The sequence below is a fragment of the Lemur catta genome, chromosome 5, assembly GCF_020740605.2.
Source record: "Lemur catta isolate mLemCat1 chromosome 5, mLemCat1.pri, whole genome shotgun sequence".
NCBI classification, from domain to species: Eukaryota; Metazoa; Chordata; class Mammalia; order Primates; family Lemuridae; genus Lemur; species Lemur catta.
In genome coordinates, this window is record NC_059132.1 from 109,435,857 (window position 1) to 110,589,289 (window position 1,153,433).

A 1,153,433-nucleotide genomic window follows, 5' to 3' on the forward strand; every position below is an offset into this window, starting at 1 on the left:
TCATTATCTCCACTTTGATAATGAGGAAACTGAAACAGAGAGCTTGAGTGATTTGCCTGGTCACCAGTTAACAAGTGGTAGAGCTGGGGTTTGGACCTTGACATTCTAATTTCAGAGTTCTGACTCTAAACACTATGTTATACTGCATATACTTTATAGCTGTATTCTATAAAAATAAGAAACAGCAATTTATTGAAAAATATTGTATATTTGAGTCTATTATTTTCTACACTTAAAGAGGTATCTGACTGTTAGTAGTTTTATGTGAAATGAAAATGTTCTGGGTAGGGAGGATAATGTGTGTGCTCTTCCATGGTGCCTGCTCAGTCAGTGTTAGTTTCCTTCCCTCTTAGCGGCAGCCAGATGGGCCCAGCAGAGTTGGGGTAGCATTCCCCAGGCGACCTTTGAATGGCTCAAGGTTTGACAATATTTCCATATTACTAGCTCTTTGAGGACCCAAAGTGCTCAGAAGTGTTTTCTGGCAGCAGAAAAATATGCCTAAGCTCCTGAGATATTATTAGGATTTTTGCTTTCAGGGTAGAACCCAAACAGTATTTGAATAACGAGTCATTGGTTTTGGGTGAATGGATTTCAGGGACAGAGCTGAGCAGTGTTTATTTAAAGGGGAATTCTTTCAGTCCCCGTTAAACTCAGTGACAATCCTCTGAACGGTATAATAAATATGATGTATTTAATTTGACTTCTGCATACCATAAAGAGTTCCCTTAGCTTTTCTACCATGTCTACTCAGTTCTGCTGCTTTGAGACCCAGTTTCATGCTCTTGTGCTCTGCAGCCCTCTCTACCTCTAAATAAATAGGATGGAGATATCTACATTACTCCAATAGAGCGTCTTTTCCTACTCAATTAGAAGTTTGTATGTTTACATATAAAGATATGAAAGTTATGTCCTGAGTCATCTGAATTATACTGCTTTTTCCTATCGGACACTTGATAGCTAGATTAGAACAGTTGCAAAGTATTTGTAATTCCCAGGTAATCTGAATATCCACTCTACAGCTTCATTAGTGTGGATAATTGAAAATTAACTGTATATGACCATGCATACTACATATACAGGTAGGTGTGTGTGTGAGAGAGACAGAGAATATTTGTCACAAAGAAGAAAAACTGATTCATGAATTATCTTTAAATCTTTAACAATTCCAGAACATTTGTGACCATTAATATAAAACAATGTGCATTAGACTTGGAAATTAAATTCAGACATCATTTTATATGGTATTGTGGATCTTTTTGCGGATGCTGCTATGGGGACGGTCCCCCTAGCCCTGCAAATTCATATGTTGAAGCTCTAACTTCCAATGTGACTAAATTTGAGATAGGAAGGGCCGGGTGCGGTGGCTCATGCCTGTAATCCTAGCACTCTGGGAGGCTGAGGCGGGTGGATCACTCGAGGTCAGGAGTTCGAGACCAGCCTGAGCAAGAGCGAGACCCCATCTCTACTAAAATTAGAAAGAAATTATCTGTCCAACTAAAATATATATAGAAAAATTAGCCGGGCATGGTGGTGCATGCCTGTAGTCCCAGCTACTCCGGGAGGCTGAGGCAGTAGGATCACTTAAGCCCAGGAGTTTGAGGTTGCTGTGAGCGAGGCTGACGCCACGGCACTCACTCTAGCCAGGGCAACAAAGCGACACTCTGTCTCAAAAAAAAAAAAAAAAAAAAATTTGAGATAGGAGATTTAGAGAAGTAATTAAGGTTAAATGAGGCCATAAAGGTGGGGCCCTAAGCTGATAAGACTGTCCTTATAGGAAGAGGAAGGGACATCAGAACTCTCTTGCACAGTGCACACAGAGGAAAGGCCACCTGAGGACACAGAGGGCAGGCAGCCATCTAGGAGCCAGGAAGAGAGTGCTCTCATCAGAAACCAACCCTGCTGCCACCTCGATCTTGGACTTTGAGTCCCCAGAATAGTAAGAGAATAAATTTCAGTTGTTTGAACTATTGCGCTTATCCAGGGGTGATATGGAGCATTTCCCAAACTTCTTTGACTGCAAAAATAAACCATCAGGAAATATTTTGCAGCTTATGGAACAGTAAATTCTTCACACATAGTTTAGGAAATATAGACCTAGACTATACTCTCCTGTGATAGGGTAATTATGAAGACAGGAAAACCGTCTGATCTAATTTTCATGTCTCCTGGTACAATGTCCCATGCATCCTCTGTTTTGTAATTGTTTACTGAAGGAATAAACATAGGTGGAAAACTGGAGGAAAGAAACAAGTTAGAAGAATAGTGAGAGCAACAAGGCAGGGGAAAGATCCCTGCTTGCCCAACCTCTTGTCCACACACACTGGCTCTCCCCACCTGCATTTTATGCCATATCTTTCATCCTTCCCAACTTAAGACCCAAACTCCTCTCATCCCAACACAGGCTCACAAAAGCACTTTGAATTTCGTCATTGCCCTCCACAATTTCCTATCTTTTGTTGGTCCCTAAACCCAAATCCAGCTGAGCTTGAATTTCCCATCTGGCCCTCAGCAGGATCCGATGGGCGGATGTCCCAGCTCACCTTTCCAGGACTTCAGTCCCAGCCCTGGAATGTAACTCCGGAGATGCCTGCTTTCCCCACTTCTCCCCTCTGGGTAGTGCATCAGACCAGAAGGAATTACTGTGATCGGGTCACAGCAACTGAAGGCAAACCTGTCTCAGCTAAATTTGAATAGATATTTCAAAGGAGGTTCCCTTGGTTATTATCCCGATGTAGATGACATCTCTTTCAAACACCTGTACTATCCAGTCTGTGACTCACCTCCACTCTCTACCCCTTTCTCGTTTCCCACTCTACTGTGCAGAGAGAGAGACTTTGTTTTAGAATATTTGGTGTGGGTGGTGTGAGAATCCGAGATGGAAGAGATCCAGGCTGGGCGAGGGCACCCTGACCTAGCCCTGGAAACCACACGATGTTACCTGTTGAAGACTCCACCTAAGTATTGTCACTGACAAGCAGAGAGGCTGAGGGTTAAAAGAATGCAGTGAAGAGAAGAAGTTAAGAAACTAATACTAAAAAAGAAAAAAATAAAGGCATTGAAAGTGCAACAGTTGTGATGCAAATTAATCTTATGTAAATGTAGAAGCTTACCAGGCGTTCTTTAGAGCTCTCTGATAAATGTGCATTTAAACAACAATAGTCAATTTCCCAGGAAACATCTTTATAGCATATTTTGATGTGGACCTTTTGAATAAAGCAATCAGAAATGTTTGTTATGACAATGGATAATAAGCCTGCAACTCGAAGGAAACTAGCAGTTGAGAGGGAACAGCTTGACCAAATATGAAGAAGGTAAGAAAAAAATTCCAGCAGCCTGCTGGTATTGCCAGGGTATCCGAAACGCTCTAAAAGCACCGTCAGGAGAGCCACTCCTGCCATTTAATTCCCATTCCCGGCATGTGCCTGTCTCTCGGTATACTGGGGGCAACAGAAGGCTCAGATAGTCTCTGGAGTAAGGTCACTGTGGAGGATTGAAAAGGGGTCCCTGGACGACAGATGGGGCAGGCAGTCCCTTCTCCCATCAATCAGTGTTGGCTGGTGGCTGTCGTTTGTCCTTCTGAAAAACAGGACAAAACGGATAAACTTCAGGAGTTGAAAACATACACATCATAGAAAAATAAAGCACGCTGAGCGTCTCAGCAGTCAGGGAAAACGGAAGGTGCTGAAAGCTGCCATGGCCACAGTCACAGCACAGGGAGAGGGCAGAGGGCAAGACCCGGGCATGCAGGAAAGCGTGCGCCATGTCTGGGGAAGCAATGCTACCAGTGTCCATCATGTCTGAGTTTAAGACCATAACTGAGTTGCTGAACCTGTCTCCTTATATCTGCGTAGGATTTTGAGTTTTAAAGGCTTATATTTGATCGTCATACAGCTATTAAATTTAAAATATTTACATTTCTTTTTCTAACACAAATGAAACCCACAAAATTTACACATTTGATGGGATTAAGACCACTAGGACAGCAAGGGAAGACTCTGAAACGCAGTTTAGTGGTCTGGATATTAATTAAAGATTTAAAATTTCAGTATCAGCACATAAGAAAGGGAGGGAAGGACACAGAGGAGGGTAGAAGTCCAGCTGTCATGCAGACCTGACCACAGCCTCAACCAACCCCTCAGGGAACTTTGGAACTAGACTGGGCCTTCAGCGTTGTCCTGACTTGGGTCAAAGTGGCCGGAGCTTTATACCCTCTAATTGGAGAGTCCTTGGATGGAGCTTGCTGGGCAGGGGTACAACCTCGGGCAGGGCTCCCCTCCCAGCTGAGGCAACCCCCGAAGGGGCCTTGCCTGCAGCCATGGGGCACCTCTGGTGGCTGAGGGAAGGAGTCCTTGCCGCTCGCAGAGGGTCTGGCCAGTACCTCAGTGTCCCTCAACCTCCCTTAAACTCAGTCCCTCCTGTACCTTGTTCTGGAAACAACTCTATACAGTGCTCCTTTTTGAAGATTCTATTTTTTATTTTCTTCTGGCTAAACTTCCATGTATTTTCTGTTCCTAAGCCCCCTACCACCCTTTATTCTCTTCTTGCATACTTAAAATGTCCGCAGAAGTGTCTTTAATCTTGCTTGATTTCTCGTCTTCCTTCATCTGTCTTGACTCTGCTGACAGAATTGTCTCTTGGATGTTGTCTTTTGATATTTTCCTCCAGTTTTTACCTTTGTTTTTTTCCAGCATGTGCTTGATGAATTTACTAGCAGTTGGGAATACTTTGCTCTCTAAAATCTTTGGCTGTGTGCTTTCCATGGAGAGTTTTCTATACATCATATTTTAACATGTTCCCTGTTTTCTGACATGTTGCAAGGACAGATCCTCACTCCCCTACATCATTTCTCTTACGTTTTCAATTTCTTTCAGTTCTGACAGCAGTTTTCTTGTTTTTATTGCCCAAACTCCCATCTCAGGAAGCTTAATAAATAAATGGAATAGAAAAGTCCCTATTTGAGTGTATGCTGGGACTGGACAAGTCTGAACTCACAGGTGGAGCGATAAGAAACTGATTTGCACAAAGCCAGGTGAAGGCAGAGCTGAGATTTGGGCATGTTTTGTTTGGCCCTGCCAAGTCCCACGTGCAACTTGATCACTGATATTGGAGGTGGGGCCCGCGGGAGGTGTTAGGGTCACGGGGGCCAGATCCCTCATGAACGGCTTGGTGGCCTCCCACGGCGGTGGGTTCTCACTCTCAGTTCCCACTAGACCTGGTTGCTGAGAGGAGCTGACACCTCCTGGCTTGCTTTCTCTTTGCGAGTGCGGCTCTCTCGCTGTCCGCCCCGAGTGGGAGTGCTCTGAGGCCCTGGCCAGAAGCAGGTGCTGGAGCCAAACAAACCTCTTTCCTTGTGAATTAGCCTCGGGAATTCCTCTACAGGAATATAAATGGACTAAGGGGCATTTCGCCCGTACCCTGGGGAAAGGGACAAGGGAATAGAGGGGACGGCATGATTTGTGTCTTTCATGCAGGTCACAACCGTGGATGAGTCTCAGAGGAGAGAGAGCCGCACAGGGACGCTGAGAGAGCTGCAGTCACAGGAGGGCCACTGCGATGCAAGGACACACGTGGCCTTCCTCTGGTGCCAATGTGACAGACGTGACCTAGCGTGGGTTGGGCAGAGCCGCTCTCCTTTTGTTCGGAGAGCTCACTCTGGTTCAGGGAGCACTGCAGGAAACACGGGTTGACCCGGCAGCGCAAAGCTTTGCTTGCAAACTCGCCGGGCATCGGGAGGCAGCAACCTGGGGTGGCGGTCTGGTGGCAAACGCGCCTGAAGGACTCTTAATAACAGGCAGGTTTAAGTTGCTCACTGTGTGCTACCCACGCAGCCCTCCTCACCCCCTTCTCGCCTTAAATGGCCCTTGTACCTTGAGCAGCATCCATCACAAAGGCTCAGTATGACGGGACCCTATTTATTGTTTGTTGGTTTTGTGAATGTCAAGGAAGTGAGGGGCATATTGTACTCCTGGGTCACTGCGGTGCAGGACGGAGAGCACTGGGGAGCAGGAGCCAGAACCCAAGTTGGTCTTGATATAAAAGCCCCAGGGAAGCCGCTGAAGCACTGGGAGGGGCCTGAGCATCTACCGGGAATGGATGGGGTCCAGTATGATCGTATTAAAATTCAAGCATCAGGAGATCTCAGATAACATCTGGGTTATACAAAAATCCCTCTGCTGGCAACACTGTTGCCCACTGTTTTGAACTGAATTATAACCTTCTAAAATTCACATGTCGAAGTCCTGACCCCCAGGACCTTAGAATGTGACCTTATCTGGAAATAGGGTCATTGCTGGTGAAGTTGGTTAAATTAGTATGAGGTCATCCCGGAACAGCGTGGTCCTCTAATCCTATACGACAGGTGTCCGTATGAGAAGGGGAAATTTGGACACAGACACACCGAAGGAGAATGCCATGTGCAAAGGGACAAGGAGAAAACATCCATCTGTGGCCAAGGAGAGAGGCTGGAACACACCTTCTGTCAACAGCCCCATCCGTGCTGACGTCGAGGGCTTCTGCCTCTCAGCTTGTGGTAGTGTGTTGTGACAGCCCCAGCAAACCAACAGTGCCACTGAGAGGAGCCCTGATGCCATTCACTTCACATTGTATCTTTCCATCGTCCGTCTACAATTTTAAAAAATTAGTTAAAAATGCATATTGGGCTTTGTAATCTTCTCCCACCACGTGTCTACAGGGATGTGCTGTTTATTTCCTTTCCCTACTAAAGGTTGTGCTTTCTCCGTGATTGTCTGACAGTGTCACAACTTCTAGGCTCCCTTCTCTTTCTCACTTTGACTCCCGTGTTCTACCTCTCAGTCCTTTCTCATATTCTAATTTCCGTTCTGTAACGCACACCCTTTGGCGTTGCTTTCTCCTCGAGGTGTGTTCCATTGCCTGCAGACCTGGGATTCTTCTCTTCTTTGTTTTTTTCTCTGCAACTCCTCTGAATGTTCTCACCTGGTGTCTTTCCTCTTCTAGCAGTTGCAAAGCTATTTTGCTCGAAGCAAATATGCCTTGATTACTTTTCTTTGGTAAATATGGTGCTTGTTTCTTTTCACTCTATTACACCCTGATGTCCATTTAAAAAACTCGTAAATACAGTTGACCCTAGAGCAACATGGGTTTGATTTGCACGGGTCCACTTACACGTGGATTTTCCTCTGCCTCTGCCACCTCGGACAGCAAGACCAAGCGCATCTCTCCCTCCTTCTCAGCCTGTTTGACGTGAAGACAACGGGGATGAAGACCTTTACGGTGATCCACTTCCATTTACTGAACAGTAAATACATTTTCTCTTCCTTATGATTTTCTTAATAATATTTCCTTTTTTCTTTTCTACTTTATTATAAGAATATAATATATAATACCTATAACACACAAAATATGTGTTAATGGGCTATTTATGATATTGGTAAGACTTCTGGTCAACAGTCGCTGACTGTTGGTAGTTAAGTTTTGGGGTAGTCAAGAGTTATATGTGGATTTTTGACTATGCAGTAACCCCTGCATTGGTCAAAGCCAGCAGTAATGTACATCTCTTCTGGAAGTCTCTCCTTAGGGCCCTCTTTTCTGTGGACCCTTTTTTTCCCCCATTCTCACCCTTGAAGTTAACATTGCTGTAGCTGATTTCCTCTTGGCCTTTTTAGTGGTAAATTCTTCGGCATTTTGCACAGGGATGTCCTCTTTGTGACCAAAGTTTCCCATGAATATTTTCTTGCATTCTCTTCCCCACTGAACCTCATGAAAATTAATAGGCAAAACCCAGTAAAAATGCATGTCTTTTGGGAGCAATCTCACAGATGTTTCCGTTTTTCATTTTTCATCAATTAGTACTGGTTTAACGCCAATACAGACGGTCAAGAAAGTCATACTTATGAGCCATAAATGCCCCATAGTAAAAACAAAAGGTAGAGAGTTTATTCTTTCTCAGTATGATTCAATAACATTTTAAAATTATTACTAAGTTCATTATCTCCCTTAATATTCACCTCATGAGAAGCTCATGATGGCCTTCTGCTGTCGTTAGTTTCTTCTTTATCTTGAAGAATATTGAAACCACAGTAGGAAGAATAGTTTTAAAACTTTTCTATTTTGGGCCTACATTTTATTTTCATGTTCTTAAACTTTTATGAAAGCACTGAGCACATCACAGTAAAAATGAAAAGTTTTGGGATGCTATTAATAATTTAGTGTCTCAAGTTCATGTGGGAATGTTAATCCCACTTACCAGAGAAGAGTTCATTATGACTCATCATGATTAAGACCTTGTAACTGTGGAGATGTAGAAGTGTGAAAGCATGCTATTATAGAAATATTGAGCATAAAATCCAAATATACCAGCTGAATAGATTGTGACTGTAAGTCCCTGATGAATATTCCTTGAAGCTCTTACTTTAAAAGTGAAACTCAGATTTAGACTTTTCTAAAATGTGGAATGTTATCCTAATGTGCTTCCTGGGCTGTATGGTAGGCCTATAATAGCAGCTCTAAGTGTCTTAGAGTGGAGCTACTTAAACCAAAAATGTAATTTTTCAAACACTAAGAAATGTTTATATTTTTAAAAAAAAAATGATTGTATTACTTCAGAAGCTTTCAACAGAGAAAAATGATAGATTTAGAAGAGTGAGGGCAGAGGGTTTGGAGAGGTAGAAACTGATACTTTGAGGTTTCTGGGGTAGTGCTCTCTGGGGGTGGGGGGCGGAGGGTGCTCATCTTTTCATACCCCGTGTGCCTCTGGGGTAAGAGAGAGAGTTAGTGTCCTCCTTGCACTTCAAGGCTGTTTCTGGGTAACTTCCACAGTCTTGCTGAAAGTGATGCTTCGTCGAGACATGTGCCTTCTGCACTCTGCCTTCCGATGGTTGTGGCCTCCCTAGTACGCCCGCTCGTTTACTACTGAGCATGATGCTGGTCTACTAGAAAGTCTATCACGCCGATTCTTCCATCATACATAAATACATGGCCCGTTCCACACCCACTCTGGCCCCATTTTCCTGACCTCCTTTCTCCAGTTAACTTTCCGCTTCACTTCATTTCAGCTACTCACTGCATGAGTCACGTTCTGGAGCTGAAAACACCCAAAACTTCTCTACTTCTAAATCACAAATCTAACATCCCACTCTCTGATTGCAGCCCTCCATCTTTCCAGATTTCCTATTGAATTGCTTGCACTAGGATCATAATTCAAACACACCTGGGCGCTGACTCTGTTAACAGCTCTGGCTTCTCTGTGCTCATTAGCCTATTTCATCTTTACTTTCTTCTCTATCTAACTTAGAGTCTCCGATCCGTGGTCCCATCATTCCTCTTTTTAAGACTCCAGAGTTCCTCACACTTGTCTTTGGTCATTTTCGTCAGCGTAAACTTCAACCCTGGCTGTCCATATTTTCCATATCTGTTCACAGGTAGTTGAAGAACGGCTGGAGAAAATCTTGCTGTGGGGCAGATATTAACCACCACAAATTCATGATTGGGCAACTTCCATTGGACTTTCAACATTATCTGAAGTTCCATCAATGTTATTAACACTTTGATTAGTTTGTTTACCCATTATTTGCAATGATTCTTTCAAACCACTACTCTTCTTAAACTGTCAGTTCAATTCCACCATCTCTTTCTCTCTTAGATAAACTTGAGCTTACTTTACAAAGAAAATAAAAGCCATCAGAAGGAATGTTCTCAACCTCCTTCTTTCTTTCCTCCTCTTTCCCCCAGTCCTTATACATGTGATCAGGATCTCATCTTCTGCTGCTTTGGGAAAGTTAAGTTTCCAATAATCCGTACTCTCCTTTCGTATGTTCAATCTTTCCTTCTTTAATGGACCTCTGCATTCAAAACAGAAGCATGTTCAAGTCTCATCTGTTAACACTTTTATGGACCTAGTCCCATCCCACTTTTCTCTCCTGTACCCCTCCTTGCTGTCCTCCTCCCTTTACAGCCACCTTCTTGAAAGATTTGTTGTCTGCAATTATGCTATTTATCCCCACGCCCCACTCTTCATCAACATACTCAGAACTGGTTTCTGTTCTTTGGTGGAGATGACTTTTTATGGTGAGACCTCTGCCTCTGTAAAACCACTCTTCTGATCTTCCTTTTACCTCTTTATCTTTTCCTTTGCCTATCTATTAATATCTTCCTCCCACATTCTCTCCCAGATAATCTCATCCATCCTATGTCTTTACCACCAATATTCCAACTTAATATCATTATCCCATATCTCTCACCTAGGGGATAAACATGCAACTTCCTTAGCAACATACACACACCTGGAGATCCCCACAGTACCTCACATTTCACATTTCTAAACTGAACACATCATCTCTCCCACAATCTCCACCACCCAAGCCTGTTGGTGTTAATACTAGGATTTTCCCTCTCTTGTAGAGAATGCCATCACTACCCACCCATTTATACAAAGAAGCTCAAAACTAAGAACTCACCGTTGACACCTCCATCTCCTTTATCACCTACAGTCCAGTTTATAATGTATCCCCTAAGTCTAAACTATCGTCTCCCTCTTGAGCTATTGCTGTAGTATCTCATCATTTCTCTGTATCTATTTTTGCTCCTCTCTAATCTCTTCTCCAAGTTGCAGAAAATGTAGTCCTTTAAAAACACACATTTGTTGTTGTTACTTTCTGCTAAATGTTTTTTCCATAGATCTCGCTTGTTTTAAGGGAAAAGATCAAAATCATCTTTTAGGCCTATCAGGCCCTGTAATATCTGGCAACTCTTTAGTCTCTGCCTATGCCTGAATCTCTTCCTCTCTGTTTGTTCACTTGCTTCAGTTCCTCATGTGCACCCTGATGCCCAGGGCCTTCGCAAATATATTGCCTAATCCTTGGACAGTCTTCCTCATTCCTCATGTTAGCCTCCTTCACCAATAGCTCATTTCTATGGAAAATCTCCCAGAATATCCCTTTTATAGATATGAAGGCCTTCATCTTCTGGTATCAAAAATTTTCTTCTTTCATAAGCTTAAATTTATGGAAAATGGATGAAATTCAGAGATCGTGTCCATTGTCTATTGCTCTTAAGCAAGTTATAGCAAGACCTGTGATTCCCTTCCCCAGAGAAGAAAATGTAATAGCTGCAAAGCATTTTTTGCTTAGAGATTGTACTTACTTGCCTTTTTATATAAGTAGAAAAATGAAGGCAATTTCTTTCTTGGCGTTCTGGATGAGTTAAGAGAATAAAGATTGATAATCATCGAAGGCCAGTAATTTTAGCCCTTAGGGAAGGTAATAAAAAAGATCAAAACACCTGTCCCATCCTCTCTTTGTATAACAGCCCCCCAGCAATGCCCCAATGCAGGCATTTGCAGTGACATCCAGAATCACAAAGAAACTGGAAGAACCTCACCTTCAGACAGAAAGCTGAAAGTAGTTAAGGTAGCATCATTTTTATTGGAGAGGGTATAAAATGGATAATAAAACTCTTTGGGCTGGTCTCTCTCTTGGTGCCTTGATAATTTTATCACATTATACATATTGTTAAAAATCAAAATAAGGCCTCTATCCTAGAGATGGGAGTCATGCCTAATCTGGCAGGTCCTAAAAACACTTCTACTCACCCTTTGGAGCTTGTGTAAAATGTTGTAATTTTCCCAAGAAAACCTTTCCTGTGTCTGCAGGCTAGATCAAATCCTTCACGGTATGTTCCCATGGCACCCAGTGGTCTTATGTCATAGTAGTTTCCCACATTTAGTTAGAAGAATCATGAGATCGTTCGATGGATATCTGACTGCTGCATCAGAACGTAGACTCCGAGAGGGCGGGGCCGTGAGGCTCAGCACCGTACGGCTGGAGGTCTACACAGTGCTGACTTATGCTGGGGGACTGATAAGTATTGGTTGAATGAATAAATAAATGAGTGAGTGAATGAAAGAGAGAGTATCTGTCTGGTTAGTAGTCTTAGAAATATAGAAGCATAATCTGAAAATCCTATTCTAATTTCTTAATAATGGTTAATTTATACTTAAAATTTTTTTCCCCAGCTTTTGGAGAAAATCGAGGAGAAAACCCAAAGAGAGAAAATGGCATTAAAATGGAGACAATTTCTTTGACAACGGGGCTACAAAGCATCATTATTAAAAGTGCCTTTTCTCTTTGATTCTCTTTCTGTTTGTGAGACCTGTTAGAAGTGCTTATGGTGACAGCTTTAAACTGTGTGTGTGTGTGTGCGTGTGTGTGTGCATGTGTGTGTGTGTGCGTGTGTGTGTGTGTGATGCAGTCCCTCTCAGAGTCCATCTGTAATATGACCTGGGCTTGGTGGCTGCCACTCTGTGTCTTTTTTTCCCTCTTTTTGTGACACACGTTCCCTCCCCCATTCGCAGTGACTCACTCTGTCCCAGGTGCTGCCACGGTTTCGCAGCAGGGCCTGGTTATTGCCACTTGGCCTGATTTGTGCTCTCACCTTCCTTCTCCGGGCGTCCTTCTGTCTCCACTCTGCGCGACAGATGCCTGCTCAGCTGGCCACCCCTGAGAACGTGGCTGCCTGCGGCATGACAGCAGGACTTCCAGGGCTGAGGATCTTGGCCTTCCATCTGCTTTAGGGAAGAAAAGTGCAAATTTAAACCTGACCTTGAATTCCTAAGTGGCATTTCGGGAGTAAACACGACTAGGTGTTTTTTGCAGCACATTAGCTCGCTCACTCATGCCACCCAGCACCTGCGAACAGTGTATTTAATGGGTTTTTACATCATCCCGTCCCGCCTTGTGCCCTCACCCCGTAGATCCAGCACCCAGCACCGCACCTACCTGGTGGAAAATCCACCCTGGCTAGCTGTAAATTGTGCTTTACCGCCTGCTTCTGCCCATAATTCCTGGCTCCACTCCATTTTTAAAAAATCTCACTTTCAGCCCTTGAATTTGACACAACTCTCCTTTGTCCCAATGTATCCATTTAGCAGATCCAAACGGCAACACTGAGAAAGGAGCCATAAACAGAGGCCACAGAGCAGCATCTTAAGGAGTGAAACTGCAGTCTCGTCTGTAAAATCTCCACTCTCTGACAACGTCATCGTGCTGTCTATAGTTCTAGATCTTATCCGCCGGATCGTGTCTACAGTTGTAGATCTTCTCGGCTGGATCGTCCTTTCTCAAACACTAATAGAATTGCCAGGAGAAAAATGAGCACAGGAGACATCTGGAGACACTCAGGCACCGGAAGGTGAGAGACTGCCTGTTACACCTCCTCCTACACCATGTGTTCTAGACTGAAGGTTTAAAGTGTCTCTTACAGCAAACGCGTTAGTTAATCACAATTTCCCCTTCAAAGATTCGGCTTTAAAATAACTGAATATTTAATTAATTCTCCAGAGAGACCTAAAATATGTAGTCTTTGAACTGATTGAGTAAAAAATTTAGTTTTTCTATAGTTCTAACCTAATTGAACTGGAACTAAATGCCCCAAAATGGGTATGGTTACAAAATCCAAAGGATATTTGAAGGTTAGACTTAAATATGTTAATTACATCTATGGGACCATGGACTTCTAGACAGCATCCATGCTGTTTTCACAACTAAGTTATCCCTGAATTTAAAGAAGAGTGGACTAATCATAATCTGTAATTTTATAAAAAATACATAATTACACATTTGTAAATGGTAGCTCACAGTCAATTAAAAAAAAAAACCCAACTACTGGGTAGGTATTTTTAATGAATATGCTATGGTTTGAATGTCCCTTCAAAGCTCATGTTGAAACTTATCCCCAGTTGTGGCAGTATTGAAAGCTGGGGACTTTAAGTGATTGGGTCGTGGGGGCTTTTGCCTTCTTTTACTGTAGCCAGAAGTAACACTGAGTGGAGGGTTGCTATGATTCCATACATGTAGAACCTCCAAGGACATATGTTCCTCAGAAATAAATCTTTGGGTGTCCTTACCAGAAAAAGAACTCTGAGCAGCAAATGGGCTATGGAGGAGGAAATAAAATTTTAGCCATGGCCTATTGACCAAGTATAGGTATAATGACCATGAATTTCCTTCCTACCTGTATTTCCTTCTTTGCTGTCAAATGGACACATAATATCTTGGGCTATCTGACTTCTTACTCTGTGAATTCAGAGCCTGATCAATTTGGGTTAGACGGATACTTGCATGTTTGCTATTTTTCTCTTTCTTTCCTCTCCCTTTCCAACACTGCAGGGATAGAATTATTCATGTTGCAATTTGGTTCTCTGGTTAACAAATACCGAGATGAGAATGTTAGAGAACTTAGAGGAGTTGACAGTATTCAGGGAGTCTAGATTCGAGTTGGTGCAAGAACCGATGTCTTGTTTTCCTTTTGAGAGAGGGTTTGTGAATTTTTCACTATAGAAAGGTAGTTGTCTTTTGTTAGTTGGGAAATTTCTGGGAAGTTTGATTAGGGGAAGAAGAGTGTAGGCAAAGTTGGGGAGACAAAAGGGTGAACTGGAGTAAGGATTTGTCCTTGTTCTGGCTGCCCAATAGTCAGCCCTTTTTCTTGCGGGGAGCTTTGTGAGTCTCCGTGGAAGGCTGAGCCCTGCCTTCCCCTGAAGCTAAGGAAGAGACCGGCTCCTCCCTCCCCGTTTCCGCTGTCAGCTGTGCTACACGGGCACGTGGCCTAGGCTTGGCCGACCAGGTGCTCCCTGCAGGGAATTAGAATCTTCAGTGAGAGAAACAGATGCAGAGATCTTTCAGACTTCGCCTCACCATGCCGATGCACAGAGGGGTGGAGACTGTGTCCCGTGGCAGCAGGGTCCCGCAGTGTACAGCCCAACAGTGGTGGTGGCAGCAATTCGTGCAGTGACACTCTCCTGTGGCGTAAGCTTGCCCACGGCTCAGTGAGATTCACCTCCTCATTTCCCACCCGTTTTCTCACCTGGTTTCAGTGTCGATTTCCTGAGCTCTCTAGTATCCCTCCAATAAATTCCAGCGTAATTCTTGCAGCTGAGAACACTGACTGCTAAAGATATATATTAATATTATGATCCCGTTTCAGCTGAGAATTTGGGTTACTGAAAGGTTATATTCACGGGCCAAGAGTCCCACAGTAAATATTAGGGCTCAAATTTGAACCTAGGTCTGCTTGACGCCAGGCTTGTGCTCTGAGCTGCTACTCTGTTAAGTATTATTAGCTAAAAGCAGAAAATATTGCAAAGACTAGCTTACTATGGTTTTTAGAGAATTAGTTCTTAGTTTAAGGACACAAAGAATTCATGTGGTAGGTTGCCACGATTATTGAGGTTGCTGCTAGGAACAAGCAAGTCATGTTTTCGAGCAAAGGCCGCCTGTACCGCCACCGCCAACACAGAACGGCTGCAGAAGTTCGCTGCTGGTTAGAGGCCCGTCCTCGTTTTTCCGACGAGTCTAGACAGGGTGGTTCTCCTGCCACTTCCCTGCTTGCCAGTGACCTGCTCTTCTCCAAGGCTTCCTGCCTTCTTCCCTACTTCCTCTAAAACCAGCTTCCTGTGTTGACTCTTACCAGAGACTTTTCCTTCTCTGGGAAGAATTTGTATCTTGTTAGGTGGGAATTTTGCACCTCTCTTCAAAAAAATATAAACTTGCTTTTTTAGGAGGGAGTTTTCCAACCCAAAGGACTGGAAAAACGCTCACTCGGTTCATGGTGAAGCTTGACCTTTAAAAGCCTCCCAAGAAGACAACTCATGGTTTCCCCCGAGGACACGTTTCACTCTCTGGCAGCTTCTTCTCATCTTAATTTCACCTCCATGTACTCCTTTCAGCTCGGAGATGACTCTGACTGTTGTTTACTCTGCGGACGTTTTCCAATGACAGTCACGTCTCCTCTTGGTTGCAGCTCAGCAGCACTGGGCATTTCAGAATCTTTTAATCATTTCCTTTCGTATGTCAGTCCCTTTGCCCTCTCAGTCACATTTGTGCTCTTCTCTGAACTTCCTTCATTTTGAGCCCAGCTGGAAATATGATTAGCATACAGATTTCTCCTGCTTCTGGCAAGGATTTTTACAATTTGTTGAGAAAACGGGCTGTAACTTTTTTAGAAGACCCAAGATCTAAGTCACCAAACTCCACTAATGCTTTTCTATAAACCAATATCTTTCTTCAAAATTCCTTTCACACAAAGTTTGTTTCTGATAATGGGAAGTTAATCGCAAGGCTTTGGGACAACATTCGAGTGGGGCTGGTGTTCTGTTACCGTGTTGTACTTCCTTCAGGTGATGCTACTCATCTTAAAACTGATTGTAGAATGCCGTAAACGTATCTGCAGTGGCTTGTTGTATTTAATCACCATCACTCTCCTGTAATGGGTATCTCTCTAGCCACCATAGCTTCCGTGATCCTGAAACTCCACTCTCCTCCGGGATCGCATGTTAATTTTTGCAGCTGCCTTGTTATCGGCAGTGTTCTTTGTTTTGCTTTAATGCAGCCACCCAGGAGTGTTTATCAAGCACCGCAGAGTTTAACTGCCTGTAAAGATGAGGCCCAGGCTATTTACTTACTGGATTGGTTAAAATTGGCACCTGGGGTAATAGTCTTCCCTTTCCACTGGCTGGTGCGGCTGGCACACTTCCTGCGAGGTTGAAAAATATCAGCGAGCTGTCTGGTATGTCTCTTTTAAGAGAAATTTGAAAGCAATGAATGAAAAATGGAAGCCTGTTCAGTGTTGGTAGAGGAACTGTCTCCTAGTTAGTGAACGTTTGATAGTTAAGAGTGGGAGTGCGGCTTTCTGAAAAGCGGGTGCCTGGGTAGGCGGGATTTTATTCTTCGTTTGTGTGTGGTCGACAGGTGCCCAGGTCATCCCGCAGTCGGAACCGGAGTTGTCCTCAGTTCTCAGGACTGATGGCGACTGTCACCCCTTCGCATGCCACCAAGACAGCATACCAGAGTACAAAGGAGGGAAACTGACATTATTTTAAGTTCCTTCAAGTCTATTAAAAATGCGGACACTGCGGAGCTTTCGTCGCTATGAATAAATTGTGACACACCTAAGCACCTACCGCAACCCCCAGGTAGGCCCAGCCCAGAGCGGAGCCGCGGCCCATCCTGCGCCCCTGTCGGGATCCCGCGGGTGCAGCGGCCTCTTCCCCTAGCAGGCCGGGAGGGGACATTTAGGGAAAGGAAGGACAGAAGGCGTCTTCTGCTTCCAAGGAACTTGTATTCCTAGTTTCCTTCCTGTAGTGAAGATGATCGGATATTTTTATTTTATAAAAGTTAAAGAGTTCAAAAGTACTCAATATTTTCTTGCCTTTTCTTATCTTATTCTGTCAGTAATCTTCAGTCACCTATTAAAAACCATAGTGAAGAAGAGTAAGGTTACTGTGAAGAATGGCTTTCCCTTAAACATTACATCTGGCTGTGGTTTTGTAATCTGGGAAGCAGATTTTCAGTCCACTGGCAAAATATTTACAGAGTGTGTAAATATTAATACATATGGCTAGTTATCTGTGAACTTGATTACGTAAACAGCTTCAGAGGAGAACGCTTTGCCAGGAAGCTTTGTTGCTTTTTGTGATCTTGTACGATTAGTGCCTAGCATTCAGTCACTCAATAAATGTAGGATGATGGATGAATCAATCAATAGCTTATAGAATTAATAGATTGCCAGCATCTCATTTTTTATGGTGTGTAGATAGCATTACTTTTTAAAAAAAAATTTACTTTTAATTATTATAGGTACACAATAGTTGTATATATTTATAGGATGCGTGTGATGTTTTGATACAGGCATACAATGTGTACTGATAAAATCAAGGTAATTGGGATGTCCATCACCTCAGGCATTTATCGTTTCTTTGTGTCAGGAATGTTCCATTTCCACTCCTTTATTAATAGTTATTTTAAAGTATACCATAATTTATTGTTGACTATTGTCACTTTGTTGTGCTATCAAATACTGTTTATTCTATCTGTCTAACTATATATTTGCACCCATTAACCATCCCAACTTTATCCCTCCCACTACTCTCTCCTGCCTCTATCATTCTACTCTCTGTTTCTGTTAGATCAATTGTTTTAATATTTAACTCCCACATATGAGAGAGAACATATGAAATCTGTCTTTCTGTGCTTGTCTTATTTTACTTAACATAATGTCCCCCAGTTCCATCCATGTTGTTACAAATAACAGGATTTCATTCTTTTTACGGCTGAATAATATTCCATTGTGTATGTGTCCCACAATTTCTTTATCCGTGCATCCCTTGATGGACACTTGATTCCAATTCTTGTATTGTGAATAGTAGTGCCATAAAACAGGAGTGTAGATATATTTTTGATATACTGATTTCCTTTCTTTTGGATATATACCTAGCAGTGGAATTGCTGAGTCATATGGTGGTTCTAGTTTTAGTTTTTGTAGGAACCTCATACTGTTCCCCACAGAGTTTGCACTAATTTACTTTCTCACCAACAGTGTATGAGGGTTTGTTTTCTCCACATCCTCACCAGCATTCGTTATTGCCTGTCTTTTTGATAAAAGCCATTTTAAGTGCAGTGAGATGATATCTCATTGTAGCTTTGATTTGTATTTCTCTGATGACTAATGATGTTCAGCATTTTTTCATATACCTATGGATCATCTGTATGTCTTATTTTGAGAAGTGTCTATTCAGATCCCTTGCCCATTTTTTAATTGGATAATTTGTTGTTTTTCTCTATTGAGTTGTTGGAGCTCTTTATATATTCTAGTTATTAATGCCTTGTCAGATAGGTAGTTTACAAATATTTTCTGCCGTTCTGTGGGTTGTCTCTTCACTTTGTTGATGGTTGTCTTTGCTGTACAGAAGCTTTTTAGCTTGATGTGGTCCCATTTGTCCAATTTTGCTTTGGGTGCCTGTGCTTTGGGATATTACTCAAGAAATCCTTGCCCAGACCAATGTTCTGAGCATTTCCCCAATGTTTTCTTTTAGTAGTTTCATAGTTTCAGGTCTTAGATTTAAATCCTTAATCCACTTTGATTTGAATTTTGTATATGGTGAGAGATAAAGATATAGTTTCATTCTTCTGCATGTGGATATCCAGTTTTCCCAGCACCATTTATTGAAGAGACTGTCCTTTTTCCACTGTATGTTCTTGGCACCTTTGTCAAAGATAAGTTCACTATAGGTGTGTGGATTTATTTCTGGGTTCTCTATTCTGTTCCGTTGGTCTATGTGTCTCTTTTTATGTCAGTACCATGCTGTTTTGGTTACTGAAGCTTTGTAGTATAATTTGAAGTTAGGTCATGTGATTCCTCCAGTTTTGTTCCTTCTGCTCAGGATGGCTTTGGCTATTCTGGGTCTTTTGTGGTTCCATGGAAATTTTAGGATTATTTTTTCTATTTCTGTGAAGAACAGCATCGATATTTTCACCAATGACAATGATGGGTAGGTAGTGGTACTGTGTTCAGTCTGAGATTGCCAGTGATTACTCTTATCCTGGCCCTCAAAATGAAGAAAATGTGTTCCATGTTCTCCAGTTTAAATTCTTATAGCTTAACATATACACCATCTTTGACTGTATTATTGTCATAAAATCACAGAATTTTCCATTTGTAAGGGATATTAAAGTGCAGTACAATTTAGGAATGAATATTGTAAATTACAGAAATTAGGCCATTTACCCATGCTTATATAGCTAATTAAAGAAAAGCTTAACTTCTATAAAATTAGAGTTGGTGACCTTAGGAATTAGAAACAAAAACAAAGGACAGCTTTGCTAGATGTATGGTAAGGCTCGCTCCTCTTGTGGTGATTTAGAATAAACACCGTGGGTCAAATGCAATGTGCCTTGAAGAAGTTTGAGAATATTAATTCCCATCAGGTCAAAACAGTCACTATTTGGAAAGTAATTACAACCACCATTGCTTTTGCTTATTTTCCATTTTTGTGATTCAGCAGTATAAGCAAAATGAAGTGCAGTTTATAGGTCAAGAACAGTCAGGAAGCCTTCTTCAGTTACTTCTGAAGCCTTTACGACTGTGTTGTGGCCCCGTGTTTGCCTTAGACTTGCCTCCTTTCGCAGTTTCACGCATTTCTTGTTGCTTAATTAGTTTTAGAAATCAGTGTCACTACCCTGGAAGGCTTTCGAATCACAGATCTCTGCTTACAAGTGGAAAAATGTGAGTACACTGGATAAACACACTGAAGTGATTTCCACTGTTTCTCCTTCCCCCTAAGCTCTGGTCCCCCACGGCTCATTCCATTAACAGTGAAGTGTCCTGAAACTGTGACACAGTGGGGCCCTCTGCCTTGGCTTGCCTGCGGTCTAAGCCATTAAGATGAGTATCTGCCTCCGCAACGTGTCTGTACTTGCCACGTCCGTCAATGAATGGAAACTCCATATGTAATTTGTGTTCTTCTCAGCTTGTTTGGGTCTTTTTTCCCTTTCTCAGATTCTCTTTCGTAACTCTTCATAATCTCTAGTGAATAGTATGACTATATACATTTAGATTGGGGTAAAAACGTCAATATGAGTTGGGAAAGAGGAGGGTAGTTTTTATATGTGTTTCTGCTGATAGGGGAACTATATGAGAGTTCAAGTAACTCTGAGTCATGAGACATTCAGTACAGACAAGATTTGTGCTCCCTTATGGAGATTTTTTTTTCTCCTGTCTGCTGCCTGGTGGGGTATATGCATATTTTGCTCGTGCCTCCATATTTTTCTTGGGCCAGCAATCATGAAACAATGCACCTCATCAATCAAAATACCCAGTGAAGGCATAAGCACTTCTTATGCTTTAAAGTGTGGATTTTCCTGTATTGTATGTTACTTTCTCCCTCTCGCATTCTGTTGCTCTCCTATTGTCTCCATCTCTTTTTCTCTCTCTCTGCTTTTCATTTTCAAGGCTGAATTATAGGCAATACTGAAAATAGTTTAGGGAAGTGGGCATTATTCCTGCCATCCATCCATTCACCCAAAAATTTTAAGCATCTAATAGACACATATTTTAGGTTAACTGATTTCTATCTTTACAGGTCCATTGCTGCGGTAGCATTTAAGAGCCTTATATTTTATTTTTTTTGTTGTTTGCTTGTTTTTGTTTCAGTTTGGTTGTTTTGTTTGGTTATATACCAGATGATTCATCGTCTCCTTACTTGGCTGGAGATGTAATATAGCTTGTCAGGAACAAACTCTGTAGAAAATAGCTTCATTTCATAGCAGCCTTTTTCCAATTTCATTTGTGTCAAGATGCAGTAAAATTGCACAAACACAGCTCATCCCACATTCTGGAGATGGAGCACATTTATCAGGTAGGTCTATCAAGCATTATTACCATCCTTTGATGGAGGAATTACCCCTGGTGCATTACAAAGCCAAGGAAGTAAATTAGCAATAAAAAGCTAATATCTTCTTTAATGTTTTGTTTTATTGCTAAATTTCCTGACAGCTGCCTCCTTCCAAAATCCTCATTCATCAAGTGAAACACAATTTTATTGGCAGTATACATAAAACAAATTATGAAATAACAGTCTTAATATTGTGGAAGGTATTTAATAATTCAATTGTTTTATAAGTTCTACATTCATTTTTCTTTACTTTTTAATTAAGTATATATAATTGCATATCAAAAATAGTAGAAAACATCTTTATAAGTTTTTTATTTGTATACCCTCAATTAAGCTGGTTAACATGATATTATTTTGATATCCTAGTTTGATGAGTGACGGTTGTAGGGATATTGTCAAGCAGTGAATGGCCTAGATACTATAATCTGGCCATAATAGCACATGAACAATTTTACTTTAGATAAAGCTTCGTGATCAAACTTAAAAATAGCAAAAGAGAACCACACAGTCTACATGATTTCAAAGGACTTCGCAATAAGAAAATCCAAGTACACAAACCCAAATCCACTTTGTGCACCCCGACATGTTGCCTATGTGGATTCTATTTTAATATTTCATCTATGAATCTTTTGTTTAATGTCTCTAAGAAGAGGATAAAACCAGTCCTGATTTTCGTCTGTGTTTCCTCCATATATTAATAACACCTCATTTCACTCTCAAAACTTATCTAGCTTGCAAGGTAAATGTATGGTCACCCTCAGAATCACTTTGCTAGATTGTAAGCCACTGGAGGACAGGGTTTCATTAAACACTAACCTCTTTCATTTACATTTTGTGTTGCAAGTTACAAAGCAGTTTCATGTTCATTATCATATTTCTTCATTACCACAATTCTGAGAGGAAGGCTTAGAGCAGTTAAATGTTTGTCCAATTTCAAATGGAAGAGAAGGGCTGTAGCAGTTGTTTTCTGGCAACTAAGCAGGCATTTTTTCCTAGCTGCTAATGTGATACTTTTTGGTGTAATGCAAAGCCTCACTCTTGTTGGTACTCAATAAACATCTACTGAATTAAATTTAGAGAGACTATTGCATCCTCAGAGCAAAAGCCCCAGCTGCTGACATTGCCTGCAACAGTTTATCCTAGTTTGGGAGAAGGGACACACCAAGTGTGATATGAGGGAAGATGGAGGATTTTATCCTTCTAACATTTCTCTTCACCCCAGCGAGGAAGATCCTCTGACTTTCTTGGGTCGCCAAAGGGATTTCACTCACCTGATGTTTTAACCTCCTTGGAGGAAGTTTACTGAGGGTTGATAGAAATAGGGAAGAATTTTTTTTTAAATGAAAAGAAAACAATAATTTCTCAAACAGCTTTGCCTCTCGGCCAGCGGCTCAGCTCTGGTAGCACACAGTGCAAAGTGTGCTGCTGTGCTCTGTGGCTGACATATTCATCATCATCTCTAACAGCTGCCACCAAAGTTGCAGCTCACTTCTTCCCGTGGCCTTCCTCCCTGGCCATTTTAAACCGTCACCGCCTCGACCCCACGGGCGGTTTTCTGGCAGCCCATTGATGTCTGAGCAATGTAGAAACAGGGTCATTAGTGCTCCTCCAGTTAAGTCCTTCCTGTCGTTCACAATGAAAGAACCTCAACTCCGTGTCCTTTCTCAAGCAGGGGCATTTATTATCCAGATGAATTGCCCCAGAGATTGATTTATTTTAAACATTTCGGTGACTGACTCTGCATAGTTATTTCATACTTGTTTGAGCTCCTATTCTTTATAAATCCTGTCTTCCGACTGAAAGCGGTTCGGGAGGGTGTGTGCCTGACCCTCCCCGTTTGCTGCTGGGGAGACGTGAATGAAAGGTGGCTCCTTGCTCCCAGGGCAGCTTTGCTTTTGTGAGATGATTTCTTTGACATCTCAGTTATTTGGACTCTTCCTGGCTGCTTCCTCTAGGACATTAAAAAAATTGTCTTAAGCAGCAAAGGATGGCTGTTGCCTTCTTTCTTTCTCTCCCCCAACCACACCCCTGGACACTTCCCTGCCTCCTTTAATCCCCCCTTTATGAGGATGAAGAGGGTTGGATGGGACCTCCATGTTTTTGGTTCTTCAATCTTTAATAAGAATTCAGAGTCCTGATCATAGAAGTTTATCCTTTTGATTCAAGACGCACTGTCTCTAGATTTTGACCCTAAAAGGATTTGTTTTCCATCTGCTGCATTTTTTTTTCACCATTAAAATCTGAACATGTGGCTTGGATTATTGACACATAACCACGCTATAAATGCCATAACAAATAATTTGCTGGGTGATAGAGATTTGAATAGCAAACATCAGTAAAGTGAAGTGCCTTTTTCCATACGTTCTCTTTCATGCATCCTTAGTATACCCAAAAAGCAGAAAAAAATTGAAAAAAAACAACGTAGAGGATTTACTCTGAGTGCTGTCAGAGGCTGAAGCTTAAACTAAAAAGAAAAAGAAGGAAAAAAAAGTTTTCAATTAACCTTTATTTTTAAAGACAGAGGATGAAGTAGAAATAACCTTTAAAAAAGATCTGAGTATTTATTTTCAAGGAAGAGAAGGGTACAAGTCTGAAAGAACCACAGTTCCAGCACAGCAGAAGTTCTAAGCTTTTCTCTACTTTCTGCAACTATTTCTGATGAAGTTACTGAACTGAGTTGAACACGGTGAGATATTGTTACACTTAGAAGACTTTTCATTAATCTTGCAGCATTTGTCAAAGATGGGAGCAGCCTTAGCTCAGTCCTATTGATATCTACACAGTGTATTTGAAATGAGCTTGGCCAGGCATTTGCCACCAGAAATTAACGTTTCTTTTCCCGAGACAGAACTTGAAAAAAAGTATGGTTTATGGCAGAAGGACTGATATACCGAAAAGAAGTTGTTAAGTATAATAAATTAAGTATGCTATGCTTTTTTTTAATTTTCAATACTATGCCATAATAGTATGATTCACTAACAGTTCTAAGGAAGGGACAATGATAATTAAATTATTAATGTGATGCTCACTGCCAGGCACTTAAGGTGAGGGGCTTGACCTATTTATTATGCTTTAATTGAGAAATTTAAGTGATTAAAAACATATTTACTATGATATCATAATATTGCCTGTACTTGGTCTTCCACTTCTGTGATCTTGCTTTAAAAAGTTTTATGGGAGGAACTTTCCTCTGACTATAAATATTTATTGGGTAGAGCTATGCTTGTTTGAATTTTGAGTGGGTTGGGGTTTTGTCATTTCCAATAGATGCCCTGTAAATATAATAAATGGCTTCTAAACACATTCAACATTAATGAAATTATCTTTAGATAATTGGATATCTTTAGATAAAAAGATATATTTTAAATGGTGAAACTATTGGTCTAAGCTGGTGGCTTTCAAAGAGTGGACCCCAGATGGTTGGATCAGCATCGCCTAGGAACTTGCTGGAAATGTAATTCTGGGGCCCCATTTCAATCACTCTGGGCGGGTGGCCCAGCAATCTTTGTTTTAACAATTCCCCCAGGTGCTTAAATGGTAAGGTTTAATAACCACTGACATAATAAAAGCTAGAGGATTTTTGAAATAAAATGTTCTTGGACATGTTTCTCTCAATGTAGATTTAGCTTTGGATCTCAACTGACTGTTCTTCCAGACACCTGCCGTCTCTGTATGAGACCAAGGCAGCCATGTCAGAAAATTAACTTAGATTTGCAAGTGGTAGGAAATTAAGAATTGGGGAACAAAGCAACTCATTCTCTCTTTGATTGTAGAGTTATCTGTATCTCGTGGTCTTATGTAGAAATTATGATTTAGTAGATTTGGGGTAAGACCTAGTGCTATAGTCTGTTTGTGTTTCCTCTCCCCTAAATTCATATGTTGAAATCCTAACGCCCAAGCTAAGGTATTAGGAGGTAGTGGGCCCTTTGGGAAGTGATTGGGTCATGAGGGAATTGGGATTAGTTACTTTATAAAAGAGGCCCTCAAGGGCTCCCCTGACCCTGTGGCCATGGTGAAGACACATTGAGAAGTTGCTGTGTATAAACCAGAATGGGGCCCTTGCCAGACACCAACTCTCTGCTCCTTCATCTTGGACTTCTGAGCCTCCAGCATTGTGAGAAACATATTTCTATTGTCTGTCAGCTACCCAGTTTGTGGCATTTCGTTATAGTATCCTGAACAGACTAAGACATGTTGTCATCTGTATGTCCCCCAGAAGAACTCACATAGAGAGAACTCACATCAGTGCGTATGAGTCTCAGGTGGCTAAGAGATGTACCTGACAGAACTTTTCAGAAATAAGAATATTGAAAGAAGTTCAGTTTGAAGCCTAACTGCAAAGTATGTGAAAATTCTTTGCTTAGCGGTGATTTTTTTCCTCCTGAGGACTGAACCCATTTATAATCACAAACTACGCAGTATTTGCTTTAGAATTTATCATCCAGCGCTACGCAAATAGCTTTAGTTGATCACTCCTTTTCTTAAAAGTACCCTGGAAATCTCATTAACAGGGACTAATCCCGGATTCAGTTTGGTGCTCTTACTTTAATAAGCTTGTGGGGAAATCATGCTATTTGGAAGTAGCTCAACACACCTCATATTTGGTTTTGCTGGGGATGAGTCACCCTATGCAGTGAAGTATGAATTGTCACGGAGAAAGGAGGGGCCTAAGTCCCAAAGCCCTGAATTCTATCTAGTCCTGGCTCCGCTGTTAACTTGCTATATGACCTTGACCTTGCAAGCCGCTTGATTTTAAATGCTTCTAATTTTTTCATAAGGACAATACTATTATCTACTACAGAGGCAGTTATAAGGATGAAATGAGATAATAAATATAAAATTGCATTGAAAAACAAAAGCAATAATGCACATAAAATGTATATATCTCTATATATACCCCTTACCATAATATTAAGAATTAATAATGTGGCTCATTGTCAATTTGGGGATCTACTGTTTTTAGCTTGGAAAAGTATAAAATCACTCAGTTGACTTCAAATAAATCTTTTAAATTATGGAAAAAAACCCATTTAAATTAGAGTTGTCTTAATTCAGCAAATAGATTTAGGAGGATATAGGAGCTCTCGATTAAAAAGCTTCTATTAAGCAACTTGCCGAACCGCGTGAACGCAATGGGCAGGCTTCAGCAGGCCGGTTTTCTCTGGTCCTGTGTGATGGGAAGGGGTAAGTCTAACTGATTTCTTGGAGACTAGGGGCATCAATAAGCAAAAGACATTTTAGCTTCCCCAGAGGAATCGTAAACAGCCAGATGGATTATAAACAGGGCAACAGTATAATTCACCATCCAAACTAGGACACTTGTAAGAGTAAAAGGGGGCACGGTTCACGACCACACGGGACAACACAGAGCGTGCAGCAGGGCGGGTGAACCGTGCTGCTCAGCTGGAACAGCCCCTCAAGGTGAGTAACGTCGGAATAAACCGCCGACAAGACTCTGAAACGCAACCAGCCTTCCGCCCGAGGCAGGCGGGGTCTCTGCGGGAGGAGCAGCGGTGGAGACGGGACTGCAGCGGCTGGGAAGCCGCTGTGCAGCCAGCCAAGGGGGCAGCGCCAGGCAGGAGGCCCGCAAGAGAGGCTTCCAGGCTTCTCTGAAGCGGGGAATCAAACGTGCCCGAGCCGCTGTCTGCGAGAGGCTGCAGGACCAGACACGCCAGTCTGCGTGTCAAGCGTGGAGATGAGTGGCCGCAAATAAAGGCTTCAGGCCAGTGGCGAGTCTCCCAAATACAGTCGCAAACAGCTCCCAGTTCTGCAAGCAGAGGCTGCAGACATAAGTCAAAGAGCAATCTTCCAGTGTCAGCCGTGTGTGGAAGGACTGGCCAGTTGTCACGCCTGGTGTCCTCAGCCGGTTTCACACCGGGAGAGTAATTACAGCTAGTGGTGTCATCTGAGAGTGATGGTGGCCAGGGGAGAACTTGCTGGTGAGGTGAGCGGAGAGGAATGTGTGCACCCCGTATCTAGAGATACGATTTACCTCTCGCCACTTATATGCACTCCCAGAATCGTTGGAACTCACTTAAAAATATTTTCCCTTTGAGGCACTCCTTCTCATGATTTATGCAAAATGCCCTGTTTCCAGCAAATCTGTAGCACCTGTTTTTGGAAGTGTGTCATTGCCTTATTATAATATATTCCTGCCAGGGGAAGAGGCCTAAAGAGATTTTACTAAATGGGTCTTTAGGGATAAATCGATGTTTACAATGTCACATTATTAGATAGTTCTAAATTCTGAAAAAATATAACCTAGTACTCCCCCGCTCCCAGGGGAGGATCAGGGGAACTTGCTACCCCTGGGAAAGATTTTGCAACGAGACAGGAGGTCATGGTCAGAGCTGTTACGGCCTTATCATCACCTCTCTGCTGAGTCCTCAGGTGTGTGAAGTCCTGGCCAGGAGTGTCACACAGGAGGGCAGGTGCGGCCCTCCCTGACCCCTAAACAGCTGGCTTTGTAATCAAAGTGTCATTGGCTCCTTGATGGGTCTGCCATAAACTTTATAGTGACAATCTTTCCAAGAAAATGTTCCTTTTTGCTGTTTCCTTATAGAGATAGTTATAAAGAGATTGAAATAGAAGTTTTTCATGTGAGAGCAAACTAGATATTTACTTTTTATTTGCCTGCTATCTTCTTTTAAAACATCTAATTGCCCTAAAAGGAAACCGTGTCAAGTGTTGGCCTCGGTTTCGAGTTTTGCAGGAAACATGAAAAGAATGGGCCCCACACCCCTCTCACTACCTGTAGCTCCATGTGCATTACGTGTTATTCACTTACAGTGTAAAGTTCTGCGTTATCAATTCATAAAATAATTCTAGAACTTGTGTTACTCACTGAGGCTTCTGATATAGTGAATATATTTTAAGACAGACATGTGATGATATTAATATTTTTAAATGGCAGTAGACATAGAAGCCAGTTATTGCCAGGGTATTGATCCGGCCTTGGGAAAAGTGTAAATCCTGCATGTAGTTCACAATTGTTTGATAGAACAGTTTCTTCTCTGTGCTATATTCTTTCTCTGTATAAAAAGAATTTTAAAAATTAGGTTTATTCTAACTTGTGGCAAAACCATTTCTTATTATGAAGAAGCAGCAATTTCTGAGGCTATATTAACTTTGTGATTTTTCCTCGCATTCTGATAAAAGGGTAGGTCAGTCCTCTACTGTCCAATTCTCAAATCCTGCTATTTCCAGGAAAAAGGATCTTTCTGAGTACTGTTCAGTCTCCTTTGGCATTTAAAAATACAAACATATTAATACATAGTTTGATCCCGTTCAGGACGATGGTGGTGGGACTTCAAGTAAGCAGAGGCTCAACCCTCAGAGGTGCAGGAAACGCCTCCTTAAAGGCACTATTGGCAGCGTTCCGCCCTTTGGCTTAGCGGGAGCTTCTCTAGGCTTCATTTTATCCTATTAATTCCCATTTGCACACATTTAATGATTGCTTGACAGTTTGAAGTTTTAATTTTGGCTTTAATGTCGCCATCTTCCCTTAATTTTTTTTAAATTTTAATTTCTTATATTACACTCTTTTACTCGGAGATCAGGAGGCCAATCTAGGCTGATCCCTGTGCGTCACACTACACTGATGCAGCGTATTCAGGCCTTCTCCAAGGATGATGCCAGTCTGCTACGGCCAGCTCCCCAGGATTATGGCATCCTAAGAGGTCACTGCAAATCTGGGCTTTCCAGGGTACAGAACCCAGGGTTGTCTCTTAGGTAGCATTGTAAATAGCAGTCAACTGTTTAATGACATAGTGTGAATTTTTATAGGCTCATCTAGTTCTACAACCAGATTGCTCTCTGAACACTTGAGATAAATCTTCACCCACTCTCTGGAGTTGTTTAACACACAGGTTAATTTCTCACTATTGATTTTCTCCACTATGCATCTCAAATGCTTCATGATCTCTTGACCTATGTGAAACATCTCTGTGACAGTTGTTTTTTTTTTTTTAAAAGCTCTTCAAAAGAATGCTTGAAAAATCAGTAAAGATAATGAAATAACTCTTCCCCAGCTATTAGCAGTGTAGTTTAACTGGACGTTTTGATTAGGTTTCAAGGAGAGAACAAAATCATGAACATTTACAAGAAGAGGTTTCATATACTGTATTAAAGTTTCCAAACATGAATTCTACTTTTGCGGGCAGTCCCAGGGAGGCATAGCATTTTCATTTAGTGACTGAAATTTTCAAGTTAAATCAGAGTCATATCCAGAACCCGCTTGAGTAACAGAGAGAGGCAACACAGCACAGGAGAAAAAAACGCAGGACCAGGTGTCAGGGGACACATTGGCCCTGCCAGGAATTGGCCTCTCTGGGCTTTTATTTATCTGAAAAAACAAAGAGACTGGATCCTGGGAGTCCTCCCAGGTCTAAGATTCAATGCTCTATGTCCAAGATGTTATATAAATTTTTATTAACAGGAAAACCAAGTTAAAAGAAAAACAACAAAAGCAAAGTAAAAATATTTTTCTACCTGAAAGACCTCGAGAAATATATAATGAACACAACCCTTCCTTCTAAAGACCCATCTTGATACCTGTATATTCTTCCTCCAACCCATAATTCTTGAAAAGTAAAAAACTGTACTAAGGATTAAATGTTCCATTTAGTTTCTGAATCATTCCTGTCTTCACTCTTGACATATTGTCCCACTAACAGAAAATGGTGGCAAAAGCTCTTTATTAGTGGTAATTCCTTTTATGAGCTTCCAAATAAAATGACATCATTAATATCAATAATACAAAAGAACAAAAATAAAAAACAAAAACCAAAACTCAAACAAACAGATAAATAAATATAACCACTTCTAAGTTCCCAGCGCTGACCGAGCAGAGTTGAAGTGAACCAAGCCATTTTCTCACGTCACTTGGAGTGTCGATTTATTTGGGTTTAAGAATCTCCTAAACAAATTACATCAACCTCACTCCATTTCCTTCTTTAATAAAAATTATGACTGGACAAACATCAGACTTTTAAAATTCTAAAAATAATAGAAAAGTAAAAATTGATTTCCTAGGGAAATCTCTCTCCTAAATCTTAGATGGTTTTGCTGCTTCTGTGAAATCTTTCTTTGGAGTCACTTGGTAGCATAGTTTTTTGTTTTTGTTTCTAACTGGATTCATAGAAGGGCACTGCATTAGAAATTCAGTTGATTTATGGAGCATAGAGGTTCATGAATGGTAGGTAACCTTTGCTCTAAAAGGAAAATGGCAAATGTCAATGAAAGAATGGGAACACTGGAAGTCCATTTCATTATGTAATTTAAGTCTTAACATTAGATATTGCACCTTCATTTAAAAAGAAAACAAAGGAAAACGAAAAGGTATGAGAACTCTGAAATCATCTGCAGCACTTTTAAGGGTTAAACCTGCTTAACCCACCCTCAGTCAGAGAACGGCAGTGCAGCTCACCCCTCAGTCGTGGCTGGTGCTAAACCTGTGATGTCCTCAGCTTGTCGGAGCAGTCATGCGCTCTGTCTCCACCCCCCTCCCCACCCGATTAGTAGGATCCATTCATAGCTACTCACTACTGCAGGATTTGACCTGAGAAATGCTAGGATTTATTAACTCAGCAGTTGTTTTGAAAAGTCCCTAAATAATCTTTGCCCTTGGCCAGCAAGGGAACTGCTAGTCTCGAGTTCTCAGAAGCAGCTGGTGAGGTTCTCAGCCAAGTTCTTCAGATGCAGGAAGTTCTTCAAGACAACCTACTTTGACACGGCATTTACAATTCTTTAAACCAGCCTTCCTGGATCTAGGAAATGTTATTCCTGACTCCTTCGACCCAGATACTGGCTAAAATTTAGTTTAGAATCTGTAGGTAATCACTCTTTCTTTCTTCCTTCTTTCTTTCTAGGAGCTGGCATGGTGATTAAATTTTTCTAAAACAGTCATATTAATGTGTTCAAAAACCCACTGCTGAGTCTCAGATAGAGGGTCACATCTGGCCATGAAAATCTTCTTCTCTGCGGGGTTGCAATCCATGCAGCTGTTGCTCACGGGATGAAATAATGTTCTGTCCTGGAGGAATCAGAAAGAAAAGAAAAGACTGATGTAATACATGGTGAATGATTAGAACCCAAAATACACAGCAGTGAAATATTTCTGTGTATATTTCAGTATATGCCCATTGTATAAATAGACCCACTCCCAAGTCAAACAGTAGCAGGTAGCCTTGCCAACGGGAAACACGATTTTCTAGGAGCCACTGGCATGACGTGGGGCCTCTCAGCAGGTTCAACCAGAGACAAAAATTCGTTCATTCATTCAATCACTCATTCATTTTTTTAGAAAAGGAATCCATTCATGTCCTGCTCTGTGGTGAGCCTTTTGCACTATGCGTGGATTTTGAAGACAGTAAGTATATGGGGTTGCTTGTCCAGTGGCTAATAATGTAGCTATTCGAGGAGAAACGTGGACACAAAACACTACGAGTCCACAGTGAACAATACCCACACAGACACACGACTAGAAAGGTCATAATTTCCTCACATTGAGCCTCAAATGGGAAAGGGAAATACAGAAGAAATTGGAAGGAAAAGTACTGGGTGCTCAGCTGCCCTCTTCAGAAGAAGACTGTGGGGATGGGGACAAGTGACACATAGGCAATAGCTGAAGGTACAAACTCAAATTTGCTGGTTGTGCAGCGTCAGTCTCTTTTCAGCCCCTTTCTTGCTGTCACAGGTGTTCCAGGGGTGCAGTTCTCATTGCTTTCTGCACAATGGAGGCGGCAACGTTCATTTAAAAGAATAGCCCCAGCTGCATGATTAGATCACAGCTCAGTGAATGGAAGGTGCGACCGACCGGGGCACAGAGTTTGAGCAGTGAGCAAGTTCGGTATCTGGACAGGCCCCATCAACACACACCCCTTTTTATTGTGCAAGTGGGGAAAGGGAGGTAATGGTCTAGAAAAAGATCTTCCCTTAACTAGTAATACATTTTCTCTCGTGTGTTATGTATGCTTTAAAAAAGTGCCAGTAACATGAGAAAATATCCCCAAATCACTGCTTAAATCTTAGGATCAAGTAATGTTTTATTATTTAGCTTAGGAAATGTTTAGAGGTTCTGGTTCTCTTTCTAACTGAGAAATACCATACTTGCAATGCTTTTAGAATTAAGAGTTTCTCAGGCATGCTTTGCAAACATTTCTGGGTTGCTCCCGGATTGTAAGACTCCATCAACCAATATTTAATGTTCTTTTAGGATCCGGATGTTTGCACAGGTAAGCACTGCACCAAGGAAGAAAAAATAAGGAAGGAGGAAGGCAACCTGCAGGCAGTTTAGTTTGCCTGTTTCTATTTTCAGTGTAAACAATGAGCTATGCTAAGACAAAGGGTCCCTATTCTCTTTTGCTCTCTTTAAAGGCGAAGTGTCCTCAGCTCACCGTGGATTTTCCTTTCCTTGCACACAGAGGGCTCCCGAGGTCTGCTTACCGCTTTCTTCCCCCAGCTGCTTCATTGACTCCACTCGTGTCTGACCCGGGGGGGGGGGGGGGTGGGCTCTGAGAAACTCTGTCCTACTCTGGGTGGAGGACGCAGGTTCCCGGAGGAAGGAGACTGTGCCCACAGCTCACTGCATGTGTGCCCTTCTTCCTTGGGGTCCTGCATGCTCGCTGTCACGGGTCCCTTCTCACCGCCGCGGGGCTCCCAAGGCAGCAGCCTCCTTGGCGTCCGCCCCCTTCCTTCCAGCATCTCCCACACGCAGCCCCCACCCCCCAACCACCAGTTATGCTACACGGACCTAATATATTTAGGTCGGTTTTTCAAAGAGCATTCTTCTTCTTCTTCTTTTTTAATTTGTATACATTTAAGGGGTACAGTGCAGTTTTGTTACACGGACACATTGTGTAGCAGTGAAGTCTGGGATTTTAGGTAACCTGATGGTTACCCCAGATAGTTGTCCCCATTAAGCAATTTCTTATCCCTCACCCCCATCCCACCCTCCCACTCTTCTGAGTCTCCAGAGACGATTATTCCACACTCTACGTCCCTGTGTACATGATGTTTAGCTCCTACTTGTAAGTGAGAACATGTGGGGTTTGACTTTCTGTGTCTGAGTTGTTTCACTTAGGACAGTCAGTGGTCTTCAGGTTCATCCGTGTTGCTGCAGAAGACACGGTTTTATTCTTTTTTATGGCCGAGTAGTATTCCACTATATATCTCTCTATATCTACATATATATCACATTTTCTTTATCTGCTTATCACTGATGGACACTTAGATTGATTCCATGTCTTTACTACTGTGAATAGTAAACATATGCAATAAACATGAGTGCAGGTATCGTTTTTATATAAGAATTTCTTTTCCCTTGAGTAGATAACCAGTACTGGGATTGTTGGATCCAACAGCAGTTCAAAGAGCATTCTTATATCCATGAGAGCTGTTGTGTTCATGAAAATCCTTGGTGACCTGCTAAATTCTACCATCCAAGTACTAACCAAGCCCGACCCTGCTTAGCTTCCAAGATCAGACGAGATCAGGCACGTTCAGGGTGGTATGGTACAGACATAGACATGACCTGCTAAACTCTAATTCGCTGTGTTTCATGTACATGCACCCCTTCTCCCTCATCACTATCTGTATTTCTTCCTGTTTTTTTACTTTTATCAAGAGCTCAAGTTGGACTTCCTGATGCTCACAGTTTCTTCCTCAAAACAGATATTTCCTTAAAAGCTAAACTATGAGAAAAGGAGTAGAACAAATTTCTACTCTCTTTCTTCCCCAGGTCTATAAGCATGCAAAAGCCAAACCAGATTTTGTGAACATTTTTAATTTTCTGAACATTATTTTCTGAGCCATAAGGTGATCATATTTTTCCAGATCCCATCTTGGAACACAGGCTCTGGCAAACACAGGTGCACTCGTGGGGCAACCAGGCAAGGTATGAAGATTCAGCACTGCCCTGAACAGGCCAGAATACATTTTCTGCACTTGGACTTCACATTCTCATAAAAGCTGAAAAATTGCATTCCCTACAATCTGTCTATGCCTGAGAAGCTGCATCAGTAAAATGAGGGGGTGGATTAGACACATCTCTAAAGCCTCTCCCAGCCATAAAATTGAATGAACATTTTATTCTGAGGTTACTGGCGACAGAAACAAATGACAGGGTGTCAAACTGGAGACCATCCACGGCACTCAGCCATCTACAGATTGACTGTTCCTGGGTTACAGGCTGAGCTCTGCTCACCCTTGTCTTTGGGGTGTCCAGCAAGTCCTGGAGGTGAAGCTTCTGGGAGCTTCCTCTGCCTCCACCAGAGCACACATTTTCACTGTTGACCTTGGGGCTACAGAATTGCCATCTTTATGTTTCTGCTCAGCCAAGCTTTTGAATTACTAAGTGTCTTTCCTGATGCCTTTCCTGGCTGGAATTAAGTCAGTGGATCGAGTAATTGGTCCTTGAATGTGGTCTCCTGTTCTACACCAGCCCTTCACCCTGCTGCCCTTTGTCTCAGCGGTCAGGACAGCGAGGGGTCCAACAGAACCGAATACAGTTTTGTCTGTGGAATAGACTTCCAAGTGCTTTGGCAAGTTTGCTGTTCCATAACAATCCTCCTTAAAGGACGACAGAAGCTGTTCTGTCTTTGCTTTTAACTAGATTGTTCTTTGTGCAGTCCTGAGAGAAGGCAGAGCTGTGGTCTGGCCATTCACACTGGGAGGCCACATTGCATTTTGCGTCGCCCCTCCCAGCTTCCCTGGATGTCTGCTCCTTGTTTTTGTTTTGTTTTGTTTTGTTTTGTTTTGCCTAAGAAAATTAGAAATCCTTGAGCAGAAAATGCCAAAGTTTCCATCCAGGATGACTGAACTGCCCTCCTTAATCAATGCCTGGTGCCGGGTCCTCCATCCATGCTGAACGTCAGGGGTGGCACTTCTCAGCGACCTCATTGAAAGGGACTCATCTTCAAAGTGGTCCCATGGACTTGGTTGTAACCCATGAGATACTTTCTGGTATTTACAAGTCTGCACTAAATGTGTTAGGTTTCATACTTACATAGGGCCTGAACTTTGAAAGAACAAGTGAGTTACAGAAAACATTCCACACTGTGCTAGGGGCTGGAGAAGAACCAAACACCAAAGACACAAAGACAGTAAAATGGGTGGGTGAGTTCAGGACGGGTAGGAAGTGGATTCTGAGAATACAACTCCCATGCGGTGGGAGGGAGGGCGGGGGGGGGGGGGGGCGGCTGGGGAGACCGCTTGGGATTTGTGGCTATTGGCGATTTGTCAAGTTCCAGTCCTGCGACTCACTTGCTATGACCTTGGACAAGTTACTTAATTCTCCAAACCTCGGCTTACTTATTTATAAAACAGGGATGATAACACGCCTCACAGGTTTGTTGTGAGGGTAAAATGAGTGAATATAGGTGAGATCGTTGGCACATTGTTCTGCATGTAAGCCAGTACCCAAGCGATACCCTTCCCTTCCCCTGCTGTTTTGTTAGTCAAGGCGTATCCTCAGTTCTAAAAACCATAATATATCAACCATCTGGTCTGAGACCAGCTATTCAACACCAAATTGTGTTTTGTAAAATCCTAGCAAAATAGAACTTGCAGAAACTGGCCTCTGCCTCTACTGGTTATCCGGATTGATGCAATAGTACCTCCTATTTTACGCAAAAGGACTTACAGAACCAAGATAAACTATGGCTCAGAAATGAGCTCTTCTAGGATACATTATTCAGGTCGGTTGAGTTCAACAGAGACTTATTAAGTGCCTTTATTTTCTGGTATGTACTGGGAGAGAGGCACAAGAAGGTAGCTTACGATGCATCCTTCGACCCAAGAAGTAGGGGAGACCAACAGGTAACCAAGAAATGTTAGAAGTAAAAAAGCGTCAATGAGATTGTAGATGAGGGTGAATAGGATGAATTAGGTTATTTCAGACACAGGGGAGAAGACTTGAGAAACAAATGTGAAATAACATGTAGGTTTATGCATTCTAGTTATTCAACAAAAAGCGTACTGGGCACCTACTATTTGCCAGGCGCTGTTTTAGGTGCTGGGAAGGTATCCATGAAGTTGGTGAGACACCTCCCTGCTCTCCCGGAGCTTCCGAGCTGGCGGTAGGGGTGGGGGTGGGCGTGGGGCGCAGACAACGCACGACGGATGTGACAGGTAAAGGCGCAGCCTGCTCAAAGGGGACATGAAAACAACTGAGGAAGTCGGGAGGACCTGGAGTGCCAAGTGTGGGGCCAGTGTGCAGATTTAAATAGAGTGGCCAGGGTGGGCCTCACTGAGGGGGTGACATTTGGGTAGTCGTGAGGAAGGGAAGGGGATTAGCCCTGCGAATGTCTGGGTGAACGGGGTTCCAGACACAGGGACCGCCCCCGCACCCCGGTGGCCCTAGGCACAGTGAGGAGGCCGGGAGCGGGGAGCAGTAGGAGATGAGCCAGTGGCGACAAAGCCGTGTCGTGTGCAGGACACCAGCGTGTCATCTGGCACAGCTGGAGCCTGAGGAGCGGAGCGTTCCGGACAGGGGCAGCCGCGAGGCGGGCAGGACCACATCATGTCGGCCCCGGGGTGCGGTGCGGGCCGGACTTCTGGTGCAATGCGGGGAGCGGTCGCAATGGGGCCGCGGGCTTCGTAGCTAGAGTGTCCGGGAGGGGCAGGGGTGGAGGAAGGCGGGCGCTGGGCTGCAGCGAGAGAGGACAGTCGCAGGTGACGCAAAAACGGCCCGGGGGGATGGCTGGGGTTGAGCCAGGGCGTGATCTCTCCGAGGGATATTGGGGGAGCTGAGTGCGTGGGGCGTTCTGATGAGGGGGATGTGGCGGTTGAGGTGGAGGGAAGGGGTGGGCGACTGGAGGGAAGGCGGAATTGAGGCAAGAAATGCAGAAAGAGGGACAGGATTGGGGCGGGAATGAGGTGGCTTCTGTTCCGGGTGTGGTGAGCTAGAGATGCTCACGGGATGTCGAGCTTGCTGATCCCAGTACGCAGCTGGATATAGACGATCTCAGGATCGCTCCTCTATGTACAGTGGGGAGAAGCCAGTTACTCTCTCCCGTTTATTTCCACGTAAGTAGAAAGTTAATTATAAGGGAAATAGATTGAAAGAGGATGCTTTTGTAAGGGAGAACTCCTTCATATTGGCTGGGCTCTGTGGCTCACGCCTGTAGTCCTGCACTCTGGGAGGCCAAGGTGGGAGGATCCCTTGAGGTCAGGAGTTTGAGACCAGCCTAAGCAAGAGTGAGACCCCGTCTCTACTGAAAATACAAAAAACAGTGGGGTGTGGTGGCGTGTGCCTGTAGTCCTAGCTACTGGGGAGGCTGAGGCAGGAGGATTGCTTGAACCCAGAAGTTTGAGGTTGCTGTGAGCTATCATGACGCCACTGCACTCTAACCCAGGGTAACAGAGCAAGACTCTGTCTCAAAAACAAACAAACAAATGAAAACCCCACAAAAACCCTCCTTCATGTTCAATACCATTTGTGTCTAATATGGATACCAGAGAATGAAGGCTTGGAATTAGGAGACTAGTTTTACTCCCGGCTTCATCTCCGACAATGATCTTTGATGGTCACTCTGTCTGTCAGTGACTCAGGTTTGCCGTCTGCACAGCGCGTGGATGGGGAGGAGGAGAGTGGGAAGAGCCAAGTATTAAAAGATCTGCTTTCCCACCTCTTAGGGCTGCGGAGAAGGAGGAGGTTGATATATGACTATTCTTCGAGCTGTCTGGAAGGCAGACAACTTAGGTGGGCTTTTGCTGCCTATTTTTACTGTTGGCATCTGGGAGAGTGCAAATAACACCTTGACAGGCATAAAAGGGACAAAGCAGCCTTCTGTGACAGCTAGAATTCCTCGCAGGAGGAGAAAATTGGTCTCCTCGCATGAGTGGTTAATTTAGCCAGTCAGAAAGAACGCGGCTTCGTGCCCTGGCGGAGTCCCGGGTGCGTGCTGAGACGGCGCTGGCTACGGCAAACTGCAAGTCCTGCTGCTCTTTTGGGCTACAGGCAAGTAAGTGACGTGCACGACCTATCCTCAAGTCTCCGCAGAGCAGCCAGGATCATTAAAAAATCTGTTCTGTTGTGTTAGATCCCTGCTCTTCAAGCCATTCGAAGACTTCCCACTCTCTAAGCTGAATTCTTAGCATGGTCCCCGAGGTCTTGTGCAGACCTGCCCCAGCCCGACGGCTGGCCTTACTGTATAGCTCACCATTTTCCTTCGCACTCGTGCCTGTCCACCGGCTTCTCTCTGTTCTTCAGAGAAAATCAAGATCTTGCCTGCCTCGGGGCCTTTGCACAAGCTGATCTGTATGCCTGGGGTCTTTTTCTCCATCACTTTCTTCTCCTAATTCCAACTCATCTTTTAGGTTTCCATCTAAAAGTTAGTTTGTCAGAGAAGCCTTCCCTGCCCTTCAGGGCTGGCCAGTGCTCAATGTTTCATGTTCTCCTGGTATCCCAGACACTTAATTTATTTAAGTAGTTATTTGTCTGCCTCCCCTAGCCTGAAAGCTGCCTAAGCAGAGAAAACCCATTATGTTTCATATCTTGTTTCCATTTGTCCATATCTCTTTATCTCCCCTCAGTAAACCTGTGGGGAGTCATGTGAACATAAGAGCTACTGTTTATCCGGTGTGTGTCTGTGTGGCAGGCAGTGCTAAGTATTCTACCCAGATTTTCTCATTTTTTCCTACCTAAACCACCTAAGCAACCAGAAGACATAGTGCATGTGGAGAAGCAGGAAGCCAGATTCAGTTACTCATTCACTCAACAAAACTAAGCCCCTATCATACAGTGTTTTAGGTGCTGGCGTATGAATGAAAGATAGCAGAGAAAAATCCCTGCTCTCATGAAATTTTAATGCTAATATTCAGCTATAGCTAAATGAAATAGTAAAGAAATGAATAATATAGAAATTGCTAGTTAGTCCATCTTTTCCTGTATGTAAATATACATGGAGAGTTAAAATCAAATCAGAAGATATCTTGTGGAACACATGGGATAGTAATAGTTAACATTAATTGAACTCTTTTTATGTCCCATCCTCTAGGTGCATTTAAATTTTATTTAGTATCACATATATATATGTATGTATATGTATACATAAAATGTCTTTTTTCCTTTGAGTAAATGCCCAGTAGTGAGATTGCTGGATCAAACGGTAGGTCCAACACTTGCACTTGAGTGTTTACAGCAGCACAATTCACAATCACAAAGATGTGGACACAACCCAAGTGCGCATTGATACATGAGTGGATTTATAAAATGTGGTATATGTATACCGTGGAGTTCTACTCAGTCATAAAAAAATGGTGAACTAATACCTTTTGTAACAACCTAGACGGAACTGGAGACCATCCTCCTAAGTGAAATATCGCAAAAATGGAAAAACAAACACCACATGTACTCACTATTAAATTAGAACTAAATGATCAACACTCATGTGTACATTTGATAGTAAAATTCAACAGAAATCAAGCAGGTGGGGGGGAGGGAATGGATAAGTTCACACCTAATGGGTACAATGCACACTATTTGGGTGATGAACACACTTATAACTTTGACCCAAACTGTACCAAAGCAATTCATGTAACCAAAACATTTGTACCTCTATAATATTCTGAAATAAAAATAAATAAATTTTATTTAGTCATCAGAATAACTTGCTAAACTAGATATTATTATTATACTATTATCCCCATTTTATAAATGAGGAAACAGAAATTCATAGTAAGGAAGTTTCTCAAGGTGTCAGAGCCACGCCCCAGAGTGGAGCCAAAGATCATGGCGGGACCCAGAGCCTGTGCTTTCGTCCTCCGAGTTACATTGTATCCTGCTTCTCAGCGAGCCGGCTAGCACCCCTCCCTGCTCCAGCCCCACACAGGGAAAAATTGCCCTCATCAGCAAACATTCATTTAAATTTTTCATAGTTCCTATCACTGAGATTTTTTTTTTTTGGTGTGACAGTCTAGATCTTGGCAGGCATTCAATTCAGGAAGACTTTATCCTTATGCAAGAAAAACCTAAGGTAGTCCTGACAGAGCCTTTCTACTTCTGAGTGACCAGAGAAGGGCAGTTAGGTATGTCAGGTATGATGGCAGCAGTAGGAAGACTGTGGAGTTAAAATGGCAAACGTTAGAAAGTTGCGACAACTAAGTGACTGCATCTGGGTTAGACGCACAGATGAAAACAGTGGGCAGAGAGCCCATTTATTGAAAAGGCAGCTTCTTCCCTGGGGTGCACATACAGCCCTTCTGGGAGTTAACTGCACTCTTCTTTGACAAGGCAGCTCAATTGTCAATTTGAACTGAAATATTCTGCAGAAGGAGCATAATTTCTTAGGTAAAGTGACTTAGGTCTTCTGCTACAAATAGTGGGACACTGAAGACATTGTGCATATGGTTTGCAGCAAGATGTTTAAAATGTCCATTCTTTATTTCTTACGGGCAAGCTGGGAAAGGATGGCCTGGAAGATACTGGGTGAATTTGTGTCTGCTTGAGTAACTGCCTCCAGATAAGGCTCATCAATGCACCTCTGTCACCTCTGTCACCTCTGTCATGTGACAGAGGGCTCAGTTCTTTGTGCGCTGAGATCACCCACCCAGATGAGGGCATGAATGGCTGCTGTGGATGGAACAAAACTGGTTCAATCGCTAGTAGGTCGCATGGAAGAGTCAGAATCCAGGTTGGGGCAAATATGGTAGAATTTAATAGAAACAGATGGGTAGCCACAAGGATATACAAGATGAACTACACAGGTGTAAAACGGTGTCTGTGTAGCAGAACAAGAGACAGAGACTGTTTGTTATTTTTATTTTTTTAAACACCGAATGCTCATTAAGAAGCCAAGCATGTGAAGTTCAGGCAGAAAATCAATGAACTCCTGCTAAATTAAGAGAAATGTGGCTCCTAACAAAGGGCGCCGGAAGCTCCTCTGACTCTCCTTGGCTGCAGCGTAGCGCGAACACCGAGTTCCAGGTGAGGCGTCACGCTGCGCTAGGACTGACCCGTGTGCGTCAGGAACGAGCGTCCAGGAAATTGAGGTAGATGCCAATGAAGGCATATGACGAATAGTGGCAGCAAGTCCGGCCACTTAATTGGAAGTAAAGATTAAAGTCCAGGCAAGCATTGGTAAATATTTGAGATCCGTCTTAGGTGAAACAGATTAGACTTAATCTGCGTGGTACCAAAGGCCAGGGAAGAACTTTCTAACAGTTGGGACTGTCCAGAAATGAATGAGCTGACCTGGGAGAGTACGACTGCCCACGCCTGACTGCCAGGCTGGGATTCTGTAGTGATTTCATACACCAGAACCAAAGTTTAATCACATGCCTTTTTAGTTGAACATGTATATACTTTCCTCACTTTTGGCCCTCCTAAATCAATACCTAACTAGAATGATTTAAAATAACAGCCTTGTGGCCTTCCATCTGGAATCTCTGTGGGACAACACCCCCCCACTTTGTGAGTTGAGGGGTGACAGCCCTGGCATATATCACAGGTTACAATAAACATTCACATGCCAAGGATTCCACCCACTCACTTTTTAAACTAATGGGCCTGCTGCATTGTTATCAAATTAGCCTGGCAGGTGCTTTCTTACCTGTACTTCCTGTTTGATGCTATTTTCAAGTCCTTTCTTGTGGAAGTTAAACTATAAAAACACCCCAGAGAGCAACTAAGAAAAGTATTTTAAAGTCTTTTACTTTTTATCTTTGGGGAGGTTGTGTATGTGGTTTTGAGACAAAGGATGTGTTGAGTTTTATGCAGCACAGGTTGGGGTTCATGAAGGAGGAGTCGTGTCAGTAATTGTCCCCAGTGGCTCCTTGAGCCAGTCAGTGGATGCTTATTTAGGAACCTCACATAGCAGTTATTGGGCAGGCCATAGAGAAATGTTTCGAAAAGTTCCTGCCCTCAGGTAGTTACCCCGAGACAAGTAACTCTGCATAATACAATGTACAAAGTAGGAAACAGAATGGTATAGACATACAGGTGGGGGCAAATTCCACCTGGAGCAGAAGGGAGGGGTGGGTTAAAGAAAGTAGGTAAAAATTGGAGCTAGAAAAGTGGTTCTCCATCTGACTGCCCCTTAGACCCTCATGGAAGCTTCCAAAAAATATCAATACCCAGCCCTTGCTTTCTAGAGAGCCTCAGTCAGTCTACCCTATTGAGCACATTGGTATAATTACGCACCTTAATAATGTGCCTTCATGATGTTTCCATACCTGGTGCTTGTATAATGTTTAATATTTGGTATTTTTTCCTTCTTTAAGATTTTCTGGGCTATTCTTGGCCCTTTCTCTTTCATATAAATTTTAGGATCATTTTATCAATTTCCACCAATAAACCTCCTAGGATTTGATTGGATTGGCATTAAATGTGTAGGTCAATTTGAAAACTGACATCTTCAAACTATTGAGTCTTATAATCCTTGAACATGATAGATGCCTTTATATTTGTAAAAATTCCTTAGTGATGTTTTGTAGTTCTCTGCATAAAGGTCTTTTGTGAAATAGATAAGTCCACTAGTTATTTGATGCTTTTCACGGTGACCAAATGAAATAATTTATAAATTTCATTTCATATTTTTTGGTGCTAGTATACAGGCAATTGATTTTCATTTGGGGGCTATGCTAAGTGCATCTATTAATTTTTTAATAGTTTAGGTGCATAGTCTTTTGAATTTTCCAAATACCCAAACATGTCATCTGTGAATACTGCTTTATTTCTTCCTTCGTAATTCTTATACCTTTAAATTTCTTATCTTGCCTGATTACACTGACTAGGATATCCTGTACAAGGCTGAACAGAAATGACTGTAGCTAACATTCTATTTTATTCCAGGACTCTGTAGGAAAGCTGTAACATTTCACCACTGAGTGTGGTCGTGGCTGTGGGGTTTTGTTTATACCCCTTACTAGGTTTAAGTTAGTTTATTTCTATTAGCTTACTTTCTGTATGGCTAAGACTATTTAGTCAGATGGTAAAAACTTGAGAATTCAACAACAGACCAGTGTATATGAGTTCTCGTGCCTTGCAACAAAAGTGGCCCTTCAGTACAGTGGGGAAAAATGTTCTTTTCAATGATGGTGATTGATCGATTGCATCTTCTATTTCTCTCTCTCTCTATATATACACAAATCAACCCCTATCTTACATTACACACATAGCAATCTTTCAGGGAATTATAAACCAAAATGTAGAATATTAAACAACAAAGTTTCCGAAGATGACTTAGAAGACTATCTTCATGAGTTTTGAGTAGGCCAGGATTTCCTAAACAGAACACAAAAACACTAATCACAAAGAATAGCTTTTCATTCAGACACTACACTAGAAAGAAAAAAGGCAAGACACTGACCAGAATAAGATGTCTCAATACATACACAACAAAGCACTTGTACCTACATATACTTAAAAAGAATCCCTAAAAATCTGCGAGAAAAAGCCAGACAACCCATGTTTAAAAATGGTCAGAAGACTTGAGCAGGTCCCTCACAGAGACATCCAAAATGGTGGACAGACATAATATCACTTCACAATCACAGAATAAAAAAAGAAACAGAAACCGACAGTGCCAAGTATTGGTGAGGCTGTGGAGCCACTGGACTGTCACGTGGCGTCTGTGTCCTGCCCACAGCCCTCAGGCCCTCCCGTGTCAGTGCGTGCTGGCCCGGCCTCCAGCTACTTGGCCCCTGCCTCTCTCTGCTAAGGACTCCTCTGGCCTCAGGAATAGTTGTGTCTGTTTAAGAGCAGCAGGTTAGAGGCGTCAAAGAATAAACTTCCTGCAGGAGCTAATCCTAACCACAGAGTCATACCCACCGTTGGTGTATAAATACCCCAACTCTTGCTCACTGATGTGTGTTCTACAAGCGGCCCCCAACCTTTTTGGCATCAGGGACCAGTTTCATGGGTTTTTCCTAACAGGCTATGGATGGTACTGGGCTGCAGGCTGGGGGTTGGGGACTGCAGTTCTACACCATTTCCAAAGCTCTTCAGTAGGACTGAGCTCCAGTTGCTTGCAATGGTACCTGCTTGATAATGCAAGCTTTGTGGGCTCCCACCCCTTCCCCATTTCACTTCCTCATTCTCTACCAAGATTTGGGGGGGGTCATCTCCCAAATAAACCACTTGCACTCAAATTCTTACTTTAGGTTATATATCTGGGCAAACCCAAATTAAGACATGTGTTATACATCAATGAAATGAAATGTTTACTTTAAAAAGAGCATGGGAGACAGCTCTTAATTTTGCGGGGGATAACAACAGTTAACATTGGGTAGGAGAGATTGCGTTAGTCATCTGGTACATCGGGATATACCTCCACCACCATTATCAATGTAAAAAGTGCATTGTCACCTGCACAGATGGAAATTCGATCATAGGGTCAGAAACTGTGTTAGAGTTTTACGTAGTTTATCTCACTTAATTATTGTCCCTATTGCATTGATGAAGAAGTGGAAAGTAGTCATAGATGTAAAATAACTTATTTAAGACTAATCATCATCATTTCATGATGCACTAGGGTGTGTTACGCCTGACTAACGTTAAGGCCTAACAGGCAACGCTGGTCTGCGTGGACCAGTCTGGAAAGATCCGCATGAGAACTGAGGGGGAAGGTACTTCATCTTCTACCCGGTGAGAAACCAGGTGAAGCTACAAAACAGAGGAATGCAATGACGGGATTCCGCGCACGCCGTCTCTGACGTCGGGGTGGAACAGGGTTGGCGGGGGCAGGACAGGGGGCCGGGCCACCCTTTCGGAAGCCACTGCAATGTCCCGGGGTCCGACGCACAGGCTGCACCAGACAGGGCTGCAGAAACAGCGAAGAGGGGACGGATTTTGGAGATGGCTGGGGGAGGAGGCGACACGTCTTAGTGACCAGTTAGATGTGGGGGTTGAAGAAGAGGAAAGACAGTTTCTTGTTTTGGATGTTAGGTGATAACTTAAATGTTTTTACTGCGGTTGCTGCCACAATTCGCTGTCCTTGTAACAGGGCTCCCCCTGGCGGTGAAAGAACGCCAAGGCCGGGATTCCCCGTCCCGGGCACCTGCTGTTGCGGGTCCGGCCGCGCAACTGAGCACAGTTGCGACATCGCAGACGAGGGGTGCTCGTCCCCTTTCCCAGTGGCAGAGGGACACATCTGAAAGTAGCTGAAGGTCGACAGCTGCCGAGACCAGACAGCGGGGCCTGAGCACACCTTCACCCGCTGAAGCGCAGCGGCGCTGGCCACCGTCTCCCGCCAGATCTCCCTGCAGCGGGGAGAGCAGGTGGCTCGTACCAGCGGCTCTGACTCCAACAAGAGTTGGGGAACTCTCCTAGGGAATACCGGTCTTATTTCTTAAGAGCACGACAGAGGAAAGAGTAGAGACTTTAAACTCAGATTCATCTGCGTTTGAATGTTGGCTCTGCCACAAGTCTGCTAGTGTCAGTTTCCTCCTGTGTAGATTGTACACAGTAGTACCTAGGTGGTTCTGAGGTTTGACGTAATGTGTGCAAAGCACTAGCTCAGTGCCTGCTTACTGGTCAGGTGACGACGATGACCTTAGGAGCTTAGGAGATGGCCCACACAGCCCTGTAGGCAATTGGTACAGTCTTAGGGATCCGGGTTGACTCGTGAATATGAGGTCTTTATTAAAAAAGGGTGCTCCAAAGCTGACTCAAAAAGATTGCTAAGCTGCTGGAAGCTCCCAGGGACATAGACAAGTAGCTCCGCAGAGAGATTCTTCTCTTTGTGCTTTAGCTTTTTATGCCTTGGGCATAGCCACTGGAAAAAACAAGAGGAATTTTCTAAAGCAGGTACATTTGAATAGGCTGAGTCATCAACCAAGATGAGATATTTCAGAAACTTTCCATTCTGAGCCTTTGGCATGTTCCCGATTAAGTATAAATACCTTGCTTGTATATAAATACACATTGAGTGTAACCTTTTGCTAAGTAACGCAGGGCCACCAGCTACAAAAAGATCTGAGAAGAGAGCCACAGCACAATTGCATCTGGTGGTTTCCTTTCACAAATCCCTTAGGAGCCTGGAAAGATTTAAAATGTTAAAGCTCGTAAGAGTTGCCTCTTGAAATCACTGCAGCCTGTTGTTTTTTCCTCCCCAGGAGCTCTGTGTATTAGTCGGTCTTATCCATCTGTAAGCTTTTGTAAGCTCCCTAATGAAAACAACTGTATTTTCTTGGCTTAATTGCATATTATTGAGTGGTCTGTCTGTCATGCTATAAATATACAGTAATGAGAAGTGTTCTGTTCATTAGGGACCACCAACATGGCAAATGGCAAATCAGGTATTTTATTGATGTGCACAGAAAGTAACTCCTTTAAGGTCAGAATATAGCCATTAAAAAACCCACTACTTTATCGCACCACACACAGACTGTATCATGCTGAATAGCAAAAGAGCTTGATAAGAGTAATCATTTATGATACGTTTCTAAAGAAAACAATGAGATTCTCCTATTGCAACAATCCCCTCCCCCATATTTTATCTGACACCATCTTCTTATTGGCTCTTTTGATTTTAAGTTGTTCTGCAGAGGGCACTGCGACTGCCGTTGTGTGGTTTGCATGCACAGCCAGTCTGCCAGGGTTGGGGAGGGGACAGCACGCAGTGTAAACCTACCAACAGCTGTGCCTTGAGTGTGTGCAGCTTTAGGCACCGACCTCCAAAGCAGAACGCTTCTCAAGTGAGGGGACGAGTGTCACAACCACTGTCCCCATACCGACTCTCCACAGCTTCCTCCCTCTGGCTTTCTGGGACCTGGGGGGACGTTGACCTTGCCTCAGCCACAGGCTAGCCAAGCTCACGACCGACGTGGAGGGCGTTTCATTTTCCTCGTAGCCCATGCCAGGCTGGCTTCCGCCACAGCGTAGAAAGGCAAACAGGCGGCACCTTCCCCCTGGCTGGAGAGGCCCCAGCCCTTCTACGGGTTTGGGGACAGGATGGAGCTTAGGGGGTACTTGCTAAGTGAGAGTCAAGTCCTGCCTCAAAAAGCAGAGAAGTTGAAAAATAATTTTGTGTGGTATTCTAAAAAGTTGCTAAAAGGAAGCATAATGAAAATATTTTAAAACAGTAATTTAGTTGCTCTTCATTTTGTTAACTCAAAATGGGATTCTACATTTGTTTTTGAATGACTTTTTTCTATTATTAAGTGTTAACTTCATAAGTCTTTAAGCTTTTACATTTCCCAAATACATTCTTCTTTGCTACATTTGGGCAGAATTTGGCCATCTTATAAATGGGTCACTCTCTGTATGCAAGTTACAGCAATTATACCTGCATAGATGTACAAATATTTGTTGAAATGTAATTGTCTTAACTCAGACACGTCCCAAGCAAGTGAGTCTGAGATATGTGATAAATGAACGGACGTGTTAATGTGTGTGTTGTGAACTGGGGTCCTTAGGAATCATGCCTATGCACAGTCACTGGATACGTGGCTCCTAGTCTTGGGAGTGGGCGGGTTACGTGCAGACCCGTCCCGTGCAGGGCCAGTGTTCTGGCTCAAAGCCATTTGCAGTCGTGACTCACTGTGAGGGCCGTACACGCAGCGAGCAAAGCCAAAACGTGCGCTTCCTACACACTGTATCCTTCCCTTCATCTTTGCCGGTGGTCTCCAAATATGTGAGCCAAATGTGTGGCTGTATGTCCAGGTCACACTTTAAATCAAAACACAGTGCTTTCAAAGAAAATTTTGAGTGAGCCAGGGGAGTTTGAGAACGACCCCATGAACTGACCCTTACCTTCCGGTATCCCCAGAGCTGGTTCCCCTTCATGCCGTGACAGTCGTAGAGGGTGACCGGGCTGCTGTGCGAGATCGCATCGAAGCAGAACTTCCGCGTGTGCAGTGGCTCACCAGGTCGGATATCTTCTCTCCACCCGAAGGTAAAGAGCTGGTGGGGCAACAAGAGCAGAAAGGCTGCAGTGAGTTTGCTTTGGGGAGAAGATTCCAGAGCAGGGGGAAATAAATGTCTTTTAGTAACGTGGCCCTCCTGCTCCGTCACCTGCTGGAAAGAACTGTCTCAGCACGACCGAGGTGTTAGAAGAGGCTTGTGTGGGAAAGTGCTGCGGCAGCAACGGCTGCACCTTTCGCCCGGGCGGCCAAAAAAATGCAAATGAGGAGTTTCCATTTAGGTACCAGGAAAAATACAGAGGATGACATGGGGGGGAGGTTGAAGGAGGAAGAGGAGGAAAAGCAGGGAGGGAGGGAGGATGGGAAGGAGACGGAGGAAGAAAGTCTTTAATGAAACTCCTTACATTTTACGTTTAGATAAAATGTCACTGGATCAGATGCTACACAGTTAGCCTGAATAAGCTGATTAACTGGAAAAAAAAAAAAAAGACAGTAGAGTTAAGCTGAATTGACGCTAACACCTCGAAAAATCTAATTTAAAGGAAAGCGAACTTGGTGAAGTAAAGAATAGGGAAATTAATTTCCCAGTGTTGGTGAGAGTAATTCTGAGGGCAGTGCAGACAGTTTTAGACCACAACGCACAGTAAGAAACACAGAGTGGCACACACAGGTCTCCCCCGACTGCAACTGAAACGGAAGGTTCACGAACCGGTATTTGCTGTTACTGCACTTAACAGACTCTTACGGCCCATCCAACATTTTCCTGTCCTGGTCTAGCCTACCCCACCGTGTCCATCCCCTGTATGTCATGATAAAAATGCTGCATGTGATGCACTAAGTTGATTTTACAGTGTACTAAGTTAACAAACAAACAAACAAATAAGAAACACTCCCGGAGGGGAAGGGCATTTTCTTGACTTATTGGAGGGCCAGCGGGAGAAATCCTTCAGGAAGGGGGAAACTGGGCTAGAGGAGCCCATTTCTTCCGATTCCAAATCTCAGTGAGGTTATATAATTCTCACCGCAGGACTTCAGGCCGACGGCGCGAAGCCACTCTGCGCATTGCGGAGCACAGAAGGGCTGTCGGGGACCCTCCTGTCAGTGTGACGCGAGCGGCGCTGCGCTGCGGGTAGCCGGTGCGCTCGGCGTGCTCAGCCCTCAGCATAGTTCTGGCTTTAGGTCCTACCCAGAAAAGAAAATATAGAGAATCTGGCAACATGCCAGGGATGGCCAACAAAACCCGGAGTGGGCAATCTGAAGAAGAATGGAAAGAACGGGGCTAAGTGGTTTGAAGAACAGAAGAAAGAAATGATCTAAATCAAACATAGGAAAGTACCTGTGACTGACTACATTCTGCTTCTCTGGACTATGAGACAAAAGGGAATATTTTAAACAGAAGACAAGGGGTCTCAGGTTAGGCATTTGAAATAGAGTCATGAAGAGGAATAGTGTAGTCTCTTTTCCTAGAGTTTTTATTTTTAAATATGATTGTGGACTGAGACTTTGTTTTGAGACAGGGTCTTGCTCTGTCACCCAGGCTACAGTGCAGTGGCACAATCATAGCTCACGGCAACCTCACACTCCTGGGCTCACGCAGTCCTCATGCCTCAGCCTCCCGAGTAGCTGGGACTACAGGTGCCACCACCACGCCTGGCTAATATTTCTATTTTGAGTAGAGACGGGGTCTCGCTCTTGCTCAGGCTGGTCTTGAACTCCTGACCTCGAGCCATCCTCCCACCTCAGCCTCCCAGAGTGCTGGGATTACAGGCGTGAGCCACCATGCCCGGCCGGCTGAGACATTTTTAGATTTATTTAAATCCTGCTCAGGAGAATGACCTCTCGAGAAAGTGTCTATTCAGCTATTTCTAATTTTAATCACTCTTTTCTAATCAGAACTCAGGACTCTCCTGGCTTTCTAAACTGCGCTCCTCTGTTACCCTGCAACTCTACCTCGCCCGCCCTCCCTTGTGTCCATCTCTGCTCCAACACAGTGTCGTCTCTCGGACGCCGCGTTGCTCCTCCCCTGCGTGGTCTCAGGCACCCTCAGGTCCGCTCCCACCGATGTGCTGACAACTCATCAACCGTGTTCCGTCCGGCTGCTTGCAGGGTGTCTGTCCCAGCTGCATGTCCCACTGACACCTCGAGTTCAACACCTTCTGGACTCTGTTGATTTTCTTCCCGTCTGCCCTGTTCCTGCTCTGTTGGAAACGCCTGTTTGGTGACCATGTTCCCTCTCAAACTAAAATCCTACAGCATTTTCACAGGACCTTAGGGAACAAAGTCCAAACTCTTTGAGCAATTCTCCGCGATCTGGCCTTTGCTGTTCTTTCCAGTTGCACCCCTTCCTTTTAGTTCACATCCCAGCGGCACTGAGACATTCGTAGTCCTCGCACAAGGCAGGTGCATTTTCCCTGCTGTGACTCTGTCCGTGACAGTCCCTCTGGCTGGAAGGCCAGCAAGCACCCGCCAACCTCATTGTCGCTCCTCAGTCGTTTATGATTCATCTCAGGTGTCTGCTCATCCGAGGGCCCGTCCTCTCTGAACTGCCTACGCCTTCCCGCCCTGCCTTCTCTCATCCCGACTGTCTAGCTGTGTTCACTTGTCCCTCACTAGACAGTCAGGTCCCGATAGCAGGGGTTGGATCGTTTTTATCTTTGTGTGTCGGCACCTTGAACAATTTATGACACATAGTAGATGCTCAATACAATTTTTATTGAATAAATAAAACTTGCACTCATTATATGAACAGGAAGTGTGTTTACATAACTGTCAAGATCAATGCATTAGTCTTTTTCGTCTCTCAAATGAATCTGTGCTGTTTGTGTCTCATTATAACAATATCAACGATAATTATTATTTGAACTTTCAACTTTGATGATTCTAGATTCAGTTGCCTGTCACTGGAATAGAGATTTCCCAGCCTATAAACCTGCCATTGGCTTTGATTAAACCTTCATTTTATTTAAACATGATATTTCGCTTGTAGTATAGGTAGTCAGACCAGTGCAGGAACAACTGGTCTTGATTGGTTAATCCATTTTCCTCTTGGTCTCTGTTTCTCTCTTTCTCTTTTTGGTTTTCATATACTCTGAAGGCCAGAGCTTTTCGAAAGGGATTGTAATCACTGCTTAGCACAGTTCCTGTTAGACACTTGGGGAAAATCAGGCCGGTGGAGGTTAGACAGCTTGCAATAGCCATACCTCAAGTGCCCAGGCTTTTTTGATTGATGGTCTTTTCATACTTCTTATTAAATGGATCAGCTAAGTCCTAAAAACTACAGCAAACAGAGGTAAATCTGTCCCTCTGGACAAATTTATTCATCTGTTGTCACAATTATATGTCAGGGCACCCTTAGGTAGCTTTTGCATCTGGTTTCTGGTATTACAATGTAACGATCATTCTTACACTTGTAGACTGGTTGTTGGCCTGTTATTGCCACAGTGTTTTATATATTATTGTTATTATTCCTACCCGGCGATGACTCTCCTGCATCCCAGGTGTTGCACCTTTAGATTCCATCAATCGCTTTGTTCTTCTGCATCCTCCATTAGCTAACCTTTTTCTCTCTTATGTCTTTGAAGTGCTTTTCATTGCCATTCATCTTATCCTAATGGCCACGTCAAACCCATCAGGGCTTGAGTCTTTTATTCATTAGGCACACTCTCCCGTGCACAGTCTTGTCAAAGGAGAAACAAGCAGACATCGTGACACTATGTTCAGTGTTTTCTTTGGGTAATGTTACTGTGACATTCATAGTTTGTCTTCTCTCTTGGGTTATTCTTACTGACACAAGTATTTAGATTTTGTTCAGGTTTCCTGTACAATAACCCCTGATTTTTTTTTCAACCTCGAATTTCTCAGTTTGGATGTTAATTTCTCATCTTTTTCCTTTTAAGTGATACTTTTAAGTACAGACTTACAATGATAACTCATATTTCATTGTAGTGTTTTGTCTGGGTCTGTGTTGTATTAAATGAATAAGCTCACTAGATTTGATACTACACACACACTTACTATCTTAATCTTGCTACCTGACTTGAGACAATTGAAAATATTTTTTCTCTCTGTGGGTAGTTATATTTTATTTCGTTGTTAAGTGTTTTGCAGAAATCTGAGATCTGGCATGTTTCTCCTTGCAGTTTGTACCCATCCTTATGTTCTGACCTCCCGGTGAGACCGTTTTTCCCAAAGGAAAGGAATCTGTCCTTTCTCCACTGCACGCACTGACTGGGTTCAATCTCTGCATATCTCCCCCCAGGTCTTGCAAAGGGAGCGTCTGCTGCTTCCTCAGCGGATGCGAGCCCTGCCGGCCATGCCTCCTTCCCTGCAGGACAGAGTTCAGCCATTGCACCTGCAGAGTGGGAACAGCCAAACGAGGCCAAGGAGGGCTCCGCCCCTCTCCTCTCCCCTGGACTCACAACAGGAGTTGAGAGTATTCTTTCCAGACCTTACAGTCTTATTAGGATCTATTTTTATGTTTTTGTCTTGGTCCCTAGAGGAAACTGAGCGCCAGTACATAATGCTACAGTCATATCAAACAACTACACAGATTGCCCCGGAAAAATGAATCATGCATTTGCTTCCTTCACAGAAGCCGGATTAGTCATCTCTGGTGTTCTGCAACAAAGGGCGTTTTCTTACATAGGGGCTTCCAGGGACTCTTCTTTATTTCCCATGTAGCAATTTTATTTATTTGTGTTTTATTTTTGCCACTTGATTTTTTTTTTTTTGGAGAGAAAAGGGATCATTTCAACTCTAATAAGCATCTTGCTGGTGTTCTTTGAATGCTTTTGAATTAAAAAGAATACGTGTCTATTGCTAGACCACCCTGAATGTGCCCGATCCCGTCTGAATTAAAAAGAATGCTCACAATGTGCATGTTCTGACATACTTCTTTTCTCATCTGGGAATTTCAATCTAAACGTGGAAGAATGAGTCCTGAGTCTTATAAGTCACTGAGTGGTGTATTGAATAAAAGCTGACAGTTAATTACTGCAGAAGGAAGCAGCTTGTAATGTTTTGACCTCTCAGTCGATATGCGGTGGTACATATTTCAAATATGATGCATTTTCTACCTCCTGTCAACCTTGTTTAATCTTCCTGTATAGCTGCTCCGTTTTTAGGATCTCTGGAAATCAGAAATCTCCTTTTCAGAGAGCTGCGTTCCCTGGTCTTTCTGGTCCGCCTATGTGGCGTTTTTCGCTTGTCTAGTGCTGCCCTCTGGTGACCATTTATTGCATTACAGGCCATAGACCTGCAGTTTAGCTTGAGGGGAAAAAAATGAGCCAATCATTTTTAAAGTGTATGCAATATAGTCGGTTTTGTTTATATTCATTTTCAGCTGTCAAGTAAAATCCTCAGGTCAGAGCAGATTTCATTCTAGAGCATTACTGGAGAGAAATGTTAACCCGATTCAGGCACTCAGACCCCTGTCCGGTCCCCCAGCTGGCGAGGTGTGTTTCCTGGTTGGGGTGAACGGAGGTGGCAGAGGGGAACTGAGCCCGAGAGAGCAGCTTCTCCTTATGGCTTGCTCCTTTTTCTTTTTTAAAAATATGCTTTTCTACTCTAGTTGCCCGTCTTACTGATAGCCTCTTAAGCATTCTCTCTCGCCCCCAATCTGAAGTGGAAATTGCTTGCTAGAGGCCATAGTCCAGCACTGTCACTCGGGTCCCTGGTAACATCCCGTGGTGCTGAGAGACACAGACACAGGAGGGAGGGGCCGAGTCAGTTCCCACTGATGTTTTATCCCGTCAGCATATCCCGGAGCCACGGAGGGATAGGTTTGAGTGAACTAGCATTTGGTAACTAGCATTTGGTGACTATTCTGGGAATAACTCAATGAGGCCAAAGTCATAGCTAGCTGCCTTGGACCTGGGAGAGATTTCGAATTGGTATTAGCATGAAGGGATTTCGTGGGTGTGTGTGAGAAGGCAGAAAGGAGACTACATTACTCTGCACCTGCTACACGTGCAAGGTGCTGGGATATCATAGATACTGCTTATTCTCAGAACAACCCTGTCCAGGAGGTGGGCATTTTTGTCTCTGTTTAAAGATAGAGGAACTACAGCCTAGGAAGATTTGACAATTTCACAAGGCCACGTGGTTTAAATTGAAATTTTAGGTTGGCCTGACTGCAAGGCCCACAGTCCTTCTGGAACACCGCGAGGCTGTGGGGTGAGGGTACAAACACAGATCAGTGGTTGCAGGAGAGGCAGTGTTGGTTGAGCGAGTGAATTCTGGGCTGTGCTGCAGACGGCCTCTTGCTGTCCCCCTGACACCACTCTGCTCTGCAGTGTGACGCAGGGCGCAGGTGGAGCAGGCAGGGACAATAGGTGGGGTGAGGGAGGTGCTCACATGCTGAATCTCAGTGCACCTAACAATTCTGTCATGTCCTAAGCTGGGCGTGGTGGGCTTTTCTAGCTTCATACACGTGCTGCACACTGGAGGACTCTAGCCATGGGAGAGCAGTGATGCCTTACTGGGAAGTGCTTGCTGACTTTCTCGGTCGAGGCACTATGGACAACTGTGGGAAACTGAAAGCACAGGCGGGGCAGACGGTCCTGAACTTGGGGATCTAGCCTCCTGCAGAGGGGCGAGGAAATAGGGCGGGGGAGGGGGCTTTCACTGTATCTAAATTTTTATTATTTAAAATATGGCAATAGATGTTGATACTTGTTAATCCTGTGTGATGAATGTATAAAAATGTCTGCTGTGATATTTTCTATAGTTTCCTTTGAAATATTTCCTGATTTACAATTAAACCACCAAAAAGAGGCAGACATAATTCTACCCACTCTTTTCTCTTTCACAGGTGACATAGGGCAAGGAAAGCCGCTTACAAGGACTTTCAAGTTTCCGAGTGGGTTAGAAATCACACCTCACTTAAACTGAGTTGCACTGAGATGGTTTTTGATCAAGAGTAATACATGGTCTTAAAGTATCTCATGAAGTCCACGCGGGGGTGGTGTTGCTTCAAAGTTACCCTTTATGCTTCCGCTTAAAAACCACTACAACAACAAGGAGTCTATCTAAAGAGTTTGTGTCACTACACAGAACAACAGTCTTGCATTGAAACCTTGGCATTTAGTTGGAAGAGTTCAATAAGCACTCAGGCTTTTTGTGTTGTGAAAACTACCATTCTGGGAAAGGAAGTAAGACGAGGGTCACCATCAACACCTCCACCAGCATTTCTACTATTGCAGGTACAGTTGTGCACATTATTCTAGTTGGGTATCACGACTACTTTGAGAAGAAACAGAAATAGAGAAGTGAAGTGACTCAGTTAACTACAGGGCTGGTTAGTGACAGACGACCCCTCTCTGGGTCCCACGGGCACCATCTAGAGATGTGTTCCTGCCCTGTCCACCCGCTGACATACCTGTTCGTGAGACCACGTCCTTTCGGAACCATCCTTGACGCAGATGTCCAGCCTCAGCTCCGTTCCCGTGGCGCCGTGCTTGCTGTCCACACAGAGATTTGCTGCCACGTTTCGAATCTGTGGAAAGAAGATAGAACGTTGAACGTGAGGCTGCGTTGTATTGTTGTATCGTTGTATCGTTGTATCGCTAGCTCTCGAAAGTGACTGTTGAATGAGGCCTTGAATTTGTACGTAGTTTATGCAGAAAATGCAAGGAGTTTATAAAACATGGTCTACTCCACGTGTGAAAGACCTGAGACGGTTAAGTAGCCAGACTGCTGCTGGTTGCTGCAAAGTTATGTGTTGATAACGCAACGCGGGGAGTGGCCTGGAGTTCACGATGGCTGTGAAACGGGAGACTTTTCTTTTGCAGGTGGTGCTTAACTTGGAATTCGTTATCTTCCTGCTTCAGAGCACCCTCCACCGTCACGTCCCAGCTGCTGGAGAGACCCCGCGCGAGGCAGGTAGCGCAGCTGCGGCGTGGGAGGGAGGAGAGGGAATCACGCAGCCCCGCAGCTCCCGCAGGAGACCGCGGTGATCTTCGGCTCCCTTTGGCTGCGAATGGAACCAAAGCTCACCTTGGTCTACACCTGTTGTCATCGTTCAGCATTTCTCCTGGATAATCAATAAAATGTCACCCTGGACTATTAGCAAAATAGGAAAGACAGGACTATTGCTGTGGTACTATACGGCATGACGGCTCTCTACAGAAAGCCTGAACTCTGAGACGTTGCAGAGTGGGGAAAAAAAAGGACAAGTCTTTACAGCTATTATGTTAATATTGATGTAAGGAACTGAATAGTTGGGGGTAGGGAGAGGGCGGACAACAGCAGCAGGAGCAGAGTGTGGTCAGAGCTCCGGCCTCCTGTCCCATCTTCCCGCCTGCGAGTTTCACATCAGACCCGCCGCTGCAGCACAGTGGGCACCGTTGGTGGTTTGCTGCCGAGGTGTGTGTGCTGAGACAGACTCAATCGTCTCAGTTCTTTTTATGCTTTTATGTAGTCCTGGATTATGATAATCTCTGTCAGTGCTTTTTAGAAGGGAAACAAGAACAGGATGGACCCAGTTTTAGTCCAGGCTCTTTTCCCTGGAGTGAGCAGCTATGGCAGGGAGTCTCTCCGCAGCAGCAGAACACCCGAACCGGGCCTGTCCCTACCCGGTGGGCGGGCAGAGAGAAGGCTGTTAGGAAATGTTCCGGATATAGAGAAAGGAATGGGGCGCTGGGGTGGAGACAGTGGTGGTGGAGAGAGCTGGTCCCTATGTCATTTATCCAGGAGTAGAGGCTGGGGTGATGCCATTCAGGAGGGAAGCAAGGTGGGTGCTAGTCTCCTTATTCAGGGAATTAGGCAACAGGTTCGGTTCATTCTTCCACTATCAGACCTCTGCTTCCAGGGTCTCTGTTCCTGATGACAGGGGACTGTGAAATGATGCGGGATACAGGGCCATGCAGTTCTTAACCCGGTTGATCTACAGACCCCTTTGAATCCAAGGAAAGTGATGGACATTTTTACAAAAACTAGCAAAGCTGTAAGTGGATATATACCAGCACTTTTGTATCCATTTTCCTGGAACTCATGGACTTCAGACTTGAATCCTGAATTAGGGAAAGGGGTCTCCTCCCACCTGCAAACGCGTGGCAGTGGGCTGGGAGATCCAGACAGCAGGGCCTGGCTGGGGGTGGGAAGGCTTCTAGTCACTCTCATTTCTTTTACTTTTTCTCCATCTTCCCTAAATCAAGTGCCAGGGAGGAACTTCCCTCTGGAACTTGAGGAGCCAAGTTTAAAATATGCCTTTTATAAAATCAATTTCTTGATGTGTGATGGCATTTCTGAAGTGAAATGGAAACACCCAGAAGGTGGAAGTTGGATTTTGCTATCCCTGTCTTGAGCCTGGCACGCTCTGGAAAGCGCCTGTTTGATCTCATCATCTGAGCCCGGCGAGCTGGTTTTCTAAAGCGGCCTCTAACCCGGGAGCTGCCTGCAAGGACTCGGGCAGGCCTCACTTTTCATTCTTGGGCCATTTCACTCACAGACGCACTCTTGTTAGAGAACCAGTGTCAGTTTATACTGAACGCAACTTCAGGACACCGTTATTCCCTTCACCTGCGTCGCGGAGCTCCGAACCACATTTGCGAGGAAAGGCAGCTGCCTGCAGGTTCAGGGCCACCTGGCCCCAGGGAGACGCCTCGTCCCGTGTCGCTGGAACTCACCCACCGAGGGCTGCTCTAGGCAGGGAGGGCGGGGAAGGAGGAGCAGGCGCAGGCCGACCGCAAACCTGCCAGGCCCGCCAGCCGCGCTGTGTTTGCACATGTTCCGAGCTCGGAAGGGCCCTGGCACGGAGGGAGGATGCCATTTTCTAAACTCTTGAATTTCCCAAATTCTCACTCGAGCGGCATCTGTGTAGACAAATGGGATAAACTGCTTGGGAAGCCAAATTTCGCGTTTCAAAGGCATAATCGTCTACATCTGTGTAAATTCCATCAGCAAGTCGAGCCAGGGAGGAAACGCGGGAGTCCGACGCGGGGTGAGGCAGGCAGCCGAGTGCGGGATGCGGTCCGGCCTCCGCCTCCCCGTCTCTTCTGCCGGGCCCCCAGCTCCGCGCTGGGGTCCCCTCCGCTGCTCACGGACTCCGCTCCCTCCAGGCAAACAGGTGCATCAAATTCTAATAGATTCTCGTACTTGCTGACTCATGCTAATAACGTTTTTTAAAAATGCAGCCAAGAGCACTTACAGATGCTCGATACTTTGTTCAGCGCAGGCTCCGCACCCGTGCGGGAAGGGAAAGCAGTTCACACACGCACACCCCAAATCTGGGACACGCAATATTGAACACATCTATGACAGAATCGATACTTTTTCAGGCTTTATTCCTTTGATGTCCAGCTTCAGGGTTTGACGTCGTTAAAACCGTGTCAAAGAATCCTGAGAGACGCCGAACAGGATTAGAAAAGTGAGGGGCACCTGGCTAGGAATGGGGGGAAGAAAAAGAAAAATGAGGGGAAGGGAATCATTATGTAGGACAGGATTATAGAGATAAGCTCCTTTTGGGCAAGGATTAGGAAAAGGTCTGGCAGACAGTAGAAGATTTTTTAGGTATACGAGAGAAGGCAGGCCTAGCTTTAACACTGTTTTGTTTTGTTTTTCTCCCCAGCACAGGAGGCTCTTATCAGAGAGGCACAAGCAAAGGTGAGTGTGGTATCAATAGACGTGGGAGAGGTAATGTAATTGCCTCTGAGAGAGAGACTAGCCTTAGCTCAACAAATGAGAGAGCATGGTTTGCTCATTCCTCTTGAGAGCTTGGGGTCTTCTAAGTAAGAAGTAGTGGGTTCATTGCTCATTCAACAAATATTTATTAAGAACCTGCTGGGTCCCAGGCACTGTGCCTGAAATTAGGTATACAGCGAAAAATTAAAAAGAACCAATTCCCTCCTTTATGCATCATGTGGCCTAGTAGGGACATGAGAAAGCAAATGACTGGAAGAAAGCCTTGAGACTTGCAATATTTCCAGCCGTAAATATTTAATTGGCACAAGGAACCCAGATGCACCCCTGTATGGACTGTATGGTTTTAGAATGCACATTGCTATGCAGAGCTGGAAAGACAGAAGCCCCTAGTGTTGTATGGAGACCCAGCGGGTCTGAGTTCTGTTCCTGAGGTACAAATGAGGTTCCCTACAACCTGTGTTCTTCCTTTTTAAAGCTCAGTTTATCCAGCATTCAAAGAGTGCTTCTGCAGGAAAGGCACTTTGAGAGGTGTGGATGGACACCCAGAGACTAAGGAGTGTACAACCTTACCGGGGAGACATCACTCTGAAGGCTTCTTCTTAGGAGACGAAATGCTAAGTGGGGTCGGGGAGGACAGGATCCTGCTGAGCAAGAGGCAGCTTGCAGCACTCGGTGCTGGTGGCCTTGGAAGGGGCTCTGGGGGACGCGTAGAAGTGAATCTGGACAGGGAGGTGACAGAAGGGCACTGTAGCCTTAGGGATCAGAAATGGACACAAGTATTGGGGTTTGGCAGTTCAGGGCATTTTTAGGAAATAGCAGATGACTTGGTGTGACTCAGCATGAGGTTTGTAAGAGGAGGGCAGTCATGCCTGCCCAGGCACTGAGAGGATTAAACTCATGCAGGCAACGTGCTCAGCACAGTTTCTGGCACACTGTGCATGGCCAGTAAATGTTAGCTACTATTGAGTTATTTGTCTATGTTTTCAGCCGAATCATCTATGATGGTAAATGGGGTGATGTCACTGATGTCACCAACAGATCTCATTGTTATTAGACTATGAGATCCCACAGACACCTTGAATACAAAGGGACTATGACTGAATAGGCCTGGCCCGGCACGCCAGCCCTGAACTCCAGTCTGTGTCATCGGTTAGTCTTGACAATGTCATACGGAGTCACTCACGATCTCAACAGCAGACACGCCCATCCCCCCACAATTTCTGTGGCTTCTAGTCCTAGATACTGAATGTCCCCCTCCTTTCCTCTGCATTACAGCCTCACAGGCCTTGACATCTTCTCATGTGCTTTTCAAAAAAGTTATATTAAAATACACATTACATGAAGTTTACTATTTTAGCCACTTTTAAGTGTTCAATTCATCGGCATTAAGTACGTTCAAAATGCCGTGTAACCATCACCACTACTTATTTCCAAAACTTTTTCATCAAACAGCAACACTAATTGTGAATCCATAACTGCCTGCTTCTCACTTTCCTGCAGTCCCTGGTGACTACAGACTCCATGCATTTGCCTGGTTAGAAACCTCAGGTCAGTGGGACTCACCACCTTTGCCCTTTTGTGTCTGGCTTATTTCACTTAGCATAGTGTTTTCAAGGTTTACCCATGTAGCATGTACCAGAGCTTCATTTTTTTAAAGGCTGAATAAATTCACATATGTGTGTATTTACATGCCACATTTGTTTATCCATTCATGCATTGATGGACACATGGGTTGTATCCACCTTTTGCTACTGTGAATAATGCTTCTGTGAACATTGGCATACAAATATCTTTTCGAATTCTTGTTTTCAATTCTTTTGGGTATAGCAGTGGAATTGTTGGGTCATATGGTAATTCAATGCTTAACTTTTTGAGGAACCATCGTAAACCATTTTCCACAGTGGCTGCACTATTTTCCATTCCCACCAGCAATGGTTATTAAAGGCCCTTAGAGATCAACAGGCATTGGAAGGGGCTCTCTCTCTTTCTTCATAGAAAACCCAGACCCATCAAAAAGAACTATCAACTTTCCTTCCCCTCCCTGTTATTTCAATATATTATAGGAAAGAGGATCAAGAAAGCAGCCAGACCTGGCCCAAATCATTTCCAATATAAAACCTGTCCCTCCGGTTAATTTAAGTTCCTAAGAGAATCATTCACAAGTCAACTTGTTTCTCCCCCTCCCCTACATCCATTCTTCCTCTGAAGTATCTAGTCATCCTCCCTAGTAACCATGTATTGCCTGTAAACAGAATTACCTATATTCCTCATCACCCCTCCCTTCTAAATTGAGGGTATACAAATTCCTGGGCTCCACTGGGATACTGGGTGATCACTCCGTGGCTCTCCCTGTGCACACGGTGAACAGATCTCTTTCTCTGATTAATCTGCCTTGCTGTGAGTTGATATTTCAGTGAACCCTCTGGGGTGAAGGGAAGTTTCCTCTCACGCCCGCAGTCTGATCTAGATAGAGATGCTGCAGCAGAGTTAGAACTAAAATGACTTTAACACTCCGGGAGCTTCCAAGGGAGGGAGAAGTGACAATGAAGTCACTGAAGGGGTGCCCCTGGCTACACAGCAGTGGCCTGACTCTGTAGCTTGAAGCTGCGGTGGTAGAAGAGAAGGCATCATGGAGGACTTTGCTTGAGACTCTCGACTTTGAATCTGGATTTAAAAAAAAATCCATTTTCTGAAAGGAAAAGTTAGAAAATGGCAGAATAGTGTTGAGTCTATCCTGACCCCTGTGGCTCACTGGACAGGATTAACATCTTCTCTGTGTTCAACGGTCAGGGATAGCCCACGCTGCTCGGATCTGCGCGCGTGGAAGTTTGTCCCCACCCTTTCCTATTGGCGTTGAAGACTCAGAGCTTTGCCACCTTGGACTTGCCCCGTGTAAAGCAGAGCCTACGGAATGCTTTGTATTCTTTGAACACATGAGAATTGTAACCCTCAGAAACTATTAATTTGTTTGTTTGTTTGTTTGTTTGGTTTAAACATTTTTCCTAAGTTTTGGTGTTGTGATTTCATAAATTCCAGGAAGGAAGGATTTTATTATACGGACTCTCAAGAGTGCACTGTTGGAGCAGAGGCATGGTGTGGCGGGGAGTGGCCAATAGCTGGTTTGGCTGAACAAAGGTTTTTAAAAGCTCAGGTGACAACTATTCCTGTTGTGGTGTGAGTTATACACACATGTGTTGTGAGACAAAAGGGTATTGCGTGTTGGAGACATGAAAGCAGGCATTTGAAGAAACTTGTAAGTAGTGGTTTAGGAGATGAGCAGGTTTCCTCCAGCCCGCCTTTTCCTCCCTGCAATTTATAAAACTCAGATAAGTAAATTAAAGGTGTGCAGGAGGAGAGAAAATAAGATCTGATGGAAAATTTTACAGCGAGCCTTCAAGCCTAGCTGCAGGAAAACTCATCAAAAGGATATCTGAAAGTCGGGAAAGGCACGTTAAGTCAGGAGCCCGTGAGTTCTTGGTGTTCTGCAGAGCAAAGGAATGGATGGGCAGAGGCGTTCCCATGCCACGCTCACTGCACCTGTGTTAGGTGGTTTAGAAGCGGGAATGATGCTCTGAAGGGAAGTCGCAGGAGAGTTGGCTTCTGTGCTGTGGGGCCGTGTGGCCCCCCTACAACCCCGGGTGATGGCCGCAGCTCGGCAATGGCTGGTCATCACGTGTCCTGCACCAGTGCTCAGAAAGTGGCACGGAGCCGTGCTTTCAGACTGAGCCACGTTGTGCTGGTCACGTACCTGATCTTTTAACTAATGTCTCAACATTTTAATATTCCTGTCATTTTTTTCCTGGAGTGCTATTTTGTGAATACAAACACTTCTCCCAATGGTTGGATTCATATATCAATTGCCAATAAATCTAAGATTTGCTCCAGTTCTGGTACAATCACGAAAAGCCACTTCCAACATTATCCTCAAAGCCAAGGGCAGTAGCCGCAGGCTTTGAAGATAAAGCAGATTTTTAGTACTTGAAAAACTACTCACACAACTGGTGTCTAGATAAAATAACTCTTCCTTTGAAGTCAGGTCAAATGGTTGAAATGTGAGCAGGTTTAAAATCTGGTCTAATATGCAGTTGTTAAACTCTTGTGTAAGATTCAGGACTGTTAATGAAGATCTGTGATCAAAATCAAGGCCTGATTCTGAGGATGTGACCCTTTGACCCTGGGCAGGATGGCAGCAAAATCCTGGAGATACACGATAACCTTTGGGTTTTTAAAATTCTCTAGAGAAATAGATTCTCTTGAACTCATTCTTGAGTTTAACAGCCAGTCCTCTAAGAAAAGCCAGCACACTGCCTTCATTTTCAGATAAAATAATTCAAGGTCTGAGTTTTCTGCTGTAAATTCCATCACTGTTAAACATAGTCAACATATTCAAGGAAATGACTTGGGTCCTCAGGGGGAAAAAGGTGAAAATGTCAGATTGCATGTGGTGTATGAAACTGTAAGTTCTCGCTTGTAAAATGTTTCATGGTATAACTACTTCCTTACAGTATTTCTCTGTGGGCCTTAAATTATGAAGCCATATCTTTGGCCATTTTGTACAGCTCAAAACTGAGGAGTGGTAAAAAGCATTTCCACCCTATTTCTTACCTCCTGCTCTAAAATCAAATGGGGAAGGGAAAAAGTTGAGTTTTTAAGATCTAGCCTTACAATTCTGAGTCACACTGACCAGCATTCCATTGTTTTCTGTGGCAAGAGAAATTCATGCAACACTGATAGGGAAAACTGACTGATATTTCCTATAAAGAAGCAAATGCTCCTTCCAAACCACTGACCAGGGCGCCATCTTATGCAACAGTTAGTGCAATCATCTTAAAGCGTTGGAACACTCCACTTAGCTTAGCTTTCTGTATGACAGTCTCACATCTGCCTCCTCCTAATCTATGCATTTTATTGAATCTATCTCCTGTCAAATGTCTTAACTGCAAATGTGGTTAGTCATGCCGGACTCAATGGGTGGATGGTTCTGAGAGTGAGCTGGTTGGGGTTTGGTTGGATTGCGGTATGAATGGTGGGTGTCAAAGGCCGTGACTTTCTTTCGGAGAGGACGAGTTATTTCTTCCTCAAAACAAAGCAGAAGAGAACAAAACAATACAGAACAAGACAAAAGAGGTTTTGAGGAACGTGAGCAGTGGTCTAGTTCTAGTTGACTGAGCCAAGGTGCACGGACATCCTAAAGCCAGTCCAGGCAGCTCCAGTGAAAGCTTAGGGTCTGGTGGCCTTGGCAGGCTGAGGGCTGAGTTCTGTGTCCAGCAGTGACCCACAGTGTTACCTCAAGCTGGTGAGACTTTCCTGAGGAGAAGTTATGGCTTCATCACCTCTGTCACCCTGTCACCTGGCATAGTTTTTGGTGTATAGTGTATAGTAGGTCTGCTAGAACTGCTATCACAAAATACCACAGAATGGGTGGCTTAAACAAGAGAAGTTTATTTCTCAGTGCTGGATGCTGGCAATTCAAGATCAAAGTATCAGCAAGGTTGGTTTCCTTTGAGGATTCTCTCCTAGGTTTGCAGATGGCCACCTTCTTACCATGTCCTCACATGGCCTTTTCCTGTTTGTGTCCATCTCTGGTGTCTCTTCTCTTCTTATGAGGACACCAGTCCTGTGAGATCAGGGCTCCACCCTTCTGATCTCTTTCAATCTCAATTCCCTCCCTAAAGACCCTATCTGCAAATACAGTCAGCTGGGGATTAGGGCTTCAATTTTGGAGAGGGAGCCACAATTCAGTCTATAAGAGATAGTATTTACTCTATAATTGCCTTTTAAGTAAGGAAAAATGTTAACTATTTTCTAGCTAGTTTCTCTGCTGGTAAATGAGAGAGGTCACAATGACAAGTATCTGTCATTATCCTTGCAGGTAATCATAGAGTTTCCTAAAGAGGCCTCGCAAACATTGAATTTTTCAAATGATTTAAGAAGAATTTATCACTAGGACTTTTTGGTGGTCACATTTAACCTGCAGTTTCCATTACTACATAACCTATCCAGGAGATTGCCAAATGTCGACGCTACTTGCTGTTCACTCCTGTCTCAAATGCCGTGCCCAAATGCTGACTCATCTCTTATTGCTGGAATGGGGTCACGGGCAAAGCTCCAGCAATGACTTTTTGAGTCACAGGCGACCCCCCTCAGTGTTTCATTTTGGATCCAATTCACAGCAGGTTTTTCTTTTCCTTTTTGGTAGGGTGGAGGTGAGGGAGGATGAGTCTCTGTCTTTCCAAAAGGGAGAATTTTGGAATGTTCCTGAGATCCTTGCAAGCTAAGGCTGCATCACTATGGCCTCTTGCTGATACCCTGGTCTCTCTGCACTTGTCCCAGCTTAGAGTTTGTGAGCATGTCTTTGAACTTCACTGGCCATTTTCAGATTAATTGCTTTTGCTCCTGTCTTGTAAAGGCTCTTCTCCTTTTGGGGGTGAATACTTGTTGGTTTCTGGGTCCTCTCCTTGGAGAGGTCAGTGCTCCCCTTTGTCCTCTCTCCCCATTCCACAGCCCTGCTGGTCCCACACTGGATCTGCTGCTGTCTGGTGTTTAGGTGACACTGGCCCATGTTCTAGAGTAATTGGGAGACTCCTTGTCATCAGCTGTATCTAAGATCATATCCGTGTTGCTTGGTTCTTTCTTTTGCTATCATAAATGTTCTGTCTGGTCTTTATGATGAAGGAAAATCATGCTGTCGCCACATTTTTAGCATCAGAAATCCCAGTATATTTTAAGTCAAGAATATTGTAGAAAACATAGATTTTTATTTCTGGCATCGTTCTCATAGCTTTTCCATTATTGTCAATAGTATGACAGTACTTGAATGTTGAAATCTGAAACCAAACTACAGTACTCCCCCCTTATCCTCAGGGAGTATGTTCCAAGACCCCCGGTGGATGCATGAAACTGCAGATGGTACCGAACCCTATATACTATGGTTTTTCCTATGCATACATACCTGTGAGAGAGTTAATTTATAAATTAGGCACACTAAGAGATTAAAACTACATCATAAAGTAGAACAATTATAACAATATACCATAATTAAAGTCATGTGAATGTATTCTCTCTCAATATCCTGTAATATTATGGAACTGTGGTTAACTGAAACCATGGAAAGTGAAACTGAATAAGGGAGGACTACTGTATTTGCTAAAAATGTGCATGCAATTTTGACCAAAAAAAAAAAAAAAAGTAGGCAAAGAGTTTGAATGTGTGTGATTGGTTCTGGATGACTTGGATTGGAACAAGACTGGGAAAACCAGATTTGCCCTTCCTGTACTAGAGCTTGGTCTAGGAAGTTACGTCAGCTTCTCTCTAGGATGGGCCTGGAAAATAGGTCATCTTTCCCAGAAAGTGACCGGCGACAGGCATCCTTCAGGTTGGGCAACAAAGGCTTAACAGACAGAGCTCCGCATGTGGCTGTGAAGGGGAAAGAGCTGCAGCAGGAGCTGTGGATTAGACTAAAGCAGGATTTTGGAAATATAAGCTGCTAAAAGTTAATTTCTTTGTCTCTTAAAGTCAACAGGAGGAAATGCAATCAGATGGATCAAACAATACAAAGAGATAATTGTGAGAAAATGAAATATTTGGCTGTGGAAGGCGGGAGGGGGAGCACGGGAGTGCTTGTCTTCCCACCTCCCAAACCAAAGCTGAGGGAGCTACGTTTCAGGTTGCTCACAAAATCTGAGACTGACTGATGGCCTTCGGGTTGCTAAAAAGGTCTCTCCTGTGACCTTTCGGCAGTGTGGTCGCTGCACATCTCAGAGTTTGAAGCAGTGGCTGCCAAGGCCTGCTGCCAACACAACAGCTCAATACGTTACAAGGACAGTGAGGAGAAGACTGGCTCTTGTTTTTAACTATTGCCTTCCTACAAACGATTAAAATTAAACTTCAAGCCCAACACTGCAGACTGACATCAGCCTGGGCAACTTAGAATTAACTCCCTGTCTTTCAAGATTTTATCTGAGGACCCCAGGAACATTTCCATTTTTTTGCCGTGCTTATTGTTGTTCTCCACCAACCTGTGGATAGTTACTGGATTTTTAAGGCAGGTTGAGGGCAGTTGCCACTACAGAGACCACTCTTAGCTGTCACAGAAGCCAGCTTGGTCCCTTTGTTAAAGAACGGGTGGGGTGAGGAATTCCTATGTCCATGACTGGAAAAACTTAATATAATTTTTATTATATATAATATATAATACATATATAATATAATATAAATGCTAATTCTTTGAGGTTGTGGAAATTCTGCTATGATAATTGAGTGATCTCCAAATTCTGTTAATTTAGTGTCATTCTTGGAATTAGAAAGGTACTAATTTTCATTGAAAATTAAATGCTAAGATGAATTTATGACTAGGCTAACATACACTTAAAAATTAACTTGCTCCTGTCACATGAACTCAAAAAATATATATTTATATGTGTAAACATATGTGAAATATACATACATATATTTTAGGAAAAAATAGAATAAACAATAAAGAGAGAACATTTTGTTTGGCATATTTATATATGCCACAAAGGAGAAGAAAACAAAATTGCTAGCTCTGAAGCACCTTTCATTCTGTTATGACTTGGGTCGAATTGTCACCAGTGGGGCACCAAGACATTTGATTTGCTCATCTCAGAATACGGAACGAAAATCATGTTTATTATCAGACACTTTAAGTTTGTCTTCATAGCCCTCTCTCCGCTGTCTCATAAAACACACAGAAAAATCTGAAAGGGTCATGCAATTCTTTATGTGTTCTTATAGTTTTCTCAACCTTGTTTTTGAGCTCCAGAGAGAGGAATTAGCACAGTGCACCAGCATTGCCTCTGACTGAGAAAATAAATGACAGTTCAAGTCAAGTTTCGTACACTCAGAACCACAAATCATCTCTGATTGAGTGCTTCATTTAGAGATCTCGTTTGATGACATATAGCACTTAAATGGCAGAGATGTTCCCCTGCATAGTTGCCAGGGGAACAGCAGGACAATCTCCCTTTGCAGCTTTCCCAGTTGCAAGACCAGGGAGCAGGCGAGTGGGAAAGTACTCCCCCACCCCTCGCGGGAGAATGTCGGGGAGCCTGGCTCATTGTGTGGGGGACCCAGCCTGCCTTCACACCAGCAGCACTGGCACAGAGTTCTCTGAAAGAGACAGCATCACATCCTTAGATGGTCTTTCAGATAACGCACCTCCTAGTGTCGAACTTCCTTTCATGTAAGCTGACTGGGAGAAATTTGAAAAGCCTTGTGCACTGCGAGAACATTAGAAGAGAAAGGAAGGAGGCAGGTTAAAAGAAGTCAAGAGTGGCAGCCAGAAGCAGAGGAGGAGAACTGGAATTATTCAGGGTGCCTGTCTTCGTGAATGTTCCACAATTCAGGGTGACATTAATCTTAGAGAAGGAATTTAAATAAGCAGCTGAAGTAGTTCAGTATTGACATGAATTTTTTAAATAAAGACTTAAAAAAAGTTTTGCACAATCGCAAGATGACAAACGGATGTGCCAAGATTGGCACATTGAGGACAGTAAGCAGACACTTCTTAAAAGAATTTATGGCACTGGTTGGAAAAGACACATTCGTCTATTTTACATCTTTTATTCCTTCTTACACATGATATTTAGAATTCTGCAGAACTCTCCTTTTTAGACCATAAAGGAGTACTATAAATGACTTTAGCAAATTCATGAATTCTAAGGAGGAGAAGGGGAAAAATAATAGGAGATTCAGTTTCTTTCATTTAGCATCTTGACACAAAAAGAGACACTCCATATGTGAGTGGTTTAAGAATAGTTTTCCACTTTAAACCTGTTCTTACCCTATCCAGTGTAGCATCATGGAAAAGCACGTTGCTTCTGTCTGAATGGCACTAAGGCATGTTCAACTTATCACATGGCCCAAAACCCTGTGCATCCTCTCTGGGCCCCAGAACGTGTGTGCCAGGCAGTGGTATGGCCTCTGGAGGGCGCTTCTCCAACAGATGTGACTTTAATTTCTTCTGCCTTTTAAGGAGGAAGCTGGTAGGGAGAGCTTGGAAATTGCTGGAACGGAGGTTTTTCACTTTTGGAGTTTCTCCCCCTTCCCCTTAGGATGTCAGAAGAGAATATTTTATAGCTTGTTTGACTGTTGAATGGACCACAGACCTGACAGTTCATCAGAGTCAGTTTCCTGCCATTCATTACTCAAACCGCCTTCCTGGCTGAGCTTTCCAAAGCGGTGGACTTTGTATGGGGAAGAAGGGAGTGAGAGCTCAGGGGAGGCTTCAGATACGCAGGCGTGTGAGCAGAGCAGTGAATGGTGAGTGGGACAACAGGGGGCCAGGATCCCCCATTCATTCATTCGACAAATATTTATTGAGCGCCTACTGTATGCCAGACACTATTTCTTGCTTCCACAGAGTGGTAGTACCACAACAAGCCAACAAGATCCCTGTGTCATGAAGCATGCTTTCTAGCAGGGGAGAGAGATGAGAAACACAATCGATAACTGGATTACGTAGCTTGTTATATAGGGATGGGTGCTAAGGAGAAACATAAAGGAGGAAAGGGAGAGGGGGCATGCGTGTGTGTGTGTGTGTGTGTGTGTGTGTGCGCGTACACGTGCGTGGGGATTGTTGCAATTTTAGATAGGATGAGCAGGGAAGGCCTTACTGAGAAGATGATTTTTTTGAGTGAGGACCTGAGGGAATAGCAAAGTTATAGGAATAGCAAGTGCAAAGGCCCTGAGGTCAGATTGCACCTGGCCTCTTTGAGGAACAGTGATGAGGCCAGGGTGACTAGAGAGGAGTAAGCCAAGAGGGGAGTAGTAAGAGATGAGGTTGGAGGAGACACAACAGAGATCAAATCATTTAGGGCCTTATAGGTAAGAACTTTGACCTCTGGTGGGGAACTGGGGGCCTTAAGTCCACGTGGCCTTCTAGGTCCTTAAGTGTGTCCTTTTGACTGAATCCAAATTTTACAGAACAAATCCTTTTATTTTTATTAATACATTTTGGTTCTTTTATATTTTTATTTTATTTTTTTAATGAACATATTTAAAATACCAAAGAATAAAATAAGTTTCAATGAAATAATTCTCACAGATTGACCGGCACAGTTAGAACATTAGTAAGCCATAAGGGCTAAATTGACAGCTGCTACACTCATGATTTAGTTCTAACTTCCCCTGCCTGACTGGAGCCACTACCACACGAGGCTGTTGGTGAGAGTTTATGAGGGTTGAGTACTCCAGTCTGTTATCAGCTTTTGACAACAGTGCACTGTGTTTCTGTTTGAAGTCGAATTTGTGAGTAGGTGCACAGTTTGATAGTAGTTTTTAATTCTGTCTGCTTAACAGCCCATCATGTCAAAGAAGAGCAAGAGAATGCTAAAGGAAGATAATAGATTTGTTAATGAGGATTGGGAATTACATTATTATCTTGCTTCTTCTAGAGATAAGATGATTTGCTTGCTTTGTGATACTGCAATATCAACATTTAAGAAATTCAGTGCTCATCAGCATTATAACACTAATAAAGGACCATAAATATTTTAAATTAGAGGGAGAGGTGCAAAAGGTTGTATTGCAGAAATTAAAAGATGAAAAACAAAAGGAAAGCAATTCTTTCAAGCAGCAATAAGACCTGGAAATAATGCCACTGGAGCAACTTATAAAGTAGCTTATATAGTTGGGAAAAAAGAGAAGCCATTCAATGATGTAGAAATTGTGAAAGAGTGCATTGTCGAAGTTGTAGGATGCTTAGACACTGATGACATTTCAAAGTACAAACAACTGCCTCTTTTAAGGAGAAACATAACTGATCGGCAGCATAAATTAGCCTTCAATTTAACAGAACAACTTCATGCCATACTTCAAAAGGAAAATATATATTATTAAATCATTTTGGGTGAATCAACTGAGACTACTGACTCAGCACAGGTTTTATACTCCATTCGGGTCATAACAGAAGATTTTTTTTTTTTTTTTTTTGCTATGAAGAGTTACTCCCTTTGGGAACTCTTGCAAATAGAACACAGGGAATAGATATCTTCAACAACTTTGAAGATAAATGTCATGAAGCTGGACTGAATTTGGTAAATTTAGTGAGTATATGTACAGATGGTGCACCTTCTATGACAGGAAAACATGAAGGGTTTATTACACACATAAAAAAAAGTATGATCAGATCCAGATGCTCTCATTTCTTTTCATTGTACCTTGCATCAGCAAAATCTCTGTGCTAAAGTTACTACTTTAAGTGAAACTTTGCAACAAGTTATAAGTATTGTTAATTATATTCCTGTAAATGCAACATGGTATGGTCAATTTCGTAACATGCTAAAGTTGAATGATGAGGTATTCCTGTGGGTTTGCCATATCATTCTAAAGTGTGTTGGCTATTGTTAGCCAAAGTTTTATCTCTGTAAGAACATAGTTAAATTTTATAAAGAACAGAATCAGCAATGTGAATTATTGAAAGAAGATTTCTATAGGAATGTAGCATTTTTGTGTGATATCATGCCAAATCCAAACAACTCGAATATTTCTTTGCAAGGTAAAACTAAGTCTATATATGACACATGGCAAAAAATTCAAGCATTTTGAAAAAGCTATATTTTTCCAAAACACTTCTTCAAAAAGAAGTTTTGGATGAACATTTTCCTTGGCTAGCAAAGGTTATTGATGAGCAGAATGATACATGCAAATTCTTTGAAGAATGTGCAGCTGTTATAAATCTATAACAGCTGGAGAATACAATGAAAGGTTCATTGACTTTGAGAACCATGACATGACACTCAAGTTAGCATTTCATCTTCACCTAGTTGATATCACCAAGGCACCTAAAAGAACTACAGATGGAATTGATTGAGCTCTCTCTCCATGGATGACATGTTAAAGTCATTGTTTAATGCTAAGAAAGATCCAGTTGAAATATGGAAAAATGCAGTAGAATATCCATGCCTTCAGCAACATGCCTGAAAAATGCTTTCTTGCTTTTCAGCCACTTACTGTGGCAAATCTACATTCTCCTTTCTAACTCAAATCAAGATGCCCTTGAGATCACAAATGACTGACACCCATCTAGAGGGTCAACTGAAACTGCGGACCTCCACACTGCAACCAAATATTCGAATGCTTTTCAACAAAAAGCAGACACAACAAAGCCATTGAAAGGTTAGTTAACTTTAAAATTAACAAATAGGTTTCAGTTTTTGAAATTATTAAGTATATGATAGTTAGATTTTTATAAAATAATGTACATTTTTAAGTATATCTACTTGAAGTTTCTTGAATGCAGCCTTATTTGATGACAGCTAAATTAATGTGGCCTTTCCACATGAAAAGGTTCCCCAGCCCTGACTTTGACTTTTACCTGGAGAGGGATGGCAGCCCTCAAAAGGTTTTGGATGGAGGAGTGGCGGCCTGATCTCCCATTTTAAGAGGACTATGTTGAGGATAAACGGAGGTTGGGAAGGGCAGAAGAAGAGAGATGAGCTGGGAGATAAGTGCAGAATCCGGCTGGATTTGTCAGGGAAGTGCGTGGCCGTTTATGGGCAGTTTATGGTCTGTAACATATCTTTTACAAGTGGAGTTCCAACTACCAGAGCCAAAAATTGCCTAAGCACTTCGTTGTTTACCCAGAATCAGGCTGGCATGGAGAGGCAGGTGGAAAACCCTTCCAAGTACAAGTGCATAAAGCGGCAAGTTGCCTGCTTCTTGGCCCAGATCTCCCATAAAGGATTCTCGTGTTTACGTTGCTGGAGGTTTGTGGTTCCTTCCAATAATTGCTTTAAAAGAACCACAGAGTCCGCATTCCAATTTTCACTTTCTTACCAAAACAGTGATCGACTTATTACATTTGTTTGGGAGCTTTGCCCATTCTAACAATTAATTTGAAGGTTATAGGAGATTAAAAAGCCCTTTCAGATGCTGGATTGGATCTTGGAACAGAGAAGGGACATTAGTGAAAAAAACTGGTGAAATCTGAATAAAGTCTGTAGTTTAGTTAATAATATGTATCGATGTTAATTACTTGGCTTGATAAATATACCACAGTTAATGTGGCAAATATAAAATATTAACGTTGGAAGAAGCTGGGTGAAGGGTATATGTGAACTTTCTATACTATCTTGCAATATATCTGTAAATTTAAAATTATCCCAAAATAAAAGGTTTATCAAAAAAGTTCTCTGAAAGGGAAAAGAAATCACACAAGTGTGAAAATTTTGAAAGATTTTTTTCAGAGATTAAGTTGGCCCACAGATATATTCTGCACTTTTAGTAATTTTTTTACCTACTATTAAGAAATAAGTTGTTACTACCCAATACACAGTTAGAAAATATAGTCTTTTTCATCATTGCATTTAGATGAAGTTGCATTTCAAATCCTTCGTTTGCCTCCTGCATTAAATGCCCACGGGTCACTTACGCTGTCAAGGTTCTACTCTGCTTGGGAAACAGATGTTTTTTCAAATCTGGAATTTACCAGTCCAGACTCTTGTCTCCTACTGACTTCCTTTCTTCTTGCCTTCCTCCAGTCCGCTAGGTCTTCGTTCTTGCTCTGCACCCCATCTGCCCTGAACAAACACAGCTGAAGGCAATTGCCTTGGAAACTACCAGCTATCCCCATTTGCTTCTTTCCTGAACCTGCACTGGTTTACTGTTCTGAAGCTTTGGGGAAAGAAATTTGCCACTGTGTTAAAAAAATCTGATCTTCTCAATGTCTGGTTGTTTAAAACAGCAGTGATGACCCCAAATGTCTCCAGGGAGAAGGCAAGCGTTGTGAAAGTGTGGGGCACTCGAACGTAACGATGCAAACATGCTGGCGTAGCCCACCCGGTCTGAAGACAGTTCAGGTTTTGATGATTGCCAAGAGGTTGTATCTCTCCTAGAACCTCAGTGGAAGCTTTGAGTCTGTTTCCAGACAAGGTGCTTTATAAATATACGTTATGGTTTGGTGAGGTAATGTGGGAAAATGTGACCAATTGATGTTTGAAGTATACCGTAACCAGGTGGGAACACAAATTTATGTTTCCACATAAGGCGGAGAAAAGATGGATGAGATTTCAACCCAGCAGTGACTCACACAATGACACTGTGGGGTCTTCAAGTGTATTCTCAGTCACTAGGGAGGACTGCACCTAAATCACCACAGAAAGATGGCAAACAGAGCCTTAACCAAAAACCTCCAGGAAGGAACTCGCTGCTTTTTTGGGTAACAAATTCCTACGCCTTCCAACACATGAGGCTAAGAAAGTTCTTACTGATGTCTGCCCACTTTAAATTTCCACTGCTATAAATGAAGCCCATGGCAGATAGCTAAAACGAATATAAGCAGACTAATATTACTCATATTCCAGGGAAGTTTTAATGAAATGTTTGAGATGCAAAGATGAAATCAAATTACTAACATGATTTGACCTAGGTAGACAATGCTAGGCCCACATGCACATGCAAAAAACACGGGAGGTGGAGCGTGTAGTGATGGCCTTGACCCTCTCCTTCATGCCTGGGTGTCCCAGGTCCAGGCAGAGAACAGCATCTTCTTGGACCCTCTCAGCACAGCAAGCAGAGCACCTGTGACTTGCTGACAACTTTTTCTGCAGGAAGCTGGGACGCTTCACCCAGGAGTGCAGGGATGCTGCCAGTCCCCTGGCCTCTCCTACCACGCCCTGGGGCAACCTTTTTCAGAGCTCGGGCAGCCAAGGACATTAACTAGACAACGGCATCTTTTCCCCACATTACAAAACCAAGGACAGGGGCCAGGAAGCTCCTGCAGAATGCATGACAGTCAACTCTCGCCTTCCGAAAGGCTGGAGAACGCGGAGAGCTAGTGTCCAGCCCCGCCTGCGTTTCCCCCAGAGCCTCTGCTGAAAGCAGGTTAAAGTGCCAGGATAAAGCCGCCCTATCCAACATTGCCCGTGCTTTAGCACACTCTTTTCTCCAGGGAAAAGGCGATAGCAACAGTATTGAATGGAACCGCACCCAGCACAATAGTCCTTTTCATGCCAAAAGATAGATACGTTAAGTCTGGGACCCGGAGCTATCTGCTCTTTCCATTTTAGATCATGAAGTGAAATCAAATAGAAGCGTTCAGCGGTGGAAAGTTTGGTGCTCATTTAAAGACCTGCAGCGGCTGCTCGCCTCACAGCCCTGCGCATTATGAAAATGGGTTTCTGCGAGAGTCTGCACAGCACACCCCGGCGAGGCCAGCGGCCAGGCCCCTCCCGGCTTGTACGTGCGCATGTTATACAAATCGCAACGAGGCTGTGCACAGGGACAGGGAGGGATTTTATCAGGTGGTTATCAGGGCACCCTGTTTTACACGGTAGCATGACAGATATTTTCATTCTCTACAAGCTCCTTTGGTAATTTCACTAACGTCAAAAATATCTTCCAGGTGCATTAAAAAAACCCATTTGGGGAGACGGCAGTGGTTAAGGTTGTGGGTGGGGCTATCAACACTGAGGGCTGAACGTTCATCTCTAGTAACTTCTAAAAAGAGGCTGGACGTTCATTTATCAGAGAAGACTTGCATTCGCCTTGCCTGGCTGCAGGGGACAGAGCGGAGGTGTCAGCAGTCCCTCCCGCCCCCGGGGTCCCAGGCCGGAGCATGCTCAGGGCAGGGCAGGTTTCATGCAGTGGGTCCTCACCTCCCCCCAGGCCGCAGGCGGGGGCTCCACGGGAGGGTAGTACTTGGGCACGTCCCAGGCCACCGCAGCCATGAACCACTTGAAGTCCTTGCACTTGAGCTGTTTGCGCAGCTCCTTCTGGGCGGAGATGTCCCCGGTGGAGAGGTGCCTGTACTCCGGCCGGCGCTGGTAGATGTACTCGGCGAATTCGTCCATCCAGGTCTCGGCCACCCGCTTCAGGTTCTGTGCAGCAGAAAAAAAATGTCATGTATTGGCTCAAAATCTGGTTTTACTTGCACCAGAAATCGAAAAAGAAAAGGAAAAGACATATCAGGCAACCTCAGGCAGCTCTGGTTGGTGGCTGACTAACCACCATGAGAGCTTTCATAACTGCCAGGAGTGGGGGACCACTAGCCTGCGGCGCTGCACACAGTTCTGCTTCTGGCAGGTTCCATTGCCAATTTGGTAATTAATTTATCAGCGCCAGTAAAGACTCAGCTCACGATTATCTCAACTTTCTCATCACTCTTGTTATTCCATGATTATAAATTTTTTATTTTTCACTTGGAACTAAAGGTGTCGAAACCGGAGGGAATGAAGTTCCTCTGAGGCATCAAATTGCTTAAAGCCTTTCCAGGAACAGGGATCTTGGAAAGAATGAGGACAAACAAGCTGTTATTCTTTTCTCTGTACTATATATATAGAGAGAGAACCCGGCATTATGAAAGTCAAAACCTTGTGTTCTGATACTTTACACGTGCAACACGGATGCCGGTGAGAATTCAGTAGTTTACTACGAGCTGAAGTTGGGCTGAGGGAGGCACCAGGCCAGTCTTTCTCCAGATGTTTCCTGGGGTGAAGGGAGCGGAAGGTTGGGCGCAGGGGATAAGCAGGATCCTTAGGGGTAGGAGAGTGTGTGAGTTCAGGGTAGAAGCTCAGCCCTCTGTCAATTCTGTGATTGAGCAAGTTACTTATCCACACTGGTCTCAGATTCCTAACCTGGAATGGCAACAGTGACATATACCTGTGTCGCGGGGGTGGGTGTAGGATTAAGTAAGGCAACACCTGTAAAGTGCTTAGAAGAATACTTGGTACACAATAGGGTACTATGAACAGTAGAGCTGTTATTAGCAGTCGAGAGAGTGCAGGATTAGAAATTGGAGAGCCTGGGCGTTGGGCTCAGCCACACATTAACAGGACTGTTGCTGTGGCCCTTAGGAAAGGTGTTAGCTGAGATGAGAAGCTTCCGGACTTGCCTTCCAGCTCTGTGGTGCTAAGTAGTAGAGAGAACAACTGCATTTGTCTAGAAGGTATCAGTTTTGATGCCTCCAGTTTGTAGCAGGTTTTCGTAGGCTGGTGTCCCGTAGGCTCTGGTTCTTGTTTTCCGTTTAAGTTCTTTATTTTAAATGCTTGATTGGTGTGAGCATTGGCCTACTCTGGTTTCTTATTTGCAGATAAAATGAGCACAACGGCCAGACATAAGAGATTAGTGGATTTGGACTTGAAGTCATTGATATCTCATTCCTAATGGAACTGTACAGTTTTCTTGTTCTGTCCCCCCACCCCCACCTCCAGTGTCTCCTGTCTCTGCTCCTCACCCTCCGCGGACGCCTTGGTTACTTCTGGTGGATGGTGGGCACAGAGAAGGGCTCAGTTAATAGAGCAAAATGCAGAAGAGAGACGGAGTCACAGGGACTGCTCTGATTACCTGTGTTCCTTCCTTTCTAAGGTGCCAGTGCACAGAGAGGAGGGCAGGGGAATGCCACTGAGTGCGAGAAGTGTTCCCTGAGGGATGATTATTTGCCGCTCACATGCTACCACCACCCCTTCAGCACTCCTCCCCTCCTCCCTCCTCCCCTCCTCCCTCCTCCCTCCTCCGCTCCTCCCTCCTCCCTCTTCCCTCCTCCCCTCCTCGGACTCCAGTTTCCCTTGACAGACGATCAGAGTCAACATCGGTCTCTATTGCCATGGATTCCGAATTGCCTGGTTCATTTGGGGACAGGAAAGGAAACAGATGATGTCTTGAGGCTCCTGCTCTGGGCAGTACTGTGTACTACACACACATAAAATCTCCGTGTGGGTCTGCAGTATCATCTGGCCACTTACATTGCATTTTGACAAATGTTCTATATGAAATGTATTTTATTTTCATTTGTCCTCAGAACATTTTTTATAAGGATTGGCAAAAAGATTCAAAGATAGAATAGAAAAAATTAGTCGACAATATTAAAATGTTACTTATATTCAAATTTGATTTTAGGCTGTCGTTCCAACCTTTTTTTCCTAAACTGCAATTATTAAGTAAAGTGGAAATATTCAATTTTCACCAATTTACGCCTCTCTGATAAGTGAAAATGAACAAAGTCAGGGGAACAGCAGAAGTAGAGGCCAAGAAGCACATTACCCAGGAATAATGAGAAAGTGACTTTCTTAAGAGGAAACGTGCCTTGAAAATTCTGGTTGCTTGCCAGAAAGATTTTTCACTAAGGAATCTATTTTGACTTGGATAAATAAGCACTTTTAGACTGTAAGTATCATGAAATTAGGGATCCATTTTTTTCCTTAAAAGGTCCAGTGTCTTCTGTGGTTCCAAAAAGTTGTATCTACTCATCAGGGCATGCTAACTATTGAATTAATGAAAGACCATATCGTGAAATGAATGTGAACAAATTCATAGTGTGTGTATGTAGCTATTGATAAAGGCACTGAAGTAGGAACCGTTTAAAAAAGTGCTGTTGTTAAGGGGTAGATTTTTGTTGCTTTGGATTTTTGAAACAGAAATGGGAATTATTGCAAAAACTCAAAGAGAACTGATGAACTCAGATGCATTCAACTAGAAATGGCTCAAAGGGTCATGATTAATGTTAACCAGAATAAGCAATATCAATAAGTAAAAGGGCAGGAGTCAGCACGTTGGTAAATTGTCACCAACCTTAGGGCAGCTGTGATGTAGTTAACCAGGGGACTGGCAGGAAGCCCTGCAGTATCATGTTCTTTTCGAATTGAAAGACACTAAGCTGCAGGTTAGGTGGGCTGATTTCTCCAGCGCTCCAAAGGAAGCAGCCGGATCATGGACATATTCCAGGGATAATGTCAAGTCATTGATTCCTTTTTTGTAGTTTCCCAGGAGACAGCAAAAGAGAAACAGCCTAATAATTTCAAAGACTGCAATAGCCAGTTTCCCTCTAGCTATGAGTGTTCCATAAACATTTAAATATAAATAAAACATCCTGACCGTTCCCTAATGTCCCAGATGACTCATAGACATCTTCGATTATAGATGCTCTGTTCTCTGAATGGAATTTCCTATCAGGAGAAAACTTTCTACAGTACAAATTATTATAGTCAAGAAATAGCCCTCACTCCTAAACCACCCACATGGCTGGCCAAATAAAATCATTCCGAGGTCATTATTCTGGAAATAACAAACACTGTGCTAATTTGTCACTGGCATCATGAATCAGTATGTAGTTTTTGGGAAAACACTGGACCCACAGCTGAGAAATACTGCAAGCGGTTACAAGAAGTGTTTGGTTGGTCTTTTAGAGATTGTGGAATAAATTGATGCAGTCCAGGAAATAGTATAATCATATCCTCATTTGAGTTCATTGTGGGTATTTATACAGGAACAGATAGACACACATTCCAGTACCTGGAGGTAATGGGGCAGAGCACAGTAATATTTCTCACTTAAGCACTCATAGCTGCATAAACATGTGCAGAGTCATCAAAGAGAAGCATCCCAATAACATCTCTTCTAGAGAGGGTAAAGGCGAAAAATAATTGATCTGAGTTGTCTCATCTCTCTCTGAGATTGAATGAACGTTGGTGTGGGTGCTATAACACCCCCAAAAATAGTTATCAAGAAGAAAGGAATGGCCAGGTGCGGTGGCTCACGCCTGTAATCCTAGCACTCTGGGAGGCTGAGGCGGGTGGATCGCTCGAGGTCAGGAGTTGGAGACCAGCCTGAGCAAGAGCAAGACCCCGTCTCTACTAAAAATAGAAAGAAATTATATGGCCAACTAAAAATCTATATAGAAAAAATTAGCCGGGCATAGTGGCGCATGCCTATAGTCCCAGCTACTCGGGAGGCTGAGGCAGTAGGATTGCTTAAGCCCAGGAGTCTGAGGTTGCTGTGAGCTAGGCTGACGCCACGGCACTCACTCTAGCCTGGGCAACAAAGCGAGACTCTGTCTCAAAAAAAAAAAAAGAAGAAGAAGAAAGGAAGAGTCAAGCATGAACACTGGAAGATCTACACATGTAATTATTTCCTCCCCAACTACCAGGAGTGACATCTCTAGAGGCTGTCTTATATATACAGAGGCAGATGGTAGCTGGGATTCCTGTTTTTTGAGATTTAATAGAAGTGCTTTAACCTCAGTTCGCAGGTCCTTGTCCTCCTCAAGAGTCCTGTGGATTCCTGGGGTCTGTGCTCACACATTCAGCCTTCACTTTGACTTCCTGTTGGGGGACTTTTCTCTCCTGCACCCCGGGCTTGCTCTCTGCCCTCCGCCCTGCAGAGGCTTGTGCAGGTGCGCAGGTACTTTTCCTGTCTCTCAAACACTTCTGGTAGGTCAGCTGGGCGTAGACTTTTACTGAGTGTTTTCGGGCAGTGGCAGAGACTTAGATGACAAAACAGCACAGATGGGTGTGCAAGATGGAGTATTTGACCACTCGAGTTCGTTCAAATCCTTTGGCTGATGATAAAGGGAATTTCTCCCTGGCCAAGATTTCCTCCTTCTGTCTTTTGGCTTCCTGCCATGGTGCCACCTCCTCAGAATTCCCACGGGGCCTCCGTTGTAGGGCTGCACCCTACAGAGTTTCTTCCCCTTTCACGCCAAGCAATGCAGCTTTCTCATTGTCTGTCTCTGCTCAACTTGGCCAAACTCTGAGGACTACCTTTCTTTCCATAACCAGAATGTCCCTTCCAGGCATTTTGCTAAACCTGGGTGCCTTCTCCTCTTTCTGACCCCACCCACTCTTTGAAACTCTTTTCTTATTCCTCCTAATTAGAGTTGCCTAGACTGGCACACAGTTAGGTTTGAATTTCAGATCAACAGCAAATAATTTGTTAATATTAAAGTTAATATTTCAATTATTTAAGCACATAAAGTTTAATTTAATTAAGTTTAATATTTAAAATGAAATATTTGTAATACTTGTATTAGTAATATTTATTATATGGGACATACTTACATTAAAACGTTTTTGTTGCTGACCTGAAATTCTAATTTAGCTGGGCATCCTATGTTTTTACTTGCTGAACCTGGCAACCCTACTCCTGATAAACATAACTTGCGTATAATCTGGGCCCCATGAATGTTTTTTAATTCATCAGTGACTGTAGGCGCAGAATCTGGCCTATCTTGATGCTATTGCCAATGCATAGCGGATGTTTGGCTTCTGTGGAAATTATTCTAGAGCGGCTTCACCCAGCTTTCTGCAGAGAAGCCTGCGTCACACACAGCTGATGCAACACAAACACACAATCCTGCTGCTCTTTGGTTTCTAACTGGGGGACCCTGCTGGCCTCTCTCTGTGAAGCAAGCGGGGGGTGGGGGGAGCAGCCACAGACTGTGGGGAACAGCAGAGCTGACTGGGGCTGCCGGCGCGGGCTCGGCGTGGCTGCAATGGACTGTTGAGGGCTTCATGCTCCCCTCAGTCTGGGGGTAAGCAGGTGATGGCTTTCTGTCTCTGCACAGCTGAGCTGGGGGCAGCCAGGCCCCAAGTTCAGTGTGGACAAGGGAGAGGAGGAGAGAATCCAAATGCATTCAAGGTGGCTCCAAGAGGTTTTCATCTATTGGGATGTACCCAGAGCGGAAGCCATGCAGCGATTGAGAACCAGCTACTAGAGCTGACGAATACATTTATTTTTTGGTTTAGAAAGCAAAGGATTTCTCTGTTTTTAAAAGCTGCAGATTTTCCTACTTCTTGAATGATAAATGAAATAAAAACTTATTTGGAGCACACCTGCTATGTACAAGACCCTGATAGCCTTCTCTATTTTTATGTCACCCTCATGTGGTTCTTTGTGTATCACATGTTCCCCTTTTCAACCCAAACTGATATTAATTTCTCCTTTCTCTGTGTTGCCCAAATATTTATTAACACACTTAGCACATCCAGCCTTATAATAGAGGTCTTTAGAATTCAAGTCCTGTTTTCTTTGCACTATCTGACACTAAATCTTCCTTAACTCTAAGAGTCATCAGGTCTTTAAATTGATATTTTACCAGGAACATTAAATGACACTTCGAGCTCAGCTCATAAGAACAAATTTCCAGCTCTGACTGATCACTTCATTGCACGGCATCAGGAAAATAGATAGTTCCATTTTTCCTGCTAGTTTATGAAACTGCATACATCTATCCACTAATTATTTTTTTTTTGCCAAATACATTTTAGATCCTACTGTTCAATTATCCTAAAAATACAATCCCTGTTCGGTTTCTCAGTGTAGTTTCTGGGGGTTGATTGTTTCTCCGGCCGCGAGGCTGCCGGGTGCGTGCCCTCGTGTTATCTGGGCCGCCTCACCGCGCTGGGGGCAGCGTCCAGTCCTCCGTGCCGGGCGGGACTGCTGTGTGCAACCACGCGGTCCCAGCCCACAGGCTGTGCTTCTGTCAACATTAAGCTGTTATATTATGGTGGGTTGAGTAATACATTTCTCTTTCTTCAGCTATATATATATATATATTTGGTGTTTTTGCCCCAGAAACTGAGGATAACTAGCAAAGCCAATCTCATATAGAAACAGTTTCTTATTTGTCACAGTCACTCCTACAGCAAGAAATCGTATCCCTAGCCCATGATTTTAAAAATTCAGCTTTGATTCAAATGCATTTCTCGTCTCCTCTTTGATGCTTCCGAGTGGCTCAGCGGTCCCGCCCCAAGCCTTTTTATCGTTGATAACATGATAATGTCATCATGGGCACAGCTCAAAAGAGAAGCTCTCTAAGAGAGCCCCAACCTCTCTGCAATTATTCAGCCGAGCTCTACTTTCCTCTGATCTGAAGTCCTCTTTGAAGTCAGTGGGAAACCTTCGGTAGGAGGAGAGGAAGCTAATCCAGCCCTGCAAAGGGAGCTTCTCTGACAGGCAATTTCCTCTTCCTTCTTCCCCAAGGCTGAGTGAGCTGTTTGCAGGTGGTTATCTGCTTTTGGCTGTCTTGAACAAGGGTTAGATTTTTCTTTGATTTTATATCTCTGTTGTATTTTTGTCCAAATATTTTGGATATTTATGGTAGTGTTTATGATAGCATTTAATGTAGCCTTTAGATATAGGACAAACACAAAAACAGCTCCCCAAAAGATTGAACTTACTTAAAAAAATGCTTGTAGGCCTGATTTTAAAATCAGCTTCATTGAGGAATAATTTATACACAAGAAAGTGCTCATATTTAAAGCATACAACTTGGTACATTGTGACATATGCATATTTTAGTGAAACCAGCACCACAATCAAGGTAATGAACGTGTCCATGACCTGCAAAGGTTCCTTCACGCCTCTTTGAAATCCCTCTCCCCATCTCCTTTCCGTGGCAACCATCCCCAGGCAACCACTGGCCTACTTTTTGTCACTCTAGTTTAGCTTGTATTTTTTAGAATTTTGTATAAGTAGAATCATACAGTATGTATTCTCTTTGTCTGGTTCTTTTTGTCTGGTTCCTCCAGAGATGCACCACGAGCCAGAGGCTGATACTCTCGGGAGCGGTGGTGGCAGCGTGGCTGCTCCTGCAGCTTCACGGCAGGACACAGAGGCCAGTGGGAGCAGAGGCAAAAGCTGCAGGTGGGGGGTGCAGAGGGCACACTTCTGCCAATGGGCACACGCACCCCCGCGATGCAGCCTTTGGGGTCTCTGGAGTCACTTGGGGGATAATCTGAAGGGCGTTGTTTCTGGCATTGGTATCTCAGCTCATGCCCATCACAACTTGGGCATAAAAGGAAGTATGACCTTATTTTTAGGTGATTATTATTAATTCATTTGCTGCTTTTTATAAATCACAATGAGCATTATCTAGCCATCACTCACAGAGACTGTCAAGAGTTCTGGGCCCTCGCAGGAACATCCGCAGCAAGCTGTGCTCAGACCACATGGTGCCATGACATTTATTCCAGCAGACCCTGTTCGATTCTCCATATTTTCAAAACAGGCAGAAAAAAAAATCGCTGTTTCCAATTGCTCATTGCAGGTCCTTAGATTGAAAGTTATGTCTGTTCAAATTCAAGTAATCTGTGAAATTTTATGTCTATGAACTGTTTTCAGAATTAGAACACCAAAAGCATCCAGACACCACAAAGCTGTCATTTGGTTTTTGATCATTTCTCAGTTTACAAAATACCAAGTGGAATGACTTTCTCCATCTCAACTGGCACTAAAAAGCAGATACACTGGGGCTGGGATTGCAGTTGGAAATGGAACTCTCGCCATGAGCTAATAAACTATTAGAAACACGGGTGATTGGGATGGAAATGAAATAGCAGAGTCAAGCACAGTGTCATTGTGCATTCGCACATGTCGTGGTAAGAAGCTAATTCCACCAGACGAGTCCCTCCTCTCCAGGTGCTCCTGTGGCTTCATCATCGGACTGGGGACCTGGCAGCAGAGTTGTAAAACGGCCAGCCCTGCTCCCCCTCGCAAGAGTTGCATTTTTGGTTATGGCATACTAAAATATTTTAATTTGCTTAAATTTCAGCAATGTCATTTTGTAGCAGCAGGGACCTATATTGTCTGAGCCAGCGTTCTCCTTTCTGAGGCTCTGGTGGAGTTGTGAATACGGGGAAGTGTTCGGTTCTAATGGGGATAATGCTAAAAATGCAATTATAATTCCCCTAACCCACAAATACGGCTCACCACACAGTTTGCTTCTCAAGTCCTTGAAAAAAGAAAACTATAGAAATCCAATAACAGGCCGGGCGGTGACTCATGCCTGTAATCCTAGCACCTGGGAGGCCGAGGCGGATGGATCCTTGGAGCTCAGGAATTTGAGACCAGTCTGAGCAAGATCGAGACCCTGTCTCTACTAAAAAAATATAGAAAGAAATTAGCTGGACAACTAAGAATATATAGAAAAATTAGCCAGGCATGGTGGTGCATGCCTGTAGTCCCAGCTACTCGGGAGGCTCAGGCAGGTTTTCTTGAGCCCAGGAGTTTGAGGGTTTGAGGTTGCTGTGAGCTAGGCTGATGCCACGGCACTCTAGCCTGGGCAACAGAGTGAGACTCTGCTCTGTCTCAAAAAAAAAAAAAAAAGAAATGCTAAATAACAACATAAAGTGCCAAGGTGCTCTAGGTAAAAGAAAGAGAAACCAAAAAGACTGGGAAATGTATCGTAGGAAATAAAAGATAAATCCTGTTTTAATTTCATTAAGGATGACAGAGTAAAAGTAAAGATTAATCATGACAGCCAATTATCATGTAAATACTTAGGACCACCATTTAAATATGATATTTATTCTATAAAACATTCCAATAGGTGTAAACAAAAAGCAATGTAAAATGTTGGTCCTCATATGATAGCCCAAGAAATGCTGAATATTGTCCCCGTAGCGTGGGGACTACCTGACTCCATTACAAGCTTGTTTTGCACATCAGAAAGCATCAGATGATTGATCCACAAGTCAGAGCTGAGCTGAAACTTGGGAACGCACCAAGGAATACTTGAAACAACTGAATTGAGCAAAATGTCTTAATTTGGGGAAGCACATAGCATCTGTGGGAGCTTTTGAGGAAAAATAAATGTAAAGCAAATAAATAGGAAGAAACCAAACTAAAAGGTAGTTTTGCGGGAAATTGCTAAGTTTTGAAATAATGGTGTCTTCACCTCATGTTCTTTTCATGATACTTCCAACAGGCAGGAGGCTGCACCTGTCAGCAACTTGCTACACAACTTTCTTTTTCAGTGTCTGTTTGGTATGAAAATTCTGTGCTTTAACTCCATATTGTTCAAAATTTTTAAAGACGATATGTGATTCTATTGTTTATTAAACAAAATATATGGGTCCCTAAAAAAATTCTGACACCAAGGTGTTAGGAATTAAGGGAGGAGAGAAGGGCCAAGCCGTGCAGAGTGGATTTGGGTCTCCCATTTTCCCGTTTCCTCTCGGCAGGTCCTTGGCGGACACGAGAGTTTCACTTGGTCTTATCTTCCTGGCGTGCAACACGAGCAGGAAATGCCCGGTGTTGTAAAAGGTGACACAGTTAACGTGTGAGCATGAGTGCTCTGTCGGCGTTGCCCACCAGCAGCTCATCTGGGTGTAGGGGCGTGTCCTGAGGAGAGGTGACATTGCATTACTTTCAAAGCCGTGGCTTCATCTAACTGGCAAGGCCCCACGCTGTCGGTTCAGGGCACGTGGCATGCTGTATGAATTGCTGCCTGGCACACAGGAGGCACCTATTAAATATTTAGTGATAGAATCTCTCCAGCCCGAGCCTTTTGGAGGCTAGAGAGGACATTTATCTTCACAGCATGCAATAAACGCATCATAGCTCAATGATTTACTGAATCATTATTGTCACATAATAAATTTATGATTGATTTTTAGGGGGAATATCGTGGAGAATAATGAAATATTATTTAGGGCAGATGCCTGAATTTCTTAAGGAAAAAGCCCCATCTAAACAAACAGTATTATATTTTAGACTGTGGCCAAAAGGAGAGAGAAGCAAACACATGATTGACGTGTGTGAATCATCTTTAGTTCTTGTCAGAAGGATTAGACAGCCTTGTTGCCCTTTTGTGTTTTATATACATATTATTTATTTTTGAGATAGAGTCTCGCTCTGTCACCCCTGGCTAGAGTGCAGTGGCATCACCATAGCTCATAGCAACCTCAAACTCCTGGGCTCCAGCGATCCTCCTGCCTCAGCCTCCCGAGTAGCTGGGACTACAGGCATGCGCCACCATAGCTGGCTAATTTTTTCTATTTTTAGTAGAGATGGGTCTTGCTCTTGCTCAGGCTAGTCTTGAACTCCTGACCTCAAGTAACCCTCCCACTTCGGCCTCCCAGAGTGCTAGGTTTACAGGTGCGAGCCACTATGCCCGGCCTGCCCTTTGTTGTATTGTAAGGAAGAATTAGAGGTAGTTATTGTTTTCAGAGGAATCGCCTCTGCACAAAAGTCCCAGCCATTTATGCTGGCTGAGGAAGAATTGGGGAAGAATTCATCCTTTCCTGCTTTTGGGGAGGAAACCTGTGTTAGGCCACCGTGTCCCTGAACTCATTGATAGTTTCAAATAAAGCACCTGAACCCTATGGTTTTAAGAGCAGTAGAAAGAAGTGCTGACTGCTGTGGGTGTCGGAGGTTGTCATGCTACAGCTCCAATCGTGGGCAGCTTTACGAGAGTAACTGATTTACAGTCATCAGGGGAGAAAGGTCAATTTGTGGGACTGGAGATTTCCCATTCATCACCATACTTTACAGCCTTGTTGGTGATTTTATTTTCGGATCTCAAACTAGTCATTTTGGGCTTGTGAATGCTTTTCCTCGACTGATATAGTTTTCTGACATCAATAAGGGCGAGCTGTACATGTCAGACGTCGTGCTCTTCCATTTCAGCTATTTCAGAAGGGGGCAGCCGAGACCACGGTCCGCAAGGAAGAAGTGTTTGTGCATTGACTTGGGGGAGCATCTGGCTTCTGCATCGAAGCATTTCTCCTCCTCCTCCTCCTCCTTCTCCCCCCTACTCATCTCTCCAGCCCCATCAATTTGGAGAGTCTGAGATGATCAATGGAGTCAGCAGAGCTGGATGTCACCAGGGAGATGGCCCTGGAATAAAGGCATCATGGGAAGTATATTAAGAAGTCGTTTCACAGTTGACAGAGGCAACACAGCCAGACTCAGATTTAGCCCTGTGCCCATGAAATACAATAACCACAGGAAATCTTCAAAGGTCATTGCATTCGGCTAAGAAACCCTAAGTGAATATACAGAGTCAAGAACATTTGTAACTTGTATGAAGATTAGTGTAGCCTATAGGATCACTAAATATAATCTGTTAATACCACTGTGCATGTACGATAATGCTATATGCTCTTCAGCAGTCCCTAACTTTTTTGGCACCAGGAATGGGTTTCGCGGAAGACAATTTTTCCACGGACGGGAGTGTTGGAAAATGGTTTCAGGATGCTTCAAGCACATTACATTTATTGTGCAGTCAAACTTCTCTGCTAATGATAATCTGTATTTGCAGCTGCTCCCCAGCGCTAGCATCACCGCCTCGGCTCCACCTCAGATACCAGGCATTAGATTCTCCTAAGGAGAGCACAACCTAGATCCCTCGCATGCGCAGTTTACAGTAGGGTCCGCACTCCTGTGAGAATCTAATGCCGCGGCTGATCTCACAGGAGGCAAAATTTATGCGGTGATGCGAGCGATGGGGAGCAGCTGTGTATACAGGTGAAGCTTCCCTCCCTCACCTGCTGCTCACCTCCTGCTGTGTGGGCCGGCTCCTAACAGGCCACTGACTGCTACCGTGGGGTTGGGGACCGCAGCTCTATATGACATATACTCCCTCTTCAGTTAAATGCTAACCCCAATTGTGACATGATAATCTATACAAAAACAGTTTATACACAAGTAAGCTATATGAGATGCATCTCATTCCATATGAGTTTGCTTATTTTCATTTAACCTTTTCTCGCCCTCAGGACCTGCCGGCCCTGCTGTACACAGATCCCTGGGCTGCGTGTGCTCTGCCTCAGTGCCACAGCCAGGGCCATTAGCTAAGAGGGTTTAAGATTTGTGCTTGGCTTGCTCATCACCTGCACTTCCAGGGCCTCTTGCAGAGACTGGCACAGTAAGTATTTTGTTTTTTCAGAAATGAAAATTTATTGCTAAAGATAATCTGGCAAAGATTTTTGTGGGCTCTCAGAATTCTGGGTGGGAAGTCTGTGCATGTCTCCCCAGATCTGGCTCTGCCTGAGCCCACGAAAAGGCTGTTGCTTAGAATTCGCCTTCTCCAAAACCACCCTCAGCTTCCCCTTTCCTCTGGCTCACTTCCTGCTTTTGCCCTGACCCCACTTTCCCTCCGACAGCAACATGGAAACCTCCTGCTGTGGCAGCGCCGCCTCCTCGCACAGGGTACAGATCAATAAAAATAATTTATGAAGTTCTCTTTACAAATGCTTCTTGCATTCAGAACGTTACTGCCTTTAGTCTTTTCCCCTTTAATGTTTACTTACTGGCTGGTCTTTCCATTTTACCTTTTCTGTTGTTACCCTGCACTTCGTGTTCCCAACCCCACAGTCTCCGAGAACAAGGTCCAGCCGTGGCCCTCAGCCAGGGGGGCCCCCAGGGCTGCCTTTGGGGTGCAGGTGGGTCTGACCCCGCAGGTGCCCGCACCCCTTGCGGCTCCCTGTGCCCGCGCATCCCGCTTGGCCTTTGCTCGCGCTGGTGCCAGCTGCTCCTGTTTGTCCCGAGCCTTCTGGAAGGGGCAGAGTGGTCGGGAGAGCGGCCCTAGGGCAGACAGACCTCGGCTCATAATCCCACCTCTGCCCACTCGCCGTTTAACCTCCGGCCCTGCCCTGTGAGTTAACATTTTCAAGAGCTGGGGAACTGCCTGCGCAATTTGACTTTTATGGGATTTGACTTCTTTGGTTTCAGTTCTTATCTTGGAACTTGGAAAAGTCTAAATTCTTCCATGCTCTTGAATAGTTGGTATAAAATCCAAGACGAAATGTTAGAGTAAAAAAAATTATTGATGCTATGTCAAAGGTGAAACGCAGAAGTCCACAGTCCCCTGCTTCGCATTCTCTGGTGTCCCTTACAGACTTGGTGTGAGGGTTGGCTCTAAGCTTGTCTCCAACTGGCCCTAGGGCTTGCTGCGTGCGGGTCCGGACTGCGGGGCTGCCCTCCGCGGCCTGCGACCCTCCCGGGGAAGCGCGCCTGGCTCAAGCTGCTCCCGTGAGGACTACTGTGGGCTGCCACCGGCTGGCACGTTTGGTCATGGGCGACCGCTCTGCACCTCTGGCAGGTCCCTGCTATTAGAGCCACCTGTCTCAGGTCCAGTGGCTTTGATGGTCCCCAAACACACGGGCATTTATAGAGGAGTCTGAATCTTTTCCCCAATGCGCCAGTAGTGACTGCTCCGTTGGAAGAGTTCTGGGCTCCGAATAAAGGATCTTTGAGACCTTCCACCCATTTGCCACTCAGCCACCCTGGCTGTGCGAAGCGCCACTCAGTGGGCCTTCACTGAGGAGCTACCCACTCTTCTGTGATGACGGACAATCAGTGCTGTCCCGAGGAAGGGATAATTGTCACCACGGCCCTGGTGTCTTTCTGGTCTCCCTACAGCTCTAGAGATGGGCATCCAGACCCTCAGGGCCCTGCTGTGCCCCAGAGTGCCGACATTAGGCCCCCAGCCGACTCAGTAAAAATATCTAGGTTTATCAATGACAAGTGAATACTCGATTCCTAGATGAAGCTGGATCGTAAGTCACTGTGTCCCAGAGCTTTGCATTTTGCGGGAAATGATACAGTGATGCTAATTGTTGTTTTTGCCAAATAAGGGCATTAGCAAAAATTTACTATTATGTCTCTCGTCATATGAAAAGAAGAAAAGCCTATAATTGCTATGCAAAGAGATGTATTAAATTGAACAGATTTAGCCTTGTGATTATTATTTTTCCCAGTGCACTGAGGCTGGTGAAGACTTGGCCAGAAATTGGCTCTAGTCACTTGTCCTGGGTTTGGGAAGAAACTTGTAATTTAATTTAGGTGTCCTTGTGGGTCCTCTTTGAAGTCGTTTAATTTGAGAGGACCAAAGAAGGTCACAGCTGTGGTACCAACTCCCCCTCCTCTTCTTTTTGATGCATTTGAACAATTACTCCTTGTGTTGTATTGTCCTCTAATGGTTTCATATGGGGCTATCTCGTCTCTTCCAACCAGATGGGAATGCTAGGTAAATATATATCATAGAAGGTACTGGATAATTATTTGAATTTATTTCTATAATATACACTGGTTTGCTGTTCAGTGCACTGCAGGCTGTTCACACACATGTGTGTGTGTGTGTGTGTGTGTGTGTGTATTTTGGAAGTTTGTTGGAATTATCAATTTACATAGGTACATAAATGAAAGGTGCACACTTTTGAAGAAGTAGACAAGTTTTGTAGAGTAAGAAAACAAGCCTTTGGGGTCAAGGTTCCACCTTCATCTCCATTTCCTGATAAGGCTGAAAGATTAAAATACCACGTGAGTAGATGTGGCCCTGCAGTTGAAGCATCTTTGAAGTCTCTCATCATTTTGGATGATTTAGTAATAATGTAGGGTGTAGCAAAGTAGTTGAGCTGCTCCCACAAAATATCAGAATTGTTTTTCATTTTAATATACTTTTTTTACTTAAAAATTCATAAAACAGTCCTCAGAGTGACAGTTGAGCTTCAATATTTATGACTTTCTGATTGCTCTAGCAGTTGAGGAAAAAGAAATAAATAAAAATGAGCCCTCAAGTAAGATCTGAGTGGAAAAGATTAAAATTCAGAATTATGGAGTTTTTTCATTTGAATGAATGCTCACTTTTCCCTGGAAGTTTTATGTGCCAGGCCTAGTTTCCCTATATTTGACAGTCCTTGAAAAAGTACTTAATTTCTTTCTTGAAAATACATGAGCAGTTTTATTTTTTGGGAACAAACCCTTTTAGATCAGCACAACTTTTCCCACCAGCTTTTATACCCTACGCTGACTATAAACCAAGCACAGGCACCTCTTGCAAGTCAAAGGCTCATTTCAGAGCACAAAGGGGAGGCGTGTGAGTGAGGGGAAGTGGAGAAATGACAGAGCATCATTATCTTTAGGATATTTAAACTGTTAAACTGCTACGATTTATGGTTTCTACCTGGCTGATTTGTGATATGTGGCAAAATTGTTCAATCATTTACCTTCCTGTGAATTCTTGTTCTTTTCTGATTCATTTGTATTAAGTCTTACCACTAAATTAAACCATATCTCCTTACCCAAGATGTAGCTCTTTAATTACTTTATGATTTTGTGATTGGTTTCTTTTCTTCAAATAGTGTATTTCTACAGCAATTTAGAGGAGTACATTATTAATGATTAATTAATTTTGGGGGGAGGGAGGAATAATATGACTACAGGTTGAGCATCTCTAATCTGAAAATCCAAAATCTGAAATGCTCCAAAAGCCAAAACTTTCTGAGCACTTGACAGGATGCCACAAGTGGAAAATTCCACATGTAAGTATTTAAGACAAACTTTGTTTCATGCACAAAATTTTCAAAAATGTATTAAAAATCACATCCAGGATATGTGTATAAAGTGTATATGATGTTTGGACTTGGGTCCCATCCCAAATATATCTCATTATATATGTGCATAGATTCCAAAATCTGAAAAAAATCAGAAATCCGAAACACTTCTAGTCCCAAGCATTCTGGATAAGGGATATTCAGCCTGTATTTCCCTTCAAGGTGTTTGTGATGTCACAACATTACTGTAAACTCTAACTGCTGTTCAAGATTGTGAATGTGACTTGAGAAAAATGGACACTGTTGACAACTAATCTCAGAAAGGGCATGAGGAAGAATGACCTCTCCCAGAGAAGAGTCAGTATTAATGAAAATTTTACTATACTTCATTAAAGTGTTTACGTTTTAGTAACAACTTAAACCCATAGTGCTTTCTGTTCTTATTTTTCCTGATTAATTAAGATTTCAACAGATATCTGAGTGTCACCGGGCCCTGTTTTAGGTGCTGGGAGGACAGCAGCAAATGACACAGAGAGCTGTGCCCTTGTGTTACTGATACTCTACTGGATCCTGATGGATTAGTTTATTCATTGTTTTACAAAAGCTTGTTACGTGAGCTTACTGAGCTTTATATGAAAGACTCAGATAGTTATATATTGCAGCCCTCCTCCTAAAAGGACCAAAATGAAGAGTTCAGGATTAGATTCCCAGGAGAGCACTGTGCAAGGAGATATGGTCAAAATACCCTTTTTCTAGATTTGGCGTCTGAGCTGCAGCAGGTGCATACTGGGGAAAAGGAAACTGACTCGGCCGTGAAGCAAGTAACAGAACATGGAAAACAGAGAAGCTGTCAGGACTGTTAGGAGAAGGTATTGTGACTATGTCCTCCTGGACATGTACGAAAACATTCTAAAAGGCAGAAAAGAAAAGCATCCTGGCACTTGGTCTGTGAGAAAGGTTTTATTCAAAAGAATATGGTGAAAAAATATTAGACTTGGCCAACTTTAGAATTTTGAGGATGAGTAAAATTTTAGGCAGAGCTGGCCCCGGTTACAAATGACCAGAGTTTGGTCACCCATCTCTCCCATCCCCCCCTCACCCCTTTCTGCGTCTGACTTATCACATATCCTGTTGAAACAATTCCTAACAAGAATGGCCATAATAGTTAATACTTCCTTAAGCAATGGAAATCAAACTGAGAAACACAGGAGCTCTCTGTACATCAAAGGGTGTTTGTGAGACTGTGCCTTGGATCACACCGTGCGTGAGGCTGGCTATTCTGCCTGCACAAAGCCACACCGAGCCCAAGCTGGTCTGATCCCGAGTTACTCACTCTTGCCAGGCTGGTCCCGGATGGAACTTTGTACGGGACATACTTTCTGTAGATATGACCAACTCTCGAACACGGAACGTCAAACATTTCTCCTCCACACATCCAAACCTGAAGGGGGAAAGTATAAAAAGAGAACAGTGAATTTCACACAATAAAGCAAGTAGAGCCCCTCAGAAGGCAGGAGGATTGCTTGAGTCCAGGAGTTTGAGTCCAGCCTGGGCCAACATGGTGAGAATTTGTCTCTAAAAAATAAAATTAAATATAAAAAAGAGGAATTATTAGCAGGATTTATAAAGTGTCTCCAAATCTCAAAGTCTCTAAATCAATAATTTCTATTTATTATAAATAGTTGATCAAGGAAAACCACATTTTTTAAAAACTTAGATTCATAAATGTATGGAATCAAAACACCAGTTTATTAAAATCTTATTCCCATAGATAATATGTTGACTTTTAAAAAATTTTAGTAGAATTTTATAACAAATATTCTATTGAGCTGGTATTTAATGCTTAGACATCTTATTTATATAGATATTTGCTTTGATAATTTTGTGGAATCAGTTGAAGAAATAACATTGGAATTCAAAATGTTAATTTAAATGTTTAAAATGTAAAAAGTGGAATTCGCTTTGGACCTCTGTTGGAAAGGACCAAGTGTCCCTCCTCAGGGCTTCCTGCCATCAAGCTGTCTCTTAAAGAAATTCTCCCACCCTATCCTTTCCCCTTTTTCCTGTTCCTTGCGTCTATCGTATTTATTATCCAGATTTCAGCTTAACCATTAAAACAACCCCCAGATTTGGTTAGAACTCCCTATTTTTATGCTCTCATTCCATTCTGTTTCTCTTTCACATAATTAACAGCCAACAACTGTGTCCTGAGCACTTACTATATACGCCAAGCATCACTCCCCAGGCCGGACCTGTAATATGTGACCAATTCAAAGTTCTGAGCACATGGACCTTTCTTTCAAGTGGAGCCAGTACTTAGGACAACTGTAATTAATTGCTTTATATTGTGTGCTCCTGTACGATTTGTGTAGCGCTGGCTTCTCCTCACTGGACTGTAAGTTCCATGATTGTTTCGTTCGCTATTCTCTCTTCAGCTCCTAGTGAAGGGTTTAGCACATAACAGGTACTCAGTAAATATTTGTGGAGGCGTTGAGTGTGATCACTTCTTTCAATTATATTTATGCTCTTAGGCTCTCAGGGTCTTTCCAATTTAGTGTTGCTTCATACAACCTCAGGGCCACCTTGCCTTTTACCATAAGCACACGTCATAGTTGTCCTTAATCTTTGAGTTGTTTTAGTTTCTAGCCCATGAATATCACTATGCACTTCTTTATTTTTTTCAGTCTTCCAGTAACTATTTCTAGTTTAGTAGAAGCAACCACATCCTGACAGAGTAGAGAGATGTGTTTAGGTAACAGCGTAGGAACATGGTTCATTAGGAAAGCACGTTGTTGTGACATTTATCAAATGCTGTCTATATTTGTTCTGAAAGATGTGGTTTATGTTTTTAAAAGTCATTTTCTGGTAGTATGAGGTGTTGATTGTCTAAAAAAAATCTATGGCATGCCATTCTTAGGTATCTAATTCTTGGAGAAATGTTTTACATTTACAAATAATGTGCCTTCTTTTGAAAACATGGATATTTTAAAGAAATGTTATTTTACTCATGAATGAACAGAAGGCATTTTCTTTATCATAGTGTAGTTCAAACTGACTGAATAATTAAATGTTTGTCTTATTTTTTAAATCACATTCCCATATCAGCCACAAACTGGAATTTAGACATAGAGAATGTTAAATTGAATGGAATCATACAATTGTAACTGGTCACATAAAGTATGAAATTAGTTTCAGTAAGAAATTGTCAGGAGGACACTAAGATAACACTATTATCAGGCTTAAAGTGAAGCATGATATGCTGTATGGAAATGGTGATCTAAATTCTCAAAAAAGTTTTTATCAAACCATTCAGTTCCCACACTGGCCACCTCTCTAATATTACCTCCTGCTCTTCTCGCCCTCCTTCTGCACAAGTTTCCTGGCTTCTTTTCTGTTCCCGCAAGCCAGATATCCTCCTGCTTGGGGAATTTGTATTGGCTGTTGCCTCTGCCTGGAATTCTCTTCTTCCAGAATTTCACATGGCTGATTCTTTCATCTCCTTCAAGTCTTAGCTCCAAATCCTTGCCCCAAATACCCTCTCATCCTACACTTTCAGGACTCATCACCCTTCTCTGCCTGTATTCCCATAGCACGTATCACCTTCTAACTCAGTAGATATCTCACTTATTTATTGTGTTCAGTGTTTGCCCACCTAACCCCACAGCAAAAGCAAGGATCTGCATGTGTTCCGTTGAGTGATGTACCCTACGCCCCCAGAATAGTGCCTGACACATAGTTGGCCCTTTGTAAGTATTGGTTGGATGAATGAATGAATGAATTATTGGCTCATTAGCATAAAGTAAGGTTAATTCCAAACAACTGAGTTACTTAATAATAAGCCATTCTGTAACTGTCATTAAAAATAATAGCTGTAATCTCTAGTACATTCAAATGCAAATTTCAAAGTAATAAGCTATCTTGAGCTTATTTTCATTCATAAGTGGTTTATTATAAAATAAAGAAATGGCTGATGTTAAAAATACAGCACACTATCTGTAAATAAGTAATTACATTTATGGGACAGGAAAATAACTTTCTAATTGCATGGTATGAGTTGGGCAGGTTAAAGTTGAAAAACTTCTTAAGACTAGTCAACCATTTTACCATCCATCTAGAAATTATAATATTGTTAACCTGAAAAGGTTTGGTGTATAGATATTGAAAAGGCCCAAGTCTATCATTAAACTACTTTTCTGGGTTAGATGTAATAAAAACTACACCTTTTGGCCTGACTTGATCTAGAAAGGGCATCTGTGGGAAGCTACACCCCCACGCACCATTGCTTTTCTTTATTCTTGGAAACCTGGGTTTTGAGGTTCTTCTTTGAGATAGAGAGAATAAAAGAACAGCTTATTTTGACCTGTCCTTGTTAGGTAGATATCGAGGGGTTCTGGGTCTCCTAGGGATGGAAGTGGGTGCTGTTGCCTTGGTGCAATTGCCCCACCTGGGAAGAAGGACGAGGGTGGGCCCTAGACTCCCATCTTGGTCCTGCCCCACTTTGATCCTGCCCTGAGCTACTGCCATACCCGGGGTAGGAGCAAACACCTTATGAATCAGCCAATCATAACTTAGCACACTAGCTGCAAAAGAATGCAGAGGACCCTCTCTCTAGCCCCTGGGCCAAGCAGCATAGGTACCATAGAGTACAGAAGTGACCTAGAACAACCCTCATGCATAGTAAGAATCAGGTCATGCAACTCCCAACTGTCCAGTCAAGTAGTTCCATGCTGACCTCTGAGGCCCCAATAATGCTGTCATGGGGATTTGGGTGAAGGGCGTGAGAATGGTATGGAAAGTTTTCTGTAACTTTCTATACAAATACCTTTTGAACTGAGGGGCGGGCTTGCTTGCTTTTTATAGATCTATACGTTAGATGCATTAGAGTGTTTAGATTATATTTCATTTTTTTTTTGTTAGGGAAAAGTGACAACCAGAAAATATAAAAGTTTGAAAAAAACTTCAATATTAAAAAAATATTTCAATAGGAAGTCCAACTGACCTTAACACAAGTACTAAATTTGTGTGTAAATTGTTTTCTTTTTGCTCACTTTACAGCTATCTGTAAAAGCTAAAATAAAATTAAACAAGGAATTAGGAAAATGCCGTCAGACATAAAGAAAGTAACAACTGGAAGGAATTCAGGCTTGCCCCTAGGCTTATATCTAATAGACATAAAATTTAACTTGAAAATGCTCTGTTCCACCTGAGGTACCTTTTGTGGGGTAATTGAAATGAATCTCAGACGGGCATGTGAGACATTTAGCAGCTGTTTCTGTTTATCTTTGAGTTTCTGAATGAGTTTAGAGTCATTTTAATATTTTCTTTGGAATATCAATTCTGGGCATGTTGAATTAAAATGGATATTTTTATGTCACCTAGGCTAAATATTGTAGGGGAAAAAACCCATAGGAACAACTCTAGATATTTTCTGGTGAATCTGGAGGTATATTATGTGCCATAAAAAGGCTTCTGTCACATTTTAGACACAAAATGCAAACTATACTTTGAGGTACTTTGCAGGCTCAGAAGAAAGGAGCAGCCTCTAATATAGCTGTGTCATAAAAGCAATGAGAAGGTATATAAAATATCTCAGAATCATCCTTGGCATAAAAAGGATTTCTAATGAGCACATTTTATAAGGCTGAATTTATTTCTCACAAAACCATCTGCACAAAGCATTACCATGATAGTTGGTACGGAGATGGCTTAAGGGAACAAAAAGGGTACATACACTCTTAAAAATGAGATTGGGTTGTACCCTTCCAGGGAGGCAAATGAACTATTTTAAGAGCATAAATTAAACACTCTAGGAGGTTTTTGTATTTTCAGACACCTGTGGGGAAAGTGGAAAATGCTTATTAATTAAAGCTGTAGGTTATTTGCCAGCATCCTGGAAGCCCGTCTTGGGCACCGGGAGTGAGAGAAGTTTGTGAGTGTGGGGGCTGAGGGGCAGAGGGAGTGGCTTGGGGACAACCTCCTTTCTTTGGGATGCTTGCCTGTCATTATTTTCTAGTTTCTCCTACAAGTCTGCGGGTGGGTAACACATGGAACATTTGAACCAACAGTGCTGTGGTGACGCCAGGATGAGAGAGGTTCGGGATTGGAGGTGAAAGAGGGTGCGGAAAAGAAGCCCCCTGGGTCCCGACGCAGGGAAGGGGCCATTCCCCAGGACACCATTGCACAAATCGCCCGTCCTCTTTGCTCACGGGTCTCCAGGTGGACCCAAGTCCTTCCTTCAGTTCAGAAGTTGTGGCCTCATCTGTACCTTGGATTTGTTTCTAGTGTTTGTATTTACACAATCCTGAGGTCCAAGTAAATATATGTTAACTCAGCACTGCAGATTAGGAGGTGTTTGAAAAGGCCTTTCTGACCATCCATTCTAAAGCCTCTCTCCATGAAGATCTTAAAGTCAGGGCCTACAGAGACCACCTGTGTGTATGCAGGCAGGTGTTGGCTTTCATATGGGGCCAGCAAACAGTGCAGCCCGTTCCACCTCCTTCTGCCTTGGCAGGTAGGTGCAAATATTTAAGAAACATTATGCCAGACAAATATAACTGTTTTCTATTCTGGAGATCTTGCTTTGTAATATTGGCTGGTTTATTTCCTTTAGCACTTACCAAGGTCAGAAATTATCTTGTTTATGGATTTATTCACTTATTTATGAATAACCTGTCTTTCCTCACACTGAATTCCAAGAGGTAGAGACCTTGTCATTCCTGTTGACTAGAATATTATATAATTCTCAATAATAATATAATTTTCACATAATAGGCTTTCAATCAATATTTGCTGGATACATGAGAACATCTGTGAATATTGTCTTCATGTGAAGCTATAATTGTAATTTTATTTTATAAAACATATATACTATAGTACATATGTTTTATATATCAATTATTAAATATAAATAAAAATGTTTACCTCCATTTTTATTTTGGATATATGTCCTTTCCTTTCTTTCACGTACCAGTAGGTTTAGATATTATCCCATGTTAGTAGAAAATAAAATTGTTGCTTTCTTTTTAAAGGCCATACTATAGTCTATAGCATAGATGGCAGATAATTAGTCTCCTAGTGATGGATATTTAAGTTTTTCCACCAATATTAAGATAAATATCCTGTATATGTATCATTTCATACATATGTGAGTTTACCTTTGGGTTATGTAAATAGAAATGAAATTGTTGAACCAACACATACACATTTTAAATTTTGAAGGATATTTTCTAATTGTTCCTTATAAAGGTTGTACTACTTTTAACTACTGAAACTGACGATGTTTTCTGAGAATGTTGTTTCTCTAAACCCCAACATGTTGTTATCAAAGTTCTTGATTGTTGCCAGTCTAACAGGTGAAAGATCTATCATCACAATTTTAATTTGCATTTTTCTTATCATAATTGAGGATGAATAACTTTCAATGATTAAGAGTTATTTCTATTTATTTTCCTGTGAACTGTCTGTTCCAATATTTTGCCTTTTTACAAAACTGTTTTATTGATTTGTAGAAAATCTTTAGGTATGAAGGGTATTAGTTCCAAATAATTTTTTCCAGATTACCATTTGAGTTTTGTCTTTTTTATTCTACATAGAATTTTTTTATGTGGATGAATTAATCTTTTTAAAGTTACTTCTAGTTTTTTTATTTATCACACTTAGGAGACTACCCACATTTTAATTTTTCCATGATTCTTATAGTTATTGTATTTTTCATTTTTTTTTTTTTTTTTGAGACAGGGTCTCATCTGTCACCGAGGCCAGAGTGCAGTGGTGTCATCATAGCTCACTGCAACCTCAAACTTCTGGGCTTAATCGATCCTTCTGCCTCAGTGTCCCAAGTAGCTGGAACTACAGGTTTGCACCATCACACTCAGCTAAATTTTTTTATTTTTGTAGTGATGGGGTCTTGCTTTTGTTTAGGCTGGTCTCAAATTCCTGGCCTCAAGAGATCCTCCCACCTTGGCCTCACAAAGTGCTAGGATTACAGGCATGAACCACCACACCCAGCCAGTATTTTTCATTTTTATGCATAAAATGACTTATCTTCTTCGGATCTATTTTTGCATGAGGTATAGATTCAATTTTATTTTTTTCTCTGAAATGGGTGTGTTGTTTTCCCATACTATTTACTGAGGAAACCACTATCCCTTTCTTGATCTAAAATGTTAACTGTATTTTCTGCTAAATTCACATATTTATCTGGGTATCTTATGCTTAATTCATATATTTAAATTTTGTTCCATAGATATTTGTGTTTATTAAAGGAAATTTTATTATATATTTTGTTATTGGCTTTGGTTAATCCCCTAACATTTCCCCCCAAATTTTCTTATTATTCTATTTATCTGTTTCCCGTTATAAACTAGAAGCACTTTGCTTAGCTAAAAAAAAAATTCCTGTTACCATTTTTAGTGTGATTGCATTAAATTTATAAGTGTGCTCAGGGAGAATTATCTTCTTCATGAATTTTTACTTATTCAAGTATTTTTTGTGTCCCTCAGTAGATTATAACATTTCTTGATAGAGGTTTGCACATTTCTTAAGTTTATTTCTAGTTGTTTCCTTTTCTACTATTGTAAATGGTATTTTGTCTTTATTCTTTGGGTGGTCATTGTTTGCATGTATAAAGGCTATTGTTTTCTGTATATTTATACACACGTATACATGCACACATATTTGTCCACACACATTTTGTCCAGGCAACTTACTGAATTTCTTTTTGTTTACAGCAGTTTTTCAGTTGGTTCAACTTACATTGTTCAGGTGGGTCATATTACTGGCAATGAACAAAAAATTTCCCTCATGCTTTCCAATTTTCATTTATCTTATTTTTATCTCTTGTCTGGCTATATTGCTTACTATTTTCAGAATAACATAAAATAACATTCAATAATAATTTAATGAGAAAATTCCTAGAGTTTTCTCATTAGGCAAGCTTATGGCTTTTGAGTTGAGATATATTCATTACACAGATATATTTATATTTTAATCATGCTAAGTGTAGTATTCCCTCCATATCCATGGTTTAGCTTTCTGAGGTTTCAGTTACTCGCTGTCAACCACAGTCAGAAAATATTAAATAGAAAATTCCAGAAGTAAATAATTCATAAGTTTTAAATTGCATGCTGTTCTGAGTAGTATGATGAAATATCACATCCTCCCATTCCATTCTCCCCAGGACACGGATCATGCCTTTGTCCCACATCTCTGTGCTGCCTACTCCATGGCCCGTGAGTCACCTAGTAGCAGCCTCAGTTATCAGCTCCACAGCCGCTGTAAGTGACCGTTATTTTGCTTAATAACAGCCCCAAAGTGCGAGAGTAGTGATGCTGACGATTCAGATATGCCAAAGAAAGATCGTAAAGTATTTCCTTTAAATGAATAGGTGAAAATTCTTGACCTAATTAGGAAAGTAAAAAAAAATCATATGCTGAGGTTGCTAAGATCTACCCTAAAAACGAATATTCTACCTGTGAAATTGTGAAGAAAAAAAAAAAGAAACTCATGCTAATTTTGCTATTGCACCTGAAACTGCAGAAATTTTGGCTACAGTGTGTGATAAGTGCTTAGCTAAGATGGGAAATGAATTAAATTTGTGGGTGGAAGACATGAACAGAAACGTGTCCCTGTTGACGGCAGTTGGGTTGGTACTACCTGCAGTCTCAGCATTCACTGGAGGTCTTGGAATGTGTCCCCCATGGGGGACACATTAAGTATTAAGTATTTTGCTCAAGAGTAGATTGCAAATTTTGTCAAATGCCTTTATATTACCTATAGGGATGACTGTAACCTTTAAAATGTACTATTTCAGGTGAATTCATTAATACATAACCCAATATTGAAACATGTCTGTGAAAGCTTCACTTAATTTAGTGTATTAGAATTTTGAGCTGGCCCCCAAATTTCCCCTGTAGGGGTGCACACTTTTGTATAATCTCTTCCCTTTGATTGGGGGAGAGACTGAATCACACTTGTGATTAGGCGACATAATATGAAGAAGGTGAAAGGATTTTGCAGACATAATTATGGCCCTAATTTATTTAGGTCATTAAATAGGAAATGTCGAATCAAAAGTTTAGTTTATTATATCTCAAACAAGAAGCAGTACAATTAATCAGAGTGTGTGCCTGAACTATCGAAGCCTCTGAGTTAAGGGGAATTTTCCTGGGTAGGTCTGACCTAGCAGGTGAGTCTTGAAAGGGAACTTGCTTCTTCCTGAAGGAAGATATTTGATGATTTTGAAATGTGAGAGGAGTTCTATTGCTGGCCTAGAAGAAGTAAGTTGATTAATATTGATAGAGAGAATAAGCAAATTTCTCAGGAACAGAACCAAATCTCACTAGTTAGTTAAAATCCCTGCGATAACTAGGGAAAGAAATGGAAGCCTGAGTTTCCATGTTTTCCAGGAAGGAGAAGAAAACACTATTGAAGCTGGTGTGCAGGGCAGATTGAGGCAGTCGGGTGGGCAGATAATCGATGGAAAATTTCATGGTTTATGACTCAGTCTGTTCATTTGGTTTGTGTGGTGATTGGGAGGCACTGTGAACTTTTAAGAGGAAAATAAAGCAACTCAGGGAAAGAATTAATAAAATGTTGGATAGATTAAAAGAGGAGAAAGATGAGAGGTGGAGAGGCTATGGGAGAGGTTGTTTGTGTCTTGAATTATTACTGTGAATGTGGGAATCAAATGTATTTTAAATAATACTGAGGATGAAGAATTGTGATAAACTAAGTCTCCAGGCTGTTATTGGTTGGAAGAGTCAGCTCCTCCAAAGACAGAAACTTCTCACATTTATCTTTGAATCTCAAGAGCTTTGACCAGGGCTGGCACATGCAATCAATAAGTAAATATCTGTTGAATGAATTGATGACCTGTGAGGGCTGAACGACTGTGAGGGGTAAGTTAACGTTTCCTTAAATGTCTGGACCGCAAGCCCACAGCATAGGAAGGATGAGGGCACACAACCACTGTGGCTGCAGTCCACTGAGAGTGGTTTTGAACAGGCTGTGGGGCTCCTAGGTTTGCTAGAGTCCTCCCAGGGCAGATGGTGTCACACTCCTCTCCCCTGGGCCCCTGAATGCTTCCGCACAGCCGAGGCTGTTGATCACCAGCCCTTCTGGCACTATAACTGGCCCGGGGACTGTGGGATTCACGTGGGGCCATGCTGCGAGCTCCTGCCTGGATCCAGACTTCATGCCTTTTGCCAGAGGATTCTGCGCACAGAGTCGGGCCTTCCTCCTACATCTCATGTGGGTGCCTAATTACTGCTCGTCATCACTGGTCACTTTTAGTTTGAGAAATGTTTTCTTCAACTGAAGGACTGGTCTTTTGAAAATGCCAACATTGGAACTTTTATCTTTGGGGAATAGATGTAAAGATGCGCTTTGGAAAATTAGAGAGTCATGGTAATTTTAATATGATTTCAGTAATGTAAACAGTAGACAGCATTTAAGATGGGGGCTGTCTCTTCCACCCCACACTGAGCAGTCTGCCTTGCACGAGGTCCTCTTTGTGTCCAGGTGCAACTCCAGGCCGAGTGCCTGGAGCCATGCCTGCCGTGCATTAAAGGCTCAATGGAGGCCGGCTGAATTATTGACTAAATGCTTCCCCCCACCCTGCAGCTGCTAACCTAGCAGCGCTGGAAAGACAGCTGGATGGTTCTGGGCCACACGGGAGCCAGGTTCCCATTAAAAGAGACTGAAGGCTGGGCACAGTGTGGAGAGACCATTTCTCTGGAGAGGTTTTTTTTTTTTTTCCTCAGGTGACTCCTGAAAATTATACTAGATTGGCTGTTATGTTACAGCATGAAATTTACTCATCTAGTCAGATTTCTAGAAAAATAAGAGAAAGATATTTACAGAAAGAGGGAATTGAGGAGCACTCTTAGCCAAATACTACAGGACTAAAAACTCAGTCTTTTCTATAAAGCAGAGTTTTCTGGAAATATGTTCATTCAGTGCTGGAATCTTGAGGTATACTTTAATGAAATGATTCTTTGTTTGGGGAGTAAACAGCAAGAAAAGATGCCTGCTAATGACCATTCATAAAAGTCTGGATTTAGAACATTTACGTTCTGTACTTACAACAATTTCTATATTATGGTGTAAAATAGACTAGCAAGCTCTCATGATCCAGGCATGTTTCCCAAACCTTAAGTGCTAACTGACGAGTGCATATCTTTCAGTGCTTTACACTGTAAAATTAAATGCAATTTATGGGACAAGTCCCCAAATGCAGGCATTTGATTTTTCTCTTTCAGTTTTATTACCAATTAACAGAGCTATTCATAAACGCTTTTGATTCCTTTCACACAGAGAAAATTCGTGCTTCGCTGCAAATTCTACCACAGCCTGTTTAAGTTTGTCCTCTTCATGTTACAAATACTAATAGGGAGGGACAGGAACCCCAAGGTCAGCAGACAATAGCCAGAAGAATGAAGGGATATGTCTGAAATGGGACCCTGTTAAGACATAGCTGTCACCAAAGAATCTGTCATTCCAACCAAACAACCTGGGGCAATTTAGTCCTGAACTTCCAGTGCTGTTGCCATGGTTTCTAGACAAAGAAGGCAGGGCTGCATTCCAATTATATCCCTTCAGAATGACAGATAACTGAAAAATAGGAAATGGAGTAATAAAATCTCAGGTCACCCAGAAGAGATGTGATGGATACAAGTGACAGAGGAGTGAGAGACCTAAGTATATGTTTGCCAAAAACACCTTTGTGATTTAGAATGCAAATGTATATTCTGCAAACTCTCCAGGTTTTCAACAGCAATTTTACCCATCCTCCAGTTTATCATTTAAAGCCAGGTATCTCTTGCTTAATAGAACTTTTCTTAATAACATTTTAAACTTAAGGAATTCATGAATTAATAGAATTTAAGAAAAAAATTTCTTGAACTGCAAAAACTAAAAAGTATCCCTTGAATTCTGATGATATTGCCAATACAGCAATGCCATTTTTTTTTTTCTTTAAAGCTGGGATGAAATGGGATATTCTTTTCTCCCAGTTGAAGGTCCTATTGTAAACTTAGTACCCAGCTAATTTTGGGCAATATCTGATAATCAATAGTACTTTGCCAGGATCAGTAGAAAGTTTGCTGCCGTGCTACTAGGCTATAATGAAAAGACGATAGCTTCTGTTCAATGAGATGAACCATTAAGTAGGGATCAATCAAACGGTTAACAGTTAACTTGAGAATGGCGTTGGTGGATATGATTTGAGTGTCAGAAAATTTCATGTTTCTGTAGTCTCTGTAATTAAACAGAAGTGGAGCATTTTAATCCCTAACTGACACTGAGTAATTTCTTTAACCTTTAAAACTTAAAAAAAAAAATTGGTCTAAAAAATCTTTAAAACTTGAAGTCTCAGTTTCTTCATCTGTAAAGTAGAATGATAAAATCCACCGTTTAGAGTTACGATTTTAAATTAGATAATGACATAAAGCACTCAACTCAGCATCTGGCATATACTCCTAAGTAAATGTAGAGAATGCTATTTCTATAATTACTACTACTATTATTATTACCTGCTGTCACATACACTGTAATAAGGTGTACAACTATTGCTATAACAGAGGAACCCAAAAGACATTGGCAAATTCAAAGATTTAAAACAATGCATTTACCAAAAGGTTAAAAAAAAGGCTTAGATGTGAAATTAGATGTATTTGAATAATGGACAAAAAAAGCACTAATTTAACAAATGGTATTTCCAGTATTACTGCCAGCATAGTGGGAGGGAAAATTCTAGATGTTCTGAAGCCTGCAATTATGCCTCCTGAATTTCTCTTTGGGGATACTTATTTTATGACACTTTGAGGACAACATAACATTGCTGTTAACATGTTGAATATAGCTGTTACAGTTTAATAAAAATCAGTGTTATAATTTGAATTTTATGTATAAATTGGAAAAGTTAATTGGATTCTTACGTTTGACTTGCACTATGTTCAGGATGCATTTTTTTCATCAGCAAGAACTGACTTGATTTTATAATGGAAGTAATTAGCAAATATTGATTTATTTAGAGATTTCTGTATGATAAATGTTGCAAGAATCAACCTATACATCTATGTAAATAATGACTGTGATAAAAGAAAAAGAGCTTTTTTTTTTTTTATGAGACTGCTTTTTCCAAAAGAAAAAGCCCATCTTGGCAGTTGGATTATAACCTTAGGCACTTTATTTTGCTTTGCTTAGCTTCTTCATATGTTATGATAATTTTTTTTAGTTCATAAATTCTGAAATTTGATACTTCTTCATAAATATGCATACATATCTGTGTGTATATACGTGCAATAAAGTATATACTTTTACTGAGCATTTATGGTGAGAGCAAGTACAGCTTGTCCAATTTTACATAAAGATAATTCAAAAACTTGTTCATTTGGGACTTATATGAAGAAGAGTTTTAATTTGTCATTTATATTTTTAGGCTCACTCTTCTGTTATTAGAATTGTGAAATAACTGGTTATGATCAAAATCTGAACTATTAATACTATTTCTAGAAAAAATACAAAGAGCAAAAGCTGCAATAACTTAACTCCTTTCATCTTAATTTGTCTCAATTCTTCCCTCTATGTGCTTTCCGTGCTTTAAAAGGAATGCACTTGTCAGTGGAGCAGATCTGTCGGCACATCAAGTCTCCAACCTGCACGTGGAAGTTTGAATTATTTCTTTTGTATATGGCATGGCTACTGAAAGATCAGAAGTAGGTAGTTTTTCTTATCCAAAAGCTCCCTTGAGAAGGTAACCTGCACATATCCCCCACAGCAAGAAGAATTCTGCACTCATCCATAGTCAGAGTCTCTCTGCAGGAGCCCCAGCATTCAGGCAGGAGTTTGTGAAACCTTGGTGGAGCCCAAGATCTAGAGGGGGTTGTTTTAAGAGTGCAGACTGACACAAAGGTGGCTGTTCTGCCCTATCCAGCTTGCTTTTGGGGTCAAGCTCAGAAACAGCCCAGTCCCCCAAGGGGCTTGGCTGCAATATCGTTTGCAATCAAAACTTTTGCAACCAAAACTATCTGTCAAGGGGTCCAGAAGGGATCTCCTGCATTAGTGCCCTGGTGGAAAGGTTCATCTGCCCACTGAAATTGGTCTTTTCAGTGACCCTGAAAATTGCCCTGTGGTATTACTCCAGCCCTCCTCATCCGAGGCCCCAGCTCAGAGCTGCTTGTATAAGGACCCGGAGGGAGACTCACCCGTATCTCATATCCTGGGAGCCTGAGCTTCCCTGATGGCCTCTCCAATTTCTATCCACAGCAGATCCCAAGGGGACCGAAGGTGACTGGTGCCTTTCGCTGCAGTCAGGGAACTATCCTGTCCGTGCAGGGAGCTCCTGGAATGTGCATATCCTCTGAGCCAATGAAACTGGGCTGTCCAGCCTCTGCCTCACAGTAGGCCCCAAGAGGGCCCAATCTCAGTTCCAGCCCCTCCCACTCCAGTTGAGGAACTATCCCATATGGGCTGAGACACGCTGGGAGGCATGTGCCTGTCAGAGTCAAGGAGATGCGCTCTCCAGTCTCTGTCCTATAGCAGATCTCAAAGAGGCCCAGTCAGCTCCAGCCCCTCTTGCTGCAGTCAGAGAACTATCCCATCTGCACAGGTCCTCCTGAGCCAAAGAGACCAGGATCTCCAGCTTTCATTCCATAGCAGATCTTGAGGAAGTCCAGTAGTCTTAGCTCCAGCTTTTCCTGCTGCAGTTGGGGAACAATCCTATCTGTGCAGGAGCTTGCTGGGTGATGCACACCTCTCTAAGCCTAGACCAGGTTTGCCAGCCTCTATCCCACCACAGATAGCAAGAGGAGCCAGCTTGGCTCTGGCCTCCCTTGTTGCAGCTGAGGAACTATCCTGTCTGTGCAGGGACCGGCCAGAAGATATGCACCTGTTTGAGCCAGTGTGACAACCATGCTAGCCTCCAAACCATGACAGATCCTGAGGATGCCCAGTCTCAACTCCAACCCCCCTTGCTGCAGTTGGGAACCTATCCTGCCTGTGCAGAGACCTGCTGTGAGCCATGCCCATCCAGGCCCCCAGGACAGTCTTCTGGACTCAGGTCCCTGAACAGAGTTCCCACATAGCCCTAGTACCTTCTGTGGGTCTTCCCCAGAACCATATAAAGTAAATATTATTAGATCTAGCAGGACAGATAAGCTACAATATAATAATAATAGGAAATTTCAACACCCTACTGTCAATAATGGACAAATCATCCAGACAGAAAATTAACAAAGAAACATTGGAGTTTAATTATACAATAGACCAAATATATCTAACCGGTATTTAAGAACATTTCATTAACTTCTGCAGAATACACATTTTTCTCATCAGCACATGGAACAGTCTCCTGAATAGACTGTATGTGAGGACATAAAACAAATATCAAGTTCAAAAAAGTTAAAATCATATCAAGTATCTTTTCTGGCCACAGCAAAATAAAATTAAAAATGAATAATGAGAGGAACTTTGGAAACTGTACAAACATATGGAAATTAAACAACATATTCCTGAATTACCTCAATGACTCAATGAAGAAATTAAGAAAAAAATTTAAAAATTTCTTGAAACAAATGAAAATGTGCATACAATATACCAGAACCTATGGTATATAGCAAAAGTATGAGGGAAGTTTATACCACTAAATGCCTACATTAAAAAGATAGAAAGATCACAAATTAACAACCTAATGTCACACCTCAAGAAACTAGAAAAAAAAGAACAAAAAAGCCCAAAGCTAGCAGAAGAAAAGAAATAACAAAGATCAGAGCAGAATTAAATGAAATGGAGACCAAAAAATCAACACAAATAATCAATGAAATGAAAAGTTGGTTCTTTGAAAAGAAAAACAAAATTGACAAACTTCTAGATAGACTGACTAAGAATAAAAGAGAGAAGACCAAAATAAATAAAATCAGAGATGAAGAAAAGAACTACATTACAACTGTTACCACAGAAATAGAAAAGATCATTAGAGACTATTATGAACAACTATATGCCAACAAATCGGAAAACCTAGAAGAAATCGATAAATTCCTGGACGCACACAACCTACCAAGACTGAACCATGAAGAAGTAGACAACCTGAACATACCAATAATGAGTAATGAAATCAAAGCAGTAATGAAAAGTCTCCCATCTAAGAAAAGCCCAGGAGTCACCAATAAATTCTATCAAACTTTTAAAGAAGAGTTAATACCAATTCTACTAAAATTATTTCAAAAACTTGGAGAGGAGAGGATATTTCCAAACTCATTCTACAAGGCCAGCATTACACTGATACCAAAACCAGACAAAACACAACAAAAAAAAAAAAAGAGAAAGAAAACTTCAGGCCAATATCCCTCATAAACTTAGATATAAAAATCTTCAATGAAATAATAGCAGATTGAATTCAACAGCACATTATAAAGATCATTCACCATGTTCAAATGGGACTCATCCCAGGGATGCAAAAATGGTCCAACATAAATGCAAATCAATAAATGTGGTGTATTATATCAACAGAATCAAGGACAAAAGGCATATAATCACTTTAACAGATGCTAAAAAAGTATTTGATAAAATTCAACATCCAATCATGAGAAAAACTCTCAACAAATTGGGTATAGAAGAAAAATAACTCAACACAATACAGCCCATATATGACAAACCCACAGTAATAGCATACTGAAAGGGGAAAAATTGAAATATTGTCCATGAAGATCTGGGAAAAAGGCAAGGGTGCCCACTTTCATCACTTTTGTTTAACATAGTTCTGCAAGTGCTAGCCTAAGGAATTGGGCAAATGAAAAAGTGAAAAAAATAAAGGGCATCAAAATTGGAAAGGAAGAGTCAATTCATCCTTATTTGCAGAAGATATAATCTTATATTTAGAAAAACCTGAAGAATCCACCAAAATCTTTTAGAAATTATAAAAAAATTCAGTAAAGTTGCAGGATACAAAATCAACATACAAAAATCACTAGTTTCTATATACTAACAGTGATCAATCTGAAAAAGAAATCAAGAAAGCAATCCTATTTATAATAGCTCAAAAAAAACCCCTAAGAATAAATTTAACCAAAGAAGTGAAAGATCAAGTAAAACTATAAAACACTGCTGAAAAAATTGATCAGGACACACAAAAAAGGAAAAGACATCCCATCCTCATGGATTAGAAGAATTAATATTATTAGAATGTCTACACTACTCAAAGTGATCAAGAGATTTAATGCAATCCCTATAAAATACCAAAGACATTCTTCATAGATATAGATGAAACAATGCTAAAATTCTTATGGAACGAGAAATATAAAACTTATCTCATAAGAATAGTTAAAAGTAATTCTGAACAAAATGAACAAACCTGGAGGCATCAGATTACTTGATTTCAAATTTTATACTACAATGCTATAGTAACCAAAATAGCATGGTACCAGTATAAAAACAGACACATAGACTGACAAATCAGAATAGAGAACCCAGAAATAAATCCACACACAGCCAACACATTTTTGACAAAGGTGTCAAGAACATACAATGGGGGAAAGGGCAATCTCTTCAATAAATGGTGCTAAGAAAACTGGATATCCATATGCAGAAGAATGAAAACTAGATCCCCATCTTTCACCATAAACAAAATTCAGCTCAAAATAGATTAAAGACTTAAATGTAGGACCAGAAACTATGAATCTACTAGAAGAAAATATTGGGGAAACAGTACAGGACATTGGTGTTGGCAAAGATTTTTTTGGTAAGACCTCATAAGCACAGGTAACAAAAACAAAAATAGACAAATGGGATTATGTCAAGCTCAAAAGTTTTTGCACAACCAAGGAAACAATCAACAAAATGAAGAGACAACCCTTATGGAATGGGAGAAAATATTTGCAAAATATCCATCTGATGGGATTAATAACTAGGATATATAAGGAACTCAAAAAACTCAACAGCAAAAAAACAAATCATGTGATTAAAAAATGGGCAAAAGACCCCAGTAGACATCTCATGTACCTCCAAAATATGTACAGTGATCATATATCAATAAAAAAACCCCAAAATTACAAAAGCTCGCTTGGGAAGGTGACATGGCCATTGTCATTATTAAGTCATCTCACAATATAAGGTCACAAAGCAACACGATGATATTCTATCAGAACTGTCAAAATTGCACAGACATATTGTGAAGAGGGTCTTGGGGGCTTACCTTAAAAGAGATTTCATACTGTTCTCCTCCCCAGATTTCTAAACCTGGATCATAGCCACCCAATTCCCAAAACCATTTTCGATCCACAGCAAAGAGACCTCCAGCCATAACAGGAGACCTGTGAAATGAACAAAATAATCTTTAAAGGACTATGAACATTAGAGACAATGGAATTATGTTTCGAAATAAAAACAAACTTCAAGCTATGTTTTAGTGATCTACTGCATGGAGCTATGCAACACTGGTTTTCTGTAAGTGGATATGGGATTCTCACTGGGCCTCTTACTGAAGTGGACCTGGAGTGGGGAGGAGGGAAGCATCCTTGTGACCATTAAACTTTGCAGTTCAGGTTCTAATTCAACCAGTGCCCTGCAGAGCCACATTTGCTTCATCTGTTCATCATTAGACAGAAATACATGAGTAGTAGTAACTGATATTTTGAGAAATATCACTCAATTTTATGGCTTTTCCTCAAATTGAAAGGGATCTTCTACTATCAGACAGCTAAAAGTATCAAAGCCCTGTCATAGACAATATCTTTGATTTAATCTCTCAGTATGCATTCACCAAACATCTACTATGTACAGGTCATGTTTAATTGATAGACTATAAGTTGGTTGGCTAGAATAAAATAACCAACCAGAATTGGTTATTTAATTAACATGACATAGTTGGAATTTAAATTAGTTTTTTTCCCATTTTATATTATTATTTTTAGAGCTTCTCCTTTCTAAGAAATATTCATTTTGGTTAAACAATCATTTTCAAGTGTTTCATTCCTGCTAGGATGTATTGTAGTTATGTTGCTATGTAATAAGATAATCACTGAGTGGACCTTGTCCTAAATATTTTTGCGATTCAAAGGTAGTTCTTATTTCTTTGAGTGCTCACTATGTGCTAGGCTTTATCTTTACCTAAATACCTTGATTAATACTCACAGCAACCCTATGAATACCATTCCTATGTGTGGTTTAAAGCAGCAGACAGAAGTTAGGGATGTTGAACAAGGCAGAGGCTAGTGTGTGGTGGGCCTGGGCTAGACCCAGGTCTTTTGATTTCGAAGCGTTTGTGCTCTACCACCACATTGTTTCTGTTTCGATGTTTAGGGTTGAAGAGAGATAATTACATACACATGGACATAAAACAGAGACTACCTTAATGCAGACCAAGAAAATCTGTAAAAACAACATTGTCAACATAATTTATGTGACAGTTTTGAAAATCTTTTGAAACATAAGATATTTATAAATAACAGTACAAGGGATTAAATGTTGATATACATTTAAAAATGTGTGTATATAATAGACACCAATTTACAGACCAATTGAGGATTTATTCTTGGTAATATTTTATGAGGCACTTGGACAACCTAAACCTGAATTTGTTTAAGCTGTGTCATATATTTCAAAGACTTAGCATGTTAAGATGGTCCTTGGTCTAATTACTTCAGTTTAGGAATATATTTTTTGCAAGTGTAGACTCTATGTAGATGGAAAGATTAAAAGGCTGGAAGAGGAATTTATTTTTCCCCCTAGGAAAGTGGGCAGGATTCAGAAAATAATATAAAGAATCTCATGTAATTTTTTATTTTGTTTGAAATAAAAATCCTGTAATCAAATGTACCTTACTTCATCCCTCTCTCCAGAAAACTGATCTTTTTCAATTTTTCGCTCACGGAATTTCAGAGTGGAATTATAGCCATAGCTGGAACAAAGTAAGATTGAAACATTTATTGGATGCAGCTACCCAGCGAACACTACCACAGTGTAATCATTACTTCTGCAGGACTTGGTTCTGAGTAATCAGAAATTCTCAGTCCTATTCAAGCTGAACCACAAATAGAAAGATCCTGCCATACAAATATATTCTCATTTGATTGTGTTAAAATGGGAACAAAGTGCATCAAAATTTACACTGTGCATAATGAATCTCAAAACTAGAACTATAAATATAATATTAAAGATATTGGGCAAAAGAAAGTACTAAATTAATTTTTTATTATAAATAATTTGTTGGAAACAATAATCTTGTTTTATTAATGAATTTATTAAAAATGTAGTGTATTTTAGGTTAATTTTATATGCATAGTAACATAAATTCAGATGGGTCCTCCTTACTTTCATTGGTATTTCTACCAAACCCAAATAAATCAGTGTTTCCTATATTGATTGGTGTGAATGACTGGCAAGAAGCAAACTTTTTATTTACTGTATTTATGTATTTGTTCATATTTGTCCATGAATTTTTAAAACAGCTTAATTGAGGTATAACTGATATACCATGAATTTCACGTATTTTAAGTGTCAAAACTTGGCAAGTTTTGACTCGTGTGTGACCCTGTGCAGCCATCACTGAAAATGAACCTACTCGTAGTCCCCTAAAGTTTCCTCATGCTTCTTTGTGGTATCTCCCACATTCCCTTCCAACAGGCAACCGCTGATCTGATTTCTGTTGCTATAGATTAGTTTGCATTTTCTAGAATTTTATATATATGAAATAATACAGTATGTACTTTTAGAAAGGTCTGGCTTCTTTTGTTCAATATAATTATTTCGAGATTCATCTATGTTGTAGCATGTATCAATAGTTCATTCTTTTTTAAATTGTTGAATAGATTTCTATTTGCTTGAATATATCACAGTTGATTATCCATTCACCTACTGATGGACATTTGGGTTGTTTCCAGTTTGGGGCTACTCCAAATGAGGTTGCCGTGGACTTTGAGTACAAATGTGTGTAAATGTGTGCTTTCACTTCTCTTGGGGAAATTCCTAGGAATGGAACAACTAGATCATGTAGTAGGCATAGGTTTAATCTTTGAAGAAACTGCCAAACTGTTTCCCAGGTGGCTGTACCACTTTAGATTCCCAGCGGCAGTGTTTGAGGTCCAGTTGCTCCATGTCCTCACCATGCTTGGTCAGTCTTTTGAGGTTTAGTCATTATGATAGGTGTATAATGGTATCTTCTTGTGTTTTTATATTGCATTTCCATAATGGTTGATGATGTTAATGTGTTTGTATCATTTTTCTTTTTATCCTGGTAAGTTTGGCTATAGGTTTATGAATTTTATTGATCTGCTAAAAGAACTAACTTTTGATTTCGTTGATTTTTCTCTATTGTTTTTCTGTTTCATATTTCATTGATTTCCATTTAGTTTTTGTTATTTTGATTCTTCTGCTACTCTGTATTTAATTTGTTCTTCTTTTTCTAGTTACTTAAGGTAGAAACTGAGATCATTGGATTGAAATTGTTTTTTCCTAATGTAGGTATTTAGTAATATAAATCTCCCCTTAACTACTGCTTTAGCAGAATCTCACAAATAATATGTCATGTACATGTTCTCATTTTCATTATGTTCAAAATATTTTTAAATTTCCCTTTTGTTTTATTTTTTGGCCTATAGATTATGTAGAAGTGTGTAGTTCCCAAATATTTGGGGATTGTATGGAAGATTTTTCTGTTATTGATTTTCAGTTTAATTCTATTGTGGTCAGAGAATTTAATTTATATGACTTAAATCCTTATAAATTTATTGTGACTTTTTAATGGCTTATAATATGGCCTATCTTGGATAAATGTTCCATGTGTATTTGGAAAGGATGTGCACTTTGTTGCTATTGGGTGGAGTGTTCTATAAATATTTGGTCAGGTTGGTTGATAGTGTTGTTCAAATCTTCTATGTTCCTATTGATTTTCTGTTTCCCTGATCTATCAATTAGTGAAGGTGGGTATCGAAATCTATGACTATGATTCTGGGTTTGTTTATTTCTTTTTGCTGTTCTATCAGGTTTTTGCTTCATGTTTTTGTAGCTCTGTTAATAAGGGCATATATGTTCAGGGATTTTTTTGTGTGCTGGATGAATTGACCTCATTATCACTATGAAATGACTTTATCATCCCTGGTAATATTTTTGCTCTGCCATCTATTTTGTCTTGATATTAATATAGTCACTCCAGCTTTCTTTGGATTTGTATTATCTAAACACTAGTATTTATAACTTTTTCTGTCTTTTTACTTTTAAACTATTTGTGTCTTTATACTTAAAGTGGTTTTCTTATAGGCAACATATACTTGCATCTTGGGTTATATAGACCCCTCTTCTAATATGGTTATTCATGTGTTCAGGTTTAATTAAATCTATCATCTTCCTCTTTGTTTTCTCTTTGTGTTACCTGTTGTTCCCTTTTCTCCCTTTTTCTGCCTTTTTGAGTAAATGAATATTTTCATGATTTCATTTAGTATCCTTTTTTGACTTAACAAAAATTCTTTGTTTTCTTATTTTAATGTTTTTTCTTGCTTTTTTAATGGTTTGTAGCATACATCTTTATTTTATCACAGTTTATGTTCCAGTGACATTGTGCCACTGCGCATATAAGAAGCCTTGGATAGTATGCTTCCATTTCTCTTCCCCTAAGCTTTGTACTGTATTATTATACATTTTACTTTTACATATGTTATAAATCCCACGTTGTATTGTTATTATTTTTGTTTCAGTGGTCAATTATCTTTTTAAAAGATTTAAATAGCAAAATTTTATTATGAACACAATTTTATATATATGAAATTATATTATGGGCACCATTTCTGTATTCTGTTGGATTCAAGTGGCTCTGAAGAAAATTTAATATTGTGATATATTACACACAACTGAGTTTGTGGATTGAAATTCATACTCCACCACACAAGGAGGAGTGAATTATTGTGCAATGTTGTACTGAAGTTAGTAAAAATGACTATTCCTCATGTATTAAGGATGAAAGATTTTAATGTGTAACATTGTTTTTTCATCAGAGGAAATGAAGAAGGGTAGTTTATTATTTTCAGCATGTTCTTCTGCTCTCTGTTTTCCATTTAATTTTTCATAATAATTGCTTGAAATTTTCCCCATGGGTTCCATTGCCTACAGTATTCCTTGATTTCTTCCAAAATATTCTTGCTAATTTTGTTCCCCTGGGAATGTTAACACACTGTAGATGTGTTTTAATGCTGCTCTGTCTGCATCCATGTAACTTTTAACATAGTAATGTGATTTATGAGTATTGCTGACAATATTACAAATCAGGCTTTGAGTTTTGCTATTAAAAAACACTTGTTATCCTTGGGATACTTTTTAAAATTGATGTGACCATGAAGCAACATGTTCTTATTGAAGATTCTTTATTCTTCAGACCCTAGAAATATGACTTTTCTGAATACTAAATGGAAATCACTTTTCCATTTTATGTTAAGTCTATTGAACTAGGTAATAAATATGCTTTCCTTCTTACTTAAGGTAGACTAGTTACTTTTCTATAGCAATTTTTATGTTCCAAACTTAGGTAAATTTTAAATTAATGAGGCTATTAATGTAAAAGTATACTAAAAACGTTCTTTATTTGGTACCAGGGAAAATTCTTTATGTTCAAATTAGCAAATGCATTTGTCAAAGTATGTCTTTGGTTGTCTTCGCTAAGCCAAGATATAGGACCTAATGCTTGAAGCCTGGTCCTGTGACCCCCACAGCATTCTAAGGAGTTGCTGCTCTCCCCAATACCCTCTATTAGAGATAAAGATAAGCATACACAAAAGAAATCAGTTTTAAAAATTTACTGACTATTCAAACTTAGGCCCAGTAATCTAAAGGAAACCCTCAATTTGGCCTCTTAGAAAATAAATTGGCTCTTAGTCTCCATTCATTTCAATAGCCACAGTGAGAGCTCTGGACATGTGGGCTGCGATGTGAGTTTGATCAGAGATGAAATGGCAAAGCTGCCCCTCAGGACTCAGTCAAGCCAAGACAATCAACATAAAGACGAACCACATCATTTTCAATTATGTGATCAGAACTTTTTAGTTGGCCCATAAGTCAGAGCACTTGCAGCTAAAATATAATTATTTTCAACTAGAATTCAATTGTTGAGTAACATGGTATTTCAGATTAAAACACAAGTTTTAAACAGTTTTATTCTTTTAAGTATTAAAGCATTGCTTAAATTAGAATTTTGAAAAGAGTTACAAAATCCCTATTGACAAATTTATTTGTATAATTTATCTTTAAAAATTATCTTTTTTTTTGTATAATTTCCTTATTTTTTACAGTGTCATGAGGGAGTCCATATAAGGATGGGAGAGAAACACGGTGGTGTTATGCCAGGAGGTCATCACTCTAGGGGCAAAGAATGAGGTGGGCCCTGGGCCGGGAGGAAGGGTCCTCTTTGGAAGGTCAGGATGCAGAAGTGGAGGGAAAACTGGTTCCAATCACAGAAAGCTGTGCTTTCTCCTGCCTTATCCACCTTGGGACTATGGATATGTAATGGGAAAAATGGCTCTGCTAATGTAGAAACTGAATGAATTACGTAGGTGAAGAGGTTGAACACTGAGACCCAGGCCTGTGCCTGGAGCCAGCAGTGCTGAGTAACCTGATGTCACTCTCTGGTCAAAGGATGCTGAGGAGTCCTTAGACAAGTGACTGATCTACGCCTTAGCTTCACGGCACTTCCTACTTCTTCCACTAGACTGCACCAGGCTGCCAGGTTTTTTTTTTTTTAAATAGGAACAAGCAGCAGCCCCAGCAAAAATAGCAACAGAGATTTTCTGCTTTTCTTTCTGAGAAGCAATAGTTAACTTGGACCTCATCCTAGGAATCAGGGATTCTTTGACTTACCAAGTAGAGGATAAACTCCAAACGTAACGGCATTAATTAGATGAGGACATCAGATTTGTTAAATTTGCACATTAAATGGATTGTGACCTTGTGTGAGACAGTAACAGTACTGGTCCCAGTGAATCATGGCTTCCTGTGTCCATGCCCTGTTTGGTCCACTCACCCCCACACTGACTTGCTTGGCCAGGTGGCTTGGTTTAGCCAACATCAACGAATGTGGCACAAGCAGAGGTCTGTGCACTGGGGCTCATGCTCCCTCTTGCTGCTTCGGGAAACCTGTTTCCCTGTGGAGAAGCTTGGGCTCGCCTGTTGGAGACACATGGCCCAGCTGACATCAACTTGAGCTACCAGGCATGGAAATGAGACCGTCTTGGATCATCCAGCCCTAGTTGAGCCATCAGATGGCTACTGCCACACGGGTGACCCCAGGCATAGGGTGACCAACTGTCCTGGTTTGCTGCAGACTGATAAATTTCCCACAATGCTGAACTTTCAGTGCTAAAACTGGGAAATTCCCAGGAAAACCAAGTTGAGTTGTTTACCCTACTTAAGAGACCAGCAGAACCACCATTTAGTCAAGCTTTGTATGAATTTCTCAGAATTGTGAACCAGCAAAACGGTTGCTGTTTTAAGCCACTGAGTTCTGGGATGGTTTGTTACATGCCCATAGATAGCAGGTAACAGACCTCACTCTGAGATTCAAGCTCTTAAAGGAGGAAGTATTGGCAATTCCATTATGCTCCCAATAAATGATAATAATCCTTGATAGACGCAGACAGGATTTTGGTTAGTTTCTTATTTCTAAAGTCTGTCTGACATAGACATATTTCTTTTTTATCATCCATTTCAGAAGTTATCTCCACTTATGCCCTAGGGTATACTGCAACGCATAACTGGATTTCAGAGCTCCTCAAAATGAGAGTGAAAGTATCTCCTTAAAAATAGAAAAGCAGCTCTCTGCTTTTCTAGATTACAAATGCAAATGTTAGTGTTTAGAAAAGAGTTAGTAGAAAAGGAATAGGGCCAACTAGTTATCCAAAAGCAGGTGGCAGAATTATGACTTTTCAGCTTTTGGGATAAGATGAGGAGGAAAACAAAATTATAAATCATAGTAAAAATTTTGTACTATTTTGTACTGTGATTTATAGTTTTTATCAGACACATAAATACATGCAGTACTATGTTATGGTTTGAAAGGTTTTATAAAATTGAATATGCTTTTTGCTGCTCACTTCATATTTAGAGTAGTAGATTCCTCTGTGAAAGAATATAAAGAGTTTATGGAAGGAGAAATCTTGTGTATGTCAGTACAAATTATATAGGACATTAAACCAAAGTATAGCCATAAATATAGTGTGATGGCCTGGGTTGATGTTTCAATTAAGTTACTGGTTCTGAAGTTGCACAGAATACTGCTGCCTCCTTATCTTCAGTGGTTGGCACCGATCTTAATGTGACATGAAATAGAAAACTCTGGATGTCAAAAGGCTACATCAACAATGTCCTGTGGGTACAGGAGATGAATGGATAAAATATGCTAAATATTTATGTGACCAAGCCGCTGTTTCCCTCAGCTACTCTTCTGTGGCCAAAAAAATGGTGTGTGTGTGTGTGTGTGTGTGTGTGTGTGTGTGTGTGTGTGTGTGTGTGTATGTACAAGTGGAAGACCTAACAAGAATGGAGACCAATTTTGGTTCCAAAATCCTTTTCCTCATTCCCAGAGTGAGTGGATGGATGGACTCACCTGTCTGGGTGGGGCTGATATTTCCTCGTAATCTTGCTGTTTAAATGAGTGCATGTTAAGCAATGCGCCCACACTTCACTCCTAAAACTGGCAGATCATACCTGCTCTCCTTTGATGAAATCTCCCCAAAGGTGTCTGGGGACATCTAAAGTGTAAACGGGATGGCTTATTTTCTCAAGGCACTTCCTGTCCATTTTTCTTGGAGAAATGCGGGGGATTGGAGCCTTGGCTCAAAGTACAGTTTTGGATTTCTTTTACTATTCCAAAATTATGCCCTCAGCCTAATTATCCTTTCATTCTTATTGGATTCATTAATTTCTGAGAGGCCACAGATTGTACTCATGGTCTCCTGTTACATGTCAGGATAATGACCATGGTGACCATTTCGTATGCAATCTAAACAGTGCAAACTCTCCCTTGCCTGAGGGGACAGATGAGGTCATCACATTGAGGCTGATAACCAGATGACAGCGGTCTTTGATGACAGTCTTCACTCTCCCGTCCACTGGATTTCCCCGGTTCTCTGGGGGTGTCCAGGGATGTGACCGGGTGCTCGGGAACAAGTTGGCCCGCGCTTTTCTACTCCAGCCCATAAAGTCACCTTGCTCTTGCGCCTGTTGCCAGCCCGCGCCCTGCGAAGGCTGCTCTGCCAGCTGTGGTCACGCTCTGCGGTGGCCCCGTGAGGGTGCTCGGGGACCCAGGCCTAGCGCCACCGCCGCACTGTGCGTGCTCAGTTTCCCAACCCCTTTCCCAAAGCGACCTTCTGCTTCCCCAGCCAACCCTTCTCTCCTCCGGGCATGCGGGGGCGATACAGAGCCATCACCTTGAGAGTCACCTTCTTGCCTTTTGCTCCTCCCCCAGTTTCCCAAACTCTTCCTTACTTCTTTGGCATAAAAAAAAAATATCTGCCAACCCCACTCTTTCTGACACAGGCAAATAGATGCCCAGAATGTGTCACCAGCTGCTTCTCTTACACAAAACACAGATCAGATTTCATAATATTATCAAGGTGAGGACTCCAAAGCCCTCCTCATTTGGTAGGAGGCATCCACCTCATTGGTCTTCCATGACCTTCATCCCTTCCTAAAATCCACATCTTGGCGTGGCGGGATCCCTCGGATCCCCACACAGTGTAGACGAGTGTGCCCTGCTTGGCTTTGGCTCCTGCCTCCTGTCTCTGCTCGGGTCTAGCAGGTGCAAACTCCCTTCCACCCCCACCCACCCCCGAAGGCTCCTTGCTCCTCCCTTCCCCATCCCTGTCCAGGCTCTTGTCGCTCCTGTCAACAGCGACTTCAAAAGGAATACGGTTACCTCTTGGGCCTATGAAGGAAAAACAAAACAGACAAACAAACAAAAAACCACTGTAATAATGTGAAATGGCAGAGAGCAAATCACTGACTTCATCAGCAACAGAGACTGTTCAGAAGCTAAAAATCCCCAGTGCAGAGCGACGGGCCTTTCTTCTTGGATATAATTTTCATTCATGGGGTAAATGCTAGTTATTAAAATCCAAGCATGGATGAAACTGCAGGAAAGCTTGTTTTATGCTTCATTTATCTAATAAACATCTGACAGTTTCTTCTTACAAAAACATTACCCCTTCATCTTAGTAAGGACTGAAAAATATGCTTTTTCTCTTCAGCACTGATTGCAATTCAAAGGCAATTTTGGCCTCATTTCCTGGCATTTTATCTCAAGCTAGAATTTACCGTACATGGCATGGATTTTTAATACGTCTTATCAACCCATTATCTTTTAATAAATTCACATTGTACATTTTACACCCAGCTTAAAGACCTTAATTTCTTAAAAATCGAACAGAACAAAAGAGAACAGGGCCTGAGGAAAGGAGATGTTAAGCAAAAAGCCTATAACTGTAACTCATCAAAAATCTGGAAAACAGCATCGTTTTATTTGCCCCTCTAGGTCAAGCCTATGCACAAAGAAGTTTCATCTAACTGTCTATGGCAGGAAGAAAAAGAGCACCCTTGTTATGTTATCTGTTTTTATCTCTGTGGCAGCTTTGAAACATGTTCAAAAATTCTTAAACCCTCTTCCTATTGAATCTGGGTGGGATTGTGGCTGCTCTGACCTACTGAGTGTGGCAGAATTGACGCCCTGTGACTTCCAAGGTGCTTATGAAAGACCACACAGCTCCTGCATTTGTCTGTTGGAACATTTGATCTTGCAGCTCTGGGCTGTCTTCAGAGAATTCAGCCCACTGAAGCCACCAGGCTAGGAGGAAGCACACCGTGTTGAAAGACTTTGTAAATATTTAGGAGCACGACTTTGGGAACTTTCAGTTCTTATTCTTTTCTAGAGCATGGAGACTGAGGGGAAGCGGTAGAGTCTTTCCCTGCATGAATGCACATGAAAAATTCTGCACATAGATTCAAGGGAATGATAGGTGCTTCTGGAAGGCCAAACCGAGAAGGTTAATGAATCTCGGGTTAATAATCTCAGACAGTATGTGACTGTACCACTGAGGAATTTTAATCGGAGGCATAATACATTCAGATTCCTGTTTTTGGTAGAGTACTCTGATGGCAGTATAGAGGGCGGGTTTGAGGGTGACAACACGAGAGCAGAGAGCCCAGCCGGGAGGAGACGGCAGAGAGAGACCACGCACTTGTGCCAGGGCTGTGGAAACAGACGGATGGGATGGGCCTGCAGCTAGTTAAGTTAAAAGAAGAGGAGCGGGGGTAGTAGAGACGTAAATGATCAGGCTACTGTTACAGTTTTGCATCGGAAAGTAAGATCTGGCTACAGTGAAGTGAGACTTCTTTTCCGGTTTGATTCTTAAGCACACTCTAAAAGCAACCTGGGAAAATGAATTCTGAAATTGTATCTTGTAGTTACTTACTATCTGGAATAATCTCCTGAGGCTAAACAATGTGCTATTTTTTTTCCTAGTCTGTTTTTTATTTTAGGATTTCTGTGGATACAGTATGTTTACAAGGACTTTTGTTTTTGTTTTTGCTTTTTATTTCAAAATATTAAGGGGGTACAATGTTTTAGGTTACATGGATCTATTTTGTAATGCTTGAGTTCTGGCTATAGGTGTGCCCGTCACCCAAATAGCGCTCATTGTGCCCATTTATGTGCCCTTGTCCCCACGGCCCCCTGGTTGCTTTCCACTGAGTTTTACTTCCCTCTGTGCACAATTGCAAAGGTGTGGAATCAACCCAAGTGCCCTTCAATTCATGAGTCAATTAATAAAATGCGGTATATGTATACCATGGAGTTCTATTCACCCATAAAAAAGAGGAATTAATATTTTGTGCTACTCTTTTTTTAAAGGACGACATATTTGTTTTTTTTTTTAATTTCAAAATATTAAGGGGAGCCAATGTTTTTGTTACGTGGACATGCTGTATAATGCTGAAGTCAGGGCTGTTGGTGTGCCCACCACTGGGACAGTGTTCATTGTACACTGGTAAGTTTTTAACCTTTCCCCTCTTCCCTCCCCGCTTCCTAGTTTCCAATGTCCTTTGCGTCTCTTTGTGCCCAGGTGTACCCACAGATGACTTATTTGGATGGACATTTCTGCATTTTTCTTTATTTAGAATCTCACTACAATGTAGTCAATCTTGCATTTTTTGAGGAAGATATTTACATTAAGATTCAAGCATGCTAACTTAGAAATCAGGCTTAAAATGGATAATACTTAAAATAATTGAGATGAACAGAAGGTAATTAGAATAAACGTTCACTAATTTGTACTAATTGAGGGAAAGGACAGTCAAAATTCATCAAGATCAGAAGTATGGGTTGCAATTTTCATTCATATTCTTATTCTAAAAATAATCTGAGGAAAAAAATTAATTATTCCCCCACAATCACATAATTGCTTCCTATTTCTGCTCTGCAAATTAGCGTGGAGGATACATGTGATAAAACCTCTCCTCAACTTCCTATGACCCCGATGGACAAAAATCAGCATTGCTATGGCAGAAATAAATCCCAGAGTACCTCTGCATCCTTTTGTTTAGAAAACATTGAACTTTACCAGTCGCTCTTAACTCACCATTGAGAAACAATTGTCTCATTTGCTTTGAGGGTCAATTTTGAATGCCGTTTCCCAAGTTCTACATACATAACACATGCGTGCACACATGCACACATAAGCACACACACAGACATACACACACATTGAGACATCGAAGTCAGAGACGATAGATCCTACTGTCTCCTCTGTTGGGCTAGACAGTGTGACTGTGAGGGCTGGAATGTACATGCCTAAAGCCTGTGACAGTTCCCTTGCTGATAAAATATGGACAAAATGCAGGAAAAGTGAAGGAGTATGACCATGTCTAGAGCCGCTTTGTCGTCCCCATTTCCTGGCTGGGAAGCTGCGATACTGGAGGCCGCGTAACCCTGTTCCTGTCAGTGCACGTCCGTCACTCACAGAGGAGTTTCTGAGACCAGGTAAGTACGTGTTCAACTTGTGGGAACACGTACTTTGAATGTTCAGGAACCTCGGGGAAGCCAGACAAAGGCCGCTATCTCCAGAGGCAAGGACAAAAGCTGGCAGTCAGAAGGAGTTGTTTGCGAAGGCCTGGCTGTGGGCAGGGCTTGGTACCAGAATTAGGGTACGTGGTGGAAGCTCCCCGAAAAGAGGCAAAGTCTCCCCCGACAACACCCCGGTATTTGTGTTTGCAGCCTCCCAGCTCTGTGAGCCAGCAGATGAAACGCCCTGGGCCTGCATAGAACATGTTTGGAAATTATCTGTAAGAATATCCAAATCTGATGCCAATGTGGTAATGTCCTGCCCGTTGTGCTTGTGTCTTTTGCAAATTGTTTTTAACGGGCCCAGAGAATAACAAACGTGTTTACGAGGAATTTATTCCATGATATTTCCCCAGTGTTTTCTTGTTTTAATCTTGGTCACATTTCTCTAATAACCCCAAGATGAATTTATCACATACCTGTAACCAGGTAAAAGATGTATCATCAGTAAACCAGATACCTCTGCCACAGGCTTGTCTGAGCCGTTTAATTATCTCCGAAACCAGAGCAGGGTCTGCTTCGCTCTATGGCTCCCACTTTCCTAGAACCTGTTCTGTTGCAGCTAAAATTTTTGAGGAACAAAGTTTTCATTTTGTACCAAACCTATAAAACTATTCCTCATAAAAGGGACCAAAGAGGGAAATGCACACAGGCCCAGGGCCAAAGCGAAAGGATATTACCTGACATAGTCTGGTGCTGTAAACTACAGAGAAATGGATTCTTTGCCCTGACATAATAAAAAAAAAATACTATAAAATTTAAAATGTGCCTGTAACAAATGTGTACAATTACAGCAGTAAAAAAACAATATAGAAATTTGTTCAAATTGTAGGGACTGTCTTTGATTGCTAGAGTTCATGTGCTGCTTAAATTTCCTCCTGGTTCACGGGGGAGAAGGGTAGGGACACACTGGGCTTTCTGTCTTTTTTTACATACCCGATGATGGTTATGATGGGAACTATCACCTGGACCTGTGGACTTCCAAGCAAATACCCGGTATATGGACTGAGAGGAAAGAAGGGACTTAGGAAGAGAAAGAAGATAGGAACAATCCTCTGTGCTTTGTGGGTGGTCTCCTGTTGGTCTGATTGGCTGAGTCTAAGGGGGTGACTGACCTGCCGTGAATGTGCTGATCAGTTCATGCCTGGGTCAGTCGCTCCATTTACGTAGAGTCAGCTTTGTGGGAACCATTGAATGAGAATGGAATGGGGAGATGTTCCCAGAGAGAAACCAGGGCGTAGGTATTAGAAGATGATACGTGGATGGTGGCTGGCACATAGACAGACATATATTACAGAGTCATTGCTCACGAATAATTGCAACTTAGATAATACTGGAGATGAGTTTATACCGTGTTGAGAGTGAATGGTACGGTTTGAGCATAGAGTAACAGTTAACAGCACAGACTGGGAACCAGACCGACGGGGGGGGGGGGGGGGGGGGGGGGATGGAAAAGCCCCGCCCCCTTTCTTGGGAAGGGTCAGCTGTGCCTGTGGTTTATGCTCCCAACTCGTCTGGATCAGGTCATACCCTTCTTGGCTCCTTTCCCTCTACTCTCCTCCTCCCCTGCTTCCTTCTAGGTCTTTCCTGATGCACACAGTCTCAAGAAATCAAATGTACCCGAATCTGTTTCTCAAGTTCTGCTTCCAGAAAACTCAACCTACAGTGAATTTATTTTAGAGATTTACATTAGGAGGCATCAATTTATATTCATCATTGGAAACTTGACTTCTTAAAGATTTCTGTATTTTAAACTTCCTAGTGGCCAGAAACTATTTGTGCTAGAATTCTCCTCTCCCTTTGACTGAAGACAATTTTCTTATCCATGTCTTCTGCTATTTAAGGACAGCTCTATGCCTTCCAGAATAGAATACCATCAGATACACGAAAGAAATCAATGATTGCTGTTTGGAATTAGGTCTAGTATTTAATGTCTGCACAGTTAGTGGAATGGATTATTAATAACAGGTGGTCATGTAGCATGTGCACTGGATAGATTATGGTGTGCTGAGCAGCAGCGGCCAGTACAAGTTTTAGAAGGAAGAGTTGTGTTCCTTAGTTCACTTGTTCAGTGCCATCTGATGCCAGGATTAAAAAAAGGAAAGAAAAGAGAAAAAAGTACTTAGCATTTTAGATTTGTGTAGTATTCCATGAATGGCCAAGCCTTCTATATATGATTTCATCTTTTACTTAGACCAGTGATGAAATACAAAGTGTTGTTTTCATATGGAAACTGTGTTAAGTCCCGTCAGTGCCCAGGATGGGTTCTTAAGCTAGAAGTTTCAGAGATGGGCCCTCCCAGCTTGGTGCTTCTTTTATATTCCACCAAAGCAACGGTGAGATAAATTTGCATTTCTATTTGCCCTAGTAATTCTTGGAATTTAAAGAGCTCCCAAAGACCCACCGATGCATTGTTCCGAAGTAGAAGTAGAATGCATCTTAAAAGCAGGTTTTCTCTGTTATGAAAAGGCAGAACATTAACATTTTGACTACCTAGATTCTTTCTCCTTAGGAGATTTTTGTATCATATATGCATATCCCTTTTCATCTCCCCAAATATTGTAATCTTTTCCTCTTCCCAGCGCACAGAGATGTGGAGAAGATGAAGTGTGGAAAGGATCTTACAAGTGTTTTGACCTGCTTGGAGGCAGGTTCTCCGTTTAAGCTGGGTGGTATTAGCTCTAAGAGCCTGTGATTATTGTGCAGCGTTGCTATGCACTTTGCTGGATTTGAATCATTTATCTATTTATACATCCCTTCAGGCATTGTAAATTGCAGTCACCAGGTCACCACTGGCTTCTAAATATTCAGTTTTGGCTATAAATAGAACAGAACTCTGCCTGTAGGTCAGTCTATACACTACTCTATTCTGATAACACAAAAAAGAGCCTGAAGGACCCTTTTTTGGCCTGTGCAATATGACATTTGTCAGCACTCCTTTGGGGGACAAAATATACAGAGGATGTGTGGAAGGAGGACTCTCCTCCTAATTTTGTACGTGCGCCAATTTCTGTCAAGTACTAGTTAGACTTCACTGTGTGTTTCAGATGTTCTTACTCTGCTGCTCCTCGACTGTGTGGCTCAGATAAGCATATTCTGAGAATGTCCTTTCCTCTCTGTGTCCTCATAATGTTCTCTGCTGCCTGCAGCTGAAAAAGAGACAACTATTCATTATGGGGAGTGTCACGGGTCACAGGTATATCTGCCCATGCTGCAAAGACAGGGACGTCTGGCCATGTGACGAAGCTGATACTGTCTGGAGAGTTAAAGCTTTGCTCCTGCCCTCGGTCAGGCAGAAAATGAGGTGCTCGGAAGACGGTGAATGCCCTCCTCTCCTTTGCCCTCACCACGTCGAGCGGGTGATGTGGGCCCAGAATTATACGGAGGAATCAACACAACTGCAAGAGGAAGATTTCCCTCTGCTGCCGTGAGAAAGCTCATTGCTCTCTCCTCTGCTTCCACCTCAGTCCTCCCGACAGCCCGGCACAGTGAGAGGGGGCTTGTTCTGGACACTTGCCGGCCCTCTGCGGTTTTCTGACTGTCTTTGGGGGTATACCAACCGTGACCCTAACACCCAGGCACTCCGGGCATTCCACAAACACCTGCTTAGCATCTGCCCAGCTGGGTCAGGGACTGTGCCCGATGCCAGAGGTGGGTCCTTTAATCCATAGCACCAGAGGCAGCCACATTCACCGTGATACAGCTGTGAGCAAGGGGGTGTCATTCCCTGTTTGTCCTGAACAGTCCTGATTTATGCCTATCGCCTGGGGTAGTGATTAATAGGACCTTTTCTTATTTTTAAGAGTGTGTCCTTTTGGACAATGAATTAATGAACATCCAATTTGGTATACTCAGAAGTTTCTAAAAATCCTATTTCTTCCAGATAATTTATCTTAGACCCTTAAAGGCAGAAGGAGGAAACCCTTCTAAATATTCCCACGAAGCCTGGACACACATCTGTCACGGCATTTGCTACCCCACTATAATCTATAGGCACTTTGAGGACAAGATCTGCATTGCCAGACATCAATTTATTCTCATTTGGCATAGGACTGACACATAGAATGCACTTAATTTTTAATTAAAGTAATTATTAAGTTCAAGGCACAGGTTCACAATCCAGATGGGGTGTGTATCAGGGAGAGTGGTCCAGAGAAAGAAATGCCTGTTAGAGCACTGAAGAGTGGGTAGGAGATGGCCAGGAAGAGAAGACACAGACAGGGTATTTGAGGTGGGTGGCAGTATCGTCACAGCAGGAGGTAAAAGAGCCCACAGGGTGTGTTACAGACACCAAGGGAGGAGAGAGGAGGAGGAGGAGGAGGTGATGATGAATGGAGACAAAAGACAGAGAAGTCAACATAGTCTATCCTCTACAAATGGAAAAAAAAATCTGGTACTGATAAATGGGCTAGTGTATGTTTTACAAAACAAACAGTGCTTTACATGAGTATATCTGGAAAAATTACAAAGCCAAATTGGTACCTAAAGGTGTCAGAATTATCGTTGTTGTCCAGTTCATTGATGGAAAGTCAATAGTGTCTGACTATGAACATGTACCTTAGTTTAAACCCAGTAATTCCCTTTGATTGAAAGTTTTTGCCTTTGGGAGACAGAAAGACTTTGGCCAAAAATTCTGCAAATGTCATCCAAACCAGATGTCACTTTTACTCTCCTGAGTGAGATTCTGACTATTACTAGAATGCAGCCTTGCAGGGCTGTGCATGGGGCTTTCTGAACAAATAGCCTTTACCTTGGTGCCATAACCCCAGTGCGTCTGGATCAGAGAGTGCAGTGCTGGCATTTTTATGGAGTGGGTCAGTAGACCCAGATGAAGAAAAATTGATGTTGTTGTGCCCTAGTGTACTGGCCCTTTCTCTATGACAACAGTTTTGTCCTTGTCCTTGATACAGATATTTGAAACACTCAAGTCTAATGAATTTTCTGCTCTGTTTCAGAATGTTCCCTTGGTGGCACATGGCAAACTTGAAAAAATATTGTAAAGGTTATCAAAGGTTAATAGTTTCTCAACTTTCTTTTTCTCTAGGAAGATAACAAAACCCAAATCCATTCAGGCAAGGATATCCAATAATGCAACTGTAATTATAACAGTGACAATATATGGGTATTGTTCCACTGATAATTTGCCTCTATCTAAGTTTTATTTATGGTAATGCACGTCTCCTTCCAAAATTATTTGAGATATGTTTAATAAGGGGCATATACACAAATACAGTTCACATAGAAATAGAACATGAAAGACCTTGTAAAGGAAAAAAAAATATTTAGTAAACTCCATCTAATATATGCAATGTACCTTAACATTACATGTAGCTTTCAGATTTCTGATAGATTAAAATAACGTTTCATTTAGGGATCTGAAATTATTATCAACACACATTTTCCTATTATGTCTTAAGCATCTCTGTAAAATAAATAGATGACTGTCTATCCTAGATGAAGAAAATAGAGAAACTACGGCTTTTCTAAGGGAAACATCATACTGTGATGTTTCATCATACTGTGATGTTGCATCATACTGTGATAGAAGCAGATGATTTATTCCTACATCCATCCCATTATCCCACGTCTTTCTCCTGACACATGCAAAAGTTACTTATGCCACCTTCTAAACAGGGATGCAGCATTCCTCTTTAATTTCACAAATTATTCTAGTGCTTCTCAAATGGTTCTGTTCCTTACTTCTTCCTTTGTGAGCCATTCCTCAGCTTACCCGGTGAGCTCCATTCTACTTATTTATGATTCTGGCTAAGACGGGGCAGAGAGCGTCCACACAATGCTATGTTGGTTACTGTGTGTTCATAGGAAGGGGCTGAGGAGCAGATAATGCGAGAAAGGGTTTGAGAAGGAAGCACGGAGGAGGCTTTCTAAGCCAGGAAGCCAGAGCCTGTTGGTAGGACTGAACAAAAGTCCGAAATCCACAGCAGGCATGCTGCCAGGCTCACTCGAACATGGCGTCTCCAGCTCCCATGGTCTTCCTATGTAATTTGAGCAAGACCTTGGTCTCATCATGGTAACCACAGTTGTCTTACCCAAGTGCTTTTGATTGTACCTGAATTCATTTGGGAAGTGAAAGTCTCTGCTGGGTAGACACTTTGAAATGCGCTCACGTGACACAAGATACACACACACACACACACACACACACACACACACATGCACACACGCCAAGCCAGGCAGGGTCCTCACACAGAGAAGCTTGTCAGAGTGCAGAAATTGGCAAGTTCAGGCACCTCCTACAGGTGAAACAGGAACTATATTTCTCACCAGTTTCTTCTCACGTCTCACCTAACCCAGTGGATTCTAGAATATTTTCTCTGCTAAATGAAGTCTGTAAATATTATTTCATATGCTCTATCAGTCATTCAGAAGAACATAGTCTCCATTTTTCTTGACAAAAAAAAAGTAGTCTCCAAGTTTCTCTTCTGTAAGCTAGACACGATGCCTCCCACTCTAGATTGTTTTTCCTGAGGTATCGATGTTGCTGACAGACAGAGTGACGTGTGTATGAAGATGCCATATGGGATTCTGAATCCAGTTAAGAACAGCATTTTTTAAGCAAGGACAGTCAAAATTATTAGGGAAAGATTATTTCCAAGTTAGTAAGTAACTAGTGCTAATTTACAGTATAAAAATCATCTGTAAAATGTCCTAATGACTGAGCACAGTGCTAGTGATTCAAGCCTCATTAAAGAATGTGATTTAGTTGTAACTGCTATATTTTAATACCTATTTCAGGCATTATTTATGTATCTCCTTTCCTGGTAAATATTATTTAGGAAAACCTTCTCTTACTTTGTTTGTAAACACTTTAGTAACAGAGAGTTCATTTTCCATGCAGTCTCTGTTAGTTTTCCTGGTTTCCACAGCACCTCTCTGTAGAATATCTGGTTGTTCAATACGCACATTCTGACATATCTCCACATGACATTTTCTTTTGAAACAAAGAACAGGTGTTCTGAGTCGCAGAGGCTATTTTTTTCAGTAATTGGCTGGAAAAATTTAACTTCAATAAATGGGATTTTTCATTGTGAACTCAAGATCAACAAAGTTCAGTTGTAGTCTATCACCAAGAAGATTGATCATCATGTATTTGGAAATAATCAGGTGCTAGTTTTTGTCATTATTTTTTTACTAGATTTTCTTAAAAACAATAAGTGCCTGATTTTCAGTTCTTGAATGAAACTAAAAAATACTCATCCTATATTATTTAGTGTAATATGCTGAAGTTCATGAGCATTTGAGTAAGAAGCAGTTGCTGTCCTTAAATTGGTTACATCTTATAGTGAACAGTATATTACAGCACAGAAACACGCGCAGAGCCTGTAAGTTGTGAAGCACCATGTCTGTACCCTAGGGGACAGAGTGAGCTGTGTACGGGAACCTGGTCTATTTCCAAGTATTAATAGCGTGCCTTTCAAAATGATCACGAATTGTCATGGTCTTTGTTACACCTTACTGTCCACAGGGCAGCGAGAGGACCTCCTGGAATAGCAGCCAGGTCCCGTCACTTTTCTGCCTCAGTCCTCCAGTGGCTTCTCATCTCACTCGGAGCCCACAGCCCTCACCACGGTCCGCAGGTGCTTTACGTCCTGGCTCCCAGGTTTCTCAGTGATCCCAGCTGGTACCCGCCTCCCCTTTCTCCTTCCTCGTTCTGCCCGGCCACGCTGGCCTCCGTGGTGTTGCTGGAACAGGCAAAGATGTTCCAGCTAAAGCTTTCCTTGGACCTGCTCTACCTTCTGCTAGTTGCATGGCTTGCTCCGTCACCTCAGGTTTGTGCTCGAATTAATCATACGAGAGAAGACTCTCTGACCACCCCATTGAAAAATAACTCCCCCGCCCCCTCTACCTTCACTTTCTACCCCCTCACCTGGCTTCGTGTTTACCCACAGCACCCACACTGCTGGCAGGTTACGTTTGTTTTTCTGCATGGCTGTCCACTGGAGCATAAGCTTGACGAGGACAGACACTGCCTATTTTGTTTATTCCTGTGTCCCCGGTGCTGAGCACAAGGCCTAAGTTGGCAGGCAGTGGAAGTAGCACTTTAAAATTGAGAATAGCTGTTCCTTTTATCAGAGGAATCGCCTGGTTAAAGGAAATGTCACCCCGTTTTCATCACGCTTCCTGCAATGCCATTGAAAGATGCATTTTGGGAGATAATATCTAAATCGAGTACTGTGAAATAATTCCTATAAAGTGCAGCTCAAAAGATACTTCTCAAAGACACAGACTCTCGTCCCAGCTTAGAACTCTTCAGGAGGGAAGTAGAAATTAAGTGAACTCCATTTTTGCAGAAATACTTTCAAAGGCTTGTCTGCGGAGTTGTCGGGAACAACAGGTCACCGAGGATTAGTCTCCAGCTACACTCAACCCCCCCCACCAAGGTGAACGAAACACAGTGAAGAGCCTTTTCCTTCCTCAAAGTCAAGACTTGCTTTATGAGGGATTATTTTTACACCTCTTAAGGCTCATGAGTAGAATTTAAATCAGAGAATCGCTTTTATCCCATTCATTAAAGAACCGTTGGATTTTAAAGCCCTTTCTAAAAGCCTAGAAAACTATAGCCTCTCATTCATGCAATGTCTCAATAATTCAGGTCACTCTTAGGTATCTTGATTAAATGACCTCAATACAGTTGTGTCAAAAAGACAATGAACTTTTATATTTTGGGGGGAGAGTCTGAAAATGCTTGTCCTCTCTTTAAGCTTTCTGTTCACCTGTCCCTTCCCTTCAGACAAGTCCTTGCAAATTCCGACACCCCACACGCATATCCACGCAATAGGCCTTTCCTCCAGGATCTCCGGAGAAGTCTGGGTGATCCTGAGCGAACAGACGGGCCTTACACTTTGCTAAGGGAGTGAGACATGGAGCTTCAATGACGGCGCCGTGTTTGGTCACAAAGCTGGGGAGGAGATGACTGTTCCCCTTTGATCGGACCGTCGGTGATACGCTAAGAGCCAGCCCCCTCATCTCCCCTTTGGATGCAAACTGCCCCCGTGCTGGCTTCAGGGGCAAGGGAATAAAAGGTAATTATAATATTTCATTTACTTCCCGCCTACGGGGGATTAGCACGGAAGTCCAATGCAATTACATGGTGACAGCGGTGAAGGCGGGAGCCGCTGGAGCTGCCTGTCTCTGCTACATGAGGCAGGTCATCCAGCCACTGCCGGACAGCAATTTCCAGAAAATCCTGTAATTAGGTTGTGAAATGGTGGCAAATCGGATGAACTGAGGAGGCAGATGTGTGGCCCAAAGTAATTTGGTTTCAGCTAAAATGTGCTGCAGCCCACATCCTTCCTATTTATTAAAGCCCGATAATGTACCATGTCACGCCATTATGGAGGGTAATGGGGAGTCAGGCACTTAACTATAATGAAATTAGATTCCCCCATGCCTGCACCAGAGGCACAGTGACATTTCCTTATAAAAGCTGTGAAAGTGGTTTCTTAAAAATAGGCTTGACAAAAAAACAAAAAACAAAAAGCCCAAAAAACACTGAAATCCACTTCACCATAAAGAATATAAGAGCTAAAAGCTGATGAGGTTGGACACTTTATTGTCCCCTTGTCTTGCTTGCTTTTCATTTGAAGCTGTTGTAAAGCCAGACAGGTCTCAAGTAGAAACTATGGCCAATGAAAATATGTCCATGTTTTATCAGTGGACTAAGAGGAGATTGTTTTCCTTTTTCTAGGAAGTGAACAGTGGCAAACAGTAATGGACCTGCCTTGTAATTACGCTCCTGACTTTCGATGTTTTCGTGAACTTGCAATGTCTTTTCTTATGTCCTTTCAAAGCAAGAACAGGGAAGGCGGAAAAAAAAAAAAAAAGAAAGAAAAAAAAGTGAAAATATAATGTGATATTATAAAATAATTCAAAAGTTTGTGAGGAAGTGTGCTGTTTGTGGAAGGTTGTACTAAAAAATGTTTCCCTGTTTCTCATCATTGTTATTACCCATTTTGTCACATTCTGATTTGACTTGTGCTTTGGGGCTGAATCTGATTTCAGAGGTGCGGTGGGGTTCAATCGCTCACTGCACAAAGATGATGTCAGCAGCCATCCAGCTGTCAGAAGGATAATACGCAATCATTCATGTCAGAATCAGCAGGAAGGACCAAATACGTTGATCAGAAATTGACAGTAAGTGAGGACAGCAATGCAACTGATGAAGCCGTTTTCAATAAATGGAGCAAAGAATAGTGTTGTGTTAGAAACCACAGCCCTTGGAGAGAGATGTCAACTGTCCCTGGCAAGTGGCGCAGCGCCGAGCTCCCTGCTGGGCCGCTGGGACCGAAATGCTTGTCTGTTCCTGGCCCGTCAGAGAGGAGACTGGAAACAAGCTGACGCATCATAATTGCACCACAGACAGTGGGAATTTTGCTGCAAATCAACAGTCAGGCCTCTCTGAGGAAGAAGAGGCACTTTAGCAAGAACACAGAAGCTTAATCACTCAGGTGCCAGACGCGGCGGGAGCCCTGGGCCTTGGGAGAGCAGAGCTGCGCGAAAACAAAGCATTGAGTGCTGAGGAGATTCAGGGATGTTGGTAGAAACTGTATCAGTGTGACCAATGACATAGTCTATTCTTTTCAAAAGCAAATACCCAAGCGCTGAAAATCCTTCAGAGAAATCTATGATTTACATTCAGAGACCCTTAGAGAGTGGCCTGAGATCAGACGGTAGAACTGAGAAATCAGGAGTCCCAGTGAGACCCCGTGGCTTTGACTGACTGCAGTTAGGACGAAGGGTCGGTCACTGTTTCTCAAGATGCAGTCATTTGTGGAGTTTGCTCATAACTGTTCCTACATTCCTGTTATTTGAACTATTATTATTTAATTAATTTTTTTCCTTAAAGTTAAATGAATTGATCTATATCCTGAGCAAAACGATCCCTGAAATTACTATACATATATTTTTCTATTACAAATTAAAGCAAACACAAAATATTAAAAATAAAAACTGCGTATCTCTACCACTTAGACAAACTGAAGCACCACAGCGGTCTGTGAATCCTATTTTAGGAAAACTATTGGTAAAACTATTCTCTGTGTGCCTGCCTTCCCGCCCCCCCCCACCGAAAGTTCTCAGAATCCTAGCTGACTTTTCACCTGCATAATTATGCCCTCTTCAGATTGACTCTGTGGCTTTTTGTTTGTTTTTGTTTTAAACAAAATACAGCTTTGCTGCATTTAGAGCACGGCTTCCTTGAGTTCAATCTGCAGAAGACAGCTGAGGAAGGCGTCAGTCCCCTTCAGCGGGGCATCTTTTCCAAGTTAATTGAACCAATATTATTTTACTGCCTACTATTGCAGGGTCTGTCCTGGTATTCTGAAAGATATAAAAGAACAACATGATAGAGGTAGCTCCTATTCTTAAGGAATTTAGAATCAATTATGGTGACTCAGAAAGACAACTAAGTAGCTATAATACAATACCATAAGAGGCATTTACGCTCAGATCTGAAAAGCTTCAGTCAAGTGGTGTCTTTATTTTGGAACCCGAGCAGTGCAAGAGGACCAGGTGGTCAGGGTCGTGTACACCAGACGCAGCTCATGAGTTCTGAGATGACTTAAAGATAGCCCTAGTCAAGAAGCCAAGAGGGCAGTAGGATATACCAATCTAATCCAAAGAAATCTAGTTCCAAAAATAAATGTGGACTAAGATATACTTGTAGGTTTCACCTTATACACATGATGATTAAGTCACTAGACAGGCATAATAAAATTGCCTAGGGGGACGGTGGGGTGTTGGGAGACAGAGGGTTTCCCACACTTAATGACTAGTAGAGAAAGAAAGTTGGAGAATATGAAAACTCAATCTTAAGATCCCCATTCGTGTGTTCTCCCTGGAAGGTTAGGGATCCTCCATGTTGTATAAGTTTGGGAAATGGTTTATGTAGATGCTCCTATATCCTTAAAAATGGTGAGGAGATACAAAAAGATACTTAAAGAACAGGAAGGGAATATGAAAAGATTAAATTAATGTCAATCTTCTTCATTAGACTGAAAACTCAGTGAAGGCAGAGAATGTCTCATTTGCTTACTCAATTTCCAATACTTGGGATAGCACCTGGCCTATACAGGAACTCAGTGAATATTTGCTGAAATAAATTCATCGATCACAACCTCTGGGAATAATACAGCAACTTAAACAGTTGCAGTAGGATTCAGTGTCTCAGCAAGGGAATTACTTAGAATAAAATAATAATAAATATATAGATACATATACATATATACAGAAAATTCATCTTCTATTTACAAAAAATTGATCCGTACAAACATTCTCATTTGTGCACATCTCTTAGCTGTGTCTACCTGGGCTGGGATATAAATTTTTTAAAGATAGCTCTATAATGGAACAAAATGTATTGCTAGATTTGAAGAGGAGTAAGGAAGGGAAAACACATATTTGAGGCCAAGATAGTTGGAAGGAACTCAAATAAGCTTGATAGATTTATCTCAAATAAATTCCTCAAGGGAGAGGCAGCACCGTGTTCACCCTTGAAATTACAAACCTCTGAAATAAAGTTTGGCTTCTGGTCAAGTGGCTGCTTTAAAGCTTTAGGCAAAAGAAAATGTAAACCGTTTGTTGCTGCCCTTCCATGCCAATCAATAAAAAGGTGATTGTGACTTATATAGTGACTGTACATATAAAACAGAGAGAGAGAAAGAGAGAGAGAGAGAAAGGAACAAGCAAAAAATTTAATATAAGACAGAAAAAAATTACTGTCACATAATGGTTATATAAACAACATCAACCCCTAAAAATTAGTGTAGTCAGAATTATATTTGGGATTGGATTTATTAGAAATATTAAGATTCAGAATTTCCTTTTCATCAATAGCACCCACAGTGTGCAGGGTACTAATATAGGCAAATACGTTAAATGACTTTGACCTGTAAATTAACAATAATAATAGTAATAATTTTAACTCCTCCCTCATACATGAAAGGTTAGTTGCTGCAGTCCACTCATGCTACTAGACTAGCAATTCCATGTGGTAATTAAAACAACAAAATGAAATCCTCTACACGGGATGGTCTCACTTTTCTTTTACACACTGCAGAAAGCTCCATTGCTGATATTGTTGAATAATACTATTTGGGAGTTAAATTGACAATTATCCTAATTATTTTGTGGGTTTCAGATATTGAGCATGTATCCTAGAAATTATTCAAAAGGCATACGGTTATGTTCTGTGTACGTACACAGAAGGCAGGTAATAAGATCTTCATGCTAATGTCAGTTTATAAGTCAGTTGTTTATGATTTAAGATGTACTTCTTCATATCATGATTGTAATATTTTTGGATTTGATGCTGTTGAAATGGCACTATTATTAAATTTTCTAAGGTTCATGTTCCTCCTAAAATTTTAAGGTTATAAGGTTTATGTTAAATAGGCTTCCAGTAGTTGGCCTGGGAACACATTGATTCAATTATAATTAAGAAAAATGATGGTTTTTTTTTTTTGCTTTAGGAAAATGCATTCCAAATTCCAGCTGGAGATAACAGGAGCATATTCTCTTCCTCCCTGGGTAGCTGTCCTTCCAGCATTGGAACCAGGGGCCGGGGCTCGGTTGGGAGGACGCTAGATAAATCTGAGCATTTATAACTTGACAAGCTTAATGGAAACATATCGCAATTTACTTGTCTACTTCCTACTGCAGACATTTAGATGTTGCAAAAATGTCACTATTGTAAACATATTTGTGGATAAATATTTGTGCACATTTTCATTAGGATAGAACTTGTATTTCGGAGCCAAAAACTATGACCATTTTGAAAGCCTTTAATGCAAATTTCTGGATTACTTTCTAGAATGATGTAAACATTACGCACATTTACATTCCTACAGGTAATACATGAACTTGCCAGCCTTACTTGTACTAAGAATTAACTTTAAAAAATATTCTTTGCTGATTTGATGGTTAAAAAATATCTCATTGTTTCCACAAATCTTATTTTTAAATAGTTTATAGAGTTTCACTTCAGCCCATTACAGGTCTCTATTAATGAGGTTTTAGTGTAGCTACCAATAGTAAGACGCAATGAAGAGACATCAAACTAAAAGCTAGTCAAATTATTATCCACTAAATTATTATCAGTCTCAGTGATTTTTGAAGGCAGGACGTAATTATATAGTACTGCTAACAATGCTCCCATTCAAAGCCAGCGTCAGGGAGTGTAACGCTGTCTTCTCTTGCAAGTTGCAAATTGCAGCTCTTTTCTGGAAGCCCACTTCTTCTCCAAGCCCCCACCTTCGGTACAATGTACTCCTGAGTGTGGCTGGGAGCCATTTACATGAGAACAGTGCACAGAATGGGATGTTCCTGGAATTTACTTGAGATCCACTTGATTAACGTCTCCAAGATTCAGGAAATCTGATTTATTTTTAAACAATTGATTCTTATGCGTGTGCGAATAAGGTGAATCTTATTCTCATTTTATCTTTGCTTCAAATCTTACTTTCGATGAGTGAGAACATTATTTTTTTATTTTGCTTTTATGCAAAACTTATTACTTTACTCAGAGGTTAAAAAGTCTCTGGTGCATCTAATTAGAAATGGGCAGTAACAAGCCGCCCGACTGACCCGTGGCAGTGACAGTGAGAACACTGCCACATCCGGCATCTTTTTAACTTAAATAGTGTTTGGAAAATCGGCTTCTCGGTGAAAAGAAGGTTGATTCTAATACGCCGACATCCACGTGGTTACCCTTTTGCCTGCCGAAGGAAAGAGATCTTCTTATTTCAGACATTTTAAGGAAGCAGATTTAGGATATCTAAGGAGAGATTAATTTGAACTTGAAACCCTCACAGAATCTGACATGCCACTAAAATCCAGTTCAAGGAGGGAAAAACACATCTGCTTTGGAAGAAAGAGCTTGGAGTCTGAGACACAGCCCTGCCACTCTCTAGCTGGGGGGCCCCTGCTGTCACTGAGTGTCTCTGAGTGTTTTCACTCTGTGACACGGAGATGTGAACAGTCACACGGCCTCACGAGCTGGTTGTGAGAATCAAGAAAGGTAGTGTTGGTCAACACGACTTTGAGATTTTGAGGATCAGCTCTGGCAACGCCCAGTTGAACCACTACCTTTCTTGGTGGTACTGTCATGGGAACTGTGACTCTCTCTGGCAGAAAGCGTGTCACATATGGGCTCAGTATGCCAGGTGTGAACCCAGACCTTACTCTGGAGGGTTTAAGCCATCTCTTCTCCATCATATGTCCCTTCCAAATTTAGGCTGCCCACCATTATTTTTCAATAGCCATTGAATTGGGTCATAAGGGCTCATTTCAAGGAGATTTGTCATTTCTTTTGTGATGGTTTTTATTCTTTTAGAGGTTTTGAAAAGCAAAGGTCCTGTCATTGTGGTTTCTTTGTTTTTCCTCTCCTGAGACAGCCAAATGACTACAGTTTTCACAGCGGCAGATCACGGAAGAGAGTGTTGGACGTGCACACCTGACTGTCAGAAGGAAGGAAAAGTAAAGTAAACTGTTTGTGGCTCTTATAAGTCACAGCCTTTCTTCCCCTCAGGGCAGGAGGCTGTCAGCTGCCGTGTTGAGAGTAGAGTAAGTGGACGAGGGAGCAACAGCCCCCACGGTTTGCACGTGTGCATTGGGGGCTGTCGCCGTGCGGTGCTACAGCGGGCGTTACTCAAGCCACTTTCAGATGCCAAGCCATGGGCTGGGACTCTGCAATTGCAGAAGAGGAGAAGGCTGGAGAAAGGCAGAGAGGAGGTGAAGGGCGTGGGAGGTGAGGCAGGGCAGAGATGTTAGCCTGTAATCGAGAACCTCCACTTATAATGGCATTTTCCCCTGGACCTTAATCTACCCTTGGAGGGAAAAAGTAATAAAGTGAAAATGAAGTGCCCTGGAGGGCAGGGGGTGGAGGGGCTGTGTCGGCTACTGCGGACCTCTGACCAGGCTCCCGGTCACTTACATTTGCGCTCACTCCCGGGGGCGAGCGTGACTTTCACTGCTGGGAGCAATTGCCAGGCAGCGAATAACAGAGACAAAAAGAGACACGTTCCGCTCCAGGAGCCGCCTCGCGGAGTCGTTGCTCTCTGTCCCCTCGTTCCTGTTACCAAAAGCCAGATCACGCACCGCGCGTTAGAGCCGCTCTTCCCACACGCTCACTTTGGTTACAGGAAAACCATTCAGGGGTCCTTTTGGTCAGGAGGAATTTATAACCCTGTATTTCCCAAGGTGACAAGTGCGTGTAATTTCACCACCATAAAAAAATGACATGAGAGAAACCTCTTACTGCTCCCCGCCCCCTCCAACTCCCCAGTCCATTACTTGAGCCCCAGGAATGACTTCTGCTTGCTGAATTCAATGAATTATTCAGGGGCCAAAGGGCTCAGTGGGCTTTTTGAAATTAAATTTATCTTTAAAGAGCTGATTATGACATCATGTCATTACACATTGTGAACTGGGATTTCCTAGAATTTGCATCAATGCCCCAAAAGTATAATTAAACATACAACGTGGTGTATTCGTAGCATTTGGGCTTACACTGAAGAACATGATTCCTCCTTGTCTGAGTGGAATCTCTAGTACACCCTCGGGGAGGCCCCACAAGAACACATGGAGAATGATCCTGTTCAAGTGCCAGAACATAGCGATGGCTGTGTTAGTGGACAGAGGGGTCAGATGATATTTTCCCCATTTCTGGAATGTTGGGAGGGTGTCTAAGGTGGCACAGCTAAAAATGATGGATCCTAAAGGTGGTGACTTCTTTAGGTTAAGTAGAGGTCATAGTTCACAGGTTAAGCACAGAAAAATCTAAATAGCTTAACTTTGAGATATTAATACTTTTTTTTAGAGAAAGAAATACTAGATTTGAGAACATACTGCTACTTGCAAAATCTAACTCTGGGTATGTCACATGATCCTTATGATTCTATTTTCTTACTAGTAAAGCAAGCATAACAAGCCTGGCCTAACCCACAGGAATGATGTGACAGTCAGTTGAAGCTACAGGGGACTCACAACAGCACTAGCCTGTGGTAGGGGCTCAGTGAGTGGCAGCTGTTTTCGTCCAAAAGAGCTTCTGAAATGTGTGATTGCTGTGATGGCTGGTGATGCTGTGAAATTTGTTGAGACTCCAGAGAATTAGAGAAATGGTTACGGCAGTGGTTAAGAGACCGCACTTCAGAGCTGTTTGGGAGCCATTTAGTAGCTGCATGACCTTGAGCGAGATATCTGTCTTGCCATTCCCCTTACTTATCAGTTGAAAGGGACTAATAACAGTATCTATTTGTAGAATTGCTGCAAGGATCAGATGAGCTGTTATGCATGAAACCCTTGAAACAGCGCTGAGCACAAGGTAAATCCTCGATGGATCTTTGCTATTACTATTAGTATTCTTATTATCACCATTGCTATTCTATTTAATGCAGCCACCTCCAGTAGCATATTCCTGAGGGTTTCATTCTAATGCAAGAAAGCTAAGGATATAGTTTGTTTAAAACATTTATCCAAGAAAGTTTGCCAGTTGGGCTCCCCAGGAAGCAGATGTGGCAGCGTGTTTTTCGGGAAGTGTCTTAGGAGCCTACACCTGTGGACGTGGCGTGGCGGAGGAGGCAGGCTGGAGCAGGGAGAGAACTGAGGTGCGTGCACACCTGGAGGATGGCTGACACCACGGGTGGCATTGTGCTGGGCATAAGTGGTCGCGCCGTTAACTAACCTTTGGATGTGCGTTGCCCTGGACAGGGTACGTCTTGAGCAAGGGTGTTGGGGCAATCCCTGAAGGGCGGGGATCCAGTTACATCCTCCCCGCAGCTGGGGCAACAAGTCCGGCTTGAAGGGGAATGAATCTCCGCAGCTCGTATCTTTGTGTCTCACAGGAGCATTTATTTGCCAGTTATGTTTGTGCCATTTCAAGACATCTGTGTGTTCTGTGTCGCTGGCAGTTCTGCATGCATGGTGCTTCCGCGCCACGGACTCTAAGCGCTAGAGGGCAGGTACTGTGTTTTCATTCCTCTTTGCCTCCCAAGTACCTAAAACAGTGCCCAGCACATGTTAGCTGTTCAATAGATGTAGCCGTATGAATAGATGTAGCCGTATGAATAAGCAAATGAATGCACGAACGGTGAGCAGGACGGGGGACGTAGATATTCAGAGAAGGGAGTTGCAACCGCAGAAGGGAGTGATCCGGCTTTGCTCCCCTCGTGTGGGAACTGCTGCTTGGTGCAGAGCCGTCGGGGGAGGGAGGAGATAAATGCTCAAGACTTGAGCCCAAACTAAGTGTTTAAAACCAAATGGAACCGATTCAAGTGATGGATTTAGAACTGAGCTTGAAGCAGAATTTGAACGTAGTGTTTAGAGACTTTCCATATGATGACCATCTGATCAGGAATTGAGAGAGGCCTTAAGATTATCTTTAACAATTCTAGTCACTAAAAATTTTGAGATAAGATATATCATTAAATAGTTCTTTCATACCTTCAGAGTAGGGCACTGCAGAAAAACAAATAGGAATGCTGGTTCTGATGCTTTTAGATTTATTTTACATTTTTTTGTGTGTGTGCAGCTCGGTTATTGAGGATGTGCTTATTTTTAGTGCTAGAATATCAAAAACTTTAAAAATATTTTGAAGAATTTGCTTCTGCTTTTGGAACTTGAGTTAGGTTCCTATCTCTAAAGGGTGAATTAGGTTCCTATCTGTAAAGGGTAGGACAACTAGTCTTTAGAAATTTGACTACCAATATTGTATGTTTTCATTTAAAGTCTTGAAAAATTGCAAATGCTCACATAGAATCTTTGTCTTTCAGGTTTCATTCAAAAGAATCTTGTGCTACCCCTTAAGAAAGCATCGTTTCTGTTTTCAAAAAAGGAAAAGATAATTTTTTCTCTGGTTAGAAGTGGCAACTTTTCTGATGTTTAGAACAAACTTTCCTTGCCTCAAAGGTAAAACGGTATTTTGAAACAGGTATTGTATGGTCAGGACTAGCTAAGCATGCTAAAAGTTTTAGTTAACTCATCTCCTATAAGGATCAAAGATATATCAATTCTGTACTTTAGAAAGACCTTTAATAAGGATGAAAATCTATCAGACCAAGGCATCTTAAAAAATTGGACGTGAGTAGGATTTCAGGAAAAAAAAAACCTTAGATATCACACACACACACACACACACACACACACACACACACACACACACACTTCACTGTCTCCATAGCTTTATGTTGCCATGACTCTGCAGAGGCTCACAGTTTAATCAAGACTCTCAAGAACATAAGAGAATTTTTATTTAAATTATAATCATCGGGTTCCTATGAGAAGGTCATAGTGATATTCAGACACTACAGGCATATTATCTGAGGGGGATTTGCTACTGTCACTGGCTTTACATAAATTTCATATTGTCTAAGAATGAGACAGCAACCTCAGCTGGTCTCCAGTGGTTTAATATTGATGTCGTCTGTGAAATATCAGGCAAAATCTCTCTGGCAGCCTTCAGTGACCGTGCTACGGCCATATTGGGTTGTGGCTCAGACCTGCGACCTCGGATCCTCCCCCACAGAGTGTGTGTCGCAGACTTGCACCCCTGCACTGTCTCACCTTTTTACTGAAGCAAAACATAAACTTGTATCTGTAATAGTCCCTTTATAATGAACTTGCTGGCTGTTATGACAACCTGCAATAACGACCTCTAAATTAAAAGGCCAGTTGATCCTTTTATAGCACACACTTAATATAATAAAACAGACTCTAAATTAGTTCAGTTTTCCTCCATTTATTGACGGATTCTGTAGTTGGATAATCTAATTTGGCATTCTCCCCACCTCCCCTTCATTGATTTATTCTCTCTGTCAATGGGTTAACCTGATTATGTGTAAATTTCTCTAAATGCCAAATTTAATGACTACATTTTATTATAGTTAGGCAAAAAGTGTTTTTCAAAGGGTAAACAGGCTGTCTAGTGGAGTCTTTGGTGACGATCTGCGTCATTTCTATCCATCAGAGGAAATTATCCTAAGGATCGGGGAGTGAGATGTGGGAAAAAGCAAGTCATTTCGAAACTAGCGACTCTAATTTTTGTATTTGCGCCTGCCTCATTTACCAGAAAATTACGCTTTTAAAAACTGTATTCTATTCTCCTTACACACCAGGGACTTTTGTTCCAAAACAAAAGAAACCCACTCTGTGTAAATTAAACAGAGAAAACATTTGTAAGAAGGACCTCAGGTGGCTCACAGAATTGTCCATGTGCAGTAAACAGGTGTGAAAAAAGGGATTGCAGCTGTGGCCAAGACTCTCTCCCCGCCGGAGGCACAGTGTGCACAGGACAGGTGACCCTGTCACAGTCCCCTGGACGTGCCACTGCATTGCAGGACTCTGCCCACTCGGCTCTTGCTGTCTCCTTGCTGGGCTCTGGACTCCAGTCCGTGGCTGCTGCCACAGTGAACAGTCTTTGTGTCAGTGCCCATGACCTGTTCTTTCAAGATTCAAACTCCCCGATCACCTTCACAATCGCCGGGTCACAAGTGCAGCGTGGGAGGTGGGAGGTGGGAGGAAAGGAGGCGGAACTCAGGGCTCGTAACCCCATCCCTCACCTGGAGATTCCTAAACATAGAAATCGCATTTCCGTGCTGTGCAAGCAAACACTGACATATGTCCACGAGACTGATTCCTATCTTGGAGGCATTCCTTTCCGTAGTAGATGCACAAATAATAATAAAAACACAGATGCACTGAGATACAATTCCCTAGTGCTCAATTCTGGTGTCAATATTGGCCCTTAAGATCCATCTGAAACTCCCCATCAAGAAGAGTGTTGATAATGATAATAATTACAGAGCACAGATATACTTGGTGTTATTATGAGTTAGTAAACCCCATGAAGGTAGTTTTTTTAGCTATTCAGGATTGATTATTCAATCAGTAAATTGTCTTTTCCTCATTTATGTTTCTCCGGCTGTCACTAATCCAGTGATTTTCTGCTTAGAAAAGTTAAATTTCACGTTGAGTAAATACTGCTCCTTTTTATTGGCAGCAGGGGTAAAAACTCTGGTCCTGAGTTGAAAACGTAGGCTTCCCCCCCCTTATTCTCTTCTAATTTTTTGATTTACCACCCAACAGATATTTATGGAATGCCTTCCCTATGTACATAAGGAAATATACTTTGAGGTTATCTTATCTTATTTTTATCTTTTCCATTGTAGACCCTTATTTTTGTATTTTCATTGAGTTTTCCTCTCTTTCATAGTCATTTTTTCATTTGGGTATTTTTACGTAAAATAGTATAAATACAACAATAATAGAGATTAGCAAAGTTGCAGATGACCTATGAAAAGGAGTATCAATTGATGATCTGCTATATTTTCAAGGCATCATTTAGCATCATGGGATATGAAGATAATAAAATATAATCCTGGACAACAAATATTTTGATGTTTAATGAAAATTAAAACAATTGTTTACAATGACCTAATGGCAAAGCCAGAATCACAACCTCATAAGCTGTAGCCCTTGTAACCATGTTGCATGTAGCCTTTGACATGTAGATAGCTAGGGCTATGGTAAAATTTTATATTCTTTTCATGAAAATCAAAGTATAGGTTAGGGTTTTCTTTTTTCCCTGCGTTTGGGTGATTGGTAAAAGTCTTTTTCACAAGGGTAACTTTCCCTAAGTAAAGCAATGAAGGCCCATGATTTGATAATTGATGCACAGGGAGGTGCTGTAATGAATTATTGAAGCAGTTGGCTCAGGTGTGCGTCTCCCAGGGACAGAATACAGAATTACCACTCAGCAATTAGACCGTCAATGTTCCTTACCCAGCTGACCATAATTAAAATAATTTTATTCTTGGTTTGATATTGGGAATTAAAACTCACACCTCCATTACCTGGTAAAAGGTTTTGAGGCTAATGGCATGAGACGTGAGTGTTTTCAGATGCCAACCTGTGTTCTTCTTCTAAAGATAGGATTCCTCGATCATTCATGTCTGATTAAAGTTTTATTTGGCTAATTGATAATGACTTTTCAATTAGGTAGAAGCATATTTTATTTAGAAATTACATTTATTTACATTGATTTTTCTCCTCTGCAGGATGTCTGGGCTCCTGTATCCCATCTGACCTAACGGCCACCACTCACGGGAAGCCTTCGCGAGGGTAACTGACAGCCCGTCCCCAGACGCGGGCTGAGACGGTCCTGCCTTGGGGAAAGGATTCGTTTTGAAGAATACAGAGGAAACTTCCCCAGTGTACATGAAAACATCCACGAAGGAGTTTAACCGGCGTGAACAGGAGAAATGGAGGTGCCAGTTGGTGAGGTCGTGCTTTTCCTGGCTGTGGTGGTCGTAAGAGTTTCTACAGGAGGAAAAACTGATCACAGTAACACACATTCTGACTCTACCTCTTTTCCGCCCACTATTTTGCAATAGGAAAGGGCCGTGCTGAGTGACGGGGCAGGGCATACTCTGCGGCAGCGCTCTGCGGTCTCCCCGTGAGGACTGAAATAGAGATGTAGACATTGTCCCTGTTTTCCTGGGGGCTTGGGGATGGAGGCAGAGCCTTTTCTGCCAGTGGCCCCGCCAGGCAGCAGAGGTGACCCGCTGCCCACGGCCTCACCCTCAGGTAGGGGTTGACCTTCGTCAGCCCAGCTGAGCTCTGGGGCGCCTGCAGGGCACAGCTGGCCCCGGGGGTCTCTAGGTTTCCCCGGGAAATGAGGGGATTCCGTGAAAGTCCCATCGAACCGCAGTCCTGTCTTCAGGGAGACGAGGCTGTGCCCTGCCTACCTCGCCTCCAACTCACCTCCTCGCTCGGCCCACCTCTCCCATTTCTGGAGCCACCGTCACGATTTTGTCTCTGGGTGTTTGCAGCACACGCACGTCCTGAGCAAGCTAAGTGCGTTCGGTTTCTTTCTGCTCTGACTATTCTGGGCAGTATACCCTGTCACCAGAGTTATTTTCCTACAACACAAACAGGCTTGTACAGTCTGCCACCTAAAAGCCTCCTATGGTTTTATTTAGAGAATAAAATCCAAATTTTAAACATGCGATTTAAGCATGCCATATGTGGGCTCCACACGGTATTTTTGGTTCTCACACTGACAGCAGCTCCCCATGGCACCGGGACTCTGCTCAGACGAGGCCACCGCCTGGACCTGCCTGCACGCTGCCTCTCCGTGCTGTGCGTGTCTGCAGTGGCTTTATCTGTCCCCGCCACCGTTTCGAAATCTCCTCTTCTTTCCAGGTCGAAACCGGTGTCAGCAATTCTCAGCCGGAGTTTCCAGCAGCAGCTCACGGGAAGTGGTTGTTGCCCATGTTACTCTGTGAGCAGCCTGTGCTGCTGTCCTCGGTCAAACGCTTCCCGTCCCCAACAAGGGAAGAGCCTTTCGCCACATGGTGAGGGATGGAAACGCAGCCCGGTGGCCTATTGACCAGCGTGGCCTCAGCAGGGCGTGAGCAGAGAACCGCTTTGTGTCTGTCCCGTCACTGCTTTCAAACCCTTTCTGTCCGGTTGTCCTTACCTGCGCCTTGGTGACACGGTGAGCAGGTTCCAGACCCTCAGCTAGAGAGGAATTTAGCCAGAAGAATAGTTTCTTCTTCAGGTATTACAAAAATCTCAGTCGATCAAAATAAAAATTTTAATTTTCACCCACCCTAGGAGGAGGGCTGCCCCAAGTGACGGTGCTGTCACGAAGCAGGTTCCGTCTTCCCCAGTTGCTTCCTGCTACGGCGACTAGAACACTGCTGGGGGGAGGAGAACAGATGCCCTCCTGGTTTCCCTTCAGCCTCTGGGCTCTCTGGTATCCACCGACTACAGTATTTTCAGAATGACAAATGGCTATAATTTCTCTCTTAAATTACAGTTTTCCTACAAAATGTCAACACAAGGTTTCAAGAATTATTGAGAAGAGAAAATACTGGGCACTTTAATTGAAAATTTTGACTTAGTAAAGAACTTGTATAAGCTGGATGCTATGTATCCAGCGTGGGGGCTGGTCCTGTGTCCAGGTGCAAAGGACATTTATTATTTGTGTCAGCCCAGAAGAACACTCCTGTCCTTGCAGGTAACACTTTCTCTACACACATGTGCACACACACGCACACGCTCGCCACGTGGTCCTGTGGGGCTGCCAGTCACAGATCCTCTCCCTGTGGCCAGAGCGACTGTGGCAGGAGCAGCCAGGGTGCAGGTGGGGGGAAGGGACGTCTGTCCTCGCTGGAGCTAGTGGGGACCGCCATCTCTTCTCTCTGACCAAGAGCTGTAAGGTGACGAGACAAGCACCACCTGTGGCCAGGGTTCTCCCCTGTCCAGAGAAAACCCACCCATGGCCTGGGAGGATGAAGCCACCAGACGACAGAAGCAGATGAGAGACAGAAGCGAGTTGGATGCTGTTCTAGACCCTGAAGCAGCTGCCCCAAAGTTGAGGCTGCTGCCCTTTCTGCAGCTGGGCTGAGGGATGCACCGAGCCCCCTTTCTCCTTAGGGGGCCTAGTCCCGGCTGTGAGCTACACACCCACGGAGGAAGCAGCCTCCCCGGGACTAGCCCGAGGTTAGTTCTGCTCTCCAAATGGAAACTCGTTGGAGAGGAATTTTTGAGCCTGCAGCCACGCATCTTTGCAGCTTAGAAAGGGAACAGTGGTAATTTAAGCTTTATCACAGACACTGACCATTAAATCAGGGTCTGTTCCTGGCAGAGATAATAAAAAGTGTTAAACTAGGAAAACCTTTAGAGTTTCCAAAAGCATTAGGATGGTCCAATTTAAAATATTTCAGCATGCCGGTAATACAACAAACGTGAGTTGGTGAACTACAAACATTCCATCTCTGTTTGAAATCCTCGCTCAGCTTTGTTGAAGATCTTGGGGTAAGTAATCAGCTCCCCACAATCCCCACACAGTGTTCTCTGAAACAGGCAGATCTTAGCGTTATCGATTTCGTATTATAGAGAAATAATTATACATCTGAGAGCCACCACGCTGTGGAGGAGAGCGGAGTCCGACAGATTAAAAGGCACGTCTCGGTTCTGCAAATTAATTGCGTTTTACTGAGGAGCCCAAGGTCCAGTGCAGGGAGGTGATTTCCCCAAGACTACAAGTCCCGCCAGCGGCCAGGCTGGGCCGCGATCGTGCCAAAGCCCGTGCTGTTGGCCTGGCCTCCGGGCAGCAGAAAGCCCCAGCCCGTCTGAGCCGGCTCGCGCTGCTCTATCAAGGCACCGTGGACTGGCTGGCTGGTTACCGACCGTAGAACCGTATGGCGCACAGTCTGGAGGCTGCACGTCCGGGATCAGGGCACCAGCAGGGCCGGGCCCTGGGGACAGCCCTCTGCCAGGTTGCAGACGGTGGATTTCTCCTGTCCTCACACGGGGAGAGAAGCCTGAGCCCTGGCCTCTGCGCGTCCTCGGGAAGGGTGCGAGTCCCATGCACGAGAGCTCCGCCCTCACGACTTCATTACCTCCCCAACCCCCCCTGCAAATACCTTCACGTTGGGGATTTAGGCTTTAACCCACAAATTTTGAACTTCACAGGGTGGGGGGCGGGGGGAGGGACGCAAACACGCCGCCCAGAGCGAGGCCCTGCAGGCCCAGCCAGAGCCCGCAGCCTGCCTGCTCCGTCCGCTGCCAACACGGCCTCGTCCCCTAGTGCCTTTGCACAGTGTCCCATCCCCGGAAGTCGTCTGTTCTCTCTCCCCGTCTCCACCACCTTTCTGTACCTGTGCTGATCTTTAAGGTGTGGTCCAGGTCTCACCCGGCGGGGGCTTCCCCTGATTCCTGCCCCTCTTTCCAGTTTTCTCTGCCCCAGGCCCTGGGGGCGGATCAACTCGGCAGTGTGCGGGACCGTCCCCTACACACTCCGATGACCCACGTGTGCTGTGGTTGGTTGCGCGTCTGCGTCACCAGAGCAGAGGCGAGGCTGTGTCCGCCCGTGCCGGCGCCGGGTCCCAGGCCACAGCGGGCACCGCGATCCGCACGGCGATCCGTGACCCACGGCTTCTGATCTGAGTCCCGTTTTCTGTCCCCATCTGCTTCACGCACAGGCCGCTTATTCCCACGGACTTCCCTAAACTTCCCTCTAGATTTGTCTTCCTCTAGTTCCCGACAGCTTACACGACGGAGAGCAACACTGCACTCCCTGCAGGGAGCGCTGTTAGAGGCGACACCAAAAAGATTTTGTCAACACGCGCACTCATTTATGAACAATGCTACAGTGGGGCCGCTTCAAGATTTTACAGTCAGGGTTTTATTTCATCCTTCCTCAACTCAGGGTGCTTTGGGCACTGGATGTTGCTCATCTTGATTCACTGTGTGCATCACCTTTAATTTGAGAATCAAAACCTCGTTTGCAAAAACAAGGCTTTTGACCTTTTGTCAATGCTGTCTTTTAAAACGATTTATGTTTTCTCCAGCAGGTGGCAGCATAACACAAACAAAAGTTGGCGCGAACCGCCGTTGTGAGCGTTTCAGCCTCACTGCAGCATCCTAGTCAAGGAAGAGGAGTCCCACTCTGGGTTAGATTTCTGCAATAATTCTAAATTTAAAAATAGCTATTGGTCATCTTTTCACTACCAGCCATTCTCATATACTTTTCGAGTATGCAAGTTGGCCCTGATTAAATTTAAGAATTCCTTTATCTCTGGCATGTCCAAGGAATAAAATAAAAGAGTTTTCAGGACAAATTTTCTTTAGCTATTTTACCATTTTCATTAGTTTTAATGAATTTTTAGTTTCCATTTTTTAATTCGCTATATTATGGTAGTTAAGATAAAATTATTTGGGCTATGATCTGACCTCATGTAAGAAAATGGTCTTTCTGTGGAACGCGTTTGAATGTATGTCCTAGACATATGCATATTTATGGGAGCATTGTCTTTCAAAGAGTTATTTTAGCCTTCCAGAATTATAGTTTAGTTTTTAGATTCGGCATTCTTTGCAGAATTAGATTTCTTTGATTTAGTTTCTCAAATTTTGTTTAATTATCCATAATTTCTAGGGAATTTCTCAAATAAAACTGGAAGAAAGTATTCATCAGACCAAGATAAATTATATGTCTGGGGAGACAATAAGTAGTTTGCAGGATGTGCTTAGTTAAAATTTTAGATGCCAAGAAGCAAAGATTAGAAACACATTAGCACATCAATGAGTCAGAAATCTATTACTTAAAGGATATATCAACTACATTTTATTTTCTGAGAAGACAACGGGAAGCAAATTGCTCAATTATGATTAATAAATTGTTCCAATTTGTGTCATTCCAATTCAGTTGTGTACAGATACTCATTTGAAATTCTTTGGTGTATTTTCTCATTCTAGAGGCAAAAGGAACCTTCCTTCTGTGGATCCCAGCCCCTGTATCTCCATTTAACTTCTAGTAAATATTTTATCTTCTTTTTCTATTGTGTTGGTTAAAAGTGGATAACAGATTCCAGAAATTGGGAAGCAATGAGGTGCCAAGGGAGGGCCAGAAAGAAAGTTCTAGCATAGGGTATCCTGCAAATACTGACTCCAAACTGATTTCTTCATCCAATAAGCATTTGGTACCTCCTCTCAGTAGTCGCTATGTGCAGTGGCAAAGTTCCAGCCGGGGACAGGCACGCATGCTCCCCCTGCTGATATTCTTGGGGGCTTGAGCCCTGGTTCTCGTCCTCTTCTATTTCTGTTTTCTGCTTCTAAGAGCGCATTTGGGTGGATGGTGAATGTCTTGCATTCATTTCCCTCGTCTTGTAGCTTTTCTCTGTTAGCTTTCATCTCTCGCACATACAGAGGGAAGGTAGCGTGAAGACACGTGGGAGAATCCCGTGTGGAACCCTAGAGGGACACGTCTGCAAGCCAAGGGACACACGTGGCTATGAGAGGCTTGAGGTAGATCCTTCAAGAAGCTAAGAGAGAGTCCCCAGCACTTCAGAGGGAGCGTGGCCCTGCAGAAAGCTTGACGCTGGATGTCTTGGTCTCCAGGACTGTGGGACAGTGTGTTCTCTTGCTTTAAGCCACCCAGTTTGGGGACCTTTGTTATGGCAGCCCTAAGAAACTAATGCAGGCTTTGGTTCCATCCTTTTCTTTGCAGTGTCAGCAGTTGCCTTGACTTTCTCCCCCAGCTTGGCAGCTTTGGGCTCGAGCCCTGTTCCTTCTGTTACTCAGCCCATCTATTGAATTCTTTCTTTTAGGAATCACATTTCAAATATCCACAAGAATTGCATTGGTTCCCTTCCCACAGAAACTGCTCTAGATTTTGGATGAGGAAAGTTAGCTTTTAAAATAAGTATCTTTGCTTTTTCTAGGGTCAGTCGTTCTGTTGGTTTATTTGGTTTCTTTTCTTTTTTACATTGATTTAATGCATTATGGTGATCAGATCATACTTTCGAAGGAAGACATTGGTAGGTCTATAAGAACCTGTATCTGGGTAGCAGGTGTGGGATGTTTGTGGGATATTTATGGAAAGGATGGAGGGTTGGTCTGGGTAGCAGGCGTGGGATATTTGTGGGAAGGATGGAGGGTTGGTCTGGTAGCAGGTGTGGGATATTTGTGGGAAGGATGGAGGGTTGGTCTGGTAGCAGGTGTGGGATGTTTGTGGGATGTTTGTGGGAAGGATGGAGGGTTGGTCTGGTAGCAGGTGTGGGATGTTTGTGGGAAGGATGGAGGGTTGGTCTGGTAGCAGGTGTGGGATGTTTGTGGGAAGGATGGAGGGTTGGTCTGGTAGCAGGTGTGGGATATTTGTGGGGTATCTTTGGAAAGGATGGAGGGTTGACGGCAGCCGCTGAGCGAGGAGGACGTACGGAGGCGCACAGGTAGGCCTCCCTCCCCGTGGGTGCGAGGTGCAGGGAAGGTGACCACCAAAACAAACAGGGCTAACCCGGGGCTGGAGAGCTTTAGTGTATTTTACCCTTAAGCAAAATTGCCTTTCCTTTCTTTCCTCAATGTCTATATGCAAATGGAAGTTTATTTAAGTTGCGTTGCTTGCTCTACCACTTAAAGAAGACAGTGAAAAAACTTGTGTAGTGGGATAATTTTTTGAAAGAAATTATTATTGATAAAACTTTTTCTTCTCTGTAATAAGGAGTGAATGTAGAAGGAGTCAAGTCACGTCTTGAGGCTGGGCCTGGGACGGAGCAAGCAGCCGTCACAGGACACAGGGGGATGCCAGTCTGGGAAGCAGAACAGAATGGGTAATGGTTGAAATAACGGGTCAATTGACAACAAAAACGGTCATCAGTCCAAGTTTGTAAATTCCATAGTTCTTCAGTACATGGGGAGCCACTGCTGTGTCTTAAGGGGCTTTATCCATAGCTAGCGGGTGGTACTGGAGGTCGGCAGGGGATGGTGGCTTCTGCCCAGGGCTGCGTGGGAGGAGGATCGCAGGCTCTAGCCTGGCAGCAGTGCAGCAAGGCCAGGAATGAGAGTCTGAAGTCCAAGGTTCAGCAGATGTTACCAAAGAAACAAAGATGGAGGGTAGTTAGAACAAGAGTCACAGCAAGGTGTGAGCAGGGGAGAGCAGGGTGTTCCGAGTTCTCCTGAGACCATGGTCTCGAGTGACTGGTACTCAGGGGTGGACGTCTCTCTCAGGATGGAGGAGCAAGTCTCCCTTCCTTCCAAAATGGCGTGTGTAACATACCAGGCCTCCTAGGACCTAATGGCTCTTAAAGGAAGTGGTGGCAGAGAAAAGAAATTCTAAAGTCCAAACACAGTCAGACACCAGAGAGGGGGGCAAGGCGATGCCAGGAACCCAGAGATTTCAAGAGACCAGGACAAACTAATAAAGAGCTGGGAGGCACCAGTAGAATAGTTGCAGTGATTGCTATTAATAATTTAGGAATTAAATTTGTTATATTATTCTGGGTGCCAAGGGAAGGAGAGAGTACCAGGGAGTGTCCTGTTGAGGAAAAGGTCACATCTGCTATGAGAGGAAGGAAAGAAATGGCATTTCTGACCCTGACAAGGGAAAGAGACTGCTGCAGCCCCGTACTGAGCGTCCCCACAGCAGAGCCATTCCGGGCCTCGAGGCCCAGGACAGGGAAGGGCCCCTGGGGCCACGCACCGGTGGGGGTCTTCAGAAGGGAGTCGGGAAACCGAACAACTGTGTTTGGAGCATCTCTGCCCCTGTTCTGGCATTTTACTTTCTATTAAAAAAGTCTTCGGTGGGGGTTCATGCTGGGCTTTCAAGGGAGGTTGATTTTAGTCAATGTTTTAATCTGTTTTTTAGACACTTGAGCCATTTCTGCTCCCCGATTCTCAGCCTCTGTAGACCAGGACACCAGTTAGAAGTTTGACAGTATTTTTCCCTAAACATTCTGTCCTTTTGCGGTCGTCAAATATTGCATTAGATCTTGTTATAAACAGAGCAGAAGCTGGCATTGTTGACATTTCCCTTCATTAGCAAGTAACCGAAAGCTGGCATTTTCAACCTACCTGCTCCAGCGAGGTCTAAGGGTGGGAACGCGGCACGGGAACGAGGCCATCTGTTTTCCTCCCTGCTCTCATTACCAACTCGCTATGAAACATTAATTGACGCGGCTACACCTAATGGGAGCCTAAGTTTCTCTGGAAAGGATTTAAAGCCTGAATGAATGAAAGAAGGCATTGATTTGAGTCCGATGAGATTATTGATTAAACCTGAGATTTGAAATCTAAATGAATGAATGAAGACATTGATTTGAGTCCTGACTTTGCCTCTCGTTATTGTGGTAGTCACTTAATTTCTTTGGTTCTTATACTCTCATTTGTAAAATTAGAAAAATAACAATAGTGACTTTATCAACCCTCATTATCACAGGGGGTCTGTTAGATAATACAGTAAGTGCTTTACACACTATTAAATACCAAACAAATGCTAATTTTTATATTGGATACAACATAGGCTTAATGAAGTAGTTATTAATTGAGGGTCAGGTTAACTGAGGGTCCTATGGAATAACATGCAGTTCAGGCCAGATCTGTGGTTGAGGTTGGGGAGAGCTGCAGTCCTATTTCACTCTCCCAGAACTCATTTCTCGACTAACTTGATGAACACATGTTCGAACCTAATCCCCTCAGAAGTTTGGGACTACAGTTTCAGAACCTCAGTCGCAAAGAATGAGGAGGTTGGAGGCTGAGGCTGAGGAGCACATACAATTGGTAGTTTGTATGCACCAATTTGAGTTTTGAGGAAAAAGGGGGCAATATTTGGAAACAACTGCATGAAGATCATGCAAAATTTGTGAGAATATTGAAGTGGTTTGAGAAGTGGCGTATGAGTGAGATTCTCCCACTCCACCAAACTGATAGCCCAGGCTTTTGGACAGAAAAAGGGGAAGGTAAACAGTATCTGATTCGATTTAGAGATGAAAACAAAGGAGACGCCCAAAGTTATCCTCTTACTTAATATTCTATGTTAAATTCATAGTTTGACCAGTTTCTTTTTCCAGGGGAAGTCAATTTCATGCCTTAACGATTTTGATTAAATTTAGAATTACTACTATTGGGTCAAAAATGACATGGCAAGAGTTTTGTGTCAAAGAGTATCTTTCCTTTCACGTTCTGAGTAAGCTAAGGTACCCCCAGTTCTCACTGGGATTTACGCAGGTGGGATGTTACACTTTTAAAGGTCAATTAATGCAACCAATAAGGTGCCGATGAAGGCTGGTGGTTCATTCTAGGCATCAAGTAAGTTGGTCCCCAATCTGTTGTCATCCTCTGCATTAATGAAGGGAAGCCTCTCTCCTCAATGAGAAAGAGCACTATTCCTCCAGGCTCGTCAACCCAAGCCTGGGTCCGAGGCTCTGCTGAGCAGAGGGCTGACTGGGTCTCGGCCCCTCACAGCCTCCACTGGGCACCCTGCACAGGCACCGTCTGTCTGCACAGGGCAAACCTGGGGCGATTTTGTCTGAAGCAATGTCCTGAACTTGTTTTGAAACAAGAATTGCTGCAAGGATTGGTCAAGGGCGGTGATGCTTTTGGCTTTGTGGTATCCACTTCCCAGCTGCGCTGCTGTGTTTGGGGAAGAAGTTATTGTATTCCCTGAAAATTTATTTTTATATTTGAACATGAGTTTTCCTTAAGCACTAGAGGATGCATCTTCTTTAACTGGAAAGGGAGGTGGAAGTTTCCATGGAATAGTGCGAATACTTAGTTCTGATATTCCAATTTGCTGTGTAAACTTGGGAAAACTGCTTAACCTCTATGAGCCTAAATCACCTCATTTGTAAAAATGTGGGTAGTATTACTTATTTTATAGGCTTGAAATAAGGATCAAATACATTAAAAATTTATATAAATTTCAGCCCAGGGCCATAGCAGTAGACATTTAACAACTGTTAATTTTTCCCGAGCACCATGGTGTGAAAGAAAGAATAATGGGGAACAGTGAGTCAACAACCCCAGATTCTAGTAGTAGCTACATTTATTAGTTGTGGTGTTGGACTTTTTAGCCTTGGGCTCCTCTTCAACAAAAATGAGAGGTTGAATTGTCTCTTAGGTTTCTTCTAATTTGATGAATTTATAATTATTCATATATTTCTTGGATTCTATTCCAACCCTAAATTTAGAAAAAGTTATATTTGTTACCCAAGAAGCACTGATTTCCACACAGCGCTGGCATTGATACTCTCAGGCTCTTACAAGAAAGAGAGTCGGCAAGTTCTGCACTCAGTTCCCTGGAAGAACAAAGGAAGATGCTGTGTGCAAATCTGTAGAGGGCATTCCACCTCCATGCAACAGTGATGCGAGTCCCTGAAATGCATTTTGTCATGGGCTGTGCTTAACACTTTGGACTTCAGAGCCAGCTCGCAAGCATTCCACATTCGGCCCGTAGGCCCTCTGAGCACCTTCTGTATTTGAACTGCCTGCCTTGAGGTGCTTGGCAACAGGTGAGGGCCTTTGCTCTCCAAGCTCAGGGACATTTGTGGGCCAGGTCCCGGCCCTAGATGAGGAGTCGCTGAATTCAAACTGACAGACGTAGGGGTTCCTGAGAGAATAAATCGGCGTTTGTAGCCTGTGAGTTTTTTCCCCTTATTGTAGATACCCTTACTTTTAAAATTTTGGAAATTGGTGGTATAAATAGGTAGAAAATAGAGAATGTCAGTTCTCACTCATGGTTGTGCACAAGAATTCCATCCATGATGATCGAATCTTTAAGTTAGAAGTTTTTGAGGACTCGTGGACATCTAGCTGAGGAGGACTGGCCTTGTCAAAATAATTTCTCCACGATTCCAAAGACAGGATAAAGGTGGGTTCTGAGAAACAGAATGGACTTGCAAAGTTGGATGGACTGCTGAACAGATTCTTTGTACTTAGCAAAAGAAAGCATGATCTCTAGGAACTGGGGATCCTAGAAATTAAGTTTATTTTTATGGCTAATAGAGTCATATGTTAGGGCCTGAGTACCTCATATATTGGTTGGAATATTTCATGTTATCCTTGTGGATAAGTTGAAGAAGTGTGGGTGAGACTGCAATAGTCAAATGAACTTATGTGTATTGAATAGTGACATCAACAAGCACTAACTTTTACAAGATGCTGGAGGACCTGGAAAACATGGTGACAGAATTAGAAATATTTAGTCTGGAAAAGAAAAGGGTTTCTTATTTTTCCCCCCTGGAAGGGATAGGCATAGCAGCTATCCCTTCTGAGCTTTGTGTCAAATATTTTTAACAGCTCTATCATCCAAGAGGAATTAGACATTCCTTACAACTCGAGTAGGACAATTAGGGACCAGGGAGGCAGAATTTTCTTAACAGAAGGAAAAATGTTTCTGTCAATGAGTTTAATGGAAGGGCTGTCTTTTGAGGTAGCAAATACACTTTCCTGCCAAGTTCCCGCAGAGGCCGGTCACCTGTCTTGGACGTTGCCTATCGGTTGCTTCCGTTGACAAGGAAATTGGGCAAGATAATGTCTTCTGGTCCTTTATAAACCTTTAGATGCTGAGATAAGGTTAAAGAGACTAAGTTAATGGTCAGAAAGCAAAGGAACATCTTCCTCTCTGTCACCATGACTAAAAGAGCATATTCTGTTTTGTCACACACAAAAGGTTTCTACTCCCAGGTGCCCTGCATTCCAGATGAACCAGGAATGAGCAAATCTTCTCAAAGCCACGAATAACAAGTATTTCCTAAAAGCATTACAGCAAGATAAAAGCCACTAGAAAAGAGCAACGTTTTTTCTTTACTCAAAAGACAAAAATGTTTCTCAAATATATCCAGTCCAATCCAATCAGAATTTTGACCGCCATGTAATAATTTGAACCACAAATATTGAATTTTCTCTCATATTCTAGTAGCAGTTTGTCTCAAAACTAGATACCTTTGCAAATATAAGTAAATATTTTCTTAATGTCCAAAGTCATCCATGAGTTTTCCTTTTCTTTCATAGTCAGATTGTTCAAGGTCATGATTCTTAGAAGTTGGTGGATTTTGAACTCTTTTGACTGCATGGCCTACATTAAGAAATACAGTTTATACCACTCCCCAGGATCACATATGCATTATAACTGAAATTGAATATTTGAGAAATAACACTTATACCTACCCACTAGTATAATACTCTGACATTTTCAATTCAATTCATTAATAGTTACATACTGTTCGTGCCCCACTAATTGCACAGAATTTTCAGGTTGAAAAGCACCGCTCTAATCAATACTCTCTGAAAACTCAAATAATGGCAGAATAAATGAGAGAATTTAGGTCTTGTCACACAGGACATTTGGTAAACTTGCTACAGAAAGAGAATTTTTTGCATACATATTGTATGGAAAGTCCTGGGATTTGCAATATATTCACACAGTCTTCTTTCATTCCTCTTCCTATCTTTTCTGCCCTTTTCCCCTCTTCCCACAGAAAACCACACACTTTGGCAGCAGCCTCTTGAAATGCGAAAGACTAAAAGGGAGATGTACAGATAGACCGCGTTCATTCTGTGCATCTTATAGCTTGACATCCAGAGAAGCAAATTTTAGCCCAGAGCATGCCTGTTTACAAGCACTTTCAGGTGACTGCCGCGGTAATGGGATTGCGGACGCGCTGCTCAGAGCTGTCTGGGTAGCCATTCTTTTACTAGCAGGAAGGCAAATGCAGTTTTTAAGATCAAAGTGGACACCTCTAGGAAGTTACACTTATTACAGAAAGCTAAAATGTCCCCATTCCCGGGAATCAAAGGGCCTTGAAGCAGAAAGATGGTAATATGCAATAGACGAACGCAATCTTTGACAGGACAGCACCACCTGAGCAGGTGACAGGAACACCAGGTAATCTAGTTCTGACAGTTACCAGTTCTGCCAGGCCTGGGGTTAAGCGAGGTGCCTGATATTGTGACAGCCACAGCCAAGGTCTGCCTGACAAGCATTCCCAGGGACAGTGCCGGCACTGAGACTACTTTTACAGTTTTTTATACTTTTATAATTTTCACCACTGGAGATTCCTTTGGTGGCATTTTGATCCCACTGTTTCAGAAAGCCCCCCTCTGCTGTCGCAGCATAAGTAACGTAAACGGTCATTATGATTGCAGCATTTGGAAAGCCATCAGGGATGAATTCTAGCCCCTAAAACATGGTAACCTCAGACAGTAGCAGCTAAACTGTGGGAGGTACCTAACAACAGCTATATTTGTCATTTAGGGCTCTTTTGTACTCCCCACCACCCACACATTCTTTATTTTTAGCATCTGAAACAGTTTTTTGTTTTATTTTCTTTGTCTTATCTATCTTTTAAATTGACAAATAAAAATTGATTGTATATATTATATTTATGGTGCACAACATGACACTTTGAAATATGTGTACATCATGGAATGGCTAAATGAACCTAGCTAGTTACCAGATGTGTCATCTCACGCACTCATTATTTGTCCCAGCTTAAGCCCTTTTGTCACGATGTGCAGATGGTTACCTTTGGGGAAGTCTGAAGAGCGTCTCTCATCTGGGCCCACTTCAAATGCCTCTTAGAAACTCCTTTGCTGAGATCCCTAAAAATCTTTCCTGGAAGTTTTGAATATCTATGAAATTTTGGCCAAAGCATTTGGGGAAGTAATAAAGGTCCCTCATTTTATTTTATTTTTTAAAACTCTCCTATAAGTTGAGGGTCTGAAGAGGCCTAGCTCCAGAAAAGTTCTGGGTGTGTAATGAAGATGCTTCATTTTACAAAATAAATGACTTCTCTCCCATTTTATCAGGCCGATGTCTACCCAAAGCCTCTTTGCTTCCCCAAGAGTTCAGCTTTCCAGAGACTAGAATTTGAAGAAACATTTTCCTGATCGTTATGAAATGTTTACTGTAACTTAAGGTGTTACTGTCACGAAAGTGGTTCTGGTACTCAGTAGCTTCTTTATGGCAAACTTTTATGGCCCATATTTTTGATGAAAAGGCAATATTATTTTAATGTATTTTAAATGGACTCTTACAGAGTGTGCAAAGCCTTGATCACAGACATTTTTCTTGTACTAAGAAAAAAATATAAATATATACAACAGTCTCAAAACTATAAAGGTTTTAATGAGATCAAAGGGTGCAATACGAGGAATAGATGACAGTATGCCCTGGGCAATCTCTGGGCTAACTGTTGGAAAGAGTTTGCCATTCACCGTTAGTGGTCTTGATAGTTTATCAACATGAACCATATTTCTTTCCCCTTTTTTTTCTATTTCTTAAAATGCACAATTCTCATGTCCATACTGAAAGAAAAAGATTTAGTTTCATGGAAATTAATCAAGAAATTATTGTTATGTATTCCTCTCTATATAGTATGTGGTTAAGTTAGGGGCAGAGTTATCAAAGATTATTTACTCTGATGTATCGTTTTGATTGAATTCCCCAAGTTGAAGCTATGAGAACACCTGCTCAGGAGCACTGCCCTCCACCGTAAATAGTTCCCAACAGGGTGCAGAAGATAGGTACTGGCTCATAGTCTATATCAATGTCCAGTAAAAGAAAAATAAAAGAGTGAATTTCAATAATCCTTTACGGAAAATAAAAAGAACAGAAAGCACTGAGAATAAGAACAAAGCATCTGAAAGGAAACATGCCTTCCTCCTCCGTGTACTTTCTGTTAATGGTGCATTTTCCCGACCCTTTCATCTGCTCACTTTCTCTCCTGCGTAGCAAAGTTGGAGAAGGGCTGATCCAGGTATTCAGTGTACCTCGCAATTTTCTACAGCTTGTAGGCCTGACCTTTCTCTGGTGATTTGCATGTTGTTGCCACCTGTTTTATCCCATTTTATTAGAGGTAACCTTTCTCGTGGGACCCAGGTTTGACACACCTCAAAGGAGTTACCTGCCCTCTCTCCCTCGGCCCCTCCCTCGGCTGCTACTCACTCAAAAGGGTCGCTGGGATCTGCCCTCTGCAGCTCTGGAGGGATGGGGATTCTTTTGTAGTACATTTCCCAGTCGAAGGCTCCTCGCATGGCATCCCCAGCTTGGGCCTCATACCCAAAGTGATTGTGGTCAATGACATCGATCATGGGACACACGATGGTTTTGTGGTTTAGTGCAATTTGGTCTGAAAAATGAAAGCACAAAATAGGAAATGACATGCCTGCCTAGGTCATCTATCATCCTGCAGCAGAGAGAAGCCTGCAGTCCCCTGCTAATGCATCAGGCTCGCAGCCTCGCTCCCTGTCGTTCTTTCAGCACTTTGTGGGAATCTCTGTTCGCGTGCTGGACTTAACATGATGGGACAGTGGTTAGGTACAATTAGAGTTGCCGTACTTTCCTTTAAGAAAGTTACATCCCAGAGAGACTTACACAAGTCCATTTAGCTCTCCCTCTGTCACATTTTTGCTTTGACCTGTCCTCAATCTGTCATTTTATCGTGCATCCAACATGCGCAGAGTATAAACAGTATTTGTGTTCCTTCGAGCATATAGCCACAGCCTGCTGAGGAAATGCCGGCCTGCTTTCCGAGGGTTCCAAGATGTAAATATTTAACCTCATGGTTTTTGTGGCGTCTAATCTCGTAACAGTCATGATGGCTGTTCCCCCCAAATGCTGACAGACCATGCATAGAATTCTTTGCTTTGGGGTTTGCCAGAGATTTTGCCAAGTCTTATTTTGCCATTGATCTTTGAGATAGACTCTGTTTGTCAAAGCTATACATTTTTATCCTCCTTCATGATACCCAAAAAGTGTTAGGTGGTATGATACTACTGCTACTACTCCTTCTACTGTTAAATTCTTGAGCAGCTACTAAGTAATTTATACTCATGCTATTTCTAATACTCTGAGCAACCCTGTAGGATGCCTATTATTGACAGCCCCGATTTGTGTGTGAAGCAGCTGAGCTCAGAGAAGTTAAATAACTTGTCAAGGTTTACTCAGCTTTTGAGAGCAATAACCAAGATGCAACCCTGCTCAGCAGTCCAGTCCCCAAACCCAACCTTTCCATGGTGCTTCTCATGGTAGCAGAGGGGTGACTTCTTTTCAGTTTCAGCACCTTCTTTTCCCAAGCAGGAAGTGCTATTGCGATAGCATCAGCAGCCAGTGCAGGGAACTGGCATTCGCGTACTTTGGTTCACCTAGAATAGCTATCTGGGAAGTATCTCTCTTTCGCAGAATGTGCATGCAAGCAATATTTATTATAAAAAGCCAATACTGTCTAGCAGGCAGAACTTTGAAGTATGAACATCTGCTCTCGTCATCTGGAAGACCTTTGAATGCCACATGCAACACTAAACCAAGAAACAATAGAGGTCATTTAGATTCTGAAGTTTGGTTTTTTCCGTATCACATTTTCTCCAGGGGTCCTGGAGTAAACATCATCTGTATTGGGATGAAGTTCTTACAATAAGGAAACTGTCCATTTGCTCCAAAAGTTTCTCCTAATCACAGGGCAGGAAGCACAAGGTTTTATTGGCTGGAATAACAAGTGGCTTTAGTCTGATAAAACAGGGTGTGGAGACCAAAGGATCCTGTGGAATATTTCACCTCTAGCTCTATATCACTTTTTATTCATGCATTCATCCTTTGCATATTTCAACAATTGTATTTTTTATTGATTAGAAACTCTGTGCCAGTCACTTTTTCTAGGTTCTGGGGACACAGCAGTGAATAACAACACACACACAAAAAATCCCTGTCTTCAGGAATGAAGCAAGGACAATTAATAAACATAATAAATAACTCAATTATATAGTGTTTTAGAAGGTGATAAATGAAATGGAAAAAATAAAACAGGGCAAGGGGGATGCAGGGTGCTGGGGCATGGGAAGGGGTGCAGCTTTAGATGGCTCAGCCCCAGTGAACCTCCAAGGTCCCAAGGTGGCCTTTCCCTTACCCCAGCTAGTTAGTGGACAGGGAGACCCCCCCTCACCATTTCCAGTTAATCTCCACCAAGGACTCTGAGCAACCCTTTTCACCTGGGAAAGTCTTATAATGGGTTTTAATCTTTATCCAAATGGTGTTTTTCCAGAGATGTCTTTGACATGTGAGACCATTGCTGCTGTGTCCAAAATATTTCTGCTGTCGCCCCTGCAGGTCTTTTAGAATTAAGGTTTCAGTGACTTTCTTCAATCAAATTTAGAATCAGGTTTGATTTACAAGTTCCTTGACCAGCAAAGAGTCCCAAGGTGACCCAAAGAGAATGCGTCTGTTAAATTAACTGTGAACTTTCCCTTCGGATTTCCTTTCAGCTCTCATCCCGCTGCACTAGCTTGGGGTGAGAGCAGGATGACTAATTTTTCATCCAAGGCTTGTGCCTACATTTCAATTTCCAGGGATCAAACAAACAGACTCTTAATGGGAAATTGAAATTCAGGTATAATCCCAAGGTGAAAAATGAACCAAGAGACTGTGTGGCTCCACCTGTTTTTTTCATTTTGGATGATGTATCAAGACACTGATAGAGGAAAATAAGAAAAGATAGTGATCCCGCGCTTGGATCACTTCTTACCCATCAGGCCTACAGGAAATGAAATGCTTTAATGAGAAAAAGTGGGTTGTGGGTTTCTCTTATTCTCTTTTTCTTTTTTCCTGTTTTTCTTCTCGTGTTTTTTTAGACACATGGTGAACAATCAGAGACTCAATAATTGGCATTTAGGGATTGCTTTGGTTCATAAATAAATTACACCTTTTGCTGACTTCCTTGAGTGTTCAGCAGCACATAGGTCAAATTCAGTTTGAGGGAATCCCACCGTTGCTGATGAAGCTCTAAATTGCTATGTCCTTGGACAAGGTACTTTTAATTAAAGGCTCAGAGGAGTCTGACTGTAGGAGCATGGAAACAGCCGTTGATTAGGACGGCTGGGCAGTCCTCCATGCAGGGGTCTGTGGATTGGTGATGTGGTGGGGGGTCTGAGACTCTGGTTGTTTCCTTTTTTAAATCCTATACAGTTTCAATTGATTCCCCCCTCCCTGTCTTTTACTAATGGAGCTTTGCTGAAATCCCACACAGTCGTCAATAGCAAATCGTTCTTTCCAAGGCAGCTACTGTGAAGGCTGTTAGTGGCTTTACTTCCAAGGCCAGGGATATATTTACAATAAAAGTTGATTTATTGAAATCTGGAAGAATAGGAAGGAGTACAATATGTGTACACCAAGAACTTCTTAGAAAGAGATTTTTTTTCAGGCTCACAATTTATTTCTTATCCCCAGCTGGACTTTATATCTGACTTCATTGTAAAATAAAACGCAAAAATAGTGAAGCTTGAACTGAGTCACACACATACCTTCTAGCTTAAATTACTTTCAGTTTTGTGTTTCTAACAGTTCAAGTGCAGTCTGACATAGCCTTCTTCTTTCTCTCTTCATCTCATTGTGAACATTTAAGATATATCACCTGGGTAGCAGCTCCGAGTGTTTGAGAGGGTCTATGGATAATAAATACAGTGTTTGTGTGTGTGAGGGGGTTGAATATTTAGAGACAGTCTGGTGCCAGAAGTAGAAAGAATAACAGAAAAAGAAATGGCATTACAAATCCTAGAAAATGTCAAGGTGTTTACATTTTAACTGTATTCTGGGGCTGAATAATTTTCCTTCCTCATATCTTAACCACCGTGTAATACTTGTTAAATGTGTGTGTGTACTGTAGTATTACTGTAGTTACGGAACGACGATAAAAAAGAATTTGGAGGTCCTTTTTTCTTTTAGTTTACCCAGTGAATAAGACTACAATAAAGGAAGACGCCTACGATAAATGAAACCTTTTTACACCTTAAGTTAGACCGCAGTTGACATTATCTAAAATGTCAATTTTAATATAGTTTTCTAGTTACTGCTGTCCTCAGCAGTGGTTAAGATATTCTACTTCTAATAACTCTAATACTAATTCGAGGCTTCCGCTGGAAACATTGTGGGAGGGGCCTCTCGTCTTTGCGGATTGCAAACTCCAGGGACACCAGGTCGCCCCTCCGGGGACCTCGGACCCCAGGCCCGCGGGACGGACTCACCGAGGAGCGGCGGCAGCCAGTTCACGTTGACCTCGCAGTGGGAGTCCAGGAACGTCAGGACCTCGCCTCTGGCCATCGACGCCCCCAGGAGCCGGGTCCGGATGAGCCCTTCCCTTTTCTTGGTGCGAACGATCCTCACCTTGGAAAATCGGGCCATGTATTCTTCTAACTTATCCTTCAGGTGATCTAGGAAGCAAGTGAGGGGGTGACAGAGGGAACGCAAAGCGTTAGTGTGCGCGCAGCGACAGTGCCAGGGATGCATCCCAGCCGAGCGCCTTGGAAGGCCGTGTTGCTCCCTTCTTCGTCTAGAGGGGAGATGCTAGCAAGCTTGTGTGCCTGGAGGTTTTCAGACTTTATGCTTCCAAAATGCTTCGTAGACGGCAAATATGCCCCTAGTGTGAACACAGCCGAAGCCACCGACGCCCAGGGCCCCAGCGAGCAGGGTGGCCCCGCCGCCGCCCGCAGGTCGGGCTCTCTCCAAAAACTGGCCTCTCGGACAGCCAGGCCTCGCCTCGGATTCGGTGTGCTGAGATAACGCACGTCAAACAACAGGGAAGAAAAATACCTGTCAAATCAGCAAGACCCAAACAGATTTCCACCCCCCAACAAGGTAACAGCAAACCGGGGAGGAAGTTCAGCGTCTGGCTTCTCACTGGAAGCGGAAAGGTGACTGGGCGTTAAAGCAGATACGGTCATTTTGAACTTGGATATTTAAGATTTGGAAATACTTCCTAGCTATTTAAATTTGGAAATGTTTCCTTCCCTAATTAAAAACAAACAGTGGGGGGAAAAAAGTCAGATAACTTATTCAAAGAGTAAAACATTTCCCGCAGGCTGTGATAAAATGCATCCATCTCTCAGTTCTTTTCATGCCAAGTAAGAGCATTTGGTGGCTTTCTGCGGGATACGTACTTAGACATTTTACCTCTTCTGCTTTCACTCTCCCACATCTAAGACATTGCCAGGGCTTTACTGCAATTTCTGACAAGTGTAGCCCAATATTCATTGAAACGGAATCTTAATATGCAGTAAGCTCTGTATTTTTTGCTTTTCAAACTTTCTCTGCATGACTGTCATCAAAGGCAATATTATTATTAAGTCTCTTCTCATGATCTCTAGCAACAGAGATTCATGTAGGCTTTATGATTCCTTCCTGCTATCCAATTTAACAGATGTCAGATTACTTTGCATTGGAGTTTCTCTGTACCTAAGGGTTTATTCTCATTCTTAGTTCTTAGTATCAGTGTAGTTTCAAAAAAATCTTAATTTCATTTTTTTCTTGACATCTCTATGTGTTTTATAAAGGTGTTAATTAAAACAATATTTAGCTTTCTGATTTTCACTGTAAAAGAATATAGGTGGGATTTTCACAAGAGTGTTTTAGCTCAAAATATGTTTTCCTCTATTTTGTTCTTCCTGTTCTTCCATAGACATCAAAATATGGAAAGCAAAGATTCCAGGATTCGGAATCGGTATAGACCTGGGAGAGAGATCTGTAGCAGTGATACCTATATATGTAGATAGGTGGTGCAAACTGTCTAAGCCTGAATTTCCTCACCTATAAATATAAAGGCCTTGGGGGATTGGTTTGTCCTCTTAGAGTGTGGTAGACTCTCGAGCTTCGATAGGCTTTGGTTAGAGATGTGCCAGTGTTCATTCAACAAACATTTACATATTTAGAAAATAATTGGAGACTCCAGTAAGTCACTTGTACTTATAAAGAGAAACTGCATATTTTTATCTGAAGAAATGCCTTTGAATGTTAGGCCTGAAAGACAAAAAAATGTAGAATTTTCTATTTCTTGGTGAGATGTTGATAACTAATCTGGTATCTATTGCAAATATAAAGAAAAAGTTTTGGCAAACAATAAACTAACACATATGCACATATAAGGAGTATCACAGTATCTCAACAGATCGGCTAGTTCTACCGCGTCTCTGTGTCCTGAAACAGGTCTGCCGTGCACAGAGCCTGCTTCCTGTTCACCCCGCTTCGCTCCCTGCTCCCGGCCTCGATGGCCTCGAGATTCTAATGGACTGTACAAGACAGCGTCACCTGTGAATAAAACTAAAGCTTTACTATCTTGTCAGGGAAATGAAACAAACAGTGGACACAGTCGCACAATCAATGGCGATGACTGATAACTGATCCGTCTGAGAATGCTGTTACGTGTCAGAGTCTTGAAAGGGCCCTGTTCTGTAACGATTTCTCACAGTAATAAACAGTTAAGAAAACTTCACGATCTCATTACTGTAATTCATTCACGCTTGAAATCTTTCTGCATCTCTAGTTTACAACCAAGTGGCATTCTGTAAGTTTATTTCTAAATTGGATGTTTGGACCACAGAAGGTGTTGTCTCATGGAAGTAGTGTTTTAACAGTCATTGGGACTACAAGTAGATCACAAATATTTGTTAAGTCCACCAAAATCGTGTTTTCCCCCCAATAAATGAACTTTATTGTTCGTTTGTCAAATGCACCACTACGGGTACCATCTCGGCAGTCCAGGTGCATTGACTTCCCTCCTTGACCCCTGAGGACTAACGGGGCCTCTCCTGAGAGAGAGGAGAAGTAATTTTCTATAGCTGCCTTAGAGGAAGTAATTGTAGAATAGTCTCACTTCCCAGGTGTTTCAAAGTGAGAATCAAAGAGTGATCAGTCACCTGGGAGTGGTTGTCCCAACTTCAGATTTGGACTTCCATATTCTTTGGTTTATAGGAAACTCTCTGGAACCCAGCAAGGGCTGCCTCTACATGTTTTCTTTTCCTCTGTGCACACATTCTGATGCTGTGTCTATTTCTTATATCAAAGCCCATTTTAAGGTACTAAAATGAGTGTATGGTGTGAATTCACTAAGCACAAGGGGTTTGACCCCCAATAGAGTCCACTAGGTGGATGTTCAGATCAAATCCTCTAGTTTGAACTTTATGGTGATAATTAGCTTGCTTTGCCTCAGATAATGATCTGGTTGACTGCGCTTTGTGGGGTCTATTCTCTCTTAGTAGTTCTGTTGTAACATCTAATTACCCCTAACTCACCATGAAGGCAGGTATCATCAGTCTAATTAGCAAATTAAACTCTCAAACAAGAGAGTTACTGGAGATGGCTTTAAATTAAAAACATTTTGCCTTTCTTTTGTATGAACAATTTTTAGATTCATCTACAAATATTATTAACATGATTTTAAACATGACTTTATATTTTTAATTCAAGCATAGAATCTTTGAAGACCACTTTTGAACTCATTTAATTCTAAATAACACCAAGAGAATTTATGGTATTTTTATAAAACAGGCAGATTTCCCTAGTGACTATGGGATATTTGTAGAACTGTGTTTTTGGTCAGTGGTCCTGGACAACTAGTGCATATATTACTGCTTAAATGCCCTGAGTAGTGTTTCCATGACCCGGAAGAGTGAACACAATTTCAAAAATACCAGTTTGCGCCAGGGTTTATTGTAGCACTGGGAGGAGATAATGAAATGAAAACTTGCACACAAATGAAATGTTGGTATACTGTGAGTGATAAATTTAGCAGTTTTCTGGTATGTATTTTTCTTTTACTCAGAAATTTCATTCATGCTTCATGAATTTATATGGAGAATATACCATTCATTAGTGAATTTAGTGTTTAGGGTAGCAACTAAATACTTAAAAAAATTGCCTTCAGTGATTTGCATAGTCAAGAGTCAAGATTTGGGTTCTAATTCTGTTCCAGCCTGTCCCTGTGGCTTTGGATAAGTCACTTCATACCATTCGACCTCATTTGCCTCAGCTATAAGGTGAAGGGCATAGGACAGGATGGTCTGAAATATTCCTTCTAGTTTTATGATTCTACAACTTCCCTTGTAAAGTTTTACTTACCAAGTAGATATAGTCTCATCAAAAACTTAGTTTTTCCTAAAGGCACCATTAATGGTTGTTATTTTGGTGTTTTCTTTTGGCTGTGTCTCATTTTTGAAAGTTAGAGTCAAATCAAAATAAAGTTAATACATATCAGAGGTCTAGTGAAAACACAAACTCCAGGATGTTTTCTTTGGTCAATACAGCACCTGTCTGATCTCCTGCGGTTCGCTGTCTATAAGGCTGTCACTGATGTCAAAATAATTACTTTGGAGCACTGCAAATTCATCAAAGATTTAAGTCTGTTCAATAAGTTATGCTTAATATGTCAGAAGTACACAGTAGCAGAGTTTAGAAAGCTTTCTGGTCTACCTATGAGAAACTGTTCTCAAGGGGGCAGGCAAGCTAGTGGCCATCGGTATTTAGAGCCTGGCTGGGACATCCCGAGGGAAGGACTCACCACAGGCCGGGCACTCAGCTGCCCCCGGCTCGGCAGCTGATGGTCAGGCCTGGCAACTTGTCACCACGTTTTTTCCATCTCCTTTGAATTCCCTAATTAGTATCTCAAGGGGAGACCAGGAGGGGCCAGGAGATAGGATTGATCTGGAGATGTGGATTTCTATATTTAAGCACACACCTATGAAGATGAAATTCCTTTGATGTTTATACTCTGGTGTTCCCAGTTTGCCTTACTTGAGATCATACAGACTGTGTGTCGATTGTTAAGAATGATGTTTAGTTATGAGTTATGAAATGTAGTGGATGATAAATACACAGAAACTGCATATCTTAAACTTTTCCAGTAAATCCTAGTAGTAAATCCTCATACAACAAGAATTTACTATTAAGTGTGACTCTAAGCATTCTAAGTAATTTGAGGTTTTACCACAGTGACAAGAGTACTTCACAATTAGAGAACATAAGATATTCTTCCATTTATTAATCTACTTGGCATATGTGATGTGTATATTTTGACCTAACGTAGAAATGTTAAAGGTAACTGTCTACTTAACAAGGTCTGTGGAGATTTTTTTCTTTATTCTTTACACAGAGAAATACACAGCTTTTAAGACTCTAGTTGAATTCCAGAAAATTGTCAATTTCTTTGTGTCCTGGTTGACTACACTGAATCTGTCCCTTTTGATGGCATCCAAATACAGACACTTCATATTTATCTCTGGAGCACAAAAAACCCATCCAAGAAAGTAATAGTATTGATGAAATCATGTTCAATTGCTTCTGTTATGATTTCAGCTTGTTCTATCTCTGGATGTCCTATTTTCTATTATTTTAATACATAAGGCATCTTAGGTTATTTGAAAAAGAGCTGGGGACACCAAACTTAAATAAATAGATAAAATATATTTTTGCTAGTATTAAAAAAAAAAGATAGAGTTAGAATATCAACCATTTTGCAACCCATAATGAATTTATGGATCAAACCATTATAGGCTGCTAATATCACAAAAAGAACGATAATCACATATTATGAGGCTCCTGATGGAAAAACACATCACAACCTATGAATATTATCGTCAAAAGCATTAAATCTGAATTTGATCATTCCTTTAGATCTTACTACTGATTTACAGAAAGTAAAGGCATTGAAGAACATATTAAATGACACAGCAGAAATACGGTCAGCAAAATCCAAACAATGGCAAATTCCTCAGGACAAATGGATTGATTCCTCGGTAACTAAATTATAAGAGGTGAAAAAAAAGGAAGGAGAAGCCTAAAAAGTAACAGACACTTAAGAAACATGGCAACCACTCCAATTAGGGCTAATATGAATCCTGATTCAAATAAACAGCTGAAAAAGAAAAAAAGTAGTCCTGATGTGTTCAAAAAGGTCTGATATTCACAGCTAGGTCATGCTGTTCTCCTGTTGTATGTAATAGTCTCACAGAACATAAATATTGGGCAAGGACACTATGAAACCATGGTAAAGCGAGAGAAAAGCAAGATCACGGTGACACTCACAATATGCCAAATATGTCCCTCTCTCAGATACAAGGAGTGCCTGCTACTTTTTACTGATTATATCTTTATCCTGTCGTGGACAGGACTCTATATTTTTTTCCCCCCACAAGACTCCTTGACTTCAGGCAGTGACGGGAGGGGAGAATTGGATACCATTCTTCATGGGCCTTTTGCATTTCTGTGTATCTTATGAGTGAGGCAATGACTACTCTTTATTTCAGATTATACTTTTAGGGACATTTCTGTAGCAAACACAGGTGGAAGAGAGAGAGAGTGTCTCTCTCAGAAACAAACAGCAGATTTGTTTATAGCTTTAGAAAGTAAAGGTAGTGTCTCCCCTCTGGAGCAAGGGGCAGGCATACTTTCTGCCCCTTAAAAAAGATTTGAGTCCTTTAAGTTCAATATTCTTTCACTGTGACACAACCTACTGCTTGTGTAGGGATCCATTTGTGCATAGCCACATCACCCTGTGTGACTTGGGGACCAGGGAACTGAGACGAACTTTCTGATTTTCGTGCTGCTGCTGTGAGTAATAAAGTCCATTGTCTCAGACCTAGGAAGCTCATGTCTCCTGTCTGCATTCATGAAACAACAGCAAGTTAACTTCTTAACTTGCAAGTAGAGTAAAATCTCAGATTCTTTACAGTTCCTTAAAGAGAGGCGGGAAGACCACTGATGAAGGACCTCTAAACACTCCATGGCAGTTTAGGAGTTCTTCTACCAAGAGAGAAATACGGGTATGTAATTCCACATACCAGACTATTCGATTCCCACCCCTGGGGCACCCTAGCTCCGGCTCAACTGAGCTACTTCATCACTCATTTCTTGTTATTCTCGCCTCCAGTTAAATCCCTTTAGAATCTGAGAATATCATTATCTTCAGGTACAAATTTCATAGTGAATAATAGTAAGCTATGTTTACCTGAAGAAATCTGACACTTTTCATGATCAGCTCCTAGAACCCTACATTTTCATGTAGAAAATACGGATGGGACACATTTCAGGGTCAGGTCTTCTCCTGGCAAGTCAGCCGAGCCAGGGCACCGGGCAGATTTCTTGAGCCCGCCCTCCCTCTCTCTCTCTCTCTCTCTCTCTCTCTCTCTCTCTCATTATTTGCTGAAAAAGCGATTGAATTACAGTTGAACCTTGAACAACATAGGTTAGGGGCTCCAGCCCCATGCACAGTTGAAAATTCTTATGTAACTTTGGACTCTTCCGAAACTTAACCACCACTATTCTTACTGATAACGTAAATGGTTGTTGACCGGAAGACTGACCAATAGCATAAATGGTTGACTAACACATATTTTGTATGTCATATGTATTGCATACTGTATTCTTAAAATAAAATAAGCCAGAGAATATAAAATGTTATTAAGAAAATCATAAGAGAAAATATATTTACTATCCATTAAGTTGAAGTGGATCATCATAAAGGTTTTCACTGTCATCTTCACATTGAGCAGGCTGAGGAGGAGGAGGAAGGGGAGGAGTTGGTCTTACTGTCTTAGGAGTGGCAGAGGCAGAAAAAAAACCACGTGCAAGCAGACCCATGTAATTCAAACCCCTGTTGTTCAAGTGTCAACTGTATATAATTTTCAGAATAGCTTTCAATGTATAGTATTTTCAGAGTACCACAGAGAAGCAAAACCTTAAGTCCTGATCTAGAACACAGCACCTATTTGTTCACCCAGGGCGTGACACCTTATGGAGTCGTAAACAGCCGTAGGCCTGGTACCCTGCACACATCATGGAAAGTTCTTTTCTATGTTTAGGATTGAACATGGGTATAAAGTCTTCTCTCTTTGAAATGCTCATATTTCAAAGATTATTTGTATATTACCTTATGAATAAATGCCCCCAAAGTGAAAAAAATATTAATATTATTGGTGACATCATGCATAAAGGGATTAAGAACTTTTTCAGGAAAAGGAAATGTGTAAGAGGTGGGGAGAGAGAGCAAGAAAGCTCTGTAGATAAAATATTTATTTTCTTTGTAGTCTTTTGTATTTATAGAATATGTACTCTTAGAATGGATTTTGCAGAAAGCAATAATAGTTATTTGACACAAAATCGTTTAGTATTTTGGTAATAGCTTAAAACCTGCCTATACAAAAAATGTAGCATATCTGTAATGCAGTTTTATTTCAGCTCATTTATTACAAATTTGATTTGCACATTCATTGCTTATTTCAATTTTGAGATGGCAATGTGTACTCAGTTATAAAAGAAATATTTGAATTCTATTTTTTTCTTTCTCACAGTATTTTCTTAAGAACAATTTAAAATCTGTTTTTGTCTGATGTTTCAATTATATGACTTTTTCTAAGCATTTTATATTTTTCAAAAGTAGTTGTAATTAAAGGTCCTCTGTGAGTGAATAAAAATGAAATAATCTGAGTATAATTTATAACTTGCAATTGTTCTGTTTACATGAACCTAGAATGAGAACTTTGTATTTTCTCCAAGTCAGGCAATGTAAAATTAACTGTAATTCCAAATTATTTTATTTATGTAATTTCTTCTGATGCTGTAACTTTTGCCTCAAGAAAGAAGAAAAATGTTAATAGAAAATGGGTAAAATGCAGAGGTCTTTTCCATGAAACACTGTTGCTAAGTATTTTGAACTCACCATAATTGTTCCATTTTCATACAATTAAAATATCTCTGATTTTTCATAATTTAGTACTTTTATTAGATTTTAAACATTTTGTGTATTGCAAAAGAATAGGCCAGATGGCTTATAAATTTTGTTTGTGCTAGGTATGTGATGGTCCAGTTCAGATTCCCATTGGTTAGTTACAATTTATTAGAGAATACATGTGGTGTTTATTTTTCCATTCTTGAGATACTTCACTTAGGATAATGGTCTCCAAGTCCTGCCAAATAGCTGCAAAAGTTATTAATTCATCCTTTTTTATGGCTGAGTACTATTTCATGGTATACATATACCACATTTTGTTAATCTGCTCATGAATTGATTGGCACTTAGATTGATTCCACATCTTTGCAATTGTGAATTGTTCTGCAATAAACGTTTGAGTGTGGATATCTTTTTGATAAAATGAATTCTTTACCTTTGGATAGATACCCAGTAGTGGGATTGCTGGATTGAATGGTAGGTCTGCTTTTAGTTCTTTGAGAAATCTCCATACTGTTTTCCATAGGGGTTGTACTAATGCAGTCCCACCAACAGTGTGTAAGCATTCCTTCCTCTTTGTATCCATGACAGCATCTATTGTTTTTGGACCTTTTAATAAAAGCTATTCCAACAGGAGTAAGATGGTATCTCATTGTGGTTTTACTTTGCATTTGCCTGATGATTAGTGATGTTGAGCATTTTTTTCATATGTTTTCTGGCCATTTGTCTATGTTCTTTGGAAAAACTTCTGTTCATGACTTTTGCCCACTTTTTAATGAGGTTGATAGTTTTTCTCTTGATGATTTCTTTGTAAATTCTGGATATTAGCTCTTTGTTGGATGTATAGATTACAAATATTTTCTCTCATCACAAATATTTTCTGTCATTCCAAAGGTTGTTTGTTTGCTCTGTTGATTATTTCCTCAGCTGTGCAGAAGCATTTTAATTTAATCAAGTCCCATTTATTTATTTTTGTGGCTGCTGTAATTGCCATTGGGGTCTTAGTCATAAATTCTTTGCCTAGACTGATATCTAGAAGGGTTTTATACATTTTCTTCTAGAATTCTTATGGTTTCAGGCCTTACATTTAAGTCTTTTATCCATTTTGAATTAATTTTGTGAGTGGCAAGAGATAGGGGTCTTGATTCATTCTGTATGTGGCTATCCAATTTTCCCACCACGATTTATTGAATAGGGCTTCTTTTCCCCAGTGTGCATTGTTGTCTGCTTTGTCAAAGATCAGTTGGCTGTGTAGGTTGATGGTTTTATATCTGGGTTCTCTATTCTGTCTCATTGGTCTATATCTCTATTTTTGTACCAGTACCATGCTGTTTTGCTTACTATAGCCTTGCAGTATAGTTTTAAGTCTGGTAATGTGATGCCTCCAGCTTTGTTCTTGGTTAGGATTGCTTTGGCTATTCGTGCTCTTTACTGGTTCCAAACAAAGTGTAGGAATAATTTTTCTAGATCTGGGAAATATGACATTGTTATTTTGATGGGTATTTTGTTGAATTTATGAATTACTTTGGTGTTGATTCTACCGATCCATGAGCATGATGTGTTACTCCATTTGTGTCATCTGAAATTTCTTTCCTCAGTGTTTTGTAGTTCTCCTGTAGAGATCTTTCACCACCTTCATTATTAAGTATATCCTAGGTATTTTATTTTCTTTGTAGCTATTGTGAATGATATTGAGTCTTTGATTTGACTCTCAGCTTGATTTTTATTGGTGTATATATAAATGCTACTGATTTATGTGCATTGATTTTATATCCTTAGACTTTGCTTAATGTATTTATCAATTTAAGAAGTCTCTTGGTGGTATCTTTGGGGTTTTCTAGATACAAGATCATATTGTCAGCAACAAGCGACACTTTGACCTTCTCTTCAGCAATTTGAATACCATTTATTTCTTTCTCTTGTCTGATTCCTCCGGCTAGGACTGCCGATACCATGTTGAAAAGAAATGGTAACAGTGGGCACCCTTGTCTTGTTCTAATTCTTAGTGGAAATGCTTTCAATTTTTCCCCATTCAGTACGATGTTGGCTGTGGGTCTGTCAACCATGGCTTTTATAATTTTGAGATATATTCCTTCTATGCCTAGTTTGTTGATGGTTTTTATCAAGAAAGGGTGCTGGATTTTCTTGAATGCGTTTTCTGCATCTATTGAGATGATCATATGGTCTTTGTTTTTGCTTCTAACATTTATTGATTTACATATGTTGAACCCTCCTTGCATCCCTGGGATAAAGCTCACTTGGACAAGGTGGATGATTTTTTTGATGTGTTATTGAATTTGGTGTGTTAGTATGTTATTGAATATTTCTGTATGTATATTCATAAGGGATATTGGTCTGTAGTTTTCTTTGTTTTTTGTGTCTTTTCCTGGCTTTGGTATCAAGGTGATACTAGTTTCATAGACTGAATTTGGGAGGATTCCCTCCTTCTCAATGTGATGGAGTAATTTAATTTCTGCAATGTGGGTACCAGATCTTTTTTGTAGGTCTGGTAGAATTGGCTGTGAATCCATCTGGTCTGAGGCTTTTTGTTGTTGTTGTCATTGGAAGACTTGTTATTACTGCTTCAATCTCATTGCTCATTATTGGTCTGTTCAGGAGTTTTATTTCTTCCTGATTGAATCTTGGGAGGTTGTGTGTTTTCAGGAATTTGTCCATTTCCTCTTCGTTTTCTAGTTTATGTGCACAGAGATTTTCATGTTAGTCATGTATTATATTTGTATTTCTGTGCTATCAGTTGTAATATCTCATTTTTCATTTCTGATTGAGCTTATTTGTGTCCTTTCTCTTCTATTCCTGGTTAATCTACCAAGAGGTCTATCAATTTTGTTTATTGTTTCAAAGAACCTACTTTTTGTTTCGCTGACCTTTTGTATTATTTTTTTTGTTTTCCATTTCATTTAGTTCTGCTCTGACTTTTGGTATTTGCTTTCCTCTGCTGGCTTTGGGTCTGATTTGCTCTTCCTTTTCTAGTTCCTTGAGATCTGATATTAAGTTGTTAATTTGTGATCTTTCTGACTTTCAGATGTGGGCATTTAAAGATATGAATTTTCCCCTTAGGTATGCTTTTGCTTAGTCCCATCAGTTCTGATAGCTTGTGTCCTCTTTGTCATTCAGTTCAAGGAATCTTTTGATTTCCATGTTACTTTCATTTTTGTCCCAATAATTGTTCAATAGCAGGTTGTTTAATTTCGACAACTCTGTGTATAATTGAGAGTTACTCTGGGAATTGATTTCTAGTTTTATTTCACTGTGGTCTGAGAAGATACGTGGTATGATTTTAAGTTTTTTATATTTGTTGAGACATGTTTCATGGCCTAAAATATGATCAATCTTGGAGAACGTCCCTTGTGCTGCTGAGAAGAATGCATATTCATTAGTTTTTTTGGTAGAATGTTCTGTAAATATCTGTTAGTTACATTTGTTCTAGGGTCCCATTTAGGGGTCCCATCTGGGGGTGATGTGAAGGCAGCCACCGCAAAGCTGAGTCCCATGCCAACCAGGCACCATGTGTCCAAGAGCTCAGGATGGCTTTAGCTGTTGTCCAATCCCCACCATGCCTATTGTCTGGTGCAATGACTCCACACAGACTCCAGGCAGGTCGCTGGCCTGTCCGGGTAGAGGTCTGTGGTGGTGGAGGGAGCCCCCTCTCAACGCAGCCACAGTGCCAGCAAGATGAGCACGGCACTCCAGCACTCTATCCTCCTATTTTTCCTGGTGAGTATTTGATCTTGTCAAATATATCTCCCCTTCACTTATTTTTTTCCCCTACTATATGTCCCACGTTGCTTCTCTGTGATTTCACAAAGTTCCTTCCGAGAAGAGCAATCCATATGTAGGAAGCTGCTGGCAATTTTTACTTTTTTCCTTGACAGCAGTGCGTGCACAGGCTGCTTCTAGTCTGCCATTTTCTCTCAATCTTTTAATTTTCTTTATTGGTCAGGGTACTTATTTTATCAAATCATATTTTTTTAATATTTATTCTTTTGGGTGCCTTGAGAGGCTAATTACACACTAAAAAATTTGAAGTAATGTATTTGCTTTGATAAGTTGATTTTTAAATTATTTCAACCTGACCTGAGATGTACCTGGCACTGGCTGGGGAGCAGTTCAGTTCCCTTAATCTTTAAGGCTGTCAGAAATAGACATTTTTACAAGATTATTTGTCTTCAGATATGAGGCAACTATTTTAAAAAATAAGTTTAAAAAAGAAAAAATCATCAAAAGAACCAGCATATTTATGCTTTTATTATATAAAGTCCTTAGAAGTTAAATCCTGTTAAGAAATTTCACAATTCTCCAGCTACTTCACAGCCTTCTTATTGTATTATTATTTTGCCAAACACCAGGTTATGTGGTTTTAAAACTAATTATTTTTGTTTTATAGCATTAAGGGTAGTTACTGTTAATTGTTGATTTATTGGTACCTCTACACACACACATTTACAGATTGGATAAGCAGCCTTTCTGAGCTGATTTGACTTAATGACCATCACTAAAAATTGGGACTAATTTTTTTCCATAAAGATAATTAATGATTTTCTGTTTCTTGTTTTCCTAAAACAAAATCAGGATGAGGAATGAAAACTATGGACCTAAACAATTACAGGGTAGTATGAACCACATCAGTGAGGCTATAATGAGACGAAGTCACAGCGTACCAGTAAAACCAAACACTGCATGTACAAATCAGCAAGCTACATAGAATCTACCTCTGAACCTAAGGGACTTACAAATTCATTTAGAGCTATTTTTAGAAAATTCAAAGTGATAAAAAAAAAAAAAAAAAACCCAAAGCCAAGATGCCTTAGAAAGGGAAAAATTAAAAAAATTTTTTTAAGTTAATGGTCTTTATTGAAAAAAAATAAAACTAGCATTTACAACTTGGAATGGACATAAATTGTAATTTCTTGAACAGCAGCGTTGATGGTTGTGCTGAAGTCCACAGCCCCAGCCTACTCTGCCAACTCCAAGTCCTGGTTCAGAAGATTTAAAATCAGAGTCCAAAGATGCTCCCTTGGTAAAGGTTTCTTATTAAAAATTTGTGTGAACAGTGACAGCCTAACATCCATTTCACTCCAGGACCATGCAGACAACGCTAAACCAACATACTCGGGCATGCCACCAGGGTGTGTCACCATCACCATGGGTCGGAGCACGCGGAAGTACAGGAGGACCATCCTACCAGTGCGGCTACGTCTCAACAGTTTATCCTTCACTCATTTTTCTGCACATCATCCTGAGGTAAACCAATTTTCAATGTGTCTGTTTTCAGTAAACCAACTATGACAATTTATACTAAACAAATTGAGCTAGAACCCATTTGAATAGGTTTTGAATTTGTTTTTTTCATTTTTAATACAAATACCTGACTGTGCTCAGTCATCAAGCTGTGTGCATGAAAAACTGGCCAGTCCAAACAGTGTATTAATCGTTAGCAAATGGAACTTTAAGCAGTCCTTATCATTAAGGTAGTACAAGTAAGTATTTATATTGTAAAACTGATGTGTAGCTTGATCTTTAGGGGACAGGACCACCAACCAATACATGCAGATTTTGTGTGTGTGGACAGAAGGTACTTTTGGCATTCAGTTTTGCTATACAGCAACAGAATGAATAAATGAACTTTTTTCTTTTTTTTTGCAAGAGGTAAGTAAAAGATTCAATTTGATTCTTCTAGGGGGGGAAAAAGGAGTTGAAAGTAGGTCTTCATTTTGCAGTCATCATCTGTACAAATTCTTCATAGTTGACTTGTCCGTCTCCATCAATATCTACTTCTCTGATCATTTCATCTACTTGTTCAGCTGCTAGTTTTTCTCCAGAGTTTGTCATAACGTGATGTAGTTCTGCTGTGCTGATGTAACCATTGCCATCCTTGTCAAAGACTCAGAATGCCTCACGGATTTCTTCTTCGCTATCTGTATCTTTCATTTTTCTAGCCATCAGTGGTGCCATTACCATCAGCGTCCACTTCGTTGATCATATCCTGCAATTCCACTTCTGTTGGGTTACCTAGTTCCAAGCCTTGAGAATTTTGAGGTTTTTTTTATCCATTACTAACCTTTAATTTAATCAATCATGTACTTTAGTTTAATGTATAAAGATCCTCTGGAAAATGATGTGTAGTAAGACATTCCTTAATTAGGACAAAATGGCTGCTGTATATTTACAATATGGAGTTCTGAGTTAAATACCATCCTTAATACTGGGAACAGAATACAACCCATATTCAATTAGATGCAGGTGGTATTCACATCACCAGAGTGATCAATATAAATTTTCTTGGTGTATCCTCTTCCTTTCAGCACAGTGCAGATAGAGTCAAATATTGATATCATACATTTAGACTGCTGTTCTGACTGTATTTATCTTTTTCCTACATCATTTAGAACTTTTATTTCTCTGATTCAATTTTTGCTGCTGTGAAACAGCTCTGATGAACACTAAATATTAATTTCAATTAGCTGGATTGTACATACTTGCAGATTTAACAAAATTTTAGGGAAATTGAAAAAGACATATAGAATTTCATTCAGTCTTCTGCCAAGCATGAATAGTTAAAATATCTGCTTACATCAATTTTTTAAACACATTCAGTCAAGATTTAGAATTTCAGTCATTGGCAGGTATCTGTGCATCATAGAACTTCTAAAGGTCCCAGGATCACTTTTAAGGGATTTTTATTAGTTTAAAGATAAATAAAGTCAGCTGAATCTAAAAAAAAAAATAGTAAAAAAATATAAAATTCAGGTGGGACAAAAAACAAAAATGAAAACAAAATTCTAAAATGCCATATAACAGCACACATAGCATATGGGAGCAATAAAATCTCTCCCCTTCCTGAAAGAACTTTCAATTCTGCATTGCTTTCCAGTTGAAAAATATCTGATTCATGCATACTAATGGCCGTTTTATTTTTCTTCAGTTTCTCCAGAAGAATCTATTTAAATTATGAGTGGGAATGCTCCATGGGTAGAGTCACAGGGACTATAATCTCAAATTAACATGTGTGAGTGATTGAATAATGTCACCAGTGACTGCCAAAACAGCCCCAAGACCTCTGGGGTTTGGCTTGACTTCACAATAAATAAAGATAAATTGGAAAGAATTACTCTAAACAGTTAGTGTGAGAAAAATGCTGTGTCAAAGTTTCAATTTAGATGAGACCAGAACTAAATTAAATATCTGGGAATTGGTCCTGTTCCCAAGGCTGCTGACGCTCCCAGTCCTTCACGAGATCCTGGCAGTGCAATATGGAAGGAAGCTTGCAGGAAATGCATTGTCTGCTCTTGTTGAAGAAAATCGATCTGTTAAAAATATGTCCTCTCAAGGAATGACTCCATTTCTTGATAATGCTATTAAAGAAGGAAAAGGAAAAGGACCATGTAAGATATTTTCTTGGTTTAAAATTAACAAAGGAGAATACTAAGAGGACCAAAAATGTGTTTTGGATTCTTGAATGAAAAGAGCCAAATGCATAATATGACTAAGTAATCTATGGACGTAATGAATGTGTCTATGCTTATTAAATGCTGATGACACTGCTAGACACTATTCCGGGATATATCCATGTATTAACTTATTTAATTCTCATTTTATAGATGAACAAAATAATCCTTATTTACAAATGAGGGAAATGAGGATCGGAAAGTTTAAGAAATTTGCCTAAGTTCATACAGCAAAACAGTGCCTGAAATACTGTAAGTACTCAATAAATGCCAGTGATTATGTGTCAGGAGACAAAAACCCCAACAAACTGGAACCCAAATGTATACATCATGGATCTTTTAAGTAGAAAGGGATTAACACATGGAATTAGGTGCTTATAGCAATAATATATAAGTATTATAGAAGACCTGGAAAATAAAGCACAGTGGAAAAAAGGGGGAAACATCACTGAATTTTACTATCAAAAGTCAATATGTTTAAATTCACAATCTACCTGTTCTTTTGAACCTAACATTGAAATTTTCCATGTTATTATATCTTAAATATATTATTTTAAATGTGCCATCATTTTTCCTTATTGTTGGAGATTTAAATTGTTTACATGAGCACCGCATTATTAAGTAAGATGCAATGAATATTTTTGTGAATAATGTTTTCTGAATCCTTAGAAGACATTTCAAGAGCTGAAACTGGTATGAACCTATATAGATTAATCTAATTAGAAGAGACTTAAAAAACTCTGTCTTCATTTGCCACAGAAGTCAAAGAACTTGGAGTGGCCAAGAGGACTTTAACGGCCACAGAAGCCATTCCATTCTGTACTGAAAGAGAACTGAGGCCCCCGTCACACCATGAAATTGCCAAGCCATCTGCACCTCTCTCCCTGTGCTTGCCTCCTGTTTGAATGAACGATCTGTCCATGCACCCGTGTAAGGCACCCTCTCCATTTGTGCACTGGATCCTATCCTTTCTCATCTGCTAGGAGCATGGCTCCTATAAGGTGTCCCATCTCTTCCCTGCATCCTCATTTTTGGTCTTTCTACTGAGGCATTCCATCTTCAAGCAAACATGTTGCAATATCCCTCCCTTAGAAAGCAAATCTTCTTTGACCCACACTGTCCCCTGGCTTTGGTCCCATTCCTCTACTCCATCGTGCAGCAAGATTTTGTGAAGTTGTCTAGATTTGTAGTCTCCACTTCATCTCCTCCCATTCTCTCTTGAACCTACCCCTTTTATTCATTTATTCAAGACGTTCTTGGCGATCTGTATGAATAGCATTGCCCTGGATATGGCGAGCATTTGCCTTTCAAACAGGCAGGAATTTTATTTCCGAGGGATTCTTCTGCCAAGAAATAGCTCTCGTTTAGACTCAGAGTAAAAGGGATGTGATGAGAACACGGAATATAGAGGTAGAGTAGGAAAGGACAAAGGAAGCTATCACCAAGAAAATGATTTTGAAGTTCATTGAAAGAGAAGAGAAAATGAGTTCTGAGGCATACAGCTCTAATTGTGAACACAAAGTACTTTTGGGCTCACCTGCAGGGTTAATTCTGACCAAGATTCATACTTTGCCAATATATCCAGGAAGGCTGGGGTCATGAAGAACGATAAAGGTCCTAGAAAAAGTCTCAAGTGGTGAAAGCCCCTTGCTTGAGTAACTGAAAGCTACGCTGGACAAAGCACTATGAAATATAATTTGGCCCTTTTCTCCAGGGGATGGAGAAAATGATCTAATAGGTTGTTTCCATCGCTGCTTTTTTGGTGACCTCTGGCTGTTAACATCACTCTTCCTCATTATGTCAAAATAAATTGCCTATTTACTACTGAACTCTAGCAAGCGATTTTCCTCCCTAGGTAGGACAACAACCGAGCATTGGCTACGTGCACTTCATTTCAACTTAATCAATGTCCAAGGAGTCATTTTTAAATGGGTAATACTATTTCCAGGACATTTTGCTTATTGACTGGGTAATGGTTTCCTTTTACTGTCAAGCCAGAGCTCCCCCAAACTTTAGAAGAAATCACCCAAAGAGGGTAAAATGTGTTTGCAAAATGGGAAGCAAAATGAAATGATACAGCCTTTAAATTGCTAATAGCCTCCATAGTAGGGCCGTTTATTAGCACTAGAATCTGCTCAGGCTGTTATTTTCCATGACAATAAACACTGAAAAACACTGATGCAGGATGACTGCATTTATATTCTATGGTGTTGCATAAATTTTCTTTTCTTGGGCAGCTAGAAGAAATACAAGTCATTATTTAAATTTCTTACAAAGCAATAAATAAATGGTGTTCTTTGGAGAGCGTATGTACACACACATATACACACATGCATACATATGTGCATATATCACTTCTCTCACTAAGAATAAGTGAAAGATGCCTAATTTGTAATTTACAGAAAAAAATAGATCATTGTTTCCTGCACAGTCTTGATTAAATGAGGCAATAAATCTTATGTCTAAAACATGCCAAGCATCTGCCAAGGCAAAAGTTGGCCCAGAAAGTGACGAGTGCAGAATTGTGGAGCAGTAGGAGTTTTATAGTCTGTCACTGGCATGACAAGTATGATAAAGGGCAGCATTATGTCTCCTCTACTGATAGTCCGGCAACAAATTTTCCATTGTAATTCTTTTGTTTGCCCCGTTTATCTTCATTTAAATGGGCTGCATCTCCTTGAGCTGCAGCAAAGATATATATTTTCCCTACTAATGATGTTTCTCCCATGGTCCCAGGATTATTTTCACTCTTGATAAAGTTCACCTACGGAGAGGCTGGCAATCAGTCAGCACGCTGCAAATGGGGACAGACACGACGTGGATTTTTCCCACTCTCTGCGGACAGACAAGCCCTGCATCACAGGTGGGTTTTTTGTTTTAAAACCGAGGCTTCTCTCCCAGGAGAGATTTGTTTTTCCCAAGAACTTTATAAAGATCAGCCTATGAATTCTGCCCAACTCTAAAATGTGTGTTAGACCAAATCCCTGTTTTTGAGTCCCTTGCTACTTACTTAACATGAGAATAAACAAATACAAATTAAAAGCTATTAAAAACTAGTTAATAAAACTAAAAATTAACCAGCATTAAGGTCAATACTAGAAATGCAATGCCTCTCTTTGAATAAGCCACGAGGAAATAAACTGCAATACAACTGTGGTGCAAAGCAGAAACAGAGTGAATGTCGGGAAATACAGGGTATAGCCCTCAGAGTTGTGCAGCTTGCTGTCTAAGCAGGGATATAGCAAATTTTCACATGGGGAGATGATACTTCCACATAAGGTTTATTTACTCCAGATGATTGGTACAGGTGATATACAAAGTCTAAAAGGGAGGATCCTGGAACTTGAATTAGAGGAATAATTATTTATATAGATAAAAAGGGAGGAAGGGAAGTGGTAGTCTTGAGAATGAGGAATTGAGTAGGCAAGGAAAGAGCAGTCCTGAGGTGACCCTTTATTATAAAAACAAAGTGAAAGACTAAACAACTGACCAAACAACCAACCAAACAACAATCCCAGCTTAGGCAGCCTCTTACCAAAAAAAAAAAAAGAAAAGAAAAAAAAAAGCTAAACTGTGCAGTTATGCGAATTCAAAGGACACTAAAAAAGCTAAAGTAAGCTGTGGATCTCTCATATCCTTTTTTCTCTTAGTGACTATAATTTTTCAAATGTTTTCATTTTCATATGGATATTTTGGGAGCTAAGTAAAACGTGCAGCCAAAATATTTAATACAAAATTGTATATTGCAAAATAAACCCCATCTCATATTTCTGGTACTCCATTTTCCCACCAGGAACAACCCCTTTTCTCATTTCTTATCTATATTTCTAAAATATTTTTGGCATATGGAATTATTTATATGTACATGTAAATAAATACACACATATCTGTGTATTTTTTATATATAGAATTTTTGCCATATTATTTAAACTCTAAGAGGATTTAAAAAAAAATTTAGCAATACATTATGCTATTGGTCGTAGAACCACCATTTATTTATGCTCATTTGTACTAAGAAATGGTTTTGGATTTCATTTTATGGTTCTGGAGAATTCTTATGAAATATAACTAAAAATCATCACTAGAAGAGTCATGAAATGTCACAAATGGTTCTGATATTGTCAAGTTGTCCGGGGAGAGGTGACAACATGACGAAGCCAAACCGGTCCATAGCATCTGTACCTTAGGCCTTCTAGGACTAATGTCACATGGACAGGAGCTTGTGGTTCCCCAAAAAATGAACTCTTAGTAAAATGGTAAGAATAGGACCAATATAGCAGAAACCAAAGTGCCTTTTTGCTTCTTTAAGTCCCAAGCTAAATCTGAATGGGGACAAAAAAAGGTGAATTGCGAAGTGTTGGATTCTAACTCTCATGGCCATGTCACATATGAAGTGACATGATCAGACAGATGCCTAGAAGTTCTGTTGCACAGTTGTCTCTGCCAATGAGTTTCAAATAATTTTTAGTTCCTCAGTTATAAATTAACTTTTTTTTAAACAAGGAACAGAGACTGACATAAACCAGTTGAAGCAAAAGAGGGTATTTCATGCCCCAAGCAGGAAGCACAGCTGGGTTGCCCTACACTTTATCTTCATTTTGCATATTAGGAAACCAGGGGTTATTCAAGTTGAACAACTGGCCCTTCTCAATCCCTGTTCTTCCCTCCCCTTCGGAGGACACAACTCACAACCACCCTGGCTGCTTTCTCTAAGGAAACCACTCAGATCCTCCCACATTCCACATCTTTGGGGGCCAGTAGGGGCGGATCATTTTGCTGCTTTCAGGGGATTGTTCTTCCAGTCACAAACCGAACTAAATCAGACCACACCGCTCCACCCCACTCATTGCCTCCGACACTCATGCACCAGCTCTGCTGTCTCCATCTACCTCCACGACGGCTGCTTATTAATTTACCGGTTGCACCCTCTTCTCATTGAGGATATTGACACCTGAGTGATTTCAAAATCTCCTTGGGTAATTCATCTTGAAAGTTTGCTTCCTTGACTTCAGTAACAGTTACTTTCATCCCACTGCAGTCGCCTATTCTCAGGACCACGTCTGTGTCTCGCCCTCACCCTGAGCTCCGTATCACAGACATAAGAACTCGCTCCAGTGTCTGAATCTCAGACCACAGTTTTCTTTCCTCTGCTTCCTTCTGCTCCTTAGCTTTCTGCTCTCATTCCACTGTCTTCTCCATTTTCTTCTAATCCAGCAGTTTTCTGCTGATACCTATTCCTTGCCTACCCAACATGAATCCCACGGGTTGATGGCTGAACCAGCATTGCTGATTCCCCTGACCCCACCTTCCCCCTGCACACTCTTGGCCAGACCTCACCTCTGCTGTCATTCCTGAACCCAGGTGGAAGAACTGATGCTTGCAGTAGTCTGCTCAGGCTACCATGATAAAATCCCGCAGACTGGGCAGCTTAAACAACAGATTATTTCTTATAGTTCTGTCAACTAGGAGTCTAAGATCAAAGTGCTAGCAGGATTGTTTGTGAGGAGGTCCCTCTTTCTGGCTTGCAGACAGCCAGAGCCCTTTCACTGGGTCCTCAAACATTCTTGAATCTGCACGTGTGCATGAGCAGTGAGAAATCTCTGGGACACACCAGTCCTACGGGATTAGAACCCCACCCTTCTGACCACATTTAACCTTAATTATCATTTTGAAAATTCTATCTCCAAATACAGTCACACTGGGGTTAGGGCGTAAGCATATGAAGTTTGGGGGAGCACAGTTCAGGCCGTAAGAATGCTGAGGGAAATGTGTCTGTGAATATGGGGGCACAACAAATGGATACCCTTCAGCCTCAGCTGTGCCCTCAAAACCAAAAGCCGGTCCTCGCACTTGTCCTTGGTGAGCTTCTTCCCCTGTTCCCCTGGATGAGTAACCTTCACCTGTCTCCTCAAGCTTCTACTTGTCACTGCTCCGCACTCTGCCCATCACAGCTTTGACTTGTAGTTTTCAGTGAAGGTTAAAATCTGTTTTAGCTTCTCGCCAGACTGTGAGCTCCTTGAGGTCAGGGACCATGTCTTGTTTATTTTTTTATCTTTAGCATGGTGCTTGGCACATCTTAGACACTTATAAATAATGAAGGAATAAATTTATCTTTTCCATATCCACAAAATAGTCATCATCTACAGTCAAACTTTTCTAGTCTCAGAAGATATATGTGTATATATATAGCCTTACAGGACCAACTCGTCCATCTGTACCCTGAATCCCATCTCTTATTGACTTCTCTGGAATCTTGTTCCATTAGTTATTGCCTCTTACATATTCAAATTCTTCCTCAGCTCCTTCTCTTTAGCTATAAACATTTTCAAATCTCTAATACCAGATAAACTAATAAAAATTCCCCTTTAAAACATGAACTTTTCTGTAGCTAATACTAAAATATTATACTTTACATCACCTCTAAAATTATGGAAAAGGTGATCTTTATTCCTTAAGGCATTGTGGTCTGGTTTCCACTTTTGCCTCCGTTTTGAAATTGGTTTCGTGGGGCCCTCCGTTATTGGAGTGCACACACACTCGGGTCTGCTCACTGCGCTGCACTGCCTCTTCTGCAATCCATCCTTGGCCTCTATGACTCTGTGATAGGCGCATCTCGTGCTCCTCAGCTGTACACGCCAGTGTCCCCAGAGACCGTCCTCGGGGTCTTCCTCCTTTCACTCATTGCCCCGGTGACCTCAGCTTACCCCGCGGATGACTCCCCAAGACTTTCGCTAGTATCTTGGGGCTACACACTACACTGCAGTGCCTCTGTGAAGCGGAGGCACACATGGTGGGAAGCTTTGCTTTAAGGCACAAGACCAAGTAGCCACTAGTTTGGGACGATCTGTTCCGGCCAGGGCTTCTCAATACTTTCGGTGTTTTGGGCCTGTCAAGTGTTTATTACAGGGCTGTTGTGAGTGTTCGGCAACCTCACTGGGCTTTATTCACTAGATGTCAGACTCTCCAGACATTGCCAAATGTCCGCTGCCAGGCAAAATTTCCCCTGGTTAAGAACCCCTGGTCTATCTGAAAGTAGCATTATAAAAACAACAAGAAAGAGAGGAACAATTAGTTAATTGTGGTATTGTTAGGCTCCAGAAATGAGCCCAAATTTCTAAATAATGTGATCTTGTTTTGAATGAGATCATTATGTCTTGAAATCTGCACTTTTCCCCGCCCCCACCCCCACCCCCGTCCCTGACTTTGCGACTTAGCAGGGCAATTTGGCAACATTTCCCAGAATTTAATTCTTTTCTTCTCTTTGTTCTGTTATTTACTTTCCCTGAAAAATAGGTTGAACAGCAGTAGCCACAGTGGGCAACCTTAACAGCAGCCAGGAATAGAAGGTCCTTGCGGAGGAGGAGGTGGGGATGGATGACTGACAGCTGACTGATCCTGAAACAAGGAAAACAGAACTTTTCAGGGGAACAGTTCAAACTGTATTCACTTTTTGATACGTTACTGAAACCTGGAGTGGCTTTGTCCTTTATGTACATAAATTTATCAATAGTTAATATGAATACAGAAATGACTTCAGTAAAATTTTAGACCTTCATGACTTTTCAGTTATACTCTTTAGATTAAACACGAACGCTTAAGTCTTCCCCCGTACTAACAGACTACGCACATGTCATAGGAACGTTCCCCTACTGAATGCCCTTGGTAAAAAGACCTCTCTCCACCTGCTTTGAGGTCTGTGTCTTGGTGAACCAGTCATTGATAGTAGGCGCTTGGCTGTGACAGTTTTGGAATGAATTGGTGTCTTTAGAGTGAAAACCTGAGCATGTGTAGGCAGAAGAGGTTGCTAGTTTAGTCTGAGTAGACCAAAACAAACAAACAAACAAAACAAAATGCAAAATAAGAACAAAATAATCTCAGCCAAATACTTGTTATATTAAAGCATCTTATAATTAGATGCAAGAAAATTCTTTCCCTTCTATAACATGATACATAAGTAGATTAATCAAGTCCCTAAAATACAAAGGAAGAAAATTACTGCATCCGCTGGACCACATGCTGAACCATGACTTGAAATTTGACCAACACTTATATTTTGCAAATCTCCTTGTAGAATGACATAGGCACAGTCAAGGGAGAAATGTTCACTTTTGAGCAATACTTTGAGCTTCCCATTTGTAAAAGATTTATGTTTTCTGAAGCTTCTTAAAGCAGCTCTGTTGTTATGGCTGGCAGACAGCCAGCTGATTAGAGAGGCTTGGAATTCAGGTATCTTTTTTTTTTATTAGTGTCTCTAGTTGCCCTATTTTGAAGTCATTGGTTTTTTCTTCCTAGAAAATTCAAGGCACGCAATTCCCCCTTTCCATTTGTCTATGAAACCGTTAACCTGGCAATCGTGGAACTGAGGTTTCCCTTAAATGATTCTGACATTCTTCAGAGCAAGACCATTGATCACCTTTAATCTTAATGGAATGGAACTAATTTCTGAAGACCTACAGTTTCCTCAACTGGAAAGGAAATAAATTATGAGATACACCAACAAAACCCACATACAGAAAACATAAGCTCCAGAGAGTAAAAGTCATGTCTTAACCAAACAGATGATCAGTGATCATTAATGTCTTCTGCATAAGACTTTGCAATAAATTTTCCTCTGGAAAACCACTCAAAAATTCTTTTTAAGTAGCATTGCATGAATTCAACCTTAAAAATGCACCCCTTCCCCCATCACTCTGTTCCCTAACCTTACTTTATTTTTCTTAACTCTGATGACAATTTGATATATTACACAGTTTTTCATGTGTGGTTATTCTCTCTCTCTGCTGGGATCCAAGTGTCATGAGAGCAGGGACTTTGTTTTTCTTTACTGCTATATTCTGAGCACCTGGAGTAGTGCCTGCCACTTTATAGATGTTCAATAAATAGCTATAAAATGAATAGCATCCCTAATTAGCAGGTTTATGTTCATATTTTAAAAATTTAATTTCACTTTCTCTTGTGTTTGCTACTGGATCACTTAATACTCAGCCTGATATTATTATATTACTGCCCTTGACAATCATAGATTAATTTACTATCTTTAAAATTACAGACGGTAGAATCTATATTTCTGTACTCAAACTACAACATTAAGGTAGTTGTTTACTCACAAGAACTATCTCAATATCTTGTTTGGCTGTTTGTTTAATTATCAACGCTAAACTCAAATAAGCATCCAGAGTTTCCAACTTCATCTCTTTTTGAAATGTTCTTTTTCTCTTTCATATTGATGATTTTTTTACATCTAATAGAAAATCATTATCTTCCTTTTTGCCTTCTCTTTTTTAGGCTGAATAAACCTAGTTTAAATAAGATAATAAATACTGAGATACTTCGAAAAGTATAAAGTATTCTGAAGTGATAGGTCTTTTTGCAGAACTACTTCTGACCTTGCTGGTTTTTGCACATTTTTTCAAGCAAATAAATTATTATGACCTTATCATATCTTTCCACTTACCACTACCTCATTCACTAATTTCCAGAGGTTTTCTTGTATTTTATTTAATCTAGGTCCTTCGTGTAGGAAAAGACTAAAAAGGACATAACTTTGAGAACAAACTGGGGATAAGAGCCTCTTTATGTACCCTATTTGTTTCTTTTTGTGCCGTTGACTTGACAATGAAGGCCCAATAGAAATGCCCTTATGGAGACGTACGGCCGTCTGCAAGGAAAGCGTGGATCTGCCAGGTAAGTGCTCACCTCAGCTTCTCAGGATTTCTTTTTTTTCCCTGCATTTGCTGTGGGTTCAGAAGGAAAGTGATAGCCACAGGCATGTGCTGGGCAGGGGTAGCACCGAGCCTTCACAATCCCACAATCACGTTTGTGGAAGCTTTCCACTGACAAGATCACTTTTATTTTTACAAGTAGCAAACAAACACTTCATCTAAATTGTGAATCAATAAATCATAGGCATACTTTCCATTTTAATGATTTCCCATGGGGAGAGGTAGGGAAAAGGTGGCAAATTTTAGAATTCCTCGGGGAAATTTTTCCAACTACTCCACCCCTTCATCCGGTCTCAGATGACTCCATTGGGTGGTTGTGGCAGAAAGAACAGGCTGAAAAGTGGAGGAAACAGATTCTCTCCTAGATCCTTCAGAAGGAATATAGCCCTGCCTGCTCTTTTTGGATTTTTGACCCCAGAACTGTAAGATAACGAATTTGTGCCATTTTAAGCCTTTAAGTTTATGGCAATTTGTTACAGAAGCGATAGAAAACTAACATAATGGTGTTCACTGGCACGTGTGGTTTAGAAAAAAAAATTTCTGATACTACTACTGCTCTTCTGAGAATCACTGCTTTGATATTTTCCTAAGAGCAATTCAAAATAATGTGCTTTCTAATATTAAATAAGGGGAAATGTCAGACTGAGGGTTTTGTTTGGAATGAAGTCTTAACTATTAACAAACTCTAGAATATGCACCCATGTTGTAATGTACTGAAACTTTACTTCTGTCTCATGTACCACTATAAGAATGATGGAATTATATTTACAGCTTAAAATTAGTCTGTTATTTTATTTTTATTTATTTTTATTTCAAAGTATTATGGGGGATACAAATCATTTTGTTTACATGGATCGCTTTTATAATGCCTGAGTCATGGTTCTAAGTGTGCCTGTCACCCAAGTAGTGTTCATTGTACCCGGTAGGTAGGTTTTCACCCATTAGTCTATGTTATTGATAGACCCATAAATAAAAAATTTTTGTATAATTTTATATTGCTTAAAAGAAAGTACTAAAACATTCCTGAAGCTGGATTTATATAGGAATTTAAAAATCTTTGATTTGATAAGGAAATGCTAGACCACTTACAAGGTGATCCCATTTACCAAAATTTTGCCAACTTCCAACTTTTCAGAAGTACATCCATAACCAAGGGCAAGGTTGTCTCAACATGTCAGAAGATTTGAAAGACTTGATAAGACAATACTTAGGGGCATTAAAATATAATTCTTCATAATAACCCATTTCTCAGTGATCACAAAACAAATATTCTCTGACATGCTAAACAGGGCTTATAACTGCTAAATAAACAGTAACATTGCTAAACAAGAATTTTCAGATGATTCCAACATTTTTGGTGGGCATCTGATGTTGGGATGTGGTGAATGCAGTGAACCAGGACTCTGCAAAGAGAGGACTTGGTCTGTATGGAGCAGTTGCAAGGGGAGTATTTCCATATATCACTGTAAAATAAAAGGGAGCAGAAACTGCATCAGGGAGGGAAAATCTTATGTTTTTCTTTACTTAGATGACCAAAGATTTACAAGTCCAGCAAGTATAGCTGTACAACTGTGATTGTTTCCAAACTTTGCATGTTTCTTTGAAACACTCCATCAAACATTTTAATGGTGATGAGACAACTGGTATCCAGGACCGACCTTGATGTTGTTTTAATTTGGCTTGATGGAATCGTGGCTTTTTTGACAATTAAGGGGGTGACAATTTGAGTTCACATACCTAAGAAGTTATACTACTGTGTTTTCAAAAATATAACTGCACCATGTTGAAGGCCAGGTTCCTCTGTTACTACTGATACCTTGCTGAGTGCAGACATGGTACTCGTTCCACTGTGCAGTATCGCACGAGACAGGTGTTGTCCATGCCTTTGCGTGATGCCTGTATCTGCACGGCACTAGTCCACCCAGAGAATATCCACCCAGGAACCACAGGCTCCTTTTTCTCTAAATCTAAAATTTTTTTGGTCTGAAACCAGCACTTCAGGATGGACATACCTGAAGTGATAGTCTGTTATCAGCTTTTGACAATGGTGCACTGTGTTTCTATTTGAAGTGGAATTTGTGAATAGTTGCACCATTTGACGGTATTTTTTAATTCTGTGTGCTTAACAGCCCATCATTTCAAAGAAGATCAAGAGAACGCTGAAGGAAGAAAGCAGATTTTTTAATGAGGATTGGGAATTTCAATATTATCTTGTTTCTGCTAAAGATAAGATGATTGCTTGCTTTGTGATAATGAAATATCAACATTAAAGCACATTATAAGACTCATAAGGGCCACAGATATTTTAAATTAGAAGGAGAGGCGCAAAAGGTTGTATTGCAGAAATTAAAAGATGAAAAGCAAGAGCAAAGACAATTCTTTAAAGCAGCAAATACAATCTGGAATTAATGCCACTGAAGCAATTTATAAAGGAGCTTAAATAGTTGGGAAAAAAGGGAAACCATTCAGTGATGTAGAAATTGTGAAAGAATGCATTGTTTAAGTTGTAGGATGCCTAGGCCCCCATCACATTTCAAAGTACAAACAGCTGCCTCTTTTAAGGAGAACTATAACTGATTGGCAGCATGAATTAGCCTTCAATTTAACAGAACAATTTCATGCAATACTTCAAAAGAAAAATATTTACTATTCAATCACTTTGGATGAATCAACCGATACTACTGACTCGTAACAGAAGATTTTTCTTTGCTATGAAGAGTCACTTGCTTTGGGCACTCTTATAAACAGAACACCGGAATAGTATCTTCAAAAACTTTCAAGATAAATGTGGTGAAATTGGACTGAACTTGGTAAATTTAGTGAGTGTATGTACAGACGGTACACCTTCTATGGCAGGAAAACATGAAGGATTTATCACACAAATAAAAAACTATTAACAGATCCAGATGCTCTCATTTCTTTTCAGTGTGTCTTGCACCAGCCAAATCTCTGTGCTAAAGCTATTATTTTAAGTGACACTTTGCAACAAGTTATAAGTATTGTTAACTATGTTGTGCAAATGCAACACGGCATCCTCAGTTTCATAACATGCTGAAATTGAACAATGAGGTATTCAGTGTGGATTTGCTGTATGATTCTAAAGTGCATTGACTATCACAGGAACAGATGTGAGGTAAAATTTTCTCTCTGTGAGAACAGATAGTTAAATTTTATGAAGAACAGATTCAGCAATGTGAATTATTGAAAGAAGATTTCTATAGGAATGCAGCATTTCTGTGTAATATCATGTCAAATCAAAACAACATGAATATTTCTCTGCAAGGTAAAACTAAGTCTATATATGTTACATGGCAAAAAAAAAAAAAAAAAAAAAATCCGAGCATTTCGAAAAAGGCTATCTTTTTTGAAAACACCACTTCTTCAAAAGGAAATTTCGAATGAACATTTTCCCCAGTTATCAAAGGTCACTGATGAGCAGGATGATATATGCAAATCATTTCAATTCTCAGCTGTTATAGACCTTTTAATTGGGGAATACAATGAAAGGTTCACTGACTTTGAGAACCATGACATCACACTCAAATTAGCATTTCAGCCTCCCCTAGTTGATATCACCAAGGCACCTAAAGGACTACAGATGGAGTTGATTGAGCTCTCAGTGGATGACATTTTAAAGTCATTGTTTGATGCTAAGAAAGATCCCACTGAAATATCATGCAGCAGAATACCCCCTCATTAGGCAACATGCCTGAAAATTGCTTTCTTGCTTTTCAATCACTTATTGCTATGAATCTACATTCTCCTACCTAACCCAAATCAAGAGGATGTTAAGGTCACAAATGACTGACACCCATCTAGAGGATCAACTGAAACTGCAGCCCCTCCATGCTGCAGCCAAATATTCAAATGCTTTCCAACACAAAGCAGACACAATAAAGTCATTACAAGGTTAGTTAACTTTAAAATTAACAAATAGTTTTCATTTTTTGAAATTAAGTACATTGTAATTAGAGTTTTATAACATAAGGTACATTTTTAAGTATTTCTAGTTGAAGTTTCTTGAATGGGGCCTTATTTGATGACAGCTAAATTAATGCAGCCTTCCAACAGGAAAAGGTTCCCCACCCCTGCCCTAGGATGATCCCTGATAATTCTCAGTTCCTGGTGTTCATGCCTTTGGGTTTCAGCCTCCCTTTGAATGTAAGCACAGCCTGCAATGTGCTTCAAACCAACAGACTGTGGCAAAGGTGATGGACTGTCACCTTCTTGATTAGTCTAGTTTATGTGAGACCTCAGCTTGATAGACCGGAGAGAATTCTCCTTAAGTGCTTGATGAATTAAATGGCCACGTTGGGGAAGCCCACATGGCCAGGGACTTTTGCCTCCAGCTGATGGCCCGCAGGACATGGGCCCTAAGTCCTACCGCTGGAACAAAAAGGACTCTGCCAAGGACCTGAGTGAGCTAAGGGGCAGGTTCATCCCCCGTCAACCCTCCAGGTGATAATGGCGCCCAGCTGGTTGCTTGATCACAGCCACTTGAGACCCCAATCGTAGGACCCAGCTGACCTGCCTGGCCCAGGGAAACTGTGAGACAATGAACGTGTGCTGTTTCAAACTGCTAAATTCATGGTGATTTCTTATGAAGCAATAAAAAAACTAATACAAAGACTTTTAAAATATCAAGTCAAAGAATGAATGTTTTTTAATGTTATAGTTTTGGGAATATCTTGGTTTTTATACACCTCTGCTCCTGCTATGTAGAGAGGAAAGAGACACTCTGTACTGTGAAATAACCCCAGAGATTGGCCAATGTATACCAAACATAGGGACATCAGAGGCTGCTGCCAGAGGCCTGGCATTTTTTCTAATACTGGTAGCTTAAAAGACAAGTGTCCCACGTTGTGCTGCATTGACTAGCTAAATAGGGTGAAACAGAACTTTCTAGTTAGAGCTCAGTTAGCATTCATTATTCAGACATTTTTTTTTTTAGAACATCTGCTTTCAGCAGTCTGACTCTATATTGTTATAGGAATTTGACAGATTAATTTGAGAAAAACATTATGTTCAATCAAGAGATATTTTTAAGATGTCAGGGAGTTGAGTGGACAGAAAAAAATAAACATACAACAGATGAATACAGAAGAAATATAAGGTAAGAAGAATTTCATAGATTGCTTATTGCTAAGGTGCCTGCAAATTTATCTGTGCTCTGTCGTGCTTATTTCTGATTATTTTCTTTGTTGCTGTTAACTTTTACTAGCTGAGGGCTCTAAAATGTAGACCACTACTGGCAGTCTGAAAGATTTAGGTTTATTTCCTTGTTGTCCTATCCATCTTCCTTTGAGTCTCTGTTTCTTCAATTATACATTGTATATGTTTATACTGTGCATTTCTATTGTAGTGTATTGGGGTATAAGTGGAAGAGAAAATGAAGAAATTCCAATTAAGAGGAGTAAAGATACAAATGTCTCCTTTAGATAATTAACCTATTCATTACCTCAGATATTTGACATTTTTTGGTGATGAGAACATTTGAGATTTACTCTTTTGGTTAATTAGCTTGATTTAATCATTCCACATTGTATTAAAAAAATCATAACCTCACCCTGTACCCTATAAATATATACAACTATAATCTGTCAATATACAATTAAAAATGTCCTCCCCAAATATCTGGGGATATAGTGTCTAGTCTTTACAGGCATGAGAAATTGTGTGCAAATAATATGGGATTCATTATATTTGTTTATCTTTCTGTCTTAATCACTCAAAGATTAGAAAAACAAAGAATGATTTGGGGAGTTTATAACAGCAGCTAAAAATAAAATCATTTACACTTTATTGCAAACATGGCCATTTTATTTTTTTTCTCCCATACCTGTCTGACCTTAGATATGTCGTTTGATTTGTCCAGGTCTCAATTTCCTAATGTGTGAACTGAGGATTTGGAAACTCACTGAGTACAGTTGAACTCCGCTTCCACTGTGATCATAATGTGTAACTCAGAGAGCTGTTTGAAGGCTGAAATAAGACAACATGCTGTATATTGTGTCTGATTCATGGTAGGTGCTCCATAAATGCACATGGTAATTCCTTTCTGTTTCCTTTCCCTTGATTTCTAGTTTAACTTTTTATCTATGATTTGATACAGAGGCAGCAAAAACTAGATACTGTTTGAAAATAAGTAGGGACTTCCTAATAAGGAAGTGAATTTTTTTTTCTCACAATGGAGTAGTTACATTTAACATATCTATTTATAAATGGGTCTGCCTTCCCGGCCATTATAACCCATAATTACAACATTCAGGCAATGAGACCCTCACAGGTAATTCCTGGGACTGTATATTGTATCTCAGTGAATTCAGCTGGGGCTTTGAATACACACCTGTGCCCTGGTGAATTCTCTTTATTTCCTAGGTTGTGGCAATGACAGGATGGTTTATTGCTTTCCATTGTCCTGTTATTTATTGTCACAACAATACTAAGCACAAAGCGACTTTGTAATTATGTTGTAGAAGAGCTCAGAAAAAGGCATTCCATAAATACAAATTAGAATTCTCATGTAAATTGTTTCCAACAGTAAGTGGCATTGGCTATTGATATATTCACTTTACTGCATTCTGAGTGGAGGATTGATTGTTAGTATCCAGACATCACTTATTTAATAGAGACATCCTTTCTGCATTGTGAGCCATTTACACAGTTTTAACAAATTGCCAAGCACATTTAAATCTGTACCAAGGATAGGTGGCTCAATGACATATACCACACAACACAGAATTATTCATCCCACCTGCCATAAGTGTTATGGGAAGGCAGAATAATAAACTGTAATTCTTGTAAATAGGGATGTATGATTTAAGTTTGGAGTTGGAATAAGCCACATGTAGTAGGCACAGTGTGTTCATGTTACATAAAGGCCGGGGCTATAAATTCTGTTTGCATTTAGAAGAGGTAAAGTAATGATTAAATAGAGCCAGAGTAACAGTGTCTCGCTGAGAAGCAGACTCCTCAAAGAATTTTATCTTGTAGGCAGAATGAAGTGCCAATGTGCGAAATCTTTCTGAATGTGACTTTCCACACTGCCATGGAATGTTTCAATTGGTGGCAATTTGTAGCAGTATCTAGCAGGAATCTTGCAGCAATATAAAAATCTAGGGGGAAGGCAACGGTCACTACTAAATTGGACTTGGGTGTATGGCAGGAGAGCAAAACAGAGCTGTTCCCAAGTCTGCTGCTAACCACAGGGACTGCAGGAGCCAGACACGCCCCCTCCTCTAACCCCATCCTCCAACTTCCTCCAGGTTAGTTCAAATGTCCAGAGACTATCTTTCAGAGACTAACCTTGTCAAATCCAACATGCCTTTCCTGCCCCACCATCTGACCTAGCCGCTTGCCCTAAAACTTCTTGTTCATCTTGCACTGCTTTGTTTTTCTCCAAAACCCTTATTACCATCACCATCCGCCCCAACCCCCGCCACCCCCTTCTAATTATCTGTTCCCCCTACTGGAATAGGAGCTCCATAAGGACACACATTTTTATTTTGTCCACTGCTGTATATTCCCAGAGCCTAGAAGAGCACTCGGGACGTAGTAAGTGCTCCAGAGCATTTGTTTAATTGATGAATACAGTATGAAATTAGGAATCACTACATCAAATTGCCCTATATTTTAAAGGCTGGTAAGGTGAGGCGGAGATGTCACGTGCAAGAGCATGGCACGTGTATATTTGTGTATATTGGCAAAAACATGCCTCATCTTGTAACATCTGGGAGCCTGCACTTCCTTCCCTAAGTGGCAGGCACGCAGGGCACTGTCTGGGCGTCCAGCGGGCTCATCAACAGGGGCGGGGCCTGCGGGTCTGGCGGTGGAGACGCGATCACATCATGTTTCCGGCTTCCAGCAACGTCAGGGGAGAATTTGGCAGGTTGTATGTGTCTGAAGTGAGATCTCTGGACCCACTATTATTACATTCAAATATCTCTTTCTCATTAATACGAAACTAGACCACGAATCAAGGAAAAACCCACACTTCTCGGTTGCCAGTGCTGTGAAAAAGCAAGTGTCTTTTTTGGGGGGCGGGAAATGGTTACAATAGTCAGACTTGTGGTTGGTAATGGGTTAAAGCTGCTGAAAGCCCATCTGTAAAAAGCTACAATTACTAACATTTACTGACAGCAATTGTGACAATGGAGAACGATTTTCTGAACGCTAATTCAAACAATCTTTGGAGTGGTCATTTGTAGCAGTAAATAGTTTGCTGCTGCAGTAGAGGCTTTAGAGAGATTTTTTTCCTCCTATCTGAGCTAAGCCAAGCACATGTTGAAGCTCACTTGGGAAAGGAGGAGAGGAAATGTGGGAGACGTATCTCCTATTAAAAAGCAGTCGTTCCTCTGTTCTCTAACGTGCCGTGCCATGGCTTCACTGCACAGTGAGTGAAACATTGGTGCATAATTGGCCGTCCCCTCATGACAGCAGGAGCCATTAATCAAACGATAATTTTAAGGGTTGTCATGGAAAGAAGGTTCAGGTTTATTCTTGGCTTTTTTAAAAAGTAGTACAAACTGCTAGGTAGTGAAGCTCTAAAAAAAAAGAAGCATCAAATCTTAAACATCGAATCTTTTCTTTTTAACTAAAATAATATACCTATATTCATTCTTAGAGGTTGTCATTTCTATTCAGAATTGCCTTCAGGATTTTCTTTTGGGTTTCTCATCACTGAAAGTATTTTAGTCTACTGAAAAGAAGAGATAAATTAAATTAGGAACTTTAAGTTTTGGTTAAATCTAGGTAAAAATTTGGGCAAGTAAATTTTGCCACTTTATGTTTTTCTCATCCCTGTAATAACCTACATGAGGATTAAATACACTGAAGTTGTTTTTATAGAGTATTAAAATAATGATGTGAAGGTTTAAAATATTTAAACTACCACCAGTTAATTCAGCTCAAAATCAAAATAAATGGAATTCGGCTGATTTATTAATAATTGCCTTGCAACTTAATTTTAATTTTAAACTGGTTTGAAATTACTAAAAATACTGTTGCCTTGACAGTTTTCCTTGGCCTTCTAGACTCTAAAAATTTCATTCATTATGTCAATGTGGATGATAGCAGTAACTATTTCCCTCATGCTGACAAAGTGCCCCTGCCATAAGTCTCAGAACCTATTTTTTCAGTTCTCTGTCTCATTGCCTTTAAGAAGGGAACACCATTGTTCAACTGGGTTTTGAAATCCTCCTGTGTTTGGAAGAGGCCCAGCTGGTCTGCTTGACCCGGCCAGCGAGCCGTCTGGGTGCAGCCGCGCGGGCTCCCGGGCTGCGCATCAGAGCTGCAGCGGTGATCTCTCTGCAGTAGCAACTGTACTCCCCCGGGACGGCTCGTGATCGATAGTTACATCTTCAAAGAATTTGCCATTTGTCAGTCAGAAGACGGGTAAGAGGAGACTTGGCAACACTAAATGGAGAAAAATAAGTTTTATTTCCGTCCCTGATGAGATCGGTAGGCAGTTCAGCAAACGAAACAAGAAAGGCTGAACCCCAAGTCCGCAAGGCAGGGGAGCAGCCTGCAGGCTTCGCAGCAGCGGGGCCCAGACAGGCGCCCCTCGGAGAACCTGGAAGGCGACCTGGACGTGGGCCGCAGTCTGCTAGCGGATCACGGAACAACACGATGAGGACCACCATCAGGATACTTTAAATGACAGCGAATCTATCAAGTGGGGCTTCTGAAGGCGAAAATGTGAATTTCCAGCCAGGTGTGGAGCTTAGCCACTTAATTCAGACTATTAAAATTTAAGCTAAATTAAGCTAAATGAAAAATTAAAACAATATCCTATCCGAATTGTAGCTGAGAATAAAGTGACACAAGTGTGACGTCCAGATCGGTGCATTTTTTTCAAAACATTTCCCAGCTAATGACTTGACATACTGTCCGCGGGTGGCTCTCAGGTACACTAGGCGCAGCCGTCGCTCTTACCAGGAAGCTTTGGCGACCAGCTTAGCGAACAGAAAATGCCCTGAAATGTGAATCTCACACATTCCACGTGGCTGCAAATAGACAATTTGAAATATTTAGAATTCTTGAGTAATTTATCTTTCTAAAGGCTTTTTAATCTTTGAAAGACGGAAGAACCTAACAACAGTGATTGACTTCAGGGAGGGTAACTGAGGGGCTGGGAGACTTAAGAGGAAAGGAAACTTATTTTCACTATGTAAACTTTGGTAACCTTTTGAAATTTGGTTCATGGGCATGTATTAGTTATTCGTATGTATGTTTTAAAATATATATTGTACTTTCAAATTCATATTCAAATATTTAAATTATATATTTAAGATATATAATTTAACACTTTCTCAATACTTAATACCATTAATGTTTACCATCTCAGACCTGGGGCTTTGGGATGTGTTTGCTTCTCTGGTTCCTAATAAATCCCAGTGCCTGACAGAAAGGTGAGATAATAACCCCCTAAAGGCTCACTCAGTGGACCATAAACTTCTCTTCATCTGACCCTCGTTTTTTGACCCACCTTCCCTTAATAAATGGAAAAATTTAAAGGTTTCTTTTCCTTCTGTAATCTCTCATGAGAAATATTGACAGGGGCAAAGTCTCATATGCACACACATATATGCCTAAACACTGACAGATATTTACAAGTGTGTATTAAATATTGATCTTTCCTTTGAGAAAAGGAAGATTTAGCCTCCTGAAGAAAGTCAGATAAGGACTAAAAGTGGAACTGTGAATAATTCAGGCGAAAGTTTGACGGGAAACCGATTCTATTGGTCTATTGCTCCCTCTCACCTCTAGAACTCTGCTGGATAACCTTTTATGACTTCTGAGCTGTGCACTTATGAAGTTATCAGGGAATTAAGTAGTCAAAAGCCTCTACTGTCTTTTTCATAGGACAGATGTTATCAGTTCAACAGGTGTGTATAAAAGAGGAGAGAAAGTCTTTATGGTATAAGCATAGATGCTTAAGATTGGGGCTGTATTATCTGTAGGATCTATCTCCCCCCTCCTGCCACTTTCTTTTACCCTCTTAGCATCCTAAAAGAAAAAGGGATAAATAAAAATTACTCTCAGAGGGCTTCTTTAAAATCTGGGAGTAGGTACACTTGCCTCAATTTTCCTGGGTTAAAATTAGGCTTCACACTGGTTCATTCATTAAATTGTCACCAGAAAGAGTACAATACAGATGGAAGAAAAAAGCAATCTCCCAACTGTGGAAATTGAGGGAAAGCGTGTGCTTAATGAGGAAGGAGAGCTGCACTTACCACTATTGTGACTTTAGAGAAAAAAGTACAGAGATGAGGCACGACTTTTTGAAGAGCTTGTTATGCACGGACTGGAAAAAAGGTCACAAGCTTTCTTAGGACAAAGCTCCAAATACAAGGTAATTGGCAGTTAGAACTTAGTGGTGATCAGCTGAAGTGTGCCTTATTTCTGAGAAACCATCTCATCTCAAATCACTTGGATGGATGGCTCTTGAAACATAATCACCAAGGCTTTTCTGAATTGGACCTGCCATAGCAGCTTTAGAGCAGCTCTTGTAGTAAGAACTAATGATATGCTCTTCATCTTCTGTCTCAATAGACCTGGATCAGAAACCGACATAAGAGATTTCAGATGGGAGGGTTTAAAGAAATGATCAAATAAATGTAGAATTTTTAAGGAACTAAAGTTATTTGTAAATTTCTAGTTACACAGGGGAGGAGATTCTTTGTAGTCTTTTAATCTTTTATTTTCTGTCTTCATTGAGTTTCATTAAAAGAGATGATTGGGATTTCAGTATACAAACTCAATATTAAAAAGCAGTTGTATTCATATATATTAACAAAATAAAATCATTGGAAAAATATGATAATGAAATTCTACTTACAATAGCCTCAAAATATCAAATACGTAGGAATAAATTTAGTGAAAGTATGCATGACCTATATGTTGAAAACTATGAAACCTTGCTCAGAAAAACTAAGAGTATACTATGTTCATGGATTGGAAGAATTACTATTGTCAAGAGTCAGTTATCCCCCAATTGATCTATAGATTCAACACAATCTCAATCAAAACCCCAATAAAGCTTTAAAAAATAGAATGTATATTAATTTTCTATTGTTGCTGTAACAAATTACCATAAACTTAGGAGTTTAAAACAACATGTTTAAGCCACTAAGCTTATGGTAAGAAACACAAGTTTCTTGTCTTACAGTTCTGGAGTACAGAAGTTGGAAATGAGTCTGATGGGCTAAAATCCAGGTGCTCGTAGGGCTTGTCACTTCTGGAGATGCTAGGGGAGAATCTGGTTCTTGCCTTAATTTCTGGTGGCTCCCTGCATCCTTTGGCTTGTGGCCACATCACTCCAATCTCTGCTCCCATCGTCACATTGCCTTTCCCTCTTCTGTAGTCAAATCTCCCACTGCCTCCTTCTTATAAGGACATTTGGGATTATATTTAGAGCCCACTTGGATAATCTAAGATAATCTTTCCATTAAAGATCCTTAACTTAACCACATCTGCAAAGTTGCATTTGCCATATAAATAACATTCCCAGGCTCCAGGAATCAGGACCTAAATATCACGGGGGGCCATTATTTGGTCTACCATGGGAAGTGTGCACTCATTCTAGAATTATATAGAAATGCAAAAGAAATCTAAAACAGATAAGACAATCTGGAAGGAGAAGAACCAAGTTGAAGGATTTATGCTACCTGGTTTCAAGACCATACTATAAAGCTGCAGTAATCACACAGGTGATTTTGGTAAAAGAATAGATAAATAGACCAATGAAACCGTGAGAAAATAACACTCTCTTGAATTTCTCAGTGTTCCTATAAAAAATTCTACCCTCTGAGCCATGAAAATGTATATACCCCATTATGTTAGAGAACGTTTGCTTTCCTTTCTCTTAGAAGCACTCTCACATACTATAAGAATTAGATCTGTAGCTGTTTTTTTAAACTTATCTTATCACTCTAAAAGCCAAGCAGTCACATCCTTGGATAGGCACCTAGGTTAGCTTTAGCTCTGAAAGTACTGGGGAAGCTGGAATGTTATCTTCCTAGGTTTCTACATTTGAAGTAATCCAACTTTCTGCACAAGCGGTGTTGAATTTTCTGATCCCACTTAAGTAAGAAGTGATTCTTCCTACCAGGAGAGGTTGAAATCCCTCTTCCCATCTCTCAGCCAATAGAACATTGATGATCAAACTTGAATGTGTTTAAGATTCACTCGAGAATTTCTAAACTCAACCTGTAGAAATTTATATATGGTATATCTGGGAAGGGCCCAGAAATCTGCTTTTTAACAGATATGCCAAGAGTTTCTGAAGCAGGTAGTCCAAGGACTACTCTTTGATGAATGTGGCTATAGAAAAATATTGATTCTCCAGAGAAAGTGATGATTTAAAGTACTTGGTTAAAGAGACAGGCAGAAATTTACAAGCTATCATAGAGGAAAACAAAGTCTTCCGTAGAAGTCAATTAATAATGTGAGAGAAATAAAATAGGACACCCAGAAGGATCCAGAATGGATTACGGTATTGTAATATCAGTCCTGCTGATTAAGGCCCCCGTGAGGAGGACCCAGGGGTGATGGCTCATCAGCTTAGGAAAGTAATAATAAACTCAGATATTAGTAGGGGATACTGCAATTCTTGGAGGCTTAGAGAACTCTAGTCCCAGTGGCCTTTGTAAGAGCTTTTTCACTTCAGTTTCAAATTACTGAACTTCTCAATTAGGAAAACTACTGCTACTTCTTGTTTTCACTAGATTATTTCAGGCAAGTTTTTCACTTGAGGAAACAGAGTTCATGCCAGGTGATTACGTCATGGTTTTGAAGAAATTTAATATGTTTGGAAATAAATTGTGTGCAGTTGCTCAATTCAACTCGCCTTTCAGGCCATTTTGGTTTCTTTTGAAAATGTGTGTGTTTGAGATTTCAAAACTTCCTTTTCCTATGAATATACGGGGTTTCCCCTTTGGTCTTACATGACAGTTAAATTTTGCAGAATTTTATTAAAAATACAACACAGTCAGCAAAATCGTGTCCCATCTCTCCTGTCAATGCCAGTATTGTATACACACTTAGAGTCATTTTAGCCTCAGAACAATGAGGTTTAACATTAGATAATTGTTTGTGACAGGCTAAAAATCTTAGCCCTGTTAGTACGATGATAAAATTTAATGTCAAAAAAGTCTTGTATGTTAGTAATTGAACAAGATCAATAGTTTTACTTAGCATATTTGGAAACGCCAGGGATTTTATTCATGGAAGTTGTTCACTACATCTTTATGATGCCAGAACAAATGCATATTCAGTATAATAGGCAATTAAGTACACAATAAATATATACACTTTTTATTTGTTGATTACAAAGTAACCTTTAAAAAAGATTATTAAAATTTATTTGCAATTATATAAGTAACAAATTTTGCTGATTTTCCCACTTTTTCTACTTTTCTACCAATTGTTTTGTCCATGTGTGCCCTTAACTTTTCTTGGTAGGATTAAATAATATCTCAATTAAGTACAGTATATCAAATATAAGTAGTTCTTTACCTGATATAGCAGTCTGAACATTTAAGTACATTTAGATTTTTTTCTTCACTATTGTTGATATTTAAAACAACAAGAGTGAAAGACCTCAACATGAAAAGAATAAGAGCAAAAGCTATCATTTATTGAGCACTTAATATGTGGCAGGTACTATGCTAAATCTTTTATCTATAAAAGCTCGTTTATTCCTCATTATAATCTTATGAGTATATATTGTTGTAGGTAAGAAAACCAAGAGGTTAAATAGTTGGGTAAGAAGTCATATCGTCTGTAACAGAAAAGTTGAGATTTGAATCGGAATTGATCTCATCCCAAAGATCGAGATGGTTCCTCTTCACCTGGACAGCTGCATGGAAAGTAGCAGCCATGCTATTTTATTATATGAAATACAAGCAGAGACTGTGATGCAAACCTTCTTTCTTTCTTTGTGAGATGAGTGATCATCATGTCCAGGATAAGGGGGACATAACAAAATGACAGAAAGAAGTGGCCCTTTAGCTCTCTCTTCTTTAAGCAGGTAACTCTTAAAGGTTACTCTTAACACAGTAAAAATCTTGATGTTGTGGGCACGAGTTTTCATTTCTACAAGGCTTGCATTTTATACTCTTTCAATTGTGTACCTTGGCATACCCAAAGGGGGGTGTTCTGTGAAAACATCTGCCTAATGATATATTTCACTTATTTTTCTATCAAGTTATATTGAGTATTTTGGTAAGTGTTAGGCCTACTGCATTCTTACTCCAACAGATAAATTGTCTCATTTTGGTTGTTTCTGATCTGACACAAATAGTAAGTTGAAAGACAGCCCAGTTTAGTCTCTTGTGGACAGATTTGACCGGCTTCCATACTTATTCAAGATTCTTCAGCTCTGATTTATCAACTGTATTTCAAGAGCATAGTGAGTTGCACAGTGTCGGAAAAGCAATGTCTAGGAACACAGTTCCGGATTCTCCTAGCCTCCTAGTCAGTATGTAAATCATCAGGTGGGATACAAACGCCCCACCAGCAGAACAGTCAGAATGACATTCCCACCACTGCATACGGATGAAGCCATGGCCGATAAATTCCTTCTGCAAATATGCTCTCTTGTTGCATTATTTATGGACTTAGAAAATGCAGGTTGACTCCTGCAGTAATTTGTTGGCACTATTCTCTTCCTACTGGGGTCTGTGAGCTGTAACCTGATCCTTGGATGGAAGGCATTTATCCTTTCCTTGACAGCAAAATCATCACCTAGACTAGCAACAATTGCATGAACATATATATATTTTTTAAGCCTTTACAGCCTTAGAATTTGGAAGGACAGGCAAAGGTTTCTCTGCTTTGGCTGCTTTTATGTATCTAGAAAAGTATTTGACATGCTGCTCCATGGTCCTTTTTAATTAAAATTGGAGCTCAGGATCTTTAAGGCATGTTGCATTATCTGGACGTTTAAATAACTATTCTCTGTGCTATTTAGTACAGGTTCTTCTTCCCACAAGTCTCCTTTTCTTTTTTCACTCTGTTAGAGCTATTGAAAACATCCACAGAGACAACCAAGCTTGTTAAGCAAATTTAAAGTACAGACTTTTTCAGGGATCACAAAAGGAAAGAGTGCTTTCTGCAACATAGACACGGAATGCATACAACTCTTCAAGTAAATTAAATATGGTTTTTAGGGAGGAAGGATTGTCTATAAATATCCAAAAAATTCACCTGGGAATGAGTGCTTTTCTTTTTGCCTAAAACTTAAAAATTCCCTTACAATATTGTACATATTAAAATAAGCTTAGGGACTAAAAGAATATGCTCAAGTTGAAAAAAAAAATGTTTAATAAGCTGTGTGAGGAACAGAGGTGTGGAGAGGAGAGCAACAGGGGAAAATTTCTACCAACCATTTCATCTGCCCCAACTTTTTAATGAGCTTCTCTCTGTCTTCGTTCTGTACATGCCTATCTGCCATCATGTTAGGTATGAACGCTGCTTGTTGGAGATCCGGTCTTAGGTTTATCTCCTTGAATGGTTTTACTTTTATCTTTCTCTGATGTCATCACTGGAACACACCTTGGCTCTGAAATATGTGCTTGAAACGTGATGCCTTTTCTCTCTTTCACACAGTTATTTTGTATTCTTTTCTTTTCTTTTTTATTTTTTAGTGAGCACGTATTTGTTGGGATAGTCTGAGTATATTCTGAAAACCACCCTCCTTCTCTTTGCCTGATGCACGGAGGGATGAGTATGGTGGGCCATCTACAAACATCCTGTTCTCTGCTGAGTAGTGTGGGAAAAGCTGAGCAGAAAAGTCGGGCACAGCTCTTTGGTCAGCAGGTAAGTGTTAAGGCAAAGCTGTCAACGCTGGAATCGCCCAAAGGCTGTATTAGAAATACCTAAAGTTTTATCACCCACCTATTTTTCTGGGGCTACTGGTATTTCATACTGTGATCAGATTTCATAATCCTGAGCTAGTTCTTTGACAAGTGATGAAAATATGACTAGACTCCTTCAGAGTGTGGGCAATTACTTAGCAATGAGATTAGGCAGAACACCCAGCACCCTGCGCTCCCTAGTGTTTGCTTACTCAGATGGACACGCAGTCAATTCCACGAGAGCTATTTGCTAAACAGGGACTCAGATAGGTTATAGGGGGGTTTGGATTCATATAACAATTTTCCTCCAAGAAATTCCATCCATTCAGATGCAAAAGGACAATATAAACATGGAACTGAATTTTTATTTTCTAATATGCCACTTTTTAAAAGAGGTCAAGTTTTGGAAATATTTGAACTTCTCATTGTATATTTTGGGAACATTAATTTTCTATCAGTCACTATCATTTATCTTTCTGCATTCTGCATGTGATAGAAATGTATTTCTCTCTGTCTGTGTTGCTGGTTTCATCTCCTTAATTGCCCCGTTAATACACACTCCTGACTTGGCATTGACCACCCTGTGATGCACAGTTGGAAACCCAGACGTTGTTCCCACAAATCAGTACTCAAAGGAACCCTGGGGTAACTCAATCCTGGATTGCTGCTATGCCACTGTTCCAGAGAGCTGCAACTTGTCCCCTAAGGGTCATCTTTTTCTGGAATATATGTTCTTTATTGAATGGAAAACTGAAAACAGTCTTCACAAAGTCCTTCCTAAAAATTCCCAGTAACTCTTCTTCAGAAAGTAAGTTTATTGCAAGATAACTATGCAGGTCTTGTTGAATAAAGCTTCAGTGGTCCATATAGGGCAAACTATCTCTAAGTTTACTTTTTATATGATTTTATTATTATAAAGGGGATAGACATAATAGTTCATTAAATAGACAAATAGCAGAAGAAAATCACATGATTCTATTTTCCAGAAAGAACCAATATTTACATTTTGATTTATTTTCCTTTAGGTACACACACAGTATACACATTATGCTTTTTGACTCAAGAATTGACCATTTATCTATTTCAATAGTGATGCTTCAAAAGGATCGTTTTAAGAGTTTTTTTAGTATGTATTATAAGGTTATATCATGCTTATTTCATCATTCTTATATTTAATTTTTAAAGCACGTTTCTGTTATTAAAAACAACTGCACAGTGAATATTTTATTAAATAACTGGTTTTAGCTGATTATTCTCTTAAGATAGATTCCTAGTGTGAAAATTATTAGTCAAGGCAAAAGCATAAAAACAAATCTCCAAATTTGATATATATTTCCCTATGGTTTTTCAAAAAAGTTTTAGTGATGAACTTTTTCACTAAATTATTTTCTCTCAATTTCTTAGGAAAAAAATACCATCTTGCTTGAAATTGCCCTTCTTTGATTATTCATAATATTGAATGTTCTTGATTTATTAGTAATTTCTATTTCTTTGATTTTCTGGTAGTGTAGCTTATATTTTTAAAATGCTGAAATACTGGTCACAATTCTCAGGTTTTCATTTTTATTCTAGGGCTACACAAAAGAGTTCACAAACACGGGCTTTGTAGAAAAACTAAACTGCTTGTTTAAACACCGCTATTTCTCTGATCCTAGGAGTCTGGTGAGATCACCATTCTCATTAAAGGCATTTGTCAAATATCAGTGCTCAGTGTTAAATAAGCTCGATAGAGGCAATGCCTTCACTGTAGGCATCTGAGATGATAAACAAGAAAGTGCTTGAAAGATGTTTGCAAGGTGATTATTTGTCTACTTGCTCCAATATAATTGTCTCTTTTGAGAAACCTTAACAGAAAAACTTAAATTTGTAAAATAATTTACAGTGCAATGATTTTCAAATTAAGTTTCGTCCTTCCAGTCTTATTGTATGACTCAAGGCATCTAAATGTTTAAAAGAGGTAGAAAATTAAACAGTTCAGGTATTATTTTGATTGCAGTGAAAAAATAAATCTAAACCAGGGATGTTCTAATAAAAGAAGATGCCAGGTATAGCTGAATATTTCAGATCCTAGCTTTCTATTTCCTTGATTACTTCACATTCCCTGATTACTTATAAATGTGGATTTCACCAGGGCATTTGCTTTGATTCTCTAGTTGTTTAATTCATGGCATGTGTACATCTTTATGTCTTTAGAGTGTGAGACACTTAGCTATGATAACCTTTGTCTTCTTCCCTTGTATCCTGCCCGTCTCCCTGGATATAGAGACCACGGTGCTCTGTGTTAGTAAATGGCGACTGATGAATGAGCTACCCAGGGAAACACGGGACTAATTCATTTTTTGCCAGCAATTATGTCACTGGCAGCTCGTCAAATGGCAGACTTAATTTTTTTAAGCAAAAAGGAAACATTAAACTGCGAAACTCTTCTAATGTGTTTTACTAAATATTTATCTTTTTTCCCTGGGAAAACTTGTTTTTCTGATCTTTGATTCCTCCAAATATTTGGAGGAAAGCATGAATCGATACTACCTTCATTGAGGTTTTTTTTTTTTGGAGTAACTCTGCTTTTTGAAGGGACAATTTTTATCCAACCTGGCTTTTCTTCTTCTTCAAGAGCTAATTGTGGTATTATCAGAAGTATCTGTTCTAATGCAGCAGTGCTTCTATATAACTGTTTCACTGTGATTAACGTTACAAGATATGAAATCAGAATATCATGTTGAGGAAACTTCCATAATTTGAGTCAACCTGAAAGAGAGCTGATAATGGGATTTGCAGGAAGGGAGAAGGAAAAGGTAGACACACGGGCTGGGAATACTCCAGGGGCAACCCCATGTAGTTTCTATGTCACCATTATGATTTTTTTTAAGTTCAACACAACCATTTTTCTTTGGCATGATTTTTTTTTTTTTTTGGTCTTTCGCTGGCAATTAGTTAACAGCTTTTTAAATAAAGTCTAAATGAAATGGCTTCAAGCCAGTTTCATCAATGGAAGAACATTTATACAACTCAGCCCCCCATGAAGTGAGTGTTTGAATCTGTTGACCCCTTGTATTTGACTTTTCCCTTTTGTATCTGGGCAGTTGAATGACGTTCAAATAACCTTTTTCAGGCTATCATAATGTAGATCTACAAAATAAGAATGCTCCAATTTTGTCCTTCAGCATGGTTAAGTAGATTTTTAAAAAAATTTAGGTAAGTTACTTGAGTGCAGGGAGAAATTTTTGAGTAGGAACAGAAGATAAAAAGACCAGTGAATATTTACCCCTCATTGATCTGGCATAGTTTACAGTCCCTGGTGTCATGGTCTGGCACTTAGAGAGATGTCACTTTGCACTTGATACTGGCTAGCCTGATCAGGTTGAAGATCCCAACGTGTCTTCTGAGAGATGGGGGCAGTGGAAGAGCATAGCGACATCAAATAATCCTTGAAAAAAGCAATGTCTTCTCTCACTAGTTTATCCTAAATAATACGCAGTCTACAATATTCTGGATTCTGATTCTGGATTTTGAACATAATACTGATTATATTCAACTGAAGGGTGGCCCCCCAAAAGTGTTTTATAATAAATATCTTCTCTCACTTGTGAAAGTGAAGCATACACAGTCCTGCATTCCACCATGAAGCTTTCTGTAATTCATAATCAAGGCTGATAGAATAATTTCCCAGATTTAATAAGAGGTCTAGGCATAAACTCTCCCACTTGTGCCACTTAAATTTTCCTTTCTGAAAGGCAGGTATTTATGGGGACAGGCTGTAGGGAGGACAACGTTATTCTGTGCTCTGGCCTAGTCTTCACTTCCCGAGCCCGGCCCCATATGTTCTTCCTCTAGATTTTTACTTGTTCAGAATTTGTTTGCTCTTGAAGATACCAACCAGAGATCCTCTCCCTGTTTCTATTCCCTCTTGGTTTACACCTTCCATTAGCCTCTTTTTCTTACTCTCATCTTTTCTGTCCTTGAAATCCATTGACTCGTTATGTTGGTCATTGCATTTTAGGAACTGTTTGGATTATTTTGCTATTTTCTTACTTCTGTGGGCTCCTTTGACACTGCTGACCATTAGGGGCTACCGGTGAACATTGCTGATTTTTAACCCAGCTTCCCTGTTACCTGCACAGATGAAATTTCTAAATGATTCTAGGCTGGGGGTTTCGTAAGTGGAGAAGTTCTGGACAGTCTGCTTTTACACTCTGCTCCTTTCCTCTTCTCATGGTTGTGAGGCAAGGTGGGCGATAGGGAGGCAGATGAAGGCTGATAGCTACATCACGGACACTTAATTTTACTGCAATGAGTTGAGTGTCCCTGATTAACTAATTCTACATATAGCCAGAGAAAAATCAGGAAAAGCCTAAATATCTATCAGTGAGGAAATAGGTTAATACAACGTATTGCAGTACTCAGCACAGTAGTCCCCCTGATACACGGGGGATATGTTTCAAGACTCCCTGTGGGTACCTGGAACCGTGGTAAGTACCATACTCCATACATACTAAGTTTTCTTTGATCTGACAGCTGATTCAGCTACTAAGTGACCAGTGGGCGGGTGGTGACCACAAGGCAGATATGCTGGACAAGGAGGTGGTTCACTTCGTGGGTGGGATAAAGTGAAGTTCCATCATTCTGCTCAGAACAGTGCACAATTTAAAACTTATGAATTATATCTGGAAATATTTCCCATTTAATGTTTTTGAAGCACAGAAAGTGAAACAGAAGCTAGGGAGGGACTGCTGAAGTTATACAGCAACAAATTTTGTCGTAAACAGGGATAGATCTCAATTTTGATGTTGAATGAAAAAAATTCCAAATTGTGTAAGTTCAGTGTAACGTCATTTATGTAAAATTAAAACATGCATACAACACTCAACTTTTACACTTTTCATGGATATATAGATATTTATGTGCGCATATGTGCGTGTGGCTATAAAGATGGACCAGAAGTACACACCATATTTATGATATTAGTTAATTATTGAGAAAGAGGAAAAGAAATAGCTGCTAGGGTTTGGGTAAGATGGAACCAAACAATGCTTCAACTTTGTGTGTAATGTTTATTTATTTGTTAATCCAAAAAACCTCTACATCAGTGTGGCAGAATGTTTACACTAGTTAATTTAGTATGATGGGGATGTGTGCTTTTCTTCTAATTATTCTCTATAGCTTTTTCTATTCTTACCCTTTATCAAAAATAATCATAAGATTATAAATGATGCCATAATTATAAAAAATAATCACAATTACAAGTTAAACAGAAAAAAATACATGGGAAGTAATATCTCAACACTTAGTTTCAATTTGATAAGGCAAGTCACATATGTGTTCAGTTGTTTGTGTAGGAAATATCACCAGGATTAATATTTATGGCGTGTTTTGCATATGCTGTGTGTCAGGCTACCTGGCATTTCCTAATTAGTTCACGATGTTCTGATTTGCATGGAGTTTGCATAATTTTGAAAGATGATGTTGCATTCAATTGATATTTCTACTTTGTGGGTGAATAAAGCTTAGAGGTTGAGTCAGAAGAGTTAAGTTCTGATTTTAATGTTTCTTTGTTGCGTGACTTTAGGTAAGTCTCAAAAATCTCTTTAAGCCTCAGTTTCCTCACTGGTAAAATGGGGAAAATATCATCTGTCTTAACTCCCAGGGCTGTTGCTAAATCCCATGTTCAGCATGTACATTTTTTTTCTTCACAACTTACAAGTTTAATTGAAGTGAGCAATTTTGTTAACGTATATATATCTATTATTTATCTATCTCTTATTGTATCATTTCTTAGTGGCCCCTAATAATCCTCTGTAACATTTTTGAATGATGCAGTAGAATCTGAATGACTTAAAGTTAATCCAAAGGAATAAAAATAACATTAGTAGGTAAGTTAGGCAATTGGATTCTAGTGCTCAGCCATCACAAGCATGACTTTTTATAAAATGTTGGTGGACAATTGGAAGTTTTTGATTCCACATGGGTTACACAGAGGAGCTTAGGGACCACAAAAGATCGTTCTCTTTCTCTTAAATCCCCCTCTTTCCCTATCCAAAGAGCTTTTATCTGTTGTCATATTTTTTGGTGGGTGTGAAGCTCCTTGAGTTTTTGTTGCGGATGCTACTGTGAAATCCACGATTTTATTCTAAATTGTGGAACAGTAGGGCTAACGTTTCAGGTCAGCTAAAGAACTGCTAAAGAATTCTAAATATAACAATCTTCAAGATCATTCATTCTAGAAAAAACATGTTTTGTATTTTGTAGTTTAGATAGGAGACACTTTTGATAACCTCTATGGTGTATTCATTTTGGTACCAAGATCAATATTCATATTAATATTAAAAGAAAAGGAAGATTTATAGTTATTTATGATGACTCTCAGTTAAAATATCTACAGTGTGAAAGGAGTTTCACTGATAAGAAGACCTAGAAAATGTTCCAAAATATTTTCTCCAACCACTGACTGATTTCTCAAGTTTTGATGTCAGCGTTCTATACCTTAAACTTAAATCCTTACCTAAAGCATGTAATTATTTTCCTTTCTTTAGTACAAAATTCTAATGCACTGACATAATAAGAAGCCTAAGTTAAATCCAAATCTCCTCTTCTCCCCTCTCCACTGTCTCTGTCTCTCTTCTCATTAGCACTGAAGAACTGCTCATTGGAATCTTCACAGTTAAGAGCCTTTACAAAATCCTCTACAAATCTTTTTTCTGATCCAAACAAACATAGTTCTTTTTAAAACAATTATGGTTCAAATTAAATCTTGCAATATTTCTGCTTACCTTCTCTAGACACTAAACTGCCTAGCAAACTGATCCACAGACTGTATTTTGATTAAAAGTTATATGATTGTGATTTATTCTATGATAGATCCAATGTATTTCCAAAGAGTGATTATCAAGCCTTTAAGAAGTCCAAATAGTAGCGCACTTTTTTGTGTGTTTCAAATTAAGTGTTGCAACCTCAAAAGCAAACAGTTTGAAACAATAAACTGGTAAACATGGCAACAGTCTTAGAATGTTAACACTCCAGTTTAAGAACCCTAGGATCTTTTCCTCAAGTGATATTGTCAAAGATTTATGTGAGACAATGCTCATCATGTTGTATTTAATACTTTAAAAACACTTCACTATAATCTGTTTTGGTAACTATAGCCTTGTAGTATAGCTTGAAGTCTGGTAAACTGATGCCTTCTAATTTGTTCTTTTTGTGTGAGGTTGCTTTGGCTAAGGTTGCTATGGAGTTTTTTCTGATTCTGTATGAAGCGCAGAATTATTTTTTCTAGATCTGCAAAAAATGGCATTAGTATTTTAATGGGGATTGCATTGAATCTGTAGATCACTTTGGGTAGTACAGACATTTTAACAATGTTGACAATATAATCTGGATATCCAATGGGAAGAGAGTGATTAAATATACTGTATTGGTATGTAGAATCAGTAATTAAATTTTATTTTCTAAAACCTTTTTGGTTATGTTGGCAATATTCATCATAATTAAAAGTATACAATGTAGATGACTAAATTGAGTATATTTTATTATCCTAATTCTGGGAAAAAAACATATCTACACAGGAAAAAATTGGAATATATGTATCAAAATATTACAATTGTTTCATTTGTGGGCTAGGATATTGCAAGTATTTTTTTATTGTAATAGTTCATGGATTTTCAAAATTTTAAAAAATGGAAAGAATGCACAGTGTTATAATCAGAAAAATAATTAAAAATAAATTTTGCAAAACTTTCAAATTATTTTTAAAAATCTTCATCATATTGAACATAGTAATTCCACTTCTGGGACTATTTCTGAAGCAAGTCATTCAACATATGGAAGAAATTATAGTCATGAAGTACTACATTAAACATTTTAAAAATATTATTATAAAAATGTAAACAATTTAAACCCAACATTAAAGAAGAGTTAAGCAAATTATGTTATATTCACCAAATGGACATCATAGCCATTAAAAATAATGGTTATAGGATCATGTATATATGTGGGAAATATATACTTTTTAATGTCAAGCAAATTTGCAGTGCAAAATTGAATGTATAATGCTTCAAGGAAGAAATGAAGGAAGTATGCCAAAATGCTAACTGTATTGCTTTAGCATGATGAATATTTTTACCACTTATTTTTATTTATTTTTGTTATATTACTCTTATAATAACATTCACAAACGTCCAGTCTTCTTGTATGTCCTGTTCTCCCAACAAGACAGAAAATGATTAATATATATTAGTTTTTTTTAATAAACAGCTATTAAACAAGCTTACCAAAAATTGATGTATTATTTGCATCATTCACAGTAGAGTTTTTGGCAAGATCTCACTTGTGGGGTTTTGGCAAGTTCCCACGTGTGGTCTTCTTTTATTTTAAAAAAGGTTAAGTTGATATGGCTTACTTAACATAATTACCTATTCCTCTTAGGGCCACTGTGCAGTCCATTAATCTAATAATGCTGGTTTTCCACCTTGATTTTTTAATGAAAGAGTTCTTGCAGGGTCATGAGAAGTACAAGCACATATGACTTTGTACCTTCTCAGTGAAACTCAGACAGAATAATTTAACGAGCCGAAGAGACAGTTGTTAGTAAAGTTGGGAGACATAGCTGCCAGGACTAGAGGTGCTGCTGTTTACTTGTTCTAGCTGCTTTTTGCAGTCATTCAAAAGCACCAGAAATCATAGACAGTGCATCAAACAGAGCGCTGGCTTTTGTATATTATGGATGTGCCCAATGGCTGTCAACTGGGTATATGACGTGCTGTGAAGTCTGAAAATGATTGTCTATTCTACACTGTTTTTATGACTTCAAAGGGCTCGGGAACATCACCCCAGCTTGTGGCATCCTTTCCTAAAATTGTCACTGCCTTTTTTTTCGGTTCAGGCAGGATGCAGGGATTCTAAGGAACGCCCAGCTCTCAATTCACTTTGTCCTTTTCAGGGTCTCACACAATGATGGAGAAAAATTAGTGAAATCATCAGAGATATTTTTAAGGCAATGTTTTGTTCCTTTGTCCTTTTCAGGGTCTCACACAATGATGGAGAAAAATTAGTGAAATCATCAGAGATATTTTTAAGGCAATGTTTTGTTCTGTTAAGATGATATTTTTTTTTCCCTAGCACTACTCAAGGCCACAACTACCCACCACCTTAATGTAAACACTTAACTTTGAGCCTCAACTCCATTTGGTCTTTGACCTAAACACCTACACTGAAAAATCACAATTCATTTTGGTTTATAATTTCAACAGTACTTTAAAGACTGAAGTCTCAACAGCCTTTGAAAAATAACTTAGTAATGTTTTCTCACCCTCCAACACAACACTTCATTCTTAGTGAAGGGTTGTGCTAATTATATATCACTTATACATGCTTAAAAGGTAAACTCCTAGTATAAAATCAGGTACTAAAACCCAGTAAGTGACAGTGTGTGCCTTATAACCTGTAGTCCATGCGCCACATTATTCCTCAACCAGAGCCCGTGATGATGTAGGATGGCTCTAGAGAATGGGGAAGTTTGAGTCCTGGCGTCACAAGCCACCACTTCGGATAGCACCACTTAAAATTCCCTTTATCACCACCCACATGAAAGATTTGTAGTTGAAATAGGACTCCTTTTTTGAAGTACATTCTTAGAGTCTGGACTACTTAGATAAAATTGAAGCTTTAGAGTCAACTAAGAGAATTTGTCACAGCAGACTCACCCTCAGAGAATGGCTAAAGGAAGTTCTCTGAACAGAAAGGGAAAGAAAAAAGAAGGAATCTTGGAACATGATGAAAGGGAAGAAGGAACAAAGGAAAGAGCGAAAATACGGGTAAATATAGTAGACCTACCTTCCTGTCTTGAGTTTGCTAAGAGATGTTTGACCTTGAAGCAAAATTATAACAATGTCTATATTGTGGTTCTCAATGTATTTAAAGAAAATACTTGAGCAGATTCGCCATAAACGGGAAAAGGTGAAGGAGCATAAAGGGAGGGGAGTCGAAGATTTGCAAGAGTGAAGCCAGCGGCAGAGGAAAGCGTCCCTGTGTGGGAGCACTTCCCGAGAGGGGTTCAGTCCCGACGAAGGTGTCAGTGCAGAAACTGGCTCCCAGGAGGGACACGATGTCTCCTGTGGGGTCATGCCGGCCGCTCTGGACAGTAACGCTGGCATTATTTGTGGCGACAGGCAGGATGCCTGCCTCTGATTCATTTCAGTTGTGGCTGAGCAAAGGGGAGGTTGGATGATTTAAAGAGAAATAAGGGGTTCTTCATTAGCCTGAAGACTTCCTTAGTAAGTAATATCTTAGATGTAGATCAATTATTGTTTTCCTCAAAAAGTATGTATCTTTTGCAGCAAAATCTTGCCAGGGTTATGTTATTGAAGAGGAAACGGAGATGACTATGTGGAAGTATTATTTAATGGCATACTGTACCAGAAATCTGAAGACTTACCGCAGGTTTAAAATTCCAATTCTTATTATAACTTTTTAAAAGATCGTGGAAGTATCAAAATGCCTATGAATCTGGGAATGCTACCCGAATCATTTAGTAATGATTTCAGTAGCTTGATCTGTAAGAACATTAGAAACAATTCTTTTTTAAGGCTGGTAATAATTATTTAAGGGTATAGTTGAAAATAAAAAGATCTTATTCACAAAATAGCGAAAATATAGTAAGGAATGACCTTAACTAAAAGATTGGGTCTATAGGAAGTAAACCTCAGAAATACTGTGAGATTCATAGACTACATGAAAAATATAACTTTCCTGGATAGAATGATTGAATAATATCAAGGTGCTAATTCTTCTCAAGTTAAAAGCCACAAAGCCACCCTATACGAAATTGGGAATTAGATATTATCCTGGTACTTAGTAAAATAATTGAAAATTTAATTTAAAAATAAATACATCCAAGACTATCTAAAGAAAGTTTTTAAAAGAAGGATTTTGGGAGGCTTAGGGATGTGGGATTTAACCTCCAGACACTTAAAATGTAGTAAGTTTAAAAATAATGTGGCATTTGTATAATTTTCAAATCCAAGTTGAATGCTTGGAAACATATCCTAGTATAAAATCTTAGTGACTGATAAAAGATGTTTCACAAATAAATGGGGAAAAGAATGGATGTCTTAAAAACACATGGTGGCTGATACAATGCCTCACACCTATAATCCCTGTACTTTGTAAGGATCGCCTGAGGCTATGAGTTCGAGACCAGCCTGGGCAACACAGCGCGACCTCATCACTATAAAAAACAAAAAAATTAGATGGGCATAGTGGTCCATGCCTGTAGTTTCAGCTGCTCAGGAGGCTGAGGTAGGAGGATTGCTTGAGCCCAGGAGTTTGATGTCACAGTGAGCTGTGATTATGCCACTGCACTTCAGCCTTGGCAACAGAGTAAGATACCCTATCTCTAATAAAAAAATTAAAATGATATTGAGAAAATTGGTTAGCTGAAAAAAATTAAGCAAAAAAATCTCACCTCACATGACACAACAAACTAAATTTCATGTGGTTTAAATATTATGGCTAATAATTAAATTATAAGTGCTATTAATGCAAAAATTAGGACCACATGAGAATACTGAATGTTGGTATGGGGAATGCTCTAAGCATAAACATAATAGAAGATCATAAAGTAAAACGGTGGTAGATATGATTAAATTTTGTAGTTCTTTTTTATTTTTGATTGATAATAATTGTATATATTTATGGGGTACAATGTGATGTTTTGATACATATACACATTGTAGAATGATCAAATTGGGCTAATTAGCATATCTAGCACCTAAATATTTATCATCTCTTTGTGGTGAGAACATTTAAAATCCTCTCTTTTAGCTATTTTGAAACATACGACACATTTGCCCTGTTAGTTCCCCAAGGCAAGTCTGTTAGGAACCAGTTTGTTGAGCAGTCCCTGGAAGTGTGTGCCATAAGCCCTTTCCAGAGAGAAATGGGAGCTGCACGTTCCTGTCCCTTTTCTATACTGTTTGCGTGCCTGACGATTCAATATTTAAAAAAACCACCCCGTGTCCAGAAAAAACTATCTTAAAGAAAATTAAAAGGCCCAAAAGTAGATGAGAACTGCAAAATATTAACTGTGATAGACAAACATTAATATAGAGAAAATTTTTACAAATTACTAAAAAACTAGCACCCTTAGAAACATTAAGAAAAAGACTATTTACTTCCTACACGCTATAAAGAGTGACTATATCCAATTAAAATACAAAAATGTTCAGTGAATTTAACAAATAACATTTTAATGTTTATTTTCACTTTTATACTTTAGTAACCAATGAGTTTGAACATATTACAATAGTAATCATGGAGACAAATAGTGCAAACAAATTGCTAGCATTAGCATAAAAACTACTATGGACCAGGCATTGGATTATGCAATGTCTTGTTTAATGTTGTGAGATTTTATTATTCTCATTTTATAAAAAAACGGAGGCTTATAGAAATTAATTAACCTGCCTAGCAACACATAGCAAACAATAATAATAATGATGAATAATATTAGTGTCTTTCAATTACAGAGCAGGTTTACTAGGCACTTACCCCTCACGTAACACTATAAAGCAGGTATCATTACCATTACAGTTTTATGATCTGGATTTTACTATGGGAAACTGAAGCTGGCGGAAATATTTGGCCCACAGTTTTTGTAACACGATTGGCAAGAGGTGGGAGTAAATTTTGAACCCAGAATGTCTTAGTCCAAAGCCCACGAACTTCTGACTCTGCCATACTCTCCATAGCTCACATCGACTGCCGGTGATCTTGACATTGAAATCTCCCTGACATCTGAAGCTCACATGCCTAAAATTGTGTTTTTCATCTTGTACCTGAAGGAGCTGGTGAGAGGTATGGTTATTCAGCCAGGTGCTCAAGTCCCAAACCTCTCCTTCCCCTCTCTCATTTCCCCTCCAATTCCCTGCCACTACTCCAGTCTGTCATCTTTGATTTTGATTCTACCTCCTAAATATTCATTCCCTTCTTCCCATTGTGACCCCTTCTGCCTTGGCTTAGGTCAAAATAACAGCTCACCCCATAATTTTTTATTCAAGCTGGTACCATTTCCCTTAACTAGCTTCTGTAACTCTTCATTTGCCTTGGAGCCTTTCTTTGTCCCTACAATTTTATGGCTTATTTTTCTGATTATAATATATATGTATGTATATTTATGTTTTGGAAAAATAATAATCACCTTTAATCTCTACAATCTCAATTCATTATAATAACCACTAACACAGCATAATATAAGTCCTTCCCCAGATAGGTTTGTGGCCATGTATTATGATGACTATGCACTGAAGAAAGGGAATTTACCAGACCTTTTAATGATATCCGGTCACTGGCTCTGACTGAAGTCACTGTAATTTCTGGGGACCCAAAATTCCACTCTAGCCATCAATCAAAGTGGGTCCTTGTAGAGGTCAGAGGATACATGGAATTTTAATCTATGTCTAACGGTCAGTTCACCGGGGCTGCAGACCCAAGCTTCTGAATGTGTAACTGGAATACGCAACCGGTGGAATCACTTCACTGACTCTCGGACCTGTGAGATCAAGGTCATGATCATAGGAAGGGCAAAGTAGAAGCTCCTGGGGGTTTCCCTCCATGCTAGGGCAGTAATCCAAAAGCAATACTGTGTCCCTCTGGAACTGCAAAGAGGAATGCCACTCAACAGATTTGAAAGATGAAGGGTGATAAATATTAGCACATTCTCATTTAACTTATGTTTTGCCTGTGCCAAAGATAGATGGATTTTGGAGAATGACCATAAATTATCATAAATTTAATCATATCAATATAATCTTTGATACCAGATATACAGTTATTTATCTGACAAATACTTTTTCCTTCATATAAATTTGCAAGGACATCCAGAAGCAGTTTTTTTCTCATAATAAGGGTGATAGCACAACTTCACAGTCTTGCCATCTGTTATATTTTATTTCAGACAAATCTTGATCATCTTGCTATCACATTGAATATCACGCTGGTCCACTACATTGATGCCATCCTGATATTTTTTTTTTTCTGATGAGCCAGAACCTGGAAATTACTTTGTATATCTTAGCAAAACACATTTAGGCAAGAGAGTGAGAAATAAAGTCCACAAAATTTCAAGGGGCATCCTCTTGGTAAAGTTTCTAGGGGAAATCCAGTGATGGGTGGTATGTCAGAATATCTTCTCCATGGTGGAAAACAAGTAAAAGCATCTTAAATATCAACCACCAAACACAAGGCACAATGCTTGGAGAACCTCCTTGGATTTTTGAGGCAGCACATGCTATATTAGAATATGATGTTCTGACCCATTTTCTTTGGAGTAACTGATACAGTTGCCAGTTTTGAGTGGAACCAGAAGGGTGGAGGTGGAGGTGAGGGGATTAAAGTCTCTGTGAGTCTAGGCTGCAGGGTGAGCTGCTTTTTCACTTTGGTCTTACGATCAAACAGATCCAGCAATATGCAAAGTGCCTAAGGCAAACAAGGATGCTCTATTAAACCTCTGGCAAGCCTCCGCAGGAGAATTATAGCACCCCAGGGAGGAAAGCCCACCCTCCTCTGCACTGTTCTCCTGTAGAGACACATGTCCTGGCTTGCTACTGGGTCCTGTTAAAAATTGAATGCAGAACAATGGGCCATCAAATGACCATGTGGCCTGAGCTGACTGTTATTAACGAGGAGTTATTTGACTCATCACTCCATCAGTTTAGCATGCGTAAGAGCTATCAGTCATCAAGTAAAAGCAGTAAGTTGTGCAAGGAGGTGACCTAGAGCTCTTACTAGATCTTACCAAGACTCAGGTCTGCAGATGGTTCTACTTAGTCTACTAGCACCAGGGAGGAGGGGGCTGCTATAGCATAAAAGCCTGAAAAAAAAATGGTGTCCCAGAAAAATGGTGGTGAAGGGAAATCCTCTCAGTTAGTAGACGTTGAGCAGTATGTTTTGCTGTTCACTTTATCTGGACTGAAAGATGCCCAAAGGTGTGGGTGTACACTAATTCACAGGCAGTAACTCATGGTTTGGCTGCATAATCAGGGACTTGGGAGAATAGGAGCAGAAGACTGTTAGCCAGTTCCATGGTAAAGATATGTGGATGGACCAATTAGAATGGGCATAGAATTTAAAACTATTATTCAATTTGAAAGTTCACCAAAGGAAGCCCTTGGTAATTCAGTAAATGGGGTGATACGTTGATAACATTGGGCTTTCCTGTTACGAGGCAGACAGTGATTTTTTCCTTACTGAAATCTACATGTATCTGGATTTCTCTTTCCTTCCTACGATGCTTCTGCCAGCTCCCCATCTTCCTTGTACTTTTAGAATGCCTTAATCGTTATCATGGAATCCTACAAATAATGTTTTGAAACAAAGAATTTCTTTTATAGCAAAATAAGTGTAGCACTGGTAAGGTGGCCAACCATCCCAGGTTGCCTGAGACTAAGTGGTGATGTAAGACTTTTTAGTGTTAAAACCAGAACAGGTCTTGGCAAACTAGGAAGGTTGGTCATCCTAGAGGGCACATGCCAGTGGAATGAACTGGTCTTAATTGTATTCCAAGGCCCAGAGGTGAAGGAACAGTAAATGTCCTGATGGAACAGGAAGAGTTATGGTGCCAGGGTGTCAGGGGGACACCAAAAATGGTTGGGGTTCTATATTACAGAACACAGTATATGTAGTGAATCACCAAAATATGTATGGTATTGGCGCTCACAAAGCCAGAATACATGGGTCCTGAAATTAAGGTATTTTAGTGGGAGTTGCTAGTCTCATTACTTGCTTGCCAATATTTTCCTTAGTTCTCCCTATAACTTTGTGCCATGTTAGTTTACGATTTTGGTTCTCAAGGGAGGACTATCTTTGCTAGAAGACACGATGATGATTCTGCTCAGTAAGAAACTGAGATCATGCATGGCCACTGTGGCCTCTCTTGCGACTGATCTAGTAGGCAAAGAGGGGGTTGCTCTACTGGCTGGGTGATCGAGCCTCATTTCCAAGGAAAATCCTTCTGCTGCCACGCACTGGGGGTAGGAAGTATTATGTTTGGAATATAGGGGGTTCTTTGTGGTGCCTCATAGTACTTTGTGTTTAATAGGAAAGAAAAACTAGAACCATAAACAAAACAAAACAGGCTAAACAAGTATCTTGCCCTTTAGGCATCAAGGTTTGAACCATCCCATTAGCGGAAGGCCCCTAACCAGCCGAACATTATGGCAAAGGGAACACGTGATGGGTGGCAGAAGAAAAAACGTTATATATGTCAATGGTTTTGTGACAAACTAGAGAATTGTGAAATGTTTTAGTCATAATTTCTTCCTTACTTGTATGTATTTACAGTATAGTATGTGTTAACTCATTTATTTTTTATTCTTTTCTATGTTCCCTTATTGTTTTACATAGGATTACTGCCAGCTAAATTTCAATTTGTTCTCTAGGTTAGAGAATATTCAGATGGGATTTTTGAGATCTGGAGGAATAACTGTCATTGCTCAGAGTGACTTCTCAAAGATGACTTAATGTCTATTCTTTAGGATAGACTGGGAGTGTCTGTACACGTTGTTGTATATAAGTTCAAATATATGCAGCAGAAAGGGTGTATGTGGATGCTGAGAGGCTGAAAGTATGGACTAGGATAATTATTAAGCTATTATCTCTCAGACCCACATACGCTCTTCTATGTAATTCTGAACTTGAACTCTGCAAACTACACTACATACACGTGTGTGTCCAGCTGGCTTTCAGACAGGTTTTGCCAGTAGAGCATATTAGTGCAAGACCGCAGAGGGGATCCTTTCTTCCCCTTTGCTGCTGTTTCTGCCAGGGCCGCCCCAGCAATGCCAGTGCCCAGCAGCAATTTGTTCTAGTAGCCAGATTCTTTCTGCACTTCTAGAAGCAGCCTTATAACATCCCTCCAGAGAGGCCAGAAGCACCCGGGAGGCATCGGCTCCGCTTAGGTCTGTGCACCAGCTGCCCAGGGCCCTCCAGGCTCCTCGGCTCAGATAACCCTGAATTATTCCCATTTTCCCTCAGCCCACGGGTGAGGAAACAACCCTACCGGCTTCTTGGCATTATCTGGGTTGCCTCAATCTTCTCTTTTTGCTTCTTAATTCTTCCAAGATTTGTGTAATTAATTTCTTATACTAAATTCCTTCTGCTGAAATTCCTAGTGTGGTTTCTGTTTCCCGAGTGGCTCCTGACCAAGATAGAGGTGAAGAAATAAATCATGTGGGGAGAGGAGGCTGTTGGTAAAACAGGACAAGTGCAAAGACCCTGCGAGAACTGCGCAGGTGGGTCTGAGGAGCGGGGAACGCGGTGTAGGATGAGGTGGGAGCTGGATCCGGTAGGGTTTTGAAGGCCCTATCAAGGCTTTGGCTTTTATCACGAGTAACATGGATGCCCCTGCAAATCAAAACGTGTAGCCATCCTTGCAAGTCTTTTTTTTAAATATCATTTCTTGAACTGCTTTGCTCTTTTTCATAGGTTTTTACTTCTTATTTCTAACTTATTTTTGTCTCCAACTTTTCCTCCACTGAGTGGGTTATTATAACAGCTACAATCTACAGCTTATGACTGCTCTGTTGTTTCTCAGCTGGATCTAAAGAAACTTCTGAGTATACAATAAAACCCTGAGAATTGAGAGATCTTCATCCTAAAGAGAGCCTTGCTGAGACAGCAGATCTAAAACGAGTTGTTCGTGGATTCTGAGTGCTATCAGTAACGTTTTTGAGAATTACGTTTTACTTCAAACTTGGTGTAAATATATTAGTTTTGGAAAAATTTACCTAGAATTGTTCTGGTTTAATGATTGGGAAAAGTTCTTACCAAATTTTCTAATTTTCAGGACTTTTCTTTGATACACTAAGAAATAAAACAAACCCACCAGTTCAACAACCAAACAAACAAAATGGGTGGTGACAATTATTTCTCTGTGTCAGATTTTCTCCCTAGCTTCTTATACATTGATGGGATCTTGAAGACAAAAGAGCCTGGAGTTCCTGTCCTGACAACTAGATGGTCCTCAGGTTTCACAGAGGATTCTAACATGTAAGAGGCTCCTGTTATGCCCTGCAAATCTGACTATAAAATGCAGTCTCTCAAGTATAATAATTAATTTGAAAATCCTTTATTGAAATTGTTTTTATAAATATTTTCCTTATAAAATTATATAAGAATTTTCCAAAATATGGAAAACGACAAAGAAAAATTGTCATTCACCATCTCACTGATTTATTTAATGTGGCTGTGTTTCCTTTCTTTCCTTTCGGTACATGTATTAAAACATATTTCATAAATAATCATGTATTCTGCATTTAAAAAACATTTATCATGGTATCCCTAACTCAGATACTTTTTGAGTGGAGTATAGGTGAAGTGGAGTATAAAAAAATACAATTATTTTTAATGTTTTTAATGGTTGACTGATATGCCATAATTTATTAATAATTCTTTTATTTTTTTGACATTTAAATCATTTATATTAATACACATAATGATGTTACAAATATCTTCATGCACATGCTTTTGTTCAAAGTTAGGATAGAGTTCAACAAATTGATTTACTGGTTCAAAAAATATGAAAAAGTTAATAATATGTGATTTGTCAGATTTATTCCTTGAAGGCCAATTAACACCGACATCAACAATATGAAATTACCAATTTAACTGCTTTCTTGACAGGATTGGGAATTATCTTTATAAAAACAAGATTTGTTTGTGCTAATTTACTAGGTAAAAAAATACCTCATTATTTTAATTTGAAATTATTTGGTTATTAGTGATTCTGAACATTTTTCATGATTATTTACTGGATTAATTTTCTAGTTTCCTCATAATTATCCTTCCTTTAGATTTGGCAGCTCTTGGAAAGATGGGACTACACAGACAGACCGTGAATGGGTGGTGTCAACTATCTGACTTTTGGGCCACGTGTTGACACAGGTGAGACTGTGGATTACCACAAGTTTCTTGGAACAGGGGCTGCCAGGGTTTTCCATGGGAGCATGAGGAGCTTGGGTCAAGAGTCATAAATTGCGTTGACACGGAATGACACCTTAGAGATAAGACTTTTACAGTTAAGGTAGATGAATAATCCTCTGATTTAAATCCCTTTAACCTCATTTTACATATGATGTGTGATTTTCTAGTTTATCAAGTTTTTAATCTGTATGCCAGTGGCATTTCTTTCTCTTTTGACAGAGTCACTAATACTTGATCACTTACTGAAGGTTGATTTCTCTTGGCAGATAGTTGCGACAAATGGATGTTAGCAGTGATGCTAAAAAACAGTCATTGATGAAGATGATATGACATTGGATCATTTCTTGACGTGGTGGTTAGGCTCACAAACGCAGGGGCTACTGCAGATTGAATAGGCTCCTTATACACCCTCTGCGTTCTCTCTTTTTGATCCCTTCTGGATCCCAAGCTTCTCAAGCTTCTAGAACAACACCTGGTATGTAATAGGCTCTCATTAAATGTGTTGAATCAGATAGATCAAGGTAAGCTTCCATTGTGTTTATTCCTGAGCATCAAGAACTTTCCTATTTTTCAATTCATCACTTATTCAATCAAATGATGATTGATCAAGTGTTCTTATGAGGGTATAATATTCTGATATGATAATAACAATTATTATCAGCATCATCACTGAACTTCTACAATAGTCCAGACAGCGATTTAAGGGGGTTTCATGCACTTTATAATTTAATCCTCACAACAACCTTATGAGGTAGGTACAGCTATCATCCCTACAAACCTCTAAGTACTATCAGAGTAAGCATTGTTATCTCCCTCATTCACTAAAGTATCTACAAGCTTAGAATATTGCATGGCATAGTAGAAGCACAGTACATAATAGCAGAATGAATTGATATTTTTTTCACTGATGAGGAAATGATTGATGCTTATTGTTCATTAACCGAATCCAGACCTCTTTAAAGAAGAGAAGATATTTGAACATTTGGCAAGAGACTCTAAGCCTGTCCTTAATCCTTTCCCACCTAATCCTGAGCTTTGCCCACATTCTCAACACAGTCTTTATCTTAAGCCAGGGATATAGTCTCTCAGAGGGCTTAGCCTGAGGAGGAAACTTTTTTTACTGTTCATAATTTTGATTATCTCTGATGTAGAGTGTCTCCAGTTATATTAAAACCTTCTTGGATCTGTTGAGGATAAGATCCCTGTTGGATTTAGACAAGCAAAGTGGACTTAGAGATAATTTTAGGAGTAGGACTATTCTTCCTGGTGTCCTGAGGGAAATTTGGATTTCTTGAGCTAGAAGATTGTGTGGACCTTGAGGTGCAGTATAAGGTGAAAATTTGGGGGCGATATGGAGGAACAAGACTTAGAACCCAGGATATTTAATATTCAGTTGGAAGTTACTTTTATTTTTTTGTAATTAAAATCTTCAGTCCCCATGTGTATTCTGGAGGGTCTGCTCTACAAGCAAATGGCTCATTAGATAGATTTTTCTGGATAACTGAGAAAGGGGGTGAGAGTTATGCCTTAATTACTGTATGGAATATGGAAATAACCCCCGACTCAAACTAACCCAGTACAAATAGAAGATTGGAGACAACAAAAAAATGCTTCAGGAAAACCCAGAAATTTTTAACTGTGGGAGGAGATTAGAACTTCCGTAGGGTGTGAAAAGTTAGTTTGAATCAATCAATATCTGGGTGTGCTAAAAGAGGGAGAGCCTGGCCACCATCTCACTCACCCCCTGGTAATGTTTCAGCTCCTCTCTTGTTCTTGTCCTGGGTGCCCAGATTCTTGGATTTCACATTTCATTCCCGAGTCCTTGCCTGAGTCTTGACCTCTTATTTCTTTTGCTCTGTCTTGAGTTTCTGATTCATTTCTGTCCTATCCCCAAACTTCTGACCTGTTGCCATATTTTGACATATAAAGAATCTCTCTGATTTTTTAGTCCCTGGCTAACGACTTCAATATTTTCTCTTCTTAATTCATGCATTAAATTAATTGATTGTTACACAAATGTATGGAGGGTTTACTATGTGTCAGGAAAAGTATAGGAAGCCTCGGTTTCGGGAATCTCAGACTATGAAGGTGGGAGACACTTAGAAAAAGCAGAAAACAACCATGCAAAGGTTATGACAGAGAGATGAGCTCAGAAGGGGAGATAGCCCAGTGAACTCTGCTGGGACTGATCCCAAAAGGCTCCGCAAAGGTGGTGTCATTCATATTGGATCTGAAAATATCAGTCGGATGTTGTCCAGAAAAACAGACAGGGAAGGCATCCTGGATAGAGGCAGAGACGCAGAAGCAGGGAAGCACATTTTATTAGGAGAACAGTAATAAGTTTAGCCTGGCTGAAATGAAGGGCGAATGAATGGGGAAGAGAAGAGATAAGTCTGGGGAAATAGATTGGAATAAAATTATGATACTGCTGTGATAATGATCTTAGCACATATGCATTGGGCAAAGAAGAGCCACAGCCCATGTTAAGTAGGTTTTGTTTCTTATGCAGATCAAGCTAATGGCAGTGGGAGGAGTTCCACAGAGTGTGTAGATCACTGGTGTCAGGTTGACGCATTAGGAATCTATAGCACAGCAGTACAACAGCGGTGGCAGGTGCTCCTAGTTCCTGGTGACATGAGCCTGATTTTGTCAGGGCAGCGATATGCCCAGGCATTAAGACCCTACTTCCCAGATTGTCATGGACATAGTTTTGACCTATGATATATAAGTGAAAATCACTAGATGAGGATCCTAACATTGCATGAAAAAGACACTGTAGAGTGGCATGTTTCTTTGGGATCTTGCCCCTTACCCCTTCTCCCTTACCCTTCCTCCTGCCTGAAGTGTGATTAAAATACCCATAGTTGTGGCTACCATCCCATAACTGTAAGGAGGAAAACAGTCCAATAAGGAGGGAGGAGCATGAAAGTTGAAGGACTCCGGATCTTTAATAATCCTTGGCTGCTCACTAGTCCTGAACTTTCTCATCTCCTGATTTTATGTTACACCAGGAAAATAAAGCTATCTGTTTCAGCCAGTATTGGTAGGATTGTTTGTTGCTTGAGTTTGAATCAATTCCAAACGATATCTTGGGTAATACAGACTCATGGCTGGAAATAAAGGAGCAATCGTGAGGGTGGGAGAAGTTGAGAGGAAGGATTCAAATCAAGAGTCATTTCTAAAGAGCGTTGACAGTGACCGATGCCACAGGGTGAGGTGGGTTTGAGCAGTGGTGTGGCGGGTGGGAGGTTGGCAAGGGGTCCATTCGCCCTCTTGGAGAGATAGCAGGCTGGCCCCACATGGTGACTTAGGGCCCTTATCAGGGCCAATCTGCCTCTTCAGTGTTTCAAATGGTTGCTTGTCCTGACATTTTGCCAGACCCAGGGCTTTGTTGAGAAAATATCTGGCCCCGTTCACAAGTACTTTTGTGGTTGAAGAACCATGATTCTTTTTCTGGAACAAAATTTGCCAGGTTACTTATTTTTTCACAAAAAGAAAATTAAACCTGCTACTTCACTCTTTGATACCTAAAGTGAATGATTTTTTTCTGCTATCAATAATACATAATACCCACCCACTGGATATGTACCAGGGAGCTGAAACTTAATTGATTGTTATTCAGCATCTGCCAAAAACTGTGGTTGAGCCAAGGAGTCAATGCGACACATCAGCCATCCATCCCTCAAGGCCCTCACAACTTCTCCCCTGCTGCCTAATTAAACAATCAGAAAGGAGGTGCACTAGGATTGCATAAGCTTAAGCCCTAGAAGGAAATTCAATTTTATCCTATTGACTTTTATAGAAAATTGATAAAGATCAACAAAAACAATAACACCTATGATTTATTGAGCTCTGTGCCAAGTACTTGACATATACATTTCACACAATAACATCTTGGCTTCCATATTATGATTTCCTATTATTACATGAAGAAACGGAGCCTCAGAAAGTTACATAAATATCCTGGGACCACATACTTAGTAATTTTGGGAGGCAGTATTTAAATCCAAGTCTGAGGTTTGAGGTCTTCTGTGTTTTCTTATTATTATACCATACTGTGGGTGGTAGAATATTGGCTCCCCGAAGATGTCCACATTCTCACTCCCTGCACCAGGGAATATGTTACTTTGTGTAATTAAAATTAAGGATGTTGAGATGGAAAGATCATCCTGGATTTTCTGTGCTGGCCCAACATAACCACACTGATCCTGAAAAGCAGATGACCTTTCCTGGCTGTGGAGAGAGGGAACCGTGCCCGTGGACAAGTGGCTAGAGAGAGGCAACTTGGTTGGATCTGAAACGGAGGATGAGGGACATGTGTCAAAGAGCGTGGGTCGCCTCTGGAAGTTAGAACAGGCAGAAAACAGATTCTCCTCTTGAGCATCCGAAAGGGACATAATCCTGCTGATACCTTGATTTTAGCCCCGTGAGACCCATGTCAGATTTCTAACCTACAGAACTGAAAGATAACAAATTTGTGTTGTGTTGAGCCTGTAAGTGTGTGATGATTTGTCACAGCAGCAAGAGAAACCTAACACACATGCTGACTCTCCAACATGTTTGCTAAATTTCTCCTTACTTTTAGTTCTGGGAAAAGTTTATATTCACTCACACATTCAAAAGAATTTATTTATTCAAATTATTTATTCATAGCACAATGATGTTTCCTTTTTGCCTTGGCTGACCAAACGACCAGACCCAATTTTAGAGTTTGATTGTAGTTACGGTACACAAAGGTAAAATTATTTTTTCTGTTTTTCTGTAGGGTTTCTGATCTTTATCTCTGACATCTGTCTCTGATACCTTTCTTTGGATCTTCCTGTGTATATTCACACATATGGTTTTTAATCAGAATGTTGCTGAGAGAGAGGAAGAGGGAGAGAGGAGATCTACCCAAGCTGTTTCATTAAAGTGGGGAGGTGCCTCACAGATGTCAAAGGACATATTTGAGTGATTGTTTTTAAAACTCAAAAAAAATAATTCTGAAGTTTTGTCCAGCTTTATCAATGTTTTGCAAATGTTTATTCTGAGAAGAGGTACTACTGTCATTGCCATTTATTTTTCATATATACCTATCAGACCTAATTATTGCTGATCATATGCAAGTTTCATTTTAGAAATGCAAACACCTGTTTAGAGGAGGTTTCTATACAATTAAACCTGGACTATGGTATTGTGATGGTACTACTTTCAATTTTAGTGTGGAAGCTGATAAAAACATAAGAGGCGAATCTATGAAAGACAAAGATTTCTAACACAAACGTGGTTTGGATTGTGCATTGCTGGGTATACAAAAGACGGGCTGATTACATTGTCAGAAAGGTGCCACATCATTAATCAGAACTCTGTTCTTGTAGGACTGAAAGTAAATGAGGGAGTCATGATTTTAGAAAAAGAAAAATAGCCTTCTGCCACCTCCATTGCAATATTTGTGTTACTAAGCAACAAAATTCTCCTATTTAGCAAAGCCCTAATGATGCTGGCAGTACAGTCTTAGAAAAATGCTTAACACAAGTTCATTATCCCTCGCACCGTAGCTGCGTTGCATACGCAGTGCCTGATTAGAGGCAAGGAGAGGGAGACTAGTGCTGTTTGCTGCACCTGCATCTAAAAGACCAAATAAAGTATTGATTTGGATAACTCTAATGACGGTCATTTAATGTGTTCATCCACTCACAGCATTCATTTGAACTGACAAAGAATGCGGGACAATCCACTGTTAAACATGTCCTAGAATTGCAAAGCCTTAATGATTCTGTCATGCCCGGTCACGTAGACACAAAAATTATGACATCGCTGTAACCAGTTCTATTGACACCTGGTATGGAGTTTCTGTGAGGAAGATTCAGAGGAAGGCTGAAGGTTGAAATCCCCTGATGGTTTCCTTCTGTCTTTTGAAACTTGAAAAACTTTCTTTATTAATGTTTCCCTTATTTCTGCAGAAACTCTAATTTTAATACGTTCGAAAGTTTGTGCCTTCTTGCCTGATTTTCATGCCAGGAGGAAACTGCTTTAAAGGATTACGAATTCCTTTGCAGATACTCTCTTCCTCTGTCATTTTCTCCCCATTCTTTTCACTCTTGTCGTTTCTTTCAAATATGTGGTTTCCGAGGGTTATCATTGCAAAGCAGATGTTAAAGAAAGATGTGTTGAAAATAAAATCCATGACTATCTGGGGTCAGAATCTTTTCAAATGTTATTATTGACTAATAAGGGATATTTATGCCATGGCATTTTAAATTTGCAAAGTAATTTAGAGGCATCCTTCCATTTTTCAAACCACTGTTATCATCCTTTTTATGCACCGCTATTACTGAATGCATTTCTATAGTGCCTCAACATAGACAAGAGAAAGAAGGAGAAATATTTAATATTTTCTTCTGCCATTTCTATCGTGATGTGCAACATTTCGAGCATAAGGTACTAGACAACTCTAATTCCATTAGCAGGAAGAATCACTTTGGTATAGCACCAAGCTGACCTCATAAAAAGTTAATTCCTGCCCCGCAATAAAAAGGATAAACAAACAAACACACAACTCCTTCAGGCAGGAGAAGTGGAATAAGTGGATGTAATATTTTAATGGAGAGTGGATAGCAGTGAGAGTAAAATACTTTTCTGATTCTTTACTATTAATAGTGAAGAGGGATGCATTGAATAGCGCCATTGAGATTCTACATGGCTGTCTACACCTTTAATCATTTTGATAAAAAATTTTGTCAGCTTTTCTTATTTTTGTTTATACTGATTTGGAAGAAGTTTTTCACTTGCAATGTTATTGCAGTGTTTCAGAGAAAACAATCTTGTTGACAGTTCTGCTTATTTGTAATAATTGTAGATTACACGAAATGTATCTTATATCTACGGACTTGGCAAACTGTTCTCATTAAGCCACACCGCCCCTCCTGAGTCAAGTATGCCATTCCAGTTTTCCACCTGCATTTAGAAGCTGTGAAATCGTCTTCATAACAATGTGCTCTAGTAGGAATAAGGAAAGGAAAAAAGAAGGCAGATGCTTTTTTAAAAAAAGTGTGTCTGTGGGGCTGTGTGCATCACGGGCATTGCTTCAGCTACGCTCCACCAGGGTTAGGAAGGTGTTCTTTTCTCCATTTTACAAACGAGAACATGGAGGCTCACAGGAATATGGTAATTGGTTCCAAGTCACCCAGCTAAATAAATGGTAGGGCAAGGAGTAAAACTCAGGTTTTGCTGACTCTAAAATCTTATTTTACTATGCCTGCATTTTGAAAATGCATGCTTGGTTCTGAGATTCAGGCATGCATTCAGGCCTGATTCATCTCCTTTTTATGAAAGCAGAAAGGGCCAATTTGGTTACTAGTTTCTCTTTTAAATTTTGCTCAACTATAACTTCAATGTATACGTTATTAAGCAATTACAAAAATTAACCCACAAGGGTAACTCCTTTTGATGCCTTTCAAAAGAGAGGATTCTGACCATTTGCCCATCATGATATTATAATTTAAACTTCATACAATTTGGAGAGTGTTTCACTGAGTTGCTAATTTTGAAACATTTTGCATATGGGATTGCCTTAATTGTGTGGAAATTCATCTTTTAAAGATTCTTATTCCTAAACTGAACTTTTAACAGTAATAGGAACTTGATGGTCCTTAACATAATCATCTGACTCCTAAATCATGAAGATTTGGGTTCTGACACACCAGCATTGTGGGACTCAGGGTACGCCTGGCATGTTGACATCAAAAACATATTTGGGAGTCCTTTGATGTGACTATTTTTCCATATTGATAGGGGAGTATTTTAAAGACTAAGGATTATTTGTTCTTGTGTATATTTGTTTCATTTTTAAATTATGGTATAACAGTATATAAACTAGTAAATGTATGTTTAGCAAAAAAAAATGCAACTTAACCTCACTTTTTTAGTCATGAATCTTTATAATGGGGGGAATCGATTCTCTTTTAAGTAGCTGCATGATAGAGTGCAGTTATTCAGTTGCTAATAGGTTAGATTCTTTCCAACCAAAACCTGGATAGATGTATATAAAAGAAGTCATTTTACCACCTGGTTAGTTTTCAGTGGATGTAACTATTCTTCTTATTACGCTGTAGCCACGTTGCTTACATTTGTAACCTTGAAACTATTGTATAAATTTAAAAGCTTTTATAACTAAGTGACTAATGACATTCACTTCTTATTATGAGTTGGCAAATCAATCATTGGAACAAAAAATCAAGAACATATATACACACACACAGACACACACTCCTAGCCTCTGACAGGACACTTTGCTATGATTTATTTGTCCTTTAAAGTCTCCTAGAGTTTTTCTGTTTTTAGGTATATTCTTGGGGTCCATTAAGACTTTTGGAAAATGCATTAATTTTTCAAGTCACCAAGATACCATTTAGTAAATGAATAGCTGCAAGGCGTTAGTTCTATTCATGGCTTAGAAACCCTTTACTTCCCAAGGACTCTTATATTCCCTTCCCATATCTGTGTGTTAGTGTCCACACTACCTTGCAGTAGCAATCTGGTACATTGTATTTCATTCAGTTTGGATTTCCAAATATATATAAACTCTTAAATAAGCATTCCTTTTATTCCCCTCTCTTAACAGCCCACCAATTGGTGCTCACCTGCCATCTTTATTGATTCTTGACAACTTTTCAGTGTTCATTTTGACCAATATGTGCTACAGCTCAAGATGGGCTTTAGCACATTGAATGCTTGGTGTCCATTCACCAAATGGCCTTTGGTCCAGTGTAATGAGGATCAAATTTGAGTTAGATGTAGTAAATAGAGCTTTCTTCACAGTGTCATGACAACTAGAATATTTAAGTGGCAAGTTCTTGCTAGTATGGTACCCTTTCCTTGGTATACATCCAGTGTTAGAGTTACTGGATTATTTCAGAAGTTGGGTTTAAAATTATAAAGTGTTTTGGATAAATAAGGCTTTATTTTGGCTACTGAAAATTAAGTAACATTGAATTTTTCATAACTTAGTGATATAGTTTCACATAATGGGTCACTGGTGTTTAATACTGTTAGGATACCATTTGTGCTGAGGCCCAGGGATTTAATTTTTAAAAGTTTTAACATTTGGAGACATCCACAAAATTTTGCATTGAGTGTCTACTTGAAACCATAATTCTGTAATCGGTTATATTGGCAGATATTTTTCAGGTACCTTTTAATCTATGAAAACACACAGCATATGAAAAATGTGGTAAACTCAAACTATTAACTCTATTCAAGTAATTTGTAGAATAATTAGGTGACTAAAAGAGAAAATAAACTGAATTTTCTTAAACTGTCTTTTTCATATTGACACTGATAAAAATGTATGCACTTGTAAAATTCAGAAGCCATGGTGGATATTTAAAAAAAATGTGCAAATCAAAGTTATTAGAAAGAGAAGTAACCATGGCAAAATGGAACTTGTGGTTTAGTAAGTCTAAGTCTATTTGAAAATCTTTGTTTTCCTAGATGTGGCATAGTAAAGAAAGTTAAGAATTGGGAAAACAGTTCTCTGTGATAGTGGAAAGTGGTTTGCTACGGGTACAGGGAATTATTTATCCCCTGAAAAATTATGGGCTAGTTTATAGGGGGAGCAGAGACCACCCAGAGGAGCTACTGGGAACTTCTGGCCTAAAGCAACGCTACTCCAAGTGCCAGTCATCCAGGCGATAACAAGCTTGCACCAAGATGTAAATCAATACGTTGTTTCCTTCATTGAGGGTCTTATCATACAAATTGTCAGCTAATCTACCCTGTGACATGGTTGATTTACATGCTAGTGCAAGCTCCTTATCTTGTCATGAACCTAGTTTTGGGGGACCAGTGGCTGGTCCATAAGCCACAGTTTGAGAAGCTACAGCCTACAGCAGGGTTTTTTACCCTAGTCACTCTTGAAAATTTGAGTGGCTGGCTCTTTGCTGTGTGGGTTGTCCTGTCCAGGATATGTGTAGAAGAGTCACCAGCATTCTCTAGCCTCTACCCATTAGATGCCGCTAGCACTTCCCTAGCGAGTTGTGACAATAAAATATATCTCCAGAAATTGCCAAATGTCCCACCCAAGGGGAGGGGCAAAATCACCCCAGTTGTGGACTGCCGGGCTGGGACATTTCTTCATTCCCACGTGATCCCTCTATTGTTAACCGTTCAGGGAACCTGAATGCCCATCTATAGATAAATTATAAATACCACCAATTATTGGGAACTATTACCTCACTTTGTCATTAAACCGTTGTTTTATGAAGTCACATATAGTTCTCTGCACTGAGTCTACAGGAGCAGGCAAAGCCTTCTAACACCAGGAGCAGAGCCAGATGTGTCACTGGAAATGGGTGTAATAGCTACAGACAGGACCATGTAGTTATCTTTTCTGTTATAAAAAGTGGCAAATGGGTCAAGCCCCAGATTTAAATAAAACTGTTAATTAAAAATGGCTTTTTATGATGTCACTAATTATGCACCAACATGTAGGAAAAATATGTGCCTGACCTACTGGTCTCTGAATACAAAAGACATATGCTTGCGTTCTTGTGGTTATTTGTAAATAATAACACAATACAACTAGTTCGTTACATTTGGAGAGTACTCTGTGCTTCTCAAAATGCTGCCATAGACCTAATATTCTTTCATTTTCAGTTTAGTCTCTCTGTCTGCTGTTTGCAGAACCTGCACTCTTTGGGCTGACATTTTCCACTCTAATAGAAACATGGAGACATAGATCATAGAAACATGTGTGCACACACATGCACACAAATCAATGTTGCTTTTCTCACTACTTTCATAAAGGACAATGTCCATAAGAGTTTTTAGTAAATTCTGCTTGATAAAAGAGTCAGTCTAAATCATAGCAGAGCCTAAAAAATTATAATTCCTGGATTTAAGTAGTAGGTCTACCAATTTTTTTTTGTTAAGATAATTATTCTGTATAAATCTGAAATGGGAAGGTCTTAATGGATTTTGCTGACCTTTTATACAGGATTTGTTTGGTTTTACCCCTTTCTTGGAGCAAATGTCAGACTTGGGGTTGTCAGGTTTACCAGTGGTGAAAAAAGATATTATGGAGAATCAGAAATCTCAATAGTGCACCCAAATGTCCAGGTCCTTCACTGGAATTTTTAGGTTCTTCAAGCGCACAAAATTTTATATTCAAATTACAATGTTTATCATGTTAAATGAATGATATGCGGAGTCTTCATCATAACATGGTCTAAGGTGGCTCCATACTAGTTCACTGCTCCCAGCAGCCTTCCCCATCCTTCCCTCCATTTATCCAGACTATTTCTTGAATGTTGAGTTTCAAACTAGTAATTTTAAAAGGCCAATGTATTGATTGAAAGTGTCTGTCTGTAATCTACTGAACTGTAACCAAGTTAATTTCATCTGAGCAGTTCCAGGGGCTGGGCAGTTTTCAGGAAAAGTTGATTCTGTCCTGACCTGAGTTTCCCAATTCTGCATCCAATTTGCTCATCCAATTTTCCATGTGAACACCTTTTCTTTTATTTCTTTGGCAAGTTAGAACAGTTATTAGGTTAGAAAAAATGGTTGAAAAGAATTTCAGAATATAGCCATTCAAAAAACAGCAGAAAATAGTGATTAATACCTTTTTGTACTTTTAGACTTTATGGACCTACATATGGTTTGACATTTGTTGGGGTCATCTTCTTTAACAAAGTCTAATTTGTTGCCAAACCTTTCATCCTGCCACGTGGCAGGGAGCAAACTGCTTGTTGTAGGTGTGTCTGGCACCCTAATGGCGACAGCCCTTCCCTCCCTGGGTTTTCCTCCTGGCTGGTCATGCCACTCCCTGGAGAAGCCGAAAGAAGACTACACCCCGAATGAGCTCTGGAGGGGCTGCAGATTCAGAACATAGGGCTAATCGATGCAGTATGGGCCCCTGCACAATTGCAAACATGCTCCTCACTTTCAACCTTCCTCCGTCATATGTCTGTTTAAAAACAAATGTCAGCACACAGTGCGGCAAAACGTGACATGAAACAGTGCTGGTGTTCAATGGGCTGGTGCTCAGCTGCTTGTGTAGCTCACTTTCTGGTTTTCCTTAATGAGTGTAATTTAACAGTGAATGTGAAAAATTCCAAGGTTTTTCTGGAAAGACTAATACACTATATATCCATCTGCTTTTAATATGCAATTTTGGATTTCTAAACTCATATTTTTTATGTGTGTTGATTAAAACCCTACATATTGTTTCTATGCAAGTGACACTATTTGTTGAAGGAAGGAGAGAGGAAAGGAACCGTGTGCGTGTGTGTGTGTGTGTGTGTGTATGTGTGTGTATATTCAGAGACTATTCTGAATAAGGCGTGACCCAAATGCATTATATTTATTCTTTCGTTGGAACAGGGCCGGCAGATTGCAGAGGGCGGGCATAGTCCCCATCATCATCCATCATGTGGATGCTCTCTCTCAAGTTGTGTGGTGCTCACCCTGCGTGGCCAAATGTGGCTGCCTTCCCTTCCCTGTCAGGTGGGTATTGTGACCATTATGGCTCTTATTTTGTAGAGGAGGCTAAGATCGTTGAAGTTACTTGCCCAAGAACCAATAGTTAAGTAATAGAACCTGAATTAGCAAACAGGTGTGTGTGTGTGTGTGTGCACATGTGTGTACATCTGGTATCAGAGTCCTGACTTATACCCCACCATTCTGTCTCCCTTCATCCCTCCAGTTAGATGAAAGGTCACTTTACACGCCTGACCCTGAGCTCGGCACTGAGGAAAATGTGTGAGAGCCCTTGACCTTTGGGAACTTGCTCTCGGTAAAATGATCACACTTATGCACGGGGTAGTTAAGTGACAAAAAGACACCTTTTATTTTTAACCAGTTGGTCTCAGACTTTTTATTTAAAAAATAAAATCATGGAGCATTTAGAAATATCATGCATTCGGCCTGGAATAAAAAGCCAAGCAGTGTTTTTTCTTCTCTGTGGGGCTGGGTGAAAGAGTTGAAGCATAGAAGCTTGGTCTACATAAAATTGCCGAGAGACAGAAGGGAAGCTGGAAAGAGGAAGGTGAAAAGAGATGGGAAGGGGGTGATGGTATCTGTCCCTTGGTTTCCCTGTGGCACAGTGTCTACATCAGACTTGAGTCTGTGGGGAAGGACCTAGAAGCCGGCCCTATTGCGCTAGGCAGGGCGAGAGCATGGCAGGGCTTCACCAAGACAGTGACGGTGGCTTGGAGGGGAGGGACGGATTTGAGATCCAGGTAGGAGGATCATGTTCTGGCCTTGGTGACTAATGTGAGGGAAGAAAGGGCCTCGGCAGAACCCCTGGTTTCTGGCTTGAGACAAATTTATGATTTGGTGAGCGTATCTTCACGTTACTTTCTGATTAAAAAAGATGCAGATGGGATGGTTAATTTTCCGTGTCAACATGGCAGGGCCACAGTGCCCAGGTATGTGGTCAAACGTTTTTCTGGATGTGTCTGAGAGAGTGCTTTTTGGGTGAGAGGAACATTCAGATCCGTGGACTTTGAACAAAGCAGATTGACCTCCCTGCTGTGGTGGCCTCATCCAGCAGGTGAGGCCTGAGTTGAACACAAGACTGACCTCCCCCAGCAAGAGGGAGTTGTGCCCGCGACAGCCTCTGGGCGTGAACTGCGGCAGCAGCCGTCTCCCAGGCCCGGCCCGGCGGCCCGGTCTGCAGACTGCGCACCTGCCGGCCTCCGCAACCGTGAGAGCCCGCTCCTTAACGTACGTCTCTCCACATGCACAGCTTGTTGGTTCTGTTTTGCTGGAGAAGCCTGACTAATAAAAGTACTAAATTTCTTATAGAGTTACCCAGGGGAAAAGAACTGTAACTGAAATGTACATATGTCATAACATTTAAGCAGTTTTCAAATATAAATTATCCTAAATAAAGGCAGGAAACATTATGTACTTCCCAAGACACAGATGCACCGCGTACTGTAAAGATTCCAACTTCCCAGTCGAATAGGGATTTTACGGTCATTTTCTAGACAGAGAAATTGAGCCAGAGGCTTTATGACCCGCTCAAGGTCTTGGAGCCAGCTGTGACAGAACTCAGTACGTCCAGCTTCAAAATCTCTGTCTTTGACTTTATACCTCAGTGGCTTCTCTTCTGAAGTTTTGCTGTTCAGAACTTTCTAACAAATAATTATGATAGGTGACCCTTAGGCAATGGTTCCAGTGTTCCAGGAACTGTTTAGAAATTATGTATGTTACTCATTTACACCCCACAACAATCCCGTTTTACGGATGGAGCAGACACAGAAGTTTGGTGACACAAATCTCACATGCTAACTTATTCTATCATTTATAGCTAAATGGGACAATTTTATGAAAGAAGGATGGAGAAAAGGAACTCATATTTCTTCAAAGACCACTAGAAACTTTACTCTTTCCATTATATTATTTTTTTCCTAAGAAAAGTTGCATTCAAGATGTGTAGTAGGGAAGGATGGTAAATCGATAATCTGACATTAATTATCCAAGCTACTTAGCTTTTTAAAACAACTTATAATACATTTGTCCATAAATTCTCTAATTATTTTGTTATGTGTGATTAAAACATGTTTTCTTACTGTACAAATGATGCATGTTCAACCACAATTAATATTTTGTTTTCTATCCTTCTAATTACACATCCACTCACACAGCCACTCACCCGCCCCACACACCGTTAAACCTAACGGTCAGTCCTAGCTCTCATGTTACTCTGCAGAGTTGATCATTCTTTCCTGAGACACTTATCTCCTGCCTTCCAGGACATCACCAGCTCTGGTTTTTCGTCTCAGCTGTTCCTGCTCATGCTCTGTGGCTTCCCCCTTGGGTCCCTGACCTCTAAAGGTTGGACTCTAAAGGACAGACAGCCCAAGGGCTCGGTCTGTCCTCCCCACTCCCCCTTCAGTGCATTCATCCAGGCTAACGGCCTTGCAGACCACGTACATATGTCAATACTGCACAGAGCTCTAGCTCAGACCTCTCCCCTGAGGTCCAGCCACGTACTTGCGTATATAACTACCTACTCAACATCCCTACTTGGAAACTAATGATCATGCCACAAGTGGACCCTGGCATGTTCATAAACAAACTCCCTTCCAAACCTGCTCCTCCTCAGGGAGGGAGATCTCTCTTACTCCTGTTGGATGAAACCCTCGGAATCATGCTGGAATCCTATCTTTTCTCTCAGCACACATCCAATTTTGTGAACTTTCATTTCATATTTGACCCAGAAGCCCGAGAGATCCCTCTAAATAAATGCCAACCCACTGTGTATGTGCCACAGCTCAGCTCAGATTCTTCTAAGGGATCCATTTCACCCAGATTCCTTTCAAAAGACTCCCCGACTCTGAAGGATCTGAATCTCTCCTCTCATTCACTGGCTCCAGCCACAGAGACCTCCGTGCTGTTGTGAAACCCACCAAAAACTCTCGCTTAAGGCATTTGTACCCGCTGTTCCAGCTGCCTGAGGTGCTTTTCTCCAGACTGCAGGGCTGAGGCCTTCACAACCACACGGCCATGAGGTTTTTGATCAAATATCACGCAAGTGATTTCTGATTACTCTTTTTAAAACTCAATCACATTCCCCCTACAACACACACCCTATTTTTCTTCCCAGATTTATTTTGCCCTATAGCACTTCCCAAAATTTGACATTCTCTTATTTTACACACTTGTTTATTAATGAGGGTCTCTCTCTCTAGGTTGCAAACTCATCGAGGGTGGATGCCTCAGTCTGTTCCATCCTCAGTTGTGTCCCGGTCCCTGTGAGAGTGCCTGGCTCAGGATTTGTCGAATGTTCAATGATTGTTGAAGATTTAACATAATTGAGATTGTACTTTTAAATATAAGCTTTTAACTTGTTTTTTTCTTTTAGTACTAGTATGGGGAAATTTGATGTTTTGAATGAATTTTGGAAAACATGATTTTACTTTATAAAAATTATCAATTTAATAATTTTATCAGAAACTATATATCAGATGGGCCCAATAATTATCCCACATTTCAAATTCAAAACATTCTTTCCCTGGAAGCAAATTACAAAAACAAAGCAAAATAACTTCCCCTACACCCAAAAACATTTGAATCAGATTTTATAAGTTTAGAATCAAAGTAGCAGGAGATAGTTGGATAACTTTAACTAGTCAAGTTAAAATAACTTGAAAATTCCTTACCCAGTCTACAAGTATTTTACTTTTCTTTGAGTGTCAAAACAACATTTCATTGTTGACACCGGGTGCTAAAACTTGATTTATAATATCTCTAAGATATTCCATTATATCTATGACATAAGTATTTTAATTTCCTCTTCTTCAACATTGGTGGTTTGTAACTTTTTACTATTACAAATGAAACTCCCATTGAAAATCTTTATACTTAGGTGTGTGTGTGTGTGTGTGTTTTTAACACATCTCTGCTTTCCTCATGATAAATGAATAGATAGGACTCAAAATAGAAGAACGTTTTTAAGACTTGTTTCATTTTGCCAAATTACTTCCCCAAAATGTTCCTTTAATTTTCACTCCCCAGCAGAGGATTAGAGTGTTTCTTTCCCGCACACCCTGCCAACAATAGAAATTATCTTAGAAATGTAATTATCACCAAATTTATAGGTTATAATGTATCTATTATAGTAATTTACACTCTTTAATTGTGGGTGAAGTTTAATGCTTTTCATATGTTTATTAGTCATTTAAAATTTTCTTTTGTGAATTGCCAGCTTTTCCTTTACCTCTTAGTGTTTCTCATTTTTTATCCAAATTCAAAAGCTCCTTCAGTAGCAGGTGTGTTAGTGCTTTGCTGATCATGTGTGGCGCTGCCAGTTTTTTCTGGTCAATTTCATTTAAATTTTTTTCCTTAAATTGTGTATATCAAATCTATCTATCTGCTCTTTTATGATTTGTTGGTTGACTTTTCCAGTTTTTTTTAGTTCTTCTTGTCTCAATTTTTAAATATTTAACTCCATAATTCATCCTGGATTTATTTTGCCATTGCACAAAATCATCACTGTGTCTTTCGGTTGTGTTAAGTATCCATCTAGGGCCCTGCTTTGCGGGAGGCAGGCGGGGAGGATGTCTGGGCTGAGGGCCCTGCCTGCTGAAACTGATGCACTTCACAGTGAACACATCAGAAACACAGCTCACCTGCCGAGAGCCTGGGAACCTTTGTTTTATCCCCAGACCAAGCTCAACATCGGCTGTTTCTTCCACAGCCCCCTTTGTTGTGTGCTTATTAAAGGAGGATCACAGGGAGTCAGGCTGGCAAGAATGCAGACCTTTCTCTGAAAGCAGTTTTCTGAACCAGAGGATGCACCATAAACTTTTTCGACTGGCTAAAAAGCATGGTGCTGTGTGACTTCTTTTGGGTTTGCTTCCATCATTCTCTGTCACCTTTTCCTTTTCAGCACTGGACCTGTCCCTGAGTATTGCATCTAGTTTTGGTTGGCCACAGGGAGGCAGAGAATCCTTGAGCCCTGGTGGGCCTGGGACTCTGACTGTGGTTGTGAGGGCAGGGGAGGGACCGGGAGGGCTGGGAGGAGAGAAGGCTGCAGGAGATCATTACCTCTTTTGAGGAGGACAGACAGCCATGCATGTGGGCATAAAGACACCCAGCATAAAACATGCAATGAAGGAGTAATGGACATAAATAATAAAAGCCAATAGAGAAAGATAGGAAAGACGGTTTTTCTAAAAAATGTCTTTCTGAAGAGCTCAGCATTTTTTTTTCCCCTCCAGAAGTAATACCTTGAAAACCCACTTAGGCTGAAAGGCAAGATGCTTAGGGCATCTCAAGTAACAAATAATGGTCATTAAATTTCTTTGCACGATAAACAAGTAAGTGATTGAAAGAAAACTGGCTTTGACAAAGGAAAAGTTGGATGAGGATTTTCCACAGGAATGTTACATGCTTTGAGTGGTTCAGCAGAAATTATAAAATTATGGTTTGCTCAGAGTTAGATGTTTTCATCAAAACCGTTGAAGAAATTGTGTTGTGTATCCAAATCAAACAAAAACTTAAAGGATAATAATGGATAAAATCACATAGGGTTCAGTGTAGCAAATGCTGTTCAGATCCTTGATGTATATTAACCCACTTACTCCCAAAATTCCGCTGTGAAGTGGTTGTTATTACTCTTCCCGTTTCGCAGACAAGGAACCTGAGAAAGAGTCAGGTTGAGTCACTTTCCAAGGTCATTCGTCAGGTAAGTGACAGAACCAAGCTATGAACCCAGGGTATCTGGTTTCAGAGTTGCTGCTGTCGGCCACAGCCTGTACAGACTCACTACTTATACACTGGTGGAGAAATGCCCAGCTGTCACCTTCCACAGTTAAGGTGTGAAGTTGTGACTGAAGCCCAGCCAATCAGAATTTCTCTCCCAGAAACCTGAAGCTGGGAAGAGTTCCCTAAGGACAGAAGGCTGTCTTGGTGGTAGGACTCCAGAGAGACTACTCACTGTTTCCCGTTAGTGAGAGAACCAGATCCGACTGGTTCCAGTCCTCTGAAGGCCTGGCTGCTGCATTCTATCTTAGATTCTGTGAGAGACTCAACAGCCTTCTAAAAACCAAGTTTTTTCCCTTAAGGTAGCCTCCATCAATTTCAATTGTTTGCCTGTTTGCTCTGAAGAATTATAGCAACGACTCTCTATATTGAATTTAATTGTCTACATGATTAATGACTCAGCTTCATAGATATGTAAATATCTGAAGTCTCAATCTAGGCTCACCAAACGCAGCTGCTGTTCTAATGACACCATCTCCCACCAAGGAAAGCTCCACAGTACTGCAAAGTCAGGAATCAATGGAGGTATCTTCAATCTTTTTAAAAATTTATCAATAAGTAAGATACGAAACGTGAGAGAAAGACATTCATGGTATCTCTAAAAAAAAAAAAATCTACTTATTTAAGCCATATTGCTAAATTTCTATTTCTTGGGCAGAGGTTTTAAGATGTGTTCCCTGAGGCCTCAGGATCCTTGAGCCCATATGTAACCGTCTTTTCCTTCTTATGGGAAGCAGATGGGATGGACAGACCGCAGCATCATCTGCTGAAGTACAGTACGGCCCCCTCTTTCCATAGAGACTGCCGGCAACAGGGGAGAAACTGTATAATGTCTCAAATTTAGATTCAAAAAAATGCTCTTTGTTTAGAAATCATCCTTATTTGCTCTGTTTGCCTTTGCGAAGCAACAGGCAGAAACCTGCTCTAAAAGGGGTGAGCGAAAGACTAGATGTCGCGGGTGCTAAGGATGTTTGCAGAGCGCAGTAATAGTGATGCAGAGGTCCTCTTGCTTTGTGCATTGCCCAGGGAAGGGGCCCCTAGAGGTCTGACTGGGAAGCAGGTGGACTGTGTTTCCCCCCTCACTGCCAGGGAAGTCACACCAGCTCCGCAGGGCCAGCGTGTCTAGACAACTGAGGGGTCCAGCCTTCAGCAGCAGGTGGTACGGCAAGTGGGTGAGGACGGTCCCTCCCCAGCCGCATCCATCCAGCTCAGCACCTTGCTCATCGGCCGCTCAACCAGCTACAATCTCCTTTCTTTTGTCGTTGCCCTTCAATATTCCTTCCTGCCATTTTTAAGACTATTATTACATGTTTATCTTGTTGAAATCTAGAGATGCCTGTCGTGTTTTTGACCAACCATGACAGCAGGCACATTTAAAGAAGAAATCAAACTACTTTGACCTAAAATAAAGTCAGTGAGGCCCTTTTGGTTACCAATTCCCTTTCAATATGATTACAAATCGTCATTTTAATGACCTGTATTAAAATCAATAAAGACCAAGTTTGGTAGCTTTTTTTTAAAGAACTGCACTTATTTATTTTAGACATCCAGAATTTCTCACATCGTTGATAAATCCTTATGGATTGTTCATCCTCTGAAGTGTCTTGATATCATTTGTAAATTTTCTCAGTAATCTACTATGCAGTTTGTTTCAAGGGATTTGGATTCATTTAGAGTGTCTTGATTCTTGCCATCTATTAAAGGCCTCAACTGCTACTTTATCAGTGTTTAGTTTGCCCTTTTAAGAAAAAAAAGTTCTTTACTGAGAAAAAGAAAACAAATGAAAAGTTCTTCTCTTTTTCTTTTTGTAATACATCAATATTTCACCACTGGCCCAAAGCACTAAGCTTATTTATTGGAACATAATTTAAAATGCCCTTTACATGTTCAGAGCAAATCTACTGCAAATCTTAACTCTTCGCAGCTGTGCCCTGTCTCATGCTTATAGTATCTGGTCAGACGCCTCCCCGGAATTAGAAAGGATTGAGGATGTGGCATTTCAGTCCTTCACATAAGAGCCTTACATGAGCTCCTTCCTTTTAGCCTCTTTTTATTGAGGATTCATTTCTAAGGGAAACTTATTGCTTTTTTCTTCCTTTTCGGCAATGCTGAGAGAAGGTTATTTATAAAATAAGCTCATTTCCATTCCTAAACCACACAGCTGTGAAAGTCACTGCGAAGGATTGAATCTTAAGTGTGTATGTGTATGTTTGTGCGATATATTGTGAACCTTATTTAATTCCGTGTTTAGTTACCACATACATATACACATACACATACAGTTATGTGAAATGCAGTTTTAGCTGAGGTATCTAACATGACCATGCAGAAGGCTGTGGTCTGAATGTTTGTGTCCCACCCCGAATTCATATGTTGAAATTCAAACTCCCAAAGCGATGGTATTAGGAGATGGGGCTCTTGGGGAGGTGATTAAGTCATGAGGGCAGAGCTCTCATTAATAGGATTAATACCCTTATTAAAGAGGCCCCAGAAAGCTTTCTTGCCCCTTGCACCGTGGGAGAGCAGAGCTAGAACACTCTGCGTACCAGAAAGCAGGCACTTTCCAGACACCTCATCTGCCCGTGCCTCGATCCTGATTTCCCAGCCTCCAGAGCTATGAGACATAAATGTCTGTTGTTTGTAAGTTACTCAGTTTATGGCATTTTCTTATACAATGACTAAGGCACAGAATTTGCAGAGTAGACATGGGAAGAAAGTGGTTAGATGACTTCATACTTCTCATCCGTATTTATGGCATAAAAAGGCCAGGCATTGGAAATGAGAGAAAGAATGTTGAATGTGGCTTTGGAGTGAGTTGTCCTATATATCTCACCTCTTTCTTTTCAGGGGAGAGGGGTGGGAGGATGCTTTTTTAGAAATTGGACTTCTGAGGGACTGCTTGGAGAATTTGATATGTGTTTCCCTCCCCACACCCCAAACACACAAACACAGTTTGGGGGGCACAGTGAATCTGTGTCTGAATCACCGTTGACAATTCCAAAGCGTGAGAGTTTGCTGTGCTGGCCCACGGCAGCAGAGCATAGGGCTGCCTTTGCGTAAGTGATGGAGCTCCCAGAGTTCGCCCAGGGAAAGGAAGAGATGTGGCCACGGGACAGGCCAAGCCCACAAGGGGAGGTCTTGGATTCTGTCTAAGCAGCCAAGTGGAGGGGAGATGGGACTTCAGCTGAAGGGAGCTGGCAGTGGCCTTTCAATGCTCAGAGGCTACAGGAGGAGCCACGACTGCTGGGACACTGACATCATCGTCCATGTCCAGGGACAGCAGGCGGGAAGTCTCCAGCCATGGAAGGTCTTCAAGGAACTCGGAACAGTGTCATGAGAGAAAGAGGGGCTCTGAACATCAAGGGCAGAAAGACACAAGATCACTGGCTGCACGCCAACCAGTCAAGACCTCCCATAGGAGTAAAACAATTCTCCATTTTCATGATGGGGGTAGCTTTTCATGTACAAGGTCCCACTTCTTCATTTGTAGGTGCTTCTGTGACAGACCCACAGTGGGGGACAAGGCATAAAAGGTCAACCTCAAATGCACTCGCGAGTTTTCATCGTCACTTAGAGGTGGACAGCTGAATTACAGAATTCAGCCTCTGTTTTGCAATTTAGTGAGACTGTACGACTTTTTAACTGCTTTTGAGTGACCAGACTGTCATGGGGGTTTTCATTCAGGTGATGGGAAAAACTAGGCCACTGAGTAAGTCTGAAAGAACAGTTGTCAAAAGAAGACAACCAAAAAACCCCACCCAATTTATGTTATGATTTCTCTGTTATCAGTCTTGTTTGTTAACCCAGGAAAACCATTAAGATAGGCTGGACCATGTGGGTCCTGTTTTAAGTCTAAATATGTGCTATTTTAAGCAAGTCTTAATAATATAGTGCATTTATGATTTTCTCATGCTTTCTCCTAATTACCCTGTGAGCATTATTTTCCATTCTTGGCTTTGTTGATTCTCTGTGTAAACAACCTAAGTGGTCCTTGAGTCCTTCACATTCTAAGAAAGCTCTTCCTCCAATGAGCAGTATTTCCTTTCCTCATCTGCTTGTCCTACTACCCATTGCTTTTCCCTGATTATCCACTTGCATTTTGAATGGTGACTTTGATTTTTCTTAGAACTTTATAATCATTACTGAAGCTTCTGCTGAACACTTAAACTGTCTCCCCTGAACACATTAGACTGCTCTCCAGTGAAACTCATACTTTTCACTTAGCATTTCTAATTTACTTGGAGGATCAACGTCTCTGCTTCCGTGATCCACCAGATTCAACAGCCTGTTTGTCTTATGTAGAAGTTAGACGTGGGTCTGGTGGGAGGAGATGCTTTAGGCAGATAAAGGCCTATATTCGGATCCCAGTTTTTTCACATCCAAACTTGCAGTTCCATTGCTGACTGTGCCTTGTGTGACCCGCTCATACCTCCCAGTGTATTATCACCTGCCAAAAGAAGATGCTATGTGTCTTGTTTATTTGTTTATTTTCGCAGGTGGCATTCGGAGAGTATTTTGAAAAGCAAAGCAGGATGCTGAGGAGCATGATCAGAAACTCATGCTTGAGTTCTGCTAATTCAGGGGTTCTCCAAGGGTCGCCAGGGGGTTTTGAGGTCAAAATAATTCTCATAACAAGAGTAAAATGTTGTTTGCTTTTGCCCCTTATTCTCTGTGAGTGTAGCGTGGTGACTGCCAAGGGCTGGATGGCATGATGAAGCCATCGTACCGAGGGCTCATGGAATGTGTGCTTGTGTTCTCATCTTAAAATGCTCATTTAAAAATTTGTATCTGGTAGATGTAACCCACATAAACAAAATCTCTTTGGAGCCTTTAAACATTTTTAAAGACGTTTGCTAATTTAGTTTGTCTTGCTCAGGATTTAGTCTAACTTGCTGCCCTTCTGGTTTCTATGTTTAGAGGATGGGAGACTGGCACGGCGCTCCCAGACTCCTTTGCAGCTACAGTACGTGTGTGTGACCTGGGTCCTCCAGCAAGAGCCCCTGCTGGGAAGTGCAGGAGGACGTGGCTGCCTCGTTTGGCCGGCCTCGTGGCAGACGGCTGCCTTGTCTGAACCAGCCCTGGAGGCCCCCAGACACCCAGCCCTAGCATCACGGGGACAGAGCCCTGAACGGTAACGGCAGCAGTGTCTGCACTAGAAGAGCCCTGTGCTATGAAGAGGCATCTTTCGTGGCGCTCCTGAAGAGTTTGACTCACCTGACATTTAAAAATAACTCCCTCTTTAGTTAGACGTGGATCTTGCCACTCTCAACAAAGACCTGATGCAATTCTTTTTCAGGGCCACGTGGGCAAATATGCCACCAGGTATCCTGGACCACTGGAGAGGACACTTGTGTCCTGCTGTAGATCATGGCGTTTCCCGGAGAGTTTCTCCTGACTCTCTCAACCTTATTCATGCCTCCTCTTTCCTACTATTCTCCCCACGCGCCCTCCGTCCAGAGGCTCACATTTTCTCACTGTTGAGCGACTGTTCCCTTTTGTGCTCTAGTCTTTGTGCCTTTGTTCATGGTGCCCCTGGCCTGGGGAGGCCCTTGCCTCCACCCTCCTTATCCACCCACCCCTCAAGGCTCAGCTGTCCTCCTGTCCTCCTCCCTGGGGACCTTGTTCTCTCCTCCAGTGCTCACTTGTGGTTATAAAATGCAACATATGAAATGCTTCAAAACGTTAAAGCATCATAAGAAGAAAGCAATTTGACATTTAAAATTTTACTTTTCAAAATGTTTTTATAGATGTTATCACATTTAAGTCACAAGATGATCCTCTGAGGTAGTTAGGAGGGCTTTATACTTTCCATTTGATTGATGTATAGACTTTTAAATGGCTTGTCCAGGTTTGCTTGGAAACAGAAATTCAAAGCATAGAGAAGTGTTTTAACTCCTTATTCAATTTTCTTTCCATTATATTACACAGTCTACCCTTTTCATATTAATAATAACTCTATTATCAATAAACATAAATAGTTCAAACTACTTTAGCCATAACCTCATACTGGCTCCAGATCACCACAGAGTAAGTGGAGTGGAGAGTTGTAGGTAGCAGGGGGAGGGATTTGTAACCTCTGGCAATGGTTTACTGGTAAATATTGAATCACTGGCTTTCTGGAAAATAGAACGCTCTGTTTTGTATTATGTGTCCATTTCCATGATGTAAATAATCCCACTGTAGCCAATTTGAAGATATCATTGTGACGCCACTGAGCGGGGAGCTGGGAAGAGATGAGATGCACACAGTCGATGCTTCTACAAAGAGAGAAGTATGTTTGCCTTTGGGGGTCCGAGCAGATACACAAGTCACAGGCACATGTCAGCAAAACATAAAAAGAGACGTCTGTTAAGAAGGGAGCAGCTCAGGGATCTCACTGGAGTCATGGGTACTCTTGGTCAGAGGAAACCTCAACACATAGATGCAAGGACTGTGCCAGCCACCCCCGGGGAGAGCCATTTACACGGTGAGGGGTCGAGAGCACACCCTGCACGCCGCCGTGGGACAGTGGTGTTAGAGGTCTGGGACACAGACTAAGGGAGAAAGAGCCTTCTTGCTAAAGTGTGTTTTCATTTAGCACAAAATCTCTACTGAAGAATTAGCTATCATATCTCTATGAACATTATGGGCAGAATATTTAAATCAGAGGGATTTCTGGGTTGCTCAGAGGGTGTACTTTCACTCCCCCAGTGGAAGCCCAAGCCACACAAATGGTGACAATTTCTTCCTCTTCTTAAGAAGAGAACCTGAGCAGTCTGTCCGGTCAGAACCACCACTGGCTACACGTGCCACCTTGCTCAGTGGAGTGAGCCAAGACCTGCCTGTCAAGGTCCCTGTGGGGACAGTGCTACACGTGAAACATTCAGCACAGCGTCCAACACAATTATGAGCTCGGGACTTCATTCATACTGAGTCTAAGAATTTCAGTAAGAAAGTCCAAGAGTCATTTCTTTCCCAAATGGTGGCAGATGTCACAAATCAATTCTTTTTTAATACTTTTAATACGATTTATTTAATACAATTTATTCCCGTAGTTTGTGGGTTATGTAAAGGAATCTATCATCAAATTTATAAGAGTAGAAACATTCCAAACTTGGGCAAAATAACAGAATCATATAGGCTACCTAGTTGTTAATAATTTACCATAAATTTAACTTATTAGTTATTCTTTAGAGAGTTTGCCATATGCATTATTTATGGGGTCTTTCCACTTTGGTGGACTACAGCTGTTATATTAATTTTTAATCAAATTGTGAAACTTTATAAGTTATTCTTAAAGCCAGGTGAATAAAAAGAAAGATATCTAGGAAACAGTATTCAAATGCCTTCTATTCCTAGGAACACATTTGCCATTCATTCTAAATATCAAAAACCAAAATGATTTTAAGGAAAATAGTTAAGACAAGTCGCATATTCAGTCTCTCTAAGTAAACCTAGAGCATGTTTATGGCTATAAAATTCCGTATTTTTTGCTTTTAAAGAAGAAGCCAGGAACTGAATATTTATGATCCTGAGCCCTGTCCCACACGTTATTGTTTTCCTCAAGGGCTTTTACCCAGCCCAAAGGAGAAAATGGAAACTGAGACTCTCTGCAATCGGCCGAGTGCTAAACACTTTCCCCAAAATTTTGCCGTGCAAAAATTATCTTAGTATTAAAATGCGTAAATTGGCGAGATCATGAAAAGAAAAGCTCAGCAGCTTTAAGAAATTAATTTGCTTTGTACATATTGTTTTATTAAAATAATCACATGAGTAACTTGCATTCTTGCCTTTTTACATCTTACGATTAAGTTACTAGAATCTCGTCTTTGTGCATGGATTCCCTTGGAGAAAAGATAGCATCGCAGAACAAATCTTCTCAGTAGACCAGAGCAAGGCTTCTCACTTAATGTGCATTTGAATCACTTGGGGACCTAGTTAAGTGAATATTCTGACTTAGTAGGTCTGGGTGTGGGAGCGCCTGAGGTTCTGCTCAGGTGCTACTGATGCTGCAGGACCATGTGGGAGTAGGGAGGGACTACAGAGGACAGGGTCCCGGAGGGTCCCCCCGTCCTCACAGGAGGGAGGGCAGCTGGTGTGGCTGCGGAAGCTGGGAGGTTGGGGGGTCTGGCAGTGGGTATGTGAAGGCACAAGACATGGTGAATGCCCCCAAGTTCCCGGCGTGAGGAGGGTTGATTCGCTCTCCAGATTTCCTCTCCTTGGCCTTATTTTTCAAAGATAGTGGTCTAATTATTTTGAATATTTAATTGAGTGCCTAACATAGACTTTGAATTAGATTTCTCTCAAGGAATCTCCTTGGTGAAGCCTAAGCAAGGATATTGTTATGTTTACTGTCTGACCCTGGCAGATGGTGTGGAGCATCTGAGTCTCAGAGGGGACGGGCTACCTGTTGACTGCCTGAACCTCTACCTGGCTTAGAGACCAGGGGAGAGAGAAAAACACGGTGCCAGAAATAGACTCCCCTGCCCCCTTCACTCCAACCTGCTATGAAACCAGCTGGGTCAGGTTTTTTTTTTTAAGTTGCCTATGTATGTAAGTTACAGAAATGATTGATTTTTTATATAATTTGAGACTCAAAAAGAGAATTTACTCTGGTCTTGTATTTAAAATATGCAGCAGCAGGTGGAGGATGAAAGTGGGACAGTTGATGAGAAAGTTCTAGAAGAATTAGTTTGAGAATGTAGATGAAAGCAGATGAGAAGAAAGATACCTGTTACTTCTTCAGGACAGTGAACCATTTTGCAAAGCACAGCTGAGACTCTTTCTGTCTTGATCACACTGGGAATCAATTCGTTGCCTTAGGATCTCATGGAAATAGATATCGCCATAAGCATGAGTGAACAGATAAATAGATAAAGAGACTGAAATGAGACTAAATTTTCTCTAGATATGTCCTGAGAGCTGTATTGGCTCAGTTTATAATTTTAGCAATTAAGACATCTATAATTGAGTAGAAATGCCCATGAAAAATGAGTGAAGAAATGCCAAGGATTAGTCAAATTTTAAACTAATGAGCAAGATTTACTACATGGCTTGCTGTGGTATTTCATTACTCAGATTTTCAAAAAATGGTACCTACATTATTCTGGTCAAATTTTTGTTTCCACTTGTGCCCTTCCATATTTCTCCCTTTTTCTGTCTATGTATGGTCAATATTTTCCCCTACACATCTGAATATTTTGAGAATTCAAGTAATGCAATGCTTCATATGAGCAAGGCACTATTTAAAATGCTGCAGGAACTCTCAGTGTAGTCAGGGAGATCTAATATGTACACAAGTAACAATCATATTAATGAAATAAGTGCCATGAGTTTGATAATTTGCTCTTTGAATAAAAATGTGTTGACTAAAAAAAACCCAAGCTTTTAAAGAATTTAAAATTAGTTTTATTTAGAAATCTTACTGAGGACTATAGCCTGGGAGCAGCTTTTAGAGAGGGTCTATAAAACTGCCTCGAACCAGTGCTTCAGCTCATAGCTTATACACAGGTAGTGGGGTGTCAGGACGTGTAAAATCACATCAAAGTTTGAGTGTACATCCGACTATAGATTGCAGAAGCATAATCACTCACCCCATCAGCTGTTATCTTGTGTGCACGAAAAGACGAGGACTAAGGATTTTTTATCTTATAATTAATATAGTGATTCAGGCAAGAGACATGGGGGGCCTTGTGTGTCGTCTTAAAAGCGTCTTTCAAGAGAGCTGCCTGTTGCACAGAGTCAGGGGTTTTATAAAATCCTGCTGGCAAGCAGAAGCCAGCAAACACGGCTTCTTACATGTGCTACTTTGTCTCACAAATGAATGAACTCCCACCTCCAGTGAGCAAGAAGTTACACAGAGTCATTGGCATGTTAATGGTAAATTAAGAAAATCTGTAGGGTTGAGAAGTATAGAGTCTAAAGAATAAGATCATCAGGTGGAGAAAGCAGCACGAGCAACCAGCATCGGAGAGAGCAGTGAAATAGACGTGTGTGTGGGACGAGAAGCAGTTCGGAGCGACTGACGCTCAGACACTCCTAAGGGAGTTCAGGCCATTCGACTGTGAGCCAGCCTCCGGAGGGACAGCTCCTCCCCATTTCCGGTCTTGGCTCCAGCTGTTCCCTTCCCAAAATGCCTCTGACATTCTCCCCAACTTAACTTCTACTACTGGCCCAGTTTCTTCTTACTTTTCCACAACCTTAATTTCTCCCCCGTTTAGACCCAGTACTTGTATGTTTTACTTATTTAGTACTTAATCATATACTTGTGTCATCTAATTGATTCTTATTAGTTAATGTGTCACACACACCTGTTTGTTTTGTTCTTTTTAAATCTAGGTGACCAAATTTGAAGGTTCTTGAGAGTAGAAACGGGTTTACAAGTGCTTGTGTGTCCCAGCGTCTAAAATTAGGCCTGCTGTCAATTCATGAATGGATTAGGAAAATGAGGTATATGTATGCTGTGGAATACTATGCAGCCGCGAAGAAGGATGAATTAAGGCCTTTTGCAATAATGTGGATGAAACTGCAGACCATTATCCTAAGTGAAGTACCTAAAGAGTAGAAAAACAAACACATGTACTCACTATTAAATTAGAACTAACCAGTGAGCACACATGTGTGAGGAGGGAAGTAAAACTCAGTGGAAATCAAACGGGGGGAGGTAGGTGGGGGGGGTTGGGCAAAAATCTACCTAATGGGTACTATGAATACTAGTTGGGTGATGGGCATATTTATAACCTTGATTCAGGCATAACAAAATCAATACGTGTAACCAAAACATTTTTACCTCTATAATATTTTGAAATTAAAATAAATAAAGTTAGGTCTGCATAGGGTAGCTGCTAAATAAGTGTTAATAGAATAACTGAATGTATAAATGGATGTTCATGCATGATGAAGGAAGGAATGAACTACATGGACGTCTGGGATCTATGCATAAAAAGCTGTTGCACCCCCTAATCTCTAATGTTTTCTATAATGAATATGAGCGATTGCTTTCTGCTTATGTAAAAAAAAATCTTAACTCAGTTTAAAAGATTCTGATCTTGTTTACTGTGGTGCTAAGCTACTAAAATAGCAAATAGCGAGGGGGACAGAGACGTATCTTCATTTCTAGCAATTTTAGTAGAGACTAAACAGCTATCTATCTGTCCTTTTTAGATTCATCTAAAGCCGGATGAGCTGAATTTTCAGTTAGGGGCCGGGTTGCATGACTGCTGTTTCTGGCAGATGAGCTAATATGTGATTTCTGAGAACGAGTGGTCCTTTCTAGGCTGCAAGAACAGCCTCTGTATAACGCCTGCAGTTTCAGCTGCTAACAAAAGAAAGCCAACCCCTGCTTCCACCTATTTGTTTTTAAAATAAGGAATAATTTTCTCAGTTCAGATATTATTTTGTGAAAAATAATCCAATCTGCTTAGTTGTGAGCAGCGTCTAACTGCTTCTGTTCAAGTTACGTGTCCCTTTCCAGGCAGTCAACTGGATTCCAGGGGAACAGAACTCAACGGCAACAATTCTTCCTTTCCATTCCTAACTGTGTAGTTATGACCAATTGACAAATAATAAGAGCTGTATCTTTTCTAGTAAAGCTGTGAGATTACTTTTTTATGGATTTCCAATGAAAATAAATATAAATTCTTTTTCAAGGGTCAGGGTAAAAGTGTTTTTAATTAAAAGAGTTAAAAGAATTATTGTGCACACTGTGGCACATCAATTTAAGAAGTAAAACAGTCATTTTGGATGCATATATTTCTAGTGACGAAGGCATTTTAATATTGACTTAAAATGACACAATGAACCATTTTTCATTATCGAATAAAGCACATGCGTGAAAGTGAATAGGTGTATCTCTGCCAGCTTCGGAGATCTGAGGCTCTATCTGGTACCATGTTCTGTGACCACTGATCATTACGATTTGGAAATTTCAGTAGCTTTCTGATGACAGGGCAGTTACCACAGCCTGTCACTTGGAGTTGTGGTTTCTTTATCTCTGAGGGTGTTTGGCTGTGAATCAGGTCTCTGTCTTTGGATGGACAAATTCCTAGATTTCTTATGGAAAACGAGCCAATAAGGGGATGAACACAGGAAGGAGGTTCATGTCCTTGTTTTGCACTTTTAGAAATAAATTTTCTCTTTGGACCTCATTTTTCTTAATTGTAGAATGGGTTAGAAATACCTATCCTAAAAGTTTGTTATAAGGATTAAACTCTATATAATAAATGTAAACCTCCTTGTGTAGTATCTGGTACATAAGGTGGCTCAGATTTTTTCTTTTCTAATTTCCTTCTCTTAGTTCATAGGGAACACATTCAGGCTAAAATTTCTTTGCAAAACTTCAAGGAACTGACAAGGTTAAAATTGTTTCAAACATTACAACCATAAAACCATCAATAACAGATTAGCCTTTCTGAGTGGGGAGAAAGTACTGCCCAGCTCACTCTTGCATAGACTGGCAGAGCTGGCTTCTGATAGCATCTCCTGGTGATACTGGGTCAGTTAGGATTGCCTGATTTAGCAAATAAATATGGAGGACACAATTTTGGAGACATAGTTATACTAAAAATTATTTGTTTACCTTAAATTCACATATAACTGGCTAACCTGTATTTTGTCTAAAAACCCTATGCTGAATTCCATTACAAAATCTTTACTACAGATACATTACTATTTTTGAACTCGTCCTTGATTTCACTCTTCCTGACAGCATCATCTTGGTTTTATGTATGTTAAAGTCCACTGGCTTGTCGTCCATGATGCCACTGTCTACTAAGGATGGGCCACACTAAAAGCATGTAGTGAGAGGCAGCTCAGTCTTCTTAAGACACACTAATGTTACCATTCCTGTAAAACTGCATTTAAATGATCTAGAAGAAGAACTCAATTTGCTTTTTAAAAATTTATCTTAAACTATAAAACGGAATACATTTGCCAGTCAGTATTCTACACACTGTTCATATTTTTATCTATCCGGGCTAGTGTCTAGCAGCTTATAGATTCTATATTTCTGTCCACCAAATTCCATCTGTTACCTTGAATCCTCACTATGTCTTCGACCTCCCCTTTGTCACACAAACTTTATTTTGTTTGTTTTTATTTTGTGAAATTGAATGGTCTGTCCCATCTTTCCCCTCCAGGACATAAATGGGAAGAATGTGCTAATTAGGAAACATATGGAAGCATGAAGGGAGACCTACTACATGGCCCTGAGTCGCCTGGTCCCCAGCTCCGGTCAGGTAAGTGGAGGGGCTTTAATCTGATAAGCACAGGGAGACCAGGAGGTCCGGGTGCTCCCGAATCAGCCTTCCTCTGAGGCAGCTGTGGCCTGTGGGAATGAAAGGTTGTCCTCCAGATGTTTGCACGCAGGTACTGGTCCTGAAACCTGATTGTTACATGCCCTGGCAACAGTGACTTAACCTCTGACTTTCATTCTTCTCAGCTCTGCTGTAGGAGCTATAATTATATAATGAAATTATATCATTTGTAAAAGAATTATAGAATTAAATTATAATTTAACTATAACACAAACAATTGTTCTAAGGAATACAATGTTCTTCATGCAAATTATTTATAAACTATGAATTATTATACCACTATAGGATATTCATTTCACTATATTAAATTACAATTTATTATTTACAGGACATTGTTCAGAACTTATAGATACATCTACTTTGATATGTACACATCTGCGTGTGTATATTATATATACTAAACATCATTTGTCTTAAGATAATGGTTTTGTATGTTTTTCAGTATTTGTTTGTATTTTATGTTGAGTAAAGTGATATGAAACATACGTTGTAGGAGTTCTTTTCTCCATCCCCTTAAATCAATAAAATCTAATTTTTAAAAGAAAGCAAAAAAAATAAAGGCAAAATACTACAAAGAATCCCAGAGACTTCAAGAACACTGTTGACTCTTTATGCAGAAAAAAGAACAAAGCTGGTGAGGTTTTATTATTTATCACGCATTAACAATTGATCCATTCTGCTTGATTGCCGGCCATTACCCTTTGTGGGCCATATTGGCGGAGCCCCCTCTCCATTCAGAGCCTGAAAAAGGGCACCCGAGGGTCTCTTCAATCAGAAGAGAGATGCTGCTGAGATAGGAGTGAGGCCGGAGTCCCTGTCAGTAACGTGGAATGTTTTTCTCTGCCTACATGCTCAGGGCCTCTTTCCTTGTTTCTGATTCTGTTGTAAAAGAGCCTAGCCACGGCTGATTATCATTCTGTGGTGCAATACACTTACTCATCTCTAGGAATCCTTGTCTCAACTGATTACTGTTTTGTAACCCTTCCATGCTACAGGGAATCGTGCATTTCAATCCACGCCAGACATAAGATATCTGTTTTGACAGTCTTTGATTTTACTTAAAGAGTGCAGATTTTAAATAATCAAAGAGGGCTTATATAATAAAGTTTGAGGTCTCAGAAGTGCTTTTCTGTCAGTAAGGGGGAGAAGAAAAGAAGACGGTTCTTTAAAAATAGGATCATAGAATTATAGAACCAGCACACATCTCATGGAGATCATCGAGCTTCAAGGATCAGTTTACAGATGGCAAGTGGAAAACGCAGAGAGGATGAAAGGAGCTAAAGTGATTTGCCTAAATTCACACAGCTGCTCAGAAACAGTCAAATCTGTAATTTAGATCTCTTAGTTTCCAATGACTTTTTCTGTTCACTACAATTTTCAAATTCCTTCCTTCCCTTCTTCCCCTCCTTGCTCCCTGCGTCCTTCTCTCCTTCCTTTCTGCCACTATAATTATTTCTGAATAGCTTAATAGTAAAACGGTAGGCTTTGGGGTCAGAGTACCTAAGTTCAAATTTTGGCTCCCACCTATTAGCTGTGCAATCTTGGGTAGATTGTGTAGTTTTTCTATGACTCAGGTTTTTTTAAATCTATGAAATGTAAGTAACACGATTCATTTCACAGGGATCTTGAAGATTAAAACATATGTAAAAATTCAGTCCTGAGCCTGCCTCAAAAGTATTGGTAATTGTTATAGTTATTAATCCATTTTTACTAGTGTTGATTTTAAGAATTAAATTAATGAAATTAAAGCACTCTACTTGATTTATCTTACATGTAAGGATAATTATGATGATGATTAGAAAGTCAATACATAGTTACAATGGAAATGTAGAATTAGGTAGAAATACCAGAATTCAGCTCCAAAGATGGTTGATAGCAGTGAAAATGAAAAAAGAAAAAGTAATCATAGATAGCTATATATGAGGGGAAAACTGAGAAAAGAATAAAATTATTAGAATATATGGAAACTATGTATATTTTTTCAAGAGAACTGGTACAATACTCAAGTAGGTTTGAATTCTAACTCTGCCACTGTGTAATCTTCGGCAAATTCTGGAGCTGTCTGTGTTGTTGTTCTTAGTCACACCACACAGAGTACACTCAAGATTAAACAAGCAGCATATGCAACTGTGCACACTAGATAATAAAGGTGATGACAATAATAGGTGTCGAGTAATAGAGGTGGAGTAATTAGTAGTAGCAACCAGGTCAGCATCTAAGGCAGAGAATGACATACTCACAGAGAGAGAGTACATAGAAAAATATACAATGCTTTAGAAGCACCTTTAGAAGCAACAGGTCCGCCTTGTCAATGTTTTAGAACAGGGAATGGCAAACTAGCCTGTGGGCCAAACTCTGTCCCTATGACTCACAAAGTTAGAATGGCTTTTACATTTTAAAAAAAAATTATTTTTAATTATTACATATATGATAGTTCACAACAAAGTAACTATAATCAACAAGAAGTTAGGATATGAGAAAGTATCCAGCCATGTAATATGAACATGTTATAATAACAATGGCTGGATACTTTCCAGACAGAACTTGTACTTTAAAATGGCTTTAACATTTTAAAATGGTTGAAAATAAAAAGATGAGTAATATTTCATGACGTGAACTTCTATAAAATTCAAATTTCAGTGTCCATAGCTAGAATTTAATCGGAATACAACCACACTCATTCATTCATATCCTTCATGGCTGTGTTCATGTTGCAGTGGAAGAATTGAGTATTTGTAAGAGAGCATTTGGTCCACAAAGCCTACAGTGTTTAAACTACCTGGCCTTTTCCTGAAAATGTTTACCAACCCCGGTTATGAACTATGAAATTATCTGTGAAAGAATGTATGTCCAGAGCCAGATTTCCCTCTTGGAAATTCACTCAATTGACTTGTAGGTCAAGAAGTAATATCATGAGGTTGACTTGTAGGTCAAGAAGTAATATCATGAGGTTGACTTGTAGGTCAAGAAGTAATATTAAGAGATGAGGAGAGAGGAGAGACTTTTCCATGTCCACATATACACTGCAGCAGATGAAGAAAAAGTTTAGGACAATTGTTTATGCCAATGCTTGCCCCCAGTGTATGGGAAAGCAGATGGTAGAATAAAAACAGTAATTATGAGAGAATGGAGATGTTGTAATAGAAAAGGCTAAAAAAGGGGCAAAAGAAGTTTCACCTCCTCTTTCCCAATTTGGATGCCTTTTATTTCTTTCTCCTGCCTGATTGCTCTGGGTAGGACTTCTAGTACTATGTTGAATAGAAGTGGTGACAGTGGGCACCGTTATCTTGTTCCAGTTATTGGGGGGAATGCTTTCAACTTTTCCCCATTCAGTCTGGTATTAGATGTGGGTTTTTCATACATGGCTTTTATTATTTTGAGGTATGTTCCTTGTATGCCTATTTTCTTGAGAGTTTTTATCATGGAGGGGCACCGGATTTTATTGTATGCCTTTTCTGCATCTATTGAAATGATCATATGGATTTTGTTTTTAATTCTATTTATGTGGTAAATCTAAATGCACTTTGAACTTTTCCTTTACAACACATTTGCTCCAGATGTTAATTCAGTCAGATTTTCATCCTCTGCTTTAGAATCTTTTCCAGCCTTCAAAGCCCTATTTCCTTCTCTTTGAGAAAATTCTCCCTGTACTACTAGTTAGAATTGTTTCCTCCCTCTTCTGTTTTTCAACAATTCTTTAGATCCACCTCTATTTCACTTTTTTCAATTCCTCATAAACCAATTGCTTATGTGCATGACTGTAACCATTTCTGGACCATAAGCCCCTTAAGGACAGGACCATGATCTGCTATTTGTTGCCCCACACCACTGAATTTAGTATTTGGAACATGGTGAAAGCACACTGAATAGCTGTTGAGTTTCTAAAAGCCTTTATTTTGCTTTCCCTTTTTACCTTACTCCAAGGTGACAATGTCTTCAAAAGAAAGTAATGTATGCTACTAAAAATCAAGTAGTGCTGAATTGGGTCAGAGGTCAACACAATCACAGATGTCCATGTATTAAAATACTGTACACTTAACCCCTCCAAATGCTTAATATGTAAAATGTAATTAACACAATAAACTAGTCATTAAATATGAATGCAGAAAATATTCTTGATATCAGATCAGTTTTTTAGAGCAGTGAATTTGGAGAATTTTTTTTTTAGTTATTTGTGAGAAAAATTGGGTGATTATAGAATTTTCAATGGTAGAACACTTAATTACCTAGAGCGGGTGATTAAGACCAAGACAATAAGAAGTTGATCTGAGCCTAACCAAAGCTTGCTCAGATTATATTTAGCATTTCAGGTCTTTAACCGAACTCTGAAGGAGAAGAACAAGAATAGGACTGGCTATAAAACGCAAGAACATTGTATTTGGCATAGTCAATAGTACTTAAAATCAGAAACTTTAGTGAGCCCCCAAATTACCTTATACATTTAAATGAAGGTCACATTTGAGAACCTACTTCTGAAGCCAGCAGATCTTTATGACTAAACTTTAAACAGTGCTCAGTTAGAAATCACTCAGGAGAAATCAGGAAGTGACTGAAGTTAGAAAAAAGAGATGTGTGAAATGAAGTAGGCAGCTACCTCATCCTGTCTGCTTTAGTCTCAGGAGTGCCCATCAGTTTTGGGGCACATAGAGAACAGTGCCTGTGAGGATAACATACGTATAACCCATATTTTTAAGAACACACTTTGTGTTTTGTATAAGAAAGCAGGAACCAAGTAGGAAATTGCTTGCTCAACTTGCCCAAGCCCCCAATACAGGAGGGCTCAATTTATGTGGGAGATGACAATGCAAGCCCGTGAGAGTAGTCCCATCCAGCTCTGCAAATGAGAGTGAAGTAGTATATATTATACTTCTATTTTCACATCCTTAGAGTACAAATATTTATTGCCATGGCCATTTTGTGTTGCTTTATAAATTTTTTTTCCTAGAGACACTGGAGAGAGAAGTCAATTTTTCCTCTCTCAAAGGGAAAAGTATATCATTTAAAATAAGATTTGATAAAAGTGTCTTCCAGCTGGAGAGGAATTAAAGTTGTCTATGTCCCTTTTAGTCTTTCTCCACATTTTATAAATGTATTCTTTTGTTAATTACTTGATTATAAAGTCTTTTCAAAAATCAAATACTTTACATGGCTAAGTAGTAAAAGTTTAATTTAAAAGCATTAGACCATGACATACTTTTAGCTTAAAATGAACCTCCTGGGCTAAGTAAATTATACATTTTTTCTGGGTCACAATCTATCATATATATTTTCTTATTTAAAAACATTACTTCAGGCAACATCTAAAAATTCTTTCATATTCTCTCCCTTTCTCATAGCTGAGTATCTAACTTTAGATTTTCGAACTTTAACTGCTATGAAGGAATCCAATTTGAGGATGCTCTTTCTCCTTTCTGGATATATGTGCCTCGTGGATTCAGAGAGGAAACAAAACACCAAAGATTGGAGAAAGGTTGGAGAAAGTTTCCCTTAGGACACAGTGACTCCTTTCATTTGTAGTTGTCTCTATTCAGTACCTAGCACAGTCCCTTGTATTAACACATAGTGAAAACTCGGTGAATATTTGTTGAATTAAAAAAAAAAGTAATTGGGGCATATGCTGTTTATTAGCTGTGCGACCTTGGGACATGTATTTAATCTCTTTGGACTTTGCTTTTGATTTTTAAAATTATGAGGTTTAAATTACATGGCCTATTAAATTTCTCTAGGTTCTAACACTTTATAATTCTATAACAACTTAGCTTGACCACAATGAGAGGAAATGCCTGCTGAAGTGGCAAAAACAACAGCTTCAAGTGACAGATTTCTTTCCTCAACTATTACATCTGTCCTCCCCAAGTAGCAACATCTACCCTTGGGGACACTGGAGCACCACCGCTCCAGACAGCCCTCTGTTCATGGGCTTAGAGGGTGCACATATAACTATATTTTGAGGCAGGTTATTTTTGGTAATTCTTGAAATGTATATTTTGAATAAGTAGGGAAAGTACTATCTTGATGGATAAAAGAATTATTGTGCAGATTAGCCTTAAATAATAGTAAAGAAACAAGTAGATCTTTTCAATATAAACTTTTATATTGCTAAACTCCACTGAGCTAAATTCAATCTAAAATCAGACAGCATGTTTCTGGCGTCTAAAATTACCCCCAGGCAACAACACAAGCATCCATAACAATTTTCGTGCCTTCTTTGTCATCAAAGGTATGAAATAAATCCTATCACTTTTTATCTTCAGATTGGATAATTTGAAATTAATTGAAATAATGACTGAAGCATAGTAAGAATAAAAATAAAAACTATCATTTGGGGGTTTTTTTTGGTTCTAACTATGTGCCAGCACCACGCTAGGCATAGGCGAGACATTACCTCTGATTCCTGCAACAATTCTGAATGACAGGATAATTTTTCTCCCCAACTGTTATGAAACTTCGGGTTTTCAAGAGCTTTGTCCGTTTACAGTCGTACAGTTGGTAAGTTCTAGAGTCACGATATGAACCAGAAATGGCTTTAGGGCTCTCAACTCAGCACACATTACAACCTCGATTAAAATTAAAACATTTGGCTTTTTAATCATTTTCAGGAACTTATTCTGGAGATGGCTGACAGAAGCTTGATTTGCTTCTGAGAACTCCCAGAACATACTTTTGTTTAGCTTTGCTGAGGGTTCAGAATTGTTGGCATTCTTCTCAGAGGCTAAAAGAAGATGCCAAAACTATAAAAAAAAATAATTGAAATCTTGATCCTTAATTATTTCACTATAGAGTGAGAGGAAAGCTAAGCTCACCGCCCTCAGCCACGTGCATAAGACAACAGAGGTCACAGGAAAGAGAGGAAACCAACGTTCACCAGCTTTTAATCGCGGTCTCATAAAACACAACTCTCACGCACGATTTCTCCACAGCTGGCTACCAACGGAGTAGCCCACATGAGATTTCCAAGTCAGCCTCTCAAATTGTTTTGACGTTCCAGTATCTACCCTACAGAAGCAAAGGTTTACAATAAAGCCGGTCTTGCCCTTCACACGCTTCAGGGTTTGACGCCGTGCCTTGGTGGGCCGCAGGGTTTTCCAGTTTCCGGCGCACGCTGCTGACGTCATCGCCACCGCGCTCCCGTCCAGGCTCTCGCGTTAGCAGCGCGGCATCTCCGCGTCGCAGCTGGGCGTCCCTTCCCGTCACGTGACGAGCCCGTGGAGTGGCGCGTGCACGAGGAAGACGCAGCCTTTGAGCGGGCGCTCCCGTCCCCGCCGCGGCCTGCCCGCACCTGAGTGCACCAGAGCCCCCTTACGATAATCAGGAAAGGACTGTGGTTTTGTTCTCAGCGTTTACATTAAGCCTTTTCACGGCCTAAATCCTCGTCGGCTGCTTGATCTTTCTCTTTCCAGGACTTCAGTTACGACACTCTCAAATTATGACGCTTTCTCTGCAGTGTTCTCGAAGACTCTTTGAGACCTCAGTGTTGTGAGAGTTCTTTATTACAGGTTCGCTAAATATGTAAGATTTACAGCACCTTTGCCACTTTAAATTCAGCTCTTGGACCCTTGTGAGCTGTCATTTTCAGTTCTTTTTTTTATACACATAGAATTCATTCAATTCCATTTCATTCAAATTCCTAGTGCAGTATGTGAAGCTCATCAATGCCAATGATACTTGACAGCAAATGTGTTTTTTTCTCAGTTTTTAAAGGTTTCCAGATAGTGAATTAAAATCACAAACTTACCTTCTCAAATGCTCCAAATCCCATTCTATTGACCAGAGACACATTAGGGCAAAATAACCTCTGAGTCTTGGTCAAGAAGGAAGGCTGTCATTAGTAGATGCCAAACTTTGAGACATTTCTGTTTCAGATGAAGCAATTGTGATTTAATGCGGGAAAAGCTGAGGGTGGTTCTCGCGACATAGTTCATTGCAGGCAAAGGAGGGTTTCCTAAGACGTAAGAGAACGTGCTTCCCATGTAACAGCCTCCAAGCGATAAGCAGAGGGAGTGGGGAGGAAGGAGGGACTGTGGGCAACTGGAAAATTAGGTCGAAATAAGGATTTGCAGATTCCTGCTAATGGCTTACGTGGTGCAGTTGTGTAAGCAGAATTCTGAAGCTGCCTCCCAAGGATTCCTGCCCCCTGGCGATTCAGTCCAACACTAACTGAGGCAATGCTGTGAAAGGACTTTGCTGACTTTGAAGCTGGAGAAGGTGCCCCCCGCAGAAAGCCGTGAGCAGCCTCTAAAAACTGAGAACAACCCACCCTCGGCTGATAACTAGCAAGGACGCAGGGACCTGAGTCCCACAGCCACACGGGATTGAATTCCGCCAACAGCCTGAATGAGCTTGGAAGTGAATTAAGCTCTCTGAGGTCTGGAAAAGAAGGCAGCTCTCTACCACCTCAGGAAACCCAGAGCAGAGAACCAGCTGCTCTGCGCTTCCGTCCTACAGGATGGGTGTTGCTCTAGCTGCCAACATTGTGATTGTGACAGTGGCAGTAGAAAACCAGTATAGCAGCTGGCACAGGGTTTATGATAGTGTGTCTCTTGGCTGTGCCTGCTTACTCAGTACAGTGGAAGATTTGCTGCGGGGAGCTCCTAACATGGGCCATGGAGCCAGCAGAAGGGTGCGGTGGCTCCTGTGGGTAGCCACACCTCTCCTCAAACACAGAAGCCCCCTGGACTCTCTCCACTACCCCACGTGGAGTGCCAGAGGAGGGGGAGGCGGGCATGATGGGGAGAGACTGGGAAGGGGCCGGTAGAGGATCTGGGGACACAGCTTGAACTCCACATTCACAGCAACTGGACTTAGCATCCTCCCACGCTCCACTTGGTGGAAATAGCTTTGGAAATGAAGTGGGGTGTTAGTGCCACAATGTCTACCAGTTGCCTGCTTTTCTCTACTGTACTGGAGATGACTCCCACCTGCTCGGACCTGCCTTCTGGACACAATGGTGTTTCGCAGGACGGCAGTCATTAAAGGGTTCTTGTGGAGTCCACAGAGCTGCAGATACTAATCAGCCTAGACCAGCGCTTCCCACAAGTACAAGTGCACTGTGCCTCTTGTCACCCTAAAGTTTAATCTCCAGCAGTCTAGTTCCAGAGTGATGGACAAGCACAGGCCTCCAGCATCACCTGCGCTAACCTGATTGACACAAGTGTTGGTACCAAGAAATGGGGGTGTTGCTATGAAACAAAATATGTAGCTTTGGCTTAGTGACAGGTAGGTGGGTAGGTGGTAGGGAAAGTGTTTGGAAGTTGGATGGTAGGGATGCTCTGCAGGGATGAAACACTTAGTAAGATGGTAGCCTAAGATAACCTGGGAGGCATTCGCTTGTACTCTGAGGGCAGGACTTGGCAAACATTTTCTGTGAAGAGCCAGGGAGTAAACATTTTAGGCTTTTCAAGCCTCATGAGTCTCTGTTGCATATTCTTTGTTTGTTTTCACAACCTTTAACTTCCAGTTTTATAAAATCAGACCGCTGCCTGGATTTGGTCTGCAGGAGTGCCAGAGTTTGCCAACCCCTGTTCTAGGGAAATGCGTGGTTTGTAAAGTGCAACATTGGCAGCTGATTTTGGTTATTGTTGGTCACATTTGTCAAGGTGCTAGTAAGACAAAAATGAGCTCAGAAAAGAATTGGCTAGTTTGTTTGTAGACAAAGAGAATCAAGAGAGTCTAAACTTTGGGGACTTGCAGGATGGGATTCCACCCTTTCAAAGATGAAGCTGAGAAAGTCTTTGAGGTGGTAACTCTTGCTACAAGTATGAATTCAAGGGTATGACAGTCGTACACACTATTGTTAATAAAATCTTTGATTTCTACATCAGGTGTGGGTGTGAATTCTCTTCATCCAGAAATCTATGAGCTAAAAAGATAATTTATTTACACGCCAAAATCCCCACAGCACAATAAACATGTGGTGCCCAAATCTTTTTAATTGGATAAAATGGCTCTCCCACCTACATACCCACTAGTCCAACATACCCCAGTCATGTCCAGAGAAAAAGAGACAGGGGCTTGGGTGCGAGAAGGCAAAAGCAACACACAGAAATATGTCTGGAAAAGAAATGTGGGTATTGAAGAAGATGACTAAGGTTTCGAGAAAATTGTATCATCCAGTGGATCACCAGCTGGGATTGAAAGAGACAGTAACTGGACTTTAAATCAAGAATAATGGGTGGGCAGACATTGAAGTGCACAATCCTCCAAGGTGCACCCCAGATTGAGGCCAACGAAAATAACACCAAAGGAAGAACATCCTAGAGGACGGGGCCAAGGATTTGGAAAAATGGGGACAAGAGAGCCCTTTTGAGACATAAGAATCACAGGCAAACGAGGGACATTCTCTGTCCCCAGAGAGTGAGCCCTCACAGTCACTGCCCTGTGGGATTCCAGAATTGTTACCAAGTGTCTGCCGTGTGTCTGACATTCTTCCCCTTGCTGAGTGTGAATCTCGTTTGAATTATCTGTCGTTATTCTGCAATTGCACCTTGGGTGTGGGTGTGTGTTGGGTGGAATTTTGGCACATAAGTAAGTTATCTTTTTAGCTCAAAGATTTCTGGAGGAAGAGAAGTTACATCCACACCTTATACAGAAACCATCACATTGTCCTCTCATACAGAGACTAAGATGCATCACCAGGAGACCAGCTAGTCCTCTGGCCGGTGGAACTTTTGCATCATCTCTCTCAGGGATAGGATGAATATATGGGATGTGGGGACAGGAGAGAGAATCAAGTACTTAGTGAACAGAAGGGTGATCATGTTGGTCATTAATGCAGTTCTCTTACTATTTCCAATTGTTCATCCTTGGAGGCCAGTGGTGTGATTGCTTTTCTCTGCCCTTTGAAGATGCCTCCGTTACACTGCCTTCTTTGAGCTCTCTAATGGGCTCTCTTTCTCCTCATTACAAGGTTCCTGCTTATGCTGTATATGGTACCCAGAGTGATCCCATTAAAATGTAGTTCAGATCACGCACTCCCATAGCACTTGGAATAAAACACAGACCTCTGAGCAGGCCTGAGTGCTCTGGGATCCAGTTTCTGGCTGCCTCTCAAGCCTCCTCTTCAATCATTCTCCACCTCTTTCATGTTCACTGCGGGGCTTCCCAGGGACTGTATTTCTGTTGCTTTCTCATGTCAAACTCACTCCTGCCTCAAGGCCGTCGTACTTCCTCTCACCTGTGCAGGCTCTTTCTCCAGATGTTCAAATGGCTGGGTCTTCCCTTGCTCCAGGTACCAGGTTGCCCGTCAGCTCCTCGGTGATGGGAGTCTGTCCCTGACCTGACCCCGCCTCTGAAGAAGTCCTGTCTTGCCCTATCCCCTCTCTGTGTTGTTTTCTCTTTTTAGCATTTATTGCTATCGGAAATTTTATTTTGTTTTAGTTTCTTATTTGCCCATCTTTCTCTAGACAAAGGATATTGAGCAGGGCACTGATTTCATCATGGAACCCCCAGGGCGTGGCTTAGTGCTAGACACCTTATGGGCACTCAATCAGTGTTAGTCGAATGAATCAATTGATGATAACACGGGACATCAGTTAGGCAGGAGCAGATCACCACCGTATCTCAGGAGCTTAGAGTGACAATGTTTGTTGCTTTGGCAAGCTCCATGTTCATTCGTGCTAAGTTAAAGTTCCTGCTCCAGGTTTCCCTAGTGACTGAGCAGTTACTAACTATGCACTGCCAGTTACCGCAGCAGAAAGAAAAGAGATGGCAGATGACACGATGGTTCTTAAAAATTGCACCTGCAGATGACACAGCTCCATCCTGATCACCTTTCACTGGCCAGAACAAGTCATTAGGCCAGGTCCAACTTCATGGGGACAGGGAAGGACAATCCCACAAAGTGCCTAGAAAGAGATCCAGAAATATTTGGTAATTGGCAGTAATGACTGCCTCGTGGAAACAGTCAGTTTCCTCTTCCTCGTGTGCTCTCTCTTCCTTTTGGATCTCAACTGATATGTTCTATCTACGGTGAAGCAGCTTCTTTATCCCTTAAACCAGTTGTTCCCACATTGAATGTGGCTACCAGTGACCTGGGGGTCCTAGTAAAGTGCAGGTCTGGGGTGGGGCCCGAGGTCCTGCACTTTGGTCCAGCTCCACGTGACGTTAATGCTGCCAGTCTGCAGACACGCGCTGTGCAGGCAGGTTTCTGACTACTCTGGATGCCTCGGTTATGTTCCCTCAAGTAACTGGGCTTTTTTCTTAGTAGTGCTTTTCTCAGTTTATGAATTTGTATGATCATTAGAACATCTACCTCTCCCCAGATTCTGACATTAGAGCCTGTTCTGTTGATCACCATTGTTGCCTCCCTTTGATGAGGGTGTTCAATAAATATCAGCTAGATTAATGAGTTGTGGATTTCCTAGATTTCTAGATATGTCCCAGAAGTCCTGGAAGTTTGCTGGAGCTTAGCAGCTAGTGGCCCTGAAATTGGTTTGTGCTCTTTGGAAGGGACACTTCCGGCTACAAGCACTCCACTGATCCCTGTATGTTGACTGTGTATTAGCATGTAGTCCAAGGATTGTTCTTTTTGGGATCTAGACACTCACATGTCCCAATGTTAGCTAACAATATTAAAATTAAAATTAAAGCAGTGATTGGTCTATCAATGTAGCTGGATTCTCACCTTCTACATTCCTGAAGTTCATCTGGTTATTTCCACTGTAGTCAGTTCATTCACTGTGGTGGTCAGAGTTCTCCAGAGAAACGGAACCAATGGGATGTGTGTGTGTGTGTGTGTGTGTGTGTGTGTATCCAGGAAAATTTAGTCCATGGAACTGGCTCACACAATTACGGAGGCCTGGTGAGTCCAAAATCCGCCAGGTTATGCCAACAGGCTGGAGACCCAGGGAAGAGTTGTGGTTTGAGTCCAGGGGCCGTCTGCGGGCAGAACTCCGTCTTGCTGGCGGGCAGGAGGGGTGGTGGTGGTCGGTCATTGTTCTATTAAGGCCTTCAGTGATGGCACGAGGCCCTCCACATTAAGGAGGGTAATCCGCTTTGCTCAAAGTCCACTTATTTAAATGTTAATTTCACTTAAAAAACACCTTCGCAGAAACATCCAGGATAATGTCTGACCAAATATCTGGGCACTGTGGCCCAGCTAGGTCGACACATAAAATTAACTATCACACTCACCTTTCGCATTCTTAAGAATGATTCAAATCTCCCTAGTAACCATTAGGACCTTAATAAACCAGTTATAAAATCTCAGCAGCGGGTCAGTTTAATATTCATTTGTGCTTTGAGTTCATTTAGCACTGTTATTAGGACTTATTTCAAACAACCAGAGTTGGCTCAGAGGGAAGAGGATAACATAATTACCTTCTCATTTTAGTAATATTCATATTTCTTCCTTCCTCTCTAGCTCCTTTTAATTTTCTGCTATGATTTATAGCATTATAATTAGGAGTTCTGATGATATACTTGAGCAAAGTGTGTGCTTATGGATAAGTGGGGCCATTAACAGAGCAGGAACTTTGGGTCCTGTCTGTTTCCTTCACATGACTTTGAAAGACGCAGATGCTTAGCTTTTAGTGCATGAGTGACAAGCAGCTGCTCGAACTCCGTCACCACTAGCCAGTGCTAAAAGGCCGGTCAGCTGGAGCAAAGCGTTGGAAAATGAAGCCAAGGGCAATGGGAACTTCCCTCAGTGAGGACAGAATTTCCCCCCAGGCTGGGCATTTTGCTTCCTTGAGGTTCACTCCTCAGGTGACAGCTGGGAAGAGAAATGCTAACGGTCGTGCACGGGCAGTAAAGTTGATGCCTTTTGCCTCTTGAGGGAAATCAAACAGATGCCTGTGTCGTCTTCTGCTTCAGTTCTCTGGTCTCACTGAAGCGACTGTCCGGTGTTAAACCTGGCGTGTGCTCCAGCAGGTCTCCCTGTGCCGCGGCGCCAAGGTGACAGAATCGTGTCAGTGCTTAGGACACTGGGGTGCAGCCGGGAGACCCGCGGCTTTTATGAGTCTGAAAAATTCCCGCTTTACTTGGTTTGGATTTATACTAACTCTGTGATTGTGGCAGAGCCGATGAAACGTGTTTTGTTTCCCTTTCTAAAAAGCAGCGCCTCCTCTGCCCGTGTGTGAATATACTGACGGGGAAGAAGGCGGAGGCCGAAGTGGCTGGAGGCAGAGCAGCCCGTGGCGAGGCACGTGAGCCTCACGTCTGTCCCATGAGGGCTCACCTGGAGAAGCAGGGCCGGGGGGAGATGTATTAAGAGGTTGTCATAGGAAGTGACTTGTGCGATTGCGGGGGTTGGTTGGCAGGAAGGCAGCCTGGAACTTTTAGGGGTGAGCTGAAGCCACGGGGCCTGGGGCAGAATTTCTTCTTCTCCAGGGAAGCCTGAGCTCCGAGACTGAGGCCTTTCGGCTGATAGAAGCAGACCCACCGGATTATCTAGGATAATCTTCTTACTTAAAGTCAATGCTTATGGAACTGAATCCCCCCTACAGAATACCTTGACTGCAACACCTTACATTACTGTTTGATTGAATAACTGCTTTGCCAGCTTGACACATCCAAAAGATATCAGAGTGTCCAAAATGCATGACTCTTCACTCTCCATGAAACATACAGGTTAATACTCCTCCATTAATTTGTAAAATAAATATAGTGTCTTCCTCTTGGGATTTTTGTGTAGATGAGATAGGATTAAATGATTTAAAACATGGATGCTGCTTACAATAGAATCTAGTACAAAGTAACACTCAAAAAGTAGTTTATACTTTCCTAAGCTTTCTTACATTAAATATTGAATTTCATTGTCACATCAAGTTTTAAAGCATGATTTTTTTTTAAAGATGAGAAACTGAAGGAGAGAGAATTGCGCTGATTCATCACCAACCTGTCTACTCTAAGTAGTGCACCCAGGGCGAGAAACCATGTTTGCCCTTTTTTTTGATGCTTTTTATAGGTAAGACGACTGTGCTACCTGTCTGTCATTGCCAACAAGATTTGCAGAACTTTAAATCATTTATATGTAAAACAAAATAAATAATTGCTAGTTACCTACATTACAAAGCTCAAGGTTTACCTGAAGTCACCCCATCTTTTTAGATTTAAATGCAATTTGCTTCAAACCCCCACAGCCTATGGTGGAGAACTTGATGTCCTTCCCCACATCACTGGGGATTCTTGGGAGGTTGTTTTCTGTTGTCATTCCTGGCTTTGACTTCCCTGTTACCGTGTCCCCTCTCTGTCCAAATTGGAATGCAGTCCCCTGTCCTTGTGCTCACCAAGGCATTTCTGAGTGTAGCTGACTTTTTTGGGTGGGAAGAAAGTCAGTTTATACACAGCCATGTTTTCGCCTAACTCCACTTCCCATATTATGTATATATATATAGATCTCATGCATGTTATTATATATATATTATTATAATTCGGCACTTTTCCTTCAAACTCTCACCTTTGACAAGTGCCTTTGACTTTCTCTGTCCTCCTCTGTTCACCTTTGTTGCTCCTAGACTATAACCCCAAATTCCAGTTGCTGATTTTGTAGGATTGTGACCACGTATTTGAGTGAGCGGAGAGTAGGGTGCTAGGGGTGAGCTCACCGCGTCCCCTCCACGCACACGCCAAATGGCCCAAGGTACTTTCTCAGCAAAAGCAGTTCTCTTCCTAAAGGAACTTTAAAAAAAATGTTCTATTCCAATTATAAAGAAACCAAGAGATTAGTTTTCAGACAACGTCTGCATTAAGGTATGAGCATCTTCACTATTCCTTTCAAGAGGGAAAAAAATGCCAAAAAACAAAAAAACCTGACAAAGATTGATCGGTATAAAATAGCTAACAGCTATGGGCTTATTTTACTTCCTGCTTCAACCCTTGACCTTTAGAGGATGAATTTCTTCTCTGCTGTGTAACTGCTGTTCTGTGGAATCGTCATTAACGACCAGGAGCCACACACAAAACCCACCAGGATGGATCACCTCCCAGCACCATTGCTGACTCCAGTCACGCCGGCCCTGGTGCAGAGGTGCTGGGTGGCAGGACGGTGAGTTTTGTGTGTGTATTTCACGAAATTATCGTAAAGCTTGAAGAGAATGGAGAAATACTGTTAGTCCCAGCAGAGATCTGTGGCTGTCAGCAGGTATTTTTGACTAATATTTAACAAGTCCCTGGTAAAATCAGCAACGGTTACAATCTTTCCTCCTCTTCCTCCTCCTCATTTTTCTCTTCTCTAAAGAAAGGCTACTGTAATTGTGCTACATAATAAACCTTTAAACCAAATTCTCTACTCAGTGCTCGTAACAGAGGAAGAAAAAAAAAATAGTGTTCTTCTCATTTAACTCCATATTATTGTGTTATGCATATATCTGCTCTTACAAGCAATTCATGTTGAACAAGCACAGTTTTTCCTCCCTTACTATAGTGTGCAAAGCACAGCTGCTCAAGTGTTGAAAAGGCAAAATACCTGTGTATGTGTTATTCGTTGGAACTAAAGTGAAAGTTTAAGGAGTGCTTAGGTCTTCGGGGATGACCTTCATCGATCTCTGGTTGAAGAACATTAATAGTTAATTCGTCACTACGGTGGCCCATCTGTACTAAGCAGTTTAATAAAGCAGTAAAATATTTGTCTTCCCTTTAGAGACACAATATCCTTTGATTGAACACACAGTTAAAGAAGGACACTTAGGAAATTAGTAGGCTGCACCTAGGAAAGGGAGGCTTGGGGTCTTGTCTGTTCTCCCAACAGCTCATCTGCCTCACCAGGGTCACTGGTGTGGATGTTGTTTACTTAGTTTCCATTCAGTAAATGACAACGAAATGGCATTAATTACATGAGCATGTCTAATAACGTGCAGCCTGTCACTTGTGATTTTGACTAATGGTTAGCACATCCATAGTAAAATCCGCACCAGTTACACGGGTCACATGCCATCCTGTCCTGCTTTCTGCTTTTTCTCTTCTTTAATAAAAGGAGGTACTTGCAATTACTCTGCCTAATAAAGTTTGAAACCCAATTCTCTACCCTACATAAGAAAAATGTAGATGATGATACATTTAACTTATCTTCTGAGGTTTTTGTTTCTCCTGGTAACAATAGAAAATGTTCAGAAAGTATATTTTAAAAAATGGGATTGCTAAAATATGTTTTGGGAATCAAAATTGTTTCCAAGGAAATATAACTCCAAAATTATAATGCAGAAGATTCAGCACACATATTTGGGATTCTACTGTTCTTTTTTTTTTGAGACAGAGGCTCATTCTGTTGCTGGGGCTGTAATGCTTCAGCGTCAGCTTAGCTCACAGCAACCTCAGACTTCTCCTGGGCTCAAGCGATCCTCCTGCCTCGGCCTCCCAGAGTGCTAGGATTACAGGCGTGGGCCACCTCGCCCGGCCTTGGGATACTACTGTTGAAGCCACCTCTTTTTATAGGTAAGAAATAAACGATATGCTTTGGGGACAGAAGACACTGGGTTTTGTAGTGCCAGCTCTGCCCTTTATGAGATGTGTAAATCTGAAGAAGTTATTCATCTTCTCTAAGCTTCATCTGTAAAATGAGGGTAATGAAAATGCTTAATCAAAAGACAGACACAAGGATTAAAAATCAGGTAGGGCTTATTGCATGTCTGGTGGATAGCAGTCTCTAAATAAACAGTCTTAATATTCTGACGGAATAGCTTAAATTAGAAAGGGCCTTTGGATTTGATAGGTGTGAGGAAGAATCATAAATTAATAAGTATAAATTAGACAGATGGCTATTGGAGGACACACCAACAGCATCAACAGCAAAACAACCGTCCTAAAAGCTGTCAGGACAGTCAGAAGTAGCTGAGGGTCGTTGAAGTTAATGGAAAGGAATTTATTTCTGACAGCGTTACATAAAAACAAATCAAGATATTTTCTTCAAATTTCTAATGTTAAATAAAATCAAATGTTATAAAAAATCTATGATCACAACTATACCCATTACAGAACTGTGTTGGTCATCAGAGCATCAGGAACATGAGCTCTTAAACTTCAGGCTGCCTGAGTGCAGGCTCTGTCCCTTCCTAGCTGTTTTACTTGGGCAAATTGCTTAACTTCTCAATGTCTCATTTTCTTCATCTTTAAAATGGGTAAAATTGTGGCACCTACTAGAATGTAATGAGAATTAAATGATTAATACTATAAAGTGTTTACATATGATGACAGTACATGTTATTATTACTATAATTCTAAGTTACGTTTGCTTCACCATCCTAGACCAAAGAAGGAAGAGAAATGTTTTGGTTTTGCTTTTCTACTCTGCTTCAAAAACAACATGATTGAAGGGTCTGCTTGTCTTCCAAGTAAGTGACAGTCCTGCCTGCCATGGCCGGCTGATGGGCTAGTGAGCCAGCGGTGAGGGCTCATTCCTGGGAGGTTCAGTGAGCCGTTTGGAATATTTTATTGCCAGATCGCCCGAGGAATTTCTAAATTCCAAAATGGATTATACTAGAGATTCTGCAAGGGAAATTTATCATATAATTCAATATTAGTAGATCATTTTTTATTACAATGATGTTTGACCTAAATAAGAAAAAAAATTCTCTAGTAAGAGTATTTCAAGGGAAAATTAAATAGAGCAGCTGGGCCCTTGGAAAGGATTAGTGAGCTAAAGTTAGGGTTGACTTCACCACAAGAATTAGAGCTCCAGGGAATTTTACTTTTTATTTTATTTTTTGGTTTGTTTTCTGCAAGGAAATAAAGGTTCCATTGAAAACAAGTGCTGATGCCTGAAAATTAATGACAGTGGTACCCGCAGTGTACCTCCACAGAGCCGCTGGGCACACCACACTGAAGGGGAGAGTGAGCCATCTGAGCCTCCCCTTTTATAATGTGTTTGTTTTTGAATCATATTGTTTTTAACTTTATCATTTATACTCAATAAAGTCCACTGATCCAAAGAAGGTTAATATTCCCTTAATTTTCCTTGGTTAATTCTGGAAATATTTTCAGTGAAAATGGTTTAATGATGATCAGAACCACTGAGGATAAAAACACCTGATGTGTGTGTGTGTGTGTGTGTGTGTGTGTGTGTGCGCGTGCGCGCACGAGAGAGAGAGAGAGAGAGAGAGAGAGAGAGAGAGAGAGAGAGAGAGAGAGAGAGAGAGAGGGAGAGAGAGAGAGGGACAGAGAGAAAGACAGGAGTGTGTGTGTGTTTTCTTAGTACACATATAAACTTATGCTGTCAAACAGCACAGATCTAACAGATCCACCACGTGCAGGGCAGTTATGCACTTTACAGTATATGCTAAGTGTCTACTCCGTGGTTGAAAACAGACGCCAAGTGCTGTAGATACAATGTGAATAATGCAGTGTAGATCCCCAAAAAGCACATAGTCTAGTGAGGAAACAAGCAGGGAGCACCTATAATTTTTACAACCTCTCTTGCCAATCACAGATCCAGATTATATTCCAGATCATGAAATTATGTAAATATTTTAGCCAGGACCCCAGAAGTGGGGTAGAAAATGATGGAAGAGCATAAGAGAAGAGCAACCTCTTTTAGTAACGTATGTGTGTGTGTGTGTGGGGGGGGGAATAGCCAAGTAATTTTTTTCTCTTTCTCTCTTATAGGAAATAGAGGGGCAGAATGTTGAAGTAAGTCCATGAAAAGGGAAGAAAAAGGAGTAAGGCCATTAAAAAAAAAAAGAGGAAGAAGAGATATAGAAAGATAACAATAGTGTGCAGTGTCTTAGCAAATGAAGGACAAAAGTAGTTGAAGACAGTAGTAGGAGCTGGTCAAGAATACACACCACGCAAGCGAGAGATAAGGAATGAGAGAAAGCCACTAGATTTGGTGGGAAAGAAGTAAATTTTGACCTCTGATAAGCAGGTGGTTTCAGAGGAGTTTGAAAGTCATCAGAAAGCTGGCAGAAAGTGAAATGAGATTGAATAAAGGATAGGACTTGGAAGAATGAGTACAGACCAAATATTTGAAAATCTTAGCAGCTAAAAGAAAGAATTCATGGACATTAAAAGGAATGGGAGCTGAATCAAGAAAAAGGCTTATGATTAGGAAACAGAAAACCACCTTTTCATGTTTGAAAGAGGAAAGGGTAATACCTGTTGAATGGAATTGGCTGAGAAGTGTTGACTAATTGTGGAGTAAAGTTCTGGACTTAAATGAAAGAAAAGTGAGTTAAAATGTAGTTAAATATCCATTTTAAAGAGTAGAAGACAGCATTTACCCAGAGATTATAAGGAAAGATGTGAGGCTTATGGAAAATAATGGAAATCAAATAAAATATCTTCTCTCATTAAAATTCCTGCCCTGGGGATGAAGTCCAGTGTTTTTAACGAAACGTGAAGAACCCCTGCGTCAGCTGGGGCATGCCTGTGTACGAGTCTGCGGACTCTTCCTGCAGAGCTATTTCTCTTGCTTTTTATTCCGTAGGCACAATGGCTCTCTTTCTACCACTCCAAAAGGCCATTCCTCGCCCACCTCAAGGCACTAGCACATGACCCTACCTTTCCCGGGAATATTTCTGTTCCTCTGGCCTTGACTAATGCAACATAGCTTCCAAGTCTCAATAAAATACCAAATTCTAAGAGACTTCCTCCCTAAGCCAGCAACCCAGCATAGGTTCCTCTATTTTAATTGTAATGTATTCCTATTCTTTTTTTTTTTTTTTTTTTTTTTGTGGAAAAGGATTGGAATTATGATTGACCTCTACACTCCTGAAAAAGTTTGGGAACTGAAATTGACTATTGTAAAATGCATGTCACTGGGTGCAAATGGACTTTGGTGACCAAGGAAAAAATAATCCTTATTCTTACCTCGAAGACTTTCCTTAAACATAACCTGGATGATTTTTCCAATTGTCTTGTGAAACATATGAAAATGTTCTAAATAACGCAGTTCCTGCATTCTAGGACTCTCATTAGTAGCTCTGCTTTATAGCTGCTCTGGGTCCGGACTGAAGCTCGGTTATTCCACAGGAGATTTGCTGTTTATTTCCTCTAATCCCAACCTGAGAGCTCTTTGAGACCACACTCATGCAGTGAATTCAGAGTTGCAAATCTATGTGAGTACATTTTGTGGTTCAAGTTCTCAGGGGAAATTTTTTTCCCCTGCCTCTTTCCAGGGACAAGATTGAGACAGGTAAATTTAATTTTGTAACTTTTTGTATGGGAGCTTTATTTCTCATAAATTTTGCACTTCAATTTTCACCTTTGTCTAGGGGGGTGGGGAGGAAATTTCCTATCAGATTGTTCAACTTTGATTTTTTTATGTATATAAAATAGTAATGTGTCACAATCCATGGCAACTTATAAATGTATGGTTTGTTATACATGATGAGTCATGAAGTCAAGCAGTCTTTTTTTTTTTGTACTCCTTGTTCATAGAAGCTACTTGTAGGAGTTTGGCTAACCATTTAGTTGGCCAGAAGAGTTCTCCTTTATGTATTTAACCAGTGGGGGAAGATTATTTTTTGAATACCTACTATATGCCAGGCACTGTTCTAGGCCCTGGGGATTGAGAAGTGAAAAAAATCAGACAAAAATCCCTGCCTTCATGGAATTTAATTTCAATTCCTATGTAATTTTATGAAACTTGAAGTTGTTTAACTGCACTGAATGCAAATATCAGTAGAAGGTGACAAGCGTGTCAGTTGGAGGTGGACAGGATTTTGGATTTTGTACACTGTGTGTACTTGGTATTCTCAGTGCCTGAAGAGGCGATGACTTCGCATGTTGCACTGATCAGCTGTTATTGACTGAATATAGACTCAGGCTTTGGATAAGTCCTGACATTGGAGTTAGAATTGTTTCGAATCCTAGTTCTACCACTTATGAGTCATGTGACTTTGGGCAAGATAAGCTTTAGTTTTCTCATGTGCAAAATGGAAATTCTAATGATTCATATTCTAAAAGGATTTGTGAAAAGTAAATTATCTAACATCCATAAACTAACTACTAACATTTACTACATAATTAGAAACTATTCCTGTGTTCCTGGGAAAAGCCTGGTTTTTGGTTATGCTAACAAGTAATCACCAGAACCAGTTTCAAACCTGTTCTCAATGATAAATGACAACCCGCTTTAGGAGCTTTAGGAACTGCATTCCTGAAACCGGGCCCATCAGTGAAGCCTTAGGTTTCTAAACATCAGCCAAGTAGCAACAACCTCACTTTGGTAACCCAGTTCCTCAAAGTCCCCAGGTCAGCCAGTCTGGCCCCAGAAAGTCTGCTCCCTGCTGATCCGCAGACACGTCCATTTCTAAAAACCCCCAATCCCGGAGCCCCCCACCGTCCTACAAACCCGATGGGTTGAGTTCTCGGTTGTTCTCAGAGACTGTTTTAAAAACACGCTTCTCCCTGGCGTGGCAAGCAATAAACTCAGCCTTTTTGGTTTGTTTCAGATACCGAGTAGTGGGAGTTTCCTTAAGTCACCGTCAGACAGAAGCATTCAACAAATTTAATAATACTATTGTTCTTGCGCTTCCGCAGCTGTCACTCATGGCATTAACGTTGGGGGGTGCACTGAAATTGCCCTGTCTCTTTCAGCAATTAGGAGAAAATTATTTAAAAAAATTACAGGCAAGTGATTCAGGGTTTTTCATTAGTTAATTTGGGAAAACTTTTTTGTGTGTGTGTGTAACCCAGCACTGTAGTGGGAGGAGGGACGCTCGGCATTCTTAGTTCCCAGGAAATACACGCAGAGTTACGTAGCTGGGAGAACTACGAAGCTCTAGACAGATTAGGATAAGGGTTCTTGAAACACTCATCTGTAAAATATGAGGAATGCTTAACTTTCAGTATGGTAGTAGAAGAGTGAGCCTCTGCCTGGGGCTTGGGATGGAAGACTCCCGCACTTTTACTCTGGGTGAAGAAAGTTTTATGTACCTCCATCCTAACCTACCCTACCCTACCAGAACCCCTCAGAAATAAAATGAAGAAGCATCTCAGAAATTCAGTGACCTTTGCTTTGCACTTTTATTCTAGGTGGTATAATAAATGAAAACTTATGAGTCCCTTTGTAATCAGAACTGGGATTTACTCTCTGAGCTGTTTCCTCTGTGCTACATTTTAGGGAGCATATTGAAAAGCCAGACAAGATTTCTAGATTTTGCTCTACGTTGTCAAGCCCCTCACTGGATCTATTTTCCCAAAGCCTGCCTGATATTTTCTATCTGGGTGAAAGCGGGTGAGATGGGCATAACTGACAATAATTAATTGACCCTGAAGGCCCAGAGTTTTCCCTGAGTGATACCTTGTGTTGTAATTAACAAAAGTTAAGTCCTCCTAATTCTGCCCTCTGTGGGAAACCTCTGCAGGGTGGGTTTATAGCTCCTACTTCAACTCTACATACAACTGTATTATTAAGACATCACCCTAAATCTTGATTTTTATTGTCATCCTTACTTCTAAAGGGACAAATTAACTTGAATTAATTTGAGTAAATGTTGATGAAAAATAATTCCTCTTTGTAATTTTCTAATGTCAAAATTTGTATTGACTAAAGAATTCTTTTTCAGGAGTCTAAAATGGTAATTTGAATTTCTAAGTATTAATGGCATGTTGTTAAACAATATGATTGATTGAAGCTATCAACATAGTATTTCACAGCTTTATCTGAAGAGAAATTTTAAGAATTTCTTTTTATTCCAAAAAATAGTTTTCCTGATACTTGGAAGTCTGTATAAAGAAAATTTATAAAACAAAATGACTTTATTACAAGGGGTTAGTGTAAGTGTAGTAAAATCAATTATAGTGTCAAATACTGTATTATATAAAACTAAGATGTTTTCTATAGAGAATATAAAAACAAGGGCTGGATACAAGTGCTATGTATAAAAGTCAATTGTATTTCCATATATTAGCAATAAACAAATAGAAAATATAAACACCACCATTCACAATATTGTTAAAATGTAAATACCTAAGAATAAATCTACAAAAGTTGTGAAGTTTTCTATATTCATAACAATAAAACATTGCTGAGAAAAAGTAAAGAAGGAATAAACAGAGAAGCATACCATGTTCATAGATTGGAAAACTCAATATTGTTAAAATGCCAGTTATCCTCAAAGCTATCTACAGATGTAATGCAATGGCCCAGTCTTTTTTTTTTTTTGGTGGAAATTGAAAAGCTGATTTTAAAACTTATGTGGTAGTATAAAATACCTAGAATGGCTCTGAAAATCTTTAGAATAAGAACAAAGTTGGAGAGGTTATTCTACAAAATAGAAAGACTTTCTATAAAGCTATAGTAATTAAGATGGCATGGTATTGGAGTGATGGGGTTCAAGACATACTACCTCAAAATATGGCACCTTGGCATTTGAGAACAGCAGAAGCAAGAAGGCCACTCTCACCTTCCCCTTGCTTTTCTCCCTTGACGCAGGTCATAAGCCTTTCTGCGAGAGGTGCCCTCTTGAAACCCTGGGAAGGAGCATCCTTATCTCTGAAGACACAGGGACACAGAGAAGATTCTGAACAAACACATCTTGCTAAGGCCTGCTCACTGTCCACCCCCCCCCAGGTTATTACCATTAGATCATGCCCTCTCAGTCTAGTCATACTTCTCCACAATTATCCATCTCTTCATCAAACCTAAGCATAAAAATACAAATTTACCTGTGTTTTGGAGTCTTCATTTTTTTAAATTAAGGATCCCATGTCATGTGAAACATATTAAATTTGTGCTTTTCTCTTGTTAATCTGTGTTTTGTTATAGGGGCCTCAACCACAAACCTCGTTATGGGAAAGAAAGATTTTTTTCTCTATAGGAGCAAAGAAATATCATTCTGATGGATACCAAAGGAACAGATTCAGGTACTTTCACATATATATAAAAGTCATTTTCTGAAATAGGTGCCACTGCAAGTCAGTAAGTAATGGAGAACTTTCTCAATACATGTGCCTGGATCAGTTAGATATCTTTAGGAAAAGAAATGAAGCTTGATTTCTACTTTATACCATACACAAAAATCATTTATGGATCATAGTCCTAAGTGCTAAAGGCAAAACAATAAAGCTTCTAAATGAATAAGATAATATCTCCATGATCTTTGGATAAATTTTTTTCTTAAAAAGAGACATTAAAATGAATTAACCTTAAAAGAAAAGATTAATAAATTGGCCTTTATTTAATTTAATAACTTCTATTGATCAAAAGACACTATTAAGAAAATGAAAAGGAAAATCACAGACTGGGAGAAAATATTTGTAATGCACACATCCAACAAAGAACTGAACTTCTATCTAGAATTTCATAAAGCGCTACTACAAACCAATAAGCTAAAAACAGATAATCCAATTAAAATGTTTAAAAGAGTAGAACAGACACATTACAGCAGGATATTGAAATATCCGATATGCATATGAAAAGTCGTTCAACATCATTAGTCATCATAAAATGCAAATAAGAATGTGATACTCCCATATGCCCACCACAGTGGCAGTTGTGATACTTGTGAAGTAACTGGAATCTCTTGCATCCCTGATGGGAGTGTAAATTGGCATCCTTTGGAAAACCCGCAGGACCTTGTAAAGCTAAACATGCGCCTACTGTATGACCTCGCAATGTCCCTCTCCCCTTTCTCCCCTTCTCCCCCCCACCGCCATACACACACATGTATCCAGAAGAAATTATTCCAAGAAATGGCATGTACAAAAATATTCATTGCAGCTTTACTCAACCTAAATATTCATCAACAGAATGGACAAGTATATTGTGATGTATTTATATATTTTGATATTACAAAGCAATAACAAGAACAAACTACTGCTCCATGCAAGACTCTCACAGACACAAAAGAGTATGATTTTATTTCTTTGAAGGTCAAGAACAAAGAAAACTATTTGCGATGAGAAAAGTCAGAATAGTTGTAACTTTTTGCAGGTTACTTGGAAAAGGGCAAGGGGGAGGTTTCTGGGGCTGAGTGAACATGTTCCATATCTTGCTCTAGATGGTGGTTACCAGGGCTGTATATGTATGTAAAAAGTCATCAAGATCAATAAAGATGTGTACACTCCATTGTGTACACGCAATTTCAAAATCACAAAAGCACATATAAATCAAACAAGCACATAGCAATCAGACCAATATGACACCACTACACATATGCCAGAATAATGAAAATGAAGAAGACAACAGATACTAGGTGTTGAAGAAGGCAAGAAACAAATGAAACTGTCATATATTGAAGGTAGAAATGTAATTTGAGCAACTAGTTTGAAAAAACATTCAGTTATATTTACCAAGACTGAAGATAAGCATATCTTATGACCAATAATACTGCTTCAAAATATACACTCAAAAGAGATATTCATCAAATAACTTATGCAAAGATGTTTATAGCATTTTCAATTGTGGTTATAAACTGGAAACAACCCAAATGTCTACCAAGAGTATAAAAATAAACTGTGATATATTCATACAATGGAATATTATAGATCAAGGAAAATGAATGAACTACAGCTATGCACAATGTCAGGAATAAGTAGCACAAAGAATGTTCAACAAAAAGTGTCAAACACTAAGAGTATACACTGTATGATTGTGTTTATAGAAAATTCAAACACAGACAAAACCCAAAACCCATCTACAAGGTTAGAAGTCAGGATAATGGTAACTGTTCGGAGTGAGTAACTACTGTCCGTGGCTAGTCACGACTTTAGGGGGACGTCTGGCATGCTGGTAATATTCTGGTTCTTGAGCTGAGTGATAGTTGTCTGACTATATTCACTTTGTGAAAATTCACCAAGTAATAAATACATGATATGTGTACTTTCCTGGATGTATGTATTCTTTAATAAAAAGTTTACTTTAAAAAATAGTAAGGTCTCCTGAGGTACCACACTCTATTTACATTCTGTTACCGATTGATTTTAGCTTGATTAATGCAACAGATGTGCCCCTATAATTAATTAAATCATAGTTGTAATCAAAGTCATTTGCTTATTGATTTATGAGATCATTTTGAAGGTATTTTATCTTCATTTGCCATTGACCTTCAACTGACAGAGACCTCAAGCACTTCAGTTTGGGTGACTAAGCCTCCCTGTTTCTGTCAAAGACTCCTAATGAATGTGTAATGCATTAGCAGTAATTTGTTTTAAAAGAATCTTTAAAAAGTATTTAAAATAACCAAACTTACCTGTTATGTTGGATTACTATATATTTATTAATTTTTTCTAAGTAAAATCTATAGAATCATTAACTAAACTTTTGGTAGTTAGATTAGAATAATGAAATTACATAATTTTACCTTTGTGTTATAGAAATGAATGATTTGAGGTTCAAAAAGATAAGTGAAATGCATAAGGCTTGTTATTAATTCATGCATATATACAAATATTTATTTATTTACTTTAAAAATAAAAATTGAATATATTTATGGTGTGGAACATGATGTTTTGAAATATGTACGCATAGTGGAATGGGTAAATTGAGTTAACATAAGCATTATCTCACATACTTTTTTTTTTTTTGTGGTGAGAACAAAATCTACTCTCTTAGCCATTTTCAAGTATATGATATATTATTATTAACTGTAGTCACCATGCTGTACAATAATAGATCTCTTGAACTTATTCCTCCTGAGATTTTGTATCCTTTGAACAACATCTCCCTAATCTGTCTTTCCCCGACTGCCCCTGGTAACCACCATTCTACTTTCTACTTCCATAAACTTGACTTTTTAAGATTCCACATGAATGAGGTGGTGGGCTGGGGTTGGCAGGGTTCAGGGAGCAGCAGTCGGTAAGATTGTCAGTGAAGGTGTCATTTGTGAGACGAGATTTAAACTAAGTCTTGAGCATGAAGGAGCAGGCTGTGCAGATATCTGAGAAGAGCCTTCCAGACGAAGGGAGTAACCAGAAAGCAGGAGCACGGCTCGTGGGTTTTAGGATGGGATGGGGCCAGTTTGGCTGAGGCACAGAGATAAAATGTGAGAGGAAGAGAAGGTCAGAGATTTATGTGATGGGGAGTGGGGCCCAGGACAGGCTGGGCCTTGTAGTCCATTGTAAGGACTGACGGTTTTACTCCCAGCAAAATGTTGAGCCATTGAAGGATTTTGAACAGAGGAGCGATGTAGTCTGACTTATGTGTGAAAAGGATCGCTTATGGCTTCTGTTCTGAGAACAGACTACAAAGGAGCAAGAAGAAGACCTCCTGGGAAGCTGTTGGAATAATCCAGGCAGAAGATGATGGTGACTGAGCTCATGGTGAGGGCACTGACAAGGATGATAAAAGGTTGGATTCTGGCTATATTTTGAAGGTGGAGCCACATGATTTCCTAGTGGATTGGACGCAGCTGTTAGATAAAGTGAAGTTCAAAGGATAATTCCATGGTTTTTGATCAGAGCAATGGAGGGATGGAGAAATGGAACAACTAAGACCCAAGACAGGGATGGCTGTGGGGAGAGTAGCTTTGTAGGAGAAAGTTCAGTTCCGGACGTGTTGATTTTGAGATGTCTATAAGGCATTTAAGTCAAGATGTTGAAGCTATTATATATATAAATGTGGATTTTGGGAGGGAGGTCTGAATTGGAGATACTGAATTTGGAATTGACATGTATCATCACCCAAAATTCATTTCATGAACTGGAGAAACTCCTAGCTCCTCAGACTATGACTTTGGAGATAGGGCATTTAAAAAGGTGATTAGACCAGTGATTAGATTAACATGAGGCCTTTAGGGTGGGCCCTAATCCAATCTGACTTGTAACCTTATAAGAAAAGGAAATTTGGACACACAGAGAGACACCAGGGATGTGCATACACAGGGAAAAGACCACGTGAGGACACAGCAAGAAGGGGGCCATCTGCAAGCCAAGGAAAGAGGCCACAGGAGAAACCAACTTGCCAACACCTTGAACTTGGACTTCCAGCCTTCAGAACTGTGAGAAATAAACTTCTGCTTTTTAATCCACCGTGTCTGTAGTATTTTGTTATGCCAGCTCTAGCAAACTAATATACCCTATAAATGGCATCTAAAGGCATGTATTGAACGAGATCATCAAAGGAATGAGTGAAACCTGGAGCATTCCAACATCCAGAGGTTTGAACAAGCAAAGAGTGTGTAGGTAGAACAACCAATTGAATAGGAGGAAAATACAGGAGCCTGTTCCCTTTGGAGCTAAATGGATGCCCTGTGACATGTGGGAGGGAATGTTCAACTGTGATAAAGGCCTCTGTTAGTTCAGATATGAAGATTACTGAGAACTAGCAGGGCATTTGCAATGCAATAGTCCTTGAGTTTTATAAGAGCAGTTTCAGTGGAGAGTAGGGGCAAAACCTGACTGGAATGGATCTGAGAGAATGGAAGGAGAGGAATTGGGGACAGTAACTACAGAACACAATTTTTGAGTTTTGCTATAAAGAGGAGCAAAGTAATGGCGTGGTAACAGGTGCAAAAAGTGGGGTCGAAGTTTTTTTTTTTTTTAAGCTCAGAGTAATAACAAAATGTGAGCTGATGACAGTGATCCAATAGAGACAAAACTCTGATGAAAAGTGAGAAAGCTGCTGGAGCAAGCATTGTGCTTGAGTAGGTGAGAGAGGATGAGCTTTTATGCACAGTATTAGAGCATTAAGAGCATTAAAAATTTACCTGGGTAACAGTGGGAAATAGCGTACTGAGTGCAGATGCAGGTGAGTAGATGTTGTAGTGCGAGTGAGTTGAAGGTGGGCCTGGATTGCTTCATATTTTTCCCCGAAAATATGAAGCCGGGTCATCAGCTGAGAGGTGGAATGAAGGAGGTTTTGGGAGCTGGAGGAGAGGGAAGGTGCAGAGAGTGGTGATAAAGCATAATGAACTAGAAAGATACAGTGCAACTGCATAATACCATTAGGGATTCTCTTGGGATAACGACATTGTTTAAAAGAGACGGGTCCAGTCGGTTTGCTTGTGCGCATGTCATCAGCATCTCTCAGGTCCAGAGGCCCAGGCAAGCAGTAGAGAAGAGCTGTGGTTTGAACAGGAAGTACAACGAGGCAAGGGAGGGTAAAGAAGTTGAGGGTAGAGGCAAGCTGGTAATTACAAAGATTGAGCATTGAGTTTAAGGTACATTTAGAGGGAAGCGAGGACACGAAAGTGCCCAGGAGAGGGTAACCATGGGAAGACCAGTGGAATGGAACTCCCAGTAGGGCCAAGAGCTTTGGATCACCATTTGGCAAATGTTACAGTAATAATTGCTACAGGGAAGAATCATCAACCAATGCTAAAATTAGTGGACAAAATATAATGAGAAACAACACAGTCCCTTTACCTGCAAGAAACTTATTAATTACAAAGAGAAAATATTAACTTTGCAGCAAAAGAACCTGTAGATAACACCTTGACCAAATGATCAAAGTCAACATCAGGAGTATAGGGACAAACCAACATCACAGAGCACCTGAGGTGATGGGTGGTGAAGAGTCACCACTGCTGTGGTGTTATTTTAAAAAATGTATAACCTGATTTTAATCATGAGGAAATACTGACAAGCCCAAATTGAAGGACATTTGACAAAATAAATGTTCAGTACTCTTTATGTCAAGTTCATAAAAGTCAAAGAAAGAATGAAGAACTGTCCCAAATTAGAGGTGACATGACAACTGACTGTATTATGGGATCCCAGATTAAATTCCAGACCAGAAAAAAAATATTAGTGAGACAACTCATGAAATTTGAATAAAGTCTACTGCATCAACATCAATCCCAATTTCCTGGCTTTGATAAGTATACTTTGGCTAAGATGTTAACATTTAAGGAAGCTGAGTGAAGAATACATGGGAACTTTTTTTTTTTTTTTTTTACTATTTTTGTGACTTTTTATAAATCTGGAATTATTGCAAAATAAAAAGCTAAAAACCAAAGAAGGATCATTGGTTTAGGTACCAAAGCATGAGCATGGTGGAAACTTAGGAGGTGGTGGTCAGCGAGTGGGAGGCATGAAGGAGCGGGTCCTCATTAAGCTAACGAAGCTTGAATTCCAGGGCCCCTCACTTCTAGGAGTTTATTTCTGGGAGGGGCTCTAGCAATATGCTCATAGTGCCATAGGCTTTTGCAATATTTGTAAAAGTAAACTGTTTTGACCATGATCAGTTAAGACCACTTAACTGTCTGCCAAGCTAACTTCCTACCGCACTTGCCCTCTTGTTGGATGGCAATGGAGTAGCCATGGGCGTTTTTGAGATCCAACCAAGTGAAGCCGAGCTGAGGATACAGTGAGTTTGATTGTAGTGATTTTACATGTGTGTGCATGTGTGCACGTGGTTTTCAGTCACTTCTGTGTATTGTCTTTGCTAAAATGGCTGTGGAAGACAAAAGAGCCACTGCAAGAAAAATGAAGAAAAGCCATGTTATGTTAAAGCAAGAAAGTGAAGAGAATATTCAGAGACTAATTTTAAAATATAGGGTGTTTTGCTGATGATGGATTATGAAGGACATGTCGGAAAGATTTCAGGAGTTGGGATGGGTGATAGAAGGGGACAAAAATAAAGTATGTAGGGGATCCCATGGGACATTAGAATGTGGGAAATTAAGGTGACATGGGAATCTTTGTGGTGATTGACACAAACAGGGATAAGGACACTATTAGATTATTTCCAGTGGATTTAAGGAGTGTTGTTAGTGACAGAGCCAGTTGTAGAATTTAAGACTTCTGACTGCCCAATAAATCATTTGTTTCTCGATTTATCATTGAGATTAGTGCTTATGCAGTCCATGGGAATATTCAATTATGTTAAATGATTTCATATTTCACCACACTTTGTAGAATTTATTGTTTTGTTTGTAATTTGACAGGCAGTCTTACTGAATACTCAGGAAAATGAATACTTATGCTTTTAATAATAAACTAGAAATTGCTTAAGGATAATCAATGTGATTAATATTTTTGACTAGTGGTACAGTTATATTTGTGTAAATGAAAGGTAAATACACATGCTCCGTCTGATTTCACAAAATCAATTTCATTTCATAAATCTTAAAACATTCTAGGGGCAGGAATCTACAGCTTATTGCTTTCTATTTCTGTCTGAAGCACTATGATCATTTAGAAATGTATTAGCTCTATAAATAACAAATAAGTTTTAGTCATAGCATTTTACACTGTTTCCAAACATTTGAATTGTGTGGTTCTGACTGGATGTTATTTTATCATTCCATATAAAATTTCAAATCCTTCATTATTACTCAAATTCACCTTTAAGTCCCAAAGTTATCATTTAGGAAGAGTTAATAATAACATAATACATATTTCTGAATTAGTATTAATTAATGAATTAGCAATTAATGGGAAGAATGAGCCTTTTTAATACCATTTCAGACTGTTCAGTTGTTTACATATTTTGGTGTCAGAAACTAACGATTGTTTGGAAATATATTTCACCAGCTCAAGTAGCCTTAACAAATCTGTAGAAAATCATACTCTTCATACCAATTTCTTCCCATTTAACACATATAAAGTGTAGTAGGATTGGAAAAAGTCAAAATATTGAAATCACTGTTAAAAAGAAGAAAAAACTTTACGTTCTTCAAGAAATATCCAAGGGAATAAATAAAAGTTGTAAATGTGTTTTATTCCGCCCCCAGGAAAGTCTATTACACGAACACATTGTTTATTAGGAGGATTTGGTTAAGAGATGTTTAGTTCCCTATTGCTGCTGTAGCAAATTTTCACATTTAGTGGCTTAAAGCAACATAAATTTATTTTCTTATACTGCTGGAGGTCAGAAATCAAAAATGGGTCAGCAGGACTGCACTTCCGAAGGCTAGAGGTGATAATTCATTTTTCATTTTCTTGTTTTTTTCCAGCTTCTTGAGGCTGCCTGCATTTCTCATCTTGGGGTCCCCCATCACTCTGACCTCTGCTTGCACTGTCACCCAGCATTCTCTGCCTCAGACCCTCCGGCCTCCCTCTGACAAGGCCTCTTGTGAGTACATTGGACCCTTCAAGTAATGTATAGTCATCTCCTCCTCTCAAGAGCCTTAACTAAATCACACCTACAAAATCCCTCTTGTCATGTAAAGTAACATTCACAGGTCCAGGGACGTGGACATGGATGTCTGTAGGGTGTGAATAATGATTCAGTCTACCACAGGTTTTACCGTATTTCTAATTTCAGTTATTTACAGGAGAAGATGGTATGCAGTTATCCACAAGATAACCATTGACATGTCATTATTTGTATTTTCCTCTCTGACATCAGCTCCCACATATGAGCAAGAATATGCGAGATTTGTCTTTCTCCACAGCTCTTGTTTTTGACCAACATTCTACAAATCAGATTTTCCTGGAAACGGCATACATACAGTGTAGTTTGTTTTTTTTTTTTTTCATTGAGAAAAGATACCCTTATCTTTCACTGTGAAAGTATCTCTTGAGCATTTTTCTTCCTTAAGGTGGTTGTGATTAGAAAAAATAACTTCATCATGAGGTTTTGGACAGTTTTTGAAAGTCACTACCTATGAGGTATACTTTTTGTGTCTTGATTTTAAAATATGGGATGTACTTCCTTCTAGTCTTGTTTGCTTTTGTCCATCTGCTCGCAGGCATGTTTGTGAGTGTGTCCCACAATAATAACAAAATGGAAAGCCCACAATGTGTATGTTCACATACCATTTTACTGTGCAATAACATAAGCATTTTCATGTCATTGAATATTTTCAAAACATGAATGTTAATGGCTATATAGTTCCATCATATCAATGCCATATATTTCCAGGTACTTAAAACATTGATTGAGACTTATGGTGGTGAGTCAGTTATGAATTATGGCTTCTAATATGTTTGGTTTCATCTCTCTGGTTCTTTTTAAAAAATGTGTTTCCTTCTCAGACTACCTATCCATTCCATATGTAGACATGTACATTGTTCGTATGGTACAATAACAAGAACAGATCCCACAGGAGTCCAAGTAGGGAATCTTGAAAGCAAATCACACTCGTTTTGCTTCACAAAAACATCATTATCCAGTTTTAAAAGAAGAGTTTTGCTGGAATTTTACTTTGAGGATTGAAACAGTTGAATAGACATGGTTTGTTCTTAGCAGGTTGGTTAGGACTATAACATTCAGAGAAGAAAAGAAAGTAGCTAAACAATGATATCAATACTTACAAAAATATAGGAACTGATCCTGTATAATGGAAAATTTGGTCTTTTCCCATATCTTGAAAACATCAAAAAATTACTGCATATTCAAAAAAGTAAAAAACTGTGTTTTATTGCAATCAGTATTTGTTAGATGTCTAAAGAATTTTATGTTTTCCTTTGGTTGATGTTTCATTTACATAATGACTCTATGCAATTGTCAATTATATCTTCATTCAGTTTATATATATATATTGCATCTCTATATATTATTGCAATCAGTACTTGTTAGTTTTCTAAAGAATTTTGTTTTCTGTTGGCCAATGATATTTTACATAATTACTTTATTCAAATACCAGTTATATTTTCTATGCAGTGTATGTATATATATATATATATATAAAATGCATTTCCATGGAACTGTCTTGTTTTTATGTAACTAGAGGAAACCTGTCTTACTGAGTTGGGGGAAGAAAGGAAGAGTGATTAAAGGGAATACTACTTTTGAAAATGAGCTATATGTAAGCATAAAAATAAACTGAATAAAAGAAAAGATTGGATGGCTGTCTTAAATACAGATTGCCATGGAGATAATGGCTGTTTCCCAGGCTCAGAGACAGAATTGTTGAGAAGCAGATTTCCCCCCCCCCCCAGCTTCTACGGCAGTGTGATTGGCGGAGACGCAGGTGCATTATCAGCTTGCTGATGCTGCCCCGGAGCGACCGATGGAGATAATTATGATTTCCAGTAGGAAAAGTGCTCTAGAGATGATCTGTTATGTAAAGATAAAATGTCTATTTATGTCCTTACACGATATGACCTTGGCTTTGAATTTGAGATTTCTTAGGTATTTTCAGTGGAAAACAGTCTCACCTGGGTTTGATTCTTTGACCTCAGGTCCCAGGCTTTCATTTTTTACTTTGGTTTGTTGAGTCTTTTTAGTTATTTAATGATTAGATTTTCTCTTTTTAGACGTGCTAAAAACCTGAAGAAGACTGACAGTAAGTAAACCGGATTGAGAAAATGTTACGCTATTTGCAGATTTTTTTTTTTTAAACAACTTCCTGTTTTGGGGGAAATTTCAGTGATGAAAGAAATTATGACTCAGGAGGATGTCCCAACACCAGTAATGTTCCTGAACACTAAATGCTCTAGTTGAGTACAGAAACTCATGTGTTATGTGAAGGTAAGATGGTCAGGGAAGGAGAAGGTCTTACAACATACTGCTAATAGCCATCCCAGAGGGAGTAATTTTAAATGATTCCCTAAGGTGACAAGTATGTTTTTAGTGATTTTCTCATTTTGAATCCATAAAACACAAGTCCTGGGGTGTCATAATAAATACAGCTGGAGCTAACATTTGATTTCCCAGGTGCACAGGTTTTATTTAATATGAAATGTTTTACATTAGCATCACAATCCCCACTGCTCAGCCTTCACTGATATCCACACCTATGGGGAACATAAACAACCTTTTAATTGACAGGATAATCTATCACAACATGGAGGATGTAGAAGCAGCAGAGGCATAAGGTTAAAATGCCCCAAGTTTAATGCTGGTAACTGTTGAATTTCAAATTTTGTACTTTTTAATCATAGACAAAAATGTAATTAGAAATTTTAATTAAATAGAAAGGTAATAAAAGTTGATTATCACATAGAGGGTAAAGTCTCAAAATACATTTTACTTTAATAGTCTTTTAAATTCAAAAGAGTATTATCTAGTCTTAAATTCAAAAGAGTATTATCTTTTGAATTTAAAAGAGTATCAATAATTAATAATTTCATAATCTTATACCTAAATTCAATTCATATGCTCACATTAGAAAGTCTGTGTTTTTAAGTGTTATAAGACTAACAAAATCTGTTCATTTTTTTAATGATATAAAATGTTTGCTCATAAATAGTAAATTTATTCTTTTAAGAATCTTCAAAAATCCATCACATTCGACTCTTGTAGAAAAGTAAATGTTATTTTCCCCCCATACCAAACAATTTGTTTCTCTTGGATCACCACTAAAAGTTACAACAGAATAAAATAAAACACACAGGAAGACACACACAGACACACAGCTGTACCAACATAACAACAAGGTTATACATGCAGCAGCGATTTTTTAGGTGGTGGGTGTGTTCGTGTGTTTGGATAGACATTTGGTAGATCAAAAAGACCACAACTCCTTGAGTGTATGTAAGAATCTTTGTGGCATATATGAGGTTAGGGGGAAAATTATCTTGTGCACTCAAGGTCAGTGATTATTAGAAAAATGGATTACAAAATAGTTTTTTTTAATTAAAGGATCTTAAAAATCCCTTAATATCCATTAAAAATTTCCAAAAAGCTGTACATTTTCTGCTCAGGAAAATATAAAAAGTTTGCCAGGCTATGGAATCTTTGTTTTTAAGAGGGTCTTATAGCACTACTATTCCAACAGCTTCACTTTAGAAGCCACTATCTACCACAAGGAATGATATTAACGGCGAGCCCTTGAAGAAACGTGTTCACAGAGAGATGCTGACTGCACACGATTTCAGAGGTACACAGTTTTCATCTTGCCAGCAGCCATGGAGATTAAATTCTCCTACAAAGAAGCACCAGTTTGGCGCAAGAAAGGGCCAGGGCAAGAAGTCAAGTTTTTGAAATGATTTCTCAAAGAGAGGAGAAACAATCCCTCAACTTACCAGAATAAATCAGAAGACAATAAATAAGCTATTTTATGGCAGAGTTAATAGTTATGTAAATATTTCTTCTGTATTATAATTGTTCCTTTCCACGTGTTTACCTGCAGCAGAATTTTAATGTTTAATAGATAATTTAGCCCAGGATTGAATATTTTGAGGAAGAAGACATCAGTGGGACTTGAAAAAATTTTTAGTAAGATTGTGATTGGTTTGCATTCATGTGTATGCTTCCTTATTCCAAAAGGTTTGAAACAATTAGCACAAATATACACTAAAAGGCAAAATGTTAGCAATAAAAGTGAATGGCAAATATACATATAAAAGAATCCTGATGTTGATTTGATTATACTAATAAACTAAAGTACAAGAAAGTGATTGAAATGTCAGGGTAGTAAAAGAAAAGAAAAGTAAAAGAAAAGAATCAAAAGATATAAGAAAAATACAGAGTTACAAGGTACATAAAAGAGTTCTTTTAGTTGTCCCTGTAATGTGGCATATCTAGTGAGCACATTTTTCTTTATTTCAGAGAGCACTGCACAATAAGAAATGCTCACAAAGAAAACAAGATGATGGTATTGACCAATGATGTCAATAATGAATCAGAGTGTACTAAAAATACTATTGTGTGATCTAATGGCATTTATTTGTGGTACAGTAGATACTTGTTGGTGTCCCCAATGTTTGTCTTCCCTTCCTGAGAAATGCCTTTTCATACTCAAAGAATAGACTTCGAGAGCCACTGCTGAACTCCATGGATTTTAGATCCAATCAGAGTTGGATGCTCTCTTCGAGGAATTTGAATTTGAGGTTCCCAGAAGTAATGAATCTCTGCAGATGACTGGTACGTAGGTTGCTCAGAGACTATGGGAGAGCACATTTTGCTGGGTGGACAGAGAAGCAGAGCAAGATAGATCTATCCAAGGAAAAGAATAAAGCAATTGTACCCTAAGAGACAGAAATGAGAACATACAGAAAAAGAAGGCATCTTTTCTTATGCTATTCATGTAAAGCTTTTCTACATTTGATTGTACATCTTACATTTTGGGTCCAAGAAAAACTCTACATTTATTTATTTATTTACTTATTTTTGCTTAAGCTAAAGAGTTTATATGTTCTTACAGACAAAGGGGTGCTGATTAACATGGTGATACATGCAAAGTCTTAAATAGAAATCACATTTTAGGTTACACTGGCTGGTTCTTGTAGTACAACAGCATGGCCCTGCTGTACCTTAGACATTTTGGAGACATTATCCTAAACTCTATAGATTCCATGATTAAATGGAAGCCATTTTGCACCAGATAAAGTAAAATACATCCAAAAATATAATTGTCAGGTAAGACATCTCATGAATAAAATTTGAGAATAATGGTACTGTAAGAATTGATGAAATGAAAACCTGCTCTAAGCTGGACCCAGGCCCAATCTGAAATAATGAAAAAAATATCTTCCAGACTCGACTCCACCTCACACACAGTGTTAGAACAAAGCAAGGTGTTATCTGAATGAACAAGCCTGGAAGACACATGGCCTTTCATATTGGCCACGGTAGAATGCCAGCCAAGAATTAAATTTATTGCAAGACAGCTGGAAAATCAGTTGTGTTTTCCATAGGAAAAAGAATAAAAGAGCTGAATGAAAACATACTGATTGGATAGATTACAAAATATGCCCTTAATTTTGTTACTTTTAGTAATTACATTATGTTATTCTGTGTCTTAGTTGATGTCTTTAGCATTAAAATTCATATCATTTTACAAAACAGAGTCTTCTAGCTTTTAGATGGTTCCTATTTCATCTCATGTTTAGCATCTTTTCCTCCTCTCCCTCTCTTGTACCTTTCTTTCCTTCCTTCTTCCATTTTTCTTTTTTCTTTTTATTAAAATATATGTATGTAGTTAAATTATATGCACATGTAATTTAAAGAACAAATAGTTCTATAAGATCTGTTAAGGAAAACGTCAGTTCAGAGAGCTTCCATTCTCTTTCCCCTGATTCAATTCTTTTTAACTTTTTTAGTTGATTCTTGGAATATTTATCTCCGCAGCTCCACAGGACCTGCTTGCATCGATACTTCATTTTTCCGTTTTGTGCGTTAATTGCTGACTGTGAAGGATGAGGATTCAGTTTTCATCCTTCTTGTTTCTCCTACACCACCCCCATACCCCACACACTTCTCATTCTACTATATCTTTTCAATTATGTTGCAGCATAGTTTCAGTCAGAATTCTGAGTGTTTATATCGTTATCATTAAGCTGTAAATTCAGTCGTGTAGTGAACTAGGATTACTTTCTCTCTCTTAATGAAACTTTACTCTCTCTCTTTTTTTTTTTGGTGTGGATGCAATGTTTGTTACTTTAGCTTTCTACATACATATTACAGTTCAACCTTAAACCCTTTGCCGATTGTCTGGGTCTCCTCACCGTCAAATGAGACTTGAAGAAACCTCCTCTCCATCTTCAGACCTGCATCCACCTGGGCTGGCTTCTGTACCTGACATGCACATAACTGTGCTCCTGGCACTTCCTTTCACTCTCATTTGGGATTTCTTTGGACTGTGGCCTTAGCAGGTTCTCCTGTTCCTGTTAGTGTCTCATGCATTCATTTTTTTCTTTTCTTCCTAGTTTCAGAGGAGCACATTATCCAATAGCATTCTGGAAAAATATTTGTGGAAGGTGAAATTTGCAGGTCTGGCAATGTCTTTATCTCATTTTTAGAATGGACAGATAATTGGTATAGAATTTTAAGTTGGGAGATAACTTTAGAATGACTTTGTAGCTTCTAATGTTGTTGAGAAATCTAAAAATATCTCTTTATCCTTTCTATGTGATCCATTTTTTCCTATGAAAGCTTACATAACTTTATTTTTTGTTCTCTGTTACTGAAATTTTAAAATGATGTCTTTAAGTGGGTCTATTTTTACCCAGTGTGTTGGGCATTGGATGGGATCTTTTAATTTGGAAATTTCAGTTGTGGCAAATTCTCTTGAATTATTTCATTTATGGTGTTTTTCTCTTTACTATTTCTTTCTTGAGTTCCTGTTACTGGGATGCTAGGAAAACCGGACTATTCTTATAATTATCTTTTTCTTTCATTTCTTCTTTTTTTTTAAAATTCTAATTTCATGGGAGATTTTATCTTTTTTTTTTAAATCTTTCACTGGCTTTGGCATTTTAGCCATCTTGTTTTTAATTTCTAGGTTATCCTGTTTGCTCTCTGCACATTTCTTTTTATGGAATCTTGTTTTTATTTCTTTTGTGCAATATGTTTTATTGTCTTTCACTTGCACATGCTAGAGATAGTTTTTAGTTTTAGTTTTTGAACTTTTATTCTCTTGATTCGTTCTCCAATTTTTAAAAATAAATATTATTTTACCCATAGTCTTCTTTTTTGTTGAGTCTTTTCCTGGCTTTGTTATCAAGGTGATATTGGCTTTATAGAATGAGTTGGGAGGACTCCCTCCTTCTCAAAGTTCTGGAATAATTTCTGCAGGCTGGGTATCAGCTCTTCTTTGTAGCAAGACAAAAAGAAGGAAATAACAGAAACATGTAGAAATTTTTCTAAGAGTGGTGGTATACAGGGTGATTTATTTAAAATAACCTTCACCCTTTTAAAATGTGCTATAGGTACCTCCAAGTTTGACCTGTTTAAATACATTTCTTCTCTGTATATTGAATAGAAACAAGTGAGCTTCATGTCAATGAATCATTCCACATGGTGAAAAATAACAAAACCAAACCCTTTTTATGCTGGGAGTTTCTCCCCCTTCCCTTCTTTAATCCTTTCTGTGTGTTGTGCATACATTATTATATTGTATAGTTAATTTTAGCAAAGTTTACATAAACCACGAACATTATGGTAACTTTTCTTTAGTAAATGTACAATAAAAACATGAAAACTGTTACAGTGCCTTTGAGAAAAAAAAAAACAGACACAAAGTAATGCATGCCATTATGAAAAGGTAGCTTTGAAGATGCCTGTGAAATGTTTGCAACTACAGTTCAGATTATGTCTCTTGAAAAATAGTAATAACTGCTTATACACAGAAGAAAGGCTTTTTTGCTGTTTCAACGACATAGACCTTTGAAGAAAAGATTTCCTTTGACATATGCATTTCATAGTCCTTACTAATAAAAAGAAAGGTGACACTCACATGGCTAGTCTCATCCAAAGTATGTCTATACACACTCCAGGATGTTGTTATGTTACCTGACAGTCATTAACTCTTGAAACTTCACTTCAGGGATCAAATAACCAAATGCTTACAAAAAACAAAGCTGACAGAAAATACCCAAAGCAACCTGAAGAAGGTTATGCCTCAATAACTAGGCTAAGTTTTTTAAGATATTATACTGTTGCATTAGACTTAGACTTGGATTTTACATATTTTAAAAGCATGTGACAATGTTCCAAATCAGTGATTTTTGCCAAAGCTATGAAGGTGTATTGCAAAAATGTAAAATCAGTTATTGTTCTAGAAAAACATGGCTAAGAGAGAGGAAATCAATATTAACATAGAAGTCATACTGACGGGGAAAACCTCCTTACTTTCGCTATTTCAGAAAGGATGAAGGGACTGACAGAATGAAAAGACATCTATTTGTGCAACTAAATGACCAGCATGAAGAGTAAAGGTTTTCTGGGGTCGCCCTGTGTGTGCACTCACACATATTTCCATCCACGACTCAGAAGTGAAGGGGTGTGACTGCCCATCCACCTGGCACCAAGGGTAGGGACATGCGGCACATGGCCGTCTTTTCCTACTGACTGGATTACTGAAGAGGAAAACTGCTGCTGTGATTATCTCAACAACATTCTGAAGAAGTCAGTCAGGACCAAATAAGAAGAAAAATAAATGAGTGTTGTAAAAATCAAAATAAAACAACTCCCATTTAGTTATAACAAAGAGGATTGAGTGTTGGGTTAAATCAAGAACATTTTCTCCACTGCCTATGGAATACACTAAGTGTCATTAAAAATATTTCAAATGTTTTAAAATGAGATCAATTATGTTCTGTTTTATGAGGCTCATTTCCAAATGTCCAAATCTTTATAAAAGGTCAGAAGTAGATGCTCTCAGTCATGGGCAGAGGATAGTAGCAGAGAGCTCTTCTTACATTTAAAGTTGGACCCATATTTAGCCAAAAATTTAGGCATTTCATATTTTTAACCTGTTTAACTCTTTTTCATAATTACATCTTTTAAGGATTCATTTGTTTAAAAAATGAAGGCAATAATCTCAGCTGTTACCTGGTGGTACCTGTATAGTTTTATTAAAGCATCAGAAATTGTCTAAATTGAGTAATTATCTTGCTTTTCAGAAACACTGATTATTTTAGATCCTTATATCTAATTAAAAGGCCTGCAAAAATGAATTTGAATGTAAGGGGTTAAATGGCTTTGCCATGGAAGTTATAAATCAGACTGAGTTGTTATATACTGTATTTTCAATTTTACTCAAGGGATTCATAACCATTGCTAGGCATGTAAGAGTTATGGACTCGATTTATAGTATACACATTCTTGCCATACATCATAAAACTAATTGTACAGAGCAGTGTCATAAATAGAATGAAGCTCATTGCTTTCACTTCGAGGAGAACTGAATAGACAGAAAGAGCATCTTTAGTTTATAAAATTAGCTTAATTTGCACAGCGTGGCAGACTCGGGAGTAAGAAGGCCAAGGTTAAAAAAAACAAACTGTGGTCTCATTTTGGCAAGTAAAGCAAATTTTTTTTTTTTGGGGGGTGTGTTTCCCCAGGCTTGTCTCATGGGGGCATTGATAAGAGAGCTCTTATAATAGGTAAAAATGCATTACTGGACACAGCAAAAGGGGTTAATTTTTAATGAAAGAGCAAAACAATAAAAGATATATAAAGTCAAAAGAGCAGGAGCATGTTTCACCTTCTTTAATGATGGAGAAGAATTTTTCTCACTGTGAGATATTAGCCTAGCATTTTTTTAAAAAAAATATCTGCTTTATTAACAGCATGCGTTTGGGGTCTTTGCAATACCTCCATTACCACAATTTCTGCAGGTGCGCTAATACCCCAGCCTCAGAGGTCATGCGCCCTGTAGCTCAAAGGCGTCCAAACAGGAAGGCTGAGAGTCTCTTCCGGGGTCATCGCGGCGAGGACACTGTGGCGCTGATTGGAACATGCCTAAGAAATGAGCCTCTCATTTGCAATTTGGAAAGCATATGTTCCTTCTGGAATACTTTTTTTTTTTTTTTAACTTTCTGCTCACGGTTGACCTCACCTTTTTTGTTTAACCAAACCCATTAATCAAACATATCCCAGAGGTGGCTAATGATCTTTTAGAATTCTAGCAGAAGCAGAAAGTCAAGGACAGTACAAATTGATTCACGTCACCCACCTTATTAGGCTCACGGCGCTGCCAGTGCTTCCTTATCTTTTAAGAATAGCAGCCGACCTGGCTAGCGGAGGGCTGTCGCCAGGGCAGGGGAAGGATTTGCTGTACCTGCCTACAGTTTCAACAATCCAAACAGTTCTGTGTTTCCTAGAAAGTAGTTTGACACAAATCTTTTCTGAATAAGTTATCATCAAATTTTCCTTTCTAATATTTGAAGACACTTGCTTATATGCATCAAACAACACAATACATGATATTTACGTCATTGTGAAAAATCCCTTTTTTTCTGTAAGACCTCAATTTTAACAAATCATGTTATTTTTTTCTGTACTAAAATTTTTATATGGCAATTATTTGTTAAGTACAGGAAAAAGAACAGAAGTATAAGTTCTTGGAAATGATCGGTGACTATCTGACCTGCTCTGATGAACTACTGGTCTAGCTCAGCTCTGCAGCTGCATATTTGAAGCTTCAGAATCTAGCTCTTCAACAGATGCCAAAAAATGAGTATATTGCAATATAGAAAGACAATTTTTTCTATAGACCCCTTTACTGACAGCCTCTGTAGTCTATATATCACTCCATTACATAGTTAAACAGAATCCCAGAGAGACTGGGGGTGCGGGAGAGAAGTAGAGACACAGAGAGAGAGAGAGAGAGAGAGAGAGAGAGAGAGAGAGAGCGCTGTGGGAGAGGACAAAGATTCAATGGTCTTACAAGAGATAGACAGTCTTGGTTTCTGCCCAATGTGGAACATCCATTTCCAGTTCAAACCTAATCAAAGGGTAGTGCTAGAGAGAAATATATTCTTTGCAACTGGAACAAAATGCCTTTAGAGAGACTCCAGCTTAGTTGAGAATAAACTTTGATAAACTTGCTGTCGAGAGAAATGGGTCTCAGGCTTGATCCTGGTTTTCCAGTAAAAGAGAGAAGCTACTATGAAAAGTAAAATAGCAGAGTGTGGTGCAGGGTGGGGAATGTGGCCAAGATGAAATTTATCTCTAGCTTGGGCTACATTATGTCATTTTCAGCATAATTTTTAAGTATTCTAAAAATATGATGCTCCCAACTCTAAGGATAGCATAATAATTATAAATTCTAAAAACACATTTTGTGAAAATATTCATCGTAGGGTTTTTCTTTTTCTATATTTCTGTGATCTTATTTAAATGTAAATTAGATCATGGCTTATGGTTCCCTTCAAAATTACCTTCTGAGGCTTTCTATGACACCTAGAATAAAATCCGAGTCTCTGCCTATGTCTTTTTACTTTTTTTTATTTTTTAATTAATTAATTTATTTTATTTCAGCATATTACAGGGGTACAAATATTTAGGTTACATATATTGCCTTTGCCCCATCTGAGTCAGAGCTTCAAGCGTGTCCATCGCCTAGACGGTACACACCACACCCATTAGGTGTGAATATACCCATCCCCTCCTCCGCCTCCCACCTCCCCAACACCCGATGAATGTTATTACTATATGTGCACATAAGTGTAGATCAGTTAATACCAATTTGATGGTGAGTACATATGGTGCTCGTTTTTCCATTCTTGTGATACTTCACTTAGTAGAATGGGTTCCAGCTCTAACCAGGATAATACAAAAGGTGCTAGATCACCATTTTTTTTTTTTGTGGCTGAGTAGTACTCCATGGTATACATATACCACATTTTATTAATCCACTCATGTATTGATGGGCACTTGGGTTGTTTCCACATCTTTGCCATTGTGAATTGTGCGGCTATAAACATTCTAGTGCAGATGTCTTTTTTATAGAATGTCTTTTTTTCCGTTGGGTAGATGCCCAGTAGTGGGATTGCTGGATCCAATGGTAGTTCTACTTGTAGATCTTTGAGGTATCTCCATATTGTTTTCCACAGAGGTTGTACTAGTTTGCAGTCCCACCAGCAGGGTATAAGTGTTCCATATCTGCCTATGGTTTTTAAAACCTTGGAGGACCTGTCTCGCAGGCACACTGCATCACCCTGCATAATTGTGACTCTTATGGTGGGCTACCTGATACCCATTTCCAGTCATCTGTCCCAGGGATGAAAAGTGAGATTATCTTTGTCCCAGGTGTCTTTGCCTTGGCAGGGGTGATCATGGAACCTAGTTCTGCCCAACGTGACTCAAGAATAGGTTTGCAGGTGGACTTCTGGAGAACTTGAGCTCTTCTCATATGACTGGTGCCAGCACTTCCACCTGGCTTTCATGTTATACTGATGCCCAGTGCCCTGGCTTCACTGTGCTCCAATCCCATCCCTGTACCTCCTACTCCTATTCTCCAAGCACGTGGGATAAATACAGTTTTTTCTTGTCACTCGTAATTATCTGCACCCTGATACAGATTTGCATTTGACATAATCTCTATTTTGACAACACTGTACATTTAATGTCATTTTTTCCTCAATTTACTGGTGAAGGAACTGAAGCCCAAAGGAGTTAAGCATTTTGGTCACCGCACCCCGAACTTTATTTATTCTTCCTGCTATGTCCCCAAACACCACCATCATTGGTGAGAGGCGATTATTGGCCAGGCATTTTACATACATTCTGGGTAAGTCATGCTTTCTCCTCCTCCCTCTTTAAAAAAAAGTAGATGATGAAACCACAACTTAGCGAGATGATGCAGTTTTACCAAATCCTGCTTTTGGTAAACCTGAAATCAAGGTTTGAATGCCTGTGGGTCTGACACCTAAACACGTACACTTCACATCTAATTTCATGTGCCTCAGAGGTCGGGAGTAAAATCATGCACACTTGGTCTGACCTATGTTTGCTTGTATGCTGTTCGGGCAGCCAGAAACTCCACCTTTCCCGCATAGGCCCTTGCAAACTTCGCAGGGAATAAAGATGGCAAAAGGCCTTCAGGAGGTAAGAATCGAGGGATAAAGGACAGATCCATGAGGGGGTTGTTCATGTCCTAACCAATTTTTTACTTTTCCCTCTTATTTATCTTTGAGTGATCAGAAATACTACTAAGGCTTCCAATATCACTTACAGCACAGCGTTTCTCAAGTCGAATCTCCAGCCTTGCTTTATCTCTTTAGTTGCCGACCCGCAGGTTCCAGGTGACCACGGCATACCTCCCCAGGGTGGACGCCGCTTCCCCAGCCCAGCACACACAGAGGAGCCCTGGGCTTAACTCTGCCCCTCCACCGACGCTTCCCAAAGGAAGACGCCGCGGCACACTCATGCTGTTGCCCAAGCGAGATCCCTCTTCCAGCTCCCAAGGATGATGAACCCTATCAAAGATACCTTCCGAAACCAGATACTCCTCTTCCGCCAAGACAGCCGGTTAGTTCGGCCCTCTGCCACCAGCCACCGTCCTTGACCTCTGCGTCTGCATCTGGGTCCTGCTCCCTCGGTTTACCCTCCGCACTCTTTCTAAAAATTGCTAAAATTATCATTTCTTAGCTTAAAAGAAATGTGTGTGCTGATTTCTCATCCTTTACGAGTTTGTTATATTACGGCTCCGAAGGCCCTTCCCAGCCTGTCTCCCCGTCTCGTCGCCTGGCGTCTGGTCCCCTCTCGCCCTGTGTTCTGGCGGTGACACTCCCCACTCTTGGCCCTTAACCCTCCCTCTCCGTTCTGCCCTGGGGCTTTGCACATGCTGTTCCCTCCGCCTGGAGAGTCCTGCACTCTTGTTTCCATCTAGACTTCCAAGAAGTCCTTAATAGGAAGTTCAAATTATTCCCTGCAGACCGTTCAGATCTCTCAAATCATTTTGCTGTTACCTGTCGTTAGGGCACCTGTTTCATTCTGTTGAGAATACGCGTCTACCTGTTCGTCTCCGCTAGTCTGACTCTCTGCAAGGTGGAGTCTCTTTCTTCTTTGTCATCGGCCCCAAATGATCATCGCCATGCACGGTACGGAGCGGACACTCGATAGGGGTTTGCTGGGTATTGGTGCGGGTTTAGGGAGACACGAGAGTGGAAAGCCTTGTGACGGGGGATGAAGTGCTGACGTTAGCAGCGCACTTCACAGCCCAGAAGTTGACAAGGTCTGGCAGCCAGAAAGACAACGGCTAACGCCTAAGCCGCAGATACCGGGGCTACTGCCAGTAGCTCTGATATATTAATAGTCCACTTCATCTATAAAATAGTTTTAGCCAATTTTCTCGAATTCACCCTTGGTACCTTCTTCCTCTTCTTCTTTTTTTTCCCCCAAATGCCAATACCTGTGTTCTTACAGTTACAGAGTGCCTGCGGTGCTTGTTCAATGTCATTGAGTTTCCTGAAGAGAATTATTTGGAGACAAAGAGATAAAAATGCTACTGCTGTGTGGTCGCAATGGGAATCCCTTAGAAAGAGCAAAAGCTTTTGCTTCTCAGAAATCGCTAGTGAAGGTTATTGTATGACGTCTGGGGTGGAAATGCTATTTCAACTTTAAAAGAGCTCAACAGCTACAGCTATTCGTTCACATGGATGCCAAAGCTTTTAAGGACTCAAAAATCCTAAAGATTTGGAAAAGATACTAAGTCGCTAAACTGGAGTGCAGAGAAGTAAGGCAAATATTACCCAGAAAACAGTTAAGGACTGTTTGTTTGGAAAATTGTTCTTATTTTCCGAGGTTAAGGTATATGCAGCTGGTATTTAATCATATCTTAATTTTGTTACCTTTAAATTTAAAATCTAGAAGTTACCATGAAATAAAAGTTTCAAAGACCTCCAAGATCAGCATTTTACACGAACATAAGTTTTCTTTATGCATCTTTGGCCAACGTCCATCATCCTTGGCTTGAATTCTTCTGAAGTTATGGTGTTTGTTCCAAACCTATTTCCTTTTTGGGCTGCTTTCTTTGGAAATTAATTTTTTAATACTCAGCCTAAATATTACTCTTTGATACTTTCCCATTTTATTTTTTTTCTAATTCATTCTTTCATATAAATATATATAATATACATATACAAATACATACATTCAAGCAACTTAAAGCTAGTCTTCTCTTTTTCCCATAGCCCTCAGAAATCTGAAAGAAATGTATCCATCTGCCAGCAATCTTCTCTTCTCCAGTTTATACCCTTTCATCCCATAGGAGCATGAAGAATGATAAAAATCATATTATGGAAATCTTTCTTGACCTAGCATAATGTTACTAATTCACCACTCAGCAGGGCAAGAGTTTTGCTTTTATTTATAGTACTAATAAAGCATTTCTCCCGACCATGTACAATGTCTGTTTATTACTGCAAAAAATGGCAAGATTCTAAGTGAGTATGGGGTGCCTTCCGTGGCTATAGAACAGAGAAAAACTCCTTGGTACAAAAGATCTGAAGACTGCATCTCACCTTCATTCATGTTCCTGGTTTGTTCTAACAGGCAATCCAAGTCCTCACTGTGTGTGCTAATTAGGAGGAGATGAATAATGAATAATGCCACTAAGACTGACCTGCCTGCCATGGAATCAAGCATTGATATATAGAAATCAGATAAACGTTAAAAATTATGCTTTCACAGTAAAATGACAAAGAAGGAAAGGTTCGATGTGGACAGTGTACAGGAAGAGAAAATCCTATATATATCATTACGTTTTATTTATTTATTTATTTTTAGTCTATGGTTTAATTAAGAATTTTTTTGTTGTTGTTCCTAAAGTGAAATTTTCCTCCTAGTATTTTTAATTTTTTTACTGTTTATTTATTTGTGATACTGCAGAGCTCAAATTCTATATGTACTTATTTTCTAAACTCAGTCCGTTTAGGAATGTACTGTGGTTGGCAGGTTCCTGTTTTCAATCTCCCCTTTCTATGCCCTTCTTCTACTTTACAAAAGAAAGACACGCTTCTTACCCCTAATCTTACTATGATACACTGTCCTGGCATAGAAAAAATTTCTGGTACAAATCCAACTTCCCCAAATCAAAAAAGAAAAAAAAAAAAAAAAGAAAAATTTGAAACATATTAATAATGTTACAGTTGACAAAGCAAGTGGTGTTAATTACTGGGTAACATTTTTCTTGCAAGATAATAAGATAAATATCAAGGCTTATAAGCATAACATTATTTTTAAGGATTGCAGAACCAAAATATAAACTGAAGGAGAAGAAATATAATATTTCTGATGGGTTAAAGAAGAATGTGCACATGTGTTTGTTTTTTAAATGGATGGTAGGTGTCAAGTTACATTTTTAAAATTATTTAAACCTATCATGACACTGTAGATCTAAACTTAGAAATGTTTGTAGAGCAAAGGAATGGAATACTGGGAGGGGCGGGAGGGAGGGAGATTACTTCTTAATCGCTCGCTTCTGTTGGTCTTACGATGGGAAATGCAGACCTGAAGCTGGGCACTGGTGTTCTGGGTATTTACGGACGTAATCGAGAGTCTGCGCACTGATGCGATTCATGACATGTTTCTAATGGCGCTTACCTCAAAGGTCCTCATTATATTTTGTTGTTGTATATGAGCCACTTGGCATTTGGAAGCAAGAAATAATTATGAGAGGTATACAGAGGTCACACGCCTTAAACTTCTAAAGAAAAAGACATGTTCTCTTAGTTGAATTTTTCAAGGAAAATATCACAGTCAATATGTTTGGTCCATATATTTTAGGACTTTCCTGTGTTTTCAGATGCTGCTACATAGCAAAGGCAGATGGCTCGTGTATGAAAAAGAAACTTTGCTGTTTTTGTTGTTGTTTAAATTATATGTTGTGCAGGCAGAGATTTTTTTTTTATGCAATTAAGCCACGGGATTTACCTGAGGTTCCTAAATACCAAAGGTGGTGATGTCATGACAGATCCAATTATTTGACAACAGAAGAAAATGCTATGGAGAGAGAACATCTGAAGCAGCAAAATTCTCTTCAACGCTCACAATTGAAATCTGACCCAAATATCTTACCTTAAAAAAAAAAAAAAAAAAGGCAGCAGCGTTAAAACTAGGACTCTTTCTGCTTTCTGCCTGGGGCTTTTTTTAGGTTTTGTGGGGGAAGGGTTCATGGAACAATCCTATGAGTAATTAGTTACTTTTGTGTGATTTAATGTCCTTGCACTTGAACAATCTTGATATTGCCAGTGTTTTCTGAATATATGCTGGAAGCCTTCTAAGTCCTCTCTAAATGCTGTAATATATTGACAACAAATTAAACTTGGCTGAATGGAGACATTTTCTCATTACGAGCTCTCTAAGGATATGGAATGTCAGTCACTGGCCTATTTAGACTATCAAATCCTACCTGACTAGAATGTCACGTCTCAGAAAATTCAAACCCCAGCATTTACTATAATTGCAACATAGCTTTCCCCAAAGCAAAATAATGTAGGCTCTTTTCTACATCTGGCAAAGCACAAATAACTATTATTTAATGGCATGAAAGATGCTGAGCCTGAATGTTTCCTAATGTACTTCTCCAGCGGTTGTAAGAAACAAGAAGAACGACTATCTATATTAACCCAAGTGTAGAGACAACAAGGATTTTAATTAGTGAGAGTATCATATCACAGGCTGCACTATAGGAATTTGATATAATGCAATTTGTAGTATCAAATGAAAAGTAATCACATTATAATGCAGACAATAGAAAGGGGTGTGCAGAGAACGGAGGGAGTGTTGCACTCAATTGACGTCTCTGGGTGGCAAATCCATTCGTTTTTGACTCCAACTCTTGAGAATGCACGCTAATGGGGCAATGCTTGAGGACATTAATTACACCTAGCAATATTTGGATAGCTAATATTCACACTTATGTTACTAAATAATAGGAGTTACTTAACCAATTAATTTTTGGGGTTTTCACATAAGGTTAAAAGAATATAATTTTGCAAATTATATATTTCCCTCAAATTGCTATATTTTACTTTTATGGTAGAGCCATTTCAGTGTTAATATGCCTGATTTAAAAATCCCTGATTCTCTGATAAATATGTAAATGTCTCCTTATATAGAATTGCTCAAGTGAATAAAAAGTTCTACATAAGTAAGTTTGAATAATGATATGTTATATACATGATCATTTGCATTTCCCCAAACCTACATATATATACATATACACACACACATATATAATGTGTATGTCTAAAAATATATATGTATGTGTGTATATATATGTGTTAGGTTTGTTTAGGGTGGGAACCCGAAAAGTATGCATAGGACGAAATGAGCTTCGTGGAAAACTTAAGACAGTGATCATAAAGCCTGTGAAGCAATAGCTGTGGAGTCTGGAGAGTCCAGAGGTTGTAAATCTAACTCTGACCACAGATGGCTGCAGCGACACCGGCATTCTGCATTCCTATCCCCCTTGACAAGGACAAAGCCACCCACTCCCATCTCTGCAGGATGAGACTGATGCAGGGGCCCCAGAATCGGGTGTTTAAAAAGAATTTATTACAATGGCTGTTCTGGCCCCATTGCTCACTCCCCCTGGAAAAACCCTCCATAAAACCTAAGGCTCCCCCCTCCCTCGGGGTGGACGCGCTTTAGGCTTCCACACGTCTGCACCCAGATGGCTCAAATAAACAGCACTTTGCTCCACCTGATGCTCCTTGTGCCTCCCTCTCAGCTCCAGACCTACCATATATAGTATTGTATAAACAAGAAAGTGAAATAATACTGTCATTAAAATAAATTATTCCAATTTTTAAACCGAAATGTTTTTAAAAACTGAAATTTAGTGTAATTAAAAAGTAACATGACACAATGTTGTTTTTCTCTTACTACACAGGATCATAGAACCTCAGATTTGGAAAAGTCTTCAAGGCTTATCCATCCCAGCCTCCAAACAAATACTTGAATCCACATATCTGCCCACGTTTCATGAATTTCAGGTGTAAACAACTCCTAGGTTGGAGAAATAAACCATCCAGTGAAATGAAGCCCCTTCTTGGTCTTGGTCACAGTCTTCTTAACACACTCTAGGATATTTACAGCTCTCTTAAAATAGCATCAGCTGCATAACAATTATATGAGCTTATTTCTCAGTGTAGGTCCTACTCATTTGATCTGCAATTGTACTTGTGATGTTGGACACTTAAAATATATTTGTCTCTCTTTATGTTTTCCTGTTTGATTTGGACAATTGTTCCAACTTGTCAGGGCTGTTTTGGATCCCTAGTATGTCATTCACTGTTAACTATTTAACCCAGGTTTAAATTATTTGTAACTTTGAGAAGCACGCTGTCTATAGACTCTGTCATATCTATGATAAAAATACCGATGAGAACAAGGTGGTATTCTATTGGGATAGAATTTGAAAAAAAATAATTTTTTATTGAAATTACTCAGCACTAAAGACATTTCCGAATTTTGCTTTGTCATCTTCCCCTCATTATTCCATTAGTTAACCTAAAAATATACCTGAAATATAACAATATATGTTTTCTCTCATTAGCAAGGTTAGGATGTTTTCCTTCTGTTGTTCTGGACTAGAGGAATGTGTAGGTGAAAGATTTTAATGTGGTCTCCCTCAACACTAGGTTGGTGCAGTGACATTTATTCACATGTCTGGATATAAATCATTATTGTGATGTTAGAGTATCCAAAGATTGCAGTTAGAAGAGTTTGGTAAGCCTAGTTTATAATGGCTCAACTCTCATAAAATTCTTACTTAAAATGTATGAAAATAGGCATTTCTAACAATATTCTATGATATTTTAAAAACACTCTCCTTGGAATATTTTTTTACCAAAAACCCCTACAAACACTCCAGTGCAATGGACCAAATGTTTGTGTTCCCCCTAAGTTCATAGGCTGAAATCCTGACTCCTCAATGTGATGATTTTAAGAGGTGGGGCCTTTGGGAGTTCATTAGCCCATGAAGATGGGATTCTCCTGAAAGGAATTAGTGCCTTTATAAAAGAGAGCTTATGGAACTCTCTAGCCCTCTTTTTGCCACGTGAGGATACGAGAAGACTGTAGTTTACAACCTGGAAGAGGGCCCTTGCCAGAACCCGACCATGGGGCCACCCTGATTTCTGATTTCAAGTCTCCGGAAATGTGAGAAACATATTTCTGTTGTTTATAAGCCACTTGCTCTATGGTTCTTTGTTATAGCAGCTGAGATAAACTAAGACATCCAATAAGGATATTTCCCCAGGGGCATGAATTGTATAGGCATACTTTGATTTGTGCTGTAAGTAAACTAGATTTAAATTTAATTTTCAAACATTGAACAATATTTATAAGAGGTGTTTTTTTTTAAATAATTATGTTTTGAGATTCTTCTTCAAATAAAAATTATTCTTTAATATGTAAGATGTACTAAATAGAGTAGGACTGTGGTAAAGACACAATGGAAATGTACAACATTCTGAAACATATGTAGAGAGTAAACATTTTTCTAAAAAATACCAAGATATCACTATCATTTAACACTTCATACTTGAAAAGCTGTAGTTTTGAGCCAAAGGAAAGGGATTACAATGTTTAATTTCTCATACCTTATGGAAGTATTACTATAAAAGTAACACAGATTTAACATATACAGATATCACATAAGAGTTTGAATAAACCTGGAGATACAGCGATGTTTATTGATAGAAATTAAAATGTCTCATTTCTAACTTTAAGCACTTAAAATTTTTCATGAAGGAAAATCTAACGTTCTATAAAATACCATTTGGTGCCATAATAGGGAGGATATTTGCTTAACTTGGAATGGTGTTTTTTCAGCTTCTCTAAAGACATCTGTCCCAAGCTGGTGAAACACAGCAAGGAGTGCTTAGTGAGTCATCAGTGTGTCTGTCTTTTGATTGAAAAGATAAGTTAATGTGCACTCACAGTCTCACAATATATTATCATTAGGCACATTAGGTAACACTGATAGTTAATTTTGGCCACCAATAGAGTGGTCAGTGAAGACATAATTTTCTCTCTCCGCATTTGTCATAGGTGGAATTTAGGCTGCCTCATTAGTGCTTCTAATATTTCTATTGCATATTCTATACATTTAGTCAGCTGGTCGGTACAGAGAGTATACTCAGTTAAAGAAACTATTGATCTAAAAGCTAACAAATGTGTATGTTCCCCGGTAAGAAGAAATTAAGCATTTAATAACAGAGAACATTCTGTGAGTGTGATGGAACTGACAAATTTGGAAAATAATACAAGAAGATGATACAATTAGGAAGAAATAAAAGAAGAACAGTGTTCTATGGCACATTACGTTTGAGGGATCTATGATTGAAGTAAGGGAGATGTCCAGCAGGCTACCATAAAGATCAAAGAGGAAAGATGAAAGAAAAACATTTTCTATTACTCTGCTTCTTAGAATACAAATACCCCGTGGGTGGGGGCATTGTCTTTTTACCAATTTAATACCACTTATCACATAACCCAGGGGCAAGCATTTAATGAGTATTATTTTAATTAGAATTGAATTAGACTCAAGATGCTCATATTTCAAGTCCCAAGAATTAAAAAGCTGGCCATAAAAATGAAATGTGCTTCTGAAGTACTTTGTCATTCATTTATTTTATGGAAGGAAATGCATAGGAAATTAGTCATACATACTTATTTTTCATCAATCATAAAGAAATATCAAAATGTCAAACTCAATAGCAAACAATACTCCTTGAGATGTTTCAAAAGCTTAAAGTTGGTGTGACGAGATCCCAGAGTTCTTTCTCTTTCTGTTTCTTTCTCTGTCCTGGTGCATTGGGAGCAACATGTTAGTTTATTTTCACTGATAGAGCATTTCTGCTACTAGTGTGCTCCTGACAGGTGCTAATATTCTCCTTTGATAGAGGATTAAACAGAAATAAATAGCAGGTGGGGTGGGTGTGAGGGACTGCCCGCAGAGACCCAGGTCTCCTTTGTACTGTGGCCCATGCCTCACGGTCCCCAGGGAGGTCTTCCAGGAGACTGAACCTTGGGCAAGAACTGAAGCCAAAGGCACAGAGACTAAGCAGGTTCAAGAGGCTGGGTGTAACAGATATTCCATGCAGAGAGAATCAACAAGTAATCAACAAGAACTGAGAGCTATTGTGCCAACAAGAAGCCTGGGATACCATCCTGAGCCCGGATGAATCCCTCAAACCGAAAGAGTGAGAACAGCTGCAGTGGCATTTCATGGAGAGCCCAAGACCTCCCTTAAAACACAAAGGAAGAGTTTATTTTGGAGAGTGAAAGCCAAGTTACAGGGACAAGAGGATAAGTCAGCAGCAAAGCTGGAGATCCAAGAAGGAAGGAATCAGAACCCACACTGGCTTTTCCCCTCCTGTCTCTCCCCTGCTCACAAACATCCACAGTTCTCCAGGGCCTTCAGAATGAAATCCTGTTCCTTGGCGTGGAAGTTGACGCCCCTGATCATCTTGTCCAAACATACCTTTCAGGATATAAATCCTACTGTCTGCTCACCAGACTCCTCACCCAGCAATAGACAAGTGCCAATCAACCTGGGTTGCTTAAAATTCCCTGAACCAGCTCTGAGTTTTTTTTATATCTCTTCCCTCTGCCTGAAATGCCCCTCCTATCTCCACCTATCAAATAACCCTTCTCCATGAACAACCTCAAATGCTTCTTTGTCCTTGAAACACCCTCCTCCAGCCTGAAATACTCCCCCCCCCATTTCTTTACAAACCGTAATATTTGTTTGTACCTTTGGTAAAGCACTCATAGAATAGGCCTTATAGTTCAGTGATCTATACCTGCCTTTATACCCATCTCTGCCCAGATTGCAATTCTCATGCCAACTGGAGACAAGTTCTCTTTGTTTTTAAATCCAAGACTCAAGCCTAAAACAGCAATTTACACATAAATAGTTATTGAATACAGGCTTCTGGTACATCATCTCAGGCTACTTTTCAATCTGCCAGATGGCAATTAGAATATTTTAATGTGTTATTTCTTCTAAAATGGCTCTCAGATTTTAGTGCTAAAATTAACAGAGGAGTTTGCCAAAATTCAGAATCCTTGGTGCTTCCCCCTAACTTTCAGATTTAGTAATCAGGCGTGGGGCCCAGGAACACGAGAGTAGGTGCTATGGTTTGGACACAGTTTGTTTGTCTCCACCAAATCGCACGCTGACATTTGGTCCCCAGTGTGGAGGTGCCTGGGTCTTGGGAGCAGATCCCTCGGGAACGGCGCTGTGCTGTCCCAGTGGTGGTGAGTGGGTTCTCTGTCTCCCCAAACCGGACTGGTTCTGCGGGGAATGGATTGGGTCCCGTGAGAGCGTGTTGTTATAAAGCCAGGAAGCCCCTGGAGTTTGGACCCTGTCTGCCTGTGCCTGCTTCCCCTGTGACCTTCGCCACCGCGTTTTGGTGCAGATTGCTGGCGCCATGCTTCTTGCACAGCCTGCAGAACCGTGCGCTGAATAAACCTCTTTTCATTATAAATCACCACCTCAGGTATTCCTTTATGGGAACACAACATCGACTAAGACTGTAGGTAAGCGTTTCAGCTGATACCCACACAGAGGAGACCACTCCTGGAGAAGCAGTGCTCTCAATCCTGTGGCCTCCAAAGACTTTTGCTCCTCCTCGTGCAGTGTGGGGTTTTTCTAGGAATCGACAGCCCAGCTAGAAACCGTATTTCCCACCCCTCCCGCACCAATACCTACACAGGGGCCATGTGACTACTCCTCAGTAAGGAAGCGCAAAGTGCCCATTTCAGTGCCAGAGAGTTTAAGAAATGACAGGTGATGAGGGTGATGGAGTCCCAGGGCGGAAGCATCGGTTCTAATGAGCTAAACACTTGCCACTGGAGAGCGAGTTTCTACCAGTCAGGAAAGTCTCTTTGGGATTTTACCATAAATGAGAAATAAACTTTTATCAGCTTAACCATTATCTTTCTTGGAATTCTAAAAATAATAGTAAATAGAATTACTATAAATAGCATATTCAGTTTTCAAGAACTAAAAGGGAATTATTTAGACAAAGAGGGTTAAATTTTGATAGCTTGCTCTAGTAAATAGTTAGAAAAATACTTAAAATCAAAATCTGTGAAATAATAGTTAAGGATTTCTGAGAAAATCTACCAATGGGAACATACACAGTTGAAATTTTAATGCTAATAAATTTTAATGATGGCATAGCAGATCGTATGAAAAATCCACCTTAACACTTTAGTTACAAGCTGAGCCATTTTTAATTTCTGTATATTGCTAAAAATTTACAAATGTTTGGTTACTGTAAGTGATCCTTTAGAAAATCAACAACTGAGGAGAACAACTGCCTGAAAGTAAAGTAAACTTTAATTTCTCAAAGTTAAAAAACAGATGAAGAATGAGGCTAAATTGCTGTAAGATGCTATTACAGCCGAGGCCCACCTCAGCCTCGGTGCTCCCCGAGTGTGGACGGAACTCTCTTTTCTGAAGTGCTGTTTAGTTTCCTAAGTCTGTCAGCTGTTCTGTAAGCCTAGGCATCTTGCAGTCAGTGTGGCTGGCTGTCTGCACAGTACTGTGCTAATCTGAATCTTCTCCCTTCCCTCAAATTTATGAAGCGTTTCACGATGCAGTCGTAACAAACAGGAGACCGTAGATTTCCCCGTGCACACATCACGCACTGTTGGATCAAACATCATTTATAGTATTATTGAATTCTACCAGAGCTGTTATTACTCCCTTTTGTCAGAAAAGTGTTGAGTTTTCCCAAGCAGAAATAAGTCTTGTAGTTCTTCATTTGTATTTCAGAAGGCTCATTTCCAGGCATTTACTCTTTGTACGTAAACAGATGGATTTTAAATATTAAAAACCCATTTGGTATGACTGAAAACTTAACCTCCTACATTCCCCCATTACAGAATCTTTGGGTGTGAAATTGAAAAGTAAATTATACTATGTTCATTCTGAACTGGGTTCACCTAGAGCTTTGTCTTTGTTAAATTGAGGGGGAGGTTTATTTATGGACAAAGATTACAAAAGGAATGGCTGGCAGGCTGGATACTGAACTCAAACTACTAAGAGGCAACTGCAGTTGATTTCAAAAGCTGTGATTTGGGTCTATCTGAGATAGCACCTTTTTTAAAATCCCTAATGAATATACCAGACACTAGTAAACAATAACAGCACCGGGAAAATATAAGTGGATTCACTTTCCTGAGGGTCCCCCAGGTTTGCATGTCCATCTACACCCCATCTGTTAACGCTGCACCCCACTGCCATTTCACCAAAAGTTTGTTCAAAAGCTTTTCATGGGAAGTCAGCCAATACCAGTGCTTTATTGTCTCTTTAGAAACAGCTCATGGACAACTGGATCATAATATTTTCCCCATAAACCAACTGTTATGTCAAAAACCAGAGGTGAGTGATTTGAGGTGGAGCAGAAAGAGCATCAGGGTTGAGGCAGATTTTGAACAAAATACCTGTTTTGTGCAAAGATGCATTAACAAGTAATAGCAAAGACAGGTGTCGCAAGCCCCTGAGTCCTCCTCCTCCACGGCTATTTGACTTAGCAGGGCAGATTTGATTGCTCTATTAGTCTGTAGACATTTCATCTAGAGTTACACAAGGTAAAAAAATCGGTCCATTATGCTCATTCTCAGAAGTAGTAAATTTTCCAAAAAAGACAGTGCAATTAGGGAGAGAGAGACAGCATGCACACACTAACACACAGAAAGTCATTTGGAGTTAATAAAACAGAACAGGAAACATAATGTTGCACTATGACATTCATTTAAAATGATTGAAAATTATTTAGAAAAATAGCAGGGAGACGTAGGAAAACATTCAGTGTTGCAAACAACCAGAATTAAGAGTGCCATGTGTTTAACCTCTAAGCCTATGGAGTTTAGACTCGAGAATAAATAGCCGCTTTTCCAGCAATATCCAGCAGTGCTCCTTCTGGGAGGTTTTTACGTCCCAGGAGCACAGACTGTACATTAGATCCATCGGAGGCTGGCTCAGCTACTTAACCTCTCTGAGCCTCAAAATCCTGGTCTTAATGCCTGCCTTCTTCTTAGGGTCCTGTGACGTATTCCAGAGATGTCAGGAATTCAAGTGATGCCCACTATATCTTTCCTAAGAAATGACTTTATACTAATAAAATATTCTCAAGTTCAGAAAGATATCTTAAACTAGAAACAAGTTCTTCAGTTTTTAAGTGTTGACAAAATTCATATACATAGGCAAATGAAAATATCTATTTCTAAGGTGGACCCACTTTCTGGAATTAAGAACTCAAATAGTGCTGGCTTGTCTAGCTTTGACAATTAGAAGGAAGTGAGTCATTTTCTTCTCAATTAGTAGAACTGTATTATTATACATTCAATGCCTAAATACAAGGCAAACGAGGTGATTTTCACCTGTTTTTCCAAACTGAAATTCCATAAAGATTTTTCTTAAAATTAGCCAAATAAAATATATAAATTTTATAAATTAGACAAATAGCAAAATGTCTAGATATAATATTTAATGTAGTTGTGAATAATACATATTTTAAGTCATGGGCATAGAATATTTCATTCACTTAGAAATAGTGCTTTTTTCCCAAATTTCAATAAACATTTTAAAACCATTTTTTCTCTGTTTATATCTTCTGCATCATTGCCTTCATTATAATTAGAGCTGTTTCTAGATTTACCCAGTAGTTTTTAGCTTTAGTTGTTTGAGATACAGCATGTTTAGGATCCTGATGGTATGATTGGGAATTATACTCCCATGTATTTGGATGGTGGTGTTTTCTAATTTATTCTGTAGCATTTATTTGTGATTTCCACATTAGAACCACTTGCTGCATTGCTTTCTAAAGTGATCAGTGCGAAGACTGTTTACAAAGACATCCAAAACCAAGACATTTGAATAGTTTTTGTTGACTCTCACGTAACCACTCTCAGGCATCCAAAACTGCCATGACTGTGAGATCTTTTGAGTATATCTTTTGCCACATGATATTTTGTTTGTAAAAATAAAATAATTGCAATAGTGTGTCACAATATGAGACCCTTGGTAAGAACCACAACACACATCGATTCCTTATTTAGGGGCAGGGTGCAAATGTTTCACATTTGGACTTATAAGGAGCTTTAAAACTTTATTCTTCCTCCCATAGCATTTTCTATGCTAGGTGGCTTCATTTGCTAGTCTATTAACTAGCAGTTCATTAGTCAGTCTGTTATTCAGTTAAGTATTTGGGAAATATTTTTTGAGGGCTTACTATTTGTGAAAAGAAAACAAGAAACCTCGAGTAGCTCATGATCTGCTGGGAAATAGAGAATTGAGTAATTATAATTTTGAAAGATAAATGCCACAGGCAGCCGTGGGCGTGGAGTGTTTGGGAGCAAAACACAGCTTGCGTGTGTGTGTGTGTGTGTGTGTGCGCGCGTGTGTGTGTGTGTGTGTGTGTGTATGCACACCCCCCACACTCTTGCACGTGCACTCGCATCACCTACACACACACTAGACTGGTGGTGAGGGTGGTGGTGCTGCACAAAGAAGCTTCTTGGAGGAGGCGTTGCTAGAGCTGAACCCGGAAAGGATAAATAAGAAATTGTGAGCTGGAGGAAAGCAGGCGTGGCAGGTGCTGATGGAAATCACAGGCTACTTGGGAAATGCAAGCAATGCCTTGTGATTGAGTGTACGGTGCATATTGGGTGCCGATGGGAGATTAAATTGAAAAAGTTGGTGGGAGACACACTGTAGAAAGCCTTGCTTACGGATCTAAGGAGTTTTGATTACATTCTGAAGGGAAGGTGAGCCGTCACTTTATGTGATAGGACAGGGAGTGACATGATCAGATTTATGTAGAGTGAAGATCCCTCCAGCAGTATTACAAAGGAAGCATCAGAAAGGAAAGAAATTGGAGACAGGCAGATCAACTAATGGATGGGGAATGTATGTGGCGTCCAGTAATAGTGATCTAGCCCAGTTTGCTGTTCTTTGTAGACATGTCAAAGGCGGGGTCTTTTAACAACCTTCATTTCCTATCTGGAGTCTGTATATCTCAGAACAAGGTCCGGAAGTCTGAGGGGTCCTTCATATCTTCATATCTCATCTTTCTTATGAGAACAGTGGACTGTGCGGTTTTTCTACACAATTTTCTTAGAACACAGATATTTCCACATGTGTACACACATATATATTCTTCTTTCTCCTAACCTCTAAACCTCCAGACGCTACAACAATTTTTATACATGTAAGCAATAACCCTGTATTTTGTCAAAATCAATACATTTCTCTGCTATACCCTACTTTGTAAAACGACTTCATTAATTTCCATACAAAATGTTGTGAAGTCTATTTTCCAAATTAGAAGGTCAAGTTTGGAGCAAGGAATCAGAAGACATTTTTAGGCCAACACTTGCTCTACTTCCCACAGTGGAAGTCTATTTATATACTAGGAGGACAAATTAGCTTTCATGTTCAAGTACTGTCTGTTATTAGCATCGTAAATCATAAAACATTCTGCAGAATAGCAAATACTATAAATGTTCTTTCAAAGCAATCATTAAAACTTAATAATGCATTGTTTTTTGTAAGCCAAGAATTTAGAATGAATTAAGTCCAAAATTTGAAGACTGTCATGTGCTAATCTCACTGGTTTACTCACCATTCCCTGAACCCAGATGTGGTCTTCCACAGCCTAAATCCTGTTCATATCTCACTCCCCACCACTCTGAATATCTTCCTTGAAACTCTGAGAAGTGTGCCCTAATGACATCATTCTGGAATGCCCTATTTTTTCTGAACCCCCAGAGCAGCAATTGTTACTAAATATTTATTTGGCGATAAATCATAAACTGTCTGGGAAATCTTTTGTACTTTAGTCTTGAATTGTCAGGATGTAGAATTAATAGCAACAGTTATTACTTCTGCAGGTTTTACAATTTATAACTGTTGCATATAATCATGACCCTAAAAATATCCAGTGAGATAAGAAAAGGAGATGGTATTCTCTCTCCTTTATACATAAAGAAATTAACTTTCATTTATTAATTAATTCATTCAATAAGTGACACTTGGGATATAAAGAATAAGAAGACACCTTTCATTTTCTCAGGGAGTTTAAAGTCCAGTTGGAGAGACAGACAACGAAGAGTTTAAATTCCTCAAAGAAAATAGAACAGATCATAAACAAGAAAACCAAGCTTTAAAAAAAAACCCTCTTTACCAAATTTCATCAGAATCATTTTTTGTCTAGTTCATGAATTATTTCCATATTGGTCAATTTCAACAGGAGCTTTAAGTAATAACCTTGCTGACTTCTTGGCAATCTGGAAACAGTGTATTTTTAAGTCATCACATTCTTTAGCATAAGCGCCTCCATTTTAATTCAGTACTGCTCAGGCTGTTCCGTAGCATTTTCCTTTTTACCTAACTGTTAAATGTTGGAGTTCCTCAACACGCAATCTGTAGCCCCCTTCTCCTGTCACTCCACATACTTCACCTGAACAGTCTCATTCACTTGCATGACTTGATTCACATCTCAGGGAGAATAACTCCCAAACCTCTATTCACAGCCACAATATGCCTTCTGACTCCCGAAATATGTATCTAACTACAGACTGCACTTGGGTATTTCTCTGTTCCTTAATCTTAATTAGCTAAAAACTGAATTTGTCATTCCTCCTCCCAAATCAGCTCCACTCCAGTATTCTTAATTTTAATAAATAGTTCCACATCAACCTACCACTTAAAACTGGAATCTTGAAAGTCATTTGTGACAGCCACATCCATTTAACCGAAAGTTTAATTTTTTTGATATTTCTTAAATCTATCCCATTCTCTTCAAATGTAGCCTCTAGCCTTTATGTCCTTAAAGTCCTTACCCATCCCAATCGCTGTAACGTGATGTGACATGACTTTCCCAGCTCTCTGAGATCTACCAGGTGCCAACTCTGCAGCAATATCTCTATTCTTTTTGTTTTGCTTTGTTTTCTTTTTAAATTCTGTGCTCTAGCCTAATACATTTCTTTCTTAAACATTCTTTCTCTCATATGCAACTTTGCTCAGACACTACCACCTCCCTGGAAATGTGCTTTTTAACCTCATTACCTGGCTAGCTGCCAAAACTCCTCTGCTTCCTTTGGATATATTGTCTAATGCCCTAAACAAGCCGAAATTTCTTGGTTGTGTTTCCATAGAGCCTTCACATTTTATTGCAATTATTTACTTGTCTATGTTTTCCATTGGCTCTGTCTATAGTTTGTATCAGTAGTGTCTTGTTTTCTCCTATATCATAGTGCCTAACACAAACTAGATTTTCAACAAATATTTGTTAAATTAAAGAGTGAGTGAATGAATGAATTTTGAATCAGCAGCTTTCATAGTCTGTACTCTTTAAAGTGCACCAGACTCCTCAGCACCTGATATTTTTAGAGTTCACACTGCTCTGCTCAGGAGTTAGCATTACACAGGGGTTAAAACATAAGCTTTGGAAAAAGTTATGGTTTTAAATTTCTGTTTCCAAATTTGCTAGCTCAGTAACTTTAGATAAGTTACTTAAATTTGAAATGTGAACAATAATATCTATTTCATAGAGTTGTAAAAATTAAACAAGATAACAAATGCTTTTTAAATTTTTCACTCATCAATGTCTCGCACAAAGCCTGATGTACAAAGTGTTCAATCAATGTTTTTTAAAAAATAAATACCTCTGTTAACAAAGGGACAATATGCAACATTATTAAGTATGAGGATGTGTATTATTAGAGGTGAACATATTACAAGCAGCATTGGGGTTCTCTTTTAATTTGGGTTCCACTTGAAGTTGGGTACCTCTTCAACCTTGATACCTAGTATTTTCACACGTTTTGTTTGGAGGAAGTGAGAGTGTGTGTGTGAGTGTGTGAATGTGTGTGTGTGAGAGTGTGTGTATGTGTGTGAGTGTGAATGTGTATGTGAGCATGTGAGTGTATCAGTGTGTGAGTGTGTGTGTGTGAATGTGAATGTGTATGTGAGCATGTGAGTGTGTCAGTGTGTGTGTGTGAGTGTGAGTATGTGTGTGAGTGTGTATGTGTGAAAGTGTGTGTGTGAGTGTGAACGTGTGTGTATGTGTGCGAGTGAGAGTGTGTGTTGGGGCAGAGGAGGCTTTGTTAGGAAGTCCTTATGGATGAATTGATTTTATAGAGCACAGGCCCAGGGATAAGTTTTACCCAGTGTGGAAAGATGTTAAAATAAATAGTTCCTCCATGGCACTAACATGGTCACTGTCAGTGACCTTAATAGCTACTGAAGGCCTAATTATTTGGATGAGAAGATTTCTTCTTAGAGAATAGCATCAACATAATCTAGAAAACCTAAAAAAATTGAAGGAAGTAGATTTTGCTTTGTTAACACTACATTCAGAGTAAGAGTGAAGCAGAGTATTCAGTCATAATCACAATCTTAATTATGCAGGCAGGAAGCAGAAATGAAGGAAACTGAGTGGGAAACTTTAGGTTTTTTTTTTTTTTTTAATATTCATGATTTCCCCATGAGTACTAGGATTCTCTGAGAAGAGCTTTACAACCTCAGTGATTCCTTTTCATTTCGCCATATTTAACAACAACAAATTGATAGTAAACATTTACATAGTGCTTACCATGTAACAAGCAATGCTTTTAGTGCTTTACACATATTAAGTCTTCTAATTCCCATTAAAAAACTGTGGAATAATTACAGCCACACTCATATTCGTGGATTCTGTATCCGCAGTTGGTTGAATCCACCCATGCAGAGCCCATGGGCACAGATGCAGAGGGCAGACTGCAAGGGACTTGGGAATCCCTGGCTTTGGGCATCCCTGAGGGTCCTGGAACCAACCCCTGTGGACACCAAGGGACAACCACTATATTAATGATCCCAGTTTACAGATGGAGAAAGTAAGGCACAGAAACTTACGTAACCTGCCCAAAGCTGCGTAGCTAGTACATGAGCACAGCTGGAGTTGAGCACTCAGGCTCCAGGGTCCCTATCCCTAGCAGGGGTGCATGTGCCTCCACAGTCCCCCGAGGCTCACCATGTTTCATCTTCCTGCCACACAAAGGTCCTTGTGTTCACTTCGGAGTCAGATTTTCACTGTAAATCAAGAACTAGTGCTCTAGCTGCTTGCTGGCAGCCAGTTCTAAGGAAAATGTCACCAAACTATTCTACACCCCAAAATTCAGGAGCTCTAAGACCTGCGGATTGCTCTCAGCAGGGTGTTTTAAGTGGAGATATCCAAGAACAAAACCATGATATTATCATGGGATGGCAGTCACAAAGAAGTCAAGGAGAAAAAAGGTACGACTTCCAAGCTCCCAATCTATCCAGACGGTGGTCTGAGGCTCAGCCACTTTTACCCAGTTAAAGGAGCCTGTATTTCCCCAGGCTGCAGGTGTGTTGGGGGGTGGATTCCAAAGCTTGTGTCAACTGTTGAAAGAGTCTCCTAGGCTGTCTCCCAAGTGGGTCAGAGAGCAGGCAGGCAGGATGAGGCTCAGAGGATGCACAGGTAATACATGGAGAAGGGTGTGACACCTGCCATGGGTAGAAAACTACTGAAGGGTGTACAAAAAGAATAGGAAGGACTTGGGTGACATGTGGTTGGGTCCAGAAAGGAGATAAAAATCTGAAAAGGGAAGCATATTGGGACAGAGGGAAAGAGCAGAACAGGGGGACTGAGGAAAGGCAGAGGAGGAAGAGAGCTGATGGATGGAGAGGGGCTTCTGTGTACATGGCGGGCAGAGCCGCAGGCCAAAGACCAGGCTTCCGAGAAAACACGGGTCAGAGGACTTTTGGAGGAGATTGTGAAGAGGAGGGTTTTTAAGTGAAGGCACCAAGGATTCAGATTCCCAGGTGGGCACCACGATGACGCTGTCCAGGCAGAACGGACACCGTATACGTGCACACTCTTAGCATGAAGGAAAACGTGAGAATGGAAAAGATGGTCTTGCATCGTTGTGTTGCACTTGCTTTGTGACACAGATTTCTCTTGACTTCATTTATGTCCTTGGCTTTTTCTGTATGTTTTCTCAACTCATGTCAGCTTCTGTTATCTTGTCATGTTTTATGTGTCTTCGTTAATCTTATCAAGTCCTTCTGAAACAATGTTGTACACAAATCAAAAACACCCTACGGTTAAAAAGTTTAGTGTTTTCTCCTTCTCCCTAATGATAAGGCATAAAACTCTTGAAATAAAAGGGCTGGTCGGTCCTAAATTACCTTTGGGCACTATGAGCTAGGGGAAATATGAGATTACGTAACTCTTCCATGAGAATTCCTGGGAAAAGAGAAGAAGGTGACGCACTTAACAGAATTAAAAACCAGATGAACACTGGACACCCGCAACAGACAAGGAAAGAATATATATTTTTTCTTTGAGTTTGAGTCCCTGGCCTGCATTCTGGGCAATTTCTTCAGCTCTACTGAGTCGTGTCCAATCTGATATTTACTTGTTCATTGGGTTTTTAATTTCAATCCTTTGATTTTATAAAGTAAGTTATTTTGTTTCTTTTAAAAATATATTTGGTCAATTTTGATAGTTTCCTATTTCTTTTTTAGGCTCCCAAGTCCCAATTATATTTCTTTAAACGTATCATATGTTTGTTTTATGTGCTGCATCTGTTAAGTCTAATATTTGTAGTCTTTGCGAGCGTGATTTGCACTTTGCTGTTTCCACTGATTAGCTCATGTTGGCATGTTTTCTGAGCATGTTGAATAATATGATATTGTGAGACCAAGCTCTTTAGAAATGTATCTGTCAGATTTCTGTGAGGCATTTGCTTAAATAGCATTCATTTAAGATATAATTATCTTAGATAATTCTGCCAAGTGTTTGGGTGTCCTGTCATTCTAGTGCTATTTTAATCTTAATTTTTTGACTTGGGATTTTTCAGGCCATATATGCCTCTGAATTGGAGTTCGGAATTCTCAGACGTGACTGTTTATTTTCTTTACTTCTGTCACAGCCAAAGTAAAGACATTAGAATCTACTTTTATGGGACTAGTGGTCTCCTTCCTTCTTTCCCTCCTTGGTTCATTCGTTCGTTCGTTCGTTCCTTCCTTCCTCCCTCCCTCCCTCCCTCCCTCCTTCCTTCCTTCATTCTTTCTTTCCTACTTTAATCTCTGAAGTTATTGCCAGTAGAAAGTCTTGGAATTCTATTGAAATCTCTTGAACTTTGTAAACTGCTAGGATCCTCGTTTTAAACAATTGCTCCTGGTCTTTCTATGAGTACTTAAAACCCAGGTTGTAGGTTGATGTTTCCCAAGTAAGGGTGGTGTTTCCACGTTTGGAGTATTTGAAATCATGTGAGGTCATTTGTGGTTGTTTAATGACCAAGAAGTGCTATTGGTCCCGAAGAAACGACTCCCTTTGAGAAACATGGCTCTCTAGTCATCTAGAGTCTGACCCGACCACCAAAACTGGCAAATGCCCTTGAGGCAAACTCTGTCTCCAGAACAATCTTCCTATGTGGAAGTCTACTTTACTATCAGCCACACTATAAGAAAAGACATATGCATATTTTCCCACTGTTTTAGGTATTCTATACCAGCAGAGGTTTTTCTGAAAGTTCAGTCTGCCATATCACAGAAATGGAGGAAAAAATACTCATTAAATGGAAAAAATTTTGAATACACACTAAGGCTACATTATGTAAAATGACCTGGTGCAAAGTAAGCACTTGAAATGTGTTAGTTTCCCCTAAACAGGAAATATCAGCAAAAATTCTTGATACCAGTGGACAAACGTAGAATTCTGTCTTCACTGCATAGTACCTAACCTGATTATGTTAAAATATTCTGAACTGAGAAGTTCTATTTTCTAATCAATGTTTCTGGGAAGATGCCAGTTGTTAGTTTTTACAAAATCAGATTTTCACCACTCAAGTCAGCTGATTGTCTAAAGTTGGATGTAAATCAAGTCGTCAGCAGCCTCCCTGGAGAACGTTAATGTGGGTCTGTGTAAGATTCCCTATTATTCAGGGAGATAGCTTTAGTCACGTTATTTCCAAACCTCATTCATCATTAGCCTTAACGAAGACAACAGGCTCACGTAGATTTGAATTTCTTTGTCATTAATATAATAGCCGTATCCATAGGGAGAAACAGTGTCTCACACAATATATTATATACACCGGCTAAGTGAGGACATAGAAACAGACTGGCTTATATTAAATTACAATATAATTTAACACATCAAGCTAAAAATTTGATTCTTGAGGGAGTTTGTGAAGCCATGGAGTGTCAGAGGAAAATTGACCATCAAATTGGTTAATAAATCAGCTCTTGTTCAGAATAAATGAATAAATCACATAGCAAGCAATATTTCTTATATAAACACCCAAATGACCACTGCTGCTGCAAAACTGCTGAGGGGATGGATTTGAGGCAATATCTGGAGACGATTTTCTTCCTTGAAAATGTGTTCATTCAATAATTAACAAAGAGCAAAATAAATAGCATATCAGCATTTAAACTTACATTGGCTATTCTAATACCATGTCATAAGCTGATTTTGAAGACAAGAAACCTTGGCTGAAGAACATGTGCTCTGTGGGCTTTTTCTCACATTATTTAATAGAAAGATTGTGTGCCTAAATCAGCCTGGCAAATTTGAAATAAAATGTGGTGAAAAGACCTGAATGATTTAAGGAGCTGATAATTTAGTAATAGCATGAAAATACTTTCATAAATGAACAGGTACTAGCAATAAAATCTTTAGCTTTTGTGAGAAATTGTTCTTTTTTTTTTTTTTCCTTCTAAAAGACAAAATAAGCCATTCTATGACACCATGTCACAGTGATTACTATGTAGGAAATTGACTAAGGGCGGCAACTTTCCTACACTAGTATTACCCGCCTCAGTTTTAGCATTGGTCCCTTGTGGAAGGATGTGTTGGAAGGGGAGTTATACGTGCGGGTACTTTTGGAAAGCACACAGCCCATCCCAGTGCAAGGCAGTGTTACTGCAGCTCATTATCTCTAGTCTGCTTTCTCTCTTCTCTCTCCAGCCCCACAGAAAACACTGCACAGGTTCCCGTCCTCTCCCGCTCTGAGCGCTGCACCCTGTGACAGGCGTGGCCGAGGCCACTAGAATCAGCAGTGCCCACGGAATCCAACTGGGGGCTCCATCAGCACAGTGAAAGATTTAGCCACCTACTATTTTCCAGAAAGAATTTGAGGCAGCCTCAAATAAAACATAAAAGTAGAAATAGAAAATAAAGGCCTTCAGAAAAGGAAATAATGTGTTAATCATGAGGGATGATATAGTTCTTGTGAGAACATGAAATTGACCTGAGCTTCCTTTAACATAGAGGATGTGGATAGTCTGACACGCTGAGTGAAGGGAATCATTTGTTCTGACCATCTCAACACATTTAAAAGCAACCAGGATAGAGAACATCTGTTTTAATGAAAAGCTTTTGCTTTGAAGAGCTTGTTTGTGGTGGGTATGGATTATTTAGATCGACTGTATACACTGATCAAATTCAGTGAGACATAGCTCTACCTTCCTCTTTGCGGCAGTACCTGATCCATCAAAAATGTATTGTGTCCAGGGAACCCTTTGCCTAAAAGCATTTATACAAAGACTCTAACAGCTTTAACATAATAGATAATGCCCTGGAGGTCAACACAAATGGTACAGAAAAAACTTTGTAAGGGGTGAGCCAGACCTAAGGTATAAATCCTTGACAAAGGAACACTCAGCAGGTAACGTGAGAATCTACCGTAAACATCACTCTTCAGGCTTAGCAGTCGCAACACAAAGGAAAGGGTTTATTCAACTTGTCAGGTGGTGGTAGAAGAGATAGCAATAAACTGATGCTAAAGAAAATGTGCTGTTGGAAAGTTTCTACGAAAAAGTAGAAGGATAACTGAAGTGACTAGAACGCCCACACTCCACCCTGTGCCACTTAGGAGCAAACAGTGAAACCAGGCTTTAAACTATAAAAGTGAGCAAATAAAATAGTGGTCAACAGCAGAGAAAGTTCTATAATAATGTCCTATTTTAGTTTTCATGTTCATTTAGCTGGTTGATTTCTTTTTGGTTTTTAAACTATTCATGGAGAATATACTTTAAGAGTTGCTAATTCAGCGAGGTGACAGTTATGCTTGAAAAAAATACAGCCACAGATGACCGAAACCATGTACGACTGGAATCACACGACTGCATACTGCAATTTTAAAAACCTAACAACTGCATATCTGAAAGGTCTCAATTCTAAGTATCAAATATTTATTTTAATCTAGATATAAGATCAGAAGATCATAGAGCCCCCATGATAAAAGGGAGAACAATGCACAAGACAACTGACCACTACTTGTTTCTGGTCTCCTAAAACAAGAGCACTCACTTAAATACTTAATTAAAAATTTTAGCCTTGGATAGAACTACTGTAAGGGAAACTGTACTTCCTAACTCGTGTGTGCGTGTGTGTGTGTGTGTGTGTGCGCGCGCGTGCGCGCGCATGTGTATGTGTGTTTCAGTTTAACTGTTTAGACCAGGGAGCCTAGCTGACCTGTAATACTATAGAGTGATTGAAGAACACTGAGAAAAATAGACAAGCATTATTTAACAGAGTTTACAGACCTGGAAAGCTTCATGTTTTCTTATATTTAGGTGGTTAAGTGATTGATAAGGACATATACTTGCTAAAGGACCACATGAGTTGTTATGAACCATGTTAAAAAATAGGCCAATCTACAAAAGCATACCTCATCCTTTACCCAAGCAGACACGTGTCCTTGGTTAATTTGAGGTAACATGCTCCTGGCCCCCAAAAGTTCTTTTCTAATGGTTACACTTTATGCCGGAATTTTATGAATCTAGACACGTATTAGAAAAGAAAACTGCTTCTCTGAATTAATGAAATAAAATAGAATGCAGTGCTGAAAGTGAGACCACAAATCCGGTAACTTTTGTGAAAACTCCAGCCACTATCACTGCATTGCCTTAAGGCACCTTTCTATAACAAAAAATGGTGAAATAATTAATTGACATCAAAAATATAACAAGTCACAAGAATATAAATCTACAAAATCTGAAGTGCTGAGTAGTCAATGTCTGAAGCCATTTTAAACCAAACCCTCTCTCTGAGGTAGGCTGGCAGGACACACTAACGCTTAAAACACTGTAACAGAGAAACACACAGCTGGAAATCCACTTTAGAAAACTATCGAATTAAAATAACAAATCAACACTTGACAAGAGTGGCAATGCTGCAGCCAAAATATTAGAAAGTAGAACAACAAGCTGAGGCTTTTACAAATGACTTTAAAACAGACCCAGATTTCATGGCAGGATGGGACTCTCTCATAGCACCAGGAGGCAGCAAGAACTTGTGGAAAGCTCACTGGTTTGGAGTCAGATAGATCTGTTTTCAAATAATAACTCTATCTCCTGCTATTTAAATGGTGAAGGACAGTGTTCTTAACTTCTCTGACCTGGTGTCCCTATCTATACAAACAGAGCTGTGTTGTATAACCAGAGAGGATTGCTGTTGGTGAATGTGAGTTGTCTACGTAGAATGTATGCACTGGTCAAATTCCCTAACTAATAGTTGGACTTTTCATTATGATTATGAAATACCTGACATGTAATAAAACAATAAAGGCTGGGTATTACTACTAGAACAATGTTTGCAATAAGGAAAATTCTTTACATTGGAAAACGTAAATGCAAAGTAGTAGAAACAGAAATACAAGAAGCTCTACAGATTTAGATAAAATGCAAAAGAAGTATGTATATCTAAGCACTATTATCCCTGTTATGCAGCTATCGTTTATATCTATTGGATCTAACCCCAAGAATGAAACTTGAGCATGTGTACTTTAAGCTAATTTTTTTCTTTTCGTCAAAGCCCTTAAAGTTTTGTTGTTGTTTTTTATCTTTTTTCTCCTTTACAGTCATAGTTCTCCTCGATCTTATTCTATTCTTTTTTTATTTTTTAATTTGTTTTAGAGACAGGATCTTGCTATATAATCCAGGCTGGTCTTGAACTCCTGGCCTCAAGCACTCCTCCTGCCTCAGCCTCTGGAGTAGTTGGGACTAATGGGCACGAGCCACCATGCCCAGCCCCAGTCTTATTTTTGTGTATTCGGTTTGCTTATTAAAAGATCTTCCATTTCTCTTCTATAAATTTGCTAACAAATAGAAAGTGATGGTTATCTAATCTATGACTCAAGCTTCATTTTTAAAGGGAGGGGAGAGGGAGAAAGAAAGAGATTGATTTACAGTCAGATAATCACACTAGAGCATAACCTCTTTATGACATTTTCCAATCATACCCTGCTAACCAATTTTTCAGGCTTAGAAGCTAGGACTACATTTACAAAATGTATTTAAAATTAATTTAAGCACTATAAGATTGATGCATTAGTTGCTTTTGTATTTTTCTTTGGCAATTGCTTCACAGATTCTCACCCACAAACCTGCTCCTCAGTTAACCTATTTCAGTTACAATCTGAGATCAACAGAACACAAAATCTAAATCAAATTAAAACAAGGATCAATTATAATATTTAAGAAAGAAACTTTTTTTCACTGTTGATTCTTGTTAGGGATGTAAAATTCTGCACAATGATGTGAGAGGTGGTGTTAACGATGGGAAAGTATGTTCTATCCACAAATTTCAGTGAACAAGAGGCTGCGTATTACTGCTCTGATCACCTACACAAGTTCAGAAATGTTAACTGGAATGTTAGTATCATCTAAACCAATCATGTTGGTTCACCCACATAAGGTGTTATTGGCAAAGGTCCTGAAATGGAGGTTGTTCAACAGCACCGAATCATAGAAATCATCTCAATAGAAGATTTACCTTTATGGAAATGTCGTGCATATAGACATAGCCCCGGGCCCTTCTTGAGGACTGTAGGTTGGCCATTTAAGGGTATCTGTCCTGAACTCTCTCCACATACCCCTATTATCTGAGGAACCTAAAGCAGGCCTGTGCTCTGGAGAAGGATAGATCAAGATGAAGCGTAATGGGAAAATGAGCTAATGTTTCTTGCAGGTTACCATAGCACTTAATTTTTTTTATTATAATGGATTACTGGAATGATCTCTTTAAATCACACACAACTGCTCCAGATCCCTTGGGAGTGAGAAATTTAGAGATATTTCTACCTGTAGTTGATAGAAATATGAATATGTTTCTTCAAAAACCTGATTGAATGTTTACGAGAATTAGTTTCTTTACAGTTTTTGCTAAGTAGGGAATTCAAACTTTCATTAAGCTCTAATGATCTTTATGAAATTTCTTGGGGAAAAATGAATCTTGACCTTGGCAACTAGCAACACAATTAGAACATGGTGGTTTCTCAGTTACTTCAGTAGTACATTGTCAAGAATAAGGCATAGTAGTTTGATGGTGTGCATTCATGCAGAATAGGGAAAAGGCCACATTTGCATTGAAATTCAATTTATAATTGTTTTTATTTTTTTATTGATGCTTAGTGAATTGGATCTAAAAGGAGCCATTTTTTAAAGGGGAATCAAACTTGACAAATAATGTAGCTGGGTAAACACTTCCAGTAATTGTAAAAGTAATTATACTCTGTTCTATATAGTGATATTATGGGGTAAAAAGAAAACATCATGGACCAACTTCGGTAATCACAGGATATTTACTAAAGAGGCTCCTTAACCAGGGTTAGCATGAAACCCACTTAGAAAGATCAAATTTAAGAAACCCAATTCTTAATAATCAAAGAAAATGTGACAGGTACAACATACCTTGGCTTTAGCAAGGTTTTTGATAATATACTTAAATTCATTCCCATTAGTAAAATATGATAGCATCTAAAATAGTACATAGGAGTTTTTCAAATGGAGTGTTAGGAAATAACTGAAACAACAACATGTACAAGCAAGCAGGAGCCCAGAAATGAATAGGTCATTTGGAACACAGCACTTGGTTTGAGACGGTTGGAACTTAGATTACACAGAGACCAGAGAATTCTAGAGGACGTTGGGAAGGGTTTGAGAGTCATGTGGGAAGGGCTTTATCAGAACTGCTTACCAAGAAAACCAATGGCGATTTTCAGCAGTAAGTGGGAGAGTATGTAGCAGAGGTTCAGTCTGCAGGCTTTGGGATCAGATCTGAGTGTCTGACACAGTAATCTGCTTACTGTGTGTCCCTGGGTAAGTTATGTAACCACTCTGAATCTTAGCTGCTTATCTGTGAAATGAGATTAATAATCATTCTTTCCTGAGTGAGTTTCAGAGTTGATTACATAGTAATCTGTGCGAAGTTCTTAGCACAGATCTGCCCATGTAGTGGACTAGTTTCTGTTGTTATTATCATCATTATTATTATTGCTACCTTTCAGAAATGTCATTTGGAAGGGACAGTGGGAAAGAGATTCCACAGAGGCCACACCGCAGACAGAACTGCAACTGCAGAGTTCACGTCAGAGATTGTGCAGAGAGCTCAGACGCAGCAGGGAGATGAATGTGCAGAGAGCAGGTGTCACGGATGTGACAGCACTAGGTGATTTAATGACTCCTTGGCAGGTCACAGTCCATAATTGTAATGATCATCATTTCAATCTGGGGGATATGGGTGCCTGCCAATTGAAAGATATGGCCAATATTTTGTAAAACAGGATTAGAGTACACAGAAAATTTGACAATATGGGAGAAAAGCGAATTCAAGGAGAATCAGGAAGGATCCTGCAGGGTGAGTTATGTCAGACAGAGGCACAAGGAGAAAACGAGGGATTGCAAACATATGGGTGAGAAAACTGAGAGTGGAAAAAACGCCTGGTGCCCAGCTTTGAAGAAACAGACGAGGACAATGTTTTATTAGAAATCATAGAGAACTGCCACATAATTTTTCCATATTATTCTAAATTATTTAAAGTAGGGCTGCATAATTTGTCAAGGATAAAGAAGGATGTGCTTTTTTTTTGTTTGTTTTCAACCCAGCAATAACGATGGTTTCACCTTTCTCCCCAACTATGTTGAATTTTTTGAACTCAATGTAAGCCTTTTAAGGCAAAGAAATTGGAATACTGAGAAAATAGTGCTCCTCCTGGCTTATTCTCTGACCTGCTCAATAGTGTCCCTGCCTTCCGTTAAGGGGTGTTCTTTTAGGCAGTCTTGGGTCACAACATGTGTCCCTTTGGAAACCTTTCAGTTGCACTCGCAGATCATCCAGAGAGACAGCTCTTCTGTCTTTTGTACGCTTGGGTGCAGCGCGCTGTCTTCCTAAGGGCCTTATCTCTCTCAGATCTCCGCCGGGTCCCTTTGTCAGCTCACCTAGCAAGTCTGGTCACACAGAAAGATAAAAACACTGATACGCTAATCATATTCTAATGGAATAGTCTGGCTTTCTTGTTTCTTTCTACTTCCAAATAATAAGGCTCTTGCTCTATTCTTGTTCTGTATCCATTTGCTAGGGCTGCCATAGCAAAGTACCACAGACTAGGTGGCTCACACAACAGAAATTTATTTTCTTATATTTCTGGAGGCTGGAAGTCTGGGGTCAAGGTGCCGTCGGCAGGGCTGGTTTCTCTGAGGCCTCTCTCCTTGCTCACGGATGGCTGTCCTTTTATGGTATCTTCACCTGGCCTTCCCTCTGTGCACATCTGTGTCCTTGTCTCCACCTCTTGTAAGAACAGCAGGCTTATTGGATAGGGACCACCCTAATAAACTGATTTTAACTTAACTGCTTCTTTAAAGACCCTACCTCCAAACACCATCCCAGTTTGAGGTACTGGGCATTTAGGACTTCAGTGTATGAATTTTGGGGACACAGTTCAATGTGTTACAGTAACCAACAGTTGTGCTAGTTAATCAAACCACTCTTCATGTGCTCTGGAGCGAGCCCTGTTGATTATCTCGCTCCTGCACATTTCCGATCTCCTTTCCTGCCCTTCACCATCTCCCTGTCCTCAGCAGAAAAACATGCTCAGAACTCGACACCTGAAGAAGCACCTTCACACCTGGCTGCCGGAGCTCCTCTGGCTGCTGCCGTTTCTCCCTCTGTACTTTCTCACCCAGTCTTGTGAACATGAAGCTTGTCCAAGAGTCAATTTCCTTCGCTCCCATTTACTCCTCAACCTCCCACAATTGGGCATCTTTCCCAAACACTTAGCTGAAATACATCTGACAAAGATCACCAGTGAACTCAAAATTATCAAATCTAGTGAAGACTTCTTAGAGAAATAAACACCGCTGGTCCCTCCTTCCTCCTGGAAACACCTTATTCACACCTTGGTGTTGATCGTATTATATCCTCTTGCAGTTGCCTATGCAGGATGGATTCACGATTGAAACCCGTGGGTGGATTCTCCTTCCTCAGCCAAACTCATAATCCCTCATATCTCCCAGGCTTCAGTCTACGTGCCGAGGGTCATCGCATTTAAATCCCTAACGCTAATCCTTCCTCAGAACTTTGCTGCTGAACCTGCATTCCTGGATGTCTCAGAAGCAGCTCTAATCTAACCTACCAACACTGAACTGTTTTTGTTCCCCCTTTATGAACTTTACCTTTTCCTTTGGTGTTAGTTCTTTAAGAGGTTGAGGTTGGGTTGAGAATAAAAAGTAGCTGAGGGCTAGGTAAAGGAGTTATGAATACCAATATAAGCAAACTCCGAGGAGTAGGAGAGAAAGACACAACAATGTTAGTGCCAAAGGTTTGCCGAAGCATCAATGTATGTCCAATCCTTCTCCATGTCACAATCATGCATTGAGGGTCATCTCTTCCTAAAGCTGGGCTCTGAGGGGGCCTGCTATAGACTGATGGTATCATCTCAAAATTCATATGTTGAAATCCTAAGCCCCAATGTAATGGTATTAGGAGGTGGGACTTTCAGCGGAGATGAGATCATGAAGGGGGAAGCCTCACGAATGGGATTAGGGCCTGTATAACAGACACCTTGGAGAGCTCCCTTGCCTTTTCCAACAGGTGAGGACACAGCAAGAGTATGGCTGTCTATGAACCAGGAAGCAGGCCCTGCTCAATCACCAAATCTGCCACACCTTGATCTTGGATTTTCGAACTCCAGAACTGTAAGAAATAAATTCTGTTCTTTCTAAGCCGCCCAGTCTAAACTGTTCAGTTATGGACCATGGACTAACACGAGTGGACTACCACACCGCCCAGTGAATAGCATCTCTTTTCTCCTCCTGGGTTCTGTAGGTACAGAGGCAAGGTGAGATAGATGCTCATCTTCGTTACTTTAAAAACTAGTTTGAAAGAGAACTTAGAGTAAGGGATGATGGGTTTTCTTACTGACTCCAAGAATTAGGTCTCCAACTCACTTCAGGCTTAGCGATATGTCTCACCCTACTAGAGTCTGTATTGCTAAGGGAACAGCCTGGGATAGAAGAGTAGGGAACCTGGGCTCGGGGCAGACAAATCAGCTTCCAAGCCTATTCCCAAAGGAATTCTATATGAGTTTATTTGCCCACAATTTAGATAAATCGTTAGGAAAGAAGCATTAACCTCCCCAGCCCTGCCTTCCTCTCCAAATTTCCACTGTGGAAGCTCATTTCAAAATTTTTGGTTTGTAGAAAATTAACCAGAAAAGACACATTAAATTTTAAGCAAAAATGTAAAAAAGAATTGGGATTTTTATATTTGACGTTAACTATTTTTTAATTATTCATGAAGGACTTGAATATGAGTCTTCTGGGTATGAATTAAGGATTTCTGAATTCATAGTTTGAGTTATCAATATCAACTGGGGAGCTGTTCAGGTAATTGTATAATGAGGCGTCTGGTCCATGTGCCTCACCCCACTTGTCACGGTTCCAAGTCGGCAGTAACGGGTGTTGGTGTCTCCTGGGTGGGTGACGCTGGGTATGAGAAACCATCCAAAGGAACAATGAAGGTATCTGTGGAAATCAAAAACCCTTTGGGCGCCTGCTGCAGCTGAGCAACCTAATTCAGGTAGGGTCTCGGAGAGCTCAGATCCTTTAAAGGTTTGGGTCACCCCCAAAGACAAGAACCCCGATCAGCTGGAGGCACGCTGTGGGAACACAGAATGGATTGCAAAAGAATGAAGTAGTAAACCTTAGCTGTAGCATCATGAACGGTTAGAGAAACAAGGGTAGGAACAGCCATATGTATCTTTTTCTCAATTTCCTCTTTTTATTCCCTTCCTTTCTTTCCATATCTATTCCATGTAAACTAGGATAGTGGTAGCAAACACTGTGATTTACTCCAAATTTCAAAGTATATCAAAATGTGTTTGTGGCTGAGGTTGGAGAGGAATGAGGATCCCACTGAGATGGAGGCGGTGAATGATCAGTGATTACAAATCACTGTGCATTGTTTGCAGAGCAGCAGGAGTGACTTGCAGGCAAGACTGATACCTTATGTCAGAGGAGAGACTGGGATGGGGGTTGGAGTGAGCTTAGTGCAGTCCCTCACAGGGCATTAGGGGCCCTTGACAAATACGTTCTGATATTTTGAGGACAACACCACAACTCTGCACTGAAAAATCCATCCTAATGATATGGGCTAAGCTGGCCTTTGTGCGTGAGGCTAATGGAGAACTGGAAAGGGGGCCTGGTAAGGAACCCACCAGCCAGCACGGGGCCTGCGAGCTCTGAGCCTGATAACGTCTAACAGCAATTGTAAGTCACTCTGTCATTTTGGAACCTTCCATAGATTCCTGTTGAATAGCATAGCCTTTCTCTGTGGTGCTGTTATGAATTAAGAAGGAAGGCTTGTCTCACATCTGAGCTGGAGGTCAAGTTAGAGGTGATAGCACAGATTGCCAGCAGAAGAAAACCATTTTCTAAATCAGTGATGACACTATTAATTGGCTTCAGGGGCTGCCACTGGGAGTCCAGGGGAGCGGGTAGGAAGGGAAATGTGCAAGGGAACTCTCACCAGCACCCTGAAAACTCAGAGAGAGAGAAGAGGTATTTTGGTAGGTGCTAAGGTAATGGGCCCCTGAATAATTAATGGCAATAAGAGCTTATTCTGTAGTCACAGGCCAGAAGAAAGGCAGAACATTGTGGATTCACGTTACTCTTCGTCTTTAATTATTATGAAGATTCAGTGTGGTTCATAATTATTACAGCCACTCTGCAGATAAGGAAACTGAGGTTCATAAAAAGGTGATTTTCCAAAAATTGCAGAGTCCTGCAGTGGCAGAGTCCACATTTAAATCACAGTTTTCTTGACCTTAATGTTAGAGAATCTTACCGACTCAGATAATTTAACACCTATACATCTACTTATTATTCAAGATGGTAATTGGGCACTTGAGACTATTTTAGACAGTTTGCTAATTTAAAAAATTAAAATTAGATTAAAATACATTAACACATTGGTTCTCAAAGTTTGCTGGACATTGACTCTCTTGGAGAGCTATAAAAAATAGCAATGCCTGGGTCTTGGCCCAAGAGATTTTGATTTAATTGGTATGAGGTGCAGCCTGGACACAGGAATCTTGAGAGGCTTCCTAGGTGATTCTAAAGTGCAGCAAGTTTTGAGAACCAGTGAGGTGATATATTGGTGGAGGGAATAGTAATAGCATTTCTCGTACAGAAACTTTTTTGGACCTAGCATCATGGCCGTGCTACCGGGAGAGGTGGTCCAAACTGGCTGGAAAACTGAGGGTGGTATTATTGGCATGGTTTTTTAATAATATAATTATTAAGTGATCAAAACAAATAGTGCTTAAAACATGATAGGTATTGCATAAGAAATGTCAGTTGAGCAAATTAATCATTGGTGTAGACTCTTTAACATGTATGCTTTAATAGAGAAGTAAAAATGAATCCAGGGTAAGGACTAGGAGCTCTGATTTAGAAACCAGATTGCCTAGGTTCAGATATGGCTTCTTCCACTTATTAGATGTGTGAAGTCGGGCAATATTTTTCACCTTGCATGCTTAAATTCTCCTATCTGTAAAATGGAGAAAACAGTAGTATGTATCTCATAAGATTTTTGTGAGACCATAAGAGGCAAGGGCTTAGAAGACAGTAAGGAGCATATGAAATCCCATATAGGTGCTTAGTTCATTTCAATTATTTACATTTCTTTTAACAGCTTTGTTTCCATAGTGATTTAAAGATTCCCTATTTTATTTTTATTAGTCATTTTATTATCATTTGGTTCTATCACGTGTAGAATCGCATACATTAAAAATCTTGCTGAGTACATACAGATAGTAAAGTTCTTGCCTATATTACCCACTTTGAAATGTCGGCATTTGAAATTTGAGTGACAAATTTTATTACCATGAAACATGAACTGATAAGCTTCTGAACAAGATTCTTTTTCCACCTTCTGGTCTGAATTATAATCTCTTTTGCTTTGGAGTATACTAAGTAGTAAAATATTCTTCCCATTGATGAAGTCTCAAGAAATGTTTTTGCATTTATTCAATCAAAAAGTATAAAACATTGCAAAGCTACTCATAGAGGCAAACATATAAAATATTCTGTAAAGAAAAGGATAGCAAAGCTGAAGTTATGAACATTTTATTTCCTTCCAATAATTTTAATGGAGAAAAAACAAAACAGAAAACCTAACTTAGACTCCAGTTATTAAGGAATGCCAGTCATAGGACGATCCCATGAATGAATTTTCTACACACAGGGTGGCTAACTGGGACTTTAACTTTCATTTGCTCCAGCTATCCCATGCAACCCACAGCCTTCTGTAAATGTTGCTGATCAACACTTCTGCTTCCTTTAAACCAAGGGTTTCAGGGTTTGGGAGAATTATCTCTAAGAATGTAACAGACCTACTGAACTGAACCTCAACTTTTGATAACTATAATTCCACGTTTTTTATCCTAATAAACACAAAACTTTGCTAATATCAGGATGCAAGTTGAACATTAATTACAAATTGGAAAACACAGATTTGTTGATTGTGGATGAGCTTGAAATTTATTATCTTATATTTTGTCATGTTTGAATAGCAAAATTTATTTTTACATGAAGCAAAACGTATTTCTAGGAAATGACCTGTTAACAGCCACAGATCCTGAGGCCATCTGAGGAGTGGGTAAAAAACAAAGAAAGAAATTGCTGCCACTGCCTTTATGACATGTTTATTAAAATTCAACGTGATTAAGTTTGGGTAGAATTTTTAAAATTAAATCACTTGTAGTAATTATTTTTAGCCACTTTTTTTTTCATCCTAATGTTACGATACCTCAGTGCATTTTTAATGAATAGGAACCACCGGATTCAACAAGAATAAAGACCTCAAACTTCCTAGAAAACTCAGAGTTGTTTGTTACTATATTTTAATACTAGGCTGCAAAGTAAAGATTCAAAGGAATGGCATGCGTGACCACCAGTAGACTATGCAGCATGATGGTAATAGCACAGAAATGACAGTCCACACCACGCTGTACCCAGAGGATAGTGGCAGCGTTTCAGCATGGTAACCCCTGAGCAATTCAGGTCTTGGTATAGCAAGAGAAATTATCTGCCTACTTATCCATTTGGAAATTTATCACTGCCGATCACCTCAAAGAGGTATCCCTAGAATTCTGTGACTTAATCACTAAGTGTTCTCAAACTGCTTTTGAGTCATCATCATCGTCACTACTACTATTCTTATAATCTCAGGGAATTTTATGTAAATTGTTTAGCTCTAGAATTTCCCGCAATTTGTTTGTGATTACTCCATCATAAAGCATTGAACAGACAAATGGCACAAGAGGGTGGGATTTGGAAGTATCCCTGATCCATCCTTCCCCCAAATCTACACCTTATTTTAGGGAACCCAAATATGTGAAATAGTTTTTATCATGTTATATATTTTGGTATATATATTTAAAACATGACATTATAATCACTATTTTCTATTTCTTTTTATATCAAAATATAATTTACATATAATGAAATCCACCAATCTTACGCATAGAGCTTGGTAAATTTTGACAAATGCATACAGCCTGTATTAGACTGCTGGGGTGGCCATATAAAATACCACATACTGGGTGGCTTAAGTAACAGAAATTTGTTTCCTCACAGTTCCAGAGGCTAAAAGTCCAAGCTCAAGTTGCCTACAGTGTTGGTTTCTCGTGAGGTCACCCTCCCTGGCTTAGCGACGGCCGCCTTCTCTCTGTCTTCACGCCCTCTTTTCTCTGTGTGCATACGTTCCTGCTGTCTCCTCTTCTTATAGGGACACTAGTCCTATTGGATTAGGGTCTACTTTTGTGACCTCATTCAACCTTAATTCCCTTTTAAAGGCCTTGTCTCCAAATATAGTTACATTGGGGGTTAGAGCTTCAATATATGAATTTTGTGGGGATACCATTCAAGTGATAACACCCTCATTTAACTCACACCTATTTCAAAATATAGAATATTTTCTTTACTCTGGAAAGTTTGTTGATGCTGTTTTCTCGTCATTTCTTACACTTGCCCCACAAGATAGCAACAGTTGTTCTGTTTTCCTTCATCGTAGTTTACTTCTTGCCTGTAGTGGAACTTAACCTAAATGGATTTTTGCTTAGCATAATATTTGCATGAGTCATCCATGTTGCTGGAAGTATCAGCAGTCTATTCTTTTATATTAGCTAGTAGTAGTGCATTATATGAACCTACCATGATTTCTTTACCTATTCATCTGTTGATGAACATTTGGGTTGTTTCCAGTTTGGAGTTTTTATTATTAAAGCTGCTATAAACATTCCTGTACGAATTTTGGGGGGGCATATGTTTTTATTTCTCTTGATATGTACCTGGAAATTGATTTTCTGTATAATAGGTAGATATATGCTTAACATCTTTTAAAAAGCTGCCAGATTCCTTTCTGTAATGTGGTTATGCCATCTTATACTCCAACCAGCAATGTGTGAAGTTGCTAGATGCTTCATACCATTGTCAACAATTAATGTTGATAAGTCTTTTTAAATTTTGGCCATTCTAGAATTTATGTAGTAGTATCTCATTATGGTTTTAATTTGCCACTTAATGATGATTAATAGTGTTGAGGAATTTTTCATGTGTGTATTGACCATTTGTGTATCTTCCTTATGAATTTTCTATTCAAGCCTTTTGTACATTTTTTTATTTTGTTGAAGTCTTTTCTCTTTTTATTATTTAGTTGAAAGCATTCTTTATATATTCAGGATAAAAGTCTTCAGTCAGATATAAGAAGTATTGTGAATGTTTGCTCCCAGCTTGTGTCTTGCATATTTATTTTCTTAATGGTACCTCCTGATAAACAGGCATTTTGAATTTTGATGAAGCCCATCTGAACAATTTTATCTCTCCTGCTTATTTTTTTCTGTGCCATTTCTAAGGTATATTTGCCAAGCCCAAGGTCTCCAATGCTTTCTTCTAAAAGATTTAATGTTTTGGTTTATGAGAAAACTAGTATAATTGCTTTTACTGGACAAATAAAGAAACAGAGGCACATAGCGGTTAAACAACTTGCCTGAAGTCTCACAGTATTGACCAGAACTTGAACTCATGCAGTTTTTACTCATCACTGCTGTGCTAAGCTCCCATTGATTATGCTACAGCAGGGAAAATGTAACCAGGGGATTACATAATTTTTTGACTTTCAAATACTTTTTTCAAGGAGCATCCATTAATACCTTATTGAACATTCATGTTCTATGGAGGACAGTTTGGGAAATGCATGCCCAATAAATATTCATTGACTGAATTAAATCTCTATAATAGGAAAAGACATTCGACATTCTACTTCCTAATAGTCTTGTCCAATGGCCTGGTATTTTGGAAGCATGCCAGGGTGCTCCACAGAGCTTATACGGTTCTGTGCGTTCCGAGGTCCAAGGGTTTATTGTCTCTTTATTGCTCAGATTCTCCCCTTAAATCATCTTTATGTCTAGTTATCAGGAAGGTGTTTTTTTTTTCTTTCTTTTTTTTTTCTGGATCTGGAAGGCATAGCTGATCCTAAATGGTGGTGTTTATTTATTGCTGAGACTATAATACAGAAAATATTTTAGGAGAGTTTTAGCAGTAGCTGACTTCATGTGCTCTTCTCATTATCTCTTTTGGAGTGTAAAGTTACCAGATAAAATACTGAGAGGCCAGTTACATCTTGAATTTAAGAAAAACAAGTAATTTTTAATAGAAGTATATTTCATGCAATATTTGGAAGATATACTTAAAAATGTCATTTATATGAAATTCACATTTAACTAGGTATCTTGTATATTGATTTGCTAAATCATGCAACCCTAGTTAGAAGTATAGGTGTATGCCTGTTACATGGAGAGAACCTTCTCTTATTAATTTAAGACCCTCAGATCTTTAGTATGGATATTTTCTGGCAATGAGATTCTCCCTCTGCTGGGGGCGGGGAGGTGATTGTAATGGGTGTATATTCTATAACACATAAAAACAAAGATCTCCTACCTAGGAGAAAAAAGTGCACTCACAAAAATGTTTAAAGATGTTCTAAGAATATTTTTCACTGAAATCTACTAGGACGAGTAAAATGCCCTATTCCACTATATTATTATTATAACTACTGGGAATAAGGAATGTAATGGAAGATGAAAATAACAAAATCTTCCACATTAAGGCACATTTAACTTTAAAATCATGGGATGGAAACTAATTAAATGCCAGAAGGTATCCTAACATAATGTTGAGTTTGCAAATTTAAATACACAAAAGCAAAGCAATCTAGACACTAAAAGTTCCCTAGCAACATTAACTTACCCACATTGTACGTTGTGCATAATAAAGTTAGCATTTAGCAACCAGACATGTTGTTCATAAGGCAAAATATATGCAGCTCAACAGCATTAGCATTTTCCATATTTTTTTACTCATTTTAAAGGTTTAATATTCTCATTACACTAATGTTGAAAGACTTGCTCTTCAAGCCAAAAATTCTTTTAAAATGTATTTGTTTATCACATAGTCTTTCACTAAAGTGATAATCAACTTGGGTTGTATTTTGCTTCAGCAACACAGAAAAAACATTATTTTTCCATTTAGAGAATGTTAAATGTAGTATAAATCTTCAATATGATTTCAAACTTGCTCAGTTTGTAATTATTATTCTCAAAGATACAACAATATTTATTAATCTGCTATACTTTCGGATATTTTAGATAAAATATGGTGAGGCCTCATGGCGTGGGGAAGCTGGGTGTATCTTTTATTTAATGTGTGAGCACAGCAAGTGTGTCATCCTTCTGTACCTCGGTTTCCTCATTGGTAGGATTGAGATAGCAAAGGTACTTGACTCACAGGGGTGCCATGAAAATGAAATCAGTTAATATCTGTAAAGTTCCTAGAGTAATCCATGGCCCACAGTAAGGAGTAAGCTAAAAATTCTGTTTGCAAATGGCAATACTATAGAGGTATAATTACAAGGAGATTTTATATTGTCCTTATACTTCTACAGATAGAATATTAGAACACCCAAGACAATTTTAATGAGTGTAGGATATTTCATTATATAAGGGCATTAAGTTTCTAGATTTTTTAAAAATTATCTTATAAGTTTCTGTTTTGGCCAATAAAAAGTGAAAAACATTGTTCAAATGTATTAGTAATCAATGAAATAAAATCACTGTAAAAACTATATACTATTGTACACCTGCAAAGATAACTAAATTGAATAAGCTTGGTGATACCAAGTGCTGGTGAGAGTCTGGAGCACATGGAATCATTAAACATCATCAATGTGAATGCAAATTGTTATAACCATTCTGAACACATTTTTGGTAGCTATTATCTGTTAAATTGATACACATATGTTCTAAAACTTAGCAATTACAGAAATGCATGTTCTCGTGCACCAAAAGAAATTACATGGTGATCATAGAAGAATTATTTATAAAAGCCAAGAACTGGAAACTCCCCAGATTTCCATTAGTAGTGGAGATGACAAATTGTGGGAAGTCCTACAACGCGTTCGTGTGAGGGCAGTGGAATGGAGGTGCACGGCTACACTCAACCACGCTGATGACTCTCACAAACATAATGTTGAGCAAGAGACCTAATAATACACAGTGTGATTCCAGTTACATACAGCTGAACCTCAGAAATCTGATCTATGGTGTTAGAAATGAAGGTACTTTATTCTGGGGAGAAGGAAGTAGGGCTTCTTGGGAGCTGCCAGTGTTCTCTTTCCTGGTTGCTGGTGACCACATGACAATGCATTGAGGTGAATCCTTATGACTGGCCACTCTTCTGTATATGTTATTCTTTAATTAAGATAGTAAAAAAATACTTCAAAAAGGGATGTTAGTATGAGAAGCCACAAAAAAGTTCTATGATTTGTATCTGCCAATCTTTCTAGTTGCCTGTAGGATTCTTTAGAAACCAATGTCCACCTAGAAAGGTAAAAGGCAAACCTAAGCCACACCCTTCCCACACCAATTCACCAAATTAATTCACTAGAATTGGGGAAATATGCAGGGCTTTGATGAGAAAGATACCAGTGAGGTCAATGGAATCTTAAATAATTTCCAGTATTGAACTAATCTGTGGGTGAGTTGGAACAAAGAGTTGAGAACTAGGATTGGAGAGTGATGAACTCAGGAATGTGCTTGTTGGAGGGGGTGGCAAGTGGAACAAAGCCTAGGCAGAGGTCAGACTCCGAGCTCAAGTGGGTACTTTGGAAATAAGGATAGGAGATGTGTTGCAAAGTCTTCCATACTAAGTATATTGTAATATATTGTTATTTGCAGGAAAATATTATTAATATAAGCATCTAATTTGTGTTAATTATGAATCATCCTTATTGTATTTTTGTGGTTTAGAAAACAACTAGGAAATACACAAACATGATAGTAATGGTGGAAGTTCAGATTTTAAGGCAAAATTTAACCCCTCATTTTAAGGAAGAAAATTTTTTCCTTAGGAAAATATACGGTTAGCCTAATAAATGAAGAATTTACATATTTTAAGATCCCAAGAGACTTTTGTGAATGATTAGTAGGTGAATTAAACTAAAATGAGTCAGAATCAGTTAAGAGTTTTCATCTCAGTCACTTGAAACAGTTCACCATTTCTGAGGGATCCCAAGACTGATTTTGCCTGAAAAGATCCAGAAAGCAAGGTCTTCATTTCAAGTGAGGTTGCTCAAACCAATCTGAAGAAGCTAAACATAGTCCCATGGCCCAGGGTCAAATGTCTTGAGGTAAATTATTAATTCACACCCCAAACAAAAATATATTAGTTTGAACCACATGAAATTTCTATTCTTATAGGTCAAATAACCATATATTAGCAATTTCATTTGATTTATATATGCAAACATGTAACAATTGTTAACAAATATAAAAGGACCAGAGAACACATACTGAATATAGTTAACAGCAGTCCACTCTTTGAGGACTACTCTGAAAACCAACAACATGTGAGTATGTAAAATATAGTTTGGCCACATACATTGGCAATGTTGTGTTTTTAATCTAACCAAAGATAAGAAAACTTTAGAGAGGAAAGGTCCTTAGTAATTTAAGAGCATCCAAAAAATGATAATGATGTTTTCCTTACTACGCTTATCATAGGTAACCTTGTGGGAAAAAACAATATAGATATTTTTTAACTTTTAAAGTTGTCTTTTAAGATTAACTCTAACACATAGGTTTTTAAGAAAGCGCGTTACTTGACACATTTAGAAAAACAACCCATGCATGACCTAATAAATAGAGCAGGTGAACATGTTTTAATCTTGTAAATTTATTTTGTCTTCTGATTTTTGTTATTAAGCAAACAAGCAAAACAATCATGAAATATTGACTTTATGATTTCCAGTAATAGAAACATCAGTGTCTTATGGAATAAAGGTTATATAATTGAATATCTTCAGCACTTTTATTTTTCTTGACTGTTTAAAGAATGATATTTCTAGCTTAGCAGAAAAAAAATATATATTTGCTTTGTCAATTCCAAAGCCATTGTTCTTTTAATAATAGGAACTTTCTTGTTTAGCTACCAAACCTTGGAAGAATATAATTTTAGATGCAAAAAGGGATTCTTTGAATCTCTAGCTTAAGAAATCATATTTTATTAAAAATCCATGAAAGATGTAACTGGGCATTGGTGACCAATTTCATTAAATGAGGTGTGACTTCACTAAGGAAAAGATATGCGTCTATTGAGTTCCCAAGGGCTGGATTATTCAACAGAAATTTATTTCTACTAGAATATCATAATGGAATATAGCTAGGCTAAATTAGTAAAATTCATTCTGGGGTACAACTCATTTATTCAATAATCATTTATCTCTTTAGAAAAAGTATTTACATAGTGAAATAATTTAATGCAGGTTATAAGACTTTCTTTTTTCAGTTTTCATTTCTTTTTATACTCCTGACTTATCAGCTCAAGTTATTTAAACTCTTGCATACTTGAATTTCTCCTTACATTCCTGCATGAATTGACTACTTTAAATTCTCCATGCACAAAGCAGCCCCACTGTTTTACCTTGTAGATATCCACATCATCAACATCATAGTATAATTATTTCAAAATCCTCAGTTCTGCAGCTTTTTGTTTGTTACATGATAATATGTATAAGGAATTAGAAGAAATAGCTTCTACCCTGAGCTCCACAGGAGCTGGGTTCTGTTGGTACTCTATTCACACAAACAATGTCACGCCTACTACCACATTACTCTTACAGAGTGAGACTGTTGCTGTATCCCAGGGAGTTATCACAAACATTGATAGAACTGGGAATCCACACATAATGATGACATCCTCCATGCTAGTTTTTCTTGAATTTGGTATTTAATTTTAAGTCATATTTACATTGTGAGAATAAACATATTTGAAATTTAAAGATCAAATGGACAGAAAGAATTTCATGATTTTAAAATTTTAGTTCACTTCAGAATATAATTTTTTCTCTAAAACAAAATATATTTTAAACTCTATTTATATTATTTAACAATCAAAGATTCTGCTTTTATCAACATATGAATTTTCTGGAGAGTTGCGGTGGGGAGAAAACAAAATAACCTACACCTCTGCATAAACTCTTAGAGCCTCCTTTTAAAATGAGGCTCATAGATTTAAATACTTTTAAGTTTTAGATAGCATATGGTAATTGATTTCATATTAGATAATAAGAATGAACAAAGAAAGTTTAAATGACATGCCTAAGGTAACACAAGTGAAATTAGGTCACAAGAAATATGCTAGGCAGTAGGCAGTCTCCCATAGAGACTAAGACATTCAAATTGCATTACAGCAGGATGTGGTAAGAGTGTTGGAAAAATCTAGGATACAAACATCATTTATGTCATCTCCTGTATGCTACGTGCAAGCCCTGCAATCTACTGACCACAACACCCACTTCAATAATAGCACAAAAATAAAAATAGCATCAGTTATTGCCAGAGACCAGGGCTGAGAAAGAGAATTAACTACAAAGAGGCACAAAAAAACTTTTTGGCATGATGAAAATATCCCATATCTTAATGTTGATAATGGTTACACGACTGTGTGCGTTTGTCAAAATTCATAGAACTATATACCTGCAAGGGAAAATTAGACTTCAATAAACTTGGCTTCAAAAATAAAATATAACACCAATAACAAACAAAAGAAAATAGTTACCTAGTAGTTCAATATCTACTTAGAAAGTGAGTTGAAATAATCTACAAGGATACAGTATTTAAAAGCAGCCTGCAAAAATCCTTATAATCTTTAAAATGTATTGGAAAAATATTTATATGCAAGAAGATGCAGAGATCTTCAGATTTTTTTGTTGTTAACAAATGCACCATTCTCTGATACTACTTCCTGGAAATGCTCAGAAAACTAAGTCTAAATATAAACAGGAATATGAATAATATATAATTAGTTGATTTTTAAATTTGTTCCTCTGTGTTGTCTTAGCTGGGCAGTATGAACATAGGAAACGATGCTATAAATAGTAAGCCAGTCATTGGACTTCGATTTTTGTTCATAGTTATAGAAGCTAAAATTGCCTTTTCCTGGATAATGGAGTCTCAAGTATAACTAAAATGTAATTTAAACTTTAGATTACTCGAATGTTTATCTAACTAAAATTAAACCATATACCATGTACCAGGGGCTTTAGCTTAAAACCATTTGTTAACATTGACAATGTGCATTCCAATGAATATCTTGTTAATATAATTGTCCTGCCTTTCATTCTCTTAAATAAACAAGCGACTCTTCCCCTAATAGCCTCATTTCATTATGTAAATGTGCAGTGACTTCCCCGGATAGCCACATGTCACCTGGAGTGGTGAAGGTCTTGGGGAATGTTATGTTTATCTTTTACAAAATTTATTGCTAAAATCAAATAGTTTTATAAAAATAAAAAGAAAATACTTCCCCAGGGAAGCTGTAAGCTAGAGACATAATTCTTTTGCCCCTTCATTGACATTGACACATTAAAAACCAAAGCCAGGAAGAAAAATCAAACCATTAACTTATAGAGCTTCCTTATTACTCTGTAGGATTAATATTATTTGGGACTCTCACCTCCTCAACGGATTAACACACCAGCCATTTTTCTCTCTGGTCTCCAGGGCACACCTACAAAGTCATTGTTTCCAAGGCAGTAGGACAAGCCCCACCCCGAGTGGTTGTTAAACCCATGTAGCCTGCACTACACAGGAGCTCTTTACTGCTGGAGCATCAAACCAATTTCAGAAGCAAGGCCACTTGAGAATGACAGATTAGCTTCTGGGAAGGTTGACTTAGCACAGCAGGGAGCTGGCTTAAACACTGAGAGGCAGAGCAGAAATATAGATTCCCTGAATGAGAAGTTATATTTCTGTTGGCGTGGCAAAGGAGAGAAAAATCTACAGGGTCATAGCCATTAACACTTAAAATTTTTATAGCTAAATTTAATAAAAAATGTCATATAGAGATCAGGTCACGTCATTAGTTCTAGACAAAAGACAAGAGAAAGTAAGTGAGATTGTCTTCAGGAGAAAATAAGAAATGATATAAAGATTGCTGAGTTACTCCCAAACTTTTCATGTGGTGTTGCAGGCATAAAGAAAAAATCAACAAGTCAATGCACAAATATGCTTCTGATTGACTGCGTAAGCGAAATGTGCTCCCCTTCCCCAGCTATTTTTTCCTTTGGGGATGTACCTACGGCCTCCAAAGAGTGGCAGCAGAGCCAGCCTTTTGAAGAACAAACTGTATTTGTTCAGGAAAAATCTGCTCAAAATAGATGAGCACCCAAAACAGAGACATCTTTGTAGTGGCATAATGAAGAGAGTACTGGCTCAAGTCAGTGTCTGATGGGTCCGAATTTGAATCTTGGTTCTATCAATACTGGTATTGTGGCAGAGCTCGGGTTTTGGTGCTTTGATGACGGCGTCATAGACAGGCTTGCATCCTCACTGCTGCTCACACCTCCTGCCCATTTGAGGCAACTCAATCCAAACGGGAAACATCTTAAAAATTTTACAAGAGCTAAATAGACCACCAATGTTCACGAATGGGTGGCTTTCCTATGATGGTGGAGGTGACACCTAGAGCAGTCAAATTCACAGAGACAGACAGTAGAATGGTGGTTGCCAGGAGCTGGGGGTGGAGTGTTGGGGATTTAGTGTCTAATGGACAGAGTTTCAGTTTGACAACATGAAAAGACCTCTGGAGACAAGGGGGTGATGGCTGCACAGCAGTGTGAATGGACTTGATGCCACTGAACTGTCCACTTACAGATGGTTAAGATGGTAAATTTTAGGTTATATGTATTTCATCACAATTAAAAAAACAACTAAAAAAAGCTGAGTTGAAAGGTCTATAAGGCATTCTGTACTAAATGAAGCCACCTACTTATAACATACTTGAATCTAAGGGACTCAGTGTTGCAAAACACACATCTCATTAAACTTAGTAAAGTGGTGTGCGGGTGAAGGAAATGGAAAAGAAAGAGAGATCTGGATGGAATCTGTTCACAGGAGGCCATCCTTGTCCTGGTCCACTTACAACTTGGGGGTTGGAAGGCAACAAGAAGAAACAGTCATGGACACTCTAAGTCCCAGTAATCCTCAGGGGGTAAAAATCTTACCGTTATTGTGTTAACATCATAGCCCTCCAACTAGCACAGTTGCTGGAATGTTGTAGCACCTCAGTACAAAGTTGTTACATAAAAAAATAAGTAAGTAAATAAATAAATAAATAAGCAAATCTGTCCTGTAGTAAAACCAGCTCTGATAATAGCCTGTGATCTTATTAATTTTACCACATTAAAAATTTCTTCTCTCCTAGGTGGAGATGGGGGAGTAAGTTATTTAACTTCTGGGAGACTCAGGTTCATGACCCATAAAAGACCCTCCCTCAGTATCATGCCATTATGTAGCCATGTGAGTGTATGTGTTTGTGTGCACAGGCATATCTATATATACACATGTATTTAAAACATATTTAAAATAGTGCCTTAGCACATTGAATGCACTTAACAAATAGTAAGCACTATTATTTTTTCATTATTGTGATTATAAGATTATTTTATTTTTTAATTTTTAAATTTTTTACTCATTTTATTTTTTAGGTATTTTAAATTTAAAAATATTTATTAAGGGGGTACAGTGTTTTGTTACATGGATACCTTGTATAATGCTTAGGTCTGGGCTCTTGGTGTGCCAATCACCAGAGTGGTGCTCCTTTTACCCAATAGGTAAGTTTTTACCCCACACTCCCCTTCCATCCCCCCTTCCTGGTTTCTCATGTCCTTTATAGTGCTTTGTGCCCATGGGTACCCATCTGTTAGCTCCCACTCATTAGTGAGAACGTATGATGTTCGGTTTATAAGTTTATTTCTGTACGAGTAAGTTGTATATCTTGTCTCATTCTTTTGCTTTGCTTGTTATGAAAAAGGTTGGCCCTTCTGTCACTCAATAAATTGACCACAGATAGCTCCTTAAAGTATAAACAATTTAGAGACAAAGCTTTAATTATAACCTCAGAGTTAATAAAAGTCAGTGTGTACACTGATTCATTGATTTGTCCGTTCATCCATCCACCATGCTTTTAGCGAAGGCTTGTGATGTGGCGGCACAGTGCTAGGATCTGAGCAGGCCCTGCTTTCTGGGTATTTAAATTGAGGAAATAAACACAAAGGCAAATGGTTACAGTGAGAGGACAAAGCTTTGGAAGGCTTGCCGTTCCATACTGGTTAGGACTTCATTGCACAGACTGTAGAAATCCACATGTTTTCTGGGATGCAACAGGACCATAGTGGTTAATCAGGAATATAATTTTGGTAATGAGTAGAAGATAGATTGGTGGGAAGAGAGGTTGGGGAATTTTAATTTCTGGCTCTGCAAGTAGTAACACTGAGGTTCACATACATTCTTTTACCCACATATCTCCACCTTCTTCCTTCACAGCTCTTGTGAATAGTGAGATAAATTACAAAATGGGGAAATAGGGCAATTTGCTACCTTTGGGCATTCTGAACTATTGCAGCTATGTCCTATTACCTATTTGTGTCTTCGTTACTCCCCTATTATACATTCAGTAATGGCTGTGTTGTTCATTAAAGACTTATTTCTTAGAACTAACACTCTTATAAATCATGTTACCAGTATGCAAGAATTTTAAAAATTATGCACTGGAGAAGTAAAGTATTGAAGGTTAAGATATCACGTCTACCTTAATAGTTGAACACACACACATGCATAAATCTCTGGTCTCCCTCTGTGACTATACATTTACTGATATAAGCATTGGGGAAAATCTGGGGTACTTTTGCACAAGTATAATTCATGATTCAGTAAGCATAAATCAAAATCTTAGGGATGCAAAAAATCTAGAATCTCTCGAGTAGTATGAAACAGATGGCTACTTAGATTTCACAGGTCTCTGTGTGTATGTGATTGACATTTTATTTCTTCACACATACAATTCCACAGTAATGTCTTACCTCCACACTGTATATATGGTAAAGCTGAAATGTTTAAAGAGTCATTAGATCTAATTCGTGTTAGGAAAGCAAAAGTATCCCCATTTGGTTTAAAATACCAGACCTTTTTTGAAATAACAAAAGGATCCTATGGGAGAGAAAAAATATTTGTGTTTTCCAAAAGCCATCCTGTCCTTAGAAGAAGAAGAAGACAAATAATATATATGTATGAGAAGAGAAGGAAAGAAAGTTGCTCCTTTAACAGTGACCCTTCTCAGCTATTTTGTTGGTTTTTTCCCCAGGCATAGCTGCCATTGTGCAGGTTAACAAGTGAGTTTGAGGACTGTAGCCAATGGCAGATGGCATAGGTGGTATATTTATAATGGGTGGAAAGTTTGGGTTGGGAGAGTCAAAGAAGATGAGGAGAACTCTTGAAAACCACAACCCATACCACAGATATGGAGCTCAGAAGCCGAAGGTGTGTAGAATCACAGCATGCAGCTAGTATATTGTGTTAGAGTTGAGTTCTAACCAGGAAAACCAGGCCTCAGAAAGGGCAGGGGCAAGGAGACATGGAAATTGATGTAAACCTGGTTTCAGCAAACTGCCCATATTCGTCCTATAGAAGAAGAGACCTATACCAGGATCTGATCATTGTGAGCCAAGGGACAAAGCATTCTCCCACGGCTGCCAGAGAAGACAGCAACTGTGGGGGCAGCTCCTTGGAACTAGGAAAACTATCTCCTTCAGTTGAACCCCTGGCTCACCTCTTGGGCATGTCTTTACTTTTCTGAGTCTGTTGATGCATAATAATTGGGAAAATAACATCAAAGAGAAGGCAGTTTTACGTGTTTCTCAGTGTTCTTGTGAGGATCCAATACATTTATATACACAGCACTTTGGAACCTAGATTATACTCTATAAAGCAAAGTAGTTGTATTGTCCAGACAATGCATCGTCCTCATCTGCCACATCCTCATTAAGATCGTTCTGACAGGAAGACAAAGCAGGTAGTACGCACCCATATAACGTCTGCATTTCCAGTATTGATAGCATAGATTGTATAAGGGCAAATGCAAAATAGGCCACTTAATTGTCCCTGTTGAAAATAAGGGAGGGGACCCCCCTGACAACTACTCTTACCCTGCCTAACTCCCTTTTCTTTGAACATTCACTTTAGAAAACTTGTTATTCTAAGTTCTTTCTCTGTTTCTTTGAAATATATCTAAATCTTGTTAAAAGCTAAATAAGTCTCTTGTACCTCTAAGACCCAGGAAACTTTAAACCCGTGGATGTGGATGTCTTTATTATGGACCTGAGAGTCAGCTCTTTGAAACAGAATCACCAAGGAAGACCGTGCCCCCATCTTCCAGTTTCCGCAAGAGTGCAAGAGCCTAAATTTTGATACCTCACTCCAAAACACCTCCTGTGATAAAGACATGAAAAGTTCACTTAGCCTTTGGATAAAGCCAATTAACTAACACCGCAATGACCAAGTAAACTTAGGGTGAACTATGTGTGACAGTGTGGTTAAGCCTTCTTAAGGACTAGTTATTTTTTATCCTCAGAACATGCATGTAATCGATTTTGGGGGGGGGCTATAGGAAAGCGTGGGGTTTCTCTCTGCCTTTGCAAACTCTTTGAGACATAAAGAGTCAAAGAGGTCAAAAACGGGCAGCGGTATTGTTCCATGAGCAGGGATGCATATTACATTCTGGTTTGATGACTATTCAATAACAAAACAGTTTCTTTCAATTCTACCTTCGTGGAAAAGGTTTCTGGGTTGGAGAAATTTTTTTTTTTAAATCATCTTTCCCCAGTGATAGCACAGTGTTCATATCCTGGACTAGTGCTTGGTTGAGTAGGTTCATATGAAAGTTCTGCCACTGCTAGATGTATGATCTTTGACAAGTCACCTAACATCTCTACGGCCAAGTTTGCTCATTTCTGAAATGAGGCACTGATAACCTGGCTCATAGGGATATTGTGAGAATGAGAAAATACATACAAAGCACATTAAACAGTGTCCAGAGCGTTGCTTGCATGATGTGGCTTAGTTATCAATATCATTCCAGTCACTCCTCATAATTTATATGGTTCTGCCTGTGATAAGCCTGTTTAATTAGCTCCAAACAATTTAGGAATTAGAAAGAACTGTAGCAATGGTCAGGTCTAATTTCCTAACTTTCTGAGAAGTGAAGTGATTTGATAAAGGTCATGCAGTTTGGCAGAACTGGGCCTAATATCACGGTCTTTTGACTCTCGGTCCAGTCCTTCCTCAGCTACGCACTTCTTTCCCCCTGCAGTTTAATTACTATAAATTGACGTGTGGTTACAAAGGCTGAAGTAGAAAAAGAGATTTATCTCTCCCTCCCTTTGAGGGAAGCATATTTCCAAGATTGGCAGGAAGAATTGTACTGACTGATGAGGAAAAAGAATGTTGAAATGTAAAAAGTCGTTCAGCTCCACCTTGCCGTATTGCCTAGCAACAGTAGCTTATGCAAAGTTAGTGAGAGGACGACAGAAACAAATGTACTGATAATGACGATGACGACCACAGTGGCTTCTGAGTGATCATGATGATGATGATCATATGCATTGATGGACGACGACGGTAGAGTTGCGGTGATAAAAAGTACTCTTAGGAGGAAACACGAAAAATCATTTGTGTACATTTGCCCTAGTCTGTCAATCTCCGACTGGGAAAAGCAAATCTCATATTTGTTCTTTTGACAGATTACTTTACTGATTCTGATGGCAAACTCCCAATTAATATACAGAGCTCTGCATACAACTGTTTAGCTAATGTTTTCCCTTCTCTTTTGAGCCCTTTCTGTTTGTCAATTCCTTCTTGGATTACATATTTAATTCTACTCCATCTTGTGCTGCTTTTGAAAAGGCTTTCATTGGTCCCTGCTCAGGGAACAATACCGCTGGTTGTTTTTGACTTCTATGACTCTTTATGCCATGTATGCAAATATCCTGCATTGTGTGGTCTCCCCAAAACCTCAGAGTTCAGCCAGCTTGTGACATGACTTTATTTTGACTCCCATTCTTAGAAGTAAAATGTAATACTTTTATTTATGTTTAGAGTCCTGGACCTTCCTCTTATGTACTTGAAGTTTTATCATCTAATATCTTTGAGGAACTTTGACCAGAAACCAAGGGTATTTGGTATTAAATACCTATTCTTTAAACTATTCCACTGATATTTCTAAATTGTCTTAAAGAGTTGATTTGCCCGACTCCTCTCCCCTTGCTTTACGTTGCTCTCCCTCAGGCAGGCGGCTTCTTCTACTCACCATGGCTTGAAATCTTGAGGTTCACTTTACCCCTTCTCTGATGTCTAAATGTAGCCCACGATGAAATGTTAATCGTTTCTCCTTCAAGGTCTAAGTCTTTCATGTCTGTTCTTCTCTCTTCATCTCTCCTGCCACCACCCTGAGCCTGGGCTTAACACTTTGTACCCCTGCAATGGGCTTACTTTTTGCCTTGACTTTATTCTCCTACTTTGTATAGTATTTCCTCATCAATTATTTTACAGAGGTGTTCTATAAAATATTTTCTAAAATGCTCAATGACACTTCATTGCTACATCTGGCCACTTCGGCAACTTGTCAAGGACTTCTACTATCCTGGTTCCACTTGCTTTATATGCTCTGATTTCCGTTATTCTCTAAGACACAGCAGCCTGTATTCAGACTGTTTTCATTCTTTCTTCTTTCTTAGAACTCTCCTTTGCATATTGCTTATTACCAATCTCAAATCTTTTATGGCAGCCATGATAACAGCAAAGCACTAGACAAACACATGATCTATCACTAGTATACTTAACTGTAACTTCACTGATTAGCCAAAATCTAACAATTTTATAGGGTTCAGCCTGAGTGCTACCTCACCATAAGCTTTCCATGAATATTCCATGAATGTTGCAGCCTTCCAAGAATATTCAATAAATTTCTTCCTAAACGAATCCTTTCCTAAACCTACCCTGAGTTTGGTCTATGGTGATCTGTTCTAGACAACAACAACATTTTTTAAATGTATGTACTGAAACATATGCCTCATTATGTGTATTATCTTCTCGAAAATAGTTACTTCAAGAAACTGTATACTTAATCTAATGATGTGGCTATTGTTCAAAGGCTTATTCTGTTTCATACTGTCAGTGATGAAAAGTCATCTTTTAAAATGGATTCAATTTCGGGCCACAAATAAAAGTAATTCATACTTAAGCCAGTGGAAAATAGATGATCAACCCGGGTAATGCAATTTCTCGGTGAAAAACAAGGTGTGACTCTGAAGCAATGAGTTTATCTGTGTTTTTTTTTTTTTTTTGCAAAAATTGTAGGCCAGTTCCAAAGATGAATTCTGAGTGGCAGAATCACTGGAATGAATAAACCGTTTTCCTATTACTAATTTGAAGATGATTCTTCACCATAATGCATCCATTATTACATTTATTAAGACATAAATGTATAAATATAAGACCATGTATTCCTCCATCATATGGTCTTATATTTATTACCATTGTTTCAGGTCTGTTAACCTTAGTGTGAAAAGGTTATTAATGTAGGAAATAAGATTGAAATAGTTAATTTATTGAAATGTGAGCCTAAATTTGGAGCAGAGTTTCTTCTCAGATATGAATTGGCCTTGAAAATCCTGTTTTGCTCTAGTCCTTTACAACTTGGGCTTTAAACCCAGGAATCTCACAAACTACGTAGATGATCTTGTACAAGCCACTTCACTGTTGACCTGTATTTCCTATACCTATTAAGTAAAAGTAATAGACTGGATTTCCCTAACTCTTTTTAGGTTTGTAAATCTTCAACTCTGTCATTTCGGTAATTTGATAATTCTGTATTTCCAGTGCTAAAATAAAGATATAGATTCATTATAGGAAAAAAGACATACTGCCTATTCTAAACAGAGTCAATTCCTTTGAGTAGCATGTTTCTATTCAGCTTTCAGATTTGCTTCTTTCAGACAGAAAATGAAATTTCAGTAGGAGGCAGATTCTGTCAGTGCTTACACATATCCCTGGGATCTAAAATCACGATTCTTCCTATGGACTTTCAACTGTGAGTATCTGTATGACCATGTATAAGGAATTTTCTAGAAATGTAGAAAACCACTCTCTCCACAAACAGGACAGGTCTGAAGTGCCAAGAAATGAACACTCTCTCCCCCAGCAGTCTCCAGTAATCCTTGCCGGGAGTAGGTGTTTAACAGTCCAAGCTTTCTCACTCCTGGGGCGAGGAGGATTCTGAGCTCTGTTTTTGCAGTTCCCCACAGGGAAAGTTCCAGTTATTTCCCTGCGGTAGCTGGCTTACAAACATGCCCTTTATTCGTAGCCTACCTTCTTGGAATCACTTTTCCCACAGCCCTACTAGTATTTTCTGCAACTCCTATGTAATCTAACCACACTTAAATTCTCATCTCAGGATCTATTTCTGAGGGAATTCAAATTAAGTCCTAGATCACAGCACGACTGCAGCAGTTCAAATCCACAAAACAAAGGTAGAACGAATCTCAGAGGATTCTCACTGTGGTAGAATACGGCACTTTGCATCATTACATTTGGACTCATACTAGAGGTCATGTTAAATACATTTCGGTATCTTAGAATTTTTCCAGTCACATCATTTCCATGATGGAATAGCAAGAGCTTCCACCAGGCAGCTGAAGACCTAACTTGTAGTCCAGTCTGGGACTCAGACCTAATGCTTCAACTCTCTGAGCCTTAATTTTCTTCACATTTAAGATTAAGCTCATCTCTTTGATTCTGGTAGAAGAATGATGTGCAGATTAAATGGAATGACATTTAAAGCAATTTACTACATTAAAAATCTCTACCTCTAAGGGTGATCTTTTTTTCTGGTAACATTCAATTCATTTTAATTTTTTTCTTTCATTCTTGCTTTCAGGGTTTTATTTATTTATTTATTTTTGGCTTGAATAACTTAATATCATGCAAACTTTTGGCCTTTTCCTTTTGAGTAGTCTATGATTTGAGTATGCCTGTTAAAAAAAAAAGGGTCAAGTTTATCTAGTACAATTAACCACTCTGCTACTTATAATGTCAATAAAATGCCAAACCACAAAAACAAAGCCATGGAAATATAATGCATATATTTGCCATTCCTTATGTTTATAAACATAAATCTACTTCCTAACACTCAAAAAAGTAATGATAAATAATTAAGTTCATACATTAAGCATCTGCTGGAAGCTTCAAATTTGCCTTTAAAGATTAACTCAAAGAGAAGCTAATGGAAATTAAAAGCAAAAATGCATGAATATTTGTGGAAAAGAATGATTGAGAGAGAAAATATCACTTGTACTAGTTTCTTATGTCTGCAGTAACAAATTACCAAAAACTGGATGGCTTAAAATAGGATTTTAAGTGTGGTCAAATTATATAGGAGGTACAGAAATTTATTCTCTCACAATTCTGGAGACTAGAAGTCCAAAATCAAGGTCAAAGTGTCAAAGCCATGCTCTTTTTGAAGTCTCTAGGGGAAAATCTATTCCATGCCTTTCTCTTTGTTTCTGTTGCCAGCAATCCTTGGCATTCCTTGGCTTGTGTCACTTCATCTTCAATTATCACATGGAGTTTTCTCTGTCTGTTTCCCTGTCTCTTATCATTCCCATTGGATTAGGGTCCATCCTAATGACCTCTTCTTGCCTTGATCACATCTGCAAAGACTCTATTTCCAAAGGATACATCTGCAGGTACTGGGGGTTAGGACTTCAATATATCTTTTTGAGGACACAATTCAACCCATGACATAACCTGCTGATCATTTGCTGATGAAAATGACCTCTTGTGGTCATGGCTGCCTTCATGAGTAGGCAACCAGTTCAGTTGGAGTTTAATGCTCTGTGGCTGCTGTCTAGAGATTCTTAATAATTTAATCTTTGGATTGGTGTTTTATAAATGGATCCTGCTGGGATGCTGAAGCCTGTGTCAAGACTTTGGTGCCTTGGCTCAGGAGCACCTCCTGCTGTCTCCCCTGTATAGGTTTTCAGCAGTTGGCTCTCCACCCTCTAGAGCCCTGGACCCTACCTGGCCTCCCCCTGCACAGCAACCACTGCTGTTATCTACCCTTGATGGAGGTCCTAGGCATGGAAAGGGGTGAAGTAGGGTGTGTACACCCCATGGCATCTCAGGATGAGCAGCGGCTACCTCCTCCCCTGGGGCTGCAGCACCAGCGTACACTTTGTTGGTGACTCGGCAGGTCAGGTATTGAGTGCATCCTGGAGCAGAGGTTGTGATCCTTGGGGATTGTCCATTCACAGCAAGTTCCGATGGTGAGCAGCCGTGGGAAGGGGAGAAGACCCCACTGGCTGGTCACAGTGAGTGGACCCAGCAACTGACAACTGGCGGGTAAGTGGGGTGGGGGGAAATTTCTACCAAGGCACCAAAAGAACTACAGATGGAAATTGATTGAGCTCTCAGCAGATGGCATTTTAAAGTCATTGTTTGATGCTAAGAAAGATCCAACTGAAATATGGAAAAATGCAGTAGAACATCCAAGCCTTTGGCAACATTCCTGAAAAATGCTTTCTTGCTTTTCAGTTACTTATTGCCGTGAATCTACATTCTCCTACATAACCAAATCAAGACGCCCTTAAGGTTACAAATGACTGACACCCATCTAGGGGATCAACTGAAACTGCAGCCCCTCTATGCTGCAGCCAAATATTCAAATGTTTTCCAACAAAAAGCAGACACAATAAAGCCATTAAAAGGTTAGTTAACTTTAAAATTAATGAATAGTTTTCATTTTTGAAATTATTAAGTACATAGTAGTTAGGTTTTTATAAAATAATGTACCTTTTTAAGTATATCTCATTAAAGTTTCTTGAATGTGGCCTTATTTGATTACAGCTAAATTAATTCGGTCTTCCAACATGAAAAGGTTCCTCACCACTGTTCTATCATATCTCGACACACACACACATCATTTATTTAAAAACTAACTAGTAAGCATCATATAAAATAGAAACAAAAACTATGATGTTATCGATAAGTTTTATATTACTGATTGTTATTTAGAAGTTTCATGATCTAAAGTAACATAAAGAATAACTTAATATTTACCATTTGATTAACACACAAAAAAGGGTGTTAATAAATACCTAAACTAAACCAGTAATGGTAGTATGACATTAATGTATTACCAAGTATGTTTAAAGTCATTTAATTTAGAAATGTTGTTGCCTTTGATTACTGATATTCCCACCTGGAATACAATTTTATTTTTCTACTTTTTCACTTAGTCTTTGACACACAGTTGGCACTTCAGAAATGCTTGTATAGTTGATGACCAGTTATCTACATTAGTATCCAAATGTAATATAGTTGAAAGCCCACAGGACTTAAAATTTAAAATATGGGTTCAAATCCTGCTTCTGCTGTTGTTTGCTATATATGTGCTTTTAGGCAAACACTTGAATCTCTGAGACACAGTTTTTTCTTCTGCAAATAGGAATAAAAGAACACCTATAGGAAGGATTCTTGGGATGACTAAATAATACAACATATGTGAAAGTGCCTAGCACAGTACATTAAACCTAATAGGATTCCTATAAATCCTTGTGAAGAAGAACACAATAATCTTGTGAAACAAAAATATTGTTTGATTAAGAGCAAAAAACAGTCTTAAATTTCAAAACTGTTTTCAGTTCTGGAAACACGTCAGCTTCCAAAAGATGACTGTTAATTGCTTAACAAATTCTTAATATAAAAAAATATGAAGTGGTTACCTTTTATTTCTAGCAGACCCAATATATTTTTATATTGTGTCATCTTTTATACTTTCCCACACATCAAATCAGCAACTAAGAGCCGAATCCTGGAAATTATAGCAAGTTCAAATTCAATTTTCTCAAAGTGTTGGTCTAGGAATCAAAGATCAGAAAGTGTTTTTATCCTTTTTGAACTGTGAAATTAAAGATTTCTAGTAAAGATGGATCAGACCTCTTAATATTGTAGCTCATTGGATACTTTGCACTTTCAGAATCAGATACTATCTGTAAATTGTTTGAATAATATGCACACTTTTGATTTTAAACTAACATTAATAAAATCACATTTAATTATAGTAAAGTTATAAATAACTGATATTTTGAATTTATTAACTTGAAATCTGTGAACATTGAGTTCCAAGCTAAACTATTGAAGATGGAAGTATCATTCCATATAATGGATCCACACACATAATTTATGGAACATAACAAAACCATAACGTTTCAACCGCATTAGAAAAATCTGAGACTCATTCAAATGCACTAAAAAGGTTTAAATGATATAGAAGAGAAGCAGTAAATTCTGCTTTGAGTTTGCCTCAGAATCGTAACTTATTAAATCACACTTATAAGTGCATTGATCTTACGTGCCCAAGACCAAAGCATTGCAGTAGGCTCTTAAGGGCAAAAGGGCTCTTAAAAGCAACATGAAACCTTTCTATGTGCAAAGCGGTGTAATGCGTTATCAAGAAAACATGGCATAGGCAACTTATCCTATGGGAAGGAATACAGGCTACTTCCCAGAGGACTCCCAGAGTTGCCACGGAGCTATCGCCATGCACTTGGCACATCTATGTATCTTTTATGGTCTTTTACATTTTACCAGGCCAATTATATGGTTGTGGTTTACAAGAATTTTAAGCAGACTGGTCAATGTGCTGGCGGCACTCAACAATTCTGCCTTTTCCCCTGTAACCCAGGGTCCGTGTCCACAGTCAGCCATTCTGTCAGATGACGCAAAAGGCTCTCAGTAGGATGGAAATTTGAAATGAGCTGTGTCACCAGCAAAATGTACTTCAGACGCAAAAAGTATCTCTGTTAACATCTTACTGCGATGCTTCCCTTTACCTTGTATACAAAGAAATTACTTTAAAATTACCTAACTTACTTTGCATGTCATTCTTATAATGCTGTAATCCAGATTTGTGGCTCTTTTTTATGTCATTACACAACAGCAAAAAGAAGGGTTAGGTGTCCACTGAAACTCCTGTGGAATAACTAAAATATAATAAGGAACTCTCCCTCCAGTGACTGAGTCTGTCCAGCAGCCGTCACTATCAACATAATGCAGCCCTGGCCCTGCTCGCGGGTGACATTTCACTCTAGCATGGAGCCAGGCCGGCTTGTGAAAGCCACGGATGGTGCACATGGATAGGGTCAGGGTGCGGGTGATTTCTGCTGGGTGGAAGAATAGGCATTAGAATGAAAAAATCAAGAGGTGGCGAGGAAATGAGTTTCCACGGATACGATAAAATGCAGGTAAATAAAGAGCAAAGGGTCTAATAAGTAGGATTCTGAATAAAACCATTCCATTAAATTCTGCTCCACTTTCATACTGTGAAAGCTCTCATCTCACCATATGATGGCATGCAGTTTGGTTAAGAATTTCTCTTGAAAGCCAGAAGGAAATATATATTTCAAAAAAGCTAAAGCAATGCCTGGTAACAGGTTTACATAGTTAATTTTATGTGAATATACAGATGCAATATTTAAACGTGAAGTGGGGGAATCAAAGAGATCAGAATGGTTAAGAAGGAGTTGACTGCCGGGCCTTGACTCCAGCTCAACCACTTACATCTGGGACCTTGAGGATACTTTTAAGTTTATCTAAGTCTCAATTTCCTCAACTGAGCTTCAGTTGTACAATGGGACTACTAAAAATCCTTACCTCATAGACTTACAGTGAGGATGGAGAAGAAGCCCCAATAATGGGTGATATTGAAACTGTCAATGATTTTGCTGAGTTCATCCCGGATTTTATTTAGAAACAAAAGTAAAAAAGTAAAAAAAGTAAATACAGTATTTCTTACACCTCAAACATTGTAGAACAACTAGTACAACCTCTGTGGAAAGCAATATGGAGATACCTCAAAGAGCTACAAGTAGATCTACCATTTGATCCAGCAATCCCATTACTGGGCATCTATCCAAAGGAACAAAAGACATTCTATAAAAAAGACATCTGCACTAGAATGTTTGTAGCAGCACAATTCACAATTGCAAAGATGTGGAAACAACCCAAGTGCCCATCAATACATGAGTGGATTAATGAAATATGGTAATATATATACTATGCAGTTCTATTCAGCCACAAAAAAACGATGGTGATCTAGCACCTCTTGTGTTATCCTGGATAGAGCTGGAGCCCACTGTACTAAGGGAAGTATCCCAAGAATGGAAAAACAAGCACCACATGTACTCACCATCAAATTGGTATTAACTGATCAACACTTAAGTGCACGTATAGTAATAATATTCACTGGGTGTCAGGCAGATGGGAGGGGGGAGGAGGAGGTAGGTTATACACACCTAATGGGTGCAGTGTGCACCACATGGGGGGTGGACACACTTGAAGCTCTGACTTGGGTGGGGCAAAGGCAATATACATAACCTAAACATTTGTACCCCTACAATATGCTGAAATTAAAAAAAAATTAAAAAAGGTAAAAACACCACAAAAATTATAGGACAATTCATACCTCTTATATAAATAAATAGAAAGCTACAAATGGACATTTGCTATTTATTTAAGATCAAACTACAGCTTATCATTAAAAATAATGAGTTGCTAAACATATAGTTTTGTCAGGCAGAGAATCCTCACTAATTCACATATGACAGACCATCAAGGTCATACTTCTGTTCACCATTGTAGTAGAGATCACGGGTATGTGAATAAGTATAAGAAAAATAAGTGAAATGCATAAGAACTTGAAAGGAACAACTAACACTTTTATTTTCATTATTCATAGGTCACATGTTCATGTAACCAGAAAATCTCAGACAATCCATAACTTATTAGAATCATTAGAAGTAATATGCCAGATAAAGCTCATATAAAAACCAAGTGCTTGTTTGTATTCTACAGACAAATAATTAAGAGATAAAAAAATGTTAGAACCCACACTATTTACATACAATCAAATCTAGCAAAAGAAGTGCAAGAACTCTATGCACAAAATTTAAAAAGATATTGTTGAGAAAAAGAAGATATAATCATAGAGGAATAGCGTGTTTACTGACCTGGAAGATTCAGTATTATAATGATGTCAATTCTCCCCAAACAGGTTTTGTGAAACTTGACAAGCTGATTCTAAAACATTTGTATGGAAATGCAAATTATCCATTTATAGCTAAGATACTCTCAAAGGATAAAATAAAATGAGAGGATTTTATCAACCAAACAACAATACTTATTATAAAGCTATGATAATTGAAAGTGTGCTATCACTACAAAAAAAGACAAAGGTAACAATGAAAGAGAATAAACAATTTAGAAATAGTTGATTCATGTGACTGGAAAGCAATAGGAAAAAATAGCCTTTTAAGTAACGGTTCCAGAAAAATTATATATCCATACTAAAAAGAAAAAAAATAATACTTGGCCAGGTGCTGTGGCTCATGCCTGTGTGTAATCTTTGCATTCTGGGAGGCCAAGGCATGAGGATCGCTTAAGATCAGGAGTTTCAGACCAGCCTGAGCAAGTGTGAGACCCCATCGCTACTAAAAATAGAAAAATTAGCCAGGCGTGGTGGTGCATACTTGTAGTTCCAGCTACTCGAGAGGCCGAGGCAGGAGGATCACTTGAGCCCAGGAGTTTGAGGTTGCTGTGAGCTAGGCTGACACCATGTTACTCTAGCCCAGGTGACAGAGCAAAACTTTGTCTCCAAAAAAAGAAAAAAAAGAAAGAAAAAACAAAACAAAACAAAAAAACCACTTGTCTCCTACCTCAAGCCATATTAAAAAGTCCATTACAGATGGATTGTGGATATAAATGTGAAAGGCAAAACAAGAAAGCTTATAAAGCATAACATAGAAAATAGTTTTCTTGAGATGCAGGTAGAAAAAGATTACTAAAAAGGTCAAATAAAACTATGCTAACCAGAGAGGAAAAGATAGTAATATGACCACATCGACTACATTGCAATTTAGGCTTTTTTTTTTTTTTTTTTACCAGAAAATGCCATTAAAAGAATATCAAGAAGAGACAAAACCAGGAGAAGACATTTGTACCATATGCAATTAACAAAGGCTTATATCGAGAATACATAATAAATTTTTACAAAGAAAAGTGTGCAACAAGAGACCTGTGCAACTATGTTCATGGCAGCATTATTCATAGTGTTCCCAAACTGGGAAATATTCAAATATCTAACAACAGAAGGAAGGACAAATAAATTGTAGTATATTCTGTGCAGTGGAATGCTATTCAGGTATGAGAATGAATGAAATACAGCTACTCACAAAAAAACAAAGATAAATCTCACAAACACATGCTGAGCAAAAGTCTTCCCGGAATAGAATATTTACTGTGTAATTTCACTTATATGAAGTTTTAAAAGAGGAAAAACTAAATGACAGATTATAGGCATGTGTGCTTAAATGCTAAAACTATACATGTATTTAAGAATATGATTACTATAGAACTCAGATTAATGGTTGCTTTTTAGCGGTGTAAGAGTTAATGGTTTGGAACAGTCATGTGAGGGCTTTCAAAGTGCTGGCATTATCTCCTTTCTTGACCTGGGTAATGTTTAGAAGAGAGTTCTTTTTATGATGAGTCATTGAACAACATATCTTTTTGTGTATGTGTACATTGTTCTGTATGTATGTTACATATTGCAATAACAAAAATTAAAAAAAACAACAAAAAGATGGAAAGGTAAGGACCCCATTAATAGAGTGCAAAGAGAAGAAATGGAACATGAAGATAATTGTGACACTTGGAATTTACAGAAGTCTTGAATCCAGAATATGCAAAGAGTTTCTACAAATCAATAAGAAAAATAATGCAATAAAACAATGGGAACTAGAGTATAAAAGCACTTTGAAAGAGAATATATTGATGGTCAGTGAACATGTAAAATAGCTCATTGTTAATCATAGTCATGTAAATTAAAACTACAAGGGCATAGCACAGTACACCTATCATAACGGCTAAAATTAAAAAAGTATTGGCAAGGATGGAGAAAATAGATCCACTAAGAAACTACTCCTGGACATGTACATTGGTTCAAATAAATTTTAAATTGATTTGACATTATATTCCTATCTTATTTTTTGTCTTATGACCAAGCAATTCCAGACTCCGATATATATTCCACAAACATACATGTACATGTGAAGCAAGAGACATGTAAAAGATGTTTTGAAAGATATTATTTATTCGTAATAGTCCCAGATTGGAAACAACCAAAATACCCACTACCACTAATAGTCTCATAACATTTAGGTGGCTTGGGGCAACATATACTACATGTCTAAAACATTGAAAGATAAAAATTTTTAAAGCTAAAATCAAAATAACAAACTGTATTATTTTTCCCATTTTTGTAGAAAAAACTTAACTATAAAATTAGTGGCTTAAAATAGCACAATTCACAGTTATGTAGGTCAGACGTCTGGCAGGACATGGCTGCAGTAGGGGCTGAACTAAAGACGTTGGCTGGCACTGTGTTTATTTTCCTGGGGTCAGCGTCTTGCAAGCTCACTGGATGTGGGCAGAATTCGTGTCCGTGTAGTTACGTGACTGAGGTCATGTTTCCTTCTTGGATCAGCTGGGCTGTTCTCGGCTCCTTGCGGCTACTCACGTTTCTTATCACGTAGCCCTCTCCATTTCTGAGCCAGCAAGGGTGTTTCAAATTCTTTTTGTGCTTTGAATCTTTGACTCTTTCTTCTGTCACCAGCCAGAGAAAAACTCCCCTTTTAAAGGGCTCATGTGATTAGACCAAGCCCACTTGGATAATCTCTATTTCTTAAGGTCGACTGTGCTGTATAACATAAAATAATCACCAGAGTAAATTCCACAGTCACAGTCCCAGGGTTATTTAAGATGTATACACCAGAGGGAAGGCAAATATTATGGGCATCTTAAAATTCTGCCTACTACAGTCTACCCTCTGGCTCCCAAAGATTCATGTACCTTCTAAATACAAAATACATTGGCTATCTCTCAAAATTCCCAAGTTTTCATCTGACTTCAGTCTCAACCCAAGTCAAAAATCTAATTTAAATCCCACAGCTCAAAAGTCTAAAATCTCATCATCTAAATTATCTGCACTAGGTGTGGATGAGGGGCCTGGGTTTAAGCTGTTAACTGTAACTCCTGGGACACAACTGCTCTCTGTCTTGGAACCCATAACTCTAAAGGGACAAGTTATATTATATTTCCCCTGCACTCTCCCAACATGCAGGGGTGGGATGGATACAGCTGAAAAGGCTGGGAATGAAAGTTAAAAGGTAAAAAGAATTCACTGGTTCAAAGCAGTTTTTAAATCCAGCATGGCAACTCCAGCCAGAGTCGCTCAGTTGGATTTCGAGACCTGGAAATAATTCTCTGTGGCTCAGCATTGACATCTGAACTCTTGCTCCCATTCTCCGAGTCTTCCATTTTCATGAAAGGCAGCACACGTTTGTGGCTGAGTAATTCTATTAGTCTGCTTCCTGCCAGCACTCTTTTTAACATTTTTTAGTGCAAGTTTGTCAGTGTTTCTTCTCATGTAATTTTCTCAAAAATTTGGTGAGCCTTGCATGAATTTCACTGGTTTCACCCCACTAAGCAAAAGCCACAGCCAGAGAGATTTTACAGGTAATTCCTCCAACTTCGGGTTCTGCTGAGACGGCCGAGTGGCACTGCCCTTAGGCTTCCTCGAGCCTCTCCAGTTTGGTGGAGACTTGTGAGCACCACGCTTAATGTCTTGAAAGAGTGGTTTGTGTGATTTCATGTTCTGATCTTTCGATGTTTCTGAGGTTTTTAGTAAAAGATCATACAGCCATACTTCCAGCTTTTTCTCTATGTCCTGCTTTCCGAATCAGTCTCAGAGTTTTTGTGATGTTTCCTATCTGAATAGGCCACAAATTTTTGATATCACCGAGTCTTCCTCTCTGTGGTCCACTGTGCTATACCATATAACCTAAGTATGGGAATAAAATCCAAACTTTCCACAGTCCTGAGGATTGAGTTGGACATGTACACCAGGGGGAGGTAGGGAGTATTGGAGGTCATTTGAGAATTCAGATTGCCAAATACAGCGTTAAAAATATATATTCTGTCTTTTTACTTTGGTCCTCCAGATTTTGTGTAGCTTGGGGAAAGCCAGAGTGGTGTCGTTTAAAACATATAGACAGGTCTAAGTTTCTGCTCAGGTCTAAGGATGCTGCTGAACGGTAGAATGTATCAGTGCATCGTGACCTACTCATATTCATATAATGGAATATTATACAATGAAAATTAATGAAATAAAGTATATCATGCGTCTCTCAACATAATGTTGAACCAAAGTAATATATAATTTTACTTATATAAATCCAACAGAGACAAAGTGTTTAGAGATGTGTGCGTAGCTGTTGAAATTATAAATAAAAGCAAAACTTTATTATCATAAACATCAGAATAGTGGCTATCTTACGATGGGAGAGAGGGAATGGTTACTAGGAGCAGTCAAGAGAGCTATTCAGGGTGACTGTATCTTCATTTTCATGACTGATCTAGGGGTTACATGAACATCGGGTTTGTAATAAATTACTTAGTTATACACAGAATGAAATGTCTATGCTTTTATGTACATGTATTATATATCAAAATAACAAATAATAAATAATATAATGAATTAAGAAAATAGCTTTTAAATGACAAATGATTTGGTCATAAATCAACATTGAATTAAAACCCTCATCTTCCTATTTAGACTGATTATAGTAAAACACACATTTTAATCTATGATAACCAAGGAATGGAATGAAAGAGATAAATCTCTGAAAATGATCATACACTAAGAGAATGCAAGTATGAAAGTATCCTGTTAAAAATACATTTGTGGCTTTTAATAATTACTTTTATTATGGAAAGTAATTCTGATATAATTCACTTAGCGTTCCTTTAAATACTTTTCTTTCAACAAACATATTAGATATGGTTTTTATCTTTGTTAATACATTTAATCAAAATTTCAATTGTGACACAAAGACTTGAAATTTTTTTTTTCCTGAAAAGTCTGTTTAATTTTAAAAGGAATCATTCTCTATATCGAGTCCAACTGCATATATAAATTATCTGAATTAGAGTAACATTTACAAATGAGTCTCTGGGACACTTCATTTGCACCCTATCGGGGGAGGCGTTAATGAAATGAAGTGCCGGCTTTCAAACCAAGTTACACAGCACACAATATAATCGTCCGCCTATAAAATGCTAATGAATAAGAGCAGATAAAAAGAATTTCAGAGGAACCTTTTATCTTCTATTACATTTGACTGTTTCATATAATTTAATTTCACTTTATTTCAATCCAACATAAAATGAAGAATTCCATTGTCTGCTTAGCTGTCATTTCTCTGGATATCTGAAATATATTTAATTATGCGAGGTCACATCTGAAGAGATAAAACTCTCTGGGGAGAATATAAATGAACTTTCCCCTATCTGATCACTTATGAATTCTTTATTACCCTAAAATTACATGATATTATCCCGAAATGACATGAAACATCTTACTTCTTGTCTTGCCCATTCCTGGAATGAAAATGGAATATTAAAGAAAACTAATGCTTCTGAGAATTGGCTGCTCCAAAAGGTACATTCTTTCATTACTCATGCTTTGTAATTGGCAGTTCATGGCAGCAAAGGCCATAAGAATATGCTACTTACATTTAGAGATTGGAGTTTTGGCTTTGCCTGTATGATGAGGTTCTAAAAATTATGGCAAATTGTAACAGTTGTTTGCAATGTGTTAGAGATGCCAAGGTTCTGTTTATGGAAAATGTTTTATAACCACTGTTAGAGGAATTTTTCTATCAGTCAAGTGCTGAAAGGCTATTTGCAAATTGTCTCTAAGGAAGGCAAAAATGTCACTGTAAGACAAAACAGATTTCTCAAAGTTTAGTATTTCCATTTTAAATATTGAATGACTAATGGAATGTACAACCTATGTATGCTCTAGTGTGTGCCATTTTTAGACAATCATTTCAGATATTGTAATCTATGTTTCTATGTTCTTAGCAAATATCTGTCTTGAAGTTATATGGATTCTGAGAAAATGTACATTCTTAACAGATGAAGAAATATCTTTTCAGCTTTTCTTCTAGACTCCAACAACTTTTAATTTTTTATACCTGTTTGGGGAAACAAATCTATTTTCAGCTAAAAAGTTCTTGAGGCAACTTTCACTCAATGTGACATTTTGAAAATTGCAACTTTGCTGCTTTGCTGTGTATGTGTTTGTGTTTTTGTGAATATAGGTAAATAGAACATCTACAAAATATAGGCATTCAACAGTAAGTTTGGCTACTTAACAATAAAGGAAATATTAACTGGATCTGTAAATGACCAAATCTGAGAATATCTTAGTTGAGTTTCCAGATGAGAAGCCCAAATATTTATCCACCAAAATACTTCTTTATAAGATAAAAGTTTAGTTTTGAAATCAGTGTTAATATGAAACTCTAATTATGCATCTAAATTCTTCAAAGAGAAAAATAAAAATGCTTTCTATGGCAATAACTTTCTAAGATATTCAAATATTTTTAATCCAGCCAAAAAAACCCCAAATAATTTGCCACAAAATCCTATAGCCAAGGGAGTAATAAACAAGGGAATAAACAAACAAAAACCAACCTGTTCACAAAATATAATCAGAGTATTTGATATGAAATGGATTTGAGCAATGATTCAAAGGTTCTTGGTACACAGTGTAATTTCCATGAACAACAGTCTGGAGAAGACTGTGCATAAAAAGAAAAAAAGGAGAAAACATTATCCTTTATGCATTATGGTTATTTCAGAAATGTGAGACACAATGCAACTAAGACTGCGGCATGGGCCTGTCATGAGCATTAGTGTGCATATCAAGAGATGTGACTGACACCAACATTAACCTCCTATAGTATTGGGTTCCTAAAAATAGGAATAATAAAACTTACCACATTGGGTTGTTGTACAGTTTAAATGAGATAATGTTTTTGAAGTTGCTTTAGATTTATAACACCCCGTACATGTATAAAATATCACTATTAATAATAGATCACTTTAAAAATGAAATATTCATAAAAATGAAAAGTGTTATAAGTCTTTTATGAGTTCACTCTGTGATCATCAGCTAATCCTTTCATTGAAAAGTTTTCCCAAGGAGAAGTCTTGCCCTTGAATTTTTTTTCTTTTTTTATGATAGCATCATAATTTAGGAGGATTATTAGAGTTAAGTTTCTATTTTCAAGGTGTGACATTTTCTAAAGCTATTAGATTTATTAGTTTGTTTGACAGGTCTTCAAGAACTGAACCATATAAAATTCACTTGACCAGGCAGGGAAAAAAGCAGAGGCAAAGCATAGAAGAGATATCTGAATATTCAAGATGGCCAAAGAACCCAAATCAATTCAGTTTAATCTATTTTGCTCAGTGCTTATGTAAAATTGCATTAAATATAGCTATCCTTTTTCAATTAAATGAAAGGTAGAGCAAGACAAAGATCCAAAGTATCTGTATCGGTGGGAAAACCATACAATTCATAGGCTACTGTGGATCACTCCTCTTCCTACCCCCAGAAAAATTAAAAAAGAAGGAAGAAAAGAGAAAAAGAAAACATTCATTTCAATTTTTATGTGAGATGGCACAGGCAATCCTGTGGCAATAAATTGCCCACACTGATGGTCAGGAGAGTTTGTCAGTTACTAAGTAAGGCAAGTTAGTTATGTGGGACTTTGCTTTGAGCTCTGTGGCTTTTTTGCTTTATTAGAACTTATATTAATCATTCTTATTTATCACTGCTAAATGGCCATTACTTTTTGAAAATATATTTTTTGCAAGAGTTGGTAAAGTGTGTGTGTGTGTGTGTGTGTGTGTGTGTGTGTGTGTCCGTGTCTGTGTGTATGCTGAGAACTAAAAATAAAGTCCCAAGGCCCCCAACCAACTGAACAGACAACCCCTTGGCCAAGGGGACCCCAGAGAAGCCTTTAAAACTGAGTTCCTGGCCATGTGTAGATGGGAGGGTAGACACACCTCATCATGCCCCCTCCCTTTTGTGGTTTAGACAGAACTGACCAGCATCAATGTTGAAACAGAAATCACAAACTGACAGAACCAACTTTTTGTGGCAATAAGATACCATATTATAAATGAGACGTAAGGCCATGCCAGGCAGATGTTAAGTCACGCACTCCTACAACTAAAGAATCAACTATGTTCTAACAGCCACAGGTTTTCTTTTTCTCTAGCAGCGAAATAAGCACTGACCTCGGGATAAGCAATATTGAAACAACTGCAGCTCATTTACCACCAGACGCTCACTGGCCCCCGTTCCATAAACCATAACTACCGCCTTGATGGGACAAGAGATTGATTTCAGTAATTTTCTCCTGATAAGAGACCTCTGACCACGGACTGGTTCTGACTGATTTTACAGAGCCCTGCACTGAGTGCCTTCGTGTCTTCGCTTTGCCTTTTGACACACAGGGCCTAACTGTAACATCTAAGTGTTAAGTTTCCATCTCAAAGTGAACATGGAGCATGTAACATGCATGTTTACTTAACACACATGTGTGTGATCCTCTTTCATGAATATATTCATAGATCCTCCTCTAATCTGTTGAATATGTACACTCCGCCAACCCTTTCAGTGTAAACCCCTGTTCCATCCCTCCCCTCCCTGGCAGTTCCTGCCTTGGGGACTCTGCTGGAGGCTGCGCTTCCAAACTTGTCAGCATTGGAAAGGCCGTTACCCTTTATAAAAAATAAACTTCTCCTTTCTAAAGTTACAAGTTTGTGATTTTTAAGTTGACTAAATGTGTGTGTGTGTGGTGTGTGTGTCTTAAATACATTCTTGAAAACATGAAATTGAAGTTGTGAATTGCCCTGAGACCTGCTTTTAGACACTATAGTCAGTGCTAGGTTTTCATTGCAATTATAGGCTCTTCTCTAAGTATTATAAATGCTTTCCAATAACCTTTCCTGCACAGCATCATCAGTTTGAAGACAGAAAAAGAGTTTAGAGAATGGAGACTAAGTGCTTTTGTTTTATTTTCCTACTTTCAAACTCAATTCTAAGGTGATGCAGTAACATTTTTGAAACACCATAATCATATCAGAATAAATATGCTTTAACTACTTTATCTCCTATTATATTCTCCTATGGAACAAGAATTGCATTTATTTATTCATACATGCATATTTAGGTCACTTTCTAAAGATTTCAAAAGTTGTTTAGGTAATTACTTCGAAATTTTATCTATTGAGAGGTTATAATGAATTACAAATTAAAAAATTTATTTTCATGGCTAAATCTCTGATCTGAAATTCCTGAGACTAAAGAATCAAAAACATGTTCTGAGGATAAATCAAATCATTGTGGTTTAAAATATGAGAATGTTTTAGACTTTGCATAAATGGCATAGAATTCCATCATCATCATCTTCACCGTTGTCCAGATTTAAAAAGATATGGAAAAGTTCGCCTTATGTGTGGAAACAGTTCTAGTACAGATTAGATCTACAGATTCAATCTACAATATATGCTGCTGCTGCTTTCCTTAAAAACACAAAGATGTTTAAGAATTAATTAAATCAGGACCACACATCTCATTCTCATTTCAGGCTAAATTATTTGTCCAGGAATGTTTCTTTCAACTTCTTCATTTTGGCTTGTTAATTTTTACACATTTCTCAAATATTTCCCCCCAAATTACAAAGAAAATAGATTAAAATATTATCAAGTTTTCCTACTTATCATCAATTCTCCAAGATTTTATGTTTCTGTGGGCCAGAAGCTATTTAATAAATATTCAGGATCCCTTTGGTGACCTTGGCTTTATAATTTTAAAAATGCAAGATTTGTAGTCACCTTTATGAGCATACTGAGGCAGAATATTTGATATTGAAGCTGTTCTGGTAAATTCAATAACTGTGGTTGCCTTTGCAAATCACCCCCAAATCATAGAACCTATGCCTGTGCATGTATACACACACACACACAAATAATCAACTAGAACTTGATATATTTTTAGGTCAATAGAAAGACTGAAATGGTTGTCAAAAGTAGGGTTTTGGATAAGTTGTAGATTTAATTTTTTCATTCTCTCTGTACTCCAATTTAGCCTAGAAAATCAATAGTATTGTTAATAATAATTTCTAGAAGGAAACTTTGCTAATCTATTTGCTCCCTTAGAAATTTTAAATCCCGGCAGCACATGTTAAAAAACAAGCTGTTTTACTACTGTAGTCACTTCAGCTAGAACAGTTGAGATGACTCATTTATTCCCTTATCCACAAAATTGTCAATGTTCTGACTATAGAAACGATATATTCTATAAACTAAAAAGTAGAGGATTTTTCTTTTTAAATTCCAGGTTGAGCTGGTGGTAAAAAACACCTATTGACAATACAAACTATTGATAGAGAATAAATGTGGCACCCCGTGAAGTCATTTTACAACTTCTTTCCCAGCTACTCCACTTTTTAATAGGTTTGATGAACAGTGTAAAACCTCCCTCTGCTTCCACACACAGCCTCTGTGTGAGTCTATTTACAGATGACCAGTGATTCCTATGAGGTCAAAATCTTAGCTAAAATCTTAGTATTTGAAGAAATATTGAACCCTAACTGCTTTTTGTGATGTCGCTAGTTTGAACTCATGGCTTAAACTCTATTTCCTATAAGCCACTGTATGACCATCAGAAATGGGTTTGAGCCCCAGAAACTAAAATATAGGTTGTATACTCTTTATGTAATTAAAAACAATTCTGGTAAATATATATACCATAAAATATACCATCTTAACCATTTTGAAGTAGACAGTTTAGTAATGTTAGTATATTCACATTGTTGTGCAAACAATTTAGAGAACTTTTTCATCTTGCAAAACTTGAAACTCTGTACCCATTAAATTTCATCCTCCCTGTTTCCCCTTCCTCCAAGACCCTACCAACCACCATTCTGCTTTCTGTTTATATGAATTTGACTGCCCTGGATACCTCAGGGAAGTGGAATCATGCAGTATTTATTTTTTTGTCTGGTTTGTTTCACTTAACATAATGTCCTCAAGGTTTATCCTTGTTGTGGCATATGTAAATGTTTCCTTCCTTTTTAAGAACAGATAATATTACTTTGTATGTATATAGCACATTTTTTTAGTTATCTGTTGATGGATATGGATACATGGGTTGGTTCCACATCTTGGTTACTGTGACTAATGATGCTATTAACATAGGTGCACAAATCTCTTTGAGACCCTGCTTTCAATTATTTTGGATATATACTTAGAAGTGAAATTGTTAGATCACACAGTAATTTTTTCCAGCTTTATTGAGGTATAATTAAAAAAATAAAATTATACATATTTAAGAAACTGCCCTACTGTTTTACTTATGTAATTTTTTTCTTTTTTTTTTTTTTATCTTTTGCATTGGAACACAGAAGAGAAAAATCACATAAGGGAACTAAGAAAATGATTACTTTGCTTGGAGGAGGACGGCATCATATAAAATGGGACTTTGGTGATAATTTTCAATATGTGAGGAGTCAGGAAAGTTAAAACCCAAAGGAAATTTCTTGGGTGAACACTGCACTGTAGCTTAAATGGGTAGCTTGTTATAAATACAGCTGTATGTCCAGGGCTACCTACCCCTGGAAATTCTAATTCAGCAGGCCTAGCTCGAGATTCAGGAATGTATGTTTTTCACAAATGTACCAGGTAATTTGGATGCTGCCTAACCACAGACCAGCATTTACATGGATAAGATTTAGAAAATGGTTTCCACTTTAATTGATTAAGTATTTAGTAAACTATATAAAGGTGCTTGGTACTTGGAAGTGATTAAAACAGATGTTATATTTGTCCTCGTGCATTTGCAGATTTAGTGGACAAGACTTACTGTAACACATACATGTATGTGTGCATGTATAATTACGAATTCCTCAGAGCTAGAGCTCCTTTGCCCCAGGGTGGGGGGTGAGGCTAGTGAGGAGGGGGCACAGTTCTGATATCCTGAGTCTGACTGCAGCGGATGCTGTGCTGTGCTGTCCTGAATCCCTGCAGAACTGAGGCCCTATCTCCCTAGCTTCTGGGAGCACTGGTCTTTAAGGTCCCTTTTTACCAAGTGTCTCTCTGGAATTGCCCAGAGCCCAGTTCTATTTCAGTGATCAGCCAATAGGAGATGCTAGTCATAAAGGCCTGTCACCTTTGCCCTAAAGCGGGTCAACTCTTAGGGCAGCTGCAGAGCCCACTGAGGCCTCGGTTGATATCACTTCCCTCTGTTCAGTCCTATTTCCTTTACTAGTTCCAGAAGGTGTGGGTCCTCAGGGAATTCCCTCATGAGCTGAATGCAAGTGGATCTGAGTCTGTTTCCAGGCAACCTGGCCCAAGACACCATAAGTCCCCACAAAGAGGATGGGAGTTGGAGAGAATCCAAACTGTGCAGATCTCAAGACCCTAGGTCATCCACAGACGTGACACGGAAGGCCAGGGGAGGGGAGCACAGCTTTGCCCAGCAGGCCCTGGGGCCCTTCACCCCGTGTCAGCAAGACACGACTGTCCATCACCCCTGGGAAGCGTGAAACCTTTAACTGGTTAAATCCTAAATTGATCACTTTTAGAACCAGAATTAACTGAGTTACTTTGCACTGACAAAATGAACTTTTCTTCATCAGTAGGAACAAAGGCTTACCAACAAAAGGGCGTTCAGCTGTAAAGAAATGAAGACAATTACAACGTGTACATCCGCCTCTCCTAACTGTTTAAAAGTCATCTCTGCTCCTCCCGCGGTATTTCAGGGAAACACTGCTCTGTGGCTATTTCATCACTAAACCTCTTCACAAAGGAGTTTTCTACACTTGCTGCTTCCATTTCGTTTTTCCTAGACATTTCTCCACCAATAGAAACCGTGCTTGTGGCCAGGGGTGATTTTTAAAATATACAGGTAAGGACCCCAGCCCAGGTCATGGGTATTAATTACATGTCAGCCCTAATTATTCTTCCAGTCTGTCGGAAATATAGTCTCTGACACCAAAAATGATCACCTAGTTATTTACTGAGCACAAACACTGCTTTATCATTTTCCTGGATTCTTCAGTACCATGTGGCTCCTATACTGTTCTAACACTCTAAATAAGGCGTCTTCAAGCCCACAAAAAACGTTTTCCATGTACCGTTGCTCCTACAAAAAAACCCCACTCACACCTGTCCACTCCATTTCTGTTCTAATTCTAGGTCAAACTTTCATTACTGCTCCCAGGACTATGTCAGTAATTGTATAATTGTATCTTTAGGGATTTTTTTTTTTTTTTAACTCTTCACAAAAGGCTATTATTTGGTCACTCATTCAAGAAACATTTATTAAGCACCTATTATGGCTGAGCACTTTTCTGGTGCTGGAGAAACAGTGGTGAACCAGACAGACCATGACCTCGCTCTTGTGAAGCTTACTTTTAGTCAAAAGACTTAGAATTTAACAAAGAAACTAAAAATATAATTACAACTAGGAGATGGAAAGTGATTTAGTGTCTCCTTTAGTGAGTGAGTAGAAAGGGCCCCTTTGGGGATATGACAGGTAATCTGAGATGAGCACGAACCAGCCCAGCCATACCTTGCAGAGAAGAACGTTCCTGCCAGAGGGGACAGCTCATGCAAAGTCCCCAGGGAGGGAACAAGCGTGGCACGTGTGAGCAACGAGACTCATGGGGGGTGGTGAGGAGGAGGAAGGAGGAAGGCGAGGTTACTGCAGAATGAGGAGCTCATGACACAGGGGCTCGGAGGCCAGGATGTGAGCTTGCGGTCTAAACGCAGAGGGAAGTTACTGGATTGCCTCACTCGGGGAAATGCACAGTCTGATTTATTTATCAAAGGATGATTCTGGCTGCCGTGTGGAGAACTGATTGCAGGATGGCAGTGGGAGCAGAGATTGGCCAGAAATCTGTCAGTCACTCAGGATAGAGACGTGGCTTGGCCCAGGGACAATGGTAGGGACAAGCCACCGTGCCATCTGATAGTGGTGGGGAAACGGAGAGAGAGTTAAGGGTTTTCTCGATGTAGACTCAACAAGAGTTGCTGATAAAGTCATTTTAGAGCGTAGCTCTGAATGTGTCTCTCCCTGCTAAAGTTTCCTTGTGTTTCCAAGGCTGTCTGGTCCAGACTTAGGTTTGAAAGTTAACCTGAGCGCTCACCCTCTCTGCCTCGCCAGGAGGTCAGAGTGCACCTGCCTGGTCCTCTACTGGCTTGTTGTTCCTAGAATCCAAGCTCTTAGAGTCCAGACCACAGCTTTGTCCTTGTAGTTGAAATTATAGTGAAATGTCTTCAGTAAGGAGACAGATTCTAATTCTGGATTAGAGGAAGACAGTAAAGGAAAAGTAAAGCTGACTTAGTGGCAGAGTGCTTTGAAGATTGCATGGCCTGTTCCGGGAATAATTTCATTATCAGAGGAAAATAAGTCTAGGAGAATGTTAAATGTGGAATAATTATAAAGTTAAGGAAGGTTGTTGTTTTGATAGGCCAAAAGGAATGTGCTCAACACTAATGCATTAAAACTGAAATCTCTGGAAATATTTCTGAATAATGTACTCTTTTTTCCAAACTCCCACTCTGTGGGAGTGGCATTGGTTGAAAACATCCCTGGTTTTGGTAGAGATGAGTTTTCTTGTCTTTTCTTTCTCTCTTTCTTTCCTTCCTTCCTTCCTTTCCTTCTTTTCCTTCCTTCCCTTTCTTTCCTTTCTTTTACAGGGTCTCACTCTGCTCCCCGGGCTAGAGTGCTGTGGCGTCAGCCTAGCTCACAGCAACCTCAAACTCCTGGGCTCAAGCGATCCTTCTGCCTCAGCCTCCCGAGTAGCTGGGCCTATAGGTGCACACCACCATGCCTGGTTAATTTTTCTATGTTTTGAGATACTGGAAATAAATAATTAATGTAATCCAAAATGCACAGTTTGAAAATGACTTTACAATCATTTAGGAAAAAATTTCATTTTTCTTATCGTTCACAGAACCTTCATTCTCAGCACACTCCCCAAATGATAATTTATGCCAGTTCTCATTTAGCAAGACCCTTCAGTTAAAAAAAAAAGAGAGAAAGTGAACATAAAGAAACATAAATGCAATCACTAAACCTACACAGATGCATTTACAAAATCTCTGTATTCTCTGTGTGAATACAGATGTTTACAAGGCACCGACGATGCGATCACATCTTACTTTAGGGGGTGTTATTTGAATTGGTCTGTGATGCTTTGAGCCTGCGCTGTGCGGTAAAGACTGCAAGGGCAAAGGCAGGGGAAGAGCAGGAGGCCTCATCCCCCTGTGGAAATAAGAGACTCCAAACCCACCACACTTCCTTTTCCTAGAGCATTTACTTCAGAAAACTTTAAGTCCTTTGTCTGTCTCTTTGAAGTGTGGGTCAAACTTTTACAAAGGTAAATATGCCTCTTCTCGGCTTTATGACTCAGGAATGTCTTCCTCAGGGACCTGGGAATCATTTCTGTGAAATGTAATCCTCAGGGAAGATAGTGCCCCACCTGCCAGGGTCCCTGGGATGGCGGGAGCCAACTGGTGAGTACTTTGCTCTAACACTACCTTCTATAGACTCAGTTACCCAGACTCACGGCTTTGCAGGTAGGAGGTGTGTGCCGCTCTCCCAAGGGAATGTGCTATTAAGACTAAACTGTGTAGAATTTGGAATTAGTTGAACAATGAATTAATGAATAGGATATGTTACAACAAGAGAAATTAATCAACTTGAAACTTAGTGTACATGTTACCTATCTCCTGGAGTTAGGACCAGTCCCACCATGTAATGAGCGAGTTTTATAATTATGATGCTTTTCCTTTCCTTAGTTCATTTCACCTTAATAATAACTTTGTATGTTTCTTTTATTTAATGTCAACTTTATTGTGCTACTTTCTACTTTATTTTTTCTTTTGAGTTTTGTACAATGTAAGTTTAAGACTCAGATTGGTAGCATCATATATTTCAAACAGAATAAAAATAGGTGAAGCTTTGAAAGATGTGTATCTGAACTTGGACTCTGTCCTTACGCCCATTTCTGCTTTAACAATAGAATTTCCTTGGGCATTACTCGCTCATTCTGATGTTATCTTTGTTGCCTCTAGCACTTAATTTAAACTGCCTCTTGCAGCTGGTGTTTTCTGTTCACAATACTATTTTTTGTTAAAGCTACTCCTGTGTATATACTGTTGAATTCACTCCTGTGACATTTTTGTAAATTCAGAGTACTGCACATCTTTTAAGTGTTTGTATTAATTTCATACATTAAAAATTAGATGACGTGCCAAGAAGAACAGGTGTTTTCATGCAAAACTAACTGTATATGTGTATGTGTGTGTGTATAAATGGCTTGAGCATGTATGCAGAGCAGTTTGAAATCTTGGGCTTACCAAACCTAATCAGAAATCTTGAGTCCTTCTGCCATAAAGTTTATTCACCTGTTAATGATGCCAAATAATATTCCATGGCCTTATATACGCATACCATGTTCCTGAGGTATATCTTGTTTTTTTCTGTGAACATTTCAATAAAATTCTAAGTCCCGTATATGAACTGTAAATGTAGAAAAGGTGTAGTTCCCACATCAAATTGGGACACTCTGAGATAAACTCCTTAGGCTTCATTACCACCGCCCCCCCATCCCCACTGCTTCAGCTGCTTGTCTGACTCAACGCAGGGAGGCTTGCTGCAGAGGCACAGCTGCCTCTGTTCTCACCTTTTCCTTCTCTGTGCTGACGTGTTTTGTAGCATACTAGAATGGTGTCTTCTTTATTGTTTATCAGTTCTTATGCACTCATAGTCCTGTACTGTTAATAGTACCGGAAAATTGTTTTCAGCAGAAATATTTATGGTAAAATAATTGCTCAGGAAATATGAAACAGGAACCACAGTCAGGATGAACTAAATTCAGGTAAATAACTTCAGGTATTATGACGAGCTAAGTGGATTAGCTTGCCATAATTAGATAATCTAAATGAACCAATATGTGTACCATGTCCCTGTTAAATATTTAATAGGACACTTTGCTTCCATGGATTTTACTTTAAGGCTAATGGTCAATTAATTTTTCCTGTGGTTAACCTAGTAAATAAATAAGAACTTTAATAAGTAGCCATTCTTGGGACAATTTTATCCGCTTCTGACTAATTCTTCCCACACACGTTACTTTAATGCTGACTCATGACAGTGTATTCGGGAGTTTTTGGCTCCTTCAACTTGTAATTGCACAAAGTCCCATCTCTGGATTCTGTGTAGGGTCTTGGTTCCATTTGCGTACATGGCCCTTTTTGTGCATTTAAAGGTTAGGTAGAATTTCTGTAATATTTAGTTTGCTATTATTAATACTTCATGAATATTTATAAGATTTCCCCATTAAATCCATTCCTCTAAGAGGGTGAATGTTGGGTCTGGACTGGAAGGGAAAGGAGACCATGATGCTTCTGCCCGAGACGGAACTCCTGCTGCCGTCTGGAGCAGGCGACTTCACCTCTGCCTGAGTTTCAGCTGTGACATACGATGCTAACACTTAACTGACCCCAAGTCACATTGAGTTCTTCTGGAATACTGCCTAAGTGCTTAATAGTTCTTTGTGTCTTCACTAAAGCTAGTTTTTCCTCATTAAACTAACGTGATTTCTGGAAAGTCACAGTGCTTAAAGCACAAGGCCTTTCCACTCTTTAATATACATACCTTGGCCCATACTAACGGTGCTTCAGCATACAGAGTTGGTTTTGATCCAAAGCTCAGCCTATTAAAGGCATAATCTCAATCTGTTTCATCACCCCTTTAATGAAGAGTCAACTACATGAACTGGAGTGTTCCCATCTATTATGTGAATATTGGGATTGGAGAAGTGACTACTTTTTAATCAATGTTCACGTAGTTATAACTTTAAGTTGGGGTAAACCATAATTCAAACAGTAAAGACATAGTTCATGAAAACTAGTCAGAACTCTGGAATAAATTACCTGTAGCTCCTGAATCTATAAGAACATAAAATAGTATTGAGTTTTTGAAAGGCACATCTGAATGAAATAAGTTTAGTAAGAATTCCATCACAAAGATCCCTGATATAGCAATCTACTGGTATTGACATTTTACCAGTTTGAATGAAGTATAGATAACTTACTTCCATTTAGGTTCCTTTAACCTCTCTACTTTAAAAATATAATTATCTTAAATATTTCCTCTACATACATTAAATACTATCATAGATGACTTTATAATCTTTGCCTCAACCATCAAATATGATTTAAGAAACTTATGATTTAAGGCTATTCTATTTACTCCCCTTTTTGCCCCATTTGGATGTGTTTCCTTCCTTTCTGAAGTTCCAAGCCTTCTTCAGTTATCGTTTCCTTTCTGTTTTGAGGATTTCCTTTTGCCATTCTTTAACAGTAGATTTTCTAGGAAAAAAAAAATTCTGAGAATGTCTTTTCTTCCCTTTGTTTTTGAAGGTTATTTTTGCTGGATATAGAATTTACAGCTGACAGCTGTTTTCTTTGTTTTCAGTACTTAAAAAATACTGTGCCACTTCCTTCTGGCGTCCGTGGTTTCAGGTGAGAAACTTGAATTGCTGCTCATCTGAAAGGGATGTGTCATTTCTCACTTGCTGCTTTCAAGATGTTTCTTTGCCTTTAGTTTCTAGAAGCTTAATGGTGATGTGTCTTGGCATAGATTCCTTTGGATCTAGCTAGAAGGTTAATTTCATGAGTGAATAGACCATCTCTGTATTTCTTCATTGTTACAACCCTAGAGCTTAGTGCAACACCTGGCGTGTTAGAACCACTCAATGGATATGTGTGGAATAAATTAACAAATGAAATTTCAGCCTCCCATCATAAAATAAATCCTGCTTCTTCAAGTTTGAGTGAGAAAACTCTAACATTCAAATGCTTACTCTAGTCTATAGATATTCATCTTTCATTTTTGCATATCCTTTCAGGGGAACACCAATGCCATCACCATCTTGGCTCTGTAACCACTTTTGATACTGGTACAAGTGTTGACATAAAACTTTTTCCTTGATGCTTTTAAGGCATTTGAAATAAAAATGGAATTTTTGAAAAGGTCCTTAGAGAATATCAAAAGTAAAGTAAATTCAGTGCTTACAAGACAAGTCTTATTTTTGCAGCTCATGTTATCTCTTAGTCTACAGAAACTGTCTTTGTCCCCACGGGTTACACGTTTATGGCTAGAGATCAACTGTCCTGATAATGCTCAAGACAGTAGGCAGAAGTGCTTCCCTTGTAGTCCAGAGCTGCTACTTCTAGTCTGAGAAAACTTTGTTACTCAAATTGTTAATACCAGACAGAAGTTGGATGGGCAATGCTACATAGTCCATATTATTCCAAATGATTTATCTTTTAGAAAGTACAACTGGTCATCAAAATGTAATTATTTTCATTTTTCTATGTTAGTATTTACTTCCCTCCTTTTTGTTTTTAGCCTATCAAATAAATCAAAAAAAAATAAGTGAGGAAAAATGGAAGGTCAGACTATGGATAAGTCATGAAATTTATTTATATAGCCTAAATTGAAGGCAATCGGGCTTTTAGTTATTTAATTAATTATAATTAAATTATAATTTTTATTACATAATAATAATTTGATTATTACTGGAAGAGCACCAGACTACTCTAGGAATTAGGAGATATGGGTTAGATTTCATCCATGCTAATGTTAATTTTATTCCTTTTGTTTTTTCACATGGAAAATGCAATAACAGCAGTTGAGTTAATTTCACAAAGGAGTTTTTTTTCTTTCTTTCTTTCTTTCTTTTTTTTTTTTTTTACAACATAAGGTTCTAGCTACATGGGGCTGAGGACTAGCCCTGTGTTGTTCACTGATGTGTCCCTACCCTGCATCTCACTCATCTCAGAGAAACATGTGCTCCATCAATATTTATGAAAGAATAAATGAATGGATGAGCCACTGAAGTTCTTTGAAGGCACTCTTCAAGCATCTTACTAACTTAGCTGTACAATCTGCCTCTTTCAGAAAACATGCATGGGTAAATTTTGTAAGTTTCACCAAAGACATTGAACTGTCAGGACTGGTACAGATTCTGAGGTTTGCTTCTCTAAATTTCAGTTTTCTTACTATTAAAATGACTAATAATGGTATAACACAGAGTATTCTTATTGTAATTAAGTGAGATGATCTATCTGAATATCTCATTGTAACCTAGAAGATGTTGTTATTTTTGTGGTTATTATATAACAGGTGATCTCAGAAGTGAGATAAAGTACAGTGAATAGAATAAATGCCTGAATCTGGTGCCACATCGGTTAATAATTGTTATGGGCAATTCATTAATCTCTTCAGGTCTCCAAAAACTAATATGTAATAGGAAGAGTTTAAAATAGACACTCTACAGGATACTCTGAAATACTTTAAGACTTAAAAATGCAGCAAATTTCTTCCATTAATTTAATACCACATTAGATAAAGAATATTACATATTCTTTCATAAACCATTTTTCAAGTATAAATTCTCCTTTCTCATTATTTTGCTTTTTCCAGACTTAGGCAAACGCAAGAGCTTATAATGTTTTTTCCTGTTCATTATGCCCCTGCACTGCAACCTTACAACCAACTACATATGTAAACACAAAAGACTTTAGTTCAAATTTCAAATTATTTCATTTTTAGTTCAACTCAAATAGGCTCTTTCTGATGCTGCTTCAGTCTCTCTCAGTGGGAAACCATGGAGTTTATATATTATTCATCCACTTAAAAAACCCTGAGGCAAGACCCCTGCAGAGAGTGTTCAGTAATTGGTCTCTAGATGCTGCTGACATGAAGTACTCCAAAAGTCCTTAAACATCCCAAGAATACAATTCCATCTGTTTTAACTAGTTGCATATGTTGGAAGCAATAGCAGCCTGCTTACGCACGTTTTTACTCCTTTCCTCCAGTATCTAATTATTTTGTATCTAATATGCAACATGGTAAAATATATGTAAATGAATAGAATATCATCTTGCAAAAATGGTAATTACTATATTATTTAATGAAAGTACAGTATAACCAAATGTTCCAACCACAAAATCAGCGGGTGGTAGCAATAAAATGGCCAGTGATTTTAATTCTCTCCAAAACATATTCCTGGCTGACTAGCAAGTGCTTGGAGTATGTAAGTGCAACTCTGCATTGAAATAGACATTCATGAGGTTTACTCCTGTATTATACATTTAGGGAAATAATGCCGGGAATTCTACTACAATGAATAAGCAAACAAGTGCAAATTAATAGATAATGAAATTAGTATTAATTTCTCTTTAATTTTGCATGGTCATATGTATTGCTTTGTATGTATATACACACACATAATATACATTTATAACTATGCAGGTATATGTATCTCTATCATCTGTGTGTCCATTGTGTATATACTATACATAACATGCATATTTATTTATATGCGTGCATAAGTCAATTTCCAATAAATTTAAATTTCCTCCTCTGAAATTCTGAAGTCTATGTTTTCTTTAAAAATTTATTTATATTTACCCTCTGTTTAGGTGTATGCTGATGTTTTTTGTTTTTATGCACACGTGTATGCGTGTGTGTGTGTGTGTGTGTTTATGACGCAGTGGTAATTTCAGTTGTTTTGGGAGCTGTACTATGAAGGTGGGACAACTGATGATGTCTTGCTCTGAATGAATTTCCAGGTCTCTACAACACTGCCATTAAGATTATTAATTAGAGCAGAATAGAAAGTATCCTAGAGAGTTGACAGATGAAGAAAGTACTGCATGTAAGAAGTTATGCCTGAGCATAAATATGAAATTGAAAAGTTACATATATCACTTCACATCTTATTTTCAAGCTCTTCAGAAGCACTTGCATTGCTGTTGTCTTGAGTAGAGGGACGGAATGGATAGAGCATTATTGATATTCAGAGGTACCAATCTTGCCGGATTGTCTTAAGCTTACAGTCTTGAGAACAGAATGCTGCCTCTTCCTCTCCATCCACAGAGCTATACCCACCTCCCCCAGGACTGCCTTCACAATTCCCTGTGGTGGTGGTTCTAAAAGCTGTCTGTAAATTCTTTGACATTTCTCCTATCAAATAGTGGGGGTCTATGTCCCTTCTTCTTGAATTGAATTCAGGTCAGCTTGTGACTGCTCCAAGCAATAGAGTACAATAAAGTAATGCTACTTAACTTCAGTGGCTAATAAAATGAAAGCCATCCAGCTTCTTCCTCGTCTCCTTGGGTCACTTGCCTCTGGATTCCTGAGCTTCCAGGTGAGATCTCTGATTGCCCTGAGCTTGCCATGCCACGAAGTGAGGTCACAGGGATAAGCCACACTTATACACTCCGGCTAACAGCCAGCAATTCCCCGCAGATGTAGGAGGTAAAGGTGCCTGCAGATGAATTAATCATCACCCAGTTATCTACTCACCCCTACGCACCAGCTTCCCAGACAAGACCCCAAACATCCTGTAGCAGAGAAAAGCCCTGGCTACATTCCTGACCCACAAAATCCACAAGCATAACAAAATAAGTTTTTAGGAGGCTTGCTCTGCAGCAGTAGTAGTCAGGCCACACACTAGTCTTCGTTTTAATGGAGGTTATCTTTTCTAAGTCTGTGACAAGGTACAAGGAGTTCATTTGATAAGACAATTCCTGAAATGTGCTATGAGGAAGGAACATTGAGGACACTCCTAGGGCCTCCGTGATTTTACTCTATGGCTCCCCTTTTAGTCTTAGGTTTCCAATGTGCATTTTCATGACAACTTGAGGATATAATAATAGGTTGCATCATTATTCAAAATAATAACAATTAGAATTTTGGAATAAACAAAGGGAAAATGCCTATAAATGGCAGCCTTAGTCTATTTGTTCTCTATTGTATTTTTTGAATAATTCTATGGTAGTTGCATCTAATTCTCCTAAACCTTAGGATGAGGAAATTATAATCATGTAGAACTGAGATATGAACACCTTCCAGGTAACCATAGCCTTACAGATATTTATTTGCACATGCAGTTCTCTGTTTCAATTTCATAATATATATCTAACATTAAATTGATTCCTTACGCATTGGGAAATGAATTGTCACAAAGTGGGTCATGAAATTTAAAAAATCACTAGTGAAGATCCTTACTTTTATCTTATAATACCTTCTTTTGTATTTATTCTCTCTTTTTTCTATTATACTTTAATCATTCAATCTACTTCTAAACTCTTATTTGAAAATTTATCACTTACCCCAGATTTAGCTTCTTAGGTTTGTAATTAGACTTTGCTCCTCAACATGGGATGCCAGCCTTGCATTCAGTTAGAACTATGTAGATAGCATTATACAAATTTTATAATTAACTATTTACAAAAATGGATGATTTGTGCAGTTTGTCAATCTCAAGAAAAACTTGTATTTGAGCATATTGATTTTGACAGCTTGAAACAAATCTTTCTCCCTGTATTGGGATATTCTACTTATTCATGAGCATCTTGAATTTACTTAAAGAAATTTAGGTCTACTCTGCTAAATGTAAAAATGGTTTTGAGAGGAAAATTTAGGGCATATGTGTTTCATGCATAAGAGCATTTCAGCAGGTCCTACACAGGAAAGCAGAAGGCTACTATTAAAAGACAGATTGTGCATGACAGAGGGAATATGGGTAGAATACTTAAGCTGTTTTAAGTACAAAATCAGTTTAGCAGGCAGCAAAAGATATGTAGGTTTGTCTATAAGGTCATCATAATAGTGATCTAGGCTGAAACTGAAGGCAATCCAATAGTGTCTGTAGAGTGACAGGGTCTAAGGAGACTGGCATTTATGAACATTTCTAATGCTCAGTCCTATCCTTCCACTCAAGACAACAAAATTGGAAGTGGTTTTTAAAGAACTTGAAAATATTATATTAGATCATTAAATAGCAAATGTCTGATTTCAAATCAAAAGTGTAGTTTACTGTATCTTAAACAAAAAGCCATACAATTAATCAAAGTATATGCCTAAACTATTGACACAGTTCTGCCATCTTAATGGTAGCTTGTTTATGCCAGCAGCAAAGAAGCCTGGAGAGCCAGTGGCAATGAAATCACAAAAGGTGTTTTCCACAACCTGTTGAGAATTGGATATTTTTCCTTGTAAGAAGTGGTCCAAAGCCTGGAAGAAGTGGTAGTCAGTTGGTGCAAGGTCTAGTGAATATGGTGGATGACAGAGAGTTTCCGAGTCCAGCTTCTGTCATTTGAGCAGCATTGTTTGTGCAACATGTGGTCAAGAGTTGTCTTGGAAGAAGATTGGCCTTCCTCTGTTGACCAATCTCAGCTGCTTAATTGCAAGCAACTTCATCATTTCATCCAGTTGGTTGCAGTAGACATCCACTGTAATCGACTGACCAGGTTTCATGAAGCTGTAGTGGATAATAAGCACTGGACCACCAAACAGACACCATTAGCTGTTTTGATGAATATTTGGGTTTGGACTATGTTTAGCTGCTTCATTTTTTATCCAACCATTGTGCCAAATGCTTGCTATTGTCAAAAAAAATCCATTTTTCATCACATGTAACAATATGGTGTAGAAATGATTTGCCTTTATGTCATAACGGCAAAGAAAGGTGAGCTTTGAGACGATTTCTCTTCTGACGTTCGTTTAATTCATGCAGAATCCATCTATCCAGCTTCTTTACCTTGTTGATTTTTTCAAATGGTCCAACATTGTTGGAATAGTAACATCAAACCTTACTGCTAACTCACGCGTAGATTGAGATGGATTCGCTTCCACCATAGCTTTCAGCTCATCATTATTCACATTGTTCTCAGGTTGCCCACGTGGCTCATTTTCAAGATTAAAATCACCAAAATGAAACTTCTTAAACCCATGACGTATTGTGTATTCATTAGCCACACCCTTCCCAAATACTTCATTGATATTTCGAGCTGTCTGCACTGCATTTGTTCTACCTCAGAACTCATGTTCGAAAATCACACGAAGTTTTGACTTATGCATGGTTTCACAAAAATTGCTCTAAAAATGTTTTGAAAGATAATCACAAGGCAAACTGTGTGCATTTGAAATCAATGTACCTTCACAATAAAAATAAAACAAGACGTGTCAAAGTGAAATATCAGAGATATCAACTGCCAAACTTAGTACTTAAGGAAATCGGACATTTCATACTTAATAATCTAATACAATGTGGAGTGATATATGTAATTTTTACATTTAATATTTATACTCAAGCACATCTTATCCAATAGTTTCCACATATATCATCTCTCTAGGAAGATTAATGAATCTTTATTCCCTATAAAACAAAGTGAAATATATAGATTAAAAAAATTAAAATATTTCAGTTCCACTACTGGATCGAAATCTCCAGAGTGCATATTACCTCTTCACGATTGTACCCTGAGTAGCTAAGATGCTTCCCACCACTTAGTAATTGATGCAAAGCATTTGCTTAAAAACTGAAATAAATGTTAACCAATGGTAAATATACGATAGAGGCATTGCTGACCCATCCGTAGTGGGTTTCCATGCTGTTCAGATAGGAATATCCTGTTGCAAAGCAGACCTGCCGAAACAGAGCTTCAGTGACCACTCCTTTACTGTTTAAATACATTCCTTTAACAATATAAAAACATACAGAAACAATTGTGACATGAATGTAAATTGTAATATATACGGTTTCAAGATGTAAAAGAAACTAAATGCTAATATTGAATAGTGGCCCTGAACATATTCACTTTTCCAGTTCTCTTTTTTATTTGTAACATATCTTACTCTGAATGTCAATCCATTTATAGTAGGAGGAAACATATTTTTTTTGTGGCTCATTTTCACAGACATAGCAGTCAGTAAATATTTGATTAATTAAAAATTAATTTGTGATTGAGTAATAATTTACATTGTAAATCTCTGAATAGATCAGTAGCTACCTAACTTTCTTTATCAAGAATACATGTTATCTTCTGACCCAGCACATATATATATATACACACACACACACACACACACACATAAATATATATTTGTAAAACACACAGAAAATGGAGTTTTTATAAAACAATACTTAGTAACATTATGTGAGATAGTCTCTGGTATTTTTTTATTCTATCCCATTTTATCCTTTTATGTCATTTTCAAAATGCTGCTCACAGATCACAAAATTGAACTATCTTTCATTTGTCTCTTTCAAGACTTATGATTTGAAAAATACTGTTCTAGATCCTATAAAAATACCAACTGTAGAATAGAGCGAACATGAAGTATAGGTTACCTTAAAAAAAGGAGGGTGGTAGGTGGTAGGGACAGTGTAACAACCTGAAGCCACCTTCATTGTTTTAAGTAGAACAAATTAAAATGCCTGTTTCCTATTTGCGTGTGCTCTATAATGTCTTTGTTACTACTAGGAAAATCAGTTGACACACTCCTATTTGTCTTTTTAAATTAAAATGCCAATGAAATAAAATCAATTCCATATTTCTTTCCCAATTATACCATTTTCATATTAAAAATGTGGATCATTTTTAAAATACCACTAATTTTAAAGATAAATTTATTAATAAAATAAGGCCTTTAAAACTATGTATATGTATATCTTGCAATTTTTTATATGATACAAGTTGTAAAAGCAATACTTTTCCTCCCAAACCAGATTATGTTAAGTTCCATTTTTAATTCTGTTGCTAACCAAAAATGTCTTAAGAGGAAAACTTTGTGTCTCTCTTTCTTTCTAAACTGAGAATAACAATTCCTACTATTTTTATAAGGAAATAATATATTTAATCACTAATAACTATTTAGAGAAAGCTTTACTAGAGATATTTGCTTTTTTATATGGTATACTTAATAAGGTGCTATTGCTATTGATGTTTCAACTACCCACTGCAAGCGAGGTAAAATCAATTCTGAGTCACCTTGTCATCAGTGTCAATTATTCAGCAATCTGGGGAAAAAGCATTAAATAATAATCAACAGCACCACCAATGTTTCCAGCCAGCACCTTTAGTCAATAGCACATCATTGATTATTCCCTAAATATGCTTCCTGTTACACTGACACCTTTACTATAATTCCAAACAGGTGCTGTTTATCTCAGGAAAGAGATCACAACCAAAAAAAAAAAAAAAAAGAAAGAAAGAAAATTAAGGCATTTTCCTAAAATTTAGTCACATTATTTTTATCATAATAAATGGCCAATATTTGTAGATCTAAGGCACAAGGTATTACGAGGATTTCTAATCTTGTGCAAGGTTATCTAAGATCTTCCACACAGTATATTGCAAATCAGCCACAGCTGTTTGTTAGGCTAAGCAGTATGAAAAAGGAATTTGTTATGAAACAAAGAGCATGTTCTCCCTATTCCATACTCCAGATGAGTATATCCTCTCAGAGCTATCCTTGAAATAATGTTCACGTGTCTCATTTTTCCTCAGAGACAACCTCCATACCCAGGGATTACTCTTTTCCTTCTGTGAAGACACATACTAAATGTATTATCTTTGCTAAGTTCTAAACTCATATTCCCTGTTGTCCCTTAAAGATGTCCATTTGGAGATTCTGCTGCCCCTCACATTATTTATACATTCATGTCCAATCTATTTCCACACATTTTCCTAGTCTCTAAAGATTCTTTTTTTCTAACTCTCAATTTCACTCAGTGTCTCTCAATGTCTTCCAGTCGGGCAGTGTAGGTTGTAGTCACCTCACTTCTTTGTGACTTGTTCCCTATTTCTTCATATGACAAATATTTCTCACATCTTTCCTTTCCATTTCAGCCAGTGCACTCATCCGACTCAAGACCTCAACAAACTTCAATAATTACACTCTTCTCCCAGCCCTTCTCTCAACCTTCTATCATTTTCCAGTTGTATCAGTCTGGATGCTGCTGCTGACTGGATCTTTCTGTGGAGGAAGTGCAAACCGTTGCTGCTGAAAAGATTGTGAGTGGTTATTCGTGGTCTGCTGAATCACAAAGGCTGCACGAAAGCCCATTTGTGGGGGCCTCACTATATACCTGCCCGGCTTCCTTCCCGTTATTCTTGCAATATATTCCTGTCAGACAACTCACCAGTCTCCTATTGCCAACCTTTCGCCCCTCCTGACTTTTTTCATAACGTTCTCTTTTCTTGACAATCCTACCCCATTCCCAAAATTCTACTCCTTCAAAGATTCATCTCAGATGCCGTCTTTCTGTGAAGCCTCTCCTCATCCCTTTCCCTGACTTCTGCCTCTTTCTAACCCTTTATACTGGTTTGGGGGTATATACTTGAGGGAGTGCTCTGAGAAGTTCACAACCCCCAATTTCTAAAACAATATTTAGCAAGTAATCTTACACATAAAATTTAAAATTAAACATTAGAAAAGTGATTTGTGTGCATTACACACGCATATGTAATATTTACAGTTTTCCAATTACCCTCTGTTTTAAATGTTTTAGATCTGTTAACTCATTGAATCCTCATAACTATCCTATAAGATAGCACTGACATTATCCTGATTTTACAAAGGAGAAATGTTTTTAATAGAAATCATAAATAAAAATGTAAATTATGTCCTCAAACCTTTTGTAACAAAACTAATTTATTTGGTAAGTATTTACTGAGCACTTACTTTGTGCTGAGTATTTTGCAGACACTAGGGACACAGTAATGAGGAAGGTCAATAACATCCCTCACGGAGCTTACGCAGTGGGGAAGATGAATAATAACAGCACTGTCAAATGAAGAAGTATTTCCCGACACAATGTCAAACTGTCACATGATTTGGGATATTCACATGATCTAAAACCAAAAACATTTGAATCTTAATTGTCAAGGGTCTAGTATATGTACTTCGTGGTATTTTTATTTCCCTAGCAGTATAATTGTTTTTACTTGCCTTACTCTCCTGGCGGTAGATTGAGTACATTCATGACCTTAAGGAACACCCTTTCTTTATCACTGCCCTTTGCAGTGTGACGTTGCAACTCCCACCATCAGTGCAGCCGATTTCCCCATTCTTAGATCTGCCCTGAACTTTTGACTCACTTTGACCAATAGAAAGTGGTAAAAATGCCAGTGTGCCAGTTCTGAGGTCCAGGCCCAAGAGGCATTGCCTGCTTTAATCCTTTTTCATGCACCCTTCCTAGGCCCGCCTTCTGGAGAACAACAGATCACATGGAGGAAAGCCTAGATACTGAGCCAAGGCCAACCTAGACTCAGCGAGCCACTCTCCCAAAACAGGTGACAGAGGCAGCCAACTCAGCAAACTGCCTGCCGGACCCACTGCTGACCACACATATGAGTGAGCCCAGGAGAGACTAGAAATACTGTCCAGCTGACGAAAAGACTCCTGAATAGCAATTCACCAATAACACATGCTTATTGTCTCAAACCACTGGGTTTTGGCAGGATTTATTACACAGCAGCTGCGAACCAATGCTTCCTGCAAAATCACTGATGACTTTAGGAGAGAGTTCCTATTTCAGCCATCCCGATTTATCTGTGTAATTCCCAGCACATTGTCTTTTACATCATAGTTGCTTAATAAATAATAGCTCCATTGATTTCAGCTATTAAAGGATTTGTGCATAGGTCTAGTAAGAAAAGAACAGTTTTTAGAAGAGCAATAGCTTTAAGTCTAATGAAATCAGAGTTTACATTAGTGAAAGGCCACTGAGGAGGCCACGAGTGATGATTAAGTGAGAACACGAGCAGTCCTCGGCTAGCGTGGTCAGCAGGTTGCGGAAACAAGTGTGCTGCGGAGATCTCCTGTCTCCACCACGCATCTCTGGTAGGAGGGGGAAGTAACCAACATTTGCTGGGTAAACGGTTTTATCTAACTCTGTGAAGTTTATTGTCTATCATAAAATCATGTGCTGTTTATAAAAAGCATACAAATACTTCATAACCCTCTAATAAGACTCAAAAATTTTTAGCTGTGTTTTGTTAAAGGGGGTCATTCAGATAAACAGGTGTAGAAGTGAGAAAAGCGGAGTCTAAGAGCATCGGCCTCTTGCCTGCTGGACTCGGCAGGTGAGCACTCCCTGGCGCACGACCCGTGCACTGCCCACAGGTGGCCGCTCACCTCCAGGCCATTGTCTCCTGGGCTAATACCTGAAGCCACAATAATTCAAAGAAAACAAGGACAGAAGTTTGTTTTCACTAAGCCCATGCATTTCTTCCTTTACTGCATATTCTATTTCTACAATGTATAATTTTGGCAGAAAAAATCAGCCCTGATTTGCTTCCACTGGTGAAGAGTCAAATGTGTCCCTGCCTCTAAATACATTTGACTTTTTAGAGAGAATCAGTTTGTAACAAGTGTTCAAATTTACATTAATAAAGGAACTATAATGGTCCCCTTTCTTGTCATATGAATAGAAATCCAAGTGTGGCATGTGGCCTTCCCTGAGATCTGCTGCCATCTAAACTTTGATTTTCACTAATGGCTGACCGTGTTCTAAATGTATGGAGGATCTGAAATTCTAAATCTAAATCTTTGTTGGTAATATGAAATCCAACAAATTCCCATGCATTAGCAAGTTACTAAGAAGACCGTATAAATACATTTCTGTATCTGACTTCAAAATACAGAAAAAAAAAATTTTACATCCCATAGTTTATAACCACCTGAAAAAATACCTGTCTGAGTGCCTTTTTGGATGCCTAAGACTGCACCTGTCAACTGAAGTCTGAATGCTGTTTGCGCTGCCACACTTGTCCCTGACTGAATTGCTCTACCTGAGAAAGGAAAGCCCGTGAGAACAAAAACTGGGGCAATCATGAGATACTTCCAATTATCTGATCATACCTTAACTACTTTACCATGAGTCACAATATATAAAGTCAATGACACTTTTCTCACTGACAGATTCAAAAGAGAAAAAATATTATTGAAAAGTGGCCTGGTGGTCATTCTGGTTTCCCAAATAAAAACACTGTCTGAAAATGCGTTAAGGACAAATAAGCCATTCTGGAGGTGTGCAGGGAGATGTGACACATTTTCTCTATTAATAAATCACGACATTTCAACATTTTGATTTAACTGTTCCTCTTATTGCCCTTCACCAACTCTAGAATGAAGGAAATCAATAAATAAAATTACACTCAGCACCTCATACAATCTTTTACCAGTTGGGGGCACAGCTATCCAATTATGATTTGAGATTTGCTGAACATTTATTACTATTTTTCCAATTTATTCAGAGAAATCTTTTGGAGGCTCATTTGGTAGAAGCAATAAGTAGTGCATTAATGTAAATCAGTATTGATTGTGCTATGAGCGCGGCCAGGAATCCAGTGCACAAAACGGAATAGCAGCCTTTTCATTTCTTACTTAGTAAGAGACAGGTGACCTCAGAGAAAAACTTTCATTCATTTCAAGAGAATCAAGAGAACAATATAAACCAAGAACTATTTATGAAAAATTCCACAATTGTTATATTTCTTTTTCAATAATTATTTTCATTTAAGTGCTGTTTTTAAAAGTAGGCAGGCATAAACTTATGGAAATGCCAATATTGCTTAAAGGGTTCTTTTCTCTTTTATATGAACCAAAAAAAAAAAAAAAGATGTCTTAATAACAGTACTAATGTCCTGGGGAAGACAGCCCTGCAGAATGGACATCGTAATAGTTCCGAGACCACAGGGCTAGTGTGAAAATCAAACTAGAAAATCCATATAGAACATTGAGAGACCCATGTGACATTAGTCCTGTGTCTAGCACATAGCAATGACTCAATAAATATAAGAATTATTATGATGAGACTTTAGACTTCTCCCTACCATTCAGAAACATCTATGGATTTGCAATAGCATATATAACATAGAGATGGTGCATGACAGTGGACTAAAAGTAAGCAGGTAGTTTGGTGGACCCACCGTGAATTTCTTCATCTCTACCTGGCTATTTCCTAAGAAGTATGACTTACACTGTTGGGTATTAGGGAGAAGGAAAAAGGAGAACTGAGGTAGGCTGACTGGGTAAATGAGTGATGTGGAAATTAAGTAAGCCATCTGAAATTTAGTCAACTCTCCTCATTTTTGGAAATTGCATATGGATTCACTTAAAGATTTGTCATAATAAATATTGATAATGAGGTCTTACAAATGCTTTCTAAGTACTGTACACAAAACTTTGTCATTATATATCAGGTTAATTCTTGATTCACTATCACTTACATTTTCAGAGTTTCAATAAATATTTGAAATAATATGCAGGAAAGGGAATATGGTTTAGGCATGTAAGTCATTCAACTGTGACTACAAGGTATAGTTTGCTGATCATCACATGGTTGTTAGGTAAATATCTGTCATAAACGAAAGAAGAAAGAGCAACAGCTAAAAAGAAATGGATAAATACAAAAGGGGGAGAGAAAACATTGAAAGAGAAAACTAATGTGAAACAGAAGAGCACTGGATTTACAGCAGCATCAATAATGCCTCAAAATGTGCAGAGAAAATGTCCCAACATAAACAAAGTGAAAAGGGATTAGGTTGCTATGGGAAAGGGAAAGATTACCTTTAAATACTGCAGACTAGTATTTTGCAGTACAGGTGAAGAACGTGATTTCCACTGCAATGAAATACTAACACTTAAGAAAGGTAGGCGGGTCAGCAAGACAGGACTCTGGATTTGGGACTGAAGCCCTGGAATCAAGTCAGGCCTTAGTTAGGACTGGCGTTAAAAATCTTGATCAACACCTGTGCAGGGGCATTTAGGAGGCGTCCTGCTGCCCCAGGGGTTCACTTTGTAGTTGCTGGATGCAGACGCAACCCCAGGTGTCTCGGGGTAGGAGCAAGGGCAACTCGGTTGCAGAGGTGGAGTTGAAGTCCCCAAGGAGACTAGCAGCAGTGCCTATGGTCATTTAGCAGCTGCTCTAAATGATTTTATCAACTAGTATGTCCAAAATGATCTATACCATCTAAATATCAGCCTGGAGCTATGAACTAGCTGGGTGAAACATGCAAACCTGCTGAAGATGAACTAGAGAACCCCAGGGAACTTCTCAGTTCCAACACTACGGGTCTGTGTGTTTGTCTGTGTGTGTGTGTGCAGGCACATGCAGGTGAACATGTGTATGATGGTGGGATCCCATGTGTAGACATGTTTCTATTTTTAGGTTACCTTAATTGTGAAAACAATAATCCTAATTAAGGGGAAGAATCCTTTAGAGTGGTAATTTTAAGAAGCACAATAAAATCTTTTTTTTAACAAGAGGTAGGCTTTTCCAAAGTTATTAAAGTATGATTCTCAGAATCCAAATGGCTTGCAATACCTTGTGTTGTGCTACTTATCAAAAAGTGGTAAAGAATTGGCACTTCTAGTAGCCTGTGCTCCCCAAGTTCCAGTTTTTTAGTTGATTTTGAAAATTCTTTTTACTATAAGCATTATTTTTGGTTGTTTTTGAGTAAAACTGTGCTGATTGTATCCTTCAACATCCATGACACATAATATAAAATAGGCATTATGTAGGTGGAGAGTAGGATTTCTCCTTCTGCACAGATTCATTCCGTTAATTATTCAATATGTATTAATTAAATTATTTCTAGGTAAGGCATACCAATTAAGGGTGAGATCTGGAGTCCAACTGGTTTTGAATACAGGCATTACTAAACCTCAAAGCCTCTTTTTCCTCTTCTAGGATGTGGGGACAATAATACTGTGTCTCTCATAGGGTTATGAGGATTAAATTAAATAGACCACACAGAATACTCAGCGAATTGCCTAATGCCTAGTAAATGTGAAATATGCTAGCTCTTATTTTTATGTGCTAGTCATTGTGGTACACCTGGGTCTGTCTGTGGCCCTGTGCAGGTTCACATTTCTTAAAATAGAATATTCTCCTTTGTCCCCATTATTGTCTGCCATTTCTGAAAAGTGGACATCACTCTCTGGCATTTTGCAGCTGTGCTACATTCCTTGAAGTTGAGCCTTGAAAAGTTTGATAGTCCTAGTCAACCCAGCTCTCCTTAGCCTCTAATAGCTGCCTAGGTCACTTCTGATCATCAGTCTACCATTTATATCACTCCAGTAAAATTTAAAATCAGGGATTGAATTAATTTTTTTTGCAAAAATTATGTTTTACATAAATAAAAGTAGAATAATATGAAGAGGAATTTAAATTTAAGCAAGCACTATAGAGCCACCAATTATATTCAGTCTGTCCCTAAAAATACACATGGTGACTAGTTTGTGATATTATTAAATACAAGCACATAAAAACTGAAGTTTCCAACATTTCTTTACTATGACACTGAGGCAGTGCTTGTCAAAGCAGCAGTTTTGTCTGACTTGACTTTGATATCCATTCACATTTTCCTTTATTTCTCAATATATGCCTTGTGTTTAAATGAGTTCAATTTTGTAATCATTTCTGTTCCACTTCTCAGGACCACTCCTGTGCTTAATTTCCCAGCCTCCCCTCCCGTGTATCGTGCTCATCCAGTCTCCAAGTGGGGCCTGTGCTTTGTCAGGAGAGGGTCAGGAGTGAACAGTGTAATCTGCACAGCAATTAATTCCTGACCTTCTTAGGCTCAAGTCTCATAGAAAGAAAGTAATGTCCTAAGCCTTTTAGTCTCCCTCTAGTGCCCCCTATTGGCAGAGAGTACCAGGGCACCAACTGAAAGGAAAAACAGGTTTGTAGAATAGTAACTCTGACATCTGACAGCAGAGTGTAGAAGGTTGGGTTTGGTTGGAACAGAGAGGCTTTAATTGAATAATTGGCATAACTACCAAGATGCTCCCAGGCTCATCCAAGTTCCACCTCCTCAATGAAATTTTCCCTGAAAATACTTGCTCCAATATTTTTCTCCTGACTTGAATTCCTTTTGTGTTTCTTGTTTGCCTTACATTCTACTACTTTATTGAGCATTACAGTGTTTTCAAATTGTATCTTGAACTGTAGGACTATTATAGGGGGATGTATTTAAATAAAATATATAAATAGATCAAATACATTTCTTTTATTTCTTAGTTGACTAATGATTTCATATATACATGACCTTGTGCCTTCAAAATGAATATAATCCTTTTATAGGCAGGACAATTTACTCTCATTTCATTTGTACCCAACAGATTATATAACAATACTAGTCTTATAGTAGATGTTTGGAAAATACTAATTGAAATTATTCTTTAGATAATGTATTTCTAATAGTCTTGAGCAAAATGTAGCCCCATCCGATGTCTCTTTATTTGTTTTTATTTACCTATTTTGCTTTATTTTATTTTATTTTTTTAGAGATAGCAGTCTCATTCTGCCACCCAGGCTGGCATGCAGTGACACAATCATAGCTCACTGCATCTTGGAACTCCTAGGCTCAACTGATCCTCTGGCCTCAGCCTCCTGAATTTCTGGGACTACAGGCATAAGCCACTACACCTGGATCCTGTCTCCTTATTTTAAATTATCCATAAATCCTAACATTATAGAAACAAATAGAAGTTTGGATGGGTATTTCATTGATAGTTTTTTAAAGTGATTCAATAAAACTGCCACAGTGAGGTGAAATTCAACAGTTTAACTTAAGTCACAGTATTAGGAAATCTAAAAAATTTTATCTGTTGAAAAGCATTCAGAAAGTATAATATTAATATCACTGCAAACGATCGATTGCAAAGATAGCTTCAATTCTTCATTCCAAATTCACATTTCAAAGGCGATGGATACAGAGAGGGTAAATTTTATTTCCCTACCGCTTGTGCTAGTTTTAGGACTTGCTTTGGCCAATAGAACGTGTTGGAACTGACACGGCGCCAGTACCAGCAAGTGCTGTGAGACACCATGCTCTCTCAGGCTCTCCATGGCTCCCTCTCTTTCTCTTTCCCTCTCTTTTCCATCCTCCCTCTGAACTTTGTCTCTGCTATGTGACAAACCTGGCCTATCCTGTTGGAGAATGAGAGACTCCAGGGGGAGGACCAAGGGACCCCAACCAACAGCCGGTCAGGCTGCAGAAATACTCTTGTAGGATACCCACAGTTGCATGGGGTAGCCCAGAGGAGACCAGAATAATTACTCTCTGAACCCTATAGAATTTGCTGACTGGATGAATGACGTGCTAAACAAATGGTGGTATTTAAAACAACTAAATGTTGAGGGTATGCAACAGCTAATTGATACAATCATGCTAGTGATTTTAGAGCAATTTCTATACAGCTGCACAGAAGTAAATTCAGTCCAACTGTAGCCTGAAATCTGCTGGTTTTAATTATCGTTGCCCTTTATCTTTTATACTGCTAAACTTTTCTTCTCCTTAGCTTAGAAATCATCTTTACCATTCCAGTGTTTTGCTTTCAAGTTTTCATTCTTGAAGAATTCAATGTATTGATTAATAAGACATGTTTAGTGACTTAGAGTAGTCCGGTTAAGTTCTGGGCATCCTCCCAGACAATTAACAACACAAAGTGAAAGTTTCTGAGCTAAAATCAACGACAGCACTAAAGAACACTTGTGCACTTTGCAGCAAAGTGAAATGTAAATTTCAAGTCTCATACAATTCGAGACCTTTGGAGGAGGTCTGTAAGCCTATGGAAATGGGGAAAAGGAAAAAGCTAAGAGATGGGTGGTATAAGACAGTAGTCATCGAAAGGCTCACAGGCAATTTTTAAAGGAAAATTACCTGAGATAATCCTATTTATATTTCCTCCTGGCTTTGTTAACATTTGAAAACAGTTCATGGTCCAATCTGAGCTGCTGTTAGGTGAAAGAGGTTTTATTTTTCTTCAGATGTGCCAACTGAGTACAGACTTACTCTAATAACCGTGTGTTTATTACCTCTAAAGGAAGTGTAAACTGGAATGCAAAGGCCAATGCTTTTCACAAAGCATCTACTTTTATTTCTAATCTTTGTATTCAATATAACTTTAATTAACAGAGTACTGTACTTGTCAACTCCAGCCTAGCTGCTAATCTTGAGATACAAGACTGAAAAAAAGAAAAGTAAATAAATGATATTATGCCTTTTGTTAGGTATTACTTTTTCAGAAATTAAAACTTTACCTCTAACACAGCAGCTGTTTTAAAATTACAAGTAGAAGTTTATAGAACCCTGTTATGAAGTTCAACTACCACATTACTTTTATACCTTTTCAAAAATAAATTCCAAGTTAATTCATATTTTTTATCTGAAAATAAATGTTTTTTGGGATGTCATGTCTTGGCCTTATGCACCTATGGATTAGTCGCTGGCATCTTTTGTGAGATTTTCCTAGACAGTCACAGAAACTAGTAAAGGAAAAGTAGTAGTGTCATTGTTCCTTCCAAATGTTACTAAAGGTTATTAAGGACGTTCTTTATGATATAATCTCATTATGTTCAAAATATGTTCAATGATTTTAATACTGGTTACAAAATCATTATAAGAAATGAAAAAACTCTAAGAATCAGGACCATTTTGGAAAAGACTTATCTGTAAGATGACAAACCAATCTGTACAAAACAGGAAAATACATTGTGAAGAAAAGCAATGAAGTACATTGCAAAATCATAGTAAAAATTATTACACATTACTAAATGCAATTACTGGAAAAGTATTGATATGATTCAGAAAAGCTTATGTTTTTGCCTAAGGTTGTTTGATAAACTGAGGTTTTCTTATGGTCTTCTCAAACTCAGAGTAATAATGTTACATAACAAATACCAGGTTTGTGGGATTATTTTGTATATGAAATCCTAAGTTTCTTTTTTTTTTGACACTCAAATTCTATCATTTTATTTTCATTTAGTTGTTGTATTACCTTTTTTTATTTCAGAATATTACGGGGGTAAAGATATGTAGATTTAAAAAAAACTCACAATTATTTAAATATCAAATGCTAGTTTCTTAAGGATAGCAAACCATTACTAAGTGGTGAAATTGCAAGCAGTGTCCACCATTAAAATACACCGTCAGCATGTTGGGCTCTAGATAACAATGTAGAAGATACAAAGGTTGCACTAATAAGGTGTTCAAGCCTAAGACCCTCAGCAGAGAAAATGAAAACAAGTATTGTTTTATTATTGATTGTGAGTCCTCATTTAACAATATTTCTTCCAAGTCTATGCTACCTTGGGTTTATTTCCTTGCTTTGTTTTGAAACACAGACATTAAGTTTTACAAATTAAAATTCTATGACAGGATTAAGAAAAATAATCTTAAATTATTATATTAAAACCTATATATCAGAGACATTTTGTTAAAAAAGAAAACAGTTGGAACTAATATCTGCAGCTTAAAGTGTACAAGAATTGCACTTTGGTATGATTTAACATAATTTTTAAAAAATTCATTCAGCTCAAATAATGACTATCTTAAAATTTTGTAGGTCCTCATCAATAGATACAACTTAATGTACACAAAGTACTTAGAAGAGTACCTGGCACATAATAAATGTTCAATGTTAGACATCATCATTATTATTACTATTAGTATCACTATCCCTGTTCTGTGCTCCATTGTTTTTCCATCATTGCTTGTGCTGCCTGTCCCTGGCAATACAAGGAATCACAAAGAGCAGCTCTCAGCCTGAACAGAAGAGAATGAAGAGGCATTAGCTGTAGAAACCTTTATCCAGATTCCTAACCTTAGGGAGCAGCTATTACTCATAGGTGTTTGCTCTGCAGATGGTGATTGAGAACTAATGATTTATAACACCTAAATGTAAAAAATAAAATAGGATGGTGGGATTTATCAGGAGAACATCATACACTAACTATGAAATAATTATCCATAGATTGTTTGTCTATTAAATGTTAATTTTTAGGGAAGCCTTCCCTAATTGCGGTGACTAACTTAGGGTCTTCCAGGCAAATATCCCCGTAGCCCCCTGTCATTTTCTTTCATAGCCCCTGTCACACTGTAATTACACAGCTAATTGTACAATTATTTATTTAGTGAGTGTTCTCTGAGTCAGTGGAGGACTCCAGGAGCTCAGGGACCACACCTTCCTGTCCTATCCCTGTCATCTAGGGCCGTGCATGACAGGGAGTAGGCGGATGAAGCGATGAATGAAATAAGAGCACACGTTTACAAAGCGCAGTGCATTTCTTGCTTTTACTCTAAGTGTATTTCACTTTCTCTGTCTACATACCAATGTAGGCATTATAATCCTGAGTCATCCTGCCACATCCTTTAAAATTTCTGACTACTAATTTTGCTTCAAGCTTTACTCAAGGTTCTTTTTTTTTTCCTCTCCCTTTTCTTGAATTTTTTAGGTGTGTGCATGTTGTCTTATGCCACCTTAGGAAGAGATTTGTTTTTCCTCCATTTTATATTATTTTTCCTTCCTGCTCTGGAAACAGCAGGAAAATATATTTTACACTTATTTTTCCACTTCAATCAATAACTGCACTTACAATCCTTTTAAGCGCCTGTGTTTTTTGAAACAGCTCTCATTATTTATGTCCCTGTGTAGAAGGCACAAAACAAACCATGAGGAAAATAAAGTGGCTGTAACCACATCAGGTTTTAGAAGTTCTGAGATGATCCAAAAGAGCCCCGTATCCCGATTGCTGTGCACGGCCAGTCCTCACAATCCACAGCTTTGACGAGGACGGACTAGATTACTCACTTGTTTACCAAAAAAGTTCTATTATGCTCCCCAAACTTCCCTGGATTGTCCTTGTGTAAAGGGCTTGTCTGAAGTACCCTCACCCTAAATTTCTGTGTCCTGAACTCCTACCCATTGTTTAAGTCTGAGAGGAACTACACAACTTTGCCTTCTCATTCCCCCTTCACATTGTACATGCAATTCCAAGGCACTCAATCAGGCAGCGAACATTGCTTGAACATCTGTTTGCCAGGTCCTGTGCAAAGTTTAGTAATACAGCAGTGAAAAGATACAGTCCATACTCAAAAACCTTGCAATCTAGAGGCTGCATGATATGTTATATCCTGCTATTTTAAATAAGCAGCCACACTGATGGCCCTGCACAGGTAAAATTTGTCCAGCACACTAGCTAAGGAGCAGAAGGTCTACTGAAGGGGAGACGTTGTAATTTAGCTAATCACTAAGGTTCCTAAGATTGGAAAGAAAATTTGGAGGGAAATATGGATATATGGGAGAAGGAGCTCTCTGTTTCTGACCTGGTTTTGCTTAGCTACCCAGGCCAGACCTCATGGGTAGCATGCTGCGTCTGTAGGTAGGCAGTGGTCTGAAGAGCAGAGACCCACGCGTGGCAGCTGTAAACAGTTGTTTGGTGCTTGCATTAGTCAGGGTTCTCCAGAGAAACAGAACCAATGGAATACAGATAGATAGATAGATAGATAGATAGATAGATAGATAGATAGATAGATAGATAGATAGATGTAGTAGATGGGCTGAAGCTGATGATATATTTTCCAGCTCAATTATGTTTCGGCAGTAAACGGGGCAGAACCAAGGATGGGCTTGGGAGATGACCAGCAAATGTAGAGGGAAACACCTGGGGGCAGTTGCCCTCCTGTTCTCAGGTTTTGTCTTTTCCTCCATTGTGACATTATACACATGCACCGGGCAGATTCTAGAATCCGTGTGGTACGTAGCACAATGCCTGCAAAAGGGACGTTCTCAGTAAATGTTTCTTAAAGTGGATTAAGGTCTTCATAGTATTTTGACTATATTTCTTTACAAAAGAACCTTAAGTTGTAAATTTCTATTTATCTTACAAATGGGGTGTGTCTTCAGGAATGGAACTAGCAGTATATGTCGTGTTTCTGACCGTCCGTCAATACTGTGGACTTACTTCCCTCTGTCTGAAGGGTGCCGTCACGGCCTGTTCAATTGGAAATTAAAAACAAAAAAAGAACATGCATTCAGACCTTTGCCAGGAAAGGAAATGAAGGGAAAACATTTTATTAAGTCCTCATATTTTCGTGATGACCTTTTGGACAGTTCATGACAAATTTCAGGTGGTGTGTTAGCTGAGGAAGTAAAGGATTAAGTAGACCTTCCATATTCTTTGCCGGTCAGATTTGGATGTACATCTACTTATGTTTCCTCTCAAGAAAACTGTGGAGTTGTTAATTAAAACTCATTTCAAAAGGAGTAACTTTCAGTAAATCAACTTTAAACCTAATAGCTTCAGGGAGAGTCAGTTGCATGATATATAGTTAAAATAATCAGCATTTCAAGTACTGCACTTTAATGAAAAGTCAAATTTTTTCTATATATTTCTTTTAAAATTCTTCATCTTCTTTCTAGAGTAATTTTATGTTTCCCAAGTAAAAACATGCCTTCATTAGGTAGATTAGCATTCGTAGGGTGTAGTGATTTGATAGTGCTCATGGCCTCATACCTCACATCTTAACATCACAAAATCATTTAATTTCTGAGAAAAATTTACCTGTCAATGCCTTCCTTAATGTTCTTTTTCTTCCAGAAAGTTTTGGCTTCTTAGCCAAGACAATAGATTACAAATTTACATGTATAAAGTCTTAGAGAAGATATTTGTACTAACACATCAGGAATTATTACACATCGGTGGTTACATTGAATGTAATATGAATCATTTTCTTCACAGAACTTGTTTAAGTAAAGCCTGTTATTATATTTAAAACACAATTTCATTTATTTAAAGAATAACCCACCTATTTTCAAAAGTCATATAAGCAGCTTCATCTGAGAATCCTAAGTATAGGGGATGATTTTACTTTATTGGCGGAAGATAGCCATCCACACAGTCTCCTTGGTAACAGACCATCACTGTCTTTGATAATGATCTTATAAAAGATCTTATATCATATAAAAGATATAGTACAGACTTTACATCTTAGAGTACAGAGCTCTGAGGTCTAGAGAGGTTGGTAATTTATTCCTGGAAAAATGGTGTGTTTGGGGCAGAGCTGAGCATAGGACTCAGATATTTCATCAGATCAGTCTTATTTTTTTTTTCTTTTGCTGTTTTTGTTCTCCTTTTCCACCTACACAATCTATATCTATCAATATCTATATGCATAAATTTTAAATTTAACTATGTGTAAAAATTTATCTTTCTTAAAGATAGGCATTTCAACCCTCTCCTCTACCCCACCCCCACAAAAAAGAAAAAGAAAGAAAATCATGGTGCATTTAGCATAGCTGCAACAGCACTGAATTCTAATTATATTTGTAGACACATGGACAGTCACATCAGCAAATCAGGCATTCGTGAATCATATTTGCAGATTTCATTCTGGAATACTCTTATTACATTGGTATTGCTATAAAGTGATGCTTGAGGCTGGGAAATTTGTAAAGAAAAGATTTATTTGGCTCATGGATCTGCAGGCTGTACGAGAAGCATGGCACCAGCATCTGCTTCTGATGAGGGCTTCAGGCGGCTTCCACTCACGGCAGGAGGCGAAGGTAGTCAGTGTGTGCAGAGATCACATGTGAAAGAGGAAGCAAGAGAGGGGAGAAGGGTGCCACGCTGTTTTCAATGACTAGCTTCCACGGGAACTAACAGAGCAAGAACTCACTTATTGCTGCCAGGATGAGGACGGCACTAAGCTCTTCATGAGGGATATGCCCCCATGACCCAGACGCATGCCCCTAGGCCCACCTCCCCACACTGCGGATTAAGATTAAATTTCAATGTGAGATTTGGAAGGGTCAAACAAACCACATCCAAACTATAACAAGTACTCTGAATCCAAATGCTTATGCTTGCATGTTTTTAAATTGATTGTTAATGACTTTTCTTGTGAGGTGTATAATAATGACATTAATTTTATATGTCTGATATATATGGCATTATGACATTATAGCCTCCCTGTGACTTCTTTCCCAGACACAGTGCTGCAGGCATCCCTGGCCCATCTGGTATCCTCACACACTGAACAAGTCAGATTCCAAACCTCTTTTCTTCCTCACTGCCTTACTCTTTTTCACTTTCTCTCAATCCTGAGAATCTCTGCCTAGAACCCACACTTTGGTATATTCTCTGCCCATTCAGAGATCTGAGGGTCTTGGCTTTAAAGATAAAATAGGTCTTTGTGGTCTTCTCTAACAGCCAGGAACTATCCTGATGAACTATTACAAATAATTTAATATGTGAACATTTGTTGTTAATTAGTGACTGCTCTGGGAAACCCATAGTGAAATTCTACCCTGCCTCTCCTAGTAACGCTCAAAATAAAGGAAACAGACGGGATTAGCAAATTGTGCCTACTACACATGAAGTAAGAGCTCTGTGTACATTTCCCAGAGGACAGTACTCAAATGACACACAAAATGGAACTTGCAATGCTGGCTAAATCACCAGGATAGTATTTTTCCCAGAGCTTATGCTTGCTTGCTGATTCAGTATTGTCGATGGAGAATACAGACCCGTCTCTAGAATGTGCGACAACCCTTCACTGGGCGCATACTAAATGCCACGCAGGGTCTGGCCACGGGGAATGCTGTGGGAAACAGATTCCCTGACACTTAGAACACACATTACCACAGGGGAAGACAGACAATAGGCACATACACAAATAAATACAGGAAGTACTTTCAGGTACTAAGAAGTACTGTGTAAAAGATACGACAGGTTAACTGGAGTCTGTTTGAGCTAGAAAAAGGCTCTCTAGGAAGACAATGTTTAAGGTGAGACTTAAATGAAGAGACAAAAAGAAGAGGTTAGGAAGATATCTCAGGAAATAGCATTGTAGGCAAATGATCAGCAAGTGTTAAATCTCTGAGGCAAGAATGAGCTTGGGTTGCTTAAAAGACAAAAAGTAAGCCAGCGTCGCAGGCACTTTTCCCAGTAATGGCGAGAGGAGGAATGACATTGGCAAGGAAGATGAGGAACTCACAGGCAATGGCGGGTCATCTGATTACAACAGGAAGCCACCAGAGTTTTAAGAGGAGCTGATGTGATCTGGTGTATGCTTTACCCACGTCACTTGCGTCCTGTATGCAGAACCAAATGCAGGGGCAAACATAGAGGAAAGGTATTGAACTGTGAAGCTGTTTCAGTAGTTCAGTGAAAGATGTAAATAGCTTGTGCCAAGATCATGTTAGTGGAGATGATGAGAAATGAAAGGGCTTCTGGGTGGACCTCACAGGGTGGAAGGAAAAGAATGGGGTCAAGATTACTCTCAACTGTGTGATCTAAGCCACTGGATGGGTGGTGGTTCCATTTAAGGTAATGAAGAAGACTTAGGGCAGAAGTAGACTGACTTAGCGAGAGGCAGTTGAAATAAAATAATTTGATTTTTGGCCATGTTAGGTTTGAGTTGCCTGTTGGACATCCAAGGGGAGGTGTTGATGAACCTGGAATGGGGGAGAATGTTCTGGGTGGAAGATGTTAGTTCAAGAGTCATCAGTGTGTGCACAGTATTTAAAGTCATGAGTAGAGATGAGATTACCCAAGAAGGAATCTTAAATAGGGAATAAAGGATAACAGGGAGAAAGACCCTTGAGCATGGCAGTATTGAGAGGTGTGATAGGAGAGAAACATGGAAAGGAGACCAAGGAAGAATGATCAGTGTGGTAACTACAAAACTACGAGATTGGAGTTTTATGGAACCCAGAAAAGAAAATATTTCTGGCATTTGAGAAAAGTAAACCAGTCAACTAGTGTCAAAGTTTAAGTATCTTGAGAGAAAAGTGACCACTGACTTTGGCAAGAGATGAGCCTTAGGTCGCCTGGAAGGAGGAAGTTCTGTGGGGTGCTGAGAATGGGAACTGTCCTGCGGAGGGTGGATGGGTGGTGCAGAGGTGTAACTAGCTAGCATTAGTAATTTTCTTAGGACATTTTGTCATAAAAGTGAGCTCTATGCCTTCAATGTGGTGGTACTTGTAGAGATACTTCAATAGTTTTTAATTAGGTAACATTCAGACATGTTTAGTATGTGGACGGAATGACCTGGTAGAAAGGAAGAGATATTGGTGGCAGAAGAGAAATGCTGTAGGGGACTTCTTCCAAAAGACAAGAAGCAGTAGCCTCCTGAACACCAGTGGGGGGAGAAAAGCAGGGCTGTTTTTATTCCTGTAAGAAAGAAGGGCAAATGCTTGGATACCAATGCAGCCCAGGCTCTGGAGTCAGTAGTGGGAAGTCGGTGTGGTTTTCCTCTGCTTGTGTCTATTTCCTCTATGAAAAGTTAATCAGTCAAGGGGTGAAGGGTTAAGTACTCGAGATTTAAAGAAGGAAGAGAAAATATGGGATTATTTTCTCCTTAACAGAGAAAGTGAATTTATTAATAGCAAGTGAGATCAGATTTCCTACCATGATAAGTCAATAGGATTATGACTAGATGTTGTCATTCCTAACCATTTCTGCCCCAGGTGAGGCAATCCAAGGGAACAGAAAAAACTCCCACTTTTAAGTAGGTGCTCTGTGTGCCTTCATAACTTCATCGTAGCTTGTAGACAACCCCCTTCATGTCTGTTCACCTTAGACCAAACAAATTGTGCCCACTCATATGGCTCCTAGACTGCTCAGAGTTTTAAAACAATTCTATGTTTAGAAAAGGCTAAAAAGGAATGTCAATAATATCTGAATTTTTCCTAGCATTTCCTGGGTGGAGAATAGAGGGGACAGTAGAATCTGTGCATCCTGTTTTACTGGAAGTTTTGTCTTGTTCTTATTTTGAAAATTGAAATAAGCCTAGTTTACACATGTAAGTAATCTGTGAAGTGGCAATGTTTTAAAACAGTGAGTACTGTGTACATTGATTGAAGATGACAGAACAAAGCCGTTGAAGGCCAGACTGCCATCTAAAGAAGCGTCACCTGGATCAACTTCTAAAGAAAATCTTAGAAATGTTCCTAAAGGTGAACATAAAACTCCAAGGAAAATAAGCATCAAAATGATTGCTGAGAAACAATATTCCAATGTGCTTATGAATAAACCACAGAACTGTGTTTACGATCTAGGCTGTTGGATGTAACAAATGAATTTTCTGGACTTTGCCCCTCACAGCATCTCACAGAACTGACGGAATCTTCTTTCATTAACATTAGACTAGGGATCTTTTTTCTGAATCGCAGAATCAGTAACACTGTGGTACTCCAGATTGTCCCTGGGCAAAAATGACTATGCATGTGAGCAGACCTATGAGCCAGAAGACCGGGATTGGAGACCCTTGTTCTATCATCCACATCCATGGTCCCCAGCCCCGGACCCTGGACCGGTATGGTCCGTGGTCTGTTAGGAACCCGCCACACAGCAGGAGGTGAGCAGCGGGGGCCAGCGAAGCTTCATCTGTGTTTCCAGCAGCTCCCATCACTCTCCTCCCCTCCCCCCCAGACACCCCTGTCCGCCCCCCAGGTCTGTGGAAAAATTGTCTACCATGAAACCAGTCCCTGGTGACAAAAAGGGGACCACTGACCCATATTTTTGAAAAATTTTTAAAAAAATCAATTGTATTTTTAAAACCTAACTTTGACATTGGGTATTATTTTTTCCATTCTTTATAATGATATCACTTTAAGTTAATATGTTCTAATTTCAAAATAACTAACTTGCAATTTGAACTTTTGGAAGACAACATATTCCTAAGTCTAGGCTTGTTTTTAAAATAAATAAAATACATTTCTTTCTAAAAATCTTGAAATATTTATTTAACCCAAGTCCTGGTAATGAAATAGTATGTACACTTTACATGAAGTGTAGGCTCTGACCCACATTAAGCAGTATATATGTCTGCTGGTCTTTATAGAGAAAAATCTATGAAATTATTTATAATAAGACTTTCTGAAGTCAAGACAGTAAGATGCATAGGACCATTTTCCCTGAACTCATGACACTGGCCATAAATGCATTAGTACTTCGATTTACTTCATAAAACTATCATTTACATTTATATTATGCTTTTAGAAGATATTTGTTATAATAAATGGGCTTCTTCCCTACTAGTTTTAAGCCAGGTATACCAACACTGAGTTTATATACATACTGCTCTTTCACCCCTTCTATAGCTACGGGGAAATATAAAATGTGGACCCACAAAAGATGCCAAATGCAGTGGCTACTTAAGAAGTTGAATTACACTTATCAGTACATATATCTCCTTTTAATAGAAAAGCCACCCAGCCAAAAAGAGCTCAGTCTTTTGAGCTCAATCAAGTTCAGCCTTTGAGGGCAGGGTGTAAACGGGAGATTGATACTTAAAGCGGTAACTCTGGGGACCAAACTGGGGACACTGCCGGCAGGCGGGGCCAAGAGAACATTGCTGTGAAATAGTGTCTCAAATGTGGCCTCTTCTGCAAAACCTTTTCCTGTTACTTGAAGGACTTACTTGGCTTTCATCACACAGCTTCATTTTCATACCGCTATTTGCAGCCATGCAGCATCCTGCTGTCATGATCTATTCACATATGTTTTTCTTGCACAAAATCATAAGATCTCACTCATTTTTGTGTTTCCAGGGCCTAGAGTAGGAATCTGTGTGGAATGTGTGAATTTTAAAAATGCTACTTTAGACAAAACGATATTCTTGAGGACAATAATATCAGGGGGTTTGGAGATATCAACCATCCAGGACCAGTAACAAAAATCCCGGTCTGCACAGTGTGCCACCCACAGTTGCAAAATGGGCATCTCTCAAATGGTCAGGATTTCTCCAAAGATTTAGCATTTATTCCTCTCTCGAGGGCACACGAGGAGTGCGTGGAAAGTGGGTGCTCTGTGTTGTGAAGAGCAAGACCACGTAGCCTTAAATACCTTCCACTTTTTTGACAACGCAGCTCCGTGGTTTTCATCTTGAAGTTAGTTATGTCCACAAGGCCCGTGACTCCGTTTCTGGCTTCCTGTCTCACCAGTCACTCTGTCGTGCAATGCCTTCAATTAAGCCAAAAAACCCAGTGGAATCCTACCGGATTTGGCACGAGTTTTCATGGCCAAGATTTCATATCTGCTGCAAAATCTGCCTGGAATACGACCCCCACATGGCCATTGTATTTGATCTAGTTAACTCCTATCAGCCCTCCAGGAAGGGGTCAGTTCGGGTCCCCTCCTCTGCAATGCCTTCCTGAACTTCCAGTCCGTTTGAAATGCCCCTTCTCTGGCTTCCAGGGGCATATTAAAACTATTTTTTTAGATTACTCAAAAGAAGCACAGATGGCTATTTCGAGCCTTGGTTTTAGAGAGACTCAAATCCTAACTCTGCCACCTTTAAGCTGTGTAACCTTCACAAAGGCACGTCTTGCATCTGTTAGCTTCCTGTCAAAGTAAGAAGATAAGGCCTACCTCTTTGGGATAGTATTAGAGTAAAATGAGATTATGCACGCCAAACATACTTAAGTATGGACAGCATCCTGGTACATAAGAATTCCAAATTTTATTGTATTATTACTCCTGTTGTTTTTGATTATGGTAGAATGTATCATACTGTTTTACACTTTCGACTTATTTAACGTTCTCTACATTGAACTTGAGGCTAGAGGTAATGTCTAATTTCATTTTGTAGCCCAGTGTCCAGTACACTGGCACATGGCAGGCACTCAGTAAGTGATGATTTAATAACCACATTACAATAACAGTACTGATCATGCATTCAGCCTTCTTCATCTCTTTTCCTGATTTTTTAAATACTTTTTGTGACAAAAAATTATTCACTGTCTTCCCTATGTGTAACAAAGGAAGGAGAGAAAACACAGTCACCTCCAAATGAGTTACAATTCACTAGGGGGAGAATAGGAAAGAAGGTATATTTAGCTCTTAGCAAAAATTATCATTTTATACATGGAGAGGGAAAGAAATCAGCAACACCTAAAGAAACCCCTCCACCACCAGTGTTTTAGGAGAGAAAGGTATTTATTTTAAAAGTTGATCTTTTCAGATCGACTGAAGGCCCATAGAAGAATAAAATAAGCTGGCTTTTCAGTTTTACATATTCGATTGATTTTTTTCCTACAAAGACAGCTTTATGCTAATGACTTTGTGTGTGTGTGTGTGTGTGTGTGTGTGTGTGTGTGTGTTTGTCTGTCTGCCTGTCTGCCAATGGTTTCTTAAAAAATATTTTACTTCTCTGGTAATTGTGAAACATGAGATAGTTAAATGTGTTTAGGCTTAAAATGTATTAGTTTGAATAATAAAGTGATGAAATGTTCTCATTTGCAGTTTTCCTTCTATTATTTTAATTTTAGAGTTGATAAACTTAAAGTCACTGGGCAAAATAAATCATTTAAACTATTTATAAATAGGAACCATCTTTGAATGGGCTAGCCTAAGGCATAAATGCACCAATTAAAATGAACTATAGCTATGGATCTTGATACTTCATCGGAGGGAACCAGTGAGCAGAAAGTCTTGACTTCTAATGTCTCCAGTGGGACAAAAAAATCTATGAGGGAACACTGCTCTGGTTATAGGCTGGGGTTTTTTTGGCTCAAATACTGCTCATTTGGATGATGTTTTATGGCTGAATTGACTTGTTGGCTTTTTCCTAAATTGGTAGCCCAATGATGGAGTGACAGCCATGGCTCAATTTTTACTGCATCTATATTGAGGTCAGGACATCAAGAGTATCCTGGCTTAGGGTGAAGGATGAAGGTTAGGAAGATGGATGATTGGTGCCTTTACTTAATTTTTTTTTGTTCTAAAACTCTCCTAATAAGTACGTTCAGGATGTAAGAACACAGAGGCTATTAACAATTCAATTTTCTGATTTGAGAAGATTGGATGAGGTGTTGCTACCTAATTTCTCTAGCTAATGGAAAAACTATATGGAGTAGCTTATTGCCTTAATATCTTCTTTCTCATACCTTTTTAACAAGATTTTTTCCATAATGGTTTGTTTTCTAGAACCTGCCACACACATTATGGCACAGCAACTTTTGAAAGAATATTACAGCTAGAGGTACTGTTCTCAATCTTCTCCAGAGATAACAAGATCTAAGGCATGGAAATATCTGTATTTTATAGCATGTGTTTTGCAAAGATTCAAACCACATGCAGTAAAGCATGCTTTCCCAGCTTCAAAACAGACTTTCTCCAGCTCCAAAACAACCAATTTACAAAAAGTCATTTGCATGTCAAGTTTGTAGACAGTGTGTCAGGGCCACAGGCAGGGTCCTGCCTCAGGTAATTATTGATAGCAACAGAGTTGGAAATGAGGCAATCATGAAGCAGTACAACAAATAGAGCACTTTTTAGACTGGCGTCAACATTTTAGCTGACAAATCATGTTTTCTTCAGTTTCCCTTCTCAGTCGAATGTAGACTGCCAGATCACTAAAGGAATAAAAGACAGTGTGAACTGAGGATTCATAAGCCTAAACGATCAGTCATCGAGCATTTCACAGATTACATCCAAGCACTCGGATACACTGTGTTAGTCTTAAAGACCTCAGTTTGTACAATAGAGTCTCACACCTCTCTCTCCCTCACCGTCTCCACTACCATAGTCTTAATTCCGCAGTTATCTCTTACTAGCTCTCGCCTCCACTGCTGACCCAGGCTTCTTGCTGGGTTTGTCCCTCCAAGATCTGTTTTCCACAAACCTGCTGACGTGACCTATCTAAAATGCAATCCTGCCAGGCCACCTCACTGCCTCAGGGTATCGAAGGTTCTGTATGATTTGCTGGATAAAGTCCAGGGTCCTATCCAGTCCCCCAACATCAAGGCTGCACATTTTTGGGGGGAGAAGGTATAAATATCCTCATAAACATGCCTTATATTCAGGTTTTTAGATTTCTGTGTGGAAAGATAAACATATTTCTTAATTGTAATAGCTCTTGCCAGGTTATTTTCCCCAAGTACTGAAAATGGCATATAGCATTTGATATAAAGTATCACATTAGTAGCATAGTAGAAATTACATGTTTGGGCTCCATAGTAAGCCTGGTTTTCTTTATTTCTTCATAGCCTATCTACATCCTCAGTCAGATCTCTCGTATATAAAAAAGGAGTCATATTATTACTACTTTATTAAGTTGCTGTAATCAATGTAAGATACCAAGAAAAGGATTCATCATGTATTAAGTACTAAATAAATTCAGTGACTTAATTGCTAATATATACAGATCATTACTCATGATATTCCCTGTCTTCATATTTCTCAATCTTTAAAAGTTTTCTGCATTAACATGATACTATTTTATAATCAGAAAAAGGAAGACTGACATTTTTTAAAAGTAAAATAAATAAGTTAGAATCTTAAAGTCGTCAATAGATAAAGACTTAATCACAAACTGGAGTTGACCCTTTCCATGATCAAAAAACAAAAAACCATCCTCAGTCATACTGTGCCATTATTGAACTCAATAGTTGGCAAGGCTCCTTTGTGACATCTTCTCTATTTGCTTTAATGTTATTGGTTTTTTTTTCTCACATTAAAAATAAGTAGGTTACTTTGAAATTCTCTGCATCAATTTTGCTGGTTCTTAACGGTAGACAGCATATCATATTGATATTTGTATTATAATACCCAATATAGTGCTTAGCTTACAAAAATGTCTTGAAATCTGTGACTGAATAGATGGACTGATTTTCTGACTGTGGTCTCACTTTGCAGCAGGCACAGTATGACCAGAGTATGATATAAAATGATGAGAGAGAGCATTTCAACTTTTATGTTGTCCTAATGTACTGAGTTACTAAAGGTTACAAGAGCAAGCAGTCTGTTTCTGATAAGAGTAAGAAGTTACAAGGGTAAGAAAATGTATCCAGCACACAGATTTTCTCCTTAAGTGTAAATACTGGGCATGGTTTATACATTTTCAGTACAGATGACGCTTGTTATTCCTATCAGTTGTGTTCTCACTTCTGGTTCCAAAGTGGGGGTGTAGAAGCAAGCTGGCTCTACTCCCCCAACGGAAAACCAAAACCAAACATCCAGTATTGCCAGAGATAATTATGGGCAATATCCCAGAACTCAAATATGAAGATGAGACAGTTCCCCAGGACACAGAGAAGTGGAAAACTCTGAGCAGACCATGTTAGTTGTGCTCTATAAAGTTGCTGTGGAAAGGTAACCTGCACACACACACACCCCCAACACACACACACACACCCGACACACACACACCCCTGACACACAGACACACACCCCCGACACACACACACACACCCGACACACCCCAAATATTGAGTACGTGAATGCTGAGCCATTGTTCCCAGGGGAAAGAAAAAGTTAGGTTCCTGTGACGTTTTGGTCAGAGCATTTTCATCAGCTGATCAGTACACGATCTTGTTAAGTGTGCATTTCTGTTTACAGATGCATTGTTTAATATATATTTCTTTAATAACTAATACTATATATTTCTTTAATAATTAATACTATATATTTCCTTAACAACTAATACTATATATTTCTTTAAGGAGCTAATTATATAAAGCGTTTCATTATAATAAAAACTGGCAGAGAAGGGTTTATCATTTGCCTGATTTTAGGTAATGTGACGATAAATTTCTTTGGCTTTTGGCTTTGCAACTATACCATCCACTACCCTTTAAAAAAAATCAGTTGTCCTCTTATGAGGCTACAAATTTACTAGCATTTCCACCCCTTGCATAGCTTCTTCATGCGTGATAGATGCTACTTTAGCACTTTTGGGGGGGTGGGGGGGGCGCAGCCTCCCCTACAGATCAGCAAATTTCCTCTTTCCTTTTCCTGGATATATGTATTACTGATTCACTAACATTGAACTCAGGGTCAACAGCATTATAACATATGCCTGAAGAAAACATACCTAGCATGTGAATGTTTTTCTTTAAGCACAGTACACCCGTCTGCTTAGGAATGCTAGACTGCATTTCAGCACTATGCTTGGGGGCCACATTAAACAGCAAGATCACCAGCAAAAAGCAAAAAAATGCAAAAATGTGGCACTAAATAGACAGTGTAAAGAATATTTGCTTAAATCACGTATATGATTTAGATTCACTAGTAACTGTACAGACATAACATACCCCCTGGGATAATGTAACATGTGGCAAACTCATAAAACTTCAATATGGGAGGGAGACTGGCAGGCTCACGCTCAGTCCCATCGTTCTGGTTACACAGTCTTGTGATAAGGTGCAGAACTCCAGGCTTTCTCACACGGCCAATAGGAAATCTTCAGTTTCTCACATGAGAGGATAGGAGGATAATCCTCAAGCCAGGTGTCAAGAGTAGGTAAAAACTTTGGTGTAACTATAATTAACTTTTACAGACAATTCATCAATTTTCCAAAACATGTTAAAAAGGCTCATATTATTCTTATTTCTAACTTCTTTTAAAGAAGAATAGAACAGGATATTTGCTAGCCATGTCTTTACATATTTTTTCCATCTAGGTTAAAAGAAAGCCACTAGTTATATCACATGTAAAATAATTAATATAATTCATTAAAACAAAAAAATATGAAAGATACATGTTCTTGGGTCTATGTTAGGTTCTGGGGAAAATATTTTTCCTCAGGCAGATTATATTTCAGCAGTAAGACAGTTTCATTGGTGTTGTGATAGAGTGTGACGATTTCATACAGTCTTATAGTTGTAATTACCTACTATTTTTGATTTTCCCCATTTTCTCTCTAACTCTCATTCATGAAAATCTCACAGACCCCATTCCAGGACTACAACAGTTGAAAATTCTATTCAGCTTTTCTGCAGCATTTCAAGACAGCGTATCTTAACTAAGCTCAGCTCTTCCTTTCCCCATCTACTTGTTGACAAATGACATCAGCACACATGCAGACACCCAGGCCAGTCAGCCAGGTGCTCTTTGAACAACAGAGAACTGCCAAAGGTTTTTGAGCAGGAGAGTAAACTTAAAATTTGTGCACAGATGTAACAGTAGAATCAAACAGTTTATAAATTGGAGGGATAACAGAGGCAGAGAAACCTATTGTAACAATTAATGCAATTGCAGCGCTGTAGGGGGAAAGAGGAGTTGCCTCACCCAAGGACCCCAGTAATTAACCAAATGCTACTCTCTTTACTATGGAGCAAATGTATAAAGTTTTAATATTTGTAAAAGTAAATATTTATTACATTTATAAAGGATATTTCTAAAGGCAGACTGCCTGTAGAGCTTCATTATAATAAATATTTAATGCTTAATAGATGAATAGATCAACAAAGAATTTGCAAGAAAAAAATATAAAAGTGAAAAATAAAGACCAGAGGATATGATGACACACAAGTGAAATCAGAAATTATACAGAGGAAAAGAGTAGAATTCGATATACTAAACTACTGATACAACTTATCACTTATGAGTTTGGTTCTCTTATTTCAGAAAGATCTTTTTACCAACTGCCTGGGTTTTTTTTTCTTTGTGATTACAACTAAGTATTACTTAGTATTAAGAAGGTGTATGTGTTTTTCTTTTTCATTTGTGTTACTTTAGGTGTTTGCTAAAACAGAAAGGCAAATTATTCTCAATTTTTTTTAATTAGACAGTGGTAAATAAAGAATAAAATTTATTACTCACCAAAAAGGCATGTCTATGTTTAGGAAATTCCTTAGATTTTCTGCATCTATCACTTAATCTTTCAAGAATACTCACACATTTAGTTTATTTAACAATTCAAATGTAAATTTCAGGCAGTATAGCCTGTAACAGTCAGTGATTTAACTACAGCACAGATATACAGGACTCAATTTGAAGGGAGAAGAAGGGTAATGTGTCTTCTATACTTCACTTATAGAGACATCTAATCTGTGATGGATAGATAAGGAGATTGTATCATTTTTTGATCAGATGGGGACACTTTTGAGAGCAAAAAGGAATGCAGGAGAAGTTATACCGTTACTCTCTTAGGCAAAGTAGAACCAGTAACCCTATAATCAATACATTAGTATAATATTGTAATCACAAAATGATACAAAATAATATAATAAAATTTTTAAAAATACAGTTAATATTGTTTGAACATCTTATTACAAATAATAATGTAGTAGTAGTTTAGAGATAACAGACCAATGCTAGGAAATCCTGTTTAAAGTGTCCCAGAGTGAAAAACTAAAATACAGATTACAGAGTTTATCTGTTTAAGTACAAAATGTGTGTGATTATCTAAATTTGGTGAAGCTGAGAGGAAGTCGTAGAAAAAAATAAATAAAAGTATCACCAGCTTGTGTACTGGGGCAATTTTTCTAAAAATGTGTTTGAATCAAAGTCAACTTTGCTTCGCACAACACAGATCAAGCATGTTCCTGGTAAGACACAGTCATAGAGACAGAGTGGTTGGCCTTTCAGTTTTCTGCCCAGGTTTTTGGAGTAGATCATCCAATGGAAGAGAGTGCCAGGTTGTAGAAAACAGAAGCATCACTGGGCAGAGGTCAGGTGGGACCCGGGTGCGCGGAATGGAGAGGAGAAGGGAGGGAGCACTGTAACAGGTCTCAGTCTCGCTCCCGACCAGGTGAGGTGTTGCGCTTGACATTTTTACATCTCACTGGCTAAAGCCTTGAGGCTCAATTTTACAGCTTCTGCTCTCCAAAGAGTGGGAAAGATAAGCACCTGTGCAAATCCCTGATTCTTTGAGATCACTGCAAGCCACATCCATCCTGCATGGAATCCTGCCTGGGTGTAAGAAAATGTGTTGCCCAGGAACCAAGTGGTGGAAGCAGGGGGAAGGAACGGTGGGAAATGACTGGGCAGTGGACGCAATTTCAATCTTTTTGGCAATTTACCCTATAAATAAGCTTTTTACCCTTTAAAAAATTCTTGTGCTTAACAAGTGGATGAGTGATAAAGTGGGAATAGGAAAACCTGAAATAGGATTAAAGCACTGAAGATAGTCTAGATGAGCCATTCTTATAGATAGTCCTGGAAGTTCCACTGCTACAGTGTGACTCTGAAAGAATTTGTGATTTTCTTTTTCCTCTAAACACATATATCATGACCTAAACATTTGGACAAGTCATACTGGAAGTCTATACACAAATTGCAATGTTAGTACCACTGTAAATATTCCTTTGTAATTATTTTTCCTTTATCACATAGAGACAAGGAACAGCAAACGCTATTGTCGTCACATGTTCTTTGTTGACCCAAAATGAGATTACCTGGCTTGGTCAAGTAAAGAAACTTATTAATAGAAGACAAAGGTGAGATTAATACTTTTGCAAAGATAGCTAGCAAAAGCTGTATTCTCTTTGGGAGATAATCTGTTCTTAAGAATTTCTTTAATTTGTTAATTTTTTTTCAGTCAGAATGTACTTATTTTTTTAGTAACATTTATTTGTTAAGGTGTTTTTGTGATCTGGTTTTTAAAACAGCTTTATTGAGATATAATTTATACACTTATATATTCAACTATTTATTCATTTTAAATGTGCAGCTTGATGGTTTTTAGAATATTTATGCAGTTATGCCACCATTACTATAATCCAATTTTAGAATATTTCCTCACTCCTAAAAATTTTGTCATGTCTATTTGTAGTGAATACTTGGAGCTTAATTTGATTGTGTTTGTATCTTAAACTATTTAAATTGTTCAGAAAAGTTCTGGGATGAAGTTTTCTTGCTCAGTGGAATCCAAGAGGTAGCATGATATAATTTCAGACCCAGAAAAATCTTTAGTCATTATTTTTGTTCTGCTCACTTTCATAGATGGGGAAATTGAGTTCCAGAATAGTTACAAAAATTTCCTAAATTTCATGCACAACTGGCAGATCAATAACTGCAAACTGGATCTCCTAGTTTGGAAACTACAGAGAAATGAGCCACTCTTGTCCTGTTTTCTCAATTAAAAAGTAAAGCTGTTGAAAAGGATGATCTTTCATAGTCTTTTCAGCTTCAACACTGTGTGATATAAACTCATTTTTACTTAATTTCTACTCACTCAAGAATTATGAGTGTGGCAAAGGTAGATGTGAGTGTCTGTAAAAAATATCACACTTTTATTAATGTGGTGGCGGCAGCCCTACCTCTTATGCATTATCTTAATACACCCACCCAAGGAATGCTGCTGCCGTGACTCAGGTGACATGCCACCAGGGGGTTGTGATTAGTGTAGCATAACACTTACCAGAAAGGAAACAAATGCATGACAGTTTCTGTAACCTCAACTGTGCATAGATGTAAATATATAAATATCACAATGATATTTTTGAAGTGTATAAACATAAAATTGCCATTTTTTAAAGTGACAGTGTAAATGTTTGACTTTTTAAAAATGACTTTTTCAGTTTTTAAAAAACTTATAAAGTATATATGAGCATTTGTTTGTATCGATACTATAATTGTTTAAATTATAAAATCTTGTAGAAATTAAGGTTAAACGTATTGATACATATATTACACACAAATATACAAATACATGTATGTATATGTATTCCTATGCTGATATAATTTTCCTAATTAAGGGATTTAAATAGCCATTTTGTGAAACCATAAAGATAATTACTGAATGCAATGTCATCAAAACCAGAAAACAATTGCATAAATAAGTCAGCATCTTCAAATAAAAATTCCAGAAAAACTTTCCTTACATTACATTTAACATTAGTGACATTTCTGATTGGAATACATCATAAATAATAGTGAATTCATTAGTTATTCACATAATTAGAGTATGGAAATCTATTCAAAGCAGATTGATTTAGTAGCATTATTTGGGGAATACAGGAACTTGTAGAATAGAGTATGACTAAAATACACACCAAAACTTACAAATTTAATGGCAGAATTTAATTTTATTTTACCAACTTTGAAATTTATACATCAGTTCATAAGCAAAAAGGAAACAAAAGGTAAGTAAAATACAAGAAATTCTTTTGTAAATAGTTCAAAAAAACATATTCTGATGGTACCAGAATGGTTTACCATGCATTTCCCTAAATGTATTAATATTTAATTAAGCCTATTTTGTAAGATTGCACTAGTGTAGTTTTATCTTACTGAGGTGAATTAAGATCACAAAGGCTTATTTTAATACTCCTCCCTATTTCATCTCAAAAAATAATTTCTCTTGTTTTATTTTAAGATACTAGTTTCCTACATTACTAAAACTTTAAGATACTGGTATTTGCTGACATTCATATATTATAACACAACATACAAAAAGTGTGAACCAATTAATTTCCTTGCTTGAATCTTTATTTCTTATCCTGTTGGTAATTCAGAATGCCACTGAAATTTTTTTTTCTTTTCTGAAATTTAGAAATAACATTTTTATACTTTGATGATGGGATTTTAATTTTTCATCAGACCATTATGTGCTAGGTCAATTTCTATATCTGTCATTTCACCTTCGTAAAGGAATTCTCTCCCCTCCCCCACCTCTCCATGTGTCTCTCACTCTGTCTGTCTCTCTCCCTCCTACCCTCCAGTCCCCATCATGTCACATGCTGTCGTCAACACCTGGACTGGCGTGTGTCAGATCCATCAGACATGTTCACTGATTCCTTTCTCAGTGCCAAGTTCTAAGAACTAGTTTCCTAAAAGGATAGTTTTTATGACCAGTTGCTTTAGTATTTTCTTTTCCTCTCATTTCACAAACATTTGTTTTCCTTAAGTAAGTCATATTCACACGAAGTTGTAAGAAAATCTATAAAGTTAAATCTCATATCTATCAGTTTTTTCACTGTTTCACTTATTCAAAAGACTATTTCAGGCAGTTAAGTGACTGGTATGGATTTGTGAAATAAGCAAATGCATGTTACCTTTCTAACACATTTGCTGTATTTATGGGCAATATATTATTATATTTAATCATACATTTTTAAAATATAGTGTTGTGTCAAATATACTTTATATTTCTCCTATATTACTGTAGAATTACATATTACTCCTATATTACCTATATTACTCTTTCCAAACTTTTATAAATGTATTAGAGGATTTCTTTCCTCTTCTTCTTCTTCCTCCTCCTCTCTTACCTCTTCTAAATAAGACTAATGTAAAAACCTACACCTAAGCATAAGTTACCATACAAAATTCTATGTCAAGTATACCTGACCAAGGAAATTTGTACAACTGATTCTGCTACAAAGTATTAATAATTATCCCAGTAATTCTGGCATTATTTCTGGCATGCAGTAACAATAAACCCTAGAACATGTCTGCTATGGTTTGAATATTTATGTCCCCCCCCACCCACAAATTCATGTGTTAAAATCTGACCTCCCCACGCTGATGGTATTAAGAGGTGGGGATTTGGCCAGGTGATTAGGTCATGGAAACGGAGGCCTCATGAATGGGGTTAGTGCCCTTATAAAAGGGCTGGTGTGCTCCTTCCACCATGTGAAGACACAATCTAGGAACTAGAAAGTGGGACCTCCCCAGACACCAAATCTGCTGACACTTTGATGTTGGGCTTCCCAGCCTCCAGAACTGTGGGAAATAAATTTCTGTTATTTATGAGCGATCCGGTTTATGGTACTTCGTTATAGCAGCCTGAATGGACTAGGGCAATGTCCAAAGATACAAACCTCAGGATCTGACAGGTGATAATCTATTTCTAGTGATTCTGTAACAGACATACTTTAGTTTTCGTTTGCTGATGACAGTATACTTTGGAGAAAACCTGTACTGAATTTTGAGTCTTGGTTTTATCCTTATATCTCTATTTCAGTTTTTCAAATTTAAATGAGGGCAGAGTCTGACTTACAGAGACCATGATGTGAGGGTAAAAGGAGATAAAATCACCTAAATGTATTTCAAAGTAAGATAAAATGGCATATACATTTTCCAGTATCAGTGAAACACATAACATCCTCTAAGAGGCTTGGCTGCTGTTAGCTCTGCTCGCCTGCTGTGGGGCATAGTTGTGAACAAGTGTAGCACAAGCATATGTAGATGCCACTTTGTTAGACAGTCTGTAATCATCACAATAAATGCTATATGTTATTTTATTTTTATTTTATATTTTAATATCCTGTACCTTAAAGGATAATATTAAGACTATTTAAGTGAATAGCTGTCATTCTCCTAATGCTATTTTATTTTTTCTATTTTTTTCATTTACATTCATATATACTAACTAACATTTTGTTGCTAATTTTCACAAGAAGGTCTATTCACTTAATATTCATATTTTTAAATTAGCTCTTCTTGTCACCTAAAAGCTATTTATGAAAATTGTTATTACCAAACTTTGAAAACAAAGAAAACATTTTATTAATATATTTTGATATTTCAAAAGTAATTATATTAAAGATTTGATTTAATGATCTGTGATAACTGAAATCATTGCATCATAAATGATGTATAAGTAATATACCATAAAACATGTGTCTGAAGACCTTTCTCACTTCTTCAATAAGGCTTTGCCAAATCATAACAAGAAAACGAATAGATATTGCTGAGTAGACAGGTTCTACTTTCCACTTCCTTGATGAGGACGTTTATTTTGCTCTTTTCAAAAGGACCTGGATTTATTGGGAGGAAGTAAAATGTATTTTCCTTGCAAAGCACATGTAATAAACACGGCATATTACGTTTTCTCAAGATTTTTGTGTTAAGATGGCATCTTTCCCCTTAATATCACCGAAATGAACAATGGTGTCATGGTAAATCTGGACATGATTCAACAACAATTGTGAAACCGTGTTGTTCTAATTCATTCTGAAGTTTTAACTGAAGTAAATTTCTCTTTTAAAATAGGCTGTGGCCCTTGTTCATTATCAAGGCATGTGAAAGCTTAAAAATGATGCTTTAGATTTCATGCTATTTTTCCTAACACTGTTGAGCATAAATGTGTCAGACAGATAAGTTGTCTGGTTTTTTTCTCCCTTTTCCCTTTTCTTCCTTCCTTTCTCCCTCCTCTCTCTCTCTCTCTCTTATGAAACTTCATATTTTATGAAGTTAAAACAAGACAGTTTAGAATGACTTATCTTAAACTATGAAATAAGAATGAGATATAACTTACAATTTCATTAATGTATGCATAATTACATACATTCTATATGTAAAATATGATATTCTGATACACACATTATTTAACTCACAGGATATGAAGTAATGTATTTAGATGTAAATTTCCAAGTCCTTACTGGAGAGCAGGCTAAGGAGTGTTTCTCTGTCGGTCTAGTCTGACTCTCTCCTCCTCTTCCCTATGGGTTCTGTGGACTTTCCTGTGTCTGCCCTACACTATTTATTTTCTCTTCAACCTGTTGCAGGGCTCTCACTGGTATAAGGAAATTCAGTCTTTATGTCATTGAAGGGTCAATGCTCGGTGCAGGGTCGGAGTCTACACCAGCCATGTTGTTGAGGAAGCCATGCTTTCCCTCTGTACCTTGTAAACTGCAGACAGCTTGCTATGAATTGTTAACTTATTTATTTCTGTTTTCATGGATCTGAAGTTCTGCTCCATGTCTCTCTTGCTCAGATGCATCTGTGTGCCCTGCCTCTATATTTTGCATGTTCTACTTCCCCTCTATGGTAATGGGAATGAATGTTTAAATTCAGCTGTTTTCATACTGGGGATGCTATTTAGAGACTAGATCTGAGCTGAAAGCCGGTCTCCCAAGCAAGCACCATTACAGTCCTGTGTGACGTTGTTAAATATTCTTGGCCAGAGCAGCACAGGGTTTTACTACCTTAGTATTTTAAATACACTCTGCTAGGGACTACAGCTTCACCAGTGTTACGCATATAAATGTTTTAATGATTAGATGTGGTATTATTATCCTCATTTAATAGGTAAAGTATATCTCAGAGAAGCTTTGTCACATTTCTAATAAAGTTACAAAGCCACATGCACAAGATGTTGTTATAGGGACAAATAAGACATGCTCCCTTTCCTCAAGGAATAGTCTTTAAATGCAGTCTCCTGATTTTTCTGTTATATTAGGGTAACACTAACGGAAGAGGAAAATAATCATTTGTCCTCCAGTGTTTCTTTAAAAAAAGTATAACATGCCACCAGGTGATAAATATAAAGACCTCGTCATCCCTTTAATGTCATTTAAAATTCAAAATAAATTAACATTCAGTAACTAAAAGCCAATCAAAGCAAGAAGAATGTCATGCTACTTTGTTTTCAAATTATGCATTTTCTGGAAGTCCACAGATTCTTTTTGAATCCATACTTTTTCTGTTCCAGAGTATTTTTAGGCTTTCATCTAACATGTGCAGAATGGTTTCACGACTAAGATTACTTCTTATAAAATTATGTTGTTAATATTTTCATCATTATTAACATTAAATATAGCATAATTTTATTTTCTTAGGATTTACTTAATTGATTTATTGATTACTTAATGAGGTTTCTGATGCAAGTTGAACACGAATCCCTAAATTTGTTTTCCATTTTAGTTTTCCCGTCCCTGTAATATTCAGTGAACATCTAGCCCTCTAGAGTATTATTTGGTCTCATTTTGTGATGCTGCATTCTATGACAAACATAGCCTTAGTTGTGCCTGTTCAAATTGTATATAAAATCTGGAATATCTCAAAGGGTTTGTGCCAATTCTTTCTATGTTTCCCATTTTCCGAGTATGTGTGCTTGGGAAGACATCAACTCATTCAACATAATTCACTCAATTAAGTTCCAAAAGCATTCGTTATTTATTCACCACTAGTGTTGACCCAGTTAGATAGCACACTGTGTACATGCCTTCTCTGACATGTGGGAAGAAATTTATGACTTTTAAGTTACTCATTATGCTTTAAACTTGAATTTTCTCAGCTTTTTGATTTCCACTGATCTAGAGAAAGAAAAGCAAAATGTCCTATTCATTGTAAACCTTTGCGTGATTTGTGCTATTGGTTTTCTCTGATAGTGTAGATAATTAAGATGTTTTATTCATATATATCATTAGGAAAGAATCTAGATCTGTCCAAAATATGTACTGTGCTGTGGTACTCATTATTTTGAGAGATGGATTTTTTTTTTTTTTTTTTTTTTTTTTTTGAGACAGAGTCTTGCTTTGTTGCCCGGGCTAGAGTGAGTGCCGTGGCATCAGCCTTGCTCACAGCAACCTCAAACTCCTGGGCTTAAGCGATCCTCCTGCCTCAGCCTCCCAGGTAGCTGGGACTACAGGCATGCGCCACCATGCCCGGCTAATTTTTTCTATAGATATTTTTAGTTGTCCAGATAATTTATTTCTATTTTTAGTAGAGACGGGGTCTCGCTCTTGCTCAGGCTGGTCTCGAACTCCTGACCTCGAGCGATCTGCCCGCCTCGGCCTCCCAGAGTGCTAGGATTACAGGCGTGAGCCATCGCGCCCAGCCAAGATATGGATATTTTTAAACCATTACAATACATATTTTGAATACTTTTCATCTGTATGGTTAACATTTACATAAATTCAAATTCCAAGTAAGTCAGTACTGCAAAAAAAAATAACCTCAATGAAATAAAGCCCATAATAATGCCAATAGTTTTATTTTCTTTATCACATTTAATGCTTGAAAAATATTTGAATTTCCTACATCTGGCTTTGAGATGACAAGCTTGTATATTTTTATGTGAGTGAGGTTGCTAGTCATTGAAAACAATTTTATTTTCTCATCTCTTCTTTTTGAACACATACTTTGGGTACATTTCCCATCTTTTCTTGCATTTGGACATGGCCATGAGATTGAATTCTAGCCAATGAACTATGAGCTAAAGTGATGTGTGTCACTTCCAATCCTGGACCACAAATCCTCCAACAAATGTGCCTTTATTCTTTCTTTCCTTTTCTGCCAGCTGGATATTGATGTCAGGGCAACTGTGGAGTCCTGAAAATGTTGAAGCCTCCACCATCTGGTTCATGAATAATCATATGGAACAATCTCCTGTCTCCATAGCCTCCACCCACTAGACTGGAACCATCTTGCTTGTCATGTGAGTGAGAAAGATACTTCTATTATAGTTGAGTCTTTTTTATAATTTGAAGTTTTTTGCTATAATGGTTAGTTTACCCTCACCAAACACTTCCTCTAATCATTAAAGTTTTAAGAGAAAAACAAATTTATACATATTAGCACACCATAATTTGGCCATTTGCAGAATATTGCATAAATAAAGAGTTGAAATGCAAAAGAATGTAGAACCATTAAATTATAGAATTTTGGCCATCAATCCATATGTCAAAAACTGATACTATGAAAGAACATCTCATGATACATTAAATATTCAAAATCATCGCACAATTAAAATTCCATAAATATAATAATTGAATGTTCTTAATATTAAATATGTAGTACACAGAATTAATGCTGAAGTTAAAATCAAAAGTGTTCAGTTTGATGAGTTCTGACATACACTCACACCCATGATACCATCACCACAATTAGGATAATAAACATACTCATCATCTCCAAAAGTTTCTTTGTATATATTAAATATGGGTAGTTTTTTGTGTATTAATTATATCTCAACAAAGCTGAAAAAATTTAAAGTATTCATTTTTACTAAGAAGGCACGTCAAGTAACTTGCTTCCAATACTTACTTTTAGTTTTGCTTTTCTTTTTATAATTATAAGAGACAGTGGCTGCCCTTAAATCAAGCTGTCTCTTACTGCACCTAACTCACTCATTTAACAAATATTTCTAGATTGGTTACTACGTGGTATGCACCCTTATAAGCATTTAGTAGACATGAGTGAATAAAACAGACAGAGATGTCTACCCTTATACAGCTTATATTCTAGAAGGGAGGTAGGGGAAAAAGCATAGTAAATAAGTAAATATAGGATATACCAGGCAGTGATAAATGCTATTGAAACCTAAGTGAGGGGTGATGGCATACTTCAGGGTGCAAGTTTAAATAGTGTGGTCAAGGTAGGCTTTTGAGGAGGTGAGGATATTAGTTCTCAAAATATCTGGGAGAAGAGTCTTCCAGATAGATGGAGCAGCCAGTTCTGTAAATCAGGAATACAACGGCGGGTTCAAGGGTCAGGAAGGGACCAGTGTACTGATGAGGCAGCAGTGAGGGGCAGAGTTGTAGGAAATGAGGTCAGGGAGTTGATGGGAGAAGGAGGCAAACCATGTAAGGCCATGCGGACCACCTTGGCTTTTGCTATGTGAGAAATGGAGAGACATTTTTGAGTTTGTAGCAGAGAAATGATATGATATGACTTATATTTTGAAGAACCACTTTGGCTACTGAAAGGGCTGGAAAGAAGAAACAGTGGAATCTCAGAGACCAGATAAATTGCTACTGCATAATCCATGTCAGAGGCTGCTGTTAGCTCAGACTACAGTGGAGACAGTGAAGATGGGGAGAAGTGATGGGAGTTTGGATTACAAAGGTAGAAACCAAGTTGATTTCCTCACCAGGTAGATCTGGAATGTATAATAGAGGGAAGAGGTAGATTAGTTCAAGATTTTTTTTTAACATGAAAAACTGGAAAATGGAGTTGCCTTGATCAAGATGGGAAAGACTGTGGTAGAATAGGTTTGGGGACAAGGATTGCGGATTCAGTTTTGCATAGGTTTTGAGTTTGGAATGTCCATTAGACATGTATAAATGGAGATAATAGTAGGTTATTGGGTATATAAGTCTGGATTTTGGGAGAAGATCTGAGCTAGCTAGACATAACAGTTTTGGATTCTCTGTCATCTAAATGATGTTTAAAGTTAGCAGACCAGGTAAGATCACCAAGGGAGGAGTGTAATAGAAAATGAGGATACCAAGAACGAAGTCTCGGGACACCTCAAAAATCAAGAGTTGAAGGGAGTAGGAGCGGCCAGAAAAGGACAGTAGAAGGAAGAAAGTCAGGAGGGTTTGACATTCTTGTAATCAAATTAAGAAAATCTATTAGTCAAATGCTGGAGATAGGTCAACTAAATAAAGGTGAGAATTATTGTAGGATTTAGCAATACAAAGGCACTGAATTCCTTGGCAAGAGCAGAGAAAAGTGCAATGAAAGTAAAGGCCTTATATAAGACATATTAATTTTACTTGAAGAGTAAAATTGGAGACAGAGAGTATACACAGCTTTTTGACAAGTTTTGCTGCAAAAGGTAGCAAAGATATGAAGCCTTAGCTATCGGGGAAATAAATCATCACACTATGAGTTTATTATTGTTGTAGGGGAAGGGCTATTTTAGAAATACTAAAGGCTGTGAGATATTTACAAAAAATGCACCCATTAAGAATACAATAAATGGTGAATAACTTTCTTTGGTCCCCATTAGAAATTGGAGAGTAGACAGTGATGGAAGGGATGCATTTGAGGTCGTCTAATTTTTTGAATTAGATTAAAAACATACTTTTTCAAAATGGGTAAAGACTCAGAAATAGTTCTCACTCTATTATCTAATCCTTTGAAATAACAGCAAAGAATGGATTTATAAACATGACAATGATTTTATGCACATCTAGGGGCAAATATTCAGGAACCATGGGAGACAATATAGCTCTATCCTATTTTTCAGAGACCAAATGTCAAGAACAAAAATTTGTTCCTCATTATTATTTCAACAGAATTTTATTACTAATCCCTCATGGAGGACTATCTAAAACATCCTCAAGAATTTTTAAAAGAACATTCTTTATGTAGAGCTATCTAAAATTTTATTGTTTATATACCATCTAAAATTTTTATAAGAACTTGTTTTAAATTTTTCTCTAAAATATTAAGCCTATTTGTTATATAGTTACATTTGTAAATTATAAATTAATAAATATAAATTAATTTATAAATACTTTTATTACCTTTTTTATTCTATCTCTTGTTTCTCTTAGCTATTAAAAGTTTTCTATAATATTATTGCAAACAATATAATTTTATTTATGTGATCAAGTATTCATCATATTCTAGCAAACAGAACAACTTTCAGACCAATGTGTATAGCTATCAATTATTGAGCACCTATGTACCAGGAATTATTCTACTTTATATTAATTATCTGTTTAATTTAGTCTTCACTAAAACTTCTGTTGCCAATAATTATGATTATTTAAACTTTATGAATTAGGAAACAAATTTAGAGGAGATAAGTAACTTAGTGTTACACAGTGTCAAAGCCATCTTTTGAACTGATAGGTATGGAGACACACTGCCATTTTTTTTTCACAGAGAATGCTGATATTTTATTTATTTTATGCTCTTATTCTAACAATTTTTCTGGTCAAGAAATTCTTCATTATCTCAAGTCAATTTCACCTGCTATTATAGAAGTCTATCTTTTTTTTAAAAAAAATGTAAAGGCTATAATAAGGTTTTTTTTTTTTAACAAGCACAATAATCCAGGTTTTTTCATCTTTTCTGAAATGGCATTTAACTAAACCTTATTATAACATTTCCTGAACTCATATACTAAGATATGATTATGTCCTAATTACAAATAATGACATATGAAATATTTATTCTAGTATATATAATTGGCTTACACATTGGCTATATTACATACTAATACCAGTGACTTCCTCTTATTTAAAAAAGTATTTCATAAACTCTGGCTTGCAAAGTTTACTGTTTCCTCTTCTGATTGGAGCCATTTTGGATGTAGTTAGTGTACATGAGACATCAGAGTCACTATCAAGTGGAGGCTCACTGGGAACGTTCCCAGGGAGGAAACAGCTAGTTCGATCACTTTCAAATTTGCTTTGCCACCTATGACTCCCTGTTTGCAGTTACACTCATACTAAATCACTTACAAAGCCCATTATCCTTTAAATTCCTGCTGCACATACTACCATTTGGTGCTTGTGTAGAATTTACTATACTGTGAAGTGATTACAAATAAAGCCTGGGAGTTATTGCTTCTAGTACATTTTTCATGAAGTTATCCAGCATGTGCTACGGCACTGTACCACGGACCACCCTCGATTAGTTCTGATGCTAAGTAGAAGGCAAATCTTCTTGTCAGTGTAGGCTAAAATGACCCTCATTATCCAACTGTCATGCCACTTTTTTTTTCCCCCAGAAAATATCTCAATCATGACAATAAGCCTAGACAGTGAAAGCTCAATAGAGAGAGAAAATTACATGAGTTCTACCCTATTATCTAGTAAAACAGCTTACTTTTGAGCAAGTGGAGGCTTCCATCAATAAGCATATAATGGTACAAAATCAATAGTTTATGTTTAAGGACATATTAAAATTCACATTGTTTAGTGTTTTACACAAGATAAACTTCTTGAGAACAGAGCCATTGTTTTATTCTTACAAATGTCTAGAATCAAGTAGAACCACACCATAAATGTTTTTTGAAAGAGATTCTGGAATTTTTCTCCAGTGAATGATGATACAAACAAATAAACAAAGGCCAGAGGCAACAAAAACATGTCATAAAAAATAAACAAATGAACCTTGAGCCAAGAAACAGCTGTCTCAGTCTGAAGTACACTGTTTGTCTAGCCTGCCTGGGACACGTGGCTAAGACACACTGTTAAGACCTTATGTATGAGAAGGAGCTAGACAGACACAAAACCCACTCCACACCCTTTGTAGTGTGCAGCATAATGACATCTGTTAAAATGTATGTGGTCCTCATTCCTGAATGCAATTTTAGTTATATTGTGCACTCTTTTGTGTTGGCTTCATAGAGCATCAATTTAAAAGTCACTTCAGAAAATTCTGTAGGTAGCAGCTTGAATTTGTGGAACCTCCATATTATTATAAAAAATAAACATCCCAAGTGCCTCAAATTATGCTAAACATATTAAATATTGCAAAGATATTGTAAGTGAGGTCTTTAAAAGCAAAAACTCTCAAATATCCAATAAATCATAACTAAAATAACCATATTTAATTGAGCAGTTGCTGTATGCCAGACACTGAGCTTATTGCTCCATATACATGATCATACTTCATTCTCCCAATAAACCTGTGAGCTTAGTATTATTATCACCACATTTGGTAGCCAGAGAGTGCCATGGCCAGGATTGGGGCCCAGGGCTTCTTGATTTCAAAGCTTATTCCTTAATCAGCAGGATATTAGATAACATATTAAGGTTAACTTCTTGAAAAAAAATTCTCAATATTCATTGTCTTTCAAAAACATGCCTAATTGCAAAGTTACTAGGTGACACATACATATATACACACACAAATATATATGTGCATGTATACATATACTATTTCACCATCCATACAATATCAACAACAAAATTCTCAAGACATAAAAGGACAATTGATTAATTGATTTTACAGTAAAACCCCTAATATGGAAACAATAGCAACTACAGACTTTCCTAGTGCTTAATGATGAATCTTATAGAACACTGTTACTTGTTTTTTTATTTTAATAATACTTTCAACCATTAAATCGTATACTATTATGAAAAAAATCAAAATGTTACTGCATTCAAAATGTTTATGATTCTAGTCAACACTACTGAGAATCACGGTCTTTTGCAAATCCTCATTTGGATACAATCTTCCTCCTTTGTCACATAGATTTATTTCTTCAACCCATGTGTCGGAGTATAATGAAAACACCCAAGAATTATAATATTAGATATTGTATCAGCTGGCTGGTGCCACAATAATACTGTGTAACAAACCACTTGAAAATGCAGTAACATATAACAGCAAGCACTTATTCTCTTGGTCATAGGTCTGCAGGTTGACTGCAGTTTGGATGATCTAGGCTGGATTTGGCCATTCACTCTGCCTCAGCTGTGGGTTGGCTGCGCTTGGTTCCAAACTATCGGATGGATTCAGATCTGCTCCATATGTGAAGGTTTTGGAGCTCAGACCAAAGGGGCAGGGGCTATTTGGGGACATTTAGTTCTCATTGCAAATAAACAAGTTACAGAAGCCAAGTCAAACAATTCTAGTACATTTAAGGTCTCTGTTTTTGTTATGTCTGCTAACAACATTCCATCAACCAAACCAGGTTACATGGCTAAGCCCTGCATCAGTGTAGAGTAAGCTTAATGTAATGCAGACATCCTTGAAAATAGCCCTTAACCTGAAATAAAGGACATTTTACTATTTTTTAAAATATTACAAAAAGAAACAATAAATGAAATACATAATCTACCCCAATTTGGCATGGTGAAAACTTTGTTATGGGGTCTTAACTACTGTTGTCTGTTTGCTTGTAGATTAGATAAAGAGATTAAGAAAATTGTAAACTATACAAAATGTTGGGTAGGGAGGGATTAATGATGCTCAGTGAAGTGAAACTGCTGACTACATCTGAAAGTCGTAGAGATAATGTAAAGTGGCACAAAAATTAAATAGGCCAAAAAAAAAACAAAACCAAGCACCTTGAGTAATTTCTCACTGCAAGACTCAGACTTCACTGTAGCAGTGATGAGAAACGTTCTCTCCATGGATCAAATGCACAAGTGTAGTTTTATATAATTATTTCTATAGCATTATTAAAAAAAAGTAATTGCTAAAAATGAACACAACAAAATAGTAGGTTTGCACTCAATGTTTTCGTTCAAAAGGTAGGGAAACAACGTATAGCAACATATAAGTCAGGAATAATTGTCAAGGGCCAAAGTCAGTAAGTAATTCTGTGGCAATTAAGAGTATGGTTGAACAGCATGGCTAGAACTCAAATGTCTCTGACTGTGTCGGAATATACAATGCCTAGCATAATACCTAGATTAGTCTTATTCCCAATAATATCTACTCCCTGTACTCTCTCCTGTGTAAACATTGCACGATCATTTTCCAAAGAAGTCATACTGGCAGAGGATAAGTGGATGGACATTATAGCCAATAATCACTCATGTAAAATGGTTAAAATGACATTTATATTCCATTTATGTAGCATCATGCATTCATATTTTGTCTAGGGTAAACATCCAAAATGGCCTTTTCTGACTTATCCCCAACCTTATTCTCTACCCCTTCTTTTCCATAAGTTTAAAATTGCTCCCTTCTTAGACCCTTCTCTCAGTTTAAAAGACCCTGATGGGAGTGATTAGAAGACATCACATTTAAAAATAATGAATGAGGCTCTGAAAACACTTTCTAGTTATCGTTATGACTGAAATATCTATAAATTATTTTTTCAACTGATTTTTGGGAAGAGGCAACTTTTAGCAAACTATAGTCTCTAATGTGGATCTGAAACTTAAAAATATTATTAAAATGCAAATATGCTTCATAAACAAATCTTTGAATCTTAAAAAAATGTGTATGTGTGTGCGTGCGCATGTATGTGTGTGTATAGTTTTTTTGTTTGTTTGTTTTGTGCCTGGGCCAGGGATTTCATTGTTTGTAGTTTTATGTCTTATGGTATTTTATGTATTATTGTCAGTTACATTTATGCTCATCTCAAATCTGTTCTTTAGCTTCCTTTGCATAAAAAAGTGGCACCATAATTACTGACTTACTTTCATTTTATTACTTATAGTTTAATTTACTCTACCTTTCTATATGAGTCCTGGTTAATTGTTGTAGAAAAACTTTACAGACAATTTAGCCCAATATTTCAATTTTCAGATAAGGAAATTGAAACCAGAGCCATTATTAAGTGATTTACCATTAAAAGGAACCGATACGTGTTAGGAAAATCCAGCACACACACCCAGATCTCGAGACTTAAATTTCACCACACTGTCTTTTTTGTTTGTTTTTTTTTGACCTTAGAAAAATATATTGTCATCAGCCATCTGTTTCACAGAAATTTTGTAAAAAATAATTTTCATCACATAATAGAACTACACTGAATCTCATTATTCAATAAATATCCCTGAAATGCAAATTAAATGTATACACTAAAATTAAATAACATTATTTATATATCTACTGAGGAAGAATTAAAGCACCATGACTAAGAAGATTCCCAGAAATTTCTTGAATTTTACCTCTGATTTTACTCCTTTGAGGTAAGAAAGGTATAAAAATGTACCTTTCTGTGTCATTGCAGTAATATCCTCTAATAGAAGCAAATTGAGTGTCTGGAACTGAGAAATCAATGCAAAATTAACAGCATAAAAACTGGGTAAATCTAGAGTCACAGTCTAAGTCATCAAAGTACTTCCAGGTCTTAGAAATGGGGGTGGAGGGTTCAAGTTGAGGGAGGAGGTAAGGTAGGGAAAACATTGTAATTAGGCATATTTTGAGAGTTTAGATAATTCTTGAAGTTCTGCACAAGCAGTATGTCTATAACCAAAGGAGGCTATCTGAATGACAGAGACCACAAATCTAGACAAAGATTATAGACCCCAGAGGAAGAAGTATTGTCTATCCCATGTATAAATAGACCGGAATCAAGAAAATTGTTCTGTGTTTGAAAAAAGGTATTTAACCAAGGATCTAGCAACAAACTAAAGTCTTATGCCTGAAATTTGTACATATTTTCTCTTGGGGAATGACACAGATGGCTTTCACTGGATAGTCCAGTGGGTTTTCATAATTTCTTCATGATGAAAGGTGATTAGTTCACAAAAAAAGTAACAGAAGGAGAACCAGAAATAACCAAGTTTTCAGGCAATATTTTCTAGGTTTCTCACTCTGTTATACAGTTCACCTATACAGCCAATTATGATAAAATTCAGATTTATACAATGTTTTCCTACTGATTGATTAACAGGGGCTATTTTTATTCATGAAATTATAGTTGGTGGCTGTAAACAATTATAAGTTTATAAACCATGGGCTGAAATCTTTATGGGGGAATATAAAAGAGAAGCTTATGAATTTTTAGGAAATGACTATCTGGTTTTCAACAGAAGTCTTTAATTTCAGTGAAATAAGAGAATGACAAAAAGAAATTAAATGTGAAAGGAGACTCATTTCTAAATTAAATGTTTCATGTCTCAAGTGGCATCAGCTGCTCTTTAAACCACATTTACATGACTATAATGATCTTTACTTTTAAAGGTTTATTACCTTAATCAAAATATTCATTAGAGGAAGAATGTTCAAAGTTAAATCTTATATGTACTTTTTAAATATTTAAATCCAATGTGAATTAAAATTCTCGTTTATTCAAATAAAAATTATCAGTATAAAGAAAATTGAACTGTGCTCAGCAAATATAAATGTCCTTGATTTTAATTATTATTATGAAGAATTTAGGAACTTTTCACCCAATTTACAAATATGTATACTTAGATTCATGAAAAGTGAAAAACTGAGTATAATGGTCACTGTGTTAGTTTATTTTTCCTAAGCTACACTGTTAATTAAAAGAATATCTTATTGCACTAATTTATATAATATTACATATGACAAAAAGACACACAGATGTCTAAACATAAACTAGAATTCTTTGAAAAGTTAAAATACATTTTAATCAGGTTTGAAGATTGCTACTGCTTGACAATTCAGAAATCCAGTTGTCTTATCCTGATTTTAAATCCATTTAAGCTAGAGGTGTTAGGAGGACCTACACTAATTAATATCATTTCCTCACTTAGCCATAGCCTTGTGTTATCTGAGCCTATACTCTAAATGTCCGATTCTTTTCAAATTTTTTAAAACAAAAATTCTATAAGCTTTTTTTTTTTTTTTTTGAGACAGAGTCTCACTTTGTTGCCCGGGCTAGAGTGAGTGCCATGGCGTCAGCCTAGCTCACAGCAACCTCAAACTCCCGGGCTTAAACGATCCTCCTTCCTCAGCCTCTGGAATAGCTGGGACTACAGGCATGTGTCACTATGCCTGGCTAATTTTTTCTATATATATTTTTAGTTGTCCAGATAATTTATTTCTATTTTTAGTAGAGACGAGGTCTCGCTCAGGCTGGTCTCAAACTCCTGAGCTCCAGTGATCCACCCACCTCGGCCTCCCAGAGGGCCAGGATTACAGGCGTGAGCCACCGCGCCCAGCCATATGAGCTTTTATAGAATCATATCCCCACCTATTTCTGGACCCTCATACAAACTGATTTAGGTGAGTGTGGCAAAGACAAAGTCATATGAGTGTCTGTGATTTTTGACAGGGTACATTTTGATTAAGTTTGGGCCATATAACCAATTCTGGGCAATGATCCATGAGTATTATTAATTCAGAGCCACATGGCATCACATGGTGGTGAAGCCTCTGTCAGACTGGGTCTCTGATTACGTAGGGTAGAATCTCTCACAGGGCTGTACTGGACATATAACATGAAGAAGAAATATGTTTCTAGTGTAATATGCTACTGGCTACTGAGATTTGGGGGCTAATGGTGTAACTAGTACTGAAACTGATTTAGAAATAAAGCAATAGCCTAAAAAAATTTCTGGACAACACTGCATTGCCTTAGCAGTTGAGCCATGAGCTGTGAACAAACTACTTTCAGATTTTGGAAAGTAGCTAAGCTGTGTGAACCAATAGCAAAATATTTGGTCCAAGTGTTGTCTGCAATTACTTTGAAGACAGAAAGCTCATTTCTTAAGGAAGAGGCTGGAAATAGAAACGTCATAGTATGTAAAGGTTTCTATTTATGACGTTTGCAAGGTACTACAAAAAAGAATTTGACAGGCAGCAAGCCGAAATGAAAAGGAATATAGACGTCAGAAGTTTGTGACCTTGCAAAGTCAGAAAAGGGATGTAAAAGGCTTTCATGGACAAAGGCCCAATAATACCTTTACAATGACTAAAATATCTCAAGTTAAAGGTCAATTTACGGCTATGGTACACAACTTGAAAGTAACAACAACAATAACAAAACCCTAAAGTCTCTCAGGGTAAAATCGCTTATGGGAAAGGTCTTCTACCCAAATTTCAGAGCTTCCACACAGCCTCAGGAAGTGAGAGAGTGAGGTCTGAGATAACACAGAAACAAAGACCTGCAATTGGAAAATGTGATTGCTTTTTAAAAACTAGGAAACTACAGAAAATTGAATCCCACAGTGTGCCGCTAATAGTAGTGTGCTGCCTACATTTGAAAATAAACCTGCATATCAATTTAGTGTATGAAATAAAAAAGAAAACCCAAACCAAATTAGCTTTCATTCTACATTGAAAGGAAATCTACAGTGAATATCTAGCATCCCCAGATCAAGTCTAGTATTATTGGGTTTAGAGGTATAAATCGTCTCATAATTGCATTAAATATGTAGACATATACTCATATAAATTAGAAATATAGGAAATTTAGAAAATATAATTACACATTTTAGATAATGGCAATTCTGTATGGAAAGCAGGGAAGATAGCATCACCTTATTTGATAAATGAGAAGGCTGAAGTTTAGAGATTTGAAATGACTGTTCTAGAAAAAAATAATCCTATGCTTTGTTTGGAACCAGAAAAGAGCCTGAATAGCCAAAGGAACCCTAAGCAAGAAGAATAAAGCTGGAAGCATCACCTTCCCAGACTTCAAACTATACTACAAGTCTATAGTAACCAAAACAGCATGGTACAGGCACAAAAATAGACATAGACCAATGGAACAGAATAGAGAACAAAGATATAAAACCATCTACCTACAGCCAACTGATCTTTGACAAAGCAGACAAGAAAGCACACTTGGGAAAAGAAGCCCTATTCAATAAACTGCTGGGATAATTGGATATTCACATGCAGAAGACTGAAACAGGACCCCTATCTCTCGCCACTCACAAAAATTAATTCAAAATGAATAAAAGACTTAAATGTAAGGCCTGAAACCACACTAATTCTAGAAGAAAATTTAGGAAAAATCCTTCTAGACATTGGTCTAGGCAAAGAATTTTTTTCCAATTTATTTTCTTTTTTTTTAATTTCAGAATATTATGGGGGTACAAACAATTTGGTTACATATAATGCCTTTGCATTGCCCAAGCCATGCATAGAAGCATGCCATCCCCCATACAGGGGTGCTCTGCACCCATTAGGTATGAGTTTACCCATCCCCTCTATCCCCCTCCTATCTGCCCAGCACCTGATAAATATTACTTCCATGTGAGCAACTGTTGATCAATTAGTACCAATTTGATGGCGAGTACATGTGGTGCTTGTTTTTCCATCCTTGTGATACTTCACTTCGAAGGATGGGCTCTAGCTCCACCCAGGATAATGCAAGAGGTGCTAGTTCACCATTGTTATTTATGGTTGAGTAGTATTCCATGATATACATATATCACATTTTATTAATTCACTCATGTGTTGATGGGTACTTCAGTTGTTTCCACACCTTAGGCAAAGAATTTATGACTGAGATGCCAATGGCAATTACAGCAACAACAAAAATAAATAAATGGGACTTGATTAAGTGAAAAAGCTTCTGTACAGCTAAGAAAATAATCAACAGAGCAAATAGACAACCCACAGAATGAGAGAAAATATTTGTGATCTACACATCAGATTAAGGGCTAATACACAGAATCTACAAAGAACTCAAAGAAATCAGCAAGAAAAAAAAACTAACAGTCCCACTAAAAAGTGGGCAAAAGCTATGAACAGAAGCTTTTCAAAAGAAGATAGATAAATGTGCCAATAAACATATGGAAAAATGTTCAACATCACTAATCATCAGGAGAATGTAAATTAAAACTACAATGAGACATCACCTTACTCCTATTAGAATGGCTTTTATTAAAAAGTAAAAAAAAAAAACAGACGCTGGCATGGATGCAGAGAGACACATACATTTATATGCTGTTGCTAGGACTGCAAGTTAGTACAACCTCTATGGAAAACAGTACGGAGATTTCTCAAAGAACTAAAATTAGCCTTATTATTTGATCCAGCAATCCCACTACTGGGTATCTACCCAAAGGAAAAGAAGTCATTTTATCAAAAAGACACCTGCACTCACATGTTTTTGTAGCACAATTCACATTTGTAAAGAAGTGGAATCAACCCAAGTGCCCATCAATTCATGAGTGGATTAACAAAATGTGGTATATGTATGTCATGGCATACTACTTAGTCATAAAAAGATGAATTAATGCCTTTTGCAGCAATTTGGAAGGAATTGGAGACCATTATCCTAAGTGAAGTATCTCAAGAATGGAAAAACAAACACCACGTGTACTCTCTAATAAATTGGAACTAACTGATGTGCACACAAGAGCACAGAGGGAAGTAAAAGTCATTGGGAATCAAGAAGGGGGGAGTGGGGTGGAGGGGAGGGGTGAACCCCACCTAACAGGTACAATGAACACTATTTGGGTTATGGGCACATTTATAGCTTTGACTCAACCCATATATCAAAAACATCTGTACCCCCTTAATATTTTGAAATTAAAAAAAGGTAAAAAAAATTAAGGTTAACAGAGCTACCAATTGACAAACCATTATTAACTCTAAATTATGGCTACTAGTTTGGATGTTTCTATTATTATATCAATATATGTTATATTGTGATCATTTAAAAAACACAGGAATTTAGATGAATTGTGAGAAGAAATGGGAATAAGAAATAACAAAAGCTTCAAAATACTAAGTGAATATGTTAAGTATTATTTCTGGAAAATATAGAACTTTCCTGTGATTCAGTGTCTAAATAAACAGGTTCATAAAGTTCCTTCATAACTCAGAAAATTTATGTAGATAAATGTCTGTCTTCTATGTGGGCAATGAAATAAAGAGTAACTTTTCATATTTTTAGACATTTGGGGAAAGATCAGGAAATAAAGATAAATGGAAAGGGAATGTTAAAAAACTACCAAATGCATTTTTCTGATGTGCCAAGCAAACCAGTAGCAATTTAATGCATATAATTTATTGAGCACTTTGGAAACATAGAGCACTTTTCCTTTTCAAGTAATCTATATAATCTCTATAAGGATAGGAATGTTATTCTAGTTTCACAGATAGCAAGAAAAACTAATACAAAGAAGATAAATTACACCCTTTAATGTCAAGTAGAGTTACTAGCACATGCATTTTTTGGTCGTCATAAAAGGTCTAATTCCTATCCCTAATCTCAGCTCATGCTACCATGTGGAAATCTACTTGGCTGTAAAACAGATCCATCTGCATCTCTTTTCATTTATTTTGAAAACCTACAGGGGAATATTTGTTATCATGGCATATGCTTATGAACAATTGCCTTCAAGTATTACATATTGCTAGACCCAATTTTTATGTTAAGTTAGAATTGCCTCCAGGGAAATGTTATAATATTAGTTGCCAGGGTGTAAATGTAATTTCAAAATCAAGATGCTGTAATCAGAAAGGGGGTTACATATGCTATCTATGTGGTAGATATTCTTCGTTGCCTCTGTACTATTTTTTTCTCATTTTCTTTGGAGTAGCAGCAACTTACTCTTATTTGAAGTGGCATAAACCCAGTCCCAGGGGATCAACGCTGTTCAGTTCAATCAGGGGGTCCCCATGCTTTCCTTTGCCGCTTGCCTCGGCTAGGAGCAGTTGTGATGCAGCTCTGGCCAATGAGAATTCAGTGGCCCTCTGCTGAGGCTGGGGATGGAGGAACTTCTGAGAAATGTTTCTTTCCTGATGAAAGATTGGAAATGACACTGCTGCTTTCTTCTACATCTTCCTGCTGAGAATGTGGCTGTATTTCTACACCCGTAATAGTCATTTTGTGGCTTTGAGAGAGTCAGCATTAGGGGAAGGCAGGAGAATCTAGAGATGTCAGCTTAACACTATTGGTCCATTTACCTTTTGATTTTGTTATATGAACAAAAAATACGTTTGAGACTGTGAGATTGGATTTTCTGTTACTTGCAGTCAAAAACAATCTTAGGTGATACATTTTCTAAACTATGTCTCTAAGAATCGTAAGGATATGAAATAATTGATTTAGGGGTTTCACGATGAAGACTTTTCTGTGTAATACTGAAGATTTAAACTGTCAGTGTAACATAGCCATGTATTGTATTTTTATTATTTTTTATATGTGCCATATGCATAATTTCATTTGCAAAAAGAAAGTTATTAAAATATTTTAAAACTATGCTCTAGAAAAACCACTGTAAAGCTTATTAACCAAGAGTCAGTGAATATCTGAAATTCTTGTAAGCATATTTTTATACTCTACTATATCATTTCCTAATGTCATTTAAAATATACCATATTCTGAATCATTTAGCTGACTTCTTTATAATAATACATTGCATTTCAGAGCCTACATTTGCATTTCTTTTCATAATTAAGTGGCATCCAGTGATGCTTTACAATGACATCATTTAACTTTTGATGTGTTAGCAAATATGTCTGATTGTCTTCAGATTAGGGTGTTTTAATGTCAAAATCACATATTTAGGCTGCTTTGCTCATATTTAATTTACTTTAGCTTCTTATAAAGAAAAACGTCTCACTTGAAAATATTTCTCAATTAAAAGACAATTTCATAAAATGGATGACACAGCCCATGTCACATGGCCCTGCAGAACTGCCAAATATCTGTGTGTGACGTCTTCCAGATTACTCAGATGATATCTTGACAGCCACTAACTTTGTCATGATTCATTTCTAGTAACTACAACAGAGATAATTGTATATATTCACCAAGCCTGTTGTCAATCTGCAATTTGTTTAGTTCTTGCAATTGAGTTCAGTGAATTGTGGTAGAAGGGATGTGCACCATTTCCAAACCTGGCCCACCAAAATACATTTTCCCATTCTCTTTCTTCTGCTGGTCTTCATTGATGACATTAGGTAACATTAGAATCACAAGATGATGGGGCCACAAGATAGGAGTGACCTGAATCCCAGAGTCATCATACACAGTTATCCAAGAAAGGTGCCCCACTGGAATGTATAGGCAATGGAGATTGTGTGAGTGAGTAAGAAACTTTTTTATATGTGAATCTACTGAGAATTTAGGTTGTTTTTTTCCAGTAACTAATTGTATTAGTTATAAATTGCTGTATAAGAAATTGTCCCAAAACTTAGAGTGGCTCAAAACAGTAAACATTCATTATCTCACAAGTCAGTAATCTGGGAGAAGCCTAGCTGGGTGGTTGTGGCTGAGAGTCTCTTGCAAGGCTGGAATTGCTGTGTCATCTGGGAAAACTGTCATCAGAGGCCTGCCCTGGAGGTGGAAGCATCCACTTCCAAGCTCATGTATGTGGCTGTTGGCTGGTGGTCTTAGTTCCTCACCAAGAGGATTTCTCTAAAGGTTGCTTATCACATGGAAGCTCCCCCAGAGTCAGTGATCTGAGAGAAAGTGACAGAGAGAGAGAGGGAGAGAGAGAGAGAGAGAGAGAGAGAGAGAGAGAGAGAGAGAGAGAGAAAGAAACACCCACCCAAGATGGAAACCACAGTATTTATAATTTTATCACCGAAGTGATACATCGTAACTTCTGCTATATTCTACTAGACACACAGATGGTACAATGTGGTGGGATACTACACAAGGACATGAATTCCAGGAGGCAAGAATGACTGGGGTCATGTTGGCGGCTGGCTACATCACTGATACTACATACTGAGACTGGTAGAATAAGTATAGTAGCAAATATAAAAAAAAATATAAAACCCTGGGATTGTTCTGGAACAAAGAACAAAGTTTAGTAACTTTTCTATTATCATAATACTAATTCAAATTTTGTAATGTTTTGTCACATTTTTCTCACTTCACTGTTAGTAAAATTAGTATTTCAAAGTTTAATTTTAAAGCTTCAAAGTGTGATATAAGTTTTAAGGCAATTTATGAAGCTTAATTAGAACTGCAAAATATTACAGATTCAGCTGACGTTTATTAGGTGTCTACTACATATGTAACATGAGTATTTCTGTAAACAATCTGGCATGTAAATAAGACTTTCAGATCTCAATAGGTCTCAGGTTGGAATGCTTTTTTTTTTTTTTTTTTAACATCCTTTTGCTCAGACTATCACGGAGGTACACTTCAAGTCTTCTATTCTTACGTTTCCCTGTCTCTGGATTTGTCCAATTACAGCTGGGGCTTTCTGGCATGTGGCAGAAGCTAGTCATTCTCACTTCTGCCTCAAGGCATGGAAGACATAAATCAAATGTTGAGATCAGAGCCTCTCCCCCACTGCCACTCAGAGAATTGTAGATTTGTAAACGGCCACTGTGTGAGACCTAGAAGGAATTTTGAACGGGCTTTGCTCAACACCATTGCCCAGACAACAGCATCTTTCCAGGGAAGACCAATACACTCCCACTTCTGGAGTTAATGGTGATGGATTATATTCTTAAAAAATGTAGTAGGAGTGGATGTTATGTGTTCTTACCACAAAAAAATGATAACTATGCGAGGTAATGGATTTGTTATTTAGCTAGATTTAGTCACTCCACAATGACAATCTTCTTCAAAACATCGTGTTGTGCAGGATAAAGACATACAGTGTTATCTGTCAATTTAAAAATAAATAAATGAGGAAAAAATACTCGATTTCTGTGTGTTAATAGTTGGGCCCCACAGTGACACTGGCCCAGCTTCCAAAGGCAGCACTCGTGAGACTCACTCATACCGTCGCAACTGTGCAGACACACCTAGCAAGAAACATTACTGATGTTCACCATGACATGCTTGGTTTGTGAATTCTGTGGTTTCTTCTCATTTTGGTACACAGCCTTGCAGTGCTTTGCGATAAAAGACCGGCACAGTCTTGTCACGATTAACCAAGAGAATACCATGCGAAAGTGAGCCTTGCCTCTAGATATTTCACTCCTCAGGGTACAAGATTTAATCCTTGAAGGCTAATCAGATTTCATATTTGTCAGGCTCAGGGACACAACTATACTCTGCTTTTTTGTTCTCTGCAGACTCTGCAGAAGTCAGCCCACATCTCATTCCCTGTTCTTTGGTCAAAATAATTATTTGGGGGATTTAGTGTCCTACCACGTCCCTAGATCTTGGTTGGAATTACCTTGTCTATAGTAACAGATTGATCTTCGGGATGAGACTGATGGATTTCAGACCTGCAACTCCCATAGGCACAGGACTTCTCTTTCTGATTTTGCTTATCCTCTCCTGGAAATGTACTAGAAGGTTATTTTCTGAGTCACAGGTGAAAAACAACTCTCTTTTATTACACTCTTCCTTTGTTCCATCACACATCATTATGTTTGTGAATTTTCACTGAAAAAATAATTAATGTATTCTCAGATTCCCTCAAACAATACTACGTACATAGAATTTGCATACACAATGCTCTTATGAAACCAGCCTGATAGATGGTTAGCTCCTTCACTTCTTCCAAGTTTTACAAAACAGCTTATTTCTCTGCGAGGCCTTCTCTGACCTCATTATCTAACATATATTTCAATTTCCCCATTGCTTGTTTTACTTTTGCTTTTTCTCAAGAGTCTTACCATGTGACGTGCTATATTTTCCTTATTTAACTTGTTAGCTTTCTGTCTGCCCCACAGAATATAAGCTCTACTAAGACAGAGAATTTCGTCTGATTTTTTTCACTACTGTATCCCCAAGGCCTAGAAAGCAATTGGCACATAGTGTGTGTGCAGTAAGTATATGTTGCATTAATAAATGAATGTTTTAAACATTTCAGGGTTTCTCAATTCATGCCCCATAGCACACTAGTGTGTCCCAGGCAGGCTGCAGGTGAACCAAGATTTTGTCCCTTCATCCCTGGGGGCAACGGGAGCCTATGAGTGCAAACAGTCTCTTCTGTATGCTCTGGTGTGCGGTTCATTTTTCTTTTTTCAATATATGCTACAAGGTGGGATACATTAGAAAGCACTGGAAAAGTTTTTAGCTCATACCATCAACTGCTTTCAAACCTCCTCTCTGCTATATAATATGTGAAAGATAATTTCACTGGAAACCTTTTTGTAGGTGGGAGATTTAGTCACAATTATCACTGTCAAGGGTAAATAAATGACTTATTGGAGTTTATTTTGCAGACCAAAACCAGATTCCAACTGCATACTAATGTAGTAATTGCATTACCAGCTTCCTCTGATATTTATAAAACTACTCAAACTCTGCATTAGTGGTTTATGACATCACCAATACCAGTAAATTTAATCTTGCTTTTTTTTTCCGTTTAGTAAAGAGTCATGTATCATTTCCTATTATAAGAACATACTCTATAGTGCTTATATAAATCTTCACCAATTTCTTACTACATTAAAAGCCCTTTGGTCCTAATGTAACTACTTCATCAGCAAATACACATTCCTGTTTGCTGACTAAACATATTCATATTTACCTATTAAAGATGAACAACTAAAATTCAGAAAAAAAATCAGAACACACATTCCTTTAATTTTAGGATGGCACAGTACATTTAATAAGAAATTATTTTGTGAATTTACACAACCTGTGACCTTTCAAACCCCAGAGTCTCTTTAAATGCGGCTCACTTTGCCTAAAGTGAAAATCCACTCTCTCATTTATTTAGTTCCATTATAAATGTGATGTCTGCTATGTAGTTATGCAACAATAAAGATACTTTATTTCCTATGGTCTTTCTGGTATGAGAGGTAGGAGGGAAAATCAATATGTCACAACATCATAAAGCAACCCAGAAAATAAAGTGGGAAATAAAAGAGCCAATAAAAAAAAAAAACCAATACAATTAACTGATCATGTCTGAGTTTCCAAAGTGAACTTAAAATCAGATGCATCTGTATGTTTTAGTTTTTTGGTTGTTCTGAGGGATCTTTTTGGGAGGCCTGAAGAAGTAAAGTTATATTTCTAATAACTTCTGATTACGAAATTATTTCATTGAATAACTTGGCAGACAATAAAAGAAGATATGAGTCATCCAAACTTTAAGGCAGTTAGCTAATTAGTAAGTTACATTTCCTAAATAACACCAGTGTCGCACACTCAATCTCCCTGCCATACAGAGTGTTACCTACCGTACCACTAGCCTCAGAGAGAGAGAGGGAGAGACCAATAATATTTTAAGAGATATTTTTAAGAGCAATAACCAAGATTATATGCCTGTTTTATTTCCTAAATTTGTTTTTATTCAGATGTTGAATTAAAAAATTACCTAATGGAGTTCTAGAGATTAGTTTCACAACAATGTGAAAGTACTTAACACTACTGAACTGTATATATAAAAATGGTTAAAATGGTAAATTTTATGTTATTATATACATTTAACACAATTTAAAAATAAAGTTTTATAAGAAAAAATACATAATAAAATGTTTCATGTTATGTATGTTCTGTAACATTAAATAAAAATACAAAGATGTTGTCATATCAAATAACAAAAAATTAATATATTAAGAAAATTTTTATTTAAATTTTGAAAGTTATTGTGATATTTTGTTTTTAATACATAAAGATTTATTCTTGTGAATATTCTAGAAGAATTAGCCTAATATGTTAAAGTATAAAAATCTGGAAATTTTTATTTTCTCACATTTATGAGCTTTGTAGTCTTAAGCAAGATACCAAGTCTCTCTAAGTCTTGGTTTATACCTATTTTATAGAGTAGGTGTGTAAATTAATCAAGATAGTCTACAAAAAAGCATCTAGTACAGAGCTTAACACATAATAGTTGTTCAACAAATATGTGCTATCTTCTTTTCAGTTAAAATATAGATTAGAAAGTCATACATTGCCATCTTGAATTAATAGACAGAGGGTGACAATGACTGCATGTTTAGCTATTATTGAATATAAACATATCAGCACATTAATATCTGCACTTATACCTAAAAAGTTATTAATCATCATTTTAGCTTTTAAATACCAATCTCAGAAAATCTTTATAGAAATATGGAGCACATCCTAATATCAATTTTTTCTACTTTGCATTTTATAGTAAATTTTCCTCACTAAAATTTTGTCAGTATTATATAATCTAAAAAGTTCTGGATTTTGATATTCAATGAGATCAGAGCTATATAAATTCAAAATTACAGGTCTTGCAGTTGTAAGTTCATTAGGCTAACATCAAATACCAATTCATGACAATACTACACAAGATAGAACAGAGGATATTAATCTATAAAACCCAACTATTGTTTGATATAAGTAGTGTGCATGCATCTCTAGAACAAGAAATTAGACATTTGGTTATTCAGTATATTAATTACTTTGAATTATTTTATGTTCTGTGAGGTATCTATTGATAATGGAGACCTTATAAAATCTATTACTAAATTTCATGTAACTGTTGACTATTGCAATTAGTAGTAACATCCATAGTAACTGCTTGTTAATTGGTATATCATACTTGGGATATAAATTGCCAGTTGGCTACTTCAAACACTGATTTAGTCATCAACTGAAAGACTATTTTTTGAAAAGATTATTTTTCGAAAAGAACTTCCGGGAATTTTAGGTAATGATTACTTGTTTTAAGGCTACTTACAGCACTTGTTATATCCAAATATTATTTTCTTTTCAAGTAGAGATAACAAGATTTTAAAGATTCCTGCTCTTAAAAAAATTTAGACCTCATAATGCCCAACATATTTTTTAATTAAAAAGGATCAATAATATTAAGGAACAGAGTGTAGCTCATAGTAAATGATGCTATTTTCTATCAACCTTCAAAATAATGAACATAGTATGTTGATGCATTTAAACATTTAAGTTTCTGAATATTTCCACTGGTAAAGACAAACATCTAGATGGGAGAAATTTTCAGTGTGGATCTTAAATAAAACCAAACCCTAATAGAGATGAAACAACCAAGTAGAGTCAGTGGACGAGTGGACAGAAACAGTAGGACACCTGGGCAATGGTTTCTATCGTGTCCTCCCACCCACGGTTTCCACTAAAGCAAAAAAAGAGAACAGAGGTATTACTAGTTACTTCAAATAGCTCATGGTTGCAGGTAAAGCAATGTGGGTACGATCTGAAAAAAAATGAGAAGAAAAGCAGAGGGAAGACATAAATATGTAGAAGTGCTTTTATTTTAAATAACAATTTATTTTTGCATATTCTATATTTATAAGTCACACATGTATAAACATATAAAATGTGTCTACTTATATAAACACATATACATATATTTTAAATTTATTTTGTTTATATGCTAATTTTGTTTGGAATGCATTCAAATCCCAAATACAGGCCTTTTTTATTCTCTGCAAGTCTATGCTATGCCCATGTTATATCTGTATAGGAGTAGGTATAGGTAAAGTTATAGATATAGACAGATTAAGTGTACTATCATTCCTATTTTAGGTAGAAAATTCATAGAGAAGACAAATGATAGCACTCAAATGGATTCTGAATACACAGTTTTTGCTTTAATGGAATACATTTCCACTATTCACACATAATAATATTTTATGATAGACTTTCAAGTTCATGGTTCAATAAAAATAAGGGATGCCAAGAAACATTCTGAAGGAGGTATTTTACCTGAATCCCCAAATGCTGTGACAAAAAAGGGAAAAAAACTGGCTACATTTTATATATTAGCAGCAAGAGGTAGAGTTTCCTAACTTGGCTTCCTATATATTTTCACAGTTTCAATAAGCCTTTTAAAAATGTTTAGCAAAATAATATATTGACAAATTGTTGCTCTTACTTAGAATAAAGACTTGGTTAGTGTTCTACACAGTTCTTGGGGGAAAAATCACATTCTTAGGCTACCTGATGCTTATAAATTACTGGGTAGTAGAGCTAGTGTATGTAATTAGCTAAACATTCAATTCCATTTTCTCTTTATTGAGGCTAATTCTGCATAGAACAAAATGCAGTATATGTTTTAATGATATATATGATTACTTTAGACTCTTAATAAAGTCAAATATCATTATTCAGCCCACAAAGTCAATGGACCCTGTCCCTGAATCATCAAATAGGGCAAATATTCATTTTACATTTTTGTTGTATAGACATAATCCAAAAGTGAATTCATTATACAATAATTGATCCTTTTCTCAAATATAAAGTTCAATATCTTACAAAGAGTTATTCAAATAGATTCTAAACAAATCAAAACAGTGAAGCATTGATATATGAAATGAAAGTAATGTCCACAAAAGAAATGCTACATTTGCACATAGTAGACATTAATATAAGTTTGCGGCATTGACGCCATAGAATCTGCCACATGCCTGAATAATTTTGCATCCTCATGAATTTTTTATCACTCGGTTCAGCTTACTTCATTGCCATGAGTTTTGAATGTGTTGTTTTTTACATGGACCAAAGCATTAATCATAGGTGTGCCATCATTCACTTGGTTTTCCTGCTCAGATCCCTAATCAGATTATTGGTCTCATAAAGTTCATATTGGATAATATGATAAGAAATCATGAACACAAAAATGAAAAAACTGATTAGAAACATGAGTATTGAGCAATGACAAAGTGTGATTATGAATAGAACAGGGCTTGTAACTGGAGAATTAAATTATGTGCATTTCAGGTGACCCTGAAAGATCTTGAAAACTTTACAAATTTTGCTGGCATGAACATAAAATAATAAAAATTTCCACACACAAATCATAAAACTGACCCATTTTAAATGATTTGTGAAAACAGATTATGAATAATATCAGATGATTTCTGTAATTATCTATTGGGAGGAGACAGAGGACAAGGTAAACTGAAAGTTAATCCATGTGTATAGACATGAAAGCTATTTAATATTTGGTTGTAACCTTATAAACTCTTGGAAATATAAATAAACCTTTTAAATTTAAAGAGTACAAGAAAATTTCTTTTGTTGATATAAAATTTGAAAAATATTGATATTTACCGCAGGAATAATTTAAGATACAAAATTGGATAGAGACCATAATTTACAATAAACTGAGCTTAGTAAGAGAAGTAGCCTGACAGAACATAGGTCTCCTTTTCTGCTCTGCCATTAGTTAGTTATAAGGACTCGGGCAACTAACTTTTCCTACTTGTGCCTCAGTTTCTTCATCTGTAAAACTTCTTGTTTCTGCTATAAATTTTTTAAAAAAGAAAGTTTAATGGTTAGGACTTTAGAAATAGCTAACAACTGTCTGATACTGTATTCAATTTTCTTAATTTTTCCCTTGAAGCCAGTATGTTTTGTGAATTGAAGCCTTTAGGGACAGTGAGTATGACTTTAGTTTGTACATGCAAGCATCATTTTTACATATGTTTTATTTAAATTTTCTAGGTAGCATGCATATACAATTTTCTTTTTATAATTTATCTACTGAAATATTAATATATTTCTGATTTAATTTTTTTAGGTCTTTAAAATATGTGCTCTTATTAATATATACATAATACTCATAATAATTAGTGAACATTTAAACTTTGCATGCCCATTTATTTAGATTTTCTTTGTCAGGAAAGAGGATCAAAGTATCTGAAGAACAATAAGATTAGATTTTGCTTTGTTGAGTGCATAGCAATTTAAAATCCAATAATATCAATTTTAAAAATATATATTAAAGTGCTTTGAAAATGAACAAATATAACATGTTAGTTGTAGATGCGATACTCAGTATCTTTGGGAGGGGACTCTTCCTTAAATGTCATACTAAAATTCATCACATTATGTACTGAACTATTAATGATTCTAGAAAGGTCTGCATCTTAAAGCTCCATGTTAGAACAAGCACAGAGAAAGAAAACTTTGTGATAATCAAATAAATCAATAAAAGGAAGAGATTCATGAGCTGTGGCACTCTGAAGGTGAAGACATTCAGGCATATGGAAAGGGCATAAAGACCATCTTAAGACCAACAGAACTGAACAAGCTAGTTTATAAAATCCAGCTGCATGGGGTGTGAAGCTGTTTTAAAGCACAAAGCTTAGATATTTCCATCTTAGAAAACTGTCAAGACACAAGGATGCGAAATAACATGGAGCTGTCTGTGGCTATTCTCTGCTTATTTTGTTTACCTACAAGGAGCTTCATTTACTTGCATCACTTTAATGGAAGGGGAAAAAATATACATATATATGTATATATGTTTGTGTGTGTACGTGTGTGTGCATATATATATTTCTGAAGTCATAGATTCCACTTGGATGATGAAATGTGAGAATTCAGTTGTCAAGATGGCCCTAGTGTCTAAAAGAGCCTGTTGTCAAATTTGGTTTACAGGGCACACCTGGTGTAATGAAGCGCCCATTAAGCCTGACAAGAAGGCTTTCCAAATCATTTTGTTTTGCTCTAAAAATGTCTTTTCGTTCTTTTTTAAAATTTGCCAAAACCTAAATCAAACACCATTTTCTTAGTAATTACATGTTGAAGGATGTAATCATTGCAGCTTCTGAAACTGCGAGACTGGTAGCCCTGCACTGGGCATTTTCCCACAGTTACTTTTGTTAATGTACTAATGAGCCATTGTCACAATGGAGCCAACCTGGCATTAGCATTTAGAATAAATTTACTGCAAGAACACTGCTGTTTGTAATTAGCTCTTCATTACACAATCAGGCTGATTTAGAGAAACTCTCATATGATTTGCTCAGCAAATGAAGCAATATAATTACACTTCACTTGAAATCAACAAATTAGACTGCTGTTTGCAATTGGCTATATTATGTACTATTAGTGCCCGGGCAATCGCAGACCTGTTGCTTCCTTTAACACTTAAGCAAAGTAAGTCTAATTAAAACACTGAATATTTCTGTATATGCAAGAACAGCTACATAATGGTCACAATTTTTATAATTAAAGAGGAAAGCCAAGAATTATGTTCAGAATATTTTATATTAAGCTCAAACCTTGGCGATTTAAGTCTCCTAATGACTGAAATCAGAAGCTAAAAACTTAATAGGAGGAAATGAAAAATTTCCCTTTGAACCAAATTATTTTCTAGCCAGGGAACATGAGAACTGAGTAAGATTCAAATTAGGTTCAAGCAGAGTAATGAGCTATCCATTTAGTTTGTGTGTTATCAGCACTAGATATTTAGTATCTGTCAGCTATTCTAATGGCTGGTATTCATTCCTTTTCCCTGGGTTTCAACTCCAGAGGGTGCACTCTACCCACTAGTTGTGATAATCACTGGAAGAGGTACTTGGTAGGTTTTAGAGAAGGGTTGCCAGACTTGGCAAATAAAAATACAAGACACCCAGTTAACTTTGGGCATCTTGTATTGTATCTGGAAACCTTATTTTAGGGTATTTAGTTTAGCGTGTGCTTCTTTGTGTTAAACTGAGGTCTCTCTTCTCCAGACCTACAGACTATAATGAAATGGCACATTTTATGAAAAAAAAAAATTCATGTGAAATAGAAGTATCACTAGAAAGTATTTTTATTAAACAAGGTCAGAAATATGGTGAACAGAAATTTTAGTATCTGGAAATTCTTTTTTGGGGGGATTATATACCTGTCAATAAGAATCAATCAATTTCTCTCTTGCTCTCTCTCTCTCTCTCCCCTCTCTAGTAATCTTTCATATATATATATAGAGGGCAATAAATTTCCAAAAGAATTAATTCCCTAAAAGATAACAGATTAAAAAGAAATTGTCAATGAATCAGTGGTTTTTGTGGGATTGTGCCTCTCTACTAACAGTGTACACTTCTTTAATTCAGGGACTACGCCACTGGATTTCTATATTCCAAGTAGTTGGCATTTCAGAAGGGTATCAACAACAATTCTTGACTAAATTAATAAAAGAAGATTCAATGATTATACTTATTAAAATAGATTAATACAGTCTTCTGTGGTAGAGTTAATACTTCTATTCACAGATCCGTTGTTTTAGGTGCAATGTAAATTCCTTTTTTTATGAATGCCTGCAACTTTAAAAAATTGATATGTGCTTATATGTATGCATGTGTCTTTCAATTAATGTGTTCTTTGACATACTAAGCAATGGTATATATTGTGCACACTCATGATATTCATTTCTATTATAGTTGCATGAAATCTAAGTTACTTAAGATAGATAGTTTTTGGCTAAAGATTAGGGAAAGACTTCTAATCCTTGCCAATCTTTGAATTAATTGTTTTATTTTAAAATTTTATTTGATGAGGTAGTTCGTGAAAGATTTAGAACTTTCTAAATATGCTCAATGAGTTCCCTTGATGGAATGTATGGCCAAATGTACCTGTATTCTACCTCAGCTCTTACCTGCATTGTCCCTCATCCCAAAGGGAACAACTTTCATGGTTTATACAGCCCTGGCTAAAGTTTCAGAGTCAGCGTGTAGGCTGAGATAGGACAAGAGGATGCAGAATGGTCAGATTTGTTTTCTGATGTGCTTTGCTCTGAGGTGATGAGGAAGCTTGAAAGTCCGCCCGATCATGAGCCTACTTCTGGGCTGTGCTGGCTCTGAGGTGTGTTCCCTGGTCAGACTCCGGGAAATGAACAGCGCTATTTGTGAACTTAATTTCTATTTTGAAGAGTTATTTTATTGTCTCATTTCTTTCTACAAATTATTTGAAGATGATGACTAATTAAAATCTTTAGAGCATTAGACCTTAGAAAGTTAGTTCCAAAAATCATGTGTCCAAGTTCAAATGTTGGAGAATTAGGCTGCAGTATGAGATAGTTTCTAAGATTTGCTGACCTGGATTTTTCATTTTTCTATATGACAAAAGTTATATACTTTAAATTTTTCCCTCTTTCCCTTGGACTTCTGCCTTTATATTCCTCTTATTTTGAACATTTCCATAGGAAGTCAAGTGACCTAGCAGTTCAGTGTTAGTCAATGTGTTCCTTCCACTCTGTGAAAGATGTCGTGTTCATTTGTATTCTTGTAGTGTCATGAAGAAATGATTTTTTTCATAAGGTTAGTCAAGAAATCTTTCTATAACAATTAATAAGCAACTGTCTTCTTGCAATCCTTTCTAACTCTGGTGGCATACTGTTCTCCGATGCTATAGCAGTGTTTTATTGAAGAAGCTAGGGAACACTTAGAAAAACAGAATATTTCCTGTTTATAAATTATATTCTCTACCTTTCTAATGATGCCAGTTAACTGCTTTGGATTTTAAATTATGTTTTAAGTGTATTTCAATAGTGGAAATTATGTTACTGAGAGGTAGCAGTGCTGTTGACCTCACTGAGAGATTTTTTTCATGTTATCTTTTAAAATGACAGGTTTATAAATCATTCTGTAGAGAGTGCTGAGCCTACCAGTTGGACATAGATTCAATTTCAAGAATATGAGAGGAAAAATCATTTTAGTAATCACAGGGACCACATCGCAGTGTTAAGTACATTGCACTAAGCCAGGTAGATAGCATAGAACAAAGCCTAAAGCTCCCAAATAGATGAAAGTTAAAAGAATAAAATAAAAAAATAAAACATTACCCTTTCTGGAGACCTACAGACTGCAATGAAATGGCACATTTTATGAAAAAATATTTCATGTCAAATATAAGTAGCACTAGAAAGCATTTTTATTAAACTAGGTAAGAAGTATGATAAACAGAAATTTTGGTGTCTGGAAATTCTTTTTTAGGGGGGGTTCTGTGTCTGTTAATAAGAATTAATCAATTCACATTCTCTCTCTCTCTCTCTCTCTCTCTCTGTTCTCCAGAAGCCAGGGGAGGTATAATGCTAGTGCTAAATAGTTTGAAGGATTTTTCACTAGATTTTACCTTCATAAATAGATAAAAATCTCAGGTGCATGTTGTCATTTCCATTTCTATGTGTCTATTTCTATAGTATATGTTTCTTATCTATGATAGTTTATTCAGTCATAAATGTAATGAAACAACTTACTAGAAGCACAATTGCTCTGTTAAAAGTGTGATAAATTAGTATGTGTAAACTTAAATAAGGTCATGAATTTATAGGAAGACAATGAAAGTTAAAATTGACTTCAGTTATTTTTTAAAATACAGAAAGTATAAAAGAAAATGAACCATTTTTTTTTTCCTAATTTAAAAACATTTGTGGTGACTGGAAAATTTTACATACTGAGAAATATTCTTTGGGAGATTAAAACAAAGTGTGGTTTAGCTCCCATATAAATGGACATGACAAAGCCAACACCTTGAAGACTAGAAGGTCATTTGAAATATTGAAGGTCACTTGGAGTATTGAACTTAGCTTTATGTTTCCCTTTTCTGGAATGCAAATTAGCTTTAGAAATAATATTAATAAAGAATACAATTCACCAGCTGTGGATTTCAAGCAGCAAAACTATGTAGGAGAACATTTAAGAAAAAGAAGGATAAGCTCTTTGTAATTTTCTTACATTTCCCAATTATGTGTGTATGCATGTATTTGTGTTTCACATACTATTTATCATTCATGTAATAGAAACACTACAAATGAAAAAAAGTGGAAATTAATATGGAAGAAGGAAAGTTTGCAAAAAAACAAGAGAATTAGACTGAGCACAGTCATCTTTCTGTATGTCACCAACAAAATGACAGATTGGCCTTATTTTCCTTCTGTCGTCTCTATTTGTGCTCAGTGATTTTGTGCCCGATTGCCTCGTTTATCGTTGGTGGTGAAATGTTTTGTACTTAAGTTTCACTTCACATAAAGAGTAGTTTTCCTGTGCAATGTGTGTCTGTCACTCTTACTAACCAGAAATACGCAGTCCAGGATGTTGGTGGTGTAGATATGCTTAGTAGACACGCTCCTTAAGGGCTGGCTTCACAGGGAGGGCCTTCCAGAAGTAAATATTGCCAGAATTCCTCATGCTGGGATTTTGTGTGGTCAAATATCTTTTTTTTCAATTTCTTTTTTCAATTTCAGAATATTAGGGGATACAAACATTTTGGTTACATATGCTGCCTTTGCATTGCCCAAGCCAGAGCTACAAGCGTGCCCATCCCCCATAAGTGCACTCCGCACCCATTAGTTATGAATTTACCCATCCCCTCCACCCCCTCCCACCTGCTCAACACTGGATGAGTATTACTTCCATGTGAGCACCTAATTGGTACTCAGTGAGTACCAATTTGATGGTGAGTACATGTGGTGATTGTTTTTCCATTCTTGTGATACTTCACTTTGAAGAATGGGCTCCAGCTCTATCCAGGATAATACAAGAGGTGCTAGAATCACCATTGGTTTTTGTGGCTGTGTAGAATTCCATGGTATACATATATCACATTTTATTAATCCACTCATGTATTGATGGGCACTTGGGTTGTTTCCACATCTTTGCAGTTGTGAATTGTGCTGTTATAAACATTTGAGTGCAGATGTCTTTATTATAAAATGTATTTTTTTCCTTTGGGTAGATGTGCAGTAGTGAGATTGCTGGATTAGTACAACCTCTGTGGAAAGTGATTTGAAGGTATCAAAAATATCTTCTTTTATCTTCTTTCCCATCACCCTGACACTCAACTACTCTTGCCCTTCCCATGGGCCTTGCCTTCTTCCTGTCTCTGCCCTCCTCTACCGGGGCCGGCCACACACAGGCCACCTTCTACAAGCCAAGCCTCTTTCAAGAAGGGGTAACAAGTTCTAGGTCCCCTGTAGAATCTTTCACCTCCTGGACTCTGTGTCTAGAGTTTCCTGTTGCTTTTATAGTCTGACATTATGTATTTTTATAATAGGTCACGGTTGTTGGTTTTGTTCATCTATAAGACCACAAGTATTTCAGGAATCTATTGTCCCCTACTTGTCATCATCCAATGCTGCAGATCCATGATTTTGTCAATGTTTTGAGGATTTTCTGTTGGATCTTTGTCCACGTTGATAAAATTGTGGTAGCAAATCAATTTTGTAAAATTAAAATCGATTTGAATTCATTTTCCTTAGAGGTTAATAATAATATTACAATGTAAGTACTAGGTAAGTGCAAGAAAAGCTTCTACTGAATTTTGAGCTTTACGTAGCACTTATTAAACCTACCAACACAGTCAAAAGCACCAAAATAGGTATATTTGTTAGACTCAAAGGACACAAAGAAAGCGGGTAGGTGATAATTGAGGACTGGGAGCTCCAATTAGCACAACAGAGATTTTTTTCTAAAGTTTTAAAAGGGCACAAATCTAGGACTTTTTAAAACCTGTTGTGATACTATTTAGACAGTTATAATTTTCAGAAAAAGTAAATGGCTAGACCAGTTGGAACTGGTTTATTTTTGTAAGTCTGAGAATAAATGGCATAGAAGTAGATGAGAGAGCAAGATCTTTGAATACTTATATGTGATAAAAAGAAAACTTTCTTGGTCAAAATTGAATAAAACATTATCAATAGTCTACTTAGGGCAACAAAATTTTAAAAAGAAGGATATGTCTTCATTTAAGTATCATGCTTTAATTTTTCATTAGATTCTAGTTTTTTTACTGGTAAATGAGAGAAACTGATTTATCCCAAAAGTTTTACTTTTCTACAAAATAAGTAAAGTAGGATAACAAAATCATCTGACTATAGAAGAGACACACACCTACGGTTCTTGTCATGTGAAGTAGAAATAGTTCAGAAATCATATAAAATTTAACGATGCCTTAAGAATACATTTATTTTAAATTGTTAGGATATAGTGTAGAGGCCCTAAAATGATTTCTTGTATCTTTGTTTGTATAAATGCAGACTACTCAGTGGCTTCTAAAAATTTCTTAAATTTAGGGAAGAAAATGTAATTGTTGATAATTTAGCAACATTAATAAAGATAGCTTGTACTAAAAGCACAAATCATGCAAATTAGGTGTTTTCTGTTTACTCTGTAGACACTTAAAGTTATTTTCTCAGTAAAAATATACAGATCAATAAAGAACTTTTTAGAAAATATAGGCAAAGCAAAAATAAAAATCTATGCAATGCTTTGACCGTAACACTGTACACTGTGAACTTTGTACAGTGTGTACTTGTAGTTATATATGTACATATAAATCTATACATCCATAGCTATTTTATTGCTAAAATTGATGGCTTTATTTAATGTATGATGATAAAAGTAATTACTTCATATTAACTCTACTTGTAAAACAATATCTGCTTCACATGTTCTATGATACACTAGGAGGACTGTATGTTCTGTTAAAAGTAATAGTAAAAAATATATATATTTTTAACAATTTACACTGGTTTTTCCAATAGAACATGGAAGCTATCATCAAAAGACAACTAAAATGTTGATTTTTTTTCTTCAATACTGGTGTTAAGTTTAGTACTGTTTGATTTGAATTTCTTTGGAGGTAGGATACCATAACCTTTCCAGTATTTAGGGTCTCTAAATATCTTAAGTCAGCTTGTCCATAAGAAACAAGGGAAACTTTGGCAAGGGCAAGGCAGTGGTGAAAGAACCTCAAAAAATAGTTATCCGACCAAGTCCACAAATACAAATTGGCATAACTCTATTTCCATGTCACTGAATATACTTCTGTATATTTTTAGGGATTGAATACATTTGTTGAGTTGATATATTGTAGTTTATTGAACCAGTTCATTATTGTTGGTTGTTCAGGCTGTTTCAAATTATCAGGAAGAGACCATTTCATGGTTTACCTTATTACAATAAAGAAAACAGACTCTGACTTACTACTGCCAGTTTCTTTGTTCCATCTCAACATAAAGCTCATGCAATAAACAGATTGCAAAAGCTCATCTCATTTGGAAAAGGACAGCGCCAGCCTCTAATGAATGAAATCTAGTAGCACTTCTCCTGCTCCCCTCAGACTGGTGAGGACGCCCTGCGTGGGATATGGAAAAGGACAGCACTCACGTCATCATCAGGCATTTCCTTCATAAATGCCATTTAAATATTTACTCATTTTATTAATGAAAGATAAGTGCCCCGGTATCGTGTTATTTTGACAACTCATTTTAGCACCAGTCAGTCAGCATGACTTCTTAAGTTAGCACTGACTAGTTATTTTTAATAAGCATTAACTACTTTTGCTCCTGTTTTATTATCATAATTTAAAAATATAGAATTATTTTACTAATTTTCTCTGCATAAAATATATAATGTTGACAAATTTTTTCATGTGAAATTATTTTGTCATCATACTAAGAGTATGTGATGAAGAAATTTTACAAAATATATACTGCTTTAGGCGTAGGACAGGAAAGGCAATCCACTAATGGTTGACACGCAATTAAGAAAGATATTAGAAATAGTTCAGACTAATGAAGAACCCATAGAAGACTAGAACAATCCAAAAGTAAAATGAAAGAAAGACATTTAGTTTATACTATACTGACAACAATTGTATTTAGAAATGATAGAATAAGAGATTTATTTTTAGACCAGTTAAAATCCATTCTCATTCCAACTACAAATGTAGAGCTCATGTGAAGTGACTAGTTTAAACTGTTATATGGATATGATCACTCAAAAGGTCCTTGAACTTGTAAGAAATTAGCATGAGGCTCCCAGTGCTTCAAAGATTATGCACCCTACCGTTACAACCACAAGACAAAATATTACTCTCGAAATCCTGCCCTCAAATTCCAGTAATGCTTTTATTATCTCAGCCCTTTCATGAGCGTCAAGAAGGTCAACTGATTTATATTAGCATCGAATGTAAACTCTAATAGGAAAGAATTAATATTTTTTAGGAGTCCTAAAAAGAGTTCATAATTATCACAAACCCATTAAATACTTTATTTTATAAGACTGACACACAAGCACATAGACTTTATCTCTCACACGAATAGATGTGTAGATATACATACCTAGGTACACTGTCATCATATGTTAATTTCATCTCAAATTTACATCGTTATGCTAACCAAAGTTTTTTTTCTTTGTTAGCAGTGCATATCATGGTAGGAAAAACCTGCATTAACAATATGAATTTGAAGGACAAATCATGTTATTTTTAAATTTATAAAGAACATTTCTATAATATATTTCAAATGATGTATCTTTTGTTAATGGTCTTGAAAGTAAGCAGACAAAATACACGGGATGAGCTATGTAACCATTGCATTCAATAAAATGCTCAATGTTAAATTTTTTTTAATTGGAACATATTTATAATTCATAAATAGCACCCATGCAATTCTATGAATACTTTTTATTTTTCCATTCAAGCCCTGACAATATAGTTCCATTGAAAAAACATCACATATCCTGGAAGTTAAGACTACAAGTTCATTGAAATACACCTATGATTGTACCCCAAGATGTCATAAACATAATTATTCAGATGAGTGGTTTTATCAAACACTGGTCTTAAGTAAGGAGAAAAATATCACTGTGTTTGGGCCCTGAATGGGAATCGTCTCATTTTCAGAAAACCCTCATGTAGCTTGCACTTTCATAAATACTGGAAGCCACAGCTCTTTGGGATTGTTGAGATCTTCTTTCTTGATGAGAAAAATATTATAAACTCAAAGATAGTAGATCTCATGTTAAGGGTTCTTGCTGCCATGAGAGAAAGAGGTGGGATATGGGGACTTGGGACTAGAATAAAAAACAATAGTAATTGCAGTTACTCAGGCTTTGGACTGGAGGAAGGTGGATTTTCTGGCAATATGAAGAAGTAAACCCTTAGGGAAGACACTTGCAAACCCAGCCTGCATGAGGGAGGGCTCAGGTCAGGGAGGAAGAGGAAGCTGACAGCGCTTTATAGTTAGGACAAGGAGAAATATACACATTTAAGGTACACAGTTTTTGGCTATCAGGATAGATGTCTTTTCTGAAGTTGATAAAAGGTGGGCACGTCCAAGTGTTTCCCACGACTTTAAGACCTGTGGAAAGAGCACTAGGATGATCTAACCACTTCTGCTTCTGTACACATTGATTTAGCCTCTTCAGTTTGTTTATCTATGTGTGAAGTCAAAGAATGAAGTAATTAATTCCAAATGTTCATAGATTCATTTTTCACATCAGAGAGGCAGTTGCAGGTTGTGTATTAACAATTGATGATGCCGTTTGATGTGCAGGAGAATTATATTTATGATTAAATCTTTTAAAAAATCTTTGCCAATAGCATAGGAAACTTTGCTATTTATCCCTCTTTAAATCTATAATACCTCCCCTCTTACATCAATAACTATCTTGGGAAATTGGGGATGCGGGGATTATTGCTTTTCTTTACTGAACTAGATAAGACATTTTCCTCATCACTCTGTAGCAAACAAAATATACATGGCTATCGCTGTTTTCAAAGGTCTGAGGTCTCAATATATTTTACTGTAGGAAAAAAATATAAAATTGTTAAATGCTCTTGATGCCATTAATTTGAAAAGTAATATGTTTAAGAGAAAATCATTGCCTATTAACAATAAGATAGAATTTTGCTAAAAGTTATGTTGTAACAGTAAAAATATAATAGCTATGTTTAAAGAATTCTGATTAAAACTAAAACAAAAATATAAAAAAGAGCAAAGAAGTTTATAACTTTTTTGTTCAACCTTGAAACAAAGTTATATTTTTCAGTCTGTGCACACATTATTTATAAATCTCCAAGAACACAAAACTATTAAACTTATAAGTGTAACTCCTGACCAAGGAATGGTGGTGATGGTCGCTTTGGACATATATTGGTTATTAATTGATTTATAAGTACAAAATACTTGTAAAGGTACTGAAAGCCTGTCTATAAAATTTTCTTTTTGGGAAATTCTTCTATTGATACTAGTCAGGTGCTTCCTAGTATCCATAATCCTGATAATACAGATTGAAAAGATTTAATAGAAGAAACTGCTGTTCATCCTATCACCTTCCTGTAAAGTAACAGAAGACATTTTAACATAGATGATGAGTATGCCTTAATATAAAGGACATTAACAGCTGCAATTTCTATGTGGAAGGCAATATAGAAGCAGCCTACACAGACTAAATAGATCATGCTAAAATCATTTCATCTGTAATGGCTCTCTGTTAGTAAATATGTTTGTCAGGAACACCGTTAGCATGCTTAGAAGGGAATTTAACTGACTCAACTTTCTTCTTTCCCAAGTGATAAAAGAAGAAAATAGATTGCAGGCCCTGCTAATTTCCATATACATTGTTCTTTTGAGAAAACATATGTATTTCTGTCACAGAAACTCCACGGTTCTCACATTATCCTATGTTAATATAAATAACAATTTTTATAGTTATCATTTATGTTCATTAAAATGTTTGAAAATACTTTTCAATAAATAGAAAAAATATGAAAACTGAAAGCATAATATTAATTATAGGGGTATACTTCCAACCAATTATATGGCTATTGGAAAGCTGTAGCAAAGAGAAACTCACCAACATTTAGAAGTTTTCATATCTTGTAAAAATCAAATTACCTGTGTACTGATTTTTTAAAATCATATTAGCCATGAGCAACCAACCACCTACACCTCTTTAGTCTAACACAACTTTTCAATGAACTTTTATATATGTTTTCTTTAGTCATAGTAAGCAATGAATATAACATATCCTCCACTTGTCAAATTTCTTCATACCTACAATGTGGGCAATGGAGTTAAAATTAGGGCAAAAATTGAACATAAATATAATATAAAATCTACATCATTTTTTGAATTCTCCTTAGGGGCCTGAACAAATTAGTGTTAAGAGGTAGCTTGAAAAGTCAGGACGTTTCAGGAGTAAAAATCAATCCCATATGAAAGTAGTCAAATAAAGCCCAGTAGTCAGGTACTCACTATCATATTTAATTGAGGATAACAGGATTGCTGCTGGAGCTGTAACAGGGAACCTTGTAGACAAAATATGTATCACTTGTACCCCCCAAGATATTTTTGGATGCTTTATAGTATTTTTACATATGACAAATATCCAATTAAATGCAAGATGAGATTTTTAAATTAGACATGAGGCTTCATCATTTAACGTGTCATTAATGAACACCTGAAAATAAAACTAAAGATTCTTATCTGCTGCTCTGAGTTGCTGGAATCTACCTGTTATCCCTCTATTTTGTTTAACGGCAAGTTGGAGAAGCGTGAGAGGTAGATTGGAAAGAAGCGGAGGTGGCAGTTCATGAAAATCCTGGGACAGCGATGTGCAGGGTGATGTTGCCCAGTTCCTAGAAGTGCTTGTCTTGTTCTCAATTTTCTCATGTGTTTTGTCTTAGGGGCTGGACACTTTACGTATTCTATTACCAAGTCATCATAGTCACCTCTGCTGTCATCACACAAAATCATCCTCATTTGCTATATGGCAAGACAGAGGTGGCGAGAACTTACTCCCCTTCCTCTCCCCAAGGGTGAAAAGACCTACAAGCTGAGAGGGAGAGATTCAAACTCACAAATCTGGCACCAGAGCCAAGACTATTTTTAGTATATTATTTTGTCTCTGTAAGAGCTAGAAACACAGATGTTTTACACAACCCCCTTTATTTTCCAGATATTTTTCTCTCAAACGAGAGCTTTCAACCAGAGCAATAGTTTTCTCTTTAAATTTTGAAATATTTTTCAGGGAAGTTTTTACCTCTTCTCTAAGAGAAACTGAGGATCTAAAATTTCATATATTTTCAAATCTTGATTTGTCTTCAGAGTTTAACTTCAATGTCCCTTGAAATTCTAGCATGTGTAAATAAGAATTTTTTTAATTAGAAGAATTATTTAAGGATTTTTAAGATAAAATATTTATTGACTGGCATTATCTTGGTTTATTTTTCCCCTTAATGTGTCCTTTCTATTAATATGGGAAATCAATTATTAATATCAAGGGAACTCATTTTAGTTTGAGACTTTGTAGAATAAAATTCTTGAAATCATTACATATTTTATCTGGCTAGTAATAAGCAGTCTGCATCATCTGATGAGCCAGGCACTGTGGCACATGTCTGCAATCCCATCTACTTGGAAGGCTGTGATGGGAGGATTCCTTGAGGCAGGAGTTTGAGACCAGCCCGGGCAACATAGCGAGATGCTGTCTCTAAAAACAGCGAAGATAACAACAGCAACAAGAATCCTCTTACTTTTCCATGTGGTTGGGAAAACAGAGTTCACAAATGAGAGCAGTTGTGTAGAAATTGTTTGTCACAATATATTCCCATTGTTACCAGTAGTCTTTTGATTGCTGCTATGGCTTAAATGTGTCCCCTCCAAAATCTAGATGTTGCAACTTAATGGCCAACATTCTGGTATTAAACGGTGGGGCCTTTAAGAGTTGATTAGGTCATAAGAGACCATCAGCTCATAAATGGATTCAGGCCCTTATAACAGAGGCTTCTTAGAGCACGTAGCCCTCTTGCCCTGCTGCTCTCTTCCATGTGAGGACACAGCCTCCCCCTCCCACAGACACAGTGTTCAAGGTGCCACCTGGGAAGCAGAGACCAGACCCTCACCAGACACCAAACCTGCTGGTGCCTTTATCTTGAACTTTCCAGCACCCAGAACTGTGAGAAATAAGTTTCTGTTCCTTATAAGTTCCCCAGTCTATAGTATTTTCTTATAGCAGCACAAATGGACTAAGACAGTGACCCACAGTATCACTGACATCAAGTTTATTACAATTTGATGAATATGATGGTTTTTATTCACCTAGTCTATAAATTAGTTTTTTTGACATTATAATAATGTAATGTATTTAAAATGTAAATAATATTGACTTGTTTTTGATACAACTAACTACTCTTCCTCTCTATTTTTCTCACTAGAGTCCTTTAACTCACTGTATAGATTTTTATCTTTTAATTATGACTTGTTTGAGAATGCCAAGATTTCTGGTTTACATGCCCCATTTTTAATTATGGCTTCCTGGGTCCTCAGTGAAAAATCTTTTTGCATTTTAGCTTACTCTGTGTTTAAATTTAACACTTTTCATTAACGTTTTTGCTTTATGCCTCTCACTTGAAGATTTTAAGTCATAATTCGTTATATTTATTCTTTTTCTTAGATACAATAGTCTCTGCTTATCCTTAAGGGATATGTTCCAAGATTCCCAGCCAATATCTGAAACCACACATCATTTGTTTCTGGAATTTTCCATTTCATATTTTCAGACTGTAGATGACCATGGATAACTGAAACTGCAGAAAGCAAAACTGTGGATAAGGGAGGGACTACTGGAATACTGTTTTTGTTCTGTTAATTAAATTTCAAATAGTCCATAGTTGCTCTAGTTCATAGATAATCCACGAAAGCCTGAGAGATATTAAAAGCATCAGTTGGAAACAGAAATAATAGAGTATAGAGTTTGAAAAACAAATTAAAATTTTAAAATATTAGACTGTAGGTCCCAAAATAATTTATATTATTTCTTTGGATTAAAAAATAATGGCCTTTATTTTGCTAAAGAAAATTTAAATAATAAGAAAAAATAAAATCTAGCAGCATAAAATGCTTTCATCAGCAGTTTCTGGCATTCAACCACATACAAATGTTAGAAAGTGCACCATTAGTCACTTCCAAGCAATCTATCATACCGTGTGGATCTGTCACTAAATTAAATTCCAAATGGTCAAATAGGAACATAGAAAACTATAATTTTTAAAGAACTGGCAAGTGTTATTTTTTAAAATTATAAACTAAAGGGATTTTCTTTTTTAGAAATACTTTAGTTTTTATCATCCTCCAACGGAACTTTACTCAACTAATTTGATATATTAGGATGATAAATTATAGATAGCTACGTATCCACCATCTGGCTTTGTGAAATACTGTTACTTAAGACACGTTTGTTTCACAAACTTTCTTTTTTTTTAAGAAATAAAACTAAAGACTGAAGCTCCCTAGGATCTCAATTACCTCCTACCTTCCTCAGAAGCAGCCAATATACTGAGTTTGGACTTCAGCATTAACTTACATGTTGTGTATGTCTATTAATTTTATTTTGATTGTTACATAAATAGAACTTGTAAATTTTCAACTTTGCTTTTATTTCTATTCCCTATTTAATTTCCAACCTTTCAATAAACATGCATGCCCTTCATTTCTGCTATAAATCTTGGGAGAATTTGCCTATTAATTAGTCTTTGGAAAGAAAAAAGTTATTGATTTGGTAAAATACAAAATTGCATACTGTTTTCTACAGCAATGAATTCTACTCTCATTTTAATTATCTTTCATTTTGCTTATTTTTCTGTTGTTACTTTATAAAATTTAGAATTAGACACAGCCAATTAATTTTATCCTAGTTGGGGAAGTTTAAACATTTAAAAATTTTTTATCATTAATAGTCCCAGAACATTTACATATATATTAAACTATGAATAAGGTTGCTAGAGACATTTCATCCTATATTACCCTAAAGGACTTCATGTGAGCACAAACTAAAATGTAGGTCATAGATCCTGAAATTGTGTCTAATATAATCATATATTTTTGAACTTTGAATTTGAAGGCTGATTTAAGAAAAAAAAACTTATAATATATTAGAGATTGGGATAACCAAAAAAACAAAAAGTCCCCAAAGAAAAAAATATATACATATGTTGCACAACATTTTTAGTTGCTTGTTTTTAAATAGCTAATAATAGAGATAAAGATTCCATTTTTTGTGTGGGTGTGTCATTTAAGTATGATATAGTTATTTTTCCCCCCAAAGGAGGTTGGTAACGCTAAAGCTAGTGTGAGTAAAATTACTTAGATATCCTACATGAGAACAAGGTGATTTCTTCATAGATTTTTTTTGGTTAACATAATGGTTTTATTAGTAGGACAGGTGCAACTCTTCTAACAGGATGAATATGAATTCCAGAAAGTACTCAAATGGGGAGTGAAGAAACTAACACAGCAAATTAGAATTCAGCTGAAGCAGATAAAATGCTAATGCCAAATCTAGCTTCCATTTGAAAAGACTGCCTTTTGAATATGTAATGTCTCTTGCATGTTGAAGTAAATACTTCACAGAAAGATTACTTTCATTTAATTTTCCATACAACTTTCCCAACAAATGTCTTTATTCTTTCACAAACAACTTTCTGTGACATATATATATGTACATATATATATGAACTTATACCTCTATCTTATATTATAAAAAGCACCAAAATGAAGATCTGGTAACTTTGAAATGGAAACTAGAATTGACTCAAATATTCAAAGCACTAAAACATCGTATTCTATTATTTCAAATTGACTAAGGTGCCATCTTTCTAAAACAAATCAACAAACAGCAACAATTCCAGACAACTGCTCCATCTACGTTAAATTTTCCATAGCATTCCAGGATCTTAGAACCAAGTAAATAAAATCACGAGTGCTGGAACTAGCGAAACTTGGCTTTAATACCATATTGTGATGTTAAAATAGACAGGATTGCTTCCCCTGCTAAACTGTGATAACAGAACAACACTCAGAGTTGTTGGGAGAAGTGAAAAAGAAAGCACATTAAAATGGCGGCTACTGTGGTTTTATCTGATGTGCAAGAAATGACTATACTGCATAATAAAAAGTGTGACTGCTTTAAAAGAGGTGCACTTGTATTAGAGTGGGGAGTAAAAATGAGTTTGGGAGGAAAGGAGGAATGCTTATGCTAAAGTTTTAAAAACAAATAGAATTATAATTTTGGGGAAAATGTCAGAGAATGAGAAAACAGCATGAGCAAAGGAATAGAGGCAAGACAGTGAAAGCAAGTTTCAATATAGGAGAGCATTTTCATTTATAAAATGAATTGTAGACTTGGTTGATAAGGGTAGAGAGGGAATGACAAGACCATGGAATACTTTGAGAGTATTTGAAGGAATAATGACCAACATGTCCCAAAATCTCTCTCTCTCTCTCTCTCTCTCCATATATATATATATTTATAAGAATTTATAAGAATCTCAGTGAATTGTAAGTAACAAAACTCAGATAAACACACTTAGGCATATTATAGACAAACTGTCAATGGCAAAGACAAAAAGAGAATTCTGAAAGCAGCAGGAGAAAAATGATTAACTGGGTACAAGTTATCTTCAATAATATTGCCTTTGCCTCACCCAAGCCAGGGCTAGAGACATGCCCTTCCAACACAGTGCGCTCCGTCTTCATTAGTTGTGAGTTTACCCACCCCAACCCCCACCTGACTGGCACCCAGTGAATATTACTACCGTGTGAGCACCTTAGTGTTGATGGCAAGTACATGTGGTGCTTGTTTTTCCATCCTTGTGATACCTGACTTCGAAGGATGGGCTCAAGCTCTATCCAGGATAACATAAGAGGTGCTAGATCACCATTGTTTTTTGTAGTTGAGTAGTATTCCATAGTATACACATACCACATTTTATTAATCCACTCATGCATTGATGGGCACTTGGGATGTTTCCACATCGTTACAAATGTTAATTTTGCTCTTATAAACATTTGAGTGCAGATGTCTTTATTATAGAATGTCTCTTGTTCCTTTGGGTAGATGCCTAGTAGTGGGATTGCTGGATCAAATGGTATTTCTACTTTTAGCTCCTTGAGGTATCTCCAAATTATTTTCCACAGGGGTTGTACTAATTTGCAGTCCCACCAGCAGTGTAAGAGTATTCCTGTCTCTTCACATCCACACCGGCATTTGTTGTTTTGGGACTTTCTGATAAAGGCCAATCTCACTGGAGTTAGGTGATATCTCACTGTGGTTTTGATTTACATTTCCCTAATGATTAGAGATGTTGAGCATTTTTTCATATGTTTGCTGGCCATTATTCTGTATTCTTTTGAAAAGTTTCTGCTCATGTCCTTTGCCCATTTATTGCTGGGGTTGTTTGATTTTTTTCTTGTTGATTTTCTTAAGTTCTACATAGATTCTTGTTATCAGCCTTTTATTGGATGTGTAGAAAGCAAGTATTTTCTCCCATTCTGTAGGTTGTCTATTCACTCAAATGGTAGTTTTCTTGGCTGTGCAGAAGCTTTTTAGTTTGATTAGGTCTCACTTATTTATTTTTGTTGCTGCTGTGATTGCTTTGGGGGTCTTCTTCATAAATTCTTTGCCTAGGCCAATGTCTGTAAGAGTTTTCCCAACATTTTGTTCTAGAATTCTTAAGGTTTCGTGCCTTAGGTTTAAGTCTATTATCCACTTTGAGTTGATTTTTGTGAGAGGTGAGAGGTGGGAATCCAGTTTCAATGTTATACATGTAGTTATCCAGTTTGCCCCACACCATTTATTGAGTAGAGATTCTTTTCCCCAATGTATATTTTTGTCTGCTTTGTTGAAGATTAGATAACAATATGTGGATGGTTTCACTTCTAGATTCTCAGTCCTGTTACATTGGTCTATATCTCTGTTCTTGTGCCAATACCATGCTGTTTTAATTATTATAGTCTTGTAGTACAGCTTGAAGTCTGATAGACTGATACCTCCCAGTTTGTTCATTTTACTTAAGATTGCTTTGGCTATACGAGGTCTTCTCTGGTTCCATGTGAAGCATAGAATTATTTTTTCTGGATCTGTAAAGAATGATGATGGTACTTTGATAGGGATTGAATTAATTCTGTAGATCACTTTAGGTGGTTTATGAACATTTTAATAATATTGATTCTGCCAATCCATGAGCATGGTAGATTTTTCCATCTGTTTACATCTTCTACAATTTCTTTTCTCAGTGTTTCGTAGTTCTCCCTGTGTATGTTTTTCACCTCCTTCATTAAAATATATTTCTAGATAATTAATTTTCTTTGAAACTATCGTAAAAGGTGCTGTGTTTTTTATTTGATTTTTGGCTTCACTGTTATTGGCGTGTATGAATGCAACTGATTTGTGTGTGTTGATTTTGTATCCTGATACTTTGCTGAATTCATTCATCAATTCTGGGAGTATCTTGGTTGAATCCTTTGGGTTTTCTAGATAAAATATCATATCATCAGCAAAGAGTGAGAGTTTGTTCTCTTCTGCCCCCATCTGGATGCCCTTAATTCCCCTCTCTTGTCTGATTGCTCTGGCAAGGACTTCCAGCACTATATTGAATGAAAGTGGAGATAGTGGACATCCTTGTCTGGTTCCCAATCTTAGAGCAAGAGCAGACTGAAAACTACAGAAATTTGTTGAAAAAATTAAACAAAACTTAAATAAATGGACTGTACTGGAAGACTTAATCCTGTTAAGATAGCAATAATACTTTCCATACATTCAGTGCAATCCCAACCAACAACTAGGTTGCCTTTTGTTTTAGGGACTGACAAGTTGATTTTAAAATATACATGAGCGTGCAATGGTGCCAGCATAGCCAAAATAATATTTAAAAATAAGATAAAATTTGGAAGATTCATACTTTCTTATTTCAAAAGTTACTATTAAAATAAACTACAGTAATCAATATAGCATGTACTATGTGAGAATAGACAAATAAATAGAATAGAACTGAATGTGCAGAAATATAGCTTCACATTTATGCTCATTTTATTTTAGACCTTGATTCCAAAATAACTGAATGAGGAAAGAGTAGTCCTTTCAAAAATTATGTGAAAATAGTCTTTTCACAATTGTCTTTTCAACATTCTTCATGCAAAGAATGCATTTGACCCTCTACCTCACACAATAGGCAACAATGAACACAACATGAAACAAATATAACTATGAAAGCTAAAATTATAAAACTTTTAGAAGAGACAATATAGGAATAATATTCCATAACCTTTTGTTAAGCAATGGTTCTTATGATGCCCAAAGGATCAGAGATATAAAAGAAAATAAATTAGACTTGATCAAAATTAAAAAACCTTGTGTTTTAAAGGACACATCAAGAAAGTGAAAAAGCAGTCCCCACAATGGGAGAACATATTTGCAAATCATATACTTTATATGGCACTTGTACTCAGAATATATTAAAATCCATTACAACTCAACAATAAAAAGATCAATTTTTTTAAAAACTGGTCAAAGGATTTGAGCATATATTTCTCTCAGAGAAAAAGGTAAAAGATCAACAAGCACATAAAGAGATGCTCAACATTATTATTCATTAGGCAAATGTAAATCAAAAACTCAATGAGATACTGCCTCACCCCTAGTAGAAATAATGAAATTATAAAAAGAGATATTAACAAGAATGCTATGGATGTGAAAAAATGGGAATTGTCATAAATTACTACCAAGTCTTAAAATAGAGCAGCCATTTTGCAAAGTAATTGTCAGTTCCTCCAAATTTTACACATAGTTACCATATGCTCCAGCAATTTGACTCCTGTGTACATACCCAAGGGTAACAAAAGCATATGCCTTTATGTTAATAATTACCTGCACACAAATGTTAATAGTTGCATTATTGATAATAGTCAAAAAGTGGAAACAATCCAAATGTTCATCAACCGATGAATCAATAAACATAAATGTGGTATATCCAGATGATAAAATATGATCTCATAAAAAGAAATAGAGTATGATACATGCTATAACAAGGATGAACCCCAAAGTATTGTGATAAAGGAAAGAAGTGCATCACAAAAGCCCATGTAGTGTATCATTCTATTTATACAAAATGTCCAGAATAGGCAAATCCAAAGAGATAGAAGGTAGATTATTGGTTACCAAAAACTAAGGAAGCAGGAAGAATGGAAGTGATGGCTAATGGGTAAGGGGTTTCTTTTTGGAGTGATGAAAATATTCTAAAATTAGATAGTAATGATGGTTACACAACTCTGAATATTGTAAAAATCACTGAATTGTGTACCATAATACGGTCAATTTTATAGTATGTGAATTATATATCAATAAAGATTTTATTACAAAAAGAAAACAGGTTTGAAGGAAACAATCAATTGTGTTTCATCCAAAACACAGGTCTCAATTTCTTTATCCAAAATTCTTAGGGAAAATCAGAAATGGTAAAAAACAAGTATAATCTTCATGGGAATTTTTGAAAGTTTATTCTACTTCACTTGACATTACTATTTATGCCTTCAGTAATTTACATGCCTTCAGTAAATTACAGGAATTCATAAAGCTCATCTAATAGAGGGCAGTTGAATAAAATCCACAGCTTAAAGCATGAGAGGAGCACAATCTGTTAATTTAATGTTCAAGTTTGTCAGACTATCTCTTTAACTATTCTAAAAATAAATTTATTTTCATGCAAAACAAAATTTATTCTCATTAACTGTCTATTGCAAAAAGGAAAAGGAATAGACAATTTGACAAGTTGAAAATCAACAAAGAAACCAAAATTACTTTAGGATGAGATGTTCTAAATGTCTTTATTGTAACAAACAAAACAAAAAATCAAATGTGACCATATTAGATTGTCACTTACTTCTCTTTCATGGTAAATTATATGGAATATATTTTCAGATTCCAATTACATTTTTAAAGCTTTAAGGAAAGAGATTTTCTTTGTTCTGAAATCCCATTACAATAGATTACTTTTGTTAATTGATGCATATTAGAAAGTGACAATGTTCTTTTTTTTCCTGCCAAACTTAAGTGTATATCTTTACACATAAAAAAAAGAATATATAAACTAAAAGTTAAATTCCACCAAAATAACATCTTAGTCTGAAACATTCTGGTTTTGAATATTGAAAGAGTTTACATAAAATCATCACAAAGAGAAACAAAACACTTAATCAAATGAACCTCTATAGCCATATTGATATAAATAAAAAATAAACATCAACTTCATCTATATCATAATGCACAGTCTCTCAAACAGATACATTTAAAAAATTTTGGCTGATAATATGTACGCTTTATAAATCAATGTGTATGTAGCATAATTTTTTCACATTGTGTGTTATATTATTTATAATTTAAGTTATTACTAAGCATTAAGATTGTAGGATAAAAGGAAAACTTCTAGAGTAGTAACTATAAATTATGATAATCTTTATTTATTTGAATATAAAATAAGAAAAACAGAAAAACCAAACAAGTATCTTATTTGCTGTAAATTTGTTCAGAAAAAAATACAAAAAAACCCCCAAAATATCATTATAACTTATCTCAAAATGTGGTTGACTTGAATTCCATCAAATCATTGGTTTTTGTTTGCCTGTTTCTTTTCTTACAGTATTTTCAAGATAAATACACAATTTGCATTATCGAATTAATTCACATTAATTTTGTGCTTAACTGTTTACAAACTAAAGAGGTGATAACCCTTCATCCTCCCAGCAACCTTTGGATGCTGATGGCATTACTATATTCACTTTTGTAAACAAGGAAGTAGAGGTTGAGTCAAGGTCTCTTTCCTTTGACTCTACTGCTTTCAAGCATTAGTGTCTATTCCTAAGAATTATACTTGAGCTCTGGAACTGCCAAGCATTTCTTTCACATGCAACAAGGAATTATTTAAGAGCCATAACTTCAATATTATAACTTTGTATTAAAATATATATATTTTTAATCTTTTTATTGATACATAATAATTGTACATATTCAAGGAGTATGTGTTACATCTTGATACAAGTACACAACATACAATGATCAAATCAGGGTAACTGGGGCATGATTCACCTGAAACATTCATCATTGCTTTATGTTGGGAGCATTTGAAAACTTCTAGCTATTCTGAAATACAATAAACTATTGTCAACTATAGTTGCCCCATTGTACCATTGAACAACAGAACTTCTTCCTTCTATTTAACAGAATTACCCCTTCACCAACACCTCATTACCCCTTCCCACCACCCTTACCAATCTCTAGTAGCCACAATTCTATTCACTACTTCCTTGAGATCAATTTTTTTTTAGGTCCCATATATGAGTGCGAAAATGAAATATTTGTCTTTCTGTGCCTGGTTTATTTCACTTAAAATAATATCCTCCAGATCTATCTATGTTTCTGCAAATGACAAAATTTCCTTCTTTTTCATGGCTAAATAATATTCCATTCTGTACATACATGATATCTTCTATGCTTTGTATGGAACCAGGGAAGACCTCGTATAGTCAAAGGAATCTTAAGTAAAAAGAACAAACTAGGAGGTATCAGTCTACCAGACTTCAAGTTGTACTACAAGGCTATAGTAACTAAAACAGCATGGTATTGGCACAAGAATAGAGACATAGACCTTTGGAATAGGACTGAGAATCCGGAGATGAAACCATCCGCATATGGTAATCTAATTTTTGACAAAGCAGACAAAAATATACACTGGGGAAAAGAATCTCTTTTCAATAAATGGTGCTTGGAAAACTGGATGGCTACATGCAGAAGGTTGAACCTGGATCCCCACCTCTCACCTCTCACAAAAATCAATTCAAGATGGATAACAGACTTAAAGCTAAGGCATGAAACCTTAAGAATTCTAGAAGAAGATGTTGGGAAGACCCTTTCTGACATCAGCCTAGGCAAAGAATTTTTGAAGAAGACCCCCAAAGTAATCACAGCAGCAACAAAAATAAATAAATGGGATCTGATCAAATTAAAAAGCTTTTGCACAGCCAAAGAAACTATCGTTAGAGTGAATAGACAGCCTACAGAATGGGAGAAAATATTTGCTCTTTACACATCAGATATATGGCTGATAACAAGAATCTATCCAGAACTTAAGAAAATCCACAAGAAAAAATCAAACAACCCCATCAATAAATGGGCAAAGGAAATGAACAGAATCTTTTCAAAAGAAGATAGAATAATGCCAGCAAACATATAAAATATATTAATAGTATAGTGTATAACTCAGGTGGCTCTTGGTTAAGGGCAACTGAAAAAGTAGTTACAGAGTCGCAGCATTTGACAATCTCTCTGCTGTTCTGTAAAAGCTTTGTGATCTGTCATTTAAACCTATCTCTAGACCTGTTTATATGGGAAGGAAGTAGTGCTTAAAGGTGACATAAGGTATTTAAAACTTATTGGTGTACCACAAAACCAATGCAAGACTCCAGATAATATTATGCTATTATTATATGTATTTATAGACATTATTTTGTTGGTATTTTTTTCAAAGTTTTAAAATAAAAGGATTTCTCAGAAACATTTTGACTATCATTTTATGTCTTCAGCTAATATTGAAAAAAACTTAAAAAAACCAGAATATGTATCATTTTGTAAAACATTAATGATGTTAACAATAAAGGCTTAAAAGTCTGGAGCACAGTAAAAGTACATTAACCTTCTGAGATATATTAATGAGACATATACATATTTATGTCTCAGGAGGTTAATTTAAGTTTCTTTGGAAGAAGACATGTGTGCACAAGATTTATATAGTATAATTTAACTATTAACTCATGGAGACTTTGTTTTGTTCATTTGTAGAAATATGAAAAGAAAAATCTATGTTATTAATATATCCTTTAAAAAAACAGATTTAGCACAACCCCTACCCCTAATTTCCAGCATGTAAGTCAGATACTGGGAAATTTTCAACAACTGGAAGTGAGTGAGATTAATTAAGCTGTATTTAATGACACATAGGAGCAGCTTTTTCTACATAGTTTACAATAGGTTTTCCAGTATATATCCTATGTAGAAATACAAATAGTATAAGCTTACATCCTTGGCCACATGGAGTTATCAATAGCACCTCAAGAGAACTTGTCTGTAGCGGCCTTAAGGAGCATTCGCTATCTTGGTAAATTTGCCCAGGTATGCTTAAGCCGTGCACCTTCTGAGACTTGATTCTGTCAGCAGATCTCAGTAAATGGCCCGAGTTAATCCCTAATGAAGCTCAGTACATAGAAATGAAACTGCTCACATCCTTATAAGCAGCCCTTTTCATCCTTCTATTAAGAACAACCTTGGAAGCAAATAACCACCCTATTTGTGAGTTAACAGAAACAAAGACCAGAGGGATTGAAACACTAGATGTGTGTATGCGCAATTTCCATCCCCCCACCTTTATTCTCTCTTACAATTAGGTTGGTGTAAAGAAAAGGCAGGCCTGCATGGCTGCACTCAAGTCTCACCTCTCACAGGTTCGAGGGCCATTCTGACTCCTTCAAATGGCTTTGCATGTCCCTGCTGAGATTCCTGCAGTATTAATTTTAAAGCTTAAATCTCAGAAACTGATTCTAATTCATTGGTGGAAACCTCAAGATAAATACACAATTGGTGTTATCTAATTAATTAACATTAATTTTGTGCTTAGCCATTTGCAAATTTAAAAGGTAATATTCTTTTATCCTCCCAGCAACCTTTGGATGCTGGCAGCATTATTATGTTCATTTTTGTGGACAAGAAAGTAGAAGCTGAGTCAAGGTCTCCTTCCAGTGACTCTGCTCAGTGAGCCCCGAGCGTAATGAGACAGGCATGTCTTTTCTTTAGATAAATTTAATTGTAAGAGAGCAAATAAAGATAGGAGGGAAGGCGAAAGATTAGTCATACAGACATCTAGTGTTTTGATTCCTCTGGTACATGTTTCTATCTGTTAATTCACAAACAGGCTGTTTATTTTCTTCCCATGGTGGTCTTAGGACAAAAATGTCAGCCTTCGCATACTTGAGGAGAACTTTCATAAGTCTCTTAAGTTTATCTACTTTTGGTCATCAATCAGCTAACATCTGAAGGTGGCAAAGAACTAATTTTTTTAATCCTAAAAAATGCAGTAAAATATATGTCTTATAAAAGGGATAATGTGATAAGACATCAATACGGCAATTACAAATATAATTACTTAATTACATTCCTAAGCTTAATGTATTAAAATGTTTGTAACTGTTTTTGGAGTTTGTATCTATATATAGATTTGCCAGCTTTGGCAAGTAAAACTATAGGAAATCAGTCAGATTTGTTTTCAATCTGTCAAGCAGATCTATACAAAAACATTTATTAGAAAACCATATGTATGTAGTTTTCTATATGACCTATAGTAATATGAATATAGAATATAGGCATATGACCATTAGTAATAAAAATGAGGGAAAAGAACATTAGAATGTCTCCCATAAGCAATAACCACCACCAAAACACATGCTGTCAAATTATCTATTTCATATCCTCCACTAGCTGGTTTCAAGTTGAAATGAATGCAGACGAATTGCTCCTTTTTCACAGTGATATAAAGCTTATCTCAGTTTTTTGACAGGGCTTGTACATAACAACGCTCTTAATGGAAGCTGAAATTGTCTTCAATTATACCCGGTGTCTAAAGGTGGGTCACCCTAGCTTTTTAAGCTCTTAAAATGTCTCTGATTTTTGTGAAGGTTACCAAATTAATAGGACTCTATGAACTTTTGTCCTTACTTAAAAGTTAAAACTTGGAGCCTCACAGTACATACTTTTTCTTTTTTTTTTTTTAGATTTCCCAGATTAGGTTTTATGTATAAGGAGAGCTCTGAAGATCAGTAAGATAAGGACTGGAGCTGAGGCCACTGCACTGTGAGTGCTATTGGACTCTGATTTCAGAAATGGAGGGAAACTTTATTTTCATTTATGATCTGTTAGTTTATTTAGCAAATATTAAGCATTTACTCTTTAATATTTTAGGCATAGTAGATGCAGCACTGACAAAAACAGGCAACTAGGTCTGTCCTCATAGAACTTGTGGAACTTATAGTCTAATGTGGAGAGACAGGCCATACATTTGCTGTTTTAAGTAAAAATTCTTTTGAAAGAAAAAAAAATTCCTGTTTCTACTGTCTATGTAGCTATCAAGTTTGTGTTACTCTGTCCATTAGTTGAGCATTTTTATTATATTTTTAGACCCACTTTGATTAGGGATAATTAGGTAGAAGATATATTCTACACACTCTTTATTTAAAGTTCCAAATCTTTTGTATATAAGAGGATTAAATATGTTCAATAAATATTTCTCTTTCCATCCCATGCCACCTGCTATTGATATTCAGTGTTAAAGGAAGAGATGTTATCTTTTTCAAATATTAATAGATTCATGCCTTGGCACTCAAAATTCCTAGAGATCAGTTTTTCAGTCAAAATAAATAGATGGTTTATTGCATTTAACATAACACTTTTGTCATATTGATTATGGACAAGTCTACTGTATACTGCTTTCTTGAAATTCCTTTTTCTTGGAAAAATAACATGTTTAAAATAATTAATACCACACATTAAATTACTTACAAACTTTTTCAAATGGAAACAACCTAAAAGTTCATGAGTTTGCAACATTTGGAAATAATTGTTGCAAAGAAGCATAGTTTTTTCCTGTAAGCATCATCATTTCTGACTTACATCATTATTGTGCAGTGGCATGGTTTTCTATTTGTGGAATCTCTCAACTACTTTAATTAATTAAAGAAAATTAAAAAAAAACCTGTCCTAATGATGGAAACTTAGTTTTATACATTTAATTTTGAAGAAGTGAATGATTTCTACTTCTAGAGATGAGCAAATGAGTAAATATGCATATTGGTTCAACTACAATAATTTTCTGACTATGACCCACATACTTCCTTTCTTCAAAGAGTTCATTGGCTGGTTGTAAAGATCAACATAAACTCACAATTAAATAATGTGGAAATTGCAGTGATAATGATTCAGGGTATCATGGTAATAAAGAAGAAGTCCAAAGGGAGTAGCCAGCAATTTTTATGGGATTCTGTGTGCCAGCTGTTGTTTAAGCATTTTGTATGTATTTACTTTAATATTTACAAACACTCTGAGAGATTAGTATTATTATTATCCTCATTTTACTGTTGAGGAAACTGAGTCACAGGGTGTTTTTTTCTTTTTTAAGTAATCTGTCAAGGCAAGGTACTGTAAGTGGCATCGCTTGACATGGTAGAGTTCCAGGGAAGGCGGGCTGAAGCTGTTACCCTGTTTGAGTTTTCAAGGGTCATTTAGAAGAAGGGACACAGAAAGGAGGGAGTAGAGATACATTTCAGGTAGAGGAAACAGGATTTAATAAAACACGGGTCATAAATACGTGCCATGTGAAGGGGAACTTGGCATCTCAGTTTTGCTATGGCAATAACTGCAACATTGACTACAGAGAAAGAGGAGCTGGAGTGCTAACCAAGGGCCTCTTCAGGGAGGCTGGAATTTCATACATTGTTGAAGGGAATTTGTTTAGGCCACTAGAAGCAAAAGGAAAGTTTTACGCAGAGAGGTAAGATGGCCACTTTTGTTTGTTATAAATGTTATTTTGATAATGGATTGGATTGGACAAACATGGAGAACAATAAGTCAGAAGGATGTTTCAGCAAATCAAGCAAGTGAATTAAAGCCACAGCAGAATAGAATGAGAAGAAAGGTTGACTTAAAAAGTACTTTGGAGGTAAATTTGGCAAGATTTGTTCCTTGGCAGGATGTGGGATGTGAGGAAAAAACAGGAGTCACGGGGAGTCATTCTCAGTTCTCTAGTTTGGAAAGAAAATGATGTCATGAAAAGAGAGAGTGAATTTAAGAAAAAGAGATAGTTTAAAGTTAGATAATTTGGACCCATTGAGTTTGAAATATCAGTGTGTCATCTAGGTCCAGATGTTCAGCAGTTGGTGGAATGTTCGGATCAGAAGCATAAGAATTTAATGGTACAGAATGGGGAAACCGATCCCCAGAGATAATGTGCACCTTTATATGAGTTGCAGGTAAGGAGTGGAGCTCTGAGGATCAGTAATGTTCAAGAAAAATGTGGAGGAAGAGAAGCCCCAGGAAAAGCCCACTGAGGAATGATAGGAAAAGTATGCCCAGCTGAGAAGAAAGGATGCAAGCAATGCCAAGTGAAGCAGAGAGGGCCAGTATTGAATTAATTAATTAATTGATTAATAATTGAATTATTTAATTAAATGGAATAAATGAAATTATAAATTATTTACTTAAATTGTTAGTTTCTCATAAAAGGAGCTCATCAGGTTCTATAATTAAGCCATTCTCTAAAATGCTAGTTGCACTATTTCAGAATCAACTTTATGAAACCGTAGGGACCCCAGAGGTCTCTGAAGACAGTGCCTTTGCTCTTTGTAAAGGTATAAAAGCAGCTTCCGATCACTGTGCTGCAACTATTTGAAGGACATAGGCTTAAAGCAAATAAATAAATATTTTTTTAAAATCTTGTCTTATTATCTATAAAATATAAGTCTAAATTATGAACTTAAAATTACTGGAGGTAGTACTAGATATCATCTAGTTCTATTTTGGCCTTTTATAGTGAAAATGATAGTAAGAAACTTTATCGAGTGCTTACTTTTTACCACACCCAGATCTAATTACTTTACATGTAGAAATTCAGTTTCCTATGAACACATGCCAGGGTCAGACAGCTGGGAAAGGTAAAGATGAGATTCAAACCTAAGATGATGCCCAAACGACCCACTTAACCATCCCCGCTCATTGCAGATGAGGAAGGGAGCCACATGGCATGCCTAGCTGGTTATTAGAGTTGAACCATCACCCCGGGTCCCTTCTTCAACCACTCTGCTTCATTTCATGCCCCTTCTGACTTGCTAATGAAAAATAAGAGAATTAACTCCATTTGCAGACATTTAAAATGAATAGAACATACTGACATCATTCATCATGTACTATCTTGGAAAAAAGTTTATATCCTGGGTTCAATTTTTAGGCCAAGTATAGAACCAGAATCCATAAATATTTTCTATAGGTTAGCATGTAGGAGGCCCAGCATTAATGTAAATGCAAATTTTTTTCTATGCACATCGAGCTTCAGCTCCCTTGTAGATCTTCCCTGATCCTATAACGCAAAAGGGGATTAAAGAATTTGAAAAGATCATTTGCTGTGGCTGCTACCAGTGATGCCTTGTAATTTCTCTCCCCAGAAAAGGGCCTTCCTCATACTAAATAATCATTAGGAACACTCTTGACCTGCAACGGGAAGGGTGGTGAATTTACCATACAGTATTAACTATCAAATAGTATAAACTATGAGAGTTTTGCCTAAAATCAGCAAAATAGATAATCTTTTGAATTCTGAAATCGGTAAAAATAAGTTTTAGATATATTAAGTGGCCAACATTTCTAGATGTTGAAACATACGTTTGCCATTACACATTTGTTTGCCGCACTCCTTTTCACACTGTTCTTGATCATCAGGTGTCAACATACTAAACTAGGGGGTGTGTTGTTTCCATCACTCTTTTCAATTACAGGAGAGAGGGAGGGAGCAAATCAGCAAACCTGCTGAAGAAACGGAGCGCAAGCTGCTCTGCAGGACTTGAAGGCGGTTGCTCCCAGCCTGCAAGCAATTTCAGTCTTTGAGACTGGGGCCTGAGCTGCAACATTTCACAGGTTAGACTGGCTTTCTTCTGGATGACAGTCTGATATAATGGAGTTTGCATCTTAATTGGAAATATCCATTGCTAGTCTCTTTCAAATTCTACCTATTAATAATATTTTACACATTCTAACAAGAGCAGTATAATCAGAAACAGTTCTGAAATAAGGGTCACTCAGGGACATGCAGTGGTCCTTCTCTCCCAGGTAGTTCCCTCCTGTCCCCGTCCTGCATGGGGTGCGCTCCATGCTCCCCTGTGCTTGGTGATTCAGGTTTAGGAATCACCCGTCAGTTGCCTGGTCACTAGTAAACGTGGCCTTATTACAATTCAGCAATGACACTGTTCATTTAGGAAGAGCAAATCCTCTCCACCCTAGAAATTGAAAAAGTGAACAGTGACTCCTTTAACATTTTTTTATTTAAATTCCTAGGTACCCATATGGCTAAAATCAAGGTAGTCATTAAGTGGACCTTATTTATTGGTGCCACAGGCTAGCTGTGAAAAAGTATGCCCACAAGAAGAAAGTATATATGCAAGAACAAAAAGAGGTGCACTGAATTTTAGAACCTGAAATTTGCCTTTTTGTATATATTATTTTTGTATACATTATTTTTTTAACTCCAGTCTTGGGTAGTTATTTCCTTCATCATCGTTTCATTAATATTATTCATGGTTAACAGGTAAATTTTGCATTTTCTCTGAGCTTATTGCAATGGCTTAGACCTTCAAGCACAAACTTATTTGAAGTAGTCACAGATGAAGATATCTTGCTATCTTTTCCTCTATATTGGGGGACTTATTTTTTCTACCCTTTCCAGTTTGGAAATATTTTTTCTTGAAGTTAAAAAAAATAGTGAAAACCTATCTTATTTCTGTAATCTAACTTCACATTCAACCCTTTCCAAGGCTCTAAGGCCTGCAAGCGGCAGAGCTGGAACTTGAATTCAAGACTTTCTGTCTTTAACACATGGGCTCTGAACTACTGACTATACTCTATCTGTCTCATGAGTCTGTAATTTTATAGTACTCAGTATTGTAAAACAAATAAATAGAAATATTAAACAGCTAAATAAAATACAAACCTTTCTTCATAGAGACTTTCATTTATTTTCTAAGAAGCAGAGTTTCAATTTGGCAAAACCAGAGGAAAACATGCACCCAATCTGAAGGATAATAATTGTTCAAATTTTAATTCAAACTCAAAATGTGTCTGCACTAAGTGGGAAGTGACCTTAATAATTTGGCAGAATTATAACATGTAAAGGTCAAAATTAGAAGCTACAGAGCTAGAGTTTAATCAAGATAGAAAATTAAGCTTTCCCTCCTCATTGCTCCACTGGCTTCTCAGTTGCTAGCTATTAGTTCTTCACAGAGCTACAATGTTGGGGTCAGGGTTTTCTGTGCTGTGAGCTTATGAATAGATGAATATATATATTCCATAAAGTGTTCTTCACCTGAGTTTTAGGAGGCAACACAGAAAAAGATGGAAAATAAAGGATATGCATCTAATTAGCATCTAATCCAATGCTAGACATTTGCCCAGTAACTCCCCTTCACCCCTACCCTCAACCCGCCTGTCTCTGTTCTCCTCATCTTTTGAGACATTTGCACCAGCGTGGCCCTGGGAATCTCGAGTATCTTGGCCTGGGTGAAGCCTTGTTAGGCTGCCTAACTCTCTATCCAGAATAAAGACAGAATCAAACAACCAACAAGGGGCCAGCCCCAAATCCACCCATGTAGCTCAACACATTCTCCTTCACACCAGTCTGCGAAGCTATATGAAACATAGTTAACTCTGTTCAATGATCTATGTTATTACTTTGGGAGGCTTTCAGAATGTTAAAAACACTGTTTTCTCCAGGAGGAAGGCTCTGACCGGCCCCCTGCAGTCCTGCAAAGCCATTATGGACACTGGAACTGGTGCGCTCAGTCATTATGAGTCTCATGAACGTCTCTATTCCAATACTTGTGTATACACACAGCGAAATAATGGTTTCTATTATTGTCCTGATCCTAAGGCAAAAATGGGTAATAAATTAGATTCAATTATCTAGAGTGTCTATATAATTGTAGTACAGTTTTATTAAATTAATGATAGTTATCAGAATCGTTCCAGTTTCTCAGAATAAGACGTCTGAGAAAACTACAGAACAAAGGAACCTTGCATACCTAAGCACAAAACTGAACATTTTAATTTCATCTCACAGTTATCCAAGCACATGAAATTGACCTAGTATGTGACTTAGGACCTCATCTTTCTGAGCCTCTGTTTTACTCATCTATAAAACGTTACAAACATGCCGTGTCACCTACAAATTCCTCATTTCAAAGATCCTGTCATTCTAATAGGGAATTGTTCCTCACTTGACATAAAACATTTAATTCTTATTAGGAGAATTTTGTTAAAATATATTTATAAGCACGAATGAATTTGATGCTCAAAACTTGTCAACTTATCAAAAATCTTGAATGCTGTGAGATTGCTAATGTTCCACATAAGTGTTACAATTCAGAATAAAGGAGGAAATGTTGGTGAGGTTTATTTTTTTTTTTTCACATTGTGTTGATGCAATGCCTTTTTTTTTAAATTAAGAGCAGGTAGATATTTAGACATCAAAAAGAGCTGCTTGAAATACTGAACGCTGTATTACTAAAGCTCACAAGCTGAGGTTTGCTGACAAGAGGAATAATCATAAAACATAACCTTTTCTTTCATCAAAGAAAGTCATGTCTGCCCAAGATCTGAAGCCCAACACCCATAAAATAGTTTCACCCAAGTGACATTCTATTCAAAACAGCTGTCTGCAAGAAAAATAAATAGGATTTAATCTGCCATAAAATGAATTGCACAATTTATTTTTCTTGAGGAAGTCATGCCTTTGTGACATGGGTGAGCTGCAACAGTTTTGCTTTCAAAAGCAGCATCTCCTTCTATGCCAAACCCATATTAATTCGACCATGTGGAATTTTCCTCCAGAATAAGCAACTGGAAAGCCAAGCCGGCTAATCCACCACCTGATGCCTTTCTCTACCTTTAAAAGCACTGGTTTAAAACACAAGCCCAAGATAAATTTTCAATCCAGAGAGAAAGAGAATTTAACATGCTTAGTCACGAAGATTGAAATATGTGAAATTGTCAAAGTCAGCCATTAATACCCTGCAAAAATGAAATTTCATGTTCTCGAAACTAATATTTAAGAAGAGAACAAAACTACAAAAGAACAAAATGCCAGCCAGAAAAATGACAATTAGATGAGTTTTATCATCTCTTTAGAATGAACTGTTTTTTAAAAACTGGTAAAAGTTACTCATACGGCTAATATATAAATATTTATAACCCCCAAATTGACTAAGTCAGAAAACATATCCATATGAGTATTTTAAAGATAATAGAGTAATGGTTTATTTTGTTTACTTCATTCATTTAATACACAAAATATTTTTTGAAATGACAAAAGGAAAGAAAACAATTAATAAAAAATTTTTCTACTATGGAAATTGTTCTAACACTATATGTGATATGTAAGCTATACAGGCTAGACAATGGAACTTAGGTTGTGTCTCTCCATTCTATTACTTCATTTATTACATATTTTCCAAAATACTAATATGTATGTTCAAAATTAGCCTAAATATATTTCATTGTGATGATGTTCCCTAAAACAACCTATGTTAGAATATTTTAATAAGTTTTTGTATAAAAAATCTACTTGCATTGTTTAATAAATATATCTTTGTAAATTAAATATGAATCCTAAAATAATTAAAACTGAAAATAATTTCACCCAATTGAGATCGATTACTACTTTCTTTAGAAGACAGAAGAATATTAGCCCCTTAAGTACCTTTTGCAGTGTTCTAACTACCAATGCCAGTAATGTAAAGCTAACCCATAACACAATTTAGAAAAACAAGAAGACAATAAAATGCTACTCTAAATATTAAGGCAAAGGCGAGGCTCAACAAACATATATAGCTTCCATTTTTGTCAGATAAATGCTGTTCTTTTTTCTGTAGATATCTACATCATGTGAGATTGGATTTTTAATTTAAAAGAGAGAAACCTCAGAATTGTTTGTCTTCTGAAACAGATTCCACTCAAAGCAGACCCTGCCACTGATCAGTAATACTCAGATGTTATGAAGAAAGCAAAAAGACTTTTTACGGGTTGATTTTATAGTTTGTAACTTCCCAAACTTTTACTCTTGTATATTGTAGGCTTATTTTCCTCTGACCTTGAGAGAACATTATTGATTTACATTTCCTCACAACAACAAATGTTAAACTAATTGGTAAACAGAACCGTTTTATTAACACTATCTATACATTTCACTCTTCTGCAACACGATATAAAGACATCATGAGAAATCGGGATAGCTTTCTTTCATTTCTTTGGCAGATGATGCTGAATTTCTGAAGAGTAGTTAGTTCTTTTTTTATAACATTTGCTTAATTCCTCTACTTGACAGTATTTAGTTTGATTTCATATTTTGATTTAAAATACAATTATCCTCACAATTTTAAATTTAAATCTTAATCTAAAAATTCCAAGATTTATTTAGAGTGACTAGCTCTCAATAAATCTAAGACATAAAAATTGCTTGTCTCATACTCTAGCAGAGTATCTGATGGAATACAGGCACTAAAACATTTTCGTCGACTGTCATCTTAAAATCTTCAAACGCACTTTAGTATTAGTATTTTACAATATAATATAGAAATGCACTACCATTCTTCGTCTATTTTACAGTCTTTTCACAGTGATATCTTCCAACTCTGAATAGTTGTAAAATTTGTCTGCTTATAGAAACTTTCCTTAATGTATACTTGAAGACCATTTGCGTAAAATAGAAATTGAAATTCAAGATGTGTCATTATCATTTGTGAGATCATTTAAATATATTCCCAGTATTTTAAAGATTTATAAACACTTTCAGCCATGTGAAGAGTCTAGGATTTTTTATGGTAATATGGATCTTTATAGAAATTGCTTTGCTGTATGTACACACACACACACACACACACACACACACACACACACACACTTGTTCTTTTTTTTTTTCTCTTTGTAAACTTGGCTAGCCTAGGAGGATAGTTTCAAGTCTCTGATTTTCCGTCTAACTAGAACATGGGGAATAACAGATCTGCGTGAAACTCAAATACTCAACTACCTACCTTTTCTGACTGGGAAGTTTGAAAATGCAGGGGCAAGAATGCACGAGTGTGTGCATGTGTGCCCATGTCTGTGTGTGCGTACCTGGGTGCACAGTGGTACCTCCACACTTGTGTTAAGCGAAGTATGTCAGCAACTCTCCTGTGACTATCCTCAAATTGGACTTGCATTCATCTCAGCACACAAAGTTCAGAGAACTGTCAGGTTCAAATACATCCTATCTCTGAGGTTAAACCCTAGCTTATTTCATACATTTCAACATTTTCTATGTGGATGCAGTTAAGGTTGCCTGGAATTTGGAGATAAGCCCAGGATTAGTCCTGCTCTTAAAGTCATCATGAAGCCTTGTTCCAGGTCTCAAGTTAAGTTGTTAAATGTATTTCTGAGAGCTCACTGGAGAAAAAATAGTCACACTCACAAACTTTGGTAAGCTTCAGATAGCAAAACGCAGCAGTGGTTGTTGAAAACTTACCTGCCGCCCTTCACCTTCCTGTTTTTATAGATGGTAGACTTGTGTTCTGAGGCTAAAATAACACTCTGATACCAAGCTTGCTTTGGGAAAAATATCTAAACTGAGAACTGCTGAATGAAATATTCACTTTTTTTAAAAAAGCACTTTGAGAACTGGGTCAATCCTATTCAAGTAGATTTTTTAAAAAATCACTTGGTAGTGATTTATAATTATTCTATAATTAAAAATATTTTAGTATTTTACTTTCTTTATTGCCATGAAATCCACCATTACAGAATTTTTCATTTACTATATACTTAAATTTGTTGAAAATATGAATTCCAAGTGATAATACACTCATGCTAATAACATTACTAAAATATTGGCTTTTCTATATTTTTGTCATGTGTAGCTAGTTTATTTTCCTAGAGGATATAAAATATAAGGTAGTAATATTTAATTAAGTCTTGTCAAAATTTTATTGCCTTTGGCCAAAGGACATTGCAGAGTATCTGAAACAGGTATAATGCAAAGGTGTTAAGTTGCATACTGAACAGAATTGGGATTAGAATATATTTCTGAAAATAAATTTAAAATGTAACACTTCAGAAATAACTTCCTAAAGGACACCAACAGTCTTCCTATATCTTTCTGTACTTTAAAATTTGTCTAGCCTACTTAATCTGATTTTTAAAGAGTTGGTGAAAAATACTCTACGCACTATGGGGTTATGATTTTTGGGATTGTCTCCCCCCCAAAATAAGTTAATTATATTGTTTAACAGTACAATTATAGATACATCTAAATAAAAATGAGTAGAAAGATGACAGTGATTTGAGGCTAGAAAAATGTTGATGTTATTATTTTCAACCTTTTTAAAGACTTTCAGTTGAAATATACCTCTGAGAAATATTTAGCAAAAACAAACAAACAAACAAACAAAAAGGCTCTACAAACTACAGTTTTCTGCTACCAAGTGTTTCTTACTGTATTATCCCCAGGTCAAAATTCCAGTACAATAAATAGTTGACCAAGAAAAAGTTGATTTTGTAGGAAACAATGCAAAGATACACCGCTTTACTTCTCCTGGTACCAGTCAGCCACAAAGATCAGTCACTTGGTGATCTGCAGCCTCAGATCTTTGTTTCTCCCTTTCACTTTTTTTTAAAAATAAAGTTTTAGAAAAATAAAAAAATAAAAAATTAAATAAAGTTTTAGCTTTATTAACACAAATGCTCATTTTTAGCTTGAGGTAGTAATGACTGCTTTTATGTAAGTAGCCTCAATTAGACTCAAAATAAATAAACGTATTATTTAAATATTGTCTTTTAAATCTCTGAAAATTTCAATTTTACATACTGGCTCTTACTCTTAGGTAGTATCGAATGTGTACCCACCTAAGCAACACAAAATGAAAACCTCTTTGAAATCAAACCTAAATGACTAAGGTGGTAGTTTGCATTTTAACAGAATAGTGTTAAACAACCTCATTTCTGTCATATCAACTTTTTAACACATATTTATGTTAGTCAACTCCTGAATCAGTATTTATAATCAGCACATAAAAATCAGTATTTAAAAAGACTATAGTTCTACTAAAGAAAGTTCAAAATGAACACACTAAGCACTAAGCGGTGTGACTTTTATAGAATTTTTGAATACTATGAAAAAATGATATTTTTGCTGCAAATAAAATTTCTAAAACCTCAATTAACCTATGTGATCTCAAGATGTATTCTCTTTTGAGGCATAACAATAATAATAAACCAAATTATTTTACTGTCATTCTTTCTTACAACTGCACAGTAGAGTTAAGCCAAGCTCCTTCATGCAATGAAATATAAGGTGGAAAATGATGCTTCCAAATAGATGATTATCATGAGAAAGGTTTTCTCTTCTCCATTCACACAAACCAAGAAAGAGGGACTTTACTTTCCCTGAAGCATTAACAGCTCTCATAATTAGATCAAATATGACTTATCATGTCCTGCTCTCAGGAAACTTTCTATAATTTTATTACCCTGTCTTATAAGCCAAATTGTGTCTTATAAGATTTATAAAAATATTAAAATTTATGTCAAATTTTCTAATATACTGTTACATCAGATTGTTTTTGTTATTGTTCAAAAAGATAAAATAGCTAGAATTGCCAGGGAAAAATATGTATTTGTGTCCCTTATAACTTCTAATATTTATGAGGCAATATAAGCACAGCCTGCAGAATGTATCCTGCTGGTAAATAAGAGTGGATATTTTTCAGAAACAGGAATAGATTTTATGGTTCCATTCAAGTATTTCACCATTTGTATGTACTTACATTAATATACTTTGTAGTGCTTTTTCTGAAGTTGAAAGTAGAATTTGAGGCATTTTGCCAACACCTGTCTAATTTACAACAGAAATGTAATGCAAATTTCTTATAGTTCCCCAAATGACACCAATATCTTCTCATTAAGTTTCTTTTGCATTTGGCCAACATTTTATGAAACCACAACATAGATAAAACTTCATAGTCATGTTTCAGATGGAATCAGAATGAAACTCTCGTTATTAGGTTTTTTAGAAAAGCCCTTAATGAGCATGTGAATGATAACAGAATCTGATAAAATGTTGTCAACTGTATCTTACCTCTGTCACTGAAGTCATCTACCAGGATGATTTCTGCTATCAGACTCTCCGGGGTTCGGTTAATTATGCTGTGTATGGTTCGCAGGAGTGAAGTCCAGCCTTCATTATGAAATGGGATAATGATGCTGGTGTTTGGCAGCCTTTCCAGGTACATCTTGTGCTTACAGCTGGAGATGATGGAGGAAAAAAAAAGGTATGTCAAACGCAAAACAATAGTATCTTATACTGCTATTTTATTTATTCATTACGTTATCAGACAGCTGTGAAAACATGACTAAGTTTAATGCTTTCCCAATCAGAGCTTGAACATCATAATAGTTACCCCACTCATTCATGGAATTCACCAAAGATTCTCTTTCACACTCATTCTTAATGAAACAATTAATTTATCTTCTTTTGAATCAGGGGCTCAAATATGTCAGTTTGTTGAAATGTTGTGGTCCTGTTGATGCATTTTTCCTGTTGCTATACAACAGAAATAAGGATAAATGATAAGAAGTCACATTGTTGCCACTGAGCACATGACTAAGGTTTAGATGGGTTTCCTGAAGAATTCTGAAAATTTAACTTCTGTAATAATTATGCTTAATTAGTCAATTTTGGTTGTGGAGTGATTTAATAGCTGGATAATAATTAAGGCTCTAAGGGGAAAAACAACCACAGCTATTCAATGCAATAAATGAAGATTTAATAATAACTCTGTATTGAATACAATTCATAATAAGATTACATTAAGGTCCAAACCAAGACATTATCACATTCCTAATGGGAACTATAAAAATAAATCTCAAGTTGATTTTTTCATCGTTGAAACAATCAAAGAAGGCAAGAAAGAAGTAATCTTTTATCCTTTTTATTCATTATTGAATCTAAGAATTTATTATTTTTAACAATATTTATCAAACAGGTAGATTTTGATGTTTTCAGACAATGAAAAGAATTGGAAAAACCATCAAAATGATACCATAATATAGCATAAAACTGCTGTAGAAAACATGAAACTTATTTTAGTGTAACTCAAATGGCAAAAAATACACATGAAATAGACCTGTCAGGAATTTCAAGAAACTGTAGTGAGATAGATGCTTTCACACATAATGCACACATCTGGGAAAAAGTGCTAGTGTAATTTAGCACACGTGGTCATAATTATGTAGGGCCATCCATTCTTCTGAACAAAGCCAAAGGCCAAAAATTATTGTGCTTTCATATATCGGTGTTCAGGATAATTGCACCTACTGTGCAAACCATCATACCTCACAGTGTTCTGGAAATGCAAGTGATGTTCTCAAGACAAGTCATTTTCTAAACATTAAGACAAGATACTGTTCATATCATTTGCTTATTAATTTAAAAATGCATTTAGATCAATATCTTATAAACAATCAATAGGCTCATGACTTTTTTTTAATTCAGGATATTATGAGGGTACAAACATTTTGGTTACATGAAATGCATTTGCCTCGCTCAAGCCAGGGCTACAGGGTGTCCTTCCTCCATACAGTGTGTCCCGTTTCCATTAGCTGTGAGTTTACATCCCAACCCCCTCTACCTCTCAGCTCCCACCCCTATCCCCCAACCCCCCTACTTGACCATCACCCAGTGAGTATTACTACCATGTGAGCACCTTAGTGTTGATCAATTAATACCAATTTGATGGCAAGTACATGTGGTGTATGTTTTCCCATCCTTGTGATACTTCAAAGGATGGGCTCAATATCTATCCAGGATAATACAAGAGGTGATAGATCACCATTGTTTTTTGTAGTTGAATAGTACTCCATGGTATACATATACCACATTTTATTTATCCACTCGTGTATTGATGGGCACTTGGGTTGTTTCCACATCTTTGTGATGCTATAAACATTTGAGTGCAGATGTCTTTATTACAGAATGTCCTTTTTTCCTTTGGATAGATGTCTAGTAGTGGGATTACTGGATCAAATGGTATTTCTATGTTTAGCTCTTTGAGATATCTCCAAATTACTTTCCACAGGGGTTGTACTAATTTGCAGTCCCACCAGCAGTATAAGATTGTTCCAATCTCTCCACATCCATGCCAGCATTTGTTATTTTGGGACTTTTTGATAGAGGCCATTTTCACTGGAGTTAGGTGATATCTCATTGTGGTTTTGATTTGCATTTCCCTAATGATTAGAGATGTTGATCCCTTTTTTATATATTTGCTGGCCATTATTCTGTCTTCTTTTGAAAAGTTTTAATTCATGTCCTTTGCCCATTTATTGATGGAGTTGTTAGATATTTTTGTTGTTGATTTTCTTAAGTTCTATGTAGATTCCTGTTATCAGTCCTTCATCAGATGTATGTATAGAAAGCAAATATTTTCTCCCATTCTGTAGGTTGTCTATTCATTCTAATGACAGTTTCCTTGGGTGTGCAGAAGCTTTTTAATTTGATCAGGTCCCATTTGTTTATTTTTGTTGCTGCTGTGATTGCTTTGGGGGTCTTCTTCATAAATTCTTTACCTAGGCCGATGTCTAAAAAGGTCTTCCCCACATTTTCTTCCAGAATTCTTAAGGTTTCATGCCTTAGGTTTAACTCTGTTATCCAGTGTGAGTTGATTTCTGTGAGAGGTGAGGGGTAGGGATCCACTTTCAATCTTATGCATGTGGTTATCCAGCTTTCCCAGCACCACTTATTGAATAGAGATTCTTTTCCCCAAGGTATACTTTTGTCTGCTTCTTGTATCTGGAGATCTGGGTTTCTGGCCAGACCAGGCACATTTTCCTCCAGTATTCCAAGAAATAGATTTTCCAACCCTTGGGTATTTTCTTCTTCTCTCTCCGGGATTCCTATAATTCTTATATTTGGTTTCTTTACATAATCCCACATTTCTTGTATGTTCTGTTCTTGTCTCTTGCTTCTGTGCTCTTTTTCTTCATCTGATTTGCTTAGCACATGGGCATTATCTTCAAGCTCTGAGATTATCTTCTCTGCATGATCCATTATATTTTTAAGCTTTTCACTGTGTTTTGAAGTTCCTTGAAGGCCTCTTTCATTTCCAGGATTTCTGTTTGTTTTTTTCATAATATTTCAACGTCTTTAGAGAATTTTTCATTCATTTCCTGTATTGTTCTCATGGTTTCTTTGTGTTGGGTTTCTATTTTCTCTTCAATTCCATTGAGTATCCCTATAATCCATATTCAGAATTCTTCCTCCATCAATTTAATCATTTCATTTAAATTAGTATCTGATTTTGAGGGTCTCATGATTTCTTTTGGGGGTGCATTTCTCTCTGCTCTTTCATATTCCTTATGTTCTTTCTCTGGTTCTTTCTCATCGGGGTAATTCATTGAGAACTGCGAGTGCTAGGACTGGTTTGTGCCCTTAACTTCAAGCCCCCAAAGGACGTTCCTTAACAGCGGTGGGAGGAGGTGCGCTGGTCTTGTATTGCCTCACAGGTATTCTGGCAAGTTGGGTTACCTCTGACCTGCTGTCTTCACCCCTTGCCAGTGGAGATTAGTGAGTTTGGTCCCCCAGCTTAAGCTCCCATGTGGTGAATCGCACCTGTGTGTATACTCACCTGCCCTCTAATAGCTTGCGATGGAGGGCAGCGTGTTGAGCTATGGGGTTACCCTGCCACTGGTTATAGATTGCATGGAGGAGCCAGTTATCAAGGTAATCTGATGCTCCTGTGTTGGTTTCTGGTCCCTGGGTGAGGAATACTAATGCCCTGATCTTTAGGAAGGATCTTGTCACTCCCAAAGGTTACTTGGACCCTATTCCCCCTTAAAGCGGTGGTAGGAGCAAGGCGGATCGCAGCCGTGCCTACCAGCCTGGAATTGTGCGCTTCTATGGTTTCTTGATTTGCCGCTAGGGGGAGCCGCTAATACGTGATCCAGGGCTCTTCCACCACACCTGGGAGGCTGCTCAGCTGACGCAGCTGCTGTGGCCTCTGGCCGGGATTGTCCTTCCCTGACTGAAGCCCCACTGTTGGCGGCCGGCTGGACGCGGGGAGCAGGCCCCGGGGTCACGATCCTACTGGATGACCTAGGCCCGTCTGACATGCCCAATCACTGGGCTGCCAGCTATTGACCCGTGCCAAGGCCCCGCAGATTCACCCCGGTCACACAGGGAAAGTGGCTTTCCTTGCCTCTCCTTACCTCGGGGGTGGAGCCACCACTTTTGGCGGCAAAGTTGCTGCGCTAGGGGAAGGGGCGATGGCCGGCGCGCCCGGCCCCAGCGCCCGGGAATCCTGCGGGTGGTGGGGAACTAGCACTGTGGGGCCGCACTCAAACTTTGCCCAACGAAGCAGGCCCGGCTAGCGGACACTAGGTCGCGGGAGGGACCCAGGCCGGGGGAGCGGAGCTGCCTGAAACCTCAGCCCGCCACCGCGGCCGGGCTGCGGACCCCAAGATGGCGCCTGCCCGCCACAGAGCGCAGGGCCCGGGCGGCTGTTCAGGTGGCGGCGGGTGCCGGACGCGGAGCTGAGTCAACGGGGCTCCCCCTGTCGCTCGCGTGTCACCATCCCGCAGTCCTACGCCTCTCTGGCGGCGGGTCTCGCTCTTTCTGACGCCCCCTGAGCCGGCCTAACCAGCCGCAGCAAGTTCCAGTCAGAGCCTCACCTCCGTTGTTCCGTCCCGCCGACGGCCGGAGGGGCCTGTCCCCTCGCTGCCTGGAGTCCTGGCTCAGACCTGTGCCTCCTCCGCCCCAGCCGCCCTAGCGCACAGCACCGCGAGTTCAAGATGTTTCCGCTATCGTCCCCCCTTCACAGGGCCCGGCACCTCGGGCCGCCATTTTGTACCACCCGCAGGCCGGGGCCGGACCGCGGGGGCGGGGCTCGGGGCGCGGGCAGCGGGGGCGGGTACCGCGGGGAGCGGGGCGCGGGCAGCGGGCGCCCTCCTGCCGCCGGGTCCCACCGCGCTCCGGCCCGGCCCGCGCTCCACTCTGCTGCGCATCTCGCGCTCTCCCGGCTTCCAGATCCTACCTCCCATTCACTGGTTTTCCCCTGCGTTCTGTGTCCCACGCTGTTTCTCTGCAGTTTCACAGCGTTGTTCCTGTGGGGACTGACCGCCCGTGCGCAGCAGTCTGAGGTCTCCACCTCTCCCTGGGAGCACAGGGCCGGGAGGTCACCTCTGCTCCGCCATCTTTAAATGGCTCGTGGCTTTTCAGAGATGTCCAACAGCCGCGTACAGTCCAGTCAGAGAAAAGGGCAGGCGCAAAAGAATGCAAGGCTTACGATATGCAACAAAGGCTTTCTCTTCTAAAAGTGTTTTAATAATATCTATCTGCCTGAGCTCAAATTATTACTACACACGAAATGTAAACGGTTCTTTTCCACTCATTCATTCATTCGAGTCACGATGATTTAATGACAGTTTAAGATCAACCAGGATCCAAAGTGGAAGTAAAACAATGAGCAGAATGTAGTTCTTAACTTCGAGACATTTACAATATAACGGGAGACAGAGAATGACAGAGAGACAGTTACAATTTTGAAATAAAATGGATAGTGTAGAAGTTTAATAGAATGCTATAGGAATATTTAAGAGAGGCTCCGCAACCAATTTAGAAAGTGTTGTAGAAATTTAGGTGAGAGCTGAAGGTGGCCTGTAGAAGGCAGGTGCAAGGTGTACTTAGGAATAGAATTGATCTGGCTTGGTAACTGGAAGTAGTTAAGGAGGGCTCCCATGATGTGGACATGGGCAACTGATCTGATGAAATACAGATTGACAGAGGGGCACAGTGTGTGAGGGGCATATTTGAAGGTTTCAAGGACTGAGGGGGAAGATAATGAGTTCCATGTTGACCAGGTACTGTTGAGGTGTCCGAACAACATCCAGTTGGAACATACAGCACACATATATACACTGCACACACCTATCTGTCTATCAGTCTGTCTGTGTTTGTGTGTAGCTCAAGGCAAAGATCTGTTTTGTTGGAGGAAGAGGCTCGTGAGTGACAGGCTCCAGCAGCTGATGCGGGTGCACCACCAGTATCTCCTTGGCACTCAGGATTCCAGGAGAAGCCAAGAGGGTCCTATTATAAGTATGTTCAGATGGCCAACTGAGTACTTCCATTTCTCCACAAGGGGCAGATCAGTAGTTCTGGGAGAGATTAATATTAGTTCTTGGAGCAAGTATAAACCAATGAAGAATGGAAGTTGGAGAGTAAATAGTCCCTGGAGAGAAAATTCTGAAGTGTGTTCCATACTGTCTCCCAGCGTTTCCCAGGAGGATTGCACCTCCGTTGCCCACAGTGATAAGCAGTTTAGACAATGTACTTTTTATAGGCTACTTTTCCTTTCCTGTCTTCCTTTTTTACATTCTTCCTCCCCTTATGCCCCTGTACTTCCTGTGATTACCTCTCCTAAATTATAGCAAATTTTTGTTTCAGGATCTGCTTCTCAGGAAACCCTTAGAATAGGCATATGTATTATACTGCACTTGACAGCAACTGTCTCTTGAATCAAAGTTCTGATTAAAATTCTTTAAGTAACACTCTTATTTTTGTTGAGTTATAAAGCTTGCAGTTTGTGAAACCTGGAGATATTTTAAAATAAGACTTTCTAAAATATTGTTACATATGCATTTCATTATTTCTTTCAACTTTTTAATTATCACTAGTGTTCTATTCCCAGTCATCTTTATGCCTTTGAAATAAAACTATCAGGACTTTACACAGTGTATATATAAAAATGTATTCTAATTAGTGGACTATTAGTAGTAAAGTTACCCTCTTTATATTAATAATTTATTTTTTAAATTAGACTACATTACAAACTCCTTGCTATCTCATGCCTGATAATTATTTTTCAAACATTGAATAATCACATTTTATTAATCAGATTATCTAAGTTCAAATGACAGCTTTGTGAGACAATGGACAAGTTATTTAACTTCAATAAGATTAGTTTTTTCAGATTGGGTAGTGTGGGAGCATATTTTTTAAAAAAACCTTCTTCATAATGTGTTAATGAGAATTAAATTAGGTAATACATGCAAAGCACATTATACAGCATTGTATCTGATAATATCTGATGATAGCAAGAGTTTGATAAATACTATCATTATTGCTGTCATTGTTGTGTAAATTGTTATTATTGTATCTGTCAGATCCTCCATGGAAGGAGGTAGGGAACTAGGAGAGACAGGAACTAGGAGAGACAGGAACTGCTGAAGGGAAAGTGAGAGACACAGGATACAAGATGAATAAATAAATTGTGGTCTGTTTCCTTAAGGAGTCACAGACCAGTGAACAGACATATAAAATGATTAGACTCAAAAGAGACAAGTGACATAATAGATGTCACACAGGCATTGATAGCCTCAAGTGTGACTAACTTTGTCTGAAAGAATAAGGGAAGTCGTTATAGATGAGTCTGTAGGTTGAGAACAGATAATGCAGGATCTTGAAAGCAATTCTAAGGGATTTGGACGTTACCCTGAAGTCAACATGAAGCATTTCAAATGCTGTTAATCACGAGGAAGCCTGAAACACGTTTACATATTCCTCTGGCAGCAGGACGGGCAATGCACTGGAGATGGCAGAGACTAGAGGTAGAAAGATTAGAGGTTGTAATAGCTCTGGCAAAAATAATAATGAGGGCACAGATCTGATTTTTACTCTAAGGAAAACCAGCCTCGTTGTAACAAACAGTATTTAATCTGATTGAATTATATTCAGTCATTCTAACACTTAAGCTGCTCCAAGGGAAATTGTATTCACTACCAAAGTCAGACATTGGATTTGAGAAGTTGTGATCCGGGTGACTGCTCCTCTGTGTTACTGGAAAGAGTGAAGCATATCCAGGGCATCATTAAGAATCTGCACTTGTATATTCTAGGTTCAATGTCAAGTCAGGTTGAAAATGAAAGTTTGTTAAATATGAAGACAATTTATCAATGTAGAACTGAGGTGAAGAAATAAGTAAAATAAAGTCAAACACAGTTTATGTGTTTATGGTTACAATTATGTAGCAAATTTATAAATATAAGAAAAAATAAGGACAAATTATAACATTTTTTGTGACAAATTTATAGGGATGGGGTAAAATGCCTGTAATGATTGCATTTCATATTGCTGCATTATTTTCAGATTAGTATTTGCATAAAAGTAACTTTAGGAATGGCTCAGAGATGAGGACATCCCTTTGTGGAGTAACAATTTACCAAATTGGTGGAAAATTCATTCTTCACATTTTAAATGCCCCAGGAAGACAAAAGAAATAGTTTAAATTATTTCAAAATATAGTTGAGAGAAATGACAAATTGTGAAGGCATTTAAAAAGCTGACAAAAAACCAAATTGGTCTATAAACATTCTGCTAATCCTTTCAGAGTAATAAAATAAACTTCAATAGCAAATTTCTCATACTCTTCTATGTTTTTCCAAAACAGAATAAACAAAACATTTCTGATATTCTATATTGCCATTTGCTAAACCAAGAAATTTAAAGAATATACTTAGTTTAACAACATTGTTTTCTTTAAAATATACTTAACATTTGTTCCTTTCATGTTTATATTAATTTATCGTTATTATTTCAATTTCACAAAATAAGTGATTATTTCAATAGAAAGAGAACAAACAATAAATTTTAATTACAAATATACAAAATAAGTACCAGAATTATTAGTGAGTTATTTTTTGTATGGAAGATATTTTAGTATCTATGAAGCAATATCAACATTTATATTGCAGGAATTTGAGTGACTGTCATTTGAGGTTCTTAAGATCTTCATGAGCTCCCTACTGTCATTTAAACATTTCTTCTCACTGCCTATTGCTGTGTGTTTATTTATGGAAACAATGTCAAAACTCACATTTTTAAAATTCAAACTCTGGGATTGTAGCACTGAGCAAAATGTTTGGATAAGAGTATTTGCATATTTCAATGCTTAAATCATACAGTTAGCTTGTGCAAAGTATGAATTAATTCTTTGTTTTTGTTTTATTTTGTTTTCTATTTTTATAACAATATCAGTCAGGATGTTACGTTGTGGTAATAATCACCCTCAGATTTCAATGGCTTTAAAATAATGAATATTCTCTTTCTTGCTTCCTTTACCTGTCCAGCCCTGGTTGGGAGGAGGGTCTCTGCTCATCACAGTCAGTGAGAATAGCTAACTTCTTGACCATTGTCAATCACTGTGCCAGATGGAAATGAGAACACTAATGGATCTTAAGCTGGTTAAATTATTTGTCCTTAAGTGGATATATTGCTGTCTGCTTGCACCTCATTGGTCTGAACTATGCACACAGCCCCCAGGGCCTGGGATATGCAACGTTATAGTTTACAGGGATATAATCAGGAATATTTTGGCAAATGGCCCTAATGAATATGACCATTTTGGTCTTTTGCCTTCTTTAAAATTAAAAAAAAAGAACAACTTAACTACCTGTTAGACTACATTTAATAAAAAAAAATGAAAGAAATTCACTTTTTTCAAAGACAAAAAACTTAACTAATATTTACGGAAGCACAGCAACAGAGGGCTTTAGAGCTGCAACCTTAAGAAATCATCTAGTCTAGTTCCTTGCTTAATTGGAACTGAGGCTTTTAGAATTTTAGAAGGTTGGACATAAGTATTTTACAATCTAATTGGCAAAGCATTGCACTGGGTGCAGAAGCGACACATGATGGGGCACTGCTCCTGACCTAAGAGTGTTACAGTATGTTGAAAGGTATGTGTAGCTCAAAAAGCAAGATAACACAACCAAAGAATGAGAATCCAGTGTCCTTCACTTTTGATTACATATCTTTAGGAATTGTCATTTCATCATTGGCCTTTGAAGACATCTTTATATTAATCAAATTAATTAAAGTTATATAAATACTATAATATTTTAAGGAGGGGTAGGCAATTACTTAATTAGTTTAAACATTTTTGTGAAGTGTATACTCTGTCCTCAATAAATGTTTTGGCAAATAAATTATTCAATGTATATGAAGAAATACCTATCACAAAAAATTTATGACGAACTATCATTTGAATAGAGGCAGTGGGAGCCACTAACATTACACTATCAGTTGGGTAAAGTAAGTAGACAATAGTGCCCACTATATATAATATTCCTTCATTAGTTTTGCATTATTTTAATAAAAAAGAGATTTTTCCTATGTATACCTAATATTATTATATTCCTAGGTAAAATTATCATGGAGATTTTCTCTTCTAACCAAATGGAGTAACAAGGATCATATTTACCTTTCCATGTTACTCAAATAAACAAATAGATTTTTAAATATGAAACAATGGTTTTCAAGACATTGAATGTCAAACAAAAAAAGATAGTGGTCCTTCAGAAACAGGAAACAATTTCACCTGCCTATACTTTAGCCTAAGATTCCAGGCCATTCCTACTTACACTATTCAAAAAAATTGAAGAGGTGCAAATACTTACAAACTCATTCTATGAGATTTGCATCACCCTGATACCAAAACCAGACAGAGAGGCAACAAAAAAAATTTATAGGCCAATATATATGATGACCATGGATGCAAAATTCCTCAAGAATATACTACCAAACTGATTTCAACAACATATTAAAAGATCATTCACCCTGGTCACGTGGGCTTTCTCCCAGGAATGCAAAGATGGTTCAACATATGCAAATCAATCAATGTGATACATCATATCAACAGAATGAAGGGAAAAAAATCATATGATCATTTCAACTGATGCTGTAAAAGCATTTGATACAATTCAACATCCCTTCATGAAAAAAACTGTCAAAACCTGGGTATAAAAGGAATTTACCTCAACACAATAAAAACCATAAATGATAGTTTCATACTGAATAGGGAAGAACAGACGGCCTTTCCTCTCAGATCTAGAACAAGACAAGGATGCCCACTTTCACCACTGTTATTCCACATAGTACTGGAAGTTCTAGCTAGAGAAATAAGACCAGAGAAGGAAATAAAGGGCATCCAAATTGGAAAGGAAGAAGTCAAATTATCCTTGTTTGCAGATGATCTTATATCTAGAGATACCTACAGACTCCATAAAAAAAAGTTACTAAAACTGATAAACAAATTCAGTAAATTTTTAGGATACAAAATCCACATGCAAAAATCAGTACCATTTCTATATGCCAAGAGTAAACAATCTGATCAAGGAAATAATCCCATTTACAATAGCTACAAATACAATAAAATATCTAGGAATAAACTTAGCCAAAGAAGTGAAAGATCACTATAATGAAAACTATACGATATTGATGAAAGAAATTGAAGATGACACACACAAAAAATGGAAAGATATTCCATATTCATGGATTGGAAGAATCAGTATTGTTAAAATGTCCACACTACCAAAAGCAATCTACAGATTCAATGCAATCCCCATTAAAATACCAACAACATTCTTCATACAAATAGAAAAAAATGATCCTAAAATTTATATGGAACCTTCAAAGATCCAGAATAGCCAAAGCCATCCTGAGCAAAAAGAATAAAACTGGAAGAATCACATGACCGGACTTCAAATTATATTACAGAGCTGTAGTAACAAAAACAACATGGTACTGGCATAAAAACAGACACATAGACAAATGGAACAGAATCGAGAATCCAGAAATAAATCCACACATCTGTAGTAAATGTATCTTCAACAAAAGTGACAAGAACATACGGTGGGGAACAATACAGTCTCTTCAATGAATGGTGCTGGGAAACTGGATATCCATATGCAGAAGAATGAATCTAGACCCTTATCTCTCACCATATGCAAAATGGATTAAAGACTTGAATATAAGACCTGAAACTATGAAGCTACTAAAATAAAACACTAGGGAAATGCTCCAGAATATTGGTCTAGGCAAGCACTTCTTGAGTAATATTCCCATAATATTTTGTATTTTCAACAGAAGTGGAGAATTTAGTTATTAATCACATACTTTTAAAATATTTTGTTTATTATTCTGGCTTAAATTTAACCACTTATAATAACACCAGTACCTCCACATCTATAAGGTCCCCCTTTGAACCACAAATTCCCTCAGTCTATATAGTTATTAAGTTCCTCAACTTCCATCTTCTCTTCAACAGTATTAATTTAACTCAAGACACTACAATACCATCAACATTTTTCTTGCCAAAGCCACTAATGATTTCCATGTTGGCAAAGTCCATTATGTTTGGCAGTCTCTACCTTGTGAAATTTTCCAGAAATATTTGGCACTTTCACCTTTCTCTCATGTTAAGCACTCATGCCTCTGTTTCAAGGAATAAAAACTCTCTCGCTTTCTCTCCCCATGCCTCCTCAGTCTCTTTTGCAAAACAGTCCCTCCTTTCTTACAAAATTTTCACAGAATTTTTTTTGAATAGATATTTCTTCCTTTTCTCTGCCCTAAGGACCACTTCCAGAGACTTTTTTCATATAATAATTTTCACCAGTTTCACTGGGAAGCAGGTCAGTAGAGTGCCTTATGCTGTCATGCCAGAAGTCAGTCTCTGGGTGACTTATCTTTATAAACTCAGTTAAGTGCCTGTCATTCATATGGTTAATAAATGATGGTCAAATTATATTTAAAAAAACTCAGATAAGAGCCCATTTATTGTTGAAAAATACTTAGCATTTTTAATTATGGTGAAGTATGTTTTAAGAATTATTTAAAATAAAATTAATTGAGAAAATTTTTCTTTGTAAAATCAAGTACAAAATTACCTGTGAAGTGAATATTTCAGAACAAAATTAATAGTTTTTAAATGTATATTTGAAAATGTCAAAGTCAAGAATCTTAATAAATGAGATAGATTTATGTAAATTTTAAATGATTTCCTCTGTAATATGCAACATGTACATTGGTGAGTCAATCAGTTCTGTTTAATGATTAAGTTCAAGACAATCCATGATATATCTACTTACTCTTTTAAGTTAGATGAGTAAAGTTGAATTACATTTACAGATTGTCCTTTGGCCACAACCAATTAATAAATGCCACTGTTTGCCTTTGCAATCTAACCTCTAATGATTACTCTAACAGTGGTTTAAGATTGCACGCTCACTGGTTTGGAAATGAATCTCCAGCCTTCTCTTGAAAATGGCAGAAGTTTCTCTCTTAAGTCCTTTATTGTACGTAGTGTGAAATCTTAATCACTACCTCTCATTTCAGTAAGTGTCATTACATCAAATTTCCATTTTCCTCTCTTTAAAGAATTAAAGTCGTGAATCTGTTTCTCAAACTTATGCTAGCTTTGTTTTGTTTGATTTCTATCATATAAGCTTACAAAGGATGTATTTTGAAATTCAATAGACATGATATTGAAGCAGCTATAGTTTATTTTTAGAAGTTTTATTTTTGTTTCATGGTTTGCGGTTTTCTTGCATATGGACAATTTTTACACTGTCACTATTTTAGGCCCCCTTATAATTGTCCTCATCTGCCTTTCAAAGAATTGGCTTTATCATTGGTCATTAACACTCCAAAAGCTAAATGTCTGGCAACTCTTAAACTGTTATCTCTCTTAGGAAGGTTTTCATTTCAACAGGGACACATGGTTAGTTATAGTGATAAAAATCTCTTTCATGTCTTTGAGGCTTTACTCAAAGGATAAGATGTATATGTAAAGTTTTTGTTATTTCATTACGGCTTTTTGTATGACCCTTTGAAACACATTTATGTACTAATGTCTATGTTATTGTGCATAAAGTCAGTTCTTAAAAAATATTGAAGAATACTCCCTTAAATAACAGTTTTGAAAGATTGCTTCTACCTGTTTCTGACCATTCCTTCCTCCACACTGCTGCTTATGATTTCGTTGTTTTGCTGTTTTTAGTCCTATTTAGCCATACCTTAGGCTGGAACAGTGTTTGAGTCAAAGAATACACTTCCCATCTCTGTCTCTGTGGTAGTATTCACAACTGATTGAAGTGCATGACTATTTCAGTTTATTTTGCTCCTGAATTCACTTGTAAACTTATTGAATAAAGGTATTTAATCAATTTCACAAAATGATCACAACAAAAATAGAAAAGGAATTCAACCATGCCATTCACATTTTTATGTATCTTTCGAAATTGAGAAATAAAAAAAATTATCCTTGTACATTTTTTGATGGTTAAACCCAATATGTTTTTGTGAATGAGTTCTAGAACTAAATATAGCAGAGTCAAAATAGATCACATTTTTCTGTTTTACATAAAATTACAATAAATATCATTCTAAGTGTATTTACTAAATCTTAGTTAAAAGAAATTGAACACATGATTATTTTTTCTAATAAACTCAAAATTTCCTCATAAAACCTAATTATATATTTACAATGGAAATGTGAGAATTAGAGTACACTGGATCTCCTTCTATTTTGCATCTCCATGATATAACTGGAAAAGAAGGAAGGGGCTCAAGAAAATCAGTATCTGAAGAAAAAGACAGTAACTAAATAGATCATGCTGTAGCTGATTTGGAAAACCTGATCCCAATTTTAATAATCTTAATTAAAAGTGGGGGACATGAACAAAGTGTGTATCTCCACCTGGTGACGCAGGTTCATAAAAATTCAAAATGCCAAACTGACTCGATCAGCCTCACAGTGCACATCACAGAAGTCGATATTCTTAGAATTATTATTCAACATGCTTCCTGAAAGGCAGGAGTATTTAGCATATAAGGCACTGAAAAATCAAAAATTTACTCAAAAGTCTGTACATATTGAGAAATTGCCTTTTCTCTTCGTATACAAAGTAAACACTGTACGCTATCTATCGAGGGAGGAGGCGCCTTTCCTGGACAGATGCTCCCGTGTGGCGGGACAGTCATCAGATGAGGGCTGCTGGCCTCCCTCCATGCTCTCAGACATTCTTTCCAGGAGAAAAGAGACATGATTAATGAGCTGCGGTTTCGGAGCTTCCCATAACTTGGCTCGGCTCCTTCTCCAATTTTCTGTTTTGGGATCTGCCTGCCTGCAGAGACCAGTCGCCGTCCTCTGCCCCGCATGTCGTAAGTTTTACAACTGCCCGTTGTCCTGCACGGGCAGTGTCTGGGACTCGAAGGCTGAATGTGCCTCATTCTGGAGTTCAGTGTTAGGTTTCATACCTGGCCTGCCTAAACCACGCTCACCAATAGAGTCTCACCAGCAGTAAAGGGAAAATTCAATAGCAAATCATTTCTGGGATAGTCTCTCATGGTTTTGGCACTATAGGGAAAAGGATTGTGATATATTAGTCTGATATAGCTGCAACACTACTGAAAGCAAGCATATCATCCAAGATGTTGTAAACATCCTCTTATTGTGTCAAGAGATGAGTTATCTGAAGTTTTTACTCAGCACTCAATACTCTGTTTATCATCAAAGTCATGAAGCTAAAAGTATTGTTATCTCAGCAATATCAGCGATATGAAAAAGAAATAATAAACGAAAAGGAAAAGCCACAATACAAAGTAAGACTATTTTAATTTTAAAATATCTAGCTACTCAGCCATCTTAGAAGTGCATCTCAAGGAATATGTATGTGCATGAATATTTATCTGTATAAAAATGTGTACTTTTATAATATATCAGCAAAAAAGTGGAGCTAATGTCAAAGATGCATTTACCTGAATCCTCTGTGAAGCCTACCTCAACTTTCCTATTATAATAGCTCTTATGTCTCCTAATCTCAGACACTTCCTTTTTCCATAGGTGTGAATTTTTCTTCCATACATTAACTATACCATGCTTTGGGGAGTATTTCTGATAACTTGTGATGAATTTTTTTCATATCTAGGAAGCAATACTTGCTAGAATAGTCTTCAATATTATCTGAATAACAATATATTCATGCATAAGTTTATCAGAGCTCTCTACTATGCAGGCCATTCTTACATAGTTCTCTATTTCCATATTTCATATGTATTTTGTATTTCAAATAGATGTCTTATGTCTCCCATCTGGAACTGGAAGTCAAGTGAGATCTTCTATAGAGTACAAAGAATACATGATGCATCCCAAGTTGGTGACTGAATAAAAAAACAACACACAATCAATATGCAGATGGAGAAAAAAATTAAGCATGGCACAATGAAGCCAGGCCGGCAAGCTGTGCATTGACTAGACATTTCCCATGCAGAAGCATTTATTATTAGCATTGAATTGAATAAAATATAAAGACAAGATGTTCAAAGGACAGATTTCAGGCCAAGAGTAGGCACTATGGATACAGACATGACTTGGCCTTAACAGAAGGAAGGGACAAGTATTTAAAATACATAGAGTATATCCTCAAAAAAATAAAAAAATACAAATTCAACAAAAAGTGTAGGACTAGGAGTATGCGTTAAGAGGTGAAAAATTTGACAATATCAAAGCATAAATGATGTGGAAAAGCTAAAACACTTTGTAAGACAGAGAAATGCTTTTAGCACTTGGAAAATATGTAATAAATTTGAAAACGTAAGTGAAAAGCTTGAAATTTATTATTAGGATAGCAGTAAGGTTGATCAAATTATTGCACACACGCCAAATAATTGTGCTTTATCTATGGCTCCTGCTTATGAAAGTCTGTTACTGACTCTGAAATACAAAGCCAAAAGAAAGCAGTTCATTTTTATACTAGTGAACAAGTTTGGAGTAGAAAAAAAATTTTCTAAGTGCCTGCGGATTGAAATTTCTAAAATAATTTGTCCTAAATATTCTTCTCAGTGGACTAGAATGTGCATTAAGCATGTCAAAAACACCTAGAACCATGAACTTTTTACTAAATGTGAGAATGTGAAAGCGTCCTTACACGGTGACCTATAGTGTCGCACAAGGTCCCAAACGCTACTAATATGTCTTAGAATGAAGATCAAGTTAAACAAATTTGCAAGATTTTATTCCCCAGGATGTTCCATTGCAAAATCCTAGAGGGAATCCCTCCTGGTACTCTGAGCCTGCAGTTTCAATTGGCTGACTAGATATGTCAATATCAACACACTATGGTCAATCATATCCACAGCCCAGTTAAACTGATAATCATGAAATATATGGCAAATTGATGTTATAATTTCAAGGACCCCTTACACAATGCTACAGACTCTTGCGGTTAAATACACTCGCATTTTGAGAAGCACAGATGAAGTCAAAAGCACCAAACTTTAAACAGTGGAATCGTTGTAACACATTTTTGCTCTTGGTTTCCTGAAGTTGGGTCTTTGACAAGATCAGAGGTAACTTCATCAAACTTCTCTTCCAACATTTCTGGGAGTCTAAACACTGAACTAACAAAGATAAACCATTATTCCTGGAAGGCTCATATTTAATACTTTCTTGTTATCCATCTCAGACCCTCTGTTCAAGTTTTTGGTTTGTTGTTTTTTTTGTTGTTGTTGTTTTTGCTTTTTTTGGTGGCATTTTACTGCATTAGTATTTGTCCTTCACATATCCAGCCTCAGTAACTAAGCAAGAATATGGTCATGATTCTATTTTGGCCACATTTTTCTTCCTTAACACTTAGAATAATACTTTCTTCATACTGTAACTTCAATAACTCTAATAAAAGCATCAAACTAATTTTCTTTCCATCTTTACATTTCTTTTCCATTATAAGCTAGGAATATGTTGCTTTAGAAGGTGGTAGTTACAGTAAAAATGCCCTCTCTGAGAAGAACGGGGATATCCATCTTGTTTTGATGTCAGTGATTTTCTGCACTGTGTCCACCTGTAATGCTTTCCACCTGGTACCCAGGAAAAGATTGGCAGTGTGGGGTTGGGAGGAGGTGGATGCATGGAAGTTATTCATTGACCATATTTATTATGCCAACAATGCAATTTAACTCATCTTTGATGATGTGCAATTAGGTACTAAAATTTCTCATAAGTAGGAATGTTCTTGGTCAGTGGGAATCACTGTAGGTAACTTCAGGGAACCTGGGAGCAATTTGGCTGGCTAAAAGGCCTGGGCTAATATTTAAAGCATTAAGTTTAGGAAAAAAATTAATTTGTTCTTCACATTAATCCTCTGCTTAACCATATTGGGAAATGCAAATTCACATGAAACGTAAGGAGAAAATCAGTAACTATTTTATATTTTAAAATAATTTGATAAAGACACAATATGGCAACTGGAAAATAGTCTTCTAAACCATAATTTACTATTTTTTTTCCAAAGGATAAATTATCTTTGCACTAAGTTAAGAGTTTAATTTACATTACTGGTTTAATTTAGATTCCTGATACTTATTTTCGTTAGTTGCCCTGATTTTTTTCTCTGATTTTCTTTCTCTCACATGTTTCCAAAGGGAGATTGAGGTGGGTAGAGGGCAGCTGTGTTAGTACAGTTGTACAGACTTATCAAACATGCATGCCAGTACCACATCCCAAATTGGGATGGTCGTATTCCATGTTCTGGGCATCATTTCGGTGCTGTTTAGACTATCAGGAAAATCATAACAGATTAGAGCAAAAAGTCCAATAAGCCATGTTAGAGGCAGATGGGGTGGGTGAAGAGGAGATAGATTTTAGGTAACTATATAGAGTATTATTCTTGTTTCCATTTATGCTGTAATATTTAGCTATGATTCAATACAAACTGAACTCACTGTCAATTGACAAAGCACAAGCAGTTCATAAAGTGACAGGAAATTGAACCAACAACCGCTACCTTTGTATTACGGATACATTCACTTTAGGCATTCTTTATGGGAGATGAGACAACAATGACACCGAATGTGGCTGGCTGAGAACGAAGTCCCTGGAAGACAGTTCTGATAGCACCAGCAACCAGAGAAAAACGTTTGCTTCGTAATTTACACCATCAAAGGTAAAAACTATAAATATTCTCTTAAAATATTTCATTTTAGTAGAGATAATACAGTCAAAAAGTGTATGGAATTAAGTTTTAGAGAGTCAGTGGTTATGCTTTTGGAATTTTAAAGGTTGTTCCAATTTGGACCAAACATATTTAAGATGATGAACTATAAAAGTTTTTATCAAAATTACGAGGGCAAAAATTTCGGTTACATATCAAATAGTGATATACGTTAAAGATTAATAAAACAAAACAAAGAAACAGAAAACCCCACCCGGCACACCCGATGTGCTGGTACTCACTTCGCGTGGCGAATGTCCGGCAGGGAGCGCTCTAGAGCAATGTTGTTGCTGACGAAAATATTGAAACCGTTTTCCCTGTAAGCTGAGTCGTCGTGGTCCTCCCCAGCCAGCGGGTAGGGTTTCCCGTGCTCGCCCTTCCCTGGCAGGAGAACACAATGGGATTATCATCCGCATGGAAAGCATTGCGTTTTCTAGAACAGACATGAAGACTTGAATGTGTGCAGTTCTTTACTCTCCTATTGCGGTGCTCCACGGAGGAGCTAGTACTAAGGTTTTATTATTTTATTTTAATTACTTTATTTAGGAAAATAAAATATGCTTATTATAAAAAGCAAACAACAGAGAAGTAGAAAGTGCAATCGCACCTTCCAGAGAGAACCACTGCCAAGTTTTAAGTGTATGATGTTCACTTTATAAACTGATTGTTTTCCAGAATAATTGGATAGTCTTTCATTTGCTTCCAATAGTTGATATTATTTCATTGTATTCCAATTTACATCATTCCACTGCAGACATACTTTTAAATTATTTCTAACTTTCCCATAATAAACAATGTTGAAACGAACACCTTTGCTTATATTTTCCCAGTCATGTATTTTTGGAAGGGAACCATAAATTCCTAGAAATGGAATTTCCAGGATATCTTCAAAGTGAGTATGATAGTGTTCACACATCCTTAGATACATTGGATAATACTTCCAAATTCATTGGTAAAATATATATTCTTCAAATTTTATTAGCCTTTTCTTAATTACTAATGAAATTAATAATTTCTTATATGTTTATCATTTGTATTTCTTACATTGTGAAATGATTGTTCAAGGATTAAAAAACAATTTTAGAGCTTTTTATTTTGTAATAAAAGCTTTTTATAGTAAAACATTTTTATGAAAATGTTTATTAAACCTTTTTAATAATATATATTGCAAATATTTCCTAAGTTCACTGTATTAAATTTAATGAAATTTTTTTCATCCAGATGATTTTATTTTTCTTTCATAGTTTCTCCTTTATGTGTTACATTTAGAAAAAAATCCTTCCCTCTTCCAGTGTCATATTTAATATCCATTCATGAATTCAGAGTTTGACTAACATTTTATTTTCGTTTTATCTGTCTAAATTTTCAACCATCTGGAATTTATTTTGGTGTGAGAAGTGTGGTATTAATAAATGTCATTTTTGTATTTTTAGAAATGGTCAGGCAGTTGTAGGAACAACATTTATCAAGTAATTTTTCCTTCCCTTCTTTAAAGTATCACAGATAAGATTCTTGTACTTTTGCATGTGCATATTTAAACATTTCTGTGACATTCCACTCTTATGTCAATCCTTGTGCAGTGGAGCAATCATAGCTCACTGCAGCCTTAAACTCCTTAGCTCAAGCGATCCTCCCATCTCAGCTGCCCAAAAGCTGGGACTACAGGCATACTTGACCACCACCATGTCCACTAATGTTTTTATATCTTGGAGAGATGTCTCGATATGTTGCCCAGGCTGGTCTCGAACTCATGGCCTAAAGTGAGCCTTCTGCTTTGGCCTCCCAAAGTGCTGGGATTATAGCTGTGAGCCACAGTCCTTGGCCTCCCATAGTCTCTTTCTTCTGACTTATCCCTGACTTCTTTGATTGGCAATTTTAATTTTTATTGTCTGGGTTGGTAATACATTCTATTCTTACACCATTATTAATCTTTCATGCTTTGTGTATAGGTTTATTCTAAAAGACAAAAAGTAATACATGGTATTTACTTTGTTATTTATTGCAATGCATGTTAGTGTCATTTTCTTATTTTTTTGGTAAAGATTTTTTTACAACAGTCTAATTTTTCCCTTGTTATTTTTTCTTGCAATATTTGTTTTAAAAATCTCATGTCAGGCCAGGCGCGGTGGCTCACGCCTGTAATCCTAGCACTCTGGGAGGCCAAGGCGGGTGGATCGCTCAAGGTCAGGAGTTCCAGACCAGCCTGAGCGAGCCCCTGTCTCTACTAAAAATAGAAATAAATTATCCGGACAACTAAAAATATATATAGAAAAAATTAGCCGGGCTTGGTGGTGCATGCCTGTAGTCCCGGCTACTCGGGAGGCTGAGGCAGGAGGATTGCTTGAGCCCAGGAGTTTGAGGTTGCTGTGAGCTAGGCTGATGCCACGGCACTCACTCTAGCCTGAGCAACAAAGTGAGACTCTGTCTCAAAAAAAAAAAAAAAAATCTCATGTCATGAATGAAAAATTTTTGCCTCTTTCTATTGCTTCTCATTTTTGTTTCCTTCTGACAGTAGGTGTTTTGCTTGCTTTTGTGCAGGACACTTTTCTGTGTCTGGTGATCTTTGCTGTCTTTGTGGTCTATTGTCAGTCAACACCAGGCTGACTGGGAGCTCGGTGCTGTTGGGTGAGGATGAGGCTGGTCTACCAGCAGAGTTGGCTGTAAGGTGACAGTGATGAATGGAGAGACGGCCGTATAAAGCAGCAGTGGGATTGGAATGTTAACTATTTGACGTACAGATTTTCTTAGTCTGCCAATTTTAAGCTCCATATTTTGATCTCACCCTTTTCTATAACTGGCATTGACATGTCCAGACATCTTTAGATTTCTACTAGACAATCTTATTTCCTCCCACCTCTCCATGAGAATTTGGCTGTGTTTCCTCTCCCCTGATTTAACACTAACCATGCATCCATCTCCTCTCCATTTTTCACACATACATTGTTATCTATTGTATGCTCATTGCTTCCCTTCTTTTCTCCTTTTTTTGGTCTGGGTCTATAGTCTTTCAATACCTTATTAATATGTTATTGTGATTCCTAGAAGGAAAGCAGAAAATGTATATGTTCAATTAACTATTTTAATGGAAAGCTTAACTATTTCTGTTCCTGAAATCTTTGAGTTTAACATCCCCTGAGATGATAAAATATTGAAATTCCATGCATAAAATAATCCAGATTTTGTGTGAACATTATTAATCATCTTTTATGTACATATGCATAGAGAAAAATTTGTAAATTAATATACCTAATGTTCAAATGATTAATTCTAAATGATAAGATTTGTGTGTCTTTCATTGCTTATTTACGGTTTGTTTGCTTATTATGATCTTTTTTTATTCCTACAAAAGCCACAAATAAAATAAGTTGAGATATCCAAATCCAGTTGAAAGATTTTAGTTTTAATAAAGTAAAATTTAGGTTTTTATCTACATTTTGGCCAAATTCATTCTGGAAAGGGTGAGAAGATAGAATTAAAGAGAAGGGCATTAGAAAATAATAATGGTTTGCTGATATTAATAAGTTTTTTTATTTGTTTTTATTTCAGCATATTACAGGGCTGCAAATGTTTAAGTTACATATATTGCCTTTGCCCCACCCGAGTCGGAGCTTCAAGCATGTTCATCTCCCAGATGGTGCTCACCACACCCATTAGGTGTGTATATACCCACCCCCTCCTCCCCCTCCCACCTGCCTGATGTCCGATAAATGTTACTACTCTATGTGCATATACGTGTTCATCAGTTAAAAACCGATATGATGGTGAGTACATGTAGTGCTTGTTTTTCCATTCTTGTGACACTTCACTTAGTAGAATGGGCTCCAGTTCTATCCAGGATAATACAAGAGCTGCTAGATCACCATTGTTTTTTTGTGGCTGAGTAGAACTCCATGGTATAATTTGTCATTAAACTTTGCAAAGTATTTTGATATACACTTGTTTATTTACTCATTATGATACCTTTGTAAGTCAGGTATGTTGGCTCCTGTTTACAGGCCAGGAACTGAGGCTCAAAGACATTACAGTTTGTAGGGCAAGTCTGACATCAGCTTCCAGCACTCTGGCTGAAGATTGTGTGGCTGGGTCAGAACTCAGAAGCAAAGACTGCTGTGACTGATTATTGCCCTGTGTTAGCTGCACGGCACTGATGTGGGTAGGGATTGAAGTTGAAGGACAAATATCTAGAACACAGTTTTATACAAACTTCCCTACTAAGGAGCTGTGTTTTCAGGTGAGATCTTTCACATCTCTACCCCTCAATTTCCTTATTTACAAAGGCAAGATATGAGGCTACATAGTTCTATTCTAACATCAGTAACATTAGTAATGCCCTATAGTAACTCCTAAATATTTAATGGTTTTCCTAAATCGCCACACTCTGTCAGACATCTAATTCACATTTAAAAGATGAACTTGAAAACATTATCTGAAGCTCTAGTACTTTAAAATAGTAACTTTTTCAAAGCAATTATCAGTGATCTCAAAGGAAAGACTATATAACTTAGTCACAGAGCCAATTTATTAGGAGACGTGGGGATTCATTGTGGAGCTGAGCTCTCAGGTCGTTGCAGGCAGACCTGACTGCAAGGTGAGATTTAATGTACGCTTGTTGCCTGACTATTTAAAATAGGAAATACAGCTAAAGATAAAAAAGCAAAGATAAATTAGATTAAAGAATACTACGTTCTTCACACAACTAGCCACCAAAAAGTTTGCACTGTTGTTTTCTGTTATCAAAATATACACAGATAACGCAAATACATTTCTGTCTCCTACTGAGTTAAAGAAAACATTATTAGTAGGAACCAAACACAAACTAAAAGTTTCCTCATAAAAGTTACAGTTCATGGTGTTTCAATTAAAAGTGTCTACATTCCCTAGTCTCAGAGGAACTCATTAAAATTACTCTTTCCAGTTAAAGCAAACTGCTCCCAAAGCACAGATGAAAGAGGAAGTCTCTAGACCTACATGTAGTTGCAATTGTTTTCATTTCCAAAAAAAGCAGATAAAATAATTAAGGATAATCCATCATGAAAGGCCAAATGGAAACAAAAAAATTCTGGCAAAATAATCTGAATCCTAGGAAAAGCCCAATGTTTTCCAGAATGATTTAGACAAGCGAGGCAAGCTCCTGCTAGTAATATATTATCAGACGATGCTCTGCTAACTAATACATGAGTAATAACTGAGAAGTCTGGGGAAGAGAGTAAGTCTCTCTACAAATGCACCATATGCACCTGTGAGAGAGGGGATTCTTTCCTCTTCTAGGAGAGTTCCTGAGCCATATGCCATTCCCTGTGCTTTTAGTGTGCAGGGATTGGGGGAATCTGAGTTCATCTCAGTTCTGTTTCACTTAATGACTATGGTCAGCAACAAATAGGTTGGCTGTGTTTCGGTGGGTCTCTTGACAGTGAATGTTTGCCAGCATTGTGCCAGCCCATAGGAGCGCTGGGTTCTCAGATCACTCTAAACGACAGTCTGTTTTGAGCATGTCGAAAGAATAGGTTTCGGAGATGTCAGTCATTTCCTTAATTCCCACATGTGTTCTTTCCAAAACTATTGTTGTCATTAAGGAATAAAAAGTAATATGGGGAAGATGCCTTTTTTATAATGCCGCTTGGAAAGGTAAATTGTGATAATTACCAGACAATGTTAAATAGGAAAATAATAATTAAAACACTATGATATTTTCAAATGTGAAGAGGAAATGATCCTCAAAAGAGAATCTCATTAGAGAAGGTCACTTGGAGTGTAGACAGGAGAAAATTAAAGAATGGTAATGAGAAGTTGATCATAACACCACTGCATAATGAGGAAATAAGTATATCAAAAGGACACAGCAAAACTTAGAGGAAAAGTGTCTTAACTTTTCTTCAGTAACAAGTCTTATCCTTTCATCAGTTAATTCTGATTTTGCAATTTTAACTGGCGGTTGGAGGAAAAAGCATCAAAAACAATGAAACTGAGCACATATAGAAGCATTAAGTTTTTAGAGAGCGTGTTACACGTGGCAGTATTTTTCCACAAATATGATGATTTAAACATTTGTGAAGGACAACTATGGGGACACTCTAGGATACCTATAGCCTCTGCTTTCTAGAAGCTTTTAAACAAGTTACATGCAAAGCTATCCATCTATCCGGTGGTAAACAGAATAGAGGAAAGAAAAGAAAATGCAAACAGTAGTTGAAATTGGTATTTTAATTATTACTGACATAATCCCTGGACTTTTATAACTTGGTCAATTAATGATTGAATGACCAATAAATTCTATGTGAGCTCTATGTCCAGTTCAACTAATCCATGAGTTGCAATTTACCATCAAAAAGCATGGTCTCAAACAATTTTGTGACTAAAAGTTTTAATAAATCAATTAAAAATGTATTCATTCAACAGATATTTATTGCATACCTATTACGTGCCAGGAACTGTAGTAGGATTTGGAAAACATACGTGAAAACCTACATGGTTACAGCCCCATGGAGACTGCATTAACACTGGGGAAATGTAAGGAGAGGTGTTCAAGTGTTAAGAAGGTTCTAATTAAGTAATTCTTCCATCTTTTAAAAAACTTTAGGTCTTTTATCTTTTATTTGGGCAATTTACCACTTCTATCTTAGGAATCACACCAATTAGGTTACTGTTTCTTTGTTCGCTTTTAGCCAGAATGTCATTTTTTTCTTAAATTAAACGCAGGTCTATCAAGCGTCATTATCACAGGTACATTACGAAACAGCAGAATAATTTATACAATTCTGTTCTCCTTTCTAATTCAGTTGTGAGTTCATTTCTGTGACCTGAAAGCAAAATCCATATGCTCTTTTAAGATTGTACCAGGGAGCTCTACCCTGCCTTCAGAGTTCAAGAATGACAATCATTTCATCTATTTATAGTTCTTTATTCCCCAACCTTCCAGATAAACTTCTGAATCTCAGCATTCATTCCCACTATAAGGAGGGTCCACTTGTAGAGCGTGCCTTCACTCTGTCTCCCAGCACACACTTAGAGATCGTTTTAGGTTTATTTAAGAGCAGTTACCATCTACCTCTTCCAGGAGAAAGACTTAACAATCCAAGCACAAAGCGTAGAATAATTAGGTATTTAAGGTTTTGTAAGTACTTTTTTCTCTGTTACTATAATAGTTATTTCTTAGGTTAATATGACATCCTTATAATAGCTACATAATAATTTTGTTGTAAATTATAACATGTGATTCCATAGATATGGATACTGATAAATAAAACACCATCTATTCTGTAGATCTCTTGAGACAATGAGTCAGATATTTGCTTAGCAAAAGTGGTTTTAATTAAGGATTGGAAGAGAAGTTCTGAAGCCCGTGGGCCGTGGGCATGCACTCAGCATGGAGCCTGTTAGCGCAGGTTGGCAGCCCTGGTGCATAGATGCCGGACCAGGGAGAGCTCAGGCAGAGTTCTGGATCCTGGCAGCTTTTTATTCAAAGAGACAGATGGCAGGCATGCCAGCTCCATTCTGCACTTGGAGAATGTAAGCTCTTAATTAGAATAACTAAAAGAAAAAATGAAGCATTTTCCAAGTATCATCATTTTTTAAGAATGCTCTGGTGCAGGATGAATGAGAGCAAATGGCAACAGATTTTCACCTTGCAAGGCTTTGCTATTTTGCGGAGGGAAGAGACACCATTACCCACCATTTTGGAGTTTGTCTTCTGAGCATAGCTCTGGCACAGGGGCACTGTGGCCGCATGGGAGGGTCTTGGTGGGAGACTGAGTGTTTGGAGCTGTCCGCCTTGTGCCCTAGGAAGGTGTCTGAGGAGGGCGTGTCGCATGAGTCACTCTAATGTGCTGCCACAAAACCTAATGCCAAATCAGGCTGAGCATACCGCCTAAATATTTTTAAATTTTCCTTCTTTTGCCCTTTGTCCTGTCATTTTGCCAGTCCCAGTAACAAGTATTTTCCTACCTGAACCACTGTCACAGCTTCCTAAGTGGCCTTCTGGAACCAAATATTGTCCACTCTGCTCTCCTGACCACTACCATCCCTGCCTTTCTCCACCCCACGTGCTCCGTTCTGTTATCTTTTTAAAATACTGCCCTGGGTTCATCAAACCATTTATATAATTCCTTAACCCTTTAAAGACATTTCTCCAAAATCATTAAGACATAATCTGAGTTCTTTAACTTTCTCTGTAAGGCTTTTGAAGATCTGCTGTTAGGACTTCTTTTAATTCCTGGGAAGGCTCATTCCCTGGCTTGGTCTCTGAACGGATGCTTCCCTCTGCCCAGGACACTGAGCCTCCGTCCTCTGGCCCCGTCCCATTGACCGGCCTGACTCCTGCATTTTCTCCAGGTCTCTTGTCTTCACGCAGCCACCGTACGTGTCCTCTCTAGCAACATCCCACACGGTTAGGGACCCTGTTCACCATACGACCTGCGTAGCATGTGGCTGATGGTAAGTGCTGCATAGAACTTTTGAATAAATGGATGAATGAATTCATTTATAAAGGTGATGGAAGTCAAAAAACATATTATCAGCTTATTTTTATGAGTAAGTCTACATTTGCTTAGTTTTTAAAAAACTTTTTCTTTAGAATGGAAGACATGCTCAACTATTGTTGTTGATCATTTCAGGTAAACAGCTAGATTTCAGAGATTTACTGCATGTTTTCCCTGAGTTATGAACGAGCAAGAAAAATAAAACTAATTGGAATACTGTACACAATAATCTCAGAACAAGTACTGATTGAATGAAGATACAAAGTCCACAAAATGACACAATAGAAGGAAATACTATATTTGGATTTAGAAAGCCAAGGTTCCAATGCTTCTGACTCATACATAGCATGGCATTTAATCTGCGTGTCAGTTTTAGTTTCATTGTGTGTTCTCGGGTCTTGGTGTGTTCTTGGCCAGACACACCAAAGTAAGGCAAGCATGAAGTGAAATTTATTGATGGGCAGAAAGACAGGATGATAGGGCAAGAGCAAGATACAGGTTTACAGAGCAAGACACATACTCCACAGAGTATGCGGCAGGAAAGAGAGTTTGGTTATGGTCTGTGACTTGTTTTATAGTGCCTGGATTGGGACCTCCCTGTGGCTCAGATGCCACCATGGAACCAGTTTGATTGGACAGTTGAGAGTTGCACTACTATACCTGCAGGTTGTTCTAGGTCAATTTCTGGACTCTGTAGTACCTATGCTGCTTGGCCTGTGGGCTAGACAGTTCTCTGCATTCCTTTGCAGCTGGTGTGCTAAGTTCTGATAGGCAGATTTGTAGGGTGTTCTCTCTTCCCCCAGGTGTGGCAGTCACTTGGGAGAGGATTAGGGTGGGCCAGGACCCAGACAGGGGCCTGGAGCCCGGCCTTGTCCTTCTTCCCAGCTGGGGCAATTGCACCAAGACAACAACTAAGAGATTGGGAATCTCTCATTATCTACCTAACACATGTAGTTTTTATTCTTAGCAAGATAATTTTTGAGATGTTATTTTTAGAGACCGGGTCTCACTCTGTCTCCCGGGCTGGAGTGCAGTGGCACAATTGCAGCTCACGGCAGCCTTGATCTCCCAGACTCAAGATCAAGAGTAGCTGGGACTACAGACTTGTCACCACACCCCATTAATCTATTTTTTTGTAGAGACAGGGTTTCCCTGTGTTGCCCAGGCAGGTCCAGGGCTCAAGGGAACCTCCCACCTGGGCCTCCTAAAAGGCTGGGATTACAGGCAAGAGCCACTATGCCCAGCCTTGAGATGCTAATTTTTTAATCTGTCCTTTGTATTTTCCATGCAAGCACGCAGTCCCATCCAATGCCTTGCCTCGGGGATTTTGACAAAGGTAAGGGCAGTATCTGCTTGATGTCTTGTAACATTAAAGCTTCAGGACAGGGAAGCAAGTAAGCTTGATTTAGCACTAGGAGAGAGAAATGGGAGTGCCTATGATAACCGGGGAAGAAAAGGAACAGATTTCCACAGAGCCGGGTAGAGCTTGGCATGTCCAGTGTGTGCCAGGCAAATGACAGAGGCCCAGAGGATGTGAGGCGTAACTGGCTCTGCGAACAAATATCAGTGACCCCCATATATTTCTTTCTAATCCTCTCCCTTCACTAACTACTTGACCTTTTGAGTTGTTTCCCAGAAATGGTGGATTTTCTTCAAGGGAAAGGAGCTGAGATGCTGCAGGCCCCTGGACAGACCCTGATGCCACGACTCACTGTCCCCACTGTCCCTGCACCCTGCCCCAATGCAGGTAGCCCCTTGTGAGTTACACTGTGACCTGCCCCAAGGCATGTGGCCCCTCCTTTCGAAGCCCAAGGTCTCTGATAATTGGAGAGATGGATTTGAGGCAGCTTCTTATATATTAAAAATTCCTTCCTTCCTTGGCAATCCTCGTTGTCTCAATAATTGGATCTTTCTGCGATGAGCAACTAGACCTAAACCGAAAGCCCCGTGCAGTTTTGACAACTGAGGCAGGGTGACTTAGGGAGACTCCCTGAGGGAGCAGGGACTCCTCTCCTCACCAAATAGCCCTGTGATTTAGCGCAGCAGAGCACCTTCCCGCCTGTGGACTTCAGAGACTTAGAAGATCCTGTCAGTTTGAACCTAGGGCACAATTACCAGGAGTAGGGACAAAAGAACAGAGGGGCTTTCTAGAATTTATGCCTCTGCATGAGACATCAGACTTTTGCTAGATTCTCCATTACGCTGTCAGGGGAGAAAATATTAACTGTAACTGACTTTCCTGCCAACCTGGTGAGATGGGGATTAGGTGTCTATTTAATCTCTTTTAGACCAAAATATATATTTCATGCATATCAGAATCTGATCTAATATTGAAATCACGTATATTTTTTAATTTCATCAGCCATAAATTCAAAATATGAAAAACTTCTCTAAATTTCCTCACAGACATGGGGGGATTACTAGTATGTAGAAAGGAATTTTGCAGGGAGAAATCCCTTCAACAAATGTTGGGTAATATCATTAAGATCTCTATTTTCTGCCTCCTTGATGATTGCAGAAATAGGGTGGGGCAATTATAAAAGATTAATTTCACTGATACGAATTCTTAGCCTCTTTTCTCAATTTCTACCTCAATAATAGTTAGAAATAAAGAAAATTGCCTAGAATTCTTCTTTTAAAAGAAGAATCCCAGAGGATAAGTGAATAACATTTTTATAGCCAATTTAGCATTTCAAATTTCATCTTCAATCATATTTTTTATAAGGATTGATTTAGGCTGTGAAAGAACGAAGAGAAAGGGGCTGGTGAGAACTAAAATTACATTTTAGTTTAGAAATTAATTTATTGCAATTATCTACTGATCTAAAAATCAATATTTTCTCACATTTTAATCACTATAAATTATAAAAATGAAGTGCCGACATTCTCTTGAAGGTGATGAATGATCTGAAATACCGGAATAAAATGTGAAAAAGTAACATTCTTTCTGTGATAATTAACTTGGAAGCTGCAATCTAATTATTTACATGCAATGCTTTGCCACTATTTGTAATGCATTTCCATTAGAAACATGGCATTATATTCAGTCTGTTCAATTTTTAATTTTAATTACTATTTAGTATTAAATTGATCTGCCATATTATCCTGACCAAATGCATTTGCACATAGCAAATAGAATATGAGAGATATTACATAACATGAATATATTGCTTTGTGCTAGTCTTTCTTTTTGTTAAAATTGTTAATGTAGTATCCTTTTCAGAAAATGAGAGAATAATTAACAGTGTACATTTTCCAGGTACACTGTGAAGACAGTGATGGTCTTAAAAGACAGAGTAATATAAAAGTCAGTGTAATAATTACTATTTTATGATACTACATATTACTTATTTTCTTTAAAAAAGCACATTTTGCATAAAACATATTAGTGCCTAGAATTTTTTCTTGAACTATTCAGTTAAAGTACAAATTAATTAAAAATTCAAAGTAAAATCTTTACTACTATTATTGTATGGTTTTGATTTGTTCTAACATCCTTACCATTTTCTACAATGCACTTCCTCATAAGATGATCACAAATTCAGACAAATCCTATGTCTTTCCCAAGCATTTACAGAGAAGTGTGGAGAAATGGAACTACCATCCTTATTCTAAAGTCCTAACAGCATCCATTGCAGAGAGAAGCTGGATTACCTACTTACTGTCCGTGCTACTGTCTCTTTAACAGGGCCCTCATCAAACCAGACCCCAGCGAGGCGCAGTGGAGTAAGAAATGTAGAATAAAGTGAAACAAAACTCAGTCTGTCAAAGTAAGTGAAGGGACAAAATTTACTACCCAAGTGGTGCATTTAATTTCTTCCCTATCTTAGTAAATGGGCAAACCACATCCAGCTCCCACTGGCGCAACCACAGACATTAGGAGACACTTTTATTTCTCCTGTTTTTTTTTCTTTACAACCCCTGGCCCCCAAATAACCCATCATTCAATTGATTATGCCCCCAAATCTATGCTTTTGTATAGTTTCATTACCATCACCCTAATCCTTTTAGTTACTCCTTACTAGCATAATCCTACTAACTGTCCTTTTTGCGTTTATTTTGGACCCATTTTGACTCCTTCTCCCCACACAGCAATGAAATGGAAAACTAAAATATATAATTTGTATAATTTCTTATCTCTGCTTTAAGCCTCACTGTGTCTTTCTTAGAATTAAACCTTCATGTTTTACCACGTCCTACAAGGCTCTGCTTAGCCTGGTGCCTTTGTATTCCCAAATTCAACTCACACTAGTCTCTCCTTATCTCAGGGTGCTTTACCTCCACCAGCCTGCGTTCTATTTCTCAAACAGACACTGCTTCCTCCCTCCCACTCCCCAATTTATAACATATCAATGAACAGTTTTCCAAAGTGGTTGTGGCAATTTACTTGCCTCTAGCAGCGTGTGTGGGTAGTGCATAAATTGTTCCAGCTGTCAATCTTTTCTAGTCATGTGGGCAGGGGGTTAGTGGTACCATGTTCTGGTCTTACTTTGCATTGCCCTGATGACTGATGAAGTACAGCAATGTTTATATGCATATTGGGTATTTGAACACCTCCTAGCGAAGGCCTTGCTTAAATCTCTACAGCATTTTCTCTTAGATAATCCATCATTTTCATATTGATTTGTAGGAGTTCTTTATAAATACTGTGAATAAACCCTTTGTCAGTTACTATGCTGTATTTTCAGTCACTTAATGTATTTTGATGAACAGAAATTTTTAATTTTATTGCAGTCTAATTTATCAATATTTCTGTTTGCTTTCTGTGTCATTTTTAAAACCCAGTTTTACCACAATGACAATTTTAATTAAAGTTAAAAAGATACTGCATCAGTCAACTAAACCCACAATAATGCTACATAAAAATACCAATATGAGCTTCAGTTGTTTAACAACAATCTAATCTCGCTCAGGTGTCCTCAGGTTGGCTGTGGGTTAGCTGATTTAGCCTGGGCTCAGGTGAATTTGGTTATAAGTTACGGCTAGGTCGAGGGATGCTTAGAGTAGATTTTGAACTAGTAGGCTTGCTACAGCTCTTTGTTTGTTTGTTTGTTTGTTTATTTTTCTTCCCACGGTGAGGACAGAGGTTCTAGAAGGTAAGTACATTTCAAGCACATGCTTGTTTCAGACCCACTTACATCCACTGACTGAATCAAGCTACATGGCTGAGGTTGAAATCAAGAGTAGGGCTGTACATTCTAACACTGGTAGAAGGAACTTCAAAGTCACATGACGAAGATAATAGCTAATATAAATAATTGGGGTGATGAATTGGGAACATTAGTGCCGTCTAACGCAGGTGTGGCCCTCTTCTACCTTCTACAAGCATTCTTGTTTTTCTTCAGTGTTTAGATCTTATGGCAGAATAATGGCCCCCCGAAGATATCCATGTCCCGATATGCCAGGAATCTGTGAACATGTTACTTTATATGGCAAGAAGAAATTTGCAGATATGATTAAATAAGGACTTTGAGGTTGGGAGATTTTACTGGATTTTTCAGGTGGGACCAATATAATCACAGGGTCTTTTTGTATGGGACAGAGGGAGTCAAGAAAGTCAGAGAAGGAGATGTGATGATAAAAGCAAGGGTTGGAATAACGTGGAGCCACGAGGCAAGGAATGAAGACAGACTCTGGAAGCCAGGAATACTTTTCTCCTAGAGCCTTCAAAAGGTACGCAGCCTTGCAGACCCATTTCGGACTTCTGACTTTTAGAACTATAAGGTAATAAATTTCCATTGTTTTAAGCTGCTAAATTTATGGCACTTTGTTATGGTAGCAATAGGAAACTAATATAGAAACATAATTTCCATGGAATTAACTTGAAAAGTATTACGTAGTTTTATTTTTATTTTTTGGCGTGTATATGTGTAATTGTATGCATGTAGAAATCTTGCAATAAAGTTATTTTTGTGTATGAAATTAGAATTATGCAGTCTTACTGCCTAGCATGGGTGAATCTTAGCTGGGCTAGATAGATGATGTGTTCATTTACAGAGATGCTTGGAGCATAATGGTGACCCTTGACAAATCTATAGAATGCATTAACTAAAGATAATTAATGTTTTGTAACCGTGGGTTGGGAGTTTCTGGGGGCAGGACGTATAGGCCTATTATTATTGTTAGTGATAATTGTATTTATGGTATGCATCTGGTTTTGATGGACCTGGCAGGAGTTTCCATAGTTACGACTGATCACATAGTGTAATGTTCTTCTTGACCACCTTGCTTTAAGGGAGCCTACTATAAAATACTTTGCACTTGCTGGAGCTGAGGTGCTTTAAATACATGCCAGTGGTAGTTGAGATCTGGGAAAAATTATGTTCTGTGTGACTCAGTGGAGCAAGGACAGAGAAGCCTATACCTGAGATCTCTAGGCTTGTGTTGTGATTATAAACTTTTGAATCCTGAGAGTCCTTTAAGCATTCAAACACTTAAGCTGATTGTTGGTAATTAACGTATTTGCTGAATTCACTTAGTCTGACAATTTACATGCTGATTCTTTGTATATAATTATGTTACCAGCAAATGATTATAGCTTTATTTTTTTTCCTTTTCAAGCATTATATATTTTATTTATTTTTTCTTGCCTTATTACACTGACTATGGTCTTCAGTTTGATGTTGGATGAAGTGGTAGCAGCAGGCATCCTCACTTCCTGTATAATTTCAGAGGATAAAACATTTAAATATGATTGCTGTAAGTTTTGTGAAGATCCTTTATCAGATTGAGGAATTTCTCTACTGTTCTTACATTGTTACTTTTGAAATGGATACATAATTGCATCAAAATCTTTTTCTATATTTATGTAGATGAGCATATGTTTTTTTCCTATCTTATTCTGTTAATACGGTGAGTGAAATTGTTAAAACAACTTAGCATTCCTGAAATAAATCTGAATTGGTTGGGATTATAATTGTTTTTATGTATTTGTGGATTTGGTTTGTAGACATTCTGTTAGAATACTGGATCTACATTTATAGTGAGGTTGGCTAGTAAACTGGCCTAAAATTTTGAAGAATAAGTAGATGCCTGTAAGAAAAGTATGGTCTCAAATTCTGGGTTAGCTCTCTGAATTTTCTTCTCAAAGATATTACCTTATAATTCTTCATTGCCTTTTGTAGCTCTCTTGAGCCTTAAAAATGCTGTCTTTGATATGTTTTCTAGGTTTTATGTTTGCTCTTTGTTGAAGATTAGGCCTGAAATACATAGGCTGCCATTATTGGAAGCAAAATTCCTTTTTTTCATATAACTTGTTATTAGTATCTCACCATTTCACTGCCTAACTACTATACAGTAAAATTAGCTATATTTGTACATTTTTCTGACTACCTGTGTGGGCTTTTTTACTAATTATAATAGTATTTTAGTTAATTAAAATTCATACATAGTTTTGTTCCTTGTCTCAAATATATGTCTTATTATTACATGCTTTATTCAACTGGCAAGAAAATTCAGAACATGGTTAAATGAGAAAACTAAATACCAATAATCATGTTTTGATCTTGATTTTAATGGGAATGTGTCCAAGGCTTTACTTTTAATTGAGATGTTGGCTCTTGGTTTGAGATTGATATTTTATAGTGATACAAATGTATCTTATAAGACTCAGTTAATAATTTTTTAAAAAATAGGTAAGCAATATGTTTTGTTTTTTTTTATTTTCTATTGCTTATCTTCTTAGCACTGATGGAGATTATCATACAGCCTTTTCTATTTGACAGATTGTGTGGTTGTGTGTGTTCCATTTTTCACGACTAAATAAAGTCATGTATTAGAAAGCAAAATAAGCATGAAGAAGACTTCATCTGTTTGTTTTATTTAAGCATTTGACGTCTATTCCACTGACTAAATACTTTGAAATTCAAGGACTGCTTTAAAACTACTTTGAATATTTGTTTTTAATTTAAAATCACAAACATAAGTTTCTTTTTAACTTGCATTCAATAAATTTTATATAATACAAAGAAAAATCTTTGATATTATATTACTAAAATGCCTATCAAGGCAAGGTCTGTGTTTAAAGAATAATCCTAAAGAGATTTATTTTAAAAGTTATTTGATTTAATTGAAATTAGTATGTTTCAGAGGAATAAAAGTGCATATCATGAATTTAAATGATAAAATAACACACTTTAGGAATAAATCTCAAATTCGTATCTGTTCAGGGAAACAAAAGTATCCAACATAAAGAATACATTTAGTCTTTGATATTTCCTCTAAAGTCTGAAGAAAAAACAATTCTTATATTAACTGTTTCTTTAACGGACTAATATTAATCATAAAATATTTCAATCCAGTGATGTAAATAATTACATTATAAATCCAGGCAAACTGTGTTGAACAGTAACTTTTTAAAAGTTTATACACATTATCAAATAAGATAAGCATTTAAAGTCTAGCTCTCTGGAGGACCAGAGAACTAACCAGTAAAAAACTATTTCTTTCCTCTACTCCATACCAACTCTATAATAGAAAGAGGCAAGATTCAATTCACATGCACAAATGAAAAAGAAAGGAAGGGAGGTGGTAGAGTCCTGTGTGCCCAGTAATTTGTAAATAGCATTGGGGCCACATTGGGAATGCTCCCCTGGGGGTGGGGAAGGTCTCTCTGTCAGCCTGTGTCTTGAGAGGAGCTGTCCCTCGTTCTACTCAGTGTCAGTCTCCACCCACTTCTCTTCTTGGTCCTAAATGGAATGAGTTTAGAGGTTTTGTTCTCTTCCGGACCCGCGCTCTTTTCGACTTCACTCCCAGTTTAGGAATTATGTTAAGATTACTAAATACTAACAGCCTTTATTACCAGTCTTATGAGTTCTTTGGAAAAGCAAGGCCCTCAAAAAATAAGAAGCCTTCTGATCTATTTGCGTCTCTTCGTTCCCACGCGTGATTATTTACACCCAATCTTATTCTTGACGCCTGGTTCTCCGCTCAATGTGAATTTGCTGCTTTACCTCCAAGACTCTCTCTTTCAACACAGCAATGACTAATTTGAGTGATTAGAGAAGAAGAGAGCAGGGTGTTGGGGAGATGGCCATAGCTTAAATCTGATCTTTTCTGCAGGCTAAGTCACTTCGATTAATTAAGAGGTTTTTCTGGGCTTTCATCCCTCAAAGCTTTTTCGATCTGATATCTTACTTTTTAAAGTCTACAGTCAGCTCTCCACCCTCCTGGTTGCCACACATTTTTTGACTCTTTTTTCTTTTGCATTTCTATTGGGAAACCAACAAATGCTCCCCTCAGCTTGCACCAAATATAGCTAACTGGAGACAACACACGAATACTCAGATTCTTACAAGATGTATTTCTTCCGAGTTAACCCAATGTTACCAAATGTTTTACCACTGCATAACAAATATTTTCCTTTGTCTTGATTCCTATATTAGATTCCTTATCAACTGCCCCCCCCCACTGTTAAGTCAATGCCTCCCCACCCCCATAAAGTGTTTTGGGGCTATGGTAATTATATGTTTGGTATTTGCTCAGAATTTTGTAGGAAAACTGAAATCACTTTAAGAGTTTCAGGAAAGACAGGATTTAATATAGAGTACCAATTATTTATAATTGTTTTAGAAATAATGGGAGAAATGCTTCAAGAAAACTTGAAGAACTCATAAAAGCACCATTGATGATCTCTGTTTCTGGCAGCACCAAAGTCACTGAGTGGCGGAAGAATGCCTAAGGGCTGTTAGAGAAACCCACATCTGCCCTCTGCTGAAGCTCTTAGGCCTGCATTGGGGGGATAATGGTGCTTCTGCTTCTCTTCTGCCTTCTGAATCTGGCACAAGTCGTTTCCTGTGGTGGACTCTAAACCAGAGCTCTGTGGACAGGATGTTTTGGAAATGCAGATTTCAGGCTTTTAGTCCCAATACAGCTAAGAAAGGCAGGGATGGGGCTAAGTACCAACAGAAGATACAGGGTACATGTACAAACATTGGGGGATCAGAATAACCTTGGACTTCGTAATTGTAACACTAGAGTTAAAAGAAAATACAACTAATGATGATAATAGCTAATACTGTTACAGACATATAGACTCTATGTATTTTAGGTACAGTATCTGTGTATTAATGCATGTAATTCATTTAACTGAGCAATATCTTCAGAATTTTTTTATTTTTTTTAAATTTAATTGTGTTAAAATAAGCATAACAAAATTTGCTATATTAACCATTTCTAGTGTATAGTCCAGTAGTGTTTAATAGAGTGATGTTGTGCAACAAAGCTCCAGAATTTTTTCATCTTGCAAAAGTGAAACTTTGTACTCATTAAACAACTCCCCATTTCTGTCTTCCCTAGTTCCTGGCAACTACCGTTCTGCTTTTAGTTTCTATGAATTTAACTGCTCTAGGTAGCTCACATAAGTGGTTTCATGCCCTATTTGTCTTTTTGTGACTTGTTTATTTCATTTAGCATGATGTCCTAAAATTATATTCATGTTGTTTCATGTGAAAGGATTTGGGTTCTTTTTAGGATTAAATAATATTCCATTGTTTGTATATGTTACAATTTCCTTTATACATTTATGAATCTATGGATATTTGTGTTTTTTCCACTTCCTGGCTATCGTGAATAATGCTGCTATGAACGTGGGTATACAAATATCTCTTCAAGAACCTGCTTCCAATTCTTTTGTGGATATATCCAGAAGTGGAATTGCTAGATCATATGGTAATACCATCTTTAATTGTTTTGAGGTACTGCTATATGGTTTTCCGTAGTGGCTACACCTTTTTATATTCCCACCAACAGTGCAGTACACAAGAGTACAATTTATCTTCATCTTCACCAACATTTATTTTCTGATTTTTTTTAATAGTAGCCATCCAAATGGGTATAAGATGATATCTCATTATAGTTTTGATTTGTATTTCCCTGATGATTAGTGATATTGAGCATCTTTTCATGTGCTTATTGGCCTTTTGTATATATGCTTTAGAAATGTCTATTGAAGTTCTTTGTCCATTTTTTAATCAGGTTATTTTATTGTTGTTGTTGAGTTGCAGTTGCTCTCTTTATATATTCCTTATATAACACCTTATCAGATATTTGATTTGTAAATATTTTCTCCCATTTCAGTAGGTTGCCTCTTCACTCTGATTGCGTCCTTTGTTGATGATGTTTTGGTGTCATATACAAGAAATAATTGCCAAATCCCGTGTCATGAAACTTTTCGCCTATGTTTTTTATGAGTTTTGTAGTTTTTAGGTCTTATGTTTAAGTCTTTGATACGTTTTGAGTTAATTTTTGTATGTGGTGTCAGGTACGGGTCCAGCTTCATTCTTTTGCAGTGGATACCAAGTTTTCCCCAAACCGTTTGTTCAACAGGCTGTCCTTTTCCCACGGGGTAGTCTTGGCACCCTTGTTAGAAATCATTTGATCATATATGTGAGAGTTTTTCTTGGCTCTTTGTTCTATTGCATTTCCCTTTATGTCGACATTGCACTGTTTGATTATTGTAGATTCGTCAAAGGTTTTGAAATCAGGAAGTGTGAGACCTCTTGATTTTATTCTTTTCTAAGATTGTTTTAGTTCTTCAAGATCATATTTTTTTAAACTTAGAATTCCGTATCTAGTATAATTATCAATCAATGTGAGCATAGAAAAATATACTTTTAGGCAAAATTTAAAACATTTGCCTTTCATATGTTTCTTCTTAGGAAGTTACTAGAGGATTTCCCTAACTAAAATATGGAAATAAGCCCAGAGGATAAGACAAGATCCAGGAAACAACTGATCTAACAGAGGACGGAGGGAAAGGACATCCCCAGGATAACAATGAAGGGGGATCCAGGATGATACAGCAGTTTTAGAGAATAATAAGACAAAATTGGAATAGGAGGCCCCAGTAAGGAAAATAATCAGAGGAAATAAATTATCAGACAGGATATATATGTTGAAGTTGAATTTATGGGCAATTTATACTTAAGAGAACAGGTATGTGAAGATGCAAAGAAAACTACACAAATGAAAAAAAAACAAAAGGGGCACTTGATTAAGTCTAGGTCAAATACAAAACTTAACAAAAAAAGAGAAAGGTTATGAAACCATTTGGCTGAACTTAAATAATTTAAGTGTAATAACTGAAAAAAATGTGGTAAAAATAAAGTAGAAAAAGGGAGAGGTGGGAAGAGTACAGAAGAGAGATGCATTCTCATCTGCAATAACAGGAAATTAGTATTAATAGATGGTAATTTAAATCAATGAATAGAGATAGAAGTATTCACTGATTGTTTTAAAAATACAAAGACAAATTACAGCAGCAATTAAGAGTTATGTCTGATAAATTAGTAAAGAGAGAAAAGTTTTGAGTTTTATGTTTTAATGTTATAAATCTATTACTCGTCTTTGTATTTTAATTATGTGCATGTATGCCATTTACAATTAGAAAAGCTCCGCATATTCTAGATTTGCATTCTATAATGAAATATGTTAAAAATTTATGAAGGCTGATAACAGCATCATGTGTAAGTAAGGGTGAACAAAACCACTACATTCAAGGGTAAAATTCTATTTTTCCACTTTTAGAAAATAAGGCAATTTACCAAAGAAGCAAACCAAATATCATACTGACTTTGCTCTAGGCAGGTGCAGCCATACAGAGCAAACATTAACATATGTCAGGGGGGAAAATTATGCAAAAGAGACTTGGCTGAATTAGTTGTTGGTAATGTTATTATGGGACAAAAAACAATTCTCAATTTTTGACTTTCCATTTTTCCAGCCAGGCTGAATCATGTGAAACACGTAGTACTTATTGACTCCAGATTATTTCAATATTTATTTGTTTTCCATTCATTGTTTATTATATTTTTCCTCTACTATTCAGGGAAAAAGTAAGGTAAAACCATTCTTAAGCCTGCCAAGTGTTACTAAGATTGAACTTGCTTCCATAGCAACGGGCCCATTATCAGGACAGCTCCTGGGCACAGGTAACAACAGCTTCAACCCATTAAATGGGATCCTGCAGGCAGGATTTCACATGAACTTTCACTGTTGCAGAATAGTTTTTTCTTTTGCCACATTTTATTTTCAGTTCTCAGGAACCATGATTCTACATTCTTCCATTCTTCACTGAAAATAAAGTATTATATTTTTTTCTTTTACTTTTTTTTTTTCTAGTTCATGTAAGTGCCCTGGAGAATAATAGTGAGCAATATCCACCAGGTAAAGGACATGCAGTTTAAAGAAAAGAGTGCTAAGTAGTATCAACATCTAAGAGATAGCCAAAGAGATGTCAAACAAAAAAAAAAAAGAAAGACAGAGTGGACAGATATAAGAGAAAATCCAGTGATGCTGGACAATGTAAGGAAAGAGAACATTTCAAGAAGATATAATGGTCAAAAGCATTAAATCCAGCTGAACTCAAGTAATTAATTCATTGGATTCCATAACACTTACTCAGTGTCTTAGTGTTCTACTGTCTTTTTGTTTTTATGCAAGTCACTTCATGGTCATAGAATGACTGCCACAGCTCCAGGAAACATGTTCATATCCATATAAGGAATATGTACAAACTTATTTTTTTCCTTCTTCTGAGATAAAAATATGTTCTGTGAAGCCCTCAAGAGGCCAGCCTTTTCAATTCACTGGCCAGGACTGGCCCCATGTCCATAACCAGCTGTAAGACAGTCTTAGAAAATAATTATCTTACTTTTGAGGCTTCATAGCAGGATGTAATAAGGGATTAAAAGTTTGGGATAACTATTTCATTAAGCAACTGACCATCTCTACCAAAGTGGAAAGCAATTTTTTTTTATTTCAGCATATTACGGGGATGCAAATGTTTAGGTTACATATATTGCCTTTGCCCCACCTGAGTCAGAGCTTCAGGAGTGTCCATCCCCCAGATGGTGCACACCGCACCCATTAGGTGTGAATATACCCATCCCCTCCTTTGCCCTCCCATCTGCCCAACACCCGATGAATGTTACTACTATATGTGCACATAAGTGTTGATCAATTAATACCGATTTGATGGTGAGTACATGTGGTGCTTGTTTTTCCATTATTGTGATACTTAGTAGAATTGGCTCCAGCTCTATCCAGGATAATACAAGAGGTGCTAGATCACCATTGTTTTTTGTGGCTGAGTAGTACTCCATGGTATACATATACCATATTTTATTAATCCACTCATGTATTGATGGGCACTTGGGTTGTTTCCACATCTTTGCAATTGTGACTTGTGCTGCTATAAACATTCTAGTGCAGATGTCTTTTTTATAGAATGTCCTTCTATGATGTAATTTTACCTAATAAGAATAAATTATTTACACACATGACACCACAGAGCTAAGATTTCATTGAACAAAGAATAAGAAATGATTTACAAATCATCTGTTTGATTTTCATTTAATGTACTTTCTAATTGTGAAGCCTCTTAGATTTCTTTTGTCCCTAGCTTTATAGGCCAGGACTTCTTTTTATAACTGTCTAAAGGCAGAGAAAAGAGGAAGCAAGAAATATAGCTTGTTAGTCTAAGTAAACTCCTTACTTCAATAGATCTAGTCTGGGATAGTGTCAGAACCAGATATTTTCCACACCTTCCAGGAAGAAATAATTCAATCATTACTTTGATTAATTTAAGGAAAAATACCATAGCACTCCCAAGTGATCTTGAATTTGCTATGGCTTTTACACAATTATAAAAGATTCAACTTTATTCTTTCTAGCTTCTTTTACTATAAAACAGTATGAGGATTGAAAAAACTTTTAGGTCTCATTTCTAGACCTCTTGCTCTTACATAAAAATGTGGACTGTTAGGAAGATTTTTCCCTAGGAAAAGCAATTCTTTTTTATTCTTGAGTAAAGAATTGTAACTATGAATTCTGAAACTTCCAAAGAAACAATCTCTTGCAAATGGCAATATGCAAAAGTCTATAAACCTGTAGCTACTCCAGTATTTTTTCCTTCAGTCTTCTGAGAGAGGCTGTCTCAGCCACATACTCACTTTCAAGGCCTTTTCAATCATTTTGTTCTCTGCTAGGGCTGTGGGGAGGCACATCAAACACGCTGGTGCTCTGCGACAGTAGGGAGAAAGATACGAACAGCCACCCATGAATTATTTTTGCCCTAATTTATCCTCAGATGAAGAACATGGGCTTTGAAGTCAAACGGATGCTCTCAGAATTGTCTGATTCCATATGCTTGCTCTGGGCAATTTACTTAAATTCTTCGAATTTTCACTTTTTTTCAGGTATGAGATGGAGGTAAAAATAACTACCTTAGAAACTTGTTGTAAAGTATAAAATAAAAAATGTGAATTATTTAGCACAGTGCTTGGCATATAGTAAATTCTTAAAACAGAGCCTGTTCTAGGTCTACAAAGTCTTATCCAGAATCTCAAATCCCTGAAGCCTCACAGTTCAGTTCAGTTTTGTCTATTTCTTTCTTTTTGCAGATCTTAGAAATAAATCTCAGTGCTATCTACTCTGAATTAAGTAATACTTTCAGGGAGATATGGGGCATAATCAAATCCATAAGAGGATGCATTAGTATGTTTACAATGACATACACTTTTCTAGATAATGAGTAAAATGCAAAGTATTAGTGGGTTTATACACATTCAGGTCAGTTACAAAAAACTTAGTTTTCAGGCCATTTCAGATCTTGTAATTGTGGGTAAAAGAAAGTATACCTGTGTATCATAATCATGTCTACTGCCTCCTGACTGCTTCTCTTGCCTAAGTTGGCTTAAAATGCAAATCGGACCTCATCAGCGAAGTGCTGAAAAGCCACCAAGGTCTTCTCTTTGTCAACAGAGGCAGCTCCATACACTGAAACCGTGCATATCACCAACACTGTGTTTTCCCCCTAAGGCTCAAATCCACCCTCGGTCCCAGCAGTCCACCTTGCAACTCGCTGCACAAGCCGTTGTTTCATACATCCAATGACCCCGCTTTGCTATTCTTTCTCGAAAATTTGTTTGCTTTTTCCTTCCTGCTGCAACCCCTTCTCCTAGCTGACTCTGTCTATCTGTTGAAATAGCTCTCGTTCAGGTCCTCCAGCGGGGGGGGGGGGGGGTGTCTGTCTGACTTTCCTGCCCTATTTCTTTTTTGTTTCCATTGCGCCATGTGCACTAGTGCTTCTTAGCACGTACTGTTATTACTATTATCATGCCCCCCAAGAGCCTTTTAAATTTTCCTTTTCCAACTGTACTCCAAATCCATGAAATGTTAGTACTACAGAAATACTGTATTTCTCTTCATGTACTACATGTATATTTATATATAAAATCAGTAAGGTCTTTTGACCTACCTACCAAGAATCAATTTTTGCATACTCGGGAATGGCATTGGCCCCCACTAAGAATGCATGAGGCACATACATGGGCATGAAACACATAATATGCATGCTCTTCACACACTATGCAGCAACTTAGTACAGCTTTAAGCATATATTAAATTATTAATAAATATTTGTTGAAATGCATGGATTCTTCCTTTTTATTCTACTAAGGTACAAATGAAGATTATCATGTCCTTTCTGATCCATAGGCTATTGCTTTAGATAACTATACACTTTGGGGGGAATATTTGTTTTAATAGTTTCTTAGAGGTGATCTATGTTATTAATTTTTTTAAGAGAAAGAAAAAAGTGTCATTAGATAGTCTGTGTTCCTGAAAACTTTTTTAATTCTTTTTTTTTTTTTTTTTTTTTTTGAGACAGAGTGTCGCTTTGTTGCCCAGGCTAGAGTGAGTGCCGTGGCATCAGCCTAGCTCACAGCAACCTCAAACTCCTGGGCTTAAGCGATCCTCCTGCCTCAGCCTCCTGAGTAGCTGGGACTACAGGCATGCGCCACCATGCCCGGCTAATTTTTTCTACATATATTTTAGTTGGCCAGATAATTTCTTTCTATTTTTAGTAGAGACGGGGTCTCGCTCTTGCTCAGGCTGGTCTCGAACTCCTGACCTCGAGCAATCCACCCGCCTCGGCCTCCCAGAGTGCTAGGATTACAGGCGTGAGCCACCGCGCCCGGCCTAACCTTTTTAATTCTTAATAAGCATATGCAACAAATACTTATCCTCCAACTTATTTTTATTGAAAATTCTCTGTCTCTCACTCTCTTCTTTCATTTTCTCCTCCCTCTTTCTTCCTCACATTATAGAAGAGTAAATGGAAATTGACTCCAGGGAAAACATACAGACATTTGTACTTTAACATACCCTTCTGATATTTCTTACATATTTGGTTTGCTTTAATTTTCCCTTTGAGGTATTTATTGTTGATAAAATTCTTTTCCTTTAGAACATAAAGCATATAGACATAATTTTTTCCATATTTCTTTAAAAATGTGAAAATACCAAGAAAGTATATCGAAAGAAATAGTCATGTACTGCATAATGTTTTGGCCAATGATGAACTGCATAACATTAGTGGTCTCATAAGATTATAATACCATATTTTAACTGTACCTTCTCTATGTTTAGACATGGTTAGATGCACAAATGCTTTCCATTGTGTTACAATTCCCTGCAGTATTCACCCCAGTAACACGCTGTACAGGTTTGTAGCCTGGGATCAATAGGCTGTACCATATAGTCTAGGTGTGCAGTAGGCCATTCCCTCCAGGTGTGTGTCAGTACTCTATGATATTCACACAACAGTAGAATCCTAAGGACACATTTCTCCGAACATATCCCTGTCATTAAGCTACACATGACTTTCCTAATAAATTCTACCTTCATTAAAATATGATGCCCTATTTTCTCTAATGTAAAATTTGTGTTTGCTTTCTGAAATATTTTATAAGTATGAAATTATACAATGGATCATAACTAATTAATAAAATGTTGAATATTACATCTTCTCCTTAGAGGATACCTAGGTTCTTTCATTATTTGTATGAGTATGTTATCACTGTATGTGTGTGACAATATATGTGCATATGCTTGTGTGTGTAAATATGTATGTATACATACTTATATATACTCATATACTTAATATGTATATACAAAACATATATTTAATGTGCACATACATTAATATGTGTACATGTACATAAATGAATACATGCAGAAATATATTTGGTATCTATATACAAACCTATACATGCATGGGTGTGCACATGTATACATATATATGTACACAGAAGTCTTCATGTGTCCATGTGTGCCACACATATGTTTTTACACATGCATGTGTGCATATACAAGTATGCAGGCAAACATCTAAGTATATGCATACATATGTGTATGTATGTGTGTACATATCCATATACATGTATATACGAAATGCATCCATATAAGCATGTGTCTATATGTAGACATATACACACTTATATAGGATGTACATTTCTTAGGTTTACATATATTCCTCTAATTATAATAGTTAATAAATGTAATCAATATGAAACCTTATATTTCTAACCCCTTATGCATCACAATAATTTCCAATAAGGCAATTGCATATTTAAAACATGCATATTTCAACAGCTGACAATCCATTTGACAATTTCTTACATTTGATATCTGCCTTCATGGGCTCATCGGGTCAGTGTTAGAAATCACATCACGTGCATTCTAGTGAAGTCTTCCTTGAAACATGAGAAATTCTTTATAAAATTCTTTAAAAAATGCTTGGACAGTGTGTATCTTTATCTGTGTGACACTTATTAATAGTATAGAAAAAGATTTAAAAAGTGTGTATTTTGTTTCAATAAAATCTCAATAAATAGTAAACAGTTTTTTAAATAGACTACTCAGATGACATGGTGTTTGACTATCTTGGAGGAAATAAAGCAAATAATCTGATCATCCTGCTTTAATTTTAATGTTTGGAATTTTTACTTTAAAATAATAATAATTTTATATATGTATAGATATACCTGTACCCATAAATATGTCCATGTCTCCTCTATCTATTTATCAGTAATGGGAAGAGAGGGAGAGAGGAAGGACAGCCCCAGAGCTGGCTTCAGCATCCTCAGCGAACTCTGAGCCATGGGACAGTCATTGATCCTTGTCCTGTCCCCACAGCGTGAGTCTAGGAAAGTGCTTGGCCCTGTTCTGTCAGGACAGAGGAGTGCGGGTGATAGATGAGGGCTGTTGCAGACACGCACGTACGGGCCACTCTGCAGCCATCGTGTGTATGGAACAGCCGAGATTGATGAGGCACACCCGGCTCAGACCAGAGGTCCCCAGCTCACATCCATACCAGCCTATGTTGAGAAACCCATCTGCCTTGTGAACATAAGACAGGGCTAAAAGAGGACCGTTGTGCTTCTGCGATCTAGGTTTCTAGAATGGTCAATTAAATATTCTCAAGGATTGGATGTAAATATTTTGACTATATTATTGAATGAAGGAAAATGTAAAATTGGTGGAAGTAAAATGGGAGTGTTCCAAGAGCATACTTGGAATAGAACCAGTAAGCATGAACCCATACACATGCACACATACATGCGCACACACATGCACACACATGCGCACACACATGCACGCACACATGCACGCACACATGCGCACACATGCACACACATGCACACACACATGTGCACATCATCAATCACATTAAACTAACAAGTCTATCTGAAGGCAAGGTCTATTTTTCACCCATGCTTGTATTTCTAACCATATTGTACAAAACATATCAAAAAGTGTTTATTACATGAGGGAATTAATATCACATTGTATTTTTTTTCAAAGTGTTATACAAGGAGCAACTGAATTGGAATCAACCAGAGTACTGTTAAAATAAAAATTCCTGAACCTCATCACATACATACTCTATGAAGATTTCTATGACCCAACTTGAGGAATGTGCATTTTAACAAGTATCTCAGGCAGTATTGTTTATAATTTGGGAATTTATAGAGAGAGCTAGAGAGACAGAGAGAGAGAAGGAGAGAGGGAAAGAGGGAGAGAGATTGAGATCATAGTCTTTACTATATTTGGATTTAGGTTAAGGAAATATTGACAGAAATGCAGAGTATAAAAATTTCAACATGACATAAAAATGGAAATAGCTAATTAACCTTAAAAAATATCTCTTTGAAAAGAGATGAAAAAATCATTTGGTATTTATCATGACAATAATTTTACCTGCGTTAGAAAATAGACCATAACTGATAATAGGAAAACCAGCACTTAATGCCTGCCAGTGTAGTTTAATAAACGGTTTACAGCTACAATATTTTACATAAGGCAAAATGTAGTAAGAATTATTTAACCTACTTATAAATATTCTCTACTTTTTAGTCAATTTTTAAACTGCTGAAATACAAGTAGAATCAACTTACTATATAAAGGTACCTTTAGCTGCTTCTATGAAGCAAACCTGAGGGAATTTAGGAACCAAGGCAACTGTAACTTGAAGCACTAATTACCGCAGGGCACATCTCGCAAAGGTTTTGTGAAGAGCAAACAAGCCGTGTGTGCCCTGAGCGTCTTGCTCCAGCCCCGGCTACCTGTGTCCCCAGCAGCCTCCTCCCAGGCTGAGATAATAGGGTTCGCCCCGTCCATCCGCTGCTCCCGCTCAGGCTTTGCAGCCAGTGCTGCTGCTCACAGCCACAGAGCAGTTCCGTATTCTTAATCCAGTTACATAGCACAGTTATCTGGGGAACATTTCAAACCATACCAATGCATGGGCTCCACTCTCAGAAATTCTGATTTAACTACTCCGGAATGGAAGCAGAACACCATTTTTCAAGTTATCCTAAATGGTACTAAAGTGTAACCACAGTTGAGAAACATTAGCAGAAAAGAAACTTTAAGGTGAAGAACAATATGCAAGAACATAAAAGCTTTAGCTGGCTTTATAAGTCAAACTATATTTTCTAATTCCAAGCTATAAATCACAACACGGTCTCTAAGGTACCTTAATACCCTCTTGTCTGGAGAAGAAAAGGTACATATACCATGTTTAATTGACTTATGCAATAATTATTATTTATAAACAAAGAAGGAAAATAATTCCTATTTTGTTCTGAAATCTTCCTCTGCTTTTGTGTGCTATTACTGAGACTATGAATGCCATGTATCCGCATCCCTTGCTCAGGGTTTGGGACAGAACGAGGTCTCTTGCTTTAGAAGACCTTCTACAGATTTTGAATTCCAGACAACATATCATAAAATTTCTGATTTGTGACAATAAGAGTTTTCTCTTTTAGGTCTTAGATCAGTTGAGGGAAACAAGAGAATCTGAAGATGAATTCTTAAATGATCTGAAAGCAGTACTCAATCGCCCCGCATCCGTCCTGAGCCTTTAACGTTTGTATTGCTGTAGTGGGCTGACAAACCTATTGCGACACTTCCTCTCGTCTTGCCTTTTCACCTCTGGCTCCCAGGCAAACGTGAAAGCTGGCAGCTCACTCGGGGTGCCTACCACAAGGCCCCCTTCCTTTTTGGAATGGTTATTGGGCCAATAAGACACAAAAACAAATGCAGCATCATTTGCTTGTATAATTCCTTATCTATTGTGTCGCCTTCCTTGGTAACTAACACCTGTCTGACTTGTTTCCATTTCTAGCTGTTGGTGACTAGTTCCAGACTTGCTGTTGCTCCTTGAAATACAGCTGATGTCACTGTCCCCTTCTCAAATAATAAAATTGTAGCAAACTGAAGCATCTCTCAGACCAGCAATGTGCTAAGGGAACTGTTTGTTTATTTATTGATTTACATTTTTATTTTTTTAGAGGTTGGAAACCACTGACTGCTAGGTGGTTTCCCTGTAATGTAGGGATAAGACAGAGAAGGAAGGTCGAGAGAGCCTGACCGCAGCCACTTTGACCTATACCAGATCCTAACCGCCCTGAACAAGGAAGGTGCCAGCCGGTTGCCAGCCCCTGACCTCCTGACGATGGAGGAATTACTAAACGGGATGCCTTACAGACGATTCGTGCTTACCTTTCTGTGACAACAGTTTATGATTACACTTTATGGCTAGACCACAAGGCAATGTTGGTCATGTATGGCTGTAGCATTCAGAGTTAAAAGAATTTTAGAATTTCAAATCTAATGCTCTTTAAAGATAGAAACTGTGTTTTTCATGATTAAATACTGGGAATGTTACACAAGGTTTGGATCTGGTTAGGTGATCAGGAAATATTTGTTGCATAAATGAATATATAAATGAAGTATAAACTATATGAAGATAAATTAGTTATGATCATATTAGGAAATCAATAGCACTTACATAACTAAATGATCTCAGGTAGGTTCCTATATACACCTCTTTCTGTGTAAATTAGTATATAGTAGTAATCTCTTCTGCTAGGTTATATATTTCAGGCTGAATGAGATGTATAAAAGGGCTAATTTCTTGTCTATTATTTTTCTTTTTCATACCCCTGTACTGAACCTCAAACATGGTCAGTCTCTCACAAATGAACCAGTTTTTCTGCTGAAATGCCAAAAATACCTTACTGAACATGTTTGCTTTTCACAAACCTACTTAATAAATACAAAAAAGTGGGACTATGAAAGACTGCTCAGCACTTATGGAATTTTGTACCCAGGGCACTAACAAGAGAACAACATTCTTACTAACGACACCGCCACAGCTAGATGGCTGTCACCACTTGCACATGGCAGTCATCAATTCTTAGCTGCTCCCTTCTTCAAACTGTGAATGCATATAGAGACACTCTCTGTAATACAGACAACTTTCATGAAAATTAAAATTAAAATTAATCTTATGTGGGAGTGATAGTGTAGACTTTTCAATCAATCATTTTTTTTAATTTGGAGAGGGGACAGTAATTTATTTACAGCTGCTTCCTCTGCCATCTCTCAGATAGTAAACAGAGTGCAAAGTGTGGCAATCCTTGATGCCACTAAACAAGCTGCTTTGTGAAATAAAGAAAGATATGGCTTTAGGATTTGAATTTTTAAATGAGCACTTCATATACTGCTAGAATTTCTCTTTAGTTTTGAGAAAGCTTGGCCTAATCACTTAAAATATTAATCTTCTAGGGAAAAATATGAACACACTGACATGACTTCTGCATCATGCTGACATAATTTTCCTATTTACCAATTTCAAGTGAGCTAATCAGTGTTAGCATAAACAAAACTGTAATTTTGCAGCACAGCAGAACAGAGCGTGCTTTAGAATGTTTTCTGGACCTCGCCGTGAGAACAGCTGCTTTTCCTCTGGGAGGATAGCAGTGAGCGAAGTAAATAGGTCGCTGCATTCACAGAGAGTGCGTTCTGGTTGGGGGAAAGGAACAATCCATCCAATTGATCTATCAATTAATGCCTATTAGAAAAGTATCAGGTGGCAACATGTGCTCTGAAGAGAAATAATGTACTAGTGACATTTTGGCTATAAACTGAATGACAAGATGCAAACAGATGGGAAGACTGGGTTAGGATAGCCTGGACAGAGAAAAAAGCTAGTGAAAAGACAAAAATTGGGAAAGAACATGGAGAATTTGAGAAAACTACGGAGGTCTGTGTGGCTAGAATTTAGTGTCCTGGGGTGGGGAGGAGGAACGGTAAGACAGAAGGTCAGGGAAGTGGCAAGGTCAGATTGTGTTAGATTTTTTAAAGCCAGGTTAAAGTGTTTGGATTTAATATACATTTATGCCAATTACTTATTAATTTGAATGATTTAAGTAGGGAACTAAAATAGTTTGACCTATGGTTTTAAAATATCCCTCTAGTCGCTGTGAGGATGATGGATTGTAGAAGCAGGAGTAAAGTGAACCAGTTAGGAGGTTATTCTAGAAGTTCAGATGAACAATGATGGAGCTTGGGACTAGGGTGATCATAGTTGTGACGGGGAGAAATCAATACATTCATAAGGTAGTTATACGTGGAGAGGATAGTTGTTGCTGCTAGAGTGGATTTCCAGAAAAAATAGAAGAAATAGTGAAGTCAGGATAACTCTTAGGCTTGAAAAGTCAGGTAGATCATGGTGATTTTCACAGAGAATGGGGGATTTTGGCCGTTGTGAACTATTTAGTGAAATGGGCATAGTATGTTGTTAAGTAAAAGCACTTTGTAAATTTATATGTAACTTATGATCTCAACTCTATTGTAAAAATACTCTACATATATGCACATGCCTAGAAGTGGAAGATATGTACTAAAACTATCTGCATTAACACAATGCCTGCAAATAGCAAATGCCAAAATATTAGTTAAAAATGGATATTGTTTATTTTTCTCTCTTCAATCTTTCTTAATTGCCTACCCTGGTTTCCCACTTGCTTAATTTTCTTTCTAATTTAAAATACATATATAGTATATTTATAATTTCAATTATAAAAGTAAAATGTGGTCATTAGAGAACACCTAGAAAAATATCAAAGCACAAAGAATAAAATAAAAATTACCTATAGTCTCACAATTACCCAGATGTGCTCAGTGTTAAAGTTTGCTGTATATATTTTCAAAGCAGTTACTGTATGTGTGAATATACGTAGTATGTATGTGTGTGTGTGTGTATACATATATATGTACCAAAAGAGAAAAGTAAAAAGATAAAAAGAAAACAGGCAATAGTTGTTGGAAATACTTAGAGGTAACTAATTTCTTTAGTGGAATAAAGGCCCACTTTATTTGGTCTATTTGGAAGTCGATACCAATCATTTCCCATAGCCAAAAATAACATTTTAAAATATTTACTTTCTATCCTTGATATTTTGTCAAAACACTATTATCTTTAGCTCCTTCAACTAACTCAACAGGTTCTTCCAATGATTTTTCTGTTTGCTTGTCAGTACAGTGATTTACAGAAAAATAAATAAATGGTGTCGATGAAACTATTTTCATGTACCTACAAACAGAATTGTGATGACCCCAGTGATTTGAAGCGCTGGAGGGCTATTTGAGTCAGTGAGCAATAAACTAAGCAGTGACCTAAGCACTTTTGTCAGAGGTAGCATAATTGTATATTTGCAGAAATTTTTTGATTCATATACCAACTTCCTGGGGAAAATGAATCTTATGGTCACTTTTGACATTAAACAGTTGTTTAAAATATAAAATTATCTCTTAAGGACAAAAGACCCCACAACACAGCTGTTTGAGGATGTGTTATATAAAATTAATTTCTATTGTGTTTGAATTTCTATCATTCATTTTAGTTATAATTTAACAAATTTTATTAAATGACTTAATAATTTCCAAAGCCAATCAAGAATTTGAACACATAAATGAAAGCACAGCTACTATAAAATCCCATCTGAAACAGGGGAAAACTCCAAACTGGTGGTTCCATGTTAGAAAATAGTTGATGATGATCATTAAACCATTTGAATAATTTAAGGCATGCCAGAATTATAAGGAATTGATAATATTTGTCTTTTCTCTTATTGGAATTAAAAACCAGTGCACTCTGAGATATATATATGACTGTTTAAAAAGGAGCTTGTAGGACAAATTGGCTTTAAATCCTTTGTACTACTGTTACTCCTCTTCTAATGTCTTTATTATTCTGCTCTGTAAGAGGGTCTAAAATATTGTTCGCATGAAACATAATTTTATACTTTACAAAAGAGGTGAAAATGTTTAGTAGGTGACTAAAAGCAAACACTCCAGGCCCTGTGTGGGCAGGTGGGTGTGGGGGGTTCACAAACTTCTAAGGGCTCAGAGGAAGGAAGTTCTCTGCATCAGGACAAAGAGCAAAGAGAAGACAAAGCAAGAGGGCTTGTGTCTCATCAGAATTTGAAAGGCAGAGTTGAGTTAAAAACAGCCTCACTCTTCATTAATTTATCATATACACTATTTTGTACTTCAGTTATACTGAGGACTACGTATTGTTTTTCTTTTTCCTTTATTGTAAATTGTCCTAAATTTGGCACTTCTTATTCTTGGCATTTTCCAGCACAAATGAGAGCTGGGTCATCAAGAGCCAGCACTCCTTTCCGTGTGAGTATAGCTAAGATCCTGTGTAAATTAATAGAAGCTATTTTTAACAGAATGTTGATTTCTTATCATAAAGAAATCTATAGTATGAACAGTAGTGAGATTCTCTGACTAATCTCTGTCTTGCGATTGTAATTGTTGACCTGGCTGACGGGTTATTTAGAAGCTGCAGGTGAGCAATGCGCAGATGTAGCTGCATTTCAGTGTGTATCAGTGTTTGGATTCTGGATTCATCAACAGAAACTCATCCAAACAATTAAAGTTTTCTTCACCGGCAATACGTACCTTCATTTTAATACCTATAGGAATTGTCTCTACCAGCTTCTAAAGCAAACAGACAATTCAAAGAAAGCCAGAGAATAATGTGTGTTTAGTGACATATATTTCATTGATAACTAACTGTGCCTCAAGACGACATATTTGAAACAGATGTGCTGATTGTGTTACAGTCTTGGATTCTCAGAGAACGTGAATGGATGTGCATGTCTATTAGGATCACAGTGTGACCTCCTAGTCCCATGCAAGCTTGCAGAATGACATGAGATGTGTCACTTCAGAAATGCCACCCATTGTACCAATTGATACTCAGTATTATCTTAGCCATGTATAAAATAATGGCAGAGCTTATTATGTATTACTGTCATTTCTCTTTTTCAGCCTGTCACTGTGAAATGGACTATCTTAATTTACACCGGATTTCCACATGTTAGTCACATATCTTACTAGTCTGTGACATTTACCTGTCTTGACATTGGTCATGACATTCTTATGACAATCCGTTTCATTGTTTAAAATAGATTTCTTCTTTTTTGCTGAGGTCTCTTTCCCACCTCCAACCCAGGAATGATGTTCTTCCTCTAGTCATCTTTCAAGGCCTGATTTAATTCCTACCTCCCTCTAGGGTGCTGTCTCTGATCATGCTATTCTGCACTTTCCTTCTCATTTTTCAACTTCTATGACACATCCTATGAGCCTCCATCATTTAGTAATATTTTTAATTTAAATTGTAAAATACAGTATCTTTATTCTGATTTTGTAAGTAAGATAATGCTTATCATTGTAGTAACAACCTGTTCTTATCACTCCAAGCTTTTTGTAGACTTTTCTGTTCACACACAAGCACTAATATTAAGTTAACTTTAGGCCCCACAATCATGTGAGCCAGTTCTTTAAAGTAAATCTCTCTAAAATACAGGCACATCCAGTTGGTTTTGTTTCGCCAGACAGCCCTGACTAATACAAGCTTTGGTCACATCATTCTGGCCCCAACATATCTTTATTTCAAAAGAGGTGCTTGGTATTTAGAATAATCAGAAGACCGAATTTTATTTAACTGTGCTGTGCAGCATACTCCAGGTGTTGGTTATGTTTGTGGAACCCTTCTGAATAATGACCAAAGCGATTCATAAAACAAGAGTTGCTGTGTTTTGTACCAAGTTCCCATTTTATTTCGGCCAAAATTTTCCAAGCATGGCTTACTGTTGGAACCAAATGGGGCTCTCTAATGCCAATCTGTCCTGCAGCTTCCCAGGAAGATTGGCATAGGCCTCTACCTCCCCACGATAACCTAGACCGACTGGGGACTGCTCTAGCCAGTCCCATTCTCACTTCTAGGGCCTTTTTGCCCGGAGACAGGAGAGAGTTAGTGATCCTTAGGAGGAGGGAAAAGAGAAGCAGTAGGAGGCTGCCAGGATACAAAGGAGCTGGCTCCATGCTAGACAGAGCTCCTCTAAGGGCTGGGCTCTTGCTGTGCCTCCACACAGCTGCTGTGAGGTTACTAATGCAGCCTGCTCAACGTCCAAATCCTCCTACAGTCCAGGAATGTTACTAAGAGAGGTAGTCTCTGCTTTTCTGCACTTTCATGATCATTGTTGAAATAGTCATTAGCTGACTGAAATAATCTCACTGTGTATTTTTTCCTTCCAATAGGTAGGAAATAATATATTATGCTTAAAAATATTTGAAGGCATCTTTGAACAGTCAGAAAACCCTATGAGGACTGTTCATTTTAAAAGCATTACATTGTTCTTTGTCAAATACATTTTATTCTTTGTAAAAATAAAGACTATGAATCTCTTTCATAAAAAAGAGGTAGAATTTCTCTTTTTTAGTAGTTAAAGGTGACATTTTTCAAGCAGTTGTGTATGAATTTGGAAAATCATTCTATCAGCATTCATTAATTTACTAATTTACAGCATCATGACTTGGATGAAAAATAAGTTAAACATAATTTATAATGGTTTAACTTGTTGACTAGGAGTTTATGTGTGACTACTTATTCTGACATGAGAGTTTATTGAAAATGGAAGGGAGCAAGAATCACCTGCATCTGTCTATCTAGGTACACACACACACACACACACACACACACACACACACACACACACACACACACATACATACACCCATATCTAAAGCGATGTCTATAACCATCTACTGGAGAGGGGTGGGGAGGCCTAGCTTGATTCTGCGAATCCCTGCTGGTGGAATTTAACTCTTCTGATGAACCAGCCTGAAAGTATCTGCTGGTTTAAAGTTATTTTCCTAAGGGCATTCACAGATTTGCGCTGTTCCCAGGCAACTAGTGGGGTGGAGGCAGCAAGATGTAGGGAACTTGGCATTAGGCTTTGGGACCTCATCACATACAGAAGAATTCTATGTAGAACAGCCCACTGGTGTCTATCTGATACTGGTTTCCAGTCTGATTTGAGAATCTTACAGCTGAGTCCTTTTAATAGAAACACTGTTTGAGGGGGCTATTTTGTATGAGGGTCTCTATGAGAGAGGGAACTGCAAGCTTTGCTAGTAGTTGCTTAGACAAAGTACAGCACAAGGTAGGGGAGAGGCATCCTCCCACTTCTCTAAGGAGCCACTAAGTGGAGGGCTCTGAAAAATGCAGGATGAGGCCTTAGCAACGTGATGGTGCATCAGGGACAGGGTTGTGGCAGTGAGATACTGGACTCGAGTGACTGTCAAACATTAGCTGTCAGCACCGCGGTCAGAGTAAGTGTCTGGTGAACTTGCAATGTGACCTCCACGGGGCTCAGAAATCTGGTGAGGTTTTGCAGAGAAGAGGTGAAGGGGCCTATATGTAGTGGAGAGCAGAAGTCAGAGAAATGGAGTCATCACTCTTAACCTTTGCAGATGGATGAGGCAAAGGCAAACACAGGTTACATACGTTAAAAATGGCAACTAATAGAAGTAGGAAAAGTTAATAGAGAGAAGACTAAGCAATGCATAAAAACGAGGTTAACCCAGAACTCACTGGCATTATGGTGTTGGCATTAACTTGACTATGTGTGTGTGTATAGTATATGCTATATAAAACCTCTTGACTTCATATATATAAGATACATAAATCATTTGACATTTCCAGATTTGATTCCTCATGTTAAACTAAGATTAATATTTGACCATCCCTACTTCATTGGGATGTGAGAAACATGGAAACAATGTGTAAGAAATCACCAACCATTTTAAGTCACTATGCATATAGGCAGAATGAAATGAGAGAAATTGTAGAACAAGGTAAAGAGTAAAGGATTTGTAGTAGAAAATGCTAGGTCTTTGTCAAATGTGTGATGCTGACATTCCAAGTTTGGATAACACATTTAATGCCTTTGTTTTGATTATAAAAATATCATAATGTATATGTCAGAAGGTTTATAAAGTATTTTAAGTTGTATAAAAGTAATTCTATTACTACAAACACAAGAATATTAAATATCAATCTAGTATAACAATTAAATATAAACCCGATAATTTGTTTTTAATAGCTTATTCTTAAAAATTTCTTTGTTTATAAAAGCTTTGCCACAATTTTAAGTTACTCCTTAATGATTATTATTTCTTAAAACAAATAAAAAATAATTCTATGTGCTTCAGTGGATTCTACTCATAATGTGTGTATCCAAATTAATATCTACTGCCAAATTCTATTAGACTGGTATCTGGGTCAATGTCTATTAAGTTAATCAGCCATTCTAGTCCAATAATGAATTTGGATCCCTGAGGCTCAGTTGGTCACCATGGAAATTCAAGTCATTATTAAATGCCTGATAATACTAATTCCATTGTACTCTCCTGTTCGTACCACACAGTCCCCAAACACCATATTGAATTAAAGTCTCTATTAAATGTTATATTCCCATTTTGTTACAATATCTATGTCTTATAAACAATGCAAGTTTATCAGACATCATTTTGGGCAGAGAAGTTTTTCTTTAAAATAATATGATCCCAGTTCTGACTTCCTAGCATTTTTGAGGACCACTTATGTCATGTTTCTGTGACTATGAAGTGTCAGAAGGAACAGTGGCCTCTGTGTGGTGTGAAGGCTACTCAGAAACCACTGCTAGTCAGTCAAAGAGCATCAAGTCAAAGATTTATGGTTCTTAAGTCAGTTTCTGGAAAGTGTTGTCCTACGTCCTCACAGCTGGCATTGCTCCTTCTCTAGGGGATAAACACACACGTTTCTCTTTAGGTAACAGAGCCAAGAAGGCCCATAACTTATCACTGACAAATCTGCGCCAGACACTGGAGATGGATTGTGGAGGATGTTCAAGTAATCACTTGAATCGCTGTCAAGTTATATCTCAGACAGAATGCTTCGCTTTAATGATAATCTAGGCTTGAATCATTTGCAGTCCCCCAAATCGTGGGAGGCTCTCTAAGTTTAGCATTACCACATTGCAAAAACTTTGTTAATATCATAATGATGACATCACAGTCCCTGATCATCAAAAATTTGTTCTCTAATTTTAGTTCTCTTACTCTTCTTCCTAAAACATATACATGCTACATAAGTAATATGTAAACTATAACTTTAAATGGAAGGATAACTTTAACCTCTCCTAAAGCGTAAAGCGACAGCAACAGTAGCAAATCTAACTTTGTGGAGTTTCCAGAGCAGAGTTACTATTAGCGGGAAGATTAGCATTGGAGTTAAAGGAAAAAATATTAGATACAGTGGGCATTGTATCTGTTTTCTGTGTGACAAGTTGCTAGAAAATACAGATTTACATTTCACCCTGCCTTAACAGCTCTACAGGAAAAGGTTAAAATTGAGGAAAATAAAGTTGCGTAAAAGACTTTAGGAAAATGAATGGCAGGAGTAAAATCTATTTAACCTTGGTCTACTTGATCCATTTGGATTCAAACCCTTTGCTTGCTTGGATGTTTCTCATCTGTTTCTTCTGGGCTCTTATCAGACACTATCTTCCTTCAGCAGAATATTTTCCTGTTTCTTCATGACCAAGAGTTATCATCTACTCTCATGGCTCCTCTCAAATGTGGGGCATTTACAGCAGGAAACAATTTGATAATAATCGCAACTACCACCATATGAAAGGGATTTTTGACAAAGCGTAAATATAACACTAAGAAGGGAACAGGTTTCGGGCAGAAACTCACAAAATGTTTGTCTTATAATATAAATCCTGAAGAGACAGCTCTACTTGAAGTACAAGTTAATATGAAACCCCAAGTGAAAATTTTTGGGAGAGTTTGTGTCAGTTGACTAGATTTGAAGGCATGAAAAAAATTATGATGGCTAATTCAAGTTATAGTCACATTACCACAGGAATCAGGGTTATGTGACTATATATTAATAAATACCATTGAGCACAAACTAAAGGCCAGATATTTTAATTGTAGAGTTTCATTAACACTTAAAATAACTCTGAGATAGGTGGTATCATTAAACCACATAGTACTAGTGAGAAAAAATAAGGTTAATTAATCTCATGCATACTTGCCCATGGGAATGTGATATTTCTAAACACAGAGATATTCTGAGCTTTGCAACAAATAGTTAAGCTGAATTATTTTTAAAAGCCAGTGTTGTAAATATTTTTAATACAAACTAATTGCAGTTAATAAATCTCCTGAGATATTTCTACCCTGTTATTTCCATATTGTAAGATTAAAGTGATTTTTCTCTAGATAACTGTCACCCAATTTAGTCTCAGCTAAGTTTTGTTCTATTTTCAGACACATAAATCTCAACAAAATACTCACAATCTCTACACCTCCATTTTACATTTAAACTATAATGCAATTACTGTTAAAGGAAATATTTCATTAAAAGTTAATTTTAATCTAATGAATAGTAATGAATGTTATTTTGATAATACTTCCTAAAGTTGACCTCCTAACAAATCTCATTATGACATTTATTGAGAGCACATCATAGATATATAAATTAGAGTGAGCCCTTTAACAAAAAGCAATGTTTCATTATTGACAGTAATAAAAAAAGATGCTAGACGATGTTTTTAAGAGACATGAGGCATCAATAAAAGATGACCAGGAGCCATTGTAGTTATAGAAAAATTATCATTTTTGTACTTTCTAAAATCAATATAGTTAATCTATCCCAAATGGAGCACATTTCTGTTTCCAGTTCTGTTTATTTGGAAGTCTTGTTCAATTACATAGGCTAAAGACATCTAACAGCAAAATAGATCCCCCCTCAGCACTGAAGTGTGATGCTGTTTAAAGGAACTCAGGAAACCCTACTGTTAATCATTTAAAGAATGGTAAATTCCTACCCCTCAAATTGGGTTTTAGTGCTCACCCTTTACATGGATGGCACAGGAATTTGCAGCAATTAGTAAGAAACCTCAGGAACTTCAATCATGAGGTTTAAGGGGGTATGAGATGCAATATCCAGAAAAGAAAAACAGCAATTGTTGTGCATCAGGTTTGTACAATGCTTTCCTAATGTGGAGGTGCCGTTATTCCAAAAGCTCAATTCAAATGATGCAAGAGAATGTTCTGACTTAGAGCCCTTGGGCAAGTGGTTATATTTCATGGAATCGCAATTTTTAACTCGTTAAACTTAAATACATATTTGTGTAAATAGAGATGGAAAGATAATTGTTAGAAAGAAAATTAAATTGGTTAAAGGAAAAAGTGAATGAATGGGAATATATCTGTACGTGATAGTGCAATGATTGGTGGGCCTTGCTAAGCTGGTGATACATGATCTGGGGACCTACTAAGGGAAGAGTAGGTTTGTGAAATTATAGATGAAAAGTGTTCAAGGCAGCAGGAACAGCAAGTGAAAAATCCTAGAACGTGTTTAGCATATTAAGGAAGAATAAGGAGCCCAGTGTGGCCAGTGGAGAGACCGAAGGCCAATCAATAGGAGATGAGGCCAGAGACACGGCTCATGCATAGATCATGCTGGGCCTCCTTGATCAAGGAATAAACTTGGATTTATTTTTGAGTATGATTATCAGTCTTTGTGGGTATTTGAGGAGAGGAGTGAAATGATCTGATTATGCATCTTTAGAAGATCACTCTGGTTCCTCTTTAAAGAGCTCTGGGGCAAGGAGACCAGTTAGGAGGCTATTGGAGTCGTTTAGGCAAGAGACATTGGTGGTTTGGATCAGAATGGCCATGGTGTCAATATACAGTGAAGGCTCCTACGACTGTGCTACATGCTTCTCAATAGCTACTGTAGTGCATTTTTTTCTAAAATTTTCTCCCAGAGCTTGGTATAGTATTTGGCATTTAAAAATATTTCTTGAACGAACAAATGAATAAAATGACAGAGGACTCAATAAAAAACTTGGATATTCAAACTGACAAGATTAACTAAGACAAATAGAAGTAGTAAAAAAGTTAGACATCACTTCATAAAATTCCTGAGGCTTATGGTAGAATGCATAGGTTGATAATATGAGGGTAAAACCTGTTGCAAAAAGATCAAATAGAAGGGTTGAAAATAGCTTTTCTTTTTTTTTTTTTATGGCATGCACTCATATTTTAATCCGAAAACCAGTTGTAAATGCAGTGATATATTTTGAGTTAAAATGAAAATAAGACTAGACAAGAAATATTTTCAAATTTCAAAACTAAAGATAAGTGCTTTCTAGAAATACGTATCACTTGTATTAATAATGATATTATAAAACACATGCACACCACACACATACCACTGTGGATAGATTATTTAAAATGTATATTTAAAAAAATTGAAAAATAAAATGTATATTTTTATCATTTAAAGCAGAATTAGGCAGCATCACAGATAAATTAAGAAGCAATTATCCAAACTAATTGCATTTTCCTCCTCAACTTTTAGCATGGATTGATAGATCCATAGTTCAGGGAAATACCATAGGCAAAGTCTACATTTATTTAAAAGATTATATTGTTGTTTTTATTAATAAAAAATTATATATGAAGAAATTTCAGCCAGATAGCTGCTATAACAAAAACACTAAATATATATTGAATAACAGACCAATATCAAATTGTACATTGTCTTTCATATTGTATCAAAGCAATTTGTATTTAAATTCTTTCCCTTCAACTTTTAATAATAATTTGAATGAATATTCAAAGATCATGCTTTTCACTTTTTTAATAAAATATAACTGAGAGGCATAGCTGAACTGTTAAAAGAGAAAATTTAGTGTCAATAAATTTTCAAAGGACATGAAACTAGGAAAATGAACTGTAATGGGATTACACATAGAAAATGTGTGATTACAAATAAAATGCCTGAAGTATCACTAGATTAGTAGCAATCCATGAGAAAGAAAATCAAGGTTAATTGGATAAAAGTATAACTTTAGTTGATACCAGCATATATGCCTTTGTGCTTTAAAATTTGGTTTGCCTCTCCTTGGGAGTCCTCCTCACCCTGCAACACTGGGTTTGAAACCTTCTTCTGCAGGTAAATTGGTTCAGTTAATGCCAACCCCAAAACAATGAAGTATAAGATTATGAAATACTAAAAACTCTACATTTCTTTGAACATTAGTTAGAATCCTTTTAACAAATTTGAATAACCTTTGTAATTTAGCTTTATCTCTAAAGGTACAGATATGCCAGAAAAGAATCCTGATACTACACACAAAGTTTCGGGGTCTACCCTGAAATTGCTCTTTTCCTGTTTTTTGAATGCAAGAAATCTCCACTTCCTCAACGGTGGAAGCAATATCTTCTTTTTCTTATTATTCACCTGTGGTGTTTAACAACGTGCCCTCACCTCACAGACCACCTACTTATTAGAAACAAGTATTTAAAGAATCTGATATCTCAAAAATCACCAAATATGCCACAAAGATGTAATTGCCAGAACAGGGACATCTTTGGGACAAGCTTCTTTAATGAAGTTGGGAGAGGGGAGCTTTATTTGGAGAAAAGGAATGAAAGAGGAAAACGAAAGAAGTCTATAGCAAGGTCAGCCACACCTGACACAGAGCTAAGAACGCTTCCCAGCCCGGGACAATTTCATAACTATTTAAACATTCCTACCCCGGTCATCCTGCAGGGATGAGCTAAGAGGAAGGCTGGCAGGGGGACCTCACACTGTGGCCAGGCACAGTTCTGCTGCTGATTTGACCTGGAATGCAGTGTCTCAGTGCCGCTCAGCTGTCTTTACCAAACAGGAGCTGGTCGATTTCTGTGGCGTCCTCATTAGGGAAAAACAGAGCTCTTCTGGCCAAGTGAGAGAATATGGGCTTCCTGTAATTTTTCATTCGCTTTCACTGGATTTCTACTTAGATACCCTTCAGAATCCTTGTTTCCAAAAACTGAATTTTTCAGTCCTTGTAGAAGGGCTTATTCTTTCCTGTTCCTTTGCCCTGTAGCTCTGGCCCAGGACTAGAATTCTGTGAACATGTACAGACCTAACTGGTTTCATCGAAGTGCCTGCTTGTTTATCCAAGCGTTCCAACCTCGGGTCCCCAGCTGCTGTGACCCACTGACTTGCTGTGGCCCCTGCCCTCCCCACCACCAATGTCTAGAAATTACTTCAGAAATTAGATACTTTTCCTCATTGGTTAGATACGCTTCCGTCCTAATGAGTGATTCTTGCTCAAGATATATATCCACCAGGTCAAGTCTCATCGATAAACCCCAAGATAACCCCAGAAATTATTAAAAAGCAGTTTGGAAATATAACATAGTATAGGTTCCTAGAATTTTAATGACCTCTACTGCAGCTGATATTGGCAGGGTTATTAGTTATGTTTTTGGTGTCTGAAATTTGAAGTCATTTTGGTTCTGTCCAGTTTGAGCTCCAATATACCCATGAGATGTACTTTACTGTGTGCAGAAGAAATACTCATTAGAGACCCTTTAAGTGACAAACGAGATGCTGCAGTGAGTACAGTAGAACTGCGGCTGACACTGAACTTCATACCTGAGCGCATAGCCTCTTTCTGAATGCTTTCATAGTCATGCCAGTCCTTTCTTCTCAAACCATCTGTCCATGCATAGAATTGCCCATCTCCCAGGCCCAGTGGAAATGTCTGTGGAAAAGGAAAGTATTCAAGCATAAAAAGGAGGCAGTTCCTTTCGCATGGTAGGTAAACACAGCCAGGCACATAATAGGCAGTCAAAGAATATTTGTTGAATAAGTGATTCCTCAGATAGTGAAAACAAAGCTATTGCTAGGGACCAGATTAATACATATTTTAAATCCTTTTATTTAACCTTTAAAATGAAAGCATGCCTCTCACATAGCCCCTGCCATTCTCTATTTTATTTTATCCAGAGACATTAATAATTCAGTATTTTACCTCCAAGCATAAACACCTAGCTATTTTTATTCACCCAAAGTATAAATATTGGTAATGCTACTAATTCTGGTGTTAAATTAATTTTTTTGTGATTAGTACAGTTTCATTTTAATCAAGCGTATTTGAATGGCTTTATAATAACAGCAACTGTTCATTGAATGCTCAGTATGTGCCAGGTCCTACGTCAAATACTCTCTGCATAGAAGTTTGTTTCATCTTTATAATCATTGTGGGTTATAAATCCCCATTTTTCTGTCAAGTAAACTGAGGCTCACAGAACTACAATTACTTGAATTAAACCATAGTTGACAAAGCCAGGATTTGGATCAGTTCTGTTAAGACCAAAATTGTGGACTGAACAAGTATTGAACACTGTCTCCCATCTAGAATTCAGCCGAAACATAGAGCTTGTTTATACTAGCGCGGAAATAACCACCCACTCATCCACTGCACTCCCAACATATGCTTCATGCTTTTCCAAAACCCAATACATTGTAATGTCAACTTGAAAATTATTTCAGCAGAAGCTACTTCCTTTTTTAAGGCATTTATTTCTGGTAATAAGAAAGAAAAAATGTTTTCAGTAAAATTTATCTTCACAATGTTAATAGTTAAGATAATGTACAATAAACGTTTTCACATTCACTGACTACTTTTATGAAGTAATACATCTATGGAATAAAGAAAAAATTCTAAAAAGTAGAAAAAATTCGATTTAAGCAAAAGATGAATAATTTCAGTGAGGTAATTTTATTCTAAGAGCCATTCCAAGGCACACAAAATGTCTCATTTCTTAGTTTTAGACAATGCAGCTGTGATGCATATGAAAAGTGATCTACCTTGAGCGCATCTTTGTAGCTTATAAAAGGTCCACTTGTTTTGGAATAAAAATGGGGAATAATATTTTTAAAAAACAGGGTAGTTAAAATCAGATGAAAGATTTTCCAAATCAAGTGAATATAATCTATATATTTCAAGGACTTTGTTGCTCATAGTAGTGGTGAGCCCAGGAGAAAAGAACAGAGGAACAAACATATAAACATAAACTATTAGAGATGATGAGGATAAATTTTTAAAGGAAGATAAAAAGAGGAAAATTATGAAAAAATAAACAAAATAACAAAGTAAAAATAGACGAAAATAAGATAGAACAAACATTAAGAAATCCAAACTTTTTTTGTAATTGATGTTTATCTTATCCTTAGAAATTTTAGTACTCAGCTATGCATAGAAAGTTTTAAATAATCAAATAAATTTAAAATATACAACCTATGTTTTGTCTCAACCACGCATATACAGATAAGTACTGAGCACTGATGAATATCTCCTACACTGATTTAGGTAATTCCAACTTACAAACATGACTTTCAGAGCAAAACAGATAAATTCAAAACAAATTTTGACATGAAACAGAGGGATGGTCCTGTGTAAACTCCAGTACGCAAGCGCTCTCTGGTTGCCCGTGCACTCCATTTCTCTTATTTTGATATATCTAAGATAGAAAATTCTTAGTAACTGGTAATAAAAGCAAATTGGATAAAAAGGTAATCTTTACTCTTTCCAGAAACCAAATGAAAATGACAATAAGGCATCACATGCATCAAGAAAGCAGTTAGTTGAATCGACAAAAACTTTTTGCAAATGACTGAGAACTACTGGAACAGAAGCATATTTTTCTTATGCCACTGACTTTTTAAAAGCCTTAAGAGTTAGAGGCATCAGGTATTTCTGATGTTGAGGCGAAAAGTGAAAAGAAAAAGATTTGTTGACGTTTTTTATAAGGGGCAGTTAGACTCCCCTGGGTTCTCTGTCCAAGTCCAACAATGAGACAATTTCCGAGAGCCATCCTCTGCCTTCCCCACCCATAGAGGACTGGAGTTTGAATGAGAGAAGTATCCTCGTGGGCCACGAGAAACCAGTGAATGCAAGGATTCCAAGGTGCAGTGAAAATCAGGGCTCCATGTCAGTCCGTGCACCAAACGCCGTTAATGAATCTATAGTCCTCACTAGACTTTCGGAAAGCTGCCAGTCCTAGGCTACACCCTCAGACAGGAAATAGAGGAATCCTCCCTGGAGAATGGGAATCACTAAGCAGAGATACAGGGCATGGCTCCCAGGTCCACACCAGTAACCACAGAAAACATCCCCGTGTTAGCAAGCGCTTTTCTGCACAGAGAACTTCCCAGCAGTATTTTCACTACTTCATTCTGAAGTATGGATAGGCAGCCAAGGATCGCCAGGTATTGCAGAGGACTCTTAACATAAAATTCAGAGGCCAAAATAAACAAAAGGCATAACACGCTTGAAGCGATCAGAGGCAATGTCAAGCACAGATGAAAACTTAAAAAATGTAAATTTAATTTCTTTAAAGAGCCTTAAGGAAAGTTCCTCCACAGAAACAGAAATTTGAAAGAAAGGAACATTTAGAGAATAAAAAAGAGCTCTTGAAAAGTACAAATGTGATGGAAGGAAACAATAACTAAGAGACAGCTTGGAAAATGAATGTCAAAGGAACCCTAAGAAATAGGAAAACAGAAAATGAGAGAGAGAGGAAAAGATGCAACGCTGAAGGGAGGTGGGGACACAGTGGCCAATTGAGAGACCCTGCAGCTGCCTGTGCAACGGGATGGGAGCAGCTCCAGAAAACATGCCTTTGTGAAAAAAAAATGTTTAAAAAAGCTTGGATAGTTAAATAGACATTTTATATGAGAGGAAAGAAGTAGATAAATGCAAAATCAGAAAAAAATCAGGGAACAGCAATATCCATGTTATCTACAAATATGGAGTCATATAACAGCATAAAAATAAGAGATTGACATAGTCGCCTCTGGACATCAGAAATTGCAAGTAGGGGAAGTAGGCAAGGGGATTGCTGGATACTGTTATAGGCTTCATAGTATGAGCATTTTAAAAATTATTTGCAAGTATTTACATAAAAATAAATCTCAAAAATTCATAGGTATTATTAGCAGGTATTAGTGTTCCAGCAAGGTGTGTTAGCATCACAAGAACGTTTTGTGATGGTAGAGGAATCAGGTTAAAGCAGAACACCTAAAACGATGCTTTAATAAAGGCCCCTGGAGGATTTGCTACACTAACACTCTTCTATCGGTGTCGTTGCTACTCACGGAGCAGCAGTGTCAGCATCACCCGGGAACTTGTTAGACATACGATGCCCTGATCCCAGCTCAGGTCTGTTAAATCAGAAACTTAAGAGAGAGACAGAAATTTGTGAGAAATCTATCTACGAACAAGTTCTCCAGGTGATTCTGAGGCTTAGTAAGGGGTGAGAACCTCTAATCTGGATGAATAGTAAAGTGACACAATTATCACGTTAAAAAAAAAAAGTGCAACTGATTAGCATGCTATGTGCCACAATCCACTGAAGAATCTTTTTCTCATTGAGGGCTGATGACCAATATACAGGTCAGGTGTGCTTGCATCGCTTTCACCTGCCAGGAAGGTGGCTGCGTAGACCCAGATCAATCCCAGCGCATTGGTATAGACAGGACCACGTTGCATCCAAAAGCTTAACCTTCCGGTAAGTGGCCCGTCAGGATTCTGACTTTTCCTTTCACATGAGCGGTCTCCAGTGCCCAGACACGCTGGCTTCTCTCCGGGTTATATCGTATGTTCTCTGATTGCAGCAGTACGGATCCATTATCTATGACCTTGTAAAATTAATATAAAGAATATTGGGCCTTCACGAGGCACATATTTCAGACCCACCTTAGGTTGGCCATTTATTTGTGAGCACCCATTCTGTTTTTCACCTTGAGGACTTTTTATTCATTGTGATGTCGCTACAAATAATTAACTTGAGAAAATACCAGGGATGGAAGAGAAGACCCATTAGGTAGAAACCACATGTAATGATAGAGCCTAGTCCCAGAGCCTATTGAAAACTAATGTCCTTTTGAATGGGCCATGAGAAAAGTTTCCAAGGATGAAACATTACTCACAGGAGATGTATTTAACAGAGGTAACAAAGTCAGACACTTTCTGGGGTCAGGGATGTGACACAGTGGGTGAAAGGCAGGGTGTGTGTGCTGCTGTAAGGAACCATGGGCTCTGGGATGCCTGGCTGCTGTCACTAGTGATCATAAAACATGTCCCTAGGGCTCTCAGTTTGCAAACCCCTGGTGGATAGAAAGAACTTGCTCCTTAATTCTAAATTAAGGCGATCTTGTTTATCATAATTATAAATGGGGATAACAATACAAAGACACATTTGTGAATCTCTATGAAGGAAAGATTATCTGTATTCTAAAACCTATCTTAGCTTTTATAAATCAGTCGGTAGACTTTTATTCTCATAATCAACCGTATACCCCTCTCTCTACTTGTTCCTTAGAAGACAATGTGACAATCCAGGAAAACTCTGGATCCAGGGCCAGAAGACATAAGTTAGGGTTTCCAGCCATAGACAGGAAATCTACATTTCCTCTAGCTCCTTCAACTAGCTCATGTATGAAATTAGGGTAACAAAAACAAAATCTACCTTACCCACCTCACAAGGCTTTTTGAGTAGTAAACCAGAAAAAGTATATGAAAGCCTTTGGTTTATCAAAACGTAATATATGATAATTTTTTTCACCACCTCTGCTATTTTTATAGATATTTGATTTATTTCCATTGTCCTTACAAACATTTTAACATAATTGCAGAGATAAAACTTAAATCATTAAACAAATCTTAAATTATGTGGGCCAAACTCTCTTACAGTAGATGTTAATAGAATATCTTGATAGGTGTGACTTCTTACACTGGGTGTAATTAAGTTTCTTATATATTAAAGACACCTGGGAAATATTTTAAGCAACTGAAACTCTACTGAAAACTTCCCACCATGGGTGGCGTGGCTGGGCAGAAGGAGATGACCAACATTTACTCTGAGGCCATTTTATCCTCATAAGAACTAAGAAACAGATGAGAAAATAAGTTTAGAAAGGTTTAGGTCATATCATTAAGTTCTTCTGATCATATAACATTTGCTAATATGTGGCAATCTAGAATTTGAACCAAGGGCATCTGCCTTAAAATCTTATGAATTAATAAAACCAAACAAACATGAAGACTTCTCATGATTCTCTCATTATTCATTTATTAAAACTGATTTATTCAAACTGTATTATATAAAGTCATTTAGAAAAAGGTTAGGAAATAAAACCGGAGGGATAAGATGAAGCCACCAAAACAAATTGATACACAGGACTTCGGACCACGCACTGAGCAATAGGGAGTCATTCCAGGCTCTCAAACTGAAGAGTAATAGGATAAAATGCTGTGCAGAAATTAGTTTTGCTGTCATTGTTTTAATATCCCTTTCCTTCCTGAGTATGAACCCACCTGAAGAGCACGCAATGGGTCTAGAGTAATCTACAGAGAAAAGTCTGCATTTTTGTATTCCCATAAAACATACTGAGTGCTACAACATAATCTTTTGTGGATAAAACTATCTTATTCTTTATATTCTGTGTAAATTCTCAGATGTGTCATCACTAACATAATTCCAAGATACTGACAAAATAAAGTAAGCCTTGAGCTGGTATTGATTGCTGAAACTTCGAATCAGTCCATCCTCCTGACTTTGTAAATGTGTTGTCTGCAACAGGAGGGGGCTCAGATGTGTCAAGCACATAGGAGAATGCACTAAGGCATCCAGCTCTTACTTTTAGATCTTAAAATTTTTCTATATCATCTGGAAATCTGGGTTGTTATGTAAAATCTTTGTATTAAAATTTTAAGCTTATTCAAATAGGTTTGAAACGTGCTGCATCCTGTCTTTAGGACATACCAAAGCTGCAGTTGCTGGTTCGAAACCTCTGGCCAGGCTCATTCCACAATCTCAGTCATGACCCTCACTCAGTCTGTCTCAGAAATTGATGGCATCGTCTTTTACCTTGTGTAAACTTGAATGAGCTTACCAAGACTCCGAGCTTGTAAATGTATCCTTTGCATTTATATTTGAATCTCAACCCCTGAGAGCTCAGAATGATTTTTCATGCACTATTTTAGTGGGACTCATATAGCAGCTCTCCAAGGGGCTGTGCAGATTGTTACAGCTGGGTAAAGGCAAACGCTGGCATCCAGACTGGTGAGGAGGTTTGCAACAGTGAACAAGTCAGAGGCAGAGTCAGGTCTGGTAAATGGCAACTGAGTACTGTTCTGTTTTATTTTGAGGACAAAAAAAAAAAAAAAAAAAAAGACGAGACAACCGAATGCCTCGATGCTCGGCATACCAGGTGAGATCATGTCCTCCTGATAAAACACCATGACATTGACCGCACAAATTGCAAGGTGAAATTTTTTCATGTAGAAATGTTCAGTTTTATTATACATATTCTTTATGGGATTTGTTTGCAAGAAAAAGCTGCTCTCACACTCGTGTTATACCAACACTTTATTTTAAATGATTGTATTCATGTGATACAAAGAATGCACAATGTAAGAGTCCTGTGCCTCCTCCTGCTCCAGTCACCCTGAAACTGGTTTTTAATGAGATTTTTATTCTTTGGTCAGTGAGAAGATTAAACATCACTTGTTTGCATAGGCAAAGTTCAGATCACCTCATCTTATGATTTCTTGGGGTTTTTGTGAAGAATTTCTGAAGAAGCCTCCCTGTTTAGCTAGGATTCATGTCTGGGTAGCTGAAAAGAAAAGAAAAGAACATGATGTGTTAACTTCCTTTGTTCCTATATTGTCCTTTAAGTTTTATTAACATTATAACTAGAATTAATTGTTAGTAAACAGAAGTTTCTGTTAGTAAGTAATCAGAGAGATCAGTAGCAAACTATTCTCACATGAATAAAGGACATTATTAAGAGTGGTTTTGTTAAAGGATATAAACTGAATGTGGCTGGTAAATTCCTCCCTGATAGTAAGTAGGTTTAAGAACACAAAAGGAGGCATAATCTTGCAGATATACAAAATTTCCATCTAAGCAATATGATGTAGGATAGTTGTGTTACTGACCCTCAAAATTACTGTAATTTTTACTGTTTTCCGTCACAACAGAAACCTGTGAAACCCAGCAGGGGAGCCCTCCACCCCCTGATTTCTAAGCAGCAGCATACCTTGGAGAAAGAGAGAGAAGGGATCAGCATCTTACAAAAATGACAAATTTTCTGAGAATCTTTTCCATCACAAAGCATTCTCTTTGTGATTCCTAAGGGGAAGATAAAAATAACAAAAAAGAAAACCAAAAAAAAAAAACACACACACACAGAAATTAGTGTAGAAGTGGATAGCATTTCTGTGAAAATGTAAAAGCAAAGAAAGATCGTGTCAAAAAAGTGTATCATATTAACCTTCAAGAATCACCTGTCCCCCTGTTGATGCTGAATCCACACATTTGCGGTTTTCTGGGGGAATTAAGCCTGGGTTTTGTGACCCCCTGAATTTTTCTTCGGAAGGACATCGTATGGAGCCTTAGTGTTCCACCCTATCATTTGTCGAGGAAAAAGCAGCATCCTCAGTTGTTCTCCACAATCAATATTATTTTAAACCGTGACTCTATTTTTTTTATTAATCTGAGTTCACTGTGCTATGTCTAAAGGGAAACATATAATGCAGAGAGATGAAATGAGGGTTAGAGAGAAAAAGCAATGATCTTTTGTCATGATAAGTGTGATAGTGACAAAGAAACAACAACAAAAAAAAGAGTGTTAGTTCTTTCTCCAAATTGTACAGCACCCAAGAGCTTTCATGTCTGGTAACAAAGTAAACAGCATAATAGCCCTAGACCCATAATTACAACTGAGGAGATAAAATTAGTTCACAATTAAGAAATGATTAGATGATAACATGGCTAAGCTATTTATTTCACATTCCTAAAATATCACTATATAAAAATATGTTTAATTTGGCTATAGTTATTAATTATAATTTTATGATAACTAAAATCATCACATCAACCAGTATACAAATGGAGGTGAGACCTCAACATTGTCTTCTATGAGGCCTTTTCTACTTTTAGTTTTGTTGGAATTTTAAATGGCTTTTAAAGCGATGATTTTAAATTTTTATCTGATGGAAATGTCCTAAACAGTGAAGAAGATTGAAATATGCGAGCTTCACACTGAAAGGCTCAAACAAATATGTGTTTGGCCTGTCTGTCCTAATAGCTGAGTCCGTGCTTTAAGCTCATTCAATCTTTTAGGAAGATCTAGTGAGAAGGTAACAAAGTCACTGTGAACCATCAAAAATTGAACATTTTTTTCATATTCACGAATATCACAACTTAACACGTAAAATGGATCATTAGTAAGTCAAATATACCACTTAGAGATACAGAGCAGAGGGTTTTATACCATGTTCCCCTGCTACTACCAATATGTTAATACTGGTATAATTTTATGCAATCCGCCATTTAGCTGGATGGTCAACAGGTGTTTACTACATACCTGCTCTAGAGATATAGCTGCGAGACCGACAAAATTGCAGTCCTTAGAGACATTACATTCCAGTAGAAGGAGGCACTCATTCATTCAGCCAATATTAATTGAGCACCTACTATGTGCATGGCACTGTTCTAGATACTTGGGATTTATCAGTGACTAAAGCAGAGTGTCATGCCCTTGGGAAGCTTATACCCTGGAAGTGTGGTATTAAAAAATATAGACAAGTAAACTATGCAATATTACCTTCAGTGAGGTCTTTTATAGTTTAAGTATTGTGGAGGGAGATAAGGGGCAGATATATGCTGAATTTTTGACACAAAAAACTTAAGATACCTAAGACCTAGGAGGAGAGGTTCCTAATGAAGAATTGGATTTACTGGTCGAATGAGCACTACTACTTTCTCACTGGCGATTTGCACTATAAAAAAGTGTTAAACAAATTATTTTAAGTAACTATAGAGATCTGTTCTTATGTGGGAGGTCAAGCGTCTTTTCAGGCAGAAGTGTCAATGCTTTCAAATACCTAACCCAGGTTGCTTTTCATTGTATTGGCTATCTAGCGTAAATACAATTTGTTCACTCTGCTTGGAGGAGGGGGAATAATCTCCACTTCCTTAAATATCAGGCGATAAAATGTCAAGACTTGACAAGTAGAAGAAAAATCACTTAAAATCTAAATCTTAAAAGGGTCTTGGACCATGACTTTCACAGCTAATTATTTCAAATACCAGCAAAGATGTTTTCCAAGCTTTAATTTAGAGTATCTTGTTCAACAGATTGTAGACAAGAAAAACAATAGATCATTGTGCTTTCCTGGTATCCGTCCTGTACTCCAAAAATAATTTACTTATGGGAAGGCAATTTTGATTATTATAATTATATCTTAGAGTCAAAAGTTTTCTAAAATTAGAACTAAATTTAAAACACTCCACTTTATGGGACATAGATATGGAATTGAATAGCATATGATTAAATGGTAAAAAAAATTATCTGCACATGGTCATGAAACAAAACAAAGATCTGCATAGTATTTATCATTTCTGCATTAAGGGTGTCAACTACACAACAATGCGATGATTTCTTCTATGATGTCTTGAATAGCATAAACAAATGAGATAACTCATATTAATAGTGAAAACCATAAATGCCAAAGAGTAAAAACTAAAATAAAATAAAATATTTTACTTATATATGGATTACTTTTTTACCTATGCACTTTAAGAACAGATGGCTTTTTCTGCATCTATTAAGATGATTGTATGATTTTTTCTCCTTAATTTTGTTTGTGTGATGTATCACATTTATTGATTTGTGTATGTTGGACCATGCTTGCATCCCTGGTATAAAAATCATTGATCATGGTGTATTATCTTTTTCATGTGATGTTGGATTTGATTTTCTATTATTTTGTTGAGAATTTTTGCATCTCTGTTCATGAGAGATATTGGTCTGTAGTTATCTTTTTTCCTGTGTCCTTTTCTGGTTTTGGCATCAGGGTGATACTGGCCTCATATAATGAGTTAGGGAGAATTTCCTACCCGTATGTTTTTTTATTTTTCTGAAGAGTTCTGGGAGGATTGGTATTCTACAAGGATATAGTAACCAAAATAGCATGATACTGGTATAAAAACAGGCACATAGATCAATGCAACAAAATAGAGAATCCAGAAATAGACCAACATATTTAGAGCCAATTGATCTTTGACAAAATCAACAAGAACACACTCTAGGAAAAGGACACCCTTTCCAATAAATGGTGCTGGGAAAATCAGACCATATATGCAGAAGAATGAAATGGGACTGTTATGTCTCACCATATACAAAAATCAACTCAAGATGTATTAAAGACCTAAATGTAAGACATTAAACTATAAAAATACTAGAAGAAAGCCCAGGGAAATCTCTTCTGGACATTGGTATAGGCAAAGAATCCATGAGTAAGACCTCAAAAGCACAGGCAACAACAACAAAAAATAGACAAATCATACTTAAACTAAATGCTTCTACACAACAAAGGAAATAATAAACAGAGTGAAGTGACAACCTGCAGAATGGGATAAAATATTTGCAAACTATGTATCCAACAGGGGGCTCAAAAAACTAAAAAATAGTAATTCCATTAAAAAGTGAGCAAAGGACATGAATAGATATTTTCCAAAAGAAGATCTACAAATGGCCAACAGGCATATAAAAAAAAATAACTAATCATCAGAGAAATACAATTAAAACCACAATGAAATATCATCTTACACTAGTCAGAATGGCTACTATTAAAAAGACAAAAATAACAGAGGTTGGTGAGGACATAGAGCAAAGGGAACACCCATACATTGTTGGTGGGAATGCAAATTAGGACAACCTCTATGAAAAATAATACAGAGATTTCTCAAAAACCTAAAAGTAGAACTACCATTCAATCCAGCTGTCCCATTACTGGGTATCTACTCAAGGGAAAATAAATCACTGTATCAAAAAGAAACCTGCTCTCATGTGTTTATTGCCATACTATTCACAATAGCAAAGATAGGTCATCAACCGGTGATTTAATGAAGAAAATGTGGTATATATACACAATGGAATACTGTTCACCCATAAAAAAGAATGAAATGATGTCTTTTGCAGCATCATGGATGAAACTGGAAGCTATTAAGTGAAACAAGTCAGACACAGAAAGACAAATACTGCGTGTTTTCACTTGTAAGTGGAAGCTAAATAACGTGCACAGTTGGATGTAGCGTGTGGAACAATAAACACTGTAGACTCAGAAGGGTGAGGCAGTGGGAGTGGGTAGGATGATGACAAATTACTTAATAGGTAAAACATACATTATTTGGGTGATGGATACCCTAAAAACCCTGACTTCACCACTATGCAATCTATGCACGTAACAAAATGATACTTGTACCCCATAAATTTATACAAATAATAATATTAAAAAACAGCAAATAAATCCCAATAGAGGGACATTTTACAAAATACCTAACCAGTACTCTCAAAAACTGTCAAGGTCATCAATAACAAGGAATGTCTGAGAAACCGTCACAGCCAAGAGGAACATAAGGAGACGTGGTGACAAAATGCCATGTGGTGCCCTAGAAGGCATGCTGGAATAGAAAAAGGACATTAAGTAAAAACTAAGGAAATATGAATACTATGGACTTTAGCTAAGAACACTGTATCAATATTGCTTCATTATTTGCAATAAATGCATCCTGCTAATGTAAGATAATAACAGGAGGTACTGGGTTTGGAGTTTATGAGGGTTATGTACTCTCTGCAATATTTCTGTAAATCTAAAACTGTTACAAAAATAAAGTGTTTTTAAAATGACCATAAGTCTCTTTAGCAATAATCTTGGAATTTTAACAATATTTACACTTTGTTATATGGTGAAATCTATTCATATGCTGAAGTGTACTTGTCTTTTCAATTCATAGCTCTGTTGTCAACATTTCTCATTCTTTACTATGATATGTATTAGCATAATTAATAACTGTTACAAATAATGGGGAAAGATGGCACAGGCTTTTTGTGTGCTATACTAGTTTGCATTTAGATGATGATAAACTACTCAGTTTAATTATTTTTATTTACTTACTTGTGTTGATATATTTAAAATTCTAATGCACCAAGGAGTCTCTATGCCAGCCTGACCGGGAAATAGAAATCCATTCAGCAAAATAAACTTGTGGAAGGGCAAATATAAATTTGAATGAAATGAAAATTAAAATAGCAATCTCTAGCCTCTGCTTATTAAACCAATAAGTCAATAAATTTGGCAGTGTTACTAACATAATTTTTTATTTTGATCAAATGTTATTATTGCTTATAAAAAAAGAGAAAGTTGAAATACGCTTTTTTTAATTGAGTTAGTATTGTGGACATCTGTTAAAAGATTGGAGACTAACATCAGTTTGAATTTATTTTTCCTTCTTTGTACATGCTTGTTATGATTCAATAAAATGTAGTATTAAAGTGAATAAAAGATTATTTTTTAAATGTTTGATCTTCTAGAACTACTCCTTTGTTTTTGTTTTTGTTTTTGTTTTGTTTTTGACCACAGACCCTGGATCCTCCTACCTTAGAAAGATAGTCAGAATGCATAATTCTATAAATAAAGTCTTTTAAATTATACAGCATTGATGCTTTGGGGGGATATTATATCACATCAGTCTCTCAGTGGACACATGTACCATCTATATACTCTGAGTTTGTAAGGGACAATTTCTGGAATGCTAAAATAGTTAACTTTGTGGGAAATTGCTTGGATCAGAATTTACGTGTGAAATTTTGTGACATTTATGATTATGAGATTATTTATGAGTTTTGACACGTGTAAATATATAAGAAAGTGAAATTAAAAATCTTGAGCAAATATTCTGCTTTGTAACTAAATATCCTTGTAAGTTAGCTTTTTTTTTTCTAGTATAGACTGCAGAATCAGAAAAGAAAAACTGGAGAATTAAAATTTTTTTAAAAAGAATTGGAGAATTTCTGCAGTCTAACCTTTCTCATGTATTTTGAGCAACTATTTGTATTTATAAAACTCTTTCTGTTTGTGTTTTCCTAAGAATACTTTCTTCTACATAATGGCCTTTTACTTATTTGACGATGATAGTTCAGTTTCTCACACAGACGTGATTAAAAGAGACTTCATCATTCTCCTCAGGCTCATCGAGTTAACAATCATCCTCCCGTGTAATGTCCAAGTAGAATTTGACCAAACCAGAAAAAGGCGACTTTAACCCTCTTGTTCTGAAACCAATATATCCATTAAAGCAGTCACCAAAATCACTCTAGGTACTCACCAATAAAATCTGTTTTGTTTTTAAGTATGTAATTCTGTTTTGCAGTCTTAAAAGTGAAATAATTCACTAAGCCTCCCAGCTTTGTGGATTATTAACAATATATCATCAAAAGTCTCATTAATGTTCTTTCAAACAATACCAAATGGCGCAAATGCGAGAAGGCCCTTCAGCATGTTTGGCTCCGTTGAAATTCAGATAGGCCCTGTTTTACTTTTCTAATGTTTCCAGGTTCCTAATTAAATGATATTCTTTCAGTTAATTACACATTTTAAGAACTCAATGTTTTTAGTATTAATAATATATTGGTTATACATCTATTATTTGAATTCCAATAATTTTAGTTCTGCTACATAATTCTATGATTTCATATTTAGAGTGATTGTTGATTAACTAAAATAATTTAAAATGAAAAGAAAAAAAGAATGCAAAAGCATACTCTTAATAACCTTAAACTTGCTGGGGAATAAAAGCCAGTATCTCTTTGAGATCAGAGCCTCAGATGACAGCTCAACTTCCAACATGCACAGGTATGGGTCTCACTTTGTAGTGCTCTTGAGCTCACTGCGTGACCTCCAAGTGACATCAGTAAGGATTCCACAAAGATCTAAAATATCACAATTCAACTGTCTAATTATAGCTTCCCACTAATCTTCTGTTCCTCACTCTGTCTTCTTTTATTTGCTTAAACAATGATTGTTCCCTTTCAGAACTGGAGAAAACTTTTGACAGGCATGAGGTATAGGAAAAATTCTATTAATACAAGTTACATAGAATGAAAATATTTTCCAAAACACAGTGGATTTTAAAGAAGACACTGCAGTTTAGGAATAATCATAAGAAACGTAATGTGTTTCATGCACTTACTGTGGTTATGTTATAAAGGCTTTACGTTGATTCATTTATATAATCCTTGAAAATTCCATCAGTGAACATTTGTAATTACTGTCCTCTTTAGTTGAGCACAGAAAATTCAGGTAAGTGTTGAAGGTCACATAGCTAGTAACAGGCAGGGCCGGGTTGATAGGCCCGTAGTGTGACTCTAGATCTAGTTTTCACAGCTACACCAAGCAGCTTCTTTGAAAGAAGTGTTATGTTGGCTCTGACCAAGGGTTTCTTTAGAATATAGTGAGCAAATGTTTCACCTTTTCAGAACAGGCTGCCCAAACTGTGATTAAAGTTAGCATTTCTAAACAGAACTCTTGATGTTTCTTCCATTGCTGGAATCGGTTTGCTCCTACTCTCCCCGAGAAAGCATTCTCGTCCCTCCTACTCCCTCACCGTCTCTCTCCGACAATGGCAGCAGCTTCCCCACCTTGCTTCCTAGTGCTTCCCTTGTCCTGTTGTAATCCACTCTCCACAAAGATCCAAAGTTGGCCTTTCAAAACATAGCTCAGATCATGCACTTTTTAGTTAAAGCTATTTAGTAAATTGACGCATTAAATTAGAATGAAATCGAAAATGCTTACCAAGGCTTAGGCGACTTTATGTAATTTGGCTTGGCCCACCCCTATGACCTAACCTGTAAGAATACGCCATTTATTAAAATGTGGTTTGTCTGCTCTGACATGCTTTCTGTTCCAGTCTCAGGAACTTTGTGACTGTTCATCCTTCTGCCTGGAATGTTCTTTCCTCAGCTGCTCATAAGCCTGGCTCTTTCTCATCATTCAGGTCTCACTTCAACTGTCACCTATTCAAAAATGCCTGCCCACAACCATCTCCAAAGCAGGCTCCCTGGGTCACTATCTATCTATCCCATCACTCTGATTTTCTTTGGCTCACCTGGCACTATCTGCAATTGCTCATTTTACTGGTATTAACAGTGTCAGTACAAATTACTAATGCAGTTATTAAAAAAAAGATATACATTCACTCATCAAGAACTGTCAAGAACATTCGTGATAACAAAATATATTGTATCATTCAACAGCTTGACCGTCTGGGGAGTATCTGTTCTTGACTTTTCTTCACCATGTCCTCCGAGCTCTACATTCTGTGATCTCCTGCTATCTCCCTGTATCCACAGCATTTGGACAGTGTTTTTCTCAGATCGTCAATATTGATAGGCTGAGTAAATACAGCTACCTTTCTGGAGTTAGAGTATTTAAAAGGGTTTGTCTAGGCAGAATTAGAATGTCCTCCTGCTGAGTCCCAGCTAGAAGAGTAGAAGATGTTCAAATGTTCTCTTGTTAGAAATTAGTTCAGTTGAACAGAGAAGGCCTTTTTTACCTAGCTTATAATTTTAATCCATTGATAGTAGACTTTGTGGATATGCAAAAGTAATAAGACATAGAGCTTATTGCTGGGAGCTCAGAAAGGAAAAAAAAAAAAATGTGACGAGATCTCCAGATCAAAGACTTCCAATAAAGAACAAAGATCACAGGGGCAGAGGAACTTCTATGGTAATGTGGCCTGTGCACTTCAGAGCGTACTTCTGCGTTGAGTGGGACTAGACGTAGGAAGAGATTATGGAACAAAAGAATGAGTGTCTTTCCTTTGTCGGAATGAATGGTCCTCTGACCTAGCTTTTAATATCCTTCATTCTCACAACACTGTGGATTATCAAGATGTCAGTTCAAAGACTCTCTGAGCTGGGTTGGCCTCTGCCATCTTTTAAGTTGCCCAGGACACCAAAAGGCCATAAGTATCTCAAAAAAGTGGACTCTTGCGTAAGTTTCAGTCTACGTAAAGTTCATCTTTGTGCCCATATCATCATATCTTACACTACTACCTAAGGCTTTCATCAGGAAGTTTTTATATACTGTATCTGCTGTTATGGAACTTTTCCTGATTAATTTTGCAAATCCTTGACTTTTTTCATTGACTTTATTTTGTATGCATTTATTTATCCATTTGTCAAACATTTAAGATGTGTTTTGCTTTATATTTGTTACCAAAGATGCAAAGATAAATATAATCTGTGTGCTTAAGGAGCTCAAATTCTAGTGTTGGAAAAGATACATACACCAACAATGGTGTATATTTAGGGTTTCTTAACTAGTTGAATGTATGATTTGGGATTTGGATCCTAATTTTTAGAGAACATTAGAGATATTCTCTAATGTTTAGAGAATATCAACATCTCCTTCATAATGAATGCAGGTCATAAACTACAATAGAATTGTGAGACTTAGGACTTCTTCGTCAATAGAAATTGCAAATATTTTTATTTCACATTACAGTTACAGCTATATTGAAATATTGTTTAGATCATTCCTTCTTTAAACTATGGCAATTATTAAACCCATCACTGGATATTGTTATTTTATGAGTTGGTAAAGATGCACAGTAGTTGCTACATCACAAATTTGACTTTAAAAAATATTTTGATCATTCTATTTAATGTGTTTTTTATCCTCTTGTAATTATATGTATTTTATTTTATGGTTTTAAAAACATTATTCTATAAAGCATTCATAAATTTTACCAGATTGTCATATCTCTCTTCAAGAACTCCTGTTCTAAGGTGAAAATACAATTTATCATGCAAACTAGGACACTTGAAAATGAAAGAAATCACTTTTGATAATTATAGAATAGATGAGATTATTAAAAAATATTTTTAGAGTTTACCTACTTTAGCTCCACAAGAAAATTACAATTGAAATAAAAGACATCATTGTCAATTAATAAACATAAACAAACAGAAACAGTAATAATGTGAGAACTGAGGGAACCTCTCCGTGTTATCTCCCTGCCCCTCCCTGGACTGTCAGACAGGTTGGACAGATGTGGCCACACTGACTATTTAACTGTAGACCAGAGACTCACGCCTTCACCGTGCTCTGCAGACTTTAGCAAACCATCCTTCAGTTATTACATTGGTACAATTTGAAAAAAAAGTATCATCATATATAAATATAAATTTTCTATATTATTTTATTTTAACACATTTTAGCTATATTTCAGGAATAACATATACTATTACATACAGTAAACAAGCTAGTAAACATCACAATTTGTAAATTCTAATAATATAAAGTCTCATATAATTTTAATAGACAAATAGACGTATTGCAGAATCTTCACATTAACTTAGTGTAAAAAAATTCTGTCAAGACACCAAAGAATTTAAAACTTTCATGGAAAAGGAAAAGATCATGGATGTTTAGAGTAGATGGACCTGGGAGTCAAGTGCCAAGGACGCTGCATATTAGCAGTAAAGACTTGGGGAAATGATGTGATATAGTCGAATCCGATTCCTGTCCCTCCTCCCAGGTGAAAAACGGAGAAATTGTTGAGAGCATTGAATGATACACTGTGGAAAATTCCTTAGAGATATGTCCAACTTTTATGAGATTGATACCCTATAACAAGAATCTATAATACTTATTTTTAATTTCCCTGATACTTTTTGAAACACCGTCATTATTTATTAATTCTTCATGCCCCAAACCTTAGAGATTCCTTCGTTTTCTTTATTTCCTCTACCAAACTTACCAACAAGTATTTTTACCTCTTTCTTGACAAAGCTGACAGTCTTCCCTTTCTTTGACTTTCCTCAACAGTCACTCGAATACAAGTGCTCATATCTGATAATTTATTGCAAAAAACTGCAAATTTATCTTCTCCCATAAAAATATAGCCAATATAACTATATATTCAAATTTTTATATTCTCATTCTATCATGTAAAAAATGTATTACCCTTATTCTTAATCACTAATTAATACTGGTTAGTCTGACCTTCAAGTCTCAGCACCAATTTTGCCTATTTCTCAGCCAGCCAAACTGACAAATTTAATGTTGACAAACTACATTGCCAAATTATGCACAGAACTTTTTATTAGTTCCTAAACCCTACTATTTCTAATTTAATTCAACTTAAACGTATGGTTTTCCTCTCAGCCCAATTTTGATTTTGCTATGAAACCTCAAAATCTTTTCCAATTGTCCTTATTTAAATCAAGTTTATGTGTAAACAATCACTTTTTATGAAAAAGTCTTTGCAATATATATGTGTCTGGCTGCCGATGTCATGTAATAATTCATTACATCAAGAAAATGGGTTGATTGGCCAAGTAAACCCCCTTAGATTCCCTATTGGCACTGAGTATTTGCAATTTGAGGCCATCGCCACTAGATGGTAACCATAGACCACACTGATCATAAGTAAACTCTCTAGACACCTATTTTGGGGATAATGCCCCACATGAAGCTATTTTTAAATGTTTGTATCCAAAATAATTATCTATCACATTTATCTGTATCTAACTCATATCGATATCTAAATATATCAATATCTATGTCTATATATAAAAATACATGTTTACACATTATAAAATATATATTATTTCAATAGTACTTTGATACTGATGTTATTATTAAATTATTCAAAAAGTTAAGGGGTAATAAATATTTGGAAATATTCTTATTTTCCATTCTTTTATTACTATTTACTTATTTTTTTACCCAATAAAAATTTAACTCAAAAGACATTTAATACTCATAGCACTAGTTTCAGCTTTTTCTGTTAAAAAGTATTTTTTGCCTTAATCTCCAAGTGCAATCTCAAGTTTTAATGCACTCATGATATCTGGAGATTCAGGAAAGTACATGAAGCTACAAAAACTCTGGCAAATTTTAAACCACCAGTCTTGCTGAAATTATGCTTTGAGGAATTGCAAGTACCAGAGGCCCCAAATCTTTAAATAAATAAGAAAGATATTTACATTAACATAAGAGACGGTATTTTTCACAAATGCCTCACTCTTTGCCTCATAGTTTAGACTAAATTAAGTTGTTCTTCCACATGATGGATGCTATGCTTTTTGAGTTCTGGGGAGGGAAGCAAGGCACTGGGAACAAGTCTAGTCCTATCACTTCTGCAACTTTTTCCCCGCCCATTTCTTGTGGCTATTTCTAGCCTGGGTGGAACCAGCACCAGGTGAGAAACTGCCACACTCCTCTGCTTCTACAGGAGAGTGCTGCTGACAGTCAGAAAGCCAGTGTGAAATAGTGGCTTATCAGCACAGCCTTTTGACAGTTGACTATACAATTAAAGTTATAGTTATAGTTCTCTTTCACTGTAATTGCCATTTTGTGTGCATTATTTTCATGTTTTTGGCCATATGTCTATCTTCTTTTGAAAAGCATCATTTCCTCACTTTTTTTTTTTTTTTTTTTGAGACAGAGTCTCACTGTGTTGCCAGGGCTAGAGTGAGTGCCATGGCGTCAGCCTAGCTCACAGCAACCTCAAACTCCTGGGCTTAAGCGATCCTACTGCCTCAGCCTCCCAAGTAGCTGGGACTACAGGCATGTGCCACCATGCCTGGCTAATTTTTTCTATATATATTTTTAGTTGGCCAGATAATTTCTTTCTATTTTTAGTAGAGACGGGGTGTCGCTCTTGCTCAGGCTGGTCTCGAACTCCTGACCTTGAGCGATCCACCCGCCTCGGCCTCCCAGAGTGCTAGAATTACAGGCGTGAGCCACCGAGCCCGGCCCATTTCCCCACTTTTTAATGAGATTGTTGGATTTTTCTTTTTTTCTTGCTGATTTGCTTGAGTTCTTTGCAGATTCTAGTTATTAGCCTTTTATCAGATGTACAGCTTGTGAATGTTTTCTGCCATTCTGTAGGTTGTCTATTTGGTTTCTTGATTATTTCCTTGGCTGTGCAGAAGCTTCCTAATTTAATCAAGTCCACTTATTTATTTTGTTGTTGCTGTGATTGCCATTGGGGTCTTCTCCATAAATTCTTTGCATAGGCCTATATCTTGAAGAGTTTTTCCTACATTTTCATTCAGAGTTCTTATGGGCCTATGCAAAGAATTTTTTTCATTCATTTCATGAATTATTTTTCTGGTTTCTTCAAGTTGTTTTTCCATTTTCTCTTTGATTTCATTGAGCTTCCTTATAATACATATTTGGAATTCTTTATCTGTCATTTCAATACTTTCATTGTGGTTGGTATCCATTGCTAGAGAGCTGGTGATTCCTTTGATTGGTGTCCTTTCATTTCTATTTGTCATACTTCTGGAGGTCTTTCACTGATTCCTTCTCACCTGGAGCAGCAGTTGCTTCTTATTTTTGTATTTTCTTTTGTTTAAATGGAGCCTTTTCCTCTCCCCTCACTTGTACGAGTGTGTTTATAGCATATGTTGGGTAAGAACCTTTGGCTTTGCTTGTGGGTGCTTTGATGGTAATGTAGTTTCTGGATAGATGCCTTGGTTATAGATATCCTTAGTGTGGTGGTTTTCTCAGTTGCTATGAGTGGGCAGATTCCATGTCTCTCACTGATGAGGGAGGATAGAGGTCTTTGAAATACTTTCTCTTTCTCCAGCCCTGTGGTCTTCTTAACTGTGAATTGTATTGGCTCAGTTTAATCTCTGAGACATTAGGTGGTGCTTGTGGGTGAGAATCAACCACACCCTGTATGATTGAATCTGTAGATTCTGTAAAGGGCTGTGCAGATTAACCTCCCTGTCAGTAGGTGGTGCTTGTTGGAAGGAACAATCTGTAATGTTGTTTTAGGGACCTGCAACCAGCTGTAGTCACTAAGGAGAAGCATTTGAATGCTCCAGGTGGAGAGTGGGGTCCTGAAACTTCCAGGTGAGCCCTTATTCTCCGCCACAGCAGGGGTGGGGGGGAGTGAGGCTGGCCCAGGCAAGTATGGGTCAGACCACCCTCAGGCTCCACAACATCTGGCAATATAGCTGTTTTGGCACAGGTCAAAGGTCTGCTCCTAGCTTCTGGGGAAAGCTGCCAGGGAGGGGCTGAAGTGGCCCCACCCAACCAGAAAGTCTGTGTGTGGAGACAGGATCATCTGAGATTCACAATCTCCCTGTCAGGAATGGGCTTCACTCTTTTCCCCACTCCCCTCTTCTGTGGTTTCCCTTCCATGTCTGCCAGCAGGCAGGAGCTCAAACTAGCTAAGCTCCCTCATGATTGCACCGTGGGCTGGGAACTCCCCTGCCCAGGATCCCAGCCTGGGCTGAGAGCACAGCCTTCCTGTTAAGGGAGGGGTGCTCCACAAGTACAGCACAGCTGGGACCCACACTGCCCTCTCCTGTCAGTTCTCCCCACGTGGGTTCCCTCGTCTCCTGAGATTAGTTCACAAATCTCCCCTCAGTGCCCATGAGCAACACAATTGGGTCCTGAGGGTATGGGATCTGGCTTGTGGGCCTGTCCCCAGATCCCCCAAGATCAATCCCTGACCATGCCAGGCAGAAGTGTGCTGGTCCTGAGTTGACTATGGGGTGCTCAAGCAGGTTTGATGTCCCTCCACTTTGAGGTGTGCCCTGCTCTGATGGAGCTGCTGGGCGCATAACGCCAGGGAGTGCTGGTGAGCAGGGAGCTCACAGTCTGGGCCCCCTTTAGTCTGCTGCAGGACTTTAAGAGGAAATAGTTTGAGCCCCATTCTCTGTAGAAGCCTCGGTGTGGTATTCAGTCATTTCTCTTGGCAGCTGTGGATGGAGGAGGGAAGGGAGAGGAAAAGAGTCTGGGTGGAGGAAAGTAGCACTCTGGTCATCTCCGTTCTCCTCTCCGCAAGGCAGCCCAACTGGAATGTACAGGCTCTGGGATCACCCAGGTCCCCTGGGACCCGCTGGACCCCTGTGGCTCCCACGGTCTGGGCCAGAGTTTGGAAATGTTTGCATGGGAGCAACCAAGTTGAAAACTGAGAGGCTGAAGCCCCCTGGGGAGGACGAAGGCGCACAGTGGGTAGAGAAGCAATATGGCGCCTGCCATCTTGGTTTGGGTCTGTGGTGACAGGAAGTGCCCCAGGGGGCCTGGGAATCTGGTACTTTATCCACAAGAAGTTCCCACTTCTCTGGCAGTAGCAGCTTTTGGGCTTGTGGGGGTAAAAAGTCTCTCCAGCAGCTCAGAAGCCTGCTGACTGTTAGAGATGTGAAGAGGGAGAAACAAACCTCTCCACCTACCCCTTTCACTGGACTCCAAGCCTCTAGGGGGTTGATCTCCACTGATATCTTGCTCCTCCTGTTCTGCTCTGCACCTTCTTCCCATGGAGTACTCCCCAGGTTCTGGCACCCTTCCCTCAGAATTACACCCGATGGATCTATGTTTATCTGTTTGTTTGTTTGTTTGTTTCTCTTTCATTTAAAACTTTCCCTCCCACTGAGATGCTCTGGCAGCTGGTGTCCCTGGTCAGCCATCTTCCTTCTCCCACAAACATATTTTAAACTATCTGAACATACAACAGAGTGCATCTGGGCTTTATTTAATAACAGAGGTATAAATGGCCCCAGCCCATTTTCTTGAGAAATTTTTAAAAATAAAGTAAAACATTACAGGATAATTTTGTCCACCTAATCTCACAAAACCTTTTGTGTTTCCAATAGTTTCAGTAATTGATGGAAAGGTTTTTTTTTTTCTTATGTATCTTTTTTGAGGGAAATAGTGTAGGAAGACTTAAAGCAAACACTTTTCAGCTTCTCTTTCATAAAATATGCTATTAATTAACAACAATAAAGCTTGCATTCCATTGGTGAATAAAAAATAATCATCATTTCATAAGTGCACACTAAGTATCCTACATTGTGTTACGCCCCTTATATGTGATACCTAATTTAATACACAACCACATTGGAGTCTGTATTGTAATCACCAGATTATTTGATTAAGAATGTATTTTTTTACGGTGTACCTCACTCAGTAATGATTCACATGTTACTGTTGATATCATTCTCTTCTAACCAAAAGACAAAAATTAAGGATAATCACTGGCTATGGTAGACTGGCTGAACAAAACAATAGATGAGTTAAATGTCATACGTTTCCTTTTGTGTTTATGTGTCTCTTCAGATACAGTACTCTGAAATAAAATAAAGCAAAATTAAAGTATATTATGTGGTACGTAAAACCTGAGCTCTATGTTACCATCTGCATCATTGCACAACTTCCAATGGCATTAAATTATAAAGAAAACAATGGATCATGCAAGTAATTGTAAAATATTTTCTGGTACCACTTGTTTGTTCCATTCCACAACTTACTCTTCATATTGCTGACATTTGCATTCATGGAAATAATTAGTCCCAAACATCAAAAAAAGCACCCTTTGTGATTTACAAATATATATAAATGAGTCAAGGTAATCGAATTTGCTTAATGCAAGTAAAATCAATGTGCAGCCATGAGCAACAGTCCTAAAACTCCAACTTTAAATTAAAGATAATTAAAGTGGAGGCTTTTAACAACAAGGGAAAAAATTTCAAGTGTGGGGGAGATTTTGTTATGTTCACTGCAACACATATTAGTGAAATATCAATATAATTGAATATAATTCAAGCAGACATTCAATTAAACCCTTACCACATCTAGAATATATTGAATTGACAGTTCTATCTAAATTACTGATGTTTTTGAAGGCCTTAAGTAGTGGGATAAATAGGTAGTGATTACATGTCCTTAATTCCTTTAATGCCAACTAGAATTTCAAAGTTGCTTTACTTCTCTAGATTTTTAATTCCTCATATAAATGAGAGGTTTTAGACTGGTGTTTTTTAAGGTGTTTTAGATTCCCCCAAACCTACTGTCATCTGGATTCTTTGAAGAAGAAAGCATTTGGAGGTATATGGCAAGTTGCATTAGAAATTGAAGGAATACTGTTTCCAGAGTTGGTCAATACAGTCTAAAATGTTAATACTATTTTATTTTGGCATGTTTTAGGACTCTCCCACTATTTAAAACAAGCAAGCAAGCAAACAAACAAAAAACCCTCTCTTTTAAAGTAATATGATCTATTTAACTCTCTCTTGCAATGAAGAACCCCAAAACTGAATTTCCCCAGTCTTTGATTTCCTGTGAGTATAAGACATTCAACAGCTATTTTGCTCAGTACCTATGTTGCACCAATCACTGGATTGCCACAGTGGATCAGACGCAACTCTGTTATTTTAAGGGAGTCATGACTCACTGGGAGAGACAGAGTTCCTCACAACCAATTGCAAGTCAAATGGTGAGAAAATGATCTGAAACACAAGTGAAAACTGTGAGAGAAAATAGATCTGACTGAAAATGATCGGGAAAAAGAAATTCACAAAGATATCATATTATTTATTTGATCAAAGCATGGGGAATAATATTGCTAAAATTTATTGAGACTGTCATTGTGTTGGGTAATCACTAAGCATGTTTTGTAATTGCATTACATCTGTTAAAATACAATTAAGTAGGTATGATTCTGATTTTGCTAATTTGACAATGAAGAAATGTGTATTTCTTCTTGTCACAGCTATTTGTGAGAAGGATATGACAAGAAAAAATGTTTGTTCATTTACTCAACAAATAATTATTAAATGCTTGTTCTATAATATCTCCTTTTCTAGGAGCTGAGGATAAAATTCAGAATATGAGAACTACCATATTCTGCTCTCGAGAAGTCAAAAGTTGGGGATGGCATGCATTATAGATAAGCTGTTCTTTACAATAGAGCGTGATCCCTGTACTGAGGGTAGAATGCTATCAGTAAAAAAAGTGAGGGTTTCCTGGAGGAAGTGATATCTAAAGGCCTGAGAGATGATTAGGAGTCGGTTATAAGTAGAGAAAATGGAGTACTAAAAACCTCAAAGTAAAATAAAATGTACACTACATTTTGGGAATTAAAGTGGTACAGTAGTGCGGCTGGCTAGTACGTGCATTAAATCAGCACAGTTATGGTTTGGGTCTGATGCTGGGAAAGGCAAGTGGCGTTGGATTTTAAAGCATCTTATAACAAGAACGGTTATATAGTGCCTTAATTTGCCCAAGAACAGTCCTAACATAATTATTAATAGCACCTTTTGTCCCAACATAATTACTTAAAGGCACACTTTTAACTCTCGGCTTTTTCCTGCTAGATGAAAAATGACATATATAGGAGCTTTGACCTTTTTGTGAGGGCAGTGGGAGCCTAGGAGGGCATTAAACAGAGAATTGGCATAGTCTGATCCATGCTTTAGAAAAAGTCACTCCCTGCAAAAGCAAGAGAGATTTGGAGACGGCGTATATGGCAGAGCCCAGCCCCCAGACCGCATGCAACGGAGCACGTCTCTGTAGTCCACTGTTGTGTCAGAATATGGCTGCCCAGTTAAAGACTACATTTCCCAAATTCTTGTGCAAATCCTCCACCTTCTTTCTCCCCTCACCTGCTGACCTTAGCTCCGTGTCCAGGACAACCTTCCAAAATGCTCTGCGGCTGGAAGAGCCTGTGTCAGCCTAGGTCACCCAATGGGTCTAGGAAACTGAGGACATACCACTCCCCTCCGCCTACTTCTCATGCCAATGGGACTTCTCATGAGCAAGAATTAAACTTCTATTTTGTAAAGGTCTAAAGATTTCAAGGTTCATATGTAGCTTTACCTTAATTAGGAAGACTAATGGCAAGTAGATCAGTCATAAAGCTGTTGACACCATCCAGGTAAGAGGTAATGCTGACCTCGTAACTAAAGAGAAGGAGGAAGTGAAAAATTCCACTAAAAATAAGTATCAGATTTGTCCCCAAGCTTTTTTGGTTTGAGAAACTGAGGAAATTTTAACAAAAGTTACTAAAGTAGAGAAAGGAAGAGGGAAATGATTTGAGGAAAGGAAAAGTACTGAGTTCATTTTAAAATGAGCTTGAGTTTCCTTGGGTACCCCAGTGAAACATCCGTAAGGTATTAATGGAGACTTGAATGGTTTGGTGGGAAACCTTAAGGATGGGTTCTGGACGAGATGATGCTTGAATTAAATTATAAAAAGAGGAAGAGATTTGAAGTAACGCACTGAAAAGAAGTGAAAATAAAGAGAAGGTGAGGGGCCTGGCAAGGTGACTCACACCTGTACTCTCAGCACTTCAGGAGGCTGAGGCGGGAGGATCTCTTGAACCCAGGAGCTGGAGGCTGCAGTGAGCTATGATGATGTCACTGCACCCCAGCCTAGGAGACAGAGCGAGAGACCCTGTCTCCAACGGGGGGAAAAAAAAGAAGGTAAGAGTGGAGTCAAGGGAAGATTCAAGATACATTCAACAGATAAAGATGAGAATATGACCATGTCCATTTGGTCATAGAAATATTTAGTTGCCAATAAAATTAGTAAAAACAAAAAAGAACTAGAGTAAAAATCCTTTCGATGATGTAATTTATAGCTGATTCTAGTCAAATAAGGTTTGCATAATATCTTCATATTTCAAAAATTTCTAAATAATCTTACTTTAAGAAGATTAGGTTAACTGTATACTATTTAAACATGAATTTCTTTTTCAGACTTTTACGAGTTGAAGTTGGTAACTAATTTCGCTAATTTTGGACTTTAAAAATTTTTTTGCGTTGCCTATCAAAGTGTTCGCATATAGAAATCACTAGATATACTTTTTCTGAGTTTAGTTCTTGAAGCTCTGTTTTGTTTCCCCACTTCATTAAGAGGCAATGATAATTCAGAGGAATTGTAACTTCATAAAATAAGTTAAGATTCACAGATGAAACAGTAAATAACATTTGCCATAATTTCTTTAGCAATGACAATTAATAGCATGTCAGCGCTTTTAAATTTGTAGACAAGTATTTTCAATTTAATAAGCACTTAATGAATCCTTATTATTTGCTCAGCCCTATACCTAGAAATTGTGATAAATAAACATTAAAAAAGTAAAAAAAAAGAAAAAGTTTGTTTTAAATCAGAAACTGATAATAATGGTAATTATTTACTAATAGATTAAATATTGATTGCATAGCGATATGTGCTGGGCATTTGTGAAAAGCAGAATTGATGTCAGGCTGAATGATACAGATATAGCTCCCACAGGTGTGGCGTGTGAGTTCTTGAGGGTAAATCTAAGTGAAAAAACACATTCCACACTGAGGAAAACCAAGATTTCAAGCGTTAGGAAAACTGTACTTGCAGGGGCAGAGGTGGCGATGACGTCTATATCTGAGTCCTGAAAACTGAGTTTAGGAGTCTCAGGGGGAAGTTTTAGGAGAGTGTAATAAACACTGAGAAGAGGCTATGCCAGGATTTGAGAGTCTGTGTGAAGACTTGAAAGAGCACCGTATGTTTGGGGACATAAAGTCATTCGTTTCAACCCAACTGAAATAGCCCCAAAGTGTAGATCTCAGGTGGCAAGAAATGTACGGAAGAGGTTAGGAAGGGCCCTTCACGGGGGGGTTGAGGAGTCTGAGCTTTGTGACTGTGGAAGTTGTCTAAGGCCTTAGGCGGGAAGAGCTGATGTCTGTCTTGTTCTGCAAAGATCCCAAGAGCTACTATCTGCAGAACGGTTTCCAGGGTGCAGTTGTAGAGAACGGGATGCTATCTGATAGCAGTGGTACCTGCAAAGGTGGCAGCAAACCAACACAGCTACTTACGGTGGAGGCAGAGGGAGGTGCAAGACTTGGAGAGAGAGTTCAGGGGCAGAATGGCCAGCATTTGTGGGATGAGAGCAGTTATAAGGCTCATTCTAGTTTGAAGGAACTGTGAGGCCATTCACAGACAGGCAGCTCAGAAAAAACACCGATGTTGAGGGGGAACAATTTCGAACATAGCGTATTGGAAGTGCCTGGAGGGGTTATTTCATCCGGGATGTATGTTTTTCAAACTCATCAGCACGTCAGGGGAAGATGAGGACGAGGGCAAGTGAGATCTGACAGTGAAGCGGACCTGGGAGGGAATCACCAGGAAGACACGTGCTGTGTTTTAGGAAGATCGGGAGTGAGATGTTTCCTTTGGATTCCGCAGAGAGAAGTCAGCCGATTCCCCAGCATTCCCTAGGCAAGGACGGCCGCAGTGCAGTGACAGGGTCCGCAGCGCCCACCCCCACCCCCTGAGCCTGCCTTCTGAATGGTGTGGACAGATGGCTTCCAGATACACATCTGACCAGGCCCCTCACTTCCTTAAAACGTAAACAAGGATTATGATCGCTTTGGAGCATAAGACAAAACTCCGTAACCTGGCCTTTGAGGCCCACAGGGCCTGGTTCTAACATCCTGCTCCAGACCTTTGTCCCTGACGTCTCTCGGTGTTAGCTCCTCTGTGTCCTGTGTCCTCTCTGTGTTTATGATGCCGTCGGTCTCTTCTCCCTGCCAGGTTAATGACTTACATTCCTTATTTACTCAGGGTACTTGCTCATTGATGACATCTTAAATGCCTGATTGGTCAAATCCCACATATTCTCTCTGCTTTGTAATGTACATGTGACATCCACTGTCCCCAGTAGATGGGGTTCCATGGGGACAGGTGCCATATATGACTGGACTCACCATTGAATCTTCAGCACACAGTGAATTGTAGGGACGCAGTTAATGTTTCCTAAATGAGTTAGCGGTTGGATTGCAATAGGTACTAAAGAATAAGATAAGTGAGAAATTGGATAGGCCTCTTCAACCTGTTTTTTTTTCAAGAATTGTGGCTGTAACAGGGAAGACAGGGAAAGGGGGGTAGCAGAGAGGAATTTGAGATTGAGATTCTTTTCTTTTTTTTAAGATAGGTGTGATTTAACACATTTAAATGATGGGGAAGAACCCAGAGAGCAAACTGTATGCCACACACACACACACACACACACACACACACACACACACACACGAATCTTGTTTGGGAAATGTTGCTAAACATAATCCGCGAGCCTCCCTTTTCTTTCTTGTATCCTTTAAAAATAGTGGATTTATTTTAACATTGTTAAATTGACTATAAATGGTCCCAAACTCTATATGGATAACATCTTTTTATGTGCCGTCTTTCCCAACTCTTCAATATAATGGTTTGTTGCTCTTGAGATAATAGTTTGAAAAAATCATACAATCTGTTGGAATATTTGCATAGTGATTATATGCTGAATAGCAGCTTGGATTTTCTATTTCCATCTGTTTCAACTCAGTAAGTGTAAGAGGTATTATTATTATCATCATCATCATTATTATTATCATTGCAATTATCTGAATTCCAAATTAGGAAACAGACAAACTGCATATAATCTTTATATATATAAAAATAATTTTGCAGAAAGCAAGTTTTTGTTTTATGTAGGAAAGTGTTTTGAATTTCATTCCCTTCTCAATTTTAAAAGGGCAAATTTATTCAACTGTAAATAATATGCTCATGTCTGTGACTAATGAAACCATTTAAAAATAATAAATTAGTCTGCAAAGCTTGCAGCATGTATTCTTTTTAACATTTTGCCCTTCATTCTCCTTGAACAATGAAGGTAACCCCATCACTGATGGTAATCACCATTTATTTCTAAGAATAGAAATACCTCACTGTTCTAAAACTCCTCCTTTTGTTACAGGACTAGAAACTAGGCTGGAAGTAATGGGGTTTCTAAGAATTCAAAACAGTTTTTGTAAAATACAAGCAATTGGCCTCATCGATTCACAGTGCTTTCTGGTTTTCCGTAGTTTGTACATACTATTAAACTATATATTATTTGGTACCATTAGTGCTTATTATTCATTTGGTTTTAATAGAAATACACAGGTATTTTAGGTACTGGTTGACCTCTGAGTTAAAGTTAGTTCATGGATATTTCCCTTGTGCAGTGCTGTCTCCTCTATCTCTCAGGTATTCACAACAGGTTCAATTTTATTATATTATAGTTGTTCCTAAAGTATAGTGTGTACATGATATTTTCTCCAAAATGGATAAAATTATAAAGCGTTTTTAAATGAGGAAACCCTCCTCAGCCATCCTGAAACATGGTTAACAAGAAGGAGGTTGTTGTGCTATTTTGGACTATTAATAATACTGCTCCCCAGAATCTTTGCATTTATGTCAAACTTCTGCTGAGATTTAAGGATATACTAATAATGATTCAAACATGCTTTTCAAAAGCCAGGCACTTTCTACCTTCCTAAGCTCCTTGCACCGCCTGTGCCCTGTCTTGTGCTGCTCACTGCCCTCTAGTGAAGCTGCTGTCTGTCACTGTCTCAGGAGGAGCTGGGGTCCACGCCCTCCTTCCCCCAGCAGAGCGTTGCCCCTACTGCTGCTCACCGCAGCCCGCCGCCCTCTGCCTACCACAGTCCTCGCTACCCTTCGAGTGTCTGCTGTGCTATTACTATTTGCTCAGAGAGGACTTCCCAGATTGTGTAACCTAAATTAGATCTCTTAAAAATACTGTCTCATCACGCCCTGCCATTTGCCTTCAGACCACTGCAGGCATTTTATATTCACATATTAATTGGCATTTTTCAGTGCCGGTGGGGTGGTATCCCACAGCTCCCCCCTCATTTCCCCGTAAGTTACAAGAGGGCAGAAGCCTTGTGTCTTGTTCACCATCGTGTCCCCATTGCTACATACTGTGCTTGTGACCTAGCAGTTGCTCGGCATTTATTCACTGAACAAATCAATGATCAGAAATGAGGATGGATGCTTTTCATAGTGGGAATTTTTGTGCAGGATGCACAGATACTAGTGAGCCTGTCTTTTGCAAATAACTTCCTGTTTTCTTTTTTTTTCCCCCCTCATTTTGGGAAATGTTAGAGAACTTGGGACTTTCTTCTCCTATGGGGGGTCATGAAACAATTTGTGAGTATTAGACTTCACGTGGAGTGGAATTTTTATGCTTTATATTTTCATATCAGCAATTCTCGGCACAGGACAGGCGCGTGCAACTTCTTCCCCAATGAATGTCGTGAATTACGGTGTGTAACTATCAGATCGGGCTCAGCACCCGTGACTTATCTCACGGGTCATGCAGAAAAAAAATGGAAGCTTTATTTTCTGAATGGTGAACTGGCCTAGGCCGGAGCCCCTCTCTATAGTAACTTTGTATATGAGGAAGAAAATATACAATCAAATAATGTGTTCTAACAAATAGTACTTGACGTCTTGTCTTGGTGGTGCTAAAAATGAGTTTAATATTGAAAAGACTACATTAATGTAAGTAAGCAAAACAGGACAAACATCATCTTTAACCCTCAGAAGAGTATTTTAGAAGTGAGACTTGTCATCTATGCTAAAAAATAGTATAAAAGTTTTAAATAATTCATCATCCATATTAATACCATATAATTATCAAAGGCCATCAGTGATATCCATTATCCTTAGTGAATATGTCAAAAATGAACTTTTGGCCCCAAAAGATATGTCTGAACAAGACAGATAAAGGTTATTTTCTTCATTTGAGATTGTCACTGCAAAGGTTAAGGGGGCAGACGCTGCAAACCTTTGATAGCAACTCTCGTGTCAAGAAGCAGAATTTCTTATGAGACAGTTGCTCTGAATGTCTTTAAATCAGGAACTTAAATCTTTTGAAATATAGTTTTTATGTATTCAAAAAACCTGTCATCAACATAAATGAATTTGAGCTATTTTAATTACTCATCTTGAAAGAGTAGTCGGATAATTAAATATTTAATTGTTGCAAAAAGCTGGTTTTAAGCAATAGTTCTTCAATTGAATTAGATGGTCCTGGAAGATGAGATTTCAATATGTTTTGAAATATGTGCCCACTCATTCAAATACAGACCCACAAAGCATCCTTTCTTTCTAACATAAGCATTTACCCTGAAAGATACTGAAATCTATGTTTCACATTGGATTTTTTTTTCAGTAACATGATAGAAATATAGGAATATAGAAATGTCACAAAATTGTTACATTTTTCCTAATCTGAAATATTATAAATTAAATATTAAATTTCTGGAATCAATAACTAAGCATTTCACATGATAAAAATTATGACACTCTGTGATTTGTGAAAAATATTATAGGTTAAAACAGATTTTAAGTTATATGTGTATGCTAGTGAATATTCTACATAATGGGTAATGTACTGATTTTTTAAACAATTATCAAAATTTATTTATTTTTTGATTTGGGCAAAATTCACATTAACATAATCATTTTCAAGTAAAGAATTCAGTGGTTTTTAGTGCATTTGCAATGTTGTACAACCACCATCTCTATGTCCAAAATATTTTCACCACCCCAAAAGGAAACTTATACACATTAAACAGTCACTCCCCATTCTTCTAACTATAAATCATCATATTTACTTAAAACAGGTGTTGCTGATCTTGGCTTAGAATACACAGGGAACATTCTTTTGGGGGTTTGGTCCCACTAGCCATTTAACTGTCATAGTGAAAAAACCTTACCCTTTATGTTTTTTTTATATAAAAATTTTTCTAGATGCCATCATTATTTCACGTGTAGGACTCTTACCTGGTATTTTATTTGAGTCTCCAAATTTTACCCTACTTTTCTTCTATATATTGAATAGCACTATAGTCTAAGAATTGGCCTCAGCTCAAGGCATACAGCTGCCTCTTGTAATTGTAGTCCATTCTTGTTGCTAACAATTGGTTTGGGAACAACATGTAACCCAGATGCTATGGTTTAAATGTGTCCCCCAAAATACATGTGTTGGAAACTTAATTCCTAATGCAATAGTGTTGGGAGATGGAGCTAAATGAGAGCTGATTAGGCCATGAGGTTGGAATGAATGAATTAATGCCGCTACTGCAGGAGTGGGTTTGTTTTAAAATAAGGAGTTCAGGTCTCTTTTATTCCCTCTCTTCCCCCCTTCTTTCTCTCTCTCCCTCTCTTGTCTTTCTGCCTTTAGTGACAGGATGGCTCAGTAAGAAAGTCCTCACACAAAACCAGTCCCTTGTTCTTGGACTCATCAGCCTCCAGAACTGGAAGTAAATGAATTTCTGTTCTTTATAAATTACTCAGTCTACAGTATTCTCTTATAGCAGCACAAAATGGGCCAAGGCAGCCCACTTTGTCTAATTTCATAGGAGAAGAGGCTTATTAGCAATGTTTTTAGAAACAGAAACGAACTGTGGAAAGTCTGAGATTTTACTCTGCTTTCAAGATAAAAAGTCAGTCTATCAAGGTTTTTTTAGATGCTGCCAGAAGACATGGAGACCCCTGGCTCAGAGACAAAAGAATGTGTTACTCAAATACAGCAGAGATCACGAGCTTCACCTTCGTTCCCACTGTGCCCCCAAAGCCATGGGGGTGATGTGGAGGTGGGCTCAGGTAGATGCCACACACAGTGAGTGTGTCACAGCTGAGAAACGCAGAACCCGGGAGATCCCCCGTCTTCTGCGGGAGCCACTGCCAGTGTTTCTGGTGGGAGATGTCATCTTTGTTGTCTGGCCAGGAAACAAATCAGCCCTTTGCTCAGAGAGGGACACAAACTCTATCCTTCAGGGCTGTCTGGTATACAAACCAGATTGAAAAATAGTCTGCAACAATAACAGCAAAACTGTTAATGCCTTTTCTCAGAAGATGTGCAAAAACAAAAAGACTCATGGAGAATTTTTCTCTCAACAGATATTGGGTCCTCAGTAAATGAGAGGAGTAGGCAGTCTCACACCACCGTGGAATTTAATCAAAGGCTTCTGTAGCCCCGAAGGGTCTTTGAAGTTACCTTGAAACAATCAAGAGGCCAGAATGAAGTTGATGCTGTCAATCACATAACCCAGAGATGGAAATGATTTGACTTCTCACTTAGATTGTTAAACCAATGAATCCACCAATCCTGAAGCCTGTCTTTCATTTGGATTCCTGCTATATAAATAATAAATTACACATTATTCAAGCCAGTTTGAATTTGCCATGTCAAAAAGCATCCTCCTAGATCGATTCTGACAGCTAAATTTATTCTCCCTTTCCTTTAAGCTTCTTTCCCTAAGGATATCCCTACACCCACAAATAATACCTTGGGGATGTCTTTGAAAAAGACAGAAGTATGATGGGACCATAATGTTGCTCATTACTTTTTATGCATTCTGCTGCCTTGCAAAGTTCAAAAAAAATGATGGGGAAAACAGAAAGACATGTTGAGGATTTTCTAAAGCCATCCTAGTTATGTTTGATAAATATTTATCGACTGAATAAAATAATGTTTAGTATATCCTGATATAGACATTTTGGTTGTCACAAAACAAACTAAACAAATGTACATTAAATAAACCTTGGGTCTTAAAGGATTAGGCTGTATAGCAAATCAGATTGTTCTCTATCTATGAAAAATGATAAAAGAGACCAGTTTTCTAGTGTGAATCCTTGGGAAGCTAGATCATAACTTCCCAAAGGCCTTGAGAGAATATTTTCTTTGAATTACATAAAGTCCTATCTAATCTACTTTCAAAGCACAGTATTAGAAGACTGAAGAGGGGCCCAATGATATGACTGGTTCTATAAAGTAATGATTAATATATGTTGTGACAATCTGATGTACACATATGTGGTTTGTCACAATACAATTTTTGATATTTAAAATAAAAATACATTTCAAAAATGTATGTATACAAATCAACAGGTATCACGGTTTTGCAGGACTCCTTTCTAGTTAAGTCCTACTCAACGAGAAATGGTTGCTTTAATCTGCCGAGCGGATGTTCTCCCGTGGGGTGGAACACCGTGCATCTGCAGCCAGCCCTGTTTATCACTCCCAGTATTCTGCCTTTGGGAGCTATTTAAATGATGTATTTTGTTAATATAAATCAGTCCTTTGTGGATGCATCGAAACTGAGTCTTTTGACTCTTATACCTGAGGAGAATTACAGTGTCTGAACTGTACTAAGTTACTGGATTCCCATGTGGCTTAACTTAAAGCAGCTTACATCCCTCTGCCAAATTGTTCTATAACGCATAGTTTCTAAAGCCTCCCAGCTCGACAAATTCTGAGTCTATGTGGTACAGTGGTTCCCTAGACACATTGAAAGAAAATAAAACTCAAATAGCAGGCGTTTTTTAATGCCTATAATAGATTTGTCAGGCACTATCCAAGGAGCTATTATCTTTAATCCTTTTAACAATTTTATACGTTAAACCCTGCTTTTTTCATTACCAGATGAGAAAACCAAGGCTTGCAGCCAAATACCACAAAGCTAATAAGTCACAGTGCCAGGTGAAGTCTTTTTGCTCCAGAACCCATTCACTTTCCATTACACCACCTAACACCTCAATAGAAATCAATTTTTTAAAAATCAGCATCAAGGTTTTTTCAGTACTAATGTAGTAATTGATATCATTAAATGCCATATTCACAATGATTTCAAAGGCCACTCTGAAGAACACACAAATGAATTATGAAAGTTACATGATAGAAGTAACATTTTCTTCATGATTGGTATGCAACCTATTCAGTATACATACGAATACATATTTACTACCCGTCTTGGGTGTTATGTGAATATAAAAAATATTTATATCTAGTTGAGAATATAAAATTATATATATTTGTCCTCTTTCTGTACTCAGTGGAGCTAGTAGACAAGATAAGTGAACAGTAATCAAATGTGTCATTCAACTAAGAAAGACAAGTAAATGTTCTAATTCTGCTCAAATAATGTGCTACCAGTGTAGAAGTGGAGACATAGAAACAGCTGTGGATCTTAGAGAAATAATTATGTAAAATGTCTAGACAAATTCTTATAATATAATTTATAAGAGTTAGTAATTTAACGCTTTATCACTTCTTTTATCTGTAGGTAGTATCTATCCATTTTCCAAGGAAAATTCTAAAGATGTTCCAATATGATTTTCTTTCACTTATCATTACTCAACTGTTTTGCATATGTCACTACACATCTCAACAACCGAATTTTTATTAAATTTTCATTTCAAAGTGGTATATTTGCTTAAGAATTATCAAAGCAACATAAATAAAACTGTTCTCTATTAGGCGAAAAGAAAGCTGCTCAGACCATACGTGTAGTTCAATTCTCAGTCTTTGTTAACTCCCCTTCTGTTTCCCTTAGGAATTACTCACAAACAATAGAGATGTAAAAATAGAAATTGAATTCCAACCTGAGGAGTCAGGACCATATATGGATTCTAGAAGTTGCTAAATGATTGCACATAAGATTTCACCCAGGACTTTCAGATTGAGGTCAGAAATGGAAATAGCACATCATCAACTCACCAGGAAAGTGTTAAAAAAAAATACATAAGAAAATTCATGATCAATAAGCTGTATGGAGATTATTAAAACAGGAGCAGAATGTAAAAGGAAGAAGAGATCCAACTGGGCTTCATAATAACATGAAGATAGCTACAATTTTATACCTGCTCTTCTTTTATATATCTTAATTCTTCACTTATTTTTAAATAATGCATTTATCAAGTTTGCTGGCTAAAATGTAATTTTCATCTCTAATTATTCAATAAATATGCTGAACACACTCTTATTTATCTTTTCTAGTTTGCTCTATTAGTTGATTTGAGTTTCATAGCTGCTTTTTTAAAAACAAAAAAATCCATCATTTATTCATATTGATTTTGATATCATGTGCAATTATTTAACTAAATTGATTTTTATATCACCTGTAATTTTTTTATCTTAATGTATATGTGTGTGAGAAACAAACATGGAGAGAGAGAAAGGAAGTGAGATGAGAAAGAGCACACAAGGGAACAAGAGAATATCATACAAGATTATGGTTAGAGCAATACGAACTTGCAAGATTGAAAATATATTCAAGAGGTAGAAGCGAAGGAAGTACCCATTTCAAATCTATAACTACTGAAAAATACTTTGAGAAATGTTTTGACATACTTAATCTTTAATAAGGCTTTACTACTTGTATCAGGGCAAAATTCTTAGCCTTATGTTAATGTCCTTCATGCCTAGACACAAATTCTTCCCTAAAAATCACACTTGATTCAGCCAAAGTGGAATACGTGTAACCTGAATATACATTCCTTTTTAAAATTTTGGCTCGTCACTCATTCTATTCCCTTTCCCTCTTTTTCCCCTCATCTCTGCCTAATAATCACACAAATCTCTCAAGCTCTTGCTCAACTGCTAACTCCTCCATTAAAACATCTATTTCTTGTCAATTCTGACGCGTTCTCTATTCCTTTGCACACTGATGCCAGTTTGCACTGTCTGAGGGTGTGTGATCTTTCTGCGTTGCATGCTGCACGTTTGCGTTCACGTCATCTTTCTCCAGGTACGCTGCCTAGTGTTCAGGAACTCTCTCTCTGTTTAGTCTGAGCCCTCCGTGGAACATGCAGAGATCCATAAATGTATAGGAAACTTAGTTGCTTTATAGTTATGAAATGTATCTATGTAAACTCCTTAAAATAAAATATGAAGTGGTTATGCCTTGAGTAATGGTATACCTTTCTTTTTTTCAGTATTTATTAAATTAGCAGGACTATCCCACCAATAAAGTCATTTTCTTATTTTGTGTAGTTGATATATAGGATATATGTCATTCTGCATTTCACACCAACTAATTTTGTAAAGGGAAAGGAAGACAGAGAGCAGAGTACCCAGTGAAGCCAGAATCATGCAATACAGGTCAAGGATTTTCACAATTTTGAAAACAACAATCCTGAAAAAAAGTCTGTACTTTACTAAGGTGGGCCCAAGTTTCCATAAATGACACTCTCCGTTGTTCAAAGAAGGAGACTGAGAGTAAACACTTCTCTTTTCCTCGCTCACGATTTCTTCATAGCATGGTGACTTTTGATTATTCTAATTCCCAATATGTCTCAAATCCATCCCCCCTTCTCCATCTCTACTGCTGCAGAGTGCAAAGTACCATTCTCCCTCAATGGGTAGCTAAGTAGTCTCTTAACTAATCTTTCAATTGTTATCTCTAAAGATGTTCAATCCATTTTCTATGTATTATCTACAATGATGTTTTCAAAGCAAGAAAAACAAAATGTTACTTTCCTGCTTAGAAACCTTCAATGACTTGCACTTGAAATAAAATCCGTAAGTCAGTCCCTACCCGTCTCTCTCCCTCCTCCTGCCCCCCCACGCCCGCTGCACCTTGCTCACTGGGTTCTGGACACACGGGCTGTTTGCGGTTGCTAGAGTGGATCAAGCTTTGCTTTTCATGTCTCTCCCTCTGATTCAAATGCCCTTTGATGTCATTTCTCTATCATCTCTGGAAATGATAGCCTATAAAATGGCTACAACCTAATATTTACTTCTTTAAGGTAAAGAATTGAAGTATTTAGACATTTCTTCAAATAATCACTCAGTTCATTGGTTATAAATGTCTCCATTTCTAATTAGCCAACAAATACAGCCAATGTCTTTCTTGTTCTTTGTCCTTCTAATATGTTATGCTTTCTATTAATTCATGTCAGAGAGATTCATAACTGCTATTTTTTGAACTCAGATGTTTCTCATATGTTTGGGCAGATGAGCCCATTCAGAAGGTTTCCCGGCTGAGTCGCCAAGGGTTGTAGAGATGTGTTAGGGGCCCAACTCAACAGCCTGCACCCCCTGGGGCAGAGCTGCATTCTCCCAGGTGAGGGGCACCTCATAAGAATTCACAGGAAGGCTCATTAGGGACTAATCGCAGCACCCTCCTCCCGCACTGGCCGGCCAGGACAGATCTTACTCCCTTGGCTGGATGGATGCAATCGTTTAGGACTCACTCTGAAAGTCAGCTCTTCAGTGAGTTCTTAGGATATTACAGGTTATTATTCGAGGGTAATAACCATGACATGTGCTGCCACCAACAATGCACCTGAGCTGTCACAGGTTTTGAGCTTGTTTCAGTTTGGGAAATCTCTTTGAATTTGCTAAAATATTAATATCTTCTACCTTAAGGGTAGGGTCTTACATAGAACAAATGACAGCTAATGGGGCAAAATCTTCCTCATCTCTGCTCTCACCTCACCCCGTCATAAGCTCTGCCCGGATCACAGAAGCTGCTGTGACACCAGTCAGGGATAAACAGACGCCTTTCCTCTGCTGGGTGAGACTGTGACCTCTGGTTAACACTCGCCCCCTTTTGTGCAGCTTGCTTGAGTGGCAACTCCAGTAACTCTGCTCGTCCCTTGTGGGGGTGCTGAAAACACGATGTCTCAGTGGGCTCGGGCTGCTGTGACAAAGTCCCACATTTATTTTCTCATCCCTCTAGAGGCTAGTTGTTTGAGATCAAGATGCTGGCAAGGTTGTTTTGTCTGAAGTCTCTCTCCCGGGCTTGTGAATAGCTGCCTTCTCCTCCCTGTACCTCCGTGTGGTCTTTGTGTGTATACGTGTGTTCATGTGTGTGTGTGTGTCGCAATCTCCTCTTGTGAAAACACCAGTCACGTTGGATTAGGGCCCATCCGTTCGACCTCATCTTACCTTAGTTACCTTTTTGAAGTCCCTGTCTCCAAATACAGTCACATTCTGAGGTACTGAGGGTGAGCATTTCCACATAGGAGTTTTGAAGGATACAATTCAGCTGCTAGCACTAGACCTACTGGCATGTTGGCTCCTTCAAGACATGAGGCCTCTGAGCCAGAGTATCTGACACCGCCCAGTGTGGATGCCACCTCTGAGCTGTGCCGCGGGGGTGGCGGCAAGGACTTCTGCTGAGCAGGAACTTTCAGTACGACCCTGCCCAGGAGCTTTGTTTCCTGCCCTGTACCTAGAGTGTTTTTTAAAGTGAGAGTTATTGCAGTATGTTAAAGAGAGTGTCAAACCATATCACTATGGTATTTATTTTTATATAGATGAAGCATTTTACCCAAAATATCAGGCTTCAATCATTAATCATGGAATTACAGAAATGAAAGAGATCTTATGTCTAAAATAACTTTCAGCTATTTCAGGAATCTCTTTATACATCCCAAATAGGTGGAGCTTCTGGTTGAACGGCTCTGCTGACAGTCCTCTTATTCTTCCAGGCAACTTTAGATGGGGCTCTTGAAAGGCAAGAATGCTCTCTCTTGGCAAGTCCCAGCCACTTGTGAGCTTTGAATCTGATTGCCTGTTTTACTACTTCAGTTCTACCGGGCAAGTCAACTATCCTTCTCATCGCCTGCTCTTCAAGTATTAGGCTCAAGCTGGGGCTAGGAGAAACATACCAAGATAACACTGACAAAATTCCCAAACATAAACTGACTTTTTGTTTTGTTACAAGACAGAGGTCTCACTGTGTGGCCCAGGCTGGACTCAAACCCCTGGACTCAAGCGATCCTCCACCTCAAACTCCCGACTAGCTGGGACCAGAGGTACTTGCCACCATGTCTGGCTTAAACTGATTATCAGGAAGTGGAAATTTCCACCAATTTCTAAAGTTTCTACCTGAAATTCTGCATGCTTCATTGTTATCCTCAAAGAATATTTCAAAAGAAATTTTATTTCATAGTGTTTTCGGTTATGAAATATTACCATATTCTCAGGTACAAAGCTGCAGTTTTATTAATATACATATTTTCAAACATCACAAAAGATACACACACAAGAAAATAATGGAAAAGCATAACTGAGTTCACCATTGTTGTAGTTGATGTATCTCTTTTATGTTTTGCCCTGTAACTGACAAGGTGGAAGATGAGAGCCATCCCCATGAGCATCATAGCTGTCATTCCCATCTTCCTTGTCAACGTCACCTGCACATGGAGGTTTAGCCCCAGGTGTTTCTATGCCAATCTATGCACAAAGGAAACAGCTAAATAATTTAAAGAAACTTTAGCAAGTCCATCTTGATATTTGAAACTTTTAAGCTTTTTATATGCCTTCAAATGGTACCTGAAATCTTTTCATGGATTTCACCAAATTAAAAATAAGGAACAGAGGCTTAAAGCTAATTAGGGTTGGCTTGAATATTGCAGATACTTTTCCAGACGGTTGCTCACAGAGTCTCATCAAATGTGAAAAAATATATTTCAGGAAGTAGAATGAGGTATTTACTGGAAAAGTACAAATGAAACAAAGGATCATCGGATTTGGCTTCAAAAATATTTCTTGTTTATTTCATATAATATGTCATGGCAGCAATTTGAAGATGCACTAAAAATAAATGTAATCTTTGCTGCATTTACAGGCTACATAAGTTTATGAAATAGATTGTTATGCCCATGTTTGGTAATATTTTTTATCACAAATCGAATCCTTCTGGGTCCTGCAATTCATGACATGACGTTCTTGCCCATATGTATGCCATATTCTAAACTGTCATTTAGGCCTTTGGGCACTCAGAGTTCTCATGAGCTTGGTTTAGCCTCACTAGAACCCCCAAAAGTTAATGGGTCCCTGTCTCTAAAAATACTGGTTCTTAATCAGGCCTGCACATAGAAAGAAGCACCTAAGAAGATTTTATTTTTAATATCATTGCACTATTCCCCCACATTCTAATTTAACATATCTGCACCAGGAGTTTTAAAAGCTTAGTAGGTAATTGTATAGCCAGGATTAAGAATAACTGATGTAATCTTTTGAATGTTAATTTTAGAGACAAGACAATGAAGCACTATGAGATAGAGTATCTTTCCCTGGGACACAAATTATTGGGAGAGCCATGTCTAGAACCCAGGAGTTCTGAGTCCTGGTTCAATGCTGTGTTCACAATGGCTTGTCAATTTCTCAAGCACTGGTGAAGTAAACAGGGAAATCCAGTGTAATACAGTCAAACAGCTAAGAAGTCCTGGTAGAGACATAAATATCATAAATCAAGGTAATTCAATTTATTTGTATTAGAATATAAAATATGTAAAATTTGATGCAGAAAATGTACAAATCCAATAAATGTGAACATGATTGATATAACTCCCCATCTTGGAGACAGAGAAAGATATAAACAAGTAATTGATTTGTTGAAACTTCACATGTTAAGGAAGATCAGTGTCAACGATTGCTTTGTAAGACGATGGCGACATTGCTAAAGAGGAGAATCAGATTACATCAAATACAAGTATATTGGTATCACCAATGTTATTATGCTCCTTATTTCAGATTAGATTATTTGGCTTATTTACCATTCTTATTCATCCTCATGCTTTTAGTTGCCAAGTTTCAATTGCTGTATTTATTGATAGGAGAATATTATTTTTATTTCAAAATATTATAGTGATACAAATATTTTTGGATATATGGATCTCTCATGTAATGCTTGAGTCAGGGCTATGTATGCCCATCAGCCAGACCGTGTTCATCGTGCGCGTTAGGTAGGTTTTTGTCTATGCACTCCCCATACCTGCCGCCTACTTGATTTCCACTGAGTTTTACCTGCTCTGTGCATATGTGTGTTCATTGGTTAGTTCCAATTTAATAGCAAGTACGTGTGGTGTTTTTTCCATTCTTTAGGTACTTCACTTAGCATAACCATCTCGTTCCATCCAAATTGTTGCAAAATGCATTCCCTCATCTGCTATTTCTTTCCTCAGTGTTTTGTAGTTCTCCCTGTAGAGGTCTTTCACCTCCTTGGTTAAGTATATTCTTAGGTATTTTGTTTCCTTTGTAGCTATTGTGAATGGTATTAGTCTTTGATTTAATTCATTTGAGTCATTCTCTCATTCCCAGAATTACATAGTGAGTGGTTCATTGAATATCTTTCTTTCTCAAAGACACTGGGAAGTTTTTTGAGAATAGCTGTGATATATTGAGAAAAGAATAGGACTTGGAATAAAAAAAAAAAAAACTGGTTCCTGCTTCTATTCTACTTTTTATTAACTGTGTGGCAATAGACAATTAACTTTGTACTCCTTGAGCTTCAGTTTCCACTTTCATAAAGATGCGAGAGCTGTCCTTGGCCATCATCTAATACCATATTGGTTGCTAGGGGATTGCCTGAGAGAAAGTGTAGAAAATATACTGTGACCAGTAAAATCCAATACAAATTAAACATAAAATAAAGATTGCATGACTAATGAAGAGATAAGTGAAGATTACATAAAATTTAGAAACCCAAATTACTGTACCTTAAAATGATAGAGTTATTTGGAACTATATTTTGAAAAGCTCTCTACACAAATATTCCATATTTTCTTCAATCTCAATTTCTTTGAAATGTTCTTTGGCAACAAGAAGTCCCGACTGTGAAGTGATGAATAAGTCCTTGAATTCTAATGAGCTATCTACCTGGAGCAGGGCACAGGCCACATCCCTTGCGGACTGATAGATGTATATTAGAGCATATATATTTCATTTTTCCTTGGAAGAGGCCTTTTGGTAGAGCATAACTAATAATAGTAGCTAACATTTGCATAACACTTTTCAGTTTACAGAGCACTTATACAGTAATTATGAGAAGAATGAAAACTCAATCATTTAGAAGCCTATAAATATTCCTAGTAATTTCTCCCAGTACTTGAGCAGAATTTAATTATTGAGACATGTAACTCAAAATAGAAATACTTATTCATCTATTTTATAGGGCACAGGGGATCAAATAAAGAATTATTATTGCTATAGTAATAAGGGTAAGGTAATGCTCTATATTTGTATTCAGTTCTAGCTTTTGATAGTAAACTAATGAAATATCTATACAACTTTATTTGAAAATTATAGTTTTTAATTTTGGAAGTTTTACTCTCGTGATTAACACTTTTTGAAAAATTCATAAAATATATTCCACTGATGAATATTTGAGCTTATTTCTATTTATTTATGTCAAATATTAATTATGTCTAACTGAAATTTAGTCCTAGAAATATTTTGATTGACTTTTATAAAGAGATAATTTTAGAAATGGGAAAAGCGAAGTGTGTGGATTACCCCATTAACTTCATTTGTTGCATCTCCTAGCTCCAGGTCTATTTTGTTTGTTTGTTTGTTTATTTGAGACAGAAATACAAAGGCAAAGAACTTGAGTGAAAATATTTTTGTACTTCTCAAGAGTAGCCACTGAGTCCCATTTGAAAAGTTATTCCTTGGCCATATGTTCATCATCTTGTTTTATGCTGCAGATGACAAATTCCCTATTGAGTCTTCATCTTCACTGGGTCCTCTCATAATCTTCTCTTTCCTGAAGTTCCTCACACTGCAATGAATGACGTTAAATCCTCTCAGTAATTTAATGACTGAAATTTTCTCCAATAAGTAATATGAATAGATCAGGCATAAATACGTAATTTTTATAACTGAAAAAATTATTCCTGTATTTTCTAATTGATATACTGGTTTTTTTTAAATAGATACGTGTACCTATGTGTTTGTGTCATTTTCCATTAATCAAAGATATGTGGAATTTTTAAAAATGAGCAATTTCCATTGAGGCTTATATTTCTGAACTTATAGCTACAGATGGCTCTCAACAGATGCTTGTTAACCTGGAAGATTCTGCTTGATTGGTTTTGAAAGTTTAATGTACATGAAACTTTTCCTGTCTATGTGTACATAATAATTAAATGTCTATATTTCTAAGAAATATCTGAGCAAATAATATGTTAGGCAAAATGTTGAAGACTTGTGGGGAACTAAGAAACTTTAGCTTACTTCAAAGAAAACCATTTCCAAGAAAAAGAACTATAATTTAAGCTTTGCTGAATACCATTTACTTGTCTTATTAGGACGTCAGTTAACACAGATTACTTTTATTTAGCTAGTACGTACACAGTATAATGAAGGCAAATTTTGATTTACAGAGTTATCTATGTTTAAATAGTATATCATAAGGATAATTGATTGAACGTCAAGATAAAATAATAAACCGTAGTTGCTATGTATCTCTGAAATGAGGTCTTTAGAATATAAAGATCTAGTAAATTTTTATTGACTTAGTTGCATTTAAGACAGAAAGAGTAATTTCTAAAAAATATATATGAAACAATTCTTAAGATTTTATGTCATGAATTAATTTGCATAGATCTAACTAAATAATTCTGAATTTTACATGAAAGCTTTGATGTAAATAAAGTCAGACCTTATACAGATAGTTTACTAGGGCAGGGTGGGAAATGCACATGAAATTTTCATTAGGACTGGCTCTGTGTTGCCAGACATGTCTTCTAAATGGCACCGTTACTTTACTCTCCATGGTCATCTATTGCAGTATTGCACAGAATATTGTGTTCAGCATTGATCATCTTTAATCTGTTTCAGATACAGAATTTTATCTAGAGCCAGCAGAACTTACAAGTGGCCATGTTTAATTACTCAGCATAGCCTCATACTTTATTTTTGACATCCCAATATTTGTTAATTATTTCTGAAGGATTATGTCAGAAGTATGAAAAGCTGATGTACTTGATTACTTGTTAGCCACTGCCTTTAAATATCTTAAAGGAAAAGAGCCAGAAAATAATTTCCAATTAGAATGCATTCTGCAAAACTATCATTTTTTTTTTTTGGCATCATTCCTTTTTTATGTGAGCATGGTCTAGTAAAAACCATCAAAACTCTCTTCATAGCCACATATTTTCAAACTTATCCTCCTGCCTCCTGGACTTGTTTGAAACTTGACCTTCTCCTCTGTCTCACTGCAGCTGTTTTCCTCTTTGTCTCTCCTGCCCAGTGAATGACCTTGTGAGAGGTAACTCCCTGATGCCCTCAGACTTTTGACATCCCTTTATAAATGAGTGAATAAATAAATAAATGCTCCTTCTTTTTTCCTTGTTTAACAGTTTCTTTGGGAAACACACCATGGAGCGCTGTTACTCTCATATCCTCCTTTTACTAATATTCTAGACATTTCTGGCACCCCATGAAGACCCACAGTCCTGCAGTCACCCCATCACTGCTAATCCCATAGATACTATTAATGTCCCCTTGGGCAATCAATCTAGTACCTGGTTCCTCAGTTTTTTCATCTCCTTATCTCAGATGATCCTCTCCCACCCTATCCTTTCCGTCCGTCCCCAGAATGCCATGCTAGATTTTGCCATCATGGGGAGATATACACATTCAAACAGCAGTCTCTGATCATAATATGATATCCTTTACTCTAAGAACTTATTTTTAAATTATTAAGTCCCATTAAAAATATGTCTGTATTTTCTCCCAGTTATGACACATCTTCTTGTTATGCTGAGCAGCCTCGCTGATGCTTGCAGCTCTAATCCTGTGGACCAGCTTCGTCATGTTCCACTGAGCCCTGTGACTCACTTTGCTTTAACCGCTTACCCATTATTCTTACTCCTTAAATGAGCCAAGGATTTTCTGGCATTCACAGATAGTCACATACTCTTTGCTTTTCCTGGAACAGGTTTGCCTCGCTCTTCACTCATTTGTCCTCACGTGTACTAGACGAATTCACGTGTTACACTTTGATCATGATCTGGTCTCCTTCCAACTCACTTGTTATGCTATCAGACTTATTCTTTAAGACTGAAGATCACCAACTTCTGTGGGCACCCTACATTGCCTGTTCATGCTACCGACTTTTACCAGTAAACATGTGCTCTAATTTTCTTCAGCACCTATTATATACTTTTTTTCACTCTTCTTGAGATCTCAGATCTAACCTTCCTACTCTCATTCTCACTGAGTCACTGTGCTTCATTCCACCAGCAAAGTGCTCTTCTGTCATACCACCCATGAGTGCTCACTGCCAGCCGTGGCTTGTGATCACCCTCTCTTTCTTCCCTCTGCTGAAATAGATCCTAAATATCTTTTATATATTTTTTTGAACTAGATTTTAATTTTAGAAGAACAATGCTGAAGTTTTAGAGATGAAGAGTCCTGATTCCTACAACTCTATTTGTAGTGATTCAAGAAAAAATATACACATACACACAACCGTATTCATATATATGCACATCTATATAAATCAAATATGGCAAAATGTCACTAATTGTTGAATACCTATGACGGGTATACAGAGATCATCGTTCATTTTTTTTTCATCTATTCTCTATATTTAAAAATTTTCAAAATAAAATGAAAAAAAATACAAGAAGCATCTATCTTTATGGCAAAAGCCTGGCTTTCCATATAATTTCTGGATCTCCCTTTAGCAAAGATTTGGGGATGTCCCTCCATTGGTTATTCTATGTTTCTCCTGCATTTAAACATATCTCCCAATACTAGATCCTCCCCATCAATGTTCAGATATGAAGAAATAGAGGACACATAGGCTGGGGCATAGTATTATAGGAAATTTGGAGAGCTTGTCCAAAGTATTGGAAATATGTATATATTATTTTTATATATAAAATCTTTTTTAATTATTTATTTATTTTTATCTTTTTAATTTCAGCGTATTATGGGGATATAAATGTTTAGGTTACATAAATTGCCTTTGCCCCACTCGAGTCAGAGCTTCAAGCGTGTCCATCCCCCAGACAGAGCGCACTGCACCCAAAAGGTGTGAATATACCCATCCCCTCCTCCCCCCTCCCACCTGCCCGACACCCGATGAAAGTTATTACTATATGTGAACATAAGTGTTGATCAGTTAATACCAATCTGATGGTGAGTACATGTGGTGCTTGTTTTTCCATTCTTGTGATACTTCACAATGGGCTCCAGCTCTTTATACTAGTTTTTCTAATCCTCTTCAGAGCCACATGTTTCATGTCAGTGGTTGTTTACAATACCCATTTTCTCTTTAGTTCTTTCTGTTTTTTCCAGTTCCACAAAACTTTTCCTGCTAGGGTCATTGATGACCTGCAATTGGCAAAAATCCAGTGGCCCCTATTTTATTTTCTTCTATAGCTACATTCAGTGGAGTAGATGAGTTGAAGTCTTTTTCTGCTCTTGGTCTCTGTGATATCACTCTTCGCTGGTTTTCCAGTCCTCTCAGATCACTACTTTTCAATTTCTGTCTTAATGTTCTTTTGACTTACTACCCTTCCTAAGGGTAGGTTCATCCATGCCCATGGCTTGAAATGTCATCTAGGAATTAACAACATTCACTCTTATACCCCTAATGAGATCCCCTCCCAAAGACCAGAACTATGTGTACAACTTCCTACTTGGTGTAGCTTTGGCCACATCTCACAAACATCTTCATGAAGAGAACATTTGATATCCAAATCTGCCCTCCTCTAGTAATTCCTTTCCTTGAATGTGGTACCTTTTTTACTCATTCAGCTGCTGATAATTGACACTGGGTCATCCACCTTGACATGTCTCATCTATCACAAAGGCCAACGAATTTAATTTCTAAAATTTATCCATCACCCCTGCCAACCTTTTCGACCAGTCACCATCATTTCACACCTGTACTACTGCAAATTTCCTTTCTTCCCTCCCTGCATGTATTCGTTCCTCCTCCAATCCACTTTCCGCACAAAAGCCAGAGCAATTTTATTTAACACGCATGATCATATTACTTCCTTGCTTAGCATTCTTCAGTGTCTGGCCATTGACTTTAAGATGAAATCTAAAGTTCTCAGCAAATACTACAAGATCCGGCATGATGTGGACCCTGCTTAACAAAACCCCAGCCTTGTTCGTTGTGCTCCAAAGCACTGAAATTTCTGTTGAGTTCCTGAAATATGGGAAAGCTCTTTCCCACCTAATGGTCATAACAGGCTGTTCCCTCTTCCTAGAACATTCTTCTCCCCACTCTTCTCTGCTTAGCTTCTAATCATGCTTCAAATGTCATCTTAAACATTACATCCTCAGAGAAGACTACCTTGATCTGTCATTATAAATGAAACTTCTTTAGTAATATTATCCAAGTCTATTTTTTTTTCAAAGCATCTAACTCATCTTTGTAATTGTATATTTATCAGTGTGGTTATTTCTTTAATGTCTGCCTTTTTTCCACATCTGCATGTCTTTTTAGGTCTTAGACAATATCTGCTTTGTTGGCCATGAACCTTACAGTGCCTAGGTAGGGTAGGTGCCAGGACCATCTCATACCGTTGTGCAGGCTGTTCAGTGCACGAGGGCATCTCATCAAGGGGGTGAATGATGGTCTAATTCTAGCATGTACAATGCTTGCCAAACACCGCTCGCCGGGGCAGGACTGTGACCTCCTGGAGCTGCACATTAATCCAGTTTCCACAAAGGTACCCTGTGAACTAAAGCTGGCCTTGATAGGTACTATAAATGGTGGCTGAAACAAGAATAAGCTTCTATGCCAACTTGCAAAAATAACTGCATTCTAACACAAAACAGTTCATAAGAACTCTTTTTTTTTTTGTAACAACTACTCTAATAGTTGACTGAAGATGAGCAAACAATTTCAGTTGAATTCACATTTATATTCCTGAAAGTTTTCCTTCTTAATTGTAGGAGTGTTAATAACAGGACACCAAGTGAAAGCCTTTGACTTAGAGACAATTCTGTTTCACAGTCTTTGCACGAAAACAACTTCCGCTGGAAAAAAGAAAGTTCATAAATTAGTTATTTGTCCATTTGACATATTACCCCATCTACTTGGCACAAATTGGGATTCATAAATTTTCCTAAATAAGTAGACCCTGTTTAACTTTGCCACTTGGTCTGGCAGCTGTCTCATAAAATTCTGTTCATGATCATGAGAATAAGAGAAAGTCTCTGTCATATCAGTGACTGTAAGATAAAAATACAGCTCATAATATATTCCTCACTGCCAGATTGGCAGCTCTATCATATTTAAATGAAATCACAGTAATGCTTCATCACTTAATATAGCATAAAACTACTGTTTGGGATGGAAAAGTCAGGAAAATGTTTGTTAGCTGCTTATTTTTTTTTTTTTAAAACATGCATAAAGTCTGAGTAACCAGGGGGGAAATATGTACTACAGGAAAGCAATTCAGCACAAAAGGAAGGGAATTAAATTAGCTTACTTTATATTTTAAATCCATGATTTTATTTTGGTTAGAATTTTCTTGAAAGAAAAACATGTTTCATAGCACAAAAGCATGCCTAATCAGGTGGTCCGGGGTAGTAAGGGGCCTCGATCTTTATTTTTATGATCATAAATTTATGGGAAGCACATAGAGATATCAAAATATTTGATAGTTATATGTCTTAGCGACAGATTTTTAATTGCCTGGGAAGCTGAACCCGGAGAGGTCCGTCTGCTGGTGCTGATTACTTTCTCAGTGGAACCGTGCACCTGAGGTGAATCAAATCTGGCCAGCAGCAGATTGAGGTCAATTTTAAATGAACTTCAGTTTTTCCTGGATGAACCTGAGGTTGCCACAAATGGCCAAGATCATTCCTCCATCTGTTTCTGGTGAAAGTTTGCTGTTCACTGTGGTGGGGACGCAACATGAGTCATTTACTAGCAAAACATCACGCTGCAAAGGCCACAATATGCTCGATTAATTTAATGTATCGAGGAGAAGAGCTCGCGAGCATGGCTTCCTGTTAGGCAGCGTGTCGATGCAACGGTCTCATCAGAGAAAACACTCAGAATCTTAGGAGATGCCTTTTGCAGAAAAAAAATTTATAGGGCTGAGCTAGATTTAGAAAACTGTTAGAAGACAATTTTTTTAAAAGATGAAATATAGGCTTTTTGTACAAAAAACAACCCTATTTTATAAATAATGTTCATAGTAATAAAAATATTTTGAACACAAAGCATTTTTATGAAAATGTCACTGAGCGGCTTTGAGAATGGGCACACAATCTCCAGTTTGTTACAAGAAAATGAATATCTGGAGTAAGCTGACTTTTCTAATCTTGTATTTATAAATGGATTAATAGACTTTAAAATGCTACTCTTAAGCACACCATGACATTTAATAACAAATACTTAGTCATTAGTGTAGGCTGCCTCCCAAACTGAGTAAATAGATTCTGGAAATTGAAAGGAAATTACACAGTGCAGATAAATTACATGTATGCATATGTGCACATATATAGTAGGGATCATAGTTCAAATGCGTTCTATTCCACAATGTCACTAACAGAAACATATTTCCAGGCACTGCCGAATCTTTAGTATGCTGCAGTCCATCTTCTGAGGCTCAGTGTAGTTTTCTATCTTGCTGTAGGTACCTTACCTACAGATAAGCAGTGAGGGGAACTCTTTCTACTCTTGCAAATTGAAATGTAGCTGTGATAATTTTCAGTTGATGTGATATGCAAGGTTGTAAAGAAATGGAGGACACATAGGCTGGGCAGTGGAATCATAGGAAGCTTTAGATCTTGTCAGTCCCAGGTCAAGATTTTTAATGGTGCCTAGAGAAACATCCACGCCCTTTTCTCTGACCATGGTCCTTCCCAATTCAGATCAAATGGTGCTTCCTCCATAATACCTCAATGACTGACTAAGGCAATGGGACTCTTGGTCTCTTTCTTTCTCTAAAGTGTCTTTTCTTCTTCCTTGTGTTTCAGTCATGACATTAAAGGGTCATGTCTCCCCAGCTTGATTGGATTTTCCTAGAAGATACAGGTGATCGCATGCTTCTCATTCCCACATTGTCACGCAGTTAATAACTAACTGAATGGAGTTACACAGAGATAACAGGAAGTACAATTTATAATATATATATTTAAAGTCCACTTAAATCCCTCAATGCCTATGAGGAAATTATATCTAAATTCTCTACAGGTTTCTGTAGAAAACTTTTTAGTGCAGAATTGAACCAGAATCAAACAGAAAATGTTTAAATCCATAAAATTTTAAAATGATAATTGCCTGCCCAGATATTCCAAAGGTAAAACAATTTTTTGAAGTCTATAAATATTAACTTTCTGAAAATACGTGCTCACTTCTCTATTTGGGGCTTGCTATTTTTTTTAGAAACTTACTAGATAAGAACAGAAGGATAATGGAAAGGAAAAGAGATTAAAAACATTGAGGTGGTCAGGATTCTACTTACATTTTATGGTGGAAAATTCAAGAAATAAGTTAATAATGAAATACCTCAAGAATCTAAACTCTCTGATTTAATGAAGCCTATTAATTTACTGGTTTGACAGAATTTAATAATAAATAAAGATGATTAGTGAAACTGAAGATAAAAATATACTGAAATATTCATTCCATAAGTAGTAACTAAATATTGACCAACATTTAATAATGCTAATATTTTTCATTTTTAAGTTAGTGACATTAAAATCCAATAGAAAATATGTTGTTGATATTAACGGTTATGTATTATCTTAGTCTGTTCGTGCAGCTGTAACAAAATGTCATAACCTGGCTAGCTTAAAAACCACAGAAATTTATTTCTTCTAGTTGTGGAGGCTGAGAAATCCAAGGTCAAGGCCCTGGCAGGTTCCACGTCTGATAAGGACCTGTTTCCCGGTTCCTAGAGGGAAACTTCTCACTGTGGCCTCACTTGGTGAAAAGAGCGAACGAACTCGCTCGGGCATATTTTATAAAAGCCCAAATCTCTTCGTGACCTAATCAATTCCACCCCACCCCGAGGTCCCACATCCTAATATCACCTTGGGGGTTATGGTTTCAACAGGTGAATGTTAGGAGCACACGAACATTCAGACCATAGCATGCGCTCAGAATCATACCATTTACTAACTTACACATATAAATAATTTTAAAAACTTTTTTTCCTCAAGATGTTCCAGCTTTGGACTAGGCCATTCAGGATATATGACACTTCATGTCACAGGCGCCTAGTGAGTGACACCTGCAGAGTCCTCACAGTCTGTGTTGCAGAAGTGTGTTACCAACTCTCAGTACTGGGTATATGAGAGAAAGCACATTCATGTCATGCACCACGACTTTAAGACAAAGTATAAAAAAAGTTTCTTTTAGAGAAACAAAACATCCCACAAATGAGCCAGTTATCATTCAAAAGCTAGTATTAAATTGCGGTCAGGGTTGACTTTACTGACAGGGTTTCATTTTAGCTATGAATAACTCTTTTAATCTCAGTGATTTCTCATGTCCAATGAGCATGATTTTTATTTAACACAGAAGCAGCAGTGAATAGTAATTTCCTTATGGTAATAAAGTACTCTGAATGTGAAAGAAAAAAAACCCTCAAAAAAAACACAAAGTAATTGCTTAGTGCCAGATAATAAGGAAATAATCTCATGCCATGAGGTTTAATCTTCCTGAGAATCTTCACTTAAATGCTATTTGGCAGCCTCCGCCTCCTTCTGGCAAAGCCTCCGGGAAAGGTCAAGAAGGCTGGTGGTGGGCACTGTGCTTTGAGGGGTCTGCAAGTGATATTCAATGTTACGTTGAGCTCCCAGGTCGTGCAGTGTTCTCAGGAGCTTTTTTGTCAGCATTTGCTACATCTGAATTCAGTCACCGCAAATGTGTGGCCATATGTTTTTTTATTGTACAAGATTGTTCAATCCCCAAATATATCAACCTCTACTGCCTATGAGAACAATATCTAGCAGACAAACAATCAATAGGACCACGAAAAACCAGCATAGTCATTTACTGGAAACTCACAGTAAATACATCATTATGAATTAAATCTTAATAATAGTTTTTATGCAAAATGATTTTTAAATGTAGCATTTTAGTTGTGGTAGGAGAACACTAACATCATTGTTTTGGTTACCAAATTAAAACAAAAAAAACGGAAGTTGCCAATATTTACCGAAGGATAGTTTGAAAACATAAAGATACCAACATGTCAATTCAAATTAATGTTAGGCTCTTGGTTTAATAATACGATTGACATTAATTGTTAGTTTTTGACTACAATTTTGATTCATTTCCAATCATTTTCTTTGAGCAAAGAGATGCAATATTATTGTTAATGTAAAGGTTTGTGAAAGGCCTTCTTAAAAGTGAGGAAGTGAAATAGTAGAGTCTTTTACTGTTAGTTTCTAGCCTTCTCTGGAAAATCTCTGCAGGTGTAAAAGTTCTACATTCTTTAAAGTTGTGCACCAAGGGTGAGGAACTTTTTCATGTTGGAAGTGCACATTAATTTAGCTGTACTCAAATAAGGCTGCATTCAAGAAATTTCAGTCACATACACACCCCCCTGCCCCATGAAGCGTGTTCTAGACCTTTCTAGCCAAACGTAGGAGGAATGAGCACCATCAGCGTCAGCCTCCCCTGGGGACTTGTTAGAGACAGGGGCTCCCAGACCCCGCCCAGCCCTACTGAGTTGGCATCCTTTTAACAAGATCTCAGGTGCTTCCTACGCACTTTAAAGTTTGACAAACGTTGCCCCAGAAGTACCAAGACGTACTCCTGGAATTTTTAAAAATTCTGTTTCAAAGATTCTAATTACTTTGAGTCTTGATCTGCTTCACTTTTCCTTTCTTCTGAAACTGTTTGCGAATGCCTAAAACACTGCTCATGACATTGATAGCTAATCCTAACGGGCCTACAATGATGAAAGTCTTTATGTATAAATCCATGCATGAATTTTTTTATCTTAGATAGATGGTTAGGAGATACATTTTTATGGTTCTTGCCATGTATTGTAAATCTGCTGCCTAAAAATGTTTTAACAAACTACAATTCATCAGGATATGAGCATTCCTCTTATCCTGCCATCGTGGAGAATTATCTTTTTAAAACTTAAAAAAGAAATTATCTCATGGTTTTAATTTACTTTACTGGTGAGTTTGAACTATTTTTAAAAATCTTAATATTTAAGATGATGTATGTCAAATAGCTGACTATTTGAAGTTCACACACATGCGGACACACTTACTGGGTGTACACTGGTGGTGTGCCCAACAAAAGTGTGGGGTGAGGTCTGCAGGATTGCTGTGTGACAATTCAGCAGGGATAAAAGATTCTGGCATAATAGATTAGCTAGTCACAGAACCAGCATCTGAGAGCCCGACGTGATAAATAGTTCTGTGCATAATCTGTGGCAATTACTTGTTTTGTCCTGTCCCCGTCATTCTCACAGGATGGGTGTGTTGAGAAGACTTGTGTGTGTTCTAAATCTCAATGAGGTGACATCTAGTGGTCCATGAGAAAAATAGGGACAGTGGTGTTCTGTCAGATTAATGAGGTGAGCACTGAGTTTTTGGAGCAGCAGGAGTGTTTGCTGGTGATCTGTGGCAAGCAGCACCCTGCAGAATGCTGTGGAGGTGATTCCTTGAGCAGTTTTAAGAGGGGGATCTCAGATTCTAGGATGAAACCCTGGCAGAAAGACCAGGGGAACCAGAAGTGGTGTTGGAAGCCTTCCGGGGGGACTTGGGTGAAAGCCAGGGCTCGGCAGTGGCAATAGCTTTAAAACACACAATGCAGAAGCCCAGAGGTAAGTGATAGGAGTGCAAAGCAGCATCTCTGAGAAAGTGTACTGCAAAGGTGTGTGAGTGCAATGGCATACCTTGGAAGGAGCCCCCAAAACACAGAGGGGAGAAGAAACCTCAAGAGAGAAAAAAGATAAGTCCTATAGAAAATGGCTAGAAAATTTTGGACTACTGAAAGCGATGCATACCCAGTGTAACACTCCCATTATTCTGATTTTTAATTACCCACAGTCTGGGGACTCCAGTGAATTGGTAGGTTAGTGGACATAAATTGGGAAATAACATTTAAGGAGAAAATAATTGGTCTGTTATGCAGATGATGTTGGAAAAATGGATATTATATATATATGTGTTTGTATGTATTTTGTTAATAATTTATTTTTTAGTTTTAATTATTATGGGTAACAGTTGTATATCTTTGTAGGGTACATGTGATGTTTTGATACAGGCTTACAATGTGAATTAATTAAATCAGGGTAATTGGGGTAACTGTCACCTCAGGCATTTATCATGTCTCTGTCTTAGGCACATTATGGTTCCACGCTTTTAGTTATGTTAAAGTATACCCTCACTTACTGTTGATTATAGTCACTTTGTTGTGCTGTCAAATAATTTATTTTTAAAACTATATAGTACTTACAATAAAAAATATTTCTACTTGAACTTAATTCAGTTTTAAAATGTAGAATAAAAAAATGTAGAATAGTATGGACTGATGCTTTCTGCTATGAATATTTAACCAGCAATCTCTGTCGTGTATGTTGGGCCCTGGGTGAAGAGCACACTGGACACATGGACTTAGACGTAATGACGGCTGATGGACAAGGCGGCTGTAGAGATACCGCTGTGTAAATCAGCAACCACATTATGGCCACATAAGCAGAAAATCTGCTCTAACAACTTCTAGCAGGAGGTGTTTTCATGTCCTTCTAGATAATTATTATAAAGTCATTCTGAGAAACTATAAAGAAGAATCAGTAATGTACCTTAATAGGATGGAAGCCTTAAGTCAGAGTAGTCATCCACTCATATTACTATGAGATGAGAGTTGGGTGAAATGCAAAAGTACTTTTTTGTGGTATCGTGCAAGATTCCCAAAAGTACTTTTTGCTGGCAGTTAAGGCATTCAAATGATGACAACCTATAGTTTCAGACATTCGGGATTGGTGAGAAGGACAAGGCTATGGTGTTTAAAGCGGATGAGATATAACATGTATAGGACATACCAAGTAATAATGCTTGTAAAATTCTTAAGAACCACGATTTTGCTATCAGGATCATATGCCCTGTGTTCTCATTTATTCAGCACCATTTTCAGATTGCGAAATAACTTTCCTTAGTAAATTGAAGCTGCTGAGTTATGGTTAACATTAAGTTTTTGTTTTCTATTAACTTTCTAATCTGATTTCTAAGTCATAGTGTAAGATCCTCTGTGTAATATCATCTGTCAAATTGAGTACTGTCTTAAAACAGCTGCAGCAAAAAGACAAAGACACAATGGATCTCCAAAGTTTAATACCAGAACTGCCTATAAAAACAAACTAGTCATGATTACTTTCCTATGTGCTAGTAAATTTTTAAAGTTTCTCAATAGACCAATGAAATATGTTTTAAGAAGTATTCAGAATTGTATTTAATCATGATAATAAAATTAGTAACTTTCAAAAAGAATGTAAAGGATCAGCTTGATTTATACTATGATGTAATAATACTGTTTTTGATAATGCAGTTTGTGATGCTTTGAGGCATATTGCACTATAATTCTAAAAGTAAGTTATATTTTTAGTTAATAATGTGTTCATCACAAAAAAGTATCCATACTCATATATACAAATACATTTTTGATTTTTATAACTAATGAAGATCAAAATGTGACCTTTAGCCAGTAGATGGAGAAGTTGACTCACAATGCTACTAAAGGCCTCTTTGTCAGTTTTGGAAGCGAAGAGTAAAATCGTTGCTGATTCAGGTATTTGAGGATTGTGTTCATGGTGATTTTCCGGCGGCTCTGCAAACACAGCTCTTAGAGTTACTCTCTGGCATCACCCAAGGGAATCAGTATTGTTTCCTAGAGATCTACTCTGTGCAAACCTTATGTGCTTTGTTGATAGGTGCATTTTTTACCATCTATTCTATTTGCAAACAAGCTGGGAATGTTTCTTTCCTTCATAACTTATGTTTAAAGTTTGTGCAGTGCAACTTTTTTAGGAACCACAAAATGTTTACGACTAAAGGCACTGAGTGATAGAACTGACATCTGTCAGGGCAGGATGAAAATAAAAGTTTCTAGTAGGCTAAACCGGCTTTCTAAAAAAAAAAAGCAACACGCGTTATGTACTCCACACATGCTTTCAGAATTTATGTGCGCCTAAACCCACCAGGGATGAGCGCATAAATACAGAAGTCAATTGGACAAATTGCCTTGAGCAAATTCCATGGCCAAACTCATGATCATTTGTTTAGCACATTGACAGTTATTCTATATCTTCAGAGATACTAAGAATCCTGAATATTTTGCATAACTGGTATTGTTCCTTCATCCTGGCATTTTGCTTGTAAACATGTCCATGTTCAGAAACCTAAATTCACAGGATGAAATAAATGAAAATGCAGGAAAACTACATGGGGCTGTAGCTAAGCTTTGCATTCACAAAGGTAGGCTAATAGTGTAAAGAAGATGCCAATAACAAGTAAATGTTTAGATAATGATCAAAACCAGAACAGGACATGGAAGTTATAATGAAATTAATTTTCTAGAAAACAAGTGACAATATGAAAATACATCTCATTTATTAGGGATGTCAAAATAGCTATTATCTGTAACTTTGGACGGTTCATTTCAACAATGCCTATTGTCTAAATATACATGTTTAATTTTGCTATATTTAAATGTGTTCACAAAACTCTATATAAGCAAAACTGGAGATTATTTTCATGAAAATGGGCTGTAGCTAATATATGCCTACTTATTAAAAATATATATTCCCTTTTACTTTAGTACAGCTTGATTGAATCCCAAGTTATCAAAATATATTATTTATATTATTCAATTAAACAATTATTTATTGAGCGCTTACAATTTGCCAGTAGTGAATAAAAAAGCCACTAGGTCCTACCCTCATGGAACTTACATTCTAGCAGAAGAGACAGATAATAGATACAAAATAAATAGATCATTACAGATTTTAGTAGGTAATTTAATAAAGTGATAATGTAGAAGTGGGGAATAATTTTAGGGTACCATTAAAATTTAAAGAGCAGCTTCTGAACAATGTATTAATCATGCTTTCATTGTAGAAATAATTATGCAGAAAACCAATAGATGTATACTGCTCATATGCAAATTCACAGACAGGTATAGCCTTTGTACAAATACAAAATGGATATAAATGCAACAAAAGTGAATGTGCTAATCGCTGCCATAAAGTTTACTAGTGATTTTTTTTTTTGTTCTTGCCCTTTTTTGTTTCTTCTTTTTTTCTTTTCTTTTGCTGTCCTATGGTTCAAACTTGTGAAACGGACACATTTTTAAGGTTTTATGTGGATAGAGTCATGATTTTATTTTCATAAAGAAAGCAAAAGCATTGACCGGCTTGGGGTAGATAAAAGGATACTACTGAAGGGTGGTAAAATATGCCACTTTGGAATAAGGATTAGTTTGAGCTAAAAATACTTGAAAAATAGCAGATGTAAGAAGGACACTCTATTCTTCCCTTTTCTTCCTGAAAACAGGAGATAAAAACTCCCATGTTGAAAGATGCCCTCCCTGTACCAGGAGAAAGGAAACATTCTTTGACCTGGAATCATAGCCAAGAGAATTCTATACAAACAGACCTTGTTAAAAATAATTCTTATCTCCCTGTAACCTCCCCACACAATTTAGTTACCTTTCCACAATTGCCTCTCTTTGTTCAAACTCATATAAAAACATTTAGATTTTGCTGCTTCTTTGGGTTTTTATGTCATCGTGAGGGCTTCAGTGATACATAAAACTTATATTAATTGTGTGTGCTTTTCTCCGGTTAACCTATCTTATGTCAATTTAATGTTCAGGCCCAGTTGAGACCCTACAAAGGGGAGAGAATGGATATTTGTATATGAATGTCTGAACTGGATATGTACACACCGAATTCACGAAAAGCAGTTGTCATTAAAAATGTAGGAGAATAGGGCAACAAGAAGAAAAGAAAAATCTCTATAATATTCAGTGCCTTTTGTATTAATCCATATCAAAATCCACTATGCTAGATGAACCATTTCTTATCTTCAAATAATTATTATCCAGAGTAGCAAAAAATATGAACTCATTGTAACCTCCTTTGTTGTGTTCTCTAATACATTAGAATTCTGGAAATGCAGGCAGAGTAGGGTTTTCAAAAGTATGACTCATTTGTATGAGTAATGCAAGACATGTTTGGAAAATCATGTCCCTGAAAATAGTTCACCAGACATGTTATCTTCAAGGGAGTTTTAATTCTGGTATAGTTTAGCATCAACTGTGTAATTCAGATTTCAATTGAACATAAAAGGAGTTAAAATTTATGTTCAATGGGCCAGTGACCACAGATGTGGCACAGAGCTATGCTAGAAAAGCTGATGAAACATTTGACGTTTTATAATTAGACTGTGGTTGTAACATGCTGATTGCAATCAAGTGCAATATGGTAGAGGAAACAGTGACTTTTATGTTTATTTAATCCCTTATCATATACAATGACAGGCATGCAGACCTTTGCAAGTTTGGAAAGTCTGAATGTTTAAGGATTGCACAAAACTTCAAATTATAACAGCATGAAATGTACTCAATGATGTTAGTTTTTCCTAGTCATATAACAGATTTTGTATTTTTGTATCTATGTTTTATTAAAATTGTCATGCTCTTTTATAAGGCATATAGAAGAATTATTTCTTATTACAATATTCTTTTATAATTTAGCATATGAACAAAACAAATAATGGTATACCGGGAATGTAGGGAAATATCTGTCTTGCTAGTTTTTCTGAAGAATAAATTTCGGAACTGTGTCACTAGAAATCATAAGATAAAATGATTTTTTTCCATTTACAGTGATATAGCAAATCAATTATTCTTTATTTCTCACAGCTTTTCTTTCTCTGTCCCTATTTCAGGTGTTTGTGTCATTAGTCCTATCAGTTATAGTTTATTCTCGACTATCAGACAGACGTGTTAAATAACAAGTTATTACTTCCTGGCTATGAACTTCATGTCCCAAAGTCTGTCTTCACACATTCTGGCATCAGTTGGCTTTGTTTAAGTCATCTTTTTCATTTTTTATTTTTTTTTCTTCAATTCCAACAGACATCTGATTAGCTCTAGGGCTTCAATTCTGCCATCCTCTTTTGTTGTCCTTTTTTTATGACAATTTTTTTATAGCTAAGCATTTTTTAAAATTGACAATGAGTTTAAAATATTGTACTTATGATTATTCTTATTCAGTTCAACAGTTGCTTCTTTTTACTCCTATTTAGTTGACTTTAATCATACATAGGATGCTTAAAATAATTAAATGTAATTAAAATAAAATATCCATCAAGCTAAGCTTTTCTCTGACTTTGTACTGGTACCATCTGAAAAGTGAGGGACGGGGCACATGGATTGGTACATCTCATTGTATTGTAAATGCTATTTTTGCATTTTGATTGCCTTCCTCAACAGATTGAGAGATTCTTGAAAGAAACAGGTTGTGTATAATTTATTTCTGTTTCCCAGCAACTAATAGAGTGTTTGCTTCAAATTGATGGAAAAATCCGAGGACCAGGATGTGTGTTTTTGCTGACACTTACACAGTTCCTGCCCAGACACATGGGAACGCTTTTTGGCTCCATCGGGTGTTGCCACCCATCCCCTGTCTCAGCTGTAACGCATCAAAGCAACATTCTCTAACATCATTTTTCTTTGGTTCCCTAAAGCTAATTTAATTTACATAAGGGGCAAAGATTAATCAAATTAAAGTTATGAATAGGTTTGTAATAAATGATACATAATTAATATAGAAGCCAGAAGCACTTACTGCACCTTTATCCTTTCATAACATTAAAAGGATGTGACTTGATTTCTTTTATACTTTTGATGATGACATAGAATATTTATAAGTTACTTTTCACTGTAAGCCTTTTTCTTCTTCTTCTTTTTATCCTGAGTATCAATAATCCTTGATAGAAAACAAACAAACTAAATTTCTCTTGTCAAATAAACTTCAGTCAGTTCAGGTTTTAACCTCTTATAGTCTGTGCTCTTGATTCAATCTTTTGCTTTACCCATTAAATATTCAATCTAGTGAACAAATGTAACACCCGAGGGCAGACTCTTCTCAACACAGAATTAAAGAGTTAGTGAGACTAGCACGGCAGCTGGGAGCATAACTCTGGAGGCAGCTATTTTTTCGGCTTGAATTTTATACCTGCTACTTACTAGTTGTGACCTCGAGAATATTGTTTAACTTCTCTTAGGTCTATTGTTCCTATGTGGAAATGGAGAACACAGTGATATGTATGTCATAGGGTTACATGAATCTTTATAATATAAAGTCTTTAGAATGACGACTGTCACAAAGTAAATGCTACATAAATATTTCTTAAGTAAAAATAATGAGACTTTTGTAGACTGGTAGAGTTCCTAGTATTTCATGTGAGAATAATTTAACAATATACTAAATGTCTAGGTGTCTCAAAAAAATACCATCCATCTGTTCTCCAGAGTACTGTATTTTATAAACTCATTTTTTTCTGAATGTAGACTAAAGGTAAAACTTGACCTTGTTCATGACATCTTTTCCTGCAACATGTAGCTGCTGAAAGACTAAGCAATTTTAAGTAGGGAAATATTCAGGGATAGAAAATGTAACAGATTTTCTGAGATTGCTGTTATTGTGATTTAAATTGGTATAAGATTTGCTCGGATTATGAGTTCAGAAATCTATGCTAAACACTCTCAGAAGACATACAATAGAACAAACACCCTATTCTCAGAGTTTATGAGTAGAAAGAATAAGTAATAAAAAAAGACTGCTTAAGCAATGCTAATAAGCATTTGTTGAACACCTAATATGTGCATAGTACAATATGCACATTTTAAAAAAACTCAGTAGAAAGAACATTAACATAGTAAAGAAATGTAATGTTTCTGAGTAATCAGAATGACAACAAAATAACTTTTAAAAAACTGAGTCTTGGAAATGATTTTTTTTCATTCTGTCCCTTTGAATTCACTGTTGATGCTATTGGCTATTCATCTATCTCTTCCTTCATACACAAGATAAATTTATTTTTTTGAATATATGATAAGGGAATTATTATGGTTCTGAGAAGTTCATACAATCACTTTAGTAGAGGATGAATTAATTTATAAAATGGTCTTATTGTAAAAAATTAGAGATAACTTAGAAATTAGATATATTACAACACAAGGTAACTAAGAAGAAAGAGTATAAAATACAGGAAATAGATCTAAGTTAATTAATGCAATTCAACAAAATTTGACTTTGAAATAGCTGGCAAAAAGGAAAAGGAAAATGAAGAAAAAGCATTAGACTAATGAACTTTGATAAAATGAAATGAAAACGGACAGGAATGCAAAAAGGAATGATATAATAACACATAACACCTAAAATATAAAGTCTGATAAAAGCATTCAAAGACTGATTTGAATATTCCTGTGGGTCTATGCGATTCACAATAATCTGTATAGTCTCTTCTTTGGTTTCATTTCACAAATCAAGTATAAGGAGAACCGAACTGAAAAAAGTCACCATTTTTTTCAACCACTCATCATTCAGTTCATTTGGGAGGTTTCAGAATGGTTTGTGCTGCTCAACTAGATATTCTCAAATGCTTTTAGAACCTATTTCATCAACATAAAATTGCGAAATATGTAATCATCTTTATCAGGACTCTGCAGCAGCTCATCTGCTCATGGCAACACCCCCAAATCACAGCAGGTTGGATTTTTCCCAGTTGCCAAGGCTTTCAGTAATCACTACTCCGTACAAAATGCAGCTGGCTTCCTATTTGGTAGCCTGAAGAAAAACAATTCAAGCCTTTGTAAAGTCATTGGGTTTCCTATTCCATGGCATAGTGATTTCAAAGACCAAATTCTTTCATAACTTGCACCTGCCTCTGTGCACTTACAGTTGCATAAAGTTATAATCCATCGAAATGAGTAGATTCTCATTAAACCAGAGGGAATTGCAGAGAAAGAGCTCCAATATCTGATGACACACTTAATCCTTTGTGGTTTCTTACCTATCCTTTATCTGTCTGCCTATAGTTGTTTTTTTTTTTTAATTTTGTTGGTAAATTTTTATTAACACAGCCACCATATGCCTTTCATTCATGGATCCTCTTCCTTCAGGTCCACTGAATTTTGTTCTTCTGATTTCTACCCTAAACACCTGCAAAGGAACTTTCAGTCAATTTCTCCATCAACTTAGAAGAGGAAGAAACTACTACCACATTTCAATCTCACATACCACTGTGAGATTAAACTGATATGCGCTGTTGTTGATGATATTCATAAATAACATCTTCCCTGCATTTGTTTAGAGTGTAAAGTGTGCTACATAGGTTCAAAATAGAATTAAAAATACTACAACTACTTTTCTTCTCTCAAAGTCAGTAACTTCCATCTAAAAAGTAATAAAAAAATATCAACATCATTTTTTGCAGATGTAGAAAAAAATAATTCTACAATTTGTATGGAACCAGAGAAGACCCCATATAGCAAAAGCAGCCTTAAGCAAAAAGAATCAATTAGGAGGCATCAATTTTCCAGACTTCAAGCTATAGTACAAGGCTATAGTAACCAAAACAGCATGGTACTGGCACAAGAACAGAGACATAGACCAATGCATTAGGACTGAGAACCCAGGTATAAAATCATCCTCATATAGCCCACCTGATCTTTGAGAGAACAGACAAAAACATACACTTGGAAAAAGAATCCTTATTCAATAAATGGTGCTCAGAGAATTGGATAGCTACATGTAGAAGACTGAAACAGGATCCGCATCTCTCACCACTCACTTCTCACAAAAATCAACTCACAATGGATAACAGACTTAAATGCATGAAACCATAAGAATTCTAGAAGAAAACATTGGAAAAACTCGTATAGATATTGGCCTCGTAGGTAAAGGATTTATGAAGAAGACCCCAAAAGCAGTCACAGCATCAACAGAAATAAATAAATGGGACCTGACCAAATTAAAAAAGCTTCTGCACAGCCAAAGAAACTATCACTAGAGTGAATAGACAATCTATAGAATGGGAGAAAACATTTGCATGCTATACATCGGTTGAAGGGCTGATAACTAGAATCTATGTAGATTGGGAAAATCAGCAAGAAAGAAAATCAAACAACCCCATTAAAAAGTGGGCAAAGGACATGAACAGAGACTTTTCAAAAGAAGATAGACTAATGGCCAACAAACATATGAAAAAATGTTCAACATCTCTAATCATCAAATCAAAACAACAATGAGATATCAACTAACTCCAGGGAGAATAGCTTTTATCAAAAGTCCCAAAACAACAAATGTTGGTGTGGATGTGGAGAAATAGGAACATTCATACACTGCTGGTGAAACAGCACACTAATACACATATGGGGATTAACTTCATAGGGGTTTGAGCAGGTGGGGGGTGGGGATGGGTAAATACACACCTAACAGATGTGCTGTGTGCTATCTGGGGGATGGCACGCTTGTAGGGCAGTGCAAAGGCAATTTATGTAACCAAAGCATTTGTACCCCTGTAATACTCTGAAATAAAAAAAAAAAATTAAAAAAAGTAATAAAGAAGAAAATATAAAAGCAATCACAGATCTCTTAAAGTGATTTAAAAAATAAATATTCCTAATATGTATCAATAATAAAAAATGAGAGGATTCAATAGGGACATATATGAATATTACTTCCCAGTTTTTTATCCTGGCTTCTAAACCTACAATGAGAGATCTAAATGGGTCAAATGTAGAACTCTAACACATTTTTAGTAAAATCTCATGACCATTAAAGAGGGCTAAGTGTGAGTTAGTCCTTCAGGAAAGAAAATAGAATTTCATGGCTAATAGGAAAAGATGGATTAAGCAGACTTCATTATTCAGGGACTGATTATTTACTTTTAATTGTTTTGGAATCTTTGTTGTTTTACATATTAAAAACTGTAGTTTGACTCTTTCTTATCATGATTGATATTTTTAATAAATATCTTATTGAGTGGAAATGACCAAAACTATTATGAAAATGATTTTAATCATTCTACACTCATTTACCTTGCACAATCTATGTATATGGAACAGAGTGCATAATTGTATGCAAGTATTCCATGTAATCATAGTGTTTCTCCACAATCATAAATAAGATGATATATAAAATAAACTAAATTAACATTTTCTATATTTAAGTAGGCTTATTACCACAAAATCTGATGTCTTGATGCTGGAGCTTTGGGGGCCAAATATATTCCAATCATTTTCTGATCTTTAGATCACTTTCAAGGTTATGGAAAAAAACAAATATTAACTTACAAATTTGTGGGGATAGAGAGGATCGTTGACATTGTATAGGCCAGACTATTTTTTTTAAGACATGAAGAGACTAATGCCAAGGAATGTTTAAAAAATTGAACAGAGTTGTGTACTAATAAGTGATTTATATGTTAAAGTAAAGAAAGAAAAAAGACAAATCACTTAATGTTTATTCTTTCATCTTTTACCGGAAGGCATTTTTCAATGTGACCTATACTTGGACCAACTTTATAAAGTCCTGTATCCAGTCTGCAATGTCAAATATTTTCAGATTAACAAGTTAAAGGTAATATAGAGTCTATCAACTTCAATGATGTAAGATTTGTTTGAATTAATAAAAGTGTGAAACTAAACCATGAAATCTATCTATCACTCACAGTATTTAACGAAATGTTATTTTATTGAAACTTCTCTATGACTCTGGGTATAGAACACACAGTTATGCATTAAAAATTTAAATTCTCTCCTAATTAAAAATGGAAAGTAGACTTTAGGAGATCCTCAACCCATCTGAGATTGCTTCATTAATTTTAAAATAGAACTTGATATGTCTATCTTTTAAAATTTTTTGAAGAAAAACAGAATTAGTGACTTAAATTTATATAATTAAAACTAGTATTTCAACTTTTAAAATGCATGTGCTCTGAGTGTGGGAGGGGCGAGATGGGTGTAGTCTGGATGTGTTTGTAGCTGCATGAATGCATGCAGGGTGGCGGGAGAGAGGGAGGGAGAGAGAATACAAGAGGAAGCATTTCTTTTAATGCATAGAATCTATGTAAGTTTTAATGATTTTTAAATATAAAAGCTTCACATTTAAAAAGTGTATTTATTCATCAATTCTATAGAATCTTCACTCAAGAATAAAAACATTGTCTCCGTCCTTTTCATTTGTCAATTTTCTAAACACGTAATCATTCAATTAACTCTTCATTTGTACTGACTTTCAAGTGTTCCAATTACTGCAAATGCCATGAAACTCCTAATTGTCATTCACTTGGCTGCCTTACCTACAATTATAATTATTATCTACTTTTCCCTCTTTCATACACAGTTTCAATACTTTTAATGCCACGCCAAAAGCTTTGAGGCGATACACAAAACTCTGTAGCTAGGTTTTCATGGCTGTTCAAATGCGGCCCCAGCTTATCATTCTAGCCTCAGTGATAACAACAAGCACTTTAGTGCAAAATTAATATGTGCACGTGTACTACCTCCTGTCATCTTCTCAACACCCCAACAAGGGAGGGAGATACTGATGATAACCCTATTTCAGACACATGAAAACTAACACTTTAAAAAGAAAGGTTAAATTAATCTTCTTTAGTAAACCAATTTTCCAAAGTATTGTCAGAAAACTGTTTCTTACAGCAACGTTGAATATGTCACTACTTTCTCTAAAATTGCTCACTATGTCTACAATTTCTTCCAGGAAAATCTGAATCTGTTAGTAGAGAATAAATAATTTGTGATGGTATCTTTGAGACTTTTTCCAAAGACAGTGTGATCCCTACTTCCCAGCAGTCACTGGTGTATAGTCAGTTTGTCATTTTTGTCACACGCCACGCCTTTCTGTGTTTCTGTAACATTAAGCATATTCATTCCATGGACTAGAATACCTGCCTCTTTATCCCCAATGTAGCCTTGGATACAGAAGCGCTGGTCATCTAAAACTCAGTTCAGGTATCACCTGTACTGTAAAGATACTTCCACATGCTTACACTAACCCTTTACAAATCGGGCTGGAGTAGGTGAGATATTTTTATATTCACTGATTATCCATTGTAGTTTCAACAAAATCTTAAGAAAGCATATCACAGCATTTGTTTACCAGGCTCTTTATTTTTCACTAGACAGTAGAACACTTGACAGCAGGCTATGTTGTAAACCAATTTTCCTCACTCAATGTAGACAATAAATGCGTTGAAATGGATTGACAATGAATAATCTGTTTATTACTCCTAAATCCCACTAATCTAATTTTCTGCATAAATGGAATCATTTGAAGTATGCAACTGCATTGGCTGCTTTATGCTAAGATACATAGAACTAATTCAGTGCATTCTCTATTCATAGATCATAGATCATGACCTCATTATCTTACCTCAAATACCAAGATAGCCACATGCTTAAGGAAGAAAAACTGGAGTTCAGGCTGATTTACATATTGTGTATGTTGCTGTGCTAGACTAATAGTCTAGCAGACGGCCCAGAATTGCTGAAGACGTATAAGAATATGCGCACTAATATTCTTTCTGGTATTTGTTTGCTTAGTTCATTAGTCACTTGAAAGTACATTTCTCAATTAAGTCATTCATCTGTTAACATTCAGTGAGAAATCATGTAAGTAGTTTTCATCATGCACACACAAAATTTGATCAATTAAAACATTCACTAAGTAGATTCTGATATATGTGTGTTTATAAACAAAGGCAGGAAAGGTTCTAGTTTTTCTATGTTAGAGCTGCCAAAATGATTTTTGAAATTTGATCAACAATAAAGAAGATACTTAAAGGATCAAATGGCAATATTATGAGTGGTAGATTGATAAGAGTAGGCTTTTCTTTTTAAATCTCAAATAGAAACAGCTTTTTAGAGGTTCAGCTGTTTTAAACACTGTATTCATAATAACACCAAAAGATTTAAACATGATTCACTGAAGGAATATAGCTTACATCTAGTAAAAGCACAAATACAGCTTTTTGGTCTTGTTTATGAGACAAATTAAACATGAAATGATAATAATGTATATTTTAGCAATTGATATGGGAGAAAGGGGAAAACGCGCAGGCATGCATGTGCGCAAACATGTGTGCACATGCACATGAGCGCACACACACACACACACACGCCACAAATTCAAGATTTCCAAAATTAACAAAGAAATAAGCCTCAGGGGGGGAATGATAAAGAGCCTAAACTGACAGTGATGAGTCTCAGGTATCTCCCATCGCAGAGTTTCGCTGCTGTTGGCTGATGTGGCGTTTGGTGGTAGACACAAAACATCTTAATCAATTTGGGGATCAAAAAGTCATTTGTTCAAAAGAAAATAGATGACAAATAAAGATATTGAATTGGGTGTTCTTAAAAACTGTATCACTGATGTAAAGAAAATTAAATCACAGCCAAGGAAATGAGGTGTCAACATTTGGCATTGCACAGACTGTCAGGGATAAAGCAAATCCTGGATGTCTCAAAATTTCAAATTTAATGAAGACACTCCTTGTGTTTTTCTATAACCAGATGGGCTGAGTTAATCTTGTGTGCATTAGGGTAAAAATAAAATATTGACCACGATTTTTGACTTAGTCCCTCAAAAGCATCTTTTTGTTTTCCGTTTCTTACCTACCTCAAAAGAAAAATTTTCAGTGTTCAGTTAACACTCTCAAGGATAATATATGGTATTTTAGAAGCGGTTTGCTCTACAGAACAGGTGAGCTATCCCATTGATTCTGTGCCTTGAGATAAACAGTACTTACCCGTCAATCATAATATCTGATGTGGATTTCACATGTGTGTTAGAGTTTGATGTGTGTTAGAGTAAACATAAATCCAGGCATCTAGTGTGTGCAGTGAACAGTGCAGCGGCCAGTGCTGGAGGAGGCATCAGAAGAGCAAACAAGCTCTACTCCCAAGGAATTTATCATCTACTCTGGAAGACAACATAACAAAATGAAATAAAAGAATCTACAACTAAATATAAACTAAATGTTACCTAGATGAAATCTGAGGATCTGTGATAAAAAACAGAGACTCGTGAATTCTGAGAGTCAGGGAACCGTCGAAGAGCTGAGAACAGAAGACAGGGTGTTCCAGTCTGCGTAAAGACGGGAGGTGAAGCCACAGAGAGGTGAAGAGACCTGCGTAGATTAGTGAGGACAACAGCTAACCAAGTGGACATGCCATGGTGGCTCTAACCTCAGCCGGGCAGCTGACGGTGGCATTCAGAGGAGCTCTGTCAGACGAAATGGGGTAACTGAAGGCTTGGGGTTTTGATAAAAGACCATGTGATTTAAGCAGGAGAACAGCTGGTAAGACTTACTGATAACTGAAGGATTCCTGGAGTAAGGGAGCGTCTGCATTTACTGAGTGCCTACTGTGTGCAGAGTAAGGGAGCGTCTGCATTTACTGAGTGCCTACTGTGTGCAAGACACTGGGTCACACCTTCACCCTGAGAAGCATTGTGAGGACAGAGCTAGCAGAATGGGAAGCTATGGAGAAGAAACGGATTTCCAGAAGAGGAACTGGACACACTGTAACTGATATCAAGAGACCCAGCAGATGCCTGGAAGTGGTTCTGGGGCTTGGTGAGAAGTCAGGTCATACGTTGAGAAAATATCAACATAATGATTAAAAACCTGAACACAGATATACCGTCCCACACAGACAGCAAACAAAGGTAATGTCATGGGAAATCTAACATTAGGGTCCTTGTAAAAATTTCTTTTAGATCAGTTTCTCTGAAATCTAAAAAAAATATTTGCCACCCCTTACTTTGCAAATCAGAGTAATAAACTAAAATACACACTGCAGTGTTCTGAAAAAGAAAAGAAAAAAAAACCCCTGCTGTAATAAAAAATACATTAGGAAAGGCATGGTGAAATGAGGAGGTGCCAACTGTTTTAAACAAAATGAGTCATAAGTAAATATCAGTTATTTTATTTTAAATATGGCCTCATCTTTGCTGTCAATCAATTGAATGAATCTTTTACTGTACTAGACACAATTATTCACAAAAAAGGAAGAGATTTCTTGTTTGTTTTAAAATGATTCTCCAGTACTTGGGCATGTTTTCTTACAAACTAAATCCTTGACAGAAACTCAAACATTATAAACATATGTTTATTTCTATAGTGAAATAGAACATTTTTAAGATTTGACAGAATTAACAAATAAAAAATCTACTCATCTTTGAGATCTCAAGATAAAACAAGCAATGTGGTTTCAACTTAAAATATTAAATAAAACACATCCATGGAAGAGTAGATAAATAGTACCTAGATATATAAAGATGGTAGTAGAATATTCACATATGCTACATTTATGTCAAATATGCAATAAAACATTTCGTTATGTAGTGCAATTCCTTGAATAGTTTAATAATTTAATTATATTATCTTTCTCTTTGGGAGTGATTTGTTTTCGACAAAGTGAACTAAATACATTTATTACATATTTTCAAATTCTATTCTATAAAACTGCTGTGATTTTGATGTTAATAATTATGTGTGATTAAGTTTATTTTAAAACCTAACAGTTTCTAAAAAGATACGGTACAATTTACATTTATATTGCCAATTCATGGCTGAAATAACAGATTGTTAATTTTGTATGTTAACTTGTAAAATAGTTTCTGTTAAATCTTCATGGGGAAGAGGAAATGTTTTACAATTAGAAACCAATATATCACAGATCTTGCTTCTACATATAAGTTCTCTCTATATATTTAGCAGTTGTATTTACTTTCAACTATCAATTTTATAGATGAAACCATTATAAAAATATAAGCATTTTTAATTATCTTTTGAAAGAATAATTAGAAACTAAGAAATGATTCCTGGCCTAAATCCTGAAATAAAATATTCACATTAAATTTAATTGCTAGATAAAAAATTTCATATTCATAAAGAATATTTCCAATGTTATGTTATATTAATATTGCAAACAACTGCAAAATAACAATCCTACATGAAGGCCATCACACCCTTACACAAAAAAATACTTCTTCGAGGACATTTGCCCAGCAACTGCCTACTCAAACTTGGACTAGCACCATCCTTGTTATCGATCCTGGTAGCCAAGAATAACTGTTATATAATCCCCCTCATTTTTTCTTTAAAACCCTTTGTCTTCTTTTACGTCCCTGAATATGCACACAGTTTATTGTGGCACATGCATTCCCATTGCACTGCCCATCCCCACATGAATGTCATTTTCTTCTGGAGAATCTCCCTCTCTGTTACTGAGGCTGAAATACTGGTGCCAGAAGTGGGATCAAAGTGAGCTCACCTCACTCAAATTGGCAGCACCTGGAATTGCCTGCAGTACCAACTGAGGCTTTTGATCTCTCTACTTCTGCGAGTCACCTTTTCTGCCCCGGTGAATCTCTTCTCAGATTCTCAAACTCCCTTTCTTTGGCGAATTCTTTTTTACTTTTATTTGAGATCTGATTTGATTAAAGGCAACCTTAAATAAATGACTTATACATTTTTTGAGGGGGAAAAGCAAGCTTTTTCTGGTATAAAGACAAGTGTTCTTCTGGTTCCAGGACTCTGGTTTCTGTAGAATCTACATGCTGTCTTTAAAGCATGCCCTTTCTGGTGAATTCACATTTGATTCTGCATGCCTTGTTCAATATTTTATTTGATTTGCATGCCTGGGATAAAAGGTTTATGAGCACTCTGCAGTTTTATTTTCATTTGGTTACACACACCTGTAAATGATTTAAGTCTTTATTTTCCTTGCTTGTTTCTGAATGTATTGCAAGAGTAAAAATAGACATCCTAAATGGTGGGCATGAGATGGTCAGTTAAAAGCCACAAGGGTGGCCATCACCATCTAAAATACCTGTGTAAACCCCTGACATTCTTTGACGGGATATTACAGGATTTTCTTCTATCTCAAGAGATTACTTAGAAATGATATTCTCAAATTTTAAGTCAAATCAAGATTTTTGGGACTCCAGACAAAAATAAAATGTGTTTTTGTTGAGAAAATTATAAGGAATGCATAAAAATGTGTTCATTATTGAGAAAAAAAGAATAATTTTGTCTAAATTCAGAGGTCATTAAAGGTTGTTTTAAAACATGGATTTAGGAAAAAATAGAAACAATATAGAAAGGAACCAGTAAGTAGAGATGTGAAGAAAGTATATATAGGATGAATTTCTTGTAAGGAAGAGAGTAGAAAATAATGTATGAGGAAAAACCTTGCGTGGGAAGTTTTTGTCCTACAGAAAAACTACTGGTTATTTGAGAAAGTGGAAATATGGGTTAAAACAGAAGTCTAAGCATGTTGTCAAAGTTCTGAGTAAGTCATGGAAGTTTTGTGTAGGATGAATTTATGAATGAAATTTTGAGTATGATCAACTTGGCTATAATTAGAATTAAATTATTTAGAAGTCTTTCTAAAGACTAAGATTTGCTGTTAAAAATATACTAATACAAAACTAAAAATTTGATCCCATATGTTAGAACAAGGTTTTCTTGAAGTTCTGATAAGCTCTTGATAAAATTTGCAAGATGTGTTGATTTAATTCTAAATCTGATTTTTAAAAAACATTTCAACTATCTTCTAAACTGCAGCTTCTTCCTATTTTATAATTTCTGTTTCTGCCACTTTTCTTCCTGAGATCCATTTAATTTTCATGAATTCAGGTTAGAAATGTCTTCTTCATGTAGAATGATAATCTTTCTTTTTTAGGTAGAGTTTTTCTCTTGTAGCTTCTCAGATTTCTATCTCAGAAGTTCAACTGTTGTATCTCGCTTCATGTAATTTGTAGGTTATACATCATTACCTTCTACTCTTTCTCTTTCTCCTCTTGAGAAGGAACATCTTGTTGCTTGGCTGGGGTCATAATGTTCTCCCTCAACTTTTTTGTCAGCTCCTAAAACTTTTTTTCCTCTAAGCCTAACTCTGCTATTTTGGACTAATGCTGAAATATTCTGTCTTGAAGCCCTCGTGAAACAATATTTTCCTCCAATATAACTTGATTCTCTATTCTTGGGTTTTCTTGATGTATTTAAATTTTCCCAGTATAACGAGAAAACTTCTCATGCTGTTCTGAAGAGCTATGCATTCATCTGTTCAAGCTACTAGTTTTCTTGTTTACATTCCTCTGTCATATGGTGTACACTCAGCATTTTGGCCAAACTCTTCCTATGTCTGATTAAATTCAAGCACTTTTTTATCAGGTTCAGTTTCTAGGTTATCTAAATGAGATTCCCATAAGGGAAAACACACATACTGCCGAAGGTGTGTTTTTTATTTTGTTTAGTTTTGTTTTATCTTGTTGGTAATTTGCCTAAGAATCAAAGATTTTATGCTATATCAAGATAATAAGTTTTTTGGTTACTTAGAAAAAAAAAACCTGAGTTCTGAAAGGACTTTTTTTTTTACCCATGTAACTTTCTGTATTGTTTTTCAAAACTTTGATTATCACTCTGGTTAAATGAATGACTTATTTCACAGTGACCCATGATCTTATTTTGATCAGGCATTTTAAACCCTTTGGTATATTTGATGGGCTTCCTCAGTATCAAAATTCTAAATTAAAACTTTTTAACCTAAATTAACTTTGGGATTTTTCAGTTGAGCCTAGGGAGATTCTCAAAAGCCTCTTATCTTATAGCAATGTTAAATGATTAGGCTTATGTGCTAAATTGTATGGGAAACATTGTCAAATGCTAAGTGATGCTCTATCTTCTTTCAGTCACATTTATGGGTATGTTATTGATATGAATGACCCAAACTTGTGTAAAACTCCTGGAAATCTGTTATCAGTTATAATTCTGGTTATTATGTTGTATGCCACAAAAATCATCAAATGTCCTTGTCAATTACTGATTATAATAAATTTCCATTGGATTTTTAACCACAGTTATTCTAATTCTCGATCATCCACACTTTTGATTCTTCAATAAAAGCATTTAAAATCAGATTCACAGGCAAGACTCTGATAAGTACTCTTAAATATAAGTTTCTAATAAGTTTAAGATCAATAAACCAAATAATTTTTTATAACTAATGAAGAAACTGATGAATTTGTGAAACTCTGATCAAGATCAAGCGGAACAAAAATTAATTACATGAGGTTAAGTAGCTGATGAAGACATTGGTTCCTCATTGAAAAGTTTTGTTTTCCAAATTTAAGAAAACTTTTTCTTTTAAGCTATCTGTAATTTAAAACAATTCGGTAAAGTCTACTTTCGTGAATGTAAGGTTTCTTTGAAGTAGCCGGCGCCAGAGAAAGAAAGACGAGCAGAGTTGAAAGGGATAAGTAAAGAGGCTTTATTGGAGCGCTCCCGGGCGGGGGTAACGAGTCCCTGAGAGAGAGGGACCCGGGCGAGCCTCGGGGGACCCACGGAGTGGTACCAGAGAGCCGCCTAGAAGTCTGAGTGGGTTTATGTAAGTTCTTAGGACTCGGGGATGGGAGCTTCCTTGGCCAGGAGATGTCGGTGTGAGGAGTGAGGAATTTCTTTGTTTCAGCTTTGGGGCGGGTATTGAGGGATAGGAGGGACTTCTTCTATTTTCCATTAGGGAAGGGAGGGGTACCTGCCACCAGCCTTACAGTGAACAAAGCTAGAAAAACATTTACTTTTTTCTCTTTCCTTGATCCCTCCAAATTTCAGAAAATATTTTTGTGTATCCTTATGACAGTGTGGTTATTTGTATGAATTCAGTAAAAATCTGCTCTCTTTTTTTAGCAGAATACAATTGGAATCATTGTTTATATTCCCCAGGCTTTTACTGGAATATTGTATTTGAGCATGTGCACAGACGGCCTCACTTCAAGGGTTCCCAGCCTTACAGTGACTGAGTAAAAATGGTCCCTTCGTGACAGGCCCAGGAACCTCGAGACTGTAGGTGAAATCTGAAGTCCTCGTAGCCTCAAGAGGGTTTGAAATCTGATATTCCTATATGATCACTATGGAGAGAAAAAGTTATGTTTCTAAAGAAAAGCTATAATACACATTTTATTAGATTTAGCCCCGCACATTGATTTCAACTTCTTGTTGTCTAGACTAGACAAGATCCTAAATTCTTCTAGATTCCTTCAATCTGACCTTCCTCCATTGAATTACTAAAATGGAAACGGCTCTCTTCCTGAAGCCCTATAAGCTGACACCAGATGAGCTTTAAGGGACAAGTCTCATGCTCCATGGGTCACACAGAAAGTTCCCCCAGCTGCCTGATGCTATGACCAGAAACATCAAACTACAAAACAAGATGGAAGCTGATGGAGACAGGATGTCCACAGCTTTTCTAAAGGTGCAAAACAAGACTCCATATCATAATGAGACTCTTACCCCTCTTAATGCCTTTTGTTTGTTTGTTTACTTGTCAGGATAATGGTGTCATTCAAATTTCACAGTAGCTTCTGCTAGTACCTTGACAGAACCTGACCTAAGAGATCCTTTAGTCCACCAAATGTGACTTTGGCAACATCCCTAATATAACTGTTTGCTCACTTTCTGCTTTAATTCAACCTAGCGATGGGATACTGGATGATAAACTTGCTCTATATTATCTACTGGTTGAATAAGGAGAATGTAGCCTGTGCTATTGCTCACACTACATTCTATACCTGGATACATTTCTCTGGGAAAGGTGAGATCCATATACAAAAAATAAGAAAACAGTCTACATGGTTAAAGCAGGTCTCACCTAATTCCCCTGTAGTCATTTGATTTATTCTATTGATTGCCTCTAAGCCCAGGTTTATGGCTGAAACCTATTAAGCAAACTAAGATTGTCGAGTTGCTATTAATTTTACTTTGCATTTTCCTTTAAAAATTTTGTGTCTGTTACTTGTAAATTTCTGCAGAAGTACAACTCCTAACAGAATAATGCCTGCCCAGCCCTGTGAGACTGTAGCTAGTGCCTATGGAACAGACAAAATTGAACTGAACAACGGACTCCAGGTGGACTTAGCCTGAGAGTCACTCCCTCCAAATGTGGCTAAAAGTTGCCAATCACTTCCCTGTGATGTGGGACCAGACCAGACCACACCAGGATAGGTCCCTCCTGGCACTGAAGGACGGTCAAAACCTAACTACAGGATGACTGATCAGCAATGATTTGGGGGAAAGATCTTGGTCAAAGCAGTAAATGTAAAAGTTGTCAGAATCAAAGTGAAGTCACTTGTATTAAAAATCCTGACCAAATGAGCCAGGGAAGGCCAGGAAGTGAGGGTTCTCAGGCCCTCAGGTTCTCATACCCCATAACAAAAACTATCACAAAAAACTACAAAACCACAATCTTGCACAAAAGCTCTGGCAGTTTCACACAAAAATACCTTTGTGAGGACATCTGCCCAGCAGCTTCCCAACCATCCTTGGACTGGTGCCATCCTTGCTATTGGTCCTTGTAGCCAAGGATGATTACCTCAAAAGAATTATGTGATCCTCCTCATTTTTCCTTTAAAAATCTTTGTCTTCCTTTACCTCCCCAAACACTCACATTGTTTACTACGGCTTGCATGTTCCCATTGCAATCCTTAGTCTCAAATAAATATAATTTTCTTTTAGAGCGTTTCCCTCTCTGTGATTTAGGTTGACATGATCACAATCAAAGTACTAAACTATAGAGAGCTGAAGTGCAATGTTGGCTTAGAATAAAGGGCGCTGACATGTCCATCAGCCCATACTCAATGTTATAGGCAACCTGGGCCTGCCTATGGCTGAGGCAAAGAAGTCTCCCACTTAGTTAGGTATGATGTGGTCAGGTTTGGGCAAACCCTCCTGTGAGCATAGAAGGCTTTATCCCTCTACCCTAAAAGGTGGTAGCTCTGACGAGGAAATTTCAAACTTCTATGCTCTATGTATTTGTCAATCTCTCTCCATTGGAAAGTCTGTTCACATTTTGTTACCTTGTTAATACTCTTATGTGTTAAGTTGAATACTGGCCCTCAAAGATATCCGTGTCCCCAGCCCCAGAACCTGTCAACCTGTGACCTTACGTGGTAGAAAGGACTTCCCAAATGTAATCAAGTTAAGGATTTTGAGATGAGATTATTCTGAATTATCCAGATGGACCCAATGTAATTACAAGCCTTGTTATAAGAGGAAGGTAGACGGGAAGAGCGAGATAAAAGGTGACATGATGTGGGGCCCTGAGTCAAGACATGAGGACAGCCTGCAGATGCGGAAAAGGCCAGGAACAGATTCCACCCTCGAGCCTCTGGGAGGAGCCTGCCCTGCCGACACCTCGGCCTTAATTCTGTAAGACCCATTTCAGACCTGTGACCTCCACAACTGTGAGAGAACCAGTCTACGTTTTTTTTTGTTTTTTTTTTTTTTTTGAGACAGAGTCTCACTCTGTTGCCCGGGCTAGAGTGCTGTGGCATCAGCCTAGCTCACAGCAACCTCAGAATCCTGGACTCAAGCAATCCTCCTGCCTCAGCCTCCCGAGTAGCTGGGACTACAGGCATGCACCACCATGCCCGGCTAATTTTTCTATGTATATTTTTAGCTGTCCGTATAATTTCTTTCTATTTTTAGTAGAGACGAGGTCTCGCTCTTGCTCAGGCTGGTCTCAAACTCCTGACCTTGAGCGATCCACCCGCCTCGGCCTCCCAGAGTGCTAGGATTACAGATGTGAGCCACCACGCCCAGCCCAGTCTACGTTTTTTGAAGCTACTAAGTTTGTGATGATTTTTCACAATAGCAATAGGAAACTAACATACCTTAAAATGCTCTTTGAAACTACGGAATAATGATATTTGAAGTATACTATTATGATTTATGCAATTAAGATTCTGGTGTCTAGAGTTGGGGAAAATAATCAAGTGAGAAGAAACCTTTACCAAATTGTCTTAATGCTGATTTCTGACTGCATATACTGCATATTAAATTTCACGTATATTAGTCTTCTTTTTTTTTTTTTATTTCAGCTCTTCATGGGGGTACAAAACCTCAGGTTACATACATTGTCCGTGTCCCACCCATCCCCCTGAGTCAGAGCCCCAGGCGCGTCCACACTCGAGACAGTGCGCCTGGCATACGTCATGCAGTCATACCTCCATCCCCTGCCCCCCACCTCCCTGAGTTACCACCTTCAAGCATGACCATTCCCCAGACCATGCACAACGCACTTATCATGCAGGCATGCATCCATCCCCCATCCCCTCCCCCCACCCCCTGTCTCAGTCTGATATCCAGTTGGTTTCCTTCCCCAATGTGCATTTAGGTGATGATCAGGGAAACCAATTTTCTGGTGAGTATATGTGATGCTTGTTTTTCCATTCTTTGGATACTTCACTTAATATAATGGGTTCCAACTCTCTCCAGGAGAACCAAAGAAATGTATCATCGTTATTTCTTATAGCTGAGTAATACTCCATGGTATACATATACCACAGTTTACTAATCCATTCGTGAATTGATGGGCACTTGGGTTGTTTCCACATCTTTGCAATTGTGAATTGTGCTGCTATAAACATTCAGGTACAGGTGTCTTTGTTATAGAATGACTTTTGTTCTTCTGGGTATATGCCCAATAATGGGATTGCTGGATCAAATGGCAGGTCTACTTAAATCTGTTTAAGGTATCTTCATAATGCTTTCCACAGGGGTTGCACTAGTTTGCATTCCCACCAGCAGTGTATGAGTGTTCCTGTCTCTCCGCATCCACGCCAACATGTGTTGTTTTGGGATTTTTTGATAAAGGCCATTCTCACCGGAGTTAAGTGGTATCTCATTGTGGTTTTGATTTGCATTTCCCTGATGATTAGGGATGTTGAGCATTTTTTCGTATGTTTGTTGGCCATTCTTATATCTTCTTTTGAAAAATTTCTATTCATGTCATTTGCCCACTTTTTGATAGGATTGTTTGATTTTTTTCTTGCTGATTTTCCTGAGTTCTAAATAGATTCTTGTTATCAGTCTTTTATCTGATGTGTAGTATGCAAAAATTTTTTCCCATTCTGTAGGCTGTTTATTTTCGTGACTGTTTCTTTGGCTGTGCAGAAACTTTTTAATTTAATCAGGTCCCATTCATTTATTTTTGTTGTTGCTGTGATTGCCTTAGGGGTTTTCTTCATAAATTCTTTGCCTAGACCAATGTCTGTAAGTGATCTTTACAAAATGTGCCGAGCAGGTAAGGAAGATATTCTTGAGTTCATTTATAGCTATAGAAACTGATGTATAGAATGTTTAAGTCACGTAGCTAAAATCAGATAGAGAACAAACCAGTTCAAAACTCCAATTCTCAGGCTCCGCCCAAGATCTACTGAATGAGAATCTCTACAGGAGATCCTTATGCACATTGAAGTCAGAGAAGCTCCGGCCAGAGCAGAGGTTGGCAAACCGCAGCCTGCAGGGTGATTCTGTAATTGTGTACGACTGCTTTTGTTATGATGATGACTGAGTTGAGCGGCAAAGACTTTATGGTCTGTGAAGCTAAAACATTTACTCTTTGATCCTGTACAGCAAAAATTTGCTGACCTCTGGCTAGAATATAGTACAGACTAAAATTGGATGTAAAATGGATGATTCTGTGAATTTTATCAGGATGTGTGACAAGTATCTGAGAACATAGTTATCAAATATCCAACATACTACTGAAACTGCTTCTTTCTAAATATGTCCCTCTCTTCTGTGTTTCTGAATGTGCTAGGGCAGTGGTCCCCAAACTTTTTGGCACCAGGGACTGGTTTCATGGAAAACAATTTTTCCACGGATCAGGGAGGGGGTTGAAGGACAGGGGCTGGTGGAGCTCTGTGGCCCAGTCCCTAACATGGGGTTGGGGAGCACATTGCATGAAAATCCATCAGAATTCAGAATTAGAAGTTGATAATAACCAAATAATGAGTCCATTTAGCTTTCTAAAATGTGTTAGAATAAATTGGCATTTCTGTTACTACGATTAGTGCACTGAAATAAATCTGAAATGCAATATTAGAATGAGATAAGGTTTTTTTAATGGAGAAAAATACAACTTTTATAGCTTTAAACTGATATGAGCCACAAATGCACGATAAAAATGACCCCACACATTATTTTAGCCGTTATATGAATACATTGCAAATTACATTTTCTCAGGCATTATCAAGAAATATAATAGTTTAATATTGAAATCAATATTCACACACCATTTACACAACCCACTCTGTGTTTTCATAACACAGTTCTTATTAAGGCCATGTACCCATGATGGAAACAACTTTATTATGAATAGAAGATTTGATGAAATCATTGCAAAAAAGTTTTATCTCTGTATCTCATACACACAGGAAATTGCTGTTCAAGAAAAGTCCAAAACTTGGGAATGAAGCTAGGAACAGAATCAACTTCTCATTTCAGAAGTAGGCTCAGTTCAGAAAAGGGAAAAAAAATACCACTTCTGATTGGAAATTTGCAATCAAGGAAAGCAATTCTCTTTCATCCTCCTTTCCTAAAATATCTTCTAGAGCTAGTTTTATCTTAGTTTAAATTTTCTTCCTGGATTTTCTATAATCTAGTATATCATATTGTTTATATGAAGCTTTATATCCATTTTTATTCAAGTATTGATGAGAATGGCTTAAAGCCTCTGGGAAAAGCATTTTATAAGGAATTATTTTTAAATTTTATATTATGAAAAATTTCAAATATAAAAAAGAATAGTAAAATGAAGCCCCATGTATCCATCACCAACTTCAGCTCTTACTGGCATTTTCCATTCCTGTATCATCTATACCTCCACTCACTCTCCACATCCCAATGGTACTACAATTACTGTACAGTTTTTTTTTTTTTAATTTAGATAAAATAACATACATCATAATGCATAAAATTTAGTCTCACAATTTTGGAAAATGGATACACCTAATAACTCATAACCCTATGGTGATATAGAAGAGCTTCTTCTCATCAATGTTTCCGTATTTCCATCTCAGTGAACTTCAACCACGCCCCCATCGAGCCTCCAGAAATGGACATTGTTCTGATTTTTTTTTTTTTCATTTTAGGTAAGTTTTGCCTGTTTTGTAATTTCTTTAATAATGGAAGCATATGATTTTTATGTCTGGCCCCTTTTGTTCTGCATGGTGTTGGTGAGATCTGTCCGTGTTAATGCATTTAATTTGTGGATTTTGATTGCCCAGGGCTATTCTCATCCTTGAATATGCCTCAATTTGGTTTTACCTTCTCCTGTTGATGGACATTTGAGTTATTTCAGAATATAATTTTTGAAACCAAAAATTTACATTGATTACATTCAGTAATTATTCTGGGAAGATGACCAAACAGGCAACAAGAATAAAATAAAACAAATGAATGGCATTCTGAAATAAAGTATATTGTAAAACTAAATTAGATGTCCTGAGGTGTCTCACCTTAATAAAATCCCTTCTAATAGTGGAAGAGTAACAGTATGTACTTCATAGATTAGTTATGAGAATTAAATGAGATAATACAAGTAAAGCTTTTATAACAGTACCTGTCACATGCTAAGTGCTCAGAGGGTGTTATTGTTTCTATTACTCGTAATAGAAAAATTGTCATTGTTTCTATTGTTTCTATTACTAGTAATAGAAAAATGTAATGGAAATGATCTAAAATGACTCAATTATGATAAAATTTTAGGCAGTATGATTTTACCTTGGCATAATAGTGTTAATTTAATTTTCTATTAGTCTTCAGCTTGAAGAGAAAACATGACTGAGAAACAGCGATTTCAGGTTAGATATCTGTATGAATACAAGGATAGGGGTTGGGAAGAGGTGGAACTACATTGCTGTGAGGTTTTATTACATTACTTTGTGCTTTAAAGTTAAAAGTTGACTTGAATTTTTATTATTCTGTCTATAATAGTTGTTTGGTGGCAGCGCATTAATAGAAATAATTTCTCTAGGATAAATAAATAAGTTATACACAGACATACAGCTATGCTACTTTAAGTTAAGATAATATAAATTGAACTGGAAAAATAATCAGTTTAATCTAATTCTCTTTACAGTAATTTAATATTTGCATTTATATTAAAATAAAACTAAGGTAGTACTTTAAAATTACATTAGGGCATATTTCTCCTTTTAAAAATTATTTTAGCAAAATAAAACAAAAAAACCTATATTTGCTTCATTAGTAAAAACTAAAAATCAAAGAAAGAAAATCACATTACATTTTCTAACTATTTTCACTTTGACTTCAGTTAGAATTCAAAACTTACAATGCACTTTGTAGTTAAAAAAGTGTGCTTTGAAATAGCATTGTAACTAGGACACATTTTCAAAATAAATATTTTGACTATATGTTGATCTTGCTTTTAACTTCTTTTCTAATCCTTCCTGTTCTCAAGCTCTCAGAGGAATAATACAAGGAATATCAATGTAGTTAAAAATATTTCTTAACGCTAGATGCCAATAATATTCAAGAAACGGTAAGATAAAATTTCAGGAGAGAACAAGTTGGAGGAATGAATCTCTATCCCCAAAATTTTCACTTATGATTGAAAAGTTGCTTAGCCAATAGATAAAATGAAACTCCAGCGGGAACCCATATATAGGCACAGTCTTGAGGGGGTGATGTGTTTGGAAATGTCCTAATTCAAGAATGTCCCAATTTGACAGGGTCTCTTTCTTGGCCACGAAGGTCATGAGTTCATTTGTATCCCAGTGAGAAAACCAACAGGGCTGGTTCACACCAAAGTATCTGTGAGAGTGTGAAAAGGAGCTTTATGTCTATGATTTGTCGTGGAAAAGAAACCATTGCCGGGCAGTAACTGTATATTGTTTCATCCTCCATTCTCACATGGTCCGGTAATTTAAATTTCAGTGTTGACACTAAGGGCATTGCATACAATTCTGCTGAAAGCATATCAACCCCTGATATTGGACAAATATAGATTCCTCTCCCCAATTTCAAGTAAAAAAGTGGTACAATTATGAGAAACACCGAAAGATGCAGTATTGAAAATAAGGCACTTGTAAGCAGAAAAAGAAAAAAAAATCTTCTTACACTCCACTTTCTCTACCATAGAACAATCTACTTATTGCAAAGAACCCAACCCTAAATGTGGAGGATAGGGCTCAAAAAATCTCCAATATGTATCCTCAGGGGAATCAACTAGACATTCCATTTCTGAAAAATAAATGAATCTAAAAATCATAAAAAAAAGTTTTTCAATCAGTGCTGTTCAGTGGAAATATGATGTGAGTCACATATGTAATTTAAAACTTTCTGATTGCCTTATAAAAAAGGCAAAAAGTAACAGGTGAAGTTAATTTTCATTGTATCTATAATTCAATATGTACTCAATATTATCATTTTAAAATGTAATTAATGTAAGAAACTAATTACAGTCTTTTTTATACTATCTTCAAAACCCATGTGTATTTTACAGTCACTGCCATCTCCATTTGCTTTAGCCATAACTCCAGTGCTCAATAGCAGTGTGTGATCAGTAGCTATGGCTTGATCAGTAGTGCGGTTTTAGAATAAAAATATATTAGTTTACTATTAAAAAGTAAGAAAGAATTAGTTGTCATTTCATGTTTTACTGTCATGCTTAGAAACTTCTTGCCTAGCTTAAGAACATTCAATTTTGATTTTCTTAGTGATTTTACTTTGTATTACTTAAATGTTCATTATATCTGTAGTATGTTTGGAGGAAGAAATTAGGCAAAGATATAATTAATTATCATGTTTCTAGTTCCTTGTCTCTAGACCTTTTATTTATTAAATTAGTTTTTCCACTAATTGGAAATTACTTTATTGCATACTAAAACATTTTATATACATTAGTCTGTTTACTAGACATTTTATCTTATTGCAGTGGCATATCCTTCCACTGTATGCCAGAATTAAACTATTTTAATTTTTGCATCTTTATAAATTAATGTCTCTTTTAAAGTGCTCTCCTCTGTGCTGAACACATACTCCACGTGTGTTCACTGCAGGAGAGAATAATGGTGACAGTACCATTTATGTTCTAGATATGTCCTGTCTGTCCTCTATATTCATGAATTTCACATCTATAGATTCAACTAACTGCATATCAAAAATATTTGGCAGGAAAAAGTGGATGGTTGATTCTGTACCAAATATGCAGGTATTGTAAGTAATCTAGAGATGATTTAAAGTACACAGAAGGATCCTGTAGATTATATGCAAATATCATGCCATTTTAAACAAGGGACTTGAACGTCCAGCATCTGTGTTATTTGGGTGTCCATGGTGGGTCCTGAAACCAATCCCCCATGGATACAGAGGGAAAATTGTATTTCAACACTAATGTTTATCTTAGTGTTAAGGATAATAATAGTCATCTAAAAACTTAAGAGTTTCACACATGGACTATTGTTTTATGAGGTTTCCTTAAGTTGTAACAATTTTTAAAACGTTATTATAGGATATGTTCTTTGATACAAAATTATCTTTTAATTTTTTATTAGTTATATCATTGTATTATTACTATTATAGTTATTATAAAATAACATTCTCAATTACATATTGATTTCATATTCCTTTCAATTTGCTGATTGACTTCAATTACATATACTGCTTTCATTTCCTGTCTTGTATGACTTTTAGATTTCTCTAGAGTTAATACCAGTAAAAGTTGCTTCTGTTTTTTTAAATTGGTCTGTTTAGTTTCCTATTACTTCTCTGTATGGTACACTATCCATTTATCTATTTAGAGACATCCTTCCTCGAGCTCCACTTTCTCCTGCTGCTTCCAGCACTGATTAATCTCTGTGCCTGAAACATGTCTGGGATCCGGGACCTCAGCAACTTCTGCTCCTTCCTTTTGTTAGGTTCCTCACCTCTCAGGTTCCATGTCTTCCCGTTTCTTGACTTGCAACCTCATTTTCGTGGAGTGTGTTCCCCAGAATCATCCTGCTGGATTTCCCACGAATGTTATTTCCTTTTTTTTCCCCATAAGTTGTAGATAAATAGTTCAAATTTAATGGTGAGTACATGTGGTGCTTGTTTTCCATTCTTGTGATACTTCACTTAAAAGAATGGTCTCCAGCTCCATTAATTTTGGATGATAATTTAGTCATTTGAAAACCTAATTTTGATGTGGGTGTCCAATGTATTCGCTATTTGTCTCAGCATGGTCTCACCTAAAAATTGACTGAATATACTTTTATGAGATAATCATGGAATAAAATATGTAAAATCTATGGAAAAGTCAGTTATACAGCACTGTACTTTAGCATTTACATTTTCCTCTATGTAGATATCAATTAATTAAAAATAGGCCTTTTCAATCCTTTTTCAATAAATTAGCACTGTCATATAATTCATATTTTCTATTTGAGTTTATCTGTAAAAGTTAAATATTTAGAGGTTTAGTTGAAATTCTATACTTTCTTTAGCATTGCTTTAAAGTAATATTCAAGAAAGTATTTCACAAGAAGAAAATAAAATTAATTAGGTATTAATGTTCTTCATAGGACATTCTTACCCCTCACCATGATTTCTTTATTTTTTTAAGAATACAAACTTTTCTTATTTAAAAACATATCTTAAAATATTTTAAAATATCTACTTCAGGCTTACTGTTCTATAGTTCACTTGTCTTTTGAAAATGCCACATAAATTCCCATGATTTACTCAAAGATTAATATTAGTGGTTCTTTGCTAATATTCAAAAGTCTATTTGGAGTCATGAAATGAAAATAATCAAGACCTTAAATGTGTTCCTATTTAAAGACATCATCAATTTCTTACTGTCTCATCAAAACAGTATTTTGGGATTCTTAAACCGTATTCACACTAATAGCTTGAGTTTGAGAAAATGGAAAAAGGTTAAGAAGTGAGTTTTCTTTGCTCCCTACAATCTATACATTTCTTGTTGTTTTCACTAAGCTCTTCTATATGTACTTCGAACAAAAGAAAATTCCTCAAAATCCTTTTGGTAAGTCTTGTATCAGAAATAGCAGTTCTATATCATTCTGATGCAATTCTAAAAGGTTTTCCATCATGTTTAATCACTCTTTTTAATGCTATCATATTAACAGCTATTGTCAGAACTTCACTTAGAAAGAGAAATATAATTTGGGGAAGAAAATCCTTGACATGACCCTGGGTATTGAATATGAGACAGGGAGGGTCCTGAATTTGGGCAGCAATGTTTCTATGTAAAATAAGGTGATAACTGTGTTAATCCTCAAAAGGAAGAGAAATAAAAGATAATAGAAATGAAGGGTATGGAACCCTTAAGAATAGTTCACAATATAATCTCACTATGCAAAAACACATAACTCTACAAACTGTTAGTAAAGTTATTATGTTTACAAACAGGTTGGTGGAGTGGTTTTTGGCTTTTTTTTGGGGGGGGGAAGGGAGCATTGGGAGTGAAATTGCACCACTTTAGCAAAAAAGAAGCATGTCCTCAGTAAACTAGAAACCAAAAAAGTTTTGAAACAGTCCCTCAACTCTCATAAGCCTGAAATTGGGGGATTCAAGTAAAGTTTGTCCCACTCTCCAGCAGGCAGCTCTCAGAAAACATCTCAGTTATATCCTGGTTATATAATAAAAATAATCATAAATCTAAACAGTAAAGCAGCCATGCTCATTATTTTTTAAACTTACAAGAGAATCACATCAGCATCAAGTATTAATGTTTCTTTTCCAAGCAAGTGCCATTAATCCTCATTAAATTATCAATCTTTGGGTCCTCATAGTGCTCAAGTATAACTTGTTCTGACATTTTTCTTCTGATACCCAAAAAAGTTCTGGGTTCTTTGTTGTTTCCATAATTGAAGTAGAGTGCAGCAGAGCTTGTTGAATATCTGATTAGCACTTTTGTCAAAGCTGTAAACTGTCAACTTGTTAAATTCCCTTATCATTTCTGTGGATATGCACCTGCTGGATGGTTCAGCCAAATTAAAGAAAATGGAACATGATGCTAAGGAGCAAATGATTCCCACCTTACTGATGACAGTATCTTCTTATTAGGAAAGACAAATTGTATTTCCAAAATGACTCCCAATTTGTCTTCCAACTCCAGAGTCCTGGTCATGACGATTTACAGTTTAGTAACCTTGCTTAAAACAGACTTTTTTTTGCGCGGGGGGGGGGGGGCGGGCAAAATGCGTGTTTTAAATTTGGTTTTCATTCATAAATAAGCTTATTAATCAAAGGAATGTTGCTCTTTCATCACTTTTACACCTTCTCAAATATTTTCTACATTCGGATTATACAGAGAAGCTTTAATTGTACAAAGTATTTGCTCTCATTGCCATTACTTTGATTTAGACAGGAATTTATTTGGCCCACTTCTGATTTCTTTCTCTTCAGCTGAATCTTTAGTTATGCTGTTTTCTTTTTGCTTTTCTTGTCTCAGTAATGAGGAGATGGAGTAGTTGTAATTTTGTAGAGAACAAAAGTAAATAAATAAAAAGTTAGACATTTGATAAAAGAAAAATAAACAATCCAGGTTGATCTCAACACAGGCAAACTCCTGATCATAAAAAGCATAGTGTTAGAACACTTCAAAACTAAAGAAGCCTAAAAGGTACTGTCTGCTTTTCTCATCTACTTGTCTGAAGTAAGCTTTAAATCTCAACCAATTTCACAAAGAGTTTGGGCATAAATATGTAGACCATTAAGTCTTTGCAAGAAGTTTCATAAGGCAAACTCTTAACAGCTCAAACTATGTAAACATATCTTTGATTTCTATTGAAATATTTAATTCAAAGTAGCATTTACAGTGTTGGGGAAAATGGCGACATGTTTATGAAGAAAAATAATAGACATTTCTGAACTCAGATTCACATGTGCATTTGAACATTTTATATAGTCATTGTAATGTCTACATAAAAAGAGGTAGAAATAAAATGTCTGATTTTAAGAACTATTTTTCTCTAATACTATGGTTTCTTCTTAATACAACATGTGTATATACTGCACACATTCCTCCTAGGATTATTATTTCATATGTACTTTTCACCAGGTTTTTATGCTTTGTGCTGCTAAGTAACGCTAGGTAAATAAGAAAAATGCCAGTCAACAGATTTACCAAAGACAAAAATAATCTTTCGATGTTTGGGAACAATGAATTTCAAGAAAGAAAATCATCTAAGAATAAATGTCACATCAAGAAGTAGAAGTAAGTTCCAGAAAGAGTCTAGGTAGTATACTCAAGAAGATTAAATAAAATCTCACACATATAATGCTGTAGCATAAATTCATTAAGTGAGAAAAAATGAGATCAGAATGTGAGGCCAGTGGAAAAAAACTTTCTGCAAAATCTAAATACATGCTAATGCAGTGCACAGCAGAGCCATCTTTTCTCAAAACAAAAGACATTTTCAAAAATGCTAGGACCTTTAAAAACTAATCATCTGCATATGTATCCCAGGTGGGAGATATATCAAAAAATAACTCAAACATTCATTGTCCTCTTCTGTTTGATCTGCTGTAATAGAATTCCATAGGCAAGATGGCTTGTAAACAATAGAAATTTATTTCTTACAGTTCTAGAGGCTGAGAAGGTCAAGATCAAGGCTTCTGGCAATATGATGTTGGGTGAGGGCCCACTTCTGGTTCATAGACTGTGTCTTTTTGCTATAACCTCACCTGGGGGAAGGGGCAAGGGATCTCTCTGGGGGTTCTTTTATGTGGCCATTCATTTCATTCATGAGGGCTCCACCCTCATGACTTAATCACTTACAACCCCACTTCCTAATACCATCGCCATGAGGGTTAGGATTTGAACGTATGGATGGGGGGGCATAAATATTCAGTCTATAGCATGAATATAAGTAAATAAGCATATAAAGATGCTCCACATCATATGTCATTGGAGAAATGCAAATTAAAACAAGAATGAGGTACCACTATACACCAATTAGAATGGCCAAAATCCAGAACACTGACAACAGCAAATGTTGGTGAGGTTGTGGAGCAATGGGAACTCTCATTCACTGCTGGTAGGAATGCAAAATGGTACAGCCACTTTGGAAGAAAGGTTGGCAGTTTCTTACAAAATTAAACATACTCTTACCATAGGATCCAGCAACTGCACTCCTTGGTATTTACCCAAAGGAAGTGAAAAGTTATGTCCACACAAACACCTGCCCATGCACATTTATAGGAGCTTTATTTATAATTGTCAAAACTTCAAAGCAACAAGATGTCCTTTAGTAGGTGAATGGATAAATAAACTCTGGTACCTCCAGACAATGGAATATTATTCAGCACTATAGAGAAATGAACTATCAAGCCATGAAAAGATATGGAGAGCCTTTAAATGCATATTTCTAAGTAAAAGAAATCAATCTGAAAAGCCTGTATACTGGATGTGATGTGACATTCTGGAAAAGCTAAAACTATGGAGTTAGTAAAAACAGTCAATGGTTGCCAGGGTTGCAAGGGGAGAATGAATGAATGGCACAGAGGTTTTTTAGGGCAGTGAAAATACCCTGTATGGTACTACAATGGTAGATACGTATCATTATACATTTGCTTAAGTCCATAGACATACAACAACAAGAGTGACCCCTAATGTAAGCTGTGAACTTTGGGTGACTATGATGTGCCAACATAGGTTTTTATCAAATGTGATAAATGAACGTTTGTGGTAGATGTTGATAATGGGAGAGGTTATGCATGTGTTGGGGTAGCAGGTATGTAAGAAATATCTCTACCTTCTGCTCAATATTGCTGTGAAACTGAAACTCCTCTTAAAAAGAGAGAATGTATATAAGTAATAACACCAAAAATTAGCTGTGAGCAGAAACCCTAAAATATAAAATCACTCCCAAGGTATCTCGTTGTAGTTGTAAAAATGCAATTTCAAAAAATAATTGCTAAAATAAAAATTCAAAATTTATGGTGACTGTTTTAGTAATGTGAATCTAAAATCTCATTACAAATTATAGTAAAACTAGAAGAAAAGGAGGGGGAAAAGTGCTAAATTTCTCATATTAAACAAAAAATGTCAATAAAAAGTTTTCATTAAGTTAACTTAAGCTCATGTTCTCTTTAATGATTCTTTCATGTTTCATGTAATTCTAAAATGAACTAAAACTAAAAATTATCAGAAATGTTAAAGTAAATAGCATTTTTATTTCTAACGATGTACATTTCAATTGACCACACAGTATTGACATGAACGTAAAGCTGCTTGTGCCATTTCTATCTTTGGTACTGTAAATTTTTTGCTTAAATAACAGAAATTTATTGTCTTACAGTCTTTTTTAACCCTACAGCCATTTATGCAACTTTAGTAAGCAGTCAGACAGCACAGAGCCGCATGCTACAGGCACACACGGCAAAAGTAGAGAAACAGAGAAAACCACTGGCTGACAATCTGATCAAGAGTAAAGCTCCACAATAAGAAAATTATTTTATTTGTATCTCACAGGTAAAAACCTAGAAATTTCTGTCTTGTGTTGATCGTGCTCTTGCATATTTTATCTAGTGCTTTTTCACTTGATAGTGAAAATTTTTAAGACCAAGCTGGGTGGTCTGCTTTGTTTTATTGCTAAAAAGTGAAAAACAATTCTTACAAATACGTTTTTTAGAAAGATTAAAAAATGTGACACAACCAAAATTAATTTTATTTCAGGAATCTTAAAGTAATTTTCCTTGGAAATTTTTTTTCCTGCTGAATTGGAATTCCTCTGAGTGATGCTGCTTGCCTGTGAGAACGGGGCTCCTTGAAACTTCTAAATGGCATTTTTAACACCAGGAGGGAAACATGCTCCACGGATTCATCCTGCCCACAATTAAGTGAGATTGCTAGTCTTAAACATTTTTTTTAATTATTTCCTTGAAAATGTCAAGGCAAGAAAACAAATGAATCATTAGCCCCATTTTCTTTTCTCTTAAGTGAGTTCTGCCCAAAATATATTCGTTGTCTCATAACCAGCAGGGGCCCTACGGTGTTCCTTCAGGAGTTATGGGTGTCCATATATTCAGAGATTAAAATGCACCGTGCAAATGTGCAACATTTAGCAGAAGGATATCCTTTCTGTAAGTATACAGCAATCAGCAAAATGTCAATCTAATCCCTTTGATCAAATATGGAATTTAGTGTAGAAGCATTTGGTGATCTGGATTCAATTCTGTATAATCAAAGGTACATTTTAAGTCCCTGTTTTATAAATAACTGGCAGCTCTGGTAGGGTTGGATTGCCCCGACAACTCTCTAGGAAGATTTTTGGCAGAAAATACTTGTTGGCTAATAAGACACATACTGAAATAGATGCACTTTTTCTTTTCAATGCTAGAGGCTAATTAAGTATTGTGAAAGTACTTTATTCGAATAATTTTTTCCACAGTTCATCCCATCTTCTTTTAAAGGCTTTTGAAATAACATCAAATATAATGACAGCTATATTGAGGGCCTCCAATAATTTTTTCAAGCTACTTTTTATTCCCTTATCTCATTTGTTCAACTGTTGAGCACAATTCACTTCTTTAGTAGACTATTCAAAACAGACATAAGATAATCTAACATTTTTATTCTTACCCAAACTGCTGGGTCCAACATTGAACATGTCTCATAATAGAGCTCAAAAAAGACTTATGTTCTTATAAGCTCTCCCTTCCAAAATAACCAAAAATGGGGGGGGGGGGAGGAGAAGAAACTCCTAGAAACCCTACTGTCCAAGGCAAGTCAAAAAATAGAACATTGCTTTACCTTTTCAGAGACAGGAACATCTCATCAACTGATGGTCAGATTTTAACTGTAAGTATCATTGTTCTCTTTATTTGACAAGTTCTTTCTTTCAAAATATTTCGTAAAGGTAACAACTTGTTTTAATCAATTTACGTATTTTTTAAGAGTTCCATTTTTTTTGACAATTTTTATTTTTGGAGATTCCACCAAGATTTGTTTACTTGGTCCCAACCAGCGAAGCCAATGGGCTGACTTCAACTACACCGCTCAAGGGCCCTTTCCGCTCAGGCCTTTAGCCCTCAGCGGTCTTGGACAGTCCAACCAAGCAATGAATTAAACCTCTGCTCTTCCTGTTACTCAGCCGAGTGGCTAATTTGAATCTTGCAGCCATCTGAACAGTCTCTACCCAGAGCCACTTACTCTTCATTACTGAAAGGCAATTGCTGAGAGGTTAACATTTGTCTTTATTATGTGGTTTGTCTGTAGGATTTCAGAAAATTTGAGTGACAAACTTACCCACATCTTTACAACCGTATCACCCAGACTATCGTTTATAAGATTTTAGCCACGTTTCAGCAGAAGGATTTACAAGTGGTCCTGTGTCAAGTCCTGTGATGTGACATTACCATGATTCATCTGTTGAAGGCCTCCTCATATTTTTTTCTGTCTGTCATTTTTCAAGCAGCTCCGAGGACGACCCATTCTGGGACCGTTCCTGGTCTCTGTCCCAAATCTTGTCATGACATATGTACTCATTTTGATCACAATTCTTGCTACGTTTGGCTGAAGGCAACACTTTCATTCAGAAAATAAATTTATAATGGCTCAGGTTGGTAACTTGGACTTTAACAAAATTCTTCATTTCGGGACAACCTTAGAAATAAAAAGGACAAAATCTCTAACACTTTCATTGATTGATTCAGTAAATCTTTAAAATGTCAATGAGAATTTCATATGACATTTAAATGATATTTTCTGAAAAAAATGAAATGACATAATATGAGAAAAATAAAAATTTCTATTGCACCTGTACATTCTCTCTCTCTCTCTCTTTTTTTTATTTTCATACTTGAAATGCTTAATTTTATGTGTTCACTTGACTGGGCCACAAGATGCCCAGACATTTGACCAAACAATATTGGGATCTGCCTGTGAGTGGTTTCTGCATGAGATTAATGTTTCAATAGGAGGCCTGGGTAAAAAGACTGCACCCCCCACCCCCCGCCCCAATGCCAGGGGCCTCACCCAATCAGCCGAAGGCCTGAATAGAACAAAAGTCTGACTAAAGACATCAGTTTTCTCCTGCTTTCAGACTGGAATACATGGCTGGCTTTCCCGGGTCTCCAGCATGCTGACTTCAGATTCTGAGAATTTTCAGCTTTCATAATCACGTGAGCCAAGTCTTTATGATAAATCTCTCTCTCTTTCTCTCTCTCTCTCTCTCTCTCCCTAGATTGATTCTCTTTCTGTGGAGAACCCTAACTAGTACAATACTCTTCCAATACCCTTCCCCTCTTCTTATCCTGTAAAACTTCTGAAAAATCAGGACTGATGAGCATCTCACTTGGAACCTCAGTAATGAGAATCTTCCGGGTTACACAGTGGCACCAACATGTTTTGTTTTCCTGGACATGCAAAATGAACTATTGAAGGGGAACTTTGTAATATAGGTGCTGATATTTCAAGTACAAATCCTGACATTTTATATTAATTGTCTCCCCAGAGTAACAAAAAGCATAAATACATAGGAATTTTTTATAGCCACCTGAATTTGCTGGACTTTGAAGGCTTCTGTAGCTACTGGATCCTGTACTAAAAAACCTACTTTTCTTCCATGTAACAGTATCCATGTTGCTCTTATTGAAAAAAGATTTAGTATGCAAATGGTGTCAAACATTCAATGTAATTTTACTTAGGAATGTCTTATGAGCCAAACAGACAAACACACCTCTTTACACCAACTTCCTGTTAACAACAACTCCTTGTTGGAAACAATGACCAATTAGTTTTACAGACACAAGTGGAGGAGGTGTAGCAAAATCAATCACTCTCTAGGTAGTCCTCTTTCAACATCATTATCAATTTTTCCAATGTCTGTTAGGACCAGCATCTCTCACAGAAATTGAAGTAATAATAACTTATGCTTTTGACCTGAAAATATTCAGACCATATACACGTCCTTGTGATACTCCTACCTAGCAGGTAAAGAAATCAAAACATTTTCCTAGGTATTTTATTTTCTTTGTTGTGATTTTGAAGGGTATTGAGTCTTTAATTTGGTTCTCTGTTTGACTGTTATTGGCGTATATGAATGCCTCTGATTTGTGTGTATTGATTTTGTATCCCGAGACTTTACGGAATTCATTGATCAATTCCAGGAGTCTCTTGGTTGAATCCTTGGGGTTTTCTAGATATAACATCATATCATCAGCAAAGAGTGAGAGTTTGATCTCTTCTTTCCCTATTTGGACTCCCTTGATTCTGCTCTCTTGCCTGATAGCTCTCGCAAGGATTTCTAATACTATGTTGAAAAGTAAGGGGGACAGTGGGCAGCCTTGTCTGGTTCCAGTTCGCAGTGGGAATGCTTTCAGTTTTTCCCCATTCAGTATGATGTTGGCTGTGGGTTTGTCATATATGGCTTGTATCATTTTTAGATAGACCCTGTCTATGCCTATTTTGTTAAGTGTTCTTATCAAAAAAGGATGTTGAATTTTGTCAAATGCTTTTTCTGCATCTATTGAGAGGATCATATGATCTTTATTTTTGCTTCTATTTATATGGTGAATTATGTTTATAGATTTGTGTATGTTAAACCATCCCTGCATCTCTGGGATGAAGCCCACTTGGTCGTGATGGATTATTTTTTTGATAAGCACTTGGATTCGATTTGCTAGGATTTTATTGAGAATTTAAAATACCTAGGAATATATTTACCTAAGGAGGTAAAGGACCTCTATAGGGAGAAGTACGAAACACTGAGGAAGGAAATCGCAGAACATGTAAATAGGTGGAAAACCATACCATGCTCGTGGATCGGAAGAATCAACATTGTTAAAATGACTATTCTGCCTAAAGTTATCTACAAATTCAATGCAATCCCTATCAAATTACCAACATCATTTTTCACAGATATAGAAAGAATAATTCTACGCTTTGTGTGGAACCAGAGAAGACCCCGTTTAGCAAAAACAATTTTAAGCAACAAAAACAAAATGGGAGGTATTAATTTACCAGACTTCAAACTATACTACAAAGCTGTGATTATTAAGACTGCTTGGTATTGGCACAAGTGCAGGGACACAGACCAATGGAACAGAACAGAAAATCCAAACATAAAACCATCCTCATATAGTCATCTAATCTTTGACAAAGCAGACAAAAACATACTTTGGGGAAAAGATTCCTTATTTAATAAATGGTGCTGGGAAAACTGGATAGCCACATGTAGAAGACTAAAACTGGACCCACAGCTTTCACCTCTCACAAAAATCAAATCAAGGTGGCTAACAAACCTAAATCTTAGAGGGGAAACTATTAGAATTCTAGAAGAAAATGTAGGAAAGACTCTTACAGACATTGGTCTAGGCAAAGAATTTATGAAGAAAACCCCTAAGGCAATCACAGCAACAACAAAAATAAACGAATGGGACCTGATTAAATTAAAAAGTTTCTGCACAGCCAAAGAAACAGTCACAAAAATAAACAGACAGCCTACAGAATGGGAAAAAATTTTCGCAAACTACACATCAGATAAAGGTCTGATAACAAGAATCTATTTAGAACTCAGGAAAATCAGCAAGAAAAAAATCAAACAACCCTATCAAAAAATGGGCAAAGGACATGAATAGAAATTTTTCAAAAGAAGATATAAGAATGGCCAACAAACATATGAAAAAATGCTCAACATCCCTAAGCATCAGGGAAATACAAATCAAAACCACAATGAGATATCACTTAACTCCAATGAGAATGGCCTTTATCAAAAAGTCCCAAAACAACATATGTTGGCTTGGATGCGGAGAGACAGGAACACTCATACACTGCTGGTGGGAATGCAAACTAGTGCAACCCCTGTGGAAAGCATTATGGAGATACCTTAAACAGATTCAGGTAGACCTACCATTCGATCCAGCAATCCCATTATTGGGCGTCTACCCAGAAGAACAAAAGTCATTCTATAACAAAGACACCTGTACCCGAATGTTTATAGCAGCACAATTCACAATTCCAAAGATGTGGAAACAACCCAAATGCCCATCAATCCACGAATGGATTAGTAAACTGTGATATATGTATACCATGGAGTATTACTCAGCTATAAGAAATAACGGTGATACGACATCTCTCTGGTTCTCCTGGAGAGAGTTAGAACCCATTATATTAAGTGATGTATCCAAAGAATGGAAAAACAAGCATCACATGTACTCACCAGAAAACTGGTTTCCCTGATCATCACCTAAATGCACATCGGGGAAGGGTACCAATTAGATATCAGACTGAGATGGGGGGTGGGGGGAGGAGGGGCTGGGTGTATGCCAACATGATGAGTGCGTTGCGCACCGTCTGGGGAATGGTCATGCTTGAGGGTGCTGACTCGGGGAGGTGGGGGGGTGGGGGGAGGGGATGGAGGTATGAATACATGGTGAGTGCCAGGCGCACTGTCTGGGGAATGGACACGCTTGAGGCTCTGACTCGGGGGGATGGGCAGGACATGGACATTGTATATAACCTGAACTTATGTACCCCCATGATGCACTGAAATAAAAAATAAATAAATAAATAAAATGTATTTAACCTAAAAAAATAAATAAAAAATAAAAAGTAAAAAAAAAAGAAATCAAAAGAGAAAGGATATTGATTTGTGTAAAATCTGAGAAGCTATAATCCACATAGTTATTTTAAATTACTAGGGATACCCAACAAAATAATATTTTTTATTTCTTCATTCTACAATAGATTCTTTAGTAGAGATGATCTCTTTCTCCTTCACTGTTGGCTTGTGGTTTGCTTTCTTTAGAGCTATCCCTGCTTTTACTTGGAGAGATCAACAGTATACTTTAACTGTAATGCTCCAAGACTCTATGAACCCTATTTTATTCCTTTTAGTATTTAATATTGATTTAAAGACTTTAAATTTTCTAGGAGGTTCAGCAGTCACCCAGTACATACACAATATATTGTTATAGTCACTAAATTTAATTAGCTCTCAAAAGGATTCTATATATCTTTTGATGTGTTAGTAACAATAGGGAAAAAAAAAATAGAAAAAAAGTAGAATTCTACCAGACAAGAATTCTTTACCTGGGATATCAATTATCATGTGATGGATGGAAATGTTTATTACATGGATTAAAAATTTACAAAAATATCTAATGCCCATTATAAGGAGATATTTTAGTGGATTCTTCAGATAACAAGATTTTGTAGGCAACCTCTACATGAAATCACTAAATCCTCAATCCCAGAACTTTGACCCTTAGTATTGCTTTGCAGAAAGTTCCTACTCTAGGCATACAAAACTATGCCAAGATTTTTTGTTTTTAATTGGTGAACAGAAAATAAGAAAGTGAGCTTGGGTCCTTTCTCAGAAAACGGGAATTCATCACTAACGATTGCTTACCTGAGGAATTCTCTGGGGTGACTTTTGTTAAGTTATTTCCTCTTGTCTGGAAAATGTTGAGGTTTCTTACTAACATCTGTGTTTAACACCCAAAAAGACCAAAAGATGGCATTGTAAATTGAAAGAAATGTAAGTCTTCAACTATACTATTGGCAGTTGCTTTTCAAAGTACCAGTACCAACTTCCATTTATCTGTCTTCCAGTTAATTAATTATATCATCCACTCTATTCAGTCCAGTACTGAACCCTTCTTATGTTCTTTGTCGTTTTTATTTTAAAGACCATATTTTTATTTCTAGAATTCCTATTTGATTCTTTTCATAATCTGGTCATTCTGTTTAATAGTGATCTGATCTTGCTATTGGATTTCTTTTGCTCTTTTTTTTCCCTTTGAACAATTAAATCTCATTTAATTGGCAGTCTATTTGCATTTTCCTGTTGTATAATCCACATGGTAATATATGACCTGTTTATTACACTTGTTGATTCTTTCTCAGTGCAAATTGTTTCCATATGAGTTTTATAATTTTAGAATACCTACAACAGACGTTTTTTATGGAAGTCATCAGTCATGAAGATACTCCCAGGAACAACTTTGCATCTGTATCTGCCAGGAGCCTTTGGGTTTCACCCTTCTTGACCTACTTATATTACGTTGTCAGCATGTGTTTTCTACATTTCGAGGCAGTGAGAATGTCTATGCCACAAGTACACAACATAGGGGCTAAACATTCTGATTTCTCATGGAGGAATTTTTCTACTCATTAGCTAGGACTGTCAACTACTTCTGCGATTGATACCCATCAATATTTATAGGATATAGCCAGACTTCCCAACCAGATTGGGTTGAAATTCAGAGATCGAACATACAGATGACACTAGAAGAACAGATTCAGATACAGATAAAGATTATTCAAATTCCACCTATCTAGAGTTGTTTGAACAGCACATATAACATGAAACAAGGTCATAGACACATGAGTTGATTTTTTTTGTAAGATGTGCACGAGGGGTATGTCTTTCTTGACAATCACATGTTTGCTATTTCTTACTGCCTTGTGACTAAATCCCTATTTACTGTACTCCTTTGTTTCTTAGTCTCCAATTGACTACACCTGTTTCCTTCTGGATTTTCAAATAGTCTGCTTTTCATTTAATCTTTCAGTAGCAAATTTTGTCTTTCAACTTAGGCCAATGTTTCTTGAACTGACTACCAAGTATTTTTACCACTCTGGCTTGGTAAACCTTTGCATTAAAATCTGGACGAATAAACATTCTCAGGAAATTTTTGCACCAGTGGCTCTGGCTGAATTTCAAAAAAACCTTCCCTAGTTCCTTGGTCTGGCCCCAAATTATCTGATTTTGGATAATTGAAGTATGGAGGCCCGAGAGAGGAGGGGGCTAAGGCCAGCTGGCTGGGGATGTCAGTGAAGTCTCCATTTTGGAAATGATGCCCTGGATCAGATCAGGATACCTCTGCCCACTGCTGCTCCCTGGAAAGAAGACCCCTTGTCCTCAGGTGTTTAGAAGGTGCTGCTAATTCCCCATGGTGCAGAGGAACTCTAAGCCTGCATGAAACTGTCTAATCCTGCCATTCTCAAGGTGGGGACAGAATTGTACAGTTCCTTAGTGGGCCACCGTAAAAAGGAGAGTAGTCTGCAGGTATACTGTATGTATATCTCAAATAACTGGAATAAGTGTTATTTAGGGCAAAGGATGATACAACTGGAAAATAGGCAATGTGTGAATGTAGATGCCTTGTAACTACAAAATACTATGAAATATACATAGTTTCATCATGACAACATTAATCGTAACAGTCCTGTGATTTACGAATGCTGTTAGACTTCTATATTGTCTGCTAGTATCACATCTTCTTGAACACAGCTTAAATGATTCAAATCAGCTTTTAGATGAACAGAATATAAAATCTGCTGCCTTAGCAAGTAAGAGCAGAAGCTACTTCCTAAGGAGTCCATCTTCTGGTTAAAAACCTACATGTGACTTTTCAGGCCTGATCATAGGCAATTTTAGAGACTTTGCCTGGCGGGCTGCCCTCCCCACATCAGTCTGGGTGTGCAGCCAGGGCTCTGCAGTCAAAGCTCCAGGACGCCAGCCAGCCACGCTTTCAGGTATGTTTGTTTTCCAGCCCAGGCACATTCATCCCTGAGTCTCATTACCTGGGGCCCTGACCAGAGGTCTTCGGCTTCCTCTGCTGAGGTCTCCTTACCGAGGGCAGCAGGGGGACTTTGAAGGCACTTTCCCCCACTCGGACTAATAGTCAGCACTTTTCCACCCCTGCACCTGCACCTTCTCTCTCGTCTAAGTCTCCTGGTTCCTGAAACCGCAGGAGCCTCTTGCTCGTGGCTCCCTTAACAGTGACACGGCCTCTAATGGCTGTACCTGGCACTCACGGCAGCACCAGTCCCTGGCGGGAAAAGGGAGCACAGGGAATCGGCACTTGGTCGGGTTCTAACCCCTTGAATATATTACCACTGTCACATTAAGTGATTAAGGGGTCTCTTATTTTCAATTTGGCTTCCCGTTGCTTTACCTGACACTGGGCAGCTCACCTCTGTCTCTGACTCAGGTTCCTGACACTTCCATGGTGTTGAATGTTTGGTCTTGCTATTAGGTCTGTCTCAATTATTCCTATCAGCTGACTACACTCAGTAAAACACCTGATATTACCCATAGCAAATCCAAACTCTTACGGCCAGACATTCTTCAGAATTGAGGTAGACAATCGGAGTAGCTTCTTCAAGAGGCCATCACTCTTGGCCTAAGAGACCAGCTAAATAGCCCTCCTGTTATCTGAACTGTTCTCCTGCATAAAGTCATATCAACTGAATTCTTCATGTTGAACCATATTAATTTATGATTAAAATTGCTGTTATCTGGGTATGAAATAAGAGTTAATGAGCCTCTGCAGCTTTGAGAAACTGCTATTGAAGATATAATCTAGTTTTCCAATTTTTAATAAATTATATTAGAATGAAATCAATAAATCTCCACTGGGCTACATATTCCCCAATACCACCTAGAAACTCTTCCTTAATTATTTTGAAAACCACTGTCTATAGCCAAGGTTCTCACAAAGAAGATATTTCATTAATATTTTCCAAAGTCAGGAATTTTTTTCAGCTTCTAAATAATAGAAATCTTTCCTTTAATTACTCAACAAAAACTGTATAGTTTGTAAAGTTTCCATGATTTCTCAGAAACCCAAGGTTAGGATTTCTTCAATGGTGTCTATTCTTTTAAATTAGATTTTTAATTTTAACTATGGTTTTGATTTTTTGCGTCTTATTTCAAATCAGTTTAAAATACTTTTGAAATCATTTCCAAATGGTATAAAAAACAATTAATGAAGTAAATTACTGATATTTAATGAACAGTCAATATATACTTGTTAATTTAATTTAAAATAAAATAAAATAAATTTTAAAATATGTTAAAATCTCAGAAGAGATAGTCAAAGAATTATTGAAAAGTTAAACAAAGACTGTCTCTAAATAATACCAAAATTATTATAAAGAAGAGAAAAAAAGAATGGTTTTATTAATTGGCAGATTGTGTTGATTAGGTTCAAATGTCATGTCCACTATTAACCTTGGAGAAATTAGGTGATCTTGGGCAAGTGTAGAGGAGCATTTATTTTCTGCACTTTTTAATAAATCTCTCTATCTCAGTCAGAGATCAGTTAGTAGGATCCAAATTTCCAAGGAGAAAATTAGAATGTTAGTGCAGTACCACAGAGAAGGGCATAGGTGAGTTTTAGTTTTAGACTTCCCAATAACTGTCTGCTATTCAGAAAAACAATTATATATATATGTATATATATATAAATATATATATATAAAGATTTATAATAAAAATCTCACTGCTACCTTTGTCTCCATTGGTTATTTTTTTTCTGCCATAACTATTCACTTTTTATGACTTTGATGGGTATCTTTATAGGAAATCCTTACGGAAAAAATAAATATATATTATTTCTCTTTTTTCTCACAGTAATCACATACTGTAAATGCTTTTATGTGCCTTGCTTTCTTTCACTTAGCAATGCATCATGGAGCATGGAACATTACCATTATATGCATTTCTACCTCATTTTAAAAATATACATAGTGCTATATTTTGTATATGGATCACAGTTTATGTCCTCTCTGAGAGAGACACCTGAATTGCTTCTAGGCTTTTACCATCACAACTGATGCTTCAATGAGTAACATTGAGTAGTCATTTCTCACAAGAGAAGATAGAAGCTACAAGAGTAGTAGGAGACAAGAAGGGACTCTGATGTGCCCATCTTACAGACTGGATGTCAAGCAATAATGGTAACTTCAATACAATGAGTGTTCATTTCATTGATATTTAAGAAGTAAAGTTTTAGCATATTATTTTACGTCAAATAAGCACTCAAAAGCTGTCTAATTACGAATGTATTATAAGTGGATGGGAAAGAGAAATAGCAGTAGTATGAATGGTACTGGAATAGTATCAGTGAATTAGTTCTTGATTTTTTTATAGTGCGAAGTCAACAGGGATGTCAACTTGATAAATCACTAGACAGAAATAAACATATGTTATTTAGAATGATGGAGGTCACCATCAAAAGAACAGAAAACATGATTGGCCAAACACAGTTACCTCTGTGGGGTATCATTGGGTGTAAACAGTGACTCACCACTTTTTATGACCTTGATCTCAACTCTGTGTGCATGTGTGTGTGTATTATTTTAGAGCATTCAGAAATAAATTTTGTAATACAAAATAATTGAGACTGTTTTAAAGTCAAGTTTTTAGAGCCAAAATAATTATATCTATAAGATAAATATGGCACACAGAGGAATAATATTGAAAATATAAGTGATTCTTAAAAATAGCTATGTTTTGAACATAAAGGAAGTTAGTCTTAGTGAAACAACTAGAAAACTAATGCTTCAGACAAGATGTTTCCCTTAACATGCTAAATATGAACATATTGCAAATAGATCATCAAGTATAATTACCTTACTCATTAAAAAATCATACTGTTAATTTGCTCCAGTTTAATTATAGCTAATGTGTACACCTAATCACAAAGGTTAATAAATTATTATCTCTACTATTTGACCTTACTGAATCCCTTAGGACAACTCATTCAGGAAATAACGCCAACAGAGGGAATGTTAATGCTTTTCTCCATCAGAACCGATAAAATTCTGCTTGGACAAACTATGGCCATGTGAGTAATAACAAGTAGAGGATAACTGAGTTTGGGTACAAAGGCTACAGTATTTGCAGAGTATGCATTGAGTTAGTCTAAAGGTATTTGTTAAGGGTTGCAGAGGGCAAGCCACTAATCTAGAAACTCGAGTGTGAGGTCAGGCTAGAGAAGTCATGACTAGAAAACTGTGACAAAGCACAAAATTAAGGAATTATAAAACTGAAAGTGACTCTGGAAGGTGTTTTAGATTATTTTTTGGAAGGAATTTAACTTTATCCCAAAAGACAATGTTTTCTATTGTTATTTAAAAGATTTGATGTTATATAAACACTTAAAAATATAGAATTTAGAATATATTCATATTTTAAAATAATTTAGTATATATTTAAGATGATTTTTTCATGCTATATATTTTTTCAAAATATTACTAATATATGTATTTGCCTTAAAGCAGTAGCTATTTCACCCCTAATGAATGATGATTTGGTTAGTGTTCTCTCAGTTTTATATTAAATATATTTTAACAACATTATGAAATTCTATGATTCTTATGTGGATTCCTGACCAGTGGCATTGCTCCAGAATGTTTTGATGTTATTGTTGACTCTTTATTTTTCACCTTCCTTTAAAAAGCCACCAATTTATGCCTTTCTTACATGTGCACCTCAAATCTTTTGTTCAGGGCATTTCAACAACTTATGGTTATTTTGAATAATTGAGTATACTAAAATTAAATATTCCCACAATTTTTACTGACTCATCCTTTGCTATTATCACTGATTACTACATATTTATATTTTTCCTATTACAACAATTTATATGTAATTTTTATTTGTTTGAAATGTCTTTTATTAAAATGCTCTACCAAAAAAAAAAAAAAGCCATAATCTTTTGTAGTAAACCAGTTAGTGCTTCACCATTTTAAGAAACCTGGTTCTCCCTGGTATCTTGATGAGATTTAAATGACCTATTTTCAAATTTCTGATTGTATTTTTGGGAAGTACCCTGGTAAATCATTTTGCACAGGAATAAATGTGATGTACTATCATGGTAGTACTTCCCAGCTATACTTATTCTCCTGTTCATATTTTAGTAATGTAATTTTACCTGACTATCACCACCTATATATGATTCACTATACTGGTGAAATAACAGGAGTTACTGATGAAGAAATGCCACATATAACGTATGATAGGCCAAACTGGTTAATCCAACATTTATAAATTCAAGGGTCAGCTTAACAAGTGAAATTACTAAACACATCTTGGATTAAACTGCCCAGGGCATTCCACTTAAAAAAGAAAACAAAGACCAAAAAACAAAAACCCAAAATTATCATTGTACATTCCCCCAAGATTAGAAAGATACAGTCCCCTTCAGACAAGAGAGCAGTGTGGTGATGCCATTGCCCGGTACGGACACTAACACTCCCTCCTGCTCCCTCAGCCCTTTGCAAACCTGCTACTGTGACATGGACTTTTTTTAATTGCACAGCAATAGTTGGGTCATAATATGGTCATTTTTTTTCTTGTTCCAGTTATATTCCTCAGTTCCTGTCTAAGAGCAAAAAGAAATTGTAAAATTAAAAAAATCCTTCTTTTCCCATGAATTTCCCTCATACCAGCAAACTCTCAGTCTTTCCTGCGTTTTTTTTTTTTTTTTTGAGACAGAGTGTCGTTCTGTTGCCTGGGCTAGAGTGAGTGCCGTGGCGTCAGCCTAGCTCACAGCAACCTCAGACTCCTCGGCTTAAGCAATCCTCTTGCCTCAGCCTCCCGAGTAGCTGGGACTACAGGCATGCACCACCATGCCCAGCTAATTTTTTCTATATATATTTTAGTTGGCCAGATCATTTCTTTCCATTTTTAGTAGAGACGGGGACTCACTCTTGCTCAGGCTGGTCTCGAACTCCTGACCTCGAGTGATCCACCCGCCTCGGCCTCCCAGAGGGCTAGGATTACAGGCGTGAGCCACCGTGCCCGGCCCTTTCCTCCATTTAATTCTTCATTTTCTTTTATGCTATTTCATTCTCAACTATTGCAACCTAGTCCCCCACACATATTTCTCCCACCTACTCTATAGAAAGTCCATTTACTTATTCAGTTTTACTTTAAATTTTCTATAGCCGTTAGCATTAAAAAAAATAAAAACCCTAGTTTGCTCTCCTTCAAACTTCCTCGTGTTTTCTGTGACATTAATCTCTGCGGGTATCCTTTCTGCCTTGTGGCTACACATTGACTTCTTTCCTTGTATCCCATTATTCAGCCACGGCCTAAATGATGGAGTTCCAGGGTTCCGACGCGTACCTTTGTACTCTCACTCTGCATCCCTCTTTTGAGTGCTTCTATTCCCACGATTTGATTTCTCCATTAATATTAAATGAGCACCTACAATACATGAGGCCCTGTACTAGTCATCAGAAATAGAACAGTGATAAAGTCCGTCAAGGATGTCTGTCCTAATGTAGCTTATGATCTAATGGAGAGAGACATTATGTTAAAAAAGAAGAAATAAAATCTATAATACATCACATGGTATGTGCCATGGACAAAAAGAGAGAGAGAGAGAGAAAGAAAGAAGAGGGATAAGGAATGCCATGTTGTTGAGCAGGAGGGGCTGAGGTTTGGGTAATATTATCCAGCATGGTCTCACTGATGAGGTGACATCTGAATGGAAATTTGAAAGAGACAGGTAGTGAGCCGTGCACATGTCTAAGGGAAAACTGTTTCTGACAGAAAATACAGTAAGTGCAAAGGCTCTGGGCCGAGGCTGTTCCTGGAGTGTGGGTTTGTGTTTTAGGAACAACAATGGGAACAATGACCCTGCAGCTGAATCACTAATCCCGCAGGACCCAAGGTTATGGCGAAGACTTAGGCTTTCACCCTGAGAGCGCTAGGATGCCAGGGGAGGGATTTGTGCACATAAAGGACAGGATCTAACATTTGCGTAAAAATCTGGCTTTGCTGTTGAGAACTGACCTGCAGTGAAGCAAGAACAGAGCAGCGGTATAACTTAGGGCGATCTTACAATTATTCAGATAAAGCATGAGATAGCTTAGACCAGAGGAATTTCTGTGGAGGCGATGAAAACATTCACATTCTGAAGACACTTTGAAGACAGAGCCCCCTGATTTGCTTCCACAGTGTTTGTGGGGTATGAGATTAAAGAGGCGAGTTACAGACAGCACTAAGCTTTTGCCTGGTGCATTTGGAAAGATGAAATTGCTGTGAGCTGAGATGGAGAAGATTCCAAAGGATCAAACTTTGGGGAAATATCTTAGTTTTAAAACATTAAATTTTAGCACCAGAAAAGGGAGTACAAATAGAGAAGAGATTGAGGGTCTAGAGAAGAAGTCACCAAATAAAATCAACCCCTCTCCCTCCATTATTGTAACATTTTTTTAAAATCACTGTCAAACTTCATAGCTGTCTCTTCTCTCTCATCCGCAACCCAAGCCTGACCCTGTGTCATCCGACTTCATGTGATTCCTGCTCAAATCACATGTGAGCTCCATTAATGTAAGATATTTTTTGCATTTATCCTACTTAAGTTCTTATCAAAGCTCAAGAATGATGGCCAAGCCCTGGTTCTTATATCGTGCTTGCACTTGGTTTCTCTGGCACAATCTCTCTGGGTTTTCCTTCCTCTTTACTTTAAATGCTCATGGTCTTTCTCTGCGGCAGGTACCCCCTGCTCTACACTTCCATTAAAGCTCAATTCTTTGAGCCTTTTCTCTTTGCTCTCTCCCTTGGCGTTCTCATCTACAACCACAGGTTCAATCGCCATTTCATTTGGTGCCATTCATGTCCCCTGTGCTTCAACTTCCTGCGTGATTTTCCTCTTGGCAGCTCAAATTCAGTCTGTTTTGAACCAAATGACCTGCCCTCCCCAGAATCTGTTGTGCTATTTAGTTGTACGGCAGACTTTTGTTTAGTTTTTAATTTGTCCAAGTTACTTTCCTTTTATTCCTTCTGCATATCCAACCTTCATTAATATGGTGACTTGACCTTGGAAATATCACTTGAGTCTGTCCGCTTTGCTTCACCTACGGCCACCTGTGCTAAGCTGCTTTCCCCTCCTGCCCGGGTACCTGCAACAGCACTGCTGTCTCCCGTGCTCCCCTGTTCCCTGCCACACATTTCGGCAACACCCTTATCACAAAGTTGTCAGTGTTCACATGCAGCCTTAGTAGCCTGTAGTTCTTCACTAACTTCTCATTTTTTTCCAATTATTTTGGAATTAATGCAAACAAATACCAGTTACAACTTCTTGTTTCTCAGTTTTTCGTGAATACAGATTGAAGACAAATCGTAAGGCTCACTTTGGAAGGCTCAGTCCCAGCCTTTCCCTCTGACCCCAACACATCTGTTCTTTCTCCAGTAATTTTAGACCCTCTGTATTCATGCACTTGGGCACTGTATTCAAACACGGTGCATTCAATGTACTGCACGTAATTGTTTTAAACTGATTGGGAGCATGTGGATTTCAAGGAACGGCTGCCACAGGACAGAGTTTACTAGTTGTCATGGTGGTACCAGTAAATGCTTAGGGGATGCAACACTGGGTGTGCTCTTGGCATGTAGAAGGATCAGTGCCAGAGGAAGAGTGTGCAACAAAACTACTTGGAAATATTAGTCCTATGCAGTGGTTTGACTGCAATTTATATATTATATTGACTTGGAATGCTTCATGCACTGAGCAAAGGGCCTCTTAATGTGACTCTTATATTAGTGATCTCTGAATTCCAAATAAATCAGTGAAATGCAATAGAAAATTCAGAATTAGACTCAAATTGTGTGATCTATGCACTCGTATATAATATACACTATATAATTGTGCATTTATATTTTAATATTTTACACATATATAGTTCAATTTGTAAATTTTTATTGTACTGCATTTATTGGTATGAAATCATTTATAAAATAGTCATAATTTATATATGTGTGTGTGCTAACACACACACATGTAACCTTGGTAGATCAAAAATGTGGCATTTAAAAGCTGTGGAAGAGAAGTTTTATTTGAAACATTATGCTGGCACTGTTGGTGAGCTATTGGGGGAGAAGCCACACCCAAATGAAATAAAGTGTTACAGATATTTTACGGTAAAAAAATGTAAAAATTAAATGCTACATAAAATTCAGGTGAATAATTTCCATCAGGCACCAAAGGCATTTCTAAGCAAGAAGCTAAGATCAGAAATAATAAAGAGAAAAACATGTAAGATTTAACTACATAAACATGAAGAGTTTCCATAAGGAAACTATTTTCAACCAAAGTAAAAAATTAAATAAATAAAATATAAAGTAGAAAAGAACAAAATCTTGCAAAAAGATATGTGTCATGTTCATGATAGACAGTAGGTAAATGTCTCTATTATATTAAAAGTTATTACAATTAAAAAAGAAGTATTTATTTCAGTAGAAAGATAAGAAATTCATTTACAAGCATTTCTAAATATGCAAAAGGAAATAAATAGAAAGGCCATTATTGAAATCAAAAGAGGTAACAGTAAGAACAGGAAAATGAAACCAATAAAGAGCTATGAAGATTTTTACTTAGTATAGTGGCAAAATAATGATTATATTTATTGTAAAAATGTGGTGGATATGTAAATTGGTATAACGTTTCTGGAGATAATTGAGTAATATGTGGAAACATTTTAAATGTGTATACTTTATGACTGATCAATAAATTGAAATCAAGGGAAAAGCACTAAGAAAATAAGTCAATTAATAAAAGATGTACATAAGGGCCTTATTTATAATAGTAAAGTGTCTTAAATAATCTATCTAATCAATAATACAGGCTTAGTTAAGTAAATATGAAATGTCACACTATGCAATACTCTGCAGAAAATAAAATGATCTAAATCTATCTATATTTACTCACAGTTACACATACATGTTGTGTCTTATTACTAAAATAAACTTACGACGTATTGTTCAGTAAAAAAATCTGCATAAATTTTACCAACAGCAGAAGCTTGTATTTGATAGGTATAAAATTAAATAGCGGTAATGATGTGGATAGTGATACAAATTTGGATTTGGATGTAGATAAAGACATATAGATGCAGATTTAATATATATGTATCATAATATATTTGCATGCACACATGTCTGTGGAAACATACATTTGCAGATAGAGCTCTCAAATCAGTAATCATGGTATTGAAACAGCAATATGAGCATGCTTGTTTTACTGTGACAATGAGCGTGTGGAAGTTATATCTTCAATAAACGTATGATTAAATAAAACCTCAATTTATTTCATAAAATTTTTTTAATTTATGCTCTTGTGACAAAATATTCTAAAGGTGCAATCTACAGTGCACTCAAAATTGGAAATGTTTAGTTTAGTTCCCTATAAAATATATACAAATGCACACTAGTCCCTCAAAGACAACAGAGTGACCATGCATCAGCATGGACTCTGCTGGTTTACTTTACCAAGATAGTACCATTTCAAAATCGTGGTCTGTCTATATCGGGCTCCTCAAATTTATTCTAAGTAATTTGCAGCCTCTTCATTTTTACTTCCCTTTCAATACTCCATGCATATTTCCATGCATGTCATTAATACCTAATGAAGGCTGGTTGAATTTAATGTACTCATTTCCAATGTACATAGCATATCAGTAGATTAAATGCTGGCCTTATATTTAAATTTTTTGTACTCCCTCAATATTATCATATGGAAAACTTGTCATTTTCATTGATAACTGAGATATTATGTGAAGACATTTTAAGAATATACCTTAAGATATCTTTATGAGCTTTAGTTAAATGGGTCATAAATGAGTAATCAGTAAATATATGAATATAAAATGCATAGCAACACTTTGGGTAGTTTGTGGACTAGTTTCTAAGAAGCATGCTATTTGTCTCATTTGTGTTGCAATTGTTCTTGGTGACAGTACTGATGTGATTTCCTGCAGTACTAAATTTTTCCAAAATTTTATTTGACATCTAACTTAAACGTGATGTTTTGCTTGTCTTACTAAATTCATATCTTCCCTTTGTTTCATTTGTACTTTCAGCAAGACAATTCAGTACACCTATTACCATTATAAAATTGAAAGAATGTTATTATCACATCAGTGTTATGAAGGTTGGCATATTAAAGCAAGAGTACAACATCTTTACCCTCCTGATGTGCTAGATGCAGAAGTCATGCCATTTTCTAATTATGTAGATTGTGTGCTGTGAAAAGAGATGCTGAATAGGACCAGCCACAATAAAGTTGCATTAGCTACCAATGTTTAATATGCAGCAGAGGCTAATTTAGCAAACGAGAGCCACTAGAGAAACATAAATTCTCAATAATGAAGACTTTCTTGGGCATCTAGGTCAATTCCCCAAATGGTGGCTGCTATTAGGGGAAAAACACACAACCTGGTGCACGTGGCTTACAAAGGTCCATTTTCACTCAAAGCCACTTTTTTCCTCTGCCAAACATGTCTCTCTGCAAAAGAGTCTAGACAATTAATTAAGCACAATCGATGATCTGTATGATTAAACTAAATAGCTTTATGCAATATACTATAATTTCAACTATCTCAGAAATTTAAGACCATACAATGTATTCTTAAAGGATACATTTCTTACCAGGCTAAAGAATATTTCAGAGATAATTCACTTGCTCAGTCCTGTGACTTTCATATTGTTGCATATGATTGCCCACTTGTCCAACACGGCGAGTGCTTCTCTCTCCCTCTCCCTCTCTCTCTCTCTCTCTCTCCCTCTCTCTCTCTCCCTCTCTCCCTCTTCCTCTCTCCCTCTTCCTCTCTCTCTCTCTCTCTTTCTCTCTCTCCCTCTCCCTCTCTCCCTCCCCCCCCTCCCATTTCTGGCAGTGTATTGGAGCAGAAGGGAGATGTGAGGACTGTTTTGACTGTCGTACAAAATATGGGCAAACTTTACCAGAATATTTTCTTTCTTAAGATGCAAGTTAGGCTTAAAAGTTTCTTTGTAAAGAAAAAGAAGTATAAATGGTTTCAACTGAGAAAACATCCTGTAACATTTAAGCAAAGAAGAAAAATCAGAATTTAAATGGATAGGTAGGTCATAAATTATTTGAAATGCTTGTTTAGAAGTCAAAGAAAAAAAATAAATGAAAGAATAAATATAAGATTTTCTAAACATGATAGAAATAAAATGTAGTCACGGTGGCTCACGCCTGTAATCCTAGCACTCTGGGAGGCCGAGGCGGGTGGATCACTCGAGGTCAGGAGTTCGAGATCAGCCTGAGCAAGAGCGAGACCCCGTCTCTACTAAAAATAGAAAGAAATTATCTGGCCAACCAAAAATATATATAGAAAAAAATTAGCCGGGCATGGTGGCGCATGCCTGTAGTCCCAGCTACTCGGGAGGCTGAAGCAGGAGGATCGCTTAAGCCCAGGAGTTTGAGGTTGCTGTGAGCTAGGCTGACGCCATGGCACTCACTCTAGCCCAGGTAACAGAGCGAGACTCTGTCTCAAACAAACAAAAAAAAGAAACAAAATCATGATGTGTAATAGTCCTAAAATGCAAAAACTAATTAAAATTCTTATAAATTGATAGTAAAAGAAAAGATGGAAAACATGCAGGATTGTCTATAATATGAACATCATTGTTCCATTATATAAACAAAATTTTCAAAAGTAGTGTATGATTAGATAATAATCATTAAACATGGGAAAGAAAGTTTTCAAAAGTTCCATAGTATATTTTAAAAGTTAGAATTTTTTGCGTATTTTAAAAGTGAACATGCAAGGTAAAACTCCTCTCACAACTGAGAAATTGTCTCCATAGTATACCTATTATAAGAAATAGCTTCTCCTTTGGTGCATTTGGTACATTTAAATTGCAGTCTTTGCAATTTGAAAACGTCATTTGCTTAATTTCAGCCCTGTTTTCCATGCTGTGTTGTACCCTTTACAAGAAGAGAAAGGGCAGTGTGTGTTTTATTCAGGACACCATCTCCAGAGCATTGCACAGTGCCTGGATCCATGACTTGATATTTCTGAACCTAGATTTAATTATAGTTATATGACCGTCTGTAACTCATCTTTAAGAAAACAAAACAAAACAAAACCTAAGCTTGCAAAGTATGCATCTGAGCGTGCCCGCAGTTTGAAGCAGACTCCTCAGACAAAGGCAAACGTGGATGACAGTCATGTGCTTTTGACATTGTGACATGAGCTGTCACTGAAGTGACTCAAACTAGTAATCTAAATGTTTGGGCTTTTTGTTTGTTTGTTTTGTTCCATTAATCCTCCTTCCCCAGAAGGTTTTACGCATGTATAAGTTAATGGAACCACCTTTTGATGGAAGTCTTACATATTTGATTGCAATAGTCAAAGATACCTGGTTTTTAGATGGTCAAGTGTAATGGAGAACATAGGATTGGGGAAGCTTCTTAAGGAAGCTAATTTTTTTCCTTATTATTAATGTAATCTACAATTAGTTGCCAATAAACATGTTATTTGAAGGAAGAGTTTAAAATGTTTAAGGTTGATTCCTAAAATTTGCATAGCATTTTATGGTTTTGAAATGCTACCGCATTATTATGCTTAGCAACAATAACTATGAGCCGGTTGTTACTATCCCTGTCCTACAGGTGGGAGAGTAGAGGTGAGGGAAGTTACAGGCACAGCTCACTAAGCAGGTGGTAGCTTGGGACTCAGAGTCTGATCTCTTGATGTCAAGGTCAATGCTCCTACAATTACACCCAAGCTGCCTTCAGTAACACAGGCCTGCTTCTGTTGGCAATTGCTCCAACTTAGTCTCCACCCATGCTCAGTAGTTACCATCTAATCAAAGAGCTCACCTCTCAGCTACATTTTAGGACCCTGTAAATGCTTCTCATGGTTGAGACTGTGATATTTCTCAGCAGTCTCCAGTCCAGCTGCTGCTCTCTAGCTCCAGGTCATGGATTACCTGTGCTTAAGTTTTAGCTCCCTAATTAATTACTGCTGCTTCCAAACAGCTAGTTAATGGCAGAATCAATCAAAATTCCTTGACCTTTGTTTATTTCCCCAGGTGAGACTCCAGAGGGAACCAGGTGTTTGTAGTAATCTCTTTTTCCCGGTAACCCGTGAATGCTTTGTGGGCAATCCAGACCACAGCAGCCAGCTGTTACCTCCAGAAGGCACTCGACCCTCCCAGTGCAGAGAAACCTGAACACCGCTTCTCCTTCACCATTTACATCTTTTAGTGCTACTTCAGCCATAGTTTTTATTACTCAATCAACAAATATTTATTCAATATCTGCTGGAAGCCTGGGACTATTCTTAGTACCGTAGCTATGCTAGTGAATCAAAAAAATGGGTCCATTGCCTCGAGGAGCTCATATCCACAGGATAAATTGTTTAGAGGGCTTGCAAGTGCTCTCACCAAGCTATAACAGAATAATGGGGTGGAGAATGTCTGTAAATGTCTCATAGATGGAAAAGTCTTCTCTGAAAAGATGACAGTGCAGGATAGACCTAACGTGACAAGTAAGTAGCTTTGTGAAAATCTGGAAAAAGATAACTTTCAGGAAAAGGTACGGTAAGTATCATGTTGCTGAGACAGGAATCGTTAGTCTAATGCTAGAGAGTTATATTTAGTGAAGAGAAAATGATGTCTAAGGATTAGGCAGGGATGCTCACGTACGGCCTCACGGGCCATAGGAAGGACCATGTTTTATCATGTAAAATGGGAATTAGGGAAGTTATGATATTTTATACTTTGAGGAAGAAAACAAGATCCTCCATGCAGTATAAAAGAGACCACACATGGGAAAGGACGGAGAATGGCAAATCAGTTGGGAGGCCACTGGTAGTTCGGAAATTATGGTGACTTGGACTAAGATTTTAGTGACAGAAATATTGAGATTTGCTCAGGTACAGAATATATTTTGGAGTTAAATCTGACAGGACTTGCTGGTGGACCAGATATAGGATGTAAAGGAAGAGAAATCAAGCATCCTAAGCACTGGCCTAAGCAACTAAGGAACAGAAGCGTCATTTGCTGGGATGGGTAAGGCTTGGGGTCGCACAGCACATTGTGAGACGGATCCAAACGTCATGGCCCGTGGTGGCCTGGAGGTTTGAGATGCCTTCTGGATATCCAAATGGCGGTCAAGTCGTCCGTTATCTTTTACATATGTGTAGTTCAAGGTGCGGTGCGACCTGCAGCCGTAAGTGTGGGAGTCACCAATGCACAGGATGCATGTGAAGTTGTGAAACTGGATGGAATCACTAAGGATATAATTCAGAGAAAGCAGAATTAAGAAGAGAAGAGAAAAAAAATCTAAGGACCAAACGCTTAGTCACTACAAATTTAGAGATTTAGTAGATGGATTAGAAAAAATAACTGCAAAAAAAATAACCAGTTGGGTAGGAAGGAAACCAGCCGAGTGTGGTATCCTAGACATCTAGGAGAAAGATAACAACTTCTTAAATACGAGGGAGTGGTGCGACAGAAGGTCACGTGGGCCCCGCAGGCCTAGGAAGGATCACATTTTATCATGTGAACTGGGACGTAGGGGACTTACGACGTGTGGGTCTCGTCCCCGACCTGGGGCAACCGCCCGGGAAGCCCTTCCCGACACTGCGCAACCCCGGAGGCCGGCCTGGTGCAGCGGGAATCAGCCCTGCGGGACCTCGGGCTGCTGTCTCCAGTGACGACTCAGGAAGCCAAAAACTAACTTCTGTAACAACGGGTCCAACACGACCAGGACTTAATTAATAGATAATATCTTACTTAACTTTTATTCCCACCTAGGGGCAGAGAAAGCCAAACATGCAGCCACAACCAACCGCATAGCCCGCCCTGCTTGCGAGTTACCCGCCTCGGTGTGCACGCGCCAGCGGCCTCGGGTCAGAGCATCCCTGAGGCCACCGCTTTCCCGGGTAAAGCTCTCCCCGTCCCCTGCCTGCCTTTGAGTCTCGGCCAAAATGCGAGTGACTGTGGCCGACTCCCTTGCTATAGCCAGCTCTGAATAAATCGCTTTTGCTTGTTCTCATTTGGATTTATTTCGACACAACAAGCACTATCTTAAATGCATTGATGGACTAGCCAGAAATAAGGAAAAAATTAACAAGCAAATCAAGCACGCTCAGTTATGGAACCCAGTAAGGTAAACAGAACACCAAGTGGGCCTTCCAACCGGAGGAAATTCGCCATCCTTGATCTAGAGCTTTTTTTTTTTTTTTTGGTGACATTGTGGGGTACAAGGAACGTGAGACAAGCCAAGGCCAAGCGTAGAAATTCTAATTGGATAATGTTTTAATGAAGGCGGTACACCTCCATCATTAGTGCAGAGGTGAACCATAATTAAACTCATCTTTCAGGACACAGCCAAGTAGAATGCCTGTGTTGAATGCTGATGAGGCTCAGCTGAAAGGTACGGAGGGCTGGCGCCGTCCTGGAGAGCCACGTGTTGATGATGAGTCGGCCAACCCCAGGCCCACCCATGCAGGTGCCGCATGCCAGCCCCGGTGTCTGGGTACCACTATGTCACCAAGTTTACCTGTATCCCATTATCTTTATGCCATCACAGTTGGGCGTCTTTTTTACCATAGTACGAAATTCACCCTCATCAGTCAGTCTTCACCTCAACACATCTGATCTGGCTCTACTCACTTTCAAGGGAATTCTTTTCAAAATCTATTACATGAACAAACCCCTCTGTGATTAAATAACTTTCTATGATTCTGGGATCAACACAACTAAGTGTATAGGGATAGACTCCTATACTTGAATATAATATAATGATATTCTTCTAAGGTCATAAAGACAAAGCATATCTCAAACTTATTTTCCCATCAATGGTTTTGCAAAGACATTATCATAGGACCAGTGGTTTTAGTGATAGCCTTTTAGAAATACATGTTGTGCTTTCTAGAATCTGTGAATCAAGAGAGATCTTACTTCCTATCTGTTTCAGTTCATTTTCTGTTGCTATAACAGAATACCACAGACTGGGAAATTTTAAAGAAAAGAAGATTTTTAGTTCATGATTCTGGAGGCAGGGAGGTCCAAGGGCATGGCGCTGGCATCCGGCGAGCGCCTGTGTGCTGTCATCGCACGGCAGAGGGAACCGCCTGGCGAGGGGGCAAGAGAGCCGGAGAGAGCTCACTTTTATAACAAAGCCCTCCCCATGATAAGGAACCTGCTCCTGTGATAATTACATTAATCCATTAATTTATTCATGAAGGCAGAGCTGACATTAATCCATTCATGAAGGCAGAGGGATTAAGTTTCCAACACGTGAACTTTTGGGGGATGCATTTAAACCACAGCACTATTGAATCATCATCCACTGTTTTATTCTGTTCTTTGTTGAACCTTATTTTTTTCTCTTGATGTTTATCCTCATCCTTGATTTCCCATCTCTCTCAAATCGAATAAACTGCAAATTCCCAAGTCTAACATGCCACTAAGCAATTACAAACTGTAGTATGATCTGAAAATAAAATTATCTCAACTCTTTTCTCCAGAGAAATGCATCCTTTCTGTTTTTAGAACACACCTCTTCTAGAATAGTGAGGTGCTAACATCTCTGTTTCTCCTGCCAGCAATGCTCTTCACTGGGTGACTCTATGTCCCACATCCTCAAGCCTCTGTTCCTATATCACCTTAGCTGAGAGGCCAGAGAAGCACCTACTGAGAATATAATTCTCCACTCACACTTTTCTCTCTCTACCCAGCTGATTTTTCTTCATCAGGGTTAGCATCACGTAATGAATACAAATGCACTTGTTTATTTCCCTAATGTTCTTTTCCCCACACACTAGAACGCCTGCTCAGGAACGCAGGTGTGTTTTTGGTCTGTTCTTGTTATATTCCAGCACCCAGAATTGTGCCTGGCACAGAGTAGGTTTTCCATTAACATTCTTGGAATGACTGAATTATTCAAGGCAAATACCAAATCCCCCGTGTGGGGTTTTGTGGGTGAGGTATCCTAGCTATAGCACTATTTATGGCTTACTTGTTCCTGCTGAAGGAACGCATTTGTTGGCAGATACAGTATGTGGGGAAATTTGTGAGCAATATATATGTACACACTACACACATATATATATATGATTAATTTGTTAATTTTGAAGAATCTCTTTTATGCTGAATAATAGCTGAATGAATTTTAGTGCTACTATTAACTGTTCTTGAATGCTGATGGAATATAGCTGACATTGATCATCTTTACTGACCTAGATCATAAACTACATAGGAAAAAAACATTTTTCATATTTAGGAAATAAGTCCAACTACCTAGCAATAATATCTTAGGGGTTTCCTCATGGTTAAGCCAGTCTTCAGTCTCCAGCTGGAAAGGAGAATTTCTGCCTAATCCCTGTAGGAGGTCCATCAGCATGGCAGCATGCACTGGCACAAAGAACTGTCTGCAAACAGCAACCAAACCGAGCCCCACGTTCGTGCAGCAGGAGACCAGGGAACCCTCGTCCCTGGTCTGTGCTGCCAAGAGGCATAAATGACCAAAGTCAGGACAAGAATGCAGGCACCAAACTGCTTACACAGCCTGCTAGAAAATGCTCCTTGTAAAATATCTATGATAGAGAATAAAATTAGAAAACTTCAATGAGGTCTATGTGTTCTAGGGTCAAGCCACTTCATTCCTTCTTTCACAAAAGCATCTCTACAAACTGTCATGAATATCGGGGCGGGCGAGACTAACAGTGCCACTGCTTGCATGGAGTTTGTATTCGAGAGGAGAGGGCCAGGCTATTAAACAAAATCACAGTGCGTCTAATAATACGTGCACAAGAATAAAACAGAGTGATGGGATGACAAGTGACTGGAGAAGGAGAACTACTGTGACCAAGAGTGCGGACAGTCCTTTCACAGGAGGAGACAGACATTCCCAGCACCAGAGGGCACAGAGGGACATTCTGATCTGGAGACGGGAAAGGGCCAGTGCAGAGGCCAAATGCAGGGACCAATTTAGTATGATCAATGAAATGGGGATGAGAACATAGTACTTGAGAGTGAGGACATAAGATATACCTCACGAGATGACATCGGAGAGCAGACAGAAGGCAGATCGTGTAGCAAGTGTGGTGTTTAGATTTCATTCTGAGACCAGCAGAATATGTTTGGAATATATGAAGCAGCGAAGCCACTACAGTTCATCAAGAAGCTGTTAGAGAAGGTCAAGTGACAGAGGTACCTTGAGCCAGGGTGGGGATAGTGGTGAGAGCAGAAAGTGGACACTTCCAGAAAGTGTTTTAGAGGTGCTGTTGGTGAGAACTAAAGGTTCATATTTAGGTAAGCGATATATGAAATATAGAAATTAAAAGTGATTCCCATAGTATTGGGCTGAAGAAATTTGGCAGGGATAAGGGCAGGATAGGGTGGACATCAAGACATCTGCTTTGGCCACTCTAAGTTTGAAATCCCTGTTAAATATCCAAATGCAAATACCAAGTAGACCGTTGCATGTGCATATCTGGAGATCTGCTGGGAAATCTGAGCTACAAATGCAAATTTGACAGTCATTCTGTAAAGATGGGATCTAGAGATAAAAAATTGCCCAGTGATTTGGGAGGCTGAAGTGGGAGGATTGCTTGAGACCAGGAGTTTGAAACCAGCCTGGGCAACATAGCAAGACCCCATCACTACAAAAAAGTAAAAGATTTAGCTATGTATGGTGGTGTGTCCCTGTAGTCCTACCTGTTCAGGAAGCTTAGGCAGGAGGATCATTTGATCCCAGTAGTTGAGGTTACAGTGAGCTATGACATGACCCTGCACCCCAGCCCGAGCAACAGAGCAAGACTGAGACCCTGTCTCTCTAAAAAAAAAAAACAAAAAAAAAACTTAGAAAAATTCACTCAGGTAGAGCTTACAGAGAACAGAGGAGAGACATGGCTGAGAACAGAGTGTTGGGTCACTCCACCGTTTAGAAGTCTGACAGGGAAGGATGGACCAGAAAAGGAGATGGAGGGCTGTAATTGCGTGTGCTAGCGTTGGTTCTTGCCTTCAGCCTGCCTTTTAAAGTAGGGACACTAGAGATAGGAATGGTCTGGGACGTAGGTTCCAACTGACCCACGGGGAGAGAAAGGGAGTGATGATACAAGAGCACGATCCTAAGCAGACAAGGTGGGATGAGGCCCACGTGGAAGTGGAGGGATGGTCCACTGATAAAAGTCCGACCCATCATCCTTCGCAGTACCACGAAGGGCAGGTGAATAGGTACATCTGCAAGTGCATGGGTGGGTTTGGTAGGGAGAAGCCTGAAGGGCTTTCATCCAATTGCTTCTCTTTTCTCTGTGAAGTATGAGGCAGGCCATCAGCTGAAAATGTAAGTAAAGATTCGGGACAAGGAAATGGCTTGCATTCATGAGAGCGTGCAAGCGGATTAGAAGAGAGCAAAAACCTTTGGACAAAAACAAACTAGCAATGTGTAGTAGGGTCATAGGGTCATAGGAAGGGCCCAAATGTCATATTCTGTGAAAATGATCGTGTGCTATTCAGGTGCCTGTAGGGTGACAGCAACAAGAGATGATTCCAGAGGACCGAGCCTCCGCCATTCTGTGGAGAAATCTTAAGGCATGATCTTTACTGCATCATTGGAACTCAAAATAGCTCTACACCAATCCTGGGACCGAGTAGCAGCTCCTCCACTCCACACCAGAAAATTCAGAAAAAGAAGTTCCGATCAGACATAATTACAGTATTCACTAAAGATGTAAGCCACAGCCCCCAAAGCAAAGAAATAGAAATTTAGCTGCTTTGTCTTACTAAAGCAAGATAAGTCATGGAAAGAAGGCCGCACACTATATGATTCCATAGATACGGCATCCTGGAAAAAGCAAAACTATGGAGGAATAAAAAGACCAGTGGTTGCCAGTGGTTGGGTTTGGGCGGTGGGTATGAACAGGCAGGAGAGAGAGGAATTTTAGAGCAGTGAAAACAATCTGTTTGATACTATGATGGTGGGTGCATGTCTTAAACATTAGTACAAACCCATAGAATGTACAACACCAAGAGTGAACCCTAACTTCAACTATGGACTTTGGGTGACAATGATGTGCAATGTAAAATCATCAACTGTAAGAAATGTCCCACTTCAGTGGGGGATGTTGGTAATGAGGGAGGCTGTGCATGTGTGGGGGAAGGAGGGTAGGTGGGAAATCTTTGTAGCTTTATTGCCATTTTGCTGTGAACCTAAAACTGCTCTAAAAAAATAAAGTCTGAAAATTAAAAAAAAAAATTCCATATCAGAGGTCAAAGACTACAGGCAAAAAATATTTTCTACATAGGATATGTTTGCATTGGGAATTTCAAGTATCTTTCAGGTCAGAGTAATACAGTGAGGCTAAAAACAACACTAACTTTACGAGACTCTAAATTACGTTGAACAGTCAAACCTGTTGACTAGTGACACTCAAATGACATTTTAGATGAACTAAGAGTGCTTATGGCTACTTCTAATATATTGGCATGAAGGATTTGCTAGAAAAAAATTTATAAAACTTAATAAAATAGTCCTCCATATCATTTTCATATGGGATATTTATCTTGAAAAATATTTGTTGTTTGTTTTTTTTTTCCACATGGCCAAGATCAGTAGGCCTGACAGGGATGCCCATGGGACTACCTTGTGGTGAGAGAAATGACACAAACTCTGATGTTGTCCTGGATTATTAAATGAATCACTGCGGCAAGGAGGGAGAATAGCCCGTTTGATATCCAAGCACGTCCCAGAGTTGGGTAAGAGGCAATGTCGATCTTACCAAACCACACAACAAGCACGCGATTCCATATCCACCTGCTACCATTTCCCATTTGAGTTTATGTCTTAAAAATCCTGTTTACCCACCTTTCCCTTCAATGGCCGACCCATTCTATGTCAGAAAATTGCTCCTGAAATCTAAAAATATACTCAACAGCACCACTAATCTCCTCTTGCCTCCCTTGCCCCGGAAGTATAAAACAGGGAAGGTTAGTATTCAGATAATGAAAGTTGTCCGTCTGCCTCTGACCTAAAATGCACTTTTGAAAGCAAATTGGTCTCAAATGCCCAAAGTGTATGACTTCAAGCTTACACTAATCACCGGTAACGATTCACATCAAAATTGGTTCAAACGCGTAGGCAGCAGGCACCAAAGGCCAGATGATCATAATGTCGACTTGGTTGTCACGGCCTTTACACAAACGAGGGGACAAAACAGAAACAAAACAAAACTTGATTGGGGGAAATGCAATCATCATAAGATGTTCTTAAATGATTAGACTGCAATGTTTACAATATTTAATACAGCAAATACTTGGATCAGAGGTTTATATACAGCATGTGATATTACCAAAAATCCAGAAATAGGCTTGAGTCAAGAATATGTGTTTCAAAAAGGGGTAAGTTTATGCAGTGAGAAAGAAACCTCGTGTAAACAAGTCAATGGAGAAAATGAAATTGCACTGGGAAAAGGATTTGGGTAGTGAGTGGACCACTCCTTTAAATACGCTTCAGGCCAAAGTCACTTTGCAGCTCAGATTTGGATGCATAGCAGAGGTATTGCATAAAGGACGAGGGAGATTATTTTTCCAGAAGAGCATTATCGTGTGCAATTCTCAAGCATATATTTTTAAACAAATGTTTTTTGAAAGGAAAGAGTCCAAATAAGAACAATGAAAATGATATAAAGTTTAGAAAACCCAGCACATAAGTAAAGCTCACACAGCGACACTTGTGTCTCCCAGGAGAGACACTAATGGGCTTTATGGATTGTCTGTGGCTCTTGAAAGAACGGACTAAATTGGGGGCAAGGGACCTGCTTTAAGTAGTCATTGTGTGTCAATAAACAATTGTCGGTAATGACAAAGCAGGAGAAGTATCTTGTTTAATTGGAGCAGAGGGTTTTGCAAATTGCTTTCTTCAGAGGCATATATATTTATAAAACAGAACAAAAAAGAAAATGTGTCGTTACAAGGAAAAACTGGAAATAATTCAGTTATAGGGATACATCTGTGATATTCTGTAAACATTTAAAATATGGACATCTTTAAACTAGAAAAAAATAGAAGCTGTCAGTTGGCCAGTTCTGGCGTCCTTTAGTTTCATGAGGCTGATGAGACATGCCATATTGAAATATCAATATAAAAGCTGATACTGAGAAACTGCTCTTTCACTCTGAGTTTTGCAAAGCTAAATAAAAACAGTGAAGCGAAGTACTTGTCTGTCCCAGCATCCACAGGTACACACTGTCTTTCCCACACAGAGCTCCCAGAGTGGAAGGTGCTAAGATGCACAAAAGGCCTTCACAGCAGTGGGAAACAAGGAATTTTGGCCACAGAAAAACTTAAACCTACTCTGGCGCCAACCACTGGTGGGTGGGAGTTTGGTGTCACATAGCTGCTAGTAAGCAAAAGCTCTGCACGAGGCACCCTGCCAGGATCCACACACACAGGGGGAAAGATAACTTTTAGTCAACGTATTAAATTTCGCATCGCTTCTCCCCAGTAGCAAAGGAGGCAGAAAGGAGACAGAGTGATGAATTACGATCCCAGGCAGGGAAGGGTTATTCACGGTCTCTCTGGTGGCAGGACTTGGCAGGAGATTCAGGAGCCCAGAACAGCCATGTATTTTTCCCCTCTTTGTACACATCACTGCTCCTGAAGACAGGGCAAAAGGCCAGGTGATTTCAGTCAGATGAAAAACATGGCTATCTCTTAGAACTGCATTTTTTAAAAAAATGTGTGGCATGTTTTGTTGAAATGTATTTTGGAATGGTGACTTTGGATGCTGCCACAATAGATTTCTTATTGCTTGGAAAATTTATCTATAGCATTTAATTTATGGTCAACCTTCTTTCATGAAATTTCTTAACTTTTAAGAGACGTGACTTTCTATGAAGGGAAAAAATACATGTGCGTGTTTTGGCAGCATGGGTTTGATGGGAGGGAAGGCAGTAAGAAACAATAGTCTCAAAAAATATAAATATGACCATAATTGAGCCTATTTTATAGTAAAAAAATCCTGGTTGGTGAATCAGTGTTTTGTAACGGTTTAGAGGAGAGGTAGACACGCGTTGGATTCACGTTTGGGTAACTTAGAGGGTGTGTGACCTTAAGCAAATTGTTAAATGTCTCTCTCAGTGTTCTTACCTATAAAATGGGGATAAAAATACCAACCTCAAAATTAGAGAGTTATTCAATTGTAGAGGAACATCCTGATATTCATATAATGCATTAAGTTGGCTTGCAGTGGGATGAATGCTGGGGTACTTTAAATCCCTTTATTTCTCTGCCAAAAACATATGTTCCTGTCTTTTTTAGCAGTTCCCTTAGAAAAGAATTAATTCCAGACAGCTTTGAGCTATTCATGCCAACACCACAGGCACTAAAGGAAGCAGCTTTCAAGAGAATGGCTACCTCTATCCTCACCTTAATGACTTTTCCTTTGGATCAATGTCCACAGGTTTTGGATGTGTGCGAGCAGAGTATTTATTTAGCAGGCTGCAGCGACTGAGATAGCACCTGTGTGGTCTGTTGATCACCCGTATTAATGTGCTGAAATGAGCTATATCTAGATTCAAAAAGATCTTCAAAAACCTCTTAACATAAAATATGATTTGCAACTCGCCAAAATCACATCACTAAAATTTGGTATTGAGATCCTCATTCCAGGTACAAATATATTTTGGTGTCTCATGAAAATGAGAATTAGACTTGAGCTCATTTATCTTAACCGTCAGCCTTAGTTTTATTTATTTTTTGTTCTAGGTACCTCTCACTGCTGAGCACTGAATATTATTTTATATAGTGAGGTTTCTTTCACTGTGCTTTCTGGTGCCCATTCTCCTTATAACATAACATAAGCATTGTTTTGAAAGGGAAGAGAAAGTATATTCTAGATTGAAAAGAAAGGCAAAGGCAAGTGTGTGTGTGTGTGTGTTTGTACGAGCAGAGATAGTTATATGGGAAACTTTATAGGAAAAAAGATTTTCTGAGTACCAAAAGTTTGCCTTCAAATATCAAAGGTTAAAGCTCTGCAGAAAGTCTTCAGGTTGAATAGATTCTAAATGCAAAGTGATAGAAAAGCTAACCTTGTCTACCCTGTGTAAAAGCGATCACAAAATAGATGCTGGTGGGAGTGTGTGACCCTGAAGTCCTGACTCATCAGCAAGCATGCATGAGACAAACCACCCTACCCTGCAGTCCTCACTGCTGCTATGTGCTTTTTATGGGGTATCTGGTAAACTAGCTCATGTACTCTGTGTCCTCTCGCCGTGATGCTTGGAGCTCTCTGGTGGCCAGCTCTCTTCATGAACTTCTGTTCTCCTCTGGCTGTTGAGTGTGTTGGGGTTTGAGGTTTGCATTGGTCTTCGAGGTTGTGCTCAAAACCATCTCTAAATAAACTCACAGCACCACTCAGCTCTTCCCGGGGAAGTGGGGCACATGTCCTACATCCTCTCTGCTCTGGGGCTCTCCGGAAACAGTGTAAAATTGCGGATGCTCCATTTCCGTGACTGGGACCTGAGACCAGGGCTAAGCGCTCTCTAAACCAGTGCTTCTCAAATTAAAGGTGAGGACTCTCTTTTTGGCTTTTTGTTTCTTTGTTTTGTAATGTCCAACAGTCAAAGATGCATATATTTGTAAAATAAAAGAGTTGTTAGTAATATGAAATTAAAAAAGGCAATTTTCCATCTCATGGATGCCTGCAGAAGAGTCAGGATCTCTCATTAACCCGCATCGCGGTGCTCATGAGGGAGATGGAGGTGTGAACCCCCCGCCCGCAGGGCCCGTGAGTGCTGGAGAGGTTGACTCCCCTCCCACGTGAAGCTCTTCTCCGCCCTGTCAATTCCAGAGGTGTCAGAGCACTAGCAGCCCCTTTGCCCTGGCCCAGCAGTCTGAGTCAAAGGTGGATGATAGTTGGTGCATCATAAATACCCTCATCTTTATGTTTCAGAAGGAAACTTTTGAGGCGCATTGTTACAAATTCCCGGAGTCCCCAAGTTAGTGACCTGCTTGATGAGCGCACTCTGCTGGCTCTTTCCTTCCCTGTGTGGCTTCCCCGTCGCTCTCCCTGTATTTCCTGCCTTCATTTTCCAGATGAAGTATCTGCACTGGCACCGTCAGCTCAGGGACTGATTCAAAAGGCACAAAACCTACTAAAGGAAAGCCTGCCAGCCAGAAATAGGAAAGAGTCTGAGTGGGGACAATGTCTACACGTGACCGAGAATTTACGCAGTAGAGCATGCGTTTTTAATTGGCAACACTTAAACCCGACAAGATGATATTTTCCACTACTGAGAAGAGACATCGTCTTGAGAAACCAAGTGAAATAAAATCTAACCTCTCCACCCACGATATGGAGCTGGCACACACCCCTGGGTACCGTGCTACGAGCGTATGGTTTCTTGCTGATGAGCTAAGCTTTATATTTAATAATTTAAATAAGAATATCCAAGAGAGACAGACGTAAAAGGAAATGCAGCGGAGCTGACGATTGCTAGTTTGTAAAAGGTGACAGGGATAATCCAGTGGCAGGTGGGCAGGAGTTTAACCAAGGTAGAAAACACGGGCCAAGGCTCTCTCCGCCTGCCCTTTCCTCGATGCTCTCCCTCCAGGCCAGCGTATGCAGAAGGAGCCAACAAAGAAGACAACGTTACCGGGAGGTTAACTTGTGAATGCTCTGCTTAAAACAAAATAAAAAACCCCAAAACCAAACCTTGTTTCATAAAATCCCAGTATTTTAAAAATCAAATAAGGTCCACAAAGAAATCTATAATTTATGACTATACACAAATGATGAAATAAGCTAAAAATACTCTAGCATTTGCAGAAAGGTAGAAACGATGAATTCTCCAAAATAACCATTGTAAAGCCCACTGTTCTTTTTCTGTCCTCAAGGAACACTCCCATCTCTTTAAGACACAAATTATGCTCCTGCTAGAGCTGATACAATATCAGTGGAAACAACTCTATCGGGCTTCCTATTATAAACTATAATTCTAGGCTTTATAGCTTGGCTCTTTCAAAGTAAAGTATATTGGGCAGAGACTAAGCATACAAATTGCCAGCCAAAATACATTAAATCTGGTCGAGCTGTCTTTTTTTGGAGAATGCAAATTGGGGCATTCTGCTCTGCATGCAGTTAGTGCTTGGCAGGGCCTGCGAGATGCCTCTGCTATTGTCATCAAAAAAAAAAGTCTTAAGTGGAAAATTTCGAAACAGATTGGTTATTATTTCACAACGTACAAATTTTAAGTAGTTACAGTTAAGAATTTTACTTCATGAAAATAATATTTTATTTAGCACTACATAATGTAATCTACACAATACATTTAGTCTGAGCTGACGGGGACATGTCCATTTGATGGTGTTATTGATAACTAAAACATTTGAAAGAACCACTGACTCATGGTCCTGCCTGTGATTACAGCCTTCTGTGGTGACTGAGGGGAAATTGCTTAGATTAGCAAACATCTCATTCAAAAAGCTGTGGGTGCGGTGCACACCGTCTAGGGAACGGACACGCTTGAAGCTCTGACTCAGGCAGGGCAAAGGCAACATGTGTAACCCAAACATTTGTACCCCTGTAATATGCTGAAATTAAAAAAAAAAAAACTGTTTATGACTTTTTCTTCAGAGATGCAGGAATAGAATAAAAGATTCAACCTGAAGGAGTTCTGGACATAGCAAGTTTGTTTTGTCCTCTGGTTACCCTATACGAATCCCTTTTAAAAAGTGCATAGGGATCGGTCTCTCTTCTTTTGTGTTTCTTTTGCATGGTGACATCAGCAGAGTAGGGATGTTATCGTAACAGAATATTATTCTGAGGCCGTAGTCAGTGGGCTCAAGTATTTGACTTAAAACTTGCCAGTCCTTCCTTCATTCAAGAATATGTATTGAGTTTCTTTTCTATACTAGGATCTGTGGAAACAGAGAAAGATGAAGAAGGTCCCTGTCTTTGTGGAGCTTATAAGGCATTTGCAATGTTATTAGCAATACTGTTCATAGATTGTCTGGCAGCTTCGGGGCCCTGAAGAACAATATTAGAAAATATAAATTGGTGTGTTCAGGTAGAAAAATGTTTTACTCATCATTGCCCCATTTTAAAACTTATTTTAATACAATATATGTGTAATACTAATTTTTAAAATGAACATTTAACCCTCTTATTCACAATCTATATCTTTGAATAACTGTAGCAAACTTTTTTTAAGAGTTGACTATCAATTCTTTGTTTTTTCATATTAGTTGATGAGTGTAATGTTTCCTCAAATACAAAACTACCTTAACTTTGTCCTTCCTCTAACTCTATATTTTGGAAATTCGTGATAAATATGTTTCTCCACCAGCTAATAATGATATTGACTGCTAAAATCAATAAACATGAAAAGTAATGACCTCTAGCAATTTACTTTTATTAGATCTGCAGAGAGTTTTGATGTCATTTACTCTGCACCTCAGTTTCTGATTTTATTTTATTTTACTCTTTCTAACCGCTACCTTGTTTTGTTCTCAGGTAAAAAAGGAAGAGGAAAGCAAGGCAAAATTCAACTCATGCATCATTTTGACACATCTGTTGTTTGGTCAGTGGTGTGCAGTCTCCTATTTCTGATATAATAAATGTTTACGGTGTTTCTAGTTTAATGAACGCCCCAGGCTCCAGGACTTGTTTGTATACTTCCGTCGCATATATCTTTAGTGAGAGGAGATGGTGTTGTCTGATTCAACTAACAGAAAGTAAAGCTGAATGGAAAAATTAGATTTGAGAGCAGCTGCCTCCGCGAGGCTTTCCCAGGGCACCAATGCAGAGCTGTGGGGAGCGAGGCGAGGCCAAAGGGGCAGCTGTCGCGTCAGTCAACCAAAGCAAAGGAAGTGAGCAGAAGGATCTGAATGAAAGCAGATTTTCATTTTCAGTGAATTAGGGTCGTTGTTTCAATAACCAACAGTTTTCTCCTTTATTTCACAAGAATTAATAGGAGTTTTCTCAAAAAAGTTCTTAGAATACAGAACCTCATTCGCTTCCAACCACAGGGGACATATCTCTGAAAAAAATGGCAAGGTTATAAAAGTCATGTTTGGTAAAGTAAATACATAGAGGGTTGGGTGACAACAAAAGCAAAAATCTACAAATGAAATTGTATCAAACTGAAAGCCTCTGCCCTGCAAAGGAAACAATTAGCAATGTGCAGAGACAACCTATGGATTGGGAGAAAATTTTGCAACCCATACATTTGATAAGTGGTTAAGATCCAAATATATAAGAAACCCAAACAACTCAAGAGCAAAAAGCAAAAAACCCAAGTTAAAAATGGAAAAGGCAGTGTTGAAAATCCAGAAATAAAACCGTATAGCCAACCAAACTGATAACCGACAGAACTTTGACAAAGCAGGCAATGAACACACACTGGGAAAAGAAAGCCCTATTCAATCAATTGTGCTGGGAAAATTGGACAGCCACATGCAGAAGAATGAAACAGGACCCTTATCTCTTCCCATACATAAAAATTGATTCAAGATAGATAAAAGACTTAAATATAAGACAAAAACCCATAAAAGCTCTAGAAAAAAATGTAGGAAAAACTCTTCTAGACATAAGCTTAGGCAAAGAATGTATGACTAAGACCACAAAGGCAAATACAGCAACTACAAAAATAAGTACGTGGTCCTTAATTAAATTAAAAAGCTTCTGCACAGCAAAGGAACTAATCAACAGAGTAAATCAAGAACCTATAGAATGGGAGAAAATATTCACATACTATACATCTGACAAAAGACTAATATCCAGAATCTACAAAGAATTCAAACAAATCAGAAAAAAAAAAAATTGAGAAGTCGGCAAAAGACCCAAACAGCAGTTTTTCAAAAAAGATAGAAAAATGGCCAAATTTCCTTACTTAAGCTACGGACACCATTTCCGCCCAGTATGGAGGAATATTTTGACTCCATTATAGCCAGTTATTACTTTCCTACCTCCTACATCTAATCCATCAATCATTCTGCCTTCAAAATCTATCCTAAATCTATCTACTTTCTAACTCCACTGATGTAAACCAAATTGAAACTACCTTCATCTCTCATTTGAGTTTTGCAGTAGTAAATTAAATAGTCTCCCTGTTAACATTCTTGCCATCTGTAATCCATTTCTCTCACAGTAGACAGAATTATTATCACATTCATGTTATATAATGTAAATAGTTCACATCATGCTTTCTTTGATTTTTCTGTGAATTACTCAATACATTAGAATAGAATCTAAACCCATCCCCTTTACAAAGTCACATATGACCAGACTCCTGCCTCCCGGATCAACCTCAAGTTTATTCAGCTCAATTTATACTAGCCTTCATTCTTCCTCGTCCCCCCAAAAAAATACTCCAAAAATATCCCAGGCTATTCATGACTTCCTTATAAGTTTGGAGCCTTCTTATCTTTAAATTTTAGCTTAAATATTTTTAAAAAGAAGAATGTGTAAGTAAATGAAGGTCTATACAACTAATTAAATATAATGTGGCTGTATAAACATTATTTGACTATATCTAATGTTAAGGAAATTTTTAATAAAATAAAAAATATTTTATTAATCATTATATTGACATAAATATATTAGATTTTATTAATAAATATGCATAATATACCCAAAAGGTAATATATCTAAAAGTTTCAGTGGTTGTTATTTTGGAAGAGATGATAAGCAATGTTAATTTTATATTTTATAATATTTCAAGTTTCTTTCAATTATGAATATTCAAAATGATACTAAAGTTTATTTCTTTTCTATCACATCATATTTCAACTTTAATGTGAATTTCCAAATGACCTGCATTTGATTTATCAGCTGCCTGTGAATATAGAGGAATTTTCCTACAGAGGAAAATGTCGAATATCAATACACATGCCTAAAAAGAAACAGCATGTTTGTATCTCACATAATATATGTTTCTCTATCGATATTAAAGCATGGGATGTTTGGAGAGTGCTTAATATTATGTTAAACATAAAGTTATATTTAGTCATGTTTTTGACACCCTTAAATAACCTCAAGTATACCAAAACCCAACTCATAATTTTGATGATATTGTATCCAAATTAAATTATTGAAAACCCAAAGGACTTTAATGTAGAAAAATTTTATATTGATTTTAAATATATAAATTTTGAAACACTGCAATTAACAGGTTATATTTTTCTATATAAATGTGGACAAATTTTGTGGAGCACCTATTGCATTAGGATATAATCCAAACGCATCTGCTCTGCTCTGTCCAGCAGGGCTGGTCTTGGGTAAGGCTGCCTCTTAGCAATGAATCCATTCAGGAACAAAGTACTCTGCTATGTTACAGTGAATATAGAGAAAAGTAAGCAGATTAAACATGATTTCAAATATGTCCTAATCAAACACTGAAAGTATCTGTATAACATTAAAAGCAATATCTCAAGTGAAGGTAAAATATAGGCTAATGTATATATACCATAAACAATGAAAAACCAAAATTATATAGGAATGAAATGGTCACATTTAAGTTACAGTTGCTAATACGCAATAGCTTTTAACAGGGTAGCTACACCTGACAGAGGGTTTTAAAATTTTTTCATTTAATAAACACCACTGTGCATCCACTGGATTATTTTGTTTGAAAGAAGTAATTGAAATAATAATTTTATAGATCTTGGTACTTTATGTGAAAGAAGAAGACACCTAATTCTGTAGCTTGAACAGATTGTCTAAGTCATGAAAACAAAGTTTTCTGGTATGCCTTATTATTTGAAGTTATCACAATTTCAAAGGCAAGTATATGAGTTTAAAATTGTTCAAACTCTATTACAAAGAATTAATAACTCTAGAGAGTCAAACAAATCAATTACTATGAAAAAAGGAAAATTAAACTCATCTATTTCCCAGTGTTATTATATAATTGTGATACGTCTCAGCATTTACAAGCATATAATTAGAAGAAAATTTGTTGAATATTAGTACAATATAGTAATTATAAAACTTTGGGTTTCAAAGAGTAATTAATTGAATGGTAGCTAGGTAAAAGATTTGAGTGTTTCAGAAGCAATTTCAAAATAAATGTCTTGATGTTACTTTCATTTTTACTTGTTTCCTCAAGTCTGTTGAGTTTTCTTCACATGAACGACATATATCTGAAGATAAAACTTACACTCTCAGGGTCAGTTGGAATTCTGTTGTTTTAATGACACTCCCTACACGTTTGAAATATAACACCAAAAATAACAATAAATGATAGTCCAAACCTTTCAGTTTGACTTTAAAGCATGAGATGTTATATTAATGACCAATGGATATCAATATTTAATAGGTAATACTTTTTATTACATAGCACCTTTACATTAATAGGAAGTGGCTAGAAGAAATTTTAGCAAATTAAGTCATTAAAATATGGTAAAATGTTAAAATTGGAAGAGATTTAGAATTGACCTTTTCTTCCCTCTTAATTTTATTCATGAAAAAATTCAGTGTTTTGGTCAACATCCCAGTGCTAAATAGGAAGCTCAACTTCCGTCTTCCTGTTTCCCAAAGCAGAGACTCTGATTCTGTTTTAAAGTAAACAAACAGATCTCTTCAAAACTCACTGTGTCTAATAAAGAGTACTTACATTTTCCTGTCTTATATGCATGTTGTAAAGCTGTGACATTTAAAACAAAAATTTAAACAGAACACAAAATGAAATGAGGGTCTGCTTGTAACCATGGGCGGAAAGCCACACCTTTCAAATCTGAAGACATTTTTGCATTTAAAACTTTTCTTTACTAGTGATTTGTAAAAATCTTCAGCAATGATCAGGTAGAGAACATTTTGTCTAATATTATCACTCATGTAGCCCCTACTCCCAGAAAGTTACCTAAAATATATATGCTAAATCATGTTTGTTGGAGCTACTTACTGTTTTATTTGTTTAACATTCATAACCCAGCTTCTAATGCCATAAATCAAACCTTTGTCAGATAAGAAAAAATACATATAGTTATAGTTATATATAGCTATATATTTATATATTCACATGTGGCCTTTATCTACAAATCTGAACAAATAATGCATGCTACAGACAGCACATACTGCCGAGAAACAGAATCCCCTAATGAAGTCTGGCATTTACCAATATTGCCAGTCCTGTCTCACATTACCAGTTTTCCCCACCTTTCATTCCCGGCTCCTGCTTATAACTGTCTCCATGCCATGGCCTCAAAGAACACAAATGGTAATAATCATAACACAGAAAAGAAATCCGTTAGAGTTATGTGAGATCCATGAAGAAGATAATGTATAATGAGATCTCATTTAAGGGATTTTAATGTAACCTGAGTTTGTCAGAGAGCGTTCTCCTGAGAAGACATGACTCTACCGAGGCCTAAACGACTGCTAGTTCCCCAGTGAGCTCGGGCAGGTGCAGAAGGACACAGGCTCTGCAATGTCCCTGTGACGAGCCAGGGCACCGCATGTTCTAAAAACAGGCTGAAGGTCGGCTGCAGACGAGTGAGCAACAGAGATGGCAGCTCACCCTCCACCTGGAAAGGTGGCAGAGCGTCAACATTTTTCCTGTTGAATTCACCAAATCGTTTTAAATATCGTAGTGATAACCAAATTTTTATTTTCAAAAGATTACTCTGATTGAGCAGGCTGAAAAGTTAGAGAAGGACAAAAGACGCAATCGGTGAGCAGAAGTATGCAGTTGGCTATCAGAACAGTCAAGAGAGTGAAGAGTTAAGAAAGGCGGCAGGGCTGGGAGGAGGAGAAAAATGGAAGCATTTCTGAATTGTTTTGTACATAGAAGAAACCGAGTTGTTAGATAAGGAAAGGGAAGCACCCCCATTGTCTCATTAATTATGATAATATGGTTGACACTATCATTCTATTTATTTACAAATGAAGGTTTAAATGGTTTAAATAAAATTCTCAACATCACATATTAAGATATCAGGGTTTCCCAAAGCTCATCACTTTTATCCATTGCTGCAAAAACAAACTACTCAAAGTATTTAGGGGCTTATAGCAAGATTTGTTATTATATTTCATTGTTTCAGGATCAAGAATTTAAACAGGACACATGGAGAAAATGTGTCTTTGCTTAAAATTTATAGGGTATCAGTGCCATTAATTGAATGGCTGGAGATTGGAGCTGCTGGGAGTTGGCTGAATATCTCTTGCTCTCTCCACATGGCCTGTCCAAGTGGCTTTCCAAGAGGGTAGTCTTGGTTTCTTTATAGTATGAGTGCTTCATGAGAGTAAAACTTCTTTCCTGGAGCTCAGGGCTCCAAGAGAAAGAATGCAACTGCCAGTCCTCTTCAAAGCAAGGGTTGGAAATGACATAACCTCATTTCTACCACATTTTATTGGTCAAAACAGGCATAGACCAAACAAACTTCAAGAGGAGGTTACAGAACCCACACATCTCAGTGGGAAAAGTGACAATGAATTTGGGGCCATCCTTCATCCACCACACTTACAACACTTGCTACTGTCAATTTCTATTAAATATACCTGTAGCAAAGTGCCAGGCATATAGCAGGTGATCAAGAAGGGTTTGTTCAATGACACATTCTAATGTAGGGATTATAGTTTTGTTAATCATAAAAAAACAGCCTTTAAATCATTGTAGATGCTCCATTGTTTTGCATAAAGGGACTAGAGCATTTAAGATGTCATCACAGAATAGTTCTTTTGAATTCCCTTAATAGTAGATTACAAATGTCCGTGAATTATTCAAAATTATTGAAGCTGAGGTTCACAATAAAAGTTCTTTCAGATTCTTCTTAAAGCTTCTAATTTTGGACATGTCCCTTTGAAAATACTTTCATTGACTAACTGTATTCGAATGGTGTGTAGAGCTTTTCCTTAATGTAACTGATAGCTTGTTGCCCACTGAATGTTAAGAAACTCAACAGTAAGATGACTGCAAAGAAAAGGTCAAATGTTGCCTTTGGCAAAGAGAAAACTTCATGCAAAGAATAACAGCACTCTAATTTAACCACTTTCTCTGCTATTGTGATTGTCAAAGTTCTGACTCATAGGATGAGTAAACCAAATATAAAATGTCCCCAACTCATGCAATCATCAAAATTACGTGAAATGATGAAATGGCTGTGATCAGCAATCTGAAATATCAAACAATTAGATATTGGACTTTAATTTTTCCTTTTATCCCTCAAAACTTTTAAGAATGGCACTCTGTACTGTTTAAGTTCCTTATAAATTATTTTACAAAAAAATGAATATTAATGTTGAATTAGATATATAGTATATAATGCTACTCAGCCAATTAAGACAAATTATATTGTAGGCATTAAATTATAACTAATTTTTACAGATATATCATATAGTTGTAACTCATTAATGAACATATAATGACATTGCTATAATAGTTTAATTATTCAAAGGTATTAACAAATAATTATAATTAAAGTGAGAAAGTAGTGTACATGCAAAGTACATGAACACTGTGGTTGGAATCCTGACTCTTCCAGTTTCTCACCATGTAACATTGGCAAATTACTCAAGCTTTCTGAGCCTCAGCTTTATCAGCTTTAAATTGAAGATATTATCCTCATGTGGAAGAGTCACTGTAAGCTGTGGTCCCCAACCCCTGGGCAGTGGGCTGGTACCGGTCCATGGCCTGCTAGGAACCAGACCACACAGCAGGAGATGAGTGGTGGGTAAGCAAGCAAAGCTTCGTCTATGTTTGCAGCCGCTCCCCATCGCTGGCATCACTGCATAAGCTCCGTCTCCTGTCAGATCAGCTGCAGCACTTGATACTCATAGGAGCGAACCCTACTGTAAACTGCACATGAGAGGGATCCAGGTTGTGGCTCCTTATGAGAATCTAATGCCTGAGGATCTGAGGTGGAGCTGAGGTGGTGATGCTGGTGCTTGGCAGTGGCTACAGATACAGATTATCATTAGCAGAAAGGTTTGACTGCACAATAAATGTAATGTGCTTGAATCATCCTGGAACTCCCCCTCTGGCCTGGCCCATGGAAAAAATTGTCTTCCCGGGTCAATGAAACCTGGTCCCTGGTGCCAAAAAGGTTGGGGACCAGTGACTGTGAGGATTGACCAATATTATGTATTCAAATAGCATATCAGACTATCAATAGTTAGCTACTATTTTTATGATTATTAATCATCATTAATCTCACAGTAGAAGCTGAACCAGGAAGCAAATAGTTTTTCTCATAAATGTTTATTTTGAAGCATGTGAAAGAAAGAGTAAGGGTATTATATGATTTTTAAAAACTTAGAAAAAGAGAATAGGCACTATGGAAAGTAAAGTCTAAGGAAAAGTGAAGTGAAAAGTAAAAAATATAAAAGTGGCATGAGGAGCAAAGTTCTTTGCAAGTTACAAATGTGTAAAACTGAAAAAAAAATGAGAACAAATAAATAAGAATATCTGATAAAAAGTTTCTAGAAAAATGCCTTTGATATCAGTGTAAAAAATATTTCCTAGGCATTGAAATTGTTCATTACTGATGCTGTGGAAATATATCATTCATAGGCAAGATCCAGTAATTGCAATCATTATTAACGCACTACTTTCTCACTTCATTTCATCCCCACTTCCCTGTGCCATTGTTATAGAAAACCAGGCATCTCAGAGATCTTGAGGGGTCTTGTCTATGTGTTTCTTTCACAGTGTACTGCTCATTATAATTCACTAAATTACCATTGCACAAACATACGTTATCCAAAAGATGGATATTTTTGTTGTTTCATTTAATCAAATCTATACAATTTGCAAACATTTTTATCATTTAAAATCCAAAGTAAGATTCTGCAGCTCTGAGATTGTCTTTCTCACAGTAAGAATAAGCATGTAAATTGACTTCCCTGTAATAAAATTACTTTGCAATGAAATATATTAAAACTAGAGAAAACCAAGTCATTCTTATGAATGAGTTGTCCTGAGCTTCAAACGCTTATGAGTACTGACAGTTGCATATTTAACCTAGTTTAAAAAAAAATTGCCCTCACCTGCTCAAGCAGATTTCCCATTTCCCCCTTGTCTTCTGCATTTTTGTCTGGGAGTCTCCAGGGGCTATTCTCACTTCCCAGATCTTGTGCTTCTCTTGGAATATCTTCTCAGATGCACAATTATGAACTGTCTTTGTAGACTCCTGTTTCCACCCTGCAACTCCCTCCTGACTATTGCCTGACAAAGAAGCTACTTGGCGGTGGGAATCCCTCCATCGTGGCAACTGCTAATGTACCCAAAGCTTCTGGGAAGATACACAAATATGTAACCTAGTTTTCTACTCTCCCCATATATCTCCTGGGCAGAAAAGGATGTTATTTTTCTTCTTAAGCATCTAAGGCTCCCTCATGGAAAAGCTTGTCCACTTTTGTTATTTTCCTTCACTTCCTAGACTACAGGATGAAGATTGGGAAGTCTCAAAGTGTAAAACATATAAATTCTGTCCATCTCATTGAAAATATTTTTTGTGTTACGTACAAAAATGTGCAGTTTAAGCCAAATCAAATTAATCACCAGCTAAAGCAAACGAAACACCCCCAACACTCTTTGGAAGAATATAACAGAATCAACAACATAACATTCACAATAGCCAGGATATAAAGCAAGTTACTTGGTTTGAAGAACAAAAGAAATATGACTCATATTCATCAGAAAGGACAATCAGTGGAGCCTGATCATGAGATGACCTTGATGTTAAAATGAACAGAAAAAGATTATAAAACAGTTGTTATAACCAAGCTCAGTAGCATCAGGCAAATATGCTTATAGTGGATGATAAAAGAGAAAGTCTCAGCAGAGAAATATCTAGATTCTCTTGGACAGTGACAGTGACAATATTCCTATGGTCAGCGACTTTTTCTATATGTCCATTTTATGTTCCATTTGAATTTCACTTCCATCAGTATCACTTTCCATTTCTTTGCTGCTCTTTCATCTTTCTTGACCAGTATTCTTTTTATTATCTATTTTTGTTAAATATCACATGGATTTATCACTGAAAGGCAAGATGGCAACAAAACTGCTGGCTTTGCTGACTGTGTGAGCTGGGTAACCACAGCACAGCAACCAACCGCCAACAGACTTTGAAGGACATGATGTGACTGGTCAGTGATCACAATGCCTATTTATCCTTTATGTAGTGATTTTAGACTAACGAGTTAGCAGCAAAGTTTGTACTTTACATGATTACTCACAGTTAATAGGTGGTGGTAACCGAAATTTGAATTGTGTTGTTGGGGATTTGGTATTATTTAACTAAACTATAGCTACTGAAATCCTCATGAATCAGAACCAGGCAAAACTAGGACTGCCTGTATATATTACACTGGAAGATAAAACGTATAAACTCTTTTTAGCTAGTTGGCCTTGGGCTGAAAGAAAGATGAGATGTTCAAATTAGCAGGAAAAAGGTGCTTAGAACAAAACCCTGACAATAACAGTGCCAAGGATTATATACAAAGGTAAGTCTGGAAATAAAAGGCTAGGAGGGTATGACTATGTGATATCAGGAACAAAAGACAGAGAGAAAGAATGTTTCAAAGAGAATACATAGTCAGAATTTGTAAATAAAGCCAAAAAGATGAGTAAGAAAGGGCTGAAGAACGACTATTGGTACAATTTTGGTTTTAAAGTGAAGTCATTGGTGACCTTTATGACTATTTTCAGAAACTGAAACTTATTTTAAGAACTGAGTGGGAAGTAATAATGTGGATCTAGCGATATTGCTCACCATCTCAAGGTGATTTGAGGTTTGTTTGTTATTGCGGCACGGTCTACCTGCCCTAAATAAGAGTTTGAAAATCTAAAAGATTAAAAAAAAGGATAACTACAAGCGTTATGATTTTGAGGAAATGGGATGACCATGCACAGCAGAGAAGCTTTTATAGCATGAGAGTAGGGACAAGGAAAGGAGAGAAATGTCAGAGGCATGTTTTATGTTTCCTTGTAAGGAGGTGAATGCAGTTCATTGTTTCCAGCTACTCTGTGGAGTAGGCACGGCCCTGTGCACGTGCTGGTAAGAAAGAGAATTAGATATTTTTAGGAAGGAGCGTCCAAATAGATGCGATGGAGAATTAAAGGAAGAGCGGACTAGGGAAATGTAAGAGGATTGCTTTACGGCGGAGAGAGTCAGTAGGATTACTGTTAGTTACCGTCTCAGGGTTTGGGTTATTGATGTTTTTAGCCACCCTAAACAACTTGTATATAAACACAGAGAAGATAAGCTGGTTATTGATCCGTATTCAGTCCCAGTACATATACTCAGAGGGAAGTGAGGCGATCTGGGTCCATTTTCTCAGCAAACTAGACAAAAAATTAACAATTTAGCCTTTTGTCTTTTTATATGTATAAATTCAATAGCCAAGTAGCAGGCGGTAGGAGATTTACTCTTGTCTAATGCATTATTGGAGGGCAAGCCGCCATCCCAGGCGTGACCTCTATTTCTTCTAGTACAGCTTTGAATGCTTATCACATCAGGAACAAGAAAACAATGAATAAAAGAAGAAAGAGAAGATATCACACCTAATTTCAAAAGTTCTTATTATCCATAGAGTAACTTTCAGTGCTTACTGAATAAAATCACAAAACGAGATATTATTTCCAGGTTAAATTCAATCAAGTAAAGATAACAGTCAATAAGAGTAACTTTTGAATGAAGAAGGAGTGGAAACAACGCTAGGGTAGGAATATTCTCTTTGCTGTTTAAGTTCTGACAGTCTAGGGGGCTTTTGTGGGAGCTCAGGCTGAAAGACTAAAACTACCCGGCTCCTAGTCAAGCTAGTGGTAACATATGGGACAAGTAATTTCATTTGTTTCACCTACAAAAGTGGTAAATAATAGTACCAAAATTAATTGATCTAATACGTATAAAATGCTTAGAAGAGTGACTGGCATGTAGTAAGCACTAAATAAAGATATGATTATTAATCCAACAGTGATTATACTACTGATTCTCCAAGCTCATAGATTTCCAGAAAATAGAACGAGATAATAATATACATAACAAAATCTTGTAAAGTATGTGTGTTTATATAATTTATTCAATGTATTATTTATACCTGACATTGTGTGAAAATTTATAAACCTTTTAAGAATAACAAAAATGAACTCTGTTTCATGGGTAATTTTAAATTTTATTTTTGTTTTAGATGCAAAATATCATTGAGAAACTCAAGACCCATACTAATCTTTGGGGTAAAGATAAATGCTGTAATTTTTTTCCCCATAAACTGAATTACATAATATACATTTGAATTATAAAAGAGAAAATAAATTGTTCACATATATGTGTGATTTATGATATGATGACTTGTGCTTTTCGAGAACTTTTAGGGTACTTACTGGGCTATGTCCTTCCAAACCACATTTGTAAAAATAGCTCAATTATTAAATGTCTGGGGTTAACCAAATTTTCTGAAATACTAAGTATATAACCAAATAAGATTTTAAAATGTCTTACTGCTCAATAAAGGATTTTATGGCTACATAATTTTCATAAAAGATATCTATGCAAAGAATACCTTTCAAATAGAATGCATGTGCCAATGACTACATGATTTTATATGTGTGCCGGAAATCATAAGTCAGATTCTTTCCTGATGAAGCCATTTCTCTAGTTGACAACTGTCAAAGCCATCTCAGAAACCCATGAATATTAAAGCACTGTTCACTGGCACATTTGGCATTTTGAAGGCAGGCAAATAGAACTCATGAAATATGAAAGGAGCGCTCCATGTCGCTTTGTAGAAAATGTTGCCATTAAGATGATGTATGAGGAAATTCACACCTTCATCTGCTGGGAGTGCTCAACTGTATTTTCAATCAACTCTACTACTTTGCCTTGATAATGTTAACACTGGGTTATATCCTCCTTTTTCCTGGCTTTAGGAGATCTCAAAGCCAAGATTAGATGGAACATTTTAAATTATTTTCAGTGTGTAATGAGTGTTTTAAATGCAAACGCATTGCTTTGCTTAGTTATAGCAATTAATAGATTCTGAAGCCTTTTTATCCTAGCTGCTAGTAATAGGCCAGGATTATTCGCAGGCACAACGCCCATAGCCAATTTTTAGTCTTATATTACTTGTTTGAGGAATCCAATTTTTTTAGGAAATTGCGATGTGTTTCTTTCATATTCTAGCCTTAGGAAACTCTGTCCAGACTACATTTTTCTTCATGCTTCGTAATATGATAGACTTGTCTATTATACTTGAAAAATTTGCCTTTATTTTGACATAAGAATTTTTATTTTTGAATAATTTGAAATAAGGCTGTCTTTTTTTATTTTACTTAGTTTATACTATTTGAAAAATCAGGTAAAAACAATTCTTACGCATTCTAAAGAAAGGACAGGTACAAACACACCACACATGCATTAAAAGTCTTAAATATTACTTTTTGTGTGAAAATAGAAAATTATCTTGACTAGTAATGAGTTATATATGTATATATAAGATGTGTATACACACACACACACACACACGCACATACAATGCGTGCACACACACACACTCCCAATAAAATTCAGGGTCTCTAATTAGTTTAGGAATTGTACATATTGCTATGATACATGAAGGCATTTTGTATCAATTGCTCTATACTGATTTATTCTGCAGCTCTTTAAATTTAACACCATGAAGACTTAAAATTACTTTTCCTTTAGTTTAGAGAACATGTTTTTGACTGTGGGTGCACCAAAAGATACTTATGGCAGTCTACACATAATCATGGAATCTACAACTTCTGTAACTCTGATTTTCTATCATACTCTTTAGGACAGTGCATATGCTGAATAGTCTCATTTATGTGTTGAGATGACAGGTTTCTATTCATTCTCAAGTGAACTAAATAACTAAACACACACACACACACACACACACACACACAGTTTCCCTTAAGGAAGAACGAACACCCAGATGTGTTCCTGAGTTATGGTTTATTTTCTTGCCCCTATGACATATACAAAATCAAATAAAAGGGAAATCAAGGCTATGGCCAATTCCTCAAGGTGTGTGAGTTGGTGCACAGCCCAGAGAGCCCAGTGGGCTGCAGAGCACGTTGAGAGCTACGTGACCTCAGGCACAGGGGAGGCTGGTTGGGGAGCGAGTCAGGATGTGGCACTATGCAATGCGTTGTATTAACTTGCTACATTACATGTGTGATGAAACTTAGATGGTTTGGAGCAAATATGCTAAAGAGAACTATGCCTTTTCAGGGTGGGAAAACATCTTGGTTAAGCCCTGACAACTCACTGGAGACATTGATTTTAGTGGCAGTATAAAGTCATGCTGAAAAAAACTATTTTGGATTGTTCAACTGATAATCTCATATGTTTATGGTTATTGATAGAGTCCGCAGGCCTAAGCCAGTAGTGATAAAATAAGGATGTTCTTACTGTACACAGAAAACAATCCAGGAGTCTCCAAACGGCTCCACATGGCTTGTTAGGCTCACAGTATTTTATTCTCTGGAAGACTTCCCTTTGGTCTAGCCACATGGTCAGAAAAAGATTTATGTAAAGGATTCACAATCACAAGGATATAGAGTCACCTAAGTGCCCAGCAACCAAGGACTGGATAAAGAAAATGTGGTGTGCGTGTGTATGCGTGCGTGTGTGTGCGTGTGTGTGTGTGTGTGTGTGTGTGTGTAGCATGGAGTGCTACTCAGCTATAAAAATGAATTAAATTATGTCTCTTGCAGCAACTTGGGTGGAACTGGAGGCCCCTATCCTAAGTGAAGTATCTCATGTTCTCGCTTATGAGTGAGTGCTGGGGATGCGGGTAGGCATGGTTACACAGAGCGGCATAACAGATGCTGGAGACTTGGAAGGGGTGAGGTGGGCGGGGAGAGGGATAAAAAGGTACCTGTTGGTACAATGTGCACTATTCAGGTGCTGAGTGCACCTAAAGCCCAGACTTCTCCACTATGCTTTATTTTAAATACCCATGTAACAAAACTCCACTTGTGCCCTCTAAATCTATTGAATTTTTTTTTTTAGAGTTTCGTATATAGAGCCAGATAATACAGCCTCTGCCACAACTACACAAATCTCCCACTGTAGCCAGAAAGCAGTCAGAGAAAATATGTAAATTATTAAGTGTGGTCGTGTTCAGTGAAATTTTATCTATGGACAATTGAAGCTTCCTATAATTTTCTTGTATCATGATTTTTTTCAATTATTTTAAAATATAAAAATTATTTTTAGTTCATGGACCATACAAAAACTAGTGACAGGCCATAGTTTGCCAATCCCTGAGCTGAGGACAAGGTTGGGAAGAAACGGCTCCTGAGATCCTCATAATTTATGTGGCAGGTAACTTCATCTATGTATGCTTGGGACAGCAAATATTCCACTATGTTTTGGTTCAGGGATAAATGAGTCACATAAACTCTGAACTGTGATCTCTCCTTAGATATTTACATAAAAAACATCCTGACACCCAACTGTCCCTATAGGAAATTGTCACTATAGGAAAAAATCTTAAAGTTATTTGTATTTATCGAACATCTTCCTGTCATTATGGAACACAAACATCTTGACAAGTGTGCTCTTAAGGGTCCCATAGAACAGATGTTACTTCTAGAAACTGATAGTTTCTCTCAAAAATCAGAGTTGTCTTATTTCTCTTTCTCTGTACATTTCTCTCTCTCTGAACCACTTTATTTCCAAAAGAGACAAGATAAACCATATGAAGGGGTAATGGGTAATTTTACAGATTATACAATAAAGGGGGATTGAAGCAACTCTTGTACTACAGAGATGTTAACTTGAAATACTCAAGTAGTCACTTTACAGGAGTTTCAAGAGATGACATTTATTTAGTAGGAGGTAAGCATTTGGGGTTATTCACAATCTTGACACACTATAATAGTGCAGTATGTTTCCAATGTTTTATCTTTCCAGATTTAAAAAAAAATGAAATCACAATCCAGTATGTGGAGAAAATGGCAGTGATTAAATGGTAATTAAAGCCCACACCAAAAATTTTAAATATTTCTACAAGAAGTAGACATTATTTGTATTTTTCACCATTGATACCGTGCAGGTCAAAACAATCTATTTCTTTTTTTTTGGAAAAAGTTCCAATGCAGCATTTCTGAAAGTTGTGATTTGAGGATGAAGCAGTATCACTATGTCAATACTGTGATGTGCTATAGTCATAAAAAGGCAGCTTCCTGTCTTTGTCCACAGAGCACCTAAGGCAGACTTTAACAGCATGAATGAGTTCAGAAAATTTTGTCTTGGGGCATGTTTATGTAGACAAATTTTGTGTGCAATGACACAGTTAAGAATGAAATATCCATTTAATACTCTCCCTTCATCCTTCACTATAGTCAATAATAAAATTCTCAACAGAGCTTAGAGACTAATTTTAAGATTGATTCTTTAACATTATTTAACAAACTGTAATTTTTGTCCTTACCTTTATTTCCCCTCCACTAAGGACTCTGATGCAACTTTCAATGATTCTTAATTTAATAGGAGCAATATTCAGAGTGTCATAGATCTTCTGATACATTGATAATTATGAGGTCTATTTGTCTGTTTAAAATTATAAATGAATAGTATATGTTTTATTTTCAAATTTCAGTGATCAAACTCATCTTCTTCAAGTTGTTTCTGCTTAATGTACAAAACTGCATGAAAGAGTATGCCCACTAGCTTTATTCTATACCTATTAGCGTTAGTTAATTACTAAAAATAAGGAATTTCATATTTGCTCAATAGTTGCCTCATATTTTACTCTTTTATTGGTTTTGTTACAGTAGAAACTTCTTGTGGGCGATTTCCTTTGAGTAAGGAGCAGGACTGACTTGAATTTGCCACGGGTAAAGGATGGTGCTTCTCCAGCACTGAAAGATGAGGGTATAACCTCGAATGATTTAGCTCTGTATTTTGGCATTAAGAAGCTCTAATTCCACTTTCAGATAAAGTAAGTCTTCAAGTTATTATATCCAATATAAACATCCATCTGTGGTACTTTATGTATAAATTATTACTCTGAAAAGAACTGGAATTAAGATTTCAACTTACTTGAACAGAATCTCATTTCCTTGAAATAAAGTGGGAGCAGTATTTCAAGGAAATGAGATTCATCTTCACACTGAGGCAGAGGACTGGGGAGCCGGAGAACTTGGCTGCCTCCCGAATGGCAGAGATAGCTGGATAGATACAAAGTATTAAAGGAAAGCAGACATTCTTACAGATACAATGTTTTTTAATACTTCCTTGTAAAACACATTATCTGCAAAGTACAATAAAGTGAAGTACAATAAAATAAGGAATACTTGCATTTACCAATTATGATTTATTTAGGTATTATTAACCTGTGATATTTGCATAAAATTTTCAAATAAACACATTGAAATATTATATGGTAAATAAAAGTCATTAAAATTGAGTCTATCCATTGATAAATGCAAAAGTCATTAAAATTGAGTCTATCCATTGACACCAAATAGGTCAATGATGTGTATATATGTAATACTAGAAATGAAATGTGTCCAACAGGTGTATTACAATGCAACACTAATATTTTACATGACATAATAGTTACAATGAAACTTGGTCCTATCAAAATTATGAAACACTATATATGTATATACATCACTTCAGTTTTAAAATTTGAATTTAACTTAAATTATAAAATCGATTCCTCAGATAAACTAAACACATTTCAACCATCCAAGAGGCTGCATGTTGCTATGGGCTACGTATTGAAAAGTGCAGATATAGATAGTTTGGACCTGTGTTGTTCTGACTACAAAATCTGTGATCTTCCCACTAGGCTATGTTTAACAGCTGTCAATAGAAAATCTAGACATTACTGATGGCATCTGAGTAAGAGGCTAGGAAAAGGAAGAGTTAACAATTTCAGTGGAAATTATTAATATATTAGAGTACTTGTTCTTTTGAAGGTATAAGAATAGATGCTCTTAAAAATTATAAAATACCTGAATTTAGAATCCTAATATGAGGGGCCTACTTGCACCAAGTAAAATGTTGTAATTTGGATATTAGATTATGTAAGTGAGTAAGCAAATGACATGATTCATGTATACTTTATTTTGGAAAAATTCTAGAAAAAGCATTACACAATTTCTTATAATTTTGAATATTTTCCTTTACTAGGGGGCAGACTATTGAATTGCCTACTCTTTAGTTTGATCTCATCTAAATTTAAATCTAATGATGTTCCCACTCATTCTGTGTGACTCTGAAAATTCTGACCTGGGCTTAAATGATAGCTCCAAGTCAATATTCTGCTCTAGAACAAAACGACTTTATTAAGCAGTGGCTAAATTTTGGTTTCTTTATTTTACTGGTTGTCACCTGAGAATTTTGAATGCCTTCCTAAAACTTATGTAAATAATTATTAAAAAAAAAACAAGAAAATTCTGCTCACTTATTTAGGATACCAATGCTGTAATTATGCATAAATCAAGGTTCTGTAGCCCAACATAAAGGTGATATACTGAACAATATTTAGCAGTTGGAGTGTTGAATTCTTATTGCTTGACTAGTGTATTTATTTCAAGCTGGCAGGAACCGAAAACAAAAAATTTCAAACTGCATGTTAAAAATAATTAAAACAAAAAAACCCTTATGTGCCTGTTGGGTCTCAACCATTTCTATCTTTTTTTCCGATAATATAATCTATAATAAATATTTTCACATTTCTCTATCTTTTAATATTTCTCTTTGAAAAGGCAACAGCTCTGGGCAGTCATCCACCATGATTAACGACAGAGGCTGTGGCCTTTGTATTACGATGTTGTACTGCTACTAGAAGTTTTCAAGGTCACTATTTCCTTCTGAAAAGTTCAAAGGAAGTTAAATATTCATAAAACATGACCTGATTTTATGCGAGGTGCCATACTTGTTGTTTTATGACAGCCCATTTTAATGAAAAGAAATGCGAAGAAATTTTCACTCTAAATAACTTGACATCCAATTCAACTGGGAACGTTACTGGAAAGCCTTTTGTGATTGAGGAAAAGGAGACAGATATTCTTTAGGAGCCTCTTATTTGGAAACATTATTTCCTTGACTGACATTATCTGTAAAAGTCAGCTATCCCTTGACCTACCTAAATGATAGTCTATTAGTGTCTGATGTGCTAATAAAAATTAAACTGTGAAGCACTGAGGGTCACCTTACCAAATGCCTTTGTTCCCATCCCAGGTGTATGAATCACATTTATTGGAAAGGTTTGTCTTGCATGAGGAATATTTTGTTCTCAGACTTTACTCAGTAGCAAACTAAAGGATACCAAGAAGGAGGAAAAAAACATTCCAAAAATGGTAAAATCTGTTAATCTAGAAGGAAGTAAAGAAATGAAGAAAGGAGGAACAGAAGGAAGGGAGGGAAAGAAGGAAGAAAGAAGTGAAGACATTTTTGTTTCATTTTTATTACATCCAGCCTGTGCTGATACAGGAGGTTTGAGAAATCAAAAGTAAACTATTAATACTATTTATTGAGTGCTTATTATGTGCCAGTCACAGTTCAATACACTTGAAATATATTATGTCATTTAAATTATAAAATGCCTGAAACAAATCCATGAGATTGGCACTGAGTTCATTCATTCAACAAGTGATTATTGAGTATAAACTTTGTCGTAGCAATCGTTTTCATTGCTTTTAGTAGAGCAGTGGGTAGGCTATTATGCGGTCTTTATTTCATAGGGCTTACATCCAAATAGGAAAATGAGATATTATATACGTCATTATAGTGTTATGATGAGTTTGAATTACATTTCAAGGATACTATGGGAGCAGAGAGTCTTAATTTAGACCAGGGTCCAAGAGTCCTGAAGAAAGTGATATTTAGCTAAGCCGTGAAGGATGAGTAGGAATAAACTTGCAAAGGGGCATCAGATGAAAAGGAAGGAATGAGGGTGTGAGTAGAAAGGCGAAGAGATTCGGAAGCAGCACGCCTCTAACCCTGAAGCAAGGAACGAAATAAGCCCATGGTGTCCAGGGCACAGGACTCAAGGCAAAAGGTGGCTAAGATGAAATCCACGGCAGTAGTGCAATCCATAGTGCTTTGAGAAATGTGTCATTAAAATTTCTGAAAGACGGTTATCTCTTTAGGTGGGAGCCACAATTTCCAACTATCTTCAGCAACTGAAAATCCCTATTAGAAAGGGCTGGGCATGTAATGCTTGTGAGTTGAACATAAAGCTGTTCCTTATGTAAAAGGCACACTAGTCACCCAAATAAGACATAGATTTCTGGCGAAAAGAAAAAGAATAAAGCGTTGGGTGGGGACAAATCATGGGGATGCCATTAATGGTGTGTAAAAGATTTTGGACATTGACAAAGATTTTAGAGAGCATTTTTAAAGACTGTAGTTGTAGTGTGGAAATGGGTTAGACAGAGATAAGAACAGGTGATGAGAGACAAGTTCGGAGGCTGTGGATAATCTATCAAAAATGATGATATTGTCACATGGTGTTGGGAGTAGAGTTAGGAGAATGAGGTGGATGTGACTCTACAGTAAATTCAATTATTTTTTATTGATTACATTAGGGAATGAAAAAAAAAAAAGAAAGGAGGAGTAAGCATGATGTTTAAGTTCTTGCCTCAAAAGCTAGTTGTATACTGACAATATGTGCTGAGATGGGAGAGACTGCAGAAGTAGATTTGGGCCTTTGGTACATGATGAGAATGTGAAGGGTGACGAGTTTGTTTTATATTTGTTGAATTACTTATGACGGTAGACATACTTCTCGAGAGAGAGAATGAGGTGGGAAATACAAATCTGCAATTGTCCTAATATACAAGGAGTTAGAGAAAGTCTGCTAACGTGTGTAGGCAGAGCAGGGCAGAAACACAAAAACCCAGCCTTTGTTTGAGAGGAAATGGATCTTCTACATTTGTGAGATGGCGGAGGAGGAAGAATAGATGGACAGAAAATGGCAGGATTAAAACAACAGACACGATTTCACAGAAACCAAGAGAAGAAAATTTTCTGTTATGAGGGAGGGTTACTAGTGTCAAATGCTGTCAGAGAACTAAGCAAATTAAAAAGTGGAACACCTGTTATATCTACAAACATTAAGCTTAGTGGGAAGGGCAGTTTTAGTAGAACTTTAGGAGGTGAAAAAAATTTTGAATAGTTGAAAGAGCCAATGAGAGGTAAGGAAGTATGGTGACAATTTGATGGTAAAGGGGAAAAAAGATATACCAGGTATTACAAAGGTTTCTTCCTATTTTTTTTTTTTGGTCACTTTTTTATTGTTTGTTGTTTTGTTTTTTCCTGATTGAATGGTGTTTACTTAATTGGCTATTTGTTTGGTTTTTAGAAAGAGGAGAATTGACCACAACAGGGTGGGGAAACTGCAGCCTTCTGATTTCAAGATTGTTCTTTTTTAAGCACCAAACGAAGCAAGAAAATTTCATCTTTTTCTGCTGCACCTCTTTTAACAAAAGGATTTGCTCTGTAAAATTTGGATTCAGTGAAAAGGCTGCACTTGAGGACCTAAAAGGCCACATGTGGCCTTAAGGCTTCAGGTTCCCCACCCCTGGAAGGCAGTAAGAAGAAAGGAAGTTTAAAAAGCAGGTAGATTTTCACATTTGGTAGTAGGGGTTGTATGACTTTGTATGTAAAGGTGATTCTCTGTAAGGTACAGTTACCTAAAGTCAGCGAGTAGAACACAGAGGGAGTTAGTGGTTTCAAGTGTTTAGAGAAGATTTAAGTAGAAGGTATCATGGCAAATGGGATATGAGGTGGTTCATGGGCTTGTTGGTCATTGCTGATAAACTAACTGAAGTTTCTAAGTTATGAATTTATTGTGATGTCAGGTTGTCTGATTGTTTTCCCAGGAGTAGACTGTGACTAGGCATGAGAGGAGGTGGATTCCTGGGTTCAACAAGGAATGGAATATTTTCCCTGAGCAGGGCTTCAGAAGACAGTCAGACAAGATGTTGTAGGATATTGGCAAGACATCAGATGATATGATGCACCACAAAATCTAAGGTGCATAGGGATGAAAAATGTGATAGCAGAAATCAATGATAAGAAAATGCAGGGGCATATGCCAGTGACCAGGAATCAAGGATGACAAAGACGGGTGGGATGGTGACACGGAAGCAGATGCGAGGATATTTGGAGTCAGAAAGTGCTCTGGCCACGTTTGTGATTTTTAGTGGCATAGAGGATGTGGTCATACAAGTGCTTGAGTGATGTGTGGGGAGGAACATTTACTGGAAATGAAGAGGTCAAGAATTCATGATGCAGAAAAAGCCGGCATTGAGAAAGGCTCTTGGCCACAAGCTAAAATTGTCAATTTCTCTGAGGAACTGACCTGAAATGCTGTCAGAGATGGCAGTAGAGAAGTGGGGTAAATAGGATTACATTCAAATGGCAAGAGTCTTCTTAACAAACAACCACAATAATAACACTAATAACAGATTATAGGAGACTAGCAGAGCTGTGATCCAATCTAAGTAGTGAGGAGCTAAAAGGACAAAGACCTGTACCAGTCTGGGATGGCATCGGGGGTGAGCGACTTCCACAGAAGCTGTGCAAACCTCAGGAGACAGTGTTTCCAGTTTCTTCTCAAATATATTAGAAAATCAGAAGACATTAGGAGTTTAGAAGTCTGTGTTTATTACGGAATCAGGCTTCCTGAGAGTACAGATTCAGGACATTAAGTGTCACAGAAAATTAATGGTGTGAGATTGAAAAAAAGGTAGAAAACTTGGGATGGAAGTTGCATCCTAGGAAAATGGTGGTATGGGACAGGGTGGCCTGGACAGTAGACCCCAAAAAACGGAATGTGCTTGGCCTGCTTGGAATTAAACCCTGGTGCAAAGGGAGCTCCCAGTTTGTAGCAGGTGGTGTGAGATTATTTTTCTCTTACGGTCGTGGTGTTTAGGTGGAAGCAAATGTGCTCTCATTATATCTTGTGCCTGAGGGAGAAGACAAATGGGCAATTCCCTGCGGTGCGCCTAGGGGCATCAGACAGCAGCCACCTTTGCGGCTCTGGATGGGTAGCAATTTTACAGTCAGGGCTTTGGGAATTACAGAGTTTTTGTAACTTGATGAAAGTAGCATAGTTGCCAAGGATGCTCTTAATTTTTATTACCTACCTGAAATGACAAGTCAATAAACAGCCTTCCACATTTTTTAACATTACTTAGCAATGCCTTAGTTCACCACTAAATGAGCATATATCTGAGCACGTATTACCTTTCTAACTCTGTTGCACTATGGAAAACTCATTTATTCTTTAAAGTCCAACATAAATTTCTCCCTCTCCTGATGCTTTCTTCTATTCTCTAACTAAAATTTACTTTTTCTTACTTTTAGAATGATTTTCTTGTACTTCTAGATTGTATTTTATTCTTTAAAATGAACTTATTTCATAAATTCTAACAAACTATGGATTAAAAGATACACTATTGATTTTTGAAACTAGTGGTTTTAGAAAACAAATATTGCAGGGAAATGATTTTATCACATTTAATGTGTTTCGGATTTCAGGAATTGTATGATTTGAAATATAAAAGTTTTCTATAAGCTATCCATCACAAGACGGTAGGTCTGAGTCTACTCTAATTTATCTTGTGTTCAGCATAATGCCTGTTTTCGAGAATTACCGAAATAAGAAGCAAGATAATCTTTCCAGTTGTTCTTGCATTTGAGAGAAATAGAGCACATTTAAATGAAAAAGTCAATGACTTCCAAGACACATCCACACTCCCCTACAAATCCACCAGCTGCCTGTTATATATTTCTAAAACTTAGCCCTTTCAGGCTAACATTTAAAGACCTCCAAGACTGTCCCAAACAACTTTCTTCCTCCACAGATTCCAGTCTCTAGACCCATCCTGGAATGGGTTTTCCTTTTGAGGCGGCACATAGTTCTGTCAATAGTTAGGAGTCAGAATGTTCTAGTTAGGAGTCTTGACTACTCATTTCTTGTACAGGGGACCTTGCCAAGGTCACAGAGACTCTTTGAGCCTTACGTTTCTTGTCTGTAGACTGGAGATTTTAATAGTACATATCTCATATATCTTTGTATGAATTATAATTTCTTATTGTGATATTTATGTAACAAATATTTCAGTTCTTACCAGATATCAAGCTCTGGGTTGCAATTTCTCTATGAATCAAAGTTAGCATGATTTTTTTCACAATATGTAAAATTATAGTCCCCATTTTACAAGTACTATCTCAAGTCTTAGTTCCTCTCTGAAAAATGGCCCTTACAGCCCTTGTCAAATTATCTCAGCACTCATAGGACAGGTGTTACCCGTGTCAATTGTTTTCATCCAGCGTTTGTTTGACTTTGCTAAGTATCATTTCACATGCCTGAACCTCGTCTCTTCCATCATAATGTTAACTAGTGGAAGACACTGATGGTGTTTTCCTTTCCCTGTTTGCCTGGCTCTTAGCTACTGACTTGTGGAGCATAGCTGCTAGGAAGCGTTTGTTGATAAATAGAGAAGTTGATTGGGAAATTTTCTTGAAAGAGACAGAGGCTTTTAATATATATATATGTATAAACAAAATATCTGTATGTAAAATTTTAGAAATTTTATTACAAGGTAGCCTGTTTTCATGGACAAGAAAGCCACGTCTTTTAGCAAATTCATTCTACCAGACTCTTTTTTAAATATGTATTGGTTGGAAATATGACAGATTTGGACAAATGGAATAAGAATGTATGTACTTTTGAAGGGAGTAAAGGCTCTGTCCCCATCCATTTTTGCTGCATGTTGCTCTGTTCTGTGCATTAGGTGTTGAGGTATTTAAAGGTAGTATCTAATGTGATTTTTTTCTAACAGTGTTAAGGTATCTTGTCTATAGCTATTAATATTTATAGTTCCCGTGGTGTTGGGGTTAGGGAAAAATCTATGTTTTAATGAACACTTTTCTTAGGAAATACCACTAATGTTGTACTCATAGTACTCATTCCTAGCTTTAGCTGTCTCACATGGCAGCTGGTGCTTTTATTACTGCATAAAATATCTGACGCTCTTGTAATAAAGAAGCTAAAGATCCCACCGCTCTCTTCCTAGGCAAAGGGAGCAATAAAAGTGCCATTTAGTAAACTCTAGCCTTTCTAGCTAATAAAATACACCATGTAGGAAGTGAGACAATCAGAGCTGATTTGGTCCTCAGAGTCTCCTAAAAACGAGTAAAAGTGTATTGTCTCCCTAATTGTTTGATTGTTCTGTGTGGCTTTCAGAATAGAACATGTAACAACTCAGCCGTAGTTCTGGTCTTTGGTGCTGCAGGCTACACGCGGCCCTTTTGCCGGGTGCTGGAGAGAGAGCCGCACAGGTGTGTGCAGTGGCCTGGGCGGCCGGAGGTCCCTAACTGTGAAACACCTGAGTCAATGGTAGCTTTATTAACTCCTTATTTGAACTCTGAATAATATGCACCAACAAACTCACCAAGATTGAGAAAATAAACCACATACCTACGTGCCCAGGGCTTAAAAGAAGTCATGGTAAAGCAAAAGAAATCAATACTGATATTAATGAAAGCAGGAACGTGAAACCACTCAATATACCACAAAACCACATTTGTTCAGGCACCACCTACGTGGAATTCGCGATAATTTGTGTAGGGCTTAGAGGGAAGTTTCTTTGTAGTCCCTTTGAGAAAAGGGTTTGCCAAGTAAATGAGAACTGTAATCAAGGAATCAGATTTGTTTGCAGACAAAATTAAGCAACCATATATATCAAAGTGTCAATTTTCCTAAAACAAATCTTAATTGTCAGAGGCAGGCATGGGCGGGGGCCATTTGCAAACCTTTGTTACAGAAGCTGTATTCCAGGACTGGGAAATACCTGCCCAGCTCTCAGAGGGCAGGCTCGCGGCAACACCCCACAAGCCGTTTGCTTTAGGGGAAAGTGGTCCTAAGGGCGCGATCTCTGGAGCCAGACCTCCGGGATGCCTCACAATTCCGCCCTCAGCAGCCACGCAAGTTCAGACAATTTCCTTAATTACACCATCTACAAAATGGGCATAATAATAGAGCCTATCTCGTATATTTTTATGGAGATTAAAGAAAACTACGTATTTAGGACATACATGTATATTTTCTTATTAGGACCTTTAAATAAATGGATTAAGAAATTAATAACAACTCAATAAAATTTCTTTATATTTCAATAATTCTGTCTTTCCTTTAGTAAACACACAGTCACAGATTTTAGTGTATTTGTCTGTCTTTTACTTCCTCCCATAGGGGATGCCCACTATTACTTGCATTTGAAGAGAAACTTCCAAGTGGTCACATAGGTGAAGCCTTATGCCCCCTAATACACATGAGCTGATGAAAAGCAGCAGGAAATGACAGGACTTAAGTATATACAGAAAATGTAAAGAAAATTTGTGGAATCATAAGTACTTTCCTATTAAATTAACTCATATATCCTTTAATAACCAAGGTGGTCTCTGTACTGTGAGTTCCTATGTAACAAAATATAACTTACTGTGTAAATGATCCAATCATTCAACTCCAGTGAGATGGCTTTTATCAAAAAGTCCCAGAACGATAAATGTTGGCGTGGATGCAGAGAGACAGGAACACTCATACCCTGATGGTGGGACTGCAAACTAGTACAACCTCTGTTGAAAGCAAAATGGAGGTACCTCAAACAGCTACAAGTAGAGCTACCATTTTATCCAGCAATCCCATTACTGGGCATCTACCAAAAGAACAAAACACATTCTATAAAAAAGACATCTGCACTTGAATGTTTGTAGCAGCACAATTCACAATCGCAAAGCTGTGGAAACAAGCCAAGTGTGATTGTGGTATATGTATACCATAGAGTTCTACTCAGCTGTGGTGAACTAACACACCTTATATTATCCTGGATGGAGGTGGAGCCCATTCTTCTAAGTGAAGTATCCCAAGAATGGAAAAACAAGCACCACATGTACTCACCATCAAATTCGTGCTAATTGATCAACACTCACGTGCACAAGGGAATATACTAATATGCATCAGGTGTCAGGCAGGTTGTGGGGGAGGAGGGGATGGGTAAATTCACGCCTAATGGGTGTAGTGCACACTGTCTGGGGGTCGGGCATGCTGTAGCTGTGACTTGGGCAGTGCAAAGGCAATATATGTAACCAAAGGGTTTGTATCCCCCTAATATTCTGAAATAAAGCAAACAAAGAAGAAGAAAGAATAAACAGCAACAGAAAAGGGAAAAAAAACTAAAAAAAAATAGAAAAATAAGGAAAAAAACCCTAAAACCTAACTTAGGAGTATATTTTTGATAACAAATAGCCAGGTTTCAGTCAAGCACAGGCAACCAACTGACCACCCCATGTCCAGATAAGGCAGATGCCCAGGTGTAGCCGAGCAGGTGATTCTGCACTTTGCTGCCACGTTCAGCTAATAGAAGTTCCCGGCTCCTGCCGCTGGGCAGAGCTCTCTGAATCTCTTTGGATTCTGACTGTTGCCCAATTCATGAAGTGCTCTTTGTTCAAATAAACTCTGTTCAATTTAAATTGTATAAAGTTTCTCTTTTAACATGTGTAATGTTGAATTAACAAATCAGAATGCATATGAGCTTTTGTGAAATTTAATATTTCTAATGAAGATAGAAATACCAGAAATATACTCAATGCTCAATCTCTTTCTTTCTTATTTCTTTCTTTCCTCCTTTTTAGCAGATAGTTAAAGCATATTATTAATCTTCATGTAATTTTTTGTGTCTTTTTAAAATTTACCACCTTTCCTCCTCTATTGCCATTTAGACGCACAGATACCACTGCCTTCTAAGGAATGTATGTAGATTTGCATGTTTGGAGGTTTAAGCTGGGACTGGGATGAATTGCTCTACATAAGAATGTGGGAAACATACAAGACTGGTGGAGGGATAAATGGAAAAACCCAACCGGGAGGAATCTAGAGCCTGGAAATCAAGACAGGGAGAAGGGGAGAGATCGTGAAGGCTCCCCACTTGTGCCTTAAGGGAAGAAGAGACTCTGTAGGAACAAAACATTTTTGAGGATGGAGTGATTAGTTTGCTCTTTGTGGTTTAATTCAAACTCCTACCCCACTTCTTTTCTGAATCATGCAAGAAAATCCACGTGGCTGACTAATATTTTTGGAGTGAGTGGCTAATGTTTTTGAAAATGAAAGAGGTACTGAGTTGGATCAAGGCAAAAATAAGTCCTTAAATTAAAAAGAAAAAAATTACAGTTAATGTTGAAACAAATCAAGCCAACTTTAATAGCCCTAAATTGGATGGAGACCTGGAGAACATGCACTGAAGCAGTTTCCTCTTTATATGAATAAATACTGAAACTGCCTGTAGCCCTTACAGTTTACAGATGTGGTCGATAGAGGTAAAATTGGTTCATAAGAGCTGCCATACTCTCCTACAAAAACACACATATGGTTTGAAAATATGACAGCAGTTTAAATTTGTTCAGGACATGTAATTGTGTTTTAATATACATTTTAAATGGTTTAGATTCCATTAGAAAATTTTAACCATTCTTTGTCTATAATTTGTGTATGTGTCTATGCGCACCAGTGTGAAAGCCATTAGAATACACACATCTCGAGTATATTTTAAACTAGAAAATAAAAACAAGCCTTCATTCTTTTTAATAGGAATAGCTGATAATTAGTCACAAAATGTAATATTCTGTTTTAGGAAGTCAAATTTCATGATCACATGAACAAAAAGGATTAAAAAATGTCTAGACACAGCAGAAAAAAGAAATCTTAGTTCAGGTGCAAGGAAATGGCAGCAGTCCAAAGCAATAGTATTTCAAAAAAAAATCTAATAAAAAGATCACAGAGTTACAAGTTGACCTTATTTTTAAAAAGCTACTATCTCTGCTCCACCTGTAAAAGTGAAGGGTAATTTAGTTTCAGGACAGAAAAAGGGAGATATCCTAAAATGATCAAAGGAATGCCAGATGGCTGTGTGTTCATTAGGAATATTTAATAGTCTACATTTAAATGCCTAGAATAGAGGTTTTATAAGGTTGATGTTTCACTGAAATTTTAATGGAATAATTAGTCTAAATTCTAAACTGGGATCTAAAATGATGATCTTACTTAAACAGAATAACTGAGGGCATTCAATGATTTTTAATTAGATTGCTAATTAATTTTCTTTTAAATTTTTTGAATGATTGGTTATAGTACATTCAATTGCAATGAGTGTTCATTGCTGCTACTACTTGATTCCATGTATTGAAGTTCATGTTGTTTCTATTCTATTTTCATTTTATTGTCATCACTGCTGATAGTTTTTATAATATGCGTTACGCAGTTGTGTTAATCCTAATTAACAGTGCTACACCTAAACTAAATATATTTCTTCAAGTATCAGTTATACTTTGTGATCTTCTTGAATCCTACATAGCTTTTAACAGCTAATTTAACAAATTTCACATACATGAAATATTTTTTATTATTCTTGCTATCAAAAGAAAATATAATCTATATGTACATTTTGAAAATAGTGAAATACAAACCATAATAGCTGATATTAATGAGTTCATTATATGTTCTGAGCTTTTCTCTGTGGGGTTCTTATCTTCAGTCTAACAGACACAAAATATGATTGTGTTTAAGGAGGTGAAAATAACCACAGTGGTAATTTATTTTCCATTATTGGAAAATGAAAGATTTTCCGTAATAAAGTTTTTTGTACATGGATAGCATTCCAGAAACTGAAGTTTGTCCCTTTAAATATTAACTTTGAAGTTTATAATTATTTTTATCCATATTTAAATGGCATGTTTTATCCACTTTCTTGCCTTTGAAACCAGAAACTAATGAGCATAACTTAAACTTTATTTGATGACTGAGAGTCAAAAATGAATCAAAATTATTTCAACCTTCTGCAGCCAAAGAACCTCAGCAGCTAGACAGTCTTAAAGTTGTTGATGTTGTCTGTGATGAACTTGGCTGTAAAGCTACTGGAAATTATGAGCAATGGCTACACCATAGTGGAACAACTGGAGAGTCAGATTCTTCCCCCAAGGACTTTAACTTTTAACCCAATTGTTGCATCAAGTTTTGATTGTGGAAGTCACTAAAGCACACACGTTAGAGGAATACATTTGTAGGTAGCTATATGTCATAGAATATGTGCGGGTGAGGGGGCATATTATGCGTGGGTGGTGCTTGTACCATCTGTTAGGAAATGACATCTAGCTCATTCTGTAGTGTAGCATTTATTCTCACCTTATTCTTTTCCTCTTTTAATATCTCTAGTTAAAAGTATCCCTTGTAGACTTTTTAAGAAAAGCTATTTCTTAAAGAAAGAATCCCATCTTAAATATTAAAAGTACAATTGTGGTTGCCATAATTATTTTATAATACACTCATTTGTTTTCAGATGAATGTATGTTTCCCATTACACATGAAGACACTTCTTTTGTTCTTCACTCACTGTCATCATTAGATGATTTTCTCAGACCTGGTCACCTGCACCAGCCTTCAGGAGTCTCCTTCATCAAACCCCAATTTCTTTCCAAATCCCGTCTTAAAGATGATGATTTTGCCTCTTCCTGGCAATCTGCATTTCTGTCTTCTTTAGTTACTTCCTTGCTTACTGCCTGGCACGATTGATTTCCACTTTGAAATACTTCCCTTTCTGCAATCTATACCAAAAGCAGGTGTATCGTGTAACTTGGCACAATGGTTTGTGGGGAAAAAAAATGAGGAGAACTTGCATAACAGGTATATCTGGTTACAAATACAAATTAGCTACCTAGAATGAAGTTAAATCCAGAGTTCCAAACTTCTTTTCTTTTTTTATTGACCTTTTCTTCCCAAGAAAATACTAAGCAAATGCCTTAGTAAGTTCTTATTGGACATCAGAATTTCTTTCCATAACTTCACAAGTGATTGGTAATATTTTATCACTTCTAAAGATTTAACTGTGTTTTTTACTCTGATCTCTCATTTGGATGTAAATTACAGCATATTTTATAAATTAATCTGAATGCATCTATTCCCCTGCTTTATTTAATTTCCCCACCTACATTCTTATGTGTACTAATTTTCCTAAGAAAATACTTACAACATTTTTTGCTTCAATAATATAAATCATTGGTAAAATTGAGCAGATGAGATCATTCTAAATGGAAGGTCTTTCATCCCATGGATCCAGTATAGCTGCTGTAGGTGCAGAATTTGAGAAGATCCAGGAAGGTAGAAACACAGCCGCTTAAAATTCCTCAAGAAAAAGTTGCACCGCTAATAGAGTTATAGAATTCCCAACCTGTACGATTTTCATGCTGTTTACTCAAAGTAAATCTAATGTGTTGCTGTTGATTTTACCTCTGCAACTGATCCATCTTCCCTCTTTCTAAAAGGTTCCCCATAAATTTCTCCCTCTGCTATTACCCATCAGAAAAGGAATGCAACAGGTAAATTTATAAAAATCATCTATGAAGACAAATTATTAATCTTAATGGCTCTCCATAGTTAGGAATAAGAGGTTAAAATTCACACCAAATAATAAATAATTATAGATCAGATGATGACAACATTTAAAACTAGAACTTGAAAGTTGTCCACTTGTGACTATTACTAGTAACTGGGCATACAATTAGTTTTATTCTATTAGTTCTTGCAAGAGTTCCACAAGAGGAAATCATTTATTAAAACTTCATCCATATTCTCAGATGACAGATAGTATTAATAATCATACTCAAAGGCCAGAAATTGACCAAAAATAGTTAAATAGATTCAGTCCTGGCATCATAACCTTAAGGAGTATTTATTTGGATTATTTTGGTGTGTGCTTTTCTTCCAATGCGGGTACTTATGACTCCTAAATGAGTAGTCTGCTAAGACCTTTTCTTGGTTAGAATACACAACCGTAGCGATATGAGGGGATGTGCACAAGTCCCTGAGGTCCCGAAATAGAGAGGGAGGTGAAGATACCATGACAGAGAACGTTATCTGAAACAAATGTAACCATTTTAGAACAAAATCCATCTCTCAAAGGGGGGAGGAAATTAAAGCAACCAACTGTAAAATTTCAAAGAATTATCTGACATAGAAAATTGGATTAAAGATTGAATATTATTTTGGTGACACTGATAGCTTTAGAATGTATGAAAGCTTAAGGAAGAAAACTACCCTTGACTTAGCAAATATTAAAAACGTATGAAAGCTACTATTTGAGAATATAATTAAGAGGAAGATGTGAAGGATGGATCATGACTTTAGAGTGACGATTGAAATGGACAAAAATGATAAAATAAAATGTATGAAAGAATCAAAATTATAATTTTGTTATAACTGTGCTTTGAGGTTTATTTAAAATAATTGTGTTTGATACTCCTTTTTCTCCTTTTTTAGGAAGTCCTAGAAATCAAAACATAGATTGCCCTGAATAAATAAAATCTTTATAGATGTCTGTAATGACTCAATAATGCTAATAATTTCAAACATAAGTATTAGTAAAGACAGTTTGCAAAAGACATAGAAAATGCTATATTGTGTATATTTTTATTTAAAAAAATGATACATAAATCCTAACAACGAGGCAAAAGCTACTAGAAGTCATCAGGAAGCCAAAAACAGTGGAACAAGCAAAAAGGGAACCATTGACAATACAGTAGGAAAAAAAACAACATTGTTATCACCATCTTTTTGCTTTCTTTTCCCTACTCTTGCCCAAGGGAATAATCTATGCATTGGCTAAAATGATATAGATGTTAGGACACCCTTATTGTGCTACCTTTAGCCAAACAAGGCCCACACCTGCTTCTCTCACTGCCTAGTCTGCAGCGTAAGTTCACGAGACGGAAACTCTCGCTTTTGCGACCTGACTTCCCACTAGTGGACTCCCCAGGTTCCACCTCCCGTATCGTGTGCTCTGTAGGAGCCCCAGCTCCCAGCTCCAATGCAAAGTCAATGGAAATACAATATTCCTCAAGGATTATACTAGAAACGGGCACATAACTCAATCAGAGTCAACAAGATATTTTCTGAAAAACTGGGAAAAGAATTATCACTTTTTTTAACTAGATTCAAACCTCAAAGCATGTAGGCTCTCTTAAAAGGCAGTTTTGAATGAGACCCTAAGACAAAAGGGATTAATGACATATTAATACTTAGTAGAACTTGAATATGATTAGTATTCCAAATTATTAGTTAACTTTTGTCCTAGTATGTCAGGGCTGCTACAACAAAATACCCTAGACTTGGTGGCTTATAGACAACATAAATTTATTTATCACATCACAGCTGTGGAGGCTGGCAAGTCCGTGATCAAGACATGGGAAGATTTTGTCTCAGGTGAGGGTCCATTTCCTGGCTAATAGATGGCTGTCTCTTCCCCCTTCCTCATGTCACAAGGAATGAGGAAGCTCCCTCCTGACCTAATCACATCCCAAAAGCCTTAGCTCTAACATATGAATTTTTAGGGTTCACCGATATTCAGTCCATACCATTCTCAAACCTTCTACCCTTTTGAAAATATAAGAGAATCTCTTTGTTGAAGTTGGCAGGATGATTTATGACGAGGTTTTCTGAGGACAGTTCTGGGTGCTTAACATCTTCCTACAGAGAGCACAGTGGGGATGATGTCATCTGGACGACTTGGGAAGTTTGGGACGTGTCTGCCGCAGTTAGGGGGGCACAGTGGACCAGGGTTTCAATCACACCTAACAAACCCCAAGGCAGAGCACGGCTAACGACGACTCTGACAACAGAAGTGAAGGAGACTGCGGCTCCCGTTTGGGAACAAATTGGCTTTGGCTAAGAAAAGAAATACGTGTATGTTTTTGTGACCCAGAGATGGTTAAACAGGAAAAATAAGCTACCTAAAGTCTTATGACTAAGAATAACTCCCAGACAGGAGCTTGGACACTCATGTAGTGACCACTTCAAGTGGACTCACCAAAATCTGAAAGTGGAGGGAGGTGCAGGCAGCCAAAGCAAAGTGCCTGTCTCTGCTTCCCACGCACCCACGAAGAGTGTTGACGAGAAGGAGTCAAAGCAAGCAGCTCAGAAAGCAAGGAATATCTTAGAGCAACTCTAGCCAGAAAGTAAGACTCGGACTTCATGCCTTCTTACATCTTCCATGTCTCTATTCTGAGCTCATCTCCCTCTAATTCTATCATGAAAAAAAAATCCTGTTTGATATCTGAGATAATCACCCAGAGGACAGAACCGAACATTAGGTTGTAATGACAGTATTTGTACCTTGCGTCAAGCTACTTTGACATGTAATCTGGTAGTAGTGCTTAAATTATTTGGGGATGGGATTTTCTCTATTTTACACTGAAAGTATCCTGATTAGCTATAGTTTGTACGATAACTAACATCTTTCTTCTTAAAGTCAAACACGTTGTATGAAAATGATATTTTTGGAAAGATTTCAGATTTCTCGGTTTCCTTTTGTTGTGCATTCCCCATAACATCAAAAATTACAATTATGACCATGTGTTATTACAACTCGGATTACAACAACTACTACCACTGCTATTTCTATTCGTGACCAGACCGATAGAATAGAACACAGACAGTAATGTTTTCTAGGTATATCATTTTCTTCTCAATGATTTCCTGCCTTCTGGAAGTAAGGTAGGGATATGTAACTAGTTCTGGATAGTTCATTGTTGTGGGGTGTGCTACATTCATGTTGAGGCAGTAAAACATTCCTCTTTAATTTTATAGCTTCTCTCCCCTTGCTATGTGGTGAGAAGACCATGAGTTCTAGGTAATGCCGCTATGAGGTAATGGCCCCTCCAATAGGCTGTCTCTCTTATTGACTGCAAAACAGAGTCCTCTTCCAGCCTTTTATATATATATTTAGAAATAATCCACTAGATATTTGTTTTTTTTGTTTTGTTTTGTTTTTTACCATAACACAGCCTAGCTTACAGTCACAGAAACTGTCCGTGCTGTATCCGTATCCTCTCATCTCACCCTGGAGTCCTGCAGACAGTTCCCCTATGACATCAGCTTTCCCACCTTTCCCTGCATCCGCAACTTCTGAGATGGCAGGGAGGGGGAGCTGGTGGCGCTCCGCGTGGCCTAAGTCCAAGGGAATGAATGCACCATTGGCAGCTCTTAACCTTCCAGGAATGGAAATTGCAGTGTACACACCCCAGATCCTCACTATTTGGTAGCGTGATTCTGAGATGTGTCCTACAGTCCTCAGAGGGTCTCCCCAAGGATGAATTCCGGTTATGTACATTCAAAGGCCATCCTTTGGGCAAGTTCAATATATCTGTGAACAGGAAGAGTCTGACCAAGGAGAGTTCATATTTGGCATTGCCAGACTTCATTATCCATAATTGTTAAATTAGATCTCATTTATTTATATAATTATTAAGACTTTAACAAAATTATTTTCCTATTCTAGGAACTTCAGGGAATATACTCAAGACTTGAAAGTTCAGGTTAAATCATCAAATACTGTTTTCCTGTTTTCTTCCTGAGGTCAAAACCACTCATGCGCTGTACACACCGATGCTACCTTAGGTGCAGGACTGTCATGATTTTTAAATTATTTATAATTCCCCAAAAGAAAGCTTTTGCTTTCTTATCATATTCCATAAACAAATGGTCAAATTGTTTATATTATGATGAAAATACAATCTATTACATATTATGAGTATCAATGTTAGAGTATATTACTAACTGGAGAACTATGAAGATATATATTCAAATGTAAAATTAAGAGGTCCAATTTTTTACTTCAGTATATTTTGCAATAAAAATATTTGCAAAATAATAAACAGCTTACAGTGCAATAAAAGAGGACTTAAACATTACTTCTAAACAATTTTCAGTGTTCTGAGAACCTGTCAAGTTTTTATCAAACATGTAAGAACCTGCAAAGTGAAAATAAAGCTAATACAAATATTGCCAGAAATGGGAGCCAATGTTTCTTGTTTTATAGTGGCAGCAGAGAGATGAACATTTTAGATGGTTTGAAGACACTGGAAATGAAATTAAACTACCACTGCTCTTGGTTAAAATGCAACACTACACGCAATAACAAACACTCTATGTCCAGGAAGCCAATATTAAACCCACTTATTTTCCTGTGGTTTTAAGACATTATACTCACTGGACCATAATCTAATACTGAAAGCAAAAACAATTATTAGCCTTTCAATGCCAGTTTCTTCAATCTCAACAGAAATAGCACACATTTGCAGAAAAGCATTTGCTATTTTTTTCTATGCAACATATTCTTCATTTAATCTTGTTTGTGCTCCAATATAAACTGCAAGCTATATTTCTTTTTCATAAGCAATTATAGAGGTCATTATGGAGTTATCCTCCAAATCTATTCCACCTCGCCACCATTATTTCCACAACTTTGGGGAGTTAATTAGGGTTTGACCTTCAAGTTAATCACAATACCCCATTTCTCTTCCTAGTAAATAATGTAGGAATCTAGCTAAGATTATTGATGGGCATGGGGATTGCTTCAGGAACAAGGAGATGACCTATGTCAGACAAATAAAGGACCAAGAGATGTTTTCTGAGTGCTTCCGGGACAAATCTCTTCATGCTTCAGAGAGCCCTAGAAAGCACAGTTTCTTTTCCTTCCAGTTGTTATCACTTGAGGGCATGAGCAGTTGCTAAACTGTCTTAGGAACCAGCCCTAGGACAAAGGCTCACCATGGTACAAGGTTGATCTGACAGAATCCCCGATATTCTGAGCTGGGGCCATTGGGTTAAGCCAGCCTTGGAACTCCTCGAACCACCATTCTTTCCGTTTTCTGAACCTGTGTATTTTTGGCTTGTACAGGCTTTTTAACATTTGTGTTTGTTTGCTTGTTGATCTGTTTGTTTTTCTAACTTACGGTTAAAAGCATCTTAGCAAATATAGAAGCTTTGATTGAATGCTTTAGCATTGCCTCCAAATGATTTATTATTTAAACAATATTTCAATGATAAGTAACAAAACAGAGAAACATAATTTCACTTCTAGGTGGTTGTGGGCTAATCTGTGTCCCCCTCCCAAGATTCATATGTTGCAGCTCTAACCCCCAATACCCAAGAATGTGACTATGATTGGAGGTAGAGCCTTTAAAGAGAGAAGTTAAAATGAGGCCTTTAGGGTGGGCTCTAATATAATCCGGGTCCTTCTAAGAAGAGGAGTTCACCTTACACAGAGAGACACCAGGGGTGCACATGCACAGACGAAGGAAAAAGGGAAATAGCCCAAATAAATAAAATCAGAGATAAAAAAGGAGACATTACGACTTATACTACAGAATTTCAAAGGATCATTAGAGATTATTATGAGGCACTATATGTCAATAAATTAGAAAACCTAGAAGAAATGGATAAATTCCTAGGCACATACAAACTAGCAAGATTAAACCAGGAGGAAATTCAAAATCTGAATATATCAATAATAAGTAATGAAATTGAAGCAGCAGTAAAAATAAGTCTCCCATTAAATAAAGGCTGGGACCCAATGGCTTCACCTCTGAAATCTACCAAACATTCAAAGAAAAACTAATACCAGTCCCACTTAAACTATTCTAAAAATTGAGGATAGAATTCTCACAAACTAGTTCTATGACACTGGCATCACCCTGATACCAAAACCAGACAAAGACACAACAAAAAAGTAAACTATAAGCCAAAATATCTGATAAACAGAGATACAAAAATTCTCAACAAAATAACAGCAAACTCAATTCAATAACACATTAAAAAGATTATTTATCATGATCATGTGGGATTCATCCCAGGGATGCAAAGATGGTTCAACATATACAAATCAATCAATGTGATACATCATATCAACAGAACAAAGGACAAAAACATATGATCATTTCAACTCTTGCTGAAAAAGCATTCAATAAAATTCAACATAACTTCATGATACAAATTGTCAAAAAGACTGGATATTGAAGGAACATACCTCAATATGATAAAAGCCATATATGACAGAACTACAGCTAGTATCATACTGAATGGGGAAAAACTAAAAGCTTTCCCTCTAAGATCCGGAACAAGACAAAAATGCCCACTTTTACCATTGTTATTCAACATAATACTAGAAGTTCTAGCTAGAGCAATCAGACAAGAGAAAGATATAAATGGAATCCAACTTGAAAAGAAAAAGTCAAATCATTCTTTTCTGCAGATAATACGATCTTATATCTACAGAAATCTAAAGATTCTGTGAAAAAAAATTTAGAACTGATAAATTCAGTAAGGTGGCAGGGTCCAAAATCAACATACAAAAATCAGTAGCACTTCTTGCCAACAGCAAACAATCTGAAAAGAACCAAGAAAGTAATCTCATTTACAATAGCTACAAATAAAGTAAAATAACTAGCAATAAACTTAATGAAAGAAGTGAAAGATCATTATAATGAAAACTATAAAACATTGATGAAAGAAATTGAAAAGGACACAAAAAATTACATAGACATTCCATGTTCATGGATTGGAAGAAAGAATATTTTTAAAATGTCCATATTACTCAAGGCAATCTAAGATTCAATGCAATTCTCTTCAAAATACCAATGAAATTCTTCACAGAAATAGAAAAAAAATTCTAAAATATATATGGAACCACAAAAGACCCAGAATAGTCAAAGCTAACCTGAGCATAAGAAAAAAAAGAAAAAAGAAAAACTGAAGGAATCACATTACCTGAGTTCAAATTATACTACAGAGCTGTAGTAACAAAAACAGCATGGCATAGCATAAAAATAGACATAAAAATAGACACTTGGACCAATGGAGCACAATAGAGAACCCAGAAATAAATCTATCCATCACATCCATCATGAACTTATCTTCAACAAAGATACCAAGAATGTACATTGGGGAAAGGATAGTCTCCTTAATAAATGGTCCTGGGAAAACTGGATATCCATATGCAAAAGAATGAAACTAGATGCTTATCTTTTACCATATACAAAAATAAAGTCAAAATGGATTATAGATTTAAATACAAGACCTGAAACTATGAAAATACCAAAAGAAAACATTGAGTAAATGTTTCATATCATTGGTCTAGGCAATGATTTCTTGAATAATACCCCAAAAGTATAGGCAGCCAAAGCAAAATTGCATAAATGGGATCACATTAAGCTAAAATGCTTTTGTACAGAAAAGTAAATAATCAACAAATCCCATACCACAGAATGGGAGAAAGTATTTGCAAACTACCCATCTGACAAGGTATTAATAACAAGAATACATAAGGAGCTCCAACAACTCAATAAGAAAAAAATCAAACAACCAGATTTAAAAATGGGCAAAAGATCTGAATAGACATTTCTGAAAAGAAGACATACAAATGGCCAACAGGTATATGAAAAAGTGCTCAGCATCATTAGTCATCAGAGAAGTACAAATCAAAACTACAATGAGATATCATCTCACCCCAGAGAAAATGGCTTTTATCAAAAATTCGGGGACTAATGAATGCTGGTAATGATGTGGAGAAAAAGGAACCCTTGTATACTGTTGGTGGGAATGTAAATTAGTGCAACCACTATGGAAAACAGTATGAAGTTTCCTCATAAAAACTAAATATAGTACTACCATATGACCCAGCAATCCTACTGCTAGGTATATATCCAAAAGAAAGGAAATCAGTACTTCAGAAAGATACTAGCATTTCCATGTTTATTGCAGCACTATTCACAATAGGCAAGATTTGGGATCAACCTAAGTGTCTGTCAGCAGATAGACATATAAGGAAAATGTGGTGCATATACACAATAGAATGTTATTCAGCCACAACAAAGAATGAAATTCTATCATTTGCGGCAACATGAATTGAACTGGAGAACATTATGTTAAGTGAAATAAGCCCATCACTAGAACATGCAAGATTGGAAAGACAAATCTTGTCTCACTCATATGTTGGAGCTAAACATTAAAACAATTGATCTCATGGAGACAGAGAGTAGAATGATGGTTACCAGAGGCTGGGAAGGGTAGTGGGGAGTGGGGGATAAAGTAGGGATGGTTAATGGGTGCAAAAATATACTTGGAAAGAATGAACAATATTTGATAACACAGCAAAGTGAATATAGTCAACAAAAGTTATTGCATACTTTAAAATAAATAAAAGAGTGGAACTGGAATGTTCTTACCACAAAGTAATGATAAATGCTTGAGGTGATGTATACCCAAATCACCCCGATTTGATTAATATGCATTGTATGCTTATATCAAAACATCACATGTATCTTATAAATACATACAACTATTATACAACTATAATGATTAAAACTAAAAAACAATAACATTATTAATAATATTATACAATAATATATTTTAATGTTCTTTTCTTGCACAAACACATAGTCTTGCTTTAATTATAATTTTAGTCCCTCTACTACGAAGCTATTACGAACATATTGCGAATATTAAAAAAAAACTGAGGATTGCAGTATTTGATTGAAGACACTGGCATAACTTATGTCCTAACTATGTCAGGAATGTGGTTTATAAAACAATGGTCCATGAAATAACACATCAATACAAAGCAATGTAGAACCAAGGGCAAACAGAATTGTTCTTATTCAAGTTTAAAACTCTGAAAATGGCTCTACTAGTTTTGAAATGCACATTAGAAAATAATTTATGTATTCTGAAATTGCTTCCACTTTACAGAATTTTCAATATACCAAATAAAGCATTACATCAAATGATAAATACCATCACACTTCCTAATAAAGATGTGTACCGCTATTTAAGAGAAGCACCCACTTAATGCTGAGTACTGATTCAGGAACATGGGCTGTTAATTTTCTGTTTATATAAGCAAGCTGGGCAAGCAGACAGCGGGAATGGGCTTGTAAAAGTCCATTTAAAGGACCTGCATAAAATGAATCTTAACAGAAAATGAAAACTTCATGCTCCAATTACAGGTAATATGCCTTTATCAATAGCATTACCATCTTATTCTGTACAACGGCCATAAGTACTATATTATCAATTCTTGTCAGACATTATTTAAGATACTTAAAAAATATAATGTACAGCACATGGTACATGGACTTTTCTAAATTACTGTCATACTACCAACATAGTATTTGGAGATATAATTTAAATGGGTTCATAAACTTCTACTTTTACATCTGTATTTTTTCTAATCATAAAAGTAATAGAAAGTAATTCAATATTAAAACGTATAAAAAAAAGTGAAATCCCTTTATAATGGCATCTGCCAAAGGAAACTGCTCTAACATTTGTATATTCCTATATTTCTTTGTTGATATACTAATATATTATTTCTAAGAACAGGGGAGACTACACATGCTCTGTTTCCGATAAATTTTGCCACATAATGTATGAGATACCTGTCCATATCAGTGTATTTAAAAATATATAGCATGTAATTACATAGTAGACATATATTCATGATTTATATAGCTAATTTTCTGCAGAATAACATATTTTAAATTTTATTCAATTTTTGGTAAAATAGACAATGCTGCATTGAACCTCACCAGGCATCATCTTTTTTCCTACTGGTAGATGCTTTTAATTCCTAGTAATGGAAATGCTGGATCAAAAGAAATGAATATTTAAACTGTTAGAGTGCAAAATTTCCATCTAGACGTGGTTAATGTTATAATGTGATCTCAAATCCAGGCAGTCTCTCTTTATGATTGATATTCTGTTAAATTTCCTCTCATTGTATACATTTTGATCTCTATAAACAAAAATGTCTCACTCACAAGTTTTCCTGATTACAATTCTATGAGCATGCATTAAAAATGAATATTTTGCTATTCCATTGACAAAAATGGTGACTATAAATTTCCAAAATTTTACCGATTTGATAAACACAGTTTGTTAGTCTTTTTATATTTCTTAATCTCTTGGAATTCTGGAGAGTGAGTTTATTTTTATGTCCTTTTTGATCATTTATCATTTTAATTAAATGATTATTCAAGTTGTCACATTTTTTAATATTTGGTAGATATTTTGAAAATATTTTTTCTAAGTTAATCTTTATTTTCACTGCTGGTGTGATGTTATCCATTGCAATTTTGCTCACTCTAATTCTCTCCAATTCCAATTTTTTTTTACTTCCAACTATTTATGTTGCTTCTCTGTCCATTCACTGAGTCCTTTGGCGACAAATGAACCATTTTCATTACTGACGTAAATATTTCTGTCCCTATTCCCTACTTTTTTATGTTGCAATAGCCGTAAGACAACAAATACAACAATAAGTTTTTTGTTTTTTGTTTGTTTGTTTGTTTAGTGTGCATGTGGAGTACCCATGTGCATTAGGATCTAGCCAGTGAATGGCTAAGATCCCCCCTGCTTAGGAATACACAGCCATTTAAATACCTATCTGGCCGATGAGTTTTGAGTGGACTTGACTTATGTCATTTCCAGGCTGGTTCATTTAATGGCTAACGAAGACCACTGGGAACCCTCTTCTCTAGGATTTAGCAACGCTTTTGTGGCCTCCTCATCAGTTCGGGTGTGTTCTGAAACCATTAATGTTGCAGTTGTGTGTTACCATTGGGTATCCTACCCTGTCTTGATTGATACTGGTAGTTTCTTTCAATCATCACACTTTTACAAGAATCCATTGAGAAAAATATATGGTCCATGCAATTTTAATCTACTCAATCCATAGCAGTGTTCAATAACGTAGCAGTGTAAAGGGATGAAGACGTTGCTCTTTTAACCTTTGGATCTTTTCACTTCTCCAGCACCCGCAACTCCAGCACTTAATTTATATAATTTTCTCATCTATTGTGAAAATATTTTAGTTTGTTTAATCTCATGTGCATTCGTTTTTTCTCTTTTTGCTTTTTTTACTACATACACATACATGTATAATGTATTTGTCCAAGTTTTCCCTCCTTGCATGACTTCTCTTGTTGCCTCTTTTATCCTGCAAGAATCCATTCATATTCCTCTTTCATAATATTGACTGTCACCTCTATGTGTACAATACTCACATATACATCCCTAGCTCAAACACTCTTCCTTAGTTTTCAATAATCTATTTTAAATGCATTGTTTTATTAATATCAACACTAAATAGATGCTTGATTAACCATTTGACTAGATATTCATTTTGCATGAAAATAAGTGATCTATTATTATAAAGATATCCCTAGGTTTCTTAGGTGTTCATTGACAATAGGGTGAATGTCATACTTTTCCGTGGTTCGTTAGCACAACACAATTTCCTCATACTTGCTTCACTCGTCCCACCTCCTCATGGTTCTGCTTAGAAGTTCTTCATGTGGTTGCACTAACATTCGCCCTCCCAGTATTGTGACATTTTATAGTTCTGTGTCTTGACCCACAGAAAAAGCATCACTTTATCACATGGTAAACTTTTAGATAGTGGGAGATCTTTGCTTTCCACATTCTGAGTGACAATACATGCGGCTATTTTTCTCTTATATATACTTATGTTGACTTTCATCATCCTATATATGTTCACTTATGCCATGGCTTGAGTTCTGTAGTGTAAGGGTAACTGTACCTCCTAAAGTGACAATTAAATGTTCTGTGTTACAGGGGGTGGGGGGAAGATGGCAGAGACAAAAACATCCTTTTAAGGAGGATATATAACATATAGAAATTGTAATAGGTCAGAACTGTACAAAAGACCAAAGAAGTGACTGTGAGTAAATTAGCACAGTCTTAGAAAGACAATGGTATGTAATAAAGTAGATTAAAATTAAAAGAAACGAGTGTCTGAAGGTATCAGATGAGACTGCTAGACACTCATTATTTTCTTAAGACACTTGCACATATAGATATTCACCAACATAGCCTGTTAACGAAAGTTCATTTATATGTAGGTAAATTAATTTCAACCAGTGTTCTATAAAACCTTAAGCTGCTAAATGATATACTTTCTAGTTTCTAAAACAATGAATTATTTTCTCTAAAATAAGATATATATTCCCTTAGGAAACTTATTTTCTGAAAGATTTTATTGGAAACAAAATAGTTGTCCTTTGAAAGATCATTTTTGTAGCTTTTGAGAAATACAAACCTGCATTACAACTGAATTAGAATTCTACTTCTCACTTTAATAGCTATCATTGCACCAGCTCCAAGATAGAATAAGAGGTTCTTCCAAGTGGGGCAATGTAATTACAAGCATATGCATTCAATTATACTTACTATATTGCCTGTTCTGCAGTGGTCCCATAAGAAATTTATTGAGTTGGGACTATAGACAAGAGTGACTTTCATTTATATAGGTGTATATTATATGGATAACATGAGGATAATTAACTGAATAGCCGCTGTAATTGGGACTGAATCAATCTTCATCCATGCCTAGTCAAAAATCTATTCAGGATTAGGGAACACAATTTAGGATGAATAAAAAGAAAAAAAAAGCCAACATTATGGATGAGGTTCTTTTGTCAGCAAGTTGAATTGAAGTCTTTTAAAATTATTTCAGGAACATGTATGCAGATTGAAATAGCATCCATTTAATGACAGCCAATTCACTGCTTTCTACTCGACAGATACTCAAGTCATGAATTGCGATGAGAATTAAATTTGCTTTCAGAGTCAGTTATATCTGATCTAAAAAGCTGTAATGGAAAAAGTATAGTTCTTTCCTACAAAAGATAAATACTTTGTCATAATTGTTGATTAGTTACACTTGCTCAGCTACTCGAGAACTAGTCCTTTACCACTTGATAATACTATTTATTTTATGGATAGGTTTTTTCTTTGACAATTACACAGTTATTTATTGATATAATATTGTATTGCTATTTTCTTCGTTTTTAATTCCATATTTCCTCTACATATTCACTAAAAATATAACCTACTGTAGAGAATTTTTCTCATATATGAAATATCAATTTAAAAAGAGATATAATCCAACTTTTGGATTTGATCCAAATGTGGATTGATCCAAATCCAGATGTGGATTACGGTAACTAAGCACTGATAACAGACCCCGCCACATACTGATTCCTCATCTGTTCTTCAGTCTATACTTGCACTTTGTAATGATGACCACTGATACAATGGCTTTTTTTTACATTAATAGTGTACTCTATTAATTGGAATGGCTATATAGAGTCTTGACATTTGTTAAGTTGATTCACACCTTTTTCTGTTTTTTTATTTCTCTGGACCATTTTTTATACTTATTCTTTGTTGATGACACTTCAAATCAAATTTTAAAATTTCACAAAAGAAAAAAATTTGAAGTGATTTTAACTGTCACTCTATTGAACAGTGAGATTTTGGAAATATTTTGGAAAATAATTTGGGGCATAAATTTCAGAAAATTGGCATTCTTGGTTTAACATCATCCTTTGGTAATTAACATAGTTCTTATACATTTTTTCTTAACTGTCTATGTTTTTTGTTGCTTTGTTATGAAAGAAATTTTTATTTCAACTATGTGTATCAATCCCTTTTGTTGTTATTTAGGAAGTTTATTAATTTTTGCAAGTGTCTCTTATAAGCAGCAACATTGTTAAAGTCTCTTAGTTCTGTGAGTGCAGATGGGAATTTATTTGGTTTTCTAGGTAGATGACCATAAAGTTGGCAAATAAAAAATTGCTTCTTCCTTTCCAATCCTCATATATCTTATTTCTTTTCCTTCTTGTGTTGCATAGGCCAAGACACCCAGAGCTGCTTGAACAGAAGCTGTTTAATGAATGAGCTTATTTCAATATTTACTATCACATTTGCTTTAAATTTATCAATAGATATTCTTTGTCAAGCTTAGCAAGTTCTATCCCTAATTTCCTAAGTCCTGTAACATTGAATACTTTATAAAATCTGTATCATCTTGTTTTTCTTTTTAAGTTTTACCTTTATGAACATTTCTTGATTTTTTAAAATTGTGTGGTAGTTGCATTCCACACTTTTACCAACATAGAATTTTTGTACTCATGTTTGTAATTGAAGTATCTTTTAAATTTTCTTTTCTTTCTACTACACTTGTGTGATATGGGCTTCAAGGTTGAATTAAACTTGTAACACCGTTAGAGCCACTTTCTGTTTTCCCCCGCCCTCTGATACATAGCCATTGGAGTGCTTACGAAGTGTGGTGTGACAGAGTCATTAACAGTGCAGCTCTGAAACCCACTGCATGAGTTCAAATTCTTGTTCTGCCTCGTACTGCTATGTGACTGTTTAGATTACTTAACTTCTCTTAAGTTTCTTCATCTGTAAATGAAGATAATAAGAATATCAAATCAATATGTACTGAAAGCATTAAATAAACTAACACATGAGAAGTACTTAGAAGAGTCCCCAATACATAGCATGCACTCAATAAATTGCAGCTAATTTTTATACAAATGCTGGTCAATAAATGCAAGAAGATTATAAGCAAATAGAAATAAATTTACAGTCTGTGTAAGAGGTTAAATTCTATGTATATATATGCCATAAGAAATTTAAAAAGTTTTATTAGAGCAAAAGAAAAAGAGAGTGATGGAAAGTAACCCCTAAAGATAACTATGAGATATCACTGTTCATCGTGACCTTGTTAAGAGACAGGTGCTAGAAACAACTCATTCCCGGGATTTGGCTATGTGAAGGACAAATACATAAACTGATCCGTATCTGAGAGGAACGGACAGTCAGAGAAGGGTGTGTGTGTGCATATGTTCTAACGGGAGATAATCATAAATGATGCAGTAGGAAACTTTCAGACTGACAGATGGAAAACACCAGACAGAGCATGGGTAGGACAATCATCCGAAATGGGAGCTAAAGAAAAAGTACAGAAATTTATAAATAGCAGGACAGGAGAAAATGATTGAGGAAGATTTAGAAAAATTTGAAGATTTGGTGGTAGAACTTTTACTTATGTACTAGTAATGGTTCCTTTTTTTAAATTTGCAAAGTAGCAGCTAAGATCTATTATTAGAATGAGGGGAGAGTCAGGGACCTAAGAGTACGATACAAATGAAGATACACAGTACTTTATTTTTTTTCCTTTCTGTCACAATTCATCAGATCGTACATGGCCTCACTGGAAGCTTGGGACTTGCAACGACTGCTTATTAAGCATGTTTTGAAAACAGAAGTTCATGTTCACTTGTGACAGCAGACATGTGGTAGAGACAAATAAGATGCCACATTTAAGTGACAAATCAGGTGTGATTATTTTAAAGAACGCATCCTTGCATGCTCATTAAAGCTGAGGAAATCGCTTCAAAGTCCTCATTTCTTCTAACATCACTACCTTTTTTAAAAAATTTCTAAATCCAGAGCTACAACAGATAACATAGCTGGTTAATTTAATTAATCAGTCAAAGTTTAGAGGGACAAACAGAACCCATGAAAGGTACTTTAAACAGGGACTTCGGTAGGCAGTTTTTATCCTAACAAATAGGGGGTTATAAGGACAACGTAGGAACAGAAGGGAAGTCACTGCTACTCACACAGGTGTGGACCCCAGAGGCAGCAGAATTAGCAGAGGCCGGCAGTTGGGACTGACAAGTAGCAACAAGGAACACAGAAGGGAGGGGGACCAATGCTGGGGAAGACAATGCTGATGGAGATGCTGCCGGCACACAGGGAGCGGAGAAGTCCTCCAGCCTTCAGCTTCTTCCTCCTCACTTCCATTCTCTCATCAGTGCCTCCAACTGGCCACAGCTGCCTGCAGGGCAATTGGGGGGAGTTCCTGAAAGGAGCAATTTCCTGGGACACAGAGCCCAGCAGGGGAAGGGCGAACACTGAATCTGAGAGCAAGTAGGTCAATGGCTGCACAACAGGAAGGTTCACATACTTTACAAAAGAACAGTAGAACTGACTTTTATTGTTAGGTAGCTGTTTACACACCTTCCTATGTGGAACAATGTTCTTATGTCATAAAACTGAGGGTGGGATCTTTCTTTAATTTCTTGCCAATTATTTGTCAACTCATAAGTGTCATCAAGCGTAGTCCTCAAGTAACTTTATCACTGACTACTGAAAATTACTTCTTGTCACTCATCTTGCTATACAGCAATTTAGCTGATATGTGTAAAAATTCAATTGTCAAAAGAGTAATATAAAACAATGAGCCAAACACACAGATTTTTTCATTTAAAAAATAATTAGGTGAAAATCTATAATGGGTTTGATGTATTTAAGCAGATAACATATATGTAAATAATTTTTTTAAACCACACATGCATCTTTATAAAAAACAAAAACAAGAATAACTACCCTAGAGTATTCATGAAATTAAAATATTTAAAAAGAATAAACTATTTATTATTTGTATTTTTATAATATTAACATATTAAGAGCAAACCAATGAAATTATCTATTAAATAAAAGTTATTTTGTTGTTTAAGATATTAGCCAATTTAGAAATGTAATCCTCTTCTTTTTATTTTATATTTAAATTAAAAACAGAGATTAAATGTCATCATATTCTCACCTCATTCCCATAGTAGTTTTAAAGCAAGGTAAATTTTGGAAATTATTTCCACATTCGATTAGTTCTACCCTATTTCCTGTAAACTTCCCATGACACTTCAATGTCTTGGATACAGTGAATGAACAATTTTGGACTAATTTACAACTGATACATTTTCAGTGTAGAGAATTAATCTTTCTGTTGATACCTTGTCTGAATATAGATTAATCTATGATTAATAATCTAGTTGAATCACAGAATTGTTTGCATTTTATTGTAACAATCAGCAAAAAATGAAGTCTTGTTATTCTTGATGTTAAACAATTATTGCTATTGCATTTGCTATAATAATTTCATGGCCAGAGATAAATATTTTATCTATTTTTAATTTGTTTCACAGTATATATCATGACCTCTGGCTTACTGCTGCAAAAATTTCCAATATTATAGACCAAACCAAACATAGCAGAATTTAAAAAATAAATCTTTTTCTCGATACTTTTTGCTCAAAACATATAACTCTGAATGTTATATGGCAAGTTAGTCAAATTGATCTGTAACAAAAGAAAAGTTTTGGTATATTTGTTAATGTTATCAATATTGTAATTATTAATATTTCTGTTTTCAGGAGTTGAATGTCAAAAAGAATCTGGTTTATGAAACTTTTAAATATGTGTTATGTATATATTTCTATAGTACATTAGATATTTTACAGTTCAAAGATTCAGTTATAGCCTATCATACGTGGCAAAGGCACCAATTCTCCAATTTGCCAGAAGTGTTTGATGTTTACCACTTCCTCAATATATATATTAATTTAGAGAGTTTCCAAATTTCCCTGATTTTGCCTGGTTTTTCCCTAGTTTTCAATAAACTATTCCTTTCTCTCAAACACACACCAAAATGCCCTGGAATTCAAATATGTATGGGTGTGTGAAGCCAAACACCTTGCAAACAACGTGTAATGTAACAGTCCACAGACCAGGGTAGCGAGACGCAGGTGATGGGGCGAACTACGAAGCAGCTGTGATGCCCTTTTGGGGACATCGCTGTAAAACAAACTTTAAGCTCAACACAGGTTTCTTTATTAAGCCCATCACCACAATAAGCTTAATCAGGTGGGGGAACTCTGAGAAATGGTGTAAAACTCATGCCTCAGAATTATCTCACCTAAGGGCAAAGCAGTTGGATTATTTTAAAGTGCTTTTCTCAGTCACTTCTTGCGGCTGCCATACCCACTGCAGATGGGGGTGGGGGCGGTATAATTGGTGGGACCCCAAGGCATAGTGAAAAAGCGGGGGCCTGGCCAGGGACAGGGAAGTCAGCCTCAACTCTCCGTGGGCCTGCTCACCGTCCCCCCGTGAGACACGCTCTGCGCCCCGACGGGTGGGGAAGAAGCGCCCGATGGACGCGCGTCACCTTAGCAGGGGGACCGGGCCTGAGCAGCGCGGGGCGCTGCGGGGTGGGTGTCGCGGGTCCGCGCTGGTGGGGCGGGGTGCACGTGCGTGCGTCCCTGCCCCTCCCCGGCCACTCGACTCCACAGCCCGCCCCTGCCTGTCGCCTTGCTGGGGAAGGGGGGAAAGGACGGCAGTGGCAATTGCCAGGTGGGGTTGAACGAGCAGCCGAGAACCCATCGGTGGAGAAAGGTGAGTCGCCGGCCAGGTGAGCCCAGGTGTGAGCTGATTCTAAGCGCCCCCAGCCTCTCCCGTCCAGAGCATGTCCCACTGTGGCAGCGACTGCGCTTACAAAGGCGAGGAGGGCATTAGTAAGGGTTTGCAGACGGCAGCCACTGAGCTTTAAATCCTAAAGTTCCCGAGTGTGGGGCGCTGTGCATATGCCCTGGCCCAGGCCCATGAGGCCGCCTTTGACTGCAGAGCAGCCCTCCACGTTTCTAGAAAAGTTCTCAGGCAGGCTATGTAGAGATCTGGGAGTTTTCTGGAGCACGCGGATATGGTAACATCTGTTATGGGAGTGCAACACATCAGTTCTGGAAGCCCCATGTGAACAGTTTTACTTAGAGAATTTAGAAGGAAAAGTAATTAGCAAGGTTTGCCCTTCAAAATAAGAACATTATAAAACACAATTGTAGATCATATATTCATTATGATGCAGAATTTGTACATTGATTGCACAGAAAGATGTATGTATATTTTAGGACTTACTCAAAACTTTGGAAGGCAAATGTTTAAACCTATCAATTATCCTTGATCTCCCGGCGTTGACGAGGAAACTATGAGGGGAGTACTTCCAAGGAGCTCATCTGGGAGAGGCAAAGGATCTTTCAAAGGTGCTTTCACTTATTTGGTGAATGATAGTCATTTTTATGACCCTTCTGAACTTGAATTTTAAGTATTTATTAGCCAAAATATGAGTCGGAGAAAACAATCTGCAGATTAGAAATGGTTGAATAGACTTAAATACTCTTAATACCAGGATAATAGTAGTCTAAAGATGAGGACACATATAGTTTCACAAAATTCAATGTGGAAATTAAAAATAGCATATAAAGTATTGAGAGATTAGGAGTAGTTTTCACTTCTCAAAAGAGTGACTATAAGATTACATAAAATTATCATCTATTTCAGTATATTTAAAATCCAATTTGACTTCTTTAAAACAGTTAACTGCCTCTTTCAGGAACATATCTGCAGAATGAAATAAAGTGCATTTTTTATTTTCCTTTTTTGTTTAAAGAGAATTGAATAAGAGAAGAAAAATCTTATTGAGAATAATTTGACCTAAACATACCTCATAACTCAATATGAATTCATTGCTAAATTTAAAAAGATATAAACACAGAAAAAAATTATACTGAAGATTAGTTAAGCATTCTTTAGATTTTCTAAAGCCATCTCACTCAGGTGTTGTATAATGCAAAATGTTGCAGTAGTGATAACATTCAGCTAATTTAGGAATTCAATCAAAAATATAATTATCTTAAGATATTTAAAATGTTTCATTTATAATGCTCAGTTTCAATGATTGTTCCATAAAGTTACATAGTTGGCCATTCTCTATATTCTTTGCAAAATATTATTTTGCAAAAGTATATCACTTATGTATCCATATTAGCTGGCAATAGTTTCAGTTAGAAATATCCCATTTCAGTGAAATCATTCAGTAAGAATGGGTCTGTGGGTTATAAATCTTTAATATTTAATATTTATTTGTTGAAAAATGTTTTTCTTTGCCTCTGCTCTTGAATCATAGTGGCAGGCAGGCATCAGCTCGGGGTTGGAAGTAATTTTCTCTTGGCACTTTGAAGAAACAAGGACACAGCTTCACCCCATGTGTTAGTATTGATGAGAAGTTTGATGTCAGCCTCTTCATTGTTACTTTGTAATTTATGTGTCTTTTCTCTCTCAGATGTTATATGTATGTGCACACATACATGTACATGTATATGTATACATGCATACACATTCACTCACACACACACACACACACACACACGCTGCAATTTCAGAGTGATGAACATATGAATTTACTTGCAGCCTTTTGTGCACTTCAACCTGAAGACTACAGAGTTGCTTTAATTAAAACAATTCAAATCCATTATCAGTTTTGGATTGCTTCACTTCTCCCTTTCCTCTTTTATCTTATTCCTGATATCATTTTCAATATGTTAAAGTCTCCCAATCTCCCTTCAGGGACATTAACTTCTCTTTCATGTTATATTTCTATAGGCTGCGTTCTGAACAAATTTGTTAATGTTACCCTAATCATAGGTATCACTCAAATTGTGCTTTCTCTAGTATTTATTCTGCCAGCTAAGGGACTTTTTTTTCCTGTTTACTAATTGAATGGTTTTTAACTTTTTTCATTTCTAATAATTCCTTGGGTTCTTTTCCTACCCCAGTAAGTGCTTGTGTTTCATAATGCCTGTTTCTTTCTCAAGGCTATTATTATTATTATTATTATTTGGTCCCTTTGAGGAAAATAAACATGAATTTTTATTAAAATTATTAATTTATTTATTTTTGCCTGGAATTATTAAAGTGACAAATTATTTACTTCCTTTTGGAATTTCATTTTGCAGAACCTCCTTGAGGAGGCATTTCTCTCCCTTGACTCGCCCCTCTATATTTTTTCGTTTCTTTGTCCCTCTCTCTTTCACTCAGAGCTATTTAGATATTCTGTAGTTTCTTCCAGGTAATATTTTTTTCTTCAAATACAAAATTAGCATTTATGCTGGCAGATTGAGGATGCCATCCAATCTTGGCATTAGGAATACAGTTGATACGGCCACTCGCCAGAGGGAAGCTTGGCTGGGAACCTGCCCGCAAGGCTCTGTTTCTTCCCATTACGATCTGCAGACTCCACTCTCCCTGGAACATGCTGTAGCCCCCTCTTCTCCTGGAATGAGCTCTAGTCTCCCACACCAGGGACATCACTGACCTTGACAACCTCCTCTCTGGCTGGGAAACTCTGCCTCAGGCTTTATTTCCACTAGCAGTGAACCTAGGATGGATCTCTACATTTAGGAATTACTTCGATTTCCTGTTACCCTTGGATACCAATTTGCCGGTGCCTGAAATTTCTCTTCCTCAGAGCCCAGCAGGAACCACCTTCAACTCTAATTGTTTTTGACCAATTTCCAGCCCATGGAGATGTCTATCTTATTTTTGGCTGGGCTGTATCAATATTCATTTTAATATTTTCTGCATTATTGCCGTGTGATTTGAAAGGGTCAGAGGTTGAAGTAATTATACTCAGAGTATGACTTTATAATACTTTCTATACTAAAAGCCTTGAAGATTACAAAGTGGGAAAACACTAAAGGTAAATTATTTGATATAATGTTAAAGGTGTCAATATGATAAAAAATTAAAGAACAAAACAACAAAACCACTGCCCTATATGTGGTTGGCTACACTCCAGTGCCTGCTTCTGTGGGTGTAATTCAGTTATTATGCCATGTGAATCATATATGAAACTTGGGATGTTCTTGTATTTGTCTTCATTTTATAGTTGGAAAAACCTAAGCAAAGTAAGCTCACCAAAATGGTGCGCAGTATAGTAAATTTGAGAAAGGCTGCATGTTATACTCTTCTTCTAAACTTTATCAAGGTTCATTAGAACTTATAAATGTTAAGTAGAACACAACACAGAAATCTATTTAATTTTTAAACATCGTCTCTCAAATGTATTTATTCATAAAAGTCATTATGTGCTTATCCTTTGTTAATGTCCTGTAGAAATAGCATTCTCTAGGACAGCAAAGGTCTCTGAATACCCATCTACTTGTCAGTCCCCTTGTAGTTAAGTAGGGCTATGAGACTAGTTTTGGGGAAATTACTATGAGAAGATATGATGTGAGTCACCTCTGAGATAAATCATTTAACAGCAGATACAAAAAATTTCCTCTCTTCCTCTTGGCAACAGTGGAGTAACATACAAAATGGTGGAACCACAAGTAAGAAGTACCCTGGATGCCTGAATTACTGCTTGGGAGTGATCTTGTGTGAATAAAAAATTAGTTTTTAACAAAGTATACCCTGGATGCCTGAATTACTGCTTGGGAGTGATCTTGTGCAAATAAAAAATTAGTTTTTAACAAAGTAACTGAGGTTTTGAGGTTTTTTATTCCAGCAAAATCTAGTCCTACCTGATCAATACATACACATTTAAGAAAATATATTCATTTATAAAATTTTATTTCATTGCATATACTGTCTTCTATTTTTACATCTCCCATGAAAACTCCATAAATGCAAACTATATAATGATACTAATTTTCTATTAAGCCCATTTTAAGATGTTGGTTGAAAGTTTTCCATTTGTATATACTCCACATAAATTTGTGCATTAAGTCAATTAGCTTATTAACTTCCTCAGTCTCCAAAGAATACAAAATTTTGATAATTTGAACTATGTTACAAAAAATACCTTAGGCATAATAATTATAATGATTAATGCTTATTTTCTACTGTTGAACTTCCGTGTTTCAAAATTGAAGGGTGACATTCAATTGTATCACCTAAAATAGAGTAAGTCCTCTTTAAAAGGGTGTCTTTCATTCATTGATTTTCAAATGCTTGTCCTTGTTCTCTTCTGGTCTGGCGCTTGCCCTTTTGTCCACCTAGAATGACTTTCTTTTGGTTTTTCTTTCCTCTGTTATGTCTTTTAAGTTTCAATTCAATGAAAAATTCATCCCAATTCAACCTACTTTCTTGAATACAATGTCAGGACAAAAATCCAGCATATTGTATACTGCTTATATAACTAATTTTATATGGTTAATTTTATATTATTTTATATAATTAATTTTAATAGTTTCACCTATGTATGTCTTCTCTACCCTACAGGAAAAGACACCAACTTTTACTTCGTTTTTAAGACTCTCTTTAATAAGGTCAGAGATAAGTATATAGCAGCAACATAATGCTTATTTTCAGGTAGAACCATTATGATAAGTACAGTATAGAATCACATTTAAGAGGACATATTCTGGAATCAGATGCCATTAACATCTACTGGCAGTATGACTTCTAGAAAATTATCAAATTTCCTTGTCCTCAAGGAGATAATAATAATACCTATAATACAAGCTTACTGAGAAGAATAAACGGGATAATTTAAACACAAAACTCAGCACAGTGCTTACTATCCATGATTGTCATTATCACTATATGTTGCGTGTAAAGTCTGAGATTGCTCCTGGCATCTCCCACTCAGTGTTACATTTCCATAGAATAGAAACAAGTTTACAGGCCTCTAAGAAAATGTCAGTGGTAGTAATGAACTCATGTGATATGATAAAGCCTACAAAAAAAGGGACTATTCATGTAATTTTTGAAGCGTCATTAAGAAAGTGTCATTTAGGAAGTCACTATTAGAACCATAATATATTGCAGAATCATGCTGCTGTTAAAAATGATGAATAAATGCTTGTTTCAAATATTATATAAGTTTTCATTCTTTCCTTAGAATTTCACAAAATTCAAGATGTAATGTATCGCAAATAAACTTATAAAGAAAATATTTTATTAATTACATTGCTTAAATGTATATTTAAATTTTTACTTTGTATAATTTGTTATTAAGACATATTTTTAGTTTTGTGAATAAATGTAACCTTACTTATAATTTAAGATTCAAGTTGTTTTTTTTTTTTGTCAAAAGGTAAGTATCAAATTCAGGAATAAATAGCAGGTGTCCAATATGTGGCAAATTATTCTTTAAAATCATATCATTTATAAACAATCTTATTGTTACCTGGGAATGTATTTTTCCCTTCTGTGTTTATGTTATAATAAATTAGGGGAAATGTGAGTGGGGATCAGTCGTGGTAATTAAGACTTGCACAGATGTCAACATTAATAAGAAACTCAGACGAAGTGTATGTGATAAATGGTCGCCTTCAGCTGCTGTGGTGGGCCTGATTTTCTTGGTAACGATATCTGGAACTGGTTCAATTCCCAACAATAAACAAACAAAAATGTTTAAATGAACCCACTGAGAAATTTGTAAGCTGCCAACATGTTTTGCAAGTCAAAACTTCATAGACATTAAAGACTTTTAGGATACATGTGTTACTTAAAACAAACCAAAAAACAAAGTTGCAAAAAAAAAAAAAATTGCCTAATTTTAAGAATGCCTTTTTAAAGCCTAAAACAGAATTTGCTTATCTTCATGTTATCACTTTATTCTTGGCTTCTCATTTCTGTTCAAGGAGTTAATATTTATAAAGCATTTTAAATAAGGCTTGGTACATCCTAAGGGCTATATAGGTTTCTCTATAATAATGGTAACTATTATTATTATTCCTATTCACTGATCAGTCCGCTGACTGAGAGGGGCTTGGCAAGACAGGAGGCTGAGAAAACAAAGAAGCTCCGGATCACATGAGGGCTTCTCAACCATGATGAAAACTGTGGACCTCAACTTAAAAACAACGAGTGCTATAAGGGGTTGAGTAGTATCTCCCCCAAATTCATGTCTTCCTGGAACTTCACAATGTGAAGGGAACAGGGTCTTTGCAGATGTAATTAAGCTAAAGAACCTGATGAGATAATACTGCCTTAGTATTGGCCCTAAATCTAACGGAAGTGCTTTTAGTAGAGGCAGAAAAGACACAAAGAAACACAGAGGCCGAAGCCAGCTGAAGGCACAGACTGGAGTGGCGTTTACAAGACAAGGAGTGCCAGGGACTGTTGGACACCACCAGGAGCTACGGGGGAGCCGTGGGGAGGTTCTTCCTTAGAGCCTCCAAAATGAACCAGCCCTGCCGAAACCTTGATTGGGGATTTTCTGGCCTCCAGAATATGCTTCCGTTGTTTGAAGCCATCACGTTTGTGTTAACGTGTTATGGCAGCTCTAGGAAAGCACTACAGAGACCACTGGAGTATGTGGGGAGGGGAGATCCGGCATTTGAAAAGATTACTTTGGTTACAATGGTAAGGATGGAAAGTGCAGGGGACACTGCTAGAGTGACCCTGGCCATAACTAGTCATAAAGATTAGAAATCAGAAGCTGAGTAAGAAGCGGGAGCAGTGCTACTCCCCTGGGAGGGAACTGGAAACGCGTGCAGACATTCCTGTTGGCGTAATGACTAGGGGATGCCTCTGGCAGGTATGCCGAGGGCTCAGGATGCTAGAAGCCTCCAATTTTGCTGGGAGGTTCTGTATAATTAAGAGTTATCCCACCTGTATTCTTTCCTATCTGCAAGGAGAAATAGCGAATAAAATAAGCAAATCATCAAGTATCATACATTTGTTCAGAGGGCTTAAGAATCTCATGTAGCTGTTGGCATCATAGCTTTATGGTATAATTTTGCTATTTTTAATAGGGGAGGAAATAAAAACAAATCCAAATAGGTAGCATAGATGACACACAAAAGAAGTATCAAGTTAGCAGAGAAAAAATTGTGTTCATAGTCATGTTATTTTTTGTTTTCCTTTTATGAAATAAGTGCAATGCAAGTGTGAATAGAGTCATACAGGTATTGCCAAACAATAATAAATGAGTGTCTAACAAATTATAAATTAGGTATAAAATGCACAGGCTGATAATTAAACAGCAGCCATTTCACAGAACTATGTATGACATTTTTTTTTCAACATATTTTCTCTACGGAAAACATTTCAAATAGAAGAACTATATCTTGGGGGAAAAAACCACTTAGGGGGAAAAACTACAATCAGGCTCACAAAGCTCTTTTTCTGAATGGTTAAGGGCCAATGACTTAAAGACTCAGCTGGGAAAATAGATGATATATAAGCTGAAAGATTAAGGATTCTTTTCAATGGACGGCCATGATCCATCACTTATTGCAAAACAGAAGTAAGAAACAAGCATACCTGTTGACATTCAACACAGTATTCAGTATTCCCAGGAGCAGAAAATTGTTTATAATCTAGTAGCTTTTTTACCAAACAGAAACCATATTTAGAATATGGTATAGGTCATGCAAAGCTTTCCAGTGAGTGCTTGAAAAAGTAATGAGAAAATATAAGCGGATAAGAGGTAGTTATTGTTGAAATATACTTGGAGCTTTTGATACTATGGGATTGTTTCTCATATTCTTAGCTTTTTGTTAACTCTTATGTGCAAATTATTGCTATAATATCGATTTTTCTTAGAGCTAGTTGGGATATCTTATACCACATTATTGTTTTAATGTTTCTTAAAATTTTCAAGAATAATTGTTCAAGACTGTTTTTTGAGAAGAATCTTACAATAATTCTAATCAATATGAAAAAAATAAAAGCTGGTACCATTCTTATTTGGCTTTATACATATAAATTCTACCACTCTGTTTTGCTCTTTAGTCTGTAAGTCTCACACATAAAAGTAAAAGTAAGGGTGAATGAATACTTTCCCTGCTTTTCTCTGAATTTATTTCTGCAACATCTTTCTCTTGTTTTAGAAAAATACAATATCATTTCCATTTTGACAGGAAAGATAAGATTTGTTAAGTCAGATAGCTTTTTCTAGATCCAATGTACATGGTACTATACCCTTGTCCCTTCTTTTAAGTTGGCAGGTCTTTCTGGATTCTAAAACATATTTATCAGTTCCTATTCACTATTGGGTTTGGAGATGCTGCCTAGTACCATATGCTATATTTATTTTGGATACTAATGATAAAAATGCAAGGTTAGTTTTCTTACCCCATTGAATTCAATTTTATTCAACAAATATTTATCGAGTGACTATTGTTAGAGGTGCCTGATATAGGTGCAACAAAAGTAAGAGGCTGGCCCTTTCTCAGCAAGATTGCATTCTACTACGTATTGCAGTTTGGGCTCCCCCGGAAGCAGGCACCGACACAGAGATTTGCAGGAAGTTCATTAAAATAGTAGAGAAAACAATCAGGGCTGTGATGCAATCGCAACAGAGACATTAACCAATGGGGAAGTCTGAAGGTGGGTGGCCTTCAGAGTCATCCCAACGTGGGGAGGGAGGCTGAGCCTTAGTGGTTTTTTATTAGCCAGTCAATTGATATGGCGGGCTGCCTCTGGGAAAGAGGTGTGATCCTGGGCAAGGAAGCTCTGTGTGTCCCAGGTCAGCTGCCAGAACAGGCTCAAAGTTGAGGGCTGTCTGCTGACAGCACCCACAGCAGATCATACGTCACTCAGTCCTAAAGGAGGGGTCAGGGTGCTGCTCCAGGGCCACCCCTAGAGCACCTCTTCAACTTGATACAAGGTAGAGTGTTCTTAGAGGATAGCAGAAATGAGAGAAAAGATAATACAGTCAGTCATATGATAGGAAATAACAGGTGAAAGACGATGGGAATGGGAAAATGGGGTACATTCAGGGAACAAGAAATAACATTTTTAAAAAACAGGCTGGAGCCATATAATGAAAAGATTTTCATTTCTTCTTGAGAGTCTAGACCTAATTGGACAAAATGAGAGGCTGAAACCTTATAATGAAAAGCTTTTGGTTCCTTGGTGTGTCTACACTTAATTGGAACACGCTGGCGATGTTTGATAGACATGTGCTAAGATAGGATATATGCTTTAGAAATAGGAATCTGATAGAAGTATGTGGAATTAACATCAGGGAAATGAAAAGATGACTATTTCAAGAACTACCAAGAGCCTGAGATTAGAGGTTCTACCCTACTTACAAAAACAGATTAGTCTGCCACGGTGGCAAAGACACTGGCAGAAGACATGAGACTCCTGGGTCAGAAGGGGAAAAACAAACAAACAGACTTCATCGCTCACAGCAATAGCAGTGGCCAGTGTTATTTTTGCCCGATCTCTGAGCCCACATTTCTACCGGGCATTGAGAACAGGACCCAGGATGCTTGAACACGCGGTGGATCACATCACCGGAGTGACACCCATGCCTAGGAAACCTGACTCTTTTATAACACGATGGTCATAAACTAGTCTTCCTTTGCCTTGGAGGAAGACACTGTCTTTATTATACCGGAGCAAGATGCTATCTCTACCTTCCAGGGTGATTCTCCACACCACATAATAAAACGGTAGCCCAGGAAAAGGGCATTCAGTGCTTCTGCTCTCGAGATAAGAAAATATAAGTGGCCGGGCACGGTGGCTCACGCCTGTAATCCTAGCACTCTGGGAGGCCGAGGCGGGCAGATCACTCGAGCTCAGGAGTTCGAGACCAGCCTGAGCAAGAGCGAGACCCCGTTTCTACTAAAAATAGAAAGAAATTATCTGGCCAACTAAAAATATATATAGAAAAAAATTAGCCGGAAATGGTGGCACATGCCTGTAGTCCCAGCTACTAGGGAGGCTGAGGCAGGAGGATCGCTGAAGCCCAGGAATTTGAGGTTGCTGTGAGCTAGGCTGATGCCACGGCACTCACTCTAGCCTAGGCAACAGAGCGAGACTCTGTCTCAAAAAAGAAAGAAAGAAAGAAAATATAAGAAACCCATGAAGAATATCCACCTAAAACATAGGCCTTATCCTCTCCTTCTCTTTTCAGTCACAGGCTATACAGCGCTGCCATTGCCTGTGTGTCATATGGATCACTGAGTGTCCTTGGTGCTACAGTTGGCTTATCAAGGTGGAACTAGCTCTTGTTCAGGTAAGAGATTTACGGTTAGGTTGTCACTTGTTTATTAGGATTAACTGAAGTCATATCTTTATACTTTATATAGACAATAGATAATTAGTTTATAAAATGACTGTACATTATAAAGTTAATTTGGTGTATACATAAACAATTTACCCCATTCCCACACCATTTTTTAAACCTTTTTTACTTTTGGGGATTAAGCAAATTGCCACTATTTAAATCACTACGTAAGCTTTTCTTCATACAAATGAGAAATGAGAAAGTACAGATGAGAAAAGTTCAGAGTTTTTTTTCTATAATCCTACTGTGAATATATAGACTGTAAATTAAAACTGCATTGAAAAAAATCACAGAACAAAAAGTCCTGTCACCTCCTAGCTACATCACTTCCTATGTTGGACGTGTTAGACATTTATAGCACAAATAAAATGAGAGGTTTTTTTCTCTTTGATTTCCAGCATCTTTCCTAAATTTAATATACTATGGTTCTATGAATTAGGTCCCAGTAGTAAAAGTGATGCACATCCTAGCTTGTGTTTCCCACTGTGTTTCTCTTAATAATTTCTACTGACAATGGAAGAGACAAAAGCCACTAGATTCACAGTGTAATGTAGCTAGACCTTCGGTGTACCTGTTACTCATAATATTTCTGCACCAGATGTCACATTTTTCTGAGGTTATTTACTTTCTACGTGAAGTTCTAAAAATCCAACTGGTATACAACATTGACTTCTTCCATTTCAGAACATGAAAAAGCAGTCATGTCTCTGAGTTTTCAATTTTTGATATATACATTTTATTTGTTTTCATATAGAAGCCGTTTGCTTACAATTGCTCATTGAAAAGCTATTCTATTTTCCCTCACTATATTCCCCCATTAAATTTTTTTCATACAATTTGATTCTAGTTGTCTTTCCTTTATGTTCTATAGGCAGTGTTGTAAAGAGTAACTAAATTCAAAAATAGAAGACACAGATTAGAAAGCTGTGTGACAACTGAAGAAAGACACCCACATAAAACCTGGTGCTATGGATCTCCTTTGCATACGCAATAATACACTCCTCCTGCTTTTTAGAACCTAGTATGTGCAGGGTAAGAAGAGACAAGACAAGGAAATGACAACCCAACTCTTCAGAAATCCTCTCCATTGGAAAAGAAATAAGTTTAGTTTGTGGTTGCTTCCTTTGCTTTCTATTCTTTTTAAAGGCCAACTAAGAAAAAGATGAAATATGAAAGTCTTCACACATGGCCTTCGCTTTTTGTTTTAAACACCAACTAAGAAGAAGATGAAATATGGAAGTCTTTGCACATGGCCTTTGCTTTTTGTTTTACGTTGTCTGGTTTGGATGTTGCGTTTATTTCACTTCTGGCAAACGTGGCTCACTTCCACTTAAATGCTGGCATCATCTGTGGAACAACTGCTTTTTTCAGGCAGATATTTTTACCTCACATCCCCGATTGGTCAGTGGGGTCCATTCATTCCCACAGATAGATTTTTTAATCCTAAAAGAATTAAAATATTAATTTTGAAAAAAGGTATATCGTATAAAATGAATATAAATGTAATGGAACACTAAATAACGTAACAAATATTATAATTATTTTACAGATCACTATTTTAAAGTTGCTATATTTTAAATAGCTCTACCCACTGATAACTCTCTATACAATGAGATCTTTTAAATTCCATAGATTAGGCTTAGTATCTTACCTAATGATTACCTAATGATTAATTCACTAAAATGTCTATATTTACATGAGGTGACAATTTCCGAAATGCATTATAATTTTTTTCCCAAAAAGTTATTGGATTTCGTACTCTAGTTTTCTTAGAATTACATATTTTGTGATCATACAATGTGAGGACCTTTCTAATCCATTATATTTATGCCATCAAGTATAAAGTTTGATGTTAAAGTTCTTTTTTGCTGCAAATATAACTTAATATTTTTACTTAGTAAATTAACACCCATTTTTATGGACAGCCTAATGATTGCATATTTTCTAGGCTAAGGAATATTTTACAATATTCATTTCTTGCAAATTTATTTCAGAAGCTGTGGATGAAAGTAAAAGATTACAAATTTTCCTAATGAAAGAACAAAAAGATTTTAGTACAAAACATTTTTGGTATTTCATTTAATAAGCGTATCAGTTATTAAAATGGTGATGATAATGATTTTGCTTTCAAAAACAGAATATAAACCTACAATATATATTTTAATCAAAGAAATATAAATCATAGGTTATGGAATCACTGTGGAAAACTGATGTTTATCAATGTATCATAAGTTTCACCTCTGTTTTCAGAATTTATTTTTCTATAATGAAGACATAGGTTAATTGCAACTATGTGATCAATCATAGTTGAAATGGGAGTGATGCAGGTTTCTAAATATCTAGACTCTCCAGTCGAAAAAGTGTTTTTAAACTTTGACAGAGAACTATGGCCATTGAAACTATACAAAATTGATCTATACAATAATAGTACAGAACTGATATTATTTTCAAAGTTTTCTTGTTTTTCATACATAGATATAAATCTATTTGTTTCCTTATTATTTTTTTAATACACTTGGAACCTTTATTTTTATTTCAGAATATTATGAGGGTGCAAACATTTTGGTTACGTATAATGCCTTTGCCTCACCCAAGCCAGGGCTACAAGCGTGCCCTTCCCCCATAGAGTGTGCTCCACATCCATTAGTTGTGATTTTACCCACCCCTATCCCCCAACCCTGACCAGCACCCAGCTCACCACCATGTGAGCACCTTAGTGTTGATCAGTTAGCATCAATCTGATGGTGAGTACATGTGGTGCTTGTTTTTCCATTCTTGTGATACCTCACTTTGAAGGATGGGCTCAAGCTCTATCCAGGATAATATTAAAATATATTTATTGATACATGTTAAGAAAATTAAAAAAATTATTTTCCATGTAAAAAAACTTTCCTCTCAGTGTATATTTTGCCCACTCTGAAAGCATTAGCTTAGTTTTCAGGTGCTTATCTTCCGTAGGTAAGGACCCCTGTATTCATTTAACTGCTTATATGTTTCCCTGTGGTTTTATCAACATTATCTTATTTTATTCTCACAATCAAGTTTTGGTATCTGTGGATATCACACAAAGGATTATACTGTCAAATCAGACATGGATTAATCAGAGATTTTATCCAGGTTCAAGTTTTACTAATCATTTCAAGGATGCCAGTAATCACCAGGCACAGGCGAAGCAGGGTAAGGTTCTGGAGGCTCCAACATATCTGAACAGCTTCACTCTTGCAGCATTAGGACGTGCCCCGGGCCACAATGACGTCCAGGGTCTCTGGGAGATACATGGGCCTTAGCACTTACACGGAAAGCGCTTTCTCAGTTTCGCGGTTGACATGATCTTTTGTTCATAGATTCTCAGCTTGGTTACCATAAGCAATCCTGCATGATAAAGTACAGTCACCTAAAAGCATGCCATAGGTCAGGATTCCCACTAGAAAATACCACTGGGTTCTGCCAATTGTGTTACCATGCTCACAGGACATCTAAAGAAATCAGTCACTTATTTTCTTCACAAAGATATTCCCCACCCCAAGAAGAAAGAATGGATTGCACATCTGCTGTTTAACTATTGATTTCTTATGGGTCAGAGGGGTCACTTCAGCCTCAGCTGATGAAAGATAAAACTAAGGAAGATAAAGCCTAAGACAAATTAAAGAGTTAGAATTCCTAATTAATTTTTTTAAAAAGATACAGTGCTCTGTTGATAATCCGACAAGTTTTCTGGTTACAGGTGTGGAAACTAGAAAAGTAAACACTTGTTCCTTCATGTATTTAATCAAGATGACACTGTCCCCTCATATTTCTGCTTCTTCCTTTTTCATGGATGTCACCAGCAAGGTTGGCTGTCAATAAATTTTAGTTACTAAAACAGAGAGCACAGCCTTTGCCAGGGACCAAGGTGAGTAATGTTTCCTTGGGTTTTAAAACTTCCCTGACTTTTTTCCTTGTCATTATTCCCTAAACAATACAGTATAACTATTTATATAGAATTTACCTTTTTTACATGTTATAAGTAATCTAGAGACGATTTAAAGCATACAGGAGAATGTGCATAGGTTATATGCAAATACCATGTCACTTTATATCAGGGACTTGAATATTCAAAGATTCTGGTATCCACGGGGGGGCCTGGAACCAATCCTCCATGAATATTGAGAGATGGCTGTATATATATGTATACACACATGTAAACATATATACATTTATATATATACTTTATATATGAATTAAAATGGGTTTAAAATATCTTTGCTAAGAATTTTAATATTGTATTTCTTTGGTGGTGGAATTACAGGTGAGAAAAAGTGTCTTCTGTATCCTTTCTTTATTTTTGTTTTTATTTCATCCATTGCAAATAAAAGTAAGTCACATCCTCAGACTGTGAACTATTAATTTTACACAGAGGTTCTCAGCCCTGCATTGAACATCAATGTATTTTATATGCACTTGTTTGCATCATTAGGTGACCAGATATTTTAAGATATCTAAAATAATATCTAATTGATTGACCCATTTCCCAATCCTCACTTCAGATGATTTTAATGCAAATTTGGAAACACTTTTTCACATATACCTCAGTACTTATTCATAATTTCTCTTGCCCATTTCTCTTGTGTATGGCTCAATTTTGCATATTTCAAGACTTTGCATAAATGAGAAACTCCTTATTCTTATGTAATTTGTAGTATTTGCTCAACATGACTTTTGTCAAAGAAAGTTCATTTACTTTTGTTGCTATGTAATGGGCCATTGTATGACTCTATCTCATAATCCATTCCTGTTTTCTTGCAAGTAGGCATCATGACCATTCCTTTTTATGTATTATAAAAATGTTTCTGTGAAATTTCTTGTGGACTTTTCCTATTATATAGTGCAAGATTTGCTCTAGGGCAGTGTATTTCAAATGGTGGCTCACAATTCTTTAGTGGCACAAAATTAGTTCCATGAGTTATGAATAGAATTTTTAAGACATAATTGAGTAGAATAGAAAATGACAGAGTGCCATTTACAAAGTAAGGCTACATCTTTTTCTTCATTAACTTTTTGTTATTTTTTTAATGTGTATACTTCAATCAAATGAAGTTTAATTGCTCGCATTATATGTATGAGTAGATTTTCTAGTTCAAAAGATTTGCACAAAATCTACTTTACCAGACAATGACTGTTTACTGGATATCATTATATCAATTTATATGTACACCAGAAACCCTTAATATCATAAAACTTGTTTAAATTTCTCTAACCTAATGGCTTTTAAAATACATTTATGTTTTTCCTCAGCACTTATTAATTAGGTTGAGTATCTTCTCATGTTTACTATCCATTTCTGTTTTCCATTTCATTTTCTTATAAATAAATCCCCATGCGTTTCTTTTTTTCTATTTATTTCTTTCTTTGCTCCTTCTTTTTCTCTTTCTTTTCTTTTTTCTTTTTTTTTTCCATTTTATTTATTTATTTTATTTTTTTGGAGACAGGATCTTGCTCTGTTGCCCAGGCTGATGAAGTACAGTGTTGTCATCATAGCTCACAGCAACCTCAAACTCCTGGGCTCAAGCGATCCTCCTGCCTCAGCCTTGCCAGTAGCACCCACCATGCCTGGCTAATTGTTCTAATTTTTTGCAGAAACAGGGTCTTGGTATGTTGTTCAGATTGGTCTTGAACTCCTGGCCTCAAGTGATCCTCCCATCTTGGCCTCCCAAAGTGCTAGAATTACAGGAATGAGCCACCACTCCCAGCCTCCATCCCTTTCATGCTATCGTTTCCTGGGCTTTCTATTTCTCAATGATCCATGGAATTAAAAAATGTAGATGCTCTTGACATTCATTGTTTATCAGTTATTTGTGTTCCCAATACCTCCTCAGAGTTGTTGGCTTGTGTTTTCCCTGCATATGTGGTACTTCTGGATGCAATATTGAACTTTAATATAAGTTTTATTTTTCCAACTGTGATTTATTCTGAATCAGTGGATTTATGTCTTTCATCACTTCTTTTAAAATTGCCCATCCTCATACCTCCTTTTTGTTTTTTTCTCCTTACACCTAGATTGCCCTCCTATCTCGTAGCCTCTCTTTTATGTATTCTACCTCTTCACTTCTCAACACTTTTAAGAATCATTTCTTCATATTTCTATTTCATTTATTTAGTCTCTTTTCATGTTTTATATCAGCTATTTAATCATTGTGTTATTCATTATTACATATTTCTGTCATCTTTATGATATATTTCACATACTCTTACTTTTGATACCTTCTTTTATTCCATTATGTATATTACTTTTGATACCTTCTTTTATTCCATTATGTATATTGATCTAACTTATTCTATGATTTGTATCTGAGAATGTTGATATCTGTGACATTTTTCCAGTCTCAATATCTTTTGCCCCTTACACTCACCCTCTGTCCTGCATCGTACTTTCTTTCCTGAAGGTTTGTGATTATTTTTATTGTTAATCATAATCAAAGAAGTTTATCTATGGAAAATCTATGAGGCCCAACTGAAGTTTCTGTGTCTCAGAGAGAATTTGTTTTTATTTCTTCCCCTGGCCTGGACACTCTAGAAACCAGGAACACTTATACACATTTTTAAATTGTGTATTTTGGGGCCACTCCATCAAGACTGAAGGTGAAAACAAGCTCTTTTTCTTCTGTCTGTATGTAGTATAACATTTGTTGTTTTCTTAATGCATTAAATGTAAAGGACGATGAAGTCCATTGGGACTGGGCTCTCTTACCACGCCGGACAGAGCCTGGACTCTGTGCACCAGCTCCTACTTTCCACAAGGCCATCAGAATAAAAAGTCAGGTTCATTGGGATTAACAGAGGCCTCTGGGCTGCCTTCACTCATTGGATCACTCACTTTTCTGGATTATTGTTCTCACCACATATTTTGATGCATTCTGAAGATTTTTTTTTTCACTGTCTTGCCAGCTCAGTGAGTGTGTGTATATAAATGTATTTTTATGTGTTTCAAAATGAATGGTTTGCTACTCTGCCATCCTGTTGTAAAAACTGTCCATACTCTTCTGAAATTGATTTTCTTCTCATATATGGCACATGCTAAATGCAGAGAAAATTGTATTGAGATATCACATATTTTTCAGAAAATATATTGATATTTTATCTCATTATTACAAAAATAACCAAAAGGAAACAATCACTCATGGAAGAGAAAGTGCTTCAAGTCTTGAAGGAGAGAGAGAGAAACATACTATTACTGGCTTAATAGTATATTAGCTTAAATAGCATAAATTGACAACATGAGGGCAAATTACATATCACTTAATTAATTTTATAGTCTACTGATATGCATGTGGCAATACACAAACACATATTTAAACATTATTTATTAAAGGAAAGAGAATATATTTACAGAGCATTAAAACATACACACACACATACACACGTTTCAAAAGCTGAAATAATTTCACAAAATCACATAAAAATTTCGCTGCTGGCAAATTTACCTCAGCTTTATTTACTCAGTGTAAATTTACACCCAGGGCCACAGCCACTGGCATATCTAAAGTGCTCTATATGCTACTTATTACAGTTTAGAATTGAATTTTGCCATATTGTCAGAGCTAATAAAACCTCAAAATCCAGGCCTTTCTCTCCCATGACAAGGACCACAGGCTCATACCCCAGAGTGGTTTTCTTCCCTCACTCTGACGGCTTCTAGAAAAATAAAGAGCCTCCGTGCTATTCACTGTAATTTATTTTCAGAAATTTTATTTTCTTTTAAAGATGATTCCCTTTCTCCATCCTTCACAGATGATACAGGGACCTAACATACCATGCCTTTGTTGCTGTGGAGTATACAACATATTACTCTATTCCACCAGTTCCCATTATTATCCCAGTGAAACCTGGAGCTTAAGTGAAATGGGCACAAAAAGATGCCATGTGAAAACATGTAATATTTATATGAAAGTTTCTCAAGACTCAGTTATCAAAACTCTCCAATGTGGTCACTAACTTCGAGTTCAATGCATAAAATTAGAATTAATCAGTTAAATGAAATTCATAATCAGTGACATTTGTGGGACATTTTGTGGTTTCATGCTTTTCAGTGGAAGTGGCATCTGTGCTCTGAAAGAATCCGGTACGTAACCAGAGCCTGGGCACGTACAGCTGCTAAAAGAAGGCGAGGTGGTTGAATAATACAACATCTGCGTCCTCCATCTCCACTTCCAAGATAGAACTGAACTCGGTCATGTGGACCAGATCAGGTTTTTCCTGAATCTTCTATGAAGCAGACCTTGCCATGTTAGCTTCTGGGTCTTTGCAGACAGGGCTGAGGCACTAGACAAGAAATTAAGTGACTATTTATCTTCCTATATTCAGTTCACTCTTTGTGCGTAGTTTTGATCATCTACACCTGTCAGCACTCTTAGTGAATACAGGTGCTGAAGACATTGAAGTCCTTCACACGCTGTATCTGAGCGAGGAAGAGGGGAGGCACTTGCTGGGAGGAGCAGTCTGCAGCCTCGGCTCTGACCTGCACGTGTATTGTGAGAAAGGTAGGCACAGCGAACCCCGACCTTGCTCCGTGCACACGTTTCTTTCCTGGCAACCTATAATTCAGATGAACTTGACCAAGTTTCTCAACCCTGTCAGGTGCGAGCACATGTTATTTGGAGTCACTATGTGTTTTATTTTCCAAAATGATGTTTAACACCACCAAGTTAAAAACAAAGTGTGAGAGGGCAAAAGCGATGAATGACATGTGAAAACAAAGGAGCACAACTTAGATACACATGGAAAGAAAGATAATGGATAAGAATTTAAAGGGGGGGGGAAGAAGGGAGTTACGTGGCACATATATGTGTCAAAATATTCAATAATGAGAATAATTCTGAAGAACAAAGGGTGGAGTCATAGCAAGTTATTCTTTACTTTTCTGCCTTTTCCATCTCCCAACATCTAATCCATTTTCTACAGACAAGCCAGAGAAGTCTTTAAATATAAACAAGACTTGTCCACTTCCCTGCTTAGGAGCTTTCATTTGTACCCCCCGTACTTAGTGAAACACCTGGAGTCCTCGCCGGGACCTCCCTGTCTCTGTCCAACACTCTAGGGTCACTCTGCCAAGTCCCCTTCCTCCAGGGCTTTCTACCAAATCGCCTGCCATAAATGTTTTTCTCATGGCTCTTTGCACAGCTGTCCCATTCTACTCTTGACATTGAAGAAACCATCTCTGCCATCCTACCTAAAGCAGGTGATCTCCTCACGCAGTGTATTCCCTTCACAACACGTATTGCAATCTGCACTTATTCTCCTATCATTTGTCTGCACGTTTTCTGCCTGTCCCGTGAGAACGTAAGTTCTATGAGGTTCACTGAATGCCTACTGTGTGACACATTATGCTTAGAGCTAGGGATAGAAAAGATGAATAACACGTCCCCAGATGTTTGCCTTATGATGTGCACCTCCTGGGAAAAAGACAGAAATGCTTAAGAGAAAAAGAAAAATGCTGAAATTGTAAAACCGGCAACTAGCCAATATTGTCACAGGGCATCTAACCATTTTTGTTTGTTTGCATTTCTTCCTGTTTTAGTTATAGTTGTAGCTACTTAACTTTTGATTTATTTTTTAAACTTTCTTTAATAAGAAAATAGCCTTTATCTCCTGTGACTCTTTGACATTTTGATTTTATAAATATACATTGTTCAGGGATAAAAATGGTTCTAATCTCTAATGATTAAAATAAATAGTAGATATTAGGACAGCTTTGAAATATTCTGAAATTCTATTTGAGCTACATGCTTTGCTTTGACATTGCTCAGCTTGCTACTACAATTTTTTAAGCTGTGTAGATATATCATAACCTCTTTCTATTATTAGGTTAATGCAATAAAACCATCTGCAAATTTGCTTGCTTTTCCCTAATAAGCTCTTTATAAGTATAATGCTACACTTATTAATATACCTTCATTGTCAACACAATGTCCAGTCACCTGTGATTGCCTCAAGATTTATACTCAATATTTTTAGATTTTGACTACAATGCAAAGAAAAAGTTTTATAAACATATCCCTCCAAAAATAAAATAATGTCTTTAAATCTGGAAGTAAACTTTGACCCAGAAATCACAAACCAGACTCAGAAGCCACTAAATTTGAGTTATTCTTTGTTAGCAGTGTTCCTTCCATTCTGTTTATGTTTATATTTTATGAGCTCGTTCCCAAAATCTAACAACAAATATCACTTTATGTATGTCACGCCATTATTTTAATTTCTTTAAGAATAGAAAGTCTCAAGAGAAAAGGAAATTTTATGTCTATTATATATACAAATAAAATACTAACATCAGTATCTACATACTTTATAGAACTTGCGTGAACATGAATAGATAGATCAATAGACGTTGATTTTCAACTTTGATTTTATTTCCAACTTGGGAGCATGTATATTTCACAATACTCTTCATTGTATTGCTGCTTCCCTTTCTGGTTTCATCTAACAGCTATTAATCTTCTCTTACACCTTAAAAACTTTGAGGAAAAAATAAGAATTCTAAACAGGTCACAATATCCCCACAAGTAGCTGTTATTGGAAATACAAATGCTTGAGTGCATACCCAAGAGTCATCTTTAATGCAAATTCTTAGCCAATTATATTACCAACATCTGTTTCAATGATGCTTTTTGATATAAATTTTTGAATCTAAATATCAACATGCTAAGTGTCTGGAGAGGTGGTTGTAAAGGGGAAATTTTATGTTCTTTAAACATTCTATTCAAATAAACACTTAGGAGTTCAGCTACTTATTGAAGTTTCACGGTCTGAATAATAGAGCTCATTCCAGCCATCTTCTCAGGAGGGATTTATCTGGGTACTACTTTTGATTCAGCAAACATTGTCCTGCCACTAATATTTTCTGTATTATTTTTGTACTTCTCATTTAAAAATAACTTAGAATGGGCTTTTGGTAAAAGAAACAATATTATTAGGGAATGGATAGCTAGGGACTTAACTGATGTTATTATTTATCAATTAGTTTCAGCATAAGACAAATTATTAGGTAGATGTGAGATTATATTTTTCTGAATACCCTTGTACAATGCAAAACTAAATTCCTTTTGGGTGTTAAAGGATTTATAACTTAGATCTTAGTGAAGAGATGGATAAAGGATAGTTAGAAACCTATATGATGACTCATATTCCTTCTCACACCCAGGGAAAACTTAAATATAAGTCTCCTACTGTCTAAGAAAGATTAGAAATGTATTTTCTGATTTATATTGAATCAATAGATATATTTAAAAGAAGCTCAAGGTCACAAGCTTTTGACCAAGTCATAGGATTATAGAATAATAGAACTTTCTCTGAAAATACCGTTAGAACTCATCCTATCCAACACTCTCATTTTATTGTGCTGGATTCAGAGACTCATACCAAGTATTTAGCAGGAGATCAACTAAATAAACCTAAAATTATTGTTATTCAAGTCTTTTAGATTTTGAGGCTCTGAAATATATCACTAATTCTCCATATTGTTTAGCACAAATGTCTTAAGGGAAGCAGGCATTTACTATTTTTGTTAAATAAATTTATTATAATTTACACACACTGTTGGCATCTGAATATTTTCCTTAAAATGTACAAATGTACAATTAAGGGTGAAAGCAAGATGGCTGACTAAAGAGCTCGTTTACTGGACCCTCCCGGAGGGAAGGAAGGATTTGAGAGGGAGGAGGGGGAGTAAGGACACAGCTCAGGTACAGGTCAGAGGAATAAGTACTGGAACCTGCCAGCGACCTCACGGAGGAAAACTGTGAAGCAGAGAAGGAAGAAGGAAAAGGAAAAAAGATGGTATCAGTGAGGATCAAACCCAGAGAGGCCCGGAGCCAAGTGAAGGGCTAAGGGGGCTCCCTTTCTCCTTCCCACACTCCTTTGGTGATCAGCTACCGAGTTACTTGAAAGCTTTTCCACCTCCATGAGCCCAAGCCCCTCAGCAACCACAGAACTGTGGGTAGTAGGTGGGAAATAACCTCTGAGCCCCACCACGCCTTCCAGGCTTGCACAACCTAAGGATGCTCAGCTTCTCCACCCACCTCTGCTGTGCTGGAGAACCAGCAACCCCTGGGAGCTACAGGGCCCCTCCCAAAGCCTGGGGCCTTCCACTGCTCCTCCTGAGGGACTGTAAGTTATTCCAGGCACAAAGAACATCTCTGCAGTTGGTTATTGCCTGTGAGCATCAACACCTGACAGGGATTACAACTCTGTAGTTCATTACAGCTTCTACCAACACAATCAAACAGGGTGTGGCTGACTCTTACTCACAAACATCAGCCGCCATCTTGGAGATTAACTTGGGATCCCAATACGATTCACACCCCTGGGAAGAGGTGAAGACGCCAGGAGAGAAGCAAACTGAGGGGACACTGCATTTTAGGAGAGAAACAAAAGTTACAGGAAGCTCGATCTGTGAAAGGTCTTCCTCTTCCACTGCAGACCTCTGAGCTGCTGGGGAAGCTTCTCAGCAGAGACCTGGTGCTGCCAACCCCAAGTTTCTGCAGCCCCCACCACCCTGAGAGCTCTGCTGCACAGAGCCAGGTCAGCTGAGGACCCTCCTTACAACAGTAGCTGTTGTGTCACCCCCGCCGACTGGGGAGGGAACAGACACTCCCACACGTTGTGCCATGTGACAGAGGCTAAGCACGCTTCCTTCCCGGTGTGGGAGCAGACCAGAGCAGGAGCCCCACAGACTACAGGCCCCACCTGGGAAGGCTATTTTTAAATTTCAAAGTATGAGGTGAGAGGATTCTGAGATATTTCACATTTAACATTGCCTTGGGCTGGAGATTGAGGCATGACTAAGCAGGCAGTGGAAAAGACCCATAATGTGACCTTTACTAGTTATTGAAAAGGACTGTGCAAGTTTCAAAAACTTTTTAAAAAAAATAGAGAAAAACCCAACTTTTACTCAACATCTTTGATGCATTTTGAAGCTTACATGTAAAAAGCAGCCTTTGTTCTGGAGGTGATAACTAGGTTTGTAGACACATAGCACAAGGCAGAACAGTCAGAAAAATACACGTTTCTGCAAGGAAACCCATCAGAGTTATCCACAAAAATGAATCTATTTTACAGATTCAGAGACAGATTGTTTACTATTTACTGAGCCTTTTTATTATTAAAAAATATTCAATATTATTCTGTTTATTCATCAGGAAATAACTAAAAAAAAAAAAACCCACTAAAGTTGATACCTTTCTTACTAGTCATTGGACACAAGCAGAAATCCATTTATTTTCCTACTTTCCATGTGCCTATACATCCATGCTTTATTTAACCAATTTTCTGGAAAACTTTTTGATCAGAAGTTATGACACTGTTTCTCCTGGAAGCTGACTCTGTAATTTCTAATTTATTTGTTTGGTGATAGCTGAATAAAGCAATGGAAGAGACTAAGAGAACCAAGATTCTTTGATCTTCCAGAAATCTCCAACTTCCATAAAAAGGGCCTAGTTACATAAGGGAAAGAGTGATGGTTGTGTACACATATATACACACACACACAAAGCAAACTCCTGTGATTACATACTCTTTTTTGGTCAAAGCTATATGATTTTCCAGAAATCAATACTTTATAGAATCAATAGTCCTTCTTGATACCTTTTTATCTACTAATTAAGAGTTGTTAATGAATACACAGCTGTATTGTATAGACTTGCTAAATTGGAGCAATAGGTAAGCAAGAAATTTCTGAGACTTAATCCTAAAACGTTGTGAAAATAGCTGTAGTTATTCTTGTAAAAAGTTTAATGTCATTTTATTGCACTCATTTTAAACAGTGAATTGCTTTCCCTAAAGCTGAATTCTTACACCAGAAATTAAGTTAAATTTTAATAATTTGGCAAGTGCTCTTTGAGGTAATATTCCCTAGTGTCCTTTCAGGTGTGACTCTGAAGTATTACATAATGGAGAAAAGGGAATTCACCCACCCAGCAGTATCTGAAGTAGTGGAAATTGTCTCTCCACAGCTAAGAACATGAGTCCAGAAGATATTCTTACTGGGTACTTGTATTGTGTGATCTTGCAGGCTCAGCTGGAAGGTTGCTTCTGGCATCGCTAGAGATTTGACTTAACGATGTGGTGTTAGCCCTCAACTAACACCTACTCTATGGCGCTATTACAGAGACATCTATTATTCTCCTCAGCAGTGTTAGCACATTAGAAGCTCACTATATATTTTGTCTTCATCGTTGGAATATGCTTTCTTCTCAAGTGCAAACATGAAGAAACACAAGATCACTGAAAATGGCTTCTAAAAATCAATCAATTACATATATGTCCTGCTTTGACATATTTCTGTTTTTCATTACTATGAAAGGTTTTAAATATTTTCTGTCATCCTAATATAATTGTTCTTGATTTCCAACAAGTCCAGATCATAACAGTCCTTTTATGGTAAGGATGACATTGTTAACTTGCAGGCATAAGTGAATGTTTCACATAGTGAGTTATTACTATACCTGACAATCATTTCTTGAGACTAACATTATACTAAAACACTATAGATTTCTTTATTTGGCAGAAAAGGAAATGATCCATATCTTACAAAAGTGTTCTTGGCCTCATTTGTGTCAAGTTTATACAAATTTTGCATTTTTCTAATTACAACAACCTGAGGGGAAAAACAGATCAATAGTTGAGGCAGAAAAAAAGCAAAAATGTAGCTTCTAGGACATCTCCAATTAAGTCAATGAGCCGGTGCTTTCTATTTTGAACAGATGTTGCATACCTTTCCCAAGTACTGAACAGGTTTTTGTACCCACTTGGTCTATTTATATTGTATTTGGCTTGTCTTCAAACTTCTATTAAATGATAGTTTTTGAATGAAAAGGAACATTTGATTATCACAACACTGTGAGCTACATTACTATGTACACTGCTTTGTTCTTCAAAAAGCAAGCTCTTTTCCAATGTAGGGAACTGGAATTTGAACCTAGAGATCATAAATAATTTTTTGTCTATTCTGTGCAATAATGTTAATAGAACAATTTCAGAAGATTAGTTGTGGCAAATCCTACTGTTATATTATTACTAGGGTTTGATTTACTTTGTGACACGAAACCTACTTTTGGCATGAAGGTTAACATTTTTTTGCTCCTGACTAGGTGTTGGTTAAAAAAAAAAAAAAAATCATTCTTTACCTGCCAAAACAATAAAACAGCAAAATTGTTAGTCACAAAATTTATTTACACACCTGCCCAGGAATTCTTAAGCTAGTGGTACCATAAGGCTTTTAGAGGCACACTTATTCAGTATTGTACTTATGTTTGCTCTCCTGAAAATTGATTCATAAGATAAAAGTATATTCAAAAATAATCAGCATGTTTCATCAGCCAACATTGTCAATGTAGATTTACTAGTTTAATTCTAGTAATGTTGAAGAGTTAGTTTATCAGGCTACTAATACTCTGTTGTGCACTAGTCCTCTGGTTGACTGTGTCATCACTTCCCTCTAGCATTGCCAGTATATGACTTGGCTGCATTGCCAGACAGGGCCAACTCTAGATCCCTACTTAAGGGTGTAAGTTGAGAGAATATCACATGTAAAGCTCAGTGAAAATCAGTGATGAATGGGTAAAAACCTATTTAGTGGGTACCATGAACACTATTTGGTGCCGGGCACAGCTATAGCCAGGACTCAAGCATTACTCAAGCATCACAATCCATGCAACCTAGAATATTTATACCCCCTTAATATTTTGAAATTTAAAAACTATACAACCAAAATGAATAAAAAAAATTTTTCCCACTCGACTTATGCATTTTCCACCTTCATCACTCAAGAACATATTTATCGCTCATAGACATATCTTCTTAATAATTTAATACAGAATATTTAGAGGTAATCTTGCTAAAATGAAGATTCTAATTCATAGGTTTATGAAGAAACTGAGATTCTGAATTTCTAGCAAACTTACAGGTGATGCTGCTGCCTCAGGTCTGTTGATCACATTTTGTGAAGCAAGGATCTAATATACCTGGGAAAAGTATTGAATATGGACAGTGGAAATTTTCTTACAAATTCCATATCTCTGGTCATCTAATTGTATGATTAGATATAGTTGATTCACCTACTTTGGTCATCTGTGCTATTATGAATAAAATTATGGAACTGGGACAAGTCACCAAGGTTTCTGGAAATTATAAACTTAGATGTATATATCATTCTACTTCATTCTCTCAACCTCCTATTGTTTACTCATTTTTAAAGTAACATACACTAAGGTAACATCCCTATGAATTTGTGCCAAGAACTCTGGAAGGACTTTCTCTCTATAAAGTCCTCTGCCCATTCCTTGAAGAGCCATGCAGTGCCCCTGCTGTCTAGACAAGACACCTCAGCCTCCAGCTGCTTCCAACCTGGCTTCAAATGACTGTAGTCTCAGAGAGGCACGCGGCAGGCCCACTGGCTTCCAGCTTCCCTGTGCAGCTGTTCACAGTTGATAATGAACACAGTCGATAATCTTTTATTTTTTACAACACCCAGTTTCTACCAAGTGCAATTCACGTTTTGGCTGATGACTGTGGGGAAAAGGGCATGTGCCATGTTCTGTACTGTAACTTCATTGGCCAAGGTTCAAAACTGTTGTAGTAACCTTGACAAAACAGTAGTGACTTGAAAGAATTGGGCATAAATGCCATCAAAGGTACTCTATTAGTATTTATATATACTATTTATATTATCAGCAAGCAGAAAACTTTTACACCTACAGCCATATTTTTCCAAAATATTTTTTTAAAGTCACCCACACAAAATCATCTTTAACTCTATTGAAGTGTCACCTATGAACTATTTCCATGTTGTGTTCTTTTCCAACAATTTTATTAAGTGAAAAACAAGACACCATAATGTTATTATGAGCATTTCTATGAGCTATCATTTTTGATTAAATAATGGTAAAGCTGATAATTTTTAGAATAACAATGTAATTAGACTTTTCTAAAACCAAGCTTTTTGGGAACAGTTTTCATTAACTATCAATGTACACATGTGAATTGAGTATTTTGGTTTTATTCGCTGAGCAGTTTTTCAGCTTCATTCTTAATATTTATTCTTATAATGCATCAAATAGACTGCAGTGAGAGTATGTTGAACATAGTTGGAAGGTAGCCAGGAATGGATAAAGCACAAGTCTCATCCTCCCAACTTTCTAACATTTTATAACATCAAGTTGAGATTCAAATCTGAGTAACCTCAAAAAAAAAAATCTGAATTTCTCTGACAATTTTTTTTCAATTAGGCAGTGATGGATGTAATCCTTAATCCTAATACTAATCTGTACAATTAGGATCTCAGTCATTAACAGTTGGAAGTTCAAAATTATTTTTTAAATCAGCATTACAATCCCAGTGTATAGATAGGAAGGTAATTAGCATGTTAAATCTATAACTTCACCTGTAAATTCAAAATTTCAGTAAATCTAGAGTGGGACTGTTGACAAGGATGTCCTAGAATACCTTCCTGCACACATGCAATCAAGAATTCTCAATAAAATTCTCCTGAGAAGACTTATATTAACAGCGAAAGCTGGCAGGATATCCAGCCACTGTTAATGGCAAGGTGTAGTTGCATTATCACCTGCAGGCAGAACTGAAGAAATTCGTTGTGAATACAGTCTACTAGGAATTCAGACAAAATGGCATTGCTAAACCATTCTAGGAAGGAATAGAAACTAGCAGACTACTCTGCTATGCACTTCTCAAGAAACTCTCACTAAAGACATGAGAAAACATCACCATCCAAGTTGGATGCCTTTTATTTCCTTCTCTTACCTAATTGCTATAACCAGGACTTCTAATACTATGTTGACTAGAAGTGGTGAAAGTGTGCATACCTGCCTTGTTCATGATCTTAAAGAAAAAGCTTCAGGTTTTGCCCATCTAGCATGATAGGAGCTATGGGTTTGTTATATATGGATTTTATTGTGTTGAGATAAATACCTTCTATACCTAGTGTGTTGAGAGATTTTATCATGAAAGGATGTTGAATTTTATCAAAAGCTTCTTCTGTGTCTATTGAAATGATCATATGGAATTTATCCATTTCTTCCATATTATCAAATTATGCTTTTCCAGAACTCAGAGTCCAAAAATCAGAGGGCAGATACATATATAATTATATTACAATGTGATATGTGGCCTAAAATTTCTACATCATCTGATCCCCTTTTATCTAAATAATCCAAACAGTCGCCACACTGGGGCCTCATTGCTCTTTGCTGATGTGCCAAGCACACTCTCACCTCAGAGTTTTTGCATTCGCCATGTAGCTAGCTCCCTCACCTCCTAAAGTTTGTGCAAAGTGTCACCTTTTCAGCAAATCTTTCATGGTCCATCCTATAGAAAACTTTACTTGGTCCTCTCTGGCCCTTTGGACATCTTCCCTGATTTATTATTTTTTTTCTTCATAGCACTCATCATCATTGGAGGTATGATATTTTTAATGCATTAATGTGTTTGTTTCCTGTATCCCCAGAGGCAAGGGCAGGGACCATTTTTCCTCTTTTGTCCACGGCTACATCCCAAGCATCTATAATCGTATATGGCATAAATATATTCAATAAGTAAGAGTTATTTCAACCAACACTTTCTTTGTATCTACTTCTATAAAATCCTAGTTAAATGAACTTCATGTATTGAATAGATTCACTTTACCTTATAGCAACAGCCTGTTTCTGGGATTGAGTAAATTCAAAAAGCATCACTTAAATGAATCTGAAGCTAATTCTAAAATTATTATTATTTGTAAAACCTTGATAAAAACAAAAATAAGAACAACTTAAAGAAAACAGGAGATCTAATAATGTTCCGGTAACTAAAGGAAGAAGAGTTGCAAATTGCTAGTGAGTAATAACTTCTACTCAGTCTTAAAAAATGTCAGGGTCAACAGAAACACAGCTCAGTGGTTATGGTATTAAAGTGGAGCTCAGGCTTTTCTTATAGTCAGCAACACAGTAACAAGAGTATTTTACTGACATTGTGCCATAGTACATTCTTCAGAACTGCAAGTCAACCCTTTCTCTAAGCAGTAGCCAAGAAAATTAATTATTTTAAAGCACTGTCCAGGAATCAACACAATACAAAACAAAATTGCTTCAAAGACTGTTTCCACCATCTATATTTTGAATTTGGTGTCTCTCCTTATTTATATATTAATTGACTTATATTCTCTCTGCTTTCCTTCATATCTTCTTTCTATAAAAATTTTGTTTATATCTATCTGTGTAATTTCTTTATGCTACTAGGTCTTAGATATTTTTAAACAAGTCTTAAAATTTGAATGAGGATGTAAGTAATTTGAGGTTTTAAAATAAGTAAGTAAATATTAAGTGCCTTGAGAAGATAAACAATAATTTTTAAAAATTGAATATGGTTTCCATAGGTCTTATCTAAGATCATTCATCTTGTTAAATGTAATACAAGGTATAACATTTAATAGCTAGCATTTAGAAAGAGGTCTACATTAACTAGTTAGGTACAATGTAATCAGCAGCTAATAAAAATAAATTTCAAATGAGGAAAATAAATAGAAAAGTTACACAAATAATGTTCAATAGACTGAACTCTGAATTCCTTTGGCCTCCTCAGATTATTCTGGAGTGGTCTAAGGAAAGAGAATTCAGAGGCAGAGATCAGAATTAACAATTGAACATATAACTCAACTAATGTATCAGTCTAAAAGGAACAATAAAGAAAAAACACGATTAAGAAATAATGTGTCACTGTTTCATGAATCCCTTAGCCAACACATTTTGTGATAAACATTTTTATTAGCCTCTGAAGCCTACACTACTAAAAAGTAAAATACATTGGATCAAGTTCTAGTAGCAAAGATTCACTTTCTGGAGATTATTACACATGATGAATTCTTTTTTGTATATGTATAAACATATACAAAAATTATGAAAAATTACTAGCAATTAGAATGAGTCAATGGTGAAATATTAGTTTATCTAAAAGTTAGCTATAATTGAATTTAAAGTGGATATTATTATTATTACACATGGTAGCACTAAAAGAAGAGCAGCAAATTAACCTAACTACCTTTTATTTAGGAATAGGAATTTCTTAAACTAGCCATTAAGAGAGTTACTGGTCTAGCCCCATGAGCAGGTACAAGAGAAAACCAGTGTGGATAAATATACCACACATAATTACTTTTCACATAAAACACAAATGCATACACACATACACACACACACACACACACACACAGTGAAACTATAATTTCAATCATTGCCAAATAAATGGCAGTGATAGTAAATGTTACAGCATTAAAAGTAAGAAAACTTTAGAAAACAAAAAATTACACAGAATTTTAATCCAGCTTTTCTTGTGAAGGAAAATAATCAAAACATAGCCTACTTTTTTTTTTTTTTTTTTTTCATTTTACTTCTCTCTTGTGTTTTCTAGGCATATATAAGGTTTGGAAACTCTGTGGAGGTTTATATTTAAAGATAACCTAGCAATTTTCTTTCTTTTTTTTTCTTTTTTTGGTTAGTGAAGGATTATACTAGGTGGATTAGTAAAAGCAGTTAAGGTATCCAACAAAAACAGAGTGACAAGTGGCATTTTAAAGCTCCTGTGAAAATGAAAGCACCTATAAATTTAAGAAAATTAGAAATTTAAGGAATAATTAGCAATAAAAATCATTTTCAGAATAACTAACAATCAGCTGATGAATTTCATAGCTTAAAATTGTTTGAGGTGAAAATTGTTGCAGCTTTTCCCTAGAATGTAACTGAAAATACAATAATTTTTGATACATGTATCGTTAACCACGGTAATGATTATGTCACCTCCATCATAAACTTTTGCACTCTACATAGACTGTGTGTGTGTTTGTGATTGTGTGCTAATAATGTACACTGTGTATAGACAGGTACAAGGGTGGATAGAGGGTTAGAAAAGACAGATATGTGCATGTGCATAAATTGATTAATAATCTTTGTATATTTTATCCTAAAAGAAAAACAAAATCTGGTAAATGACTAAGTATTTATTTTGATAATCTCGTATTGATAAAATCATAGTAATATTTTTCTGCTCCAAATGAGATATTGTCTTTGGTTACTGGTTTATAATTTATTAAATTCAACCTATTGTCAATTTGTATATAAAAAAGACATAGAAAAAATGACATGAAATTAAAAACATGACCCATCCCTTTTCTCACCTTGGTAATTTATTATTAATATTTCTAATTGCTATATAATATTAAAAGGGTACGTGCCAATCATGACATTTATACATTTGACACAGATTAAAATGCACAATACTTTAAATTATTGTATAGGACATATTCTACAATGGACATATAATTGAAAAAGTTGCATTCCCACCAACTGTGTGCAGGGGTTCTAATTTCTCCTGGAGACAGATTTTGATAACACTGCTTCAGCATCTGATATCAGTTAGTGTCTAAAGAATCATCACAGTTCTTTAGCATTATGAAGTAATTTTTTTCCTTAAGCCAATTTGAGTTGAATTGTCAAACACAACAGAACACATCATAGTACTGTATTTCTTGATTACAAATTTGATTCATTTTTATTCTATCCCATGTACGTTTTGTGTTATCCCAAGGTCCAAACTTAGAGCCCATAATATCGGCATTTAAAGAAACTAGATTGTTGTCTGAGAATTGCTGTATGATATAAGCATAACAAAATAAAAGGACCGATGGATCTCAGGTCATGAGGACTTTACTGTAACTTGATAGAGATTTGAACACATGTTAAGAAATAATACATCATCAGAAATTGTTTGGATGCCTATGGTGACACAGAAAAAAGGTATTACGAAGGCAAACATTGGCAGGACTTGGGCAAACATTCTCTGGGAAAAGGAACACTGGTGCAAAGTGTCAACTGTGCTGTCAGGTGGTAGGTGTGTCTCTGCTATGAGCATGGGTATAGTAGACTGCCTGGATATAATGTCATCATATACTGGAACCATGTAAGAAATTCCATTTGTTTTGATTGTTTCTATATCTAAGCATATAAGAAAACTTCTTATTATAAATTGCTCATAAATTCAATGACTAAATAAAGCAAATTAGTGAATCTAGAAATATGAAAACCCCACGAAAAAATTCCAAGATTCCAAGGCCTTTCATTAATCTTAAAATGAAGAAAACATGAGTCTGCTCCGGATGGGAAGTTAACCGGTGGCCGTGGTGGGAAGGATGAACGGTAATATCGTAGAATAGAAATGCAGTAGCTGTCTTATAATCTCCAAACCTAATTTTGCTTGTGTGTATCCTTATTAGATCCACATGAAATATTAACACTCCTCAAGCTGATAAATGGCTCTCAGCAAATACAGAACTCACCTAATTTACATAGTTTCATCGATATGAGTGTTTCCATTAAAAGGCTTCTTATGGAGTCTTAACTATATCTAAAACTTCTGTTAAAATCCTTGGCAAATTAACAGAATGTTTGAGTCAGGAGGGAGCTACCCTCAAAGTTTACCTTTCTTGGCTTTTTTTGGTAGCTTCTGGAACCCCCATTCTGGTGGGTGGGAGAGGGTTAACATACCTTGACTAAGGGGACACATAAATGCCCACTATTCTAGTAGCTATAGAATTTACCATTAGGTTATTCACATATTCTCTCTTAGGAAATTGCTTCTTAGGATGGAAATGTGACAGACTGATCCTGGGAGAGTTGGGCCACAAATGCAAGTTAGAAAAATGTATGTACCCTGAGGGTCTTGATGAAGTATATGGGGTAGAAATTCCATTGTTCTTCTTTCTCTCACCTCCTACATTAATCATCTATCTTCCTCCTCAGTACTGGTACTGACGTCTCTAAACCTTCCCTGGGTGAGTGGTGTAGAAAGGTGATTTTCTTCCATTCTTTCATCCAAGCTTAGGCCAAGGGTCTTTCGGAGAGTCTGAAAGGGCTAAGACATAGTGGGAACATGTAACAGCCCCTGGGTCAGTAGGAAAGTGCCATCACACGAAGAAAATGAGAAACGGACTTGTAAACACAGAACATTATAATTCCCTGTACTTGAAGAGAAAAATGAAGCTAAGTTTTCCCCTAATGTTCAAGTAAGAAATTTGGAAATAAAAATGCATTCAAAGTACATAGGCAAAAGCATTGAATAGATTAACTTACATAAAACTTTGACTTGGGGTATAAGTTCTGGGTCTAAAATATTAAAGGGAGCCAGCAGTACAAAACAAACCAGACATGCAATAACATAAAAGTCAGAGTACATGTCAAAGTTTGTCTTAAAGCACCTATACTCTTGATACTTTCATCATTCAAGGAATATGATTGATTCCAATAATTTCCAACAGCTTAGATGAAAGAACATATACAAGACTTTGAAGTTACTGTTTTGCACAAATGGCATTTTCAAAATAAAGCTATGAGATTCTCTTCTCTATGTCATAAGCAATATTGTGATTATAACAGAAAAATGTGGCAGCTTCTATATAAAGTGAAAGAAATAAAAAAATCTGAAAATTGTTTGTTTTATTTCAGTATCTCCATTACTAAACCTTTCCAAGGTATTTTATATCCTAAACTAAGTTTTTAGCTAATCTATAATCAATAATTAATTCTTATTTAAAAAGAACAAAACGATCTCAAATATAAAATATAAATAAGAAATTCTTATGAGATTGCTTGTTAATGCCTGTCTGTATGTTTCTTTGTCTAGCTTATTTATTTTTAAGACATTCTTATAATTTAAAAAGATGGAATTTTCATATCTTTTACATATTTATTTCTTCCTATAGTTCATTATTTTATTCATCAGTTGCAATATATGCATCTGGTTTCATTTTATGTACCTTAAAATACCTTATAACAATAGCAAGAGAAATAAACCAGAATTGAGTACTTTTAACCACTTTAATCACTCTGAGGGCTTTAATTGATATGTATTTTTACATTTCAATTTTGAATTGTTTCAAGTAAAAAAAGCCATGCCATTTACTCAGCAATATGATTCCTGAATATTGTATTGCAAAGAAACTGCTGAAGGCCGCATGTCACATCATGAGCTTTTTAATTATGCTAAATCCATACTTTTTCCAAACATAATATGTAGTATTTAATTAGTTGAATCTTATAAACTAGACATGTGCAATTTTCATCACCACTTAATGTCTCTGAAAAGATAATGCATCAATGACAGCAACAGCTAATATGCATGTGGAAAATAAAGTTCAACTATTTCCTTTCATATAGTTTAAAATTTTCTCCCATCCTTCTTCTATAAGGAGAAGTTATTGCCCTTTCTTTTAATTTCCATAAACCAATATAGAATTGTACTACAAATGATTTTCTTTGAACGTTTCTAAAGAATTACTCATTAGAATCAAAACTGTCCAGTGTGGTATTTATTGTTAATTATACAACCATTAATTAACCATAAGTGTCAAAATACATTTGTAAAACAAAGAGAACCTAATGATGGGTGGCAATAGTATTAATATAATTTTAAGTACAGCTCCTTGTCACATCTACAAGACACAGTCCCTTACGGAACTATGAAAATAATTTCAATGGTAAATAGCATATTTACAAGCCTATTCTACCATCCCTGCTGTCCAGATGAGGAATCATCAGTGCTTCTTTCTAATATACTGGCTGGGGTGCTCTGTACACAGTTATGCTTTCCTTTCTTTTCTTGATCCCTCTGAGCACAGTTCCAGTTCCATTTAAGAAAATGTATCTGGTTCCCCAATGGGCTACTTTATTTAGTCTTCTTCCCAGTCCTTACTTTGTGCCTGTTCATGGCTTCTGATCATAAGAATAAGAAATTGTAAAGAGAAATAGAACTACCGTATCACCCAGCAAGCTTACTGCTGGGTATATATCCAAACGAGAGAAAATCAGTGTATTGAGGAGATATCTGCACTCCCATATTTATTGCAGCACTATCCACAATAACCAAAATATGGACTCAACCTATTGACAGATGAATAGATAAAAAAGTGTATATATGCAATGAAATTTTATTCAGCCATAAAAAAGGAATGAAATATTATCACTTGCAGCAACAGGGATGGTGCTAGAGGTCATTATATTAAATGAAATAAGCCGGGCCCAGAAAGACAAATACCACATGTTCTTACTTATATGTGAAAGCTGAAAAAGTGGATCTCATGGAGGTAGAGGGTAGCATGGTTGTTACCAGAGGCAGGAAAGGGTGTGAGAGATGAAGAGAGGTTGGTTAATGAGTACAAAAATATAGTCAGATAGAAGGAATAAGTTCTAGTACTGGACAATACAGCAGGGAGACTACAGTTACTATAGTTAACTGCAATTTATTGTATATTTCAAAATAGCTAAAATTGGAATGCTCCCAATACAAAGTTATGTTTGAGGTGATGAATATTTCAATTGTCCTTATTTGATCATTGTACATTGTATACATGTGTCAAAATATCACATCTATCCCCCAAAATATATATAACTATTATATAGCAATAAAAAGAATAGAAAAATGTGGATGAGACATGAATACAAGTCAAACATCATCTTTTTTCATTACTGCAGAACAGATTTTTAAGACCTTTCATATTAAAAGAAATGGCAAAATGTCACACTTCTAATGCAAAAAAAAAGAGAGAGAAAATCTGACAAACATCATTTTACTTTTAACTCCAAAAGAGACCTATTATAATTCAGAACACCTGTAGAACCTCAGTTTATAAATATAAAGCAATATAAATCATCTATTTTAATATCTTAGCAGAAAAACATTCAATATTTCCTTTAATTTCCTTTAGAGATTTTCCTATTACTAAACATTTTATGATGATCTCAGTTTTTCATAGTTTAATGAAAAAGATATGCTCCAGTCTAGTATTTTTTAAGATTAAGCAGAAGAATTCAAAGCAGAATTGATAATCTCACTAACAAATGGATTTATCAAGAAAGTATTCTGAGGTGACTAATAAACATTGATTAAATTAAAAGGATGCCTGCTTTCTCTCCAATTACCAATAAATAAAAATATCAAAGAGTAAAAATATTTGAAATATATGGCTTTTCTTTGTCAATTATCTAAATATTTTTTATAAAATGCCCAAACTCAAATGCTCCAAAAAACAAATTTTGGAATATAAGAACAATATTAACATTCTCTATGAAAAACAGAATAAAATAATTTTTAAATGGGATGTCCCAATTTATTCATTATTCTATACCACAGCAAAATGGCAGATACACAGACCTTGATGATACTAATAATAGAGAATACTGTTTCAAATGCCTCTCATCTCTTCTTTCCTTATCTTCTTTTCCCCCATGATATATCTCAAGATGTCAAAACAATTCTCTACACTGAAATCAGCACACATATATCAAACTCTATAGTATTAACTTTTTTCTCTCCTTTTAATGAAAATTTTCCTTGAGAGGTTTCATTTCTTGAGCAATAAGGCTGAAGGGAATCTTAGTTCATGACACCCCAATAAGGCTAGAGGAGACTTGACATATTGTTTACTCCTTATCGGGGTAACAGCATTTTATCTGAATGGCATTGCTCACTAGATGATACAGCAACTATGATAGAAGTATTAGGGACTCTTAAATTATGCCTTTACTCTGTGCATTACCTGAATATATTATGAATGATTTCTTAAGGAACATCAGTGACTAAAGAACTCAAAGAATGGCAAAGTGCAAAATTTGAATAACTAAAACTTTATAACACTGACATAAAAGATAATCATTGGTTAGTTTTAGTACAAATTTTGCCCTTTAAAACATTAACATGGCATATAAATATCAAGAATGGGTGCCGACCTTGTGATTTAGAAAAAAAAATCATTCTTGTAAAACATGATTATATTATCTACATGGTAATTTAAAATGGCTGTAATTAAATAAGAGATCAATTAGAAGTTTGGGTTATTAACCATAAGAAGTATCAATACAAATGTGACTTCCATTTGTTAACTGTCTGACTGTCTGTAAGCTCTAGCTTGTAGTTCATTCAAAATATATAGAATGGTGAATAGGATAAGATAATTACTCATATAGACAGACATCTCTTTTCATTGTTACATGAAATTTCTTTTTCATTAGAATGTATACTCTTGTAATTTATAACTTGGGTCTTCAGCATTTAATTTTGTGAGATGCTTAATGCTAATCATATGTTCATGTGATTATTGAATGAGTGCTTCGATAATTAAAAAGAGGACATTTCCAAATTTAAGAATATAATTCCAAGTTTTAGGACCCACAAACTCACACTGAAAGAATAAAGATGAATTATTTATATTCTATACAGTTATAGATTTTTGTGATGTCTTTTTTTTTTTTTATCACTGCAGTTTTTCTTTCAACTTATTTGTCTGCATTCTACTTTGTCATAATGTGACAGGTTTCCCCCTTGTGGTACAAAAGCCCCTTGCAAAATCTGTGAAAATGGGTCAAAGGGAGAACAATTCAGAATATTGAAAAGAAGATAAAAAAGGTAAAGGGGAGGAGGCGAAGAAATGGGTTTAATAACAACTACAAAAAGTGTTTTGTTCTGTTTTGTATTTGGTTAAGACAGAGCCATAAATGACTAAAAAGTTTTAGACTAGCCAACTCTTTCTAGGGAGGAGATATACTATTTTAAAAGGGAAAGAACTATTGATTTATGATAAAGTTTGCAGAAGACATTTATTCACATATTCATTAGTATATTTCTTAGTGTTCTATTGACATGTTAAAAATTCATCATAATTATTGCCAATATTCTAAAAATCAAAGCCATTGCCAATATTTCAAACTCACACAGACAAAATCGTCAAACTCTTTGTCTTTGATACTTTATTATTTTAATTCACAGAAAATAATGGTCTATTCTGAATACTTATGAGATATTAAATAATATGGCTTACAATGCAATCAAATACTAAAGTTTTTAACAAATAGAAAAAATATTTTAACATAATACATAATGTTATAAAGGCATACTTGTTAAGATTCTTCAAAGAAGATTTGTTTCTAATTACTAGCTGTTCTGTTCTTTTCCATTCTAAAATGTCTAATCCAAACGTTACAATCAAATATTTATAAAATAACATTGACAAGTTTTCTCTTCATGGATTTTTCTTCTGTCCTTCTCTCTTCTGTTTACATTAGACCTTTGGGATGTGAAAATGCTTCACAATAATTTACTTTCTATGTCCTATAACATCATGTGTAAGAGTTTAGCAACTAAGCTCATTATGTTTACTTTTAAGATTGGATGAAGTCATGAAAATAGAAGATGATCTTTTACAGATCACATTTCAAGGTGAAAGTCAGCATCAAATTACAGAATATTTTATCACAAGATCCTATTTTTAATTTTCTATCTTTTATAACACTGGGTCATCTGTGGTTTAAACTGTGGTTTCAATATATGATTTCTACCCCTTATAATCTTATTAAAAATAGGGTGATCATCACTGTGATGGTGCAAAATAATTCTTGACTTTTGACAAAGTTTTGATCCTTAGTTTTCACTTCTCATTCTCAAGGAGACATCAATCTTTTTATGTTTTTCACTATTTCCACTTCAGTTAGAATATGAGATTTCATTTGATCTTCTCAGACTTATTGTTTGCCTTTGATTGCAAGAACAGCTGTAAGGATTGTAATGCAGAAGAACATAACATAGTTCATCTTCTTGAATATGCTCTCATCTCCACTCTGGGGTATATAATTCAGAACAAAACTGGTAATTATATTTATCTTGATGATAAAATCCCAGAAGCAATTATTAATATTTCAAAACTATCCTATTTGCTCTTCAGTAAGCATCCTTTCCACTTTCTGTTCTTCTGAGATAATCTAATTAATGCCCATCTCTGGATTAGCCATACCATCTATTTATACCTTTCCTTTTGCAGCATTAGTGAATAAAAGTCATATAATGGAGTAAATGCTGAACACTAAAAGTTCATATCCTGTGGCTACCACTTGGCTCTTGTCAATGACCAGCCTACCTACTCTCTCATCGATAACTTCTTAACTCACTTGCTCTACTAGCTATTGCCAGCTTGTCTCTCATTTTTATCTTTCCACACATCATCTGTCTTGATCCTTGTGTCCCTTCAAAGCATCAATAGCTGGTCTCCTTGCTTTCAGAGTCAACCTCCTTGATGAAGTTACTGCATGTCCTCACCTGTCATCCAACCATCAATGGTGTTTCTAGTTTCATTCATATAATGAATCTGTTCTTGAAGATGATGAAATCCAGCATTCATCACTCTTTTTGACACTTACTGCACTTCCAAATTTATAGACACCTGAATTTATAATATTCTCCACTTCTTGCTCTCTATGATAATATACTTTCACACCTCTCTTTAGTTTTTTTTTTTTTTCCTTTCTCCTCCTGGAGAAGAAAGGGCTAACACTTTGTTTATCATGCTCTACATGTCTTACCTCACCTGGCTTATCCCGCCTAAGGCTGCAATTAACTTCTTAAGCCATGTTCACTAGAATCCCAGTTAAGACCTCTCTGGACTGAGTTGTGTATTTCTTGTTGCTTATGTAACACTGCCTCTTAAAGTTCACAAACTTAAATGAAATTGAACTAGCCACATTCCAACTTATCTCTCTAAACATTCTATACCAAAACAATCTTAAAAACTATCAGAATTATGAGCATTAACAAGCATGTTTTAGTTTTGCTCTCTCTTATTCCCTATATATAGTCATTCATTTGGATTTGGAATAGTTTGTTAAAGACTATAAACTTGGAGTTAGATAATATTAATTTTTTCTTCCTAAATATAACTCTCATATTGTTGTCAAATCTCCCTTCTCTACTAGTTAGCAGATATCTTGAATAATGTCTTAGATGGCTTCCATAAATCCCTAAAGAATTTTAAAGTCCAGTTTAGAATTACAAAACAAATTCTAATTCAAACAGCCTCTCTCCACCACCATTGATCATGTTTGGGGCTCCAGGGATCTGAAGTGGTCTGCTTATTCTGTTCTCCTCCCAGCCAAGCAAGTAGAAGAACACAGAAAAATGTACATGGCTTGGTCTTAAGATATCTCCCACCCACCTCCATTTCCAGAGAAAAATTGCCCTGATTATATGAGGAAGAGTAGTGGGGAAGGAGGAAAGAAAACAAATATTTCTTTAATTAACTTCCCTCAGTTGTAGCCCATTCCCTGCTGGTTTTCACGCTTCTCAGGCCAGCTTCTCAGGGTGCAGACGCTCCCGTGTGGCAGGTATCCTTTTGTTAGGTCTAGAAAAGTATATGTGCACTCTTCAAAGGGCATTAGTGGGGGCTTGCACTGCCCAGCTCCCTGGTATGGACCATAGTTCAATCATTTTCCTTAGCTTTTGTTCCCTCTGTTCTTGTATTCCATAGTCTCTTGTCCCTAAGATTTTATTACACAGTTCTCTTTCCCAATCTTTCTAAATAGAATGTGAGGTTGGAGGATGGGTAGGATTTGCTGGTTTAAGCCATACCAATTCTGCCACCTGCCTAGTGTGATCACTGGTGCTCCAAATCTTTGTTGTTTCCTTGGTCCCAATTTTAAACCATAATTGCCAATCTTAGGGCAATTCATCAATCTGTAATAATGTCTCAGGTAACCTCTATCTCCCTTCCTCTTTTGCAGTCTTCTTGGCCTATTTCAGACATTTCGTGCTCTGAAATCCTGCTCCATGGTTTTGCTGTCATCATTATTGAATTTAATTTTTTTCCATTGCCTCCTTGATCAAGTCCATATTTCTCAAAGCACATCCCAATCTCATAGTCATTAGTCCTTTTTTGACCATACGATTTATGAAATTCTTATGGGACAATCTAATCCTGAGATGTTCTTCCTATATTTTGAAACTGCTATCCCTTTTGTAATTTCTAAACCAAAGACAGTAAGAGATATTATTGTAATAATATAATCAAAGACAGTAAAAGATATTATTGAAGCAATTACATAAAAAATGAAATACAGCCAAAATAATTATATGAATAGAGATGGTACGAGTAAATGAAAATATTTTCAGCATGAATTCTCCCTATTTTTATAATGGGTTTCTTTTGGGTTTCTGAGCATAAAGAGGACCAAGTATTAGCAGATGGCATTTAAATAATATAGTGTTCAAATTGAAATTTCTAGCAATTACCTTTACTTCTTTTTTCTAAGTATGTATCATATATAACATGTGATTTAACTACATGAATACAGATTGATGTGCTAATTTCTAAGTGGCGAATTTCAGGAAAATGTACCTGAGCTATATTTTCTTAAAATGGAATCTGTAATATAAATTTTGCCATCCATTTTCATATCTGCAATACAGACTATGATACATCAAATAAAGGATCTTCCTGCTGCCGAGAAAATAGCAAGAGCCCTGACATCTCCACTTTTATTAGTTTTCTAATTTTATTTCCAGACCCATAACTGATTTGATAGAAAGTTAGGTTTATGCTTTGGGGATATAGGAAAAACTCTGTAAATACACAGAGTCCTAATGTAACCAAAAGATTAAAATACTTCGGGAACAAAAATGTATTTTTTAAATGTTTCTATTCATTACGAGTAACTAACATCGGAAGCTTCACCTAATGTCAGGTAAGAGTAACGTTTCACTGCTAATTATATTTTAATTCCGTGTCTGAACATTTGAAATCTGCTGAAAAACATTTCAGTTCTTAAATGACTTAAACATTGGGAAATACACGCCATCGTTAAACATACTTAAACGCTAGTAACAGAAAAATTACAATTTCTATTGGTAAAATAACCATACGTTAAAATAATAAAATCTGTATTCACTAAATTTATACTGTTTGACCACAAAACCAAAAACTAAACTAGACTAAGACTCAATTGCGGAGTCCCATGGTGCCCCGCGGCGGGTTGTCGCGCCTGCGCAGTGCGGCCGCAGAGCAGGGCCCGGCGTGGGCCGAGGGGAGGCCGCTGGCTGGGCCCGCGCTGCGCCGCCTCAGCGAGGGCTCCGCTCTCCCCGGCTGCCGAGGCGACGCGCCAGCAGCCTGACAACGATTCCCCTCCGGTTTGGGGGCGCTGCTCTGAGCGGCGGCACCGTTTACCCCAGAAAGCGGGCGGGCACTCCGAGGGAGACACGAAACCAGAAGCAAGTGGAGGCGGAGCGGAAGAGCAGGAAGAGCAGTGTGTGGTGGGGAAAGTTCTGGACGGTCGAGCGGTCAAGGGCGGGGCGGGCGGGCGTCCCGGAGGAGGACGGCACGTGCGAGCCACAGGCGGGCCTGGAGGCCGCGGCCGCAGAAAACAGCAGGAGGCAGGTACAGCGCGGCAGGCTCCGACGCTGACGACGGGGAGCGAGAGCCAGCCGAGGAAGGAGGAAGAAGAGCTAGAGAAGCCACAGGGCTTTGCGCAGGGCGCGGGCCGGGCGCTCCAGGCTGCGGCGGGGACTCCTGACGACATGGAAGACTCGGGACGCTCACCTGCTCCCCGCCCAGGACGCCAGTGCCCGGTGCCCGCAGGTGGTCGTGTCCTTCTCCCAGGATGGGCTGACTGGCGTTCCCACCCCCGGAGGATGATGGCAAAAAAGGTAATAAGAATTAACTCCCGTGAGTACCAGCCCCTGTCACGTCCGGCTGGGGGTTTCAAGGGGAGGAAGGGGGTTTACTTGTCCTGACACCACAGAGGTGGCTTGAGAAGATGGCCTTTGAAGAGACAATGCGTCCGCGCCCTGCGGCAACGCAAAGTGCATTAAAAGTCGTTCAAGCCGGGTAGTTTGCACACCCGTTCCAGGGGAGGGGAAGGGGGATACGTGTTTCAAGGTAGCCCACTGGGCACTTTGCTGAGAAAAGCAATGGGCCTTCCATGAAGGGCAAAACTTGCAGAACTGGGTGGGTGGGAGAGCAGAAAGATACTGCAGATCTTCAAAGGGCATCTCCGCAACCCACAGCCTTCTTCCCAGTAGTGTTAGCTCTGCATTTTCACAGCGTAGCGTGCGTGTAGTTTTGGGTTATTACCGGTGTATTATTTGGGGGTGGTAGGGATGAGGTGGGAAAGAAGGGAGATGAGTAGGATCATTTTGGTTAAAATTTGGGGCTTGATTGGGGAAATGGTGAAATAATGGAAAGCCCAGACAACTAATGATTTGCTTCTATGTCCGTAATATTTTACCTTTTCAAAAAATGTCATTGGCACGGTAAATGAGGACTGTGAGAGACTGGTAAAAAAAGGCTCAATTGTTTGCCTTCTTTGTACCAAGACTTTGTGCACATAAACCAATTATTCAGGAATAATTTGTTAATAGCATTCATGTGAGCTATCTATGATACATAGGTAAATAGTTATTAAGTATGAAATGTCCTGTTTCCTTAAGTACTAAGTTTGACAGTTGATATCTTTGACGTTTAACTTTGACACTTCTTGTTTTATTTTTATTGTGAAGGTACATCCTCAGTCTTTCAAACACACATTTTGGCTTGTGATTACCTTTCAAATTTTTTTAGAGCAATTTTTGTGAAACGAGGGATAAGTCAAAAATTCATGTTATATTCAAATATGAGTTCTGTCGTGGAACCAGTGCAGGGCAGACAGCTTGAAATATCAACAAAGTGTTTGGGAAGGATGTGGCTAATGAATGCACAGTATGGCGATGATTTGCGGAGTTTGGTTCTGGTGATTTTAATCTTGAAAATGAGCCATGTGGGTAACCTGAGACCAAGGAGGATAATGATGAGCTGAAAACTGTAGTGGTAACAAATCCATCTCAACCTACATTTGAATTAGCAGTAAGGTTTGACATTACTATTCCTACAATATTGGACTATTTGGAACAAATCAGCCAGGTAAAGAAGCTGGATAGGTGGTTTCCCCATGAATTAAATGAGTGTCAGCAGAGAAATGTCGAAGCTTGCCTTTCTTTGCTGTCACAACATAAAGGTGAACCATTTCTACACTGTATTGTTACGTGTGATGAAAAATAGATTCCTTTTGATAATCATAAGTGTTTGGCACAATGGTTGGATAAAGATGAAGTGCCAAAACACAATCCAAACTCAAATATTCATCAAAAAATGCTAATAGTATCTGTTCTGTGGTCCAGTGCTGGTATTATCAACTACAGCTTCATGGAACCTGGTCAATCCATGACAGCAATGTCTACTGCAACCAATTGGACAAAATGATGAGGATGCTTGGGATTAAGCAGCCAAGACTGATCAATAGAGACAGGCCAATCCTCTGGCAAGACAACACTCAACCACATATCACACAAACAACACTGCTCAGGCTATAGCAGCATTGCAATCTTGGAAACTCTCTGTCATCCACCATATTCACCAGACCTTGTACCAGCTGACTACCATTTCTTCCAGGCTTTGGACCACTTCTTGCAAGGAAAAATATTCAATTTTCAACTAGCTGTGGAAAATGCCTTTTGCGATTTCATCACCACTTGCTCTCCAGGCTTCTTTGCTGCTGGCATAAATGAGCTACAGTTAAGATGGCAAAATTGTGTTGATGGTTTAGGTGCATGCTTTGATTTATTATACTGCTTCTTATTTGAGAGATAATAAACCACACTTTTGATTCAGAATAGCACATTGCATATCACAGCTGATATAAAATCCATTCAAGTGCTATTTTGACTATAGCACATAACAGATACTAAAGGAATATATTTATTTTATATTTAAGTACATGCTACCAATTGGTTAATTGAAATATTTTTAGTTCAATAGATTGTATTCTTATTAGAAAATCTAGTATTACTGGGTAAAATGTAGTAATATATCCTCAAAATGAGATCACATTAAAAACAAACAAACAAACAAACAAAAAACTTTGTGCCTGAACACTAAATGTCTGGGAATAACATGAAATAGCATGAGACATTCTTTGTTTTATTGTATCTTTACCACCTGTCATTATTCCAGTTGCTCCAAAAAATCAATTTTGTTACTGAGGAAAAAAAGAAAAATTCTGCATCCATTCTAAGAGCTTTTATTTTCTTTCCTTTTTTTCCTTTCTTTCCTTTTTTTTTTTTGATAATTTCTTTTTCTTTCCTTTCTTCCCCATAGGTTTATTGTGATATAACATAAATACAAAAATATTTACCCTTTATGTGAACATTTTGATGAGTTTGGCAATTGTAAATTATTATATCAATATGAACACAAATAAGATGTCAAACATTTCTAGAACTCCATAGAAAATCACCCTGTAAATTTTGCACTGAAGCTCAACTACCATCTCCAGGCAACTATTGATCTGATCTCTGTATCTATAATTATTCCTTTTCTAGAATGTCATAAAAGTGGAGAAATAGATTTTTTAATATTTCATTTGGCTTCTTTTCATGGGGTGATTCTTTTGAGATTCATGCAAGTTGTTTATAAACCAATACTTGTTCCTTTTGGTTTTTTTAGTTCCTTTTATGTTTTTATTGCTGAATAGTGTTCAATAATACAAATATAGCAACTTATTTGAAAATAGCAACTTAAAATTTTTTTCCTACTAATAATAATTCTAACATCTAAGTCTTTTATCTCAGGGATGGCCTCACTTGCTTTTCTTTTCCTTCTTCTTTTTTTTTTTTTTTACAATGATCTCCTTATTCATGGTTCTCTTATGTCAAGTAAGACTGCATTTTATCATGAACATCATGAATAATAAGATATAGAGCCTGGAGACTGCCTTACATAAGTGATTGTTTTGTTTTCGTCTTGGACAGTAATTCTAATCTCAACTGTTGCTTTAGCTAAATTGCTTTGAGTCTGACCCACTCATGCATGATTCTGACGTCTATTGGAGATGCAGATGGATTAAAATAGGGGATTTTCTTTCTAGATATTTTTCTTTCTAGATAATCCCCCATATCCTTTTCCAGAAAATACAGTTGTTCTGACTCAGTGTTTTGATTTCCTAGGACAGAAAATTAGGGCTTTCTGTCACAAGGGATTCTGCCACTGTATGCATGCCAACACTGCTTACTACTCAGCTAGAAAGAGTGAAAACATATATATCTCCCGTTTTCTGAATGTGCACTCCTCAAAATAATTTGCATTATTCTGTTCACTCTCCAGTATGTGCATTGAACTATTATGTCCAGATTTTACAGTTGTTATTTGTAAAGATGTCCAGTTGGAGCTCACCCAGCCATTACCAGTCCCCAAATTCATCCTTTTTTAAAAAATTATTAAAATTAAGTCAAATATGGCTTCTTCTAACCATTCTGCTAAACTTTGAATGTTCCAAGTCACTTCCTCTGTAGCAACACTTTTTTTTTTCTTGTTTTCCATTTCTACTGTGTTGCTCTTTATCTAGTCATATGATCTCTCTGGACTATCCATCTTCCTCCCATATGTTGTGTCTGTGTCTCTTAATTTATATATCCTATTTCATTCTTGAAATTTCCATAAAAAAATCAGCTTTTACCAGATTCACCCAAAATAAGCACACAAATCCCTGGGAAGGCTTTTAGCTCATAGTGTGACAATGGACAATTTTGCATTTGCTTGAATATGTTTTTTAAATTATTTAATTCGAAGCATACGCTTAAAGTTATTTTTGTGTGATCCTGTGCCAATTGTCACTTTAATTATTGAACTTTGATTTCTTCATATTTAAAACAGAGATTTGGTTTTGAGGATCTCTGCAGTCACTTCCTCATTTTAACTTTAAGTATACCTTAAATAATGATTAACTATTTTATCTGTCTATGAGAAGTATCTTGTGTGATTACTAAAAGGGCTGCTCTTCCACTGCTGTACATGTTCTAAAATTTAATTATTAATCACAACAGTAGCAACGTGCACCCACCATCCATCCCTCACCTCATTCACAGCTGGGGAGTGAGCACCTTCTTGACTAAGACCTCCTCTGCCTTGCTCTACATGGGCTGCTTATTAATATCTCCAGAGTGACACTAAATCAAGTGGCAGCACATGGTAATGTAAATCACAGTCTAATTTAGTTGTCACTGTGTTGTGACATTTGGTTAAAAATGCTTTTTAATTGTGAGTATAAATTATACATGAACAATCCTTAGTGACAGTCTTAATACTACCTGAGATTATTTTACCCAAGGAATAGCAAACATCAACAACATGAAGCAAGTGCACATCTAAAACTTCTTAAATAGCTATTTGTGGAAAGATAATGATGATGATATGTTCTGGTTTAGTTTCAACCCAAAACTTTTTGGATAGAGAGGAATGGTGGGTGAAGAAGAAAGGAAGATCTTTGGATATTTCGGGACAATAATTTGTGCACTGTGGGTTACAAACACAGCATTCTCTCTTTGCTCTCCTACTCTGTGGCTCTGAAAACATGATCTGAGATTTCTGGTTTTCAGTTTAGCAGTCTGTAGAAATGGGCTAGTTAATCTTGGCCTTGTATCTTAGTATCAGAGAGAAAGCAAGTAGACTTAGAGGAAAAATGATTATTCTATGTAGCTATTTAAACTTACAAGTTCTTAAATATTTTAAACATCTATCTCTCTTCACTTTTAAAACACTTGGCTTCAATTAAATGGATCCAAACTGGCTGTGGCATGTCTAATATTCTATAGCACCATATAAATAAAAAACAGTGTTGATAGTAACACAGTTATCAGACATTTTCCATTTCTACATCTAATTAAAATATGAATAATATAATAAAAATTTACCTAACTTTATTCTGATCTCCCTTTTCCAGAAATACAACAATATGTTTTCTTAAATATGAAAGTATTTCAATAGCATCATGATACATTTTGCTGAAAAAGACAGACTCATGCTTGAATCCGGGCTTCAGAGTCACTATGCCTCAGTTTCTTTTTCTCTAAATTAAGATAGTAATGTCCATCTCACATAATTTTTTTGAAGCTCTAATGAAACAGTTTTTGTAAGCAAATAGCATATGAACTAGGAAGTTACAAAAGTCAATCGATGTTGATATCCTTTCAGCTGCACTTGCTAATCTCTATGGATTTGGACCAATTCTTGAAGCAGTGTGACTGTTCTTCATACTTGAGGTGGTTCTCAGATATCTTAAACATTGTCCACAGACCCCATAGGGTGAATAACCATGGTCTAAGAGGAAACTACACAGCCCCACTCCTAGGGAAGGCTTTGAAATTCAGGAATAATTAGATATAGACAGGTGGAAAAGATGAAAGAAAAGTATTCCCTTATCTTTCATAGTAGTATTTAAGCAAGGAAAGGTATAATGACTGGCAGGTTCACAAAGAAAACATATAGTATCATCTATAAAGTCTGAGATAATGAGAAAAAACTCAGGGTGGCCTGGATGAGTAAGGAAAACATAAAATTAAAAGCTAGGCTAGAGCTTCTAACAAGGAACAGTGCAACTGATATGCCATAGGGGACAGTGTGAGCAATACACACTAGCAGACTCATATTGACCAGTTGTCCAGGCATTCATCAGCACACACTTATTGAACATCTATGTCAGGCATGTTTTGGACCCCTCAAAAACAAAGATCAGTGATGCTCAGTCTTTGTCCCAGATGACCCATGTGGAGGCACTCCTCCCAGAAAGGGCTATGCATTGTGCTCAGTGAGAGTGGGTCATGACAACAAACACATTGGTAGGTCTGCAAAATGATTATCTACCATCCAGCATCAGAAGGTATATTGGCAAATACTAATTACAGGTTGCTTTTTGATTTAAGTTTCTATAATTTCCCCATGGCTGGCTACATTTTCCTTGTAAAATACCCCACTGGTCATATGAAAGGAGAATATTTTAAGGGTGATGCATTTGCACCAACCTAGTGGGGTTTCCTATCACAGATTTGCCTATGGTTTTAGGGTTCTGGTTAAGCAAAAACAAATGTAAAATTCTGACATTTTATGTCATCAAATTCTCTAACAATAGAATTGTAATATAAATGTTTGTTTTTGATTTGATGTAAATAATCTATCTCCCTGGATATATCATGACTTTGTGTACTGGGATGTTCTTCAAGGAATGGAATTTAGTTGTTGAATCCAGAGTCTCCATAGATATACTAGTAGTGACAGTTGTGTAAACTCCTGTCCTATTATATTCAGAATCTACTTAAGCAACGTGATATATCCTGTAGTATAGAAAAGAAATGACCAAATTATCAGGACCTGTTTGTCTGGAAGGGCTGAAGCCTCCAAATGTGCAGGACATTTCTAAAAATATACTCGTATTAGAGTGGTCAGAAAAATGCAAATGCAAATGTTTGCTATCTCCTCTTCATACTTTTCCTTTCCATTTCTCTTTTAATGATAACTATTATGCTTTTATCAAAGGAAAAGTGGCATATAAATATGTCACTGTTTAGGATAATCTGAAGATGACATCTTGAGAAGCCACCATCAAGATTTTAATATGCTTGGCCCATCTTTCTCCTGCTTCCATATCTGAGGGATGCTACCATATACATAGGTTGTGTAGCGCTTATCTGAAATGCTTGAGACCAGAAGTATTTTGGATTTCAGAATTATTTGCATTTTGGAATATTTGCATATACATAATTAGATACCTTGGGGATGGAACTCAAGGCTAAATGCAAAGTTCCTTTATGTTTCATATACACCTTATATTCATAGCCCAAAGGTAATTTTATACATGTTTAACAATTTTGGTATAAAACAAAGTTCTGACTGCATTTTGACTATGATCTGTCATACGACGAGGTCATTTGTGGAATTTTCCACTGTGGTGTCTTGTTGACATTCATAAAGTTTGAAATTTGGAGCATTTTGGATTTCAGATTTTTGAACTGGGCATCTCAACCTGTAGTAGGGTTACCAAATATAGCAAATGAAAATGTAGGATGTCCAGTAAAATTTGAATTTCAATTAAAAAATACCTTTTACCACATCCCAAATATTGTATTGGAAATACACTAAAAATATTCATTGTTTCTCTGAAATTCAAATTTAACTGGGTGTTTTGTATTTTACCTGGCACCTTTAACCTACAGATACCAAAAAGGTACTCTCAGGGAATTTCTATGACAAGTACTAGATATGTCTAAGATTTTCCCAATGTCAAAAAACACTAACTACAGCACAAAGTGAACAGAGAGATGACCTATTTATTTTTTGAATTGACAGTTGAAAGACCTTGAAATTTGCCTGACATGACACTACATAAATCACTGACTTTTTTTGAACAACACTAACACAGAGACAATAATTCCTTCAAACTCTTCCTCTCCTTCTCCCCATTTCCCTAAACATGTGTGCAGAAATTAATATAACGACATGCAAATCATAAAAAATACTTGATCAAGTCTGTAGTTTCCTCAGGGTTCTTCAAGGCTGAGTAGCAAGTGTGAGAATTAAACATGGCAAAAGGATTGAAGAACCCCAATTCCAATAACATCAGCTCCATCCCCCTTGAAGTTTGCTGCCTCAGCTACTTGAGATATGTGCTTCCAGTGGTCTGAATAAAATGGTTTTAGTTTGGACCTTAGAGGAAAACATCTGTGCTAGCTCCACAGTGACATCACCCTCTAAAGTAGAAAAAATAAATTAGGTCAGAAGCGTCATGAACCTTTGACTACAATGCTCCTATAATGTAAGGGTAGGGAGTGTGCGCCTTTAAATCAGTGAATCACCTTTTGCTGACAGTTGGCAACAGAAAGTGAAATAAATATGCTTGAGGTAGGGGAAGGGCTTCAGGAACAGGACTAACTACCTGGAGAATGGAATCAGAATGTGAATTTTATTATAATGATGACAACAGGAGGTCACTTAGTAGCAAAAAAAAACACAATAGGAAGGGGTAGGGCTAATTAGCAAAATCAAAATCTTATTTAATCAACTTTAATATGATATTAGTTTTGATTTTGGTATCATTTGTGACCTCAACCCCTAACTTTTCTCTGGAATCTGGCATTACTAAAGTTAATGGAGAGTTTGATGATATGGTATTAGTTTACATTCATGAGGTAGATAATAAAAAGTCATCTTAAATGCACTAGCTAGAAGTAACTACTACAGCCAAAGAACAATTGTAATGCTTATTACCATAAAATAATTTGAAGATCTTAATTAAAATTTATTTTAATATTGGCATCAAGTTATTATATGGATTATTTTCTTTCATCCATCATTATATCTAATGTTTTTTAGAAGAGAGTTACAGGTAACTTTATTTCCAAGATGTTCAAAAATTGTAGTGTTCTTATTGATAATGTCAAGTTGACTATGACAAATATTCTTTGGGATTTGAAAAAAATAAAGAATTTTCTTATTTTCTCCTAGAGCTAGTATATTTGAAGAAAAGAGAATTAGAAGAATTTAATGTATGATCTTGTAAAAACTACATGACTTTGCACGTCCTGAAAATTATGATACATAGATACTCATAAAGGCTGGAAAATAGTCCTAGGCTGCTAAGACTGCTAAAAGGGATTGCCTCTTGGTAGGGACGTGGAATTGGAGTAGGGCAAGGGAAGTAGGTACACAGAGACTGTAACTTTTCCTTTAGAATATTTCTCTTTTTTTTTTTTTTTTTTTTTTGAGACAGAGTCTTGCTTTGTTGCCCGGGCTAGAGTGAGTGCCGTGGCGTCAGCCTAGCTCACAGCAACCTCAAACTCCTGGGCTTAAGCGATCCTACTGCCTCAGCCTCCCCAGTGGCTGGGACTACAGGCATGCGCCACCATGCCCGGCTGATGTTTTCTATATATATTTTAGTTGGCCAGATAATTTCTTTCTATTTTTAGTAGAGATGGGGTCTCACTCTTGCTCAGGCTGGTCTCGAACTCCTGACCTCGAGCGATCCACCCACCTCGGCCTCCCAGAGTGCTAGTATTACAGGCGTGAGCCGCCGCGCCGGCCCCTTTAGAATATTTCTGCCTGCTTATAATTTTAATATAACAGTCATGTTACTTTTGAAATTAATGTTAAATGAACCAAAATTTCTCCTGGACTTTCCACTGGCATTAACAGTTGGGTACTATATGCTAGCTGTCAAAATATTGGAAGGCATTAGTATATTTATTCTTCTACATTGCCAAGTTTGGTAGAATATTTGCAAAACATACCGTATGCGACCAGAAGAGAATGACTTGACTTTTTCATCACACCTGTTCACTGCAACTGCTCTGCTGAAACATTTCATAGTGATAACTTATTTGAAATCATCTTTGGCAAAGCAAGGGGGATTTTTTTCACCCTGTAAATATGTCAATATTGCACCCATACTAGAAGCAAGTTTGTCATGTTTTTCTGCATTGTGACTCATTTTTTTTCTCACTTTAGACACCCAAATATAGTACCAGCCAAGCCTAAGTCATTATAATGAGGAAATATCAGAATAATGTGATTCTTCAGTATGGTATGGGCATCCAGACATAGTAATTTAGTAATCTAATCTTCAAAAAATAAATGTTATTCATTGGGCTTATTTTCTTGTAGACTTAGTGTGGATTGATTTAATATATGTCATCAGCAGCATGAAAGTCCATAACCATTCATGTTCTTTGCTATTATTTTGCATTTGTATAGCGACCATAAATATACAATTGTATATGGAAAATATACAGAAAATAATGACATGAATACAAAGATGGAAAATCAATTATTCTAAATTTAGTTCAATAAGATACTAAAGCAATGCTTTTACAACTTGTTTATGAGGCAAGATATTTTCTATTTATTTTTAGGTTAACTTGATGATTTCAGATATTTTCCTGATCTCAAATTATTTTACTGCATAGATAAATTCTGTTTTTTAGCTATAAAAAAATTCATATCTCCTATGATACAAAGCAAAGTCTGTATATTTTTTTTTCCACAATATTTTTTGGGTTGTTTAACTGACTAGCCTACTGACATCTATTAAAATTTAACAGCTGCTAAATTCTAAAGATTCCATCGAGCTGGGATCTCTTTCTCTTTTTTTCTTTTTTTAAGGATCACATGAAATACTAAGACTTTGAAGTGTGGATGAAGAAAAAAATTCTCTGTTTTGAATTTCAAACTACACATCTATATTTTGGCAAAGGTCCACATAATAAATCATGGAATTTGTTTGGTCTACAGAATAAACCACTGGCATATTGTAATTCAAATAGACTCCTGGTCAAAGAAGTAAAAACAATCTGTGGTCACTTTTGTATATAAAATGTATGCACTTCTTTAGTAGGTATTCAGGTTGTATTCAGGAGAAGTATTGTTTGCTGTTTTTGTGGCTATCTGGCATGCATGTTTTCCTCTTTCAAAGGAAGGGTTAGATTTCTTCTTTAGGACACTGCATAAATCCCCTTTTCTCTGCCAAGTTTGAAGAGTGGGGCTGACTGATATGAGTGGGGCTTGTTTGGGTTATGCCAGTTAGCATTCACCATCTACCAGTCGCACCTGAGGACTCATGGACTGAAGAAGGGGAAAATCAACTCAAACAGTTTCTGTTTGCCAAGAGAGGTTTGGCAAGCCTTGCCGAGGGGCCCATTTCTTCTTTGGGATTTGAGTGTGTCAGGAAATGAATTATATATTATATACATATGTAATTTGAATAAAAGATATATTGATATATATCAGCAATTCCAAACCCCTCATGTGCTGCATAGCTTTGAGTATGCCATTTAACTTCTCTGTGCCTCAGTTTCCTCTTCTCTAAAATTATAATAACAATATATAATGTCATCTACTATATTAGGTTATTTTTGAAGATTAAATGAGCTAGTGTGTGTTAGGAACTTAAAAGAAGGCCTGGAACATAGCTGACAACAAACACTACCTTTTCTCTATTTTTCCTATTAAAGAATGTTGCATCTGAGAGTGAGATCTTTCAAAGTTTCAGGAAGAATATTTTGGCCATAGAGTATAAGAAGGCCAAGTAACATGAAAGACAAAGGATAAAGATTTCGGACCCGAGGAGGTCACATGTGGCTTCAGAGAGGTTTTAGTTGTGAGGTATGGAGGAATCCATCTGTTGAAGAAACAACTGCAAATAAAACTGACCGCAACTTCTCAAGAGAAAATTAGTTTGTGAAATATGTTACCAGAACAAAAATATTGACTGTAAATGTAAATGGATTCCATAATGTTTACACAATTTTGTGAGAGATTGAACATTGATGGCTTCTAAGAAAAGCACATATATAATAACAAGTGTCATTTAAATCCTCAAACAAACCTGTTTTTATCCTTGTGTTTTGGAACAAGAGAACTTAGGTCAGAGTTATATGTGTAAGCATGTAACAGCAAAATATAGAAGAAGAGGATTTGCTTCTAGATACTCGTTATCTTACGGAGCAGGAAAATCACAGAAATAAATGAAGCAGGCTGGTGAATGGGACAACAAAAAGTAGTGAGTACTTTAATGAACTGAAAAGGCATATCCCCCCAGTCCAAAGGCATTGAAATGTGTTTTAAAAGTTTATTAAAGTACATCTCAGACAAAACATACCTGGAATTAAATTCAACCTCTAGGGCTGACAGTTGGCATTTGAGAACTGATTTCAAAGCTAATGCTTTTCTTAAGTTTCAATTGCATTACCAATTTACTCTTTAGATTAATGTCATAGCCCATTCCTTGAAGCTCCTTCTATTAATAAAACAGAGTAACTACCGGAAACATAGTTTATGTACTATAGCTTCTTCTATCCACATATAGTCCTAGTTTGATTCTCCTACTTTCATTAAAAGTGAGCATGGGTTGTTACAAAGGGTATTCACCATTTTTTGTGGCTAAGTAGAACTCCATGGTATACATATACCACATTTTGTTAATGCACTCATGTACTGATGGGCATTTGGGTTGTTTCCACGTTTGCGATTGTGAATTGTGCTGCTATAAACATTTGAGTACAAGTGTCTTTTTTATAAAATGTCTTTTTTTCCTTTGGGTAAATACCCAGTAATGGGATTTATGGATCAAATGACAGTTCTTTTAGCCCTTTGAGAAATCTCCATACTACTTTCCATAGAGGTTGTACTAGTTTGCAGTTCCACCAACAGTGCATAAGTGTCTCTTTCTCTAATAACCTTTGTAACAGCCTGGATGAAACTCGATACTATTCTTCTAAGTGAAGTGTTACAAGAATAGAAAAACAAACACCACATATACTCACTGTTACACTGAAACTGATTGATCAACACCCATGTGCATATATGGTAGTAAAACTCAGTGAAAACCAAGCAGATGGGAGGGAACAGGTAAATCCACACCTAACAGGTACAATGCACGCCAACTTGGTGATGGGCACACTTACAACTTTGACTCAAATGGCACAAAAGCAATTCATGTAAGCAAAACATTTGTACCCCCGTAATACCCTGAAATAAAATAAAATAAAATAAAGCTCTAGCAGATAAGGGGGAAAAAGTGAGTATGGAGTCAGTCTAAGTGTGGTGCAAATAGTGATTGAAATGGAGGACAGCAGGAAATGGCAAAGGCAGATAACTGTAGTCAAACTTCCATATTCAGAGAATTTCAATATATGGAAATAACCTTCAATTTATTTATTGAGGCTCAATTAAAACACTCAAGGAGACAGATGCTCAACCTATTTCCAGTAAAAGAGACAAAGAAAAGTCAAAAGAAAAAAAGAAAAAGAACAGATGGTATCAAGAGAGCTAGAGAGTGAAACAACAAAGATTAAGGGAGGAAATTCTCAAAGGTCAGATTTATATTGTTAGGGATTTGTTATCCAGACAAAGAAAGCAATTACTGAAACCATTTGCATTTATTACTTTTTGCTCACATATGGACCTCATGGAATGTGATTATGTATAATACTAAACAAATGCATTTTATTATTTTGCCTTAATTTAGATTCCTTTGCAGCTTCTCATTTCTAGGGTGAAATCATGAAGGTTTTTTTTTTGTTGTTGTTGTTGTTGTTGTTGTTTGTCTTTTGTTTTTTACCTCAGAAAAGGAGATACTGAAACAGAATAGACCACTGCTAAGTTTGTTAACATGAAACTTTCTTGGCCCCTTTAGCAAGAAAGAAACCAGGAAAAAGAGGCATTGTCTGTAGAGAAAAAGTATTATCTAAATCTCTTAAGCATCCATTAAATATATCAGTACATACATAGAGCATATTCCATGGGCTTTGGACATTCCTGCAACACAGATAGCTCTCATTTGATTGGTGCCAAAAGGGGAGAAAAAGGATGTTGAGGAAATGGAAACACAGATTCCTGCTCTCCACCGAGGAATTTAGGGGAGAAGAAGGAGTCAATGATGGGTAGGAACGTGAGTCCTGATCTCCCTCAGACCCACTTTTCAATTTGTAGAGCATGTATGTATGTAAACTAGTTTTATATATATATATATATATATATGTTTTTTTTTTTTTTTTTTTGAGACAGTCTCTCTCTGTCACCCAGGCTAGAGTGCTGTGGTGTCATCACAGCTCACTGCAACCTCACACTCCTGGGCTCAAGCGATCCTCCTGCCTCTGCTTCCTTACAACCTGGGACTACGGGCATGCACCACCACGCCTGGCTAATTTTTCTACTTTTTGTAGAGCCTGGGTTTCACCCTTGCTCAGGCTGGAATTCCTGACCTCAAGTGATCCTCCCTCCTGCCTAGACCTTCCAAAGTGCTAGAATTACAGGCGTGAGCCACTGCACCCAGCCTAATCATGCTTTTAATCTACATTTAAGAGTAATTCCTGTATTTAATGCTCATTAATTCCTCCACCTGATTTTGGAGACTCATCATTGTCTGGTACTACCATGTCCTCAGACTGCTGTTTTCACTCTCCCATAACAAAGATGGGTTCAATTTGTTTCTTTGATTTTATTCATCTTTCTAAACTGCTCTTTCTTCTTAATGCCACCTATCCTAATTCAACATAGCTTTTAATGTACAACTTTCAGTTTAGCATTTTTTGCCAATCTTACTCTGATCAATACAATCCCCATTGATCTCCTTTCCTTCTGAATTTACAGGGGTTATTGTGCAAACTATGAAAGTATCTAATAACGTACTTTGTTTTTTGAATAATTGTTGTCTGTTAAATAACTCCCTAAATCAATTGTAAGCACTTCAAATACAGAGGTTATATCTTATATCTGTATTTGTTAACTTGATGGGCCTAAAAAAAGCATTCAATATGTGATATTCTATGAATATACTTTATTAAATTTTTTGACTTCATTATTAGCAAGGAATTTTATCAATACATAAATAAGAAATTGATACCCCTTATTATCCACAGTAACACTGTATTCCTTTTTCTTTAAACATTTTAAGATTACTAAAAACACAAGATTTCTCATTTTAGATTACCTGTATAAAAACTCTAATAAACTATCTTCCTTCTGTTTATAATTATTGTCTAGATCAGCTGTTTGGAGATGGTGTTAATGAGATTAATGTATTGGATTTTGTCTCTTTATGGGCTGGTTCCTTTCCAGAGAAAAACTCTACTGAGTCACAGACTACAGGCTCTTTGTCCTGCAAGGTTGGGAACATCAGTAAAGGGGAAAATTGTGAAGGAAAATAGATTGTTTACAACTTTTAAATATTATAAAGACATCTGATCTGAAAGCTCTTATATGTTTGGTTTGAGCCATTGTTTGTACACACAGGACTATTTTGACTTACTAATATTGTTCAAGATAGAAAAATATTAAGCCCAAGAGCTTTAATTTTGAACATAGTATGGGGTACAATGGACAGTCTGGTCCATATGAACTTAAACATATATTGTATTATAATAATGCTATTCATTTTGACAAAGCCACTTTCAACTATTGACAGTTTTTCTTTTTTTAGGTAACAAACATGATTATTATTTTTTCCTTGGGGAGAACGGGAAACTCTCTCTACTTTTTATTAGTTGTTTCTTACTCTAAGCCTACATTTCTCTTTATTGAGTTCTGTAAGTAATCTGTTCTGTAGGGATTGACCTTTCATTTCTGCTTTGCCCTTTACAATTCTACTTTCATCTGACTCCCTTCCCAGCATATATTTTGTCATCTTGTGAGTCTTGTTAAGTTGTACCTGCTTCAGCATAATTCTGAATGTGAACACACAGTAGTTCTCACCGTTCCAATTAATTGGCTTCCCTCTCCTCTGGGTAACCTTATTCTCCAGGATCTTGTGTTAATTAAGACCCCTTCCTCCCAACCCTTTCTTCACCCTTACAGATACAGTGGCAGGGCAGAATAAGGAACAGCATCTGATTGACAAGGTGGGAAGACAGCCCCATGATAAACTTTCTCAAATTTCACCCACTCAATGCATGACTGTTTCAATGAACAACAACAACAACAACAAAATGCTATTGTTTGGGTTACGTTACTGCAGTCCTGAGGGATCTACTTAGAGGAAGCATCTGGTGGTTTGTACGAAGTCACCTTGTTTTAGTACCATAGTGAACATGCTCTAGCAGCAAGGCTCGACAGCACGCTGAACAAAAAGGTTCACATTCAGACTCTAGCAGCAAGGCTCCACAGCAGGCTGAACAAAAAGGTTCACATTCAGAAACAAAGTCCAAAGACCTCAAGTAATCAAGGGAAATGTTAATGAGAACTCCTCAGATCCGAACTAAATGAAGCATGGAAGGCTTTCTTTTTTGTGATTTTTTTTTTTGCCTTAGTTATATGGCATCCACAATTTGAAGGTGGTTTTGGAAGGTGTTACTGATTCCTTCCTACAACAGCAAGTTCTTAACACATGGGCTAGCACTGAGATAGACCTCAATAATGTTTGCTAATTATTAGTATAGGATAAATAAAAATGATACATTAATATTTCTTTAGGGCAAAGTGAATCCTAAACAAAAATTTTACCAAAATATTATTTGAAAATAATATGCTTGCCCATGCTAAGTGGACGTTTCAGGTAAAATTTGTTATTGTCTTCTAGGCTGCCAAAAACTTGTGTGCTTAGATTCTATTATGCATTGTTATGGGCAAAAATAGGTAAACTTATTTTTAAAAGTCCTGGGAAACCCTGAGATTGAAACCAACTTTTAAGAAAGATAACTTTCCCATATTGTCTCATCAGCTTGTGGGTTCTGTGAAACGCAATTTATTAAAGTTTGTTTCCTTGTGGGTATGAGGTACTTAATTGTTTATTGAATTAATTGATGGATTGTCTAATTATGTTCTAGTGTACTATGATAATAACTGGTATTTATATTCTATCTGTAATTTATATTGTAATGGACATATAATTATGTTCAAGGTTACTATAACAGTAATTTGAGTTTTTAGCGCTGTCTCCTATTTTATGTTTCAGGAGTAGCAATATAAAATACATATACACATACATACAAAATGTACAAGTTCTATAAAAATGTAGAAAAAAGCACAACTGTGAGACTGAGAACCTGGTTTTATATGCCAGTTCCACTTCTTAAAAGATCTGTGGTTTTGGGCAAGCACTATTTTTTTTGTCAGTTTTCCTATATGAAAATTAAGGCTGCGTGTATCTGTCTCTAAGCATCACATTTGAGAATTAAATGAGATGATATCCATATAAGCTCTTGGCTTAGTGCAGAGATAAAGACTAGAAAACATGTTTTTATATTGATAGATGTGTCTTGAATTACAAAAAGTAGGTAATATATATGAATGTAAGTTTTTTTCATATATATTATTAACACCAAATAGAAAGATAAAGGCTACTTAAGTTGGGATGAAGCTTCTATGCTCAGAGAACTCCCTATTCCAAAATATGATGATGATAGATGATAGAAAAGCAATGAAACATGTACAAATACAGGGTTGAAACTGCAGACTAACTTTGAAGTTCTATAATTATTAGCATCTTTGCATAAATCAAACAAAATATTACAAAACTGTTCAAAGTAGCTAAATACAATGAAGTCTCATTATACAATGCTATAAGGTGACTGTCCCAGGTTCCTCAGGGTGTATGCCTATTGTCCCAGTGCTGTCATAAATAGTATCTTCTTTCACTCTCAGAAGTGTCCTGGTTTGGATGATAAAATTATATGGTTGCCTACCCAGACATCATATAGCTTGAAATCATAACATAGAAGCAAAAACAGATGTGACTAATATGATATATTTGGCCTATGTTATATTTGTTAGTTTTACTCTAAACAGCAGTCGAGAGTTATAAACAGTTCTGTATGTCTTTGTTTTACATGTGAAGTAGTTCATAAACAGAATAATGTTTGAGGCGATCAGTATGATATGAAGGCGAAAAGATAAAGGCAGTGGGTTTGAGCTTTTCATTTTGGGATTCAGACAGATGAGTCTCATTTTGCTTGTTTATCTTGTCTTACAGTGCCTAATTTGCAGTCGTTTTATTAGTGCATTTTCAACATCAGAAGTTGTACGCAAAATTAACTTGGTTTTTAATCATTATTTTGTTCTCATGTAAAATTATTTCTGCCCGATTCATTATCGTTTGTTATTTATGAAAGAAGAAGAAGGCCAAGCAGTTCTGTTGGTAGAAAAGCAACACTGGTATGACATAGTTCTTAAAAATCAGCCGAGCTTAGTTAAGACTTAGTGGGTTATCCTGACTTTTTTCACTTAAATGATACATTAGGTAATTTTGAGAAACTGCTCCTACTCTACAAAAGAATGCAAAAAAGAAAAAAAAATACATAAGACATTTTTAAACAGTACCACAATTCTGAGGTTCAGGAGAGTCATAATGACGGGGCTGCCTGCTACCCTTGGACGCTTCCTGGGAAGCCCTGTCACCATCTTTGATTAATGCTCGGCACACTCTGAACTTCATTTAACATCATGTGGTAGTTGATTTACAGCTTAAAATGAAATATGTCCTGATATCCAGAGTCAGTTTTCTGCAGGAGTTCCTGTCTACCAATGACACTGAAGACAGTGCTGCTTCCTTGCTTAGAAGAAAGACTGAAAAGACCAGTTTTATTTTTACTTTGAATCTCAAAGAGAAGGGGGGAGGTATAGCCACACTTAACACAGTTCGTGGAGAATCCCATGTCCACAAGGCATTCATGGACCCCTGGGTGAAACTGTGAAGGAAATTTGGAAAGAATGAAAAGTAACCTCCATGGACACTAGCCCTGGATTTTTGAAAGTGGAGAGATAGAGGCAGCCCCATTTTGAGGCCGCAGCTACATTCGAAGCCAACAGGGATCTCAGCCCAAGGAGAGCGGTGGAGTGGGCCAGTGGCGGCAGCGCATGCAGAAGAAAATAATCCAACAGAGCACAAGACTGGAACATTCAGATGCCTGATGTGAAATGGAAGAGACTGGGGGCTAATTTGGAATCCAATCAGATTATAATTACCACACACAAGTCCTCAGTTGCCTCCAAAGGCCAAAGGCCTGAGGAAATGTGATTCACGAAAAGTAATCTTCTGCTCGCTGAACAAAAATGTGTTTATCGATGCCGGATATTAACCAGGACAGTTCTTATTTACAGCTGAGCTGTTTTTCATTAAATTGACAATCTTACCTAAATTGTTAATACTATCTGAGTGGACTGCGTGAGGCTGAGCAAAGGGCTCTACCCACTGTTTCAAATTAGGCTTCCCCTGGCCATGTGACCTGCCTGGGGTTGGAGTGTTTGCTTCTATATTTTACTAACTTTATTTGTTGACACATTACTTCACTTCTTAAAACTATTTAGATATTTTACTAACATAAAGAACACTGTGATAATGCCAAAATGAGTCAGATCAAAGTAATTGTCAAGTTAATTCAGACCAACATAGATAAGATTTACCTTATTTTCAATGTATAGTATTTGTTTAGATTATTTAATTTTATATTTTATTTTGCCTGCATGTAGCTTCAGTACAGCTCCAGAAATGAACCATATTATCTTATTCACTAAGAGTAGGAACAAAATTGGTTTTGAGATTTTTTTCAGTGTCGTCATTATGACTGACATTAAAATATCAAAATCTTTTCTATAGCACATGACTCATCAATGTCTACTTTTTAAAATGAGTAAAAAAGAATCCACAGGCCTTGCTCAGAATTCCTTTATTTTTCAGAAAATCAAGAAAAATTCTGGAACTTACTTTTCCCATCAGTATATCTATATTTATCTATCCTTATAAAATTAGGGTAATGTTCTTTTCCTATTAAAATAAATGTAACTTTAAACTATTTTCCCACTCTTGACTTGCCTGAATATTCAGCCCTTTTTGGATAATTAATTTTTGCCCAAACATACACCTTGGTTTCTGACCCCTGGGTTTTAGTCCAAATTTTAAGTCTTTATCAGAAAACAATACCTATCTCTAAAGGCCGACATTAAAAATTATTGTCTCAATCAAATTTTTCCTGTTTATCTTATAACAGTTGTGATTTCTTCTTCCTTTGAATCTACCTACTTTTCTTTGTAAAGCTCTTTCTTGATGATAGTTTCTTTCCCTGTGAGATATCTAAAAAAGCTATCTTTTAAGGAACATAGAGGAAAAGTCCTTGGTGCCTGATAGATCTTTGATAGCTATGCTTGCTTTTCTCCCTTCCCCCAATCTCACAAGAATTTTTATGTTATTTAAGGTTAGAGAAGTGTAATATTTAATGTTTTATTTCTTGAGGGCCTAATATGAGGCCTTCCACAGAATGAGAATTGTTTTTAAATTTAGCTTTTGGTTTGTTTCTGTAGGAGTCACCTATTATTTTTGTGCTCATTTCTTTTTGTTCTGGAGGTGAACAAGATGACTTCTGTTGCAAAACGCCATTCTTCCAACTCCATATAGTTGTATCAGGAGTCCTCATGGTTTTACAGGACCCCACCTCCCAGCCACACCTGATGACCAGGAATAAATACCTAGCCCATTCCGGCCAATGGAAAATTTTCCCTAGAATGATTTATCCCTAGGAAAATTTAAAAACAATGTAAAAATGAGAGTCAGTTCTTGATTTGTTTTTTATAAGAATTGTGAAAAATTAGGGTTAAATTTGTTATTAAGCACATTTCTGCATGTGAAGGACACAAGTTTTCAGTGTAAAAGAGTAAAGCTAAGAGAAAGAAACAAAAAGGATTGCAAATATAAAAAAAGACATGAATATAAAGACAGAGTATTTATGGCATTCAATACCTGCTTCCAGGTCTTCCTAACCCCGGCTAAACACTTGCCTTCCCATCACGTGTTAATTCAAGTTTAGTTTCTTTACCTCAAACTCAAAGATTTTTGACATCTCAATAACCCTAATACTAATGTTATATCCCTGCTTCAACCTCACTCCCAGGAGTTATCAAAGACTATACATATATCCTTAACTGATATTGGTAAAGGTATAGTTAAGTACAGTCTTGCATCTTGACATACTCATTGATCTGTAGAATTAATAAAGCATGGCATACAATAAAGTTATATATGGGTAGAACCCTTCTTTTTTCCATAGGTAATTGAGATGATTGATTATAAAGAGAGTATAAAGACTGATAAATCACTATTATAAAGTTTTATGGGTACTAAAAATCAATATAAGAAAAAATATGGCTTTTTGCGACTATCTTAATGGAAGTAACAGAAGAAGGGTTTCATCAAATCACACCCTTGCTTCCAATACTGGGCAGGATTCTGAGAGTGACAAATACACAAAAATATACTCTCTGCTTTTTTTTTTTAATTTCAGCTTATTATGGTGGTACAAAAGTTCAGGTTATATATATTTCCCATGCCCCCCCATCCCCCCAAGTCTGAGCTTCAAGCGTGTCCATTCATATATGCCAATAACTGTCAAACGGAGAACCAAATTAAGGACTCAATACCCTTCAAAATAGCAACAAAGAAAATAAAATACCTAGGAATCTATTTAACTAAAGAGGTAAAGGACCTCTATAGGGAGAACTATGAAACACTGAGGAAGGAAATTGCAGAGCATGTAAATAGGTGGAAAACCATACCATGCTTGTGGATCGGAAGAATCAACATTGTTAAAATGTCTATACTGCCCAAAGTTATCTACAGATTCAATGCAATCTCTATTAAATTACCAACATCATTTTTCACAGATATAGAAAAAATAATTTTACGCTTTGTATGGAATCAGAGAAGACCCTGTGTAGCAAAAGCAATTTTAAGTAATAAAAACAAAATGAGAGGTATTAATTTGCCAGACTTCAAACTATACTACAAGGCTGTGGTTCTTAAAACTGCTTGGTATTGGCACAAGTGCAGGGACACAGACCAGTGGAACGGAACAGAAAATCCAAATATAAAACCATCCTCATATAGCCATCTAATCTTTGACAAAGCAGACAAAAACATACTCTGGTGAAAAGATTCCTTATTCAATAAATGGTGCTGGGAAAACTGGATAGTCACATGTAGAAGACTGAAACAGGACCCACAGCTTTCACCTCTCACAAAAATCAAATCACGGTGGATAACAGACTTAAACCTTAGGTGTGAAACTATTAGAATTCTAGAAGAAAACGTAGGAAAGACTCTTACAGACATTGATTCTTAGAGACAGAATTTATGAAGAAGACCCCTAAGGCAATCACAGCAACAACAAAAATAAATAAATGGGACCTGATTAAATTAAAAAGCATCTGCACAGCCAAAGAAACAGTCACGAGAGTAAACAGACAATCTATAGAATGGGAAAGAATTTTCACATACTACACATCAGCTAAAGGACTGATAACAAGAATGTATTTAGAACTCAGGAAAATCAGTAAGAAAAAATCAAACAACCCTATCAAAAAGTGGGCAAAGGACATGAATAGAAATTTTTCAAAAGAAGATATAAGAATGGCTAACAAACATATGAAAAAATGTTCAACATCTCTAATCATCAGGGAAATGCAAATCAAAACCACAATGAGATATCACTTTACTCCAGTGAGAATGGCCTTTGTCAAAAAGTCCCAAAACAATACATGTTGGCATGGATGCGGAGACACAGGAACACTCAGACACTACTGGTGGGACTGCAAACTAGTGCAACCCCTGTGGAAAGCAATATGGAGCTACCTCAAACAGATTCAAGTAGACCTACTCTCTGCTTCTTTTACTTCTAAATTTTCTTTTAATTTAAAGCAAATTATAAAGCATTAAAATCTGGAAAAACAATTTTATCCCTATCTTCTATCTGATTCACAGAGTCTATAAATTCTACCCATAGTGTAGATAAAGCCAAAAGACCTTATAGTAGATTCCAGTTTGTGCAGACATCATACATTGAACAAGTATAACATAGTAGATACCATGAATGCATTGAATTTACCCTATGGATTGGTTCTGCCCAGGTCCAATATGCCATCCTTCTGGTGATCAAAAAGAAAACATGATCATTTGTTTAAAATCTACAACAGTGAAAAATAAGCAAAACTGGTCGCTACGTTTGAATTTTTCCCACATGACCTAAGAATTTTCCTGTTTATTACACTCAATATTTAATCCTAACCTTGAGTACACACACATATACACACACAATTTCTTCCTATGATATGAAATCATCTCAGGTCTCATGAGAACAGTATGAGTTGAATTCAGTTATCTTCTTACTGATAATTCATTTGTATACCTATTAACTGATATTTATTAATGTAAGCTATGTGTCAGTCACCATGCCAGATGTAAGGACTGTTATAGGTTGAATTGTGTCCCTCAAAAATGACATTTTGGAGTCCTAACACCCAGTACCTCAGATATGACCTTACTTGGATATGGGATCCTCACAGAGGAAATAGAATTAAAATGAGGTCATTAGGGTGGGCCCTAATTCCATATGACTGGTATCCTTGCAAAAAAGGGGCAAATCTGGGCATAGACTGACATACTGAAAAGGAGAACAATACCAAGGACTGCCTGAGTCTGAGAGAGAGGCCTGGAACAGATCTTTTCCTTGCACCTTCGGAGGGGGCGTGGCCTTGCCAATAACTTGATTTCAGACTTGTAGCCTTCAGAACAGCAAGACAATAAATTTCTATTGTTTAAGTCACTTAGCTTGTGGTACTTTGTTATGGCAGCCCTGGGAATTTAATGTAGGGGGTAAAAAGATAAGTGAAGTCCCTTTCTTTATTGAATTATAGTTTTATTGAGTTTAGGACCATAAGCATTTTAGCGCAAGTATTATTTCTCTTAGGAATGATTTTCATAGACATTTTGTAAAAATTGTTATTATTTAGGATAATATATGTATATGGTCTATAAAAATAACCTTATAATTTTATTAATGTAAGGCAATACCTTTAAATGATAAATATAGCTACCTGGCTTAGACCATAGTTCAGTTATGGCTTCAAGCATGATCCAGGGAAAAGTCAGGTGTACCATAAATTATATCATTTGGCAAGCAATGCAAATGTTTCTGCAATACACGGTAAAGCAACATATTGGATTTTCTCTGTGCATAAAAACAAAGATGCATTTAAATATACTTAGCAAAGTATATTTTTTTAAGTTGCAACAAAAGTACATCTGAACATACTGAAGAAGACACCTGGTTTCGAACTAAATCTGTTTTGCTAGCATAGGAATTTCAAGGTAATCTAAAATTTACATTCAGAGTTTAAGGACATCATTGTGGAGGATGTAACATTGGCTTATTTACAACGCACTTAACTTTCATTACTGTACTTATTTTTCTCTGATACATGTTAAGATTAATTTAAAAAAAAGTAAGTGTCCTGTAGATCTCTTTTGATGACTCATGTTGAGATTTTGTTGTTAAATTTTACTGACAATGTAATTATTACAATATATGGCAAATCTAATAATCATTAGAACATCATATTAGAGTAATCTGAGCTACAGTTACAGAATCCCTGTAGTATTGCTTTTTTCCTGGATCTAAATATAACTTATTTAGGTGTCATTATTCTAACGGTAGACTGCACAGGACCACTGTTTTGTTACATTTCCTATGAATTTTTGCTTAATGTAGTATGTTAAGGCAACGGATGCAGGCAATATAATGTCATGCTTAGGGTTAATGAGAGGTGAAGGAAGTGGAGGGTATTTAGAAAGGGAGAAAATGGCCAAAACCAGCATCGAGGATTGATTATAAACTTAATTTACCCCCAACTTTGTTCATACTGCGGCAGCTTCCCCTTAATCCCCATGGTTTTGCTTTATGCAGTTTCAGTTATCCCTGTCAACTGTGATCTGAAAATATTACACACAATAAGGCATTTTGAGAGAGAGAGAGACCACATTTACATAACCTTTATTACAGTACATTGTTATGATTATTCTAATTTATTGTTAATTTCTTACTGTGTCAAGTTTTGAAATTAAACTTTATCATAAGTATGTGTGCATAGGAAAAAACAGTATATTATACTGTTTTACAGTATATTAAACAGTATATTATACAGGACTTGGTACTATCTGCTTTTTCAGGCATCCACTGGGCGTCTTGGAGCTGGAACATACTCCTCTTGGATAAGGAGAGGGTCTACTCTATTTACCTCTACTTATTACTAATGCAGTTGTTCAATATTTTATTGTTATGCACTTATATAATAAATTAGTATTTTTATGTGTGTGATAACCCTTCCTCATGTTAAATTACTAGGGAAGAAATGCCCGTATTGTTTACTAGTGCTACTATAACAAATGACCAAAAATTAAGAGGCTTAAACAACAGAAATTTATTGTCTCATGATAAAGACTAAAGTCTTAGATCAAAGTGTCAGCAGGGCCATGCCTTCTCTGAAGATGAAGGAAAGGACGGTTCTGAATCTCTCTCCTAAGCTACTGTTAGTTCCTTAGCTTGTGGCAGTACAACTCCAGTTTTCACATGGCATTCTCTCTGTGTGTGTCTGTGCCCACATTTCCCCATTTTATAAGGGCACCAGTCTTATCGGGTTAGGGACCCACCCTACTCCAGTAGGACCTCATCTTAACTAATTACATCTACAATGACCCTATTTCCAAATAAGCTCACATTCTGAGCTTCTGGAATTAGAAATTCAACATATGAATTCTTGAGGGACACAATTCAACTCATAACAATGGCCAAAGAAAATATAGAACTTATTTTGGTATATGTATCAACGATTAAGATTGAGTTTTACCAGTGAGTGGTAAAGCACCCTAAGCAATAGTGGCTTAAACTAGATAGAAGCTGATTTTCCTCCTATGTAAATAAATGCAGTCCATCATGGAGGACACTGGTATATTTGATCTACCACGTCAACATTTGGAAGAGATCTCTTTGTGTTCTGGATACTGTATCTACATTCAGCCATTCTTCCCCATAGGAAGAATGAAGGCAAAAAGTATATATTATCTCCCTTAAGGACACTTCCTGGGACTCATTCCTGAAACTTCCAGGCATATACGATTAACCTTAACCACACTCATTGTAAAAGGGACTGAAAACTATAATTGTTCCAGGTGGTCATGTAGCTGATTACCAAATGCTTATCTGCCAATGAAGAAGGAGAGAATACATATTGTATGACAACCTGTCATATCAGATTAGAATAAATAAAAATTATTTCTGAATTCAGAAAAATACTTAATATGTTCCCTCACTGGATAATGTAGAAATACAAAGGAAACTTATGTCAATGGACTCAAAGACTATTAGGGAATAAAGTGAACACATATGTTAAAATTGTAATACAAAATAAAACTTGTTAGAATCTAGGAGATATGTGAGTAAAATGTCCAGACCATTGGGAGAAAAATCAATAAAGTTGGTAATATTTAAGCTGGCAGTAGAAGATGGACAGAGATAGGCCAAGCAAGAGGAGGAAGTAAACAGAAAAGCCAGAACAGAGGCACAATTCATTTTATAGACATTTTGAAGCAGTGAACTTAATTTTTACATTTAAAGATTTTTGTTTATTCATTCTCTTTAATTCCTCAATCTTACTCTAAGAAGCTTTTTTTATTTTCTGATTGTATTAAATCCTTCCATCCTTTTTTCCTTCCTTCTTTGTATACATATTTATCACCTAATAGAGCCAGACACTGTGGCAGGAACTGGGCATTCTTTTAAGAATTATAAAACATGGTCCTAGCCCCATAGCTTAAAGTCTATTGGTGAATATAAATTCTGTGGAGAAATATTTTAGATAAACCATCTGAGGGTATTGGATTTCCCCAAGATTTCCTGCCAACCTGTGGCGCTTTCCCATTCACGTGAAGTTGCCATACTGGAAGAGGCAGAATGCTTTCTCTGTGAGGAAATTGAGAAAAGAATTTTGAGTTAGTGAAGAGTAGCCTTGATGTAAGAATCCTATGTTCTCAGATGATGCAAGGCATGTGGGATAAATATTTGATACATAGAAGACCAATGTGCTATCCAGTGCACCACAGAGCCCGGTAGAATATTTGATAAGTAATAGCAAAGCTTCTCCAATTTCTAGATGATATATAATTTCCTAATGAAGGGAAGAAGAGAGAGGAGAGTTGAATGTTGGATATTTAAGACAAGTCTTATATAATGTTTTCTCTTTCACCCCAGAGCTGCTTGGTTCAGAGGGAATGATTATGATTAGATGCCAGAATGAGAGAGGACTTTTCCCTCATCCATAGGTTGTTTAGGGTACCAGGAGTTTGAAATGACAGAATAAAGGAATATCCCTTATATACAGAAGTGAGCCAAAGACATAGCTCAATGAACAGATAAACACGGAGAAAGTTTATATGACAGCAAATGCAGAGAATTCAGCAAACACCTCAATGAAACAGTAACTGCAAAGAGGGCAGTAACGTACCACCTCCCAGAGCTTAGACTGATGATAGCTCACTCTCTGTGCAAAACTTCCACATCATAGACATCACCCCAGGACTCTTGGATTGACAGAGATTAAATTTATTTCACTTACAGAGTGAATGTTAAAAACAAATTATTTCGTGATGCAAATACATTATTTTTTTTTCTATACCTGACATAGCCAGTTGGAATTGTCATCTGTTGGGCAAAGTAACAAGTAAACTGTGTTGCTTCAAGTGCAGTGATCTGGGAGGTACGGAGAACACTCAGATACTGAAGCCAAACTTGAGTCAATAATAAGCACCTCAAAATTAGAGATTTCTAACATTAAACTCAAAGATTAAAAAAGGAGAAAATAAAGATATAGGAAGAGCAAAAGTAAAGACCCTGAAAATGAAAGACCTTTGAGGAAGTGAAATAATTTCGGTATGACTAAAGCAAAATTCTGAGTTAAAGTAGTAGAGAGATGTCAGAGAGGCAAGCAGAGCCAAGAGCACACAGGACTTTATTATTTCCACTGGTATATATTAAGTGCCAATTCTGTCTTAAGTCATATTCAAGATTGTGGGCTATATCCAAGGATTCCTGTGGCATCCGTGTAGAACTTTAAGCAGAGAAGTGCTGGGATGTGATTTTGTTTTTTCAAAACGTCATTCTGGCTACTGTGTGGAAAGAAATACCAGTGCAAGGGCACTGATGGACAGCTGTGCACAGATGCGCGTGGAAGACAATAGTGGCCCGATTTAGAGTTGGGGCAGTGGGGATGAAAACAAGTAGAAAATTTGAGTTGTTTTGTTAGCAGGATAGAAAATGTGACTAGATAAAGGATGGAAGTGAGGGAACAAAGACAGTCACTGGTGACTCCCAGCTTTCTGATTGACATTTGCGAGAATATTGGTTCTGTTTCCTGAGATAAAAATGTGTACTCTAACTTTTCTTTTGCAGAATTTTCTGTCCTATTTTAATATATTTATTATATAAGATGAACTTTAGGATCCTTTTGCCAATGGAATTGGGAAACACTGAATTTATAGACTTATCCATTTAGATTGATAGAGAACCAACATTTAACATTATGAGTCTTCCCATCCAGGAAAATATTGCCATTCTAAATGGTATGCCTTTCATTTCTTCTATAGTTTCTTTCATTCTTTCATTTCCTTCTAGAGTTTTCCAGTTTCATCATCTGGGGTCTATACATTTTTCCTAAGCTTATCATATCTTACATTATAAAAGCATTTTACTAAGATGAATAGAATATTTTATTAAATGTGGTAGCTGGTAATTATTAGTTTATAAAAAGCTAATGATATGGGTATATTTATTTTGTAAATAGCTACAGTTACACAGATGGCTGAATGTGTTTGTTTCCCAAAAATTCATATGTTGAATAGCCAATGTGATGGTATTTGGAGATGGGGCTTGCAGGAGGTGACCATGAGAATGGTACCCTCATGAACGGGGTTAGTACTGTTATAAAAGGGACCCCAAAGAGCTCTCTTACCCTCCTTTCACCATGTGAGGATACAACAGAAAGTCTGTAGTCTACAACCTGGAAGAAGGCCTTCAATAAAACTCAACCATGCTGGCACTCTAATCTCAGATTTCCAGCCCCCAAGACCGTCAGAAATGCCTTTTTGATGTTTATCAGGCATCCAATCTATAGTACTTTGTTATAACTGCCCAAACTGACTAAGACAATTATAATCTTGCTATTTAAAATCATTTTTAGTTGAATTTTTCTAGTTTTCTAGGCAGACAATCATGAAAATATGAGAAAGAAGAAAAACACTTTCCTCTGAGATATTTTCACTTTTTCATTTTGTCTTTCAAATTGTATTATCTATTCCAAATCAATGTTAGATAGTAATGATTATAACTAGCTTTCAAATCTTTTTCTCACTTCAGTGATCCTATTTCAGTATAATACTGAGTTTTCAGTTGCAGATGTCTTATAAAAGTAGCCTTTCATTCCAGATTAAGAAAAAAAATCATTTAATTGATTAATTCATATTGAATTTTTGTCAATTTTATAGGATCTATCAAAGAGATCATATAATAAAGTATATTATCCAAACTCATGATTTTAAACCACCCCAGCATTATCTGCTTTTCTAAGTCAGCAGTGCATTCTATTAGTTAATATTTGGTTTAGAATGCTTTGTTTTCTACTTATAAAAGTAATCTTTTTTTTGGTGAGGAGTTAGTTTGGGAAGACAGGCTTTATTGTATTTAGCATTAGAATTATGCTGGCTCTTTATAAATAATTTGGGAAGTTTTCTATCTATTTCTAGGTATTAAAATTGTTGAATTGTTTAGGGTTTTATTTCTTACATGAAGGTTCAACGAAACACAATCATGAAAACATCTGGTTTCAGCAAGGATGTTGGTTCTTAGACTAACATTTCAATTTAATTCTGCATATTGTATTTTTGCCCTCTTGAATAAGTTATCACAAGCCTGGGCATATTGCTCTTACTTTCTTTGACATCTAATGTTTAAGAGACAAAGTTGGGCACAATCCAAATTTATGTTTTGAAAATTGGATCTTTCCATTTGTGCTCTGATTCAATTAGAAAATCATTTTTCCCTGAAATACAAAGGCATTCTCTCTAATGTCTAGATGTCTATCTGATAAAATCATTAGATGTAAGATTTCCTAAAGCTCTAAAAAAGTTTAGCAACCTATTTTAATACTATTTTTATAACCGTAATTCTGACTTTCTAGAAGTAATTATTGAAGGATGTAATCAGCATTTTGTAACTGAAATTTATAATTTTCTCTCTGATAAATTCAATTTTTCTATTATGTCTTTTGCAATCTAGGACCTTCCCATAAGCCTGTCTATGTGGCCTTTACCACTTTTCTGTGTCCCTTTCCCATGTCGTCCCATCTCTGAATTTCTGGTCGCCTTTCAGCCAGCACCCTTAGGTACGTCTGTCACTCGTCATATTTCACAATTCATTTATTTGTTCATAGAACTAGGTTTCTTGAAATGTATCAAGAGAATTGTCTGACATAACATTTATGTAGGTTTCCAAGATTAAATCATTTCACAATAGTGTTTAGACCTTCCTCTTCAGTATTGTTTCCCACCCGTTATGTTATGGCCCTTTTTCACTGCGTCCCATTTTCTTCATTTTTATAAAACATTTTTTCTCTGTTTAATTACCTTTAAGTACTTAGAATTTTGTTTGGATCAGATTATTCTTTCTCACTAAGGCACAGTTAGTGAATTTTTGGCTCTCATCTTTCTCCACTTGGATTTTGCTCAAGCAGCAGGAAGTGGCACAAGTGCCTTCAGTGCCCTGCAGGTAGGATAAACGATGATGTGGACTGGGGGGAAATGTTACTAAATGTACTGTCCTAAAAATAAAGCCGAAACCTAGCTTTATATAGGGCTAATATAAATAAACCTATTACATTATAATCCATGTATACTGAGTAAACTAGGTTTAATATAATTTTGGAGTTTTGTTTGGTGTAACTATAAGGAAAGAGTTGGTGGGCAATTTATAGCTTTTGTTGTTATTTTATTACATTATAAATACATCTTCTTGTTTAATATGGATGTACTCTGAAATGAAATTTCTGACTATGCTAGCATAGCTTGCTATCTAATTTTTTTTAATTTCTGGAGAACTTAATCACTATGCCACAAATTTGAATGTATTTATTATATTATATACTGGATTGTCTCATTTTCTTAATTTCTTTTCCTCAAAAATAATCACGAGTTTCTATATTAAAGGGACTATTTCTCACAATTTGATCACTTTCAGAGCCTAAACATAGGAGTTATTCAGTAGACAATTATTTCCTTTAAAAACAAGATGTTAAATGTGATTATAAGAGTGAAAATGATGAAGAGAACTTACAAAATTTTATATTTTCACAAATAATCAACAAATCTTAACATACGCAAGATCTTCTGGTGCTCTACCTTAGAAATAGAGTATTCTTTTTCTCCTCAGGTATATCATTATTTAATACAGCTACTTTGTCCTACTAGGAATTTTCACTTTGGAGGACTGTCAGATGTGTAAATTTAAATTAAAAATGTTTTGACTAATGATGAATATCCTCTTCAGTGTTAAATTTAATAATCTATTAAAGCCTTTACATAAACTTTCAAGCAACTATTGTAACATTACTTTGCCACCAAATTACAGAAAGATGAAAGAGATTACTAAGAATGTAATGAAAGCAGATAAAAAACTAGATCAAAAAGTCTGAAGGCAAAAACTAGAGCCAGAATATTTTAGTTATTTTAAAGAAAATAGGGAGGCAATTACCAGGAATACGTGAATTAAAGTTACCTTCTTTCAGAAATTATAAATCCTTTCTTTTATTTATAAAAACACCACTCTTTAAGTCTCCATAGATGAAATAATGGGAAACCATACAGCTATCTTAAAGTTAAACACAAAGGTATACAATACATTCCAAAAAGGCAATTGACATTGATCATGAAAAGATATGCTTAGTGATTAGTGGTTCTGCACCCAAGCTAAGTATAAGAAAGAATCCTCCAAATTTATCACCACTTTTAATTTAAGGGACTTATAACCTTTTCAGGGATGGTATTTCATTCAATTTCCAAATGATTGGTGTTTCATTGAACTTCAAATCTTCCCTAAATTCTATTCTATAATCTGGTGCTAGTTAGTGTTAAGTGAACTAGAAGCCTAGCTTTCCTATATACAAAATTCTTTGAAAATAAACTTTTTAAAGTAAAATTTCTGTTCTTTCAAATGGCACATCATCCCATATTTGTATTGTAAAATATATTTTGGTTTTCACAATATGCATTTTTGACAATATTACTACCTTTGAAGTGTTCACTTATAATCAATAGCATTTAATTAAAAGCCTAATCATATAGGTCCTCAGATAATTTTGGGGCTAATAGAACTAAATGACATTCATATACTTCAGACTTGTTAGGTTATCATATTTAAATAATTGTCTGAATCTGTACCACTAACAAAATACAATTTAATCAAATATTTTAAAAAATCAGACTTACTAAAGTCAAAATATTTGAAATTTCATTATTACATAGAATGTGACATTCTATATAAAATGTGATTGGCCTTTTAATAAGGAATGACTTCAATATGTTAAGTCATTTACATTCAGAAATTCTTAGTCTAGGCTATTAGTCTCATTTCTTCTTAAGTAAAATGTTAATTTGTGCTTATTTATATTCTTAAATATGATAATTAAAATGTATTTCCCAAATTGTCAAAAATTATGTTTTTGCATTCTGAATTTAAGTAAATCAAAATGTATTTAGGATATTTCAGACTTTAAAAACATGTTATTAATTAATGATTAATCAGACATTCACTATACATTGAAATCTTATTTTTCTAAGAATCTGGAAAATCTTATCCCAAATCAATGGCCTGATAATACTTTTCCCTAAAGAGTGAAAAGTTAACCCCAAAGACAAATTGCCTTAATTCATATTCTCTTCTTCAATAATTCCACACATGGATATGCTAATAATGGAATATGACACTTCAAAAATTATCTCTCAAATAAAATTCCAATTTGTTTCTGAAGACCTCTGCCTGTTAACATAAATCATCATAGTATAGCATTTATGAATTCCAATAGACAAACATAGCTTGAAATCCTGGTTCTGCTAAAACTTGCTAACTGATTGTTAAGTTTCTTTACCTGGTATTTACCTAGTATTTCTCAACTCTAGTATGGAGGAAGTACTACCTACCACCTAAGATCATTGGAAAGAATAAGTAAAATAATTAAAACAAAGACTATAACGAAATTGATCTTACTAAGCACTCTTAGTAGCCAGTGGCCACTACTAACAGTGCTACTGTTCATGTAGTAGCATCAGACATATAATACATTCTATTTGGTAATACATACTGTCAAAAAATACCATCAGAATATTTTAAATATTTCTTAGTACCTACTGCACATAAACAAATGACATGTATATCCATAAAGACCTCAAAATTGTTTTGGAAGGTATAATTACACAGATATATCCATCCATAAAACGGAAGTTCTGTGGTGGTTATAAATAATGGTAGGGGTGAGTGGCAGAGGATTCAGATTTATTGAGAGTGACTGGGAGCAGCTTCCCCGAGGAAGTAGCACTTTCCCTGGGTCTTGACAACTGAGGAAGATTCCACTGATGGCAGAGAGGAAGAAAACATTCTAAGAAAACAGCAAGATATGCTTAAATGCACTGAGTGTCAAAAGTTTTTGGTAAATGGAAAATACATTCAGTTGATGTGCATGGACTAGACATGAGGAAGAAAGAAAACTGATATTGAATCATAAAGGTGACAAATGTCAATTAAATTAATTTAGTTGACTTTCTCACTGGTAGTGACTGCAGCACTGGTAGAATGACTATGCCTGGACTGGCCCTCCTACAGTAAATGGCTATAAAGCTGGACTGATTGTACGTGTACAATTTTTAAGCACTGAACAAAATGTGATGCCACACTGTGATCCTCCAGGGAAGGAAATTCAGGAGATGAATGTTCCCTTCATCCTGCCTCCCTATCTGGGGTATTTTTCAGAGAATGGGACATTGAGCTAAAAGTGAACATTAAAAACAAACAAATCCCCCAGTATCTCTAATTAATTAATTGAACAAGAAAATGGAAATGCTGTAGATATGATTGTGTTATCCTCTTTTCTCTACTCATGTTGTTGATCTAAGTATTAGTATCTTTCACTGATTATTATTGAGCATGTTAAGGCATTAGCCTGAGCTCTAAACCAGATGACACATAGATGTAGTTCCCTAATTTCTGATATGATTCAGTATAAAGGAGTTTCCCATGTCCTCATCCCTTCCAAAGATGTATGCATTAGGATATTACCCCTGCTTCTCAAATTAAATACAGCAACTTCAGAGCAGCTAATTTGCAATTTACTGTAACCTTAGATTATCAAAGGAGTAAAATTGCCTTATCATCAACTTCCAACATAACTGACTCACCACATCTTGCCATTCGACTTCTAACAAAAATGTCCATTTTAGCTTTATCTCTATAAACACATCATTAATCATTTAATTTTCTCTCATATGATGATATCAGCTCTGTTCCAGACTCTCCAGTGGATTAACCATGCCCAACACTAGCTTTTTCTAGTTAAACCTTAACATTGCTGGAATGGTTTTCTGCCTATTGTTGAATCTTATCAGCCCGCTCCTTCTGGCTTTCCTGGGACTTAAAGTCAAGATTCTCTGTGTTAAACCCATCACCACAACAGCCCAGACATTTTGTCTTACCCTGCATTCTTGTGGACAACCTTCCTGCTATTTTGCCTTATACAAATCTCATTCTACAGTAAGTATTTTTCTAGGTAATATCCTACACTGGAATGTGGCTCAGCATCCTTCTTGATTAAGAGTTGCAGAAAACAAGGGAGACAAGAACTGAGAAAATATAACTATTAGAATCCATTTAAAAAATCAAGATATATAGTTCATTCCACTTTCTTATATACATGCCTATACACGCATATGCTGTGATTTACTAACGTGCAGCTAGGACCTTTATAACATGTGATGTACCTCTATTTATTTTCATGCCTGCATTTGTTAATTAAACACCAAGGTCCTATGTGTGTATGTGTATGTAGTACACCAAATAGATGATAAACTCCATGAGTATAGAACTTTTATCTGTTATAATCACTGCTGTTTCCCCTAGAAGAGTATATACAAGCACTCAATAAATAGTTCTTGAAAAAAAGAATATAAAAATACTGAAGGAGAAGAAAAAGTTGTAGGGCTGATATTAACCTACTTCAAAATTTACTATAAAGCTGCAGTAATCAATACACTGTGTAGTAACAAAAGAATAGATAAACTGATCAATGGAACAGAATAGAAATCCCAGAAATACAGCCACACAAATATAGTCAACTGTTCTTTGACAAAGGGGCAAAGAAATTTCAGTGGATAAAGAATAGTATTTTCAGTAAATAGAGGTGGACCAACTGGACATTCACATGCAACAGCAAGCAACCAAATAAACAAAAAAACACAGACCTTATACCTTTCACAAACATTAACTCAAAATGGATCACAGACCTAAATAAAAATGCAAAACCGTAAAACTCCTATAAATGACATAGGAGAGAATCTAGATGAGTCATGCTTTGATCATAGCTTTTAGATACAAGACAAAATGCATGATCCATGAAAGAAAAAAATGATAAATTGGATATTATTAAAATTAAAAACATCTGCTGTGTGGAAGATGCTTTTCAGGGAATGAATGAAAAGATAAGCCACAGTATGTGAGAAAATATTTGCCAAATACATATCTAATAAAGGATTAGTGTTCAAAATATATAAACAATTCTTAAAACTCAACAGTAAGAAAATAAGCAACTCAATTTGAAAATGGGTAAAAAGTCTGAACTGAAACCTCACCAAGGAACATTTTCAGATGGTAAGTGCATGTTAAAAGATGCTCAACATCATATATTATTAGAGAATTGTACATTTTAAGAAGAATGAGATATCACTACACTCCTATGAGATTGGCTAAAATCTAAAACACTGGAAACACTAAATGCTGGTGAGGTGAGAGAACAGGAACTCCTGCCCATTGCTAGTGTGAATGCAAAAAGCACAGCCAATTTGGAAGATCATTTGGCAAAACTAAACATACTGTTGCCGTATGATCATAATAGTGTTCCTTGGTATTCGTTCAAATGAGTTGAAAACGTACGTGTATACAAAAACCTACACAGAAATGTTTATAGAAGGTTTATTGATAATTTCAAACACTTGAAATTACGACCAAGATGTCCTTCAGTAGGTGAATGGATAAAAAAAAAACAAAACTGCAGTGCATCCATACAATGGAATATTATTCATCAACAAAAAGTAATGAGCTATCCAGCCACAAAAAGACATGGAGGAAACTTAAATAAATATTGATAGGTTAAAGAAGCCAATCTTAAAAGGCTACATACTGTATGATTTCAACTATATGATATTCTGGAAAAGACAAAATTTTGGAGATAGTAAAAAGATCAGTGGTGCCCAGGGGTTTGGGGGCAGGAAGGGAAAGCTCATTGGTGGAGCACAGGGGAATTTTAGGGCAGTGGAGCTAATCTGTATGGTACTGTGCTGGTGGAAGTGTGTCATCATACATTAGTCAGAACCCACACAATCTACAGCACAAAGAGTGAACCCTAATGCAAACTATGGACTTTAGTTAATAAGAACGTACCAATATTGGTTCATTAATTGTAACAAATGTCCAACACTAATACAAAATGCTAATAATAAGGGGAACTCACATGGGAGGTAAGAAATGGATTATATTGGAATTCATTGCACTTTCCACTCACTTTGTATATAATTTAAATCTGCTCAAGAAAAGTCTATTAATTTTTAAGAGGAAAAAAATGTGTTGTATTCTCCTTCAAATGACTTGCTCAAGTTTTTGATATGGGAGAGAGAAGGGGAAAGGGGGCTAGGCAGGAAAATCAAACTCAGTTCAAAGATTTCTACGAAACTTTCTCTAAGGCTTCTTCATTTCTGTCGTAAGTTCCGTTCGTTCAACACATAATAGGAGATGGATCTGGTCCGTCTTCAGAGGGGTAGTCCAGAAGCAGTACCTGACCCTGAAACAGAGATGAGGGGTGCAAGTAACTCATTCAGGAGGTGCTCTCCAGGAAAGGAATGAGGAGAGCAGGAGGTGACGGGCGAAGGAGCAAAGCAGGATGTGGTCTCAGCTGGAGTATAGTTATGCCTGAGCACTAGCAAGTTAGATATTCCATAGGGCATGGCCCCAATGTGTGTGTCCCCCAAAATTCATGTGTTGAAACTTAATCCCCAATGTGACGGTATTTGGAGGTGGGACCTTTAGAAGGTAATTAGGTCATGAATGGGATTAGTGCTCTTATAAAAAGAGATCTCTGAGAACTCCCTTGTCCCTTTTACCGCTTGAGGACACAGTGAGAAGACAGCCCTCCCCAGGCACCAAATCTGCAGGCGCCCTGCACGTCCACTTCCCAGCCCCTAGAACAGTGAGAAATGAATTTCTGTTGTTGATATGCCATCGAGTCTATGGTGTATTTGACAGAGTAGCCCAAATGGACAAAGATGTTATTGAAATGTCTCTCACTTCCTTTCTATAGTGGCAATCTGTGTGACACCTGTGGACAAAGTGGGGCCACAGCAGGAAGACTCCGTAGGCACACAGCAGATCCCTATGATGAAGTCGATTTTGTGAAGTTGATGCGTGGAAGTTGACAATCGCAACTGATGCAGGTATTTCTCATGTTCACATTATATCTTCATACCTGTACTTAGATTCTGGTGTCCCCTCGGGCTCATTTGGAAGGCTCATTATTTAGAGAGCAGAGCCACCAGCATTTGGCCAATGACAGTTTTCCTGAATATGAGGCAGGTGACATTGACACAAGGAGAAGGGGTGGGTACAGTCAGGTAGTTTTGCTATTCCAGCTATTTTTGAGGAACTAATATGATATTTTTTGAGAGAAAAGGTATCAACGTGAGGCAGAGAAGAGTATGTTTTAACCTCCCACAGTCCTGCATTTACTACAGAAGTTACCTGAAAGTGACTTGCCTTTTTTTTTTATTACGATTCTGAAATTGAAAAGCTAGTAAGTAAATCATGATATGTTCGAGAAAAGCATTTATAATTTTCTCTATCCACATTAACATACATAGCCACTGTAAGATATGGATAGCTGGCAATAGTTGCAAACGTCATAATGCATGGTTTTATTAATACTTAATTTGGGGAGCTATAGGACAAAGAATTGAGTTTGTTACTTTCTTTATAGTGCCTCTTTTCTAAAGATTTGTACATTTTGTAAATGAAGAAAGCTGATATTTGGACAGTAATATGTGTTTTAAATAGCAAATGATGTTTTATACCTTGTATGCATCCCATCGTTTTCCTGTTTCCAACATTTGAGTGTTTAGTTTTCAAGTTTCCTTAAGTAATGGGCACCTGAGCACAAGCCACCCCCACACACTGCCTTCCTTTGGCGACAGCTTCAGAATAGCTGCCACTTAGATGCAAAAGAGGGGCAACAGCTACTCTGAATAAGAGCCAAGTGTCCATAAATAGAAAGCAGATCATAGTGATAAAATAAGGTAAATGAAAATTGTGCACAGAAGTGGACAACTGAAAAAGAAGCAGGTATTTTTCACTTTTGAAATCTAACTTGTTAATTGAACTTAGATACTGTACAAATTCCAATAGTTTTAATACCCTTTAGATGTTTTCTCATATATTGCTCCTTAAAACTTTGAAATGTTCTTTACTTTTTCTTGCCTGGTCACTGGAATATAATCAACTCTGATTTTGTGTTTCAGCACAAATTTACTTTGAAAAACAAAGCAAATATTGTTGATTGAAACTCTGCATTTACTTTTGGTTCCCTAATACATTTTCAAATGTATTCTAAGGCAGAACAGTTAGGAGTTGATACTCTAAAGGTTTAACTTTGAAGGGGATGCTTGCATCTTTAAACTCTTTAGAAATACCTATTTTTTGACATTTTAGATATGATAATTAAATAAAACAAAGTATCTATTTTTTGAAGAAGTAGAATAGTTGTCTTGATCAATTTAATTAGAAAAATAAAATTCCAATTGTCTTTCAGATCTTTAAGACTCAGCCAGCCTGCTTTATTACAACTTTAGTTCATGTGTAATAATTAAAAGATCAAGTTCATCAATAGACCCAAAGCAGATAACAATTTTTTCTCTGTGTTAATTCTCAAGGAATCTGTAGGAAGTAAAGAATAGGATAACAGCCTCTTATAGAAAGAAATATTTCAGCTCACTCATACTAAACTAAGAGCTATCTGAGAGTCTTAGTGCTTTTTTCATACGTAGTCTAAGTTAAAAGAGATTGGTTGGCTCTAAAAATAAACATAATATGTAACAGTCTCACAGGCATTGTCAAAAGCAATATGGAGAGACTGATGAGGGCTCTTCTACAGAGTTTCAGTGAACCTTCTTCTCTCTTAATTCAGTCCCAATGTCATTTATTTTTAAAGCAATTGGTCACATCTTTTTACTTGGATGATAGTCTTTTTGACTGATTCTGCCAAAATATAAAACAATAAGGAATGTCAACAATTCCAAGCTAGAAGCCAGTGATGAGCTAAGTTTGACTAAAAATATGAGATGGAAAAGTAAAGCAAAGTATGAACTTAGTTCTATAATTTGAAATCTTTATTATTTTGAGGCTGAAAGAGAAATAGTGAACAAATAAAAGTGCTCTTACTTTTACATTCAAGTTTGTTCCCATCTTTTGCTTTCAATTTTTGCCTTGTGAAATATACACTGCCAGAAATGTCTTGAGCCTTTATTAAAATACCAATACTGCTTGCACACATAGAAAAGTGAAATTAAAACCCTGTGATATAAATATTAACCAGAATCGCATTAAGAGTAATATCCCCTAATTATCGGGGGCAGGGGGATGGTGGCTAAGAAACTTAGAATTAGCCCAGAAATAGCTCCTGGAATGGTTTGTAGCACACAGTAGGTACTGATAAATGTTATTATTGTTTTTACTTTCTCAATGTAAATTTACCTATTTAAAATTATATTTATATATGTAAAATTATATTTTTATGACATTTCTTCATATTTACAATTTTCTTAATAATTGCTTGCAAGATTTTCTTCCATTCTATTTTAAATGTATGTGGCTTAAAGTATTATAGTTTAAAGATGAGATTGGAATGTCATGCAAACAGAAAACATTTGCCTTCTCTGTGGAAGAACTAGGAACCATTCCCTAGTATCTCTCCTCTTGGGCTCTATGTAAATTACACACAGCATTCACTGTTATTATTAAGGGAGTGATCTCAAGGAAAGGAGTGAAGAGAGCAAACTTAATTGACAAGTTTTTTGTGTGATCTGACTGTTCCACCAATTAGCATTTCCCTGTGTCTCTCCCTCTCCTCCACCTCCCTGTTCCCTAAGATACAGCAATATTGAAATTAGGCCAATTAATGACCCTAAAAAGATCTCTAAGTATTCAAGTGAAAGAGTCTCATATCTCTTACTTTAAATCAAAAGCTAGAAATGATCAAGCTTAGTGAAGAAGGCAAAGTCAAAAGCTAGGCCTCTTGAACCAAACAGTTAGCCAAGTTGTGAATGCAAAGGAGAGGTTCTTAAAGGAAATTGAAGGTGCTACTCCAGTGAATACATGAATGATAAGGAAGTGAAACAGCCTTATTGCTGATATGGAGAGAGTTTTAGTACAGATAGAACAGACTGGCCACAATATTTCCTTAAGCTAAAACCTAAAATCCAGAGCAAAGTCCTAACTCTCTTCAATTCTGCTAAGGCTGAGAGAGGTGAGAAAGCTACAGAAAAAAATGGTGAATGCTATAAGAGGTTGGCTCATGAGGTTTAAGGAAGGAAGCCGTTTCCATAAAATAAAAATTCAAGGTGAAGCAACAAGTACTGATGTATATACACTGCAGCAAATTATACAGATGGCGTAGCTAAGATTATTGATGAAGGTGGCTACACTAAACAGCAGATTTTCAATGTAGATAAAATGGCCTTTGATTGGAAGAAGATGCCATGTAGGACTTTCATAGCTAGGGAGGAGAAGTCAATGCCTGGCTTCAAATCTTCAAAGGACAGACTGACTCTCTTGTTAGAGCCTAACACAGCTGGTGACTTTATGTTTAAGCCAGTGCTCATGTAACATTCTGAAATTATACTGAATTTACTCTGACTGTGCTCTACAAAGGGAACAACAAAGCCTGGATGACAGCATATCTGTTTACAGCATGACTTACTGAATATTGTAAGCTCCCTGTTGAGACCTACTCCTCAGATAAAAAAGATTACTTTCAAAATATTATTGCTCATTGACAATGCACCTGGTTACCCAAGAGCTCCAATGGAGATGTATAGAAAGATTATTTTTTATTTGTTTTGCCTGCTAACACAACATCCATTCTGTAGCCCATGGGCCAAGGAGTAATTTTGACTTTCAAATGTTATTATTTAAAAAATACATTATATAACTCTGTAGCTTCCATAGTGATTCCTCTAATGGACCTGAATGAAGTAAACTAAAACCTTCTAGAAGGATTCACCATTCTAGATGCATTTGTGATTCACGAGAGGAAATTAAAATTTCAATATAAACAGGAGTTTGGAAGAAGTTGATTTCATCCTTCATGAATAACTTTGAGAGGCTGGAGGTTTCAATGGAGTAACTGCAGATATGGTGGAAATATCAAGAGAACTAGAATTGAAAGCATAGACTAAGATGTGACTGAATTGCTGGAATCTCACGGTAAAATTTTAATGGATAAAGAGTTGCAAGGTATGGATGAGCAAAGAAAGTGTTTTCTTGAGAGGGAATCTGCTCATGGTGAAGATGTTGTGAACATTGTTAAAATGACAACAAAGGATTTAGAATGTTACATAAACTTACTTGATAAAGCAACAGCAGGGTTTGAGACAATTGACTCCAATTTTGAAAGAAGTTCTATTGTGGTTAAAATAATAGCAAATAGTATCACATGGTACAGAGAAATCTTTCCTAAAAGGAAGAGTCCATCTATGTGGCAAACTTCACTGTTATTTTAAGAAATTGGGAGGGAGAAAAAAGGGAAAAAAGAATATAAGTGTATTTATTACCACTGAATTATACACTTAAAATGGTAAAGATGGTAAATTATATATGTATGTTTCACCTCAATAGAAAATAATTATTAACTGCCAAAGCCACTCCAACTGTCAAGCAACTACCATCCTGATTAGTCAGTAGCCATTAACTGAAGCAAGACCCTTCCCAGCAAAAATTACAACTTGCTAAAGGCTCAGATGATCATTAGCATTCTTTAACAACAAAGTGTTTTTTGTTAATTAAGGTGTATAATTTTTTTAGACATAATGCTATTGAACACTTAATAGACTACAGTGGAAACAAATTTTATAGACTCTGGGAAACAAAAAAATTTGTGTGACTTGCTTTATTGCAATATTTGTTTAATTGGGGTGCTCTGGAACTGAACCCACAATATATCCAAGGTATGCTTGTACACAGTAAATTCTTGTTATTTACCAAAGTCACATTCTACAGAGTTGCTGTGAATGCTGAATTAGCAATACTGCAGTGTTGTTCCTAGGGAAATGTATATATGAGAGAGAGAGAGAGAGAGAAGGAGAGAGAGAGAGGGATGGCTAGATTTATGGATAGCTATGGATAGATAGATAGATGGTAGATATAGACAGATAATAGAGTACAATCTTAAATCCTTAAGACAATTCATATGGATAGATTTTATTTTCTTTATGTCACAAGAGTAAAGAAATTTTAAAGTGAAAAGTGACTGGCCGGAGGCCACCCCACTAACAAGTTCTAGAGTTGAGATTCAAAGCTCAGCCATCTGGCTCCAGAACAGGAGTTTCTTGCACTGCACTGCCAGGACCCTACTGTCTCCCTCCTCTGGTCATCTCTGCATGACAGCACTAAGTCCCCTTGTTCCACCTCAGATGGGGAACATGTGCATCAGGTCACTCAAATTTTCCTCCATTTTACACTGTCTGCAAGTGCCCATGAAAACCCTCTGGGTGTTGATCTTAGGGTTATAAGTAAATTATAGTGAGTAGGTGAATTTTCTAATAGAGAATTTGCAAATAAAAAGTATTGACTGTAATACCAACGGTCCAATTATATTGACATAATGTCAAAAAATTACTCAAGAAATGAATAATAAATAACTTTTAAAAATTTCAGAACATCATATTTATCCATGATTTGCAAAGTAAACTGAGGAAAACTAAAAGTATACTGAAACCTTATCTACAGTTAATGACAGTGTTTGCTCCTGTAGAAGTACTAAATATTACACAAGAGAATTTTACTACCATTGGATAGCTATGATGATAAGTATGCCCACAATTTATTGTGTATTAATTATAAAATGGAGTACTCTGCTGGTACTAATTAGGTTATTAGGAACTGTTGTCACAAAGAAACCAAATGCTGGTGGCTTAATAGATACAAGTGTTTTTTTTCTCATTAACATAACAGTTCAAAGCAAGTGCACCTGTTTATTGGGTGGAGTTCCTTCTTGCTATAATTCAGAGACATGGTCTCCTTCCGTCTTGTGGCATTACCATCACATAGGGCCTTTTGGTTCTCTTTATCCCACTGGCTGAAGGGAAGAAAGAGGGTCTAGAGAACATGTCTACTTCCTAAAATTTTGGCTGGGAGTAATATATATGTCTTATGCTCACATTCCATTAGCAAGAACAAGCCTTATCACCACATTTAAATTGAAGAGAGTTGGAATATGAAATTCTAGTCATGACAGCCACTTCTTCTTACCAGCACACTAACATGGAAAAGGAAGCATATATTTTGAATTTAACATTGATATCATTGACTATTATCTAACATAAATCAACAGTTAAATATCCTTCACGTTATTTTAGCTTTTTTATTTTTTGGTCCAGAATGCAATCCAGGACTATATAGTGTCATCATACAGTCATATTCTCATAATCTCCTTTAATCTAGAAGTTAATACCTTATCTCTGCCAGATTTTTCTCTCAGAACAGAGACAAGCAAGCATTTTGTCTTCTAGATGCAAATTAATCAATCAAACAGGAAAATTTTGGATGGAAAAATAAAAACAGGTAAGAAGTATTGGCTTCATACATAATTGAAAGATTATCAAAGTACTACCATGTCATTTAGTAGCTATTGCTAGGCAAATTAATCCATTCATACATGAACCAGTTAGTGATTGAATAAGGATGTCAGCAAGTAATTTCAACATTTGGATACTGCAGGTCATTAAGTATTATTCACAGGATAGAGAACAGCAGATTAATGTCTACAGGTTGGAGATAAACAAACCTGAAAATATGCTGGTTACACTATTTCATGCTGATTGTTCAAACAGAGCAAGAAAGCAATAGAACGCAGAGATCCGAATCAGCTGGAAACAAGCAACTCCAAAGAAAATCCCTGCCACAGCAACCACTTCTGACTAAATTGCTTGTTATCTTTACAAAGCAACCCTCCCAGTGCCATTTAATTATATGCTTCCTATTGCCCTGGGTGCAATTCTCAATGTTACATCAGTTCTTGACGGAATCATTTTTCCTAAGCAGAAATCAGTGCTTCCTCCGATCTTATGTTGTCAAAACCTCACATCCAGCACCCACAAGTGCAAAGTGCTCTGGAAAATATCTGCTGCTCCACTTCAATAATTTTTCATATCAAAGAACTGCCTGGAGACATTAGCCCAATTAATCCAAAGATGTTCCAAACCTCATATCTGAAAACCAAACCTATAACAAAAACTAACAGTTGAAAAGGGAAGATGAAATTGAAAATGGGCTAAGAGTTCCATCATCTATGCAGAAACTTGGCAGGCATCAAAACAGCCAGGATTTCCTGGAGAAATAATAATGGCTCCTATATCAGTGAAAGTGGGTATCTTTCTTATCTAGGAAAAAATGTGTCTCAAATATAAATGACAAAATGGTAACAAAAAGTTAACCAAAAGATGAGGGTAAAACAAACTTTTTTTAAAACAATGGTAATCCTGATAGTAACTTCATACTCCAAGTTGAGGATTTGCCCCAAACACTGCAACTAGTAAACAACCTAGGCAGAGAAATAGTGATATTCCACCTCCAGAAGTTAAGAGGTAACATTAACAAATATTAGCGAATAAGTTACTCTGTCTTCTAACACCTGAAATTGCATTGTCTCATTGTTCCACTGCACAATAATAACATGCATGCTAGTAGAAGGACAGTTGTACAAATGCAATGTTTATTTCTAATTATACATAGTTTGAAGTCATTTTCAATATTAAATTCTAGCAGGAATTTAAAGAAAGAAATTTTCTTTCCCACTTTTTAAAGATGTATACTTTCTACAACAATATTTACTACTGTTGCTCTAATTGCTAAGAGAAAATCAGCACTAATTCTACTGTTGGTTATCGAAGAATGAAAACAAATCTGGTAGCTGCTAGGCATGTTTACTTATAGCATGTTCTGTAAATTTCTAAAAATATTCATATTTTTGATTTTGTTTGTTTTTAGCAGTAAACTTTCAGACATAATCTTTTCTTCCTCTGCCAGCACCAAATATACAACACACCCACGTGTACACGTAGGCATGCACATACATACACCTAACATGGGCAGGACCCAGCCTCACTAGCTAGCTCAATATCACAGTAAATACTAAGTTTGCCCAGGCGAAGTTACAAATACAAAATTCTATGACCTTGGTAAACTATGAAAACACTATAAAAGTAGATAGGATCCAAGTAAACAAAAATAAAGTGTTGTCTTTTCCAAACTATGCTAAGAGGTCGTAAACACTTATCCAGATAGGCATTTGTCACCAGTCATTATATTGTCCTATTGTTAAGGATACTAGCAAGAATGTCAGTAACTTTTATGGATGAACAAGCTTGGCTTTGCCACCACATTAACAATAGAGCATTGCAAGCAAGTGCCTTCCTTCACCCTCCTCAAATCTTCTAGTTTGTGTATTATTTGTATGTAAATCTTCTTCATAGCCATGCTAATATTTTTATTTTCTTGTTCTAAACCACTTTTATTAGTCTATCACTTTTGTAGTATATTTTACATTAAGGGACACAGACGATCTTTCAAACAGATTGTTCCCTTTCCGTATACATAAACTGTGTCCTGCTATGATGCCTATATATAAGCTATGGGAAAATGTAGATATAAAGAACATCCAAACAAAACTACTAGAAGATTTTTTTTATTAGACCATCAATCTAGTGATGGTCATCATCTTTCCTCTGTTTTAGTAAAACTAATTTCATAGAAGTTGGAAAAATGAACTAAGGAGGGGATGACCCAAGTAGAGGATTATTACCAATCAATGATGACAGTGTTGTAAAATTGGAAATATAATTGCAGATATATTGACTGAATGATATTGAACAGGCTATAACTAAAACATTTTAAGATCCTTGTGCTCTTATTTTGAGTGGAAAATAAATTGAAAATGAAGGCAATTTGTATCACCAAGCATGATGATACATGAGGATCATCCCAAAAATCAGCAAGAAAAAAACAAACAACCCCATTAGATGTAGGCAAAAGACATGAACAGAAGTTTCTCAAAGAGTACAGACAAATAGCCAACAAAAATATGAAGAAATGCTCAACATCATTAATAATCAGGGAAATACAAATTAAAACCACAATGAAATTTCACCTTACTCCTGTTAGAATGGCTTTTATTAAAAAATCCCAAACCAACAGATGCTGGGATGGATGCAGAGAGAAAGAAATGCCTATGCACTATTGGTGGGTCTGCAAATTAGTACAACCCTACAGAAAATAGTATGGACTTTTCTCAAAGAACTAAAAATTGACCTACCATTCAATCCAGCAATCCCACTGCTGGGTATCTACTCAAAGGAAAAGAAGTCGTTTTATCAACAAGACACCTACAACTGAATGTTTATTGCAGCACAATTCACAATTGCAAAGATCTGGAATCAACCCACATGCCCATCAATTCATGAGTGGATTAACACAATGTGCTATATGTATACCATGGAGGACTTCTCAGCCATAAAAAAAAGATGAATTAATTTCTTTTACAGCAATTTGAAAGGAATTAAAGACCATTATCCTAAGTGAAGTATCTCAAGAATGAAAAAACAAATGTCATATGTACTCTAATAGAAAATTGGAACTAACCGATGGGCACACCAGTGCGCAGAGGGAAGTAAGCGTGATTGGAATCAAGCAGGGGGAAAAGAAGAGGGGCAGAGCAAGAATCCATCTAATGGGTACAATGAACACTGTTCAAATGATAGGCACATTTATAGCCCTGACTCAAGCCATATAACAAAAACATTTGTACCCCTTAATATTCTGAAATTTAAAAAATGCATAAAAACATTCTTCTGTAATGAATCATAATATTTTGTATTATTTTGATGATTTTGAGTTAGATAAATTATCATTTTTAATATTAGTATTTTCATTTATAAAAATATTACTTAAATAATGATTTTTATTATGTCTTAAAACAGTATCTAGTTTCACACAGTATTTCTTAAGTTCTTTTTCTATCAAATTCTTCAATGCTTGGATTTTATGAAGAAAAAACAAATCAGCAGTATGTTGCTCAATTGGTTTAAATATCTCTTCAATCATTATATCTTGACCTATAATAGCCAGAAATTAGTATTAACAATTATTTTGTGTAGTATGTATTTGTGAATCTTCTTCTTCATAGTTCTTTTATCATTTGTATTTTCTTTCCAATCCACTTATTTTTTTGGCATTTCACTTTTGTAGTTTATTTTACACTATTTCTTTCTATTTAGAAGTGTCCTTTACAAAGTTTTTTAATCCTTTTAAAAATGAACTAGACACTCTTAGTTCAGTTTGAGATTGTATGTAAACATCTGCTAGCATTAATAGTAATCTACAGTCATATTACATAACTTATGCTAGCACAAATTGAAAATTAGTTTTCTGACAAAAAAGTCATCATTCATTCTGTATAGCTTATATTTACTATTCCCAACATGTGTCTGAGGGTGGTTGTAAAGTTAAGTTTAATATGTATTTCATCAGGATGTTCCATTTTGGGATAGATCCAATCAATGCTCTGTGGAAGGTTTGCATTTTTTCAAATAATGCCATTGCTACAGATACAGTTGAGGCCACATCTCATAAAAATATATTTAAGCTTTCTATTATAATTGGCACAAGGAACATATCTAGATTTAGGTTAAAAATCTGGCTTGTATACATTTTTTTCTTTGCCAACATATTAGTGCCATCTTCACAAAGATGTTTCTACCAATTTTTTAAAGCAATGCATGAAAATGGAAAGGTTTTTGTTTTTGTTTTTAGTAATTCACTTAAACCAAAGTTATATTTTTCTGTAAAACAATTAAAATGTTCATTTATTTCAACTAATTGTTTTCTGTGGCTGGTACTTCAGCAATACATAGATTAAATGTTAATAGTTCAGCTTCATCTTTGTCATTGATATAATCAAATTGATATAATATCTACTTTAATAATTTCATTTATGTTTTATTTTATCAACCATTAATTAATAATCTCATTTCAATTCTGAATCCTGAAAATAATTTTTTTCATTGTTTTTAAACTTTTTCACATATTCAGCCTATTGAAATAAATATTTGGAGATGGGATGATTTCTCTTTATGACTTATAATATGGTAGGGAAGCTAGCCAGAAAAGAAACTGCTTTTAAAGATCCGTCAGGGAAGGAATCTTATAGGAGTTTTGCAGTCAGAACTACTCTGAGTACAAGTAGCACAAAGTTTTAAGCATTTAGGCAGGCAAGTTTTCACTAAAACATAATGTGGGTTGCTATGACCATAACTGAAAAGTTTCCTTGCATCCTCTTGAGAGAGGCACCTATAGCTATTTCTCAGTAATTTAGCTGTCAGAATTTTCTACATAAACCTGTATAATTTTACAGCCGGGGTAAATGGGGCCAGAAGAAACAGTTAAGAGAAAAGAAGGATTAAGATTGTTTTGAGAAATAATAGTGTTTGAGGACATAAATTGCAACACCATAAGAAGCAAGATCATAGATGCTTGGCTTGGTACCCTTGGAACATTATACTCTGTTACCCAAAAATCTACTGCATCATGCAATATGAGAGAAAATAATTTGACAAGTTAATGAATTTGTATTTTCTGTCACCTAAGTGTTCCTCCACTCCAAAGGCTACCCACGCTCCTAAACAGTGTCTATTGTAAACGTCAGCAGCATACATCACAGAATGTCCTCACTTTCAGATCACGGACTTCTCTGGGAATGTCATTGGGCGGGAGTGATGGGGGAGCTTTTCCCCAAGGCTTGAGTGGTGAGAGTCACAAAGCTGGTGTCCAGTGCTATGGATTGTAGTATTCCAGCACCAAATGAGAGATTCTAAGTGACAGGAGTGCCTACAGTTTCTGTAATACATTTAATTTTGCATGTGTGATTGTGAGATGCAGAGATCTCAACTATGGGGCCTAGGCCTGAGGACAGTTCTATTCTAAGGATACACTTCTTTTCAGATCTTCCCTGTTAGTGGGAAAGATAAAGTCACTCAATCTTTGTGAAAAATAGAATTAAATATGCTGATAGAAGGGCCAAGAGTATAAACAGTTATTTCTCTCTTATTAAAATTTGTTTGTAACGCTTACAGAATTATTTTAAGTTACTGTATGTGCCATGTGGTTAAACAGGAGAGTAAAAGCTCACTGCCATGAAAATAAATATCCTTGGCTGGCATTACTTCAGTAATTTACCTAGCCTAAGGTCATTCTAAAGCAGTTTAAATGCATCATTAATCCACAATCTTCTGAAACACTAAAATACTTAAATAAATTACAATGGAGTAGGATGCGCCTGAAGAGAGGAAAAAACTGTCAGGATATGATACATTTACATGATGCAGAAAAAAGTCTCTAAGACTCATGCATAAATTATTGCTGAAATGAAAGGCATGATAAAGAGCCTAGAGGACATGATATATCCAGTTTCATTTGGTCCAAAAAGATTAAGAAAATGAATCTTAGATTTCACCTTTCCGCTTCTGAATTTTCATTCACTTAGTTTTAACCTTGGTAACTCAAAATTTTCACGTTCATTTTTATTACATCCCTTTTCTTCTTCCAATTCTTTTATACCCTTGAATGCTGCTGCTTTTATTTCTAGCAAAGTATATACCTGTCATACTTATGCAGATGTGAATGTGTGAGTGTGCAGGTATGTGTGTGTGTGTGTTTGGGGTGGGGCCCATGAGTGGAGTTACCAGGATCAAGGCAGACACACACGTAGAAATTAAGCAAAAGACAATCAAGTGGAGAAAAAAATTTATGAAATATAACTTTATAACTTAAGTCACCAAGGACTTTACTTTTCGTTAAATAGATACACAAGAAAATATCTTATAAAATTTTACCTTCCAGATTAAACAAAAATCAGAGATTGTAGAATCCTGTATACATTTATGAACAAATTTAAAAATTCATCAAGTTATGAAATCTGAGAAAGCAGATTTTAGCAGGACTAGAGCAGCCTGCAGTACTAATGGCAGCCCTTTTCCTTACTTACTCCCTGTTACAATAATGCCACGAGAGTCAGCCTTGTGCCTGTGTTATATGTGTCTCTCCACATCCTGAATCTGTACTCTTTTCTGTTGCCTATGTTATCTGAGTTGCTACAGGAAAAAATTCTGGATTTTTATTTATGTTCAAGGTTCATAATTTGTGTGGTAGATCATGGCTTAGAATGCTCTAGGCAGAAACTCAGTACAAGGCAGAGAAACCGATGCCTGAGACAAAAGGATGGTTTTAGATTGCAGAGAGTGGCCCTGGAGTGTGGATGCAGCTTTACCCCAGTACAGAAGCTTAAAAGGCAACTGTGCCTGTGCTACCTCTACTTCTCCAACCTAGCCGCTTCCTTACTGTTGGCCACCATATTCTCTAGTCCTGGTAGAGAACCAGGAATCAAAGCTCAGTGTTCATTCTCTGTGCACTGCATGTTTGTTCTTTGTCTTGACTATCTTCAAACCTGCATCAGTGCTTTCTCGTCTAGCCTAAGTTCTTTATACAAGTCTCAAAATGTGCACAAAAAAGCACCTATAACTAGTGTTACAAACTCGTATCTTGAAAAGAAATCTATAAATGCATATATTTGTGTAATTTTGTTGCAAAGAAAAGCAGTAGGATCTATTTAGCTGAGTGTTGAATACCTATGAGGTCCATAGCCCTGGGGGAAAGAGGGAAGAGACAGAAAAAGGGAAAACAATAATATGTTTATTAAATGTCTCAGTACCTTCCTAAAAAAGTGTTTGAAATAAAGACAGGAATGATAAATTTTAAACTTTTAAACACAACAATGAAAGAAAACGAAGAAATAGACAAAAGAGTGAAGGGAGAAACTGCATGGAAAACTCTTAATGAAGAAATTTATACCAAGTGAGCACAGTATTTATTTTGGGGCTCTAACAGCCAGGAATATACGACTCTCATCATGTAAGCTAATAACATACCAACTTATCAAAGACAAAAGAGTGTTTTCCTAGGCTTTGAGAGTAATTTCTCAGGGATGATTTGGTAAGAGAGTTGAGTAAATGTTTCTAAACAGAGAATGTCGTATATAGTTAGTGATATCCTCATAGGCATTTTTCCCTTTATGTTATTTTGAAACAATCTCAAACTTTAGAAAAGTTGCAAGTACTGTACAAATAATTTTTTTCCTGAACAATTTAAGTTGCTAACATGACATCCCATCACCCTGGATATTGATATTCTCCTACAAAATCACAATACAACAGTCCGGATCAGGATATTAACATTCATTCATTACCATGACCTAAACTTCACATCTCCACAAGTTTCCTCAGTTGCTCCCAAGAATATTCTTTATAGAAAAATGGTCTAGTTCACAACTGTGCATTGCATGTAATAGTAATGTTTCTTTAGCTTCTTTCGGTATGGATTAATTAGAGCCTATATTTTTTCTTGATTTTCATGATGTTGACCTTTCTGAAGCTTATAGGCCAGTTATTTTATGTATCAACTTGTGTTTTGCCTGTTGTTTAATAATTTGATTCAGGTTGTGTATCTTTGGAAGGAATACCAGAGTCTGTGTTTTCTTTGCATCCTATCAGCTAGCCCACAATTCCAATTTGCTCCGTTATTAAGTGATCATTTTAGTCACTTATTGTAGCGCCTGCCAATATCTCTCACTGTAAAATTGCTCTTTTCTCCCTTTGTAATTATTAAGTATTTATATGCACATATTTATGTCTATATTCATTTTATATCTACAATTGTATCACAAAAGATGAATTCACATTGATGTCTCCATTCAAGCCTAATACCTTAGGATTCATTCTAGTTTTCTCTTTTGCCACATTAACTCTCTTCTCTGATGAAAAGAAATTTAGCTTCCCTTTTCCCTCATGCACTCAGTCATTTGAGCTATTCCCTTGTATTTGAACAGTCTTCCATCACAGCCACCGCCCCATTCTTGTGTGAACATGTGTCCCTCACCTCACCAAGGCAGGTGGTGACAACTACAAAAGAAGATGGAAAAAGTTTACTGGGTTAAAGTGAAACAACAAAAAATCTTCTGTATTATAGAAAACAAAGTAGTCAAATAAAAAAATATTTAAGTGAATGAAAGAGACAATCACATCATATTTAGGATAATGACTAGAGACCTGGAGTAAGAGGGACACTCGAATGGCGTGTGGCACTGGGCAAGGCTGGGGTGTCTTCAGTTACATTTGCTCTGTTTAATCTCTACAGGTGAGAACAGGTGCATTGTCTTTGTATTTTTTCTTCATCTTTTTAATGTCTAAGATATTTCTTAAGAAATAATTGTTAAAATAAAAAGATACTGACTTGCCCTCGAGCAATTGTGTGACTGTTGTTGTCAGCCGAAAGTTCACAGCTCATCTCTACACTAGTAAATAGGGGACGCAACTGACAGCCGTGCAGAATTAGAGTAGTGACAAATAGTTTCCAAAAGGATAGTATGCAAAATCAGATGTAAAAAACCAACTATTTTTGCATAATTCAAAAATACATATTTCCATCTAGTACTTTTTTTCATGTCAGAACACAACCCTAGTTTCTTGTGGCTCTGATATCAAATTAACCTGTCCCAGTGCCCACACCACTGAAAGATCCTAGGAGAGAGAAATCATTGAGGAAGGAAATCTCATCACTGTTATTATTAGCAGTAGTATTTTGTGATACTATATGGCTATATGATAATGCCATCTTTGCAATCCCTTCAGCTCCCAATATTACCTAGAATCTAAGGAATATGTAGATATTGCAGTCAACATTCCTCCTCCTCCTCCCCCTTCTCCTATTAATTGCACACTATATTATGAGAACATTCCTGAATTTTTTCATCTTTGTTTACAGCAAACCCATAAGGTTATTATTGCTATTAACTAATATTATTTTAAGATGAGAAGTCTAATGATAAAAGAAATCTGACAGGTTGTCTTTAACATAACAAGATTATGTCATAAAATTTGCTTAGCCATTAGTAACATTTAAGTACATGTAGACATATACTAGTAACAATACAAAACACTAATTTAAACTATTATTTATTAATTAATTGAACATAACTATTTTCTGTTTTAGGATGTCACAGTGAATGGAGACTGTCATTTGCTTTAAAAATTAATGCTATTTCCATAAATACTAAAAATACAAAATAATGATCTATGCCACTATAGATATCAAATCTTATATCCCATATAATAAATAGCTAATCTGCCTAATTAATCAATTTTATATCTCAACATCTAAATCATATTATTAAACTATAGACATAAATAAGCTATTACTAAACTACAGCCCTAAATAATAATGCAAAATAATTCAGCACCTAATACATGTTTAACACTAAACAGTAAAACAAAACCATCACATGTACATACGCATAGACACATAGACACAGATACACACACTTACATAACGAGGCCAAAAAATATAACTGAACTTAGAGAGGCATTTTCCATTTTTCTATAGTATGTTGTATATTTTTCGAGGTAGAATACAATATTATTTTCTTTCAGTAATATAAAAAGGGAACTATGGAAAATTAAACAGAAAATGTGCTCATGATCTTATAAATCCTTTCAAATTTACTCCTAATTTTTAAGTAATATGTTTGTCAATCTTTCTTCTAAAAACTAAACACAGTGAAGATGGTAAGAGGAATGTCGAGAATGTTTTCTGCCTATCAATAAATGGTGAAATGAGGTGTTGTCGTTAGTCGGACGACTCTCAATCTTTTTGTTAGCTCTATAAAATATTGCAGCTTGTGGCTAAATGTTACCTCTACAAGGTTCTTCAATTAAAGTAAATCCATCTCCACATTCTAAGGGAAAACCCGAACAAGCAAAAAATAACAACAAAGCACTTTGCTCTCTTATTCATCAGTTTTCTCTATAGCCACCGGCTCTGCGGCTTCTGTCTAAGCCTGTCTGACTTATGCCCCCTTGTCCTTTCCCCCTCTTACCTGTGCCAGTGACAAAGGAGAACACTTCCCATGACTTTCTAGGGACACATCTTTGAAGGCTACAACTTCACTTTCCCAGCACTAGCATTGGCCCCCTCTTCCTAAAATCTGTTAACCATCACATATTGTAAACGTGCATTATATGTAAAATCTATTAACCACTAGGTATTGTATAATCTCAATGAATGTAATGTAAGGGAAAACCCTACATCACTTCATTATGTTTGTTTTCCTATAAAGGAAGGCTTTTGGAGAGTTTACTGGGGTTAGTATCCTAAATTTACCAGGCCAGTCAAGCTCAGATTCCAATGTGACATTTCCAAAGAGAGTGGTACTAGAGACAAAATTGCAAAGCAATGTAGTTTAAAGGAGAAATTGATGAGCCTTAGGAAAATTAAGACTTGAATTAAACCCAGGCATGAATGTTAATTCACTGTGTGGTTTTGGCAAATTACTTTGCTTAGTTTTCTCATGACTTATGAGAAAGTTAGATAAGATTATTTTCTCTATCTTGAAGTGGCAATCAATTTGGTAGGTGAGAAAATATACACTTATTTAGTTTAAAATACTTAGAATCATAGAATTCCCTGAAATATGATCATTAATTTTTTGTACTATGGCATCTGCTTACAAACTAGTTTCCAAATGTTATCCCAAAGCCAGGAAATATGAAAACTTGGCTAAAAATAAAGTTTATGTAATAACTAATTAAAGAAAGCTTATTTAATATTTAGTCTTTTTTAGGTCACTTTTTGAGTCTCAAGTTTCTCAATTCATGAGAAGAGCATAAAAATATGTATGCAAAGTTTTATAGAAAGGACATAACACTGCATTTTTTTTAACACTTTCAAATACTAGTTAAAATAATTTTTCTAAAGCAGTGCATTTCTAGAAGATAAAGATCAATATGGATTATAGAAACAGTTATTTGCCGGAAAAAATAAAAAATGTATACATGTAAACATATTCTAAAATAATTCACATAATTGAATGTATTTCATTTAAGAGACTGGAACAAATGTTTACTCAGTAGGTCAACGTCTGTGCTAGTATAAGCCCATATACCAAGGCTATTTTAACAATGCAGAAATCTGGTAATATAATTTGGACAGTACTATCAGCAACCAATGGAACTAAAGAGTGGAAATAAAATTTCTCCTTCCCATGCTATATAAATACATTCTAGGTAACATTCAAAATGTGACTACATGCCTGCACAACAAGCAACAAATATGCAGATACCACCATTAGAAAAGTGACCAAAATTTCAAAATAGTTCAGATTTTAGTTAGGCATTTTTTTTTGAGCCAGTATCTCATTCATTCGGTTGCCTGGGCTAAAGTGCACTGGCATCATCATAGCCTACTGCAACCTCCAACTCCTGGGCTCAAGCGATTCTGCTGCCTCAGCCTCCAGAGAAGCTGGGGCTACAGGTGTGACCTGCTGCACCCAGCCTTCTATTTTATTCTTAATATTAACATTTTCAACAAATTCAGGCTAAACATAATACATAATTAATAAATTAAAATTGGACTAAGTTATTTAAAAACCAAGAATCCATTCATGGATAATAATTGTTACTAGCAACAAATATTGTTAATAAATGGAACAAAAATAAGTTCATGAAAAATTTTATATATCTGTTAACAGCAATTTATTGAGCATCCATTGTATATTGTCATAAGCCATTCATACTGTACTTTGTATTCATAAAAAAAAGCTATTTTTAATATTACACCTTAGATTTTATATACTAATTTCTTGCACTTATGTACTTCTAATACTGTTCACAGTACATCATTAATCAGGCTGTACGTGGAATAGGCCTTAGGGGAGAATCATCAAATCAGATTTGGACCATTCCATGCTATTTTATATTGATTAAAGTGAGCATGTAGTATGGCTTAAAACTCAAAAAGTAATTCCCAGATATTTAATTTTGGGGATGTCTGTTGAAATGATAATTGATTTCATTTTGCTTTCATGATAGAAGGACTTAGAAGCTTATTACATGTTTATGTTTGCCTAGAAATATACATATATGAGCCTGGAATATTCACCATCAGCTAGTGGAGAGATCTACTTACCTTTTATCCTTTACTTTATGGATCTTTTGCCTGGGCTCATGGAAAAAAAGAATAAAAGTCATTCTTATCAATTTCTAAGTGATACTTTTGCTAGTCACAGCTCAAATTTTATACTTACTCAAATAAACCTAATAATCCAGTGAATAAAATTATATTTGATTAAGTGAGAAGCAAAATACTATTGTATACATTTTTTGGAATGCACTCATATTTCTATCAAACCTGACAATTGGAAAAATTTATAACTATTTATCTATCTATATCTTTTTCAGTGTCATAAGGAAAATACTATCTAAAACTAGCCATGGGTAAGAAAATAAAAAATAGACATGAAAACAGTAAAACATGAAATAAATTGATTTATGAGATAAATAAATGTAAATTAATAGACATATTCAAATTAAAGTTTGAGTTGCAAAAAAGAATAAAAAGCATAAAACTGAAAAATATATAGACTAATATTTTACATTAAAAATGTCAAATTGGTATTAACTGATCAACACTTAAGTGCACATACAGTAGTAACATTCACTGGGTGTCGGGTAGGTGGGAGGAGGAAGAAGAGATGAGTATATTCACACCTAATGGGGGTGGTGTGCACAGTCCTGGGGATGAAGCTCTGACTCGGGTGGGGCAAAGGCAATATATGTAACCTAAACATCTGTACCCCAGTAATATGCTGAAATAAAAAAAAATTTTAAAATGGCAAATATCTGTAGCAAATACAGACGTGCCTCATTTTATTATGGTTCACTTTGTTATGCTTTTTACAAATTGAAGGTTTGTGGCAAGCCTGTGTTGATCAATTCTATCGGCACCAGTTCTCCAACATCATGTGCTCACCTTTTCTCTTTGTGTCACATTTCATTAATTCTCACAGTGTTTCAAATTTTTCATTATTATTATATCCCTGATGGTGACTTGTGATCAATGATTTTTGATGTTACTTTGGTAATTATTTTGGGGTGTCACGAACTGCACCATACCCATATAACAGAAACTTAACTGATAAGTATTGTGTTCTCACTGCTCCACTGACCAGATGTGCCCTATATCTCTCCCTCTCCTTGTGCCTCTCTATTCCCTGAGACACAATAATATTGCAATTAGGCTAATTAATAATTCTACAATGACTTCCTTTCAAGTGAAAGGAAGAGTCACATGTCTCCTATTTTAAATCAAAAGCTAGAAATAATTAAGCTTAGGAAGGCATGTTGAAAGCTGAGATATGCCAAAAGCTAGGCCTCTTGTGCCAAGCAGTTAGCCAAGTTTTGAATGCAAAGGAGAAGTTCTTAAAGGAAATTAAAAGTGCTACTCCGGTTAATACACAAATGTTAAGAAAGTCAAACAGCCTTATCTCTGATATGGCAAAACCCTTAATGGTCTGGCTAGAAGGCCAAACTAGCTACAACATACACTTAAACCAAAGCCTAATCCAGAGCAAGGTCTTAACTCTCCTCAATTCTGTGAAGGCTGAGAAAGATGAGGAAGCTGCAGAAGAAAATTTGGAAGCTAGCAGAGGTTGATTCATGAAGTTTAAAGAAAGAAGCCATTTCCATAAAATAAAATTGCGAAGTAAAGCAGCAAGTGCTGATGTAGAAGCTGCAGCAAGCTACCCATAAGATCTAGCTGAGGAAAGTTATGGATATGGCTACACTAAACAATGAATTTTCAATGTACACAATATAGCCTTCTATTGGAGGAGATGCCAGTCTAGGACTTTCATAGCTAGAGAGAATTCAACGTTCACTTCAAAGCTTCAAAACACAGGTTGAGTCTTTTGCCAGGGGTTAATGCAGCTGATGACTTTGAGTTGAAACCAATGGTCATTTACTATTTCAAAACTCTAGGACCCTTAAGAATTATACTAAATCTGTTCTGACTGTGCTCTATAAATGGAACAACAAAGCCTGGATGACAGTGCATCCCTTTACAGCATGATTTACTGAATATTTTAAGCACCCTGTTGAGACCTACTTCTCAGAAAAAAGATTCCTTTCAAAATATTACTGCTAATTGACAGTAAAGCTGGTCACCCAAGAGCCTGGATAATGATGTACAAGGAGATTAATGTTGTTTTCATGCCTGCTAACACAACAGTGGCACTTGAAGATGTGACTGTATTGTTGCAATCTCATGATAAAACTTGGATAGATCAGCAGTTGCTTCTTGTGGGTGAGTGAAGAAAGTGGTTTCTTGAGATGGAATCTATTCCTAGAGAAGATGCTGTGAACATTGTTGAAAGGGCAAAAAAGGATTTAGAACATCACATAAACTTAGTTAATACATCAGTGGCAAGCTTGGAGAGGAATAACTTCAATTTTGAAAGAAGTTCTGTAGGTAAAATGCTATCAAACAGTATCTCATGCTACAGAGAAATCTTGTGAAAGGAAGAGTCAGTTGATGTGGCAAACTTCATTGTTGTCTTTTTCAGGACATTGCCACAGCCACCTGAACCTTCAGCAGCCACCACCCTGGTCAGTCTGCAGCCAACATCAAGGCAAGACCCTCTATAAGCAAAAAGATAATGACTCAGTGAAGGCTCAGATAATTTTAGCATTTTTTAGCAATAACATGTTTAATTAAAATATGTAAATTGTTTGGAAATAATATTATTGACCACTTAATAGACTATAGTATAGTGTACACATAACGTTTATATGCGCTGGGAAACCAAAACATTCATGTGACTTGCTTTATTCTGATATTCGCTTTATTGTGCTGGTCTGGAACCAAACTGGCATTTCTTCGAGGTATGCCTGTATTTGATTGCTGTATTTGAGTGAAGCTTTTTTAAAAGTATATTCCTTAAAAAAATTTTCATCATAATTTATACGTTTCATCAGAAAATGAAAATATTTTACATGAAGAAATATTACAGGAAATTAGCATTTGTATATAACTGCATGAATGATATATAAATTGATTATTCATCCAGAGCAAATATATTACCATAAGATCACTGACAAGGACAGATGTGTGTCAAATAAGTAGAAATATGTAATTGGAGATACTTGGAGAAGCAATGCAAAACCATACAAAATAGAATAAATAAGAAAAGTACTTCTTTAGTGTTCAAATCAGGCAAATTGCTTAAAAATGAATGCACATATTTTCTTTTAATGATTAACACAACACCTATACATATTTTTTTAGGTAACAGCATTAAGAAAGTTACATTTTAGCATAGAAATATTGACACAAGACAATGTGTAATGGCATATATAATTTTTGTTTAATTATAAGAATATTTGTAAAGATACTTTCACTAATGAATGCCCTTGAGCTGATAACATTAGGGGGAAAGATGCAATTTAAACAATTCTCTGTAATATTTCTGCACATCTTTTTAAAGCTGAACACAGCCAATAAACTTTCTTTTATTCAAAATCATTTTATACACTTTTGAGATGAAGACAAAAGCAACTGAAATAAAAATATGGTCAAAGCTAGGTAATTAGTAGATAGAAATGTCAGAATGAAAAGTTCAAAAATTCAAAGCTGACCATAATACTAGTACAAACAAGAGGAGATATAATTAATGTGCTTAAAGTAATTTGGCAATCATGAAGAAAGTTGTGGAATCGTCTCATCAAACACAATGCTATTTAATTATCAGAACAGTAAGACATTTTCCCCTAAGACACTGCATTTAATATGCCTCTACCAAATAAAGCCTGTCGCACCTTTTCTAGTTCCTCCAGTTTTTCCTAATCTCTTTCGTATGTTTTACCCTTGAATTCTCTCCCTTTCTCTCCTTTGCTTCCACACTCCTGTTACATGACTGCTAATTAACATAAACCTGGGTAAATCAAGGTAGACTTTCTCAGAAAAAGGGAGGCTGTTCAAAGGGGAATTTGCGCTGGAGAACCAAACAAATAGAAAGTTTAAGGCCTGAAGCATTCACCCCTTGAAATACATCAGTCTGTACTTGCAGAAGTATTTCTTTTAATTAAGTGTGCTGCTTAGTGGTCCTGTGAAGGCTGTATTAATGAACTCAACTACAAGTTTTTTACGGATTAATAAAGTTTCAAAAATAAACCTCTCCTCAGTTGCCATGGTAGCTATTTAAATGTGGACACATATTGTGCCTACACGTGTTATAGTAAAAGTTATACTACAGGGGTGCCATAATTAGAGAAAGAGCAGAGTCAACGATTATATTTTACTCTTTGTCATATCATTGACTTGTTTGCATGTGACTGCCTTCTTTTCAAAAAAGTTACTGGAGTCATATGTGTCTTCTATAGCGTATGCAGGTGTCTATGTTTGATGAAATCTCATTGTTATGTTCAGTGTCAGGATCAGTCATGTCTTGACAGAATAGCATAGTCAGGATGAGGTTGACATAACAAAAACATGTAAATGGGACATTACTTCATGAGTATGACAAGAGTTTACCATCTCATGTTCATATTTGCTTAGTAATACCTGGGTATGTACCTTGCTAATATTTGGGTTGCACATACTTATTTGTTTGTATACCTATAGCTCAGCTCAAATAAGGTCAATGCATAGAAGACAACTCAGATTGATGACACTTCATTCTTGCAAGAAATATCTATCAAGTGCCTAAATTGTGGTCAGCTAATGCTAGGCAGTGGGACGAACAAGTGGAAAAACACAAGCAATTCCTAACTGTATTCATACCCTGTTCATACCCTGTATTCGTACCCTGCTGCTATACAAGCTTGCCACAAACTGGGTAGCTTAACACCACAGAAATTTATTTACACAGTTCTGGAGGCCAGAAATATGAACTCAAAGTGTTGGCAGGGTTTCCCTGCCTCTGGAGACTCTAGAAGAGAATCTTTTCTTGCCTCTTCCAGCTCCGGTGGCTGCTGGCGTTGCTTGAGTTCCTTGGCTGGTGGCCACACCCCGCCGACCCCTGCCTCTGCTGCCACGTTGCCTGCTCCTCTGTCTGTGCTGACTGACGGCTGCGTCACTCCTGTCTCTGCCTCCCCTCACATCCCGTCTTCCTCTTCCGTCTCCTTTTCTATCCATCAAAACTCCCCTGCGTGTCTTTTATAAGAACACTTGTGATTGGACTTAGGGCCTATAATTTAGGGCAGGTAATCTAGAATGATCTCTACATTTCAAGATCTTTAATTACATTTGCAATAACCCTTCTTCCCAAGATGACAACATTCACAGGTTTGAGGCATTAATACTTGGACATTCTTTCTTAGGGGCCACCATCCTACCAAGAACCAAGTTTAAGAAACTTGCTGATTAGTGGAGAATAAACTACCTAAGCAGATAGCTGATGTACAGACTGATGAGTGCCATTTTAAGAGCATAAGAAGACCTAGTATAACACTTAGGAAAGGTATTCAACCCAAGCATGCAAGGTCAGGGAAAGTTTCCCAGAAAAAGCTTGAAGGAAAAGTAGAAATTATCCAGTCAAGACTGAAGATAAAATACATGCAAATTCCTGAAGGAATAAATATGACACTCTCAGGAAACTCAAGCTCAAAGTGTTTGGAGCTTAGGGAGTCTTAGCCGTGAAGTAGTGAGCAGTTAGGCATAGGCACACAGCAAGAAGAGTTTCGGTAAGCTGTGTTAAAGAATTCCAACTCGTATCTGAAGGTATAAGAGTCTGAGGACTGCGTTTCAGAATGGCTGTAGCCTGCTCCAGTGAGCACATGGTATAAGCAACTCTGGCTGCTCAGAGTGTGGACTTGCGGAAGGCTGGAGGCAGGTGTATCATGTTGAGAGTCTCTCCTAGAAATCCAGTGCAGTGTTTAAGCTGATCCCAACCAGGGCAATGGCAAGGAAGAAAAGGAGATGTTGATGCAAGAGGGACATTGTAGGAAAATTGCTAGTACAGTTGACCAACACAGGCCCTACAGGTGCTGACCCTTGGCATAGTTGAAAATCCTCATATAATTTTTTTTTTCTGTGAGACAGAGTCTCGCTCTGTCACCCTGGCTAGAGTGCAGTGGCTTCATCACAGCTCTTTGCAACCTCCAACTCCTGGGCTCACACAATCCTCCTGACTCAGCCTCCCTGGAAGCTGGGACTACAGGCTTGCGCCATCATTCTTGTATGATTTTCACTCCCCAAAAACTTAACTAGTAATAGCCTACTGCTGAGCAGAAGCCTTAATGATAACATAAACGGTTAATCAACACATACTTGGTATGTTATATGTGTTATATACTGTATTCTTAAAAGTAAGCTAGAGAAAACAAAATGTTGTTAGGAAAATCATAAAGAAGAGAAAATACATTTACAGTACATTTATTGATGCCATAAGTTTACGATATCTGTTTACAAGATGAATCCTCTGTCTGAAATGGCAGCACCTGCAGCTGCCGACCTCAATCTACGGTTTGTAACAAGAAATTCAACTTTTTCTTGTAATGTCATGACTTTTCTCTGCTTCTTGGGAGCACTTCCAGCATGGCTAGTGGCACTTCATTGGATCCCATTGTGTTATTCAAGGTTTATGGTATTGCTCTAAACACGATGAAAAGCCCAGCAGCACCCCAAGAGATCACTTTTTACTGTGATTCGCAATTTACTGGAGAGATGAACTTCTCACTCGGAGATGATTAGCTCAACACAGCATTTTGAGCAGATACTCCCGACACTTGAGCTCACTGTAACAGCACAGGAAGTGGCTACAAAATTATGATTACAGTATAATATGCACTATAGTTAATTTTATGCAGTTATAATTCAATACTGCATCTTCACATTTGTTTAAATTTCTTTTGACTGAGAATGGTGCCATGTATCCTCTGTGTTTGTGTGCGTAAGTGTTGATAAATTTTAACTTTTCATAATAGATTTGTGTATATTTTATGGAAGTAAATGATAAAAAAGACTAGCATCTACATATATTTTATGCATTTATGACCTAACTTTTTCTTGATTTTTTTCAATATTTCTAGGCTAGATGGTTTGTCTAGCCTACCATCTAGTTTTTTCAAATTCTCAGGCAAATCTTCAAAAATTTTTCCAATGTACTTATTGAAAAACATCCACATATAAGTGGACCCCTGCAGTTCAAACCACGTTGTTCAAGGGTCAGCTGTCCCCAGCAATCAGTTGAACCTGAGAATAAAGATAATGAAGGCGCTGATGACAACGATCAACTTCCAGCCTTGCGTGCTGGGATAGACGCTGGTGTACTTCCTTTAGATGAGAGACATGGAAGGAGAACAGGTGTAGGGAGAGAATGGGAAAGATGTATTTAATTTCAGACATCTAAAGTTTAAAATATCTGTTTCTAGATGTCAGGTTTGTATGTGGTTCATACTGTTGGGAGAGACATCTGGATTAGAGATAACAACTTGGGAGCCGTCAGCTTAAATTTGATAACTCAAATCCCGAGAGGCTGTGTGCAATGCCCCAACTGTGAGAGTGCAGAACGAAACGTAGTCATTGTACGGACCCCAGAGAATGTAATACTTTTAGGGAAAGTACTGAAGTAGGAGTCTGTAAAGGACACTGGTAAATGCCTTTGTGAATGGGTGGTGATTGAGAAGGGTGGTGGGGACAGAAGAGTAAAACAGGAGTGTGCACAGTGTGGCCTGCATTCCCAGCAAAGAATCACCCTGTGTTTTCCTATCCTGCTCTCTTTTCTGTTTTCCAAAGCTGCTTTTTCCAATCTCATCACTCTTCGTGTCTTCCTCCCCACCACCTCTTCTTCTCAGATGACGAAGATTGTTGTAGGTAGAAGAGAGTGTTTAGATAATTTCTGTCAAGTAATGTGCCTAATGGGAAGTGCTTCTGGAATAACTACCGAGAGATTGCTGAAGATAGTGGTGAAAGAGGTAGATGTAGATTAACAGGAGTTGGATTCAGCCTCCACTTAGGAGGTGGGAAGAAGTGGAAAGTCAGGAATAAGACACATCTTTTGGTTATTAAGAGGAGAGAGGACAGCAGCTCCAATGTTATGCGGCACCCAGAGGCATTTCCTTTGTTTTGCTTTTAATCTCCTCACCCTTCCAATAGTGGAGAGACCTAAACAAGTTTAAATGTTAATGTGCAGGATGATTCAAGAGAAAAAGGCTGAAAATAAATGAATGAGAAGAAAAAAATATATATGAAAGTTCCTAAAGAAAGTTGTGATTCATAGTCTAAAGAGAGGTTCCATATTTATCCTAAAGCAAGGGACATTTTTCCATAGTAACAGGAGGCAAGTGAGAACTGGGAAAATACCCATGCAAATGCGGGTGCTTTTTCTGATTTTATGACATGAAGTCTTGGCTCTCCCAACATGAAAATTCTATACTTACAGTGAAGAATGAGGCAAGTCTATCTGCTGAGCATGATGAAAGAGGTGGTGGCATGGGGGATTTGAGAAGAGAAAGAAGGTTGGAAAAAGCAGCTTCGGAAAACAAGAAAGAGAGCTGAGTAGAAAAATGTACTACTCTTTTCTAGTAGTTCAGGTTTTACTGTGCCAGTTTGTAGTTTTAACTTATAAAAGATTGTTTCTGTGGAGGTGACACAATTAAGCAATATTTACTTTCCAACTACATAGTTTGGAATAAAGTGACAGCTCCTAGCATTACAAACAAAGCAACAACAAAGAGCAACAGCAGCTGTGTGAGTTAAGAAATATTTCTCACATCAAACATTTCAATAGCTGGAAATGCAATTAGGTTCGACAGAACCTATTTTATGATGTAAAAGACTCAAGTTTTTAAAATGTCTCTAGTCTTTCCTCCATTCATTGGGCTAATAATGGACCAAATCAATCCCCATGTGAAATTTGTCTTTCAGGAAATTTTCAAAGGGAAAAGGGGAAAAGAAGTCTGAGCAGGGAAGAGGAAGGAGGGAAGAGGTATAAAGTGACAGTTGCTTATATTTCTATACTTTCTTGAAAATTATCCCCTGACCTTCCTGATGCTTATTTTTCTCTCTGTATTTCAAATATTAGAACTGAAGTTCTTTGTCTTAGAATGCTGAGAATCTTCTAAAAAAATGTAATTTGCTTTAGCTTGTGAAAGAAAGGTTAATAGTTTGCACAGAAGTTAGAGGGGGACAGTCCCATTACATAGTTGTTAATCTGACACTGTTCTGTTAGCCTATCTAAAAAATAATAAAATTCACTCAGCTGGGGAATAGAAGCATTTTTATCTCCCCTCACCGCCTCGTTTTACACAGCCTTCCATTCCTGTCTTTCCAGCCAGCTCCTTTCTTGGAAGCACCAGAAGAGGGAGTGAGATAGCACTTTGTCAGGTTACCCAACTATGGTCTCTGGCAGCACCATTCTGGACTTTTCCAATTCTACCCTACTGTTGGAAGCAACCAGAACAATAATGTGAAAACTCAAGTTATATAAAATAATAAAATATGCAACCCTAAAGACATTTTAGATAATCCTCTTTGGAAGTTTAGACTGATTTAATGACACAATTTAGAAAAGATTGGTTTTTTCCCTGAGGGCAGAATACACATTCAGAAATTAACACCATGTAGAGAGAACAGAACTAAAAATATGAGGGAAAACGTCATCAAAATAGCATTGGTTGCTGATTGCATTTTCTGGGAAGAGCTAAATTTTCTGTTGAAATCTTATTTGCTTCTGACATGTAGGGCCGTAAGAGCCCTCAGTTCAAATTATAAAGACTTTTAAACTAAGTACTATATTATATTCTGTGTAGGCTACTGAAGAATAAAAAAGTGAAAGGAAAAAGAACTTAAAGGTGCTCGAAACACTTTTTATAAATCCTTTGAAAAATGCAAAAAATTTTTTAAAAGGGAATCATATTCATGATGGGTCATGGGAGAAAGATTGTAGGAACATGCTTTTCCTGTTTTTCCAATCTCAATTTTCTAGAATTCTAACAGGTAATAATAGGTAACATTTTAAATTACTTACTATGTTCAGTCCAATTTTCTAAGCATTTTATGCATATTAACTTATTTAACCTTTATAACAACTCAATCAAGGAGATACTATTTTTATACCCATTTTAGAAATAGAAAATCTAAGGCACAGAGAAGATAAGTAACTTGCCCAAGATCACACAGCTAGTTAAGTAATAGAACTGGAACTATTAATAAGACTGGGCAGTCTGGCTTTAGTGTCCATACCTTTAACCATCGTGCATATTGCCTTTCAGGGTTGAGTTCTTATATAATTTCTTGTGTTGCAGTGATCTAAGGTATTTCCAAGGTACTTGTATTATATGGTGAACTTTATATAATATCAACACTTGATATTAGTAAAATAAATCACTTGTGTTCTTGACAAGTTTTTAAAAAAGTCTCTTTGCATTTATAATGCAGGATGGTAATATTACATATACCATGGATTAGTTGTGAGGACTTAAAAGTAGCTTCATATGTTGCGTGGCACATGTTAGGAGCTCAATAAATGTTACCTTAAAGTTTATTATTATCTTGACTTTTACTTTTCCTTTTATTGTTGTTTTTATTATAATCATTTTATTATTTTTATTATCCATATATTATCTTGAATTTTGGGCAACTGACTATTATCATCCTTACAATAAATAACACCCTCCATCTATCCCCACTTACTATACTATTTCCTAAGTACACTCTTATTTTTTCCTTCACTCTGCATATCTGGTCATTGCATTTATTTTGACAGGTACATTGCTGACTTATTGACAAGGCAGTTGTGTGACTTCATGACATCTCCATTCAGTATTATTAAATATAATCTTCAATCTTTATTACAGGATGATATATAATAAACATCTAATTACCTATCATCTATAGAGCTAACACATTTATGATATATTTACAATGGCTCATACTTTATAGAATATTTCACAAATGTTTAATTACCTCTGTAAATTAGTAAGATAATTAATTGCAAGGGAACAATTCCAGACCTCCCCCACAGGAAGAACACTCAAACCATTAAAAGCACAGGCTCTAAATTTACCTTTTAGAACATGACAGCCTTTGTGGCTTTTCTCCCTGTGCCTTACTTCTCCAGACTATCTCCATCCTTCTTGGGGATCACCTTCTCCGTCTCTCAGTATACCGGCCTTCTTCTGGCTTCCTTTGTCCCCTACCCACAGGACCCCACATTCAGACACTGACGTCAAAGCTGACCGTACCAGTATCTCTTAACTGTTTTAAAAATATAAGTTTTCTTAGTTGTATTTTCATCTTATTATTTAATCTTTTACCATTGTTTAAATCTCTACAACTGTGTGTAACTAAAATCAAGAGGGTACCAGGAACAAATCACCAAACTGAACGACATTTTCGAAGCCTTTACTTGCCTTAACCTACACTACTGTGACTGCTGCTAATCATTTTCTCTTTCCATGAATCCAGAGTGCGTGAGCCCAGATTTTGACTTTGTGCCTTCCTTAGTTGTACATACTTATGTAGAACAGTCTATCGCAATGAATTGTTGGAAGATTAAATAGTAAATACACAGAAAGCAGTTTGAATGGGACCACATAGAAATATCACATAATAACTGACATATTTTCTTCTTCTTTTAAACTTTAAATAATTTGAGCATGTATTTCTTACAAAAACAATTTCATGCACATATTATAGGCTTGTATGTGTCTTTCTTAACTAGTAGATTGTAAGCTAATGAAAACAAATTTATGGCTTCATTACTTAATTTCCCTCAGGGTCTAGCACAGTATTACACATATATTGCATAACCAAAACATATTTTATCAACAATAAACAGACAAATTGATAGTGGTATAATTTACATGTTTTATTGTATTTTATTAGGTTTACACAATATTTAAACTTATTTACTACCTTCAGAGGATGTTCTAAAAACTCAGAAAAAGGTATAGACTGCTATTTGTTAAGCTTTGCTTATTATTTACTCTGTGCCAAGCAATGCACATATATAAATACAATTTGTTCTCTGAGCTATCCTTTTAGGAGGCAATCTGTTTCCATATGAGGCACTGAGGTTCAAAGATGGTAAGTGCCGTGTCCAAGATCATATGTTTCTGTAAGAGGTGAGGCCAGCATATGAACTTGAAGTATCTGAACTTCCCTTACCCTACTCTCCTAACTCTGTCTACTTTTTAGAACAAGATGCAGGTCACTCTTTCCCCCATAACAATGAAGCCTGTGTAATGGGTACAGAGACTATATCATCCTCTCCCTTTTTAAATACCCATCATACACATAGGACATTCTATTGTGCAGTGCTTATTTCTTTGTTTTGTGAATATCAGTTTTATCTTTCTAATTCATCATTTAGAAAATTAAGAATGGCCACTTGCAATATGCTTTATCTGCCCCCTAAGTCTACTGAAAAGAATAGTAATTCTATAAAGTAGCCAAATTTCAATAGCTTCTATTCCACTTTTTAACTTTTTTTCTTCAGAATAATCCAATCCATCTTATGACCAAAATCTAAACAACAACAACAAAAGTAGGTCTGAGATTCTTATTTGTAATTAGCGTAGAGAAGAAGTGAGGCATGGGCTTTATTTTCATAGGAAATGAGGGTAGTCACTACAAAGAACTATTGCTTCTTTTTTCTCTCTTCTATTAAAAGCTTCAATTTTGAAGAATTTTCAATGATATATAAAACAATTTCATGTTTTGCAATAAATAATAATATAAAAATAAATGAAATTAACAACCTATCCTTAAGAATTAGACCAAAAAATTATGAAAAAAGTCCTTTTATAAATCCTATTTGTTTATCCAACAGTCCTCCCTGCTACATTCAACATTTCAGTGGCATTGTTCTCCTGTGCTGTCTTGACAGTGCCTCTAAAAAAGAAACCATCTGTAAATATTTATTAAACAAACATTAATTACCTTGTTAAAGGCAATTATTGCTTATAAATACTTAGGTATAACAATAATTTATACCTGCTAAGCCCGGTTATATGCTGTTTAAGATGCCAAGCATTTAATCCTCACCATAACACCACAAGAGAGGTATTGTCATCCCCATTCTACTTGTAAGAAAACTCATCTGGGGAAGATCCATGAATTGTTAAATGTCACAACGTGACAAGTACTAGAGACAGAATTTGAAGGCAGATAATCTGATTCCAAAGCCAACCCTCACAATTTGGTCTTTTTCATATAATAAAAATGTTCAAAATTATTATAATAATTGTCTCTGGCTTTCTAGATTTCAATTACTGAAATAATAGCCCATGAGTATTTGAGTACTGAAAATAATTCAGAGTTAGCCTTCTCAGTCCTCATTGAGACATCACCACTCCTTACAACAGAGGGTCGAAGGTCGGTAGCCGCCACCGTATTCTACAGCAACCATGATAATGTTCATTACATTACACTATAACAATGAGTTATTCTATTTATAATCTGCAACTCTAACAAGATAAATCTTTATTGTGATTCTCAAACTTACTAAATAGATATAATCACTTCTGGAGACAGATGCATTTTCTTTATCTTTTTCCATACTTTCCTAGAATTAAAGTAATAATATTGAAATGGTGCTTCAAATTTGACTAACAGCTTATTGTAGATTCAAAGCAATGGAAAAGGCAAGAAGTTCCAGAAATTATAAATATGTGGAAAATTAAACAGTTGGATAGATCTAATTTTTCATTAAGAGACCTAGTATGTGGGTGTACGTGCATGTGCATGTGTGTTAATATGTGAAATAAATACATTGAATTTGAGAGTACTGCAAGTCCAGCTCACATTTTTTCCTACCACACTGGAAGTAGAAAAGTTGGAAAAAAGGTTAATGTGTTTTACCTTGAATTCATCATGAATCCTAAATAAACTTTTATTTTTTCACCCTCTTTCTGATGGCAATTTGTTGATTCAGTAGTAATAGAAATTAGCATATTAGTGAAGAATGCTGGTGGTCATCATGGGTTGAACTTTCATGGATGCTTTTCAACCTGTACATACATATATATTTTTATAGATGCCTATCTAAATACATATTCCCATAGCACACATGGTTTTTACTATGTTGTTTTTCTTGTTGTCCATTCATGCATTACAATAATTGAGATAATTTAGGAATTTTTGGCTGTATGGTAAAGCAGGTGGAAGTTATAAGGAGAGTAATATTTAGGATGGTCTGTCTTTACCTTTACTGTCACATTCAGAACCTCCTAATTCTTTGCACATTTGTACCTTTGGTTCCACAACAGTAATTCTGTAAACACTACACAAACATGTTTAGCAAAGAATAAAAATATGAAAGGGAAGAATATACTCTTCCAGACAGTTTTAAGGATCTGAAGGATACGCAAGCCAAGCAAGGGAGAAATGGGAATGTATCATGCACAAAACATATCCACATCTGATTCTTTATGTCACTTAAATCACATAGTATCTTTTCCTAACTTTAATTTTTATTTCCTCCATTAAGGTTATTTTTCATGTCTCTTAGCTGCCGTTCGTCTGTATAAAAATTTTATAGGGAGAGGCATGCTTGCAAACTTCTTAAAAGTTGTCTCCTTTAGGAAGACATGGCTTCTCCTGACAAACTTAATAAAAAAACCAAACAACAATTACTCAATCCTTTTCTCTATACTACTTCAATTACTCAGTCTTTCTTACCCTTTCCCTATATATTCCAACTTGATTGGGTTTCTTTTACAGGAGAAACTTATAGAAGGTTAGTTGATTCAGCACAATTTGACCAACTCAGAAATGAAGGGAGGGGGAGAAAAAAAAAATCTATCTCATTTTGTACCAGCTTGTGAACAGAAGACTGTGTTTCACACTCTGTCTCCCACGGGGTAATGTGATGAACTAATCATGTAGCGATCCACTAGGTCACAGCAAATAATTAAGACACTTGTTACAGTGGTCTGTGTGGGGCCATCCTGTAGTGATTCTGGATGGATTTTCCATAAATTGAAGAAAAGGTCCTTTAAAACCCTAATGTAAACCTTCCATCTTAGCTAATTAAAACACTGTGGCTCAAACTAATGCATCATTTCACATCCAATTTGTTGATAATGTACCATCCTGAGTGCAAGAAGAGAAAATCTTGGTTTTTTTTTTTTCTCCTGCCCTTAGGTCTTCCAGTATCTGAGGTGTTTGCTGGAAAAGGAACACAGACATACTTCACAGCTTTAGTGATCAGCATGACCCAAAAAAAGAAAAAAAAAAAAAAAAGCATAAGACAGGTTGCATACACTGGGTACCAATTATCTGATATTTTTTCATGTTATAAAACAAGTTTAAAATGCCACAGAAAAAAATGTTCTTGGCCAAAAAGAAGACTCCCTCTGAAGTGTGGAGCTGATTGATATTAGAAGAATTAGACAAAGATTCTGAGGAATCTCTTTGAGGAGAGATATTTTTTTTTAATGGAGGTGAAGTCACACATTTGTCAAACACAGTTCGCACGTAAACCTGATGAAAACAAAGCAGTACCTCATGATATTTTCCATATCTAAGGTGTGATCTCTCAGGACTTTATGCATCTTGTTATGTGACAAACACGAATAGCCCTGTTTTATAAATAGAAATCCTGAAATTCAAAGAAACAAGAAGGTTCCACAATTTCAAAGTGACACAGAGGGCCTAGTTTTTTGTCATAGAAAATCCAGGCCAAATATAAGCTTCTAAAATCATTCTGAACAATTCTGATTCTCTGACTTAAAATTCTAGAATTTCAACCCTCATTTTTATTTCAAAAATTACAAAGTCCTCTTCATATTCTTGAATTATTTCTATAACTCATATTATTTCCAAGTTAACTGCTAAAGTACTATAGTTCCTTTTTAAAAATATTTTGGATAATCTCTTTAATATATTTAAGAAAAAGTGTTTTGAGGTAGCATTTTTTATGTGCACATGCATATAAGAAGAGAGATATACATTAAGAAGAGAGATATACTGGATGTAGTAGTTTTGTTCTAACATACTGCATTTTTCCGTAGATCATCCTAATGAACAGCTTAATTAAGACCTAAATATGTAACTGGGCTTTAATTCAAATATAGCTAAAACCAGAGAAGAGTAGCATTTCAAATCTTTAAAAAGAAAAATGAAATTAAGAACTACTTTACAAAAATCATACAGCAATCATTCTAAGCTCAATATCATATTCACTATCAATAGATTTTTTAATATATGCATATATTTCTAGTAACATAAAGGAGATGTTTATATCATACCAATAACAAAAAAGACAAAATAAAGTCAATTGAAAATAACACATCACAATTATGATAATGTAATAACATCCAAATAAAAAATTTAAAATATTTAAAATATTTAAAAATTTTATAAAACCTCAAAAATCTCAAAATTTAATATGTATTTCAGTAATTGATTTCAGTTTTTGAGAGCCCAAACAATAAAAAATCTTTTCCAATTGTATTGTGTTATTAAAACTATTTTATCAATCCTCTTTGGTTTTATTCAGGAAAAGGAAAAAGAAAAACTTTTAGATGAACAATTTGGGATATTTCACTTCATTTATTTCATTTTCTGCATCATAGATGGGGCAAATGTTTAAATATTATGCAAAATTATCATAAATATTACTTTTAAATTTAAACTACAAAAACTACAATTAATCTGGAATAGTATAGACTTGAGAACAATATATGTTAAATACTAAACTATGAAAATTAATACACACAGTTTTTATCAGTGTTTTCTGTTTCATCTCCCTTAATCACAGGTTGCATCATAAATACAATTTATTATGAATAGTAAGTGGGAAAACTATTAGTCATGTGATCTGCTAAAATACAAATTAAGAGTATTTAAAAAAGATTAGCCCTTCCATAATTTTAAATTTCCATAAATTAAACTATTTCCCTGTAACCTGCTGTTATACTGAAATTATTTAAAATAGTGCAGGCCTTTCAACTCCTGGGACCACTGCCATGCCACACTTAAAACTAGAACTGCTGGCTGTTACACACATAACTGCTATGAAAATAGTTCACTCATTTGGGCACGTGACTGGTTTTGAACAGCTTCAGTACTTATTGCTGTCAATGCGTCAATCAGCACATTGTCCTTACTCTCCACATTTTACAACTTGGAGAGAAATATAGTAATAAAAGGTTTCTGGAGAACACTTAGCAATTAACCATGAAAATGTCTTTGTAAAACAAATTGCTAAATTTAAATAACACATTACCCAAAAATAAAATTATATGTTTCAGTTGAAAACCTGTGTATTTAGCCAACTTTCTACTATTGAAATATAGATACATCAAACTATTTCATCACAGTATTAACCATGGTTAATTCAGATCACTTTTTGTTTGGTCAAAATATCAATATTAACAACTTAACTCTTACTTATCCAAAACTTACATAATGATGACAACATATCTTAATTTTCATTCTAACGATAATTCATAATAAAATAAAACCAATGAACACTTAACTTTTCCTATTTTACAATGAATTCTATCTTTAAGTAAGTGATCAATTAATGTCTACCTTTTTAACTTTATTTTTTATCTGTTAAGAAAGTATTAGTCTTAAAATCATTACTTAGGCTAAAAATGCTGAAGTAGAAGATTGACATTCATTTTAGGGCTTACCGCTACCCTTTTTTCACCTATTTGGTTCAAAATTTTTACACAGGATAATTAAACTGGAATGTCACAGGATAGCCATCAATCTGAGTCATTTACTCCGCAGTATGTGAAACTTTGAGAAACAGCTGCTTCTTTTGCCATTCCATGCCTTTCATAGCATTATTTTATTACCCAAAATTAAGTAGCACATGGACTACAGAGAAACCAGAAACAATGAAACAGTTTTGGAGATTACAGTGACAAGTCAGAGAGTTGAATTGCCACATTTTATTTTTTTATGCCATTGGATAATTTTCTCATTAAGGGTCAAAATCAATAGAGCCAATGTGAAAGTTGTAAAGATCTCATTAATAATATTAATTAGTGTTTTATGTTAACTATATCAGAAAATACTTCAGTTGGTTATCGTTAACTGAATTAGCCAATTTCAAGGAAAAATATTTTTGCTTTTTTTATTTTACCAACATTGGAATCGAAATATTACATGATAATGTATTGACTATTAATGTCAATAAAATCCTGTTTTATATCAACGATTGAAGAAATAGGTGTGTCAAATAGGAAAAAAAAAAGTTTCACATCCAAAGTGCACATCTTTTTTCCACTAGGATGGCAAAACACAACATACTTCCAACCAAAATAAATGTATATTAGAAAGAATGCTAGAAATCAACAACTAAATGACGCTATGTCAATATCTTTCCTCAAAATTCCAATCTATTCAAAATCCATAGGCAACTAGTTATCTTTAAAGTTTAGAGACTAGTTAATGACTCCTTGAAATAATAAAAAAGCAGATTACCACTATATATTTCACAACTCACCACTCACTGTGTAAAAAAAAAAAAAAACTTTGTGAAATATAAGAACAAATATTTGTCATTATATACATTGCTGTTACCCAGAAATGAACTACTTAAACATCTTCTATGTGTGGAAGGAACACAGTGTACATGGGTGATGACCCTTGAAATTAAGAATATTAATATACCAAGGTGATGCACAGGACTAACTGAAAAAGTGTTAATATCATAAAGAAGGCTGCATTCTAGTGTTAAATTACAGAAGCTGTCTTATTTATTAACAAGGAATGCAAAATATTGACTTTCATGGACATTCTGTGAAGAATATTTTGCCTTATTCACTAAGAACGACAGTTATTTTGATGCATGTTAAGTCATATTCATACTAATGGATTATATACTAAGTAGAAAGAAAACATATCATACTACATGATATTTCCAATATGAAGGAAAGCTGTTAGCAACAAACTCTTACCCACCAGACTGTGAAACTGAATGGCCATTCTTAATAACTCTTCTTGTATACCCTACCCTGGCACCTTAGTTAGCAACAGGAGAAATGAAAGAGAGACTAAGTTTCCACAGGGTAAAAGGCTGTTGCCACGTAAAAATTGCAACCAAAATACGGAGAACTAAAACTTGGCTTTCGAGAACCACTTCACAATTTTAATGATTTAGTTGGCCCAATTCACTTTAACATATACAGACAAACCAGATGAAAGGCAAAAACCAATCCCTGTAACTGAAGTTGAGCCAAACCCACTCCCATCTTCACAAATAAGCACAGTTAGCTCTCCTCCACCTCAAGCCAAAATCAACCTAAGACCTACTGTGAAAGTTTATCTTCTCTTCTTGACCTCTCTTACTCTTCTTTCCTAGTTTATTTTACATTTCACCATATCATTGACTGCGATCTTAAAACAACAACTTGCCTAAACCTCAAAGTCTCTACAGTCCTGTAACATCAGCTCTGTAAAAACTTAGAAAACCCAAGGCGATCCTAGTCCTGCTTGTTCCTGCCCCAGTGCCAGGGTCGCCTGCCTTACCAGCCCTCCTGTGATCTTTCTCCGAGTGGTACTTACCTGCTGCTCCCCTGGCTCTGTAGACTTCACCAGGTGCTTATCCTTGTACAGGGACCAGAGACCAATATTAGGCAGGAAAATTAAAGCCACCATGAATAACAAAGTCATCTGTAGAAATCTCTTCTGTTTCCTCTTCATTGCAAATGGTAACAGAGAAAAAAAGTTAAAGGAGATGGTTCCCTGACTGCTTCTTGTGTTTAATGCCAAAGTCCTTTCCTCTCCCCTGCGAAGCACCAGAAACTGAGAAGCTACAAACTTTTGTTGCGTGCTCAGCACCAATCTGCAGGATTCAGAGGGAGTTGGCCATCTGCAGAACAAACGCACAGTTACTTTCCCCCCAGAAAACTATGACGAAGGCATTATCTATTGGCTTAGGAATAAATGACTGAGGAAATCATTAAGCCTATTGACCTCCGTTAACATAAAGCAGTGGAGTAAATATGCGCGTTTCATGGACTAATAATATGTTATGAAAAAGTCAATCACATGCTAGCTACTTAAGGAAACAGGAGGGGTTTTTGTTGGTTTGTTTGTCCCTCTCCCTTTGGTGTGGAGGGCTGGGCTGGGAGGAGCCGGTTAGGAGAGAAAACTGAGTGGGAGGAAGTGGCTCAGCCCCATCAAGTGTCAGGAAGAAAAGTGTCCGCTCATGACATTGGAGCATCACCTTCCTCGTCTTCCCTGAACATCTCCTGTGCTCCCCTCGGGATAACCCACCTGAACTCAAGTTCAACACGCCCCGGCGCCCGCGTGCCGTCGGGCTCCACGGGGACCCAGGGACACGGACCCTGGGCAGAACTCCTGTTCGGAGGGAGGTCCACGAGCCCCGGATCCTCCGCGCCGCCTCCAGGCTCCCTGCAGGCGGCGGCTCGGCGACCCTGGAGACGCGAGCAGAGGCGGCTGCCGGTGTCAGCGGAGCGCAGCCAGGGAGCGGAGGCCCCGCGCCGTCCCTTCCCCGCGCGTCCTCGGGAACGTGATCCTCCGCGAAGCGAGCGCGCTGCCCGTCAGCCGCTCCCCTTCCCCGGTGGCGCTCCTGCTCCGCCGCTCATGTTACCATTCTTCTCCGCGACAGAACGAACCCCGGGGAGCGTCGCCAGCACCGAAGGGCACTGCTTGGAACCTCCGCTTCACGGGAAGGGGACGGAGGGCGGCGAAACCGAAGTCTGGGCTGGGCTTGGGCAGCGATGCGCCGCGCCTGCACCCGCGCCTGTCGCCGTCGCTGTCGCCTGCCTGCCGCGGAGACGCTGCCGGTGCCCACCACGTGCGGGAGCCCGAGCCGGGAGGGGAGGGCGGGCCGCCTGGAGGGGTGGGCGAGTCCTCGCAGCTTCCAGAAGCTATATAAACAAGCCAGACGCGGGGGTGGAGAGGAGGGCAAGACGCTGCCGGGGGAGGACGTGGAGCTCCCAGCCTACGCGGATCCTCCTTTCCCAGCCAGGGCTTTTCTGGGCAACCTGGGACCGACAGGGACGCCAGCCCCCACCCTAGTCGTCTCACCCAGAGGGCGCCAGGCCAGAGATTCTGGGGGAGACGTCGCCGGGGGCGCGCGGGCTGCCCAGGGGCTCCTCCATGGTGCCGGCTGGAGCGCGGCGAGCCGGGCGCGGCGGCGGCGGCGGGAGGCGGAGGCGACCCGGGGCTGGGTCGGTCCCACAGCGAGGGGTTCCCCGGCCGCGTGTCCCGCTGTTCTGGCCAGGTACGTGGTGGGGAAGGAGGAGCAAAAGGATCCCGAAGTAAGGCAGGGCCCAGGCTCAGCGTTCTCAGGCAGCACGTTCTAGAGGACAGCGTGGGGACCCAAGGCAGCCGTGTGGGTCCGCGAACGCCGGGCCGGGCCACGATCTGGCAGCGGCGCCCGCTCCTCCTGCGCCTGGCACGCGCTCACGCCGCGCCGCTTGCCGCTGCGAGGGCTACCTGTGCTCGCACACTGCTCTGTGGGGGCCGGGAAATGTGGGGATCCGGGTAAGTCTCCGGCAGACGGTTCTCCTCCCTCCCCAACGTATCCGAGCCCCGGCGCCCCGGCCCGCACACGCACGAACCTGCGGCAGCCTCTCCGCGGGACCAGCGCGCCTAGCACCGTGCGCCGGGCGCTATCGGACGGAGAGCCCACAACTCCGGAAGGATGGGGACTTAGAGGAGGCGACAGACACGCATGCAGTGCAGACTGTAGCAGCCTGTCTCAGCCAGCAACACACGCACCTCGGCTACCTCTTTGTTGCAACCTAGATAAGCTCACATACTTGAAATAGACATGCTTGGGGTAGGTGGGACGGTGGACTTCTGATGGTGATTTCTCGCTACCTTATTTTTCCCTCCTCTTCCCCATCTCTGTCCCTCCCCACTCTTCTTCTCCCCCACCCCTCCCTCCCCTTTCCACTCTCTCGCTCTGGTGTCTCAGTTGAGAAAGACACAGACCTGAGTGTGAAGACTTATACCTTAAACTCTTCACGTTATAATTTTAAAATGTACTTGAACAACATAGAACACCTGTATGACCGCATGAATAAAGCTTTATGCTGTAATATTTGTTTTTGTGAATCGCTTGCATTTCAAAACAGTATAAAAACACATTTAAAAAAATTTTTTAATGTGTCCTTTATATATAGGCCAATTACCTTTAAATTTTACACAAGTGCAACTTAAGAATCTGCAGAGCTACAGAGCGAGGGACTCAATGCCTGGCTGCCACCACCCACACACATACACCATGCCTTTTGTACTTTGCCTTATTTTCTAACCCTTTTCTCTCCAAGCAAATGCAGTTCTGAAACATAGAAATATAAATTCTGGGAAGCCACACAGCAGGGAGAGTTTTCCTGGGATGATTGGCCCTCAAGAAAAGGAACTTGGAGAATTGTTTTAAAATACTGGTTATTTTTTGACTTATCAGTAGAGCTATTAATTTAAAATGTAAGGAACTCAAAAGTGTTTGCATTTAAAAAAATAAAATCCCATACATTTCAAATAATACCAGTTTCTCCATATCTTAAAAAAGAAAGTCCTGGATGAGAAATAGACATGTTATCATTCTATTTGTTAAACCCAAGATGCTGAGTTGAATTGTTTTTCATTATTACCATACTAGTAAATGGTCTCGTATATGGTACCCATTTGTAGAACGTTATTCATTACAGTGAATGGATATAATAACTATTACTTTCCTAATTAAGTGCATGCAAAATACATGGTAGAAACTGAAAGGAGAAAATTATTATGTTCACCTCTGCTTTTACAGTGTAGCTCCAGCCCATCACTTTAGCTTTTTTTCCTGTCAAATTTATTTATTTATTTTTGATTCACAGCATAATTTCCCTTTTCTCTTTGATCTGGTCTTCTTTTACAGTTCCACGTATAAATTACCAACATGAAACAATGCCTCTCACTAAATTGGTATTTTAGGTTGAGTATACAAACAAAAAAACTCTAGATGACCATTAATTCCTTTGCTCAGATAATGCAGATTAAATACCAATATAAATGAGTGTGTGTGTGTGTGTGTGTATACAGATATATGTAAACGTAGACATGGTCTTTTAAAATCTGACTTCTATCAAAAGACCCCTTTTCTATGCCCTGTTTGTACCTCCATTCTGTTATGATTCAATTGGCAATCTCAGGTTATCAGTCTCATGTGGCTGGTAATGTGTTGATAGCTATAAGGACATATGGAAAGCAAATACAGCAATATCTGTGACCCTCGATAAAATATACTTTAGTTGAAAATGCAGCATAAAGACAACTGGAATAAAGTAAAAATCTATTTAGCACTAATCTTAAATTGACCCACGCTTAAGCCCTATTTTAAAAGAGGAAGAAGGATGTTGCTTTGGTTATATCTCTGCTTCAAACTGTGAGGACTTAAAACAGCAATTAGTTTGCTAAATCTCTGATGAATCTGTGCATCCAGTGGGCTCAACTGGGTGGTTCTACTTCCTGTGACATCAGCTGGTGCCTGCAGGTTTGAAGGCTCTGGGCCAAGACGGCTCCCTTACAGCACTGGCTGTCAGCAGGAAGACTTCCCAGCAGGCAATTGGAGCTCCTCAGTTCTCCTCCACAAGGCCTGAGCCTCTGATAACATGGTGGCTAAGATCCAAGCAGGAGCAACGCAAGGCCTTGTATTCCAACAGGGACAACCCAAAAACTGTCAAGTCCTCTTAATGGCTAAGCCCAGAATTGGCACAGACTCACTTAAGGCAGGAACAGTCACAGGACCAGCCCTAATTCGAGGGTGGGGTGCAGGAGGGAGGTACAATTGACATCTCAATCAGAGTTTCGGCAAAGGATGTGAATCCACTCTAGACATTTGAAGGCACAGAGGTCGAGACTCATAAGGACGGCCTACTCAGATCAGAAACAGGATGGCATGCAGTACTGGGGAAAGGCTTTCATAGACTGGGTTGAGTAAAATTATTCAATTGCAATAAGGATAGTGAATTGACTTTATTTTATTGTAAAAACACTTTTGTTACCATACTTTGTAAAAAACATGACATGAATGAAACGTAATTTGAAAGAAAAACATATTTTGCTATGTTAATAAGTATTTTCAAGTGAACTGGTTCAAGCTTCACATCTGAAAAAATAATGCCTAAAGTCTTTTGTTTCAAACACAAGAGAAGGTCGGTGGCAGCAATCTTTGGGATATGCAAACTGGTAAGCATTTATTAAATATAATAAGAATATTATAAGAGAAGAATAGAGTTAAGTTATTCTTAAGTTATGAAATATACACTGTTTAAATTTCTAAGGGATTATGTGGTCATTTATTAATGAAACTATTAATATCTTGTTTTATCTTTGATCTTAAAATAGGGAGGTTTGTTTTCATTTAGATATGAGCATTTTCCAAGTTCTTATCAGAAGGCTTAGACAGGTAGCACATAAAGATAATGTCTCTAGGAATGAAGATGCATTCCATACTTCTGATCTCTGGAATATGAAAAATCTTGAAACTTTTCACACTGGATAAACTTCTAGGATACTTTCTTACTAGTCTGTGTTTGGTGAGGTTATCTCAGTTTTTGAAAAACAATTCTGCAATGAAAAAGGCAAGTGAATGTATTCAATAAGAATTTTAATAAAAATAAATTTAAATTATACAATTTATTTTTTGTAATTAAATTAAGACACATATTGCCAAAATCTTCTTCAATTTTTTTCTGAAATTTCAATGTCTTCCACTACACAGTAGAAAGAAACAAGATAAATATTAAAATGTGACATTACCCAGTCTATTACTGCTGAAATTCTTTGCCAAAAAAGCCCTGAGTCAAATTCTGTATATATACAGGTGCTGTTGGACAGAGGATACAAACATGAACATTCTTACAGGATTTTTAGCACCATGAGGGAGTTAAAAAGTGCTTGCAATTAAATGTGGTACAAATTAAAAAGTGACAAATGCTAAAAGGGAAAGAAGAAGGTGGTTATTTCTACTTGACCTAAATATTTTCTAACTGGACGAGATTTTTACCTTATGAGGTTTAAACTCTTAGTAATCAAATTTACCTCTAAATATGTTTCCCTCAACCAATAGAATGTACCCTGATTCTTATATATTTTTCTAATATATTATTCTAATATATTTTCTTTCCCTATTTACTTAGTTATCAAACACTTATTTAGCACTTACTATGTATCAGGCATGTATCTAAGCATTTCCTAAACTTTGTCTTTAATCTTCTAAGTAATACTATTGTGTATGTTCTGTTAAGATCTCCACATAGTAGCTTAAAAATCTAAACCAAATAAGTGCTAGGGCAGGAACTTAAACCCAGGCATTTTGTTCCAGATTTTATAATGTTAACCACTATACCATGTGTTTCTAAAATCTTACAATTTTTTTTCTTGATAAAAGGTGTTAATTCTTTCTCTCTCTCTCTCTTTCTTTCATATTTTATGTTTACTTTGGTGAGAAGATTAAAGGAGCTAAACAAAAAAGCTGAGTTTTGGGAAGATGATAGCCTAATTTTATAATCTTGAAGCCTCTCTGTTCCTTTTTTTTTTAATGGAATGTAATAAAGAAGGTTATGCTGGAGATGAAAAATGTAACTAATTATACCTTTATATTTATACATTATATAATGTATAACTGTTTTTAGTTCATGATTGTAATTTTATATAGATCACGTCATATTTGTAGCTTAGATTTAAACTTTCTCTCTCTTCATATAAAATACTTGCACCTTTTTAAAAAGATAGTTTAGCATGTCTTTTGCGTTTAAGAGATTTGTATTGAGCAAGTAAACTCCATTCATTTATTTCAGTGAAAAGTCTGAATTATTCTTGAAATGATGGCATCAAGTGGTAATAAAGCTAATGTTAAATTTGAAGGGAATATATTTTTATAATAGCTCACTACAAAATACCATACGTGAAAATTTTTAAAGGATACAATTGATGTAAATAAAGCCAGTGAAACATGCCTAAGAAGCCATTGAATAGCACATGGCATGTTTTACTTTTTCTTTTTTGAGAAAGAGACAATGAAGAAAATTAAGTTATGCCATGCACACATATATTGGATATCCATCATTTTTCTGATGCAATATTTGTGGGTGTGAAATAAATAAACTAAAAAAATTAAGCTTATTATTACGTGTTGAGACATACTGATTCCAATTAACAAGACATGTATTGAATACCTTATATGCCCCAAGCACTACAGATACAATAGCGAACACCATAGGCAGAAAACTCCTGCCTTCAGACAGTCCTCAACAAAAACATAACAAGTATGGAACCCGATGTTTAAATAAACAAACAAATGAAAGACATGGAGAAAAATAAGGCAGGGTAGAGGGATAGGAAATGTTGAAAAGTAGAGTGGTGTTCAATTGACTCTTGAACAACACGGGTTTGAAATGCACAGGTCCACTTATATGCAGATCTTCTTCTGCCTCTGCCACCCTGAGACAGCAAGATCAGCACCACCTCTTCCTCCTCCTCCTCAGCCCACTCGACATGAAGACAGAGGATGAAGATCTTTATGATGATCTGCTTCCACTTAATGAATAGTAAACATATTTTCTCCTCCTTATTATTTTAGTAATAACAGGGAAGATAGTTGCTCCGGAAAAGAGTGCATTGAATGGAGAGAATAATGGACCTATATTAGTTAAGGGGTCACGGGTTGGGAGCCATTTCCGATATGATGATCTATTATAGAGATTTTGGATTTTAGTCTCAGTGAGGTGGGAAGCCATTGAAAGGACTTGATTAGAGACTAATATGATCTGATTTACTTTTTAACAAGATCATCCTGGCAGCCATGGAGGAAATAGATTGTCAAGTAGATAGGAAGGAAGGAGAGACTAGTCGCAATCATCTGGAGACGATGGTATCTTACATAAGAGTATAAGAGGATGAAAAGTGGCTGGACAGTCCTCAGAATATTCTGACCATAAAACTCATTGAATAATTGTTGGAAGGAATTGGGACGTGAGAGAGAGGGCCCCAGATACTTCAAGGTTTTGGTCCAAGCACTAGCAAGATTGGATTTGTCTTTTACCAAGATAGGAAGACTTTGGGAAAAATAAGTACAAAGGGAAAGAGCAAGTCTTTCATTCTGGAATTACTGAATTTGCATGCCTAATAGTGGGAATGTCAAATAAGCGTTTGGATATAAGACTTTGGATTTGGCAGGAGTAGAGGCTGCGTGGAATCTACATCAGAGATATAAATGTTGAAGTCCTTGGAGTACTTAAAGCCATAAAAGAGAATGAGAATAGCAAGGAAGTGAGTGCAGATAGATAAAAGAACCGCAAAGGTACTCAACAAAAAGAGCTTGAGGAGACAAGGAGAAAGCAGCAAAAGACCATGAGAAGTAGTAGTCCTGGCCAGTGTGGCCAAATGATGTCCAATGAAGAAACTGTCTCAAAGAGGAGGGAGTGATCACCTTCATCAAATGAAGCTGATACACCAAAAAGGATGAAGGTAGAAAATCCTCACTGGATTAGCAGTTGTAAAATTTCTTTATCCCATTAGGAAGTAGAAAAGTTAACAGCATCAACAACAGTCAAAAGCAGCAATTTTGACACTAGAAAAGATGATCTCTACAGAAAATCTGATAGTAAAGTTTTAATTAACATAATTATGTTAAGCGCTTAATGACCAGAGCAGAGTGTAGTTAATTTTGTGCTAAACAGGCATAATTGTCTCTGAAACTAATTATCAAAAGAAAATGAAAAGATTCCAAACATTACTAGTTTATGGGAATTTAAATTATTTTCTTCTGTTTGTGAAACTAAGACACAATTGATTTTAAACTTAGGCATATAAGCCTCTCAAACTTCTAACAGGAACATTTTTAAAAGGCTAAAATGTCATTGGGTTAGCCATCCTTGCCTTCTGATTCTGTTTGAACAACTTGAGGGTTGATAGCTTGCCACTCTTTAACATCCTCAACAAATTTTATTGAGAAACTATTCTTCCTAAAACCTATCTTCAGATTATGCTGAGAAGCAGTGCTGGTGGAAAAAGATGTTATCTGGCATTCATGGCAAACCCCAACAGGAGCATAGCATCGTAGCCTCTAAGCTACTGGAGCAAGACCATACAATCTGAAAGAGAAAATGATATTCCTCTTGAAAATAAAATTCCTGATAGCTAGAAGGCCCTAGTGGTGACAGCGCTTGACCATAGGACAGCAAGTGGCCACGCTACCAGAGCTTCACAATATGAGCTGGATTTTATCAGAGCCACCAAGCCATAGATCAGGTGACTTTGCCAGAATCCTCCCTAGCACACTAATGTTATGTCTGGGCCTGGGTGCAGATTAGGCAAGGGCCAAAGACACAAGTCAACTGTACAAATGTGACCAAGACACCTATGCCACCCACCATTATTGCAGCAGTACCTTTACATCACCTCACACCAAGAGCCACACCTATCTGATGGAGGAGGACAAGTTCCTGCCTGGGTTTTGGATGGGCCAGTTTGGTATGTGAGTGACGGTCAAAACTGGACTTACAACTCAGGGGCAATTCTCAAATTCAGCAGTGAGCAGACGTCCTTCCACTGAGAGGAACTTCAGGCAGTGCAACAGGTCACCCACTTTGTGTGGGAAGAAGAGGGGCCTGAGTGAGAAAATACATGCAGACCTATCATCCATAGAGAATGCTTCGGCTGGTAGGGGCCAGAGGAGAAATATGAGAAGATAAGAAAGAGAACTCCAGAGAAGAGACATGTATATGGACCAAGGTGAGTACAAACAAATTGTGAATATATTTGTATAGTGTATCAATGATCATTGAAGAGTATCCACTGTGGAAGTGGCACTATACAAGAAGCAACTCAAAAGACCTGTCCAGCTGACATGGATGGAGACTGCCTTTGTTGTCCCAGCACTGGCACAGTGGGCTAAGCAATGGAGTAGCTGTGACGGCAGGTATGGAGGCTAGGCATGAGCTTAACGGCATGGGCTTCCTCTTAGTAATGCTGAACTAGATACCATCATTGCCAAATGTCCAACCTACCAGCAATAAGGACTTAGAAGTAAGTTAATCAGTTTGGACTCCTTCCACCATAGAAGGAGCATCAGTTCATTTGTTGCCTTTCTTGCCCTTAGCACCTCAACCAAGACCACTGTCTGAAGACTTAAGCTTAAGCCTCAGTAAATATTTTGTAAACCAAAATGTTACCCCACATAACATCTCATTGATCTGAGAGATCCATTTTAAAGAAAAGGAAGCTGGTAATGGCCGCATGACCATGGACTCTATCTAGCCTGTCAGCTACCATACCATCTAGAAGCTCCTTGCCTCGCAGAGCAATAGACCAACCTATTGAAGACAAATTTGAGGCACCACCTTGGAGATGATACACTGTGAGGGTTGGGTACAAACAAACCATTTAGAATGCATGGGTCTGGGAAACCAGAAGTGGATGTAAAAAGGAGTGGCCTACTTGGGGAATTTGTGTTTTTATCACTGCACCTTTAGTCTCTGAAGGTCTAGAAGTCCTAGTTAACAGAAGGAAGGGCACACTTCTACCAGAGCAGACATGAAACTATTCAACTTCCAGCTGTTGCTGAAAACCCATCACTTTGTGCATCTTGTGCCAAAAAACTAGCTGTTAAAGAAAGGATTAACTATCCTGCCAGTACTTGATCCTTGTCATCAGAGGCAGAAATAGTACATCTGGCACCCTGATAAATCACAGGAGAATCTCTCCATGCCCCTCTGTCCAATTATGACAATGAATGGGTAAGTGCAGCCGTCACAGCCTGAGAAGTACGTGGTGACCAGGGCTCAGATTAAGGGTGAGATCTGGGTAACCCATTCCAATTAGCCCCTTAGACTTGCAGGGGTGCTAATAAGGGTGAGAGAAATCTGGAATAGAGAAAAGTATGACAAGTCCTAAGTTATGGCTTCAAGAGCAGCAGCTGCATTCAGTCTAGTTTGTCCCACTCACTTTCCTTTTGTAAGTTAGCCCTGGCAAAAGGACCGCACTGAACCGAAAGAAAGCTGTGTGAAGATGGGGTGAACTGACTGCAGCAATGGGCAGACTATAGTGGATGCTGTGATGCGCCACCCTGATCCTTCTTTGGACTGAGACTCTTATTTCTCCAGCTGTCATGTTGGCTGCTGGTGGCACGTGGCTAAGGTTCTCTCTCTGGGAATGGTCCTTTGCTGAAGGACCTCTTGTACAGTTATGCACCCCCATCCCACCACAACCCCACTGGGAGGTAGCCTGCACCCCATGGGTGAATGCTGAAAGAGTACAAAGTTCTGTCTCCCTTGTCTCACTGGGGGCGACTCTGAAAAACAATCACAGTTCCAGAGCTGCTCATAGGATCTGTTGAAATCTCTGTGGCAACTGAAACACAGTTCAGCTTTGCCATCTTCCCAATCCTCCTTCCTTACCCTTGCTGATGTAGTTCCCTGTAACAGTCTGTATTAAACCTCTTGCTTTTAACTATAATATTAATATATTTCCAACTCAGAATGTGTAGAATCATTTGTTCTGTACTCATTTGCTATATTCTGCAGCAACGGTGGTATTTTCTTCAGATTGTACACATATATTCAGTAATATTATGAAACCACTTTGAAGACAGTTTCTAAAAATGACTTAAGGACTTTTTATGGTCCCTGTTTAATTAACATTGATAATATACTTTATAGAAAGGATTACTTGGGGAGGAATAAAAACAATATATTCAGCAGCTATAATCACTGCTTTTAATGTCAAAACATTGAAATAAAATCCCCTTACTATCAAGCCTATAGTGTTAAAACCTCGTATGTCACCCTGACATCAGCAGTTGAAATGATTGACCTTTTCCCCCAAATTTATTTGGATGATATGGCAAAATGTGAGCCAGAAAAGGACAGTGTTAATGACTAAAAGTATGCATTTTGGATTCACAGTAGGTATGAAGTAACATCAAACACAAAGTAATATTCTTATTCTCTTATATTAGGTTTCCTTTCACCTTGACTTTTTGCTAGCCAAGATCTACCTCGTCAAGATAATGGCCGACTGTCTGTCACTCACCTGTCCTGTTACAAGGTGGACTTAAGAAAACTGACAGTTTCCATGAATAACAATCACACATCCAAGGAAGTCTCCAGAAAAGGGCATTTTATTGATGTAAAAGGGACAGGAGCTTTTTACCTTTTCCCCTGGCCTTGTCCTCATGCAAGGTAGAGTATAGCCAAGGTTATGTTCACCTTTAGCTATCTTCCTCACTGTGGTGGATGCTATCATGTCAGACCAGAGATCTGTCCATGAATTTTGTGTGAATATTTTTGGGATAGATTTTAGATTTTATTATTACTATTATTTATTGATTAAATTTTTAGCCTCAGGTTCTCTAAAAGAGCTACACATTAAGTACAAAATATTGTGTATGAAGCTGAAGACCATGTATAAAATCCTTCTCCATTCCTGAAGTCTCCAAAGATAAAAGAAGACCCCTACATATAGTGTGGGCAACTAAAACATGATATTTTTATTTAAAGAGCTAAAGATGTCTATTTATTTCAACCAAAATAACTATTCACTCATTTTTCACATACATAATTTTGAGATCTTATGTGTAAGCCAGTCTTTTAGGTATTGCAGATACAGCAGTAAATAAAGTTCTCTGTCCTCATGGATCTTACATTCTCATGTAGGGATACAGAAAATACATGAAAAGAATGCATAGTAGACCACATAGTGTAACAGAAAATGACTGACTAGTACAGAAGAGGTTAAAAACAGTAGAGGAGGGTACGGAGTGCCAAGGGCGTTGCATTCAGAAATAGTTGGACAGGCAAGGCCTCACTGAGCGGATGACAACTTGAAGGGGTAGAGACAACCAGGAATATATCTAGGGAAGAGCATTTCAAACAAATCAAATAGTGAGTTCAACTGCCTTGAGGTGGGGCAGCACCCGATGTGTTATCTAGGCATAATTTTGTAATTACTTTTCCACTGGAAGGTCCGTTTCTTCCTTCTCTGAAAAACAAATACTTTATTTTGTTATTTAATAATTTTTAGCTAAGTTGTAACTAGAAAAGTTAGAAAAGAAGCAGGAAGTGGAGCAATCAACAATTGTTTCTCTGCTGTCAAAAACAATTTCTCCCAATGTATAAATATAAATGTATACATTTATATATGTACATATACATTTATTTATAATTTTAAATATTTTATATATACATACACACATATATGTAGACACATATATGTAAATACCTGTTCATATATAAAAATATATATATACCTACACATATATAGCAGCTAGAAATACGGTAGGAACCACATTTTTTAAAAATTTTCTTTTACAAGTAGTGGATAGTAGAGACCTCTGTAGATGTGGTAAAATATAATGATAATAGTGGCATATATTTTTAAAGAGCTTGTTATGTGTCAGGCACATACTTCTCTATATGATTTACATATGTTTACACATATAATTTGATACCACTTTATCATTCTCATTTTGAAGATGAAGAAACTGAGTCATAGGGAGATTAAGTAGCTTGTACCATATGACCTAATAAGTCATGCATGCCTAGTAATTCACACAGCTGGGAAAATAGTGAGTGCTGTATATCGTCCATTTTCCTGAATAATGTATATCATTATCTTAAATGATAAATCATTTTGCCTATGTAGACACAAGTATTCCATCTGAGAATATTGAGAGGGTAAGTTCTACCTCCATTTCTACTCCTACTGCAGACATCACTAATCAATCACTGCACTCATTCCAGGTAATTCTGAGAACCACTCCCACCATCATTACCACAGGGCACTCCAGGTAAGCCTGACTGTAGGCTGGAGTTGGCAATCACTTGGAACCTCTGTGCCATGCCACCAGTAGGCAATAACGAGCCATCTAATAACATCTAAGAAGGAATTGACATATATGATAGTATATTTCATGTAATTCATCTGTCAGCATTATGGAGTGTGACTTACTTTGTGAAAAGACTGAAAATAAGGATATGAATAAAGCAGCTATTGAATAATTCAGTCATAGGATAATGAGGTCCTGGACTGGGACATTAGCATCAGGAATGAGAAAGAGAGGCCAGAGCAGGGACACATTAAAACGGAGCATTTGAGAAGAGCACGAGGGGTTGAGTCAAATATCCCTGCCTTATCCTTTCAGCTTTTCCTTACTTGGGACATACAGCATACAAGGTGCACACTGCAGTTCAGTTTATTTGATTAATTTTATTTTTAGAGAGAAGGAGCTGTTAGCAATATAAGCAGAGAACAGATTAAACAAACAAACAAAATCATTCCTGTACTAAAACCACTACTTAGAATCAGAAAATTTAATTTATGCTGTCTATGTTGGGAGCTCTTTTGCATTTTATTTTTAGATCATGGTATGAGGGACAAGTAGTTTACACAGGGAGAGGTGTAGTGCTAGAACTAGAATTTTTTAAAGCATGCATATCAAGAAAAGAAAAGTAAACAAGTATGTGATCCTATAGGAACCTCTTTTGTCTCTGGCTAAATAAAAAAAAATACATCCAAAAATTTAAAAATATATATTTCAATAATATTAAATCAATGCTCTTAACCAATAATTTCATATAATGAAATTATATGTACATTTTATATTCAACTATTAATATACATTAACCACCATTTGTTTAGAACATCCTGAATAAGCTGCTAGGCCTATATCAAGAAAAAGAGAAAAACATCTAAGGCATATTTATGCATCTTTTATAGTTCTAGGAGCAATTAGTGGAGATAAATATTGGATTAAAGTTCAGTGAAATCAGTTGGGTTTAGCTGAATTGAATGTGCTGAGTATTAAAGTCAGCGACACCTTCTTTTCTTATGCCCAGATTGGAATTTTGTGCTGCTTCAGGGTGGCAAGGGCAGTCTGGAAATTGTGGTTTGGAAATGATATATGACATTCTTATGTTTCCTTTTTTAATATGAATGATTTCAGACATGCAAAATACAAATAAAATAACCTTATGAACACGTGTCTTGCCACCACGTATGTTAGCAACTGAGTTATCAATACTGCCAAAGCCCTTTATCCATGTGCTCTTTCTGAAGTTGCTGGGCAGAATGGGAGCTCATACATTTCTGAAATCAGCACTGCCCATTAAACATTAAGATACATGTTGGTTGTAATTATAATTATAAAAATAGTTATAATTCTGCCCTTATGACATAACACATTGCTATTATGCAAATTTACAGTGCTGAATTACTTATTAACCAGAGCTATATGGAAACAATATTCATACTGATTACTAGTAGTGTAGATGTAAACAATATATCTTGTCATTTATTCAGCTGTTTTGTTCATGTTGAATGTTTGAAGGTGATGATGATAATAATGTTGGAGATCATTGCTTGCTTTGATGAATAATTAAGCCTCCTTAGTTCTCTCATTTAAATTCAATAATATTTACCAAGTGCCTTTTCTAAGCCATATACCGATGCAGAAATATACAACTAATATTAAGAATAGCATCAATAGTATCAATAGCATTCATTTTAACTTTGCCACCTCAGGCACCATTCTAAGATTTTACATTCATTCACTCATTTAATTTTAGTTAAAACCCTATTTTCAGATAAGGCAGACATCACATATCTCACTCAAAGTCACAGAGCTGGTGAACACAAGAGCCGGGACTGAAGCACCAGCTGGAAACCATCTTCCTTTTCTTTACAGGAAATCTCAGTAGAACACATACACTAAATAATAACCTAGGCAAATAGTACCAGTATTCGCAAATTATGGAGCATGTATCTTCTAGGATGAGAAAGTCAGTTTTCAGGAGGCAGCTGGCATGATGTTACACCCACATTTCCTCATTTTGTAGCACTAACAAAACGTAAAGATTTTCTTCTAGATGCTGGGAAGGGAAGACAGAGAATGGTTTTAAATGTAAGGGTTATATGATCTGATTGATATTTTATAAAGGGCCCACAGGAGCAACCCTGTGCACCTCCAAGTGGGTAGTGGAGAAGAAGATGTAGACCATGGAAGAGAGGAGCCGGGGAAAAGAGGAAGGAAGGCCTGAATTAAGTCAGGTGGAGAGGAGGGGCCAGGTGGGAAGGAGGGGCAGGTGGGAAGGAGGGGCAGGTGAGAAGGAGGGGCAGGTGGGAAGGAGGGGCCAGGTGGGAAGGAGGGGCGGGTAGGAAGGAGGGGGGGGGTGGAAAGGCGGGTGGGTGGAAAGGAGGGGGCAAACAGGAATCATATTTGGAACTTGGAATGCAAGGGAGTGGGTGACCAGTTGGAAATGTGGTAGTTTAAGAAGAACAGGCAAGAATTGTATATGTGAATACATTTTGTGTTCTTTTTGTTTTTTTTTCTTATTTTTGAGACAGGGTCTAGCTCTGTCTCCCAGGCTGTAGCACAGTGGCATCATCATAGCTCACTGCTGCCTCCAGGAGCTCTTGGGCTCAAGCGATCCTCCTGCCTCAGCCTCTCAAGTGGTTGAGACCACCAGAGGTCTCACCAAGCCTGGCTAATTTTTAAAAATTTATTTTGTAGACAGGCTGGTCTTGAACTCATGACCTCAAGTGATCTTCCCTCCTCAGCCTACCAAAGTGCTGGGATTTCAGACCTGCACTACCACACCTAGCCCATTTTGTATTCTTAACTAAGGAAAGGCCTGTAGCAGAAGCAGATTTGTGGAGGGAAAGCCACTCCAATTTTTGAAATCAAGATAGTGAAGAGTCTCCATAGTGGTCAGGTTTGGCTCTTATCATATTGGTCAATATTTAACTTGTTCTGAACAAGAGTCTATAATTGCTAGTATTAAAAAAACCTAAGAGGTATCATTATATCTTAATGGTCATTTTTCTTTTTGAGCCTTCTCGGATGTAGACAACCATTTCATTCTCTGAATTGTCTAGAGGCAGTAAACCAAAGGACTGTCTATGTGCTGGCACAATTCAGAATAAAGAATATACAAAACATCAGGTAAACACCTATTTTTCTAATTTGTTGGAAAAAAACATTTGAATAATGCAAAATAACTTGATGACTTAATTTAGTAATTTTTGAAATTGGATAGTAGCTAAATATATCCAAAGTTAACCACTAAGTATATCAGATGCTAATCAAAACAGTACATATTCAACCAACATAAGTGACTATGAATTAACAAGTTGGATTAAGAACACTGTTATTTACTTATATAAAGTAGATGGATGTGTTTTGAAGTTATTTTTATATAGGCAATGTAGAAAATTTGACCATCTGAGCTAATATAAGTTAAAATAGTCATTTATATTGAGAGAAAAGATTAGTGAAGGGATTATTTATTTTTATTTAAGGGATGAAATTTATAAAATCAGGTATTCATGTCTTTTTATCTTTCATCCTTAACATTTAAGTGCTCATAAGACTAAAATAAATGATGGATAAGTGTAAGAACACTCAACCTAGCTAAGAAGTTAATAGTAAATTTTTATTTCACTGAATCATCAGAGAATTATTCATTTTGTTAATTTTGCAGATATAGTCAGAAATGTATTTTTCTTACCAGTCGCATTAAAGATAACCATGCTTTATGTAGTTTAACATTGAATAATACTCAGATTCAATGGTTTTAATATTCTCTGTTGCTTGGAAAGCATATATAAAAATGTTTCTTGTTAGAGCAGAAACTAAGTGAAGAATAATTCTTTGAAAATTAAATGATTTTTTTTAAATGGAAGTGAGTTTAGAGAAATGTGCTTTCTGAAAAGCTATTACAATACTTAGCTTTAAAATGTAGAAGTGACCCTGCGTTATTCTACTAATCCATCCCTCCTCTTCTCCTATGCTTGTTTTTAAAATAAAAATCTAAAGACAAATTGACTTTCAAATAACATGCCTTTTGAAGAGATACATGCTTTATTTATCTGTCTAGTATATTATTATTATTTTCTTTCATCAGATCAGGTAAACTAGTGTAATATATTATTATAAATATTTCACGACATATGTACTGGGGAGAAAAATTATAAAAAGACATTCTTTCAATTGGATTCATATTATGTGTGATATCTATTGTACAGCTTGCAGTTACTTGTCTCAGCTCCATGGTGGAGCCAAAAGCATGGTCTTTACATTTTCTCTTGCCTTGAAAGCAGCATCTGTATAAATCTTGAAAACTTACACTGAATTATCATAGTTAATATTTCACAAAATGTTTACAAATAATGCATTTATTCTGCAAATCTATCCGTAATGGAGTCACAATTCAATTCACCAATTGGTGACTTTATTAATGCAATCAATTATATTACAAAGATGCTACAAAGAGAACAGATTTTGGGAAAAAGAAGCAAGATAAAAACGTAGTTATGGAAAATATTTTCCTGAATTTATAAGTTTCATTCTTTGTAAAAAAGAAATAAGGATGGTTTGTTGCAAACATTTTAAAGGCAGTCTATAAAATGTATATAAAAGGCATTTTTAAAGAAGCAAAAAAGGACATGTAATCTAGTAGTTGGTTTAAAGAGTGCTAGGAGTTTATAGAGTAAAAGAAAACTGCTGACTCTGGCATTCACTGATTAATAACATTTTGCATTTAAATGGGACCTTTCACATTGAATGCACTTTTCAAGTATAAACTAATTAATTCTTAAAATGCATCAGAGAGGCCAATCAATTCTCTTTTTATGAATAGAGAAACTGAGGCTGGAAGGTTGAATAGCAGCATCTCTTTTTTTTTTTTGTACCAGTCAAGGAATTTTACATCAAAATAAAAAAGATAATTGAGAATTACCTGATCTGTTTTTAAATTAAGCCTTTCCATACTATTTCAAAAACAGAAAAAAATATAAAAAATAATCTTACTATGATTTTTCATACTTTGGGACCAATTTTTTCTGTATCATATTTGACACTTAAAAAGTGCATAGAATAAATTTAAAAACTTCTCATTTCCTAATGTTTCCATTAGCAAGAATTTAGTCAATTTAAAGGTGGATTTAGGTCCTACATTAGAGAGCAAACCACGTAAGAAGGAAATAGAAGACAGCATTCAGTGAGCTTCATTAGCCACTATGTAATTTGCATAGTATTTAAGTACACAGGGTTTTGTTTTCCAAGGTAAGGTAATGTGTAAGATATGGTAGACGAGATAAAGTGTAAGATAGTGTTTTGCAAAGTAAGACAGCATGAGGCTGGTTTGGAGGACGGTTCCATGCATGACTATAAGTCATTCTCACACAAGGTAGATCAGGCTCCTTCCTCTCAAGGAATGAGGGGAGCAAATGAGCTAGAATCTGAGAAGTGTGATGAATCCCTAGTTTCTAAAAGCAATTTTGTCATGTTTGTTTTAGTTACTAAAATACATCATGTAAAATTAGTTTTTATATATATACTATTTATGCTTGTATGTGTGCATATACACACACATATATACATGTGTGCATTATGTGTCTAGTTTCTAAAAGTCATTGTGTAAAATTCATTTTAGTCACTAAAAGCCATTATGACAATTCAGTGTATTTAATAAAATGAGCTTGTGTGAGCGTGTGTGTTAACAACTTGGTTATTTTGATGCTAAGGACTTTCTATATATTAAGCATAATTCTGTGTACTTGGGTTTGAGGAATGGAAATACAAGATTGAATAAAATCCAGTCCCAGGATAGGCTGCAAAGAATCTACTGGGAAAGAAGCATAATAGTAATTATTTGATGAATGTGACAGATCTGGCATTTCACATAATGGAATTTACAGTTATATTTCATTTCTGATAGAAAGTAAAAGCAGATATATATGTGAATATCAGCTAAGAAAGGAAGAGAACAATCAGAATTCACATGGGATTTGGAAAAATTGGAAGAGCATAACAGATTTTCTACCCTTCCCAGTATTTTTTTCCCCTCATCTATGCGTAAAGGTTTTTCGGCATACCTTTAAATTCTAAACAATTATTCATCAACTATTATATTTTTTATCCTCTCTTGTCTTTTTTTTTTTTTTTTTTTTTTTGCCATGTTCCCATTTATCTAGCCTATCCAGTAACTCAGCTATTTGAAATTTGAACATTACAAAACAAGTGATGGGATGTATAGCAGCTCTCTTATCTGGGGTAATTTCTCTTTTCTTTCTCTCTCTCTCTCTCTCTCTCTCTCTCTCTCTCTCTCTCCATAAGAGAATGAGGTCTCTGTATTCCAGGCTGGATTGTAGTGGTGCAATAATAGCTTACTGTAGCCTCAAACTCCTGGATTCAAGTGATCCTCCTGCCTCAGCCTCCCCAGTAACTGGGACTACAGGGATGTACCATCATGCCCAGCTAATTTTGGGGTAATTTCTAAGTAGTTCTGTGCTCATAAAACCTAGCTATTCACAGATCACAAGAAGAAAGGAGCCCAGTAGCTCAAACACATTATTTTCACAATATTTAAATAGTTATTATGGCTACAGTATGAAACAGAAAGGAAAATGAAAGGATAAAACATACATGAAAAAGACAGTTTTATCTAAAGTAGAATATGTTTTAATTTTCTTTAGAAGTAACAGTGTTTAAGGAGACCATGGTTTTTTAAAATTCAGCTTTATACTGTCTTAATGATCAAAGGTGTTTTGCAAAACTGAGTTCTATCAAAGTGACTTATTATAGATTGCGAAGTAAGTGAATCAATAATAGATCAGAATTTAGATAAAATGCTTGCAAATTAGGCAAAAATTTATTGCGTGTAATCCCTCATAGATTGACAGGTCGACTATTTTCATTAAATGTGAAGTGGTGTTCAATTATATATCCAGTTGTTCATTTATTTATTCATATGTTCACCAAAACTGTATTGAGTACTTCCTATGTACCAAGCCCTGTCAAGGAAAGAGAAACTGTCCCCTTTCAAGGGGTATATCTAGAGAAACATATTTGTGCAACACATGCAAAAAATGGAATACAAGTTACAACACTCTGATAGTACATATGCAAAAAGTCCTATAAAAATAAACATGAAAAACCAGCTGTTTTAGAAAGGATTCATGGGAGCAATAATATGAGCTTTACAAGAAAGAGTGAAAAACATTTTAAAAAGCTCTGGTTGCTGGGCAGAACATTAACATAGTGCAGAGCCTGAGAGGGGCATGTGCCAGAAGCAAAACCGTAAGGATATGAGGGTGAATGGCAGATAAAATCTTCTGGTTATTATTTTTCATGTATGTACAATTCCATAGTAACACTAAGTGTAATTATTAATCATCTTATTTTCCTTCAAATTGAACACTGAGAAGATGATTGATAAATAAGGAATGAAATTCCATCTGTAGTCCCTTTTACCTTTAGGGATGAGAAGTCTTAACACACCAATAAACAGTCTCTTGGGTACCAGTTCTCTGTAATAAATAGTGAGTTAGCACAAGCAGTTGTGGATCTTGTCTGATGCATGTGTAAAAATATTTGTACATAAAATTTTTTATAAACATGCATAAGATGTATACACAAGTGCACATACACAGAATTGACTCAAGGATTCAGGGAACACTCTGATGCTCATATTTGCACTTCATTCAGAACTCTATGACTCAGATCACATTTAGGGAATCATTGAGTGCAACACTAGAAAAGGAGAAAGGGAGGAAATTAACACACATGCCAGGAAATGGGCTGGGGCACTTTATACGGATTCATTCATTAAATGTCTTCCTTTGAATATCTGAATGAGAAAACTGAGTCATGGTTAGGTTAGGTAACCTGTCTGAGGCCACACGATCGGAAAGAGGCAGCCATTACCTGAACCCCGCTCTACTTTAAAGCCTATATTTTCCCACTGTTACTACTAATAGTATGATTATTTCCATGGGGCTTCAGTAGTATTTTAAATACGTTCTGTTTAACAGATGGAAAATTCAGTTACAGGAATTTTAAATCACTGGTAGAAGCTCACAAACTACATCCTGACAATTTTGTCTATGTGGTGTGCATACAACCAGTTGAATTTAGTTTTAATTACTAAAATGGTTACTCATATTTATTAATTTTTTTTTTTTTTGAGAGAGAGTCTCACTCTATCACCTGGGCTAGAGTGCCGTGGCATCAGCCTAGTTCACAGCAACCTCAAGCTCCTGGGCTCAAGCAGTCCTCCCACCTTGGCCTCCCAGAGGGCTGGATTACATGCATGAGCCACCATGCCCAGTCTTAAAATAAAAATTTTAATTTATGCTATGATCAGAAGCCTTTTTCTTACCCTAAAAATTCTTAATTCTATCAGAAAATTAAACAAATATAAAGGAGTAGAACAAAAAAGCAACAGGCAAAATATTTAGACATAATTTCTGTAAAATATTGTCCTATTGTCCAACCTACATTGTCAATAAATAGCTTTCTAGGTCTTTTCAAAATAATCATTCACATATTTTCTGTTAAAAAGGCCTAAATGCAAAGATTCACTATAAAGTTATCCAAGTAGGTCTGCATATGTTTAACATCATTTGAAAAACATACCACTGGTATGTTTAAAAGTTCCTCTTGACTAATTTTAGGATTTATTCCTTAACCAGAAATTTCACCAAATTGAAATAGGGGAATTTTTTTTTATTCTCTTGCTGGTAGAATCTTTTATTTTCTTTATAGAAATATTTTTTCTAGTACTGGAAATACAATCTGAAGTAGGAACATGAAAATTAGTGCTATGTTTTCCTTTTATCTTCCTTTTTTAACCTTCTATATCTTTATAATGTTTTCTTTTTAATCAATTATGATTCTATTTTTCACTTTGGGGCTTATTTTTCCAGATTTATGCATACATAGTAAAGTGCTCTTCTTATTAAATATTGCTGACATATTTAGCCATAAGTTTGCATTCCCTCCACTTCAATTCCCCCATCTAGCAAATTTACTTTATGCAGAGATAGAAACTTATGATATTGACAAAATTCATTGACTTTACATGTGTATACATGCACTTTACACATATATATGTATATTTGAAAAAATACAAAATAGGTAATGCAGAAGAGCTATGCTGGATAGAATCTATGTATCTGTTTTCCATGGAAAACAGATTTGTATCTACAAAAGAAGGAAACTACAAAATCTGTTAGCAAAGTAAGAGTTTACTCATGTGAAGAAGAGTTTAGAAATGAAACTCAAAGCAGCAGAAGAGACTTAGCTAGAAATCTGAAATTTAAGAATCTAGAATACCTGGGAAGGGCTAGGTAGCTGAGACCATGGTAGGAACCTTTCTCAGTGTAGAAACTGAGGTAGCAAAGTTTAAGAAGGATTTGCAGCAAGGTCAGCTTAAAGAGCTATGTAAATTGACCTAGAGATTTTACATTTATTTTTCTGAATCTAGAGGTGGGATTGGTTCAAGAAATTTGATTTAGTTGACCTGAGTTTAAAGGAGGACAAATTAAGGCAAGCCTAAATGCAAGAGAGGGGGGAGGAAAGGAACCTGGCTGGTCATTACAATAGAGATGGTTGTGGAAACTTGCCAAAGGTATGTTCTTTGTTTATTGGGCTCTGAATCATCAAATAATGTGATCATAAAGTTATAGAGTGATAATGTGTATATAAAGTCTTACTGCAATCATTTAGTGACTTCATTATTTGTGGTTACAGACCAGATAATATAGTTGAGTAGACTCTGGTCACATTCAGTAGCTATTATTATATCTGCTACCATGTTCAAAAGGGACATTTAGTAAATACACTAAGAATATACATAATTATTCTAAAACTGACTTAGCTACTTTTTAAAAAGAGAATGTTTAAGAAAAGAACATTTCTATTATATATTTGTTGGTAAAGCCTTCAATTATTATCTTGAACATTCAGATTAATAGTTCTGCTAGTTGACTCTTTTATCCCTCATTTTAAACTGTCAAACCATTAATGTGTTCCTTTGAGCATCTATAATGTGAAGCTGGTAAGGGCAAGTTGGTTTTCTGAAAACATTCATAACATCATATTGATTGAGGTCACTACCATTAATATTTTATCTTAATAACTATTCACTATTCTCCATATAAATCATTATCAAGAAGGATAATTCCGAGTGTATTGCAATGTTTGTTACCATGATTTTTCCCAAAGCTAATCCTATATATTTGTACCTGAGTTCTATCAATAAGAAATGATGCAACTAAACATTTACAAGACAATTTTCTGAATAAAGTATTAATGAGCTAGTATACAAGAAATTAGAACTTTATTAAAAAATAAATATTGTTTCACGAAACTAGAGGAAAGCATGCTATCCACACAATACAACTTCAGGTGGGAAAATGTGTAGAGGAAGAAAAACATAGTGGTGTGCATTTTGCAGCATTCTGATATAATTGATCCCTTGGCTGTACAGTAATGGTAGACGTTTGTGAATAGGATGTGAATTTTTCCCTGAAAGAAGCAGCATTTGGGAATATATTACATCAGTCATCCTAAATTTTCAGAGAGAAAATGAAATGAGAGTTTGGAAATGAAAGAAAGATCCTGCTGCTTTCTGGGCATCCATTTCTTAAATATAGACTCCAGAGACAAAAGCTACCCAAGCCCCAGCTCCTCTAACAACAGTGCCCGGATCATGGAGAGAGAGCAGGTGGGAAGGTGGATGGGAGACACCGAGGTCCGGAGAGAAAAGCAAAGTATATGAATCCGATTATGCGGTTTTACGTTACTCTCTTCATTTCCCTCCATTTGTCCTTTGCCATCCTTTTCCTTAGTTATTGTTTAAATGGTCTGGTATTATCCATCTGTACCATGGGGAATTAATGATAGAATTATGTCTTCACCTTTTGTCATCAAAAAAAAAGAGCATCCCTCATCTTGGCCATTCGAGTGGTTACAACAGGAATCTCCGAGGATCCGAAGGAACTCCAGCCTCCCCTTTCCGCGTGGATATTCTCCATCGCTATTACTCATTATTATTCCTAGATAACCACACTGAATTTTATCATGGGAAATAGTAGGTCTTTCTGACAGAACAACAGGGAGAGGCTGGATGGTCTGAAGAACTTGCATTGTTAAAAGAGCGATGATGGGACCAGACAATGCTGTGCTATGTGCTCTAACTGTTAAAAGCTGCGTGGGGTTTTGCATGGACATTCGGAATAAATGTGTCTTAGTGTCCATACGAGCGGAAAAATTCATGTATTATCAGTGACTTGATCCGAAAGAATGCTAGCCTGGGTATACAGAATTCAGGTTAAGTGATAAGATCTTTGTCCTGTGGACGGAAAGGAGTAGTCAATTCTTGAATAAAGTGGCTAGATCTAGACTGATCAAATCTCTAAGAATTTCTAGTTCATACGGTTAGACAATAGGGTTACTTAATTCCCAAAGTCTAAATCCATCTGGGGGGAGCTGAAGCCTCCATTAGAGGAGGGGCTCAGACACTTCAGTTGTATTAATAATTCGAAACAGACACTCAGGAATGTCAGGTAAACTACCCAGAATGATTTCAGGAATCGTCTTTGTTTTCATTCTTTACTTCTGCCAGGTTTTACTCCCATGAGGCCATTCCTAACTTAAGAACTGACAACTTCCCCCCATTCATTCCTCTCTTATCTCAAATTTGTCCACATTTTCAACACCTCTTCTGAGAGCATGGGTAGTTCATACAAACTGCAATTGTGAGTGCATAGATCCAGCTTAGTTACTGGGGCTGCATATACTCTAGGTGTGTGGCTGTGGGAAATGCCTGGCTTGTCACCTGGTCTTTGTGACAGTGTGTGGCTGTTGCCATCATTGGTAACCACATTTTTAACTATCATGCTGTTCCTGAGGGAGCCATAGAAGTGCATTATGTTACAAAAACCATAAACATAAGAAAATATTATGTTTGCCTAATTTATACAGAAAGTTTTAAGAATGCATTCAATTAGTTTGGAGAAAAACACAAACTTCTCCCACTCATTTAAGACAGAAGTTGTGATGTAGGGATTAAGGGTAGATAACTAATAATAAAAATTATGTTATCAGGCAATAATATATCTGGAGATAACATCCACTGTACTTAGTGTACAATATATTAGTCATGAATATTAACTTGGGAATCATGTGCAGCTGAAAGATTTTCTGATTTTAATAGCATTTACTTCAACAAAATTGCTTATGGCACAATCTAATTTTCAAACCGAAGACTAAATAATTATACATAGCTATAAAGGTTCATGTTTACTGATTCTGAACAAATAAATTGACATAAGGATTATTTATTTAATTTTTTGTACCTGTAACTCACATGTCTCTTCACCTTGGGAGCCACATGAACTATTTTTCAAGTTGCATATAACTCACACGCAGGAAACAATAAAAATAAATTTTTCATTAAATTAGAAAGGATCGTTTTGTTTTTGAAGTTTTTATTCTATTTTCATAATAAAACACTGTGGCCCAAAAGAAAAAAATTTTTTTCTAATGTGGCAGTCAATGTGTTAAGATTTATTCTCTGAAGGCACAGTACCCTGCACACAGTAAATTTAATAAATCCAAAGTCAGTGAATGAAGTATCTGACAATATTGGTGTCTGTGTGCTTAGCCCAGCTCTTTTTCTTCACATACACAAGAAAACCATAAGTATCTAACTTGCTATTGAATGGCTGTTGACTGATTTCAAGTTAATAAATCCAGGTGTTTTGGCCTTATGAAATACATGTCTTTTTAGTGGCATCAATATAAATGGAATCTTTTTACTGTAAGATAAAACAGAAATACTCTATAGTCATTTATACACTTAGGGGCTGAATATTTGCGTCCCTCCCAAATTCAAATGTTGACATCCTAACCCCCAACGTGATGGTACTGGGAGGTGGGGCCTAGGGGAGGTGATCAGGTCCTGAAGGGGGAGAGCTCACCAGTGGAATTGGTGCCCTCAGAGAACTTCCTTGGCTCTTTCGGCCCTGTAGTTGCAGTCTGCAACTCAGAAGAGGGCCCTCACTAAAACCAGAAAGTGATACCACCGCGATCTCAGACTTCCAGCTTCCAAAACTGTGAGGAATAAATTTCTGTTACTTACAAGCCACCCAGTCTAAGGCACTTTGTTATGGCAACCTGACCTGACACAGCTCATTTGTGTTACGCGTTGTCAGATTTGGAAAGAAATTCCAGGTGCATTTAAACAATTAGTGGTTATCAGCTCTGTATTTATATTAGAAGGAAAACAACAACAACACAAATATTTCTAAGGATGAGTAATATGCAATTTGTCCACCTTTCTAATTTAACAAACCTACTTTCTAATGCTTAAGTATCTGAGGATTATATATAAATAAATATTTTATTTTGTTGAAAAGAGCATAATTTTAGAAAAATTAACAATAGATTATTAATAGGAACATTATAAAGCATCTATTAAGCTACCATTATCAACTTGGGTAGCCTTAGTTGGCATATCTCATAAGAAATAGCCATGATATGTTTAACATATTTATAGAAAATAGAAGGCGAATGTGTGGATTGTCTTTTTATTTAGGAACTTACTGATGCTGCTGCTTTGACCACTTATTTTACTTTGTTCTTCTTGCCACAGTGCATCAGATGTCAGTAATAACCCTGTTTTTTTATTGAATTACCATCAAAATATCTAAAAAGATAAAGTTGAGTATAGATAGGTAAAGAATACATGCCTAGCATTTTGGGATGGGTGTAAGGCATCGATTTAGTTATTTAATTTTGTGTATATTTGATTAAATACATGACTAATACAAAATTTGTTGGTCTTTGTTAAATACAGTACTTTTAAGGCAGCCCAACCTACTAATTTAGAGCACATTTGCCAGCCATTAAAGACAAATCAGACTCCATAAAACTTTTTACAGCAATTGCTAAGATTATTTTTTCTACATTCTCATTCTACTCTCATTTAATTCTTAATTTTTAGCTACCCATTTTGACTTGTTAACCGACCTTGGTCCCCCATCTCAGTCCCTGTCATAGTCTGCTTCCGGCGGCTCTCTTTATGGAGACCAAAGTTACTCTCTTGTTTAGGACCCAGACCACACATTGGCCTAAGGAAAGATATTGCACAATGTTAATGTTTGGGATAGAAGAGTGACCTATTAGTGATCTGGCCAATCACCAGATGTATTAATATGAAGTATAAAATGAGAGAAAAGACAAATGAATTGGTGTTAAGGATATATTGAGGGTGATTATTAGAGCTAATAAGTAAAAGGAAATATTTAACATCAAATATTTAGGTGGCCACGAAAGAATAATTTTTTATCTTTTTTCAAACAGTGCTGTGTTTTTGATAAAAGTATATTAAACCCGAATCATGATATTAAAGTCCTCTAGAAAGCAAAATGAACAAAAATCAGCAAAATTAGAAAAATGGAAACAAATACAGAAAAGTAGAAATGGTCATGCTAAATCTTTTTAGATTTTTTATAATCTTAAATGATGACATTAAAAATTCTTGAAACAAATATTTTGTTCTAAAAATCGTCTATTAGTGTAATAGTGGCCAGAGTAAAACAAAGGAGACTAAGGTGATGAACACTGCAGATAATAGATATTTTTATAGTCTGGTTGGCAGTGCTCGTGGTTTCCTGCAGAGGTACTAGAAATCTTAATTAGTGTTTGAATAGCATTTAGCAGTCTTTAGTTTAAATGCTCAAACAACTGCAGCTACATACCACCATACCTCTCAACACTTTTAAACTGCGGATGTAGGTGGCCCTTGGTTTTGTTGGCTCTCGTGTCATTTTCTGAGCATCTCTTTCTGCTTCTGTGTCCATACTGTCTACAATCTTTGAGATACTGGAGCTGAGATCAGTGTGTTCTGATTCTTAACAGTATGCTTCATATTAACATAAAATTAAAGGTTATCTATTAAAATTTTGCCTATGTCCCAAATAATTTATTGATTTATTTTTAAAATTAAATACGCAGATGTTATATGAGTAGTAGTAGAACATATGTGAAATGGTAAGTTTTTTAGAAAAATAAGTCATACAAAATAAGGATAAATTAATAATAATATAAACAAATACATAGTAAAATCAAAACAAAATATGGATAGATTATTAGAATAACAAAATTGAGTAGGTAAGGATTGTGAAGATCTCAATATTTTTGCTCCCTTGCTACATCAATACTTACTAACATAGGGCTAGTGAGTTAATAGACAGCATTTCCAAAATACCTGTAACAATGGTCCTGAAACTGGGATACTAATTTCCCTGACAGCACAGAAAGACATTTAGGAAAAGGATTAGAATCATTTTAGGAACATCAGTTTACAGATTCTGACCTTCTATCTGTACTATATTGTAAAATAAGCTTTTAAAAATTTGTATATAATTGAATTTCCTTGTTTACAAAAGAAAGCCACACCCTTACAGATCCCAAACGTTTCTGTGATGCATTGCCCTGGGTGTGACAATCCCCAGGGCAAAAAAGAAAGTGGAGCTTCCTTTAGAGATCAATCAACACACCATAAACCCACAGGTTTCTAAATTTCCCTTTATTATGCATATTTCTATGAAAGGTAATGTGTCCTCTTAGGATGTATTATTTTGGCTCACATTAGGATAACCTGAATCCATCTATATGATGAATAATATAGGCTGAATACTGGCATATTTATAAGCCGTTCTCACTAGAGCAATAACATATAATGTACAGAGAAAATTATAGCTCATTTACATTACTATTTCAATTCGCTTTAGGCTCAAATGAAATCTGATTACTTCAGAAAGTTATTAAGATTTTTTTCCCAGTTTGTAGATTTATAGGAAAGATCTTTATAATATTGTTATTTCCAGGCAGTAGGGTTTTACCACCATATAAAAATATAAAAATGGAGATTAAAAGTTAGTTGACTGTTCAGTGAAGTTATAATTTCAATAATGTAGTGCCTAAAGCTAAAATAGATGCCTGCTTGTAATGAATGAGTGTATTTATGGATCATGTAGGCATTTCTTTCACCTGTGGCATAGAAAAGTGGAATAGTATCAATGTTTTACTCTTTAATGATAATAATCAAATTAACCTTCAAATGCTGTTATTTCTGTTTGCAAATATCTGCTATTTTTTAAAGAATATATTCATTTTTTCTGATGCCATATATATGGCATATGTATATTTATATACGTGTGTATATATATATATATTAAAGTTAGCTGTAACATTTTCAATTTAGCTATAGAGATAAGAAGAGAGTCAAAGTATTTTTTCAAAAAAGAAAAACAGCGCCAATGCCATCTATATTACATAGTTATGTAAGATCAAATGGATACCATTGCAATTAGAAATACATTATATAATGGCATTAAGTCAGGGCTTATGAATAAGGTACGGGTACAATTTTGGGATTCACACATTTAAACGTTCATCCTCATTATACAGAATAAGAAAAAAGATTTGGATGTACATTGTAGTTGAGGAAAGTAATGGAACTGTAGCCCCTGGCTTTTTACATGTAGAACAAAGCTCTAAGTATATGGACAAACATTCTCAAGGCACAGTTCTTGGTGTCAACTCATTACAAATTCACCACTTAGTCACTATTTAGTCTTGGACAAGTTATGTGACTTCTTCATGTCCTTGTTTGCTCATCTATAATATGTGGTTAATATTCTGTACTTCATAGAGATGAGGTAATGAATGAATAAGTTAATACATGTGATATTTGTCAAAGATAAACAAAGCCGGGCACTAGTGAATGTGGTAAGGATAGATTTTATTCCATAATAACTATTGCAATAGAGAAGAGAGCCCGGGGTAAACTAAACTTAGTTTTGATTTGTGCAGAAGTGACTGGACATTTTAAAAAGAGAATGAAAGAATAGGGAGGGGGAACGAGGGGCCTTGAGCAGAGTCAAAGTAGAAATTCACAATAAGTGCTTTTTTAGCTGTGAATGTTATATTCAGAATACACCCCAAGGCCTCTGTTAACAAAGAATGTCTAACACTTTAGCCTCCAACTGGAATGAGAAAACACATCTTCTGGTTCTAACCGTTCTATATAACATACAAATAATCATAAATACAATCAAGGAATTAGAACTATAGAAGGATAAAAGAAATGATAGCAATCAATATTTAGCTCTTTTTCTCAAATTGAAAAAACACTATCAGAGATTATGAAGAAAAACTGCTTAAAACAATGGTTGCCCTCATTGTCTTTTTTCCTGTATAAAAATGTAATAAACATCACTGCCAATAACAGGAGACTGTCAAAATTCCTAGGAATGGTTAGCAACATCAACAGTAGAGTTTTGTTTCTTTTCTTAATTAATGAAAACAGCTTTAACATCTCATTATATGTGAAAATAGAGCTACAGTAAAAACATAGAAACAAAAGAATCACATAATAAAGAAACTTTAAAAAATGTTAAAATCACTTTCAACCTCATCACACATCTTAACACTGTTAATATTTTGACTTATATTCTTTTTGGTTTACATGTGCATGCACGTATGAACATAGAGATACACATACACTTTTAAAATAGTTATAATATCTATTATGTTTGAAAATTTACTTATTACTCAATAATATTTTAAACTGATAAAGTGGATTCCATCCAGTTTGGACATTCTCATTGATATTGCTACTTAAAGTCAGTTATTCAAAAGTTAATGGATACCAATGCTATTTAAGATCTAATATATGAGGTTCGCATAAATAATCAGTGAAATTATATATTTGAAAATGGAGAGTGCAATCCTCAGAATGTCTTACAAATCACTGCTAGAGAAGCTCCAAGGTATTTTCTGAGACTTGATAGAGATTTCTGATTCACGTTTGTTATTGGAATCTGTCAACAAAAAAAAGGGCATCATTTTAATTTCAAGGGTGTGCATATATATAATGTGTGTGTGTATATATTTCTGGATAAAAGTACGAAGAAATGACATACCAGATTTGATGCAATTGATTTTCTTTTGTCAAAAAAAAAATCTACAACTGGATAACAGCAACACAAACCCCAAAATTATTTGTCTTAACTTTTGATGCCTTTATATCTCATGTGAATCAGTCATCCCACCAGAACTTTTTGAGATACTGCACTTAGAGTTCAATATACATCCATGGTTCATGTTTCCACAAATAACATGTCCCTTTTCACTGAATCAAAAGGTATGGTTGTTACTCAAAAGGGTTGTTTTGTACAACATTTATGGTCAAGATCCCCTTGCTTGCCTCTCAGAGCCTCAAATAACGTCAAAATCAGCTATAAACAAATTCAGATATACAAAAAAAAGATACCTAAAATTAACTTAAAATTTTAACTTTGCTTTTGAGCACAATGAAGGAGAGTCTTCAAAGAAAGATTTATTTAGTTTCCGTTTCTTCAGCCTTAGCTAGACACTTTCCACCCTCTCACCTCTCTAGTGCTTTCTCATAACACCTCAGTCTTCTGTTTGTATGTCAAAAGATTGACATTGTTCAATTGCCACGGAAAACAGGGAGGAGAAAAATAGAACAAACAAGAATCTTCTTCAACTCATGGAAGGAGAAAAGCTAGAAGGAACTCTCATATTACTCTTACCATGCTGAATAGCGGAGAGTATATATTAAGCTTGTAGAAATAAAGGCAAAAACAGTCTATGATTTTCTGTGGTTTTATAGTCACATTTCTGAGATAAGAATATACTCAATATTTTAATTATGAGTACTCAGTTAATAATATTGTCTGTTTTCAGCAAACATGATGAACACTTTTACAATTCTCTCCATGTAAGAATTGCTCTTGAGTTCTTATTTTTAAAATATATTAAATAGCTAAAATGTGGCAGAGATCTAGCAGTCATTACAATATGAAATTTCACTTCAGTATGAAACTGGAATGCCACTAGAAAAAAAATTTGTATAATAGATAAACTAACCTGACTCAGTTTTAAATGAAAAGAAAGTAAATGTCTGCCTATTCTGTTTTGTTGATGCCTAGGGAATATTTTGAAATGAAAACTAAAAGTATCTCTCCATAATAAAGCTTTACTTTAACAACTTAAGTTGAGCTCCTTCTATGTATTAGCACTCTTAAAAATGTGTGTTATTTAAAGAGAAGAATTGGATATTTTCTTTAACCACAAGGAATGAACAATTCAGCACATGTATAGTCTGATGAAATGAGCTAAAAAGAAACAACAAAAAATTACATAAAAATTAATTTCTACTCATGTATTTTGTTAATGAAAATTCCATAGAAATACACTTCATGGAGATTCATGTGATGATGCCCTGTGTTATTACCTGTCTCTGACTCTTCCTGTTCACAAGAAACTTCACAGAGAGAAATGGCCCAGAGGCTTATATTTAATGAAAGTATGAATTTCAGACCTGTGAATTGTATTGTTATCTACACCATCTTTTATTACTTTGTGTATGAATAATTTATTTTAGTCGTTTTATGATTATTTTTAAAGCATGTATTTGCCAATGCTCCTTCTTACACGATGCCTTCTCATGACACATCTTGAGGACAATCGTTGTGCTTCAGGTCCACTCATTCCAAAGAGTGGCCTCGTTGGTTACGATATCTTTACACTCCATCCTCTTCCCTGTCTCTTGCCTGCTCTGTGAGGACTCATTGTTTTTCAGTATATTTATTTTTCTTAATTAGATTCAGCTTCTCTTCCTGGAAATCAAAGAACCCTAATTAATGCAAGCCCATTAGGAGAACAAATATTTTGAAAGGAAAAGAAATCCTGAAAAACAGAAAATGGATTGGTTCAGACTGACAGAGGAAACCAAAGCATACTGAGATGAGACTGCCTCAAAAAGTGGATGATTTCTGGGAAAAGCCAAATCTGAGGCAACTGATTAAAAAAAAACTGTAGGCAGATCTAATGACAACCACGTGGGCATTGTTTGGGGACCCACATGTATAAGATGTAATGCCACTCAACAATTAGAGAGAATCAGTTAATTCTTGAAGACGTATGTAAAGTGGAAAAATGTTTTGTATGGTTTTGTTCACATAGGAACTCGAAGACATAGAAATACATTGAATAAGGTGAGAAAGGAAGCTAACGCACGATAGCAGTTGTCAATCTGGGGAGGTGGAAAATGAAGTCACTGAGAGAGTCACATGAGGCCTTTAGATTTACGTTATGTATTTTGTATGATATGGTATTTTACAGTGTATGCCTCCCAAAGTTTCCTCCTGCTTCTCCCTCTGTTTTTTTGGTAAGAGCACTTAGCTGAAGATCTACCGTCTTAAATTTTTTGAGGGTATAATTCCATATTGTTAACTACAGGCACCGTATTGTACAGAAGATCTCTGAAACTTATTGATCTTGTATAATGGATACTTTATACCAATTGAACAACTCTCCATTTCCTCCTCCCATGCTCTGAAAAAGATCATTCTATTTTCAAGCTTCTCTGACTCTGGCTCTTTTAGATAACTCATATAAGTGGGATCGTGTCCTGTGACTGTCTTAGTTCACTTAGCATAGCATCTCCTGGGTTCATTGATGTTGCACGTATGGCAGGATTTTCTTCTTTTTAAGGCTGAGTAATACTTATTGTACTGCATTTTCTTTATTTTACTTGACTTTTCCAATTTGAATTGGCCAATTTTTAGCTGTATAAATAGATTCTCTCATTTCTGAAAATATTTTGTTTTAAAACAGTGTTTTTCATTGAATTATATATAGGGCCAATGAAGCTTTAAATATACCTGAGTAATTTTGGTCCCTTCCTGATTGAGAAATACTATTGGTAACACCATTTAGTAGTTGTAGGTCTTGGTTATGTCATGCAGATCTCATATATATGTGACAGATAAAGTGGTTACAGATATTTTAGGTGTCTCATGCCGTTTAATTGAACCACAGGGTGATTAAAAATTGAATATCAGGCCGGGCGCAGTGGCTCACACCTGTAATCCTAGCACTCTGGGAGGCCGAGGCGGGTGGATCGCTCGAGGTCAGGAGTTCGAGACCAGCCTGAGCAAAAGTGAGACCCTGTCTCTACTAAAAATAGAAAGAAATTATCTGGCCAACTAAAAAATATATATATAGAAAAAATTAGCCGGGCATGGTGGCTCATGCCTGTAGTCCCAGGTACTCGGGAGGCTGAGGCAGTAGGATCGCTTGAGCCCAGGATTTTGAAGTTGCTGTGAGCTAGGCTAACGCCACGGCACTCACTCTAGCCCTGGCAACAGAGTGAGACTCTGTCTCCAAAAAAAAAAAAAAATTGAATATCAAAGGACTGGCTTTCTTCTCCACTGAATCTGTTTTCTGGAAATATTATATAATAATGTGCCTCTCTGCATAGTCACCCAACTCTGCTTTGAGTGATGCCACACAGGTAGATTGAAATCATGGTGGAAGAATTTATGCCTCAGAAATTAGCAAATACTATGCTGCAGGGATATTCCCCCCAGACAGCCACTTATTAAACTTTTTCCAGCACCCACTAATCCAGACTCCTCAAAATCCCCTCTCAGTATTCCTTGACTGAGCGACTTTTCCTTTTTCACAGCTGTGGGCACTCGGCTCCATCTCTTTGCCCAGCTCACTCTGCCTTTTTTAGCTACGAGCCACCCACTCTCAGTTTTCTTCTTATGTGTTACTTTTCAGGGATCGTATGCTGACACTCAAGTTGGGTTAAGTCCACCTGTTAAATCTTCTTATAACCACCATTTATGATTTAATACAAATAATAATTGCAATTGAATACTTGTATGTAAATTCATTTTAATAGTATTCAACACATTTTATTGAAAATCTTTTTTGTGCTCTGCACTGTTGTTGGTGCTGGGGATAAAGCTGTGAAAAAACCAACACTGTCTCCATGGTCGTGAGGATTTTGTACTAGTGGGGGAGGCAGGAAAATAACCTGAGATACAGATGGATCGAAAGAAAGATGATAGATATATGATCTTAGGTGGAATTCAGTGCTCTGAAAAAGATAAAGAAGGTATCATGACAAAGAGTGGTGCCACTTTGCATGTGAATGAAATGATAAAGTCTTTTCTTAGGAAGTGGCATTTAAAGTTTGTCTCTTTATCATATTCCTAAATGTTGATGATCTATTTTGAATTTAAGAGTAAATTGAAATGACCTGGATCAAGCAAGGACATGAGCCAAATAAAAACTCTGGAGGAAGAGTGCTGGGTCACCAGCGGGTGGAAGATTGTTGTGTGCTGGGAGCAGCTAGTGGGCAGAAAGATTGAAAGGAAACCAGGCAGAGAGCTAGAGAACAATCAGGTGATGTGGATTTTGTAAGCCATACTACGGACTTTTGATTCTGTTTTAGATAGGATAGGTCATGTTTGGAGGGGATTGATCATTAAAGGTTATAAGCCCCTGGAAAGTTTGTTCACTGGGGCTCATGTAACTGTTCTTATTAAATTAACAATGGCTGGACACTTTCCAGACAGCTCTGCATATATTGAATTCATGAATATATTAGGTTGGTGCAAAAGTAATTGCAGTTTCCGACTGTGAATTTTAAATAATTATATTAATATCATCTCAAACATTTATCCTTTTTTGTGTTGCGAACATTCAATATGCTCCCTCTAGGTATTTGAAACTATATATTATTGTAACATGGTCTGTGATATTGTATTTATTGTTATAGTCACTTGACTTTGGGATAATATATGAATTAAAGGAGTTTTCATTTTTGTGCTGCAGAAGGGGCTTAGGCTCCAATAGATGATGTATTATACTTTCTAACTTTTGAAGCTGACCTTTTCATTATAATTTTTATATAGGAGAAAAGATGTGGTGATTATAAACAATAATAAGTTGTTAAAAAGAAGCACACCACCCAAATATAGAGAAAACTACTTTTGACGTGTTGGGAAATCTCCCTCATGTCTCGTCCTCTCTGACACTCTCACCTTCTCCATCGGCCTCAATCTTTCTCCCCCTCTCTCCGCGCACACACACACACACACACACACACACACACACGCACACGCACGTTCAGACCCAGACATACACACATATTCTCTCCCTCGATTTCCCTCTGTCTCCCCATACTCATTGTTTTCAATTAGATAAGATTTGGACAGTGTCCTGACAAACGCACAGACATGAATTATCAGTAATATCTATGTGTAAATGATACACAATCCTCCCTTGGAATCTGTGGGGGACAGGTTCCAGGACCCCCATGGGTACCAAAATCTGTTGATGCTCCCTCCAGTCCCTCATATAAAATGGCATAATGATTGCACATAATGTACATACACCCTCCCAGTATACTTTAAATCATCTCTAGATTACTTATAATACCTAATGCAAAGGAAATGTTACGTAAATAGTTACTATGTTGTATTGTTCAGGAAATAACGACAAAGAAAAATGTGCATATTCAGTACTGTCACAATTTTTTAAAAAACGTTTTCCATGATTGCTTGGTTGAATCCATGGATGCGGATCCCACAGACATGAAGGGCCAATTGTATGTGTTTCCATGTACCTACTGGGTGTGAATAATCACAATGATCTCTCTCCTATTGTTTACTGTTTGGGGCAAGTTTAAAAAATAGAAACAAAACATATAACATGCCTAAAAATACTTTTGTAACAACAAGGTAAAATAAAATTTGTTCTTTTCCTTTTTTTAAAATTATAACTTAAGTTTAAATCACATAGTTTTCAGAGTGCATAGGTAAAAAATACCTTACCTAGATCGTGAAGAAACACTTCAGAAAATTAACAACAAACACCTTGAATTCAATCCTCAGTTTTGACATATTTCTTCTAAGTCATAAAATAGAGTATAATTATAAACTTTGATTAGCTGCTTCAAATTAGTTTGGACATAAAGGGAATTAAGTGAAAAACTCCATCAACCAATGCAAATGCTTTAGCGTCAAAAGTAAAGAGTAACATAGTTTTATCCGACAACTGAGATGATTCCAAAAACATGAATTCAAATTCTCTTTGTGCAAATAAAAGATTTGTACAAAGATAAGTAGCTAGCTACATAAAACTACATACAGCATACATAGCTACCTAAAACCAATCGAAGCCTCTGTTTTATTTGTCAGATAAAAAACTTCAAGTAAATGTTCCAAGGACATTTTCATTTGTTTACATATAAGAAAGCAACGTAAACACTTAAACAAAGGTATACAGTTTCATATATTGAAATAATTGTTGGAATTACCTTTTCATTTGTATTCTTAAAATAATTTCAAGTTAAATGTAGTCTGAATGAGAGTTAGCCAGTTCATTCATTTAAAATTTTTTTTAAGAAACATTATATTGCTTTTCTTATCTGTATTTTCATTAGCATTCAGTCAACTGAAAAAAATATATTAATTAATTATTGTTACATTTTGTGTAAGTGGTATAACTACAGAAATTAAAACTCCATTTATAAAGATACTCATTATGATATTCATGGTAATTATTGCCATAATGATGACAGAGTCTTTAAGGCAAATTTACATATGTAAATTGGTCTCTGTTTGAGAAAGAAGGAAAGATGTATCACATTTTAAAAATATCACCAAAAAGAGTTAATATTGAGAAAGTTGTGGTTCCTAAACAAACAAGACTGAGTTTTGTAGGAAATTAATTTCTCTTCACTAGCTCAATCAATGATGTTGCACGATTAATGAAGCATTTTTTGCCATTCTTAATAAGCAAAAACTATTTATATTGATGGAGAGTTTCTGACTCCAATTCTTCTTTTTACTAGTCCTGTGTATTCTTAGCAAGAATGTAGATGAGAGTTCCCTTTATGGATGGGAAATAAGAGACAGAGAGAGAGAGAGAGAGAGAGAGGAGAATTTTCCATTTATAGAGTCCATACATATAAAACTGTATAAAAGTATATGTCTATGTTCACTTTCTATTTCTCTTTCTAGTAGCTTTATAATCATGTGTGAAATTTCTAGTTTATTTTTTCTAAAGAGTCTTTTTCTTAGCCACCTTGAAAAAATTACTGTAGAGGTTACATAAATATACTGAAATAAATATTTTACACTGAATATTAAGAGATTTTGTTACTCATTTTCTCATATTTACTTTTCCACCTTTGAAATTCTGTTATTACAGTGATGTTTGAGAAAGCAATTTGGAACATATTTACCTCAGAACATTATTTGTCACTTAGGTTTTCTTTTTTAAGTGAGATTATATAATGAAACTAATCTTATATTTGATGAATAATCTGTTAACACATTTCTATGTATTTAAAAATTAAATTATTACATTAATGATAATAGGAACCATTAGTTCTTTAAAGGATGAATGTAACTATTGTAACAATTTAATGATAACACATAAATCCCATGACGTTGTCTTTGTTTTTCTAACAATTTCATGGAAGTAATATGTAGAGGTGTACAAGATACAGGGTTTTGTTCTTTAACAAAAACTGAAAATTTCAATAACTGCAAAATAATTTTAATTATTCGGAGAAGAGATGTTTCGTTTCCAAAGTTACTGCTTGAAAATGAGACAGAGAGATGAATAAAAGAGGAGTAACACACGGTAAAAATTTTTTGAATTAACTCTATTTCAAGAGCAATCACTTTGGATTTAACCTTTTTGAAGTTTCTGATTTGATGCTATCAGCTTGGTTCATGGAGGCTGCTACGAACAGGGATCAAGATTAGGTTATTTAGCAAAGGATTTGTACATCAATAAGATTAAGGTCATGTTTTCAAGTGATTACTTGAACTTTTTTTCTGGGTTTTATGGTTAGATTGAAACCTTTATTTTTTTTCTGAGCACAAGACTCAATATTAAGATGCTGCGATTTCTAAATAGTGTGGATGAAATGATGAACATATAAACTTGAAAAAAAGTAATTTTTCTCTAAAAAGTCAAAACTTTCAAGTGTAGAAATTCCCATTCCAGAACTTTAGAAAACAAACAAGGAAAAAAGAACTAGGTGGCAAATATTAACAGTTCCAGAAATTCTGAGAGGATCGTAAGGGCAGAGATCAAGTTGGATGTGAGTTAAAGTATTTGTAGTGATTTATCAGTTAGGAAGCAAGTACAAGTTGATTTATTTGGAATTGGTATGGGACTAAGGGGATTCATTTGCAGGGGCTGGGTGAGGGCGGAGTAGCTAAACTCCTGCCTTCCTTTGTTGGCCTGTTCAGACAACCAAGGCTTTGCAAGTGCTTACCAATTGCTGTTTTACTGTATACTAACATATAACTTTAACATTTAGAAAGTTCTTTCACTGATATTACTTTTATTTGGATTTATAAGAACTCTATGATTATGTAAAGTTATTATCATTTTAATATTACAGTAAACTGAGTATGTGTGGTAGGGCCACCCAGGTTCTCTCCTGGTTGAGGGCTTGCACTTATCTCTTATCTCTATTTTCAGTGCCATTTTTTTCCGCCACCACAATACTTTGTTTCTCACAAGTGTTTTTAAATTTCACAGAGAGATTTTCATTTCTTGCATTAGAATATTTCTGATTTCTAGGTTATTTTACCTATTCTATCTTAGTCTGTTACAGATTCAGGGTATTTAAAAGGGAGAAAGACAGTTGTCCTTCTGTAATATTTAGAGGCAGAGTGGATCCAGAGAAAAATATCAAAGCTTTCAAATTTGTCAAAGATATTTTTTTGTAAGTCTAAACTGTCAAGGGACTTGTGATAGCTCATCTGTTCCTTTCAGCCATCATGAAGATCAATACTTATTTCAGGTTCTGCTGATCGTGTGGTTATTACATCAATCACTAAGATAGTCACAAGGAACAAATCAGGCGCAGGGAGCTATTTCATTTTCCTTGTGATTTAGAATGAAATACGATGCATATCAATCTTCGTGCCCCTGCCAAAAGCTGCCATTACAAGCACAAGTCATATTTTAATAATATTAGATGTAGTTTTAAACTTTCACCATGAAATCCTGAAATGTGCAGATTAACCTTGGTTAATAACCCAGAGGTAACTGTGGCAGTAACTAAAATAAAATATTTTGTCTAACACCAAAAAGAAGGCAGGGGTAGAAAAGTACAGAGACATGAAAAATACTGATGTACGTTCTCATATAGTATTTACAGATATATAGAAACATTGACTAAAAATATCTAAGAGTCTTACATGCTAAATGTCAAAATAAGGTTGTCTATCAAGAACACACGCATGCAGAAGAGAGACACAGAGACAACAGCAGCCAGCCAGCCAGCCTGTGGTGAATCCATATCCACTTACGTATTACCTGGATAACTTTTGTCTTGGGTGCCAGCCTCATCCCTTAATCAAGTCATTCTAGACGCTTTTTTTCCTCCAGATACAGATGCATAAGGTGAATGACATTCATGCATTCCCATGGGACACACATTCATGGGTATCTCTGGAGTACGTGAAATTCTAAAGCTTTCATATGTTTTCAAAACAGCATATCAGAATGAAAGTGGGAGAGAGGCTATATTATTTTTTCAAAATAAATTTGGTATTTAATTCACTATAACAAAAATCATTATAATTTTGCTGTAGTTAAAATGTGGTATATATACCCAATGGAATACTACACAGATATTAAAAAAGAACAAAACCTTGTACTTTGCAGCAACAGGAATGAGCCTGGAGGACATCATGTTAACTGAAATAAGCCAGACATAGGATGACAAATACTGCCTGTTCTCGCTGATACGTGGAAGCTAACAATTTGATCTCACAGAAGTAGAAGGTAGAATAGTGGTTACCAGAGGCTGGGAATGGTGAGGGAGGAGGGACAGCCAGAGGTTGGTTAGCAATGAAAAGTACAGCAGGAGGGGAGTAATAAGTTCCAGTGTTCTAGGACACTCTAGGGTGGCTACAATTAACAGCAATTTATTGTATATTTTCAAATAGCTAAAAGAGGGCTTTGGGAATCTTCCCAACAGAAAGAAATGATAAATAATATACCAATAATCCTGATTTGATCATTATACATTGTATACATGTATTTAAATATCATACTGTACCCCACAAATCTGTACGATTCTTATGTGTCAAATATATTAATTAAAAAAGAAATATAAGAAAAAATGAGGTACCATTAATTTAGGACCCATGATTCTGTAGTTACAAATGATGTGAATGTACTACTCATGTCAGAATTTCTAATTTCTATTCCCCTATTCTCCATGGTTATTCTTCAGATGTATGTGAAGTCAGAAAAATGCAGGTCAGCAATGATTTAGCACAGTTAGGTTGTCAATCATGATAGATACTGGAGTGGAAAGACTCTAGAATGTTGAAAATTATTCCTCTAAGATATCTGAAACAGAAAGAGCAGACAACAGCAAGATATACTACAATTCTGTGAGAAGCATAGTCCCAGGGATTCGATTTAGTATCATTACAAGATAGTGAGGAGAAGATTCTGTAAGTATTGCACTGGCGGAAGATGAAGGTAGCCTATTTGGATATGAGAGAACAAATGACTGAGCACACACTGATTAACTTGAAGTGATATCAGACTATTGAATGCCTTTTCAACTGAAGCATGTTTATAACTTATTACCTACTTAGCTTTTTGCAATGTGAAGATGCCCATCACAATAGTGTAAGAATTACTGCTTTTCGGTTTTTGTTATTTGTTCTAATTTTTAGCAGTTTTTCTCTTGCTTGAGTCATTTGTGTGCAATTTGGGAAGACTCACACACACACAGAAGTTATCCATATTTTCCTCTTCTCTAGATGATATAGATGTCTGACTCATATCTGCAAATGTAATGACCAAAAATAAGGGGTAAGTGTTAAAAGAATGCAGGTGTAAGCTTTTCTATTTCTCACAAGTTGCTGAGATCTGGCATGTGTTTTCCCACATTGCAAAATATAAATGATTTTCTTTCATTAAGTTAAAAACAAAAAGGATATCGCCAACGTGTTTTTACAACTTGTTGAAAATAAACTCCACTTATTACCACAATAATGCTCTTTGAAGATTTGGAGGCAACAATAATATCAAATTGCAACCAAGTGATTTTATTTAACAAGACCTGAATCAAAGAAGCAAAAGCCATAGCGTTTGGCCTTGAACATGGTATAAACATAAAGGATAAATGAACTTCTTATTATCTTATCTCAACTTAATAATACCTATTTCTTAATGGATTAACCGGAGCTGGACAATTTACATCTTGCGTGCCCATGGAACCCTGCCTCCTATGGGGTCCCTGGTGGTAGCAAATAGCTACCCACCAACCCCACCAACACAGAATCTGAGTAGGGCTGCATAGTCACAATTTGCTCTTCAGAGTGAGGCTTGAGGCTGGAGGAGAGAAAATGTTAGATCTGTCTCTTCCTCTCTGCAACCGTATGCGCAGAATACACACATACACACAAACACACCAGACCAGCTAAAAAAATATTTTTGAATGAATGAATGAAGAAAAAAGATTGCAGATTGTCCTTGACCTACAATGGGCTTATGTCCTGATAAACCCACCATAAGGAGAACATACGTTAAGTATAAAATGCATTTTATACACCTGGCCTACTGAACATCATGGCTTAGCCTTACTTACCTCAAATGTGCTCAGAGCACTTACCTTAGCCTACAGTAGGGAAAATCATCTGGCAACACTGTACACACTAGAATACCGGCTGTTTACCCTTGCGATTGAATGGCTGACAGGAGGTGTGGCTCCCTGCTGCTGCAGGGTTCTTGAGAGGGCATCATACTACATATAGCCAGCCCAGGAAAAGATCAAAATTCAAACTTTGAAGTATGCTTCTACTGCATGTGTATCACTTTTGCACAACTGGAAAGCCCCAAAATCAGTTGGGGATGTCAGTACTTTCTCTTCCCCATTATCTGTTTGGTATACACTTGGCAATAATTCAGCATTTTTGGACAAATGGGAAGGTGAGACTAGATGGAAGGTGAATAGAGGAGAACAAAAAGAGTGGGGGAGGAAGAACAGTGAAAGTTCAAAAGAAAGAAACGCTTTAAAAACCTATGTTCCTGCTTCAGAGCAAACTTTACAGGGTTGATAAGATTTGCCAATGAAACTCCCTCCTAGTGCTCCTTTTGGTTAGATTATTTACAGATTTAAAAATTCCTTTTATGATCATTGGGATATTCAGGTGTAATGCTGAGGTAATTTTGATTCTTTATTAAAAGTTATTTATTTCATCTATATTTCTAAAAATGTTGGCAGTTGTATGTCATGTTATGATTTTGTTCATTTCTTTTATTGCCATTGTTTAATTTTTCTTCTCATTCCAATATTTTGCATATCTTTTGCTTGGTTAAAATTCACCAAACCGAGGCTAGTTTATTGATATTTAAAAAAAACAACTTTGGTTTTAATGATCAAATGTGCACTTTGTTCTGATGTTTTCTGCTTTCTGCTTATTATTTATTCTTACTTTTATTAACCTCTTTTTCACTTTTTTGAGTCTATCTAGTTCCTTATTTTCAATATCTAGCTATTTTATTTTAATATTTGGGTTTTATTTTGATATTTATTTGCATTTTCATTTGATTATATTAATATACTTCATATTTAACAATGAAAAGCAGCTTTCCCCTCTATATTTTTCCCACTCCAATTCTATTGTCTAAAAAAAGCACTTTTAACTATTTTAGCTGATTTTTCTTATATTTTTCTATTGACCTACCCTTATTTATCACATTGTACTAGCTTATATCTCATAAGCATAGCTGTAGTTTCTTCCAGATGCTGAAACATAATCTGATAATCTGTAATTTTCTGCTTTTCATTTGTCCGTTAATGTTTGTTTCCTGGAGCTAGTTTTCCTGTAGTCCTCTGATACCCTCATCCCACATCAATACCTTGTAAACAGGTGAACAGCTGACATCTTGGAAATCTGTACCATTTCTTCCCTCATTTGGGAGCTCTTACATTCTGCATTCCATTTCTTCCTCTTTCTAAGTTATACTCTTGTTTTTCAGGAGCCCGGCTACCAGCAATTTCCTAAGAACAGGCTAAAGCAGGTAGAAATGTTTAATTCCTGTTATTTCCAAAAATATCTGTATTCCACCTGCACTTGGATTAATAATTTGAATGTAGAATTATATCTAACACTTTTCTTCAAAAGTTTAAAACCATTGCTTTATTTTTGCTATTAGAAATGTGATAACATTTAATTCCCATTCCTTGGTATGTGACCTGTTTTATTATCCTTTTATCTCTTCTAGAAACTTTTAGGATCTTTTTATGTTTTTAAAATCTATACAGTTCTAAAAATTAACAATGTTTAACCCTATTAGTATTAGTCTTCCCTCTTTTATAGTGTTGGAAAATTTGAAAATTTAATCAGCCAATTCAAATGAGAATTTACCACCTGTATAATTTTCTCCCTCCATTTTCTCTAACATTCTCTATTTTTTCTTCTATCCTCCATTTTTAATGTTTTAAAACTTTATCTTAAAGATTTCCTTGACCTTATCTTCCAATCTTTCTATTTATTATTTTAATTTTATCTATATCATTTTTAATTTCCAGGAAATCTTTGTAATTCTCTTTTTTTTAGTAGTATCATATTCTCATTTTGTGGAAACACAGTTTTCCTTTCTTTCTTATTTGAGGATATTAATAATGACTTTGTTAGCTTTCTTCAGTTTCTAAGTTACCTCTAACTCCTCCTTCTTATTTCTTTGTTTGCCTGATGTTTATATATTTTATTTTGGAATCTTTCTCAATGAACAAGTGATATTTACCTGCTAATCATTCACAGTTAAGAATGAGGCATTACAAGCTGGTGGCTTCTCTGTGATTGTGGAGTGGAGGCAGATTACGGCTTGATGAGCTTCTTTTTGGGTGATCTCAGATGCACAGCTGTTCAATTAGGTGGCCTCCCAAATGCCAGTGTCTAGATTTTCTTTTGTTGTTTTTTCCTGTAGGTCCCTTCAGTTTCTTTAAAGATGTTTCCACCAATGGCCCATCCTATTTGCATTACGGGAAACCGAGGTTGGGAGGTTGCAGAGGGCAGGCTCGTCAGCTTGTGTTACGGCACTGTCAGAGAAAGGCCCTAGGCTTTCCCAAAGTCCAATCTCCAAGTCTTTACTTCAGCACTATTTCAATCCAGACTCCTCCTCCTATCCTCTACTGCAGCACCCATACATCCAAGCCCACAGGTGTTCTGTCAAATTTCTCCCGAGAATAAGCCTCGAGCCTATTGACTGGAATTGCGAGAGGGTGTAGTCTCTTGCATGCTGGGAATGAAAAGGAGAACTCAGCGCTCAGGCCATTTTATACAGACTTTGAGCCACTCTCTTATATTCATGATCTGCCCTCATTTTCTGAGGTTTGTGTACCCACAATTTTAAGATGTAATTATTAATGATAAAAATATTGTAGCAAGTGGGGCAATATCAATACATAATCCTAACAAAATGAAGTATTTCTTTTGACAGACTTTAGAAAAACAACTGGTGATTTAATTCAAGATTATTTAAAACATTCATACACTTTGATCAATAAAAAAGTCTCTTCTAGGACTTTTTCCTGAAGTATAATCAGAAATGAAGACATGTAAAGATAGCTAAGATATCCTTTGAGGTATCACTTACATTTGGAGCCAACTAAACATGTAGTGATAGAGAAAGGTGAAATGAATTGTGGCAAATCTACACAGTGAAATATTATACAGCAAACGATTATGTTCATGAAGGAGAGTGAATGACATTTGCAGGACACATCTGTATATATAACTTCCAGCAGATTGATTAACATAAACAGATGATTTTCACTTTCTTCTTTAAACCTATCCCTATATTATGTATTTCTTCAATGAATCTTAAAGTCTTTTCCCATAAAAAATAACTTATAAAAAGGGACAAAGATTGTTAAGATAAATACGAAACTATTCCCTTTAAGGGGTGAGAATGGGTCATTAAAGGATGACATTTCATCTTTCATGTACTGTATTTTTACTGATTTATTTATAAAGCAATGCATTTATGTATCACTTGCATAATTAATTTTTAAATAAGAAAGAAATGTTATAGATTTTTCTAGGGGTAATATAACATTTAGTCTTCACTTGTGTGATCCAAATATATTTTTATATGAGTTTTTTTTAATGTTTGTTACATATCTGGTGCATCTTAATATTTGAGGCTAGGTTCCATAAAATCAACCTGTCCATGAAGGATCATTTATTTCTACTTTCAAGGCAGCCTTTCTATGAATACTGAATATTCCATTAATTAAATGAATTAAATCCTCTGAGGTCTGGAGAAAAGCCAGAGATATAAAGAGATGATTATATTAATCTTATGTTTGGAAAGATTTGGAAGACAAACTATGAATATAAAATATGTAATCTCTATGCCTCTCAAACTACCCTTAATAGAGAGAAGCAAGGGCATGGATAGATAATGCAAAAGGATTAGATGATTTCTGAAAAAAACATCATGTACTTAAGAGAATTTTGATGAATGTACTGGCATATCTGATGAATTGTTCGTGGAACTTTGGAACTTCTAAAGTCAGTCTCACGTGCATGAAGGAGTTGAGCTGTCTAATTCCTTGCTCACTCATCTCCTCTAACACAATCCTCTGCCTGCTGAAACATCAGCCACGTTTCAAACAGAAGTTTCTCCATTTTATAATCTCTAAGCCATTTATGTTATGTTCAATCCCAAGCTCTTATCCTTTCTTGAAGCACCATTGCTGCTTTTAGGATATCCCAGTTGCCTTCTCTAATCATCCGTATCCCTGCATATTCTGCTGTATACACTTTGGTTTTCAATCATTTTGGAATCAATGGGCAAAAACCTCAATTTATGTTTTGCCAAAACGTTGGGAAACTAACTTAAAAGAGCTCTGGACGAAGCTGACTCTCCATCCTCTCAGTGCCTGCGTCTTGGTTGCTGAGCCAAGGTGGAGAAAATGACTCAAAAGGCCACACGGACTGGCCCTTAAGTCTTGGGCTCTGATGTCCACAGGCCACAATGTTCGGCCTTGAAATTTACTGTTTTTTTTTTTTTATTCCACCCAATAGCTGCATCCAGAAGTGACTATTTCAAACATTCGTGATTTATCTCGTAACTTTCAGCCTGTCACACCCTGTGCTCCTATTTTTCTCATACTTTACAGAGACAGTAGACAACATCACACCAAACTACTTCCATTTTTTTTAAACTCCTTCTTCCTTCCTTCCTTCCTTCCTTCCTTCCTTCCTTCCTTCCTTCCTTCCTTCCTTCCTTCCTTCCTTCCCTCCTTCCTTCCTTCTTTTTTAATTCTTTTGCCATCTACTGGTCAGAACGCAGATATCCCTCTTTTTCCAGTGGATGAACCGTGTCTCTCAACGGCCAACTGTGTCACGACCACCCCTTATGCTTTGCACATAATTCTCTCCCACCTTCTCGAGAAACTTATTTCCAAAACTCACTGCTTATTTTCTTCATTTCCAATGTTTAAATATTCTCATTTTTTTCTGAGCAGTATGTTCCCTCTTCTAGAAGTCCCACCATAGTTCTGAACTATGAGGCTCTCTCCTACTACGTTCAGTGCCCAGCCTATTAAAAAAACAAAAGGAATTAACTACACTTGTCTTGATTTACTCCCCTCAAAATCTAGTCACTTTTGAAATGTACTTCAAAAGGACTTCTGCTCCCAATAATCTAAGGACAGGATTCCTGCTAAGGTTGCCAAGAAACCAGTGTCACTGACAGACGTGTTTCTGTCCTTATCCTACTCAATCTCCCAGCAGGATTGAGGCAGCTCTTCATTCCCTTTTCCTACAAAATATTCTCCTCAGCTATTCATAACATCCTCTTTTACCCTCTTTTTCACTTTCTTTTTTGGGCATCCCATCGCTGTGTTCTCTGCTGGCTTCACCAATTTCAGGTGAGTATTTGCGGCTTCCCAGGGACTTTGCTCAGTGCTCTGTCATCTCTTTTCTCACCTCGTTCCCATCCAAGGCTCCCATGCACTAGATAGATAGATAAATAGATGGATGAAAGATAAATACAATATTATTATATGTGCGCATAATACATAATACCATGCATATATATGTCTCCCAAATTTGTGTGTCCTATCTTCTTTCAATCCATGTATCTAATTTCTTCAATGGTTCCCCTTAGAAGCCACATATTCAGAAGTTGAATTCATTATTTTATCTACTGAGATTCTTCCAATGTTCTTAACCTCAGTGAACGGGATCAACATCTAGTACCACCCTTGCACCCGGATAAGCAGGAGACTTCTCCATGCCTGACTCCTAGGAGCCCCGCATTTCTAATCACCTTCCTCAATTTTTTCAAAGTCCCCCTATCTCCAGTGCCAGAGATCCTCTCTGTTCTGCAGTGTCATTTAAACGGTATGCCCCAAATCTGAACCTCATTGACAGTGGTCCTGGAGTTCCCGTCTCAACATTTTCAAAGTGCTCATCTTGTGCCACATTCGGGTTCTCATTTTCACTCTTTCATTCTTCACCCCTATCCCCTGCCACACTTCATCAGATGTTCTGGGAGGGCAGCCGGGTGAACAGATAGATCACTGTTGCTAGCCTATTTTTTATGAGATTGTCAGAGTGGTGCTGACATGCTGATTTCGGGTGACTCTTCATGTTAGACCCCAGGCTGAGTTCAGGGCTCTGGATGTTCACAATTCATTACCTACTCTTGAATTTAAGGTGCACGCATGTGGGCTTGTTGGTTGTGGTCCACTGTGGTACCGTCTCTGGTCTTCAGCACCCCAGTGTGCCTGGGGAGGTGGCAGGTGTCCTTTACCCTGTGAACTCTCAGCTGCTTATACCCAGGATGGTCCCTTCACTCCAGCCACAGGCTCCATGCCCTGGGACAGGCAGTCCTCGGGCATCATTGCTCTTATCTCTTCTGAGGGATTTGAACCATTTTGCCCCAATGCCACCTGGCCTTCCCATCTATGTGCTAGAGATGCACCTCCTGCATCAGTCTTAAACAATGCTGAATGAAGGGTGGGCGTTCTTTACACAAATGGCACTGCTTTTCTTGCTCTGCCAAAAACTCCTCACCTGTAAACCTCACTGGTGGAATGTGTGCAAGGCAAGGTTGCAGGAATCAATGAAAGAGTTCGCATTCTAGGAATGCAGTGATGATAGCCCAAAGAGTTCAAGAGAAGAGACCATTAGAAGGTGTACTGTTTCCAGTTTATTCTATGAAATTTTAAATGGTAAATTTAATATGATTAGAAAGCTAGTATTGTTTACATTATCTTACTTAGCTCTGGGTAAGACTTGCATTTGTGGCCCGCATGATGGACGCACAGTCAGACCCTTGGAGAAAGTCACTGGGAGCTGTAATTCACAGAAGGCAGAATGGACGCTGCAGTGTCCTGAGTAAGGATGTGATCAGCATTAAATACCTGGCATGAAGGAACTGCAGAGCTGTGGAAGGCTTGAGTTGGCTGTGAGGGCTGTCTGAGTCCTCAATGGAACCTCTAGGTTTAGTGGCAATTGGCTGGGGCAGGCAGCGGTGGGGTCCAGAGCTGGTGGTGTGTACGTTCTAATCTGTGGGGTTTGTCTACGGACATGTGCATGGTGTCAGAGGCAAGATGTGGGCTTGTGCATAGTAGCAAAGTCTGAGGCCAGAGGCTGAGAGGGGCTTCAGGCAACTGCACACGCACATGTGGTGGGGAGGGTTGGCAGTGTACACGCACAGTTGCAGGGGCCAGTTGAATGCCAGAGACAGGTGTGAGGCTGGCTGTGAGCACCTGAGCAGCTGTGGGCCCAAGCTAGAACTGTGCACATGTGTACAACTGCAGGGGCCAGTTGTGGCTGAAAACTGGGGAAGGTGGGTGCTAGACGGTAGGGACAGCTGCTTTTACATAGACAGCTGTGGGGGCCAGGGTTGGCAGCATACACAAGCCCAGAAGCAGGGGTCACCTGCAGACACATATGTGGTCAAAGACCAGTGCCCACGGTGGGGGCTCGGGGCCATTTGCAGGCATGTGTGCAGCGGCTGTGCTGGGTACCTGGGCTGAGGCACTCGTGGAAGCAGCTGGAGTGGCTCTGGGGAGGAGGCAGGGAGAAAAGTGGGGGTTTAGGCATCTGGAAACTTTGATGGCAAAAATCCTGCGGATCTCTCAGTGACAAAATCCATATAAGGTCCTTTGTGGCTGTGCTGATTGTTGGTTTCCTCGATAGCAAGCATTGCTCAGGGGCCGCGTGGAACAAGCTGCTGGAGTGCACAGTAGGAAACACTGCGGAGTCCTTGGTGGTGGGAGCTGTGGGAAGTGCCCAGTAGCTGTGGGGGCTGCTGAGGTCGTTCACGGAGAACGCAGCTGTGATCTTGTGCAGAGCACGCCGCTGGGGATGCAGGATTCGCACTCATGCGGGCTGCTGACAGCTCCTGCCCTTCTGTTCCAGGCATCTCCAGTTGTTTCAGCTACGCTGCTCTTTCCGTAATCTAGGTGGGGTGAAACTGAAGCTGTTGATTTGATCAGTGTCCAAAAAGCCTTGGGAAGCTCGTTGTTCGTCCTGCTTTCTCTTTCCCTGGGACACTTGTGAGCCAGGGATTTCGGTCTCTGCGCTGAGCAGTGCCCCCCCTAAAGAAGGAGGAGATGCATGAAAAATAAAACTTAACTCTATGCTTTTTGTTTAGTTATTCTTGGGTCTTTTCTTCTACTGTATTGTAGTTTCTTAAGTGAACTCCAGAGCTCTTCCAGAGTTATCTTTGTTTGTGCACAGCTGCAAAACAGTTATTCTTTGTGGAGAGAAGGAAGCCTGGCATCGCCTAGTCTGCCATCTCGCTGACATCACTCTTCTCAACAGGAGGCAAATGGGCAGGGTTTCACAGCTTACTATGTGTGTAACACAGGATGGGTTTTCTGGTTTTGACCTTTAGTTCATTTGTGAAATGATGCTAATATACTTTCAAAAAATATCTTAATTGCTGTCCATAATTAACCAAGCACTTTACATGCTTCACAATTGCTAGTTCTTTGCCTAACAATTTACACTAAATCACTTCTTGGTGGCAACTTCTACTCTTGGTTGCAGCAGCTTTCATGATTTCCCCAATAATTGCTTTTCAACTTTCCGTAATTATTCCCATATTTCTTGGTACTACAAGAGTTCTTAGGTCATTAATTCAGTAATTGTCCCTCTTTCATCATAAGATGGAAGCTCTAAAGATTAACCCACGTGAGCTCTCAAAGGACAGCTATTGTCTTGTAATACTCTTTCAAGGACTCTATCAGCAAAGGAAATTGCTGTAACATCTCAAAATATTGTATTATAACTGTCCTATCACCTTAGCACTCATGCTCCAATGTTTGGAAGTGAACTCCTGCATTTATTTAGCATGTCACCCCTTTACTCCTGGCAGTATTAAAATTTGGCAAAAACTACCCATTTTTTGTGAATGCTTTAATTTCCCATAAGTACAGTGGCATTTATGCAAATTAAGTCTCAAGCAAGACCCTAGATATTTCATATTTAAACTACTTAGGTTTGCAGACATACAGTGGGTTGTTACCTTGAGTTACATATGCTACTTTACTGATATTCAAATTTTAATGTGGAATTTAATACATAAAAGATACAAATAATAATTTTAAAGGTTGTCAATTAATCAAACAGATTTTAAAATAAAATGTTGCCAATTTGAACTGGTAGCTTTCTGAGATTGCTAACCCCAGGGTTTATCATCTTTCAAAGTTAACCATTGATTTGAATTTGATTCTGTTTATGTAAAGTTCTTTAGTAAGAAAATGACCTATAAAACATGTGGAAAACAAAAACAATATGAGAGCCACACTATATCAGTAATTACACTAATTATAAATGAACTAAACCTTCCAATTAAAAGCAAAAAAGAAAGTAAGATAAAAGAGAAAGAATCACTATATATTTTTTACTGTAGGCACGCTCTAAATATAAATACAGAAAGGTTGAAAGTAAGAGTAAATGATACCATACAACATTAATAAATAAAACTGGAGCTTAATTGAAATATAAAAACACCATAAAAAATGAGATGTAGTTAAATCAGTGGTTATAGGAAACATTATACAGTTGACCTTTGAACAACTTGTGTTTGAACTGTATTGATCCATGTATACATGGATTCCTTTCACTAAACATCCTGGAAAATTTACTAGAGATATGTGACAATTTGAAAAAAAAAATTGGAGAAAATCCACGTAGCTTACAAATATCAAAAATTTAAGAATAAGTTAGGCATGTCATAAATGAATAAAATGTGTGTATATACTATCTATTTTATCATTTACTAACATAAAATACCCCTGAGACAGCAAGACCAACCCTCCTCGTTTTCCCCCTCCTCAGTCTATTCAACATGAATACAAGGATGAAGACCTGTATGATGACCCACTTCCACTTAGTGAATAGTAATTATATTTTTTCTTCTTTATGATTTCCTTGATAAGGTTTTCTTTTCCCTGGCTTGCTTTATTTCAAGAATACGGTACACAGTTGACCCCTGAATAACACAGTGGTTGAGGCACTGATCCCAATGCAGTTGGAAATCTTTGTATAACTTTTGATTCCCACAAAACTTAACTGCTAATAGTCTACTGCTGACCAGAAGCCTTACCAATAACACAGACAGTCGATTAACACGTAGTTTGTATGTTATATGTATTATACACTGTATTCTTATAATGAAGTAAGCTAGAGAAAAGAAAATGTCATTAAGAAAATCATAAGAAAAATAAAATATAATTTGTATTCATTAAGTGGAAATGGATCATCACAGGGATCTTCATCCTTGTCTTTGTGTTGAATAGACTGAGGAGGAGGAGAAAGAGGATCTTGCTGCCTCAGGGGTGCCAGAGGAGGAAGAAAATCTGCATATAAATGGACCTACACAGTTCAAACCCATGTTGTTCACGGTCAACTGTATAACATATGTAGTTTACAAAATCTGTGTAAATCGACTGGTTATGTTTTCAGTAAGGCTTATGGCCAACAGTAGAATATTAATCATTGAGTTTGGGAGGAGTCAAAAGTTATACACAGATTTTTCAACTGCATGGAGGGGTTCAACACCATAAACCCCCAGATTACTGAAGAGTGAATGGTAGCTTAAATGCTTGTATAAGAAATAACAAAAGGTCTAAAATTAATTTTCCAAACTTCTACCTTAATAACCTGGATAAAGAAGGGCAAATTAAGACAAAGTAAGCAGAAGGGAAAAAACAACACAAATAAAGGCATTTATCAATAAAATAGAAATTAATAAACAGAGAGAAATCAACAAAACTAAAAGTTTGTTTTCTGAAGGAAAAATAACATTCATGAATCTTTAGTGAGACTAATCATAAAAAATAAAAGAGAAGTCACAACTTACAAATATCAAGAATAAAATAGAAGGCATTACTAATGTTACTGCAGACATTGAAAAGATCATAGGAGACTATTATGAACATCATTTTTCTAATAAAATTTATAATTTAAATAAAATAGACAATTACTTGAGTGAAACCTATTACAGAAATAGAGTTAAGAAGAAATATTAGAAAACTGAAGAAATATTAGAAAAATTAGAAGAAATAATAGAAAAACTGAATAGACCTATATCAATTAAAGAAAACTTACCACAAAGTAATCTCTAGGTGTAGATGTGGTGAATTCTAATTCTATCAAACCTTTAAGCAATAAATGATGTCAATCGTAGAAAAACTTTTTCAAAAAATAGAGGAGGGCAAAAAACTTCCAAAGTCATTTTGTTTTCTGCAGCCACTATTAACTTACTATAAAACCCAATGAATATATTAAAAAGAAGTGAAATAACATATTATTTCTTATAAATTGAGATGCATATTTCCTTAAATATACTAACAAATTGAATCAAATAATTTATAAATATTTAGGAAAAATGACCCATGTCATAAGTTTGTCATAGGAACCCAAGTTTGTTTTAATCTTAAAAAAATTAATTCACCGTATTAATACAGAAAAGAAATAAAAGCATATGTAAGTCTGAATAAATGCAGAGTATAATTTTATTGATTTAAAACTCATAAATAATGATAAATTCAGCAAAGGAGATTCATCCTGAAAGAGGATATCCACAGCAGTATTAGTGTTACCAACATACTTCAAGGTGAATAATTGAGTGCTTTCATCATAAGACTGAGAACAAAGAGAGGATATACATTTTCTCTATTTCTTTTCAGCAGTGTCTGGAGGTCCTATGCAAGAGGTCATGGGAAGAAATAAAATATGTAAAAATTGGAAAAGAATAGATAACATGTCTTAATTCAATACATAAAATTTCTAACAAATTTACACAAAAGCATCTAGAACTATGAAGCAAATTCAATAAGGCGCAAGATACAAACTCAATACACAAAATTTTTATTTATATATACTAGCAATAAAAAACTGGAAGATGAAACTTTAAAGATGCTTTTACAATGGCTTCAAAATCATGAAATTCTTAAAGATGAATGTAACAAAATATTTACCGTATCTGTGCATATAAAACTACAGAACTTTGCTAAGAGAAATTATAAGACCTAGAAATTTGAGAGATAGGCAGTCTTCATGGATTGGAGGACTCAATAAGTTTAGTGTCTAAATTTTTTTTTTTTTGCATTGTGGATGCCCAGTTGTTCCAGCACCATTGGTTGAACAGTCTGTCCTTTTTCCATTGAATTTCCTTTGCTCCTTCGTGAAAGATTAGTTGATTATATTTGGATGGGTCTGTTTCTGAGTTGTCTATTATATTTCATTGATCTCTTTATCAATTCTTTTGACAGCACCATGCTGTCTTGTTTACTGTAGCTTTATGTCTTGTGGTTGAGTAGTGTCAGTCTTTCCACTTTTTTCTTCTCCTTAAATATTGTTTTGGCTATTACTGGTCTTTTTTGCTCCATATAAACTTTAGAATCAGTTTATTGGTGTCTACAAAGTAACTTGCTGGGATGTTAATTGGAATTTTATTGAATCTATAGATCAAATTAGGAAGAACTGACAAATTAATAATATTGACTATTACTATCCATAAACATGGAATATCTCTCTATTTATTTAAAATTTCTTTAATTTTTTATCACATTTGTAGTTTTTCTTGTATAGATCTTGTACTTATTTTCTTTGATTTATTCCTGAGTATTTTATTTCTTTTATGCTACTATAAACAGCATTTTGCTTTTAATTTCAAATTTTAAAAAGTCAGTATAATTGCTAGCATATAGGAAAACGATTGCTGGTATATAGGAAAGCAATTGACTTTTATATGCTAATGGTGTACTATGGTTTAAATGCTTGTCTCCTCTGAGACTCGTGTAGAAACTTAATCCCTAAAATAACAGTGTTAAGAGATGGAGCTTGTAGGAGGTGATTGGATCATGAAGACTGTTCTCATGAAAAATTAATTCATTCATGGATTCATGGCTTAATGGGTTAATGGATTATCAAAGTAGTAGATTAGTTATCAGCAGAGTGAGTCTGTTATAAACAGCTGGTTTGGCCATTTCTCTATCCCCTGCCTTGTGATGGCCTGTGCCACCTTGAGGCCCTGCAAAAAGTCTCCAGGAGCAACAAGGTCCTCAGGCCCTTATCAGATGCAGCGCCTTGACTTTGCGCTTCCCAGCCTGCAGAGCTGTAACAAATAAATTTATCTTCATTAGGAATTACCCAGTCTCAGGTATCCAGTTACAGCAACAGAAAACAGACTAAGACACCTGTGCATTCTGAAATCTTGCTATAATCACAGACATATGGCATACCTTGTTTTATTGCACTTTTTTTGGTGCTTCACAGATATTGTGTGGGATTTTTTTGTTTTTGTTTTTCCTTCAAATTGAAGGTTTATGACAACCCTGCATAGAGCAAGTCTTTTGGTGCCATTTTTCCAAGCCCATGTGCTGACTTTGTGTGTCTGGGTCACATTTTGGTAATTCTCACAGTATTTCAAAGTTTTTATTGTTATGTCTGTTATGATCAGGAATTTTTGATGTTACTATTATAGTAGATCTGTTGTGAGTTGTATCATGAATGGTTGTTGAATTTTGTTGAATACACTTTCTCCATCTATCGATACAATTGTAAGATTTTTTCTTTATTGATATTTTGGATAACATTAATTGATTTTTGAATATTTTACCACTCTTGCTTACCTTGAATAAATCCCACTTGGTTGTGGTGTATGATCCTTTTTATACATAGTCAATATCCTAATATTTTGTTAAGAACTTTTGCAACAATGTTCATGAAGGATATTAGTCTGTAATTTACCTTTCTTGGAGGGTTTCTTTCTGCTTTTGACATTAAGGTAATTTTGTTTTTATAAAATGAGTTAGCAGTATATCCTCTGCTTCTATTGTCTGGAAGAAATTGTAGAGAATTATTATAATTCCTTCTTTAAATCCTAGGTAAAATTCACCAGTAACCTATCTGGGTCCAATGTGTTATTTTTTGGAAGGTTATTAACAATTAATTAAGATTCCTTATTAGATATAGGCCTGTTGAAATTATTTATTTCTCCTTGTGTGAGATTTTGTATATTGTGTTTCAGGGAATTGGTTCATTTCATCCAGACTATGAAATTTGTGGGCATATAGTTTTTCATAAATTTATTTAACATCCTTTTATTATGCATGGAAGATATAATGTTGGTTCCTCCTTTGTTTCTAATAGCAATTTTTATCCTTTCCCTCTGAATATCTCTCTCTTTCTCTCTCTTATATTTCTGATTAGTCTATCTAAAGTTTTATCAACTGTTTTTATCTTTTTAGAGAATCAGCTTTAGGTTTTATGAATTTTCTCTATTGATTTCCTGTTTTCAATTTCATTGATTTCTGCTCTAATTTATATTATTTCCTTTATTCTTACTGTTGATTTAATTTACTCTTCTTTTTTTAGTTTCCTGGGAGTTTCTAAACAGAAGTCCAATGTAACTCGCATGAGTGTTCTTTTATAGTAAGGTATTTTTTTTCGTCTGACTTCTTTCCCTATTTTCCTTTTCCTTTGATTTTCTGCAGTTTGAATAAGATATGCTTAGCTGTATTTTTTGGTAATAATCATATTTGATGTTTTTGAACTTTCCTGTATCTGTTGTGTTCTGATTGTCAAAGATTTTGGAAACTTCCCAGTCATTATTACCACAGATATTTTCTGTTGCTTTCTCTCTTTCCTCTTCTCTGGTGTTCCCATTATGAACATTACATCATTTGTAGTTGTCCCACAGTCCTTGGATATTCTATTCCATTTTTTAAAGTTCTTTCTCTCTTTTCTTTTCAGTTTGGGAAGTTTCTATTAACATGTCTTCAAGCTCGGTGATTCTTTCCTTGGTCATGTCCATTCTCCTGATGAGCCTCCCAAGTCTTCCTGTATTTCTGTTACAGTGTTTTTTTTTTATTATTATTATTTCTATTATTTCCCTTTAATTTTTCTTAGGATTTCCTTTCTGCTTACATGACCCATATGTTCTTGCCACAGCATGGCCTTTTTCCATTAGACTCCATAGCATATTAAAGACAATTATTTTAAATTTCTGGTCTTATAATTACAAACATCTCTGCCACATCTGAGCATGATTCTGATGCTTGCGTTGTCTCTTTAATCTGTGCTGTCTGCTTTTTAGCATGCCTTGAAATTTTGTGTTGATAGCTGAACATGATGTATCAGGAGAAAAGGCACTGAGTTAAAGAGGCCTTTAATGTGAGGCCTTATGTTTATGTAGCTTGTGGTTATGCTGTGTTTACTGTCTGCTGTACTCCTAGAGATCAGAAGATAAAAATTTCCTCTAGTGTTCTGTTTTTGTCTCTTCTGTTGGCTTTAGCTTCCCCTAGAGACCTCTTCCTAATAGCATCTGAGACTTGCCATTGTTTCTGTGGTAATCCCTTCTTACTACACAGGAGCTCTATTGATGTGGAGTTAAGGTGGGGTGGGGAGGGGAGGGGTTCTGTAGTCCTGTCATTAGGTTTTAGTTTGTTAGTGAGACTTTGCCCCTAGTCTGTGACCTTCACCAGTGCTTCTCAGCATCCCCCCCGCCCCCCACTTAGGTGAGACAGAAGGGCTAGAGGGTTCCCCAATTGTTTATTTCCCTTCCCCAAGTCAGTTAAACTGGTAAATCCCAACTGGGTTAGAGTCTGGCAAAATCATTTTCCTTAAATTCAGGCTGTGTTAAAGAGAACAGAAGGCTCTGTATTTTTTTTTTTTTTCAAAATGACTACTTTTATCCCTCCTCCTGCCAGATACACTGGGGGAATTTTTCTTTGAAAACCTGAAGGGCCTTGTAGAAGTAAAATTCACAGAAGTGTGGGATCCCCATTAAGATAATACCCCTCACCCCAGGAATTTGTAACTCTCAAGCTCTTCCACACTAAGCCTCAGCAATTTGTCAATCACAGTTTATGTGTTAGTACTGGCCCCAGTGAGAAGCTGTGATTTTCTACATTTACCTGTTTCTACAGTTTTCAGCGTGGCAGCTTGTCCTGTGACCTCAACCCTAATGCATCTAAGGAGAGTGTTGTTTTCTGTGTCTCAAGCTTTTTTCTTGTGAGGATGAGACTGATGACTTCCAAGCTCTTTATTTGTTGGAATAGAAACTAAACCACATTTTTAATACAGAAACTATTCTTCTTAGGAAAAATATTTTCTAGTAATAATAACAATTGTTCAATACAAAAAATTGGAATGCAGAAAAATATAAAGTGAAAGTGAAAAATCTTCCATGTTCATATTACACTAATAAAAATTATTTTTGTGTATAGTTTCTGTTTGTCTTTTTTCTTTTCATACCTGTGTGATCACAAGTTTATTCTCTTTTGTAACTTGTTTCTTTTCATTTAAGAATATACCTTGTATTTCCAAAACAGAATTTTGAACAACTACATATTACTCCCTAATATGGCTATTATGTAACTTGTTTAACAAAACATCTATTGTTGATCATTTACATTGTTCCATATTTTCATTATTACAACTTCATTGGCAATCAATAGACTTATAAATGTTTTAACAGTCTCTGATGATTTAATAGTAAATTCCCAATAAAATAGAATTTGTGAGTTAAAGAGAATAAATACATTTAAAGCTTTTGATTCTCTTTGCTACATTATTTCTTAGTAACATTTTGGTATTTATACTCTATCAATTTGAAGAGAAGGATTATTTGTGATTGTAAATATCAATTTGGTTACAAAGAGATCTGAAACTAGTCAATGAGGCCAAATTTACTGAATTACTGGATCAGAGATTTGATTAGAGATAATAGATTGGACATCTCCTTCTTCACTATGCCCTATTTATTTGCCATTAATATACCTGAAATGCTATATATATGTGTGTGTGTCTGCTCCTTAAAATACAGAACTGTTCTTTATTCATATGGTTTCTTTAAATGAATGAGTAAATACATAGATGACCAAATGCAGAAAAGAGTGACTGTAATTAATAACCTCTCCTCTCTTTCCCCACTACTTTGTATATGCAATTTCAACACAAGGCATACTCTGGGAATTTTATAGGCTGCTCCCGTTGCCACATGTGGTGTCATATGTGAGTCAACCTACATTAACATAAGCAGTAAGGACATGAACTATCACATGGAACAAGAAAGCCAGCAGTGAGGCAGCGGTAAAATTTATTTATCTCAGTAGTTAAGTAATATCTTCAAGAACCTAGGATGTTTATATCTTTCTCATGCTGCCATTCTCAGTGTTTCAGCTTTTCCCCTAGGCTTGCTCATCTAAGAATGTGTGCACAGCAGTTGTAGACTAAATATCTATACAAAAAAAATAGCTCGACACAGGGAAACCCTAAAGCTAAAAATAACAGGCCTTTAGATGAGTCACTTCAAGAATGAGAAATTCTTTTCTAGAGATCTGCCAGCAGACATCTACATATATTTTATTAGCCATACTTATGGTAAGCCCTTGCCCAAACCAATTTTCAGGAAGGGTGTCAGATCCACATGGTTTGTTTAGGTCATCTCAATACTTTCTTCCAAGGTTGGATGTGGCATCAGCTTCCTGTGAAGCTTATGACCACGCAAAGGAAGGTGAGTGACTGCACAGGATTAGTGTTTGAGGAAATGAGGAAGAAAGGGAAGGGTATGTGCTGGGTAGCAACAAGTTATAAAAGAGAATAATCTTGTGATCACACAGGTATGCAAATAAAAAAGACACACAGAAACTATGCACAGAAAGCAACTGTATTTTTATCAATGTAATATGATAATGAAAGAATTTTTACTTTCACTTTATATTTTCCTAAAAATATGTTTTTACTCTATATTTTATACTGTTTGTCTCCTTTGCAAATTAGTTCTTTGTAAGGCAAAAGTAGAACAGTATCTTTTTGTTCCTTATAATATTGTCTTCTAGTGGCAAAATTGACCACTTCGAATGAGGCGAGCTTTTATTCTTTTGAATAGGAATTTCAGTCATGACTTGGAAGAGTTGTGAAATACATATGATTTATAAATGTATTTTAACATATAAACAACAATAGATTTAAAATAACGTAAATAATAACATCACTTCTTTTTTAAATTGTGAAAGCATGGTTACTAGATCACTAGGTTATGTCCATAGCCCACGGCTAATCTTACCTATAAAGAATGTTTATTGTGTCAATTATTGTTACAAATACATATCAATTGTTTGTGAAAAAATTTACTAAAGATGCCCTCCAAGTCTGATAGATTCAATCCTGTGTTACCAGGTAGAAGGCAGCTGAGGCCCACACTTAGCAACTACTGCTCTTGTGAGGACTGGAGTTCTACACAGCCTCTCCATGAAACTTGTTTTCTCATTGCTCTCTTTTCTTAATTTTGACTCACATTTTACTGAGTCAAGGGAATTTTAAAAACTTGTAGAAAAACACTATGTCAACTTGAATTTGAATTGCTATAAAACTTTAATGGATCTGACCCTTTTATTTCACCTCTCAAAAAATAAAGCAAAACAAAACTATAGTGCAACAAAGTGACACTTTAGTTAGCATACATTTTTATCTCATTTAATTTTATGGCATTTTTTTAAACCCTCTAAAGTTTATAGAGCAATTAAACTATGTTCTCAGTCAGGAAAAAAAATGCCCACATAAAAGAGCAATAAGCTAAGTAGTAATTTCCAGATTCCAGGCTCATTTTTACTACTTACTACTTATTCAAGTTGAATGAGTATTTGTTCTGTAAAATAAAAAGTAGCTCCTGCTGCAAATGAAAATTGATTCTTGTTTGTCAAAGAAGTGTTAATAATTTTGTAATAACAGAGAATGCAAAAGCAGACTTATCAGATCAATGAATTAAATTGATTGCAAATTTATATGATCTTTTTCTATTTTTCTTCATTTGAACTGCTGCAGATTTTTCAACATAAACCAGTGAATTAAATTGAATAAATATTCCCGTATTACCATCATCTTTAAATGATGATTTAGTACTAACTAAAAAACCTAATCAAATATTGAATCTGTTGAAATTGATTTTGTCTTGGGATATACCCGAGAACATCTTTAGAGATTTCTAAGTGGATGAAAGTATTTGAAAATTGTTCCAATCTATCAGTTAAACATGAAAGAATAAATTTTATACATTACAAGTATAGACATTTATATGAAACCAGCACAAACATTTTCAGTGACTTTCACCAAATAATCCCAGCAATATTTAAAAAATTATAAATAAAATATATATGCATTTCTTTATAAAAATAAATAAAATAAAAATTATAGTTTTTATGATCTACATAAAAATTCATATCTTTTTGAAAATTAGTAAGAATTGTGCTTTTATAACATTATTAATATCACTTGGAAACACATTTTTAAACTATGTGTGTTTGTGGTTGAGGGAGAGAAGACCACTGAAGTTTTCAATGTATCTAAACTGTGTAAAGACTTATTTTTATGGGCCTTCTTTCCAAAATACTCTGATTTTTTTTTCATGGAGTATAATGAATCAATGGTCAATATTGTGATTACAATAATCATATTGATACAACTACAGGTAATGTCTGATTAAGGCTAAGTGTATACCCTATCAAACAAGTTGCACTGGAAAAATACCTAATATAAATTTTCTTGAAATAAATTTATTTAATTTTTCCAGAAGTTACAAAGAAGGATTTGGGGCATAATGCTTGAATGAAACATCTAATTTTATTTTAAAAGACATGTCTAATATTATAATACTATAGTAAAACATAAATGAGCATTTGAGTAGTGTCAAAATTTCAAATTTAATATATTTTTTCTTGGAAACCCTCACTCACAGCTACTCACCTCACTTTCAGAGGTATCTACCCCTGTAAATCTTCATTTATACTCTTATAGATGGTTGAGTCTATAATTATCATTATTACTATTGTACACATTTTTTAAATTTGTAAACATAAAGAAAAAATTATTTGCTTCCTGCTGTTAAGGAAAAAAAAAAGTAGCTCAATATCTTCACCCTACTTTATCCCCCTTCAAAATTTTTCATATTTAAAGTCTATCAATTTCCTTTTAAACATTAATGTTTAGATGTAAACCACTGTTTCTGTTCCATACATTTAGGCAGTAACCTTTTTTTCCCTCACGTTTTTGAGATGAAAAACTTCACAATTGCCTTCTTTTTTCCATTTGACTTCTAATAGCTTCCAGCAACTCCAGAATTTTTACGTTATCAAGGTCTATAGTATTTTCAGTGTGGTCACTGTAGCTATTCCTACTTTGTCTAGTTAGTGATAAGGAATATCTTAAGAATAAAAAGAGTGTTTATAATTATGCTTGGTTAAATATTAGCATTTGTATTATAAGTTGATTTGATTATATCTATAAAGAAGGAAATATAATAATGGTATTTATTCCTCCAAGTCAATAATGAATTCAAGAAAAGCTTCTACATAGTGAAGGAAACTATCATTACAGCAAATAGACAACCTACAGAATGGGACAAAATATTTGCTTTCCACACATCTCATAAAGGGCTGATAATAAGAATCTACATAGAATTTAAGAAAATCAACAAGAAAAAATCAAACAACCCCATCAATAAATGGGCAAAGGACATGAACAGAAATTTTTCAAAAGAAGACAGACTAATGAGAAGCAAAATATAAAAAAGTGCTCGACATCTCTAATCATTAGGGAAATGCAGATCAAAACTGCAATGAGATATCACCTAACTCCAGTGAGAATGGCCTCTATCAAAAAATCCCAAAATAACAAATGCTGGCGTGGATGTGGAGAGACTGGAACACTCTTACACTGCTGGTGGGACTGAAAATTAGTACAACCTCTGTGGAAAGTGATTTGCAGATACCTCAAAGAGCTACACGTAGAACTACGATTTGATCCAGCAATCCAATTACTGGGCATCTACCCAAAGGAAAAAAAGACATTCTTTAAAAAAGACATCGGCACTAGAATGTTTATGGCAGCACAATTCACAGTTGCAAAGATGTGGAAACAACCCAAGTGCCCATCAATACATGAGTGGATTAATAAAATGTGGTGTATGTATACCATGGAGTACTACTCAACTACAAAATCAATGGTGATCTAGCACCTCTTATATTATCCTGGATAGAAATTGAGCCCATCCTTCAAAGGGAGATATCACAAGGATGGAAAAACATGCACCACATGTACTCTCCGTCAAACTGGTACAAACTGATCAACACTAAGGTGTTCACATGGTAGTAATGCTCACTGGGTGCTGGTCAGGTGGGGGTGGGGGTAGAGGGGGTAAAGCCGAAACTAATGGAGCAGAGCACACTGTATGGGGGAAGGACATGCTTGTAGCCCTGGCTTGGGCGAGGCAAACGCATTACATGTAACCTAAATGTTTGTACCCCCATAATATCCTGAATTAAAAAAAAAAGTCCAAGAAAGAAAAAGAGGAAGACAAGCAGTTCAAGAAATAATGCAAAGAACCCTGGGAGGCTTTGGAAAGAAACCCCAAGTTTGCCAGTAAGTAGTATCCTTAGCTTAAGTAAGTTGCTGTAATATTTTTTTTAATTTTTAATTTTTAATTATGATGGGTACACAATAGTTGTATATTGTTATAGGATCTAATACCTCTTTAATAGTGGACCTATTCTGTCTATAAGAAAGAATAAATAAATTTATAAAAGACACTTTTAAGAGAAACAAGAATTTGTATAATAAAGCCATTGTGATGAACAAAAGCCAAAGATGAACAAAATATAATGCACTATTTAAAAACAATTTTGAGACTTTAAGAAATTTACAATATATAGGATGAAACAACCCTTTCTTTAAAAGTCACTACGTTCTTAAGAAAAGATTATTCACTTTTCCAAAGACTCTTCTATGACTTATCACCAATTTTGTTCTCTGTAAGTCAGATTTTTGCATCACAAACTCAAAGTGATATAACACCTTGCTATAGGATTTGACTTATGTTTCTCCCACACCTATATCATTAACAAATTTGTTTATGAAATGCAAAAGAGAGATTTTCTTTACTATTACAAAAATATTTAACTTATGTTAGGAATGCTATAGAAATAATACTTAATATATTTTAAGTTGTATATATCACAAATTATCTTCAACTTTTTTAATAGTTATCTTGATACAAATTTTAGCCAAAAGTAGCTTCAAAAGAAAATTTTATTTGAAGTCTTTCATCCTGTTTGAGTAAATTCCTTGTATAAGTTATATAAACTATATTATATAACTTTTCCTGTGCTAAATAACACTGTTTCATTGGTTACATCAGTGAGTTAAATTTGAGAACAGGAGAATGATATATTATGAATCAGTATCTCTTACTTTCTCAGATTAGGCTTTGCAGTTACACCAATAAAAATACCACTGTGTGGTGGTTCTCAAATCACAAACCATAAAATATTTTGTGGGCCTTACATAGAGTATATTAGCATATGTGCACTAATTGTCACCCATTTGGTTTACCTGTAATGTTAGAGGAAATAAACTCTGGCTAGAAATATGCAGATTGATAAACAATCTATAGACTTGATGAGCAGCTATGTGGTTTATGCTCAATAACTAGCTTTGTTATAGGATGTCTCGATTTGAAAAGCCCCAGAAAAAACTCTTAACTAAACCACACACAACTTTTTCAATTACTCAGTTAACTTATCCAGTAAACTCTACTCATTACGGGGGAAAATATTGTTTTTAGTAGATATTCTATCACTTTTTTGAATTTTGAAGTTTTTCACGAAAACCCACTTGGCATTTTATTGTAATTGCGTGTATAGTGTGAGTGCTTAGCCAACAATCACTTGAAACCCACTCCCAAAATTATCAGCTGGGCCTATCTTTATATCTACATACTTACACATCTATACATTTACAGTACTATATATTTATATAACATCGTATCTACCCATCTATCTCTGTATCTGCACCCAGATTTATCTAGCCATCTGTCTCTATCCCTGTATCTGCATAGGTCTCTGATCTTCAGCTCTAGCTCTAGCTCTATTTTTATGGTATCTTATTTTTCCCAAGATACAATTATTTGGGGACATATATCGGATCAAAATAATGATAATAAATAAAATTTATATATAATTCGAGCTTCTTCTAATTTCTCTCAATTAGTTCAGGGATCATCTGGGAGTATGTCATATTTACACAAGCAATGCACCTTTTATGACAGTGGCATTTGTGATTTTCTTCTGTTTCCAGAGCAATAGAGAAATATCACTTATTGCAGCTGATACTTCCAAGCTGCCAACAAATCCATTTCAAATCCAGATGTCTTTGCCCATTATAATTTTTCTGTTCTGGATATAGGCTATTTACACCATTGTGAGATCACTGTATCTTTTGTAGAATTTATACTGGTCTTGTATAGAAATTCTTAACAGGGAACAAATACTGTGTTTCCCATTTAGGAAATGCCACCTAATATATAAAGGATTTAGTACAGTGCTATTGTTTTCATTCCTTTAAGGATATTTTATAAATCAACTTTACTGAAGTGTATAATTTGCATTCAATAAAATGTTCCCATCTTAAATGCACAGTTTGATGAGCTTCGGCAGATGTGTAAACCTGTATGTATTATTTGGCTAGGGCTGCCATAACAAAATGCCCCCTAAATCCATTAAAATAATTTTTTAAAAAAGACTACAGACTGGATGGCTTAAACAGCAGAAATTTATTTTTCACAGTTTAGAAGCTGGAAGTCTAAGATCAAGGAGTCAGCAAGCTTGGCTTCCTCTGCAGGCTCTTCCTGGACTGCAAACACCCATCTTCTCACTGTGTCCTCACGTGACATTTTCTCTGTGTGCTATACCCCTGGTGTCTCTTCCTCTTCTTGTAAGATCACCAATCCTTTTAGATTAAGGACCCATCCTCATGTCCTTATTTCATCTTAATTGTGCTTTAAAGGCCCTATTTGAAATATAGTCACATTGGGGGTTATTGCTTCAACATATAAATTTTGGAGAACATAATTCAATCTCTCATACCACGTGACCACTATCTCAATCTAAAGAACAGTTTCACTAACCTAAAAAGTTTTCTCATTCAGATTTGCAATTATTTACACAAAACTGCCACCCAACACTGACCTCAGATAATCACTGCCATTTTTAGAATTTCTTATGAAGAAATCACTGAACGTACAGCCTTTTGGTCTAGTTTCTTTAACTTAGCATTCACCTATGTTTTTGAGATTCACCCATGGTTTTGCTTATGTCAATAGTTTATTGCTTTTTGTGACTGAGTAGAATTCCAAAATATAGATGTACTACAATTTGTTTATTTATTGACCTACTGATGGATTTTTGGTAATTTCCAGTTTTTGCAAAATATGAATAAAGCTTCTATGAATATTTATGTATGTATAAGTCTTTGGATATAGCTTTTATATCTCTCGTGTTAATACATAGGATTTGTAGGTACAATGGTTAGGATATGTTTAATGTATGGTTAATGCATGTTGAGTACATGGTTAATGCATGCTTAAATTTATGTATTACAAAAGCTACCATCCAGCAACTTGGGAGGCTGAGGCAGGAGGATCGCTTGAGCCCAGGAGTTTGAGGCTGCAGTAGTGCAGCTATGATTGGCACCACTGCACTCCAACCTGGGCAGCCAAAAGAATGAGACCGCATCACCAAAAAAAAACAAAAAAACCTTCCAGAATGTTTTCCAAAGTAGTGGTACCTTTTTGTTCATTTTTTAGAAAAGGCCATAATTTTCTCACAAAATTAACTTGGCACATATATTAAAAATCAATTGACCATATACATGTTAACTTATTACCTCTTTAATTTTTACTGATCTATTGTTTTATGCAAATATAACCATGACTTAATTATTTAATATTATATGATATATAAATTCTCTACATTTTTTCTTTATTCAAAAAGTTTTTGACTATTCTCGATAATTTGTGTTACTATGAAAATATTAGGCCCAGATTGGCAATTTCTATTTTAAAAGCCTATGACAATTATGATTGAAATTGTATTAAACCTATAGATATATTTGGTAAAAATTTATATCATCTTATTAGGTTTTCTGGTCCAGAAGCATAATATTTTTCCAGAAGCATAAATTTAATTTCCCTAACAAATAGGTAGTTGGAAAAGAGAGAAGTATTTTAACAGCCTTAACAGATCATTGTGGCTGAGTTTCTTTGATATACACTGAAACTAGGCAAGTGGTAGTTAATTAAAGTTTAGTTGCAAGGTGTAATATGAAAACATATAAGCAACCTTTTTTTTTATTTCAGAGTATCACGAGAGGTATAAATGTTTAAGTTACATATATTGCCTTTGACCCACCCAAGTCAGAGCTACAAGTGTGTCCATTCCCCAGAAGGTGGACGCCATACCCATTAGGTGTGAATATGCCCATCCCCTACCCCTCCCATCTGTCCAACACCTGATTAATATTATTACTATATGTGCACTTAAATGTTGATCAGTTAGTACCAATTAGATGGTAAGTACATGTGGTGCTTGTTTTTCCATTCTTGTGATACTTCACTTAGTAGAATGGGTTCCAGCTCTATCCAGGATAATACAAGAGGTGCTAGATCACCATTGTTTTTTGTGGGTGAGTAGAACTCCATGGAATACATATACTATATTTTATTAATCCACTCATGTATTGAGGGGCACTTGGGTTGTTTCCATGTCTTTGCAATTGTGAGTTGTGCTGCTACAAACATTCTAGTGCAGATGTCTTTTTTACAGAATGTTTTTGTTCCTTTGGGTAGATGCCAGTAATGGGATTGCTGGATCAAATGGTAGATCTATTTGTAGCTCTTTGAGATACCTCCAAATTACTTTCCACAGAGGTTGTACTAGTTTGCATAGCCACATGTAGAAGACTGAAAGAGGATCCGCACCTCTCACCTCTCACAAAAATCAACTGATGGCGGATAACAGACTTAAACCTAAGGCATGAAACTATAAGAATTCTAGAAGAAAATGTGGGAAAAACTCTTATAGACATCAGCCTAGGGAAAGAATTTATGAAGAAGACCCCAAAGGCAATCACAGCAACAACAAAAATAAATAAATGGGACCTGAGCAAATTAAGAAGCAACCTTTTAAACTCTGTTCTGTTAAAGTCTATTGATCTATTTTTAGACTTTGAGCAGATTGTTTTACTTATGCGCAACTGAGTAACATCATGCATTGATCACTTAGAAAAGTTGGTTGACAGAGTAATGCAAAATTTACAAATATTGGTACATTTTATTACATGATACTATTGGGAGGTGGTCTGCCATGGACCTCTTGCGCTCATATATATCTTTCTGAGTGTGCAAAACTTGCAAGGCTGTGACCTCAACTGCTTTCATCCAAGCCACTCCTCGGGTTTTTTTATTCAGGTGGACGCCTAAGAGATGAAGTGAAACATCACAAGGACGTATCCCTCAGTATCACAGTGGAATGTATCTCAGTGGATTCCGTAAACTCAGGGTTCCTTTCCTGTGGTAGGTCCAGCACACGAGCAGGATCCCCTGACACTGCATCATCCTGTGATATCTGGGGCATGAAACAAGTGTGACCATGCTGATATTCTTGCTACTGTGTCTGAGCCAGTAGTCTTGTGTCTCCTGCCGACATCCAGGGAATACGTAAGGCTGACTCACTAACTTGCATAATTATTTAGGTAGGAGAGATTCTATCTCTAGCTCTTTTTCACATTGCCAAACTTGCTCAAATAGGGTAAAATCCAGATAGTTTTGGCAATGATGATGGAATGCTGATACAAACACAGCTTTTTGCAGGAAGGGGCTGACTGGTAGTTTGTGAAGGAAGCCCCTGGGAATTAGTAGCAGATATGTTGGCCAAACTATATGATTAATTGGGCAATAAAGAGTTCTCTATTTTTTGCCTATCATTGAGAAAGAATTGAGTACATGCCTGTAAAACAATTATCAGGGAGTAGGCTCAAAGACAGTGGCCCAGAATTAGACTGCTGGAACAGAGAAAATGTTCTAAATTATCTTCCATAAATGTACTCTATTATAGGGCACCCTAACCGGGGATCAGGAACTCAGAGGAAATTTATGGATGAGCTTCATGGGCTATGAAACCCTGAAATTACATATAAAATTGTTTGATGATCTTTTTTTTTTGATTGAATACAATTCATAAATTTTATGAGATTAGCAAAAAGATCCATGGTCCCAAGAAGATTCAATAGACTACGAAAGATTGATTCTTTATATGAAACTCAAAATAATTTGCAGCCCTTTTGTTGATATAATTCAAATTTGTTTAACCTCATTGAAGAGTATTGCCTTCACATATAAAAACAAAGATACACACAGACACCAAAAAAAAAAAAACCAACAAAAGCTCTTCTATCTATCTCAATTTCATTCTCATAAGTTCATAATATAATACAATTTCTGTCATTAGGTTAGTCCTTTTAATGAGTGGGAGGAAATCAGAAAGATTAAGTAGTTTATTTATTTCTGATTTTACTACATGTGTATAGATGTCACTAAAAGATTTACTTTCACTTTTATTAAGTGGCTTTTCCACCCAAATTATCATTCCCTTAGAGATGTTCGAGGGTGGAGTGAGGATCCCATTGCCCATGGCATCTTCTGTGGGAGCTCCAGGGTCCCCCTCTAGGGGATTTGTATGTCTGCTTCCTAAATCATTTGCAAACCTCTGCATGATAGCAGTGCAAATGCAACGATGAACTAATTTTGGACTTTCAAGTAGGGAAAAAAATATCCTTGCATAATGAAAAACCCTGGGGTCTTCTGTCCTTACAGTATCCATTTATTCTTATCTCTCTATATATACTCTTATAAATCTCTCATTTTAAATTTCTCTTGTCAAATTTATTACCTAATATTCTCTGTTTTTGTCCTGACATCACCTAGTTTAGGCACACTGCTAATAATCTAACATGAAACTTTATTTCGATGGATAACGTGTAATTGCACAACTGGTTGTATTTCTGGTCAGTAAAAGTGACCTAAACAATGAGCATAAAAAGGGCTGAGTTGAAGTGCACTTGAAGGAGTAGCAAGAAAAAATATATGTTCAACTTGGAGTGTGTTTATACACAAGCTTGAATTGAAAATAATTTGACGAGTCTAAGTTAATTTTTAAGATGAAGATAATGCCTGTATTTCCATAGGTTTGAAATGAAATCTCTCTGTGTCTGTGGATATTTAAATATTGTGAGGTAAATATTCTAAGTACATTTTCATCAAGATTGTAGAGCTCCAATTTTGGTCACTTTCCCCACAGTTTGTGACTGAGCTCTGCCAACATTATTGGGATCGAATCAAATCATGTTTGTGGATCCAGCTGGCAGACAGACCATTTGCTCTCTGATTCCTAGTGCTAATGCAATTGAACAAAGAATTAGCCCCTGTGCAAGGCAGAAGCCTGGTCAGTGGCTTTTAAGTGAGAGATGAGAAAGTCCTGTGAAATCTTTGCAGAGAGAGAACAATGTGCTGTCATGGCAACCTCTCACCCAAGGAGTACTTGCTATTTTGAGAACCAGGAATTTCCCAAGGGGTATTGGAACATCCCAGAAGGCATGCAAAAGAGTGCCTTTAATTTTAATCTATGTGTTTCATAATTTCTGTGCTATTTTTGTTGTTTACATTTTCAATTATTTTTAAGTGCAATTAAACAAATTTAGCATAATTCAAAAATGCTAGTTCTCACATTCCAGTATCAGAACTCCTCTGTCATTATTTTGATACTGTTGTGCTTTGGGTTTTGCCCATATTTAAAAAAAAAAAAATTTCTCCTTCCATACCAGTAAGATATCTAACATTGTTATTATTCTAGGTTAAAACTGCTTTTACATGCTTAGTGCATCTATTCATCGAAATAAGCTGGCATGAGTATTACTCTAGCAGAATATGTTCTTTTGGCTCAAATAAGGCATCTTAATGTTAAATTAGAATTGTGCATATTGAAATGACATCTTCTTGGCAGTTTCTTCAGACTCCCCACTAACATACCTATAAAGATGTCAAATGATCAAAATTCACAATGATGCAGAAAACTAAGATTTAGAAATAAAAATCCCTGGCACCAGAATTGTAAGGAATTTTCATTAATTTCAAGAGGATTAATCAGAAAGAACAGTCTGGGCAGCCCCAGGCTATGCCCATTCCTGGAAAACCCTAAGCCCCGGTTCCTGAAAGTGGCCAGGAAGGTCCAGATGAATCCGTGGAAGGCCACACTCCACCTCCTCACCCCGCCCTTTCCCATTCATTGCTTTAAACATCTAAGAATGTCTCTCTAGCCATTTTCAGAATTAAACTTGTTTATTATTAAAGGAAATCAGTACCCTCTAAGCACCAGGCTCTGCTGGGAATAGGTTACGTTCAGAAGCAGCAGCCTGTTTGCAATGCTCTCTGCAGCCCGTCGCTCCCGCGAGTGGAGTGGTAGGAGCGGTACTGAGAGCACGCAAGCCCGCCCTGCAGTGCAATGCAGAGATTAGAGGTTTCATGTGTATCTGTGTTCTGAGTAAAAGACATGACAGTGGTTAAGATGATCTTACTGCAGTACTTTGAAATAAACTGGATGAAAGGTTGTGTTTCACTGAGCATGGCTAGGAGCTGGAGATTGCAGCTGGTTTTGAGATGAAGATCTGAGTAGGCAATTTCACTAGCCCTAGGCTGGCAGGCTGGGGGTGAGGGGAGAGAAACTGTGTTGGTAGGAACTGATTTTTTACATCTGCCCTCAATTGAGAATGAATATAGAAAAAAAAAAAGCATACAAAATATAAATTGAGCAAAATACTAAGATTTCAGAGGAAAAGTTAATTTAAAAAGTGTGTATGTGCTTACAAATTTAACTATAACAGAAACCACCACATTCATGATGAGCTTAAGGTAATTTTTTTTGTTGATTTGTTTTTTTATTTTATTTTTTTTTATTTCAGCATATTACGGGGATACAAATGTTTAGGTTACATATATTGCCTTTGCCCCACCCGAGTCAGAGCTTCAAGTGTGTCCATCCCCCAGACAGTGCACACCGCACCCATTAAGTGTGAATATACCCATCCCCTCCTCCCCCTCCCACCTGCCTAACACCCAATGAATGTTACTACTATATGTGCACATAAGTGTTGATCAGTTAATACCGATTTGATGATGAGTACATGTGGTGCTTGTTTTTCCATTCTTGTGATACTTCACTTAGTAGAATGGATTCCAGCTCTATCCAGGATAATGAAAGAGGTGCTAGATCACTATTGCTTTTTGTGACTGAGTAGTATTCTATGGTATACATATACCACATTTTATTAATCCACTCATGTATTGATGGGCACTTGGGTTGTTTCCACATCTTTGCAATTGTGAATTGTGCTGCCATAAACATTCAAGTGCAGATGTCTTTTTTATAGAATGTTTTTTTTCCTTTGGGTAGATGCCAAGTAGTGGGATTGCTGGATCAAATGGTAGTTCTACTTGTAGCTCTTTAAGGTATCTCCAAATTACTTTCCACAGAGGTTGTACTAATTTGCAGTCCCACTAGCAGTGTATGAGTGTTCCTATCTCTCTTCATCCACGCCAACATTTTTTGTTTTGGGACTTTTTGATAAAGGCCATTCTCACTGGAGTTAAGTGATATCTCACTGTGGTTTTGATTTGCATTTCCCTGATGTAATTTTCTTTAATTTTGAAATCCTTTCTCATAGTCATCTGCATTTTTGGCTTTAAAAAAATGTTAGTCTTGACTGAATTCTGGCTCCCTTACTTCTTAGCTGTGTCATCTTGGAAACATTTACTTATTGCATTTAGTAGAGCTAACTATATGCCAGGCTTTAAAAATAATAACTACTTTTATCTCCATAACAACCATTTGAAGTGTTTTTCTATTTCACCTATGAAAAAACTAAGGCACAAACATGATAGCTAACTTGCCCAAGGTCACACAGCTGGTGAAAGGTGGAGCCTGACTCCAGGTTCCAGGATCTCAGCCATGATGCTCTACTGCTTCTGACCTCAGTTATATTGAACTGATATGGAGACGAAGTGGGCATTGAAAGAGAAAAAGGACACAATTCCTTAGGAATATATCTTGTACACTGTAAATGTGCAATAAATGCTAGCTTTAAAAGCGAACATATTTTAGAATGAAAACTAATATAATTAAAAGGTTAGCATAATATTACACAAGTTATAGAATCAAATTTATAAAAAACATGTGCAACAAAAACAAATAAATGAGATGTACTACCATATGTGTGATAAGACTATAGGTTACAGATGTGGATATGCACGTGTTTATGTGTATGTATATATAGTAATTTATTTCTTTCTAGTTTTGTAAAGAGTTGAACAGAGAAAGCTGAATTATTAAAGTAGCTAGGGAACAATGCACTTAATCTTTATCTTTATGTAGATATTGTTTGTATAATCAATTGAAGTACTAGCCTAAGAATTATTGTTTAGAATATATGAAATAACAAAGGAGTTGAAACTCTTGCTCTGTCCTCTGTTTTGTCTATCTATCTATTTAATAATAGATCTGAGATGGTTTGTCAAATAATGCAAGAAATAGACAAATAGATTGATGGGTGGATAAGTGGATAAATGGAAGGATGGAAGGGTAGACTGACCTGAACTATAAATTGTTAAGTTCTTGTCCCATGTCCTAAGGGACATCTAGCTAAGATGAAACGCTTTCAAAAAACCAATTAAATTTTTGAAAATATAAATTATCTTATAAGAGTAATTCTTAGAGGAATGTTTAACTTGGAAAGAGAACTCTCAGGAAGGGTGTGAGAGCGAGTAACAAATGTACGAAGCCACATTTGCTCCTTTCTGTTTGTCAGAGTAATTTCACAAAGCCCCTGACTCTGTGACAATGTGCAGGTCTCCAAATAGATGCTTCAAAGGCAAAACAAGATAGAGCACATGGCCCTCCCCACATCTCTTGCCTGAGTCACTCTATTGATTAAAAGATAAATGACCCCAGTCTTTGCCTTTTCCTACATATAAGATAACATCTGACAGGCTCAGTGATTATGCCTCTGTGATCTGTCACCAGATGTACTCTTGCACCCAATGTTTGACGTGACTTTGCACATGCTACCCCTCCACACCCTGTATATAAGCAGTGGGCTAATATACTGTGCCAGGGAAGTCTGATAGAACCTCTTCAAAGGTCTGTTCCAGGCTATAGTCTTCAGTCTATATTCCTCAGTAAGACTTCTGAATAAAGATAACTAATTTTTTAAATGCTTACCATTTTTTTTCTTTAGTCAACAAGGGCCTGAACTATTTTTGTGCTTTTGTTATTTTTTGTGACATTCTATTTGGTTAGTTTTCATTTGTTTTTATTGTAAATTGACAATTGATAATTTTATAAACTTATGGCATACAAAATGATGTCACAATTAATGGATAGAATAAATAATTCAATCTATTTATCATATCTATAACCTCAGATACTTAAAATTTTTGTGGCAAGAACATTTGAAATTCACTCTGTTAGCAGTTTTGAAGTATACAACACTCTATCATTAACCATATTGCTCATGCTGTGCACTAGAACTCAAAAAAAAAGAAAAAAAAACATTCCTCCTGTTTAACTAAGACTTTGTACCCTTGGATCATCATCTCCTTTCTCCTGCCCCCAGCCTCCGTAAGCACCGTTCTACTCTCTGTTCCTATGTTAGGCTGTTTTAGATTCCACATATCCTCAAAAGAAGACATACAAACAGCCAAAAGATACATGAAAAAATGCTCAACATTGCTAATCATTAGGTAACTATAGTTTAAAGCCACAGTGAAATATCATCTTAAACCTTTCAGAATGGCTTTTATCAAAAAAGCAAAAAATAACTAGTGTTGGCTAGGATGTGGAGAAAAGGGAACCCTTGCACAGTATTGGTGGGGATGTAAATTAGAGCAGACGTGGAAAATAGTATGGAGGCTCCTCAAAAACTAAAAATAGAATTACCTAATAACTATTTTTAAATATTTGGGAATATTCATGTGATTACTCATGCAGAAGATTCTTAAGGTATTCCCCCAAAAGTCAGTCGGATAGAAAGTGAGGACAGTGAGATTCTTACTTATTTTAAGAAAGATATTAGTATTTGAATTTTTTTATCACTGCATATTTAGGCCTTCATTGAACAAATGACCTCTTGTCCAGCATATGGTAAAAGGGCTTTAAACCCCTTAAACCACTGACAGACACTTGTGCTGGCTGAACTCTACGTTTTTATTCAAATGTTTTCTTTCTATAGTTCTGTAGGAAAGTGGCGAGAGTGAGAAAGCATGTTCTGGTGGCTGCTGGATGTATCAGTTGTATCCCGAGGCTTCGTTATCCCCTGCTACTGTACTTTGGCAGCAACTGCAAAGCCACTTAGCTGTGGACATTTCCAACCTTAGATCTGCAATACATTTTTGAGATGATTCAATACAGCAACTTTATTTGACAACAAAGGGGAAAAAAATGATGCTTACAAGGGTTCTGTTGCTTGCCCAAGGTTAATCAGTTTGTGGCTGATATAGTTGGGATATTTCTCCCCTCCAAATATCATGTGGGAATTCAATCCCCAGTGGTGGAGGTGGGGCTCAATGGAAAGCATTTGAGGGGGGCAAATTCCTCATGAATGGCCATCATCCCTGTAATGTGTGAGTGCTCCCTCTGTCAGTTCCTACGAGAACTGATTGCTAAAAAGAACCTGTCACCTCCCGCTCTTTTTTCTTGCTCCCTTCCCCTTGCCATGTAATGCTGACGCCCTTTGCCTTCCATCCTGCGCGGAAGTTCCTGAAACCCGCTCCAGAGGCAGATGCAGGGGCCACGCTTCTCGTACAGTCTGGGTCTGCAGCACCTTATCAATGACCCAGCCGTGGGCATTCCTTTATAGCAACACCCAAGCAGGCTAAGACAGTGGCCAATTCATGAATAGAATCTATTATCTTCTACTGTGTGGCTATTATTTTCATCCTACTCTGCTTCTGGGCTGAAAAAGAACCCTGTTTCTGACTCTGTTCATGACTTCTTCCTGCCATCCCTGGAGGTGCAAGTTATCTTAGGACTATGGTCCAGATCTTATTAACCCAGAAAAATAGTATGCAGGAAAGAGAAGGGTGGATTGAAAACCTAGGAAATGCTATTGGTAGGGCTGGAGGAAAAATTCTTCCCCTCTGCTGGTGTTTTCTTCCCTGTGGAAGGAGTTCATCTAGCCAAGCGCCCCATCCTCTTTCTGCCGTCTCAGTACTTCCTCCATCAGACTGGTGGACTTTGGAAGGAGAATTGAACATGCATTTCTTGGGTATCATAGTTACCTTTTCTTCTTCTTTTAGGTTCTAGGCTACCTGTAGAGAAAATATATTTTTCCCTGTTCTACATGTAGGATGGCTGGGTCCTGACTCTACTGATAAAATCTACATCTTTCAGTAATAAATTTATCAGTAATAAATGCTTAATTTTTTTCTTCTTATGCTTTCCTGAAACTTTATATTTTCACAACAGTATTATAATTTAGAGAAGCATATTTTATTGGGCTTCTGCAAACCCTGGACAGACACAAACATACCAGATGCAGGCAGAAGATGCAGGGCCCTTGAAGCAGATTGGAAAATTACTGTTACAGAGGCAAGAGCTGTAGGATCTTATTCTGTTGTAGTAGTAGAGGCTCTGGGATTGGGGAGCAAGAGGACATGCAGCAAACTCCCACTGCTAATCGCTGACACTGCAGTTTCACACCCCCCGCAGCCTGGTACTGGTCCGCGGCCTGTTAGGAAATGGCTGGGCATCACCTCCTGAGCTCTGCACCACGCCCTCCCCACCCACAACACCCCCACCCCACCCTGGTCCGTGGAAAAATCGTTTTCCATGAAACTGGTCCGTGGTGCCAAAAAGGTCCAGGACCACTGCAGGATCCTCTCCTGGGAGGTTGTGCCCCCAATAAAGAGAGGTCACGTTTCAGAATTTACATGTTACAGCAACTGGTAGGTTTTCTTAAAACCAAACAGCTGTTCCTTTCTTGTGTGGCATATACAGAATCATATTTAGCTCTGCAAACCACTCAAGCAGGAACCTATTAATTGTCTGTGCATGTGCTTGGACCAGTATGTCTTAATTAATTGATTTAATGAAAGTCAAAACATTCTATGGAGCAGGTAGTGTTCTAGTTATTAGATACACCATTGTAGATGCTCTCTAGCTTTATAAGCAGAATGGCAAGTAGCTATTTGGTGTACTTACATCTATTGACTTTCTATTAGATCAATAAAGACTCTGGTACAAGCTATACTCCCAGGTGAAAAGAGAATGAGCTAGCAATTGACATCTTACATTGGATAGTCACTTACATGCTCAAGACAGCTATTATTTTTCTTTCCTTAATGCATTATACTACTAATATAGAAAAAGGTCACGGTCTCATAATACATCTGAAATCAGAGTATGTTTTAATCATACTATAATAATCTAAATGCCACTATGCTTAATCAAAGGCCAGTTTTATTTAATAACACTTTTCCCTTTGGGGTAAAAACATGGACCTTTAACTTTTTCCCCCCTAAATGTAAGGGCAATAAGTTCTAACAAAGTAAATCCTCTTTCAGAGCTCATTTATTCCAATAACTCTGTAGTGCATGCATAATCAGAGACACAAGACATACACACAAATGCAAGACCCTAGAAACTCTAAAATGGCTAAAATATCTCTTTGCAAGATGCGTTGATGCAGCATAATACTGGGGAACACCACATGCAAAATCTGTCTCAAGTTGGAAAAATCATATTGATTATTTAATGACTATGTGGTTATTTTAACCTCTCTTGCTTTCAGATTCTAGAACTTCATTTACCTTCTAGGTTTTATTATTATAGACAAAAGGGTTTTCCTTCTCTCAGAACAAATATAGGTATTCATCTGTCTCTGTCTTTCTCTTTCTCTCTCTCTATATATAACATATGCTATTAAAATTAAAAAAGCTGTTATATTATGAATTATCTTGATTTCATGATGTCTTTTCAAACTATTATTGAGTATATATTTCCTGTTCTGCAATAACAATTCTGATAAATTTTGCCTCATTCTCTGGAATACATGGCTGTGGGACAATAGGGTTGAAAAGATGGTTCCTTTCTTAGAATTATTTATCTTCATTCTGTATTAGACCTGTCTGTTTTACCTCCTTGGCCCATATTATATTAGCTCCAATTGAACAAATATTTTTTTAAATTGATATATGCCAACAAATGCCTATACTTAAAAAGTTGAAATTAAATTTAATATGTTTGAGTCTAAATACATTTGTGTATTTTTACATATATATATATGCATGTATGCGTACACTCTCTCATGTCTTTAATTATTACTTCCATAGAATGTTGGTTTTATGAGAAGTAAACTGATACCTTTTTCCAATTGGACTTTCTATCCTAAGGGAGAATAAATGATACATGAGTTGGTCAAATAATTAGATATTTTATTGGGTCACTGCCTTATGGGGTAGACATTAGTATGCGTAAAGCTTAGAGTACGCTACTGGTGGCCAAAATGCTATGGCCTATGGCTATGAAGCAAGGAAAATAATATTTGATGATCATGAATAGAAGATTTATCTGATTTTGGCATCTTGATAATTTTCTCTACAATAATGGTAATCTATACTCAAGAAAAATGTTTAACTCATGATTTTGCCTTTTGATACATAAAGTAATTTTTAAATAATGGAGATTTTCCATCATTTCAATTTTTTAAGGTTAGATGCAAGCTATCTTTAGGTAACTGAATGCTGATATTTATATTTTTAGATAAAGTGCGAGATCAGATCATTATAAACAGGAAACTATTTCTTTTCATCTTCCATATATGATTTGGCTTCCATGTTTGAAGAAGATATTAATATTTATTATAAACATCTTTTGGTATTTAAGTGTAAACAGCTATTAATGTTTCAGAATGATTCTAAAACAGGTTTAATTTATTAAAATTTACTGTACTTCCCTTTCCTGATACTTTTATAAATGTATGTTTTTCTGAAATATTTATATTATTCTGTTATTTAATAAATTAACATTCCATCAAGCAGATAGATCACTTAAAGAAACAATCAATATTGTGTATATTGTCAGTATAGCCTGAGTGGGCACAGGTACATTTAGGTAATGCTTACTGATGTTGTATGCCCAGTATCCTTATCATATTCTTATGATATCATGGCTGTTGTCTTGCCTCAGATCATAGGGATGCATACAACACTAAAACTGTGGTGATCATAATATTTTTACCTCCCTGCCTAAGGACTAATCCTATGGGTAGAACTTTCATCCAAATTGGATTGATAAATATTGTTCCTTGGAAATTTTCAACCTCAATCTAGGATTAAAAATCCAATATTGCTTTAATTGTGAAATTTAAAGGATGTGAGGGAAAAGTTGCTAGGAAACATGGCCCCAATCACCCTGAAAAAATGAAGCCATTATGTTGGTTTTAAAGATAGGAGAAATAAAAAGATCATTCTAAAGGCATCAGGATCTGGTGGATGGCAGTTATTATAACTAACTTTAACCTTCTCTTTCACGAAGTGTTATGTCTATGAATCAATAAACACTGCTTTTTCTGTGAACCCTGTGGGTTTTGGTTACTTTTAGTTAAATGGATCTTGAGCAGAACAGCTAAAGGCAGGGAAAAGCAGGGGAGAGGGATCAGGGCCGTGGAGGGAGAGAGACGCTCTGCTCCAGAAAGCTGGGCTCACGACCTTCAAATTCCAGAGACTTGGAACAGCCACTCTTGACTTCACAAAAAGAAATTCTGGTGTTTTCAGTTTACCCAAAACTCTATGTTAAGTTTGGTGACCCCTTAACCTTTCTCCCTCCTACTGGAGGAGAGTGAATAGCATTTGAAGCACCAGTCTGACAGCTTGTTTCAATCCCACCTTTCATCCTTAGCTTCGAAGCATTCTTTGGACAAGTAGGACAGTTGCATTTCCTTCTTTCCATCCCTGGTCCACCACATGGGTAAGGATTTTGCCAGAGCATCCTGGGGTGTCTTCTCATAGCCCCTAGCCAAGCCCACAAATGGCTCTTGTCCATCTCTTCCAGAAAGCCATGTCTCTGACAGCAGCTCATCTTTGTTGTCAAAATCTGACAAGAACTGTAAGGGTCTGAGATTTTAATTGCTTACAAGCATTTAAGTTAGCTCACTGGCAAAACGTACCAGATTCCTTGGTCAGAGGAAAGGGATGTTACTACGCATGGCATAGCTGGTAGCATGAGCTTCATGTTCACATTGGTTATCCTTACTCACCACCCCCTGCCCCAAGTCCCAGGAGGGTGACACTAAAATAGGTCCAGTGGATGCAGCGCCCACAGTGAGATTCTATCACTGTCTATCACAGTTGAGGAGCCCCAAGCTAGGGAAGCCATGATTGTCTGTAAGTGGATGCAAGCAATCTTGCCCGAGTGGATGGAGACATTTTATGCATTATGTTGGGTAACAGAAAAATCTGCCCCCTGCTTCAGAGAAAGACACTATCTCTGTCTTCAAGCTTGTCCACCATACAAACATCCATGACAAGATAGTCTGAAGCACAGGCTGTCAGCGCCTCTACTGAAAGATAGGCAGGAATATGAGGAAATCATGAAGATTTGTCTCCCTACTACTTTTTGATTTGTTCATTTTTCTCTTAGATCACTAGAAAGTCACCAAGTCATTATGGTCTTCAGTTATGAGGGTATGAGCTATGTTGCTGCAGTCAATTATATTTTTAAAATATAAATCCGACCATGCCCTTGTATTTTGGTAGCAGAAGACTGGTTTCTTTAGAATCACAGGTCCACAGTGGAGAGGTACTGTGCCCCAGGATGGATTGTACCCAGCCTCTCATCTCCCACTGAATTGGATGATTTAGGTGGTGACCTTTGAGACTTTAGAATTGATGAATTTAAATGAGATAGTTAAATAGAGTTAACAATATTTTATAGCACAACAAAGTGAGTATAATTAACAATAAGCTAGGGTATACTTTAAAATAACTAAAAGAGTGGAATTGGAATGTTCCTAACACAAAGAAATGATAAATGCCTGAGATGATAGATGCTTCAATTACCCTGATTTGATGAATTCAAATTATATGCTTGTACCAAAACATCATGTGTATCCTATAAAGTTATACAATTAGTATGTACCCATAATAATTAAAAATAAAGCATTTTTAAAAATATTAAGTTTTTTTAAATGAGAATTTGGACTTTGAGTTGATGACATAATGAGATGAGACCTTTGGGGGTCTTAGAATGAGGTGAATATATTTTGCATTTGGAGGGGATATGAAACTTTGGGGGATATAGAGAGGACTACGGTAGGCAGAATGGCCTCCCAGAGATGTCCACGTCCAATCCCCGGAATTAGTGAATATGTTACGTTTTGTAGCAGAGGGACTTTTGCAAATATAATTAAGTGTATCTATGCTAAAATAGGGAGATTAGCCTGGATTATACCCATGGGCCAAACCTAATCATACGAGAAAAACAGGTTAGTTTTTCAGCTAGAAAAGAATACCTGCATAATAAAGGGCGGGCAGAGACATTCCAGTGTGTAAAGGACCCGAAGCTCTGTTGCAGGTTTGAAGCTGGAGGGGCAGAGTGATGGGGAATGCAGATGGCCTCAAGAAGGTGGAGAGTCTTCTGGCTGATAGTCACCAAGGAGACCAAGAGCTCAGCCATAGAGCTGTAAGGATATGAATTCTGCCAACAACCTGAATGAGATTAGAATTGGATTTTCCCCCAAAACCTTCAGATAAGAGCCAATGCCAGATGACACCTTGATTTTGGTCTCATGAAACCCAGAGCAGAGGAAGCAGCAAAGCCCACATGGAATTTTGACCTTTAAAACTGTGAAATACAATCAGAAAGTGGTGTAAAACAACAGCCCCCAAACTTTTTGGCACCTGGGACCAATTTCATGGAGGTCAATTTTTCCATGGACTGGGGCAGGGAAGGGGGGAAATGGCAAGTGATGGGAGTGGCTGTAATACAGCCCAGGGGCTGGGAACCGCAGATATAAAGGACATTGGAAACTAAGAATGGGGGGGGGGTTGGGAGGGGGACGAGGGATAAAAAAAACTTAACGTACAGGATACAATGTACGCTATTCTGGTAGTGAGCACACAGAAAGGTCTGACTTCAGCATTATACAATTTATTCATATAACAAAACCACTTGAACCCCCTTAATATTTTGAAATAAAAAATAAATAAATAAATGACATGGCAATTATCTATCAAAAAAACAGTTAAACAATAAATTTATGTCTTTTCAAGCCTCTGGGCATGTGTTTATTTGCTATACTTCAAGTTTTAAATTGGATATGGGAAAAAGGTTTAAATTATCCAGAGCCATTTAAAGTCACCAGAAAGTCACAGAATCTGTTAGACATTTTACAAAGGGATAGAAAATGAAAGATTTGGTCTATGACAATTGAGGACAGCACTTAGAGGAATTAAAAAGAACTTTCATGATTATAATTCAATATGTGGAGACTCTAATAAATTGATAATTTGTGATAAAAATTGGAAATATATAAGTGCCCACTGTGAAAATGGATAAATATAATGGATAAATATATACAAAATATCTACTTTATATTAGTTGAAAACAAATGAAGTATCTCTTAATGAGTCAACACTAATGATTCTTGAAAACAGAAGTTTACATAAAAGAAGCAGATTTCCGAGGGATAAGTGAAATACAATGTAATTTAGTCTTTCACACCAAAGCAAGGACATTACATGTTAGAAAATAAATGGAAAGCTACTGAAAAATTGTAAGCACAGGATGGCATGATCTGAGTTGTATTTTAAAAGTATCACATCAGTATTGAGATTGAGGACAATTTATGGAAGGAACATAAGGAAGAAGAATTAGTAAACGACACAATGCCCCAGGCATGTGATAATAGTGGCTTGTTCCAGGGTGGTAGCAGCAGAGGTGATGAGATGTGCCCATATTCTGAAGAGTCTGTGAAGGTAAAACTGACAAACTTTGTTCCTGGATAGAATGTAAGATGTGAGAAAATGAGAGGAATCAATAAATACTTCAAGTATTAATATTTTGGTCTGAGCGATGGAAAGAATAGAATTGTCATTAATTGTGATTGGGAAGATTACAGGAGCAGCAGGTAGAGGAATTCATTATCATTATCTCATAATTTACTTTGGTCTGTATCTTTGATTCAGTCTGTTTGAATTCTGACCTATATAGGAAGTAGCAGCATGTGGATGATATTTAAAGCAATAAGAACAAATGAGATCAGCTAGGATGGAGGTTTAGATGGAGAAAAGTACTGATCCTAGGGAGGACATTCTAATTCTTCTTAATGAGATCAGGAGAAATCAGAAAAAAAATCACCACAACTACAGCAATAGAAAACGGAGAAGTAGCAGCGAGTGTGGCAGGGGTAAATCCAGGACACAGAGGTACGCTAGAAGCCACGTCAAGAAAATGATTCCAGAAGAATGGAATGATCAAGACCATGAAATATCAGTGATAGGTCAAATACAATTGAATTTAGAAAAATGGTTGTCAATGATGAGCTTGTTTTGTGCATTGGTAGAAACAAGCTTGTTTTGAATAGGTTAATGAGACCAGGGAACAAAAATAATTTGGGACAGTGAGTATAAAAAATTCTATTATGTAATTTTGCTGTTAAGAGGCAAGAATAAAGGAGGGACTAGCTGAACGAGAATATTGAGGCCAATGATTTTTTTTTTGATAAATGAGATATTCCATCCCTGTTGTGTTATGATAAGAGCCAATCACAAAGAGAGGAAGAAACTGATCAGACAAAAGAGAATGCAAAACTGCTTAAGCAACATAAGTGAGGACATGAACATGGATGGACCCTAGTTCACAAGGGAAGAGGTAGGCTACATATGAAGGTCTGCAGCAGGTCGTCCATAACAACACAGAGAAAGACGGAGTGCATGGGTACAGATGGAAGTAGCAAATCTATGTGCTCCTGAGGGTATTGAGAATTCTTTTCTATTTCTCTTCTCAATAAAACAAGAAACTAGGTCATCAGCTGAAAATGATGAAGAAAGATGGGGTGTTAGGTGTTCCTGTAAACACAAGGTGTGAAAAAGTCATGTAGGAAAGTGGGAAAATAAAAAAACTAAGGACAGGAAATAGGGTTGCTAGGCAACACTGAGAGCCCTATTAAAGTAAGTAATCATGAATTTAAAATGAGACCACATAGTTCCATTCTGTGTTTTTTCTCAGGTACAATAAAGCAATTCAAGTAGATTCTAGAGTAGGCAGAAATTTGAGTTTAGCCAGGGTGGGGTGTTTCTAGGTTAATATTCAAAAGGGTCAGAGAAGCAAAAGGGTTGATTGTATGCGCCAAAAAGTGATAAAAATGGACTGTGAAAACTGAAATGAAGGGAAGAAAATAAAATGAAAGCTACATGGGATGAAACAAAGAAACTTTGATAAGAATGATTTTATTGTAACTCCTAAGAGATTGAAGCAATCTGGAATTGTGCTCAAATCATATAAAGTGGTAGACTGAGATCAGGGCACTTGGAATTGAGTCAAATGAGGTTTTTGGTAATGACATGACTCTAGGCTATGAAGGTGAAAGTGGGTTATGAAGTTGCTGAATTACTGAGTTGGGAGAAGGAAACGATATTAAAGTAAAGGAAGTCAAGAATATCAAAGCCAAGTATAGTGGAAGTTTTCAAAATTTCATCAAGAAAGTCAGGCATGGTGGCTCACACTTGTAATTCTAGCACTTTGGGAGGCAGAGACAGGAGAAACACTTGAGCCCCAGAGTTCAAGACCAGCCTAGGGGTCTTCTTCATAAATTCTTTGCCTCGGCTGATGTCTATGAGAGTTTTTCTAACATTTTCTTCTAGAATTCTTATGATTTCATGCCTTAGGTTTAAGTCTGTTATTCATTGTGACTTGATTTTTGTGAGAGGTGGGGATCCTGTTTCAGTCTTCTACATGTGGCTATCCACTTTTCCCCCATAATTTATTGAATAGGGATTATTTTCCCCAGTGTATGTTTTTGTCTGCTTTGTCAAAGATCAGATGGCAATATGAGTATTGTTTTGTATCTGGGTTCTATATTGGTCTATGTCTCTGTACTTGTGCCAGGACCATGCTGTTTTTGGTACTATTAATATAGCCTTGTAGTATAGCTTGAAGTCTGGTAAATTGATGTCTCCCAGTTTGTTCATTTTCCTTGAGGTTACTTTGGTCATAAGGGGTCGTCTCTGGTTGCATACAAAGCATAGAATTATTTTTTCTAGATCTGTGAAAAATGATGATGGTATTTTTAATAGGGATTGCATTGAATCTGTAGATCACTTTGGGTAGTATAAACATTGTAACAATATTGATTCTGCTCATCCAAGAGCATGGTGTAGTTTTCCATCTGTATATATCCTTTGCTATTTCCTTCCTCACTGTTTTGTAGTTCTCCTTGTAGAGGACTTTCACCTCCTTAGTTAATATATTCTGAGGTATTTTATTTTCTTTGGTGCTATGTGAAAGGTATTGAGTCTTTCATTTGGTTCTCAGCTTGACTGTTGTTATATATGAATGCTACTAATTTGTGTACATTGATTTTGTAACCTGAGGCTTTGCTGAATTTATTTATCAATTCCAGTAGTCTCTTGGCAGAATCCTTGGGGTTTTCTAGACATAAGATCATGTCATCAGCAAAGAGCGATAGTTTGACCTCTTTTGCCCTGATTTGTATACCCCTGATTTCCTTCTCTTTTCTGAATGCTCTGGCTAGGACTTCCAGCACTACATTGAATAGAAGTGGTGATAGAGGTCAACCTTGTCTGGTTCCAATTCTAAATGGGAATGCTTTTTATTTTTCCCCATTCAGTATGATGTTGGCTATGGGTCTATCCTGTCAATATGTACCTTTTATCATTTTAAGGTAAGTCCCATCTATGCCTATTTTGTTAAGCATTCTTATCATAAAAGGGTGTTAATTTTTGTCAAATGCTTTTTCTGCATTAATTGAGAGAAAATAAATAAATGGGACCTGATCAAATTAAAAAACTTCAGCACAGCCAAGGAAAATATCATGAGAGCAAATGGACAATCTACAGAATGGGAGAAAATATTTGCATGCTATATATCTGATAAAAGGCCAATAACTGGAATCTATATAGAACTCAGGAAAATTGGCAATAAAAAATCAAACAACCCCATTAAAAATTGGGCAAAGGATATGAACAGAAACTTTTCAAAAGAAGATAGACTAATGGCCAAGAAACATATGAAAAAATGCTCAACATCTCTAATCATCAGGGAAATGCAAATCAAAAGTACTATAAGATATCACTTAACTCCAGGGAGAAGATCTTTTATCAAAAAGTCCCCAAAAAACAAACATTAGCATGGATGTGGAGAAATAGGAACACTCGTACACTGCTGGTGAGACTGCAAAATAGTACAACCTCTATGGAGAGTAATATGGAGGTACCTGAAATAACTAAGAGTAGAACTACCATTGGATCCAGCAATCCCACTAATTGGTATCTACCCAAATGAAAAAAAGACATTATATAAAAAAGATATCTGCACTCAAATGTTTATAGCAGCACAATTCATGATTGCAAAGATGTGGAAATGACCCAGATGCCCATCAATACATGAATGAACTAATAAAATGTGATATATGTACACCATGGAGTACTACTCAGCCATAAAAAATGGTGAACTACCTCTTGTATTACTCTGGATGGAGCTGAAGCCCATTGTTCTATGTGAAGTATCACAAGAATGGAAAAACAAACACCACATGTACTCATCATTAAACAGTTCTAATCAATCAACGCTTATGAGCACACATGGAAGTAACATTCATCAGTTGTTGGGCAGGTGGGAGGTGGAGGAGGGGATGAGTAAATTCACACCTACGGGTTGCAGTGCATGCTATCTCAGTGATAGGCATGCTTGTAGCTGTGACTTGGGCAGTGCAAAGGCAATTTATGTAACAAAAGCGTTTGTACTGCCATAATATTCTGAAATTAAAAAAAAAAAAGACCAACCTAGGTAACATAGTGAGACCACATTTCCCGTCTCTACAAAAAATTTAAATAATTAGCTGGGTGTGGTGATGTATGCCTGTAGTCCGAGCTACTCAGGAGTTGGGAGGATTGTTTGAGCCCAGGAATTGGAGGTTGTAGTGAGCTTTGATTGTGCCACTGCACTCCAGCCTAGGAGAAAGAGCAAAGCCCATCTCAAAAAAAAATCATCAAAAATTATAATTAAAGCAATGTCAAAGGGAGTGAGATTAAAATGGGCATTAACATATTCAGGGAATGAAGGAGAGAAACCCAGTGACTGCTGTAGAGATGGATAGTAGGTGATATGGTTTGAGGGCAGGAACTTTAGAGCAGACAGTTTTAGGAAGGGTGAGAAGTGGCCTAAAAAATGCAGAGAGGCAGGAGGACAATAGCTCTGGAATAGCCCCTGACTGTGCTGAGTTCCTCTACTGACACGTTCTCCTGCAGAACCATGGCTTGGAAGGAGAGCCACGGTATTGTTAGAGCAAGAAGGCAGCTGAAGGAACTGTTCAGAAAGAGTGGAGAGTATATTGATTTCTGTGAAGAGGAATCATGAGCTCCAGGTGACACATGGAAGGTTTGAGGGATTAAGATAAAGTGGCATTATAGAGTAAGTGAAGACAGTGAAGGTCATGCAGGCAACATTAGCAGAGTAGTAGCATCCAGGGCAAAAGAGAGAGGGAACCATGGGAGGGAGCTAGGAAGGAGGCTTCAAATATAGTTGTAGCATTTTTATTTTTTAATGTTGAAAATGCCTGAAAAAAAGGTAGCTTTTGTAAAATTTGAGCATACGGAATATGAGTGCTTTAATTGTAGCTCTGACAAAATGGTTAGGGTTCTCCTGTACTTTGGTTGTCAATGGTAGAGATTTCTACATCAAAGACTCATTTTTTCAGCCCACAGGGAAAATTATTTGAAAGTATATTATCTTAGATGTCAGGATGAGCTCAAAAAGTGACTTTGAAAAAGTACTTTCTCCAAAAATTAGAAAGAGCTGATTTCTTTTTATAATAAAAAAATTCTGAATAAGGGATCTAACATTATGCAAGTATAGCAAGCATTTTGCAGAATCTTATTATCCTTTCATTCACAATTTACTCCCTGAATCTTACCACCTTTACTTTTATTCCCTTTATTATGTAAAGGTCTGAAATATTTTTCTGCATTTTAAGTAATTTTCTCTGTCTTCAAAGATAGCTAAACTTGATAAAGACTGTACTAAAAATAAAACTAAAGACCACTTTCACTCATGAATAATACCTATGCAACATTGTAAATAAAATATTATGAAAGAGAATCCAATAGTACATTTAAAACTGATGCATCATACCAAGTAGAATGTACTTCAGAAATGCAATAATGCTTCAATATTAGAAATATTTTAATGTAATTTATTATATTAATTTTCCTAATGTAATGGAATTTATGATTAATGCTACAGATGCTAAAATAAATTGACATTTTTTGGAATTCTCTTTTTATTTGCTTTTTTGTTCGTCTATTTTTATTTCAAAATATTAATTAAGGTGGTATAAGTGTTTTTGTCACATGGATACTTTGTATAATGCTATGTCAGGGCGTTTAGTGTGTCCCTCACCAGAATAGTGTTCATTGTACCCAATAGGTAAGTTTTTATCTCTCACTACCCTTCCCACCTCCCTCCTTGGTTTCTCATGTCCTTTATATTGCTTTGTGCCCTGGTACCAGTTGTTCAGCTCTCACTTATTAGTGAGAACATGTGGTGTTTGTTTTTCCATTCCTGAGATACCTCAATTAGGATAATTGTCTCCAGTTCCATCCAAGTTGCTGCAAATGACATTATTTCATTCCTTTTTATGCCTAAGTCATATTCCATGGTACATATAGACCACATTTTCTTTATCTACTCATGAACTGTTGGGCCCTTAGGTTGATTCCACATCTTTGAAATTGTGAATTGTGTTGTGATAAACACTCAGGTGCAGATGACTTTTTGATAAAATGACTTCTTTTCCTTTGAGAAGATACCAGCCCTGGGATTCCTAGATCAAATGATAGGTCTACATTGATTTCTTTCTTCCTCGTGTTTTCCATAGTGGTTGTACTAATTTTCAGTTCCACCAACAAGTGTATATGCATTCCTTTCTCTCTGCACCCACACCAGCATCTATTATTTTTTGACTTTTTAAGAATGGCCATTCTAATAGGGGTAAAGTGGTATCTCGTTATAGTTTTAATTTGTATTTCCCTGATGATTAGTGATGTCGAGTATTTTTTCATGTGTTTCTTGGCCATTTGCCTATCTTCTTTCAAAAAATTTCTGTTCATGTCTTTTTGCTCACTTTGTCATGGGTTTGTTTGTTTCTTGCTGACTTGTTTGAGTTCTTTGTAGATTCTGGATATTGGCCCTTTGTCAGATGTATATATTACAAATATTTTCACCCATTCTGAAGGTTGTATATTCACTCTGTTGATTATTTCCTTTGCTGTGCAGAAGCTCTTTAATGTAATTAAGTCCCTTTTATTTATTTTTGTTGTTGCTGTATTTGCAATTGAGTTCTTAGTCATAAATTCTTTGCCTGGGTTGATATCTAGAAGAGGTTTCCCTGTGTTTTCATCTAGAATTTTGATGGTTTCATTTCTTATATTTAAGTTTTTATTGATCTTGAATTAAATTTGTATATGGTGAGAGATAGGGGTCCTTTTTCATTCTTCTGCATGTGGCTATCTAATTTGTCTTTTCCCTTCTCCACTCCGAATCAACCATTTTTTCAAGAATCAGAGGTATTTACTAAACAAGATATATGTGCTCATTTGTATTGGGATGCCATTAATTCTATGTCCTCTGAGTAGACATAGATAAAGAATATATTTATGTGTACGCCCACAGAGACACACAAATTTCAGTTGTTCTTTATTTGTATATCTATTATTTTTTACTGAAACACTGTTTCAGAATTCTATTAAAGCAATGGCTTCAAAAATAGGTTATATTTCATATATCATGCAATGACCCTAATATAGAGATTCTTCTTGAAATATTATTACCCAAGTATACTAGTCACGACAGAGAAAGGTTAATACACTTTCCTTCATCCTCTGCTGTTTTAACTTCTCTTTAAAGCTGATCTTTAAACTTTTTTATTTCCTCCTCCAAAAGTTGTATTTAGGTTTAATTTACTTTTAACAGTTACCTAACATATAAAACTAGTGCTAACTGTCTTTATTGAAGTATCAATCTATCGATTCAACAATTGCAAGGCTATCCTTTTCTAAACTACCCTAGAAAAATCCAAAAACTCTAAGTGCATCTGTTGAGTGTGAAGTGAGACTCTGATGATTTTTATAGGCATAGCTATTTGAGAGAAATCAATCTTGGAAAAAACAAATAAATAACTTTGCTTTCTTAGAAGTTTTAAATAGATATTGTAGAACTCTTCAAGACTCATTATTTTTGTACTTATAAAGTAGATTTGATTGTTTGAAAACATGGATTTTTGTATTCTTCAACAACATAAGATTCCTGGATAATGTGGTTACATCATATATAGTAAAAGTAAAAATACTTGCCTACAGTTTATTCAGAGAATAAATCTGTTATATTGCATATAGATAAGCACAGTTAGCAGAAAAATTTCCTGCACTTTTAAGAATTATATGGGGGCTATTGTGGAAAAAATCAATAAATGGAATGTTTGAAAAATAATATCTAAGGCACACAAGTAAATTGGACCAGATTTTGATGATTGTTCCTTCACACATGGCACACATTTCTGATGTCTAATTTTGCCTCCTTTTTCACTCATTCTGAGAAAATTTGTTAACCTTTCAAAAAATAAAAGTATTTAATAAGTATAGATATAAATATTTATGTCCCATCAAAACTTGTTCAAGAGCAGGATTAAATTAAGTGAAATTTAAACTATTTCACCTCTATGAGCTTCTTTTACCTACCTCACAGAGTTGTTATACAGATTAATTAATTAAGTCTCTCTCTCTCTACATATTTATGTATATGTGTGTGTATATATGTATGTATACATATATATAAAAGACACAGTGCGGGGGCAGAATGAGAATCATCTATTATTGTCTTCAATGTCAAAGCACTTAATTCCTGCCTTCCATTTTATTTAATTCCCTCTTCCCAGTACAAATATTCCAGCTGCCTGTTCCAAGACCCTGCAACATTGTTGTCCTTCCCTCTGGGTTTCAATAACTGTCCTAATCAAAAAATTTAAAGAATAAACAATGTTGAAAGACTAAAAAGATATAGACATTCAAAAGATTGTGGTAGTAAATGAAGCCACTCTATTTTCTTGTGAAAACACTGTGAATTAGTTGATGGATTCTTCTATCCCTCCATGTTTTTCTTTTTTTCTCCTTTTTCTCTTTTTTCTTCTTTTACTTGTTCATATTTTTTTATTCCAGCTTGGAGAAAAAAAATCATAATTTTTAATTTTATGTCAAAAAATATTGTCCTCTGGATGAAGATAAGGCAGACTGCTTTGTAATTGTGCCTGGCCTTCGGGAACACCTCGAAAAGAGGCTGTGGTAATCTACACGCCCATTTCCCCAAGAAAGGAGGCAAGAACAAGCACAGGAAAAAAGAAGGAATAGCGTTCTGAGTAACTGAGCTTTCAGGGAAAATGTGAAATTTATAAAAAGACATAGAAGCCAAAAACTAAGGCAGAGATACTTTTAAATATAACCTAAATTAGCTCTTACATATAAATTTTGTTTGTATCCTTTCATCTAGGAAAGGTAGAAGCTGGCCTGTATAATTGGTCCTCTGCCCACTTTGGAATCCTGTAATTATATGATCATAAACATGCTGGATTTTTTTTATTATTTCTTAGCAATAAAGACAGTAAGTCTAGTTCTGAAGCAGAAAATTAATGTCATTATTAAAAGTAGGATGACCATAATTAAAGAAAAGTTGTTTCTTTCCCTTTGTACAAAATTATAGATTGGGTGGTAAAAGAATAAAACATTAGCTTTTGAGAAGTGTTACTACCGATCTACCCTGCTAATTTCAAATTAGAAGCTTTGGAATAATTTTGAATAAGTATATTTGAAAGTAGACATTTTAAAAGAAAATGCTTTTGTCTTAATTAATAATGAAGTTAAACATTATTCCATTTTACATCACACTGAGATGATTAAAATCTTTAGAACAATTGCATATAATGTTGATTTGATTTGATTATTTTGTGTTCAAAATTTTCTAATTGAAAACCCTGAGGGAAAATTTTAATTTTAGTTCTCTCTTGCTTCTACTTTTATTTTTGTCTTGCTTATTCAGCTGGAGAGTTTTTGATATTTTAGGTAAGCAATTGTGAGAAATAAACACTCAAAGTCAAGATGGAGAAACCATGGCAAAATCCATTGGTATTTATTTTTTAAGTACTTGTTAATATAAATTACTGATTTTTTGGTTTTTATTTTAGAACAAATTAAAATTAATATCAAAATCCATTGGGAATATATAGCAGTTTTTGACATTTAACTTAATATATACTATATAAATTCTTGCAAATATATGATTGCTGAGTTGTTATTGTCTTAGAAATATATATGCAAAATGACACACTGTTGCTGAGGGGTCATATCAAATGCTTCAGATATGTTGGGATTCAAAAAAAATTTAGAACATTTCAACTAGGAATGCTAGGGAATGCCACAGTTTATTTTTGCTGCTGTGATTCACCTTTTAAACTTACCTGAAAAAAGAATTAGTAAGAATAATATATAAATACATGAACAAAATTATGCTAGTTCTTGATTGAAAATAAAATAGGAAATTAATTATATTAATGAAAGAGGCAACTGATAGGAGGATTTTAGTAGAGCGAAATTTTACTTGGTCCTATAATGTTTCAACTGGGGGATGAGTTATGGGTTACCATTATCTGTGAAAAGAAATATCAAGCACAAAGAGTAAGGTCCATTCATATGAGTGCTAGAGAATATCCTTGAATTATATACTTGATTGTCATAGGGATCAATTTATCTCATGATACAATAAAAATGTTTAAACCTCTAATACACAATTGCTAATAGGTGTTACTGGTCTGTATTCCCCACTGGAAGAGATCCACCATTTGAATATACAGATTAAGTCTGGGAAATAAGTGTAGTAATCTAAGTGATATTAAATGGCAGAAAAGAGTGAGAAAAACTAGGCACAGTGTCGTTTCCGGAGTAAGGCAAAACCTAGGTGTGCAGACACCCAAAGCGATACGCTGTTAAATTCGATTGAGAAATAAATTCAGGGAATTATATTCATTTATGTCTCAGCTCCTCTCCTTAATGCTTCATCTCAATGTTGGATCGAAACATCCAGGTGGCAGGATTTAGGGTTTAGTACTGTTTTAATATGAGAAATAATAATTTCCTGGAATAACTAGTTTTCCTAACACTTGTGTTTCTCTCTGCTACAGTCATAGTTTTAGCTATTGGGCGAAAGTTACGCACATAAAGAAAGCTCCATTCAAGACAAATGAAAAGTAAAACATTCAGTCCCTTCCCTCAGTAAAGAAGCAAATTTCATATTTAGTGGATCACATCCAGGCCAGAGGATTATTTAAGTTCTCTTATTCTTCCTTTGAGTGTTTTTAAGTGATTTATTGAAAAGAAATACTTACCTTGATTTTGCCATCTATATTATAGCTCTGTTGTTAGAAAAATATTTAGCTACTTTGCTTTCTTTCCAGAATGAAGTGTTTTCTGCATTTGCATTTGTAATGTTTTTCTGTTTTTCAATATCCTATTCTGAAATGTTTATGGAAAACTTTTCAAAATTCAAATAGGTTCTATGGTAAAGGAGTTCATAATATTCAAAGATATTATGAATTACTCTACCTTGTTATTGGACTGAGAAGATTTTTGAGTATAAATAATAGAACAAATAGCCATTAACTTTGCTTTATTCCTGAACAACATTTAATATCAGGATCCTTCAAAATTAATAGTGAATTTTTGAAAGATTTATAAAATGATCCTTACGAAGAAGCAAAGGAAACAATGGATAGCAGGTACTTGTATAATACGGTTCCTTCCACAGGCCCACATATCTCACACACACATGTGCACGCAGGCACGCACACACAGAGAAATGAGTATCTCAAGTATAATATTGAAGGGTGACCAAAGAGGAAGGATTTTGTAAGGAATCTGTACAAAGCAAATGATCATTACTGTGTTAAAAAAAAATCACAACAATAATGAAAAAAGAAATAATAAAAGTCAGAGTCTGATTTGAATTTAGGGTTTGACAAATTGTTTCAAATGAATTCAGTTTGACCTGGATTTATGCACAGTAATAAATTAAGAATATTGGTAAAGGGATATAAGCAATTTATATTTGTAAATGGAAGCTTGTGAGATATGATGAGGACTTGGTACAGAATCACAAGTAACCTGTCTTAGTTCTCTCTTTCTTTAAAAAAATGTGTATTTCAAGAGAATATATCAAGGATTTTAGGTTTGCATGAGTTTGAAGCAAGTAAATATCTCAAGTAACAGCAGCTTAAAGTTTTCTTCACCCCGGATGTGCTGATAGAAATCATGACTTCTCAGAAGAGAAACTACATTTTCTGCCTCAGCTCAGTTCAGTCTGGGAGTTGGGAATAAATGTGTCTATGGTTGCTTATCACTGTTGCCCTTGCCTTTACAGATTGCTGGCTGTGGAAAGTGGGGAGAAAGTCCACAGTGGCACACAGAAGTCAATTTGTGAAGAGGTAAGTTTTGCTCTCGTTTTCCATTTTGTACCTTCTAATTCTAGAACATAAAGGAACATTGTAGATAAGTTTTGCACAGGGAAATCCTTGGTTTACTTCAAGATTATTCAGTGAGTAAAAATAAATGCTTCACTTTGCAGGAGCAAAAATAGAGAAATGGTTTTAGAATTTGTAAGGTTTGAGAGTTTATTCTGATTGCATGTACTGCCGACTGTTGATAAAATTGATGTGGGTTTCATGGATGGAATTTACATTAACATTTACATTAGTGCTATGAAAATATAAAGATTAAAGTAGTTCTGTGGTTTTGCTGAAGCTCATTACCATTAGTTATTAATGAAAGGAGCATGTTTAGTTCTTCCAAATGTTAATAACTTTGCATCATTTTAATAACTTTAGACATTCAAAGAAGAGATAATATACTTTTTAAATGAGACACTAAGAATCAATAAATAATGGGTGTTGGTGGTTTACATAATAAAAGCTGCTCTCAATATTTGGAATGGCCCTCTAACCTCACGTGCCTCTCTGAAGAAATATGCCGCAAGGCAACTTTACCGACTTCCTGACCTACCCCACATGACCCACAGCTTCTTCACTTTTCCGTACAAAGGAAAAAAATGAGTCATCTGATTGACAGGTGACATTCATTTGCCTGCACGTTTAATGAATAGAGAAAAATCTGTAAATCTTTAGTCGCTAGGGCTCCACTCCTCTCTTTCCATCTCTTCTCTGGTCATTATAAGGAAGATATACTTAATACATGTTGAGAGGAATCCAACCTTCTCCCATGTGGGATACACTAACCTCCACCCAGAGAGGGTGAGTATTGTGGGCTAGCACGTTTAGCCACAAATTTAAAGCTGCATTCTCCAGTTGGCTTCCATATAAACGTCTAATATTTTTCTTTCTGAGCTTGATTTCTCTTTCTTCTGTGTCTTAGTTATCAATTTGCCCTAATTTTTCTTTTCTTTTCTTTTTTTTTTTGAGACAGAGCGTCACTTTGTTGCCCTGGCTAGAGTGAGTGCTGTGGCGTCAGCCTAGCTCACAGCAACCTCAGACTCCTGGGCTTAAGCGATCCTCCTGCCTCAGCCTCCCGAGTAGCTGGGACTACAGGCATGCGCCACCGTGCCCGGCTAATTTTTTTTCTATATATATTTTAGTTGGCCAGCTAATTTGTTTCTATTTTTAGTAGAGACGGGATCTCGCTCTTGCTCAGGCTGGTCTTGAACTCCTGACCTCAAGTGATCCGCCCGCCTTGGCCTCCCAGAGTGCTAGGATTACAGGCGTGAGCCACCGGGCCCAGCCTGCCCCAATTTTTCAAATGAAATAAATGAGTGTTATTTATTCTCCCCTAATATCCAAATGATTAAAAAGGACTCCTTAAAATTTATATTGTTTATATCTTTTTGTTTGGAAAGAAAAAGAAAATGTAGCTGTTCTAGGTATGTTCACATATTAGGTAATTTTCTTTTTTTTTTTCTTCTTTTTATTTCTTTCTTTCTTTTTATTATTTTTTATTTTATTTTCATTCTATTTCAAAAAATTGGGAAGTAAAAGTGTTTTTTGTTACGTGGATAAATTGTGTCATGCTGAAGTCAGGGCCTTCAGTGTACCCATCACCAGAATAGTGTACACTGTGCCCCACAGGTAGATTTCTAGTATGGCTGGTGTGTTTATAAGAAGAGGGGATGAGGACACAGACATATACTAAGAGAAGAGCATGCAAAAGCAAATATAGAACAGTTATTCACAGGCCAAAGAGAGAGGTTTTCAGAGGAAACTAACCCTGCCTACACCTCGGTCTTGGATTTCTATCCTTTAGAACTGTGAAAAAATATTATATATATTAATATTTTGTTAAGCCACCCAGTCTACAGCACTTCCTTATGGCAGCCCTAGAAAATGAATACATTTGGCTTTATTGAGAGTACCGCCCCTTTTTACATGTCACTGCATTGTCCTTCACCCAGCCTGGAACACGGGCAGGTGGCCAGAGAGGGAGCAACCACCTTGTTCTGGGGATGGCAGAATGGAAATACATATGCATGGAAATTGGGCCTTTGGTGACACTGTAGGGCTAAAACCTAGGATTATACAGGTGTCGATGGACACTGTGGCTTGACTACCTGAGTATGAACCCTTGATCTGTCACTCACGTCCCACGTTAGTTTACTTAGCTTCTCCTGTATCTTTGTTTCCCTGTGTATGAAATATGAATAATAACTAACTCCCAGGGTTGAAATGAGGATAAAATGAAGTAATATGTGGAGAGTTTTCAGGCAATGTCTTGTATCTAATAAGTACTGTAAAAGTATTAGCTGTTATCAATATTGTTGTTATCATTACCATTCTCTCTGTAATTAACTACTTATTCATGTTGTCATATGCAATCCCTGAATACTACACACATTAAAAACAATAAACATATAATCATATATGACCACCAGAGATATAAATATTAAAATCATTAGTAATGCTTATTGAAAGATGGGTATATTCATTATTTATACACTTAGCACATATTTTATTTTATACTGATTTATTTTATAACTAATTATGTTAGCATTATGATTGTGTTACATGGTATATATTATGAAATTAAAATATTTTTGAATGAATATACATATATTGTGTTTAAAGTATTTTGTTATTTTTATGTTTGGTTTGCAGCATACATTACTAATTACTAAGATGGAAGTCCACTAGTCTACACAATGTACTATTATGATAATGGCAGTCTTTTAGGAACATAAAACTTGGAGTACTTTCTGCTACTTACTCAGTAACTTGTCTGATCTATTTTCTTCCCTGACTAAAGATTTGAAACACTCTATGAAATTTTTGCAGCATTCTCCATTTAACCTCAGTCTAAACAAGGTATTTTAAATCTAAATACTCTAGACTATTTCAAGTTAAAAGCAACACTTTAAGCAATTATTATAATACTATACATTAACAAAAATTTAAATTCACATCATAATTTATATAAAGTATATTTAAATATACTAAATATGTTAAATATACTTTAATACATAAAGTATATTTAAACCTTGGACAAAATCTTTACTTGAAAGGTGAGACATATCCATATTTTTTTGTTCTTCTTTCTTATTTTTAAATTGGCATGTAGACTATGCCTTCCTCCTTGCAGACAATTTATAAGTTATGCATTTATAGAGCAGAAAAAATGTTTTCTATATAATATATAGAGAAACCATAACCTGCTGAACTTTTTCCAAGGAAATATATTAGCAACATTCAAGAATGGGTCAAGAAAACTAACTGCTTACTTGTATTTATGAGAAGGAAAGTTATTTACAAAAGAAAAAAATGTGAATGAGGTTATACTTCCAGTTAATTATCACAACTAAAAATTTATCCTTCAAACCATAAGTTGCTTTGTTCAATATTTTCTTTTTTTTTTAACATTTTATTTTGAATGGCAGTGAGTGATTTCAGTGCCTGTACAAAGCATATGCCATTTCATATGGAATTCAACGTTACCGGCGAGTGAAAGGAAGTTGCTATGGCAACGAAAGCTCAAAAATAATACCTCCACTTAGAAGACTTTTTAACACTCACTTTTTTAATGGAAAAAGACCCAAACTCTGTAACATAATTTAAAGAGGTTTATTCAGAGCAAATTTGTGTGACGGCCTGGAGTACGTGGCCTCAAGAGGTCCTGAGAAAATGTGCCTGCGGTAGCTGGGTGACAGTTTGGTTTTATACATTCATGGAGACAGGAATTACACGTAAACCCATAGTCAATACGTGGAGGGTGCACATTGGTTTGGGGTGGGGGCAGGCTTACAGATTATAGGTGGGTTTAAAGATTCTTTGATTTGTAATTGGTTGAAGAAATGAAGCTTTGTCTAAAGGATGGGCATGCTTTAACTTAAGGATGTCTGTTAAGCAGAGACAGACCACACCGGACATTCACCAAAACTCAAGTGATCTGTTGAGTAAATTATTGGCTGCAGGTGTGGTTTAAGCTTTGTCTTGTGAATGATTAGCCTTAGGCCTGTGAATGATTTAGCATCTCATTGTCACAAAGGAAATCTCAAAAAAGGGAGAGGGGCGCCATGAGGCATGTCTGATCTCCCTTCCATGCCCGGCAACTCAGCTTTAGGATTCGTTTTCTGGGGTCCGGTTGGCAAGAGGGGGCCCTTTTTAGAACAACCTTCGTACAATAAATATAGTAACACATGATATCTGGTAATCGTTAGTAATCCATATATTTCATTTAAGTTAAATGAAATTTCTTAGACTCTATAAACAAAAGTTGAGAAGAGAAATGTGTAAGTTTGATATTTTGGAATTCAATTTCTAATATTTTTTAAGGAAATATGAAAAGAGGCAGGGATCACATTAAAATAACCTTATGTTTTAGGATTAATTTGAAAGCCTAAATCCCTTTTGAAATCAACAATCATTTGAAGGTGATATCAAAAACAATTTTATGTGGGTGCAGTGGCATGTGTGTGTATTTACAATTATAACAGAATTTCAGGTTTTCACAACTATAACAGGATACTGGGCTCATTGGCTGCGTTGAAGGGCCAACTATAATTATGACATTAGGGGGTTACATTTCAGAAAAAAATAATGAATATGCCCAACTACTGCATATTTCAAAGAAATGTTAGTGATGTGCATTACCATGTTAAATGAAAAGCTTTAAACAAATTAAATTTAGCAGAGCTTATTTGAGTAAAGAACAATTCATGAATGGTGTGGCACCATGAACCAGTAGAAGTTCAGAGAGTTCCACCTAGCAACATGGGCTGGCGGTATTTATAAACAGGAAAAGAAGTGACATATAGCAATAGCTGGATTGGTGATATAGCTGGGCATTTGCCTTACTTGAGCATGTGTGATCAGTTGGCAGCTTGTGATTGGCTGAAGCTCAGCTGCTGTGATTGGTTGAGACTCAACTATTTGTTACAATATATTCTTATGCTAGGTTGCAATTTGCTTTCATTCTATTAATAAATTAGGTTGTAGCTCATTATGTACAGAGGCAGCTTTAGGCCAAATTTAATTTAATTTAACAACCACTGCATAATACAAGGTAACTACTTTAATTCTATCAAGTAGACTGGTCAGGCTACAAATAATGTTGATATGAGGAAATCTTGATTCAACTGGAAAAAAGGAAGACATGCCACCACAATACAGATTTAATTGATTATTCAAATGATCTTGATTGTTATCTTACTAATTCAGAGTCTTCAATAAGTGTAACTTAAACATTTAAAAATTGGAAAGAAATAATAAAGGTGACTACTTCCCTTCACCAAAAATCTGTATTTTACTTCAACTTTTTACCATTTTATTCATTCTATTATTGAGAATTTTTTCCTTTCACAGAAGTTTAGTACAAGTATCTGGTGTCGAAATAATGTTAAACAACTTTAAACCTCTTTATTCCATTTCAAATAGTGTTGCAGGTGACTTAAGTTGTTTAGAGATTTTTCTAATCTCCTCTAAGGGAAATAGATTGGATTTTTAGCTGAGTAAGCCTCCAGAGACAGTCATAATACATAGGGTGTTCCTTGGAGAATTTTTTTGAATTGTCTGACTTTTATTGCATCTTGAAAAATCATTCTTTCAGGAGACTGTTTGGGAGCCCTGTGATTCTGATTCTCTCTGTCATAAATCCATTTTCACTAATGCTATTGGGAAACCTTTGTGCATATGGTGTCCCCCAATGTGTAGAACACCTTCTCAAAAAAAGAAAATTAGTGGAGAAATACTCTGCACGCTGTCACAGTTGCACTGCTTAATAAGATGAGCCCTTGTCTCTGGAGAATCAGCAGCTTTCTGACATTCCCTGGGTTTAGATTCCGGAGTTAAATCTATTGCTGGAAATGAAGCATAGCAATTTTATCAGGAAAATTACTTCTCAGATAAAGAAATCTATTGCATCACATGTTGTTTTTTCTCTGTGCTACCTGATTTATATGTAATTCTAACACAATAAATACCACAGTTGTGCTTAAGCAGTGTTAGTTGATCTTTATAAGAAATTAACCTACATGGACCTTAAAAGTTTCTGGCAAGATGACTTTTCTATAAAACGAATTTTTACTGTCCACACTACAAATTGAGTGATACACTTTTCTATTAAATTAAGTTTTCCAATAGAGGATAATAACTGTGCACTCAACAACCTATTTTATCTTAGTAACTGCAGCACTTTTCTTTGACAAAAGAAAAAAAGCCCATTCTTTTTTGTCGGAGATAAAAAAGTAAATTTAAAATAATCAGGAAACTTAGGTCTAGTCCGTTAGTTTTTTTTCTAGCTTGACTCAAATTATTACAACCATAGTCATTCTGTGGTTGAAAGTAACTTTCTAAAAGTGTCCCTTGTCTTTTCAACTTCCTTTTGGTTCCTCTTCCTCTGCATCCTAAATGTTATTTGACTGGCCTGTTAGGCTTGTTTCCCATGGTTAGAAAGGTGAGGATGAAGCATAGCTCATGTGAATGAGAACCTGATGGTGTGGATGGTCACAGATCACATCTTTTGTATGATGCCAGCACTGTGTGCTTGCTGGTATTAGTGATGTGTAAACCGGGGCTATTCTTTCTTCATAGAGCAGTTAGGACTCTGGTGGGTTGCTGAGCTTCCCAGCAGCCTCCTGGTGAGATGCCACTTCACACCCGTTAGCACAGTTATCATCGAAAAGACAAAAAATAAATGTTGGCGAGGATGTGAAGAAATGGGAAGCCTTGTATACTGTTGGTACGAATGTAAATTGGTGCAGCCATGATGGAAAACAGTATAGAGTTACTAAAAAAATTAAAGCTAGAACTACCATATGATCTAGCACTTCTGGATATACATCTAAAGAAAATGAAGTTAATATGTCAAAGAGATAGCTGGACCCCCATGTTTGTCACAGCAGTATTCACAATAGTCAAAATAGGGAATCAACCTGAGTGTATTGATAGATGAATGGATAAAGAAAATGTGCTGCGTACATACATATATTATATATGCACAGTCATGCAGTGCGTAACGTTTCAGTCAAAGATGGCTAGCATAGTTCATGGTGGTCTCATAAGATTATAATGGAGCTGAAAAATTCCTATTGCCTAGTGATATCATAGCTGCCTTAAGGTCATAGGACAAGGCATTATTCATGTGTTTACACTATTATTCCCATTTTAAAGAAGACATCGAGGTGCAGAAAATGGGAAATAGTTTTCCAAGTTTACTCAGTAAGTGAGTGGCAGAGCTGGAATGTAGAATTGGGTGACAGACCTCAGAGACTGTGCTTTGGATCTCTAAATATTGTGTCACCTCAGATACGCATTTTAAAATGTAACTCAGCACCATATGTAAGGACTTTTTTATGGAAAGAAAAAATTATTCTTAGTGGAAGTACTGAAGGGAAGAAATGGCAATACTTTATAAAAAACCATTAAGCGTGACTAAAACAGTCATTTAATTTTGAAATCATTTGGATTTTAACTATTTGCTTTTATTAGACAAAGCCAAATATCTAATGTGATTCACTGTGATATTATTGAGTTATAAAGAATATGGTCATTGTCAATATGGAAATGCATTTCCACTTTATAGCACCATGTTTGAGTGACTTTGGGTCTTTCTGAGTATTTGATTTTGTTTTAAGTGGGATAGAGTGGGTATGTCTTATCTCAGCATGGATTAAATGTTAAACTATTAGCCATAGAATACAAGAAAAATGAGAAAAAAATATTAAAAATAAGGATTAAATACAAACATGTAAACTTGAAGAGAGTCATGTTTTGCAGTTGCAGAAAAGTTTAAGACACTTTTCTTTTTGTGGTATTATGCCATTATCTAAAACTCCAAGGAAAATGAAAACATCTAATTCATTATAATGTTCCAATTAAGAATAGATCTGTTTCAGGATATTATAGGTAGCTTGTGTTCATTTTCGATATCCAAGTCTATTTTTCAGAATCAGAAGTGTTAGCTATATTTATGTCATTTTTAGCAATTTAATTTAAAATATAAATTATTGACATTTAAAAAACTTTTTCAGTAATACATAATATTTGTACATATTATGTACATAATATTTGTGGGATACATGTGACATTTTGTTACATATATAGAATGTAGAATGATCAAGTCAGGGTGTTAGGATAGCCATCACCTTATATACTTATCATTTCTATGTGTTGGAAACATTTCAAGTCTTCTTTTAGCTGTTTTGAAACATACAATATGTTGTTGTTAACTGTGGTCACCCTACTCTGCTATTGAACATTATAATTTATTCCTTGTATCTAACTGTATGTTTCTACCCATTGACCAACCTCTCTTTATCCCTCCCCCAACCCACTCACCTGTCCCAGACTTTGGTATCTATCATTTTACTTTCTACCTTCATGAGATCAACTTTTTTAGTTTCCACATATGGATAAGAACATGCAATATTTGTCTTTCTGTGCCTGGCTTATGTAATTTAACATAATGATCTCCAGTTCCATCCATGTTGCTGCAAATGACATGATTTTATTTTCTTGTGGCCAAATACTATTCCATTGTGTATATATACCACATTTTCTTTATCCATTGATCTGTTGATAGACACTTAGGTTGATTCTGTATCTATCTAGCCTAATAGCTCTGGGTAGGACTTCCAGTAGAATGTTGAATAGGAGTGGTGAAAATGGGAATCCTTGTCTTGTTCCAGTTCTGAGAGGAAAGGCTTTCAGCTTTTGTTATTGTGAATAGTGCAGCAATAAACATGGGAGTGCATGTATCCCTTTGATATACTGATTTCCTTTCCTTTGGATAAATACCCCACAGTGGAATTACTGGGCTGTAGAGTAATTCTATATTTTTTCGATTTTTTGAGAAATCTTTATACTGTTTCCACTAATTTGCATTCCCACCAACCGCGTTTAAGAGTTCACCTTTTCCGCATCCTTGCCAACATCTTTATTGAAAATCAGTTGGCTGTAAATAAGTGGATTATTTCTGGATTCTCTATTCTGTTCCATTGGTCTATGTATCTTTTTTTTTCTCTTTTAGTAATACCAATGCCATCCTGTTTTCATTACTCGAGCCTAGAGTGTGATGCCTCCAGCTTTGTTCTTTTTGCTCAGTACTGCTTTGTAGGTAGGTAATTGGGCTCTTGTTTGGTCTCATACAAATTTTAGGATATTTTGTTTTCTATTTCTGTGAAAAAGTCACTGGTGTTTTGAAAGAGATTGCATTGAATCCGTAGATTGCTTTGTGTAGTATGATCATTTTAACAATATTAATTCTTCCAATTCGTGTGCATTAGATATCTTTCCATTTGTTTGCAACCTCTTCAATTTCTTTAATCACTCTTGTATTTTTCTTTGTGAAGATCTTTCACCAACTCAGTTAAATTTATTCCTACGGGCTTTTTGTTTTGTTTTGTTTTGTTGTGTTGTGTTGTGTGTTTTGTGTAGCTATTTTTTGTAGCAATTAATTATAAATTAATTGCCTTCTTGATTTTCTATTCAGATAGTTTGTTATTTGTGCATAGAAATGCTACTGCTTTTTAAATCTTGATTTTGTATCCTGCCACCTATCAGATCTAATAGTTTTTTTGGTGGAGCCTTTAGGTTTTTTTGAATATAAGATCATGTCACCTGAAAAGAGGGACAACTTGACTTTTCCAACTTTTATTTCTTTCTCTTGCCTGCTAGCTCTGGCTAGGACTTCCAGTACCATGTTGAATAGCAGTGGTGAAAATGGGCATCCTTGTCTTGTTCCAGTTCTTAAAGGAAAGGCTTTCAGATTTTCCCCATTCAATATGATGCTGGCTGTGGGTGTGTCGTATATGGGCTTTATTATGTTGTGGTATGTTCCTTCTATGCCTAGTTTGTTAAAAGTTTTTGTCATTAAGAGATGGTGAATTTTATCAATTTTTTTCTGCATCTATTGAGGTGATCATATATATAGTTTCTGTCCTTTATTCTGTTAATCTGATATATCATGTTTATTGATTTGCATATGTTGAACCATCCTTGCATGCCTGACTTGTGCAAGTATTCTGTCTCACCAGACTCATGCGGTTGGGAGAGAACTTTGCATGGAGTATGGCAGTAAAACCAGTGTGCGAGGTGCATTATGACCTCAAAGGATCATGTTAGTGGGTTCAGGTGGGCCAATTCTTGAGCCTCCAGTTGGCTTGCTTTGGTACCAGTACTGGCAGTGGTGCACTGGGCAGGTTGGCAAATCCTTGGGCACCTTTGCAGCATGGTGGTGTGGGCTGTGGCAGTAGCAGGGTGGGACAACCCTTGGGCTCCCAGGCAGCATGAGGGGGTGTTAGTGGTACCTGCAGGTGGGTGCTGGCAGTGGTGGCGGCATTGTTGGCAGTCGATGGCTGGAAAGGCCCATCTTCAGAGCCCTGGAAGGAGTGCACAGATGCCAGCACTTGTGGATGGGGCAGGGCTATCCCCAGACCTCCGGAGCAATTTTTCTTATCTTGTTGTTAGGCTTAGTAGCACGCACATGCGCCCCAGGTGGCAAAGAGGGCAATCCTCAGGCCCTCAGGTGGCATGCGCAGGTACAGTGGGAGCCAGGCCTGGCTGGCTTGTCCTAAGGTGTGCACCGCCTGATGGTGTCCACAGGCATCGCTGTGGTTAGCAGGCCCGGCAATCCCCAGGCCTCAAGATGGTGAGCTTGGATGGGTATTCTGGGGCTGTTATTAGGCAGGCCTCAAGGTGGCCTGTGTCTGTACCTGGGGCAACAAGTGAGCCATGATATGACAATCCGCAGGCCCCCAGGTGGCGTCCTTGGGCACTGGAGCGGGGGATGGCAGGCTGTGGGACCTGCCCTAAGGGTCTCGGGTGGTCCGCACAAGCACAGCCTGTGGTGGGCAGGGGAGGGCAATTCGCAGGCCCAGGGCAGAGTGCTCTGGTGGTGGTGGCAGTGGGCCTGCAACTGGTGGGTGGGCAGGATTACTGCCAGCAGCAACCAACCAGGCAGGCAGGTTTCAGACTCCGGAGAGCGTGCACTTGGGCACCTTTTGTCCCTGTAGCAGCCTTCCCTTGCATTGCACCACCCTTTCCCCAGCACGTAAGACACTCTGTGTGCTTGAGTGCTGGGGACCCTGCGGCACTGCTGTGTTGCACCAGCACTGTGCAGCTCCATTCCTCAGTAGGCATGGGGGAGATCAGTGGGTCCCTGGGGGTGTGGAGATGCAAGGGCTGTGGGCACAGGACAGGATGCAGGCTGATGGGGGCTGGGCTCTCAGAATGGCACTGAGCTGCAGCTGCCTGGGACCTGGGGAGGTGTGGGACCCTGCATGGGGCCCTCTCTGGAGCAATGCTGTCACATGAACTCTAGGCAGCCCCCTATGCCAGTCTCAGGGCTTGCCAGGGGACTCTCCCTGGGCTAGGATTGCAGGAGTTCCAGCTGGGGATGTGGAAGGTGGGCCGGGGATCTCTCACTCACCATGTCCCACACCCGGGCCCCTCTCTGGGGCCCAGCCCATCCTGGCTGGGCAGTCTGCCTGGCCTCCCTGGCCCTTGGTTCCTTCGCTGATTTCTGTCACTTCTCTGCTGAATTCCAGTGTTCTCTTTTACATGCTCTGCTTGAAGTGCGGTTATCTTCTTTCCTGTTTCGGTTCTTCTTTGTGGAAGAGGCCTGCCAGGGGCTCTGGTCAGCCACCTTGAAGCACCCCTGTAAACATTTATTTTGATCAGTAGTAAATGTAACATGTATTAAATGTCTTCATTCCAGAAGCATACTTTAAGTTCTCATCTTTGGTATGCAATCCTAGCTCTTCCTGGTCACCTCTTAGAGGCGGCTTCTGGTACACATGGGCCTCTGCACTGAAAACGTGTTTTCTCTCCAGGGAGATTTTTCTCATTTTAGATTCGGTGTGAAGTCAGAGTTTACTTTTGAAATATGCTAGCTTTATCATTATTATTATTTTGGTTTTCATTGACAACTGGGCAGTGAGGATGCAGAAAATAAGAGAAGGAACTATCTGTAGAGACTTTTAAATCAATAATAAAACAGACTAAAAGTTGATCTGCTCTTATGATGACTGTGAGTTAGTATTTACAACAGTATCGGAGATAATATCCTTGTTCACCCCGGGCTGCACTGTGAACTCATGAGAGCCACGATCAATACACTGCGTTTGGATTTGGTAATCTTGTCATTCTTTCAGTTGAATGTCAACAAAATTGCAGCAGATTAAAATGTGCAATAAAATAGGCATAAGTTTGAAGTAAAATTATGATGTAATTATTTAAATTGTGAGTAAATGAAAGCATACTTTCTTTAGAAAAGAAGTTCTAGAGCTAAAAAGAAAATTATAATTAAAGCTCTATTGAAGTAAGCAGTCTACCAACAATGATGGCTTTTTGTATTAAAGTTGCTGTAAAATAGCTAAATAAATATTCAGATAACCTGAAATCTGTATTATTTATTTGCTATTCTATTTTTATGTGCTTACAGTGAATGCTTTATTTTGAAAAAGCAAATATATGTGTTGCTATTTTACCATTCTGCAAATGCCTGTTTATATTTTCTAGCTACTTGGAATATTTTCAAAAACCTTTATTATCTTAGACACTTTCAGAATATTTTGAAGGCTGGAATAAACTGCTGAAAGCCTAGGGCGTCTAGGAACTGTCTGAAGAGGAACTCTAAGACGAAGAATTTGCATGGATATTTTAAATTAATTACCATATAAAATGTAATTAAAAGGCACCACTTATCATTTGAAGAGCAGTTGGCAAGAAATATGCATGGAGCCTTTATATAGCTATTCTCAACTTGAAAAGGGAATCCCAGAGGCTGATGTAAGAAAGTATCAGCACTTTTGAATTGGCTATTTCTAAATACCTGGAAGACTCTGGTGGTTGACTTCTTAACAGAAACAGAAATTATAACTCATTATCATTTGCTGTTGGCTATGAATAATATATGGTTTATTAAATTCTGTGCACAAACATCACTTTTTATTATGTTAAAAAATATAACTCCACCCAGACATGGATTCCATATGGGAATTCACTGCTTTCAATTTGAATTAGAGAAAACTATTTTTAAGTCATTGTAGTGACTTTAGTGATATCAAGATATTTTAGTTGAGAAATAAACTTCTACATTATTTATGATTTCACTTATCATATCACTGCTCTAATTTCTAATTCTATTAATTAGAATTTTTCTTTTTCCTTTAAAATTTCCCTCTTTTTCACTCAACATTTTTATATTTATTTGGTTTGCATTCCCTTTTGCTTTTTTGTGCTCTAATCTTTACATTCAGCTTTTTACCTCTTCCTGAGATGTTGGTGGATGAGAAGATAAGACATAGGATGAATAGATCTTAAACAAGTTTAATCATTTCTTAAAAATTTTATGGTGTAAATTGACAATTTACAATTGTATAGGGTTATGGGGTACAAAATGATGTTATGATTTATGAATACAATGTGGAATAATTAAAGCAAGCTAATTAACATATCATCACCTCAAATACTTATCATTTTGTGAGAACATTTGAAATTTACTTTCTTAGCAATTTTGAAATGTACAATAGACTATTATTAACTATATTTGCCATGCTGTGCAATAGATAAGTTTAGTTCTTAATCAAAGAAAAAATATAAATATCTTCAAAAACACTTTTACAGTATGAAACTATTAAAAGAAGCATTACAAATAATGAAAACACCTCGAAGATAAATAAGCTACATTCCTTTATTGTAATGTACATCAGGTTCTTTCTTCTGATTCATTCTTGTACACTAGGTTAACATCAGAGATAGCTGTTTGTTGCAAGTACTGATTTCTTTTATTTGTTTTTTTCCAAGTAAAATTCATGATCTCTTCTTAGAGACTCATGCTTGTAATTATAACTATTATTACCAGCTATATCCATTTTTTTGCCTCTTGAAATCATGTTCCGTACCTACTTATGTCTCTGTGATTTTGAAATGGTTTGATGATTACACTCATCTTTATATTATTTCCTCATTCAAGTAGTGTAACAAGCCAAAACTTGTTTTGATTCCTCATAAAGGACAGACAGTAAATAAAAGTACATTACAAATTTAATTATTCAAGTTTTGAATTAAAGTTTCCATTTTTGTTTCATTTTTTATGAAGACCTGAAAATAATATTACTTAGCAATTATTATTTCTACATACTTGATACATGTGTAAATTGGTTATTGCAGATTTATTATTTTGAAAAACATTGCAACATGTGATAAAGATAAAACATTTTTTTAATCCATGAGTCCCATTATAGGCAATGAACAATACATTTTCACAGTTTAGTGGGTCATGGAGCTTTCAGATGATATCCTACATGTGTAATAATGCAGGAGGAAAATTCCCCAGATGAGACCCAGCTCTTCCCCCTCTTGCTTGCAATTCGCAGGCAGAATGTACTCAGAGCGCAACATCCTGAGACAGGAAGAGAATATCCGGAACAACCCAGGCCGTGATCTCATTCTCCTAGAACAGGATGTTGCACAACACTTGTGCTTAGTGGTGCCCAGGGTGTGTCAGCCAGGAGGGAATGCTTCTAGGGTCCCGCAGCTGTGGCGCAACATGGAAAACATGCAGTGAGACTTCATTCACCTGGGCGGCTTTCTTGAGTCTTGGGGGACTAGCTCATCATGATTCTAGGCTTCTGTTTATCCTTGATGCCTATCCATGAGTACGAAACCTGCTTTGCCTGGCTTGCATGAGTGCTCCGTCTCACCAAACTCATGCAATTGGGAGAGAACCTTTGCGTACAGTATGGCAGTAAAACCAGCCTGTGAGGTGCAATAGGATCTCAAAGGATCTTAACTCCATGACCGTTTAAATCATTCTCAGTTTATCTCGTATTTGGCTAAAATTAGAGACAGCTTATTATTTCAGAACTGCAGTAATGAGATATCTGTTAAACCTAAAGCTTTCTTTCAAAGTCTTGATAAATATAAATCTATTTCTCAAGTTGGGGTTGGAAGATGGCAAGATGATAAACATTTGATGGAGGCTTATAATTTACTAGATCCTAAGCTAGATGTTTTCTTGCATTATCTAATTTAACTTAAAAACTCCTTTTGACAGAGAATGAATATTATCTCATATTTGCAAAAGGTGAAGAGGAAGTAGGCTTTAAGAAATCTCATTCCTACCTTGCTATTTGATGTAGTAATACATAAGAAAGTCAAATGCATTTTATCACAAATTTCTACTGTCACACTTGATGATTATCTACATGTTTGTTGCCTGTGGAGTAATGCAAATACTTGTATAATTGGCCAAATTTTTAAAGATTCATCATGGAACAACTATTGTTGTACATGAGAAATTGCCTGGTCAGCCTTTTAAAAGTTGTAAAATCTTTTACATGTAGGAATGTCCTGCACATAGTTTAGATTACTTAGGTGAATAGAATTAATTGATCAGACCCAATTGTTTTCTCTCTCTTATAAAATGCCAATAAAATAACAGTCACTGAAAGTTATAAAGTTATGATAAAAAAACATTCAGAGGAAAGACCACATGACCAATTTCAATCTCATTTTAGACTGTGGTGACTAGATGTAAAAGTAGTGAATCATGCACCAGGCAGTAGGAGTAGCCTGGAATGTTGCTAAAGCATGATGCAGCTCAGAAAGATACTGATTTTCCCTTCAGGAATCCAGAGTCTAAACATTGAAGGATGCCAAGTACAACAGAAGAGGACAGCAATAAAATATGGAGCTAAATTCAAAGAGATTAACTGAAATTTCTCATAGGAGGAGTTTACTTCCCTATCTCGAAGATTCACGTGCCACATGATATTGCAGCATTAAACCCCAAGGAGGGTAGCTTAGACAGAATGTGAAGGGTCCAAGGGGAAGTGATGAGAGCTGGCATTTGGCCTTCCCTCTGCTCACCTTGCTCCAGTCCTATCCCACTACAGTAAAATGAACAAGCAATGAGCATCCTGGCATACCCAGAGCTGCCAGCCAGCTTTTTATTTCCTCATTCTTAGATATGAATGGAAAGCAAAATATCTTTCAACATCTTATTTAAGCTGTCACCATGAAAAATTACCCCAAAACACAAAAATACAAGTGATGAAAAAAAATGTAGAACAAAAGCAAAAGGCATAAAGACATTCTAATGTGTATGCTCAGAAAAATTTAAGAGATATTACATTCATGAAAACAACAAAGGACCTTTTGTGAAATAATCCAAAGATCCAGAAAATTATAAATAAATGTCCAAAATCAAATTAAAAATTGTTCAGGGGGTTTAGAAAACATAATCATGGAATGCTCTCCAAATGTCAAATAAAGTCAGAAAAACAAGAAATATGAAAGGTAAGAGACAAGCAGTATTGTTGTATGATGCCAAATATCTAAATAAAATGAGTTCTAGGAGATAAAAGATCTGAAAATTACCCACTCCTCCTACCACCAAAAGGAAGAGATTTTTTTAAGAGTTGTAGTACAGGAATTTCCTCCCTGAAAGGGCCCATTGAATACCTGGTAAATGAATGAAAACTAAACCCACCAAGGTTTATAATGAAAAATTTGAAAACCCTAACCATAAAGGAAAGTAACAAAAACTTTCAGAAAAGAAAAATAAGGTAATTTAGGAAGTTTAACAGTGAAATAAAGATAAGCTGGGATTTGTAAAATGTATACCTCCCACAGCTGTCTCTTTGGATGTTATCAGAACATGTTTTCTTACACACGTATTTCCTTCCACAACAAAAAGGAAAATATGGGATCTGAAAAGATTTTGACCTAGTAAGTAACTTTCCTAAAACTATGCAAACACTGGAGGGCACAGCCAGGCTTGGAGGCCAGACGGCTGCAGAGCCCGGGTCCCGAGGCTCTGAGCTGTAGTGTCTCTCACAGAAATGGTGATTGACGACTCGCTCTGTGCCAGGAACTGGGCCAAGGACTTCACATCTATCATCAACTCTCTTGTCTTTACAGTAGCACTCAAAACAGGCATGGCATCACCCAGTTTATAGTTGAGGAGACTGAGACCCAGGGAACTTAAGCGAGCTTCCAAAGGCCTCACAGCTAGTAAATAACCCAGCCAGGATTTGAACGCAGGCCGGCTGGCTCCAGAGGCCAGGCCCTGTGTTCTCTGTCTCTCCTGTGTTTACGAATATGCCAGAATTTATACTGAGACAAGCTTTCACTGTAGTTTGGATTAGTTTGGAAGGGAGAGTCCTTCCCGCCGCCCCGCCCCTGTCAAACCTTAAAGCAGATGCTAAGGGCATTGTATTTGATAGGGCACCCAGGAGGGGACGATGCTATTTCCTGTCCATCTCGAGATGCCCGATAACTGTTGTTCAGGTGAAACAGGAGACTGATCTAAAAATTCCTTCAAAAATAAGCAAAAAAAGTGACACAGAGAAAGAAAGACAATGGTGTAAAAGGTTAGAGAGAGTGTATTGTAAAAGATCAGAAGATGACACTATAACAGGTATCTCAAGCATACCCACTCTAGGTGTATTTTAAAAACGGCATGCCCATGCTGCCCGAGCAGGAAAGACACTTCTGTGCCAAAACAGCTTGCCCCTTTTTCAGCCACATCGATAAACACACACAGCAGGTGTGTTATCCGTTTCTTTAAAGTTTCAGGTACCATGAGTATGAGTCATTTTCTGTATTACAAGGTGAATTATGCTATGGAACCACCATGAGCAGTAAAACCTATTGACACGTAGGATTCAAAGTTAGTGGAGTAGGTGATTTTGCAGTTCTGCTCTTGCTCTCTCGTTGTCTCTCTCGTTGATAAACCTGAAAAGCTAGACTGAATAAATATTTTTAAATCTACCAAGAAGTATCAAAGAGTTGGCAAGACAGTGATGAATTATGGAGCAAGATTTAGAATTCATGCTTTGTGGTCGTAAACAATATGGTAAAAAAAAAGTAATGTATAGGTGAGTAAATTAGATATTGTTAGAAACTACAAGTTCATTTTCCATTTAATGTCAACAATGTTCACTTTTGACCCTTTTGAAGTTTTCATTTTCCCCGTTTCATTTGACAGGTCTGTCAGCTATTGATTTCCAGTCACTCTCTATAATTTTAAAAGCTGTTTCTTAAACTTGAGAGAAAAGAAACTTAATTGATCATAAAATTATTTAGACATATTAAGCAGTTTTTAGTTTGTTTTAAGTATACCCTGTTTAATAATTTTCCCTCTTTAGATTTGTATATTAGACAATCTTGAATCATAGGACAGTTTATCCCTAGAACAAAGAAGGAATGAAAAGGGAAATATATTTTCCACTCTTTATTTTTTCCTTCCTAGCATCTCTTATCCTGCATCTCATTTTCAGAGAATCATCTCCACTGTTATTTTGGGAAATATGCTAACCCAGCTGCCCCCGACCTTATGTATAGGACATTTGGGCCACAGCAAATTCGTTTTCAAGTTGAGTCAAACAGAATCTTTCTTTCCTAATCTGATCGGGAAGCCTACTTAGTTTGGATCCTACTAAGATTCCAACTCAGCTGGTTTGCTGTATTTACTCAATGATATGTAAACATGGACACTCTTGACTGCCATATTATAACTTGGGGATTGGAAACAAATAAATCTGATTGGCTGTATGGAAGTAGAACCAGTTAAATCCTGGGAGAGAAAGAGAGAAACCGCAGAAAGAATTCTTATAGTGATCCTTCCTTGATTCCAATTTTTCCAGAGTCCTAGCCATGCCCTTGGGCTTTGATTCAGCAAGTTGTTTTGGTGTGTTATTAATATCTTTGCTTTCTTCTTAAGCTAAGTTTACTTGGCTTATTTATGTGCACTAACAGAACAGTTATGTTTAACAAAATTTAGACAAGATAGCATTATCCCATTCTAATCTAGAAATTAATCATAAACAGAAATTAATACTATATATATATGTAATGAAAGTTCTTCAGGAATGTGCAAAGCTTTCCCCCTCAGCATCAGAAGTACAATATGGCATATTAGTTTAACTCACTTATGGAAGAAATTAAAATACCTCTATAATTATTAATATTACTATTTTTCTTTTTAGTATCTTTATATAGAAAGTGTCTCTATTTTAATTTATGTTCTGTTTCTGTCATCATAGTTTGTTTTAAGAAATGAGAAAAACATATATATATATATCCCATAACATAATTAAAAATAAGTAGTCCTTAGATTTTAGAATATTGTCTTCAAATGTTGCAGATTACAAAATTGATTCACCAGATGTGAGATGAAATGTCAAAGGTACATGACCAATTATCTATGACATTTCATTTGTAGTTAAGGCTATAAATTGTTCATGATGAAGTCTTCAGAGATGCTTAAATGTCAAATACTAGACTTCTGGGTTCTATATTAATTGCTGCTTTTATGATTTATACTTTTTATATTTGTTATCTTTCCGCCATTTAACATTACATACATTTGACTCTTTACACTTTTAATTCAAATTTGGATACAGAACAGAGGAAAGAATAGTGTGTATAGTGGTAATTGACCAAAAAAAGGGGTAAGATGAATGCATTCTTTGATAACATTGACCATAATTTAATTCATTCAATGTCACTGCCAAAGAAAATAGGGAATAATCAATTAAATTTCAAAATATGTAATTGAAAAAACCTGTAGACTTCTATCCATGCTCACATTTAAATTAGAATCTGACTTTTCACTTGCGCCTCTAGTTTAAGTATTCATCATGGCAGTCTGACATTTCAATTGATAGATAAAATCGAGTAAAATTAATTGCTATTCAAAAGTGAAATATCCTCAACAATTAACATCTGATGTGTGTCTCACACAAATTGGCATGCCTAGCTAAATTTTGGACAATTGAAGTCATTCTTTTTTTAAGAGTTCTGTTAAGAATTTCCTAAGTTAAATAATAGAGGGGCTTATAATGTTCTAGAATGGAAAAACTTAATTTTATGTTCTTGCACATTGAAAAATTTATTGTAAATATTTAATTTAAAATCAATCAGCATTTTACTATGTAGACTATTAAAATGATTTAGAAGTTTATGTGGGAAAATAAAGGTAAGAATATTTTAATAAAATTTTAATATGGAATTCTAGGATCAAGAACTTGATGTTCAGTATAATCAAATATATTAATCTGCTATAATCAAAATTATTTTGTCAGAAATAAAAAAATAAGAAGATGATCTAAATCATCTCAAGACATATGTAAGAATATGGGGAATGTAATCTTCATTAAAGGAATATTTCAATTCAGTCATTAAGATTGTTTTTTAAATTAATAATGTTTACATAATAGGTTTTCCACTTAGAAAATTTGAAGTTTGATTTATCACCCATACAGAATGATTTCAAAAGGAATTAATGTTCTAAATATAAAATAAAAATATGAGAAGTATTTTCAAAATTTAGGAGTCATTTTCAAGCCAGACAGGAAACCTGTCATAAAGGAAAGGAATGACATAATAGACTGCATAAATATTAACATTAATTAACATTAATGTTCGTTATTAGCAAGTCAAAAGACAAATGATAAACTTCCAGGAAGTGTTTGCTTCATGTGATGGAAGCAAGAGAGGTCTTATGTCACCACCATACAGAGGTCCCCTCCCACGCAAGAGGGGGCCCCCTTATGGGGCAATGGTAACGTTTTTAAACCTTCAAAAAACCCTACTGAGAAACAACCATAGGTAACCAGCATTGTCCTGTGGTGAGGCCATAAAGGTTAATTATAAACTGGTAAATGCAGTTTGCAAGGCTTCTGGTTTAGTAATTCATCCATTTCTGGGAGGTCATGGGCTGGTGACTTGCTGTTCACTTCTTAGGTCAGGGTGGTTAGGGTGTGGCATTAGTCAAAATGGCTACACTCAGCCTCTCTCAACCTTCCTTTTCTGCCTTATCCCTACAATAGATCCAATTGGGTGGGTATATATTTTTTTTGCCAAAAATATATTTGGTTTTAGTTTTACTGTCTCTTTCATCCTCCAAACACACACACTCACCTATTTTCTTTTTGCTATAAGATTGTTTTTAATCATTCATGTAAATATCCATGTGTGACCTTGTTTTATTTCTATATTTCATGATATGCCCTTGGAAACCTGAATGACGTAGTGTAACAGGAAATGGCCTGAGGAAAAGAAAGGCAAAAATATTTTCTGTCTCTTTAAAATTTCCCCCACTCTTTTTGTGAACTGTGGCCTGGCCTGCATCCATAACTCAGCCATCCCAGGTGGCACCGGCCCCCCAGGTGGGTGGATGGCAGAGGTCACAGGCTTTGTCTTTGGCAGAGATGGGATGATTAGAATAAACACATTAGCCTAGAAATGAGGGGCCCTCCCTTTAAAAGCTCTATATTTCTGCTTATGTTCAGGAAATTTGGATTTTGAGACCAGAGAAAGTCTACCACTTTTCCTCCTTTGCTGGCAAAGTAATAAAACTTCTCTTTCCTCCTCCCCAAACCACTTGTTCTCATTCTTCTGATGCGACCTCGAGGACAAGTGCCAAGCTTTCCACAACAATAGTTTTAGACATATTTGTTTCTGTCACTTTCTTATCCAGCAAATTAAAGTATTTATTATTTTGCTTTAGTGAGAAGGAAAAGGGAGGGAGACACTCCAGATGGGTGTCATTGAAATTCTGAGCCCAAATCAAAGTCATATAGTGATGCATGTGAAACCAGAGAGAGAGGGCAGATATGTTTGAATAAGGCTGATAGTTTTGAAAGAACTGGGAGATACCAGGCAAGATTCAGGCTAAAGGGAGGCTAAAGAAAGTTTGAAATTATGGAAGTAAAGCAGTTTTATGGGATAAAGTATTTCTGGATGTGGCAGTACTATGTATCTTAGAAGGTAAATGAGAGAAGATATTCCCAAAGAAACTCTGGAAACAAAGGGACTAGACCATTTATAACCTTCACAGCTTCAGCTACAGGTTCATATAAGAAATGATTTAAGTGCAGAAAAAATGAGTAAATTTATTCATCATTTTAGCATCTGATATTAATTCCCTGAGGGAGAAGTATGTTTGACCATAATGTGGGCTCTTTACTAAAGAATGACTCATTAAGATCTAATCAGCTATTAACATTCCAGTGTGGTTACCTTGTTTTAGTGTTCAATTCCTAAAGGGCTTCAGGGAAAAACAAAGTATCAGTCTGTACCATCTATATGAGTTTATCTGGAACAAGTTAATTTTAGATACCTTTCTAGGATTGAACCTGATCTGCCATGGATCAATTTTTCTCTTTCCTTTACATAAGAGGTAAAATTGGGCAGCGGTAACTTTCTGGTCCAGATGGTGACAAATGTGAAAGGCGCGGCCTTGCAAAAACAACAGGAAAATACCTAACCCCATAATTTCCCTAGTAACGGTTAAAGATCAATCCTATGAGTTCTCTCACTATCAGGTACCCTGTAGGAGTTCTGTTTTGCACAACTTCTGAAGAAAGCTGAACGGACAGAAAAGAGATGTAAATCTCTCTCTCTCAAAATTGTTTTTTGAGAATCTGCTTTTACAGAGTTTCTGAGTAAGCGGCAGGAGAACAAGCTCCAAGCCTCAACCATATCTCAAGGACAGAGTCATGTCTCCTATCACAATATCTTCTCCAAGGAAAGGCAGGAAACCAACTCATGGACTTTGACATCTTGCAGTTTTTGTTATCTGCCTGCTGCCACTTTTGTTATCAACTGACAGCCACCACTATTTTTTTTCCTCTTCATCCCCCTTAAAATCAGCGAGCCACCTGGCCTCGTTGCTGGCACCCCCTTCTCTTTGGGATGCCACACCGTCTCCCCGCTTTCCCTCTCTTTCACTCTCTCTCTTTCTTTCTCTCTTCTAAGAAGGATAAAATAAACTTTTTTGCTTTTATATCTTAATCTCTGCATGAAAAATCTTTCTCCACCCGCACTGTGAGCACCTACTAAGCTTTCCACCCTAACAAACCTTTTGATTTTAAACTGTTTCCCAGCACATCCTTTTTAATGTTGTGAGATCAAACTAACAAGGAATGAAATTTTAAATGCTTTCATGTACATCAACGGCCATGGTGGTCACTGGGGTCTTCTCTACCATTTGTTTGAATGCATTAATCTGTTTTAATTCTTGCCTAGTGTTTTTGAAATTCCACTCTGACTTCTTTGGACTCTGTGGTACCTGTACACTTTATTACTAGGGCAGTGTGCATACAAAGAGATGCAAATGTATTAATACTACTCAATTCACAGTTAAAAATGACTTTTACTCATTTAAATTTTTGGAGGTTTTAATACAACACTTTCTAAAATACAAGTTTGATTATTTGCAAACACATTAAACAGACAAAAATAGAAGGGTTCATTTTATTTTCCTGTATGCAAATTTCTAGCTCAGAAAGGAATTTATTCTCTTTAAAGGAGGAAGTTTCATCTACATAAAAGTAGATCAGAAGTAAATACTATGTACTCATATAAAGTTTATTTTTATATTCATATACTCATATAAAGTATTTTTCCAAAGAAGACAGTTTACAAAATTAATACACAGTAGATTCAAATTAATTTTAACTTTTTAAAATTCATTGGATCTTTATTATAAGCATTAAATATGTGTACAAATTTTACCTAACAAAATTAATTGTGGCTGACTTTACAGCTTTATATTTGAATGATTTTGAGTTACTTAAGTTTTATGTCTGACTGAGGTTTTAATATACTGTCAATCATATTTACTCATAATTTAATAAGCCACCAGTTATTGGGCAATAGAAAGTAAGAAAATACATAGTATAGTTGAGACAATAAATTTGAATTATTATTTTGAGCAACTGATGTTAACATAAATGTGAAGCACAAAATACCTTGGGAACTAGGAGCACTAGAAGGCCTTTAAAAAAATAATACCTTGTTCAAATAACAACTTCGTAAGAGAAGTTAAAAATATATGTGTGTGTGTGTATAAACAAATACCTTGGGAAGGTATTATTTAATTTCTTCACATACCTTTGCCAATTTATTTCAGGACTCCATATCTGTGCTATGTGATTTTCGTTACTTCTCCCCCCCCACACACACACTAATTACATTAAAAGGCTGTGAGAGATATAGCAAGTGGTGCCATGATGGACACAATCGCTTTGGTGTGAAAAAGAAGCCATAAAAACAAAAACAAACAAACAAAAAACCACACTAGAATTCACCAAATCATCAACAAGAGCCAATAACTATAAGAAACTGTAGAATTGCACTATTAAATGATTGTCATGTTCCCATTCAAGTTTTTCTAAATAGGATAATATTTCTGGGGTCGGAAGAGGAAATGAGTCCTCTAGTGTGCTTGTTGTCTATGTATTAATATTTTATCTCTATATTTTAAAATAAAATGTAGATTCAGAAAAGCACACAAAGAAATGTATAGTTTAATTAATTACCAAAAGAAAACACTAAGCCTTTTAATGACCCCTCTCTTACATTCCCTGACAGTCAAGAAACAGAGCTTTGACATCAACTCCAGAAGCTCCTCCATGTGGCTATCGCAATCATAAATCTCCCCCCACTTTAGTGTAATCACTTCATTGCATTTTTTTCTACTTTCACCAAACAATAGTTTCCTTTTTGTAAATTGTAATATATCTTTCAAGTTATTTATTAGTGTTTTCTTCCTTTTCCCTTTCTTTTCATTATAATTATTTGACTAATTTAACAACCTACCATGTGCCAAGTAGCACTGATAAATTTTAAAGAAAAGCTACTTGAATATATGAAAAACATTAACTTTTTAAACATTTGACAATTTAAGTAATTTACATCATTAAGAGCCCAGGAGTTCGAGGTTATAGTGAGCTATGATAGAGCCACTGCACTCTAGCCTAAGTGACAGAGCAAAACCATATATATATATATGTATATGTATATGGGGGGGGTTATACGTGTGTGTGTGTGTGTGTGTGTGTGTGTGTATAACCTAAGTTTTCAGTGAAAACTAGTTTATTTTGGGGATTAGGAAACAAATTTCTAAAATCAGATTAGGATCTTTTACAAATCCTGCATCAGCCCCTTAGAAGCTATATAATGTTTGCAAAATGTTACTACTACTTTTTTTCCATATGTATAAAATGGGGATAGACATACTGGTTTAGATAGGATTCAGTTAGGCTACCACCTACCTAAAACCCCACAATAATGATGGCTTAAGTGAGATACCTTCATTTATCATAAAAGGAATTGGGGTAGACAGCATAGGCTCCTTTGATTACACCACTTTCCCTTACCAGGTGTGTCACATTATGGTCCTACATGGCTTCTCAGTCCTTGTGGCTATACCTGTTATCCAGGTAGCAGGAAATTACAAAGACAAAAGACACATCCTTTCCCTTTGGAAAGAATTTCCACACACTTTTCTTTACAGTTTACTGACTAGAACTTACTCATATTTCCATATTTAACTGCAAAGCAATCTCACAATATAATTTATATTCAGGGAAACCATATATACTTATAAAAATTGAGAATTCTATTACAAAGGACTGGCAGAGGTCTCTAGCACATACTGTCTCTTTGGCTACATGCATGTCTGTCCCATATACAGAACTCTTTCCTGAGGGGAGCCATAAAAAACTTTACCAAGTAACTCCATCCAGCTGAAAATTGAGTACATCTGGGGGACTTACAGTTCTGTCCCTCATGTCTTAGAGAAGTCTGCCACAAAATATCAAAATACAATGTACACATACAGACAAGAACTCAGTGAAAGAAATACTTTCCATTTAGAGAGGAAAGAATGGAAAACACACGGCATTCCCAGGCCCAGAGTTACAATAAACTAATCCAGGACAGGAACAGTGCTGGTCACCATGATCCTGTGCAAGGTCTTAATTCTGCTCTCTGGGTAGAAATCCTCTATCTTCCTTGACTGCTAGATTTGCTTTTTTGGAATGTATTCATTGTCCAAAATTCACCATGACTATGTAACAGACGGCATTGGAAAATAAATGCCCTTTTTGGGTTTCACACTTTTCACAGACCACTTCCTTCCTGTGCATTTCTGGGGTCCCAGAAATTGTTTAAAGATACTGACAAGCCAGTCTGAGAGTTTTCTTTCAAAAGATAACTCCCTCAAAAGCTAGTAGGCTTCCAATCTAATTTTTTCTGGAGAGCTTCATGCCACATACAAAGACCTACTGTGAAAATTATTTTTAAGCCTGAGAACTCTTGTTTTTCATTTACTAAACTTGGTTCTCAGTCTGTCTTCCTCTCTCAATGTAGTGGTCGTTCCTTTGTAGTCATCATAATGGATTTCAGGTGAAGGCATACTCTGCCTCAGTCTAATCTCAGACATTAATGCTATGACGTAGAGATTTCTGGAATTGAATTTGGAGACGAGCAGTGGAAATGGGATTATATTTTGATCACCACATGTGTAAACTAGTTCGAATGGGGATTACTCATTTTCCTAATTGGATTTAAGCAACAGAGAGACAGAGGGCTGTTTCACATATGGCCTTAGAGTTTGCCTGCTGAGGTTTTGATAACGTTATAAATGGGTTAAGTCTCGTGGAGATGCTAAATTTATGTTTCTTATCATCTTTTGTGTACATTTTTTGGGTGACAGCTCAAGAAACAAATTGAGAAAAACTTGTGTTTCATCAATTACAAATAGCAGAGTGACAAAATTATTCTCTCCCTACTGTTCAAAAACACAGAGGTCTCATCTAGTTTTTGAGGGAAGCTTAGGAGCTAAGAATGGAAGTTAACTGGTTATATAAAATGTAGTTTATCAAAAGAAATATTAAACATCAGATATAATACAAACTTCCTACTACCTACAAATAAAATTAGAATAAGTAAATTTGAAGACATATTTTCTCTACCATGAGATTTAGAAGTTGTGAAAATACAGAACTTAGCTGATTAACTGATGCCTATTTCCTCCAGAATCATAGTTGTAGGAAAATGACCTCAAATTTTGTAGGCCATGTGTGGACCTTATGTGTCTTTTAATCTGGGACTTGATAATTCTGTCACATAATTAAATGTCTTATGTATAATAAAGTAATGGAGAATACGTTTCACTACCCATAGCTATTTAAAGCCTCCTTTTACAGGTACACAATACAGTGCAAAATAAAGTAATGCCTTAGCTCCATTCTCCTTAAAAGAATTCAAAAGCTTTTGAACTATCTACATTTGCCCTTCTCCTAAGTTTAGATATGCAGTATTTATTCACACCCCTTCAAAAGTTTACAAGAATTTTTATTTGAAAAGAACTCTGGGTATTGATCTTGTGGCTAGCATTTAAACTACAGTAGAAACAACTGTGATTTAGTTTGGGTAGGTAAAGACCAAGTGGGAAAAATGATACCTAATTTTAAATTAGAGAAGAAATCTCACACACACTCCACAAATGAGTAAGATTCGTCTAGTGGCCTAGGAGGATCACGATGACTAGACGGCACGAGAGAGTATGAATGCAAAAAGGAGACATATTTGTGTTCAGTACAACAAAGGAATCAAACAGCAAACAAAAACATTGTTTTTTCATCCAAAAATTAAAATTGGACATGTGCGGAGCAAGATGGCTGAATAGAAGCTTCCGGAGATGGTCCCTCCTCATGAACACCAAATTCAACAACTCTCCACACAAGAAAGCACCTTCAGAAGAATAAAAAAATCAGGTGAGAAATCACAGTACCAGGTTTTAACATTGTATCAAGAAAGTAGGCGCTGAAGAGGGCAGAAAAGACAGTTTACCTCAGGTGCGCACCCCCTCCCCCACCCCCAGCAGAGCCACGGGCGCCCCTCCCCCACCCCAGGAGAGACGCCAGCGCCCCTCCCCCACCCCAGCAGAGCCACGGGCGCCCCTCCCCCACTCCCAGGAGACCCACGGGCGCCCCTCCCCCACCCCAGCAGACCCACGCGCGCCCAGTGCAGAGAGAATCCGCGCCCGGGCGAGGGGCCGGGAAGTGACTGTGGGGCCTCGCCCTGGAACTGAGGGCCGCCGGGCCACAGGGCAGAATCTGCTGGTGCCACGGAGGGAGCGTTCAGAGTAGCCGGCCCGGGGACGCTCTTCAGCCCCCGCGAGGAACCTGAGTCCCGCCAGCGTCACTGACTGACTGACAGCAGGCGGCCTGGGCCGGGGTGAACTGCGAGGTCGTCAGGCCGCAGCTCTGCAGTCCTGGGCGAGTTGCCGGGGCTGTGCTGGCTCCGCGCCAGCGGCCTTGGGGCGCTGTGGGCCATGAGACGCCAGGGGGTGGCCAAGCCGGTGCCTGCAGCACCCCCGACCCCGGGCGGCCGCGCCCCGGAGCCTTCCTCCCCTGGACAAGCGCGAGGGAGAGCTCGGAGGACTCCGCTCTGCAGCTTGGGGACCGGCTCGCCGCGTGAAACACGGGCCCAGGCACCTCCCGGAGCCCCTGGTTCCAGGCCTTAGTTACTGGAAGGCGTTTCCCGTTCCCGGGCCAGAGGGAAGCACGCTGCCCTGAGGGGGACCCAGTCCTGGCGGGAGTCACCTGCCGACGACAGAGCGGGGCCTTCGAGGGAGCACCAGAGGTAGCCGGAGCGGTCACCGTGCGCTCCGCGTGACACCGGACTGGCTTGGCCGGGACCTGGTGCGGGGCCAGCTAAGGTGAGAGCCTCACACGCACTCCTCCACGTAAACAGCCACTGCGTGCTCACAACAAGTAAACAGTTTTAAAAAGATTTTAGGCCGGGCATGGTGGCGCATGCCTGTAGTCCCAGCTTGGGAGGCTGAGGCAGGAGGATTGCTTAAGCCCAGGAGTCTGAGGTTGCTGTGAGCTGGGCTGACGCCACGGCACTCACTCTAGCCCGGGCAACAGAGCGAGACTCTGTCTCAAAAAAAAAAAAAAAAAGGTTTTAAAAAGTGATATAAAGTAGAATACATAAAATCAATTATATTAACCCTACAATGTAGCACCATACTACAATATAATGTAATTTGGGTATGTGTTTTACAGCACTTCCTATGACCATGGGGTCTTTTTACATGGATGCACTTACACTATCTGTTCAACGTTGTTTACTTTTATAATCACTTTCATAAACTAATATTTAGCATGTTATTGATTTTAATTATTTTAGTATCTACTATTATACCTTGGGCATATATCTTAACCTATTTAACCATTCTCCTGTAATTATTTTATGTCATTATATTTTAGTTTGTATGTGAAGCTGCTCTGCTGAAGAGATCTGTCCTACTTTACCTAAAGCAAAATAGAAAAGCAAACTCTGTCCAGTAGCAGTTCAGAGTCATGCATGGGTTGCAGGGCGGATGGGGGGCTCTGCTCCACAGGTCAGCTTTGGGCCCAAGCTCTTCTTATCCTGTTGCTTCTCTGTGGTTTGTACTCACCGGCATGATTGGAGCTAGTTCAGTTCCACATATGAAGGAATGCGGGCCGGGGAGCGGGGGCCACGGGGCAGGGGGGTGAGGAGAGAATAAGCAAATTCCATCTAAACAGGTGATCCTATTGTCTGTTGGCATTCTGTTTGCAAGATCATAATAACATGGCCACATACAGTTCAGGAGACAAGGAAATCCTGTCTCTAGCTTTACTGTGAACTAATACTGGTCTTAAAAAAAATAAAATTTGGGCCGGGTGCGGTGGCTCACGCCTGTAATCCTAGCACTCTGGGAGGCCGAGGCGGGTGGATTGCTCGAGGTCAGGAGTTCGAGACCAGCCTGAGCAAGAATGAGACCCCGTCTCTACTAAAAATAGAAAGAAATTATCTGGCCAACCAAAATATATATAGAAAAAATTAGCCGGGCATGGTGGCGCATGCCTGTAGTCCCAGCTACTCGGGAGGCTGAGGCAGTAGGATTGCTTAAGCCCAGGAGTTTGAGGTTGCTGTGAGCTAGGCTGACGCCACGGCACTCACTCTAGCCAGGGCAACAAAGTGACACTCTGTCTCAAAAAAAAAAAAAAAAAAAAAATTCGTAAACAAAAAGTTACTAGCCCTGATCAGCCTTCAACAAATCCATCAGGGAGATTCCAAGATTCATGATTAGAATGGGAATAGAAGATGGTTTCTTATCAGGATTTCAAAAATAAAATTTATGAAAGTGATGTAGATTTACTATTGAATATAAGAAAGTATAAAAGCACAGTCATAAAAACAAGTCATGTCAACATCGTCTTGTAGAATGTCCATTCAGAGCAGGAATCCCTTACTAGCTTCTGATCTTGGTCATGTTACTTAATGTGTAATGGCTGGTTTCCTTATCTGTAAAATGCAGATAAGAAGAGTAACCTCATCTTATACTTCTTGTGAGGGCTAAATAAATTAATATTTATAAAGCTTTGCGAACTTTTGCTAGCATATATGATTTTTTTAATAATAAAAATAAATTAAGACTTTGCAGGAATTGGGTTCTGAATCCTAGCTTTAAGACTTAGTAGCAGTGGGATTTTGGGAAAAATCACTTAAATTGTCTATAGTTGACATTTATGATAATATCAGCCCCCTACACTTCATTGGATCTTAATTATTTATTAAGACAATATTATATTCCAGACACTATTCTAGACACTTATGATGAAACAATGAAAGAAACTGAGAAACATTCTGTTTTCTCAGTACATTTGTGGGCATTTTAGAAAGTGTTAAATGCTATGGAAAAAATTATAAAGTGATGAGGGAGCAGGAAGTGTAAGGAATTGGGATTTTGTGCATAATTTTAAACATAGGGTTGGATAAAGCCCCAATGAGAAGGTATAATTTGAGTCAAGGAAGGAAACACCAGCTATACTAGAGGATTACAGGCAGAGGCAAGCACAGCTGCAAAGGCCTGGACTTGCCTGGCTTGTCAGAAGTGCCACCAGGGCAGAATGTGGGGAGGAGAGGATTAGGGAAGGAAGTCAGGTGGGAAAGGGAAGCCAGACTGGGTGCAGTGCGGTGGTTTATGAAAAGACTTTGGCTTTAATTCTGAGAGGGGTGGGAGAGTGACATTGGAAAGTTCTGAGCAGAGGATCCATATGCTCTGACATGTTTCCAAAGGATCATTCCTGCTGCTGGAGATAAGATGGTAAACAAATGAATGTGCCAGCAGAGAGAAAATCTGAGAGACACTAACTCAACTGAGGGATAACTGATTTCCTCCAGGTTGGTAGTGCTGTGTCCTTAGTCTAGTCTGTTGCAGAAGGAAGGCTGCCATGTGCTTCACATTCAGCCTCACTCCCACCAATCCAGCCGCAGGTAACTGACTCAGGGGCTAACCAAGTGTTTCAGGATGGAGCATTCTGAGACCTTTGCTGATCTTCTTTAAAGTTTGGTACCAGAAAATCTGTGTTAATACTTCTTTAGTAATGACAGCTGCGGTATGGTAGCATTTGAAATTTATAAATTAGCTGTCATGAGCTTCCCCATAAAGTAGGTGATCATGAAGCCTGCATGATCTTTTCTAATGTAAATGCTCCTTTCTAGCTTAATGCTAAGCTTATTCTTTTTTGGCAAAGGACCTTCAGGCTTTTCTGTGCTTTTATGCAGAATTCTAAAGTCTGAAAACCCAGGAAAAAAATAACATTGTTCCAAACTTCTCTAGTCACCCAAAGTCCAGGACAATGCGGCTTTTCCTCCAGGAGGCTTTGCATTTTGAAGAGACAGGGGCTGTTAAACCAGGCTTGTTGCTTATTCATAGCCTGAATCATAAATTTGGCTCAGGACATAATGACCATATGACTTAGTTCCATGTTTTGTACAGTCTTTCAGTGTGTTTTGTTACATAATCATACTCTAAAGTACCAATGTGGATTATTTCACACTCTTTTGTTATATGATTCAATGTGTAATGGAGTGTCTACTCACTCTATCATTGTACCAGATGTTCCCAAGAATGAGGGTTATAATATTCAAGAAGAATGTTCTTCTACAAGGATGAGTAAAACTCCTGTAACCACATGGATTTGGAAAAAATCTAGGTCACCATTTGGCAGGGACATCAAAATGGAGATTAATAAATGACATGAGTGGTTGAAATATCGTTTTTTCAGAAAAGCTCGCAGGCTTTTCTCAGATTCGTCTCCATGAGGCCTTCCTAGGGAGGGAAATTTTACCCTATGTAAAATTTCAACGCCTGTCTGTTATGGTTTGAATGTGTCCCCTCCAAAATTCATGCTGAAACTTAATCTCCATTGTGGTAGTATTAAGAGTGGTGCCTTTGGGGAAGTGATTAAGTCATGAGGGCTCCACTCTCATGAATGTGTGGGGTGGGGAACCTGTAGCCAAGCTGAAGTTAATACAGTATTTTGTTCATAAGCTGCTTAGGAATATTTTATACTCAATATGTACAATGTATACATTCATTATTTAGGCAAATAATGAAGGAAACCTGGGGGATCTTGATAGCCATTGAGATTCTAATGGGATCTTCTACAAACATATTTTAGTAGGTAAATAAGCTTTACAATGCCCTGACCGCAAATGGAATCTAGATGCTAAGTGTGGTGTAAATGGACATTTGCCTTTCTAAAAAAAATCTTCTTTTCTACTGAATGGACTTTGGAGGTTTCTCATTCAGTGACCAAACATACATCAAAAAAGTAGATATCTCCTAAGGATAGGAATACTTTAAAAATAGGCCGTAACAATTAGTGACATAGAAATTAGGCAGTAATTATAAATATTGATTTTAATACTAAAACAATAGAGTCTCTATTATTCAGTATGCCCTATTTTATTTTTGCCACTGTGCATTAATTAATTTTGTCGGTCTCAATTTGATTGGCTCAGGGGACATTATCTTCATTTTTTTTACCTTGCTAACATATTTTTAAAATGTTATCAAAGCTTCTATAACCAGTATCTTATTTTTTAAATCCCCTTCTTCTATCTTCTGCTTTTCTTTTGTTATTATATATAGCTACCTCCAGCCACAAACCTGGATGACTTGTCCAACAACCAAACTCTTTTTTCTGATAATTACTTGTAATGACATTTATTTCCGTAGCCATTTTCATAGCTATGTCATAACCTTTACTTCTAAACATTTTAAATCTCATGTTTCACCCTGCTATCTTTCAGAATTCTCCATCCTTTGCCCTCAGTAAGTCTGCTTATGACAACGATGATGGTGATCATCAGTAGTACATGATAATCATCATCATCATCATCATCATTTAAATCTCATCTGTATCTTAGCTCCGATCTTTATGCTGCATCCTCCTGATCTTTATACTGCGTCCTTATTTATCACCTGCGTCCTGACTTTGCTTCTGTAGAGGACATGTTCCGTGCTCCTCCTCCCTGATCGCTAGTTCACAGGGCCATTCCAGCTTCGGTGGAGATTACAAAAGAAATTATGCTGAGGCTACTACAGAAGCCTTGACTGAAGTGGTGTAAGTGTCTGCTAGGCTGTAGGATAGCCCTTTGCCAAAAATTGACTGGTGAAACCCCAGCTCCCTGCCTCAAGGCAGGATAAAACCTGTGGTGGAATTTATGCCCCGGAGTTTACTAAGAACTAGGCAAAGAGCAGGATATCACCTAAAGTCACATTCTTGTTGGCTTCTATCTTTCTCCGTCCACTTTCTTACCAATTTCTCCTGAGTGCAGTTATTTAATAAATCATTTGCACAGGATCCTTGTCTCAGGATCTGCTTTTAGGGAAGTCTTGGGACAAAAATGATGGATTATCTACTACTTTTAGACGACTAATTTTTCCTTCAAAGCAGTTATCACTACCTGATACACGTGCGCGTGCACACACACATGAATTAACATATGTTAATTTCTTTTCTTGCTGCATGAACAGTATGTCCCTTAAATTTAGTACCTGGGTCCTATGTGCCCTCTTCTAATCCCCACTCTGTGGATGTCCTTCTCCAAGGGATGAGAAATCCATGAGGCTAAGGAGACTTGCCCATCCAAAGCTTGCCTCATTTATACATCACTTTCCCGATGCATGGGACCTTGACGTTTCCTAATCAGATGGATCATTGCCCAGCTCCAGTTCCAGAGCACACATGGGCTTCTTTCCTGGACCTCTTTTTCCAAGGGCAGACTGTTTTACATAGTTTTTTACCATCATGTATAGACTTTTAAGGTATAATAAATAACAGATGGTATAGTATGGTACTGCTCATAAAAATGTTGATCAGAAACTCTGCTCCTGGTATAATATTTGAAGGGAGTACAAGTACATCATTATAAACATCTCTATAGCTTGTGAAAAGGATTCTATTCTGTTAAATATTTTGGGATTAGCAATCTAGAATTTTCTCTAACAGTTCAATTTATTAGTCTCATGCTTCTGGCAGTTTTCTAGTGAAAACTGCTTGATATATAAAGCACCACCACTCCTGTAGAAATATGCCCTTGAATAAGAAAAGAAAAAGTACACTACTTTCAGTGTACAAAACCAGCTCTTTCCAGAAAAGGGATTTGAGGTGTTTCATAATAATGTGAAATATGCTCTCTTCTTAAAAACATAAAAATTTTCATTTTTATAGCTTTTATGCAATTAATTCTCAAACATTTTAATAGCTAATAAATTTATAAAGAAGCTATAGCAATATTTTGAAATATTCTATATCAGTACATAAAGAACTTGAAATAGTGTTAAGGTTTAATATTATTCAAATAATAAAAAGTAAATCATCCATAAGTATAAAGAGGTTTTTTTTATCACAGTAATTAAAATTTACAAAATATTACTGCTGTGCAATTATGATAATGGTAACAGACAATTTTCTTCAACAAGGTCACTCTTTGAAATTTAGCTACAATAATATAATCATTATTTTGGGGAATTAGTTTATAAAGTTTCTGTCAACCACGGAAGTGTTTTTACTTAGCTCTTTCTTAGTAGTTTTCTAAAGAAATACACACTCATCCAGAAGAAGTAAAGACGTGTTATTTCATTTTAAAATTGATAATATTTCTTTTCAGAGTATGTGTGCATATATATGTGCTTTTTGAATTTAAATATATTAATAGATTTGTCTGATTTTTCCCATGTTAGAACATTAACCAAGGCCTAACTTGGAAAGCCATATTTCCCTTACAATATCTGGTTTTATCAAAATTGTACAAATACTATAACACTGTAGTATTAGTATACTATAATGTATACTATAACATTGTTTTTAAAAGGAAAATGATATCAATTAAAAATAACTTAGTGACTGAAGGTAAGATTGATGATTCTGGTCCTCAGCAGTACATAATCATGACATTATACCTGGAAATATTGCATTGTTTTAAATAAACTGCAATATCATGGACATGTTAATTATATTTACACATTGTTAAAACAAAGCATAGGTAAGAAATGCTATATTAGATCAAACCTCTGGTGAAGTCAACTAAAGGTTACAGTGATAACACTAGTCATTTCCCAGAAAAGCTTTGTGTGAAATTGCTTTAAATTGGTTAAATTGGTTAAATTTCCTTTCAAACTACTTAATTGGTACAGTCCCCGACTTAACAATCATTCAACTTACAATTTTTCACCTTTACAATGGTGCAAAGCCATTCTGTTTTTCACTTTCAGTACAGTACTTAATATATTTCATGAGATGTTCAATACTTTATTATAAAATAGGCATTGTGTTAAACAATTTTGCCTGACTGTAGGCTAAGGTATGTGTTCTAAGTATGATTAAGGTAGGCCAGGCAAAGCTTTGATGTGTGGTAGTAGATGCATTTTCTGTGTACGATATTTTCAGTCTAGGCTGGGTTTATCAATACGTAAATCCATTGTAAGTTAAAGAGTGTCTATATTTTCAATATTATTCAAAATTATATTCAGATGTGGTTATATTTTCAGCTTGTATTAATTTTGCATATATACAACCCACAAATGTGATACAAATAGTAAAACATGGTTTAGATATTTTTTTTCGTATGTCCTAAGGGGAGGAAATATCTCCTTCAGATTTCAATTTTAATTTTATGTTATACATAGTGGTAATATAAAAAGTAATGAAGTCTCCAACAACAAGATTTTATAACTGTTCAAATGTTTTCAATGATCCTAAGAATACTATAAAACTTCATATAGCTCCATAGTATCACACTATAATTTGGTCCAGATATAGAACATGGAGAGGGATTTTATATTTTCCCCAGTTTTGCCATTATGAATTTATTTCTTTTTTAGGTAGTGAGTCTACCTTTCATAACATAATCTTCCATCTTTAGATCAGTTTAGTTTTTCTATTCTATGTTCTCACATATGTCAGTATATTCTTGGAAAGCTTTTCTCCTCTGTTATATAGTCTTTTATGAGTATCCATGGCATATGATGGATATTTTGTTGATTTGTAATATTTTGAAAATTTATAATTTTTATATGTGATTTCATACTTTTTATTAACTAAACTACGCATTTATAATAAATGAGTTTTGATGTTGATTTTTTGGCTAAAATCAACTATTTTTTGCTTGACAATCTTAGAACTGCTCCTTAAACCCCCCTCATAACATGTAGAGTAGTATACATCTAACCACAGAGAGGCAGTGTAGTAAAGTATTTGATAGATTGAATTTTGAGGACATACTAATTAGCTGATTTAATTTATGCAGATCCTAATTTTATGTTTCAGCTACCAATGAGTATAGGAAATATACTATACTTAAGAAGCTTATGGTGAATATTAAATATTTTTCCTAGAACAATGCCTGATACAATTATCTTTCTTTTTATTTATTTTTAATAAGTCCTTGAAGGGAAAAATATTGTAATAATCACATAAGTACTTCAATAGCTCATTTTAAACAACCTTTCCACTTCTTAAAAGGTTATATTTTAGTTCCATAAATCTGTTCTTTTGTTTTTTATATCCATACAGATTAGTTGAATTGGCCATTTACCAGCCATCTGGTGATGTTGTCCTTACACATTTGGACAAAAACTTTACCTATTTTAGTTTTCATTTGGTTTTCAGTCTTATAAATGACTCAAGGGAGAGAAGTGAGGTTTCTCCTTCTGGGGAAGTATAGCAGAATTTTTTTTTTTTATTTCTTTAAATTTTTGTTGTTTGTTTTCATATCATATGACATGCTTGACCTATCCCCAACTACTGATATTCTGATATGGATAAGCTCCACTATTATCAGAAATGACACTCAGAGTATGATAAAAATATGGTTGTACTTTTATTTTTAAAATTTATCATGTAGAAATTTCTTTTGAAAGCCTGAATCTTGAATAGCTCATATCTTACCTTTATTTAACCTAATATCAACTGTCTACCAATTTTAGATTACTGTATCGATTTTCTTGCAATCTTGAAATATTACTTAAAGATTATGATTAAAGCATAAATTTCAGTTCCAGACAAAATGGAGAACATTCCATTTTATTCCTCCTACTAATCTCTACAAAAATCTTATGAAAAACACACAAACTACCCATCAGAGAACCCTGAAAAATGAAGAAAATAAGGCACACCGGTCAGAAACCTTGAGGCCCCAAGGGGCAACCTGACAATCAGTTTTCATGATTTTTTTCTCCCTCATATATATCATGCTGAGTGTTAGAAAAGCCCACAATGTATTAATGCTAATAGATTTAGATGCTACCAAATTTAAAAAACAAAATAGCCCTCTTAAAAGCCTTCTCTCTCTAGCCAAAGGGCTGAGAAATTAGCAGCCCAATAGGGCAGAAAACTTTTTAACTACACCTGCTCTGGCAACAGCATGAAAGGAGCCATTCACATTCTCCACCCCAGCCTGTGCTGTAGCAGCACAGACCTTTATTAGAACCCAACTTCTGTCCCAGTCCTGCAGCAGTGAGGTGACAGTCATCTCTGGGTTGCCTCTGAGCAAAGTCCTGTCTTCCTTCTCTGCCTGCAGTAATGAGGTCTTTCCAGGCTAGGCCAGTGTGGGGAGCTAAAGGGTTAAGTAGTTACATCCCAGTTAAAATGATAAAATGTTGATACTAGTAAACTGACATAAATTATGTATGTATATTATAATTTCTAAAATAAGCATTAAAATATAAATGTGATGCTCAATAATATAGATAGATAAAAATAGAATAATGACACATATTCAAGTAACCCACAGAAAGACAGGAAAGGAGGAAAAACAGAAGGAATAAACAGGAAGCAAATAATACAATGGTAAACTTAAGTTAAAAGATATCAATAATTACATTGATTGTAAAAAGTGTAAACACACTAAATAAAAAGGCAAAGATTGCCAGAGTGAATTAAAATGATGACAACTATATGATGGCTAAAAAAAAAATCTAACTTTAGGTTAGCTAAATGTAAAAGATTAAAAAGAATTATATATTATATAAACACTAATCAAAAACTAGGAGTGGCTATATTAATACCAAAGTACTCTTCAGAGCAAAAGAAATTACCAGGGACCAAAAGGACATTTCTTATTGATGAGCCACTTCACCAAGAAGATACAAGAGCCTTAAATGTTATGCACAAAACCATAGGATTGACAGATCTAAAAACTGACAGACTTGAAAAAAGAAGTAGAAAAATCCACAGTTTTCATTAGGAACTTCCACACCTTTTATTCAGTAATTGATAAAGCCATTAGATAAAAATTCAACAAAAAGGTAGAAAAATTTAAAAATATCAACCAAAGGATTGTAAATAATAATTATAAAACACTCCACTGAGCATCAGGATAATATACATTCTGTTTAAAATTGCAAGGGATATTTACCAATATATACCATATAAGGAATCACAAAATAAATTTCAATTAATTTAAAATAATTGAAATTATACCACATGTTCTCTGATCATAAGGGATTCAAACTAAAGGCAAATAACGGAAAGATAATGGAAAATTCTTCAATATTCTGGATATTAAACAACACATTTTTAAATATTCATCAGTCGAGGAAATCTCAAGGGTAATAAAATCTGTTTTTATTAAGCTGAATGATAATGAAAATATAACATGTCAATATCTGTGGCACTTAGTAAAAGCAAAAATTAGAGGGAAATTTATAGCATTATATGCTTATATTAAAAAGCAAGGTCTCAACTCAATAACCTAAGCTTCCACCTCAATAAACTAGAAAAAGTACAAAATAAATCAAAAGCATAAGAAAGAAGATAATAAAAATAAGAGCAGATATCAATGAAATTGAAACAAAAGTCAATGGAGAAAATCAATCAAACTAAAATCTATTTCTCTGAAAAATCAGCAAAATTGATACTGACAAAGAAAAAAGAGAGTATACAAGTTACCAACATCAACAATGGAAGAGAGGATATCACTATAGAGCATGTAGATGTTGAAAGTATAAGAGAATACTACAAACAGCTCAACAGACAAAAATCTGACAATGCAGATGAAATCATACAATTTTTTGAAAACCATTAACTACTATAACTCATCTAAGATTAATAGATATGTTGAAGTCTTAAATGTATTCAACAAATTGAACTAGTAATTGTAAACCGATATAAATCTCCAGTATTACATAGTTTCACTGGTGAATTCTACCAAATATTTACAGAAAAATTAGCACCAATTCTATAAATTTTTTTAGAAAGTAGAAAAAGGGAGTACACTTTTCAACTCATTTTATGAAGCCAGTATTACCCTGATACTAAAAACAGACAATTCAAAAGGAAAAAAAGAAAAGAAAGCTACTGACCTATATGCTCCTTCAAAAAATCTTCAATAAAGTATCAGAAAATCAAATCCAGAATTATATAAAAAAAATACATCAAGAGTAAGTGGAGTTTATTCCCAGAATACAAAACTGGTTCAATATCAAAAAATAAATCAATATAATCCACCATTATAACAGCCTAAAGAAGAAAAATGATGATCATAACAATATAGGGAAAGTATTTTGTAAAAATCTACACTTGTTCATGATAATATCTCTCAGCAAACTAGTAATAGGAGAGAACATCCTCACCTTATCCTTAACATCTACAAAAAGTGTATGATTAACGTAATACTTTATGGTGAAAGATTGAAAGCTTTACCTCTAAGATTGGAAACAAGGAAAGGAAGCCAGCTCTGACCGCTTCTATTCAAAGTAGTCATAGTATACCCGGCCAGTTCAGTAAGGCAAGAAGAGGAAATGAAAGACATATAGGAAAGGAAAAAACAACACTGTCCCTATTTGTAGATGATATAATTGTCTATGTAGAAAATCCAGTGGAATTTACATAAGAAAAAATACCTCCTAAAACTAATAAACAAAATTACACATACAAAATCAACACACAAAACTCAACCAGAATTCTCTATGATAGCAATGAACAACTGAAAGTTAAAATTAAGTATACTATACCATTTGTATTTGGTCCAAAAATTTGAAATACTTAAGTGTAAGTCTGTAAAGAATATATAAGATCAGTACACTAAAAGCTAAAGATGATAATCATATAAATTGTAAAAAGACCTAAAGAAACAAGAGCCATATCAGGTTGATGGATTGGTAGATAAACATAGTAAAGACATTAATGCTCCACAAATTCATCTACAGGTTTAAAAAAATTTCTATTAAAAGTCTTGCGTGCAAGATTATATTTGGATATATAAAATTTATATATTTTAAATATTTGGTTGTAAAATTTATATGGAAATGAAAAGAAATAAAATTGCCAAAACCATTTTGGAAGAGAAGAATAAAACTAAAAGAATCATACTAACCTGATTTTAGAAATTACTGGAATGCTACAATATTCAAAACTGTGATTGATATTGGTGGAGGATAGACACTTAGATCAATGGAACAGAATAGAAAGTGTTACCTTACTGTTTCTATTCTGAAACTGACCCACAGTAATTCTGCATTTTATCAGAATTACAAAACTACAAAATTAATTCATTGAAAGAAGTAAAGCCTTTTCAACAAATAATGCTGGGGAATTGGACATTAAGAAGAAAATCAAAAAAACAAAACCCATAATTAAACAAAAAGAAAACCCTGGGAATCAACCTCAAACCTCATATAAAAGGCAAAGTTAATTTAAATCTATAGTTTAAAAGATTAGAGATAGAAACACAAAATGTCAAAGTATCAGATTTTAAAAATACATAAGATAAAATCTTTTTGATTTATCAAGTTTTTAGAATGGGCATTAGTATATGTACAATGGAAACAAATCTCTCCCCTTTTATAATATTTTAAAGAGATTTACTTCTCTCTGAAGTTTTCCTAACATTGAAATATAACACAACAAAATCAGTACTGTCAAAATTACTGGTTCTTATACACAAAACACATTTACATGTTCCTCCCTCCCCATGGAGAGTCCATATTTGTTATGGCAACATCTGTTTTAATCAGTTTGCTCTCTGTATTCATGGGTGGGACTGGTGTCCTGTGTGTGTGTATTCACATGTGCACACACGCATGCATGTGTGCAAGCATGTATGTTGTGTGGTGATGTTGGACAGAGGAAATAGAAACCAGAGACTGAGGGTGAATAACCAAGAGAAGAAATTTGTGTTTTCCCTTCACTTTTACAAATATTTCTGGGAAAGGAACATAGTTACTCTCTTTTGTTAACATTTTAAAAATTGTATTTTAAGTCATAACCTTCTTGAAGGGAAAGAAACAATCTCCTCCAAAGTTGGAAATTTCTGTAGTGTAATAGCTTCCACAGACCAGGCACTTGCAATCCTTGGGCGTTAGCCCTTTTGACTTAAGTAACTCACCATCCTGAGAAGCTCAATAATTGTGAAACTAAACTTATGAAATAAAAAGTGTCCCTTACAGTCTCAGTCAGAGGAATTCAAATTTAAATTCAAACTACAAGTTATCTTTGACAGTATCACCAAATAACATTGCAAGGATGTGTTTTTTGAAGAGAGAACTTTACTTTGTATTACCTTGAAAACATTGATATTTGCCCCTGAGAGGACTAGTGCATTAACTAGTCCTGTGGCTGATATTTCCTTGCTGTTTCTGAATTATTTAACAGGGGAGGAAAACAAACAAAAATACACAATGGGGATGGGCAGAATGAGAGAGAGAGAGACAGAAGGACTTTCATCAGTGCTGCTAAGCTTTTATCTGAATGTAGCTGTATAAGCACAATGGCAGAGCGGGAACCACTCTGAATGATTCTTAGTTATTATACAGAATGACCCCCATGTCAGGTCAGTGCAAATAAGGGAAAGCTTGGCTAGTCTTAACCTAGAAAGCTATAAAATATGTCAAATGGATGCCTCTCAAGTGTGCCATAAAAATGCATCTTCACTGCTGCTAGTAATATTGTCCCTGACCTCGCAGCATTATTGAAGAGAGACCCATTGAATGTTTTAATTTCCACATAAACTGCTGATCATGATGATTCAGACATGCCAGATGGCCGCAGGAGTGATAAATGATGTTGATACCTCAGGAGAAATGAGCTACTAAAATTATATTATATTCAGCTGCAATTTTAAAACATGCAATATAATTAAAAGTGTTATTCCATAGCCAAATGCTACACCTCTTTGTGACAGAGTGTTAGATGGTGAGACCAATGTGTGCATTTGTTTTGCAGAAGGTATTCTTTTATATTCCTCAGATACCACTCTAATGGAAGAGTTTACCAGGTAGGGAGGATCTTACCTGTAAAATCTTAAGCATACCTGTCACAGAGCCTGGAATGAGGAACAGAGGAGGAAATATCAACCAAATATGGGCATATTCTCTGTCTCATTAGAATGCAATAGAAAGGCAAATTATAATATAGCAATTTAATATACCAAGAAACATTCTATGAGAAATGCTGAGATCATTTTTCCCTGAATTAGTATTGTGAGCTCATAATATTCACATTATTTAAGGATCTGCTTACTCTCATGAAAGTTTTTAACAAGCAGATTCTCATTGTTAAATGAATGAAATAATGTACCTTGTATATTTACTTTTGTTTAGTTGCAGACATATTTTTGAAAGAATGCCAGCAGCTGCAGTTGCCATTTTATTTAGTTCCTCATTCAACAGATGAATATAGAATTGACTACTTTACTTCTTCCTCTAATTCCCCTCTCACACCTGGTACCTCCCACATGGGGAGGTTTGTTTGCTTGGCAGGAGCCGAGTCGATAGACACAGGCAGTATGGTTGTAGCAATGGGGTTTTATTACGTCGCACATCTGAGATGCACACCAGGGATAGTTCCCCAAGTAGTGTGTTCCTGAGCAAGGGGTGGGCTGGTTTTATAGTCAGAGGGTAATGGAGTGTGATCCGCTAGGATCTTGCATGGGATGAGCCAGGGCTCAATCTGACTGGATCCTGGATCCTGTTGTGTGGTGTCTGCTTCTTAATTCAGTCCCCACTCCTTGTCCCAAGCACTTAGGTTCTGCCTGTGGTTGCATGCTTGGTTCATCTGGGCAGGCTCACGTTACGTGACTTTCAACCTGGAGGTCCACAGCAACTGAAGAACAACTCACAACTTTGTTAAACGAAAGTCCAGCTAGATGGGTTTAATGAGGTCACCACACTACTCCTCAACCCCAATCACAAACTTAAGTGAATACAAATTATTAATAAGTAAATGGATATGATACAGGTTATTTTCTCTTAGGATTAGGAGAGTGAAACCCAGAAAATCAATAGCTGGCAGTTTGGAAAACAATGTCTTCTTAGATTGTTAAAAACTGTGGACCAAATGCTGGTGGAAACTGAGAATTGGCTACTTATTTTTGCCCACATAGTGGAAAAGGAAAATGTGGACCCCTAATTTAATGCAATAATCGTTTATCTAATGAATGAAGAGTTGAAGTCCTGAATTCTATGCCTATCTAGCAATCTGTAGTACCAGATGACTTGCCTATATCCTGCTAGGTGAGCCTCAGCTGTTTTTTCATACCTCATTGTCTGCCTGTCTTAGTTACAAGAGTTCTCTTGCCAACTTCAATCACTGAGGCAATAACATGCCTTTGTTGTGAGACAGTTTAATCAATATTCTAACTTTGATTTTCACAGTGCTAAGTATCCTGTAATTTTTAATATTTGAGGATTGTCTTGGTAAAAAACAGACTAAAGATTTCATTTCTTTCCACTGAGTTGTGCTTTACTTATTCAAGTTCGCTAGGTAGGGGTTTCCCAGAAAATGGAGCCAATTCTTCTACATGAATCCACAGAAAGTGGACAGATCTATATTGAATCTACTATGGTGTAAGTATAGAAATTAATAGACTACTGGATAATATAAATAAAATAAAGCAGCCGTGCAAAACAGAGTAAGCTAAAAAATAAATCTGTACTGCCGTTTGTGGTCATTTCTCATTATACTTATCTAGTTTCTCATAAAGATGCCTGTTTTCAAAATTACAGTTCAGTTGCTATGGCAATACACACTTTATAAATCATGTACAAAGCCTGTCTTCATTTCCACTGTGCCCTGAAATAATAAAGAAGATTATTAAAGTGGAGCCACAAGAGTCTGAAAGGGAGTCTGGTGAGTGAAACAACGAAGGCGTTAAACATTAAAAGCAAAATTTCAAAAGATTCCATGAAGATCTAATTAAGTATTTGTGGTAGCCTTGGGGTCATTCAGTGATATTTTGGACAGCTTTCAGAGTCTTCCTGAGAGAAAATGTTGATGATTGATGATGAGTCGTTCATTGATATTTGACAGCACTGACAGTTTACCTGTGTGATTTGGGATTATTTTCTTTCACAAGAGATGAGTGGGTTAGAATCTCTGTGTTAGAATTTCAAACACAGGGTTTCCCTTGAGGGATTAGTACTTTTCACATTTTCTTTCAATCTTTACCATTTTGGAGCCATACATGGTCCACTTTTACTTCTTTAAAAATAAAAAATGATTCCTACTTCGCTTTACAGTCGAAATTGTTCTGACTGACACGGTTGGAGATGGGCCACTCACAGGAATTATAGATGTCACCACTTCAGAAGTAATTTCCCCTTATATGCACATTTGCTTTATGACCCTGGTTTTGCTTTCTGCTGTGTTCCTTGGGAGAGCAAGGTTTCAGATTGCAGCTGTTACATCCATTCTTCTAGGAGAGGCTGAAGAGCATTGCAGAGGAGACCATGGAAAATTAATAGCAGGGTTGTTCTCTACCAAAAGCTTTCATCAGAGGGAGCCCCTGTGCAATTAACGTTGCTTCAGCTGGGGCAGAGGCTCTCTTTCAATAGGCATTTTTAATTGGATGGTTCTGCTTTCGCTCTATTTTCTATCATCTGTCCACTCTATGGAATAAGGGCTGCCAATACATTTGCAGACTCCAGTAGGTTGACCAAAATGTAAATTAGGATAGCACAAGAAGATCTGGGATAAAGGTATTATTTAAAAACCTAATTATGACTGTTGTTTAACTTGAGGGCTGTCCGGCAAGTGACACTTACTACCACCTCCAGGGGAGGAGTCCCACTGTGGGGAGGATAGCAAAGAGCATGGCAGTGCCTACCACCAGGGGCAGCAGCCCAGGATGTCAGCCCACGCCTGGTCTGCAGGTAGCAAGTCACCAAGAGAAACAACTTACACAGACAGTGGGTGGAGCAACACTGTACTCACACACACACAAAAGAGACAGAACAAGATAAGATTCAGTACCGTCAGTCCCCCATGGCCAGTGGGCCTGGCCCCTTAGCTGATGCAGGGAAACGGTCTGCACTTACTTCCCCCTTGTGCAGCAGGTAAAATATCTCATTCCCTCTGTTAAAGTAAATTAAAATGGAGATCAGGCCTGAAGAATCCCTGAGTAGACAAAACCAGTTAGGCCTCATATGTGACTTCAACCTTGCTTGATTTCCAACCCTAAGTGAAACCTAACTCAGCTACTTCTGGTGTTATCGAAAAGATTGTGAGACCTACAGAGGAGGGAAAGAAAAACTTTTTCTTCTAACAAAAGACAATTCCTGGATTGGGGTAGCATGACCTCGGGGAAACTGAAAGTGCAAGCTCTGATGAAAAACAAGGGAAGCTGGCATTTATGTCTTGTAGGACCAGCTTAACATACATCATTCAGTGAGGGGTGGGGAGTCTTATGCATATTTATGAGGATGAGCAGATGTGTGTGTAGTGAGCAAACATATATGTAGCATACAACCTGTGTTCATTTTTGGATGAAGTTTGAACATTAAAATTAGGTGGAATTCAGCTCTTTACTGCAGGAGATCTTTTATAGGACATGAGAAAAGTGTGTGTGCAGACTCCAGCAACTGGCCCAAACCGTCTGTGGTGTTTGATCAGGACAAAGCTGAATTCAGTCTCTTGCCCAAATGAAGCTCTAGTTATGGCTTGTGGAAAATGGGAGGGATCACTTAATCAGTATCTGTGGTCAGCCAGCTGCAATTGCTTCAATATTGCTTATCTTGAGGGCAGTGCTTGTTTAGCTGCTATAGGAAAAGAAAAAACCTTGTGGCACTTAGAACATGGTTTAAGTGTAGAGGTACACGACTTAACCCTTGCCTGGCCTGAGGTCTTGCTTATAATTTGGTATCTGATTGCCACAAAGAGTATACTCTGTGACTCTTAGGATCTCTATTTTAACACTTGCAAATGCCTATATTAAGAAAAAACAAATTTAAGCTTTACCAATCAGAAGTAGCCAACAAACTTATAATAAACTTGTAACTAGGGACTTTCCAATGGGATAGACCAAATAAGGCAACTGTACAGCAAGCGGCACCTCTTACAATCTCCAGAAGGGGCGTCCCACCACACCAAGGAGAGCAACTAGCACAATAACGCCCACCACCAGCAACAGCAGTCCTGGTTTGCTTGTGTCTGCATCGAAAGACACAACTCATACAGCGCTGGGTGCAATAACACTTTACTCACCTAGAGCAGAGACAGAGCAAGATCGGTTTCAACAGCAGGCGCAGGTCCCCTCTGGCCAGAGTCCCTTTCATAGCCACAGGGAGACGGTCTGCATGCATCCCCCTTGTATTGCTGGTGAAAGATCCTGTAACTACCCTGCCAGGCACGGATCTAACAGTGGGGCTGGCCAGATGCACGATGACGCATACACTCAGGCAGAACCAGAGGGCACGCTCTGAGTACAGACCAGAGAAAGATATTCCAACACAAGGTGGTGATAAGCCCACCACAGGTCGTGAGGACTCCTCATCTCTGGGTAAGGAAGTAGTCCAGGCCCAAGGTCCATTCTTTTGCAGCCTATCCAGAGTAGAACAGTACACACTTGACTGTTTTGCCAACAACAGCATTTCTATTCAGTGATGATGTGTTCTATAAATGGCAAATCTTGTTAGGGAACAATGGCAGGTTCATATTTAAGACATGTATTCAAAAATTAACATTCTCTAACAGATTTTGATTCATCTATAGATGTACTTAGGTTAAAACTTTTATATTCTATATATACGGGCTATGTATAAAACGTAGATGAATAAATTAGCATTGTTATTTAATTCTTCCCTATTACTGAAGAAAAACTAAGCTGTACCTAGAAAGCTAGTTGTACTTAAGTGTGAACTGTTTAGTGTATAAGTGGGTTTATTTATTTATTTATTTTTTTGAGACAGAGTCTCGCTTTGTTGCCTGGGCTAGAGTGAGTGCCGTGGCGTCAGCCTAGCTCACAGCAACCTCAAACTCCTGGGCTTAAGCAATCCTACCGCCTCAGCCTCCTGGGTAGGTGGGACTATAGGCATGCGCCACCATGCCTGGCTAATTTTTTCTATATATATATTTTAGTTGGCCAGATAATTTCTTTCTATTTTTAGTAGATATGGGGTCTCGCTCTTGCTCAGGCTGGTCTTGAACTCCTGACCTTGAGCAATCCACCCGCCTCGGCCTCCCAGAGTGCTAGGATTACAGGCGTGAGCCACCGCACCCGGCCTAAGTGGGTTTATTTTTAATGATGATACAAATGTCATATATGATTATGTGTTGAGATAAAAGTGTATGGCAATGAATGACAAATCTGCTCTGTAAGTAATCCACATAGATCACATGTGGATATACATCTGATGCTCTTTTTGATAGTTAAAATTTATTCAAAAGTTTTCTGCAGAAATTCTGAAAGAATGAGTAAAACCACAGGGAACTGTCTGTTTATACACTGTTTTTTATCATACAACCATGTGATGTTGTCCAGTACACCTTTAAGTCCATGTTTTTTATTCTCTTCTGCATCTTCAATAAAAAATTCTTTAAATGAAAACTGTAAGCTATTCATTATACCCATAAAAGAAATTCCAGGCAAATTATTTTATTTCATTATAAGAACTGGTTTCTGGTTCTTGAATCCTAACCCTTTTGTTGATCAGAATTATAAAGTCCTGGTCCTTTGAGTTTATCAAATAATATACTTGAAATTGTTTTAAATTTCAAAATCATCACAGATATAAGGTAATCCTATGCTCTATTATTGAAGAGGAGTATGTTCTCCAGACTGACAATGTCATGGTAACTCTAATTGCATTGTTGCTGTTTATATTTCCTTGTGTGAACTATTAGCAAATGAAGTTTAATTTATAAACTCAGTCTTTTTTCAGTATTGCTCAGCTGTAAGTGAAATTTAGATGATCAGAAAATCATTCTGATGCTATCATCTATTTTCCTGGCCACATCTAGATCTATTTTATTATATTTTTTCTATTCTAGTGACTGGTGGGGTATATAACACACAATAGCTTTAGAGATATTGTTATTCTCTCATGTAAACTGAACACTTTATTAGGTACCAGAGAAAACATTTGTTAGGGATCTAACTATTTCTCACTTGATAATTATTTTTTATACTCATTCAGTATCATGTGTAGTGTCAGGATTATCTCCTGTCCATAATGCTGAAATATTAATATTAAATTTCACTGGACTAAATAAATGATAATCTCATTCTAAACTTTACAATATTCAGAAATAAGTTTCTTATTATTTTTAGTTTTCACTTTTTCTAGCTTAATGATTTGTCATACTTACTTAATTTATTTGCATGTGATCCTTCCATGAATTTGCATTTGACTATTAAGAAAAATCTCTCCTTTTTGTGCTCTGCCCAGAGAGATGTGAGTCTTGGGTCCTATCCTCAGCCTCTGACTTGATGAATGTTTTTGAGAGGCTTAAGTTACCTTTGTGAACTTCATTTTTTCTTTCATTAAAATAATACTGACAGCATATTTTAATCTGAGAGCTCTCAAAAATTAATTATTTTAATCCCAGAGCTCTCAGAAATTAATTATTTGTGAAGTGCTTTGAGGTATTGAGAAGAAAGATTTATTATTTGTAGCACTGTTGAATACAATATGTACTGTGATATTCAGTACGCACTGAGCTGTCTTTTTTATGTATTATATAAAACATATCAAAGTGTGCATTAATTTGGGCAGATTGGAGTGGTTTTAGGAAGTGCTAGATTAGCCTGCAAAGGAGTACAGTAATGATGATTCAGTAACGTTTGCTCCACTTTGAAATATTATGACCATTCTTTCTTTTCCTCTCTCTTTAAGGAGTTTATATACCAAGGAGATACATTTCAGGGATAATAACCAATACCTAATTGAAATTTTGTAGCTTCTAAGAAGTATGATAAAAATAGAATTAAATTTACTCCCTATTTCATCAACTAAAAGTTATACACATAATTTTCTAATAGTTATCAATTTTCATAATGATATTAAGTTTTATATCTATGGGATAATATCTCTGGACTTAAAATTATAAACTACATTTTCCATTTAATTTTGGGACAGTATAACTTCTGTCGATATGTCTAATGAACCTAAGTATTGTTATCAAAAAGTCTGACAATGATCTATTTTTCTTTCCCTTAAAAGTCACAATCTCTTGTTTTCTAGGTGCCCCTAAAACATGTCCATTCTTCCTTTTTATTAAGGTTCAGCAGTTTGCTCTGATGTTGGTAATTCAGAATCAACATTCCCAAGCATACAGTGTACTTTCTCAATATGTAGTTTTTTGGAGTTTTTGCTTGTTTTTCTTCAAAAATTTTTTTAATTATAAGTTTTAGTACGCATATTCTATTTTTATGTGGTTTTTTTCCTTTAGAGACTCTTATTATCTATATGTTTAAATTCCCTAGTGTATTTTCAATATATTGTCTGTTTTCTCCTAAATCTTTTTTCTCTTTTTTAATTTTTATGTTTATCTTAAATTTTCCTATTTTTTACTTTCAATTTGTCTGAATACATTGTTTTGCTGTTGTAGTGTTCTTTCAACATTAGTATTAATATTACATTTAAATATTTAAAATAGACACAAAATATTAAATATTATTCTATTATTTCTTATTTCTTGAGTTCTGAGACCTTAGTTTTGAGTTTTCTATTTTGATTTATGTTGCTCTTTCATGTCTTGTCTTATTTTATTAATGTCTTTTAGTTCATTTTGACACAGGAGGTTACAGTTTTGATCTGTTTTGTGGGCCTGTTTTCTGGCATGTGCTCCTTTTCTGTAGGGATACTATTTTATTCTTTATTCTCTTTATTGTTATAATAACTTTGCATGGAATTTCATATTTATGCTATTCTCTTTTCATTTTTAGGTGAAATTAGTTGTCTTGGACTTAATAATGGAGTAGAGTTCAGGAAGACTTTTCTATCTTTCCTGTGCTCCAGTTGCTGAGGTTTCTGTCCAGTGTGCAACAAAATGATAGCTTGTTTGCAGTGAAATCCTGGTTCTTTTTCCTTCTCCAGCTTTCGTCTGGACCTTCTCTTTTGTGCATTTTTGTTCTTCTTGTCTTCTTCAGCTTCAATTCCACTTTAGCGGTTTCTCCCCGGTGTGACTTAGGCTGTAAGAAACCCTTCTCAGCTCAGTTCTGAGCGTTACCTGGCACCTGTGCTCCATCTCCTCAGGCTTCTCACTCCCAGTCCCTGCTACTGACTCCTTATTTAAACTCCCCAGTTTCAGCCACTTTTGTCACAGGGGCTGTCTGTGGTCATCAGTGGATTTGGATTGGCTCTTTTGGGGTCTGCTGATCTTTTGTCATATACTGCTGCAGTAAAGGCTTCCTTCTGTCCCACAGGCGGGTTGACAGCAGGTGCTTGAGGCTTGAGTTGATGGGGCACCTTCTCACCTCGTTGGGCTGTAAATGCTGTTTGTAGATACTGTGTTCTTCTACCTATTGGCTCTGTTAGTTTTTCTGGAGAGATGGAAAAAATGTACTGCAGTTGTCTTTGTCATCTTCCCAGAACCCTAGTTATTTTAAAAGTTAATAAATTATAATATCTATAGAGAAAAATGAACATAATGTATATTTTACACATAGATTTACAAAATGAATATACTTTACCTGTGTTACCAGCACCCAAAGAGAGAAATATAATATTACTACCACAAATTATCTCAAGAGAAAGAAATAAAAGGCATCCAAATTGAAAAGGAAGAAAATAAATTATCTTTGTTTGTAAGACAATATGATCTTGTATCTAGAGAAACCTAAAGACTCCACCCAAAAACTATTAGAACTGATAAACAAATTCAGTAAATTTTCAGGATACAAAAATCAGTAGCATTTCTATATGCCAATAGTAAACAATCTGAAAAAGAAACCAAGAAAGAAATCCCATTTATAACAACTACAAATAAAATAAAATACCTAGGAATAAACTTAACCAGAGAAGTGAAAGGTCTGTATATTGAAAATCCCGAAAACATTGATGAAAGAAGTTGAAGATGCAAAAAATGGAAAGATATTCCATGCTCATGGCTTGGAATAATCAATATTGTTAAAATGTCCAACTACCAAAAGCAATCTACAGATTTCATGCACTCCCCATAAAAATACCAATGACATTCTTCACAGAAATAGAAAAGATAATTCTAAAATTTATATTAAACTCCAAAAGACCCAAATAGCCATTGCCATCCTAAGCAAAAAGAATAAAACTGGAGGAATCACATTATCTGACTTCAAATTATACTACAGAGCTATAGTAACCAAAACAGCATGGTACTGGCATAAAAATAGACATGTAGACCAATGGAACAGAATAGCGTACCCAGAAATAAATCCATACATCCACACATCTACAGTGAACTTATCTTCAACAAATGTGCCAAGAACTTACAGTGGGGAAAGTACAGTTTCGTCAATAAATGGTTCTGGGAATACTGGATATCCATATGCAGAAGAATGAAACTAGACTTTTATCTCTTGCCATACACAAAAATCAAATCAAAATGTGTTAAAGACTAAATCTAAGACCCAAGACTGAAGCTACAAAAAAAAAAAAAAAAAAAAAAACTCCACAGGGGCAGTATTTCAGGACATATGTCTGGGCAAGGACTTCTTGAGTAATAACCCCACTGCATAGACACCCAAGGCAAAATTGGACAAATGGGACCACATCAAGCTAAAAATCTTCTACACAGCAGAGGAAATAATCAACAAAATGAAGAGGCAACCCACAGAATGGGAGAAAATATTTCTAAACTACTCATCTGACAAGGGATTAGTAACTAGAATATATAAGGAACTCCAACAACTCAATAGGAAAACATAAAATAATCTGATTTAAAAATGGGCAAAGGGTCTGAATAGATATTTTTCAAAAGAAGATATACAAATGGTATATGAAGTAGAAGCTACTGTAGGAGCCTTGATATATTGTGGTTAGAAGTTCTAGTTGTCTCCACAAAGGAAATCTGCTTTGTTGAAAACTGATATACAATGGGTGTTGCTGTTAAATCATTCTCTTCTCCTGCCATTCTCTCTCTATTCACAGGACAGCTTTAAATATTATATAAGAATTCATACATTATTTTAAAGCAAAGAAATATAGCAAAAACTGTCACTATTTAACATAGCATGATGTGAAAAACAAACTATATGCTTTACACATTGCAATGTTTCACATATTTAAAACCTTTCAATGGCCTATTCACAAGAAAATTTAAATTAGTCATTTAAAATTTTCAACAAATAGCATTTGTGTATACTCCAAGGTCTGAATTTACTAAAATAATATTTATCTTCTACTTGGGAAACATTTTATATACACATTCTTATTGTAAAATGAAATAGGGTTAACATGACTATCATCCCTCCAATTTATACATTTTGATTAAGTTCTGTGTTTCGTGTGATAATTCAAATTAGTATATTCAGCTTCTTTCTTAAAAACAAATCAAATCCACCGGGTAAACCACCACCACACGTGTGTGTGCGCGCGCGCGCACACACACACACACACACACACACACACACACACACACACACACACGCTTCGGGTAGAGAAGGCCTGTGTTTTAAATTCTGGCAATGCTGCTTTCGTGCGTGTGACATTTGACAAGTTATGTAACCATTACATCCTATGCCATTATTTCTTCATTGGTAAAGTGAACATTGTAACAGTGCATACCTCACACAAATGTTTTGAGAATAAGATTAGATAAAACATGAAATACACAAAGTAGTACTCAACACACAGGCAATGCTCAACAAATGTTTGCTATTGTTATTTCTATCATTAATTTAAAAAATCACCATAATGTCTACCAACTTTTAATTTTGCCTGTAACTTCCTCGCAAACACCTTGTCACTAGATTATTAAAAAAGTGACTGCAGAAGAATAAGTAATGAAAACCCATGGCCTTCCTAATATACCAATAAGTCACTTTAGTGTGTATTTTATAAACACAGGAGAGATACTGTAGATCAAAGGGCAGCAAATCCTAAATTGGAAGAAACAGACCATTCCAATAGCTCTGGCACTCTGTGAAGGCAGGAGTGGAAAGAACACAGGCACTCCTCTGAAGTTTTGTTTATGTTGCAATTGAAAAGCCAATAGGAACACTCAGAAAAAATGGTTGGCAATTAGTTTAGTACCTTAATGTTCATTTTTCTCACCTGATAAAATGAAAACATTGGATTTGGTCATTTCTCAAGTGCCTGTCATTTTTTTAAAAAAGCCTTGATAATCAAAAGCTACAATTTAAGATCTTTGTGGTGGTTTCCTATTGCTGTTGTAAGAAATTACCACAAACTTGGTGGCTTAAACACGACAAATTTGTTGTCTTACAGTTCTGGAAGTGAGAAATCCTAAAATCAGGTCATCCGCAGGGGGTTGTGTTTCTTCTGGAGGCTATAGGGAGAATCCACTCCCTTGTCTTTTCCAGTTTCTAGAAGCTGCCTGAATCCCTGGCTGGTGGCCTGCTTTGATCTGCAGTTAGGGGTAGTGTTTTTCTCACATGGAATTACACTGACACTTCCTTCGTTTCTCTCTTCTACTTTTATGGATTCCTGGATAATCCAGGATAATCTCTTTATTGTAGCGTTAGCTGATTAACAACCTTAATTCCATGTGTTACCATGATTTCCCTTTGCCATAGAATGTAACATTTTCACAGGTTTTGGAGATTGGGATATGGTCTTCTTTTGGGTCCATTGTTCTGCCTATCACAAGCTTTGACAGGAAAAAAGAATTTTTTTAACAACACACTTTTTCATTTGTTATTTTAAAATTATGCAAATTAACTACTCTGATACTTAGTTTCTCAATTTGTTGTAAAACAATAATAACTTTAATAGTTTTGGTACTGTGAAAAATAAATGGAAGTACATTTATATATTAGCAAAGTGTCAGGTATTTAATACTAGATATTTTAGCACTCAAAGAGTTATAGATTCTATAATAATAATTAGTAGTAGTAGTAGTGATATCTTCATTTGTGTAAATTCGGTGTCTTTTGTTATCAGAGCACAAAAAATAGACAATCTCAGATCTTGACAAGTGCCTAAAAAATAAGACTCTCCTATGATGATCTTAAAATATAAATGCATTATATATAGTCTATAGATGTTATGTGCAATACAGATATCCTTCATACTCATTGAATTATCTATATCTACTCTTGTAATAATCTTTTTTCTTAGTGTTGGATAAAGCCTTGAAATTCAGTTTATAAATAAATTTTAAAGATGTTTGTGTCAAAAATTACATTTATATTTGAATACATTTCTACTATGTGGATTTAAAGGTTAACTATAGTTATAAAAACTAAAGGGGATAAGAATTGGGAGGATGTTACTTCCAGTATTCTAGACTTAACAGAAAAGGTGGGTGTAAGAAAATGATTTGAAAGAGTGCACATAGCAGATGCCGATTAAGATGCCATTTTCAGCACAGGATGAAGCCTGGAAGTGTGCAGAGTGGGAGAGGAAGAAAAGGTGTACCTGTCAGCATAGACCCCTCATGGCATTCAAGACTGTGTGGGGGACGAACTTGGGCTAGGAATGCAGACAGTTCAAAGCCAGCAGATTAATGCAGGTTTAGAACCTTGGGTTGTAATTTTGTGAGATATTTTCAGACTAGAAGGGAGATTTTAAAATGAGTTGACATGATTAAGGGCCTGGAACAGTAAAAAGATTTAAGTAGTAGAGATTTTAAAGTGCTGAAAGAAGGACCAGAGACATTTTGCTGAGCCAAACAATGACATTCTGAAAGAGAATAAAATGAAATCGTAATTCATTTTTGGAATCTCACTGCAAAAAGTGTTAGCAAAAAACTTGAGAAGGCTGTATAGGAAAAAAAGAAGCCTAAATCATTTTCATGACTGTAAAACTTTTTAATACAGAATAAAAGAAGAGAAACTATAATAAAACTGTAGACAGTAAATGGAAAGTTTTCAGAAGACATATAGAACAGACAATATTTTTAGAAGAAAAACATCTAGATATTTGTTACAATAGACAAAAATAATCCCTAATTTAATAATAAAAGCCAGTGTTTACTGAATGCTTTGTGTGTATGTATCGGGCACTGTGACATGTGCTTTACATATAATAACTCATTCTATCCTTTCTATAACCTCACAGATAATGTTATTTTCATTTTAAAATTGAGGAAACTGAGGCAAAAAAGGTGCAAAATAATTTCCCCACAAATGCACAGCTAAAATCAGCAAAGCTGAAGTTTGACAGCTGGCATCCTGGCTTGAACTCATGCTTTCACTGTTTTGAAATAATTGCCTCTGTTCTTAAAAATGTCTCAACAGAGGACTATTTATCATTAATAAATACAATTTAATAAAGGCTTATGATAGGTCAACCTCACTAACCACTTACATATATCATCTTATTTAATTTTATAACTACTCAGTTAAATTCAGGTATTCTCTTCATTTCTAAAATCATAAACTGAGATTTACGCATTCACTAGATTTTGGAAAACAAAGAAACATGGTCACTGACCGGCTCAGGCCTAGAAAGACTATTATCTAGCAGGGGGGTTGCCATTGCATAAATAAACTCAAAATGCATGCATTAATATAAAATGGGCTAACCACTATGAAGGAAAGTCAAAATGCCAAGGTATGGAATAATAGAAAAGACTTAAATAAGATTATAAATTAGAAAAATTTTATGTGGAGTATGACATTTTTGTTGAGAATTGAAAGATGAATGAGTGCTACCGATGAGGCAAAGAGAGAAAAAAGAGCTTGTGGATTTGGAGGAAGTGAAAGAAACAAGAGAACAGGTACTTAGAGTGTCAATATGTAGGGGAAGATGACAAATTGGATGAGAATTACATAAGTGAGACTTGGCTGGACAAACTAAGGGATTTGGATTTTATATAAATATAAGTAAAAAGACTCTTGCAGATCTGGTTTGAAATTTGTGAAATTTAATCTTCCTACTAGAGGAGAAGACTTTGACAGTAATCCTTGAAGATGAAAGAGTCATTTGCTAGGCTAGGGGAAGTTGGGTCAGAGTGAAGTGAGCAGATTTGTAGGTAGAATGGGCAAATGGTTGATTGCGTAGAGGCTGTACTACAGAATTAAATATCAAAAATGAGCCTCATCATTCTGGTTCATACAGTTATACCGAATTTCATACCTTGAGAATATAAGCATGAAATTCGTAGGACAGGTAATAGTCAAATAGAATTTGGGAATTATTGGACTAATATTTAAAGCCCTAGGAAAGAATGAGTTAATTTACAGAGAAAAGGTGGAAAGAGAAGTGAAGAAAGATCTCTTGATTGAACCTTGATACACTGTAAAAGACATCATTTGACAGGGAAGAAGGTGTGAAATGTGAAAGAAAAAGAAAAATCAAAAGTGTAGGAAGAATATAAAGTGAATGCTTTATCACAGAACTAAAAAATATATAAATTTTTGGTGTGGGCAAGAGTTAACATCTCGAGTGAATCAGAGAGTTTTGGGGGTGGGGCAGGGAAGAGAGTTCTCAGTGGAATTCATTGCGTTTATGAAGCTGGATCTCAATGGTGGCTGTAGCAAAAACAATTTGAGGGCATGGATGGGAACAAATGTCATATTGTAGGGGGCTGAAGAGTGAAGTGCAATTTTGTGACAGCACTTGTAGACAATTGTTCTGAAAAGACAATTGTTTGAAACCATAAAAGCAGCGAAAAATATAGGTTTATAATAGAAGATGTGAAAACAAAAGGTGGTTTCAAATTGGTTTGTTTGCTTTTATTACATAGGAGAGGAAAGGGTCACTAGCTGACTTATGACTACTCCCCAGCCTCTGCCACTACTAAAGGCTGGCAGACAGGGAGGAAGAGACAAGGAGAAATCTGGGCTTGAGAGATCTAGGCTTCTTCAGGAAGACGTGCTCACCTGTGCCTGCGTCTCCTCTGTATTTGAATCTCAGTGCCTTGGGTAATACCTGTGATTTCTGTGAGTTTGCCTTGACCATTCAGTCCTGTGTGTTGACAAACAGAGGTAAATTAGGGCTCAGAGATGTTAATAATGGTGTTTTAGGTAGAACATATCGTAGTATGATTGAAATGGGATTTAAATACAAGATTTTCTAACTACAAAGCCTTTGATATTAACAAATACTATGCAGTCTTTTCCAATAGTCCAAAATAAATAATACAAAAATATTAATAACAGCATATTCTTTCTTTATTCACTTTGAATATATAATGGAATTTGTGAGGAGTTACGTTTTAAATATATACAAAATATAAAAACATATAACCAAAATTAAAAATGAGGTCAGAATAAAATAATACATAGTATTAACATTTGTCAATTGAAATATATTTGGGTTCAGGGACTATGACGGCATAGTATTTTTGTCTTGGTTAAAAACAACTGAGTACTATATATCACAAATATCTGATTTAATACATATTACCAAAAGAATTTTAACTTCAAAAATTTTTTTTAAATTGTAAATTTGAGTTGAATTCGTATTCTGAACAAGATAAGGAAGTCTAGTCAATGCTCAGTCATAATTAGTTGCATTTCTCGTAATGCTCCATAGGGCCCTTTACGTTGTACAAACCTGGTACTTGCTAGGTAAATGGAAGAGTCCAAGTTCAAAACAAAAGGGAATAGAAGACTAATTGGACTTGTATGATAATCTTATAAACTTTCTAAATTAACTTAGGAAATTAAAACAGTTATCAAACAAATATAATTCCTGCCTGCTCTTAGACTGTGTCTTAAATCTGTATGATTGAATAGATTAATGAGAAAGAATATGGCAATATAATGGAGGGAAAATTATTAAATTATAAGGAAATAATGTTGAGTTTTATGTAAAAACACAGGTAATTATGTTATAATTAATATATAATTAGTGACAAATACTGTTAAAAATAGGTAGAACAAATGTAAATTAACCGTAACAAGTAACTGTAGAGTATGCTGTAATTATTTAACGTATGAGTCAGATAACAACTCTAATTCAAATATAGTACCATTCTCGGATTAAATTAAAAGACAATCTTTATCACCATACCTTTCCTGTAGATCCAAGATAAGATAAAGATTTTGGTGGTAATAAATTTTAAAGATAATGCTAATTAGCTAATTTTAAAATCATAAAATAGTATTATGCTATCTTATTGAACATATATGGATAAAAATAAGATGAAACATGTTTATCTAAATATATAGTAAACATAAAATAATTATCTGCTTCATTAAAATGAGGATGTTTTCATTGGGTAAGGATGGTGGAGGCCCTAGGCAAAGATTTAGGAATCGAATAGGGACAGTAAATTCTGAGAGTGAATCCTTCAAAGTTAGAATCCTTTATGGAATTATCTTCTTCTTAAAGTGCCCTAAGCACTGATTAACTGTGATGTTCATATCCATGTGGTTGGTAAAGAAGAGGTTTCTTCTCTGGCAAAAGAGGGGATGACAATTGATATGGTTTGGATTCTCATCCCCTCCAAACCTCATATTGAAATTGGACCCCCGTGTTGGTGGTGGGGCAGAGTAGAAGGTAGTTAGGTAAGGGGGGCGGATCCCTCATGAATGACTCCATGTCTTCCTGTGTAATTGGTGAGTTCTCTGCTTTATTGGTTTACTCCAGAGCTGGTGTTTAAAAGACTCTGGCATCATCTCCTCCCTCTCCTGCTCCCTCTCTTGCCATGCGACACCCCTGCTTCCCCTTTGCCTTCTGCTTAGATTGGAGGCTCTGAAGCCCTCACCAGAGGCAGATGCTTCTTGTACGGTCTGCAGCACCATGAGCCAAATAAACCTCTTCTCTCCAAAGATTACCCAGTCTCAGGTATTCCGTTATAGCAGCACAAAATCTGCAAACACTGCAACTGTCATCAGATGTGCCATGATGCCTTTCTTCACACCATGTATAGTATTCAGGTGTCATTTTTGTTTCTGTCGGGCCTCCCCAGTGAGTTTTATTTTTCAGCTTCTTTGTGAAACCTACATAAACACAGGTTTAGAATTGTTATAAGTTTAAAATATAGTTTCTATTCAAATCTTAAATTAATAGGACTCATCATATTGTTATGATCATTTGTGGTACTTTATCAATGACTTCTGAATTTTTCATTCCAGTTCTTGGTACTACATATTTGAAACACTGATATCTGTTATTTTTAATTTTAATTGTTTTATTCACAAACTGTCATACAATTCTCATTTGCACACACTTAAACATATGATGGTTAATTTATACCTTTCACTGAAGAATGATTTGAGTACTGTCAATAAAAATATATACAGTAGTGAGTCTAATTTGAATCACTTAATATACATGACCATCTCAGAAAAGATGACAATTAAAAAACCTTTTCAACCCATTATTTTAATTTGTGAGATGTAAATAGGAACAAACTATTATTCTTTTCCTCCATATTTATTTTTATATTATATAAAACTCATCAGTGGAAACATTAACTTTCAACTCAATATTTGTTTGAAGCATAATTCTCATTTTAAAGCAGTGCATTCAAACCCAAAGCTTCAAAAACGATCACTGCAAATTAGCTTTGCAGCAAAAGCCACATGATGAGAGTCCACAGAACAGAACACTGGGGTATCAGGGTAAGCGCTTTCCAAAATGCTGAATGAGGGCGAGCAGAACAGAAGGTGGGTTTGAGAAATCTTTCGAGAGCTCAGAAGCCCCCTTTGGGGAAAATGAAATGTAGTCATAGGCAGACGAATCCTACCAAGCAACACAGTGTGCAAACAATTAGAAACAGATTCTGTCCAAAGAGAAGCCAGGTGTTATCCATAAGGCAATAGAGCTGGAGATAACAGAATCCACCCCAGGAATGGCTGAGACAAAACAGCACAGATTCATGTAACAGCACTTTCAGATGCACACACATCCTGTTAGAAAATAACACTATTAGCCATGGCATCTTCACGTAATAGGATAAAAAAATCACACACACAGGGAAAGTTTTTAAAGTAAGGACTAAAATCTTATCTACTTTCTAATGAGTTATATTTATCTATTAAGGCATTTAGGCTACACATCTGCTGATTATATCTCATTGCCTGTGCTCTGTATAATGCAATTCAGAGTTCACATTTTTGGCTTATGTTTTTAATGCACTAAAAATAAATCATATTCATAAACTTTAAAAATATCTGCACATGGTATATTAAAATACTTATTTTTCAGGCCATAATTTCTCTTTAAAAATATGCGCATTCTATTTAGCTACAGAAATGACTGGAAGTCATGTAAAATCAAATGGCTCTATGAAACACCCTGCAATATAAACATAGAGAAAAAAAGATTAATGTTGAAAAATAAATTGACTAATATATTACAATAAATTGTAATATCTTAACACTAACAGAGCGCATTGCAAACTCTGGGTTAATAAGGCTCAAATAAGTGATGCTAGAAACAAACTCTAGACAAAGGCCTGTCCAATAGAGCCTATAATTCCCAGACTCCTCTGGAATAGCAAATAGTAAACTGTTATTTTAGTAGAATCCTATTTATCACTCACATTAACATCAATAATCTCTTATGGAACTTGTCTTCATATAAAAACTATGACAGTGATACTCAAAATTCAATTTTCAGAATGCATTTTCAGAATGCATTTTTTCATGTTACTAATAAAATTTGAATTAGATCATCTGATTCCAAGTATTTCTGAATAGTTGATCATGTATTTAACAAAACTCAAGTAGAAATTCTAATATTCCTACAATGTCAAATTCATTACTAAGAATTTTTTATGATATGTATAAAATAAAACCAAATAAATCAAATTTTGGAAACATTTAAAGTATTATTTTAATAAATTAGATTATATAAAGGACTGCAGTCCCTATTTCCCATCACCATATATGCATGAGTAGAAGTAAATCAGAACAACTGTAATGAATATAATTCTACAGATTCTTACGCATCTAAAAATACAGACTCCCAAAAGCAACATTGAAATACAATTTTAATCTTCATTTTAACCTACGCCAGTATGTGTCCAAATTGATCACTACTTCATTCTTTTATGCTTCTTATTGTTTCAACTTGTCTGCCAGGACACATAGACTCTTAGTGTCACTCCATTAAATAGGAGTCACTCCTTCCCTGTTATTTTTTTACTTTTTATTTTTTATTTTTTTTGCTTGTTCTTTATCTTCTTTTTTGCCCTCTTACCACTGGAATATCCTAGGGCTAGTCCTTGGTCCTCTTTCTTATATGTACTCACCTTTTGCTTATGTCATTTATCTTCATGGCCTTAAATTTTGGCTTTAACTCAATCATTCTCAAACTTGTTTCTCCAGACCAGATTGTTCCCCCTAAACCTAAATTTTACAGCTTCACTTGTAGTCATCTCTACTTGGATGTCTCTAGTAGACATCTCAAACTTAACATTCTGAAGCTGAGCTGTTAATCTTCTTCTTCCTGCTCAAATCTGCATCCTATGTGGCTATTTTCATCATAGTTACAGCATCTCTAACCCTCTTGTTTCTCAGGCCAAAATATTGGAAGTCATGTTTTAATTCTATTCTTTCCCTTACATTCTAAATCCATTTGGCTCCCCATTGCTGTATGTGCAGAATCTTGCAGCCTGTCAGCATTCGATTTCTAACCCCTGGGTCCCAGCCACTGTTGCCTTAGATTATTGCAGTAGCCTCCGAACTGATTTTCTGTGACTCCCTTTGACCCTTTGACTTTTTTCCACATAGTAGACAACATGACCCAGTAAACTGTAAATAAGATCATGTTATTCCTCAGCTCTAAACTTTCCACTGGTTACCTATGACACACAACACGAGCAAAAGTCCTTACAGTGGACACCAAAGCCCAGTGTGATCTGCCTTCCTGTCCCTCAGGGTGTCCCTAAAGTTACCTTTTCAGAACTCCCACCCCTCCTGTGACTCTTGTCCTGCTCACCTGCCCCAGACACACCAGGTGTGCTTTCACCATAGGCGTTTGTTCCACTCACTCTCCTTGTCTTGCTTGTTTTTCTACAGGTATCTACACATCTAAATCCCTCATGTCCTTCTAAACCCATCTTCACCATTATCTCACCTTGCTCAACTCTCAGCTTCTCCGCGAGGTCTCCACTGACAGCTTCGTTCAATACTGCAGCTTTTCCCTCCCCAATTCCTCCCAGTCTTATGTAGACTGCTCCATTTTTTCCACAGCTCTTATTTATTCTTATAAAACAATTTATTCATGTATTATATTTATTATTTAATGTCTGTCAACCAGATTGATTTGAAGCAACATCAGGGCAGAGAAGCTTTGTCTGTTTTGTTCACTGATGAATTACAAAAGCCAAAAAGAGCACCTAACACATTTTGGGTACTTAATAAGTATTTGTTGAATGCAGACAAAAAGAATCAACAAAGGACTGAATATTTTTGCTCTATATTCTCTTAATGTATTCATCAAATATTAATTATGGAGCCACTGTGTTATGAACATCATATTGGATCCTGGAGACACATTGGTAAGAAATTTGCATGCAATTTGCATGCTTACAGAGGTTGTTTTCTAAATGAAATAAATAGACATAATCAAATGATCACACAAATCAGCATAAAGCTACAATGTAATAAGTAAAGGTATATGGGTGATATAAAAATGTCGGAGGTGGCTGTCGAGGTACAGGTTAATACCTGGCTAGATACCCAGACATCACATCACGTCACATCCTGATCAGGATGATGCAAAAGGAAGAAAAGAGAAAGGGCAAAGGGTTGCTGCCAGCTATTTCTTAGGAAAGGCTTTTGGAGACTCAAAAATGCGTTTCCACACACATCTAGGGGAGACGAGGAAATGCCGGCTCCTGTCTCAACAGGTGCCACCCATTCTCAAATTGAGGGCATTACCGTTTCTGATCATTCAGCCACCTCATGTTTACGAAGTGAATCCAACATGCCAGGCACAAATTTAAGGGGTTAATAATTAGCAGCAGAATAGAAAAGAAGGAAAAACAGACAAAATCCCCATGCTCCTGGAGTTTACATTTTAATGGGGGAAGGCAAACAATTTGTGACATATTTCAGCAAAAGGTGTCTGTACTTCTCTTGATCATCAGTGCTTTCTAAGTGCACAGAGGGTTCAAATATAGGATGACAGGGTTGTCAGGTTAGGTCTCATTTGGAAATGACGTCCGAGCAAAACCTGAAGGAAATGAGGAAAAGACTATCTAGATTTACTCGAGGGAAAGGAGAAGAAGTAAATGCAAGTGCCGTGAGGCCAAAGAAGGCCTGGTATGTTCGGTAATAACAAGTAGGCCAGTGAAGTCGGAGAAGGGGAATCCAGGAGGCCAGACAATGGATGGCCTTGTGGGGGACAAGGCTTTTACATAGAGTGAGATTGCAAGCTACCGGAGGACTTTTGAGAGGAGGGGAGACATTGTGTGACTTAACAGGAACACTCTGGCTGTTGTATTGAGAGTAGACTAGAAGCAAGCAAAGGTAACAGAAAGGAAAATGGTAACCCACTCCTTTTACTCAGTAAAAATCCAAATTCACTGCTTGTTGTTGTTTTTTCTCGTATAGAACAGTCTCACCTGTCCCCAAGGGAGATGGCTGAGAGTTGTATCTAGTTGCTGCTTTCAAGGAATAGTCCAGGAAGCCCTGAATAATGGGCAGCTCTTCAAGCTGCAGGAGCACACAGCGGTTCCCAGAACACAGTACACTCGACGCGCACTGCTGGAATAGGAATGAGATGACCCATTCAGTTTTGGGGAAAGTGGAAAGCAGAGAGCAGCCTTTAGTCCATAGAATTATCACTTTTTTCCTTGCTTATAGGTAGAATATACCAATTGCTTCCCTTCTGGCAGTAAATTCTGCAGCTAGTAATTATCGTCCCCTCTGGTTCTGCTCTCTAGAAAGAACTCATTTTTTGCACATCCTCTCTGGCCCCAGTCTATATACCTTATCCTTCAAGTCCTCCTCTGAAGGGAATCTTTCTTGGGGGCAACGTAGCTTTGTATGGCTGCTTTCTGTTTGTGCAGTTTGCATGGCTTCCAGTTGCTTTAGGAGTAGAAAAAGTACAGTGTTTGCAGGGTAGATTTTAACTTGTAGAGTTTTTGGCATAAAATTCACTGAAAGATTTTTAAACATCTGTTAGCATTTCTCCTTGTTTTTACCATTTCATCTAGGTACAGGATTTAATTGTAAAGACCTTAGTCTTTCAATTCCCGCACTCTTACCATTCCCCTACTTCCCACTCTTAATATTTAAAGCAGTGGTTACCAGCTCTGCTGGCAAAGGCCTTTGTAGAGGATGACGTAGTACTTCTGCTGGGTCAGCTGCTGGGGTGCTGCTGGTGAATATCTGCAAGTCTCCAGATCCTGTAATTCCCATCTCTCTAGATTTCAGGCCCCTGGCAGGCACCTCCCTCAGGGAATTCACACACAGGTAAATGTGGGGCTTTCTTGTGAGGATCAAAAGAGACAGTCCAGGAAAATATCCATGCTAAACTGAGAAAGTGTGCTCCCTTCTCTCGTTGGACCTGAGAATACTGGCAGCTAGACTTCAGCCTCCAAGTAGATCAGACGATTCTGTTGAGACCAAATTAAGATTAAAAACCTTAAGACACTGGCAGTGCAAGTCCGCAGCAAAACAGTGTGGCCTGTTCATCCTACAGTGAAAGCCACCTGCTAGCAGGCCTCACCTGCGTGCATAACAAGTCAGTCCATGGTAGCTTCTCTCTCCTAAATAGGATAGGCTAGTATCATTGTGATTTCATCATAAAGGAAAAGGCAGCAATCATCAGCTTTTTGAAGAAGTTTCACCAATAAAAGACAGAGAACAAATCTGTCTTTTAACACAAAAAGAAGTTAGAGTAATAATCCATGGTAAATTTGCCAAATAAAATACATGAGACCCAGTGATATTTGAATTTTAAATAAATATCTTTCAGTACAAACATGCCTTTTCTAATATCTGGGACACACTCTTACTAAAACAAATATTTTTATTGTTTTATCTGGAATTCAAACTTGACTGCGAATAATGCATTTTTATTTGCTAAATCTAACAATGCTAATCCATGGAGGGTAAGAAAACTTTAAGAAAACTATAGGCAATATCTCAGGAAGATAGAAAAGGGACATGGCAACCAGGAGAGGAGTCGGGTGGGAGTGTGACTCGAAAGATATGCAAAATTTCACTACTGTATTCGAGGTTAAAGAAAGAAAAAATAGGCCGGGCGAGGTGGCTCATGCCTGTAATCCTAGCACTCTGGGAGGCTGAGGCGGGTGGATCGCTCGAGGTCGGGAGTTCGAGACCAGCCTGAGCAAGAGCGAGACCCCGTCTCTACTAAAAATAGAAAGAAATTATCTGGCCAACTAAAATATATATAGAAAAAAAATTAGCCGGGCATGGTGGTGCATGCCTGTAGTCCCAGCTACTCAGGAGGCTGAGGCAGGAGGATCGCTGAAGCCCAGGAGTTTGAGGTTGCTGTAAGCTAGGCTGACGCCACGGCGCTCACTCTAGCCAGGGCAACAAAGCAACACTCTGTCTCAAAAAAAAAAAAAAAAAAGAAAGAAAAAACATTATGGCTGGGGCGGGGAGAAGTTTCCACTCGTGTTATGTCCCCAACTGTTATTTTGACCTGTTGGTATAACACTAATGTTTCTGAAACCTCAATTGACATAATCTCCTTCAATGTAGGTGGATTTAAAATCAAAGTATCGAGATTTTATTGTGTAGCAGGACTAACAGTGGTTCATAAACTATAATATACAAAATAAAATAATTTACTTTTAATTTAAAAAATTTATTTTACTAAAATACAAATTGCTGTGTCTTAATCCCATATATTTTCGTAGAGTATATCTAAATTAGGCCTAAGAATTTGCATTTTACCCAATAATGCAGGCAATACCTAAGTATTTTACATTTTGAAAAACACTGGCTTAGCACTTGCTAAATCTATCATCATACACACATATATTTATGATTCATATGAATAGGAACTGATGTATTCTTTTTTTCAAGTTATATTTAGTCTTTATTAGTAATTATAAAAGACAGCTTTCCTTGTTACATGTAGAAGAGAAAGGACACTATCTTAGTCCCTTCAGGCTGCTATAAAAGAATACCATAGACTGAGTGGCTTAAACAGCAAACATTTATTTTTCATGGTTCTCAATCCTAGAAGTCTAAGATCACGGTGCCAACATGGCCCTCCTCCAGGTTGGAGATTGCTAACTCCTTGCTGTGTCCTGACATGGAGGAAAGAAAGGGGAAGGAAGCTTCAAATAGCTCTGGGGCCTCTTTTATGAGAGTACTAATGCCCTCCAGGAGAGCTTCACCCTCATGACCTAATTACCTCCCAAAGGCCCCACTTCCTAAGGCCATTGCCTTGGGGGTTCGGGTTTTAACATATCAGTTGGGAAGACAAACATTTAATCTGTAGTATACCCCATACAAAACAGTGATGCAACATTTCTCTATTGAATTAAATGTTCATACAGAGCATAAAAGATAGTCTTATATAGGCCAGAATGGGAACTTGAAAAATAATAGCTCATCTTAGTGATGCACTGGCTACTTTTCTCCATTCTCTGAAATGCACCTGTAATAGCTGGAACTTAGAAAACTCTGATTTTAGATTAAGCAATTCTGATTCTCAACTCCCTGGAGCATAAGTATTTTAGGGATATGTATTCTGAGTAGGAAGTGAAGGGAAATGTTCTTTTAAAAGCAATCCCAGCATTAGAAAGGAGGGGGAATCATTAAACAACATAAAAAAATATGGTGAAGAAATTTGGCAGTGTCTCTGATGCCTGCATTGAATGCTATAATACCTTGGCTAATTGTCTGAAAAACAGAAATCATGGAGCTAATTTAATGGATGTTTATTCTGTTCTCACTGTTTTACATGTACCACCCATTTAATTCTCATATCAACTCTAAACATTAGGTATTGCCATGATCTTCGTTTATAGATGAGGAAACTGAGGCAGTAAAAGATTAAATAACTTGTAAAATATTTACTAAAAGTACATTAGTCACATCAGTAATAAATGGATTACCCAAGCTTTTAGCTCAGACTCACTAACTTTAATGAGTAACATAAGGCAGTTTTAAGCACTATTGAAAACATTACTGAGTAGCAATTATTCCTAAGAGAATATGCATTCTTAAGTAATTCAGATCTTGGTGACTGGTGATTTTATTTAGTTTAAAATAAAAATATGTCAAAATGTTTCAATTTAAAATGATTGTGCTTTCTGTGTAATACAAGGTTCCTGTTGTTTAAGTAACAAAAATGTTACAGCACCTTCCAAATCACTGGGCTGCAGCACATCCTCTTCTGGAGAACTTTAAAGGTGAAGCAAAGAACATTTATAATAAAATAGTCATCAGCCATGTAAGCAGCATTTACCTGTCTATGTACGTCTCTTTGCGTGTGTCTCTGTGTAACACAGAGATCTCATTCCATGCACTTCTAGGAGCAGAAAGCAAACTTCTTCCTGTACATTCTTCAGACTCGAAACTTTTATCTTGTACTGTCTTAGTAACCTCGGGCTGCCATAACGGAATACCAAAAACTGGGATTGCTTAAACAACTGTTTATTTCTCACAACTCCAAGGCCAAGGTGCTGGTAAGACAGGTTTCACTGTGAGGCCACATCTCTTGACTTGTAGGCATCTGCCATCTCCTTGTATGCACACACATGACCTCAAGTTACTTTTGTGCATCTGGAGAGAGAGAAAGAGCAAGCTCACTGGTCCCTTCTTACAAGAATACTAGTCTCCTCACAAGGACCCCATCTTCATGAGCTTACCTAAACCTAGTTACCTTCCGAAGGGCCCATCTGCAAATACCATCACATTGAGAGTTAAGGCTTCAGTGTATGAGTTGGTATTGGATAAAATTCATTCCATGGCAGGTACCTTAGGGAAAATGCTTTGTACTTATTGTAAATCTACTCCTGGGTGTGAGGACAATTGAGAAAAAAAAAAAAAAAAAGAACATGTATAGAGCATAAAATCTATGTACAAAGCAGCCAGCATAGAAAGCAGGGGAAAGAGTTCAGAACCAAGGCAGGACAGTGATGCAGTGCCTGGGCTGCAGAAATGGGGTAAAACCTAACAAGATGAAATTTAATAAGGATAAAAGTATAAACTCCTGTATGGACTGAAATCCAAAGCTCCCAATGTACAAGTAAATGTGGGGAGAAAATTGACTGAGAAACAGACCATTAAAAAAGGTTGCAAAGATTTAGTCTGTATAAGCTCAACATAAGAACAATTTGATACGGCTGCCAAAGCTACTGTGACAGCAAGCTTTATCTAGTAACAAGCACCTTCAAAAGTAAACCCTTTTCCTAAAACTTGTGCTTCTTCCTGTGCTTCATGCATTTACTAATGAAAACACTGTTTATACTCTTTGACAACAGATAAACCCAAAGTCCTTTCCCTCACATAAATCTTTATGATTCTAATAGTTACACCAATGCTTTCTAACCCAGGCTGTTATTCAAAATCACCTCTGAAGCTTTATAAAAATACAGACATTTGAACTCCAGAACATTAAGGTTTTGTAGGGCCTGACGTTTTAAAATTTGGGCATAGGATTATGTTTGTATTCCTTAAAAAAATAATGCAAAGTTGTAATTACAAAGCCATTATGAAAGCAAATATATATTTAGAATGAAAAATCACAATCAACTGCAAATATTAAAAAATACACAAATATTTAAAATAAAATAATGACAAATGCTTTTATTTATTAATTGCCTGGTATAAATCTGTAATAATTTCCCTAATTTATTTTTGGCTACATGCTATCTCATTATCTATAATAGTGATTCTGTACAATATTTTTTCCAGAGGAGGTAGAACTAAAATTCATTATTTTTCCCAGTATGGTTAATTGAATTTTTTTGTATTAAATTTAGTTTAGGAAAAAAATGCCCTGCTCACATGCATTTTTAGTGTGTTTAATAAATTTAGAAGGAAAAGCCTATCAATTTCATTTTTTATATGGAGTTTAAAATGGAAGGGTATGCCAAATTTTCTTGTGTTTTGACTATTTTTAGAAATTCTTGAAGTTGATGACATTTGTTAATCAATTTAATCTCTATATCCATGTGGAGTGGCATATAATAGGTTTTATGTATTCCTCACCCTTCGCAGTATTTCATGAGACATCAATAAGAAATATTAATCTTTTTCTAATTTGGCATATTAATTTCTCAATTGTATTTTCAATCTTAACCTGTCACTTCTCTTTAAAATTTATTTAATGAGGAATGATTTGAAATTGATATAATTTGAAATTTTATGTCATATTTACATCTTAATGTCAGAATAATTTTGTTGATTCACTTAGAAATATATAAAATAAATTCATATATAAAATAAATAACTTTTAAAAATATGCTGCCTTACCAAGTATATTTTTGAGAGGTGGGTTTCCATTTTGAATATATGTAAATGAAAATATAATTCTCAGCTTGCAATTTTAGAACTCTGCTAATTGGAATAATTTTTCCAGGCTGGCTTATGGCTCCATAAACTTCAAACATTGCACCTCCTCCCTTGCCCCCATTCTTCTAATTCCAGGTACCAAATTCACATAAGGAAACAACCTCTGTTTTGTGGCTTTGTGTCATGATGCCAGTGAGTTGCTGTAATGACAGGTAAAATTTTTCCTGAAAATTAATCCTACACTAAGACAACTAGAGAACACTGGCTGTCCATGGAAATAATTGGGATTATGTAAACGTTTCCTATTAAACCCAAAGTCAGCTCAGATATCCCTTATTCCAATCCATTTGGCAAACACAGCCAAATGAAAGACAGTAAAGGAGAGGCTTATGACTGTTTTCAAAAAACAAAAATGTTCACTAAAATTGAACATATACTTTTTTCATATAATTCCTTTCACTGTCTGATACGTGGTGGTTTGCTCTTTTGATAAATGACGTCAATTCACGTTTACTTAGGACTAAATTAAATTAACAATGTATTTACCCAGGATATATTTCTTATGTCAACCTAATAATAATAATCATAGTAAAAAGTAATAATAATAATCATTGGTAGAGTGCTTACCAGGCACTACTCTAAGCCTTCTTTATATATTAACTAATTTACACATCACAACAGCCCTATCTACCGTCATTATACTCATGATAAAAGTGAGGCACACGGCAGAGAAAAGCCTTCCCTGACGCCACACAGCCAGTGAAAGACAGAGGCAAGCCTGGGCCCCAGACAAGGCTGTACCACCGTCCTTCATGCCACTGTACCTTGGAGTCCACCCCACAATTATACAGCAAGGCAGGTGGTATGTTACTTATGTTGAAGATGTCGGCTAAGTACCTTCTTACTTATGGATATTATCTACTCTGGTAAGAGGCAAGTTAAGTTGATTGATGCGCTTTTGTGTCATCAGTATCTAGATACTTTCAATTTCTGACTCTCATCAGAGCCATGCTCTAATCATGGGAATACATTTTGCCCATTCATTAATTGCTTTGGGAGTTCAATCCCAAATGGAATTGGGGATGTCTAGTAACATTCACACAGCTACCTAGTAACATTTTTAACCCTGCCTGTGAATATTACTAGATATTAATAGTGGCAGAATTATCATTTTCGACTTTACACATCTTTAAGGGCACTGTCAGCTTAGTCACTTACTCAAGTACATATATGTACATATGTGTACACATGTATGTACGTAGGCACATGTGTGAATATGTGTTTCATGTAAGCATATATGTTTATGTGTGTGCATGTGTGTATATATGTGCATATACATATTTTGTGTGCCAGTTTGATTTAGTTTCCCTGTTTGTAGAGTAGAATACATGTTTGTTTGAGTCTCTTGAAGGGAGAGTTTAAAGTATTTAAATGACCTAAAAAGTAACATAAATCTGGTAGACACTCAGAAATGATAAATAATAATGACAATGAAGACTCTTAGGGCATGGTCTATGATTTGTAGCTATTTTATAATTGCCTCAAGAAACTGTGTCAAGTTGCAGTAATATGCAAGTTTCTTGTACGTATTTTATCCAACATCCTTCACTAATGCAGATCTTAACAAAAGCATTCAATTATATAATAACCTTGAATTATTGAGGAAGAGCTTACAAGTTGACATAAAGTAATTTCAGATAATTGTGCTCAATTTAGAGTCATGTAAGATACTTCTTGAAAAATTCTAATTCCTTCTTTTTCATTGCAGTAAACCTTTAGGCAAATGGTTGAAGGGATTGTTTACAGATATTTGCAGAGGGCACTTCACATATTTCACACATATATAATTTAGATGAATACAACAAAATAAATTATATTTTTACTTAAGGAAAACATGTTCTAAATAAAATCTATAAACAATACATAGGTATCTATATCTATATATGTTTATATGCTATTGTGTTCTATGAAGTAGACTTCTAAAAGCTTCAAAAATATTCTTAATTGGTTCTCATACTAATTTTTTGATTTGATACTATGATGAGATTGAGTTTTGACTACGAAAACTGAGGCCTAGAGAGGTTAAATACTATGACTTGCCCAAATTTCCTTAGATAATAAGTAACAGAGTCATTTTCATTAGCTACACAGCTCACTACTACATATTTTGCCATTATAAAGAAAGTGCCAAATTCTGAAAGCTGGTTTTTGTCTTTAATTTATTCTTAATTACTTATATGAACATACAGAATTGGTAACATTTAGAAATATATATTTTATGTTTCACCTGACTAATTGTAGTTTTGAAAAGTTGTATTAAAATACATATGTATATGTTAAATATTATATTTCTTCCATTATTAACATGCATACAAATGTCTTATATGCTGTTATAACTCAAATCCATAGTAAAGCGAGAGTATTGGACATACTATATGTCATATACAGTACACACACATGCAAAATTTGGTTTCATTATCATTATAACTCACATATGAACAATAATGATTTTGAATTTTGAAACTTCTAACAATAAAGGTATTAGGGAAGTAGTAAGTAGTCAGATAACCATAGTAATTTATGCATTAATCAGACATGTTTTTGTTATTGATAATAGAAAATCAGTTGCATGTTCAGGGATAAAACATGAGGGAGGAGTGAAAAGATGACAAAAACCTCCATTTTATTTCTACTATTTTTAAAGCAAAATTGGCAATAAATGATTTGTTATGGAATTCAACATGTCTTTTTAAACTAAAATTATGGTATATTATTTTTCAGTTTGGAATGTGAAAAAGTACTTATTTGAATATATCCATATTATAAAATTTTTAAATTAAAACTGTGGGATGATCCAGGAATAGACTTGTAACCTGATAATGTGTCAATAACATTGCTACATGCCAATTCCAGTAATTCAAATGAATATAAAATTCATTTAAGAATTAAAAGCAAGTTTTTTTTATTACTTTTGTCAAACATTGAATTATTTGTCATTGATGAAAACTTCTCTTTTATTTCATTTTTGCCCTTGTTAAATTTTAAAATAAATGATAAATAATTACAATTAAAATATCCTTCAAAACAAATTGTAGTACAACCATAAAGCAGAATAATATTCAGAAAAAATAGAAATAAATTGATTCATGCAAGAACATTGATGTATCTTAAATGCATTTGGCTAATTGAAAGAAGTGAGACCCAAAAGGCTGCACATTTTATCATTCTATTCATGCAACATTTTGGAAAACAAAACTGTAGCAACAGAAACAGAGCAGTAGTTGCCCAGTGATTAAGGAGAGGGTGGAATTGTTGATTACAAAGAGGATGCACAAGGAAATTTAGGGTGATAGAACTCTTCTGTATAGTACTGAGGTGGTAGATGCATGACTCTATGCATTTTTTAAAACTGATATAAGAGATATACTGAGATTGCAAACTGCACATTACCATGAGTCCCCCACAGAGGACTGAATAATGTGCAAATATTAGAAATTCAGATAATATCGACATGAAAAGGAAGTTTCACACTTGAATCATCCTGTCCAGTTTAGAAAGATATTTTTATTCCTACACGTGAGTAAATTACCCCAGTTTTCCTAGAATCCTACATTGTTTACTATATGGGGAGTCCCTGAATTATGGACAAGATGCATTCTTGAGAATGTCTTTAGGCAAGATTTGTATGTAACTCAGGTCCCTGACGAATAGCACATACACAGTAGTAATAATAATAACAATACTATAATAGCTCATGTGGTAATGATAATACAATGTGATATTAATAATACCTCTGTACTCTAATAATGTTACAGAAACTATTGTGCTCTTTCTTTTAATTAAAAAAAACTGAACATAAAAACTAACTCATACAAAAAGGTTAGATAAGAGATAGGAGAAAGTTCAGGAAAGAATGTTAAAGGTTAACACTCATCTGATGCTGCATCAATGTCTTGCTTACTGGAAGGGGCATTTTTGAGGCAAGAAGGCAGCTGATGTTAATCAGAAGATGAAGGAGATGGTGTTGGAGGGGACAGAGTGGGTGCTGGAGAGTCAGGATTTGGTTCTGTGGCTGGACGGGGAACTTACTACTGAAGTCAGTTTAGGAAAGGTTGCTTGCACAGCCCTTTTCTTTTTTGCATCATAAATGGCTTTGTAGCAGCTGATGTTCTTACTAACTGCAATGGTAAGCCTTTGTAAACTGTGCGCTCTTAGGATCTTGCTCCTCAAGCTTAGCAAAGAGAGAGGGCTAAATCAACAAGGTAAGCCAGGAAACTTAACCTGTGTGGGTTAATTAATTGCTTTGGTTATAAGCAATAACAAGTCACCATTATTTGATTAAAAATAAGTTTAAAAATAATCATTACAATGCATGTGATTTAAACATCAAATGACTCACCGAATACTTATACAAATGACAGCACCTCCCTTACTATGACTATCCTCAGTTCCTGCTCCCAGCGGCAACCAACTGATACTTTAGTTTTTTTTTTTTTAAAGACAATTGGTTCTCTTAATTATTTTAATAGATATTTATTAAGCATCTATCATGCAACATTCCTTGTGGACCACATACTCTAATGGAGTAACAGATAATAACTGATATGAGTAGTTAATAGGCAAATTAGATAATACGTAAGAGGACAAAAGTGCTATGGGAAAAAATAGAGCAGGTACACTTACTGGAAGTGCTATGAGATGGAGGATGGCATGCAGTTAAAAGTACGGTACTCAGGGTAGGCCTCCCTGTGAAACGTGTGATTGAGCAAAATTTTGGAGGTGAAGGAGTTAGCTAGCTATTGAGATGAGAGAGTGTTCTAATGAGCCAATTGCCTGTTAAAATACCTAAAGCCTTGGGTATCTTTCTGTTTCCCCATGTTGTAACATTTCCAGAGCTCTTTGGATAAATCATATATTTATCTGGTAACATTTTCCTTCTATCTGAAAAACTTTCTTTAACATTTCCTATAGTGTGAGACTGTTGGTGATGAATTCTTTTAACTTTTGTATCACTGAAAATGTCTTTACTGCACTTTCATTTTTAAAAGATATGTCTGCCAGTTATAAAATTCTAGGTTGATAGCTTTTGTAAAATTTTTCTTTGAAGGTGTTTCTTTAGCAACTTCTTTCTTGCACAGTTGACAGCAAAATCTGCTGTCATCTTCATTTTTGTTCCTCTGCATGTAATATCTTTTTTCTAAGGCTATTTTAACAATTTATTTTTATAACTTATATTAAGAAAGTTGAGTATGCTTTGTCTTGGTATAGTTTTCTCCCATTTCCTGGGCTCGAGTTTTACTGAGTGTTATGATTTGAATCTGCCCCCAAAATTTCCTTTGTGGGAAACTTAGTCCCTAGTGTGGCTGTTTTGAGAGGTGAGGCCTTTAAAAGGTGATTGGATCATGAGGGCAAAGCCATTCATGGATTAATGGGTTAATGGATTAATGGCTTATCGTGGGGGTGGAACCGATAGCTCTGTAAGAAGAGGAAGAGAGACTTGAGCAGGCATGTTAGCACACTCAGCCCTCCTATCATATATGATGCTTGCACCACTTCAGGGCTCTGTGGAGTCCCCCCCAGCAAGAAGACCCTGACCAGATGCCAAGCCATGCCCTTGGACTTCCCAGCCTCCAGAGCTGTAAGAGACACATTCCTTTTCTTTATAAATTACCCAGTTTCAGGTGTTCTGTAATAAGCACAGAAACATGAACTAAGACACTGAGCATCTTGCATCTGTAGGTTATATAGTTTTCATCAAGTTTAGAAATTTTCAGCCATTATTTCTTCAAGCACTTTTTCTGTTCATCTCCTCTCCTATGGGACCCAATTACCCATAAATTAGGCTGCTTGATGTCTCACACCTTGTGGTCTTTTCATTGTGGTGGATTCTTTCTTTCCCCCCACGTTTCATTTTCAGTAGTTTCCATTGCTGTACCTTAAATTTTATTAATCTTTTCTTTTACAAAATCTAATCTTCTATTATTCTCATCCAGTGTATAGTTTACCTTACACATTATATTTTTCATCTTGATAACTTCGATTTAATTTTCTTTTATATATTCTTTGTCTCTAACTTTGTCAATATATGGAGTACAGTTAAAATACCTGCTTTAATACCCTCCTCTGCTAATTCCAGCGTCCGTGTTGGCTCTGCATCGGTGCTGATTGTTTGGTTACTCTCCTCATCATGGGTTGCTTTTACTGTGCCCATCACATGCCTTATAATCTTTGGCTTTGACTGAATGCCAGGCCTTGTGAATTTGACTTGGTTTTGCTAAATATGTTTGTATTCCTATAAATCTTCTTGAGCTTTGTGTTCAGATGCTGTTTATAAACAGTTTGATCTTTTAGGGATTGTTTTCATGACTTGCTAGGTGAGCCCGAAGCAGTGCTCAGTGTAGGGCTAATTGCTCCTCACTACCCAGGAAGTGCTCTCCTAAGTACTCTACCCAATGTCCTGTAAATTGAGTTTTTCCAGTCTGGCTGGACAGAACAAGTACTGTTCTTGGCCCCGTGTTAGTGCCAAGCACCATTTCCTCTAACCATTGTGGATGGTCTTTCTCATCCTAGAGTAGTTTGCTTATACATATATGCTGATCAGTTCAAGGAGGACTCTGCGGATCTCTGGGATTCTGTCTGTGCACTTCTTTCTTCTCTGGTACACTTTCTTAAGAGATGAAGTTGCCTTGATTTCCCTAACTCTCAGCTCCATTTTCCCAACACAAGCTTAGAGACTCCTAGTTTCCCCCTCAATTTCCCCTCCCTGCACCGTGGCCTGAAATTTCTCTCAACACAGCATACTGGAGCAATTGCAGGGCTCATCATGTTTTTGGTCCCATCTTTCAGGAATCACTGTTCTTTATTGACTGATGTCTCTAGTATTTTGAAATTTACAGTTTCGTGTGTTTTGTTTGGGATTGCTTGGCATTTCACACAGGGTAATTCCATTCTCTGTACTACATCTTGGGTTCCTCTGCTGTGTCATAAAAAAAGACCATTGTGAGTGTTGAGGAAACACTCCCAGAACTGGGCCTGAGCCAGTCCAACATTACGGCTAAGACAGTCCAATCTTTATGGCTAAGGACAGGATCTTTGGTTGGCAGTGGGTTCTTTGGTATCCTGTTTTCTTCACAAAGCAAAATGCTTTTAAGTTTCATCTATACTATTTTATATATCAGTAGTTTTTCTAATTTTGATGAATAGCATTCCATACGTGGATATACCACAATTTTTATCCATTCATGAGTTGATGAGCATTGAGTTATTTTTAGAGTAATTATTAATAAAATGATATAAAATTTGATTATAGATACTTGTGTGGATATATATTTAATTAATCTTGGGTAAATATAAAGAAGAGGAATTGCTGGATCATATGGTGATTCTATATTGTGTAATATGCTGCTAAACTTGTCTAAATTGGCTGTATATATTTTTAAATCCTGGTGATATATGAGAGTATTCATTGCTTGCTATAGCTATGCTTTTTAATTTGAGCCACTCTAATGATTGTATAGTAACATTTAATTGTGGTTTTAATTTGCATTTAATTTGTATTTTAATTTAAGTTGTATTTAATGACTAATGATGATGAGCATGTACTCATAGGCTTATTAGCTATTCATTTGTCTACTTTAGTGAAATATTTGTTCAGATCTTTTATTCATTTAATATTGAATCATTTGTCTTCTTATTGAGTCGGAAGAGTACGTAGTATACTCTAGACATAAGTCCTTTATCTGACGTGTTTTGAAAATATTTTTTCCTAATCTGTGGCTTTCTCCTCATTTTCTTAACTATCTTTTAATAAATGATACTTACTAATTTTGATTTAGCTTATTTAGCATTGTTTTCTTCTTACAATTTGTGATTTTGTATCCTAAGAAATCTGTGTCTAACTCCCCCAAAAAATATTTTCTCCCAGGTTTTCTTCTACAAGTTTTATAGTTTTAGGGCTTATAAACAGGTATATGATCAGCTCAAACATCTTGAACCATAAGGCTTAATCCTTGTTCTGTCATTAAACCGGGTTCTGTGATTTTTTTCAAATGCTGAGAATTACATACAAATTCGTTAAAAACACAAAAGTATAATACAAAGCAAAATCATATTTTCTCTTCTTCTTACCTCCTAACCAAGTTATTAGCATCTTTCTCTCTTTTGTGTTCACTACAAACCGCTAACAATGTATAGTCATGCACAGGTTACACATGCTCAGTGTAACTTCTAAACCTGCTTGAATCCGGTTAAGTCTTTCCACAGCTGGACAAAAGTTAGACTAGAAAACCAAAGGATATTTTTCAATTAACCTTATATTGCAAATTAACATAGTTTCCACTCAGTTGAGATGCAAATTTGTTGAGCCTAAGAATACTGAGTTATAGAAATGCCCCCTGTATTTCTGGAGACAAGATTTGATCTCAGAAGTCAAATAAGGCTTTGCCTTAAAGAAAAAATAAATGTGTTAGTTCAAAAGCTGCCTCCTCTCAGGAGGGCATCTTGTCTCCTTGGTCAGTAATAGCTGCACTTCAAAGAGACAGTTGTAAACTGGGCCTATGGTTCTCACCTATTTTGAAAGACAAGACAGGCCTCGCCTAGAGCCATGGGTTGCTGACAAAGACCCCTGGAGATGAGAGCTGATCAGAGAGATATGCTAATGCCCAAGCCGGGCACAGCTCATGTTCACTTCTGAGATCATCTCTGTCTCCAAGAACACAATCACCGGAGCCAAGATGTCTCTATTTTTTGCTAAAGTAATAGCCTTATCATAAAACTTAGAAGTTTGCCCCAAGAAGATTTTGTAACTCATTGTTCCCCTAGATAGAGTTAATTAAAGGATCTGTAGTAGCCTTTTAGGAGACTTTGACCCTAAACCAAACTGCCTGTTAGTATGTAAATCCCATTGCCCTTGGCAACAGGAGCCTGTATCTACCCTGTATAGTACCTGTGTGGAGTTTCAGTCTTTGAATATTTCTTGGCAGGAAGAAATATATCCATCCGGATACCCTCCTTATATCTATTTTCATAAACCTTTACTTTCTAAACTATATCTTTGGCTCTGTGTATTATTATCATTATTCTTTTATTTCTGTTTCCTACTATTTTTTCATCCTTTGCGATGACCCCTGCCTGAGAGACTGATTGGAAGAAAAAAACCTCTTTGTGGGGAGTGTAGCTAACTCCCCACACAAATTTTTTCCTTTTTTTCTTTCTGACCTCAACAGTTATTTTAACATTATTTTGACAAATATTTTTGGAAAGACAAAAGGTTCATAGGTACTGGTTTAGGTTTATAAATAAAATACGGTCCCTACAATTCAGGAAGGAAAAATTTAGTGAGATAGTGAGAAAGATAAACCATCATGAAATATGATAAAAATCTGCATTAGAGGTATGTACAAAATGTTTTGAGAAGGTTAAACAATGCTTTCACAGATAAGGCAATAGTTGATTAGAGTCTGACCAAGAATATCAATATCGTCAGTGGTGAGAGTAAGCAGTGGATGCATTGAGGTGAGAATCGATAAACCTGAAAAGTGAGCAAACATAGAGAATAAAGTACATTTTGAAGGGGAGAATTATTCTCAGGTGTATTATTAGGATAAATTAGATGTTCATGACATTAACATGAACAATTGTTAAACAGAAGCAGATGTGACTACTTGTTAATTTTTGTGATAAAAATCTTATGGTAAAAGAAGTCAAAACATTTTGTAAAATGTTTCAGTGGTTCATCAAATTTTTAGGGTCCCTTCTGACCCTTTGATTTTAAATTATTTTCACACAATTTTTATTTAACTAATAAAATCCAGTATGTTTGCAGGTTTTTAATTTTTATATGTCCATTATATCTACTAAAAGTATTCATGAGTAACTACACAGGGATGTTTGAGTAGGAATGTTATTACATTAAGGAGTGCTATATTTTATTGTAAAGTTTCATTTTCTTAGGCCACCTTGTTGTTGCAGGGACTCAAATAAAGTGTACTTAGATAATTATTGCCTTATGGTTGAAGGAAAGGACAAGAAAGCCATACAATAATGCCATTTTAGGTCTAAGGAAATACCAATTAATCGGTTTTCATTCAGAACTTGACCACCTTTGTGTGCATCCTTACACAATATAGTTTAGTCTGTCTGCTTTTGGATGTTAGGTAAATGGAATCATTCTGTGTATATTCTTTTGTGTCATTTTTTCACTTAACATTGTATGATCTGTCCATGTTGTGTCCTGGAGTTCATTCATTTTTATGCTATATGGCATTCGATTGTATGAATATACCTCAAGCTACATTAAAAAAAAAAAAACTTCATATGGGGAAAAAAAATTCTCCATTGTTGTTTTCTACTGCAGAGGGTGCAGAGTCAGGGCAGATAAAAAACTTATCTATAAATAGAATGGAGCTCTAAAGATACACATTAAAAAAGAAAGAGTCTATAATAAATTCATATTATTGCTACTTAAAATTACTATTTACAGTATTAGTAAGATACAAGTTCTATCAAAGCATCATTAACAGGGATGAGGTGGAGTAGGATATACTGAACATAGGCAACTCAACCGTAGGAATCGCAAAATAGAGACTTTTTAAGAGTCCATGGTAGACACAAACACTCATAAATTATTCCAAAGGTGTTTCTCCACTAGATGCCAAAGAGTTTAACAGTGATCAATAGCGAATTAACAATGTTTAAAAGTAATCTGCTCCTCATGTAGAATATTGACTTACAAATCTAAGTTTTGCAATTAATCAGAAAAGACGTTTGCATATGTTTTAAACTGTAGGCCTAATAATAGAATATAGACATAAAGTTAATTTTTTATTTGTTGACTTAAACAACAGAAATTTGTTGTCTCAGTTCTGGAGGCCAGAAATCCACAATCAAAGGGCTGTCAGGGTGGGTTCCTTCTGAGACCTATGAGGGAAGGGTCTGCTCCAGACCTCTCTCCCTGGCTTGGGGATGACCACTGTCTCCTGTGTCTTCTCATCATCTTTCCTCTGTCCACGTCTGTGTTGAAATTTTCCCTTTTTATAAACACACCAGACATATTGGATTAGAGCCCACCCATTGACCTCATTTTAACTTGACTACCTTTATAAAAACCCTATCTCCAGATGATGTCACATTCTGAAGTACTGGATATTAGGACACAGGAATGGGGGTAGAGTGGGGGGCATGATTCAACCCAGGTCACTGAGGATCGGATTGGAGGATGTTTAAGGAGACATGACAACCAAATACAACGTGGGTTCCTAGATTGGATCTTGAAGCAGAAAAAGGATATTAGTGTAAAAAATAGTGAAATCTGAATTAGGTTTGTAACTTAGTTACTGGTATTGTACTAAGGTTAATTTCTTAGTTTTGGTAATTGAGCTATGGTTATGTGCGATGTTAGTAGTGGGAGAAGCTGGGTGAGGAGTGTGTAGGAATTCTCTGTGCTATTGTTGCAATTTCTCTATGAGGTTAACTTTAAAAAAAATAAGTTGAAATATTTGAGTTGATTTCCTACGAAGTGTAGCTAAAAAGTAAAGAAGACCATCATTTGCAAGCAGCATTAAAATGTGAAAAAAATGAGTTAGTTGAGTCTCACTTCCTGAAACCAAGTCATGTAGTTATCTAGTTGTGTTGAAATTTGTTCATTTTGTTGAGAATTAACAAGGAGAATAAGAAGTAAAACATATTTTAAATCAAATCATACAGTAAAAATGAAGATATGCTAGAGAAATCTTATACATACTATGCCAAGTCTTGCATTGCCCTCTCCAAGCAATAATCTATCTATAGATCTCATGTGTTTGTTTCTTGGGGAAAAAGTTCAGATTGTTTAAGGACTTCTTATATTAGAGTGATGTCCTTACAGAAAGAATAAAGATAGTATTTTATTCACCTTTGGATTATATGCAGGAGGCACTCAAAATATGTGTATTTATTTTTTGAAATGTAATCTCTGTAAAAGAAATCTTTTGAAGCACTTATGGAAAAGCTGATCATACTAATATTATTTCCACTTATGTTTCTTCTCTCTCTCCTTTGCCTTCTGTTTCTTTTTTTCCCCCCTACTCTTTTTTTTTAGTTGACAAGTAATGATAGTGTGTATTTATGGGACACAGTATGATGTTTCAATACTTGTATATACTGTGTGATAATCGTATAAGAGTGATTAGTATATCCATCACCTCAAACATTTATCATTTTTTTGATACAAAATTCTCTCTTCTAGCTTTTTGAAATTATATAATAAATTATTGTTAACTATATTTACCCTATAGTGTTATAGAACACTAGAAATTATTCTTTCTGCCACGCGGTAATTTTGTATCCATTAACCAGACTCTTCCTGTCCTCCTTGCCCCTCTACCATTCTCAGCCTCAAATAACCACAGTTTTACTCTCAACTTCTATGAGCTCAATTTTTGTTAGCTCCCACATATGAATGAGATCTTGTGGTGTTTATCTGTCTGTGTCTGACTTATTTCACTTGACATAATGGCCTCCAGGCTCATCCATGTTGCCATGAATGACAGGATTATATTCTTTTTTATCACTGAATAGTATTCCCTTGGGTACATACACCACTTTATCCGTTCATTTGTTTGGTAGACATTTAGGGTGATGCTATATTTTGGGTATTGTGAATTATAATGCAACCCAACCACAGAGCCACAAAAAGTCATTACACAGTAATATCAGTTTTTTTCCTCAAACTTTGCCTTTGTTTTTATTAATGAAACCCCTTTACTTCTGTAAAAGGAATATAGAATTTTTTCAGGACTTGCTATAGAAAAATCATTCACAAACCTTTGGTGTTAAATAGAAGTAAATTACCAACACTTGTTTTAAATTAAAATTTATGCAGCAGCCCAACACGTAAAACAGATAAATGCAAATCTATTCTGTTTGAATCAAAGGTTAAAAGCTAAGAATCATGCCATCCAACCCCCACAAACACTCCCTACCCCCACCATGGCACATTAGGGAACTTCGCCAAGCACCAATTAAAAACTCTATCTAGGGCAACCTCATTTCTCATATAACCATGCACATGTATCTCTTAATAAGCAAAATAGTTGGCAGACCTCTTAACAATCTTGAACCTGAAACCTAGTGCTCTTGAGTTCTAGTTCATTATCCTTCTCCTAAACTATGAAACTGTTTACATTTTAAGTTGCTGAGTCAATGAAAAAAATTGATTTAAGATGGAAATTATTTTAAAAGAAAAAGACACTTGAGTAGGATAAATAACTGTTCTCAATTTTTTATTCTTATATTCTCTTGTTCATCACTGCTTTATAGTCAAACACCATTAAAGGTTATTAATCGAGTTCAGAGTGTGTCTTTGTCTGGGGATAATTTCCCATTGAAAAGAGTTTGTCTTTGTTGTTTTGCTTTTTCAATACCAGCTTCTGACAGGAAGTTGATGCTGGGAATATCTTTAAAATTGACTATAGCTGGGAAATGTGATTCTCAGCATTTTCCTAATGGCAGCTAAGGACTGATGTTTGCAATGGGATTTTACTCTATAATTCGTATCCCATTGGCATGAAAATGTTGCTGATAAGTGCCACATTTATTTCTCCAAACTTTGAAACTGTGTATCTAAGAGCTTTGAAATTACTTATAAATAATTCTTGATGCATTCCTGGTTCCTTTAGTATCTCTTTGGTGATTCAGAGGTTGTTTTAGAATGCAGAGACTCACTTCCAAATTAATTCAAAAGCCAAAGTAAAATGCTATTTCTCAAAAGGTCAAACACGGTGATGGAGGGAAGTTAGTATAAGACTTTCAAAATGTCTTGTAAGGAATAAGAACAATTCTGACTTTGCCATGTCAAATATAATACCAAAAATATAAATAACAGTTTTGTTTAAATAGAAGAAAAACTCTATAAAAAATAGAAGTTAAAAAATGAGAAAATATTAACATTAGCTTTAAAAGCCTCGATAAAGTTGCTAAAAAAAATCTAACTTGCTCTTTTGCCATGGCTTAAATATTCTATAAGCTGTTGGTATATACTTTGTCCTGCATGGCAAAAATGCATAAAGAAATGTATACTTTACATACGTGTTTTGGTAAACTTAATTTTGTCATAGTCTCATTCTTATGACTTTAAACAAAATTAATCTTGAGAATTCTGAAATAAAAAAATCTCTGAAGCTATTTGAGATTAATTGCTTTGGAAGTTTTAAATATAGATGCTTTGATCATCAGCTTAAGTAAATGTGAAATACAGAAAGAATCTTAAGTTGCCTTATCATTCCCTAAGGCCTTGTGTCTAGAGCTTACTTACTTGAAAGAATAGAAATGTGAGAACAAGAAGTTTAAACATAATTCTGTAAATTAGACCCAATTGCTTAGCAAAGTGCTAGGGATGCTGTTAAGTGAAATAATATCTAGTTCTCAAAATACGGCCTATTTTCTAGGCTTTGGATACCCTGAATGTAGACACTTAAAAAATGCAGAAGAGCTACCATCTCGACATGCAGTGCTGGTTTGCATGTCTGCGAGTTTATGTGACTTGCTCAAAGTCACACTTACCTCCTTCTTTTCGTCATCTGTGCTAGGAATCGGTTCTTCGTGGCAATATGATATACATGGGAAATTTACAATTTTATATCACACGCTTCCATTTTTACAGAAAGCATAAAGCAGTAGTCTCAATAGAGAAACTACTCCCACCTTGGGGCACTTTGAAAATCTTAGTAGTGTTTGTGGTTTCACAAGGACTGTGGGTGCAGGATGGAGCGTGTCAGGTGCAGGAGGTCCGACAGGCAGTTAGCCGGACCCTGTTCTGCAGCGTGTGAAGCAGCCATTGCCGTAATGCATGCTGCACTACTGTGGACAGTCTTGCCAAAAATGTGCGGGAGAAAAACTCCTTTATGATTAATTACCTGAGACTTGTATCTAACTTTTTTTTGCAAGTAAATGAAAAAGATCTAAGAAAATTTTAAAATATTAAGAGCAAACATCTCAGAAGTGAATTATTAGGATTTAAAATCTGGATCTGTCACTAGTTGTGTAACATTGAGCAACTTGCCTATCTTCTCTGTATTTGGTTTTCCTATTTGTAAAACTGATAATCAAAACACCATCAGGTTTCTGTGAGGAGAAAATGTAAACAACCTAAGACAGTGCTTGACAGACAATAAGCACTCCCTAAATCTTAGCTATTTTTAATATTTTGTAAGAGGGAGGTAATAGGTAAATCAGAGGAAAATTGTGCTTTTTCTCCAAGCTTTCTGGAACCTTATTTACCATTTCAAAAAATCTGTACCTATGTTGGTAAAATAGCAGCTGTTTTATTCACCAAAAATACACAAGATAGCTTTTAGAAAATTTATTTAGGCATCTAGCACTCCCTGCTGGATGCAGGGAATATCTCCCCCACCACTACAGGGATTTATGTATGTTGACTCTAATGACACACAAATACTAACGGATGTTAAATAAAGCTTATTACTTATGTAGCAAACAGGAAGTGGTTTACCTCAATGAGAAGGACTCAGGTTCTGTCCGAAGAGAAACAATAGCAAGAGGAGATCAGTGGCTTGTAGTTTTCATCTTGGTTAGGGGATGGAGGCAGAGTGGAGGCGCTCTGCCATTATTTTAGTTTCAACCTGTGACATGGGACAGAGGGTATGTGTCTGTGGGGGTCTTATTAGATTATCCAGATATGGAGGAAGAGGAGGATTGGCACTTTGAAAGCCGTCAGCTTTCTACCATTAAGAATAGAATCGTTCTTTTTATTACAGTGTCTTTCTGTATTTGCATTGCTCACAGCGATTCTATTTCACATTGCAAGCATCTCACTACTTCAGTACACTTCTAATGTGGTTATGTCTCATGTTTACACGCACACCATTATTTGTTATTGTTTTCATGTGCCCCTTATATTACATTTATGCCATTATCTTTGTTTATGTTGCTTATATAGGTAGGTATAAAATCTATAATTTTCATTTTAAGGTAGGACACAGTGTTATAAAATGTTTGCTTTTATAAAGTGCCACCGGGTCTTATAGGTTTGAGAATTTCTTAATAAAAATTTTGGCTTTTCTCAGACTTAGAAAAATAGGTAAGGAGGGCTGGAAAAAAGTTAAAAGGAAATTCACATGATATATTTTTATAATATAATTCACCAAATGAGATTTACTATCTCATTTTTTATACCTATCTATACTTACCTACTCTGAGGTAGATTTTGGGTAAGATATTATGTCCTGAATCATTCAGGGAAAAACCTTTACTGAACAATCTATACTGCAAAATATAAAAAAGGAATAAAGAAAAATCAGTATATGCCAGATGGCATCCATAAACCCAGCTGGTGATCCATGAGTTTGGAAGCCTTAGGCTGGATTAACTGCCTTAAATTTTTTAATTAATTGCTTTAAGGAATTGATTTACAACCACTGAGAACTGCTGTGTAGCAAACAAGAAGTCATATCACAAATAACTACAGAAAATACACACTTTGAATAAGCAAACTGCAAAACACAGGTGAGGAGAAAGCATTGATAAAGAAATTCTATTTATTCGAGAATGTAGAGGGATAGAATTAAACAGTCTCCCTGGGGAAATGAAAAGTATCCATAGTAGAATTCCACAAAACAAATACTGTTGTTCTACGTTCAGCCTAAATCTGATGATACATTTTGGTGGGGAAGTGAGCAAAAATGATGACATTTTTGTAGCTTGCAGTTTTATGGTTATTGGGGATGAGTTCTAATGAAGTGCATCAACAGACTATTCAGTCATATTTTTACATGCTGTTGTAAAGGGTTGCCACCTTTTTAATAAGAATGCTTAAGAGAGATAAGGTTATGTTTCAGTGACTCCATTGTTCACATTTCTGTTCAATTTCATTTCTCCAGAAAAGGAACATTATTTAGCAGTGAATTTGCATAAACCTCAGGGGATTCATCATCCACTAGGGAAGGCACAGGGTAGAGGTTCTGTAGGTTGACATTCAGTTCTTTGTCATTTAAAAAAAATCATGTGGCTGTTAATTAGAAATATCTTGATCTGGGTCTTTTTTGACAACTCATTATCTTAAATAAACATAATACTTGTTCCTTGTAAACATCCTATCTTTACTGTTAATTTTAAGCCCTCACAAGGACTCAGCTAATTCAACAAAGAGGTGAAAGTTCCACAGGGCAATACAAAATAGAGCATTAAAGGGTATGGATGCATAGATGTAACCAAAAATATTTTTAATCTCTGTTTCTGGTTTTTTTTTTTTTAAGACTCAACTTCTGTGACCAATCTGCTTCTTAATCATTCTCTAGTTTATGTACCTCCAAATAGCTTTTAACCACCAATATCTTTTGAATATTTTGCAAAGTATATGGAAAAGAGAGGGTACAGTGTTTAGGTTCAAAATAGCATATCAATCCCTGATGAAACTTCTCTAAAATTATGGTTAAATTATCTGGAGTAAGAAGACACAGTAGAAGAAAGAAACTCACAACAGCAGAAAATTCTAGGTCTAATTTTTTAAGTTTAGCAACAATTTATGTAGAATTTCTAAAAAGTTAATGCAGCTGTACTGTGAAAGGGAAAAGTAATGAAAAGTAGGCTCATGATTTGATTATTATTGACACCATTATTAGTTGCAGTAATAGTTTTGCTAATAGAAATTTTAAGAAAAGAAGAATTAGCAGCCTGGGTGGGGGCAGGTAGAAAGATATTTGATCTTAGACTAATCTTAGAGATTTATACCCTGCCACAGAAAACTGGTTAACCATCTCTATATTGTATAACAAGTGCTGTCAGGGGTAGGTTTCTCCAAATCATTTACTCTAGAGAAATTGAGAAGTAGTTCTAATAACCAGGACCTTGCCTGGCTTCTTTAGTCAGGCCTTGGTGTTGCAGGGATCTGGCCTGCCCATCGTCATACTGTAGGCACTGTGTTCTGTTACTGAACATCAGTTCTCTCACTGACCACCCCAGCAGACAAGTCTACCCCGTGACCATGATGGACTGAGAATAACGACATGTTCTAAAATAGGACAACTCCATATTCATATCCCAAATATTTTGCAAACAACAAAAGTAACCCAATATCCCTGCACCTTCTGGCTAATACCATTGCTGCTTCTTTAGCAAGTATATATTTAGCCCTCTTTCATCCTTTCTTCTTTCTAGAATTAACCATTGCACCTACTTATAGAATTACTGCTACTTTATACAAACCAGGAGACCCACCTCTTTGAACCTCCCTCAATCACCTGTGCTAAGCTCAATTTCAATAATAGTTCCTTTCTTATAGTTCCTATGGAAATAAGCAAAGGCCAACCAGATGAGAACAAACACAAGCTATTTATTCAGAGCTTTTTGCAGCAAGGGAGTCAGCCACCGTCACTTGCCTTTTGTCTGAGACTTGAAGGAAGGCAGAGGAACGGGAAAGGTTTATAGAGGAAAAAAGGGAAGACTTTGGGTGTGCCCAGATTGGAGGCTGTTGGCGTGGGGAGGCTGTCGGGGAACTAACTAGAAGCAGGGCATGTGACTGGTTAGGGGTACATATTTGGCTTTCTCTAGTTAGTTATGAGATGGAACTGGAGATAGAAATTTGGGAGATGATTTCCAGGATAGATATTAACAAATCTGGCCATTTAGGGGCTGGTGTTACAAGTGATATTTATTAAATATATGTTTTTGGAGGAAGTCATGAAAGTTACATGAAGAGAAAAGGGAATAAACAGAAGTATTGAGAGACCAGTGATTTTCCTGTATTGCAAACTGTATCAGAAACTGAGCCCTCTGATTTAAGAAAAAAATGCAAAGGAAGGTAAAACAATACACAACGAAACAATCAAAACCCTTCACAACTTAGCAATGAAAGCAAAAGTGATCCATATTTAATTTAATTTTAAAATGCATACATGTTTGTTCCTAGTAGTCAAAAGAATAAGTAATGTGTGTTTCAGTTCTTTGGTCTATGTGGAGAAAAACCAAGAACCCTATGACTACCATGTAAGTGACCTGCACAGTTTTCTAAAACTTAGATCTAAAAATCATTTTGTACAATGCACTCATTTTTATAGCTGGAGAGAATATATATAAATTCCACAAATATTTTAATATTCTAATAATATTCTAATAACTTCCTATTTAGGATTAATTTATTTCCATCACCCTGAAACATTGTATTTGTGCATTTGGATGTGCACATGTGTTATGTGTGATCACATTTAGCTATTCCAACTCATAATGAAATCTATCCCAAATGTTCCTGTTTTTCAGTTGTCTTCTCTGTCTCTCAGATATGAAATCCTTCATGAAACTAGAGCTATTATCTGATTCTGAAATTTGGAAAATGGTTATTGATTAACATTTTCTTAATTAACTCTAAAATTAGCTACATTGTGTGTATATATGGCTGTATATAAAATTGAAAGTTGCTGTATGGAATCATGAATTATATTACACACAAGAGGAAGTTGCTGTCTGTAAAAATATTTTCCCGAAAGCCCTAGGCTGTCAACCTCAGCTTTGGCAGTCAAACAATGCACTTCATATTATGCAGGGGCAGCTCTCGAACTAAGAGTGTGAAAAATCCCTGGGAATAATTTATGAGCAAACATTCTTTCATGACTGCTTCAGATATCAGATCCTCAGATGGTAGAAAATAGATATAAACAAATAATTTATTTTGTCTCATGCTCGTGCAGAGACATATCATAAGTTACAGATCCTGGTGCTGGAAGAAACTTGTAAAGGTCAGCTCATCATTTTATGCAGTTTTTAGGAAGTGGCTGTAGAGGTAATCTAGCAAATCTCTCATGTTACTGAAAAAAATAGTGAAGTTTAGACAGTTTAACTTCCTTCCCATAGGTAGTTTCAAGGGTAAATCTAATGCAGAAAGGGAAGGTCGAGAGAGCCAGAGTGTAGACATTTTGACTGATACTTGACCCTAATCACCCTGAACAAGGAAATCGCCAGCAAGTTGCCAGCCCCTGACCACTGAAAGATGGATGAACTAGTAACTGGGTGCCTTAAAAACTGCTCGTGCTTACCATTCAGTGACAGCGGTTTGTGATTAACTTTTATGGCCTGACCACAAGACAATGCTGGTCATGTATGGCTGGTTCCAAATGGGGGTTTTGAACACATTAAAACATTACCCTTACCCTGTAAGAGGTCCCCACCTGCTTGGGAGAGAATCACTACTCTTTCTGTGGGGTAGGATCTTTTGTCTTTCTCTGTCTCAATAAGCTTTCCTGTCTCTAGTTGTCTTGCACTTGAATTCTTTCCTGTGTGAAGCCAAGAACCCACTTAACGAGTTCAGGGGGCTTTTCTCCCTTCACTGGGGCACCCCCTGCTTCAAATCTGGAACCCAGGTGTCTTTATCCTGGCCATACTCTTTGTGCTGTGTAAAAGTGCCTCTATTACCATGATTTCAGGAAAACCTATTTATACTGTCAGTGAACATAAAGGCTGATCCTTTGTATTCGCTTCAAGGAAATCGTGGAAAAACTTTATCTGTATCTTATACTCTAACAATTTTAATGTTTAAAAAAAGCTGTCCTGTGTCTAAATGAAGTCCCCAGGGCAGATTTTTAAAACCATATCTAATTATTTAATTGTTTATTGCCATAAAGAGGGATTCTCTAAAGCTTCCTCTCTAGAACTTTAAATATATCTTTAACCAATTTCATCTCCTCTCCTTTCCATCATTTCTCAGAAGCCTAAGTACTTAAATATTTTCTCTAAGTTTAAACTGTATCTTGGATTTCGTCTACTTTTACTATTCAAAGATTTTGTTTCTTAGAGGCTTCAAACTATAACTTCCCACCACTGGCTACTTATTTTCATATCTATTGATAATAATCATTTAAGTCTATCTGGACCTCTATCTAAATCTCTATCTATATCTATACATTTACGTGGTCATCTATATCTCATCTCTATTATCTATATTTTTATCTAGATTTATTTTCTATAATACATCCCCACCCTAATGGAATTTCCAGTCTATCCTATTCAGTATAAAAAAAAAAATCCAAAAGGAACTTTGGTTCACTTGTTCAGTACTTCAGTAAGCTGTATGTCCCTAAATGGAGAGAAACACAAAGTCCTTCCTCTGCTTCACAGAGTTTAAAATCGTACAAGAGAAAAAAATAGAAACCCTAACAAATACAATAAAATGGGTTATATGGAATAAAAATGTTTGCACCCATCTCAGTCAGCATGGATCTTGAACAGAACATCCACACCTGAACCACGAAGGCACCTCATGTAAAGGGCTCCTGCATTACCCCAGGTACTTCCTGCAGTTCCTGAACTCCTTCACATAATCAGCATCTAGAACTCATCATTGTTTCTCTCAATTCATTTGACCAAAAGATTTTTTGCTTGAAATCTAAATAGCATTTGACAATTGTCATGGAACATGAAAGAATAGTCCCCATTTTGTTTATAATCTGTGCACATCCCAATGATGATATTGCCTCTTCCTCTAAAGACTAATTCAGGTCATCTCCTCACTGATTTTATCACCCTTTTCTCCTCTACCTTTGCCTTCACTGCATCTTCTTCAAGTAAAATGTGCGACTTTCTCTGAAGTCTGTCTCAAATCAGCACTTGAACTGGCACAAACTGCTGCTCATTCGTACCACCCCCGTAGCTGGGATGTCAGAATGTAGGGCCCCTAATTCATAGGTAGGCAGGTAAGGGACATGGAATAAGGCATCCCGAATGAATAGTAATTCACCTGATTTATTCATAAAAATGACTTTATCATGTAGTTTAATGCTTTCTGAAAGGAGGAGTAATATTATATTCCATAAGTTTTTATTCATTTTTGAATGTGTAAATGCAATAATGTGACACATAGAGTGAAAAAATGATATATCTCCATTTTATACTAATTCCTTAAGCACATATTTTCTACCTCAGAGGCTAATATCTGTTCTTCCTGAGACCTTTTATATTTATGTACATATGTACATGTATACACCACTTTTAGACTGTACATGAACTGAAGGTATCTTCTGTATAGGTTTTTGTTTCAATTCAAGAATATAACTTTCTTTTATGCCAGTGTCTATAAGTCAGGCTCATTCTTTTTACTAGATATATTACATTAATTAAGTAAACATTTGGTCCTGTCTTTCCTCCCCCCTCTTCCTTTTTATCCCTTTTGAATGTTGCTATTAAAAATAACACTTTAAAAGATAGATAGAAAAAAAATCCTTGTATATGTTACTCACATATGGGTAAGAATGTCCATTAAATAAATTCCTAAAGTGTGGTACTGCTGGATCAAACATTATATGTGTTATTTTATATAGATATTATAAAATTATCCTCAGTCGAGGTTTGTATTTCACTACCACTGTGTCAGGTTATCTTTTTTCCCATCCACACATTAAAATATTGTTATCAAACTTCTTGTGATTTATCAAAATAGTATAAAGGCTGGTATCTCAAAGTAGTTTTGAGTTGCATTTCTCTTACCAGGAGTGCAATTGTGCATATATATCTATGTAACATATAGATATATATGTGTATATGTGTGTGTATATATATGCATATATGTGTGTGTTTAAGAGTAATTTGTATTTGCTTTTCTCAATTCACATTGTCCTCTTTGTTTACTGCACTTTAAAAATGTTGATTTTCAGAAACTCTTTAGAAATTAAGAAAACCATTCTTATCTAAGATATGAGTTTCATTTTCTAACAACTGGTCATTTGTCTTTTGATATTATTTTATTTTTATGTATTAAAATATGTGACCTCTGTGTCACAGTAGAATTTCTTTCAGTGTATGCATTTGATATTCTGATTGCTCACTTATAAGAGGGAGCTAAAAAGTTGATCTTATGGAGGTGGAGAGTAGAATGGTAGTTACTAGAGGCTTGAAAAGGTGTGTGGGTACAAGGGAGGGGTTGAAGAAAGGTCGGTTAATGGGCGCAAACAGATAATAGAAATGCTAATATATGTACCTGAAAAGATTCTTAAATCATTAGTTATCAGTAAAATTCAAATTAAATTCACAATGAGATTCCATTATATTAACATATCCATTAGAATAGCTGAAATTTAAAAGATTGACAGTATGTGTTGAAGATGTTGAGCAGTTGGAATTTTCATACCTTACTGCTGAGAAAGCAAAGTAGAAAAGCCATGCAGCAAAACAATTGGGCCCTTTCTATTAAATTTAAACATGCACATCCATCTGACTCAGGAATTTTATTCCTAGGTTTTTATCCCTGCCAGTGAAAACACACAACTAAATCAATACATGTACATGAATGGTCAAAGCAGTTTTACTTATAATAACGCCAAGTTGAAAATAATACAATTGCCCATCAACATTGAATAGGTGGACATATATGGTAGACAGCTACACAAAGGGATACTACCCAGAAAGAAAGGATCTCCTATCCACACAATAACATAGATAAATCTCATAAGCACAACCTGGCTGACAAAAAGACAGACACAAAAGAGTACATCAGTGCCCCCATTTTTATTACATTCTAGAAATGGAAATGAATCTTCACTAACTAAAAGCAGATTAGAGGTTGCCTGGTTACCGTATTGGAGAGAATTAACCGCAAAGAGCCTGGAGGGAAATCTTTGGAATCATGAAAACGTTCAAATCTTTTTGGAGTTTTCAATTATACTAAAGTATATATTTAACAAATTTCATCAAACAATACACTAATAATGTGTGCACTGAATTTTATGTAAATTGATTTTAAATTGGCCTTTATAAGTTCTAAATTTTTGTCTAATACCTATGAAATAATTTCAGAATTTTTATTGTTAGGGGAAAGAGATTATATAGGTATTTTTATTTAGCTTATGATTGTGCTAAAATGCACAGTGTGCAGTGTACAAACATCTACAGACACATTCAGGCTCATTATTTCTGCCTTTAGTGCCTGCTAACTCCTAGCTCAGTTTCATTAGAAGGATCCATGAAGTAGTTGGATAAAGGAGTGAATTATCTAAAAATCAGTTGAAGAAACTTTATAGTTAGTCTGTATTTTTCTATAGTTGGTTTACATTATTGGTCTGATTCTATTTTGTACGGAATAACAGAAGGCTCAGGCACACTGCCATGTTACTCCAAGTGCCCTTTCAAGTGAATTGGGTTTATTAAATTTCAACAAATGTATAAGAAAGAGGGGAAATCAAGGATCCTTTCCTTTCGAATGAGATTTTAAAAATTCATTAAGCTGAAATGCATGTGAAGTTTGTGTTTCAGGCAATATGGAAGAATCTGTTTGTGGTGATAAGACAGCAACATACTTGGCTGTTTGACTCAAGGCAGCAGAATTCAGATTGAAGTGTAATCAAAATTATTTTCCCCTTTCTCTTTCTCTCTCTCTCTCTCGCTCTCGCTCTCTCTCTTTTCACTTGATTGCAGCTTCAGTCAATAGTCTTGAGGCTCCAGATGATCTATCAAACTGAGAAAACCTGTCTTAGGTAGCTAGATTCTCTAATAAAATATTGACAGATAAGATCTTCAGGGTGATAAAAACAGATTTAAACTCAGAGTGAGATTCTTTTATGAGATTCTCAGAATATCTATTCAAGTCAAGATGAAGCATGTAGTATATAGTATATATTTAGCTCTCAAGTTATTACTATTCCTTAATAATATAGTTTATTATTACTGTTTTAATTATTATGTATTTAAAACTAAGGTCAAACCGTTTCCTTTATGCATAACTAAGATATTTAACCTGTATCTGTAACTTGATCTAAATCCCAAGTATATAACTAGAAACAGTTTGTGAAAGTAATATGGAATCAGTTTAAACATAGGAAAATGATTATTAGTCAAGTATTTATGAATCTTATTTTTTAAATTTTAGGTCTCTCAATGCCCCTCTCTGGACTCCTAAATTACTTTAAAAATTAGATAAGTAAATATACCTTCTTAGACAAGAGATTTCAGGGAAATGAGAGAACTTTGTCCATTTTGGAAATATTTAGTATGTAAACACAAAATTTACAGGGCTGCATGGCATTTCTGTGCATTTTTAGTGGATCCCTGTGTCTTTGAACTAATGAACAGACATTAGAGGATGGAGTGTCAAACTGTGGGTGGGGATAAGTAGGAAAATGGTTCTTTATACCCAATGGTATAAATCTATACAGGATTTGAGTACAATCATTTTTCTCTAAAATATTGCTTGTGACCTACCATGGGAAAGAAGAATCACATTGTATTCATTGTTTAACAGTGAAAAATTAATACATTATTTAAATGCATAATACCTTGCATGAGGGAGGCAATAAAGTCTCGTCTATGAATCACGCCTGGCGGTAAGTCTGGGTCCTTGGAAGAAGAAACTTGGAGTCAGGCCTAGATATAAATCAAAGTTTTATGCTATGTAAGAGACCCAAGTCACATCTTGACCTTCCATTTTAATGTTGGGATTGTCAGCCAGCATCAGCACCATTTACTGCCATCAAACTCTTCCCACTTCAATAATTTTAACATTTCTTCCTCATTTTTTCATCACTCAGTTTTCCAAAGACGAGAGAAATTTGAGGAAAGTGTTATTCAGGAACTGCAGCAGGTCAGTTATGTAACCAAGCTTTCAGAAAAGTTCTTCACTGGGAATAAGATTCCTCAATTACTGCTGCCACAAAGCACTACGCTTTATGAGTACACATATTCAAAGGAAGTGAAGATACTAAAAATGAACCACAAGACTTTCTTGCATAATTATCAGTATTCTCTAGTATTTTTAATTAATGGGAAGAAGAGAGAGTGAATTTGTTAAATACAAGGGAGAGTAGAAATATAAGGTGCTTTTTTTTTTCAGCAGTTGAATCCAGAAAACAAAAATATTACTCCCCTCACTCTGTGGTGCTGATATTTGCTCAAGAGGGAGAGTTTTGAGTATCCTAATCAGGCAATTCTAAATGTTCCTAATTTTTAAAATATTTCTGATAACCATGGAAGATAACCTCACATACTACATTTTGTGTGTATGATTCCTTGGTCCTGTAGTCTATAAGATACAAGCCTTAAATATCAAGGAAAGAGCCTTTTCCCAATAGCAATAGTCCCAGCCATGAATTAACTCTCAAATTAAAGTAGCAAAAACCAGGTCCAGTCAGAGGAACACCTTGATGATATATTAGTTTATTAGATAAATCATAACCAAAATGAAGATAGAAATGCTGTATGCATGTTCATAGAAAAGGTACTCTTATTATATTTGATACTTTAATATGAAGTGATATATTTTTTCTTTTTAATGTCTATTTTATTTTTTTAATTTTTTTATTGATACATAATAGTTGTACATATTCATGGAGTACATGTTACATCTTGATACAAGCACACAACATGCAATGATCAAATCAGGATAACGGGGACAAGATTCACCTGAAACATTCATCATTGCTTTATGTTGGGGCATTTGAAAACTTCTAGCTATTCTGAAATACAATAAACTATTATCAACTATAGTTGCCCCATTGTACCACTGAACATCAGGGGGTACAAGTGTTCTTGTTACATAAATATCTTATATAATGCTTAAGTCAGGGTTTTTGGTGTACCCATCACCACAGTAGTGTTCATTGTACCCAATAGGTAAGTTTTTATCCCACACACCCACCCTTCTGCTCTCCTCTCTTCTTGGTTTCTCATGTCCTTTATATTGCTTTATGACGATGTGTACTGATCTATTAGCTACCACTTGTTAGTGAGAACATACAGTATTTGGTTTTCCATTCTTGAGATACTTCATTTAGGGTAATGGTTTCCAGTTCACTTGAATGTGCTGCAAATGACATTATTTCATTCTGTTTTATGGTTGAGTAGTACTTTATGGTATCTGTGTGTGTTTATGTGTATGTGAGGAGAGAGAGAGAGAGAGAAGGGGGGGGAGGGGGAGAGAGAGAGAGAGAGAGTGAGTGCGCACATTTTCTTTATCCAATCATGAATTGAAGAGCACTTAGGTTGATACCACATCTTTGCAATTGTGAATTGCACTGCGATAAACATTTGAGTACAGCTGTCTTTCTGATTAAATTACTTCATTTCCTTTGGATAAATACCCAGCAGTGGGATTGCTGGATCGAATGATAGTTCTACATTTATTTCTTTGAGCAATCTCCTACTGTTTTCCATAGAGGTTGTAATAATTTGCAGTCCCACCAACAGTGTATAAGCATTCCTTTCTCTCTACATCCACACCAGCATCTATTGTTTTTTGACTTTTTAATAACAGTTATTCTGATAGGGGTAAGGTGATATCTCATTGTAGTTTTAATTTGCATTTCCCTGTTGATTAGTGATGTTGAGCATTTTTTTCATATGTTTGTTGGCCATTTGTCTATCTTCTTTGAAAAACTTATGTTCATGTCATTTGTCCACTTTCTGATGGGGTTGTTTTTTCTTGCTGATTTGTTTGAGTTCTTTGTAGATTTTGAATATCAGTCGTTTCTCTGATGTATAGTTTGTGAATATTTTTTCCCATTCAGTAGGTTGTCTATTGACCCTGTTGATTATTTCCTTTGTTGTGCAGAATCTTAGTTCTATATTGTACAGACTTATCTCCTTTTATTGTGCTTCAGTTTATTGTGTTTTTATGAATTGAAGGTTTGCGTCAACCTTATGTCAAGCAAATCTACTGGTGCCCTTTGCAGCAGCATATGCTCACTTCATGTCCCTGTTACACTTTTGAAATTCTTGTAATATTTCAAACTTTATTATTATTTTTATTATAGCTGATATGGTGATCTGCAATGTTACTATTGTAATTGTTTGGGGGCACCATGTGCCAGGCTTAAGTAAGATGGGAAACTTAATCAAAGAATGTTTTGTGTTCTGACTGCTCCACTGAGTGGCCATTCCCCTTCTCTCTCCCTCTCCTCAAGCCTCTCTATTCCCTGAGACACACAGTATTGAAATTAGGCCAATTAATAACCCTGTAACAGCTTCTGAGTGTTCAGTGAAAGGAAGAGTCATGTGTTTCTCACTTTAAAACAAAGGCTGGAAATGATTAAGCTTAGTGAGGAAGACATGCTGAAAGCTGATATAGGTAGAGTTCTAGGCTTCTTGCACCAGTTAGTCAAGGTGTGAATACAAAGAAAACGTTTTTGAAGGAAATTAAAATTGCTGCTCCAGTGAACAAAATGATAAGAAAACAAAACAGCACCATTGCTAATATGTAGAAAGTTTTATTAATAGTGACCTGGGGAGAAGATCAAACCAGCCACAACATTCCCTTAAGCCAAAGTCTATTTTAGAGCAAGGTCCCAACTCTCTTCAATTCTATGAAGTCTGAGAGGGGTTGGGAAGTTCCAGAACAAAAGTCTGAAGCTAGGAGAAGTTGGTTCATGAGGTTTAAGGAAAGAAGCCATCTCCATAACATAAAAGTGCAAGGTGTAGTAGCAGATGCTGATGAAGATGCTGCAGCAAGTCACCCAGAAGACCCAGCTAAGATAATTGGTGAAGGTGGCGGCACTAAACAGTTTCCATGTAGATACAACAGCCTTCTATTGGAAGAAAATCTCATTTAGGACTTTTATAGTTAGAAAGGATAATTCAATGCCTCCCTTCAAAGCTTCAAAGGACAGACGAACTTTCCTATTAGAAAGTTTAAGTTGAAGCCAATACTCATTTACCATTCTGAAAATCTTAGGACTCTTAATAATTATGCCAAATCCACTCTGCCTGTGCTCCAGAAATGGAACAACAAGCCCTGGATGACAGCACACCTGTTTACAGCATGGTTTACTGAATATTTTAAGCCCACTTTTAAGACGTATTGCTGATCAGCCAAGAGTTCTGGTGGAGATGTACAAGGAGATTAGTGTTTTCATGCCTGCTGACATAACATCCATTCTGCAGCCCATGTATCAAGGGTATAGTTTTGACTTCCAAGTCTTATTATTAAAAAATATATATTTTATAAGGTCATAGGTGCCATAGATAGTGATTCTTCTTGATCAATCTGTGCGAAGTCAATCGAAAACTTTCTGGAGAGGATTCACCATTCTAGATGCCATTAAGAACGTTCGTGATTGATGGGAGGAGGTCAGAATATCAACATTAATAGAAATTTGAAAGATATTAATTCCAGACCTCATGGATAACTTTGAAGGGTTCAAGACTTCAATGGAGGAAGTAACTACAGATGCAGTGCAAATAGCAAGAGAACGACATTAGAAGTGGAGCCTGGAGAGGTGACTGAATCGCTGCCATTTCATGATAAAAGTTTAATGGATAAAGAGTTTCATCTTATGGATGAGCAAAGAAAGTGATTTCTTGAGATGAAACCTCCTGGTGAAGATACTGTGAGTATTGTTAAAATGACAACAAAGGATTATATCAGTTGTGACAAATGTATCATGCAAGCGCGGTATGTTGACACTGGTAAGTCTGTTTGCATGTGAAAGTAAGGGATATATAGGAACTCTCTACACTTTACATTTCGCCCAGAACCTAAAACTACCCTAAAATAAACTTTATTAATTAAAGAAATAAATAACTATAACAGTGGAGTAATAATAGTTGACTAATGTTATTTTAATAATTGAAATAATCCATGTAAATGTATGTAGCACAGTACCATCATAATCTCTCAAAAATGTGAGCCAGTTATTTAGGATGAATATGATGTTTTTTTCCTTTACATGCAATATTTGGAGATGTTTAGAAACAAAGCTTGCTATTTACTGAAAACCATAGTATTAGAACAAGAAAAAAGAATAATAATTAGATGATTAATATTAAAATAATTTATGCAAATATTCAAATGTTAATAGCGTAAATATATTGCAAAATTTTCAGTCAAAATATAGACCCAAACTAATCAATTCATAATTACAAGATTATTAATTCCTTGGCTTGATACCATTTCCCTTCATTCCTTTCTCTGTGCTTTAATAAGCTGAACTATTTTTAATCAAATCCCCAAACACTGTCTTTGTTTTTAAATCACCTGAAATGTATCCAGTGCATTAATTAAAGTTAGTTTTGAAGGGAAGGGCATGGTACAGTGAGGCTAAACAGTGGCTGGAATTAATGGGTTATTCGTTGGAAAGGTAATGAGAAACAGAGCAATTCACGCTTGGTTCTCTTGGCCATCTGCTGAAAAGGGCTATTAACTTTTTAATAGGAGTACAACTAGCTAATGACTTATATATAAATCTCAAGAAGTCAAAGAGCTCAGTGTGGAGAATTTTACCTGTTTACTGTATTTCACTGTAGCAGGAGTTCTATAGTGAGAAAAGAGATGCAAATTTCAATTGTTGGGAAAATTAGTATACAATATATATTTTAGTATGCCTCATGCAACAAATAAATATATATAAAGACATATGCTTTAATAGAAGAATGGACACATTTGAATTAATGTCAGAAATCTGCCTCAAAATAACTGAATAGGTTGTCAGATTAATGTTCTTCTCACTGGAAATAACAGCCAACATTAATTGACAGTTTTGAATAATACAAAAAAATTGCAGTACAAATCGAATTTGAAGACTGAGTCTGGAAGTTAGCAAATTTATACTAACAATGACTTAGTTTTATGTCTAATTGGATGTTAATATTTTTATTTATTTTTCAATAAAATTCTTATTTTAAAAAGATATTTACCTTATTTTCTAAGGTACATCGTTGTGTGGTACATTAGTCAATACTACATTTCCAGTGAACAAAACTTAGTTAATTTCATTAAAAAATAATTACTAGTTTTGGAGCTTTATTTGTGCTAGGGACTATAGATAAGAAATTTATTTGTATAAATTATATCAATCTTGAGAGTAACCCTAAGAGAAAGATATTGTTAACATTTCCAAAAGAAACATTAGACTCAGAAATGTATTTATAAGATCAATAAACTGGTAAGGGATGAAGGAAAAGGCTCAAATTCTGATTTTATCGCTTTAAAGATTCTACTCTTATCCACTATACTATATATTTTATAATCCCTTGACAACCTAAATTTTAGATCACAAAATGTGTACCTGTCCTTTACATTATACTTATACATCTTTGTCCACAAAACTATTATATTAATATATACAATATTATTAGTTTCCTCATTATAGGAATGCTAAATGAATGAATGGACAAATGATTTGGGGATGCTTATCTGAGAGAGAGAATTCAGGTAGCATCAGAAAGTTGTTATGATTTAGGGAGTAAATCAAAATAGGAATGGTAGACCCTTGTTCTCCTGCTGTCCTGTGCTATCTTGCATGAATTGTATGAGTTATGCTTACTCTTGTCATTTTTACTTTTAAAATTTTACTGTACAAACTTGGGAGTGAGTCTGGAAGTGCTACTGCAAAACCCAACCTGGTTTACTTCACAGTTTACAACGCACACACAGAGACAAACACTGAGAGACACACCATGGTTATACAGTGTCTACCCAAGGCTGGGTAATTCATAAAGAAAAACAGGTTATTTTGCTGGTGGTTCTGGATCTGGTGAGGGCGACAGGATGCTTCCACTTAGCTGAAGGCAAAGCAGACCAGTGGGTGCAGAGAGCACATGGCGAGGGAGGAAGCAGGACATGGGAGGGAGTTGCCAGGCTCTTTTTAAAAACCAGCTCTCATGAGGACTAGTAGAGTGAGAACTCACTCTCACCCACCCAGGGAGGGCACTAATCTAATCATAAGGGATCTACCCTCATGAGGCAAACACCTCCTAGTAGGCCCCACCTCCAAATCTGGGGATCAAGTTTCAACACCAAGTTTGGAGGGGCCAAACGGCCAAACCATGGCATGCAGTCTCTCTCTCTCATACTGCATGGGAATCTGATTAAAAATGTTCACACATGCTTGTCTTCCCTGTCAAATGACAATGAGTCCCTAATAACCACAACACAGTGCTAGGCCATAGCAGTTACCCGATATTTTATTTCTCCAGACACCAGACAGCATTGTGTTTATTTTACTCAAGAAATATTTGAGCAGCTAAAAATTATTTTTCTTTGAGATAGAGGAGAAGCCATCAAATTCAAATTATATTTCACAGTCTCAGTAAATATGAAGTGGTAGTAAATCTGCTTAAATAAATTCCAAGGCTTTCATAAATTTTGACAATAAATATTGGAAAAATTAGAATAAATAAAAGTGATTCTGCTCTGCCGACAGGATATTATAAAAGAAGGCATTTTAAAGTATACTCCATATAGCAGTTCAAACTTGACGAGAACTGGAGGTATGGTACAAAAATGTTTGATTGAGAACAAGTTTATATTGTATTTGGCATTACTTCATAACAAACCTTAAAGAAGGTTTGTGTTGTTTCTAGATTATACATAGTCTGAAAAATAATTACAAACTACTAGAATAATAATGAAAGTCAGAATTGAAGAAAAAATAGGGGTAACTAAATCTCTTATTTGTGTTATATTATTCTTTGTCCTCGGATAATATGATGGCATAACATCACTGAAAATAAAGAATACTTTTGACTAAGTTTTGAGTATTTCTTAAATAGTGCTTGTAAAAATATTAATATTTCCTGCATTCTCATGAATGCCTAAATTAATCTCAGTAGTGTATTTAATATTCTTAAGAACTCACTATTCAACTCAAATATTTAATACTTATCTCTGCCTAATACAAATGATTCTTTGAAATGGAGTGAAGAAAGAAAAACCAATTTGGAATCTTTATACTTAATTGATCATAAAGTAAAATGTTTCCTTACTTGAAGTATCATATAGCCTAAAAGTCTTTCATGTCTTATGAAGAAGGCATATTCTATTTATGTACTAAAATGGAAAATTTTTCACAGTTTATATTCATTTGTGTTGATGTAATCATTACCTATAAACCGTGCATTTTGCTCTTCCATAAAGTTTTATGGTGCAAATTTCAAGAAATATCTGAAAACATTTAACAGCCTCTGTTATATCTTCTGTGAAATATTCCCTAATTGCAAATTAGGTGGTTAGTGGTTTGAAAGAGTTAATGTGCCTCCAAACCTCTCTTATTATCTGGGAATAATTGTAGGCATTGGGCTCATTAAGCAACGCATTGATCCTCCTCTGCTAATACAGAAACTTCACATTTATGCTTTTTTTCTTCTTTTTTTAAACATTCGTTTTCTTTCCTTTTTATTATTTTTAAATTGTCTGAATTCAGTTCAGCAATGTCAGCTTATAATTTTCATGAATTGTAAGCTCTTTTAACATTAATATTTCATGAATGTATGTAATTTTGACAAAGGCCTCTTTTAAAAGTCTTTGTTGAGTGACATAGTTCATGTTAATACCATATCACCAATGCAAATACAAATAAATTATTTTTTATAGAAAACTCCAGCGGTCAAGAAATGTATTACTATTAAGATGCCCAGTCATTTTATCTTAGCCCCTAACTGTAACTGTCCCTCTAGGTTTTTATGGAAGGATTGACAGAGTTCTCATATATCATCACAGACTGATATGTTTTAACTCCACATACTTTGGTATTTACTGCTTATATCATCTTGGTTAATTAATACCTGTCACTGTGCCTCCCTCCCGTTGTGACCAATTGGCTTGGTCACGTGCTGTTACTAACCCCGCCATGTCATTTTGTACTGTCAGCAGGAAAGATCCTCCAGCACAGTTAAAAAAATCTGGATTTTATTTCTGTCACATTTCACAGGAATCAAAAGCAGGACTAACTTTGGAGACGATCAAGACAGGATCACGTTCTCCTTTGAGTCAGTATTCTCTTCAGTGTGCAGGCTCTAATTCTCAGCTTGGTGCAATTTTCTCAGTGTCTTTTGTATGTTTGTTTGTTTTCCATCTGCAGATCTTGATTCATGTGATAGGTCTGTACATATCTGAACCTCAACTGTAGCCTGGGTTCAAATTCTTGTCAACAGAAGTACTGTGTCCCATGTTAATTAAGCAATATATAATGCAATTCTTTTTAGACCTTTTGAATATTTTGTGATCTTAAAAATTTTGAGAATTACCCGTAGGGTGCAGGGTACCCATCTATGAGTCAGCCTCTTCACATACCGGGGAGTGAAGGGATGGTTTCAGGATGATTCAAGCGCTTTACATTTATTGTGTACTTTGTTTCTATTTTTATTACATTGTAATATATAATAAAAAAATTATATAACTCACCGTAGGTTGGGGATCCCTGCTGACCCATCTAAAATTGTCTCTTTCTAAGCACAAAACTTTTTAAAGAGATTATATTATTTTTAAGGAAATTAGAGCCTGTCTCTTCTTGGCTATTGTCAAATACTCTGTTGAAAGAAATGTCAATTCTTTTATTTATCTTTCTTTATAAAACAATATATGACAATTTCTTTTATTACTGTATCTTCAAAATCATATTATAATCAATTTAACTTTATTTGTATTAAAACATTTAAAAAGATCACCAAATCCTAAAATATTTCTAAAGATAGAGATATCCAAAAGAATAGATAAAAAATTAAGTTTTGGACTTATTGTTTCCAAAAATAGCAAGCTAATAAGTTTAAAACAAATTATGATAAAAGCTCAAAACTTATATATGCTACAAAATTTTTCTTAAAAGCATCCAAGAGCTGAACTAAAGATATTTTTGGACTAAAACTAAAGAGAAAATACAGCTTAGATAAATGAAGTCTTGAGAGTGCTTTTTCCCTAAATGTGTTTGCCAGTATTAAGAAATTTAAGATCTCTTAAGCTTTAAGTTTGAGGCTGCAGTGACCTATGATTGTACCATTGCACTGGAGCCTGGAAAACAGAGTGAGATCAAGTCTCAAAAAAAAAGAAAAAAAAAAAAAAACACCATAAAACAAAAACCCAGAAAGAAAGAAATTTAAATTCTGCTTTTAAATTATCTCATCACTCAGGGTGAAAGAAAGATTCTAAAAGATGACTCTTCTCTACCATGGGAAAATGCACAGAAGGGCTATATCTTTAAATTGAGGGTCAAAGAACAGGGAATGTACCAATCTGGGAGTGGAAGGAAAGCTTCCTCTGTTTTATTACCTGAGTCATTCAGAAAAATCTTAAGTCCCAAAACAGTTTTGTCATGATTCCAGAACAGAATTATACTCAGGAAACTATCATCAGGAGAATGTCAAAGACTCAGAACCTCTCTGGAGTAACATGCCGTAATCAATATCCTCAATTTTTATTAAAAATAATGCTTTAGGATATTAGAACATAGCAAAAAAAAAAAAACAGTTGTATAAACAATCTTTTCTCCATGGGCAAGACTAGAAGAAATAATCAGTCACAGAAAAAAATCAATAGAGTTCTTCAGAAGTTAATTATTAAACACAAACAATAAGATAGCTATATTTACTATAAATATGTTTTAAGAAAGATGAGCCAGAAAGAAATTTTTAAACGTAATAGAGCTAACTAGAAAAAGAATGCTTGGATATTTTATAAATAAAAATTTAATAATTCAAGTATTAATATTAGTAATTCAATGAATGGGTTTAATACCAGTAAGTCAAAGCTAAAAATAGAATTGATTAATCAGAAGGTAAGGTAACATAAATTACAACTTCAAGAATAAAAAATTATCAGATGAGATAAAAAGCAGACCAGTGCCATTTGTTGAAGAGAAAAATCGACTATTGAAATAGAACTAAGAATTGTAGAGATGATGGAATTAGCAGACAAGAGTATTAAAATGGCTAAAATGAATATGTACCACATATTCAAATTGTTATAAGAACACAGGAACGTGAAAGAAAAAATGACAGTTATGAATGTGTTAATATTTCTATAATTGAAAAATTATATTTGAGATGAAAAATGTACTGTATTGGCTAAACTGGATGTTAGAAAGCAAAAGATTATTGAACTGAAAACCTAGCAATAGAAATTATTCAAAACGTATCACAAAGAAAAATAAAGACTGAAAATAGAAACATTCATAGCTGTATAAACTGGTGTAACATATATAATAGGAGCCCTAGAATAAAAGGCAGGAAATTGAGGGGCAAAAAATAATTATAGAAACTGTCCATATGCAATGAAAACTATAAACATGCAGATCAAAAAAGCTCAACAAACTGCAATAATATCAAATGAATATCAAATGAACACATCAAATATTTTATTTACCTCTTTAACTAATGAGAACACTAGTAAGTTGTTACAACCAGTTCAAAGTAGAATTTGAAATACTAAACACACACATTTATAGATAAATAAAGAATGCGGAAATAAATTTACAAATAGATGCACTAAAGCACAAAATGATTGGAATGCTAAAACTAGGGAGAAAAAGAAAATCTTTAAAGCATACAGAGAAGAAGACACGTTACATACAAAGGAAGAAAGATAAGAGTTATAGTAGGATTCTCACTGGAAACCATGCAAGCCAGAAGACAATGGAGAGGCACATTGCGGATGGCTTTGTCAAATCGAGTGTGGCATTTTCTTATAAAGTTATACATACTTGTACTATGTGGCCATAGTCCATTCTAGTATTTACTCAAGAGAAAAAAATCAACAACAACAACAAAAAACCTTGTGGAACACCACATGGTATAAAATAAAATGTTGAAGACCTTCAAGTATTAAAGACCAATTAAAACTTTACTTTGTTTCAAGAACCAAATGACATATAACTCTTTGGACTAGAGAGATTACAAAGTTCATTATTTTCCAGATGCAATTGTACTGACAAAAAAATTCCCTGGGCCCAAATGTAAGAATCAAATTAAGAAATCCTCTTAGCAACTGGTATAGCATATTTTAAAGGGACTACTTTCTTTGTGGCCAGAGAGAACATTGAGATTGCAGGAAATTCCCAGAAACTAGGGCCACAAAATATTAGAAAATTGAAGATTCTGTCTATAGGAATGAAATTGAGGCCTAATCACAGCGCATTACCCACTCCCAGGCCAGAGAGACTTCAAACTCTACACTTTGATATTTCAGAATGGCTACAGCCCAGTAATTTTAATGGGTCTTTCTTCTTATCCCTACAAATAGGAATGTTTAGTTTTCCTTTCCCTGTTCCATGATAATATATATATAGAGAGTATTTTTTATAAGAACAAAGCATCTTCTTATGTCACCATTTGCTAGACCAAGAGGAGTAATATCCAAAATATTACGGAGTACAAATGTTTTTGTTACAGGATACGTTGTATAGTGTTCATTGTACCCCATAGGTAGGTTTTTATCCCACACTTCCCTTCCCAACCCCCACTTCTTGCTTTCCAATGTCCTTTATATCTCTTTGTGCCTGTATGTACTCGTTGTTTAGTTCCTACTTATCAAAACAATAAAAAATAAAAAAGAGGAGTAATATCCAGATATGATTTAGAGACCATCATGAATTACCCCTTATTTAAAATTTAGTCTGAGTCATGAAGAAATCTTGGCTTTAAGGTCATAGTGTGAATGAATTAGGTTTTGTATTTATCTGTCTATGGGGTAAGTGATTATACTTTGCTTAAGGGAAGGTGAGATAGCCAAATATTTCATGACCACAGGACTGATTATGGTAGTTCACTAGTGCTGTATGTTGACTACCTCTACCTCTCTGAGTCCCCAGCACATGGTAGGAATGTGTTCATTAGGCCTTTTGTGATGGAGGGGTTACCTGATTAACAGTAGGAAGTAAATGGTGAGCAAAAATGAAACATGCTTTTCTCAGGCCAAATATTTTTTGTATAACTCAAGACTCTCCAGAACTATCTTTCTCTCTGAATCTGTCATATTGTATTATAATAGATACTGACTACATCTTTAGTCTGGGAGACAAGAGAAGGATACTACAGTCTAGGAACAAGTATTATGAGTGGTATGTAGACATTTAATCATGTGGCATTTTTTTTTAACTTCAGCATAACCTAGTTCAGGGTTTCTCAACTTTAGCAGGCTTATGTTTGAGCTGGATAACTCATTGTTGTGGGGGCGAGGAGCTGTCATGCATTATAGGACGTTGGCAGTTTTTCCAGCTTCTATATACTGGATGTCAGGTATGAGTAGCAACACCACCCACCCACCCAACTGTCAAAACCAAATATGTTTCCAGACATTTCCACATGTTTCCTGGAGGTAAAATCACCCCAGTTGAGAACCACTGCTTATCCTGGCTTATAAAATTGGTAAAGCAAACAAATGACTATATAAAACAATAATAACTTTATCGTCTTAAAACCAAATAGAATTTAAAATACATGAATAGCTAGGAGGAGAAAATAAGATTTAAACTGCCTTAAAGTTCTTGTATTTTCGTAAAGGTATTAAGTTATGTTATTGTTTTAGATAATGATTCGTGCTATAAATTTTATGTTAACCATTAGAAGGTTAAAGTGTTTAACATCTGATATAGAAGAAAGGTAAAGAAAAAAACAAATGAAATAGCACACGCACACACACACAGCACGCACAAGGATAATACATTATATATTAGTATATATTAGTGGTTATATTAAATTTTGAATTTTCACACTTAAGAAAAAAGTTTATCAGCCTAATGAAATAGAATCCAATTATATGCAGGTTACTAGTGTAGTAAGTAAACAGTAAACAGATGGAAATGTATAAGAATCAAAATATTCTCAGTAGAGAACTAATTAAAAGCATGGTTACTCAGTTATATTAGTATCAAACAAAATATATACCAAACCAAGAAAGCATTAATCAAAGTCAATGTATATATAATGTCCAACTATTAAAACAGATATAATCATTCTAAATTTGTATCACTTAATAAAATAGCCACTCTCTCTTTCTCGCTCTCTCAAAACACACACATGCATGCACACACATAGCAAAAAGTAGAAAATTACTAGAAAAAAACTCAATTCCAAAATCCACACAGTGGGGAATTTTAACATACCCCTCTTACTGATAGAACAAATGGACAAAGAAAAAAAAAAACAGTAGAGATGTATAGAAGATTTGAACAACAACTTAACAAGCATGGTCTAAGCATGACCAAACATAACATATAGAACACTGTTCCCAATAAGAGAGGGGCATGTGCTTTTTAAGCTTAAACAGAATATTTATAAAATTCAACATAGTAAAACTATAAAGTTTTAAGAAAGTATCAGCAAATCTCAGATCATTGAAATCAAATATCATATAAAGTGTGTTCTTTGTCCAAATCCATTTATGTTAGAAATCAATAAGACAATTCCTCCAAAATTATAATATATTTGGAAATTTCAAATATACTTCTAAGTCATAGATAACCCATTATTCAAAGAAGAAGTTAGAAATTAGAATATATTCTGAACTGAATATCAATGAAAATGCTACCTAGCAAAATTTCTGGTATCCTAATATAGTGGTATGAACCATTAAATTTATAGCATTAAATATTCAATATGAATATTATTTAATTTATTATAGAAGAAGAAAAGCTAAAAATCTAATGATTCAAGTATTCATCTCAAGAAGTTTGAAAAAGAAGAACAAAGTAAACCCTCAGAGGAGGAAGCAATTAATAGAAATGAGATAAATTTTTAAAAGACAAAAAATATATTAGGAAAATTAAACAAAAATGTAAATAAATAGTGAAAGATTGAGGAGACTAAAATATTAAAAGACAGAATGTATAAATTAGTAAAAAAATTATATGGACAAAATGAATATAAATAGGAAAAGTATAAGTAAGTGATTATCACAAAAGTTTGAAAGAGGTTATATCTATAAAGGAAGATAGAGGTTTCTTAGTAAGAAGGCATTTACTAGACCTAAGTAGGGTTTACACAGCCTTTGTAATTATTCACTATGCTGTACATTGATATTTAATATAATTTTGTCTATTATGTTTTTCAATCAAAATATTATTTAAATAGATTTATAGCAGATCTTTAGGGAAAATCCAAATATATAATCACTGCCATTGCTTTGAAGACATTTTAATTATCATAATCCTATATCCAAGACAGATAACACTCAATTTAATTCAAAATTAAATTACTCATAGGTAATAAGATAGAATTATGTCTGATGAGTTTAAATGTCAAAAATGATTACAGAGTTTTATATGTAATAGTTTACATAACATGCCAAGGGCCAAAAATTACTTTAGAAATTATTAAAAGCCTAATCCTTGCTAGGCAGTTCAATAGGTGATCTCATTTATACAACACAATAGTCCAAAATGTTTGGATAAGAGATACATTATTATCCACACAATATAGATGAGAGAACTTGGAATCAAAACTTAAATAACTTACTGACTTTCATTAGTAAGCAGCAAATCAAGGCTTTAAAACTTTTTTTTTTTCTTCCAAAGCCAAATCCCTTACACTTGATGAACTGTGCTGTTTAAAAATCAGTTTTGATAAATGATTTAAGAGATTATACTCCCAAATCATTTTGAAACCAGCATGGCCTTGATAACAAAACTTAACAAAGATAGTACCTAAAAGGAAATTCCATTTCGAATTTCCTGATTATAGTTTGTAAAGTTAATTTTTGAAATCAAATTATTCATATGACTGAAAAGCCAAAAGAAACCTGGAATTGAAAGATGTACAAACAATTCTTATTTTTTATGCATCATTTTCCTGCCTCCAGGAAACATTTTCTTAGTATTTTTGAAAAAATGTGATCATAAAATTTAGAATACAAATAAATGTAAAATGAATGTAATATAAATATAAGTATGCAGTCAATTTTAGATGGCATAAGACAAAGTACTTCCTATACTATGTACAGCTCCAAATATGTCTATTACAAAGAATCGTGCAATGTTGTTTACATTGTATTTTGTTTAGAAGGATATAGTAAAATATATCTCATTTCTGCTTTTTTATACTTTTATGCTTTCTGTGTGGCTTATAAATTATTAACTATTGATGAATCAAATAAGAATTAAGACAAACAGAAATACTAATGGTATATAAATGTATTTTGCATACAAATGATTTCACAAAAAGCTATGACTGACAATCCTGAATTTGCCTCATGCTCCTTGCAATCTACTTACCACCTATGTTCTCAGTGAGTCTTACATAGAAATTCATGTTTCCTCATTTGTGGAGCCATAGTTGGGTTAGAACACGGACAGTGACTTTTCAAACAGAAATAAAATTTTTCTTAAAAAAATTTATGAGGCAAATGCTATATTTTGCAACACTCCCAAAAGTCCACCCTTTTATCAGGAAAGTAGTATATATTTTATTCTTGCAAGTTGCAAAAGATGTGCTTCTTTTGTAAAATAATAATAAAAATAATTAATAATAAAACAATCTCATGGCTGAGGATATACTATTTAAATTCCTTCTAAGAAATTAAAGAGCCACTTTTTCCTGATTCCAAATTTCAGTGAAAGACTTTTCAGATATCATATTATTTTTCTTTTCTCATACCATAAAAAAGGCTTTTTCTACTACCTAAATCTGAAAATGAGAGGGAGGAAAATGAGCAGCCAAGGATAAAGTTAAGTAAGCCTCTTTTCTGGAGTCCTGAAGGAGTCCAGAGAAAATTAGCTAAGATGTGTGAAGATGTGTTTTAAAAGAAAGATATATGAGTAAAATTGACAGAAAGCCCTCCTTTTTTTTTTCTTTATTGTGAAAGGCTAAGAGAGTCAAATCAATTAGATGTATTAATGATAAGGTTAATGTTCAAACCTGTGTACTAATGCAGCTGGCTTGTATGAGCACCACTCACTTTATGTTCCTGATTGCCCTTTCTTAATGAATGCAGGAGAATGTATTTCTAATATGCCAAGGTTTTGCCCTATATTTCAGAGACTAAAATTCTGCTTTAATTCAAGAACCAAGCAATTCCATTAAAATTCTATACTTGCCAGAAGGTTTTGATTAACATTTGACATCAATTTTGAGCTCTGAAGCATTTTAGTAGAGGTTACACAGGATTTAATATCTTGGAACACACACTTAAGTGTATTACCTAAGAAGGCATGGGGACCCCACAGGAGAAAGAGTCATGTCCTGAAATATTAATTTGATTTAGTGCCTTGGAAGCAGAGTTAGGAAGGCTTGCTAATAAGAGAAGGTGGGAGGGGCAAGGAAGATCCATTTGCTCTCCTACCATATTATTTAATTACTATCACTGAGTTGCCCAATTCACTGGGTAACAATCAAATCCATCCATCTAATTGTAGCTATTTTATGTGATTTGTAGTTTGGCCATAGAATTCATAATTAGGCAATACATTCTCATCTGTCTCTATCTCCATAAAAATATATCATCAATTAAAGATTCTAAATGCATTTTCTACTGGCAGCCGTATTTCTAAATAAACAGAATCATTTTCAATAACAATTCACTGAGTTGATGCTCATTTTTATTTTATTTGCAAGAATTATTGAATGACCTGGTAAAATAATTCTTGTTGAAAATAACCATATGTTTAATAAAATCCATCTAAATTTCTTCTGGTAATGAAGTGCTTGTGTTTCTATTTATTCAGTGCAAATAGAAAGCAGTGTGATATATTTCTTGCTGTCAAAAGTTTAAAATTCTCTGAGGCATCAGGGACATTGAAAATTGAAACGAGGCAAGACAATTGCTCTCTAGATAAAAAAAATCAAAAATCAAAAATAAAATAATTCATTATAAAAGGAAATTTTATTTATTTTTAAGAAGTCATTTAGCAAAACATTAAAGTGGTGCAGAATTATTTTGTAAAACATAAGTGTTTCTGATGTGTCTTTATGTACCAGTCACCTGTGTCTCCCTCTGAAGATAAATATTCCATCTAGACTATTTTATGTTTATCATTCTAGAGATATTTTATTCATTTAAAGGCAAATATTTGTATGTTAGGAATATATTGTTATTTGCATTGCTTTTATTGTTTTTGCAAATCTTTCAATATTCAGAGATAAAAAATATACTCATTTATCTTTTTGACAAATGATGTTGGGAAAACTGGATATCCACATGCAAAACAACGAAGTTGGAGCCTTATCTTACACCATCAGCAAAAACTAACTCAAAATGGATTAAAGACCTAAACATAATTCCCAAAGCTACAAAAGTCTTATTAGAAAAGATGGGGGGGAAATTCCATGACATTGGATTTGACAATGGTTTCTTCAATATGACACCAAAAGCACAGGAACAAGGGCAAAAATAGACAAATAGTAATTGCAGTAAACAAATACTTTCGTGCACTTCTGGTTTCTGGCCTGGCTTAAGAAGAGCTTGCATATCCCTTACTCCATCCTTATGAGAAATAAAAAGCTGAACAAACTGAAAAATCCACAGTCCCACTTTGATCTGTCAGAGAAGTGAGGTCACACTTTCCCCAAATTGGAGAGACAGACAGGTAGACACAGAATCACAGCTTACGAATGCAGAAAACCCTGAGCCAAGTTCAGGGTAGACAAGCCTACCTGATAAATACATACAACATACAAATTTTATGTACAGATTTAAAAATAAGTAAATGAATAATTTTCCTAAAAAGCCTTCCAGGTGTGCCAGATCAGGGTGGTGGTAAGAGTAGGAAGGACACTTTTGTGAGTTTTATCTCCGTGAGCTGTAGGAGGTTCTCACTGTGAATACTGGAGAAAAATCCTTTTCTGCTTCTGACTGTGTGAAGGGGAAAGTATTCATTTTTAAATATGCCAGAGCAATCTGTTCTTCTGAAGTCTGCCCTCAAGAGAAACTGTTTTATCTGAGCTTAACTTGCTGTGGTTTTATTACAGCCTCATTGACCTTGGGGAAGGCAAATACCAACCACCACCCCTCCAGTGATCCTTTGTTCAGAGAAAACAAATGAGCTATGAAGAAATGAAAAGGCACGAAGGAAATGTAAATGCACATTATTGACTGAGAAAAGCTAATCTGAAAAGACAACATACTGTATAATTCCAACTCTGTGACATTCTGGAAAACACAAACCACAAAGACTGAAAAGATCAGTGGTTGCCAGGGGTTAGGGAAGGGGAAGTTATGAATAGGCAGAGCACAGAGGACTTTTAAGGCAATGAAACTATTCTGTAGGGTAATTCATTGGTGAGTATATGTTGTTATACATTTGTCAAGGCCCACAGAATGTGTAACAGCAAGAGTGAACCCTAACGTAAACTATTCATTTTGGGTGAGAATGAGATGTCAATGTAGGTTCATTAATTATATTAATAAAAAAGGGACCATTGTGGTGTAAGATGTCAAGAGTGGAAGGGATTTTGCATATGATGGGGTAAGGGATATATGAGAACACTCAGTAGTTTCCTCTTAATTTTGCTGTGAACCAAAATTGCTCTGAAAAATGAATTTTATTAAAAAAACTTCTGTGTATCAAAGGACACAATTCATGGAGTGAAAAAGCAAGCTACAGAATGGAAGAAAATATTTACTAATCATATATCTAAGAAGGGGTTAATATCCATAATATTTAAGGACTCCTACAACTCAACAACCCAAATTTTAATAACCTGATTAAAAAATGAGGAAAGGACTTGAATAGACATTTTTCCAAGGATGATGTTCAAATGGTCAGCAAGCATATGAACAGTGTTCAACATCACCAATCATTAGAGAAATGCAAATCGAAGCCACAATGAGATGTCACCTTACAGCCATGGGATGGCTATGATAAATCAAAACAAAACAGAAAATAATGCGTTGGTGAGAACGTGGAGAAATCGGAACCCTTATGCACTGTTAGTTGGAATGTGAAATGGTTCAACCACTATGGAAAACAGTATGGAAGCTCTTTACAAATGTTAAAGTAGAGCTACCATATGTTCAAGCAGTTCCATTTCTGAGTATATTTCAAAACATATTGAAAGCATATTCTTGAAGAGATATTTATACAGCTATTCATTGCAGCATTATTTACAATAGCCAAGAAGTGGAAGAAACCCAAATATCCATCAACAGATGATTAAACAATATGCTGTATATGCACACAATTAAATTTTACTCAGCCTTAACAACAAAGGAAAACCTATCATATTCTATGATATGAATGAATCCTTAGGGTATTTTGCCAAGTGAAATACACCAGTCACAAAAATACAGATATTGTATGATTCACTTATTTGTGGTATCTGTAAGAGTCAAATTAATAGAAACAGAAAGTGGAATGGTAGTTACCAGGATCTTGGCAGAGGGGGACACTGGGAGTTTTTCTTTAAGGGGAATAGAGTTTCAGTTTTGCAAGATAAAAGTTCTACAGATCTGTTGCACAACAAAGTGAATGTGCTTAACACTATTCAACTGTACATTTTAAGAATGATAAAATGATAAAAAAATTAAAGTTAAATTTTAAAAGTATCCTCACTTATTATATGTATAATATAGAGTATTACATTATGTGGATATACTTTAATATAGTGAATCAATTTATTTTTTATGAACATGTGATTTGTTTTATGTATTATGAAAAAATTGCTATAAAAACTGTGAAATAGTGTACATGCTCTGGAGTAGTCCAATATTTAGAGATCACAAAGGAAGGAGAAATCTGCCCAAAAGTTTGAGTATTAGGTACCATGAAGTAAAAGGAAAATGAGAGATGGTAGCTTTTAAGGTATGAAAATATAGTATCACGGGAAGGAGAGTGAATCGTGTAAGTTTCTGCTATTTAGTTTGAATCCAGTGAAAGAGCAGAATTGATGATTGAATTTGGCAAGACGGGATCACTGATACCTTATTATATTTAAGACTGCCATTTCAGAAGAGGGAAGGGAATGAAACCTCCCTCATTGGAGAGGGTTCATTGTGAGTCATGTGGAAGCATAAGCGAGACCTATTACTATAAACAAGTCTTTTGAGATTACTTGTTGTGGAGGAGAAATGAAGCAGTAGCTGGATGAAAAGAGAGCTCAGGGAAGTTTTTTTGTTTGCTGTGGTTTTACCTTTTACTTATTTTTTAAATTACAATTCTTATTGTGAGGTAACTGTAGATTCACATTCGTGGCAAGACATAGTACAAAGAGGTCCTATGTGTCCTTTAGCATTCTGGGAACAAAAGTAAGGGCTGGATTTTTATGAGATCTGGGCAAGTTCAAGTATTATAAGAGACAAAGTATCTTCCCATCGCTTTTATTTTGGCAATGACTTAAGTGATATTGTCAACTAAAAATGAAAATAAATGTTGAATGTTTAGTGGAAGATGGTATAAAATAATCTTTTCTAAGAGCAGTAAGGTATGTAGATAAAAACTATAGGTTTCCCACAGCCATACTGAAAACCCTTCTGTTGTTTGTAAAGACAACTATCAAATGAAGTCATCTAACATGGTCTCTGCTCCCTCTTCCCAAAGATTAAAAAAAAAGCTAATTGTGTTAATCATTATATTAATCAGGGTTGTAGCTTTGCAGGAATGTTAAAAACGTGAGAGAATGAGGAAATGGTGTTGATGGTATATGGAACCATTGATTGTTCTGATGTACCACAGATTATTTTCTCATAAATGGGGGACAATATGCAATGAAAAGGTTTTAAGATTAGTGAAGTGGTGGCAATGATGGAATCAAAGAACAGTTACCATCAATGGACTAGGAAATGAAAAGAGAGAGACAAATGTCTGAAAGGCAGTGAAGACCAAAAAGAGCCCACGCCCACCCCAGGCCCCATGGCACCCGTGGCAGGAAGAAAACTAATCCTAACTAAACTAACCAGGTTTCAGTTTGAGCAAGACTGATGGCCATGACGGGCGGTGTTTAAAGATTTGGAGATATGCTGATGACAGAGCATGCAATCCTCATAGCACAGTGGAGGGGGGAGCTCAGGAGAGGTGTGGATGGCTGGGTCCCACGGGAAAGTAGAGGGTGATTTGATATAGGGGGTTCATTGACAACCCATTCCACGTGAAGCTGCATTTCCTATGGAAATGGAGGCAAATAAGATTTAGTACATGAAAAAATTAGTTTCGATATTCTCTGAAGGGTAATTGAATAATTGTGTCTAATTAAAGCCACCTTTGGCTATAATTTGTCATCTTTAGAGGTGACAAAGACAGGCTTTTTAGGAACCTGAGGGGGCTGTTTCAATTAAGCACGGTGTAAGGAAGCATTGCTGTAATACTTTACCCATTTGATATATGTTATGTCTCAGTTTCCTCATTTGAAGGCCTTCAAGTGTGAAGTGAGTAGTAATTAGTGAACAGTACAAAACAAAGTTTGTGTTACATGGTGTGTCTTTTTCTATCACTGTCTTACTCTTGGATTTTCAGTCTCCGTATGTACTTCCATCTCTGTCTATATATAAACAGTGGGTCGTCAGGGACCACATTGGACAGATGAATGTGCTTTGGAATTATGGCACTTCAGTAACCAGCTGTATATCTGTCCTTGGGCATTCATTCTTGATACTATAACACTAAATCACCTAGTGAACTTCCTTCCCAAGATTAAAGGTTCCCAAACAAAGGAGGCAGAACAGATGTTTTCAAAACAAGTACAGATTATATTAATCTTATCTTACTTGAAACCAGGTGTTATATTTTGTCCCCGAATGCCTTCTTAAAAAATTAAGGGTGATCACATACTTCAAAATTTTCATACACAGTTCAACTAGTTTTGTAAAATAACAAATGCATATTCTGTGTGCACATATGCATAATTTATTTTTATTTTATATATATACAAAAATATGCATTATAGTATTATTTCCTAATTTTCATTCAAAATTAATTTTAGCCACAATGATTAAAAATTATTGAGAAATTAGCAAGATATAATTAACCAATCTCATAGTTTCTCCAGCTGTAGTTTATAATTCACTCATCCCAGCCCCTCTGTTAGTAAATAGGACTGATAACTAGAATCTATTTAGAACTCAGGAAAATCAGCAAGAAAAACATCAGACAACCCCATCAAAAAGTGGGCAAAGGACATGAATAGAAATTTTTCAAAAGAAGACAGAAGAATGGCCGACAAACATGAAAAAATGCTCAACATCTCTAATCATCAGGGAAATGCAAATCAAAACCACAGTGAGATATCACTTAACTCCAGTGAGAATGGCCTGTATCAAAAAGTCCCATAACAATAAATGTTGGTGTGGATGTGGAGAGACAGGAACACTCATACACTGCTGGTGGGACTGAAAACTAGTGCAACCTCTGTGGAAAGCAATATGGAGATATCTTAAACAGATACAAGTAGACCTACCATTTGATCCAGCAATCCCATTATTGCACATCTACCCAAAATAACAAAAGACATTCTATAAAAAAGACGTCTGCACTTGAATGTTTACAGCAGCACAATTCACAATTGCAAAGATGTGGAAACAACTCAAGTGCCCATCAATACATGAGTGGATTAATAAAACGTGGTATATGTATACTGTGAAGTACTACTCAGCTGTAAGAAACAGTGGTGATATAGCACCTCTTGTATTTTCCTGGATAGAACTGGAACCCATTCTATTAAGTGAAGTATCCCAACAATGGAAAAATAAGCATCACATGTACTCACCATCAGATTGGTTTCACTGATCATCACCTAAGAGCACATTTAGGAATAACATTAATCGGGTGTCGGGCAGATGTGGGGCAGGGGAGGGGATGGGTGTATACATACATAATGAGTGCGATGCACACTGTCTCGGGGATGGACACGCTTGAAGCTCTGACTTGGGGCGGGTGGGGGCGCAAGGGCAATATACGTAACCTAAACTTATGTACCCCCATAATATGCTGAAATAATAATTAAAAAATATATAGAATGGAAAAAATAAAAAAATAAAAATAATTTTTCTGCATAAGCCAATTAATATTTATATTTCACTATGTCAAATCTACTTAATTCAGATTCACATAAAATAAGCATAAACATATAATAAAGAAAATATAATATGTGTGTACATATGTATATATGTGTGTGCATATATATACACGTGGGTATACATATATACGTATACACATATACACATAATCAGCCTAATTTTCTTCTATATTTTAATGAATGACAATCCAGTATTCTTTAGTAATTATAGATATTCAGGGAATATCACATGGAAATATTAAGCTTAAAATGTTCAAAAACTACCATCTATCTCCTGTAATCCTTACTCTAATGAATGGGGACAGCACATGACCATTTGTCCATGTCGGGCACCTGGACATATCCTCCATCCCCCCTGGCCTGAACATCAAGATTTAGTTTTATTAGTGTTTTCTAACATCTAGCACAGCATCTGAAACATGGTCGGAATGCAGTGATTGTACTTGCATTGTGACTGAAGTGACAAGCTCAAAACCATGTGGAACTGTCATATATACTTTGTTCATGATGAAGAAAAGGGGTCAGGAGGCTGAAATGAGTAGACAGACAGCAGGAAAGTCAGAGGGTTGCCAGGAAGAAGAGGCAAAAATGAAAAGAAATCGTGAATGGCTCTCTAGGGGAAAAAAGATAAAGAGCATTAAGTGAAAAATGGCTGTTGTTTTTGGTGATTAAGGACTAATTTGTCACTTCAGAGAAATCAATTTCAGTAGAAGATACATGCACATGTGGTATGTCTGGTCTGTACATATGATGAGGTTCTTAAAGATGAGAAAGAATAGACTATTACTTCAAGAAATGAAAAATGAGAAAGTTAGGCTGGTTGTAAGACGGTCAGTCCTTGTGAGAACTCAACTTCTGTAATTCTAGCATATTTTTTGAATTTCTGAATTTGTACCGTGTCTGCTAACAAAAGATTGCTCATTGACATCATTTGAACTTATGCCTAATGTTTAATATACAGAACGTCTTGGAGTAACAATTTGTCCCTAACACAATATGTCTTTATGCATTTAATAGATAATTATTGATGACCTACCAGCCTTTTAAAGGTCATGAGAAATCAGTGATGAATAAGAAAGCCAAGGTCCCTACTATTGTATTCTAGTGGAGATTTAAAAAAATTAAGCAAGAAACAAATAAATGGAAAAGATAGTTTCCAATGGTAATAAAGTGGTATTAAAACAATAAAATAGGACGATTCTATAGAAAGTGAAAGGGAATTGTAAATGTTGTAGATGGGTTTATCAGGGCAGGCCCTTCAGCTTAATTTTTTTTTTGACTGACACCTGAATAATTAGCCAGTTGTGTGAATATTTGCAGCCAAAGCATTTCAGGCAGTAAAGACAAAATGTGTAGGTGTTTTGAGGTGGTAAGACATAAAATAATGAAAAATAACACCAGCATTCTTTGATTTTAGTGAGCAGGGTAATCATCAACAATTTTATTGTAAATCCAATTCACAGAACATAAACTCTGGCATTCAACAACATTAGGCTTGAGTCCCAGCTCTGTCAGTTACTAGTTACGCAAAACTAACATAACCTCTATAAGTTTCAAATACTTTATATACAGTATAGAGATAATGATATTACCTCTCCTATAGATCTCTGGAGATATTCAGTGAGATATTTCATATATTAATAATAAACAATCTATGCCTAGATACTATTATTAAGATTTTAGAAGGCTAGTATTTGCTTATCATACTGATTAGTGCTTACTATTCTAAATCTAAACGTTCAAAATGCAAGCACCTTCACCACAGGAGATGCATCATACAGAGCAAAAACATGAATGTGTCATATTTTTTAAAATGCCATATTTCTCATGTTACCAAATTTCTACACGTTACGAACTTCTGGATTTGAAGTCTAATTTGTAAAACTTTTCATTTTTCTTCCTTGACTTTTGATGACAAAATGTAAGGTTCTCTAGGGATTCGTTTGAGGGTGGAATGGTCACATCTCCCTACCTACAGAAAGTTCCTTTAACTGTGTGTGATAAGAGAGGTGTTGTGTCTCAAACTGCATACCCACGTCATTACTCTCAGAATCCAGGGGTGGGGAAAACTGAATATTTTCTCTTTCACGTGAATGGGGTTTCTGATCTCATGGTTCAGATAGAGTGTTAGCTTACTTAGCCTTTATATCATTATTTTTAACATTTTCTTTCATGTGTGTCAGAGGAAATGCTTTATTTTGAAATACGCGGTCACCTTATTTTCAGCCTAATAACATTCCTTAGTGTGGCAAGTGAGCTTTTCTTGGAAAATGACATTCACAGATAGTTACTATTAATATATCTTCACCTGATACCTTATGATTATGTTGTTTCTGATTGGCTGGAGGAAGAAACGCTGCAATTAGCGAAGTGTTTGCATTTCTAGCTGTTGCTTGGTGACGCTTTGCTGGAACGTTCTGGAGCACTTGGACGCTGAAGTTAATGGAGCAGCATATGCTGCAGGGAAGAGTGGGCATATTTTGCTTATTAGGTTGTTTTTACTCAAATACTCACCATTACTTATTTATTTGTTACTTAACATATCACAAAAATGGTAGTGAGAATGTGAAGTTGTGATTAATTGTTCTTTGCCGTTTTCCCTGGGGGGGCACAAAACTAGAGACAACAAGCTTTCCTACTAATATTTTAATTGGGGTAGGAGAGGGGGGAGGAAGTGAGGGAAAAAAATATAATGAGAAAAAAGTGAAGAAAAGGAAATAGAGGAGATTCATTACCACACTGTCGCAACTACAAAATAAGGTTACTGATTGCTCGTTCTTACGCGTACGTATTTAGACGGGACTTTGAAACCATCGCATCCCAGGACGTTCAGTTGGAACAGATGTGGCGGATGCACAAACTACTTGTCTTTGCCTTCCTCTTCCTTCCATCTCCGGCAGAACGAAATCTACCCCGGAGTACGCCACTTCCTGCACTCTGGGTTGTGTCATCGAGCATCGTTATTCAGGCCCCGGGGAAGCCAAAGCCCCGGGGTGGGGTTCAGCCCGTGCACGTGCACACTGTATGAACGTGCATCTGTGCGTGGGGGCTCCAGGGGCGACTTCAGTGGCAGGGGCAGCGGCACGGACTTTATGATCACAGGAAAAATGCAGCCTGCCCTGAAGACGGAAAAGGAAAGCTGCCAGCTCCTGGAGGGCGCATGAACTAAGTCCAGTGCAGTCCTGCTGTCATTTGGATTCACTCCACCCTCTCAGCTAAATCCAAGCTGTCCTACAGATATCTGAGAAAAAATTAAGCGGTGGTTGTTGCAGAGACCTGAGATTTGGGGGTGGTTTGATATACAGCATTATTGCTGCAGTAGCTGACCAATACATGAGGCTGTGTAGGCCATTTTCAACAAAGCAACATGAAACTATTGAATTCCAGACTGACTATTGATGGGAAAAAGAAAAAGGTGTTTATCTGTTGCCTCCATCCTGTTTCCCAAATCCCTCCTTCCTCATGGAGCCCCAACTCCCCTGCAGTAGAAGGTTGTGTTAACCAAACCGGCTGAGTAATTTCTGGCAACTTCAATGCCTCTCTCCTAGTCTACCAGTTTGCAGCAGGCAAGATCAACTCTTCACCAGTATGAAGGGCTTCTTAGCTTTAGCGATGTGGTTAGCCACTAAGAATGATGCTCTCAGTGCAGACACGTTTGATGGAGTGGCCTTCGATAATTGCTTGTGTTCTGCATGTTCACACTTTTTTCTTTTGAAAAACTCCAAAGGTTTGTCTTTTAACGCAGGGTGCTTGGCCTCTATGTGGTGGAGCAGTTTTAAAGGTTCCATGGCTTCGCTGGATAGCTAGTCACCACATATTATACAAAGTGGGTTTAGAGAATATGAATCACTTGTTGCAATGAACCTGTAATTTAAGTAGGACTCTTGGTATATTCTTTTAAATGCAGCTTTCATTTTGCTGGCAGTCTTAGAGTCTTCTGCTGTCTCATCATTGGGTCCTTTCCCCTTTTCAAAGAAGCTCTCCAGCAACGCTTGTGTTTTACTAATTTTTGCTAGGGCTAGCTTGTGAGCTTACCAAAGCTGTGACTGAGACAAGTGCGCAATGTGGGAAAGCGGCACAGATGGAAGTGGTAGATGAAATATTGGGCAGGCTACACATGGACTAAAATAAGTGTCAGATTCTGACTTAAAACCTGCCACCAGATACAGCTGTACAATTGAAGTACATCACCTCACCTGCCACCACAAATCCTGCCTCCACTTGCAGCTTTACAATTGAAGTAAGATGCTCACTTGCCACTATAAAGCCTGCCACCAGATGCAGCCTAATTGTCACTTGCCACTCACTGAGAGGGTTTTGATATGAGTCTGAAAGCAATTGATTTATTACAGTCTGTGTGCTGTCAAACCTCTCTGCTAATGATAATCTGTATTTGCAGCTGATCCCCAGCGCTAGCATCACTGCCTCAGCTCCACCTCGGATCATTAGGCATGAGATTCTCATACAGAGCACACAACCTAGATCCCTCGCATGCACAGTTTGCAGTAGGGTTCATGCTCCTATGAGAATCTAGGATCGACAGGAGGTGGAGCTCTGGCAGTGTTGTGAGCAATGGGGAGCAGCTGTAAATAGGATGCCACAGACTGTTACCAGTCCATGGCCCAGGGAGTAGGGACCACAGCTTTAGGGTATGACTGTGGTGAGTGACAATTACATTGACTTTCACAAAATTTTGAACAATGTATCAACACATTCAGGCCCTGACAAACATAATTCTGAACCCCTTTGGAGGTGTCATACTGAGAAATATTGCCAAAAAATGATTCTTATAACTAATTTTTATAACTAATAAATGAAATTGTAAGAAATGAATTAGTGTGTAGCACATGACATTTATCAGTTGAGTTTAAATTCTTCTTCATACAACCAACTTCTACATATCAATCAATTGTATGCAGTATAATTAGTGTTTTCTTTGGAGAAAAATTTTGTTATTATATGGTTTGTGTTTCACTCATTGGTTTATCATTCAGTAACCTTGGATTTAAAGGCTTTTTTTTTCCAAGTAACAAAAAAAGCAAGATAATTGGGAAAAGACATTAATGAGAGCCATCAGGGTAAAATATATTTGTAATATATTGTTTATTTATTGCTTATAAAAACAAGATAAAAAGTTCTTGATTTGTAAGTTTTTTTGTTGTTTTCTTTTGCATTTCAGGATTTGCATTAGTTTAATAGACTTAGAAAAGAAAATTCAGTGTTCATGGTCAAACTACTAGTTTTCGTTATGATATTTGGTTAATTTCATTTTGGAGAAGAATGTGTTTATGTGTTTATATGTTTGTATCCGTATGTGTTTATGAAAATTAATGTCCACACCTGCTTTTTGGCATATTTTTTTCCTTAGCACAAGTCCCTGTTTAGAATCTAGCATTCAAAATGGGTAACATTGGGTAAAGTATTTCGTATCTCTAAACCTCAGTTCTCTTCTAAAGATTGAGATAATACTGGTTTTCATTGGACAATTTTGAGGTTAATGAAAATAATCAAGCAAAATAATTGTCATAGAGTATATTAACTTTTTAGATCCTTCTATTTTTTTTCTAAGATAATCCCCTGCAATTGTATCTTTTCCATTTCTGTGTTAATTTATTCAGAATGCCCAGACTCTTTATGTAAGAAAGAGGTAACCAATAAATTTAAATGCCAACGATATGTTATTGTAATGTTCATTATGTATAAATATACATTGAACTTTCTCTATGACCACTAATATACTGAGAGCAAACATATCTTTAAAAGTGAATGAAATTACGTTATCCATATATTCTTCTCTTTTGATGTGGCGACAGTGAATGTAAGTTTTAGGCAGCATTTTTGACATGACTCGTAATGTTGGAAAGCCAATGGACAAGTGTCCTCTAGCTGTCAGTTTCTGGCTGGAGTCCCAAGTGAAAATGAAAGAGTAAAGAAATTTGAGACAGCCTAGTCACAGCATACAAATTGCATGATCATGTGGTTAACAATTTTTCCTTGTAATGACCCAATGGATCAGATGTAGGAAAGTCATTTCAAAGCTGACCACAGAATCAATATTGACTTATATCTGAAAGTTTTCAAAGTCAAGTTATGAAATTAATCTAATGGTTTTGTGTTTTTTCTAAGATTCCACTTTTAGCAGCTTGGTAATGAGCCATATAACTAATCGTTATTTCTAAATAATTGCATGATTTGGTCTTAAAAAGGTAGAATACATTTCTTATTTTAATCAATTACTGAGAAATATTAAGTTATCTTTCCATTTTTATTCATTTGATTAAAAATACCTATTTTATATCATAATCTAAAGTAAATAAAGCATTTCTAATCTATATACTCTTAGGTTGGAAATTTTTGTTTGCTTTTTCCTTTGCACAGATTTTGTACAAGGGGAATTTAAGAATTTAATTAAAACTGTCATTAGATATTCTTGAAAACAGAAACAGTACATCGAACTGTAAATTAATGTATACAGGATAAATTAGAAGTCTTTTTTTTCACGACCACTAAACCTGAATAAATTTTCATGTATCACACATTGAATCAAATTGAAGCAGAAATATAACTTTGGATCATCAGAAGGAAAACACTCTATGTTTTATGTTGGAAGTGGATTGAAGTCAGCAATGCCAATTTTACAGAAAAAATGTTTATCACATATTATTTAAGAAAAGCTCAAGAAATTATGCTAGCATGAATTTCACAATATATATACATTTTTTATCAGTGACTTCTAGCTCATGAAAGAGAAGGGGGTACATTTAACATCTTTTAAAAATTTTTGTTTATTTAAAACACATTTCTTCTGAAAAATAGGAATATTAAGAATCTGGTTTTTTTGAAAACCAAATTTTTTTTTTATTATTAACTGGTCATCATGCTTTACAATAGATCACTGCTTTTTATTTTAAAATCATTTTGAAATGAGCAACATATTCTTGTAGAAGAACCCTTACAACTTTCTATTTCTGTAGGCTGTATTGCATTCAGATTAAGCTATAAGTGAATTAGAGCACTTCAGTTAAATTTATTATAGCCTATCCAAATCTGCAAAAGATTAAAAGTATAGAATGTTGTAAAAGTTAAATTTCCATTTAAAAATTTAGAATATATTTTAATATGATTTTATTTTATTAACACATTGCATGGATATAGACCCAAATTAGAAAACAGTTCCCCAAGTAACTTTAAGTCCTGAAATTATATTTTTTGATTGTATATTCACTTATGCTTCCTATAGCTGTCTCTCTCTTTCATAACTTTGGGGTCCCTTAGGGTAGAGATGTATCTTGTATATTTGGTGTCTTTTCTAACTGTTGCAATGCTGTTTACATAGGAAGTACATGATGATTTATGAGTAAAAGGGGGGGTGAACAGAAATATAGAAAGATAAATAAGCAGACAGGTATAGAGTGGTAGGTAATTTTAAGTACACGTAAAGAAACTTTACCTAAATAGATGTTGCAAAAAATATGCATTAATATAGTTGCCTCATTGAAGCTGCTTCTCTAAGTCAGTCCATTAAATAAATATTGAAGCATATATTGAATGACTAAAATTTCATATTGTAGTAGAAATTTATGAATTAAAATTAGCCCCGGAAAATAGTTTAAAAATTCATCTAGCCCTTTTACACTACAGAGATCCTCTTAAAAACTGGATTTTGGAGGCATACAAAGAAAACATATATGTATGTGTGTGTGTGTGTGTATTTTTTATATATATGTATATATAATATATATATATATATCTCCTCAAACCTACCTGCTGAAGTCATGTACAGGCCAGTAATAAAATTATAACTGGAAGTTATAACTGAAAGACACAATGTATACTGTTTTACAAAAAAATATTTCCTGAATATGTTAAAATTGTGCATACAGAGAGTTTGGCAGCAAAATAAAATATCCAGAGAACTAGTTATCCAAAGAGGTTTCTGGAGATTTTAATCAGAGGCAGTGGAGAATTTGTAAATACTTTAAAATTTTAGTATATCATGTGAAATGTGACAATAAGACCTGCCATTTCTAATTAATTTAAGAAGTACATCTCTCTAAGCCAGTAGTTGGCCTCTTTGCTGTATTTGAATCAACATTTGCTAACAAACTGATGCACTGTTGCATATTGTCTTTTGCTGGACATTTGGAAAGGCACAGAATTTTGGAAGGCCATTCTGACCTGGCATGAAGTTCTAGAGAATGGCCATGAAACTGAGGTCTAAGGATACTCTGTCCTGTACTATTTATAATATTTTTAAATGTACTATATGGAAATTTTAACAGTGTGTTTTTTAGGGGTTGGATATTTAGTTCTTCCTATATCACAACTTTACAACACCTCAAGAATTTTAAGAATACATCAGACCCAACAGCACTCCTCAGAACATCAAATTAATTTTATTAATAATAAGAGATAACTAAAGGAAGCCCAGAAAGGGATATTCAAGGAATTAATAGCTATACATATATGTTTTTTAAGTGTCTTATTTTAAGTGCACTGTAAAACTTATAATATCTGGTTACAAATGTAGTTGCTGGATTTCTGAATGATCAACACCCAATAATAGCATTAGAACTCCTCTGGTTCAGCAAAACCGACTTCTCTGGATCTGCTAAAGTTTCATCTAAGAAGGTCTCATGGTCCTTAGGTGAACCCCCCCAGATATCAGCAACAATAATTCAATTGCTAACACATGATAACTGTCATCACTATGTGCATGTATGCATGCATCTACACACCATTATTATTGTTCCTAAACAACACAGTAAGACATGGCAAAAATAGTGGCAGCGTCTAAGCATTGTTTGAGTGTTTTGCCTCCAGTGTCAATAATTTCCATCAGCTGCCCAAGTCGTTCTAAAGATATTAGTTCTACTATTTATATGACCAATAATGATGTTTAAATTTAAATTTTCTTAAGCTTATAGAAAGCATTTTTAGAAAACTATCGTTTTAATGATCAACAACATAAAATATAAATTAAAAAAGCATCATGCTCTGAAAATGCGATTGTAGAACAGGTGACCTATCTTGAGCCCCACTTTATAGAAAACTACAGGTACGGCTTTTTAGCCCACTTTATATAGAATCCTGGGGACACCAGTTCAGAAGCTAAGTTGAAATATTTTCAAGGAGATCAATATAATAACGTAAAATCGGAGGTTGTGCAAGTTATTTTTTCATTTATAGATTACATACTTTAATACTTTGTGGTGCTTATGGTATAACTCTACATAAATTAGTTTTGTTTAATTTATAATTGCCTATTATTTAATGGCAGTATCCATAGATTATGAAACTTCTTTATCCCCATTGTACATTTCATTGTGATGGACAAAAATTAGTCCATAAACATCTGATTGACAGTAAATGTATTCTGCTTAAGAAAAAGGTATATCAAATAGTACTGAATGAACTTGACAAGGGCTGTGGAATAGTACATTCCCAGAGAAAAAGGGCTTTCTTTGGTTAACCAAATATTAATAGCAGTTTCCTACTTAGATGAACCAGTATTATTATGCATAATCTAGGTAATTTTCAGAATATTGCATCAATAAGATAGTTTAGAACAAACACATTAGACCTCTTGCCAATGAATGTGAATTTTTATCTCTTGTATGTTAGAAAATCACTATCCCTAATTCTGCTCCCAACTATCTCAGTGATTTTATTAAAGTCCCTTGTACTGTCTTAATTTTAATTTCCTCAGATGTAATTTCAAGGAGTTGATCTACTACTACAAGATTTTTTGATTCTATAACCTTTGAATTGTTCTCCTTGGCTACTGAACACAAATAACTATATTCAGCAGTAATAGAGAAAATGAAAAGATAACAAAACAGTGATAGGGTTTCTAAAGTGTTATTTTGAGGTTAATCTGTAATCAAGAAGGAATACGCATACAGGCAATGTGAAATTGCCTTTTTCTTTCCCAGTAATCCTGACCACATATTGAATTGATTGAAAATACTCCCGTGAAAAAGCAATAAATACAAATCCTAAACTGGATCCTTTACTAATTAAATCAGCCTGTTACTTGATTGCTCCCTTTGTGAACCATTCATTTTAATATTCTTGATTCTGTCTCAGTGGCTTATAAGAGCAAAGTTTACTCTCCATATTGAGGGTAAATTCTTGTCAACTACCAGACATAGAGGCCAGAAAAGAGATCACCACGTTTGATTCCCCTGAGCCCAGCACAACTAAATGAGTAAAGAGTGCCCAGTGGCAAATTCTGTCGTACCTTATAGAATGCCAGTGGAACCTTTAGCTGACTGCAAGACAAGATTGATTCACTTCCGTAAGTGGGTGTCCAATTGGTCTGAAAGATGATGAGTATGGCTTCTAAAAAAAAGGAACAGCTTTCACAGTGTATTAATCAGGCTTAAAAGATTTGAAGCATAGTATGCCCCCAAATGGAAAGATTACCGAGTTTAAGTGAAAGATAAGACTTCATTTGAAACATTTCTTTCTTTCCCCAGAGTCAGGGCATATTTAATTTTGTGATTAAGGATTATAATTGAGGTATAATATCTATTCTTTCTTTCTTGTGATGAAATGAATTTTAAAAAGCTCTAAAAATTTGTTATATTTTAATTTTATGTTAAAAATTACTTGATTGCTTTGTAAAATACAAAAATATTTTACGAAAATGATGTAGCTTATTTGCCTAATATTATCAAATGGGAATACAGAATATTATTAAAAATATGGATCTGAATGATCATTAAAATATCAATATTATTCTTTGATACATTATTTTACTTTGAAAAATCTAGTGAGTGTTATTTTCAGTTCTGTATGAATAAATTAAAATTTAGATTGTTTCAAACATTAGTTGTAATATTCAGCATTTGGTAAAATGATTCCCAGTGCCCTTAATTCTAAATGAAATGGTAAAAGGGACTGTGAAAACCCAATTTATCACAAAATCTGCCCTGCTGAAAAAAATATATATACCATAAAATGTCCTTAAATTTGATCAAAAAATTATTTTAAATGATACTACTATATAGTACAATATTACTTCGGCTATCAGCTAAAACTATGTAGTAGATGAGTTACTTATATGTATTCCATTTGCAAGACATGAGAAATTTTTGATCATAATATTTATTATAAAGGATAAAATTGATTAAGATTTTTAAAAAGTTTCCAAACATTTTTTTCACCAGAATATTTTGAATCAATAAAATATGTGGTCAGGATTACTGGGAAAGAAAAAGGCAATTTCACATTGCCTGTATGAGTATTCCTTCTCAATTACAGATTAACCTCAAATAACACTTTAGAAACTCTGTCAATGTGTTGTTATCTTTTCATTTTCTCTATTACTGCTGAATATAGTTATTTGTGTTCAGTAGCCAAGGAGAACAATTCAAAGGTTATAGAATCAAAAAATCTTGTAGTAGTAGATCAACCCCTTGAAATTACATCTGAGGAAATTAAAGTTAAGACAGTACAAGAGATTTTAATGAAATCACTGAGATAGTTGGGAACAGAATTAAGGCTAGTGATTTTCTAACATACAGGAGATAAAAATTTACATTCATTGGCAAGAGGTCTAATGTATTTGTTCTAAACTATCTTATTGATGCAATATTCTGAAAATTACCTAGATTATGCATAATAATACTGGTTCATCTAAGTAGGAAATTGCTATTAATATTTGATTAACCAAAGAAAGCCCTTTTTCTCTGGGAAAGTACTGTTCAATTTTATTTGAACAAATACATGAGTAACACCCTGAAGGTTTTTGACTCAGACTTACAACTAGCTCTGAGTGTTGTCCTTAAGGTAGCCTACTGGTTAATTTTATATTTAGGTTTCACAAATTATAACCATGAGTTTTTATTTTACTTTTGCTGCTAAATTCATTTTTAGAATGCAACTTCATTTTTAGAATATGTTAAATGGAAGAAAGTAAATAAAAAAGAAGAAAATGTGCAATCACCACTCTTCTAGAATAAGAATAGACAAAAATTAATTTGGAATATTATCTAAGATATGTATTTTTCTAACCGTTTTGAAGGATTTGCATGCACTAATGTGAATAATAAATTGCTGCATACTCTTTTTTCTCCATAATCTAACTCTTTAAAATTTTTTATTTATATGAATGTCATACTTCAATCAGTTTTGAGATGGCTTTCATTTTTTCCCTACTTTAGTTATTTGATCTTTTGATTGATGAAGTCCAGAGAAGATCTCATTCTGCTGAGTATATGCTCATTAAATGCATTAACTCTTCAATTGTAGAGGCCAGAAGAACAGGGCTCTAGTCTTGACTCCACCATATTAGTATGCAACTATTCAAGGCCAGTCAGGTGACCTGAGTCTCCTTCATAGCAAATGCAAGTTAATGTGGGCTTTATGAACTTCATAATATTATTATAAACACTGTATAAAATACCATATTCATGGGCATCTTTAAAAATTAATTGCCAGGTTATATGGCTTGGAAGTCAGAAGCTTAATATTATAATTTTTATGAATTTCATTTTCATGATTTTTAAATGGGTGACTTATTCCAATAGGCTTATATCAATTCTGTTCATAAATCATCTTGCTTATATTTTAAACAAGTATTTTTTCCAACTTCACTTGAAATTAAAATATATATTGGATGTGACTCAGTCTGAATTCATCATAAGCAAATTCCCTATGTGCATTCCAAAGATTTTAATAGAAATTTGCAACAAAAATGAACAATAAAACTCTGTTTTTGTTCATCCAGGCCTTTCGCATCATTTTTATTGTCCAAATTAGAGAAATATATAATAGGAAATTTGACTTACAGTTTTACCAATAGCTATTTTATTAAAGACAAATTGATTAATGAGTACTGAATTGTACTCATCAAGAAATTGAGGTATGATCTAACAGACTTTATAGAATACAGACAGAAACTACAAGTGCATTTCAGTGACAACCTTCACCCATGAAACAAATTAACCAGACTGATTACCAAATACCTAAATATTTGGGGATTTTGCTTTGAGAATATACTCAAAAAAAGTGTAAGATATTTAAATTTGAACAAACATTTCTCAGACACCCAGTATATTTTTAAAAGAATATGACTCACAAAATTAGAGATGCCTAGTTCCATAAGCAGGCACTAGAGCATTTCACTCTAAAGGAATGAACTCATTTATAGAGATCGTAGTAATTAGCACAAGGGATCACATTATGTGTGTGTCTGCCGGGGCTGGGGGCGGTTATTGTTGTTTTCTTTTGTGGGATACAAGATCTGCAGATTGTTCTCCATATAATCATAAGCCTTTTTGGAGGCAGTTTAGTAATAATCATTAGTATTCTTGATTTAGTCTTTGGTCTTACTATAAACAATGAATTATGAAAGAATATAATACATTTCAACTTAAAAATATTATTTAATTTCAGGGCACGGTGGCTCATGCCTGTAATTCTAGCACTTTGGGAGGCCAAGGTGGGAGGATTACTTGAGGCCAGCAGTGCAAGACCAGCCTGAGCAAGAACGACATCCGTCTCTACACAAAATAGAAAAACATTAGCTAGGTGTGGTGGCACACATCTATAGTCCCAGCTACTCAGGAGGCTGAGACAGGAGGATCACTTGAGACCCAGAGTTTGAGGTTGTGGTGTGCTGTGATGATGCCACTGCACTCTAGCCCTGATTACAGAGCGAGACTCTCTTGCAAAATTTAAAAAAAAATTTCAATTTCAGTAAATATTTTAGTTATAAACAAAAATTTTCACTTCCAAATAAATATCACGCTTTACTCTCATACTCTGTTTCACTGTTTTAAATGTTAAATAGTGATTACAAAGAATGATAGAATTGAAGCAAATGAAATGTCTTCCTTCCCTTTGTAGTCTTCTATCTATTCTTTTTAAAATATACTTTTAAACACAGAGCAATTTATGTGTGCACAGGGTTTGGAGACACAAACTCTAGGTTGAAATTTTCAGACATAGTCTCAAAATGAATGCAGCAGCTAAGTCCACATGTATCATTGTTCACTGTGTAACTGGTTGTTCTTTGAATTAACCTCTAAGCAAAATGCACCATTTATTAAAAGAACAGTTCTTGAAAAGTGCTGATTTGAAGCTTACATATATATATAAAAAATTAAATATCTATGTGAATGTATAATTAAAGCTCATTAGCAATTCTTTAAAACTTAATGCAACAAAAATTTTTCCATGAGGGACTATTTTATCACTGTCAAGCTTTAGAATTGCCATCACATGGTGATTATAAAAAATAGACCAAATTTTAATGGATTCCTTATTGTTTTTAAAGCCTCTGCAGGAAGTACAGACCCTAACTGCCTACCCTGTGGAGAATTGCTCCCATGACCTCATTATTATCTACCATTGCTAATTCAGGAAGACAAATATGTATCTGTGTCAATCCAAGTAAATGACACTGCAGGCTAAATTACAAAGATGTCTCCTGATTATTAAAGAATGTTTTTCTTGAATGGTAACCCAAGATTATTGAACTAAGTTTTCCTCTATCATTTTGCAGTCACTTCCAAAGAGATTTTCCTAATATTTTTTTTAATTTTTTGGTTTCCTTAATTAAGTAGAAAAGGCCTTTGCTCTGTTCAGTTAAGAATGCACAGTGAATGCAAAATTTAAGTGAATTTTCTTAGTAAAATTAAGCCATAGAACTACACAAAAATATTAGAGCTCTATTTGTGCCATGATTAAATTACTACATAACATTTTTCATATATTATACTTGAGATTTAAGCAAATGTTAGGTCTATTATAATCACCAATGGCTTCACCGGATAGCCAAGGTCTGCACATAACCAAGGCAAAATAGCATGCTTATATCAGAATGGATAAAGTAAACATTATGTATATAATATGTTGATTACTATGGTACTGATAAGTTAACATAAAAATATAAAATGTAACTTAAATATTGCATTAAGTGGTATTATCAGATAAAATAAATTTTCCATTTTAAAATTTTATTTAATAAAAAAGAATATTTGCAATTGCTTTAATTTTAAATCAAATAATACATTTTTAAGTATTCAAATATCTTAGAAAAATAGAATCACAAAAATAGAAGTTTTTGTAAAAGCTCAAGTTATTATTTACCTCTAGAAACTTATGATTTGTTTTCTTAATGATACATTTCTCACATGGAAAAGCTATAAATAGAAAATGAGTTAATAGTATCATATTGAGATGGTGATTATTTTAAAGGTATTTTTATTTGAATTTATTTCCAATTACACAGATCAAACAATTTCTAGAATAATACTTATGTAAAACGATGGTACACAACTTACAGCATGTAAATGAATACACTTGAGCGCTGTCACAGTCTCGGCAGGTGTAGCTCAAGGCAGAGCAACTTACCACCTGCCTGATAGCTTTCTGATCTGATGAGGACATAGTGTGTTCAAGACCTTGTAATAACAATCAAGGACAATATGCCGAGGGGAGAAGGATGAAAGTGTATAAATTAAGTTGCAAATCTGATGCCTGGATCTGATCATTTATACAATTTAGTGCTTAGTCAAAATGGCTACATTATTCTAAAGAAATAACACTCACATTTCACTCTTAATAATGTTTGAAGATATTCTTCAAAGGTATAGAGAAATTAAACAAAGCAAGAAACTTTAAAGGATTTAATTAGAAATTCTGTATAACATGCATATATCCTTGACACAAGGAAATTGATTTCCTCGTGGTTTTAGATCTGCCTACATCCTTTTCCTGACTACTTTGACTTTGCACTTTATAACCTGCCAGTTTAAAGGTTTTGAACTAGGTTTTCATGTCTGGAAATTTCAGAAGCCTATATTTAGATATAGCTCTGGTTATTTCTGATAGTTTGTAAGTCTTCTAAATATTATTGGACTCTGATTGACTAGAAAATTGGATTAACTCAGTATAGTCTGTGGAAAATATTGTGCAGAAATTAAATGATGTTCTTTTGGTTTGAACATTTTTGTATTCTAAAACTGTTTGGCTTATTGTAAATTTATTGGCAAAGAATTTTCAAGTTATCTAACTTTGTGTGCATTTTTTCAGTCTCAGATATCATCAATAGTAATTTTATGAGCATATGCTATAAGCATCCCTAGGATTCAGAATTATTTCAAAATAATGGAAACTGAACCAGTTTCTTAAAACCTTATTCAAATACAGGTAAATGAAAACATAAAGAGCTCTATAGCCTTCCTTATCGACTAGCAGTACCCCAACCCAGGAGAACAAAACCAGTTTATTTTGCGTCTAACTGAAAGGTATCCGGAACTATTCATAAATATATGAAAATATATACAATATTATATATTTGTATATATGAAGTACCAGAGAATCCAGATATCCTGATAGATGTGGATACAAGAGTATAAAATTCATAGTGTTTTACTCTTCTTATATTTATTTCTTGTCTAATATTTATTTTTGTATTTCACTAGTCTTTGATATTTTTTCATTATTATGAATATTCACAAGTTGTAAATATCCCTAACACTCAAGAAGTATAGAAAAAGGGACTTTTCTTATCACCTCAGGGATAAAGACTATTAATATATCTTAATTATATCTTAGTATATCTTATTTTTATGCAAAATGTCCTATATGCATATACATATGTGTGCATAAATATACATATGCTTTTTCAAACAGTAGCATGTTTTTTTGTACCTTGCTTTTCTCATCTAATGATGAACTTTAGAGAATTTCAGGTGCAATTACAAAGTTCAGAAGTCCTTGCTCTTTATAAATGGCTATTTTGAATTCCATTAATGTATGTACAATTTTTTTTCAGCCAGGTGTCTGGGTTGTTTATACTTTTATAGTAATTAGCTCTGCAGTCAACATCCTCTTATACATATCTTTAAACATAAGCATGACTATGTCTCCAAGATAAAATAGAAGTAAATTTCTGAGTGAGAAAGCACTTATATTTAAATTTTTTGAGGTGCTGCCAAGTGTCCCTCCAGTGTTCACCCATTTATACCCAAAGTAATGGCGACTGTGAGTACCCATGATCTACAAAGCCCTACTGTAATCCCTCAGTCCTCCCTTTATCTCTCTGACCTCATCTCTTCAATTCTTCCTCTCAGTTCACTGGTCACTCAGTCCTTTTGTTGTTCTTTGCACACCAGATACTCTCCCAACTCAAGGCCTTTGCATTTAGTTGTTCTAAAAATAGCCTCATCTGACTATTGTTAGAGGTACTAAATCCCTCATTTCTGCAACTGATACTAACGCACAGCCGATATTTAATACTTCCATATTTACTTTCTTTTCAACCAGAACCTCAACTGGAGGGTTCCGTATTAGAGAGGTGGTACAAGTCTTGTTTTTAGAGAGATCAAGCTCTCTGTGAGTATTTTGTTGTGGTTGTTGCTATAGAGATCCACTAATTTTACTACTGGGCATAGAAGTACAAAGAAGTGCCTCAGGTAACACTCGACTTCAGTTTCTAGCAAGAACTCAATTTCTCCTTGGTAATCAGGATCATTAACTTTCATCCAGTAGAGTAACATCTTTCTTTTCCTGTTGGTCCGTGGTGTGTTCCGCAGAACTGTTTTCCCTGGTGGAAATGTTCTTCTCTAGGTAACTAAGAAATACAAACCAGCAGCACTCAAAGTTGTAGAAGTCAGACTTCTATACCTGGATCGTTAGGCTTGTTGGTGACAAACTATTTCCACTTCTATCCTTTTTTTCTAATACTTGTGTTTTCTGGCTGTACCAGACATAGCATCATATGCTGCTGGCTGTGTCAAGCACAGGCTGAATCCTGCAAGATTGAACCTGTGTTCTCAGGGTCTTTTCCCTCCCAGTGCCATAATGGGGTCTCCAGGGTGACGTTGCACTGTCTGTTAGTTCCGCTGCTTCTCAGTGAAATAACAGTGATAAGCAAACCCCATAGAGGGGGGCCCATCACTGCACGTTTTCTGCTGTGAACTTAGTTATGTGATTAAAAGCATTATTAGGCAGAAAAATATAGCTAAATAAATACCATCCTACATAAGTCCACGAGCATTCTTATTCTCATCCCCATTCAAAAGTGGCAGACTTGCAAGTTATTGAATACATTGGTTTAAATAGCACATTTAATGGCTACATATTGCCTATGAAACTCATATTGGCTCGCCAAGCACTAATTCCTTGGTATTGCTGGATGGTCCAGGATAAGGTGACCTGTCTGTCACTGGAGAGGAGATAACGCCACAAGATCCCAGTCACTGGACTGCTAGAAACAGTACTGGATTTGTGGACCCCAGCAAATCACTAAACTAGTCCCCTAATCCTTGAGAGATTCTGTGGCAGTGAAAGTACTTGCACTTCCTGCTCACTTGTTCTGGTTGGTGTTTATCATAATAAAATGATCAGTGTGACGTAAGGAATTTCCAGATGACCAAAATTTCTCCAGATTATGGCACATCAGGGGGTGGGAGACAGGATGCACCTCTGAGGCAAGGCTGTGAGAGTCTGCTGTCACACCTGCCAGGCAGTACACTGTTTATGGTGGCTCCTGTGGCATTTTATGAATAAAAAAGCAAAAAACAACAACAACAGAACACTTGCCAGGTTAATAGCTAACTATCAGGTGCCAGGGACCTACATGTGCAATAGCAGCTGAAACTGGTTAAGCTACCTGATTACGTTTACAAAGACCTATAGTCATCTGGAAAATCCTATCTGATTTCTGCAGAGACAAACAGAGAAGCTGGATTGGGATGTGATCGGTATTCCCACCACTGCATGTTTTATGTCATTAGTGGTGGCACTAATCTGCACAGCTCTCCCAGAGATGGAGTATAGCTTTTACATTACTAATTTTAAAATATTGAAATACTCTAGGTCCTTCAATTTAGACCTTAGCCCATAAATGCCCTTACTCTTAGGCGAGAAAACCAATGTGGTCATTCTGTATTTTCCCAAGTGTGCCAATTCCTACTGTACATTTGGTGCTGAGGAAACTATTACAGAAAGGGGCCGCTCTGGGGGCCTATCACTGACCCACTGTGACTTAGGCTAGAACTTTATCACATAAACACCATATGCCCTGCATTTAACCCATGGACCAATATCACACTTTGGGTTCTTACGAATTAGTACCACTTCAAAGGCAATGTTTAGTAATCCCCAGTAGATCTGGGCGTTTCCATCATCCCAACACAGCCACTCTAGAAAACAACCTCATATCATCACTATATAAACTTGTGAAAGTAAAGGGAACACAGTTTCCCCTCTACCCAAAAGAATCTTGGTCTGTGAACTGATTTAGGGTCTGGAAGCATGGCAAGAAACTGAGAATGTCTTTTTGGCCAACTCAAGTTGTGTTTCTGTTCATTAGTCCTGGGGCTACCGTATAGATCTGATGACATTTTAGTTGGCTGCCCACCTGTTTTGTTCTTGTCGACAAAGAGATCAATTCAACATAGTCTTGATCGCTATGTGTCAAAACCTTCTGCCCACCAGGTTATCGCAGCGGCCCACGACAGCAGTTGTCACTTCATCTTCTGAAGTTAAGAGCTGCAAGTGGCCTATGCAATACAGGGATCCTATTTTTCCCACTGAAATCAGGGAGCCCTTATCAGTGGCAGCATCTCCACCATCGGAGCTTGTCAGGGATGTTGGCACTCACTTCACTAAGGGTTTCAGTGCTCCGTGCAGGGGCTGCCTTCTGGGCCTCTTGTGAGATGGAGAGTGTGAGTGTACGTGGAGTTCACACGTGCGTTCAACAGTCCTGTCTCCTCAATCCACCTTCCACATGTGGCAGGGACAGTTCTAGCATCCCCATGTCACTAAGCAGAGGCCACTGCTGAGTGCAGATTTCAGTCTGCCAAGCACGTACGCTGTTAGAGTGGTTTGCAGCTGAATGAGCCAACAGACTAGATCCAGGATCCCTGGTAAACACATCTGTATAGATAAATTCAACTGAATCTGGTGTTATACTTGATCCTCCCTAATATAATACCTTTGGAATTCATTTCCACACATATTCCTCAGGGTTCTGCCAATGTAAATTAGCAAAATATTCCAATTAAGTTTTATATAAACCATTTATTCTTGTATCAAAATTTTACTTGCCTTGCTGGAAAATACTAAGATATAGCCCTACTTATAAGTTTAATTGGAGCAAGGAGTGTTCGAGGTAGATTTTAAGGCAAACGGTGATTTTCTTGAAAGGAAAATCCCTAGGTGTGATTATTACTGTTTTTCCAAGCAAAGGAAGAATGAATATGCACATACCTAAGAGTGAAAGCTGCTTCCAAACAAATGCCTTAATTCAAAAGTTAAGGTTTACACTCCTTACTAAAAAACAATGCACTGAATTTTTTATAAGACTTGAGGCATTGGATCAAAATTATGTTTTAATTCTTCAATAAGTAAAATTAAATTTTTAAAAAAAGCAGCAGCTTTAGGTTCAGTGGCCACAAAAAAATAAAGAAATATTTTAGAAACGTCCCAGATATAGTCTTACATCTCTGACTGTAATTTGTGGGCATGGTTTAAAGACCTCAAGCTTGGCATGTTGTCTCTGTAAGTGATCCAGTGTACTGAGAAGAGTATACCCCACATGACAGATAGTCTTCGTAGTCATTGTCACTTCCATAGCAGACAAATGCAATAGCTGCCTGGTTCCTCAAGGCACTTGCTTCAGTCGAGACTTCATCACAATTAGTCATAAATGAAAATTTTATTATTTATAATTCGTAATGTGTCGTGTATTACTAACATCCCGTTTCCAATTTGCAAGGGAATTAGCTCTGTGGACAAGCAGGAGGACAAGACCACACCAAGCTCAACACTTGATACTGTGGATTCTGTTCCTCGGGATTAGTCCCAGCAGCATGTCTGCTATTATCAAGGTCCAGTCACTAGACAGGAACTACACCAATTATTTGAACAGAAAAACAGTTATTGTGACAAATGGCTCATCAAGTATAAAGTTGTTCACCAGCTCATTTGAGGCACTAAACAAATAAATAAAACCCTAAGTTATCACACACACAAAAGTAACAGAAAGGCAGCTAACAGCCCCAGGCTTTGTGGACAAAGGAAAAAAGATAGAGGCTTATCAAAATTTAGATGTTTGGCAAACTGCCCCCCGGGGAGAAGGTGCTGCGTGATTGTGGTGTGAGTCACTGATCTTGGAGATGTCCCTGGGGCTGGCCCCAGACCGACAGTGAGCAGTTTGCTGTTTCTGAGAGAGTTTGATGAGGCTGGTGATTGGCAAGGGATAGGAGGAGAAATGCACGAGAGGGAGATGGTGCTGCTGGGACGAGGAAGCGGGGGATGCTAACGCGAGAGGAGAGGATGCAGCAGGAGTCGTGCAGGACCACAGTTCACACTTCCTGGAGTCTTGGAGGCTCCCTGAAGCACCCTGTAGTGGCGGAGCCTCACAAGGAGCCCGCTGACAAGAAATGTGCTTTTTGAGGGCTTAGCACAAAGCAGGGTATAGAAAGGTTGATTTGGAAATGAGAGACTCTATCTTCCTTGCCCCATCAAAAGTAGATTCAATTTTCAGACATCTCCTACAAATCCCCCAAATACTCAGAAACTTTACTGAAACATCAACAGTTTTGGAAGTTGTGGTAATCCGTTTGCTTTCTAAACTATTATTTAAAAATATTTCCTAAACTGTGCTTAGTCTATCCTTTCTCACTTCCTTCACACGCAAAAGACTCTTAGCAAGGAGGCTCACTGGTGAAACAAGGAAAGACAGGGTGTTTTTTTTTTTTTTAAAGTAAATAAAAAGCTTTTATTTAGTATATCAGTATGTGAATGTGTATCAGTTAGGTATTGGTCTGGAGGCAGACACAGCTCTTGTTAATTGAAGAGGGGAATTTAATGATATTATATGTAAGTTGTTAACTAATAAAAGATGATTAACTACTAAGAGTGGTAAGAAAATTCTAGCAGGACCAGAAGCAGCAAGTGAAATAAAGCAAATAATACAGCAGGCTGAGGAACATGGACAAAGTAGGTACTAAGTACCTGGGAGAACACACCCACTCCCAACTGGCCAGGCTGATATTCAGGCCTCTTCCACGAAGCATAGCCACCCTAGAACACAGCCTGCCACGGCCAAGGAGGTGGCCAGAGGCTCTGGGCACGTGGGAGCTGGTCCACAGAAGATGCTCAGTAGCACTGCTGGGTGACTGGGAGCAGCTCCCTAAAACTAATTGGACTGCCATGGAAGCAGCTACCAGGTGGAGAGGGAAGCCAGGCAGCCACCCAGGAACCGTCCCGAAGGCCACAGGGGTAATGTTCCTAGGCTTTCTGCACAAGAATCCCTGAGTCCCTGCACTGAAGGAAGGAAAACTGGAAGATCTATGAGTCCTACTGCAGTATCAGAAAACATAGCCAAGAAGAGTGGATTTAGAGATGAGAGGCCATAGATTGATCATTGTCATATTTGTCTATTTTCTATCTCAAAAAGAAAAATTAGAAATTAGTCTGGAAACCTTTACTGATACACATTAGGTCAAAACTACAATATCTCCATCTGTAATCAGTTGTATTTCCTATTTCATGATGTAATCAGAGCTAAGGGACAATTCTGTGTGTCTTTTACAATAGAACTCAAATTATTTTCCCCAGTCTAGCAACGTTAGCATCACCAGGGAACTTTTTAGAAAGCAAATTCTTGCACCACACCTCTGACCTTAGTAACTGCTGAGCAATCTGTGTTTAAATAACTCGTACAGGTGATTGTGCTGTATTCTAAAGTTTGGGAACCTTTAATCTATACATTCAAAATTGATTTCCACAAACCAGAATACAAAATAGCAAGAATGTTAAACCTTACAATGCATACTTTAAAAAGAGGCAAAAAATGATAAGCTTCCCTTTTTGGGGAAAACGATATTAGAAATGTGATTTAAAGTTAATGAAATATTAATGTTAAAGAAATGAAGAGTCAGAAAGATTGACTCTTTGCACCTCTCATTAATAAATTAATACATAAATGGTTGATCAAATAAAGCCCTTCATTATCGACCTAATATCCAAACCCTAGCACACCACCACGTTATTCTTTCCTAGCAATCTGCTCCTTTTAGTAGTGATTTTTGATAATGGCCAAGACAATATATAAGCTTGAGTTGGATTTGAGTTTCCACTGAATTTATATGTGCAAGAAATGAAAACATTTTTTTAAAAAATCTAATTTTATTAAATGCCAAATTAATGTTTTAAAATAAGTCTAATGATACATTACTATTTGCATGCCACCGATGACAGGATATTAAATTCAGCATTTCAGTTGTACTATTCAATTACATCTTTTCTATAGTACCTGTTTTTTTTTTTCCCTAAGACAGATTAAGTGGCCATCCTTGTCCATAGTCATTTATTAAAGTATAACAAGCTAAATTTTAGTTTCATTTCTGAATGGCATTTAATCAGTGTAACTCATGTGATCTTGACTTATGTAAGGGTCACAGCAAGTATATTATAACCCCCCGGCAATTGAAAGTTAACAGCTTAATAAATATGTCACAATGACAAAAGAGCCATAAAGTTGATATAAATTTAATATGAATGGTCATCCTTCTTGAATTTCCTTCTTGTATGAGAGAAGTTATTTATTTTATTATTACCATAATTTTAAATAACCTTAATATAGTAGCCAGCTTGGATCACAATGCATATTATGATATATTATAAATATATATAGCTAAACAGAAGTGTACAATAGAAGCAATTATAGAATGTTCTTTAAAAACTAGTCAAAGCTTTTGATATCTTTGGACACTTCCTTAAACAGTGGTAAATATATTTTTTAGAAACTGTATCACTGAAATATTGTTACCTTTAATGTAAAGATAACCAAACCTTTAGGAAAATAGTATCTGAAGAGTTTTGTTACAAACTCTCAAAAAGTAATTATAGAATACTAAATAATACAATGTTAAATTTTTATTCAAATATGTAAGTATTTGTGTAACATCGCAATTAAAATCAAGTGGCTGTAGTCAACTGAATTCAGTGGTCTTGTATGGACTTCAGTTCCCTTCTATGTTGTTAATTTTTTAAAAACTGAATAGAATTGACAGTAGGAACAGTTTGTGAGTTGGGTTAAACATTTGGTTTATCTGAAGTTCTGTGTTAATGATTACTTTTTTGGAAATGAAAAAGTCAACAAAATATAGATAAAAATGTAGAAATTTAGAAAGGTGGAGTTATTTTGAATCTACTTCTAATCTAGGTGGAAAACATTAAGAGTAAAGATGATTATACTAATAACTAATTGAAATATACTTTTGGCATAGTTTGAACAGGTTCACTATTACAGTTAACATTACTGCCCCCTAACTCAGTTTCTGCCTTGGTAAATAGTGGTCATTTTCTTTTATTCAGATACTCATAAACTGAGAGACCAATGGATATCACGACTATAAAATTATACCTCCGCATATTTTAAAATACATTTTCTTAAAAGTTCTAGCTAAGACCCTAACAGACTGCTAGGGGTAAGAGAATTATTAGAGCATATCAGTAACACGTTTACTACCCTTATGAAGGATACTTTTACAAGATAAATAAGGCAGGAATGAAAGATGCTAGAGGGAAAGTAAAGTGGTAGCTGGACCAGAGCTGGAAAGCCTTAGAAGTGTAGATACGTCCTCAGTCAAACACAAACTTCCTTATTTTTTAAAACTTTCCTATTCCCATGTGGTTAATATCTATCCTAAAATGACTGTCCCATCAAGCCCAATGAGGGCAAATATTTGCTCTCCTTCCCAAGTCCAAACGTTGGCTGGGTGTGGTTGGACTTCATGTCAGTGAGGGTAAGATGAATGAGAAATTCTCTCTCTAAAGTTTTCCTTGAGATTACTAACTTACCACAGCTGAAGTTGGTAAGTCCCTCATTGAGTAGATTTCACATTGTGAAAAGCAACCCTATTCTGCTTTGGGATGACAATATTTGAGAGAGAATATTTTCTTACGTTGAGATGTAACTAAGTTTTAATGAATTGTAGTTATGACTAGTTTGTTGAACGTCTATAAATATTTTTATTCCCCTTTGCTCATTTAGCTATGTTTCTTTTTTTTTTTAGCTATGTTTCTATATAACTTTATTTTCATGCTTCTTAAACATTACTGTTTTAACACACAATTAACAGGCATATTTAACAAGTAAAGAAAAAATAAAATTACCATAGAATAACAAACACTTTTAATATGGTCCAGATAATAGCCACAAATAAGTTTTTTTTAACCTTCTTGTAAAATTATTTTGAAACTATAGTGAAATCACTAAAGCATATGATCAAACAAATCAATAAAAATCTAACTAAAAAAATCCCAAATTAGGCAAGAAAGGACAGAAAAAGGAAAGAAAATGGAAGCAGGACAACTGCAAGGAACAAAAAAAGGATATAGATTTATTTTTTAATATTTTTATTTGCCTATTTAATTATTTAGAGACAGGGTCTCACTCTGTTGCCCTGGCTAGAGTGCAGTGGCATCATCAGAGCTCACTGCAACCTCAAACTTCTAAGCTCAAATGATGTTCCTGCCTCAGCGTCCCGAGTAGCTGGTACTACAGGCATGCACCACCACACGCATGGCTAGTTTTTCTATTTTTAGTAGAGACGTGGTCTTGCTCTTGCTCAGGCCAGTCTCGAACTCGTGACCTCAAGTGATATCCCTTCCTTGTCCTCCCAGAGTGCTAGGATTACAGCCATGAGCCACTATTCCTGGCCTATTTCATTATTTTTTGAAAGTCAGGTTTATTGAAATATAATGTATAAACAGTAAAAGTCACCCTCTGTAGGTATATAGTTCTATAAATTTTGACCAATGTATACAGTTGTGTAAGCACCAATACCTAGAATACTTACATTATTCCAAAAAGTTTTTTCATGCCCCTTTTAGCCAATCCTATGCTCCCACCCCATCCCCAGGAAACCACTGATCTATATCAGTTCTAAACTACCACAGTGTTGGCTCTTTGAAAATATCATATAATTATACAGGCTTTTGTGTCTGCCATCCTTCACTTAGCAAAATGCTTTTGAGAATCATCCAGGCAGTTTTGCATATGGTAGTTAGTTCCTTTTCATCACTAAGCAATAGTCCATTATATGGATATACTATATTTTGTTTATTACCCAATTAATGGACATTGGGTTTTTTTCAGTTCATGGTGATTATGAATAAAGTTGCTATAAATATTCAGAGACAAGTCTTTATATAAGCATATGTTTTTATTTTTCTTGAGTAAATACTAAGAAATGGAATTGCTTGGCCATGTGGTAACTGTATGTTTAAATTTATAAGAAACTATCAGACTATTTTCCAAAGTAGCTGCACTATTGTTCATGCCCAATAGAAATGTATAAAAGTTCCAGTTGTTCCACATTCTCACTTATGAAATATCATAATTTTAATTACTAGAGCTTTATGTTTTTATATCCAGTGTTCAATTTGTCCTTTTACTTATTTATCAAACTTATCAGGGTATTCTCCCACAATTACTCATCCATATGACTTTTAAAATCATATTGATAAATTCCATAAACCTTGAGGGATTTGAAGCTGTTATTCCATTGTTTGTTTTCTGGCTTTCACAATTTCATTTAGAAATTCAACTGTAAGCATCATTGTGACTCTTGTGTGAATAATCTGTCTTTTCTCTCCAACTGTAAGATAAGTCATTCTCCCTTTAGGCTAATGTGTTTCACTGTGATTGTGAAGATGTGGATTTCTTTTTATTTCATATGTTTGAGATTTGTTGTTCCTCCTGATTCTGAAGATTCTTTTCTTTATTCAATTCTTCAAAATTCTGATCCACTAACTTTCAAAATACTGCCTTTATTCCATTTTCCTTATTATCACCTTCTGGAACTCTTAGATATATAATAAACCTTCTTATGCTGTCATTTCTATCTCTCAACATCTCTTTTATAATTTAAATTCCTTTGTCTCTCTGTGTTACATTCTGTGCAATTATACCAGATTCATCTTTTAGTTTACTCTTTGTTTTGTCAATTGTTTTTCTTTTTTTTTTCTTTTTTAAATTTCAATAGATTTACAGGATACAAGTTGAATTTCATTGCTTGTGTATATTGTTTGGTGGTGAAGTGTGGGCTTTTAGTATACCGACCACCTGAATAGTGTACAGTGTAACCAATGGGTAATTTTTCGTCCCTCACCTCCTTTTACCCTCCCCCCTTTTAAGTCTCCAGTGTCCATTATACCACTCTGTGTGTCCTTACATAGCCATCACTTAGCTCCCATTTATAAGTAAAAAGTTTTGGCATTTATTTTTCTGTTCCTGAATTACTTCACTTACGATAAGTGGCCTCCAGTTCCATATACATTGTTGTAAAAGACATTATTTAATTCTTTCTTATGACTGAGTAGTACTGCATGGTGTGTGTGTGTGTGTGTGTGTGTGTGTGTGTGTGTGTGTACCACATTTTCTTTATCCATTCATTGCTTGATGGGCATTTAGGTTGATTCCATATCTTTTCAATTTTGAATTGTGCTGTGATAAACACATGAATGCAGGTATCTTTTTGTTAAAATGATTTCTTTTCCTTTGGGAAGATACCCAACAGTGGGATTACAGGATCGAATGGTAGATCTACCTTTATTTCTTCGAGAAATCTTCAAATTGATTTCCATAGAGATTGTACTAATTGTATATTCCCACCAATGGTGTATAAGCATTTCCTTTTCACCTCATCCTCACCAACATTGATTGTTTCTTTTTTTTTTTTTTCTATAATGGTCATTCTGATTGGAGTAAGATGGTATTTCATTGTGGTTTTAATTTACGTGTATCTGAAGATTAGTGATGTTGAGCATTTTTTCATGTTTGCTGGTCATTTGTATATCTTCTTTGAGAAAATGACTGTTCATGTCTTTTGTCCATTTTTTAATGTTTTTTATTTCTTGCTGAGTCACTTGAGTTCCTTGTAGAATCTGCATATTAGTTCTTTGTGGAATTCATAGTTTGAGAACATTTTCTCCTATTCTGTAGGTTGTCTATTCTTTTGATTGTTTATTTTTATGTTCAGAAACTTTCCTAGTCAGAGAATATTTTCTCCCATTCTCTAGGTTGTCTATTTACTCTTTTGATTGTTTATATTGCTGTGCAGAAGCTTTTTATTTTAATTAAGACCCATTTGTATATTTTTTGTTGTTGTTGCATCTGCTTTGGGGGCCTTAGTCGTAAATTCTTTACCTAGGTCAATGTTCAGAAGATTTTTTTCCTAAGTTTTATTCTGGAATATTTATGGTTTCAAGGCTTACATTTAGTCCCTTAATCCATCTCGAGTTAATTTTTGTATTAATATATGGTGAGAGATAAGGATCCAGTTTTATTCTTCTGCACATGGCTATCCAGTTTCCCCACCACCATTTATTGAATAGTGTGTCCTTTCTCAAGTGTATGTTTTTGTGTACCTTTTGAAGATCAGTTGGGTGAAGGCACATGGTTTCATTTTTATGGGTTATCTATTTTGTTCCATTGATCTATGTGATCTACCTTTATGCCAGCACCGTGCTGTTTTGGTTATTGTAGACAAGTAGTATGATTTAAAGTTAGGTAATTTGATGGCTCCAGTTTTTTTCTTTTTGCTTAAGATTGCTTTGGCTATTTGGGCTCTTTTTTGGTTCCATATGAATGTGAAGATTCTTTTTCTGATTATCTGGAAAATGACATTGGTATTTTAATAAGAATTACATTGAATCTCTAGATTGCTTTGGGCAATATGGTCATTTTCACAGTATTGATTCTTTCAACCCATAAACACAGGATATTTTTCCACTTGTTTGTGTCATCTATGATTTCTTTCATCAGTGATTTGTTATTCTTGTAGAAGACTTTCGTTTCCTTGGTTAAACGTATTCCTAGGTATTTTCCTTCTTTCTTTATTTGCAGCTATGGTAAATGGGATTGAGTTCTTGATTTGGTTACAGCATGGTCATCATTGGTGTATAGAAATCCTATTGATTTTTTAAGTTGATTTTATAACCCAAGACTTTGCTGAATTCATTTATCAAATCTAGGAGTGTTTTGAAAGATTCCTTAGAATTTTCTAGGTACAAGATCATACCATCATCAAACAGAGACAATTTGACTTCCTCTTTTCCAGTTTGGATGCCCTTTATTTCTTTCTCTTCCCTGAATTATCTGGCTAGGACTTCCAGTACTTTGTTGAATAGAGGTAGTGAAAGTGGGCATCCTTGTCTTGGTCAAGAGCTTTCAGGGAATGCTTTCAACTCTCCTCATTCAGTATGATGTTGGCTGTAGATTTATCATATTTTTTATTATTTTGAGGTATGTTACCTCTATGTCAAGTTTTTCTTAATGGTTTTTAATATGAAGGCATGGTGGATTTTATTGAATGCTTTTTCCACATCTATTGAGATGGTCATATGGTTTTTGTTCTTAATTCTGTTTATGTGGTAGATCACATTTATTGACTTGTGTATGTGGAACCATCCTTGCATCCTGGGAGTGAAAATCACTTCATCGTCTGAATGATTCTTTTAATGTGCTGTTGGATTTGATTTGCCAATATTTTGTTGAGGATTTTTGTATCTGTGTTCATCAGAGATATTGGTCTCTAATTTTCTTTTTTTGTTTCATCCATTCCTGGCTTTGATATCAGGGCAATATTGGCTTTGTAGAATGAGTTAAGGAGGACTCCCTCCTTCTTGATCTTTTGTAACATTTTTAATAAGAATAGCACCTCTCATTTTAGTTTTTGACAAATTTTCCCATGAGAACCCTACACTATTTGCCACCCTGTTGAATGCATTCAGGTGGCCTTAGATCATCTATTAGGAACCAGGCAACAAAGCAACAGGTGAGCAGCAAGTGAGGGAGCGAGGCTTCATCTGTATTTATAGCTGCTCCCCATGGCTCACATCACTACATAAGCTCCATCTCCTGTCAGATCAGCGGCGACATTAGATTCTCATAGGAGCACAAACCCTACTGTAAACTGCTCATGGGAGGGGGATCTAGGTTGCATAACTTTTGAGAATCTCATGTCTGATGGTCTGAGGTGGAGCTGAGGGAACTAACTGACACTTTCAAGAGAATCAACTGGCCATTCAGTAACCTCTCAGGCAACCAAGTCAGAGCGTTTCATCCAGATTTGAAAGCAGGGAGCAACCTGGAACAAGAGGTGCACCAAAAAAGAGAGGAGGCGGCAAGAGTTAGAAGTCTGAGGAAGCATACAACTTCACGTCCAAATGTAAATGCTTAAATATGATGTTGTATGGAATGTTTTATAATCTTCACACTTTTTCAGATAAGTTATTACTAAGCAAATGGAGAGGAAATTATACACTGTTGTTCACAACTCATAAAACATGCAGTCAGAGTCATATATAATGATTTGATTTGGTTTATTTTGTTACTTCAAGCTCTAATGAAGATAGAAGTTCATTGCCCACAAAATCTACAAAGGAAATATGCGGCTGGCCACAAAGATGGAATCATAATGGCCTCTCAAATTACATTATGGCAATGTAAATAAACATTATGCAAAACAGCTGCTGCCCTTGCACAACAGCTGCTTGATATAATTAAATAAGTCAGATGCTTCCATGAACGGAATAAGGCAAGAACATAGCAACAACAAAAGCCCGCATTAAGGACACTATAATATATCTACATATTAACTTTGAAAATGTAAGTAATCATTAGTAACTGCCAACAATTTGTTAATATTCCCATCTTCTGAGATCGTGACCTAAGTTCTTAAAATGGTGTCACCTACTTCAAGTTAAGTGCAAAATATAAAAAGGAAAGTACAAAAAGACACTGAAAAACCAGGTCAAATACTACAGCACTTGATTGCACTGAGATAATGTAATACCCTCTTCCTGCTGCAAAGGAGAGGTATTAGGGCAGTTTCTTAAGTGTGTATGAGCATCAGTGTGATGAGAGGTATGAGTAAATGACTGTTGGAAGAAACAGGAAAAGGGATTAAACACAGGAGGGTGCTGAATTCTCTCTTATATTTTCCATTTGAATGTCTAGATTTTACCCCACACATTGGTAATTCTCATCTGCATTCTGAAGAGCTGCTTGTAGAGCAAATGAGAGAAAGAATACACAAAAAACGAAAGAATACAATAGACAATCCACACAGATATCTGTTTCTTTACAATAAGACAATTTTCTACATTTAGTATGTTTTATTAATGTTCAACGTAGTTTGAAAATTTTAGTTATATGTAGTATATAATATGTAAAATATAATTAAGATGTAAATTATAGTAAAACTTTCTTAAAAAAATAGGACAAAATGTGGATTCTGAGAAAGTTCAACACACAAATTCATCTACTGGATGTCTGTGCTGCTTCAGTTTTTGCTCATAACTTCTGTATGGTAAATATTTGCTGTGCCGTAATTTCAAGCAGGGATACAGATGGAGTGATTTAAACCTCATCCAGAATCTGTGTAGAGATTAGGAAAATTGTCAGTCAATATACCAGAGGGAACAAGGATTATAAAGCATACTTGAGAGCAGGAGATTTTTCTTGCCGTGTAAGTGTAATTCCAGTAAGCGCCATATGGCTTAGACAGTAAAATCAGGTGGATATGGAGACTCATACTGTTAGTGTTTCTATTGTTTAGGGTTATGATTTTAAACAACTATTAATCTATATCCATATTTATGTACATATGTATTATATAGATATACAGATATATGTGAATTATAAGAGAAGATTGAGCTTAAATAATTAGGATCCTGATATCACAAAGGTTATTTCCATTTCCTCATTTCTATTCTGCTCTGTTTTCTATTTTTTCTTAGCTCAAATCAATCAATGGAAGTGTCTTTTATGGAAAAATATTATTTTTAATGTGAACATATTTTTAAAAGAAATTCTTTAATCAAGTATAGAAATTTTTAAACCTATTTTTGGAAACTTTCCAGTTTGTTATTAAAATCTCTAGGTTTCCTAATTAAAATATCCTTTTTGATTTAAAATTAAGATAATATGTAGAAATGTGTCTACCTCTGTATTTTCACCTGTGTTTGTAAAAATACAGATTTCATCAGTTTGGAGTTTGTTTAAAATAGTGACAGAGACATTTTACAGTTCTGCATTAAATACTTTAAGACATGAAATGCCAGTTTTCTTTCTTTTTTTTTTTTTTTTTTTTTTGAGACAGAGTCTCGCTGTGTTGCCCGGGCTAGAGTGAGTGCCATGGCGTCAGCCTAGCTCACAGCAACCTCAAACTCCTGGGCTTAAGCAATCCTACTGCCTCAGCCTCCCGAGTAGCTGGGACTACAGGCATGCGCCACCATGCCCGGCTAATTTTTTCTATATATATATTTTTAGTTGGCCAGATAATTTGTTTTTATTTTTAGTAGAGACGGGGTCTCGCTCTTGCTCAGGCTGGTCTCGAACTCTTGCTCAGGCTGGTCTCGAACTCCTGACCTCGAGCAATCCACCCGCCTCGGCCTCCCAGAGTGCTAGGATTACAGGCGTGAGCCACCGCGCCCGGCCGAAATGCCAGTTTTCTTAACTGGATAAATCCTCATCACTATAAAATGCAGATCTGTATTTATTGTATAAAATTTATAGTGGATTCAGAAAATTTATATGACTTCCAAAAGTATCTAATGGCCCCTAATCTAAAAAAGGAAAACAACGGCAAACGATTCTCTTATAAGGTAATAAAGTTCTCAAATATAAAAATGAAATTTTAGTTAATTTTATGTAGTTATCACATTTCTTCTTCATCTAACCCAAATAATATACATTCCATTAAAATGAATATAAAATGTCAGGTGATTTTAGAGCACTGGATTCAGGAAAGGGCCCATGTTTAACAATCAAATTTCAAGGAATTAAATATAATCAGCTCAGATTTAACAAATTCAATAATATGGAATAAAAGTAAAGAAAAATCTCTTTTGATTTTACCTGAATTAATTTTCCTAAAATAATGAAAATGATACTACTATTATTTACTAATACAAGTAATAAAAATATGCAGTGCCAAGCATTTATTTGTGCTTTCTATGGGCTTAGAAGTTTATCTCAATTCGTTTTCATTACATCTCTATAGGTGAGTGTGGTGGTTCACTTACCTTAGTGCTCACCTGCCTGAGTCGTGCGATGCCCAGATAGCTGGCAGACAGTGTTTCTGGGTGTGCCGTGAGGCTGTCTCTGGAAGAGGCTGGCGTTTGAATCAGTAGACTGAGTAAAGAAGATCCTTCCCCAGGGTGGGCAGGCATCGTCCAACCCACTGAGGGCCTGAATAGAACAAAAGGGGAGAAGAATGGGAAATTTTCTCCCTCTTCTTGAGCTGGGACATCCGTCTTCTCGGGTCCTTGGCACTCCTGGTTTGGGGGTCTTGGATTCTGATGGAATCACAGCAGCAGCTTTTCTGCCTCTGCAGCTTACAGAGTGCAGATTGTGGCCTCCATAATTGTGTGATTCAGGTCTCACAGTAAATCTCATATATATCCGTATGTATAGATATATCCTATCGGTTCTGTTTCTCTGGAGACTGATACAGTAGGAACCCTAATATTGCCCCTTTTATAAAGAAGAAAACTGAAGCTTACTTGTTCAATCTTACACGATTTAAAACAAGGCAAGCTGAGGTCACGGCTGCCTCATTTAGTCATGACCTTTCTGAGACTGGTTTGTATGTGTGTGGGGAGGTGGGATGCAGTATATAGGGAGGCTCTGCTCTCTTCATGTTTTTCAGGATTGCTAATGAAGACAATTAAGAGAATCTTGGTAAAGCATCCTTAACTATAATTGAAAGACCTCAATTCCAGCCCCCATTTGCCTCTAAGCACTGGAGAAAGATGTGTAATTTCTATTCCCAAAACCATTTTTTCTTGTTTATACATAAAGTGTATTATCAGTTTCGGGAGGGGGGAGTGTCATTCAAATTGTAATAATTTGTGGGGAGTTTAATAAAAGGATCATTTACGAAGTTGTAGTAGGATGTAGAAACATCACGTGGAATAGGGCAGGATCCGGAGGAAAATGCGGAGCAGTGACCCTTCCCAGGCACGGGAAGGGAGTGCAGAGAACAGCCCTGAACTTGGAGGGAGAGGGCTGTGTAGACAGCGATGACTCACAGGCCCTCTGGCCTGATGTTGAAGGTTGAGATCATCCAGTGTCACCCTGCAGAGGAAGAAACACTTCAGTCTCACCCTCGCCCCTTCCTCTAGTCACTTTCTGGTCAGTGGTTGGCTTTGAATGAGGGATCTGGTGAACGTGGCCCACACCGGCCCGGCGGCAGCACAGAGCAGCGGGAGATGGACGGGAGGTAGATCAGTGGGTCAGCAGGAAGCTACACAACACAAAGGGAGTTGTTTGTAATAGATAATGCCAAGGACTCTTTCTCTTTCTTACTTCACAACTAAATAGAAAACTTAAAGCTATTCTATATATGAGTAAATCCAGCATTCCCTTATAATCTTAAACATGTGGATTTGAACTTCCTGTTAAAAAAGTGTGAACTGGAACTAACCCATGTGCACACAAGTGCACAGAGGGAAGTGAAAGTCATAGGAAATCAAGCGGGGGGGCGGGGTAAAAACCCACCTAACGGGTACAGTGAACACTATTCGCGTGATGGGCACATGTACAGCCCTGACTCAAGCCACCTATCAGAAGCATGTGTCCCCCTTAAAAAAAAAAGAGTATGAACCCACGTTTATAGGTTTTAATATCTCATTTTTAGTAGTATTGTGAATAAGGTATTAGTAATTAAAGGTTATTTAAGTGAGACTTAAAAGCCACCATACTATTAATATCACCATAAACAATTGATTCAAGGAGGAAAATAAACATTTTGTATTGAAGAGGAACGAATCCAGTATTTCTTTATAATTGTAATCAAGTAGAATGGAGTTTCCCATTAACACAGTAAGAGCCTAAATGTGTTGTTGTTTTCTTAATTTTAAATATTATCATGTATATAAAATAAAGTAATTAAAAACACCATGAGGGAAATTTCACGTTAATTAGTGTTTATTTAAAATCATAATTGTGACTTATTAATAGCAATGGCTAACGTCTACTGAGTGAAAAAGAATAGGCACTGCTATAAGCGCTTTCTAAGTATCATCTCATTAAATCCTGACAACAGCCCTGTGAAAAGAGTGATTTATTGTGAGCATCGTTGCCTGTGAACAAAGGACAGAGTCACACGGAAGCCCCATCTGCCTGCTCATTTTCCTTTTCTCTATTGGTTGAGAATCCAACAGAGAGTAGGAGCAGGAATGGGACCCTGGACCCATCCGCAGAGACCCAAACCGTCTGAGTCAGTGACTTACTGAGGACACAACAACAAACAAAATAAAGTGACTACTTTCATGGAGCTGACATTATCAGGGAAATATTAACAATATAGGTAAAAAATAATAAAGGTAAAACATAATTTCAGATACACTAAAAACCTGATACCTGTCACAAGCTTAAAATGCCTCACCTCAAAAGAGTCATACATAGAAAAATAAAATACCCTCTTACTGGTATGCTTTTTAAATTCTGTTGCAAAACAAACAAAGTGTATTTATCTTTTAAAACTCACTTTATGCCACCTTGTCATTTACAGCTTCCAGATTTTCCTTCCTAAGGTCCTCTGCCATGAGCACAGCGTATGTCTGTACACAGCCCTCATCAAATTTGGTATTCTTGATGAAGGATATATTGATAACTTTGATTTGATGTGAAGGATCATTGATTCCCATGTTGTGTACACTGGGTCAGTGCCGAGCACACAGTGTGCATTCCACTCTTCTAAATCAGTAAGACTGTTAATAATGATAATTATTTCATTAAACCAAGTACGTAAACATTTGTTTGTACCAGGGTCCCAGTGACAAGCTTCATCATCTTTCTGGATCTGGTGTTTGGAAACTGCAACCTCCTGAGTCAAATCTGCCCTTATTGACTGTTTCTGTGAATACCGTTTTATTATAACACAGGCTCACATATTCATTTACTTACTGCCTTTGGCTCTTTTCACACTGCAGCAAAAGTGAGTAATTGCAACAGAGAATGTACAGCCCTCAACGTCAAAAATACTTACTATCTGAGTTTTTACAGAAAAAGTTTGCTGACCTGTGCTCTAGAGTAAAAAAGAGGAACCAATTTATTTATTTCAATTCCTGATTACATCAGTGGACCTGTTACAGAATTTTGCCATCACAGGCAAATTATACAGAACTGTAGTCCATTTGCCTAAACAATGCTAAATCCAGATTTTTGGGCTTTTGTCAACTCATATATAATTATTTAGCTAATAATGATTTTCAGAAAATTAAAACTGAATTATATCTCAATGTCATTACACTTGATATACATTTGAGGCCAGGCACGGTGGCTTATGCCTGTAATCCCAGCACTTTGGGAGGCCAGGACAGGAGGATCACTTGAGGACAGGAGTTCAAGAACAGCCTGGGCAATAGCGAGACCATATTTCTACAAAAAGCAAAAAAAATTAACCAGTGTGGCAATATATACCTATAGTCCCAGCTACTGGGAGGCTGAAGCAGGAGGATAGCTTGGGCACAGGGCGAGGCTATAATGAGCTATGATAATGTCACTGCACTCTAGTCTGGGCAAAAGAATGAGACCTCATCTGAAAAAAAAACAACATTTATTTGAAGAGGTTAATGAACTCAAGTTATTTATTTTTTTCTGTATTATGACTGATACTTTATGACAATATTTTATTTTTATTCTAAAATAAATATTCCTTGGGAATACTGAGAACAGGAAAAAAAAAACAAAATTGAGAATGCTTTGAAAATTCATATTTTGCACTTGAGTATATATATTTAACAACAGTAACAATGAATACTTGAATAACTTTAATATTAAAACCATAGTATAGCTAGATTAATATGCAAACTAAAGTCTTAAGTAGTGGGAATACTGACTTAGCATTAATATAATCCCTATAAACTGCTCACCCTTTCATTATATATTCAGAAGCATATTTAAAATTTTTACAGAATTCACCTATGTACCTGTGATTGTAATAAACATAAAAGCACACACACATAAACAACCACTTACACATTTGCAAATACATTTACAGTGACTGGAAATTAACTACAGTTGTATGAGCAGTTAACCAGCTGCTAGATGTTTTAAAATTATATATAAGATTATATAAATATGAATTATGAAGTAGCTTAGATTAAACTTATGTGTATTTCTGTATATGTATCTGTATGTGTGTGTGTGTGTGTGTGTGCGCGTGTGTGTGTATCTGTATGTGTGTGTGTGTGTGTGTGTGTGTGTGTGTGTGTGTGTGTGTTAGTAGAAATGCAGGGTTGCTTGAAAGCCTCCGGCGTTCTACTAAGTCAAGACAAACTTCAAAGAAAGGAATGTGGGAAATGCAAAAGAGAATATTTGAATTGATAATTTTATTTCATGAAGTATTGAAAGATGTAAGTCATGAAATTAAAAGTGTACTCATATAACAGAGCATATTGAAACTACGAACTACATATTTTTTGCATTACGCCCCATCTCTTGACAAAAGATACTTTTAAAAAATACTAATTGCAATGTGGAATCTAAACCCCTATCAATGAACGTTTTATACCCTGTTACATTAAAATTCATTGGTCTTTCTTTCTTGTGGATGGATCTTTTACCATGTATAGTTTTCTAACACACTGCAGTGGTCATTTTGAAAATATTGGTTTAGTGTGTTATTCGTATCTTCCAAATGTTGACAGATTTCATTATACAAAAATAAGATAAGAATCACACTTTTAAATGTCACCACTCTTCGCATCAGAGAAGTGTTAGGCACAAGTAAGCTGTCAAACTCACGGTGGCAGATACAATTTTTTCAGAATCGGATTTCTTTGAAAGCTCAGTTTCTATCATTGGCAACACATACTGTCAGTTGTTTACCTTGACACGACGCACTCATTTCATTCATTTTCAAGAAAATGTCTGCCCCACACCCAAATCAGAAAAATTATGGTTTTTCATTCCTTCAAGCTAAATTAAACTGTGTTCTGTGAAAATAGTGACTGGTTTTCCTCGGAACTCAAATGATTGCGCAAGTGCTTTTCCCTGCGATAAGCATATTGCACATCATTATCCAGAACTGTTGCGTGCATATTTTATTTTTCATCAAACAGAATATTTTAAAAACATGTATTTGAGGTCAAGCTTTAATAAAGTATAATTTGAATTGCTTCATTATGTACATTCTTCAGTGAAATAACATTATTTTTTACTGTGAGTGCAGGGAGGTCAAAACCATAATGACGACTGGTACAGTTGGTGCCACGGCCTTGATTCGTGGTACGGAGCTGTTGCTTTTGCACCATGATGCAAATGTCACTGCAATGAAAAAGGCAAATGACATCCAGGTTGTTTTTTTTTTTTTTTTAATTGGGGTAGTAAAAACATCTTAGTTTTATCATGAAAATAATTTTGACTTTATGGTTTGTCGCAGGACCCCCACTGTTCCACAGACCACACTTTGGTCGTGGAAGGACAACTGCCTGAAAGGATTTAAAACACTAAGTATTTTCTATGCATATCTAATAAATAGTGTATTGCATGCATATGCATGTCATTTCGCTGCTTTGAAAAAGTAGATGCAGATACATTTAAAAGTGTAACTGAATGTAAATGGGCTATCTACATGACATTTTTAATTAACAAACATAAAAATTAAAAAACGTATCATATAGTGGCCCTTGGCATTTATTTTAAATGTCAAAAATAATTCTTCTTATTTTAAAAGTCCAGAACTAGGGAATTTGCTGTTTGCGATGAGACCTTCAACCTTGCTTCTCAAAATGTGTTCCACAGGTAGAAATCCCTGGCATCATTTAAGTATCTTAGGCTCGACTGCAGGCCGGTTGATCAGACTCTGCATTTTACCAAGATACCCAAGTGATTCATATACATATTCAAGTTTGAGAAATCACATGCTCAGCTACTTTGTGACAGAGATAAAAGTCTTTTTATATCCTCTCTGATTCATTTATTCATCCATTCATTTATTAATCTATTTTATAAATAACTATAGTAAATCTCTCTTGTGGTACTCTGATTGACATTAAATATATCACAATAAACAAAATATAGCCCTTCTGATTAAGTACAGACACCAAGCAAGCCATAAGTAGTTAATAAGTAGTACTCATTTTCAGCAAGCAATATAGAAAAGGTTTTTCATTTTCTGTAAGGAGAAGCAGAGAATGTTCCCAAATAACCTCTGCAAATATATATGTGCACTGTGCTTATTACTCATGCAGATAACAACCACAGCCACATTCTTTCCAGGGTAGGACATTTAACAAACTGAAAAAGTATCATTGGACTTAAGTGAAATAAAATAACAGTACTCAGCTAAATACCACCATGTAAGCATGTTAATAATAGTCTTCCCTCACCTATTCTTTGTAAGAATTGAGCAGTGTATTATTGGAATCACAACTTGGTTTTATAGAATTTAAGACATAGACTTTCTTTGCAGGCTTTTGGGAAAATCGCTGTTGTTTTCTATGTAACTTTTCCTAAGAAATATTCTGAAATTGTGAAAGTCAACCAGGGACGAAGCAGGAAATGGTAGGGTCAGACAATAAATACTGAATTTGTGAACATTTCTTCTTGTGACAACAGTTGCCATTTGACAGAAGCAGCCTATGTAATGGAGAAACATTGTCAGTCCACTGTATAGTTGCTGAGATTTCCAAAGAGGTTGATGTGATGTCACCCTGTGTCTCTCTTCTAAACCTCAGGGAATGCTGGAAAACTTGCCACCTACAACCCAAAGTACCTAAGACAGAAGGCTAAATAATATTATTAACTCACAACTGCTGTATAACTGGCAGACAACCTGTATCTTCACTCTGTTTTAAAGGCTTTTTTTTTTTTAATAGAATGAGTTGCCTGGGTGGAAATCATTGGCTCTAACATAAAAGAAAAAAAAATCAATCTCTCTCTCTCTCTCTTTCTCTCCCCACTTCTCCTCTCCCCACTCCCCCTCTCTTCCTTCATCTTTCATAGGTAAACTTAAACTAATAACATGCTAAGTGAAAGGGGCGGTCTTGCAAAAATAACAGGAAAATATCAAATCCTACAATTTCCCCAGTTAACTGTTAAAGATCAGTCGTACTCACTAACAGTTACTCTGCAGGAGTTCTGTTTTGCACAGTTTCTGGAAGGATCTGAATGAACGGAAAAGAGATGTAAATCTCTCTCTTTCAAAATCTTTTCTTTGAGAATCTGCTTTTACAGAGTTCCTGAGTAAACAGCAGGAGAACAAGCTCCAAGCCTCAACCCTATTTGGAGGACAGAGTCACATCTCCTATGATAATCCCTTCTCCAAGGAAAGGCAGGAAACCAACTCGTGGACTCGGACATCCTTGCAGTTTTTGTTATCTATCTGCTGCCACTTTTTTTAATCAACTGACAGCCACCACTAATTTTTTTCCTCTTCATCCCCCTTAGAATCAGTGAGCCACTTGGCCTCGCTGCTGGCATCTCCCTTCTCTTTTTGGGGATGCCACGCCATCTCCCTGTTCCCTTGCCCCACTTCCCTTCTTTGTTTCTCTCTCTCACTCTCTCTTTCTCTTTCTCTCTCTCTCTCTCTTTCTCTCTCATTCTCTCTCTTCTCTAAGAAGGATAAAATAAACTTTTTTAGTTCTATATCTTAATCTCTGCTTGAGAAAGCTTTCTCCACTTGAGTCCTGAGCATCTACTAGCCTTTCTACCCTCACATTTGGTGGCCCGCCAGGGGACTTGTCTCTGCCTCCACTCGGGGAGAAGTCCCTTTTCTCCCCCATGGGGGGAATGTCCCCTCTCTCATTTGTCTACCTCTGGATGCGTAGCTGCTTCAGTCTGGAAACTGCTCCCTCCTCTGCAATCCCTATGGTATATATCTTAACTTCTGTGTGAGAAATCTTTCTCCACCTGCACCGTGAGCACCTACTAGGCTTTCCACCCTCACATTTGGTGGCCCATATGCAGACAGTCATTTTGTCTGAAATCTTTCTCAAAAAACCATGTGCACTGGCATCACCACCCTAACACTAAATGCATAACCTCCCTCGACACCCAACCCACAAGGAAAGTAGCCAAATTACCTTTTGTAACGTTTCTGGTAGTGATTTCTCTGGTGAGGTTACGGCTGTCCTCAAAATGCCCCCTCCCCACAGGGAACGTTCACGTACTGGGCACAAGGGAAGCCTGAGCTCTGGGGTGCTCCAACAGAGACATCTTTCCATTCATTGATTCCTATATTGACTAAAAATAGGTTGATGCATTGAATCACATCTTAGCTCAAGAAGATCAGGGCACGGCATATAAGGAGCTTATAAAATACAGGGTAGAAAAGAAAGGGAACAATGGTAGCAGATAAAGCAACTTACAGCAGTGAACCTGAAACAGAATTATTGAATCTCTAGAATAGGAAAGAGTTTTCCTCCCCGGCTTGTCAGTTGCTTCTTAATTATGGGGAAGTTTAAAGAAAATTGAACGCCTGCAGCTGCCATTGGGTACTGGAGTTGCTGCTACAAATGAACGGTGCTGCTGTATCAGGAAAGAAGAGAAACACTTCCCGTTGCACGAGGCGTTGTGGTGTGGCTAATCACAGAGTTTCCTACATACCTTCCTCTGTATGTATGTGTGTGTGTGTGTGTGTTTAAATAAATTCCAACAATTTGCAGTTCTCTGTTCATTTCAACCTGAAAGCCCTAAGCTAAGTTAAAAATAACAAAGGAAGCTAAATACAAACAGCAAGGGAACAATTAAATTTGTCCTATACAAAATGGGATGGGGAAGGTGTTTTCCAAATAGAACACCGCACCCCTCAGTGTATCCCTTTAGTCTACAGTCACCATCTGAATAGCTGAAGAGAAGGGGGAAGGCCCGGCAGTTACTTCTTGTGATAGGAAAACCACAATCACTTAAATAACAGGACAGATTTGTTTGTTCGTTTAAGTAGGAAGGACCCGTGCATTAAACAATAATTTAAAAAACTCTGCCCAAGCACTTTCTGCAGGTGACCATCTGCCCTGTGCCCTGCGACAGTGGTTCTCAAGTTTAGTTGGCCTTTAGCGCCACCTAGCAAGCTTCAGTGTGAAGCATTCTGGAGTCCCATCGACCGAGTTCAGAAACGTGGGAGATGTGGTTCTGTGGTCTGGAATGGGGCCCAGGAATATTCATTTTAAAAAGCCTCCAAGATGATGGTGTCATGAGTGATGCAGGGAATAGTTTGTTGAAACACCATATTGAGTTATTTCAGGTTCATCTTTATCAAAATAAGAGAAGTGAAGGTTTGAGCGATACTGTATGGAGAATTTGTATCCTTGAAAGGATGATTTGCAATGTGCTGGCTGGTAACAGAAAAAAAAAAATAATTATAGCTTTGCAGTTTCTAAATAAGTCCCTGCTCTTTAACATATGGGTCCAATTTGCCATTACACAACTTGTTAGCTCGGGGTAACTGTTACGGTCTGAGACGCGAGAAATGACCACCTAAAGACCGAATTGAGCCAAATCAGGAGTCTTTATTAGCTGGCCAGTGACTATCCTCTGCACCGCCAAAGGCGGCACAGAGAGCAAGAGTGGGCCTTTGAAACGGAAAGTTTTTATATTGTAAGTTGTGGTTTGCTTCACGCAAAACATGGGTGTTGTAATTATTTTATGTAGAACATGGGTGTTGTAGTCACTTAGGAATTTCTGTGCTGGGGGTGCTATCTTGAGTAAGCAGGAGCAAGCAGGTTTACAGAAGCAGAATGGCAGATTAATGATTTTTCAGTGGGAAACTCATACTCTAACAGTAACATCCGCAGCACCAGCAGTCTGTCATGGAACATCAGTGCAACATGCAGCAGTGGCGTCTTCAGGTTACACCAAGCTGCTGACACGTGTTGTACTTCCTAGTGATGCATGTTTTCCTCTTTTATCATTAGGTAGTTTAGGTCTTAGGAAATATGCATAAAAATTCTCTTAGGGAGATCTGTGTGTATGTGTGTGCACGTGTGTGGTTGTAAAATATGTAGCATAAGTAATTCAGGTCTAGCGTGAAATGCTTTTACTTTTTGCAATTATTCCTCCTTAATGCTAACAGTAACTGAATTATTTACCCCTCAAATAGTTCTCCTGTTCCCTTTATAACAAAACGAGACTCATTCATATATCACAAGAAGCCTGGTTTGCTAAGTTCTTCCCCCCATCTCTTTTTAACATGAGATAATATTGCTTCTAAAATCCTAATCGCCAAAAAAAAAAAAAGTGGTGACCATGCCACAGAAAAGTCCACCCATTGACCAACAAGACTAAGGATGACTGCAGCTATAAAATGTCTAAACATTTTGGGAGAGGAATGGTAGTTAAGAATTTCTCAAAGTTATGCTTGGTCAATGAGAATGACTATTCAAGTTTACAAACGGCATCAGCACTCAGCCAATTTTGGTAGCGTAGACACGCTGAAATGTTGGCTCTGAAGTGTTTCGGGCTGTGATGGGCTCCTTGGAGACCGTGGGAGCTGCAACAGCAAGTGTGCAAACTGCCCTGACCGGACCTCAAGGAACTCCGCAGTGCAGGCGAGGACAGGCCACACGGAGGCCCTGGTGTGAGCAAAGTGCACAGGTGGAGATTGCTAGGCTGCAGATTGGCTGGGATTCTTAGCTGCAGAGTAGGAAACAAGAGTCACTTTATCAATCAGTCAAGATTAATTGACACAATGTTTAGTATCATTGCTAAAAAGAAGGTACATTGTTCTGTATTGATCAGGTTAAGGGTTTTTTTGTTGTTGTTGTTACTGAAACTGAAATAGTGAAGAAACCACACTGCCTAATTACAAGCTGTCATGCCTATTTCATTTATGGGAGGATATCAAAGAGATATGTAAGACAAGCCCAGACGTAGACCCTGTTAAAATAGCCTCTCTCCCATATCCCACATTAGGGTAAACGTACCTTCTGTGTGGCTCCTTTTCCAGTGAATTGTGAAGGCTGTAGCTTTCCTTCACATGACAGGGTTTACATATAAGATGTCTTTTTGGTTATACGGTAGGACAAAAATATATAGAGTAGGCCGCTAGAAGCTTTGCTTTTAAGTTATTACAAGTTATCTAGGTTAGATATGACTGTTGATCACAACACATCTTATTTCTCCTTATTTCCTTTTCTCTGTTCTCAAAACTCACTCATAGATTTTGAAGGAATGGGTTACCAAAGGATAGAATTAGGTTATGTCTTTTTCCTCTAACCTATATCCACTTAATAACTGATTTTATTACTCAGGGGAATTACCTTAAATACTTTTGGAAAAATATTTCAACTTCTTTGTCAAGAAATAACAACAGTATAATAACAGCAAGTTATCAATATGCCCTAACATCAAAGATTTTAATCAAGAAGAGAAGAAACCACATAGCAGAAATAGCAGATTGTGTGTGTGTGTGTATGTGTGTGTGAATGTTCATTTGTGTGCTTGGATTCCAAATGCCTCTTCTATTTTTGTTCCTTCTATACAGTGTTGAAGCTTAAGAGTAGTTTTCTAAGCAGCTACCAGGTATATTTTTAAATATCAGGATAAGTTAGAAGTAGGTCATGGCAAGGGTAATGTATAACATAACTCTTGTGCATTTATTATCTGGCATTGTATCAACAAAATGAAGTATAATCTGTCCAATATCCCAGATATCTGAGCCAAATTTCAAAGAAGTGTCAGAGGCATGAAGATTCAGACTGGATATTGATAAGTTCTGACACTTTAAATTAGTTTCACTGTTTAAGAATTGAGTCAGCAGAGATGTAATCTATGAATGTATATCATTAGTTTAGTAAATACCTTATTTAATATGTTGTTGAAATATATTCTAACACTGTTGTTTCATTTTTCCCTATAGAATTATTTTCATACATTTGTAAGATACAATTCGATGGCTTGTATTTTTATTTTAGAGGAATCATTTAGATTTCTAATAAGATTGCTGACATATCTTTGTTTTTCCATGACATACAAAACTTATCTCACAAATTAACATTATGCAAAATGTTTCAATTATACATTCTACTGTTTGAGAAAAACTCTGTGATGGAGGATAATCAAATGTATCATTAATATGTATGCTAGTTTTAATCTTCCTAATAAATTAACTTTCCATTATTCTATAAACAATAAAAACATCCTACTGAAAATAGGACAATCTATTAGTATAATTAAGATTGAATTCTAAATGATTACATGTAAAAACATAAGGCATGTAGCTTCCAATTACAGAAATATATACCACCTTGGGTTTCTTTATTATAAATTGTATAACTGATGTGCAATAGAGATGAAGATGACATTCATTTATTTAACAAATTAGTTTTGGAAACAATAGAAAATACAGTACAATGAATGCTTAGGCTACAAAGCTCTTAAAAAGCTTTTAGTATTTGCATATTCTAGTATGTTGAAGGAGCTCAGCATCATTTATTAAATGTATGTGTGGAAATATCAGTAACCTATAATATGAATTAGTCCACATGAAACAGAAATGCCTTTTGATTTGTTTCATGGACCAAGGACACATGGCTTCATTAATATAAAATCTAATTTATGCCCTATCCTATGATACATGCTGCTGTGTGGTGGTCAGGGATGCATAGAAGCCTTAACCACTGTTACTTCAGTACTATCTGATTCATAAATTACTATGGTAGGTAAATTCAGAGCAGGCATTTATGAATTTCAATTTTATGAGAATTACCACTACTCATACATAAAGGGACTCGAACTTTCCCTTTAGTACTTTTGATTTGGATGCCAAGTCTGTTGGAGGCAAACATATTCGGTGATATTTTCTTATTATCCTCCAGACATCTTTTTATTACTCCTATTCCTTAGCCTATATGGGTTTTAATAAAGTGAAGTGATAATAACCACCCCGGTGTACTACAATACAGTTCAGTTAGGGCTGGTGCTTTGTGGCAATTTACCAATCGCAGGGCCAGGTCATTTCATATCATTAGCTTCCTAATAAAAATACTCTTGCGTTGAGAAGTAGGTCAAGGAAAGGCTAATAAAAGAGCAGGAGAAAAAAGAGATAAAAACATGAAAGGATCTGAGAATATACTAAAAGCCATTGAATTGTGCCCTTTAAGCAGGAGAATTGTATAGTAAGGGAAGTATGTCTCAATAAAGCTGTTTGAAACAAGCATAGAAGGGGCAGGAGAGTGTCCAGTGAGCAGGAGGGATGGAGGATCTTTTAAAGCCACAATAATTTCAGTAAGTGCTTAGTGTGAACATCTCAGGCTGAATTTATGTTGTTTCCATCCAAATTTTTAACCATATGGATTACAATAAGAGTAATCGACCTCTAAACTATATATCACAGCTCTAATTTTTCACTTCTCTAATATTCATTTTAGAGTTTCTTATACAGAGTGAATGTACAATAAAAAGAACAAATATTAATTATTGAAAATATACTGTATAAGATCTATGAGAGGAATTATTAAACTAAGAAAACTATGGATTTTTTCTTTTTCTTTTCTATCAGTTGAACAGCAACTTGGGTTTACCATTATGCTCTACCATTGATGAATGTACTTTTTCTCCCAAACATTTCCAAAATATTTTCAAAGATCTGTAACTTTATTGATTTATCCATTATTTTTAGGTAAGTAGAAATAAAATAATGATACATGATTAAATGAAAGGATAGATATTAAACTCATAGTATGAATTAGTTATAATCATTCTAATGTTTTCTCTAAGGAAAAAAAGTTATCATTTTAGCTTTAAATTCTGTATTTTCCTTTGCCTAGTATTTTTGACTTTCTTTTTATATTCTGTAGCAATGTTAACTGATAATTTTTTTAATAAACCTAGAAGCATTGCATTTGTTTAGAGACAGCCTTTAGATATTAGCATACTAGTAATTAAAGATAATTGTTAATGAAAAATAGGAGAAGTCTAATTCTGGATACAATATTGCTTTTTCCAATTACTAGTAACCTTATAAGCTCCTAATATGTACACAGTTTAGAGACTCACTGTAATGGGTTTGTATAGTTCCTAAGTATTTTCTACAGTGGATTGGAGCAGAGATATCTTTGGAAATTCTAAAGTAAGCCCATGGAGCAATAAAAAGAACCAGAACAATTTTAAATAATATTTCACTTTGCTTTAGTGTGTATGTACTTTAGATTCTGGAATAAGTTGAAAATTCAGGCTTAAAATTTCATTTGAACTTTACAGATGTTTGGGGAATGCTAAAACATTTCATTACCCATAAACCCTATCTAGAGTTCAGTGAGTGCATCAACACCCATGTGTGGTTTTCCCAAAATAACTGATTTAACAGAGTATTGTTTTTTGTATTCCTCAAAGAGGCTCCAAGAGATCTTCGCAAATACATCACCAGTTGTTAACTAGTTAAGTCTTGAATAAATCAAAAGATATAATTTGTTTCATTAAACACTGAGATATTTGTCATAAAGGACCAGGCCACTGGGGATAAGAGACTTTTTTTGCCCTATGATAACACTAAGCTATGCCAGGTTTTAACTCAAGACCGAAAAATTATCCTGGATTTTAAGAAGGGGCTATGGTCTGTTCTGTAAAGTAGAATAAATGCTAATGAAGGCAAGAGTTCCAACCTGAGGATGAATTGGATAATTCTAACCATTAATGCATGTTTCCAACCAGAAAATATTCAAACTTAAAATTTACAAAATAGTTTCTTCCATCTATTCCTATGACTCAAAAAATGCTGTTTATGTATTTTTAAATAGCTGGCAGTAAGTTAAAACTCACTGCCTAATTAATTGAATCAGAACTAAAATATAGTATTATATATAATATAAAAAACATACATTTTCTCTTATGGGAGCTAATAATTCATGCAGAAAAGTTTTTAATATTCAGGCACCATTTTACCATAGAGTACACTTATAATGTCAGGTAACTTTAATATTAACTAACATTTTATATCTACCGCAAATCAGATATGTATTTGGTAATACCCAAGTAACACAATTTAGAGTCTACTACTGAATATGGTTTATAAATTGAAGTCGAATGAGTTGAACTGACATTTAAGGTTTTTATTATGTATGAAAAACCATGCTAAAATTAAAAGATGAGTCAATCAAGATCCAGTCCTCATGGTGGCTTAAAATTTTTAAAAAAGGAAGCATTGCCGGGCGCGGTGGCTCACGCCTGTAATCCTAGCTCTGGGAGGCCGAGGCGGGTGGATCGCTCGAGGTCAGGAGTTCGAGACCAGCCTGAGCAAGAGTGAGACCCCGTCTCTACTAAAAATAGAAAGAAATTATCTGGCCAACTAAAAAATATATACAAAAAAATTAGCCGGGCATGGTGGCTCATGCCTGTAGTCCCAGCTACTAGGGAGGCTGAGGCAGTAGGATCGCTTAAGCCCAGGAGTTTGAGGTTGCTGTGAGCTAGGCTGATGCCACGGCACTCACTCTAGCCCGGGCAACAAAGTGACACTCTGTCTCAAAAAAAAAAAAAAAAAAAAAAAAAAAAAAAGGAAGCATTAATATATGTGCACACTGATATATAAGCAAAATCGTTGTGGTTATATCAAACAGAGAGGAAAATTTCTTCTTTTTATGAACCAAGAGGCTCCATTTAATACATAACATTTTAAATAGTGGATCAGTACAAAAGAGGAGGAAGGATATCTAAAGTCATGATCTAAGGCATAAAGAAAAGGCAATAAAGTTCTATTAAAATATTCCATATTTTTATGTTTGACTTACTTAGAAACACAAGATACAAAGGGGAGAATATGTATTAAAGGGATTGAAAAGATGCTGCAAATTTCATTCAGCATACATTGGCTAGTGTTCACCTCCCGTTCTATTTTCTCTTTTTGTTTTCTTGAGCATGTGAGTGGCATGATAATAACTCTGTTTTTAAGAATAATTTTGTTATAAAGATTTCTTAGAAGCAGAGCTAACAGATGGCAATCAGGTAGAATAATGGCTTACATCCATCCATATGTAGAAGCATAGCTTCTCAGGAAAAATACTGTGTATGTTCAATTTGAGTAAACCCATTACACAGAAGCAAGAAGTATCCGCTAACATCGCAATCCTATGCATTGCTAGATCTAAAAAATTGCTGAGAACAGCAAAGTGAAGCACTTAATGATTATAAAGTTAACAAGTCCTATAAATTGTGTACAAAGATTGTTAGTGAGAACAGAAGAGAAACTAATGATTGTATCTTGGCAATGCCTCATATAGGAACAACGTGAGACAAATTCAAGAAATTCCGTAAGAGAATTACATTCCAAGGTAAAAGACTTAGAATGGGATCTATTACTAGAGATAAACATGGCTAAAGAAGTTATAAAAATGAAATCTCAAATGAGTGAATGAGAAAATCTAAGAAGCATTAAGGTTTTATGCTAGTCACAACCTCTTTCTAATTTTAGCCTATCTGCAAATATTGGCTTAATTTTTATCTATTTTTTAAAAATATTTTTACTTTTATTTCTGTTTTCACATACTAAAACATTTATTGCTATTTCATTTGAAAAGTCAAACTGAATGTATCCCTATAAAGTAATTGCTTCTAGGGATTGACAGACTAAGATCTTAGTCACTAACAGGTTTACAGCCAATGATTTTCTTTATGTTCTTAGGCAAAACAAGAGTTTTGCCCTTTTAGGCTCCAAAGTAGTTAGCAGTAAAGCCTTTGAAAGCTTGTAAGAATGCTAATTAAAGTAATTATGACTTGATTGAATTATCTTGGTACACAAGGACATCAAAGAACTGATTGTGTGATACATGATTCTCTATGCCATCACCTATATATTTTGTCAGTTTGTTTCATAAGTCATCGTCATGTAGAGCAATGGTTCTCAATATTAGATGCATATTACAGTAGGCAGGGACTTTAAAAATAAAAATGTCATAACCTATCCAAAATTAATGACATCAGAAACTCTGAAGATGGGACCTGAGAACTGGTGTGCTTTGAAAGTACCCCCAGATGACAATAATGTTTAGGTCAGGGTTGAGAACAACTGAGATAGAGACAGTAAATATAGCACCTAAGAGCAAGCACAACCTTTGGAGTTAGACTGCATGAGTTCAAATTCAAATTTTGGCAAATATTACTCTACAATTTTGAATATATTACTTAAGCTTTCTATGCTTTAGGTTTGTTGGTTTATAATGTTTTGTGGTAAAGGATAATTATGAGGAGGAAACAATTAAAATTTTAAAATTATAATGCCCAAGATATTTTAAGTTCTCAGGAATTAGGCAAGTATTATCACCTATAAACAAAGAGTAAATGTAAATAAAAATATGTTGCAGAAATAAAATTTATGAATAACTCACTTATTTTCTGACTGTGGTTGACCATGAGTCACTGAAACCATAGACAGTGAAACCATGGATAAGGGGAAACTACTATAAATAAATGATTTAAATTAAATATGTAATTAGTTAATTTTTATCTCCTAAAGATATTAAAATTTAAATATATAAATTTATTCCCCTGGTTGAGGACTGTGTAATGCATGCTAAATTTACCACTCCAAGCAAAACAGGTACCTTTTAAATGGCCAATTCACTGAATCTGCTCCTTACAATAACAGGAAGATGACAAAGTGAAGACTTCTGGATAGGGTTTTATGGGAAGTTCAATTTGGATAGTATTTTTGTGAACTGACTTAGGAAAAAGAAGCCAACATGAGAGTATTTGAATACTGGTATGCCCACTCTATAGTTATTTTCCATTTAAATAGGAAGAGCCACCATATTGAAAGAGCAAATCTGAGCTCCACTTAACTATCCTGTCTTTAGAAATGTCACTTAATTTTCCTGAGCTTTATGCTCATTTTTAAAAATGAGGATAGCCATTCCTGTTCTAGTCTACCTCATATGATTGCTGTAAGAACCTAATAAAAAGAGTGACTACTAAAGGATTTTCGAAAACCCTCCAAAAGCACTAAAGAATTTGAATATATTCAAGAAATCTCTATTTTCTGTAGAATCTAATACTATCTTTGCACCACTCATTTTAGTCTAAAATGATACTACTGTGTTACTGTGATGTTCACTTCTATAACAAAGTATCATGTGTGGAGAATTTCATTTGTCTTTTATCTTCACTGTATCCCATGCATGAGTGGGTATCATGTTAGTTTTTCATAAGAGAAAACTGAGCTGAATGAGGATAAGAAAATTGTTCAAGTCTACACAGTGAACACGTAAAAATGTGAAATTATGACTCTCCTTTATTTATATATGAAGGCTGAAGTCTTTCTATCTCTTTGTGAAATGATTTAGGTTTTAAGATTTGTTCTCTACATTATTTTTCCTTTTCTATTCTTTTCGTTCTTTTCCTTCCTCTTTCCTTTGATCCTGACTGTAAACTATATAACCAATTTTCTTTGAGCCAAAAAGTAAGAAAATTCCTTTCTTGGTGTTAGTACAGAATTTGGTTTGTCTCAGCCCAGCACTTTTTTATTTGCATGACAGAGCAACTGCATTCTCTGGCCAGGCTTCAATTTTCATACTTTTTATAATCTCAGTTTCTACCATCTCTGCCAAAAACGTATTTTTTTTTATTATTTCAGCTTTTCATGGGGGTACAAAAGTTCAGGTTATATACATTGTGCGTGTCCTGCCCATCCCCCTGAGTATGACATGAATAATAATGCTTTGAATAGATTTTAAATGACCTCTCTCAAACTACCCAATGTTCTAGATTTGGTGAATAAATGCGGATGCAATTCAGGTTAATATTTCATGGTTTTACATTGGATATAGTACCCAACCAAAAAAATATAAGCTACTAAAATATTATTTCAGTTTTAAAAATTCAAATTCTTTATAAAAATATTGAAAATGCTGGAGAGGAATACGTTCAAAATAAGACTACAATAATATAGTCGTCTCATTTAATGCCAGGCATATGTTCTGAGAAATGTGTCATTACACCCTTTTATGATTGTGCGAACATCATAGAGTATAATATAAAGCAAGATGGTATAGCCTACTATACACCTAGGCTACATGGTGCAGCTTACTGCTTTTAGGCTATAAACCTATATAGCATGTTATTGTACTGAATGCTGTAGGCAACTGTAACACAATGATAAGTATGTGTACATCTAAGCACATCTAAACATAGAAAAGGTACAATAAAAATATGTATAAAAGATAAAAAATGATACATCTGTGTATAGGGCACTTACCATAAATGGAGCTTGCAGGAGTGGAAGTTGCTCTGGGTGAGTCAGTGAGTGAGTGGTGAGTGAACGTGAAGGCCTAGGACATTACAATACTGTAGACTTTAAAAACACTGTACGATTGGGCTAAATTAATATAAAAGCATTTTCTTTCTTCAGTAATAAACGTAGTTTGCTGTAATTTTTTACTTTATATACTTTTAATTTTTTAACTTTTTGACTGTGGTAATAACACAGCTGAAAACACAAACACATTTTACAGCTTTTCAAAATTATTTTCTTTCTTTATATTCTTATCCTATAAGGTTTTTTCTACTTTTAATTTTTTTTTTAAACTTTTTTGTTCAAAACTAAGACACAGACAATACACTAGCCCAGGCCTGCACAGGGTCAGGATCATAATGTGTCTTTTACCTCCGCATCTTGTCCCACTGGAAGGTCTTCAGGGGCAATAACATGCAAGGAGCTGTCATCTCCTGCGGCAACAGCACCTTCTTCTGGATACCTCCTGGAGGACCTGCCTGAAGCTGTTTTAACTTTTTTTTCTTTAATAAATAAAAGGAATATTCTTTAAAATAATTATAAAAAGTATAATGAATGCATAAACCAGTAACATCCTATATTATCAAGTGTTATGTACTGTACACAATTGTATATGCTGTACTTTCATATGACTGGGAGTACAGTAAGTTTGTTTACACCCACACCACCACAAACACGTGAGTAATGCATTGCCCTACAGTGTCACTAGGCAATAAGAATTTTTCAGCTCCATTATACTCTTACAGCACCATTGTTATATTTGTGGTCTGTTGCTGACCAAAACATCAGTGCATAACTGTGTTAGTAACTGCAGAAAATGTCTCCTTCTGCCTGGTGATGCTATTGTTAGAAACATTGTGTTTGAACAAGAAGCCAGTAGTCCTGGTTTGTCAGCCATGTTGCTGTAGCAATTATGACCAGTGCTATCATGTTATGTCTTGTCATAAAAAGTTTTAAATTTTAGGCAGTCAAGTTTATCCTATGTTTTCCTTTATTGCTTCCAGATTTTGTTAAGAGAAGGGATTTATTTCTTCTTCTGTATAAAAAAAATTTGTGGGGTTTGTTTTTCAGACACAAAATGGTTTCAGTTTTATATTTATATGTCTAATCAATTGGAAACTTAACTATCATAAGTTACAGAACCAGTTATAACCTAGCCAATTGTTACATGCTTGCCCCAATATCATTTAACTGAAAAATCCTGACTATTACTTTTTATTTGTTTTCCTTTCATATACTTAAAATAAACTTATCAGGTGTCAGGGGAAAATATTATTGACATTATATTGGATTCTTAAATAAAATATTACAGTAATTAGTTGGGGATAATTAGCTCTATGAGGTAGAATCCTTCTAAGTAAGAACATGCTGCAATTTTCCTTTTTCCCAATGTATTTATTATACAATTGAAACATTTGAAATATTTTATGAATTTTCTTAAACATATTCACCCATTTCTTAAAATATTTCCTATTATTTAATAAGATTTTTAAATTTACATATTATATAGGTATTATCTTCTACTTAAACATCTTACTGATTATAATCTGTATATATGAAGGATAGTGATTCTTACAGTTTTTAAGTAAAATGTTACCTTACTGAATTTTCTTTTGTTTACAGTATTTTAAAATTGTTATTCTTGGGTTTTTAAGGCATACTACCATATCAGCTTCAACAGAGAAAGTTTTACATATTCTTTTACCAGTAATTTATCTTCAATTTCTTTTTCTTCTATAGCTAGTTTGGCAAATATTATCAAATAGTAATGATGGTGGTCAGTATTCTTTCCTTTCTCTGTCTTTAGTGAGAATGTCCCCAGTTTTCCTCCATTAAGCTTCCCTTTGAGAACAATGTAGATAATACACAAACATTTTCACATATATATAAAATCAGTTTGACAAAGGATCTATTAGTAGTTCTATTGAGTGCTTATAGCATTAATACATATTGACTTTTCAAAATGATTTTTAGTAACCATGAGGATGAGTATTTGTTTAATTTATAAGTGTAGCAAATTTTAATGGATTTCTATGTATCAAATAATTTATATAGATTGGTATTATCTGAACTTCTAAGGTATTATGGAAAAAATGTTTTGAAACTACATAGAACTGATCTTACTTGGAGAGAATTTCTCCTGACAACTTTACTGTCTTTTATGGACATTCTCAGGGATAAAATATTTTCTGAGTTCTTACATGGTCAACTTTTTAGTAGTTTTGATATATAAAAGTTGGCTTGGCTACATATCCAATTCTTGGCGTACATCGTCTTTTCTTGAGCAGTTTTGAGATATAGATCCCTTATTTTACTGACACTTTAAGGAAGCATGATACAAACCTGGTTTTGTTTTTGTGATGGTTTCTTTGAAAGTTAGTCTTTTTGTTGGTTGTTTGCCTGTAGGCCCAGAGGGGTTATTTACTTACTGTTCATGTTTTCCTAGAGTATGTTTTGGGTCTTGCTCTTGTGGGTGAATCTTCCCTTGTGACTGTGTTCTTACAGGGATTCCTTACTGGCGAACCTAAGTGTTCCTATTCTCTCAGTTGTGTGGAAAGCTGTGTTGATTGGAGGCTTGCTTCCCGCTAAGGGATGTGCCCGCGGAGCGTGCTGCTCCCTGCCAGGTGATGCGCCCGGAGCGCGCTGCTTGGCCGCCTGATCTGTGCACAGACATAAGTGGACTGTGGGGGTGTCTGAAGCTGCAGTGTTCCTGGGCACAACAGAGTTGTAAATTCCCGTCAGGTCAAAGGAAGGAGCATACCACAGAAGGCCGGAGCTCAGGATAGACGAGTATACACGACATGTGACATGTGTTCCTGACACCAGGAGCACTTGAAATCATCCATCTGAAAGAGACCAGGTTTAAGGATAAAAAGCAGATAGAATTAAAAAAAAAAGGTTTTGGTCACATGTCCTCTAATATACTGAAATCTACCATGGCTTAGATTTTTAGACAAATTCGGGTTTGCGATAGTTGTATAGGAGAGACCAATGAGAGAACTTTGCTGAGACAGGATAATCTCTCATATGGAGACAAGAGATCTGGAAAGTGGATATACAAATTGACCATTTTCCACATTTTGTAAGGCACATCTCTGTTTTTGCTGGTTCATATGCAAATTCTCAGGGAGTGGCCAGTGGGGTTCCTTCAACCTTCTGAGTTTTTCAGAAGATCCGGGGTGGTCTGTGCCAGGCATTGGCTCGTCCTAATTCCTCTCCTTTTGATTACAAGAACATATTGAGCCAATAGGTTAACTAAGGTCAGTGTAAATGATGATTCAAAATCAATTTTCTTGTTAATATGGTGTTTTCTTTACCTGAAACGCATCCTTTGTGCTTTTAGACCCTGACTCACATCTACATTTTACCAGTAGAGGCACCTTAACAAAGTTGATGAATAGTGTACCTCTTCCTTCTTCATCAAGGTAATGCTCTTGTGAAATATTCCTTACTTATGTGTCTTCGTCACTGTGAAAGTTTTCAAAATGAATTGATGTGGAGGTCCGGAGGGAGAATAGAGGATCATCGAAGTGCTTTTCACACACGCTGCCCTTACCCTTCCTTGTCCCATGTCAGAATATGCTACTACTTGAATATTCCTGGATCAACCATATGTAAAAATAAAATAAGGAGAAAAATTAATGACACCAGGAAGAAGTACTGATAACTGTCACTTTGCTTGAATGAAAGAACTTAGGATCAGTAATGTTTGAATTAAAACCAAGGATAAGTTACGGTGGTAGGCAGGATTGTGTCTCCCCGAAGATGTCCACATCCTCTTCCCTGGAACCTGTGCATATGCTTTTGGCAAAGGGGAGCTAAAGGTAGGAAAGGGAATTATACTTGCTAATCAGCTGACCTTAAAATAGAAAGATTGTCCTTCATTATCTAGGTAGACACACTGTAATAGCAAGAAGGGTCCTAAGGAGAAGGAATGGTGCAGAAAGGGAGTCGGCCAGAGCAGAGATGTAACTATGGAAGAAAAGCACAGAGAAACCCAACAGGGCTGGCTCTGAAGGAGGAGGGGGGACCATGAGCCGAGGAATGTGGCAGCTTCAGAAGCTGGAGAAGGCCAGGGAATGGATTCCCCTCTAGAGCCCACAGCAAGGAGCACAACCTGCGGGCAGCTGGACTCCTAACCTACAGAATTGTGAGATAATAAATTCGTGTGGATTTCAGCCACTTGTTTTGTGATAACAATAGTGAACTAAGGCAGTTATAAGTACTGAATTAATATTGAATAAAACCATCTACTTTAGTAAATGATATTATCTTCTGGATTTAAATTATTTTAATTATATCCAGAGATATTTCCTTTATGGAAAGTCATGTTTTTGAATCTTTTATTTTAATCCTAATCATAATACTTTCAAAGTATAAAAGAAATGAAATTATTGCAAATCTTTATCTATTTACTTTAGCTAAAGCCCTATTGTAGGTAAATTAAAATTTTACTTTTTAGCATCTAGCTTTGGATTCAAGTTGCATATATATTATATTAATATATATACATACATATTAATTTATACTATATGAAAAACAGTTTTTATTTTTCATAAAAATTGCAAAATAGGTAAAAATATAACATCAAACCACACAGCTGAGGAAATGGAAAATCCACATTTAAACCTGAAGTAAAAATTTTATTTAGGTCAGTCACTAACAATTACGTAACACAACTTATGTAAGGAATTTTAATTATACCATTTGTTCTGCTGTATTTTCAAATGTTGCTGAAAGCGCTGAGGTGGAAATAACTTGCAGGTGTAAATGCTTTTTCTCACTTATTAGAACGAGATCAAGGAGAGGCAAAGGTATATTTTCCATTACCTAATATTATCATAGAACTAAGATCTCTAATTCGTGCTATGATAATGTTGAATGTAATAAATATTTCACAAAAGTATATGAAATTTAAATAATTTAGACATTTTACTTTTCACAAAGCTCCACTTTAAAAATATAAATAAAAAAAATAAAAGGTAACAAGAGTATATTGATAACTCACATTTATGTGATATTCCTTTTTAATGTTAACTAACTGTACACCCATGATATAGAATCATGACATATTTAATATATATTTTGTAATGATATGATTCAGTGATTAGGATTACATGCTCTGCAGTTACTTGGCTTTGTGTTAAGCCTGTCTACTTTCTAAATGAATGAGTATGGCTATGTTCCTATAAAATTTTATTTATAGACACTGAAATTTGAATTTCATACAAATTTCATGTGTCAAGGGATATTATTCTTCTCTTGATTTTTTTTCACCCATCTAAAATGTAAAAACCATTTTTATCTGGGTTCTCTGTACATGAGCAAGCAGCAGGCTGGGTTTGGCCTGCAGGTCCTAATGTGCCAAACCCTTCTCTAGAAGCTATATTAGGATATCATAGTTACAGTCTTGAACATTGCTGAGCTAATTCCCCTTGTTTTTCTTATTAAGAAGATTTTCAATAATGATGATTTTCTATCCATATTGTCCATTGTAAATACTGAGTAGCCAACACAAGTTAGGTTGATTATAGTAGTTTTCTTTGAAGAAAACAGTCACTCTGATTATTATATCATATTCTTGGTATTTCAGCAATAATGAGTCAGTGACAAAGAGCTAGATCACCTTGAGAGACTGACAAAATCAAATTTCTAGACTTACAGACACAACGACTTAACTCTGAAATGTGAGACCCACCCCAGTATATTATGTCCCTGTAAGGCCTTGGGGCAGGCAGTTGGCCTCTACTGGGGCACAATATAGGCTACGACTAGAGTATGCCAGGAATTTCATCTGCTGTCCCCAATAGGCATTTTCATCTGTGACACTAATAATACTAGTTTGAATATACTGTATCTTTAATGTACTTGTATTCGTACAAATTATCTCTAAACATGAAATTTAGTTCTTCCTCTCCAATTAATAAATATAAGATACATAATTGAATTTTTAAAATTAAACATCAAATGAAAGTTGGTAATGATTTTGTACTGTCTTTAAATAATTTACAGTAACCAAAGATTTTAAGTCTGTTTCCAACAGCAAAGTCAAGGTAGTTAAAACAAGCACTGAAGAAAAATGCTGGGGTGCCTCAGAGGTAGGAGCTCCATGGTCCATGGGCTGGGGCTGGTGGAACACAGCAGCAGATGCACGAAATCTGGGGACAGCGGAGAACCCCAGGCTTCTCCTGCGGCTGTCGGCAGCACAGTGCACAGTACCTACCTAGGGAGTCTTGAGCTGCGAAAAGGATATTTCAGTTTTTGAAATAACAGAAGACATGAAATCTTTTGGAGACAAAACAAAAATAAAGCTATGCTGAATTTCTTTGTTTGAGTGTGTCCTAATACCTCTTATGGAGACAGTTTAGATCTGGGATTAAATTGATTCAAAATACACTATGGAATACAATAGAAATTAACACTTGAATGTTAAATGAGTGAAACACAAGTAACATAATTTTCTTATAAATACCCAGGTCCAGTGATGGATTATTTATTGATCAATATGAGTACTGCGAATTAGGAAGAAATGATAAAATCCTTACTCTTTGTAACTATAAATATTTTATTGACAAAGCATAGGAAATTAACTTTCTCCTTTAAAAGGTAATTTTACATTTTTATTTTATTTTAAGCTCCTGTGTGGGCATGGGGGCATAGTCAGCCCAATTTAAACACTGATAAATTTAGTTTCATATTGCCATTTAAATGAATTACAAGTTCGAAGTACAATAAAGATATGGATTAATTTCCCTTCTTTTAGTATTGACCAAATTATGGTAAAACAATGTTTGGTTAAATTATGTTAAAACATTATTTCCAAAAATTTTTATGTGTTCAATCCATGATATGTGTTATTCTGAAATTAAATGGGGATTAATTCACCTAATTGTAAGTTTTATTTAAAAAATTCTGTACAGATGATGCAAGACTCTATTATAGAAACATAACTTTTTTAGTCAGAGAATTTATTTCAGTAACCAAGGGAGCAAGACTTATTAATGTGTTCTTACTAGAACTATTTGACTAAGATTTAACCAGGACTTTAGATTTTAATAGCAAATTGTTCCCTAATGTGGGCTTCTTAAAAGTGCAGTAGAGTAAAAATTCTCTTGCAAATCTAAAATAGATTGGGACTGTTAAAATCTCATAAAACTTTGCAAATTTTCTGAAAACTTAGGGAAATGAGGCCCGAAACAGCACCCATTTCTAGATGTCACATGGATTTTTATTTAACCAATCTTTTCAGTATTTAAGTGGTTAGTGAGGGAGGTAGTCGGTTGTAAGGTGACAACTTAAATGGTGGAAACTTTGAAAACTAGCCACTAAATCCTCATAGGCCCCACTCCAATTGGTATAGTGTGTTTATATTATTACTTTGACATTGTAGTATTTTATATTTCGCAGTGCAACCCTTTATAAACCATACAACACCCTTGTGTGATAGGAAGGTGGTATTATCGTCTTGTTGCAGAGAAAAACGATGTTCCTCAGATGTTAAGTCACTTGCCGTAAGCCACAGTGTGTCACAGCGGCCAAGGGGGACTAGGCCGTGGAAGCCTTGATTTGATTCTCAGGAATGAGCTCAGAATCCACCAACAATCAAATCAAGAGAATAGCTATACAACTTTAATATACTCCTTTTTGTGTTTATATTTAAAGATAGTTTTTCTAAGAAGATTTTTATTAGGCAATGATACTGAGAAGTAAGTAAATACTGTATTTACTCAGTAAGTATGCGAAAATTGCCTTGCAATATATAAAGTATTCTAGGAACACTTAGATAGCATGGTATGACATTATATAAAATGTTGTATAATAATTTCTTTGCAATCATCTCTTGCTACATAACAAACCTTGCCAAAACATATTGGCTTAAAACAATTGATTTATTATCTCTTACAACCTTCTGCATGTTAGGAATTCAAGATGGAGCGGGCTGGGCAGTTCCGAGTCAGGGTTTCATGTACAGTTGCAATCGTGGTGGCTGGAGCCTGCAGCCAATGATGGCTACTACACGTCTCTCTCCATGGGGTCACAGAGCCTCTCTGTGGGGCTGCCACAGGAACTGTTTCGCATGGTGGCCTCAGAGTAGTCAGAATGCCTACATGCTAGCACAGGCCTCCAAGGAGAGTGTCTCAGCAAGCAAGGCATAATCTGCATTGCTTTTTCTAAGCTATCCTCAGAAGTCATGCAGAGTCACTTCTGTATTCTGTTGGTGACAAATGAGTCATGGCGCCCTCTCCCCATTCAACTGGGGGCACACATATGGGGATTGACAGGAGCGATGTCAAGGTCCAATTGTAGAATAGTTTGTAGAATGTGAGATCTATGGCAGCCATAGTTGTATAATAAAATCCACTGCAACATCTCACAGAGAACAGAGTCTTTTGTAAATCATTACAGAAATGATTGAGAAAGAGGTTTTGTGGATACAAAACACACATGCCCCACTGACAATTACACATATGGAATTAGAAGATTGTGCTCTGAAGAAAGCCTATGAGGATGGGAAGCTTATACAACTGTCCCAGATGACTGGGATGCTATTAATAGATTCCTTTGTGCAGATGGCCGTGCAAAGGGCATTGTAGTGTAGAGGAAGGAGCACACGTTGGAAGCTTTAGGAAGTGGAGTATCAGTTCAAACTTGGTATTGATGATGTTTAGTAGGCATTAAAAGATATATTTCAAATACAGAAAGAGGAAAAGAAGGCAAAAATAAGTTCCCTCGCATATGGAAGTGGTGGAATGTATATTTATAGGATATTCTACCAAATGTGAGTTTCTGATTGTAGTCTGCTAGCCATTATATTTTCCCTGGTCTCTACAACTTTTCCCTAAATAGGGAAAATTTGACTAGTCCTCTTTATTTTTCAACATTTCCAGTTGAAAAACTATGTAAATTTTTATAGCAGTGCCTAGCAATTAGAGAGCACAAAGAAAGTGTTGGTTATTAGTTTGCATATTATCATTGTCACAATAATCATTACTCCTCAGCAACTTCATTCATTCCTAAGTTACAATATTGGTTTTCTCATTGGATGCATCTGGTGTCTACCACCTGTTTGGACTTAGTAGAATTTTTGGCTTTTTTCTTCTGCTACTCTGGAATGTTTGTGAAATTAAGGAAAATATCTGCCTTGTTCTTCACTCTATTCCTAGTGGATAAATAACACTTTTCGAAATCTTTCATACAAATATGTATCTTTATCTATTCCTCAAGCACTAATACTTTTGCCTTAAAATAATATTAAGAATTATAAAAAAATTAATATAGTTTTCCTTACTAATAAGATAAAAACAGCGTATATGTATGAGCATGATCAAAGTACAGCATATATATGTACTTTTACATGATCAAAATAGAGCACACATGTTTCTTTTACCTCATTAGTAAGGAAATACATATTTTATATATATATATATATATATATATGAAATCTGAGAATCTGAGTTCAGGTTGTACATAAGTTGCAAAGGCTAACTCTTTTGGAGAAATAATCTGTGATAAATGTGATTTATGAAGCATCTCACCTGATGTTGGTAAAATATGATTGTCTAGTGTTTTAGTTACCTGAGCTTTACAGAGGATTTTATATGACTACTATAATGGCTTAAATAACCTTTTGGTTTTTCAAGTCATAAAAAGACATTCTGTCCCTGCAAATATAAATTATACAAATATACTGTGATTCTGTGGGACAATAATCTTTTCAGGTCACTCCACTCATAATTACAACTAATTAAAATGTGCCAGAGAAAGGATAGAAATTTATCACTGCTCATTAAACCTGTAAAGACTGTGTTAATTAGATGTCAGGCTCACTAACTCACATAAATGTTTGGTGCCAGTCTAATTTTAGAGAAAAAGGAAAGGGAACTTCAGAATATTCTAGCTGGGAGTCTAAAGTTATTAAAAAAAATCTCTAGCTTTAGAGAGACAAGAAATTTTCAGCTTTGTTATGGTTATCATCATCATCAACCATTGGCCTAAACAAATGGAACAAATTAGCATGATATTTGTTTACTTTTAACTGAGTTAAGTGTACAGTAACCCCCAAGGCAGAGCATTGAACAAGCCAGGCTCATTGGCAAAGCTGAAGAATTTCAAGAGACAATATATTTTAAACACCTTATCTTTTTAAAAATATTTTCAGGGTTATTATATTTAGAAAAATAAGTGTTTGAATTGAAGAAAAAGTGTTTTTTTTCTGCAAAGGATACATTTTATACACAATCCATTATCAAATTTTTTATTCCTTATATACATGCACTCCATCATTAGATTCTTCTATAGAAAGCATACTTTGTATGCATAATGAAGAATTGCATGAGCAAAGTAAAACAGACTTGCAGGAGAACCAGATATGGTTATGGATAATGAAGCTATTAATAGTAACAGATGAGAAGCCAAGTATAAAAATGTCTCCTTTTTCTTACCTAAAAAGTAGGTGTAAAGAGTGTACCATTATGCGTAGGAGGGACAAGGACTTTACAAGGGTGGAGGTCTCAGGACTCAGGCAGAAAGAATTGTGAGTCTTGGAAATGGTGATTAAGCATTGCGTTAGTCTGGCTTCTCACATGTTCCCATCACAATTTCCTGGCCTTTGTCTTATGTCTAGTCGTGACCTTATGTCTTAAAAATTTAGATACTCTTTTTTACTGTCCTACAAATAGACATCTTAACAAAAAGCTGGGTTTTTGTTGTTGTTGTTGTTGTTGTTGTTATTGTTATTTACATGGTCATTTTTTTGAATTTCTGTTTCAAGCAAACACAGTTTTTATAACATCTATCTAGTCACTCTCCCACAAGCCTAAGGACAGTCACAAGATCTGAGATCCCCTAAGTATGTAAGTATGAGTTTGTATACCTGGAGAATATTCCTCTTGGCTCCCGCAGCTGAACTTCATAACCTAACTATGTTTAGCACAGTTTTCGTCAAGCTGGGTGATGTAGATTATAGATATAAACAGAATAATATACAAGGAGGCACTCAGCCACTCATTGGTTGACTTGATTATTTTTCTCATGTGTTTATCTAATTTAAAAAAATGTCTACTTTCAAAATTACGGCTTTAGTTCAGTTGATTTTCTCACATCATAATTACCTTTTTAAAAAATGTCTTGAGTGTTATTATGTTCTGAGAATCAATTAATTCCTCTTTGTTATAAAGTATGTTATCCTTTGAAATGATATTTTCCCTAAGATGAACAAAAGACAAAGGAGGTGTTAAATTGACAGCCACAGGACTCTTCCTTTGTTAGTAAATTCCAGCAGCAGGAAGTAGTTAATATCTAAATTTTCATTTGTTTCTGTAGAATAGCCATTTGTTAAGTTTATATACATATACATATATATATATACACATATATATATATATATATATACATATATATATATAGTTGGTTTGTTTGTTTTAATTTTAGGTTTTTGATCTGGTTTTGGTTTTCTGCCCCGCCTCTCCACTTAACTCCTTGCGGAGGTCCTCAGTGACTTCCCTGTGGACATATCTGTGGACGTGTGAATAACACAACCCTCCCTCATGCTGCTCTACCTGTCAGGCTAAAACTCCTTTGCTCTGAAAACACTCCTGTTTTAGCTGAACAGTGCCACTCTCTGTGATATCGTTCCGCAACCTTCCCCTTCTTCCAAGTCTACAGTCACAGCAGCGGGCTTCTCAAGAACCTCTCCCCAGTTTGGCTATCTCAAGACTTGGTACTGGGCATTGCTTCCTTTGCAGATCTCTACTGTGTAGTCTCTTTTCCCATGGTTTAATTTGCCATAATTGCCTAATGAATTCTATATGTGGATTTCCAGGCCACCTTAATTTAAATATCTCAGAATAAAATATCCCAAATGAAACCTTGGCTCTCACACTTCTTAGTCTTCCCTGTTTCTGAAAGTCGTAAAGTTCACCCAGTTCTTTAAGCCCAAAACTGAAGAGTCAGCTTAGATTGTTTTTCTTCCTTCATTATCTATATCTGAATCCTACCCCCAGAAAATATCCTGTACATATTCTCTGCACTTTTCTCCAAACGACTTCTATCTTCCTAACCTGGAACAGCATTGCCACTTCCCTTGATTGCTATAATAACTTCCTACTTCAATAATTTCCTCACATAGTAAAAAAAAAAAAAAAAAAAAAACTAGAAAACATAAATATTTTGAAAAAGGCACAGCTGTGGAGACAATAAATCAGTGGTTGCCGGGAGTTATCAGGGAGGGAGAGATAAGCAGGCTCACAGAGGTTTTAAGGCAGTGAAAGTCTTCTTCATGATACTGTAATGGGATACATCCCATTACACCTTGGTCAAAACTCCTAGAATGTACGATACTGGGAGTGAACCCTACCTTAACTATGGGCTTTGGATGATGTAACAAATGAACCACTCTGGTGGGGATGGTGATAGTTGTAGAGGTCAAAATGTGGGAGATGGGGCAGAGTTTGTGTGGGAGCTCTCTGTACTTTCCTCTTAATAAGTCCAGGAATACTCCAAAATAAGTCATAAAGCAATGGAGACAACTGGCAATATTAACAATGCATGTGACCCAGGAACTGCTAACGAACATACAGTGCTGTGGTGGTTCAGGAAGTTTTGCAAAGGAGACCAGAGCCTTGAATATGAGTAGCACAGTGGCAGCCATTGGAAGGTGACAGTGACCAATTGAGAGCAATCATGGAAGCTGATCCTCTTACAACTATTCACGAGAAGCTGGCAAAGAACTCAAGGTGGGACCATGCTATGGTTGTTCGGCATTTGAAGCAAATTGGAAAGGTGAAAAAGCTCGATAAGTGGGTGCCTCACAAGCTGACCAAAAATCAAAAACATCGTCGTTTTGAAGTATCTTCTTCTCTTCTTGGACACAACAACAACACACCATTTCTCAATCGGATTGTGATGTGCTACAAAAAGTAGATTTTATATGACAACCTGTGACAACCAGCTCAGTGGTTGGACCAACAAGAAGCTCCAAAAAGCACTTCCCAAAGCCAAACTTGCACCAAAAAAGGTCATGGTCAGTATTTGGTGGTCTGCTGCTGCTCTGCTCCACTACAGCTTTCTGAATCCTGGCAAAACCATTACATTGGAAAAGTATGCTCAGCAAATCGATGAGATGCCCTGAAAACTGCAAGGCCTGCAGCTGGCATTAGTCAAGAGAAAGAGCCCAATTCTTCTCCAGGACAACGCCCAACTGCATGTCATTCAACCAACGCTTCAAAAGTTGGACAGATTGGGCTACGAAATTTTGCCTCATCCGCCATATTCACCTGACCTCTCGCCAACCGACTATAACTTCTTCTAGCATCTTGACAACTTTTTGCAGGGATAACTGTTCCAAAACCAGCAGGATGCAGAAAATGCTTTCCAAGAGTTCGTTGAATCCCGAAGCATGGATTTTTACGCCATAGGAATAAACAAATTTATTTCTCATTGGCAAAAATGTATTGATTGTAATGGTTCCTATTTTGATTAATAAACATGTGTTTGAGCCTAGTTATAATGATTTAAAATTCATGGTCTGAAACCGCAATTACTTTTGCACCAACCTGATAGCTGCATGTGAAAAATGTTTTAAGGTAGAATGGATAGCATCTGCTAACTGTTTGGTTTCCTGAAAAGAGGGAGAGGGAAGAGTAGTAAGTTTGCTTTGAGAGCACCTATGAGTCTCTGGAATCACTTATTCAGAAGACAATCATTGGAGAAGAACTAATTTTGGGAATTGATTTTGAGGTACTTTTTAGACATTGTAATATTAGTTTATAAATATCTGGGCATCAAGAGAGAGATTTGGACTGGAAATATTAAATAAGAAAAAAAGTTACAAATATAATAATGATGGAATATGTATGTAAATAGTCCCAGGATAGACTCCAAAGCATGTTAATATTTTAAAAAATAACATTTATTGAGAAATATTCAGAAATGGCAAGATACATGTGTAGAAAAATAAAAGAATGATGTGTTTATGACAGCAAAGGAAGAGCATAATCAACGATGTCAGAAGGTGATGAAAAATGCTTAAGGTGAGTAATGGCAAGGATTTGGGGGACTCAAAGGAAAGTATTGTAATAAGAATGTCTTAATTACAGTGATGGTACACGAGTTTATAAATTTATTAAAATTTATCGGTTTGTATAGTTAACATCTGTACAGTTTACTATTCCTAAATATTATCTTGATGAAAAAATTTTTAAATATTACTTGAAAGAATTTTTATGTCCATTTCTGTAACTTGTGGCTTTGGCGTGTTCAGGAAACAGCCCTACTTTTTCCTAGTTGTGCAGCTACAGCGCCGCTGTCCTTGCTTCTCTTTCCTTGGCACTTTCTTCCTATGTCTTGACTCCAACAGGAAAGAAAAGAATGGGTCTTCCTGTTGAATGGTTGAAGAAAAACCAATACTGAAAGAAGGCAAAAAAATTTCCAATCTGAAAAATTTCCTTACTATGAAGTGTTTTCCAACCAAACCAAATGAACTAACACTTCGAAGTGTCCTATTAGATTTTACTTTAAATTCTTCAAGAGCCATTTAGTATAATTAGAGCAGGATTGAACAAATATTAGATTAATTGATCTTGTTAAAAACTAAGGTAAATTTAACTCATTGATTAAAATACAGATAAATTTTAAATTTCATTTATATTTTTTCAAAGGTTACTTTTTCAGCATCAATTGCTTTGTCTTTTTACTCACATACATCACTCTGAGTCCTTCAAGAGTAGGCATTATTTAATTGCCCATAGTAATCAAGAAATATATCCTTTCAAAAAATGAATACATCAATTACTTCCATATAATTACCCTCTCACTTTAGGGTACATTGGCCATATTTTTAGGTAATAATGCTTATTCCTTTCTTAAGAATAATTTTTGTATCTGTGTATACCAACTTGCTTCCTCTCAAAGCGTGCATTTTCCATTGAGTATACCATTTATCTACCTAAAAAATTAGTCATGTCCTGTATTTTAAAAAATAAGGAACATTTATGGAGCTGTATCAATTAATTTAAGTCATTCTAAGTCTGCCTATATGCAGTGGCATTTACAGAGATTTATAAATACTAAGAAATCCTATTGAATAGCTGGGGTTTTAAAAGCTGGTATTTTTTCCACAAGAATAGAAATGTCTTCCCCAAATCATTAAATGGGCTGTAATTATGGCTTTTGTTCTAAGCTTTTTTGTACAAAAAGGAGGCAATTGATTTCTTTCTAGCTATCTCAGTACTTTCCTGGATTTATACTAACATTAAGTTTAGGTGATTGAAGAAATACCATAAAGAAATTTTCCACTGGAAGAAAAAATAAATGGCAGAGATGAGAGATGTGTATTTCAAAGACTGTCTTCTAAAAGCCTGTCACAGGAGACACTGAATTGAATAATAGTAGATATAAATTTAAGTCCACAACTCACATGTACAAAAACTTTTGCATTTCTTTAGTTTATTTAGATCAACTACATTTTTATTCTGATATCTTTTCACATTAAACTCATTCTTGAGATTTCCTCCCTCTAAGGGTGATGTTCCGAGACTCATTTGGCACCAAAGTGATGATTAAGCCACTTTGTACTTCATTTTTCCATTAGTCAAGGTTACTGTAAAGGTGTCTTCAGATGCAGGAGCTTTTCTGCAATCCCTGATCTATGCAAGGGGTAGCCATGATTCTTCAGACCTGGCCTCCACATGCTTTTCCCCACTGAAGTCTTTCCATTTCTAAGACCTTTCTAAGACTCTGGGTAACAGAGATAGTGTCCTTTTAGCTAGCAGAACTTCAAAATCTTGCACCTTATAAGCTTTCTGTTCTCACTCTTTTTTCTTTCTTTTCAAGACACTTATAAAAAACACATCAATGGATCTGTGCCTTGAAAACACTCAGGAAAAGGTGTCACCCATAATTTAATAGGACATATTGCCCACATTATCTGACACTGAAATAGTATTAGTAGATTCTACCATAAGTACATGATGTTAACGATCAAGTTTTCTAAAATGAGGATTCAGAAGCTTAAATTTAGTCCTTGCATTTTATAAATTGAAAGCATACCTTGTGTTCCTTGTTTCTTTCACAGATAAAATAATGACTTTTTAAAATAATATTCGAGGAGTTGAGATCAATCCCTGGTCTATAGCTGGCAAGAATATGGTGCTGGGACTATATGTGTGAGAAACTGCGTTTTGCCAATAACCTGAATGAATTGGGAAGAAGACCCTCAGCCTCAAGTTAGATGAGAGCCCCACTGACATAGGGATTTCAGCGTGGAGAGACCTGGGCAGGAATCTGGTTAGCCGAGGCCTGGAATCTTGACAAAGCCAAACTCTGAGATAGTAATTTTTGTTGTGGTAAGACCTTCAGTTGGTGGTTGTTACATAGCAACAGAAAACTGATACAGATACTAAGAAAAGTTGTTCCAGTCAAGTACAAGCGGTGAATGTGACAGTTCAATTTACTGTTTAATTTCTTTGTAGAATCTGAATGAGTTAATGCAGAAAAAAGAAACGATAACAAATAAGTGGAGAGCATATCATCACCAATTAGTTTTAACCTTGTTTAAAAACTCTTTTTTCCTATCCTGGAATGAATTCTGCTGACTGGCATCCTCCTTTGATGTTTTGTGCTCAGCGCGGTGCGTTCTATGGAGGGATCACTGCGGTGAAATGGCAGCGTCAGCGCTTTCTAATAGGGCCTGCTCATGGCACAGGTGGGCAAGCTACCCACTCGAACTCTAATTTGTGTTTTCAATAAAAGAATGGAAATTTTATTCTTTACTTTTGACATTATTCTGAGGATTCAGGGCTCGAGCCTCATTTATCTTAATTAAAGCTCATCTTAATCAAGATACTGTCTGTCAGACAATATTTCTTGAAATACAGTTCTTAGTCTCATCATCATAACACCAGTCACAAGGGAAGAACCACCAGGGTTGCATATCTGAATACACAACCGCAAGTCAAAATGAATCCTCAGTTCCAAAATCTTACATAATGAACCCTCATTTATTGAATAAAACGTGAGAATCACTTAATTCAAGTATTTGTAGCTTGGTGTCCTAGCTCTTTATTTAGAATCTTCACAAGTGATGTTATATACATAATGTACACATTAATATTATATATGTATGAAAATATTATATTAATATGTCTAAATATTTTGATACACAGAATATGTAGCTGACAAGGCGTGTATGCATGCACAGAGGAACCACGAGAACTCAGCAGAAAGTGAAAGCCTAGGCAGACAGGAAAAAGCCTGAATTTTTTTTTTTTTTTTTTTTTTTTTATATATATATATTTTTTTTATTTCAGCTCATCATGGGGGTACATAAGTTTAGGTTATATACATTTTCCATGTCCCACCCATCCCCCCGAGTCAGAGTCCCAAGCGCGTCCGTTCTCATTCTCCCGACAGTGCACCTGGCACTCATCATGTAGTCATACCTCCATCCCCTCCCCCCCCCACCTCCCCGGGTCTGCACCTTCAAGCATGACCATTCCCCAGAGGGTGTGCAACGCACTCATCATGTAGGCATACACCCATCCCCTCCCCCCACCCCCCATCCCAGTCTGATATCCAATTGGTATCCTTCCCTGATGTACATTTAGGTGATGATCAGGGAAACCAGTTTTCTGGTGAGTACATGTGATGCTTGTTTTTCCATTCTTTGGATACTTCACTTAGTATAATGGGTTCCAGCTCTCTCCAGGAGAACCAAAGAGATGTCGTATCATTGTTATTTCTTATAGCTGAGTAGTACTCCATGGTATACATATACCACAGTTTACTAATCCATTCGTGGATTGATGGGCACTTGGGTTGTTTCCACATCCTTGCGATTGTAAATTGTGCTGCTATAAACATTCGGGTACAGGTGTTTTTGTTAAAGAATGACTTTTGTTCTTCTGGGTATATGCCCAATAATGGGATTGCTGGATCAAATGGTAGGTCTACTTGAATCTGTTTAAGGTATCTCCATATTGCTTTCCATAGGGGTTGCACTAGTTTGCATTCCCACCAGCAGTGTATGAGTGTTCCTGTCTCTCCGCATCCACGCCAACATGTGTTGTTTTGGGATTTTTTGATAAAGGCCATTCTCACCGGAGTTAAGTGGTATCTCATTGTGGTTTTGATTTGCATTTCCCTGATGATTAGGGATGTTGAGCATTTTTTGATATGTTTTTTGGCCATTCTTATGTCTTCTTTTGAAAAATTTCTATTCATGTCCTTTGCCCATTTTTTGATAGGATTGTTTGATTTTTTCCTGCTGATTTTCCTGAGTTCTAAATAGATTCTTGTTATCAGTCTTTTATCTGATGTGTAGTATGCGAAAATTTTTTCCCATTCTGTAGGCTGTCTGTTTATTTTCATGACTATTTCTTTGGCTGTGCAGAAGCTTTTTAATTTAATCAGGTCCCAGTCGTTTATTTTTGTTGTTGCTGCGATTGCCTTAGGGGTTTTCTTCATAAATTCTTTGCCTAGACCAATGTCTGTAAGAGTCTTTCCTACATTTTCTTCTAGAATTCTAATTGTTTCCCATTTAAGGTTTAAATCTGTTATCCACCGTGATTTAATTTTTGTGAGAGGTGAAATCTGTGGGTCCTGTTTCAGTCTTCTACATGTGGCTATCCAGTTTTCCCAGCACCATTTATTGAATAGGGACTCTTGTCCCCAGAGTATGTTTTTGTCTATTTTGTCAAAGATTAGATAGTTATATGAGGATGATTTTATATTTGGGTTTTCTGTTCTGTTCCACTGGTCTGTGTCCCTGCCCTTGTGCCAATACCAAGCAGTTTTAAGAACCACAGCTTTGTAGTATAGTTTGAAGTCTGAAAAGCCTGAATTTTAAATACATTTCACAAACTACACACTGATCCCCACCAGTAAGGACTGGAAGCCTCACTAGCTCAATGTGTTCGAATACAACAAAAGTCTGGATATATACTACTCTAGGCAAATGTTAGAGAGAGGTGTAAATATAAATGATTCTATACTATGTTTTTTTTTTCATTTTCTCTCAATTTTATAAAATGCATAAGATTTTATAAAGCAATAATTATAACATTGTATCGTTTCATTTATATCATATGTAGATATATATTAAATATAATAATAAAATAAAGGAATGAGAAAGAAAAGATTATTTATGGAATAAAATATCTATATTTTATCAGAATCATGTTAATGCCCTTAAATATTATCTAGAACCCTAAATAAGTAATAAGTTAACAGGTATTAAATATAATCCTTGGAGCAAATGCTAAGAAAATAACTCAAAAAAGATAGCAAAATAACCTACAGAGGAATAGTAATGGTAGATAAAAAGGATATTTATTAAACAGAAAAATCAAAGAAGGAAGAAACAAAGAAAAAAATGAGACAAACAAAAAAGACAGATATGAATACAATACCAATAATTACATTAGATGGGAAATGAACTAAACAAATCCAGCCAAAAAGTCAGAGATTATCAGATTTGCTTTAAAAAATCAAAAGTCAACAATATATTATCTACAGAAGATTCAGCTTAGATTCAAAATCACAAAAAGTTTGAAAGTAAAATGATATAAAAATGTAATATGAAAAGAGTAACTTTGAGAGAGTTGAGGTGGCAATATTAATATTAGGCAAATTTACTGTGAGACAAATAGTACTAGTGAAAAAATAAGTATATTTCATTATAATAAAATTCATAAGAAAGCTATAGCAACAATGAACCTATATGCATGAAAAAGTGGCGTCCCACTCTCGACAGCCACCAGTACAGTGGCCTGGTCTCCCATCAGCAGCCCTGGAGAAACATGGTGCATGAAACAAGCAATTGCCCTAAAGCACATGATCACTTTATACAAAATTAACTAACATGGATCACAAAATTAAATGTAAAATTTTAGGGTTTAATTTTAGATGAAGAGTTCTCAGACTTGACACCACAAACGTGATAGTTAAAAGAAAAAAATAATGTACTGGATTTTATCAAAATTAAAAACTGTTGCTCTCTGAAAACTTTATAAAGGAAATGAAAAGATAAGTTACAAAATGGGAGAAAATATTTTGAAATCACATATCTGACAAAGGACTAGAATACATAAGGAACTCTCAAAACTTAACAGTTAGAAGAAACAATTCAATTTGAAAATGGATAAAAGCATGAATAGACATTTCACCAAAGGGAATAAACAGCTGGTAAGTAGGCACACAGACACATGTTCAACTTCATTAGCGATTAAGAAAATGCAAATTGAAATAACAATGTGATATATTACTATACCCCTATCAAATGGAGGGGGAAATAAGTGGTAACATCAAGTCTTTATAATGATACAGAAAAATGGGATTATTCATGGATTGCTGGTGGGAAAGTAAAATGGTAGTGCTACTCTGAAAAAGTTTGGCAGTTAATTTCAAGTCTCAATATATAACTACCACCCTATCTAGCTTTTGCACTTCTGGGCATTTATCCTATTGAAATGAAAATTATTTTCATACATAAACCTGTACAGAAATGTTTATAGCAACTTTGTTTATAATAGCCCCAAACTGGAAACTATCCAGATATCTTCAATAGGTGGATTAAGTGAAACAATGATACCTCCATACTATACATTACTACTCAACTACACGAAAGCCAAGTGTTGATGCATGCAACAACTGTAATACATCTCCAGAAATGTATGCTGAGTAAAAAAGAAAAGCCAACAGCAAAAGATTATATATTAGAAAATTCAATTTATTTAATATTCTTAAAAGGACAAAATTCTAGAAATGGAAAACAGATCAGTGGTTGCTAGGGGTGATGGATGCGAGAGCAGTGGTGTGAAGTGGATGTGGTTATAAAATGGCCAAGAACAGTTTTGTGTTGATTAAGCAGCTCTTTATTTTGGCTATGGTGGATATATGAATGTACACATGTGATGAAATTGCATATAACTATACACATACGAATGAGTCCAAGAAAACTGGAAAAATCTGAAAAAGATCAGTGGATTGTAGCAATGTCGATATCCCAGTTGTGATACTGCACCACAGTTTTGAAAGATGATATGGTGGGAAACTGTGTATAGGGTTCAGGAAATAGCATTGGCATCATTGATTCAAAGTTCAATATTACCAATTGATGTCTTCATTATATCCTTGGAAACTTGGTACTGAAATAGGGAAATATTGAAATTGTATTAATTTGAAGTGAATACAAACATTCAGATTAAGATTTGAATGTTTATATTGAAATAGATTTGTTTCAAGAAATTTTATAATTAAATTCTTGGTTGTCCCTCTCAGGGGTACAGAGCAAATCTATCTGTAGAAATCTGTGCAATACAGTATTTTTTCCAAATAAAATGCACTTCAACACTAGTTAAATAATTCCTAGTTCCATTATTTTTCTATAATTCCAAAGGGGATGCCATTTTAATTAGATAACTTCTATTAAAATTAAATAGGCATTATAAAACCATATACAGTTACCATTTAGAAGGAATCAACTAATAGCTGCTTAATTGGAATATTTTACTCAAAACTAATATATTTTTTAAATTCTTTAACAGCCTTTAAAATCTATTTAAGTAGGGCATCTCTTATAAACCATTTTGATTATTAGGCATGAAAAAAATACATTTATTTTGTATCTGTAATTTTTATCTAATAGGAAATATTAAAATAATACTGATTTCTTCATTTGCCAAGTATAGCATGCTTAAAATTATAGGCATATAACAACTAAAAACATGTAGTAATAGGTGTATCAAAGACTAATATTAAAACATTTGTGATAGCATTATTAAGTGAAAATTGCATATGTATTTTTAAAAAACCAAAATTTGGTGGTCAAAAACTATATTGACATTGGGGTCTTCATTGTTATTTCAAAATTATAACTATAATCTTATGAAATTTCTTATGAATGGGGGCGAGAAAGAATGTATTATTTTGTAGTTCATTGAGGCATAACTGATTTCTAATAAACTGCATGTGTGTACATATATATGCACTCATACACATATTTAACACAATTTGATGAGTTTTGAGATATGTATACATCCACAAAACCATCACCACAATCTAGATAATGAAAATATCCAACATTCCCAGAAGTTTCTTCATGATTCTTGTAATATATTTCCCTCTCCCTTCTAATTTCTATTGCCATATATTAGTTTGAATTTCCTAGATTTTTTGAGTAATAATTGGTCTTTCTATTTTTTTTTATTTTTGGAGAATAAGATTTATTTATTTACCCATTTAACAAATATTTACTGAGCCCCTACCACATGCTAGGCCTGATCTAATTGATTGTATTTACTCAACAGTTTGTCTAAAAGTAAGTTGGGGATATAATTTTCTTTTTTTAAATTGACATATAATAACTCTGCATATTTAGGGGGTGTGTAGTAATGGTTTGATACATATAATGTATATATAGTGATCTGATCAAGGTAATTAGCATATCCATCGTCTCAAATATTTATCATTTTTGAGGGAACATTCAATATTTTCCTTTATTTATTTGAAACTATATAATATAAAATTGTATATAAATTAAAACATATGCACTGTTTTTTATCATTTTTTCCATTCAGCAAAATTCATTTGGGATTTATCTATGATGTCATATGTAACAATAGTTTGTTCCTGTTTATTGTTAGTATTATGCCATCATTCCATTTATATTTTGATAGGCATTTGGAATGTCTCCAGTTTCTGAATATTGCCAATACAGGCTATGAAAATACATGTAATTTATGGTATAATTATTTTGGGTAAATGTCTATGTGTACAATGACCATAGTAAGTATATGTTAAACTCTTTAAGAAAATGTCAAACTAACAAAGTTGTTGTACCGTCTTACCTTACCACTTAGCAGCATCTAAGAGTTCCAGTTGGTTCCATCTTTACCAAGATTGAAATAACTTAATTTTAGTGTATAGTGTGCAGTATCAGAATTAATTTTTGGCGAATACCACTATCCTATTATGCCAGCACCATCTGATGAAAGATTATTCTTTCCATATTGAAAAATGACCTTGGTGCCTTTATGAAAAATTAATTAATTTGATAGAAGTGATTCCATGTCTGGACTTGTCATTTTGCTATAGTAGTCTCTAGGACTACTTTTATTTCTCAGTCATACTCTTGATTATTGTGGCTTTGGTAGTAAGCCATGAAATTAGGTAATATAAATTCAAACTTAGTTTGTTTTCAAAGTTGTTTTGGCTATTTGATGTTCTTTGTACTTTTATATAAATTTTATAATCCACTTGTCAACTTCTCTAAGAAATAGTCTGCTAGGCTTTTGCTTGGAATTGCTTTGATTCATACATCATTTTGAGAAAATTAATGTCTTAACAATACTAAATATTCTGAGTCATGGTCCATGTACGATTCTGCACAAATTTTGTCAAAATTATCACTAAGCATTTTATATTTCAATGTTGTTTTAATGATAAATTTTAGATTTGCAATTTGTATTGCTATCATATGGAAATATAAATGATTACTGTGTATTGACTTGGCATCCTATAAACTTGTTATACTCCTTTATTAGTTCCAATAGATTTGTTTTTGTAGGGTTTTTTTTAGGACTTTCTATATAAGCAATTACCTGCAAATAAAGACAGAAATTTACATTTTCTGTTCTAATCTATATGCTTCTAATTTTGTTTTCTTGTCCTATTGTTTTGGCTGGAATCTCCACAAGAACATTCAATAGAAGTTCTGAGAGTGGGCATTATTGCCTTTTTCTGGATATTAGGAATTCATCATTAAGAATATAGCCACAGATAGTTTATTTTATAGATGTCTTTGATCACTTTGAGCAACCTCGCATATATATCTTGTTTATTGAGAGGTTGTCATTATTAATTGATGTTAAATATTGCCAAATATTGTCTACATCTATCAAAATAAAACTGGTGTTCTTCTAATTTAGTCTGTTCATATTGTGACTTTAATAGATAAATTTCTGAAAGCTATCCCGGTCTTGCATCTCTGGGATAAACCTCACCTAGGCATAGTATGTTATCATTTTTATAAATTGTTGAATTCAATTTTTTAATTTTTTGATGACTTTGGATTCTGTATTCATAAAGGATATTGGTATATAATTTTCATTCATTGCATGTTTTTGTCTGGTTTTGGTATGAGGCTAATTCTGGCTTTGTAGAATCAGTTGCAAAGTTTTCCCTATTCATTAATTTTCTAGAATATTTTGTAGAATTGTTATTTCTTTTTTAATATTTTTACACATTTATCAGAGAAGACATTTAAGTCTGAAGTTGTCTTTGTGGATAGACTTTTAACTACAAATTCAATTTCTTTAATAGATATGGGGATATTCATGTTACTTATTTTTTTCTTGAATTAGTTTTGATACTTTGTGTCTTTCAATGAATGTGTCCCTTTTGTCTACATGATCTAATTTATTGGCATAAAGTTTCTCAGAAGAGTCCCTTTTAATCATTGTATTGTCTGTAGACTTTTTGTGATTTCCCCATGTCATTCCTGATATTGATAATTTGTTTCTTTGGGTTTTTTTTTCTTTTCTGTGATCACTCTGACTACACTGATAACAGCTTATCAACTTTATTGATATTTTTAATGAATTACAGATTAATGATTTATAGATTTTATTTATTTATTTGCTATTATAAGCACTTAATGTTATAAAATTGATATGGTTTGAATATTTGTCCCTTCTAAATCTCATGTTGAAATTTGATCCCCAGAGTTGGAGGTGTGGCTTAGTGGGAGGTTTTTGGGTCATGGGGGTGAATCTCTCATGGATGGCTTTGTGCTCTCCCCATGGTCCTGAGTGAGTTCTCCCTCCACTAGTTCCTGGGAGAGCTGGTTGCTTAGAAGAGCCTGGCATCTCCCTCCTCTCTCTCTTCTCTCACCATGTGACACACCTTCTCCACCTTCTCCTTTCAGGACAATTGGAAGCTCCCTGAAGCCTTTACCAGAAGCACATGCCAGTGCCATGCTTCCTGTACAGCCTGCAGAACTGTGAGCCAAATAAACCTATTTTCATTATACATTACCCAGTTTCAGGTATTTCTTTATAACAGCGCAAAATGGACTAATACAAAAATACAATCTAAGCACTGTTTTCGCTGCAGCTTATAAAATTTGCAATATCACATTTTCATTTTCATGCAATGCTTATTCTTTAAGATTGTTTAATCTCTTAAAACTTTAAGTCAAAAAGGTAAATTTTTGTTCAGTTTTTTAAATGTTTGTTCATTCTCACATATATTTATCTTATTGAAGTTTAATTTAATTACATAGGATTCAAGGGATATTAATTGTATGATTTGAATTGTTTTAAACATATTGAAACTTGCTTTATTGTCTAGAATATAATTTATTTTGGTAAGTGTTTCTTGTGCTCTTGAAAATGACATGTATTCAGCTTTGGTTGAATGGAGTGTTACATAAATGTCAATTCAGGTAAGTTAATTAACAGGGTTATTCAATTTTTTCTGTCTGGGGTAGGGAGAACACAGCCTGTTGGCCAAATTTTTATAAGTAAAGTTTTATTGGAACACCACTGTACCAATTCATTTATGTATTTTCTATGGTTGTTTTGTGCTATGAGGGACAGATTAAGTAATTGTTATGGTGACCATATAGTTCACAAAACCTAAAACATTACTATGTGATTCTTCATTGAAAACAATTTGCTGGCCATTGTTATCTACTCTCAATCGTTTTCTATTCTACTATTCATTGAGTGAGTTGTATTGAAATCTCTTAATTATAGGCTTAAAATTTATTTCTCCCCTTAGATCTTACCGTGTTTGCTATGTGTATTTTGAAGTTCTAATTATTATGTGCATAAAGATTTCTTCTTGATGAATTGACCTCTTTATCCTAATGTAAAGTCCCTCTTTAACTCTGATAATCTTTTCTCTAAAATATCGTTTACCTGATATTAATCTAACCTCATTATGTTTATTTTTTATTGTTAGCATGATACGTACTCTCAATCCTATAACTGTTAACCTAAGTGTATCAATATATTTAAAGTGGGTTTTTGTTTAGTATATCGTAACATTTTGCATCTATATAATCTGACAATAGTTACCTTTTAAATGATATGCCTGCTTAATTGACATTTAAGGTGATTATTGATCTGGTTGAGTGTATATTATCAAGTAGCTATTTGTTTCTCAATGGTCCCCGTGTTGTTTTTTTGTTTTTAATCTTTTTCTTCATTTTCTACCATCTTTGTATTATCATTTTCATGATTCCAATATGAGTGCAATTCATTCTATTTTTGTGTATTAACTGTGTATCTCTTTTATACTTTTATGATCACTTTTGAGTTTATAGTATTTATCTTTTACTTATCACTGAGGTGCTTCAAGCTATGATGTATTAATTCATTTGTAGCATAAGAACCTTACTGCAGTATAATTACTTTTCTCCTCTCCCAGCCTTTGTGCTTTTAATGTCATACATTTTATTTATATGTGTGTATTAAACCCTACAATACGTAGCTATATGTTTTAAACAATTTTATTTGTAAAAAATTAAAACTAAAAAATACTTTATATTATTTTATATTTATCCATATATTTGCCATTCCTGGCACCCACTTGTGTGATAGTGGATGTCTATATGGCATCAGCTTGCTTTCTTCTGTCTCAAGAACTTTTTTTAGCATTCCTTGAAGTTTTTAATCGTCTTCTAGTTTTAATTATTTTAACTTTTGTGTATATGAAACTTTATTTTCTTTTTAAAAATATATTTTATTGATTATAAGATTCTGGGTAACAACATTTTTTCTTTCAGTTCTTAGAGATGTCATTTCACTGTCTCCCATCATGCATTTTTAATAACACTGTTATCGCCTCCCTTTGTACATAATGTGCCTCTTTCCTTTGGCTCTTTGGCTGATTTTTTATTCATCATGGGTTTTAGGCAGTTTGATTATGTCATGGCATGGTGTAGTTGTTTTTGTTGTTGTCGTTGTTCTTGTGCTTGGAAATTTATGAGCTTCTGGGATCTGTGGGTTTACTGTTTTCATCATGTTTTAAATTGGTATTAATTAATTAATTAATTAACTTTCATACTCTTTCTTCCCTCTTCTGAGACATATGGGTATACACAGCTGCTTATGAGACTTTGTTCAATTTTGTTTTTCCACATGCTTTTTATTTTGGATAGTTTACGTTGCTATGTTTTTAGCTTCATTAACTTTTTCTTCTGCAAATGTGGAAGCTATCATCTGTAACATGAATAACTCACCTACACAAGTGCAATTAGGTGTACTTTGAATACTTTATGTTTCTTAACATACTCATGCTTTCCTCTACCTACTGAACTTAATAAATTTATAGCCAATTCAATGTCCTCGTCTTCTAATTCTATCGCCTATGTCAATTCTGTCTCGTTACACTGTTTTTTCTTCTGATTAGGAGCGGCATAGCAAACAGAGACCAGAACAGCTTCTCGTTCCGATTATTGTGCTCCATTATGAAAGCCACATCCTTCTGGGTTCTCTACCTCAGATCTGATGTATTGCAAAGATTTTTTCATTTGTTTGTTTTTCAGTCTGGATGGTGAGAATATTGGTTATTACCATTTTTCTTTGGGATCCAAAGCTTCTATTGCTTCTTTCACTATGGTCTTCCTCAGCTTTGGATGTTTTCCTTCTGCAAATGTGAGGATCACCATGCAGGAAGAATAGTTGGGAAGCTCTTTTTCTGATGTCCTTTCTCCTGTTTATGCTATTCTTTTCTTTTCTTTTCTTTGTTTTTTTTTTTTTTTCAATTTTCTGGATTGCACATTTTAGCTGCTTTTTTCTCTCCAAATTCTAAACTTTTTATCCTCAACTGAGGGGCCTGCAGGGTTCTGTTTGGGCTCATCCTCTCTCTCTGCGCTGTGTCCTGTGAACTGTCTTCAGGCAGCGAATTGAGACAAGTGTAGGACTCAACTCCTACTTCTGCTGTCTAGGAGATAACTGCCATGTGCAGTTTACTGTCAGTTGTCTAAAAACCCTTGTTTCATGTACTTTGTTCTATGTTTTAATTGTTTAAAGCAGAAAGATAAGTCTCTGTTACCCCATTATGGCTGAAAGCAGAAGTCTTATCTCCCAAATCCAGCGGTTTTTTTAATGCCTTATTGTTATTGCAGCAATTATTATTAAACAGACTCAGAATAATAGCATATTTCACTGAATCTAAAATGCCATTGAGTTTTAAATACACTATTACTTTATGTAACAAAAGAAAGAATATCACTTCCATTTTTATTTTTACATACTATCACTATGTGCAGATATCAGAGATAATACAGGTAGAAAATAAGCTCAAATTTAGGAAGTGTGGTCTCACTGGCAATATATGATAAGCATAATAAGATTTAATTTCATATGAGATAATCTTTAGTTTTTCCTTCTCTATTTTATGCAAATTAGACATAAATAAATATTTAGTCTGTTTATAATTATTCTTATAAACAAGCTCTTTTGTATAAGTTGACCAGGGACCTTCAAAAACTGAAAATTACATAAAATGGGAATTTCTGACATTCATTGGTCTCGTAAAGGCTTCAAATATATCTCTCTGGAACAATGACAAACTGAGACTCTCTATAAGCTTCTTATACAATTAGAGACTTCAAATGGCACTGTGGTGTTTCTTTAATCAAATTGGATTGAAAGAAAATATGAAAAGGGAATAAAGATTATAGTAAAACATAACTTTTAAATTCTTTGGAGTAAATGCTTATCATATCACTATGCTGAAACTGAATGTTCACATTATTATATTTCTAGCTCAGCAATCCCTTAGGTGAGTGATATCATTCCAAACTGAAATTCAAATTTGAAAACTAGAAGCAAGGCCACAGGATTCTTAATAGATGAACTAAAATAACTCTCACAACTCTTTGAAGCATTGCTGGCTACAGACATGTAGGAAGTCTGAAATAAACAGTTATCTTGTCCTCACAAGTATAACCAAAAAAATGGGTAACTGGAGCCAGGTTTAGACAACTTATGTAAAGTTGAAAAATATTAAAGAAAAAAAACACTATGACACTTAAGATGGGAGGAACTTATTCAGAATTATTTGATAGGTCTCAAGACTATTGCAATAGGGGAGATTAATCAGCCTGAACTCCAAATACAACAAGAACAAGTAGGGATTTATAGCCAAGGAGCAGAATGTGAGGGCAGGGCCTCCATTCACGAAAAATGACTAAGGGTAATCAGATATCACTGGGAAGGGAGATAAACAATTTGATCAGATATTGAGAGGGATCAGATATGAAGGGTGAGGGATGCCTTCTAAATTGTCTTAGCAGGATTCTTGCTAAAACTTGGCAATGCAAGGATAAATGCAGAACCTAAAGGTTGAAGCCTCATTGAGAAAAGAGCTCAGAAGAGCCTAACCAAAGCTTGGTCAAGAAGAGAGTCTTTGTCCATCACTCTTCTTGTTAAAGGAAAGGAGATACTGTCTTTTTCTTTTGATCAGTATAATTCCATGTTTCATTCAGTCACCTTTTTTTTTTTTTTTTGTTAAAAACCAGGTGAAGAATCTGTTGAGACTTGGTAATAAAGAATATTTGTTAGACAGGAGAAACCATTAGGCACATAAATGATGGAGGTTTCTATGATAATTTTAAAAAATCAAAAGTTTAATGGCTGGAGCAGACCATAGGCCCAGTTTCTGAGTCCAGTGGGCAGGTGGTGAAGAGGACTTGGCTTGAAACATCTTCAGACAATTGGGTGAGGACAGCATGGCAATCTGACCGGGTTCCTGGTTTGCAGTTGGAATGTCTTGGTTGATAGCGTGGATATCAGTGTCACAGTCATGGTTGTTTTCAGAGAAGAGCACAGAAATGTCTAGCAGCGCTCCTTCAGATATCCTCAATAAGGATCTGGGACGTCATGTTTTAGCTCCGTGGTGTCAAGTCAGAAAAGTGGGAGAAAAATCAGAAACATTAATTTGGAGTGTTGTAGCCAAACATTGGAGGAAACTAGAACTGAGAATCTGGTAAGGACTGAGAAAATGTGCAAAGGCAACCAAAACCAGTCGAGTTTATAAGTAGATTGCAAAGTAAAAAGTAAAATGGAGTTTTCCAAGAAGTGAGAATAGGTCAAAGACAATGAAGAAGGCTATAATTTAATATCCCACAACGTGTGCTATATTTTTTCCACCAAAATATAAGATTTCTACCTATGATCACTCCTCTTTTATTCATGTTTAAAAAATAAGTATGGTCTAATTACATTTGGACTGATTATTTAAAGTGTGATAAGACTAGTCATTGACCGATTAGGCTTTTTTAAGTTTGCTTTGCTAGAACTTTTCATAAAGAATCTCAGCTAAACTTTCAAAAGCCTCTCAAGGCTAGCAAGCCAAGCCAAGAATTTGCCACCAGATTTTACCTTTGGAACCTATAGATTTGGGTGATTTTCTCTTTTCTAGAGTTCTCCAAAATACCCTAAGATTCCTGGATCTGCTGGGAAGTGAGGAGTACATGAGGCACAGGCAAGTCTTTCCAAGAGAGCTTTGCAGCCATTGGCTTTATAAAGTCATATCTGCTTCTATGCACATCATGCCCAAATAGGACAGTCCACTAAAAACCTCGGTAATAGAATGAATGTCTCCAATTATGTTGCAAGAAGGACATATTTTTATTGAACAAATGCAAATAATCAGAGTCATGGAAATAAGAATACTCAATGAGAGTGTACAAATTTTGGAAATATCATTTAGGGAGAAAAGATAAAAATTTAATTTCTGTTTATAAAAGTATAATTACAAATAATTATGAATATAGATACTTAAGATAAAGGGAAATGATTTTTTAATATTCAGAAAATATATCATTAAAGAACAAGCAATATTCCAAGCAAAAACCCATAAAGATTATAATCATTCTTCATCAGTCCATTTGGTCCCATGTAATTAGTTCTTGTTCACTTGATCTTGGGTTAACAGTTTGATGAACCTGTTAGCATCTCCATTATAGTTCTAGAAATCCTTATCCAGTCCAGTGGTGTGGTCTCAAAGTTATGTGAGCAATGCCGTCAGAAGCCTGTACCCCAGATTACCTGCTGTGGGTATAGTCCTGCCTCTGGGTCTCAGAGACAGTCACATTTTGCTGAAGATGAAGCTCGAGTCCTGTGAGAGCCCTTGGGTGGCATGGGCCCAAAGTTCAAGGGACTACAGAGAGCTGAGGGGCTAGAATGGGAAGGGAGAAGTCTGCCAGGATTGAACAGCGATGGAGGTGGTGTGGGGTTGAAGGGGGAATATAAAAGGATTCCAGGGAGCTGAAGGGACAATTGAAGATGGTAAAAAAATGAAAGAAGAGTGGAAATGAGTGAAGGGAGAGATCTTAAAGGCACCAGTTTGGGGGGATCTTAGTTTTTCAAAGGGGCCACTGAAGTTCCGTATTATTCTTAGTATTAATAAAATCATGCCACAAGAAAGGAAGGGGACAGAGGTATCACTGTAGCAGTAGAACACATACGCAGAAGGAGTTCGAGAAGAGAGGTGGTTTCAGTCAACTGAGAAGCCCCCATGTTCTTAACCAATAGTACCTTTAGGCTTAGGAGCAAAAACTCTTGTACACTCTCCAAGTCCCTGTTTCTCATAGAGACTAGACTAGCCTCTTACAAACAGAGAAGCCTAGGGCTCTATCCAAGTCTCTGTTTTCTGTGCGACTCTAACCCAGTTTCTAAAATATAGTCAACATCTTAAGAATCAAAATCTGGGCCGGGCGTGGTGGTTCACGCCTGTAATCCTAGCACTCTGGGAGGCCGAGGCGGGTGGATCGTTTGAGCTCAGGAGTTCGAGACCAGCCTGAGCAAGAGCGAGACTCCATCTCTACTAAAAAATAGAAAGAAATTATCTGGCCAACTAAAATATATATACAGAAAAAAAAAAAAATTAGCCGGGCATGGTGGCACATGCCTATAGTCCCAGCTACTCGGGAGGCTGAGGCAGGAGGATCACTTAAGCCCAGGAGTTTGAGGTTCCTGTGAGCTAGGCTGACGCCACGGCACTCACTCTAGCCCGGGCAACACAGCGAGACTCTGTCTCAAAAAAAAAAAAAAAAAAAAAAAAGGAATCAAAATCTGTCCTTACTGTGCTTCAATGGACTGTCATCCACAGCGCTGGCTCAGAGGTCACCGTCACCAGTGAATTCCTGATCAGTCAGTCAGGTAGAGAAAGGCTTCAGAGGGGCACACACTTAGGCTCCTGGGTGAGAGATTCATCACAATGAATCTGATCTTGCCAGAATCACGGCACCACAACTTTCCTCTACTAAGTGTTATACTTCTACGAAGGCTGTGAACTCATAAAAGCCATAGAAGCCATTGGAACATTATAGACACTCAAATATTTGTAGAATTGAGTTATCAGTGAGCTGTGAGAAAGTAAAGCTCTAATAGTTCATATCTACAGTCAAATTTGATGTTGATTAATAATTAGGAATTTAGGATCCTGACTCAGTTTATCTGGGATCCTAGACCTTCACAAAATGTTGAAGTGAACAAATGGATCATCATTATGGAGTCAAGTTATGATATGATTAAACATTTCATATCATTTTGAGGCTTCATTACTAAGAATTCTTGTTCATGAGGTAACTTAGAGTAGTTTACAGTTTGGAGAAAGGTCACCATGAACACATTTGTATGTATCATAAAATAAGAATTACACAGTAATTAATTTTATGGCCCATAACTATGCAATTAAGGATGTGAAGCCATCAAATTATCTGTAACTTCCAAGTGTTTATCCCTGGTGACCATTTAAATTAGTTACATTATTATATATCTCTCCTGTATGGCTGAGTGACAGTTTGTGGCTACACTGTACATACATAGCCAGTTCCATGTAGCTTCTGTCCTGAGTACATCTAGTTTCCTTTTTCATGAGGGGCAGAAACTTAATAAATCCAGAACACAAAGTAGCTTACCCAGTTTCTGCAATAGAGAACCAGGAGGCAGCAGCATATGATCTATTAATTTAGATCACATAGGCCAAGTTCCTTTATCGATACAACACGGTTAAAAGAAAAGAAATGTTTCTTATTACTTCTGTAGTTAGCTAAAATGTTTGAAAATCAGTGACCCATTCATATTATAACATTCAATAAGTATCTATTTATTGAATTATTTTTGTCATTAATGGTACAAGAGGGAAGAAAATATAGTCAGTCCTTTGCTTTTAGGATCTAACAGACTATGTCATCACTTTTATCTGTTACTAAAGGAAATAAAATTCCATCATATTTTATATTCTAAAAGTTTTCAATTATGGTGAAGTAAATATCTGAAAATTTTATGAAGTCAACTACCAACTATCATAATATATATATTTATTAAAAAAGAAATTATATCAGAAGAACAAAATAAATGAGGATTCTCTAGTGAATCATGCCCAAAGTTATGAAACAGTGATAAAGTATTTACTGCCCGAGATAGTTTTTGAGCATTGGGAATAATGGCCAGTGACTGTAAATCACCTCTGAAAAGTGACAGTGTAGCAGATTTTAAATCATTAATGGTTATTTTATACTAGATATTCATAGTTTTGGTAATAGCAGTATTGAATTTCAAGTAGTATTTAATTAATTACCACACTATTTTAAATTTCTTGGAAAAGAGAGGCATATAAATACCTATGAAATGATTTACCTTTGGATTTTGAAAAATTAAAGAATTCCAGATGCTCTTAGTTTTATAAATTAACTGATGCTTGTGAAGATTAACAAAGACCCATTGAAATTTAATAAACCAACTCTTATATGTTTATCAATATGTGCTCAGGGTTTTCATAGTTCACACTCATGGAGGAACATTAAATATAATGAAATATACTATTACAGGAGTATTAGGGGCAATTGCAGAAAAACTAAACCATGAAAATACAAACCTGGAAATCAAAAAGTTAGAGAATTATCCATGTAAGAAATAGAACATGCTTTTAGTTCAGCTGTATTTTCTCTGTTTCTGTGGGAGAAAAATGCAATTGAAAGGCACAGTCATTATGGAAGAAAAAAATCTAAAAAAATTCTAGTAATTTGAATACTACAAGTAAACACTTTTCCTCAGCTAGAAAATAAGCATATTCCTGAAACTTGGAGTTATTTTTATTCACTAAAAATAGCAATATCATCTCATACATATTTTATCAGTTAGTGTTTTATTCAGGAAAACAAAAACTTCCCCAGGTGTTTTGAGGGGGAAGAAGGCTAAAATAGAAAAACTGAGGTTTAACCAGATGTAAGCTGGAGAAATAGAGTCAGAGAATCGGGAATGGCCGGAGTGGTGGCCTCAGAGGTCCGTAGCACCCAGATGGGCATTTTTCAGGAGAACATTCAGAGCTGTTGGAAGGCACCGCCCATGGCATCTGTGCACACGGCCCCCTGTGCTGCAGTGAGTGACTCGACACCGTGCACGTGCAAAAGCTGCCGATAGATCAGTCTCTGATGCCCGATGTTTTCCACACGACTTCCCAAAGCTGCCATGGAAGAATAATGGCTTTTCTTCCGTTTCCCTCGTCCCGGTCTGCATGTGGCCATTCATTGGTGGCATCTGACAGGAACTCTCCTGGCAGGGGAGTTGGGGAAATGAAGTTTCCAGGCTTTGTGCCTCCGTGGGGGGAAGAGAGGAGCTCTGAGGAGCAGAGATGCCAGTGACGATGCACAGACACCTGGCCTGTCTTTTCTCCGCGTTTCACATCTGCCTTGCTTGAAGGACACCTTGTAATCTTTTCTGTATGGATAAGTGTTCTTATAAATCAAGTAATTGTGTATTGTTATGGTTCTATATATAATTTTAAATATTTGGGAGTATACATCTTTGACAAATGTAGCTTAGGCTTAACATCTTTACCCTTCACCCTTTCCAGCAGTTTGATGTGGCCAGGCTATTGCATTTCTTCCTGCTAGTGTCAGCAAAGACTGGTCCCAGTGCCTATGCTCCTTTAAAATTCTTGTTACGTTTTACTGCTTTGTGTTATAAGTAACGATTCACGTTCTTGAAATCACTGTCCACTTGACCTTTATTCACTTGACCTTCATTATCGACCCTGTTTTATTCAGCATCTATTTTATTACCATTTCTTTTTTATCTCTTTTTCTCCCCTCTTCCTTTACCATCATATTTTTCTCAAAGTCTTGTTTTCTTCTCCCTTTTACCTCCTTAAATTCTCTCTTTGTATTATAAGTCCACTCCACTCCTTCAGCTGTATGGCAGTAATTCCTCAGCGTTTACACAGAGCCCACCTTCTGGCCTGAATTCCAGATCCGCACGTCTAGTTTTATACTAAATAACTCTATTTAAATAGCTCACAAAAATTATAACTGATACTGTTTATATAATAAGAACAGTAATAAGAAACAAATTAAAAATTTCTCTTCCCACATTCCCTGTTTGGTTTAATGGCTTCATCATTCATCCAGGAAACTAAGTTATCACATTCAACACCTTACAGCCAAAAGCAAAGATGGGAAGTGTGCATTGCCTGATCTTTCACTGTGCTCTTGCACACGGCTCAATGTCTAATGGTGGTTGGAGAAATAAAATCAGATACTTCTCTAAAGAAAAATTTAAAAAATATTGTATCAATGAATTTGAGACAATGAAGTGGAAGGGAAAAAGCATCATTTGCCAGCACTCATTTCCCAAACCCAACCGGCCGACTCTGCAGAAGCATGTGGCCTGACCAGGAACCTCTAGGTGATCAAGACAAAAGTAAAAGGGAGTTCACATTAGTGAAGATAAGTTTTGTATGTGGATGAGCAACATGTATTTATTTAGGAAGATGTGCTGTAAAGTGTTTATAGTAATAAAATGCATTGGCACGTTATCAAGAGCTAACAGCAAGAACAGGAAGAAGACAAATCACAGTTTGTAAAGGCAGCTGTCTGTCTCTGGATTGGGAAGCACACAGGCAACTTGACTTTTTACTTTGCAGGAGCTGCATTTAAGTATATTTAATGTAGGCAGGAAGATTAGAAGCATGTTATATCCTTTCTAATGGGTGTCAAGTGATACTTCATTGTGGTTTGGATTTATATTTCCCTAATAAGACTAATGCTATTGAGTATCTTTTCCTGTGTTTGTTGACTGTTTGTAAATCTTCTTTGTAGAGATGTCTATTCAAGTTCTTTGCCCGTTTTTAAATTGGGATGTTTGTCTTATTTTTTGTTCAGTTGTAAATGTTATTTATATATTCTGAATAATGGGCCCTTATCAGATATGTGATTTGCCAATATTTTCTGTTATTCTCTGTGCTATATTTTCTCTTTCTTCATAATATTCTTTGAGGTCCATTTAAAAACAATTATGATGACCAATTTATCTATTTCTTTTCTTTTTTGCTAATGATTTTGATGTCACATCTAAGACACCATTGTCAAATCCAAAGTCTTGAATATTTACACCTGTGTTTTCTTCTAAGAGTTTCAAGGTTTTAGCTCTTATGTTTAGGTCATTGATCCACTGTAAGTTAATTTTTGTATCTGGTGTGAGATAGGGGGTCTAAACTATTCTTTTGCATGTTGTCCAACTGCATCCAGTTGTCCCATGAACATTTGTTAAAGACACTGTTTTTCCCCCAAGGAATAGTCTTGGAGGAAATAATAATAAATTTGCTATAGATGCATGGATTTATGTTTTGACACTCAGTTGTATTCTCTTGATCCATATGTTTATCCTTATGCCATCATCAAAATCTTTTGATGATTATACTTTATAGTAAGTTTTGAAATAAGGAACTGTGAGTCCTCCATCTTTGTTCTTTTTTTCAAGATTGTTTCAATTTTTAAGGGCCACTGCCATTTCCATATAAATTTAAGGATAGGCTTTTCTATTTCTTTAAAAAAAGGTCATTGAAATTTTGATAGAGATTTCTTTCTCTAGAAATCTGTAGATTTGGGGGAAGTATTGAAATGTAGACAATATTAAGTCTTCTTATTTATGAACACTAGATGTCTTTCCAGTAATGTAGGTTTCCTTTAAGCAATGTTTTATAGTTTTCATTGTACACAGGTTTTTCACCTCCTTGGTTAAATTTACTCCTAGTTATATTATTGTTTTGGATGCTACTATAAATTGAATTGTTTTCTTAATTTCCCTTTTTGGATATATATTGCTAGGAAAACAACTGATTTTTCTGTATTGATCATGTACCCTGAAACTTTGATGAATTTGTTTATTAATTCTAGTAGTTTTTCCTGATTTTCTGCATATATAGATTCCTGTCATCTGGAAACAGTTTTACTCCTTCCTTTCCAATTTGGATGTCCTTTAATTCTTTTCTCTATACTCATTGCTCTGAATAATATGTCCAGTAAATGATAAGTAGCACTGGTCAAAGAAGGCATCCTTATTTTGTTCTTGATCTCAAGGAGAAAGCTTTCAATCTCTTACCAGTAATTATGATGGTAGCTCCAGGTTTTATATAAGTGGATTTTATCATGTTAAAGAATTTCCTTCTATTCCTAGTGTGCAGAGTGTTCTTATCATTATTCATAATGAGAAACGTGGTCTGTAATTTTCTTTTCTTCTGATGTCTTAATCTGAGTTTGGCATTAAAGTAATGCTGGCCTCATTAAATGAGTTAGAAAGTGTTCCCTCCTCTTCTATTTTTGGAAGAGTTTGAGAAAGATTAGTGTTAATTTTTTAAATGTTTGGCAGAATTTACCAGTGAAGCCATCTGGTCTTGGACTTTTCTTTGTTGGAAGTTTTTTTTTAAATTCCCAAAATGTTGATTCTGATAGTTTATGTTGGTTTTTTTTCTTTCTTTCTTTCTTTTTTTTTTTTTTTTGAGACAGAGCCTCACTCTGTTGCCCAGGCTAGAGTGCCATGGCATCAACCTAGCTCACAGCAACCTCAAACTCCTGGGCTCAAGCAATCCTCCTGCCTCAGCCTCCCCAGTAGTTGGGACTACAGGCATCCACCATCATTCCCAGCTATTTTTTTCTGTATATATTTTTAGTTGTCCATATAATTTTTTTCTATTTTTAATAGAGGTGGGGTCTCACTCTTACTCAGGCTAGTCTTGAACTCCTGAGCTCAAACAATCCACCTGCCTCGGCCTCCCAGAGTGCTAGGATTACAGGCGTGAGCCACCACGCCTGGCCATCAGCCAGTTATTTTTAATGCGTTTTTTGGAAGGGCAGAATTTTAGAGTTTCTTACTCCACCATTTTTGCAGATGCCACCTAGTACTTTCTTAAAGGTGGTTTGCCATGTCTAATCTGAAACCATGCCTATAAACTTTTAATACTCTCAGAAATTAAAATCCATCAGTAACTCAGCACCCACATTTTGACTTCCAACATCATTCTCTAATAAAAGGAAACAGGGATCCTTGAGGAAATGGTTGATTCTAGGGCTGTGACAGGGGATATCCATGAGGAGCCCAGATCATCTTGTAGTGCCAGTAAGTAAGAAAGTGCACACACATGCATGCGTGTGCACACACACACGATGATGACGGTATGTGAAAGAGACACAGAAACCAATGTAAAAGAGCTTCCAATGGCCAAACTTGGAAAAATTTGAGCAGTAAAATAAATAGTGAAGTATTATATTGTAACTTACAATGTTAAAATATATTCATGAGTCCACACTAATGTAAATATCAGTGTGAAAAAAAGATAAATGAGCAAATAAATAAATAGATGATGACAAATCTTCCATACAGAAGAATTAAAAATGATTTATGTAGATATCAACCTGAAGATTTAGGCTATACACAGTATTTCTTACTCAAGGGTATATTTGGGAAGAAAAGGGCAAGAGTAACTTTATAATAGAGAAAACTGATAAAACACTATCTCAATCAAGTAATAGGTTAACATCAATAGTGATATTATATTGATAATATATATCCTTTATATGGTTTGATGAAAACAGCAATTTATCTTCATGGTTTTCTCTTCCCTACCCCTGTCAGGAAAAAAAAGACACAATCATTGTTTAATTATGAGAAAAACATCAGGCACACAAAAATTGAATGTAGTCTATAAAATGTAGAATCAAGATTCCTAAAAACTGTTGAGAACAGTCTGAGAAACTCTCATTGTCTAGAGGAGCCTAAAGATACATGATAAATAAATTTAGTGTGGTGCCCTAGATAGAATCTTCCAATAGAAAAAGGACAGTATGTAAAAAATATAGAAATATGAATGAAGTATTGTTTTATTTAATAAAAGTACACAATATTTGTTTATTATCTTTAACAAATATAGCATAATATTGTATGATGTTGATAACAGGGGAATATGGATGTGGGGTATAGGGGAACTCTCTGTACTGTCTTTG

General features: G+C 37.1%; 1 protein-coding gene, 1 long non-coding RNA gene and 1 pseudogene across 2 annotated transcripts; 1 reads left to right on the forward strand and 2 right to left on the reverse strand.

Annotated features, from left to right (window-relative positions):
- Positions 1–29,612: 29,612 nt before the first annotated feature.
- On the reverse strand, positions 29,613–849,268 carry GALNTL6 (polypeptide N-acetylgalactosaminyltransferase like 6). Its single transcript, XM_045552501.1, has 13 exons — positions 848,793–849,268; positions 848,079–848,385; positions 552,948–553,056; positions 508,739–508,877; positions 489,757–489,923; positions 164,831–165,016; positions 160,764–160,947; positions 110,627–110,744; positions 92,771–92,878; positions 75,262–75,483; positions 55,383–55,499; positions 47,895–48,044; positions 29,613–31,232 (listed from the first exon to the last, which is right to left on the reverse strand). Exons 2-13 carry the CDS (start codon positions 848,214–848,216, stop codon positions 31,065–31,067), a joined length of 1,806 nt encoding a protein of 601 aa, XP_045408457.1. The 5' UTR covers positions 848,217–848,385; positions 848,793–849,268; the 3' UTR covers positions 29,613–31,064.
- LOC123638696 lies at positions 141,384–145,826 on the forward strand. Its single transcript, XR_006735451.1, has 3 exons — positions 141,384–141,501; positions 142,312–142,447; positions 145,594–145,826. It is a non-coding gene; the product is annotated as an uncharacterized LOC123638696 (long non-coding RNA).
- LOC123638695 lies at positions 178,832–179,326 on the reverse strand (annotated as a pseudogene).
- Positions 849,269–1,153,433: the final 304,165 nt, after the last annotated feature.

Bases quoted from the DNA above. Each gene is read 5' to 3' on its own strand.
- GALNTL6 (XM_045552501.1), bottom strand. From the start codon at position 848,216: ATGAAGAGGAAACAGAAGAGATTTCTACAGATGACTTTGTTATTCATG. The intron at 489,924-508,738 runs GTGAGTACCAGC...CATCATCTCCAG, and splicing joins CCGGACATTCGCCACGCGAA to CTGTAAGCACAAGATGTACC. The intron at 92,879-110,626 runs GTAAGCCCCCAA...TTCCCCCTTCAG, and splicing joins AGTATGAAATCTCTTTTAAG to GTTTGGATGTGTGGAGGAGA.